General features: G+C 38.0%; 1 pseudogene; it reads right to left on the minus strand.

Moving 5' to 3' along the window:
• Positions 1–599,649: 599,649 nt before the first annotated feature.
• Positions 599,650–602,813, minus strand: LOC129560729 (myb/SANT-like DNA-binding domain-containing protein 7; annotated as a pseudogene).
• Positions 602,814–1,153,433: the final 550,620 nt, after the last annotated feature.

The following is a 1,153,433-nucleotide window of genomic DNA, read 5'->3' on the forward strand; positions in this document are numbered from 1 at the left end:
AAAAACTACAAACTTTAATTAAAAATACTTTATCACTAAAAATGCTATCATCTGAGCCTTTAGCACGTCATGTTCTTTTTCAGTAGTAACATCAAAGGTCACTGTTCACAGATCACCATAATAAATATAATAATGAAAATGTTTGAAATATTATAAGAATTACCAAAACATGATACAGAGATGTGAAATGAGCACACGTTGTTGGAAAATGGTCAATAGACTTGCTTCATGCGAGGTTGCCACAAACCTTCCATGTAAAAAATACAGTACCTGTGAAGTTCAATAAAACAAGTAATGCCTAAATATAAATTTGGTCAGTTTCCCAATCCCATCAATTCCTGGTGGTAGCATGTCTTTGCATCAGGGTAGCAGCTCAAGGGGGTCTTGTTAGGTCTGCATGTTTGTATGGGTGCAAGTGTGGTGGTGAGAGGGGAGGGCTTTGAAGATTTCCTTTCTCTATGATAATGGACCTATTTGTAAATCAACCCACAATTGATACTCACAGAAGATAAATCTGGAGCTCATTCCTGGGTCTTCTCTCAGAAGAACATTTTCCTGGTCTTGTCAAGGTGAACTTCCATCCTGGGAAGCAGTGGTATTGACCACTTAGCACCCAAGTTGGCATCTGCCACTGGTTGAGTGCACATGTGCTAAGTCACTTCATTTGTGCCCAATTCTTTGGGACCCCATGGACTGTAGCCCACCAGGCTTCTGTCCGTGGGATTCTCCAGGCATGAATACTAGAGTGGGTTGCCATGCCCTCCTCCAGGGAATCTTTCTGACCCTGGGGTCAAACCTGGGTCTCCTGCATTGCAGGCAGATTCTTTACCACCGGAGCCACCAGGAAAGCCCAAAGTTGAGTATTCTTCCTCAGTGGTTTAGCAGATACTAATCTAAGAATTGGGAAAGTATGCCTGTGGCCTTCAACTTAGACAATCTGTGCAGTTCCCAATCACCTTGAGCTTGGGTGTCAAGTGGCAGCCACTTAGGGGTAGCTGGTCCTCAGCAGACTGATGGTCCTGCTTTTTAACCCAGTGTGAGGCCTGGTGGTGTACATGACCAACCATGGTCATGTATACATTTTCCTCCTCACAAAATGTTAAAATAGGCCTTTCAACATACTTGGTATGAAATCTTGTTTTCTTAATATACTCAATGTTCAGACAATTCTCATTGCCAGAGTAGGACCATATATTACCAGGCTTTATGAATATGTGAGACGACTGAGCAACTGAACTGATGAATGTGTGAAGAATTTAATTTATTTATATCTTCATTTTCCTTTTTATTTATGTGTCACTGAAACTCCAATACTTTGGCCACCTCATGTGACAAGTTGACTCACTGGAAAAGACTCCGATGCTGGGAGGGATTGGGGGCGGGAGGAGACGGGGACGACAGAGAATGAGATGGCTGGATGGCATCACCGACTCGATGGACATGAGTTTGAGTGAACTCTGGGAGTTGGTGATGGACAGGGAGGCCTGGAGTGCTGTGATTCATGGGGTCGCAAAGAGTTGGACACGACTGAGCGACTGAACTGACTGAAATACTTCTGGAGAATTTACTAGGTACTAGGCTACATCATGAGAATGCAATGTGGTTATGGCACCCTTCCTTCAACTCACATTCTAGAAAGGAGATGAACATATAAACAGAAAGTAAGAACATAATACAGGAGTTCTTCAGTCACAAAGGGAGATAGGAGTTGATGGGACTCTTTCAGATTTATGGGTGCTGTGAATTGAAAGTCAAGGAGTTGGGAGACTGCATTAAGTTTTGGAGAGCAAAATTATTCCTAAGACAGAGGGAGTAGACAGGCTGGTGGTGAAGTTGAGGCTGAAGGCATAGATTGGTATCAGATTGCAAAGTGCTTATGGAGAGTTATTTCCCTGGTGGCTCAGACCATAAAGCGTCTGCCTAGCTGGATGGCATCACCGACTTGATGGACATGAGTTTGAGTGAACTCTGGGATTTGGTGATGGACAGGGAGGCCTGGCGTGCTGTGATTCATGGGGTCGCAAAGAGTCAGACACGACTGAGTGACTGAACTGAACTGAACTGAGAATGCAGGAGACCCAGGTTCAATCCCTGGGTTGGGAAGATCTCCTGGAGGAGGAAATGAAAACCCACTCCAGTATTCTCGCCTGGAAAATCCAGTGGACGGAGGAAGCTGGCAGGCTGTAGTCCATGGGGTCGCAAAGAGTCAGACATGACTGAGAGACTTCACTTTCACTTTCAGGAAATTTGCACTTGATTCTGAAAAATCAAGGTGGTACAAATGAAAAAGAGAAAACTAAACTTTGTAGTCAGAAAAATATGATTAAATTCTGGCTCAGCTACTTATTAGTTATATAGTATTATGCTAATTATCGGAAATAGTTCAGTCTCTATTTCCTCTTCTATAAAAATGGATATCATATGTGAAACATATCACCAGTCCAGGTTGGACGCATGATAGAGGATGCTAGGGGCTGGTGCACGGGGATGACCTGGAGGGAGGATATGGGGAAGAGGGAGGTGGGAGGGGGGTTCAAGAGGGGGAACACATGTACACCCGGGGCGGATTCATGTCAATGTATGGCAAAACCAACCAATATAATGTTGTAAAGTAATTAGCCTCCAAAAAAAAAAAAAAAAAGGATAGGATAGAACATGTCTCACAGTGTCAGTTTGAGGGCTAAATGAAAGTGTTCATGAAAGTAAGGGCAGCTGTGTTCTAGAGCAATGCCATTCAATACACAAGTCACTAGTCACATGTGGTTACTTAGTTAAAAGTAAATAAAAGGATTTGTTTTTGAGGCGCACAATAGCCACATGTGGCTAGTGGCTGTCATATTGGAAAGCACTGGTGTGGAACATTTCCATCATCACAGAGCTTTCTATTGGGCAGTGCTACTCTGTGGAAGTTCTCCTTGCCTTCCTAGAAGCACCAGGCTCCTATTTTAGTTAATGTGTTGATAGTACAGGTTATATTGTATTATAAAAAGTAGTTTTTCTTTAATGTACAGTTCGGAAATGGGTTCAGATCAGGATTATGTTCCCCTCAGATGTAAACCGAGAGCTCCCACACAGCCCTGTACTGACACGCACCTGCTGCCCCCTCTCTTGCAGCCTGGCTGCCTTCCCTGCCCCTAGGCTTAGAATTATACTCAGTTCTCTTGGAAATGGCCAGAATGACAACAAACAGCTCTGGACCTGAGGTACATATTTCCCTGGGGACTTACCCTAGGATCCAAACTGTATTCTCTATGGGATTGCCTATTGGACTGACTCATGCCATTTCAAATAACAGCTTAATTCATCCTCTTCCCTTTAGCAAGGTTTGGTAACATAGAACATTGGGGATGATGGGCATTTCCAGTGACAGATAGACACCTGCACTGAACTCTCAATTCACTTCAACTTAGGCTACTTTCCCAGAAAGAGTGTATTAACTTCCAGTTTCTACTGAACTCTGGTTTCACTTAGAGAGTTAAAGTTACAAAGCACGCATCTATTTTCTACATGGAATTGTTATTTTCAGGATTAAAAAAATTTAGAAGGAGTATTGAGAGAATGGAATATATAAAACTTGGTTGGTAAATTAAAAACAAATTAAAGCTTTTCTTAATCAACTTGGGAAGAAACAATTCTTAATGACAATTGTATCATGGTACTTTATTGTCACATAAGTTATTTTGTACACATAATTGACTTTTACTTGGGAAGCAAGAAAGACCATGCAGAAATGTTAAAAAGAAGTCAAGTGAGAGACCAGCTGGGAGAAATTAAATCCATCTGTGTGTAAATATAATAAGGTGAAAGGAGTTTGGCATTTATTGAGGAGTATATGCAAATGTAGTGAGTTGCTAGAAGGGAAGTTCTCTGGGGCCTGCAGTGACTTCGAGAATTCTGAAGAATTGGCAGAGATTCAGCTGGGCATGAAAGATGGTTGGGATTATGCTGAGAAATGGGGAGGGATTTCAGACAGAAGGAGGATGTGCAAAGTTGTAAAGTGGAAAAAGCACTTTTTTTTTTTGTAGTGGGAAGTGACCATATATGGAAATAAATGAGAAGTAAGTTTTGATATTGTTCATCCCAGGCTGGGTAGAAAGGGACAAACCTTGAATAATATAGGCATAATTAAGATTTGTGTGTGTGTGTGTTTAACTACATATTAAGTCAGGCAATGAGCTAAAACATTTTAAATGTACATTTGAAATTTTAATTTGCACAACAGACCAATAAGGAAGGTAGTGCTGGTCACATTTTACAGATGAAGCAGGTAAATTTAGAGAGAATAAGTAGTTTGTCCAAGGCCCAGCATACCCAGCTCCTTGTCCTTGGTGCTTCCCTGGTGACTCAGGCAGTAAAGAGTCTGCCTGCAATGTGGGAGACTTGGGTTCAATCCCTGGTTGGGAAAATCCCCTAGAGAAGGAAATGGCAACCTACTCCAGTATTTTTGCCTGGAGAATTCCACGGACAGAGGAGCTAGGTGGCTACAGTCCTTGGGGTCACAAAGAGTCAGACACACCTGAGTGACTAACACTTTCACACTTTCACAAAGTATTGGGAGACAATTCTCCGTAGGTCTCCTGAACCTCTGTACATCTATATTGCAGAGCCTCTGGCTGCCTCTGTTCTGGATTAACCTTTCCTGGATGTTTTCATAGATAACAGCTTTGAAAGATAGAACTAGGGTCTCCTGGAGCAAAGGACAGGTTTACTTATTGTCTGGTGCAATAAAAATAAATGTCTTCCTCTGGGGCAAAGGTTGAGCAGGTTTACTAACCATGATAAACTATTTGGGCTCCTGAGGCTCAGAATTTCTCTCCTGGAGTGTGTGTGTAGGAGGTACTTGATCCCTTCAGGTTGCCATGTGGGAACTGAGGCTTGGGGAAGTGGAGTGTTAATAGCACTTGGCTACTTAGTGCTAATTGCTCTGAGTCATGTATTTGTTTTTAATTAAGTACACTTATTTATTTTTAATTACTTTAAAAATTATTTATTTAATTTACTTGTCTTTGACCCAGAAGTTTTGGGTTTTCTTTCAACATGTGTGAACTGTGGCAGACTAACTTGTTAGCTTGCAAGGACCTAAACATCTGTAGTGGAAGTAGTGGAACAACCTTAGAGGGCTTTGGAATTCAAATATTAGATGAAAAAGGCCTGTGCTAGAGTATTTTGAAAGGAAGAAATAGATGCTAGAAATAAAGAAACAAAGTTAGGAAAGAATATTTTGGGAGTCTGCTGCGAAGGATGGTCAGAACATAAAAAAGGTCAAAAGAGATATTAAAAGATCAAAAGAGATATTCTGAACTTATAATGTGAAATTAATAAAGAGGGGAGGAACTTTATTCTTGGAGGAGTAGAAGCAGCTTTTCTGCTTTCAAAGTTTTACTTCTCTGAAGTTAAGAGCTGGTATTTAAAAACTGCATAGGATCTAGAAGAGAAAGCAAAGATAAAACATATCAACTGGATCTCCCTTCTGCTCACCTCCTCTAAAATTTGATTAGGTTAAGCTTCTGAGGTAGTACTAGTGGTAAAGAACCCCCCACCAATGCAGGATATGTAAGAGATGCAGTTCAACCCCTGGGTTGGGAAGATCCCCTGGAGGAGGGCATGGCAATCCACTCCAGTATTTTCCCCTGGGAAATCCCGTGGACAGAGAAGCCTGGCGGTCTGTGGACCATAGGGTTGCAAAGAACTGGACTTGACTGAACCAACTTAGCTTGCATGCACACAAGCTGTTGAGAGGAACTGGGAGGTACCTGCTTACTTTTGGCATCTTTCTGTGTGTGCGGTAGTGGGGGAAGAGGAGCAACTGGCTGGAGTGATGGCCCCAATGCTTTTGAGGCCATTTCAGGCATTCTCTGACTGGCTGCAGGTTGTGTCTTTCTTCCAAGGAAAAGCTTGGTGCCATTTTGCCAGAGTGGCCCCAGCTCAATGTGTCTTGGAACCCCTACCTGCTAGCACCCACTCTAGCTCCAGCTAGCCTTCTATAACCACTTGGCACATGCAGTCTACACAGGGAATGCCTCAGTACAAGGCCACACTCAAGACTTGGGAGATGCAATAGTTTCACCTAATTCATAGAAACAAACACCATCAAACAAAATAAGGAGACAGAGGAATGTGTCCCCAAAGAAAGAACAAGAAAACAAATCCCAGAAAAACCTTTGTGAATCAGAAGTAATTTACTTCATTTAGAGTTCAAAGTAATGGGTATACAATTGCTCACTGAACTTGGGAGAAGATGCAGGAACACAGTGAGAACTTCAAGAGTTATGAAATATAAGAGAACAAGGCAGAGCTGAAGAATATAATTGAAATGAAAAAAATATGCTAGAGGGAATCAGAAGCATATTAGATGTTACAGAAGAACTGAGCAATGATCTGGAAGATCACTGCCCAATCAAAATATCAAAAAAAATAATTTAAAGATAGGATAGTTTAAAGGATTTCTGAGACAACATCAGTCATACAAATTATTTCATTGTAGGGGTTCCAGAAGGAGGAGAGAGAGGGAGAAGGGGACATAAAACATACTTGAAGAAATAATGGCTGAACCCCCCACCACCACCAATTTGAGCAAGGAAAACAAATATCCAGGTCTAGGAGGCACAAAGTCCCAAACAAGATGAACCTAAAGAGATCCACATTGACACATATCATAATTAAAATGGCAAGAGTTAAAGAGAGAATTTTAAAGGCAGCCAGAAAAAAAACAAAGAGTCACGTGCCAAGGAGCCTCTATAAAACTATGAGATGAGTTTTCAGCGGAAACTTTGCAGGCCAGAAGGGAATAGCAAGATAAATTTAAAGTGCTGAAGGAGAAACTTGCAATCAAGAATACCTATCTAACAAATTTATCATTCAGAAATGACGGAAAGATAAATTTTCCCAGAGAAGCAAAAACAAAGGAGCATATCACCATTAAACTGGACTGACAAGAAATTTTAAAGGATCTTCTTTAAGTGTAAAAGAAAAGACCAGTACTATAAATAAGAGAATATCTGAAAGAAAAACTCATTGGTAAAGGCAAACATATAGTAATGTCAAAGGATCAGCTATTTAGAAAGCTAGTATGAAAGTAAAAAGGTGAAAGTCATAAAATCAACTATAAATATAATAAATAGTTAAGGGATACACAAAATAAAAGGATTAAAGTATGATATAAAAACAAAAAATAGGATAGGAGAGTAAAATGTAGTGCTTTTATAATGTGTTCAAAGTTAAGAGACTATCAGTTTAAAATAAACTGCTGAAATATGTGAACATTATGGTAACTTCAAACCAAAAACCTATAATACATACAGGAAAAAGAAAGGAACCCACAAACCTTCAATTTGTAAAGAACACAATATCCATGAAGTGCAGTAAAATGAAGCACAATAAAATGAGATATGCCTGTACATTAAACTAAGAAGCTTTTGCTCAGAGAAGAAAACCATCAACACAATGAACAAGCAACCTACTGAATGAGATAAGATATTTGTTAATGACATGTCCAAGAAAGGGTTAATATTCAAAACATATAAAGAACTCATCAAACTCTATTTCAAGAAAAGGAAATAATCCAATTAAAAAAAGAGCAGAGTACCTGGATAGATATTTTTTGGAAGGAGGCATACAGAAGACCAACAGACATTTGAAAAGATGCTCAGCATCACTAATCATCAGGGAAATGCAAGTCCAAATAACAATGAGATATCACCTCACACCTGTCAGAATGGCTTCTATCAAAAAGAAGCAAAAAGTATCTAAGAGGATGCAGCAAAAAGGAAACCCTTGTATTCTTTTGGTGGGACTGCAATTTAATTGGTACACCACTATAGAAAACAGTATGGAGTTTCCTCAAAAATAAAAAAAATCTACCGTGGGATTCAACAATTGCACTTCTAGGTATTTATCCAAAGAAAACGAGAACACCAATTTGAAAAAATATGTTAACTCCCATGTTCATTGCAGCATGATTAAAATAGTCAAGAAATGGAAACAACCAAAGTATCCATGAATAGGTGAATAGACGAAGAGGTGGTACATAAACACACACACACACATACAGAGGAATATTATTCAGCCATAAAGCTAATGAAATCTAGCCATTTGTGACAATATGGACAGACCTTGGTTCAGTTGAGTTCAGTTCAGTCACTCAATTGTTTCTGACTTATTTCGACCCCATGGACTGCAGCATGCCAGGTTTCCCTGTCCATTACCAACTCTTGGAGGTTATTCAAACTCATGTCCATTGAGTTGGTGATGCCATCCAACCATCTCATCCTCTGTCATTCCTTTCTCCTCCTGCCTTCAGTCTTTCCCAGCTTCAGGGTCTTTTCAAATGAGTCAGTTCTTCACATCAGGTGGCCCAAGTATTGGCGCTTCAGCTTCAGCGTCAGTCCTTCCAGTGGATATTCAGGACTGGTTTGATCTCCTTGCAGTCCAAGGGACTCTCAAGAGTCTTTTCCAACACCACAGTTCAAAAGCATCAATTCATCGGCACTCAGCTTTCTTTATAGTCTAACCCTCACATCCATACATGACTACTGGAAAAAGCATAGCTTTGACTAGATGGACCTTTGCTGGCAAACTAATGTCTCTGCTTTTTAAATGCAGTCTAGGTTGGTCATAGCTTTTCTACCAAGGAGCAAACATCTTTGACTTTCATGGCTGTAGTCACCATATGCAGTGATTTTGGAGCCCAAGAAAATAAAGTCTGTCACTGTTTCCATTGTTTTCATAATCTATTTGCCAAGCAGTGATGGGACCAGATGCCATGATCTTAGTTTTCTGAATGTTGAGTTTGAAGCCAACTTCTTCACTCTCCTCTTTCACTTTCATCAAGAGGCTCTTTAGTTCTTCTTTGCTTTCTGCCATGAGGGTGCTGTCATCTGCATATCTGAGGTTATTGATATTTGTCCCCGTAGTCTTGATTCCAGCTTGTGTTTCATCCAGTCTGACATTTTGCATGATGTACTTTTATATAAGTTAAATAAGCAGAATGACAATATATAGCCTTGACATACTCCTTTTCCTATTTGGAACCAGTCTGTTTTTCCATGTCCAGTTCTAACTATTGCTTCTTGACCTGCATACAGATTTCTCAGGAGGTAGATCAGGTAGTCTGGTATTCCCATCTCTTTAAGAATTTTCCAACATTTACTGTGATCCACACAGTCAAAGGCTTTGGCATAGTCAATAAAGCAGAAGAAGATGGTTTTCTGGAACTCTATTGCTTTTTTGATGATGCAACATATGTTGGCAATTTGATATCTGGTTCCTCCGCCTTTTCTAAATCCAACTTGTACACCTGGAAGTTCCCAATTCACATACTGCTGAAACCTGGCTTGGAGAATTTTGAGCATGACTTTACTAGCGTGTGAGATGAGTGCAATTGTGCGGTAGTTTGAACATTCTTTGGCATTGCCTTTCTTTGGTATTGGAATTAAAACTGACCTTTTCCAGCCCTGTGGCCACTGCTGAGTTTTTCACATTTGCTGGCATATTGAGTGCAGCACTTTCACAGCATCATCTTTTAGGATTTGAAAGAGCTCAACTGGAATTCCATCACTTCCACTAGCTTTGTTCCTAGTGATTCTTTCTAAGGCCCAGTTGACGTCTCATCCAGGATGTCTGGCTCTAGGTGAGTGATCCCACCATCGTGATTATCTGGGTCATGAAGATCTTTTTCATATAGTTCTTCTGTGTATTCTTGCCACATCTTCTTAATATCTTCTGCTTCTGTTAGGTCCATACCATTTCTGTCCTTTATTGTGCCCATCTTGCATGAAATGTTCCCTTGGTATCTCTAATTTTCTTGAAGAGATCTCTAGTCTTTCCCATTCTATTGTTTTCCTCTATTTCTTTGCACTGATCACTGAGAAAGGCTTTCTTATTTCTCCTTGCTATCTGGAAGTCTGCATTCAAATAGGTTTATCTTTCCTTTTCTCCTTTGCTTTTTGCTTCTCTTCTTTTCACAGCTATTTTGTAAGGCCTCCTCAGACAACCATTTTGCCTTTTTGCATTTCTTTTTCTTGATCCCTGCCTCCTGTATGATGTCATGAACTTCAGTCCATAGTTCTTCAGGCACTCTGTCAGATCTAATCCCCTGAATCTATTTCTCACTTCCACTGTATAACCATAAGGGATTTGATTTATGTCATACCTGAATGATCTAGTAGTTTTCCCTACTTTCTTCAATTTAAGTCTGAATTTGTCAATAAGGAATTCATGATATGAGCCACAATCAGTTCCTGGTCTTATTTTTGCTGACTGTATAGAGCTTCTCCGTCTTTGGCTGCAAAGAATATAATCAGCCTTATTTTAGTATTGACTGTCTGATGATGTCCATGTGTAGAGTCTTCTCTTATGTTGTTGGAAGAGGGTGTTTGCTATGACCAGCACGTTCTCTTGGAAAAACTCTATTAGCCTTTGTAGTGCTTCATTCCAGAGAAGGCAATGGCAACCCACCCCAGTACTCTTGCCTGGAAAATCCCATGGACGGAGGAGCCTGGTAGGCTGCAGTCCATGGGGTTGCCAAGTATCGGACGTGACTGAGCGACTTCACTTTCCCTTTTCACTTTCATGCATTGGAGAAGGAAATGGCAACCAATCCAGTGTTCTTGCCTGCAGAATCCCAGGGACGGGGAAGCCTGGTGGGCTGCCGTCTATGGGGGTGCACAGAGTTGGACATGACTGAACAACTTAGCTGCGGTGGCTGCAGTGCTTCATTCTGTACTCCAAGAATTCTGTACTAAATTTGCCTGTTACTCCAGGTGTCTCTTGACTTCCTATTTTTGCATTCCAGTGCCCCATAATGAAAAGGACATCTTTTTTGGGTGTTAGTTCTAGACGGTCTTGTAGCTCTTCATAGAACTGTTCTACTTCAGCTTCTCAGCATTACTGGTCAGGGCATAGATTTGGAGAAGGCAATGCCAATCCACTGCAATACTCTTGCCTGGAAAATCCCGTGGATGGAGGAGCCTGGTAGGCTACAGTCCATCGGGTTGCCAGAGATGGATATGACTTAGCAACTAAACTATCACCATCACCAGAGGGTATGATGCTAAGTGAAATAATTGAGAGAGAAAGACAAATACTGTATGATTTTACTGAGATGTGGAATTAAAAACATAACAAATGAACAAATGAAACAAAACAGACTCATGGATACAGAGAGCAATCTGTGATTGCTGGAGGTGGTTTGGGAGATGGGCAATATATGTTCAAAGGCAATATATGTGAATCTTCCAGTATAAAATAAAAAATACTACATGGATATATAATATACAGCATAGGGAATATAGCCAGTAATAATGTGAAAACTTTGTATAGTAACAGGATAACTAGACTTGTAGTGATCATTTTGTAGTGTATAAAAAATATTGAATCACTGTGTTGTATGCCCAAAGCTAATATAATATTGTAAGTCAATTATACTTCAATAAAAAAGAAAAGGAAGGAAAAGGAAATCCTGGCTCCTAAGCACTGCTGTTTTGCAAATCACCATTGAAGTTATGCTGGGTGAGTGCTTTGCCCTCTTTCTCTTTTCTTGTATTTTAAATATTAAAAGCACAAAATGTCATCTACTGCTTCTGCAATATCACTTATTTGTTGCTATTGTTGAGTTGCTCAGTCGTGTCCGACTCTGTGCAACTTCATGGCCTGCAGCACATAAGGATTCCCTGTCCTTCACCATCTCCTGGAGCTTGCTCAAACTCATGTCCATTGAGTCAGTGATGCCGTTTAACCATCTTGTCCTCTGTCATTCCCTTCTCTTCCTGACTTAAATCTTTCCTACCATCAGGGTCTTTTCTAATGGGCCAGCTCTTCACATAAGATGGCCAATATTGCAGCTTCAGCTTTAGCATCAGTCCTTCCAATGAATATTCACGATTGATTTCCTTTAGGATTGGCTGGTTTGACCTCCTTGCAATCCAAGGGACTCTCAAGAGTCTTCTCCAACACCCCAGTTCAAAAACATTAATTCTTTGGTGTTCAGCTTTCTTTATGGTCCAAATCTCACGTCCATACATGACTACTGGAAAGACTATAGTTTTGACAATATGGACCTTTGTCAGCAAAGTAATGTCTCTGCTTTTTAATATGCTGTCTATGTTTGTCATAACTTCTTCCAAGGAGCAAGCGTCTTAATTTTGTGGCTGCAGTCACCATCTCCAGTGATTTTGGAGCCAAGGAAAATAAAGTCTGTCACTGTTTCCATTGTTTCTCCATCTATTTGCCATGAAGTGATGAGACTGGATCCCATGATCTTAGTTTTTTAATTGTTGAGTTTTAAGTCAACATTTTCACTCTCCTCTTTCACCTCCATCAAGAGGCTCTTTAGTTCCTCTTCACTTTCTGCCATAAGGTTGTTGTCATCTGCGTATCTGAGGTCATTGATATTTGCCCCTGTATTCTTGATTTCAGCTTATGCTTCATCCAGCCTGGCATTTCACATGATGTACTCTGCATATATGTTAAATAAGCAGGGTGACAATATACAGCCTTGACATACTCCTTTGCCAATTTGAACCAGTCTGTTTTTCCATTTTAAATGTCACTTACAGTGGCACAATTTAAAATATTTTTCCTTATTTTCTTTATAATAATTTTTGGGTTTCCTAAGAAGCATTGGAAGATATATGAAAGGAATGGTGTATAAAATCCATCAATTTGTATTCATCATATCCTGGGCCTCTCTGCCTTGATCAAGAGTTAGTTAGAAAATCTTATCAGATTATATTTTTAAAATAAGGAGAGCATAGCACTGAAACATATATTACCATATGTAAAATTAGATAGCCAGTGGAAATTTGCTGTATGGTACAGAGCTGATGCTCTGTGACATCCTAGAGGGGAGGTGAGAGGAATGTTCAAGAGAGAGGGGACATACATATATTAATACCTGTGGTCAATTCAGGTTGATATACAGCAGAAACCAACACAATATTGTAAAGCAATTATCTGCCAATTAAAAATAAATAACTTTAAATAAAAAAAAAAACAAAATGAGAAATTCTCCAAGAAGAAGTCAAGTCATTGGAACTTGTGAGGCATACTCGCAATGCAGTGTTTTATATTCCTTATATGAGAATAAAATCACTTAGTTTTCTCTTTCTAAGTCTGTTGCCAATGTTTGCCTAATTTTATCATCTGCTGCACATTCCCTTATTGAGTGGCAAATTATGTGATAACAAGATTATATTGCTGTGCTTCCCAGGAAGTCCATGGAGGCAACACTTCATGCTTCTCTGAGTGGAGCTCAGGTGATTTGGGAATGGAATGGCATTGTTTAGTGGTAAAAAAAAAAAAAAATTATCTTTACAAAATGTGGTTTGATCTTAGATGATTTTAGGAGTAGTAGATTAGCTGACCATAATTGTAGTGTGTAGGCATGAACCACATTTTCTCCCACTCACTCTCTTTATTTTTTAGTATGTATCATTTTTAACATCTGAATCCATGGATAACAGGTTCTTAGGTGAAGTGCTGAGTATGTCACTGAAAGCTCAGTGGAGTTAAGTGTGCAAAGTTAGTCTGAACGTACGCTGTAATGGATTTGACCTCAAAGGGCACTACAAAGAGAAATTGCAGATAACCATCTGAACTGACTTCTGAAGCTTGTAGTTCTGACTCCCAAGATACAAAAAAAAAAAAAGTGAGACCAAACAGATTGGAATGAACATCTCTGAGATAGCAGGAATATATATGAGTCTGATTTTGAAAAGTAAATAAAGCTAAATGAAAAATGATTTATTCTCTAGCCCTTTTAAATATTCTTTCTTTAATTCCCCCCAAATACCCTTGATATCTGACCAACCTAGAAAGCATATTAAGAAGCAGAGACATTACTTTGCTAACGAAGGTCCATCTAATCAAGGCTATGGTTTTTCCAGTGGTCGTGTATGGATGTGAGAGTTGGACTGTGAAGAAAGCTGAGCACTGAAGAATTGATGCTTTTGAACTGTGGTGTTGGAGAAGACTCTTGAGAGTCCCTGGGACTGCAAGGAGATCCAACCAGTCCATTCTAAAGGAGATCAGTCCTGGGTGTTCATTGGAAGGACTGATGCTGAAACTGAAACTCCAATACTTTGGCCACCTCATACGAAGAGTTGACTCATTGGAAAAGACCCTAATGATGGGAGGAATTAGGGGCAGGAGGAGGAGGGGATGATGGAGGATGAGATGGCTGGATGGCATCACTGACTCAATGGACGTGAATTTGGGTAACATGAGTTTGAGTGAACTCCGGGATTTGGTGATGGACAGGGAGGCCTGGCGTGCTGTGATTCATGAGGTCGCAAAGAGTTGGACATGACTGAGTGAACTGAAGTGAACTGAAATATCCTTGAAGTACAGTAAATAATTTGCAGCACATATTATACTTGATCACAATGATGCTCTGTTGAAATGAATATTTGATTACTATGTAAATATATATATGTAATATGAAAAGACTGGAACTTTAGACTCTAAGCAAGTGACAGCCCTATAGTGGTAACCTAGTTTTACTCACTACCTAAGCAAAAAGATGGAGAAGGAAATGGCAACCCACTCCAGTGTTCTTGCCTGGAGAATCCCAGTGACAGGGGAGCCTGGTAGGCTGCCGTCTATGGGGTCGCACAGAGTCGGACACGACTGAAGTGACTTAGCAGCAGCAGCAGCAAGCAAAAAGAGCCTTAGCAACAGTGATTTAGGCCAAGACTTGAATGTTTCCTGTGATGGTTATCTCACTAATTTATGGTTGGTTTTTAGTGCTACAAAACATAAAATTGCAGATACTATGCAATGTTATAGCAAACATAATTTTTACTTTTTTTTTTTTTTTTACTATTTTGCCATTTTAACATGCCATTAATAGAACATATACTTCTTCAACTACTGAGCTCCGTTTGTATGTTTACAGACCCTCACTTATAGAAACACAAACGTGCACACACAGCTCTCCATATTTGGGCTGTTATTCAAATGGTGCTGCAATAGAAATGGAAAATGGACTATAGAAATCATAGGGATTATATAATTTCAGGTTTCTCTATTGTAATACATACAAACATAAACACACTTTATATAATAAGAGACAATGGAAATATCAGAGCAAAAATTCTAGGTACCACAGAATACAGAGTTGTTCCAAAAAAGGCAGAGATATATTAACCACTGGAGAAGGCAATGGCAACCCACTCCAGTACTCTTGTCTGGAAAATCCCATGGACGGAGGAGCCTGGTGGGCTGCAGTCCATGGGGTGGCTGAGTCGGACACAACTGAGCGACTTCACTTTCACTTTTCACTTTCATACATTGGAGGAGGAAATGACAACCCACTCCAGAGTTCTTGCCTGGAGAATCCCAGGGATGGGGGAGCCTGGTGGGCTGCCGTCTATGGGGTCGCACAGAGTTGGACACAACTGAAGCGACCTAGTGGAAGCAGCATAATAACCACATATATTGATTGAACTTGAGGCTACAGTGACTTCTGACTTTTTTCTTTCATTTAGAATCATTTTCTTTTTTTTTTTTTATGGTGGTGGAATAGCTGAGTTTCCATGTGGAACATTTTTGAGAACATTTGCAACCTAGAGAAATGTTGCAGCAATACATTCTTATAAGTGTCAGATGATGTGCTAGTGATAACGGCTGCTATACTGAACAGTTATTTCTAAACAATGCTTGCAAAATATTCTGCTGTGTAATTCCTTGGTGTAGTTACAGACCTACTGATGGCACTCTTTAGAAAATGTTTCTTTACCATTAACTCCCATGGTGAAGATGGAACAGATGACTTCCAAGTTGTCTTATATTGTTTTTTTCTTTTCTGCTGCTTGGATTTTTCCCTCCTGGTGTTTAAAATCTGAGACTAGTGTAAATATAAGATCATATAAGAAATATGGTAGCTATGAGGAGCCACAGTTACTGGTATTCAGCATGTCAAGCTGTAAACCAGCAAATTTGCATGTTTGTTCAATAATAATGTATAACCAAAACACCGGGCATGCTGTTGTTTAACACCTGAACTTATTCTTGCTAAAATAAACAGATAAAATAAATGGTAACCTGGAATAAAGGAAATGTTTGATATAACAGCATTCAGAAATATTCAATACTATAAGACAAACGTTATTTGCCACTAACATTATTTGGAAAGTCTCTGTGTTTCTCCTTCTAGTTTTGGAGACTCAGAGCAAAGAATAAAGAGTAGGTAGAGAAGCATCTCAAAACGATGGTTTGTGGTTTCTTTTTGCCTGTCCGAGAATAAAGCAGCTCAGTTCCAATCATTATCATGTTGCTGGTTTTTAAAAGTGCTTTCTGCTGTTTTATGGAACACACCAAGCTGAGTACAGCGGCCTGCATAACACTGTGCCATGGGGTGCGAAGTTGAAGCCATCGAGCACTCTGAATTTCCCCAGTGTGTCTCAGTGGAAGAACCCCTTGTGGTAAATGCATGTGAGCTGTTCCACTGAGAAAATGCAATGTTCAATAGCTTTCTGAGTTTCTCATTTTATACCTATGGAGAAAAGACTCAGTGGCTGCCTGTAGCGTTTCACTGTGAAGTACACACAGATGGTCTAGTTCAAGGTTCTTTAAAAGGCACACAGGGGAAGAAGTTATGTTTCTGCTTATTTTTCCTATATATATATATATATGTATTTCTTCTTATTTAAAATGTATTTTTTGCATAATTAGTCAATATGATATTATTCTAATTTTAATGTAGTAGAATACATGAAAACTGTCAATTATTCTGAAGAAACAGACATGAGGACTGCCCTATGCCAGTCACTCAAGCACTGTATATACAGTAACTTGTTGTATTTTTGTAGTCTATTTTAGGTAAATGCTGATTTTGGTTCATATCTAAGCCTATATTAAGAACATTAGACAGAAAGTTGCAACTTGCACTATAAGCATTTTCTAAATGCTTGTTTCTGTGGACTGACTAAATTCACCCTCTTTTAAAAAAATTAAATTGAAGTATAGTTGATTTACAAGGTTGTGCCAATCTCTGCTGTATAGCAAAGTGACTTGGTTTTACATATACATGTACTCTTTTCAAAATATTCTTTTCCACTACGGTTTATCCCAGGAGATTGGATATAATTCCTTGTGCTATACAGAAGGGCCTTGGTGTTTTTCCATCCTATATATAATAGTCTACCAACCCCACATGCCCAGTCCATCACTCTCCCTCCTCATCCTCCTTGGCAACCACAAGTCGGATCTCTTATGTCTGTGAGTCTGTTTCTATTTTATAGATAGATTCATTTATGCCATATTTTAGATTCCATATATTTAGGCTGGTGAAAAAGTAATTGCTGTTTCAGACTATGAATTTTAATTATTTATAAATAGACTCAAACACATCTTTATTAATCAAAATAAGAACCATTGCAATCAACACATTTTGCCAACAAGAAATAAGTTTGTTTCTTCCATGCCTCCAGAAGTGATGAACTCTTGGAAAGCATTTCTGCCTCCTGCTGGTTGTGGAAGCGTTTTCCCTGTGAAAAATGTTGTCAAGATGCTTGAAGAAGTATTAGTAGTTGGTGAGAGGTAAGGTGAATATGGATGAGGCAAAATTTCACAGTACAATTCATTCAACTTTTGAAGCATTGGCTGGGCAATGTAGGATCAGACATCGTGGAAGAGAATCAGGCCAGCTTTCACCTGACCAATGCCGGCTGCGGGTGTTGCAGGTTTTGGTGCATCTTGTCGATTTGCTGAACATACTTCTCAGATGTGATGGTTTCATTGGGATTCAGAAGGCTGTAGTGGATCAAATAGGAGCAGACCACCAAACAGTGACTATGACCTTTATTTGGTGCAAGTTTGGCTTTAGGAAGTGCTTTGGAGCTTCTTGGTCCAGTCACTGAGCCAGTTGTTGTATAAAATCCACCCTTCGTTATATATCACAATCTGATCGAGAAATGGTTCATTGTTGTTGCCTATGACAAAAGAAGATGATACTGAAAAATGGTTTTTTTTTTTTTTTGATTTGTGATCAGCTCACGAGACACCCACTTATTGAGCCTTTTCACCTTTCCAATTTGCTTCAAATACCAAATGACCACCATAGAGTGATCAACTTCAAGTTCTTGGGCAACTTCTCCTGTAGTTTTGAGAGTATCAGCTTCAGTGATCCTCTCAATTAGTTGTTGTCAGCCTCCAATGGCCAGCCACTTTACTCCTCACTTCAAGGCTCTCATCTCCTTTGTAAAACTTCTTGAACCACCACTGTTTATTATGTTTATTAGCAGTTCCTGAGCCAAAGTGTTGTTGATAGTGCGAGTTATTGCTGCTGCTTAATGACCCATTTTGAAGTTGAATAAGAAAATTGCTCAAATTTGCTTTTTGTTTATCATCATTTCTCTTGTCTAAAATAAATATAAAATAACAGCAAATAATGTCATTAGCAAAAATACATAAAGTGAGAGGTGCACATTAAAGTGATGTATAACATGACCACATTTATTTAAGAGTGTATTCCAATATCGAACAGCAAATTTCAACAATGCAAAACTGAAATTACTTTTGCACAAACCTATGTATAAGTGATGTCATATGGTATTTGTCTTTCTCTTTCTGAATTACTTCTCTTAGTATGATAATTTAATTTACTCTCTCGAAGAAATTTTTAGTGAGTACCTCATTCTGTGAAATCTAAAATAGAGGAATTAGGAGCTTCTCTAGTGGCTCACACTCTAAAGAATCTGCCTGCAATGTGGGAGACCTGGGTTTGATCCCTGGATTGGGAAAATCCCCTGAAGGAGGGCATGGCAACCCACTCCAGTATTCTTGCCTGTAGAATCCCCATGGATAGAAGAGCCTGGAAGGCTACAGTCCGTGGGGTTGCAAATAGTTGGACACAACTGAGTGACTGAGCACAGCACAGCACAGTGGAAAGATAACTATATTTAAATAATATGTACAATATTTTAAAATCCTTCAAAACATTAGGAAAAGTCTTTGGAATAATCAGATGGCTTATGTTTCATAGAATCTCTATTAAATGAACAACTGTTGAATGGAAAAATATCCCTGATTCTTTGTAAGCTGTTTTTTTGGCAAATGATTTGTTTTCCCATAATTGTACTTATGTCCAGCCTTATACATTGCTTTCAGTGGATTTTGAAATGAATTTCAAAATGAAATGCAATAAGATGAATTTCTGTTTTAGTTAGGTGGAAAAATGTTCTCAGCTGGAAGCAGAGGAATTGTATGTAGATAACTAGTTTTCTCACAAGAAAAGTGTGAATGGATATACATTATAGGATATATAAGTGGAATCTTCTTCTGAATGTAAACTATGAATACTACTTGCCTCACTTTCATTTGCTTTAAAATAAAATCATAAAAACTAAGACTGAGGATAGAAGAGGAAAAATGAACGTACAAAAATTGTAAAAGTGGGCACAGTCTTAAATGGGGAGCTCTAATTGTGGTATAGCAAGTAATTTCACTAAGTCCATTCCTTTTAGAAAAATAAGCTTCTATTCCTTATGTAATTATTAAAATGGAAAAATAAAATAAGAAAGGTGAAAAAGGCAGTTTAGATTTTGACCATCTATGTCAACACAAAACAAATATACTTTTTCTTGGCCTACATTGTGATAAATAAATTACTAGTTAGGAGGGTTCTGGGCATGCCTACTTAGTTACTTCAGTCATGTCAGACTCTTTGTGACCCAGTGGACTGTAGCCCACCAGGCTCCTCTGTCCTTGGGGTTCTCCATATTGGAGTGTGTTGTCATGCCATCCTCCAGGGGATCTTCAGGACCCAGGATCGAACCTGTGTCTCTAATGTCTCCTGCACTGACAGGTAGGTTTTTGACCACTAGCACCATCTGGGAAGCCTAGTTAGAGGGGTAGTTTTTTCTTAGTTATTTATTTTTAATTGGAGAATAACTACTTTACAATATTGTGTTGATTTCTTCCACATATCAACATAATCAGCCATAGGTATACTTTTGTCCCCTCCTAGAGGGATAGTTTTGAGTTCACTAAACTGTTATTTTTGCATTGTTCAGACAATACATTCTATTTAAATGGGAAATACAAATAAGTTATTACACAAAGTACTTGGCAATATTTTGAAAATATATCACAAACATAAAGAGAGTAGGTTTTTCCTTCTTTTAGAGAAGAATGTTCCAAAATAAAAGAATGATGAGAGTGAGATTCTTACATAGAGAAGAAATTTAACTTGAAACTCTCTTCAAGTAAAGTTGAGATTTGGGTATATTCATATGGAAATTTCCTTGATGCCAGTTGCAGAGATATTAGCCACAAGTTCAGTCATCATTTATGAAGTGAATGATAATATGCTAATAGATTATTTTTAGGCTAAGATTTGTTAAAGAAAGAAATAACACTTTAAATAATGTTGGAAAAAATGTCCATACAAAAATTGAATCATATTTGCTTAGTAAAAGGTAATAGACTCAAGGAAATAAAAATAAAATAAAAATCCAGGTTGCCTGAATAGGAATGAGCTTTATAGAAAAAAAATTGGTCAGAGTTGACAAAAAGTATTTTCAGATGTATAAATATGTTTGACTCCTTTTGGATTGACCTGATTATTAAGTAAAACAATTAAATAGACTTCTGAGTAGAAGGACAAATTATACTCATTATTGTGGAGCTATTGTCAGAAAAAATATTGTCAGCATATTCCTAGGTTATGTTAAGAATAGATGTGAAAAGAATAGAATGGAGAAATGTCTTTCTCAATATTAGTCAGACAGTTATTGGGATATTATTCTACATCTTGTTTTCTGTGCTTTAAAAGTTAATTTATGGATTCATGTCAATGTATGGCAAAACCAATACAATATTGTAAAGCAATTAGCCTCCAATTAAAATTAAAAAAATAATAAAAAACACACAAAAAACATAAAAGAAATGTTAATAGAAAAAAAAAACACGTTAATTCAGACAAAGAAGATTAAGTTTTCAAAAGCATTCCATTGTTTAAGGTTAGAAAAGGGTCAAGTGAATTGGAATATTAAGTGATGTACAGTTTTTATGAGATATATGTACGGTAATTGTTTCTGACATTCATACACTGAACTACTTATTAGTCAATAGTACATTTATGGAAGCCTAAAAAGATGACTCACTGGAAAAGACTCTGATGCTGGGAAAGATTGGGGGTGGGAGGAGAAGGGGATGACAGAGAGTGAGATGGCTGGATGTCCAGCTCGATGGACATGAGTTTGAGTGAACTCCGGGAGTTGGTGATGGACAGGGAGGCCTGGTGTGCTGTGATTTATGGGGTCGCAAAGAGTCGGACAGGACTGAGTGACTGAACTGAACTGAACACACTGGTACTCTGCCAGCTATTATATAGGATCCAGAAAAGTCTTAGCAGTTCCTGCTGTAAAAGGAATTTGTAATATAGTTATTGGCTTCCTGGGTGGCTCAGATGGTAAAGAATCTGCCTTCAGTGCTGGAAACTTGGGTTCAATCCCTGGGTTGGGAAGATACCCTGGAGAAGAGATGGCAACCCATTCCAGTAGTCTTGCTTGGAGAATCCCATGGACAGAGGAGCCTGGCAGGCTACAGTCCATGGGGTAGCAAAAAGTCAGACACACCTGAGCAACTAACACTTTCACTTTCATACTTTGCCTCATGGAAGACCAATATAATAGGCATAGATAGTTAACAAGGCAAAATATAGCTGTGCATTATTGATGATAAGGGCAGTTGAATTTAAGAAGGGATATCAGGGTCATTTGCAGGAGAGGGCTTCTTGGATTTATGAAGATTTGCTTGAGTTTGCAAAATGAGCAAGATTTAGAAAGGGCAGCAAGGCAAGAATGTTTTGCTGAGAGACACAGGCAGGGTGAGAATGAGAAAGGCAAAGGAGAAGTGGGATGGCAGGAGTGCAAAATGTTTGTGTTGGTTTCAGCCTGATATACATACAGTTCTTAATTCTGAACACTTTATATTTGTTTCACTGGAAGTCAAAACATTGTGTTGTTAATAGAAATGTTAGCGATGTTGAAGTTTAAAGGAGACAAATCCTGGTTTTAGTATTTCAGAATTGGAAATAACCTTAAATACCGTGAGTCAGCTTCTTATTTTACATATTAATCTTAGAGAATTGTTAGTTGGCAATGGTGATGATCACCCACCTTGTTAGTTCTAGGATGAGGACTAACAGCCTGATATCCTGATCTAGGTTAGTGTTCTTTCTGGTAAACCCTGCTGGGTTTTCCTGTATAAAATGAAGAGAAAACGTTGATTTTGTTTTTAAGGCTTCTTTGATAATATTTAAATAAAAGTGAGATTTTTTATGATTCCAAGCCTTGGAAAAAGTTTCTGATGAAATATGCAAGCAATTGCTTATCATGGGTGTTCATGCATTTGATCCATTGAGATTGCTGAGGGGTGAAAGTTCCTGTGTGGTTAGTGATAATCTTAATAAGTCTGAGAGCTGTCATCAGAGCAAAGAGAAATGAGTTTTAGATTTTCTTTATTGATACACATTGACCTTTTAACCCTACTGATTGACAAAGCCACCAAAATGTACATTCTTTCCTGTATGGCTCCCGGTCCTGGCTGTGTTCCACAATTCTGTCAAGGGGGTTCTAACATTCTGCTGCAACTGCCACTTTTTGCCAGCCGGCAATATGATTTGTCTGCCCATTAATGCTTCAGAAAGTGATTAATAAGCTCCCCCACCCCTCCCTGAAAAAAAGGAGGAGGTCCAAATCATTCATAAATGCACAAGGATGAAATGCCAGGTGACCTCCTCTGGTCCAGTAGCCCCATGGGCATCTACCCCCAGCTGAAATGTAGACAGAGTTGTTCTGATGATTGTGGAAACCTTGCAAGTACAAAAGAAATAGCAAATTGTCATGTCACTTATTAGTGTCTACACATAATTTTAATGTTATTTTTTATAATTCAGATTCTATTTGTGTTAATAATGTCAAACATTATACTAGGACTCATTCCCTCTTGAGCCTGTCCATCTGTTATATTGTCAGAATGACCTTCCTTGTTTCTTTTTCACTTGTAGAATTTTTTCCCTTGGTTGAATTAAAAAAAAAAAAGAATAAAGCAAACTTCTGCCTTCTTTCATTTAAAGTGACTAAGGAAGAACTTCAATTTCATATACATAGGTAGAGAATGGTTTTCCTTACAACACATACCATACATTAATCGATACTTTAAGCTACCCAGGGCATCATGTATGTTGTATTAAAAGCGATGAAAATGAAAGGTCATCATTGTGAAAAGACACAGGGTGAATGGATGCAGGAATAATTTTTAAAATATTTAAAATTTTTAAGATATCAGAGTAGCCATATTTTTAAATGTATACAAGATATTGTTTCCTTTTTAATAAAGTTAAGTAGTTTGAAATCTTTTAATACTGAACGATGTTAGAAAGTAAGAATTGCTATTTTTTAAAATCCATTTCAATTGACTAAATACTTGTCTGCTTAATATTCTCAGTAGATGTGATAAAAGCCATAATTATTTAAAGGAAAAAGCGAAAACGTGTTAAATAGATGAGATGGTGTCATGTAAAAGTTACTGATTAAAGATAAAATAGCATACATGAAAAACCTTTTGCAATTTAAAATGTGTACATTTAACTTATTGTTATTATATATATATATATATATAAGTTAGATTCAGTTTCAGAATATTTTTCTAATCATACTTTTCCCCTGATATTTTAAGACCACCTTGTAATAATTCTTCTTTGCAATGATCATATGTTGCTCCTTCTTCCTTTCATCTGCTTTTCTTCCTGTCTTTTTCATTATTTTTACCTTTTAAAACTATGAGTGTTTGTTCTCTGTGAATTGTTCTACTGCTTATGGGGTCTTTACCCTCTTACCAACTAAGTATTACCACCAGTATTCTAAAAGATGATTTAAATCTCTTTGAGTAAGGTTGGAATGTTTTAATTTAAAATTTTGTCTTTAAGATATCATTATTTAATAGGCATTTTTTACTTCATTTGTGAATATCCAATAAATTTCACTAAAGTGATGGGTACAGCTGGAGAAGGGGAGTATGTTTTGGTGAATTTGAACATCTCGAAAATTATATTAGACATTATATGTTTAACAAAATACATTTTACAGTTTGAAGTTTGATTTTTAGTAAAGCTGTGAAATTAAGACATGCTGGGAGGTCTGGCAATGCCAAAGAATGCTCAAACTACCGCACAATTGCACTCATCTCATACGCTAGTAGAGTCATGCTCAAAATTCTCCAAGCCAGGCTTCAACAAAACGTGAACCGTGAACTTCCAGATGTTCAAGCAGGTTTTAGAAAAGGCAGAAGCACCAGAGATCAAATTGCCAACATCCGCTGGATCATCAAAAAAGCAAGAGAGTTCTAGAAAAACATCTATTTCTGCTTCATTGACTATGCCAAAGCCTTTGACTGTGTGGATCACAGTAAACGTTGGAAAATTCTGCAAGAAATGGGAATACCAGACCACCTGACCTGCCTCTTGAGAAACCTGTATGCAGGTCAGGAAGCAACAGTTAGAACTGGACATGGAACAACAGACTGGTTCCAAATAGGCAAAGGAATTTGTAAAGGTTGTATACTGTCACCCTGCTTATTTAACTTATATGCAGAATACATCATGAGAAATGCTGGACTGAATGAAGCACAAGCTGGAATCAAGATTGCCAGGAGAAATATCAATAACCTCAGATATGCAGATGACACCACCCTTATGGCAGAAATTGAAGAAGAACTAAAGAGCCTCTTGATGAAAGTGAAAGAGGAGAGTGAAAAAGTTGGCTTAAACTAAACATTCAGAAAACAAAGATCACGGCATCCGGTCCCATCACTTCACGGCGGATAGATGGGGAAACAATGGAAACAGTGACAGACTTTTTTTTTGAGGCGGGGAGGGCTCCAAAATCACTGAAGATGGTGACTGCAGCCATGAAATTAAAAACACGCTTACTTCTTGGAAGGAAAGTTATGATCAACCTAGATAGCATATTAAAAAGCAGAGACATTACTTTGTCAGCAAATGTCCATCTAGTCAAGGCTATTGGGCTTCTCTGGTGGCTCAGAGGTTAAAGCGTCTGCCTCCAATGCGGGAGACCCAGGTTCCCATCCCTGGGTCGGGAAAATCCCCTGGAGAAGGAAATGGTAACCGACTTCAGTATTCTTGCCTGGAGAATCCCATGGACGGAGAAGCCTGGTAGGCTACAGTCCATGGGGTCGCAAAAAGAGTCGGACACGACTGAGTGACTGAACAGACAGACGGATGGTTTTTCAAAGTAGTCATGTATAGATGTGAGAGTTGGACTATAAGGAAAGTTGAACACAAAAGAATTGATGCTTTTGAACTGTGGTGTTGGAGAAGACTCTTGAGAGTCCCTTGGATTTTTAGCAAGTAGATACAACCAGTCCATCCTAAAGGAAATCAACCTTGAATTTTCTTTGGAAGGACTGATGCTGAAGCTGAAACTCCAATACTTTGCCACCTGATGCAAAGAGTTGACTCATTTGAAAAGACCCTGATGCTGGGAAAGATTGAAGGCAGGAGAAGGGGACAACAGAGGGTGTGATGGTTGGCTGGCATCACCAACTCGATGGACATGAGTTTGAGTAAACTGTGGGAGTTGGTGATGGACAGGGAGGCCTGGCATGCTGCAGTGCATGGGGTCCCAAAGTGTCAGACATGACTGAGCGACTGAACTGAACTGAACTGGAAGGTCTGGATATCAGAGGCAATTCTAGAGGTTCTGATTCTTTTGTAAACCATAGATAGTCACAGTGATTTTGTGTATGGTACAAACTCAGTTCTTATTGTCTATCTCCCAAATTTAGGCTTGAACTTTGATCTAACTTGCAGTGGAATTAAAGATGAGTGTGCTGTCTGACTCAAGTAGGAGAATTAGTAAGGAACAACAAAGGAAATTAAATAGACATTGATTTTCATGTCAGTTCTTTGCTAACCTTTTGATTATCCTACTAAATTGAGTATTTTTATTTGTGAAGAGCTGTTATAGTGATATTTTTTCATGCATTCTTCTAGTTGTTTATTAATGTAAAATATTTATTGTGGACTTACTATAAGTACACAATAAATTTTTTGTGGACATACTATAAATAAATCACTGCTCAAGGTGCTAGGAATACAGTAATGAAAAGGGAGGCATGGTTGTAATCTGACAGGACTATCCTTATTCTTGCTTCTTTGGGTTTCGGTCATGAGGGCTAAGGAGATGATGAATATTAAATTGTTACAGGGGTCAATTTATCCAACATTGTGACAAATTCTAAGGAACCACCTATTTAGTATGTTTGATTTATTTCACAATTTTAGCAATTACTATGTTCAGTTCAGTTCAGTTCAGTCGCTCAGTCGTGTCTGACTCTTTGCGACCCTATGAATCACAGCACGCCAGGCCTCCCTATCCATCACCAATTCCCGGAGTTCACTCAAACTCATGTCCACAGAGTTGGTGATGCCATCCAGCCATCTCATTCTCTGTCGTCCCCGTCTCCTCCCACCCCCGAATCCCTCCAAGCATCAGACTCTTTTCCAGTGAGTCAACTCGTCGCATGAGGTGGCCAAAGTATTGGATTTTAACTTTAGCATCAGTCCTTCCAATGAACACCCAGGATTGATCTCCTTTAGAATGGACTGGTTGGCTCTCCTTGCAGTCCAAGGGACTCTCAAGAGTCTTCTCCAGCACCACAGTTCAAAAGCATCAATTCTTCGGCGATCAGCTTTCTTCACAGTCCAACTCTCACATCTATACATGACCACGGGAAAAACCATAGCCTTGACTAGATGGACCTTGGTTGGCAAAGTAATCTCTCTGCTTTTCAATATGCTATCTAGGTTGATCATAACTTTCCTTCCAAGGAGTAAGCGTCTTTTAATTTCATGGCTGCAATCAGCATCTGCAGTGATTTTGGAGCCCAAAAAAATAAAGTCTGACACTGTTTCCACTGTTTCCCCATCTATTTCCCATGAAGTGATGGGACCAGATGCCATGATCTTCGTTTTCTGAATGTTGAGCTTCAAGCCAACCTTTTCACTCTCCTCTTTCACTTTCATCAAGAGGCCTTTGAGTTCCTCTTCACTTTCTGTCATAAGGGTGGTGTCATCTGCATATCTGAGGTTATTGATATTTCTCCCGGCAATCTTGATTTCAGCTTGTGCTTCCTCCAGCCCAGCGTTCCTCATGATGTACTCTGCATATAAGTTAAAAAAACAGGGTGACAATATACAATCTTGACTTACTCCTTTTCCTATTTGGAACCATCTGTTGTTCCATGTCCAGTTCTAACTGTTGCTTCCTGACCTGCATACAGGTTTCTCAAGAGGCAGGTCAGGTGGTCTGGGATTCCCATTTCTTGCAGAATGTTCCACAGTTTATTGTGATCCACACAGTCAAAGGCTTTGGCATAGTCAATGAAGCAGAAATAGATGTTTTTCTGAAACTCTCTTGCTTTCTCCATGATCCAGCAGATGTTGGCAATTTGATCTCTGGTTCCTCTGCCTTTTCTAAAACCTGCTTGAACATCTGGGAGTTCACGGTTCACATATTGCTGAAGCCTGGTTTGGAGAATTTGAGCATGACTTTACTAGCTTGTGAGATGAGTGCAATTGTGCGGTAGTTTGAGCATTCTTTGGCATTGCCTTTCTTTGGGATTGGAATGAAGACTGACCTTTTCCAGTCCTGTGGCCTCTGCTGAGTTTTCCAAATTTGCTGGCATATTGAGTGCAGCACTTTCACAGCATCATCTTTCAGGATTTAAAATAACTCAACTGGAATTCCATCACCTCCACTAACTTTGTTCGTAGTGATGCTTTCTAACACCCACTTAACTTCACATTCCAAGATGTCTGGCTCCAGGTGAGTGATCACGCCATTGTGATTATCTTGGTCATGAAGATCTTTTTTGTACGGTTTTTCTGTGTATTCTTGCCACCTCTTCTTTAATATCTTCTGCTTCTGTTAGGTCCATAATATTTCTGTCCTTTATCGAGCCCATCTTTGCATGAAATGTTCCCTTGATATCTCTAATTTTCTTGAGGAGATCTCTTGTTTTTCCTATTCTGTTGTTTTCCTCTATTTCTTTGCATTGATCGCTGAGGAAGGCTTTCTTATCTCTCCTTGCTATTCTTTGGAACTCTGCATTCAGAAGCTTATATCTTTCCTTTTCTCCTTTGCTTTTCGCTTCTCTTCTTTTCACAGCTATGTTAAATTTACTTTTTTTTTTTTTGTCTGGATACATTGTCAACCACAGATTCCTGGAACTTCAAATATAAATGTACTACAGTTTGAAATTTTAATATATTATATGGAATCACATATGAGATTATTTCTATTATATTTAGTTTAGAGAAGAAATTGTTTTTCATTGCTGGAAAATTTACAAACGATGACTAAAGTTTCTGGCAGTAGATAAGAGAATTATTTGAATTTGTTGGTGCATTTAGAATCCACTATAAGGTTGCATTTTAATGATTTTTCAGTTCAGTTCAGTCGCTCAGTCATGTCCAACTCTTTGTGACCCCATGAATCACAGCATGCCAGGCCTCCCTGTCCATCACCAACTCCTGGAGTTCACTCAAACTCATGTCCATCGAGTCAGTGATGCCATCCAGCCATCTCACTCTCTGTCATCCCCTTCTCCTCCCGCCCCCAATCTTTCCCAGCATCAGAGTCTTCTCCAGTGAGTCAACTCGTCGCATGAGGTGGCCAAAGTATTGGAGTTTCAGCTTTAGCTTCAGTTCTTCCAATGAACACCCAGGATTGATCTTTAGAATGGACTGGTTGGATCTCCTTGCAGTCCAAGGGACTCTCAAGAGTCTTCTCCAGCACCACAGTTCAAAAGGATCAGTTCTTCAGTGATCAGCTTTCTTCACAGTCCAACTCTCACATCCATACATGACCACTGGAAAAACCATAGCCTTGACTAAAAAACTTTATGTTTTTTTAATATTGAGTTTTTTTTTAATTTATTTATTTTAATTGGAGGCTAATTACTTTACATTATTGTAGTGAATTTTGCCATACATTGACATGAATCTGTGGGTGTACATGTGTTCCGCACCCTGAACCTCCCTCCCACCTCCCTCCCCATCCCATCCCTCAGGGTCATCCCAGTGCACCAGCCCTGAGCACCTTGTCTCATGCATCGACCCTGGACTGGTGATCTTTTTCACATATGATAATATATATGTTTCAATGCTGTTCTCTCAAATCATCCCACCCTCGCCTTCTCCCACAGAGTCCAAAAGACTGTTTTATACATCTGTGTCTCTTTTGCTGTCTCACATATAGGGTCATCATTACTGTCTTTCTAAATTCCATATATATATATTAGTATACTGTATTGGTGTTTCTCGTTCTGACTTACTTCACTCTGTATAATAGGCTCCAATTTCATCCACTTCATTAGAACTGATTCTAATGTATTCTTTTTAATGGCTGAGTAATATCCCATTATGTGTATGTACCGCAGCTTTCTTATCGATTTGTCTGCCGATGGACATCTAGGTTGCTTCCATGTCCTGGCTGTTATAAACAGTGCTGCAATGAACATTGGGGTACACGTTTCTCTTTCAATTCTGGTTTTCTCAGTGTGTATGCCCAGCTGTGGAATTGCTGGGTCATATGGCAGTTCTATTTCCAGTTTTTTAAGGAATCTCCACAATGTTCTCCATAGTGGCTGTACTAGTTTGCATTCCCACCATCAGTGTAAGAGGGTTCCCTTTTCTCCACATCCTCTCCAGCATTTATTGTTTGTAGACATTTGGATAGCAGCCATTCTAACCGGCGTGAGATCGTGCCTCATTGTGGTTTTGATTTGCATTTCTCTGATAATGAGTGATGTTGAGCATCTTTTCATGTTTTGTTAGCCATCTTTATGTCTTCTTTAGAGAAATGTCTGTTTAGTTCTTTGGCCCATTTTTTGATTGGGTCATTTATTTTTCTGGAATTGAGCCGCAGGAGTTGCTTGTATATTTTTGAGATTAATTCTTTGTCAGTTGCTTTGTTTGCTATTATTTTCTTTCATTCTGAAGGCTGTCTTTTCACCTTACTTATAGTTTACTTCGTTGTGCAAAAGTTTTTAAGTTTAACTAGGTACCATTTGTTTATTTTTGCTTTTATTTCCATTATTCTGGGAGGTGGGTCATAGAGGATCCTGTTGTGATTTATGTTGGAGAGTGTTTTGCCTATGTTTTCCTCTAGGAGTTTTATAGTTTCTGGTCTTACGTATAGATATTTAATCCATTTTGAGTTTATTTTTGTGTATGGTGTTAGAAAGTGTTCTAGCTTCATATTTATACAAGTGGTTGACCAGTTTTCCCAGAACCACTTTAAAGAGATTGTCTTTTTTCCATTGTATATTCTTGCCTCCTTTGTCAAAGATAAGGTGTCCATAGGTGCGTGGATTTATCTCTGGGCTTTCTATTTTGTTCCATTGATCTATATTTCTGTCTTTGTGCCAGTACCATACTGTCTTCAAGACTGCAGCTTTGTAGTATAGTCTGAAGTCTGGCAGGTTGATTCCTCCAATTCCATTCTTCTTTCTCAAGATTGCTTTGGCTATTCAAGGTTTTTTTGTATTTCCATACAAATTGTGAAATTATTTGTTCTCAGTTCAGTTCAGTCTTTCAGTCGTGTCCGACTCTTTGCGACCCCATGAATCACAGCATGCCAGGCCTCCCTGTCCATCATCAACTCCCAGAGTTCACTCAAACCCCCCTCCATGGGGTCGGTGATGCCATCCAGCCTAATTCTCTGAAAAATACCGTTGGTAGCTTGATAGGGATTGCATATAGGAATCTATAGATTGCTTTAGGTAGTATACTCATTTTCACTATATTGCTTCTTCCAATCCATGAACATAGTATATTTCTCCATTTTTTGTGTCCTCTTTGATTTCTTTCATCAGTGTTTTATAGTTTTCTATATATAGGTCTTTTGTCTCTTTAGGTAGATTTATTCCTAAGTATTTTATTTTTTTTGTTGCAATGGTGAATGGAATTGTTTCCTTAATTTCTCTGTTTTCTCATTGTTAGTGTATAGGAAAACCAGGGATTTCTGTGTGTTAATTTTATATCCTGCAACTTTATGATATTCATTGATTAGCTCTAGTAATTTTCTGGTGGAGTCTTTAGGGTTTTCTATGCAGAGGATCATGTCATCTGCAAATAGTGAGAGTTTTACTTCTTCCTTTCCAATCTGGATTCCTTTTATTTCTTTTTCTTCTCTGATTGCTGTGGCTAAAACTTCCAGAACTATGTTGAATAGTAGTGGTGAGAGTGGGCACCCTTGTCTTGTCCCAGACTTCAGGGGAAATGCTTTCAATTTTTCACCATTGAGGATAATGTTTGCTGTGGGTTTGTCATATATAGCTGTTATTATGTTGAGGTATGTTCCTTCTATTTCTGCTTTCTGGAGGGGTTTTTTTTTTATCATAAATGGAGGTTGAATTTTGTCTGCATCCATTGAGATAATCATATGGTTTTTATCTTTCAATTTGTTAATGTGATGTATTACATTGATTGATTTGTGGATATTAAAGAATCCTTACATCCCTGGGATAAAGCCCACTTGGTCATGATGTATGATCTTTTTTAATATGTTGTTGGATTCTGTTTGATAGAATTTTGTTGAGGATTTTTACTTCTATGTTCATCAGTGATATTAGCCTGCAGTTTTCTTTTTTTTTGTGGCATCTTTGTTTGTCTGGTTTTAGTATTAGGGTGATGGTGGCCTCATAGAATAAGTTTGGAAGTTTACCTTCCTCTGAAATTTTCTGGAAGAGTTTGAGTAGGATAGGTGTTAGCTCTTCTCTAAATTTTTGGTAGAATTCAACTGTGAAGCCGTGTGGACCTGGGCTTTTGTTTGCTGGAAGATTTCTGATTACAGTTTCTATTTCTGTGCTTGTGATGGGTCTGTTAAGATTTTCTATTTCTTCCTGGTTCAGTTTTGGAAAGTTATGCTTTTCTAAGAATTTGTCCATTTCTTCCAAGTTGTCCGTTTTACTGGTGTATAGTTGCTGATAGTAGTCTCTTATGTATTTCTGTGTTGTCTGTTGTGATTTTTCCATTTTAATTTCTAATTTTGTTGGTTTCATTCTTCTCCCTTTGTTACTTGATGAGTCTGGGTAATGGTTTGTCAATTTTATTTATCTTATCAAAGAATCAGCTTTTAGCTTTGTTGATTTTTGCTATGGTATCTTTTGCTTCTTTTGCATTTATTTCTACCCTAATTTTTAAGATTTCTTTCCTTATACTAGTCCTTGAGTTCTTCATTTATTCTTTTTCTAGTTGCTTTAGGTGTAGAGTTAGGTTATTTATTTGACTTTTTTCTTGTATTGCTATGAACCTTCCCCTTAGCACTGCTTTTGCAATGTCCTATAGGATTTGGGTTATTGTGCTTTCATTTTCATTCATTTCTATGCATATTTTGATTTCTTTTTTGATTTCTTCTGTGATTTGTTGGTTATTCAGAAGCATGTTGTTTAGCCTCCATATGCTGGAATTTTTAATAGTTTTTTTTTCCCTGTAATTGACATCTAATCTTACTGCATTGTGATCACAAAAGTTCCTTGGAATGATTTCAATATTTTTTGAATTTACCAAGACTAGATTTATGGCCCAAGATGTGATCTATCCTGGAGAAGGTTCCCTGTGCACTTTAGAAAAAGGTGAAATTCATTGTTTTGGGGTGAAATGTTCTATAGATGTCAATTAGTTCTAACTGGTCCATTGTATCATTTTAAGTTTGTGCTTCCTTGCTAATTTTTTGTTTAGTTGATCTATCTATAGGTGTGAGTGGGGTATTAATGTCTCTTACTATTATTGTGTTATTGTTAATTTCCCCTTTCGTGCTTGTTAGCATTTGCCTTACATATTGTGGTGCTCCTATGTTGGGTGCATATATATTTATAATTATTATATCTTCTTCTTAGATTGATCTTTTGATCATTATGTAGTGTCCTTCTTTGTCTCTTTTCACAGCCTTTATTTCAAAGTCTATTTTACCTGATATGAGTATTGCTAGTCCTGCTTTGTTTTGGTCTTCATTTGGGTGAAATATCTTTTTCCAGCCCTTCACTTTCAGTCTGTATGTGTCCCTTGTTTTGAGGTTAGTCTGTTGTAGACAATATATATATGGGTCTTGTTTTTGTATCCATTCAGCCAGCCTTTGTCTTTTGGTTGGGGCATTCAGCCCATTTACATTTAAGGTAATTATTGATAAGTATGATCCCGTAGCCATTTACTTTGTTGTTTTGGGTTCAAGTTTATACACCTTTTCTATGTTTCCTGTCTAGAGAAGATGCTTTAGCATTTGTTGAAGAGCTGGTTTGGTGATGCTGAGTTCTCTCAGCTTTTGCTTGTCTGTAACTTTTGATTTCTCCTTCATATTTGAATGAGATCCTTGCTGGGTACAGTAATCTGGGTTGTAGGTTTTTCTATTTTATCACTTTAAGTATATCCTGCCAATCCCTTCTGGCCTGAAGAGTTTCTATTGAAAGATTAGCTGTTATCCTTATGGGAATCCCCTTGTGTGTTATTTGTTGTTTTTCGCTTGCTGCTTTTAATATTTGTTCTTTGTGTTTGATCTTTGTTAACTTGATTAATATGTGTCTTGGGGTATTTCACCTTGGTTTTGTGCTGTTTGGGACTCTCTGTGTTTCTTGGACTTGGGTGACTATTTCCTTTCCCATTTTAGGGAAGTTTTCAACTATTATCTCCTCAAGTATTTTCTCATGGCCTTTCTTTTTGTCATCATCTTTTGGAACTTCTATGATTCGAATATTGGGGCGTTTGACATTGTCCCAGAGGTCTCTGAGTTTGTCCTCATTTCTTTTAATTCTTCTTTTTTCTTCTCTGCTTCATTTATTTCCATCATTCTATCTTCTACCTTACTTATCCTATCTTCATCCTCAGTTATTCTACTGTTGGTTCCCTCCAGAGTTTTTTTGATCTCATTTATTGCATTATTCATTATTGATTGACTCTTTTTTATTTCTTATAGGTCCTTGTTAAACATTTCTTGCACATTCTCAATCCTGTCCCTAGGCTATTTATCTGTAACTCCATTTTGTTTTGAAGATTTTGGATCATTTTTACAATCATTATTCTGAATTCTTTTTCAGGTAGACTCCCTATCTTCTCTTTTGTTTGGTTTGGTGGGCATTTATCATATTCCTTTACCTGCTGAGTATTTCTCTGCCTTTCCACCTTGTTTAGATTGCTGTGTTTGGGGTGCCCTTTCTGTATTCTGACAGTTTGTGGTTCCTCTTTATTGTGGAGGCTCCTCCCTGTAGGTGGGGTTGGATGAGTAGCTTGCCAAGGTTTCTTGGTTAGGGAAGCTTGCATCAGTGTTCTGGTGGGTGGAGCTGGATTTCTTCTCTCTGGAGTGCAATTAAGTGTCTGGTAGTGAGTTTTGAGATGTCTGTGAGTTTGGTGTGACTTTGGGCAGCCTGTATATTAAAGCTCAGGGCTATGTTCCTGTGTTACTGAAGAATTTGTGTGGTATGTCTTGCTCTGAAACTTGTTGGCTCTTGGGTGGAGCTTGATTTCAGTGTAGGTATGGAGGCTTTTGGATGAGCTCTTATCAATTAATGTTCCCTGGAGTCAGGAGTTCTCTGGTGTTCTCAGGTTTTGGACTTAAGCCTCCTGCCTCTGGTTTTCAGTCTTATTCTTACTGTAGCCTCAAGACTTCTCCATCCATACAGCACCAATGATAAAACATCTAGGTTAATGGAGAAAAGATTCCCTGCAATGAGGGACACCCAGAAAGGTTCGCTGAGTTACATGGGGAAGAGAAGAGGGAGGAGGGAGATAGAGGTAACCAGGAGGAGAAGAGGGGTAATCAAAGGGGAGAGAGCAGTCTAGCCAGTAATCAAATCCCTATGTGCTCTCCAAAGCCTGGAACACCCAGAGAGGTTTATGGAGTTACATAGAGAAGAGAAGAGGGAGGAGGGAGATAGAGGTGACCAGGAGGAGAAGAGGGGGAAGGGGGAGCAAAAGGAGAGAGACAGATCTAGCCTGTGATCAGTTCCCTAAGTGTTCTCCACTGCCTGGAATACCCAAAGAAAGTCACAGAGTTGGGTGAGAAGAGAAGGGGGAGGGAGGAGATAGAGGTGACCTGGGGAGAAAAAGGAGAGTCAAAAGGGGGAGAGGCAATCAAGCCAGTAATCACACTCCTAAGTAAAAATGGGTACTGATGATTGGATTCTTAAAGATAGAAAATTGGTAACAAATACCAAAAAGCAAAGTTCAAAAATTTAGAGCAGAGTTGACTCTCAAAAATACAATTAAAAAAATCACAAAGATTATAAAAAATACATATGAAGTTTGCTTTAAACATAGGGTCTTTTTTTTTTTTTTTGCAAGGTAATAGTAGGTTATAAAAATGAAAATTAAAGCCGCAATAGAGGACTTAAAAATAAAAAAAAAATTTAAAAAATAATAATAGTAAAAATATATCTAGGAATTTCTCTGGAGCTGATCTCTGGCTGCAACCCTGCCGGCAGATGTCATCCATCCAGGGTCCCAAGAAGGCTTGGTTGGCATCTGGGAGCCTGCTTGCAGTTTGGTGGAGGATGCCATCTCTGGGGCTGAGTTTGCTCTTTTCCCGCTCTGGCTGCCGCCTGACTCTCTCCCTGCCTCTGGTGGGGGATGGGCCGGTTTGCTGCTGGCTAGCTCTCCTTTGGTATTTTCTCAGTCCTTAATACATGAACCGTGAACTTCCAGATGTTCAAGCTGGTTTTAGAAAAGGCAGAGGCACCAGAGATCAAATAGCCAACATCCGCTGGATCATTGAAAAAGCAAGAGAGTTCCAGAAAAACATCTATTTCTGCTTTATTGACTATGCCAAAGCCTTTAACTGTGTGGATCACAATAAACTGTGGAAACATTCTGAAAGAAATGGGAATACCAGACCACCTGACCTGCCTCTTGAGAAACCTGTATGCAGGTCAGGAAGCAACAGTTTGAACTGTACATGGAACAACAGACTGGTTCCAAATAGGAAAAAGAGTACGTCAAGGCTGTATATTGTCACCCTGCTTATTCAACTTCTATGCAGAGTACATCATGAGGAACGCTGGGCTGGAAGAAGCACAAGCTGGAATCAAGATTGCCCGGAGAAATATCAATAACTTCAGTTATGCAGATGACACCACCCTTATGGCGGAAAGTGTAGAGGAACTCAAAAGCCTCTTGATGAAAGTGAAAGGGGAGAGTGAAAATGTTGGCTTGAAGCTCAACATTCAGAAAACTAAGGTCATGGCATCTGGTCCCATCACTTCATGGGAAATAGATGGGGAAACAGTGGAAATGGTGTCAGACTTTATTTTTGGGGGCTCCAAAATCAGTGCAGGTGGTGATTGCAGCCATGAAATTAAAGGATGCTTACTCTTTGGAAGGAAAGTTATGACCAACATAGATAGCACATTTAAAAGCAGAGACATTACTTTGTCAACAAAAGTCTGTCTAGTCAAGGCTATGGTTTTTCCAGTGGTCATGTATGGATGTGACTGTTGGATTATAAAGACAGCTGAGCACTCAAAAATTGATGCTTTTGAACTGTGGTGTTGGAGAAGACTCTTGAGAGTCCCTTGGACTGCAAGGAGATGCAACCAGTCCATTCTAAAGGAGATCATCCTGGGTGTTCATTGGAAGGATTGATGCTGAAGCTGAAACTACAATACTTTGGCCACCTCATGCGACAAGTTGACTCACTGGAAAAGACCCTGAGGCTGGGAGGGATTGGGGGCAAGAGAAGAAGGGGACGACAGAGGATGAGATGGCTGGATGACATCACTGACTAGATGTACATGAGTTTGAGTGAAGTCCGGGAGTTGGTGATGGACAGTGAGGCCTGGCATGCTGCAATTCATGGGGTCGCAAAGTGTCGGACATGACTGAGCGACTGAAGTGAACTGAACTTTTTCTGTGAGCGGGCTTAGCGGGCAGTGCCTTAGGTTAGGGCTTTTCGCGGGAAAGTTCTCTCTCTCTCTTTTTTTATCTCTCTCTGACTATCCCACAGTTTGGGTTGCTATCTCACATTAGCTCCCTCAGATTGCCCTCAGGGCATTCAGTCCTGGTCCTCACCCTAAGCAATGTGGCCCATTCCTCCCTGTTTGTCCCCGCTTGCTGGTGGCAGATGCAAGTGTCTGGGCTACTTCTCCGCTGGGAATTCCCGTGAGGCACGTAATCTGAGGGTTTTATTTATTTATTTATTTTTCCTCCCAGTTATGTTGCCCTCTGAGATTCCAAAACTCCCCACAGACCTGCCGGTGAGAGGGTTTCCTGGTGTTTGGAAACTTCTCCTCTTTTATAACTCCCTCTCCTGGACGGATCTCTGTCCCTAACTCCTTTGTCTCTCTTTTTATCTTCTATATTTTGTCCTACCTCCTTTCAAAGACAGTGGGCTACCTTTCTGGGTGCCTGGTGTCCTCTGCCAGCGTTCAGAAGTTGTTTTGTGGAATTTGCTCAGTGTTCAAATGTTCTTTCGATGAATTTGTAGGGGGGAAAGTGGTCTCTCTGTCCTATTCCTCCACCATCTTAGGACCACTGTTTCTGTCAAAAACTTTAATAATATATTTATCTATTTGTAATTTTTCCAGCTTTATTAAGAACTAGTTTACATATGAAATTGTGGAAGTTTAAGGAGAGTTGGACTGTGAAGAAAGCTGATTGCCAAAGAATTGATGCTTTTGAACTGTGGTATTGGAGAAGACTCTTGAGAGTCCCTTGGACTGCAAGGAGATCCAACCAGTTCATTCTAAAGGAGATCAATCCTGGGTGTTCATTGGAGGGAATGATGCTAAAGCTGAAACTCCAATACTTTGGCCACCTCATGCAAAGAGCTGACTCACTGGAAAAGACTCTGATGCTGGGAAAGATTGGGGGCGGGAGGAGAAGGGGATGACAGAGAATGAGATGGCTGGATGGCATCACTGACTCGATGGACATGAGTTTGAGTGAACCCTGGGAGTTGGTGATGGACATGGAGGCCTGGCGTGCGGTGATTCATGGGATTGCAAAGAGTTGGACACGACTGAGTGACTGAACTGAACTGAACTAAACTGAAGGTATACAGCATGTGAGTTTGTTACAAATGTATTGCAATATGATTACCACTGCAAGGTTAGCTAACACTGCCATCGTTACATGATTACCAGTTCTTTTTTATGTGAAAACATTCAAGGTCTACTCTTTTAGCAATGTTCAAGTATATAATACAATATTATTGACTATAATCACACCGTTGTGCATTAGATCCCCAGAACTTATTCATTTTCTAACTGGAAGTTTGTCCTCTTTGGCCAACATCTCCCTGTTTACTTTGCCCCACCCCTCTAACCCCTAGCAATTACCACTCAACTTTATTTCTACAGTTCAGCTCTTTTATTCCACATACAACTGATATTATACAGTACTTATTTTTCTCTCTCCGACTTATTTCATGTAACATAATGCGCTCAAGGTCTATCCATGTTGTCTCAAATGGCAGAATTTCCTTCTTTCTCATGGCTGAAAAAGATTTCATTACATATGTATCTATACACTACATTTTGTTCATTCTTTCAGCCATTGATGGACACTTAGGTGATTTCCATACCTTGGATATTTGAATAATGCTGCAGTGAACATGGGAGTGCAAACATCTCTTCAAGATCCTGTTTTCAATTCCTTGAGATATATACCCATGGAGGAATTGCTGGATCATGTGGTAGTTCTATTTTTAGTACTAACTACTTCATAGAACCATCTCAGTGAATCTTAAAAATAGGATACCAGTGAAAATGAAATAATATCTTGGAGATGGGATTTGGGATTATACGCTACTATTTAGTAAACATTTTGGATATCTTCCTTATCACTACTCAACTTTTGAACAAGAACATTATTAATGCCATTGAATACATCTTTTTGTTACTAATCTGACTTCCTGACTTCCCTCTCAGAGGTAACTGCTCTCCTGAATTATGTGTATATCATGTCTTTCCTATTTTAAAAAGTTTTTCTACATATATATTTTTTTTCCTAAATAAGATATTATTCAGTTTTCTTGTTCTGAATTTTATAAATATTGTATAAAACTATATGCATTTATGTTTGACTTATCATTTTCACTGTGCCCTATTTCTAGATGTACTAAATGGCTCTGTGAAGTAACTCATTCTCTTTCATTCATAAATCATATCTGCATGTATCTAGGAGTCTGTTTCTGGGCTGTCTCGTCTGTTCCATTGGGTCAAATTTTCTGTACCAATACCACATTTTTGTAATTGTCCATTACAATACTACTGATATCTAATAAGAGAAATTTCCCTTTCATTCTCAGGAGTATCTTGGCAATTCTTGAGCTTTCATCTGTAAAATTTTTAGAATCAGTTTTTCAAGTAACTTGAAAAATGTTGGAACTTGATTAAAACAGTAATCACTCCAAAAATAACTTGGGTAAAAATTGATGCTTTATAAAATTCAGTCTTCTTTGTATCAGTCAACATTCAATCAAAAAAATGGAACAAGCAGGAAATATTTATTGACAGATTTATTGCAAGGAATAGACTTACACCATTCTAGGGCTGGCTGGGCAAGTCCAAATCTCTAAGGCAGGCAGTGAGGAAGGGCAGACAGGGATTCTTGGACACACCAAAGCTGCTGTCCATTGAGGGGATTTCTACTTCTTCAGGGAACTCTCAGCTTTGTTCTAAGTCCTTTAAACTGAAGGAATCAGACCCATCCAGATTATTTGGTTAAACTCCCTTACTTAAAGTTAGTGAATTACAGACCTTGGAAAATACCTTCACAGCAGCATCTAGATTGGTGTTTGACTGAATAACTGAGGATTGTAGACTAGTCATTTTGATACATAAAACTGACCATCACATTTGTCACAAACATGGAGAATTTCTCTATTTATTTATATTTAATTTTGCATATTTAATGCCCTTTTCTAAACTAAATTTGTCTTTTCAAGTGATTTTTAAGTATTTGTTATTTTTAATGATTGCATTTTCTTATTTATTGGTTTATTTTTGGCTGCCCTGAGTCTTGGTTGCTGTGCACAGGCTTTCTCTAGAAGTGGTGAGTGGTGGCTTCTCTTATTTCAGAGCATGAGCTCTAGGTGCACAGACTTCAGTGCTTATGGCACACAGGCATTGTTGTTCTGTGACATATGGGAACTTCCTGAACCAGGGATCAAAGCTGTGTCCCCCGAGTTAGTAGATGTATTTTTAACCACTGGACCACCAGGGAAGTCTTTGTACAAGACTTTTAAAAAATTTACATTATATAACAATACATTAAAAAGCAGAGACATTACTTTGCCAGCAAAGGTCTGTCTAGTCAAGGCTATGGTTTTTCCCGTGGTCATCTATGGATGTGAGAGTTGGACTGTGAAGAAAGCTGATCGCTGAAGAATTGATGCTTTTGAACTGTGGTGCTGGAGAAGACTCTTGAGAGTCCCTTGGACTGCAAGGAGATCCAACCAGTCCATTCTAAAGGAGACCGGTCCTGGGTGTTCATTGGAAAGACTGATGCTAAAGCTGAAACTCCAAATCTTTGGCCACCTTATGCGATGAGTTGACTCACTGGAGAAGACTCTGATGCTGGGAAGGATTGGGGGCGGGAGGAGAAGGGGACAACAGAGAATGAGATGGCTGGATGGCATCACCGACTAGATGGATATGAGTTTGAGTGAACTCCGGGAATTGGTGATGGACAGGGAGGCCTGGCGTGCTATGATTCATGGGGTTGCAAAGAGTCGGACACGACTGAGTGACTGAACTGAACTGAACTGTAACATCTCTTGGTGTAGAGAAATGCAATTGATTTTTCTATATGGATCTTCTATTTATCTAACTTGTTAAATTCTCTTATTATTTCTAGTAATTTTGGGGAGATCATTTTGGGTATTTTATGTGTATGATTATATAACTTGCGAGAATATCAATTTTATAGCTATTCTTCCTATTCAGTGCTCATGTTTTTTAAAATCAATTCTTAAATTACATATGATAAAATTTATTCTTTGCAGTACACAGTTCTGCATCTTTTGGCTAATGCATGAAGTTACCTATCTACCACTACAATCAAAATTAAGAACAGTTTCATCAGCTCCCTAAATTTCTCTGTATCATGGTTCTGTAATCATTTTTCCTCTTTTCCACAGACTCTGGAAACCACTGGTCTGTTCTTTATACCTGAATTTTGCCTTTTCAAGAATGTTGCACAAATGGGATCTCATTGTATGTGAATAGAAGTTATGTTTCTTTTAGGAAAATATCTGTGAGTCTATGTTTACCTTTATAGGAAGGTATAGGAAACAGTCAAACATTTTCCCTAGAGTTCCAGTTAGATTTCACCTTTGTTAGCACTGGTATTCCAAGTTTTTAAATTTATTTCCTCATTCTTGACTTTTGAAAGTTTAACATGTTCTGGATATAAATCTTTTGTCAGATATGTAATTTGCAAATATTTTCTTCCAGTTCAAGGCTTTTCTTTCTTAACAATGTGTTTGTAGAGCAAACATTTAAAATTTTCATAAAGTTTACATTACTAATATTTTCTCTTTTGTTTCTTGCTTTTGGAGTAAAATCTAAGAAATCTTTGCCTAACTCAGTGTCACAAAGATTTTCTCCTGTTTTCTTCTAAATGCTTTATTGATTTACACTTTATATTTATATCCATGATATATTTTGAATTAATATTTCATACCAAATGTAAAAATATAGACTCATATGTATTTTTTATATGTAGCTATGCACCTAATTGTTCCAGGATTGCATGTGTTTGTGTGTGTGTGCTTGCATGCATGTGTTTGATAATAAAAGATGAACATGCTTGTTTCTATTAGTCAAATGGGATTTGATTCTTTTTGGTCAGGAGTTAAAAAACAGAACCTATATGTTTTATCCACCTCAATGGAAGTTTAGCAGCTCAAACACACGGGCCATAAATCCCCCTGTTACAATAGTGTAATGGCATATGTCTCTGATGCCCTGGCTCTTGTTGGGGGGGAGCAACAGAAGGAAATTTTATATTGAAGTAGCATAATTTTCTATTTTGTATTACCTTTTAGTAGATTGTGTGATTTTAGAATAATTATTTTAGCAAAGTTTCTATGAAAAAAAGGTTTTTTTCTGCATATTGATCAGATGAGGCTGTCAGGTGAGAGGATCAGAGATGTAGGGTTCTTTTTTCCCTGACAGGGCGTTAGAATAAGGAAGCTCTGTGGACTGACTGCTGGATTCCACCTATGGTTTAGAATCGCACTGCACATAAATCAGGTTTATCAATTCTCCTAAGCTTTCATCCACAGGCAAAACCTTTTCTTCTAATGTGTTTAGTGATAATTCTTTGTGTCTGGACACAGTGTCAAGTAGTGAAGAAGAGTTAAGTTACTAAGGTTCTGTTGAATTATAGCACAGAACCTAGTGTTTTACATGTTTCCTTATTCAATTTAGCTTCACATCAGTCTGGTGGGTATGAGTATCCCATTTCCATAGTAGAGGAAACTGAAACTTAAGAGAATGAAGAGCTTGTTCACAATCACACACCTGGAAAACAAAGGAGCCAGGTATCAAACACAATAATTATGCCTTCAAAGTCTGGAGTGAAATCCAAGAGTAATCCGACCCCGTAAATCTTAAAGTCCCTTTTTCTTAACAGCATTCTCATTGTTGGTGAGAAATGACCTTTTCTTGCTTTAGCAAGCTTGTTGCTTAGTCCAGAGTCCCCAGGATTGAAGTCCTTTGGCTTCTGTGTTCTGGTTGGCCTGGGTGAAGGTGAACTCTTCTTTGTCCTGTTCTAGTATGTTCTAACAATTAGAGCTGTGCTAGGCCATGGAGCCTTATAGACTTGGCACTGAAGGAATTAAAAAGAAATAATGAACTCTCTGTCTCTATCATAAGGGAGGAAAGGAACAGCCTGAAAAAGAAGGAAACTTCATCTTGCACTTTCAGTGAGCTTTGGACTATGTGTCTGGTAGCCGTGGGGATAACATATCTACAGTTGAACTGGCCTCCCGGACTGAAAAATACCAGATTCTATACCAAGATTTCCCCTCGCCAAAAAGAACATAATAATCCCCTATGTAGTCAAACACCTTTGTAATCTTTATGGCACCCATTGGTGTAGACTACAATGTATAACCAGGTGACCCTTCTGATTATGAATCACGGCTGTAACTGATTGTATCTCCCTTTAACACTTTCCAGGCTAGGTTTAAGGGGATGTGGGCTTGAACAGTACACTTAAGGTATATAAGGTTTTCACAAAAGTTGGTCAGGGTCCTTGACTAAAAGGAGACTCTGCCTTGGGCCTGCCAGTGTGATAAACTGCACTCCACTATCTACATTGTCCTTCTGAGTAAGTTTGTTTCCCAGAATGCATGGCTACAACAATCAGACGGATCTTCTACCTTAGAGAGTGCTACAAAGGGACAGACAAAATCAAACAATTAAAAATTCGTGCCCATTTATGCTCAGCAAGGAGGACTTTTTAGTTCACTTCAGTCACTCAGTCATGTCCGACTCTTTGTGACTCCACGGATTGCAGCATGCCATGCTCCCCTGTCCACCACCAACTCCTGAAGCTTGCTCAAACTTATGTCCATTGAGTTGGTGATGAAATCCAACCATCTCATCCTCTGTCATCCCCTTCTCTTCCTGCCTTCAATCTTTCCCAGCATCAATGTCTTTTCAAATGAGTCAGTTCTTTGCATAAGGTGGCCAAAATATTGGAGTTTCAGCTTCAGTATCCGTCCTTCCAATGGATATTCAGGACTGGTTTGATCTAGCAGTCCAAGGGACTCTCAAGAGTCTTCTCCAACACCACAGTTCAAAAGCATCAATTCTTCAGAACTCAGCTTCCCTTGTGGCTCAGCTGGTAAATAATTCACCTGCAGTGCAGGAGACCTGGGTTTGATCCCTGGGTTGGGAAGATCCCCTGGAGAAGGGAAAGGCTAGCCACTCCAGTATTCTGGTCTGGAGAATTCCATGGACTGTATAGTCTACGGGGTTGCAAAGAGTTGGACATGACTGAGCGACTTTCCCTTTCCCTTTCAACATTCTTTATAGTCCAACTCTCACATCCATACATGACTACTGGAAAAACCATAGCTTTGACTAGATGGACCTTTGTTGGCAAACTGATGTCTCTGCTTTTTAATATGATGTCTAGGTTGTTCATAGCTTTTCTACCAAGGAGCAAACGTCTTTTACTTTCATGGCTGCAGTCACCATCTGCAGTGATTTTGGAGCCCCCCAAAATAAAGTCTGTCACTGTTTCCACTGTTTCCCCATCTATTTCCCATGAAATGATGGGACCGTATGCCATGATCTTTGTTTCCTGAATGTTGAGTTTTAAGTCAACTTTTTCACTCTCGTCTTTCACTTAATCAAGTGGCTCTTTAGTTCTTCTTCAACCTTGATGTACTCCTTTTCCTATTTGGAAGTAGTCTGTTGTTACATGTCCAGTTCTAACGGTTGCTTCTTGACCTGCATAGAGATTTCTCAGGAGACAGGTCAGGTGGTCTGTTATTCCCATTTCTTTCAGAATTTTCCACAGTTTATTTTGATCCACACAGTCAAAGACTTTGGCATAGTCAATAAAGCAGAAAAAGAAAAGTAAAAGGAAAGGAAAATGAAGTCACTCTGTTGTGTCCGACTCTTTGCGACCCCATGGACTGTAGCCTACTAGGCTCCTCTGCCCATGGGATTTTCAGGCAAGGGTACTGGAGTGGGTTGCCATTCCTTTCTACAGGGGATCTCCCCAACCCAGTGATCGAAGCCGGGTCTCCCACATTGCAGGCAGTTGCTTTACCATCTGAGCCACGAGGGAAGCAAATAAAGCAGAAGTAGATGACTGTGTGGATCACAATAAACTGTGGAACATTCTGAAAGAGATGCGAATACCAGACTACCTGACCTGCCTCTTGAGAAACCTGTATGCAGGTCAGGAAGCAACAGATACAACTGTACATGGAACAACAGACTGGTTCCAAATAGGAAAAGGAGTATGTCAAGGTTGTATATTGTCACCCTGCTTATTTAACTTATATGCAGAGTACATCATGAGGAACGCTGGGCTGGAGGAAGCACAAGCTGGAATCAAGATTGCTGGGAGAAATATCAATAACCTCAGATATGCAGATGACACCACCTTATGGCAGAAAGTAAAGAGGAACTCAAAGGCCTCTTGATGAAAATGAAAGAGGAGAGTGAAAAGGTTGGCTTGAAGCTCAACATTCAGAAAACAAAATCATGGCATCCAGTCCCATCACTTCATGGGAAATAGATGGGGAAACAGTGGAAACAGTGTCAGGCTATTTTTTTTGGGCTCCAAAATAACTGTGGATGCTGATTGCAGCCATGAAATTAAAAGACGCTTACTCCTTGGAAGGAAAGTTATGATCAACCTAGATAGTATATTAAAAAGCAGAGACATTACTTTGCCAACCAAGGTCCGTCTAGTCAAGGCTATGGTTTTTCTCGTGGTCATGTATGGATGTGAGAGTTGGACTGTGAAGAAAGCTGATTGCTGAAGAATTGATGCTTTTGAACTGTGGTACTGGAGAAGACTCTTGAGAGTCCCTTGGACTGCAAGGAGATCCAACCAGTCCATCCTAAAGGAGATCCATCCTGGTGTTCATTGGAGGGACTGATGCTAAAGCTGAAACTCCAATACTTTGGCCACCTCATGTGAAGAGTTGACTCACTGGAAAAGAGTCTGATGCTGGGAGGGATTGGGGGCAGGAGGAGAACAGGACGACAGAGAATGAGATGGCTGGATGGCATCACCGACTTGATGGACATGAGTTTGAGTGAACTCCGGGCTTTGGTGATGGACAGGGAGGCCTGGCGTGCTGTGATTCATAGGGTCGCAAAGAGTCAGACAAGACTGTGCGACTGAACCGAACTGAACTAAACTGAGATGTTTTTCTGGAACTCTCTTGGTTTTTTAATGATCCAATAGATGTTGGCAATTTGATCTCTGCTTCCTCTACCTTTTCTAAATCCAGCTTGAACATCTGAAAGTTCACAGTTCACTTACTATTGAAGCTTGGCTTGGAGAATTTGAATATTACTTTGCTAGTGTGTGAGATGAGTGTAATTGTGTGGTAATTTGAACATTCTTTGTCATTGCCTTTCTTTGGACAATTAATTTACCTAATTTAACCTTTAAAAATGTCACCTTCACTTCCAACCTCAGTAATAAATATACTTTTTCTGATTTAATTTTAGAAGCTTCCGTATTTACCCTCAGCCACTGCTTCCCTTTAGGGTTGAGTTGGGTTAGGGAAGGAGAAAAGAAAGCTAGCTAAAAAGCTTTTAGAGATTATCTTTTCTTTGGCTTTTACTAGCATTAACTTCCAGGATAATTTGATTCATTCAGTATACATAAACATATTCTTCTTTATGGAGGGTGGAATGGTAGGGTTGAAGGAGAATAGTGAATCAATGATAAGTTAATAAAACCAAACCCTATGAAGAGTATCCAGCAAAGGAGGACGTCCCATGATTAAAACAAATGATTTCAGAGGCTGTTGCTGATGGAATTGCATATCTTTTGCTTTGAAGTTGCCTGATATAAGGGACTGTACACTTCACCTGCACTCATCTCTCTAGCACCTTGCTGGAGACCGGGGCTGTTCAAATTTGTATGTGCATTCAGATCACCTGGGAGTCTTGCTTGACTGGAGATACGATTCATCTAGCCTGGGGTGGGCTTGGGATTGTGCTTTTTTTTATAGCTTTCAGGTGATGCTGATAGTATCAATCCTTAGGTCTGCATTTTGAGTAGCAAGACTGTTGAAGTTTGATCCCTGAAAGTATAATCTTTTAAGGACTTTATATGGAAAACATTTCCCATGTTTACATATACTATACCTATATAAAAAGAAATTTTAGGTTTTTTTTTTTTTATGAAAGACTTAGACTAAGTATTTATATATAAGGAAGGCAAAATGAATGGTAACACCTACAAATCATGACTTAGTTCATGCTAGGTATTGTGCTAAGGATTTTACATATGTTATTCAGTTCTCATATCCTGGATGAGAGATCTAAATTATCATTTACATTTGTAGATGGATAAATTAAGGTGACTCAGTAGTAAAGAATCCACCTGCCAATGTGGGAGCTGCGGGTTCAATCCCCGGGTTGGGAAGATCCTTTGGCAGAGGAAGTGGCAACCTACTCCAGTATTCTTGCCTGGAGAATCCCCATAGACAGAGGAGCCTGGTAGGCTACAGTCCATGAGGTTGCAAAGAGTTGAATGTGACTTAATGACTATGCTCACACAAATCAAGGTGTAAAGCAATATTTACATAATGTCCTGAGGCCACACATCTAACCTTAGAAGCTGTATTCAGACTTTGGTTGTTGGCCTCTAAAACCTGTGTTGTTACTAACCGCTCTATTATTAAATACTGGATAGTAGTTAAAATGATTGTTTAATGCAATCTAAAGATGGAGGGCATGAACATTACAGTCAAATGTGGATTTGAGTCCGAGTCTTCCATTTACTGCCTGTTTGAACCTGAGAAAAATCTTGCAGTTCCATTTTTTCTATTTGAAAGTGGAGATGAAACCTGCCCTGCTTTTCTCTCCACTTTAAAGGAGTGAAGATCAAATCAGATCATGATGTGACGTGTTTTGTAAATTGCAAGACAGCACACTCAGGTAGTTTTCTCTTCTTTCCAAATATTTCTTATCTACTTGCAGGTTAAGAACAGACATGATGTCTTAAAAAATTAAATAACTGGCTTGGTCTCGTTTGATACTTGCAGTTAGGAGAAGTTTCAAGGAAATAGGAAGTTGGCTGCAAGGTCACAGCATGAAGTTAAAACATGTATAATTCAAGGCAGTCAGTAGTTTCCTGGCCAGCCCTGGGTCTCTTTCCTTCTCTTCCATTTGAAGAGGGTGGTGCAGATGATCTCTATAGTCCTTCGCAGATCTAACCTAACAGCTGAGTTTTTGTATGTATGTATGTATGAATGTTTACATTTGTCTTTTTAAAAATTTTATTTTTATTGGAGTAGAATTATAATGAGTTAATTACTGCTGTACAGTAAAGTATAAATAACTCAGTTATACACACATTCTTTTTCATATTCTTTTCCAATATTAAAGGATATTGAATATAGTTTCCTGTGCTATACAGTAGGACCTTGTTGTTTATCCATTGCATATGTACCAGTTTGCATCTGCTCATTCCAAACTCCTAATTCAACCCATTTCTGCCCCCTTCCCCTTGGCAACCACAAGTCTATTCTCTATGTTCCTGATTCTAACAGCTGAGTTTTTGATTTTCACTTTCAGTTTATATCTCCCAATTGGTTAGGTGTCATGAGGATGTCATATGGATGATCACGAGGATGATGATTTTGGCACTTTGCCTCTGTTTCTTTGTGAATAACTTTTCTCAGATTCTAGTAAAGGAATTTCTCTTCTTAGAGGCTGCAAGTGGTTTTCATTCTAAGTACATTCAAAAGTAGGAATGAACTTACCGAGATGATAAAATAAGGTATGCTTTGCAGGCTGGGATTTAAGGGGATTACTGGTCAGTACTCAGTATTTAAGATAGCTGGCTGTTTTAGGGAAATGTGACATGCAACCTAATTTTAGTAGATATTACAAATCTCGGAGCCCAGGAGAAGAAGCAGGAGCAGAGTTATATGGTTTGCTCTTATGGAGTCAGAGGAAAACCATGAACAGAATAAATTCCTGAACTCCATGGGTAAAGTGTAGAAGTGAAATTTTGCCATGACTGAGGAGACCCAGGAGCCAGACAAGTGCTCCAGGAGACAAATGAACAGCTCAGATGCCTGTAACACAGCACGAAAAATAGAAGGGGTGTGCTTTTTACAAATAATAAGACTGTTGCTGTTACTAAGTCACTTCAGTAGTGCCTGGCTCTTTGTGACCTTATGAACTGTAGCTCACCAGACTCCTCTGTCCATGGGATTCTCCAGGCAAGAACCCTGAAGTGGTTGCCAGACCCTCCTCCAGGGGATCTTCCCAACCCAGGAATTGAACCTGAGTCTCCTGTGTCTGTTGCACTGCAGTTGGATTCTTTACCTTTGAGCCTCTGGGGAAGCCCACAAATAATAATAAGTGCTATTTAATGCTTTTCAACTTTTACATTGCCATTAAAGATAACACTGCATTTCATTATCCTGACAATATTCCTTTATTGTAGAAATATGAATCTCCATTCTACAAGTGGAGAAATGAAGCAGTGAAGCCTTAAAGAGGTTAATTTATTTACCCCTGAAGTGGAGAAACAAGAAACTCTAAATTCCAAGCATTTCCCACTATGTACTGTAGCCTCTTTTGAGTCAAAGTTATTGAAATGTATTCATTCCACAAAGCAGTAAAACTGTCTATTAAAAATTATTTCGTAAATTTATTCTTCTAGTTCCAAAAATGAATTCTCTCCACTTAGATTATGTTAGCTTCAGTTCCCACAGCTGCTCTTGGAGAATTCAGAATCCCTTCCTCCCGGCATCGGTATTGCTGTCCTCCAAATTCCCACATCTGTACTGTACACTGGTCCAGGCAGTGTACAAGGAAAGAACTTTATCTTCTTGCTGGGGGAGGAAGAAAAATCAGGTCTTCCAGAATGCTTGTGGATCTTTATAGATATTTTCCACAATGTCTAGAGTATCCAGGGGGTAACAATGGTAAAAATGAAGCTCCTGTAGATTGACTAAAATTTCAAATGTATGAAAACAATATTTGCGAAGACAATAAAAAGGCAAAGACCCCATAGCTATCATAAGGGAAATCATTACCTTGTTGAGGATGTTATGTTTCCTCATGCCCAAGGCAGTTTATTTTTCATGATTTTCCACCCAACTCTAACATTTACAAATTACTCAGATCTGTAGAATATTTTTATTGTGTTCTCTGTTTACTTGACACCCTAGCTTAAATATGGTGAAAATTAGTAGATAGATGTCTTAAAGGAGAGTTTGAAGAGTGTTAGTGTCTTATAGCAATTGTCTTTCTGCTCAAGTGACTGTCATTGGATTGCTGATATCCACAGGCTGAGGTCCCTCCACCCTCTGGGTCTACCCATGCTTCCACTCGAGAGGAAGAGTGAAGTGCCCTGGGCCAAGTCTGACCTGGATTAGGAAGCAGTTTCACAGCTGCAGTCTTCAATTTCTGATCGAAAAGCTCATGGTGCAAGGACTGTCTATGTTTTAATGTTGTTAAAAAGACAATGTTCTTCATATTCTAAACATTTTGAAGAGTTTAGAGAAATAACACTTTACAGAAATAAACAGTACAATAAAAGAGCAATGGGTACATTTTACAACTGAAGTCCTTGGGCTCAGGTGGCCTTTTTATGCTCAGATAACTTTATTCTGCATTTGATTTGTGTTGTTAGGATCAGGCAAGTATGAACTATTCCAGGACTGTCAGTTCTTGCCAGTTTTTGGCCTTTGGTTAATGCATTGGCTCATTTGCTTGCTTTTGCTTTCTCTGTCTCTATGCGTTGGACTTGGCCTACTGGGCTGCTTGCTTGCTAGCTTATTCTGAAAAGAGAAAAAGAGGCAAATAGCATAAAGTCCTATTTTTAAAAGTGGAAAACTACAAACTGAAATTAGGACCTAATGCTTCCTTGTAACATGTGTGTCTTCTTCCCCAAACACATTATCAATGGAAACTGGCCTCATAGTGGTAAGAAAGAAAGAAACAATAAGCACATTTTCTAAATGGTGATTTAGCTATCTATGCAAGATTCCTAGTAATTGTAGGGGAACCTTTCATCTTACCCACTTCTTGTCTTCTGGAAGTAATATATTTGTGTTTGGAAACCAGTGCTTTCTTGAATATGTTATAGTAATTTTATTTGGGGAAAAAAAACTGGTGTTAACTTTGATTTAGTCAGTTAAGTGTTCTATTGTTTTTTTTCTATCTATAAAAGAAAAATCACATCTCATCTACAACAGAACAATGTATTGTGGAAAGGAAAATGTAAATTCAATTAGAAGAGTCATAGGAATAACAATAGAAGTTATTATTTTAAGGTTAGTTTTGTGTGTAACTCATAATTCTGACATCATGTATTTTTCACAGGTAAGTGTTTTAGATGTTTTGGATGTAGAAATATTCATTTTACTATATCACATGAAAACTTTGCCATTCCATAATTTCCACTTGTTAGCAGGATATATGATTTTTAGGTTGTTATAGCAACTTTATTATATCTATTAATATACTCCAATTAATTTTAGAATGATAAAAGTTTTTATTAATCTTTGAAATGAGATACTATTAAAGTATTCCATATAATGGCAAAACTAAACTATGGTAATGATGTCAGAATAGTACCTCCCTCTGGGGAGAGTTGACCATCTGGTGATGTCCATGTGTAGAGTCTTCTCTTGTGTTGTTGGAAGAGGGTGTTTGCTATGACCAGTGCATTCTCTTGACAAAACTCTATTAGCCTTTGCCCTGCTTCATTCCGTGCTCCAAGGCCAAATTTGCCTGTTACTCCAGGTGTTTCTTGACTTCCTACTTTTGCATTCCAGTCCCCTATAATGAAAAGGACATCTTTTGTGGGTGTTAGTTCTAAAAGGTCTTGTAGGTCTTCATAGAACCGATTAACTTCGGCTTCTTCAGCATTACTGGTTGGGGCATAGGCCTGGATTACTGTAATATTGAATGGTTTGCCTTGGAAATGAACAGAAATCATTCTGTCATTTTTAAGATTGCATCCAAGAACTGCATTTCGGACTCTTTTGTTGACCATGATGGCTACTCCAATTCTTCTAAGGGATTCCTGCCCACAGTAGTAGATATAATGGTCATCCGAGTTAAATTCACCCATTCCAGTCCATTTTAATTCACTGATTCCTAGAATGTCTATGTTCACTCTTGTCATCTCCTGTTTGACCACTTCCAATTTGCCTTGATTCATGGACCTGACGTTCCAGGTTCCTATGCAATATTGCTCTTTACAGCACCGGACCTTGCTTCTATCACTGGTCACATCCACAACTGGGTATTGGTTTTGCTTTTTCTCCATCCCTTTATTCCTTCTAGAGTTAGTTTTCCACTGAGCTCCAGTAGCATACTGGGAACCTACCAACCTGGGGAATTCCTCATTCAGTATCCTATCATTTTGCCTTTTGATAATGTTCATGGGGTTCTCAAGGCAAGTATAGTGAAGTGGTTTGCCATTCCCTTCTCCAGTGGACCACATTCAGCTGTGGTCCATGTGATCAGATCGGCTAGTTTCCTGTGATTATGATTTCAGTTTGTCTGCCCTCTGATGCCCCCTCGCAATACCTGCCGTCTTATTTGGGTTTCTCTTACCTTGGTCGTGGAAAATCTCTTCACAGCCGCTCCAGCAAAGTGCAGCCGCTGTACCTTACCTTGGATGAGGGGTATCTCCTCAAGGCCGCCCCTCCTGACCTTGAACGTGGAGTAGCTCCTCTCGGCCCTCCTGCGTCCGCGCAGCCACCGCCTGTTGGACGTGGGTAGCTCCTCTCGGCCGACGGCCCTGGCCTCAGGCGTGGGGTAGCTCCTCACGGCCGCACCTCTTTGCGTGGTTCATTGCGCCGGGGCCGGCGTTTCTCGCATCTGCGCCGCCGGGGCCAGAGAAGACTCTACACATGGACATCACCAGATGGTCAACACTGAAATCAGATTGATTATATTCTTTGCAACCAAAGATGGAGAAGCTGTATACAGTTAGCGAAAACAAGACCAGGAGCTGACTGTGGCTCAGATCATGAACTCCTTATTGCCAAATTCAGACTTAAATTGAAGAAAGTAGGGAAAACCACTAGACCATTCAGATATGACCTCAATCAAATCCCTTATGATTATACACTGGAAGTGAGAAATAGATTTAAGGGAATAGATCTAATTGATAGAGTGCCTGATGAACTCTGGACGGAGGTTCGTGACATTGTACAGGAGACAGGGACCAAGACCATCCCCATGGAAAAGAAATGCTAAAGAGCGAAATGGCTGTCTGAGGAGGCCTTACAAATAGCTGTGAAAAGAAGAGAGGCGAAAAGCAAAGGAGAAAAGGAAAGATATAAGCATCTGAATGCAGAGTTCCAAAGAATAGCAAGGAGAGATAAGAAAGCCTTCCTCAGTGATCAATGCAAAGAAATAGAGGAAAACAACAGAATAGGAAAAACAAGAGACCTCTTCAAGAAAAATTAGAGATTCCAAGGGAATATTTCATGCAAAGATGGGCTCGATAAAGGACAGAAATTGTATGGACCTAACAGAAGCAGAAGATATTAAGAAAAGGTGGCAAGAATACACAGAAGAACTGTACAAAAAAGATCTTCACGACCAAGATAGTCACAATAACGTGATCACTGACCTAGAGCCAGACATCTTGGAATGTGAAATCAAGTGGGCCTTAGAAAGCATCACTACAAACAAAGCTAGTGGTGGTGATGGAATTCCAGTTGAGCTATTTCAAGTCTTGAAAGATGATGCTGTGAAAGTGCTGTACTCAATATGCCAGCAAATTTGGAAAACTCAGCGCTGGCCACAGGACTGGAAGAGGTCAGTCTTCATTCCAATCCCAAAGAAAGGCAATGCCAAAGAATGCTCAAACCACCGCACAATTGCACTCATCTCACACGCTAGTAAAGTCATGCTCAAAATTCTCCAAGCCAGGCTTCAGCAGTATGTAAACCGTGAACTCCCAGATGTTCAAGCAGGTTTTAGAAAAGGCAGAGGCACCAGAGATCAAATTGCCAACATCCGCTGGATCATGGAGAAAGCAAGAGAGTTTCAGAAAAACATCTATTTCTGCTTCATTGACTATGCCAAAGCCTTTGACTGTGTCGATCACAGTAAACTGTGGAACATTCTGAAAGAGATGGGAATCCCAGACCACCTGACCTGCCTCTTGAGAAACCTGTATGCAGGTCAGGAAGCAACAGTTAGAACTGGCCATGGAACAACAGACTGGTTCCAAATAGGAAAAGGTGTACGTCAAGGTTGTATATTGTCACCTTGCTTATTTAACTTCTATGCAGAGTACATCATGAGGAACGCTGGGCTGGAGGAAGCACAAGCTGGAATCAAGATTGCTGGGAGAAATATCAATAACCTCAGATATGCAGATGACACTACCCTTATGGCAGAAAGTGAAGAGGAACTCAAAAGCCTCTTGATGAAAATGAAAGAGGAGAGTGAAAAGGTTGGCTTGAAGCTCAACATTCAGAAAACAAAGATCATGGCATCTGGTCCCATCACTTCATGGCAAATAGATGGAGAAACAGTGGAAACAGTGTCAGACTTTATTTTTTTGGGCTCCAAAATCACTGCAGATGCTGATTGCAGCCATGAAATTAAAAGATGCTTGCTCCTTGGAAGGAAAGTTATGACCAACCTTGATAGTATATTAAAAAGCAGAGACATTACTTTGCCAACCAAGGTCCGTCTAGTCAAGGCAATGGTTTTTCCCGTGGTCATGTATGGATGTGAGAGTTGGACTGTGAAGAAAGCTGATCGCCTAAGAATCGATGCTTTTGAACTGTGGTGTTGGAGAAGACTCTTGAGAGTCCCTTGGACTGCAAGGAGATCCAACCAGTCCATTCTAGAGGCGATCAATCCTGGGTGTTCATTGGAAGGACTGATGCTAAAGCTGAAACTGCAATACTTTGGCCACCTCATGCGGCGAGTTTACTCACTGGAAAAGACTCTGATGCTGGGAAAGATTGGGGGCGGGAGGAGAAGGTGACGACGGAGAATGAGATGGCTGGATGGCATCACCGACTCTGTGGACATGAGTTTGAGTGTACTCCGGGAGTTGGTGATGGACAGGGAGGCCTGGCGTGCTGTGATTCATGGGGTTGCGGAGAGTCGGACACGACTGAGCGACTAAACTGAACTGGGGAGAGGATGGACTGGGAAGAGACACAAGTGAACTTTCTGAATGCAAGAAATGTTCTATGTCTTGATCCATATGTGGTGACTACATAATGTAAGCTTATCTAAAATGTACTTGATGTTTGTATATTTACTGTATATATATATAAAATCCCTCAGCCAACACAAAGGAGAGGAGGAGAAGGATGTCTCTAGAGATATAACGTTTAAAATTATGTGAAATGAGAAACCAGAACTATAAAGGTGTCATAGAAATACAAGAAAATATTCTTAAGTTATCTTTTAAAACTTTGAATAGAGTTACAGATTTTGCCATTTGTTATAAACTGGTGTATGTAATTTAACCAGAACCATGAGAAAGTTGGTATTGTGTGAATTTTGAGGCACTTTCAACATGTTGTAGGAGTGATGTGGACTTTCTTGAGTTTTACACATTCATAAGTGAATGGTCTGTATCTCGTGCCTTTGTTGGTTTTCTGTGAGCTGTAGTTTCCGGGAAGTGAGCAGCTCTCATTCCTGTAACTCTTGTACCCCAGTCATTCGTGTGCCTCCTTCTTGAGGATTCAGTGCGGCTGCAGTGCTGTTACCCCTCTGATAGGAACTCTAACAGTGTAAAGCCCCAAAGATCTGTTACTTATTTTTATTTTATATTGTACTATATTTTATTTACAGTGTTGTGTTTGTTTCAGGTGTATAGCAAAATGATACAGTCACATATATGAATTAACAAAAGCAGTTCCCGTCTTTTGTTGGGGAGCTCGTGGTTTATAATATAAATGGCATTATTTTGAGAGAGGGATAACTTAGGTATGGCATTGGGTTTTTTTTCTTTTTGCAGCTTGAGGCAGTTGTAAAATAATGTAGCTTTTTGCAACTGTGTATTCTATATTATTTTTTTCATTTGGTGAAATTTTAACTGTTAATGTTTATGGAATTGTGCTTTGTACCATTTATTAAATAAAAATAAAAAAAAATGATGTGAAATTGTTGGCCTTAAGTAGGCAAATAATCAGCTTTGTCTGTTCTTGCTTAGTTTCTCTCTGTCACTGCAACCCCGAACCCTACAAAAAAGTTTAATAGCAAAATGAAGAGGCATATCAGAGAATATTCCCAGGTGATATGAGGAAGACCTTATACAATTTAATTTCAAATAGGTAATAAAAGCTAATTAGATATGTATAATACTCCGAAATTGAAATAGAAAAGGACAGGAAATGGAATCTCTGAAAAGAGGGAATTCAGTGATCGAAAAACAAATGAAAAGGATGTTTTAACTCGTTAAAAATTAAAGCACTTCACATGAAAGCAGGATGATTTTGTCTAAATTAGGAGAGACAATTGATTTCATTATTAAAAAAAGACAATATTTTATACCTCCCATATTTAAGAAAAAAAAAGTAATCTGGGAAAAAATAACTGAATCACTTTGCTGTACACCTGAAACTAACACAATACTATAAGTCAACTCAGCTTCAATAGACATAAAAAATTTAGAGAAATAGTCTTTTTAGAAACAAAGTATAATAGGTACTTTGGAGTCTAATTAAAAGTAAACTCTGAGATCAGTTATCATTTCTCAAAATTTGGTATCCAATTGTACTTCTTAGTTTGATATATCTGAGTCATAAGTTCTTATATTATAAGCTATAAATTTTATTGTATATTTTATTACAGTTGTGAGCTCCCTTTAATTTTTCAGAAACCTGAAAGCTGAGGGATAGAGAGCCCATTTCTCCTGAGTTACTGGGTTCAGATACTGTTTAACAGAATGCGATAACATGCCAGCTACCAAGAAGCCTTGTGAAATAAGAGTTCTCAGGGCTAAGCTCTTCTGTGAATTCTGAAAATGAAGCATTAGAATGAGGTATATTGGCCTATAATGTTTTCTCTCAGAGAAACAAATTCATGGTCAGCATATCCAGGGAAATAGAGGTACCTGGAACACTTCAGGCTCAGAGATGGTAGATGTTGTTAATGGACTTGTATTCACAATAGACACATTGTCTTCTGACTGTCTTTCCTGAAGTATCTTAACTGTGCATGTTGCAGAATATGGGCCCAGCCCCCTCAGACCTTTCCTCTGTTGCCCATGAGGTGAACTAATCTTATATGAGTCTGCTGAAATACCTGATATTTGTCTTGAAGCTTACAGAACCTTCCTTCTGGAACTGCCCCCATGGGCTCCCACTTGCCCACTCCACACAGTGCAATGGGTATTTGCATACAAGACCTTGGGCATGAACCATGTGTTATTAGCGGATGGTGTGTTATTCAAATGCCAACACTTTTATTTCCATTGCCTAGAGGCTGAATAAATTGATGCATATTTATGGAATGGGTGAGAATAATTATAACCACACAGGGAGACTGTGTGGCAGAGCAGAAAGCACCTTGAAAGGATGAGACAGATATGACCTAGGAAGCCACTTCCCTGAGCACCAATTTCCATGTATTCCAATGAGGATAATAACTCCTACCAATTTAAATTATGGAAATGAAATATAGGAATTATTTGAGAGAACAGAGGTGAAACACTGGAGTTACCAGCACACAGTGGACATTTCCATCTTGTTCCTCCTACAAACACACACACACACACACACACACACACATATACACAGATATTAATGTATATAATATATATACATAAACTTTATTAAAAGGATTCAGGGTAAAAACAATCTCTATATCTCAGAGAGAAGGAGCACTTTTCCATATACTCTTTTTTTATAGAGATTATTTTTACCCTGAATCCTTTTAATAACATTTAGAAGAATATTTCAACATTAATTAACTTATTGAAAAAAATCAATTGTTATCAGTTGCTTTTAGTCTATTTTGGGATGCAAAATGATTTTGGGGAGTCATCACCAATTATTTTGAAAATTCTATTTTGAATATTTGCTCCACAAATACCTTTCTTACAGGACATGCTATCATAATGCTCTTGCCAATAAGCCATTCTTCATTTTAGCATTTTCATTATGCATTCTGATTTTAACCTTGGAGATTTTTAATGGAGCTATATAAATTTGCCTCAAGATGACATGAAATATTACTAGATTTTTCTCTATATATGTCCTTATCACCTAAGCATACATTATTTTTGGTGAAATCTAGGAATATATTACCCAAGTTAAGTCAACTCAATACATATACTGGTGGTATAGGTTTTTTCTGTTCTGTTTCTGGCATTGTAATTATGCTGAGTGGGAAAAGTTATTATTTGTGACTGAGAATTTAGTTACCTAAGATGCTGGCTGCTTTGCTGAACTTTTGTATACTTTTTCATAGTGAAATAAGTAAGCTTATCTAAAAACTTCTCAATCTCATCAGTTCATGATAAGCTATCTTTCAACCAGGTCATAACAGTGCTTTCAGTTGAAATTTTGTTGTCAAGGTCACATACACAGAAATGCAGTTCTTTCTGATTGCAAGATATATTCTTCTAAATGTTTCTCTTTCATTTCCCCACATCCTGCTTTTAATTTTTAAAATTAATTTTTATGAGTATAATTGCTTTACAATGTTGTGTTAGTTTCTACTGTATAGAAAGTGAATTAGTAAACCCTAAATAGCCATGAAATTAAAAGATGCTCCTTGGGAGCACAGGAAGATGGCGGAGGAATAGGACGGGGCAGCCACTTTCTCCCCCACAAAATCAACAAAAGAACATTTGAACGCTGAGTAAATCCCACAAAAAAACTTCTGAATACCGGCAGAGGACATCAGGCACTCAGAAAAGCAGCCCATAGTCGACGAAAGGAGGTAGGAAATAGATTCCGTTCTGTTCTGTCGCTCAGTTGTGTCCGACTCTTTGTGACCCCGTGGACTGTAGCCTACCAGGCTTCTCCGTCCATGGGATTCTCCAGGCAAGAATACTGGAGTGGGTTACCGTTTCCTTCTCCAGGGGATCTTCCTGACCCAGGGATTGAACCTGGGTCTCCCACATTGGAGGCAGAGGCTTTAACCTCTGAGCCACCAGGGAAGCCTGCTTAGGAAATAGATAAAAAGATCAAAAGAGAGACAAAAGAGGGAGGGACAGAGCTCCTCCCGGGAAGGGAGGCTTAAAAAAAAAAAAAAAGAAGTTTCCAAACACCTGGAAACACTGGCGAGTGGAATCTCAGAGGGCCGCATAACTGGGAGACAAAAGACATAAATAATTAAAACTCACAGACTAAGTGCACAGAGGAAACTCTCAGCAGAGAAGCGGTGCAGACGCCTGCGCCCCTCACTAGCAGGCGGGGGCTGGGCAGGGAGGTGCCGGCGGCGCTTAGAGGGAGAACTGGCAGCAGGTGCTTAGAGGGAGAACTGGGCTTGAATGCCCCAGGGCAAACTGAGGGCTCGAACTTAAGATACCAGAGCAGAGGTTGCAGCTGAAGGGCGAGAGGGCTGGAAAAAGCCTGCAAAAAGCCCCAAGCCAGCCCAGCCCACAGAACCAGGCGCTGAGCGGAGTGAGCTGGCAGCAGGTGGCCCATCCCCCAGCCCCCACCAACACGGGCGGGGAGGGCAGCCTGCGCCTGGGCGGGGGCAGCCACGGCCCCAGAGAGGCTTCCTGTGCCAAGCTGCAGGCAAGCTTCCTTGCTGGCCAGGACTTCTTGGGTTTGGGCCAGTCGATAACCACCTGAGAAAGTGCGCCGGTTGTATTCCCAGAAAACCGAGCGGCAGGGATCAGGAAGGCGATAAGTCACAGCGACCGTGCTCGCCAAACGCCTGGTCACCTGAGTTGCTAGGACCAGGGAAGGCACAAAACACAGGCCCAGCCAAGTCTGCGCCTTTGTCGAGTACCCGAGGACCTGAACCGGAGCCGCTCAGACCTGGGAAGTGCATGCAACCCAGTGCCAGCCGCGGACAGCTCGCAGCAGAGCAAACTAAAGCCTAAGCAGCCTAAACAGGGAAAGCACACACGCCTCGAGCGGGAGCATTCCCAGTGTAGCCGAGACACTGCGAGCACTCCCCAGAGACGCCAGGGATATTTGTTAGCTGTTCCTCCCTCCCCATAGCAGGACTGAATAGGTGAGCCGGGGAAAAAAAATAAAAAAGTGTCCACCACCGCATCTTGGTGTCAGGACGGGAATTAGACACTGAGGAGACCAGAAAACAGAAGAGCTTTTCAACAGAAGGAACTGCCTCAGAAGTAACAGAGGGAGAAGCCTTGAGCCTGCTGCAAGAATAAGACTGAAAACCAGAGGCAGAGGCTTAAGGCCAAATCCTGAGAACACCAGAGATCTCCTGTTCCAGAGAACATTAATTGATAGGTACTCATCAAATGCCTCCATACATACACTGAAACCAGGCACCACCCAAGGATCAACAAGTTTCAGTGAAAGACATACTATGCAAGCTATCCAGCAACACAGCCGAATAGCACTGAGCTTCAATATACAGGCTGCCCAAAGCCACCCCAAACCCACTGACATCTCAGACTCATTACTGGACACTTCATTGCACTCCAGAGAGAAGAAATCCAGCTCCACCCACCAGAACATCGACTCAAGCTTCCCTAACCAGGGAACCTTGACAAGTCACCCTTCCAACCCCACACACAACGAGGTAACTACATAATAAAGAGAACTCCACAAACTGTCAGAAGACCGAAAGGCCACCCCGGACACAGTAATATAAGCAAGATGAAGAGGCAGAGAAATACCCAACAAGTAAAGGAACAGGATAAATGCCCACCAACATAAACAAAAGAGGAAGATATAGGGAACCTACCCGATAAAGAATTTCAAATTTTAATTGTGAAAATGATTCAAAATCTGGAAAGCAAAATGGAGTTACAGATAAATAAACTGGAGAAAAAGATTGAGAAGATGGAAGAAATGTTCAATAAGGAATTAGAGGAAATAAAAAAGAGTCAATATATAACGAATAATACAATAGATGAGATCAGAAACACTCTCGAGGGCACAAACAGTAGAATAACGGAGGCAGAAGACAGGATAAGCGAGCTAGAAGATAGAATTGTAGAAGTAAATGAAACAGAGATGGAAAAAGAAAAAAGAATTAAAAGAAATGAGGACAATATTAGAGACATATGGGACAATATTAAACGCCCCAACATTCGAATCATAGGAGTCCCAGAAGAAGAAGACAAAGAGAAAGACCATGAGAGAATACTTGAGGAGATAATAGTTGAAAATTTCCCTAAAATGGGGAAGGAAATAATCACCCAAGTCCAAGAAACACAGAGAGTCCCTAACAGGATAAACCCAAGGCGAAATACTCCAAGGCACATATTAATCAAATTAACAAAGATCAAACACAAAGAAAAAATATTAAAAGCAGCAAGGGAAAAACAACAAATAACACACAAGGGGATCCTCATAAGGATAACAGCTAATCTTTCAGCAGAAACTCTACAGGCTAGGAGGGAATGGCAAGACATACTTAAAGTGATGAAAGAAAATAACCTACAGCCCAGATTACTGTACCCAGCAAGGATCTCATTCAAATATGAAGGAGAAATCAAAAGCTTTACAGACAAGCAAAAGCTGAGAGAATTCAGTATCACCAAACCAGCTCTCCAACAAATACTAAAGGATCTTCTCTATACTGGAAACACAGAAAAGGTATATAAACTAGAACCCAAAACAATAAAGAAAATGGCAACGGGATCATACTTATCAATAATCACCTTAAACGTAAATGGGTTGAATGCCCCAACCAAAAGACAAAGGCTGGCTGAATGGATACAAAAACAAGACCCCCATATATGTTGTCTACAAGAGACCCACCTCAAATCGAGGGACGCATACAGACTGAAAGTGAAGGGCTGGAAAAAGATATTTCACCCAAGTGAAGACCAAAAGAAAGCAGGACTAGCAATACTCATATCAGATAAAATAGACTTTAAAACAAAGGCTGTGAAAAGAGACAAAGAAGGAAACTACATAATGATCAAAGGATCAATCCAAGAAGACGATATAACAATTATAAATATTTATGCACCCAACATAGGAGCACTGCAATATGTAAGACAGTTACTAACAAGGATGAAAGGGGAAATTAACAATAACACAATAATAGTGGGAGACTTTAATACCCCACTTACATCTAAAGATAGATCAACTAAACAGAAAATTAACAAGGAAACACAAACTTTAAATGATACAATAGACCAGTTAGACCTAATAGATATCTATAGGACATTTCACCCCAAAACAATGAATTTCACCTTTTTCTCAAGTGCACACGGAGCCTTTTCCAGGATAGATCACATCCTGGGCCATAAATCTAGCCTTGGTAAATTCAAAAAAATTGAAATCATTCCAAGCATCTTTTCTGACCACAATGCAGTAAGATTAGATCTCAATTACAGGAGAAAAACTATTAAAAATGCCAACATATGGAGGCTGAACAACACGCTGCTGAATAATGAACAAATCATAGAAGAAATCAAAAGAGAAATCAAAATATGCGTAGAAATGAATGAAAATGAAAACACAACAATCCAAAACCTCTGGGACACTGTAAAAGCAGTGCTAAGGGGGAAGTTCATAGCAATACAGGCACACCTCAAAAAACAAGAAAAAAGTCAACTAAATAAATAACTCTACATCTAAAGAAACTAGAAAAGGAAGAAATGAAGAACCCCAGGGTTAGCAGAAGGAAAGAAATCGTAAAAATTAGGGCAGAGATAAATGCAAAAGAAACAAAAGAGACCATAGCAAAAATCAACAAAGCCAAAAGCTGGTTCTTTGAGAAGGTAAATAAAATTGACAAACCACTATCCAGACTCATCAAGAAACAAAGGGAGAAGAACCAAATCAATAAAATTAGAAATGAAAATGAAGAGATCACAACTGACAACACAGAAATACAAAGGATTATTTGAGAATACTATCAGCAATTATATGGCCAGGTCAGGAAGCAACAGTTAGAACTGGACATGGAACAACAGACTGGTTCCAAATAGGAAAAGGAGTATGTCAAGGCTGTATATTGTCACCTTGCTTATTTAACTTCTATGCAGAGTACATCATGAGGAACGCTGGGCTGGAAGAAGCACAAGCTGGAATCAAGATTGCTGGGAGAAATATCAATAACCTCATATATGCAGATGACACTACCCTTATGGCAGAAAGTCAAGAGGAACTCAAAAGCCTCTTGATGAAAGTGAAAGAGGAGAGTGAAAAGGTTGGCTTGAAGCTCAACATTCAGAAAACAAAGATCATGGCATCTGGTCCCATCACTTCATGGGAAATAGATGGGGAAACAGTGGAAACAGTGTCAGACTTTATTTTTTTGGGCTCCAAAATCACTGTAGATGCTGATTGCAGCCATGAAATTAAAAGACGCTTGCTCCTTGGAAGGAAAGTTATGACCAACCTTGATAGTATATTAAAAAGCAGAGACATTACTTTGCCAACAAAGGTCCGTCTAGTCAAGGCAATGGTTTTTCCAGTGGTCATGTATGGATGTGAGAGTTGGACTGTGAAGAAAGCTGATCGCCGAAGAACTGATGCTTTTGAACTGTGGTGCTGGAGAAGACTCTTGAGAGTCCCTTATACTGCAAGGAGATCCAACCAGTCCATTCTAAAGGAGATCAATCCTGGATGTTCATTGGAGGGACTGATGCTAAAGCTGAAACTGCGATCCTTTGGCCACCTCATGCGACGAGTTGACTCACTGGAAAAGACTCTGATGCTGGGAAAGGTTGGGGGCGGGAGGAGAAGGGGACGACGGAGAATGAGATGGCTGGATGTCATCACCGACTCTGTGGACATGAGTTTGAGTGTACTCCGGGAGTTGGTGATGGACAGGGAGGCCTGGCGTGCTGTAATTCATGGGGTTGCGGAGAGTCAGACACAACTGAGCGACTGAACTGAACTGAACTAAAAATGAATAACTTGGATAAATGGACAAATTCCTAGAAAAGTACACCTTGCCAAAACTGAACCAGGAAGAAATAGAAAATCTGAACAGACCCATCACAAGCACGGAAATAGAGGAAGTAATCGGAAAGCTTCCAGCAAACAAAAGCCCAGGTCCAGACGGCTTCACAGCCGAATTCTACCAAAAATTTAATGAAGAGCTAACACCTATTCTACTCAAATATTCTTCCAGAAAATTGCTGAGGAAGGAAAACTTCCAAACTCATTCTATGAGGCCACCATCACCCTAATCCCAAAACCTGGTAAAGATCCCACAAAAAAAGAAAACTACAGGCCAATATCACTGATGAACATAGATGCAAAAATCCTTAACAAAATTCTAGCAATCAAAATCCAACAACACATTAAGAAGATCATACATCATGACCAAGTGGGCTTTATCCCAGGAATGCAAGGATTCTTCAATATCTGCAAATCAATCAACGTAATACACCACATTAACAAACTGAAAAATAAAAATCATATGATTATCTCAATAGATGCAGAGAAAGCCTTTGACAAAATACAACATCCATTTATGATAAAAACCCTCCAGAAAGTGGGAATAGAAGGGACCTATCTCAACATAATAAAAGCTATATATGACAAACCCACAGCAAACATTATCCTCAACGGTGAAAAACTGAAAGCATTTCCCCTAAAGTCAGGAACAAGACAAGGGTGCCCACTCTCACCACTACTATTCAACATAGTTCTGGAAGTTTTGGCCACAGCAATCAGAGCAGAAAAAGACATAAAAGGAATACAAACTGGATAAGAAGAAGTAATACTTTCACTGTTCGCTGATGACATGATCCTCTACACAGAAAACCCTAAAGACTCTACCAGAAAACTACTAGAGCTAATCAATGAATACAGTAAAGTGGCAGGATATAAAATCAACACACAGAAATCCCTTGCATTCCTATACACTAATAATGAGAAAATAGAAAGAGAAAATTAAGGAAACTATTCCATTCACTGTTGCAACGAAAAGAATTAAATACTTAGGAATATATCTACCTAAGGAAACAAAAGACTTTTATATAGAAAACTATAAAACACTAGTGAAAGTAATCAAAGAGGACACTCATAGATGGAGAAATATACCGTGTTCGTGGATTGGAAGAATAAATATTGTGAAAATGAGTATAATACCCAAAGTAATTTATACATTCAATGCAATCCCTATCAAGCTACCAACGATATTTTTCACAGAACTAGAACAAATAATCTCACAATTTGTATGGAAATACAAAAAACCTCGAATAGCCAAAGCAATCTTGAAGAAGAAGAATGGAACTAGGGGAATTAACCTGCCAGACTTCAGGCTCTACTACAAAGCGACAGTCATCAAGACAGTATGGTACTGGCATAAAGACAGACATATAGATCAATGGAACAAAATAGAAAGCCCAGAGATAAATCCATGCACCTATGGACACCTTATCTTCGACAAAGGAGGCAAGAATATAAAATGGACAAAAGACAGTCTCTTTAACAAGTGGTGCTCGAAAACTGGTCAGCCACTTGTAAAAGAATGAAACTAGAACACTTCCTAACACCATACACCAAAATAAACTCAAAATGGATTAGAGAGCTAAATGTAAGACCAGAAACTATAAAATTCCTATAGGAGAATGTAGGCAAAACACTCTCCGACATAAATCACAGCAGGATCCTCCAAGACCCACCTCCCAGAATATTGGAAATAAAAGCAAAAATAAACAAATGGGACCGAATTAAAATCAAAAGCTTCTGCACAGCAAAGGAAACTCTAAGCAAGATGAAAAGACAGCCTTCAGAATGAGAGAAAATAATAGCAAATGAAGCAACTGATAAAGGATTAATCTCCAAAATATACAAGCAGCTCCTGCAGCTCAATTCCAGAAAAATAAGTGACCCAATCAAAAAATGGGCCAAAGAACTAAACAGACATTTCTCCAAAGAAGACATAAAGATGGCTAACAAACACATGGAAAAATGCTCAACATCCCTCATAATCAGAGAAATGCAAACCAAAACCACAATGAGATACCATTTCACACCAGTCAGAATGGCTGCTATTCAAAAGTCTACATGCAATAAATGCTGGACAGGGTGTGGAGAAAAGGGAACCCTCTTACACAGTTGGTGGGAATGCAAACTAGTACAGCCACTATGGAGAACAGTGTGGAGATTCCTCAAAAAACTGGAAATAGAACTGCCATATGATCCAGCAATTGCACTCCTGGGCATACACACCGAGGAAACCAGAATTGAAAGAGACGCATGTACTCCAATGTTCATTGCAGCACTGTTTATAATAGCCAGGACATGGAAGCAACCTAGATGTCCATCTGCAGATGAATGGATAAGAAAACTTTGGTACATATACACAATGGAGTATTTTTCAGCCATCAAAAAGAATGCATTTGAATCAGTTTTAATGAGGTGGATGAAATTGGATCCAATTATACAGAGTGAATTAAGTCAGAAAGAAAAACATCAATACAGTATACTAACGCATATATATGAAATTTAGAAAGATGGTAACCTGAACCCTGTATACGAGACTGCAAAAGAAACATAGGCATATAGAACAGTCTTTGGGACTCTGTGGGAGAGGATGAAGGTGGGATGATTGGGGAGAACGGCGCTGTAGCATGTATATTATCATAAGTGACCAGTCCAGGTTTGACGCATGATACAGGATGCTTGGGGCTGGTGCACGGGGATGTCATGGAGGGAGGATATGGGGAAGAGGGAGGTGGGAGCCCGGGGGTTCAAGAAAGGGAACACATGTACACCCGGGACGGATTCATGTCAATGTATGGCAAAACCAACCAATATATTAATGTAAGGTAATTTGCCTCCAATAAAATAAATTAAAAAAAAAATAAAAGATGCTCCTTATAGAAAAACTATGACCAACCTAGACAGCATATTAAGAAGCAGAGACATTACTTTGCCAACAAAGGTCCGTCTAGTCAAAGCTATGGTTTTTTCAGTAGTTAGGTACAGATGTGAGAGTTGGACTATAATGAAAGCTGAGTACTTAATAATTGATGCTTTTGAACTGTGGTGTTGGAGAAGACTCTTGAGAGTCCCTTGGACTGCAAGGAGATCCAACCAGTCCATCTTAAAGGAAATCAGTCCTAAATATTCATTGGAAGGACTGCTGTTGAAGTGGAAACTCCAATACTTTGGTCATGTGATGCAAAGAACTGACTCATTGGAATAGCCCCTGATGTTGGGAAATATTGAAGGCGGTAGGAGAAGGGGACGATGGAGGATGAGATGGTTGGATGGCATCACCGACTCGATGGACATGAGTTTGAGTAAGCTCCAGGAGTTGGTGATGGACAGGGAAGCCTGGCGTGCTGCAGTCCATGGGGTCACAAAGAGTTGGACACGATTGAGTGACTGAACTGAACTGAACTGAATCAAGTTAAAGAACCTGTCCATCACTCTGATAAGTTCTCTCATGTCCTTTGCAGTCCCTTCTTCCACACCTCAGGCAACCACTGATCCACCTTCTGTCATCATACATTGATTTTCCATTTCAATAATTTTATATAAATAGTACCATATATATATATTCATTTTTGATCTGGATTCTTTCAGTCAGCATACTTTGCGATTCATCCAGGTTACTATGTGTATCAGTAGTTCCTTCCTTTGTATGACTGAGTGAAACCATTCTATGCATATAGCAAAATATTTATTTTAAAAATTCAATTGTAAGTGTTTTTCGGGAGCATCTTTCAATCCACCCCCCTTTTTTTTCAGAAATTGTATTCACTTTTATGGTAGTAAATAGCTCCTTTTGTATGACTTCTGAGTCTCTACTGATAACTTTGGCCTACATCACTGATTTTAGAATTTTATTTGAAGCTCTGTTCTTGATATCTGTTTTTTGGTTGCTTAATAGCAACCAACCTTATAATTTCCAAAATAGACTTCTAGCTCTATTTCTCTTAATGGTACTTTATCCTTATTGTTATCCATGGGAAGTACATTCTTTTTGCCTGCTGCATTGAGTTGAGTTTTGTTTTTTAAGCTCTCCATGTTATGTTTTTAGCCTTGCATCCATTTCTTTCTTTTCCATGCTTCCTGCTATCATCTGACTTCAGGTCGTTTTGACTTCTCTCTGTATATTTCTTGGAGAAGACAATGGCAAGCCACTCCAGTACTCTTGCCTAGAAAATCCCATGGATGGAGGAGCCTGGTAGGCTGCGGTCCATGGGTTCGCTAAGGGTCGGACACGACTGAGCAACTTCACTTTCTCTTTTGACTTTCACACATTGGAGAAGGAAATGGAAACCCACTCCAGTGTTCTTGCCTGGAGAATCCCAGGAACAGGGGAGCCTGGTAGGCTGCTGTCTATGGGGTCGCACAGAGTTGGACATGACTGAAGTGACTTAGCAGCAGCAGCAGCTTTATATTTCTAACCATTCTCTTCCCAGCTGTCATCTTTATTGTACTAAGGCACAGATCTCATGATTTTTTATCCCTATACAGGAACCTCCTGCTCCTTCCTATTTTTTTGTTGCTCCTGGAATCAGTTCAGTTCAGTCGCTCAGTCGTGTCCGACTCCTAGCGACCCCATGAACCACAGCACGCCAGGCCTCCCTGCCCATCACCAACTCCCGGAGTTCACTAAACTCATGTCCATCGAGTCGGTGATGCCATCCAGCCATCTCATTCTCTGTTGTCCCCATCTCCTCCTACCCTCAATCGCTCCCAGCATCAGAGTTTTTTCCAGTGAGTCAACTCATCGCATGAGGTGGCCAAAATATTGGAGTTTCAGCTTTAACATAAGTCCTTCCAATGAAAACCCAGGATTGATCTTGTTTAGAATGGACTGGTTGGATATCCTTGCAGTCCAAGGGACTCTCAAGAGTCTTCTCCAGCACCACAGTTCAAAAGCATCAATTCTTCGGCGCTCAGCTTTCTTCACAGTCCAACTCTCACATCCATACATGACCACGGGAAAAACCATAGCTTTGACTAGACGGACCTCTGTTGGCAAAGTAATGTCTCTGCTTTTTAATATGCTACCTAGGCTGGTCATGACTTTCCTTCCAAGGAGTAAGCGTCTTTTAATTTAAGTCCTACTAATAATACCAATGACTAAGTAACTTCATGTTAGACACATTATATTTATAAGGTGTGGCTACAACTCTTGTTGGAGCTGTAGCAACACATTTGGTAAGTCAAAGGACTAAAGCAGACATGGTAGATGGTCCTCACTTTCCCGCTTGGTTTTGACTCTTGTTTTCTCCTCTGCTGTTCTCTTTAGATTGTTGTCTCCCCTGCCTCATGAACCTCAACTAACCAATAAACTTCAAGGTTTGCAAAATTAGAAAAGTACTGTTCTGACAGTGATTGGGATAAGATTGCACTATTAATCTTGAATTTTCAGCAACTGAAAGACAAACACTTCTATGCGAGCCATTCCATGGCCTCTTTTCTCTTTACTATATGAAAAAGTCCAACTCTGCTTTGATTGGGCAGTTATCTGGTCCTCAGGTACACCCTCATGCATGTCGGCTGTCAGCTAAATAGTGTCATTAACTGCTATTTGAACCATTTAATTATATTCTTTTGAAAGAAAAAATTCTCTCCTGTGATAACCTGAAAGATAGACCACCTGTCTCTGGAACCCATGATTTTAGGGGAAGTCATTAGAAAAGGCAGAGTGTGGTGAGTTTTGACTGTTTCTTGGTCCTTTTAGAAACTGCTGAGTGATAAAGCTGGTTCAGGCAAGGATCAGCCAGTTTACAAGTAGAGATGGGAGGTAATAGATGTTTGCTGAGGGAGGCTTTCTTTGCCTGTGGCCCATAATCTAAAATCACTGGCAGCTTAGACATTGTGGTCCTTGTGAGATTTTGAACAAGCCAAGCAGCAAGGAAGCAAACCAGGAATGTCTAGCAGTGAAGATCCGATATAAAAGCATTGCCAGGCATGTTGTTGCAGAGGCAGCTGCCATGAAATTGAGGAAGGTTATGCAGAAGCTGACAACTAACAGAAGAGAGTGGTAGGCTTAAATCTTGCAACAAGATGAGATCTCTGGTTGTGGTTACTTTTACATCAAACTGATGGGAAGCAAATAGGTTAGAAAGCTCATATGTTTGAGGGAAATTGTGTTGCCAAAGCAGCCAGTGATAGGCCTGGACATTCTGTGATGTTTCAACACCTAACACAACTCATGGCTTTCCCAAGCTGTACCAGCAGGCAACACACTAAGACCTGTGCAGCTCCCAAGCAGAGCATATGCTCCAACAACCAACTCAGATGGGGCCATAAATGAAAATGAACAAAAATGTCTCTAGAGCAGAAGTTGGCCAGCTATGGCTTTCAGGCTAAACTGTGACCTATTTTTACATACTTGCTTTTAAAATTCCTTATTTATTTTAATAAATGAGTAAATTGTATTTAATGGGATATTACTTTTTCACATGTACTGCTAACTTCTTTTTAGTGTTATTTAAACATTTTATATATTTTTCCAGATTTATTGAGGTATAATTAATAAAACTGTAATATATTTAAAATGTACAGCATGTACATATACATTGTAAAATAAGTACCACCATTAAGTTAATTAAAACATCTATTACCTCACATAGTCATTTTTTTAGTTTTGGTGAGAATGCTTAAGATCTGTGCTCTTAACAGGCTTCAAGTATACAATACAGAATTTTTATTGAAGCATATTTGATTTATAATATTATGTTGGTTTCAGGTATACCACAAAGTGTTTTGGGTGTATATTGCATATATATATATATATATATATAATTTTTTTCAGATTCTTTTCCATTATAAGTTATTAGAAGATTTTGAATATATAGTTCCCTGTGCTATACAGTAAATTCTTGTTGTTCATCTGTTTTATATATGGTAGTATGTATCTGTTAATCCCATACTCCTGATAGTCACCATGCTGTATAGATCCTCAGAACTTATTCATCTTATAACTGAAAGTTCGTACATTTGACCAATGTCTCCTTATTTCCCAGTCTCTGTCAACCACCATTTTAATGTTTCTTTGACTTTTACTTTTTTAAGTTTCCACAAATAAGTGATACAATACAGTATTTGTCTCTCTATATCTGGTTTATTTCACTTAGCATAATGTGCTCCAGATTTATCCATGTTGTCAAAAATGATAAGATTTAACTTCTTTTTACAGACTGACTTGTATGTGTGTAAACACACACATGGGCTTCCTGATAACTCAGTGGTAAAGAATCTGCCTGCCAATGCAGGAGCTGTAGGAGACACGGGTTTGATACCTGGGTTGGGAAGATCCCTTAGAGAAGTAAATGGCAACCCACTGCATCACACCAGTATTCTCGCCTGGAGAATCCCATGGAGGGCTAAAGTCCATCAGTTCAGTTCAGTTCAGTCGCTCAGTCGTGTCCGACTCTTTGCGACCCCATGAATCACAGCACGCCAGGCCTCCCTGTCCATCACCAACTCCCAGAGTTTATTCAAACTCACGTCCATTGAGTTGGTGATGCCATCCAACCATCTCATCCTCTGTCGTCCCTTTCTCCTACTGCCTTCTATCTTTTCCAGCATCAGGGTCTTTTCAAATGAGTCAGCTCTTTGCATCAGGTGGCTAAAGGATTGGAGCTTCAGCTTTAGCATCAGTCCTTCCAGTGAATATTCAGGATTGATTTCCTTTAGGATTGAATGGTTTCATCTCCTTGCTGTCCAAGGGACTCTCAATTGCCTTCTCCAGCATCACAGTTTGAAAGCATCAATTCTTTGGCTCTTAGCCTTCTTTATGGTCCAACTCACACATCTATACATGCCTACTGGAAAAACCATACCTTTGACTATATAGACTTTTGTCAGAAAAGTGATGTCTTTGCTTTTTAAAGTGCTGTCTAGGTTTGTCATAGCTTTCCTTCCAAGGAGCAAGCATTTTTTAATTTCATGGCTGCAGTCACTGTCCGCCATGATTTTAGCCCAAGAAAATAATACGCATTGTTTCCCCATCTATTTGCCATGAAGTGATGGGACCAGATGCCATGAACTGATCTTTGTATTTTGAATGTTGAGTTTTTCACTCCCCTCTTTCACTTCAGTTCCTCTTCACTTTCTGCCATAAAGGTGGTGTCATCTGCATATCAGAGGCTATTGATATTTCTCCCAGAAATCTTGATTCCAGCTTGTGTTTCTTCCAGCCCAGCATTTCACATGGTGTACTGTGCATATAGGTTAAATAAGCAGGGCAACAATATACAGCCTTGATGTACTCCTTTCCAATTTGGAACCAGTCCATTATTACATGTCTGATTCTAATTGTTTCTTCTTGAACTGCATACAGGTTTCTCAGGAGACAGGTAAGGTGTTCTGGTATTCCCATCTCTTTAAGAATTTTCTACAGTTTGTTGTGAGCCACACAGTCAAAGGCTTTAATGTAGTCTATGAAGCAAATGTTTTTTTCTGGAATTCACTTGCTTTTTCTGTGATCCAACGGATATTGGCAGTTTGATCTCTGGTTCCTCTGCCTTTTCAAAATCCAGCTTGTATATCTGGAAGTTCATGGTTCATGTAATGTTGAAGCCTAGCTTGAAGGATTTTGAGCATTACCTTGCTAACATGTGAAATGCGGGCAACTGGTAGCTGTAACATACTTTGGCATTGCCCTTTGGAACTTTGAACTTACCACTTAAAATTTGTTTGCTGCGGTCTTCTCTTTTCTCCTTCTCATTGACTAAAACTGGCAAAGACTGGAGTAACCATGGACTTCAAGAACTGAGATGATGCAGTTTCCCTGTTAACCTTGGACCCTTATTTGGACTCTTAGGAGACAGAAATAACAATTTTATTTTAAGCCCCTATATTTTGAGGTGTCTATAATAGAGAAGCTCAGTCTACACCTTCACTAATACAATGTTGAAATCATACTAATCTCAAATGTTTTCTCATCCACGAAGCTTTCATAATTACTTTTACTCAAAGTGGTTTTTTGATCTCCAGTAGCACTCTGCTCTTTTCTCACTGCATTTATTACAGTTTGTTTTATGGTCATTTTTATAGCCTTTCTCAGTAACTAGATTCTAAGCTCTTTGGGAGGTATAGGAGGAGGGAAAGGCAATATGCAACCCATACAGTAGACTTTTAGGTTCACACACATGCCTTGAAATATAAAAAGTTACTAAATATTTGCTTAATTGAATTGACTCTTTAATCGTTTTCTAAGCAATATGTGTTCACTAGATGAATGGATATGGGAAATAGTGAAATGATAGACCCAAGTAAGAAATCTTTCAAATAAGATTTTATATATTTATATACAAATATTCAAATTATTTATATTTGAATAATTTTTATTCCAGTTATTGTGTGAATAGTAATGTATCATATATATATGTATATAAACTTCTTTCTTTGTGATATCAGTCATGGATGACATATATTTGTTGAATACTTTGTCTTCTAAAATAAATTGCATTCCCATGAGTATCTTTTAATAGAAAGGTCATGGTATCAAATTGTGGATTCCACAATAAAAGTTTTATTCTGCAGCAAAGGAATATCTTATTTGGGGCTTGCATTAAAACAGGCAGTGAGGTGTAGTGGTTATAAACATGGACTTTACTATCAAATAGTTCTCAGTTTGGATTTTTACTTTGTTAGTGTATGACTTTAAGCAAGAAACTTAACCTTTCTAAACCTATTTCCTCATCTGTAAAATTAGCAAAACAGCAGCTACTTTATACGTTTTATAATAAACAAATGTATGTAAAACAAGTTTTAATGATTTTGAAGTAAATCACAGATATTATTTCATCCATGAATATTTCAGTATGTATTTCTCAAAGATAAGCACTCTTGCCTAAATAAAATGTTAATACTCTTATCACAGTCCCCAAAATTGATAAAAAAATTCTTGAAATCATCAAATGTCTTCTCAGAGTTAAGATTTCATGTTGTTTCATGCATTTGTCATTTTTAGAGTTTGTTTTAAAGAAAAGTTACCAATTACATATAAAGAAAAACTACCAAATAGATAATTTACAAAAAGTTTAGCTTTTTAAATATTTGTCTTCCAAAGTGAATACATTCTTTATTTGTATTTATGAAATGAAATAGTCTGTATCTCATTCTCTTAGTAACTTGGGTATGACAGTTCATCAAGATATGTAGTAAGTTTCCTGTCATGCAGGAATTCAGTGCTGATACCTCCACATAGTTTCTTTCTGTTAAATAATTTAGCTGTTGCCTGCTGCATATGTGGCTTCATCATTTCTCATCATCTCTAAAGATGACATTGTAAGATATTGTTAGTTCCTCATGGCATACTTCTAGCAGTGGTAAGATTAAGGTTTGAAATGATTATCAAGAGAATGAATTACATTTTGCACTTTCTTCCTTTACCCTGAAAGTTTATTCCTTCCCTCTGGAAGCATGTTCTGGGCACCTACATCACCCATACATAGTTCAGAGGCAAGCTCTGGGGTAGGGGATATATAAGTAGAAGGTATAGTCCCTTCTTACTCAAAGCTGTCCTTTAGTTGGGGAGGATACGTACATATACGAACTGACATAAAACCAATAAAAGCATCATGCTCAAAATTGTACATGTCAAGAACAGAATCCATGAGTTCTGGTAGGGTACAGAAACCTAAAGTGATCAGAATCAGATTGGTTTAATTGAATAAGGTTTTTGGAATAGGTAATCTTCAATTCAGTTTGGATGGAGTTGATAAACATGAATTTCAGCTGAATGAAAAGTGTATTCTAGGTGAGAGGAAAGAAACAGAGCAGAAACAAGAAATTATTAGTGGGTATTGAGTTTGAAATGAACAGGACTTGGATTAATGAGTTTTTAGTGCATTGGTTTGGTGCTAACATAGAATGTACATTAAGGAAAACATAAGCCATGAAAGGATATGTCTTATGCAAATTTTAAAAACCATCATTTCACTATTATAGGACTTTTCAAATATCTGTGACTGCAGGAATTACTACTGTGTAGGTATCGATGTTCTGGAAGCAAAGATGAGGCAGGCATAATAGCCTCTAAAATGAAACAAGCACAGCATATGGGGTAACATATGGGTGCAGCATGGAGGAAGCTGACTTGGGCGTCAGTTTAAAAAACAAATTCCAATCTATGTGTGCCAGTTGGTAGCTGGTAGAATTTTCTTTACTTATCTTGGAAGTACACAGCAGTAATGGAAGCATAGACTTGTTGGATTCTGGGTGTGACTGCAATTCAAATGGAGGCCAAGAAGAAAGAAACTGCTCTGTGTATAAGGAGTTAATGATTATGATCTTAATTTATGTTTCATATTATTTATATTTTTCCTTCTTTCACTCAACAAATATGCACTGAGTAGTTATTGGGCTTCACTAATTAACTGTATTTGTGTGAGATTTCAGTTCTGAAAGAAACAGTGTTGAAGAAAAAGTTTCTATGCATTCATTTATCTGGCAAAGGGGGAAGCAAAGGCATTAGGGTTTTGCAGAGACTAGTGGCTGGAAGACTTAGTCTCTGGTTGGCAGTGACATTGATCCTGGAGGTAGTTCTTATAATAGAATTGATGTGATTACATTCTTGACTGGAATCCAAACTCTAGTGCATGGCCTCAGTAGAGTCCATGACCAGAGCAACACTAGCCTGAGGCTGTTAAAGTTTGATTTGGGGTCTGTTTCTGGAGGCTCTGGCCTGAAATCTGATTCTCCATCCCTTCTAACAATTCTGCCATCCACTCGCTAACCTTTTTCATAAACTCCTTTTCTATCTTATTCACCAGTTAACTTCCAAATAAGGATTTCTGCATCTAGGAATTCTTATGTAAGGGAAAGAGGCAAGAGTTCCAGGAAGGAGGCGCAGTCCTTTAAATGATGGTTAAAAGTGTTAATACTCTTATGGAAGAAGAGGCCAGACAGTAAAGTCTTGAAGAGCAAATGAAGAAGTTTCAAGTAAGACAGAAGTTTCTGGAAGAAAGACATTAAAGAAAGGTTGAACATTTAAGGAGGCAGGGCTCTTAGATCCAACAAGGACTGTGGGGGAGGTCCAAGGGGAAATTCTTGCAAGGAGTAACATCAGAAAGAATGGAAATTTTTTCTTTCTTTTCTTTTCTCTTCCCTTTCCTCTCTTTCCATCCCTCCCTCTCTCCCTTCCACCCTTTCTTTCTATTTTTTTCAGAAGGGGAAGATAATAGTAAGTTAAATGAAAATGAGTGGAAAAATTGCTGAATGGCAACATGCTATAATTGAAGTTTTGGAGTCTGACTGTAAAGCCTTAGAATTATCTAACACCCCTAAGAAGTCTTTTGGGGAGTGGGACCTGGGCAGGAGTCTGATGTCCTGGTGGGGCTCACCTGTGGTGTGAGATTAATGATAATCATTCAAGGGAAGGATAAGGAAGTAGAAGCAGTTTTGAATGTTTTCTGTTTCCCTGAAGTTATTTTTCTCCCTACCTTCTCTTCTTGAATATATTAGGGGACAACAGAGAATGAGATGGCTGGATGGCATCACCGACTCGATGGACATGAGTTTGAGTGAACTCCGGGAGTTGGTGATGGACAGGGAGGCCTGGCATGCTGTGATTCATGGGGTCGCAAAGAGTCGGACACGACTGAGAGACTGAACTGAACTGATGTCTTAATATTCCCTCTGCTCATTTATCCATTTTTTATCCTTTCCCTGTTCCTTACAGCCTCCTTCTTTTCACCTCGTATTGTTTCTTACTGTTATGTCATGATATTTTCCTTAAGCTCTTGCTGTTTTTCCTTCTCTTACTATTTCAATACCTGATTCCTGTGCCATCTCCCTAAAGTTTATTTTATTTTTCTTTCACACTTTCTCTGAGTTTTCTTTATTTATCTTTTGCTGTTATCTGTTTGTGTACTTCACATCTTATTCCTCAAGCTTCCTGATCCTTCTGGTCTTTATCCTCTGACCTTTAATTTTCTTTTTCTTAAAAAAATCAATTCCTTCTTTCCTTTTCTCTCCTCCTCATTTTAGCCTCTGTCTTGGCCTTTCTCCCCACTTTCCCAAGAGACTTGAGAATCTTCATTTTCCAATGCTCTTGACTATTTCCCACTCATTCTCCTGTAACCTGCTTTTTAGTCTCCAAAGTGGTTTTATTTCTAGCTCAGCTCAACCTGGTACAATAGTTTGCCTAGCCCAGGTAGATCACAAGTGAATTAGGACCTCTCCCTGATAATAGGGCTGTTCAAGATCAGACATGGGGGAAGAAACAACATAATAAAAGGCAATACATCATAACTCAACATGCAACACCTCCACTATGCTGTTAAGTTCTTTCATGCTTTGGCCATGTTCAATATTTCCAGTGGTCCTCCAGAAATCAAACTTCCTTTAGTCAAATGAATCCGGTAAATCCCAAATCCCAAATTCTTGCTGTTTCTCATACTGTTTCTTTGCTTGGAATACTCATTTTTCTTCTCTCTTTCAGAGCTTTAGGACATTGCCTCGTATAACCATTCTAGCTTTATACTGATCTTCCTTTTCTTTGAATTCCTATAGCATTGGATATACCAAGTAATTTAATCGCATAGTATCTTACCTGTTTTCTGGTGTGTACTTTACTTTGACCAGTTGTAGAGGAAACTCTGAGAATGGAGCATATATCATTTAATTCTATATTATCTATAGCACCTAGAATGGTTCTGAGTACATAGTAGGCTTTTTTGAACATTTAATATGGCTGCTTTTTTGAATTATTACCCTTATACAGCATAATTTACATTACATTTTTAAAGCCTACTTAAAATATAAATTTTGCTCTGAGATTAAATGACCAAAGGGCCTGCTATCATTTATTCCATGCGCCAATGATCTGTGCAACATTTCCTCTGGTGTCTTCCTGAGCTGGCAGGAGCCAGCCATTCATTTAAATTGGCAACAGACATGGAAATGAATTTGTGTGCTGTCTTACTTGGTAATAAAACCTAAAGTGCAGTGTAATTTGTGATGGTTTGAAGCGGTAATGCAGTTTTGGCAAGTGTGCTATATCTCTACAAAACTTACTGTTAGAAGATTTTCAAGCCAGTAGGTTATAGACTCTCCTCCTAAAAACAATTGATTAAAACTACCTCTTTCTGGACTTGGTCCAGTCCTTATTGGCAATAACTAAAGCACAGGTTACACTTTTGGTTGAAGTTTTCAGCATCAGACCAATTTGCCCTTTTTATACAGTACTTTTTCTAATCTATTTTTTTTTTTATCACCAGATATAATACTTCTTCTAATTTAAGAGATACAAGATAGTAAAAATTGTATCCAATTCAAGTTGAATTTGGATTTGAAGCAGCAAGGGAAATACTCTGTGACTGAAGGGGAAAAAAAAGGTGGAATAAGAGCATAAAATCTTTTCAACTCTCCAACTTTCTCTACAGAAATCATCCTTACATTCTTGGCTATGTAAATGTAAAGTGGTTGGAAGTCAGTATGCTAGCTAGATTTGATAGCTTTTCAATAGCTGGCTCTATCTGAAAATTTTAAGCCAGGGAAGTAAATATTTATGCATGTAGTGTCCTCTGATCCAAAATTTATCTCAAAAGAGATAATTCTAAAAAATAAATCCAAATTTATATTTATTCCTTGGTTCTAATAAAAAATTTGAATCAAGAATTTAAGGTTTCTCTTAAATAATTCCTAGACTTTCTATTATGTTGGTGTCCTTAGACCTAATGATCATTCTTGAAGTGATTTATATCTTCAGAATTGCAAACCAAGTTTGCTAGAATCCATCTTTTCTTGCTGGATAAAATATATTAGGCTCCCATGACACATTGATGTGTTCATCAAAAGGGCTAGATTTATTAGCCACCTCCCTAGTAGTAACTTCCAGTGACAGAGTAGCTCTGTTGGAAGTCTCTCCTGGGAGGTTTACCAAAGAGAGCAGGCAAATCTTACTTGATTTAATTGGACTCCTATAAACAGCTGTCATTATATTTCCAAGAGACTTGCTTTATCAGGGAGTCTAAGAAGTCATAATTTTCATTAGGAGAAAGAACTTGGTCAGTGCTTTATTTTCTACCAGTTGATGAGCTACTTTCCTGGTTTACCCCTTCAGCCTCTTTCCTACCAATGCTGTTAACACTGTCATCCTTTCAACTGACTGTTGTGTCTGGCCTGCAAAACTCCAGCCATCTTAGGTCATCCCTCCTTCCCTCTCACCACTGGAGAAAATATGACAATCACTCAGGTTAGTGAAAATTTAAACATTCTTACTGAAAACATCTTGACTCATGCTGTGAGCCAGAAATTATTTCTGCAGTCTTTGAGCAGTGTCATCCACAGCCAACCTCACTTCCTTCCTGCCCATCTCTAAGGACAAGTAGTCTTTCCACAAAAGCTCTTCCATCAGCTCATGCTCTATATTCTCCTCTCTCTAAGACCATATTCTTTCAATTAATTCCTTTCTCTGGTCTGTTTGCAGCCTTCCCTTCTCCCTCTCTAGTGATTGACTTGTGGTATGAGTAAGTGACTCTTCCCAATGTTAGTCAATAAACGTATTCACAAACACTGATATTCTTGTTTGTTCACATTATATATGGTTGCATTTCCTTGTTCCCTTTGAAGTTATGTATGGCCATATGATTAGCTTTGGCTAATAACAGGTGATGAGTTTTACTGATGGCTGGAAGCTCCTAAGGCCAAGGTGATAAAGCCTCCACTTTTCTTGGCCTTCAAGTGACTGTAATAAATATACAAGCACTGGGCATGTCATATACAGGAAAATGTATAACTTCAGAGTTTGGAGGTTGTTTATTATTGCACAATACCTTCATCTATCTTGACAGTTTCCTTTCTTAATAACATTCCTGAAACTCTGCTTACATTCTCTTTTACTACATTTATTTTCCCCCTGAACAACTAATTTTCTTAAAAGCACTCACTCTATTAACTTTTCCCCTTCTCTTTGATTCCTTTCCTCTATTAAATATTTTCTGACCCCATCACTTTACCAGAACTATTCTTGCTAAACCTGCAAATGACCTCTTAATGTTTAGATGTATTGGACTGATTTTATGACCTTACTTGACCTTGTGTGGCATGTAGCACTGTTGACCTTGAGAAACTTTTCACTTCTCATTCTTTTCCTTCAAATTTTTGCTTTTTATTTGGCCTCTCTCCTGCCATTTGCTGCTCAAATGTTTGTGCACCTCAGTCTTTGGCTTTTTCCCCTCTTACACTCTTTAATCTCTCTTATTGTCGTTGTTCAGTCACTAAGTCATGTGCAACTCTCATAGGTTCCATGAATTACTGCTTATCAGTCTTGGCTCCAAAACTACATGCAATAAAGATGATATTGTACAATATTAAACTAAGACTTTTTTTTTATTCCATAAAATACTGTACTCAAATACACTTTTTTTTTTAATGTGGAAGATATTATTGGAATTAATGCAATAATATTGACAATAGTAGTAGCAATACATATTTTATATAAACTGTGGAAAATTCTTTTTTTTTTCTTTAGAGCAAACATTATTTTATTTTATTTTTATTTATTTATTTTTTCAAAAACAATTTTAGGAATCTTTACTTAAAAACAACCTTATCTTAAAATGGAGTAACTTTGGTTTTACGAGCAGCAAGCAAAGTACAGAAGCAAAAATGCATTACAGGAGCATTAAGTTCTACACTAGGTCACAGCTTCTAATCTGAAATCACACCCATAATATCATTTTTCAGATATCTGGGAAATAGTTATTTCCCAGGATGTCTGAACCATAGCTACTCTATTTTGACTTTTAATTGTTAAAAAAAAAAAAATTTTTTTAATAGCCAAAGCAGATTTCACCATTAATGATGTCAGTGTTTTTCTAGGTATGAGAAGATGCAAGAATTGGAACTCATAAAACCTTTTTCTGAAAAGATCTAACTATCTGAAGGCCTGTTCTGCCAGTTTTTTTTTTTTTTCAGAGCACAGAGTGCCTCATTCCTGATTTTCACCCTGAACTTCTTTCAGGGGGTGTTGAAGGTCAGCAGCTTGCAATGGTCATGATGTAATCTTTGTAGAGGCAGCTGGCAAGTACCAGCTTCCAGACAGCAGGGTCCCTTCATAACCACATATCTGACCATGTAACACCATTTCATGGCCATTAATATTAAACTAAGACATTTTTATTTTTACCATTAAGTCATGAACTTTGCCATTTTTATCATGCTGAAGCCATTCTTTGATAATGGGAATCATTCTTATATCACAATCTTCTCCATATTATTTCGATTTGTGAATGGGGGAAGAGCCTACTTTCCTGTGGCCTGTTGAGAAAAAAAAAATGTTGGTATGAAAACGGGCTTGAAAGTCCAGTAATATGTAGAAAGAGTGGTTTTGCTGATTTCTTTAGTCTCCCATTAAAGCATTAAATGTAAAGGAGTCAAATCATTGAGTTCTCCCTTGGTGTAATAAATTTGTTAAGCAAAGAAGAGCAAAAGGGAGGAAGTTAGAAAGGTTATCAGATGTGTGTTTTGGTCTCCTCACCCCAGGTTTTAAATAAAAGAGAAATCAACCAGGGCAGATGGACTTACCCTCTCGCTGTTAGGAACTTTAGGAGAAAACTACCATTTAAGGTAGAGGTACAACAGCAGGTTCATGGTCTCAACACAGGCAGGCAGAGCCTCATGATGGAGCAGGGTTAAGAGTCTTTTTTTTTCCTGCTAAACCTCTCTTGGTATAAGCACCAAGCTGAGAGTCAGGGCCTGCCCCTGGGGCTGCTGCTGTGGGTTCACAGCAGAGGCTGGGAGTGAATCACTCTGGGCGTGAATGGCCTGATGGAGAACAGGGACATGACCTAGAGGTATATGCAGCCGTGAAGTAACAAGGAGATTCTGTTAGCAGAGAGGGGCCATCAGACTGTGACTAGACCAGTAGATAGACCAGACAAAAAATGGATTGCAAAAATTACAGATGTCAACAGAAGGTATAAATTTAGTCAAATTTAGTCAAACATGCCTCCCTGGACAGTTGACTGACTTTTTGATGTCAATATCGTGAAGATCCAGAAAACACCATGTGGATTTGAAGACTGTTCATTTTCCTGCCCTGAAGTCACATGAACACTCCACTCCTATATCCATGATGTCACAGTAAATGGGTCTTGGGAGGGGCAACTGGCAATAACAGAATCTAGACAGTTAATTTCAAGGACTAATTAAGTTAGCTGTTGGAAAACACATGAAATCAGACGGGCCATTTAATTACTCCTATAATTTCCTTTAGTAAATGAGACTTGTGATTAAGTCCAGTTGAAATACAGACCAAAGAAGAATATTGCATTTTATATGTTCATTCAAGTTGTAATATGAATTAAATTTTTGATCCCTACACACTACACCGTACCACACACACACTCAAACACAAAAACACACACAGAGTTCAACTATTTTTAGCTGAAAATCTCACTGTCATCTCACATTCAAGATCTAGCAAACCCTGAAAATCTGTGCTATTTCAGCAATTCTCCTGTCTCGGTCAGTGGCATCATAAAACAAAAGCCAAACCAAGGAGCTGTTAGTCTTCTATAACCTTCCGTCTTACTCACTCTTTCTATTCCCAACACCCATTCTATAAATCCAATCTCATAGCCATCTCTGATTTCATCGTGCCCACTATAGAGCGACAATAATGTTTGTAGAATTCAGCAAATAGTCACTCATTATTTCTCTACAGAGGTGGAACTGGTGAACAGTATTTGCAGAAAGGGTTCGAGAGTTAGAATGGGTTAGAACTCCCTAAGGTTCATACCATGAAGAACAGGAAAAAAACTAGACCTTTAAATACATATATCTGTGTAATGGAAGTATAAAAACATGATGCATGCATATCATACACACCAACTTGTAGGTAGTGGCTAACTCTGAGGGTGGAGGTTGGGGAGCCACAAGATTCTGGTTCTGTTAACAAGAGAAAATTGTTATGATGTGATATTAGCCTATGTTAAATCTAGATAAGTTTATCCATTATATTAGCTAATGTACTATGTCAGAATATTTCACAAATTTATTAAAATATTTGCTTGGCTAATGGCAGCCAAGAAGATAATTACCTACAAATATTGTTAAGCAACAATTTTAATACTAATCACAATATTTGGCAGAGAGGTGCTAAAAAAATTGTAGCAAGAATACAGAAACAAGACTTTCACAACATGGAGTGGTATAGGATTAAGGAAAGGAAGCTGCTTTCTCTATGGCAATTTGATATCGTTAAGAACAAAATTCAGTTGAATACTTTTTGAAGATTTTATTGGCTTCACTCAATGATTCATGAATTAGGCAGCATCCATCTATCAAACTAGCTTGTAAAAAGCTCTGAAGAACTGTACAATGTGGGAGATTTTATAAGCAGAAGGGGAAGGAACAAGGAGGTTACTAGCAAAGAATGAATTGTTTCAGCAAGGGCATCTTCCTTGGGAGATTACAGGAGTCTATCAGGTAGATTACTTGTCTAGTGCTGATCAGGAGATTCCAGACTGAGTGTTTAAGATCACATCCCTTGGAGATGCTGAAACTGCAGTTAGGTTAGGTATTTTCTTAGTTTGGTGACGTGGACTTAACCTAAGTGACACTGTTTGTGGCCTGTTTTTCTTCTTAAAAATGTTAGAAAAATACAGTTGGACCCATTCCCAGCTGTGTGACTTCAGAAAAATTCTTTAAACTCTAAGCTTTGTAAGGGTTAGATTAGCTATGCCTACTATGTAGTGTTTCTCTTCCAATATTACAATATTATTCTGTTTCTCACCACTTAGAGATTTGCTAATTTCTGAAACGAAAAAATAGAATGTTCTATTAGAAAAACTATTTTGGCAAGGAGGTGTTTTTTTTTTTTTCCACACCATTCAGCATGCAGGATCCTAGTTCCCTGACCAGGAAAGAGCCATGTACCCTGTATTGGGAGTACGGAGTCTCAATTAGTGGAGTTCAGGGATGTCCTGGCAAGAAGTTTTTATTGGGTAAAGTGTTTATATTTGGGCACAGGACTATGAGAAGTCCCATGGCGTGGATTTAAATTTCTTGCTGGTTCTTATGCCGAGCTAAGAATACAAGTAAATCTTGACCCACCACTTTTCTCATCAGAAGCTTCCAAGTGGCTAGGAAGAACTTGACGCCCTTAAGAACTGATGCTAGATTTTATAGTCATGTATTTATTTTAATGCTGAAGTTAATTTTATGGTTAATCAGGTAGAACTTTCAGTACATTTGGATCCAACTAATCTAAATCAATCCCCCTATTTCCTTTGTGATGTCCTTAATAGAAGAATTCCTTTAGGTACTGACATAGGTATTTGATCCAGGTGGACCCAAATGATAATGCCACCAGCTTTGACTCCTTTGGAGCTAAGTAGGCAGGTACCTTCACGACACAACAAAGCTTCAATAGGACAAATTACTTTTGGGGTGTACCACAGGTCACACAAGTAAGTCAGAAGTCAAATTACTCTTTCAGATCCTAAGGATGCAATAACCATAGTGTGAACTTACTTGCTTTAATATCTCCACAGCAATGTATCATCAGTTACAATTTAGATAGTTAAAGTACTGAAATCAAAAGAAGAAATTCATCAATCCTTAAAACCAGCCTAAGATCCTGTTTCTTCAATCATATACAAATTGATAGTCTTTCTAAAATGCAGGGAAAGGGGAGGAGATCATGATTCTTATTTGTGTCGATAGACTTGGTGCCTAGGACAGGGCTTGACTGAGCTTTCAATATACAGTGGTTTAAAAGAATGTGGAGGCAGAGTGTGGGTAGGAAATATCACATGAGAGCACAGAAGTGGAAAAGGCATTTCCACTCCTGCAAATGGATATAGGAACTGAGAGATTAATGTTGGCTAATAACCAATCACATGTGTTCAGGGAATAGAATAGACTCTGGTGAGATTCCAACTAATAGGTGAAAATATTTGCTGAGTTCTGCCTCATGTGTAGCTTACAGTTAATGACCTCTAAACAATCATCTACTATTTACTAATCTCATGATCATAATGATGAACACATAATGGTTACACATGTGGAAAATTCCCCAAACACACAAAAGTTCTTTTGATCTTGTTTATTTAACCAAATCTATTATTATACCCTCTACACTTTCCATTGAAAATAGAATAATGTCTATCATTTCCTCAGTGGTCCTGGAAGAATAAATAATGATGAGAGATCATTCTAAGTAAAGAAGGAAAAAAATACTTGCAAGTAAGCACCAAGAGACTGGACTTCCCAGGTGGTGCTAGTGGTAAAAAACCTGCCTGCCAATGCAGGAGACGTAAGAGAGGTGGGTTTGATCCCTGTGTCAGGATGCTCCCGTGGAGGAGGGCATGGCAACCCACTCCAGTATTCTTACCTGAAGAATCCCATGGGCAAAACAGCCTGGCGGGCTACAGTCCATGGCAAAGAGTTGGAGATGACTGAAGTTACATAGCATGCATACCACGCATATACCAAGAGACTAACAGGGGTTGTGAGTTAGAATCACGTGCAATTTTGCCCTCTGTTGTCACAAGCTGAATAATGTATTACTTTAATGTAATATCTTGTTTTAATAATTAGAAAAGTAAATGTATTTAAAAATCCTCCAATATGGTCCTAAACAGGGCTCCTGAATGTCACTCTCGTGGCATAGTTTTTGCACTTTTCTACTTCTCAGGAAGTTCACTGAGCTCCCAGATGGTGGCATAAATCTGCTTTTGAAAGAGAGGAGGACTTGTTGAACTGGTTCCTCCCATAGAGAACCACTAGTTATTCTACACCATTCTGCTCTGCCATGGGCCCAGAAGTTTTTTATTAGAACTCACTGTTTTAGGAAAGCATTTCTTTACAGACCAGACCTAACTACTACCTTAACTGTGCAACCATAGGCCCAATGAGGGTTTATTAATAAACTCTTCCCCCACCACCTGGCTTCTTTGCACTCTGCTGGAGGCCCACAGTTGTTGTTCATGACAACCCACAGCAGAAAGATGTGGAGCTTGAAAAGTTATCCAGCTGTCCTCATAGCCATAAAAATGCTCAAAATAGAAGAATTTTAATAATAAAATTTCATTTATGATGATAAAATTAATTGATTTTTTATGGTTTTGCATTAAAAAAGTTAATATTATTCATACCCACCCCTGCAGAGAGCTCTTAAATATGGCCCTTCATGTAAATTGTGTCCATTAACTTCATCAGAATGTCAGTGCAAATAATCATTCGTGTTGGAAAATTTCCCACCTCCATTTCAGACAAGGAGTCACTGGGTTGACCCTGAGAAGCAGCCTGTGCAGTTGTACTGAAATCATGACTTTTAACAAGTACCCTTTTTATAGACAGAAGAAAACTTGAATGTGTTGACAGGAGCCTGAATAGTGCCCTTGAAAGGCATGCATTTCAGAATCAGAACGCTGAGGAATCCTCCTTTAACTACTTAATATGTAAATTATGTTCTCTCTGTACCACCTGTAATGACTGCCAACTCATTAATGAGCTGATGATACAGTAAGAAATACAGGAGCCCTTTCAAAGCCATAGGTGGTAGCTACGAGCTGATTTATGATCTAAGGCTTATCTTTCTCCATTATCTGCATCACTTGATGAGCATCCCCTTTCCCTGCTCCTCCATTGTCTCATATCCAACGCTTAAGCTCCTGGGACTTCTTTTCCTCCATGCCTGATGACAGCACCATTTGCTTCTCTGCAAAGTATTACCCCAGCCCAGTGATCCAGAAGTTGAATCTCAGTCATTCTGCACAATAAAGATAACAGCTCCTGGCCCGGGGCCTATCTAAAAGCTTTCTAGCCCAGTTGTAAGCGGTTGAGGCTCAGATGCCTCTTCATTCAGCTGCAGTCTGTGCATTTGTTCAGCAACCACCATAAACCTGAAGCAGGACGTGCTCTGATGGCCAAACAGAACAGCTTGTGGTTTTTGACAAATCCTATATTGCTGTGGTTTTTCATTCTTAAAAAAAATACGAACATCGCATCTTCGTCACATTCACATTCCCATCAGGCCTATCTATGGGAGACCCAGGAGTCAGTTTAGCTACAATGTCATTTCGAAAGTGACACTCAAGGAGGAGGGCTTTGTTTGGCACGTCCAGGTGCCTGCCGCGGTTCTAAACCTGAGCCCTCTTTCATCTTCTTTGTTCTTTTTCAGGAGGGAATTTTCAAAAGACTAACGCAGCATTCAGTCTCATGTATACCGCATGCTCCCCTAGTTCTGCAGTTTCAGCTTTGTTTTGGCATTACAGGGTTTGGATTAAATCAGAATATGAGGTTTAGCTCCAAACCACACCTCTTGGCCCTTGCTTGATTAGTTTAGCCTGTGCCCTTGCTCAGCAGCAGGAGGTGAAGTTAGCAGCTCCAGGGAAGCACCGCTCAGGCTGACTCCCCTTTCTCCCACTTCCTCTCATTTGTATTCCAAGGCTGTTCTGAATAAGGATGCTACAAAACCCTTCTATCCGTCCACAAGTAAATAAACCTTAAAGCAAATCTTTCAGCACAGATGCAAAGTGCTTTATTGTCATGCATTTTAGGCAAATAATAATGGTGCTTTGTTAAAGATGCACTTCCTGAGATCTTTAATGTTCTGCTGGAAAAATGGAGGCTTCCTGACGGTCCAGTAAGGTCCGGTTTCATAATTATGCTTAAATGGAACACTGAGTAAATGGAGAGGAAGGTGCTTCTGCATGGGGAAATAGGAGTACTCGGATTAGCGGTTCATCCTGTCCTGTGGCAGAATGGTTTCCAGCTGCACCTGCAATTTCAGGTTATTTTATTGGGAGACTCACTTATTTCTTCTTAGGGACTTCTCGTGGCAGGGGGATTATTCCACAAGCTTCTTTAGTTACTTGTTTAATTAATTACCTTCCTTTTCAGAGTGGCCAAAAATTAGCTAAGGGATGAGAAGAGGTCAGAGCGGGCAAACTTAGAAAAAAAATTTAAAAACCATAGGGTCCTTAGTCACCATGTCATGTCTTTTTTGTTTCAGTCACATAGCTTACCGGGAAACTTAGGGTGTTTTCTCACGGCCAACAAGATCATCAGTGCAATTAATTATCCTCAAAGGCAGTGACGTCCAAAACTATCCAAACCCCCATGCACATTTTTTTTTAATTGGAGAAGTTTCAATTACACACATTGAACTGCAGATTTAGATGTTCACTTGTGACTGAACTACAGTATATCTCATACACGCACACCTTCAGGCTGTGAACTTTCAAAGATGTGAATGCGCGTTCAAATGTCTAATCACTCAAACTAGCTCATGTGTCTAGTGTACACTGTCATGTGTGTGCATCCTCTACAAGTGGTTGTCTTTTATGTGTTTATAGTACTGTATAGAGTACAGTAGAACAGTATTTTTATTTCAAGCCTGTTGGAAGCAATCCTAAAAGCAGTGGTGATATAGCTGGTACTACCGTACTTTTCAAGGTACTGTATTATACTGTAAGATTAAAAATGTCTTCTTCATTTTTTTTGTGTTTATTTGCTTTTTATGTGTTATTTGTGTGAAAAGTATTATAAGCTTATTACTGTACCATACCATATAGATGATTGTATTAGTTGGGTGTGTATTAGTGTTAGTTGCTCAGTCGTGTCTGACTCTTTGCGACCCTGTAAACCATAGCCTGCCAGGCTCCTCTGTCTGTGGGATTCTCTAGGCAAGAATACTAGAGCCGATTGCCATGCCCTCCTGTGGTGGATTTTCCCAGCCCAGGGATCGAACCCACGTCTCTTGCATCTCCTGCATTGTAGGTGGATTCTTTACTGCGGAATTATGGGGGAAGCCCATATTGAAGTGTACCTGACACAAAAAGCTATACATATTTAATGTTATAACTCAGTGAGTTTGGGAATGGGTTCACATCCACGAAACCATCACCACCATCAAAGTTATAGACATTTTCATCATCTTCCAAAGTTTCTTCCTGCCCTCTTTTTTGTTATTATGTCTCTGTTTGTCTGTGTGTGTGTTAAAGATAATATCACACTATTAGCACATTTTAAGAATATGATATAGTATTGTTATCTATAGGTACTATTTTGTATAGTAGATCTCAAAAACTTATTTACCTGTATGACTAAAACTTTGTACCCTTTGGCCTTCACCTCTGTAGTCCCCCCTCCCAAAAGCCCCTTGCAACCAGCAGTCTATTCTTTGCTTCTGTGAGCTTAACTATTTTAGAATTCATACAGTATTTGTCTTTCTATGTCTGGCATATTTCACTTAACCTACTGTCTTCCAGGTCTGTCCATGTTGTCACAAATTGCAGAATTTCCTTCTTAAGGCTGAATAATATTCCATCATGTAGATGTACAATATTTTCTTCATTTATTCATCTATTGATGGACGTTCAGGTTTTTCCCATATATTGGCTTTTGTGAAAAATACTGAAATGAACATGGGAGTGAAAATATCCCCCTGAAAAATATAATGAGGTCCTCATTATAGTTCCTTTGTATAAATACCTAGAAGTGAGATTCCTGGGTCAAACGGCAGTTCTGTTTAATTTTTTGAGGAGCTTCTTGGGGCTGTTTCAACTTATATTCCCTTCAACAGTTCTATGCTAGTGTTCCCTCTTCTCCTTATTCTTGCCAGTGCTTGTCATTTTTCCTCTTGTTTTGTTTCGATAGTGACTACCTAAAAGGTGTGAGGTGATGATACCTCATTGTGGTTTTGGTTTTTATTCCCCTGATGATTAGTGATGTCCATTAGTTTTTCATATACTACTGGCCATTTGTATGCCTTTTCTGGAGAAATCATGTGTGTGCTAAGTCACTTCAGTTGTGTCTGACTCTGTGCAACCCTATGGACTGTAGCCCGCCAGGCTCCTCTGTCCTTCGGATTCTCCAGGCAAGAATACTGGAATGTGTTGCCATACCCTTCTCCAGGAGATCTTCTCAGCCCAGGGATCAGACCCAATTATAATAATTTCTAATTTCCCTTACAACCTTTCAGGTGTGGAATTTGTTAAAGGGGGGAAATGTTATCTATACTGACACCTAAAGAGTTCATGTTTTCAACTTTGTTTAAGGACAACTGCAAATGTCCATGACCTATGGTATTAATTCAGCAATTTAACAAGAATTTAACAGTTATTGAATTCCTTTTCTGCGCTAGCCACTGGTCTCAAAGGTAACGGCATAAGAGTAAATAAAATAGAAGACATTCCTGTTCTTGTGGAACTTAACATTTTGGTGACCACACATCATTCTGATGGTAGCAGATATCTGAGTCAGACTCTGCAAAGTTCTTGTCTATGGTGATTCATTCAATAGATGCAGAAGCAAAGCTCTTTGCTTCAGTTCCTGTCCTTTCAAGACTTTTCTGTTTTCTTTTAATTATTGTGAAATGAGCAGCTTTGTTGAAGAGCTATGCAGTACTGTTAGACAATCTGAGGATTCTTCAAACTGTCAAGGTGTGTTCTTTGTGAATCTGCTGACTTTGAGCCCACGCTTTTCTTTTTAAGGATAAATGTTATTTAGGAAAAACACTCTTCTAGCATTATCCAGTAAATATTATTTTTTCAAGCATCGAGTAGTTAAATGTCTTCGTTGCTTTTTCCCCTTTACAGCCTTCAAAATTCAACCTCAGACAGGCTGGCTGACTTTTCTAGTACTGAAAAGGATCTGATTCAGAGTTATTTGACAATCAGTACTACATGCTATCTCCTTACTGATAATCTGTATTTTGTGGCAAATCTTACCTTCCATATTATTATAGCTAAGCTTATTTTAGATAAGCGTTGCTTTAATAGACTCTTTAAACTCGATATTCATTGCATACATTGAAGTAATTTGCTACCCAAATATTTCTTTTGAATTCTTATCTGTCTCTTCTTTCCATCCTGTTTCTCTACCTTTAATCTCGATCTCACCAGAAGTTCTGTAGCAGAAATGAGATAGCACAAAGGAATGTCAGTATAAGAGAAATGAGACTACACTGGCATATTATGGCTTGCATGCTGTGAGGGGTAAGGCAGAGGAAGAAATATATTTCGGAGAGAATCAAGGGAAATAAATCAGATCATTTCCTTGTATTTTCAAAATTAAGTTTTCACAATGTGGCACCACTTGTTTTTGTTTTGGTTATTGTTTGTTTTGTCTCCATTAATAGAATATCAAATTAATATTCAAATGCAGCACATCCAGAATGTAACATTATTTATTTTATTATTATCTGTCCTTTAGATCATTCACCCGTTGATGAATTCTATAAGTGTGTAAAAGGAATTCACTGTGCAGGACTGTAGCCATGAATAGGCAGATGCCCATTAAATTAATTAAATAATACATATGTAGAAAATGAACCACAGAGGAACCGAGGTACTTGTTCAAGTCACAGAATCAGTGAGTGGCAGAGGGCAGATTTGAACCAGTTTCCTGGCTTCAGTGCCTGTGCTTCTGAGGTCTACTAAATACTGTCTCCACAGTACTGCAAACTTTTATATATTTTAAAGTGTTTTGGAAACACCTGGGGAGTTTTAAAAAATGCGGATTTCTGGGTTCACTTTCCCATGGTTTCTGATTTGGTTGGCATAGGATGGGTATCAGGAAGTTATTTTTAGTAATAGTTCTAAGTAATTCTGATAGGCAAGGTCCATGGATCATTCGTTGACAACAGTGGTTTGTAGAAATGGGGAAAAGAATGGTGAAGATTTTAAAGGCCAAAGCTCAGAAGTTGAATACTGTGGGCTCCTTTAGCTGTGGGCACCTTGCTTAAATTCACTTTTCTAACTTCTGCAGTGGAAGGTGGGATAAGGTTTTTTCTTTTTTTTTTTTGGTGTGTGAGGATTTAGTTCCTTAATCCATTTAAAATGCTAAGTATGGTGTGAAAAATAGTAAGCTCTCAATTTGTGTTCAAAGTTATTAGTGCAGCATGCGTAACTAGTAATTAATTCAAATATTGTATATGTAGATACTACAAAAAATGTAACAGGCATGTGTTCTTCCTTGATCCAAAAAGAAAAGTAGATGTTCTGATTTCATTTATTTCTAACATTCCTTAATTTTTCCCTCACTTTAAGGTAATTGCCCTCGTTTTCAACTTTAACCCTTAGCTTCCTGGCTTTCTGTGTCAGAAAGAACAGTAATCTGTTTTTCTCCCTCTGTACCTCCTGCTGAGTTAACCTGATTGTGCAGCATTAAATTGGGTCACTTGGGGGAAAATGGTGGGGAGGGAAAAGATAAAAGGCTTGTACAGAAATCTGAGATTAAATTCTCCCGAACTGGTGGAAGTGTCATCCAGGTCTTTGTTCTCCATGCCTTCCTTTGTGCTAGTGTGGTGACATGACACAAAGGTGCATTATTTAAGTGATGCCGGTTTATTCCTCTTTGCATAATCACCATTCCTTCACTTCTTTCCAGTGATGCCAGGGTAGCCCCTCAGAGAATGTGCAGAAGCCTTTGTAGTAGAAAGGAACTGAAAATGCATCAACATTTCTTGACAAATACTAACTGAGTTGCATGGGGAGAGCGTGGAGTATAACTTTAAATATCCCAATATTATTCTAGTCATCAACTCGGGAAACCCAATCCTATATCATGTAATTGGAAATTTAGTCTCCCGTTAAGATGAAAGAATGAAGAAATTCAAAACAGTGCATGAATAGGGAACGCTACCTTGTAGCCCCATCACATAATTCTGATGGGTCTTGAAAAAGAGATGTATAAGGATGGATGAGGACATGAAAAGGGAATATTAACTGTTTTATTCACAGTACTATCTGGAGCTGCTAAAAAGATACTGAGTTTCCAACCTAGTTGTATCAACCTCAATTCAGACTGCCAGGGCCAAGATACTTAGTTTCTTTTTTGTCCTTTCAGCAACATGTGGAAGGTCAAGACTTTCTCACTCTTTTATGATGTCAGATTGTCTCTCAAAGCCTGGGAAGTGATGTAGTAATGTTGCCTATCTTAAAATTCTTGTGAAGGAAGAAAGGGTTGAAAACTTCTCAAGCTATTCTCATTTACTATTTACCACTGTGTCTAGATACTATTATCTTTCAGTTTTTAAGGAAGCAAAAGAAATGCTGTGAATTGATTTGCCCCATCTCAACAGTGTGACTTAATTCCTGTTACTATTCATGGTCATAGGTATATTAAGCAGTCCTGAAATCAGTTGAACAAATATTTATCATGTTATTTAAACATGAAAAATGTGATATATAAAAAACAGGAAAACAGAAGAACAGTCTAAGTCCTCTGTGCATTTTTTAATTGGCTTTTTTTGTTTTTCTCTTGTTGTTGAGTTGGAGTTGCCCTTTATGTATTCTTGATATTAACTCATTTTCAGATACATTGTTTGCGAATATTTTGTCCCATTCCACTGGTTGCCTTTCACTCTTTGGACTATTTCTTTTGCTAAACATATGTTTTCAAGTCTTATATAGTCCAGCTTGTCGATTTTTGCTTCTGTTGCCTATGCTTTGGGGTCATATTCAAGAAATTATTGCTAAATCCTACGTAATGAAGATTTTCTCCTATGTTTTCTTTTAGGATTTTTAAAATTTTAGGTCTTATGTTTATGTCTTTAATATACTTGAGCTAATTTTTACATATGGTGTAAGGAAAGAGTGCAATGTCATACTGTTTGCATGTGGTTATATAGTTCTCCAACATTCACTTAAGAAGCTGTTCTTCTCCATTGTATGGCCTTGGCATTTGTAGAAGATCATACGACTATAAGCATGAGGGTTTGTTTTGAGTTCTCTATTCTGTTCCACTGGTCTATATATCTATCTTTATGTAGTGTGGACTGCTTTGATTACTTTAGACATTATAGACTTTAGATGTTATAGATGGAAAGTAATCTAAAGATTGCTTTAGATGTTATAGACTATAGATGTCTATAAGGGGGAAGGCAATGGCAAGGCACTCCAGTACTCTTGCCTAGAAAATCCCATGGATGGAGGAGCCTGGTAGGCTGCAGTCCGTGGGGTCGCTAGGGGTCGGACATGACTGAGCGACTTTACTTTCACTTTTCCCTTTCACACATTGGAGAAGGAAATGGCAACCCACTCCAGTGTTCTTGCCTGGAGAGTCCCAGGGACGGGGGAGCCTGGTGGGCTTCCGTCTATGCGGTCACACAGAGTCGGACACGACTGAAGTGACTCAGCAGCAGCAGCATTCTGTTCCACTGGTCTATATATCTATCTTTACATAGTGTGGACTGCTTTGATTACTTTAGACATTATAGACTTTAGATGTTATAGATGGAAAGTAATCTAAAGATTGCTTTAGATGTTATAGACTATAGATGTCTGTGTGCCCTACCCCTCCAGATTCATATGTTAAAGCCTTAACCGTAACTTTGACTATGTTTATCACTTGTGAGGAAGTGATAGAAATCTGTGAAGGAGTGACACAGATAAAGAGTGTGGAGCCCTGATATGATAGAGATGGTGTTGGAGGAGGATATTGAAAGGATATAACCACTGATTGATCTGAGAATAGGACCCAGGCGGTGGGAGGTTTCTTACCCCCTCCCCCATCTCTGAAATGAAACTTCCGCCCACTGTTCCCACAGTCGGAGTTCTTCTCTAAGACTCAGCCTAGTGAGACCCGTGTTCAGCTTCTAACTTACTGAACTGTATGATAATAATAATGTGTTGTTTTAAGCCACCAAATTTGGGGTAGTTTGTTTACATCAGCAATAGAAAACTAATATATTATGCCTATTTCCATATTGGGACTTTTTCTGCAAATAGGAGGACTCATTAAAGCAGTAATCTTAATATATTGGACTTCAGAATTTGCAAAGCACCATACGTATCCACCCACCTGTCATTTATTCAGCCAGCTGAATTTTAGTCTTCCCTGTGATGATCTCTTGCTTTCTCCATGATCCAGCAGATGTTGGCAATTTGATCTCTGGTGCCTCTGCCTTTTCTAAAACCTGCTTGAACATCTGGAAGTTCATGGTTCACATATTGCTGAAGCCTGGCTTGGAGAATTTTGAGTATGACTTTACTAGCGTGTGAGATGAGTGCAATAACATCTATTTCTGCTTCATTAACTATGCCAAAGCCTTTGACTGTGTGGATCACAATAAACTGTGGAACATTCTGAAAGAGATGGGAATACCAGACCACCTGACCTGCCTCTTGAGAAACCTGTATGCAGGTCAGGAAGCAACAGTTAGAACTGTACATGGAACAACAGACTGGTTCCAAATAGGAAAAGGAGTATGTCAAGGTTGTATATTGTCACCCTGCTTATTTAACTTCTATGCAGAGTACCTCATGAGGAACGCTGGGCTGGAAGAAGCACAAGCTGGAATCAAGATTGCTGGGAGAAATATCAATAACCTCTGATATGCATATGACACTATGCAGAAAGTGAAGAGGAACTCAAAAGCCTCTTGATGAAAGTGAAAGAGAGTGAAAAGGTTGGCTTGAAGCTCAACATTCAGAAAACAAAGATCATGGCATCTGGTCCCATCACTTCATGGCAAATAGATGGAGAAACAGTGGAAACAGTGTCAGACTTTATTTTTTTGGGCTCCAAAATCACTGCGGATGCTGATTGCAGCCATGAAATTAAAAGATGCTTACTCCTTGGAAGGAAAGTTATGACCAACCTAGATAGTATATTAAAAAGCAGAGACACTACTTTGCCAACAAAGGTCTGTCTAGTCAAGGCTATGGTTTTTCCTGTGGTCATGTATGGATGTGAGAGTTGGACTGTGAAGAAAGCTGATTGCCGAAGAATTGATGCTTTTGAACTGTGGTGCTGGAGAAGACTCTTGAGAGTCCCTTGGACTGCAAGGAGATCCAACCAGCCCATTCTAAAGGAGATCAATCCTGGGTGTTCACTGGAAAGACTGATGCTAAAGCTGAAACTGCAATACTCTGGCCACCTCATGCGACGAGTTGACTCACTGGAAAAGACTCTGATCCTGGAAAGGTTGGGGGTGGGAGGAGAACAGGACGACAGAGAATGAGATGGCTGGATGGCATCACCGACTTGATGGACATGAGTTTGAATGAACTCTGGGAGCTGGTGATGGACAGGGAGGCCTGGCGTGCTGTGATTCATGGGGTCGCAAAGAGTCGGACACGACTGAGAGACTGAACTGTGAACTATGATGATCTCTTCTAGGTTTTTGGGGAAATTAAGTGAATGAAATAGTGATTATTCTCTTTGGATACTTTGAGGTGGTTACTTTTATTCCCCTTTCTAAATGAAAATTATTGAGATTCTGTTTAATTAAGTGACTTGCCCAAGATAACACAAACAGCCTTATCAATACAAACTCAGGACTATTCCCACTAGAAACCTTAGAAAAATAGCAAATTACATTTAACTGGTATCTGTTTCTGATATAAATTGAAATTCTTTGTCATTTCCTATCTGTTATAGGAGTATAAGCAAGCCATTTATCCCTTGAGCATCTATTTTTCTGTGAAATGAGAAATTAATATTTAAGTGAACAATCCAAGGATAAGTGAGATATGGGTAGAGCTCCTTGACATGTGTTGGAGGAATATGTTTACGAATAGGTGCTAAGATTGTATATATTGTATCATATCAATACTATTTTAGACATTAATATAGAGATAAGGATATTCTGCATATAAGTTAAATAAGCAGGGTGACAATATACAGCCTTGACATACTCCTTTTCCTATTTGGAACCAGTCTGTTGTTCCATGTCCAGTTCTAACTGTTGCTTCCTGACCTGCATATAGGTTTCTCAAGAGGCAGGTCAGGTGGTCTGGTATTCCCATCTCTTTCAGAATTTTTCAGTTTATTGTGATCCACACAGTCAAAGGCTTTGGCATAGTCAATGAAGCAGAAATAGATGTTTTGGCACCACCAACTCGATGGACATGAGTTTGAGTGAACTCTGGGAGTTGGTGATGGACAGGGAGGCCTGGCGTGCTGTGATTCATGGGGTCGCAAAGAGTCGGACACGACTGAGTGACTGAACTGAACTGAACTGAGCTGAACTGAGCTGATGGATATTCTGAGCTCTACGTGTATTACTTTTAAAGAACACGTGATTTAGCAAATAATCATTAGTAGGTTGTGCTATTGGTGTATTAAATAATGGTATGCAATAGTCATACTCTCAGACAGGCTATAGTTATAAAAAATACTGACCTTAAGTATCTTCTGCTTATTATCTCATTTACTGAGACATTATTTTGCATCATTAAAATTCTACAGATGTTTCACAGATGTCTTTGAGGATATATTTCTGCAGCTTGTTATTAAGCTAAGTTCTATGCACTATGTCAGATTTCCATAGCATATTAATGAGAACATTATGCAATTGTAAATAATTATGTTTGGAGCAATTGAGATGAAGAGCAGAACTACTAAAATGGTTATAAAATTCTAATTAACATTTTAACAGTAGAAAGTTTGATGCTTTGATACCAGAGGAGAATGGTCTCAGTCAGTAGATAAAATGAAGAATTCCCAAGTGGGCTTAAGAGTGGATGAAACACTGCACTGCTATCATATTTAATGGGATATGTCAGATTTTACCACCATTTGAAAGAATGCAAATAGGGATACCGTAGAAATTACCTTGACAGAAAACTGCACAAAATGCAACAGAAACTATCCCTCAAGCAGCCTTGCAGGGGTTACTATGATGTCCAACAACTGTCTTTTCATGTAATCTCTTGATAGTGCAGAAAAATGATAGTGTGTATGTGTGTGAATGTGCATGTATGCACATTATAGCTTGAAAATTGTAAGAATATATGGAAATTCTAGAGGCAGGTATATTCATTTTTCTTTGTATCATAATCACTCTTTGATAAAGCTATACATGCAAAATTATTTATAGCTTTAATAAGGCATCCATCATAGCCAGGCTACTACAGAGACAAGGCAGCCTAAGAGATGCTCATACTATTTGAATTTAATATGCTGTTTTGCATTTTCATGATAATCTTCTTTTATATCTTGGCTCTGTGATATTTAAGTATTGCATTTTAGCAGCCTGTTCTTGTACCAGTTGAACTAGTCGCCTTTCCATATGCAATCTGTCATTGGCATTGAAAAAAAAGCATCCTTTTATTAATCTTTGAAAAAACTTAGCCACACATGCTCTCCTTGAACTATTCTACAATTACAGCATAAGCTCAAAGAAATTATATTTATTTCACACAATCTTTTAGTAAAATACTATTATTAATTCCTCTGCCTATTAAAAGTCAGTGGAATAGAAATGGGGTTGTAAAAAGGAATTTAAAAAATTACTTGCTGAATCAAATTGTGGGTCATGGAATCGTTGACATAGAAATGTAAAAAAAGAATGTAATGATTATTTTAAAAGCTAAAGAGAAGAGTCTGACTTTTTCCCAATTATGTATGTTTAAATTGAATGAATATGATTTTTAATAGCATAAACATATATATTATTCATTAAATGAAACAAGAATCCTAGGGTTTCACTTTATGACTCAGGAGACAGAAAGAGGAAGAGAAAAATGTAAATATTGAAGGTAAAAGATAGAATGGTTAATAAAGAAAAAGAGAAGTTGGTAAGAAGGGGAGTAACAGATAACAGAAAGCTTTGATCAGGAAGAGACAGGGCCAGTGAAGGGAGGGAGGAAATAAAGCACACATAAAGGGAGGCAAAAAACCTCTATCTCCAGACTGCCTGGAAAATATTTTACAGATGTAAAAGAGGAGAATTTACATCCCTCAGATGTGCTTAAAAATTAGATAGCGATAATTCAGAAAAGAAATGGGTTTGTTTCTTGTCAGACTTAATAGCACTTTGTTTCTTTCTCATGTGTCAGTTTTGTTAGGCCTTGGGTTTTATTGTTAGAAGTGTATCTAACAGTCTCTCCCACTGGCCTATAAACTCCTTATTCATTTTTTAATCTTTCCAGTTCAAAGCCCCTAACCACAAAGACTTGAAAGACATAATGAAAATCAACAAAGAGAAACTGACAAACCTACAAACACAGAGAGAGGTTTAATATGCACAGAATAAACAGCCAGAACTGAAGAGGCAAAGAATTGGAGATTTAAATAACCCATTGAAAGCATGATTAAAAAATATAGATAAAGGCTATGTCCAACAGAAAATAAACATGTTTCAAAGTACACAGAAATTTACTTGAGTAAGGCTACAATGGAAATCTCAACAAATTTAAAAAATGTCAACATCATACAGGCAACATTGTCAACTACATGTAATAATATTTTAGAAATCAGAAAAACTAAAAAAACTTTTCTTTCTGCCTGTCCTGCATGATGATTTAAGGGGGAGAGTATACTTAACAACCAATGTGTATGTTAATAAGAAAATTATTTAGAAATTAGAAAACATTTAGAACTGAATAAATATTAAAGCACTATGTATCAAAACAAGATGTAGTTAAAGTGGATCTTAGGGAGTCATTTGTATTCTAAATTTCTATAGTTGAAAATGCAAAATCATTGTCAAAATCAAGATAGAAGGAACGATTGAGAAAGCCAAATAATTTAGAAAAAAGGAAATTAAAGAGATGAAAGCAAAAGTTTATGAAATAGAAAAAAGACCACAAATAAAAATCACTAACAAAATTAAAGTAATATGCTAAAAATTATATGTTATGATATTATAGGCTTTATTGGGGGATGCAAGACTGAAGTGACTTAGCAGCAGCAGCAGCAGCAAGAATGGTTCAACATTTGAAAACTGATTAAAGACATTTAACTGTAAATAGTGAACTGTATACAAACATTTATCTCTGCTCCTGTTAAAAACATACATAAAAATGCCACTAGGAGGAAAAAAACAAGTGGAAAGTAAATGAGAGAGCAGACAACACGGGGGAAGAGATGTTAGTGAAAGTTTGAAGCACAAAAGCAAATGAATGAGTATTTTCCAAATCTGACAGCAGATTTGGAAAAGCAGAAATTCCTCTAAGCCTGCAAAGAGGAAATCCAAGGAGCGATACAATTGAAAAATAAAAACCTTAAAAAAATTTCCTATGAATTAGGAGGACCTGTGAAGTCAGGAATATTGTTTCAGCATCAATATTTAAGAAGCAAAAACCACAGGTCACCTAATCTGCCCAGCGCAGTGACACACCTATTCCTCCCCTGCCACAGCAGAGGATGAGAAGTTTGCTTGAGCAGTGACTGGACCACAGGTTTTCTCCACTCTTGGGTGCAAGGCCTGGCTGTCAGACTAGGGACAGTTATGCAAGCAGGAGTCTTCCCTGGTGGCTCAGTGGTAAAGGATCCCCTTGTAATGTAGGAGTCACAGTAGTCATGGATTCAATCCCTGAGTCAGAAAGATCCCGTTGAGGAGGGCATGACAACCCACTCCAGTATTCTTGCCTGAAGAAACCCATGGACCATGAAGCCTGGTAGGCTACAGTCCATAGGGTCGCAAAGAATCAGACATGACTGATGAGACAGAGCATGCATGCACACATGCAAACAAAGATTAAATGTGACCATCTCAGTCTCTCTTTCTCCTTATCCCTCCAAGAGAAAGATGGGAAGAATCATTGATTTGGAGACTGGTTGTTTTGTATATGCCTTTGCATGTATACCTGTGTGTGCAGGTGTATTATACACTTACTGTATGTCATACACTACTACCTAACTGAATTTTTATCTAAGAACAGACTAAGATGGAGAAGGTTGGAGCAAGATGTCTGCAAGTTAGATATTCTTATTTATGATAAAATGCAGTATGATCTTGGTTTGTTTCCAAGGCAACCATTCAATATTACAGTAATCCAAGTCTATGCCCCAACCACTAATGACAAAGAAGCTAAAGTAGAATGGTTCTATGAAGATCTGCAAGACTTTCTAGAATTAACACCAAAAAAGATGTCGTTTTCATCATAGGGGACTGGAATGCAAAAGTAGGAAGTCAAAGATACCTGGAGTAACAGGCAAGTTTGGCCCTGGAGTACAAAATGAAGCAAGGCAAAGGTTAACAAGACTTTTGCCAACAGAACACACTGGTCATAACAAACACCCTCTTCCAACAACACAAGAGAAGACTCTACACATGGACATCGCTAGACGGTCAATATCAAACTCAGATGGATTATATTCTTTGCAACCAAGGATGGAGAAGCTCTTTACAGTCAGCAAAAACATGACATGGAGCTGACTGTGGCTCAGAACATCAGCTCCTAATTGCAAAATTCAGGCTTAAAGTAAAGAAAGTAGGGAAAACCACTAGGCCATTCAGTTCAATTCAGTAGCTCAGTCGTGTCCAACTCTTTGCAACCCTGTGGACCACAGCACGCCAGTCCTCCATGTCCGTCACCAACTCCTGGAGTCTACCCAAACTCATGTCCATTGAATCGATGATGCCATGCAAACATCTCATCCTCTGTTGTCCCCTTCTCCTCCTGCCCTCAATCTTTCCCAGCATCATGGTCTTTTCCAGTGAGTCAGCTCTTCACATCAGGTGGCCAAAGTATTGGAGTTTCAGCTTCAACATCAGTCCTTCCAATGAACACTCAGGGCTGATCTTTAGGATGAATTGGTTGGATCTCCTTGCAGTCCAAGGGACTCTCAAGAGTCTTCTCTAACCCCACAGTTCAAAAGCATCAATTCTTCCATGCTCAGCTTTCTTTATAGTCCAACTATCACATCCAAACCTGACTACTGGAAAAACCATAGCCTTGACTAGATGAACCTTTGTTGGCAAAGTAATGTCTCTGCTTTTTAATATGCTGCCTAGGTTGGTTTTAACTTTTCTTCCAAGAAGTAAGGGTCTTTTAATTTCATGGCTGCAGTCATGTGGTGATTTTGGAGCCCTCCAAAATAAAGTCAGCCACTGTTTCCACTGGTTCCCCATCTATTTGCCATGAAGTGATGGGACCAGGTGATCTTGTTGTTCTAAATGTTGAGTTTTAAGCCAATGTTTTCACTCTCCTCTTTCACTTTCATCAAGAGGTTCTTTAGTTCTAATTTGCTTTCTGCCATAAGGGTGGTGTCATCTGCATATCTGAGGTTATAGATATATCTCTTGGCAATCTTGATTACAGCTTGTGCTTCATCCAGCCCTGTTTCTCATGATGTACTCTGCATATTAGTTAATTAAGCAGGGTGACAACATACAGCCTTGATGTACTCCTTTTCCTATTTGGAACTTGTCTGTCCTGCCATGTCCAGTTCTAACTGTTGCTTTCTGACCTGCATACAGATTTCTCAGGAGGTAGGTCAGGTCGTTTGGTATTCCCATCTCTTTTAGAATGTTCCACAGTTTATTGTGATCCACACAGTAAAAGGCTTTGGCATAGTAACTAGGCCATTCAGGTATGAACTAAATAAATTCACTTATGATTTTACAGTGGAGGTGACCAATAAATTCAAGGGATTAGGTCTGGTAGACACAGTGCTTAAAGAACTATGGACAGAGGTTTGTAACACTGTACAGGAGGTGGCTATCAAAACCATCCCCAAGAAAAAGAAATGCAAATAGGCAATATGGTTGTCTGAGAAGGCCTTATAAATAGCTGAGAAAAGAAGAGAAGTGAAAGGGAGAGGAGAAAAGGAAAGATATGCACAACTAAATGCAGAGTTCCAGAGAATAGCAAGGAGAGTGATAGAGGAAAACAATAGAATGGGAAAGACTAGAGATCTCTTCAAGAATCTGAGATACCAAGGAAACATTTCATGCACAGGTATGGGCACAGTAAAGGACAGAGAAGAAGAAGAGGTTAAGAAGAAGTAGCAAGAATACACAGAATAATTATACAAAAAAAGGTTTTAATGACCTGGATAATCACAATGGTGTGGTCACTTATCTAGAGCTAGACATCCTGGAGTGTGGGTCAAGTGGGCCTTAGGAAGCATGACTATAAACAAAGCTAGTAGAAGTGATGGAAGTTCAGCTGAACTATTTCAAATCCTAAAAGATGATGCTGTTAAAGTGCTGCAACCAATAGGCCAGCAAATTTGGAAAACTCAGTGGTGGCCACAAGACTGGGAAAGGTCCATTCTCATTCCAATCCCAAAGAAGGGAAATGCCAAAGAATGTTCAAATTACTGTACAATTGCACTCATTTCACTTACTAGCAAGATTATGCTCAAAATCCTGCAAGCTAAGCTTCAGTAGTACATGAACTGAGAACTTCTAGATGTATAAGCTGTATTCAGAAAGGGCAGAGGAATCAGAGATCAAATTGCCAAAATCCACTGGATCATAGAAAAAGTAAGGGAATTCCAGAAAATTTTCTGCTTCATTGATTATGCTAAACCTTTGACTGTGTGGATCACAACAAGCTGAGGGAAATTCTTAAAGAGATAAGAATACCAGACCACCTTATCTGTCTTCTGATAAGCCTATATGGAGGTTGTGAAGCAATAGTTAGAACCAGACATGGAACAATGGGCTGTTTCAAAGATGGGAAAGGTGTATATCAAGGCTATATATTGGCACCCTGCTTATTTAACTTACATGCAGAGCACATCATGCGTTTGAAATGCCAGGCTGGATGAAGCACAAGCTGGAATCAAGATTGCCGTGAGAAATATCAATAACCTCAGATATGCAGATGATAACCTTCTAATGGTAGAAAATAAAGAGGAACTAAAGAACCTCTTGATGAAGGTGAAAGAGGAGAGTGAAAAAGCTGGCTTAAAATTCAACATTCAAAAATGAAGATCATGGCATCTGGTCCCATCACTTTATGCAAATAGATGAGGAAAAAATGGAAACAGTGACAGATTTTCTTTTCTTTGCCTCCAAAATCACTGCAGACAGTGACTGCAGATATGAAATAAAAGATGCTTGCTCCTTGGAAGCAAAGCTATGACAAACCTAGATAGGATATTAAAAAGCAGAATGTCACTTTGCCATCAATGGTCCACATAGTCAAAGCTATGACTTTTCCAGTAGTTGCATTCAGATGTAAGAATTTGACCATCAAAAAGGCTGAATGCCAAAGAATTGATGCTTTTGAACTGTGGTGTTGGAGAAGACTTTTGAGAGTCTCTTGGACAGCAAGGAGATCAAACCAGTCAATCCTAAAGGAGATGAACCCTGAAAATTCATTGGATGGACTGATGCTGAAGCTCCAGTACTTTGGCTACCTGATGCAAAGAGCCAGCTCTTTGGAAATCTGGGAAAGATTGAGGGCAGGAGAAGGAAGTGACAGAGGATGAGATGGTTGGATGGCATAACTGACTTAGTGGACATGAGTTTGAGCAAACTCAGGGAAATAGTGAAGGATAGGGAAGCCTGATGTTCATGGGGTCGCAAAGAGTTGGAAAGGGCTTTTGACTGAACAACAACAACATAGGAGTTAAACAAAATGATTCTAAATGTGTGACCATTTATTCATTGATTGTTTCAACAGATAAATATTGATCAATATTACATTTAAGGTCTGTAAAAATATGCCTGGGATTGCTTTATAAAAGGATGATTGACATGATCTTAGAAGATAGGAAAAATCAAGTAGACATTGACTTTATTACCTTTATAGGAATTGGTTAAAAACAGATTATTATCTATTTCAAGAAACTCAATGTTACCCATATCTCAATGTTAGTTGTTTCTATTAAAGAACAGTGTAGAGAGAAAAAGTATGAATTTTCATGTGGTTGTGTGGTTTTTAACAACTAAATTAGAAATTGAGTAGTTTATTCCTATATAAGATACATTTTTTAATCTGAAGAATTGTGCTATGTTTTTTAGCATTGGTATCTTTTATTTATAGTAAAATAACATTATTTACAATTCAAAGTGAGGAACAAATATAATATCATAAGCTTCTTGCAACAGATCTTGGAGATAGTTGGGGCAAATGGCATTATTTTTATTTACAGATCTTCAAACAGTAAAAACGGCACTTTTAAGTACTGGACTTGAAATTGGAGTATGTGGCCCATGAATCAAGGTAAAATGAAAGTGGTCAAACAGGCAAGGGCAAGAGTAAACTTCGACATTTTAAGAAGCAGTGAACTAAAGTGGATGGGAATGGGCAAATTAAATTCAGATGACAATTATATCTACTTCTGTGGGCAAAAATCCCTTAGAAAAAAGTGAAGTAGACCATATAGTCAACAAAAGAGTCTGAAATACAGTTCAGTTCAGTTCAGTCACTCAGTCGTGTCCGACTCTTTGTGACCCCATGAATCACAGCATGCCAGGCCTCCCTGTCCATCACCAACTCCCGGAGTTCACTCAAACTCATGTCCACAGAGTCGGTGATGCCATCCAGCCATCTCATTCTCGGTCGTCCCCTTCTCCCGCCCCCAACCCTTCCCAGCATCAGAGTCTTTTCCAGTGAGTCAACTCGTCGCATGAGGTGGCCAAAGTATTGCAGTTTCAGCTTCAGCATCAGTCCCTCCAATGAACACCCAGGATCGATCTCCCTTAGAATGGACTGGTTGGATCTCCTTGCGGTACAAGGGACTCTCAAGAGTCTTCTCCAACGCCACAGTTCAAAAGCATCAATTCTTCGGCGATCAGCCTTCTTCACAGTCCAACTCTCACATCCATACATGACCACGGGAAAAACCATAGCCTTGACTAGACGGACCTTTGTTGGCAAAGTAATGTCTCTGCTTTTTAATATATTATCAAGGTTGGTCATAACTTTCCTTCCAAGGAATAAGCATCTTTTAATTTCATGGCTGCAATGAGCATCTGCAGTGATTTTGGAGCCCAAAAAAATAAAGTCTGACACTGTTTCCACTGGAAATACAGTACTTGGGTGCAATCTCAAAACCGCAGAATGATCTTGGTTCGTTTCCAAGTCAAACCATTCAATATCACAGTAACCCAAGTCTATGCTCCAACCACTAAAGCCAAAGAAGAGGAAGTTGAATGGTTCTATGAAGACCTACAAGATCTTCCAGTTTATGGGGTTGCAAAGAGTTGGACACAACTGAGTGACCGAACAACAACAAACAGTAAAATTGGTACTTTTAAATATTGGACTCGAAATTGAGAGCTTCAAGTTGGGAGTATTGACTCTGTTACAAGAAGCACTATGAATCTGGGTGAGCACTTGCCATGTCTGGACATCTGCATTCTTATCTATCAGATAAGAGGTTTAAAACTGTGTTTTTCACGGCAGTCTTATGTCTATAATCTGACAAATAAAACTTCACTAATGAGAAATTGTACCAATTGGTCCCCAAACTGTCACTTAAAAATGTTCTTAAAAGTTTTAATATTCTGCAGTTATTTTGCGTATTTCCCATTCTTCTTTCCCTATCTCATCCCTGGCCTTTCTCTTTCCTTCTCTCTTCTTTTCTTCCTTTCTAAAAATTCTGTTCCATTCTGTTTAGTTGCTCAGTCGTGTCTGACTCTTTGCGACCCCATGAATCACAGCACGCCAGGCCTCCCTGTCCATCACCAATTCCGGAGTTCACACAAACTCATGTCCATCGAGGCGGTGAAGCCATTCAGCAATCTCATTCTTGGTTGTCCCCATCTCCTCCCACCCCCAATCACTCCCAGCATCAGAGTCTTTTCCAATGATCAACTCATCGCATGAGGTGGCCAAAGTATTGCAGTTTCAGCTTTAGCATCAGTCCTTCCAATGAACACCCAGGACTGATCTCCTTTAGAATGGACTGGTTGGATCTCCTTGCAGTCCAAGGGACTCTCAAGAGTATTCTCCAGCACCACAGTTCAAAAGCATCAATTCTTTGGCGATCTGCTTTCTTCACAGTCCAACTCTGTGGAAAAAACCATAGCCTTGACTAGACGGACCTTTGTTGGGAAAGCAATGTCTTTGCTTTTTAATATGTTATCTAGGTTGGTCATAACCTTCCTTCCAAGAAGTAAGCATCTTTTAATTTCCTGGCTGCAATCAGCATCCGAAGTGATTTTGGAGCCCCCAAAAAATAAAGTTTGACACTGTTTCCATTGTTTTTCCATCTATTTCCCATGAAGTGATGGGACCAGATGCCATGATCTTTGTTTTCTGACTGTTGAGCTTCAAGCCAACCTTTTCACTCTCCTCTTTCACTTTCATCAAGAGACTTTTGAGTTCCTCTTCACTTTCTGCCATAAGGGTGGTGTCATCTGCATATCTGAGGTTATTGATATTTCTCCCAGCAATCTTGATTCCAGCCTGTGCTTCTTCCAGCCCAGCGTTCCTCATGATGTACTCTGCATAGAAGTTAAATAAGCAGGGTGACAATATACAGCCTTGACGTACTCCTTTTCCTATTTGGAACCAGTCTGTTGTTCCATGGCCAGTTCTAACTGTTGCTTCCTGACCTGAATACAGGTTTCTCAAGAGGCAGGTCAGGTGGTCTGGTATTCCCATCTCTTTCAGAATGTTCCACAGTTTATTGTGATCGACACAGTCAAAGGCTTTGGCATAGTCAATGAAGCAGAAATAGATATTTTTCTGGAACTCTTGCTTTCTCCATGATCCAGCGGATGTTGGCAATTTGATCTCTGGTGCCTCTGCCTTTTCTAAAACCTGCTTGAACATCTGGAAGTTCACAGTTCACATATTGCTGAAGCCTGGCTTGGAGAATTTTGAGCATGACCTTACTAGAGTGTGAGATGAGTGCAATTGTGCAGTAGTTTGAGCATTCTTTGGCATTGTCTTTCTTTGGGATTGGAATGAAAACTGACCTTTTCCAGTCCTGTGGCCACTGCTGAGTTTTCCAAATTTGCTGGCATATTGAGTGCAGCACTTTCACAGCATCATCTCTCAGGATTTGAAATAGCTCAATTGGAATTCCATCACCTCCACTAGCTTTGTTCATAGTGATGCTCTCTAAGGCCTACTTGACTTCACATTCCAAGATGTCTGGCTCCAGGTGAGTGTCATGCCATTGTGATTATCTTGATCATGAAGATCTTTTTTGTACGGTTCTTCTGTGTATTCTTCCCACCTCTTCTTTAATATCTTCTGCTTCTGTTAGGTCCATACCATTTCTGTCCTTTATCGAGCCCATCTTTGCATGAAATGTTGCCTTGATATCTCTTATTTTCTTGAAGAGATCTCTTGTTTTCCCTATCCTGTTGTTTTCCTCTATTTCTTTGCATTGATCACTGAGGAAGGCTTTCTTATCTCTCCTTGCTATTCTTTGGAACTCTGCATTCAGATGCTTATATCTTTCCTTTTCTCCTTTGCTTTTCACTTCTCTTCTTTTCATAGCTATTTGTAAGGCCTCCTCAGACAGCCATTTTGCTTTTTTGCATTTCTTTTCCATGGGGATGGTCTTGGTCCCTGTCTCCTGTACAATGTCACGAACTTCCATCCAGAGTTCATCAGGCACTCTATCTATCAGATCTAGTCCCTTAAATCTATTTCTCACTTCCACTGTATAATCATAAGGGATTTGATTTAGGTCATATCTGAATGGTCTAGTGGTTTTCCCTACTTTCTTCAATTTCAGTCTGAATTTGGCAATAAGGAGTTCATGATCTGAGCCACAGTCAGCTCCTGGCCTTGTTTTTGCTAACTGTATAGAGCTTCTCCATCTTTGGTTGCAAAGAATATAATCAATCTGATTTCGGTGTTGAGCATCTGGTGATGTCCATGTGTAGAGTCTTCTCTTGTGTTGTTGGAAGAGGGTGTTTGCTATGACCAGTGCATTCTCTTGGCAAACTCTATTAGCCTTTGCCCTGCTTCATTTCGTGCTCCAAGACCAAATTTGCCTGTCACTCCAGGTGTTTCTTGACTTACTACTTTTGCATTCCAGTCTCCTATAATGAAAAGGACATCTTTTTTGGGGTGTTAGTTCTAAAAGGTCTTGTAGGTCTTCATAGAACTGTTCAACTTCGGCTTCTTCAGCATTACTGGTTGGGGCATAGGCTTGGTTTACTGTAATATTGAATGGTTTGCCTTGGAAATGAACAGAAATCATTCTGTTGTTTTTAAGATTGCATCCGAGTACTGCATTTCAGACTCCTTTGTTGACCATGACGGCTACTCCATTTCTTCTATGGGATTCCTGCCCACAGTAGTAGATATAATGGTCATCTGAGTTAAATTCACCCATTCCAGTCCATTTTAATTCACTGATTCCTAGAATGTCTTCGTTCACTCTTGTCGTCTCCTGTTTGACCACTTCCAATTTGCTTTGATTCATGGACCTAACATTCCAGGTTCCTATGCAATATTGCTCTTTACAGCATCGGACCTTGCTTCTATCACCAGTCACATCCACAACTGGGTATTGTTTTTGCTTTGACATCATCCTTTCATTCTTTCTGGAGTTATTTCTCCACTGATCTCCAGTAGCATACTGGGCACCTACCGACCTGGCGAATTCCTCATTCAGTATCCTATCATTTTGCCTTTTGATACTGTTCATGGGGTTCTCAAGGCAAGTATAGTGAAGTGGTTTGCCATTCCCTTCTCCAGTGGACCACATTCTGTCAGACCTCTCCACCATGACCCGTCTGTCTTGGCTGGCCCCTCATGGCATGGCTTAGTTTCATTGAGTTAGATCAGGCTGTGGTCCATGTGATCAGATCAACTAGTTTCCTGTGATTATGATTTCAGTGTGTTTGCCCTTTGATGCCCGCTCGCAATACCTACCGTCTTATTTGGGTTTCTCTTACCTTGGTCGTGGAATATCTCTTCACAGCTGCTCCAGCAAAGCGCAGCCGCTGTACCTACCTTGGACGTGGGGTAGCTCCTCTCCGCCACGCGTCTGCACGTGGTTGGTTGCACCACCGGAGCTGGCGTCTCTTGAAATCATAGGGAAAAAGTCCCAAAGAAAGCAGCTTCTGGGTTGGTTGATTCAGCCACTCAGTGATGACAGCATTGGGAACTTGAATTCTTGTCAAGGTTTTACTCTTCATTTCTCAACATGTTGACTTGTTTTTGATTGGCATCCCTTCTGTTTTACAAGATAACTGTGACAGTTTCATGGAAATATGAAAACATGACTGTGTCCAGTAGATGAAGGGAGAGAGCTATTTCAGTATGCTTCTTTGTATATGAAAGAAAACCAACACCACTGTGTCTCTTTCCAGACTTTCTGTGGGTCACTGCTTCACATATATATGCCTAATTCATTATTGGCAAGGAAAACGGAATTATCACAAATGGACTAGTCAGAAAACACCCTTCCCCTAGCTGGGGCTACAGCCCCTCTTTCATGCTACATGTATCTTGAGGAACATTTTGTCTTTTCATATGGGATTAACTTCCTCTCTTGCTCTACTGCATCTGTACATGCTGATCTTTCACTTGGAATTATGAAGGAATTATGATGATGAAGAATATAACCATGTAAAAGTTGGTACAATGAAATATAAATGGTATTTTAGAAATTATCTTTACTATCTGAAGAAAAAACATGCTTGCAGTAAAAACAAATTTGAGAATATGAGAGCAGTGGAAAAACAAGTCTTTGAACATCGAATAGTGCCAATAAGATATAATGGGAAGCAAATACTCTGGTTCTTTGAAAAATCTAGGTCACCAAAACATAGTATTTGCACTTACATGGACAGAAACAAGTAACATCAAGATTTTTTGCCAGAGGAATTCAAAGACTCAAAATTAGGTCATGCAGGACACCAAAACACTCCTCATACTATAATGATGTGGCAATCCACAGAGGGATGTACCCACCCACTGTGAATACAGCGGGTGACAATCTGAGAGAAAACCTGAGTAGAGTTGGTGGGAACAAAGAAAATGGTATGTATGTATTTATGTATGCATTTATTCATACCTAATTAACTATCTAAACACCTGCCTGCCTAACTACCTACCTACCTGAACAGGATCTACCACATCTGGGAAATCACAGACCTCATGTTTCTTCCTCTCATCTGGTTGATAGTGTACATGAACAGACATTTACAGATTTATCCTGCTTCACTTCCTTTTCTTTTTGGATATCGTTGAAGGAGGAATTCATTCAGTCAGCAATCTTTGGAGATTGAATTGGGATCGTAGCCACTGTGACAAGTCACTACCATGACCACACCATCTTCTCAGTTACTTATGAGGCCCAAGAAGGTGTGAATCACCTGGTACTTGAGTCAGAGGGAGGTTATTTGCAGTCTTGTCCAGGCAGCCCTCTTTGATCCTGCCCAGCCATGAATGCAGTTATCTTCTTGCTCTGTATATTCTCTGACTAGTTATTATTCTGTTTTGTATTGATTTTTTTTGCTTACATAATTTCTCCTTAATTTCCAGAAGACAGTGAATATCATGAAGTTCTAATCATTTTTTATCCCTAATCAAATAGTGGGTGCTCAACATGTGGACTAATCTCACCAAACTTCATGGCTGCATTCAAGCAGCTGATGAAGCTGGAGAAAATCACACATCCATAATGATTGACTCTACTTCATGACCCCAAACCACAAAGGGGCTTTTAGTGCTGCTCAAGAATCCTACTGTAATCTTGCTTGTTATTTCCCTGAGAAAATAGAAGTCATAGAAGAGAACTTCCACATATGCCCTTTCACAATATGCCAAATTACCTGTATCCATTTACAGCACATTCCCTTCTTTCACAATCGAAGGGCTATCTGAAGCTCCATACTAACTTGAACACTGGATCTCACTCTCTCCTATCAAGGGTTTTGGTCTGAAAGTGATTTATTTTTCTATATCGTCAGGATTCTCCTCTGCACTGAAACTTTATCATTAGCATACAAATATGTTTTATCTTCCATGAAGAAAAACCTTCCTTTTCTCCACATTCTTCTCAAGCCACTGCATCATTTTTCTGTTCCCATGATAGCAAAGCCCTTCCTCATAGAAAATATTGTGTCTTCTCACTGCCTTCATTTCATTTCTTGCACATTTGGATCAACTTTCTGTCGATACCACACCACTGAGAGAGCAGTTGTCAAGGTGACCCCTAACTGCTAAATAGCGTCCTCATCATGTGTGATCTACCAGTTACACTTTCCATAATTGATCATCCTTTCTTTCTTAAGGCACTCTTAGCACTAGGTTTCTGGGTTTTTGCTCTTTCTCACTTTCTGTTTCCTGGACTAGCTCTCTTATGGGTCATTCTCTCCCCAGCCATAGTTAGTGAGAACACTTCAGGATGTGTCATGTGTCCGCTTGTCTTTTCTGGCAACATTCACCCCCCAAAATGCCTTATTCAGTGTCACGGCTCCTGTCTGGGTCTGCTTGGAGTGCTATAACAAAATACCCGAGACTGAGTGGCTTAAACAATATACGTTTATGTTCTGGAGGCTGGGAAGTTCAAGGTCAAGGTGCCAGCAGATTTGGTTTCTGGTGGGAGCCCTCTTCCTGGCTCTCACATGTATCAGTGGAGAGGGAAATGGCAACCCACTCCAGTGGGTTTCTTTCCTGAAAAGCCCCACAGACAGAGGAGGCTGGAGGGCTACAGTCCACAGGGTTATGAGAGTTGGATATGATTGAGCGACTAAACTACCACCACCACCACATGGATGAGAAGGAGGTCTGTCTTCCTTGTCTTGAAAAGACACTAATATCCTGGTGACTCCACCTTTATGACCTCATCTAAACTTAATTCCCTCCCAAGTCCTTGACTTCTAATATTTTCACACTGGGAGTTTGGGCTTCAATATGTGAATTTTGGTAGTACACAAACATTCAATCCATAACACATATACATATATATATATATATATATATATACAGTTAGTCCATAATCATACATTTAACTGCCTATTTGACATCTCCAAGTGTGTTCCGGGCCTCCTATTATGTATCCTTAAACTCCTATGTTCTCCACCCACCCAAGCCACATCAGATCTCTTGTGACTCTTTGAGGAAGCCAAGCAACCTCAGCAGTAGGGACTCTCTTTTCTTTGCCTAGAATTGTCTTCTTCCACAAAAGCATGGCTTACTTTTTCCTTTACTTCAAATCTTTGTTCAAATATGTTATTATCAGAAAGCTCTTCCTGTCAGCTCTATAAAATCTAGTCCGTTTTACTTCCTATGCTTTATTTTTCTTCAAAGCACCTTTCCTCACCTGCATATATTATTTTTCTTTATTATCTCTACTCCCCACTAGTTCTTGAAAGAACGAACTTCGGCTCTTTTGTTCACTGCTTTCTTTTGTGTACTTTGAGAAGTACCTCGTGACCAGTAGATGCTCAATAAATATTTGTTTAAGGAGGGAATGAGTGAAGAAAGTGTTGAATGATTGTACAGTTGATGTGTCAAGGGACTGAACATTACTGAAAGGGCAGAGCATGGCTTTGTAGAATCACCAATTTTTGCAGTTGAAAGGGAATTGAATGATCCAATTGAATTTCCTTACATTGAATATTGAGAACTTAAAACTCAAGAAGTTGAGGAAACTGGTTCTACATTAAAGAGCTAGAGTCAGAAACAGTTCTATTAATTTGTTGGTACATGAGACCCTCATTCTATTGTTCTGTTTATATGTCATGATGAGCTTTGGCTGCTGATAGTGTAATTTTATTGAGGTCTCTATACTTCAGTTAAAATCTATTCATATACATTTTTATTGAGCTGAGAATGAAATATACAATAAATATATCTATGATGTTTAGATTGTCTCAAACTTTGTCTTGCTAAATACCCATCATTTTTCCTTCTTTTTTTTTTTTTGATTTACTATATCTTAATGTCCCTAGCCCTTTCCTTTTCTCACTATATGTGCTAATATATAGTAATATATCTATTGCTATATATATCTATATATTAATATGTATATTGATATATATATAATATATAGTAATATATCTATTATATAGTATTATATCTGTAATTTATTCTACCATTTTTATTGTGATAACTTCTGGATCTGTATCTTAAATCCACATTTTCCTTTTGAGCTCTAGACTTACCTTTTAGGAATTTGTGCTCAGATGTCCAAGACAAACTGAAGATGTTTCAGACTTAACCTTATCATCTCCTGCCTCTATTACCAGGTTCTCAACCCCAACATCCTCTTCCTCTAACAAGCCTATTCTTCTTCCTGATTCTTTTGGATCATGGCTGGCAGCATGACTAAGTCAGCAAAGCACTGACTAAACTGGTAAAGCAGCTTTGGAGGAATTACCCTTGAACCTTTTCTCTTGCTTTTCTCCCATTTTGAACCGTTGTCAAATATGGATGTTCTTTGTTCATAAATCTCCCCTCAGTTTTTCTTTCTTTCCTAAATGCCGCATTCCCTGCATCAGCTTCTCATGTCTCTTTCATGACTGCATTAAGTCTCCGTCTAGTATATGGTCTTCAAGTGTTCCACAGTGTTGCACATCTTTCTAAAAACCAAAACTTATTATGTCCTGATCCTTCTTAGAATTCTTTAATAGCTCCTTATTGCTTCCAGAAATAAAATATCAAGGTCTTAATATGTCACAAAGTACTTTTTCTGATTTGGCTCCTGCTACTTTTCCCACCCTTTCTCCTTTCCAGCTGTGTTGAAACCTGCAGGTGTCTACTTATGCCTTGAACTCTCACCCCTTCTTGGAATTTGCTTGACTGCTCTGTCTACTTCTCCTTCTTGTAAGCTAGGAGCTATCGCTTTCAAGGAGCGTTTTCTCCTCTAGACTGGGTTTGAGTCTGTTCTTTGGTGCTCTTGTTGTGCCTCTCCAGACGCTCATAATAGCATCACTGAATTTCACAGTAGGTATCAGATTACCTGTTGAACTCTTCCATTGGATTGTAAGATGCTTGTGGACTGGGCTATGTTCCTATCTTTTGCTGATTTAGTATTTAGAAGGCTGTCTGGCACATGAATGATGATTGCACAAAGAACTGAATGAGAGGTCTTCAGAATAGCATCTTTTCCTATGTGCACTGTCATTCAACATACTTGATGACAATGAGCATGAGAGAGCATCAGTTCACCTCTGACTTGCCTCACTTTGGCTTTGCCCCACTATAGTGCTTCCCTGGTTTTGATCATAATTAATATGATTAAATCATAGTTGCTATTTTAATAGCACTTAAATTTTATGTAATATGTAGAGCTACATTTTAAAATTCAACTTCCCTCAAATAAAGAAAATTAATGAGATTATTATGATTACATTTCTACAAATGAAAGTACTGAGAAATAGAGAGGAAAACTGGCTTGTCCAAGGTCACACAAGTGGAAGTCACAAATTGGGAATTTGAAACCAGTTCTTCCGGGTCTTTATTAGTAAGCATCTCTCTTTGGCTCTATGCACTTTATTTACAATGTTTGAAAAACATCATTTTGCTTCATATATTCCCAAGTTATCCAGAGAGAAAATTTCAGAGAAAAATCCTGTATTGCCTTAGAGTTTAAGAGCAGAGGGAAACTGAGAATAGTTTTATAGTGATATTTTCATTTGAGGGATGACGGGAGAAGAAAGAAGAGAAAACATGAGAGAAAAAAGGACTGTGTATAAAAGGGATTTTTTTTTTTTTTGGATATTAAGGGATGCATGTGTTCAATATGAATATCAGACACAAAATTGTCCTGTGTACAAAAACTTGGCAGAGTTCTAAAATTTCCTTACCATTTTTTTCCCATTTGGTTTTCTCAAGCTTCTTACTGTTTTAGATAGAACAAATAACCTGTTACTTGAAGACAGCTTCTCTGGTGATATTTTAGAACAATAGTAAATTAAGTACCAGAAATTACATAAGAAGTCCTATTTTTATGAGACTGTTTTTAGGGTAGATTTTGCAGGCTGTAAAAATTATTCAAGCTTCACATCTAAACAAATATTCAAGCCTTTGATGTATTTTTAGTTGTTCAAAAGGTTAAGTCAACATTCTGTATTATTTCTGCATATCTTTTTCTTTAGAGTTAGTGTTGCCACCAAAGACCCAATTTCTAGCCACAAGGCAGGGCAGAAGGCTTGCGGCCAGTGCTACGATCAATGCTAATGTTGCTCTTTAGCCAGCTAGAAATTGGACCTGGGTATTTCTCTGGAGTCTGAAATCCTCAGGTCATAACACTAACATCTCCCAGCACACAGCCCAATCTTATTTAACCTTGCTTCTGGGCATTGTACATTTTAAAATTATTTCACTTTCCTGAACAGGTCTCCAACTGACTTATGTTGTGAGTATGAAGTTCTTTTTTTGTGTAAAAGAAAATATAGTACAAGAAATGAACAATAAGTCAATAGGAATTAGGTGTGTGCACATACATTGAAATAAATGGTGTGGAGACCTTATCTTAAATTTTTAAAAATCAAATGGCTGATTACAAATGGATGCTATGGATAACTGAATTTCAAATGTGTTTAATAACTAAAGTGGAGGTGCAGTTTCATATTTTAAAGTTTTTTGCTTTTAATTACTGGCAAATCATCATCATTTTGGAGTAAAAATAGATTTATGGAAATCCTTATAAAATAGAAACAGCTTTGGTCTTTCTCTGTCACTACAAAAAAGGTGTGTTTGATTGTTATCTACAGCTAACTGCAGGAATAGAGTAGGTATTTATGGATCAATTGTAACAATGAATAGCTGATGAGTTTAACTCATGTTTTTGGTGAATCAAGTCTTCTCATTGGCTCCTCCCAACAGGGTTTCTTTGTTGTGCTTGTCTAGCAGTTGTAGTTTTTTAAAAAATTAAGATGGAAAGGAATTGGATCTTTTTTTTTCCCCAAAGAAGAGTATATCAGTCTGAAAAATCATTTGGAGATATGTTTCCAGAGCACCTATCTGATCCTGGTGTCTATGGTGGCTAAGGTCAGAAATCTCCAAATGTGTTAGTCATATTTTGGTGCAGTTCTTATCTATTAAAGAGATCCTGACTGAAGTGTAGACCAGACATTGAATCAGAGACAGTATTGTTCAGTGGTTGTGGGATGGAAGTGAAAATCAGCATTCCATTTATAGTATTTACTTATTTAATAAGGATCATTTAAATCATATGCAGTGACTCTCATGGATTCATTTGTTAAGCAATTGCTGTGGTAAACTTTGAGTGAACAACTCCCCTTCCTTGACCACAGCAGGAGAAGTGAAGTGAAGTGGCTCAGTCATGTCCAACTCTTTGCAACCCACAGTCCATGGGATTTTCCAGGCAAGAATACTGGAGTGGGTTGCCATTTCTTTCTCCAGGGGATCTTCCTGACCTAGGGATCAAACCCTGCTCTCCCGCATTGTGCTTCTGCTGCTAAGTCGCTTCAGTTGTGTCCGACTCTGTGCGACCCCATAGAGGGCAGCCCACCAGGCTCCTCCATCCATGGGATTTTCCAAGCAAGAGTACTGGAGTGGGGTGCCATTGCCTTCTCCTCTCCTGCATTGTAGGCAGACGCTTTACCGTTTGAGCTACCAAGAAGCCCCCTACAGCGGGAGAAACCTGACTCAAATTGAGATAGTCAGAACCTCCTTCACACAGGAACTGAGCTGGAGAAAGGCAAGGAAAGATAGAAATGGTGGAAACAAAGTCACGTAATGGTAACATTTCCATGAATTCCCACCACAGCAGCCTCTAATGTTGCACGATTTCCTTCCTTCAGTTCAGTTCAGTCGCTCAGTCCTGTCCGACTCTTTGCGACCCCATGAATCACAGCACGCCAGGCTTCCCTGTCCATCACCAGCTCCCGGAGTTCACTCAAACTCATGTCCATCGAGTTGGTGATGCCATCCATCCATCTCATTCTCTGTCGTCCCCATCTCCTCCCGCCCCCAATCCTTCCTTAAAGAAAGAGAAATAGTCTCTTTCCATTTAGAATTTTCTGAGAATAATTGGAGTCTGTTTCTTTTGTCTGAACTGGGTCAACCTATTTATTGCTTGAATCACCCCATGAATCGCAGCACACCAGCCCTCCCTGTCCGTCACCAACTCCCGGAGTTCACTCAGACTCATGTCCATAGAGTTGGTGATGCCATCCAGCAATCTCATTCTCTGTCGTCCCCTTCTCCTCCCACCCCCAATTCCTCCCAGCATCAGAGTCTTTTACAGTGAGTCAACTCTTCGCATGAGGTGGCCAGTGTACTGGAGCTTCAGCTTCAGCATCAGTCCTTCCAATGAACACCCAGGACTGATCTCCTTTAGAATGGACTGGTTGGATCTCCTTGCAGTCCAAGGGACTCTCAAGAATCTTCTCCAGCACCACAGTTCAAAAGCATCAATTCTTCGGTGATCAGCTTTCTTCATAGTCCAACTGTAAAATATGGCTAATTAAGAAACTTAATTTTCACATAAAAGTGAAATATTTTAACTCACGAGATATTAACTTGCTAAAAATTATGGCTGTGAGATACAATTACTCATGGAATTGGTGGTAAACAAATTGTGAAGAAGCTAAGTTTATCCTGGAGTTTTATGTCTAATTTTTCTGGACTCTTTATTACCATCCTTCTCCTACTCGTACTCCTCAAAAAATTTTTCTTAAAAAATTTTACATTGTTTTTAATTTAATTTTTTTAACACCAAAGACATTTTGTATTGGGGTATAGCCGGTTAACAATGTTATGATAGTTTCAGGTGAACAGTGAAAGGACTCAGCCATACATGTACATGTATCCATTCTACCCCAAATGCCCCTCCTATCCAGGTTGGCACATTACATTGAGCAGAGTTCCATGTGCTCTACAGTGGGTTATTGTTGGTTATCCATTTTAAATATAGCAGGGTGTACATGACCTTAGCCATTTGTATAAGTGACCCTATGCCTCAAATGCCTCACAGTTTGGGTTTATGTCTGTTGCGCTGGAGTAATTACTAATAACTCCTCCCTTTACTTTCAAAGTCCCTCAGTTTATGATCATCTTTCTTAAATGTTTTTAATAACCTTGATAGAAACTTCTACTATGAAAAAAAGTTGAGATGATCAAGTGATCATCAAATTATTGAATTTTTCAACCCTCTGGGTTTTAAAAGAAAATAGATATAAAGACGTCATACAACTCTCTACCAAAACAACAACAACAACAAAAGAACAATATGATTTAAAAATGGGCAGAAGGTTTGAATACACATTTTTCTAAAGCAGACATACAGATGGCAACATAAAAAGATACTCAACATCACTAATCACCAAGGAAATGCAAATCAAAGCCCAAATACGGTATCACCTTATACTTGTTGGAATAGCTACTATGAACAAGGCAAAAAAGAGATACGAAATGCTTGTAAGGGTGTGGAGAAAGGGAACCCTTATACACTGTTGGTAAACATGTAAATTGTGTGATCTGAAAAGCTACCCAATTATTGAAATAGCTAAAGTCATATGTGAACTCCGGGAGTTGGTGATGGACAGGGAGGCCTGGCGTGCTGTGATTCATGGGGTTGCAAAGAGTTGGACACGACTGAGTGACTGGACTGAACTGAACTGAAAGTCATATTTTAATTTAGCTACTTTCTGATATCTGTGAAGAATTTCTTCATCCCATTGTGCGTGTGTACTAAGTCATTTCAGTCATGTCGGCTCTTTGTGACCATAGCCATGGACTATAGCATACCAGGCTCCTCTGTCCATGGGATTCTCCAGGCAAGAATACTGGATTGTATTGCCATGTCCTTCTCTGGGTCATCCCATTGTAACTTGATCTTATTTCTTTTGTTTGAAACTTTTCTGCCTTAGCTTCAGTTTTAAACATGTCAGTATTTTTATATGTTAGTAAAATAAGCTATTATGTCAGTAATAGCTTATTCGAAAATAGGGCTTCAACAACAACAAAAAAGAAGGTCTGGCTATCCAATCATTGAATTTTGGGTATGAAGTAAACTGAAAATTTTTCTTTAAAGACAGCATTTCCATAAAAATTGTAGAAACTGTTACCCTTCTTTGAAAACACATGTATTTGCTAATCTGCCAAGTAAATCTACTGTTTCCACTTGGCTTTTTAGAAGTTTTTCTGTATTAAATGTAGATAAATAGAGCACAACAGCACCTCCAAAATACTGCTCCTTAATTCTCTGTGGAATTTTCTTTAATGCAGATGTCTATATTTAAACAGATCTGATGAGCTTTATGAGGTTTTGACTTCAAAAGGGGCTCTTGAATTTTTAATCACCTTACTCAGGAACAATGTTTTCTTGGTGTGCCTTCCACTTCTCTTTTGTATGGGGAAATTACGCACATTTTTACTAAGTCATCAATTCCTGCTTGAAATTCTACCCTCAGTTTCATGCATGCATGGCTTTATAAAAGTGGGATAAGTTTTCTGTGCTTCAGGGACTGTGCAGTGAAAGCAGGATCCAGCAGAGATTTGGCCATATCCAACAAATGCCTGCTGTCAGATTTTCCCTTCTCCTCCGTTTGACATGATGGAATCCCTTACAAACATGTCGATTCAGACCAGCACGCTGCATACTAAATTATGACAGCAGTATTCACACATTAGCATCAAAAAAAGTGGACTCATCATGTGGTATTGTTTTGAAGCGAAACGTTTGTGATGAGACAAGAAAAGAAGACTATCCATCAGTTATCTCAATATTTTGAAGGTTGTAGCGTAGGGTGGATCTTTGACTCTTGCCGTGGGATGGCAGGTTTGCGGTGATTTGTGTGAATTTCACTGTATGATTTTGGTTTTGATGACAGATGTTAGAGGAATAATATTCAACTTTCTGATGTGTTCTAATATCCTTGGGGTAAAATGATTCTACATAGAATTGAAGAATATTGTAGTTGTGTTTGTTAATTGAAGCTGCTGTGCTTTGTACTTTATTTCGGAGCATCATGCCTGAGCAGACACAGAAGAAAAGCAATTATTTTTAGCAAATGTGAGACTGGTTTGCAGCATTGCTGGCATGCAGCAAGCCTCTAGAACACACACAGGAAAGGGAAAGCGGGGGGAGGGGTCACAGCTGGTTTTCACTTGTAGAATATTCTTTTCATTTCTGGAAAGCAATATTGTTTTACATGTGTATTGTTCCAACCATTTATGCACAATAAACCAGTTTTAAATATGATGAAGTTAAGTGGACATGTCTGTGACAATTGAAAATTCTACATTCAATCATTTTTCAATGATTCAAAAACTTAGCTATTTTAAATACTTATCACAGTCGCATTGAAGAGTATAATTTCCTGTTCCACATTCAGGCTGGAAATCATTAGAATAGGAGAAAACTCTTAAGTATATATGCAGTGGACGGGGTCTCAGTACACCTAACAGGAGAGGGATAGTTTATAGGGAGTGAGACAACTGAAACAACCACACTGCTCTCTTTGTTAAAAAAAGCAATGGGAAATGAATTTAACAAGACATTCTTTTGTTGAAACCATTTTGAATGCTACTTCAACATTAACTCTTAAATGTATTTTGTGTCACTATTTTGTAAAAACAGTTTAAATGACCCTCCATTTCCTAAAGGACAATGGCTGTATGGCACATTGCTATGCAAGGTCTTCTCAAACAGGCTGGTAAATCTAATCCCCTAGGTAGACTCTCCTGGTCTTACCTTTGGGTTTCTACTAAAAAGCAATTGTGGTGTCTAGCCTATCAGAGAACTTCTTGCCCATCATTAATAGCGAGTGCTACCATTTTTAAGTGCCAATCATTGCACTGAATGCCTTATATGCGTCAGTTCCTTTATCTCTTTTAGCTCATTTGACTCATATCATGACAACACCATGCAGCAGGTTTCATTTTCCTCATGATGAGAGTTAAATACCCAGAAGGATGGAACTTCCCTGAGGTTGCAAAGCTCAAATATAAGGTAGTCAGTCTGACTCTGGAGTTAAGAGTAATCAAGCCACTAAACTGTACTGTTTCCATTCTGTTTCAGTTTTTCTCTGCATTATCTCTGTAGATTCTGCCTTAGACTAACCTCTTGGGCTGGCTACCTTGGCGGGTCTGTCTTCGTGACTTTCCGTTTTGCACCTGAGCCCTGTCTCATGTCAAACTTAGCTTCACATTTCCTGATACCTAAACCACCCTACTTCCTCCAGTTACAGTCTGACCTCTACTTCCTGCTGGGGACACCTCTCTGCCAGCATTCTGAAGAATGATTATATTACCTATGTATGATCACATGCATATACTTCGTTTTCTAAGTCTTGGAAGTATCTACGTAACCATCGGTTAATGAATTCCCTTCCTGTGGCTTTCTGAAAACAGCATTAATCTGGTTCTTTCTCATCCTCTCTAAATTCCCTCTGCCTTTTTTCCCTAAACTTGGGCACTCTGAATGTTCTGAGTATCTTTCATTGTATCTTTTCACTTATCTCTCCACATCGTATCTTTAGAAATCTCATCCACTTCCATAGTTTGTTTATTTTGTTAGGTGGATAATTCTGAAATCTGGACCTTCTCCCAGGACCTGTTATACAGTGCCGTGCTTTTATTTGTCCTCTGACTAGTTTTTCCACCTCAGCTCCGTATTTCAGTAACCAGTCTTTCATCTCCACATGTACTTCTCTCCAATTTGCCCTAAACCTTCTCCTTCTCCTTTTGACTATCTCCCACATATATCAAATACTCTTACATCATATAACTAGGATTCAATTTCAGTAGGATTTTATTTCTCCCTATTTTTCTTAAAATGAATGACATCAATAACAGTACTATTACTATGTACCAGATAGTGCTCTAAGTTTTGCATGAATTATCCCATTTAAATTTGAAGTAGCTACTCATTGTTATTCCTCACTTTATGGACAGAGACCCAGTCAGTCATACTTTACTGTCAATTTGGTCGCAAATTCTCCCTTATCCACCTTTCTGTCAATGGTATCAGCAGCAATAGTTTATACTGGTATAGCTTCAATTTTGCACTGATCTTTTATCCTCTTGACCTTCTCCTCAACAGGGCCTTCTGCATACTTGCCAAGGATTACTGTTCCTAAAATATTGCTTTGATAGTGCCACTTTCTGGCCCCAAGACCTTGCATGACTTCTTTTGTTTTACATGTTGCAGTCCAAATTTCCCCCCTCATATTCACCACCTGTATTTCCACACTTATTTTCTACTGTCTTTTGCACAAAAGCTGTCATCAAACTAATTTCTTCCAACATCTTTTGAATTTTCAGTTGTATCTTTCCTACCTCCTGACTTTGGTTATTTGATTCTCTGAATGTGAATGCCAGTCATCTCCCTCTTCCTCCCTCTTGTCTCTGTCTATAGAAATCTTATAGAGTGCAAAGGCTGGGCTTGAATGCCATTTTGCACACTAAGCACCCAAACAAAAGGGATGCCCCTTTTCTGAAATTTCATGGGACATTTGTGCCACTCACATAAAACCTATTATTGCTTTGTTTCTGGTCATTTTTTCCTACGAGGCTGTAAACCTCTGGGGAAGTTGTAGCTGTCACATTCACCATGTATTCCCCTTGGCATAAAGGAGATATTTTTATGGAAGGAACTGTTAGAAAATATTTGACTATAGGACTGAATGAAGAATCTCTTTTATAATGTATCCATTTTCTTAGTTCTTAGTGTTTTGGGCATAGTCCCTTTTTAGAATCTGATAATACTGAGAATTTTTGCCAGAAAAGAGAGAACTACACATAGGGGTAAGATTTTGTATGACTTCAGTGCATTCCTGGATCCCCTGAATCCAATTCAGGTTAAGAAACTTTCAATTCCATTCATTCATGTGTTTAAGGTCTGCAGTTAGGCAGCAGCATAAGGATAGGGGTCACTCAAGCTGGGAGGGGTCCCTTCACATTTCTGTGGCATGGTTTCCAAACTATAAAAAATACTTCTGTGTCTGTCCCAATGGAATGTGAGGTAATAATAAATACATCTGGAAAGAGTTTATTGTACTCAGGGTACATGGCATGTAGGGTACTATATTAGCAATAGGGAAAATTATAAAGACTGCCCCCCCCTCAATCATTCTTACTTTATGAGGCTATAATTTTTATATACTAATGAGGTAGAGAATGAAGGGCCTCAGCCATGTATGTAGGGTACAGTTGCTTACCTTATTATAAATAAAACTCATATCCACTTCACAATTCTTTCTCCTAGGATGTTTAATGAAAAGAAGCAACAATATTGTCAGTGACTATATCAGAATTATGTGTGGATGTTTCTTTTCTCTTTACCAGCAGTCCTCATCTCTGAACTCTGGAGAAACGGTAATGATTTTGAAGAATAGATGTAACCATCAGTTCCATTAGCCCATCAATGTAGAGGGATCAGAGGATCAACCAAAATTCAAGATAAGGAAAACAGAAGGCAGAAGAGTAGGGTGCCTGACCTTCTGTAACTCTGTGGGTGTCATTAGTGGCTGGCTACTGAGTTTATATGGGAAGTATGGCTTTTTTTGGAATCACACACTTGCTTCTTGGTTATAGCTCCACAGTTACTGCCTTGATGGTGATCCAAAGACTTTCTCCTTCCGTTGCTTCTTTCAACTGCTCCTGACCTTGCAAGAGAGCCATATTTGAAGTTTATTTCTAATAGAAAGGATGATCCACAAAACTGAAGTGTCTATGTGAATTCATTTTAACTTCTCTTTGTAAAGGTTGAAGGTAGATAGGTTTTAGGGGAGGCAACATTGTAAGAGGGGCAGATAGAATAAATAGCTAATTAAACCAACAAGTATTAAGCACAAATGAAGGCCTATACACTAGATGTTGGGAAGCTAGAAAAAAACAAGACATAATTTGTGTTTTCAAAGTAGTTAGAATCCAGAAAAAAAGGCAGGCATCTCAACATACAAGACTTTTCTAAGAGGAGTGACTAATATATTCTCTAGCCATTGTGGGAGTACAGAGGAGCATCTTAACCAAATTGAGTGGGTTAGGGAAGATTTTCTTAAAAGAGCCACCATCACTATTAAAATTCATATTCTAAAGAGCTAACATTTGTGATGTTTTGTTGATGTTTTATAGAGGCCTGTGTAGAAAGGATCCTGGTTCTACATAAAATAACATAAACATGCTGACTTAAATAGAATGTAAGACAACACATTTCATGCAAAGATGGGCTCGATAAAGGACAGAAATTGTGTGGATCTAACAGAAGCAGAAGATATTAAGAAAAGGTGGCAGGAATACACAGAAGAGCTGTACAAAAAAGATCTTCACAACAAAGATAATCACGATGGCGTGATCAGTGACCTAGAACCAGACATCTTGGAATGTGAAGTCAAGTGGGCCTTAGAGAGCATTACTACGAACAAAGCTAGTGGAGGTGATGGAATTCCAGTGGAGCTATTTCAAATTCTGAAAGATGAATCTGTGAAAGTGCTGCATTCAGTATGCCAGCAAATTTGGAAAACTCACCAGTGGCCACAGGACTGGAAAAGGTCAGTTTTCATTCCAATCCCAAAGAAAGGCAATGCCAAAGAATGCTCAAACTACTGCACAGTTGCACTCATCTCACACGCTAGTAAGGTCATGCTCATAATTCTCCAAGCCAGGCTTCAGCAATATGTGAACTGTGAACTCCCAGATCTTCAAGCAGGTTTTAGAAAAGGCAGAGGCACCAGAGATCAAATTGCCAACATCCGCTGGATCATGGAGAAAGCAAGAGAGTTCCAGAAAAACATCTATTTCTGCTTCATTGACTATGCCAAAGCCTTTGACTGTGTCGATCACAATAAACTGTGGAACATTCTGAAAGAGTTGGGAATATCAGACCACCTGACCTGCCTCTTGAGAAACCTGTATGCAGGTCAGGAAGCAACAGTTAGAACTGGACATGGAACAACAGACTGGTTCCAAATAGGAAAAGGATTATGTCAAGGTTGTATATTGTCACCTTGCTTATTTAACTTCTATGCAGAGTACATCATGAGGAATGCTGGGCTGGAAGAAGCACAAGCTGGAATCAAGATTGCCGGGAGAAATATCAATAACCTCAGATATGCAGATGACACTACCCTTATGGCAGAAAGTGTAGAAGAACTCAAAAGCCTCTTGATGAAAGTGAAAGAGGAGAGTGAAAAGGTTGGCTTGAAGCTCAACATTCAGAAAACAAAGATCATGGCATCTGGTCCCATCACTTCATGGGAAATAGACGGGGAAGCAGTGGAAACAGTGTCAGACTTTATTTTTTTTTGGGTTCCAAAATCACTGCGGATGCTGATTGCAGCCATGAAATTAAAAGTCGCTTACTCCTTGGAAGGAAAGTTGTGACCAACCTAGATAGCATATTGAAAAGCAGAACGTTACTTTGCCAACAAAGGTCCATCTAGTCAAGGCTATGGTTTTTCCCGTGGTCATGTATGGATGTGAGAGTTGGACTGAAGAAAGCTGATTGCCGAAGAATTAATGCTTTTGAACTGTGGTGTTGGAGAAGACTCTTGAGAGTCCCTTGGACTGCAAGGAGATCCAACCAGTCCATTCTAAAGGAGATCAATCCTGGGTGTTCATTGGAAGGACTGATGCTAAAGGTGAAACTCCAATACTTTGGCCACCTCATGCAACGAGTTGACTCACTGGAAAAGACTCTGATGCTGGGAAAGGTTGGGGGTGGGAAGAGAAGGGGACGACAGAGAATGAGATGGCTGGATGGCATCACCGACTTGATGGACATGAGTTTGAATGAATTCCGGGAGTTGGTGATTGAAAGGGAGGCCTGGTGTGCTGTGATTCATGGGGTCACAAAGAGTTGGTCACGACTGAATGACTGAACTGAACTGAAGAAAATCAAGAGCAGACATGTTTACTGTAGTAAACACTTCACTCAGAGTGTGTTTATATAAGGTAAATAGTTCAGCGTGTGTGTGTATGTATGTGTGTTTATTCCTTAGGTCTACATATCAGTCTAAAAATGAATATTTTAATTAATTTTAAAATTTTATGATGTGATAGAAACCACTGAATGGGCCAAAGCCAATAATTCATTGCCCAAAGGTCTCTGCAGCTAATTTCAGAGAAGAATACCTTTTGCTCTCTGATGAACTGATATGTATGTGAGAGTTAATGTCACCTTCCAAGTCTCAGGACCAATCTATCTCACTGTCACATCTTTCTTTTGAACCATGACATTCTGAAAAAAATTGTAATTCTTTCTTCTATTATTTCACAAAGGTTGTATTGTCAAGCATTCTCCAGGAGGTATATTTCTAAGATTTGGCTTCCTCCCTGGAATTGTGAACTCTTCAGATGCTATGATAATGGACTTGAAAGTCATCTATGAGCTGGTGATTCTATTAATTTGAATAACAAATGTTCTAATTTCTATTTATAATGTTTTTAGTGATTGGATCTTGCCACATTTGTCTTCCTGGCAGATGAAACATTCTAGTTAGAAAATGGACCTCTGGCCCATTCCCCAAGGAAGTAACAAGTACTTTAGAAACTTTTAATTAAAGGCAGAACATTTGGTAACAATGGGAATATATGTAATAAAATCACATAGTTTCAATTAGACTTGAGAAAAAGAACATAAGTCTTTGATGATGTTGATTTTGTTTTAGAAAAAGATGCTGTGTAAACTTATCTACAGTTTGTGCATCTACATAAATATTTGACTTGCTGACCCAATCTACATTTCACTATTTGTAATTAAGTTTAAGGCCTTTTTGCCTTGAGAAACATAGTCTGTTTATCTATATCCATTGAAATATCATCTATCTAACTATGCATCTATCAATATCTATATCAATTATCTATGTTCTATCTCATCTATCTGTCTATGCTACATATTATAGATAATTTTGAATATATATACATAGGGACCATTTTCTAATGTTACAGTTACTATTGAATAAGCTTAAAAAACAATATTCATTGCATATCACTTTAGTTCATTTCAGTTCTGTCAATCAGTCATATGCAACTCTTTGCGACCCCAAGGGTGCAGTATGCCAGGCTTCCCTGTCCATCATGAACTCCTGGATCTTACTCAAACTCGTCCATGGAGTCGGTGATGCCATCCAACCATCTCATCCTATGTCGTCCTCTTTTCCTTCCACCTTCAATCATTCCCAGCATCAAAGTCTTTTCAAATGAGTCAGTTCCTCGCATCTGGTGGACAAAGTATTGGAGTTTTAGCTTCAGCATCAGTCCAACCAATGAATGTTTGGGACTGATTTCCTTTAGGATGAACTGGTAGTATCTCCTTGCAGTCCAAGGGACTCTCAAGAGTCTTCTCCAACCCCACAGTTCAAAAGCATCAATTATTTGGTGCTCAGCTTTCTTTATAGTCCAACTCTCACATCCATACATGACCACTGGAAAAACCATAGCTTTGAATAAACAGACCTTTGTTGGCAAAGTAATGTCTTTGCCTTTTAATATGCTGTCTAGATGGGTCATAACTTTTCTTCCAAGGACCAAATGTCTTTTAATGTCATGGCTGCAGTCACCATCTCCAGTGATTTTGAAGCCCTCAGAAATAAAGTCTGTCACTGTTTCCATTGTTTCCCCATCTATTTGCTATGCAGTGATGGGACCGGAGGCCATGATCTTAGTTTTCTGAATGTTGAGTTATAAGCCAGCTTTTTCACTCTCCTCTTTCACTTTCATCAAGAGGCTCTTTAGTTCTTCTTCACTTTCTGCTATAAGGGTGGTGTCATCTGCATATCTGAGGTTATTGATATTTCTCCCTGCAATCTTGACTCCAGCTCATGCTTCTTCCAGCCCAGCGTTTCTCATGATGTACTCTGCATATGTGTTAAATAAGCAGGGTGACGACATACAGCCTTGATGTACTCCTTTTCCTATTTGGAACCAGTCTGTTGTTCCATATCTAGTTCTAACTGTTGCTTCTTGACCTGCATACAGATTTCTCAGGAGGTAGGTCAGGTGGTCTGGTGTTCCCATCTCTTTCAGAATTTTCCACAGTTTGGTGTGATCCACACAGTCAAAGGCTTTGGTGTAGCCAATAAAGCAGAAGTAGATGTTTTTCTGGAATTCTCTTGCTATTTTGATGATCCAATGGATGTTGGCAAGTTGATCTCTGGTTTCTCTGCCTTTTATAAATCCAACTTGAACATCTGGAAGTTCACGCTTCACATACTGTTGAAGCCTAGTATGGAGAATTTTGAGCATTACTTTGTTAGTGTGTGAGATGAGTGCAATTGTGCGGTAGTTTGGGCATCTTTTGGCATTGCCTTTCTTTGGGATTGGAATGAAGACTGACCTTTTCCAGTTCTGTGGCCACTGCTGAATTTTTCAAATTTGCTAACATGTTGAGTGCAACACTTTCACAGCATCATCTTTCAGGATTTGAAATAGCTCAACTGGAATTCCATCACCTCCATTAGCTTTGTTTGTAGTGATGCTTTCTAGGGCCCACTTGACTTCATATTCCAGGATGTCTGGTTTTAGGTGAGTGATCACACCATCTTGATTATCTGGGTCAAGGAAACCTTTTTTGTATAGTTCGTCTGTGTATTGTTGCCACCTCTTCTTAATATCTTTTGTTTCTGTTAGGTCGATACCATTTCTGTCCTCTATTGTGTCCATCGTTGCATGAAATGTTCCCTTGGTATCTCTAATTTTCCTGAAGAGATCTCTAGTCTTTCTCATTCTATTGTTTTCCTATATTTCCTCTATTTCTTTGCATTGATCTTGGAGGAAGGATTTCTTGTCTTTCCTTGGTATTCTTTGGAACTCTGCATGCAATTGGGTATATCTTTCCTTCTCTCCTTGGCTTTTTCTGTCTCTTCTTTTCATACTGTTCATACTCTTCATGGGGTTCTCAAGGCAAGAATACTGAAGTGGTTTGCCATTCCCTTCTCCAGTGGAGCACATTCTGTCAGACCTCTCCACCCCACCCATCCGTCTTGGGTGACCCCACACGGCATTGGTTAGTTTCATTGAGTTAGACAAGGCTGTTGTCCCTGTGATCAGATTAGCTAATTGTCTGAGATTGTGGTTTCAGTCTGTCTGCCCTCTGATGCCCTCTCTCAGTGCCTAATGTCTTACTTGGGTTTCTCTTACTTTGGTTGTGGGGTATCTCTTCACGTCTGCTCCAGCAAAGTACAGCCACTGATGCTCACCTTGGACGTGGTGTAGCTCCTCTCGGCCGCGTTTGTGCTGTCGCAGCTGCCACACTAGGACACTGAAAGATGAACCCCCCAGGTTGGTAGGTGCCCAATATGCTACTGGAGATCAGTGGAGAAGTAATTCCGGAAAGAATGAAGGGATGGAGCCAAAGCAAAAACAACACCCAGTTGTGGACAGGACTGGTGCTAGAAGCAAGATTCGATGCTATAAAGAGTAATATTGCATAGGACCTGGAATGTTAGGTCCATGAATCAAGGCAAATTGGAAATGGTCAAACAGGAGATGGCAAGAGTGAACATCGATGTTCTAGGAATCAGCGATCTAAGATGGACAGGAATGGGTGAATTTAACTCAGATGACCATTATATCTACTACTGAGGGCAGGAATCCCTTAGTAGAAATGGAATAGCCATTATAGTCAACAAAAGAGTCCAAAATGCAGTACTTGTATGCAATCTCAAAAATGACAGAATGATCTCTGTTTGTTTCCAAGGCAGACCTTCTAGAAATAGCACCCAAAAAAGATGTCCTTTTAATTATAGGGTATTGAAATGCAAAAGTAGGAAATCATGAAACACCTGGAGTAACAGGCAAATTTGCCGTTGGAGTACAGAATGAAGCAGGGTAAACGCTAATAGAGTTTTGCCAAGAGAACGCACTGGTCATAGCAAACACCCTCTTCCAACAACACAAGAGAAGACTCTACACATGGACATCATCAGGTGTTCAACACTGAAATAAAATTGATTATATTCTTTTCAGCCAAAGATGGAGAAGCTCTATACAGTCAGCAAAAACAAGACCGGGAGCTGACTGTGGCTCAGATCATGAACTCCTTATTCCCAAATTCAGAGTGAAATTGAAGAAAATGGGGAAAACCACTAGACCATTCATGTATGACTTAAATCAAATCCCTTATGAAAATATAGTGGAAATGAGAAATAGACTTATGGGACTAGTACTGATAGACAGAGTGCCTGATGATCTATGGACGGAGGTTCGTGACATTGTACAGGAGATAGGAATCAAGACCATTCCCAAGAAAAAGAAATGCAGAAAAGCAAAATGGCTGTCTGAGGAGGCCTTACAAATAGCTGTGAAAAGAAGAGAAGTGAAAAACAAGGGAGAAAAGGAAAGGTATACCCATTTGAATGCAGAGTTCCAGAGAAAAGCAAGGAGAGATAAGAAAGCCTTCCTCCAAGATCAATGCAAAGAAATAGAGGAAAACAATAGAGTGGGAAAGACTAGAGATCTCTTCAAGAAAATTAGAGATACCAAGGGAATATTTCATGCAAAGATGGGCTCAATAAAGGACAGAAATGGTATGAATCTAACAGAGACAGAAGATATTAAGAAGAGGTTGCAAGAATACACAGAACAACTGTACAAAAAAATCTTCATGACCCAGAAAATCACAATTGTGTGATCACTCACCTATAGCGAGAGACCCTGGAATGTGAAGTCAAATGGGCCTTAGGAAGCATCACTACAAACAAAGCTAGCGGAGGTGATGGAATTCCAGTTTAGCTACTTCAAATCCTGAAAGATGATGCTGTGAATGTGCTGCACTCAATATGTCAGCAAATTTGGAATACTCCGCAGTGGTCACAGGACTGGAAAAAGTCAGTTTTCATTCCAGTCCCAAAGAAATCAATGCCAAAGAATGCTCAAAGTACGGCACAATTGCATTCATCTCACACACTACTAAAGTAGTGCTCAAAATTCTCCAAGCCGGCTTTCAACAATACATGACCTGTGAACTTCCAGATATTCAAGCTGGTTTTAGATAAGGCAGAGGAACCAGAGATCAAATTGCCATCATCCACTGGATCATGGAGAAGGCAAGAAAGTTTCAGAAAATCATTTATTTCTGCATTATTGACTATGGCAAAGCCTTTGACTTTGTGGATCACAATAAACTGTGGAAAATTCTGAAAGAGATGGAAATACTGGACCACCTCACCTGCCTCTTGAAAACCTGTATGCAGGTCAGGAAGCAACAGTTAGAACTGTACATAGAACAACAGACTGGTTCCAAATAGGAAAAGGAGTACGTCAAGGTTGTATATTGTCACCCTGCTTATTTAACTTATATGCAGAGTACATCATGAGGAACGCTGGGCTGGAAGAAGCACAAGCTGGAATCAAGATTGCTGGGAGAAATATCAAAAACCTCAGATATGCAGATGACACTACCCTTATGGCAGAAAGTGAAGAGGAACTCAAAAGCCTCTTGATGAAAGTGAAAGAGGAGAGTGAAAATGTTAATCCAGAAAACAAAGATCATGGCATCTGGTCCCATCACTTCATGGGAAATAGATGGGGAAACAGTGGAAACAGTGTCAGACTTTATTTTTTTGGGCTCCAAAATCACAGCTGAGAGCTGAAGAATTGATGCTTTTGAACTGTGGGGTTGGAGAAGACTCTTGAGAGTCCCTTGGACTGCAAGGAGATCCAACCTGTCTATCCTAAAGGAAATCAACCCTGAATATTCTTTAGAACGACTGATGTTGAAGCTGAAACTCCAATACTTTGGCCACCTGATTTGAAGAGCTGACTCATTTGAAAAGACCCTGATGCTGCAAATGATTGAGGGCAGGAGGTGAAGGGGACATCAGAGGATGAGATGGTTGGATGGCATCACCGCCTTAATGGACATGGGTTTGGGTGGACTCTGGGAATTGGTGATGGACAGGGATGTCTGGTGTACTGCGGTTCACGGGGTCTCAAAGAGTCGGACACAACTGAGCGACTGAACTGAACTGAACTCTTTTCCATTCACAGCTATTTGTAAGGCCTCCTCAGACAACTATTTTCCCTTTTTGTATTTCCTTTTCTTGGGAATGGTCTTGATCCCTGCCTCCTGTACAATGTCATGAACTTTGTCTATAGTTCATCATGCACTCTATCAGATCTAGTCCTTTAAATCTATTTCTCATTTCCACTGTATTGTCATAAAGGATTTGATTTTAGGTCATACCTGTATGGTTTAGTGGTTTTTCTCTACTTTCTTCAATTTAAGCCTGAATTTTGCAATAAGAAGTTCATGATGTGAGCCACAGTCAGCTCCTGGTCTTGTTTTTGCTGACTGTATAGAGCTTCTTCATATTTGGCTGCAAAGAATATAATCAATCTGATTTCGGTATTGACCATTTGGTGATGTCCATGTATAGAGTCTTCTCTTGTGTTGTTGGGAAAGGGTTTTTGCTATGACCAGTGCATTCTCTTGGCAAAACTCTACTAGCCTTTGCCCTGAATTATTATAATTTCAACCATCTTATAAAAGGTAATAGTGCATATATTAGTTATTCCAGTTGTTCTTCCTCTTTTCTGCTAATTTGGGGATTTCAATTTGTGTTAAAGCTGATTTAAAAAATGAATGAATTTGCACATTCATTTTCCCACACCAAGTATTAAGAATAAAAATACTTATTTTAAACAATATGTCTCTTGATATAAACATGTGCTAGGTCAGTTTCCTTGCTATTTTTTGAAATAAATCTAATTCAAAAGTTTTTTAGAATAGAACATTGTACATTTGATAGGAAGTGTGACTGATTTTCATAATACACGGATGTAGTATGTCAAATCTTAGGCAGTTATTTAAATTCTGAGAAAGAAATTAAATTTGTCTATAGTTGCATTTTTTCTCCTAGCAATTAAAGAAGGCTATCCTTGTGCATTGCTTTCTTTTAGCATCACTTGGGCTTCCTTGGTGGCTCAGATCATAAAGAATCCGCCCGCAACGTGGAAGACCTGGGTTCGATTCCTGGGTTGGGAAGATCCCCTGGAGTAGGGAATGGCTACCCACTCCCGTATTCTGGCCTAGAGAATTCCATGGACTGTATAGTCCATGGGGTTGCAAAGAGTCAAACACAACTGAGTGACTTTCCCTCTCACTTTCAAAGGTACTTTAATTTTTCTGTCAAATTCTGACATTGTTTTGTCAGTTTCTGTTTTCAATCCCAATTCTGTCCTTGAAATACTTGTGCAAATTCAGTGTGGAATTAAGTGTAGGAAAGAAACTATTTCAATGTTCTGTCCTTTAGTTTTTTAAGAAAAAAATTTCTCCTTGCATTAGGATCTCTTGCCCAAAGCATGTTTTGTAGAGCAGTGAGCAATAGGACGTTGATAACCTTCTCTCTTAAAAAGTAAACATTTTGATACTGTCCATCTATTTTAGTTATTAAGTAAATTATGAAAGGAAATATACAAAGTGTTTTGGTTTTCTAAGGCTAGTTATTTAAGGTATATGTTTGAAATAAACCAAGAGGTTTAGAAGACCATAGCATTAGTATTTAAACTATTTCCAGAAAAGAAATTTAGATTTGTTCATATTGGTCAATAAAATAAATTCCTAAAAAATATTCTCTTCTCCATGCCATCACCTTATTTTGTGCATGCTGGACAGGGCATTAAAGTAACACAGCTCAGACAGCCACAGCAGGACAGGTAAAGTTGGTGTAATAGAGCTACATGACAGAACTTTATTACAATAAGTCATGCAATTCCAGAAATAACCTATGTGGAACATATTGCTTCTGTTACACATGTCAGAAACTGAACTTTGATTGATGTCACAGCACAAAAACATATACTAAAACTTGGTAATTATGATGACCGTGTAAAAGTATGCACAGCCTTGCCAGTAGTGTTAGTGGCTCTTATAATTAACAAATGGGCAAAAGATATCAATTTTGTATGCAGCTCAGGTCTTACAAATGTTTCTGATTGTTGCCATCAGCAACAATCCTACATAAGTAGGAAAGCATGATGGTCTAGCGATCATCACCTCTGAGACGGGGAAGCATCCTGGGGCAGTGATTATTTACAGATAACCACACCTAAATCCTAGAGAACACTCACCACAAAATTGAAATACTCTTTCACTTAAGCAAGTTCATAGTTTAAAAAAATAGCTCTAACAAATGTTCACAGCATTTCTGTAGAAGCATTTGCTCACAGGGAAAGTGGCAACTAGGTTTTAGATTGTCTAGAGAATTGGTTTACTTTGAAAGATGAGTGATGTGATTTAGAAAAAGTTGGCTAAAATTTCTGAATTTTTAAAAAGTAAATTTGCAAATTAAAGTTAAAACATATGGGGCATTTTTATTTGCTCACTTTTCTTTATTACAAAGCTGCCTTATTAAGGAAATTAAAGAAAAGAAAAACAACAACAAAAAAAACACATGGACTACCACTAAACCTATACAATTTTTTTCTATATTTCTTGCTGCTTTAGTTAGTCCATAGCGAGCTAAAAAGACAACTGAATACAATTTTGAAAAGAATCAATTATGATAGCAAATGTTTACAAGGAATTTATACACTTTCTATAATTTAAATAATTTCTATAACTAAATGTTATATTGTAATTATTTTCCAGAATATATTTTGCCAATGAATATACTGAAATAAAAAATAATTTCAACATCTCATAGAAGTAGTCTTACTGAAAGTCATCTATATATTCCTCTGTAAGTGTTTGTCTGTGTGGGTAAAATTTTAAGTAGATATCTTTGCAAGGATTTGTTTTAAACTTTTTTCTAAAGAGTCTGTAAGACTAGGAATATTTGTTTTTGCATTGGTTACGAGACTGATGTTTCCCCCAGATGAAATACACAGGTTGTTAAAGGTTTGGATTTAAATTTTACAAACTGGAAGTTCACTCATTTTTCTTTTCTTTTAAAAACAAATTATAATCTACCTGTTCTGTTTTTATTTCCTCTTAATTCATTTTAGTTTTTAAATATAAAGTAAATAATACTACTACATTTGGTTTAACCTTAAATTTCCAAGGTAGAATTAGGAAAACAGGCAGAAGCATTTAAACTCTGTGAGGCATAAAGCTGTGCCTGTCTTCTTCCCTGCAGTGGTAAAGAATTTGCCTGCCAATGCAGGGGACACAAGAGATGAGGGTTCATCCCTGGGTTGCAAAGATCCCCTGGAGTAGGAAATGGCAACCGACTACAGTCTTCTTGCCTGGAAAATTCCATGGACAGAAGAGCTTGCTGGGCCACAGTGCATGGGTTGCAAGAGTCGGACGTGACTGAGCAACTGAGCATGTGCGCACATCTTGTTCTCCATAAGTCTCTTATAATAATGGGGAGCATTTATTGAGAAATTGCTTTGTGCCAGTTGTGGCTTCATTCGTGTGCTATCCTGTTTGGTCATCTTGACCATTGCTCCTTTCTACCTCAACATAACTAGACTAAATGTTTTAGAGACCCTCAGCACTGAGAAAGATTACACTGTCTCATCTCCTACTTTTTGGTATATGTAATTAAACAAATTCAAAGGCAAAAAATTTTCATAAATACTGAAATTAAGTCCCTTTTAAAATTAGATTATTTTGATCAAATAATGGTAAATCAAGTTAGTTAAAGTTCATTTTAACCCACTCACCCAACTGATGTATTTAATATGTGCTTAATTTGTCTTCTATGGAATTTATCTATGGCTCTCAGTGCCTTTTGCAGTCCTGGAGCCATAATTCAGTGCCAGCTGATACGGTGATAGAAACAGGTCTATGACATTACCACTGTCTTCAAATAACTGGAGAGACAGGACTTGCACATTTTTAAAAACAATTTATTTATTTATTTTAATTGGAGGCTAATTACTTTACAGTATTGTAGTGGTTTTTGCCATACATTGACACAAATCAGCCATGGGGGTATATGTGCCCCCCATCCTGAAACCCCATCCCTCAGGGTTGTCCCAATGCACCAGCTTTGAGTGCCCTGTGTCAGGGCATGCACATTTTATGGAAAGCTTAAAAATAAAAGAACATTTTAAGGGAATGCCAAGAAAAGCTTACTTATAGAATAGCATCTGTTTCCATTTCATTCATCTGTTCATTATTATTATTATTTTCTGTTTCTGTATTGTTCTATGTAGGGAGTTTGGGGAAAAGACACACTGAGCCCATACAAGGAATGAAGTGTTGATGGCATGCAAATGATACAAAATAAATGAAAGAAAATGCACACTCCAAGTCCTAATAAGATTAACATGTTTCAGCATCAGCAGAGTAGGGTCAAAAGTGCCCCAACAGCACAGTCAGAGCACTGGGTTCCAATTCTGCCATTGAGCTGCTTGAAACAAGCTACTTAATTTATCAGGTCTTTAGTTTATCTGTAAAATAAAGTTGCTGAGTAGCAGGTTATGATGATTCTTGTGGTGAATTCTTGCTCTAGTGTTCTCTTTAGACTGTTTTTCTCTTGACGATGTTTCCCTTTTCCAGAGATATCTTTCAGAAGCATTGGGATATCAACTCATGGAAAAGTGAAAGTTGACATTAAAAAAAAAAACAGATGAGAGTTATGGTTATTTTTTCAATAATTTCATTCTTCCTATATGTACTGAGTCTGCACCTATGGTGTGTAAAATATTGTGGTAATGCAAAGAGTTTGAAGGTAGAGTCTTTGTCCAAGACACAGTTCTAGAAAATGATCAACGAGAGAAGTATAGAATAAAATCTTTAAAGTGAGGAGAGTGGAATGCAGGAGCACTTCATGGCAGAGGTTACATCCGAACTTCATCTTTTAATTGGTCAATTATCATTAAATCTGTTTAAAGGTGCCATGTTTTACCTGAAGCATATCGTGTGCTCATCAGTATAGGAAACACAAGCATGATACAGACCCAAATTTGATTTGCACCAAGTGAAATTTCAAGAAAAGTAAAATTTATTTTTAAAATATTGTCTCTGATTTTCTTAGCATTTGACATTCAGGTGAGACATAAATAACTTCATAGAGTTTTGAATAATTCATATTTTATTGGGAAAGATACAAAATCATTTCCATTGTCTTACTCAAATAAGAGTTATCTCACTTGATTTATTGTTCATTCAGTAAAATGGCCTATAATTTCATGTTGGTAGGAACATTACTGCATCCAATAGAATGTAGTTTACTATTCTCTGTCCTTTCCAAAATCATGATCTGCTTGAAACTTTTGGTTTATGGGCTTTTCCCCTCATGAGAGTACTAACCTGAATGTGTCCTGTGAAATGTCACACTGCACAAAAACTGGCTGTTCCAGCTTTCATGAAGAAGATTATATAGCCCATGGGTTCTGGTTGGCAAGTTTTTCCTCACTCTACACGTCTACTTGTCGTGAGCTCCACAGACTGCCAACAGCTCTGCCTTTAATGGGTGTTACTACATTTCCTCAGTGACTGATTTTTATTAGTTTCAAAAGATAACAGCATATGTACACACACACGCCGATGTTTCTGAAGGGCACAGTGGTGAAAGATTAGAGTGATTTTGCTTTCTTCCCGATCAAACAACGTGTCTTAGAGAGCATGGATGAATTTAGTTTTGTGTCACCAGAAAGAATAAAACCTGTTGACATTGTTACTTATCAGCTTTTTTCAATCTTAATGCCAAGGTCTGCCTGTTTGGTTAGTAAAGGTTGAGATCATGAGGTTAGATATTACATAAAATTCAGAATTTTCAGAATGTATGCTAACCCAGAAATTATTTCAAAGGGAAGAGGCAAGAAGCCCATGATTTAAGCACAGGTGTTTAATGGCCAACCATGGAGTTAGGTTCACTTCATAACAGTGAAAACCTCTACCTGGGGGACTGAAAATTAACACAGAGCGTAGGACTTCGTTAGAGTGAATACCAATGAGAGAAAAGCACAATTGTGAGTTGTGAGATTTGAACAAAATTAATTCAGCTACACCTGGCAAGCTGTATATCATAAAAGACTTTAGCACACATACTGGCAGCAATATAGAAGAGCAAAAGGAAATCGCCAAGTCTGGCAAGATACATCACTGTTTTATCCCAGACACTGAGATCTGAGGGGTATTTCAAATCCTCAGTTATAGCTTCTATAATGACTTATTTATGCAGTTATGTCAAACAACCTAAGTATAATGTATGAAATGGCATCAGTCACATCCATGTGAAGCATAGGAAGTCTGTCTGCAAAAGTAGAGGACTTTTCTTTGCAGCCTAGAAATCTCATCTTAAATGGATAATGTGTGCAGCACATAAGGAGCAACTTCTAATGTTATATTCACTCTACAAGCATATATGGTGCTTCAATGATGTACTGGATACTGTAGTAACAGACTCAGTAATAATGTGAATAAAATGCTTAAACGGTGGGCTCTTTCTTCAGACTGTTCAAGGGCTGGTAACAGGGTGATCTTAAGCATCTTCCAACTAGATGGGACATGATCTGTACAAGGAAGATAAATGATCCCCAAGCAGCACGTGCATAGATGGTTTAAGATAGTGTTACAGTGGGTAGAAACTCTGGAAATCATAACTGAATGGTGAGTGAGGAAGAGTTATTTAATGATGATGGAAAATCTATATGACAGAAATTTGTATAGCTTCCATTTCACAAGTTTTGTCTTCTGATGCTTTCAACATCTTGGTATGAAAATGTCAGCATCTTCAGGTGTAAGTATTAGAAACCTGAAACCCCAATATCCTTTGAATTAGATTAAAACAAAACAAAACAAGTTATCTCACATACTTGCAAAATCCAGGGGTAGGCCTGATTGTAGCACTGATCTCTTCACATTTTGGGTGTGCTTTACAGGGGATTGGGCTAGCGCCAGACTCCACCTGGAAATAGCTCAGTGAAAGAGAACATCTTTTCCCAGAAGCTCCCAGATAAGATTTTGAGTTCCCTCTACTTAAATGTCATATGCACATCCTACTTCTCACTCGGCTCTCTTCTGCTCCCCTGCCCTCTCTTCTCACTCTATAGCTATCCCTTGGTGATCTCATCTATGCCTAACTTCAGTCCCCACCTGCATGCTCATGACTCCCAAGTCCACTTTTGGAGCTCCTGAAGTGTTCCTGAACTACAGACCCATGTGTCAAATTGCCTGCTAGAAATCTTTATGAAGTGTCTCAGAGCTTCCTAGGTATTTAGAAGGCTTTGTTGTGTAGTTTGCCATCTGCTTCATTTCAAGAACAGGTATGAGACTGTGCAAAGTGGATTTTGAAGGCAGGGGAATGTATCTGTAAACTGTGCAGTCTGAGAGAACTGAGATTATGTCTTGCTTCTATACTTACTACACTAAACATCAGTTTTACCATTTGCAAACAAACACCATTATATTGCAAGATTTTGAAAGGTTAAGTATGCAAAAGTTTCATTTGAGTTTTGGAAATATAATGGACTAAGGCACGTTGACTCTGATTAATGGTGATTATTGGCATGTGCTGTTAAGAAGGTTTCTTTTTTTAAAAAAATTATTTATTTTTTATTATAAGGTAATTATTTTACAATATTATATTGGTTGGTTTTGCCATACATTGACATGAATCTGCCCCGGGTGTACAAGAGTTCCCCCTCCCGAACCCCCCTCCCACCTCCCTCCTCCCTTTATCCTCCCTCTGGGTCATCCCCACACACCAGCCCCGAGCATCCTGTAACATGCATCGACCCTGAACTGCTGATTCGTTTCACATATGACAACATACATGTTTCAATGCCATTCTCCCAAATCATCCCACCCTCACCCTCTCCCACAGAGTCCCAAAGACTGTTCTATACATCTGTGTCTCTTTTGCTGTCTCGTATACAGGGTTATCATTTGCATCTTTCTAAATTCCATAAATATGCGTTAGTATACTGTATTGGTGTTTTTCTTTCTGGCTTACTTCACTCTGTATAATAGGCTCCAGTTTCATCCACCTCAGTAGAACTGGTTCAAATGTATTCTTTTAAATGGCTGAGTAATACTCCATTGTGTATATGTACCAAAGTTTTCTTATCCATTCGTCTGCAGATGGACATCTAGGTTGCTTCCATGTCCTGGCTATTACAAACAGTGCTGCAATGAACATTGGAGTACATGTGTCTCTTTCCATTCTGGTTTCCTCGGTGTGTATGCCCAGGAGTGCCATTGCTGGATCATATGACAGTTCTATTTCCAGTTTTTTGAGGAATCTCCACACTGTTCTCCACAGTGGCTGTACTAGTTTGCATTCCCACCAACAGTGTAGGAGGGTTCCCTTCTCTCCACACCCTCTCCAGCATTTATTGCATGTAGACTTTTGGATAGCAGCCATTCTGACTGGTGTGAAATGGTATCTCATTGTGGTTTTGGTTTGCATTTCTCTGATTATGAGGGATGTTGAGTATTTTTTCATGTGTTTGTTAGCCATCTTTATGTCTTCTTTGGAGAAATGTCTGTTTAGTTCTTTGGCCCATTTTTTGATTGGGTCATTTATTTTTCTGGAATTGAGCTGCAGGAGCTGCTTGTATATTTTGGAGATTAATCCTTTATCAGTTGCTTCATTTGCTATTATTTTCTTTCATTCTGAAGGCTGTCTTTTCACCTTACTTATAGTTTCCTTTGCTGTGCAGAAGCTTTTGATTTTAATTCGGTCCCATTTGTTTATTTTTGCTTTTATTTCCAATATTCTGGGAGGTGGGTCTTGGAGGATCCTGCTGTGATTTATGTCGGAGAGTGTTTTGCCTACGTTCTCCTCTAGGAGTTTTATAGTTTCTGGTATTACATTTAGCTCTCTAATCCATTTTGAGTTTATTTTTGTGTATGGTGTTAGGAAGTGTTCTAGTTTCATTCTTTTACAGGTGGCTGACCAGTTTTCCCAGCACCACTTATTAAAGAGACTGTCTTTTCTCCATTTTATATTCTTGCCTCCTTTGTCAAAGATAAGGCGTCCATAGGTGCACGGATTTATCTCTGGGCTTTCTATTTTGTTCCATTGATCTATATTTCTGTCTTTATGCCAGTACCATACTGTCTTGATGACTGTGGCTTTGTAGTAGAGCCTGAAGTCCGGCAGGTTAATTCCCCCAGTTCCATTTTTCTTCCTCAAGATTGCTTTGGCTATTCGAGGTTTTCTGTATTTCCATACAAATTGTGAGATTACTTGTTCTAGTTCTGTGAAAAATATCGTTGGTAGCTTGATAGGGATTGCATTGAATGTATAAATTACTTTGGGTAGTATACTCATTTTCACAATATTTATTCTTCCAATCCACGAACACGGTATATTTCTCCATCTATGAGTGTCCTCTTTGATTACTTTCACTAGTGTTTTATAGTTTTCTATGTACAAGTCTTTTGTTTCCTTAGGTAGATATATTCCTAAGTATTTAATTCTTTTCGTTGCAACAGTGAATGGAATAGTTTTCTTAATTTCTCTATTTTCTCATTATTAGTGTATAGGAATGCAAGGGATTTCTGTGTGTTGATTTTATATCCTGCCACTTTACTGTCATCATTGATTAGCTCTAGTAGTTTTCTGGTAGAGTCTTTAGGGTTTTCTGTGTAGAGGATCATGTCATCAGTGAACAGTGAAAGTTTTACTTCTTCTTTTCCAATTTGTATTCCTTTTATGTCTTTTTCTGCTCTGATTGCTGTAGCCAAAACTTCCAGAACTATGTTGAATAGTAGTGGTGAGAGTGGGCACCCTTGTTTTGTTCCTGACTTTAGGGGAAATGCTTTCAGTTTTTCACCGTTGAGGATAATGTTTGCTGTGGGTTTGTCATATATAGCTTTTATTATGTTGAGATAGGTCCCTTCTATTCCCACTTTCTGGAGGGTTTTTATCATAAACGGATGTTGAATTTTGTCAAAGGCTTTCTCTGCATCTATTGAGATAATCATATGATTTTTATTTTTCAGTTTGTTAATGTGGTGTATTACGTTGATTGATTTGAGGATATTGAAGAATCCTTGCATTCCTGGGATAAAGCCCACTTGGTCATGATGTATGATCTTCTTAATGTGTTGTTGGATTCTGATTGCTAGAATTTTGTTAAGGATTTTTGCATCTATGTTCATCAGTGATATTGGCCTGTAGTTCTCTTTTTTTGTGGGATCTTTACCAGGTTTTGGGATTAAGGTGATGGTGGCTTCATAGAATGAGTTTGGAAGTTTTCCTTCCTCAGAAATTTTCTGGAAGAGTTTGAGTAGAATAGGTGTTAGCTCTTCTCTAAATTTTTGGTAGAATTCAGCTGTGAAGCCGTCTGTACCTGGGCTTTTGTTTGCTGGAAGATTTCTGATTACAGACTCTAGTTCCATGCTTGTGATGGGTCTATTCAGATTTTCTATTTCTTCCTGGTTCAGTTTTGGAAAGTTGTACTTTTCTATGAATTTGTCCATTTCTTCCAGGTTATTCATTTTATTGCCATATAACTGCTGATAGTATTCTCTAATAATCCTTTGTATTTCTGTGTTGTCGGTTGTGAGCTCTCCATTTTCATTTCTAATTTTACTGATTTGGTTCTTCTCCCTTGTTTCTTGATGAGTCTGGCTAGTGGTTTGTCAATTTTATTTACCTTCTCAAAGAACCACTTTTGGCTTTGTTGATTTTTGCTATGGTCTCTTTTGTTTCTTTTGCATTTATCTCTGCCCTAATTTTTACGATTTCTTTCCTTCTACTGACCCTGGGGTTCTTCATTTCTTCCTTTTCTAGTTGCTTTAGATGTAGAGTTCGGTTATTTAGTTGACTTTTTTCTTATTTCTTGAGGTGTGCCTGTATTGCTATGAACTTCCCCCTTAGCACTGCTTTTACAGTGTCCCAGAGGTTTTGGGTTGTTGTGTTTTCATTTTCATTCATTTCTATGCATATTTCGATTTCTCTTTTGATTTCTTCTATGATTTGTTCATTATTCAGCAGCGTGTTGTTCAGCCTCCATATGTTGGCATTTTTAATAGTTTTTCTCCCGTAATTGAGATCTAATCTTACTGCATTGTGGTCAGAAAAGATGGTTGGAATGATTTCATTTTTTTGACTTTACCAAGGCTAGATTTATGGCCCAGGATGTGATCTATCCTGGAAAAGGCTCCGTGTGCGCTTGAGAAAAAGGTGAAATTCATTGTTTTGGGGTGAAATGTCCTATAGATATCTATTAGGTCTAACTGGTCTATTGTATCATTTAAAGTTTGTGTTTCCTTGTTAATTTTCTGTTTAGTTGATCTATCCATAGATGTAAGTGGGGTATTAAAATCGCCTACTATTATTGCATTGTTGTTAATTTCCCCTTTCATACTTGATAGTAATTTTCTTACATATTGCGGTGCTCCTATGTTGGGTGCATAAGTATTTATAATTGTTATATCTTCTTCTTGGATTGATCCTTTGATCATTATGAAGTGTCCTTCTTTGTCTCTTTTCACAGCCTTTGTTTTAAAGTCTATTTTATCTGATATGAGTATTGCTACTCCTGCTTACTTTTGGTCTCTATTTGCATGGAATATCTTTTTCCAGCCCTTCACTTTCAGTCTGTATGTGTCCCTCATTTTGAGGTGGGTCTCTTGTAGACAACATATATGGGGTTCTTGTTTTTGTATCCATTCAGCCAGCCTTTGTCTTTTGGTTGGGGCATTCAACCCATTTACGTTTAATGTAGTTATCGATAAGTACGATCCCGTAGCCATTTTCTTTATTGCTTTGGGTTCGAGTTTATACACCCTTTCTGTGTTTCCTGTCTAGAAAAGATCCTTTAGCATTTGTTGGAGAGCTGGTTTGGTGATGCTGAATTCCCTCAGCTTTTGCTTGTCTGTAAAGCTTTTGATTTCTCCTTCATATTTGAATGAGACCCTTGCTGGGTACAGTAATCTGGGCTGTAGGTTATTTTCTTTCATCACTTTCAGTATGTCTTGCCATTCCCTCCTGGCCTGAAGAGTTTCTGTTGAAAGATCAGCTGTTATCCTTATGGGAATCCCCTTGTGTGTTATTTGCTGCTTTTCCCTTGCTGCTTTTAATATTTGTTCTTTATGTTTGATCTTTGTTAATTTGATTAATATGTGCCTTGGAGTATTTCGCCTTGGGTTTATCCTGTTGGGGACTCTCTGGGTTTCTTGGACTTGGGTGATTATTTCATTCCCCATTTTAGGGAAATTTTCAACTATTATCTCCTCAAGTATTCTCTCATGGTCTTTCTTTTTTTCTTCTTCTGGGACTCCTCTGATTTGAATGTTGGAGTGTTTAACATTGTCCTAGGGGTCTCTAATATTGTCCTCATTTCTTTTAATTTGTTTTTCTTTTTTCCTCTCTGTGTCATTTATTTCTACAATTCTATCTTCTAGCTCGCTTATCATGTCTCCTGCCTCTGTTATTCTACTGTTTGTTCCCTCCAGAGTGTTTCTGATCTCATCTATTGCATTATTCATTGTATATTGACTCTTTTTTATTTCCTCTAAGTCCTTATTAAACCTTTCTTCCATCTTCTCAATCCTTTTCTCCAGGTTATTTATCTGTAACTCCATTTTGCTTTCAAGATTTTGAATCATTTTCACCACCAAAATTCGAAATTCTTTATCAGGTAGATTCCCTATATCTTCCTCTTTTGTTTGTGTTGGTGAGTATTTATCTTGTTCCTTTACTTGCTGGGTATTTCTCTGCCTCTTCATCTTGCTTATATTGCTTTGCTTGGGGTGGCCTTTCCCTCTTCTGGCCATTTGTGGAGTTCTCTTTATTATGTAGTTTCCTCGTGGTGTGTGGGGTTGGACAGGTGACTTGTCAAGGTTCCCTGGTTAGGGAAGCTTGTGTCGGTGTTCTGGTGGGTGGAGCTGGATTTCTTCTCTCTGGAGTGCAATGAAGTGTCCAGTAATGAGTTATGAGATGTCAGTGGGTTCGAAGTGACTTTGGGCAGCCTGTATATTGAAGCTCAGGGCTATTTTTCTGTGTTGCTGGTGAATTTGCATGGTATGTCTTGCTCTGGAACTTGTTGACCCTTGGGTGGTGCTTGGTTTTAGTGTAGGTATGGAGACACTTGAAGAGCTCCTATCGATTAATGTTCCCTGGAATCAGGAGTTCTCTGGTGTTCTCAGGATTCGGGCTTAAGCCTCTTGCCTCTGGTTTTTGGTCTTATTCTTGGAGTAGCCTCTAGACTACTTCTCTCTGTCATTTCCAAGGTGTTCCCTCTGTTTTAGCTTCTGTTTGCTGGTCTCTTCAGTGTCTAATTTCCACCCTGTTACTAGGGGGCAGGTGGACACTTTTTAAGGCTCAGTTGTTCAGTCCTGTTCTGGGAAGGGAGGAACGCTGCAGACAAATATCTCTGGCATCTGTGGGGAGTGCTTGCAGCGTCTCGAGCACACTGGGTTTGCCCATGCTCACAGCGCATGTGCTGTCTCAGTCTACACTGCACAGGCTCTATGTTGCTCCGCCTGGAACTGTCAGAGGCCGGCACTGGGTTGTATGCACTTCCCAGGTCTGAGCAGCTCAAGTTCAGGTTCTCAGGTACTCCACAAAGGCGCAGACTTGGTTTGGTCTGCGTTTTGTGCCTTCTCCGGTCCGAGCAGCTCAGGTGACCAGGTGTTTGGCAAGCGCGGTCACTGTGACTTATTGCCTCCCTGGTCCCTGCCACTCGGTTTTCTGGGTGTACAACCGGCGCACCTTCTCAGGCGGATATTGACTGGCCCGAGCCCAAGAAGTCTTGATTAGCAACAAGCCTGCCTGCAGTTTGTATCGGATGCCTTTCTGGGGCCGTGGTTGCCCCCTCCGGCTCTGGCTGCCCTCCCTGACTGTCTCGGCGGGGGGTGGGGGATGGGCCGACTGCAGCCGGCTCGCTCTGCTCAGCCCTTTGTTCTGTGAGCGGGGCTGGTGGAGTCTTAGGTTAGAGCTTTCCGCTTTTTCGTGGGGAAGCTATCCCAGTCTGCTTTGCTATCCCCAGTTCTCTCAGATTGTTCTCGCTGCATTCAAGCCCAGTCCTCTCTCTAAGCAGTTCAGCCGGCTCCTCCCTGCCCAGCCCCCGCTTGCTAATGGCATATGCAGGCGTATGCGCTGCTTCTCCACTGGGAGTTACCCTTTGGCGGGTAATCTCCTTTCGAAGACAATGGGCTGCTTTTCTGGGTGCCTGATGTCCTCTTCCAGCATTCAGAAGTTGTTTTGTGGACTTTACTCTGCGTTCAAATGTTCTTTGGATGAATTTGTTGGAGAGAGAGTGGTCTCCTCGTCTTATTCCTCCACCATCTTGTTCCTGAACTTGCTGTATGACCTTGAGCAGCTCACCTTTCAGCTCTAAATTTTCTCACCACTGAGGATTAAGCAAGATCAGTGGTTCTCAGCCTGACTGCACTTTGGAATATCTTGGTTACCATGGCTGGGAAGCTGGTTACAGCTAGAGACGCCCATGGTGCACACATGGAAATGTGCTGCAGGCTGGTGGGGGCGGGTGGGGAGGTGTGGAGTTTGCTTCCCAGATAAAAGGGAATGGACCAAGAAGGTTTCTGATGAAATATCCAAGCTCTTCTGGAAAGGGATTGGTGAATGGTCAATGATATCTAATCTGAGCATGAGAAGGGGAAGAGTCAGTCCTGAGGCCTCATGCTTGCTTCTCTAATAGGAACTCACGGAATAGAAGTAACATGTTTATGTTCAGTTGTGGTTGTTAATATCCCCATGATTCTTTATTAAAAACTTTTAGTATATAATTTTCAGGTGTGCAGCATTGTAGTTTAACATCTGTATACACTACAGATTGATCACCATCACCATTCCTCACCATACAGTTGATCTGACTGACCCATTTCACCTAATCCCCAACACTTTTCCCCTCTGGTAACTACTGATTGGTTCCCTGTGTGATGAATTTGTTTTTGTTTTATGTTGTTCATTTGTTGGCTTTATTTTTTATTTACTTGTTTTTAATATAATTTATTTTTTAATCTTTGAAAATAAAAGTTTACATTTTCTTCAGATTATAGGGTTAATCACAATCATTTGTGCCTCCATGTCCCTTCATTTTTCCCACAGAGAACAAATTTCAATTATTATAGCTATTTCTTTTAGTTTTTACTTCTCAGACTCTAAATAATATAATTATAATGCTACTTATTGAATTTTACTTTTTTTATCGCTATCTGTAGTGATAAAGCCTAGCTTTTTTTACCACCATTCCAACAAACACATATATAATTTCCATCATCCTAAATAATAAATATTTCTAGATCAATGTTTGGTATTTACATTATTATGGTTATCATTTATTATTCATTCTTTGATTACATTGTTATTCTTATACACCTTTTTGTTTTACATATTCAGTTGGCTTCTTTATTTGCTTTCTCAATATATGTCCTTAATTCATCCCCAACTGTCCCACATGTACAACTGTCTCAGCTATTATGTTAGTATCATCTTTACTGTGATCCTGAGGATTCTTTTCACACCCCTCCTCCTTTGGATCTTCAATTTTCTGGATCCACTATCTTTTTATTCCTTGTTCATCTTTTTGGTGGAACATATCTTCTAGAAGTAATTTTTTCCCAAAAAGAGGATACATTTGAGGTAAAGTTTTTGAATACTTTTGTTGTTGTTGTTGTTGTTATTGTTTTTGTTTAGTCACTCAGTCATGTCCAACTCTTTGTGACCTCATGGACTGTAGCCCACCAGGCTCCTCTGTCTGTGGGAGGGAGTCTCCAGGCAAGAATACTAGAGTGGGTTGCTATTTCCTTCTCCAGGGGATCTTCCCAACCCAGAGAATTATGTGATTGAAAATATTCTATTTTTCTACCCACACACATGATTCATGGCTTGGCAGCAGATTCTCCTGGAAAAATGGCAGAGTCGCCACAAACCTTCTGTTTGTAAAATGTAGAATCTGTAAAGCACACTGCAATGTATCACGATAAAATGACGTATGTCTGTACAAATATTAACTTCAGTGGGTTTTGGACTTAAATGTAAAATGTCAAGATGTGAAACTTTATAGAGTAGAAAATCTTCAGAATTTAGGGAGAAGCAAAGTTTTCTTAGACTTGACACTGTAAGTATGGTTTATAGAAGGAAATACATGATAAGTTGGACTTTATCACAATGAAAAATATTTAGTTCTGCAAAGTATTCTAGTAAGAGTATAAAAGACAAACTGCATACAAGGAGAGAGTGTTTGCAAATCACATATCTGACAAAATATCTAGAATATATTAAGAACTCTCAATAGTCAACATAAAACACCAAACTGTCTAATTAGAAAATATGTGAAAGACACGATGAGACATTTGATGAAAGATGAATATAGATGACAAATAAGCACATGAAAAGATTTCAACATCATTAGCCATTCAGTTCAGTTCAGTTCAGTTCAGTTCAGTAGCTCAGTCATGTCCGACTCTTTGCAACCCCATGAATCACAGCACGCCAGGCCTCATTGTCCATCACCAACTCCCGGAGTTCACTCAAACTCATGTCCATGGAGTTGGTGATGCCATCCAGCCATCTCATTCTCTGTCGTCCTCTTCTCCTCCCGCCCCCAATCCCTCCCAGCATCAGAGTCTTTTCCAGTGAGTCAACTCGTCGCATGAGGTGGCCAAAGTATTGGAGTTTCAGCTTTAGCATCAATCCTTCCAATGAACACCCAGGATTGATCTCCTTTAGATTGGACTGGTTGGATCTCCTTGCAGTCCAAGGGACTCTCAAGAGTCTTCTCCAGCACCACAGTTCAAAAGCATCCATTCTTCGGCAATCAGCTTTCTTCACAGTCCAACTCTCACATCCATACATGACCGCTAGAAAATTGCAAATGAAAACCATGAATATCACCATATACCTTTCAGAATTGGGTATATAAATTAGGATACAAATCAGTCCTGGATATCCATTGGAAAGACTGATGCTGAAGCTGAAACTCCAATACTGTGGCCACCTGATGTGAAGAACTGACTCATTGAAAAAGACCCTGATGCTGGGAAAGATTGAGGGAAGTAGGAGAAGGGGATGACAGAGTATGACATGGTTAGATGGCATCACGGACTCAATGGACATGAATTTGAGTAAGCTCTTGGAGTTGGTGATAGACAGGGAAGCCTGGTGAGCTCCAGTCCATAGGGTCACAAAGATTTGGTCACAATTGAGCAACTGAATCAAAATGTAGACAAGTCATTATGTCACCTTCCCTTAAAGAGTACCCTTTTTTTTTTCCTGGCTTGGAGTGAAGTCATTGTTGAATACCTTCTATACTGTGAGGGTTTAGTTTTTGTTAGAGTTGGCTATTTGGTTTTGTTCTCAATCCTATGGCATTATCTTTTCTCTAAAATTGATTCTTATTACTAAACAATCGTCTTTCTGGGGTCTCAAGGAATTAATGATGTCTCAGTAAGATCCCTCTAATCTGGCTGGGTTAGACCTCCTGTAACTACCAGGATCATATAACCCTGGTATATCCACTAAGCTCTCAGCCCCACACAGTCTCTAGACTTTTCAGAATCCCTCCCTGGGCCATGGTCCAGCTTTAGTTAAGGATCTCTAAAGAACCTACACAGAATTCTAGAGAAATTCTAGCTTAGCTTGGCTCCTATTTTTCTGACAATGTGCCCTGCAAATTATAGCTTCTTCAGAATCCATACTCTCATCTCTGCTTCTTTATCTCAAATTGTCTGCCTTGGCCCCACCTCCATGATTTGCCCCCAGGCAGAAAACTGAGGCCAATCTGAGTCTCAGACCATATGTTACTTCATTCCAGAATCATAGGTTTGTATTTATTATGTCCAATGCCTAAAAACAGTTACCTCATATACTTTGCCAAGTTATAAGCTATTTATGGGAGGACAGTGTGTCTGAGACTGATAACTCCAGCATAGCCAGGAGGCAGTTTGGTTAGAAAATATTACATTAATTTTCTCCTGTCCCTATTTTATATGTTTAAAATTTTAAGTCAAGTGCAATTTTTTTTTTTGTCACTGTTGTGAGGTAAAAATCTAAACATTTCTTCCTTAGTTTATTGGAACAAAATCTGTCAGTATACTTACTGATTTTTGTTGTTTAACTTGTGGTTTATTTAACTTTTTATATATTATATTCTGAAGATATATAATATGCTGTATTATCTTGATTCCTTTTACTCTGATATCAAATGATTTTATTTATTGTTGCTTTATGAGATTTAATGTCTGTTAATCTATTATTACTCAACAGGTAAAATCTCAGTAATATATTGTTGTTCAGTCACTAATCATGTCCGACTTTTTGGGACACAATGCACTGCAGCACACCAGGCTCTGTCTTCCACTATCTCCCAGAGTTTGCTCAAATTCATGTCCATTGAGTCATTGATGCTATCTAATGATCTCATCATCTGCCACCTCCTCCTCCTTTTGCCTTCCATCTTTCCCAGCATTAGGGTCTTTCCCAATGTTAGACTATTGATGTCAGGTGGCTGAAGTATTGGAGCATTAGTTTAAGCATCAGTACTTCCAATAAATATTCAGCATTGATTTCCTTTAGGATTGACTGATTTAATCTCCTTGTCTGCAAAGACAGTCCTCTGCGTCTTCTCCAGCACCACAATTCAAATGCATCAACTCTTAGGTGCTCAACCTAATCTATGATCCAACTCTCACATCTGTACATGACTACTGTAAAAACCATAGTTTTGACTATATGGACCTTGTTGGCAAAGTGATGTCTGCTTTTTAATGTGCCGTCTAGATTTGTCATAGCTTTCCTTCCAAGGAGCAAGTGTCTTTTAATTTCATGACTGCAGTCACTACACGCAGTGATTTTGGAGATCAAGAAAATAAAATCTATCACTGCTTCCACTTTTTCCCCTTCTTGCCATGAAATGATGGTATCGGATGCCATGAACTTTGTTTTTTGAATGTTTAATGTTGAGTTTTGAGCCAGTTTTTTCACTCTTGTCTTTCACCCTCATCAAGAGATTCTTTAGTTCCTCTTCACTTTCTGCCATTCTCTCAGTTTAGAATTCTTTTATAACATTAAAGAATTCAACCCAGATATTTAGATAATATTGTTTCATGTTTAAACTAACATGAAAAAACTGTTTTTGTTATATCTTTTCATGGACAGAATTAATTTGAGGAAAAAGAAAATATTCCTGTCTTACTTCTAGAGTTTAGAGAGGGTCTCTAAACTAGGGTCTTACTGCCTCTAGTGTAGAGAGGGTCTCTTTCACAAAGTTATTTCTGTATAGACTGTTAGAGATATGTTTACTCTTTTCTTTGAGAGTACAGCAAGGACTGGGAAAGAGTAAATTAATGAAGGTGATTTACCAGTCTATTACAAAATATCTGCCCGTGGTTGTATTGTGTATCATGTTATTTTTCAGTTTATAGCAAAAGACTTTTTTTATCATTAGAATAGAATGAACGTATATGATTAGAGTCTGGCACAATTTGCCAGGCAGTGGTGAGAGAATTCCTGAAATATATATCGTCACAGAGTTTTAGTTTATCAAATATGTTAATAGATATATATTTAAAGCAAGTCTTTGAAGCAAACCCTCATAAAATATTCATAATGATAAAATATGTGATTGTTGCCATGGGAATGTGTTTACATGGTGAACATCAAGCTTTGCCAATTTACTTAAAATTTTTGTACTTTTAAGTGAAGAAGTCAACTTGGATGATTGTCATCTCTATGTGAACATGTATAATTGAAGACCAGCATGAGATTCTATAGTGTTGAAATCTTAATAAAACCTTCAGGTTAAATTCAAAACTTTTTCCAAGTCAGGTTTAATAGGATATTTATTTCCCTATCTGTGTTTTGAAGATTTAGAGTACTTTCTACAGAACTGCTAAAAATATACATCTTGTAGTTCAATTCAGGGAGAATATGCTTCCTTCTCTGTGTGTTTGTGTATGCTCCATAACTCATCATGACCATAATGAAACTTCATCATCCTTTTTACTTAACACCAGGAAATACAAAGCTGGGATGCCTTTAGCACTGGGTTAAAATTCATTTTAGGAAATGCTTAAAATGTCATTACCTCAGAGAATTTATTCTGCTGAAAGGAGAGAAAACAGCTTTCTGGTTACATTGCTTTTTTCCTACCTGATGTTCACATGTATTTTTCTTTCTTTGTTCATTAGTTTTTGGGTGTTGGTGACCATAATCTAGTAAAATGCGTCTTTTTGGTATGTGACCTGCACTGCTAAGGTGTGATTCTTGTCTTTACATTTTCTAAGCAAACATTCTACATTTCTTTATTGGAATAAAGGGCAGTGCTATACTTTATTGGAGAAGGAAATGGCAACCCACTCCAGTATTCTTACTTGGAGAATCCTGTGGACAGAGGAGCCTGGTGGGCTGCTGTCCATGGGGTTGCACAGAGTCAGACATGACTGAAGTGACAGCATGCATGCATGCGTTGGAGAAGGAAATGGCAACCCACTCCAATATTCTAGCCTGGAGAATCCCAGGGACAGAGAATCCTAGTGGGCTGCCATCTATGGGGTTGCACAGAGGTGGACACGACTGAAGTGACTTAGCAGCAGCCACATACTTTATTAAAATTAGACAAATGGAGAGTGGATTTAGGGGATATAGATAAAGATAAAATTCCAGGAGTATACTAAAAAAATACATGTGTCACTTGGAACTAGATTAAATTAAATACTGGTAGACAGTAGACATGGCTGAGATTAGAGTGAGAAGAATGGGATGATTTATAATAAAAATAAAATAATAGTAATCATTTATTGAGCACTAATTGAGAGTCCCTTATACTGCAAGGAGATCCAACCAGTCCATTCTAAAGGAGATCAATCCTGGATGTTCATTGGAGGGACTGATGCTAAAGCTGAAACTGCAATACTTTGGCCACCTCATGCGACGAGTTGACTCACTGGAAAAGACTCTGATGCTGGGAAAGGTTGGGGGCGGGAGGAGAAGGGGACGACGGAGAATGAGATGGCTGGATGGCATCACCGACTCTGTGGACATGAGTTTGAGTGTACTCCGGGAGTTGGTGATGGACAGGGAGGCCTGGCATGCTGTGATTCATGGGGTCGCGGAGAGTCGGACACGACTGAGCGACTGAACTGAACTGAACTGAACTGAATATGTCAGATACTGTGCTAAACACTAAACATGTATTTTTTCCAAATATAATTCTCAGGTAAATCCTGTGATCCAGATACTATTATTATTATCATATCCTTTGAATCTCAAAAGTGACTTGCTCAAAGATAAAGTAACTTTAATAATACAGATGTCTGTAGAATATTAGGAGAGGACTAGATCTGGCAGACCATTTAGTCAAATGATAAAAATAATGATGACAACAAGATCAATCATTGTAATTGCTAATGTTTATTACATGCTTACTATATGCCTTTCACTTACTGTACAGGTATTATCCCATTTATGGTCATAATTAGTTTGTGAGATAGGTGCTATTGTTCTCACTTTACAGAAAATAAAATTAACACTCTGGAAAATTATAAAGCTTTGTCTTTTAAAGTATCAGCACTTTCCCCCAAATTCTGAACCTGTTGAAAAGGAAGCCAAAATGTCAGATAGTGGAAAATCAAAATACCACATTTATGACTGACATTAGAATGTGGCTTATTTCTGCGGACAACTAACTTGCTAAGAGCAAAGCTGAGGCAAAGCCCTGCTAACCTAGTCAGGCCTCTCAAAAATGGGGTGGTGGTCTGTAAGATGTGGGGCATGATGGAGCAGAGAAGCTGTGCTCTCCACTTGTGGGTCCATTCTGGAAAGAGAAAAAAATGCAGGTATTCAGCCTTGAAGTCTCACTTCTACCAACTCAGTTTTCCAAACAGGTAGCCATCCCTTCCTAGGATTAACTAAGGCAATAGTGAGATCCAGAGGACAAAGATCCCTCCAGCTGGAAGGAAAGAACAAGAATGCAGAGCAAAAGTCTTCTCCAACTGCTGTGTGATGAAGCAGATCTTCCACCCAATGAAATAAACCAGCATCCTTGCTAGTATGTCAGTAAGATAATTAATACAGAGCACTTAGTACAGTGTCTGGTACTTGGAATTACACAATAAGAGGTGGCTATTAATATTATTATCAATATAGAAGCTGATGTTCAGTCTTGGAGTCAGGTTTCCCTGCCTCCTGAGCTCTCACACTTAACCCTGTATTGCTTTCCAAGGCTTCCTCATGGCAGGGTAGTGTGTTTTCATTGTGAAGGCTGCTGATCATTCAATAGAGTAGCTTTGACTTATACTCAATCAGATAACGCAGGACAATGAGAGGCAGAGATGTACAACGTGCATCGACAGACTTCAGGAGCTGCACAGGGAGCCTTTGGCCCACACTCAGTAGGAAGGAGTCTGTTTTGCAGTGGCCCAGCAGTGGTTTAGGAAACTCAGGCTTTGTTCTTTCCAAATCAGGCTTAAATAGGTCTCGAGTAAAACAAAAGTAATGGATTTTTAGCAAACTACTGGTTTGTCTATGAACACCTTGTCAACTTCAAAGATTTGCTTCTGTGGGAACTAAACAGCTTGAGCAGAATGCTGCCAATTTACAGGATGTTTGACTACTGTTGGAGCGTCTTTGATGGCAGCAACTCCTTTTTCATTAATTTGAAAGGCTCTTTTATGAGTAGCCCACAGCTTGAAGAAACAATAAAATGAAGTGAAAAATACTTTGACAAAAGTTTGTTTTTTGTGTGTGGATTTCTAGGTAGTAGAGTCAGATGTTAAAGATTTTTAGGTGTTTGTATGTGTGCCATTATAAATATATGTGGCGGTGGTTTACTCGCTAAGTCGTGTCTGACATTTGTGACCCCATGGACTGTAACCTCCCAGGCTTCTCTGTCCATGGGATTCTTCAGGCAAGAATACTTGAGTGGGTTGCCATTTCCTCTCCAGGTGATCTTCCTGAACCAGGAATCAAATCCAGCATTGCAGGATCTCCTGCATTGCAGGTAGATTCTATAGCAACTGAGCCACCAGTTCATACATATATGAGATAAATAAATAACAACAAAAAAACAAAATATATATCAGTTCAGTTGTGTCACTCAGTTATGTCCAACTCTTTGTGACCCCATGGACTGCAGCACGCCAGAGTTTCCTGTCCATCACCAAATCCCAGAGCTTGCTTAAACTCATGTTCATTGAGTTGGTGATGCCATCCAAACATTTCATCCTCTGTCGTCCCCTTCTCCTCCCACCTTCAATCTTCCCAGAATCAGGGTCTTTTCAAATGAGTCAGTTCTTTGCATCAGGTGGCCAAAGTGTCAGAGTTTCAGCTTCAACATCAGTCTTTCTAATGAATATTCAGGACTGATTTCCTTTAGGGTTGCCTGGTTTGATCTCCTTGCTGTCCAAGGGACTCTCAAGAGTCTTCTCCAACCCCACAGTTTAAAGCAACCATTCTTTGGTGCTCAGCTTTCTTTATGGTCCAAATCTCACATCCATACATGACTAGTGGAAAAACCATAGCTTTGACTGGATGGACCTTTGTTGACAAAGTAATGTTTCTGCTTTTTAATATGCTGTCTAGGTTTGTCATAGCTTTTCTTCCAAGGACCAAGTGTCTTTTAATTCCATGGCTGCAGTCACCATCTGCAGTGATTTTGGAGCCCAATAAAATAAAGTCTGTCACTGTTTCCATTGTTTCCCCATCTGTTTGCTGTGAAGTGATGGGACCAGATGCCATGATTTTAGTTTTTTGAATGTTGAGTTTTAAGTCAACGTTTTTACTCTCCTCTTTCACTTTAAACAAGAGGCTCATTAGTTCCTTTTTGCTTTCTGCCTTAAGGGTGGTGTCATCTGCATATCTGAGGTAACTGATATTTCTCCTGACAATCTTGATTCCAGCTTGTGCTTCATCCAGTCCGGCATTTTGCATGTTGTACTCAATATGTGTTAAATAAGCAGGTTGACAATATACAGCCTTGTTATACTCCTTTCCCAATTTGGAAGAGAGAGAGATGGGATGGCATGGACCTTTCCATATCTGTTTTGTGTCTTCTACTGCTCATTAAATTTCTGGGAGCTTCCACGTGTTAGGAACTGTACTGTTTGCCTGAACTATCTCATTTAAAACCTGTCCTGCTCACTCCCATCTTCTTGGTCTGGCACAGTGTCTCACACATTGGTAAGCATTTAGTAAGTATATTTGTTGATTGTTGAATCCATGAAGTGCCAAAAATGAAATGATGAGTAAATATGAATGTATTGCTAGTGATGTATATATTTCTGATATTTTATAGTTTTCAATTTCCTCTCATGGTTAATTCAACAGTAAACTGTTACTGAGCTCATACTATGTGACAAGTTATAAAAAACTCAGGATATAACAAAAAAATTTAAAACCCCTTGATTTAATGAAGTCAACTTACTGCCAAGCATATGCCAATATTAACTGGTGAATCTTTTTTTGAAAGTTAAAGATAAAGATTTTGCTTCACTAATACCTAAAATGTCAAAGTTCACTCTTGCCATCTGTTTGACCACTTCTCATTTACTTTGATTATTGACCTAACATTCAAGGTTCCTATGGAGTATTGTTCTTTACATTGTCGGACTTTACTTCCATCACCAGTCACTTCCGCAACTGGGTGTTGCTTTCACTTTAGCTCAGCCTCTTAAATCTTTCTGGAGCTATTTCTTCACTCTTCTCCAATAGTATATTGGGCACCTACGAGCCTGGGGAGTTCATCTTTCTGTTTCATATCTTTTTGCCTTTTCATACTGTTCATGGGGTTCTCAAGGCATTAATACTGAAGTGGTTTGCCCTTCCTTTCTCCATGGACCATGTTTTGTCAGAACTTTTCACCATGGCGCATCCATCTTGGGTGGCCCTACAGGGCATGGCTCACAGTTTCTTTGAGTTAGACAAGTGTGTAATCCAAGTGATCAGTTTGGTTAGTTTTCTGTGACTGTGGTTTCCATTCTGTCTGCTCGCTGATGGATAAGGATAAGACACTTGTGGAAACTTTGTGATGGGAGGGACTGGCTGTGGGGGAATCTGGGTCTTGTTCTAATGGGCAGGGCCATGCTCAGTCAGTTCAGTCACTCAGTAGTGTCCGACTTTTTGTGACCCCATGGACTGCAGCATGCCAGGCTTCCCTGTCCCTCACCAAATCCCAGAACTTGCTTAAACTCATGTCCATTGAGTCAGTGATGCCATCCAACCATCTTGTCCTCTGTCGTTCCCTTCTCCTCCAGACTTCAATCTTTCCCAGCATCAGGGTCTTTTCTAATGGGCCAGCTCTTCATATAAGGTGTCCAAAGTATAGGAGTTTCAGCTTCAGCATCAGTCCTTCCAATGAATATTCAGGACTGATTTCCTTTATGATTGACTGGTTTGATCTCCTTGCTGTCCAAGGGACTCTCAAGAGTCTTCTCCAACCCCACAGTTCAAAGGCATCCATTCTTTGGTGCTCAGCTTTCTTTATGGTCTAAATCTCACATCCATACATGACTAGTGGAAAAACCATAGCTTTGACTAGATGGACCTTTGTTGGCAAAGTAATATCTCTGCTTTTTAATATGCTGTCTAGGTTGGTCATAGCTTTTCTTCCAAGGAGCAAGCATCTTTTAATTTCATGGCTGCAGTCACCATCTGCAGTGATTTTGGAGCCCCCCAAAATAACGTCTGTCACTGTTTCCATTGTTTCCCCATCTGTTTGCCATGAAGTGATGGGACCAGATGCCATGGTCTTAGTTTTTTGAATGAGTTGAATTTCAAGGAAGCTTTTTTCCATTCTTCTCTTTTACTTTCATCAAGAGGCTCTTCAGTTCCTCCTTGTTTTCTGCCATAAGGATGGTGTCATCTGCATATCTGAGGTAATTGATAGTTCTCCTGGCAATCTTGATTCCAGTTTGTGCTTCATCCAGCCTGGCATTTCACATGATGTACTCTGCATATAAACTAAATAAGCAGGGTAACAATATACAGCCTTGATGAATTCCTTTCCCAATTTTGAACCAGTCCATTGTTTCATGTCCAGTTTTCGCTGTTGCTTCTTGATCTGCATACCGATTTCTCAGGAGGCAGGTAAAGTGGTCTGGTATTCCCATTTCATGATGAATTTTCCACAGTTTGTTGTGAACAGCACAAAGGCTTTAGGATTGACTGGTTTGATCTCCTTGTTGCCCAAGGGACTGTCATGAGTCTTCTCCAACACCACACTCAAAGGCTTTGGCTTAGTCAATAAAGCAGAAGTAGATGTTTTTCTGGATTTCTCTTGCTTTTTTGATGATCCAACAGATTTTGGCAATTTGACCTCTGGTTCCTCTGCCTTTTCTACATCCAACTTGAACATCTGGAAGTTCTTGGTTCACATACTATTGAAGCCTGACTTGGAGAATTTTGAGCATTACTTTGGTAGCATGTGAGATGAGTGCAATAGTGCAGTAGTTTGAACATCCTTTGGCATTGCCTTTCTTGAAGATTGGAATGAAAACTGACATTTTCCACTCCTGTGGCCACTGCTGAGTTTTCCAAATTTGCTTTCATACTGAGTGCAGCACTTTCACAGAATCATCTTTTAGGATTTGAAATAGCTCTATTAAAATTCCATCACCCCACTAGCTTTGTTCGTAGTGATACTTCCTAAGGCCCACTAGACTTCACATTCCAGGATGTCTGGCTCTAGGTGGGTGATCACACCATCGTGGTTATCTGGGTTATGAAGATCTTTTTTGTATAGTTTTTCTGTGTATTGTTGCCACCTCTTCTTAATATCTTCTGTTTCTGTTAGGTCCATATAATTTCTGTCCTTTATTGTGCCCATTTTGCATGGTATGTTCCCTTGGTATCTCTAATTTTCTTGAAGAGAGCTCTAGTCTTTCCCATTCTACTGTTTTCCTCTATTTCTTTGCACTAATCTTGGAGGAAGGCTTTCTTATCTTGCCTTGGTATTCTTTGGGAGTCTGCATTCAAATGGGTATATCTTTCCTTTTCTCCTTTGCTTTTGCTTCTCTTCTTTTTACAGCTATTTGCAAGGCCTCCTCAGACAACCATTTTCCCTTTTTGCATTTCCTTGTTTTGACAATGGTCTTGACCACTGCCTCCTATGCAATGTCATGAACCTCTATTCATAGTTCTTCAGTCACTCTGTCTATCAGATCTAATCCCTGAATCATTTTCTCCCTTCCACTGTATAATCATAAGGGATTTGATTTAGGTCACACCCGAATGGCCTAGTGGTTTTCCCTACTTTCTTCAATTTAAGTCTGAATTTGGCAATAATGAGTTTATGATCTGAGACACTGTCAGCTCCCAGTCTTGTTTTTGCTGACTGTATAGAGCTTCTCCATTTTTGGTTGCAAAGAATATAATCAATCTGATTTTGGTATTGACCATCTGATTATATCCATGTGTAGAGTCTTCTCTTGTGTTGTTGGAAGAGGGTGTGCTACGACCAGTGCATTCTCTTGGGAAAACTCTGTTAACCTTTACCTTGCTTAATTTTGTGCTCCAAGGCCAAATTTACCTGTTACTCCAGGTGTTTAATGATTTCTTACTTTTGCATTCCAATCCCCCATAATGAAAAGAACATCTTTTTTTGTGTGTTAGTTCTAGAAGGTCTTTTAGGTCTTCATAGAGCCATTCAAAGCTGAAGTTGAAGTTCTATGAGGGCCATGCTCAGTAAATCTTTAATCCAATTTTATGCTTATGAGTGAGGCTTTGTTCCCTCCCTATATTTTTGCCTGTAGCCAAACTATGGTGGGTCTAATGGCTGTAATAGTGAACTCCTTCAAAAGGGCTTATACTAGGAATGTTGTATTCAGTACCCCTTATACCACAGCAGGCCACTGTCAACCCATGCCTCTGCCAGAAACCCCTGGACACTCCCAAGCAAGTCTTGCTCAGTCTCCTGTGGGGTCACTGCTCCCTTTTCCTGGGTCCTGGTGTGCACAAGGTTTTGTTTGAATCCCCCAGGCATCTCTGGCACATGTGGGGCTTGATTCTAAATGTGATTTTGCTCCTACTGCCACCTAGTTGGGGTTTCTCCTTTGCCTTTAAACTTGTGGTATTTTTTTTTTTTTTTAATCAGATCCAACTATCTCCAATTGATGGTTATTCAGCAGCTAGTTGCAATTTTGGAGTTTTCACAGGACAAGATGAACACATGTCCTTCTACCTGCCATCTTGTAAACTGTCTCAACTCCAGTCCAAACTGCCCAGGAAGCAGAAGGGCATAAGGGCCCTTTGCTGGTACCATGGCTCTGGTTTCTCATAGAGTTCAGGTGGAGGAGAGAAATCTGCTCTAGGTCCTATTGTGTTGGTCACCAAAGCTGTCCACCAAATAGTCACAAACTGCTAGTGAGAGAGGGTCTCCTGTGGAGGCATGGGTCAGCAGTGGCTTGCTGTGGGAATAAGGACACTGGCGCCAGCAGTCCTGGGAAGTGGTCTTTGGTGTGAGTTCTCTTGGAGGTCATCAATCGCTCTACTACAGAGCCTCTGGACTCCAGGACAGGGCGAAGGCTAACAGAGTTTTTCCAAGAGAATGCACTGGTCATAGCAAATACCCTCTTTCAGCAACACAAGAGAGCTCTACACACAGACATCACCAGATGGTCAATACTGAAATCAGGTTGATTATATCCTTTGCAGCCAAAGATGGAGAAGATTGATACAATCATCAAAAACAAGACCAGGAGCTGACTGTGGCTCAGATCATAAACTCCTTATTGCCAAATTCAGACTTAAATTGAAGAAAGTAGGGAAAACCACTAGGCCATTCAGGTATGACCTAAATCAAATCCCTTACAATTATACAGTGGAAGTGGCAAATAGATTCAAGGGATTAGATCTGATAGATATAGTGACTGAAGAACTATGGATGGATGTTTGTAACAGTGTACAGCAGGCAGTGATCAAAACCTTCCACGATAAGAAGAAATGCAAAAAGGTAAAATGGTTGTCTGAGGAGGCCTTACAAATAGCTGTGAAAAGAAGAGACGCAAAAGGTAAAGGAGAAAAGGAAAGATATACCCATTTGAATGCAGACTTGCAAAGAGTACCAAGGAGGGATAAGAGAGCCTTCCTCCATGATCAATGCAAAGTAATAGAAGAAAACAATAGAATGGGAAAGACTAGAGCTCTCTTCAAGAAAATTAGAGATACCAAGGGAACATTCCATGCAAAGGTGGTTACAATAAAGGACAGAAACGGTATGAACCTAACAGAAGCATAAGATGTTAAAAAGGGGTGGCAAGAATATACAGAAGAACTATACAAAAAAAAATCTTCATGACCCAGATTACCATGAAGGTGTGATCACCCACCTAGAGCCAGACATCCTGGAGTGTGAAGTCAAGTGGGCCTTAGGAAACATCACTGCAAAGCTAGTGGAGGTGGTTGAGCCCTTTCAAATCCTAAAAAGATGCTGCTGCTCAATTGCCACATTCAATATGCCAGCAAATTTGGAAAGCTCAGCAGCGACCACAGGACTTGAAAATGTTAATTTTCATTTCAATCCCCAAGAAAGAAAATGCCAAAGAATGTTCAAACTACTGCACAATTGAACTCTTCTCACATGCTTGCAAAGTAATTCCCCAAATTCTCCAAGCTAGGTTTCAACTGTACGTGAACTGTGAACTTTCAGATGTTCAGGCTGGATTTAGAAAAGGCAGAGGAACCAGAGATAAAATTGTCAACATCTCTTGGATCATCAAAGAAGCAAGAGTTCCAGAAAAACATCTACTTCTGCTTCATTGACTATGCTAAAGCCTTTGTGTTGATCACAACAAACTGTGGAAAATTCTTCATGAGATAGGAATACCAGACCACCTTACCTCCCTCCTGAGAAATCTGTATGCAGATCAAGAAGAAACAGTTAGGACTTGACATGAAACAAGGGACAGGTTCAAAATTAAGTAAGGAGTATGTCAAGGTTGTATACTGTCATCCTGCTTATTTAACTTATATGCAGAGTACATCATGTGAAATGCCGGACTGGATGAAGCATTGGCTGGAATCAAGATTGCAGGGAGAAATATCAATAATGTCAATATGCAGATGACACCAGCTTTGTGACAGAAAGTGAAGAGGAACTAAAGGAATCAGAGATCAAATTGCCAACATTTGTTGGATTGTGGAGAACCAAGGGGATTCCAGAAAAACATCTACTTCTGCTTTATTGACTATGTGAAAGCCTTTGACTGAGTGGATCACAACAAACTGTGGAAAATTCTTAAAGAGATGGGAATACCAAACCACTTTACCTGCCTCCTGAGAAGCCTGTATAATGGACAAGAAGTAACAACAAGAGCTGGACATTAACAACACACTGGCTCAAATTGGGGAAAGAGTACGTCAAGACTGTATATCATCACTCTGCTTATTTAACTTATATTCAAGGTAGATTCATGTGAAATGCCAGACTCCAGAGTTGGAATCAGGATTGCTGGGAGAAAGATAAAGAACCTCAGATATGCAGATGACACCACTTTAATAGCAGAAGCAAAAGAGGAACTAAAGAGCCTCTTGATGAAGGTGAAAGGGAGTGAAAAAGCTGGCTTAAAACTCAACATTAAAAAAGCTATGATCATGGCATCCACTCCTATGGCAAACAGATGGAGAAAAAGTGGAAACAGTGACAAATTTTATTTTCCTGGGCTTGAACATCATTCTGGATGGTGACTGTAGCCATGAAATTAAAGGATTCTTGCTCCTTGAAAGAAAAGCTAATATGATGAACCTAGACAGCATATTAAAAAGCAGGGATATCGCCTTGCCAACAAAGGTCCAAATAGTCAAAGCTATGATTGTTCAGTAGTCATGTGTGGATGTGAGAAGTGAACCATAAAGAAAGCTGAGCGCTGAAAAATTAATGCTTTTTGAACTATGGTGCTGTAGAAGCCTCTTGACAGTCCCTTGGACAGCAAGGGGATCAAACAAGTCAATCCCAAAGGAAATCAACCCTAAATATTTTTGGAAGGACTGATGCTGAAGCTGAAGCTCCAGTATTTTGGTCACCTGATCTGATGAACTGACTCATTAGAAAAGACCCTGATTCTGGGAAAGATTCAGGGCAAGAGGAGAAGGGGACGACAGAGAATGAATTGGTTGGGTGGCATCACCGATTCGATGGACATGAGTTTAAGCAAACTCTGGGAGATAGTGAAGGACAGGGAAGTCTGGCATGCTGCAGTTCATGGGGTCCCAAAGAGTTGGACAGGGCTTAGCGACTCAACAACAGCAAAAATTTAACTGAATTATTATAGATATTCTTTAGAATTACTATATATGTGCTCTGCCGTTGTTAGTCTTTCAGTCATGTCCAAATCATTGCGATCCCATGGATTGTAGCCAGCCAGCCTCCTCTATCCATGGCTGTTCTCCAGGCAGGAATACTGGAGTGGGTTTCCATGTCCTCTTGCCAACCCAGTTATCAAACCCAGGTCTCCCGCTTTAGGTGGATTCTTTCAACCTGTTGTCTACCAGGGAAGCCCATTACTATATGTCTACATCAAATGAATGATTTGACTAAATGTTTTAACTCCTAAATGATCAAGGGAAACTGGTGAACGCCTTGAGATTTACTAAGCTTATGATTTATTTGAGGCTTTCTGTATTAAACAGATTTGAACGAGTGGCATCTCTGTCTGAAGGGCTAATAAGTGCTGATTTTTAATGGTTCTAATTGATCATCTGGTGATGACAACGTTTCAAATCCTACTTTATTCTTCTTAGAGTTAATGAGGGCAACATCTTTCTAATTTTGCATTTAACCAACTAAGTTAAGCAACCAGAATTTGACTTATTTTTGTAGAACATACTCCTAATCTTAGGAGAACTATTCTTTATTATCCTTTAAGAATCTACCTAGGGTCCCTGGTGGTTCAGACAGTAAAGAATCTGCCTACAATGCAGGAGACCTGGATTCAATCCCTGGATTGGGAAGATACCCTGCAGAAGGGAATGACAACCCAGTACAGTATTCTTCCCTGGAGAATTCCATGGACAGAAGAGCCTGGAGAGCTACAGTCCATGGGGTTTCAAAGAGTTGGACGTGACTGAGTGACTAACACACACACACACAAGAATCTATCTCAGTGCCAGTACTGTTCGCTTAACCCATTGTCTCTGATGCTTAAAACATCCTGCAAGGTAGGAATTATTATTTCAGTTTTACAGATGAGGAAAACTGGTCTCAGGAAGGAGACCTGACTTGGTCATGCCATGCAGTTAGTGAGTGAGGTGTACAGAGAACTCAAAGAAGGGCTGACTTCAAAAGCTTTGCCTTCATCAGCTGTTGCTACTCTTCTTCATGATTTATAACATTATCAATGAATGTTTGATAATTGAATCTTCTTATTTCATTCATTTACCAGAAGCCCCTCGACTATTTATTAAAGTCCTACTCTTATTTACTAGAAATATGGTAACTAGCCCAGAGAATCAGCAAAAAATTAGATTATATCAAAAGTATCTAATCCTCAGTAAATTCAAAATAGCTAAAAGTAAAGAAATGAATATTTTTAAATGTAATGGCAAAAATAGATCACATAATAAAACATGCATATTCCAAGCAAATAATAGATGAATTCTTTTGGATTCAGCTTATTCAACTCACATATTTTTAAATAATTTATCTCTAACTTCTATAAATAAAGCCTTTATTCTTTGATCTTAATCCTGTTTTTCATTCACAGGAAAGTGATATTTTTATGGGCCAGTGAAGCTTATATACCGTTGACTGACATTTAGGTACTATAGTTATTTCCATGTGAAGAGAATTAATCTCTTCAAGGAGAGGAGTCAGTCCTTTCCACTTCTGGTTCCATCCAAATATCTCCAGTTATACTTGCTGCCTGAAAGAGCACAGTCTTCAGTACTGTTTTAAATCTTAAATATAGAAAGTTTTTCAGGAAGTTTCAATATAATAATGTATTTTTTGAGCTACCTTTGTGTCCTGCTTTGTGACTGATAATTAGCAAATATATTTTTCTATGTTTTGATTGTCACTTATATTAGAAATTAATCTTACTTGATTATGAAAGAATTGAATGTGATAGTGAGTGAGAAAGTGATTTAAAATTTTTATAGCTGTAGACAAAATATATGTATATATATATATATATATATTAGAACATGTTCATGGAAATGGAATTGTAGTTTTTGTAGTGAATGAAGTGTTTTTAGAAGAATTTTTAAGTATCTCAGGATGATTTTTTTAAAATATTGATTTAATTTTTATGGTTTAATTTTGTTTTCGATCTTGTCTCAGGGGATCTTTTCTGTTTTTTCTTTAATTTTTCTTTCTTTTTAATAAAGAGCTGTCGGACTTTCTTCAGGCAGTGGCCATGTGTTTGTTAAGTGGGCAATTTTTCTTTATCTGCCATTGTCCTTTCTTTCCTCCTCCCTGTCTTGAAGCCTTATTCCTTGGTTCCTCTGTAACAACACAGAGTAACCCTCTGTTACTTATGGCTAACCTGAATATAAAGCCCATTGGGGATGTTTTCAGTTTTGTGTTTAGTCTTGTTTAGTCTGGCCTTTGGCAAAGGTCCATGACAGATAGCAAATTGCTCTATGGAAAAAAAAAAAAAAGGATAGTTTAGTGACTGATTGGTAATTGGGAGTGGATTTTACCCTATGGATTTGTTTCAAATTTCCATAGTGGGGCCACTGTTCCAACTGGAATTCAGTTGGCATTGAACTTGGGTGTCTGCTGCCATTGGGACTTCCTGGGATTGCTTTGTTTATTTATCTTTTTGTAAGCTGTGCTGGAAAATTTAATGTAACTCAGGTGGTGAGATTAAAAAAATGGGAGAAGAGAAAGAGAGAAAGGAGAAATATTCATTTGTGGTTTGTGGAAATCCCCAAAGAAACTCAAATTCAGCGTGAACCACGTTTCCTTGTTAGTATTCAGCTTTTAGATAATGACAGCAGTAGGATGTCTGAGGCAAGAGTGGAAGGAGATGATGGAAATAATCGTTAAAGTAAGAGACAAAAACTGTGGAATAGGCGAGTGTCCTCTGTGTCAGGAGCAGGCAAGGCTAATATATCTGTTCCTGACTGTCAGATACATCAGGTTGCACAAATTATAGGCTTTTACTGAGAGGATTTTGAGGCAAGATTAGGGTTTTAATGTGAATTCCTTCTGGTGACAATTATCAGTTTGAAGAACCTGTATTATACCTTGCAGAAAGAGGGCACCCATCTGAGGTCACTGAATGCTCAGTCTTCCAGTCCTGCTTGAATTATCCTCTGTAGCAAAATGCATGCCTGATTTAAGCAACTCAAACAGAGGCAGGCGTTTTTAGAGAAAGAATGTGGAGTTGTGCACAAGCTCTTCAGGCTTTAATCCTGCGTCTATATCATGGGAAAAAATAGCTTCCCAGAAAAAACAAACACCATTCTATTTACATCATGCTCTTTAAAACATAATTACTTGTCTTCAGTTATTCTTGAAGCAGGAGAATTTTCACATTGTATGGTGCCCCCCCTCCCAGAATAGATGTCAGCTCCTTTCCCTTAATTTTAGTGATTCAGTATGTGGAATTTTTGATGCTTAACATTTTTATTTCTTTGTTGTGATTATCCTATGGCTTGGAAGGTTACTTTGAATTTTATATCTTATTCCCTAATAGCTTAATAGGATATCTGTACCTTACAAAGAGACTAATGAAATGTGTACTTTGAATGGGAAAAGGGGAAGGGTAGAAATAGGAAAAAGCCATGGCTGTTTTTTCTTTCTTATCATTTGAGGTACAAAAAGAATGGTTTGAATGAGAAAGAAAAATAAGGAAGTAAATACCAGGCATGCTTAGAAAAAGCGTAGTCAAATGTATGTGTGTGTAGATGCATGCTTGTATGTGTGTGCATGTGTGTGAAAGAGAGATAGAGATTATGAGATTGGTTTAAACACAATTGGTTTCAAGAATCGCAGAATTCCATTCATCCTGTATTAAGATGTAGTTCTTCAGACTTCCTTTCTGTTTAGTTTTTTTTTTTTCTTTTTCTTTTCAGTTCATTTCTTTTATTTAATTTTTACTGGAGGCTAATTATTTTACAATATTATATTGGTTGGTTTTGCCATACATTGACATGAATCTGCCCCGGGTGTACATGAGTTCCCCCTCCCACCTCCCTCCTCCCCTTATCCTCCCTCTGGGTCATCCCCGCATACCAGCCCCGAGCATTCTGTAACATGCATCGATCAGCCCTTCACTGTTTGTTAGTGTTTTTACGCACCCTTATAATAATGAGGATAATTTTTTAAAATTTAAATGTGGAATTTAAGGTGGACCAGAGAGCATTTGCTTCAGGTCTTGTGGATGAAACCTAAGCTACATTCTCCATGGAGTTTCAACATGATGTTCTGGCACAGAAACCACTGGAAGTCAACTTGCACTGGGGACAAAGGATCTTCATGGGAAAAACCCATTTCTCAGTGGAGAGTCAGTGCTTCAAAATTTGTTCTAATATTAATGCTCAGGGCTCCCTGGTGAGGAGTAAAGAGATGTTAGTCTGCTACACCCCTTTCTTTACCACTTCTTGGCAAGTAGAATATTGGGAACACGAAACATCTCTGTTTTGTTGTAGACATAACATAGCACCACACAGGAGTCATGGAGACATCGTTCCATCTGTGGGCAGAACGCAGCGTGGTTCTGTGTGTTCAGGTGTTCTGGAGCACACAGCACAGCTATGGCACATTGGTGTCCAGATTCCCGGAACTGATTCAGTCCCCTGATCGACAAGACTGGTACCTGGGTCCAGTAGAACAAGTGCTGCAGTTGCCACCATCTGTGAGGAGTATCGCTGGTACCTTTGAAGCTGCAGAAAGCATCACCTTTGCACAGAAGTCAGGGCCTTCATTGTCATTAGAGGTTTATGATGCAGCAGCAGTTGAGACAAGACTTGGGCCAAGAAACACCCTGGAGATTCCATCTAACTTTTGGCTTAGTACCTTGCGGAGCTAGGATGCTGTGGAGTGCCTTCTGTATCAGAAATGTCAGGCACCAGACTGGGCTAACATAGAACTTAAACATATTCTTAAGAGAGTGAGAGCAGAGGAGGAGGAAAAACCAGATATCCCTTGATCATCTGGAGGGCTTGTTTCTAAACATATGGGCTCTTTCCTTGGGTTTGCCAGGATAATTGGAAGTAGGAGTGAAGTGGGGCAGCAGTTAAGGTGATATGCATCAGGCAATAATGGATAAGTCCTAGAGCTAAACAATACTGCATTTTTTTGTAGTGTAACTTGATTTTATCCTGCCTGCCTCTTTGTTGCTCTTCTCACCTCTAACCTTCATCAGACTGGAGAGACCCAGTGAAACATAGCATGTAAACATTTATCACCAGGCACTACTTATATTTTGAGTGGGAACATGTACAAAATCCCTAGCTGAGGAATTCAAAAGACCCAGGAGTAAAACAACTGCTTTGAAATTTCCAATTTCTTACATAAAATTCATTTTCTGCCTTTGATAACTACACTCCAGACTAAATAACTATTTCCCCAAATAACCAGTTAGATATATTTTTTGAAATATTTGAAAACACATTGCTCTGATGTTTTAATCAAATGTAAGCATAATAGAACTGAAGAAAATCTCATTCACTATTTTTTCATCCAATGAATGTCCTAATACTCCATATTAAACTTCTTACAGACCTTCATCTCCAAGAAAAACTTGTTAATTTGATTCGTATAAAGCATAAAGGTAGCTTCTTATCCTGTCCTTCAGAAGTTATAGTTTTGCTAAACCTAAACATAATATTGAAACATTCCCCTTTCATTTAAAGAAGTTCTATAAGATAACAAAATTGTTACTTAGAGAGGCAATTATAACTTTGCCATAAAGGCTGTGTAAGAACTAGAAATTATCCTCTCTGTTTTCTGGAAACAGTTTCTCATGGCAGGGGAAGAACAAATATTAGACAGGCAGTTGGACTGTTTGCTTTTTTGGCTCAAGAACAAGCGATGATATCTCACAGGAGGCTGAGCAGTGTTCACAAGCCTTCCACAGTATGATTTATTTTTATGACTTACTGACATATGTTATGGGCAGTGGAATGGGATGTCTTCTTTTTTCCCTGTGGCTTGTTAAGTATTTAAATGAGCAGACAGAACCATGCATCTCCTTCCTTCAAGAGCCCCGTGGGTCATGCTTTTTCATCTTTTTCCTTATTGAAATAGACAAGAAAGGAAATGTTTGCAAATGGGGCTTTCTTCCTAATTTAGCCAGGTTCAAGAAAATGCTAACTTCTTTGCAAGTATTATCTCCAAATGCTCTTTGAACAGATTCATTTTCTCTGTTCAGACTTTACAAGGCTGCAGGCCATGGAAGAAGTTTGAAGCCTTCCACTTCCTCTACTTAAAATGGAATACTTTTGTTCACCTCTCCAGTCTATCCAAGTTATAAGTTGCTGACTTCTCTGTTCCAGAATTTTAGAACTAGAAAGAAGAAAATAAAACCACTCAGAAAAAAAAAATGTCCCCAAGTGAGTCAGTGTCAATTAAAGGGACTCCTTGATGCAAATACCACATCAGCATCAATTTTGTCACTTAAGAATTTTAAGATCAGAAGCAATTACATTCAATAGCACCTTGTTTTTATGTGTCTACCCTTCATAGCCTTGGCTAGTAAGTCAGCCTGCACCATAATTTACACTGACATCTAATTTCAGTGGATCTGCAAGCAATCTAACAGAAGATGGAGGTACTAAGAGGGGAGCAGTCCAACTTTATCACTGCAGACATAAAGATTCATTATTTTTGCCAATTTCAAAAGTGAACCTTATAAATATCTATGCTTCTCCCCTCTGTTTTGCGTATCTCATGACTTGAATTAATTTATGTTTTAGGCAAATGATTTCTGCTTAAAACTAGATGATTAAATACTTTAGCTGGTTACAAAAAAGCACCTAAGTATGGTAACTACTAGAGTTATAGATTTTTTTCCACCTTAGATTATGTGCTAAAGAAAGAACAAACACTAAGACTTTTTTAAAATGTATAGTTATTCTAAGAAAGTTCTATTTTGTGGTGCACACTATTTGGAATGTCTACCCAGCTCATTGCCATTTTCCCACTCCGAGAATGGCATCCATACAAAGAAAGGGGCCTCCAGAGGCCGTCCCAGCCCCTCCCTCCCTGAAACCTCTCCCTTCCTGGCTACAGTTGATTGGCAGTTGACTCAAATAAGTCTATTTAGAATCCATCCTTGAGAGCTATAAAAATTGAAACTAGGAAGAAATTTTTTCTTTGATGATGAGACCACTAGACAAGTGACTTGAAAGATTTTCTGTTACTGAATATATGGAAGGAGTAGAATGGAGTAGCTGAGGGTTTCTCAACTGTGGGAGTTGTTGATACCTGGAGCCAGAAAATTATTTTTTGTGGGGACTATGCTTGGCATTGTAGTACATTTAACAGCTTCCTTAACATCTACAAATTAGATTCCTGTAGCATTCCACAGTTTTAACAATCAAAAGTGTCTCCAGACATGCCTGATGTCCCAAGGGGAACAGTATGACCCTATGCCTCCAAGGACACTCCTTAGAGTAGAGGAAAACAAAGGCGACATCTGGAGAGAAACAGAAACTGGGGACGGCAGAGAGTTTCTTACAGACATTGTCTGGAGAACGTTGAACTACTTTTCTTATCTTTAAGCCTCAGATGTATTCCTGCCCTCCTGTATTTCATTGTTACATTAAACAGTTGGCATAGGTTTTTTTTTTTTTTTTTTTGCATTCTTACTTCCTAAAAATTTGAGTTGAGCTTATAACATTGGGAAACAGAAACAGTCCTGATTGAAATGGTAATAGATTGTGGTAGATTTAGCTTATTTTAAAAGACCATTTCAGAAGGAAAAGATCTATATCCTGGAAGTATCCACCAATCTTCTCCAAGTTTTAGAAACAGAGGTTTTTAATAAGTAAATTTAAGAAGATAGGTGTGGGTGGGTGGGGTGGAATGGGGAACAATTGTTAAATGGTCACAGAGCTTTAGTTCTACAAGATGAAAATAATTCTGTGGCTGAGTGTTGGTGATGGTAGCTCAACAGTGTGAATGTACATAATGCCACAGAACTGTACATTTAATGATGTTTATGATGGTACATTTCTGTGTTATGTGTATTTTACCATAATTTTAAAAAACAGGTAGGTGTAGGTGAGAGAGAAGGAGAGGAGATTGGGTTAGGCCAGGTTCAGGTGATGAGCTTGAAAGTGAGATGAAGTGGAAGTGTTAATCACTCAGTCTTGTCTGATTCTTTGTGACACTATGGACTGCAGCCTGCCAGGCTACTCTGTCCATGGAATTCTCCAGGCAAGAACACTGGGGCTGGTAGCCATTCCCTTCTCCAGGGCATTTTCCTGATCCATGGATCAAACCTGGGTCTCCTGCGTTACAGGTGGATGAGCCACCTGGGATGCCTGGGCAGGGGTGGGTGTGAGGGAGATGGATGGTGGTGGTGGTAGTGGAAGGAAGGCAAATTTACAAAATCATTCAAAGTCCCTTAACTCCTTAATCATTTAGACAGATCACCAATTTTCTCAACAGAAGCCATCTTTTGCTCTTAAATTTACAGATGGAGTTGTTGATCAGGCCATGATCAAATTTTTCCAAGAGTAAGTAAATAAAACCCCAAATTTTTTTATAAAAGTGGAAAATGAAGAAAAATGAGTAAAAAAGGAATACCCACCAGATTTTCCAATGAAGTTAATATTCCCCAATACACAACTGTATTAGAAATATAGGAAAGGCTTTGAGACAACTGAAATATTTTCCATGTATTCAGCTTTCAATTATAGTTACTAAATATTCTGCACTTTTGTCAGTATTATTATATCCAAGGCATAAACACAGTTAAAATGATTGAAGTCTTAATAGTATAAATCTCTCCTAAACCAAGAATTCTTTGGTGTAGTATTTCTCAGTAACATTAGGTGCACAGAGTACTCTGTTATCTCACTGAATGTTATGTCACTGAATGGATGGAACACAGGATCCCATCTAAGGAAGTGCAGCCAAATTCTCAGTGTCACTTATTTGTTTTCATACCCACTGCCTTTTCTCATATCCATAATCTGAAGCAGTGTGGTCTTTTGGTGAGATAGTCTTAATTGTAAAAGTCCTTGTTCACATGTGTTTTCAAAGGAGCAAATGTGTATTTTGTGAGAAAAAATAAAAGATTTCTGTTTGTAAGTTTAAACAGTACACTGCGTAAAAACTTGAAGAGATGTGGAGTTTGAACTTTGTTTGGACCATGAACACCTTTGAGAATCTAGGATAATCATTCAATTTATCATATAAACTTGAACACTTTGAGAGAATAGTGAATAATTATTCTGAGCAAAGAGGCAGCATAAATGAGGATTATCCCAGCCACACTGGGAGGTATAGCCATTTTAAGAATTTGATAAAAAGTATGGGCCCACTTCTCAGGAAAAAAAAAGTGCTCATGCATGAACATTGCATGTTTTGCATGCATCACTTTGTAGAATTCACACCTTAAGATCCCTGGACCAGATATATTTGTCCAACATTTATTATTTTTATTGTTGGTGTCCTTTGTCCCAGGCACTATTTTTAAATGCTGGAGATACAGCACTGCATAAAACTCAAACATTCCTGCTCTCATATGATTTATATTACATGGGGGTAGTCTGACTATGTGGTAGGAAGAATTGTAAAGATGGTTCCCCAAGGTTCCCATCACCTAATGCAATAAACTCTAATTTAGATACTGCTGTGGAGGGACTCTGCCATTGCAATTAAGGGTTGTTGTTGTTTTAATTGCTCAGTTGTGTCTGATCCTTTCATGACCCAATGGACTGTAGCCCACCAGTCTCCTCTGTCCATGGGATTTCCCAGGTAAGAATACTGGAGTGGGTTGCAGTTTCCTTCTCCAGGAGATCTTTCCAACCCAAGGATTGAACCCACTTATCCTGCATTGGCAGATGGATTCTTTACCACTAATTAAGGGAAGCCCCTTAATTAAGGGTAAAGGCCTTAAAATAGGGAGAGTTTCCTGATTATTTTCCCAGATAACCCAGTTGGGCCTATCTAATCACTCGAGCCTTGAGAATCAGAGAATTTCCTTCAGCTGGAGTGAAAAGAGGCTTGGAAGAAGACCTAAGGAGGGATGAGGCCAAAGGGTAAAGAGATTCAAAGCAGGATAAGGACTAGATCTTCTACTTGACCCTTTCAGTGTGAGGAAGAGGATTAAGAATGCAGACAGCTTTTGGAAGTTGAGGCTGACAGTCAAAAAAAGAAATGGGGGCTTCAGTCTCACAACTACATTGAACTGAATTCTGCAAGTAACTTTAATGAATTTGGAAGCAAATTCTAGAGTCTCTTGCTAAGAGCCCAGTCAGCTAACACTTTGATTTCAGCCTCACGAGACCTGGAGCAAAGAGGCCCATTGGACTACAGAACTATAGGATGAATTTCTGTTGTTTTTAAGTTATTAAGTTTGTGGTAATTTGTTATGCTAACAATTCAAAACTAGCACAGGCAATAAACAAGAAAAACAAGCAAAATATTTGCTAGTAAATTATGAAATGCTAAGGAGTAAAACAAAACAAGAAAGGAAGATATGAAATGGAAGGCCTTCCTGAGAAGATAACTTTTTGAGAAAAGACTTGAAGGATTTGAGGCAGTGAGCCATGCGGCTACTACTGGGGGCAAAGAGCATTTCATGGAGCGGGAACAGTAAGAGGAAAAGCCCTGAGCTGGGAGTAGGTTTGAGAGTGTGAGGAGTAGCAGGGAGGCTGGTATCGTTTGGCCAGAGTGAATTCAGAGTGGAGGGGATGAGGTAGGCAGTGTGGCGGCTGCTTTCTGAGTGCCATGCTAGTCATAGCAAAGACTCCGGCATTTATTCTGAGTGGCAGGAGTCATGAGAGCGTTTTGAGGAAGGGATGGGGTGCTGTGATTTGACCTGTTTGTTAGCAGAATCACTCTGGATTCTGTGTTGAGTGCATACTGTAGGAAGGTAGGGGTGGAACCCGCGATATCAGCTAGAAGGCTACTGTGACTGTCTGAGCAAGAGATGATGTTGGTTTCGACTTAGTTCTGGGTAGTAAGGACTGGCAGTAAGACTGGTGAAAATAGTCATATTTAATTTTAAAGTGCAGCTGATAGGTTTCTCTGGCTGACTGTGGAGAATGTATTAATAATACTGTGGTCTTCAACCTTTTTGGCCGCAGGGACCAGTTTTGTGGAAGACAATTTTTCCGTGGACTGAGGTCGGGGTGGTTTTGGGATGATTCAAGCTCATTTCATTTATTGCGCACTTTAATGCCACTGCAGATCTGACAGGAGCTACAGGTCTGAGGCCTGTAGGTTGGGGGCTGCTGATGTAATAAACTCTCTAACAACTCTGGTCATAAGACAAACTTAAGATTATAGAATGTGTTGAATAAAGGTCTGTCTAGTTAAAGCTATGGTTTTTCCAGTGGTCATGTATGAACGTGAGAGCTGGACTATAAAGAAAGCTGAACTCTGAAGAATTGATGCTTTTGAACTGTGGTGTTGGAGTAAACTTTTGGCAGTCCCTTGGACTGCAAGGAGATCCAACCAGTCCATCCTAAAGGAGATCTGTGCTTACTGTTCATTGGAAGGACTGATGATGAAGCTGAAACTCCAATACTTTGGCCACCTGGTACCAAGAACTGAATCGTTGGAAAAGACCCCGATGCTGGGAAAGATTGAAGGCGGTAGGAGAAGCAGATGACAGAGGATGGGATGGTTGGATGGCATCACTGACTCAATGGACATGAGTTTCAGTAAGCTCTAGGAGCTGGTGATGGACAGGGAAGCCTGGCGTGCTGTAGCCCATGGGGTGGCAAAGAATCAGACATGACTGAACTGAACTGATCAGTTCAACTGAAAGGGGAACTTGTTAGTTTTTGTGATGCATGTAGAGTGGAGTGATTTGTTGAATTTTGTGTGCTGTGTGCATGCACATGCTTCTGAAGCATTGGCGTTGTGATGTGATTCCTGGTAGATGATCTGAGGTGCTGGAGTTTAATGGCTCTCCTGGGATTCTGAGTGTTCCTTCAGAAACAATTACACCTGTAAACTCTGAGTCCCAGTCCTGCCCCTGCTTTAAACTTCTTTAAAACCTGCATGTAGAGTGAGTGAAGAAATAAAGAAATGACCCAAACCCACAACACATCGACCAAGTTTTCAGAAGTTTGAAAACCTAATAAGAGATGGAACATAGGAATTTGGTGGAAATGTCAACTAATGTGGAACTTTTTAACCTGGAAAAGTCAAGTCACAGGCATGATTTAATAACCTGACTGAGTATGTAAAACATTACAGCTCAATCAACGGCGGCAGCTCTCCAGTGCATCTACAGGAGATAACCCTGGGGATTTAGGTCAGCTAGGAGGCAGAGCTTATTTGCAGCAAAGATTATTAAATAATGGAAGGAGTGCCTGAGGAATCTCCAGAGGCATTTTTATTAAAATACCTGAGGCACAGAAATCCTAACATGTTAGTAGTGCTGGAACTCTCCACAAGATGGCAATCATGGGTTGATGCCAATTTTTGTTTTCTTTTGATGAAAATATCTATAGAGTTTACACTTTGGCAGGAAAAAATAAAGAACCATGACTTATGTGTCACTGTCATATTTTGTACTTTATGGATGAGTTCTATTTCCCAAAACTTCCAATCTTCACTTTAAAAAAATATTTATTTATTTTTAAATATTAGTTTGTAAGGCTGATACTTTGGCTACCTGATGCAAACAACTGACTCATTGGAACAGACCCTGATACTTGGAAAGATTGAAGGCAGGAGGAGAAGGGGACAATAGAGGATGAGATGGTTGGATGGCATCACCGACTTGATGGACAAGAGTTTGAGTAAACTGGGAGTTGGTGATGGACAGGGAAGCCTGGTGTGCTGCAGACCACAGGGTCACAAAGAGTTGGACACAACTGAGCGACTGAACTGAACTGAAGGCTGAGGGAGGCACGTTGCAGTATTGGGTGGCATATTCCTTCCTGCTTTCACATACCAACAGGAGAATGTTGATCTTCATGGGAAGCTTGATGAAAAAGAAAGTTTTTGTGTGACTTAGAAGTCTAAGCACTGAAATGAGGCACTGCTTAAAAATTGGTCTATAGAAGAAAGTTAGAAACCTGGCTATTTCCTCAGAGTGAAAAATTATGATTTAAGTGAAGGCATGTGGAAATAGTATGTTTTACAAAATTCTGAGTTATGGTTCCTTTAAGAATAAGCATTGTCATCCTTCACATTCAAGATGAAATGCTTCCAACTTAAAATTCAAAGGAGAAAATGTTCTTTCATTTTTTTTTAAAGGAAATTAACTGCTTTCCTCCTTGTGTAGCTGTTACAAAATTTCATGTACTGAGGGGTACTTCTTGCAAATTTATTCATCTATCACAACTTTATTCTCTATTTTGCCTGATGGCCACAAAAATTAAAAAGTACGTTACTGGTTTATTCTATCAGTTCAGAATTTTCTCTGTCCTTCTTCCTGAAATTAGCCTCCCTGATACCACCTTTATATTACAAAAGTGTCTGGTCCCTGGATTTTGTGTGTGCTGCATCTCTAATGTGGACATTGATATATTTGGGCCTGGAGTATAGCCAGTCCTCCACAGCTGGCATCCACAGGGAAGTCAGGGTTCCCTCCCATTTCCTATTCACAGGGACCATTAGCTGCCTCTTCCTTGGCATCCCTTTGTGGCAACCACAAGATCCATCGGGTCTTCCTGCTTATTAGTAAGCCTCTTTCTCTCAGCTAACTTCCACAATCTTTCACTGGCAGAGGAAATCCAGATTCTCTTCCAGGCTCCTTGGATAACTCCTGTGGGGCACTGGCTGCCCTGTTTGACCCCAGCTCCCTTCAGAGGCTCTTCTGCTACTTCCTGGCCAGCACAGGTGGGTTGCAGTGTGTTGCAGGTGACAGGTATTGAAGTCCTGCCTTTATAACCACCTCAGGACTGGAGTGTTCTTCCCTCCACAAGCCTCTGTGATGATTTCTCTGCTGCCTCCATTACTTTATCCTTTGCTGTGTAGCATAGACATCTTGACATCCATTTCAGCTACTGCTCATCAGTTAGAAAATCCAGAAGACAGTGTGTGTCAGGGGAGAGATTTAAATTAAGGTTTGCCTTTCTTAATGTATGTGAAGAATGATGAACCACTGCTAATTCAGAACACTTTGGGGGAAAGAAAGCATTATTGATTATAACTAAGAGATACTTTGGGTTCAGGATCCTCCAGTTACTAGTTGCATGACCTTTGCCAATTAAAAGATGTAGTTTAATAAAATTATCACTTTGTGAGGAGTATTCATGACCTTACAAGACATTTTCCTGTTTAATTTAAAACAATGTGTGTGGGTAAAAGTTAAACGAAGACAAAACCATTTAAAGTCTGGGTTTCCATAGTTCCTGAAGGCACTTTATACACAGAGAAACTCCACATTTTGAAAGAAATATGTGAAACTTGCTCAGTTTTAATGTCCTGAACACAAAAATTGTGTATATAAGTGAATTCAAGGCTTTCCTGTATTATTTGTCTTATAAAATTATTGTTATAAAAATTATGTTCAAAACAATATTGTTTTAAATACATCTGAGCATACAATTAAATACTACTTCAAGATTGTAATCAAAGAGTGAGGAAGAGGGAAATATGAATCTATTTAGGCAGAAGGAGGGAAAAATGTTACTGGAAGCAACAAATTGTTACAGATGGTACTATAGATGGTGAGAGGGCTCTCAGTATAAATATTTAAGTTTCCATGAATTTCATATAGTGAATAATTTACAATAATTAAATCGTATGTTGCCAATAACACTTGTGGGTAACGACCCAGGTTCATCACACGGTATTGACTTATTATACGATTCTTTCTTCAGGTTTAATATGTCAACTTAAGTTTCACGCCAAAGGGAAATTTCACATGTGCTTTGCAGTATACTGGCTTTCAACGTGATTCCTTTCCCACTGTGCTTATGCATTGCTTGTGTACTTGCCTCTGTGTGAGTGAAATGGCTTGGCAGCAGGGAGGGGAGGGCCAGCCCCCCTCCAGCCTGATGTGGGCGGCAGCTCCATAGGTTTTCACTGGAACTTGTGTAAAGTTTTAGATAGTGGCCACTGCCAGCTCAGAAGATGATTATAATAAGTGAATTCTGTCTGGAAGCCAAGGAGAGAAAATCTATCTGGCACTGAGATAAAAGACGACAGCTCTATTGTTTTACTGGCCTTGTACTGGAGTCTGTGGCAGCAGTAGGGGTTGGAAATCGTGTTCTCCCTCCCATGCCTTTCTGAACCCAGAACAAAGCAATTACGTTTTTAGAAGAAACCACTTAGACGACAACCAATTTCACTGCAAGCCTCCTGGAATCCAGCAGCTTTGACACGGCTCTGGTTGGAATGACATCTCTAAAATTGTCTCTCTGCTGCTCACTGTGTGACTCCTAGTGTTTACTATAATTTGGTAGCAGAAGCCATAAGACTTGGCGCCTACTGTCTGCAGTCCCCTGTGGCAGACTGCTGCCATCATAGCTGTGTGGCTGCACGGTGTAGGAAGCTGGCCTTAAGTGGGCTCCTTCAGGAGGTAGGTGGGGTGGGGGGAGTTGGGGAGCAGCAGAGAGCAAGCAGGGAAGGAATTTCTTCACAACAACTGGGTAGGCAAGTGGCTAAGCCCATTACTGGACTCTGATTGTCCAGTGTGTCTCTTTTGAAACAAAATTTCTCATTCTTTAAGCAAAAGAATAATTTTACTAGTAAATGGGATTTTCTCTGCAAAGCTGGTCTCAAGAAATAGCATATAAGTAGCCCTGAAGTAGATTCTGATGGCTTAATTAAAGCTATTGCAGAATGCAATTCCAGTGCACCGCTGTCTCGGGAGTATTGTTGCTTTGTGCTAACTGGTAGTGCAAATCACTTGTCAGGGGCAGGAATAAGGTGTAATATGAAAGAATTCATTTACAGTGGCTTTTTATAAATTTGAATAAATGTTGTTTGCTGTTTTGTTGGCAATGTATAAAATTCACATTTTAAGGACAATGGGAATCATTCAGGTATCACTATACTAAGAACAGGCAGTCGGTATTCATGTGTTTGAAAAGTTCGCTGTTGCTTCAGTTTATATAAATTAAATCCTTTCCATATTGATTTATGATCTTGGGTTATTGCTTGGATACTCAGACTTAAAGTAATATTATTGGTTTTAGAATTTAATGAAATTATAATCAAACTTTACATTCATTGTTGCCTACTACTTTTTGATGGTTCCTTGTCTGACAAAAAGAAAAAAATTCATAATGTCAGATCAATGAAAACTCTCTGGGTCACCAGTGATATATTGCTCTTGCCTTAGTGCCTAGCTTGGTTTGTGCAAACTGCTTTTCTGCCTCTAATGTGAGATGCCACTCGCATGTTAGACTGTACTCTGGAGGTGAGTGTGGGCAGGGTTGGTTCTCATATTTGTGAGCTGATAATGTTTTTGCACATTCACTACTTGCCTCATGGATGGGTTTAGAAATTATGCTCGAGAATTATTTCCATTGAATGCTCCGGAAAACTGTGGTAACGTGGTGAAAATGATACAACTTACTTTACAGAAATCTAGACATTTTATGTGGCACAATGGGAAGGGAAGTAAGAGACATCCTAATAGTGTGTTTCCTTTGTGGTAGGAAGGGCCTGGGGGTTAAACAGTACTCCTCCCCACTGCTCCTCTTATATGGGAGGGCATGTTTGATAACACAATTGGAGAAAAAGCTCTAAACATTTTTTTAAAGAAAAGAAATAAACCATAACACTGAGTACATGTGTTTGCTCTGAGAACAGATTTTGACAAGCAGGACAGTCTAGATAATGAAGTGAAGTCTCTCAGTCGTGTCCAACTCTTTGCAACCCCATGGACTGTAGCCTACCAGGTTCCTCAGCCCATGAGATTTTCCAGGCAAGAATACTGGAGTGGGTTGCCATTTCCTTCTCTAGGGGATCTTCTTGACCCAGAGATTGAACCTGGATCTCCCGCATTGTAGGCAGACACTTTACCGTCTGAGCTACCAGGGAAGCCCCCAGTCTAGGTAGAGAGGGGAGAGAAAGACCAGGAAGGAGAGAGAAAGAAATGACCAGGTACAAAAAAAAAAAAAAAAAAGATATTAACTTTGGGACTATATTTAATGAGGAATAGTCTTCAATTCCCAAAGAGGCTGTGTACCAAAGCAGTAGATCTTCCCTGGTAGCTCAGCTGGTAAAGAAGCCTCCTGCAATGTGGGAGACCTGGGTTTGATCCCTGGGTTGGGAAGATCCCATGGAGAAGGGAAAGGCTACCCACTCCAGTATTCTGGCCTGGAGAATTCCATGGACTCTATAGTCCATGGAGTTGCCAGGAGTTGAACACAATTGAGTAACTTTCACTTTTCATTTTCACCAAAGCAGTGGAAGTGAGTTGTTTGGTGTGCTTCCAATGAAACAATATCTTATGCAATCAGGAATGACTTCTTTGAAGAGTTGATGTTTCCATTTGGCCAAGAAGGAAGAAGTCCTTCAAAGAGCGGGAGGGAAGGTATATCTTGGCACACCCACAGCCTGTGTAAAGGTTGCAAGTATTGGGTTGGCCAGAAAGTTGGTTTGGATTTTTCATAGGATGTTATGGAAAAACCTGAATGAACTTTTTCACCAACCCTCAACATGAAAAATCCTGATATGCTCAGAAAGCAGAAGGGGACTTGCTGTGCTTGGGGAATGCTGATACAGAGGAGCACAGGTGAACCCAAAAGAGAGGCAGGTGCTGGGTCATACAGAAAGTTTGAACTTTACCCTGTGTTAAATGGGTGATTTTAAACAGAGGAATGACTTGGTCTAAGTATGTTTTGATAGGTAACTCATAACCTGAGAAAAGTCAAATATCTATTTTAGATACAGGTTTTGCCTTGCCTAGGCTATTGTATTTGAGATCTGAATATGGGAATCTGGGCATTGTCAATGTAAAAGTGGGATTTGATGCCATGTGAATGGATGGAGGCCATTTAGGACGAGGGGACAAGGAGAAGACAAGATGCATGAAATCAGGAGAATGTGGTCACAGAAGCGCAGAGAGCAGAGAATTTCAAAAGGAATAAAAAAAGGATCTAACTGGATCCAGTTTTGAGAAGGTGAATGTCAGGGCCTTTCACTGAGTTCAACACCAAACCATAAGCAGCCTTGCATAGAGCAGTGCCAGTGATGTGCTGAGTTGGCAGCCAGGGGAGAGTGGGCTGAAAATACATTCAGAAGTGAGGGTGGTTCTTTCAAGAATTATACTCAGAGGAGGGAACAGAAGGCATGTTAGCTGGGATAGGCTTGAAGTCAAGAGAAAGATTTCTTTTCCTTTATTGTTTTTGTAGAACAGAGAGTGTTATAGCTAATTTGTATGCTTTTGAAACTAAATTAATGGGAAGGTAGTAGCTTGTGAAGTGGGAAAGAGGGGGATACTAAGAAAAAGAAAGTTGAGGAGCTGAGTATACCATGAGGGAGCCTCTGTTTCAATAGAGCCCGTTCCTGTTGGATCAGGCAGAGATGAAATTTCTTACTGGGCACTAAGTACCTCCCAGAATCCCCAGGACAGATAGTCAGATTTGGAGACTGTCTCTCTAAGGAAAGATATTCCAGGCACACTGAGGAGTTCAGTAATGAATCCCCATGCTTCCTGTCCTAGAGCCTGGGCGCACACACTCAAGCTAGGCGTGAAAGGACAGAGTTAACTTTCTCCGATATATTTTTGCCTTTTCATACTGTTCATGGGGTTCTAAAGGCAAGAATACTGAAGTGGTTGGCCATTCCCTTCTTCAGTGGACCACATTTTGTCAGAATTCTCCACCATGACCTGTCTGTCTTAGGTGGCCCTACATTGCATGGCTCATAGTTTCCTTGAGTCAGATAAGGCTGTGACCCATGTGATCAGTTTGGTTAGTTTTCTGTGCCTGCAGTTTTCATTCTGTCTGCCCTCTGATGGATCCCTGATGGGAGGGACTGGCTGTGGGGAAACCTGGGTCTCATTCTGATGGATGGGACCATGCTCAGTAAATCTTTAATCCAATTTTCTGTTGATGGTTGGGGCTATGTTCCCTTCCTGTGTTTGACCTGAGGCCAAACTATGGTAGGGGTAATAGCTGTAATGGTGACCTCCTTCAAAAGGACTTCTGCTAGCACTGTTGTATTCAGTGCCCCTGACCCCGCGGCTGTCAACTGTCAACTCACACCTCCACCAGAGACTCCTGGACACTCACAGGCATGTCTGGTCCAGTCTGTTGTGGGGTCACCACTCTTTTCTCCTGGTCCTGGTGTGCACAAGGTTTTCTTTGTGCTCTCCAAGAGTCTGTTTCCCCAGTCCTGTGGAAGGTTTGTAATCAAATCCCACTGGCATCCAAAGTCAAATTCCCTGGGGGTTCTCAGTCCCTTTGCGGGATCCCCAGGTTGGGAAATCTGTTGTGGGTCCTAGAACTTTCATAACAATGTGAGAAATTCTTTGGTATAAATGTTTTCAAGTCTGTGAGTCATCTGCTTGGTGGCTCTATGGTGGGGCTAATGGTGATCTCCTCCAGGCAGATGTATGTCACAAGGCGAACCTCTCAGGTCTGCTGAAGCCAGAGCCCCTGTCTCCGTGGCAGGCCACGGGAGACACTCAAACACTCAAAGTCAGGTCTGGCTCAGTCTCTGTGGGGTCTCTGGGTCCTAATATGCACAATGTTTTGTTTGAGCCCTATGAGCATCTCTGGTGGGTATGGGGTTTTGATTCTAAAGGAAATCAGTCCTGAATATTCATTAGAAGGACTGATGTTGAAGTTGAAATGCCAATACTATGGTCATCTGATGTGAAGAACTGATTCCTTAGTAAAGACCCTGATGCTGGGTAAAATTGAAGGCAGGCGGAGAAGGGGACAACAGAGGATGAGATGGTTGGATGGCATCACCAGTTTCATAGACATAAGTTTGAGCAAGCTCCAGGAGTTAGTGATGGACAGGGAAGCCTGGCATGCTGCAGTCCATGGGCTCGCAAAGAGCAGGACATGACTGAGCGACTGAACAGAACTTTCTCTGATGCCCCTGACAGCCAGATGCTTCTGCCATCAACCTCAACAAAAAATGAAACATACAGGAGTCCTGCTTCCTGTCTGCCATCTCCCAAATTGAAATAAAGCTGGTTAACTTGGAGGTGACAAAGACCATGTCTAACAGAAGCCCAGGAGTGACACCCCATGTGAGTGCCTCCTCTGCTCTAGTCACAACTGTACAGTCTTCTCCCAGACACTTTGTCAGCATGATCCCTACACAGGCCTTTGCCAGAGGAACAGACATTTCTTCCTCAAGACTAGTGTTGTGAGAGAAGACAGGACTCATAGCAAAAGTCACTTGTACGTTTCAGCAGCCAGTGCTTTAGCAGGATGACATATGTTTTCTAGACTGTGAGGAAGACTTTTGGGGAGGATTATTTTTCACAAAGACAGGCCACAGGGGAAAAGTGCTTAGTTGTTTAGGTTGAAGGCAAAAGGAGAAGAGGGTGGCAGAAGATGAGATGGTTAGATAGCATTAGCAACTCAGTGGATGTGAATTTGAGCCAAATACAGGAGATTAGTGGAGCTTGGCGTGCTGCTGTCCATGGGGTTGCAGAGTCAGACACGACTTAGCGACTGAACAACAAACAACGGCTATTCATGCATAGAGTGAATGAGGTGCAATTAAAGGGCCAAAAATGCATTATTTTTAGAGGTGTATGTTCTCAATGGAATGTTCATTTAACACCGCTCGAACTGTTTAACTCTTTCAACATATTTAATCTTTTCTTTTCTATTTTTAGTGTTTGACTCGGAAAACCTTTTTTAGTATTCAGTAGTGTGAGATAGTCCCTCACATAATATAAGGATTCAATTTCATTTATATATACATAATTTTTTGAAAGTAATTTTTTTTTTGTATTCTAAAAGTGAGTTAAATTAAACTTATGGTTTAAAAATGCCCCATTTTGTAAATGTTTGTGGACAATTTTGAACATGATGAAGACCTGTTTTATAGAGTCACAAATTTTGCTATTAAATCAGTGTAAGTTCTATATAGGTTTGTTTATATCAAAATATTAAAATTAATTTTATATGGCATACTTTCATAATCTATAACAGATTTGGTGAAATTGTGTGAAATATTCAAGCTAGATTGCTGTCTTTGTTAGTGAATTTGGAGGGATGTTCTGTTATAAGGAAATGTCATAGCTCCAAGTTTTGCCATGTCTGCGGGTGGGCAGAAGAGGTTAATAGAGAAACTCTACATAATCCTTTTTTACCAAGAAGCTCACAGAGAAAGTACCAGGTAGCAAATGGTGTCTTTAGCAGAAAGCACAAACTTGCACAATGCAAACTCTGAACAATGAGAGTGCAGTAGGATTTAGCCAGGGATATAAGCTGCTCATGGTCAGCTAGGAAAGCAGGCAGCCAGAATATTTCAAAGCATATTGATGTGTTCATAGAACTCAACTTTTTTCTATCTTTAAATGTAACCATGTACACATACAAAAATTAATGACTTTGTACAAAAAGCAATAAGGGCCCTGAATGGACAAATCAATATTGTAGAAAAGAGCAGTTGGGTAAGAATATGTAGAATGTTGAATCTTAGGTAAGAAATTGAGACTAGATAAGCAGACAGTTGACAGATCAGAATGAATAGATATTTTTGCAATTTCCAAAAAAGAAAGTTTATCCTAGAAGCCATACTACAGTATTCTGTAATGTATTTATTTAACATTAGTTACTGAGCACATCTTTGCAAGGTCAACAAAACAGACTATGCCCTTGTTCTTAGGGAGTTGACATTCTTGTAGGAGAAGAAGACGAATATAAAATATATCACATGTGATAAGAATTTTGAGAGAGAAAGCTAGCTAGTATGTATAGAATGGGTATGGACTAGAGACTATAATTGGGCACATAGGAATCTGGAAGAGAGAAGAAAAAGCCTCTATTACCCCATTGAATTAATTTTCCAGTGTTGTAAAAATTTTTATACACCCTCCTACTCCTTTCCACACACACCTCAAGAAAGTTGTAGGAGGCACATCTTGGAGAAGATTGTATGATCTGGAATGTTTGTCAGGTGCTCTCTAGTCTTCTCCTTTTTGGCTCTTTAAAGGATGGCTGGTGATCGCACTGCCCAGAGGAGAATAGGAACTAGTAAAAAGTGGTTCTTTTCAGGGCTGACCTGTGTGCTAAAAGGCTATTCATAATCCTTCCAACAGACTCTAATCATTTTTCCTTCTCACTCCCCACCCCCACTCTTACCTCAGTGCTGAAATATTTGAAGAAGTAGAAATGAGAGGAAAAGATAGCTAAAAAAAAGACAGAGTGGAAGCAAAGTTTCAGATGGCTTGGTACTTTTGGGGAACTGTAAGAAGTCTAGTGTGACCAGAGATGTGTCTAGAGATGAATTTGTTTTTTTCTTATCGCCTTCTGTCTCTATTATAAAATATACTTTGAATTTTAATTTGGACGTTAACATTTTTTCTGAATCTTTCATTTTTGAATGATATCACCTTGTTCATTATTTCTACTTTAAATATCCTTAGACATACTATGAGCAAACTTGTTGGATTTACTCACAGGAACTTTAACAAAAGGTACAGTAGTATAGGGCTTCCCTGATGGCCCAGTGGATTAAGAATCCATCTGCATTGCAGGAGACACAGGAGGCATGTGTTCAATACCTGGATTGGGAAGATCCCCCGGAGGAGGAAAATGGCAATCCACTCCAGTATTCTTGCCTGAAAAATCCCATGGACAGAGGAGCCTGGCAGGCTATAGTCCAAAGTGTTGCAAAGAGGCAGACATGACTAAGCCCACATATAGTAGTTTACCTCTTTTAATAAGTGCAAAAAACATGCTAAATCCCAGGCACTGTGCTAGATACTGTGTTCAAAGGTAAGTTAGACAAAGATGAGTTTTTCCAGTTCTTTTAAGTTGAGTTCACCAAGAAAGGGCTTCCCAGGTGGTACTAGAAGTAAAGAATCTGCCTGCTAATGAAGAAGACACAAGAGATGTGGGTTTGATCCCTAGGATGGGAAGATCCCCTAGCATAGGAAATGGCAACACACTCCAGTATTCTTACCTGGAAAATTCCATGGACACAGGAGACTGGCAGGCTACAGTTCATGGGGCCACAAAGAATTGGATGCAACCCAATGACTGAGCATATACACACATTACCAAGGAAAGCAAGTCAAATAATTAGTGTAATGGGATAACAGACTTCAACAGAATGGTCTTTTAGAGGCATAGAATAAGAAATACTTAACTTCTTAACAGATATTGACTCAGTAGGAGGACTCTGTCAGGCTGGTTGCCTGGTCTCCTGGGTCTTTGGGTTTCTGGTTGACTTTGGGCAATGAGAGATACCAGGCAGAAATGGCAGGGGAAGGGGTGTGGGAGAATTCTGGGGTTCTTTCTTTACCCACACTGTACCTTAGATGATGTCTCTAGCAGCAGCTAGATCTCGTCTGTGGCTCCAGCTGCTACACATCTGCCCCTTCTGTGGTCTCAGCTTCCACGTGAAATGCAGTATGGCTCCAGTCCTTGCCGGGTGGTTTTCTCTGTACATTTCTCTGCCACCTCCCCTGTTGTGTCTCCAGATGGAGGGGATGATAGTCTTTTTGCTATTGCTTTTCTTTGGGTTGCCTCTCCATCCCCGGTTTGACTTCTTAACTCATTACTCAGTAAATGGCCTCTGTTGAAATGCCTAGGGTAGTGACTGGTAGTATCAAATGCTTTTTTAAAAGCACTTTGCCTTTCTGATGGGTATGGACAATATTCCAGGTCTGAAAGAATGAACTTTCTGAGGAGGTTTCATGTTTGTCAGAGTGTTTTGAGAAATTTTATTTTCATACTTTTAAAATAATCTTCCTTATCTTTCTTATTGCATCTTTATCAACCCTTGCTGCCCTCTCCTTGAAATGCACTTGGACCACTTTTACTTACCTTTTCTGAAATACTACTTCCTGATTGTGTGTTTCACTGCCATTGGCCCTATATTTATTCTAGCCACCTGGGACCTTGGTGATCTGACTCTGGCCTTTCTGGTCTCTAGCTGTAGTCTTCTTTCACCTTTAGTATTCTCACTGATGGCATTCATATTTGGCTGAAAGCTTTCCAGCTTATCTATGGATCATAAGTTTTGTACCACCAAAGTACCACTTTATGACCCTGTGAGTAACTCAGGGAGAACTTGCCTATTGGGAATTCTTAACATACAATCCATTTGGCAGCCATTCTAATGGCTGTCATAATGTCAGAACAGGGAGCATCTAGAGCAAGCCAGGGGAAGACTTGTATTGGTTTTCTAGCTCTGATATATGGCTGGCTGAACTGATACATGAAATACCCAGAAGGAAAGAAAGAAAACAATGAGAATACCTGCCCTCCCACCCCACTGAGTTGTTCAGAAGGCCAGACAATAGTTGAATAGTTTAATATTAGTCACCTGCTTGATTTAAATATGCTTTTAAAATTTTTAAATTGATTCTGTAAGTTAGTGGTAATTTCAGATGAGAAACCTCAGGCTGAGAAAGGCCACATGACTTCCCCAAGGTCATATGTGGGAAAATAGTGGGTGTGGAACATCTAGAATTCCAACCTGTTGGCTTGCTTTCAATGCTCATGCTCCGTCCTTTTACCTGGATGCCTTTGGATGTGAAAAGATGATTCATCAAAGTGTGTTTGGGGAAAAAAATAGTGTTATGTGCTGTACAAATTCTGAAGCTGAGTAGGAGTTGTTATCATCCTCCTTTGAATTAAGGCTGTCACATGCCAGAGAAAACCAACAGATTAATTGTTCTCTCTAAACAGCTGACACAATCAACAATCTTCTGAGCTATTTGCTTCGAGTGAAAGCATTTTATTTTTTAATAATCTATATTCATATCATTGTCTTTGACTATGAAGCCTTTCTTTTGGATCATTAGCTATAGACCCTGGTGGGAGCAGGAGTCTATTTGCTCTTGAGCCCGTACACAGATCCATAGCACTGTGAACAAAGAGTGAAGTATGTAATAAAAAGTGAAAGGTGACAGTTCTCTGCAAATCAAGGTAATCTAGCTGTCGACTGTTTGCTTTAAGAGTTCAGTGAAATGCATTGGCTTAACTTTTGCTTTTGTTGTACCACAAAAAAAGACACTAAGAAATTTCAAAGACATACTAAAATGGGCATTCAAATCTTTTCCATATTTTCACTGCATTCTGAGCATTCTGAAAATGTTGTGTTGCATTTTTGCCACATTTTAGCTGTCATTCTCTTTGCTCCATGTTATGTATATTGTTGTTCAGTCAGCTTATAGTTTCAAACTGAAGTGTGCCACACTGATGGTGTGTAGACATTAAAAGAAATATTTCCCCCTCTAGCTGTCTGACATTGTTGAATTTTCATTGCAAATGTCTTTCTTTTTTGATTGTGCAGAGAAATGAATAAAGGTGACCTTTTTAGCACAAAATTATGAAATAGATGAAGAGTTCATCAATGTGTGCTGTCAAAAAAACCTGCCTATTTTATGGCAATAAAGAACAGCCTGCCTGTCAGCTTAGCCTTGATAAGCACACTGTACTTGTCTCTTCATTCTTCTGGGAAGAAGAGCAGCTGTAGCTTCTAGGGCTCTTAGAAGATTTCATCTAGGAGGATGAAATCAAGGATGATTATTAAATCAAAGATATTTATTAACTACCAATAATAATACTGAAAGTCATTTGACCACATTTCTGCTTTCTTTTTGCAATTAGATGAGAAATTTGGAAAGATTAATTATTACGCTTTTCCAATGTTATTCACCTCTAGGAATTTCACCAAAGATTTTATACCACTGTATGTTTTTATGCAGTAAGGTTCTTCTGGAGCAGTGTGAAGTGGGCAGTGGAAGAGAGCTGTGTGGAAATAGGGCAGAGACAGTCTACTTTCTAATTCCTTCACATTGTCCTGCATGTGCCATTGTTCCACTTAGACATATCTGTACATTTTGATTTATGTTCCCAGGTAACCAAAGTAATCATGGAAGATGTAGTATCCATTGGCCAATTCTGGTGACACGATGGCAGGTCTTCTCTGGAACAGTCTATTTTCAGCTATTGCCCTGAAAATAGAGAAATGAAAAAAAGGCATCAGCAACATAAAGGGGCAGGACAGAAGCAGAAGAAACTGTGAGGCATTTCTGGAGTGATTGTTCAGAGGTTAACAAAGAAGGCATTGACCAGGAGCAGACAGTAATCTAGCACAGGGGTTAGCAGACTATTTCTGTAAAGGGCCAGATAGTAAAAATTTTAGGCTTTTTGGTCTTATAGCCTCTGTTGTAACTATTCTGCTTTATCAGGGTTTTTTTGTGTGTGAAGACAACTGTAGACAATGATAAATAAAATGAACCTATCTTTGTCAATTAGCTTTCTTCAAGTTTAGGTTTTTGTTAAATAATTCCATAAACTTAGGCTCCATTTGTAAGGAGATGGGAGTGGAGAGAGTGGTGCTTCATAAACATATTTTAGTTCCCATGAGTATTTTGAGTGGAGCTTTAGCAGCATTGTGCCATATCCTAAATCATGGGTGACCAGGGTCTTCAGAATGCTATGAAGGTTGTAAATATTTATTTCTAGAGTATCCTATTTATATAACATTTATTGATATGTCAATACTTCCTAAATGATTTTTCCAACTTTTAGTCCTTCTGTCTTCCTGATTCTCAAATTTTCTCCAGAGTTTGAGAACTATCTGGTTTAATATCTCTTTTAATATCTCTTCATCAATTACAGAATAAGATATTATTTCTTTAGCCTGTCATCCAAGTCCACAACTTGAACCCAACGTGTCTTTCCAGTTTTATGTCTGGCTTCTCCCATTTCTTAAGTTCTTGCTGTAAAGTGATTGTTGCCAGTCCTCTGAGCACAATATGACCTCTCCATTTCTCAGCTATTATCACCTTATTTGTCTGTGCCTTCTGCTTTGTCTACTTCTGAAAATTCGACCTGTATCTTAGTCTCCAAAGAATGTAATGATACTACAGTGCCATATATGACTAATTACTAAAAATACTAGGAAACTTATCTTTGCAAATATATAAAAATTTAGGCTTCTGTTTAATAATAAAACCAGAGAGCTCCAAATTATAGCAATTTAGAGTGTCAAATTTGGCCCAATGAGCTCAGAAGGTATAATAAAGATATCATACCAATTTCTGCAAATTGCACAGTTTTTATCTGTTAACACTTTCCCAGCATGAAACCACCCCCTTGTGAGGACTATTAAGTTGCTTAAGTTGTTCAGACTGGAATGATTTAATATTACTGCTGTTTGCAGTTTAAATAATAGTAACAATAATAGCATGTAGATTTAGCTAATTTGAAGATCAGTAACACAAAAAGCTAGGAGCACAGAGGCCTGCAACCAAAAAACACTTTTTCTGCAAAATAAATGTGGGTTAACCTCAGATATGCAGATGACACCACCCTTATGGCAGAAAGTGAAGAGGAACTAAAAAGCCTCTTGAAGAAAGTGAAAGAGGAGAGTGAAAAGGTTGACTTGAAGCTCAACATTCAGAAAACAAAGATCATGGCATCTGGTCCCATCACTTCATGGCAAATAGATGGAAAAACAGTGGAAACAGTGTCAGACTTTATTTTTTGGGGCTCCAAAATCACTGCGGATGCTGATTGCAGTCATGAAATTGAAAGACGCTTACTCCTTGGAAGGAAAGTTATGACCAACCTTGATAATATATTAAAAAGCAGAGACATTACTTTGCCAACAAAGGTCCGTCTAGTCAAGGCTATGGTTTTTCCCGTGGTCATGTATGGATGTGAGAGTTGGACTGTGAAGAAAGCTGATCGCCGAAGAATTGATGCTTTTGAACTGTGGTGTTGGAGAAGACTCTTGAGAGTCCCTTATACTGCAAGGAGATCCAATCAGTCCATTCTAAAGGAGATCAATCCTGGGTGTTCATTGGAAGGACTGATGCTAAAGCTGAAACTGCAATACTTTGGCCACCTCATGCGACGAGTTGACTCACTGGAAAAGACTCTGATGCTGGGAAAGGTTGGGGGCGGGAGGAGAAGGGGACGACAGAGAACGAGATGGCTGGATGGCATCACTGACTCTGTGGACATGAGTTTGAGTGAACTCCGGGAGTTGGTGATGGACAGGGAGGCCTGGCGTGCTGTGATTCATGGGGTCGCGGAGAGTCGGACACGACTGAGCGACTGAACTGAACTGAACTGAATGATGAAACCTATTTTCTTTCCCTACCCTAAATTGCTTAAACATACAAAGAAATCCCAAATAGCAAAATGTTAGCATTGAATTGGAATGTCCTTTATAACACATCCCTTCTTACTTGGCTAACCTAATTTTAATTGTGTTTTCAATCCATGTATCACTCACTAGAGTTGCTAATGAAATCCTTATGCTAGAAATGTTTCTTTATGGGACATTTCTCTGCCCTGAAACACACAGTCCACAGCACAGCTAGTAGAAAGCAGTACCCATGTTATATTTGTTTCCTTCTTTCAGATGTTTCTGGGAAGAATAATACCTATTCATAGTCATTTTAAGTGAGTGAGAATTTACGTACAGGGTTTAGAATACCGTATAAATACCGTCTAGGATATACTCAATATATCTGGAAATATTTCCACAGCATACAGTAGACATGGGCTTCCCAGGTGGTGCTAGTGGTAGAAAACCCTCTTGCGTGTGTGCTAAGCCTGCTGAAGAGACTTAGCACACACACACGCACAGTTGCTATAATAAAACAAGAAAACAGTTCTTCATATTTCTACATGACTTCCGATCAATTCACCTGCTGTCATAAAACTAAGTTTACTTTAGTGTTTTAAGACCCAGGGCCTTACTCTGTGCACCTTCATTCCTAGAAGACCCTGGTAGCTTTGGTCAAAGGATGCACTTTACTTTGAGTAAAGTCTTTAAGATCCGCTGCCATCCCTCTATAACTAAAAAGCACACAGATAACACCAGGGAAGCTGTGGTTCTATGAATCTTGTAACTGAATGTTATGAGTCTGTATCATTTTACTGGCTGGATTTTATTCAGAAGTGAGAAAAATAGATTTAAAATAACTTTCTGGGTGTTCATACAAACCAAAGAAGGTATATTATTATACTATTATTTCTGCCTATCAGTGAAAATCAAGGGCGAATTTGGAAGGAGTCAGGGAAATAAGAGATGATAAACTGTTGAGCATAATAAGTCAATAATCCTCTAGTTGCTAGCAAGAAGAATTAAAGGGAAGAAGGTAGGGGCAGGGAGCACTGAAAATATGGCAGAACCATAAATGAGCAGGGACAGGTGGATGATGGGATGCCCAGTGAAGTTTAAGTATATGTTTCTTCACTACAGACAGGTCTTTTCTGACTCTTTGTGTTCAGAATGGGGGACATCTGTGTCCCAGCTGTTGTTCCCATGACACGATACAATTAGTCCAACTTAGCTCTGTGTTACCTCTGGCCAGTCAGCTATGGCTAAGATACAGGGTAAAGTAAAAATTAAAAAAAAAAAAACAAAGCTGTCACTGACCCTCTGTGATTTGATGTGACTATATGTCTGGAGATATTTCTGCCCCAATTCTACACTTAGGATAGTGACTAGCACATGGAAATAGTAAGCCTTTTCTTTCCAATCATTTCCTTCATCTTGGAAATGCATGTTACTTAAGAGACAAGAATGAAAGTCATTATGACATTCTTCCTGCAGCTGTTAATTTAACCTATTAGGCATGTAGTATACTTGTAATCTTCAAGGGTCTCTGGGTCTAAAAGACAGGAAGCTGTGAATGTTTCCTTCAAGGACTGGTTTGAAACAAGCTTATGGATAACTAAATAAATAGATGCAATGGCAAGAACTATAGGGAAAAATATGTTACTGTAATTTAGTAGAGGAAAAAGAGTCTTCCCTATTTTATATCAATCAGAAGGCTTCATGGATGTTGTGCCATTTGAATGGAACCATGAAAGAAGGTTTAGATGAAAAATAACAAAAAATAAAAGCAAGAATTGAAAGATAGTAAGCATTCTAGATAGAAGGAACTGCATGAAAAAGTATGTGGAAAAGAAAAGCTGTTAAATATGGAAATTCAGTAAATGATACAGATTGACTAGATCATTGGACATGTAAGAAAATATTGGGAAAAGATATTGGCATAAAGTTTGTTAATTAACTTGGATAGCAGGTTTTGAAATCCAACTACGATAACTTTTATTTGTGTCTGCTTGCCTTTATTTTGACCTGAAAATGGTGAAAAGATGACATCTCCTGGAGGGATGAGTTGCAGGTATGTCAGAGAGAATCTCCTCTTGTTGGACTATATTTTTAGCCCAGTTGTCTCCTAATATAGTAAACAAGGATAGAAGACAATAAATGTCAGCTGCACTCGACAGACACAACGCATGTTATTGATCAACAGTAACCACTGACAACAGATGGCAGGGTCCCTGTAAGATGTTATTGCCAGGAAACTTCAAATAGCTTATTTCTTCTTGGAAGGATATTCTTGTCACTTTCTGCTGGAATATCACTTTATGTAAATTAAATGGAACATAGGAAAAAAGTTTCCTCAAGGTGCACTTTAAGAGAATACAGGGAAAAGGGAACAAGCATTTGGGTATCCGAGCAACAGCAAATGAATTCTTCCTTAGAAGGAGTTGAAGGCTGTTCCCAAACTCTTAGAGAACCTGCTAAAGTTGACATTTCAGAGAAATGAGAGTGTCTTTCAACTCATGTGTAGGAAAACCCTTTTTGATGAAAAATTCTTTCCAGAAGTCACAGTAACACTTAGATTTTGCTTTGATTCAAAGCAAAGTGAACATCTCAAGTTTCTTGAGAATGAAGATGGTACAAAATAGAACATAAGAGGCCATGAAAATAGTTAATGGAGCAAGACTAAACTGAGAGCCAATTGTGATATGGGTAGAGAAAGGTCCTTTAAGCTTCCCAACAAAAGTAGGCAAAAGGGACATTTCTGATTTGAAATTGGGAATGTGAGGACAGTGTTTCTTTTCATTTTGGGAATCACCCAAAGGTATATAGGAAAACCAGAAATGACCATGAAATCTCTTTCTCCTGAGAACAAGAAATAGATGGTACTTAGACTCTAAACGTGGAAGAAGAGGGACTTAAAGATGGGGTATAAATGAGGTAGAGGAAGATCCAGAGAGAGGAGGCCTGCGCTGCAGAGTTCAGAGCCCTAAGGGGTCTGTCTCAAGTACAAAACCATCATCTCTTTACAGCAAGAGTCTAGAGAGATCAGAAGTTACTTCCTAAGTAAATAAACCTCCTGAAACAATCTAGTCCAGAAAAAAATTGCTTTAAAATATGAATAATACCCAAACAGCAAGGGAAATTGATACTATGTCTAAATAATGATGCCATAAAGCAAAGGAGCAAAGTAATGGGAAAACACAAATAGCAAAGCATCATAATAATATTGTTGCCATAAACTAAATGTGACAAGCATCCCTGGTGGCTCAGATGGTAAAGAATCTGCCTGCAATGCAGGACACCCTGGTTTGATTCCTGGGTTGAGAAGATCCCCTACAGAAGGGAATGGCTACCCACTCCAGTATTCTTGCTTGGAGAATTCTATGGACAGAGGAGGCTGGAGGGCTACAGCCCATGTGGTCACAAACAGTTGGACATGACTGAGTGACATATCTATCTATTTATAAATAATTATTGTTGATAATTCTGAACAAACATATTGTGATGAATTTTAAGGAATGATATTGAAACAGTTTTCAATGTAAAATATGAAAAAAAAAATAAGAGCTCAGGGAAGACATGGTGAACAATGGAAGATGGAATATGGAACTTTTAGGAAACGAAAGAAAAATAAATTACAGAAATTAAAATTATAACAATGAAGAAAAGTCACAGCTAAAAACATATTGATATTTGTGGAGGATACTATTATGAAGAGCAAGTGCTAGAGAGAATTTTGGATGTGGATTTTAGGCCAAAGGAGTGAGTATAACCCACAATGATGATTCTAACAAGAGAACTAAGATAATGGAACAAACTCCTGTTCAAACATAATTGTAGAACATCTTTAGGAGATTAAAATTAAACCTGCAGAACTGGAGAGTTATTCTAAAGTTACAAATATAAATGAGAAATTTGTTTTTTAAAAGTGACACTAGTTGAATAAGGGAAGATCCATATGAGCTAAACTATAATATAGCATAGCAATAAAAATCAACTGAAAGTGATAAAGAAAGATAGTAGCTGATGATTATGTAGACCTGTACTGACCGATACAGTAGCCATAGTCATATGTGGCCAAAAGAGCAAGTTGCCTAATAAGGGAAATATTCAGTCTGGCCTCAGACTTCCTGCTGAAAAACTGAACATTGAAGATAAATTGTCTGCAGAATGTTGGGGGAGAGGGAATGTGTGACCCAGGAATTTTAACAAGTAAAATGGTAGGTAAAGGATAATCAGCAAGATTTTAAAATAAAAAAAGTTGGAGAATATTACTCCTAGTTTTAAAATCTAGTTAAGTGCATATGAATGTGTTTTCTTTCAGCTGCTTCAGTCACCCTCAGTGGCTGGGTACCTTTTTCTCTTATATGGCTATTCTGCTAATTCCTCTATTAACTCTACTTCCAGTCCCTGAATTGTTTTATTTTCAAATATGTTTCAGTCGGTTCAGTTCAGTTCAGTTCAGTTCAGTCGCTCAGTCGTGTCAGACTCTTTGCAACCCCATGAATCGGAGCACGCCAGGCATCCCTGTCCATCACCAACTCTCGGAGTTCACCCAGACTCATGTGCATCGAGTCGGTGATGCCATCCAGCCATCTCATCCTCTGTTGTCCCCTTCTCCTCCTGTACCCAGTCCCTCCCAGAATCAGGGGCTTTTCCAATGAGTCAACTCTTTGCATGAGGTGGCCATAGTATTGGCGTTTCAGCTTCAGCATCAGTCCTTCCAATGAACACCCAGGATTGATCTCCTTTAGGATGAACTGGTTGGATCTCCTTGCAGTACAAGGGACTCTCAAGAGTCTTCTCCAGCACCACAGTTCAAAAGCATCAATTCTTCGGCGATCAGCTTTCTTTACAGTCCAACTCTCACATCCATACATGACCACTGGAAAAACCATAGCCTTGACTAGACGGACTTTGGTTGGCAAAGTAATGTCTCTGCTTTTGAATATGCTATCTAGGTTGGTCATAACTTTCCTTCCAAGGAGTAAGTGTCTTTTAATTTCCTGGCTGCAATCAGCATCCACAGTGATTTTGGAGCCCCCCAAAATAAAGTCTGACACTGTTTCCACTGTTTCTCCATCTATTTCCCATGAAGTGATTTTATTAATGACATGGGCTCCTCTGTAGGGCCCAATAATAATGATTGTTTCCATGACTCTTGACTCTTATTAACTCACATTTGGCTTTAATACCTAACGTTAGACTTTATCTGTCATTTCCTAGAATAAGCCTCCTTTAGCCTCACTTCTGTCTTTTTCTCAACCTCACCTATTATTCCCTGGCTCCAAAAGATGATTATTTCCTAATATAGCCTGTTCCAGCTGTATTAGCAAGTCTGAAACTTGCTTCATCTGGTTTCCAACACAGTATCAGAGAGTAATATTATAAACGTGTTTGAATGAAGATGATCATGACTACCGTGAAGCTCTATCTCCATCTCCATAAGTGACTTGTCTATATTGGAATTGTTTACAAGGACAGCATTAACATTAGCATTATTATAGCCAGGTCAGTGTCTGAATAATTGAGATAGTTTCCCATAGATGTAACATTAAATCATTGCATACAGGTATCAGGATCACCAAAGGATAATTTACGTGCATTTGTGATTATACATTTTTTAATATTTGAAGTTATTTTTATTGACACATTTCAAAGGTGATTGAACCCACACATTTATCTGCCAGGAAAGGGGTCATTGCATTGATGCCATTGTTTTAACATATGATTAGAATGTGAGTGAGAGTATGACATAGGATATTAAGTTGTGACTAAATGAACAAGTGTAGTAGGGCTATAGTCTGAGCAATGAAACCAGATGTGTGTGAGGCAGTACTACTAAGTTTTTTTAAGAATATAAGTGAAAAGTCAATGTATATGAAAAGGTGTTTAAAACCATGTTTCAGCATGGTGTAATTAAAATTATAAAAGCAGAAATAATATTTAGCATACTGATGTTCAGATGAAGTTTATGAAAGAAACTTTGGATATGCTAAAGAGAAAGTAGAAGGTCAGAAGTGATGACTTTCCTTTTCAAATTATAGTTTTCTCAGGATATATGCTCAGGAGTGGGATTCCAACATCATATGGTAGTTCTTTTTTGAATTTTTAGAGGAATCTCCATAATATTCTCCATAGTTGTACCAAGTTACATTCCCAACAACAGTGTAAGAGGGTACCCTTTCCTCCACACCCTCTCCAGCATTTATTGCTTATAGATTTTTTGATTTAGTAGACAGTTTTTCTCATTTAAAAAATTTGGCTAATACTGACTTTGATCAAGACATGAAAGAGTACATTGATAAAATAATGGGTATAAATATTGTCATAAATGTCTATAAAATAGATATTTATTTTATTCTTAATCTTTTGATAACCAAGAGTTGGACATGACTGAGCGACTGAACTGAACTGAACTGAAAGATAAATCAGTTCTAGATAATGAGTGATTCACTAACCTACAAATGAGAGAAGAGAAGGAGATATTTCTGAAACAATTCATAGAAAAATTTTAACCTCTCTAGTATTCTGTATTCTGCAGGGTTTTTTTACTCTGGTTCATTCTCACTTCAAGGGAAGAATCTTCTAAGGAATGTCACGGCAGTTTTGAAGTTGTGAAGTCTGCTCAGGTGCTGACAGGACCACATCAATTCTGTATGCCCTTCCCAGTGATTTTGTGGCTGGGTTCAACCACATTTCAGGATTTGGAATGGATGCTGTCATGGATGAGGCCTCAAAGTGACACTACTGTAAACATGGTTCTTAAGTTGAGGTCTGATTCTAATAATAAAGTTTCCAGACTGCTCTCTTGTCCATATGTCTATCTAGTATCTGTTCTATAATGGAACATTATAAAACCCTATAATGGAGCCCTATAATGGTTTCCTTTGCTTAGATCTCTAAGTCAATCAGCCTTATCTCTTTTTTTCCAGCGATTGAGCACTGTTTTTATTTTGCTCTCACAGTAGTTTATCAACCACTAACTAGGTTATGTAGCTAAACTTGAGATTCAGAAACCTAGAATCATGTGAAAGCATTAGAGCTGAGGAGGGATGGCAGACGTACAACGCAAATCCAAAAGCATTTTCCATGCTGGGCATTATCTATCAGCATCATATGTAGTAATGCAGGTATTGACAGAGAACTCTGGGCTTGTCTGATGTTCCCTGGGCACAGTTTCTTAGGCTTGGGTATCCCCAGGGTTGTCTGATTGATTGGACTATAACAATACCAGAACTTGGCACTGGTCCACTCTATCTTGGTTTTGTTTTCTTTGAAATCAAAGCCTGAGACCAGGACTTGTTTCCATAGACTTTTTTGGGGAGATGACAAACAAGTAGCAAGGAGAGAGTGGGTAGAGCATGACAAGAAAAATTGGTGCATTGAAAGATTGAAGACAGAAGGAGAAGGGGATGACAGAGGATGAGATAGTTGGATGGCATCATTGACCCAATGGATATGAGTTTGAGCAAGCTCTGGCAATTGGTTATAGACAGGGAAGCCTGATGTGCTACAGTCCATGGGGTTGCAAAGAGTCGGACATGACTGAGCGACTGAACTGGAACTGTATATCACTGTTTTAGGCAAGGTAGACTTTTATTTCCCCAGAACCTTGGTGAAGCAGTGAACACTGGCAAAAGGTGTTTGTGTGAAAAAATGGGAATTTCCCTGCCACTGCCATACCCATTGGTTGAGATACTCTCATTCCCTACACAGTCTTCCTTGTATTTCCAGACTCTCCTTGTTCACTTTGGAATGGTTGGTTTTCTGTCCATTACTTTGGTTGGTGCATCCTCTCCAGCCTCACAATGAGTCACAAGGAAGTCCATGCAATAGATAAATGGCCATACTGTATGTGCAAAAAGTCTGAAAGCAGCTCCTAGTTTTTACATTCACTCTAACCTGTTTTGACTTTTCTGTGTCATTCATGTGAATAGAAGAAAGAGAGAATGGGTATTTTATGTCTTTGCATTCTTATAGGTCTCTTTCTTTAAGACTTCCAAGGAAACAAAAGCCAGTCTACTCTACAATCCTTAAGAGTATACAGTTGCCCTATACCATTCAGTTACAGCACAGCTCTCCTACCACAGGCTTCTTCCTCCACTGTGATCACAGTCTTAATTACTGAGAGCTGTAACAGCCCACACCTGGTTATTACTACTAGCAGTTAGTAGATTTTCCTATTTGTCTGGGGAATAATTTAGATCTAGAATTCCATCCTGAGGGCCTGTTCTCCCAGGACATTCCAAGGACCAACTGCCTTAATTTGAGTTCTTTTGAAAGTAGAGGCTGAAATAAGGTCTTTTGCACAGGTAGCTACTTTGAGAGGAGGAGTATCTCCAGGAAATAGGAGTACAAGAAAAGAGAGAGAATTGAGAAAGAACAAAATCTCATTAAGAAAAACCTAGGTAAACTGGACTAAATCATTTTACTCAGCATCTTCTGGTAGTCAATAGAAAAACAAAGTTAGGGATAGCTGAAAGATAGCAATCAAAAAACAACGCAAAAAATGATAAAATAATTGTGAACTAGAATCAGAGAGTTAGAAAGATGTTAAACAGTAGGGATGTAATGAAAAGGAACAGTAGAACAAAACATACCACAAAGAAAAAATCTGCAAATGTCACTTCTCCTAAAAACTTCTGTTCAGTACAATTCAGTTCAGTTCAGTCACTCAGTTGTGTCTGACTCTTTGAGACCCCATGAATCACAGCACGCCAGGCCTCCCTGTCCATCACCAACTCCTGGAGTTCACTCAAGCTCATGTCCATCAAGTCGGTGATGCCATCCAGCCATCTCATTCTCTGTCGTCCCCTTCTCCTGCCGCCCCCAATCCCTCCCAGCATCAGAGTCTTTTCCAATGAGTCAACTCGTCGCATGAGGTGGCCAAAGTATTGCAGTTTCAGCTTTAGCATCAGTCTTTCCAATGAACACCCAGGATTGATCTCCTTTAGGATGGACTGGTTGGATCTCCTTGCAGTATAAGGGACTCTCAAGAGTCTTCTCCAACACCACAGTTCAAAAGCATCAATTCTTCGGCGATCAGCTTTCTTCACAGTCCAACTCTCACATCCATACATGACCACTGGGAAAACCATAGCCTTGACTAGACGGACCTTGGTTGGCAAAGTAATGTCTCTGCTTTTTAATATGCTATATATGTTGGTCATAACTTTCCTTCCAAGGAGTGTCTTTTAATTTCATGGCTGCAATCAGCATCCGTGGTGATTTTGGAGCCCAAAATAATAACACTGACACTGTTTCCACTGTTTTCCCATCTATTTCCCATGAAGTGATGGGACCAGATGCCATGATCTTTGTTTTCTGAATGTTGAGCTTCAAGCCAACCTTTTCACTCTCCTCTTTCACTTTCATCATGAGACTTTTGAGTTCCTCTTCACTTTCTGCCATAAGGGTGGTGTCATCTGCATATCTGAGGTTATTGTATTTCTCCTGGCAATCTTGATTCCAGCTTGTGCTTCTTCCAGCCCAGCGTTCCTCATGATGTACTCTGCATAGAAGTTAAATAAGCAGGGTGACAATATACAACCTTGACGCACTCCTTTTCCTATTTGGAACCAGTCTGTTGTTCCATGGCCAGTTCTAACTGTTGCTTCCTGACCTGCATACAGGTTTCTCAAGAGGCAGGTCAGGTGGTCTGGGATTCCCATCTCTTTCAGAATGTTCCACAGTTTATTGTGATCCACACAGTCAAAGGCTTTGACATAGTCAATGAAGCAGAAATAGATGTTTTTCTGGAACTCTTGCTTTCTCCATGATCCAGCGGATGTTGGCAATTTGATCTCTGGTGCCTCTGCCTTTTCTAAAACCTGCTTGAACATCTGAAAGTTCACAGTTCACATATTGCTGAAGCCTGGCTTGGAGAATTTTGAGCATGACTTTACTAGCGTGTGAGATGAGTGCAATTGTGTGGTAGTTTGAGCATTCTAGGGTAGGGAATTCTGGAGAAGGCAATGGCAAGCCACTCCAGTACTCTTGCCTAGAAAATCCCATGGATGGAGGAGCCTGGTAGGCTGCAGTCCGTGGGGTCGCTAGGGGTCGGACACGACTGAGCGACTTCACTTTCACTTTTCACTTTCACACATTGGAGAAGGAAATGGCAACCCACTCCAGTGTTCTTGCCTGGAGAATCCCAGGGACGGGGGACCCTGGTGGGCTTCTGTCTATGGGGTCACACAGAGTCGGACATGACTGAAGTGACGCAGCAGCAGCAGGGTAGGGAATTAGTGATTCAGGAGGAGAGGCATGGATCTGAGCAAGTGATTATTCTTCTCCAGGAATGGACTTACAACCCTGCAAACTTAGTCTTTATGTGATTTGCTAAAGCTGTATGAGTTGACTTTCAACCTAGAAGGATATAGATCTGAGCTGAAATCAATATTCTTATTTTTCTCATCCACGTGGATAACTGTTTTGCTATGACAGAGTCTGAACTATCAAGCCATTTTATTTTTTTGGAAATTTTTCCTCACAGTAGTGAAAACCTGCATGCCTCTATAGCAAGTGTGCATTGTTTGTATCTCTAAGTTTACTTATCCCTAGCATTTGAGTCACTGTGGTAATAGACCCATACAGGGACTGTCCTGTTGGAACAGTAATAAAAATTCCTATCCCACCTACAGTAGCAATACTTTCATGTCTGACCAGTCATTCTTGTGACAGCAAAGGCAGTGCACAAAATTACATGTTGCTTTTTGACTCATATAAACTAGTGGCAATTTTTGAGAGCAAATGATTCAGATCTTCTTTTTTTCCATGTGTGGTTTAGCAAATATGCAAGTGCGATATTAGACATGTCAAAAGGAGTTTATAAACAACAACAACGTCAATCGGTTTTTCTATTCTGAGAGGGGAGAAAAGGTGCCTGAAAATATTGGGATCACTCATCCATTTACATTGCAATCCACAGACTCTGAGGAGGTCAGTTGTTTGGTGCATTCAAATAAAAACTTACTGTTGGAAGGGTATCTAAAGAACATATTTTAGAAAAAGATATGTAAGTATTCTTAAAAAAAACAAACTCAGAAATGAGGCAAATTCAGAAAAGTTCATATACTTGCACTAAACAGTAGGCACAAAGCAGCCACACATTAAGCAGTAGGCTTGACCCTCCTGTATTCCCCTGCCCTCAGCCAAGAGGTGGGAACATAACATATTAAAACCTAGAAATCAGTGCTAAAATGTGTCACATCTAGTTTTATGTAACAGAAGCTCAAAATTGGTGCAGAACACACCATCAGCCCCAACCTGTGAAAAAAGACTACACCAAAATATTGCCTCTGGATACAAAGTGGGTTTGTTTCTTTGACAATCCATGGCTTTGCTCACGAAAGATTCAACTCACAAGGTTAAACTATCTTTCAGACATCACACAGGAATTCTGTTGTGTCTAAGTGCTTCTGTGCATGTGACGGCCTTACGTACATGGAACTTAGGTTCACTGCTGTGTCTTTTCTGAAGACATCATAGAACAATGACAGAGCTCAACTCCATCAGCTGCTCTGCTCTGCTCTCTGAATAAGCCCATCCTCAAAGGACATAGACTTGTAGCTGAGAACGAATGGCTGGCTCTGAAAGTAAACCTCATCACGGGGTTCTAAAAATTTATTGAGTAATTTAAGTAATTTAAGTATTATTAGAATAAGTTCATGTTCTTCCAGAGAGGTTATTTTGAAAGGGCCAATACTCATTTAAGGGGATAGTGTCTGATGGATTTCCTGAAAGAAAACCCTCAGGTCTTACTCAGAGACCCTTATAAAAATGAGTAGACCATGCTTAAATATGGTTTGAGTGAGGTTAATCTGCCTTTATCTAAGTTCTGCATCTCTAACTTTTATCAAGGATCTCTCGTGTTGCCTGTAACATTTTCATCTGAATTCCCTGATCGGGCTCCAGACGTCATTTGAACGACAAATGTGGCAGTCATATAATGGTTTTTTGAAGACTGTTATTATGTTGTCTCTGAAATACAGCCACATATGTCTTTCCCATGATTACTTTTTTTTCTGTATAATTTGGGAATGCTTCAGATATGAGTTTCTCCCCCCAAGAATGTTTTCTCACCTCTCATTCTTTCTGAACTCTGCGCAATGTCAAGGGCTTACCTCAAATTCTTTATTACTCCTCATGTCAGCAAACTCTGCTGTGTCTACCTCTCAAACATCTCTCCCAGATTTGCTCTTCTCTGCCTCCATCTCCAACACTTTTGTGGAAACCAGTTTCATCTTTGAACTGGCCTTCATGCTTGTAATCACTTTCTTTTTGTTCTTCCTGCTTCCATCCTGCCACCTACAAACACTTCACATAAGCACCCTGTTGTGTGATGCTTTTCACGTTTAGGCTTGGTCATATTCCTCTCCTGTGTAAAATCCTCCAATGTCTTCTCACTGCACTTGGGAATTTCCAGCTCAGGACTTTGCTCTCTTCTGTTTAGCATCATCTCAAGCTATTCTCTGTGGAGTTGATCATGATGACTGCAGCTGCAGTCTTCTCCTGGCTCTGGACTGACTGGTTTGCTCTGACTGGGATACATTTCCCACTGGCCTTCTTGTAGCTAATACTTCTTGTCCTTCAGATACCAGTTCAAATGTCATCAGTTCAGAGAGCTCCCTCCAGGTTCTCATTAATCTGTATCTCCTGTTTAAGTTGGCTACTTAGTCACTCACTGTCACATCACCAGACTTGAATTATCTAAATTATTAACTCAGATGTTTTTCTTTTGCATGTGTACATTTTCTGTTTATTGCACATCTCTTGTTTATCGCACATCCCATTAAAACATAAGCTCTATGGGAAGCAGAGATATGATCCTTACATCTGACTCCTCATTGACTAGAATCGTGCTGACATATGGTAAATATTGAATAAATATTTGTGGAATAAATGAACAACTATCAAACACAAGCCTGTCCTTGAAAACCTTGATATTTTCAGTATTTGATCTTTCTGAACTTTTACTTCAGTCTTATTACAGTTGTATTGGTGTCCTTTCTAAACTTCAATTTTGTTTGACCCCTGTTATTATCTTTACATGATGTATCATTTTGGGATGGTTATGAGCCTGGGGTGTTAATCATTGTATTTAGGTTATATCAGCTCCTCTGTGTGACCTTGGGAAAACAAGTTAATATTTCTGAGTTTTATTTTCCAATATATAGAACAGGCTACTAATAGTGCCTATTTCCAATGTTAAATGAGATTATAATTGTACAATGTTTGGAATTGTGTCTGAAATGTAGTAAAAAGACAATACAGTTATACACGTAGCTCTCTCTATAGATATGTGTATGTGTTTATACACACACACACACATGCAGTTACCTAGACAGAGAAATTTTTAAACCAAGATTTTATTTTTTAGAGAAGTTTAAAGTTCATAGAAAAATCAAGGGGAAAGGTATAGAGATTTCCACATATTCCCTGCCTCCACAAATTTGCAGCCTTCTCCACTATCAATATCTTCCACCAGAGTGAAACATCTGTTACAACAGATGAATCTGTATTGACACATCATAACCACTAAAATCCTTAGTTTATATTATGGTTCACTCTTGGTTTTGCACATCCTGTGGATTTGGACAAATGTATAATGTCATGTATCCATCCTTAAAGTATCATACAGAGTAGTTTCACTGTCCTATAAATCCTCTCAGCTCTGCCTGTCCATTTCTCCCTCATACACTCTGACAACTCTGGCAACCACTGAATTTTTTTTTACTGTTTCCATGGTTTGCCCTTTTTTAGGTCACATAGTTAGACTCATACAGTATCTAGCTTTATCAGATTGGTTTATTTCACTGAGTAATATGCATTTAAGTTTCCTTCATATTTTTCATGACTCAACAGCTCATTTTTTAATGCCAAGTAATATTTCATTGTCTAGATGTACCATAGTTTATTTATTCGTGGTCATGTATGGATGTGAGAGTTGGACTGTGAAGAAAGCTGATCGCCGAAGAATCGATGCTTTTGAACTGTGGTGTTGGAGAAGACTCTTGAGAGTCCCTTATACTGCAAGGAGATCCAACCAGTCTATTCTAAAGGAGATCAATCCTGGATGTTCATTGGAGGGACTGATGCTAAAGCTGAAACTGCAATACTTTGGCCACCTCATGCGACGAGTTGACTCACTGGAAAAGACTCTGATGCTGGGAAAGGTTGGGGGCGGGAGGAGAAGGGGACGACCGAGAATGAGATGGCTGGATGGCATCACCGACTCTGTGGACGTGGGTTTGAGTGTACTCCGGGAGTTGGTGATGGACAGGGAGGCCTGGCGTGCTGTGATTCATGGGGTCGCGGAGAGTCGGACACGACTGAGCGACTGAACTGAACTGAACTGAACTGAACTGAAGGCTATTTTGGGTTGCTTCCACATTTTGAAAGCTGTGAATAAAGTTGCCATTAACCTCTGTGTCCAAGTTTTCATGTGGATGTAAGTTTTCATCTCTTTGGGTAAGTGCCAAGAAACATCCTATGATATTTCATTTTTTCCCTATGATAGTAATTCTTTGTAATATTTTCCTAATATATGCTATGGATTTTAAAATATTTATTACTGAGAGCACCACTATCAATTGGAAGTGTAGCAGATTTAGCAATCTGCAGACTTGCTGCTGCTGCTGCTAAGTCACTTCAGTCGTGTCCGACTCTGTGTGACCCCATAGACGGAAGCCCACCAGGCTCCCCCGTCCCTGGGATTCTCCAGGCAAGAACACTGGAGTGGGTTGCTATTTCCTTCTCCAATGTGTGAAAGTGAAAAGTGAAAGTGAAGTCACTCAGTCGTGTCTGACCCTTAGCGACCCCACGGACTGCAGCCTAGCAGGCTCCTTCATCCATGGGATTTTCTAGGCAAGAGTACTGGAGTGGCTTGCCATTGCCTTCTCCGTCTGCAGACTTGGGTTAGCATTAATTAGCTGGGAAATCCTGGGACAATCACTTTCTTTTTCTGGGATTATTTTTTTCTCCTGTAACATGAATAAAGTCAAATCATACTCATTATAAAATTATAACTATTTTATACAATTTTAAAAAAAATTCATGAAACAAATTTAGCAAAAAACCCATTTTTAAAACTTATTCAGATTTCTAATTTTAATGATAGGCTTAATATAGATTCTCTAGTTGAAAGTGTTCAGCCATGAGCCAGGGTCTGCCTGGTCTCTCCTCTCCCCTCCTTCCTTTTTGCATTATGGCAGGCCCCAAGCAAAACCGCAGAAGTTGTGTGTTTCTCTTTGTGTACGTTTTCAATAGATATTGCTTCAGTTTTTTTTTTTTTTTAATTTTTAATCATTAACTACAGACAATTTAATTTTTAGTTTATTTCTATTCCTACCTCATCTTTGACTACAATTCATCGCTGTAGGCTTCACAGCTGGTACAAATTTCTATTCTGTACTGTGTCAAGTTGATTTATAATCATGGCATCACTCAATTCTTTCATTAACTTGACTTTGTTCCTATTGGTTGGAATATTGGATGATAATGGCTATTCCCAAGAGTGTAGTTTCCAGTAACTGTTCTTATGGTTGAGAAATGTTGTGCATATTTTAAGTGGTGCATATTTATTAAAATCTTTTGAGTATTTTCACTTCACCATGTACTTGTGTGCACGCCTATTGTGCTGCCCAGTTGTGTCTGACTCTTTGACACCCTAGCTGTCCAGACTCCTCTGTCCGCGGGACTTTCCAAGAGTACTGGAGTGGGTTGCCATTTCTTCCTCCAGGGAATCTTCCCAACTCAGGGGTTGACCCACTTCTCCTGCCTCTTCTGAATTGACAGGTGGATTCTTTACCACTGTGTCACCTGGAAAGCCCTCACCATATTCTGTGAATATTTACGATATCCACAACCTGCAAAATTGAGAAAATATATTTCTATGTATAATGTCCTTATGTGAGACAAATGTGTGTGGATGGTTCTGGAACATGTTTCTGTTCAAATGCTTATGTTAAATGTCTCTTACTAAGAAGGATTCCATTTTTTTAAAAAAGGTTCTTGGCTTGGCAAGTTTTGATATATTTGGGATAGATAACCACTGAAAATTAACTCTGTATTTAAAGCAATCATAAAGTAACTCTTCTAGAGCAATAAGTCCTTTTATTTTTGACATTTAAATCAATCCCTAAGTTATCTGTTGGATTGGGTTTTTATGTATCTGGTTTTCCTAAAGCAAGGTGTACATGAATATTAAATATAATTTCCTTCTTTTGCTTCTGACTTTAATTCTTCTTTTATAATCAGTAGAAACTGTGACAAATGTGTCACTGTAACTGTATTATTATTTTTAATGTAGTTCTGAATTCTAATTACATTTTCCTTTGAAAAATTTTACCCTCCAGTTCTATATAGTTTTTAGCTCTCTTTCATGTGGATGGGCAAAAGTAGTGGGTAAACATTTCAGGGAGACTTAATTCTCTCAGCTTCTTTTTACTTTTCCTGCTTGCAAATATGTGCTCCATATAGAAACATCTTTGTAGAGTACTGTATTCTCAGGGGAGACCAGTGGAAAGATAGATCCTGGAAGCTCTGGTTGGTCCAGCCACACTGCTAACCTTGCAGTCCACCCATGGCATGCCTGATCTCACAACCACCCCTGCCTGCCCTCTACCATGAAGGTCATCTTCACTATGCTTTTTCCTGTGTGTAAGGCAGTGCCCTACATGTTATGTGGATTCTAGACTAGGCGTGGCTTCATCAGTTAGTCACATTCCTGTCCACTGTTCTATCCCATCAGGCCTATTCTGTCTCTTTTCTGATGTTTTTCATTGCACACACATACTCTGAGATAGTAGATATTTTGTGTATCTCATTGTCTCCCTCCATTAGAAGGGAAGCTCTGTGTAGATGGATACATTGTCTATTTTGTTCATTACTTCATCTCTAGTTCCTAAAATAATAATACATAAGGAAACTTTGTGTTTGTTGAAAAAAATGAATACATAAATTCCCTGCTGTGTTTCGCTCCTGTTTGTAAATTGCCCTTTTCTCTTAGGTTCTTTAGTAAGAGATTATGAGAGAGATGATGTATTAAGATAGTGGTAGCTGCTACATCAGGTAAACCTCTTAATCTCAGTAACTTGGGACAGTAATTTATTTCTATAAAACTTCCATAAGACATCTAAAATGAGTGTTCGTGTCATCTGGAAGCTCTGCTCCAAGCAGTAATTTGGAAATCTAGGCTGTGTCTGTGTTATTTGGCTCTGCCCTCCTGACCAATGATTTCCCTGGTGGCTCAGTCAATAAAGAGTCTGCCTGCAATGAGGAAGACCTGGGTTCGATCCCTGGTTTGAGAAGATCCCCTGGAGAAGGAAATGGCAACCCACTCCAGTATTCTTGCCTGGAGAATTCCACGGACAGAGGAGCCTGGTGGGCTATAGTCCATGGTATCACAAAGAGTCTGACAGAACTAAGTGAGTTTCACTTTCACTTTCTTTGCCATGGGCTTCTGAGGTGACTGCATACCTGCATCAAGACAGCAGAGGGGAAAGGCCATGAATCATGGCACATGGACTGTTTCATCTTAGGCGATATGGTTTTGGCTGGGACCTGGTTTATCTTTCCCCAACAGGGAAGCTGAGAAACACAGACATTCTGTGGGTCCCAGAGGAAGAGGAGTAGGTTTGGTAAACAGCCAGTCTCTGTCATAAATGGGCACATCTCATTTATGGAACTTAGTAGATTAATGCTTGCCTGTCGGCTGCCATCTATGGGGTCGCACAGAGTAGGACACGATGGAAGTGACTGAGCAGCAGCAGAAGCAGTAGTGTCTAAATAGTTATTCCAATGTGATTCCATCCCAAAGAGATAAGGGAAGTGATGCCAAACATGGCCTCTTTTGGGAACCTGCACAAATTCTTCATGAAAGTGTCTTCAGCAAAACTTTAGTGTTCTTCTCCTCACGTCATGAACACATTTTAAAAGTTTTTAATTTTAGGATGTCACAGTCTCAGAATTTAAATCACAACACTTTCTTGCCTTTCCCATATCCAATACCCAGAACCATTTTTGGTTTTTCTAATTTGACTTAATATGTGGCTAAGCAATGCCAAGCACTTAATTATGAATTTTGGGAGGTGAGAGGATCCTGGACTAAATTAAACTCCTGTGTTCCCAGAGAGTAAATTCTGCTTAGTAACCAGGTTTGGGAAGAGTCTGAGGTTTTAAGTTGTCACCCAATATTATACCAAAATAGCCTAGATAATTACTACTTATTTCAGATGCTAAGTGGGTAGGCCAGATGTTTGTACACGAGAGGAAGTATTTTTAAATGACAGCTTTTTGATGACTATTAAACTGTGTGGAAGTAAAATGTTAGAAGATTGTTTATTCAAACAAGTAGTTAAAAATTATTTAAGCACATTAACCATTGAAAAATAGAAAAAGACTTCAAACAATAAAAGTCATAAATCTAATATTTGATATATGTATTTAGTGACCTAAAAATTATGATTTCCTTTAATGGCACTGGGCAATCACATCAAAGACCAGGCTTTTCTGGAGAAACAGATTTGGTAAGTCATACAGATACCCCCTTGAGTTTTAATTCTATGTGAAAAAATGTCAATTTTTCCTTTTTATTAGGAATATATGGTGGTTCCAGATCAGAGATGCATGAGTGTAGGTGCTGGCAACCCATCTCTGTGCTCCTCCATGATTCCCTGAGGGTTCAAACATAAACACACCTTACTGATTTAACAGCCTGGTGCCTCCAGTGAAGCACTTATCATGATTTGCCCCTCACATGTTTTAACAATATTTATAGAGCTGGAGGATCCAGAGATGAAGAGGTCTCTCTTACAGAAGCATGTACCCTAATGAGAGGCACACACGTCACTGAGCAGCCATGATATAAACCAGAGGTTCAGATGAGCTCCTGTTCCTCCTGATTCTGGGCTCCTGGAAGGCAGCACAGAGTCATTTTTATGTTTGTGTCCCTAATGCCTTAGAGGTACATCAGGACAGAGAGGGGCTGCCTGCCCAGAGGGGGTGAATAAATTATTTTATTTCTTCTAATACTTTAAAATAAAGGGAACTATTGAAAGGGGGTGGCAATAATGAGAGGGGAAGCTGCCATTCCCAGGCTTACTGGCATTGGTTGGAATCTTCAGACTGAAGCAGGATTTTTAAACCATAGAAATGTTGATATTTGGCACTTGAGAATTTCTTTGCTGTGGGGCTGTCCTGTTCATTATAGGATGTTTAGCAGTATCCATGACTTCTACCAACTAGTTGCCAATAGTGGGTTGTGACAAAAAATATCTCCAGATGTTGCCAAATGTCGCTTGAGGGACAAAATTACTCCTGTTTGAGAACCACTCAACTAGAAGATGTAACTCCCTTCTAGGCTCTGCCTTTTACTTTCTGCATATTGATTCTATTTCCTTGCTATAGGACACACTCAGTTTACATCTTCACCTTAAATATTTAACAAATTTCTCATGTTAAATATTATCTGAGATAATATGGATTATCAAGGCAAAAAGTGTGTCTGCTTTCTTTTTTCTTTTTTTTAAAAATGCATGCAGCTTTAACTACCGTCCTCATGGTGCCTCCTATCTGCTATGGGGGTCACAATAAGAACTGGTAATGAGTGAATGAATGCGGTAATTGCAAAAATAATTGCATGTTCTTTCCTTCCCTGTATCCACAGCCTTACAGTGAGACGTAGCATTCCTCCCATGAAGAGGTGGTCTATTTCCCCACCCTGTGAATTTGGCTTGGTCTCATGCTTTGTTTTGACTAATGGGATGGTAGCAAATGGGATGCAGAGAGTCCCGAGATGTTTCCTCACACTGGGACCTACTCTTTTATTTCTTGGAACTCTTGAGGCCAGCCTGCTGGAGGATGGGAGACCATATGGAGAGACATCCCATCATTTTCAAACGTCCCAGCTAAAATCATTAGAGACCAGCCAGCCCCAGATGACCACCAACTGACCTTTGATGCATAAGTGGATCCAGCTCAATTTGCCAATCTACAGAATCATGAGTGAAAGGAATGTGTACTGTTTTAAACTAACTTGGATGATTGCATCTTAAATATCAAAAGCTAATAAATGAATGTTTCTTCACGTCTTCCATTCATTGGAGCTTGAGACTTTTTTGTGGAGTGGGTAAGAAGTGGTGCATTAGTTTGCCAGGGCTGCCATAAGGAAGTAACATAAACTAGATGGCTTAAACCAAAGAACTTTATTGTTTCACACGTCTTGAGGCTACATGTCCAAAATCAAGGTGTCATCAGGGTTGGTTCCTTCTGAGAACTGTGAGGAAGGAATCTGTTACAGGTGTCTCCTTTGGCTTTTAGGCAATTACCTTCATCTTCACATGGCATTCTCCCTGTATGCATCGTTGTGTCTCTATTTCCCTTCTTTGTAAGAACACCAAGCACATTGGATTTGAGCCCACTCTAGTGACCTCATCTTAACTAGTTACAGTTGCCACAACCTTTCCAGATAAGGTCACATTCTGAGGTTAGGACTTCAGTATATGAATTGAGGAGGCAAAGTTCACTCCATAACAAGTGGGGATGAAGATGAGCCAAAAATGATGCCAAATTGATTCTTATTGTGACTGTCATGACTTCCTAAGGAACTGAATTTTATTAATGCTTGCACATAAGATAGAGGTCTTCCAGAAATCTTTACTGGAGGTGCTGCTATCCTATATCACAATTTTATTATGAAGGACATTGAAAAGCATGAGGACTATAGTGGTAAGTGTTTCAGTAAGGAGGCTGTTAAAATAATTTCAGTAAAAAACTGGGCTCACACTGGAGGGGGACGGGTAAGAGGCAAAGATGTTTGTGGGGCTTTATTGCTATAAATATGCTGTGGCTGCCAGTGGAGACCTGCAGTTTATTCAGTTCTGGGCGTCACACTTTAACAGGGTGATAGGCAAAGAGGGGCACACACAGGCGAGCATGATCAGAGGGGAAAGAGTCTTGATAACAAACTATAGAGCTTAAGATAGAGAGAGAGGAAAAATGCAGTGAGGCTGATCACTGCTTTCAGCTCTTTGAAGGACTGTCATGTGGGAGAGGGATTAAATTTGGTCTTGTGTGATCCAACAGAACGAGGACCAGTGAGTGTAAACAGAGGACAGACAGCTTTCAGCTATAATAGATGAGCTGAAATCCTTCCATCAGAGCACCCCTACGAGGTAACAGTTGGGAGATTTCTTTTGGTCCTGAGATTTCAAGTTCTGTAGTCAGAGAGAAGAGGAACTACTTTCCCACAAGGACTTCACAAGATGTATGATATTATAATACATTTAGGTTAGTAAACAGCTTTCTGTTGCTTGCTCTGTGAATGGATTAGACCCAGACTTCAAACACCTTAAATGGTAAAGCATAATTCTAATTGTCAAGTAATCAAATGACATCAGACATTGTTTTGTGAGTTTTTATGTTTAAAAGGTTAACTTCTTTTCTATTAACATTTTGCCCTTGTAGTTTGTCCAACATCATTAGCTCCTTATCATATGTTGCCTTATTTTCTAGTAATTTCAGTGTCAGAATGCATAAATTTAGTCTACTGTTACATAATGCCAACACACATAAAACTTTCCCTCTAATTGTTTGTTCTATTCTACCCAACTAGATTTTAAGCTGCTTTTGAACAAGGAGCAAAGATGATATGCTTTCTTTTAACATGGCTTAGAAAAGCGTTTTCAAGTTGATTTCTTTGGTCTAATAAACATAAGTAAGATACAGCTTGAATATGTTGTTGCTTCATCTCCGAAATTATTTCATAAATAGAGGAACACACCACGAGTCAGTACATTTATTAAGCAAACAAAGTAATAAATTCATCAATAATATTTATATAAGTTCCTCTCTCCACCCAGAGGAGTATTGGTACCGTGGGGAATGGGGAGTGTCCTAAGATTCACTTGCTGTTAAATATCTCAGAGTCCAGCTGGGCAGGGAGAACTTGGAGATAAGAAACATTAAGTTCTCAACTGCATGGCCACATGAAGAGTTTGTAATAGTAGTTGGGGAAGCTTTTAAAACTAAGTTAGCTATGAAGAATGGGTGGGAAGAACAGAAATACAAAGTGCAGATGAGAAGGAGAGAATTTCAAGAATGGGAATCTTTGAGAAAAGATTCACTCAACACCTTGTGTTGAGTGTTGAATTGTGTCTTCCCGTATCTTGGTATGTTTGAGTCCTAACCACTGATACCTGTGAATGTGAACTTATTTGGAAAAAGCATCTTTGCAAATATAATCAAGCTAAAATAAGGTTAATACTGGATTAGGGTAGGTCCTAATCCAATGACTAGTGTCCCTGTAAGAACAAGGAAATTTAGCCACAGAATACCCTGTGATGACTTCATATCCAGGGCAGAGATTGCAGTGCTGTACCAACAAGCCAAGGATTATAGGAACTGTCAGAGGCTGGTAGAGAGGCATGGAGCAGATTCTCCCTCGTGTCCTCAAAAGGGACTAACCCTGCTTATCCCTTCACTTCAGGCTTCTGGTCTCTAGAACTCTGAGACAATAAACTTCTGTTCTGTTAAGCTACCCAATTTGTGGCCCTTTATCATGGTAGACCTAGGAAGCGAATACACTTAGGGACAGAAGAGTAAAGTACCTCTAGGGGCAGAGAGGAGACCTAGATGAATGAAACAGAGTAGGTGAGGGGGAGGAAGGAGCAAGACATGAGTTGAATCATGGAAAAACTTTGCAGAAATTATAATCAGTCAATGTAGTGAATACTTCTGTAGCAGTGACCGAAGGCCAGACATTGTTACAAATGCTTTACATAGGTTATTTCATTTAATTCTCACAACAACCCGTAAAGGCCAGAACTAATATTATTCTCATCTTGCAGATGAGGAAACTGAGGAACGATGGTTAAATGATTTTCTCAAAGATACATAGCTAGTGAGTGACAGAGTCAGGATTAGGACCTAGAACACTCGATCTTTTGACCTTACTTGCCTTGCAAGTGATCTAAGAGGCAGGAATTATGTCTTCCTTTGGGTATAGACACAATCTGTAAATCCTTATTGTCCCTTCCTCAACATTTTTCTCTTATTAAAAATTGTTTTTCTGATAAAATATATAAAACCTTTTTCATTGGTATAGCGATTTATTCTGTCAGTTCAGTTCAGTCGCTCAGTCGTGTCCGACTCTCCGCGACCCCATGAATCACAGCACGCCAGGCCTCCCTGTCCATCACCAACTCCCGGAGTTCACTCAAACTCATGTCCACAGAGTCGGTGATGCCATCCAGCCATCTCATTCTCTGTCGTCCCCTTCTCCTCCTGCCCCCAATCCTTCCCAGCATCAGAGTCTTTTCCAGTGAGTCAACTCGTCGCATGAGGTGGCCAAAGTATTGCAGTTTCAGCTTTAGCATCAGTCCTTCCAATGAACACCCAGGATTGATCTCCTTTAGAATGGACTGGTTGGATCTCCTTGCAGTATAAGGGACTCTCAAGAGTCTTCTCCAGCACCACAGTTCAAAAGCATCGATTCTTCGGCGATCAGCCTTCTTTACAGTCCAACTCTCACATCCATACATGACACTGTCTATAAATCAGAGTTATTTCCTCTCAACTTATTACATTTTGTTTTCAGAACAATGACTAATAAGTAGTTCCTCTCTGTGTTAGGTCAACCAGTCCTCATAATTTTGCAGATTTCTTGACTCTTCTTGTCCAAAGAGTATGTTAATCGCTTCAGGAGTCATTCTTTCCCCAGCATGGTTATAATTAATTGAGAGGACAAGGCCTGGATAACGAAAGCAAAATCACTTCTTGTAGTCCATAGTAATTCCCCCCTAAGGATTTTCCCAGTGTTTCTAATTAGAGGAAAATGAGCCAGCACATTAGACACACTCAAATATGACTGCAAAATGTTTCTTTAAAGTGATTTAGTTTACTTCAAGTTTTAATAATATATATGTAGTTATATATAGCAATGGTTTCTTCTGCTGTCTTATGAATTTAAAGAGAAAAATCAATATGAATGTCATGGTTAATTTAGATTAAACATTGGAAAAAACTGATTTTCCATAATACTTAATGAAAATATAACACACACATAAAATTAATGCTTTAAGCTAGAGGGAAAAGCCATCAAACTTAAGGATAATAGAGATGAAAATATGCAATGAAAAGGGAGACAACAATGTTTTTATCAAGGGGAAAAGTAAAGGAAGTTATTGGCTCCCCTGTCCCTGGGATTCTCCAGGCAAGAACACTGGAGTGGGTTGCCATTTCCTTCTCCAATAGGTGAAAGTGAAAAGTGAAATTGAAATCGCTCAGTCATGTCCGACTCTTAGCGACCCCATGGATTGCAGCCTACCAGGCTCCTCCTCCCATGGGATTCTCCAGGCAAGAGTACTGGAGTGGGCTGCCATTGCCTTCTCCATATTTAAAATAAGTAATCCTTAATTTAAAAATTATATGTGGCTTCAGAGTTAATCGAAGCATAATACAGATATTAGACTCTGTGGTTTCCCTTAAAGTTCAGTGTGGTGAAGCACAAGGATGTGTACATGGTCAGTTTCTTCAGTCATCTCCCACTCTTTGCGACCAGATGGACTGTGAGCCCGCCAGGCTCCTCTTTCCGTGGGATTATCTAGGCAAGAACACTGGAGTGGGTTGCCATGCCCTCCTCCAGGAGATCTTTCCAACCCAGGGATAAAACCTGTGTTTCCTGCTCTCCTGCATTGCAGGTGGATTCTTTACCCACTGAGCCACCTGGGAAATCCCCAAGGATCACATACATGTGTGTAGATTCCAACAATTTAATTTTCATGGCTTATCGATTGCAAAGAGTGTGATGATAATATCAATAAGTCATTGATACAAAAATTCCTTGTTTCTTAGTCAGCCTACTTTCCTTTGAGGTGAGAGGGAAACCTCAGAGGTATACCCAGAGGTAAATTTTCTATACTGATTGGCATAGAAGAGTTTTAGTTGTTAAACCAGTTGTGGGCCTGCCCCATCAGTTACCCAGAGGCTGCTTATCTGCTGGGCTATGTAAGGAGTGACTGCAATTGCTTGTTGGAGGACTAAGTACACATCACATAGGTCCAATTTTTCTGCATCAATTTCAGAAAAGGGTAAAGATAGTAATTTACTTTTTCTCAGAAGCTTCAAAGAATGGATTCTGATCTATCATATGGCAATTTTTGGATTTACAAGAGAAAATAATCTGTTGTTAATTAACTATTTTTAAGCAACACTAATATGCTCTCATTACTCATGGTTTAGTATTGGCTGCCAGTTAGCTGTAATAACAGAAAGATGGTGTTTTAAACTAGGGGATACAGTTCTTAATTTTAAGAGGCGCTTAACACATACTCAGATATGCAGATGACACCACCCTTATGGGAGAAAGTGAAGAGGAACTAAAAAGCCTCTTGATGAAAGTGAAAGAGGAGAGTGAAAAAGTTGGCTTAAAGCTCAACATTCAGAAAACTAAGGTCATGGCACCTGGTCCTATCACTTCATGGGAAATAGACAGAGAAACAGTGGAAGCAGTGTCAGACTTTTTTTTTTTTGGACTCCAAGATCACTGCAGATGCTGATTGCAGCCATGAAATTAAAAGACGCTTACTCCTTGGAAGGAAAATTATGACCAACTTAGATAGCATATTAAAAGCAGAGACATAACTTTGCCAACAAAGGTACATCTAGTCAAGGCTATGGTTTTCCAGTGGTCATGTATGGATGTGAGAGTTGGACTGTGAAGAAAGCTGACCACTGAAGAATTGATGCTTTTGAACTGTGGTGTTGGAGAAGACTCTTGAGAGTCCCTTGGACTGCAAGGAGATCCAACCAGTCCATTCTAAAGGAGATCAGTCCTGGGTGTTCATTGGAAGGACTGATGCTAAAGCTGAAACTCCAATACTCTGGCCACCTCATGTGAAGAGTTGACTCACTGGAAAAGACTCTGATGCTGGGAGGGATTGGGGGCGTGAGGAGAAGGGGACAACAAAGGATGAAATGGCTGGATGGCATCACTGACTCCATGGACATGAGTTTGAGTGAACTCTGGGAGTGGTGGTGGACAAGAAGGCCTGGTGAGCTGTGATTCATGGGGTCACAAAGAGTTTGACACCACAAAAGGCAAAATGATAGGATACTGAATGAGGAATTCCCCAGGTTGTTAGGTGCCCAGTATGCTACTGGAGATCAGTGGAGAAATAACTCCAGAAAGAATGAAGAGATGGAGCCAAAGCAAAACAAATACCCAGTTGTGGGTGGGACTGGTGATAGAAGCAAGGTCCGATGCTGTAAAGAGCAATATTGCATAGGAACCTGGAATGTTAGGTCCATGAATCAAGGCAAATTGGAAGTGGTCAAACAGGAGATAACAAGAGTGAACGTAGACATTCTAGGAATCAGTGAATTAAAATGGACTGGAATGGGTGAATTTAACTCAGATGACCATTATATCTACTACTGTGGGCAAGAATGCCTTAGAAGAAATGGAGTAGCCATCATGGTCAACAAAAGAGTCCGAAATGCAGTACTTGGATGCAATCTTAAAAATGACAGAATAATTTTTTTTCGTTTCCAAGGCAAACCATTCAATATTACAGTAATCCAGGCCTATGCTCCAACCAGTAATACTGAAGAAGCCGAAGTTGAATGGTTCAATGAAGACCTACAAGACCTTTTGGAACTAACACCCCAAAAAGATGTCCTTTTCATTATAGGAGCCTGGAATGCAAAAGTAGTAAGTCAAGAAACACTTGGAGTAACAGGCAAATTTGGCCTTGGAGCAAGAAATGAAGCAGGGCAAAGGCTAATACAGTTTTGCCAAAAGAACTCCCTGGTCATAGCAAACACCCTCTTCCAACAACACAAGAGAAGACTCTACACATGGACATCACCAGATGGGCAACACCGAAATCAGATTGATTATATTCTTTGCAGCCAAAGATGGAGAAGCTGTATACAGTTAGCAAAAACAAGACCAGGAGCTGACTGTGGCTCAGATCATGAACTCCTTATTGCCAAATTCAGACTGAAATTGAAGAAAGCAGGGAAAACCACTAGAACATTCAGGTATGACCTAAATCAAATCCCTTATGATTATACAGTGGAAGTGAGAAATAGATTTAAGGGACTACATCTCATAGAGTGCCTGATGAACTCTGGACAGAGGTTGGTGACATTGTACAGGAGACAGGGACCAAGACCATCCCCATGGAAAAGAAATGCAAAAAAGCAAAATGGCTGTCTGAGGAGGCCTTACAAATAGCTGTGAAAAGAAGAGAGGTGAAAAGCAAAGGAGAAAAGGAAAGATATAAGCATCTGAATGCAGAGTTCCAAAGAATAGCAAGGAGAGATAAGAAAGCCTTCCTCAGTGATCAGTGCAAAGATATAGAGAAAAACAACAGAATGGGAAAAACAAGAAATCTCTTCAAGGAAATTAGAGATATCAAGGGAATATTTTATGAAAAGATGGGCTCAATAAAGGACAGAAATAGTGTGGACCTAACAGAAGCAGAAGATATTAAGAAGAGGTGGCAAGAATACACAGAAGAACTGTACAAAAAAGATCTACACAACCAAGATAATCATGATGGCGTGACCACTGACCTAGAGCCAGACATCTTGTAATGTGAAGTCAAGTGGGCCTTAGAAAGCATCACTACGAACAAAGCTAGTGGAGGTGATGGAATTTCAATTGAGCTATTTCCTGAAAGATGATGCTGTGAAAGTGCTGCACTCAATATGCCAGCAAATTTGGAAAACTCAGCACTGACCATAGGACTGGAAAAGGTCAGTCTTCACTCCAATCACAAAGAAAGACAATGCCAACAAATGCTGAAACTACTGCACAATTGCACTCATCTCACACGCTAGTAAAGTCATGCTCAAAATTCTCCAAGCCAGGCTTCAGCAATATGTGAACCGTGAACTCCCAGGTGTTCAAGCAGGTTTTAGAAAAGGCAGAAGCACCAGAGATCAAAATGCCAACATCCGCTGGATCATGGAGAAAGCAAGAGAGTTCCAGAAAAACATTTATTTCTGCTTCATTGACTATGCCAAAGCCTTTGACTGTGTGGATCACAATAAACTGTGGAAAATCCTGAAAGAGATGGGAATACCAGATCACCTGACCTGCCTCTTGAGAAACGTCAAGGCTGTCTATTGTCACCCTGCTTATTTAACTTCTATGCAGAATACATCATGAGGAATTCTGGGCTGGAAGAAGCACAAGCTGGAATCAAGATTGCCGGGAGAAATATCAATAACCTCAGATATGCAGATGACACCACCCTTATGGCAGAAAGTGAAGAGGAACTCAACAGCCTCTTGATAAAAGTGAAAGAGGGGAGTGAAAAGGTTGGCTTGAAGCTCAACATTTAGAAAACGAAGATCATGGCATCTGGTCCCATCACTTCATGGGAAATAGATGGGGAAACAGTGGAAACAGTGTCAGACTTCATTTTTTGGGGGTCCAAAATCACCCCAGATGCTGATTGCAGCCATGATATTAAAAGAAACTTACTCCTTGGAAGGAAAGTTATGACCAACCTAAATAGTATATTAAAAAGCAGAGACATTACTTTGCCAACCAAGGTCCATCTAGTCAAGGCTATGGTTTTTCCCGTGGTTTTGTATGGATGTGATTGTTGGACTGTGAAGAAAGCTGATCGTCGAAGAATTGATGCTTTTGAACTGTTACGTTGGAGAAGACTCTTGAGAGTCCCTTATACTGCAAGGAGATCCAACCAGTCCATTCTAAAGGAGATCAATCCTGGGTGTTCATTGGAAGGACTGATGCTAAAGCTGAAACTGCAATACTTTGGCCACCTCATGCGACAAGTTGACTCACTGGAAAACACTCTGATGCTGGGAGTGACTAGGGGCTAGAGGAGACGGGGATGTCAGAGAATGAGATGGCTGGATGGCATCACCGACTCTATGGACATGAGTTTGAGTGAACTCTGGGAGTTGGTGATGGACAGGTAGGCCTGGTGTGCTGTGATTCATGGGGTCGCAAAGAGTCGGACACGACTGAGTGACTGAACTGAACTGACTGAACTGAACTGAACTAACACATACTCCTGAAATAGGGGTAAATTATCCTTGCCTAAATTATAGTTTCAATTAATGGTACACCTGAGGATGGAATCATATTCATGACACTTTGGATTTGGGGGGAAGGGCATAGGTGTGGTATGTGATGGAAAACATATTCAAAGGAAGAGATCTTGGTTGTGTATTCTAACTGTAACATGAACTAACCAAAATGTAGGCAAATATTTCTTTCTTTATTCTGCAATTATATGAATTTTTCAGTGCTTCAGTTTCTCTTTTTATGAATGTAGAGGAAAATAAAAGGATTAAACTTCATTATCTCTGAAGTTATTACTTCTGAAATCATTACCTCTTCCCTGGTGGCTTGGTCAATAAATAATCCACCTTCAATGCAGGAGACCCAGGTTTGATCCCTGGGTCAGAAAGGTCCCCTGGAGAAGGAATTGGCAACCCACTCCAGTATACTTGCCTGGGAAATCTCATGGACAGAGGAGCCTGGTAGGCTACAGTCCATGGGGTTGCAAGAGTTGGACATGATTTAGCAAGTAAACCACTACCACCACCTCTGAAGTAGTTTTCAGAAGTAAGAGTTCTTGATTCTATGAACATCTACATCATTCTTTGGTATATATAAATATGTTTTCTTCCTGTCTTCATATATTTAATAGAATGTCACCTCTTTTACAAGACTGGGCCCAAAGAATTGCCTGCCAGTCTCTTGAGCTGAAGGCTAGTCCCAGTGTTAAGACATAAGTGGGCAGCCTTAGGGCTCAGTGGCTAAAGCCATCACAGCTCAGGAAAGGGAAAACTGGACTGGATGTAGTCAGGATTACTGTGAAAACTGTATTTTCCATTGTAACAAAATTGTCCATTTCCTGCAGCAAACATTACTGTATTATTTGCTGGAATAAAAGGCACAAATGCCATCTGGCCTGAGTAAGCATCTTCTAGATCTCAATTTCTGCCTTTCATTCCTTCTCCATTTGTTAGACCCCTTCACCAGAGCAGTGAAGTGATGTCCTTTGGCTTGTCTGTTCCACTCTTGGGCATTTCTTTATTTTTACAAAGTACAGTTTCTTATTCAAATCTTTTTGTCAATAAGAAAAGAACTTCCCCTATGGAAAGTATAATTTTTCATCTGTTTATGCATTATGTGGCCTCATGATTTTCTCTCTGGATGTTCTAACTTAAACAGTTGCTAGTTCTACAAAGTTCTGAAACACATTTGTAATATCCTTGAGTTATTTTTAAGGACAGCTCCTGATAGAGAGCAACCTGATAAATGAAATTTTCTTCTTCTTACTCCCAGTCACCAGAGAAAAAGTGACTGTAACAACAAGATGCATTCCAGACTCAGCCACGACTTCCTTAGCATCAGAACCCATTGAAAACTGCTCAGACTCTAGAATCAGCCAAGCAATGGGTGGTGATTAGTAATCTTGGCATAATTTCAAATTGGAACTGACTCTCTTCCCTTCCCCACCCCAAAATTTTGTTTCCCATCTTGCACCATTCACACTTGGAAAACATGTTTCTGTTTAAAATTTTTTCTTTATACATTAGAACTACATCCTTTTCATATATTGAAGTTTTCCATTTTTCCTCTTGAGAAAATGATGAGGTTATATAACTTGCTATATTTAACTTGTAGTGTTTAAAGAATCTTGACTCTCCAAGTTAAGAATAAAATATGTATAATGATTAGAAGGTACAATGAAATTTATTTTCCCAATGGCACTATTATCACTGCTGTTTTTTTGTTTTACTAAGTCATTAGACAGTCAATGGTGTTTAATTCTGTTCTGAGTTGTGTTTTCAGTTGGCTTTCTGCTTTTCCTGCCCCTCCTTGTTTAAACTCTTTGAATGGTGATCTTTCTTTAACCCCAAGGTGCTCTTATGTAGAAAGAAACATCCTGATATCATCACAAAAGATGATTCAACCTACCACTTGCCTGGGAAACGCTATTTTAAAAGCTTTTCATTTTTTCAGCCTACCCTCTTTGATTTAGCCTCCTTTTCACCTTCAAAGTTTGTGTCTTTCTCCTCATCTGCTTCTGTGTCAGCACAGAGCTGTCACCAAAATCCGTATCATCATTCTTTTTCCCAGCCCATGTGTCTGGGTCTGACCTCTGCTTCCCTCATGTCTTGGTCTTTGTTAAGCATTTCATGATCAAATTAAATTTCATGACAGCAGCCCTCTGGTATTTAAAGAAAAAAAATACCTGGTTAGGAGGTATATAGTTTTGAGCAACGTTTCAACTTGACAGAAATCCATATATGATTTATGTAGCACATTATTTCCCTGTGAAGAAAATAAAATCTCTTTATAATCATTAAATAATTTACCCCTACAAATGACCCTCAGAGATGGATAATGGAATCACTGTGTTAAGAGGGCTCGTCAAAGTTCACCTGCCTTCTGTCTTTTGGTGGGACTCCTGTCCTTGGAGAGAGAGTCCATTTTGAAACAATTCTAAGGGATGGAGTTTCCAGAATGCTTCTTGCCAACATGCTTCAGTGTATTGTGTTAAGTTGGTCTTCAGCAGAGGAGGGCATGTTCCATGTGCCATTTTGTACTAGATGTAAGTTTAGGAAATGAGGAATAAAAAGGCACACGAGTGGGACTGTGTACTATGGAATCTGATTGGTCTCTGTAGTAACTGTGACCATGAAACAGACCTTTCCCATAATTAACTTTCTTATTATCACACAGTTCCAAAGAAAGCAAATGGGTGAAGATTTATGTGCAAGGCTGCTATCTTAGGTAAAATAAAAAGAAAATGAAAACACCTTGGTGGACTGACAGTGGTTCAATACCAGAAAAAGAACTGTCGCTTTCCATTGTTACTGCCGTCATTATTTCTGTATGTCTTCCTCTCTCCCCTCACCCATACCACTGCTTCTCTGAACTCATTATCTTTCACTCTGTCCCTTGTTATTTCTTCTGGCCAGGTTCCAATTTGATATTCTTGAAATTCACCAGGAATATTTTTTTATGCATTTTTCTGTCTGGAATGTCCTTCACTAACATCTGTAGTGGGCTTTTTCACCCCACCCAGGTTTTTTTATTCAGTTGTCACTTTCTGAGTGAGGTCTTTCTTAAAAACCCCTAACCAAAATCACATTCATCCCTGCCACACATATGCACACCCCATCTCACTCCTGGTTTAATTATTCTTTTGTAATGCTTATCACAATCTAACATACCACGTAGTATACTCATTTATCATGTTAACTGTCTTTTTCTTCCCTTTAGAATGTAAACTCCACCACAATAGAGATTTCTGTCTACTAGGCATCTCCCTCTTAATATACATAATCCATTCCAGAAAAACATGTGGAAATGCTAACTGGAAACCTATTTACCTATTTCCCATTATTTCAAGTGATCACTATATGTCAACCCAAGACCCATAACCAATTTCCCAATGTGTAACTAAAACATTTATATAAAAGTAAAAAAAAAACAACACAAAACTTGACATATATGAATGTAAAACACATGAAAAAAATAATTTTCTGTGCTCCAATCAGATAATCTAATTTTTAACAATGAGTTGTTTTATATGTGGGAACACCACACTTTTTTGGACACACATCCCCTGGGCTGACATTGATTGTCAAAATGTCAACATGTGACTTGGATGTTTTGCAATTGCTTTTGTAGATATAATTTGAAAGTCTTTATGAACATTTTGTTAAAAACTTATGTTTGAGTTTTAGAAAAAAATTTTCCTACATATTTTATTATAGGATATCGTCCATGTAGTTTGTGTGTAAAAAGTTCTACCTGGAAAATACTAACCAGGGAAACCTATGAGAAGGAGGTCAAGATTTTGTTCATTGCTCACTCCATAATTCTTAGAGCCATGCTTAGCACAGTTATATGCACAATAAATATTTAATGAATGAAGCAAGAATATTTAGTTTACTTGGCTCTGATGTCTAAAACAAATGACCATGATGCTGATCCCAACTGTGGATCTGTACAAAGTCTATTTTGCAAATCTTTGGGAGACAAGATTGTGCCAGGAAAAAAGTGGACTCTAAAGGCCGAGGCTCTGCTAACCACAGCTTTGTTGATGATGACCCATGGTGCATGACAGCCTTCTGAAATCCAATTTCTTCCTTTGTATAGAAGTATAGAGTAGGACTTCAACATGCTTAAGGACCATTGCAATTTAAGCATGTTACCATCTGTAAAATAGAAACCAAAATATTACTTCCTTGATAGGGTTTTGAGTGGACTAAATGAAGATTATCTTAAAATCACATAGTGTAGTGCATGACATATGTTTAGTACCAACAAATGGTAGCTATTGTTATTCATTGTGTACAATCTGTGCATAATGTTCATTTAATTTCTGGTTTTGTTTTAGCTACTGTTGTGCTTGGAATGCAATCAAGTGGTATCTTTACAGTGTTTTAGGGAAGATTTTTTCTTTGCCAACCCTTTACAAATAGATTAAATGTATAGGCATGCATTTTGTTGTTATAAGATGGTTAAATTATTTTAAAGAAGATCAAAACCTCAGACTTTGAAAAAAACTCCTATTTGACCTTCAATAGAATAATAAATGGTTTTGGTTTATTCACTTTGTATATCTCTTGTCCTTCATTGGTATAAATAATTAAGCATGAACCATACAAAATTTTCAAATAAGAAAATCCTTTTATCTTAGAGCCCTTCTTGTTTCAAACCTACTTCCTTTTATTTTACATATCTTTTGCAGAGAGTTACTTTTATTTTTCCTCTTACCCCTCACTTTCCAAATTTAGGTTTTAATTCTCTTGGGTTGGAAAAAGTATATTTCTAGGTAGGGTTGATGAAATGAGTGCTCTAACCTTTTCATACTTTATTGTGGTGAGAGGTGTGACAGTAGAAAAGAATAACTACATGAAGCAGAACCCCAATTTTTTTAAAGGCATTATTTTGGAACAATTCAAAAGGATATGAGAATGGAGGGGAGAGGCTTGAAATTACTATACACACAAATAATCAAATGTTACTTTGATACTCAGGAAGCAAGGTTTTAAAATGAAAAAAGAAAAAAACACACCATGAAAAGAAAACTTAAAATTTTTTCATTTACAGAAAAACACAGGGACAATTTCAAAGTTTCAGTTGCTAAGCTTTGTCCCCCCACCCCCACCCAAATGGCTTGATCACTGGTTTTGACCAACTCATCATCTGATTTCAGACTAAGGTGGTTTTCTTCAAACACTGGACTTGTTTTATGAAAGGACCAACAAATGAGCATGTGTAAAGGGAAAAGTATTCTTTATTTCCTGGAAAATATGACTGTGCTTGAGATAGTGTAGGTTTATATTGTGCTAGTGTTATCAAAGATCATTCTAAGGGAGGAGAAGAAGAAGAAGGGATAACAATAAATCATAAAAAACTTGAGAGTTTTGAGTACTGTGGTGTTGGAGAAGACTCTTGAGAGTCCCTTGGACTGCAAGGAGATCCAACCAGTCCATTCTAAAGGAGATCAATCCTGGGTGTTCATTGGAAGGACTGATGCTAAAGCTGAAACTCCAGTACTTTGGCCACCTCATGCGATGAGTTGACTCACTGGAAAAGACTCTGATGCTGGGAAAGGTTGGGGGCGGGAGGAGAAGGGGACGACAGAGAATGAGATGGCTGGATGGCATCACCGACTCTGTGGACATGAGTTTGAGTGAACTCTGGGAGTTGGTGATGGACAGGGAGGCCTGGCGTGCTGTGATTCATGGGGTCGCGGAGAGTCGGACACGACTGAGCGACTGAACTGAATTGAACAGAACTGAACTGAACCTGAAATTGACTGTATACCTATGTGTTTGCCAAATGTCGATACTGCCATTCTTGATGCTGTACATCATTGTACAGCATTTTGAATGAAGGTTAAAGAACCATGCCAAAGTGGTGTGGACATTACTTATACTGCACCTCCCATTAATAATGAGAGATAAATATGTACATTTGGGAGCACTTTAGGTGTCAAGGGTGTGGTGATTCGTTTAGCTGAGGAATTGTCACTGTTCCCTATTTTACAAATGATGGGAGAGCTAGAGAGTCCCTTTGCATAGGAAGCTAGTAGATATTATGTCATCGAAGGCAGAGGTTGGTGACCTATGGGCCGCAGGCCAAATCTGAGCTGTAACCTATTTTGACATGGCCTGTAAACTAGGATGGATTTTATCTTTTTAAGTGATTCAAGGGAAGAAAAATAAACTCATAAAAGAATAATATTCCATGACCCATGAAAATTATATGAAATTCAGATTTCAACATCCAAAATAAATTTTTACTGAATCCCGGTGGTGGTCATTTCTTTAGACATTATCTGTGGCTGATTTGCAGTACGGTGGCAGAGATGAGTAGTTGCACCACAGGGAATGAATTGTATGGCCCTCAAACTCTAAAATGCTTACTATTTGGTACTTCATGGACAAAGTTTGTTGATGCCTAGTTAAAGGAATACACAGTCTTTGAAATAGTCTAGGAGGTTAGGGCTTGGCTTTGCTTTAATCTGCTTATTTAGACCTTATCAGGGGACCCTGCTGTCATCCCTCTACTCACCTCCACCCCTGACCCTGCTGTGTTTTCCTTGCTCATATTAATCTTTCTTAAAACCTTAGTATATTCCCTCTATTCATTCTGGTGATTGCTCCATGCCACCTGCTGTCAGACTGCCCTAAATCAGCCTGCTTTCCTTGAGTTTTAGATGATTGGCCTGAGGTCAGTTTTCTTAGTTATTAACTTCCTGACTGTCCTCTATCCCCAGCAGAGGGACTTTCTCAGATGTCAGTGCCTAGTTCTGTGACTATAGTTCTATGGCATAAATATCCAAGTCTTGTTGATGATGATTTTTGTCTATTAAAGCTGATAAATTGCTGTGAGTCTTTTGGGAAAGATGGCCCTTATTGACCTTATTGTCAAGGCCATGTGAGCTGTTGAGTGAGTCTGACTCCCTAGGCCAGTCCTCAGGGCAGCAGATGCAGAGGGGAAGACTCGAAGCCTGCATTCAGTGAAAGCGCTGAAATATTGAGACCTATCCAGACTTGGCTGTGGGCCAAAATTTTTCTTGAATGAGAAGCTTGGGTGGTTTTGACCAGTCTCCCATCTGACAGGCTCCATGGAGTAAGAATTAACTATCAAAAAGAAACCAGCATAGGGACTTGGCTGGGGGCACAGTGAGTAAGAATCTGCCTGCCAAAGCAGGGGTTTGATCCTGGTCCAGGAAGATTCCACATGCCGTGGAGCAACTAGACCTGTGAGCCATAACTGCTGAGTCCACACACTAGAAACTGCCTGCATGCCCAGAGTCCAAGCTCTGGGAGAAGCCACAACACTGAGAAACCCACACACCACAAGGAAGAGTAGCCCCTACTCTCAGCAACTAGAGAAAGCCAGTGCAATATAACAAAGACTCAGCGCAGCCAAAAAAATTTTTAAAAAGGGAATCACAGATTATACCTTAAACTGCTTTCACCACCAAGTCAGTTTGTGGTTTTAATTAAGTAATTAAAGATAAGAAACATATCTTTGTGTGTGTACGCTAAATCACTTCAGTCATGTCCAACTCTGTGTGACCCTATGGACTGAAGCCTGCCCAGGCTCCTCTGTCCATGAGATTCTCCAGGAACAATTACTGGAGTGGGTTGCCATTTCCTCCTTCAAGTAATCTTTCCAACCCAGGGACTGAACCCATGTCTCTTACTTCTCCTGCATTGGCAGGTGGGTTCTTTACCTCTAGCTCAACCTGGGAAGCCCCTCTGTGCTCTGTAAACCTAACTTTTGGGACATTTCTACGATTTTACATGTGTAGTCTCACCCTATATTTGAAGGAAGAGTTATACATACTCAAGCTTGTGTTGGGGCTCTGCCAGTGAGTGTTTGAGAAATTTCCTTCTCTAATTCAGTTTCTTATCTGTAAAGTATAACTCACTTCACTGTGAATATTAATGGAATATCACATATAAAATGAATAACACATAATAGGCACTAAGTAAATAAGCACTTAATAAAAGTTAATTCTTCCTAGTAAAACTATAATTTCCTTCATGGAACCAAGAGAAAAAAGGATATTTCTCCTCCTTAGACTAATAAGCTTCCCTGGTGGCTCAGATGGTAGAGTCTGCCTGCAATGAGGGAGACGTGGGTTTGATTCCTGGGTCAGGAAGATCCCCTGGAGAAGGAAATGGCAACCCACTCCAGTATTCTTGCCTGGAAAATCCCATGGATGGAGGAGTCTGGCAGGCCACTGTCAATGGGATTGCAAACAGTCAGATGTGACTGAGTGACTTCAGTTTCTTTTAGACTAATAAAGCAAGCAATCTCCCTTACTAGCTTTGTATAGTTGCAGTAGTGAGAAATTTACGTCATAGCCCTGAGAAGAGCTGGGAAATTTGGGATGAATGGGATGAATGGTGAGGGTAGAAAGAAGAGAATTAGGGGCTGCTGATTCAGCTGGAGTTTTAAGTACTTGAATTTATCTATCAACCTCTTATATAAGAATGCCTCAGTTATTTAAAATAAGATTAAAAATGAAAGGAGTGATATTTGGAGATATCTACAAGGAAAATGAATTCTGCCTTTATAATGACCTTAAAGTTCTGGCTAGTGATCAAATTCAGTTGGTTAACAGATGGGTTGAACACACTCAGGTTGTGAAGAAACCAAGGGGAGTAGGTCACAAAAATACAACTATCAAAATTAGGTAATAAGCCAGAAAAAACTGCTATTCTTTAGAATTTAAATGGAGTTAGAGGTTTTAAATGGCAATATCATCCCCATCTGAATGGCATTGTCTTTGAGTTGCTATTGAAGCAACCTGGCATGCATGCACAAAGCACATATTTCTTACCTTTAATTTACTTAATTAAAACCACAGACTGACTTGGTGAAATCAGTTTAAGGTATAATCTGTGATTTCCTTTTTGGCTGCGCTGAGTCTTTTTTGTATTGCACTGACTTTCTCTAGTTGTTGAGAGTAGGGGCTACTCTTCCTTGTAGTGTGTGGGCTTCTCAGTGTTGTGGCTTCTCCCAGAGCATGGACTCTGGGCATGCAGTCTCAGTAATTGGAGCTGGCAGTTTCTAGTGTGTGGACTCAGCAGTTATGGCTCACAGGCCTAGTTGCTCCATGGCATGTGGAATCTTCCTGGACCAGGATCGAACCCCTGCGTTGGCAGGCAGATTCTTATTCTCAGAGACTCTGAAGGACTCATATGCTCATGGGATACTGAAGAAGATTTGCACTGCACACAGAGCTTCAAAGTACCTTCATGGTTATGAAACTCTGGCCCATAACACTGGGTATTGTGGGCAAATTTCTCATTTAGTATCCTTGAATGACTTTAACCTTGTTTCACCTGGAATAAGTGTCTTTCCTTAGTAAGGGTCTTTCAAACCCCAAGTTTTTAGATAAAATTTTAAAAAGTAAATCAAGTCTCTGCTATTCCTACTTTTACACTAAATTTAGGAGTAAATTTCATTCTCATTTCTGCTTCATTGACTATGCCAAAGCCTTTGACTGTGTGGATCACAATAAACTGTGGAACATTCTGAAAGAGATGGGAATCCCAGACCACCTGACCTGCCTCTTGAGAAACCTGTATGCAGGTCAGGAAGCAACAGTTAGAACTGGACATGGAACAACAGACTGGTTCCAAATAGGAAAAGGTGTACGTCAAGGTTGTATATTGTCACCTTGCTTATTTAACTTATATGCAGAGTACATCATGAGGAACGCTGGGCTGGAAGAAGCACAAGCTGGAATCAAGATTGCTGGGAGAAATATCAATAACCTCATATATGCAGATGACACTACCCTTATGGCAGAAAGTGAAGAGGAACTCAAAGCCTCTTGATGAAAGTGAAAGAGGAGAGTGAAAAAGTTGGCTTGAAGCTCAACATTCAGAAAACAAAGATCATGGCATCTGGTCCCATCACTTCATGGGAAATAGATGGAAAAACAGTGGAAACAGTGTCAGACTTTGTTTTTTTGGGCTCCAAAATCACTGCAGATGCTGATTGCAGCCATGAAATTAAAAGACGCTTGCTCCTTGGAAGGAAAGTTATGACCAACCTTGATAGTATATTAAAAAGCAGAGACATTACTTTGCCAACCAAGGTCCGTCTAGTCAAGGCAATGGTTTTTCCCGTGGTCATGTATGGATGTGAGAGTTGGACTGTGAAGAAGGCTGATCGCCGAAGAATCGATGCTTTTGAACTGTGGTGTTGGAGAAGACTCTTGAGAGTCCCTTATACTGCAAGGAGATCCAACCAGTCCATTCTAAAGGAGATCAATCCTGGATGTTCATTGGAGGGACTGATGCTAAAGCTGAAACTGCAATACTTTGGCCACCTCATGCGACGAGTTGACTCACTGGAAAAGACTCTGATGCTGGGAAAGGTTGGGGGCGGGAGGAGAAGGGGACGACCGAGAATGAGATGGCTGGATGGCATCACCGACTCTGTGGACGTGGGTTTGAGTGTACTCCGGGAGTTGGTGATGGACAGGGAGGCCTGGCGTGCTGTGATTCATGGGGTCGCGGAGAGTCGGACACGACTGAGCGACTGAACTGAACTGAACTTCATTCTCATTGGAACAATTGAGGGGGTAAACCCTTAATTTTTCAATTTGAGATTTTCAATTGCTTTTAAACAACTGATTCTGATTTGGAAGTTTTAAAAGACATTTAAAAGTCTCAGCTCTTTGTATGTGTGTTTTGTACAAAATGTCTTTTGTGTTTAAATATTTAACAGAAAAAGTGAAAAAGGATATTAACAAATGATGTTTAAATATTGAAGGACACATTTAAATAAACTAATGAATGGAACTCATTTTCAAAATGGAATTTAAACTGTTGATTCATCCTCAGCAGATTATTTAATGAATATGTACTATGAATCAAGTAATCTCTTTAAGATTTGGATATACGGAAGGGAACAGCAAACCATTTTTTAGAATAAGACACTAATATATTGATGAATATATAGTAGGTCAGGCAAATCTAAATGCTTTGAAGACAGCAAAAGTACATGTAAGAATGGAGAGCAACAGAGGTGTCTGGGGAAAGCTGTGGGTTTTGTTATACAGGGTGTGTAGGGAAGATTTCATTGATAAAAGGATGTTTCATCAGAGACTTGTACTCTGCACTGAAGATACAGAGAAACTGAGGTGAAGTGGAAGTTGTGGGTGTTTAGGTGAAGTGAAACTAACCAGGGTCACCAACTGAGAATGCAGAGTAAACACATTGCAATCCGTATTTCTTTTTGAGTAAAGTTAGGTGTGTGAAAATCTCAAATAGTCTAAGTGTGAGGATATCTAGTGAAAGAATGAAATAGTCCATGGGGTCGTTGGCGGTCAGACACGGCTGAGCGACTTCACTTTCACTTTTCGCTTTCACACATTGGAGAAGGAAATGGCAGCCCATTCCAGTGTTCTTGCCTGGAGAATCCCAGGGACGGGGGAGCCTGGTGGGCTTCCGTCTATGGGGTCACACAGAGTCGGACACGACTGAAGTGACTTAGCAGCAGCAGCAGCAACAGGTGTGTGAAAATCTCAAATAGTCTAAGTGTGAGGATATCTAGTGAAAGAATGAAATAAGCACACTTTCTTTCCAATAGAGGATAAACCCATTATCTGGATAAACCCATGTCTGCAAAATAAAGCACACTGCTGCTGCTGCTAAGTCACTTTAGTCGTGTCCAACTCTGTGTGACCTCACAGACGGAAGCCCACCAGGCCCCCCTGTCCCTGGGATTCTCCAGGAAAGAACACTGGAGTGGGTTGCCATTTCCTTCTCCAATGTGTGAAAGTGAAAAGTGAAAGTGAAGTCACTCAGTCGTGTCCGACCCTGAGCGACCCCACGGACTACAGCCCACCAGGCTCCTCCATCCATGGGATTTTCTAGGCAAGAGTACTGGAGTGGTTTGCCATTGCCTTCTCCAAAAGCACACTGACAGAATTGCAACTGAAAGCAGAAAATGAGGAACTTCCCGTTAGTAGCAGTACTACTCCAAGTTATGAAAGTGCTTTTTTGACTCTTGGAGTAAAAAAAAAAAAAAAAGCTACCTTGGAATCAATCAAATTAATTTGAATTCAGGTTATAAATACATATATACATACATATATATACATATAAGGTGTCTGGCCATCAAACTCCGATTTAAAGTTGTTTCGCATGCTGTGACCAAGAGTACCTCTGCCCAGTTATGCCGTATTGCTCCATCTGTGCCTTTAGGATGCTAGAATTCAGCAGTAAGGTATTATTTAATGTTGAAGAAAAGTGTTTTGACACTGTAGCTTTAAAAGGACTATGTGTTAGGATATTATCCATGAAAAGAGTTTTCCCATAGGAGAACAAGCTCTGTAAAGCAAAGAATGACCACAGGGAATAAACAGAAATTCTATAGAGCATTTTTTTTTTTTCTACAGAGCATTTGAAGAGCTTTAACAAAATAACTTTTTATGTTGTAGAATATACTTCCTTCCTAAAATGTTCCAGGAAAGTCATAACCATTTATTCCTCTAGTTATCAAGGTTAGAGAATATACTTGGCTGAGAAACCAGCTGTCCTTGGTGGCTGATTCTGTCCCCACTATGTTGCTGTTTGTTCTCCACAGTAGGTGAGAGGTTTCTTGTAAAGCAGTCTTCTAGAGAAGGAAAACAGATCCTTTACTCTGCTTTCCTTTTCTCATTCTCTGAATTTTGTTTTTAATAGATTATTTTATCTGATACTTGGATTGTTTGATAAACCTTTTAAATTCTGGGTATATTTTTAGCTTCAGAAAATACATTTATTCAGTCATCTTCAAAAGGTAGCTGTAATGTGGTAAGCTTTCCAATTTTCCTTTCAGCCCTAAGTAAATATGTTTGACTTGGGACATCCACCAAAACAAGTTTGCTTTTGTGTATCCACTTCCCAGATGGCACAAATAGGGTAGAGTGGCAAGTAGAATTGTTCAAAGTGCAGTCTACTGTTTGTGGTCATGCCTTGTAGATCAGTCGTATTTGGGGAATTGACTAACACTGACTATAGTTGCTTGTTGAAGAGTTACTGGGAGATAGATGAGAAGAAAGCACTGATTAAGAGACTTGCCTGTTTATCTCATTGAGGTGACTGCCAAGAAAAGTTGGCTGTTTTTAATTACAGCTATCTTTCTATTCTAGAGCCACTGAACACTGCAGATAAGCTGTATACAATTCAACTAATCATTGAGAAGTTTGCAAATAATTGAATGTTTGCTATCCTGCAGGTAAAATGGTAATTAACATGCTTAGTCCCATCAACATACTTGACATTATGAACACATAATCATAATCCAGGGCCAGCTAGCTTTGCAATGGCAAAAATGGGACATTTTTAAACCCAACATTTATTTCTTGCCTAAAAATTACTCATTTTGTGAATAAAGCTATGGTGTTTTATATTATATTCAGTTTTCCTTACTTTTGCTGAATATACATTCTGCAAACTGATGCTTATATAGTATGAATTTTACTATATATTTCACTCAAAGTTATAATTAAAGATCTATTATCAAAAATTAAAGTAATATCATTTATCCTGCAAAATTAGTGTAATTATACATGATTTAATATTTAGTTTCAAACCTTACAAAACTCAGGTTAATTCAACCACATTTAAAATATAATTTTTCTTACTATTTTATATGCCTTATCTATGTATTATCTCTATACTAAGTGTAAATTATTCTTCTTGAAATATTATAATAAGAGGAAAATACTGTGATAATATATCTTCCAAAATGCATACTTTTGCTATAAAAACAGTTCATAAATATCTCAAATTATTTCAGAGAATACTCTATATAAAATATGCACATAGTATATTTCATTTCTACTGTGAAACACTACTAAATTGTACTGTGGAGAGCTAATGCTCTAAAATATCTAAGTACAAACTGATATGTAATGTGGCAAGCTATGAAACATTGCTTCAAAGAAAGCTAAAACTTCAGAGGCTTTTTCAAAATAAAAATCATAAAATCTTTATTTGAAAAAGTGCTCAGAATTTTCAGACTACAAAGGAAACTCTTTGGGGGCATTAACTATATTTCTGAAATCTGAGTTTTAAAAGCTGGCAGTATTTAGAAAGTATATTTATTCTTTATGCTACCTTTTGTGAGGAATAAAGAACTCAGCAATTTTTACTGAATGTCTTTCATAGTTTAAGTCCAGGTGATGGCCAGAAAATAAATCATATTATTACTCTAATATTTCATAAGAACCTCATTAGAACTTTAATTCTAAATCATGGTTCATTTGTATACCCACTGAAGATTCTTTATTAAGAGCAAATCGTCCCCTTATGGGAATATTTATGAAAAGACTTTTTACTTTCTAAGATGAAGGAGGCTACTATCACTATTTTTCTTGAAAGAGAATACTGGTCATTTTTGGTACTTTAAAAATATACTTCAGTTCAGTTCAGTTTAGTCGCTCAGTCGTGTCCGACTCTCTGCCACCCCATGAATCACAGCACGCCAGGCCTCCCTATCCATCACCAACTCCCAGAGTTCACTCAAACTCATGTCCATCGAGTCGGTGATGCCATCCAGCCATCTCATTCTCTGTTGTCCCCTTCTCCTCCCGCCCCCAATCCTTCCCAGCATCAGAGTCTTTTCCAGTGAGTCAACTCGTTTCATGAGGTGGCCAGAGTATTGGAGTTTCTTAAATAATACTTATTTTAACAAATCACCTATCAGGCTTGTTGTTGTTGTTCAATCACGCAGTCATGTCTGACTGTTTGGGACCCCATGGACTGCAGCTTCCTTGTCCCTCACTATCTTCTGAAGTTTGCCCAAGTTCATGTCCTGTGCATCATCGGTGATGCCATCCAGCCATCTCATCTTCTGATGGCCTGTTCTCCTTCTGCCCTCAATCTTTCCCAGCATCAAGACTTAACATTTCTTTGAAACCTATAAATCTTCTGTTAGGTGGAACATTCTCTCTGGTAAAAGGAATGTTAAGGGCCATTATTGGCCTTACCTTTGTTGAGGTGGTTCCCTGTGGACCTCTGGATACCATCTCTAGAGCATGAACACAGGAATAATTTAAGTATTTAATGAGTTTTTTCTAAAGGTGTCAATTGGAATGATTTTTAAACTAAGATTATATCACTATTTGCTTATAGGATAAATATCTTTGAGATCATTAATATGCTTTTGTTTTTGGTTTGACTTCTTTGAATTTCCTCCGTGAGTTCCATTTGGGTCACCTTATATAATTCATACATTTTCTGTGGTATTAGTGTTCTTTTAGCTTAGATCTTTGATCATCAAGTGTGTGTTGTGCATGTATCTCTTCACAGCAACTAGCATATAGTAAGTTCTTTATAAATATTGTTGAATGAATATATATTTATGATTCTATATATTGTATATATATATATATATATGGCTCATATATTTTGTGAAGTATGTTCATTGTCCATCAAATTATATTAAACAATCTTCAAGACTGATAGCATTTCTGGTTCTGATACTTTGATATCTGGAAAAGAAGTACTATACAAGTGACATAAGGCAAAGTGGATAATTTTTCAAGCATAGTCAATAGTATTCCAGTGAAATGTAATAGATCTATTAACCTGTTAATAAAATGAAATCCAATGGGATTTTTAAATGACTGAAAAGACAAGAGGGAAAGTTATAGTCTGATAGTGACAGCTGGCAAGCTTGCCTTAAATGCTTTTAGGGACAAAATTGATAACATCCACAACTGGCTACAGTTCAGGGTACCCAATTCCAATGTGCTGTCAACCGTATATATTTACTATTGATTAACACTCTAGCTACATTCTTTTTGGACATTTTGATGTAGAGAAGTTATTTAATTTTAGGGGCAGCACCCATATAGCTTTTTTCCGGACATGAGATTAAAATATATAAAAACAGAATCAATTAATATGTTTGCCATTGGTAAAGTTAATACTGTCATTAATCATAGCTTATAAGTCTAAGGAAACTGCTTTGGAGTCAAAGAATATACCAGTTTTATTAAAAAGGGAGGAAACCATTTGAAAATAATGTGTATGTTATTGTGCTAAATAGTGGATGAATATATACAAATAGTATGTTGCTTTCCAAGGAATATGCATACATGTGGATCACATGTACAGAATCAGGTGAATTCAGCATAAATGTTGATGTCCATTCCAAAGATCCACCTGATGCTGTATATTAGAACTTTCTTTCAAGTCTTACTGACTCTTCAAATTTCACAATATACAAAAAAAACCTAGCTTAAACAAGACTGTTCTCCAGTGTGCATAGAAATTTGCCTCATTTATTAAAGGGGTCACATTTTTTTCACTTGAGAAATATTTGTTGGATGCTGCTGCTGCTGTTTAATTGCTCAGTTGTGTCTGATTCTTTGTAAACTGCTGGACTGTAGCCTGCCAGGCTCCTCCGTCCATGGGATTTTCCAGGCAAGAATCCTGGAGTGGGTTGCCATTTCCTTCTCCAAGGAATCTTCCTGACCCAGGAATTGAATCTGTCTCTTGCATTGCAGGCAGATTCTTTACCACTGAACCACATAGAAAGTCCCCTATATTAGTGGAATATAGAACTAAAAAAATCCTATTTTTATGAGCTTACATTCTACAGAGGATTAAAAAGTAAATCGTAAACAGGAAAATATAGAGTCAAATGGTAATAGATACTTTGGGGGAAAAAATAAAGCAGGGAAAGGGGAGTAGGAGTGATAAGTAATAGGGTGGCCAGGGAAAACCTCACTGGGAAGGTATCTGAGTAACAGTCTCGTGAAAAGGAGGTTGTAAGTCCTAGGGGTCAAGGAGAAGAGCATTTTAGAGGACGAAATGATAGCCTTTTGAGAATTTGAGGGCCATCAAAGACCCCAGTGTGGAATGGCAAACTGAGCCAAGGGAATTTAGAAGGACATTGTGCCAGAGGAGTGATGGGGTTTAAGGGAAATTTTTAAGAGCACTGTAGGCTGCTGTCAAGATAGTTGGATTTTGCTGAGTGTGAGATTGGGAAACTGCTGGAAGGTTTTGAGCAGAGGAGTGATTTTCTGTTTTGGAACTGAAAGAATCATTCTGGGCACTATGCTCCACAGACTGTTGGAGCCAGAGATGGAAGCAGAGCTACAGTGAACTGGATAATGGAGTAGTGTTCAAACTAGATATACAACCTCCAAGGCTGCCTGAAAATTTTATAGGGACATAGTCTTTTTAAAGGAGTGAATTTCTAGATCAGCTCACTGCCTGAAACTTAGCTCCCTGGTAATGAATCTGAGGTCAAGGCATTGCGCTTGCTCATCCTTCCCATCTCCCATCTGACATCTCCTCTCACTTTCAAAAGAAAGGCTTTTTTTCTCATTCGTTCCAGATTTTACCGTGGTGCATTTCCCCAGGGTGTAAAAACTTCTGGAGTGATAAATGAAGGGACAATCTCAAATACTTGGACTTGACATCTTCACCTCTTCCACGCCCCTTCTATTGCCAGAAAAACCACCACCCCTGTGGCAGATCACTTTGAGAGCAAAAGCAAAATGAGATTGAGAAATATACCTGATTTTATCGTGTCACGGATTTCTGTCTTTTGCTTTATCCATTCGTCTAATTATCTCTATAGCATAGAAATTTAGATTATCATAGAAGCCCAAATTATCTGAATTTAGATTCAGAAGATTGTTTCCACATGGGTCTTTATTAGAACAATTATTTAAATTGAAAAATCAAATCAGACTTTTCTGACAGAAAAAAATTTAATTGTGGGCAAACTGGTTTGATAATGAGAATTGGTTTCCTAACTCCATATTTTCCTTAAAATGAATTAACTAAATCTGTAGCTCTATGGCTTTGACAAAAATATATTTAAAGCCTGTGATAAGAAATATTTTATCTAAATATTAATTCTCCAAAATCATTAGGAATATAATTTTGATTTTATCTTTACCCTTTATAGTTGTATCTGGTAAAATAAAGAGCCTTTAGCTGAAAGAATAATAGATGCACAGAGTAGTTTTTTGGTAATTCTTTTTTTTTTTGCAGTATACTATAAAATAATTGATAATTCTTTTTTTTTGCAATATACTCACCATAAATTAGAAACCAAATGACTCCAATGATTAGACAAAACAAACAAACAAAAAACAGGTTGGAGTTTGAGTTTCTTGTGTTCATCAAAATTAAATATTTAAATTATCAGTTGATTATTAAAATTTTATTGCTAGGTGGATTTTTGTAATGAAACTTGGATGAAGTTCAGATAGTTTAGTAACATTAAAAAAAACCCCTAAATTTCTATCCCTATCCATTTGTATGATTAGAGTGTCTCAGTATGAAAATAAAAAATATCAAGTGAATTGCTGTTAAACATTATTATACAATACATTTTCACCTATGGATATACCAACTAATTTGGGGAAAAAAGCCCCATCTATCTCATTAAGATGTACAATTCCAGTAAAATTTTATGTTTACTTAATAATGATCTATTATGAAGTTTATTGTCTCCATAAACTGTATTCCACTGATAATTGGAAATATAACATAATTAAAAATCTCTTTTAAAAGAATTGAGGATATTATAGGCCCAGGAAATGAAAAGAAATTAAAGTTATATTTTTATTACAGAAAATTGTTAGGTGATCAATAGAACATTCTAAACCAGCACTACAATAAAAAATGTAATTCTAAGAGAATTACAAATGTGAACCATGTATTTTTAAATATAACGTAAAATTTTAAAATGATGTGTTCATTTAAATTTCTTTTTTTAATCCAATATATCAAAACATCATTTCAACATTATATAATCAATAGAAAAATTATTGAGAGAATTTATACTCAGTTTTCATGTTGATTGTTTGAAAATCAGTGGTGTACATTTTACCTTACAGCACTTCTCACTCTGGACTAGCTGTATCTCAAGTGCTCAGTAGCCACATATTGCTAGTGGCTAATGATCATTGGGTCACATGTTGTACATTGTTGTTTTTTAGCTGCTTAGTCATGTCTGACTCTTTTGTGACCACAACATGCTGTACAGCACACCTCTAAGTTTTAAATTTCCTTGGTGGCTCAGCAGTCAAAAAATTTTGCCTACAATGCAGGAGACATGGGTTCAATCCCTGGGTCAGGAAGAGCCCCTGGAGTAGGAAATGACAATCCATTCTAGTAATCTTGCTGTGAAATCCCACGGATAGAAGAGTTTGGCAGGCCCAAGTCCATGGGATCACAAAAGAGTTGGATACAACTTAGTGACTAAACAACAATATAAACCCATATAAAATATATTTATATAATGTATATAATATAATATTATATGTAATATTAACTTCTGTGTGGTTACAGAATGGAAACACAAGTTTAATTAGTAAAGAAAAGAGTTTACTCTTTCTACCTATTTAAAAAAAAGTGCTTATTCATATTTTTAATTGGCAGATGGGGTTAAATTGATACGACTTTTAGATTCCATGAGGTATATGTAAAATAAAAAAGTTCATTCTTTACAGCAATTCAAATGCATAATGAAATTTTCAGTTGTTGACTTAGAAATATTTAGAGGAGTGTGTAAGAAACGTGTTTCAAGACTACTTTACTGTTTTTGTTCAATGCCCAAGTTTTGTCCAGCTATTTGCAACCCCAAAGACTGCAGCACCCCAGGCTCCTCTGTCCTCCAATATCACCGGGAGTTTGCTCAAGTTCATGTCCATTGAGTCAGTGATGCCATCCAACCATGTCATCCTCTGTTGCCCACTTCATCTGTTGAAGACCACTAGGCTATTTCAATAATACTGCTAAGAGATGAAGGTAACTTGAGCCAGATTTTATAACACAGTAGAATTCTCAGTTCAGTTCAGTTGCTGAGTCATGTCAGACTCTTTGAGACAACACAGATTGCAGCACGCCGGGCCTCCTGTCCATCACCAACTCCCAGGGTTTATTCAAACTCATATCCATTGAGTCGGTGATGCCATCCAATCATCTCATCCTCTGTCGTCCTCCTCCTCCCACCTTCAATCTTTCCCAGCATCAGGGACTTTTCAAATGAGTTAGTATTCACATCAGGTGGCCAAAGTATTGGAGTTTCAGCTTCAGCATCAGTCCTTCCAATAAATATTCAGGACCAATTTCCTTTAGGATTGACTGGTTTGAACACCTTGCTGTCCAAGGGACTCTCAAGAGTCTTCTCCATCACCACAGTTCAAAAGGAGCAGTTCTTCTGAAACTCAGCTTTCTTTATGGTCCAACTCTCACATCCATATGACTGGAAAAAAAGCTTTGACTAGATGGACCTTTATTGGCAAAGTAATATCTCTGCTCTTTAATATGCTATCTAGGTTGGTCACAGCTTTTCTTCCAAGCAGCAAGCATCTTTTAATTTCATGGCTGCAGTCACTATCTGCAGTGATTTTGAAGCCCCCCCAAAATAAAGTCTGTCACTATTTCCACTGTTTCCCATCTATTTGCCATGAAGTGATGGGACCAGATTCCATGATCTTAGTTTTGTGAATGTTGAGTTTTAAGCCAATTTTTTCACTCTTCTCTTTCACTTTCATCAAGAGGCTCTTTAGTTCTTCTTCACTTTCTGCTATAAGGGTGGCATCATCTGCATTTATGAGGTTAATGGTATTTCCCCTGGCAATCTTGATTCCAGTTTGTGCTTCATCCAGTCCAGCACTCCTCATGATATACTCTTCATATAAGTTAAATAATCAGGGTAACAGTATACAGACTTGAGAAATACTCCTTTCCCGATTTGGAACCAGTCTGTTGTTCCATGTCCAGTTCTAACTGTTGCTTCTTGACCTGTAACATATTTCTTAGGAAGCAGGTCAGGTGGTCTGGTAGTCTCATCTCTTGAAGAATTTTCCACAGTTTGTTGTCATCCACACAGTCAAAGGCTTTGGCATAGTCAATAAAGCAGAAGTAGATGATTTTTCTGGATTTCTCTTGCTTTTTTGATGATCCTACAGATGTTGGCAATTTGAGCTCTGGTGCCTCTGTGTTTTCTAAATCCAGCTTGAACATCTGGAAGTTCATGGTTCATATACTATTGAAGCCTGGCTTGGAGAATTTTGAGCATTACTTTACTAGCATGTAAGAGGAGTGCAATTGTGTGGTAGTTTGAACATTCTTTGGCATTGTGTTTTTTAGGGATTGGAATGAAAACTGACCTTTTCCAGTCCTGTGGCCACTGCTGAGTTTTCCAAATTTGCTGGCATATTGAGTGCAGCACTTTCACAGCGTCATCGTTTAGGATTTGAAACAGCTCAACTGGAATTCCATCACCTCCATTAGCTTTGTTCGTAGTGATGCTTCCTAAGGCCCACTTGACTTCACATTCCAGGATGTCTGGTTCTAGGTGAGTGATCACACCATCATGATTATCAGGATCATGAAGCCCTTTTTTGTATAGTTCTTCTGTGTATTGTTGCCACCTCTTCTTAATATCTTCTGTTTCTGTTAGATCTATACCATTTCTGTCCTTTATTGAGCCCTTCTTTGTATGAAATGGTCCCTTGGTATCTCTAATTTTCTTGAAGAGATCTCTAGTCTTTCCTATTCTATTGTTTTCCTCTGTTTCTTTGCATTGATCGCTAAGGATGGCTTTCTTATCTCTCCTTGCTATCCTTTGGAACTCTGCATTCAAATGGGTATATCTTGCCTTTTCTCTTTTGCCTTTCTCTTCTCTTCTTTTCACAGCTATTTGTAAGCCCTCCTCAGGCAAGCTTTTTACCTTTTTGCATTTCTTTTTCTTGGGGATGGTCTTGATCACTGCCTCCTGTACAGTGTCAGGAACCTTCATCCATAGTTCTTCAGGCACTCTGAAGAACTAATCCCTTGACTCTATTTGTCACTTCCACTGTATAATCGTAAGGAATTTGATTTAGGTCATACTCGAATGGCCTAGTGGTTTTCCCTACTTTTTTCAACTTAAGTCTGAATTCTATGTACGTATCAGTTCAGTTCAGTTCAGTTCAGTTCAATTCAGTCGCTCAGTCGTGTCCGACTATTTGTGACCCCATGAATCACAGCACGCCAGGCCTCCCTGTCCATCACCAACTCCCGGAGTTCACTCAAACTCATGTCCATGGAGTCGGTGATGCCATCCAGCCATCTCATTCTCTGTCGTCCCCTTCTCCTCCCGCCCCCAATCTTTCCCAGCATCAGAGTCTTTTCCAGTGAGTCAACTCTTCACATGAGGTGGCCAAAGTATTGGAGTTTCAGCTTTAGCATCAGTCCTTCCAATGAACACCCAGGATTGATCTCCTTTAGAATGGACTGGTTGGATCTCCTTGCAGTCCAAGGGACTCTCAAGAGTCTTCTCCAACACCACAGTTCAAAAGCATCAATTCTTTGGTGATCAGCTTTCTTCACAGTCCAACTCTCACATTCATACATGACCATGGGAAAAAGCATAGCCTTGACTAGACGGACCTTGGTTGGCAAAGTAATGTCTCTGCTTTTTAGTATGCTATCTAGGTTGGTCATAACTTTCCTTCCAAGGAGCAAGCGTCTTTTAATTTCCTGGCTGCAATCAGCATCTGCAGTGATTTTGGAGCCCCCAAAAATAAAGTATGACACTGTTTCCACTGTTTTTCCATCTATTTGCCATGAAGTGATGGGACCAGATGCCATGATCTTTGTTTTCTGAATGTTGAGCTTCAAGCTTAAAAATACGTTTTATTGAAGTATAATTATAGTATTTTGTTAGTTTCAGGTGTACAGCAAATTGATTTAGTTGTAGACATAATATATAGATAGATAGATAGATAATATATATTTCAGATTATTTTCCACTATAAGTTATTACAGGGTATTGATAATGGTTTCCTGTGCTATATATTAAATCCTTGTTGCTTATCTCTTTTTATGTAAAGTGGTTTTTATCTCTTAATCCCATACTCCTTCTTTGGGTCTCAAATTTTTTAAGACAAAAAGATAAAAAATATTTTTTCTTTAACCTTGAAAGTATTGCTAGTGAAGGGATTCCTTGGGTTCTCATTAGGAACATATCATGCTAGCAGCCCACAGTATATTATGAAGATTACTTAAAAGGATAGAATCTCATGCTGTGTTTTTGCCCTTAGTAGACCTCCCCAAATTATTAATTTTTAATGCCACTGAACATCTAATTGTGTTGGAGGCAAGATAGCAAGTTTCTACAATGGTTTATCCAGACTTCAATTGACAACTGTGAGCATTTTCCTAATATCTTTAGGATTGTCTCCACTGTAATTGGAATTGTTTCTAAATTACAGTTTGGGGCTGAGCCTGTGTGGTGTATATATATATTTTAAACACTCAAAGCCTACCACAATAAACTGGAGATGACATACACACAAGATAGTTCTTTATCCTTTTCACTTTTTGACTTACTATGGATAGATGGCTGTTTAAATGATTTGAAGTCTGGTCTTAAACCAATTTTTTCAGGTTGAGTGCTTGTAAGTCTGAGCTACTTCTCATGGAAGCCTCTGAGGATAGAAAAGAGCAATTACTTTCTCCTGATTTCTGTTGATCTTATACCTCCCTGTGGAATTTGCAGTCTTAGAAGAAAGATATATCTAGAAGGTGAAAGTCTTACTTATCTTGGTGTAACTGATTTCTTAGATCTTTTCCATTGCCCTTATGTGACACCTCCTTTGAAGGAGTATCAAGTTTCAATGTGTCCATGAGTCTATTCTCTTTTTTCAGGATTCTGAAGAGTCTTGCACTATTTTAAAAGAAATCTTTGGACTTTGGAATCATGAATTACTATCATTGCTTAATTTCCTTTAATATTTATATTTATTATTTCTGCCAGGCCTTTTACTTTGGGTGAACAGAAACTCTTGGAGCAGATTTTCTTTTATTGCTGCTGTTAGAGCATTTAAAAAATAAATGATCAAATGGTATTCATATTTCTTGAATCATTATTTCTTGTAAAGTCTATTACACTACATATAAAATAGATTGATTTTATGCCTTTGTTTGCTAGAAGTAGTCAGGGTGAAATGAATCAAATTTAATATTTTTCCTTTGGGATGAGACTTATTGACATCATTGGTTATATATATATATAGTTAAAACTACTCATGTATGACAGCATTTTCTGACATGTGGAAATAAAGCTTAGGATGAGACATGGAGCTTTGACTAGAGACTTTTGGGCCCTAAGTTTTTGCATAATTAAAAATTTTTTAAAAGATCTATGATGCATTTTTTTCTCAATGTTCAGTTCAGTTCAGTTCAGTCGCTCAGTCGTGTCCGACTCTCTGCGACCCCATGAATCACAGCATGCCAGGCCTCCCTGTCCATCACCAACTCCCGGAGTTCACTCAAACTCATGTCCACAGAGTCGGTGTGTAGTAGGAGCAAAATCTACTGAGTTTTCTGGGTAATTCATTCTTAGGAATTTAAATTTCAATTTTTTGGGGGGACATTTTGTTTTCACTTATCTTTATTTCCTTAAATGTCTTCATATAATTTACTTGCTTATACCATGTGTGTGTTAGTCGCTCAGTTGTGTCCAACTCTATGCGACCCCATGTACTGTAGGCACCAGGCTTCTCTGCCCGTGGGATTCTCCAGGCAAGAATATTGGAGTAGATTGCCATGCCCTCCTCCAGGGGCTGTTCCCGATCCAGGGATCGAAACTGGGTCTTCTGCATTGCAGGTGGATTCATCTGAGCCACATAGAAAGCCTCGTTTATACCATACACACACATCTGCTCTAAGCATATGAATTATATACATATTATTCAATACATATTTCTGTATATGAATGACATTTCCACTTTAAGCCTACAAAGTTATAGACAAATTTAAATTAATGGTTAATTTTTGAAAATTTATTAGCTGCAATCCTTGAAGATTCAAGTATACTCTGTGAAAAACAACATCGTCAAGAACCCAGAATGGGCTTGTGCGTGTTTGGTGGGAGTGAATGGTGAGAGTGAAGTGTATTCTCATACTTGTATAAAGATTGAGGACTCTAGCCAGTGTATGAGTTCTTAGTTTGATGTCATATAGTTTATCTGTATGAGGAAACTGATAAATATTTGAATGTGTTTTTCTAAAATTTTCATCTCTCTAAAAATATTTTGCTTGGATGATTTCTAGATAAGAAGTTCTTATTATTCATTGCCTCCTCATGTGTTTTGGGGCTGATCTAGAATTTCTTTAAGTTAGACTAGTATAGAATTATGGTTATGTTCATGCATGATATAGCTCACAGCATTATATTAATTCTTCCGAAGTACTCAGTTACTCTTATTTACCTATTTATTCCATACTGAGTGCCAGTTCTGTGTGAGGAACTTTCTTAGGAACTGGAAATAAAAATTGAAGTCATAATGCCCACAATTAAAAAACTTGATCTAGAGAAATATATCATCATATAAGTCATTTCCTACATTGCTATCACATTTACATAAAATAGGGTAGAGATAAGCCAAATTTGTGTGTGTGCTTAGTCGCTCAGTCATGTCCGACTCTTTGCGACCCCATGAACTGTAGCCCTCCAGGCTCCTTTATTCATGAGATTCTAAAGGCAAGAAATCTGGAGTGGGTAGCCATTCCCTTCTCCAGGGGATCTTCCCAACCTAGGGCTCCAACCCAGGTCTTCTGTATTGCAGGTGAATTCTTCACCGTCTGAGCCACCAGGGAAGCCCAGATAAACTGTGTCTAGTTATGCATAAATAACGCATCAGGTTTTTTTAGAACAAAATTATTAGCTTTGTATCCTATGTTTATGCCAATATTTTTTGAAATTAAGAGTAGTTTTTGTAATTGGTTCATAAACAGTATCTTTGTAATCATGCTTCCCCCCCGCCATAGCCTGATTAGAAAAACAGTCTCATGATTATATATGTAATTCATCATTTTTGGATCTGAATGACTCTTAGCTGTTTAAAAATCAGATTTACACAGAGAGGGAGAAATGATTTGCTTCGTTTAAAGTGATTAAGGTTAACTTAGAAAAGAATCTTCCAAAATATTTTAGGCATTGTGACATACCTCAATACTGTTTCTAAAAGTGCAATCTACCAGGTTAACTGATTTACCAGGTTAGGCAGAAATCTCACAACCCATCCAGAACTACACAGGGTCAGGCAATATGGAAATAGGCACTGGTGGGTGGTTTGCTCAAGGGTAGGTACACTGAGCCTTCTTAAAGTGAAAATTTTCTATGATCATATTTTTAAAAAATATTTCAACTATGTCATTAGTATTTGGAAAAAAATTTTTTTTTCAATATTGCATTGGTTTTGCCATACATTGACATGAATCCGCCCCAGGTGTACATGTGTTCCCCATTTGAACCCCCCTCCCACCTCCCTCCCCATTTCATCCCTCTGGGAAATCCCAGTACACCAGCCCCGAGCATCCTGTATCATGCATTGAACCTGGACTGGCGATTTGTTTCACATATGATATTATACATGTTTCTGTGCCATTCTCCCAAGTCATCCCACCCTTGCCCTCTCCCACAGAGTCCAAAACACTGTTCCATACATCTGTGTCTCTTTTGTTGTCTTGTATACAGGGTTATTGTTACCATCTTTCTAAATTCCATATATATGCATTAGTATACTGTATTCATATTTTTTTTTCTGGCTTACTTCACTCTGTATAATAGGCTCCAGTTGCATCCACCCCATTAGAACTGATTCAAATGTATTCTTTTTAATTGCTGAGTAATACTCCATTGTGTATATGTACCACAGCTTTCTTATCCATTCATCTGCTGATGGACATCTAGGTTGCTTCCATGTCCTGGCTATTATAAACAGTGCTGCAATGAACATTGGAGTACATGTGTCTCTTTCAATTCTGGTTTCCTTGGTGTGTATGCCCAGGAGTGGGATTGCTGGGTCATATGACAGTTCTATTTCCAGTTTTTTAAGGAAACTCCACTCTGTTCTCCATAGTGGCTGTACTAGTTTGCATTCCCACCTACAGTATAAGAGGATTCCCTTTTCTCCACACCCTCTCCAGCATTTATTGCATGTAGACTTTTGGATAGTAGCCATTCTGACTGGCGTGAAATGGTATCTCATTGTGGTTTTGATTTGCATTTCTCTGATTATGAGGGATGCTGAGCATCTTTTCATGTGTTTGTTAGCCATCTATATGTCTTCTTTGGAGAAATGTCTGTTTAGTTCTTTGGCCCACTTTTTGATTGGGCCTTTTATTTTTCTGGAATTGAGCTTCAGGAGTTGCTTGTATATTTTTGAGATTAATCCTTTATCAGTTGCTTCATTTGCTATTATTTTCTCCCATTCTGAAGGCTGTCTTTTCATCTTGCTTATAGTTTCCTTTGCTGTGCAGAAGCTTTTAATTAGGTCCCATTTGTTTATTTTTGCTTTTATTTCCAATATTCTGGGATGTGGGTCATGGAGGATCCTGCGGTGATTTATGTCGGAGAGTGTTTTGCCTATGTTCTCCTCTAGGAGTTTTATAGTTTCTGGTCTTACATTTAGATCTTTAATCCATTTTGAGTTAACCTGGTAAAACAGTTAATCTGGTTAGTTTTGGAAGGTAGCCTCATTTTCAGAAGTGAAATATTAAAAGGTGATGATATAAACCTAAAATGAAAGTAGACACATATTTCCGCTTCCTTATTTTAAACAGAAGTGGAAAAAAAAAAAAGTGCAATCTAAGAGAAAAGTCTCCAATACCTATATGCACACATGTATACATGTTGCTCTCACATTTTCTGAAATAGTAGTCTACCATCATTTGAAACCCAACAGAACGGTCAAATGTGAACATCCTAAAGCTAGAGGTACCTTCAAGGGTACTTTAAAAGGAATATCATTACAAAGGAAGTTTCAGTTTCACAATTATTTTAGAAAGACCAAGGCGCATACTCTGCTGCTGCTGCTGCTAAGTCGCTTCAGTCATGTCCAACTCTGTGTGACCCCATAGACGGCAGCCCACCAGGCTCCCCCATCCCTGGGATTCTCCAGGCAAGAACACTGGAGTGGGTTGCCATTTCCTTCTCCAATGCATGAAAATGAAAGGGAAGTCACTCAGTCGTGTCCGATCCTTAGCAATCCCATGGACTCCAGCCTACCAGGCTCCTCTGTCCATAGGATTTTCCAGGCAAGAGTACTGGAGTGGGTTGCCATTTCCTTCTCCGAAGGCGCATACTCTAGTCTCTACTTATTTGTCTACCTAAATATAATCTGCTATATAAAGCTCGCATGTGACTCTGCTGGAGTATGTTTTAACTTGGGAGGATTTTGATACATTTTGTCAATTGATATAAAATTATTTTTTACCTCAGAAGAGATTGGGAGCTGAGAACTGTCTTAGCCTAGTGATCATAAGGTTCATTCATTTCGCTTTTAATGTATAAGGTTGGTGCAAATGTAATTGTGGTTTTGGACCATGAATTTTGAATCATTATAAGTAGGCTCAAACACATCTTTATTAATTAAAATAGGAACCATTACAATCAACATATTTTTGCCAATGAGAAATAAGTTTGTTTATTCCTGTAGAGTAAAAATCTGTGCTTTGGGATTCGATGAACTCTTGGAAAGCATTTTCTGCCTCCTGCTGGTTGTGGAAGCATTTTCCCTGTAAAAAGTTATCGAGATGCTTGAAGAAGTGGTAGTCAGTTGGTGAGAGGTCAGGTGAATATGGAGGATGAAGCAAAACTTCATAGCCCAATTCGTTCAACTTTGAATGCATTGATTCTGCAACATGCAGTCAGGCATCGTCATGGAGAAGAATTGGGTCCTTTCTGCTGACCAATGCCAGCTGCAGGCATTGCAGGTTTTGGTGCATCTCATTGATTTGCTGAACCTGCTTCACAGATGTAATGGTTTTGCCAGATTCAGAGAGCTATAGTGGATCAGACAGGCAGTGGACCACCAAACAATGACCATGCAAATTTTTAGGTGCAAATTTGGCTTCCTTTGTGGCTCAGTGGGTAAAGAATCTGCCTGTGATGCAGGAGACCTGAGTTTGATCCCTAGGTTGGGAAGATCCCCTGGAGAAGGGAAAGGCTACCCACTCTAATATTCTGGCCTTGAGAATTCCGTGGACCATATAGTCCATGGCATTACAAAGAGTCGGACACGACTGAGCAACTTTCACTTTCACTTGGCTTTGGGAAGTGCTTTGGAGCTTCTTCTCAGTCCAACTGAATTGTTTGTCGATGGTTGTGGTATACAGTCCTCTTTGTGTCTCATGTCCCACAATCTGATTGAGAAATGATTCATCGTTGTATAAAATAAGAAGACAACACTTCAAAGCAATGATTTTTTTTTTTTGATTTGTGGTCAACTCATGAGGCACCCATTTATCGAGCTTTTTCACCTTTGCAGTTTGCTGCAAATGCCAAATGACCATAGAATGCTTGATGTTGAGTTCATCAGCAACTTCTTATGTAGTTGTAAGAGGATCAGCTTCAATGATTGCTCTCAATCAGTCGTTGTCAACTTCTGATATCTGGCCACTGTGCTCCTCATCTTCAAGGCTCTTGTTGCCTTGCATAACTGCTGCACTGTATGTTCATTTGAAGTTCCTGGGCCAAATGTATCACTGATGTTGCAAATTGTCTCCATTGATTCACAACCCGATTTGAACTCGAATAAGAAAATTGCTTGAATCTGCTTTTTGTCTAACATCATTTCATTAGTGTAAAATAAATATAAAATAAACATCAAGTAGTAAGTCATTAGCACAAAATAATAAAATGAGAAATGCACATTAGAATGCTGTACAACATAACCAGATTTATTTAAGAATGTATAAGACTGAAGGCATGAGGAGAAGGGGATGACAGAGGATGAGATCGTTGGGTGGCATCACTGATTCAATGAACCTGAGTTTGAGGAAGCTCCGGAAACTGGTGATGGACAGGGAAGTCTGGTCTGCTGCGGTCCATGGGGTCACAAAGAGTCAGACATGACTGAGTGAACTGAACTGATCCCAATATCAAACAGCAAAATTCAGCAGTGTAAAACTGCAATTACTTTTGCACCAACCTAATAAAACCAGCTTTTAAAAGGTTATACATAATTTCTTTCAGTTTTTTCCCCTGAGTCATTACAAATAATTTAATTACCTTTTGCTATAGAGTTGTCATTATTAAATGTTGGCTTTGTCATAAAAATAGTTACATTTATGATATTTTATTTGTAAATAACAGCCCATCATTGTTAAATTTGTTGTTATAAATTTAAAAATCAGTCAATACTTCAGAACTCACAGATCAAATAACTGTAAGCCACTGAAGGTGACATATTTTGCAAGGATGGCATTTATTTGGAGTTGTATGTTTCGGTCTGTTTACAAAACGTTCTGCTCTAGGTGTTCCCAGTAGTAATTGATAGTAATATGTGTGGCTGCTTTTTAGCACCCTCAATAATGGGATGCCTTTAAAAACATGCCTTGAGGCAGTTGTAAGCCACATTTAAATAATTATGACATACAGAGGCTAATGGAATTTAATGACATACATACAGTGGTGAAGTCAAAGTCACAGACCATGTGTTTTTCTTTCTCTGAATGCTTTCAAGAAGGTTCTATTATTTGAGCAACTTCTGTTTTCTTCTGTGCACTAAAAACATCTCAGTGTAATTACTGTTTTGTATGCTGTCTCGGCTGGCTGTGCTTTGAGGGAGCAGAAGCTATGTCTTTTCCATTGTATTTCTAGCACTTAGCACCTATACACAATCTGGGGACTGTCCCAGATAGTCCCAGAAGTGTTTGAATAAATGAATGAATGAATAGCTGACATGCATTTCAAGTCCTTTTACTTAACTATACCCTTTGCCACAATTAGAAAAATGCAAATTCAGAACAGCAATTGAAAATACCTGGAATAGATCAAGAGCAGTTAGGGCTCTCCTCAACTGCTATTCAAATTTGCAGATAGAATATAATGTCTGACTAAAATTACTGATACTGGTCTCCCTTTCTTGAGGATACTTGAGGATATAATTCAGCGATAAAAATAAAATTTCTAGAAGTGACAAGATTATTGTTGTTTAGTCACTCATCTGTGTCTGACTCTTTGCGACCCCATGGACTGTAGCCCACTAGGATCCTTTGTCATGGGATTTCCCAGGCAAGAATACTACAGTGGGTTACCATTTCCTTCTTGAGGGGATCTCCCCATCCCATAGATTGAACCCTCATCTCCTGCTAGGCAGGCAGATTTTTTTAAACCACTGAGCCACTTGGGAAGCCCCAGTGGTGAAAACAGTTGCTGGTATTTTGGGGCAGAAGAATATTCCAAGTATCCCCCTCTGTCTACTTCCTCATTCTTTGTATGGATATTGGATGTTTTCTCAACCTTATGGAAAATATATCTTTCTAGAGAAACTCTTTAATTCTTCCTTCTATACAGACATGATTTTTTACCCCATGTCTTGAAGAAAATCCTTTGTACCTCCGTAGGATTTCTCTATTCCCTGTCTTCCTTGAAAAGATGGCTTGTGTGAGTTAATCACTGTGATGCATCATTGCCCTGAATTAAGAAAAAACTGGGGTTTTAAAATTTCTGAAATAGTGGTTCTCAAGTTTTATCATGCATCCAAATCACCTAGAGCTCTTGTTAAATGCAGATTCTGATTCAGTAGGGCTGGAATGTGTCTGAGGTTGTGCTTCTAACAAGCTCCCAGGTGACCACATTTTGAGTGGATGCTAAAGCTACCTAAGATATTTGTGGAGAAGCAGACATGTACAGAGTAATGCTAATGCATCTGGTTGCTGAGGTCACAAGATAATTCCCTGACAAGATGATTTGCTGTTTTGGTTCTGATGTCTTTCTATTGTCTCTTCATTTCCATTTGCTTGTGGAATCATTTTTCATAGTAGAGTTCATACACTTTAATTCAATCTGCTGTATTGATTACTGAGGCAATAACCTTCATGATGTCAGGTTAGAACTGAAGACCTCTGTAATATTTAAAATCTAACAGCCAATTTGTATCTATTATAAAATAACTACAAATAAGCTTTTTTAATTTTAAAGTATATGTTTTTATTTTTGACATGGAAATGGTTTACTCGTGTATTCAAGCTAATAGTCACAGGAAATTGTTGAAATTCATTTTTGTTTTTTTGTAAATATGGGCTGAGCTGCCTATTTCCTTTCCTGTTTTGAAAGTACATCTTTTAGTGGCTAACCTTAAATGTTATTTTAGGGATTTGCTCTGAATTATGATCAAAGTCTTGTAGGGCTGGAAGTGTTCTCTCATTGAAAACAAGTTTGCATTCTAGAATTCAGCTCCAGTAACAATAATACAAAAATGTTCTTTGGGCCAAAATTTTAGAGGTGTCACAGAGAGTGGTATAAGATCCTTTTAACTCAACAGACCTAAATGTTTTTTTCTCCTTTGCTTTCAGATGATACCTTCTCTCTGAGTTAATTCAGGGTTAGAGTTATTTTGCTTACTATGAAGAGATGTGATTTGTGGAAACAATGTTTCACATGATGGTGTAAAGGGTATTAGTTGTGCCAAATGACTTGATCACACGTTTTGTGAAAAGGTTAATAAAGACTAAGAAAAATATTGTCCTCCCCACGAGAGCTTATATTGTCAGAGCTACATTTATGCCCCAGCAGGCAAGTGTACCAGCCTTGTGACTACATATCTTTTATCAAATACACCTCATTTCTGATATACACTGGCAGAGAATAAGAGATGTGGCCATGACTATGAGTTCAAGACATTTTTTCTTTATGGTTGCCTTGAGTTGTTATTTCTTCTGGTCAGGAAGGCTTAAGTACCTCAGTAGTAATGACAATAGTTAAGTCTTTTCTGGAACATCTTTCTGGAAGATACTACCTGACAAGTATTCATGAATCAAAAAGACAAGTAGATGAATGCTCTCTAATTCATGTTTATCAAGAACAGTAATTACTACATTTTACATATCCATTTTGGGATAATGTATGCATGCATAAAAATAAACACGGTTCCAGATGAATAAATTCTTGTCAGAAGAATGATTTTAAGACTGTAAGCCAAGTGTTTTGCCTATTATTAACCAAACTACTTCATTAAGTAACAGGGAAGGAGGCACTGAAAGCACATTTTGTAAAGAGAAATGATTTCATTACAGCGAATAGTTTTTCACAGTTGTCCAACTAGATCAGGAAAATAGCTTTGCATTATACCTGCAAGTATCTGTTTAGAAGAGCAGAGAAAAAGCTTATATTTGCAGAAGTTTCTGTTAAGAACTGAAGTGATTGAAACGATTCTTTGTATGGCACTGTGAACATCATTTCATTCTTGGTAAAGTGGTAAACTGCAAGAACAAACTTTTTATTTTCCTTATATGATCTTCAACTGAAGTCACAACTCTAAATTGAACTTCACCTGTGGATCAAACTCTGTCTTTGAAGTAGTTGCTGCTGCTACTGCTGCTGCTGCTAAGTCACTTCAGTTGTGTCTGACTGAGGTTTTTTACCCTATTCTTGGGAATGATTAATGCACTTAGACTACTCTGCTACCCCAGATTTGTTAGTGGTTTTTACATGATGGAATGGAAATTTTGAAATAAGAAGGAATAATAAGCTAGTCAACACTTTTCCTGATGATTTGTTAGTGAAAAATGTTTTGTCATATACATGGGAAAGAACATTCTACTAAAGCAGTAAACCTTACTTCCCTTGACCTAAGAGGTATTGCTCTTTGTTTGTGGTTATATTATTGATCTAAACGTCCTCTTCCTATGTGCATGTTGCATTGCTGTTGCTTAGTCTCTAAGTCTCATCTGACTCTTTTGGAAGCATGGACTGTTGCCCACCAGGCTCCTCTGTCCATGGGATTCCCCAGGCAAGAATACTGGAGTGGGTTGCCATTTCCTTCTCCAGGGGATCTTCCCAACCCAGGGGTCAAACCCACAACTCCTGTATTAGCAGGGGATTCTTTACTGTTGAGCCACCAGGGAAGCTCATGTATGTGCAGTTCCCCAAATCATACAGTATTTTTTTTCAGAGTTATTTTGTTTGATGGTTCTTTTTATTTTTAAGCATTAGCAGTATGTCTAAGTGACCCTCAAGTGTTTTGCTCAGAAGTTTGAGGTTATAGGTCTATAGATAATTTACATGAGAACTCTCATTTATGCATTAGGACTCTATTTACATGATCTAAGTGATATGCTAAATATACTCATGAATAACAAGTTGGTGATTTGCCATTAGCTTCTCTCTTTTTATCTGCCTTTCTACATGGTCTGTTTCGTTGGCAACTGACCCATTCCCCACCCCTTTCTCCTGTGCTGCTTGCTCCAAATTTCTCACAGACGGAGATATTTGCAGAAGGTGAAACATCAAATTGGATAAGTTATCAGTACAGATGTAAATGGAGATGACCAAAGTGAAGGAGGGCCAGAGATGGGTGAGGAACAACCAAACAGAACCACATTGATCATGAAATATGGTGAAGGGGTGGGGAGGCATGAATCTGAAATGCACCAATTTAGTTGCCTTGATGAGCCCTAAAAATCAGTTTGTCAGAAAAATAATGGCTAGTTCTGGCAGAACATAATACCTTCCAAGCACAAACTTTACTAAACTTTTCAGTGGGCCTGGCAGAGTTCAATGAAGGGTAAAAGGAAGGGCAGTGCAGTGATTTTTTTTTTTAAAGGTAGACCATAAAGGCTGCTATGAAAAGCCCTTTGAAATACCTGCTGCTCATGGTGTGGCAGAAGCAGGAGCAGGTGGGGAATTAGCAGTGGAAGTCAGGAATTTTTAAGTAGAAGGGGGATTGAGTGGCTGCGTGAAATAAACTTACAGAAGGGTTTGAAATGTGCAGCTGGGTAACATGCTGGGAGAAAAAGTGCTGAGTTGAGGGGTAAGCGGATTTGCACAGGAAAGAGGTCAGTGATGGGACCTGGAATTAATGAAGTAAAAATTATATATCAGGTTTGGATGGGAGCATAGAAAATTCAAATTAGACTGAAATAGACATTCAAAGGTGTCTGTTATATCTGGGAGGAGGGGTGTTGGGAAAAGTAAGGGGTACATAAAGTAATAATGGAAGCATCAAGCCCACTGAGGCATCCTGGGGAAAATGAGGCAGAGCATGAAAAAATAAAAGTCCAGCCTCTGTAGCAAGGTATTGGGAATGAAGAGGGAAATAGGCCCTAATCAGTAGACTAGAATACAGGGCAAGTCGTCAGTAGCTTGAATACTCTCTTTGTGCTAAAAGACTGAGAGGCAAGCCATATAGTCTGATCTTCTCATGTGGGTGATGAGGGGCTCCTCTGTTTCTTCGTGTCTCTGAAGCACTTGGCAATGCATGTTTAGTGTCTGGACCTGCCAAGAATCTTTCTGAGAAATAGCCCAACATGGTACTCCCCATTAGTTCCAGAGTAGGCTGAAGAACATGTCCATGACTAGTATTCCAGGCAAGTAACTTCGACGGGTGTGGTTTGGATTGAAAGACTATATTCTATACAGGCAAAGTTATAATTTATGAATAGGTGCAAATAGCCCAGTAACTATTCTAAAGTTGGAAAAATCTTTTAAAGCATCTGCTATAATTTACTACTTTCTTTTTATTTATTTATTGATTTTTTTAGCTTCATATATTTTTATTTATTTATTTATTTTATTGGAGGCAAATTACTTTACATTAATATATTGGTTGGTTTTGCCACACATTGACACGAATCTGCCCCAGGTGTACATGTGTTCCCTCTCTTGAACCCCCCTCCCACCTCCCTCTTCCCCATATCCTCCCTCCAGGTCATCCCCATGCATCAGCCCCAAGCATCCTGTATCACGTGTCGAACCTGGACTGGTGATTCATTTCACATATGATAATATACATGCTACAATGCCGTTCTCCCCAATCATCCCACCTTCACCCTCTCCCACAGAGTCCCAAAGACTGTTCTATATACCTATGAAGAAAAACATCAATACAGGATACTAAGGCATATATATGCAATTTAGAAAGATAGTAACCTTAACCCTGTATCAGTTCAGTTCAGTTCATTTCAGTCGCTCAGTTGTGTCCGACTCTCCGCGACTCCATGAATCACAGCACGCCAGGCCTCCCTGTCCATCACCAGCTCCCGGAGTTCACTCAAACTCATGTCCACAGAGTCGGTGGTGCCATCCAGCCATCTCATTCTCTGTTGTCCCCTTCTCCTCCCGCTCCCAACCTTTCCTAGCATCAGACTCTTTTCCAGTGAGTCAACTCGTCGCATGAGGTAGCCAAAGTATTGCATTTTCAGCTTTAGCATCAGTCCTTCCAATGAACACCCAGGACTGAGCTCCTTTAGGATGGACTTTTAGGATGGATCTCCTTGCAGTACAAGGGACTCTCAAGAGTCTTCTCCAACACCACAGTTCAAAAGCATTAATTCTTCAGCGATCAGCTTTCTTCACAGTCCAACTCTCACATCCATACATGACCACGGGAAAAACCATAGCCTTGACTAGATGGACCTTTCTTGGCAAAGTAACGTCTCTGCTTTTTAATATACTATCAAGGTTGGTCATAACTTTACTTCCAAGGAGTCCTGGTGGCTCAGAGGTTAAAGCGTCTGCCTCCAATGTGGGAGACCCGGGTTCGATCCCTGGGTCGGGAAGATCCCCTGGAGAAGGAAATGGTAACCCACTCCAGTATTCTTGCCTGGAGAATCCCATGGACGGAGAAGCCTGGTAGGCTACAGTCCACGGGGTCGCAAAGAGTCGGACACGACTGAGCGACTGAACGGAACGGAACGGAAAAGAGACATAGGTGTATAAAACTACTTTCTTTTTAAATTGAAGCATATTTGATTTACAATGTCATGTTAGTGTCAGGTGTTGGAATTTTTAGAGTGAACTCTGTTGGTCTCCTTCTATAACCCTACTTAGGTTCTAATATTAAACCATAAAAGCAGAAAATTGAAGTAGATAATGAGAAGATCCAGTACCATATGATCACTAGTCACTAAGCAGTGGAGAGCTTGAGTTTCATCTTTGATTCTCCAGTGCTGTTTAAGTCCAGGCAAGTGTTGAGATCAGCAACATCACAATTCTTATTCCATCTGAGACCTATACAAAAACCTTCACCACTACTTTAGTTAAAAAAAAAAAAAGCTATTTATAGTACAAAACAAATATCATATTTAAAATTTAATGGTGCTATATTTATGTTAGTAAAACTACAATGTTAGTAAAATGTCATTATCATTAAGATAATCCAAATGAAAAATTGATAAATAATAATTTAAATTTAAGGCAGAGTTTTCACTGTTGTGAGGATGGTAAATATAAGAAATAGGTAAAGTTTGTTTTCAGTTGTTTTTCCAAATCCCTCCCCGTGCCCCCATCACCTCCCTCAGTTCATTTCAGTTCAGTTCAGTCACTCAGTCGTGTCCGACTTTTTGAGACCCCATGAATCACAGCACGCCAGGCCTCCCTGTCCATCACCAACTCCCGGAGTTCACTCAAACTCATGTCCATCGAGTTGGTGATGCCATCCAGTCATCTCAGTCTTTGTCGTCCCCTTCTCCTCCCACCCCTAATTCTCCCCAGCATCAGAATCTTTTCCAGTGAGTCAACTCGTCGCTGCTGCTGCTGCTGCTGCTAAGTCACTTCAGTTGTGTCCAACTCTGTGTGACCCCTTAGACAGAAGCCCACCAGGCTCCCCCGTCCCTGGGATTCTTCAGGCAAGAACACTGGAGTGGGTTGCCATTTCCTTCTCCAATGTGTGAAAGTGAAAAGTGAAAGTGAAGTCGCTGAGTCGTGTCCAACCCTTAGCGACCCCACGGACTGCAGCCTAGCAGGCTCCTCCATCCATGGGATTTTCTAGGCAAGAGTACTGGAGTGGCTTGCCATTGCCTTCTCCTCAACTTGTCGCTAGGAGCAGCTAAAGATCAGAGAATGCTTTTAGGACCTCTTTTGAAGAGATAGCAATCTGATCACACTATATAAAGGTGTGCATGTGTGCAAAGTCACTTCAGTCGTGTCCAACTCTTTGTGATCCCACGGACTGTAGCCTGCCAGGTTTCTCTGTCCGTGGGATTCTCCAAGCAAGAATACTGGAATGAGTTGCCATGCTCTTCTCCAGGGGATCTTTCTGACCCAGGGATCGAACCCAGGTCTTTTGCACTACAGGCAGATTCTTTACTGCTGAACCACATGGAAAGCCTCATATAATGGTGTGAGGCACTTAATTTGTTACGTTTCTGAGATATTTGTATTTTAAAATAGGGACACAGAATGAGGGAAATGCACAGTAAAGCCATGATTTAACAACTTGTAGAATTTCTGGCAGAAATAATGGGGGTAGTAAGTGATAGAAGATGCATCCCTGAACAGAATTTTTCCTGATGCCCGTAACTTCAGTTCTTATCTATTCCAATTATTTCTGAGCTGAATGAGAGTGCCTTGAATATCCTGAATGAAAATGTGTCCTCCTAAACCCCAGTCAACTTGCCCTAACTAAAATGCTTCATTGTTAGCAGCAAATTAACTCATTTCCTACTGAAAAAAGATTCTGAATTATTTTTTCTCAAAGAATAATTCTGATGCATCTGTGACTTTTTATTTTCTAAAACTTTATCCTTAGCCCTATCAAGATTATGCAAGGTGTATATTTTTAAAGAAACTTGATTCAATGAAAGAAGAGAGCTTTAAAATTATATTTTACACTGCTATTTGTAATGAAACAAATGTCTCCTGTTCTCAGAATATATATTAAGAAGAATATATTGAATATATATATATACGCAGACATACACATAAGATAAATCATTTGAGCACTTTTAGTTTTCTCTAGAACTGAATAAATCAACTCTTAGAGATTTTATTGTTTGAGCAATACAGTCTCACACATATCTGGGACATATTCAGTTAATTTTATGAAAGACAAATGGTTTATTTTTAGTAAGGAAAGATCTGTCATTGAGCTACAACCTTGAAAATAGGGAGAGCAAAATAAGCTGCCCAGAATAGTTATCATCAACATTTATATTTGGGATAATAACATGAACATTTTTACTTCTGAATATGTTACTTTTCTACCTCCTACTCAGATATTTCTGGGCAAGCAGATAAATGGTCCATTTAAAATCACATCACATTCAATATGGATAAGATTGAATCATGCTTGGACCAGCAGTCCAGTTTAGAGAATTCAAACTTCCACTGGGAACCCACTGAAAAGATAATAAACATTTCTACAAAGGCATATTTCTCTTGGATTGATCTGGAGAGCAAATCAATAACTCAGAGAAAAGGCAAATAGTAAGACAAGAGGTCGAAGTGATTGTCTTAAATCTATTGTGTAAATGCCTGAGGACTTCAAACTGGTTGTGTTCATTTTCACAGTCCTGGTGAGACCAGATTTTGAGCCAAGTGGTAATTTTGGAACTGTTCATCTTGGGGATGAAGTGAGTTGGATTAATAACAGATCAGCTTTTCTGTGGAGGGTGTGGTCACTTTTATGTCTGTGTTTTGGACTTAAAAGATATTATCATTTTGGTATTTGTGAAAAATGAAGTTTTCCATTCTAGAGGATGAAATAATAAACACTTTGGCTCTGTTAGTTTATTCAAATGACTCTAATGATATCCATCTTTGATGTCATTTGCTGTTGTTCATGAACTTCTCTAATTCTGTTCCCTGAAAGCAAATTACCACCAAGCAAGAGCTAAGATTATTTTGTCTAATGATTCCAGGTCTTTGTAGTACTGATATATTGTCATTTGATTTACATTTCTCTTTTTGTTTGAAGCTTAAGATATAAATACATATATTTATAGTTCTTTTATTTATTTTTAGTTGAAGGATAATTGCTTTAAAGTATTGTGTTGACTTCTTCAAGTGGGTTGGACATGGGTAGACCTATGGCTGATTCATGTTGATCCTTGGTAGAAACCAACATAGATTTGTAAATTCATATTTGCCAGACAGGATTCTGAACTGGTAGACTACATAGGGTACACTTTGCCCTTTTAAAAATGTTTAGTTTGTTGCATACTAAATTTTGGAAGCCTTTCCTTAAAATATGATTTTCTGACTTGAATTCAAAATCGTAGCAGTATCAGCCTTCAAATTCTGCATGGTTGCAGTCAGCCACCCCTGGACAGCTACTGTCTTCTGTGGTCTGGACAGTGGCACTCCACATTGCCTCAGATCCTTCCAGACCCACTTCACTATGCATGGCATATTCCTGGTCTCTGAGGGCACTTGCTACAGATGATCAGAAGCAGCTCAGATATTATCTGTTTTGATTCATAAAAATCATTCCTTATTTTTTACTTTTAGAGGTATTGGAACTGGGACCTTCACACCGTGTATACATTCTTTATATCCGCAATAGACAGGTTCTGCCCTAGTTACTGTACCATCTTCTTAGTGAATAAGTCACAGTATCTTCATTCTTTTCCATTTGTTTTCTGAGCTACTGTGTAAAGTGAGAAGATTGTGCTATACATTTTCTACTCGCTTATTTGTGTATGATGAGCGTGTCAAGGGTCTCCAAGAACCTCCTCAGGTTTGGTGATATACAGGAAAGACGCAGAGGATTCAGCATAGTCACGTACATGGCTTAGATTTATTACAGAAAAGGATAAGGGGAAAATTAGCAAAGGGAAAATGAGCATAGGGCAAACTGGAGGAAACTAGGCACAAGTCTTGAAGACTCCTCTCTCCCTTGTGTCACACTAGACCTGCTTAATTCCTCCAGCATTGGATTGTGACAGCATGTATAGAATGTCATGTATAGGAAAGCTCATTAGAGACTTGGCACCCAGGATTTTGGGAGATTGTAGTACGCTCTGCTTAGCATGTACCCACATTAAGGACCCCTAGGAGGAAAGCAAGCATTTAGCAAAATCTACATTGTTTGCAGAATCTAGATACATAAACCAATCAGCTAGAGAATCATGGAAATATTCCTGAAATTCAAGTTCCCAGATGTCAGTCAAGGAACAAACTTGAAGGCAGGCCCTTCTAAAGATAGCCAAGAGGACTTCTATGTTAATCCTTTTGTGCAATGAGACACTAGATTATTCTTTGCTTACGAGCATATACCAAACTGTTGGGCAAATTGTTCCTTACTAAATGGTAGGAATGATCCAGTTAGGAATTCTAGTATGTTTCCTTTGGTAGACAGTTAGCTGTGGACAATATTTAGAGGTAAACTCTATTGTTTGTCTCTGAGAGATCCACCAAACACTAACCAGAGGAATACATCTCAGACTGAGCTATTTGATCAATGCATTCACTTCATTCATCCAACTTATATTAGGCACAATGTCCTTGGGATACAAGATCTCCGTTTTTGTGGAAATGGTACTTTAAAGTGAGAAGAGAGACATTAAACAAAATATTTAATAAGTAAAGAAAAAATATATATGTGAAGATAAGGCCATAGAAATAGAACAGTGTAAGAAATATCAGGACAGTCAGTTTTTATGCTTGTGTTGAGGGTGGAAGTGGTCAGGGTAGGCCTTCTGGAAAGAGTGAGATTTGAGCAAAGATTTGAAGGACTTCAGCAAGATAGGGAGATAGATATATAAGCAGAGAATTCCATGAAGACTGAAAAGATATAAATGAAGCTCTCAGGTGGGAGAGGAACTGACATGAAAGCAACAAGAAGGCCAGCTGGAACAGAGGGAGCTAGGGAAATAGTAAGAAATGAGACCAGAAAGGTGATGAGAAGAAAGCCAGACTGCAAGATGATAGATTAGAAGACCCTGAGCTCACCTGCTCTCACCGGCCACACCAAATTACAACTGTTAAAAGAGCCCCCATTAGAAAGCCTGGCAGATACCGGAAATGACCTTTTATAAGAGTGACAGGTAGGAGGGGTGGAGTCAAGGTATAGTAAAGAACCATAGTGTAGTGGTGAGTGACACACAAATAGGAGAATAATTACAAATGCAAAGGTTCTTACCAAGGAATAAGGGCTCTAAGCCCCACATCAAGCTTCTTAGCCCAGGGATCTTGCACCAGGAAGATTAATTCCCACAGTATTTGGCTATGAAGACCAATAGGGCTTTCTTTTGGGAGGCCTAGATGGCTCTGGAAAGTAGAGACTCCACTCTTACAGAGGGCATACAGAATTTCATGTGCTCTGGGACTCAGGGCAGAAGCAGTAATTTGAAAGTGTTAATCGCTCAGTTGTGTCCTACTCTTTGCGACCCCATGGACTGTAGCCTGCCAGGCTCCTCTGTCCATGGGATTCTCCAGGCAAGAATACAGGAGTAGCTTGCTATTCCCTTCTCCAGGGGATCTTCCCAAACCAGGGCTTGAACCCAGGCCTCCTGCATTGCAGCCAGATTCTTTACTGACTGAGCTACAAGTAATTTGAAAGGAGAGCAGTAATTTGCTGATCTCAGAGGGTCTCCTGGAGAGTCAAGGAGGAAGCTGGAGCTCACCTTTAGGATGTGGACACCAGCATCAGCAAGTTTTGGGAACTCATTCTTTCTGGTGAGCACTGGTGCTTTCAGGCAGTATTTTAGAATCCTCTCTCTAGACTGTTAGCCTTGGGACCCAGTCCCGCCCACCAGCCTGTAGGCACCAGTACTGGACCACGTCAGGCAAAGCAAACAGTTGGGGTAGCGTGGGGAGACACAGTTCCACCTGCCAGCAGGCAGGCCACCTAAAGAGGCCTTGGGCCCACAACTGCCCCTGGACACAGCCTTGCCAACTGGAGGGCTCAGGACCTGACCCCACATACCAACATGCTGTCACTAGACACAGAGAAAATATTTTCAAATGATATAACTAAGAAGTCCAGGTTCGATGCAATATACAGGATGCTCGGGGCTAGTGCACTGGGATGACCCAGAGGGATGATATGGGGAGGGAGGTGGGAGGGGGTTTCAAGGTGGGGAACACATGTACACCTGGGGCGGATTCATGTCAATGTATGGCAAAACCAATACAATATTGTAAAGTAATTAGTCTCCAATTAAAATAAATTTAAAAAAGAAGTTAGTGTGAAAAATATATAAACAGCTCATACAACTCAACATCAAAAAAAGAATTCAACCCTATTAAAATAATGGACAGAATATCTGAATAGACATTTTTCCAAAGAAGACATATAGGCAAATAGGCAAATGAAGAGATGCTCAGCTTGCTAATCATCAAAGAAATGCAAATCAAAAACCATAATGAGATATCACTTCACAGCTGTTAAAATGGCTATCATCAAAAAGACCACAAAAACATGTTGGAGAGTATGTTGAGGAAAGGGAATCCTTGTACATTGTGAGTTGTAATATTAATTAGTACAGCCACAATATGTAGGAAAGTGGAAAGCAATATGGAGGCTCCTCAAAAAACTAAAAATAAATGTACCATATGATCCAACAATTCCACTCCTGGGTATGCAGCTAAAGAAAATTAAAACATGAATTTGAAAAGTCCAAATGTTCATAGGCTGCCTCCATATTTTAAATATTATAAATAATGCTGCTGAGTGTCTATTAACAGATGAATGGATAAAGAGAATTAGGTATTTTTACACAGTAAAATATTCAGTTCAGTTCAGTTCAGTTGCTCAGTCGTGTCCGACTCTCCGCGACCCCATGAATCACAGCACGCCAGGCCTCCCTGTCCATCACCAACTCCCGGAGTTCACTCAAACTCATGTCCACAGAGTCGGTGATGCCATCCAGCCATCTCCTTCTCCGTCGTCCCCTTCTCCTCCCGCCCCCAACCTTTCCCAGCATCAGAGTCTTTTCCAGTGAGTCAACTCGTCTCATGAGGTGGCCAAAGTATTGCAGTTTCAGCTTTAGCATCAGTCCCTCCAATGAACATCCAGGATTGATCTCCTCCAGAATGGACTGGTTGGATCTCCTTGCAGTATAAGGGACTCTCAAGAGTCTTCTCCAACACCACAGTTCAAAAGCATCGATTCTTCGGCGGTCAGCCTTCTTCACAGTCCAACTCTCACATCCATACATGACCACGGGAAAAACCATTGCCTTGACTAGACGGACCTTGGTTGGCAAAGTAATGTCTCTGCTTTTTAATATACTATCAAGGTTGGTCATAACTTTCCTTCCAAGGAGCAAGCGTCTTTTAATTTCATGGCTGCAATCAGCATCTGCAGTGAGTAAAATATTAGTCAACCATAAAAAAGGACATTCTGTTGTTTATAAAAATGTGGTACTATGCTTAGTGAAATAACTTGGAAAGACAAATACCATCTGTTACCATTTATGTGGAATCTAAAAAATAAAATGAATGAATATTGCAAAACAGAAACAGACTAAAAAATATAGAGACCAAACTAGTGGTTACCAGTGGGGAGAGTAGGAGCAAAATGGGGAAGAGGATTAAGAGTACAAACTATATGTATAAAGTAAATTGAAAAGATATATTGTATAACACAGGCTTGCCAATATTTATAATAATTTAAAATGGAGGGTATTATATAAAAATGTTACATCACTATACTGTACACTTGAAACTAATATAATTGTAAATCAGTTATACCTCAGTTAATTTCATTTTTTAAAGGTAATAGAGGGCCAGGGTATATAGGGCACTAGTCCATTATAGGGCTTTTAGGGTTTTACTATTAAAATATGTGTAGCTATTGAAGAATTTTAGGCAAAAAAGTGGTGAGATTTTTGAAGTATAATAAGTACAGAAAATGCACAAATAAGTATAGAAAGAGCACAAATTGCTGAATTTTCACAAAATAGGTTCACCAATTTAATCAACATTCAGATCAGGAAACATATTATTAATACCCATAATCCTTCCCATCTGCCATCTCTCAGTCACTGCTTCCTACCAAGGAAATCTCTGCCCTGACTTCTAAAACCAGATTAACTTTGTGGTAAAAAAAAAAAAAAATCATAAGTTTTGTACTCTATACCTGGTATACTTTGTTTAATATTACATTTGTGAATTGTATTTGCAGTTCCTACATTCTTATTACTGGTTACTATTCTATGATGCTATAATTTATTAGCAATTCTCCACTTGATAAACATTCAATTTGTTCCCACTTCTATTATGAATAATGCTTCTTATGAACATTTTTCTACTTCCTATGATTGCATATAGGGATTTTTAAATTTCACACACACTTAGTACTGAAATTACTGGGTCACAGAATGTGCTTTTGTTCAAATTTAGTGGATACTGCCAAGGAGTTTGCCAAAGTGACTATACCAATTTCCATGTCTATTAGTAAGAATTGAATTCTGATTGTTCCATATCCTCAACAATACTAGAACTGCATTTACCTCACATTATAGACTGTTCTGGAGAATGGGGAGAAGAATTCCACTGTGATTGTCATTTCCTTGTTGGCTATAAATTTGAAGACGTTTCATAAGCTTAATAGTCACTTAGATATCTTCTTTTGTAAAGTACCATTCAGACCTTTTTGTCCATTTTCTCCTACTGGCTTGTCTTTCCCCATATTGATTTATGAAAGTTATTTTATATTGTATTTATATATGTGGTAGGCAGATTAATGGTCTTCAGGAGTGTCCACATTCAGATCCATGGTGCCTATCAATATGTTACCTCACTTGGCAAAAGGGACCTTGCAGATTTGGTTAATAAGTTTGAAATAGAGGACCCAGGCTGATGGGACTTCCCTTGTGGCTCAGGTGGTAAAGAATCCTCCTGCAATGCGGAGACCTGGCTTCAATCCCTGGGTTGGGAAGATTCCCCAGGAGAAGGGAAAGGCTACTCACACCAGTATTCTGACCTGGGGAATTCTGAATAATAGATTCTGTTCTGAACAATAGAATGGGAAAGACTAGAGATCTTTTCAAGAAAACTAGAGATACCAGGGGAACATTTCATGCAAAGATGGGTACAATAAAGGACAGAAATGGTATGGACCTAACTGAAGCAGAAGATATTAAAAGAGGTAGCAAGAATTCATGAAAGAACTATACAAAAAAAGATCTTCATGACCTAGATAACCACGAGTTATCTAGTGAGTATGATCACTCACCTAGAGCCAGACATTCTGGAATGTGAAGTCAAGTGGGCCTTTGGAAGCATCACTATGAACAAAGCTAGAGGAGGTGATGGAATTCCAGTTGAGCTATTTCAAATCCTAAAAGATGATGCTGTGAAAGTGCTGGTCTCAGTATGCCAGCAAATTTGGAAAACTCAGCAGTGGCCACAGGACTGGAAAAGATCAGTTTTCATTCCAATCCCAAAGAAAGGAAATGCCAAAGAATGTTCAAACTATGCACAACTGTGCTCAACTCACATGCTAGCAACATAATGCTCAAAGTTCTCCATGCGAGGCTTCAACAGTGAAGCCTGAACGGTGAACTTCCAGATGTTCAAGCTGGATTTAGAAAATGCAGAGACACCAGAGATCAAATTGCCAACATCCATTGGATCATCAAAAAAGCAGCAGTTCCAGAAAAAAACATCTACTTCTGCTTTATTGACTATGCCAAAGCCTTTGACCGTGTGGATCACAACAAACTGCAGAAAATTCTTCAAAAGATGGGAATACCAGACCACCTGACCTACCTCCTGAGAAAGTGTATGCAGGTCAAGAAGCAACAGTTAGAACTGGACATGGAACAACAGACTGGTTCCAAATAGGGAAAGTAGTATGTCAAGTCTGTATATTGTCACCCTGCTTATTTAACTTATATGCAGAGTACATCATGAGAAATGCCAGGCTGGAAGAAGCATAAGCTGGAATCAAGATTGCCGGGAGAAATATCAATAACCTCAGATATGCAGATGACACCGCCCTTATGGCATAAAGTGAAGAAGAGCTAAAGAGCCTCTTTATGAAAGTAAAAGAGAAGAGTGAAAAACCTGGCTTAAAACTCAACATTCAGAAAATTAAGATCATGACATCTGGTCCCATCACTTCACAGCAAATAGATGGGGAAATAGTGGAAACAGTGGCAGACTTTATTATTTTGGGCTCCAAAATCACTGCAGATGTGATTGCAGACATGAAATTAAAAGACGTTCCTTGGAAGAAAAGTTATGACCAACCTAGACAGCATACTAAAAAGCAGAGACATTACTTTGCTGACAAAAGTCCATGTAGTCAGAGCTATGGGTTTTCCAGTAGTCATGTATGGATGTGAGAGTTCGATTATAAAGAAAGCTGATCGCTGAAGAATTGATGCTTTTGAACTGTGATGTTAGAGAAGACTGTTGAGAATCCCTTGGACTGCAAGGAGATCCAACCAGTCAATACTAAAGGAAATCAGTCCTGAGTATTCACTGGAAGGACTAATGCTGAAGCTGAAACTTCATTACTTTGGCCACCTGATACCAAGAACTGACTCCTTGGAAAATACCCTGATGTTGGGAAAGATTGAAGGTGGGAGGAGAAGTGGACAATAGAGGGTGAGATGGTGGGATGGCATCACTGACTCAAATGAAATGAGTTTGGGCAAGCTCCAGGAGTTGGTGATGGACAGGGAAGCCTGGCATGCTGCAGTCCATGGGGGCGCAAACAGTCGGACATGTCTGAGTGACTGAACTGAACTGAACCTGGATGATCTGGGTGAGGCCAGTCTAATCATGGGCCATTCAAAGTACAAGAGGAAAGCAGAAGAGAAGATCAGATGGACATGATAGAAGGACCTGACCCACCAATGCTGGCATTGAAGTTGGAAATAGGGAGCCTTGAGTCAAGGACTGTGTCAACTTTAAGAAACTGGGCCCGGCTCTATATCTGACAGCCAGGCAAGGAAACAGGGACCTTAATCCTATAACCACCACTCCAATGAGCATGAAAATAGATCCTCCCTTGGATTGTCTAGAAAGAAAAACAGCTAAGGTATCAAATCACTAATACCTTGATTTTAGCCCAGTGAAAGCCATGTTCTAATCCTGATTTTAAAAAGCAGAGGCATTACTTTGCCAACAAAGGTCCGTCTAGTCAAGGCTATGGTTTTTCCAGTGGTCATGCATGGATGTGAGAGTTGGACTGTGAAGAAAGCTGATTGCTGAAGAATTGATGCTTTTGAACTGTGGTGCTGGAGAAGACTCTTGAGAGTCCCTTGGACTGTAAGGAGATCCAACCAGTCCATTCTAAAGGAGATCAGTCCTGGGTGTTCATTGGAAGGACTGATGCTAAAGCTGAAACTGCAATACTTTGGCCACCTCATGCAATGAGTTGACTCACTGGAAAAGACTCTGATGCTGGGAGGGATTGGGGGCAGGAAGAGACGGGGATGACAGAGAATGAGATGGCTGGATGGCATCACCGACTCGATGGACATGAGTTTGAGTGAACTCCGGGAGTTGGTGATGGACAGGGAGGCCTGGCGTGCTGTGATTCATGGGGTTGCAAAGAGTCGGACGCAACTGAGCGACTGAACTGAACTGAACTGAACTGAAGATAGTTGTTGTGTTGTTTAAACTGTTAGCTTTTTAGTAAAGTACTATGGTAACAACAGAAAACTAATGCAGAGTCCACTGTGTATATTTATTGCAAACATCTCCTATTCTGTGGCTTGCCTTTACACTGTTTAAATGCTATAATTTTAAGGGAAGTTCTAATATGTTTTATTATGCACTTCCTGAGTGTCAGAATCTGTGCTAGTTTCTTTTCTCCCCACCAGCTTCATTGAGATAAAATTGATGTATAATGTGTAAGCTGGAGGTATTTAACAAGTTGGGTATCCATATATATTATAAATGATTACCACAATAAGTTTAATTGACCTGTCCATCACATCAGTAACCATTTGTGTGTGTGTGTGTATGGTGAGAACTTCAAAGATCTACTTTCTTAGCAACTTTTAAGTATATAATGCAGTAATGTTAACTATAGTCACCATGCTGTACATTAGATCTCTAGAAGTTATTCATCTTATAAGTAAAATGCATTCCCCTTGTTACCTACATCCATTCCCCCTCCCTCCTGGCCCTAGTCTCTGCCTCAGGCAACCACCAATCCATTCTGTTTCAATGAGGTTTATCTCCTGGATTCCATATACAAGTGAAATCATACGGTCTTTGTCTTTGTCTGACTTATTTCACTTAGCATAATGCCCTCCAGGCTTATTATGTTGTCACAGATGGCAAAATATCTTTCTTTTTATGCCAGAATAGTATTCCATTGTGTGTATATACTACATTTTCTTTATCCATTCATCTGTTGACAGATACTTAAATTGTTTCCATGTTTTGGACATTGTAAATAATGCTGTAATGGAGAAGTTCTTAGTTTTAAAGATGTTTGATTATAGTTAGTGCCTTCTTATACTCTACTTAAGACATCTTTGCCTACTTCAAGATCACAAAAATATACTATGTTGTCTTCTAACGTATTTGTTGTTTTAACAGCCACATTTGCTTAATGCTCTACTTGGAATTTATTTCTGCTTCTGGACGGAAGTAAAGATCAAGGTTATTTTTTTCAAACTGATCTAACTGATACCATTTGTTTGAGAATATTTTTCCTTGACATCTTTATCATGAATCAGATACTATATGTGAGTCTATTTCTTGGTTCTCTGTTCTGGTTCTTTGGTCCATTTGCTTATATGAACACAAATACCTCACTGTCTTAAGTTTTAGGAGAAGGTCATGGCAACCTACTCCAGTACTCTTGCCTGGAAAATCCCATGGATGGAGGAGCCTGATAGGCTGCAGTCCAGGGGGTTGCTGAGAGTCGGACAGGACTGAGCGACTTCACTTTCACTTTTCACTTTCATGCATTGGAGAAGGAAGTGGCAGCCCACTCCAGTGTTCTTGCCTGGAGAATCTCAGGGATGGGGGAGCCTGGTGGGCAGCAATCTATGGGGTCATACAGAGTCGAACACAACTGAAGCGACGTAACAGCAGCAGCTGCAGCAGCAGCTTAAGTTTTAACTTATAATTATACTTAATGTTTTTCTGGTATTTTGCCATTCAGCTTTTTTTTTTTCCTTTCCTGAAGATCTCCTGAACTTTGCCCTTTGCATTTCTCTATAAGTTTTATAATTAGCTTCTAAGTTTCCATAGGAAAATTACTTGCATTTTTGGTAAATTGCATTGAACTTAAAAACTAATTTGAGGGATATCTTTAGAGTATTGAGTTATTATGATTTGTGCCTATCTATTTAGGTCTTCTTTAATTTCTCTCAATTTTGTAATTTTTAATTTCAGATCTTGCAACTCTTCATTAAAAATTTCCCTAGATATCTGATTTTTTTTGAGACCTTTGTACACAGAATCTTTACAAAATGTGTTGTTTTTACTGGTATGTAGAAACACTTTTTATTTGACATTTAATCAAGTATCTTTGTAAAATTATTTCTACTAGTTTGTTCATAGATGTGATTGTGTCTTCTGTGAAGAATGGTATATTCCTCTCTTCCTTTCCAATCGTTATAGCTAGGTGTTTTTCTTGACTAATAGCAGTAGCTGGAACATCAATACAAAATTCAGATAAAGCAGTGATATCACTAGATTTAGTTTATAAAAATTTTTTAAAATGATTATGAGAGAGATTAGCTTACTTCCATTTTTTTGTGATATCTGTAAAGATTTGGGCTTCAAAATGCTAGCCTCAGAAAGAAAACAAAGAGTTGGTAGATATTATTTCTTTGCTTTTTATTGTAAGAATATGTGTAAAATAGATAATCTAACAACTGTTTAGAAGCATTCACTGGCAGAGCCAACTGTGCTTGAAGATTTCTTTGTGGAAAGGTTCTTGATAGTTTTTTTTTTTTAGTTTTTTCTTGTTAGTTTTAGTAAGATGTGTTTTTCTAAATAATCTGTCCTTTTAAAAAATTTCTGATATTTTGGCATAGAATCATGCCTAATGTCTTTATTATTTAAACATCTACAGAATATGAACCAATCCATTTCTGATGTTGGTAATTTGGGTTTTCTCTCAGTTTCTTTCTCTTTCTTTTTTTACACCTTTATCATTTTTTAAAAATTAGTTTTAATCTTTAACTTTTTTTCCTGTTACATACTCTCTTTCTGTGTCTTTTGAAATAAGAATAACAACAAAAACAAAGATAGTTCCATGACAGGTTGACTGTGGAGTGTCGGAGCCAATGATGACTCTAAGGTTTCTGGCCTTTGGAATTTGATAGTTGGCATCGCAGTCAACTCAGGTAGGGAGGGCTAGAGGAAAGAGGTTTTAAGGACAAGCAAAAGTTTAATTTTGAATAGATGAGGTTTGACACGTTAATTAGACTTTTAAAAGGATTCATTGAGTAGACAGTTGAATATGCAATTCTAAAATTAGGAGACATATCTGGACTATATATGTGAATTGAGGAGTCATTCTCATAGAAATAGTATCTAAGACCAGGAGAATAAATGGCATAGCTAACAAATGGCATACTATTCCACTTATAGTGGTATAAGTGTGGATGATAATTTTAGTCCTGCAGCATTCTAAAACTAAGAGATTTGTGGTAAAAGTACAAGCAAAGAGACTGGCAAGGAACAATGAGGGAAATCTTTTTGAATCACAGTTCAGAAAGTGTATATGGAGGGATGGAGAGGTTAAATGTGTCAAATGCTGATGCTGTGCAGAGTAGAATGAAGATTGAGATTGACCGTAGGAATTTGCAATATGGAAATCATTGGACAACTTTACAAGTTATAGTTTTAATGGAGAGGTAGAGGCCAAAAGCCAGACCAAATGAGGGAAGAATAAGACAAAAAATGGGAAACATTGAGTACAGAAAATTTTGATGCATTTTGCTTGAAGAGAGACTAAGAAATGGGAAAGTGGTGATGGGGAAGTTTGGATTAAAATTTTTTTAGATGGTAGAACGACAGAATGCTTATACGTGCAAGGGAATAGTTAAGTAGAAAGAAAATGATCCTTTTAATGGGAGATGGGGCGTGGAATTTGCTGGAGTATGTTCTTGAATTGATAAGATGACAAAGTGAAATGAAGTGAAAGTCTCTCAGTCTTGTCTGATCCTTTGAGACCCCATGGACTATACAATCCATTGAATTCTCCAGACCTGAATACTGGAGTGGGTAGCCTTTCCCTTCTCCAGGGATCTTTCCAACCCAGGGATTGAACCAGGTCTCCCGCATTGCAGGTGGATTGTTTGCCAGCTGTCACCAGTGTGTTAGCCACCCAGTTGGATCTGACTCTTTGCGACCCCTTGGACTGTAGCCCACTAGGCTCCTCTGTCCATGGAATTGTCTAGGAAAGAATACTGGAATGGGTTGCCATTTCCTTCTCCAGCATATCTTCCTGACCCAGGAATCAAACTTGGGCCTCCTGCTTTGCAGGCAGATTCTTTACCAGCTGAGCTAAGAGGGAAGCTGCAAGATGACAAAGGATCTTGTAATTGTCTCCTTTCTCTTGTACATCCTTCATAGTATATGGTGGAATCCCTTATAATTGCGTTGATAATACAGCTTTGCTTTTAGAATACCATCATAAAAAGATTCATAATTGAAAACGTTGGGGAGACATTTTTTTCAGAGGAACTTCAAGAACACTTTAAAATCTCCTTTTTCTCAGTAACATCAAGCTTTAAAATATAGAATAAAGCAAAAGATAAATGAAAATAATATCTAAGCAGCAAACAAATAGCAGAGGACCTTAGTGCCATTACCCAGATTATGTTACATAAACTTGAGACCAGATTTATCAGTGATAAATCACTAGGGAAAAGTGACAGAAATCAACAGAGGAACTAGACAAAACAAATGTTGGAAAATTAGATGAGTTCTTATAAATAAATGTAGCTTACATATGATTTAATTAATATATTTTATTACATTAATGTGGGGTCAGATATTAAAGAGGCAAATAGCTCTGAAACCCCCCAAACTAAGTTTCCATACTTTACCACAGTGCAATAATTGTCCCTAATGAGATTAAGTTCTTTCATCATTGCATGGTAATATACATGGAAAAATTTCAACAGAAAATTTGTAACAAAACTGAAAAAACATATTTGTGCATAAAGGGATTAAAAGTACTGACCTGAAAATGTTGCTTTAATGATTTAGTTCACGAAGTTTATTTCCTGTCATTCCTGATAAATGAAACATTATGCCTGCACACAGATAAATATATCAAGATCATACCATCTCTAACATAAACAGACAAGCATATCCCAGGGAGTGTGTTTTAAAAACACTGAAAGACAAGCATATTGGTCATAAAATGTTAGAATGTTAGAAAGAGCTTTAAAGTTTTTCTAATCCTTGTTGTATCTGCTCAGAAGGGCAAAGCTCACAATATATGATAAAGGACATATTTTTGTACTTTAAATCTCCACATGTATTTCTCATTCCTTATTTAGAAGAGCTATCTTTTAATCTATGTGTTTATCATGCTAAAATATTTTCAGGCCTTCAGTTAGCTAACATTATGTGAATCTAAATCCTGAAATAAATTATTTTCCTAGAATTAAGATTATTTTATGATAATTAGAAAGGGAAACTCAAATAGTTATGCAAAGTATGAAACATGATGCCTTAAAAATGAAGTCCTTGGAAATTAGCTCTATTCCAGCTAATTTGAATAAGAACTTTGAATAAGAATTTTTATTTGGAATACATATGTCAGAAGACAAAAAAACTAAATATACTTTACTGACTGAAATCAAATTAAGCTGGATCCCCAGAGAAAAACAGCAGGTAAAAGGAAGTTATCCTTATGGGAGCTAAGTAATGTAAACCATTTTAAGAGAAATTCTGGCAGACAAATTACTTTCATAAAAGGTAATGATTGTACACAAATGCAAAGATTTGGTATAAGTATACGGTGCTATGTCATTGTTTAGAAGGCAAAAAAATAAAGTAACCATAAAGAGGGAATATTTAAGTAGATTTCATTCAGCTATAAAATTGATTAATGTGGAAATATACATAGATAGCATGGAAGTGATAAATGTAGGATTTGTGATATAATTTTTATAAGAAATGACATGTAATATATATATATATAAAATCTTATATTTAGAAGTTTATATGTAAAAATAGTTGGGTTTCCCATGTGGCTCAATGGTAGAAAATCCACCTACCAATGCAGGAGATGCAGGTTCAATCTCTGAGTTGGAAATATCCCCTGGAGGAGGAAATAGCACCCACTCAGTATTCTTGCCTGGAAAATCCTATGGACAGAGGAGCCTGGTGGGCTACAGTCCATGGGGTTGCAGAGTCTGACATGATTTACTGACTGAGCAAACTAAGCATACTTATGGACAATGGGGTGGGAGGAGAAAGGAGAGGGTGGGATGTATGGAGAGAATAACATGAAAACTTACTTTACCATATGTAAAATAGATAGCCAATGGGAATTTGCTGTGTGACTCAGGAGACTCAAACCTGGGCTCTGTAATAACCCAGAAGTGTAGGATGGGGGGGGAGGTGGGAGGAAGGTTCAAGAGGGAGGGGGCATATGTATACCTATGGCTGATTCATGTTGATGTTGGCCAGAGACCAACATAATTCTAAAGCAATTATCTTTCAATTAAAAAATAGCAGTGATTCTTTGAGTGTTGGGAATGTTATTTTCATAACCTTTTATATTTCCTAAGTTTTTATTACCATGAGTACGTACTTTTGTTTTAAAATACTTAAAATTTTTTTTCAATTGAGTATAATACACTTCCTAGTAAAATTTCTCTTCTATTCATGAGGTAAATTCTCTTAGCATTTGCAGTAGATCCTTCCTTTCCTTTGGCTTTATATTAACATGTGCATTAAATATGCACATGTATGTATTCTTTAATCAGAAATGGATCATCTTAAGTATTATTCATTTGAGAATCTTACAGAATTTTTTCATATTAGTACATTTAGATCCAAGTCAATAATTTTAACAGATGCTTGCTATTTTATTACTATTAAAATTTTAACAAGTTAGATTCTTTTTTGTTTATCTTAAACCTTATGTACTCATTTAAGGAGTGCTAATTAGCCATTAATGAGGACTTTCCAGAGGAGTTTAAAAGATCTTGAAGTTATAGTGATACAGTATCAAACAAACCGTAAAGCAGAGTAAAATAAAGCAACATCTCCACAATGCAAAAAGAAAAAATGCAATGGAATAAGGGTAAAGAAACTACATTTAAATGTTAGTACTATGACCAAAGGTGACTATTTTCTGTGTCAAAATGTTAAGAGTGGTGAAATTGAAGAGAATTTTCTGTAACTTTTATAGATTTTTGTTATCAAATTTTCTGTGATGGTCAGATTTTTCTTTGAAAATCCAGAAACATAAGGTAAAATAAATAATTTATTAGATAACAACTTACATTCAACCTGTTATACACATTTGATTTTAAACTCTTTCAGACTTTAATTTCTAAGGGGCTAAAGATTTTTGATAAAAAGCAGGAAGTCAAATCTGGACTGATGGATCCATTGCTTTTATAAAAAAATTTTTTCTCATTAAGGTTTTAATGTAGTATAAATGAAAATTCTCACTTTAAAAATTAAAGTTTCCATTTAATTTTTTAGAATAAAGATTTAGTGTACAAATACAGCCAAAAGCCAACAGAAAAATAGCTTTGCTCTGTTATTTCTGTACGAAAGCACTGCAATTACTCAGAATAGGCCAAAAGGAAAAAAAAAAAAAAAAATGCAATCCTCTGAGTTCTAGGCTTCACAAAAGGACCACATATTATACTATGTGCATCAATTTGATGTGCAAATGTGCAATAAATATATACATATAAATTCCTATCTACATCATTCTAGAGTATTCATAGATCAAGCATTGCTTCTTTTAGGTTCTAAAAATATAAACTTTATTATTTTAAAACTGGTAAAATGAAGTAACAGCTGGTGGAGTATCTTGTTATTATCATAGGTATTTTTCTGACTAAGTTATTTCATGTTCACATGAATGATTTTCCTGTTGATATAATATTAGAAAACCTTTTTAAGTGAACAATGCAAAAATAAAATAGAGGAAAGCAATAGAATTGGAAAGACTAGATATCTCTTCAAGAAAATTAGAGATACCAAGGGAACATTTCATGCAAAAATGGGCACAATAAAGGACAGAAAAGGTATGGACCTAACAGAAGCAGAAGATATTAAGAAGGGGTGGCAAGAATACACAGAAGAACTGTACAAAAAGGGTCTTAATAACCCAGATAGCCACAATGATGTAACTTAGAGTCAGACATCCTGGAGTGTGAAGTCAAGTGGGACTTAGGAACCATTACTACTAACAAAGCTAGTGGAGGTGATGGAATTTCAGCCGAACTATTTCAAATCCTGAAAGATGATGCTGTTAAAATGCTAAATTTGGAAAACTCAACAGTGGCCACAGGACTTGAAAAGATCAGTTTTCATTCCAATCCCAAAGAAGGGCAATGTTAAAGAATGTTCAAAATACCACACAATTGTGCTCATTTCATGTGCTAACAAGGAATGCTCAAAATCCTTCAAGCTGGGCATCACTTGTGTGTGAATCAAGAACTTCCAGATGTACAATCTATATTTAGAAAAAGCAAAGGAACCAGAGATCAAATTGTCAACATTTGCTAGATCATAGAAAAAGCAAGGGAATTCCAGAAAAAAAGCGGATATTTCTGCTTCATTGGCTAAACTAAAGCCTTTGAATATTTGGATCACAACAGAGAGAAATACTTAATGAGATGGGAATATCAGACACCTTACCTGTCTCCTGAGAAACCTGTATACAGGTCAAGAAGCAACAGTTAGAACTGGACATGGAAAAATGGACTGATTCAAAATTGGGAAGGGAGTCCATCAAGGGTGAAAATCGTCACCCTGCTTATTTAACTTATATGCAGAGTACATCATGTGAAAAACACAAGCTGGAATCAAGATTGCTGGGAGAAATATAATAACCTCAGATATGCAGATGACACCACCCTAAGGGCAAAAAAAAGGGAAGAGGAACTAAAGAGCCTCTTGATGAAGGTGAAAGAAGAGAGTGAAAAAGCTGGCTTAAAACTCAACATTCAAAATACTAAGATCACCACATCCAGTCCCATCACTTTATGGCCAATAGATGGTGAAACAATGGGTACAATGACAGATTTTTATTTTCTTGGGCTCCAAAATCACTGTGGATGGTGACTGCAGCCATGAAATTAAAAGACACTAGCTCCTTGGAGAAAAGCTAAGACAAACCTAGACAGCATATTGAAAAGCAGAGACATCACTTTGCCAACAAAGGTCTATATAGTCAAAGCTATGGTTTTTCCAGTAGTCATATATGCATGTGAGAGTTGAACCATATAAAAGACTGAGTGCTGAATTGTGCTGGAGAAGACTCTTGTGTGTCCCTTGAACAGCAGGGAGATCCAACCAGCCAATCCTAAAGCTAATCAACCCTGAATATTCATTGGAAGGATTGATGGTGAAACTGAAGCACCAGTTCTTTGACTACCTGATGCGAAGAACTGACTCTTTGGAAAAGACCCTGATGCTTGGAAAGACTGAAGGAAGGAGAAGAAGGGGGTAACAGAGGATAAGATTGTTAGATGGCATCATTGAGTCAATGGACTTGAGTTTGAGCAAATTCTCGGAGATAGTGAAGGACAGGAAAGCCTGGTGTGCTGCAGTCCATGGGGTCACAAAAAGTCAGACACAACTGAGTGACTGAACAGCAAATAATACTTAAAAAAAAAGAAAGCCCTCTGGAGTCATGGTTCCAGCGAAGAAGTGAACTGACGAACTTTGTTGCAAGTTCATGGACACTATATTTAACCAAGTGTAATATGATTCACACTTACATGAATCATAATAAAATATTTTCATATGTATAAAATATTTAATATGTATAAAATCAAGGGTGAGTCTATGATGGTAGAGAAGGAGGTATCAAGAATCTGTCCTCTCCTAGATAACAGTGGCACTGCCAGAATCTTTCTTATGTAACTGCTGTGGGACACTAGGTTCTACTTAAGGTTTACAACTTTTAGGTGTAGTGTTGGACAGTAAATTGCTGTTAATTTTGCTCAATTTCAGCTCTTTGTGTAGCCCATTTTCCCACCCTAGCCCCATGGTAGGCAGCTGTGCATGTGTGTTCCAGGAGTTTGAGGGAGTCAAGTTGGGGGAAAAAATGGATGTTGTCCTTCAAATATCAGGAATCTGTGTGTGTCACCAGTTGGTGCTTTGACCACAGACATGCAGACAAAGAGGCAAGCAGCCATTGTTTTTGTAGCTCCTCACAATGTTGTAAGCCCCTCCCTATCTGGCTGAAGTGACTTCCAGGGGGATTTCAGGGTCTAAGACTCTTTTCTCCACTTATTTTCCACTTTTTCCCCATTGGGGAGGCAAATATTAAAAAATCAGACATTCAAAGGCAACCATGAGTAAAATTAAGTGACAGCACATACCAAGGGAAAGTCGCCAACTCAAAAAAAGACCTAAGAAAACCTTAAATTTATACTTTAGGCTTATCTTTGACACAGAGACAATCTTGTATAACAATCAAAAAACCCCAAACAAAGAAACTATGACATAAACAGCAAATCCTGGGGAATAGGGTGAATCTGGTCTTCACCATATTGTTAGGTTCAAATGTCTAGTTTTCAGTAAAAATATATATCAAAAGGTATTCACAGAAACAAGAAAGTAAAATCTATTCAAAGGAAACAAAATCAACAAACTATTGCTGAAAAGATATAATGGCAGATTTATGAAGTTTTAAAAACAATTGTTTTAAAGATATTCAAATAACTAAAGGAAGATATGAAAAAAGTGAAGAGAACTACATGTGAATAAAATGGACTAGAGAGATAGAAAACCTAAAAAAAATGAATAAAATTCTGGAGCTGAAATTACAATTACTGAGATGAAGTAAAAAGATCACTAGAGAAATTCAGTCAGATTTGAATAGACAGAAGGAAAATAATCTGCAAACTTGAAAATAGGAAAATAAAAATGATTGAGTCTGAGGAGCAGAAAAAATAGTATTGCAGAAAGCCTAATGTATATAAGCTGGAATGAAGATTGCCAGGAGAAATATCAACTTCATATGCAGATGATACTGTTAGGGGAAGCACACTGATTGAATCCGCCCACTCTGGCCAGGCACCATAGTAACCATTTGCATGAGTTGTTTTATGACAGGAGATCCTGATAAGGAATATGGAACTAATAAGCCATCACCAACCGGAAGAGTTCGGGAAAGGTGGAAAGGAGACACCGGGTGTCCGTCCACTTCCCAGGATCCCCCTCACTAGCATCCATCTTGGCTGAGCGATGCGTGCGCCTCCAGGAAAGACTCTGAATTAAAATGATTGGCCAAAGACCACCCGGAAACTAATCCCATCACCATAAAACCTGAGACTGTGAGCCACATGGCAGAGCTGTTCTCCTGGGTTCCCTTACCCTACTGCTCTCCACCCAGGTGCCCTTTCCAATAAAGTCTCTTGTTTGTCAGCACGTGTCTCCTCAGACAATTCTTTTCTGAGTGTTAGACAAGAGCCCAGTTTCAGGACCTGGAAGGGGTTCCCTTTCCTGCAACAATATCACTCTAATGTAGAAAGTGAAGAGGAACTAAAGACCCCCTTGATGATGGTGAAAGAGAAGAGGGAAAAGGCTGGCTTGAAACTCAAAATTCAAAAAGCTAAGATCATGGCATCTGTTCCCATCACTTCATGGCAAACAGATGAGGAAAAAGTGGAAATAGTGGCAGACTTTGTTTTCTTGGACTCCAAAATCACTGTGGATGGTAACTTCAGCCATGAAATTAAGAGATTTTTGCTCCTTGGAAGGAAAATTATGAGAAACCTAGACAGCATATTAAAAAGCATAGATATCTTACTTTACTGACAAAGGTCCATGCAGTCAAAGTTTTGGTTTTTCCAGTAGTCATGTACAGATGTGAGAGCTGGACCATAAAGAAGGCTGTGTTGAAGAACTGATGCTTTCAAATTGTGGTGCTGGAGAAGACTCTTGAGAGTCCCTTGGACAGCAAGGAGATCCAGCCAGTCAATCCTGAAGGAAATCTACCCTGAATATTCACTGGAAGAACTGATGCTGAATCTGAAGCTCCAATACTTTGGCTACCTGGTGGCAAGAGCTGACTCACTGGAAAATACCCTGATGCTGGGAAAGATTGAAGGCAGGAGGAGAAGTGGGTGACAGAGGATGAGATGGTTAGTTTCAGTGACTCAGGGGAACATGAAGTTGAGAAAACTCCTGGAGGTAGTGGAGGACAGAGGAGTCTGGTGTGCTACAGTCCATGGGGTCGCAAAGAGTCAAAAACGATTTAGCAACTGAGCAAGGGACCTTTGGAACACCATCAAATGAAACAATAATATACATTGTGGGAGTCCTAGAAGAAGAAGAGATGGGGGAGGGACAGAGGAAATATTGGAACAGTAACTGAAGACTTCCCAAATTTGTTGAAAGATATGAATGTAAGCACCCAAGAAAGTCAGTGAACTCCAAGTAAGATGAACCCAGAGACTCATAAAAGATACATTATAATCAGACTTTCGAAAGACAGAATAATGAGAGGATTTTGAAAGTAGCAGGAGATAAGTGGCTTGTCATATACAAGGGATCCTCAGTAAAATTATGAGCAAATTTCTCATCAGAGAAGGATTCTTTAGGCAAGAATACTAGAGTGGGTTGCCATTTCCTTCTCCATTAGACTCACAGTATATAAAGTCAGTGTGTAAATCAGTTGCCCTTATATAGATCAACAGAACAATATGAAAAAGGAAATTAAACAAATTCTATTTATATATATTAACATTAAATTTGGAGCAGGAAATGGCACCCCACTCCAGTACTCTTGCTTGGAGAATCCCATGGACGGAGAAGCCTGGTAGGCTGCGGTACATGGGGTCGCGGAAGAGTTGGACACGACTGAGTGACTTCATTTTCACTTTTCACTTTCATGCATTGGAGAAGGAAATGGCAACCCACTCCAGCGTTCTTGCCTGGAGAATCCCAGGGACGGGGGAGCCTGGTGGGTTGCCGTCTATGGGGTCGCACAGAGTTGTACACACCTGAAACGAATTAGCAGCAGCAGCAGAATTAAAACAGGGTAAAATACTTTGGTATTAGCATAAAGGAAGTGAAATGAAAACTACCAATCATTGCTGAAAGACATTAAAGATGTAAATAAATGGGAGCACATCTCATGTTGATGGAATGAAAGAATATTTTTAAGCTGTCAGTACTGCCTTCAGTTGTAGTGACTGAAGGTAGGTATACAGCAGGTTTACAATTTCAGTGCAATCCCTATCAAAAGCCCAATGACTTTTTTTTTTTTTTGCAGAAATAGAAAAACCCATCATAAAATTCACACAAAATCTCAAGAGACCTCAAATAGCCGAAATAATCTTGATTATGAACAAAGCCAGAGGACTCTCACTTTCTAATTTCAAAACATACTACAAAACTGCAGTAACTGAAACAGTATGTGCTGACATAAAGATAGAAATAGAAAATTGAATAGCATAGCACTGCCAGAAATAAATCCTTACCTACACGGTCAAATGATTTGTGACAGAGATTTACAGGCCATTCAAGGGGTAGAGGACAGTATATTCAACAATTGATGCTGGGGAAAGTGTGGTACATTTGTACAATGGAATATTACTCAGCCTTTAAAAGGAAGGGAATTCTGAGATATACTGCCATATGGATAAACTTTGGAGACATGTTGCTAAGTGAAAAAATCTAGTCACAAAAAGACAAAAACTGTATAATTTCACTTGTAAAAGTTGCTTCAATTAGTCAAATACAAAGAGACCGGAATTAGAATTGTGGTTCTTAGGATTTGGGGAGAGAAGGGTATAGAGAGTTACTGTTTAATGAGTATAGAGTTTCAGTTTTACAAGACAAAGAGTTCTAGAGATGGATAGTGGTGACAGTTTCACATCACTGTAGCTGTATTTAATATCATTGAATCATTGGTTATCATTTAATATCATTATGTTATTATTTAATAGCATTGAGCCAATGGTTAAGATGATAAATATATTTTACCACAATAAAAAAATTGGGGAAAGAGATTAATCCAGAAGCACAGTAACTGCACAAAACCTCTGTGAAACTATATATAGCATATAGTTATTTGTGAAACTATATATAACTATATATATGTATATATACATACATATATATATATATAACACATTGTACTATATACAGTTCTCAACTTGATTATTTCCTTATCTACCTCTCTGAGAAAATAGGAAGTGAGAGCATCCTTTCACTAGAGTCAAAGGATTCAAAAAGTCTTTTTTCAGGACAACATGCTGGGTTACTGAAGGCCACCAGATAACTTTTTGAAAAATTATCTCCAGAGATGTCGCTTCTGGTTTCTCTCTTTTCTCTTGCAAAATCTCCTGAGGTGAGCAGAGGCATTCAGCATCAAATTGTTGCAAACCCTACTTACAAAAAGAAAGTCTCGCTTGAGCTGTGTCTCTGTGGCACCAGTATCTTCCCTTTACACCCTGATGTGCATGGCGATCCTGCCTTTAAAATTCAGGAAACTAGTTTGCACTGTACTTTCTGTGCCTTGATCCTTATCAGGCAGCTACTTCATGGTGTCAGACTCTCAAAGCTCTGGCTTGAACGATGGCCTCAAAAGCACATAATATTTAGTGTGATCCAATCCAAAATGCATGATTTTAGGTCTTTCAAACTTATGCACAAGTTGCCCTTTGCCTTAAAATCATAGTTAGCAGTTCTCAATTTAGCATTGCTTTTTTGTTGTTAGTCATTTTTGAGGATTGAATACAAGGTTTAACTATACAACAGTGAGACAGAATTTTTAGCAGTATATCAGCCCTTTTATGGCCTAGTGAGTATTAATAACTTTAATAGTCTCCTTTGGAAAAGATCTTTTATTTATTTTCCAAAAAGGATGTCATTGCTTAGTTTTGTTTAGAGTCAATTTTCTCACTACACAAGAGCTGTGTGTTTAATACTGTGTTGAAAGATTTCCTCCTTCTGTCATTAACATCTTTCTTTTCCCTCTTTTCCTTAATTTCTCCCCTTCCTTCACTTAAGTATATAATACACCTGCATGTATCCATTCAGTGATTTATTTTAAAAATGCATTTGAGTGCCATTCTTGCTTCAAGGCGATAGAATGGAGTGATGTCAATGGTGACACCTAAGAAATTCCTAAAAATAGGATTAAATAGCATTTGGAAGAGAAATTGTACAGTCAAATATGTACTGGAAACAAGAAGTAGCCATTCTCAGGATACACTTAGGAATTGATTAATATCTCTCATATATACAGCATTAAGCTGCTTATAAAGTCTAAGTATTCAGGGTTTATTTGGAGAGGCAATACAAATTAATATGAATGTAGGACTCTGTTTAAATGTCCCAAATCATTCAACATAATTTTAGCATGGTGTCTAAGACCTTTTGGGCTTCCCTGGTGGCTCAGTGGCAAAGAATCTGCCTGCCAATGCAGAAGATATGAGATTGATCCCTGGATTGGGAAGATACCCTAGAAAAGGAAATGGCAACCCACTCTAGTATTCTTGCCGGAGGAATCCCATGGACAGAGGAACCTGGCAGACTACAGTCCATGGGGCTGCAAAAGAGTCAAACATGGCTTAACTACTAAACAGCAACAATATAAGACCCTGCAGTCTAGCACCAATCTCCCTCTCAGTCACCATTAACCAGTCCCTGCCTATATTTGATGCTTTAATTCCTGTAGGTCAGTTGTTCTCAACCAGGGTCAATTTTGTTTTCAATTTCAGAGAATATTTAGTGATATTTGGAGGCATTTGTATTTGTCATAACTTGGTTTGCGGGAGTTGCTACTGAAGTGTAGTGAGTAGAGGCCAGGTACATGCCAAAATACACAGGGAAACCTTCCACAACAAAGAATCATCCAGCTTTAACTTCCAGGAATGCTGATGTTGAGAAGCCCTGCTGTGGCTCTTTACCCAGATTGCATCTTAGGCACCTGCTGTGACATCCTCTCTTTTCCAAACCTCTAATCACCCATCTTAAAATTTAGCTCAAAGGACAGTGTATCTTTAAAATATTATCCCAAGTTGGTTCCTTTGTCGTATTAATATTCACTAAGAGCATTTCGTCATTGCTTCAGCTTTTTCCCTCATACACATTAAGTCATAACTTAATTCTTTACATTTCTGTCTCCTGTACTGGGCTCCAAGCTGCTCAAGGATCAGGAAAATGTGTCTTGTTAACCTTTACAAATCCAGTGCTTGGTGCTTAACATGTTAGAGAAAGAATGGAGTTAAAATAGGTGATTGGTATTTTAAAGGCCAGCAGTGAGCTGCTGTCAAAGGTCAGTCATTTTTACTTCAGTAAATGATAACGCTTGGTACCCCCCTGCTAGCAATCTGAAGTATCATCACTGAAGATTTCTGAAAAGAGAGGATTTAAGCGTAGTTGAAGTGAAAGTGGCTCAGTTGTGTTCCACTCTTTGAGACCCCATGGACTACATACAGCCTTCCAGGCACCTCTGCCCATGGAATTCTTCAGGCAAGAATAGTGGAGTGGGTTGCCATTTCCTTCTCTAATAAGTGAATAAAACTGCTGTCGATTGGGGAAAAAGATCCACAACATTGTAAATCACTTATATGCCCCAATTCAAATGATACAATAGAAAAAATAAGAAAAGGAAATGCTGACTCAAGTCCACTCATGGTGACCTAGGCTCGTGTCACAACCCTGGAACCTGAGCAGACTTGGATCCCAGGGCTGGATTGTCTTGGATCTGAGGGTGCTAGGAAGATGTCCCTGGCAATGAGCCGTCTACTGAAGGACCGGGAGAATCTCCAGCTCTGGGGGTGCGGGGAAGTCCTCCTGCAGCCAAGCCAAGCCTACTGAACCCAAAGGATGCTGGAACGTCTGGGATGGAAGAGCTTTGAAAATTCTCCCGAGCTACAAGATTCCTGGTGGTTGGCATTCCAACTCCAGCCTCCTTCCTTGGAGTCACCCCTCGTACAGATGATATCACCCTCCACAGAGTGGAGTTGCAGGAATTAGTATGTATCTGGGAAATAAAGGTTAAGGGGGAAGAAATCAAGAGACACAGGTATAGTTGAAAGAGTGTTCTAAAGAACATGCTTATTTATTAGTTTAATTGTGGAATACATCACTATTTTAGCATTTTTGGTGGGTTCTAACAGGTCAAGCATATGTGGATATTGGCTAGAAAGCAAATGTTTTATCCAGTTGTGATAGGATGTTTTCTAGTTACGAGGGACTTGACCATGACATGCCAGAATGCCTAGATATGAGGCCATGACTGAATTAGAGATGCCAAAGGGCTGGGCCTCCAGCACCTTGCCTGGGCTAAAGACAGAAAGAGCTCTTTTGAGAGCTGAGATGCACAAGTTAACTGCAGTGCTTCTGATAAAGGCAGCACTTCTAGATAGATGACTTTCTAATCTGGCTATCCAGGCTATGCTGAAAACTTACCTGAATGACTTGTGTTTCAATAGCAAGTTGATACAGGGATGGAGTAAAAGAGATTCTGAGTTTGTATAGAGTCAGTACTTCAGAGGAGGGTCACGTATATGCCTGTCTCCCTGTGGAGTGAAACACAGGCAGATATTCTTTTCTTGACACATGAAAAGCTGCTTGAAACACAGCATTACTCTTCATTTTGTACCTTTTGGATATGTGTTCTGAAATTTCTAACCATGTGAGAATTTTAAAAAATGTCATCTTTACTTTTGGAAGGAAACTTGAAGGCTTATGGGACCAAGAAGCAGTAATTACAACAGAGCATAAGTAAATAGAAGGAAGAGAAGGATTTCTAACTAGGACTGCCAAAACAGAAAAATAACTTGAAACTTGCTGAGCAAGCCCTGGGAAATTTTCTGCACTTTTATAGTATCCAAAAAAAAAAAAAAAAAAAAAATTCAGTTTTGCCATTTAAAAATTACTTTTTCTGAGATACAGACCTGAATATGAAAATAATTTTTTTTAAACTCGAGATTTTTTTAAATTCCAGAATCAATTCAGTAAGATAGAAGGGGTACATAAAATCACAAGGAAGAAGATTTAAAATAAGTGAGGGATCACAGGCAAAATAATGTTTCTTTTTTTAAAAAAAGATGAATAAAGATAGGGGGATAAAATACAAAAGACATCTAAAAATATACTTAATACTTCTGAATATCCAGAAGCAAATGTGAAGAGAACATGTTTTGTTACACATACCCTGGGATCCATAAAACAAAAATATATTTGTCTCAATATGGATATCTGGAATGAGTTTCTTGTATATCTGCATGAAATAATAAATAAGATCCTAAACAACATCCTCATAGTGAATGCCTTGAAGGTGTCTTTGTATAGACTCTTCTGATCTGCTAAAGGCCTCAACCAAGCCACCTCTCAGGGCAGTTACTGCTGATGTTATCAAGTAATAAACATTACATTTTAGAGTTTCTATAGAAATGGAATCCCTGAATGTCTACTGTGGGCCCCAATGTGTTGCCTTCCCAGTTCCCACCCACCCATACGCTTTCTTTTCCCTGTAATTTACATAATAGTAAGCTGATAGCAATAATGTGTGCTTTAGAGAGATTGTGCTTATAGCAGCAATGATGTGTGCTATAAATTCTTAAAGAGATGGGAATACTAGACAACCTGACCTGCCTCCTGAGAAATGCAGGTCAGGAAGCAACAGTTAGAACTGGACATGGAACAACAGACTGGTTCCAAATAGGGAAAGGAGTACATCAAGGCTGTATATTGTCACCCTGCTTATTTAACTTATATGCAGAGTACGTCATGAGGAACGCTGGGCTGGATGAAGCTCAAGCTGGAATCAAGATTGCAGGGGAAACATCATTAACCTCCGATAGGCAGATGACACCACCTTTATGACAAAAGTGAAGAAGAACTAAAGAGCCCCTTGGTGAAAGTGAAAGAGGAGAGTGAAAAAGTTGACTTAAAGCTCAACATTCAGAAAACCTAAGATCATGGCATCTGGTCCCATCACTTCATGGCAAATAGATGGGGAAACAATGGACACAGTGACAGACTTTATTATTTTGGGCTCCAAAATCACTGCAGATGGTGACTGCAGCCATGAAATTAAAAGATGCTTGCTCTTTGGAAGGAAAACTATTAGCAACCTAGACAGCATATTAAAAAGCAGAGACATTGCTTTCCCAACAAATGTCTGCCTAGTCAAAGTTGTGGTTTTTCCAGTAGTCATGTATGGATGTGAGAGCTGGACTATAGGTTGGAAGGACTTTTTTCAGAAGAAACTACACTACACCAGGATGAGAAGACAACGACATCAGAGGTAGACAGCTTGCCCAAGATGCTGGACCTGATTCGTATGATCATTTATAATGTTATCTTGACTTCTTAGCCCTCTGCATGTAAATCAAATGCTTTTCTACCATAGGCCTGATCCTATGCTAGTGTTAGAAATTAATCCAATTGTCGGGTTTGTAGACATGTAAAAGCTCATTCTGCTTATACAAAAACGCTGTTAGACTTGTGCCATCCTAATGTCCTTAAACCATGGCAACAAGTCTGCTTCTAAATTGGAGAATTAAAAACAATAGCTGGAAATCAGAGTCAGGGCTATGGGAAATCCAAGATGGGTGCCTGGCTTTTCCCAGCTCCCTGACAAACCTCATTTTTTATTTGATGGGTTAAAGCCTCCCTGGCTACAGGGCCTCCACAATGAAAAATCACGGAATATTAAGTTTTGTAAATTGTTAAATTAAGTTTCTAGTTTTGTTAGTGTCTAGTGTTTACTAAGACTCACTGCTGAGACAGTTCCTTGTTACGTGATACTGCTAAAAGATTTAAGTAAGTTATTAAAAAGGACACTCTAGGTTAGTTTCTAAGGCTTATCTCAGTAACCAATCTTCAGATAAAGGTCGGATCCTCCATAATGTACAACCAGGAGATTGACACCAGACTATAATCATTTAACGAATGTGACGTCAGGTGACTTGGGGTTACCAGGCTTTATCTAATGAAAGTTCTTGACTTATAATTCTTATTTTACTAATTACTGCTAGCTATGGAAAAGGTCAGTCTTCATTCCAATCCCAAAGAAAGGCAATGTAAAAACTACCGCACAATTGCACTCATCTCACACGCTATTAAAGTCATGCTCAAAATTCTCCAAGCCAGGCTTCAGCAATATGTGAACCGTGAACTTCCAGATGTTCAAGCAGGTTTTAGAAAAGGCAGAGGAACCAGAGATTAAATAGCCAACATCCGCTGGATTATGGAGAAAGCAAGAGAGTTCCAGAAAAACATCTATTTCTGCTTCATTGACTATGCCAAAGCCTTTGACTGTGTGGATCACAATAAACTGTGGAACATTCTGAAAGAGATGGGAATCCCAGACCACCTGACCTGCCTCTTGAGAAACCTGTTTGCAGGTTAGGAAGCAACAGTCAGAACTGGCCATGGAACAACAGACTGGTTCCAAATAGGAAAAGGAGTACGTCAAGGCTGTAGATTGTCACCTTGCTTATTTAACTTCTATGTAGAGTACATCATGAGGAATACTGGGCTGGATGAAGCATAAGCTGGAATCAAGATTGCTGGGAGAAATATCAAAAACCTCAGATATGCAGATGACACTACCCTTATGGCAGAAAGTGAAGAGGAACTCAAAAGCCTCTTGATGAAAGTGAAAGAGGAGAGTGAAAATGTTGGCTTGAAGCTCAACATTCGGAAAATAAAGATCATGGCATCTGGTCCCATCACTTCATGGGAAATAGATGGGGAAACAGTGGAAACGGTGTCAGACTTTATTTTTTTGGGCTCCAAAATCACTGCGGATGCTGATTGCAGCCATGAAATTAAAAGACGCTTACTCCTTGGAAGGAAAGTCATGACCAACCTTGATAGTATATTAAAAAGCAGAGACATTACTTTGCCAACAAAGGTCCGTCTAGTCAGGGCTATGGTTTTTTCCGTGGTCATGTATGAATGTGAGAATTGGACTGTTGAGAAAGCTGATCGCTGAAGAATTGACGCTTTTGAACTGTGGTGTTGGAGAAGACTCTTGAGAGTCCCTTGGACTGCAAGGAGATCCAACCAGTCCATTCTAAAGGAGTTCAATCCTGGGTGTTCATTGGAAGGACTGATGCTAAAGCTGAAACTGCAATACTTTGGCCACCTCATGCAACGAGTTGACTCACTGGAAAAGACTCTGATGCTGGGAAAGGTTGGGGGCGGGAGAAGGGGACGACAGAGAATGAGATGGCTGGATGGCATCACCGACTCTGTGGACATGAGTTTGAGTGAACTCCGGGAGTTGGTGATGGACAGGGAGACCTGGCGTTTTGTGATTCATGGGGTCGCGGAGAGTCGGACGCGACTGAGCAACTGAACTGAATTGTCCATTTCTCTTTGAATATTTGTGATATTGTGTTTTAGGTTATGATCATGAAAGCAAAACCATGTGTTATTTCTCTTTGTACCTTTAGAGGTGTTTGTAGAATGTCTATTACAAAAAAGGATGCTCTGTAAGAATTCCTAAGTGTTTTTTTCTCAAGAATTTTCTAGAAGGTCTGGAGTTAGCAATGGTTTCTCTGAGGGGAGAAACATAAAGGCTTTGATCCTCCTTTTGTAAAATCATCAAGTGTCTTCCATCGCTGAAATATCTCGGAGTTTTCCCATTCAATTACCTCAAGCCCCCTGTTACATGGGCAGCACTAGGGCCTCTTGTGGTGTTCTGCTAGGAGTTGAGTAGGGAAGACCATTGGCATCACACATGACGAGGGACATGATAATGTGTCTCTGTATCATATGACCAGGGGTATGGTAGTGTGTTTCTGTATCAGGCTCTAGGTGAGGCAGCAAGCAGAAGCACATGGAATTTGTCTACTTTCAGCAGAAAGTATCTATCCTTAGAGGAGCTTCCTTTACAGTGTGTAGGTTTGCTGTTCTTCACCCTGAGAGTTCATACATTAACCGGTGGTTAAGGGATTGTTGTTGTTCAGCTGCTCAATCGTGTCTGATTCTTTACCACCCCATGGACTGCAGGAGTCAGGTTTCCCTGTCCCTCACCATCTCCCAGAGTTTGCTCAAACTCATGTGCATTGACTTGGTGATGCCATCCAACCATCTCATCCTCTGCTGTCCCCTTCTCTTCCCACCTTCAATCTTTCCCAGCATCAGGGTCATTTCCAGTGAGTAGGCTCTTCACATCAGGTGGCCAAAGTATTGGAGCTTCATCTTCAGCATCAGCCCTTCCAATGAATATTCAGGGTTGATTTCCTTTAGGATTGACTGGTTGGATCTCCTTGCAGTTGAAGGGATTCGCAGGACTCTTCTCCAACACCACAGTTCAAAGTCATCAATTCTTCGATGCACAGATGTTTTTATTGTCCAGTTCTCACATCCATACATGACTACTGGAGAAGCCATAGCTTTGACTATACAGACCTTTGTTGGCAAAGTAATGTCTTTGCTTTTTAATATGCTGTCTAGGTTTGGTCAAGGGTGACCTCTTTCTCCGTGAAACTGTTTATCAGGTTCAGACAGAATGAATACTTGCCCCTCTATAGGAACTTAGCTTGAGAAAGAGCTTATTTCTGTGAGTGTAAAATTGTATAAAATCAAGGTAGAGAATTGTCTGCTGAAATCTGTATTCTACATTTTTGTAGATTGAGAGTCTGCAGGCTTTGTTAGATCCTTAAAAATTAGCTTGAACTCTCCAGCTTCTGAGCTTCAGGTGCATTGACTGGGCAGCCTTCAAACAGGCAAAAAATGGACAAAAGCAATACAGCCTCTTGACCTACTCTCTACAACTCAAATTGAGTGAAGATTATTTAATAATGACAATATTTTCCACAGCAAAGTGTACCCATAGAGTTTCCAATCTCCAGTGGCAATCTCATGCAAAATTGACTTTAACCTGAAATACCAGTGACATGTATTTAGACAAGTTTCCCCCACTATGAGGCAAAACTCATTATGATGCAATCACTTTAATTGCGAGTATATATGGGTTATTAAGTATCAAACTGTGTGTGTTTATTGCTCATTACTATATTTAGAGGTTTAAATAGCTTTACTGCTCTGAGAGGTGGTTATAAGCTTTCAAATATTTAAAACCTAAATGACTAAACTGTTCGTTTATTCCAGGTTCATGATTTTGTTTAGACGGGAAGAAAATACTTTTCGTGTGTAAGTTTCCATCATTGAATGAATTTCAGGCATGGACTAGAGGAGACATTGCTTAAATTAGAGTGTCAGTGGCTAGAGAGGCAATGTGGAGTTAAAATGTGGAAGCCTCATTCTGAACCATTCAGACTAAAATAACTTTTGAGGAAAATAATGTGAGACTACGGGTTTTACCATGAAGGGACATCTCTGTGGCTGTGACTCTTTGGGGCCAGAAATCTGGAATTATGAAAATTAAATACCTGAGGCTTCTTTCCTTTTCAGGAATCTGTGTTCAAGGGGAAATATATATTAATCACAACAGCTTAATTGTTCTAACTGCTAATATTTTCTTAGATAACCTTTGTTAAAAGGGGTTAAAATAATATAGAAGTGATAGACTTGCAAAAATTGCTTTAATTGAACTAAATTAAAGCCTTTGGGAGCTACACCAAAATATTATAAAAGTTCCTTATCAAGTCAAAACTACTGCTAAGAGCCATTTCCTGTTTTTTTTTTTTTAAAGATATTTAGGAGAAAGAATAATTTGAGAAAGTTTTCTTTTTTTATATAACAAAAAATAACATTAATTGCAAAGTGGACACTCATTTGAAGACATTAAAAGTTATAATTTTGAAGATTCTAAGACAAGCTTCCAGAATACATGGAAACATTATTAATAATCTATACCTTTCTTTTTTTCAGCTGACAGTTCTTATCATAACTATTTTATAGATACTCTTACATTATCATTGTGGTCGTGGACTAAAACTTAATCTTTCTGGGAAAATTAAAATTCTGATGTGTAGTTCTATAATTAATATATAACCTTTGATTAAGTTTCTTCCAGTCCTTTTCTCTGAGATTTTTAAGGTCTTCAGTTCAGTTCAGTTCAGTTCAGTCACACAGTTGTGTCCGACTCTTTGTGACCCCATGAATCACAGCACACCAGGCCTCCCTGTCCATCACCAACTCCCGGAGTTCACTCAAACTCATGTCCATGGAGTCGGTGATGCCATCCAGCCATCTTGTTCTCTGTCATCCCCTTCTCCTCCCGCCCCCAACCTTTCCCAGCATCAGATTCTTTTCCAGTGAGTCAACTCGTCGCATGAGGTGGCCAAAGGATTGCAGTTTCAGCTTTAGCATCAGTCCTTCCAATGAACACCCAGGATTGATCTCCTTTAGAATGGACTGATTGGATCTCCTTGCAGTCCAAGGGACTCTCAAGAGTCTTCTCCAACACCACAGTTCAAAAGCATCAATTCTTCGGCGATCAGCTTTCTTCACAGTCCAGCTCTCACATCCATACATGACCACGGGAAAAACCATAGCCTTGACTAGACGGACCTTTGTTGGCAAAGTAATGTCTCTGCTTTTTTTTTTTTTAAAGAATTTTATTAAAAAAGCACAAATGCAAAGAAATGAACAGAGGAAAATTTATGCGTCGAACCTGGACTGGTCACTTATGATAATATACATGCTACAATTCCATTCTCCCCAATCATTCCACCTTCACCCTCTCCCACAGAGTCCCAAAGACTGTTCTAAATGCCTATGTCTCTTTTGCAGTCTCTTATACAGGGTTCAGGTTACCATTTTTCTAAATTCCATATATATGCGTTAATATACGGTATTGATGTTCTTCTTTCTGGCTTACTTCACTCTGTATAATTGGCTCCAATTTCATCCACCTCATTAAAACTGATTCAAATGCATTCTTTTTGATGGCTGAGAAATACTCCATTGTGTATATGTACCAAAGCTTTCTTATCCATTCATCTGCAGATGGACATCTAGGTTGCTTCCATGTCCTCGCTATTATAAACAGTGCTGCAATGAACATTGGAGTACATGTGTCTCTTTCAATTCTGGTTTCCTCGGTGTGTATGCCCAGGAGTGCAATCGCTGGATCATATGGCAGTTCTATTTCCAGTTTTCTGAGGAATCTCCACACTGTTCTCCATAGTGGCTGTACTAGTTTGCATTCCCACCAACAGTGTAAGAGGGTTCCCTTCTCTCCACACCCTCCCCAGCACTTATTGCATGTAGACTTTTGGATAGCAGCCATTCTGACTGGTGTGAAATGGTATCTCATTGTGGTTTTGATTTGCATTTCTCTGATGATGAGGGATGTTGAGCATTTTTTCATGTGTTTATTAGCCATCTTTATGTCTTCTTTGGAGAAATGTCTGTTTAGTTCTTTGGCCCATTTTTTGATTGGGTCATTTAGTTTTCTGGAATTAAGCTGCAGGAGCTGCTTGTATAATTTGGAGATTAATCCTTTATCAGTTGCTTCATTTGCTATTATTGTCTCCCATTCTGAAGGTTGTCTTCTCACCTTGCTTAGAGTTTCCTTTGCTGTGCAGAAGCTTTTGATTTTAATTAGGTCCCATTTGTTTATTTTTGCTTTTATTTCCAATATTCTGGGAGGTGGGTCTTGGAGGATCCTGCTGTGATTTATGTCGGAGAGTGTTTTGCCTACGTTCTCCTCTAGGAGTTTTATAGTTTCTGGTCTTACATTTAGATCTTTAATCCATTTTGAGTTTATTTTGGTGTATGGTGTTAGGAAGTGTTCTAGTTTCATTCTTTTACAAGTGGCTGACCAGTTTTTCCAGCACCACTTGTTAAAGAGACTGTCTTTTCTCCATTTTATATTCTTGCCTCCTTTGTCGAAGATAAGGTGTCCATAGGAGCGTGGGTTTATCTCTGGGCTTTCTATTTTGTTCCATTGATCTATATTTCTGTCTTTATGCCAGTACCATACTGTCTTGATGACTGTGGCTTTGTAATAGAGCCTGAAGTCCGGCAGGTTAATTCCCCCAGTTCCATTCTTCTTCCTCAAGATTGCTTTGGCTATTCGAGGTTTTTTGTATTTCCATACAAATTGTGAGATTATTTGTTCTAGTTCTGTGAAAAATATTGTTGGTAGCTTGATAGGGATTACATTGAATGTATAAATTACTTTGGGTAGTATACTCATTTTTACAATATTTATTCTTCCAATCCACGAACACGGTATATTTCTCCATCTATTCATGTCCTCTTTGATTACTTTCACTAGTGTTTTATAGTTTTCTATGTACAAGTCTTTTGTTTCCTTAGGTAGATATATTCCTAAGTATTTAATTGTTTTCATTGCAACAGTGAATGGAATAGTTTCCTTAATTTCTCTTTCTATTTTCTCATTATTAGTGCATAGGAATGCAAGGGACTTCTGTGTGTTGATTTTATATCCTGCAACTTTGCTGTAATCATTGATTAGCTCTAGTAGTTTTCTGGTAGAGTCTTTAGGGTTTTCTGTGTAGAGGATCATGTCATCAGCGAACAGTGAAAGCTTTACTTCTTCTTTTCCAATTTGTATTCCTTTTATGTCTTTTTCTGCTCTGATTGCTGTGGCCAAAACTTCCAGAACTATGTTGAATAGTAGTGGTGAGAGTGGGCACCCTTGTCTTGTTCCTGACTTTAGGGGAAATGCTTTCAGTTTTTCACCATTGAGGATAATGTTTGCTGTGGGTTTGTCATATATAGCTTTTATTATGTTGAGGTATGTCCCTTCAATTCCCACTTTCTGGAGAGTTTTTATCAAAAATGGATGTTGAATTTTGTCGAAGGCTTTCTCTGCATCTATTGAGATAATCATATGATTTTTATTTTTCAGTTTGTTAATGTGGTGTATTACGTTGATTGATTTGCGTATATTGAAGAATCCTTGCATTCCTGGGATAAAGCCCACTTGGTCATGATGTATGATCTTCTTAATGTGTTGTTGGATTCTGATTGCTAGAATTTTGTTAAGGATTTTTGCATCTATGTTCATCAGTGATATTGGCCTATAGGGGATTAGGGTGATGGTGGCCTCATAGAATGAGTTTGGAAGTTTCCCTTTCTCAGCTATTTTCTGGAAGAGTTTGAGTAGAATAGGTGTTAGCTCTTCTCTAAATTTTTGGTAGAATTCAGCTGTGAAGCCGTCTGGACCTGGGCTTTTGTTTGCTGGGAGATTTTTGATTGCAGTTTCAATTTCCGTGCTTGTGATGGGTCTATTCAGATTTTCTATTTCTTCCTGGTTCAGTTTTGGAAAGTTGTACTTTTCTAGGAATTTGTCCATTTCTTCCAGGTTATTCATTTTATTGCCATATAATTGCTGATAGTATTCTCTAATAATCCTTTGTATTTCTGTGTTGTCAGTTGTGATCTCTCCATTTTCATTTCTAATTTTATTGATTTGGTTCTTCTCCCTTTGTTTCTTGATGAGTCTGGCTAGTGGTTTGTCAATTTTATTCACCTTCTCAATTTTATTCACCTTCTGCTTTTTAATATACTATTTAGGTTGGTCATAACTTTCCTTCCAAGGAGTAAGCGTCTTTTAATTTCATGGCTGCAGTCAGTATCCACAGTGATTTTGGAGCCCAAAAAAATAAAGTCTGACACTGTTTCCACTGTTTGCCCATCTATTTCCCATGAAGTGATGGGACCAGATGCCATGATCTTTGTTTTCTGAATGTTGAGCTTCAACCAACCTTTAAGGTCTTAGGCATCCATAACAGTTCTGATCCATGCCTGAAGGAAAAAGTTTGACCCAACACCCTTCAGGGACTATTGAGTTGATGTAAGGGGCCAAGAACACACCCAAGAGAAAACTGCTGCCCTTTCAAACAACCTTTACAGTGTGGTAGCTTTGCAGTGAACAGACTGTGCTGAAAGAGAATTCTGCTATAGCAGGTGGTTCTGAACATTAAATCTTACTCAAACATTTCTTCACTCAAGATAGAATTCTAAGAGACTAACTCACCTGCTTGAACAACCCTTTTAACTACTGGTAAGAGTGAAATCATTTAGAAGTGTCATCAGCTATTTGTTTTTCTTTTCTATTAATGTGAAATTTCGCTGATATTTATTAGATCTTCTTTCTGTATAACACTACATTGAGAAGCTAAATACATAGAATGCATTTCTTGCTGCTGAGACTAACCACTCCCTCCTCTAAATAAACGTCTTGACTATATAATGTTAAAAACTGAAATTCAGCTAAGTAAATTTTACAGATCTTATTGGCTTTATTCAGTGACTCATGAATCGGGAAGCATCACATCTAGCAGATAGAAGGGAGCTCTAAGGATCTGTACAAAATGAAAGACTTTTCTAGGCAGGAGAGGGTAGGATGAGGGAGTAATGAGGAAAAATTGGACTGTGGTAAAGTCACCTTCCTTTAGGGGATGTCGGGTTTACTGGAAAGATTTCTTCACTAAGGTTGACCAGGTAATTCCACATTGACTAGACTTAATCTTCACTCCTAGGAGAGGCTGCGGAGAAGGCAATGGGAAGCCACTCTAGTACTCTTGCCTGGAGAATCCCAGGGACAGTGGAGCCTGGTGGGCTGCCGTCTATGGGGTCACACAGAGTCAGACATGACTGAAGTGACTTAGCAGCAGTAGCAGCAGGAGAGGCTGCAACTGTAATTAAGTCTTGGTTTCATGATGTGGCTTTAGCAAAGTGACTCCATTTTGGGCCTCTTATCTTAATTTTCTTATACTATTAGAATATAGCAATTCTGTAAGACAAGCTTTGTTTAATTTCTACAGTCCAGAGACCCTGATGCCAAAGTTACTTGATAATGATGATTACTTAATGGTGACCACCTGGTACACATCTGCTTATTGCATGTTTGGACCATTGTTTAGAAACAGTAGTTCACCAGTTGTGACCTGGTGCCTAGAGGCAAGTAACCTGGAATTAACGTCTAATGCTGACATTATTTATTCAATCATTTAATAAATATTTGCTGAATTCTTCTGATGTGTAATACATTATTTCAGAAACATTGAAAGGCACAAATTCTGTCCCCAATAGGCCGACTATATATTAGGGAAGACAAAAACTTTACACAAATTACTATAATGAAAAGTAAAATAAAAACAGCCATGATTTCAAATTATAGGGAAAAAAATAGATTACTAAAAAATTGCTAGGGAGAGCATTGCTGATGATAGTGTAAATTAGTACCAACTTGGGAGCAATTTAGCAATGTCTATCAAAAGATCCAGGAATTCTTCTTGATTCAGAAATTCAACTTTTAGGAATTTGTCTTGCAGATATATTTTTCCAAGAAATTTATGTAGTGGTATTCTTTATTTTAAATTAATTCATTTATTTTAATTCGAAGATAATTACTTTAAATATTGTGATGGGTTTTGCTATACATTAACATGAATTGGCCATTGGTATACATGTGACCCCCAACCTGAACCCAATATTCTTAATATTTATAAAAAGACAATTGAAGGTACCTATCTATAGACTTACAAATAATATAATAATGGCAGTTAAAAAAGATAAGCCACCCCCTGGCATGATGCATAAAGTCACTTTAACCATAAAAATAAGATAATTATAATTTAAAGGAAATTGTGCAAAACACCTTTGCAGTACAACTCAAAAGTGTCAGTGACAAGGGAAGATTGAGGAAATGTTAAAGATTGCAGATATGAGGTTGTATGACAGAAAAATGAGGTATAAGACACCGGCCTGTTTCTGGAACAGGAAAAGAACATTATGAAAAAAGGCAAAATTCAAGTATATTCCATAGGTAACAGAATTGTGACTCTAGTAATTTCTTGGTTTCCATAACTGTACAATGTATGCAAACTGCTAACACTAGGGGAAGCTGGATGAAGGATATAGATAAATCTCTGTAATGTTTTGGGAACTCTTCTATATACATGAGAAAAACATGTATGTATTTAAAGATTAGACCTTGCTCACCCTTATCTCTTTCCCAGTGTTCTCCCCCACTGTCTTGAGGCAAAGTAGGACTGATTCGCCTGTAATTTTAAACTAATTTTGAACTCAAAACTTAACTTAAAAAAAAAAAAATCTAGACTAAACCTTTTTTTTAAACTGTTATTTTCCATTCATAATTTTTCCCTTTAGATTTTTGTCTATGTTTCAGGATCTCTGTGGAAATTGTAAGTCTTCATATAAGAAAATTTGCACTGAGATATATAAAAGGGTTTTTTTTAGTACATATTTCTTCTGTATTTTCAGTGACAAATCAATTCAGCAACTTGGCACATCTGCCATGTGCAATGTATTGTGCGAGATATTAGTTAAAAACATGAAGCACTATAGAGCAAGTTGTTCAGTCACTCGTTCATGTCTGACTCTTTGTGACCCCATGGACTGCTACATGCCAGTCTTCTCTGTCCTTTACTATCTCCGGGAGCAAGTATAAAAAAAGAGAATTTATGTTCTACTCAAAACTGAATTAACCATGACCAAATATAAATTTTAAGTGTTTTTTTTCTAATTTTTTAAATAAATATTCATGTCTTGTTTTTAAAAGCAAGTTTCCTCAACTTGCTTTGTGCTTAATTTCACCATGTCAGAAGATTTTATCCTTCCAGGCAATTGTTAGATTTATTCTCTGTATATATCATTATCTCCTAAGCTACTTTCCCCTCATTCTCTTGCTGTCTGGACTGACATACATATTAGTAGGACAGAGTGATGGGGGAACAGAAGATGCCATTGTTCAGCATGTGGGAGTCACTCTGTATATTTGGCTTGGATAGGGAAAGGAAGGCTATCAGTTTGCATGTGTACAGCTCAGTGTGCAGGGAATTATTTGTTGTGCTTAGGTGCTTGGTCGTGTCCAACTCTTTGCAACCCCATGGACTGTAGCTCGCCAGGCTCCTCTGTCCATGGGATTATCCAGGGAAGAGTACTGGAGTGGGTTGCCATGCCCCCCTGCAGTGGATCTTCCCAACCCGAGGATCGAACCCAGGCTCCCACTTTGCAGGTGGATTCTTTACCATCTAAGCCATCTGGGAAGCCCAAAAATACTGGAGTGGGTAGCCTAGCCCTTCTCCAGAGGATTTTCCTGACCCAGGAATTGAACTGGGGTCTCCTGCATTGCAGGCAGATTTTTTAGCAACTGAGCTACCAAGGAAGCCCCAGGGGATTATGGGCATGGCTTTTTCCAGAGGGATCCTGTCCATGGTAGTGTTTCTTCAGGAAAGCCTACCTTTGATCAGATGTGTCTTCAGAGTTGGGGTTTCCTCTTCACTTAGTGAAGTGAAACTTCTTTTTTCACTTAGATTGGCCTCACAACCTTACACCATCCCGCACTGAGTTAGGCAGTCTCTGGCCTAAAAATATACTCTGTTTGGTTGGAGTAATGTTGGTCAGCCTAGTTTTTTGGCAAAAATTGATTGTTGAAATTTAGAGAAATTTTAAAAGTATGACTTCCCAGCTTCTTTTGCATATCTTACAACACCAACCTCATCGTCCCCATGAAAAAAATCTACTAGTGCAACTGCCCGCTACAGCTGTCACACACCTAGTCATTCCCCAATGTCTTTGTGATCCTGAGACCCTTTACCACCTGTGATTTATCATCAAGCTTGAAGGAAAAAGAAATTGTCTCTTGTACCATGGTGAACAAAAAATCCTGGTGCTGTAGATTACAAGGATGCATCTCCTACACCTACTGTAACTTTTACCATGTGATACCGGACATGCCTGCCTTGTCCAGTGGAGGGAGAAAATGGTGATATCTTACAAGGTGACTTCACCTCAGCATGTTCTTTTCTGCACGGTATGCAAAAGGAAGAATCTTCCTGCACAAATCCCTCCTATCTTTTTGTTCATGATGCCATTTCATACAGTTCTATTCAGACAATAAGCATCCATAATCATAGATTGCACTCATATCATTTTGCATTAAACTGACAAAAAATTTAAACTGAGGGTTTTAGCAAAAATAAAACAAGATATTTAAAGATAAGCAAAGTTAATCTTTTCAGGGAAAATAAGAATGTGAATCACTCTACCTGCCATTCTACTCGGTAGTACTCACCCTGAAGGGAGAGATAAATCGACTATTCCTTCAGGCAGCTTCAGTTTCCTAATGTTTCTCATTGTGTTCTTATTATGATCCTCTGAGTGGTTTTCCTTGTGTTTTTGACCCTTCATGAAAATTCATGGAAGAAACTTAAACACCATAATATCAAGTGAAAGAAGTCAAGCTTAAAAGTCTGCATAGACAATTCCAACTATATGGCATTCTGGAAAAGGCAGAACTATAGAGACAGTAAAATGATCAGTTGTTCATGGGTTAGGGAGGGAGGAAAGTGGAGCTCAGATTTCTAGGGCAGTAAAACTACCCTGTATGGTATTATAAAGGTGGATACGTGTCATTATACATTTGTCCACACCTACCGAGGGCACAAAAACAAGAGTAAACCTAATATAAACTATGACTTCTGGGTAATAATGATGTGGTAATGTTAGTCCAACAATTGAAGCTGTAAACAAAAAGGACAGAGTTTGCTCATCACCCAGTTATACAAAGGGTAAAGTAACAACCCATTGCAGTTGCCTACCAGCAGTGTGACCTGAAGGGAATTCAGGATGGTAAAAAATAGGATGGAGCATTCTGTGTTTTTTGGATATACAGCCCCTAGATAGTTAAGATGTGTATCTAAGAAAGAGTTTCAATGACACCAGATTCTTGCATCTTCCCATACTTAGAAAAGCAATAAAATCATTAACTTGAGATATCTGTTTTTGTGACTAGCAGGAGTGTTCTACCAAGGTGTATGCTAGACTTCATGGATTTCCCAGCATCAAAATTTATAGACCTACTGACTCTTCCCCTTCCTATTCAGAGCAGTCCCCTCAGAGCTTGTGAGAAACTATTTCCCAGGCTATAGTCTTCAGTAGATTTCCTGAATAAAGCTAAACTCACTTTTCTTTCAGTCAACATAATTGTAGTATGGTGAAGGATGTTAATAATGAAGGAAGTTATTCATATGTACATGTGAGCAAGGTATATGTAGAAAATCTTTGTGCCTTCCTCTCAATTTTTCTTTGAATCTAAAGCTACTATAAAAAGTTCATTTTAAAAAATAACATGACAAATTGCAGAGAAAAGACTTGCACCCACATAATGTAAGATTCCATTAAATGTTCCCTACAGTTTTGATATCACTGTAGTAATCATGGACATTTTCTGGGTTATTCCCATTAACCATACTAGTATCTTGCCTTTACCTTATAATAGCCCACAAGGGCCTTCCTGTAAAGAAAGTCAGCCAAGTCCTCAATACCTTGAATTTAGTTTGTCTGGTTCCTTCTTGAAAAATTCACATACTAGCCAATTTTTCTGTGAATTATGTTTTCCTGCCTCTCTTTTTTTCCCATCTGAGTCACTGGTCTTTAAATACCATGACTCTTTGTCATTTTCATGAGAGTTTTCCTACCTAGATTTGTATCTCACTCTTTTACTTCTTTCCTAGATCTTTCCCTCATGCTGCCTTGTCATGTAGAAGCTCCATTATTCACCTGCTTTCCTTCTTTTAAAATTGTTTTGAAAGTGCCTTGAAACAGAGAAGTCTCATGTTGAATTTTTCAATTTAAGAAATTAGAAATAGGAGTATTAAGAACAAATGTCGAAATTTTACGAGTCTGTGTTTTTGTTTTGTTAGGAGCCCTAACATCTGAGTAGCCGTGATAGGCCTGAGATCTTGCTTAGGCCTAAGTTTCAATTTCCTGGAGATAGGGTGGAGGCTAGGTTCATGGAAACTCCTCCCTAAGAAAATCCCTCCGGCGCCAAGAATTAACAAACTCCTTCCTAGAAAAATCCCGCCAAAATTGGGCCAATCAGAAGAAAAAGGGAAATCCCCCAGAGAAAACCCTGCGCGTGTATAAACTGGCCAATGAGCTTCTGCACGCGCATGAACTGGCCAATGAGCTTCTGCCAGCTTGATCTTTTGAAAAAAATAGGTGCTTATGTAACCTGAGACTATAAAAACCATTGTGACCTGGGGTTGGGGCTCTTGTCTGCACTCCACTGAGCTGGAGGAGGCATGAGCCCTAGCTTGAGCTAGAAATAAACCCCATTCTTGCTTTTGCATTGCTGCGAGTGTCTTATTCTACCAGTATGGGGTGACCGGACTCAGGGCATAACAGTTTTCACTCAGTACACCTTAAAATCTTTGAATGTTCAAGTAAAAGATTTGCTTTAGATAGTGGTATTTAGAATCAAAGGTTATAAATTACTTTCTGGTGATAAATATCAAATCCTTAACCAGTAATAAAGCTATATTCCTTAATTACTTTGCTTTTACCATCTGCCAAAGAATACATTAAAGAATATAGTAAACAAAAGAGTGAGCTGTAAACTCTGAAATTCCTTGAAACATCCATAGGAATTTTCCCTTGTGATAAATGACACATTACTTCAGTGGAAGATTTGAGGTAAGGGGAAGGAAAGGAAGCTGTCAAGGAAGATTGAAAGGCAGATGTGTGATGAATACTAGGCAAACTTCAACTCTTTTTACACTTTCTTAACTTTAACTCTTGACTGGACTATAGCATAGCACAGAACATTGAAAGCTTACTTCTCTGTACCTACTTGTATACATGTAAAATGGGCATTTGCATTATAATTTGTAGTATTTTGATATGGAAGTACCTTTACTCAGGTAGTAAAATGTAAAAAAAATGGGACAAAATTCTATGGCAGTAACTGTTGGACTTGCAATTTTTGAAATATGCATCTGAGCCTGAAAATTGTTTTCTATGCTTGGGCAGTACACTGCTTTTCCATCAATTTGAGGCATATAGAATGTTCAAGTTGGAAGGATTTTGGAAATCATTTGATCCAAGATTCATTTTATAGATGAGTGAGTTAAAATAAAAATTATGAAAAGTGTAAAGATGAATCAAGGGTACTTGTTAGAAGATTCAATTTGTTGTTTCACATTACTGTAGCTATTAGAGGATAAGACCAAGCTGAAAAGAAAATAGTCATACAGTGATAGTACTTTGGATTACAAGGGGAAAAATATAATGAAGGCTGCAGTCATTTAAAGAAAAATCATGTTATCCATGGTTGAGTTTATTGTAATGGCATAGACACTTGCCAAGTATTATGGAGGAGGTTGGAACAACTTCTCAAACAAACAAACAAAAAGATTTCCTTTCAGGTTAAGTCACTAGTCATGCTGATTTCTAACAACTTAAGTTGTGGTCTGTGCTATGGTTATTAGTATTAAGCATATGAACTGTATTAACCAGGATCTATATGATGGCCTTAAAGAAATTTGAAGATATGGATAATGAGTCTGTCTACCTGTATATTAAGGATTTTTAATTTTAGGAACACCAAGATTCTAATCATATGATCAATTTTAAAAGAATCATAACATTTTAAAATGAATGTATATTTGTTTTTTGAATCAACAGTATTACAGTAATTATGATCACTCAATTTCAATGATTATTTTATTTATGTTCAAATTTTTGAATAGGAATAATTTCATATTCAAGATTTGCTTTAGTATGACATTTCAACATTACTGATTGCTTGTTGAAGCTATTTGGATCAATTATAGAATGTGAAGTTGTTTAATAGCATAGGAAAGCTGGAAATGAGTGAGACACTTCATTATTAAACCTCAGAGTGAAACTTAAGTGAGGGTACATACTGATATTTGATACACAGAGTTAGGACATGGGAAGTCTAGTATGTGTATACGTGTTTTTACAAATGTAAGGAGCTAGAAATTCCTCTAATAAACCTGAAATATGTAAGAAAAGTCTGTATGAATTAGAAAGATAACCTTTAATAAATATATCAACTTTTAAAATCTTATACTATTTTCAAAGATAAGCAAGAAAAAGAAAAAAGATGGAAAGTGAATTCACTCAGTCGCGTCTGACTCTGCAACTTCATAACCTGCCAGGCTCCTCCCTCCCTGGGATTTTCTAGGCAAGAATACTGGAGTGTGTTGCCATTTCCTTCCCCAGGGGAATCTTCCCAACCCAGGGATCATTGCAGGCAGACTCTTTATGGCCTGAGCCACCAGGGAATCCAAGCAAGAAAAAAAGAACAGTAAAAGGAAAGCATTTTTGAGTTTGTGAGTGTCTAAGAATCAATACAAATAAGTGACCAAAGGGCTTGTATCACTGTGGATCACACAAAAATTTCAATATTTGGAATTTCACAAAAGAAGCAGTGTATCTGGGTGGTGGAATAAAAAGAAAATAACTTGAAGCAATGTACAGGTTCTGAACCTGGTTCAGTTCAGTTCAGTTCAGTTCAGTCGCTCAGTCGTGTCCGACTCTCCGCGACCCCATGAATCACAGCACGCCAGGCCTCCCTGTCCATCACCAACTCCCGGAGTACACTCAAACCCATGTCCACAGAATCGGTGATGCCACCCAGCCATCTCATTCTCCGTCGTCCCCTTCTCCTCCCGCCCCCAACCTTTCCCAGCATCAGAGTCTTTTCCAGTGAGTCAACTCGTCTCATGAGGTGGCCAAAGTATTGGAGTTTCAGCTTTAGCATCAGTCCCTCCAATGAACATCCAGGATTGATCTCCTTTAGAATGGACTGGTTGGATCTCTTTGCAGTATAAGGGACTCTCAAGAGTCTTCTCCAACACCACAGTTCAAAAGCATCGATTCTTTGGCGATCAGCTTTCTTCGGCGATCAGCTTTCTTCACAGTCCCCATGTTTTAACTATATAATAATATTAATAGATACATTACTTAAAATGTCTAAACTTCAGTTTTAGGTCTTGATCATAAGGGAGGCTGTAGTGATATATATAAAATGTCTAACAGATAATCAGAGCTCAGTTGGTAAAAAAAATCTGCCTGCAATGCAGAAGACCTAGATTCGGTTCCCGGGTTGGGAAGATCCCCTGGAGAAGGAAATGGCAACCCACTCCAGTATTCTTGCATGGGAAATTCCAAAGTCAGAGGAGCCTGGTGGGCCACAGTCCATGGAGTCACAAGAGTCAGACACATCTTAACAACTAAACCACCATCAGCTCATGGGTATCATTTTATGTTATCTCCTTTCTCTATAAGTTTTGAGTGTGAGAGTTACTATCTGGCACACTGTGTTTTAAGAAACTTGGGATTCTACTCTATAAGGTAAATAAAAATTCAATGAAACATCACAGTTTCACAAAAATATTATGCAAAATGATTGACATTAGAGACTGATGGGAAAGAGGCAAGGACTATTGTGGAAACCATTTAGTTATAGCTAGTGTTAGTTGCTCAGCCATGTTTGACACTTCGTGACCCCATGGACTGTGGGCTCCTCTGTCCATGGAATTCTCCAGGCAAGAATATTAGAGTAGGTAACTATTTCCTTCTCCAAGGGATCTTCCTGACCAGGGTTTGAACCCAGGTCTCCTGCATGCAAGCACATTCTTTACCACCTAAGCCACCAGGCTAAGGAATTAGTTAATTTATCAGGGTTAGAGACTGAAGAAAAAGCAATTAAGAGTAATAAGGGTTGGAGGTTAGAAGAGATAGGATCAGGAAGGAGAGATTTTTCCTAAGTGAAGAAGGGAACATAAGAGAAAAAATATTTTTATTTTATTTTTCTAATTGAAGTATTTGTTGTTGTTGTCACTCAGTGGTGTCTGACTCTTTGTAACCCCAGCACACTAAGGGTTCACTGTCCTTCATTGTCTCCAGGAGTTTGCTCAAATTCATGTCCATTGAGTCAGTGATGCTATCTAACCATATCATCCTCTGCTGCCCGCTTCTCTTCTTGCCCTCAATCTTTCACAGCATCAGGGTCTTTTTCAATGATTTGGCTCTTTGCATCAGGTGGCCAAAGTATTGGAACTTCAGCATCAGTTCTTCCAATGAATATTCAGGGTTGATTTCCTTTAGGATTGACTGGTTTGATCTCCTTGCTGTCCAAGGGACTCTCAAGTGTCTTTCCAGTGCCACAATTTAAAAGCATCAATTCTTTGGTCTTCAGCCTTCTTTATGGTCCAGTTCTCATATCCATATATGACTACTGGAAAAATCATAGCTTCAACTGTACTAACCTTTGTTGGCAAAGTGATGTCCCTCCTTTTGAATATGCTGTCTAAGTTTGTTATACCTTTTCTTCCAAGGAGCAAGTTTCTTTTAATTTCTTGGTCTCAGTCACCATCCACAGTGGTTTTGGAACCCAAAGAAATAAATCTGTCACTGTTTCCACTTTTCCCCCATCTATCTGACACAAAGTGATGCGACCAGATACCATGATCTGTTTTTTGAATATTGAGTTTTAAACCCAGCTTTGTCACTCTCCTCTTTGAACCTCACCAAGAGGCTCCTTAGTTCCTGTTCACTCTCTGCCATTAGGGTGGTTTCATCTGCATATCTGAGGCTGTTGATATTTCTCCCAGCAATCTTAATTCCAGTTTGTGAATCATCCAGTCATTTAACATGATGTTCTCTGCATATAAGTGAAATAAGCAGGGTGACAACATACAGCCTTGACGTACTCCTTTCCCAATTTTGAACCAGTCTGTTGTTTCGTGTCTGGTTCTGTTGCTTCTTGCCCTGCCTACAGGTTTTGCAGGAGTCAGGTAAGGTGGTCTGGTATCTGCATCTCTGTAAGAATTTTCTTCATTTTGCTGTGATACATAAATCAAAGTCTTTAGTGTAGTCAATGAAGTAGAGTTGATTTACAGTGTTGTGTTAGTTTCAGGTGTATAGCAAAGTGATTCATATATATATATATATATACAGTTGTCTCTGATTCTTTGCATATATGTAAACTCATATACATAGTATATGTATATATGTACTCATAGACATGTATACTCAAGTCTAAAACTGAGTATGTAATTTCAGATTCTTTTCCCATATCAGTGATTATGAAATATTGAACATAGTTCTCAGTGCTAAACTGTAAGTCCTTAAGGAAAATTTCAAACATAATGGAGTTGGTTTTATAGGCTCAAGTGGTCATGCCTGGAAATTGTTGCCAGTCAGCCCAACTTTGAAAACCTTTAATGAGGATCTAATCCTAAAGCATCCAGGATATTATAATGGTGTGGGAGACAACAAATTATTTGCCTGTGACCAAATTATTTCACTAACTTATGACTGTTGTGTGAGGAATGTAGTATAAGTTAAGGGCTCATTTCCCATGAGGAATTGTATTTTGGGGTGATGTTGATAATATTCCCTTTTATGACTTTATACTTTATTTTGTTTCTGTTTGTATATAGTAATGAAAGGGGCATTATATAAGTATGTGAACAAAACAAATAGAAAGGTGAAATACAGTCTAAATATTTATACTTATATATGCCAGGAAGCATAGGTTGAGGCTGGGCTGGAGTTAGAAACAGCTGAATTTCAGCCCCTAACCACCTCATGCGACAAGTTGACTCACTGGGAAAGACTCTGATGCTGGGAAAGGTTGGGGGCGGGAGGAGAAGGGGACGACGGAGAATGAGATGGCTGGATGGCATCACCGACTCTGTGGACATGAGTTTGAGTGTACTCCGGGAGTTGGTGATGGACAGGGAGGCCTGGCGTGCTGTAATTCATGGGGTCGCGGAGAGTCGGACACGACTGAGCGACTGAACTGAACTGAACCTTTCACTTTTGTGATATTGGTCAAATTATTTCACAGTTTCAAGCTTCAATTTCCTCATCAGTAACACAGTTCATCTGGAATGTGTGTAGCCACTTGGCACAGATCTCAACATAAACTCAGCATGTAGATTAGCTCTGATCATCATTAATTATAACTGATTAAATATAAGGAAGGAAAGAAAGGGTATAAGATGGATATATAGAGAAATGGGTGGATATATGGGTAATAGAAGAAGGAAAGGAGGGGGACATAAGGGGAGGAAAAAATGGAAGGCAGAAAGGAAATAAATTAGGGAAGGAGAGGAAATTATTTATTAGAGCAAAATTATTATATTTAGTTATACATTGAATAAATAGGTGGTATATGAACTGAGCATTCTTTTTCTTAAATATAATTTTTGCAAGTCAACAGTCAAATAAATATTGAGAGATTTCAGATATGCATGTCTAAAATTTAGTGAATATAGAGGTTGGCCACTGTTGAATCCTGTCCATCAGCCTCTTTTAGAGCCTTTTAAATTAAATTCACTTGTAAAAGAATTCAAGTAATTTATAATAGCCAGTTGAAATGTCAACTAGAACCTGAAATTAAGATTTATTTATGCACTAGTGCCAAACCTGTTAAAATACAATGTCTTTAGAAAGTGTCATTTCGGATGTTAATGTTATTAATGGTAGATCAGAAATGGGTGAAGCAGATGTGATGTAAAACTTGCCAATTCATTTTATTTGAAATAGAATTTAAAAAATTATAATTTTCCTTTTTAAATATACTTTTGTACATTTCATTTTTGCTTTTATATTTTATATTTAATTCAGAAAGTCTAGAATATGTTTTATATACATTGATTAAGGACTATGGGTTTTAGGAAAACCCGTCTGACACAAATCCAAGTCACAAGAATTTATATAACCACAAAATATTTCTCCATTGAAGTTTACCATAAACAAAGCAATAAGTAAACAGCAACTTGAGATGAAATATTTGCAACTCACATCACAAAAGGATGTTAATTTTCTCAATGTTTAAAGAACTGCAAATCAGTGAGAAAAATTCTTGGAATATAATAGATAAAAAGAACCAAGCATAAGATATTAAGCAAAAAATATATAAATGGTTTTTATTTTTAAAATGTGTGTCCTCATTTACACGAATAATATCAGTTGAAGCTGCAATATCATTTCCTACTTTCCAGATTAGCAAAGGATTAATCTTTATAATAAACTATAGTATTGGGAATTCTAAGGAAAGCATATATTGTCATACAATGTAAAATGCAAGCAAAATTGAGCAGGTGGGCAGGAGGAGAAGGGGAAGACCGAGAATGAGATGGCTGGATGGCATCACCGACCCTGTGGACATGAGTTTGGGTGAACTCCAGGAGTTGGTGATGGACAGGGAGGCCTGGCGTGCTGTGATTCATGGGGTCGCGGAGAGTCGGACACGACTGAGCGACTGAACTGAACTGAACTGATAAGAAATACAACTGTCAACAGCATTTAGAATAAAATCATATATATAACTTTTGACCTGGCAATGCTTCTCTTAGTTTTTCTTTTTTGCCCCCCAAGAAATGGATCTACTGACATAAAGAGCAAGTGATCCATTTACAACAACCCTCTCTGCAGAGTTTTGGTAATAGAAAAGGACTGGACATTCAATATTACAGTAATCCAAGTGTATGACCCAACCAGTAATGCTGAAGAAGCTGAAGTTGAACGGATCTATGAAGAACTGCAAGACCTTTTAGAATTAACACCTAAAAAAGATGTCCTTTTTATTGTAGGGGACTGGAATGCAAAAATAGGAAGTCAAGAAATACCTGGAGTAGCAGGGAAATTTGGCCTTGGAGTACACAATGAAGCATGGCAAAGGCCAATAGAGTTTTGCCAAGAGAATGCACTGGTCATAGCAAATACCCTCTTCTAACAGCACAAGAGAAGACTCTACACATGGACATCACCAGATGGTCAACACTGAAATCAGATATATTATACTCTATGCAGCCAAACGTGGAGAAGCTCTATACATTCAGGAAAAACAAGACATGGAGCCAACTGTGGCTCAGATCATGAACTCTTTAATGCCAAATTCAGACTTAAATTGAAGAAAGTAGGGAAAAACCACAAGAATATTAAAATATGACCTAAATCAAATCCCTTATGATTATACAGTGAAAGTGAGAAATAGATTTAAGGGACTAGATCTGATAGGCAGAGTGACTGATCAACTATTGATGGAGGTTGGTGACATTGTACAGGAGACAGGGATCAAAACCATCCCCAAGAAAAAGAAAATCCAAAAAGCAAAATGGCTGTCTGAAGAGGCCTTACAAAGAGCTGTGAAAAGAAGACAAGCCAAAAGCAAAGGAGGAAAGGAAAGATATAAGCATCTGAATGCAGAGTTCCAAAGAATAGTAAGGAGAGATTAGAAAGCCTTCCTCAGCGATCAGTGCAAAGAAATAGAGGAAAACAATAGAATGGGAAAAACTAGAGATCTCTTCAAGAAATTAGAGACACCAAGAGAACATTTCATGCAAAGATGGGCTCAATAAAGGACAGAAATGGTATGGACCTAACTGAAGCAGAAGACATTAAGAAATGGTTGAAAGAATACACAGAAGAACTATATGAAAAAGATCTTCATGACCCAGATAATCATGATGGTGTGATCACTCACCTAGAGCCAGATATTCTGGAGTGAAGTCAAGTGAAGCATCACTACGAACAAAGCTAGTGGAAGTGATGGAATTCCAGTTGAGCTATTTCAAATCCTAATAGTAGATATTGTGAAAATGCTACGATCAATATGCCAGCAAATTTGGAAAACTCAGCAGTGGCCACAGGACTGGAAAAGGTCAGTCTTCATTCCAATCCCAAAGAAAGGCAATGCCAAAGAATGCTCAAACTACCACACAATTGCACTCATCTCACATGCTAGTAAAGTCATGCTCAAAATTCTCCAAGCCATGCTTCAGCACTACGTGAACCATGAACTTCCAGATATTCAAGCCGGTTTTAGAAAAGGCAGAGGAACCAGAGATCAAATTGCCAACATCTGCTGGATCATCAAAAAAGCAAGAGAGTTTAGAAAAATATCTACTTCTGCTTTATCGATTATGCCAAAGCCTTTGAATGTGTGGATCACAATAAACTGTGGAAAAAACTCCAAAAGATGGGAATACCAGACCACCTAACCTGCCTCTTGAGAAATTTTTATGCAGGTCAGGAAGCAACAGTTAGAACTGGACATGGAACAACAGACTGGTTCCAAATAGGAAAAGGAATACGTCAAGGCTGTATATTGTCACCCTGCTTATTTAACTTATATTCAGAGTACATCATGAGAAACACTGGGCTGGATGAAGCACAAGCTGGAATCAAGATTGCCAGGAGAAATATCAATAATCTCAGATATGCAGATGATACCACCTTTATGGCAGAAAGTGAATAAGAACTAAAGCATCTCTTAATGAAAGTGAAAGAGGAGAGTGAAAAAGTTGGCTTAAAGTTCAACATTCAGAAAACAAAGAACATGGCATCTGGTCCTATCACTTCATGGCAAATAGATGGGAAAATAGTGGAAACAGTGGCAGACTTTATTTTTTGGGCTCCAAAATCACTGAGGATGCTGATTGCAGCCATGAAATTAAAAGACGCTTACTTCTTGGAAGGAAAGTTATGACCAGCCTAGACAGCATATTAAAAAGCAGAGACATTACTTTGCCAACAAATGTCTGTCTAGTCAAGGCTATGGTTTTTCCAGCAGTCATGTATGGATGTGAGAGTTGGGCTATAAAGAAAGCTGAGCGCCAAAGAATTGATACTTTTGAACTATTTTGTTGGAGAAGACTCTTGAGAATCCCTTGGACTTCAAGGAGGTCCAACCAGTCCATCTTAAATGAGATCAGTCCTGAGTGTTCATTGGAAGGACTGATATTGAAGCTGAAACTCCCAGTACTGTGGCCACCTGATGTGAAGGACTGACTCACTTGAAAAGACCCTGATGCTCGGAAAGATTGAAGGTGGAAGGAGAAGGGGATGACAGATGAGATGGTAGGATGGCATCACCGACTCAATGGACATGAGTTTGAGTAAACCCTGGGAGTTGGTGATGGACAGGGAAGCCTGGTATGCTGCATTCCATGGGGTTGCAAAGAGTTGGACATGACTGAGCGATTGAACTGAACTGGACATAACCAAATGTCCCTATAAAGGAACACTGTTTTAAATTATGGTGCATTCATTTACATTAATACTATTAGGCATTAAGAAGTATAGACTGGGCTTAAATACCTTGAACAGAAAAATGCTGACATACAGTATATTCAAAAGATAACGTTTAGCACACTGTATATTTTGTGTAACATTTTCATATATGCTTGTGTATCAGGTGTGGGGCTATGTTTCCTTGCCAGGTTCAGTGACTCATGAGGAAGACTCCAAGGGCTCAGTGTTCAGTCATATTCATGGACATGATTTATTACAGCAAAAGATATAAAGCAAATTCAGCAAAGGGAAAAAGGCACATGATGTAAAGTCTGGAGGAAAGTTAGTGCAAACTTTCAAGAGCCCTGTCATCAGGAAGTCATGGAGGAGACATTGCTTTCTTCAGCCCCAAATTGTGGTAACAAGTGTGGAGTTTAATTTCCTAGGGAAGCTCAGTAGAGACTCAGTGCCCAGGGTTTTTATTGGGAGCTGGTCATTCCCAAGCACCGGCCAATGGCCAGACTTCTAAGGAGTAGGGGGAGAGCAGTCACAGGCCTGCTATATTAACTATTTTCTGCACAGCTTCTATGCAGACTCCCTCTGAAATAATAAAACTTAGTGACTTTGGCTTCTTCAGGAAGAATAATTGACTGGCTAAAGGACAGGAGAAGGAAATGGCAACCCACTCCAGTATTCTTGGCTGGAGAATCCCAGGGACAGGGGAGCCTGGTGGGCTGCCGTCTGTGGGGTCGCACAGAGTCGGAAATGACTGAAGCGACTTAGCAGTAGCAGCAGCAAAGGACAGGAGGATATTTGATTAAATTTGCTCCCTTCAACATTTACCCTTTTCTATCCTTTTTACTTTTATCACCAGGAAATGTGTTACATACTTGAATAAAAGGGAAGGTTAAAAACCTCACGGAATTGATGTATATTTTGTTAGAATGACCTTTTTTTCTTTATTTTCTCTTAATATATTTATTTTCTCACTAACATTTTAATGTTTACTTCTCTCTCTCTCTTTATATATATATATATTTTTTTTTTGCTGCCCATGGGGTCACAAAGAGTCAGGTATGACTGGGTGACTAAACAACAACAACAAATATAATTTTTAGGCTTAGTAGGATGGATATACAAGGGCAGGCAGTCTGTACGTCAATCAAAATGGTTGTAGGGTAGTTCAGTGTTTCTAAAACTTTCTCATGTCCCGGCACACTTAGAGTGACACTATCTCCACTGATACTGGGATATACACATATAAAGCAACCAGTCTGTGGGCCTAGCCATATGCCCCTAGCTTTGAATTCAACAGGCTGTATTCTTCAGAATAAAGAGGCTCTGCTTATTGTCACACATTAAATAATCTCTGCTTTTATTTATTTTTTGAAGTCATTTATTTATTTACGGCTGTGCTGGGTCTTTGCTGTTGCATGTGGACTTTCCCTCGTTGTGGTGAGTATAGACTACTCTGTGATGTGCAGGCTTCTCATTGCAATAGTTTCTCTTGTTGGGGAGCATGGGCTCTAGGTGCGTGGGTTTCAGTACTTGGAGTTCATGGGCTCAGTAGTTAGGGCTCATGGGCTCTAGAGCACAGGCTTAGTAATAGTGACACATGGGCTTAGTTGTCCCACAGCAAGTGGGATTTTCCTAGGCCAGGGATTGAACCTGTGTTCCCTGCATTGTCAGGTGGATTCTTTTCCACTAAGAACAAGGGAAGCCCTCTGCTTTTATCTTAATATTAAATATTTAATATTAAAGATTGCTTTCTGGTAGAGGCTTCCCTGGTGACTCAGATGGGAAAGAATCTGTCTGCAATGAAGGAGACCCAGGTTTGAGCCTTAGGTCAGGAAGATCTCCTGGAGAAGGGAATGGCTTTCCACTCCAGTATTCTTGCCTGGAGAATTCCATGGACAGAGGAGCCTGGCAGGCTACAGTCCATGGGGTTGCAAAGAGTTGGACATGACTGAGCAACTTAACACTCTCACTTTATTTTTTCAGAAGTAAACACAGGACCCACTCAAGTTTGTGACTCTTAGATTTCTTGTGTTGTCATCTCACTCTCCATTCTCCTAGAGACAGGAGTCCCTTTCCTTTTCTCCCACCTTGCCTCCACTTTCCTACCCACAATATTTGCTTCAGTTCAGTTCAGTCGCTCAGTCATGTCCGACTCTCCACGACCCCATGAATCACAGCACGCCACTGGAAAAGACTGATGCTGGGAAAGGTTGAGGGCGGGAGGAGAAGGGGATGACCGAGAATGAGATGGCTGGATGGCATCACCGACTCTGTGGACATGAGTTTGAGTGAACTCCGGGAGTTGGTGATGGACAATATTTGCTTAGGCTCCTATTATTTCCAGAAATATCCTTCCCTATCAAAATCCTCTGATGAATGTATATCTGTTTTTCAAGGTCTAAGTTAAATTATCTCTTCTCTAAAAATTCTTCTCTGAGTCACCTATTTACAATTAATTTCTTCCATCTCTAACTCCATTTGTTTCTACCTTTAATTATAGTGCTTACCTTTTTGAGTCTTATCTAGTCACCTCCCCACCCAAGGTTTCAGTGGTTCTTACCCTTCCTGGGCATTACAGAAGCCAGTGTGCTTCTCCAAACCTGGTGCAAGATGCCAGGGCTCAGCCTCCCAATATTTTGGTTCAGGTGGCCATGTAAGGTAGGGCCTAGGTAATTTGAACCTGCATGTAAGATTGAGCATCCTGGTAGAACCTCTGATTTTCAAGCCACTGCCTGTGTTACTTTAGCCATTTATTTGAGTATTTTATTAATTTAATTTGTTTGTAGGAGATGATTTGCAACTGACCATGTAGGGAAGATTGGTCAAATTCACTGTTTTGGGTAAGTGATATAAAGTCTGTCTTTCTAAAATGACAGATCCATATTCATTATTAGCAGTTTCTCATTTATATCGTTAGGGAGAAGAAAGGTTATTATTTAATTATTAATATTAACTTTGACAGGTAGGTTTAAATCTTTTCCAAGTAATTTTTGTGTCTGCATATTTATATTCAAGCTTTTATTTATGGTAGAAAAGACACAATCGTAGTTTACAGCAATGAAGTTGGAATTTCATTTGTCAGAGGACTGTTTTTATCCTTTTATCAAGATTCAGTTCAGTTCAGTGCAGTCGCTCAGTCGTGTCTGACTCTTTGTGACCCCGTGAACAATAACATGCCGATGCAAATTTAAAAAACATAGTTGTATTTAGATTGTAAACATTAATGTTTAAGGATTTCTTCTGCATGATAAAAGGATAAAAAGATATTTCTTTAAAATTTGAAAAGAACATTTTTTTGGGGGGACATGACATGAAAATTTCTGTAAGTACCAAACATAAATGAATTGTGATGTCTTTGTATCGTATTATCTTAATTTCCCAGAATTCTCATTGCTATGGTTTCTGATTGTTTAGTCACTAAGTCATGTCTGACTCTTTGTGACCCCATAGACTCTAGCCCACCAGGGTCTTTTGTCCATTGGATTCTCCCAACAAGAATACTTGACCGGGTTGCCATTTCCTTCTCCAGGGGATCTTTGATTAACTCTGACAAAAAAAAAAAAAGACATTTTGTGGGTGATTTTTGGAAAGCAGATATGAAGCACCAGCTTTAATTTTTATGTTCTGAACCATATTCAGGGAAGCAGGCAGGCTGCTGCTGATGGGCCTTGCACTGTGAGAGTGGGGCAGCATCCAGACCAGCACCTTTCCCAGCTCCTACTGGACTCCTCCTTCAGCTTACCCATCTCTGGGAAAATTCATATTCAGCTCTGTGGTTAAATACTGCAAGCTGAGGTTAAATACTGCTTCCCATGAGGCGGGAGATACTGCAAGGAAGATACGATTCTAGTTTATTCTCGTAGTTTACACATTCTCCTTGTTCTTGTCCACACCCAGCTTGCCGTCCAAATTGTCTGACATGTAGTGACTTCAGGCTCAGCAATAGATGCTGAGTCAGGGTGCACAGAGAGACTCCCTTAGCTTCTGCACGTGCACAGACCTCTTTCCTCTAACAAACCAAATTTCCAATCAAGGGTCACATAGGTGTTTGCTTATGCCTTCTTAGTCTCTTTTACTCTAGAACAGTCCTCTAAATTTTTCTTCCCCCAAAGACACTGGCTTTTTGAAGAAATAAGTTCAGCTGCATTTTGCCTCCTGAATTTGCCTATTTTTCCCTAGTGGGGTTCTTCTATTCACTGTATTTATTATATATTGAAAATCAAGTCTATGGCTTAATTCAATTCAGTTTAAATGTTTTATGTAGAAATGCTTCCAAGGCAGAGCATGTTTTTATTTTGTATCACATCAGAAGAGACCTGATGTCATGTGCTCCCTAACTGTTAGTGATGCTACATTTAACTGCTGGAAGATAGTGACCACCAGGTCACTTCCCTCTCTAGGTAGGTTCTTCTCTTTGTAATTAATAGGTTACTGGTAACGTGATACTTTTGCACCCTGTGAATATCCTGTACAGCTTTTATCTAATGCTTTTAGAATCCATTGATAACTCTTGCTTAGTTAGATTATTTCACTGGGTGTCAATAGTGATTTTCTAATTGCATCCTTTCTTCAGTATTTATTAGTTTGTATTCTGCTTTTTAAATAGATTTCCCTTTTTGAGAGATTTATGATCACTATGAAAATTTCTTTTGTTAATGTTAGAAATTTGAAGTGATCAGTTGTTTAATTGTGTCTTTAATCTGCTTACCTCTCATGTACAGTATTACATAGACTAGGTGTGAGATTTATGAGGGGAGCAAAACTACATTTCTAAAGTGATGCCTAGGTAGATGAGTATTCACATGAAGACCAAGCTTTAGAGAAAGATTTACTGGACAGTTTTGAATGCTAAAATATTATTGTATAAAATTCCAATGACAATCTGAGCTATGGTTTTCTTTGAATATTTAAAAATCTATCTGTCATAACAGCCCTAGAGAGACATACTATAGGGCTATTTTGTTCTTTCTTGATTGATACCTAGATATCTAAAGACTTTCTTTGAGATGGATAGAACTTAACATATGCAGAATAGTTGTAGAATATTTATATTGAGGGTTTCCTGAGTTCTAGTGAAATATATCAAAGAAATATATCAACATGACTGTCATTAAGTCTATCTGGTCTATCTATCAGATGGAAACCAGTACAACTCTAAGCTGTTTCATTTGGGGAACACAATGAGCAATATGGTACAGCTGAGAATGTCTTTTGAAATTTTAATATGATGGAATCCTAAACAAGTTAATGAGTTTCTTTTTAATCCTTGAGCCACTGCCTTGAAAGATATCCTAATAAAAGTTACTTTATGAACATAAATATATATAATTGAGTTATTTTTATGCTTCATTATAGAATATTCAAGAATCAATAAATAATTGTCATGAATCATGTAGAAAGGGTTAAGACTATTTGGTGATTTTTAAAAATCAAATCTGAAGTTGAATTTTTTAAAACAACAATGATGATATTTTAAGGAGAATTAAAGTTAGAAATGCATCTATAACCTTTAATACATAAAACAAACATTATGTGTATACATTGATCCTAAACTTTTTATTCTATAATTCCAAGTATGTTTAAAATTGGGTAATCATACTGATGCAACTTATGATAGAAAACTAGAAGATAAAGAAGAAAGAGATTACACAGGAGATAGAGTTAAGACTGATCTCTAACAGCCAAAAAAGAATGGTTTTCTTAAGGTCAACACATCAGTGAAGGTTGTGTATCCTTAATATGGGTTGTAAGAGATTCAACTATAATTTATTTCTCAATCAGCATCATTTGTGGGTATGAGCCTTAAGTTCTTCTATAACTCTTAGGATGAAGATACTCAAAGACAGAAAAATAGAGTAAAAATGCAATTCCAAAAGACTCTAGTGAGAGTTACAAGGCAAATCACCCCACAGTGAAGTCTAAACTAATAATATCATGAAGAATTATGCACATGCTTAGCACACAAAAGATATTTTAAAAATGAGATCAAAGACAGAAAATTACAAAGAACATAAAGAAGTTTAATGTCATGAGTAAGAATTATCAAAACAAAAAAAAAAGACAAGAAAATTATATCCTCAAGGGATTGGTCTTGGGACTCTCATGCACATCCAAATCAACGCATGCTCAATGTACTTTATATAAAATGGTATATAAGAATTGGCCCTCTGTATCTGTGTGTTCCACATCTCCACATACGGAGATGTGTACTCCATACACATAGTACTGATTGTACTAAAACTAAGATCATGGCATCCGGTCCCATCACTTCATGGCAAGCAGATGGGGAAACAATGGAAACAGTGAGAGACTTTATTTTGGGGGGCTCCAAAATCACTGCAGATGGTGACTGCAGCCATGAAATTAAAAGGTGCTTGTTGTAAGAAAAGCTATGACCAATCTAGACAGCATATTAAAAAGCATTACTTTGCCAACAAAGTCCATCTAGTTAAAGCTATGGTTTTTCCTGTAGTCATGTATGGGTGCAAGACTTGGACTATAAAGAAAGCTGATGGTTTTGAACTGTGGGATCAAACCAGTCAATCCAAAAGAAAATCAGTCCTGACTATTCATTGGAAAGACTGGTGCTGAGGCTGAAACTCCAATATTTTGGCCATCTGATGCAAAGAACTGACTCATCAGAAAAGACCCTGATGCTGGGAAAGATTGAAGGCAGGAAAAGGGGATGACAGAAGATGAGATGGTTGGATGGTATCACTGAATTGATGGATATGAGTTTGAGCAGGTTCTGGGAGTTGGTGAAGGACAGGGAAACCTGGCATGCTGCAGTCTATGGGGTCACAAAGAATTGGGCACTACTGAGCGACTGAACTGAACTGATTGTACACCCTAGAAACAGAAGAAAGCAGAAAAATCAAAATGAGTCTGTTTAGATTGTTAAGGAAGTAAAAAAAGTAGTAGAATTCATATAACAGTGAAAAAATAATCACACAACAGTTTAAATACAGGCAAAGAGAAAAATAATGAATTTGAAGGTATATTTGAGGAAATCACTCAGCCCAGAGAAATGTAGAGGTTAGGACTCAGTTAGGACACAATTCAGTCACTCAGTCATGTCTGACTCTTTGTGACCCTATGAACCGCGGCATGCCAGGCCTTCCTGTCCATCACCAACTCCTGGAGTTTACCCAAACTTATGTCCATTAAGTCGGTGATGTCATCCAACCATCTCATCCTTTGTTGTCCCCTTTTCCTCCTGCCTTCAATCTTTCCCAGTGTCAGGGTCTTTTCAAATGGGTCAGCTTTTTGCATCAGGTGGCCAAAGTATTGGAGTTTCAGCTTCATATCAGTCCTTCCAATGAACACTCAGGACTGATCTCCTTTAGGATGGACTGGTTGGCTCTCCTTGCAGTCCAAGGGACTCTCAAGAGTCTTCTCCAACACCACAGTTCAAAAGCATCAATTCTTTGGTGCTCAGCTTTCTTCACAGTCCAACTCTCACATCCATACATGACTACTGGAAAAAACATAGCCTTGACTAGATGGACCTTTGTTGGCAAAGTAATGTCTCTGCTTTTGAATATGCTGTCTAGGTTGGGCATAACTTTTCTTCCAAGGAGTAAGCATCTTTTAATTTCATGACTGAAGTCACCATCTGCAGTGATTTTGGAGCCCCCCAAAATAAAGTCAGACACTGTTTTCCCATCTATTTGCCATTAAGTGATAGGACTGGATGCCATGATCTTAGTTTTCTGAATTTTGAACTTTAGGTCAACTTTTTCACTCTCCTCTTTCACTTTCATCAAGAGGCTCTTTAGTTCTTCTTCACATTCTGCCATAAAGGTGGTGTCATCTGCCTATCTGAGGTTATTGATATTTCTCCCGGCAAGCTTGATTCCAGCTTGTGCTTCTTCCAGCCCAGTGTTTCTCATGATGTACTCTGCATATAAATTAAATAAGCAGGGTGACAATATACAGCCTTGACGTACTTCTTTTCCTATTTGGAACCAGTCTGTTGTTCCATGTCCAGTTCTAACTGTTGCTTCCTGACCTGCATACAGGTTTCTCAAGAGGCAGGTCAGGTGGTCTGGGATTCCTATCTCTTTCAGAATTTTCCAGTTTATTGTGATCCACACAGTCAAAGGCTTTGGCATAGTCAATAAGCAGAAATAGATGTTTTTCTAGAACTCTCTTGCTTTTTCGATGATCCAGCGGATGTTGGCAATTTGATCTCTGGTTCCTCTGCCTTTTCTAAAACCAGCTTGAACATCTGGAAGTTCATGGTTCACGTATTTCTGAAGCCTGACTTGGAGGATTCTGAGCATTACTTTACGAGCAAGTGAGATGAGTGCAGTTGTGCAGTAATTTGAGCATTCTTTGGCATTGAGTTTCTTTGGCAATGTGGTGGTGAAAATATAAAATAAAAATTAAGGGACACGATTAATTTAGAAAACAACTTCCCAAATGTGTCTTGTAGGAATCCAGGAAATAGAGAATAAGTAGACCAAGGAAAATAAAGCTATCTAGACGCATTATTTTCCAGAACTGCAGAAAGACACAAATATCATTATTCAATCTATATAACACCCACACTATCTGGTCATTTCAGTTTTCTGCTTAATGCTATTTAATGCTGCATTGCTCATAAATATAGTTAATCCTTAGCATGAAATATGATTAGATCCCTCCTCTGTCTCCTTTGACCTTTGCTTCTTATCATTCCCAGAAATCATCATATAGTTAATCTATGACCAACTTCTTTCTTATTTCCTTTTGTTTATTCATGAATCTGCATTGAATAAAATTCCTTCTTCCTCACTTGCTATCATCTCTCATCTCATTTGACCTCCTTGAACATCTGCCAGAGCAGACTTTACCTACTCTTTCTTTAAAACTAATTTTAGATATCATGTCCTCTGACTACCTATATCTATATCCCACCCAGAAAAGTAAGTGTTCTTGTCCCTTTTTGTCTTAACCTTTGCCCATTTATGGTTGGAGAGAAAATATTTCAGTTTAAGATTTAGTAGAGGAGTGGTTTGGATAAGGAAAAATGCCCTTGGTTTGAAGGCTCTGAAAAGATGATTTAAATGAAGTATAAAAAACATCTCATCAGAATTTAGGGGATCAAGGAACTGTTAAAGCACTGAAGAAATTATGCACATAGGTTATTACTAAAATTATGGTATGGGGAAGATGACTATGATTCAGTCCAAGTCCTTGGTAAAAGCAGGATAACAATCAGTCAAGTAAATAAAGGCGATGGAGAGGAAAAAGTGGTATTCGTAGGTGAAAGCATCAAGAATAGTTTTTTTTTAATTTATTTTTTATTGGAGGCTAATTATTTTACAATATTATATTGGTTGGTTTTGCCATACATTGACATGAATCCGCCCCGGGTGTACATGAGTTCCCCCCCCGAACCCCCCTCCCACCTACCTCCTCCCTTTATCCTCCCTCTGGGTCATCCCCGCACACCAGTCCCGAGCATCCTGTAATGTGTATCGACCCTGAACTGGTGATTCATTTCACATATGAAAACATACATGTTTCAATGCCATTCTCCCAAATCATGCCACCCTCACCCTCTCCCACAGAGTCCCAAAGATTGTTCCATACATCTGTGTCTCTTTTGCTGTCTTGTATACAGGGTTATCATTTGCATCTTTCTAAATTCTATATATATGCATTAGTATACTGTATTGGTGTTTTTCTTTCTGGCTTACTTCACTCTGTATAATAAGCTCCAGTTTCATCCACCTCATTAGAACTGATAAAGGATTAATCTCCAAAATATACAAGCAGCTCCAGCAGCTCAATTCCAGAAAAATAAATGATCCAATCAAAAAATGGGCCAAAGAACTAAACAGACATTTCTCCAAAGAAGACATAAAGATGGCTAACAAACACATGATAAAATGCTCAACATCCCTCATAATCAGAGAAATGCAAATCAAAACCACAATGACATGCCATTTCAGTCAGAATGGCTGCTATCCAAAAGTCTACATGCAATAAATACTGGAGAGGGTGTGGAGAGAACGGAACCCTCTTACACTGTTGGTGGGAATGCAAACTAGTACAGCCACTATGGAGAACAGTGTGGAGATTCCTTAAAAAACTGGAAATAGAACTGCCATATGATCCAGCAATCGCACTCCTGGGCATACACACCGAGGAAACCAGAATTGAAAGAGACACATATACTCCAATGTTCATTGCAGCACTGTTTATAATAGCGAGGACATGGAAGCAACCTAGATGTCCATCTGCAGATGAATGGATAAGAAAGCTATGGTACATATACACAATGGAGTATTACTCAGCCATTAAAAAGAATGCATTTGAATCAGTTCTAAAGAATAGTTTTTAACGGAAGTGAAAAAGCCTTGATATGAAAGTGGTATACTTGAGAAAGAGATAATTATTCCCTCTCCTCAAAGCCTTCATGTGGAATTGGTGTTATAGCAAAATGGGCTGTCTTGTTCTGAAGTCATCTTTAAGTGAAATGGCATTGCACACAGGGGAAAGTCACATAAAGTCAAGTAAGAAAAAGTGAGCTACACCTGTAAAAAAGATGACGAAGCAAGTGCATTCATTTATAAATTAGGTGACATTAATCAAATTATAATCTATTCCCTTGAAAGATATAACATGTTGGATGATGTAGTAAGCTCAGATATCTTCTAAATTATTGAGTGGATATGGTTTGATGATGGACAACGGATTCACTGGAATTGAGAAACTGCAAGTCTTGAAGGAAAAATGCTGGTAAATTTTACTTCAGGATTTAGCAAGTGGATTAGGGTTTCCCTGGTGGCTCAGATTGTAGAGAATCTGCCTGCAGTGTGGGCAACCCAGTATCGATCCCTTAGTTGGGAAGGTCCCATGGATAAGGGAATGAAAAACCACTCCAGTATTCCTGCCTAGAGAATTCTGTGGACAGAGGAGCCTGGCAGGCTATAGTCCAGGGGTCACAAAGAGTCAGACGCTACTGAGCAACTAACACTTTTCCTCATTTGGTGAACCCAGGGTCACTTTTTTGATTTTCTTGAAACTAACTCAGGCTAAATCACTGGGCCTTTGGCAGTCCTTCCTTTGAAATGTGCTTAAACAGATTTAGTTTTACCAAAGAGTAGTGTACAAATTTTGACCGTTTTTCTCTCTGTGTCTATCTGAGCAGAGAGATGGTGTGAGACAAACACTTATGTCAGGTAGCTTGGAAAGAAGACATTCAAAATATTTGGGTGGAAATCACTTCCAGTGGTGGGTGTCAGTGAATCTGCCAGCCTGCTGACTCTAAAGTGTTGAATAATTTTTGCTTGCCTAAGGCTTTTCTGCTTCTTTGGATGATAGATATTGACAGGTAAGAAGAACTTGTAAAGAATTTCCTTTTTGATTTGTAGAGATCCCACATTGTGCCTGTGTATTTCTGTGTGCTTCACGGGGGTGATGTATTTCCCCTTAAGAGCCTCCTTACTGGTGTTGACTATTGTGCCATTCTCTGCAAAGATCAGTGGGTCATAGGCAATGAGAAAACTGGTGCTTTACTCTGAGAATGCTGTTCATAAATGAAACCTCAGTCAAAGCAGAACACAAATGAATACATCCAGAAGTGTGTGGATGAGCAATGTCTGTGGGGACATGGATCCTCAGAATCTACCCTAACTTATGACAGAGGAAAGCTGAACTGGGGAATAACACAGAAAACTCTTTGCTGTGATAAAACAACCTTTTTCTTCTTTAGTTACCAACACAATTTGGGCAAAGCACATATTCTACCTTTTTCTAAAGAGCCAGCAGAAAACCCCATTGGTTGTACATATTAATACCTTAATAAAACCCTAATGATCTAAGTTTTAAAGATGATATACTGATAGATGGGGGGAATAAGCTAAAATGGGTATACAACTATATTTTTGCTCAGTAAAACTAGGGTTTTAGAAATAAAAAGGTCAAATTTAAAGAGGTGGGAGAAAGAAAAATTCATAGTGAATCTATGAATTCATAGGGTCTGTTTACTAGAATTAATAGGTTTTAAAAAGTCTCAACATTGGCTTCCCTGGTGGCTCCAACTCCAAAGAATCTTCCTGCAAGGCAGGAGACCTGGGTTTGATCCTCTGGTTGGGCAGATCCCCTGGAGAAGGGATGGTGGCAACCCACTACAGTATTCCTGTCTGGAAATTCCCTGGACAGAAGAACCCAGCCAGCTACAGTCCATGGGGTTGTAAAGAGTCGGACACAACTGAGCGACTGACACACTTTCAACATCGAATGGTAGCATGACCAAATAGAATAAGGTGATGTAAATATTCCATCTCTCAATATTATTGAACTTTTTTCATACTGGAATTACAAACAAAAAAGTGCATTTCAGAGCTATAAGGAATTCAGTCTACTTGGAGATATTTGAACATGTCTAAGTAGGATCATCTGCTTCACCATTTGGGGAAAGAATGTATGATCACACACCAATAAGTTTTTTTTTCCAACTGTTTATGCAGTTCTCTGCATGCCTTTATTCTTTCTGATTTTCAAGTATTCTGAAGTTCATGTAGGCTAAGGGGATATGTCTGAACTCTGAAATGTCGTTACCTTTCTTTGGTTGCTAAAGCATGGTCTCATTGCTAATCATTATTCCTTCAGAGTTTGATGAATACCTGTCCATATTCTGGTGATCTCTCATTGAGAGAGTCCTTGACCCAGACTTTAGTGATGTGAACATCCTGGGGACTCAAGATGACAGCACTCTTATTTTCAAGTTCAGCTTCTGTTTCTCAGCTGACTGGGTCATCTCTGTGTGTTCTTGACTTTGGCTTTTTGCCCTGAATTGCTTGTCTGATGTATTGAGCCTTGGTCATTAGCCCAGACATCTTCTTCCCTCATGGTTATTTCCCTGGAGATTTTCCTGGCAGTAGAAATAAGTCAGGACCACATTGTGCAACTACATTTTCTGAACTGTGAATCTCCTGAGTAAGTGAGTTCTCGGGCACTCCCCTCCCAATAGGCTTCTTTGTTTCTTCTGTAGATTTTCTTACCAATTCCCTCATCAAGGATGATGACTGTGGATGTATACCAAAGTCATAGGAAAATACAGCTTTCAATAACTATATTACACTCTTTACCCATGGAATGAGCACTTACCACTTACCTTATATTTGCACTGAAGTAAAATGGTATGATAATAATAAAATTTATTGAGTAATATTTCTGTCTGTGCTTGTGGATCTGTAAGTAGCTGAATTTATTTTTCAATTCACTTTTATTTAGTGCTGGGTAGAAAGGATAATTTCTTGATATGTTAATTTTTATTTTGTTCATACTGCTTTTTATTGTCTTTCTCAAATCTCAAGATGGTATCCTGGACCTTTTGTGTTTGTTTTTTTTTTTCTATTGGTTTTGATTTATCTAATTAATGAGAATATATTAGCATGTCCTAGAGAGAAGAAAGGATAGAGGAAAGTATTAGATTTTAGGATCAAACTTGAGTGAAAGTAGAATATCTGAAGAAACTTTGAGACTAACAGAAGGGGTGGGAATGGCAGCAGTGATGGGCTCCTGGGGTTGGAGATCTATCCAGAGTAGATATCTAGGGCTACTTACATGCAAGATCTTACAGGGGTGATTTCTATGCAAGTAGGAGACATCAAACACTAAGTGTACCAGAATTGCAATTCTGGGCCTGGGCTTGACTCGGAAGCCCCAGGACTGCCCCTCTTCCAGAAAAAATTCAGCTTAGACAATGGGCATGTTGGCAGAGATAAGCATGGTCTGAAGACTACAGGACATTTCCACAAATTCTCTTTATTTATAAGACTCCAAGTCTTTCATTTGCAACCCTGAGAAGATTGTGCTAATGGTCAAGAATGAATGTGATACTAGCCTGGCCATGGGTGAACTTGAAGCAAATTAAATATCACTCAAAAATAAAGTAACAGTTTTTGTTTTTTTATATCCATTTATTAAAATTGTATTTATCACTAATTGAAGATAAACTTTTTCTGGTGGGGCTTTCACAGAGGAGATAATACTTGAGGTGAATCTTAATGAATGAGTAGAATTTCATGATGTGGAAAAGAGTATAGAAGTTTCTAGGAAGAGAATTTATTCCAAAGAAACATCTTGAAGTAACTTAGGTAATAGTAAGTGATCTAGTGTAGCCTTGTAGTAGAATGGTATGATAATAAAATGTATTATTATTAAGTGATATTTTTGTCTGTACTTATGTATCTATAAGTAAGATCTACAAGTACAATCCACTTCTTTCTTGTAAGAAAGAAGGCTGTGTACAGACTCTGCAGAGTAGGTGAAGCTTCTTCATGAATACCTAGAATACCTTTGTCTAAAGGACAATAGCATCATTTTTAAGTGGGTCATTTTTGTCATCATATATTTATTGTTCATTCATTCACTTTATTGTGTACCTTCTCTGTGGCATGCACCATCCTAGAGGCTTGGAATTACTAAATAGTAATACTGAATAGAAACAGAGTCCCTTCTAAGATTCTAAATAGGAAGGAAGGCTATAAAAACATCACCAGTTAGATAATATAATGTTGGATGAGATAAGTGCTAGATGGTAAAATAGTGTGGGGCAAGGGTATGGGGAATAATGAGGGATGTTTTATTAGCTGTGCAAACTAAGGGAAGCCTCTCTGGAGAGAAGTAAGAGAGAAAATCATAAGAATATCTGATGTAAAAACAGTGTTTTTGCATTAGGTTTATGCTTTTGAAGGATAAACCTGCCTGTCTCAAGGAGAACTGACTGTAGATGGGTAATATGGAGACCAATTAGGATGTTATTGTTGTCTTCCAGACTGAAGAGGAGGTGGCAGTGCAGCAAGTGGGATAGAAGAAGTGTCCAGAGGCAGGTTAGGGGCCAGAAGGTAAAGAGCCTTTTCAGCAATATTGCCAAATAGGGTTTATTCTCTGATCTACTTCTGCAGGCGTGCAGAGTCAATTGGCCCAAGAGAACAGTAAGTCAGGCCACTACTGGCTTTTCACTGCACATTCATACCTGTAAGCTGAGGAATCCCTCCTTGGAATATGGAGTCTGTGACATTAAGTCCTGGTACATTTATGCTTCCTGGACAGAAAGAATACTGATGCAACACTTTATTTGTCTAGACTGCTACACTGCTGAGAGTATGCTCAGCACCAGCTGGAGAAGCAGCAGAGTAAGGTCTTTTCTCAGGGTCTCTGTCCCACTGCATAACTGGTTTTAATGTGACAACCCTCTCCAGTCTTCTCAGAAGTGAATGAGTTAAAAACATAAAGAAGAAAGTATAATTATAATGGTCAATTTTTTTAATCTAGTAGGACACACAGTTGATGTGCTTTAGGCTTCAAGGAAGAAATAAGAAAGCAATTTTTAAAAAGCCAAATATACTGGTAAATATATTTACTAAACCTGATTTTCCCCCAAGAACCTATTCCATCCAAAACAAGTAACCTGAAGGGATAAAATGATATAGTTCAAATCAAAATAATTTTTGAACAAAGTACCACACTTTTTATTAATTTCTGATAATACTGACCCCATTAAAGGTTTAGAAGAGAACAGTAGGACAGATGCTGCTCTGCTGTTAAGTCGCTTCAGTCGTGTCTGACTCTGTGTGACCCCATAGATGGCAGCCCACCAGGCTCTCCTGTCCCTGGGATTCTCCAGGCAAGAACACTGGAGTGGGTTACCATTTCCGTCTCCAATGCATGAAAATGAAGTCGCTCAGTCGTGCCCAACTCATAGCGACCCCATGGACTGCACCCCACCAGGCTCCTCCATCCATGGGATTTTCCAGGCAAGAGTACTGGAGCGCGGTGCCATTGCCTTCTCAGTAGGACAGATGACAATTAGTGAACATATTCAGAAAGGTCTCAGGAAGCACAGGAAGACAATGGGAGGGAGACAAGTGGTAAAAGGCTTTTGGAGGCAGATTGCATTGGGCAATGAGTGGGAATGTAGATTTTGAGGAGTATTCCAAAGCTAGCGGGGGTAGTTAACAGGATAGTCTCTCAGATCAGACAGTTCAGTTTAAATTCTGGCTTCAGGAGTTCCTAGTCATGGGATTTGACAAGTTACTTAAATTTGCTGTGCCTCAGTTTCCACATCAGAAAAAGGAAATAATAGCTCTCAACCTTATAGAAACATTGTCAGGATCAAGTGAGATTTTATCACACAGTTGTTAATATAGAGACGGACACATAAGCATATTTAATATATTTTACCTATTTTTATTAGTCTGGTAGTATTTGGAGACTGGATGTGGAGTAAAAAAGTACAAAGGAATAAAAAAGAGCCTCGAGTTTCTTATTTGATCCTCTTGATTGCTGTTTCATTACATCTTTATACCAGAAAAAATACTTAAATCAGACAGAAGAAAAAAAGAAGTTAAAAGAAGTGGTCTTGGTTTTAAATGCATTTATCTTGGGATTCACCACTTGTTGGTGCATGCATTTATAGTTCGTTTTTACTGCTGAAATTCCATTTTATGGCTAAATCAGTATGTAGAGTGGATGGGCATTTGGGTACTTCCTCAGTGGCTCAGCAGGTAAAGAATTGTTCTGCAATGCAGTAGACACAGGAGAGTCAGGTTTGATCCCTGGGTCAGGAAGATCCCTTGGAGAAGAATTGGCAACCCACTCATTTACTTGCCTGAAAACTGCATGGACAGAGGAGCCTGCAGGGCTACTGTTCATGGAGTAGCAAACAGTTGGACATGACTGTGCACCAGATACATATATACATTTCCATATATATATGGACATATGAGTCATCTTTATTCTGATATCATGTACAGTGCTGCTATAAACATCCATGCATATATGCATGGAATCTGGTTGGGTATATGCCTAGAAGTGTTTGTAAGAACTACCCGGGCAGGTCTTGTACATACCATCTCATCTCACTCTTCTGGTCCTCTGGCTTTGCTTTCTCATCCACATTTCAACTCTAATTCAAGTACCTTTTATTCTCAAATGCTAAACTAGATGCATAGGAAAAGAAGATTCTAGAAAATGTAGTTGTTGGTCTCTCATTTGTGATACAAAGAAATTAAATATGGGTAGGGATGATGCTTAATTGAGAACAGACAATACAGTATGAGCATGTTTTCATTTCTAGTGGTCATATGGATATTGTATTTTGTGTTGTTTGTTGAATTATCTTGCCAATTATTTGTTTGCTAATCTTTTTTACTTGTAGATAAAATATTTAAATATTCCAGATACAAACCTTTCATGAATGATAGGTTTTACAAATAACTTTTCCTATTCTGCAGTTTGCCTTTTCTCTCTTAATGGTGTCTTTTAATGAATAGAAGTTCTTAATTTTAATGTACTGCATTTTAGCAATTCTTTCCATTATTGTTAGTGTCCATTATAAGCCATTTAACGAATCTTTCTCTATCATTTGTCCAAACTTTTTAAAAATTGAAAATAAAAGATTCTATTTTTAGGTATGTATCTTGTAAACAGTCTTTTGTTATTCTATTTCCCCCTTCTTCCCTGAGTAGCTTGGTACTTTTATGCTGCATTTTGACTATTATTGTCGTTGCCCCACTACAAAATACCTCCTTGACTAGTCAAAGTCTAAACGAAGAGTGCTTTTACCTTGAAAGTGCATAAGTTCTAAAATTCTTTAGCATCATTTACTGCCTGTTCAATTCATGTGTTGCATCAAGTGTTATAATTATCTATACGTGTTAAAATACCACAACATGTGATCCTTATTATTTCATTCCATAAATAACATTGAGATTTAACCACATATTCGTTTTACCTTTTTCTTCATTCTTCTTTCTGTTTCAGGAAAGGGGACCCCTTCCAGGGCCCGACTGGGCTCTTGTCTAACACTCAGAAAAGAATTGTCTGAGGAGACACGTGCTGACAAAGCAAGAGACTTTATTGGGAAGGGCACCCGGGTGGAGAGAAGTAGGGTGAGGGAACCCAGGAGATCTGCTCTGCCACGTGGCTCGCAGTCTTGGGTTTTATGGTGATGGGATTAGTTTCCGAGTGGTCTTTGGTCAATCATTCTAATTCAGAGTCTTTCCTGGTGGTGCATGCATTGCTCAGCCAAAATGGATGCTAATGAGGGGGATTCTGAGAAGTGGACGGACACCCGGTGTCTCTTTTTGACCTTTCCCGAACTCTTCTGGTTGGTGGCGGCTTATTAGTTCCGTATTCCTTATCAAGATCTCCTGTCATAAAACAACTCATGCAAATGGTTACTATGTTGCCTGGCCAGGGTGGGCAGTTTCAATCAGTGTGCTTCCCCTAACAATTCCATTTGCATAGCTGTATTTCCTGGGTTGGGAAAATCCTTTGGAGAAGGAAATGGCAACGTACTCCAGTATTTTGCCTGGGGAATCTCATGAAGAGAGAAGCTTGATGGGCGACAGTCCATGGAATTGTCAGAGTTAGACACAACTTAGCAACTAAAAGTGAAGAGGAACTCAAAATCCTCTTGATGAAAGTGAAAGAGGAGAGTGAAAATGTTGGCTTGAAGCTCAACATTCAGAAAACAAAGATCATGGCATCTGGTCCCATCACTTCATGGGAAATAGATGGAGAAACAGTGGAAACAGTGTCAGACTTTATTTTTTTGGGCTCCAAAGTCACTGTGGATGCTGATTGCAGCCGTGAAATTAAAAGATGCTTACTCCTTGGAAGGAAAGTTATGACCAACCTAGATAGTATATTCAAAAGCAGAGATATTACTTTGCCAACCAAGGTCCGTCTAGTCAAGGCAATGGTTTTTCCCGTGGTCATGTATGGATGTGAGAGTTGGAGTATGAAGAAAGCTGATCGCTGAAGAATTGATGCTTTTGAACTGTGGTGCTGGAGAAGACTGCAAGGAGATCCAACCAGTCCATTCCAAAGGAGATCAATCCTGGGTGTTCATTGGAAGGACTGATGCTAAAGCTGAAACTCCAGTACTTTGGCCACCTCATGCGAATAGTTGACTCACTGGAAAAGACTCTGATGCTGGGAGGGATTGGGGGTGGGAGGAGATGGGGATGACAGAGAATGAGATGGCTGGATGGCATCATCGACTCAATGGACATGAGTTTGAGTGAACTCCGGGAGTTGGTGATGGACAGGGGGGCCTGGCGTGCTGTGATTCATGAGGTCACAAAGAGTCGGACACGACTGAGCGACTGAACTGAACTGAACTGACTGAGCAACTAAAAACAGTTTCAACCAATACTACGTTTCTTTTTTCTGAAGTATCATCTTTGGGGTAGACTTCTGGAAAAGACTTTGATGCTGGGAGGGATTGGGGTCAGGAGGAGAGGGGATGACAGAGAATGAGGTGGCTGGATGACATCACCGACTTGATGGACATGAGTTTGAGTGAACTCTCGAGTTGGTGATGGACAGGGAGGCCTGGTGTGCTGTGGTTCATGAGGTCACAAAGTGTCGTAATGACTAAGCAACTGAACTGAACTGAACTGAACTGATTAAAAAAAAAAAACTATAGGAATTTCTTTCTTTGAAATATCTTTTTTTTTTTCCTTTTCAGTTTTGAAAACCTTATTTTTTATAAAATGAAAGTTGTATTCACTTCCTTTTAGTGCTTTGAAGTTACCATTTTTTCATATTCATCATGCTGTAGCTGTAGCTTCTACTGTATCTGCTCGGAAGTCAGCTGTAGTTCTGATTGACTGACTCTCCTTTGGAGTTAATGAGTCTTTCTTCTCTGGCTTTAAAGATATCTTTTGGTTTTTGCTTTTCAGTTATTTTGCCATAGTGTACCTGGGAATGAGTCATTTTATTTTTGATTCTTGGTGTTCATGCCACATTTTGAAATCTGTAGCTTGAATTTCGACATTTTGTCTATCTAGCCCTCTGAGTCTGTAGAAATTTGCTCAGAGTCAATCACTAGTTCTGTTGAGCTTCCGAGCCTCTCACCTGCCTCTTCTGTATACCTGCTCAGGTTTTCTGGTCAGGCGCCTCTAGGACAGAAGCAGTGCCCATCTTTCCTTCACTGATCTGCCTTTTTCTTCCATATTTTTCCCTGTAGTTCTTCACTGCCTTGTTACCTCTCTGAAAGGAATAAGAAATATAATCAATACCGTTTATTAAAATGCAGTATGGTAATTTGAAATGAATTTTATTTGCTCTTCTAGAGAGGGGAGCATAAATAAATCATAAGCTATTTTCCTTTACAATTTTCATAAATGCATGAATATATAAGACATAAAGTCTATGTTTCAAACTGTAGCTTTAAATGTGTAAATAGACTACAAATGAGAAAGATTATCCTTGAACACTAATAATTTTCTCCTTCTGATTTTGTTTGCGCATTGATCTAAGTAACCTTAAGTGTATTGTAGAGTTTTTAGTGGGTATTAGGGACAATCTTTCAGTATAAGTTAATGTTTTTCCTAAGTAGGTTAGCGAAATGACACCCACTCTAACCCTGGAATTTAACTTAGATCTTAATTTAAGTCACCTTAGCATGCTGAAGCAAGTAATGGAGAGAATTCTTGAGAAAGCACCTTTTGCTAAATTTATATTTTGGTGTATCTTCAGAGGCCTGCTCTTCACACGTAGTTTACATTCAGTGGCCTTGAGTAATCTTGGTTTACATAACTTTTTTTGTAGAAAAATGAATAAAGTGGTGGTTCTAAATAAATCAGTAGAAGACTTTATAGTGATTGTGCCTTAGTCGGGGTATAGAGATGTATCTGCCATGTATTTCTTCTTTTGTTTGATATTCATGTTTGAGACTAATTTCAGTCCTGTTGTGTTTTACCAACAAATCAGAATAAGGTCATTCATGATAAAATATAATCTAACTAATAATAATAAACATTCCTGTATTCAAGTGGCCTAAAATACTATATTTGACTGAGCTTGACATTGTGAGGAAAGATTCTATTTTTGACATTTATTCCTACTGGAGAGTCACTTCACATAAGTCCACAAAATATTAAGGACTTAATTTTTTCTAAACTTGTTTTTCCTTCAGAATAAGTAAAACATTTGGCAGGTTTATTGAACTGTTGATACAGCCTGATGCCTCAGGGAAACTAAAATCTTTGACTACACTGAAGTGCTTAAAAATAATGACAGTTCACATCCTTAGTCAGGGCTGGGAATGCATATCAGATAAGAAACAACCTTAAGAATGGTGCAGAATGGGATGACTGAGAACCAGAGCAGTTAAAACTAGTGACCTCAGCAATAAAATACTGATTTTTAACTCTTTACCTTCTGAATAAAACTGTTTCTCCTAATGTACTGTTTTAATATTTTGTAAACTAAAGGTGAACAATTAAAGTATTGCTTTTCATATTTATCCAGCAGTCCTCTAAGAAGGATCATAAACAGACAATGACATTTTTATTAATATTCACTCAATGATTTGGGCATTCCTATAGCCAAAGCCTTTGACTGTGTGGATCACAATAAACTGTGGAAAATTCTGAAAGAGATGGGAATACCAGACCACCTGACCTGCCTCTTGAGAAACCTGTATGCAGGTCAGGAAGCAACAGTTAAAACTGTACATGGAACAACAGATTGGTTCCAAATAGGAAAAGGAGTAGGTCAAGGTTGTATATTGTCACCCTGCTTGTTTAACTTATATGCAGAGTAAATCATGAGGAACGTTGGGCTGGAAGAAGCACAAGCTGGAATCAAGATTGCCAGGAGAAATATCAATAACCTCAGATATGCAGATGACACCACCTTTATGGCAGAATGTGAAGAAGAACTAAAGAGCCTCTTGATGAAAGTGAAAGAGGAGAGTGAAAAAGTTGACCTAAAGTTCAAAATTCAGAAAACTAAGATCATGGCATCTGGTCCCATCACTTCATGGGAAATAGATGGGGAAACAGTGGAAACAGTGTCAGACTTTATTTTTGGGGGCTCCAAAATCACTTCGGATGCTGATTGCAGCCAGGAAATTAAAAGATGCTTACTCCTTGGAAGGAAAGTTATGACCAACCTAGATAGCATATTCAAAAGCAGGGACATTACTTTGCCAACCAAGGTCCGTCTAGTCAAGGCTATGGTTTTTCTTGTGGTCATGTATAGATGTGAGAGTCGGACTGTGAAGAAAGCTGATCGCTGAAGAATTGATGCTTTTGAACTGTGGTGCTGGAGAAGACTCTTGTGAGTCCCTTGGACTGCAAGGAGATCCAACCAGTCCATTTTAAAGGAGATCAATCCTGGGTGTTCATTGGAAGGACTGATGCTAAAGCTGAAACTCCAATACTTTGGCCACCTCATGCGACGAGTTGACTCACTGGAAAAGACTCTGATGCTAGGAAGGATTGGGGGTGGGAGGAGACGGGGACGACAGAGAATGAGATGGCTGGATGGCATCACCGACTCGATGGACATGAGTTTGAGTGAACTTCAGGAGTTGGTGATGGACAGGGAGGCCTGGAGTGCTGTGATTCATGGTGTTGCGAAGAGTCGCACACGACTGAGTGACTGAACCGAACTTATAGCCTTCATTTATGTTGCAAAAATAATGTTCATGTATGATATTGTGTTTGAGTGAACTCCGGGAGTTGGTGATGGACAGGGAGGCCTGGCGTGCTGTGGTTCATGGGGTCGTAAAGAGTCGGACACGACTAAGCGACTGAACTGAACTGAACTGAACTGATGATATTGTGAGATATTTATGGACAAAGTACCTATCTCATGAGTTACTGTGTTTCCAAAAATTCATTGTAAATCAGCTGTTTGATGTTCAGATCAGGTGGAACTAAGTTCCTCTATGTATTTTGCAGATATCTCTTTTACATTAGAATTCACTGGTTTAAATATTAGACTTTCCCTGGAAAACGAGCCAGTGAAGGCCAGTAATCATATCATTTTTTTTCTTGGTGAGCACATTTTTTTAAAATAGGGAGGGACAGGGTATTGCTAACTCTGTTAGTGTGCCTAGGGTGGTAGGAGACAACCAGAGGGAATCTGACATGTTCTTAGTAAAAATGTTCTTCTTCATTCATAAAGGATGCTGTACACAGCATTTGCTTCACAGGTGACTCAGTGGTACAGAATCTGCCTGCCAAGCATGGTTTTGATCCCTGGGTTAGGAAGATCCCATGGAGAAGGAAATGGCAACTTACTCCAGTATTCTTGCCTGGAAATCCCTGTCCCTGGAAATCCCAGGGACGGAAGAGCCTGGTGGGCTACAGTCTATGGTCTTGCAAAGAGTAGGATGCAACTTAGAGACTAAACAACAGCAACAACATAGCATTCAGTTGGTGTTTAATAACTGATGAATAAATCAACTAAAGTCATATTTGTAGGTAGACCATAACAGTCTATGATAATGACCTAAATAGCATAGCACTAGCCTTATCTCTTGGTCTGGAAACTATGGAACCCTGCAAAAAGGAAAAAGAAATAGATGAATAAAATAATATAAAGGAACTTCCTGATCTTTTCCTGGGGACAAAACTGGTATTACGTATTATTTTGAAATATTTGGTGCCAGTCTATATAATTAGACCTTTCTTGTTCCTCCCCCAATATCTGAGAAACATACTAGTGTTTACAATTAAAAATTTGACATGGCATTTTGAAACCTTCAAGGTCTATCAAACTTAAGGTGAGATTTCAAAGCATCAAGAATGCAAATTCTTCTAAACTTTTAAGTTATATAGTTTGAACATTTATATGAGAGACTAACTGATTATAAAAATTTGTTGTCAGTTGTGTTTTAAACAAATTAAAAAATCTACAAATGCAAATATGAGTTGATGCCATACAAATACCTTTATATTACAAACAGGCAATAAATTATAGAGTGAAATTTATTTCTGGAAAATGCAAATGAATCCATCTGGAAACTATGATGAAAATCCTAGTAATTCAATGAGAGGAAAAATTTTAGAAAACAGTAATGATTAGAGCCTTCGAGATGAATAATGGTTGGTACTGGATAACAAATTAAGAATAAGCTTTCAATATTGGATAGTAGTAAGTGACATCTTTTGAGATGCTTATCCACAGACCGAATGTGATAAATTTACAGATATGTCATTCTCAATATGGCTGCAGGGGTTGGGCCTGAAGGTAGGTCACCCTGACTGAGAAAGTTTGGGTCATCTGAGGGGAATGTTTTGATCAACTGGAAGGAGATAACAGAAATAATTATGTCTCTAAAGAACTAGCTTCAGAGGAAATGTTCAAATAATAATATAGATTAAATTGCCAGGTCAAACCAATGAGAAATTATGGGTGTCTCTATTTCAAGATAGGCTGTAAACAATAGCACCAAAAGATTTACTTAGTTTTCTTTAAAATCATAAAATATAGAAGCAGTAATTGGCTAAGAAATACTATTTAATACCTTTTGCAGATGTAATTTACAGAAGTTACAGTTACTTACTTTTGTAGAAGTAATTTACTGGTAAGTTACTACACTTCCTTGAGGGCACTGTAGACTTTTGTCCACTAAAATATAAAAGCAAAATTTGGCTTAGAACGATAATGTGAGCTTCTTCTCCAAAAAATATGCCTTAAGATATTTGAAACTTTTTGCTTTACTTGCATTAAATTTTCATAATTGTCAGCAATTTGTGTTGATAATCTGATTAATTTAATTTTCAAGATTTCTTTTGGTATGTATTTCTCTGTAATTGGCTAATCAAAATATTAAAAGACTGACTGAAATTCATTCAATCGTGTCTGACTCTTTACCCCAGGTACTATACAGTCCATGGAATTCTCCAGGCCAGAATACTGGATTGGGTAGCCTTTCCCTTCTTGAGGGGGGAATCTTCCCAACCCAGGGATCAAACTCAGGTCTCCTGCATTACAGGCAGATTCTTTACCAGCTGAAACATCATGGAAGCCCAAGAATATTGGAGTGGGTAGCCTATCCCTTCTCCAGTGGATCTTCCCAACCCAGGAATTGAACCAGAGTCTCCTGCATTGCAGGCAAATACTTTACTAACTGAGCTATCAGGGAAGTCCCAAAAAACTGACTGGGTTTTAGTAAAACTCTTTGTAGAAGCTTGCTATTTATATCATTAACCTCTCTCCAGAGCTTCTAGTTATATTACTGTAAAAGTAGGTAGAAACTTCCATTAGAAACAAAAAATACCATTTAAATTGCAATCTTTCAGTTTTTAAAGATCTAATAAAAGATCTATGTTACTATGCAACCTTCCAAGCAGACTACTTTAGAAACCACTTCAAGTTACTAAAACATTAACTGGATCAACCTTAATATTTATACATTTAATCCCCTAATATATGCTTTTCTACATGAACTATGTATATAGAATACATTTTTTGGTAACATGAATTTTTCTCTCGTTTTTATAGAATGAGATCAGATTATAGGTAAAAAAGTTTATTGAAGCTCTTAGAAAATTTTAGCTAACTGACTTCAAAAAGTTAAAATTTGATAATTCATTCTCCTCTGTCTCTTTGGGTTCCTATGTTTTCAAATTTCCATCATCACTGCCCTCACCCTAGTTGAGTGATCAAAGGCATGGATGTTTTCTACCTCTCTGAGCCTGACGACTGGTACATAGTGCTTTGTCTTTCCCCACAAATGATATGATTGTTTTAAGAAATTTCTAATTTAATGGAATCCTTTATTTCCTCAACAAGTCTATAGTGAAAAATGTGTCAGGATTAATATGTGTCTCTTTTTACTTTCCTGTTTTCTCTCCTTTCATTCTGTGACACTAAATGACTATATTCAGTTTAATTATGTGTATAATACAGTTCTGTAATTTCTTTGATTTTTATCATGCATATTACACTCCAAAAAATTGTCAACCTTTCTTTGCTAGTCTATTAAACTTATTGTTTGAATAATAATGCTCCTCATATTAGCCATCTCAATTCTTAGACAAGAAAGTAATTTCTTTATAAGAAGAGAGCATCATGGATTTTCCTACTTAATTATTTTGTGAAAAGTGTCTAGTGTGAGTTCTGAATGTTACTCTTGTATTCTATACCTATTACCATTATCAGAAATTATCTATTCAGTGTATGTTGAAAAGTGCTTATTTTCAAATAGTTTCATATTGGGAAATCAAAGAAGAAATACATTCATAATGGAAACAGAGGAAAGCCTTTAACTTTTAAAATGAGTTCATCTTCAATTCATAAATTAAGTCATAAAGAGGAAGATTCTAATAGAAAAGCAGTATTTCTGAAGTGTATTTAAGGAAGCTTACTTAATGATTTAGTTATGCATGTCTTAAGGGAATGATAACTAAGAATAAGTTTTTAATTTTAGTTACCTCACAAGATTTCAAGTCACTTAGCAAAGTCTGAAGCTCTGAGAAATGTCAAGTTGAGACTAGTTAAAATAGCTGGCTATCAGAAGTGTCAAATATTTTGAAGTACACAGTGTAGTGTAGAGTCTTGTTCTGCATGTGTGTGAATGAATTATAACATTATGGATTAAGACCTCACATTTTACACTTTGACTGTTGTTTTTATACCACTTATGGCATAAACACCCTGAGGGAAGTTGTCAGATTGTAGGATTTTTTTCTTCATACACAGTTCGCAGTTCTTTGTAGTGTAGGGACATTTACAGTACTAATGTTCTTAATAAAAACAGTGAAGCTGCACCTTATTCTCAAAGAAAATGCCAGTGACATGGTATTATTTTGAGAAAACAAAGTGAGGAAAAGAGGAAAACAGGAGGAAATGAGGGGAGATTTAATGAGGTATCTCCTGTCAGGCCCTGGAAACACCATAACAAAGATCAAAAACCTGCCATTATAAAGCTGTTCATCACTGACAGGAATGAAAATATGTCCATTACAATGATGATTTTTCAAAGTCTTAGACTGTTTTGGAACTTAATTGGGTGTCTTTTTAATACTTGGAACTCAAGTTCCAAAAGATTCTGAAGGAGATTAAAAAATAGTCTAGCAACCCATCAGAAATTTCCCAGACTTGTTGAAAGATAAGAATTTTGAACTTGGATTCACATGCTGTGAATACTGGCATTCATTTGATATGACATTCTTGGTTATCTTTTTTAAAAACTGCATTTCTGGGGATTAGGCTAGGCTGTGTTTACAGAGAGAGGATGATATTACATAAAGAATTAAACATTGGATTATAAAATACATTTCTCCAGAGTTATCTTCATGTTATGAATGTGATAAAATCATCTTTGCAGAACCCAGTCATGAGTGGGTTTTTTTTTTTTTCCGTAATATAAGAGAGTCTAACCAGGTATGACCCATTTCATTGCCTTCCAGTGTCAAAACAAGGCAGTGAGAAGTGGCAGTTATCCAGACCATTTACGCCTGGGACTTCTCTGTCACTTTTATATTTCGCTTTCTGAGGTCAGTCTTTCTGAGGCTGAATATGCAGCTTTCCAAAGACAATACTCAGCTTAAAAAGTACTTTTTTCCCTCTAAAATAGAGCTCGGTATTTTTACAGGAGAACCTCTTTACCCATTTACCCCTCAAGGGGTCTCCATTGTTGATCACTCTTGACCTCTACTTGCCCTGGTTCCCTTGCTGTGTGGGGAGAGGGAGATGGATGTACATACATGGCTTGCCTTATTTCTCCTATCCTCTGGTATCTGGCTGCTTGCAGGGAACATCACTCTGACTTCTCTTGGCCATGTGGTGTATATGATATCCACATCCCTGACCTTTCAAGAAACTCCTGCTATTTCCAAGTTTGCTGTGACCAGTTTTGTAAATAAACCTAATTCAGGAGTTCCTTATTAGGAAGACTATATTTTCCCTAAGCTAAGCCTTGTTCTACAAGCTCCATCAGTGACATGGCTGACATTTTTGATGAGCATCTTTGCCTGACTCCTTTGTCTCAGTTGGTTCATGTCTTGGGTGGTAAAAGCAGAAGTGTTACTCACTGGCTGTCTGAAAATCCTAACAAGTTAACCTTTACTGATACAGACTTAACTTTTAAGAAAGCATAAACATCATCAGTCCATTAAAAAAATATAAACATAGAATCTAAGCATTTATCAATCTGGCCTTATGAGGTTTTAGCTCTTGCTAATCACTGTTCAGGTTATCAAGTGATCATAACTCTTAAATTTAATTCACGTTCAGCTGCATGCTTCTCTTGGACTTCATGTTTTGTTATTAAAAGCTCAATTTTATTCTAACATATGATCCACTAGGATCCTAGGTATTTTGCTTCATGCTTATTTTCTTGAAAAGAATCAACTGATCAGTGAAAACTGTATTTAACCCAGCCCTTTCCTAACAATAAAGCTAGATATGATATTTAAGTTTTCTGATAGCTTACCTTCATACTTTGAGATTTCTCAGTATTGATGTGATTTTCCTTAAATGGTAGAATTTGACTTTCTGTGCCAGCTTAGACAATGCAAAATTTGACCTTTAATATTTCTTCCCCATTCCTCAGATGTTAGTTTCATCTTTTTCAAACTCTTCTAAGACCATAATTCCTTGACTTTGAAGCCTATAACTAGTACACATGTTTTGGCTCATTGATTAACTTTTTAAGCTAGTTATTTATTTCATAGGAAGCGGTAGTTTCCGTAGTTGTCTTTTGTCAAAAGACTTGAAATAAAGTCTTGTTCTACTTATCCTTGAAAAATACATGCACTGTAAAAGGAAAAAAAAAATCAACACATAGAAATGGTGCTCATCAACTTTTGCTATTTTTGACTTTTCTTGTGTCTGCTTCTGCTGCTGCTGCTCAGTCGCTTCAGTCGTGTCCAACTCTGGGCGACCCCATAGACGGCAGCCCACCAGGCTCACCCGTCCCTGGGATTCTCCAGGCAAGAACACTGGAGTGGGTTGCCATTTCCTTCTCCAATGCATTGAAGTGAAAAGGGAAAGTGAAGTCGCTCAGTCGTGTCCGACTCTTTTGTGACCCCATGGACTGCAGCCTACCAGGCTTCTCCGTCCATGGGATTTTCCAGGCAAGAGTACTGGAGTGGGATGCCATTGCCTTCTCCATTTCTTGTGTCTAGGGTATCAAAAATTAACTGGAGAAAATATGTAACCCCACAGATTTTGTCTAATACAAATATTTTCTGAGCTTCATGATTTGTTCAGGAACTATCGTTTGGCTATTTTTTATTCCTTGTTAACTAGTCATCATATTGCTTGCATCAGTTCAGATATCTATCCTACTAGTCAAGCAACTTGCATCAATCCTCCTCCTGTTCAGCACTGCTGTCCACCATGGTGGAAAGGTTTGGGAAGGGTAGGGGCTGTGCTGGCTCCCTTTGTTGCTGTATCTCTAGGCATTAACACAGAAGCTAGAGCCAATGAACACCCTCCTCTTCACAGCAAAATATTTATGTATCTTTCTTTCTTTATAAATCACAAGTAACCCTTAGAAAACATGGATTTGAACTGGGTGAGTCCATTTATATAAAGTTTTTTTTTTTTCTTTTTCCAATAAATATGGTATTTGTGGGCTTTCCTGGTGACTCAATGATAAAGAATCCACCTGTAGTACAGGAGATGTGGATCTTATCCCTGGGTCAGGAAGATCCCCTGGAGAAGGAAATGGCAACCCACTCCAGTATTCTTGCCTGGGAAATCCCAAGGACAGAGGAAGGAGCCTGGCAGTCCACAGTGCATAGGGTCACAAAAGAGTTGGCATGACTTTAGAAACTAAACAGCATAGTAATTGTATTTTCATTTTACACATTCTTATTCTTTTTTTAAATTGAAGTAGTGGTCTAAACTGAAGTAAAATGGTCTGCCCTGGTGGCTCAGATGGTAAAGCATCTGCCGGCAAAGAAGGAGACCTGGGTTCGATCCCTGGGTCAGGAAGATCCCCTGGAGAAGGAAATGGCAACCCACTCCAGTACTCCTGCCTGGAAAATTCCATGGACGGAGGAGCCTGTTGGGCTGCAGTCCATGGGGTCACCAAGAGTCAGACATGACTGAGCACACATGCACAAACATAGTTGATTTACAATGTTGTGTTAATTTCATGTGTATAGCACAGTGATTCATTACATATATTCTTTTTCAGATTCTTTTCCATTATTGGTTATTACAGAATATTGAGTATAGTTCCCTGTGCTATACAGTAGTCTTTGTTGTTTATCTATTTTATATATAGCAGTGTGTATGTTAATATCAAACTCCTAATTTATCTTTCCCACCCTCCCCTTTACTTTTTGGTAGCCATACGTTTGTTTTCTGTTTCTAAATTGACTAAATGTGGGGAAAAGTTTGTGCTTGATTAGAGATCACAATATGTAGAATCAGAAGGACTAGATGTTGACTCCTGATTCTGTCTAAACTGTTTCAGCTTCCTTCCCTTGGGTGAGAAATTTATCAATTTGTTTCTTTTTTTCATACATTTATTTATTTATTTTTAATAATTTAAAATACAAATTTTAATTAACTGAAATATACAATGTGTTTATATCACTCACTGAGTACATGGCATTTAAAAACAACATCATTACAGAAAGATAACAAAAATATAAAGTCTTAAAACCTATGAGATATGGAAAACATTGTCCACTGAGGCCTTAAATGTAGTAGACTTTCCATAAAAAGGAAAAGCAATGAGTCTACAAGTATACAGCCAGTTTAAGAGGTTAGCAAGATAAACAGAATAATCATAAAGAACAGAAAGCACTTAATACATACCAGGTATTAATGCAATAAAAATGAAGATAAAATTGAGAGGCTCAACAGAGTCAAAGCTGCCTTTAAAAGCTTCTCTTAAAAGGGAAACTTCAGGTAACAATAATCAAAAAGAAAAATCTTGCAAATAAACAATATTCAAAATGGGAAGTATTCATAGAAGCATTAAGAATATAAATAATAGAAAAAACTTTTTTGCCTATACATTTGAAGATTAGTTGTCTCATATACAGGGTTATCGTTACCGAGGCAGAGATAGCAGTATAGGGATTTTCAACTGTGTGTAGCATCAGCACCCATAACTCCTGTGTTGTTCAAGAGTCAACTGTACTTACTTTCTTTTCACTTTGACAGAGGATTCTAGAGCTATTTCTCCTGCATGTCAATCTTTCTTGGCTTTGCAGCCTCACTGATTTTTTAAATTTTCCCATCTCTTCTCCATTAAACCTTTGCTTCTCTTTTAAAACATACTTTGAGTTTTCCCAAGATTAAACATATCTTATTCTTTTTTTTAAACTGGCACCTGTTCAATCAGATACTAAAACTATAAAATTACATGCCAAATGCAGTAGCTTTGTGTTATGTATCCCCTCTACATTAGACACTACCAGACAGCATACTGCATAGTACGAGTCCTACCTTTTTGACCTTTGTGAACTTGCACAGTCCTGCTCCTCTTTCCAAGCCTATATTTCTCTTCCTAGTCCTTTCTTTACTTATCATATACATTCTCAAACCCTTTCCCTTCTTCTTTCTTTTTTTAAAATAATTTTAAAATTTATTTTTGGGGGTTCTGGGTCTTTGTTGCTGTGCAGGCTTTCTCTCGTTGCAGTGAGTAGGGGCTACTCTCTAGATGTGGTATGCAGGCTTCTCATTGTGGTGGCTTCTTTTATTGCAGAGCACAGGCTCTGGAGTGACTGGGCTCCGGTAGTTGCAGGATAGGGGCTCACTAGTTGTGGTTCCTGAGCTCTATTGCACAGGCTCAATTGTTGTGGCACCCAGGCCTGGTTTCCCTGAAGCATGTTGGATCTTCCCAGGCGAGGGATCAAAACTCTGTCTTCTGCATTGACAGGCAGATTCTTTACCACTGAGCCACCAGGGAAGACCCTTAATTTTCTTTTAAAACCCTGATCCTTCTTATGAATTTAACTACTACTACTCTATAGATGACTTCAAATTCTGTTCAGTTCAGTCTCTCAGTCATGTCTGACTCTTTGTGACCCCATGGACTGCAGCATGCCTGGTTTCCCTGTCCCTCACCAAACTCCCAGAGCTTGCTCAAACTCATGTCCATTGAGTCAGTGATGTCAGCCAACCATCTTATCCTCTGTCATCCTGTTCTCCTTCCACCTTCAATCTTTCCCAGCACCAGAGTCTTTTCCAATGAGTCAGTTCTTCACATTAGGGGGAGTATTGGAGTTTCAGCATCAGTTCTTCCAATGAATATTCAGGGTTGATTTCCTTTAAGATTGACTGGTTTGATCACTGTAGTCCAAGGGACTCTCAAGAGGCTTCTCCAACACCACAGTTCAGAAGCATCAATTCTTCAGCACGCAGCTTTCCTTATAGTCCAGCTCTCATTTCCATGCATGACAACTGGAAAAACCATAGCTTTGACTAGATGGACCTTTGTGGACAAAGTAATGTCTCTGCTTTTTAATATGCTGTCTAGGTTGGTCATAGCTTTTCTTCCAAGGAGCAAGCATCTTTTAATTTCATAGCTGCAGTCACCATCTGCAGTGATTTGGAGCCCTAGAAAATAAAATCTGTCACTGTTTTCATTGTTTCCCCATCTATTTGCCATGAAGTGATGGGACCGGATGCCATTATCTTAGTTTTTTGAATGTTTAGTTTCAAACCAACTTTTTCACCTCCTCTTTCACTTTCATCAAGAAGCTCTTTAGTTCTTTGATTTCTGCCATAAGGGTGGTATCATCTATGTATATGAGGTTATTGATATTTTCCCCAGCAATTTTGATTCCAGCTTGTGCTTCATCCAGTCTGGCATTTTGCATGATGTACTCTTGCTATAAGTTGAATAAACAGGGTGATAATATACAGCCTTGATACACTGCTTTCCCAATTTGGAACCAGTCTGTTGTTCCATGTCCAGTTCTAACTTGCTTCTTGACCTGCATACAGATTTCTCAGGAGGCAAGTAAGGTGGTCTGGTATTCCCATCTCTTTAACAATTTTCCACATTTTGTTGTGATCCACACAGTCAAAGTCTTTGGCATAATCAATAAAGCAGAAGTAGATATTTTTCTGGAACTCTCTTGCTTCTTTGATGATCCAATGGATGTTGACAATTTGGTCTCTTGTTCCTCTGCCTTTTCTAAATCCAGCTTGAACATCTGGAATTTCACAGTTCACATACTACTGAGGCCTGGCTTGGGGAATTTTGAACATTACTTTACTAGTGTGTGAAATGAGTGCAATTGTGTGGTAGTGTGAGCATTCTTCAGAATTGCCTTTATTTGGGATTGGAATGAAAACTAACCTTTTCCAGTCCTGTGGCCACTGCTCTGTTTTCCAAATTTGCTGGCGTATTGAATACAACACTTTCACAGCATCATCTTTTAGAATTTGAAATAGCTCAACTGGAATTCCATCACCTCCACTAGCTTTGTTCATATTAGTGCTTCCTAAGGCCCACTTGACTTTGCATTCTAGTATGTCTTGCTCTAGGTGAGTGATCACACATATCCTCAATTATGTTCCTTTATCTTTTATTGTATAGGACACTATTCCCATTTCCTAGGTGTTCCTAAGATACTGGATACTTCAACGCAGTATCTATAGAAAAGTTATTGTAAAGAAAAGAAAACAAAAGAAACTTCCCTTCCATATATATATTTTTTTCTTATATTATGATTTATTTTAATAACACCATTTAAATTGTTGGGACTGTATTTATTGCTTACATCAATATTTTTTACTTATATATCACATCAAGTTTTTAAAGCACTTTTAAATGGACCAATCTAATCTTTACAATCTATAGTATGTGGCCAAGATGTCTTATTACTACACATATCTCTGTTTTTAAGTACAGCCCTTTGCCCCGAAACGGAGTAGTTCCCGAGAGAAACTAAATAGTTTACCAAAGATCATATGACTGGTTGCAAACAAAATAAAGCCTAGAGTGCTGTTTTTGAAAGTATCAATATCTTTTCTGGTAAATTGCCTTATACTGCCAAACAAAGACCAACTTTAGAGTTAGAAAAACCTATGTGTTAAGATACCTTGTTGATATGACTATATCTTGGTCCTCAGCCCTTCTGAGCCTTAGTTTTTAATTCTAACATGGGATTAAAAATAATAACTTTGCAGGAGAGCTTAAGGATTAAACATAATGTATATAAGCCATATGGCATATTATTCAATGATTCAACAGACATTTATTGAGCACCTACGATGTGTCAGGCACAGTTTTAGGAACTGAAGGTAGAGCAGTCAAAAGTATACACAAACATCCCCGCCCACTTGAGTTAATGTTCTTGTTTATAATGCATGAATTGTAGCTATTTTTTACAGTCATAGTCTTACTGGAGAAGGCAATGGCAACCCACTCCAGTACTCTTGCCTGGCAAATCCCATGGATGGAGGAGCCTTGTAGGCTGCAGTCCATGGGATCGCTAAGAGTCGGATACGACTGAGCGATTTCACTTTCTCTTTTTACTTTCATGCATTGGAGAAGGAAATGGCAACCCACTCCAGTGTTCTTGCCTGGAGAATCCCAGGGACGGCGTAGCCTGGTGGGCTGCCGTCTGTGGGGTCGTACAGAGTCGGACACGACTGAAGCGACTTAGCAGCAGCAGCAGCAGTCTTACTAAAGATAAATGAGGATTGTTCTACAGTAAAATTGCTTTTCATGTAACTTAGTTATAGAAACTGATTGTATACTATGATTTAATTGCCTCATAATAAATAAATTATTGTCAATTAGGAATAAGAAACAACCCTTAGTCTTAAGAGATGTTTCTTTTTACACAGTATCTAAACAATTGGTTGTCAGTTTATTAAAATAATTATAAATTCAATTTCAATTATTCTTGGTGGTAAAGTATCTGCTCTTTTCATTTTTTATTGCTTGCTACAGCTACTGCTAAGTCACTTCAGTCGTGTCCGACTCTGTGTGACCCCATAGACTTCAGCCCACCAGGCTCCCCCGCCTCTAGGATTCTCCAGGCAAGAACACTGGAGTGCGTTGCCATTTCCTTCTCCAATGCATGAAAATGAAAAGTAAAAGTGAAGTCGTGTCCGAATCTCAGCGACCCCATGGACCGCAGTCCACCAGGTTCCTCCATCCATGGGATTTTCCAGGCAAGAGTACTGGAGTGGGGTGCCATTGCCTTCTCCTTTTATTGCTTATATTTGTAAAAACAAAACACCCCCACAGTTGATTATTCACTTATTTTCTAACACAGGCACAGCTTTTCTCTTCCCCTCTCCCCAGGATAGATCCTGCTTTCTCCCCTTTCCCATCTCTCAGCTTCCCCCCTTTGCCCTCTCTGCCATCCCTTCCTCTTCCTCCTCTTCTGGGACATCCTGAGAAATTGAAAGCTTCTGTTTTAAAATCTAAGACATACTAATTTACATTGTGAATTTAACTAAAGAATCATGTGAGCAAACTTGTAAAGAAACCAAAATGCCAATGAACTTCTACCTAGAGCACTGAGCCAGGAAGCTGGGGTTCTGAGTTCCCCTTCACCTCCCACCCACATGACAAGGTCTCTCCTCTCCTTCCAGCTGTGTCCCTGCTGTGAGGCTCCCTATGGAGTGGCCCTGCTGTTCTTAGATGACCTCTGACATATACTCATCTTGTTAGCTTTTAAATTTAATTCATCCAACTGTTGTCATCATGAGCAGGTTTCTTACTCTTTTCTTATATTTTCTCTCCATTTACACTTCTGTTTGCTTATTTAAACAGAGTTTAACTTCCTGTAATATTGTCACCATAGTCTGAATGGTTGTCAGTCATTTCCCATTCTAAAATACCATATAGACTCTTGTATAATAAGCTGGAAATAAAATTTTACAACCAGGACCATTAAAGATGTAGAGTGCTATTGAAACAAATAATAAATAGGTTCTTTTTAATTAACCAAACACACTTTTTGTGTAGTAAATGCACCATATAATTACTATAGTTTCATATTCACAAAGCAGAAAATATGCTTTATGTAACAGTTTTGCTTTAGTAAATATTGTATAAGATGATTCAAAGAATTAATTTACTTGCAGCCTGGGTAGATCCATAAAACTAAAAACACCATTATAAAATATACTCTGAAGCAATGGGAACATGATCTTGATTAAGTTTTTCTCTTATTACTTAAAACCTCTACAGTTAGCAGCGAATTGTTAGAAGAGTAGATAAACTGAATTGTACTTTAGGGTCAAAACTAGCACTAAAACAACCACTTCAAAGGAGGATAGTAGCAAGATAGTTTTCCATAAATATTTTTGCTTTAAAATAGGAGTGCATTGTTTTATGTACTCTGGTATTATTTTAGATATAGAATAAAATGAATTCTTTGGAAATAAATATGATTTTGAAAGTTCTCAGACAAGCATGAAACCACAGCATGTGAAAGCAGAAAGAACAAAACTAATGGAGCAGAATTCATGGTCTGTTTTCTGTACCTCTTGAATGATGTTCTTATGAGGGCATTTTCTTCAAAGAATGTATCCTAACTATAGCCGAGAGCACATACACTTAGCACACAGCTGTGTGGTGTGATCTAAGAAATGCATTTGCATTGGAGACTCAAGTTTCTGAAAAGATCCCCTCCGGTATGCAGCATTCTTTATGGCAACCACTTCTTAAAATTGTTGTTTGTGTGAGTAACATTTCAGTTTTTTAATAAGACATATTTTTTAGGAGAAAAAAAGAAAAAAAGTTTCAGGCAAATTTGACATTTATCTGTGCAATTCTAGAAAACAAATGCATTTTCCTTGATTGGATGAAGGGACTCAGTGGTTCTTGGGTGTTAGGGAAACACTGTTTTAGAGACAGGAGGATGAATCCTTACCCTAAATGAGACCCCACTGGTCCATCAATATCTCCTCAAATTTAATTCATCAGTATAATATAAATAGAAAAACAAATGGCCCTTAAAATATCTGTCATGTTGCAGACTGCTAGCATCCGTAACTGGTGCCATGTGGCAGTTCAATGATTAAAATGATTACAGAACAGGTGGCATTCAGCATTACCAGAGAGACCACATATCAGTCATTCAAGAACAGGAGTCAATTAAGCTTGTCTATTAAAATTCATCACTGTCTGCAGTCTTGAGCTACTTCTACACTATAATTTAAAGGCCATATATTCTCTGGAGCTTTTAGGAATAACAAAAATAATACTAAAGTTTGAAATGTCCCTTTTATTACCTGTACATCACTAACGTAATAACTACCATCAGTCCAGTCTTCCAGATTTGTGAGTCATCATAAGACAGAGAAACAAAGGACAGTGATCAGCCTAAATTAAATCAAAGTTTTTAGTTTAAAATCCATTTCTGTCATTTTTTGAACTGTGAATATATATTATTTCATTGAATTCTCTTATTCAGTGGGAATTCTGATTAGTTTGCTGGCCTTTTAAAACAAATTACATGTAACAAATCCTAACACTTTTTATGGAGAGTGGGGATGTATTTGTTGGCTCTTTCCTAATAATGATAGTGCATCTGGCTTTCTGCTACTGTCTTTTTTCCAGATATAAAGTTTAGGCTGCTGCCTTGGTTTTATATTCAGAAAGTGTCATATTTCAAAATCACTTGTTTACATTATGATCCTATCCTTCTCTTTCACTCTTTCTTATTTTCCTCTGGCATTCTTTGTGTTATACCTCATCTTTCAGGAACTGAGGTTTAAAAATTTGGAGTCAGACATAATTGATTGATTGACCAATTGTAACTTCTTCTTTGGATAAAATTTCAAATTTTTAAAACATCTTCAAGGAGTACCACCTGTGTGCCAGTTGTCCAGATGCAGGGGTTTTTCAAATTTTGCCTCATTATTTTTATTATTCTCTCTCTTTTACTTTTTCTCTTGATAACACATCTAACTTGAAACATTTTAAACTAAGCTATGTCCCTCTGCTCCAAAACACTTCCAATGTACTGTCTAACAACAAGGATGATATCGTATATCACCAGAGTGGATAATATAATTGTCAAAGTGAAACAAAATTAATATTGATAGAGTACTTTTATCTGATGCATGTGTTTTTGATGGCACAAAATAAAATCTGGAATCTTGGGTTGCATTTAATTTCCATCTCCTTTTATCTGTTGTTATTGTTGCTGTTAGGAGGGCTATGGAAGAGATACTGATATTGCAGTATCAGTGTTCAGGAGAAGCAGTGTTCTCAGGGGACAGTGAAATTTCAGTTAGACTAAGGACAGGGAGGCCTGGTGTGCTGCAGTCCATGGGGTCGCAAGGAGTCGAACATGACTGAGCAGCTGAACTGAAGGAGACAAAGGAAATATTAGAGGTGTTATGACATGAGGATTTAAGGGATTTGCTAACAATTAGCTCTGAATTTCAGAAGACCAGTGGAGAATTTTGGGAGTATGGAAGTGATGGCAGGTTGAGGAGGAGAAATGCAGAACAAAATGGGATAAGATGTGAAGAGGGCAACTTGAGTTTCTTGTGAAGAGTGACACAGACAGGGGGAAGGGGTATAATGAGATAAGTAAAATGAGGAGAGCAACTTAGTGTCTTACCAGGAGCATGCAGACTCTAGAACTTCCACATGGCTCCAACAGGGGAGGCTGGACTTGGGACAGACTGATTTCATGCTTATGAGCTTCATGATTTCTCAAGACAGTGGCAGGAATGTTAAATGTATTTACTGTTTCTTCTAGCAATTCTGCTTAGGAATGGAGGATGGACTAATTTAAAAATAATGTACTTCTTTAATTTTTATTATGACTGCTTTCTCTTTTGATTACAAAAAACTATTGCTGGATACTCAAAAACAAGAAGTATTTAAGACACCAAACCAGCCTAGATAGCATATTAAAAAGCAGAGACATTACTTTGCCAACCAAGGTCCGTCTAGTCAAGGCTATGGTTTTTCCAGTGGTCATGTATGGATGTGAGAGTTGGACTGTGAAGAAAGCTGATCGCCGAAGAATTGATGCTTTTGAACTGTGATGCTGGAGAAGACTCTTAAGAGTCCCCTGGACTGCAAGGAAATCCAACCAGTCCATTCTAAAGGAGATCAAACCTGGGTGTTCATTGGAAGGACTTATATGCTAAAGCTGAGACTCCAATACTTTGGCCACCTCATGCGACGCATTGACTCACTGGAAAAGAGTCTGATGCTAGGAGGGATTGGGGGTAGGAGGAGACGGGGACGACAGAGAATGAGATGGCTGGATGGCATCACCGACTCGATGGACATGAGTTTGAGTGAACTCCGGGAGTTGGTGATGGACTGGGAGGCCTGGAGTGCTGTGGTTCATGGGGTCGCAGAGTCAGACACGACTAAGTGACTGAAATGAACTGAACTGAACTGAACTGAATAATAATGACTAATGAAGAACCCCTGTGACCTTAGGAATTGAAACTAAAGCCTTTACTTACAACATATTAATTGATAAACTTTACTATTCTTTCCGGAGAAGGCAATGGCAACCCACTCCAGTACTCTTGCCTGGAAAATCCCATGAACAGAGGAGCCTGGTAGGCTACAGTCCATGGGGTTGCGAAGAGTCAGACATGCCTGAGCGACTTCACTTTCCCTTTTCACTTTCATGCATTGGAGAAGGAAATGGCAACCCACTCCAGTGTTCTTGTCTGGAGAATCCCAGGGACAGGAGAGCCTGGTGGGCTGCCATCTATGGGGTCACACAGACTCGGACACGACTGAAGCAACTTAGCAGCAGCACTATTCTTTCTGTTTAAATAGAAAAGCCTTTCCTATCTAAGGACATAAAAGATTGATCTAGTTAAATAAAAGAGATTAACATATATCAAAGGAAAGACTGATATTTGTTTCACAAGAAGCTTAATATAACATATTATAACAAGGTATAATACATAGAAAAGTATATTTAGACTCCAGAATTGTAGTGAACATTTACATTTAATTACAAAATTGGTGAAGAAAAAAATCAGGAACTAAAAAAGAACACATATTTAGATAAAAACTTCTAAATCTACATTTTAGGGAAATTAAGAGTTCCATCTACCTATTAATAACCCTGAAGTTTAGAAGATTATATTATGTATATATTTTTAGTAGGGAGTAGAATGAGGAGACAAGGATTACCTTAGGTTATATACATATTTTTCCTCTGTAAAATTTGTTTTACTGTGTTCATATATTGCCTATTCAAACTCGACATAAAATGAACTGCATTTGCTAAGCATTGTACAAATCACTTGTCTTGGTGTTTAAAATTCTCCAGTGCTGAGTATTCTATATGCCTTATTTTGGTCATCCTCATAGTATCTCTTTAAAAATACATTCTTATTCCTAATATTTTAAAGGAGAGAAAACTGAGGTTTATATGGATTGAGCAAATTGCTTAAGATCACACAGCTAGGAAGAAGAAACCCAGACTCTGAATTCAGGAGTCTTTATGTCCCTTTCAGAAGGGACTGTCAGGAGCTCAGTCAATTGGAGGAGAGAGCTGAACTATTGAGGCTGTGTTGTTGTTGTTCAGTTGCAAAGTTGTGTTTAACTTTTTGTGACCCCATACATTGCAGTATGCCAGGCTTCTTCATCCTTCACTTTTTCCCCGAGTTTGGTCAAACTGAGACCATAAGTAATGCCATTCAACCATATCCTCTGCTGCCCTCTTCTCCTCTGGCCCTCAGTCTTTCCCAATGAGTCAGCTGTTTACATTAGTTGGCCAAAGTATCAGAGCTACTGCTTCAGCATCAGCCCTTCCAATGAATATTCAGAGATGATTTCATTCAGGATTGCCTGATTTGATCTCCTTATTGTCCAAAGGACTCTCAAGAGTCTTCTCCACCGCCACAATTCAAAAGCGTCAGTTCTTCAGTGCTCAGCCTTTTTATGGTCCATCTCTCACATCTGTATATGATTACTGGAAAAACCATAGATTTGACTATATGGACCTTTGTTGGTAACGTGATGTCTCTCCTTTTGAATATTCTGTCTAGGTTTGTCATGGCTTTTCTTCTAAGGAACAAGTATCTTTTAATTTTGTGACTGTAGTCATCATCTGCAGTGATTTTGGAGCCCAAGAAATTAAAATCTTTTTCCAGTTTTTCCCAGTCTATTTGCCATGAAGTGATGGGAGCAGATACCATGATCTTAGTTTTTTGAATGTTGAGTTTTAAGCCAAATTTTTCATTTTCCTCTTTCACCCTCATCAAGAGACTCTTTAGCTCCTCTTCACTTTCTGCCATTAGAGTGGTGTTATCTGCTTATCTGTGGTTGTTGATATTTCTCCTGGAAATCTCAATTCTAGTTTGTGATTTATCCAGTCTGGCCTTTCACAAGTTAAATAAACAGAGTGATGCTACATAGCCTTGATATACTCCTTTCCCAATTTTGAACCAATTCATTGTTCCTTGTCTGGTTCCAACTGTTGCTTCTTGACCTGCATGCAGATTTCTCAGGACAGGTAAGGTGGTCTGGTATTCCCATCTCTTTAAGAATTTCCCACAGTTTTTTGTTATCCACAGAGTCAAAGGCTTTAGTGTAGTCAATGAAGCAGAAGTAGATTTTTTTTTTATTCCCTGGCTTTTTCTGTTCCCACAGATTGTTGGTAATTTGCCTTCTGGTTTCTCTGCCTTTTCTAGTTTCAGCTTATACATTTGTAAGTTCTCAGTTCACATATTGATGAAGCCTAGCTTGAAGTATTTTGAGCATTGCCTTGCTAGCATGTGAACTGAGTGAAATTATACAGTAGTTTGAACATTCTTTGGCATTGCCTCTCTTTGGGATGGGAATAAAAACTGACCTTTTCCAGTCCTGTGGCCACAGCTGAGTTTTGAGGCTAAGAAGGGCCATTAAAGCAACAAACAAAAAACTTAAGGAGTTGAGTGCTCTATCACGTACTGCTATAGTCTAAGTAGGAGGCTGAAATTGGAGAAGAAGCCAATTGCCTCTGTTCCATTTCCCCACACGGAACAGCACACAGCATCCATGCACCCATTCAGGGTCAGTTGGATCAGCACAGTGTGAAGGGCATCTCGTTATTGACAGAGCACAGAACAAAAGGCTCTGGAAGTTTTTGTCTAGGGGAGCTTGAGGCAGGAGAGCTTGGAGGAGAAAAGTACTGGGTACTCAGAGTAATACAAAGTAGCTTTAAGACCTCTGCCCAAGGTCTCAAATAAAATAGACCTAGGAATGAAGGCACATGGACTAGCTAGGAGATAAAGATATGAACATCTTGACTGGCCAGGGGTGCTTGAGGCCATGGCAGCAGCTCCCTTCAGAGACCACAGTGCATTTGTTATGCACCAAATTTGGTGTGGATAGGACAGCCTTCCTCTATAAGGAATGCCAAATAAAATCTTTGTAATTTCCTGTGGTCAGATCTGAGAAATCACACAGACTCTTCAGGGACCTCATATCCAGTACACGGAACACAGCCAGATATGAACACCTTCCCCTGTGTATTTTTACATCTTGCCTGACTCTGCCACCTCTTTATCTAAGGCTGGCCCTTCTACCTGTTCCAAGGACTTAAGACCTATTAATTATAGCCTTTTCCTTATTTAACTGTTTTCTCTCAAAGGAATTTCAATCCTAAACATTTAAAGAGCATTAAGTATCTTCCGTCTTAAAAAAGAACAGGCAATCTGTCATCAGATGTGTTTTGCTGATGCAATTTACTGGCTGACTGTTTGTGGCATCAGTAACCTTAAATTATTTCCTGATCTTTCTGGTACCTTCCAAGTATACAAGTTGACTGGCAATGAGACCTTAAAAAATAGAACTGTGTGAAAAATGAGTAGATTTTAAATTAAATTGAATGACAATATTTAAGGTCTTTTATACAATTTTAGTTACAAAAATGTGAACACAGTGAAAAATATGATTTATTTCCCCTTAGTAAATTTTCTGAGATTTCAGATTCAAGTTTACTACACTCCAAATGCACTATTAAATAACATTTTTACTCAGACTGAAACCCCTTCATTAAAACAATCTTTGGATTTTCACCATTTATATTTATAAGTCTATGTCAAAGTCTACTCTATTAATTATATATATATAATATATTTAATAAATATATATTGTATGTATTACATATATTACTCAGATGATACTCTTCAAAATTATATTTTAAAAATATTTGAAACATGATAGGATATTTCTGAATCTTCTCCCTAAAGATTCCTAGTGCCCTCCATTGACTCCTTTTCTGCTAGTCCACAAAACTTTCTTTTAGTTCATTTCTTCAGAGTATTATTCCATTTTAAGTGATACTAAGTGGGGAAAGTTTTAATTGCTCTGGCTGTGTTAGCTCACTAATGTGACACCTTCCAGTGACAGTTACCTGCATTATGGAAAACCTGATATTGGAAGGCTGCTGCTGCTGCTGCTGCTGCTAAGTCACTTCAGTCGTGTCCGACTCTGTGTGACCCCATAGACGGCAGCCCACCAGGCTCCCCTATCCCTGGGATTCTCCAGGCAAGAACACTGGAGTGGGTTGCCATTTCCTTCTCTAGAGGGAGAAATATCTGGTTGAGGCTACACCTCTAAGTAGACATTAAAGGTGGTAGATAGAGAAACCTTCATTCTCAGGCATAGTGGTAATTATGCAGAGATAGAGAGAGGTGACAAGGGTTTGGTTGGGGGAAATTGAGACAAAGTTGGATTGGAGGATTCAGTTTGAACTGTGATGCATTTCAAAGGTGGCATTCTACCTCTGAGAGTAGAAACTGGAAGTGTGTTTTTGGTTACAGCACTGACCCTTTGGTGGGGTTATTGATCTTTGTGGGCCAGCATCTAAAATTAAAGAGTTCTCTCAGCGATCAATATGAACAGAGAGAAAGGGAGACCCTGACAATTTACTGTTTTGAAACTGGATATTATCTAAGGGAGTCAAAAAGTAAGTGTCTATATCGATGGTAACCTAAATTTTAGCATACAGGTCGTATTGGTTGTTTAAAAAATGATGTCCTTCTGTGGAAGCAAGTAAGTAGGAGGGAGAAACATCCTGTTGATTCTCACCTGGAATTCTCAGTTGCTATTGTACCTTCATCCTTCACTGACTGTTTATGCTGAAAAATCCTTTCAGCTGGGAAAACTCCTCCACTTTCACAGTTTAAGACTATTACTGAAAACCATGGGGGTTTTCTAACTTCCATATTAAAATGTAAATATTTGATACCACTTCCTTTCTGGAAAGAGTCAGAACACTAGAATTTTGAAAAAGGAATAAGATAATTTACATGGATTGGGACAGGCACAGGGAAGGAAGCTGAGTAAACTAGGGATATTTAGCTACAACAAAGTTTAATCTAAATCAGCAGATGAACACAAGAGATTCTTTCATATGTGCACTCATAACATTCATTCAGTCATTATTTAATAATTCACCTACAATATGCCAGCCAGTGGATTTATAAGAGGATTATGGAGGAACTGACTTCTTCTCTCATGAAAGCTATACAGTGAACTAAGATTTACATTAACACTTAAAGTTGTCCTAAATGTTAGAATGGAAAGTTCAATTTAATTAAGTTCATATTCAATACCTTTTTCCCCCAGTGCCCAACAATGTGACCCAGTTAGAATATGCCTAATTTTTAATTGCTGTATTTTAGAAACAGTTTCATGGTTTTGATTCTGATATTATAATGATGCCACAATTCAGTTCTGCCCTTGATGATGAGCACTACATCATCGTATTGTATTGCATTATGCTTAGTTGCTCAGCCTTGTCTGACTCTTTGCAACCCCCTGGACTGTAGTCCACCAGGCTTCTCTGTCCATGGGGATTCTCCAGGCAAGAATACTAGAGAGGGTTGCCATGCCTTCCTTCAGGGGATCTTCCCAACCCAGGGATTGAACCCAGGTCTCCTGCGTTGCAGGTGGATTCTGTACCATCTGAGGCCACTAGGGAAGCCCATGAATACTGTAGTGTGTAGCCTATCCTTCTCCAGGGGGTCTTCCTGACCCAGAAAGAGTGCCCCAAACTCAAACTTGTCTAGGGGCTCTTTATTGTTGTAAAGTTGACAGGCTGTGAGTTTAGAAACTATCAATTTTATATATAGAGTCCTCAAATACAGTCCTTTGCCTGATATATATTTAGGGTCTAAATATATTAGGATGGGGAATCCATGACAGTCCAGTGGTTAGGACTCCAGGCTTCCACTGCAGAAGGCCCAGCTTCAATCCCTGTTTGGGGAACTAAAATCTCATAAGCTGCATGGCACAACCAAATACACACACATATGTCTTAAACACACACATTTATACATATATAAACACATATAAAATATATATGAAAGAAAGTGAAAGTGATAGTGAAGTCGCTCAGTCGTGTCTGACTCTTTGCAACCCCATGGACTGTAGCCTACCAGGCTTCTCTGTCCATGGGATTCTCCAGGCAAGAATACTGGAGTGGGTTACCATTTCCTTCTCCAGGGGATCTTCCCAACCCAGGGATCAAACCCAGGTCTCCAGCTTTGCAGGCAGACGCTTTACCCTCTAAGCCACCAGGGAAGCCCTAAATATATATATATATATATATATATATATTAGGATGAAATAATATATTAAGATGCTCAGTTCTGAGACCACCTGCCAATTCACAGCTCTGTTTGGGGATGTGACCTCCCAAAAGTTGTTGAAATGATCTCTTACTAGACTTCCATTTAAGGCAGGGACTGAGCCCAGACCAGAAGAATGGTTCCCTCTGTGTAATATGGCCATGATTAATCAGGCTATATTATTTTTGCATGAACAGCTCTGTTACAGTATAATGTTGCTATAATATGATAAATTTATGGAAATAAATACGTTCATTGGATCTAAACAGATCATTTAAATTCAAGGCCTTATTTTTTTCAACTTTCTTTATTCTTAAAAGTTGGTGTTAAATGTTCCTTCAGTCAATTATTCCCCAGTCGCACTCTATTCAACCGGTTCATCCTCAGTTTACTTGCTACAATTTGCATACTGAGAATGGAGCTTGCTATGATAGCATTCTACCTGCTTTGTTCTTTACCCAAGGTGAACACTTGAACAACAGACTTTAATAATTGGTCCCATGGGAATGTAAATTTTAAAAAAGTGATAAGCTACCAAAGGAACTACAATTGGATCCTTACATTTTTCCTAAAATGTAAAGTTTCCTGAACCACGTTGAATATTCTTTCTTGTCTCCCGTGTCAAAATGACATCACAATTTCAAACAATGACACTGTTTTAGATGGATTCTTCAGTGGTTTCCCCTGTGAGGTAGTTAGCTCATTTAATATAAAGTGCCTCTTATCTCCAGCATGCTAAGAAACTGCCTGACATGTTAAATTTAACTCTGTTGAATGCCCATCATCAAGAGTAAGCATGTAAACAGTAAGTCACTCATTCCTGATTGCATTTTCTGTTGCTCAGCTGGCTGAACCTATTCATATTCTTGTTATTTTAACAGTTTATTTACAGCCTATATTTAAATAATTCCTTCTTCAAAACAAGTTTCTGAAGTGGATAAAAATTTGCATCTTCCTGATGTCACATTAGTTAAAGCACAGAGCAGATATATTCAGCATGTCAAAATACAGTTAATAAATGATCACTAGGTTTGTGTAAACTGTTGGGGTACTTTTATTTCTTATTATAGGTAGTTGTGCTTCTTCCAGCCCAGCGTTCCTCATGATGTACTTAAATAAACAGGATGACAATATACAGCCTTTATGTACTCCTTTCCCAATTTGGAACCAGTCTGTTGTTCCATGTCCAGTTCTAACTGTTGCTTCCTGACCTGCATACAGGAGGCAGGTCAAGTGGTCTGGTATTCCCATCTCTTTCAGAATTTTCCACAGTTTGTTATGATCAACATAGTCAAAGGCTTTGGCATAGTCAATAAAGCAAATGTTTTTCTGGAACTCTCTTGCTTTTTTGATGATCCAGTGGTTGTTGGCAATTTAATCTCTGGTTCCTCTGCATTTTCTAAATCCAGCTTGAACATCTGGAAGTTCACGGTTTACATATTGTTGAAGCCTGGTTTGGAAAATTTTGAGCATTACTTTACTAGCATGTGAAATGAGTGCATTTGTGCAGTAGTTTGAACATTCTTTGGCATTGCCTTTCTTTGGGATTGGAATGAACACTGACCTTTTCCAGTCCTATGGCACTGCTGAGTCTTCCAAATTTGCTGACATATTGAGTGCAGCACTTTCACAGCATCACCTTTTAGGATTTGAAATAGCTCAACTGGAATTCCATCACCTCCACTAGCTTTTTCATAGTTATGCTTCCTAAGGCCCACTTGACTTCACATTCTAGGATGTCTGGTTCTAGATGAGTGATTACATCATTGTGTTTATCTGGGTTGTGAAAATCTTTTTTGTATAGTTCTTCTGTGTATTGTTGCCACCTCTTCTTAATATCTTCTGCTTCTGTTAGGTCCATAACATTTTTGTCCTTTATTGAGCCCATCTTTGCATGAAATGTTCCCTTTTTTATCTCTAATTTTCTTGAAGAGATCTCTAGTCTTTCCCATTCTATTTGGGTTTGAGTAGATTCTGGGAGTTGGTGATGGACAGGGAGGCTTGGTGTGCTGCAGTTCCTGGGATCGCAGAGTCGGACATGACCGAAGTAAACTGATAATTATTAGATATTTTCATTTAAAACTAAATAATCTCAGGTCTCAAGTGTCTCATTTTTTTGTTGTTGCTCTTTTTAGTATTAAAAAATCAGTATTTTTCACTTTATAGTGAGAATATAATTTAACCTAGAAATAATAATTGCTACTGAGCCTCTTACAAGTATCTACAGAGGATTAAGCTAGATCCACTGTGTCCATTTTTATTTTTAACAGTATATTGAGTGAATACATATTATATAAAGGGTATAAAATAAGAGAAACACACAGAAACTAAAAGTTATAAAATATCATATCTATTTCTTGTGTCTTTTATTTTAGTATATTTAAAAAACAATGGGTGAAGGTGTGTGTGGATCAAAGATAAGCTGCTGCTAGACATTGCTTGGTGATGAACAGGGAGGCCTGGCGTGCTGTGATTCATGGGGTCGCAAAGAGTCAGACACGACTGAGCAACTGAACTGAACTGAACTGAACTGAGACATTGTCAGAATGCCTTTCCTGTTCCTGGTGATGGAATTTAATTTCTTGAATACTGTCATTAGCAACCTGCCATTTTCCAAAACTGTTGGATTATCTATGAGTGGAAGCTCATGTTGGCTTAGGCCCTGCCTTTGCTCTGAAAGGAAACTTTTATGGGGAGACTCTTAGTATCATTGCAGGCAGATTTTCCTTGGATGGGCCTCCATATTCCCAGAGGATGTCTTGAGTTACAAACTCTAAATGGGACATTTGAGATTGTGCCATAAATTACATTGCTTCATCCTATTTTTTTTTTTTGATGGACATTTTTAGGAGACTTTGCCTATAAATGTTTTTCTAAAAGTGGTTAATATTGGACTGTCTCTGAGAAATACTGTTTTTATGAGGGATGTGCCCATAGAGTATTATAAGCCTGATCTGTTCAGGAAGGCAGAGCAACCTTATCTTTCTCTTACCTTGTCAGGATTAGAGACTACCCAGAAGGACTCAACCAGGTTGTATATAGAGTGACAACAACTAGATGAGCAGTGTCCCCTGAATGGGACATATAACCTAGTAAATAACCAAGAAAGTGGAAGATTTACTGCTTATTGCTATTTTCTTTCACCCTAGTTATGTGTTTTTTTTTTTTTAATTAAGTATTGACTTGAAACACAATAGAAGGAAATGAGTCTTGAATTAAAAGAGAAGGGAGTTCCCTTCAGGAGGGGCCAAATAGCATGCCAAATCCTAGAAGGAGGGCATGACTAGAATTTTTTCGGAGAAATGAAAGGGTTCTTTGGATATATTTGCAGGCGAGTCTCAATAGCAAGACGACCTATGAGATGCCATATTGAACAGGTCCCGTGGCCAGTGGAGAGGGTGTCTGACATCTAGTCTTGGACTTTTGTTTTCTGTTCATTTTTTGGGGCTCCAAAATCACTGTAGATGGTGATTGCCACCATGAAATTAAAAGACTCTTGCTCCTTAGAAGGAAAGCTATGACAAATTTAAACATCATATTAAAAAGCAAAGACATTATTTGCTAACAAAACTCTGTATAGTCAGAGCTATGGTTTTTCCATTAGTCATGTGTGGATGTGAGAGTTGGACCATAAAGTAGGCTGTGTGTGTGTTAGTTGCTCAGGCGTGTCTGACCCTTTGTGACCCCATGGACTGTAGCCTGCTAGGCTCCTCTGTCCATGGGATTCTCCAGATAAGAATACTGGAGTGGGTTGCCATTTCCTTCTCCAGGGGATCTTCCCAACCCAGGGATCGAACCTGTGTATTCTGTGTCTCCTGCATTGCAGGCAGATTCTTTGCCTGCTAAGCCATCGGGGAAGCCTGAGAGCCAAAGAATTGATACCTTTGAAACATAGTGTTGGATAAGACTCTTGAGAGTCCCTTGGACTGTAAGGAGATCAAACCAGTCAGTCCTAAAGGAAATCAACACTGAATGTTCTTTGGAAGGACTGATGCTGAAGCTGAAGTTCCAATACTTTGGCCACCTGATTGATGCAGAGAGCCAATTCATTAGAAAAGGCCCTGATGCTGGGAAAGATTGAAGTTAGGAGGGGAAGGGGACAACAAAGGACAAGATGGTTGTATGGCATCACTGACAATGGACAGGAGTTTGAGCAAGCTCCAGGAAATGGTGAAGGACAGGGAAGCCTGGCGTGCTGCAGTCCATGGGGTCGCAGAGTCAGACACAACTGAGTGACTGAACAACAGCAGCAGCGTACTGATAACATCTAGCCTTTCACAAAATTTGCTTAAACTCTCTGGCCTATGTTAACTGAACTTTGTGGGAACTCAAGGAAATGTGTTTACATTTTTGACTCATCAGATATGAAGATGGCTCCAACAGTGCAAAGAATTGGTTACCAGGTGCCAAGAAGCCAGGAGCAGTGCTCTAGAACACAAGGTGGAATGGGAGAATGAGTCTAGATTTGTGGCATACGTAAGCCTTTCCTAGGGATTCTCAGAAATACTGAGTCATAAGAACATAGTGAAAGACTGCCTGCAGAAACAGAACAGGTGCTGTGTATAGTAGTTGATTATTGAATAGAAGATAGGAGAACAGATTGCCTTTGGTATTATCTTTAGAAATACTAAAGGGGTTTAGTGTTTTTAGGGGTTCTTAAACTGGGATCTCCAGGGGCTCTATGGAAAAGCTACATTATAATCAACATTTCATGTATGCATATATTTTCTGTTTGGGAAAAACATATTTCTTATTAGATTCTAAAAACAACAAGTCAAAACAAGGCACAGGTGTATCTCTGGTTATATCATATTAGCTTCATATGTTTTTGGAACTGTTTTTTCTTCCTTTCAATTTAACATTATACTTTAAGTATTTTCTCCAGGTAATAATTATTATTTGAAGGCATCAATTTTGTTGGCTGCCTCATATTCTAAAATAGAGATAGATTATAATTTATTTAAGCATTATGCTGTTATTAACCAACTCATTTTCTAATTATTTGCTATTAAAAATAATGTGACTGTAGCAAGCAGAATGCTAAAAGTGGTCCTCCAAGCCTCCCTGCCTCAAATTTTGGAACCTGTGAAGATACGAGGTGTCATCCCCAGGACTTTGTTTTGGATATGACACAGTTGACCTTCAGATGGGAAGACAATCCTATTCTAATCACATTCCCCCCTTTAAGAACAGAGTTTTCTTTGGCAGAGCAGGAAATCAAAGAGGCGGAAAGCACAAACAAGATTCTGTGCTCTCTTGCTAGCTTGGATGATGGACTGTGCCATTTTCTCAGGACTGAAGGTGGCTTCTAGAAGCTGGCTGCAGGGTTTTTGTTCCTGTTTCCAACTTTCACATGAATGTTGTTTTACTGCTGAACATATTGTTTAAAAGTAGACAGAATTTAATATGATGTTAGAGCTTCCTTAAGTCCTATGCAGTGTGATCAGTACTATGATTTGGGATATCAGATTTATTCTAATAGCATCTTCTCTTTTCTCTTTTTATGTAACATATAATGAAAAAGGAAAACTTACAGACTTCACAAGCCAAGTTTGACTATTTATATTTTCTGAGAAAACCAAAAATTTCACATATTTTCCCAAATATGTTATGTATAGTATTTTATTTTTTAATTTAATCTATGCTACATTGTTACAATTAAATTTTATTTTTAAAAATAATTTTAAAGCATATTTGCTTTAAAACTATTATATCTTGCAATAATGTAACAGTTTAGTGTTTTATAATTATCTTTTACATTTATTTATCAATTCTGTTTCTTATTTACTATTGAATAATTTCTTCTTTTAATTTTAGTATATATGAGCTTCATGAGAGTAGGGAGAATGTCCATTGAGCAGCATTGAATCCCCAGTGTCTACAATATACCTGGCACCTACTATGTGGCAATGTATATTGGTTAGCTGAATGAATTAACACTTGTACTTCTTAGATTTTTAAAAAATACATCTGAGTGAAATAGTCTATTAAATAGTGAAATTGTATAAGGTGATTTAAATGACTTTGGATCTCAACACTGCTTTGGCTATTCATGTAATCTGTTGATTAGTTTTGTGGCAGTTTCCATCATATTCTAAATATGTTATGCTTCGATTATACCTTTCACCCAGTAGTTATGTAAATTAAAACACCTCAGTCTTCAGGCATTTTGTTGAAATTATATTAGTAATTTCGAATTAGAGAATGTTTAGGTAAGGCACCAAATACTACAGATATTTGTAGCCTAATAGCCTAATATATGATTGATTTTATAAATGTTTTATAATACTTAAATCTATACTCTCTTTGTAGATCATTTAATGATTCTGTCATAATAATAGGAATTCTATGGCTTAATTTTATTTCCTTCATCATTTAAAGACTGAAAAATATGTTAAAGTCAACTACAATAACTTTAACTATTTCTTGACATGCTTATTATATGAGTATAACATATTCATATTTTACACTATGTTGCACATAAAATTTTGTGTTAAATTTTAAGTTTACAATATACTTCTTATGGGAATAAAATGACCTTTATTTGCATTCATTCTTTGAGTCTTGCATTCATATTGTCTGAAGTTAGCACTGTTATCCGTATTTATTTAAAGTATTTTTAAAGCAATAGTAGTAAGATAGTAGAATTTGGTGATTATTGAATATGGACAAGTGAAATGAATGGCAGCAGTGTCATAAGGAATGGGAAAGAAGAATTGGAAATCACAGTGGTATAGTATTATTTGAAAGTGATTATGTTAGCTAAAAATGCATATTATAAATGCTAGAGAAACCACTAAATTGACTTTTTAAAAAGCATAATATACACTAAGAGTTGGGATAAAAATGGTATGTAATCCTCAATGAAAATCAAAGGCAGAAAAAAAGAAAAAGAATAATAGAAGAAATGCAATGAATAGGAAGCAATTGTAAATGCGGTAGATATTTACTTCAATTGTATCTACAATCATATAAAATGCAAATGATCTAAATACACCAATTAAAAGATGGAAATTGTCAGAATAGATAAAATGTTTCAGATCCAACTATATATTATTTAAAAGGAATTTAGTTTAAAGACCAGATACATTAAAAGAGATGGCAAAGGGTATATCATGCTAACACTAATCCAAAGAAAGTTAAGGTAGCTCTATTAATTTCAGATAAAGCAAGCTCCAGAACAAGGCAGTGTTTTAGTCACCTTTTTTTCAACCCATTAATGAAGTAGGCAGTCTTACCCTGGAGTTATAGAAATGGGTGAACACATAGCACCCCACACTGAACAGATGAATTCACAGTGGTTTATTATTTTTCTTAAATTTATTTTTTATTTTATCTTTGAATATAGTTGATTTATATATTGTGTTAGTTTTCGATATACAGCAAAGTGATTCAGTTATATATGTACATCCATCCATTCTTTTTCAGATTCTTTCCCATTTAGATCATTATAGAGTATTGAGTCAAGTTCCCTGTGCTTACAGTGGGTCCTTGTTGATTATCTACTTTATATATAGTAGTGTGTATATGTTAATCCCAAACTTCTAGTTTATACCAAATAGACTCACAAACTGAAAACGAATTTATGGTCACAGTGGTTTATTAGTCACATATACCCACACCCCAGGGGAGGACGACATGCACACCAGGCAGGAAGGACCACGTGGGAACTGCGTTGAGAACAGAGTGAAGGAACAGGGCCTGTGGGAGGCAGGCTTTGCAACATTAAGAGAAAAGTGTGTTTCCTGGTTCCTGTGGGAGGGTGTGTTTAATTTCTTTGTATAATTCTGTCTACTAGGAGAGAACTGAAACCTAATATTCAAGGTAAACTGTGCCTGGTCCCCAAGATAATGGTTGTTTGGTCAGGTGAGTCTCATCTGAGGGAGCAGAATGGGGAGGGAAACTTGTGTTTAGGCCATTTGAGGCCCTCCCAATTATATTAGAAGTCAATAGTACATGCAATATTGGGTCTTAAATTCATATCTTACATCCTAGAAATATTATTAGAGGTAAAGGGGGCATAATAGGTTGATTCCCTAAGAACCCATAACAATCCTAAATGCGTATGAACTTAACACCAGAGCAATGATACTTGAAGCAAAATCTGTTAACTGAAAAGAGAAATAGATAAATCCACAGTTAAAGTTGAAGATTTCAACACCCCTCTGTCAGTAATTGATAAATCAAGCAGACAGGAAATCAGTCCTGATTTTAGACCTGAACAGCTGTGTTACTCAACTTGATCTAATAGGCATCTATAGAATATTTCATCCTTTTCAGAAAGACAAAATGATAAAGGGGATAATAGATCAGTGATTGCTAGGGCTTCAGTGATGGGAAAAGAATATTTCAGAAGAGTGAAATTTTTGTCTATGTTACTGTAATGGTTGATATGTGGCCCTCTGCAAATGTCTAAACTCTAGAATTTTATAAAACAAAGAATAAAGCTTAATGTGTGGGGAAAGAAGCCACCTTGGATATTGTGGCACCCCGAATTGGGGAATGCAGAAGAATTTGCATTCATTTGTGACAGAGTAATTTATACATTTTCCTTGATTTATGATGGGTTACATCCCAATAAACCCATCCAAAGTTTTATGTCTAACACGCATTTAGCAGACCTAACCTACAGAACATCAGAGCTTAGACTGCTGCTGCTGCTAAGTTGCTTCAGTCGTGTCCAACTCTGTGCAACCCTATAGACAGCAGCCCACTAGGCTCCCCCATCCCTGGAATTATCCAGGCAAGAATACTGGAGTAGGTTGCCATTTCCTTCTGCAATGCATGAAAGTGAAAAGTGAAAGTGAAGTCGCTCAGTTGTGTCTGACTCTTAGTGACCCCATGGACTGCAGCCTGCCAGACTCCTCTGTCCATGGGATTTTCCAGGCAAGAGTGCTGGAGTGGCTTGCCATTGCCTTCTCCGTGCTTAGACTAGTCTACCTAAAATGAGCTCAGAACACTTATATTAGCGTATTCTTGGGAAAAGCCACCAAACACAAAGCCTATTTTATAATGGGTTGAATATCATGTAATTTATTGAATACTGTACTGAAAGTGAAAACCAGAATGGTTGTTTGTGTACAGCGTGGTTGTAAGTGTATTGGTTGTTTACCCTCATGATCATGTGGCTGCCCAGGAGCTGTGGCTGCTATTGCTGCCCAGCCTCATGGGAATGTCTTCTACCAAATATGGCTAGTCCTGAAATAAAAATCAAAATTCAAAATCTGAAGTACAGTTTTTACTGATTGCATATCACTTTCCCACCATGGTAAAGTTGAAAAATTGTAAGTCAAACCATCATTTGGCTTCACTGAAGAGGATGTAAGAAAAGTGAATTGGCAAAATAAATGAGTACAGTCTGTGTTTTATCAATAAGCACAAAACCCAGTGGATAAAATTGAGGGTATATATGAACAATTATGAAACTACTAGACAGGTTTTCTAGAATTTAGCCGTGAAGGAGTAGACAGCGGTTTTTCTCATCATTAGAGTGATAGAATGCAGATAAAGCAGGCAGGCGGCCAGAATGATCCTTAGGGTTATGAATTAGAGTTGGAGACATCAGTATGGCATAATGTTCATCTTTTCTAGACCCAGATCAATACATTATAGAAACAGGTATGAAAGTAAAAGTTAAAACTATTCAATCATGTATGACTCTTTGTGACCCCATGGACTGTAGCCTGCCAGGTTCCTCTGTCTGGGATTCTCCAGACAAGAATACTGGAGTGAATTTCCACTCACTTCTCCAGGGGATCTTCCAGAATCAGGGATTGAACCCCAGTCTCCCACAATGCAGGCAGATTCTTTACCATATGAGCCACCAGAGAAGCCCAGAAACATGTATAGGTAAGTGTATATTTCAGGATAATGTATGAGACAAACTGGATGGATCTTGAAGGCATTGTGCTAAGTAAGTTGTCAGAAACAGATAAATAATAATCTTATTTATATGTAGAGTCTAAAAAGCACAAACTCATAGAAACAGAGCGGACTGATGGTTGCTGTGGTGTGGGGTAGAGTGGGATGGGGTAAATGGGCAAAAGTGGTTAATGAGTGTAAAATTCTAATTATAAGATGAAGTTCTGGGCGCATAATGTATAGCATGTTGACTATAGTCAACAATGTTTTCATTACTTGAAATTTGCTAAGAGAGTAAATCATGAAACTTCTCACCACAGAAAGATGTAATTATGTGAGGTGATGAATATATGCTAACTTACCTTAATGTGATAACCATTTGCAATATATGTATATATATATATATATGAAAACCTCTAATTGTATACCTTAAAGTTACACCATGTTATATGTCAATTTTAACTCAATAAATCTGAGGGAAAAAGAAAAAATAGAACAAAACAGGTGTAAGGTTAAAACAGAATTCCCTGTACTATCTAACTTTACTGTAAAACAATTCTAAGAGATTTATTAAAGTATAAAATCATATTTAAAATTTATTTGATTTTCAAGCTGCTGCTACTGCTGCTAAGTCACTTCAGTCGTGTCCGACTCTGTGTAACCCCATAGACGGAAGCCCACCAGGCTCCCCCGTCCCTGGGATTCTCCAGGCAAGAACACTGGAGTGGGTTGCCATTTCCTTCTCCAGTGTGTGAAAGTGAAAAGTGAAAGTGAAGTCGCTCAGTCGTGTCCGACCTTTAGCGACCCCACGGACTGCAGCCTACCAGGCTCCTCCATCCATGGGATTTTCTAGGCAAGAGTACTGGAGTGGCTTGCCATTGCCTTCTCCGAAGGGTGCCTATTAAATAACACTCTGATTTCCTACCAGTGTTCTGAAAAAATATAAAACAACGGTATGACAAGTGAAGTTATTATTTTAATTTCTGCTGCTGGCTATATCCTGGGATATAAATTAATGTGAGAGGAAGAATAAAGTGAACACCTAGGAATGGCAGACTTTCTCACCTAACTCTAGCTTATAGCTTGAAGCACTGCTGGTGAATTTGATGCTAATTGGATTTCCTTTGAGGGTAGGGAAAGCCATGACAGGGACTCTGCTCATTCTGAATGGACCCTTAGATTTTCCTGTTTCAGAGAATGAAAGAATATTCTGCCTTGCAAACTTGTAAAATTAATTTATACAAGGCCACATTAGGCCATTCAATATTGCAGAGTCAAATATTTCCTCAGGCTAGAATAAGTTTTCTGTGTTATTTTAAAAGAAGTAACTTCCTTCCATTTGTTCCTCTCTTTCTTCACTTTTTGCCATAAGGATGGTGTCATCTGAATATCTGAGGTTATTGATATTCCTCCTGGCAATTTTAATTCTGGCTTGTGCTTCATCCAGCCTGGAATTTCTCATGATGTACTCTGCATATAAGTTAAACAAGCAGGATAACAATAGACAGTCTTGACGTACTCCTTTTCCAATTTGGAACCAGTCTGTTGGTCCATGTCCAGTTCTAACTGTTGCTTCTCGACCTGCCTGCAGATTTCTCAGGAAGCAGGTAAGATGGTCTGATATTCCCATCTTTAAGAATTTTCCAGTTTGTTGTGATCCACAGAGTCAAAGGCATTAGCGTAGTCAATGAAGGAGAAGTAAATGTTTTTCTGAAATTCTCTTGCTTTTTCTATGATCCAGTGGAGGTTGGCAATTTGATCCCCGTTTCCTCTGCCTTTTCTAAATCTGCCTTGAACATTTGGAAGTTCTTGGTTCATATACTGTTGAAGCCTAGCTTGGAGAATTTTGATCATTACATTGCTAGCATGTGAAATGAATGCATGATGATAATAACTCCACTAGAGACAGCCTTAATTGTAGAAAACTTATAGACCTAAATGTAAATACTAATAATACACTTTCTAGGGGAAAAAATGGTGACTATTTCTTCAGTCTTAATTTTAGAGAAAAATTCCTTATATGTAACATTAAAAATCACCAAACATTATAAAAGAAATTGATGACTTGGATTTATAAAAAAAAATAAGAATTTTTGTTTATTCAAAATCATCTTTAAGGCATTTCAAATACACAGATCGAGAGAAAAATATTTGTAATGTACATATCAGATGAAGAAGTTGTAGCCGAAATGTACAAAGAGTACTTACAAATTAAAAAAAAGATAAATTGCTTAATTTAAACATTGAAAATAGGCAAAATATTTTACAAGACCCTTCAAATCTCTCCCCTCTCTATCACCAGTTAGCACAAGATAATGTGCTAATAATTAGTCATAAAGAAAATGAAAATAAACCACAAATAAATGTGACTTCACTTTCAATAATTTGATTAAAATTTAAAAAACTGACATCAATTAATGGAGAAGATTATAGCAACTGAGTCAACATACATTATTGATAGGAATATAAACTATTAAAGGTTTTTTTTAAGAGTGTTTAGGCAGTTTTTTTATAAAAACATATAGTAAAAATTCTACTCCTGGGTTTTTACCCAAAAGAAATGAAAACATGTGACCCAAATAGAATGATAAAACTGTTTATACATTAGCCAAAACCTAGATGCAGCCTAAATATCCATCAAAAAAAAAAGATTAAAACTTTATATGTAGTCATACAAGGGATTGCTACTCAGAAACATTTTTTTTATAAATGTAAAAATGTTTTTTTAAAAGTAACCAAACCTGCTTAGTAACTATAAATATTGTTGGATGGAAAATTACCTAGCACTAGATTGTTTATAATATGGTATTCCTCATGGTTTAGTTGTGAGACCTAGCAACAACAAAATAAAAGCAAATTAAATAAAATAGAGGGTTATTTTCTTTATGAAAATTTTAAATATAATAAATCTGTCAGTCAGGAAGGGATATTGACTCCATCATGATGATGGAACTAGGTTCTTCCATCTTGTTCATCTCATTTTTCTACAGCATGGTCAAAGAGAGGTACTCAAGCTCCAGCTATTACCTACATTCCAGTCAGCAAAGAGGAAGATTTGAAGAAAGTAATAAATTTTCTCATTAAGAATTCCTCCTGGAAACTTCACCTGCCATTTCCGCTTACATACCATTTTCACTTGACCCATTGGCCACAATTTAGTCACATTTAACTGCAAGGGGCAGGAATGTTTACTTTTCTATACTTGGCAACCATATTTTGAACTAAGAGTCAAGGGTTTTATTTTTAAGGAAGGGAAAAAAAAGTAATTAGAAACAACTTTCGATTTCTGCCACAAAAAGAAACATGAAATATGAGTTTACAGGAATTTAAATAGTGAAAGAATGGGGAAAAATATGACAGAAAAGAAAAAAAGTTGATGTATCCATATTGAGACCACACAAAGAAGTAAAAGGAGAAAAAAAAGAGGGGGAGTTTCAAGAATTAAAGGGAATCTATATAATTATAGCAATGGCTCTTCAAAATATCAGTGTAATCAGTTCAGTTCAGTCACTCAGTCATGTTTAACTATTTGAAACCCCATGGACTGCAGCATGCACACTAGGATTCTCCATCCATCACCAACTCCTGGAGCTTGCTCAAACTCATGTCCATCTAGTCTGTGATGCTATCCCATTATATCATCCTTTGTTGTCCCCTTTTCCTCCTGCCTTCAGTCTTTCCCAAATTCAGGGTCTTTTCCAATGAGTCAGTTCTTCCTATCAGGTGGCCAAAATATTGGAGTTTCAGCTTCAGCATCAGTCCTTCCTATGAATATTCAGGACTGATTTCCTTTAGGATTAACAAGTTTGATCTCTTTGCAGTCCAAGGGACTCTCAAGAGTCTTCTCTAACACCACAGTTCAAAAGCATCAATTCTTTAGCACTCAGCTTTTTTTATGGTCCAACTGTCAAATGCATACATGACTACTGGAAAAAACAAAGCTTTGAATATACGGACCTTTGTGGGCAAGCAATGTCTCTGCTTTCTAAAATGCAGTTTATGTTTGTCAAGCTTTTCTTCCAAGGAGCAAGTGTCTTTTAAATTCATAGCTGCATTCACCATCTGCAGTGATTTTGGAGCCCCCCAAAATAAAGTCTGCCACTTTTTCCATTGCTTTCCCATCCATTTGCTGTGAAGTGATGGGACCAGATGCCATGATCTTAGTTTTGTGAACGTTGAGTTTTAAGCCAACTTTTTCACTCTCCTCTTTCACTTTAATCAAGAGGCTCTTCGGTTCCTCTTCACTTTCTGCCATAAGGGTGGTGACATTTGCATATGTGAGGTTAATGATATTTCTCCCTGCAAGCTTTATTTCAGCTTGCACTTCATCCAGTCCAGCATTTCTCATGATTACTCTGCATATAAGTTAAATAAGCAGGATAACAATACACAGTCTTGACGTACTCCTTTTCCAATTTGGAACCAGTCTGCTGTTCCACGTCCAGTTCTGTTGCTTCTTGATCTGCATACAGATTTCTCAGAAGGCAGGTAAAGTGGTCTTGTATTCCCATCACTTTAAGAATTTTCCAGTTTGTCATGATCCACACAATCAAAGGCTTTAGCATAGTCAATGAAGCAGATGTTTTTTCTGGAATTATCTTGCATTTTCTATGATCCAACAGATATTGGCAATTTGATCTCTGGTTCCTCTGCCTATTCTAAATCCAGTTTGAAAATCTGGAAGTTCGGTTCATGTACTGTTGAAGCCTAGCTTGGAGAATTTTGAACATCACTTTGCTAGTGTGTGCTGCTGCTGCTGCTGCTGCTACATCGCTTCAGTCATGTCTGACTCTGTGTGACCCCATAGATGGCAGCCACCAGGCTCCCCTGTCCCTGTGTGTGAGGTGAATGCAATTTTGCGGTAGTTCGAGCATTCTTTGGCATTGCCTTTCTTTGGGATTGGAATGAAAACTGACCTTTTCCAGTCCTGTGGCCACTGCTGAGTTTTCCAAATTTTCTGACATGTCGAGTGCAGCACTTTCACAGCATCATCTTTTAGGATTTGAAATAGCTTAGCTGAAATTCCATCACCTCCACTAGCTTTGTTCGTAGTGATGCTTCCTAATGTCCACTTGACGTTGCATTCCAGAACGTCTGGCTCTAGGTTAGTGATCACACCATGTAATTAGCTGAATCATGAAGATCTTTTTTTGTATAGTTCCTTTGTGTATTCTTGCCACCTCTTGTTACTATCTTCTGCCTCTGTTAGGTTCATACCATTTCTGTCCTTTATTATGCACATCTTTGCATGAAAATGTTCCCTTGGTTTTTCTAATTTTCTTGAAGAGATCTCTAGTCTTTCCTGTTCTGTTGTTTTCCTCTATTTCTTTGCATTGATCACTGAGAAAGGCTTTCTTATCTCTCCTTGCTATTCTTTGGAACTCGAATTCAGATGGACATATCTTTCCTTTTCTCCTTTGCCTTTTGTTTCTCTTCTTTACTCAGCTATTTGTAAGGCCTTCTCAGACAACCATTTTGCCTTTTTGCATTTCTTCTTCTTGTGGATGGTTTTGATCACCGCCTCCTGTACAGTGTTGCAAACCTCTGTCCATATTTCTTCAGGCAATCTATCAGATCTAATCCATTGAATCTATTTGTCACTTCCACTGTATAATCATAAGAGATTTGATTTAGGTCATAACTGAATGGTCTAGTGATTTTCCCTACTTTTCAATTTAAGTCTGAATTTGGCAATAAGGAGTTCAGGATCTGAAACACAGTCTGCTCCCGGTCTTGTTTTCACTGACTGTACAGAGATGCCTCCATCTTTGGCTGCAAAGAATATAATCAATCTGAAATTGGTATTGACCATTTGGCAAAGTACATGTGTAGAGTTATCTCTTGTGTTGTTGGAAGAGAGCATTTGCTATGACCAGTGCAATCTCTTGGCAAAACTCTGCTAGCCTCTGCACTGCTTCATTTTGTACTCTAATGCCAAACTTGCTGGGAAAGAAGACAGTGGTGCAAAAATGTTACTAAGAATCCTTCATTGTGTCCTGGATAAAAAAAATAAAAACAGAAGATCTCTAAAGTAAATAAAATTCCATAAAGAAAGTGTGGATGACTGAATGTAGACTGTATGTTAGAAAACTTGTTCAGTTCAGTCGTGTCCGACTCTTTGGACCCCATAAATCACAGCACACCAGGCCTCCCTGTCCATCACCAACTCCCGGAGTTCACTCAAACTCACGTCCATCGAGTCAGTGATGCCATCCAGCCATCTCATTCTCTGTCGTCCCCTTCTCCTCCTGCCCCCGATCCCTCCCAGCATCAGGGTCTTTTCCAGCGAGTCAACTCGTCGCATGAGGTGGCCAAAGTATTGCAGTTTCAGCTTTAGCATCAGTCCTTCCAATGAACACCCAGGACTGATCTCCTTTAGAATGGACTGGTTGAATCTCCTTGCAGTCCAAGGGACTCTCAAGAGTCTTCTCCAACGCCACAGTTCAAAAGCATCAATTCTTCGGCGATCAGCTTTCTTCACAGTCCAACTCTCACATCCATACATGACCACGGGAAAAACCATAGCCTTGACTAGACGGACCTTTGTTGGCAAAGCAATGTCTCTGCTTTTTAATATACTATCTAGGTTGATCATAACTTTCCTTCCAAGGAGTAAGCGTCTTTTAATTTCATGGCTGCAATCAGCATCTGCAGTGATTTTGGAGCCCAAAACAATAAAGTCTGTCACTGTTTCCACTGTTTTTCCATCTATTTCCCATGAAGTGATGGGACCAGATGCCATGATCTTAGTTTTCTGAATGCTGAGCTTTAAGCCAACTTTTTCACTCTCCTCTTTCACTTTCATCAAGAGGCTTTTTAGGTCCTTTTCACTTTCTGCCATAAGGGTGGTGTCATCTATGTATCTGAGGTTATTGATATTTCTCCCGGCAATCTTGATTCCAGCTTGTGCTTCTTCCAGCCCAGCATTCCTCATGATGTACTCTGCATATAAGTTATATCTGTGTAAAATTTCCTGATGAAGTAATTGTGTTATGATTATATGGTTAACCTTTTTGTTTTTAACTTCAGGACCAACTGAAGTGTTTTTAGGGGCAAAGCCTCATGATATCTGCATATCTCTCTGTGTCTGCTTCTTCTGTCTCTTGAGCTCTCTCATTCTCTTTTTCACACCCACCCCACACACACCCTGTGATTTGTGGCGTGTGTAAATTGGGTCCATACTAAGCAAAGCAGGACATGTGGTCACTTCTCTGTGTAAATAATGTGCACATATTAGCATGCTTTACATTTTTACCTCTTTTCCACTGTCTGGTTGTGATTATTATGAATGATATTTGTTGATACAATCAACTACTCAGGTGTTTTGTTTTTGTTTTCGTTGTTCTAGTGCTTTTTTTTTTAAAAAAAAAGAAAGTCAGGTCTTCTGCCAGGGTAATCGCTACAGTCTCCTGGCCTTTTTTTTTTTTCTTCTTCTCTGCCTTCTCTGTAACTTTAAGCTCCTACTTTGGTTCTTTTTTAAATCAAAAATTTCGGGACTTAATGCTAATAATTTACTCAACCAGTCTACAAACTTCTAGGCAAACATGGAGTTGAAATTCAGCCTCTCTAACCTTGGCAGCTATACTGATTATTGAAATGTTAAAATAGTTTTGTAATGATTAGTAGACATCTAACAACTCAAGCTCTTAAAGTCCTAGTCCTCCACTCTAGTCCCCAGAGTTGTTTCTTATGAGACCCTGGAGTGGCCCCAAGATCTATCAGCTAGAGAATTAGGGGCTGGCATAGCTAGACCACAGTTTGCCCTACATCTACATCCACGCCAATTTACTGGCGCCTATGCAGATAGCAGTCATTTGATACTACAAAGAGCAGCTCAGAAAACAACCTTATATGGGATAATATAGAGAGATCTCTTAATGCGGTGGGAGGAGGGGAGACAAAGTATAAAGACTAATGCTTTGTATAACTATGTTCACTGTACATACACCTGAACACATATATCTTCTATACATAGTATGTTTTATAAGTCCTTTTTTAATTTTTATTTTGTGTTCTGATATAGTTGATGTGCAATGTTGTATTAATTTCAAGTGTACAACAAAGGGATTCAATTACACATATACATTTATCCATTGTTTTTCAGATATTTTTCCTATATAGGTTACTACAGAATAATGACTAGAGTTCCCTGTCACATAAAGTAGGTCTTTGTTGCTTATTTATTTTATAAATAGTATTGTGCATATGTTCAATAATGCCATTTGCAGCAACATGAATAAACCTAGAAATTATCAAAGTGAAATATGTCAGAAGAGAAAGACAAATATCGTATGATATCACTTATATCTGGAATCTAAAAATATGATACAAATGAGCTTATTTACAAAATATAATCATACTCACAGACATAGAAAATGAATTTATGGTTACCAAAGAGGAAAGGTGGGTAGTGACGGATAAATTAAGAGTTTGGAATTGTTAGGGATTTCTGAATGAAATTACTAATCATGGATTATATACAATTTTTGTTGGTTTCCTTTTTGATACTTTTATGTATTTTAAAAATTCAGCTCTGTATATTTAAATGCTTAGGTGGTTTTTGTTGTGTTTTTCTATAAGTAAGTCAAATCTCATTTTCTGTTGTGGCAAATACTTGCAAACTTTCTGTTTTTTTTTTTTTTCCTATGATAGCAGAATGTATCAACATAAAATTAGCTGTATTAAAATCTACTTAAATCACTGAATATTTAATTGATATGTTTTGAGAGCTGTCTTCCAAGTCTTGCACTAATAGTTACTGACTGAGAAATATATATATATATATATATATATATAAATGTATGAGTGTATATATGGCATTATGTATGTTACATATAATTATATTTTATATATTGATATATAGCTGTAAGATGAATATATATATAATTTATAGTTAAAAGCTATATGAGGATATATGCATAAAAACATGCAAAATTTTTAAAAAATAGTATGCTCTTTATACTCATGCTCAAAAACACTGTACATTTTTGCTTACATACACTAACTTTGTATTTAAAATTTTAAATAATTAAAAAAATTTTAATTTGAGAACAACATTTCAGGTTTCATCACGGGATAAAGTTATTTGTGACTCTCAACCTTGGAAGGATTCTTAGCATTTCACTGATGAAATTTAGGGCCTAAATATTAACAATTCCATCACAAAGAGAAAAGAATCAGTTTGATCTATGAGTATCTCTCTTGCTAGAAAAAATGCAAATACATTGTGGTGATAGCAGAAGAAGAGTGTTGTAGAAAATAAAATTCTTTCTGAAGAAATAAGAAGATAAGTTTGCCTGGAAGAGCTGAACTACGTGTGAGAGAGTTTGTGAAGCTTAGAAATGAAAAGGGTATGGTAGCCCAGCGAGTGTACAGGGAACAGGCAGGAGGGGAGCGTCCAGTCACAGATCTGAAGACTCTCAGAGAATGTAGAGCCCGAGTTGGTAACGATTTTTTAAGATTGTTTTGAATTGTTTGCTTTTTCCATTGTATAAACAAAACATTATGTTCTAGTTTTTCAAGATGAAAGCAAACAATGCCAAAACATGCTTTTCTACAATATTTTAGTAATAAAATAATCATAGGGAGAAGGCAATGGCAAGCCACTCTAGTACTATTGCCTAGAAAATACCATGGATGGAGGAGCCTGGTAGGCTGCAGTCCGTGGGGTCGCTAAGGGTCAGACACGACTGAGCGACTTCACTTTCACTTTTCACTTATTGGAGAAGGAAATGGCAACCCACTCCAGTGTTCTTGCCTGGAGAATCCCAGGGATGGGGGAGCATAGTGGGCTTCCGTCTATGGGGTCACACAGAGTCGGACACGACTGAAGTGATGCAGCAGCAGCAGCAGCAGCAGCAACATAAACTTAAAATATTGGTAACTCTTTTCTTCAAGTAACTTATTATCTAAATACTTTGAATCAAACGACTCTAATGATCCAAAAGATTATTGTCACCTAAGAGCTAAAGCCTTCCTTACTTCCCCTCTCCCTCTTGGTAGCATTCATATTCCTGATCTTTGTCTCATTAACATGCTCTCCTTTAAGCCTTCTATGATACTTTACTCTCCAGGTTTTCCTTCTACCTCTTTTGATCATCCTCATCCCTCTAACTCAAGATCACTGATTTTTAAAAAATAATCTTTAATTATCTATTCTAATAATTTTAATTGCTATTTCTCAGTTGATTACTTCTAATTTTTAATTTGCATTCCTAATATTTCACTTCTGTTAGTCTTTAATTTCCAGCTGTCTTTGTTCAAAAGGAATACGTTTAAAACAATTCAAAGTCCACTCTTGTCAAATAACCCAAAGACATAATCCCCAACTTTGCCACTAACAAAATGGTATCTGAAGTCAAATAGAGCTGAGTTCAAACTCTGTTCTGCATCTTATGAGCTATAGGATTATAGGGACTATTTCTGTTTTCCATTCTTATGTTTTGGAGAGAAAGGAGATTGGGTATGTGAAACTATATATCTGGTACATAGTAAGACCTCAATCATATTAAATGTATTCTCATTCATTTCTTGGTGTAGTAACCAGAATAATGGCCATCCAAAGATGCCCATATCCTAATCTTTGATAACTGTTATTCAGTTCAGTTCAGTTCAGTCGCTCAGTCATGTCCGACTCTCTGCGACCCCATGAATCACAGCACGCCAGGCCTCCCTGTCCATCACCAACTCCCGGAGTTCACTCAAACTCATGTCCACAGAGTCGGTGATGCCATCTAGCCATCTCATTCTCTGTCGTCCCCTTCTCCTCCTGCCCCCAACCTTTCCCAGCATCAGAGTCTTTTCCAGTGAGTCAACTCATCGCATGAGGTGGCCAAAGTATTGCAGTTTCAGCTTTAGCATCAGTCCCTCCAATGAACACCCAGGATTGATCTCCTTTAGAATGGACTGGATTATGTTACCTTAAATGGCAAAAGCGATTTTAAAATTGTGATTAAGTTAAAGCTCTTGCTATAGAAACATTATCCTAGATTATCTGAATGGGCCTAATATAATCATAAGAATGCTTACAAAAGGAAAAATAAATTTGTGTTTTAAGGCATAAAGTCTGTGATAATTATTACAGAGCAGTAAGGAACTAATAAGCTTGGTAATGCCATTATTTAAGTTGACTGCAACTTTCTATGTTAACTTCTTCATTCTCCTTTATGCACTAGGTTAAATGTATAAAAATATTTATTATTTCTTCAATCTGATTTATTTGTTCTCCTTCAATGGTTCATGTTTCTAAGTATTTCAAAGATGGCATATCTGTTGTCCCTATTTCTCAGTCATCTGATGGTTGACCAATTCTGTACACTATTGATGCTGTCAAAGTGTGGCACTCAATATGGCAGCAAATTTGGAAAACTCCGCAGTGGCCACAGGACTGGAAAAGGACTGTTTTCATTCCAATCCCAAAGAAAGGCAATGCCAAAGAATGCTCAAACTATTGCACATTTACACTCATCTCACATGCTAGCAAAGTAATGCTCAAAATTCTCCAAGCCAGGCTTAAACAGTATGTGAACCGTGAACTTTCAGATGTTCAAGGTGGATTTAGAAAAGGCAGAGGAACCAGAGATCAAATTGCCAACATCCACTGGATCATTAAAAAGCAAAGGAGTTCCAGAAAAACATTTACTTCTGCTTTACTGACTATGCCAAAGCCTTTGACTTTGTGGATCACAACGGGAAAATTCTTAAAGTGATGGGAATACCAGACCACCTGACCTGCCTCCTGAGAAATCTGTATGCAGGTCAAGAAGCAACTGTTAGAACTGGACATGAAACAACAGACTGGTTCCAAATAGGGAAAGGAGTCCGTCAAGGCTGTATATTGTCACCCTGCTTATTTAACTTATGTGTAGACTACATCATGAGAAGTGCTGGGCTGGATGAAGCACAAGCTTGAATCAAGATTGCTGGGAGAAATATCAATAACCTCAGATATGCAGATGACACCACCCTTATGGCAGAAAGTGAAGAAGAACTAAAGAACCTCTTGGTGAAAGTGAAAGAGGAGAGTGAAAAGGCTGACTTAGAACTCAGCAGTCACAAAACTAAGATCATGGCATCCAGTCCCATCACTTCATGACAAATAGATGGAGAAACAATGGAAACAGTGACAGACTTTATTTTGGGGGGCTCCAAAATCACTGCAGATGGTGACTGCAGTCATGAAATTAAAAGATGCTTTCTTCTTCGAAGAAAAGTTATGACCAACCTAGGGAGCATATTAAAAAGCAGGGACATTATTGCCAACAAAGATCCATCTAGTCTAAGCTGCGGTTTTTCTAGTAGTCACCTATGCGAGTGAGAGTTGGACTATAAAGAAAGCTGAGTGGTGAAGAATTGATGCTTTTGAAGTGTGGTGTTGGAGAAGACTCTAGAGCATCCCTTGGAGTGCAAGGAGTTCCAACCTGTCCATCCCAAAGGAAATCAGTCCTGAATATTCATCGGAAGAATTGATGCTGAAGCCGAAACTCCAATACTTTGTCCACTTGATGAGAAGAACTGACCCATTTGAAAAGACGCTGATGCCGGGAAAGATTGAAGGAGAGAGGAGAAGGGGACAACATAGGATGAGATGTTTGGATGGCATCACTGACTCTTTAGACATGAGTTTGAGTAAGCTCCAGGAGTTGGTGATGGACAGGGAGGCCTGGCCTGCTGCAGTCCATCGCAAAGAGTCAGACACGACTGAGTGCTGAACTGAGTTGAACTGATTGATATTTTAAAATTATTAAAATGACTTGTTCTTTCACATTTATGTTTAAAATCTGACAATGGCTGAGTTTCCTACCATATGAAGTTCATCTCTGTCTTGCTTTCCCTAGTGTGAAATGATTGAGAATTTCTGGCTACCCTTCTCTCACATTAAAATTTAACTTAGGTCAAACTCATTTCTATCCTGGCATTGTGCCCACTCATTTCTGCCTTTCTGTCTCTGCTCATGCTTTCTTCATCTTCTGGAATCTCTCTCCCTTGCTTTCTGCTCTTTACAATTTCCCTTCTCTTCACAGCCAGGTAAGTCTCACTAGGCTTGATACTCTTCATGACCTATTGCAGAAGTTAGAAATTTCCTCCTCAGAAAGACCTGTTTCTTACAGTTCAGCTTTTGATTGCTCTCCAATTATTTCATATATTTTACCCCTTTCTCCACAACTTAAATATAAGCTCTGATTTGGGGTGAGGATATTTTATATTTTTAACATAATCATATATGTTATTATGATGTGTGTGTGCTTGGTCACTTCAGTCATGTCTGACTCTTTTCTACCCTATGGACTGTAGCCTGGCAAGCTCTTCTGTCCTTGGGGTTCTCTAGGCAAGAACACTAGAGTGGATTGCCATGCCCTCCTCCAGGCAGTTTTTGTGACCCAGGGATCAAACCCATGTCTCTTACGTCTTCTGCATACTCAAAAGTGACATAGAATTTTATAAATCATGTTTCTGAAATAACTTATTATGAAAATATTAAAGTATATTAATACTGGCATTTTATTTCCTCAGTGTAGAAAAATTTTTTGAAAAGCAATACTTAGTTTATTCACTTGCAAATTTGCAACTGACTTTGAAGGAAAACTATAATCATACAATGATTTTTTAAATTTAAATAATTGATAATAGTAAATTTTAGGATCATAGGTTTATTACATTTTCCAGATAATCACCAATATCAGCAGTATATTGTATTCCTAAGTGCATATACAGATTTCTCAGTAAGCACATTTTGTTAATCTGATCATGTTGTTCAGTTCTGTCCAACTCTTTGTGACCCCATGGACTGAAGCCTGTCCGTCTCTGCTGTCCATGGGATTTCCTTGTCAAGAATACTAAAGTAGGTTGTTATTTCCTTCTCCAGGGGATCTTCCCAACCCAGTGATCAAACCTGGGTCTCCTGCATTGCAGGTGAATTCTTTACCATATGAGCTACCAGGGAGCCCAATATTAGGGTGCGAGCACCTGTGCTAAGTTGCTTCAGTCACGTCTGACTCTTTGTGACCACATAGACTGTAGCCCTCTAGGCTGCCCGGTCCATGGGATTCTCCAGACAAGAATGCTGGAGTGGGTTGCCATGCCCTCCTCCAGAGGATCCTACTGACATAGGGATTGAACCCTTGGTTCTTATGTCTCCTGCATTGGCAGGCAGGTTTTTTACCATTAGTGCTACCTGGGATCTGATCATAGTTTTGTATATGTGCTAAGCCTCTGTTTTAAATATACATAATTTTATTCTCATGATGGGATCAGTTCAGATTAAGCATCAAAGCCTAGAAAAGCTGAAAGACTTGTTCTCTTTCAACATCAAGTTGGTACTTGGCTTAAGCCAGTATTCCAGGCATTGTAACCTCTGCCAGTCAGATACTTTACACTCTCACAGACGTAGAGGAAAGTATCTCTCTTGAAAAGGGGATCTTTTTTACCTGGAATTTGTAAAGAACATCACCTCACAATTGTTTTCAAGGCTATTTTGTATCAAGTCACTCTGGAATTATACTAAACAGCAGAATCTCTGGAAAGCCCTGAGATATTCAGATTCAAAATACCTGGGTGGGTCTCCAAAAACTTTAATAAGACTTCCTGGTGATGTCAATGCAGGTAGTTTGTGGTCCAGATTTTAAGTAACATTGTCAAATAAGAACCAATTCACTCAGGCTTGTGTTACCTATAAGATGTCAGGCATGTGGTGATTGCAAACAGTTGTCTCAATAGGCAATGAGAATCATTATTAAGTTGTGCTCTTCTTCCAAATAGAACATCAATTTCAGTTCAGAACCATAAAAAAATTATCCCACAAAAAGAAACTGAAAATATCTTACTTTTTCAAGCAAGAAGAGTGGGCTAAAAGTAGAACTAAATAGACATCCAGCATTCTGTAAGTATATTGGGAAAACTAACCTCCTTAGGGGTTAGTTAATCCTGCCTATATGTATAGGATAAGTTCAGAAACAGAGAGTACCAAGAAAGAAACAGTTATTTCTTTAATACCGTGTAGGGAAAAGAGTACATGTATTAAGAAGATCAAAGCCTAGAACAGAAAACAAAACAGTTTTATCTAGACCAAATATGATATGTTTTATCTGAATTATTGATTTTCTTTATAAGGAAGACATGAGAACATATATAAATGTGTCAAATATTATTTCTTGTTTTATGTAAATATACATAGATTAGTTGTGAAAAAAAAAAAAGAACATGTTTCTCTACACTGAGATTTCAGTCATCGTCTGTTGATCTTCTTGTTATATATACTTTGTCTCATTTGGCGAATCTTTTCATACTTGGAATATTTTATCTTGCTCTAAAGAGGAAGTGTATTGAAATTCCCTGGTTGAAATCAAGGATTTTCTCAGTACCAAATATCCTTGGCATCAATATCACTTTCTGTAACCTTCTGCCTTCAACTCTTAAAATCTATTTGATCCTAGTTACTTAAAGGATGCTATCTCTGTGATCCTTAGGGTCAGCTTTCTGCCAGATTCTTTATTCCTTTGCTAACTCTAGGCTTGGTAATTATATCCTATAGATATTCTTCTAGTTTTGTATCCGTGCCTCCTAAAAGCCTCAGCTTTTCATTTTACCATTGACCAACTGAAGTTTATATTCAAGTGCCAATACTGTCTTCCTCTCAAACTGTTACCATGTTGATGGATATGTGATCAGATGACAAACATCTCATATGGACAATTTGACGCAACCTCATTAGAACCCATAAAACACTTGAAATGATGCTGATTAACCCAACTGTATCATTTATTTTTCTATCCCCATTCAGGGCATGCAAATCATGTGTTAGACACTCCAAGTATCCTAGATGACTGTGTATGTTTTAGTCAAGTTGAATAATCAGAAAGGTATCTCTTTTAGCCTCTCTCACCTTTACTTGTCTCTTCCTCATCACCCAGTATCTACATCTACCAAAAGAACCTTTTAAAAACGTTAAATAGTTTCGGCTTTATGATGTCACAACAAATTTGTAAAATTCAGGAATATCTCTTTAATTGGAAAATTAGTTTTGTAGAAAGGATTCTATATTTCAGTGTGAAATATATCTCAAAATCATTTTAACTCTTGGAAAGTTAGCTACCATAAAATAGCCGCATCAATTAATAATTATTGTAATAATACAGGATATCTCATAAGAGTAGTCTGAAAATAAAATACAGTATCCTTGCCATCTTCTCATCCTGATGTCTATGTGTACTCTTCTTTATTATACATAAGTAAATGCTTTTATGTATATTTGCGAATTATATTTTGATGTTATTTTTCTAAATTGAGGATCAAGTGACACTTCACCAATAATGGAAACTGATATGTGTACTGCATTCACTCACATCACAGAGCTTGTTATTGAAACAGTAACTATACCCACATTCATAGAGCAAGTTGTGTAGGTGGCTTCCAGTTGTACTTTGCAGAAAACCTTGACAGCTGTGGCTGAATATACTCACAATTCTGACCTAAGTTGCTTTGTAGTCTTTATAGAATAAGAAGTATTTGTATACCCAAGAGCATCGTGTCTTAACAGAGTTCTGTTATAAAAGGAAGAGTGATCTTAACAAAATGCTGTTTCTACATCATTCTATTTCCAATTCTATTAATTCTTTAGTAGGGATCCAGTTAAAACATTTAGAAATATTTATATAAAAGTATATATGAAACAACCAGTTCAGTTTTGAATATCCTGTTCAAAGCCAATATGAAAACATGAGAATTTTGAAAAAAATTCCATGCTTATGATTTAATTATATTTGAGCTCATAATGGCTATATTATATAGTGATAAAGTCTATTTTTTAATTATAGTTCAGTTTCTCTATGTAGAAATCTAGCTTGGAGATTAAAATGTATGCATGCTCTGAGAGATCCTGCAGCATGTTGTTTGAAAAATGAGAACTCTGAATCTATTCAGTCTCCTATGTAATAATAATTTCACAAATGTGTGAATATGCATATCAAATAACCATGTGGTATAAATCTCTATAAGGCATAGATCACCAGTAGAAACACCTCAAAAATGAAAAATTGAATTAAACTTTCCTTGCCATCATGGGAATATCACACTATGAGTCCTATCTGCCTCAAAAAAGGCAGTTTTTAATAAAGAAAAGGGAGCCTTTTTTTTTTTTCAGTAGTTATACTGGTTTGACTTTTTAAAAATGACTAGATTGACAGTTACTTTTGATATCAGTCAGAGACAGCTCTAGTCATAAATCAGTTAATAGATTTTGAACAGATATTCGATAAAATAGAATATTGTGTTTTATTCCTTGGGAGCTGCCTTTTATTTGTTTAATTCACTTTGTTGAACATCATAATTTAAGTGTAATTTGCTTTTTCAGATTATAGCTGACAACAGATTTAAGAAAAATGAATGTTCTTAACAGTTACTTATCAATACAAATTTCTCAATCAGAAAATTCAGTCTTCTGATAAATAAGTTCATCTCACAAGTACTGGTGGTACTATGAATGGAAAATATTATCATTTTTTCCCAGTGTAACCTTTTGGAAATAGTCTCAAAATGTAGAGGTGTGGCATTTTCAAACTGAATACTGAAATACTCATTTATTATACATAAATTCATTAATTACCTTAATCATCAACTGTCTTTTAAAGAGCTAAAAATACAAAATGAGGTATAGTAATAGGAGCTACAAAGCACATTTAGTAAACAAAGTCTTGTGGGTTCAAGCAAGGATTTTTTGTTTTCTGAGTTCTCTCTAAAATTTGACATTGTTATTAGTATATACTTTGGGTTTTTCAAACTTAGTTTAGAAAATCTGCAAATATAGAGTAAGATATGCATCCCATAGTGCTTCCCAGGTGGCGCTAGTGGTAAAGAAACCACCTGGCAATGCAGGAGACATAAGAAACATAGGCTCCATTCCTAGGTTGGGAAGATCCCCTGGAGGATGGCACAGCATCCCACTCCAGTACTCTTGCCTGGAGAATCCAAGGACAGAGAAGCCTATGGGCTACAGTCCATAGAGCTGCAAAGAGTCAGACATGACTGGGGTGAATGTGCACACACACATGCACTTGTCGCATCACTCCTAAAATAATCTTTAGTATGTTTCACATTAGGCATTTTATGACGACTTTCACAAAGCCAGAATTCATCTTTAAAAATTACGGTAATTCTCTTATATAAGCAGGGCCGGTTTCATATAGGATGCAAGGATAGCAGTTGCAAATTAGAAAGAATGGAGCCCTGGGAGTGATTTGCTTGTTTGACATCCGTGTACGTTTTGTTAGCTACCATATTGTGAATGTGATAATAACAGATAGAGTGGAGACCAGTGCTCCCATCCCCTTTAAATTGACTTTGGCAATTATTCCCCTGGAATATACTGTTTATCTCTTCTCTATCCAGTATAAAAATCACATCTGTCAGGAAATCGGGACTTTTTATGCAGTGGTTTTTATTGATTCATGGCTGTGAGGAAGCCATAGAAATAAAAAATAAGGGAATAAAACATGGTTACACAGTAAAGTGTGAGCACCGTCTAGAGATAAAGAGAAAATTTATGTTAGCATTGACATGAAGAGGAAATATCTTGGATGTGAGTTTAGTATAAAATTATGAGCAATTTGACTGGGATGGAATATGACAACTTTTATCTTTTAAATATGTATCGTGAACTTTTTAAGTCTATATATAATATATACATCTATTTGAAAATACTAATGTCAAAGTTAAACATTTTGGCTTTTTTAATACTTTAATTATCCTTGGATCCTTTTTCACCATTTATGCAATTAAGTGATTTTTCCATATGTCACTGAAGGTAGTCTGGTTGCACTGTATGGGATGGGAATGAAGGGACCGTAAGTACTTTATCTTTGCGGATCTATTACCAAATTTGGTTCTGGCACATGGTAAGCCTTAGTAAACTTATTTTTGTATTACTGAATGAGAAAAAACCACTCAATAAGCTGAACATGCCATTTGCAATTGCTACTTAGTAAATAAACTAGGGTAAACTTCAGGCTATCATTCTAAGATCTTTTTGGCATTTTGACTGATTTCACTACCCAATTTTGTGCTGTTATTATTGTTTTTAGTTTAATTTTATTCATTTATTTTAAAACTCTTAAGACATACCTTAAATATTCTGCCTTACTGTTAAGAGCACTTCAGACCCATCAAAAAGAAAGGGATGCCTTTTCCAAACAATTTTCAAATTCCAGCCTTCACCATTAACATTAACCAGCTTTGACCAAAATTCTATTTCGTGTCATTTGTTGCTGTCAGTTGCTCAGTTATGTCCGACTCTTTGTGACCCGTGGACTGCAGCATGCCAGGCTTCCCTGTCCATCACCACTCCCAGAGCTTGCTTGAACTCATGTCCATTGAGTCGGTGATGCCATCCAACCATCTCATCTGGCGTCCCTTCTCCTCCTGCCTTCGGTCTTTCCCAGCATCAGGGTCTTTTCTAATGAGTTGGCTCTTTGCATCAGGTGCTCAAAATATTGAAGCTTTAGCATCAGTCCTTCCAATGAATATTTAGAGTTAATTTCCTTTAGGATTGACTGGTTTGAACTCCTTGCAGCTAAGGGACTCTCAAGAGTCTTCTCTATCGGGGTCCAGCCTCGATAAGGCCCAGGGTATCCTCGGGATGAACGGCGTCGGCGTCAGAGAGAGAGAGAGAGAAAGAAGAGAGAGACAGGGGCTGATGATTCCTTGGTTTACGCTGGAAACCAATAAAACCCCAGCACGGGGCTTGCTCTGTTTACGTAGGCCGCAGGCGCCCTCTCGAATCACTGGAGGCACCCCACCAGGGCACCCCCTCCAGTGAGTCTTAGAAGCCCAGGCAGATAAGTAAACTCAGAGGGCCCAGCGCTCCAAGGATCTCAACCAGAAAAAGGAGAATAGAGAAAAGGATGGAAAAAGAGAAAGAACGACATGGGGAGACCAAGCTTCAGTGAGCAAGGCCCAAAACTTTATTTTCCAGTGCTGCTTTTATACCCTAAGTTATGCGCATAAGAAACAGAGAAAGGGAGGTATAGAGTCACGCCAAAATCACGCGGGGTCAGCAGTCTTGACCCTTATCAGGATCAGGGCTCATTTTTGTATGTCTCGTGATATACAAAAGTTTTGGGTGGTTTACATCATCTTCTGGCCAGGTGGCCTGCTAACAGTTTATGGCCCTCTCTCCTAACAATAGGTTAGTTAGCAAGTAAAAGGCTTATATTCTTTTAAGGTGACTTTCCTAGAGTCAGGTGCTAGACACATAACAAAGTTACATTCCTATAAGGCACAGGTGTAGTGAGCTGCAAGAAAGGAATTTATTAACTTAAGATCTGATGTGGTTAAATCAAAGGCTACTACTTATATTCTCTATATGTGATTAATATATTTCCAAGGATACAATAGATAGAGGAAACTGCAGCAAGCATTGATTCAACAATGAAATCTTTTTTAGTACTACCCTAGTGATTTTAACTTCTTCAACAGATTCCTGTTGCTTTCTGTCCTTGCATGGCTGGGAGGCTATAAACAGTCACACTCATAGTTGTAAGAGCCCGGACAAACTTGTCATGCAAGTTAGAAAGCTATCAGAGGGGCTTGGATTGGAACACTCCTATTAAGCCGAGGAGAACTTTTAAACTACAGCTCTGAATTAATGTTTTCAGAGAAAGGTGGTTGGGGGGAAGCCCCTGTAAGTATTAGAGGACTTGGTAAGAGGCGTAAGATAGTAAAGCAGTCAGACTCCAGTTTTCTTTGGGGTAGATGCTCAGGTAAGTCCAGGGGGTTCCTCGAGCCCTGATTAGCCCTTGCCCGTCAGGCCTCTTCCCCAATTGACCTTTGCCATGGGTAGGATTTCCCTCGCTGGCTCCCGGCACTTCTCCAACACTCAGTTCAAAACCATCAATTCTTTGGGGCTCAGCTCTCTTTATAGTCAAACTCTCACATCCATACATGACTACTGGAAAAACCATAGCTTTGACTATATGGACTTTTGTCAGCAAAGCAATGTCTCTGCTTTTTAATATACTTCTAGACTTCTAGACTTGTTACACGGAGAAGGCAATGGCAAGCCACTCCAGTACTCTTGCCTAGAAAATCCCATGGATGGAGCAGCCTGGTGGGCTGCAGTCTGTGGGGTCGCTAGGGGTCGGACACGACTGAGCGACTTCACTTTCACTTTTCACTTTCACACATTGGAGAAGGAAATGGCAACCCACTCCAGTGTTCTTGCCTGGAGAATCCCAGGGATGGGGGAGCCTGGTGGGCTTCCCTCTATGGGGTCACACAGAGTCGGACACGACTGAAGTGACTTAGCAGCAGCAGCAGCAGCAGACTTGTTACGGCTTTTCTTCCAAAGAGCAAGTGTCTTTTAATTTCATGGCTGCAGTCACCATCACAGCAACTTTTTATCCAACCCATAATGTATGGCCATGTGTGACCTCTTATCCTGCTGCTCTTAGGTCCTTCTCAGTTTCAGAATTCAGAGCTCCACAATTCCCCTATTCTCAGGCCATACAAAAAAAATTGCAACCTCTCCACATTTGACAAAACATGTCATTGTAGGTGAGATTAGTTATGTAAACTCAAATCATGTCAAAGCTATTTGAATTTACGGAAATTTTTATAATAATCAAGTGCCCTGTCAACCTTGATTTCTGTGCAATGATCTGAACATGAGCGTGATATTATGATTTCTTTTTTCCATGCCTCCTCTTCACTCCCCAACCCCAACCTACCTCTTATGGCCTGGTTACCACTACTCTCACATATAAATGATTCTACTACATAAAAATTTTACTTAAAACCCCAGGGACAGTTAATTCCTGTCATGCCCTTCATCCCAAATATAAGGCTTTTGCTAACCAGCCTCTCTCAGATTCTTGTTCACGGACTCTGTCTTCTCCCCAAGGCTCATTTTTATCTAGCCCTAATTCCTCAGTAATATTTTCATGGTGCCTCAGGAATTCTCTTTGCATAGTATCAAGTTCACATACTCTCTGAAGGGAAGTGAAACATTATACACACACCCACACACGCACACACACACACACGCACACCCTTATTGAAGATACACACACACACATACCTTCACTGAAGGATTATACTTCTCAGATGCTCTCCTTACCCTGTAGATCACACAGGTAGAAGCTGATCAAAGGTCTGGAAGATGACATTGGTGTTCTCCTGTATCTTCACAGCTACTTTAAAGTTATTGCTCTTATTCCCTTGTGCAAAGCTCCTCTTTTCTGAGAGGTTCAAGGTAAGTGATTGTACCACTCTTCAAGAAAAATTTCTGTTGAGGTGTAATTGACATGTTATTTTCATATGACCACATGATTTGATATTTGTATGTGTTCCAAAATGATTACATTTTGTTCATTAACATTCATCACCATACATACTTACAGTTTTTCCTTGTAATGAGAAGTGTTAAATTTCTTAGCAGTTTTCTAATATGACATAGAGCAGTATTAACTGTAGTTACCTTGTTGTACATATATCCTCATGAGGTATTTATTATAGAGAGAAGTTTGTTATTTTTGACCCCTTTCACCCATTCAGCTCACACTCTAACCTCTACCTCAGGCAACTACCAATATGTTCTATTTATAATAAGCTTAAGGGTTTTGTTTTTAAAATTCCTCAGAAAAGTGCGATCATACGGTTTTCATCTTTGGCTTTTTTCGTTTACCTTATGCCCTTCGTGTCTATTTGTGTTGCTGCAAATGGCAGGATTCCTTTCTTTTTATGGCTGAATAATACTTCATTGTATATATAAACCACATATTATTTATCCATTCATCTCTAAAGAATACTTAAGTTGTTTGCATGTCTTGGGTATTGCAGTGAAATGTTGAAGTGAACATGGGAATGACTATATCTTTGCAAATTTGTGTTTTCATTTTCTTCAGGTGAATATCCAGAATTGGAATTTCTGGAGTATATAGTTGTTCTATTTTTACTTTTTTTGTGAAACCTCCCTGCTATTTTCCATAGTGACTGTGCTAATTTATTACTACCAAAATGTGCAAGGGTTCCCTTTTTCCACAACCTCTCCAACACTTGTTGTTTGATATCTTTTTGATAATAGCCATTCTGACAGGTGTGAATTGATTTCTCATTGTGGTTTTGGTTTGCATTTCCCTGATTAGTGATGTTGAGCACCTTTTCATGTGTCTGTTAGCCATCTATATGTTTTCTTTGGAAAACATCTATTCAAATCTATTTTTAATTGTTTGTTTTTGGGAGTTGCATGAATTTTTAAATATATTTTGGATATTAACTTCTTATGAGGCCTATTAGTAGCAAATATTTTCTCTCATTTTGTGGATTGGTCTTTTCATTTTGTTGATAGTGTCCTTTGCTATGCAGAGCTTTTTAGTTCATGTAGTCCCACTTGTTTATTTTTGTTCTTGTTGCCTTTGCTTTTGGAGTTAAACCCAAAAAACCATCCCTAAGACCAGTGTAAAAATGCTTACTGCCTTTATTTTCTGCTAGGAATTTTAGGGTTTCAGGTCTTCAAGTATTCAATCTATTTTGCATTAATGTTTGTGTACATTACAAAATAGTGGTCTAGTTTTATTCTTATGTATATATCTATCCAGTTTTTGCAACACCATGTGGGTTTATTTGGGGCCTTTTCTGTTTCATTGATCTATGTGTCTTTTTATGCCAACACACTCCTTTGAGTAATCTAGCTCTATAATATAGTTTAAAATCAAGGAGCATGAGGTCTCTGGCTTTCTTCTTTCTCAAAAGTGCTTTGATTAATCGGTCTTGTATGTGGTTCCATACAGATTTTAGGATTATTTGTTCTATTTCTATTAAAAATGCCATTGATATTTTGACAGTGATTGCATTGACTCTGTAGATTGCTTTGGGTAGTATGAACATTTTAACAATATTAATTCTTACAATCCATAGGTATAGAATATCTTTCTATTTATTTTTATCATATTTAATTTCTTTCATCAGTGTTGTGGTTTTCATTGCAGGACTTTCACTTCTTTGGTTAAATTTATTCATTTTTATGTATTTGAAAATGGGATTGTTTCTTTAATTTTTCTTCCAAATAGTTTGCTGTTAGTGTATATAGATGAAACTGATTTTTGTACATTGATTTGGTATCCTGCAATTCATGTATTAGTGGATCAGACTGGACTGAATAAGCCAATAACTGTAAATGCCTATCTGTGTGCTCAGTCGCTTAGTCATGTCCTACTCTTTGCAACCCCATGGACTGTAGCCCATCACGCTCCTCTGACTAGGCAATTTTCCAGGCAAGAATACTGAAGCAGGTTGCCATTTCATACTCCAACGAACTTCCTGACCCAGGGGTTAAACCTGTATTTCTTGTGCCCCCTGCAATGGCAAGTAGATTCATTATCACTGTGCCACCTAGCAAGATAGCAGTTCTTTTGGTGGAGTCTTTAGGCTTTTCTATCTACAATATCCTGTCATCTGCAAATAGGGCTTTCCAGGTGGTGCTGTGGTAAAGAATCCCCTTGGAAATGAAGAAGACTCAAGATTCAAGAGACATAGGAGACTTGCATTTGATCCTCGGGAGGAGCCTGGCGGGCTACGGTCCATGGGGTCACCAAGATTCAGACATGACTGAGCACACACACACACACACACACACACACACACACACACACATCCGCAAATAGTGAGTTTCACTTCTTCCTTTTTGTATTGGATGCTTTTTTAGTTCTTTTTGTTAGCTAATTGCTCTGGCTAGGACTTCCAATCCTACGTTGAATGAAGGTGGTTAAGAGTAAATACTTCTGTCTCACTTCTGGTCTTAGAGGAAATTCTTTCAGCTTTTCATCACTGAGTATGATGTTAGCTGCAGGTTTGTTATATACAGTGTTTATTATGTTGAAGTATGTTCCCTCTATGCACACTTTTTTGATGAGTTTTTATCATGAATGGAAGACAAATTTTTGTCAAATGCTTTCTCTTCATCTACTGAGTTGATTATATAGTTTTCATTCATTTTTAAAGGTGATATATAGTATTTATTTGTAGATGTTGAAATATCCTTTCATCTGTGGGATAAATCCTACTTGATTATGTTGTATGGTCCTTTTAAGGTATTGTTTAATTTGGTTTGTTAATATTTTGCTGAAGATTTTTGCATCTACATTCATGAAGGATATTGGTTAGTAGTTTTATTTTCTTGTAATGTTCTTACTTACCTGGCACTGATTTCTTAAAATGAATATGGAAATGTTCCCTCTTTTTCTGTTTCCAGAAGAGCTTGAGAGGAATTGTATTATTCTTTGAATATTTGGTAGAATTCATCAGGGAGGCCAACTGGTCCTCAACTTTTGTTTGGGGACCAACTTTTGTTTGATTACTGATTTAATTTCTTTACTGGTAATCAATCGGTTCAGGTTTTTCTTTCTGATTTAGTCTTGGGAAATTGTATATTTCTGGGAATTTGTCCATGTCTTCTAGGTTCTCTAATTTGTTGGTGTATAATTGTTTGTAGAAGTCTCTTTTAATCCTTTGTGTTTCTGTTGTAATGCCTCCTCTTTCATTTTTGATTTTATTTGAGTCCTTTCTCTTTTTTATTTTATGAGTCTAAAGATTTGTTAATTTTGCTTATTCTTAAACTTGTCTTAACTTCATTGATCTTTTTATTGTATTTTTCATTTCTATGTCATTTATTTCCACTCTGATCTTTATTTCCTTCTTTCTGCTAACTTTGGGCTTCATTTGTTCCTCTTTTTCTAACTCCATGAGTTATAAAGTTAGATAATTTGAGATATGTCTTGTTTCTTCATGTAGGTATTTATCACTATGAAGTGATTTCACCGCATCCCATAAGTTTTGATGTTCAGTTCAGTTCAGTAGTTCAGTCATGTCTGACTCTTTGTGACCCCATGAACCACAGCACGTCAGGCCTCCCTGTCCATCACCAACTCCCGGAGTCCACCCAAGCCCATGGCCATTGTGTTGGTGATGCCATCCAACCACCTCATCCTCTGTCTTCCCCTTCTTCTCCTGCCCTCAATCTTTCCTAATTTCAGGATCTTTTCAAATGAGTCAGCTCTCTGCATCAGGTGGCCAAAGTATTGAAGTTTCAGCTTCAACATCAGTCCTTCCAATGAACACCAAGGACTAATCTCCTTTAGGATGGATTGGTTGGATCTCCTTGCAGTCCAAGGGACTCTCAAGAGTCTTCTCCAACACCACAGTTCAAAAGCATCAATTCTTCTGTGCTCAACTTTCTTCACAGTCCAACTCTCACATCCATACATGACTACTGGAAAAACCATAGCCTTGACTAGACGGACCTTTGTTGGCATAGTAATGTCTCTGTTGTTTAATATGCTGTCTAGGTTGGTCGTAACTTTCCTTCCAAGGAGTAAGCGTCTTTTAATTTTATGGCTGCAATCATCATCTGCAGTGATTCTGGAGCCCAAAAGAATAAAGTCTGACAGTGTTTCCAATATTTCCCCATCTATTTCCTATGAAGCGATGGGACCAGATGCCATTACCTTAGTTTCCTGAATGTTGAGTTTCAAGCCAACTTTTTCACTCTCTTCTTTCACTTTCATCAAGAGCCTCTTTAGTTCTTCTTCACTTTCTGCCATAAGGGTGGTGTCATCTGCATATCTGAGGTTATTGATATTTCTCCTGGGAATCTTGATTCCAGCTTGTGCTTCCTCCAGCCCAGCGTTTATCATGATGTACTCTGCATAGAAGTTAAATAAGTAGGGTGACAATATACCGCCTTGACATACTCCTTTTCCTATTTGGAACCAGTCTGTTGTTCCATGTCCAGTTCTAACTATTGCTTCCTGACCTGCATACAGATTTCTCAAGAGGCAGGTCAGGTGGTCTAGTATTCCCATCTCTTTCAGAATTTTCCACCGTTTTTTGTGATCCACACAGTCAAAGTCTTTGGCATAGTCAGTAAAGAAGAAATGGATGTTTTTCTGGAACTCTCTTGCTTTTTTGATGATTCAGAGGATGTTGGCAATTTGATCTCTGGTTCTTCTGCCTTTTCTAAAACCAGCTTGAACATCTGGAAGTTCACGGTTCACGTATGCTGAAGCCTGGCTTGGAGAATTTTGAGCATTACTTTACTAGTGTGTGAAATGAGTACAATTATGCAGTAGTTTGAGCATTCTTTGGCATTACCTTTCTTTGGGATTGGAATGAAAACTGACCTTTTCCAGTCCTGTGGCCGCTGCTGAGTTTTCCAAATTTGCTGGCATATTGAGTGCAGTACTTTCACAGCATCATCTTTTAGAATGTGAAATAGCTCAACTGGAATTCCATCACCTCCACTAGCTTTGTTTGGCCCACCTGACTCACATTCCAGGATGTCAGCTCTAGGTGAGTGTAAGTAATCACACCTTTGTGATTATCTGGGTCATGAAGATCTTTTCTGTACAGTTCTGTGTATTCTTGCCACCTCTTCTGCTTCTGTTAGGTCCATTCCATTTCTGTCCTTTATTGAGCCTATCTTTGCAAGAAATGTTCCCTTAGTATCTCTAATTTTCTTGAAGAGATCTCTAGTCTTTCCCATTCTATTGTCATCTTCTACTTCTTTGCATTGATCACTGAGGAAGGCTTTCCTATCTCTCCTTGCTGTTCTTTGGAACTCTGCATTCAAATGGGTATATCTTTCCTTTTCTCCTTTGCCTTTCTTTTCTCTTCTTTTCACAGCTATTTGTAAGGCCTCCTTAGGCAGCCATTTTGCTTTTTTGCATTTATTTTTCTTGGGGATGTTTTGATGTATTATACTTCTATTTTCATTTTTCTCAGTGTATTTTTACTTTCTCTTTTGATTAGCTGTACTCTTTAGCTTTTTTCTTTATTTTCTAACCTACAGGTAATTTTTTTTTTACTTCTTTTAAGACTATAAGAACTTATTCTAATCTTTACTTCTGACTCAAATCTTTCAAAAATTTTAACCCTGTAGTTTCTTGATTTGATTTTGCCTTTTCTAAATCCAAACTCAATTTACCACCTGTAATCATATATTTCCATTATTGTTTCAAAATTTTCTACCTCTGCTATTGAGTATTTGTGTCCCTCAAAAATTTATATGTTGAGTCCTAATCCCCAATGATATAATATTTGGAGGTGGGACCTTTAGAAGTTGATTAGTTCATGAGAATGGGTCCTTCATAAATGAGACAAGTGCCCATACAAAGAAACCTCAGAGAGTTCCTTTGCCCCTTTTGTTCTTGGAGGACACAGCAAGTAAACAAGTGGCTAAAAAACAGAAGTGGACTCTCATCAGACACCAAATTCAATATGTTGATGCCTTGATCTTAGACTTCTGAGTCTTTAGAATTATGAGAAGCATATTTCTGTTGTTTATAAATTACCCAGTCTATGGTATTCTATTCAGCAACATAAACAGACTAAGACTACCCACTTCATTATTGCATTTCTAACTTCGATGCTTCGATATTCTTACTACTCTCTCATGCCTTTGTTCTTACTGTGATCCTTTAAAATTTCTCATAGAAATTTCTAATATGTTAAACCAGTCTCTTATTTCAGTCTATCAGTTTTCTTCTAACAATTAAAGTATGCATTCAAATAATCACATCCTCTACTCTTTTGCCACAGTCCTCAGTAAAGTGCCTTTCTTCTGTACTCTTGAATGAAAATCCTCATCACTAGATCAGTACAACAGAAGTTGCTTCCTCTGTGAAGCCTGACGGTGTAGATAGACAGGTGCTCCTTGCTTCTTCTATGGTACTATATAATGTACTTTTATATTTCTGGCCCTTATTTGTTCTTCCCTCACTTGGTGTATATTTTTAACCCAATAAGGGGCAGTGCTCTATTAATTCTTTTTATCCCTTTTTAAGATTATTTTTACCATGAAGTTCGGTGATGAATACATCCCTAAAATACTCTTCGAATGGATGTGTAAATTCATCCTCATAATTTAAAGACATTCCTCATGGAAAAAAAGCTTTGCAAAGGAACATTTTAATAAGAGAACGTTCTATTTTGTCTTTTATGTTAAATGAAAGTGAACCTACTGTAAAAGATGCCACTGGGGCTCTGAATCCTATCATTCTGCCTGAATCCTCCAGATCACTTTACTAAGCACACCTGAGCCAGAACCTATGAATCTTTGTCAGCAATCTGCCTCAGACTGCCATGACTTTGTATATGCACACAGGGAGCACAAAATGCTTAAAATGTTATATTCCTTTGAAGCTAGACTTTAGCCAAAGATTTTAGATCTGGGAGCTTGAATACTCCAAGTCTCTGGCTTTGATCCAGGCTACTCTGAGGGGTTCTCTACAGTATACTTAGAGCTATGCACCATGGGATTTTGCTTGCGCGATCATAGACTTATCTGGCTCCATTTCTTCCTGATTCCACTTACCCATTATCTGACTGATTTATCCTAACATACTATGCTTTCATAAATCTTCCTCTCCTTTCTGGACAACCAAAGATACCTACCAATAGTTTTAGAAGTATTTATATTAAGTATAAAATTAATAACATTGAATCATTAACCAATGACCATGGAAAATTGACATAGATCCAAAAAGACTAGTTAAAACTGTCTTTTGTGTTAATCTTAGCACAAGGACACCACTTAATCATACAGCACTCATTTTTATTGATGTATAGTCCTTTTGTTGAGAAGTAAAATTTTCTCAAGAGCTACCTTTCCCCCTTTTAACTCCTCTCAACAATTCTTGAAACACTTTAAATGTATTTTTATATGTGTGAAAATATTTCGTGGAGAACAATATTCAGAGAAAGATCTTGTGCTTACATGTTTTAGTATCTCTGCAAAAGAAACTCTCCATTATGACCATCATTAGCTTCTTATAATTTTTAGAGAAATGGACAGCTTTGGAATTCACTCAAAGGTAATGTGTTATATAACAATCATTATTTCATAGTATTTAATACTCTAAGCTGTGGTAACACAAGAATTATTGCAAAAATTTCATAATTTCTAGTTTGAAACGGGCTTCACCTCAACTTCTGTGCTCCTGCTCCTTTATCTTGTTCAACTAATGTGGGTAAAAAGAGTGTCATTAATACTCAACTTCAGAAATTTTCACATATTGTACACCTCATGAAGCAGCATGTAGATCAAGAAACAGAACATTGCCTACCTCCCAAGGCTTCCCTCAGTCTCTTTGTACTCACTGTCCCTACCAAGATAAACATCTAGCCAAACTTTAAACAATACATATATAGTCTTTGTGCATAATAGATATGGGAAAATAAAGCCTGGACTCTTTTTCTTAAAGTTATATATGTGATATTCATTCATATTCTTGTATGTCATTGAAATTTGTTTACTGTATTGCTGTATAGTTTCTACTGTGTGAGTATATATATATATATATATATATACTGTTGGTGAACATATGGGTTGTTTCAGTATTTTGACTACTATAATAATGCTGCTGTGGCCACAATCCAGTCATGTTTTTTGGGGGCCAAGGGACATCTGTATGTATAACTTTAGTAGCTCTGCCAAGTGATTTTCTAGAGTAGTTAATGCTCTCATAAACAGTATGACAATGTTTATTCACATCCATCCCAAGTTTCTTACCTATTTATCCTTTATTTTAATCTCTAGATACATTTCATTGTAAATTAACTTTTATTTTCAAGATAACAAATGAGTATGTTTGGATTTTCATCGACCATTTATATTTTTAAATTTTATACACATGAAACATAAATGCAAATTATTTAGTGCACATACACCTAATACACAGAGCTCAGATTCCTACATTTAGTTAGATTATAACATTTCTCTGATTATCTTAATTTTTTTCTTTTAAATAATTTTTTTTTAGAAGAGCAGTTTTAGGTTCAATGCTAAATTGAGCAGAATATAATATTCCCATAAACCCACTGCCACTACACATGTACAACTTCCCCTGCCATCAACATCATACACCAGAGTGGTAGCATTTATGATAATCAGCAAACCTACACTGACACATCATTATCACCTGAAGTCTACAGTGTACATTAGGGTTCATTCTTGGTGTTGTACTATCACAGTATCATACAGAATAGTTTTACTGCCTTAAAAAGTCTTCTCTGTTTCACCTGTTCATCCTCCTCCTTTCAGCCCCTGACAACCAATGATCTTTTTACTGTGTCCATAGTTTTGCCTTTTCCAGATAACACTCTTTGATTAGTTTATTTTAATATTACATTGAATGCAATTATTTCAAATTTTAATTATATGAGGTGGAAATGAAGCACCCACTTCTGAGAAATTTTAGCTATTAAATCCATATAATTAATGTAACAATAAAACATACATTGTAACTACAGTATTGAAAGCAAAATTGGTTAACGTTGTAGTTGACCATGTACATCCTGGGCTCCTGATAATCAGAAACTAGTTTTCCCATAGTCCTACTATTGCAGATTCATGTAGAATTATCTTGGCAAATCACACTCACCACATTCACCGTAAGACAATTTTAACTCTAAACAGGTTGCCCGTATTGTGAATGAGTAAGGAATCTGGGCTACCCTGTGAATCAAAACAAAAATCAGACATTTCCTGGAGGTTTCTATTGTGTTTTTAATAATATCTCCCAAATTAATAGTGATCCTTTTTTTTTTTTTCTGATAAACTGTACAACCATAAACCATGGATATCACACTGGAAGATACTTTCATTGTTTTGCTCAGTGCTGTTTTGTTCTTTTATAATCATATTAGAAATTAATATGTAAAACTAGATGAAACTATATAGGTATCTCTTCCATGTGAGTTTAAATTTTTGAAGCTTTGTTTAGAGATGCAAAACTGAATTTGTTATTAACCAGAAACATGATCCATCTATTTCTTCTAATTCCTACATGCATTCTCTCTGATTACTCTTACTTTTAAATGAGGGAATTGTCACTAAGAGATTTTAAAAGCAAGCCAGCTTAAAACAACTAGTAAGCTTGGGGCCAGGACTGGTATCCAGGCCTGCTGACTCATTTCCTTCATCCTTATACTGCTTCCTGGACCAGTGAACTTGAGTCTTCCTCTGAAGGAAAGGAGAAGGTGAATGCCTATTGGTCAAGTGATGAGCAGATACTTGCTTAGTTTTTTCAGTTAATATAGTTGACATAGGGCTTCCCTGGTGGTTCAGATGGTAAAAAAATTCTGCTTGCAATGCAGGAGACACAGGCTTGATCCCTGGGTCATAAAAATCCCCTGGAGAAGGGAATGGCCACCCACTCCAGTATTCTTGTCTGGAGAATTCCGTGGACAGAGAAGCCTGGTGAGCTACAGACCATGGGGTTGCAAAGAGTCAGACACCGCTGAGCCACTACCGCTACCACTACCACTGCAATTGACATAAAGCAGAAACTAAATGGATGTCAGAATTGTTACTGAAGTTGTCAAAGGTTTCTCTGTAACTCAGACTAAGATCCATTTTCATTACTTCAGCAAATGTTGCTGCCCACATGCTCACCAGTAGTGCAGATATGCAAGTCAAAATTATCTGACTCCAAATCAGAGGTGTGGAATAGCGTGTAAAATATTTAACTTCTCTGAATCTTAAGCACTGCATCTAAGAAAATGCACAGTTTAACAATAGTATTTCAAAGGATTGTCAAGAAGATTAAATAAGATAAATATGCAGGGTTTTTTTTGTAGTCATTTATGTCTATTAGCAACTTCCCTTCTACCTCCCAGCAAATGTTTGGATCATTTTAGCCTGCTATTCCCTACAAAAGTAGCATATGTGGTATTTTAAATACTATACAGTGGAACAATTCTCTGATCATTTTAGATGGGTATTTATGACCATTGGTAGCTCAGTCAAAAAAGAATCTTCCTGCAGTGCAGAAAACCTGGGTTTGATTGCTGGGTTGGGGAGATCCCCTGGAGAAGCAAATGGATACCCACTCCAGTATCCTTGCCTGGAGAAGCCCAGGGACAGAGGAGCCTGGTGACTGCAGTCCACAGGGGTTGCAAAGAGTCGGGCACAACTGAGTAACTAACACTTTCACTTTATGACCATTAACAAAATTATGGTTGGAAAGATTGGTTTGAAAAAACAGTACATTTGATAGATTCAGTTAAAGAAAGAAATTAGTATTTAATGTCAACCAGATAAATAAATGGTTCAGTTCAGTTCAGTTGCTCAGTCGTGTCCGACTCTCCGCGACCCCATGAATCACAACACGCCAGGCCTCCCTGTCTATCACCAACTCCCTGAGTTCACTCAAACTCATGTCCACAGAGTCGGTGATGCCATCCAGCCATCTCATTCTCTGTCGTCCCCTTCTCCTCCCGCCCCCAACCTTTCCCAGCATCACAGTCTTTTCCAGTGAGTCAATTTGTCGCATGAGGTGGCCAAAGTATTGCAGTTTCAGCTTTAGCATCAGTCCTTCCAATGAATACCCAGGATTGATCTCCTTTAGAATGGACTGGTTGGATCTCCTTGCAGTCCAAGGGACTCTCAAGAGTCTTCTCCAACACCACAGTTCAAAAGCATCAATTCTTCGGCAATCAGCTTTCTTCCAACTCTCACATCCATACATGACCACGGGAAAAACCATAGCCTTGACTAGATGGACCTTTGTTGGCAAAGTAATGTCTCTGCTTTTTAATATACTATCTAGGTTGGTCATAACTTTCCTTCCAAGGAGTAAGCATCTTTTAATTTCAGTACCTGCAGTGATTTTGGAGCCCCAAAAAATAAAGTCTGACCCTGTTTCCACTGTTTTTCCATCTATTTCCCATGAAGTGATGGGACCAGATGCCATGATCTTTGTTTTCTGAATGTTGAGCTTCAAGCCAACCTTTTCACTCTCCTCTTTCACTTTCATCAAGAGACTTTTTAGTTCCTCTTCACTTTCTGCCATAAGGGTAGTGTCATCTGCATATCTGAGGTTATCGATATTTCTCCCAGCAATCTTGATTTCAGCTTGTGTTTCTTCCAGCCCAGCGTTCCTCATGATGTACTCTGCATATAAGTTAAATAAGCAAGGTGACAATATACAGCCTTGACGTACTCCTTTTCCTATTTGGAACCAGTCTGTTGTTCCAGGTACAGTTCTGACTGTTGCTTCCTGACCTGCATACAGGTTTCTCAAGAGGCAGGTCAGGTGGTCTGGTATTCCCATCTCTTTCAGAATGTTCCACAGTTTATTGTGATCCACACAGTCAAAGGCTTTGGCATAGTCAATGAAGCAGAAATAGATGTTTTTCTGGAACTCTCTTGCTTTCTCCATGATCCAGCAGATGTTGGCAATTTGATCTCTGGTGCTTCTGCCTTTTCTAAAACCTGCTTGAACATCTGGGAGTTCACGGTTTACATACTGCTGAAGTCTGGCTTGGAGAATTTTGAGCATGACTTTACTAGTGTGTGAGATGAGTGCAATTGTGCGGTAGTTTGAGCATTCTTTGGCATTGCCTTTCTTTGGGATTGGAATGAAGACTGACCTTTTCCAGTCCCGTGGCCACTGCTGAGTTTTCCAAATCTGCTGGCATGCAGCACTTTCACAGCATCATCTTTCAAGACTTGAAATAGCTCAACTGGAATTCAAATAAATGGTTAAGAGTCTTCAATTTTCAAGTAGTTTGATGTCATTTAGCAATGTATGGGACTTCTTAGGTGGTTCCAGTGGTAAAGAACCCACTTGTCAGTGCAGGAGACATAAGAAACACAGGTTCAGTTCTTAGGTCAGGATGAAACCCTGGAGGAAGGCATCACCCACTCCAGTATTCTAGCCTGTTGAATCTGATGGACAGAGAAGCCTGGTACGAGTCCATAGTGTTTCGAAGAATCAGACACGTCTGAAGTGACTTAGCACACATGCAGAAATGTATCATCGAGCATTTTCAGAAAACCTGATTCTGTACATAGGCGCATACTCTGATATATACCTGAGATACTTCCACAAAGTTAAATCAAAAAGCATTTTGATACAGTTTGGAAATACTGTGAGTCAGTGCGCTAACCGAGTAATTATGTAATTTAAAATCTCACTGTGATTCAGGTTTAGACTTCAGTCATCCTTGTTACTTATGTCACTTTTGTTAAGTAGTGCAGGCAATCCCTTTTCTTCACTGGAAACTTCCTGCCAATTAAATTTTATATGTCCTTGCGAAGAGCTTGCTTTCTTTTCTCCTTGCCTGTTAGTAGTAACAATCTTCATTTCATAAAATATGAAAGGAGCATATTGTTAGGAAACACAAGAAAGGAATAAACAATAAAATGTATAGCAAAACTAAAGCAAATGATGTTTAAATTAGTATCTGGTCACTGTGGCATCTATATTTCCTGAGAGAGCTCTGGTTATTTCTTTAAAATGAGTATCATTAAACAAAAACTTGAAATACTAATATTTTAAAAGTTGTCTTTTTTCAAGTTAAATCAGAAGTTAGAATCATCATTTATTCAATTTCTGTTAATACATTCTTTCCTAGGAATTTGAAGAACAGACTTACAGTGTATATTTTATCCATGTTCAATATTTTCTCAATATTGAGAGAAAATACCTTTGTGTATGCTATTTTAAGAAATATTGTCATTTATTAATTGCAAATTTAAATGATTATCATATTTGCATAGGGGAAATTTAGTTGATCATTCTGACCTTTATTAACCAACCAAGACAACTTAAACCTTTAATTTTAGCTGACAATAAATCAAGATAGTGAAAAGAAAATTACATATATATTCATAGTAAAGGTTTCTGATAGTGATACTTTTTCTAAAACTGCATTGAATATTTTAAGGTAAAAGAAATGTGCAAATTTGAGTTTCAAATTATATGTCAAAGAGCCCTAGAACCCCATTTTATAATCTCCTCATAGCAGCTGCTTTGTCTTTTAACACATATACATCCTGATGAAAGTCTATTGTTCCAAAAAAAAAAAAAAAAGACTATTGTTCCATCAGGTAGATCGCATGCTTCTTTCACTTCAAACATTTTTCATCATGCAAATAAAATAAAGCTTAGAAAGGCAGATAGCATGTCCAAGATGCCATCAGTTCATTGACATTCCCAATGGAAGTCTACTGTTGAAATGATTTCTTAGCTAACTCTAGATATGTTCTGCAAACCATGAAAATATCATAGAGAAGTGGTCTGTACACATCAGTGAAAGGGGAGAAATAGCCAACCGGAATTACTGTAATGATAGGTGACTGCAGGGGTTTGAAGCAGTGAAATTTTGATGTGCATAAAAATAAAATAAAATCTGACATGCACATTATTATTCCCAAATACCACTTCTTTATGAAAAATGATATCAGATCCTATTTCTAGGAATGTATAAGTGAACAGAATAGTAATTCACAGCTACAGGGAATTCTTGCAACACTTATCAGGAAATGACTATTGTGGAGCTTTAAGCAATTAAGAGATTTATCTTCTAAGATGACCATATCCTGTTCTAGTCAGACTAAACACTATAAAAATGTGGTTGGCAACATGTAGATTCATGTGTAATTGTTATGCATGGTCTCATAAAAATATGAATTTGATAAAGACATTACAACCTCAGTTCCTTGTAAGGACAGCAGGACTTAATGGGCCAGAAAGCAGGTGTGCAATCCAGAGAGAAACTGCTCTGTGCAGTGCAGTACAATGGTTGGGCAGAATCATGCTTTTGTTTTTCTTTCCAATGTCATTGTACAGCCTATTTAGATGCTTTCTATGAACTTATGTCTAATATCCATGGTTTGGATTGTATCAGAGTGTATTATTAGTAATAAATCACTGACAAAAGCAGTGAAATTCTTTTATAACTGGGCTCTCCTGGTGGTTCAGTTGGTTAAGTGTCTGCATGAAATGGAGACTGAACTCTCGGGTTCAGTCCTGGGGTGGGGAAGATCCCCTGGTGAAGGAAAAGGCAAACCACTCCAGTATTCTTACCTGGAGAATTCCATGGACAGAGGAGCCTGGTGGGCCACAGTCCATGGGGTCACAAAGAGTCGGACACAACTGAGTGACTAACACTTTCACACTTTTCTTTTGTAATGATTAATGTAAGCAGGCAGACATAATGTGTTTTATGAACTTTGTTATATCAGGACCTACTCTGTAGTTATATATATGGTATTAATATGTTTTAATGTACATTGTACTATTTCTAGCATATACATTTATCATTTTAGATACAGTATGTCCATTCAAAATAAATCTTCCATGCTTAGGAAAACTATATTTCCAGAAATATAAACATTTTGTATTTCTATGTACCATAAATATGTAATTTCAGTTAAATTTGAGCATCTTAAGATGCTTTTTAAAATATTATTTCATTATTATAGTTGCATATCCAGAGTATGACCATAGATGCATTATAACTAAGATGTGGTTTTAATAGGTATACAATGGCAGGTGAAAATAATATGATATAATATTATAAGAAACAGCATTAAATAACAGGTTGAAATCAGTAGCATTGTTTATTATTATTCTTTTTAATTTTGGTGGCCAGAGAACTCTAATAATCAAAACAATACAAATTTAAACAATACAATATTCTTTTTTACAAAATAAGTCATTTAAAATGATAACTTGTCATTAAATGTATGCAGAAATGGGAAAAAGGCAATCCTAATCACAGTTTCCTGGAGACTATATCAGTACAATTTCTTCTGGAAGAAAGCTTGACAATCAAACAAAATTGCTGAAATATTTGTATCTTTTGATTAAACTAAACTTCTAAAATTATCCTGAGGAGAAAAAACAATGTATATGAATATTTAATTTCCAAATGGTAATCATCATAGTATTTATACTACAAAACTGGAAATATCCTAAATGCCCAATATTTGGGGAAAGGTAAGATAAATTGTTCTCTAAAATACAAGTATGATGATTATAATGATCATACTTGTATTTTAGAGAATATTAATTATATTGGAAAATATTATTTCATATATAATATAAACAGGAAATTTAGATGGCTACATCACCAAATTAATTTGTATATAAATAACCAGAAGGATAAACATTCATATATAAGTTAATTGAGTGATATAACAGTATATATCATCAAATTGATTTGATGATACAGTGATAGTTATATTTAAGAAATAAAATTAATATTTTTAGTTATATTTTTCAAAATTTTCTACAGTGAATATATATAGCTATTACAATAAGAAAGATCTTGTTTAAAATTTTAAAAGTAGAATTACTTGAAATCCATAAAATTCAATTACTTTATAAATTTAATAAAAATATTACTTTTATAGTTAATATTTAAAAACCATTAATATAGTGGTATAGAAGTTTACTGGAGAAATAGTTCACCACATTTAGGATCTGAGTTTTGGCATTAATTTATCCAAGAGACAAAGGTAGTTATGTTGTTGGCTATAACTGGAACTATAGTCACGGTTTGTTTTAGCTGTTTCTTATGTTCTAGAGGTTAGCTATAATATGATGTGAGAGTGTGCTTCCTAGAATTAAACATTATGTAAATAGTTTCTCCCGAAGAGTCTCTCTAGGTTTCTTTTTATGTCTAGGAGGACAAAATTATACTCCCAAGCATAAATTTGGAAATAGTCTCATTTTCTACTCCCTACTAGGATCTCCCCTTTAGCCCAGTTTAAATATATTGTCTGTTAAAACAAACTTCCTGTGGCCACAGTCTAATATATTTACAGATGATGTAATTTGGTCCTCTGTTAGTACTTTCTTTTAAGAAAATTTATCAGAAACTACCAAGGGAAATTGTTGCTTGTTTTCTGTGGTCACTAGCTTCCTGTTAACAACTTATTTCCTTCACACCACCAAAACAACTCTATCATTGCAGCATTCTTAGCCCCAGGGCCTTTAACAGTTTCTTCATGTTATGTGATCTGAAATATGTACCTGTTAGGTGGAGAAATGCAGAGATACATAAGTTATCAGTAAATAGTTAATTCTTCCGTTAGCCACTTTATACATTTTTTCCAGTTGGCCCATTATATAATCTACATGAAGATGTGATTAAAATAACCCTGAAACAAACAGTGAGAACAAGACAGAGGTCATGGGAGTGGACAGGGAGAACCCACAAACATGTCTGTGAACCCAGAAATCAAGGTAAGTGGGATGTTATGGTAAATCTAGTAAATGAGTCAAGAAATTAACAAGAGTCAAAAGTTTTGTGATCCAGGAGAGATAGTGAATAAAGTGTATTCAATTACCCAATGGGAGACAAACATAGGGCACTTCCCTGGTGGCTCAGATGGTAAAGAATCCACCTGCAATGCAGGAGACCAGGGTTCGATCCCAGAGTTGGGAAGATCTCCTGGAGAAGGGAAGGGCTACCCACTCCAGTATTCTTAGTTGTAGAATTTCATGGACAGAGGAGACTGGCAGGCTACAATCCCTGGAGTCGCAAAGAGTCGGATACAACTGAGCGACTTTCATTTCAATCCAGAGAAACATAGGAGCCTTAAGTCTAAATAGATTAAACCAGAAAACAAATAAGTAGACATCTGTGAACAGTCTATAAACAATTTTGAGTGTTCAGAAAATTGTGAGATACCATGGGCAAAGGAAAATCTAAGGATAAAAATTCTACAAACTGTAGCTAAAAGAGCAGACAGTCCATAGGTATCTATTGTTAGAGAAAGGCAGGGAATAGCTTGAATTTTAAACAGTTGTTAAGAGCTAATGAAATTTGTCTAGAATACTGAATGTGGCCTAATTTTAAGACACTGGACATTTGCTTAGGGAGCATTTTCCAGTCAAGTCTTCGTTCTTCACATGCTTGCTAAGCCTGGCAAGAGCTAGTAGAGAATGGCAGCACGGCCAAGTTTAAGTTCAGTTCAGTCATTCAGTCGTGTCTGACTATTTGAGACCCCATGGACTGCATCTCAGTAGGCCTCCCTGTCCATCACCAACTCCCAGAGATAACTCAAACTCAGATCCATTGATTCGGTCATGCCATCGAACAATCTCATCCTCCGTTGTCCCCTTCTCCTCCCGCCTTCAATCTATCCCAGATTCAGGGTCTTTTCAAATGAGTCAGTTTGTTGTTTCAGGTGGCCAAAGTATTGGAGTTTTAGCTTCAGCATCAGTCCTTCCAATGAATATTCAGGACTGATTTTATGGAGGATGGACTGGTTGGATCTACTTGCTGTCCAAGGGACTCTCAAGAGTCTTCTCCAACACCACAGTTCAAAAGCATCAATTCTTTAGCACTCAGCTTTCTTTTTAGTCCAACTCTCACATCCATACATGACTACTGGAAAAAATCATAGCTTTGACTAGATGGGCCTTTGTTGGCAAAGTCATGTCTCGGCTTTTTAATATGCTGTCTAGGTTGGTCATAAATTTTCTTCCAAGGAGTAAGTGTCTTTTAATTTCATAGCTGTAGTCACCATTTGCAGTGATTTTGGAGCCCCCCAAAATAAAGTCTGTCACTGTTTCTATTGTTTTCCCATCTATTTGCCATGAAGTGATGGGAATGGATGCCATGATCTTAGTTTTCTGAATGTTGAGTTTTAAGCCAACTTTTTCACTCTCCTCTTTCACTTTCATCAAGAGGCTCTTTAGTTCTTCTTCACTTTCTGCCATAATGGTGGTGTCAACTGCTTGTCTGAGGTTATTGATATTTCTCCCGTCAATCTTGATTCCAGTTTGTGCTTCATCCAGCCCAGCATTTTGCATGATGTACTCTGCTTATAAGTTAAATAAACAGGGTGACAATTACAGGCTTGTTGTACTCCTTTCCCGATTTGGAACCAGTCTGTTATTCCATGTCCAGTTCTAGCTATTGCTTCCTGACTTGCATACAGGTTTCTCAAGAGGTAGGTCAGGTGGTCTGGTATTCCCAACTCTTTAAGAATTTGCCAGAATTTGACTGTGTTGTGATCCACACAGTCAAAGGCTTTGACACAGTTGGTAAAGCAGAAGTAGATGTTTTTCTGGAACTCTCTTGCTTTTACAAAGATCCAATGAATGTTTTGGCAATTTGATCTCTGGTTCCTCTGCCTTTTCTAAATCTACCTTGAACACCTGGAAGTTCATGGTTCACGTATTGTTGGAGCCTGATTTGGAGAATTTTGAGCATCACTTTGCTAGCATATGCCAACCAGTCCATTCTAAAGGAGATCAATCCTGGGTGTTCATTGGAAGGACTGATGCTAAAGCTGAAACTCCAATACTTTCGCCACCTCATGCGACGAGTTGACTCAATGGAAAAGAGTCTGATGCTGGGAGGGATTGGGAGTGGGAGGAGAAGGGGACGACAGAGAATGAGATGGCTGGATGGCATCACCGACTCGATGGATATGAGTTTGAGTGAACTCCAGGAGTTGGTGATGGACAGGGAGGCCTGGCATGCTGTGATTCATGGGGTCGCGGAGAGTCAGACACGACTGAGCGACTGAACTGAACTGAACTTGCTAGAATGTGAGATGTGTGCAATTGCGTGGTAGTCTGAGCATTGTTTGACATTGCCTTTCTTTGGGATTGGAATGAAAACTGACCTTTTCCAGTCCTGTGGCCACTGCTGAATTTTCCAAATTTGCTGGCATATTGAGTATATCTTTTTCACAACATCATCTTTTAGGATTTGAAATAGCTCAACTGGAATTCCATCACCTCCACTAGCTTTATTCATAGTGATGCTTCCTAAGGTCCACTTGACTTCACATTCAAGGATGTCTGCTCTAGGTGAGTGATCACACCTTATTATTTGGGTTATGGAGATCTTTTTTGTACATTTCTTCTGTGTATTCTTGCCACCTCTTCTTAATGTCTTCTGTATCTGTTAGGTCCATGCCATTTCTGTCCTTTATTGAGACCATCTTTGCATGAAATATTCCCTTGGTATCTCTAATTTTCTTGAAAAGATCTCTAGTCCTTCTCATTCTATTGTTTTTCTCTATTTCTTTGCACTGATCACTGAGGAAGGCTTTCTTGTCTCTCCTTGCTATTCTTTGGAACTCTGCATTCAAATGGATATATCTTTCCTTTTCTCCTTTGCTTTTGGCTTCTATTCTTTTCATAGCTCTTTGCAAGCCCTCCTCATACAGCCATTTTGCTTTTTTGCATTTGTTTTCTTGGGGATGGTCTTGATCCCTGTCTCCTATACAGTCACTAATCTCTGTCCATAGTTCTTCAGGCACTCTGTCTATCAGATCTATCCCTTGAATCTATTTCTCACTTTCACTGTATAATCATAAGGGATTTGATTTAGGTCATACCTGAATGCTCTTGTGACTTTCCCTACTTTCTTCTATTTAAGTCAGTATTTGGCAATAAGGATTTCGTGATCTAAGCCACAGTCAGCTCCTAGTCTTGCTTTTGCTGAATGTATAGAGCTTCTCCATCTTTGGCTGCAGATAATATAATCAGTCTGATTTCTCTGTTGACCATCTGGTAATGTGCATGTGTAGATTCTTCTCTTGTGTTGTTGGAAGAGGGTGTTTGCTAGGAACAGTGCATTGTCTTGGCAAAACTCTATTAGCTTTTGCCCTGCTTCAGGCTGTACTCCAAGGCTAAAATTGCCTGCTACTCCAGGGGTTTCTTGACTTCCTACTTTTGTGTTCCAGTCCCCTATAATGAAAAGGACACCTTTTTTTGGTGTGAGTTCTAGAAGATCTTGTAGGTCTTCATAGAAGTGTTCAACTTCAGCTTTTTCAGCATTATTGTTCAGGGCATAGAGTTGGATTACTGTTCTATTGAATTAATTGTTTGCCTTGGAAATGAACAGAGATCATTCTGTCGTTTTTTAGATTGCATCTTTGCACTACATTTTAGATTCTCAGCCAAGTTTACAAAGACATTTCTATGTCAAGGACTAGAAAATTTACTTAGAAACTCAGGATCATAATGTCGTGTAGTTTTGAAAGATTCATTTCTGATTCACATTCTCTGCTTTTCCAGCATTGTTAGGTAATGAAAAAAATCTGCAGTCTTTGCCTAAAAGAATTTTTGCATAGGTAGTTTTGGAAGACTCCTTTGAGAGGCTGCCCTTAGGGAGTCTATTTCACAGTCTGATAAACTCAGCTCATTTAGGTCTTCTTTACATCTAATCAACACTTTCTTCTGTTTAATTTAAACTTAATGAAGACCTTTCAACAAATTTTTACTTTGTATCCTGTAACTTTTCAATCCCAGGATTTCAGGAATTAAAGACCTTTCTGGAAGTCTAGATATGTAGTACCTTTTCCTGGGACTCAAATATAAATGGACAGTATGAAGAATGTGTCAAAATAATTGCATTCTGAATGTGCTTTTTTTTTAACATCAGATAATTGACTAAACTTCAAAAAGTCAAAGATATGTGTTTCATTAAATCATATTTTAGTGAGACTATTATAAAAGTTGACGATGTAAGCACTGATCAGTATTTAGAATTGGCTCATTCTTCGTTCTGTTAAGCACTGTGTCATCAGTTTTCCTTTCTTGTGCCATGTTATTGCTTCCAGATAGCTCCTACAGAAAAACATCTGGTTCAAACCACAAGTAGATTAATTAGGGATTTCAGAAGATACTCTGGTCAGTTGCACACAAGATAAAGATGAAGGCTGTAGGGAAATTACTCATATGAGAAAGAACTCACAACAGAGCACATTGAATATCAATGTCACCTCTAGTCAATACACACATCCTACCCCTTCACCTCCTCAACTGTTCTTGCAACTGTAAAACCATAGAAATGGGCATTTCTGGACATATTTGATAGGTTCAGAGGCAGAAACCTGATCCATTGTAAGCTGAACAAATGTCTTATATATATCTGATGAAGAGTATCAGTGTTTCCCTGGTGGCTGGAAAACAGGATGTGGGATGTTCATGTTATATGAGAAAATCAGGCTGCAGAGAAACAAAACAGACAAAGAGATGCTGATGGAAGAGATGGGGAGGTGAGCCCTTTGGTGAATGATGTTCTAATTAATGTGCAAGAGATTCCTTGCTTAACCAAACTTTCATCAGGCTCCCAAAACACCTCCTAGGCTCATTTGAGCACTTCCTTATAAATCCAGTTTTAGCAAGAACATTGCAAAGTCAGTGTAATCTTAACCCAACCCTGGGTTTCCCTGGTGGTTCAGCTGGTAAAAAATCCACCCGCAATAAGGGAGACCTGGGTTCGATCCCTGGGTTGGGAAGATCCACTGGAGAAGGGAACAGTTACTCACTCCAGTATTCTGGCCTGGAGAATTCCGTGGACTGTACAGTCCATGGGGTTGCAAAGAGTCAGAGACGACTGAGCAGGTTTCACTTTCACTTTCACCCCGACCCCAGTCTACACCTTTGATATCGAATCACCCTCAAAGTCTGATCAATTTCCTCATCCTGCACAGTTCCTCATCCTGCACAGTTTCCCAGGTAACGTCTGGTAACCTAAGTTTGCCTGTCAGAATCCTCATAGGTCTTGAGGACCTATGAGGTCTTGAGGACATTCCCACTGGCCTGTGCTATATTCAGACATGAACTCAGTGTATCTCCTCCACTGATAAATACCATTGCAATGGTCCCCATACATATGGTGATGGTCCCAAACTCTGCCTTACTATCTTTGATGTACATTTAGTTTAAGTGTCATATAAGACCTATCCGCATATTTTCCTCTTTTTTGCATTTGGATGTTTAGTTCTTTCTTGGATTTTATTGGCTAATAAATTTCTGTTTCCTCTAAGCTAGCTTAGTTGTTTTTTGGAGGCATCTACATTTGCATGGGGTCGCAAAGAGTTGGACACGACTGACTGAGCGACTGAACTGAACGTTTTAAAGACTTGATAAAAATCTCAATCTCAATACCAATTTTGTGCTTTCCTTTTTTTTTTTACTTTATTGGCATATTACTGACATATAATGCTGTATAAATTTGAGGTGTACAACAAAATGATTTGATATATTTATATATTGAGAAATGATCACCACAATATTTTTAGTTAACATCCATCAACTCACATAATTGCATTTTTTTCTTGTGATGAGAATTTTTGAGATTTACTCTCTAAGCAACTTTTAATATTAGTGTAGTATTGTTAATTATAGAAACAATGTTGTATCTTAAGTCCCAGAACTTATAAATGAATGTTTGTACTTTTTTGACTCCTTCACCAATTCCCCTATCACTTATCCCCTGCCTCTGGCACCAACCAATCTGTTTCCTGTTTCTATGAGTTTTTTTTAGATTCTATATGTAAGTAAGGTCATACAGTATTTGTATTTCTTTGACAAATTTCACTTAATGACTTCAAGTTCCATTTGTGTTGTTGCAAATAACAAGATTTCCTTCTTTTTTTAAGCTAAATGATATATCTGTATCAACATTGATATAGGTATATTAAATCTTCTTTATTCATCTGCAGTTTTTTACTTCTGTTTTTGGCTATTGTGAATAATGCTGCAATGAACAGAGGAGGTGCAGGTATCTCTTTAGGATACAGATTTCATTTCCTTTGGATATATATGCAGAATTGCTATATCATGTGGTAGCTCTATTTTTAATTTTTTAAAGAAATTTTTTGTAGTTTTGAACCAGTAGTGGCTAAACCACTTTATATTCCCATGAACAGTGTACAAGGGTTCCCTTTCCTCAACATGCTCACCAGCACTTGTTTTCTCTTGTCTTTTTGATGGCAGCCTTTCTAAAAGGTCTGAGGTGATATCTCATTGTGCTTCTCATTTGCCTTTCCCTGATAATTACTGATGCAAACACTTTTCTTGTGTATCTGTTGGTCATCTGAGTATCTTCTTTGGAGAATGTCTATTCACTTTGCCTATTTTGTAATTGGATTACTTGGATATTTTTGTCTACTGAGTTGTATAAATTCCTTATATATTTTGGAAATTAACTCCTTATCATACATGTGTGGTTTGCAAATATTCTTTCTTCCATAAATTGCCTTTTTATTTTGTTGACCATTGATTTACTTGTGCAGAAGTTTTTAGTTTGATGTTGTTCTACTTGTTTATTTTTTGTTTTGTTGTTTGTGCTTTAGGTCTTAAAGCAGACTTATTATTTTGCCCTTCTGTTTTTTAAGTATGTTTCAGGTGAAATTATTCATATGTTGCCATGGCAACAGATAGTTATATTAATAATTTGTAGTTATATTAGTAATTTAATATCATTTAAATATCAATAACCAAAATATTTTGGAAGAAAGAACACAGACTATCAGTAACAGACACAATAATGTATTGTACAATACAAAGTTAAAAAAAAAAACCTAAAAGTAAATGTGGATAAATTCATAATATGAGTTGTGGAAGCCATAATGGTTATTTTATTTAGATTCCATAGAGGTAGAGCTCTTGACTCCTATTTGCATGTAATTTGCATGTGATTCATTCATGTGCTACCATGAATGAATGAATGAGGGAAAACAGAGAATGTGAGATAAGAAGAAATAAGAAATATATTTTCAGCAGGGGTCCATCCAGCTCCAACTGAATACAATGGGGACCTTTCATCTTGAAGCCAAGGGACCAGCTTTTGTATTCCTCTCTGAGTCAGTCATTGACTGCCCTACCACTCCCACCCCAGAGTGTTGTGACCTTTCAGGTGAAACAGCTCCCAACCAGTTGAGAGAAATTCTCTTGGGAAGAAGGGCAGTTGTGAGCCATGAACCATTAAAACTTACAGTAGCTGGAAGATGGCGGCAGCAGATAGATAAATAGGGTCTTGCCATCTAGGCAGGTAACATTTACCTACTGTAATAAAAAATAAAAGAAATTCCTAAGGGAGATAAGAAATGTTTCTAAGTTTTAAAAAATAAACTCCATGCCAAAATTACAACATCAAAACTATATACAAAATTAATAGGCAAACAATCAACTGTGAAAAAATTGGAAAAAATTGAAACAAAAGTTGATGGTGTTATATTTAAAAGGCTCTTATTACTAAAGGAGTAAAATCAGTCTAAAAACATAATCACCCACAAAGTCAAAGAAACCAAAAGATGGTAAAGAATCCTCTTGCAATACAGAAGACACAGGAGACTGGATTTTGATTCCTGGGTTGCGAAGATTCCCTGGAGGAGGAAATGGCAACTCACGCCAATATTCTTGCCTGAAAAATCTCATGGACAAAAGAGCCCTGCGGGCTATAGTCCAAAGGGTCCAAAAGAATCGAACATGATGGAGCATGAGCACAAAAACTTTAAAGGGTTTATATAAGAATGGACTTACTAGTTCTTAAATATAAAACCTATAAGAATATCTAGATTGTTACGTATGGATGGAAGAGGGAATTACATTTTAACTATTTTTTTAAGTTTATAAGCCTATCTCTAGTCAGATATTTCATTTATTAAAATTTTATTGGGTATAGTTGCCTTACAGTGTTGTGTTAGTTTCTGCTATGTGTGTGCATGCTAAAATGCTTCAGTTGTGTCCAACTCTGTGCGACCCTCTGGACTGTAGCCTGCCAGACTCCTCTGTCCGTGGGATTTTCCAGATAAGGATACTAGAGTGGGTTGCCATACCCTCCTCCAGGGGCTCTTCCCAACTCAGGGATCAAACCCACGTCTCTTACATCTCCTGCATCGGCAGGCAAGTTCTTTACCACTAGTGACACTTTGGAAGCCCAGTTTCTGTATACAACAAAGTAAATTAGTTGCATGTACACATATATCCCTTCCCTCTTGGACCTCGGTCCCACCCACCCTCATCCCACCTATGTAGGTCACCACAGAGCACTGAGTTGAGTTCCTTGCACTATTAGCAGATTTCTACAAGCTATCTATTTTATACATGGTAGTTTATATATCTCAATGACCCCACTTCATCCCATGTGCTGTCCTCCATGTCCATGTGTCTGTTCTCTATGTCCACATCTCCATTCCTACACTGCAAATTGGTTCATCTGTACCATTTTTATAGATTCCACATATATCTGTTAATATATGGTATTTGTATTTCTCTTTCTGACCTACTTCACTCTCTATGACAGACTCTAGGTTTATCCACATCTCTGCAAACAATCCAATTTTGTTTGTTTTTATGGCTGAGTAATAGTCCATTGTATATATGTACCACATCTTCTTTATCCATTCATCTGTTGATGTTCATTGAGTTTGTTTCCATGCTCTCAGTTCAGTTCAGTTGCTCAATCGTGTCTGACTCTTTGCAACCCCATTGACTGCACCATATCAGGACTCCCTGTCCATCACCAACTCCTGGAGTTTGCTGAAGCTCATGTCCATCAAGTCGGTGATGCCATCCAGCCATCTCATTCTCTGTTGTCCCCTTCTCCTTCTGCCTTCAATCTGTCCCAGCATCAGGGTCTTTTCAAATGAGTCAGTTCTTTGCATCAGGTGTCCAAAGTATTGGAGTTTCAGCTTCAGCATCAGTCCTTCCAATGAATATTCAGGACTGATTTCATTTAGGATTGACTGGTTTGGTCTCCTTGCAGTACAAGGGACTCTCAAGTGTCTTCTCCAACACCACAGTTCAGAAGCATTAATCCTTGTCCTAGCTATTGTAAATAGTGCTGTAAGGAACATTGAGGTGCAAGTATCTTTTTGAATTATGGTTTTCTCAGGGCATGTGCCTAGTAGTGGGATTGCTGGGTGATATGGTAGTTCTGTTTTTAGATTTTCAAGGAACCTCCATACTGTTTTGGGCTTCTCTATTGGCTCAGATGGTAAAGAATTCACACGCAATGCAGGGCACCCAGATTCAAACCACAGGTTGGGAAGATCCCCTGGAGAAGGGAATGGCTATCCACTCCAGTATTACTGCCTGGGAAATACCATGGACAGAGGAGCCTGGTGATCTACAGTCACTGTATTCCATACTGGCTGTATCAATTTATTGAGTTTTGGTATTTTACGATGTTCTTGAAATTTTTCCATTTGTCTAACATTTCAAATTTATTTTTAAACATACCTCAGGACTGTGACTCCCAAATAGCTGGGGGATTATATGTACAAAGGAGTATATGTAGGTAAAATCACTGACTGAAGGCTGTTGTTGCTGCTGCTGCTAAGTCAATTCAGTCGTGTCCTACTCTGTGTGACCCCAGAGACGGAAGCCCACCAGACTCCCTCTTCCCTGGGATTCTCCAGGCAAGAACACTGGGGTGGGTTGCCATTTCCTTCTCCAGTGTATGAAAGTGAAAAGTGAAAGTGAAGTTGCTCAGTTGTGTCCGACCCTTAGCGACCCCACGGACTGCAGCCTACCAGGCTCCTCCATCCATGGGATTTTCTAGGCAAGAGTACTGGAGTGGCTTGCCATTGCCTTCTCCGGACTGAAGGCTACTCCTGAGAATAACAACTCTCCAGTATGTCCAGTCTATTCCATACATGCTCCAAGCAGCCCATAAAAGTCTTCGAGGAGTAGAGTGATAACTACATGTAGTAAGAAACTCAGTACGCATGGGGATGATGAATACTAAGTAAACATATATATAGAGCACTGATTGAATCTGACATGGGTGCCTAGATCATTAATTATTGTCTCCTTTTAAAAATAATTTATGGTCTAAATCATTCTGTTTACTACTTCATTGAAGTTGCATATAATTAAATTTGCATATTTCTCGCCAGGTGGAGCAAGTGGTTAAGAATTTGCCTCCATTGCAGGAGATATAAGAGACATGGGTTTGAATCCTGGGTTGGGAAGATCCCCTGGAGAAGGGCATGGCAACCCACTCCAGTATTCTTGCCTTCGGAATCCCTTGGACAGAGGAGCCGGGTGGGCTACAGTCCATAGGGTCACAAAGAGTCAGACATGACTAAAAAGACTTAGCACCCACAGAAATTTGCATATGGTTGTACAGGTCATGTTTTCATTATCATTTAACTATTTTCTAAGGACTGTTATTAGTTTTAACTTAGGTTATTAGAAGTATATTTTAAAATTTTCCTCATGTATGTCAAAGTTTATTTGCCTTGAATATATGTGTGGATCTTTCACCCTATCCTCTAGTGAGAGTTCAGGAAGACTGCTGAATTTGATGATGTCTTTCATGAATTCTAAAAAAAAAAAAAAAATTCAGAATTATCCATGTATTCACTTCCTTGGTAAATCTATTTAAATAGCTCAGATACTCTAATTCTATGTCCAACGTTTGTCAAAGTTTTTTCATTTTTTTATCTCCTTGTGTTTTATGCTTAGAATTTTTAAATTTTAGATTTACTTTTTACATATATCTGACAGTTAACTGTAAGATATATGTGGGAGTTGGACTGTGAAGAAAGCAGATCGCCGAAGAATTGATGCTTTTGAACTGTGGTGCTGGAGAAGACTCTTGAGAGTCCCTTAGACTGCAAGGGATCCAACTAGTCCATTCTAAAGGAGATCAATCCTGGGTGTTCATTGGAAGGACTGATGCTAAAGCTGAAACTGCAAAACTTTGGCCACCTCATGCGACGAGTTGACTCACTGGAAAAGACTCTGATGCTGGGAGGGATTGGGGGCGGGAGGAGACGGGGACGACAGAGAAAGAGATGGCTGGATGGCATCACCAACTCGATTGACATGAGTTTGAGTGAACTCTGGGAGTTAGTGATGGACAGGGAGGCCTGGCGTGCTGTGATTCATGGGGTTGTGAGGAGTCGGACACGACTCAGCGACTGAACTGACTGAGTGACAGTTAACTAGTCCTCTCCAGTTATATTCATCTGATGTTTAAACCCATGCATTAAATTTTAAATTTCAGTGACTGGGCCTGGATTCTGACCATGATAGAGGGCCATGATGGAGGGCCTAGTATCAAACTTGTTGCCGGCCATAAGGAGTATGAAAATGGATGAAAGTTTTTCAGGTATTGAACAACAGGCAATGTAGGACTGTGGTTCTTGAAAAAGCACAGAAGTACATAAGAAGAAATAATCATTTTCCACCTGAAGGAAGTTACTGATCATCACACATGGAGGTGGAGGCTTAGCAGAAGTCAGTGTTCTTCACAGATTGAGAAAACAGAGATGAGATTTCAGGATTTCTGAACCAGTTGGTATATTTGGAACAAGACTCTGGAGAAAAGGAGAATGCAGATAGAAAGTCCAAGAAATATGTGAAGAATTTCTATAAGACCCTGGCTAAAGTCTGGATTTAGAGTAAAATCCCATTAGTCCTAAAAGAGAGCATCTGCTGTTAAGTTGAGAGCTGAATACAGATAACACAAAGTCATTTGAAACTGGGAGACCCTGTAGGTCTAGACAGTCATGAAGGAGATACTTTGCAGAGTAATGTTACAAAGTAAGGCTGCACCCTTGGTCTAAGGGAAAAGCAAACATAAATTAGCACATACAAATAAAAAGAAAGGAAGCCTGCAGGATCTACCAGCAATATAATTACCTAACAAATAAAACACAATCCTGACAATGAACTGCATATCAATCACAATGTTTAACATATAATCAATAATAATTAGATATACACAAAAGGAGAAAAAGTAGGATTAATGGTGAAAATGTAAAGAGTTAACATTAACAGATTCCAGGAGGACATAATTACATGCTAAGTTGCTTCAGTTGTGTCCGACTCTTTGCAACACTGTGGACTGTAGCCTGCCAGGTAATTATTGGAATTAAAATACAAACACTTTAAAATGACTATTAAAAATGTGTTCAATGACTTAAGGAATAAAACATTAGGAGTCAGATGATGGGCAATATCAGTAGAGAAATGCAAATTATTAAGAATCAGATGAAAATTCTATAATAGAAAAGTACAATATCTGAGATAGTAAATTGTTTCAATGGGTTTTGCAGACTGGAGACTGCAGAAGAAATAGTAAGCTGGAAAACAACTCAATAGAAATTATCCAGTCTGAGAATCAGAGAGAAAAAAAAACCTGAAAATAAATGCACATAGGATCAGTAACTTGTGGAACAATATCAACCACCTAACTATTTGTAGTTGGGCTCTCAGAGGAGATTCAGAAGAATCGGAGAATGACAGTACAAAAAATTTGAAGACATAATTGCTAAACCATTTTCAAATTTGAAGTAAAAAGTCAATGTACATTTTCTTTAAGTTCAGGTATCTCAAGTAGGATAACTACAAAGAAAATCACACCTAAGTACATTATAGTGAAAGGTAAAAAACCAAGATTAAGACAAAAATGCCATGAGCACCTAGAATAAAAAACATATTACACACAAGGCAAATACCACAAAAAGACCACTGAATCCATTATAAGAAACAACTGAATTCAGAAGACACTAAAAAATATCTTTAAATTGCTGAAGTAGTAAGTGGGTTAAAATGCAGAATTATATACCTAGTAAAGTATCCTTTAAAATGTGGGTAAAATCATGACAGGACAAATAGAAAATAAACTTAAGAATTGTACAATTAAATATAGCCACATGAATAACCAAATTAATTTAAAATCAGAGTTTAATACATAAGGAACAAATCAAGACCCAACTATATACAGATGGTGTACTTTAAATATAAAGATACAAGTAGGTAGAGAATAAAATGAAAATATATATCAAACAAATTTTAAGGCAAAGAATATTATCAAGGATCAAGAGGGATTTTATAATAATAAAAATGTCCATCAGCAAGATATAGCAATCTCAAGCATGTATGCTCCTATTAGTAAAGATTCGAAATGCATGATGCAAAATTTGAAATCATTAAAGAGAAAAATCATCAAATCCACATTGTGACTAGAAAATTTAAAGATATAGAAAAAAATGAAAACATCATCAGATGACTTAATTGACATTTTTAGGACATTATGCACAGTAACTGAAGAAAAGAACCTTAGCTAACTCATTTACTAATATGATATTTTTAAGCCTCTTACTAAACTGATAGCTGCCTTCCATTAACTGAAGAAGAATAATGTTGAAAAGAGACTAAATTTATTCTCTGTAGCTCCAAAGGACCAATAGGTGGAAGTTACATGAAGTTAGATTTCATCTCAATATGGGAAGAAATTTCAAACAATTGGGACTGAACTGTACTGAACTGAAAAGGGAGTAGGTTAGGTGGTGAGTGTTCTGTCCCTGTCAGACTGGAGTTTTGTAGAAGGAACTCATGCTAGTACCTGTGGATCAGGAAGATTTTCATCAATACTTACTTTCCACATCTCTTTATAAAAACTCTATGTATGTGAGAGCTTCCCAGATGGTACTAGTGGTAGAGAACCCACCTGTCAGTGGAGGAGATGTACGAGATGTGGGTTCAGTCCCTGGGTCTGGAAGATCCCCTGGAGGAGGGCATGGCAACCCACTCCGGTATTCTTGCCTAGAGAATGCCATGGACAGAGGAGCCTGGGGGGCTACAGTTCATAGGGTTGCAATGAGTCAGACATGACTGAAGCGGCTTAGCACAGCACATATGTATGTGAAATAATATATACATTTATATATGTATTTCACTAACCAGATATAAAATTAAACAATAGAGCTTATACTTTTTTGACACACATCCCTTTACGTCCCTTCCACCCCTACTGATGGTGACTCCTAGGTCAATGGTTTTCACTGGAATTACCCAGGAGCTTTAAAACCCTGCTGCTCAGTCCTACTCTCAGAGGCAATTTGACTAGGTTGAGTGCAGCCTGGTTTTGGGGAAAATTCAAAGGTCCTCAGGAATTCTGTGCAGCCAAGGTTGAGAGACCAGTTTCCCCTGTCAGTCTCTCCCATCAGGAAGATTCCATAAGCCTCTTATCCTTCTCCATCAGAGGGCAGGCAGACTGAAAACCACAGTCACAGAAAACTAACCAATCTAATCTCATGGAACACAGCCTTGTCTAACTCAATGCAACTATGAGCCATGCCGTGTAGGGCCACCCAAGACAGACAGATCATGGTGGAGAGTTCTGGCAAAACTTGGTCCCCTGGAGGAGGGAATGGCAAAGCACTTCAGTATTCTTGCCTTGAGAACCCCATGAACAGTATGAAGAGGCAAAAATATAGGACACTGAAAGATGAACTCCCCAGGTTGGTAGGTGCCCAATATTCTATTGGAGATCAGTAGAGAAATAACTCCAGAAAGAATGAAGAGATGGACACAAAGCAAAAACAACACCCAGTTGCAGATGTGACTGGTGATGGAAGCAAGGTCCGAAGCTTTAAAGAGCAATATTGCACAGGAACCTGCAATGTTAGGTCCATGAATCAAGGCAAATTGAAAGTGGTTAAACAGGACATGGCAAGAGTGAACATCGACATTTTAGGAATCAGCAAACTAAAATGGACTGGAATGGGTGAATTTAATTCAGATGACCATTATATCTACTACTGTGGGCAAGAATCCCTTAGAAGAAATGGAGTAGCCATCATGGTTAACAAAAGAGTCAGATATGCAGTACATGGATGCAGTCTCAAAAACGAGAGAAAGATCTCTGTTCGTTTCCAAGGCAAACCATTCCATATCACAATAATCCAAGTCTATGCCCTGACCAGTAATGCTAAAGAAGCTGAAGTTGAACGGTTCTATAAAGACCTACAAGATCTTTTAGAACTAACACCAAAAAAATATGTCCTTTTCATTATAGGGGACAGGAGTGCAAAAGTAGGAAGTCAAGAAACCGCTGGAGAATTTTGGCCTTGGAGTACAGAATAAAGCAGGGCAAAAGCTAATAGAGTTTTGCCAAGAAAACACACTGTTCATAGCAAACACTCTCTTCCAACAACACAAGAGAAGACTCTACACATGCACATCACCAGATGGTCTACATCGAAATCAGATTGATTATATTCTTTGCAGCCAAAGATGGAGAAGCTCTATACAGTCAGCAAAAACAAGACCCAGAGCTGACTGTGGCTCAGATCATGAACTCCTTATTGCCAAATTCAGATTTAAATTGAAGAAAGTAGGGAAAACCACAAGAGCATTCAGGTATGACCTAAATCAAATCCCTTATGACTATACAGTGAAACTGAGAAATAGATTCAAGGGACTAGATCTGATAGACAGAGTGCCTGAGGAACTATGGATGGAGGTTTGTGACATTGTACAGGAGACAGGGATCAAGATCATCCCCAAGAAAAAGAAGTGCAAAAAAGCAAAATGGTTGTCTGAGGAGGCCTTACAAAGAGCTGTGAAAAGAAGACAAGCCAAAAGCAAAGGAGAAAAGGAAAGATATACCCATGTGAATGCAGAGTTCCAAAGAATAGCAAGGAGAGACAAGAAAGCCTTCCTCAGAAGTAGAGGAAAACAATAAAATGGGGAAGACTAGAGATCTCTTCAAGAAAATTAGAGATACCAAGGGATCATGTCATGCAAAGATGGGCTCAGTAAAGGACAGAAATGGTATGGACCTAACAGAAGCAGATGATATTAAGAATTGGTGGCAAGAATACAAAGAAGAACTATACAAAAAAGATCTTCATGACCCAGATAATCACGAAGGTGTGATCTCTCACCCAGAGCAGACATCCTTGAATGCAAAGTCAAATGGGCCTTAGGAAGCATCACTACGAACAGAGTTAGTGGAGGTGATGGAATTCCAGTTGAGCTATTTCAAATCCTCAAAGATAATGCTGTGAATTAATATGCACTCAATATGCCAGCAAATTTGGAAAACTCAACAGTGGTCACAGGACTGGAAATTTCATTTCAGGTGAATTGAATTTTGGAATTCAATTTGAAAATTGAATTGAATTCCAGTGAATTGAAGTTTCCATGAAATGAAATTTCATTCCAATCCCAAAAAAAGGTAATACCAAAGAATGCTCAAACTACCACACAAGTGCATTCATCTCACACGCTAGTGAAATAATGCTCAAAATTCTCCAAGCCAGGCTTCAACAATACGTGAACCGTGAACTTCCAGATGTTCAAGCTGATTTTAGAAAAGGCAGAGGAACCAGACGTCAAATGGCCAACATCCACTGGATCATCAAAGAAGCAAGAGACTTCCAGAAAAACATCCATTTCTGCTTTATTGACTATGCCAGAGCCTTTGACTCTGTGGATCACAACAAACTGTGGCAAATTCTGAAAGAGATGGGAATAGCAGACCATCTGAACTGCCTCTTGATAAATCTGTATGCAGTCGAGGAAGCAACAGTTAGAACTGGACATGGAACAACAGACTGGTTCCAAATAGGAAAAGGAGTATGTCAAGGCTGTATATTGTCACCCTGCTTATTTAACTTATATGCAGAGTACATTGTGAGAAACACAGGTGTGGAGGAAGCACAGCTGAAATCAAGATTGCTGGGAGAAATATCGATAACCTCAGATATGCAGATGACACCACCCTTATGGCAGAAAGTGAAGAGGAACTAAAAAGCCTCTTGATGAAAGTAAAAGAGGAGAGTGAAAAGGTTGACTTGAAGCTGAACATTCAGAAAACAAAGATCATGGCATCTGGTCCCATCACTTCATTGGCAAATAGACGGGCAAACAGTGGAAACAGTGTCAGACTTTATTTTTTGGGCTCCAAAATCACTTCATATGGTGACTGCAGCCATGAAAATAAAAGACGTTTACTCCTTGGAAGAAATGTTATGACCAACCTAGACAGCATATTTAAAAGCAGAGACATTACTTTGCTAGTAAATGTCCACCTAGTTAAAGTTATAGTTTTTCCAGTAGTCATGTATGGATGTGATAGTTGGGCCATTAAAAAATCTGATTTCGAAGAATTGATGCTTTTGAACTTGGTATTGGAGAAGACTCTTGAGTTCCCTTGGACTTCAAGGAGATCCAGCCAGTCCATCCTAAAGGAGATCAGTCCTGAATGTTCATTGGAAGGACTGTTGAATCTGAAACTCCAATACTTTGGTCACCTGATGCGAAGAGCTGATTCATTTGAAAAGACCCTGATGCTGGGAAGTTAGAAGGCAGAAGGAGAAGGGGATGACAGAGGATGAGATGGTTGGATGGCATCACTGACTCAACTGACATGAGTTTGGGTATACCCTGGTAGTTGGTGATGTACAGGGAGGCCTGGCATGCTGCAGTCCATGGGGTTGCAAAGAGTCAGACGCGACTGAGAGACTGAATTGAACTGAACTGAAGGTTGAGATCCCCTGTTAGTAGATCCTTTCTACTTTCAGTGGGGCTTCCTTTGTGGCTCAGCTGGTCAAAATCCTCCTGCAATGTGGGAGACCTGGGTTCGATCCCTGGATTGGGAAGATCTCCCAAAGAAGGGAAAGGCTACCCACTCCAGTGTTCTGGCCTAGAGAATTCCATAGGCTGCATAATCCATGGGTTGCAAAGATTGGACATGGCTTAGCAACTTTCACTCATACTTTGAAGACCACATAAGAGGTTACCAAGTTAGATTTTATACTATACCTTAAAATAAATCTCAATAATTAAATCAAATTTTGAAGAGCCTGTCCTTAGATCAGAATGGGGAAAAACATGTGTCTCTCTTATCATTTTTGTTCCTATTGCATCCCTGGAGAGGATGAAATAGCTTGTGTTAGTGTTGGGACATCCCCTTCCTAATCATTTCTGGTCTAGTGTTGGAGACATGTAAGCAGGATAGAGGAACAAGAAATATGTCTGTTAGCTGATTATGTTCTGACTTCCTACTAATCAGTCATTGTTGCTTTACTAGTTAACAGTGGCTTGGGTGACCAGTAACACTTATGATCACCTGCTGGCTTTCTTGAAGGACAGACTGTGGGTTTTTGGAGATGTCCTGAGTCAACCACTCTCTTTTCAGTTCAGTTCAGTCGCTCAGTCGTGTCTGACTCTTTGCAACCCCATGGACTGCAGCACTCCAGGCTTCCCTGTCCATCACCAACTTCTGGAGCTTGCTCAACCTCATGTCCATCTAGTCAGTGAAGCCATCCCACCATCTCATTCTCTGTCGTCCCCTTCTCCTCCTGCCTTCAATCTTTCCCAACTCTCTCTTCTCTCCCTCTTTTTCAGGACATCTGGCTTGACCCCCTGTTCTACAACCTGCTCCCAGTTATATCTACATAGCTCCCTGTTACTGGTTTTCCCTTAGCCAAGGGGCAGTTGCCTCAGATGGCATTCTAGCAAGATTGCTCAACCCAGTAATCTTCCACAGTACTGCTTGCTCAGGAGAAGTTTATATATTCTTGTTAGACCAAATGGTGGGCATGCAAGCTACTTCATAGGACTCACAGCAATTTATTTTTTCTCTCTAAGAAATGCCTATGGCAGAAGGACAAATGCTCAAACTGAACAGAAGTCTAACTGGCTAGCTAAATTGTAGTGTCCCCTCTTCTCCTCATCCCAGACAGCTTCCATTAGAAGGTCACACTCTTGATGACTCTTAGTTTCCTCTCTTTCCCTTTCTCTTTCTGTCTTCTTATACAAGCTGCAGGAAGGATGTAGGTAGCTGGTATGACGGTATATATAAAACTTGTTTGTATAAGTATATATGTAGATAAATTTATAAGTAATGTATTATATAGAAAATAGGAATATTATACCTAAAATGTTGATATTATTTATCTCTAGGTTGAAATTTTGGCAGATGTTAATTATTGTCTTGTCCTTTTATGATCTTTGCCAATTTTTATGTTGAACTTTGTTTTTTCTTTAGAGAAAAACTAGAATAATTCTTTTTAAAAGCCTTATTTAAAAGTCAATTTAATATACAAATTTGTTCTATTCATTAAAAGCCATAACACTATACAGTATAGTTCTTTAGGGTATGAAACTGAGAAGTAAAATAAATTACAGGGTTGGAAAGTGACATGTTTGTGGTTGCAAACTCATATTTATCCCTTTGTTAGCGATGGCTCAGCGTTTGAATGGATATTTCACTGTGTTGTTCTTTTGCTTTTACTTGAAACTTGGAGAAACTTCTGGACTTTGCTCCCTTCTCCTGTACTTTGTAAGTTGGTCCTGTATATAATAAACCTGAGAATTCATTATGTGATCAGCATCTCAGATGCTTTACAAGGACTAGAACTTGACCTGTCAAACTGTTAACATAATAGATAAGAGAATGTAGGAGTATTTCTTATCACTAATGACAACAGATGTCCACAGTCAGGAAGGTGAGGGAGATTATGCTTCTGTTAAAGATAAATGGAATTTTGGCTTATTTTGATTGACACTAAGATTATGTGGATACAAGCAAAGTGTAACCCAGAATACTGAGGTAATTTCTTCAAAATAGTGTTTACATGAACTCCATTTTAAACATTTATACGGTATTTATATATATTATTTATACATATTACTTTTATACATATGTACATATACATTTATACATATTATGCATATTTATACCTTAAACATTTATAAGATCCTTCTCTAGTGGATCTTCATTGAACTGGGGTCTCCTGCATTGCAGGTGGATTCTTTACCAACTGAGCTAATGAGAGAAGCCCTATGTGGTATTAAATTCCCTTAATATTAAGTCAGTTTCTAGGTGGCCAGATATGGTGCATTTTATTTTCTTTACACCTGGAGAGGGGTAAAATACCTTTTCTCACAGGATTTTTATAAGATTTTAATGTGATATTGAATATATTTAAAAATACAGAGTACTATAGAAGTTCAAGTGTATTTGTCATCTTAGGCTACCATAACAAAATATCATAGGTAAGATAGGTTAAACAATGTAAGCTTATTTTCTCACAGTTCTGGAAATGGGAAATTGGAGATCAAGATGTCACCATGGTCAGTTTCTGGTGGAAGCTCTCCCCTTGGGTTGCAAAAGGCCACCTTCTCACTGTGTGCTCATGTGATCTTTTCTGTGTGCAAGCATGAAGAGAGAGCGAGAAAGCAGAGTGTGAGCAAGGTCTCTGGTGTCTCTTCGTAGAAGAGCATAATCTCTGCATGAGGGTCCTACCTCATGACTTCATCTAAAACCCTAATTGCCTCCCAAGGCCCCACCTTCAAATATCATCACACTGAGGGTAGGGTATTTCCATATAAATTTCTTTCCCTTATCTTGTCCCTCTAGCACAATCAACAACTTCCTCAATCTTGTGAAAAGGAAATTTAGAGAATTCTCTTGTGGCTTATTTTTATAGGAGGGACAGAAGAAACAGATAAACATTAAGTCTGAAAGATTCAGTATAAATATTTATCCTCATAAATTACATTTTCTGTACTTTTCCTGACCTGTCTCATTTCATTACTTTTCTCTTTAATTTTAGTCACTTTGCTATAATTTCCTTTTTTCCTCTATCATTTTTCTTTCATATCTAATTCCCATACAGAAATTAAAGTTTTGGAGCAGGCAAAACCCTTTCAGAATAACAGAAGATCAACTAACTTGCTGAAAGTCACACCCTGTTAGAAAGTGGCAGAACGATATACAAAATAATTTTTCCTCCCTTCAAATTTAATCATTCTACCACTGAAACAGTCTGCTTTACAGAGTTGATATTTATTTAAAAATTATCACTGAAAGAGGAATATCTCAAAGTGCACATGCCCCTTAAAATAGACACACTAAAGAAAGCATACTATTATTACTGTCCTGGAATTTGAATTCTGTATTAAAATAAAATATGTAAGACATTATAACTTAGAATTAACTAAGAGGTTGCTATGTATATCATTATATATGTAAGGTGAACATAATTTCTATATAATTCACTTCATTTTATATTATTATATAATGATATGCTCATTTTAATTTATAAATTAAAGATAGCTATATTTCTTACTAACCAGCTAAACCACAGTATAAAAACCATTGAATATAGGAAATCTATTTATATATTTAAGCTAATCTACACCACAACATTTAATAGAATTTTCACTATAATTCTTAATTTTTCTGTGGCTAGAAAAAGGAGATATCAGTAAATGTATTTTCTATTAATTTAATATAATGTTAAACAGTTTTTACACTTCAGACTAAAAATGTGGTTCACAATCCCTAATTGCCGCACTTTAAGAAAAAGGTGATATGTCATAATCCATTCAGAAGAAGAATAGGGAAGGAGGTTTTTGAGATGTAATCAATTATCCTAAGGAAATTGTAAGCAAATTTTAGCTGTGCTTCAAATCTATTTGCAGGTCTTTCTAGGTGGCACAAGTGGTAAAGAACCTGCCTGCCAACGCAGGAGACAGAAGAGATGCAGATTCGATCCCTGGGTGGGAAAGATGCCCTGGAGTAGGAAATGCTTCCCTACCCCCGAATCCAGTATTCTTGCCTGGAAAATTCTATAGACAGAGAAGCCTTATAGGCTACAATCCATAGGGTCACAGAGAGTCAAACACGACTGAACACACACACACACACACACACACACACACACACAAATCTCCTAGCAGTTTTTACCTTGTTTTCTTCTGATTTCAAAAGAGAAGCAAGATGCACTTTCTGTATTTACCTATACCGGTGTAATATCACTCTGGGTGGGTATATGACAGAGTAAGAGTGATTCCCTATTCCAGGCCTTTGACTGGAGGCTGGAGGCAGAACTGGGCAGAAACTTAACTAGAATGGGAAGGAAGCTTGTCATGTATACCTTTTCATATTCTCTTGTTTTGGAATGTGTCCAGAGGGCTGTAAAGAGTCAGACATGACTTAAGCGACTTAGCATGCCTGTGCGCACGTATGCACAAAAACATATTTTTTCAAACAATTAGATTTGATATTAGTATAAAATCAAGAAAACAACTTTTTATATGTTACTACTCATCCAGGTGGATCTGCTGACACAGTGTGCTGAGCCCAGTGTTTGTAGTTTGCTAATGCCAGTTTCTTTCTTGGCATCCATTTACTTGTCTGGCTGCCACAGACCTCGGAGAAGATGACCTAGCTTATCTTTTACTTTGATCTATTTAGGATATGATCTTACAGATACAACATACACACATTTGATATAATAGCAGCACACAAAGTCTCAGACGCTGCATTTAGGAACTTATTAGTTTCTATAGTGGTGGCAGAACAAATTAATGTTATGAAATATTGTTGCCATTAAATATTCATTCTGTGAAGGTCCTCAAAAGTGACATCCCAGCTACTTTAATTCCCTTATTTCTTCTCAGAGACAGCTCTAGACAAGAAGTAATCTCACTGAGACAGACAAATTTGTATGGCTCTAATTTTCATATGAATTGAAAGATTAAGGAGGAGGCTTTGTGCCTGGAGTCTGTGAGATTGATAAAATTGGGCATTGCATATGTCAGAAAAAGGCACTTTATTGATGCCTAGGGTTTAGAGAGAACTGAGGCTGATGCCGAGTATACACATATTCTAGTTTTTATCCCTCCCCCAATGTGGAATAGAAAGTTTTAAAAGTTCATGGTCTCCTTATGGGCTGACTTCAGTAGTAAAGCAAATGCATCCTATTGCTGAATGCCAAAGAAAGAGAGGAGTTTTGAGTGTTCTGTTATGTCACAGTCCTGTGGTGAGCCCTGAAGCATAAATTGTAGACAAATCCCACAGCAGTAGTAAGGCAGACAAATTGCCTTTATGTGTTTTAAGGCATAAAAGTTAAGAGCAGATATAAGTAATAGCAAAAAATTCATATGAGCTCAGGGGCAAGTCGTGGTTGGTATGGCAACTATCACTTTGAATTTTCTCACCTTTGTGTAAAATAAAATCCCAGCTATATTCTTTCCATTAATGGAACCACATAATAAGATGCTTAGTGGATATGAGACCTGTGTAGAGACCAGTGCCTGAGTGCAACTGGACAGAATGCTAGTAATACAGGATGAAGCAGTTATATATTTTTTAAATTAAAGATTATGTCTCCAGGGAATAATAGGTATCAAATAGAAACTGAATAATCATATACTTACTGGACTATGTTTTCTGTTATATTATTCTTAGTTATAACCACATATTCACTCAGTTTTTATTCATTTAGCAAATATTTATTAATCAACTATTGTATACTTGATGCCATCTTTTTGAACAACAGTGATCCAAAGACAGAAACACTTTTTTTCTCATGGAGCTTTCATTTTGTTGGAGTACATGGGTTAAATGTAAAACATAAACCATACTAAATCATCATAAATAGCATGCTATAAAGTATTGGGGGAGACTGAGATTTTAAATAAGTGGCCAAGGAGGGCCTTACTGGGGAGCTGATTACTGAGTAGAGAACCAAAGGAAATGAGGGAATAGCCATGCACATATGTAGGGAAGGATAGCCCAGGAAATCCCTATGCAAATGGAGACTTTCTAGAGGCTGTGATAGGAAAAGACTGTAGTTGGGGCAGGAACTGATGCTTGAAGACCAGACAGTTTTAAGGGAATGATCTCTGCAAGATACAGCCAAGATGATTGCAGTGGAGTAAGTGAGAAGGTGCAGCTATCAGATCCGGGTTTATATTTTGATAGTTGAGTGAAAAGTGTTGATTAAATGATTGGATATGAGTTGTAAGAGAGAGAAAGAGGTCAAGATGAGGCCTGGGTTTTGTTGTTGCATTGTTGCTGCTGATGCTGCTTGTTCATTGCTTGAGGAACAAAAATAATGGAGTTTTCATTTACTTAGAGCCAAGAAATAAAGAACTGGTTTAGAGGGGACAGCAGAATATCAGCATTTCAGTTTTAGAAGTACTAGGCATGATAGACAATTAGTAATCTTATTTGAGAGGTCAAGTTGAAGATAAAATATGTAATTTTCACCATATACATTGTATTTAAGGCTGGAGGATTGGATAAGACTGCCCAAGAGATCAAGATCCATAAAGGATCCATAAAGGTCCCTTCTCTCTGATTTCTGACATTGATACCCTTAGTATCATCACATGGTCACATCTGGTGCTTGAACTCACAGACCATAGAATCTGCAGCTGAATTCTGACAAAATTGTTTGGCCCATTTCAGACCAACATTGTTAGCCAACTATCCTGAGGAGTAGAAAGCCTGGTTTGTATCAAATTCCTGGCTCCATCACAGTTCAGCTTCCCCATGACATTGCTTCTTGCAATTTCCACTGGCCACACACTTTGAAGGAGCCACCTCCGTGTCTCTTTATTTTATTATACTATTTAAATTGAATTTATCAGTTTTTGAAATTGCCTTTATCTATCTATCTACCGAAAGCATCGATAGGACATAAACTCTTTGATAGGGTAAACTACATTCTGTCCACTAGCTTCTGTATTCTCTCTGCACAGGAAAATGCTTGGCACATAGGAACTGGTCAATAAGTGTTTTCTGTACAGATTACAATGTGGTCTTGTTAGGGAAGTGTGTAATTTTCTTGGTTCTCTCTCATCACCAAAAAAATCTGAAGCAATGGATGTTAAAGCCCTCGGACAGAACATGTTCCAGCTCTCAGACAGACCATGTTCCAGCTCTCAGACAGATCAGTGTTACAGCTCCGTGTTACAGTTCAGTTTTATTTAGAAAATAAAAGGGAAATACATCCCGGAGGCATGAGAGCATGCCGACCCAAAAGACGCAGAGAGAAGAGAGAGAGTCCCAACCCTTTGGCTCCTCTTTCAATATGTTTTTTCTTCCCCCCTGGCCTGCCCTATGTAAACTGGGCTAGCCAGGAGTGCTGTTTGTTCTACCTGAGGTCCTCACTCTGGTCCTCGGACCTTCCTTTGTTCTATTTTTGCAGGCTTTTCCCTTCCTTGTCTTTTAGCCACCGCCATTCTGGACTCCTTTTTCCTATTCTAACTACCTAACAGTCTGAAGGAAATCCTGTCCCTTCATAAACAGATGGGGCCAATGCCTTTGTTAGTGTTTCCTCTGCCCAGAATGCCTACTGCTCCCTTATTTAAATGCCCTTAAAGCTTTCCTTTTCAATCCCTCATTTCCTCACATTCAGGCAAAAAGAAATTATTCCTAAAGCAAATTTCACTCTAATTCCAATCTGAGTAGACAGAAAGCAGGTAGGGATTTTTTTTTTTTTTCTTTTCTTTCCTTTTCAACAGAAAAAAAAAAACCACAACCTTTGAAAGAGTTGGGAACAAAAATTATAGTCAGATTCTTTACTTCATAAAAGGCTTGTTAATCTTTTACTCATAATTGTGCTATGAAATGATTTGGGGTCATAAATCAGTAAAACTGCCTTCAAATTCTGATTTGGGGATATATTAAATATGACCATCAACACTGCCATTTTTAGTGTTTCTTTTGCAAAAATTGGAACAATAGGACTCACAAGATTTTAGAGATGAATTATATGGCTCTGCAAATGACATGTGTCATCTTTGCTGCAGTTGGTTCAAGCAAGAAACTTACCCAGGTCTTTCTTTTGCATCCAATTAACTCTTTATTGAGCAATTATGAAATAAAAGCTTCCCCAAGGAAGGCAAGGAAGGCGAAGTACTGGGTCATTTTAGTCTCACCCCAGAGGCCTGGCTGAGGCTCTGTCAGGCATTTCCTTGAGACTAGCAAGTGTCAGGCCTCAAGACTTCCTCTGAGAAGACAGTAGACCTTGCCATACCACCTCCTACAGACAGGGCATCCCTGAGTCTTTGATCTTTTGGAGAGTACCACCCGGTAAATAATGTTAACAGTGCTTCATAGAATTTGCCTCAAGCAATAGGAAGGAAAATATTATTCCTTGCAAGGTGTGAGCAGAGACAAGGCCCTGAAGTTTTCTTGTTGACAATACCTCTCCTCCTGACTTTTTTCCTTCTGTCCCATCTGGTATCAGCATAAGTTTAATATTCTTAGTGGGCTTTTTGAATCATGATTGTTCCTGCTCTAAAATCTTCACAGCCTCTTTGATATGTAACAAAATAGCTGTTTCTGCCATTCAATTTTGCTCTTGTGGAAAAAAAAAAATAACCTTTCTGTCTGTCTTGGTTTCCTCACATCTACAGTGTGGAAATTTTTAGCAGTTATTACAGGGGTGTTGTAAAGATTACAAGAGTTAAAACATTTAAAGTTTTAGTAAAATATCTGGCATACATTGTTTGTTAGTTTTGATAATAATAATGTTACTGTTGTTATGTCATAGCAACTTTCCTAAAGTAACGAAATAATGAATAATGAAAAGAACACAAGTCTTCAAAATCACTCAGATGTATGTTGAAATTCTAGATCCAAAACATACTAATTTTGTTATGTTAAGCAACATGCATAGTTTTTCACCAGAAAAATTGGGTCGATAACTCTTACTTTATCTAATGACTGTAAAAGTGAAAAGGAAAGTCACTCAGTTGTGTCTGACTCTTTGGGACTGCATGGACCATACAGTCCATGGAATTCTCCACACCAGAATATTGGAGTGGGTAGCTGTTCCCTTCTCCCTTCCCAACCCAGAGATCAAACCCAGGTCTCCCACATTGCAAGTGGATTCTTTACCAGCTGAGCCACCAATGTTAGATTCAATTATATCAATGTCTGCCTCATAACAGATACATAACAAAGTGTAGTTTTAAAAAATCTTATATACTTTCTGTACAAACTAAGACCTTCTCATTAAAAGTCTGAGAAAGATTGGATGATTTGGTTGAATGGCACTGAAACATGTATATTATCATATGTGAAATGAATGGCCAGTCCAGGTTCGATGCATGATACAGGATCCTCGGGGCTGGTGCACGATGAACCAGAGGGATGGGATGGGGAGGGAGGTGGGAGAGGGGTTCAAGATGGGGGACATATGTACACCTGGGGCAGATTCATGTCAATGTATGGCAAAATCAATGCAATAATGTAAAGTAATTAGCCTCCAATTAAATAAATTTATAAAGAAAAAAAAATTATCTGAAGTCCCAGCTGCCTAAGACAAACACCATTCACTCTTCACCTTTCTTGACTTTTTTTATGTGCATAAACTTGTGCACTTGGGCTTTCCAGGTGGTGATAGTGGTAAAGAACCCACCTGCCAATTCAGGAGATGGAAGAGATGAAGGCTAGATCCCTGGATCAGTTGGAAAAATCCCCTGGAGAAGGGAATGGCAACCCACTCCAGTATTCTTTCCTGGAGAATCCCATGGATAGAGCAGCATGGTGGGCTACAGTCCATAGGGTCACACAGAATTGGGCATACCTGAAGAGACTTAGCATACACACATACTTACAAATATTTTATGCTAAGTATTTATATCATACTTTTATTATATATACCTTTAAACATTTTTATCATAGTATAATTGGCATACAAAAGCTGAATATCTTTCAAGTGTATAATTAGAAAAATTAAAATATCTAGTAAAATGACTGAGTCATATCATGGGTAAGTACATAATTTTTAAAGAAAAATTTCAAAAGTTTTTCCAAAATGTTTGTACCATTTTACCTTTCCAGTTTATGAGAGTTCTAGTTCCATTCCTCTACACAAATGCTTTTAAAGTCAGCTACTTCGTTTATCTATTTTGATGGGTATGTGCTAATTGTGACTTTAGCTTTATTTTGCATTTCACTACTGACCAAGGAGCTGAACCTCTTTTAAAGTGCTATTTGCCATCCATATATCTTCTTCAGTGACTCCATTCAGATTTTTTTGTCCATGTTTTATTGGCTTGTGTGTTATCTTATTTGAGAACTTTTTATACATCCTGGATACAAATCCTTTAACAGATATGTGGGAGGTAAATATTTTCTCAAATTTTCTGACATACATTTTTAAGCATTTTCCTCCAAAAAAACGGTTCCTAATTTTGATGAGGCACAAAATTTATCCACTTTTTATTTTCTGGATCATTCTTTTGGTATTGTATTTAAGAAATATTTCCACTGAAGTCCACAAATACTTTCTCCTATTTTTTTTTTGATAGAAGTTTTATATTTTTAGGTATTATATTTAATTCTGTGATCCATTTGAATTATTTTTCTTGTGGTGGGGGATCTATGAATCCAAGTAAATTTTTTTTGGTATTTGGATATCCAATTTTTCTAGCATCACTTTTTGAAAAGACAACATGTATACATCTTGTTTTCCACTGAATTATTTTTGTATCTTTGTTGAAAGTCAATTGACCCCATATGTATTGGTCATATTGGACTGTTATTGGACTCTCCATCTTGTTCTGCTATTTATCTATTTTATTGGCAAAGCTATGCTGTCAATAGTATTACATTTTTATAATTTGAAGTCAGTTATGCCTCCAACTTTTCTTTTGTAAAGTTGCATTGAATATTTTAAGTCCTTTACATATGAATTTTAAAATCAGCATATTAATTTCCTTAAAACATGCTGCAGTTTTGATATGGATTGATTTTCATTTAAAGATTAACAAAGGAGAATTGACAATCTTAACATGTTATTGAACATATTGTGAAATTATTTCATTTATATTTTAAAATACATTTAAAATAAATAGATAATACCAATGATATTTGCCACATATCTAGAACAAATGGGCCTAAATTTTGTGTGAAACTTTAAAAGACCCTGATAACCAAAACAATCTTGAGAAAGAACAAAGCTGGAGATATCCTGCTCCCTGATTTCAAATTACACTACAAAGCTACAATAATGAAAACAGTATTGTTTTGGCATAAAAATAGACACATAGATTAATGGAATGGAATAAAGAGCCCAGAAATAAACCGGCACTTATTTGATCAATTAACCTACAACACAAAGGGTAAGAATATACAATTGGAAGAAGACAGATTCTTCAATATACTTGAAAACCTCTGAGCTATAGGCAAAAAATCAAAAGGGACCAATTTCTCACACCATAAACAAAGAAACTCAAAATGGATTAAATACTTAAATGTAAAGCCTAAAACCATAAAACTTCTAGGAGAAGTAATTTGAAGTGTATTCTTTGACTTTGCTCTTAGCAATAATTTTTTGAATCTATCTTCTTGTGCAAGAGAAAGGCAAAAATAAACAAATGAAACTATGTCAAACCAAAAAACTTCTACACAATAAAAGAAACCATTAACAAAAGAAAAGTTTGCATGTTGAATGGGAAAAAACATTTATAAACCAGATATACAGTGTAGGGTTAATATCTGAAATATGTAAAGAACTCATACAACTCAGCCAGCTTCCCAGATGGCTTTAGTGATAAAGAACCCATCTATCAATGCAGGAGGCATAAGAGATTCAGGCTCAACTCCTGGGTCAGGAAGATCCCCTGGAGAAAGGCATGGCAATCCATTCCAGAATTCTTCCCTGGAGAATCCCATGGATAGAGGAGCCTGGTGGGCTACAAGTCCATAGGGTCACAAAGAATTGGACAGACTGAAGTGACTTAGCATGCATACAACTCAAAGGAAAAAAAAATCCAATAAAAAAGTGGACAGAATGGCTGCTATCCAAAAGTCTACAAACAATAAATGCTGGAGAGGGTACGGAGAAAAAGGAACCCTCGTACACTGTTGGTGGGAATGCAAACTTGTACAGCCACTTGGACAACAGTGTGGAGATTCCTTAAAAAACTGGAAACAGAACTGCCATATGACCCAGCAATCCCACTGCTGGGCATACACACTGAGGAACCCAGAACTGAAAGAGACACGTGTACCCCAATGTTCATCGCAGCACTGTTTACAATAGCCAGGACATGGAAGCAACCTAGATGTCCATCGGCAGATGAATGGACAAGAAAGCTGTGGTACATATACACAATGGAATATTGCTCAGCTTTTAAAAAGAATACATTTGAATTTGTTCTAATGAGATGGATGAAACTGGAGCCTGTTATACAGAGCGAAGTAAGTCAGAAAGAAAAACACCAATACAGTATATTAATGCATATATATGGAATTTAGAAAGACGTAATGATGACCCTATATGAGAGACAAGAAAAGAGATACAGATATAAAGAACAAACTTTTGGACTCTGTGGGAGAAGGCAAAGGTGGGATGATTTGCGAGAATAGCATTGAAACATGTATATTATCATATGTGAAACAGATCACCAGCCCAGGTTCGATGCATGAGACAGGGTGCTCAGGGCTGGTGCACTAGGATGACCCTGACGGATGGGATGGGGAGGGAGGTGGGAGTGGGGTTCAGGATGGGGACCACATGTACATCCATGGCTGATTCATGTGAATATATGGCAAAACCCACCACAATATTGTAATTCAGTTCAGTTCAGTCGCTCCATCGTGTCCGACTCTCCGCGACCCCATGAATCACAGCACGCCAGGCCTCCCTGTCCATCACCAACTCCCGGAGTTCACACGAACTCATGTCCACAGAGTCAGTGATGCCATCCAGCCATCTCAGTCTCAGTTGTCCCCTTCTCCTCCCGCCCCCAACCTTTCCCAGCATCAGAGTCTTTTCCAGTGAGTCAACTCTTAGCCTCCATTAAAATAAACTTTTAAAAAAAGTGGACAGGAATAGACCCTTTGCCAAAGAGCACAAACAAATGGGCAACAGGCACATGAAAAGATGTTCAACATCACTAGTCACCTTGGAAATGCAAATCAGAACCACAATGAGATATCACTTCACACCTGTCAGATGGTTATTATCAAAAAGACATAAATAACAACTGTTGGCAAAGATGTGGAGAAAAGGGAACCCTTGGGTGCTTCTGGTAGAAACATAAACTGAGGCAGTCACTATGGAAAACATTATGGAATTTCCTCAAAAATTAAAAACAGAACTATCATACGATCCAGCAATTCACCTTTGGGTATTTTTACAAAGAAAACAGTAACACTAATTGGAAAAGATATTTGCACCCCCTATTACAGCAGTATTTACAATAGCTAAGATGTGGAAGCAACCTTAGTGTCCATCAGTAGATGAATAGGTAAGGAAGATATGGGGTACACGCATGTCTATACAAATACACTCACACTCACAACCCCCTCACACACAATGGAATGTTACTCAACCATCGAAAGGAATTAAATGTTGCTGTTTGCTACAAGTGGATGGACCTAGAGGGCATTATGCTAAGTAAGAAAAAGTTAAGTATAATTGTCATCTCCTTTTATTAGTTGATAGAGTTTTATATTTGATAATCATTTTTACTTTCTTCAAAGTCTTTTTTCTTATGACTGTTGTTTGCACGTGCTATAATGAAATTTTCATAAATTAGTATTTTATCTAAATCACCTTTCAGTAATTTTTTTTTCACTAGTTGCAGCTTGAGCTGGTGTCCTTTTTCATCTCTGGCTTGATGGGTTTACCAACATGTTATTTTTTTTTGCCCACTCATGACTTCCTTTGTGGCTTAAAATCAGTCTGGTTATCTTAAGTAATGATAAACTTCAGAGTGGAGAGGGTAAGCAGATTCCCATTCTGAGGGCTGACTGTGTAGAAGCCTCAAATAAGTTACTCTTCACACTGGGCTTAGCTGCAATGATAGGCAGGTTCCAGCTTGAAGTGTAGAGAATGCTTAACCCACAGTCATAGGGCCAAACACCACATGCCACGTGACTCTCTGTGGGTCTCCATAGATGTCTAAGTGCTCTCTGTTAGATCTGAAAAGCATGTTTGGTCCTTCCTCTTGAGCATCTCTAAGGAATGCTTTTCTGATATATCTTCATCTTTAAAATTTTTATGCATGGACTCTCGGGTATTGTTTTCCAGGTTCTCCTAAGACCAGAAAATGAAAATCTTGAGCTTGATTTTACTCCTCAACCAGGTTCCAATAGACTCTGTGTCTTTGTTTCATTATAAAGAGTCCCATTTTCTTGCCTCAGCAACTCCTCTGACAAAGAACAATGGTTAACAATCACATTGCACTGGAGCTGAGAGAAGAGAGCTTCATAGAATCCAAGATTGCTGCTGTACCTTCAAATAGATTCCACGTAAACTTGATGAGCACATGTGTTCCTTAGAGTTGACCCAAGTATTCTTGCTTTATTCCTTTACTTACACATGGAATGCTTCACTGTCATCACTTTCCCAGTCAGTAAATGTACCTATTTCTTCTAAGTTCACCTTAAATAATATTTCTCCTTGAAGTGTTCCAAGTTTGCTTTTAGTTTTCTCCTGTGTATTTATTTATTCTATAATAGTTTCTTATGCAATATTCTTGCTTTCCCTTAAAACATATTTAACACAGGTTGCCCCCAGTTTAAAAATTAGGTATAGGACAAAGAGGGATACTAAATGTTCTGAAATAATACCATATGCAACAAAAACTTCTTCACTTTAAGGACTAACAGGATTTAGACAGGTATCCTTAATGTATGTGATGAGTGGCAGGATCTGGGCTTGCATGCTGTGCAGAGCACATGCCCTGGCTCTGAGCATTCCCCAGCAGCAGCTGCTCTAGATTTCAAAGGCCAGTCTCTCCCGATCCTCCAAATTTTAAAGAGAATCTAGACACAGGAATTTTATGTGAGAACTCACAATTAAAAAAAAATACTGCAATATATTTTAAGAATTTAAAGTGCCATGCTAACCAAATAAGTGTATTGGCGAGTGACCAGTTAACAATTTTTGATATGAAGCCAGCATGGACCGTAAATCTTTCTCTTTGTGTTTCACCTCCATCCAGGCAGTAAAGCTTTTATTGATCTTACATTGTGTGTCATCACTGTATGTTTTTATACATGCTCAATTTTTCTGTCTTCTTTATTAGAAGTACATATTCTTGATGGCAGAGATGTACTCATTCTATTACCCTTTGCATTGTCTAGTTAATGCATCCTTCACAGGATGAGCTCAATAAAATCATATTAACTTCTTTCCTCCCTTATTAAAATTACCTTTCATACATATTCAGCTAAATGCCAAGTGAAGAATCTATATGAATAAAGTCAGTCAAAATAACATAGGGAAAAAATGATAAGCTTTACCCTCAGGAGTATTTGCTTGTGAAAGACTTGCATTAACTTCAAGTCTGTCTAGGTGATAAATAATAGAGTAAACTGGATCTGTGTTACTTCTGTGTTTCCTGTGTTCATTTCCTATGTTCATTCCTATGTATAGGCAAATGTGTGAGCTCCTCACTCTAGATTTCAAATTTATATATAAAAGGGTCAACTTGGTATTTTCTCCAGGAATTGAGAAGGAAACACAGGTAACAGACACACACTTGTTTTTGTTCTTTTTCATTGCTGTGCTGTGCTGTGCTTAGTCGCTCAGTCATGTCCAACTCTTTGCGACCTCATGGACCGCAGCCCATCAGGCTCCTCTGTCCATGGGCATTCTCCAGGCAAGAATACTAAGTATTCTTACCATGCCCTCCTCCAGGGGATCTTCCCAACCCAGGGATTGAACCCAGGCCTCCCACATTGCAGGAAGTTACTTTTTCAAATGAAGATTTTATCTGTTTAACCTTTTTAGAGGAAATTGTGTTTTCAAATGTTTTTGGATTTGTTAGTCATACTCTCTCTAACTATCTGGTTTTAAGTGCCTCCAGTACTTTTTTACATGTAACTCAGCTTTTAAGAATACATAAAGTGATTATCACTGAGAGGGAAAAGTAAAAGTAAGATCAAGTTTGGCATAAAAGAAAAAAGTCACCTATGTAAACAATGACAATAATATTTATAATGTAGGGAGTCCTTACTATGTCCTAGGAGCTAGCCAAATGATTATTGACTCATCTAATCTTTGTCAGCAACCATTTGAAAAATTAATATATCTCAATTTTATGTATGAGAAAGTGAGGCATATAAGCTTAACTTGTCCAAAGATCAAGAGAGATCACATGTGGAGGACACAAGATTCTAATCTAGTGCATCTCTCTCCAGAGGTCTCCATGAGATATACTTATTCACACACTACAGTGTCTGCCACTAAGAAGGATAAAGTATTTTCAGTGTTAGAAGAAATGCACTGTACTAACTGATATAACCTTGTTATTAAATCCAGCAAGGAACGAGGCTCTTGGGTGATTATTTGAGTGTAACTATTAATAAGTTCATACAGAGAATGCATAGCTCATCCTCTGCAGGTGTGAAGGGGCTCCTCATCAAACAGTAGAATACAAGTCCCATAGCCTGCAATGTGACTAAGACATACTCTTCTAACTACCTATTTTATTTCAGGGAATGTAAAAAAAAAAAAAGAAAAGAAAATCACATCTCTTTAGCAAATCCTTTGAGTTAGGTAAACTTTTATCTAACTAAGAATTAAAACTCTCTGTGAGACCCAAGGGTCACGCTACTAATCCAATTAAAACTGTTCCCCTCTGTCCACTGGAGAAATCAGCATTGTTCTTTATGACTGAATCCTGTTCTAACATAACAAAGAGTTTTGGTGCTCTCATTTTATTTAAATTGTTTCCTGGGGCCTTATTCCATAGTGGTATTAATAAAACTTGGAGATTCCAGTGTCTAAACATTACACTTTTCAGAAATGGAGGTGATGAAGCGGGTGGGGTGGGGGAGGTTGACAGGTGCAGATGAAGACAACGACAAACATGTGCGGCCTTAGGAAATTGGCTCCAGGATGTAGCTTTGAAATTTTCTCACCTTCTTCTTTCCTTTTTTTTAAACTAAAAGATTGAAATCTACAAATAAGACTATGAGAAATGTGAAACCTGAGTTTTACTCTTATTAAATTTTGGAGTCTAGATTTCTATAACTCATAACGAGGCTCTGAAGTGAGTGCAATAGAGATCAACAATGATAATTTCAAGTAACACCCATGAAGAAGTGCTCAGGGAGTGAGGAATTAGTTAGTGTGAAACAGAGAAGACTGGGAAATAATTTAAACATTGTTCAAAGATATGAAGAAAAATTATTCATCTCCTTCCTATTGAGAACTAACAGCAGGAAATGGGTTTTTGCTGCTATCTGAGGAATTCATGTTATTATAGAAAATAGTTTCCTCAGGCAAAAGTTTTTAGGTATTTTTTTCAGGACTGCCTGATTGAAAGAGGTTTGTGGATCTCTCTTTTCTGAAGATCTTTAAACACAAAATGTTTCTTAATCAGTTTGGTGTTTTTTAGACATAATTCTATAAAATATGTAGGGATGAAAATAATACAATTTCCTGAATCCTTAAACCTAAAATTGGAGTCAGGATCATTTTTCTCTGTGAAATGGTTGTGGTAAATATAAGAATAAATATAACCAAATATTCTAATGCTTCATCTTTTGATGAATACTTGCATGCATCTATATCCACAGAAATTTGTCTTAGAAATGCACATGTGAAAATTAAAATGATGAAATTGTATTACACTGCTTGAGGGAAACCTCATGATGCATTATGTGATATAACTTGACCTTGCAAACCTAAGAAATCCCCCCAAATATAATGAAGGCACTTCATTGTCAAAATAAAATGACTAAAATTTGATTTATGCAGCTCAAAAATGTTCCCTTCAGGGTGCCAGCCTGCCTGCTCTCTCCCTTTTCTCTGCACACATGCTCTGCCTTGGGAATTGGCATTCAGTGATCCTCAACCAAAGGTTCATGGATATTCTCTGAACTGGTCCAGCTGTGGACCATGACTAGAGCTCTATCTTGACTCAGGTTGCTGGAATCAGGGGATGATTCACAAGTTACGTGTCTCAGACAGCTTTTAAAAAGCTATTGTTGGCCTGTGTTAAGGACATTTTCTTTTTCTCCGTAGCTGTGGGAAAATACTTTTTAAACAAAACTTTTTAAATAGTGTGTTTACTTTTTAGCATCATACACATGACCCAAGATTGAGGACTTTATTTTCCAGTTCAAAGGCATTGAAATCTCATTGGTTAAGACAGCTAACGTTATAAATTTAAGGTTTATAATAATTTGGAAAAAAGGGCTGATTGAAAATTATTTTTACTTAGCAAATCTTTCCCTTAAATCATTCTAAATTGCAGCTTGAGCTAAATTGCAGGAGGAGTGCTTAAAATACTTAAGTCAGTGTATGATTTTGAAACACTTTCAGAAACACCCACATGCTTACAATTTACATGCTAGCTTGAAAGCATTTATATCTTTTTAGACTGAGTTCCTTAGCACCTCCATAGGATTTTGTTAGCCTAGTTTGAATATTTTACTTAAAACTAATACAACTACATTTATTTAACGTCTTGCCACATCTTTTCCCACGTGGCCTGAGTTGGTAAGGTTTCATTCTATTTTTGTGTTGTCACACATAAACATAGTTGATTGCTAAGTTTGACCAGTCTTTTAAAGGTCATAAAGACAACATGTTCATATGCATTATTTCCTGAAATTCCCAACTGCACTGAAATTATAGTCAAGAGCTTTTTGTTTAGACTTTCTCTGATCATATTTATTAAGTACCTGCTGTATGTTAGACATTGTGCTTGATCATGTGGGCACTAAAGGTTTTAAGGTAGATATCATCTCTGATCCCATTAAGCTTATTGGGAGATACAGCTAATGGGAGTTAAAACAAAGGTGATCGGGGTCTAATGGAGCATGAAAGGGGATCTTGTGGGAGAAGTTCTCAGTGGTAGAAGCCACAGAAGATTTCTAAAATGAGAGAGTATCCTCAGAGAAGCAGTATGCTTTATGATTGACAGGTGAGGGTGGGAAAGAGTCTACTAAGAGGGATTATGGTCTGTGCTAAAGTCCAGTGCCTTTAGAGGATTGAAGGACGATGAATCTGAGAGGTTTGTTGCACGGGAGAGGAAAGTATAAATAAATGAAGTTAGAGAAGTAATCAGGGGTCATAGCCCAAAGGACCATGTTGGACCCTGTTAAACTCACACTTCACGCTGTGAGTAATGAGGCATCCTTGAAATGTTTAGAAAGGGTAAACACATAAGTAGATTTATTTTTTTTTAATTTTTCCAAATATTACTATATCTAATAGTGGAAAATTGGAGGCAATAAAAATGGATCTAAAAATACTGTTAAAGGAGACTGCTGTAATTTTCTAGGCGGCTTTGGTATATTTAAATAATAACCTAGAATAATATCTACAAGTTGGTGAGAAATAGAAAGGAAGTGAATCTGGTTTGTTGATTGACAGAGTATAGGGTAGTAAGGGAGAATGACAAGATGATTTTTGGGTTTTAATATATTCAGTTTTATGTAGGACTTCCCAGGTGGTGCCTGTCAGTGCAGGAGACTCAATGAAATGGGAAATTGAATATATATAGATATAGATAAATAGAGAACAGTTTGTTCTTCAAATGTGTATATAAAGGTCAGGAGAAAAACATACTGATGGTCCAAATCTTGAAGTCTTCAAATGGTGGTCACAGCAGCCATTGAATAGCCCACCCAGGGAGGAGAGCAATAGAGCAGACATTAGGGCTGGCTGTTTAAGAATCAGAAAGATGAGATGCCTGTACTTTATGCTTTAACTGCTGCTGCTGCTGCTGAGTCACTTCAGTCGTGTCCGACTCTGTGTGACCCCATAGACGGAAGCCCACCAGGCTCCCCCGTCCCTGGGATTCTCCAGGCAAGAACGCTGGAGTGGGTTGCCATTTCCTTCTCCAATGTGTGAAAGTGAAAAGTGAAAGTGAAGTCGCTCAGTCGTGTCCGACCCTTAGCGACCCCTCGGACTGCAGCCTACCAGGCTCCTCCATCCATGGGATTTTCTAGGCAAGAGTACTGGAGTGGCTTGCCATTGCCTTCTCCGATGCTTTAACTAGTTACATCAAATTCACTTTTCATCCAATAGTTTCATATCTGTGGCTTGAGAAGTGAACAATTTATAAGAAAGTGGAAACTCAGAGTTAAACTTTTAAGAAAGGAATTTAAGAAAGAGGGATTGAGTGAAAGTCACTCAGTTTTGTCTGACTCTTTGCAACCCCATGGACTATACAGGCCGTGGAATTCTCCAAGCCAGAATACTGGAGTGAGTAGCTTTTACTTCTCCAGGGGATCTTCCCAATCCAGGGATCAAACCCAATTTGAGTGTTCAAATTGAAGAGGTATTTTTAAATGGGTGAGACTTGAGCCATTTTTAATATCGATAGGAAAATAGAATTATCCTCTCTGTAGTAAGGCAAGCCACTCCAGTACTCTTGCCTAGAAAATCCCATGGATGGAGGAGCCTGGTAGGCTGCAGTCTCTGGGTCGCTAAGGTCGCTAAGGGTCGGACACGACTGAGCAACTTCACTTTCACTTTTCACTTTCACACATTGGAGAAGGAAATGGCAACCCACTCCAGTGTTCTCGCCTGGAAATCCAGGGACAGGGGAGCCTGGTGGGCTTCCGTCTATGGGGTCACACAGAGTCGGACACGGCTGAAGTGACTTAGCAGCAGCAGTAAGCAGAAAAGATGACTTTCATTTCAGGAGGAGAAAGATAGGAAAGAATGGGAGCAGATGCTAGTGACTACCTCCTTATTTAAATCCCTCCTCCCATGGCATATCTAGCATACTGGTACAACACAATGTGCTAAAGCTTTTCTGAGGTGTTCTTTTTTATTAGTTTATTTCTTGTGTTAGTTTTGTCTATTATTGCTCCTAAGTGCCTTGAAAGTTGCCAATCACAGTTTAGAGCACCTCTGAGGCCAGGGATGTTGTTCAGGATTATCCCCCCAAAAAGTGCTGAGAATTTAGGACAAAATATTAATTAATTTTCTTTCTTATAGAAAAAGAGAATTCTAACAAATCATGAAAATGCAGCACCAACCAGTTTCTCTGCCATCTGCAGGCCCGGTGGCTTTTTTGCTTAAATATAGGCTTCATAGCCACTTTGACGGGAAATGAGATATGCCCTTTAATCTGTTATTAAAGTAATTCAGTTTCCTTGCTTTCTATATTTTTAGATATATAGATAAATATAAATAGATTAGTGAGAGATTGTCTTTTTTATCATAAATAAAGGAAGAGAAGCAGGGCAAAGGCTAATAGAGTTTTGTCAAGAGAATACACTGGTCATAGCAAACACCCACTTCCAACAACACAAGAGAAGACTCTACACATGGACATCACCAGATGGTCAACACCGAAATCAGATTGATTATATTCTTTGCAGCCAAAGATGGAGAAGCTCTATATAGTCAGCAAAAACAAGACCCAGAGCTGACTGTGGCTCAGATCATGAACTCCTTATTGCCAAATTCAGACTTAAATTGAAGAAAGTAGGGAAAACCACTAGACCATTCAGATATGACCTCAATCAAATCCCTTATGATTATACAGTGGAAGTGAGAAATAGATTTAAGGGACTAGATCTGATTGATAGAGTGCCTGATGAACTCTGGACGGAGGTTCATGACATTGTACAGGAGACAGGGACCAAGACCATCCCCATGGAAAAGAAATGCAAAAAAGCAAAATGGCTGTCTGAGGAGGCCTTACAAATAGCTGTGAAAAGAAGAGAAGCGAAAAGCAAAGGAGGAAAGGAAAGATATAAGCATCTGAATGCAGAGTTCCAAAGAATAGCAAGGAGAGATAAGAAAGCCTTCCTCAGCCATCAATGCAAAGAAATAGAGGAAAACAACAGAATGGGAAAGACAAGAGATCTCTTCAAGAAAATTAGAGATTCCAAGGGAACATTTCATGCAAAGATGGGCTCAATAAAGGACAGTAATGGTATGGACCTAACAGAAGCAGAAGATATTAAGAAAAGGTGGCAAGAATACACAGAAGAACTGTACAAAAAAGATCTTCACGACCAAGATAGTCACGATAATGTGATCACTGACCTAGAGCCAGACATCTTGGAATGTGAAGTCAAGTGGGCCTTAGAAAGCATCACTACGAACAAAGCTAGTGGAGGTGATGGAATTCCAGTTGAGCTATTTCAAATCTTGAAAGGTGATGCTGTGCAAGTGCTGCACTCAATATGCCAGCAACTTTGGAAAACTCAGCAGTGGCCACAGGATTGGAAAAAGTCAGTCTTCATTCGAATCCCAAAGAAAGGCAATGCCAAAGAATGCTCAAATTACCACACAGTTGCACTCATCTCACACGCTAGTAAAGTCATGCTCAAAATTCTCCAAGGCAGGCTTCAGCAATATGTGAACCGTGAACTCCCAGATGTTCAAGTAGATTTTAGAAAAGGCAGCGGAACCACAGATCAAATTGCCAACATCCACTGGATCATGGAGAAAGCAAGAGAGTACCAGAAAATCATCTATTTCTGCTTCATTGACTATGCCAAAGCCTTTGACTGTGTGGATCACAATAAACTGTGGAACATTCTGAAAGAGATGGGAATCCCGGACCACCTGACCTGCCTCTTGAGAAACCTGTATGCAGGTCAGGAAGCAACAGTCAGAACTGGACATGGAACAACAGACTGGCTCCAAATAGGAAAAGGAGTGCGTCAAGGCTGTATATTGTCACCTTGCTTATTTAACTTATATGCAGAGTACATCATGAGGAACGCTGGGCTGGAAGAAGCACAAGCTGGAATCAAGATTGCCGGGAGAAATACCAATAACCTCAGATATGCAGATGACACTACCCTTATGGCAGAAAGTGAAGAGGAACTCAAAAGCCTCTTGATGAAAGTGAAAGAGGAGAGTGAAAAGTTTGGCTTGAAGCTCAACATCCAGAAAACAAAGATCATGGCATCTGGTCCCATCACTTCATGGGAAATAGATGGAAAAACAGTGGAAACAGTGTCAGACTTTATTTTTGGGGGCTCCAAAATCCCTGCAGATGCTGATTGCAGCCATGAAATTAAAAGACGCTTACTCCTTGGAAGGAAAGTTATGACCAACCTTGATAGTATATTAAAAAGCAGAGACATTACTTTGCCAACCAAGGTCCGTCTAGTCAAGCAAGGCTATGGTTTTTCCTGTGGTCATGTATGGATGTGAGAGTTGGACTGTGAAGAAAGCTGATCGCCGAAGAATCGATGCTTTTGAACTGTGGTGTTGGAGAAGACTCTTGAGAGTCCCTTGGACTGCAAGGAGATCCAACCAGTCCATTCTAAAGGAGATCAATCCTGGGTGTTCAATGGAAGGACTGATGCTAAAGCTGAAACTGCAATCCTTTGGCCACCTCATGCGACGAGTTGACTCACTGGAAAAGACTCTGATGCTAGGAAAGGTTGGGGGCAGGAGGAGAAGGGGACGACAGAGAATGAGATGGCTGGATGGCATCACTGACTCTGTGGACATGAGTTTGAGTGTACTCCGGGAGTTGGTGATGGACAGGGAGGCCTGGCGTGCTGTGATTCATGGGGTTGCGGGGAGTCGGACACGACTGATCAACTGAACTGAACTGAACTGAACTGAAAGGAAGAGAGAGTTTTGTTCTACTTCACGAACTGTATCATTTCTGACTAGCATGAGGAATTAAAAAAATCTCCCAGTCCTCCTTTCATTGGTGTTTTCTGGTCTAGCTCACAAATACCCTTTGGGGAGCTGTGGGTGATTTCTATTGTATTTACCCAAAATACGTGTAAGGAAGGCCAATTTTGAGGCTCAAGATGTTTCTTGCTAAGGGCCATTCTCCACTTGAAAGGGCGGGACCAAGCAGCCTGGATACTATTGGGCAGTGCACAGTGGCTAGTGACACCTATTGACTGGGAGTGTTATCGTGATTTTCCCACTTAAATTTAAAAAAAAGTAATAACCTAAGAACAGTTATGACCAAAGGCATCCTCAGGTTTGGCAGATACTGCTTTAGTGATAGTCAACATAGTGATGAACTTATATCATTTGTGGATAAATTTCTAAGGTATTTTTAAGATCTGGTAAGACATGTTTCCTATTAATAATTAATGTAAAATTCTACATACAGTGTTAAGAGTCACACCAGGTCCCACAGCTGAAATATGCCAAAGCTTTTTAATTGTTTTTTTCTTTCAAAAATATAGTCAAATGATATATAATGACCAAATTCAAAATATCGTTGAAGAAAAAAATTTTTTTTTCTCCCTGCTGCCATTCTATGTCAGCATTGTGGATGACACTATTTTGTATTTTATTTACATCTCTGTTTTGTGTTTCAGGCATAATTTTCTGAAAGTTGTGTATTTAAATGTCCATGGAATGAATTTCACAGTCTTTACTTGTCAGTGTCTTCCCTACTGAACCTGTGCACCTTCCCTGTCCTCTGGCTACCCAAGGGACAGATATAATTAGCATACATACTTCAGGTTTCCTTTTCCATCAATGGCTAATTGGTACTTGAGTTTACTTCATGACATTTAAGAGAGAGAAGAAAGACCAAGTAGCTTGAGGAAAGTTGCATTTTATTTATGCCAGATGTTATTTTCCAAATCCTCCTTTTAAATTGAAGTCGGACTATTGGAAAATGGGGTGCTGTGCACATGGATCCGTCTGCACATAGACACATGCTGCTCCATGAGTGGAATCTGGCTTAAAGGTGCTATTTGACAGCTTGTATTTGCTTACTAGTTATCCCACAGCAGGGAGATGTTTGGATCTGGAATAAGAGTTGTTTATAGACATTGTGAAAGTTGTCCATTGGCACCAAACGTGTAAACATTTAGTATTGTGCAGAGTCTGGGTACATGAGACATTATTCAGAAAATTTTCCACTAGAGCATAACTATTTCTCTGTCTGCTTCTACAAAACAATTTTTCTTCATCCTGTTTTCTCTCATGCCTCAATTTAGTGAAACTCAGCGTGAGTCAAAATCACACAAGTATTCAATAACTTCTTGTCTGTTCGTAAGATTGTATTTCACTCTTCTCATAGACTATGTTTTCCTTTTTCCTTAAATTCTTTAAAGAAATGGATCCCACCATGATTCTTATTATTAATGTCTCTTTCAATGACTAGGACTTGAGTTACCCACAGACATTGTATATTGGGACATGTACAATGATTCATTTAACAGAGAATTCTGACCATATTTTTGTGTGTGTGCCTATTTATTTACTTTTTTCTTACTCTTTGTGAAAATTGAACAATTGCTTGTGTCCAACCCCAAAATATTGTTTCACAGGCTAATATCAGTTTGGAGAACATTGAATAATGAAGTGTTGTGGATCACCCTTGGTGTTCAAAACTGCTCTCATACATCATGGTGAACTGTTCTTAAACTAGTCTTCCAGGATTCTATTAGAACTGCCACCTTACTAAAATCCTTTGCAATGAATTTGCTCTATATTACCTCCTCTCCTAGTGGTGGACATATAATTTCCTGGCTGCTTTCATAAAAATCTCTCATACAGTTATTTCCCAGAAAATCTCTTTCATCTGTCTATTATAGATCTCAGCACATATGCGCTAAGACTCAGATAATTACATTTTCTATTACCACAAAATCTTATTCTAAAAATATTTTGTGAGGATCCTTAAAATAATATATATATTTATTATAAACCAATTTATATTTATTTCTCGTTGCTCCTTTTAGTACTACAATATTCAGTGGTTTTAAAAAATATTTAAGTGTTTTACCTATTTATCATTAATATCACTTTTCTTTTTCTCTGGCCAAATTGAGTTTAATTCTTGGGAGAATAAAAGTCATTTGGAGTTGTGCTCTTGTGCCTTGAAGAATACACAGCATTTTAATTTCAGATGATTTTTTTTTTACATGGGCAAACAAACAATGCATAAACCTTGAAATTTCCCATAAATCTGTGTTTTATTTTTTTCAAGTCACTCAGTCATGTCCAACTCTAGAGTCCACGGAATTCTCCAGGCGAGAATACTGGAGTGGGTACCCTTTCCCTTCTCCAGGGGATCTTCCTAACCCAGGGATTGAACCCAGGTCTCTGCATTGCAGGCAGATTCTTTACCAACTGAGCCACAACGGAAGCCCAAGAATACTGGAGGTGGTAGCCTATCCCTTCTCCAGAGGGTCTTCCTGACCCAGGAATTGAACTGGGGTCTCCTGCATTGCAGGCAGATTCTTTACCAATTGAGCTATCAGGGAAGCCCATAAATCTGAATAACACCAGGAAAAAATGGAAATGAGTGTTTTTTATTTCTAATTAAATTTGAATGTTTTCACTTTCATGCATTGGAGAAGGAAATGGCAACCCACTCCAGTGTTCTTGCCTGGAGAATCCAAGGGATGGGTAATCCTGGTGGGCTGCCGTCTATGGGGTCTCACAGAGTCAGACACGACTGAAGCGACAGAGCAGCAGCAGCAGCAGCAGCAGCAAGCTTCAAATTAATGCTTTCTTCTTATTTATTTATCTTACAGTCATAAGTTTCCAGGTAGGTGTCCAATTAAGTGGCAGGAGGTCCTTGGTGTTACTGTTCTGTCCATGATCTGCTGTGTCCCACCTAGAATCATGAAGAATTCCACTCACCCCAATTTGGCTCTGACCACTTGTCTTTCACTGAAATGATTCATGTTCACTCTGTTCAGCTAAATACATTTATCACATTTTGGATCTTTTCTTATTTGATTGTTAGTAGTTGTCCCCAACACTTACTACTTTTTTGAAAGACACATCCCTTGGCTCTTCACATCTCTCTCTCTCTCTCTCTCTCTCTCTCTCTCTCTGACAACTTCTAAGTGTCCTTGGCAGTTTTCATTGAACTTTAAATCTTGGCTTTTTCAAGGTTCTGTCTTAAGCTTTTGTTCTTCCTTTCTACACTCTTTCCCTTAGAGATCTCAGGTAGAACTAATGGCTTCATTTATCATTTATGGCTGATAGTTCTCAAATTTAAAATCTCTATCCCAGAGCTTTTTAAAATGATCTGTTGTACATTTATCCAAGTGGATGTATCATAGCTACCTAAGGTTTCACAGGTCTTAAATAGAATACAGATTCTCTCTCCATCTCCCTCCAAGAAGATTTTTCTCCATGGTCATGAGTGGGTCCAAATTCCACCAGAAACCTGAATCATCTTTGGCTCCTTCCTCTCCACCTCCTTCCTTAGCTAATCATCACCAGGTTATTTCAATTCTGTACCTAAAATATATCCAATTCAATCCACCTCTCTCCGTTTCCAGAGTCACTTCTTTATCCTGAGCCACCATAGTGTCTCACCTGGAATAATGCCATACCCTTATAACTAACATTCTTGATCCTCTTTAACTGGTTATTTGTACTGCAGTCAGTACAATTTCACTTGTAAAAAGCTTATCTCATCATGTCATCCCTATGCTTAAAAATTTGTTTAATGTCTGCCCACTTACAAATTTGACCTATGCTGTGTTTTGTCGCTAAGTTGTGTCCGACTCCTTGTGACCCCATGGACTGTAGTCTGCCGGGCTCCTCTGTCCATGAGGATTTTCCAGGAAAGAGTACTGAAGTGGGTTGCCATGCCCTCCTTCAGGGAATCTTCCCAACCCAGGGATCAGACCCAGGTCTCTTATATTGCGGGTGATTCCTTGACCATCTGAACTACCAGGGAAGCCAGACTTGACATACAGGCCATATAAGTTCTGTCTTATATGTCTGTTTTCCAGCTTTGTCTCCTACCATGCCTCATCACACTCATCCGTACAACAGTGTCTTTGTTTCAGTTCCCCCCATGTGACATGCTACTTCCCACTCCAGGACCTTTCTTACGTACTAATATCTTTGGCTATATGATTTCTCCCCTCCTATTTTTTTAATACATTAATTTTCATAGCTCAATTGTTACCTTCTTGTCACAACCCTTAATGATCCAGATTAAATCAAGAGTATTGTTAAATGCTCTTATTAGATCTTTTTTATGGATTGAATGTTTATGTCTCTCCCAAATTCCTATGTTGAAGCCCTATGTCACAGTATGGCTATACTTGGAGATGGGACCATAATTCAAGATTTACTGAGGTCATGAAAGTAGGACCCTGATCCCAAGGGATTAGTCCTTACATGAAGAGACACCAAAGAGAGAGCTCTCTTGTCCTCTTTGTCTCCCTCCTGGACTAACCCTGTCTATTTCTTTGAGAATTTACTGGGAAAAGACCAGCTGAGGCCATGGTGAGAAGATGGCCATCTGAAAGCCAGAACGAGAGCTCTTACCAGAAACCACCCTGTTGAACCTTGATCTGGGACTTCTAGCTTGCAGAAATGTAAGAAAAAAATTTCTCTGTTGTTTAAGGCACCTAGTCTATGGTTTTTTGTTATGACTACTTGAGTGGACTAATGCAAACTTGTCCTTTCTCTTTGTGGCATTCATTATGACTCTAAATTATAAATTATTAAATGAGTCACTTTATGACTTCCTCTCCTTAAGGAACAGTAACCTACAGCAGGTTTAGGATTGGACTTGTGTTGTTTAGCACTTGCCTCTAGTGTCTGTCTGTGTCATGGATATCCAGTAAGAAATAAAGATTGAGTGAATGTCCAGGAAGTGTACTGAACTCTTGGAAAATCAGTAGTTAGTAAAAGATATCCCACACAGAAGAACTTCCAATCACAGGTAAAATAACTGATGGTAGGATAATAAAAAGTGTATTTTAGTAGAGTGTTTTGGATATTCATTAATAGTTCTAGTCATCGCTAAAATAAGTATATAAAGTTCAAAATCCAGCATGGTTTCGTCATCTGTCAGCAGCCTTTTATCCACTCCTTTATCCTCACAACCTTCCTATAAGACCTGTTATTTTGAAATAAATATAGAGTTATGAGCAGTGTCCAAGTACTGCAACTTGAAGCTATGGCGACTTGAAACTATTACTTACCTGCCTGAATAATATTCTCCCACCCCCTTCTATCTGGCTGATAAACTCAGCTTTAAGTCACTGGTTCTCAACTTTGGGGCTTTGGAATAAGCTTCAGGAAATGTGAGTGCCATCTAAAATTATATACTCCTTTTGTATAAATGCACAGATAAGTAGTTTTGTGAGCTAGGATGAGAGAAATCTTGAAAGATATATGAAACAATTTGGGAATCTGAAAAATAAACTCTAGGAAGAGGTAATTTTACCCCTGGTAGATTACTAATGGAGCCATTAAGGGGAAAAATGAGGAAAGCTCTGTCTTTCCCTAACGCATTATTCAGAGAAAGAACACTGCCTAGAGTGTAACCTGGACTTGAGGTTGTCACTGTCTGCCCTCAACTCACATTTCTACATTCTATTTATTGCCTCACTTCTTTTTGCCTTTGTAATACTAAATATTTTAAGGTATGAATTAGCCATTCACTGCCTTAAGCTCTTCAGAGTAGTAAAAGTTCAGTTTTAATCAAGTAAATAAATTTCTAACTGTGAAACCAACAGCTGAATGACAGTTATACTACTAACCAGAAATTTTTAGTCAGTGGTAAAATATTGAATGATTCAAGTAGAAAGATATATATCAAAGCTATTATTGGAGAAATTAGATTTAAAATATAGTTATTTAATATCAAAGAGTATTCAAATGCATGCATAACAGAAAAATTCACAAACTTCTCTAGCTAAATCAGTTGTTCGAATCTCTAAGTTTTTTTTAACTTGCCATCTTTAGCTGAATTAATACCTTTAGACTATAAAGTTGAGCTAACACATATTATTATAAAATATAGTTAGTACATATATGGATGTAAAATGAGTTAACTGAACTAAATATATCCTATTATTCATTTAAAATACATAATTATTTAAGGTAATGGATGCCTAGAAATAGAAATATATTAGGCATGGAGAAAAATCCAGCCACCCATATTATCCAAATAAAGAGTTTTATTTCCTGTAGCAGCAATTTTGAGCACATATCAGGTACCCATTTTTCCCTTTTCTTATTAAGGGAACAGTGGCTTTATTGGAGTTAGAAAGATGTCTAGCTAAACATTACATTTTCTCATCTCTCCTACGGGTAGGGGTGAATAATGAGACATAAATAGGAGTAACTGGGAAGACTTTTGAGAGCACTCATTTGAAGGAAGCTGAGTCATCTAGGAGGAGGCCCTCATTCTCCCTTTCTTTCTCCTCCTCCTTTGGAACACAAAAATGAGCAATGAGCCTTCAGCATCTTGCAAAATTGGGGTAGACTTGTGGATTAGAAGGTAAGGAATCTGCCTGCAATGCAGAAGACCTGGGTTCAATCCCTGGGTCAGGAAGATCCCCTGGAGAAGGGAATGACTATCCATTCCAGTATTCTTGCCTGGAGAATTCCTTGGACAGAGGAGCCTCGTGGGCTGCAGTCCATGGGGTCACAGAGACTTGGACATGACTGAATGGCTAACACTTTCACACTTTCACTGAGTAAAGAAGCCATATGCTAATGATAGATACACAGAAAAAGTGAAGGATGCTGAGGAAGGTGGTAACTGACATTGTACAATAGTCAGAGTTGACGGCTTGTCTTCAGAATTCTCTAAGGGTAAAAAACAAAGTCTTCTTAAAACTACTGTTATTCTTAGTTTCTACAACCAAACATAACTCATAAGCGACGCAGTTAGGAATATTGCTCAATTGTAAAAAGATCAACATGGATAGTCAAGGCAAAAGTGTGTAGTGGCTACCTAAATCTGAATCTTTCACTAATCTTCCTCTAAATCCTAGAAATCAATAAGAAAAAATAAATTCATCCGTTCCCATACCTCCATCGTGAGTCAAAGACAAAGAATATTATCTCTAATTATGAAAATAATTAATTTCTAGCCAAACCTTCGTTGAATTCATGGTGAAGGCTTAGAATAGGAAACACAAGAGAGGATTAAGTTAAAATCACCTCCTTCAAGGAGAAATCCACCACAAGTATGAACGTGGTAATAAAGAATTTGTAGATCAAAGTATTGACTATTAGAAAGGACATAAAATAGAGGACTTGGAGGAGCAGTGTAAATAAAGTGAAATTTTGTGGAGAGAAAATGGTAAGAAGGAAGAAAAGCAGCATTTGGAGACTGAATGATAAAGGGAAAAGGACATAAGAGAAAAAATTTAAGATCTTGAAAAAGAAAAGAAACCAAGTTCTTTCCTAGTAACTCCCAAAAGGCTACCTATAAAGAAACTGCATCCAATTCCTGAGAAGGGGTCCCAAATTAGAATCCTTTCTTTCATGTCCAAGTTTTAATCCTATTTATGAAATTCATAGGCACAAGCAACATTTATCTATACTAAGCTTCTATCAAGCAAAAAACAGAAAATAAAAATTTTCATTTCCTATAAAATTAAGTATGAAAAAAAGAAACCTCTACCAACCACTCCAAACTGATTCGTATATCTTCAAAGCAACAACTGAGGATAAGTAAAACAAACAAATGCACGGAAAAATATTTCATCAGAAATAAACATAAAAACAGAAGTGGACTGAAGAAAAATATGAGTTGATTGAATTCAGAAATAAAAAGATAAAACCCTTTTCAGAAATAAAGACTCAATTACACAATGCTCAAAGGGAATATGGATTAAAATAATAATTTAGTAAGGAGCCTTGAAGTGAAGTACAAAAATAACCAAGGAAATGGGAATGAGTTAAAGAAAATAAGAGGGAAAAAAATTGAAATGGAAGACAGGCCAAAACTATCTAATAACCTGTCTCTGAAAAAGAGTAATGGAACCCAATTAATATTTAATACTATAATCCAAAAAAAACAGAAGACCTATATCAAGATATCAAAAGGATCCTATATTGATCTGAGATAATTTTCACTTTGTTTCATCAATGTATCAATTCTTGTGTCAATAGCACAAAATTTTAACTGCTATATTTTTATAATAAGTATTACTGTCTGATAATATGACTACATTGTGTCATGTTTCATTGCCTTTTCTATTTTATGCCCTTGGTATTTCCATATAAATTTTTGAATTGGCCTTTCAGTTTTCACAGTAAAACTTATTGGAGTCTTATTTGGTCTCATTGAATCTATTCATCAACTTGGTGAGGATGGATATATTTATAATATAATATTGAGCCTTCCAAACCATGAATATGATATATCATTCTAATTTCTCTCAATGATGTTTTGTGGTTTTCAGAGAATGATATTTAATGTCTATACTTTAAAAATAAATATATAAAATATATTTTAAGTATTTTTCTCTTTAAAATGCAACATATTGAGAGACTCAGTTTATTATAGAGCGTATAAAGGCAGTTAGTGAAATAATGGCATTCATGATCCATTTCTTCCTTGAGCATAAAATTGAAGAATTTTGAGCATCGTCAAAAATGTAGTCTTTTGCAATCTAAATTTTAATATATATTTCATATATATTTTAATATCTAATATCAAGCATGGTAAAATATATAAAATATCCTATGTTCACATGTATCAGTGAATAATTTTTTGTTGTATAATTAAAACAATGTTCCATTACATCACTGGTTAAATACAATGCATCAAACTTTGTATTCTTATAAATGTTTTAGGAACTGTACAAGTTTCCTAGGGCTGCCTTAATAAAGTAACACAAGTTGGGCAGCATCACAGAAACGCATGTTCTCACAGTTCTGGAGGCTAGAAATCTGAGATCAAGGTTTGCTCAGAGCTGCTTTCTTCTGAGGCCTGTAAATGAGAGTCTGTTCTGTGCCTCTGCCCCAGCCTCCGATGGTGTGCTGCCTGTGTTTGGTATTCCTTATTTTGTAGGTGCATCACCCTAAACTCTGCCTTCATGTTTACAAGTCATGTTTCTTGTATGCTTGTGTGTGTCCAAATTTCCAATTTTTATAAAAAACAAAAACAAAACAGTAAACATTTTGGGGCCCCACTCTATCCCATTGTGGCCTCATCTTAACTCAAAGACCCTATTTCTGAGATACGAGAGGTTAGGACTTTAGAATATAAATTTGAAGGGCACTCAATTCAACCCCTAAAAATAATTTGTTCCATATTGTAAATGTTTTTGGCATGCAAACTTTAAATATTTATTTAAAACCCCTTTATCCTGCATGGACATCCCTGGTGGCTCAGACAGTGAAGCGTCTGCCTACAATGCAGGAGACCCGGGTTCAATCCCTGGGTTGGGAAGGTCTCCTGGAGAAGGAAACGGCAACCCACTCCAGTATTCTTGCCTGGAAAATCCCATGGACAGAGGAACCTGGTAGGCTACAGTCCATGGGGTTGCAATGAGTCGGACACGACTAAATGACTTCACTCTCTTTATTCTGCATGCATGTGTGCTAAGTCACTTCAGTCGTGTCTGACTCTTTGTGACCCTATGGACTGTAGCCCACCAGCCTTCTCTGTCCATGGGATTCTCCAGACAAGAATACTGGAGTGGGTTGCCATGCCCTCCTCCAGGGGACCTTCCTGACCCAGGGATAAAACTTGCATCTCTTACCCCTCCTGCACTGGCAGGTGAATTCTTTACCACTAGCACCACCTGGGAAGCCCTAACATGAAAAAAAATCAGGAAATTCACACACATGTCAAATGATGTTAGGAAATACTGCTCTGTGAGACAGTGAATTGTCCTTTTTGCTCTTCACTTAAAAGTTTACATTCCCTTATCGAATAGGAAGTTACTTACTTAATATCTTATTTTGCTTTATAATTAAGTTGAATACATTGCTTTTCCTTATTATACAAGAAATTTTGGAAGCTATGCACAATTTTATTTTTAATTTAATGCCAATGTGTTGCACATAGTGAGGGTTCAATAATTATCTCTTCAATAATTGAATAAATGATGGTTTCAAAAAAGAACTAATGAAACTTCACATTGCTATCACTGATTCTTTTTTTTTTATGTGCCATTTATTTTACTGGCATAAACATCCTTTGTTTGAGTGGTATCTTTTATCTCAAATGATGGAACAAAGGTTGTTAAGTAGATATGTAGACATCACTGCACCTTCCGCTATATTACACTCCAGGGTGAAATGTAGCATCTGCTGCACAATGAACAACATGGCACCAGAAAGATTCCATCACCCAGGAGGAACATCAAATCTGACTGGAAGCATAGTGGCTCAGATTTAGGACGGTCAAAATATAATTACCCAAAGATAAATTTGACCAGGAAAGGAGAATTAAGCTAGTTTGCCAAGAAATTCATTGACTCTTTTGGGACATCAGTAAACTATCCCTTTATCAGTTAGTAGAGTACAAAGTGATGTGCCACATAATAACAGGGGAAAGTATTTCTAGAGCTCTACATTTTATAAAAAATATTTGAGGTTGTAGATTTAGTTTTTAAAGATGGGATTTTCTCCCGTCATTCAGATTGCAAAGGGAGAGAAGTGGAAATAAATTTGTCATCCCATTTAGTTTCTAGGACGTTAAGACTGTCTTATGATCCTTTTGCAAACATTGTACTTAAGAAGTATGCAATATTTCACTTTTATATTTTTAGCAATATGCTATATCAAGCCATCACACTTATTCAAGGGAGAAGATGGACCTTTTTGAAAGGGAACAGTCTCTGAGTGTGTCAGTAAAGAAAAATACTTTGGTGTAGTGGTTCTTAAAATTTTACAACTAAATATCCCCAAAGCAAAGCAAAGGATAATACAAATCCCCAGGGTCAATGAGGAATCAGTCAAGCAACTTTAAGGTCATAGCTTTTATATTTTCCAATTTATGAGAATTTTGTGTCATATGCCAGAATACTTTTTTTTAATGTTAAAATATATCTTCCCAATTTTTATCAAAATGATAGTCTAGGAAGAGGCACTTCTTTTGTGGATTTCAGGAAACTAATGTGTCTTTCATATTTTGGTTTAAGATAGCAAAATTAGTAAAAGTCACCCTGTCTTTCCTTCAAATGTCCTAACAGATGTTTTCCAGGCTCTCAGGAATAAGCACTTTGCTCACTGAAAGAGATAACGAGTGAAGTCTCACCCAGTGATTTAAGTTGTTATTTTTCATTTAAAATTTTTTGGTGAGAACTTATGGTTTATCCTGAAAAAGGGAAAATGCATTCCATTCATTTGTATTTTGTAAATATCGTCCCTAGTTGTTTCCTTTTAGTTTTGTTTTTAAAGTATAGATATTTTAACTTAGTCTATTGTTAAATCATTGATCTTTTTTTCCTCAAAGGAAAACTTTCCTCAAAAGTTATATATATATTTAAATATTTAAAACATATACATGTTTTATGTATACATATGTTTTGAATTACATATGTCTATGTTTTAAACATTTAAATATATATATATATATACACATACACATATGAGTTTTCAGTATTTCAACCTAGAATTCTTTTATTTCTAAAGATTTTTCCTCATTTGTTTATTTTTTTAAAGTGAGCTAGTATCACCAAGAAGCACAACATCAATATGAGGATTAGGGGAATAATAATAGCCCCCTGGGCTGCATTTCCCTGGAAAGATCAAATAAAAAGATCTAAGTAATGAGCTTTGTCATTGATCATCCCAAAGTTTCAGTCAACGTGTTCTCTGAGATTCCAGAACAAGAGTTAAAGAGAATATGTTTAGGAACATATTGACTTCCTAGGAACATTGAGAGCAAATCTTAGTCACTGGTCCCCAATCAGTTTGTGCCACTGCAATAGAGCATTTCCTTTCCTTCACCTAACAAGCCCTCCAAGCACCAGTCTTAACATGTCTCCATAGTCTTTCTGACTCTCTCAGAAACTTCTATTCAAAATAGATAATCCAGTGCTCTCTCCACATAAATGTTACATTTTCTCTCATTCATCCCACGGATCTTATTCTTTTGCCTGATGAAGTTCCTAACCAGCTTGGAATAGCTCCTTATCTAGGTCTTTACAATTCCACCTATCAAAAATTCAATCCTCTGTTCAAGGTAAAGTTCAGAATGTTATCTCTTTCATAAAACCTTTCTTAGTATCACCAGTAAGCTGAGGTCTTTACCTCTCCTAAAACTATACACAAGTATTAATACCTGTATTACAAACTATTTTTTTCACTGTAATTATAATTACATTTTGACTTTTGCATTTGTCCCTTTTTAATTGCTTAAGGTTATAGAAAAATATTTTCTAAACTTTTCTACCTGGACACAGCAGCACACTTTACACAATATTTGGAATTCCATTTACATAAAATTCTAGAAAATGCAAAACATAGTGACAGAAAATAGCTATCTGAGGATAGAGGTTGGAGGAACTCAGGAGAGAATGGGTAGAGAGGGGTGTAGCAGAAGGGGTTACAAAGGGACGTGAAGATTTTAGAGACAATAGATATATAGACTATCTTAGCTTTGTGATACTTTATGAGTGTATGTATAATATATAAATATATATCAGAATTTATCATTTAAATATCTATCATTTATTGCCAATTTTACTTTAATAAAACTTTTATCAAACTTATATTTGTGCCAAAAAGAAAAGCATGCTCTGTGAGAGATCTTTAGGATAATAAGTGAAGGTTCTTTTGGGGATAGCTATGAAGTCTAATTCTGATAGATGGGAAACAACTGAATTCATGAAATTCTGGAGAAAAGACTTACCCAGATAGAGGAAACAGCTGCAAAACTGTAAAGAATTTGGAGTATTAGTGAAAATAAATGTAACAGGGAAAATCGGAGTGGGAAGGTGACAACAACTGTGGTTGAGATAGTAAGAGTTCCTCCAGGTAGAGTTTGGATTTTATTTTAAATAAAAGGGGAATTACTAAAGGATTTTAAGCAAGGGGTTGTGAGACATAATCCAATTTATGTATTAGAAAGATGTCTTTCTCTGAGATATGTGGACAATAAATGCATGTATCTCTGTGTCAAGTGGGGATAGGGGATTGAAAATGGTCAGTTTAGTTCAGTTCGGTCACTCAGTCATGTCAGACTCTCTGCGACCCCATGGACTGTAACATGCCAGGCCTCCCTGTCCATCACCAACTCCCGGAGCTTACTCAAACTCATGTCCATCGAGTCAGTGATGCCATCCAACCATCTCATCCTCTGTTGTCCCCTTCTTCTCCCGCCTTCAATCTTTCCCAGTGTCAGGGTCTTTTCTAGTGAGTCAGTTCTTTGCATCAGGTTGCCAAAGTATTGGAGTTTCAGCTTCAGCATCAGTCCTTCCAATGAATATTCAGGACTGTATTTCCTTTAGGATTGACTGCTTGGATCTCCTTGCAGTCCAAAGGACTCTCAAGAGTTTTCTCTAACACTACAGTTCAAAAGCATCAATTATTTGGGGCTCAGCTCTCTTTAGAGTCCAACTCTCACACCCATACATGACTACTGGAAAAACCATAGCTTTGTTGGCAAAGTAATGTCTCTGCTTTTCAATATGCTGTCTAGGTTGATCATAGCTTTTTTTCTAAGGAGCTAGTGCCTTTTAATTTCATGGCAGGAGTCATCATCTGCAGTAATTTTGGAACCCCCCAAAAATAAAGTCTGTCACTGTTTCCATTGTTTCCCCAACTATTTGCCATAAAATGATGGGACCAGATGCCATGATCTTAGTTTTCTGAATGTTGAGTTTTGAGCCAACTTTTTCACTCTCCTCTTTCACTTTCATCAAGAGGCTCTTTAGCTCTTCTTTGCTTTCTGCCATAAGGGTGAGAATGGTGGTGGCAATTAAAGTATTGATAGAAGCACAATGAACAGGTGTCCCAGTGAAATGAGAAACTACGTGCCTGGGTTGGGGTAATAGAAGTGTGGAGGGGGAACTGTGAGTCAATTCCAAGTATATTTTAAAGATAGAAATCAAGGCACTTGTAAATGGTTTTAATAAGTGAGAAATCCAACAAAGAGAAGAATAAAGCATTGTGATTAAGTTCCTGACTCTAAAGTGAAAGTGAAGTCGCTCAGTCGTGTCTGACTCTTTGTGACCCCATGGACTATAGCATACCAGGCTCCTCCATCCATGGGATTTTCCAGGCAAAGGTACTGGAGTGGGTTGCCATTTCCTGACTCTAAGCCACTAGATAAAAATAGGTTGCACTTACTGAGATGGAGAAGGCTGCAGGAGAAGTTGGGTTCTAGTGGAAAAATCAGAGTTCTGATTTGGATGTGTTATAATGCAAATGGCTGTGAAACATTCAGGCAGAGCTATTATAGGCTCTGGGAATTACAAGGAAGGTTTGGGCTGGAGATTAACACACACACACACACACACAAAAAAAACTTCAGTTTAAATTGCTTAAGAATGTCCCTTCTTCATCTCACTGGGAATGTACTCCAGGATGAGCATGGGTTTGTAGATGCGAGTCTGCTGATTTGAGAACAGTCTCAGTCCCTATGTACCTCTCTCAATGCAGGCATCTTGCCAGACTTTGAGATCTTACTTGTGTAAAGATTCATGTTGTCTTTGTAATAACAGATCCTAAGTACTATCCAAATATTTTATTTGGCTATCAAAGAACAGCAATCTCTGTCAGTTTTGGGAGAATAAAAGGTGATATGTTGTTCTCTAAGGAGGTGACTTCCCAAAGAATTCTCAAGGGTAATTTTGACTAGCAATGCTTTGATTCTGATTCTCTTTCAGAAAACAAAAACTGAAACTTAAAGGGATATAAATGGATCATCAGTACATTTATATTATTTAAGACCAAAGAAATAAATGAGATTATCCAGGAGAGAGAGAAAAGGTGCCCTAACTTTAGCTCTAGCAAATTTCATCATTCAGGAATCCCATTCAGGAAGAGGGACTAGCAACAATGACTGATCAAAAGTAGGCCAATGGAGTGGGAGGAAACCAGAGTGCATAGTGTCAAAACCACAAGACAAGAAGATTATGAGAAATGATCAACTGTGCCAAATGTTGCTGGAGGTGGAGTAATATGCAAAACAGACTATGTTACATTCATTTTACACCCAGTGCCCAGCACAGAACCTGGCACTCAATAAGTTTTTTTGCTTAAATGTTGTAACATCCAGTCATATACTCCATGAGCGAATATGATGAACCATGGTTTATTACTGTAGGAATTTTTATGCTACTTGCTCTGCTAAAAATAAGCAAATTCATGTCAATATCTATACAACACTGTATCTCAAACTACTGTGACAAAGTATGTGGATTTGGGGAATTCTATTGCAGCGTGAATATCAGTCCAAAATAATCCAGTCACTACCATTAACTAGTGCATTTTTATTAGATTGTCACTAGTCCCTTTGCTCTGAGTGTAAGAAAACTGTTTTCCAATACACATTAAAAAAAGAGAGAGAGAGAAGGGGGTGGAATAGAGGCATGAAGTGCAAACTTCTCAGTTTTCCAATCAGTTGTGCTGAGGACTGACCTATGTGTTATCTAATTTCAGAAGGCTGCAAGTGCAAGGCAGTATTTAGATATGCTCTAGAAATATTATTTCAAAAGTTTTTAAAATTTTAAAAATTTAAAGTTTTTAAAAGTTTTTGAAAATATTATTTCAAAAGTTTCAAAAATTCTTGTCACTGAGATCTTTATGTAGAAATATTACTCCATTTTGAGTAGTCTGGTAGGATATTGGTATATTTCAGTAATGCTGGAAAAAGAAAAACAGGATAAATAAAGTTTCAGTTATTTAAAAATACACACATACTAACAAAAAATAAAGCCCCAATTCCCATTTCTTGGCCAGGATAATTGATCTTTCTATAAGGTAATTCCTAAAGGGCATCTTCCTTCAGTATTTCTCTTGATTTGTAACTTCTTTTCTATTAAATCTTTTTCAAGCAGGGCCAATCTGACTGCTGAATGATTGACAGTTTTAAACCTTTGCTAAGACATCAGGCTCAAAGGTTCTAAGATTGTGATAAATCACAGAAAAAAGTTGTTATGAAGAAATTTAAAAATATAAACCAATAAGCTAGACCGGACAGGGAGGCCTGGCGTGCTGTGATTCATGGGGTCGCAAAGAGTCTGTCACGACTGAGTGACTGAACTGAACTGAACTGAAGTAAGATGTAGGTTCTGCCCGGTTATAATTTTCTTGGTTCAGAGTAATGTTCCTTCATTCTAACTTTTGAAGCTTGGAGTTTACTCTTCTTATAGAAAGTTTATTCCTAATTTGTATTAAAATAGACATTGAATATCTAATGATATTTTTTTCATGGAGTCATATAAATTTGTTTCATGGAGCATTATAGATTTTAGTTTTGTTATTTCTTTTTCATTGAATAAATTTGAAGTGTAATACTGTATAAATTTAGTGTATACAAGATATTGCTTATATACATTTATATATTGTAATATAATGGCTGATATAGCAACATTTATAAATTGCATATTATAGCACAATGTTGTCTATATTCATTTTACTGTGCATTAGGTCTCTATGGCTTATTTACTGCTCTTACAGATGTGTACTGTTAAACACCATCACTCTTAATTCCCCTGCCCTATACTTGGAGATGACCATTTTACTTCTGGGTTTTACATGTTCTAAAAATTCTGCATGTTAGTGATATTATACAGTACTTGTCTTTTCCTTTCTGGTTTATATTGCTAAGCATAATGCACTCAAGATCAATCATTGCTGTTAAAAATGGGAGGATATCCTCTTTTCTCAAGGAAGGGCGGCCTTGAGGAGATACCCCTCGTCCAAGGTAAGGTGCAGCGGCTGAACTTTGCTGGAGCAGCTGTGAAGAGATTCTCCACCACCAAGGTAAGTGAAACCCAAATAAGATGGTAGGTATTGGGAGGGGACATTAGAGGGCAGGCACATTGAAATCATAATCACAAAAAATAGTTGATCTGATTATATGGACCACAGCCCTGTCTAACTCAATGAAGCTAAGCCATGCCATGTGGGGCCACCCAAGACGGACGGGTCATGGTGGAGAGGTCTGACAGAATGTGGTCCACTGGAGAAGGGAATGGCAAACCACTTCAGTATACTTGCCTTGAGAACCCCATGAACAGTATCAATAGGCAAAATGATAAGATACTGAATGAGGAATTCCCCAGGTCGGTAGGTGCCCAGTATGCTACTGGAGATCAGTGGAGAAATAACTCCAGAAAGAATGAAGGGATAGAGCCAAAGCAAAACAAATACCCAGTTGTGGATGTGACTGATGCTAGAAGCAAGGTCCAATGCTGTAAAGAGCAATATTGCATAGGAACCTGGAATGTTAGGTCCATGAATCAAGGCAAATTGGAAGTGGTCAAACAGCAGATGGCAAGAGTGAACGTCGACATTCTAGGAATCAGTGAACTAAAATGGACTGGAATGGGTGAATTTAACTCAGATGACCATTATATCTACTACTGTGGGCAGGAATCCCTTAAAAGAAATGGAGTAGCCATCATGGTCAACAAAAGAGTCCGAAATGCAGTACTTGGATGCAATCTTAAAAATGACAGAATGATTTCTGTTCATTTCCACGGCAAACCATTCAATATCACGGTAATCCATGTCTATGCCCCAACCAGTAATGCTGAAGAAGTCGAAGTTGAACAGTTCTATGAAGACCTACAAGACCTTTTAAAACTAACACCCCCAAAAGATGTCCTTTTCATTATAGGGGACTGGAATGCAAAAGTAGGAAGTCAAGAAACACCTGGAGTAACAGACAAATTTGGCCTTGGAGCACGAAATGAAGCAGGGCAAAGGCTAATAGAGTTTTGCCAAGAGAATGCACTGGTCATAGCAAACACCCTCTTCCAACAACACAAGAGAAGACTCTACACATGGACATCACCAGATGGTCAACACCAAAATCAGATTGATTATATTCTTTGCAGCCAAAGATGGAGAAGCTGTATAGAGTTAGCAAAAACAAGACCAGGAGCTGACTATGGCTCAGATCATGAAATCCTTATTGCGAAATTCAGACTGAAATTGAAGAAAGTAGGGAAAACCACTAGACCATTCAGATATGACCTCAATCAAATCCCTTATGATTATACAGTGGAAGTAAGAAATAGATTTAACGGTCTAGATCTGATAGATAGAGTGCCTGATGAACTCTGGACGGAGGTTCGTGACATTGTACAGGAGACAGGGACCAAGACCATCCCCATGGAAAAGAAATGCAAAAAAGCAAAATGGCTGTCTGAGGAGGCCTTACAAATAGCTGTGAAAAGAAGAGAAGTGAAAAGCAAAGGAGGAAAGGAAAGATATAAGCATCTGAATACAGAGTTCCAAAGAATAGCAAGGAGAGATAAGAAAGACTTCCTCAGTGATCAATGCAAAGATATAGAGGAAAACAACAGAATGGGAAAAACAAGAGATCTCTTCAAGAAAATTAGAGATATCAAGGGAACATTTCAAGCAAAGATGGGCTCGATAAAGGACAGAAATGGTATGGACCTAACAGAAGCAGAAGATATTAAGAAGAGGTGGCAAGAATACACAGAAGAACTGTACAAAAAAGATCTTCACGACAAAGATAATCACGATGGCATGATCACTCACCTGGAACCAGACATCTTGGAAGGTGAAGTCAAGTGGGCCTTAGAGAGCATCACAACAAACAAAGCTAGTGGAGGTGATGGCATTCCAATTGAGCTATTTTAAATCCTGAAAGACGATGTTGTGAAAGTGCTGCACTCAATATGCCAGCAAATTTGGAAAACTCAGCAATGGCCACAGGACTGGAAAAAGTCAGTTTTCATTCCAATCCCAAAGAAAGGGAATGCCAAAGAATGCTCAAACTACCGCACAATTGCACTCATCTCACACGCTAGTAAAGTCATGCTCAAAATTCTCCAAGCCAGGCTTCAGCAGTATGTGAATCATGAACTTCCAGATGTTCAAGCAGCTTTTAGAAAAGGCAGAGGCACCAGAGATCAAATTGCCAACATCTGCTGGATCATGGAGAAAGCAAGAGAGTTCTAGAAAAACATCTATTTCTGCTTCATTGACTATGCCAAAGCCTTTGACTGTGTGGATCACAATAAACTGTGGAAAATTCTGAAATAGATGGGAATACCAGACCACCTGACCTGCCTCTTGAGAAACCTGTATGCAGGTCAGGAAGCAACAATTAGAAATGGCCATGGAACAACAGACTGGTTCCAAATAGGAATAGGAGTAGGTCAAGGTTGTATATTGTCACCCTGCTTATTTAACTTCTATGCAGAGTACATCATGAGGAACGCTGGGCTGGAAGAAGCACAAGCTGGAATCAAGATTGCCGGGAGAAATATCAATAACCTCAGATATGCAGATGACACCACACTTATGGCAGAAAGTGAAGAGGAACTCAAAAGCCTCTTGATGAAAGTGAAAGAGGAGAGTGAAAAAGTTGGCTTGAAGCTCAACATTCAGAAAACGAAGATCATGGCATCCGGTCCCATAATTTCATGGGAAATAGATGGGTTCAGTTCAGTTCAGTTCAGTTGCTCAGTTGTGTCTGACTCTCCACGACCCCATGAATCACAGCATGCCAGGCCTCCCTATCCATCACCAACTCCCTGAGTTCACTCAAACTCATGTCCGCAGAGTCGGTGATACCATCCAGCCATCTCATTCTCGGTCGTCCCCTTCTCCTCCCCCCCCACCAACCGTTCCCAGCATCAGAGTCTTTTCCAGTGAGTCAACTCGTCGCATGAGGTGGCCAAATAAACAGTGGAAACAGTGTCAGACTTTATTTTTTTGGGCTCCAAAATCACTGCAGATGCTGATTGCAGCCATGAAATTAAAAGACGCTTACTCCTTGGAAGGAAAGTTATGACCAGCCTAGATAGCATGTTAAAAAGCAGAGACATTACTTTGACAACCAAGGTCCATCTAGTCAAGGCTATGGTTTTTCCAGTGGTCATGTATGGATGTGAGAGTTGGACTGTGAAGAAAGCTGATTGCCCAAGAATTGATGCTTTTGAACTGTGGTGCTGGAGAAGACTCTTGAGAGTCCCTTGGACTGCAAGGAGATCCAACCAGTCCATTTTAAAGGAGATCAATCCTGGGTGTTCATTGGAAGGACTGATGCTAAAGCTGATACTCCAATACTTTGGCCACCTCATGCGATGAGCTGACTCACTGGAAAAGACTCTGATGCTGGGAGGCATTGGGGGTAGGAGGAGATGGGAACGACAGAGAATGAGATGGCTGGATGGCATCACTGACTCGATGGACATGAGTTTGAGTGAGCTTCGGGTGTTGGTGATGGACAGGGAGGACTGGCGTGCTGTGGTTCATGGGGTCGCAAATAGTCTGACACAACTGAGCCACTGAACTGAACTGAACTGATCCTCTTTTCTCATAGTTGAACAATATTCCATTGTGTATATATACCACATATTTTTTATCCATTCATCCATTGATGGGCATTTGGGTTTTTTCCCATAGCTTGGTTATTGTGAATTATGTTCCAATGAATAAAGGAGTGCAAATATATCATCAAAATCTTTTTTTCATTTTTGAATGGTATATACCCCAAAGTGGAAATGCTGTGTCATATAATAGATCTATTTTTTAAATTTTTAGAAACTTCAACATTTCTTTCAAGGTGGTAGTACCAATTTACATTCTTACCAAGAACATATCAGGGGTCTCCTTTTCCACAACCTCAGCAGCCCTGTTGTCTCTTGTCTTCTTGTGTTAGCTATTCTGACAGATGTGAGGTGATATCTCATCATGGTTTCCCCTTGCTGACGATTAGTGATTGAGCATCTTTTCATGTGTCTGTGGGCCATTTTCAGTCATCTATGGAGTAATGTCTGTTCATTTCACCTGCCATTTTAGAATTATTTGCGGCTTTTTGTTGTTGTTGTTTAGTTGACTGAGTTCTTTGTATATTTTGGATATTAACCCTTACTCAATATATGGTTTGCAAAAATCCTCCCCCCACTTAGCTTTTGGTTGTGAAGTGTGGTGTGTAAGATCTTAGTCCATGACCAGATATCGAACCCACATCCCTAGCCTTGCAAGCAGAGTCTTAACCATTGGACAGCCAGGAATGTCCCTATTCTTTCATTCTGTAGATGGTCTTTTCATATTGTTAATTGCTTTTTTATTTTTTTGCAGTGCAGAAGCTTTTGAATTTTATGGAGTTGCATTTTTTTTTTTTTATTCTGCATGTATCTATCTTGTCCTCCGAGCATGATTTGTTAAAATAACTATCATTTTGCCATTGGATAGTCTTGGCTCCCTTGCTGAATACTAATTAACCATATGTGCTGCGGTTTAATTCTGGGATCACTTGATATTTTTGTGCTGATAGTATTGAACCTGTAGATAGTTTTGGGTAGTATGGCAACTTCAACAATATTAAATTTTCTAATCCACAAATTTGGAGCCTCTTGCTGAAAGTGAAAGAGGAGAGTGAAAAGTTGGCTTAAAACTCAATTCAAAAAAAGAAGATCATGGCATCCAGTCCCATCACTTCATGGCAAATATGGGGAAACAATGCAAACAGTGAGAGACTTTATTTTTGGGGGCTCCAAAATCACTGCAGATGGTGACTGCAGCCATGAAATTAAAAGACACTTGGTCCTTGGAAGAAAAAGCTATGACCGAGACATCATATTAAAAAGCAGAGACATTATTTTGCCAACAAGGGTGCATCTAGTCAAAGCTATGGTTTTTCCAGTAGTCATGTATGGATGTGAGAGTTGGACTATAAAGAGAGCTGAGCCCCAAAGAATTGATGCTTTTGAACTGTGGTGTTGGAGAAGACTCTTGCAAGTTCCTTGGACTGCAAGAAGATCCAACCAGTCAATCCTAAAGGAAATCAGTCCTGATTATTCATTGGAAGGACTGATGCTGAAGCTGAAACTCCAATCCTTTGGTCACCTGATATGAAGAACTGACTCATGTGAAAAGACCTTGATGCTGGGAAAGATTGAGGGCAGGAGGAGAAGGGGACGACAGAAGATGAGATGGTTGGATGGCATCACTGACTCGATGGACATGCATTTGAGTAAACTCCAGGAGTTGGTAATAGACAGGGAAGCCTGGCATAATGCAGTTCATGGGGTCGTAGAGAGTCAGACATGGCTGAGCGACTGAACTGATTGACTAAATCCACAAACAGGGATGTCTTTCCGTTTGTCTGTGTCTTATTTGATTTCTTTTAGCAAAATTTTGTTGTTTTCATTGTATGGAATTTCCACTTCCTTAGGTAAACTTATTCTTAAGTATTTTATTGTTTTTGATGCTACTATAAAACAGAATTGGGGTGACTTTCTCTATTTCTTTTTCAGATGCTTCATCTTTAGTGTAAAGGAATACAATTGATTTTTTTTTTTAATGTTGATTTTGTATCCTGCCACATTACTTCAATTGTTGATTTACTCCAACAATTTTTTGATGGATTCTTTGGGATTTTCCATACATAGAATCATATCATCAGCAAAAAAGAGTAATTTTATTTCTTCTTTTTTTATTTGCATACCATTTTTTTGTATTGTCTAACTTTATTAGCTAAGACCTCAAGTACTATACTGAATAGAAGTGGTGAGTGTGAGCATCCTTGCCTTATTCCTGACCTTAAGAGAAAGACTTTCAATTTCTCTCCTTTGTGTATGTTTGCTGTGGGTTTGCCACATATGGCCTTTATTTTGTTGAGTGACGTTCCCTCTTTGCCAAGTTTACTGAAAAGTTTCATCAAATATGGATGTTGACTTTTGTTAAAAGCTTTTCCTGTATCTATTGTAATTATCATGTGGTTTTTATTCTTCAGTTTGTTAACATGGTGTATTACATTGATTGGTTTGCACATATTGAAAAATTCTTGCTTCCCTGGGACAAATCCTACTTGATCATTGTGTATGATCCTTTCAATGTGTTGTTGGATTTGGTTTGGTACTATTTTATTGAAGATTTTTGATCTATGTTCATCAGTGATGTTGGCAAGAAATTTTCTTTTCTTGTGATATATTTGTCTGGGGTTGGTATCAGGGACCATAATACTTATGACCCTGGCCTCATAGAATGAGTTCAAAAGCATTCTTTCCTCTTCAATTTTTGGAATATGAGAGTGGTAGGTGTTAACTATTCTGCAAATGTTCAGTGTTCTTCAGTTTCTTGGAGGTCCATGGGCATTTCTCTTACCTCCTGAGGGAAAAAGAAAGAAATGTTTTCCTCTTTCCTCTTTGTCTGCTTTCCTCATTTTCCCTTCTATCCCTCCAATCACCATAATCTCTATTTGGAGAGGACAACTGGTCCCTCTGGCTGCTGTGTGAGTAACCTCCACTCCCCAACTTTATGTTCCACCTCCTCTGCCAGAAAGATCATGGTGGGTTACTGTTGGACTAGCCACTGCCCTTTCTGCCATTACCATCTCTACTGCTGTCATTTCCCTTGCTCTATCACCTCATTTGTGGTCCAATTCATACACTTCTGGGTGCACAAATCAGTGGATCTCCCAGGTTTATTGATATATGCTATGCAGAGGCACTTTTTGGTGTTGTTTATGGATGTCTGATTAGTTGTAAATGAATAGAGAGAAAAAGGCAATGAATTATGCTGCCATGATGCTGACATCACTCCCCAGATTTATATTTTTATATATATTTAAATATATTTTAACATTATGAAGAGATTAGCTTATGAAGATATTCTTTATTTTGAATAAGAATTATCTGCATTACATGTAGAGAAGATAGCTGGAATAAAACTGAGGAGATTAATTTTGAAAATAACAGAATTAGTAAGACAAAGATTTTAGTCATTAAATATACTATACTTCCAATGATTCTAACATGATAAACTATTAGTAAGTAAAATAAAATATAAGGTGAATAAAATTAATAGTGAAAACTATATGATACATCCATTGTTAAAAATAAATGAATTACTGTAACATGGAAAAATTTGGTTTAAAAAAGTAACAGCTAATGCATAGATCATGAAATACTATGAAATAGGTTTTGTATCACTTTAATGAAATATGTATTAATAATTGATGAAACTCAGTTTTCATTTTTCTTTAGAGGTATTGAATTACCTAGAAAATGTGAAAGTTCAGAAATAGTTTTGTTTGTTTTCTCCTAAATATGTATTCTTTATAAGCACACACAAGCTGCATTGTCTGGACAATATGCATAACAGTCAAATTTAAATTGTAGGAATTTTAGCTAAAAGGAAGAATATCTAAAGTGAAGAAACTTATTTAGAACACTGAATGTATCTGAAGTAGGTTTTTTCCCCCACTATTTTATCTAGCCATGCCATAAAGACTAAGATTTGTACATGGAAATGTATCTAAATACTTCTAGAAGACAGCAGGAATTCAGTTAAATATAATAGAGAGTATCAATGTTAGATATAAATATCATAATTTACATAGATATAAGTGTAAAGCATCCTGGATCTTCACTAATGGATAATGGTAGAACTGGGTAGCTTAATTTGGACTTGTAAGTTTAGTTGTGGTCCACAAGGATGGTGGCCAGAAAGCCAAATCACAGTTCCAAGGAGGCCTAGTGTGCCTATGCTTATTTAGGACATTGGCTAAAGAATGATAGTGTTTTGTCAGCAGATTACTCTGAGGAATTGTTTTATTCTTATACAAAGTTTGGTTTATTTAAGAATGACATAGACATCTGAGTTGAAGTGAAACCCTAAACTGTGTTTAGAGATATATTTATAATATTTAACTCCTTTGGAGGTGAGGTTACAGTGTTTGAGATGATTTTCATGGTCTCAGCCTTATTAGGCTGCGGTAAGGGAAACAGGGAAGAGTGCAATTATACTAAATAAATACAAATAAAATAAGTGGAGTAGATAAGAGATACCATTCACTGTACAGGTGAGTCCAAGGCCTTATTAGATCCATTCAATGCTGGGGGCAGATAAGGAATTCTAGATTCTGGCCACTGCTAATTTTGAGCTTCACATGTGCTAGACTGGATTAGCATGGCTCAAACCTTGAACATCTGTTTCAGCAACTGACTAGGGCAGGGAAATTTGAGGATCACTATTCTATTATAACATGTTTAAGGATGTCATATGTCTGTATCTCAGAAAGACCTAAATATACAGGAAAGATGACAAAGCTCCAGTTTCAAAGGACAGAGGGAACGTAAAGACAAGGGATCCCTGCATAGGCCTACACATGTGAGATTTCAGGGAATGATGACTCACAAAATCTAAGTCTTCCTGAAGGAGTTAGTATAGTGTGTTCCAGTGTGGAATAGGCAGGGTTAAGGGACGCTGTAACTGACCCATTGCTCTGTGGATTGGTGGTAAATATAATACTACACAAAACTGAGAAACAGCTGTACAAAGGCTCACTATCATATTCTCTGATTCAAATTCAGAGTGCTCCCCATTGAGTTACTGCTTAGAACTTTTACTTTGCAAGTGAGGAGAGTAAGGCTTTTCTTTTCTGAATCATGCAATAAATCAGAGGTTCCATAAAAGTTCTACTCCTGTCCAGGAGATGTCCCAGCTACATACTTTTTGTTCTAGAATTAAATTAGTTACTATAACATTATTCCTGCTATGTCACAAAATCAAGATTATTACTATTTCAGGAAATATTCTGACGGTGCCTCATTCTTTCATCTTTCAAAAGATTCCCTGTTTGAAGCCTTTACTATGTGTTGGACAGTTTATAGTATTTGATTAGGTAATGGAAATTTAGAGAAGAAAATAAATTCTGGACACTGAAGAATCCCTGTTAAAAAACTTTTCCCTATACTGTGTGGTGTGTAATAGCATTTGAAATCACACCTTACTGCCTACTTAAATTATTTCACCAAAGACTACTTCACAGCAGTTATACTAATGGCAAACTTGTTTTTAAAACTAGTAATATTAAGGCATTGTAAGGAGTGATAATAATCCTTTTTATAGTTGATTAAGTACTTTGAAAATATACCCTCACTTTCACACACTTAAAACGTCCTAAGATAATTGGTCCTTGTATGAATATACTTTGCTTTTCTGAAACCAGAGAATCATTTTCTTTTTTAAAAGCTAAAAGGAATTATTTAAGGTATTTTAATGAGAAGAAAAACTGCTTACATAAGACTAAAAATTACATCTAAATATTCTTTAAAACCTAAGCTTGGGATCTTTATGAAAATCTATTTTGATTTGGAAGAAATTGATGAGAATAAGACTTGAAGAAAAATTTAAGCTTAAATTTTAAAAAGCCCATATGGAAACCAAAAATCAGTAGCCATTATTAGAGATAGTCACCACAAAGTGACTTTCCCATCAAAATACCTTGGACTTCCCAGGTGGCTCCATGGTAAAGAATCTGCCTTCCAATGCTGGAGCCACAGGAGATGAGGGTTTCAATCCCTGGGTCGGGAAGATCCCCCTGAACAAGTCAACAGCAACCCACTCCAATATTCTTGCCTGGAGAATTCCATGGACAGAAGAGCCTGGTGAGCTACAGTCCATGGGGTCACAAAGTGTCAGATTCGTCTGAGCAACTAAGTATGCAGTAGCACAAAAGCGTGCAGCACAGAAGCTGCTTTAAAGACTCAGAGTAAAGAAGCTATACTTATGTGAGTTTTAGTCTTAAAACAAGCATTTTAAATTTAAAAGAAAAACGTACATATAAGAACTTAAAATAATGGAATAAATTGGGACTATGGTGCTACTTTTCTATCATAAAACTAAATTGTTTTCCAGAGGCAAATGTCTTTTAAGAATTCCTTGTTTAACCTTCCAGAAATTATCACCACGTAAGTGATTACATTAAAAAATTTCTATAAATATGACTAGAAAAGCAGAGTTCCTGTTTCTGTCCCAGGATCCCATCTAGAACACCATATTACATTTTGGTGTTGCTGTTGTCTGGATGTTTATGTGGGCCCCATAAGATTCATCTGTTGAAATCTTAATACCTAGCATGAAGGACATGCCTCCTTTAGGAGGCACTTAGTTCCTGAGAGCTGAGACCTCTTAAAAGAGACCCCAGAGAGACCTCAGGCTGCTTCCACCTGTGAGAATACAAAAAATCTGAGACCTAGAAGAAAGCCTTCACCCAGTCACATTGGCACACTGATCTCATACTTCTAGCTTCCAGAATTATGAGAAACACATTTCAATTGTTCATAAACCACCCAATCTGTGGTATTTTGTTATAGCTGTCTGAACAGACCAAGTTGGTTGTAATGTCTCCTCAGGCTTTTCTTAGCTGTAAGTTTTGCAGACTTTCCTTATTTTTGATGATATTGAAAGTTATTAAGAGTGCTGGTGAGTTATTTTATAGAATGTCCCTCAACTGGGATTTGTTTGATGGTTTTCTCATGATTAGTCTGGTGTTAGGGGTATTTGGGAGAAAGACAATAGTTGTAAAGTGCCATTTCTCATCACATCATCTCAAGGATACATGCTATCAATATGACTTATAACTGTTAGTCACCTGACTGAAATAGCATTTGCCAGGTTTCTCCACTGTAAAGTTATTCTTTTTTCTATCCTTTTTATACTCTACTCTTTGAAAGGATATCACAGTGCATAGCCCATATTCAAAAAAGAGTGTGGAGTTATGCTGCTCCTCATTGAGGGCAAAGGATGTATGTAAATTATTTGGAATCCTTCTGCATGGAAGATTTGTCTATCTCATTTATTTATTCAATCATTTTTATATAATTATGAAATCCTGTATATTTATATTACACTCTGGGTTCTTAAATCTAAAATATCTCTATCTTGATTCAGGAAAAGAAACCACTGATAGACTAGCAGATAATAGAGCAGAGGACAGACTCAAAAACCACGACAATATTGTAACGATTAGCCTTCAATTAAATTTAATTAATTAATTAACAAGGATCTAGAAGAAATAAAAAAGAGTCAATATACAATGAATAATGCAATAGATGAGATCAAAAACACTCTGGAGGGAACCAACAGTAGAATAACGAAGGCAGAAGATAGAATAAGTGAGTTAGAAGATAGAATGGTAGAAATAAATGAAGCAGAGAGGAAAAAAGAAAAATGAATTAGAAGAAATGAGGACAATCTCAGAGACCTCTGGGACAATTTTAAATGCCCCAACATCTGAATCATAGGAGTCCCAGAAGAAGAAGACAAGAAGAAAGACCATAAGAAAATACTTGAGGAGATAATAGTTGAAAATTTACCTAAAATGGGAAGGAAATAATCACCCAAGTCCAAGAATCCCAGAGAGTCCCAAACAGGATAAACCCAAGGTGAAATAGCCCAAGACACATAATAATCAAATTAACAAAGATCAAACACAAATAACAAATATTAAAAGCAGCAAGGGAAAGGCAACAAATAACACACAAGGGGATCTCCATAAGGATAACAGCTGATCTTTCAATAGAAACTTCAGGCCAGGTGGGAATCATACTTAAAGTGATGAAAGAAAATAACCTACAGCCCAGATTACTGTACACCACAAGGATCTCATTCAAATATGAAGGTGAAATCAAAAGCTTTACAGAGAGAATTCAGCATCACCAAACCAGCTCTCCAACAAATGCTAAGGGACCTTCTCTAGACAGGAAACACAGAATGAGTGTATAAACTCGAACCTAAAACAATAAAGTTAATGGCAACAGGATCATACTTATCAATAATTACCTTAAATGTAAATTGGTTGAATGCCCCAACCAAAAGACAAAGACAAGCTGAATCGATACAGAAACAAGACCCCTATATATGTTGTCTACAAGAGACCCACCTCAAAACGAGGGACACATACAGACTGAAAGTGAAGGGCTGGAAAAGGATATTCCACTCAAATAGAGACCAAAAGAAAGCAGGAGTAGCAATACTCATATCAGATAAAATAGACTTTAAGACAAAGGCTGTGAAAAGATACAAAGAATGACACTACATAATGATCAAAGGATCAATCCAAGAAGAAGATATAACAATTATATATGTACCCAACATAGGAGCACCACAATGTGTAAGACAAATATTAACAAGTATTAAAGGGGAAATTAACAACAATGCAATAATAGTAGGAGATTTTAATACCCCACTCACATCTATGGATAGATCAACTAAACAGAAAATTAACAAGGAAACACAAACGTTAAATGATACAATAGACCAGTTAGACCTAATAGATATCTATAGGACATTTCACACCAAAACAAAGAAATTCACCTTCTTCTCAAGCGCACACGGAACCTTCTCCAGGATAGATCACATCCTGGGCCATAAATCTAGCCTTGGTAAATTCAAAAAATTGAAATTATTCCAAGCATCTTTTCTGACCACAATGAAGTAAGATTAGATCTCAATTACAGGAGAAAAACTATTAAAAATTCCAACATATGGAGACTGAACAACATGCTGCTGAATAATGAACAAATCATAGAAGAAATCAAAAGAGAAATCAAAGTATGCATAGAAATGAATGAAAATGAAAACACAACAACCCAAAACCTGTGGGACACTGTAAAAGCAGTGCTAAGGGGAAGGTTCATAGCAATACAGGCATACCTCAAGAAACAAGGAAAAAGCCAACTAAATAACCTAACTCTACACCTAAAGCAACTAGAAAAGGAAGAAATGAAGAACCCTAGTGTTAGTAGAAGGAAAGAAATCGTAAAAATTAGGGCAGAGATAAATGCAAAAGAAACAAAAGAGACCATAGCAAAAATCAACAAAGCCAAAAGCTGGTTCTTTGAGAGGGTAAATAAAATTGACAAACCACTAGCCAGACTCATCAAGAAACAAAGGGAGAAAAACCAAATAAATAAAATTAGAAATGAAAATGGAGAGATCACAACAGACAACACAGAAATACAAAGGATCATAAGAGACTACTATCAGCAATTATATGCCATTAAAGTGGACAACTCGGAAGAAATGGACAAATCTTAGAAAAGTACAAATTTCCAAAAGTGAACCAAGAAGAAATAGAAAATCTTAACAGATCCATCACAAGCACAGAAATTGAAACTGTAATCAGAAATCTTCCAGCAAACAAAAGCCCAGGTCCAGACGGCTTCACAGCCGAATTCTACCAAAAATTTAGAGAAGAGCTAACACCTATCCTACTCAAACTCTTCCAGAAAATTGCAGAGGAACGTAAACTTCCAAACTCATTCTATGAGGCCACCATCACCCTAATACCAAAACCTGACAAAGATGCCACAAAAAAAGAGAACTACAGGCCAATATCACTGATGAACATAGATGGAAAAATCCTTAACAAAATTCTAGCAATGAGAATCCAAAAACACATTAAAAAGATCATACATTATGACCAAGTGGGCTTTATCCCAGGGATGCAAGGATTCTTCAATATCCACAAATCAATCGATGTAATACACCACATTAACAAAACGAAAAATAAGAACACTATGATTATCTCAATAGATGCAGAGAAAGCCTTTGACAAAATTCAACATCCATTTATGATCAAAACCCTCCAGAAGGCGGGAATAGAAGGAACAGTCCTCAATGTAATAAAAGCTATATATGACAAACCCACAGCAAACATTATCCTCAATGGTGAAAAATTGAAAGCGTTTACCCTAAAGTGAGGAACAAGACAAGGGTGCCCACTCTCTGGAATTTTAATAGACATAAAAGGAATCCAAATTGGAAAAGAAGAAGTAAAACTCTCACTGTTTGCAGATGACATGATCCTCTACACAGAAAACCCTAAAGACTCTAATAGAAAATTACTAGAGCTAATCAATGAATATAGTAAAGTTGCAGGATATAAAATCAACACACAGAAGTCCCTTGCTTTCCTATACACTAATAATGAGAAAATAGAGAAATTAAGGAAACAATTCCATTCACCGTTGCAACGAAAAGAATAAAATACTAGGAATATATCTTCCTAAAGAAACAAAAGGCATATATATAGAAAACTATAAAACATTAGTGAAAGAAATCAGTTCAGTTCAGTTCAGTCGCTCAGTCATGTCCGACTCTTTGCGACCCCATGAATCACAGCACGCCAGGCCTCCCTGTCCATCACCAACTCTGGGAGTTCACTCAAACTCATATCCATCGAGTTGGTGATGCCATCCAGCCATCTCGTTCTCTGTCGTCCCCGTCTCCTCTCACCCCCATCCCTCCCAGCATCAGAGTCTTTTCCAGTGAGTCAACTCGTCGCATGAGGTGACCAAAGTATTGGAGTTTCAGCTTTAGCATCAGTCCTTCCAATGAGCACCCAGGATTGATCTCCTTTAGAATGGACTGGTTGGATCTCCTTGAAGTCCAAAGGACTCTCAAGAGTCTTCTCCAGCACCACAGATCAAAAGCATCAATTCTTTGGTGATCAGCTTTCTTCACACTCCAACTCTCACATCCATACATGACCATGGGAAAAACCATAACCTTGACTAGACGGACCTTGTTTGGCAAAGTAATGTCTCTGCTTTATAATATGCTATCTAGGTTGGTCATAACTTTCCTTCCAAGGAGTAAGCATCTTTTAATTTCATGGCTGCAATCAGCATCTGCAATGATTTTGGAGCCAAAAAAAAATAAAGTATGACACCGTTTCCACTGTTTTCCTATCTATTTCCCATGAAATGATGGGACCAGAAGCCATGATCTTTGAAAGAAATCAGAGAGGACACTAATAGATGGAGAAATATACCGTGTTCATGGATTGGAAGAATAAATATTGGGAAAATGATTATATTGCCAAAGTGATTTATAAGTTCAATGCAATACCTATCAAGCTACCAATGGTGTTTTTCACAGAGATAGAACAAATAATTTCACAATTTGTATGGAAATACAAAAAACCTCAAATAGCCAAAGCAATCTTGAGAATGAAGAATGGAACTGGGGGAATCAACTTGCCGGACTTCAGGCTCTACTACAAAGCCACAGTCATCAAGACAGTATGGCACTGGCATAAAGACAGAAATATAGATCAATGGAACAAAATAGAAAGCCTAGAGATAAATCCATGTACCTATGGACACCTTATCTTTGACAAGGGAGGAAAGAATATTCAATGGAGAAAAGACAATCTCTTTAACAAGTGGTTCTGGAAAAACTGGTCAACAACTTGTAAAAGAATGAAACTAGAACACACTTCCTAACACCATACACAAAAATAAACACAAAATGGGTTAAAGATCTAAATGTAAGACCAGAAACTATTAAACTCCTAGAGGAGAACATAGGCAAAAAACTCTCTGACATAAATCACAGCAGGATCCTCCATGACCCACCTCCCAGAATATTGGAAATAAAAGCAAAAATAAACAAATGGGACCTCATTAAAATTAAAAGCTTCTGCATAGCAAAGGAAACTATAAGCAAGGTGAAAAGACAGCCTTCAGAATGGGAGAAAATAATAGCAAATAAAGCAACTGACAAAGGATTAATCTCAAAAATATACAAGCAACTCCTGCAGCTGAATTCCAGAAAAATAAATGACCCAATCAAAAAATGGGCCAAAGAACTAAACAGACATTTCTCCAAACAAGACATACAGATGGCTAACAAACACATGAAAACATGCTCAACATCCCTCATAATCAGTGAAATGCAAATCAAAACCACAATGAGGTACCATTTCACACCAGTCAGAATGGCTGCTATCCAAACATCTATAAGCAATAAATGCTGGAGAGGGTGTGGAGAAAGGGAACCCTCTTACACTGTTGGTGGAAATGTAAACTAGTATAACCACTATGGAGAACAGTGTGGAGATTCCTTTAAAAACTGGAAATAGAACTGCCATACAACCCAGCGATCCCACTCCTGGGCATACACACCGAGGAAACCAGAATTGAAAGAGACACATGTACTCCAATGTTCATCACAGCACTGTTTATAATAGCCAGGACATGGAAGCAACCTAGATGTCCATCTGCAGATGAATGGATAAGAAAACTGTGGTACATTTACACAGTTGAATATTACTCAGCCATTAAAAAGAATACATTTGAATCAGTTCTAATGAGGTGGATGAAACTGAGCCTATTATACAGAGTGAAGTAAGCCAGAAAGAAAAATACCAATATAGTAATACTAACGCATATATATGGAATTTAGAAAGATGATAACGATAACCCTGTATATGAGACAGAAAAAGAGACACAGATGTATAGAACAGTCTTTTGGGTCTGTGGGAGAAGGTGAGGGTGGGATGATTTGGGAGAGTGGCATTGAAACATGTATATTATCATATGTGAAACGAATCACCAGTCCAAGTTCAATGCATGATACAGGATGCTCAGGGCTGATGTACTGGGATGAACCAGAACGATGGGATGGGGAGAGAGGTAGGAGGGGGGTTCAAGATAGGGAACATATGTACACCCAGGGAAGATTCATGTCAATGTATGGCAAAACCAATACTATAGGTAAAGTAATTAGCCTCCAATTAAAATACATAAATTAAAAAAAAAAAGAATGAGAGCCTATATCATTGCCTGGATAAACAGTTTTTTTAGAAGCAGATCCAAAGCTGAAGTATTATTTGAAAATAAAGTCACTAAGATAATTTTGAGATATTTTGATTTATTAAAAACTTGACTACGATGATATGGCCAAGATGTGATATTTTTCCCACCATACGCTTGATACTTGCTGGGTATAAGACAACTGGAATAAAGACTCTAATTCCCAGCTGAAAATGTATTGATGTGCAACCATCTAACTAAACTGTGCCTACTAGGGTATAAAGAGAGTTGATGCTGATTACTCCTGGGTTGTTTCCTTGATGTTTAGGAATGAGGATGTGCTGTGCTTAGTCACTCAGTCGTGGTTGACTCTTTGCAACCCCATAAACTGTAACCTGCCAGGCTTCTCTGTCCAGAAGAATTCTCTAGGCAAGACTACTGGAGTGGGTTGCCATGCCCTCCTCCATGGAATCTTCCCAACCCAGGGATTGAACCCAGGTCTCCCACAGTGCAGGAGGACTTTTTACCATCTAAGCCACCAGAAAAGCCTGGGAATGAGGATATGGTGGAGCAATTTGGAGCCATATTGGCAGTCAGTGTGATAGGCAGCAGTCTGGGAAAGAGTCACAAACTAGGAGGAACCTGGGTGACTGCCGTTGTGAAGCCACCAAACCAAGCCTAGATAGCAGTACTTGGACGCAATGTGTACCTGGTCAGGAAGAACAAACCTGCATCTGCTAATTGTACAAATGCTGTTATAGTTGAGTATAATTTACCAGTTTAAAAAAGAACATTATTTTAAAATAAAGGAAGGGCAAGTAAATTGAACTGATTTACAGTTGCTTATTTAGTTTGAGTTAAAAAAGTGAACAGAAAATTGTGCATTTCAGACTTTTTCTACTTAAACATGTGTGATCAGCATTTTTTTTTCCCCCTCAGAGATTTTGCCTGAAAAATGCTGGAAGTCCTTAAAAGATGTTATGGCTGAACAATCTTATTGAAAATCTTCTCAGGATAGTTTGTATTCCCTGATGATCCCTTTACAATTGATATTAAAACCAGAGGCTCAACCTTCACAATGACCCCTCCCAGTGCCTGGAAGGGGGATCAAGGTCCATGTACAACTACAAAAACCTTTACACTTTAATTTCAGATATTTAGGAAGCTCCCAAAGTATTGCTTCTAATGAAATGATATATTCTTTCCTTTTTATTTTCTACGTATTGCAAATATCCACATTATGTTTAAGTTAGTCTGTAAAGCTATGTTAGAAAAATATAAATAAAAAAAAAAGTCTAAGCAGAAATGAGGAGGTGAATTTATTCCTACTCTTAGAGGCTGGAGAAGGATTTTGAATTATATTAGATGATACAAATGATGTTTTAAGATGAGAAATGGCATACCTAATTCATCTCAAAGTAAATGTCACTTTCAATGAATGTTTTTATCATAACAGTCTAAGTATTTTTCTGTGTGCATTATTTTTGCTAGTTTCTAAAAAATTAGCATTTTATAATATGTGAATATTTGCATTATTGCTGAGAAGAGCTTTTATGATTCAAGTGGATTTAACCTAAGTCTAAAATTTAATTACAAATATGGTTGTTGTGTTGATTCATTCTTATGTGTTTCAATTAGATGGAAAACACACCAGCTGTGAGCTATCTATTTATAGATCAAGAAACATTAATTTGAAGATATTCCAAGGTACTTAAATAGGATCCAAATCATCACAGACTTTCAATATTTTTATTTTATAGCCCTATTTGGCATAATACATATTTTTTCCATGCTGTCCAATTGTCAGGATTTAACCATGGAAATAAAAGTATCATATTGTATTGACTTGGAGTGTTTCCAGGCAAGTTGACAGTGTTAGTCATTTCAAAAGCTTTGTAATTGAGAATATTTTGAATTTTACTAAATTAATTCATATAAAGATTTTTGTTCTCTTATCCTTCATGTGTTGGCAATACAAAAAAGTCTAATATAAAAGATCTTAGGTGATTATTTTGATTCTTAGAACTTCCAAGGCATTATTCTTCTGCACCATTACAAAAAATGGACATTCTGTGATAGACACAAATACAATTTCCAAAAGTACATTTGATTGTATAACTTGTAACAGAAGCTGGGTATGGGCAATGCCTGCAGAGTGAAAACAACCAGAATAATCTAATCTGCATGACCACTGAATCTTTGTTAGTCTTTGGTTATTTTCCATTATGGAATGGCAAACCACTTCAGTTTCGTGCCTTGAGAACCCCATGAACAGTATGAAAAGGCAAAAGATAGGACACTGAAACATGAACTCCCCAGGTTGTTAGGTGCCCGATATGCTACTGGAGATCAGTGGAGAAACAAATCCAGAAAGATTGAAGAGACAGAGCAAAAGCAAAACAACACCCAGTTGTGGATGTGACTGGTGATGGAAGCAAGGTCCAATGCTGTAAAGAGCAACATTGCATAGGAACCTGGAATGTTAGGTCCATGAATCAAGGCAAATTGGAAGTGGTCAAACAGGAGATGGCAAGAGTGAATGTCGACATTTTAGGAATCAGCAAACTAAAATGGACTGGAATGGGTGAATTTAACTCAGATACCCATTGTATCTACTACTGTGGGCAAGAATCCCTTAGAAGAAATGGAGTAGCCATCATAGTCAACAAATGAGTCCCAAATGCAGTACTTAGATGCAATCTAAAAAATGACAGAATGATCTCTGTTCGTTTCCAAGGCAAACCCTTCAATATCACTGGAATCCAAGTCTATGCCCCGAGAGTAATGGTGAAGAAGCTGAAGTCGAATAGTTCTATGAAGACCTACACGACCGTTTAGAACTAACACCCCCCAAAAATGTCCTTTTCATTATAGGGGACGAATGCAAAAGTAGGAAGTCAAGAAACACCTGGAGTAACAGGCAAATTTGCCCTTGGTATACAGAATGACGGAGAAGGCAATGGCAAGCCACTCCAGTACTATTGCCTAGAAAATCCCATGGATGGAGGAGCCTGGTAGGCTGCAGTCCGTGGGGTCGCTAAGGGTCGGACACGACTGAGCGACTTCACTTTCACTTTTCACTTTCACACATTGGAGAAGGAAATGGCAACCCACTCCAGTGTTCTTGCCTGGAGAATCCCAGGGACGGGGGAGCCTGGTGGGCTTCCGTCTATGGGGTCGCACAGAGTCGGACACGACTGAAGTGACTTAGCAGCAGCAACATACAGAATGAAGCAGGGCAAAGGCTAATAGTATTCTGCAAAGAGAATGCACTGGTCATAGCAAACACCTTCCAACAATACAAGAGAATACTGTACACATGGACATCACCAGATGGTCAACACCGAAATCAAAGTGATTATATTCTTTGCAGCCAAAGATGGAAAAGCTCTATACAGTCAACAAAAACAAGACCGGGAACTGACTGTGGCTCAGATCATGAACTCCTTATTGCCAAATTCAGATTTAAATTGAAGTAGGGAAAACCGCTAGATTCAGGTATGACCTAAATCAAATCCCTGATGATGATACAGTGTAAGTGAGAAATAGATTTAAGGGACTAGATCTGATAGAGTGCCTGAAGAACTATAGACAAAGGTTTGTGACACTGTACAGGAGACAGGGAGCAAGAACATCCCAAAGGAAAAAAAATGCAAAAAAGCAAAATGGTTACCTGAGGAGGCCTTACAAAGAGCTGTGAAAAGAAGACAAGCCAAAAGCAAAGGAGAAAAGAAAAGATGTACCCATTTGAATGCAGAGTTTCAAAGAATAGCAAGGAGAGATAAGAAAATCTTCCTCAGTAATCAATGTGAAGAAATAGAGGAAAATAATAGAATGGGAAAGACTAGAGATCTCTTCAAGAAAGTGAGATATACCAAGGGAACATTTCATGCAAAGGTGGGCTCAATAAAGGACAGAAATTGTATGGACCTAACAGAAGCAGATGATATTAAGAAGAGGTGGCAAGAATACACAGAAGAACTGTTCAAAAAAGATCTTCATGACCAGATAATTATGATGGTGTTATCATTCTCCTAGAGCCAGACATCCTGGAATGAAAAGTCAAGTGGGACTTAGGAAGCATCACCACGAACAAAGCTAGTGGAGGTGATGGAATTCCAGTTGAACTATTTCAAATCCTGAAAGATGATGCTGTGAAAGTGCTGCACTCAATATGCCAGGAAATTCGGAAAACTCAGCAGTGGCCACAGGAGTAGAAAAAATCAGTTTCATTCCAACCTCTAAGAAAGGCAATGCCAAAGAATGTTCAAACTACCACACAATGACACTTATTTCATACGCTAACAAAGTAATGCTCAAAATTCTCCAAGCCAGGCTTCAACAATATGTGAGCAGTGAAGTTCCATATATTTAAGCTGGCTTTAGAAAAGGCAGAAGAACCAGAGATCAAATTGCCAACATCCGCTGGATCATCAAAAAAGCAAGAGAGTTCCAGAAAAACATCTATTTCTGCTTTATTGACTTTGCCAAAGCCTTTGACTGTGTGGATACAACAAGCTGGAAAATTCTTCAAGAGATAGGAATACCAGACCACCTGACCTGCCTTTTGAGAAATCTGTATGCAGGTCAAGAAGCAACTGCTAGAACTGGACATGGAACAATGGGCTGGTTCCAAATAGGAAAAGGAGTACGTCAAGGTTGTATGTTGTCACCCTGCTTATTTAACTTCTATGCAGAGTACATCATGAGGAACACTGGGCTGGATGAAGCACAAGCTGGAATCAAGATGGCCAGGAGAAATATCAATAACCTCAGATATGCAGATGACACCACCCTTATGGCAGAAAGTGAAGAGGAACTCAAAGACCTCTTGATGAAAGTGAAAGTGGAGAGTGAAAATGTTGGCTTAAAGCTCAACGTTCAGAAAACTAAGATCATGGCATCTGGTCCCATCACTTCATGACAAATAGATAGAGGAACAGTGGAAACAGCGACAGACTTTATTTTTGGGGGCTTGCAAAATCACTGCAGATGGTGACTGCAGCCATGAAATTAAAAGACGCTTGCTCCTTGGAAGGAAAGTTATGACCAACCTAGACAGCATATTAAAAAGCAGAGACATTACTTTGCCAAAAAAGGTTCATCTAGTCAAGGCTGTGGTTTTTCCAGTAATCATGTATGGATGTGAGAGTTGGACTATAAAGAAAGCTGACCACCGAAGAATTGATGCTTTTGAATTGTGGTGTTGGAGAAGACTCTTGAGAGTCCCTTGGACTGCAAGGAGTTCCAACCAGTGCATCCTCAAGGAAATCAATCCTGAATGTTCATTGGAAGGATTGATGCTGAAGCTGAAACTCCAATACTTTGGCCACCTTATGCGAAGAACTGACTCATTTGAAAAGACACTGATGCTGGGATAGATTGAAGGCGAGAGGAGAAGGAGATGACAGAGGATGAGATGGTTGGATGGCATCACCGACTCAATGGACATGAGTTTGAGTAAGGTCAGAGAGTTGGTGATGGACAGGGAGGCCTGGCATGCTGCAGTCTTTGGGTAGCAAAGAGTTGGATATGACTGTGTGATTGAACTGAACTGAACTGAAGTTATCCATTAGCATGCAGCAAAAAAAAAAAAAAAAGAAAAAAGTCTTTGTACTCTTATCTTTCTTTAATGTACCTTTTTAAAGTTACTCCAGAGAAATTTAGAGGAACCTAGGAAATAAATGTATTTTTTAAATTTTTATTTAAAATCAAATCTGGCTCTATGTATACCCTTTTTGACAATTTGACTCTATTGAATGGTCTCCATCTTTTTTCATATATTTATTTTGTCATATATAATGGGTAGGCTAATCTTAGCATGTACCCAATATTATTTAATTTAATTTTTTTCAGCTATATGTAGTTGCAGAAAAAGGGAAGAGGTCATGCCTTATTTTTTTCCTCCATATTTTATACTATTTGGAGGTATTAGGACAACTTAGTTGTAACTCTTGCACTAATAGATGAGTGTCGCATCCCTTTACCTTTTTAAGTCTCCCTTTTCTTATCTGTGATATGAAGGTGTTTGGCAAGAAGTTTTTCTAAAGTCCCTTAGTACCTATAGAGCATTAGAAGAAATGAATAGATATAAAGTCAGGGAATTTTATCCAAAGCATTTCAAATGTGTTTTCTAATTGTTCTTTTTTGGGAATAACAATATACATCTTTCAGATATATATTTGAATAGGATATTTTTTTTCACTGCTTCAGTATTCAAAGTCACTTCCCAGTTTTATCAGTTTTCTATTGATATTATAACAAATAACCAAAAAATTTTGTAGATTAAAATAGCAAAAGCTAATCTTACAGTTCTGGATGTCAAAAGTCCAAAATGGGTCTCACGGGGCTAAATCTTGGTGTCAGTGGGGACATTGATGCTTCATCTCCTGTCACCATCCTCTATCTTCTAAAATCAAATCTCTCTGACATACCTGCCTCACTCTTATGAAGACTGCTGTGATTTTAGTGACCCAGCTGGATTTTTTTTTTTAATTTTAAGATATTTTATCACACATTTGCCATACAAGGTAATGTATTGCCTGGGGAAAAGAAGATGTCATCTTTGGGAAGTCACTATTCTTCTACCATGTGGACCAGTGAAGCCCAGGTGCCTTCCTTGCCTTCCTTTTAGGAAGCTACTCTTACCAACTCAATATCTTGGCGAATGTGGTCCCCTTAAGATTGACTGCTATCTCCATTTCTCAGTTTCTTTCTTAGGTGTTAGGTTGGTATTGAAATGGCACTTCTTAGAGGTGGTTCTAGAAGTGCCTCTTAAAGCTTAGATACTTGCTCAAGAGAGATTTAGGAGAGAAGCACTTATATTTTAATTCTATCTGGCCAAGAACACTTTTTCATCTGGCACAAGAATCCCTCCTTTGTTTCCAGTGACAGATATAAAAATGATCTTCTTTCTTCTTGGAGCTGCCCTCATTCGTTGGTGCTGGAACTAATCACTATAAGACTAGGTTATCCTTCAATATAATTTTTCATAGTTTCTTTTTTATTTCTATTTAAAAAACTTTTAAGTAAGTTGTATACAAATTGAGTGTCATTTTTTTTTTAACTCAGACAACACCAATTATTTGATTATCCTTGAGTGCCACGTGCCGGCTGTGTTTGTCTGAGTTCTTTCTCAAACACAGCTATCATTTGTTGGTGAATACAATCCAGACTATTTCTTTGTATTTCTTTGTAAACATGCATACACATGTAAACATGGATGTGTACAAATGTATGTTTCTTTTTTCTGGGCTTTTTAAATTAGTGAAATCATGTACCATCTATGTCATTCCCAAACTAATTTGCACTTAAATATCTGGGAGATGTTTCAATGTCGTTATATAATGATTTGATGTATTATTTTTATTGATGCATAGAGTTTCTTCATTTAGATATATTATTATACATATACTCATTTCTTTGTAAGATCAACATATGGTTTTCAATATTAATCTGTTATAATCATTAAGGAAATTAGCATCTTTTCTATATTTCTAGGGTGGAATTTCCCAATCTAAGCACGATGTATAAAATTAAGATACACTGCCATATTGCACTTTAAAAGGTTGAATTCATTTCCAACTTCTCTCAGCAGTGAATAGAGTATGTGCTTTTCAAATTTCAACAATACTTACCTATCTCACGGATGAAAAATTATATTACATTGTTCTAATATGCATAGTTCAATGGGATTTGTTTCATTCTGTATTGCTCTTGTTCTATATTTATATAAGTAGGTTTATTTTTTTTTCTTTTAATTTGAAAGATCGTTTTTAAATGTTCCACAGGTTAAAGATAAGCCCAGTTTATGGCTTGTCTTTTAACTTTCTTTATGGCCAATTTGATGTGCAAAAGCCTTTACATCTTACTATAATCAAATTTTCCAGTGTTTCAATTATGGCTTTAAATTTTGTCTACTCTTTTGGCATATGTGTATAATTTCTTTTTTATTCAATTCTCATCCTGGGGTACTTTTGCTAGTTTTTTACATTTAGTTCATTAATCAATCTGTGATTAATATTTTACCTCATCAGAGACAAGTAAGCTTGTCTTTAATTGTTCTAGACTGAATTCTGATTTCTGCTACAGTAGAGACTGTATTCGGAGAAGGCAATGGCAAGCCACTCCAGTACTGTTGCCTAGAAAATCCCATGGATGGAGGAGCCTGGTAGGCTGCAGTCCGTCGGGTCACTAAGGGTCGGACACGACTGAGTGACTTCACTTTCACACATTGGAGAAGGAAATGGCAACCCACTCCAGTGTTCTTGCCTGGAGAATCCCAGGGACGGGGGAGCCTGGTGGGCTTCCGTCTATGGGATCACACAGAGTCGGATACGACTGAAGTGACTTAGCAGCAGCAGCAGCAGCAGAGACTGTATTAACTTCCTATTGCTGCTGTAACAAATTACTACAAACTTAGCAGTTTAAAAGAGTGTGAATATATTGTCTCACAAATCTGTAAGTCAGAGATCCTGGTACAACCTTACTAAGCAGAAGACTCAACTGAGCTTCACAGGTTGAAGTCAAGTCAAGATGTTCATAGGGTTGTATTTCTTCCTGGGAATAGTGAAGATGGACCTGCTTCCAAATTCATTCAGCTTGTTGGGAAAATTCAGTTCCTTGAGGTTGCAGGGCCAAAGTTCATATTTCTTTGCTGGCTGTCAGCCATGAGTCTCTCTCAGCTTCTTAAGGCCACCTGGGTTCCTTGTCATGTTGCCTCTTCCAGCCTTAACTCAGCAAAAACAGATCAAGACCTTCTCATGATTTTGAATCTCTTCCATTTCCGCTTCTCCCATATCTCCTTTGCCTCCAGCTAGAGAAAGTTCTCTGCTGTTAAGGGTTAACGTGATTAGACTGATTTCACCTGAATAATCCAAAATACTTTCTCTGTTTGAGGGTTCAAAAATGTAATCACTTCTGCAAAGTCCCATTGGCCATATAATGTAAAATATTCACAGATTCTGGAGATCAGAACAGGGACACTTTTGTTGTTGTTGTTTATTTGCTAAGTTGTGTATGACTCTTTGCAACCCCATGTACTATAGCCCACCAGACTCCTCTGTCCATGGAAATTCCCAGGCAAGAATACTGGAGTGGGTTGCCATTTCCTTCTCCAGGAGATCTTCTTAACCCCGGTATTGAACTCATGTCTCCTGCTTTGGCAGACAGATTCTGGGCAGATTATTTACTGCTGAGCCACCAGGAAAGCCCCATGGGCACTTTTGAGAGGCCATTATTTTGCCTGCTAAAGAGGCACACTGCTCTTAGGTTGGGCACCATCTTCTTAGTTTTTCCAAATGGCTTGTGCTCTGTCTATGGATGTTTCTGATTAAAAATGACTTTAACTGATTCTTAAAACTCTTCTACTTCCATGAGGATGTCTTCTACTCTCCTATTTTCTTTTGAGTAATAATTTTTCACAGCCCATTTACAGAACGAAAATATTTGGCAAATGATCCATTATAGTCTTGACTATGGTCTTTCCAGTAGTCATTATGAATGTGAGAGTTGGACTATAAAGAAAGCTGAGTGCCAAAGAATCGATGTTTTTGGATTATCGTCCTGGAGAAAACTCTTGCGAGTCCCTTGGAAGGCAAGGAGATCAAACCAGTCCATCTTAAAGGGAATCAGTGCTGATTATTCATTCGAAGTTCTAAAGTGCCAGTACTTTGGCCACCTGATGTGAACAGCTGACTCATTGGAAAAGACCCTGATGCTGGGAAGATTGAAGGCAGAAGGAGAAGAGGGTGACAGAAGACGAGATGGTTGGATGGCATCAGTGATTCAGTGAAAATGAATTTGAGCAAACTTGGGGAGATAGTGGGAGACAGGGAGGCCTGGCATGCTATGGTGCATGGGGTCTCAAAGATTCGGACACAATTTAGTGACTGAAAAACAGCAACAACATTGTGGTCCAGTTCATATCGTATCTTTTTTATTATTTTCTCTTATCCTACTGATCATAGGAGCAACCTCTGGGTATATATAAAGCAATACTGAAATATGTACTCTCAAGATGAGAAAACTTTTTCTTTGTAAAAATAACATAAAAGGAGTAAAATATATCCAGTGGCACAAAAGTAAAGGCATTGTAATGACATACCTCACCTGACACTTCTGAGTTAAACATATTGGTTGATTATACCGAAATTTCCCGTGTACATGTATACCACTTTTATTTTAATGTGTTTTGTTTTCTTTGCACAAGTGAAGAACTGCAGCTCTATATGTATTTATTTGTATTTTATGTTTTTCACTTGAAAATATGTCCTGAAGGTGTTTTCATGTCAGCATATACAAACAAAGCACATTTGTCATGTCTTTGGAAATTTTGATTTTCAATATACTTTTTGATAAAAAGCACATCTCACTGAATGTTCACAACTGCTTTTTATAAAGAAACTTGCCTGTGGTTATACATCAAATAAAATAATGAAAGTTAAAAGCCACCATGAGTGTGAAAGCTATTGTAAATGTAAAACATACATATACAGCCATACTTTCGTATTGGTCATTTGCAGTAGTTCATTGTAATTTAATATACGGGTAAAATGGGACCTTAGTTTATTATAATGTCCTTCAAAAGCTACTTAATTATTTTATTTCCTATAATAACTTTTATAATATATTTATGAAAGAATTATTTTCACAGTTAAAAAAAGGAAATTAGTTATCAAAACCTCTTTTGTATTAGAATTTGTATTATTATTTTTTAAAAAAGAATATATACCAGAATTTAGTTTTCTTAGAAAAATATATATTAAAGAAATTAAGTATTAAGCAATAATTATTTAAATAATTTTTCTCTCTTATTGTCCATAAGAGGAAGTACTTTGGTTAAAACATTTTGCAGTCAATTTTACTAACAACTAGAAAAGAGCCTGATAACAATTGTGATTTTTCTGCTGCTTCAGTCCTCAATATATGTACATCACATAAAGTACCAGCAAGTTAATCAGTACGTGCTCTTGTGAAAAAAAGAACAGAGAAATCCCTCAGTTCAGTTCAGTTGCTCAGTCAGGTCTGACTCTTTGCAACCCCATGGATTGCAGCACACTAGGCTTGCCTGTCCATCACCAACCCCTGGAGTTTGCTGAAAGTCATGTCTATCAAGTTGCTGATGCCATCCAACCATCTCATCCTCTCTCGTCCCCTTCTCCTCCTGCCCTCAATCTTTCCCAGCATCGGGGTCTTTTCCAATGAGTCAGCTCTTCGCATCAGGTGGTCAAAGTATTGGGGCTTCAGTATCAGTTCTTCCAATGAATATTCAGGACTGATTTCCTTTAGGATGGGCTGGTTGGATCTTGCAGTCCAAGAGTCTTTTCCAACACCACAGTTCAAAAGCATCAGTTCTTTGGCGCTCAGCTTCCTTTATAGTCCAACTCTCACATCCATACATGACTACTGGAAAAACCGTAGCTTTAACTAGATGAACCTTTGTTGGCAAAGTAATGTCTCTGCTTTTTAATATGCTAGGTTGGTCGTAACTATTCTTACAAGGAGCAAGCTTCTTTTCATTTTGTGGCTTCAGTCACCATCTGCAGTGATTTTGGAGCCCAAGAAATACCTACTGTTTTTAAACTTTTGTTAGAATAAAAGCAATTCTTTCTTTCTCTCCATGTATGTATATTCTATTTAGTACATATATGACATCATATAAATAATATTATGTATAAGTATATATAGTAAAAGACAATATAGTATGTGTATATGTGGTATGTATTTACAGTGGCATGCATATACACCTGTTTGTCTATACATGAATACATGATAGCATGTACACATGTGCATATGTCTACACACATGTGTGGGTGTACATTTATAGTGTTATGTATATACATGTATGTATAGTGGTATTATACACACATATACTATGTATAGGGTATGTACATGTATGTTAGATATATTGAAGTGGTCTTCTCATTGGTATGTTAAGCTTACTTCCAATAAAGGAATTAATCAATATGCAGTTGCTAGCATATTTCAGTGAATGTATATCAATGAGATGATTGGTTTTGGTACATGTATTTCTGTTGTTCTATTAATATGTATATTATAATACACATATATACAGATATTTTTAAAAGATAAAATACAGATGAAAATAATATTTCTAATAAATATCTTGCTGAGTATATTACTGACCAATATACAATCAGGGTGTTTTGTTATTATCTACAAAGATATATATGTTATTTGTGTATTTATAGTTTTCATTCCAGTTTAGTGCTATATAATTGACAAGTAGCACTGTATAAGTTTAGGGTGTACAGCCTGATCTGACTTACCCACATCATGAAATGATTACCCTAGTAAGTTTAGTGAACATTTATCATCTCAGATAGATACAAAGTAAGAGAAAAAATACTTCCCTTGTGATAATAACTCTTAGAATGTACTCTCAACCATTTTGATACATAATACACAGCAGTGTTAATTATATTGATCATATTATACAAGATACCTCTAGTACTTGTTTATTTCTTAACTGGAAGTTTACACCATTCAACAGTCTTCATCTCCACTTCTGGTGACAAATCTGAATTCTTTTTCTATGAGTTGGTTTATTTTTTGAAGTATAATTGACATACCACCATCAGTTCCTGGTGCAGAACATAATGATTAGATATTTATATACATTACAAAATGATTACCATACTAAATCTAGTTACTGTCTGTCACCATACAAAGATATTGCCTTATTATTGACTGTATTCTCCATACTGTACATTTCATTCCTGAGACTCATTTATTTTGTGACAGAAAGTTTGTACCTTTTAGCCTCTATTTTACTGACCTCCCATTTCCAGGCAGCGACCTCTTTGTTGTCTTTATCTATGACTGTTTCTCTTTTATAACATTTATTCATTTTGTTTGTTTTTTAGATTCCACATGTAAGTGAAATTAGATGGTATTTGTCTTTCTCTGTGTGACTTATTTCACCTAGCATAATACTCTCCAGGTTCATCCATGTTATCGCAAATGGCAAGATTTCATTATTTTTTATGACTGAATAATATTCCTGTGTGTGTGTGTGTGCGTGTATGTATGTACCTCTTTATCCATTCATCTATCAGTGGACACTTCGGTTGCTTCCCTATCTTTGCTATTGCGAATAATGCTGCAATGAACATAAGTTTGCATACATCTTTCCTAGTGTTTTTGTTTTCTTTGGAAAGATACTCAGAAGTGAATTTGCTAAACTGTATGGTAGTTCTATTTTTAATATTTAAATATTTAACTTATATGCAGAGTACATCATGAGGAACGCTGGGCTGGAAGATGCACAAGCTGGAATCAAGATTGCCAGGAGAAATATCAATAACCTCAGATGTACAGATGACACCACCCTTATGACAGAAAGTGAAGAAGAACTAAAAAGCCTCTTGATGAAAGTGAAAGAGGAGAGTGAAAAAGTTGGCTTAAATCTCAACATTCAGAAAACTAATATCATGGCATCTGGTCCCATCACTTCATGGGAAATAGATGGGGAAACAGTGTCAGACTTTATTTTTTTGGGCTCCAAAATAACTGCGGATGCTGATTGCAGCCATGAAATTAAAAGACGCTTACTCCTTGGAAGGAAAGTTATGATCAAACTTGATAATATATTAAAAAGCAGAGACATTACTTTGCCAACCAAGGTCCGTCTAGTCAAGGCTATGGTTTTCCCCGTGGTCATGTATGGATGTGAGAGTTGGACTGTGAAGAAAGCTGAATGCCAAAGAATTGATGCTTTTGAACTGTGGTGCTGGAGAAGACTCTTGAGAGTCCCTTGGACTGCAAGGAGATCCAACCAGTCCATCCTAAAGGAGAGCAGTCCTGGGTGTTCACTGGAAGGACTGATGCTAAAGCTGAAACTCCAATACTTTGGCCACCTCATGTGAAGAGTTGACTCACTGGAAAAGACTCTGATGCTGGGAGGGGTTTAGGATGGGAGGAGACGGGGGCGACAGAGAATGAGATGGCTGGATGGCATCACCGCCTCGATGGACATGAGTTTGAGTGAACTCCGGGAGTTGGTGATGGACAGGGTGGCCTGGCGTGCTGTGATTCATGGGGTCGCAAAGAGTCAGACACAACTGAGCGACTGAACTGAACTGAACTGAAAAATTGTATTTTTCTGTACTTGTATTTTACCGGTATAATTTTGTAATTGTATTTACATTTTAACTATCATAAGACAGCTATTAAAGATAATTTTCAAAGTGATAAAATAATGGCTAGCATACAAATATATACACATGCCAAAGATATTTACTCACTAATTAATTTTAGAAACAATAAAATTTCACATCTGGTTTGATGGAGAAGCTGAGGGGTATAATATATATGGGCAGTCTCTGAAAGGAATTTAAAAAATAGGTTAATATAGGGCATTACACATAATATATAGAATCTTCTTTTTTACAGGGGAGAAACTAATTTGTCTCTAGTTGTACAGAATTTATTTGCACTTTTATGGACAAGAGACACTTATTAATATATTACTAATCCTTTTCTACAATCTACATGGCGTTATACAGCCTAATCAAAGCAATCAGAAGCACAGACCTCTTTATAATCACGTAACTGAGGGGTTTACTAGGAAAAAAAAAAACACTCCATTGAAAGGTGTAATCTCAGTAATCTTCTGCCCATTACAATTTATTCTACAATTCTTCCTAACATAACACCTTTATTTGCTGTTAACTTCAAATTGCTTAAAATGTAGAAATATCTTAAGTTCCCATATTAAAATTATATTAATTTAGAGTAGGGACTGATGCATTAAAGCTTTATATAGTGTCATTTCATTTCATTGTTTTCTTCATTTGTTCATCCAATCATATTGAAGGACATATTTTATGCCAAGTGCTGAGGTAGATATAGACAATACACTGATGGGCAGTATTAAGATGGTCCCTGGTCTCAGGAAGCTCTCAGTCTTATGGGGAGACAGTCTTTAATGAAGCTGTTCTAAGCACAAACCAAACACAGCATTAGTAAAGAAAGTTTGATAGAGCATGGGATGTCAGAGCAAATTTCCTTAAGTTTGATATAAACTTCTCTCTGTATCAAGGGAGAACTGAGTCCTAAAAGGGCTGGAAGAAGCACAAGCTGGAATCAAGATTGCTGGGAGAAATCTCAATAACCTCAGATATGCAGATGACACCACCCTTATGGCAGAAATTGAAGAGGTACTCAAAAGCCTCTTGATGAAAGTGAAAGAGGAGAGTGAAAAGGTTGGCTTGAAGCTCAACATTCAGAAAACATAGATCATGGCATCTGGTCCCATCACTTCATAGGAAATAGATGGGGAAACAGTGGAAACAGTGTCAGACTTTATTTTTTTGGGCTCCAAAATCACTGTGAATGCTGATTGCAGCCATGAAATTAAAAGACGCTTGCTCCTTGGAAGGAAAAGTTGACTAGAAACTGTTAAATATGTAAAGCAGGTAGTGAGTGAGGGAGAGGGGAGAGGGTAGTTCATGAAGAAGGGGTATCTTATGTAAAGTCTCTGTGATGGACGAAATATCATAATGAAGAGATAGGCAGATGACTGGAGGTAAAATCAGAAAAAAAGGCAGGAATAAAGCCTCAGAGCTATGGTTATAACCATAGAAAGGATTAAATCTGAGAATAACATGATTAGAATTGCATTTCGGAAAGATCACTCTTGCTATCTTGTGGGTTAGCAAGGGGGCCAGAAGGGGACCAGAAATGATGCTGAGTTAAAGAGAACATTATAGAGTTGGAATGACTAAAACACTGGTGTGACTAAACAATAACACTACATGTAAACAGAGCCATGAAAATATGACTCAAAGAAGAGAGTCCAGATGTTTTGAAGATATCTGTAAGAAGCAAACAGTTTGCTTTGCTCCATTTTGTTTCATGTAAAGTGATATTTTATTTCCTGAGCAGTAATATTTCTGAAATTTTGCCAGAAGGAAACTTTAGAGAAAATGGTGCACTTCACTGAATAAACTGAATCCTTTGGGATCTGGTTGAATTTACTATGCAGTACATGCTGCTCAGATTAGAATATGCTTTGTAATACTTTTTTTGAAATAGTTTTTTATTAAGAATAACATTATTTTTAAACAACATTGTAATATGGACTGTTTCATATTGGTACTCTGAGGAAAACTAAACATTTATTTTGGCAATATGTATAATTTTCTTGAATTTCAAATAACAGAGTTAGAATTTCTTCTTTTATTTTTTTAAAAATAAGTACATATCTTCTTGGAACAATTGGGTGGGTTTATTGTATAAAATTGCTTCGGTTGTAACTAATTCTCTCCCAATTTTGAACCAATACTGTATATAAGAATTAAAAATAATTTTTGAAAGTAATACCTCATGTTTTTACCAAAATTGTTTACCACATTTAATAAAACTCAAAGTTTCTACTGTTATTTTCATTAGATTATATGTTTTAATCATCACACATGAGTCATAGTCATTAAGCAATTATTTATTTGTCTTAAAGTATAGCTCCGAATATCATGTACTTTTGGGTTTATTTTGTATAGTGGTTGTATTTTGAAAGTAAAAGATTTAGGCATAAGAAAATCTTAAAACCAGCTATTATTCACCAACAAAAATGTAGTTACCAGAAAGGAATGCTAAGGGCCAAGACCCCAGAGATCATTGTTATTAAGACAAGCAAGAGACATCAATATTGTGATAAGATTCCTGCCAGACTCTTTCCTATGAAAGAAATCATGTGAAGAATGAGGAACTTTGCTAAGACTGATCATTTTTATATTTTAAATAATCACCGCCCCCCCAAAAAAACCTAAAACATCCAAAGCCAAAATATCACAGATGACTAACAGCTATATTGGGTTCTGTCATGATGTAACCTATTTAATTTGCATCTAATTTTCATCTAATCAAATATAGAAATGTGTCTTTTTTTTCTTTATATCTTTGATTTTATCTCCTTATTCTCAGTAGGTTCAGAGAGGGTGAGTCTATAGCTTCTTAACTTTCTTTACTATTTTCTACCCCTTTATTAATCCATTCTTATGCAAAATATATTTTCTCCCCTGATTGCCCTCATTAATTGCCCTGCATTATTATTTTCCCCTTCTGTTGACCAACCTCTCGATTATTTATTCACACTCTATCATCGATAGAATTTGTTGTCCCTTCCCATTGTGTCAGCCTCCTCCTATAATCTTGAGACTGCAATCCATCAACAATTTAGTCTTCATATTCTCGGCTCTTTCATAAAGCCAGTGTTGTCTGTCTCTGCTATTCTCAGTGTCTCAGGGAGATTCTTAGTCCTCATCAGGAACCTCTCCAATGTTAACTCCCAGTCAGAGTGTCCTCTTCTGTAGCCACCTTTGCTTCCAAATTTCTCAGGTTCTCATTCCACTCGACATGCTATTCAACATCAAAACTAACTTCAGGTTAATTAATGTTGCTCTCCCTTAATGTATCACAGACTACTAGCAGCAGCCAGCCTCCCTGATTCTTCCCTGTTAACCTCCTTTTCCTTCTTTTCTTTTCTTTGATCATGAAGCTGCACCAGCCTCTATTCATAGATTCCTTTTTTGTACCTTCATTTGACCATAACAATCTAGTCACAAATCCCAACTTTTAGATCAGAAATCTGTATTTCTGGCTTCTTTTTCTGCGAAGCTGAGAAATTACCTATTATTTGTGGTCACAATTTTACTGTCAGTTTCAAACCATTCTGTCAGTTCATTTGTCCTTTTTCTTATCTCTTATGTTCCTTAAAAGTAATTCCAAAACTTCTCTACAAGAGTTTGAAACTACCTTTTCCCCATACATGTCCATTCTTAGTCTATGATCTTGGTGACAATTTTAAGGAGAAAACTGAGGCCAACAGACGCTTTCTCTTAGCTTCCTTACTTATACTGTCTTCAAATATATCCAGTCTCTGAGTTATGATGTTTTTGCCTGTCCAATAGTAACCCCATCCAAACAGATATTTCATTATTTTATCATTTGCCTTTTTCATGTATTTTTTCCCTTTATCATCCCTCTCTCTCCCATAACCTAAAATAATCTCCTTTGTTGGCTTCTCTTCAACTATAAACACGCTTATGTGTCTCACATCTAAGAAAGAAATACCCAAACAGTACAAATGAGGTGAAGATGCTCATTTTGTATCTGACAGCACCACCTGATTTTTTTTAATCCATACATCCGCCCCCCCCTCAAAAAAAACCCAAACTCACTATCTCTATACTTTACCTCTCACACTATTTATGATGAACTACAATCAGGTTGCAGCTTCTGATTGTCAGTACCAATGGAGATATACTCGCTCTTATTTTAGCCTTTGCTTTGTCATGTCTGACTTTTTGTGACCCAATGGACTATAGCCTGCCAGGCTCCTCTGTCCATGGAATTCTCCAGGCCAGAATACTGGAGTTGGTTGCCATTTCCTTTTCCACGGGACCTTCCCAACCCAGGGATCAAACTCAGGCCTCCCCCACTGCAGGCAGATTCTTTACCATCTGAGCTACGAAGGAAGCCAGTTCACTTCAGTAACTCAGTCATGTCCAACTCATTGTGGCCTCATGGACAGTAGCACATCAGGCTTCCCTGTCCATCACCAACTCCTGGAGCTTACTCAAACTCATGTCCACAGAGTCAGTGATGCCATCCAACCATCTCATCCTCTGTCATCCCCTTCTCATCCCACCTTCAATCTTTCTCAGCATCAGGGTCTTTTGCAATGAGTCAGTTCTTCGCATCAGGTGGTCAAAGTATTGGAGTTTCAGCTTCAGCATCAGTCCTTCCAATGAATATTCAGGATTGATTTCCTTTTGGATGGACTGGTTTGATCTCCTTGCAGTCCAAGGGACTCTCAAGAATCTTCTCCAATACCACAGTTAAAAAACATCAATTTTTTGACATTCAGCTTTCTTTATGGTTCAAGTTTCACATCCATACATGATTACTGAAAAAATCATAGCTTTGACTAATGGACCTTTGTTGGCAAGATAATGTCTGTAGTTTTTAATATGCTGTCTAGTTTTGTCATAGATTTTCTTCCAAGGAGCAAGTATCTTTTAATTTCATGGCTGCAGTCACCATCTGCAGTGATTTTGCAGCCCAAGAAAATAAAGTCTGTTATTGTTACCATTATTTCTGTGTCTATTTGCAGTGAAGTGATGGGACCAGAGGGCATGATTTTAGTTTTCTGAATGTTGTGCTTTAAGCAAACTTTTTCACTCTCTTCCACTTTCATCAAGAGGCTCTTTAGTTCTTCACTTTCTGCCATAAGGGTGGTGTCATCTGCACATCTGAGATTATTGATATTTCTCCCGGCAATCTTGATTCCAGCTTGTGCTTCGTCTAGCCCAGCATTTCTCTGATGTACTTTTCATATAAGTTAAGTAAGCAGGGTCACAATACACAGCCTTGGCATATACCCCTTTCCCGATTTGGAGCCAGTCTGTCATTCCATGTCTAGTTCTAACTGTTGCTTCTTGACCTGCATACAGATTTCTCAGGAGGCAGGTCAGGTAGTCTGGTAGTCCCATCTCTTGAAGAATTTTCCACAGTTGTGATCCACACAGTCAAAGGCTTTGGTATAGTCAATAAAGCAGGAGTAGGTGTTTCTCTGGAACTCTCTTGCTTTTTCAATGATCCAGCAGGTGCTGGAAACTTTATCTCTGGTTCCTCTGCCTTTTCTAAATCCAGCTTGAACATCTGGAAGTTCACATTTCATGTACTGTTGAAACCTAGCTTGGAGAGTTTTGAACATTACTTTGCTAGCATGTGAGATGAGTGTGATTATGTGGTATTTTGAACATATTTGGCATTGCCTTTCTTTGGGATTGGAATGAAAACTGACCTTTTCCAGTCCTGTGGCCACTGCTGAGTTTTCCAAATTTGCTGGCATATTAAGTGCAGCACTTTCAAAGCATCATCTTTTAGGATTTGAAAAAGCTCAACTGGATTTGCATCACCTCCACTAGCTTTGTTTGTGGTGATGGATCCTAAGGTCCACTTGACTTCACATTCCAGGATGTCTGGCTCTATGTGAGTGATCACATACCCACCACATTGTGGTTATCCAGGTCATCAAGATCTTTTTTTGTATAGTTCTTCTGTGTATTCTTGTCACCTCTTCTCAATATCTTTTGCCTCTGTTAGGTACATTCCAGTTCTGTCCTTTATTGAGCCCATCTTTGCATGACATGTGCCCTTGGTATCTCTAATTTTCTTGAAGAGATCTCTGCTGCTGCTGCAGCTGCTAAGTCGCTTCAGTCGTGTCCGACTCTTGCGACCCCATAGACGGCAGCCCACCAGGTTCCCCCGTCCCTAGGATTCTCTAGTCTTTCCCATTCTATTGTTTTCCTCTATTTCTTTGCATTAATCACTAAGGAAGTCTTTCTTCTCTCTCCTTGTTATTGTTTGGAACTCTATTCAGATGCTTTTATCTTTCCTTTTCTCCTTTGGCTTTCGCTTCTCTTCTTTCCTCAGCTATTTGTAAGTCCTCTTCTGACAACCATTTTTTCTTTTACTTTAGCCTAAATGAGGGTAACTGCTCTTTTCTTTTTAGAATTTTTCACTTGCAAGAAACACATATCAACCTCGGCGAAAGATATTACAAAATATTTTGGGAGACTTGGTTCGTAAACTCAGAAATGGACAGATATTGAGGCTACCAAATGGATTTGTGAGGTCACCACTTACAGATTGAATAAGGGTGGATATTAGTTTTTCCTGATTTTGAATCATAGAATCATAGTGCCAAGATTCAAAGACTTGAGAGAAGAAATCCAGTTGGTCTATGTCATTGATCCTATTTTTCACTGGTCAAGTCGTGCCTGAGTCTTAGTGACCCCTTGAACTGTAGCACACCAGACTTCCTAGTCTTTCACCATCTCACAGAGTTTCATCAAAATCATATCCTTTGAATCAATGATGCCATCCCATTATTTTATCCTGTTTCCTCCTTCTCTTCCTATCTTCAGTCTTTCCCAGCATCAGGGTCTTTTCCAATACGTTGGTTCTTCATATCAGGTGGCCAAAGTATTGGAGCTTTAGCATCAGTCCTTCCAATGAATAATCAGAGTTGATTTCCTTTAGGATTGACTGATTTGATCTTGCTGTTCAAGGGACTTTCAAGAGTCTTCTCCAACACCACAATTTGAAAGCATCAGTTCTACAGTGCTCAGCATTTTGTATGGTCCAACTCTCACATCTGTACATGACTACTGGAAAAACCATCGCTTTGACTATATGAACCTTTGTTGGTAAAGTGATGCCTCTTCTGCTCTCCATGTTGGACAGCAAAGCTAAATGCAAACTATATGCCTTATATTTTCCATTACTTGATAGTCTACTGATTCTCTTACTTCTGTCTCTCTCTCCCACTTGAATTCTGATATTCTCATTGATTTCCTTTTTCCCCACCCAAAGTGTGAATGTGACCCCGTGGCTTTGTTCTTTTAGTCATCCTGTGTCATATTATTGTAGCAGTTATTGTTGTGACTTTATCTAAATTGACTACTTTTTATTAAGTCTTTTCTGTGGATAGGTATAATGCTAAGTGCTTTATAAGAACTATATGAAATTTTATGAGATTTGGGATTATAATTTGCATTTTATAAAGAAGAAAACCGGGACTCATGGAGACTAAGCAGTGTTTCCATGTCTTTACTGAAATTGGGAATTCAAGTCTCTAAAAGTCAGATACTCTTAGTCATTTGTGTATTGATAATGCCCCAAATACATTTTAAATCATGCTTTGTCAACCACTTATTTGACCTTTCCTCTTATTCTTTGCTTTTCAGAGAGATACAATTAAAATGAAATTTATCATCCTTTATTCTCCCGTTTGGTGGTTCTAATCACTACTAATTATAAAAATTGGTATTGTGGTCATGGCGATGGGGAAGGACAATCATCATCCCTTCACTTTATGCCAATTAACAAATGGTTCCCCCTCCATAGTTGCTATCACTGACTCTCATTATTTGCAACCAAAGTGTTACACCAGTTTCTAAATCTGGATTATTCTTACCTCATAACCATATACCTGAAATCTATCATCCATCCAAATAGGGTGTTTATAACACTACACTAGTTATGCTATATTTCTGTTTAAAGTACTCACTTAGCTTACTGTGTCCTATAGGATAAAGTGCAAATTCCTCAGCACTGATCAGAGCTTTTTTGATTTGACCCCATTTACTTCTCCCACCTCATCTCTTAAGTTCATGTGAACTAATCCCATGCTTCTGAAATATTTAGGTGTGCATATTGTTGTGGTTCAGTCACTGAGTAATGTCCAACTCCTTGAGACCCGATGGACTGCAGCATGCCAAGCTTCCCTACATTTCACTGTCTCCCAGAGTTTGCCCAACTCATGTCATTGAGTCCATGATGGCACCCCATCATCTCTCCCTCTGTCGCCCTTCTTCTCCTGCCCTCAATCTTTCTGAGCATCAGGGTCTTTTCCAATGAGTTGACACTTCACATCAGGTGGTCAAAGTATTGGAGCTTCAGCACCAATCCTTTCAATGAATATTCAGTGTTTATTTCCTTTAGATTGACTGGTTTGACCTCCTTGCTGTCCAAGGGACTCTCAAAATTCTTCTCCAGCACAACAATTAAAAACCATCAATTCTTCAGTGCTTGGCCTTCTTTATGGTTCAACTCTCACATACATACATGACTACTGGAAAAACCATAGCTTTGACTAGATGGACCTTTGTTAACAAAGAAATGTCTCTTCTTTTTAATATGCTGTCTAGGTTTGTCATAGTTTTTCTTCCAAGGAGCAAGCATCTTGGTGATTTTGGAGCCCAAGAAAATAAAATCTGTCACTGTTTCCATTTTTTTCCCCAATCTATTTGCCATGAAGTGATGGGACCAAATGCCATGATCTTAGTTTTTTTAATGTTGTTTTAAGCCAGCTTTTTCACTCTCCTCTTTCATCCTCATAAGAGGCTACTCAGTTTGTCTTCACTTTCTGCCATTAGAATGGTACCATTTGCATAGGAACCCTCATCCCTATGACTGCAAGGAGGTAAAACTAGTCAGTCCTAAAGGAAATCAATCCTGAATATTCATTAGAAAGACTGATGCTGAAGCTCCAATACTTTGGCCACCTGATTCAAAGAGCTGACTCATTAGAAAAGACCCTGATGCTGGGAAAGATTGAAGACAGTAGGAGAAAGAGATGACAGAGGAAGAGATGGTTGGATGGCATCACTGACTCAATGGACATGCATTTGAGCAAGCTCTGGGAAGTGGTGAAGGACAGGGAAGCCTGGTATGCTTCAGTCCATGGGGTCACAAAGAATTGGACATGACTGAACAACTGAACAACAACATCTGAATGTCTTAGGTTGTTGATAGCTGTGTATAATACCTTCAATATACCATGACACTATAAAGACACCTTGAGATTTTTCTTTATATATGCTTCCTGTTTTTAAAATTAGTCCTGTTCCCTCCTCCTATTTCCCAGAGTCACTAAAACTCTTTTCTTCTACAACTTATTCCGTCTTCTAGGAAATCTACTGAATTAAATTTCCCTCTATGTATCCCTCCATGATCATCAATAAATAAGTATAACTTTCCCATCCTTACTGTCATTATTAAGAAATTCAGACAGGGGATCTCCACAGTTGGATAGGAATATTTTTCTGTAGAGTGTGTCTAGATGGTTAAAGGGCTGCTCCCTTATTTCTGCATGAATAGATAAGGCATAAAGGACTTTAAAAGCGTATAACTTCACCCATAGAAATACCCTGATATCAGTAATCAGTAATGCAGAGAAACTTAGATGTATACTAGATAATGAAATTTAAGATGATGTATTCTGTAATCAGAGTCACACAGAGTACATTTCAGTAAAGTAGATATGAATTGATAGGTTTGAGTGATTTCTAATTTGTTTTTACAATATAATCACATAAACTCAAGGTTTCAAACAACTTTAAGCATTATCTAGAAATCTCTTGTAAACTAGCTCATTGTGATTACCTGAGAACATCAATTATGACAGCAGTAGGTTAAGGAGAATATAAATGGAATGCAAATTGCATTACAATGTAAGGTAGTCTCAGTTTTTTTCTTTACCTGATTAACTTGGGAATTGGAGCATTTCTGGACAATTTCAAAATACACACATCTTCTTAAGTAAGATCTTTCAGGAACCAGCAGTTATGCCAGAGTCCAACTTACAGATGAGTCACACTGTTTAGAAGAGCAGATAGCTCTCTACTCATTTCCTGGTGTCACTGTAACAAATCAGCCAACACGTGGCAACTTTTAAAATCCAGGAGTTTGCTCTCAGAAGTTTTCAGTTCAGTTCAGTCACTCAGTCATGTCCGACTCTTCGCAACCCCATGAATCACAGCACGCCAGGCCTCCATGTCCATCACCAACTCCTGGAGTTCACTCAAACTCATGTCCATCGAGTCGGTGATGCCATCCAGCCATCTCATTCTCTGTCGTCCCCTTCTCCTCCCATCCCAAACCCCTCCCAGCATCAGAGTCTTTTCCAGTGAGTCAACTCTTCACATGAGGTGGCCAAAGCATTGGAGTTTCAGCTTTAGCATCAGTCCTTCCAATGAACACCCAGGAGTGATCTCCTCTAGAATGGACTGGTTGGATCTCCTTGCAGTCCAAGGGACTCTCAAGAGTCTTCTCCAGCACCACAGTTCAAAAGCATCAATTCTTCGGCACTCAGCTTTCTTCACAGTCCAACTCTCACATCCATACATGACCACTGGAAAAACCATAGCCTTGACTAGACGGACCTTGGTTGGCAAAGTAATGTCTCTTAAATGGGTATAACTGAGCTCAGCAGGTGTTAATTCTTCCTGGAGGCCCTAGCATGAATCCATGTCCTCGTTTTTTCCAGCTTCTAGGAGCTGCCCACATATCTTGGCTTGTGTCCCCTTGCACAAGCTTCAGAACCAGTTGTGTAGTGTCTTCCAACTTTTCTAATTTCTGCTTCTATAGTCACATCTCTTTTTCTGACTGACTCTCTTGATCCCTTGTGTTCCTCAGAAGGACTCTTATGATTATGTTGAGCCCACCTGCATAATCAGGATAATCTCCCAATCTCAAGATCATTAATTTAATCACATTGGAAAAATCCCTCTTGCCATGTAGGGTAACATAACTTGTCCACGCTAGGATGTGAATGTCTTTGGACCCATTATTCAGACTCTCCAATAAAACTGTGATACTGGCTATCTCCTTGCTCTAAAAATGTGGAGCACTGAAGTTGTTGTGATTGTTTAGATTGCAAAATAAGGATAATCCTTATACTTTATATCTAGAAATGCAAGAGTATAGTATGGAACTTAAAAGGATGAGAGAGGACTAGGGAAAGGGAATATGAGACAACTGTGCAAGAAGAATCTGTGAGAGAGAGTTAGCAAAACAAAAGTGGTGAGAGAAGGGATAGGAAAAGATAAATTGAGCTAACACCCAATTAACTGAAGAATTCCATTATTAAGAGGAACGCACTTATAGGAGCCACAATTCAGCTGAGGTGTTACTTGTACTTAACAATTTCACAGAGGCCCTCCATGTTGAAAAACTAGAGCAACAGAGAGTGTCAGAGCTGAAAAAGACCTTCAGTCTTTCTGGTATAACTTTACAAAGAATATATTGAGGTCTGCAGCTGCAAAACATTAAGAAAAGTTTCAGTACCTTGCTACTAAATGGAGAATTTAAACCCAAATACCTGATTTAAAGTTTGTGACTCTTGCCACATTGTCCTCTAAGAATTCTTTTCTCTCTCAGTAGGAAATAAAACTTTCCTTTCCTTAGGAAATTAAAAAAAAAAAGAAAATTTCTGTAATAAAAAAATTTTCTGGGACTTTTCTTTCTGAGTTGTATAGAAAAGTCATCTTTCTTCATTTACACAGAAGCTTGAGCTAGATTTGGCCATGATTTTCATATCATATAATATCATCTTATACTTGTCTATCACTGTGTGGGGTTGAATATACTTTGACATTTCACATAACATTGCCCTTGTTTCTAAGAATGATACTGTGAGGCTTTTAGGTAGAGCAGGGAGTTTTATATGTACAAAAACAAATTCATTAGAAGCAGAGTCAGGGCCAGACACCAGGTCTTCTGGTGCTTTTTGGGGTTTTGTGATTTTAGTTGAATCTCTCAGCTAGTTCCTACATTAGTGTTCTCATTTGTGGTACAATGGAAATGCATTTTGTCCTACCAAGTAGGGAAATAATAAGAATAAAATGTATCACATGGGAATACCCTTTAATAAAAAGGTTAAATCCTTTGTAACAAATGCAATGTGCTGACAGTTCTAGTACTTCTAACATGAGGAAGACATAACAACATTGATACTAGATGACTAACATACTAGATGACTGAACAAAATTTACAACTGGGTTAAGTTGTAAATTTCTTGTGTATATTTAGAGAAAAATGCATCAATTCTTATAAAAATTCAAAGTAACAAACTACATCTAGTGTTTACTGAGTTTGTACTTTGTTCCAGGCCATGTGCCTACAAATATATGCTTGTTCTTGATCAATAAATACTAAATGATCAAATCTGATCTTTGACAAACCAAGTCTACGTGACACAAAACCAATGAGTTCAATTACTGACTCCCTCAGATGCTCAAAATATTGTGCAAGGAAGAATGTGGCAGAGAAAGTGGTCTGGCACATGGTTAACTTTCCCCACCCCCTTGGCCTGCAGCCAGTTTTCTTTGCTTGTTCTCTGTGAATCTATTTCAAAGATAAACCAGGAAGAGCAGTTAGCTGAAGATTGTTGGCTAAATAAATGTGATGTTGACTAAAGCATTAGCTTCCATTTCAATATTTGGGCTTATTTTCCCAGACTGAACCCTAAAATTCCTGACTGTATTAGAGCCTGAGGAGATGAAGGCCCATATGAACACTACTCTGTTAGACTTTATGCTGAAGATTTCAAAATATTGCTTCCTAATATCTTTACAGTGCTTCTCTGACATAGGTACTATTATTATCCTCATTTATCTGGGGTGGGTAATGAAGCTTGGCGGGATTTAGGGTCTTGCTGAGGGTCACACAGCTGGTAGCCATGGAGCTCACATAGTCTGACTTCATAGCTGAACATGCTTAGTCATGGAGTATCTCTACTGGTAACATGTGCCCTTAAGATGTATTAGGCGAACGGGTGCCAACTAAACCACAAATATCTCATACATTATCTCATACATTACCATATGTGACATTTAAACTCCAGGACTTGTTCTTTCTTTAGATTTTGCAAGTTATTTCTCTGAATCTTATACTTAATGAGTTTCAAATTAAAATCCACAGAGTGAGTTGTCACCATCGTTATTATTGTTACTTATAAGCATCATTAGAGGTTTTAAAAGAAAAAAAGTTTTATCCTTGATTCATGAAGCAGCATAAAATTGCAATTGTAGCCATATGGAAGTAGAAAAAAATAATAGATACTGTTTTTCAAATTGTTTTAATCTCTGTCCAAGCTCTATTTTTCAACAATATTAGCCATTACTGTCATCACTTTTAGAGTTTGATTTTTAATTAGTATTTTAATATGACATAATATATTGATTATTCAATTCCTTCTTTGACACTCAAAAATACAGCTTAGTTCTCCCAACATTTGATTTGAAGCTTTCACAAAACCGATAGGTGCAGGAAATTTAGAAAAAAATTTCTGTAAGATGCCAAAGAAACAGATGATTTTCAAAATTATAGAGCTGTTACGTAAAACTGCTTTCAATATCAATACATGAAAGCTATTAGAAAGTATACCAAGTGTAAGTTATCTTCTTTACACAGCTTGAAACGTGGGATCAGATGATTGAATAGTTTTCTTTCATAGCAAAGTCATTTCTTACTATTTTGAGGTTGTGAAACTGATTTTTCAGGAATTACAACCAGATGAGAAATGAAGAAACAAGAAAAGTAATAGTGATAATGATATAAACTTCAATCTAGAAACATAACTTGAAAATGAGAAATTTTATCCTTGAAATAATAAATTTGAAAAATAAGATCTACTACTCAAATCTCAATTTTTTGTTAACAATGAAAAACTGGGATTGGTTCAAAGTTCAGGGATCACATCTCTGGAAGAGAAAACTTTAAATCCAGGCCTTAAATAATTCATTACAGTAAAGTTCTAAAGAATATAAATTCATTATCAAAGATCACTTGTTACATAAAGAAAAAGATGACAAGAGTAAGAGTCATTTAAATAATACCTCAGCAATATCTGAAGATCCTGAAATTTTAAGTCAGGGAATATAGAATCATGTTTAGTATATTTAAAGAAATGAAGGAATATATTAATAGCTAAAAACCAAGATGCTGTAAAAATTGAAAGGGTATATTTTTAAAGAACAAAGAGAATTTTGAGAATTTACCAGAAATGCACTATGCTAGATGTTGTTCAGCCGCTAAGTCATGTCTGACTCTTTGCAACTCCATGGACTGCAGCATGCCAGGGCTCCCTGTCCCTCACTATCCCCTGGAGTTTGCCCAAGTTCATGTCCATTGAGTTAGTGCTGATATCCAATCATCTCATCCTCCTCTTCTGCCGTCTTCTTCTCCTTTTGCCTTCAGTCTTTCCCAGCACCAGGGTCTTTTCCAGTTAGTCAGCTCTTTGTATCAGGTGGTCAAGAATTGGGGCTTCAGCTTTGCAATCAGTCCTTCCCATGAGTAATCAAGATTGATTTTCATTAGGACTGACTGGCTTTATCTCCTTGCTGTCCAAGAGACTCTCAAAAGTCTTCTCCACCACCCCAGTTCAAAAGCATCAATTCTCTGACTCTATGGAAGAGAGCGAGGGTGGGATGATTTGGGAGAATGGCATTGAAACATGTATATTATCATATGTGAAATGAATTCCAGTCCAGGTTCGATGCATGATACAGGATGCTCAGGGCTGGTGCACTGGGATGAACCAGAGTGATGGGATGGGGAGGGAGGTGGGAGGGGGGTTCAAGATGGAGAACACATGTACACCCGGGGCAGATTCAAGTCAATGTATGACAAAACCAATCCAATAATGTAAAGTAATTAGCCTCCAATTACATAAATTTAAAAAAATGCAGAGAAAGGAACACTTCCAAACTCATTCTATGAGGCCACCATCATGCTAATACCAAAACCAAACAAAGACAAGACAAAAAAAAAGAAAAATTCAGGCCAATATCACTGTGAACATAGATGCAAAAATCCTCAACAAAATTTTAGCAAACAGAATTCACCAAAACATCAAAAAGCTCATACACCATGACAAAGTTGGATTTATTACAGGGACAAGGATTCTTCAATATACACAAATTCAGTTCAGTTCAGTCAGTCATGTCGGACTCTTTGCGACCCCATGAACCGCAGCACACCAGGCCTCCCTGTCCATCACAAACTCCTGGAGTTTACCCAAACTCATGTCCATTTGGTCGGTGATGCCATCGAACCATCTTTTCCTGTCATCCCCTTCTCCTCCTGCCCTCAACCTTTCCCAGCATCAGGGTCTTTTCCAATGAGTCAGTTCTTAGCTTCAGGTGACCAAACGATTGAAGTTTCAGCTTCAATATCAGTCCTTCCAATGAACACCCAGGACTGGTCTCCTTTAGAATGGACTGGTTGGATCTTCTTGCAGTCCAAGGGACTCTCAAGAGTCTTCTCCAACACCACAGTTCAAAAGCATCAATTCTTTGGTGCTCAGCTTTCTTTGTAGTCGAACTCTCACATCCATACTCGACTACTGGGAAAACCATAGCCTTGACTAGTTGGACCTTTGTTGGCAAAGTAATGTCTCTGCTTTTTAATATGCTATCTAGGTTGATCATAACTTTCCTTCCAAGGAGTATCTTTTAATTTTTAATTTCATGGCTGCAATCAGCATCTACAGTGATTTTGGAGCCCAGAAAAATAAAGTCAGCCACTGTCTCCACTATTTCCCCATCTATTTGCCATGAAGTGATGGGACTGGATGCCATGAATTTAGTTTTCTGAATGTTGAGTTTTAAGCCAACTTTTTCACTCTCCTCTTTCTCTTTCATGAAGAGGTTCTTTAGTTCTTCACTTTCTGACATAAGGGTGCTGCCATCTGCATATCTTATTGATATTTCTCCTGGCAATCTTGATTCCAGCTTGTCAATGTGATATACCATATTAAAAACCATATGATAATCTCAATAGATGCAGAAAAAGCCTTTGACAAATTTCAGCACCAATTATGATTAAAACTCTGCAAAATATGGGTGTAGAAGGAACCTACCTCAACATAGTAAAGGCCATATATGATAAGCATAGAGCAAACATTATTCTCAATGTTAAAAACCTGAAAGCATTAGAACTGTACACAGAAAATTATAAGACACTAATGAAAGAAATCAAAGATGACCTAAACAGATGAAGAGATAGTCCACATTCCTGGGTAGGAAGAATCAATATTATGAAAATGACTATACTACCAAATGCAATCTACAGATTCAGTGAGATCCCTATCAAATAACTAATGGCATTTTTTTTCACAGAACAAGAACAAAAAAATTAATGGTTTTTAGGGAAACAGAAAAGACCCCAAATGGCCAAAGTAGTCTTGAGAAAAAAGAGTGGAGGTGGAGGAATCAACCTTCCTAACTTCAAAGTTAGGAACTTCCTAACTACAAAGCCATAGTCATCAAGACAGTATGGTATGGGCACAAAAACAGGAATATAGACCAATGAAACAAGATAGAAAGCCCAGAAATAACCCATGCACCTATGGGTACCTTATTTTTGACAAAGAAGGCAAGACTATACAATGGGGCAAGGGCAGCCTCTTCAATAAATGGTGCTATGAAAACTGGACAGCTACATGTGAAAGAATGAAATTAGAACACTTCCTAACACCATACACAAACATAAACTCAAAATGGGTCAAAGACCAAAATGTAAGACTATAAACTAAAAAACTCTTAGAGTAAAACATAGGCAGAACACTTGACATAAATCAAAGCAAGATCCTCTATGACCCACCTCCAAGAATAGTGGAAATAAAGACAAAAGTAATCAAGTGGGACCTGATTAAATGTAAAAGCTTTTGCACGGCAAAGAAAACTGTAAGCAAGCTGTAAAGACAACCCTCAGAATGGGAGAAAATAATAGCAAATGAAACAACTGACAAAGGATTAATTTCCAAAATATAGAAGCAGCTCATACAACTCAGTACCAGGAAAACAAACAACCCAATCAAAAATTGGGAAAAGACATAAACAGACATTTCTCCAAAGACAACATACAGATGGCTAACAAACATGTGAAAAAATGCTCAACATTACTCATTATAGAGAAATTCAGATTAAAACTACAATCAGATATCACTTCACACCAGTCAGAATGGCCATCATCAAAAAGTCTATAAACAATAAATGCTAGAGAGGATGTGAAGAAAAGGAAACATTCTTGTATTTTTGTTGGTGGGAATGTGGATTGATACAGCCACTGTGGAGGATGGTAAAGAGATTCCTTCCTTTCTGTTCCGTTCTGTCGCTCAGTATCCGACTCTTTGCGACCCCGTGGACTGTAGCCTACCAGGCTTCTCTGTCCATGGGATTCTCCAGGTAAGAATACTGGAGTGGGTTACCGTTTCCTTCTCCAGGGGATCTTCCCGACCCAGGGATCAAACCTGGGTCTCCCGCATTGGAGGCAGACGCTTTAACCTCTGAGCCACCAGGGAAGCCTTAAAAGACTGTTAATGGGACCACCATATGACCCAGCAATCCCACTCCTGGGCATATAACCTAAGGAAACCAAAATTGAAAGAGGAGCATGTATCCCATTGTTCATTGCAGCACTATTTACAATAGCTAGATCATGGAAGCAACCTAGATGTTCATCAACAGATGAATGGATAAAGAAGTTGTCATACATATACACAGTGGAATATTATTCAGCCTAAAAAGGAATGCATTTGAATCAGTTCTAATGAGGTAGATGAACTTAGAATCATTATACAGAGTGAAATAAGTCAGAAAGAGAAAGATAAATATCATATTCTAAGGCATACATATGAAATTTAGAAAAATGGTACTGAAGAATTTATTTACAGGGCAATAATGAAGAAACAGACATAGAGAATAGACTTATGGCCATGGGGAGAGAGGAGGAGAGGGTGAGATGTATGGAAAGAGTAACATGGAAACTTACACTGCCGTATGTAAAATAGATAGCCAATGGGAATTTGCTGTATGGCTCAGGAAACTCAATCAGGGGCTCTGGATCAAGCTAGAGGGGTGGGATAGGGAGGGAGATGGGAGGGGGTTTCAAAAGGGAGGGGATATATGTATACCTATGGCTGACTCATGTTGAGGTTTGACAGAAAATTCTATAAAGCAATTAACCTTCAATAAAAGTAAATAAATTTTAAAAATGAATTGAGATAAAATTTGCATTTATGGAAGGAAATTAGTGATAGTTAGGTGAAAAAATCAGAAAATGGAGAAATGGAGGCATTTTGAACTCCAGGGGAACAAAACAACATACAGGACAGGAAATATACCTCTAGAAAACTTCATGCCTCATCTGTGAGTAATGTTTAAATAGTAATCATAATGTAAATATTGAACACTGCTTTAACCAGAATAACAACATAATCTCATTTAAAGATGGATGGAGGAGAAGCGAGTGAGAGCAGAGGTATGGAAGAACTATATTCTCATCTTCTATAATAGAAGGTCAATAGGAAATATAGAAAATGGAAAGAAATTATAGTGTAACAATATAAGCACATTACTTAAGAACTATGGGGCAAATCTCTGTCTAAATAGCTAAGAGTAGAAAATGTTTACTGCATGATGTAGGGTGGGGAGAATAAAAGCAGAGGACTTCTGGTTTTTAACAAAATCTTATAGGCTCATCTGACATTTTAAATTACATACACATGTAACTAAAAAACGAAACAAACTTTAGAACATTCAATAGATTGAATCTTGCACATTTTGCTTGGACATAAAATATTATATTTTTCAGCTCTTCACCATTGTAGAAATAGTCTAGGGTCCACTTAAATAATATCAGACATACTGTATACACCTTCTGCCTATTGTAAACTGTTAATAATGCTGTTCTCTAGATCACGACTTGGAGTAACTTTATAGAATATACCTCAGGAGCAGTAGAATATTTGATTTTATCATCAATGATTCTACATTATATCACACTGCCTCAATTCAAGCAGGATAACTAAAACCACAGTGGCAATTCCCAGGAAAATATATCCAGTTAGTTCACTTACTTTGAGCTTTGCCAAAGACTGATTAAAATGACTGTAGAGTCTGCCTGTGAGTGATGGCTTCTGATTGCAGGGACTTGCCATCAGCTGTCCCCAGTAGCATAAGACCCAGTGGCCAGCTCAGCAGGAGCACTGAGCCCACTGATGAGTGCTCTCCTAAACTCTGAGCACCTCCTTCCTTGTCCTCCCTCAGCATCTAAAAGTTGGTGGAATGTGGATGTGATATCCAACTGTTAATATACACTACAGTGAAGCATTTACTGAAAAATGATTTGGTCTCCTAGAGCTCTACATTGCATTTGGGAGGAAAAAAAAAAAAAAAAACTTTTGTATTTTAACAGTTGCATGTCACATTTTAGAACTTTTTTTTTTCCAGTGCAGGAACACCAGATGTCTGAAAACTAGGAAGGAAATATGGAAAATGAAGCAAGGAGGTTCACAAATACTCATCTATAGAAATTGATCAGTTCTATGGAGAAAGAGATTAGAGTCCCAGTACTTACAGGCAGGCCACCATTCAGAATTTCTGAGGCTAACACAGCACGAAATCTCCCAGTCTTTCTCCCAGATGAGGAACAGGAAATGTAGGCCACTCACTGGCCATTGCCGGTGATAAGGAAGTGAGGTGGAGAGAGAGAGAGAGAGATGGGCCAGAAAAGTCACTGCAAGGAGGAATCAGGTAATGGCTAATTTCAGAAAGCAAATGACCATTTTTATTAAAGAGGTGATGAATCTCTGCATTGTTTACAACATCATATCTTTGTACTACATATTCATGGAGTGTAATGCAGTGAAGAAGTTTGTTAAAATACAAACTCAACCATACAAATAGGCAGTAGTCTACTTCCTTTCCACTATTTTGAAAATCCAATTACTAAAGAAATTGATCCAATGAAATCTGGCACATCTCAGAATTATTTTTAATGTACCAGAGGTCTAAACCTCATATTTTCTAGTGCAAATAGGTACTTGAATATTATTCTTTTGAGGGAAATATGTTTTATTTATTTATTTTGACCAAGTAATTTATTTTCAGAACACTAATGTAAGTGTAATACACTGAACAATGAGGCAACATTATCTGAGTTCATCATAAACAGGATTTAATCAAGTTTGGCTTAAATCAAAATAGATTTTAGGTCTGTCTTTCTTTTCTTTTTTCTTTATTTTTTTAAATTGAGGGAAATAAGCTTCAGGCTGTATTCAAACTCAACCAATTTCAACCTCCAGAAGATTTAAGGCAGATCCATATGGGCTTCTGGAAAAAATAATAATAATAAAAATTTTGCCTTATTTAAAATGGGAAAAGAATCTTATTCATGGAAAGACACTTCTCTAAGATTTCTGAATTGCATTAATAAAATAATCAATATCCTGTGCCACTTGCATGGAACAACACGTACAGTTCTCCAGGTGTTTGTCTATATAATCTGGTAGGAAAGGAAATTCTGACAGATTTAAAGAGGGATTCCTTCTGGCCCTGTTAGGAAAAGAGCCTAATGATAGAGACAAGCATAGGAGGCGTGGCCATGGGCAATGTCAAGGACTCCTCCAGGAATCTCAGTAGCAGGACCCTGGAGCCCATGTTGCCACAGGTCCTGCCAGGACAGAGGTGGACTTGGCTTGGTGAGTGCGTTGGGAAAAACTTGATCTCATCTGATCTTGCTCAGATTTTTTTAAAATTTTTATTTAATAAATGGTAAAAAGCACAATGCCAAAAACATTGACAGTTAACATTTCACCAAATGAAAAAATACTATAGAATACACAGTTGTAAAAAACTACATTAAGTTATTTTACAATTGCCTCAGGCTGCAAAAAGAAAAAAAACCCAATGCCATACCTAAGTTATTCCTCTCTCAAAATAACGCCATTTATGTTATAAACCATGAGCACCCCATCAAAATATGGGAACTGCTTTTGTTAATTCATATATATATATATGACTGTATCACTTTGCTATACACCTGAAACAAACGCAACACTGTAAATGAAATATAGTACAATATAAAATAAAAATAAGTAACAGACCTTTGGGGCTTTACACAGAGTTAGAGTTCCTATCAGAGGGATAACAGCACCACAGCCGTACTGAATCCTCATGAAGTAGGCAAAAGACTGAATATTAAAACAGTGAGAAGAGAAGCTGACAGTCAACTCTCTAAGAATGATTTCACCTCCACATTATTTTAAAAAGTTCGTTATAATTTATATGCGCTTTTGCTAAGCATTAAGTTACAGGTATAATATCACTTCTTCTGTCGTATTTTCCATTAAAATAAATTTTTTTCTAGGCTAATATTCAACAAGAAATTTGAGTACTTTTTAATTTAATAACAGTGATACATAAATTTAAACACATTTTGCTTAAAAATATATTTAAACACTGATAAAATGTAATTTCCAAATACTTGCTTATTTCAATTAATACCCAAGGATATTTTGTAGTTTGAATCTCGAGCATAGTAAACTGTGGTATAGTAATAATACTAGTTGTTGTTGTTCAGTTGCTAAGTTGTGTCTGATTCTTTGGGACCCCATGGACTGCAGCATGCCAGGCCTCCCTGTCACTCACTATCTACCAGTGTCTGTCCAAGTTCATGCCCAGTAAGTGCCAGGAAGCTGCTCAAATCTCTCTGCAGCTCTTTTAGCTTAAGACTGGAACATTTTTATACTAAAAAATAACATTCTGTTTCATTTATTTTCATGTATTTGCCATTGTATTTATGATACTATTTAAGTCCTTAAGAATAACCCTGTTGTTTAAATTCCAAGTAAGCATAAATAATTACCATTTAAAGAAATATCATTTTATTTATATTGGAATTTGAATAGAGCAGGAGAACTTATGATGGTTAATGTTTGTGAAATATTGCCTGAAAATTATAGGTGAATACAATTCTCATGAATAGTTTAGGCTTTGGCCACCTCATGCGACGAGTTGACTCACTGGAAAAGACTCATGCTGGGAAGGATTGGGGGCGGGAGGAGAAGGGGACGACAGAGAATGAGATGGCTGGATGGCATCACCGACTCAATGGACATGAGTTTGAGTGAACTCCGGGAGTTGGTGATGACAGGGAGGCCTGGCCTACTGTGATTCATGGGGTTGCAAAGAGTCGGACAGGACTGAGCGACTGAACTGAACGGAACTGAAGTTCTGTCAGCACAATAAAATATACCCATGCTATATGCACATTCAGGCACACATATGGAAAACACCATTTTACACAATTCAATTAAACATTTGGCAGTTCTCTGCAACACTATTATTCTGGAGAAGAAATCAAGGCATGTCGGCATTCATTCATCATAAACTATTTACTGGACAATCTACTTTCTTTTCCTGCTGCTTCTGCTGCTAAGTCGCTTCAATAGAGTCCGACTCTGTGCGACCCCGTAAAAGGCAGCCCACCAGGCTCCCCCATCCCTGGGATTCTCCAGGCAAGAACACTGGAGTGGGTTGCATTTCCTTCTCCAATACATGAAAGTGAAAGTGAAGTTGCTCAGTCATGTCGGACTCTTAGCGACCCCATGGACTGCAGCCTACCAGGCTCCTCCGTCCGTGGGACTTTCCAGGCAAGAGTACTTTTCCTGCTGCTGCTGTTGCTAAGTCACTTCAGTCGTGTCCGACTCTGTGCGACCCCATAGACGTCAGCCCACCAGGCTCCCCCGCCCCTGGGATTCTCCAGGCAAGAACACTGGAGTGGGTTGCCATTTCCTTCTCCAATGCATGAAGGTGAAAAGTGAAAGTGAAGTCGCTCAGTCATGTCCGACTCTTAGCGACCCCATGGACCGGAGCCTACCAGGCTCCTCCATCCATGGGATTTTCCAGGCAAGAGTACTGGAGTGGGGTGCCATTAAAGAAAGTGAAAGAGAGAGAGAAGTCAGCATACAAAATTGATACATTATATATTTGGATGGCTACAAAGTATTTTTTTTCCTCCAAAATCCATGTCCTGAAGCGATTTCTAGTGGTGCTGTGTAACCCAGGTAATTATTAGGGAGAAAGTCAGATATTTTCTACTACCAATAAATTCAAACTCTATTGTAATCATATTGAACAACTTTATACTATTTAAAATTTATTAACATTTGGACTTTTTGTAAATTTATGTTAACTTCATCTAGAGCACTTGAGGTCATAGCAGTCCTGTTTTTTCTTTTTTTTTTTTCATCTCCTTTGTTTTCCACTAAATGATACACCTCTACCACACGGAAATCACATTTTGCTCAGATGTACCACTCAGGTATATTGCAGAGCTCTTAACAGTTGCTATGTGTTACTGTTTCTCTATGTGTTAGATTCTGATTGGTCACATTATCTTGACCCATACCTCATATGACTTTGTATCTGTAGGGTCATTGGAAGCCTTGCTTCAGTGACTCAGAATTTGATCCTGGCCTTCTAAAGGCAAGTAAGTTCCTCACTTGGTAGTGCCTTAAGCCCGGGGGAACAGCCTGAATGATGTCTACATAGGTCATCAGCAAAGCAGTTTGAGTAAAATGGATTCTGGAAGGAGGGTCAGATATGTACACTGTGTAAGACATTTCTCCTTTTATCACAATAAAGATTTTGTTTAAAAGCTATTTAATTATCATTGAGCTGCAGAAAATGTTCAATTATAGTTAATCAACTTTGGGGAATTGTACAAAAATACAGACATGGACTATATATGATAAAAACTATTTGCAATAGGAAAATTACAAAAGATACTGAATGGTATTTTCTTGGGATCCAAGATCACTGCCATTGGTGACTGCAGCCATGAAATTAAAAGATGCTTGCTCATTGGAAGAAAAGCTATGACAAACCTAGATACCTTACTAAAAAGAGAGACATTATTTTGCCAACAAAGGTCCACATAGTCAAAGTTATGGTTTTTCCAGTAGTCATGTATGATTATGAGAGTTGGACCATAAAGAAGGCTGAACATTGAAGAGTTGATGCTTTTCAACTATGGTGTTGGAGAAGACTCTTGAGAGTCCCTTGGCCTGCAAGGAGATCCAACTAACCAATCCTAAGGAAATCAACCCTGAATATTCACTGGAAGGACTAATGAAAGTGAAAGTCATTCAGTAGTGTCCAACTCTTTGTGACCCCACAGACTATACAGTTCATGGAATTCTCCAGGCCAGGCCAGAATACTGGAGTGGGTAGGCGTTTCCTTCTCCAGGGGATCTTCCCAACCCAGGGATCAAACCCAGATCTTCATTGCAGGAGGATTCTTTACCAGTTGAGCCACCAGGGAAGCCTGCTGATGCTGAAGCTGAAGCTCTAATACTTTGGCCACCTGATGCAAAGAGCTGATTCATTAGAAAAGACCCTGATGCTGGGAAAGATTGAAGGCAGGAGAAGAAGGGGATGACAGATCACGAGATGGTTGGATAGTATCACCAACTCAATGGACATGAGTTTGAGCCAGCTCCAGGAGATGGTGAAGGACAGGGAAGCCTGACGTGCTACAGTCCATGCAGTTGCAAAGAGTCAGACATGACTGAGCAACTGAACAACAGTAGTAAATGGTAATGAAAGTATTAGGTAAATTAAGAGATGGCAAAACTATGCAATTTACATTTGATTATAAGCTCAATAAAAAATTTAAAAAAACATGAAATATGCTCGAGATAGCACTACATGACTAAGACACTCAAACAGAAAACCATTTAATAGAACCAACCCTTCCAAGTTGGTGGTGCTTAACTTTTCTACACTTAAGAACTTGCTGACGATATAAACAATCTCTCCTAAACACAGTATTTGGCATTTTTTAGGGATCTGATGGCTTTTGGTAGGGAAGGAGTCTCCTGGGGGCCAGAAGTTATAAATTCCAGTTTAAGAATATGGAGGAGCTTAATTTTATCTATTTCTCAGGTTCATCTGTATTTTAGAAATGGATAGCTAGACCATAATTACTATCGGGGTCCAGCCCCGATATGACCCAGGGTATCCTCGGGATGAACGGTGTCGGCGTTAGAGAGAGAGAGAGACAGGGGCTGATGATTCCTTGGTTTACGCTGGAAACCAATAAAACCCCAGCACGGGGCTTGCTCTGTTTACGTAGGCCGCAGGCGCCCTCTCGAATCACTTGAGGTACCCCACCAGGGCACCCCCTCGAGTGGGTCTTAGAAGCCCAGGCAGATAAGTAAACTCAGAGGGCCCAGTGCTCCAAGGATCTCAACCAGAAAAAAGGAGAATAGAGAAAAGGATGGAAAAAGAGAAAGAACGACACGGGGAGACCAAGCTTCAGTGAGCAAGGCCCAAAACTTTATTTTCCAGTGCTGCTTTTATACCCTAAGTTATGCGCATAAGAAACAAAGAAAGGGAGGTATAGATTCACACCAAAATCACGTGGGGTCAGCAGTCTTGACCCTTATCAGGATCAGGGCTTATTTTTGTGTGATAAAAGTTTTTAGGTGGTTTACATCATCTTCTGGCCAGGGGGCCTGCTAACAGTTTATGGCCCTCTCTCCTAACAATAGGTTAGTTAGCAAGTAAAAGACTTTTCTTTAAGGTGACTTTCCTAAAGTTAGGTGCTAGACACATAACAAAGTTACATTCCTATAAGGCACCGGTGTAGTGAGCTGTAAGAAAGGAACTTATTAACTTAAGATCTGATGTGGTTAAGTCAAAGGATTAATATATTTCCAAGGATACAATAGATAGAGGAAACTGCAGCAAGCATTGATTCAACAATGAAATCTTTTCTAGTACTATTCTAGTGATTTTAACTTCTTCAACAGATTCCTGCATTTTAGGAGCCCGGACAAACTTGTCATGCAAGTTAGAAAGCTATCAGAGGGGCTTGGATTGGAATACTCCTATTAAGCCGAGGAGAACTTTTAAACTACAGCTCTGAATTAATGTTTTCAGAGAAAGGTGGTTGGGGGGAAACCCCCGTAAGTATTAGAGGACTTGGTAAGAGGCGTAAGATAGTAAATCAGTCAGATTCCGGTTTTCTTTGGGGTAGATGCTCAGGTAAGTCCAGGGGGCTCCTTGAGTCCTGATTAGCCTTTGCCCGTCAGGCCTCTTCCCCAGTTGACCTTTGCCACGGGTAGGATTTCCCTCGCTGGCTCCCGGCAAATTACTGTAAATGACTGCCTTATGAAAAGGCTACAGATATCAGACTATATCTTATTCTCCTTCCAGACAATAAACATAGCAGCAAATCCCAGAGAAACATGGAGGGAAATTTCTTCATAGCTTGCCTAGAATATAGTAGAGCTGCTTCTACTTAAACCTGGGAGCTCTGATCACACCTGTCTCTGAAGGCTGAATTGAGCTCAGTTTTAGAGAAAAATTAATACTTTAATAATTTTACATAATATTTGTTTAACACATGGCATCATCTCTCAGGAGAATCTCACTACATGTAGGTGATTAATGAGCCTCGAGCCTAACAGGAATCACATGTGGGTAAGCTTTCAATCTGGCAGCACTAATTAGTATCAAAACAATCTTTATCTCTCTTGGTATTTGATCTCTATTTCTTACCAACCCATCACACTTGATTTGCGATCTATAAATGCCAAAATGCAAATAAACAATCAGATTTTTCTTGAATGTGAATATTAATAAATTTAATCTTGAAGATATAATGGTTTTTGCAAGTTTCTTTCCGTTCCGTTCCGTTCAGTCGCTCAGTCGTGTCTGACTCTTTGCGACCCCGTGGACTGTAGCCTACCAGGCTTCTCTGTCCATGGGATTCTCCAGGAAAGAATACTGGAGTGGGTTACCATTTCCTTCTCCATTCAACTTTTGCAAGTTGGGTATAGCTAAATACAGTGTCCTAATATTCTACTGACAGATGCTGACTGCAGTTGGAAAGAGGGACAGGGTTCATCTCCTGGTCTTTCAAGAATCACAGAGCCTGTGGGATTAGGATAGGATTGTCTAATGAGATCCCTGACTCCAGAAAGCTCATTTACTACATTTCAGACAAAGAGTATTTGTCTTGTAAGGATTAACAGGTAGAAGATTCTGAACTATAACAATATTAATCCTTTGGAGAACTTTTAATCTTTTTTTGTTGTTGTTCCTCATTTTAAAGCAATTCATGATCTCATAAGTCATTTTTACTACTTCACACATTTTGTAATATGAAGTACCTTGTAAATTATCATGTATAGTCACCCATTTAGAATAAAAGACCTCAAAATACAATTCAGTGGAGAAAGTGTAGTATTTTCAATATAAATGCTGGGACAATAAGATATGCATATGCAAAACAATGAATTTCAATCAATACCTTGTACTTTAGATGACAGGCTTCTCAAAACAGATCATAGACCAAAATGAATCACCTAAAAGTATAAAATTTCTAAAGAAAATACAGGAGAAAATGTTTGTGTCCTTGAATTAGGCAGTACCTGTTTCTTAGAAACATGATACACAAGTGAAAAACACATGATATATAAATGAAAATGTCTAAATTAGTTTTCAGCAAAATTTAGAACCTCTGCAGTTAGAACGGTGGTGGGGGGGGTGGTCTGATGTCTTGAGAACATTGCTAAAGAGTGAAAAGCAGGCCACATTTACAAATCACATATATGATAAAAATCTTATAGGATATATAAAGAGCAAAAAAGCCCAATTAAGGTAGGTAAGATAATAGATATTTCAAAAGAAGATATATAGACAGCAAATAAATTAATAATGGGCTTCCCTCACAGCTCAGTTGGTAAAGAATCTGCCTGCAATACAAGAGACCTGGGTTCAATCCCTGTGTTGGGAAGATCCTCTGGAGAAAGAAATGACAACCCACTCCAGTATTCCTATCTGGAGAGCCCCACGGTCAGAGGAGCCTGGCAGGCTAGTCCATGGGGTCACAAGAGTCGGACACAACTTAGGATCTAAACCACCACCAAATACATGATAAAACTACTCAACATCATTAGTTATTGAGAAAATGTGAATTAAATCCACAATGAAATACCCTACACACCTATTATAATTTTATGATTTTGGTGGCCACATTCTTTAAGATGGTAATGATAACCCTGTATATGAGACAGCAAAAGAGACACAGATGTATAGAACAGTCTTCTGGACTCTGTGGGAGAGGGCGAGGGTGGGATGATTTGGGACAATGGCATTGAAACGTGTATATTATCATATATGAAACGAATCGCCAGCCCAGGTTCGATGCATGACACAAGATGCTCGGGGCTGGTGCACTGGGATGAACCAGAGGGATGGTATGGGGAGGGAGGTGGAAGGGAGGTTCAAGATGGGGAACACATGTACACCCGGGGAGGATTCATTTCAATGTACGGCAAAACCAATACAATACTGTAAAGTTTAAAATAAAATTCAATAAAGAAAAAAAATTGACCAAGTAATAAGCCATAAATAAATTCTTAACAAAATATCTAAGACTTGGCTTAACATAGGCTTCCCTGATAGCTCAATGGGTAAAGAATTCACCTGTGATGCAGAAGACACAGGAGATTTGGGTTTGATTTCTGGGTCAAGAAGATACCCTGGAGAAGGAAGTAGCAACCCACTCCGGTATTCTTGCCTCGAAAACCCCATGGCCAAATGAGCCTGACATCCATGTGTGCTCAGTCATGTCCCACTCTTTGCTAACCAATGGTAGCCGGCCAGGGTCCTCTGTCTACAGGATTTTCTAGGCAAGAACTCTAGAGTAGGTTGCCATTTCCTCCTTTAGGGAATCTTCCTGACCCAGGGATTGAAAGCATGTTTCCTGTGTCTCACATTATAGGAGGATTCTTTACCACTTGAGTCATCAGGGAAGCCCTTCATATAGGCATAGGGTTAGCATTAATAAAATTAAGGATCAATTTTAAAAGATAACTTAAATGTCTTCTAAATAGCCTAATGATCAAATAAATCAGAATGGGAAAGGGAACATATTTGGGACTGAGTGACCAATGAAGGATTAGATAATGAAACTTTAGAGGTATCTAAAATAGTAACTAGAGAAGAATTTATTGCATTAAAAATATTTACAAGGCAAGAATAAAGACTTAAAATTAATGAGCCAAGCATCTACATTTTGAAGTTAGAAAATAAGACAGAATGAGGAGAAATACAATGAGAACTATTTGTGTGTGCATATATGTGTATAAATTATAAAGAAATTCATGAGAATATGTACCAAATTAATGGCTGTGATTACTTGTCCTCACAGAGAGATGAAACGTGTTTTGGCAAGGTATTGATATATACTGGATATATTTTTTAATGGATTGTGCACATCTGTGCACTTGTATTTGTCTATGCTTTTTATGTATCTGAAATGTCTCATAACATTTTAAGCACTTTGCTAATAATCTCCCTGACTCACTCATTACTAATTTACTTTCAAAATATATGTATATTTTTTAATTTTAAAATGTCATTTATCCGAATTAGTATTCTGAGTATTTTCTTATTGTTATCATTGACTTTCAAAGGATATCAACTTTGTTCTTTAGTATCAAATCTAGAAAATATATGAGAGGAAATAGATACCCAGTTCAAGGTCTTAAAGTAACCTTTCTTATTCTTTTAATCTACTTGTTTTTTTTTTTCTGTTGCATCAGCTCTAGATCACTTCTTCTGTTCTTTATTTTTTTTTAAATGTAGCTTTTAAAGGGAATGCTTCTTAGCAACTGTAAGACATATAAAGCACAAGTAAGTGCATATAATTGACATTGAATGATTGCAATAAATGGCTGTATAAAATCCATTTTGCCATACGTATTGTATAATGTGACATAAGCTATTCTTTTGTTTCTTTTCCTCCTTTTTGGACTTTAATTTTCAGTTAGTCATTGGCTTACATCTTATCTCCCACCATAATGGTAGAAATTAATGGAATAAAAGGAGTCTATTCAAAGACAAATTATCATTTGACTGATCTGCTTCAGTAAGTGCAAATTCCCTCTGCACCTATTAAAAGGTTTAGAACTGTAGAAAAAAAAAAAAAAAGTGTTAACTAAAATTGTGTTTCCTTTCTTAGACCATAAAACTTTCGTTTGTTTCATCTGTTAAACCCTTTTGTAAATATAGTAATTTTGAAGCCTTCCAATATTGTGTGATACATATTTTGGCATAGTAGCTATTCTGGATTTCTTCCATGGTACTTTAATTTTGTGGTTCAGTGAGCAAAACTAAGATTTCTCCAGGAGGATTTGTACTTAAAACAGTCAGGGGTTTACTGCCTGATGAGACATTCAATCTTTTCCCTTGATGAGAGTGTCTGGTCAGAAAAGCCCTTTTGTTTTTGAACTCAGAAAAGGTTTTAAAGAAAATAACCACCCAAATAGTAAAACGCAACCAAGGTTTTCTCAGTACTATGCTCTATACAGCATCACAATCTAATACAAGTTTAGTAAAGGTTTTCAGAGACTGTTATTTGTTATAATAAAATATATCTCTCTGTTTCTTCATTTCTTCATTTAACCTCTTAACCTCAGAGTAGTGTTCAGAAATTCCATGTCAGAGAGTAAGTTAACAATGACATATTTTATATTATTAAATTCTCAAAACAATCAAATGAAGTAGGTCTTAGTAAATGTCATCTGGAGAGGAGAAAGGAGTGCTAGAAAAATTAGCTAATATCCCCAATGCCAAATAGATGGTGAATGATGCCTCTGGGACTCAGAGTCATGTCTTTTTGATGCCCAAACCTCAAATAAGTCAAATATTCTAATAAAATAAGACAATTTAGAATTCTATTAATCACAAATATTTATTGAGTGACCTGATGGCTCAGTGGTAAAGAATCTACCTGCAATGCAGGAGGCACAGGTTCAATCCCTGGGTCAGGAAGATATCCTGGAGAAGAAAGTGGCAACCCACTCCAGTATTCTAGCCTGGAAAATCCCATGGACAGAGGAGGCTAGTGGGCTATAGTCCATGGAGTTATAAAAGAACCAAACTTAGCAAGTAAACAACAACAACAATATTTAATATTGTCATCTATTGCACAGTTTCTGGTCAATGACTTTACCAAACCCTACCTTCTCACCAGGTTCTCATAACATGGATATGTCTTATACCATTGAGTATATGAAGCCAGGTTTCTGTGGGTCATACATAGAGCACCCCACCTCCTGTTGCAAGTTTTGGTCCACTTCAGTTCTAACCCTCTCTCTCTTTTTGTCCTTATCTGTTCTATTTAGTTAAGGAGCTTCTCAAATCCTATACCTCATCTTGAAAGACTCTTCCCTTCCTAAATGTCTGAGAAACCTGCATGCTGAGGAATGCTGCTGGCTAGAAGACAGTGTCATGGACCAACCCTGGGTTTGACTTCTAATTCCCCACTGTTAGGGGGAGGAAAGTTTCCTCTTCCCCTATAGGTTCTTCTGGCTGGTTGAAGAATTAAATTGACAAGAGACAGTTAAAACATTACAGAAAAGTTTAATAACAAGTATACATGGGGGACCTGGAGAAGAAAATGGCAACCCACTCAAGTATTCTTGCCTGGGAAATCCAATGGACAGAGAAGCCTGGTGGACTACAGTCCATAGGGCTGCAAACAGTCAAACTGATGACTAAACAGCAACAACAATACATGGTGGACACCCAGGAAAATTGACTACCTCACCAAAATGGCTGAGTTAAGTTCAGTTCAGTTCAGTCGCTCAGTTGTGTCTGACTCTCTGCAACCCCATGGACTGCAGCACACCAGGCCTCCCTGATCATCACCAACTCCTGGGGCTTACTCAAACTCATGTCCACTGAGTCTGTGATGTCATCCAACAATTTCATCCTCTGTTGTCCCCTTCTCCTACTGCCTTCAATCTTTCCCAGCATCAGGGTCTTTTCCAATGAGTCAGTTCTTCTCATCAGGTAGCCAGGGTACTGCAGTTTCAGATTCAGCATCATTCCATTAAGTGAATATTCAGGGCTGATTTTCTGTAGGATGGAATGGTTGGATCTCCTTGAAGTCCAAGGGACTCTCAAGAGTCTTCTCCAATACCATAGTTCAAAAGCATCAATTCTTGCCCAGCTTTCTTTATATTACAACTCTCACATCCATACATGACTGCTGGAAAAACCATAGCTTTGACTAGACAGACCTTTCTTGGCAAAGTAATGTTTCTGCTTTTTAATCTGATAGGTTGGTCATAACGTTTCTTCCAAAGAGCAAGCATCTTTTAATTTCATGGCTGCCATTACCATCTGCAGTGATTTTGGAACACAAGAAAATAAAGTCAGTCACTGTTTCTGCTGTTTCCCCATCTATGTCCCGTGAAGTGATGGGACCAGATGCCATGATCTTAGTTTTCTGAATGTTGAGTTTAAGCCAACTTTTTCACTCTCCTCTTTCACTTTCATCAAGAGGTTCTTTAGTTGTTCTTCACTTTCTGCCATAAGGGTGGTGTCATCTGCATATCTGAGGTCAATGACATTTCTCTGAGAAGTCTTGATTCCAGCTTGTCCTTCATCTAGCCTAACGTTTTTCATGATGTACCCTGCATATAAGTTAAATAATCAGGGTGACGATATACAGCCTTGAAATATTGCTTTTCCTATTTGGAACCATCCTGTTGTTCCATGTCTAGTTCTAACTGTTGCTTCTTGACCTGCATACAGATTTCTCAAGAGGCAGGTCAGGTGGTCTGATATTCCCATCTCTTGAAGAATTTTCCACAATTTGTTGTGATCCACACAATCAAAGGCTTTGGAATAGTCAGTGAAGCAGAAGTAGATGTTTTTCTGGAGCTCTCTTTCTTTGATGATCCAATGGATGTTGACATTTTGATCTCTGGTTCCTCTGTCTTTTCTAAATCCACCTTGAACATCTGGAAGTTCACAGTGCATGTACTATTGATGCCTGGCTTGGAGAATTTTGAGCATTACTTTGCTAGTGTATGAGATGAGTGCAATCGTGTTGTAGTTTGAGCATTCTTTGGTATTGCCTTTCTTTGGATTGGAATGAAAACTGACCTTTTCTAGTCCTCTGGACACTGCTGAGTTTTCCAAATTTGCTGGCATATTGAGTGCAACACTTTCACAGCATCATCTTTTAGGATTTGAATAGCTCAACTGGAATTCCATCACCTCCTCTAGCTTTATTTGTAGTGATGGTCAAGGTCCACTTGATTTTGCATTCCAGGATGTCTGGCTCTAGGTGAGTGATCATACCATTGTGATTATCTGGGTCATGAAAATCTTTTTTGAACAGTTCTTTTGTTTTCTTGCCACCTCTTCTTAATATCTTCTGCTTCTGTTAGGTCCATAATATTTCTGTCCTTTATTGTGCCCATCTTTGCATGACATGTTCCCTTGGTATCTCTAATTTTCTTGAAGAGATCTCTAGTCTTTCCCATTCTATTGATTTTCTCTATTTCTTTGTATTTTCACTTAGGAAGGCTTTCTTATCTTTCCCTGCTATTCTTTGGAACTCTGCATTCAAATGGGTATATCTTTCCTTTTCTCCTTTGCCTTTCTTGTTTCTTCTTTTCACAGCTATTTGTAAGGCCTCTTCAGACAACCATTTTGCCTTTTTGCATTTATTTTTCTTGGGGATGGTCTTGATTCCTGCCTCCTGTGTCATGAACCTCCATCCATAGTTCTTTAGGCACTCTGTGTATCAGATCCAATCCCTTGAATCTATTTGTCACTTTTACTTTATAAAGGATTCGATTTAGGTCATACTTGAATGGTTTAGTGGTTTTCCCTACTGTCTTCAATTGAAGTCTGAATTTGGCAATAAGGCATTCATGATCTGAGCCACAGTCAGCTCCTGGTTTTGTTTTTGCTGACTGTATAGATCTTCTACATCTTTGGCTGCAAAGAATATAATCAATCTGATTTTGGTATTGACCCTCTTTTGAAGTCCATGTGTAGAGTCCTCTCTTGTGTTGTTATAAGAGGGTGTTTGCTATGACCAGTACGTTCTCTTAGCAATACTCTTAACCTTTGCCCTGTTTCATTGTGTACTCCAAGGCCAAATTTGCCTGTTACTCCAGGTATTTCTTGACTTCCTACTTTTACATTTCAGTACTGTATAATGAAAAGGACATCTTTGGGTATTAGTTCTAGAAGGTCTTGTAGGTCTTCATAGAACCATTTAACTTCAGTTTCTTTAGCATTATTGGTTGGGGCATAGACTTGGATTACTGTGATGTTGAATGGTTTACCTTGGAAATGAACAGAGATCATTCTGTCGTTTTTGAGATTACATCCAAGTACTGCATTTCAGACTCTCTTATTGACCATGATGGCTGCTCCTTGCCCACAGTAGTAGATCTAGTGATCCTCTAAGTTAAATTCACCCATTCCAGTCCACTTTAGTTCACTGATTCCTAAAATCTTGATGTTCACTCTTGCCATCTCCTGTTTGACCACTACCTGTTTGACCAAAATGTCTGAAACCCTCACCTTAACTATCATTTTCATCTGAGAACAGAAGAGGATGTTGGAGATAGTGGCTTTGGAACTTCAATGGGGAAGAATGCAGTTGACATGCAGATGGAAAAGCATATGTTTGATGAACACCTGTTTGCTGGCCCTGCAGAGACAATGGGGCACAGAGTGGATGCTGATCTTTAGGACTTGTATAGAAATTCCCCCACCACAATGACCCTTATTCTTTGCAGATATCTCTGGTGATATCTCTATTCTGGGAACAGGCTCTCTGTAAAATTTTTTTAGGGCTATTAGTGAGGAGGTCTAAGAGTCTTCCTGAATCTTTTGGGCCTTAATTGCTTTCAGCTTAGAATAATATGCATGGCATAGAAATTTGTGGATGTAAAGTTTTGACTCTCTGTATCACAAATGCCCAGCCCAGTTTCATATCCTTCTTTTCCCTTATATAAGACCAAGCCAATTATGGACATTTCTAGGGAACCACATGTCTATTTTCAGCTAAAAAGTGAATGTGTAGATCAGGAATCTTTTCAAGAAAAAAAAAAAAAAACAACTATAATACTTCTGAACTCACCTACTGTTGACTGAAGGAAAGGAAGGACTTTGTGATTTGTCCTATTTACTTAATTAACCCTGAAGTTTCCTGATTGGCTATGAGAAAAGCAGGAAGAAAATCAGTGCAGAAAGTGTTTGCTTATTAATAGCTAAAAATCAAAGAGGAAACAATTTTCTATTTATCTGCCAGGCTAGAGAAAATCATTCTAATTTGGGGAATAAGCCCTTATTAACTAATTAACAGATCCTATTCTAAAAAGGTTTTAGGCACAGAATAAATAGAAATGCTTAACTGAACAGAATATATAGAAACAGACTCAGAAGTCCTTTAATAATTCTGAGCATCTGTTTCACCATCTACAAAATTAATGGATTGGATAATGTCATTTGTAAAATATCTTTCTATTTAAATGATTTATAATCTACACTCTGACCGGTGAAATCTCTGACAACTGGGCTCTCAGAAGGATCATTGTAAAGACATATTTAGGAGAATTTGTTTATGTAGATTAATATTCATTAAATGGAAAATTGTTGTCTATCTTTGTGTCTATGTCTATATTGTCAACAGAAAGAAAAACACTCAATATGAGAGCTGTTTCAGTTTTATTCGGGGACCATACTCAGGACTACGGCCAGGAGGAAGCCTATCAGTAGCTTTCGGGATCTGTTCCAAACTGTAATATATATATATATATATACACATATAATCAGTTCAGTTCAGTCAGTTCAGTCACTCAGTCGTGTCCAACTCTTTGCAACCCCATGAATCACAGCACGCCAGGCCTCCCTATCCATCATCAACTCCTGGAGTTCACTCAAACTCACCTGCATCGAGTCAGTGATGTTATCCAGCAATCTCATTCTTTGTCGTCCCCGTCTCCTCCTGCCCCCAATCCCTCCCAGCATCAGAGTCTTTTCCAGTGAGTCAACTCGTCGCATGAGGTGGCCAAAGGATTGGAACTTCAGCTTTAAAATCAGTCCTTCCAATGAACACCCAGGACTGATCTCCTTTAGAATGGACTGGTTGGATCTCCTTGCAGTCCAAGGGACTCTCAAGAGTTTTCTCCAACACCACAGTTCAAAAGCATCAATTCTTCGGCGATCAGCTTTCTTCATAGTCCAACTCTCACATCCATACATGACCACTGGAAAAGCCATAGCCTTGACTAGACAGACCTTGGTTGGCAAAACAATGTCTCTGCTTTTTAATATGCTGTCTAGGTTGGTCATAACTTTCCTTCCAAGGAGTAAGGATCTTTTAATTTCATGGTTGCAATCAGCATCTGCAGTGATTTTGGAGTCCCAAAAATTAAATCTACACTCTTTCCACTGTTTCCCCATCTATTTCCCATGAAGTGATGGGACCAGATGCCATGATTTTAGTTTTCTGAATGTTGAGCTTCAAGCCAACTTTTTCACTCTCCTCTTTCACTTTCATCAAGAGGCTTTTTAGTTCCTCTTCACTTTCTGCCATAACAGTGGTGTCATCTGCATATCTGAGGTTATTGACATTTCTCCCAGCAATCTTGATTCCAGCCTGTGCTTCTTCCAGCCAAGTGTTCCTCATGATGTACTCTGCATATAAGTTAAATAAGCAGGGTGACAATATACAGCCTTGACACACTCCTTTTCCTATTTGGAACCAGTCTGTTGTTCCATGTCTATCGGGGACCAGCCTCGATATGGCCCAGGGTATCCTCGGGATGAACGGCATCAGCGTCAGAGAGAGAGAGAGAGAAAGAGAGAGACAGGGGCTGATGATTCCTTGGTTTACGCTGGAAACCAATAAAACCCCAGCACAGGGTTTGCTCTGTTTACGTAGGCCGCAGGCGCCCTCTCGAATCACTGGAGGTACCCCACCAGGGCACCCCCTCGAGTGGGTCTTAGAAGCCCAGGCAGATAAGTAAACTCAGAGGGCCCAACGCTCCAAGGATCTCAACCAGAAAAAAGGAGAATAGAGAAAAGGATGGAAAAACAGAAAGAACGACACGGGGAGACCAAGCCTCAGTGAGCAAGGCCCAAAACTTTATTTTCCAGTGCTGCTTTTATACCCTAAGTTATGCTCATAAGAAACAGAGATAGGGAGGTATAGAGTCACGCCAAAATCACGTGGGGTCAGCAGTCTTGATTCTTATCAGGATCAGGGCTTATTTTTGTGTGTCTCGTGATAAAAGTTTTAGGTGGTTTACATCATCTTCTGGCCAGGGGGCCTGCTAACAGTTTTATGGCCCGCTCTCCTAACAATAGGTTAGTTAGCAAGTAAAAGGCTTATATTCGTTTAAGGTGACTTTCCTAAAGTTAGATGCTAGACACATAACAAAGTTACATTCCTATAAGGCACCGGTGTAGTGAGCTGAAAGAAAGGAACTTATTAACTTAAGATCTGATGTGGTTAAATCAAAGGCTACTACTTATATTCTCTATATGTGATTAATATATTTCCAAGGATACAATAGATAGAGGAAACTTTGCAGCAAGCTTTGATTCAACAATGAAATCTTTTTTAGTACTATTCTAATGATTTTAACTTCTTCAACAGATTCCTGTATTTTAGAATATTAGGCTTTCTGTCCTTGCATGGCTGGGAGGCTATAAACAGTCACACTCATAGTTGTAAGAGCCGGGACAAACTTGTCATGCAAGTTAGAAAGCTATCAGAGGGGCTTGGATTGGAACACTCCTATTAAGCCGAGGAGAACTTTTAAACTACAGCTCTGAATTAATGTTTTCAGAGAAAGGTGGTTGGGGGGAAACCCCCATAAGTATTAGAGGACTTGGTAAGAGGCGTAAGATAGTAAAGCAGTCAGACTCTGGTTTTCTTTGGGGTAGATGCTCAGGTAAGTCCAGGGGGTTCCTTGAGTCCTGATTAGCCTTTGCCCGTCAGTCCTCTTCCCCAGTTGACCTTTGCCACGGGTAGGATTTCCCTCGCTGGCTCCCGGCACATGTCCAGTTCTAACTGTTGCTTCCTGACCTGCATACAGGTTTCTCAAGAGGTAGGTCAGGTGGTCTGCTGTTCCCATCTCTTTCAGAATTTTCCACAGTTTGTTGTGATCCACACAGTCAAGGGCTTTGTCATAGTCAATGAAGCAGAAATAGATGTTTTTCTGGAATTCTCTTGCTTTTTCTGTGATCCAGTGGACGTTGGCAATTTGATCTCTGGTTATATACATATCCTATATATATGTGTGTGCTTGTGTGTATATAGAGAGAATTTTGATAAAAAAATACACATTGTCAAGCATACATCTAGATAGAAGGTTTTTGCTATTCATGAGAAACAGATATCTTAGTTAATGACTTTAGTGCTTTTCTATATATGGGAAGATGTAGACATCTGGGTTTATAATTTTTTTCTTGAAATATAACTAAGAGTCTGTTTTCTCAAAGCTCAGATTGTTATATCCTGTTCTTCACCCTGAATTCCTTTAGGGTATGCTGTAGGTCATTGACTGCAGTGGCTAATGACTTGATCCTTATAGAACTGGTTGGTGTGCAAGCATTCTTTGTTTTACAATATCTGCATGTGTATATATATATATATATATATATATACACACATATACATATATATATACACACACATACACATACACTACCACCAATCGGATTTTGTGTTTATTCTCAACATTTATCTATGGGAAAATATTTGCTGTCTACTTCAAAAGATACTAAATAAATAGAATTAGTGGAAGTGTTAGTTCCTGGTCTTATAAAAGTCTTTGTGACCCCAGCTCTTCTGTCTATGGAATTCTCCAGGCAAGAATATTGGAGTTGTTAGCCATTCCTTTCTCTAGGGGATCTTCCTGACCCAGGGATCAAACCTGGTTCTCTTGCATTGTTGACAGATTCTTTAGTATCTGGGCCACCAGGGAAGCCCACCGTCTGACCTTTTTATGGGTATGTGTGTTGTGGGTGAAGGGGTGGAAATTTCATATTTAACCCATTAGTATTGTCTGAGAGGGTAGGCCACCAATGGGATAAATTGCAATATCAGTGTATTCAGAAAAGAAAAGTCTTTGTTTGTTTGTTTGTTTTATGGCTACAAAGAAGAGGATGTTAAAATCAGCATATAGTTGTATTTCTGCAGTTGAATGAATAATGAAAAAGTCCAGAGGGAGGTAAGGGTTGGAGCAAAGACCCAGTGGCTAACAGCAAGGGGCATATCCAAAGGGGCTCAGTGGTAAAGAATTCGCCTTCCAATGCAGGAGATGTAGGAGACATAGGTTCAGTCCCTAGGAAGGGAGTGTCCCCTGCAGGAGGAAATGGCAACCCACTCCAGTATTCATGTCTGAAAATAATCCTGTGGACAGAGGAGCCTGGCACACTATAGCCCCTGGGGTTGCAAAGAGTTGGACACAACTGAGCAACTGAGCACACACATATCCAAAAGAGGGTAAAGAGCTCAATTTGACTGGAGTAAAAAATTAGAGGTCCGTCTAGTCAAGGCTATGGTTTTTCCCATGGTCACGTATGGATGTGAGAGTTGGACTGTGAAGAAAGCTGATCGCCGAAGAATTGATGCTTTTGAAGTGTGGTGCTGGAGAAGACCCTTGGACTGCAAGGAGATCCAAACAGTCCATTCTAAAGGAGATCACTCCTGGGTGTTCATTGGAAGGACTGATGCTAAAGCTGAAACTCCAAAACTTTGGCCACCAACTCCATGCGACGAGTTGACTCACTGGAAAAAGTCTGATGCTAGGAGGGATTGGGGGTGGGAAGAGACAGGGACGAAAGAGAATGAGATGGCTGGATGGCATCACCGACTCGATGGAAATGAGTTTGAGTGAACTCCAGGAGTTGGTGATAGACAAGGAGGCCTGGCGTGCTGTGATTCATGGGGTCGCGGAGAGTCGGACAGGACTGAGCGACTGAACTGAACTGAACTGATGAGCCTGAATGTCAGATCATATTGAAGGAATGATCAATTTTAGTTTATTTTGGTTATCACTGGGATACAACTGAAAGATTGTAAGGATTCATGCAGTTAAAATATGTTAGAGATGAACTGGAAAAAGAGCTGATTAGAAGTGAGAAAAGACTTTTAGAAACTATTGTTATCACTGAATAAACTATTCAAATCATATCTGAAAAGAGAAAGGGAGAATCACTTAGACCTAGTGACTAATTGCATAACAGAGGGTAAGGAAAAGAAAACATGATTTTGAAATGGTCTTAAGAAGAGTGGGCCTTTGAGTGAAATAGGGGAGACAGGAAATTCTGCAGTCTGACAAGCAGATTGTAGCACTTGCAAGTTTAGATAAAGAGATTTTGCCTAGAAATAATTTAGATTGATTTGCAAAACAAATATTGAATCAGGTGTTCCTTCTTTTCAGCTTGCAATATTATGTGAGATAAAAATAATTTCATTTTGAAATGAGGAAACTGAAACCCAGGTAGGTTACATGGCCTGTTCAAAGTCACACACTGGGAATTCCCCAGGGGTCCAGTGGTTAGAACTCCACTTTCACTGTCAAGTGCCCTGGTTTGATCCCTGGTCAGGGAACTAAGATCCCACAATTGCAGCATGGCCAAAAAAAGTCATAATCAGTCAACAATTGTACTGAGATACATACCCTGTTTCAACTTTTTTTCTGAGAGTTTTGGTGAGAAAGATAGAGAAATTGAAATAACATTACTTTAAAAAGATCTTGGTTTGCATGTTTGTCCTAATGTAGAATTAGGAAAACACAGTGTTAAATGGAAGTGGTTTCATCTGCTGATGACTCCAGGTTTGGGAATAGACTAATGAGAAATGGAACCAAAGTACAAGCTAACTTAGGGAAGGAGAGGGACAATTTTTCCTTTAAGACAGGAGTGAAGTCAGAGAAATGGAATCATGGAGGTGTGAATCAAGAAACTGGGGTGCTTTGGAGATGAATATGAAATGTTTATGGAATAATAAGATGAAATAGATGAATTTCTGAGAAAAAATGAGATGAGAAAAAAAATCATATAAAATGATTATATAGTGATATCAACCATCAGTTTCCATGATGTTCTAAAACAATGAATAAGGACCAGGAGGCCCTGCTGACACAATGAATATCTCTTAAGTAAAGTTGTGTTATGTTACCTATAAATTTTCAGTATACTCAGGTCAAACTTGGTTTTATTTTGCAGAGTAACACATTGTTTCCAAAGAGCTAGTTAAAACTGTCATTTCTCTGCAGCTTCTTCCAGATTCTCATTGCTTACAGACTGCCAGCTCAGAAGCTTACCAGATGGTGATGTTTTCCAAAGGGATCTCTCTAAATCAGCCACACACAACTTTACTTCTCTTCGTTAACTATATAACAATAGAATAAGTAGACAAATTATGACATACTTACACACCTATAATGGATACTGGAGTGGGTTGCAATTTCCTTCTCCAGGGAATCTTCTGGACCCAAGGATCAAACCCAAGTCTCTTTCATTGACAAGCAGTTTCTTTTACTAATGAGCCACAAGAGAAGCCCATGTTGAATTATGCTTTTCAAAACATGTGAGCTTTCTTCGTCACTAAATGGTGATTACATATACAGAAGAGCACAGGAACAAAGTATGAGAGGTGAGGCTTACTGAATTGTAAATCACAGAAAGGATAAGTCACATTAAGCTACGGCAGTCAGGGAAGATGACTTGGAGTCATCTTGATGACTTGGAAGTCAAGGAGGATATGAGATGAACTGACCTTTGAATTATCTTTTGAATTTAGAAATATGAAGCATATAGAATAATTAATTATGAACAGAGTAGGAGTGGAGAGTTATGTTTCTGGAACAAAGAATAAGATAATTTGATAATTTTGTATGAGTTAAATTGATATTGCTGGAAAAATAGATTGGCATTAGATGGTAGAGGATTATATTATTTATGAAATGAAGAAAATAAATTTTAAGCAGTGTCTAAGGTATTTCAGGTAGGGACTTGGAAGATTAGTTTGGAAGGGGAAGAAAACAGGGAAAGAAAATAGATGGAAAATGTGATGATCTGCCTATACATGAAGTCCATTGACCTGGGGAGGCACATGGTAGAGGAATTTTTAAAAACAGCAAAAAATATCATGTGAAAGACGTTTAAAAGAGAAAGAGATGTTCTGTTCATAAAAAGATATAATATAGAATGGTATGGGAGAATTAAAGTGATTGGTATATTCAGACAAGGATTATGATATAAATAAATTTTAAGAGAAGTGAGTCGAAACAGAGTTGGAAAAGGTAATCAGAGCTAAGATGCAAAAGAGCATTTTTTTAAAAAACAACTTGACATTTATCTTGCATAAAATGGGGACTCAGAAAAGTTATTTTGAACAAAAGAATAGACATAAGAATAAAGCAAAGTTTTGTTTGGTTGCTTGTTGTAAGGGGGTGATAGATCAAATTTGAGCTTATTTGGGCTTCCCTGGTGGCTCACCTTGTAAAGGATCCACCTGCAATGCAGGAGATATGATTTCAGTCCCTGGGTTGGGAAGATCCCCTGGAGAAGGGGACACGCCAGTATTCTGGCCCAGAGAATTCCAAGGAGTATATAGACCATGGGGTCGCAAAGAGTCAGACAGGACTGAGAAGCTTTCACTTGCTTGGGTGAAGAAGCAGCAGCAGCAGTAGAGCAGAAAACTAAAAGTACAAAGCTCGATCAGTAGTTGGGAGAGCATTCCGAACGGTGAACTCAAGAGAACAGAGGGATGACAGGTTGTCAGATAAAAGAATGTAATTAGAGAGTTAAATATAAATGTTAAATTATGTAAAGGCAGAAGCAAGATCCAGATTATGTCCATCTGAACCATTATAGAAATACATAGAATTGAAAGCCTCTGGTGCAGAATAAGTTCAGTGAAAGTGAAAGTTACTCAGTCATGTCAGACTCTTTGAGACCCCATGGACTGTATAGAATTATCTAGGCCAGAATACTGGAGTGGCTGGCCTTTTCCTTCTCTAGAGGATCGTCCCAACCCAGGGATTGAACCCAGGTCTCCTGCATTGAAGGCGGATTCTTTACCAGCTGAGCCACAAGGGAAGCCCTTGTTAAGAATAGGTTAAGGAATTAAATCCAGCTTATCATTGTATTTATTTTTCGTTACCTACTGTTATAGCATGGATGAATGTATCTCTGTAGATTGTGAACAGAATGGTTGAAAAGGGTAGCATAGACAACTGGATTTCACAGACCAAAAAATAAATGAATAAAGGAAATTTGCAGAAGAAGGGGCTGGAGTTGGCAATAGGGATCCAGGAGAATGTTGGATTGTATACATAGAGTGTAGGAAAAGAAGGATCTTCTCTTGTAAAATGTTTAGGAAAGTGAAATCAGAAATATGTTAGGAAATGGACAAAGAATTCTAGCAGATGACTAAACATGTAGGGAAATTTCTTGACAACACAAAATATGAAAATACTAAGTGCTATGAATCCTTTACCTGTTAAAAAACACAGTCAAAAACAATTTCAGGATGTTCATGGATCCTCTGAACACCATCCATGGACTTTAGAAGGGAGCTCAGCAGGTGAAGGGCTGAGCTAATTCAGAATAGTAGTACAGGAAGAGTAAGGAGTCAGAGGATGTGAGGACAAATACAAAATCAAAAGAAGAGGCTTAATTCTCCATGTTGAAAATAAGGAAAGATTTCTCTCCCCTCTTTTTTCTCAAATTATTTCCTTCAGAAAAATGTTACTTTCTCCTGTCTTTGAAATGTATATAAATCCTTTTGAAGACTTGCTAGGCCTTTTGTCAGGAAGTTTGGAATGTCTTTTCATTGGGAATGTCTCTCTGGGAGGTAGGAACCATGTTCTCAAAATTTTAACATTGGAGATAGCCCCCACATTTCCCACTTTCTGTAGAAGAGGGGCACTCTGCTTACCTTGCAAAATTATCTCCTGTTATAAAGATGTAAGAAGTTAGTTTTCCCTTTGGAGAATGCTAGTCAACTAACACAGATGGTCACTCCAACTGCCAGGCAAAGTTAGAAAAAATTGTGCATGACAAATGGTGTTGTGAAGTCCTCTTACTTGAGGCTAGTTGTTGTCTCTCTTGAAAACTTGTGTGTAAAGAGTTTATAGGGGAGGGAAAATAAACCTCCCCCTACTCTTCTAGATTATTGCCTTACACTCCTCCTCTAATCAAAGACAGATTAACGGGGCGGTGGGGGGGGGAACAGTTTATTAACAGGTCTAGCTCCAGTATGTATGGGAGATACCCAGAAAGATTGAGACGCTTCTCAAAATGGCCCAAGCCACCACCTTGAATACCATTTCTAGCTAAAGAGAAAGATGATGTTGGGGGAAAGGAGAAGCTACTTCTGAAATGTTACTAGGGAGAATACAATAATGAAGGGTACTTTTTTTAAATTTTATTTTATTGAAGTGTAGTTGATTTAGGGTGCTGACTTAAAAAATGTACGACATGAGAGGTGTGAGTTAAGTTTTATTCAGGTCAATATGAAGACTGTAGCCCAAGAGAAATCACCTTAGATAGCTCTGAGAAACTATTCCAAAGAGGTAGGAGGGAAGGAGAGTATATATTTGGTTTTGGTAAACAGGGAATACATGCAGTTAAGCACATTTATGTTTTTAGAAAATTTCTGCTGGTCTTGTGAAGCTTCTGTTAGTCATGAGAAACAGTTGTCACCATGAAGGATCTTAGTGCTTTTCTAGATATGAGGAAACACAAGAATTGGGCTCGTAAAATCAGATCCTGAGAATATCTAACTGTCTGAAGACCTGCTCTATCCCAGAGCACAGCATGCCTCATTTCTACTCTCCACCCTGAGCTCCTGGAGAGGGTGTTGGAGGTCAGCAAGTGCAGCAACACAGGATTTAACCCTTGTAGAGGTAGATGGCAAGACCCATGACAAATGCCAATTTGTGGTTGACAAGGGTATGGTTTTAATGCAGGTTTAAGTCCATGCCTTCTCTATTGATAAGACTTTCTAGAGGTTTATACATCCTTTTCTTTTGGTACAGAGGAAGACACCCTTACAAATGAAGATCTCCCTTATAAATGTAAATGTCTCTTACAAACTTCTACTTGGTTTTCAGAGCTCTTTCTTTAAAATAATCAGCCTAAACTCCTTCTGCCAAAGAGATATATTTTGGGGGCATATTCTGTTCCCCTTCAAGCTTCTACATTGCTACTTAGAAGGTAGAGATTTCTTTCCGTTTTTGCAATTTTAGCAAATCACCTGTGAGGTGCATCATATTATGGTTTAATGCTTTTTCAATAATAAAAGTGTTTTCTCTCTCTACTACCTTTGTGGAGACGGTTTCTGAGCTAGGAATAGATTTTATTTTTAATTATATGTCCCCTTCAAGGGTTGGGTAGGGATTGCATATCTGAGAGAGTTTAGCAAAAGTCAACTTTCTAATTACAATTTGGGGAAAACTATTACAGGAAGTCTGTCACTCATAAGTGTCAGCAGTTGATTGTGACACCTGCAGTTTAAGCCTAGAGAGCTGAACAAGGTGACTCAGAATTTCCATTTTAGCTCAGAGTCTATGATTTTCTCATCCTGATTTTCTTCATGGAGTAGGACAGCTTCACTCAATTAACTTCTCTCATTTCATTCATGAATGCATTTTATGGTAGTGATTCATTTATTACTTTTGTGTCAATACATACTACCTTCATATAGTAACAATTTTAGTCCTTAATTGATATCAAGGATTATACAGGTGATGTTTCATTGTGTGTGCACCAGACATCAAATATAGAAGTGACAGTTTTGAAATTTGAAATTTGGTTATGATTAAACCCTCTCTCAAATATTCATCATTGCTTATGCTGACTTAAAGGAAAACACACAGCCTAAAAGTTGAGAGCTTTTAAATTTTAGTCAGGGGCCTTACTGAGGACTATCGTCTAAGAGACCACCTCTTAGAACCTCTGAGAAAACTGTTCTAAAGTGGGGATAAGCCAGTATACATAAAATTTTTGGCAAGAAAGTATGTGTAACTAAGTATACATCTTGGTAAACAATCAGTGCTAGTCACAAAGAACAAATAACTCAAGTTAATGATTTTAGGGCTTTTCCATGTATGGGAAGATGCAGGAATCTGGGTTCATAAAATCGTTCCTGAAATATACATCTAACTAACTACGGGGCCTGTTTTTCCAAAGCATAGAGGGTCTCATTGTATTTTTGACCCTCAGTCAGTATGTCAATGACTACAGGGGCTAATGACTTAATTCTTGGAGAACTGGTGGGTGAGCAACATTCTTTGTTTTATAACTATTTTATCTTTCCTTACAGTATTTCCTGTTTTCCTTTTTTTCTTCTGGAGTCTTTCCATCCTCTGCTAATTTGTTACCTGCCAGAAGATTGTATATTTCTCATATGCACAGTTCTTTGGAAATTCACACTGGTGTCTTCATTTTCTCTTGATTAGGGTTTCAGTTTCTTTCTAACCACTATAGCCTCTGACTTTATTCACTTTTCTTGGGAGTCCCACAGTATGCATGCTAATATTATGGCAAATACATTTCTTCTCTTTTTGTCCAGAAGCATAGTTTCTGTTTATTAGGGCTTCCTGGGTGTGTTATCCTTTGCAGCAATATTTGATAAACTGGCACTGTGGAAAGCCTGTGCCTTAACTAAAGGTTTCCATGTTTCACTAGCATCCTACCCAGATGAACCATCATTGAATCTTCATTTGTTCTTGGGCTGACAGTACTAAACAAAAAACTCATGCTTCATGAAGTAACTTTAAAAAAAATCATCTTAATTGACTCCTTTTGATATTACACAGTGGTTACATCCTCCACACAAAGTACTGGAGATACTATGATTACAATAAGATTAGAACAAGCAATATGAACATAATGAATGAGGTATGGGAGGGACCCTGAAAGGCTTTTAGGTCAGCTCTTTTTTCTCTTAAAAAGATTTCTTGTTCATTATCAACCTCTGCTTTAAGGAGGCAAAGAAACAATGGCCTCTTAACAGTGTTTGTGAGGTGACCTTCTCCGTCTTCTGTGTCTGAATAGAAAACTATAACTCCCTGGAGCTAGAATCAAAGAAACCTTGTGGAAAAAAAGCAGCAAAGCCCCCAGGCAGATCAGGCCTTGGACCATTATTTCCAGGAAAAAAAAAAATATATATATATATATATATAAACAGAAGTTTCAGAAATAACATATATTCAGACTTCATGAACTATTCATCATATCTGATTTAATGGGATCATTATAACTAGCATTCAGCATATGATAATAGCATCTAACACATAGATTTTTTTTTTGACTGTTGAATGAATAATGATCCATGATTTGAGTTTTCCTAATGGCTCCTTAATATCAACTCTTTGGGCAAGAAAAACGAGTAGAATGTATGACATTTATTTTATATTAGCAGCAGGGAAAAATGTGCCTGTTTGTAATCAAGGTAGGTTTTTACATCGCAGCTCTAATGATTTCTCATGAAAAAGTGGATGGTTACCAGGAATGCATCTCCAGTGTGAGTATCAAATGGCAGCATATTAGCTAGCGATGGAAGAAAAAGTACAGACACAAGGACACTCCTGCTGATTTATAAAGCAAGCAAAATCTGGTGCTTTTCAAAGAATTCATCACTTAATGGAAGCTTTCACAAGCTACAAATTGATGGGCTAGGATTTTCCTTCTCTGTGCTAGAAATTATTTAGAACAGAAAGAAGACATTCTTTCTTTCCCCAACTCTTACCCATGACTCTCCCTAAAACTACACTCTCTGTACTTTTTGGTGTGATGTAGGAAAAGGACATTATTTCTTTTGGCATCTAGCCTTAAGGACATTTTTAAATGAGCAATAATGTTTTTGTGTCCCTTCCTGTAGAGTTTTTCTGAGTCTCTTAATCACATTTGTTGCTGACATCAGAGGAAGCCTCATCTACAGGAGGGCTCAGAGTGTGATGACAAACTATCAACCTAATCCAAGACAAGAACTGACACTTCTGAGACACAGTGTATGGTGTTTAGATAGATTGGGGTTGTATTCCATTCTCAGCTCAGATTATGAAATATGGTAACCCTTGTTTTTAACTGTTTCAGTTAAATGCTTTGGACTCCCATACTACCTCTGGTAAGAATATTTTTTTTGTCATCAGTTCTCTTACAATCTTGAGTTCACAACTGCATTTTGGATTTATTATGTAAATTCACGTACTCTTGCTCCCTAATAGTTGTGATTCCATGCTTTAATATCTTCTTTCAGAGAAAAAGAATACTGCATTAGCATTTCCCTTTTGGAAAGAAGAGGGTTTTTTCCTCTTTGTCTCTTTCCTTTAAAAATCTTCCACATGTTTCCTGCTGTCTCATTTTTTTCAGCTCTCATTTTCACTAGTAGTAGCCAGGAGACATATATGCTTTTTAAGTGAAATCTTCCCAGCCCCATAGTAAAGCTAATTCCATGATTACGAAGCCTTTCACATACTGCCCACCTGCAATGACCATGCCAACACAGATGGAAGGAGCTGGGCTTTTGTTCAGCATTGCAATTATGATCATTAACACTAATTTTAATCTCTCTTGATTTATTTCTCTTGCCTGTTAAAAAATTATTAATGATTCTTAAGTGCACGTGAGCAAATGGAGGGAAAAAATGTTGAAATTTACTCAGTGGTGCTCAAAATTAGGTGAGGGCGATAGTTACCTGTGGAGTTTTTAGAAAGTACTGTGGGTCTGTTTTAATAGATGGAACTCAGGAATTTGTGTTTTTAACAAATGCATCAGATGCTTCAAGTGCACTGGTTACCAAACTTACATTTGGGAACCTCTATCAAACAACAAAACTGGTTATAACCAAGAGACTATGTTATCCATATTATTTTTTAATTCACTTTAATGATTACTGTTACAGTTCAAAATTAGCTTTGAATCAAGAACAACAGTTCTATTTTCAGAAGTGTTAAAATGAGAAGTTTTTCCTTAAGGCAATTTTTTATTTCATCTAAAGAAATAAGTATAACCGCATCCTTGTAGTTATGGTGGTTTTAATTTTTTTGGAAGGTTTGTTTTCTCATGCCAGGTTTCTTTTCATATTTTAAATTTTGATACCAGAAGCCAGGTGTCATATAATACACAATTCTGTCCACGACTGAATTAAATTGCTCTTTAACTTCAGGGGAATCACTATTATTTCTGAGTGAAAGAAATAACAGCAATTTTTAAAAATTAGTTTTTATTAGAGTATATTTGATTTGCAATGTTGTGCAAATTTATGCTGTATAGCACAGTGAGATAAATTATGCTATATATAATATATATATTATTTTATATATATATAAAACCACTTTTTTAGATTCTATGAGTATGGTTCCCTGGGCTATGCAGTAAATCCTTATTAGTTATCTGTTTCATATATAGTAATGTATATATGTCAATCCCAATCTCCTAATTTATCTCTCCCCTCTTCCCCTCTTGATAACCATAAGCTTGTTGTCTGCATCTGTGACTCTATTTCTGTTTTGTAAATAGCTCATTTGTACCATTTTTGGATTCCACGTGTAAGCGATACTATATATTTGCCTTTGTCTGACTTCTGTCCACTAAATATGGCAATCTCCAGGTCTATCCATGTCCAGCAAATGGCATCATTTTGTTCTTTTTATGGCTGAGTAATACTCCATTATATGTGTATGTGTGTGTGTGTGTGTGTGTGGGTAAACTCCACATCTTTATCCATTCTTCCATCAGTAGACATTTAGGTTGCTTACAGGTTCTGGTTATTGTAAATAGTGCTGCAATTAATATTGGGGTACATGTATCTTTTAAAATTATGGTTTTCTCTGGATCTATGTCCAGGAGTATGATTGTTGATTATATGATAACTCTATTTTTAGAGTTCTAAGGAACCTCCATGCTGTTCTCCATAGTGGCTGTACCAATTTATATTCCCACTAAGTGTAGGAGGGTTCCCTTTTCTCCACACCCTCTCCAGCATTTATTGTTTGTAGATTTTTTGATGATGGTAATTCTGACCCATGCGGTATAAGGTGATACTTCACTGTAGTTTTGATTTGCATTTCTCTAATAATTAGTGCTTTTATACAGTTCACAAGGTTCTCAAGGCACGTATACTGGGGTGGTTTGCCGTTCCCTCCTCCAGTGGATCACATTTTGTCAGAACTCTCTGTTATGACCTGTCTGTATTAGGTGGCCCTACATGGCACAGCTCATAGATTCACTGGGTTCTGCTGCAAGCCCTTTTGCCATGACAAGGGGAACAAGGACATGAACTTGGCAAACTTTGGGAGGTGGTGAGGAACAGGGAGGCCTGGTGAGCCTCAGTCCATGGGGTTGCAAAAAGTCAGACATGGACTGGGCAACTGAACAGCAGCAACAAATAATTTGTGATGAGCATCTTTTCATGTGCCTCTTGGCCATCTGTATGTCTTCTTTGGAGAAATGTCTATTTTGAACTTCTGCCCATTTTCTGAGGGGGTTGTTTTTTTTTTATTTTTTTTGATATTGTGCTTCAAGAGCTGTTTGTATAGTTTAGAGATTAATCCCTAGTCATTTGCTTCATTTGCAAATATTTTCTCCCATTCTGTGGGTTGTCTTTTCATTTTGTTTATGGTTTCCTTTGCTGTGCAAAAGCTTTCAAGTTTAATTAGGTCTCATTTGTATATTTTTGTTTTTATTTTTATTACTGTAGGAAATGGATCAAAAAAGATCTTACTGTAATTTATGTCAGAGAGTGTTCTGCCTATGATTTCCTCTAAGAGTTTTATAGTATCTAGTTTTAAATTTAGGTCATAAATCCATTTTTGAGTTTGTTTTTGTGTGTAGAGTAACTCCAATTCTCATCCAAGTGGATATGAATGCTAATACTAGAGTAAGAAGGGTTAATTATACTTCACACACTTTGATGAATATTTATTAACACTTAAACAACAAATTTTAATCTGATTGAAAATAATATTTTCTCCTTAAGAAACTGTATGTTAATAAGAATATTAATTCATTTGTGCAATCACATCACCCCACACACTTTTTTGAAGGAGAAGTATACATATGTAGTCTATGAAGCAAATGCAGAAAGATTTTTGTAATGTATTATTTCTGAGAAAACGTCAATAATAATTGAATTATCTGGAGGAGATTACTCAACTTTCTTCCTCTCTGTTTTCTTTGTTATCAAGTTGCTTCCCAAGGGGCAAGGCAGAAAACATCCCTGTGTTTCCTGAGAAGTTTTATTACCCGAATAAACCCTTAAGGGAAATTGGACAAGCTTTAAGAGAATTCTCTACAAAGTTGAGTAGAGTGTTCTAAAGAAGATAAATATACAACAATATGGAGATCAGTATAAATAGATTTGGGCCAAAACTTAACATTTCAAAAATTTTTATACAGCAACCATGTAAGAGAGAATGCTGAATTATACACTCGGAGTAAATGTTAAGTTCAACCAGTGTTGCAACAATGGCATTTATTTTGCTGACATTATATTGGATTATATTATCTGATGGCAAATCAGGGAGTCTGTCTAATGCTATTAGTTGGTTCTTGCCGAGGTTTTTTTTTTTTTTTTAAAAAAAAAAAAAAAAAACAACTAGCCCAGTAGCAAGGCAGGAATAGTTCTGAGTGAGTAGGGCTGACCTTTATGAATGCCTTGAGGATATTAGCCAAAGAGCTAAGGTTACAGTGTGGATTTTGTGAAGTTGGGTTTTCGTCCTTTATAAAAGCAAGGATATTTGCTCTAACATAAATTTCCTAATTAATTTACCATAAAAGTGAATTTGTTTAGGAGTCTGGACAATAATCCAAGGTTGCCTAATGTGTGCATTGTTATTAGGAAAGTGAGTCAAGCAGGGGTGTGTGTGTGTGCATGAGTGTACAAAACCTGTGTTTGTAAAGTATTTAATGAAAGTGCTGATGAAAAGTTATAATTGCTAAGAATTAGTAAGAACAGCTGGAATTACTTCTATTGCTGCTACCCAAGAGAAAAATGACCATAACAGTTTACAGAAGGGAAGGTAATAAAGAAGAGAAACACCATACTAGGATAAAATAGGCATTTCCAAGAGCTACTGGTTACCCAGAAGTGGCCTCAGCATGGTGGACACTCTGTGGGTTTACCATATTTCAGAGTCTGTTTCTTTACAAAATAAAAAGCTTGTTTATTTGCTGTTTAATTCACTGGCAATTGATTAAGTTATGTTGTATTTCTTCAACCAAGCTGCAAACTCTTATTAGTCTACATAATACATGAATTACTGTGCTGATCTAATCATTTACATTTAGAAAATGTAACTTAAGAGGAACAGCATGAAATCACAGCAAGGTTATTCTGTATACTCTTGATGGATAGTATCATTGAACTCGAATAGCCTATGCCATCCATCTCCATTTCAGCAATGTCTACCCTGGACCTCTGATAGTTTATGTCATCCCCTCCCCTAAAAAAAGGATTATGACCATCTGAAAGTTTGACTCTTAGGCGTCTCCTTTTCTAGTTTCCTTATATATCAACTGTTTTTCTTAGGAAGATCTTATAATGTAATGCAATATATTGTAACTGATGAGTCTGCCAATTAATGCAATATGTAATATAATGCACCTGATGAAAGTGAAGTCACTCAGTCATGTCTGACTCTTTGCGACCCCATGGACCCCTACCGGGCTCCTCCATCCATGGGATTTTCCAGGCAAGAATACTGGAGTAGGTTGCAATTTCCTTCTCCAGGAGACCTTCCCAACCCAGGGATTGAACCCAGGTCTCCTCCACTGTAGGCAGACGCTTTACCATCTGAGCCACCAGGGTGAGTGCCAATTAAAATATCAATATACATGTGTCCATCATAGGAATTTTATCGTTTGTGTATATGTGTCCAGTGTCATCCTACTAGAGAAGAGGAAACATGTAATCAACTACTATATTAACTTAATATTTATTACTCTTTAAAGAATTATTTTTTTAAAAAAAGAGCAAATTTCCATTCACAGATTTTGGTATTGTAGATTAATTAGTTAACTGTGCAGATTAAAATCAGATTACTGGGATTTTGATCCGGTTGTTGTTCCATTTTGGGCAAATTACTTCACTTCTCTAAGCCTCACTTTTCTCATCTATTAATAGAAAATAAGACTAATACTTATATCTACTTCATAGGATTGTTTATAAAAACTTAGGAAAATACATGGCCCAGAAAAAGTGTTCAATACATCCGAGCTACTAATAACATTGAAGGTGAATTTTTTTTATAGAGATGATGAATTTCATCAGTTATATGTTCACTTGCATTAATTTAATCAGATTTTCAATGGATAAACTTAACTTCAAATTTTCTGGATAACTTTCTCTCCTGCCCTATTCCTACTACTGCAAGGAACACCTCCAAGAAGCACATTGAAAACCAACTATCTTGTTTAAAAATATTTGTCAAAATGAATTGGTTGCAAACCTTCAACAGAAGCTATCTAAAATCAAGACAGGTTAGTATTAAATGGTAAAATGCTGAGATGTATTTTTTTTTAACAAATACTTATTAAGAACCAACCAGATGCTGATTGGTGTGCTAGAAAAAGAAGGAAATAATTACATTTATTGATTGCCTACTTTAAGTCCCCTTGTGTTGGATAAAGCATATATCATCCTATTTAAGTTCCAACACTTATGCTGTGGAGGAGGTATTCTTTTATAGGTAACAGTTCAGGTTAATCCATGCTTTTACCAAAGCTAAACCTCATTGTTAGGCACTGTGGAGAAAATTTATTGAAAGAAGGAAAGGCTTAAAAAAAAAAAACTGTCTAATATGTGATAATGTAACACCAGGCAATCTCTTTCCATACATTAAACTCTAGCAGAGGACAATCTAGTGAAATAAAGTCCCATATATAAAAAGACACCGGTGAGTGCTGCTTTGGTTGAAGTAGGGTTAGTGGACTTCAAAACCACCTGATGTGTACTTCTCCTTCTACTTCACCATGGGAAGCCCTTTATTCCCCTCTGCACAGACTCATAGGGATTCATTCAGGGACTAGTTTCAAAATGTTGTCTAGTCACTAAGTCATGTCCAACTCTTTGAGACCCCATGGACTATAGACCACTAAGTTCCTCTGTCCATGGGATTTTCCAGCCAAAAATAATGAAGTGAGTTGCCATTTCCTATTCCAAGGGATCTTTCTGACCCAGGGATTGAACCTACATCTCTTGTACCTTCTGCATTGGCACGTGGATTCTTTACTATTAATGTCTCTACAAGTAGAGAGTAATCAACAACTTACTACTGGAGTAAGCAGCTGTTCTATCTCCTGATTAATTATATTTTTTTGGGTAAATGGATGTTGTGGTCAAGGAATTTCACTTCCATTCTGGGTCTAAGGCATGTTTCGCAGCAGAAAGTAATTATGTTGACCAGTTTCTCAGATGTGGCATGTATAATATTTATATACATTTTATTTGGATAAAATAATTTGCTTGAAAATTATACTTCATGAAGTTTATAAACTATTACATCATCATAACTAACAGTATACCACTTGGAATGGAGGCAGAGTTTACATGGCCTGCACAGTCTCATTGAGATGGCTGGATTAGGCAGGGATTAGTAAGAGGGGACATGTCAGCACAAACAAATTTTACAGAAAGCTTGCGGCAGAGGTGTTGGCAAGCCTGGTAAAAGTACTAATTACAAACAGACTTGCTGTTGTTGAGTCAATAAGTCATGTCTGACTCTTTGCAACCCCATGGACTGTAGAATGCCAGGCTCCCCTGTTGTTCACTAACTCCCATAGTTTGCTCAAATTCATGTCTGTTGAGTTGGTGATGCTATCTAACCATCTTATCCTCTGCTGCCACCTTCTTCTTTTGCCTTCAATCTTTCCCAGCATCTGGGTTTTTTCCAATGAGTCGGCTCTATGCATCAGGTGGCCAAAGTACTGGAGCTTCTCTGTAAGTCCTTCCGATAAATATTCAGAATTGATTTCCTTTAGGATTGACTGCTTTGATCTCCTTAGAGTCCAAGGGACTCCCAAGAGTCTTCTCCAACACCACAGTTCAAAAGCATCAATTCTTTAGTGCTCAGTCTTCTTTATGGTCCAACTCTCACATCCATACCTGTGCCATCCATACCTAAACCTATCCCTATACCTATCCATTCATCCATCTCACATCCAAAGTTATGGAAAAACCATAGCTTTGACTATATGGACATTTGTTGGCAAAATGATGTTTCTGCTTTTTAATATGCTCTCTAGATTTGTCGTAGCTTTCCTTTCAAGGAGCAAGAGACTTTTCATTTCTAGACTGCAGTCACTATCTGCAGTGATTTTGGAGCCCAAGAAAATAAAATCTGTCACAAGCTCCACTTTTTCCCCTTCTATTTGCCATGAAGTGATGGAACCAGATGCCATGATCTTAGTTGTTTTTAATGTTGAGTGCCCAGTCAGTTTCACTCCCCTCTTTCACCCTCATCAATAAACTCTCTAGTTCCTTTTCACTTTCTGCCATTAAAGGGGTATCATCTGCATATTTGAGGCTTTTGATATTTCTCCTGACAATCTTGATTCCAGCTTGTGATTCATCCTGCCTGGCATTTCACATGATATACTCTGCATATAAATTAAATAGGCAGGTGACAATAGACAGCCTTGTCATACACCTTTTCCAATTTTGAACCAGTCAGTTGTTCCATGTCCAGTTCTGTTGCTTCTTGACCTGCATACAGTTTTCTCAGGAGGCAGGTAATGTGGTCTGGCATTTCCATCTCTTTAAGAATTTCCCACCTATTCAGTTCAGTTCAGTTCAGTCGCTCAGTCATGTCTGACTCTCCGTGACGCCATGAATCACAGCATGCCAGGACTCCCTGTCCATCACCAACTTCCGGAGTTCACTCAAACTCATGTCCACAGAGTCGGTGATGCCATCCAGCCATCTCATTCTCTGTCGTCCCCTTCTCCTCCGCCCCCAACCTTTCCCAGCATCAGAATCTTTTCCAGTGAGTCAACTCTTCGCATGAGGTGGCCAAAGTATTGCAGTTTCAGCTTTAGCATCAGTCCTTCCAATGAACATCCAGGATTGATCTCCTTTAGAATGGACTGGTTGGATCTCCTTGCAGTCCAAGGGACTCTCAAGAGTCTTCTCCAACACCATAGTTCAAAAGCATCAATTCTTCGGCGATCAGCTTTCTTCACAGTCCAACTCTCACATCCATACACGACCTCTGGAAAAGCCATAGCCTTGACTAGACAGACCTTTGCTGGCAAAGTAATGTCTCTGCTTTTTAATATACTATCAAGGTTGGTCATAACTTCCCTCCAAGGAGTAAGCATCTTTTAATTTCATGGCTGCAATCAGCATCTGCAGTGATTTTTGAGCCCCAAAAAATAAAGTCTGACACTATTTCCACTGTTTTTCCATCTATTTCCCATGAAGTGATGGGACCAGATGCCATGCTATTATTGTATGATATAATCAAGAGAGATAAACAAATACTATACTATGTTTTTCATTGTGTAAAATAATCCAAAGTGTGATGCAGTAAATCAAATGTTTTCCTATTGTGTTGTATACAATGACCTATGAATTTTTCTGTTGTGTTCGGCAATATATCCCAGTTGAAATGAATACTTTTAAAATATAGCTCCAAAATCATACACTAAGGTTTCATTTCAGTTCGGTTCAGTTCATTTCAGTCTCTCAGTCATATCCAACTCTTTGTGACCCCATGAATTGCAGCACGCCAGGCCTCCCTATCCATCACCAACTCCCGGTGTTTACCCAAACTCATGTCCATCGAGTCTGTGATGCCATCCAGCCATCTCATCCTCTGTTGTCCCCTTCTCCTCCTGCCCCCAATCCCTCCTAGCATCAGGGTCTTTTCCAATGAGTCAACTCTTCGCATCAGGTGGCCAAAGTATTGGAGTTTCAGCTTTAGCATCAGTCCTTCCAATGAACACCCAGGACTGATCTCCTTTAGGATGGACTGGTTCAATCTCCTTGCAGTCCAAGGGACTCTCAAGAGTCTTATCCAACAGCAAGTTTTCATTTATGTAATAGCAAAATCTGAGTAAATGGCAAATTTTCAGTTGCAGGCAAAAATGAAGTGAAAATGCAGTTAAATTTTAAATCTCTGTTTTTGAACATAACGATTCACCTCATGGAATAGTGTGAAATTAATGAAGTCAATAAAAGGTATATTTTTCATTCAATAGAAAAGAGACAAAGTTTTGGTCAACCCTCAGCAAACAAAATAAAGTATCTTGTCTATTTACTCTGAAGAGGACAGTATTGAAAACTACTTTGTTTTCGTGGTGGAGGTCTTATAACAGCATAGATCTTATGGACTACTTACCATATCTTTGTCTGGTTCAATAGATGAGAAATGAAGAAATAAAACTGTCCTTTTCTTGGAGTTCTATCTAAGCTTTCATTGCTATGGCCAATACAAAGCGTGTTTGATGGGAACAGTCTTTAGTTGGAATGTGATGCTTGGTCTGGTCATAGAAAGATGGATGACCTAAAGAATTCTAGGCTAACAGAATACTGATGTCTGGACACCAGTAGCATGTGAGCCTGTTTGTCCTTTGTTAAAACTTCAAAGAGATTCTCTTTCGTCAAAGTATGCTATTTTCTGATGACAGATTTTAACAAAATCACAGTCCAGTAAGTATGCACCAGGATTTACACTTAGAGTCTCTGAACCTTATATAAACTTTTCAGTTATGGAAAACAATGGTCAGTGCAGAATATCAGGATGATCTGACAATCATTGTAACTTAAAAAGAGGAGATATTGGATATTGACTAATTAAAGTTTAGCTGATAATTATGTTTGGAATTTTGATAGACAACTCAAACTTTCAGTGGCGTAATGAGAATACTTTCTCACTGTAAGTGTGTTTCACTATCCCATTTGTTATGGTTTTTCCATCTTTCAATCTACTTTCTCTCCTTACCTTTTTCTTTCCCAAACTGACACTGTGTAAAACCATCAGTGTACTTCTGTCTCTCATAAGAAAGAAGTGAAAATGAAGTGAAAGTGTCAGTTGTTCAATCATGTCTGACTTTTTGGGATCTCAAGGACTGTAACCCACCAGGCTCTTCTGTTCATGGGATTCTTCAGGCAAGTATACTGGAGTGCCTTCTCATTCCTTGCTCCAGGGGATCTTTCCAACCCAGGGATCGAACCTGGATCTCCTGCAATGCAGGCAGATTCCTTACCATTGAGTCACCAGGGAAACCCCATAAGATAAAAGTCAAATGACTATTCTTTCCATCTTATAGCCCTTGTGTCTCATGGTCTTTTATCATTTGGTTTCTCTCTCTTTTTAACCCTCACTTCCAATCATAGGTGATAAAGTCAAGTCATTGCAAGCTGCTAGGTATTGCCAATGCAGACCCTACTTTCTGACACTTCTGTCCCATTATACATGCTGATAATGTATCATGCTCTCTCCCTAAATTGTGTCTTTACATTTATATTTTAAAGAAACTCCCATTTATACCTGAACACACAGTTCTGATGACATCCTCAATGCCACTGTCTCTTCTCTGTCTGGAACTGATTTCTTCATTTCAGTTCAGTTCAGTTGCTCAGCCGTGTCTGACTCTTTGCGACCCCAGGGACTGCAGCACACCAGACATCCCTGTCTATCACCATTGAATCGGTGACGCCTACCAGCTATCAGTCATGTCCATCAAGTCAGTGTTCAACCATCTCATCCTCTGTTGTCCCCTTCTCCTCCTGTCTTCAATCTTTCCCAACATCAGGGATTTAATTTAGGTTATACTTGAACGGTCGAGTGGTTTTCCCTACTTTCTTTAAGTCTAAATAGCAATAAGGAGTTCATGTTCTGGGCCACAGTCAACCCCCAGTCTTGTTTTTGCTTACTGTATAGATCTTCTCCATCTTTGGCTGCAAAGAATATAATCAATCTGATTTTGGTATTGACCATCTGGTGATGTCCATGTATAAAGTCTTCTCTTGTGTTGTTGGAAGTGGGTGTTTGCTATGACCAGTGCATTCTCTTGGCAAAACTCTGTTGGCCTTTGCCCTGCTTCATTTTGTACTTCAAGGCCAAATTTGCCTGTTACTCCAGGTATTTCTTGACTTCCTACTTTTTGCATTCCAGTCCCCTATAATGAAAAGGACATCTTTTTTGGGTATTAGTTCTAGAAGGACTTTTAGGTCTTCACAGAATGTTCAACTTCAGCTTCTTTGGCATTAGTGGTTGGGGCATAGACTTGGATTACTCTGATATTGAATGGTTTGCCTTGGAAATGAACAGATATCATTCTGTCATTTTTGAGACTGCACCGAAGAACTGCCTTTCAGACTCTTTTGTTGACTATGATGGCTACTCTATTTCTTCTAAGGGATTCTTGCCCACAGTGGTAGATATCATGGCCATCTGAATTAAATTTGCTCATTCCAGTTCCTTTTAGTTCACTGATTCCTAAAATGTCGAAGTTCATTCTGCCCATCTCCTATTTGACCACTTCCAATTTACCTTGATTCATGAACCTAAAATTCCAGGTTTATATGTAATATTGTTTTTTACAGTATCAGACTTTACTTCCATCACCAGTCACATCCACAACTAGGCATTGTTTTCACTTTGGCTCAGCCTCTTCATTCTTTCTGGAGCTATTTGTATTTACAGTCTTTGTAATGCTCCATTATTCTCTTTCCTTTTCTCCTAAGTTGTAAAACTACATTACTTGCAAGGCAGTGTCTCCCTAGTATAAATTCAGATGTTTTAAAAGATGCCCTACTGAAATAAACCTGAACACCAGGAGATAATTTTAAAAGACCATCATTGACTACAAATGCCACCCAAAGTCCATTTGCAATCCTACTAAACACTGGTTATGAAATAGTTAAGGAGTAAAATATCTGTGCTATTGTGGGCACTGTGTAATATATTAATAGTACCCATTTCTCTACCTAGTATTTATAGCATTAATGCAATTTCGAAGTATATTTTATGCTCTAAAAATGTAAAACATACCTTCCACTGGCACAGTGTGATCAGAACACTGAGGCAACTGACCAGAGAAAATATAGGATACAGATTAGAAAGGAAAAAGAAAACCATTGGCCAGCAAAATACAGAGAATCAATTTCCTGATACTAGATAACCAGTGGCTTCTAGCATATAGAGGATTATAAAGTTTCTTCTCTTGCACAAAATTGATTAACCAAATGTATTTAAAATACACTTCAAACTCATGAGCCAAGATTTGGTATTTTTTCAAATAGTGATAAGGACCCAGAGGTAAATGATCATTTTTCTAGCAAAGGAAAACATATCATGAAACACAGAGGAAATGCTAATCAGGGCAAAACAAAAGAATAGATCAGGGTCACAGACAATATATTTGACTCAGGGCTTTCACCAATTTTAAATTGTGAATTGGAAATTTCTATCATAATTACCCTACATAGACGTCACAGCTTATGCATTTATTTTACTGATAGAAGAGTTCCTCAGGTAATTGTGTTCTAAACAGTTTTGTACTTGGTTTACATGCTTATTATAGATGGTATAGAACAAGTCCTAAAGTGAAATGCAGGAAAAAAATCAGACCATGAAATTAATTAAAAAACCAACAATAAACAAATCAAAACATGCAGTTTATAGACTTTGTATATAGGGGCAAGTATGTTAACATACCTGGATGTGTTTTGAAGGTACCACTGCAGACAACATGGGCTTTTTAAGTGTTTTTAATTGAAGTACTGCAAGGAGATCCAACCAGTCCATTCTAAAGGAGATCAATCCTGGATGTTCATTGGAGGGACTGATGCTAAAGCTGAAACTGCAATACTTTGGCCACCTCATGAGACGAGTTGACTCACTGGAAAAGACTCTGATGCTGGGAAAGGTTGGGGGCGGGAGGAGAAGGGGACGACGGAGAATGAGATGGCTGGATGGCATCACCGACTCTGTAGACATGAGTTTGAGTGTACCCCGGGAGTTGGTGATGGACAGGGAGGCCTGGCGTGCTGTGATTCATGGGGTCGCGGAGAGTCGGACACGACTGAGCGACTGAACTGAACTGAACTGAACTGAACTGAACTGAACTGAATTGAAGTACAATTTATTTAAAATGTCATGTTAATTTCTTCTGTACAGCAAAGTAATTCAGTTATACATATATATACATACTTTTTCATATTTTTTTCCATTATGGTGTATTACAGAATAATGAACATTGTTCCCTGTGCTACACAGTCAGATTTTGTTGTTTATCCATCATATATATATTGGTTTGCATCTGCTAATTACAAACTCCCAATCCATCCTTCTCTTACCTTCTCTCCCCTTTGGCAACTACAAGTTTGTTCTGTCTGTCTGTGAGCCTGTTTTGTAAATAAGTTCATTTATATCATATTTTAGATTCCACGTAGAAGTGATATCATATCAGTCAGTTCAGTCACTCAGTCCTGTTCAACTCTGCCACCCCATGGACTGCAGCATGCCAGGCTTCCCTGTCCATCAACAGCTCCCACAGCTTGCTCAAACTCATGTCCACTGAGTCGGTAATGCCATCCTACCATCTCATCCTCTGTCATCCCCTTCTCCTCCCACCTTCAATCTTTCCCAGCATCAGGGTCTTTTCCAGTGAGTCAGTTATTTGCATCAGGTGGCCAAAGTATTGGAGTTTCAGCTTCAGCATCAGTCCTTCCAAAGGATATTCAGGACAGATTCCTTTAGGATTGACTGGTTGGATCTCCTTACAGTCCAAGGGACTCTCAAGAGTCTTCTCCAACACCACAGTTCAAAAGCATCATTTGTTCAGCTCTCAGCTTTCTTTATAGTCCAACTCTCGCATCCATACATAACTACTGGAAAAACCATTGTTTTGACTAGACGAACCTCTGTTGGCAAAGTAATTTCTCTGCTTTTTAATATGTTGTCTAGGTTGGTCATAGCTTTTCTTCCAAAGAGCAAGCATCTTTTAATTTCATGGCTGCAGTCGCCATCTGCAGTGATTTTGGATCACCCCTCTCTCCCAAAAAAAGCCTCTCACTATTTCCATTATTTCGCCATCTACTTGCCACGAAGTGATGGGACCAGATGCCAATGATATAATATGGCTTGTGTCTTTCTCTGTTTGACTTGCTTCACTTAGTATGACAGTATCTAGGTTCATCCATACAACACGGGTTTTTTATTCATGTGCCTCTCATTAAACCTGAGACACCAACAAATGTTCAATGTAGTGCAGCAAAAAGTGAAAATAGTAATTTAAAAACAGTAAGTATTTAACGTTCATAAACAGAGGTTAAAATAAATGACTATTTTGGTGCTTACATGAACAAACCACAGTATCTTTCAATGTTTCTAAAAGTATTTTCTATAGAACATTAGCCCATTAGAATAGATGGTCTGCTAAAAAATCTAATGGCTAAATATTTGGGAAATGATGTTGAAATTGTTTGCAAATCTTTCTAGTTTTGCTTGTGGAATCTAAAAACCTAAACTTAATCCCTCATTCAAAAAGTCCTCTGTGAAGAGAGTCTTTGGTTTCTCTTGTGTCACTTTATTTCTTATAAAAACGGTTCAACTTTGAGTTCTCTTCTCCTGTGGTTTTGGAGCTTTCTGTTTTAATGAACCATTAGAAAACTTAAGCTAGTCATTTTCCTCTTAAGTATGTTAATTATATACAGTGGCCTTAATTATCACTTTTGTGTGAATGGCTACAAAATAAAAAGTAAAAAAAAGAATCTTCTAAAACTTTAATGATATCAGTTTATTTCATAAACAACTGGAGCACCAGGCAAACTCTAATTTAACACCTCTATCTATGCCCTAATTCACTTCTACTGTTTCCTTAACCCCTGATTTGCTTGTGTTGTTTTAGTCTGAGCATGAGATACATTTAAAGAAGCATTTGGATGAAACATGGTAAGAAATAAGTTGCCATGGTATTGACCAGCCCAATCCCAGGACACCATATGAAATGCTGGAATGTAACCTTTGGATAACCCTGATGACATTATGAATTGACCACAGACATTGTAATAGGAGGTTCTGTTGTATACATTCAGAATCTGAAGGATAGAGCCATCCTCTGTTGTGAAACAGTGGCCTTTGTTCATCAGTGTCTGTGTTATGGCGGATTCCTGAGTTTGATGAGGTGAGACTCTTTAATTTAATTCTGAATACAGCACATTGGATCCTAATGAGCCAGGTTTTCCCTATTGCCTAATTCACTTTGTCTTTAGTTAGATGCTTAGGGAAGCTACTAAAAGTCCATTAGATTGGAATGCAAAAAAATGGGCCCCATGTGACCTAAGAGAGATAATATACCTCACTTGTGAAGTCACAATTAAGTTTCTGACTTACTGAAAGTTAAAATGATAAAGAAGCAATAAGTACTTATTTATTTAGTATTTTTTTGAACTTAACTTTAGCTGTTTTTTAAAATTATGAATAAAATGATATTTCTGTCCATTTGCCTATCATTGAATTAAATACATTCAAATGGATTTTCACCAAATTCGGAGGTTACTGTGAGAGTAGCCTAATTTATACTATGTGAACAGAAAATAAAAATGTTATAATTAAAAAAATAAATAAATAAATAAATATGTGCTGCATGGTGTACTCAATGCTTGCATAAAGATGGCAGGATAGCACATCTTTTGAAGGGCCCAGCATGTAGTGAGTGCCCCGTTTCTACTCAGTGTGTGTGTGTGTGTGTGTGTGTGTGTGTGTGTGTGTGTGTGTGTGTGTGTGTGTGTGTCTGTGTGTGTGTGTGTGTGTGTGTGCATGCTCAGTCTTGTTCAACTCTTTGCAACCCCATCTATTGTAGCCCTCCAGACTCTTCTGTCCATGGGATTTTCCAGGCAAGAATACTGGAGTGGGTTGCATTCTCCTCCTCCAGGGGATCTTCCCTTCTACTCCGTAAGTGACAGCTATTTCATAACTTCCTCCACTTTCATTTCCTACTTATTTATAGTTTGCAGAGGCAACCTAAATTCTTTTTTTAAAAAAACCTAACCACTTATCGCTCCCCTTTCCCAATCTTTTTTTGAAATTTTTCTAATTGAGGATATGTGTGAGCAAAATCTTGCTTAACTTTTATGAAAAAGTTGTCTCCTTCATTTATATTTTCTACATAAGAAAGGAGTCTCAGGGTAGGGTTGCTGTGAAGGAAAGTGTAACAACCAGTTATCTTTTAAGTCTCACTGCCCACATTGTTTGCATGTTCATTGCCCAGTATGCATTTATCATGAAACTGATTTGTCAGAAATTTTATTTGGCTTATTTCTTGTTATAAAACAGAAACCTCTTGACCAGATTTGTAGTACATTGCTTGTATAACTTTTACTTGTATGTGTTAACTTCTATCTCATAATGAACTCCTGGTACAGAGACAGGAGGCAACATGGCTGTGGCTGATGAAAAACTTCATAACTTTTATTAACATCTACTTATACATAGAATGAAAAGTTCCACCTATGGACTTCTTGTTCAGTGCATGGGTTAGAACATTTACTAATCCTGCGTTAGAACATATAAAGCTCTAGTAGTTTTCTCTAACACAGTTCTCAGCCCCCTTTATGTTTCAGAAATGTTCACTATTGTCTTAGCTTCATCTTCCAACTTAATTTTCCCAATAGTTATAATATTTGTAAAAACTCTGATTTTATAATTTTTGTAAAATGACAGACTGCTTTTTTTTATGGCCAGATTTCTTTCTGATGCATAAATAAATACAGTGAGCAGAAAGCCTTTCCATGTTCCTCTCGACTTTAGAATTATACACATATGCTTTACAATTTACTGGTATCTTTTTGTTGTTGTAGTACTAATTTTTATAATTTAATATTATTCAAAATTTCAGTGATGTTCATCATACTAGTAGTTCATCACCCAGAAGATCCAACGTTGCCAGTTCTAAAATTACCCTGAAAATATCACCACTCAGTCTCATAAAAGTGATTATAAGTTAATAAAGTCTATACAACATAAATAGGGAGCAATTGAGTAAAGGGAAACTGATGGAATGAAAATTACATGCCAAAAACAGTTCTAATTAAGAACTACTTAAAAACAACCAATTAGGTAAGAGAGCTTCCCATCTAAGAGTAGAAGCCAAAGCATTTATAAACTTTAATCAACTAAAAATGGAAAGGTCATTACAGCAATAAGGAAGAAACACATTTATGGAAGTGCTTGAGGATCAATATGTAGAAGAAATGGTTAAGGTTAATTGCATTGGTAATATCAAGCATAGACCCAAAGATTTTGTAACCCTGTAGTAAACACTGTCTTTAAACTGCTTGTAGTTGGAATAACCCATAAATTAACTTAATTTTCTTTTTTTTCTTTTTCTTTCATTATTTCTCTATTTTTCTTTTCCTTCCTTCCTTCCTTTCCTTTTCAGTTTGACAATATGACAACCCTTTGATATCTATTTACTATTTGAGCACTTGGTGTTTTATTTCTGCAGTTGCCTTTTAGATACAACTTTCAGGCATACCAGCAAGAAAACATACCACAATAAATTTGGCATTCAAGAGCTATTCTTATCCATTTGCTTTAAAGTTGTAGACTTTTAAGAAACTGCAACTAATTTTAACATTTTGAAAATGCAATCTTTTAATTATACTACTAGTTATATTAGTATACTGCATATGTTTGTAGGGTGTTTTAGCAAAGTTTACAAACTCATTGCCTCACTTCATCTTCACAAGATCCCTATGGGTAAGTAGAACAGGTGTTATCACAAAAGTAAGGTACCAAGAGGAAAATTGTCTTGCCTGAAAATACATAAGAAGTTATTTATTGGGAAGACTATATTTAGAATCTACATCTTCTTTTTTGTTTTCCAGAATAGCTAGCATTATTCTTTCATAATTTTTCATCCTTTTTTACTCTCAACCATTTATTTTATTCAAAATAACTTGTAGAAAATTGAGCATGTGGACACATATTCCATCATCAAAGATTCACAGTGAACTTTTTTGCAAATCATTTTATTACTGAAATTAATTTCCTTAAAATATACTAGAACTCAGCATGTGTATGGGGCATGGTGCTAAGTTAATTTTTGTCATGGTATTTTCTTAATGTTGAACTTCACAAAAGGAAAAACTCTGATTATTATGTCCTCTTATAGTACCTTGTATTGATATTTGTGACTTCTAACCCATGGAACATTATTTCATACTTTATAGTTTATTTTATATTTATTTTACTTTGAACTCATAAAATGCTTGAAGAACCCACCATAAAGGAAATATCAGATAGGGGCAATAAAACTCAAGTCTGTAAAGGAAACATGAGCTCTAGGAAAGAAATAATGTTGACAGCAACACTCAGTGTTTTCTGTTCTAAGTTGTTTACATAAGAGACTGCATAGTTGCTGTGTTAATTATAATTTACACAGGACTTTCATATAGCCAAATTAGAAAGGAAGAAGAAAAAATAAAAAGAACAAATGAAAGAAAAAAGGAAAGAAGCAAAGGGAGGGGTGAAAGAAGGAAGAGAGGGAAAGAAACAAAATGAGGCTATCATTTTTCACAGCCTACATATACCAGCGTACCATATACCAAGATTCATATGTAATAATGTTTTGTCCCAATAACCCTGCTGGGTGAGTTCTATTAATAACCTTATTTTAAATAGGAAACAGAATGGTGAAATAACTTGCTATAGGATATACAAAGCTGTAAGTGTTGACACTGGGATCTGACTCATGAATCTGGCTTCTAAAACTATAGGATTGACTATTTATTTCAACAAGTTGTCTCTGTATGAAAAATTCTCATTATCAAAAGGTAGAAAGCCAACTAATTCCTCAGAGGACAATTTTCCTGGTACAACAGACTCATACATTCATTAAATGGGACCTTTGAACATATGGACAAAGTTATCAATAATAGTTTATATTGAGTGCTGAAAGAATACTTTGATTCTGTTTTTCAAAGTTATTAAAAGCATTGAAAGTCAAAATTCAAATAAGTAAATTGTTTTAAAGATTCTTTAGGCTTAATCAGAAAAAAATAAAAGAAATAATAACTTGTCTTCTAGTGCCCCTGCTTTGATCCAGTGAATTAGAAAAACAAATGTGTGTTGATGGTGGGTGTGAGACTAGAGCCATCATACAGTTTTGATTTGCTGCCTCTGAACACTAAACAGTGTGAGCATCCATTATTGGCATTGTATGTAGACTGAGGTTCAATTTGACCCCTGATTTTTTCTTGGCAAGTGTAGAGAATCCTTCAGAAGGCATTAAGCTTCAGTGTACCGTGCCAGAATATGTCACCTCTTGGCTAGGGTGCCTGTCTTCAACAGGATAATTTCTCTACCTTGATGAATTGACATACTAAACATTGATTGATTAATTTATTGATTGATTGTTGTTGTTCAGTCACTCAGTCATGACTGACTCTGTGACACCATGGACTGCAGCATGCCAGGCCTCCCTGTCCTTCACCATCCCCCAGAGCTTGCTCAAACTCATGTCCATTGAATCGGTTATGCCATCCAGCCATCTCATACTCTGTCGTCCCCTTGTCCTTCTGCCTTCTATCTTTCCCAGCATCAGGGTTTTTTCCAATAAGTCATCTCTTTGCATCAGGTCACCAAAGTATGGAGCTTCAGCTTTAGCATCAGACCTTCTAACAAATGATTAGGGTTGATTTCCTTTAGGATGGACTGGTTGGATCTCCTTGCAGTCCAAGGGACTCTCAAAGGTCTTCTCCAGCCCCATAGTTCAAAAGCATCAATTCTTTGGTGCTCAGCCTTTTTATTGTCCAACTCTCACATCCGTATATAACTATTGGAAAAACCATAGCTTTGACTATATGGACCTTTGTTGGCAAAGTAATATCTCTATACGTTTTAATATGCTGTCTAGGTTTGTCATAGTTTTTCTTCCAAGGAGCAAGTGTCTTTTAATTTCATGGCTACACTCACTGTCTGCAGTGATTTTGGAGCCCAAGAAAATAAAGTCTTTCATTATTTCAACTATTTCCCCATCTATTTGCCATGTGAGACTGGAACCCGTGATCTTAGTTTTCTGAATGTTGAATTTAAGCCAGATTGATGGTAGTTCACCTAAAGTGACTAACCAAGAACACCTGAACATTCTCCCCAGTTTGACTGATTTTAGAAAGATTTCTTCCTCATGACAGACACTTGAAGGACTTCCCTGGTGAGTTAGATGGTAGTAAAGGACCTGCCTTAATGCAGGAGACCCAGGTTTGATTCCTGGGTGGGGAGACTTTAGAAAATGTATCACAATTTATAAATCCTTTCTCTGCTCCTTTGAGAGGTCTATCTTCTAAAACTGAGGAATGTTTCCCAAGGGCCTGGAAGCTATCTCTCTGAACTGTAATCATCAATAAACATAGTGTGGCTGTCTCCCACTCTTTGTGGAAGAGTGAAACTCCAATACTTTGGCCACCTCATGCGACAAGTTGACTCACTGGAAAAGACTCTGATGCTGGGAAGGATTGGGGGCAGGAAGACAAGGGGACGACAGAGAATGAGATGGCTGGATGGCATCACCGCCTCGATGGACATGAGTTTGAGTGAACTCCGGGAGTTGGTGATGGACAGGGAGGCCTGGCGTGCTGTGATTCATGGGGTCGCAAAGAGTCGGACATGACTGAGCAACTGAACTGAACTGAACTGAACCGAGAGGTCAAACTCCATCTACATCAACAAATAAACATGGGTAGCCCAATGGTATTGGCCAGCCTTGCCTCTAATATCCTTCAGTACATTTCCATTAGCTCTGCTGCTGCTGCTAAGTCACTTCAGTCATGTCCGACTCTGCTCACCCAGTGCTTAAAAACTCTTCTGCTTTTTGTTTCAGGGAATTGAGTTCAATCTCTCTTCATTATGGCAATTGTCTTGAATAAACTCTTTCTTGCCTGTTTAATTCCATCAGTAATTATCTGTTGACACAGCTCAATTTCTTTTGAAATTGTTGAGGCCCCTTTTTCCATCTTCCAGGAGAAAAGACTCAGAGGAGCTGTAGCTCAGACATAGAAAGGGCTAACTAAATCCATACGATGGGGACTGGGCCACTACTGAATGTTTCAACCAGTGCTTCAGAAAAATCCAAGACTTGGAGAAAACTGGCCTTTGTTTCCGTCAAAAATGTTATAAATGAAGTTGGACTTTAAAAACACTTTACAAGCATTTTGAGAATTTTTCACATTTGTGTCTTAAAAGATATATATATATATATACTTTCCCCCTTAACACTATACTTTTTTCCCCCTTCTAACATTATATTGTACCCATACTATTCTGTGGCATGTATTTAATTTCAAGGATATTCCATGATATTATCAGAAAGAATAAAATTATGGTTTTATATGAGTGAAATTTTATTATATCTTTTATTGTCATTATGGTAAGGAACAATATAAAATAATATTAGGATTTTTTTCTAGTTTCAAAAATCTTCTACCCTAAATGGAAAACCATAATAATTAATTGCCAAGACTATGTCAAATAACCTTCTCTCCTTAACTGATTATAAATTTTTTTTATCACTATTTTTTATTACTACCACTATTACTATTATTATCCTTTACTACAGATCAATATTTCCTGTCTATTTTTTAAAAACACAAAGATGCAAAAATTTAAAAATCCCTCAACTTGAAGGGCAAATAAAATCTATAAAGTTACCAACACCTTTCTATGACCTAGCACATAAGGCACAGAAAGAAAAATATTGAATAATGTGAAATATTTCTAGATAATATTCTAAAGTAAGATATTACAATATAGCAAGCTACATTCACATGGTCGAGGAACATTCCAGTGTTCTGCTCATACAATCATACAAGTGATTTCTGCTCTGTTACCAAGTTCTAAGGATTTATTTTCATTATTTATTCCATCTGAAGCTTATCCTGTGGCTATGAAGACCTATATCCCATCTCAGATATAATTTTCCCCCATCCAGGAATATCAATCCAGCCATCATCAGGCACTGTTCCCATCATAGTCTCTCCTTCCCTCTTCAGCTCTTCAATGATGAAGTTGCCCCACTGCATGGTCTGCGTGAACCAGATGTAGTTGTTCAGTCACCCAATCATGTCTAACTCATTATTGGAGTTGATGACCTTGCTATTACGAGTTTCCATTCCGTTCTCCCCCTCTGGTCAAATATAAGCAACATGAAATAGCATCCCACAAGGCAGAGCAAGATGGAGTTAGGGCAGGGATAATTAGAGGAGAGAATGTGGAGTTAAGGTTATTGAGGAATAGAAAAAATAAACATCTCCTAATGCCCTCCCAGCACTTCCTTGTGGTCATCAAATGTTCTTTCATTGATTTTATGGGATACATAGACTTCTCGTTCAGTTCAGTTCAGTCGCTCAGTTGTGTCTGACTCTTTGTGACCCCATGAATCGCAGCACGCCAGGCCTCCCTGTCCATCACCAACTCCCGGAGTTCACTCAAATTCATGTCCATCGAGTCGGTGATGCCATCCAGCCATCTCATTCTCTGTTGTCCCCTTCTCCTCCTGCCCCCAATCCCTCCCAGCATCAGGGTCTTTTCCAGTAAGTCAACACTTCGCATGAGGTGGCCAAAGTATTGGAGCTTCAGCTTTAGCATCAGTCCTTCCAATGAACACCCAGGACTGATCTCCTTTAGTATGGACTGGTTGGATCTCCTTGCAGTTCAAGGGACTCTCAAGAGTCTTCTCCAACACCACAGTTCAAAAGCATCAATTCTTCGGTGATCAGCTTTCTTCACAGTCCAACTCTCACATCCAGACATGACCACGGGAAAAACCATAGCTTTGACTAGACAGACCTTGGTTGGCAAAGTAATGTCTCTGCTTTTTAATATGCCATCTAGGTTGGTCATAACTTTTCTTCCAAGGAGTAAGTGTCTTTTAATTTCATAGCTGCAATCACCATCTGCAGTGATTTTGTCTGACACTATTTCCACTGTTTCCCCATCTATTTCCCATGAAGTGATGGGACCAGATGTCATGATCTTAGTTTTCTGAATGTTGAGCTTCAAATCAACTTTTTCACTCTCCTCTTTCACTTTCATCAAGAGGCTTTTTAGTTCCTCTTCACTTTCTGACATAGACTTCTACTGTAATGCTATTCCATCATTTATCTAGCCCTTATATTATTGTTGAGTTTATCTTATTTTTAAATGTAATGTGGATAGAGTCACTATTGATAAATATTAAGGTTTTCTTTAATTTTCTTTAAAATATATAAAACATAGAGTAAATGAGATGAAGTGATCATTATGTCTGAAGCTCTTATTTTCATACACCCTTAGCGGAAATTTGACAGCCTCCCATATGATTGTATTAGAATCAACCATATGAAACTCTTAATAGAAATACATTTGACCCTTAAAAAATCTACTGAATTCCATCTTTACTTTAAATAAAACCATTAACTATACTAGAGGTCTCTACCAAATACAGAACTTTAAAGATTCTGGGGGAAGGGTGAGGTCTCTCAACTTCAAGTTTTTGCCGAAAGTAAGAAACCCTGTAGCTGAAAGAAGACACATAGGCTAGTTAATTCTCTCTCTGAGTTGATTAATTTCTACCCAGGAAGTACCCTTCATGCCCCTAAGGAATCAGAAAAAGAAGGAAAAGGCAAAATAATACCACTAGCAATAGCAAAAGACAACTGGAAACTTTTTCTTTCTGCTTCTCTCTAAGTCTTAGTGTTTTTCAATCTCTTTCTGATTTACTTTCTTTTCATATATTCTGTCTTCTAACACAAAGATTAAACTGCCTTAGTTTTTTCTTGAAGTAGAAAACTGACAGAAGTATTTTTGGAAAAAGTTAAAATATTTTAAAAAATGGTTTATGAAAACTTTAGAGGTAGAATGAGGTTGTTAAGACTGGCTCAACTATGCCATGAGTTTTATATTTTACTGACATTTGTGGGAGAGAGTAAAAAGCATCACATGATATTCAGTCAGGCAAATAAATATTGATCCAGAATTTTCATCTTTTCAACCATGATATTTACTGAATTGGATGTATGCTCTTTTTTACAAATTGGAACAATGCAGTTCACCTAGCCAATCCACTGAAAATTCTTTAGTTATATATACGGTTTATGAGACTAGTAATTGCCTTTGTTGATGATATTTCAATGACAGGGTCTAAATTACATATCATTCAACTTGCCAAAAGTATTTAAATCAATTATGACTTAATTTCTTTAAGCACTTGACAGACTACTGTTGGGAAGATCATTAGGCTAGGAACAGGCACCATATTTAGTGGTATAGAAATTGGCCACACACAAGAAAGTAATGTTTATCAAGAAAAGTGTTTAGTTTTCTATTTTAAAGGCTGCGATGCAGACATAGGAGAGTCACTGTAATTACAGCAGTACAAATGATCTTCTCATCTTACTGAACACACCCCTGAATACATCAGTTTGGAAAAAAACAAGTACTCAAAAGGTGTGTCAGTAGTATATTATGTGTCAGAGAGAAAGTAGAGACAAATGCTCTGCACCAGGAGTGGGTAAAACTTTTCTGTAAAGGGCTAAATAGTAAACAGTTTGGGCTTTATAGGACATGTGGTCTCTGTAGCAGCTACTCTCCTCTTTTATCTATAGTGTGAAGACATCCCCAGACAGCACATGAACTGGTCAGTGAATCTGTGTTCCCATCAAGTTTTATTTATGGAAACACAGATCTGAATTTCCCATGATTTTCACTTGTCACTTCCTTTAAATTTTTTCAATCCTTTTATAATGTAAAAAACAGTCTTAGTCTGTGGGGCATACAAAAAAGAAAACAACAACAACAGCTGAAGCCAGATTTGGCCATGGGCAGTAGTTGCTGACCTATTCCACACAATGAAATCAAATGAGGGTTTGATGAAATAGAATGGAATTCTCCAAATTAGAACTTTTGCAGCAGTTTCAGTCCTGTACTTAACTCTAGGGAACAATTTCAAGTATTTAAATTTATAATTTTAAACATCAGGTATCTGAAATAAATGGATATTGCATTGAAAAGAAGCAAACTAGGATGAAACACCCAATTGTATGAGTGATTATTTTTGTAATTAAGAAATGACAAGAACAATTACTTCCTCTCTCAAGCAACCTGGGAATCAATACACATGTCCCTAAACCTAAAATTGTCTACCTATATAAAGTGGTTAAACAAGTTAATTATGTGGTTTACTCATGTAAATCTCACTTTATGAGATTAATCTGGAAAATTTGGGCTGTGTAGTTTTTAACCATTATTCACCCATTTCCTTTGTACATATTGAAAATTAATTGTTGCATTTGCCTCTATATCTGAAAAATGAAGTAATGTCGGAGCAATTAGCCTTTGAAAAAGAGGAAAAAGTTACAAAATATTGATTCAATGTGCATTGTTTGTTTTGTGCTGTGTGCTGTTCTAAATAGCAGGACTAGAATGGTGAATAACACTGATGGCATAAATTTTTATTTGAACTGTGTCAAGACAGATATTAATGTAAGTGACAATAACAACACTGTTTTGGACTTCAGAAAAGACACATTAATTAAAAGGGTCCTCTTGGACATGATTGTGTTGTTAGGTTAGTTAATATGATGAACTTATGCAGATGCATAACATGAATTTCACAGTATTTATATGACATTGATAAAAATTCTACATACTTGGAGTATGGGAACAATTTGCTTACTGAGTTATAAATAGGAGGCTGTTCTGCTAACATCCTTCTGGACAAATAAATGTTGTGTTGAAGGGGCTGAGACTGGTTCCATAAAAATGCATTAAAATTTTAGTGCCTGCTTGGGACATGTTTGAATCTGCCCTGCAATATTTCAGGAGGTCATAAAAAGAAACTTTTGAAATACGATATAGAAGGCAACAAACAAAATCAAAAATAAGCTTAGAGCATTGGTCATCGAAATAAAAATGAGCAAGGAAGAAGATCAAAATTGAAAATTATCTTTTGGCCTTCTCTAGGAGGAAATTCAGGGCTTCCCAGGTGGCACAAAAGTATATTATATTTATGTTTTAGATCCATATTTAATTTTAAGATGATTTTCCAGGGAGAAAGAAAAGTTCTAGCATCTTAATTTCTAGTAAATGCTCCTGGTAAAAATTATTAAATAACTTTAGCTTATTTTTGTCCGCTTGATCTTTCTAAGAAGATTTTTGTTGGGGGTTTCCCAGGTGGCATAGTGGTAAAGAATTAGTGTGCCAGTGCGGGAGACTCAGAAGAAGCGGGTTCCATTCTTGGGTCAGGTTGCAAAGGGCTGGACACAGTTGTGCAACTAAGCATGCACGCAAGCACATATGGGGGCAAAAACAAGGCCAGGTAGGTTTTTTTATTTTTTAACAGATATAAATATGGTCATATATCATGTATCTCTTAGGTCCATGTAAAATGCTTTTAAGTGAATTTTATACATTTCCCAAAATTCACATCATTTTAAATTTACTCTAAGGACAAAACTAGATAACAGCAGGAGAGAGTAAATAAAAGCATGGAAAAAAATGTTTGGCTTTACATTGTACTTTAAAATTTCTGTTTTGTTTCCTGCAATTGCATATAACTTCACTTACTCAGGATGTGAGTCAAAAAGGGTATCTGGAAAAATAACTATTAGAAGCCAATGGTGTATGTGTGTGTGTGTGTGCATGTGCACGCATGCACGTGGTTAGTCATGTCCAACTCTTTGCAACCCAAATTCTGCTCTTTTTTGCCTTGTTTTATTAAATTTAAGAAGTGATACTCTTGTGAAATGATACTCTCTGAATTGTTTATATATGATACTTATTTCAAATTTGCAAGTGGTATTGCTATCAAAACATCAGTAGTCATTGAAGAATCTCATGTTGTAAATAACTTCCCAGATAGCAGGCTGTAATGAGTTTGAAAATATTTACCTAATTGAAAAATTCATCTAAAAAGACTAATTTGACAAATTCTATTGTAAAGCATTCTGAAAAATAGGTGTTTCCTTCTGCTCTTTTTCACATCAATTTTCCTCCTCTTCACTGTGTAAGGGACATGAATAAATGTGTGTTTTCAAAACTAATTTTGTTGAAATTTTTGGTTCAGAGCATCTCCCTAACAAAACTCTCTTAGGAGAGTTATATCTTTTTACATTAATTAAAGATTGGTTATACCCCAACAATGAAAATTATGGCCTTTTTTTTTTCAAAGATTAACTGCAATATGTCTGTAACTTTCAGTTGATAAACCAACTGATTTAGAGGACTGTAAAGATAAAATTTAAATGCCCCCTCCCATATGTCATAGTGAACTAGGCATAAAGAGAGATTTAATATATGAGAAAGTTAATTTTATACATTTAGGACTGAATAGGATATTGAGGATTATCTTTTCAGGGTCTTACAGATTTGGCCAATTATCAGAAACTGTTGTTGAGTTTTAAAATTGTGTGTTCTCCAACCCGAGTTTGGATCTACTGGATCAAAATATACTTTCATAAGAGTTAAATTTTGTAATTTACAACAAAATTCCCTGGCCATTATAAGGATAAACAGGGTTTGGGAATCACTGCTATGACAAAACTATAAACAAAGTACTCCTTACTGATCTATATTGAACTGATTAGCTCAGACCTGGAGGGAAATGGTGAGGATGAGAGCAGTCCAAAAGAAAAGTTGTCCTTTGATGGGACTTGACTCATGGGTTGGGTTTCAGTAGGTCACGGTGAGTGCTGTAACTATTGCTGGAATTGGCTGAGCAACTGGAGTGTGCCAGGCATTGTGCAGAGCAGGTGTGAATTCTAACTATTTAAGCCTTACCAAGAAATACTGGGTTTCCCTGGTGGCTCAGCAGTGAAGAATCTGCTTGCCAATGCAGGAGACATGGGTTCAATTGCTGGGTCAGAAATATCCCCTGGAGAAGGAAATGGCAACCCACTTCAGTATTCTTGCCTGGAAAATCACATGGACAGAGGAGCCTGGCAGGCTATAGGCCATGGAGTCTCTAAGGGCCAGACAGAACTGAATGACTAAACAACCACACAAAGAAATACTGAGATAAGTACTATTGTTATGCATATTATTCTGATGGAGAGGATCAAAAACTTCATCTAGATCAGCAGTCCCCAACCTCCAGTGCCTAATGCCTAATGATCTGAGATGGAACTGATGTAATAATAACAGAAATAAAGTACACAATAAATGTAATGTGCTTGTATCATCCCCAAACCATCCCCCTCAGTCCTGTCTTCACAGAAACTGTCCCTGGTGGCAAAAAGACTGTGGGCTGCTGATCTAGGCAACAGAGCTTGTTGCTGGTAGGAATACAACCCACTTTGGTCCAGCAGTATGCAATTTGCTGGTGGCAAATTCCAGACTTTAAGACAACTTCCTGTTTCTGTCACTTGTTCTGTCCTTCATCCTCCCAGGGGAAGGGGACAAGGGTAGGAATCTCACCCCAGGAAATAAAGGTGGCAGGAACAAATTGTGCTCAGTCTGAAGACTTTTATGTTTACATTTAAAGCTGAAAATAGATGAAAGAATGATAAATTAATAGTGTAAGATAAATTGCAAATAAATATAAAAATAAAGCTAGTCATTTTAAGAGACAGAGGCCAGTCAAAATCAGTTGTTTTACTGAATTAGCAAGAAAACGAGGTGCTTATAAAGATAACTTTTTTTGCAACTGGTTTCCTAGAGTTAGATTTTCCTATTTGGAAAAGATTTTCCCTTTCAGTAATAAAGCTTGATTAGCGTGTTTTTGTGTGGAGAATGTTGAGAGGCTTTTTTCTTAGGGAAAAAATTCTCATCTAATGTTGTTTTCTGCTTCCTTTGTTCATTTATTTTTGATGTTCAAAACTAATTTCTTCCTCAACAGGCAATCTTCAGCTGGAAATATCCCTGTTGACCTCTGTCTTCGGTTCTGTTAAAATGTTTGTGTGCCATTTTTTAAGTTCACAAGTCTAATTTTCTCCCCAGAGGGTGTTCACAGTTTCTTCAAAGACTTTAGTGCTTATCTTTTGTTTGAGGTTTGCTTTAACAGGGCTCACACATTTTGCCTTTAAGGTCTCCTCTGGTCAGCTCAATGAGGAAAAGAAGACCCTGAATAGGGTTGCTCTGAACTGACGGCTATTAATTAGGAAGGTTGGGACACTGTGCATTTCACTCCACTGTTTTTGCTACTGATAGTTTACCCAAAATCTAAATTGGAAGCAGCAGGTACCTGATCTGAAAATAAATATTTTTCCCCTTTTTGATCTTAACCTTTTTAACAGAAAGATGATAGTATTAAAAAAGCAATTTATTTTTTCATGCAGTTTCTAGAATGTTATGGGCTGTGATAGGACTTTGCTGAATGAAATCACAGAAGCCTGGATCCTCACAAATAGGTTTAATTTTCCAGATTTTTAATCCTGAAACAATTTCAGCTAAATTCTGTATAGTGCAGCCCCCAGTGATATTCTTTATAGAGTATGGATGATTAGAAAATCAATTTGAAAATAAAACAATAAAACAGGATTTCCAAAACACAGGTGAGATACCGACTTCCAATACATATATCCTTGTGACTCGGGCCTATTCTTGAAGTCAAATCCTGCCTCTGTACCCCAACACCAAATTAAATCTCAGAGACAAGAATTTTGAGTGAAGTAGGAAAAAAACCCAGCTGTATTGCTTTGCCAGGCAAAGGGGGATGCAGTGGGCTAATGCTCTCAAAACTGTCTTACCCTGGAGGGTGCTGTGAGAAGTTTTATAGCAATGGTTCAAAGAGGGCATGATCAACTCATGATATTCTTCTGATGGGTTGGCAGTGAGGTAATTGGGAGTCAGCATCATCAGTTCCAACCAATCTGACATCTAAGTGCTTGAGGGCAGAATACAGTTAACTTCTCCCACCTGGTTTGGGTTTCAGGATTCATGAAACAGCTCAAAGATATTGTTATTAAGGTCCCTTGAAAGGGAACCAGGACCCTACCTCCAAGGCTGCACTATTGTTTCTTGACTGTTTTTCCCTTGTCTCCCATCCCCTCTTCCATAATTATCAACTGTTTGAACCTGCCTGTTAGAATGCAGGGAGGCTGAATGAGGCCTATTTCCTGTAATCAAGAGATGAGGGACACAGAAAAGCATGTATGCCCAGGATCCCCATTCTCTGAGTCATGCTCCGTTTCACTCTCTACCTTAGAATTTCCAGGACAAGTCTTACCGTGCCTATTATTCTTACCTGGGTTGTTCTTTAGTCACTAAATTGTGTCCTACTCTTTTGCAACCCCATGGACTATAGCCCTCTGTCCCCATGGACAGGTTCCTTTCTCCATGGGATTTTCCAGACAAGAATAATGGAGTGGGTGCCATTTCCTTCTCCAGGGGATATTCCCAACCCACATGTAGAATCTAACCTGTGTCTCCTGCGATGATAGATTCTTTACCACTGAGCCACCAGGGAAGCCCTCTTACTTGTGTAGGCCACCATATTATCTCTTGTTCAACAGACTCTAATCCCTGCAGAGCTCCCTAATTTTTTGAAACACTCACTTTGCTTTGAAACACTCTAGCAAGTTATTCTCTATCTCTCTCTCTCCTGTGAAATTCCCTTCACTTTTTTGCTCTTCTCTGTTCAAACTTGGCTCTTCTCTGAGGACATTGCTTTCCTGTCTCACTCTGGTGGGTGTTTTACTATCCCTCTCTTGTACCTCTTGGCTTAGAAGTGGAAAGGATTGTTCCCACTGTTCCTCCATAACATCCAAGGATTCTCCCTCATTGCTCTCTAAAAGTCATTTGCATAATGCTCTTGTTACCAAAATTTTCTACTGTTTTGCCATGTTCAGTTCAGTTCAGTTCATTTCAGTCGCTCAGTCGTGTCCGACTCTCCGCGACCCCATGAATCACAGCACGCCAGGCCTCCCTATCCATCACCAACTCCCGGAGTACACTCAAACTCATGTCCACAGAGTCGGTGATGCCATCCAGCCATCTCATTCTCCGTCGTCACCTTCTCCTCCCGCCCCCAACCTTTCCCAGCATCAGAGTCTTTTCCAGTGAGTCAACTCGTCGCATGAGGTGGCCAAAGTATTGTAGTTTCAGCTTTAGCATCAGTCCCTCCAATGAACATCCAGGATTGATCTCCTCTAGAATGGACTGGTTGGATCTCCTTGCAGTATAAGGGACTCTCAAGAGTCTTCTCCAACACCACAGTTCAAAAGCATCGATTCTTCGGCGATCAGCTTTCTTCACAGTCCAACTCTCACATCCATACATGACCACGGGAAAAACCATTGCCTTGACTAGATGGACCTTGGTTGGCAAAGTAATGTCTCTGCTTTTTAATATACTATCAAGGTTGGTCATAACTTTCCTTCCAAGGAGCAAGCGTCTTTTAATTTCCTGGCTGCAATCAGCATCTGCAGTGATTTTGGAGCCAAAAAAAATAAAGTCTGACACTGTTTCCACTGTTTTTCCATCTATTTCCCATGAAGTGATGGGACCAGATGCCATGATCTTTGTTTTCTGAATGTTGAGCTTCAAGCCAACCTTTTCACTCTCCTCTTACCATGTTACACATCATCTATTTACCCTTACCTGTCTCGATCTATATTTTTAGTTACTTTATTCATTTCTTAAAGATGTCAGTTCGTGACTGAGTGGGATTCTTGCTAACGCTATCTAGGTCATCATTCTGGAAAATATCAAAATCAGTATAGATGGTTCTTCTAATATCCTATCCACTTGTTTCTTGATTTTTTTCTGCTTCTGTGATGCTGCTGTCCCCCGTGCTTAGCAACTCACTTTCATGCCACATTCTAGATGTTTCCATTCAGTTCAGTTCAGTTCAGTTCACTTCAGTCTCTCAGTCGTGTCCAACTCTCTGCGACCCCATGAATCACAGCACACCAGGCCTCCCTGTCCATCACCAACTCCCAGAGTTCACTCAAACTCGTGTCCATAGAGTCGGTGATGCGATCCTGCCATCTCATTCTCTGTCGTCCCCTTCTCCTCCCACCCCCAACCTTTCCCAGCATCAGAGTCTTTCATTAACAGTAACTAAAACCTCTCTGAAATCTCGTTGTCAAGTTTGCCACTCAGGGGCCAGCATGTTCTGTCTTTCCAGTTCATTTAATAGCCCCAAAGTAGGTCCTCCTCTTTTCTCATTCAGTCAGCATAAAAGTCATGACTTACAATGATTATAATTTCATTCTTGCCAACAGCCTCAACAACCTTACTTCATGTTCTTCTTTTCACTAAACCACCATCTTTAATCTATATAAAATCTTCTCATACCCTGTGCATGCACCCCTGCAACTGAAGATGGCTGGAAAAAAAAGAAAAAAAGCCACAAAACAAAAAACAAGGCTTATACAGATACAAACTGATTGGTTTAATTTTAGCTTCACAGTTATGCTATATTTACCTTGTACAATTAATATTCCTTCTTTTTTTGTAATTTCATTTATTTATTGTCTGTGCTGGGTCTTTGTTGCTGTTTGGGCTTTTCTCTAGTTGCAGTGAGCAGGGGCTACTCTCTGGTTGTGGTGCGGGGGCTTCTCATTGCAGTGGCTTCTTTTGTTGCTGAGCACAGGCTCTAGGGTACAGAGGCTTCAGTAGTTGTAGTTCTAAGGCTCTAGAGCACAGGTTCAGTAGTTGTGGTGCATGGGCTTATTTGCTCTATGTCATGGGCAATCTTCCTGGACCAGAGATTGAACCCAAGTCTCCTGCATTGGCAGGTGGATTCTTTACCACTGAGCCACCAGGGAATAAGGTTATTTCTAACTTCCTTCTCTTGCACAGACCTCTTAAACCATTCCATCATCCTTACTTTCAGCTGATGAATTTGATGTCTATGTTATGGAAAAAGTAGACAGAAGATAAGTTTCATCTACTCGAGCCACATTCACCCACTGCTGCTCACTGACTCTCCTTCCTCTCATCGCTGTGGGTGAACTCTTTGTGGTCCTCCCCAAGGTCAGCTTCTCATTTGTGCATAACAATGCTGCAGCCTCTCCAGTGTACTCTAGGATATTGATCTAGCACTTTTGGTTTTTTATTCTGCAACTTTCCCCCTCCTTATATTGAATGTCTCCCATCACTCTGCAAGTGCTTTTTAGTTCTCTAGTATACAGCAGCAACATCAGCAAAATAAAATTCAAATCTCTCTTGAATGTTCTTTTCCCCCATTTTTATTTTTGCTTTAAGATACCAGTTCCTTTAAAGAGTCACCCAGAAGTCTTCTCTTATTCCTCTTCTGTCATTGTTCTTTGAACCCGTGTAACTCAAATTATTTTGTACATCTTTGCTGAAACTGTTCTAATCAAGTTCGCCAAACTCCCGGTATCTACTTATGAATTCTTAGATCTCATCTTATGTGAAACATCTGCACTATTTTATATGGGTGATCATTCCATTCCACCTTGGTTTCTTGGACAGTTCACTATGTGCCTTTTCAGATTCTCTTTGGGTAGTTCTACTTCCACCTCCTGACCTTCTAACATGCTCAAGGGCTCAGTCATTGGATCACTTCTGTTTTCTATTTTCATTTACTCCATTGATTATTTCAACTAGGGTCAATTATATTTTAAGTATCATGTGTACATGGATCACTGCTAAATTTATATCTCCAGTTCAAGCCAAACCCAAATTTAAGAATCATATATTTGATTGCCTTCATGGCATCCCAATTTATATTCTCAACTCCCTTATTTATAATTCACATATCATATCCAAAACTAAATTCTTGACATCATTGCCTGTATCATCACTATCTACTTTAAGAATGTTTTTATCACCCCCCAAATAAACTGTATACTCTTTAGCAGTCATTCCTGACTTGCTCTTGGAAGCCACTGATCTACTTGTCTCCGTGGATTCACCTGTTCGGCACATTTCACATAAATGTGATTACATAGTATGTGACCTCCTATTTCTGACTTCTTTGACTTAGTAGAACATTTTCAAGGTTCATCCACGTTTCATCAGTTCTTTATTCTTTTTTATGGCTGTATTGTATTCCATTGCATGACCTTGCACTCTGCTTCAAGTTAGCTAATAACAACTCAGTCTTTCAAGTTGCTAATCCTATTGGCTATATCTTGAAAATATATCATGAATCTAAACAACTTTATCCACTTTTAGTGGTCAATAAAAATCCTTTTTTTTTTTTGGTAAAATATCTTTTTACATCTGTCCTTTTCATCTTTTGTGTTCAGTTCAGTCTCTCAGTTGTGTCCAACTCTTTGCAATCCCATGAACTGCAGTATGCCAGGCCTCCCTGTCCATCACCACTCCCAGAGTCTACCCAAACCCATGTCCATCGAGGTGGTGATGCCATCCAACAATCTCATCCTCTGTTGTCCCCTTCTCCTCCTGCCCTCAGTCTTTCCCAGCATCAGGGTCTTTTCCAATGAGTCAGCTCTTCGCATCAGGTGGCCAAAGTATTGGAGTTTCAGCTTCAACATCAGTCCTTCCAGTGAACACCCAGGACTGATCTCCTTTAGGATAGACTGGATGGATCTCCTTTTAGTCCAAGGGACACTCAAGAGTCGTCTACAACACCACGTTAAAAGCATCAATTCTTCAGTGCTCAGCTTTCTTTATAGTCCAACTCTCACATTCATACATGACCATTGGAAAAACCATAGCCTTGACTAGACGGACCTTTGTTGGCAAAGTAATGTCTCTGCTTTTTAATATGCTGTCTAGGTTGGTCACAACTTTCCTTCAAAGGAGTAAGTGTCTTTCAATTTCATGGCTACAATCAGGATCCACAGTGATTTTGGAGCCCCCCAAAATAAAGTCTGACAGTGTTTCCACTGTTTTTCCATCTATTTCCCATGAAGTGATGGGACCAGATGCCATGATCTTAGTTTTCTGAATGCTGAGCTTAAGCCAACTTTTTCACTCTCCTCTCTCACTTTCATCAAGAGGCTTTTTAGTTCCTCTTCACTTTCTGCCATAACGTGGTGTCATCTGCATATCTGAGGTTATTGATATTTCTCCCGGCAATCTTGATTCCAGCTTGTGCTTCCTCCAGCCCAGTGTTTCTCATGATGTACACTGCATATAAGTTAAATAAGCAGGGTGACAATATACAACCTTGACCTACTCCTTTTCCTATTTGGAACCTGTCTGTTGTTCCATGTTCAGTTCAAACTGTTGCTTCCTGACCTGCATATAGGTTTCTCAAGAGGCAGGTCAGGTGGTCTGGTATTCCCATCTCTTTCAGAATTTTCCACAGTTTATTGTGTTCTACACAGTCAAAGGCTTTGGCATAGTCAATGAAGCAGAAATAGATGTTTTTCTGGAACAGCAGATGTTGGCAATTTGATCTCTGTTTCCTCTGCCTTTTCTAAAACCAGCTTGAACATCTGGAAGTTCACGGTTCACATATTGCTGAAGCCTGGCTTGGAGAATTTTGAGCATTACTTTACTAACTTGTAAGATAAGTGCAATTGTGAGGTAGTTTGAGCATTCTTTGGCATTGCCTTTCTTTGGGATTGGAATGAAAACTGACCTTTTCCAGTCCTGTGGCCACTGCTGAGTTTTCCAAATTTGCTGGCATATTGAGTGCAACACTTTCACAGAATCATCTATCAGTATTTGAAATAGCTCAACTGGAATTCCATCACCTCCACTAGCTTTGTTCATAGTGATGCTTCCTAAGGCATACTTGACTTCACATTCCAGGATGTCTGGCTCTAGGTGAGTGATCATACCTTCATGATTCTTAAAAAAAATCTGGAGTGTCCTTTTTTTAAAAAATTTAAGTCAAATTTGAATTCTTAAATTATGCCTCTTTTAGTGGCTTTGTGTTTCATAATAAACACATTTCATAATGAATCAAAAAATTAATACAACTCCATAAGGCTATACACAATCTAGCACCCGGTTATATTTCCCTTGATCTTCAACTCCTACTGCTCTCTCCCTTGCTCACCCTATTCTAAGCACACTGAAAGAAATGACACAGAAATAGAATGAGAAGTTAGATATCATTTCCATGGCTTCATAATGCACTTTATCTGATTTTCTAAAGGACATTTTGCCTCAAATACACCCAGTAGTCTAATATTCTATCTGAAAATCAGGCAAGCTTTAAGTAAAGTTGATCTAATTTGGTCACTGCTATAGTTATTTTTTTAATATAAGCATTTTATTTTAGAATTTAAAGCATGATTGAAAAGATAGCACATAGAGTTCTCAGATACCCTCACTCCTATTTTCCTATTGTTAAGGAAAGTTAAGCTTCTTACCATAACTTTGTTGTCTTTTTTTTTTGTCACTTCAGTCGTTTCCGACTCTGTGTGACCCCATAGACAGGTGCCCACCAGGCTAAACCATAACTTAATATAGTACATATTAACATATTGTGCTGTGCTTAGTCACTCAGTCACATCCAATGCTTTGTGACCCCATATACTGTTGCATGCTAGCCTGTCAGGCTTCTCTGTCCATGGGGATTCTCCAGGCAAGAATACTGGAGTGGGTTGCCCATGGCCTTCTCCAGGGGATCTTCCAAACCCAGGGATCAAAATCAGGTCTCCCTCATTGCAGGTGGATTCTTTAATATCTGAGCCACCAGGGAAGCCCAATTAACACATTATTATTATTATTACTGCAAGGAGATCTAACCAGTCAATCCTAAAGGAAATCAGTTCTGAATATTCATTGGAAGGACTGATGTTGAAGCTGAAACTGCAATACTTTGGCCACCTGATGCGAAGAACTGACTCATTGGAAAAGACCCTGATGCTGGGAAAGACTGAAGGCAGGAGAAGAAGGGGACAACAGAGGATGAGATGGTTGGATGGCATCATCAACACGATGGAGATGAATGTGAGTATGCTCCAGGAGTTGGTGATGGACAGGGAAGCCTGGCATGCTGCAATCCATGGGTTTGCTAAGAGTCGAACACAACTGAGTGACTGAACTGAACTATTATTAATTGATGAACATACCTTATCCATATTTTCTTAGTTTTTTTTTTTTTTTTAACATACTTTCCATTTTTTTCTAAGAATCCACCCAGGATATCACATTGCATTTTATTTCCATGCTTCTTTAGACTTCTCTTAACCCTGTGACAATGTCTTAGATTTTCTTTATCTTTCATAACCAGCTTGGGGGTTTATTGGTCAGCTATATTGTAGGATCCTCCTCTACTCAAATTTCTCTGTTGTTTTTCTCATGATTAGACTGGTGTTACAGGTTTTGGAGAAGGCGAGCACAGATATAAAGTGCTATTTTCAACATATCATATGAAGGGTATACACTATCAACATGATTTGTGTCTGATGATGTTGAGTTTTTTCAGGTTTTTCTGCTGTAAAGTGACACATTTTTCTGCTGTAAAGTAAAATGCTATATACTCTGGAAGGAAGTCAGCCTCATAGAGATCATATCAAAGGAATGAGGATTTGTATTTCCCTCATTTAGTAGGGAGTAATTAGATAATTTATTTGAAATTCTTCTAAATAGGAGATTTCTTTCCTATCCAATGGATAACCCTTTCAACTGGCTTCTATGTGTCTTAATTATCTACCCTTGCCCCATTATTTGTGTGTGTGTGTGTGTGTATTTTGAATACTTCCTCATCTTCTTGTACTACATGATTCTCTGTGCTCATTTTATATATTTCTTGCTCCAGGGAAATATGGTACACTCACTCCTAGCATCATCTATCTTTCCAAGGAGCCCTGGTTCCTTTTATTGAAGAAATATTAGAAATCAAGATTTGGATGCTAGGTATGCTCATTGTTATTGAGTCTTAGTGCTTCCAGGCCCTCTCAACTGACAGGAAAAAATTGTATGTGTAAATACTAACCCATATTTGTACATATATCTGTAAATATTTATATGTGTAACCGTTCCTATAAACTAAACATGAGTTCATATTGATGTGTTCAAATCTATTGCACTATCAATGGACCATTCCAACCTCCTCTCCTTGCTGATCTGTAAACTCCCATTCTAATTTCCACCATCCCACATTTACCTAAATCTTAAAATCCGATATACGTGTATAATGTTATCATAATTTTCCCCAGTGAGAAGCAACTTCATCAACTAGAGTACAGTTTTATGTATGCTTTCTTTTGTCATTAGTTTTACAGACTCCTCTCACTTCCATTTATGTAAATCACTAGCCTCCCTCCACCACCCAAATTCTTTGAAGAGGTTTAGTGAAATTCTGTCATATGTTTGTAATACAGTAAGATTGATCATATTCTATCCCATCTGACCTGTTGATTTTCTTTCTTTGTTTGTAATGTACATTAAGATTTACTCTGTGCTATAAAGTCCAGAGGCTTTTGAAATTTTTAGTGTCATGTGTCCTTAATTATAGCATTATATCAAATAATTTCACCACTCTCACAAAGTCATCTGTGATTCACATATTTAAATCTTCCTCCACTTCTCTCTCCTAGCAACCACCGATCTTTTTTTTACTATATCTATGCTTTTGACTTTTCTATAATGTCATATAATTGGAATGATACAATATATATCCTTTTCAGATCAGCTTCTTTCATTTAATGATATGCAATTAGGATTCACCCATGTCTTTTTGTGACTTGATAGTTCACTTATTTTTGTCTTTTAAATTGCTTTCATTAAAATGTGTAAAATTCACTGCTTAAACTATTTAAGGGTTTCTTTTTTGAACAGCTATTGATTGTGGATTCAAATTATTTAATAGATTTGGGACTATTCAGGTTACCTATTTCTCCTTAATTGGATTTCAGTACTTTCTTTCAAGAAATCGGTCCATTTTATGAAATGATTAAATTTGTAGGAAAAGAGTTGTTTATAGTAGTTTATTCTTGTCCATCTAATTCCATGGACCTCTCTCTCATTTCTGACACTTGAAATGTGCATTTTCTTTTCTTTGTTTGACTAAATATTTGTCAATTTTATTGATTTTTTTTTAAAGTTTTTGGTTTTGTTGATATTTTTCTGGTGTCTTCTTGTTTATAATTTCTTTGATTTCTGCCCTGATTTTTATTACAGCTTTTATTCTGTTTCCTTGAGGGCTAAATTACTGTTCTTTTAGATATTTCTTCTTTTCTAATATATGCATCTAATGAAATAAATTTGTCTTAAAGCACTGCTTAAAAGAGAAGCATTCCACAAAATTCTGGAGATTTATATTTTCATTTCTCTTTGTTTCAAAATATATTTTAATTTCTTGAGTTTTTATTTTGGCCAGTATGTTATTTAGAAGTGTAATGTTTTGTTTCTAATTTTTGAAACTATTGTACCATTAGTTCCTCCTTTAGTTTAATTGGTTTCTAGTTTAATTCCATATAGTCTCAGAACATACTTTGTATGATTTATACTATTTTAAATTTGTTAAAGTTTTATTTGTGGATCAGGATGTGGAGTATCATGGTGAAAGTTCAATAAAAATTTGAGAGGAACATGTACTCTGCTGCTTTTGGATGGACTAGTCTATAAATATCAGTTAAATCAAGTTGATTGGTACTCTTCTGATGAACTATACACTGTATTGAAAGAGATGTTTTCAATACTTCATTTATAATAGTATATATGTCTATTTCTCCTCTCTGTTGTATCAGTATTTTGACTCTCTCACATATTTTGACACTCTACTTTTAAGTTCATAGATGTTTAGGATTGTTATGGCTTCTTAGAGAATAGACCCAATCACCATTATGTAGTACCTGAATTTATTTTCTGATATTTTTCTTTGTTTTGAAGTCTTTTTGTCTAAAATTACATTTATTTTGATTTGTGTTATACGGTATAACTTTCTTGACTCCTTTATTTTTAACATATCTAAGCTTATATGTTTAAAGTGAGTTTCCTTTAGCTAACATATAGTGAACTTTTTCTTGTTTGTTTTATTCACTCTGACAGTCTCTTTTAATTTTATATTTAGACCACTCACATTTAAAGAGATTTTTGATATACTTGGATTAACATCTACCATGTTTTTAACTGCTTTCTGTTTGTTAACAGTGCTTTTTTACTGTTTCCTTTATTTTTAGTTGATCATTTTGTAAAACTTCATCTTATACCCTCCCTTAGTATATTAATTGTATTTCTTTAAATAATTGTTTTAGATTTTTCTTAAAATTTCCTCTTCTCTGTTGTCTTTTCTTCTACTGATAGTCCACTTAACCATATGTTACACCTTTGACATTTCTAATAGGTACTGGGTCTTTTTTCAACTTTTTTTCTTTGACTTTCAGTTTGGTATGTTTCTTTTTTCCTTGTTTATACTTCTGTGTTTTTATTTTTTTTTTTCTGTATTTATTTTTTTAATTTTAATTGGAGGCTAATTACTTTACAATATTGTATTGGTTTTGCCATAGATTGACATGAATCTGCCCCGGGTGTACATGTGTTCCCCATCTTGAACCCCCCTCCCACCTCCCACCCCATCCCATCCCTCTGGGTCATCCCAGTACACCAGCCCCGAGCATCCTGTTTCATGCGTTGAACCTGGACTGGTGATTCATCTCACATATGATAATATACATGTTTCAATGCCATTCTCCCAAATCATCCCACCCTCGCCCTCTCCCACAGAGTCCCAAAGACTGCTCTATACATCTGTGTCTCTTTTGCTGTCTCGTATACAGGGTTATCGTTACCATCTTTCTAAATTCCATATATATGCGTTAGTATACTGTATTTGGTGTTTTTCTTTCTCTGTATAATAGGCTCCAGTTTCATCCACCTCATTAGAACTGATTCAAATGTATTCTTTTTAATGGCTGAGTAATACTCCATTGTGTATATGTGCCACAGCTTTCTTATCCATTAACTCATCTTCAAGTTCATTGATCTTTTCTCGGCTTCTTTGTGTTTACTAATGAGACGATCAGAGACATTCTTTCCGTTACAGTGTTTTTATTTGTAGCATTTCAATTCTTTCTTCTCTCTCTGCTTATGTAGCCACTTGTCTTTGCAGATTGTCCAGGTTTTTCAATAGATTCCTTAATATATTAGTGATTTTAAATTCCATTTGTTAATTCTAAGTCAGGTTCTGATGATTACTTTGTCTCCCCAGATAATATTTCTTGCCTTTAACGTGTCCTACCTATACTTTTTTTGTTGAAATGTGAACGAGATAGGACACACTAGAGATAAATGGGACTCTTCAGTGAGAATTTTTTTTCCCCATGTCATCAGGATCAAGAGTTTTTAAAAATTTTATTTGAATATAGTTGGTTTTCAATGTTGTTAGTTTCAGGGTACAGTAAAGTGATTCAGTTATACATATACATAATGTATTGTTTTTCAGATTGTTTCCCCATATAGGTTATCACAGAATACTGTGAAGGGTTCCCTGTGCTCTACCGTGAGTTCTTGTTTGTTATCTGACTCACATCTTAGTGTGGGTATGTTAATCCCAAACTCCTGATTTATTCCTTCCCCCAAATTTCCCTTTTGGTAACTGTATGTTTGTTTTTGATATCTGTAAGTCTGTTTCTGTTTTGTAAATAAATTTGTGTCACTTTTAAAAAACTAAAGTCCATATATGAGTGATATCATATGATATTTGTATTTCTTTGAGAATGTATATTAATCTGGTTAGAAGTTGGGATTTGTTTAATGCTTTCTATAGCTCTAGGTACCACAGGCGTCCTGTGCCTCTGATGTTCTTGTTTGTGTTTCCCATCCTCACCGGGGCTTTGTAAGTCTTCTTCCTCAGAGAGAGTTGTATTTTATACATGGTTTGACAGTGATCCACTACTATTGTTTTGGAGCCCTGTTGGTGTAGTGGTAAATTATGAAGAGGTGGGACAGTTGATTATCTTCCTGTTAAATCTCCTTCTCTAAGTGGGCCTGTATCTGTGGACAGGGACATTGTGGAAGAAGTCATTTTTATTACTTTCCTCTCCTCCCATCCCTTTTTATGATATGATTCTAGTTATGTATGATACCTCAAATCCTTTGTGGAATGAAATGTGGTGTAAATTCACATGTAAAATAAAGAGATGCATACCTTTTTTGAAATATTCAAGTCATCAATGTTGTTTCTGTAATTTCCAAGGAATGTGAGGGTCATAAGGGAATTTTCCCCAGGTTTTAAGTTTCTCAGAAGTAAATATCTTCATACTAGGATGTTGCAGTCAGATTGACATATATTTGTGCAACTTTATTTTGGAATCATAAAACATCTCTATAATAGAATTTGGATTGTTTTTATTCCTAACTCTGATGCTGGTCTGCTTTTGACAGGTTGCCAAATCCCTCTGTACCTGTGTTGCTCTGTGTCTGAAAGTAGAGTAAAAAAATATGCTAACTCCCTTCCTCTTAAGGAGGGTGACTTCATATATAAAAGATTTAAGAATCTTGAAACAAAATCCTTTTTTTGTCTAAAAGAACAACATAGGCCATTAATCCCACTTCATATTGTTTGCCTCCTGCTTACTAACTTGAGTGTCCCTGGGGTGGCATTCTGAGAATGCACCAAGAAAAAGTTAAGATGTTCATAATTCAACCAATGGACATGTTGTGATTGTGACTGTCTATAACCATAGCTCTTTAAAGTTACTAGAGCATCTGTGTGAGGAACAGCTCATGGGATCTGAGTTTGGTTAGGCCAGTGTATTAGAGCGTGGCAACTATGCAGACTGCAGTCCCACTAGGTTTACTCTGCAAACTGTTTTTATGTTGCTCTTCAACTTGGCCAGCTGCCTGTTGGATCCTTATTAGTTGTGTTCCAGAGGAACCCATTTTCAATACCTCCAGTGGCTTAAAAACTCCAAGAGCAGTCAACTGATAGTCCCAATTTATTGGTGAAAACATAGGGTGGAGAGGACCCTCAGAATAAATGACTTAGAGCAGGAATGTAACCATGTGTGTGATGCATACGTACAAATAGCTTATCTTTATGTTATTAAGAAGTGGAAGAAAATTTGGAAATCATTAGAATTTATCTTTCTGTCATGAATGAGAAATCCAAGGCACAGTAATTTTTACTAAGTTCATAAAGAATTAGTGGAAAGCTAAGAAATAGAACTCACGTTTCCCAATACCCAAATAAGTGCTTTTTTTATGTTTACAACATACTTGTTTCTCTTACAAAATTATTACCACATTCCAGGATTTCATGGTTTGATCTTTCCATTCCAACATTCTTTTTGATTCTTAAGAGTCTTTGAAAATGCAGTTTCACCCAGTGATAATACCTTTGCTCATGGAATCTAATTAGAGAAGAAACGTTACTTATTTCTTAAAAAGAGAAAATGGTTTTATTTTTAAATTTCTGTTGTATAGCTACTTTAATATATTCCTAATTCATATTTAAATCATCCCAATTCAGCTCTGTGAGAACATTTTGAAAAGCAATATGACTTGAACAATATAGAGCTTTGCATATCATAAACGGTCAATGTTTTTGAGTGAGTGGACAGCTGAATGAAGAAAATAGGATTAAATTATAAATTAGATTACTAGTTTTATTGGCAGTTTATCTTGAAAGTAAACTTAAGAATATTACAAGGGGTGATATTTGAAACATTTAATAGCTTTTGTGTTTCACAGTGGTTTTATATAATTGTAGACAGTATTTATTTACACAGACTGAAATTATTTCAGAATTATTCATTACTTCAGAGGACCACCTTTTTAATGAAATTTGTTTGCTGCCAAGTGGCATATTTGGATATGTTAGTCTTTTTTCCAGCTGTTTGTGTCTTGTGCTTTATAGATGCACCATTTTCCTGTATCTAATCATGCCATTTTTTTATAATATTCAAATTTTGGTGTCAGACATAAAATTCTGAAAGAGACATTTCCCCTAACTTAATTATGCATTCTGATAAACCAATATTTATTTCTGCTATGTAATTAGTTTCTGATCTTTCTCTGGTGTTTAGAAATCAAACTTTTGCTTTTAATTAGCCTGTATTTATATAAATTTGAAAATATTTTCTCGCAACTAGTAATACCTGTCTTTCTTTTGGTCTACGGGGTCGCACAGAGTTGGACACGACTGAAGTGACTTAGCAGTGGCAGCAGCAGCAGCAGTCTGTATTTATCTAAATTTGAAAAGATTTTCTCACAACTAATAATATCTGCCTTTCTTTTGGTATTTTCTGATAAGTGAGAGGTAAAACTAATCTTGTTAGCTTTATATTCAGAAACCATAAACTAATTTAAATTTCATTCTAAACTTTTATTAGCTGGGTGCTTATGTTATAAAAATACATATGCTTGGTTACTGTAATAACACTACAAATAGCAGTGTCTTGAAAAAAAAAAATGTCTTTTTAAATCTGTGGAGAAGGCAATGGCACCCCACTCCAGTACTCTTGCCTGGAAAAATCCCATGGGTGGTGGAGCCTGGTAGGCTGCAGTCCATGGAGTTGCTAAGAGTCAGACACGACTGAGCTACTTCTCCTTCACTTTCCCTTTTGTGCATTGGAGAAGGAAATGGTAACCCACTTCAGTGTTCTTGCCTAGAGAATCCCAGGGGCAGGGAGCCTGGTGGGCTGCCATCTATGGGGTCGCACAGAGTCGGACACGACTGAAGTGACTTAGCAGTGGCAGCAGCAGCAGCAGCAGTCTGTATTTATCTAAATTTGAAAAGATTTTCTCACAACTAATAATACCTGCCTTTCTTTCGGCATTTTCTGATAAGTGAGAAGTAAAACTAATTTTGTTAGCTTTATATTCAGAAACCATAAACTAATTTAAATTTCATTCTAAACTTTTACTAGCTGGGTGCTTATGTTATAAAAATACATATGCTTGGTTACTATAATAACACTACAAATAGCAGTGTCTTGAAAAAATATGTCTTTTTTTTATCTGTTAGGTGATAGACTGAATATAATTAGTCTAAATATAGAATAAATGTAATTATAATTAGGCTGAGATGAGAAGTCACTGATGCCAAGGACCCAGGTTTTTATAAATCGTTTGATTTATGATCCTTAGTGTAATGCCTCCATTTACCAAGTAAATAGGGTAAGGAAAGAGAACTCTCCCTCTTAAAAGCATGACCTGAAAATCACAGGTGCATTTTCTCAAATCCCACTGACTCTCTTTGGCTGCATGATACTGTTAGACTTAACAAAGGCTGATAATTCAGTCTCTACCAAGCTTCCATAGTCTCATTATAATTTCCATGATCATTTCAGAGGAGAAAGGAAACTAGCAGTATCTGCTTGGGGTTTAGATCCTTTGATATTGCCCTACAACCTCTGGGTACACACTTCTATTTTGTTTTTGTTTCCACTCATTATTTCCTCTATTTACTTCACTTTGTAAGTTTTCTGTTGACCTGTTTTTAAATTCACCAATTCTGTCTTCTTGTGTGTCCTATGTACTGACAAAGAACTATTCGTCTCAATTTTACCACTTTCCAGTCTTGCTGCTGAAATTCTGTGGTGACTATTCTTGCATGTTGTCCTTTGCACTGTGACCTTTAATATGTTAATAGCAATTAAATCTTTGATAGTTTCAGTATCTAAGTCATCTCAGTGTCTGGTTCTGTTGTCTGCTTTATCACTTGACAAATATTCATTTTATTCCTCTACTCTATTTTGTATATGTGTGTGTGATCTTTTGTTTTCTTACTGAATTCTGGAATTATGTGTAAAAGAACAATAGATTTTCAGTAAAAGAACAAAAGACTGAGGCAAATAATACCTATGGCTAGAAAAGTGTATGCCTCTTCTTTTTTTGGGTTACTATCATGGAGAGTTGAGTCAAACTAGAGAGTAATTGATCTGAGTTTGACTACAATGCCTTTAGTGCTTCACAGGCTTCAAATTCCCCAATAGTGGGATGCTGCTATATTTTGTTGAGTCTGGAACCTACGGTGTTGGGAAGATTTTTATACATTCTGATTCCATGCTAAGCTTTCAACAGACTGCACAATTGCACTATGGAAGGAATATTTTCCATGCTATTCCCCTTCCAAAATGGTATTGCTTGTTACTAGGTATGAGGCATGTGGTACAAACAAAGGTTATCTCTAAGATTTTTATGATTCAGCTGTATTATTAGATGAGTCTTTTCAACCTGAGTTATAATAATTAGTCTTTCTCAAAAGTTCCTGTTCTCTTCCATGAGAGCCACATTCTGTCTTCTGTATGTGAGATTCTCAATTTGGAGAGATTCTCCTACCTTTCCAGCAACAGAAGCAGACCTTTTAAACTGGGCAAACAAATGTGCTTCCATGAGAAGTGTGCCTTGACCTGGGACTAGTGGTGGAGGATTTACTTGCTTTTTTCCAGTAGATTCTTGGAGCTTGTTCTTTGAGGTAAGGCTTGGGGGCAGGAGGAGAAGGGGACGACAGAGAATGAGATGGCTGGATGGCGTCACTGACTCGATGGACATGGGTTTGAGTGAACTCCGGGAGTTGGTGATGGACAGGGAGGCCTGGCGTTCTGTGATTCATGGGGTCACAAAGAGTCGGACACGACTGAGCGACTGAACTGAACTGAACTGAACTGAACTTAAGATACAAGGGAAGGTTTCCTAATCTTTTCCTAGGGTCAGAAAGTTTTTGCTTCTACCATTTGCCTTTGTTGTAAGAAGTCAGGTTTCCTGTCCCTTATTCATTGACTTACAGCTTTTGATTCACATAAGAAAAAGTTCAAGAAGTGAGTATGAATTCATGCCTGTGCACCATGAAGGGAAAATTCTTTTAGGTCTCCTGCTCTGCCCCCAAACTCTCATGAACACAAGATGGAGGCTCATTGTGAAGAATAGGGTGATTACAGAGTCATCTTGTCCCAGGTATTCTAAACTTTCACCCTGATCATCTCTTGATCTTTAAGAACACTTTATTGTTTCAGTTGTTTTCTTTTACTTTCTCCTACTTTATTCTTATACTGGTCACTTCTTACTCTTGCGCTCTGTAAAGGTAAAAAAGTTCATGTGTCCCTTCTGTCCTTAAAAGGCTTTTTTATCCTTTAGAATTTTCTTCACCCTTCACCTCAGTTCTCAGATGGGCTTAAAATGTTATCATTTTGTAGTTTTCGTTTTTGGTTTTATTTTTCACTTTTGTTGTTAGGGTAGAAGTGATGGTCTCTTGTGGATTTATACATCCTAAGTTGAATAAGAACCTGTCCTTGGGTTTAAATAGCATATGTTCAGTATTATCTTTTGCTAAAATGGTTTCTTGACATTCATAGCCTTAGGGTTTACAGTACCAACTGTATGCAGTTCATTGCAACACACATTTAGGAATTTTCAATTAGTACCTTAGTGTTAAAATTGTCTTACTTGTGTAGTAAACCTAGTCCACTTTTAATGTGTGAACCTAGCTGAATCTCAATATATGCATCTCAACCAGTTCTCCACTGTTTGTCACATATGTAATTTACTGCATTTGCAAGAGTGGGGTAGAATATTGTAATGTTGGAAATTGTATGCTCCAGTGATATGCATAAATTTAACTATTTGCAAAGCTCATGAGTATTAACAAATGTCAAATATCTATTCTGTTCTATTTAGAATATACAGTAGACTCATGAGTTATGTCTGGATAGCAGATATTCTGATTCCTAAATTCATGAAAACAGACATTTAATACAGGCAAATGGTTTCCTTTTAGTCATATTTGGGATGAGAGTCACATATTTCATATATCAAACAAAAGTTAACCCAATGCCAATTTAAACTAAGAAAATTCTTTTTATCCCTACAATAGAATTATTGCGTGTACAATGCTAGATACGAATGTATGGGGAATGAGGGCATGTCCTATTTAAGTGACTTCCTTAAACAGTTTTCTAACACACAGGATTCAGATTTACACTTGAAAAAATACTAGACTAATCTGTGTCATGAATAATCACCACCAGTAGAATATCCTTGAAATAGTAAATATTAAATTTATACAAATCAAAGACATACTATACCATAAGTGATGGCAAAGCATAATCATTATTGGATTTTGGGTTAGAAGTGATGTTTAAATATGGACCCTAGTTTAAGATATTAACATCTTACAAGATAAATGTAAGCTCTTCTTTTTCTACTTTCCAAACTACTAAAATGCTATTTACTTGAAGTTTCATAAATATATTTAGTTGTACCTAATAAATATCTTTTTCTCTTTTCTAATAAATATCTTTTTTTTTTTTTTGTACAACTAAATATATTTATGAAACTTCAAGTGAATTGCATTTTATTGGTTTTTTTCCCTTTTAGGGGATAGAGTTTCAGAGAAGGCAATGGGAGACCATTCCAGTACTCTTACCTGGAAAATCCCACGGATGGAGGAGCCTGGTGGGCTGCAGTCCATGGGGTCGCTAACAGTAGGACAGGACTGAGCGACTTCACTTTCACTTTCAATAAATATCTTACGGAAGAGATAAAATCAAGTTAATGATGTGTGTCCAGCAGAAATAGTCTTCTTATCAAACTGTTGGGGCCATCTCTTCTCTATAAGGAACCAATCTTCACAAGCTGTGAGAACCACCCATTTGACACATTCTATTTATAATTAAAACATAAACATCTACTTGGCCATGCTGTCATTTAATAAATTATGATCAGCTTTCATATTTATTTCCAGAGTGGTAGTTTGTGTATTATGATTAAGATTCAATCTGAGCCCCAATACTCTGTGTCATTACTTTGTGACAACACCAAGTGTGAGATCATTTGTATTGCTTTTCCTTATGCTAATATTTAAAAAACCTATCAATATAATGGCATTCAAATACTGAGATGCATTTGGAAATCAGTTCTCATTTACTCTAGTCATTTCATATTCATTATTATAATGTTAATCTTGATGTTTTTGTGTTATTTAAATATAATTTTATTTTAAGATCCTATAAGATCTTCTATTTCTTGTTTGGATTTAGTCGTGTATCTTCCTTAGTGAGCTTCCCTGGTGGCACATGATAAAAAATCTGTCTGCAATGCAGGAGACCCGGTTTGATCCCTGGGTTGGGAAGATCCCCTGGAGAAAGGAATGGCAAGGATTTGGCAGCATTCCAGTTCCTTTGATATTTTTGATGAAGGGATATTTGCAAAGGGAAATCAAGTGTGCAGAGAAGAACAAGTCTACCCACTCGCAGTTTAATTTTGATGCCCTTGATCTGGTTCTGGTTCAGGGGTTACATTTTGAGTATGGATTTTTCTCTTATTTCTTCAGCTTTCCTTCTCTTTAACTTGAATAAGGTCAATTAGATCCAGAGAAGAATTTCCACACCTAATATGAAATGCAAATGATTGGTTTGCTGTTCTTGTGAAAAATACCAGAAACTGCATGTGTATTATCCTACCTTGTAGAAAAAAGCCAATTTGATAATTACAAGCTGCTTTCTACAGCTGTGAATGCCCCTTTTGAACCAATAAAAAACATCAGGAAGCCCAATCATGAACATTCTTTGAAAATTCTATTTACAAAATGTATGCCTTAACAAACTACCTCACAGCTTCCTAGGAATTAAAGTCAGACCTGGTAAAGAAACAGTTTCCTAAATGGGCTTTGCTCACATAGGGTCTCTTGTACTCAACTCCCAACAGAGTAGAATTGGCAAGTTTTCTTGAAAGTTCTATAAAAATTTTCTATTTTTACACATAAACAGTCTAGCCAGTGTAATCATCCGAAACTAAAGTCTCAATGGGTTTTATAATAACTATTTAAATGATACTATACCTTAAAGTGGACTTCCCTGGTGTCTCAGATGGTAAAGCGTCTGTCTACAATGCCAGAGACCTGGATTCGATCCCTGGGTTGGGAAGATTCCTTGGAGAAGGAAATGGCAACCCACTCCAGTACTCTTGCCTGGAAAATCCCATGGATGGAGGAGCCTGGTAGGCTGCAGTCCATGGGGTCACTACAAGTCGGACACAACTGAGTGATTTCACTTTCATACTTTTTTTTTTCATACCTTAAGGTAATACTTACAATTTGTTTGCAAAATTTTCACAGATGTAACTCCAACTCACTTGAAACTTATTGTTACCTCTTCTGTTAGTTGTCTATTCTTAATTACTTATTCCTCCCCAAATATTATAAGCTTTTTAAGAGCAGAATAAAGCCCAATTTCCCCCATAAGTCTTAATACTTAGTTAACTCTTCATATATAATAATTCAAATATACCAATACAAGAAAAAAATTGAGCTAAAATTGTGCAACTTAACATTTAACGTCAAGTCTTTATTTCTCCTTTTAACAGAAATTTCACTTATTTTTATATTTTTTAGAGTCTGTGAGTGTGAAATCTTCCAATAAAATATTCTATGCATTTATATTGTTATACATCATTTTTCTTAGTAAAATTAATATTACACAAAAATATATCAAATTCAGGTATAAATTTTATACCTTGAAAAAAAGCTTGTTGTTTCTGAAGTAAATGTCAGCATTATGAGATGTGTAGAAAAGATGCGATGGATTCTAGAACATTGTAATGACTCCAGCAAAACTACAACTAAATAATCTGATAATTTTTCTTGAGGACTCCTTGTAATGGAGGGTACCTTTTCTCTCTTTGCAGCTTATTTAAGTTTAATGAGACTGAAATATATTTAAGAATACTGATGAATTTATTTTACCAGTTCAGCATGTTTGGACCCTATTTCACAGTCTAAATCTCTCCAGGAACATCCAAAATTGCCCTATTCCTATAGATTCATCTCAGATCCTATGCAATATAGGAGGCTGAGAAAATTGTTAAGCAAAAAAAAAACAGCAGAAGAACATGCAGTCTTTAGAAAGTTGCAGGGTGGTTCTTCCTGTCCAAAAAAAATATACAAGAAATGACTTAAATCTAGGGATCATCTGTGTATCTAATGCTTGTGGTAGGGTTAAAGCTCACTTCATCAGAGCTTCTGCTTTCAGTTCAGTTCAGTCGCTCAGTTGTATCTGACTCTTTGCGACCCCAAGGACTGCAGCAGGCCAGGCCTCCCTGTCCATTGCCAATTCCTGGAGTTTACTCAAACTCATGTCCATTGAGTCGGTGATGCCATCCAACCATCTCATCCTCTTTTGTCCCCTTCTCATCCTGCCTTCAATCTTTTCAGCATCAGGGTCTCTTCCAGGTGGCCAAAGTATTGGAGTTTCAACTTTGGCATCAGTCCTTCCAATGTACATTCAGGACTGATTTCCTTTACGATGGACTGGTTGGATCTCCTTGCAGTCCAAGGGACTCTCAAGAGTCTTCTCCAACACCACTGTTCAAAAGCATCAGTTCTTCAGTGCTCAGCTTTCTTTATACTCCAACTCTCACATCCATACATGACCACTGGAAAAACCATAGCTTTGACTAGACAGACCTCTTAAATGTAAGATCATTTGATTGTATTGCATTATATCATTTCCTGTGTACATTATCAAAGTACCATGACTTTGGTAGCTCAGAGTCATGATTTATAAATTAAGCTTCATTCTTCATAAGATGTGGTTTATATTAGTTCATAATTATATGGGGTCTTTATATTCCTCTTCTTTTTTTTTCATGTATCATTCTTTATTTTTTCTATCCTGCCAACAGATTATAAATGCATAGAAATTATTTATGTATTGTTTTTCTTTTACATATTCTATAGCTGAGGACTTTGTAAGCTATCAAGATGTACCTTATTGTATAGCTGAAATAAGTGTGGATCTATTTGAAAAAGCTTCTATTTCATCCAAGAAAATTACTGATGGAGAAAACAAATGGTGGATGATGTGGAAAATGTCCTATCAACCTGCATAATCCATTTATATAATGATGGCAGATTTGTCTCTGGTGGTACCCTCTGCTTCTATTGTTCTATAATTATGGATATTCAAATAGGAACAGTACAATAATGATTGCTTTGAGCACTCTAAGATATTTGTATCTTAAGAGCAGTGCACCTACCTCTCTAACTGCATTTCATGTTAATCTTTCCCTAGATCAGTAATTAGAAAACTTTTCTGTAAATGGCAAAACAGCTAATGATTTTAAGTTTTGCAAGTCATACAGTCTCTGTTGCAACTAGTCAAGTAATCTTTTTTAATGGTATCTGACATTTATTGAAAATAAGAAGTAAAATTTGTCCAGATAGTGTTGAGGAGTTGAGTAGAGTATAGGAGTTCTTCTGTTGACCAGCAAGCAGATGCAGGACTGAGAAAATACTCCACAGCTTGCCCAAGATGCTGGACCTGATTCGTATAATCATTTATAATGCTTTCTTGACTTCTTAGCCCTCTGCATATAAATCAAATGCTTTTCTACCATAGGCCTGATCTTATGCTAGTTTTAGAAATTAATCCAATTGTCGGGTTTGTAGACATGTAAAAGCTCATTCTGCTTATACAAAAACTCTGTTAGACTTGTGCCATCTGAATGTCTTTTGGCAACAGTCTGCTTCTAAATTGGAAAATTAAAAACAATAGCTGGAAATCAGAGTCAGGGCTCTGGGAAATCCAAGATGGCTGCTTGGCTTTTCCCAGTTCCCTGACAAACCTCATTTTTATTTGATGGGTTAAAGCCTGCCTGGCTACAGGGCCTCCATAATGAAAAATCACGGAATATTAAGTTTTGTAAATTGTTAAATTAAGTTTCTAGTTTTGTTAATGTCTAGTGTTTACTAAGACTCACTGCTGAGACAGTTCCTTGTTACATGATACTGCTAAAAGATTTAATTAAGTTATTAAAAAGGACACTCTAGGTTAGTTTCTAAGGCTTATCTCAGTAACCAATCTTCAGATAAAGGTCAGAGGCTCCATAATGTACAGCCAGGAGATTAACACCAGACTATAATCATTTAACGAATGAAGTCAGGTGACTTGGGGTATACCAGGCTTTATCTAATGAAAGCTCTTGACTTATAATTCTTATTTTACTAATAACTGCTAGCTATGGCTATATTGGGCTTCCCTGGTGGCTCAGAGGGTAAAGCGTCTGCCTGCAATGCAGGAGACCTGGGTTAGATCCCTGAGTCAGGAAGATCCCCTGGAGAAGGAAATGGCAACCCACTCCAGTACTCTTAGTATATTATTTTCTATGTCACTTGTTTCACTGAGCCTGTGATATAATGCTGAACTGACAGTTCCATATGAGATCAATAATTATAATAATGTGACTTTGGGTACGGGAAAAAGCAACAAGAGGAAATATTTTCCTGGACCACGAGGCTAGTAAGACAGTGGTCCAGAGACTTTTGCTACTTGAAAGGACTGGTCCAATTTTAGCACACTGAGTAGCCCATCACTTCCCTAGACCCGGGAATGAGCCTTCCCAGCACTGCGGGGCACAATGGCCATGAAATGGTGTCACATGGTCAGATATGTGGCTATGAAGGGACCCTGCTGACTGGAAGTTGATACTTGCCAGCTGCCTCTACAAAGATTACGTCATGACCATTGCAAGCTGCTGACCTTCAATACCCCCTGAAAGAAGTTCAGGGTGAAAAATCAGGAATGAGGCACTCTGTGCTCTGAAAAAAAAAAAAAAAAAAAACTGGCAGAACAGGCCTTCAGATAGTTAGATCTTTTCAGAAAAAGGTTTTATGAGTTCCAATTCTTGCATCTTCTCATACCTAGAAAAACACTGACGTCATTAATGGTGAAATCTGCTTTGGCTATTAAAAAAAAAGTTTTTTTTTTTTTACAATTAGAAGTCAAAATAGAGTAGCTATGGTTCAGACATCCTGGGAAATAACTATTTCCCAGATAACCTGAAAAATGATATTATGGGTGTGATTTCAGATTAGACGCTGTGACCTAATATAGAACTTAATGCTCCTGTAATGCATTTTGCTTCTGTACTTTGCTTGCTGCTCGTAAAACCAAAGTTACTCCATTTTAAGATAAGGTTGTTTTTAAGTGAAGATTCCTAAAATTGTTTTTGAAAAAATAAAAAAATAAAAATTAAAAAAAAAAGAAAATACTCCAAATTTTGAAGAGATCTAGCATCTGGGAAAAATGAATCAATTCAATGGTGAGATGATTTGGCTGCAAGGCACCCCTGGTACCTGGCAGTCATATGGAGGAGTAGAAAATGTCTCTGGGGGTGGGAAGGGGGAATGGACTTCAGATAAGGTAAAAGGCTGGCCCCTTGGCAATGATTCTGAGCTGTCTGAATCACTGTTCAGGGACTATGGTCTGCTAGGTACCTCCTAAGTGAGCTCAGATCACTAAGCCCAGGTCACTAAGCTCAGATCATTGTGGTTTCTTTGTGAGATGTAGTAGATGATGATGGCAACAACATCTAACATCTGCAGACAGATTCAGGTCTGCTAGTCTTTTCTACCAGCATTTCTCTGCTTCACAATGTCAAAGAACCATAGAAAGTAGTAAACAAACATGTGTGGCTGTGTTCTATTAAAACCATCTTAAAAGCATAAATGAGAGTTAGCCTGAGGGTCATCGTTTGCCAACTTTGCTCTAAGTCATTACGCATTGAACAGGGAAAGTTCCAGACTTCCCTGGTGGCTCAGATAGTAAAGAATCTGCCTGTCAATGCAGGAGACCTGGGTTCAATCCTTGGGTCAGGAAGATCCCCTGGAGAAAGAACTGGCAACCCACTCCAGTATTCTTGACTGAGGAATTCCATTGCCAGTGGAGCCTGGCAAGCTACAGTCCTGGGGGCCGCAAAGAGTTGGACATGACTGAACAACTAACATAACACAAGGGAAACGGCCTCCCTACTTCTGGTTCTGCTCCCCCACTTCGGATATTCTTGTCCCTGCTTTTCCACATTCTTGACTTCTTTTTTTCCTTCTGATCTACACTTAAATGAAATGAGGCTCAAAGATAGGTTGACATTCTGATCTACCTACGAAAAAACTGATTTATATCTGTAGTCCTGGTGTAATTACTGATGTGAAACCTGTCACTTTGAAATGTGATGTGGTTGGAATGATAAATTACTGGTCAAAATTATGAGGCACCCTATTCATAAAAGACTTCTCTGACCATTCTATATAAACTAGGAAACTAGCAGATCATCCACTATTTATATGAGGAACACTGGAATTTGCATTTTCGGTGCTTTCTTTTTATCATTTACTTTGTGCCTCTCCCTAGTGGAATAAAAGACTACGGGAACAGAGTCAAGTTTGCTCCTTTCATGTTGCATTTCCACTCCAAATATACTATATGCAAGATAGAGTGCACCCAAAAAAGCTGAATGAGTAAATATATAAACATTTGTTAAATGATTTCAATCTGGGCATAGTTAAATTCTCATTATTATACATTATCCACAATGACAATTTTTTTTCTAAATATATAGCTCAATATTAGATATTTTCCTTCATCCTTAATAGAGAGTTGGAGATAGGCTTCCAAACTAATTGGCCTGACAGGAGTAGGATCCAGATTTTGGCATGATGACTCCTCTTCCACCTCCTTCCATGGATTTCTGGGCAAAGGTGTTCTGTACATCTCTATACAAAGACCTAGCTGGATAGTCAGAAGATGGCAGTGTTTTTTAAATGATCCTAGTTTAATCTCAGTGGTTTTCCCTTTCTCCAAGAAAATCGAACCTATCATTGGGTTGAGAATCTTTTAAAAATCCCCAATATCTGCAACACCTTTTCCCTAGCACTTACTGCTTTTTAATGTAAAGGAATATGATTTTTCATTATTTCCAGAATGGCTGGTAGAAATCCCATCTGATCAATCTTGTTACATGGATGTGGTGATATTCACTTGGAGGAAAGGATTGTGTTTGTTTGTTTTTTTAGCTAAAAGTATTTGGAAAGCTGATATAATCCAAATTGTTTCCATGATGTCCAAATGACAAACCAAACCTAAAGTTATGTAATTATGAACATAAAAAAACCTAAACATGGAATGCAAAGAATTTACTTATAGGTAGTATTTTATAAGACAGCCAATTTCTCATTATATCAAAGATTATCAACATGAACCAAAGTACATGATTGTGGCTTCCTATCAGTTCTGAATTATATCCGTAGAGATAAGTGACTAAGGACAAGTAAAATGCAGGGAAAGATGGTTAGACTATTAAGTGGTTGCTAGTAGGTATGTCACAGACACAGCAAACATAAAAAGGGACCAATACATGTTGTGTCTACATTAGCCTAATGAACTACAGAGAGATTTTAAGAAATGAAGATTGTAAATTTCAGGAAGCAGTCAAGTTAAACTAGCAGAGATTAAGGCAATGAGGTCACGGTGTACAATCCTAATTCTGTATCTTGTCAACTACTGTGCCTCAACCAGCCTTCTCTCAGCCAAGGTGATATGCTTTAATAATTTACATGCATATAGTGATTTCAAACCCTTTCATATCTATTTCAGCCATCTGATCCTCACAACAACCTGTGAGGTAAGCAGGTTTAGCAGCTGAGGAAGCTGGTGTAGAGAGGTAAACTAAAGTGTCTCCCATCAGCGACAAAGCCAGGGCAAGCTAGCTCTGTGCACTTGGCTGCATCCTTCTTCTACTGGGCCACCCCTTGCATTTCTAAGAGGTCTTTCAACTAGTGGAGATGCCTGGGAGCAGCCACTAGCACACATGTTCCTACCACTCCACACATTAACTGTTCGTCTGAGGACACAGAAAAGGAGCCAAGGTATCAGGAGGCATTGGTTGGACCCAGGCTGTGCCAGTGTAGGGAATACACCCTTGCATGATCAGCTCCTAACTTTTGTTGTTTGAAATTAACCTCTGAAGCAACTTTTCAAGTCCCAGCTGGAAAGCCCCGGTTGCCTCTTCCACTGCTGTGGCCAAGCATCTGACCATGACCACTGCATCCCTGTGGAGCTCGCTGGCAATGTCCTGCTGACTGCTGGCCTCCTCAGCAATGGCAATCAGCTGGTTGCTGCTGCTTTGAAAATGCTCATGCCAACCTCCTGTTTTCTGCCAGCTCAACTGCAATAGTCCTGGCCACTGACTGTCTTCTTTGCTGGGGCCACTTGGGAGGGGGCTCACTGGTCAAAGGCTTATCCCCACCAGAAGCAAAAAGAGCCCTGGAGGAAGAGGCTGGAGGCTGCTGTGTGGAGGCCACCCCGTGAGTGTTTCAGCTAGAGCTGGAACAGGAGCTGGGCTCACCAGACAGAGCCAGTCTGGTCATGGGGCTGCTCTGACAGAGGGCAGCTGCACCATTGAAAAGGTGCTGGGAGCTTCTGTAGCTGGGGGTCCCTTGAGAGCACCCTGTGCCCAAGGAGTCATCCCAGGAGTCTTCGAGTTTACTGGTTTCTGGCATCTGGTCACTGACCCTCAGCTGACAATCCTCATCTGATTGCTTCACTGTTTTCAAAATAGGCTGATGCTCTGCTGCCTGAGTCCTTTTTGCTCCCAGAATGCTGGTCCCCTCCTCCCCCGTGGTGTCAGTTCAGTTCAGTTCAGTCACTCAGTCATGTCCGACTCTTTGCGACCCCATGAATCACAGCACGCCAGGCCTCCCTGTCCATCACCAACTCCCGGAGTTCACTCAAACTCATGTCCATAGAGTCGGTGATGCCAGGGGATGCTAAATTCGGGTCACTGTTCTTGGCCCAAGCAGCGTCCTCTATTAACTTGTCTTTATTAATCACTATCTGATTTCAGAGAAGCTGATTCAACATATCATAAAAGGTACAGTATGGTGAGTCACCCATACTTGTGGTGTGGGCCACATAGGTCTTTAAATATAAGGCCTTCAGGATTTTGCATAGCAAGGAGAGATAAAAAAGCCTTCCTCAGTGATCACTGCAAAGAAATAGAGGAAAACAACAGAATGGGAAAGACTAGAGATCTCTTAAAGAAAATTAGAGATACCAAGAGAATATGTCATGGAAAAATGGGCACAATAAAGGAGAGAAATGGTATGGACCTAACAGAAACAGAAGATATTAAGAAGAGGTGGCAAGAATACACAGAAGAACTATACAAAAAAGATCATCATGCCCCAGATAACCATGATGGTGTTATCACTGTACTAGAGCCAGACATCCTGGAATACAAAGTTAAGTGGGCCTTAGGAAGCATCACTACGAACAAAGCTAGTGGAGGTGATGGAATTCCAACTGAGCTATTTAAAATCCTGAAAGCTGATGCTGTGAAAGTGTTACACTCAATTTGCCAACAAATGTGGAAAACTCAGCAGTGGCCACAGAACTGGTAAAGGTCAGTTTTCATTCCAATCCCAAAGAAAGGCAATGCCAAAGAATGCTCAAACTACTGCATAATTACACTCATCTCACACTAACAAAGTAAAGCTCAAAATTCTCCATTGCAAGCTACAACAGTACATGAACCATGATGTTCAAGGTGGATTTAGAAAAGGCAGAGGAAGCAGAGTTAGGATTTACAACATCCGTTGGATCATTGAAAAAGCAAGAGAATTCCAGAAAAACATCTACTTATACTTTATTGAATATGCCAGAGCCTTTGACTGTGTGGATCACAACAAACTGTGGAAAATTCTTCAAGAGATGGGAATACCAGACCACCTGACTTGCCTCCTGAGAAATCTGTATGCAGGTCAAGCAACAATTAAAACTGGACATGAAACAACAGACTGGTTCCAAATAGGGAAAGGAGTATATCAAGGCTATATGTTGTCGCCCTGCTTATTTAACTTATATGCAGTGTACATCATGAGAAATGCTCAGCTGAATGAAGCACAAGCTGGAATCAAGTTTGCCAGGAGAAATATCAATAATCTCAGATATGCAGATGACACCACCCTTATGGCAGAAAGCAAAGAAGAACTAAAAAGCCTCTTGATGAAAGTGAAAGAGGAGCATGAAAAATTTGTCTTAAAACTCAACATTCAGAAAACTAAGATCACAGCATCTGGTCCCATCACTTCATGGCAAATAGACGGGGAAATAATGGAAACAGTGTCAGACTTTATTTGGGGGGGGCTCCAAAATCACTGCAGATGGTGACTGCAGCTATGAAATTAAGACTTTTGCTCCTTGAAAGAAAATCTTTGACCAACCTAGACAGCATATGAAAAGGCAGAGACATTACTTTGCCAACAAATGTTTATCTAGTCAAAGCTATGGTTTTCCTAGTAGTCAAGTATGGATATGAGAGTTGGACTATAAAGAAAGCTGAGTGCCAAAGAATTGATGCTTTTGAACTGTGGTGTTAGATAAGACTCTTGAGAGTCCCTTGGACTACAAGGAGATCCAAACAGTCCTTCGTAAAGGAAATCAGTCCTGGAAATTCATTGGAAGGACTGATGTTGAAGCTGAAACTCCAATACTTTGACCACCTGATGCGAAGAACTGACTCATTTGAAAACACCCTGGTGCTGGGAAGATTGGAGGAGAAGGGGATGACAGAGGATGAGATGGTTGGATGGCATCACCCACTCAGTGAATAAGTTTGAGTAAGCTCCAGGAGTTGGTGATGGACAAGGAAGCTTGGAGTGTTGCAGTCCATGGGGGTAACAAAGAGTTGGACAAGACTGAGTGACTGAACTGAACTGACTTTGAACTTGGAGCTGCACTGAAGCATGGTGGGGCAGAAGCCTTCCTGCTACATCTGCCTGGACTTGGCCTGATAGACATCTGCATTGTGATGCACAGTCTGCAGTCACTGAATATACTCTGCCTTGCCTAGTGTGGAGAGAAGCCTCCGTGTATCCTGTCTGTTGCACCAGATGACTGCACATCTATTGGAAGTAGCCATGGCGGACTGGGATAAAGGCTAGCTGGAGGAGGCTCCCAGGCAGGTGACCTGGGAGTGTCGACCTTCAGTGTCAACCTGAAGGTGTGAGGAGTTTCTGGGTGCTCCAGTCTATCTCCAAGAGCCAGCCACTTCTTTCTTCTCTGGGCTAATTGCTGAGAAGCCAGGTCCGAGGACCACATTTCTGGCTGGAAGGCCACAGGGAAATGCAAGTTACAGGAACAGTGTAAGAATAATTATGCCAGTAAGTTAGGCAGTGCTACCTGTAAGTAGGTTGCAAAAAGGCAGGATGCCAGGGCTGAGAAAAACCCAACTTTGGGACGTTGCTTAGGATGGGGACTGGACCAATGGCTACAAAGGGCCTTAACTGGCTTGATAACAAGGGGACTGTCTTCTTCACAAAAAGCAGGATGCTTCCAAGGCTGAGGAACCACTGCGTATCTTCTGCCAAGGATCTGCTTGACTTTCATTACTGAGTTTGAAATATTCCTTATTCTACTTTGTTTTGCTGCCAATCCAACAACCTCTTCATTTTTTAAGTAAGCAACAACAGCTGGAGTATCTCTGTCGCCCATATCATTTGCAGCCACGTCAACCCAGCCATCCTTATGGACGGCCACACAAGCTGACGTGCAACTCAGGTGAATCCCAATGGCTGCCATGAGGCGGCAGAGAAGCCGGCAGCACTCAGAAAAGGAGTTTTGTATTAATATAAATATGCAAATTATAAATGAGAATATAAAAATTTTATACGGTCTCAAACTGTGGGAATGCATTTGTGTCTAGCTGAAAATGCAGCAATGTATTCTTGCTAATTAAAATGAATTTTTATTAGTCTTAGGATGCTTCAAAAAAGAAAAATGTTTTTACTTACTTAGATGGGGAACTAAATAACTTGAAAAAAAATTTAGTAACAATCAAAATCTTTCATTTACTTCTAAATATGTGAATATATTAATATTTTATCTCAGTATTCATTTGACTTTTTGAATATGTTAATTTCCTTTAAAAAATCTCTATCTCCAAAGAAACAACTACTGCCTCTATTTTAAGATTGGGAACTAATCAAGTTGCTGTGCCTTTTTAAAAATATGTTTTCTTTTGTTAAGAGGAAGCATTAAAGAATGATTTTTGTTAAACTGATTTTATGAAATAGTATAATTTAATAAATTATGAGATATGGCCATTTTTCTAATACAGAAATAATTATATTTTGAACTCTTGAATAAAATGAATGAGATATTCAGTTGTATTCACAAAGCATTATGCATCAATAAATAGCATGTTTTCCTTGGTATTAAATGACAAAGTATAAGTAATAACAACAAAAGAGAAAGTAAACAGTGTTACAGGCTAAGTTGTGTTCTCCTAAGTTCATATGTTGAAGTCTTTACCATCAGTAACTCAGAATTTTACTATGTTTGGAAATATGGCCTTTAGAGGTAATAAAGTTAAAATAAGATCATTAAGATGGGTCCTAATCCAGTATTACTCATGTCCTTATAAGAAGGGAGATTAGGAAATACACACACACACAGGAAAAAATCATGTGAAGACACAGGGTGAAGACAGCCATTTACAAGTCAATGAGAAAGAGCATGGAAGAAACCAACCATGCCTAACACCTTGATCTCAGACTTCTAGGCTCCAGAACTGTGAAAAAAACAAAAAAAAATCTGCTGTTCAGGCTTCTTAGTTTGTGGAACTTTGTTATGGCAGCCCCAACACTACTAGAGACGGGAAATTTTACTGCCTCTCTGATGACTACATGCCCCCTGCATCTGTTCCACACTTCTATACTCTCACATGTATTCACTGAAGAAACCACTGCTTTCCTCTAGTTGCTTCAGAATATCTTCTTTAATGATAAACATTGAGAAGTTAAAATTCTTGTAAAACTACTTTCAAGTCTCTAAAAACTGAATATTGCGATCTGGTTTACTCCTAGTTATTTAAACAGTCAAAATACATTGTAAATTTTGTTACATTACAGTTGACAAAATGCTTCCATATCTGTTATCATTGTTTATTTCCAAAATTCTATATTCAATGGGATAGACAAAATTTTATTTTGTTTTTATAGATGAGAAGGTTCCAAAGTTGATTGACTTAGAATAGCTCATAAAATCAGTACATTGCAGAACTGCAAGGCTCATCAAGATCTTGCAGCTTTGAACTGTTATGTTTCTTGTATATCCTATTGGCCAATTCTCTATCTGAAAATATTTAGGTCCTTAATAAAATCTCAGTGCACTGTTCTTCAGACAGCAGGTTATGACACATTGACAACTCATGTTATCAGCTTAAGGTTTTTGACAATTGTACCAAAAATGACATCAACTTGAACAGAATAGAGTGTATCACTAGAGCTAAAAGTAGATGTTGTTTCTTGACATTTGAGTTATTGTGTGTCTGTGTATGTATGCCTGGGTATAAAATAAAACATATTTAGGTTATAGTAGGAAAATATTTTATTTTATTTTATTTTTTGAACATTGAGATCTAGTTTTAATGAGTTTTTAATTACAAAAGCAATACAGAAAAATGTTTTATTTTTTAAATGCCAATAAATACAACATGTGTACAGTATGATAACAAAAGCTCCCCTCAAATGGGAAAATATTTTAAAACCATTGCCATGGCATATTTCTCTAAAAGGCTATTTAAAAAATTTCTTGCTAATGCTTTGGGGTTTTGTGCAAATGCTCATTTAGATTTATCTCTTAATTAGGAGGCAAAGCCCTTGAACAGAAGGATTGCTACTTATTACTTCTTCCTCAGAGACTGGGGCACTGATAGTAGAAACACGAGAATTGATGACTGAATGACATGAGTATATGACTGTTAGCGCTGAAAGTCATGAAAATGATTCTGATGTGCTTCCATTCTAGATTTATTTATGGACATCCTTAAAGCTAGATGAACACTTGCAACAATATTCTCAGGTAGTACTTTTTATTTTGTTTTGAGTACTAAATCCTTGTCTATTTAGGCTGCTTTCTTCCAGGTATATTTTCACACCTATTTAAAAATGCTCTTAAATTATTAAGGGAAAGAGTCTATAGATTTGCTCTGATTATATCATCAGAGAAGTACATTCTCATAAGCTGGTTTGGAGTTTCCTTTTCATCTCTTTGCTTTCCACAGATTTGAAAGAAACTTTTCAAAGTTTACTGGTGACCTAAGAAACTTAGGCAGCCCAAAAAGTGGACTTTAAAAACAACAAAATAACCCTTCTAATTTATAGCTTGCATTACTTTTAAATTTATACATTAATATTGTTTATAAATATATTCATTAAATATATATTAATAGCTGATTATTTTATATTTAAAATTGTAATATGTTTAAACATAACATTGTTTTTACATCAAACATGCTCCATTTGGACTCAAATTTAATCCTGGAAGCAAAATCCCTATAAAGACACATTGAGGAGACTTGTCTTTAGGGGAATGCCAAACTAGAATGATTGGCTTTAGATTATGATTTGAATATCAATAAAGAATAACTGTATTATAGAAGAAGAGGGAGTTTTTCAAAGCAATACCTGTCATTGGAAGGAGTTAACTTAGGTATCTGCCTAATTAAATGTTAAAGAAATTAACTGCCTTTTCTCTTAATATTAAAAGCATATTTCACAGAGACGGAGGTGAACTATTCAGACATGTATATACACATTTATGCATATATATATATGTACATATATACGAAATGGGATTCCCTAGTGGCTCAGTCAGTAAAGAATCTGTCTGCAATGCAGATTCAATTAGAAATTCAATATATTCAATAAAAATTTAATTTGGGTTCAATCCCTAGGTTGGGACAATCCCCTGGAGAAGGAAATGGCAACCTACTCCAGTATTCTTGCCTGGGAAATACCTTGGACAGAGGAGCCTGGTGGATTACAGTCCAGGGGGGTCACAAGAGTTGGACACAACTTAGTGAAAACACCACCAGCACCATAGACACAAACACACACACAGGACTTGAGTGATTTTGAGATTAGTAGAATCAATATTTTGAATTTCATTGAAAATATTAGATAAACTAGAGAAATTGCAGAACATCAGCAAAATATAAATCCAAAATTCTTTGGATGTTATACCAGAATTTGTTGTATTTTATTTGTAATCCATTTGAATTCAGCAACATAAAAATCAAGTGACAAGTGTCTAAAACAGGAATCAGCACATTGTTTTGTTGTAACCTATCCAATAATAGGCTTTGCAGGTTAAATGGTCTCTGTTACAACTACTCAACTCTGCAGTTACAGGATAAGAGTAACCACAGATAATACAGAAATGAAGAGCATAGCTATCTTACAAAAAGACTGCATTTCCAAAAACATACAATGGGCCAGTTTTTTTAACCCATGGACTTCAATTTATCTATTCTAGGTATAATAGAAATTAAAGTGGTTTTCAAGCTATAATGCTTGAATATATTTAATTTCTATTTGCATAAAATGTTATCCTCTATAAACTTTCATATGGTTTTATTACCCTTCTTCATAAATTTTAGACCTTGAAAATTTTGTAAGATTTTACTCTTTTTTCTTTAGCTGCAGAAATGCCTCTGAGAACAGTATATATATTTCAGGAGTAAATGGAATGTAAATGTATCACCTAAAGCATAACATTTTAATGAAATCTAGAGTAAGGTTTGGAGAAGGCAATGGCACCCCACTCCAGTACTCTTGCCTGGAAAATCCCATGGGCGAGGAGCCTTGTAGGCTGCAGTCCATGGGGTCGCGAAGAGTTGGAAACGGCTGAGTGACTTCACTTTCACTTTTCACTTTCATGCATTGGAGAAGGAAATGGCAACCTGCTCCAGTGTTCTTGCCTGGAGAATCCCAGGAACGGGGAGTCTGGTGGGCTGCCATCTATGCAGTCGCGCAGAGTCGGAGGACTGAAGCGACTTAGCAGCAGCAGCAGAGTAAGGTTTGCTATTTAGAAGGAAAAATAGTAAAAAAAAAAAAAAAAGTGTTTAAAAATAAGTGAGTCTTAACAAAACCTTAGTCTTGTGAATCATATGTTTACATCACAATCCATGGAAACATACTCTTTATAGTTAGTACTTGATAAGTGTATATGCCTTTTTCAGTTACCATTTGTTTCCATTGTCTTGAATCAGTTGTTGTAATGCATGATTATTCATTGTTTGAAACTTACACTTATTTTTATAAAATATATAATGACCTCTATATTTTGTTTTCCATTCATCAAGTTTTAACTTGCCTTTGTTCTATTATCTAACAAAAGTTACAGTCAGATAGGAAGAAGGAGGTAAGAGCTGTACCTTCTTCAATTCACAAAAAGCTCTTTTATTTTGCCTTGCATTATATCCCAAGGGGCACTGTTACTTTTTTCCTAATAATTACTTGAGTGGGCTGTCCATTGTACTTGCAAATTATCATAGTAAATGCATAATGTAAACTCTACCATTAAAAGTAATAGTAGTTCATCCTACTGCTGATGGTCCCCAATTTAGGATGATTAGACTTAAGATTTTTTTGACTTTATGATTTTTCAAAAGGTATATGCTGTAAGTAGAAACTGTACTTTGAGTTTTGAAGTTTGATCTTTTCCTGGGCTAATGATGTGAGGTAGGATACTTTTTCCCCATGCTGGGCAGTGGCAGTGAGCCACAACTCCCAGTCAGCTATGTGACACAAGTGGTAAGCAACAGATACATTTACAGCACTTCTATCCCCTTACCACCATTCTGTTTTTCACTTTTAGTGCAGTAGCCAGATATTTGATACTTTATCATAAAACAGACTTTGTGTTAGATGATTTTGCCTGACTTGTAGGCTAATGTAAATGTACATTTAAGATGGGCTAGGCTAAGCTATGGTGTTTGGTGGGTTAGGCATATTAGATACAATTCTGGCTTCTGATATTTTCAACTTGCAATGAGTTTATCAGGCTATAACTCTATCATAAGTTGAAAAACATCTATAGTCATATTTAAACAATTTGGCAGACTAAAAAATTTCAAAATTTTCTCCTCTTGACAGGTAAGAAATTTACTGGAGGGAGATAAGAGAGGGGGAAGGATTGCTAGTTATAAGAATATAATAATTATGGTTAATGTGTTTCTCCAATTTATAACTAGAAAAATGTGTGAGTATGAACAACATATCTATATTAGTAGATAAAAGAGAAATTTGATTTATGCTATGAATACATATTCTGTCACACACAACAAACACAGACACATAACTTTTTTTTTTTATTGCAAACAAAAGCCTCCATATTTCTATTTTAAGTAAAAATGTAAGGAGGCCAAGGTATTCAAACCTTTGACATTGGGACTGTCATTCAATGTTCATCATATAATAAGTTATACATATGCACATTTTTATTTATATTCCAATTTGTATAACTTGTACTAATATTACTAAACGTTACATATAAGCACTTTATACTTAGCTGTTAAAATAAGATTTGTAAAAATTAACATAAATTTTATATGGAAACTTCTTTTAATTACATAATAAATAATTTACACATAGTGGTTTAGTTTACATGCATGGGATAAACTAAGATTTTAGCTTGAGTCTAATAATTATGTATTGGCAACACGTAATTTGATTACCATATATACATATGTACATATTAATGTGAAAAATTAGTTTGGGGATTTGTTTATTATGTTCAAAATGGAACTGCATTTTTCTACCCAACTGTCATTCCATCAGAGATAAGGCAACTCTAATTTTTTCCTTTGTACATCATGTAACATTATGGAGGACTCTGAATTGCTAGTAAAATTAACTTCTCCTAAATGCTTTCTCCTTTGCTGGTTTTGAACAAGTAAACTGATATGTTAGCAGACTCGTGTGGCAGGAAGCTGCGGACAAGTCTCTAGCCAACATTCAGCAAGAAGCTGTGGCCCTCAATTTAAGACATTTGTTAAATGAAGTAATTCTAGAGAACAGTTTCAAGGCAATATAATATAGCTAATATTTTGATGCTTGTGTTTAAAGACAAAGAGAAGCTCTCTTTGCTTATCACAAAGCAAAAAGAAGGTCTCTATGGAATGATATTAAGCAGGTTGAATAGCATAACATATCCTTATTTAAGTCTCTCAATAATTCCACAGTCCTCTTGAGAAGAGTCATACTTTTAAAAAAGCTTAATGATTTAATTCACTGTATAATTATTCACAATTATATATTCCTTGCTTACATGGAAATGACATAGATTTTTAAAACCATACATTTTCTTTGAAATATATTTAAAATAATTTATACACGTAAATAATAACAGTTTTTCTTGAAGCAATATTTTATATCACAGGTTTCCATTTATGATTATATAAAGGCATAGGATCTTGTATGTTTATGTTTGGGGAATATGCAATTATAAAACTTGGCTAAATACAGCTGTTTTGTGAGTAACTCTGACTTCTGGGTCTCATAACCTTTCTGATCATCATTTTTATTTTATTCTACTGAATCCAGAACTGTATACTAAGTCTCAAGGTGCTCTTATTAGGGAAGTAAATGAGTTAATATTATTTTTCCCACATTACACATGAAAACGTAGTTTAGCAAAAAAGAGTGACTTATTCAAAGGCACAGAACACAGTCCATATGAGAATTTTTGTCTAGCATTTTTTCTTTCTGCAGGAGTTAATCCCATCTCTTCTCTCATTCTTGTTAGTCAATGAAATTACTGCAGTATTAATGGCAGGTTCCTGATATATGTGACAGGTTGTCTTTTAGCTAAATGAGCACTTGTTTTTTAGCTTCAGTTAGGTTTTCTACTCTAGATCCTTCTATGTTCTTCTTCAGAGATTAGGACCAACTGAAATCCTATACATTGTCTTATTCACTGCTATACCTGCAGTCCTAAAAGGGAGCTGAGTGCAGAGTAACTGGTCAATAAATATTTGTTGGACAAAACACATTATTTACCAAATTAAAAAAAGAGATTTAAGTCTTCTCTCCTTCTCCCAAAGTCTCAAAAGCCGCTTCTACCCAGCAGGTTGTCCTGTATCTTTTCTTTTGATAATTACTTTTCACAGTACATATCAGAGTCTTTCCCCTAAAGATGTTGGGGCACAACTGGGTGTGCAAGAAATCCATTACATTGAACAAAACATTTAGATTTGTTAATAACCTACATTTACCACATTTATAAATGTGTTGCAATTGCAGATAAAACACCTCATTAAAATATAATGGGAAATTTTATCACAATTCCTGAAACTCAGTAGATGCTTAATAAAGTTTAATTAACTTATTCTTCCTATCCTCAATTTAGGATAATCTTGCCATGTACAGTATTAATTTGTATCTTTATGCACATTAGCCCAATCTTTAAAGGTATTCTGTTGTGTTTCAATATGCAAAATGTGGCATCCCTGGAATATTTTCTGTAGTGAATGGTGATTTTTCCCATGATTTTAGTTATTTCCAAAATACAAACCATTTGTTTTTTTATTTATTTTTTAAATTTATTTATTTTAATTGGAGGCTAATTACTTTACATTATTGCATTGGTTTTGCCATACATTGACATGAATCTGCCCCGGGTGTACATATGTTCCCCATCTTGAACCCCCTCCTACCTCCCTCCCCATCTGATCCCTCAGGTTCATCCCAGTACACCAGCCCCGAGCATCCTGTATCATGCATCAAACTTGGACTGGTGATTTGTTTCACATATGATAATATACATGTTTCAGTGACATTCTCCCAAATCATCCCACCCTTGCCCTCTTCCACAGAGTCCAAAATACTGTTCTATACATCTGTGTCTCTTTTACTGTCTCATATACAGGGTTATCGTTATCATCTTTCTAAATTCCATATATATGCATTAGTATACTGTATTGGTGTTTTTCTTTCTGGCTTACTTCACTCTGTATAATAGGCTCCAGTTTCATCCACCTCATTAGAACTGATTCAAATGTATTCTTTTTAATGGCTGAGTAATACTCCATTGTGTAAATGTACCACAGCTTTCTTATCCATTCATCTGCAGATGGACATCTAGGTTGCTTCCATGTCCTGGCTATTATAAATAGTGCTGCGATGAACATTGGAGTACATGTGTCTCTTTCAATTCTGGTTTCCTTGGTGTGTATGCCCAGAAGTGCAATCGTTGGGTCATATGGCAGTTCCATTTCCAGTTTTTTGAGGAATCTCCACACTGTTCTCCATAGTGGTGTACTAGTTTGCATTCCCACCAACAGTGTAAGAGGGTTCCCTTTTCTCCACACCCGCTCCAGTATTTATTGCTTGTAGATGATTGGATAGCAGCCATTCTGACTGGCATGAAACGGTACCTCATTGTGGTTTTGATTTGCATTTCTCTGATTATGAGGGATGTTGAGCATCTTTTCATGTGTTTGTTAGCTATCTGTATGTCTTCTTTGGAGAAATTTCTGTTTAGTTCTTTGGCCCATTTTTTGATTGGGTCATTTATTTTTCTGGAATTGAGCTGCAGGAGTTGCTTGTATATTTTGGAGATTAATCCTTTGTCAGTTGCTTCATTTGCTATTATTTTCTCCCATTCTGAACGCTGTCTTTTCACCTTGCTTGTAGTTTCCTTTGCTGTGCAGAAGCTTTTAATTTTAATGAGGTCCCATTTATTTATTTTTGCTTTTATATCCAATATTCTGGGAGGTGGGTCATGGAGGATCCTGTTGTGATTAGTGTCGGACAATGTTTTGCCTATGTTCTCCTCTAGGAGTTTTATAGTTTCTGGTCTTACATTTAGATCTTTAATCCATTTTGAGTTTATTTTTTTGTATGGTGTTAGGGAGTGTTCTAGTTTCATTCTTTTATAAGTGGTTGACCAGTAATCATAAAGAACATAGATTCTGTAAGTGAAAAGTAGACAGACAATAACCAAAAATACCAAAAGCTACTTGAAGTACAAGTTTAGGGTCAGGTCTTTATTTTTTTTAATCTTGGGAGCAATTCAAAGGCCACAAGTATATTAGAAAAATTCCTACCTTGAAGGTCATGTCAACTTTAATATACATGCTAGGAAGGGAATAGATTCCCAGCTGTCAGGATATTGAATGAACACACACACACACACACACACACACACACACGTCTTGGCAGGACTGACATCATCAAGAAAGGCATTAATTTTTTGTAGCTTTAGAATAATTTTCCCCCACGGCTCTCCTTGTCATGTCATGAATAATACTTAAGGCAATATCAGAGAAAACAACTATTTCTACAAGGATCAGCTGTTGTTAGTTCACGACGACACACCACTGTATAAGATGTTCAGAAATCAGTGTTAAATTCTATCAGCCTATTACCATTCTTCCCTCGTAGAATTCATGGATGGCCGCCTTGGAGGGTAAATGTCTGCTATCAGTGAACTCAATCATTATCTTTTGTCTGCTTAAGCATAGTAATTCGGGCTGCATAATTCTGGTCTATAAAGTTTCATGAAGTTAAGTTTTGTCATGGCCTGGAGCCCTCTCCTAGTGCCCAGAGACTAGTGTCAGCAGAGTTCAATTTGTGAATAGAAAAGTTGGGAATGAGTCATGGTCTGTCTAGATCTAAATTTGTCTCCTGTCCCTCTGTAATAAGTAATAATAAGTAATACTTTCTTATTACTAGTTTACTCATTCTCACTGATTTACACATTTTTTCATGGTTGTAATATACTGACAATGCTTAAAGAGAGTAAATGAAGACCAACATGTAAAGAAACTACGACAGGTGAATGGCTTCCTCTAAGACACGAGGAAAATAGTCTCCAACAAGATATCAGCATTGATTGGTATCTGGAAAAATGAACTAATAAATGTTCCAGATGAAGCAAAATACATTTTCAGAGATGTAATACTCTTATACTCCTGAGATCCTGAGGATAAGAATATTGTTTTTCCTGATTTTCTAGAGATCAAATATGTGCAATTAGAAGGAGAAGGGGACGACAGAGGATTAGATGGTTGGATGGCATCACCAACTCAATGGACATGAGTTTGGGTAAACTCCAGGAGTTGGTGGTGGACAGGGAGGCCTGGCGTGCTGTGATTCATGGGGTCACAAAGAGTCAGACATGACTGAGCGACTGAACTGAACTGAACTGATATTTTATGTTTCTTTCATGCTGTTATAAATTGACTCTCTTAAAATTACATTTCCCAATTATTTGCTACTATTTATAAGAATAAATTTTATATGTATTACATTTGTCATTTGTGACCTTGCTAAGTTATACTTTTAAAAATTGATAAATTCCTTTTTCTTTTTTTTAAAATACATAATCATAATCAAGTCACTTAAAAATGGCAATAGTTTTATTTTTTTCTTCTTTTCTCCTTTCCTGCAATCATTAGAACATCTAGTGTAACATTAATAGAAATGATGACATTTATATTCCTTTCAAAAATTCAAGACAAAGAAAGGAATATGGTTGGTTTTCCATCATTAATTAGAGCATTGCTGCTAAGTCACTTCAGTCGTGTCTGACTCTGTGCGACCCCATAGACAGCAGCCAACCAGGCTCCCCCATCCCTGGGATTCTCCAGGCAGGAACACTGGAGTGGGTTGCCATTTCCTTCTCCAATGCACGAAAGTGGAAAGTGAAAGTGAAGTCGCTCAGTCGTATCCAACCCTTAGCGACCCCACGGACTGCAAGCTATTGTTTTTTTTATAGATGTGGTTTATCGCATATGGGAAGTTTCCTCTTATTCTGTCATGTTCTGAATTAACAGTCAGTAGATTTTAAATTGAAATTGAATTCTTATTTTAACATATTTTAATTGTGAATTGGTGCTGAAATGCTTTTCTGCATCTACTGAAATAGCCCACTTTATTCTATTATTAAAATTTGTTAGATAGAATTCTAAAATGGCCCCCACATTTCTTGGTCCTTAGTGTATACACCCCTTCCACCAAATATTCAAATAAACACTACTGTAGGTGTTGTCATGAAGGGCTTCTGCAGATGTAACTGAGGCTCCTAATCAACTGACCTTAAAAGAGGGAGATTATTTGGGTGGGCCAGACCTGATCAAATGAGCCCCTTAAATCTGGATCTCAAAGTCAGAGACAGAGAAAGTCAGAGCAAATCTAAGTATGAATGAGATCTTACAAGAGAGAAATTTTGAATGCTGGTATGAGGGAAGGTGAGGGGGCATGCAGTAAGGAATATGGGAACTGCGAACAGCTTATGGCTGCCAGCTAGCAAGGAATGAGGACCTCAGCCCTATAACTAAAAGGAACTGAATGCAGTGGACAACCTTAGTGAGCTTGGAAGCAGATCCTTTCCCATAACCTCCAAATGAGAACTCAGTCCAGTCAACACCTTGATTTGAGGTTTTGAGCCTCTGAGTAGAACTCCATCAACCCATCAGCAATCCAGAAGTGGGTGAAGCAGGGAAATTTAGTAGGCAATAGCTTCATGCCAGTAAATGGCCTTGCTGTGGCCCCAAACCAGGTGCTGTATTTGGTTAAGGCTTGCCCAAGACTTGAAGGATTGAGCTTTCAGGATCTCAAGACCCAGAGTTAAATGCATGACTAGAAGCATCAGGCAAACCAGCAGTGGATTTTCTTAGCACGGATCGATACATATATTCCACTGTGAATGTTGTTGTTGTATAGTCATCCAGTTGTGTCTGACACTTTGTGATCCCATGGACTGCAGCATGCTAGGCCTCCCTGTCCCTCACTATTTCCTGAAGTTTGCCCAAGGTCATGTCCATTGTCCAAGGCCATGTCCATTGCATTGGTGATGCCATCCAGCCACCTCATCCTCTGGATGATGATCATTTTAAATCCACAGATGCAGAATAACTGGATCTAACTGGGGACCCAAGATATCTTTCAGTTGGATCTGTTTTCACAAGCCTCCAGCTGTGCATATGTGTAACCAATTGGCTTCAAGGTTTCAGTCTATAAAAGGTCTCAACTAATATCCTTTTGAATTTAAATATTTACTTATTCATTTATTTACTTATTTATTGTTCCAGGCATTGGGTGTGTCAGGGGAGTGAGTGCTGGTCCCAGTGGAGGGCCAGGAAGGCAATGTACTAGGATACAGTGAGAATCAAGTAGTTCTGATCATAGCAGAAGTGGCACTACTGCACCCATCAGGAAGTTCAAACTAGGGGATTTAAAAACTTTTATTGGAGCCAGCAGGGAAACCCTGGGACTAGGAACACCCGAGTCCCATGGGTGCCAACAGTACCTCATTCCAGACTCAGTCACAGTAAGGGGTGGAGGGGGCTGCCCAAAGATGCACAGCTGGAACCGTGGGAGACCAGCCCTGGGAAGTAAACTGCTCGTGCACAGTGGCAAATTGCCGCAATTAGATACAGCCTTTCCAGAACGGGAGGCACCAGAGCAGCAAGTTGGGCTTCTGATTTTGAATCCTGGGTCTCTAGTCCTACTTCTGCCAAGGTCCAGAATATGCTGGTTTATCCTAGGGGCAGTTGTAAGGTGTCTTAGAATTCATCCCAGGAGACCATTGCAGCCTGTTCTCTAGCCTTTCGGCCTGAAGAACGGCCTCAGGGCATTTCTCTGTTTCTGAGTCAAACCAGGTGCCAAACCTGCAGTGGGGGCTGGCTTCTTTGGTCAAACCCCACCAACCAGTAATGTGCGCCTCCTTTTGTGGACACTCTTCATCCGTTGATTCGACACATATTAATTCCATGTCTTGGTTACTGTAAAATAATATTGCAGTGACCCTGGGGATGCTGGTATGTCTTTGGGGTGGTGATTTCATTTCCTTTGGATAAATACCCAGAAATGGAATTGTCGCATCTTATGGTAGGTAGTTATGCTTGTAATTTCTTGCCAGGCTCCATACTAATTTCCACAGTGGCTGCACCAATTTACATCCCCAGCTACAGTGCACCAGGGTTCCCGTTTTTCCCACAGTCTTTTCAGCACTTGTTATTTCTTTTCCTGTTGATAACAGCCATTCTAACTGGTGTGAAGTGATATCTCTTTGTGGTTTTGATTTTCATTTCATTTCTGTTTTTGTAATTAATTTATTTTTTATTGGAGGCAAATTATTTTACAATATTATATTGGTTGGTTTTGCCATACATTGACATGAATTCGCCCCGGGTTTACATAAGTTCCCCCTCCTGAACCCCCCTCCCACCTCCCTCCTCCCTTTATCCTCCCTTTGGGTCATCCCTGCATTTCATTTGATTAGTGATGTTGAGCAGCTTTTCATCTACCTGTTGGCCCTCTGTATGTTTTCCTTGGAAAAATGTTGTTCAGATCCTTTGTTCAGCATTGTAATTTTGAACATTGTTAGGAGAGTAGCTATATCTTAAAAGTTCTCATCACAAGGAAAAAAAATGTAATTATATATGGTGATCAGTATTAGATAAAAGCTTTCCTGGTGGCTCAGATGGTAAAGAATCTGTTTGCCAATGCAGGAGATGTGGGTTTGATCCCTGGGTTGGGAAGTTCTCTTGGAGAAGGGAATGGCACCCCACTCCAGTATTCTTGCCTAGAGAATCCAATAGACAGAGGAGCCTGACAGGCTCCATGGTATAGCAAAGAATCAGACACAACTGAGCAAATAACACACATACACTGTATTAGATAACTGGAATCACCATGGTGATCATTTTGAAGTATATACATATTGAATTACTATGTTGTACATCTGAAACTACGTTTGTCCTCTTGTATCTGTCGGGGATTATTTACAGAAACTGCGGCAAATACCAAAAATCCATGGATGCACAAATCCAATAGTTAGCCTTAAGTATCTGTGTTTTCTGCTTCTGTGGATACCAAGGGCCAAGAAAAAAATGTTTATTGTAAGAAAAAAATTGCATTGTAGTGGGCCTGCACAGTCCAAACCTATGTTGCTCAAGGGTCAACCATAATGTTATGTGTCATTTATATTGGAAATGGAAAATTCCTTAGCTAAATAAAAAGAAATAATATTTGAACAGAAGAATTTCCAAATAAGAGAGTAACAGGAAATTAGAGATAAATCATTCATGAGTTCACAGCAGTTTTTGCTAACATTTAAGGAAAAGATGACTACAACTCTGTTTGGTCGATTACTAAGGATAGCATGTTTTCAGGTGCGATGTCAAAACTTTCTACCTTCGTAAATTAAGGAAAACTAAAGTGTTATTCACGTTTTCCTTTAATGAAATAAATGTGAAAACTTGAGAGTATATTTGAAGAAAATTATTCCCTAGCAGGAGATGCCTGGTTAAGTTGGGATAGCAAAAAATAGTACCACTCAGCATCTTTACAGTGCACGAGCCAAAAATATATTTTTTGTATGTTAAAGCTATATAAAATGAAGATGGCCAAATATATATTGTGAAAAGACATCCATAGGATGAGGGGGAAAGATTTGCAAATCATATCTCTGATAAAGGATTTGTACCCAGAACATTTTTACAACTCAGTAGTTAAAATACAATCCAATTTAAAAGTGAGCAAATTATTTGAATAGATTTTTATCCAGTGAAGATAATCAAGTGGCCAACAAATACAAGAAAAGATGCTCAGTATCATGAGGGAAATGTAACTCAAAACAATAATAAGATAGCTCCTCATTTGAACAAGCCATGCATAAAACTATATTAGGTAAAATTGAAGAAATTATTCATAAAGAAATATTTTTGATATGTTAAATTTGATAATTTTTTTAGGATTGTAACTTAAGACAAGAAATGCCCTTATCTTCTAGAGGTGTCAGTCAGTCAGTCAGTTCAGTCGCTCAGTCGTGTCCGACTCTCCGCGACCCCATGAATCACAGCACGCCAGGCCTCCCTGTCCATCACCAACTCCCGGAGTTCACTCAAATTCATGTCCATCGAGTCGGTGATGCCATCCAGCCATCTCACTCTCTGTCGTCCCTGTCTCCTCCCACCCCCAATCCCTCCTAGCATCAGACTCTTTTCCAGTGAGTCAACTCGTCTCATGAGGTGGCCAAAATATTGGTACTTTGAAGTATATATAGGTGAATTCTCTCATGATGTTTAGAATATTTAGATAGAATATTTCTGAAATAAATGTAATAATAATACATATATACAATGATGAGGTTAATGTGGCAACACTGCTAACATTTGCTAAATTCAGTTACCCAGTTAATAAGTACATGAGTGTTCATTATACCAGTGTCTCTATTTTTAATGTGTGTTTAAGTTTTTTTCTAGATTAAATAATGTTAAAAGATTGGGGGAAAGGAACTGGAAACAATTCCAACCACACCAGTATTTGTTAAAATCTCCTTGAAGTCATTTTACATCTAATATATTAATAAACTTTTACAGTCTTTAATTTCGTTATGGTTCCACTGTTTATGCATTTATCCAATGAATGTTGACTGAAGGTTTAATAGAAAGTGAAGTCACTCAGTTGTGTCTGACTCTTTGCAACCCCATGGTTTATAGCCTACCAGGCTCCTCCATCCATGGGATTTCCCAGACAAGAGTACTAGAGTGGGTTGCAATTTCCTTCTCCAGGGGGTCTTCCCGACCCAGGAATCAAACCCTGGTCTCCTGTATTACAGGCAGATGCTTTACCGTCTGAGTCACCACATGCTAGGAATTGTGCTGTGCTGTCACCTTGGTTGTCCAAATTAGAAACTTCCAAGTTGAAAAATAAGAGAAAAAGGTAAGAAAACCCAGCTAGGCCATTCCTAGACTGCTGACATACAGAACTGTGAAATAATAATGGATGTTGTTTAAAGGTGCTGAATTTGTTGTAATTGCTTATGGAACAATAGAAAATTAATACATAAGGTCAATTATACTGAGTGGTTGTCTGACATTGAAACAATCTTTCATCCTAGAAAAATCCCACTTGTCATGATTTGTTACCATTTTTATATGTTGTTGGATTTGGTTTGCTAGATTTTGTTAAGATTTTTGTGGGTAGTATTGGTGTATAGAGTAAAATTCTTATGGCTATATTAGTATAAAGTTTTTTATTGTGGTGCTTGTGTTTGAACTAAATGTAATACTGGCTTCATAAATGCATTGGTATCTCTACCTTCTCTATTTTCAGAAGAAAATTTATAGATTTCATGCTGTTTCTTTAAACTTTAGTACTATTCCCTAGTGAACCCATGTGGATCTGGATTTTTCTGGTTGACATGTTTGTATGAAGGATTTAGTGTTTTAATAGAGATAATGTTATCTATATTTTTGTTTCATCTTAGGTTAATCTTAGCAAATCATATGTTTCAATGCTTTTTCCTCTTCATTTCAGTTGCAAAATTTCTTGGCAGAAAATTGTTCATAATATTCTCTTATTATTATTTTATTGTCTCTAACTCAATATGAGAAGGCAACTCAATATGGTTCTTCATATTCTCAATTTTTATCTTGATTAGTCTAGGGGTTAATTGATTTGTAAATAATCTCAAGACACCATCTCTCTGTACTCTTTGTTTTGTATTTCATTGATTTCAGCACTTTTATTTCTTATTTCCTTTCCTCCATATCTTCAACTTCTTTCTATTATTATAATTATTTTTTATTCCCTCTCTATGTTATTGTTGAGATGAAACATTAGGTCATTAAGTTTAATGCCTATAGATATAATTTTATCTTCAAGCACTGTTTTACCTCAAAATGTTTAGACTGTTGTATTTGTACTATATTTTATGGCTCAGATGGTAAAGAACCTGCCTGCCAATGCAGGAGACATAAAAGACCTGGGTTCAATCCCTGGGTCTGGAAGATCCCCAGAGAGGGGAATGGCAACCCACTCCAGTATTCTTTCCTGGAAAATCCCATGGATAGAGGAGCCGGCAGGCTACAGTTCATGGAATCACAAAGAGTCAGACATGACTGACCAACGAACGCTTTCATTTTTAGTTCTAAATATTTTATAATTTCACTAGAAATCATATTTTTGTTGACATATTGATAATTGAGACTTTTAAACATTTGCGTACTGATCTGCTTAGTGATGTCATCTATTAATTTTTCATTTAATTATCTTGTGATTAAAACTATTTTAATCAGGGGCTGTCCTAAGATGGCAGAGGAGTAGGATGAAGAGACCACTTTCTCCCCCACAAATTCTTCAAAAGAACCTTTGAACATTGAATAAATTCCACAAAACAACTTCTGAACACTGGCAGAGGACATCAGGCACCCAGAAAAGCAGCCCATTGTCTTCAAAAGGAGGTAGGAAAAAATATAAAAGATAAAAAGAGAGACAAAAGAGGTAGGGATGGAGATCTATCCCAGGAAGGGAGTCTTAAAAAAGAGAGGTTTCCAAACACCAGGAAACACTCTCACTGGCGAGTCTATGGCGAACCTTGTAACCTCAGAGGGCAGCATAACTGGGAGGAAAAATAAATAAATAATTAATTAAAACCCACAGGTTATGTGTCCAAGTGTAACTCCCAGTGGAGAAGCAGCACAGATGCCCGCATCTGCCACTAGCAAGCGGGGGCTGGGCAGGAAGCACAGTCTGCATTGCTTAGAGTAAGGACCAGGCCTGAATGCCCCAAGGGCAATCTGAGGGAACTAACTTGAGATAGCAAACCAGACTGTGGGATAGCTATCCTGTGAAAAGGCAGGAAGCCCTAACCTAAGACACCACCAGACCCACTCACAGAACAAAGGACTGACTAAAACTAACTGGCTGTGGACCGGCCCATCCCCCATCACATGCAGAGACTGGCAGGGGAGGGCTGCCAGAGCCAAAAGGGGGCAATCGTGGCCCCAGAGAGGCATCACCTACCAAACTGCAGGCAGGCTTCATTGCTAACCAAGACTTCTTGGGACTCTGGACAGTCAACATCTGCCTGAGAAGGTGCACTGGTTGTACACCCAGAAAACCAAGAGGCAGGGACAGGGGAGGCAATAAGTAACAGCAACTGTGCTAGCCAAACCCCTGGTCACCTGATCTACTTGGACCTGGGAAGGGCACAAAACTCAGGCCCAACCGAATCTGTGCCTTTGAGGAGTACCCGAGTACCTGAACCTGAGAGGCTTAGGCCTGGGAAGTGCATACAACTCAGGGCGGGCCTCAGTTCCTGGCAGAGCAACCTGGGGAATAAGCAGTGTAGACAGGGAAAACACACACGCCATGAGCGGGGGCAAACCCAGCGTGGTAGAGACACTGTGAGCACTCCCCACAGACACCCGTGTTATTTGTTTGCACCATTCCTCCCTCCCCACAGCACTACTGAACAAGTGAGCCTAAAAAAGTGTCCACCACCGGCCCCTTGTGTCAGGGCGGAAATTAGACACTGAAGAGACCAGAAAACACAAGAAGCTAAAACAAACAGAGAGAACTGCCTTGGAAGTGACAGATGGAGAAGTCTTGAGGCTACTGCAAGAATAAGACTGAAAACCAGAGGCAGGAGGCTTAAGTCCAAATCCTGAGAACACCAGAGAAATCGTGACTCCCAGGAACATTAATCGATAGAAGCTCATAAAATGCCTCCATACCTACACTGAAACCAAGCACCACCCAAGGGCCAACAAGTTCCAGAGCAAGACATACCATGCAAATTCTGCAGCAACACAGGAACATAGCCCTGAGCTTCAATGTACGGGCTGTCCAAAGTCACTCCAAACCCACTGACATCTCCTAACTCAGTACTGGACACTTCATTGCACTACAGAGAGAAGAAATCCAGCTCGAACCACCAGAACACCGACACAAGTTTCCCTAACCAGGAAACCTTGACAAGCCATGCATCCAACCCCACCCATAGCAAGGAAACTCCACAATAAAGAGAACTCCACAAACTGCCAGAATACGAAAAGGCCACTCCAAGCACAGCAATATAACAAGATGAAGAGGCAGAGAAATACCCAGCAGGTAAAGGAACACGATAAATGCCCACCGACCCAAACAAAAGAGGAAGAGATAGGGAATCAACCTGATAAAAATTTCCAAATAATGATAGTGAAAATGATCCAAAATATTGAAAACGAATTGGAGTTACACATAAATAGCCAGGAGACAAGGATAGAGAAAGGTTTAACAAAGACCTGGAAGAAACAAAAAACAGTCAATATATAATGAATAGTGCAATAAATAAGCTCAAAAACACTCTGGAGGGAACCAACAGTAGAATAATGGAGGCAGAAGATAGGATAAGTGAGAGAGAAGACAGAATGGTAGAAATAAATGAAACAGAGAGGAAAAAAGAAAAACGAATTAAAAGAAATGAGGACAATCTCAGAGACCTCTGGGACAATGTTAAACACCCCAACATTCTAATCATAGGAGTTGCAGAAGAAGACAAAAAGAAAGACCATGAGAAAATACTTGAGGAGATAATAGTTGAAAGCTTCCCTAAAATGGGGAAGGAAATAATCACCCAAGTCCAAGAAACCCAGGGAGTCCCAAACAGGATAAACCCAAGGTGAAACATCCCAAGACATATAATAATCAAATTTTCAAAGATCAAACACAAAGAACAACTATTAAAAGCAGAAAGGGAAAAACAACAAATAATACACAAGGGGATTTCCATAAGGATAACAGCTGATCTTTCAACAGAAACTCTTCAGGCCAGGAGGGAATGGCAGGACATACTTAAAGTGATGAAAGAAAATAACCTACAGCCAAGATTACTGTACCCAGCAAGGATCTCATTCAAATATTAAGGAGAAATCAAAAGCTTTTCAGACAAGCAAAAGCTGAGAGAATTCACCATCACCAAACCAGCTCTCCAACAAATGCTAAAGGATCTTCTCTAGACAGGAAGCATAGAAAGGGTATATAAACTTGAACCCAAAGCAATAAAGTAAATGGCAACGGGATCATCAGTTCAGTTCAGTTCAGTCGATCAGTCGTGTGCGACCCTTCGCGACCCCATGAATCACAGCACGCCAGGCCTCCCTGTCCATCACCAACTTCCAGAATTCACTCAGGCTCATGTCTATCGAGCCGGTGATGCCATCCAGCCATCTCATTCTCTGTCGTCCCCTTCTCCTCCTGCCCCCAATCCCTCCCAACATCAGAGTCTTTTCCAGTGAGTCAACTTGTCGCATGAGGTGGCTAAAGTATTGGAGTTTCAGCTTTAGCATCAGACCTTCCAATGAACACCCAGATTGATCTCCTTTAGAATGGACTGGTTGGATCTCCTTGCAGTCCAAGGGACTCTCAAGAGTCTTCTCCAGCACCACAGTTCAAAAGCATCAATTCTTCGGCGATCAGCTTTCTTCACAGTCCAACTCTCACATCCATCCATGACCACTGGAAAAATCACAGCCTTGACTAAACGGACCTTGGTTGGCAAAGTAATGTCTCTGCTTTTTAATATGCTGTCTAGGTTGGTCATACCTTTCCTTCCAAGGAGTAAGCGTCTTTTAATTTCCTGGCTGCAATCAGCATCTGCAGTGATTTTGGAGCCCAAAAATTTAAATCTACACTGTTTCCACGGTTTCCCCATCTATTTCCCATGAAGTGATGTGACCAGATGCCATGATCTTTGTTTTCTGAATGTTGAGCTTCAAGGCAACCTTTTCACTCTCCTCTTTCACTTTCATCAAGAGGCTTTTGAGTTCCTCTTCACTTTCTGCCATAAGGGTGGTATCATCTGCATAAATGAGGTTATTGACATTTCTCCCAGCAATCTTGATTCCAGCTTGTGCTTCTTCCAGCCCAGCGTTCCTCATGATGTACCATTCAGATATGACCTAAATCAAATCCCTTATGATTATACAGTGGAAGTGAGAAATAGATTTAAGGGACTAGATCTGATTGATAGAGTGCCTGATGAACTCTGGACGGAGGTTTGTGACATTGTACAGGAGACAGGGACCAAGACCATCCCCGTGGAAAAGAAATGCAAAAAAGCAAAATTGCTGTCTGAGGAGGCCTTACAAATTGCTGTGAAAAGAAGAGAAGCGAAAAGCAAAGGAGGAAAGGAATGTAGAATTCCAAAGAATAACAAGGAGAGATAAGAAAGCCTTCCTCAGTGATCAATGCAAAGATATAGAGGAAAACAACAGAATAGGAAAAACAAGAGACCTCTTCAAGAAAATTAGAGATTCCAAGGGAATATTTCATGCAAAGATGGGCTCGATAAAGGACAGAAATGGTATGGACCTAACAGAAGCAGAAGACATTAAGAAGAGGTGGCAAGAATACACAGAAGAACTGTACAAAAAAGATCTTCACGACCAAGATAATCACGATAACATGAACACTGACCTAGAGCCAGACATCTTGGAATGTGAAGTCAAGTGGGCCTTAGAAAGCATCACTACTAATAAAGCTAGTGGAGTGATGAAATTCCAGTTGAGCTATTTCAAATCTTGAAAGATGATGCTGTGAAAGTGCTGCACTCAATATGCCAGCAAATTTGGAAAACTCAGCAGTGGCCACAGGACTGGAAAAGGTCAGTCTTCATTCCAATCCCAAAGAAATGCCATGCCAAAGAATGCTCAAGCTACTGCACAATCGCACTCATCTCACACGCTAGTAAAGTCATGCTCAAAATTCTCCAAGCCAGGCTTCAGCAGTATGTGTACCATGAACTGCCAGATGTTCAAGCAGGTTTTAGGAAAGGCAGAGGCACCAGAGATCAAATTGCCAACATCCGCTGGATCATGGAGTAAGCAAGAGAGTTCCAGAAAAACATCTATTTCTGCTTCATTGTCTATGCCAAAGCCTTTGACTGTGTGGATCACAATAAACTGTGGAAAATTCTGAAAGAGATGGGAATACCAGACCACCTGTCCTGCCTCTTGAGAAACCTGTATGCAGGTCAGGAAGCAACAGTCAGAACTGGACATGGAACAACAGACTGGTTCCAAATAGGAAAAGGAGTATGTCAAGGTTGTATATTGTCACCCTGCTTATTTTATGTATTACAAACATAATTAAGCAGATTTTTCCACATATATTGTATTATATTTGAGTTAGTGAAGCAGGAAAATAGAGTAGCAGAATAATAATATGTATCTTGTAAGATTGCTATAAACCATTAATAAGATAATGTTTACAGAATACTTAGCAGAATCTCAGACACAAAATACGTGTTCAACAGGTGGTAGGTCCTTACCTTTGGCCATAGTTAATGCCAAGAAAGTCACTACTTATTCATCTTGTTTCATAAATCCAAAGTAAAAAATATAATTGGATCTACTAACACTGAACTATAAAGGAATGACTGAATATTAGGGAAAGTCTATTTAAATTTCTTCTGGAGTGATGGCCTCCTGGAGGGAATATTGAACTGAAATCATGCTGCTTAAGAGTCTCAGCAAGTCTCTAGTTCTAGGATATACTTTGAACTTTACTAGAACTCTCAGAGCAGATAAAGGAAGGTTTTCATTGACCTTTCATATTTCTGAGTGTTAAACTTGAATCTCCAGATTTGATTAATAAAAATTACATATTTGGTTGTATTTTTTGTGTACCCAAAAGATTTATGCTTTTTTTTGCTTTTATTCAATAAAGTAAGATTGAATTGGCCACTTAACAAAGGCTCATATTCTGTTGTAAACGTCCCTATGTATAATCTATGTTCCATTTAAAGCTTAGCAATATAAATAATTAGTGGGTGTACACGTGCTTGTGTCTATATGCATGAATGCTAGCTAATACCTTTTTAAAAGGATATTTCCTATACATCCTGAGTCCTCAATTTCAGCACTTAAGTTCCAAAGTGTAAAGGAAATGTCTAATTATCTTTGGGTAACATGATATAACGTTATTTTACTTTATATTATTTTGAAGAATATTTTCTCCAAAGTTTTATCCAAGTTAATATATTCCAAAGCTAATGCATTGTAATCAAAGCAGAATTCTACTTGGTAAAGATTATAGAAATGCCTTTGTTTCATGCAATCCTGAAATGGTCTTGGGACATGAAGCGGATTTGTTTCAGAAGCTGGCCAGGAAACATAAATGGCTAAGAAAGTGTAAAAGCTTGTTTAGGTTGAGCCAGATATTACCCCCTGAATTAAAAGAGTAATTTAAAAATCAGGACATTGTTTTTTAACCAATAGTTAACTTAGGGATTTCAGATAGGGAGAGATATATTTTGATTAATTTTGCCCTTTTCAGAAGGAATCTGGCAGCTTTGTCCTTCACCAGCTGGAGTTTATGTAAGGCCTTATGGAGCTAGTCAGGCAACAGGGACTTAACAATAATCTAATCTTCATGGCCTGGATGCTGCCTTGCGTGAGCAGCTTACTTAAGTAAAGTGTTTTTCCAGTTCCCCACTGGGGGACTGAGAGCACAAAGGTACTGTGCTGGTTTTCCTTGTGTGACCAGACTTCTCAGTATCAAGATCCTCAGGGAGAAAAGCAATGGAAGATGTTATGACTAATGATACCTCTCTAATTCTAGAATAAACAGCCATTACCTTTTAAATTTAGGCGAGAGTTGGCAATTTTCCACTGACTTTGATTCATCATGATTGGTACACTTTTTAGTTAAATGCCAATAACCACTGTTGTATGACCAGATTCCTGGTGGGCACAGCTCTTGGGATTTTGCCTTGTTTAAAATTTTGTAGGTCTGCTTTGCTTAGCCTCCTTATTTCTTGTTTAATTGTTAAGTTGTGTCTGATTCTTGGCAATCCCATGAACTGTAGCCCACAGTGCTCCACTGTCCATGGAATTTCCCAGGCAAGAATACTGGAGTGGGTTTCCATTTCTTTCTCCAGGGGATCTTCCAATCCTGGAATCAAACCCACATCTTCTGCTTGGATTTTTTATCACTGAGTCACCTGGGAAGCCTTAGCCTCCTTACTTGGCTAAGATCAATTTAGGTACCATGACTAGTGTTGGTTTTTCTCTGAAACAAATAATCAAATACACTGGTTATTTCATCTGGAATTGCATTTAGAGTTGTGCCAATACCAAGTTTTCCAGTGCCATGGCCAGTTTCTAGAACAGAACCTATCACAGTACATATCATCTAAAATATTTACTGATTAGATGAAGATTTCCTTATAAAAGAGAAATATATGTAACAAAACTATGACCTTTAAAGTCCAACACATAGTTGTGTTCCCCTGTATGTCTTCATTTGTTCCACTGAAGAAATAAGATAACTTCCTGACCTGTATACTCTTTGAGATATTCCACATCAAAATGTAGCTACACAGCAAGGAGCAAAGCTATAACGTAGTCATTTTAGCTAGAATTTATATATTACAGTCACTTTTGCTCTATGCCATTTTTTAGCAGATGTTCCAGATTTTCTTTAATTTGTACCTTTCCTAGCTAACTCAGGACTTTGTCTAATTATTCTATTTAACCTTTGTAAATTGGATAATATTGATTTTTATGATATTTATATTATTTTATTATATATACATTTAAAATCTTATTTTATATTGAAATTTAGTTGATTTATAATGTGGTAGTTTTAGTTGCGGAGAAGGCAATGGCACCCCTTTCCAGTACTCTTGCCTAGAAAATCCCATGGATGGAGCAGCCTGGTAGGCTGCAGTCCGTGGGGTCGCTAAGGGTCGGACACGACTGAGCGACTTCACTTTCACTTTTCACTTTCACACATTGGAGAAGGAAATGGCAACCCACTCCAGTGTTCTTGCCTGGAGAGTCCCAGGGACGGCGGAGCCTGGTCGGCTGCTGACTATGGGGTCACACAGAGTCGGACACGATTGAAGTGACTTAGCAGCAGCAGCAGCAGTTTCAGTTGCATTGCAAAGAGCAGTTACATATGTATATATATACACATATACATATGTATATGGTTTTTATATTTTATATATCCAGGGTTTTATATATATATATATATATGTATGTATGTATATCGGAGAAAGCAATGGCACTCCACTCCACTACTCTTGCCTGGAAAATCCCATGGACGGAGGAGCCTGGTGGGCTGCAGTCCATGGGGTCGCTAAGAGTCGGACACGACTGAGTGACTTCACTTTCACTTTTCACTTTCATGCATTGGAGAAGGAAATGGAAACCCATTCCAGTGTTCTTGCCTGGAGAATCCCAGGGACGGGAGTACCTGGTGGGCTGCTGTCTATGGGGTCACATAGAGTCAGACCCAAATGAAGCGATTTAGCAGCAGCAGCGGCAGCAGCATTTTAATAAATGTTATGCCTTTTGATGGATTATCTACTTTTTCATTATATAATGTCTGTCTTTAACTCTTGTCACCTTTTTTCTGGCTTGAAGTCTATTTTGTCTGATATGAGTGTGGCTACTCACTTTTTTTTTCTGATTGCTATTTGCTTGGAGTATTATCCTCATTCCTTCACTTTTAAACAGGAGAAGAAACAATTTATTCATATGTGTATGGCAGTCCACAATTGAAGTCAGTTTAGTAATAAGAGATAGGGGTTATATACCTAACAGAGGAGATGGAAGGGGAAAAAAGATTTCTGTGGGAAGATCAAATAATTTCTTTTTTTCTAGTTTTATTAAGAGATAATCATTATATCATATATATATTAAAATATGAAACAGCACTGTATAAGTTAAACGTGTACAACATAATTTGACATGTATAATGAAAGCAGTTTTCACATATTGAGTTATGTGGAAGTCACTCTGGCTTATACATGGTTTAACTTGAATTTGATGCTAACCATAATAGTCTGCTTATGGCTTATTAAACATGTATTTTTACACCTGCCTTACCTGTTAAAGAAAAAAAAATACATTTAAAAATCAAAATGGAGTAACTGTGGTTCAGGCATCCAAAATGGAGCCGGGTAACCACTGTGAATGTGGTTTCAGAAACATCTCGTACGGCTGAGAACTTGAATTTTCTGAACTGTATCAGACTCAAGGACACCACTAGCTATTCTCAAAACAATGTCTGCTAGGAGCTGCTAGCTGCAACTTTATGGTCTCGTCTTATAACTATGCAATCATTTTGACCCTAACCAATGTTTGTTTAATAAGCACCCTTACTTCTTGCCAGGTCCAGATATAATTCGTGACAAATTACATGATTTTTCAGTTTTTGCTTTTATAAATCCCCACTCATTTTGTAATCCAGCAGAACAAAATTCAAGTGCTTCTTCAATCTGTTTCTCCAGGGCTGTAGTACTCAGTTTGTCTTCAATTTATATTGTTTTCTATTTATATTACAAATTGTTTATTGATTATTTCCACTGACACATACATCATGAAATGATTACCGTAATAAGTTTAGTGAATATCCATCATCTCCTGTAGATACAAATTTAAAGAAATAGAATTTTTTTTCCTGGTGATCAGAATTCTTAGGATTACTATTAATAATTTTCACATATAACATACAGTGAAAAGTGAAAGTGAAATCGCTCAGTCATGTCCAACTTTTTGTGACCCCCATGGATTGTAGCCCATGGAATTTTTCAGGCAAGCGTACTGGAGTGGGTTGCCATTTCCTTCTCCAGGGGATCTTCCTGACCCAGGGATCAAACCTAGATCTCCCACATTGCAGGCAGAGCCACCAGGGAAGCCCTATAACATACAGTAGTATTAATTATATTTATCATGTACATTTTACATCCCTAGAGCTTATTTATCTTATAACTGGAAATTGATATTAATACTTTTTTCTATCCATTCATTCTGAGTCTTTGTGTTTAGAACTGGTTGAGTCTCCTGTGGGTAGCATGTAGCTGAGTTTTGCTTTTTAATCCACTTGTGTTTTCTGACTGGTGAATGCAATCCATTTACATTTTGGGTGGTCATTGTCGGCAAGAACTTACTACTGCCATTTAACCGGATTTCTTTGTCTTGGTTGTTCTATAGCTTCATTATTTCTTTCCTTTGTGTTTCTGTCTGCCATTTTAGTTTGTTGACTTTCTGTGATATGTTTGTCAGTTTTCTCTCTTTTTTATGTTTTGTGTCTTTGCTTTAGATTTTTATTTTGTGGTTACCATGCCATGCCGTGCTTAGTCACTCAATTCTGTCTGACTCTTTCCAATTCCATGGATATAGCCTGCCAGGCCCCTCTGACCATGGGGATTCTCTAGGCAAGACTACTGGAGTGGATTTTCATGCCATCCTACAGAATATGATCCCAACTCAGGAATCGAACCCAAGTCTCCTGCACCGTGGGTGGATTCTTTACCATCTGAGTCAGCAGGGAAGTCCATGAATACTGAAGTGGGTAGCCTATCCCTTCTCTAGGGAATCTTCCTGACACAGGGATCGAACCAGGGTCTCCTGCATTGCAGGCAGATTCTTGACCAGCTGAGCTAACAGGGAAACCCATGACTGTCTCATAGATAAAACAGTGTTTTTTTCCTGCTGAAAGCATATTATATTCATTTGCCTATACAGCTTCTGGCTTTACATCCCAGGAATTTCTCAGCAGTTATTTCTTTAAGTTATCTCTCTGCTCCCTTCTTCTTTCTTCTCCTTCTTCATTATTCTGATACTGCCTTTTCTAATGGAGTCAGACAGTTCTTGCAGAGTATCTTAACTTAAAAATAAATTTATTTCTCTCTCCTCTTCTAACTGAGTCCTTTCTAGATTTCTATACTTGAGATGGCTAATTCCATCTTCCACATGGTTTGTTCATATCTATGGCTTTCTAATTCATTCCTCATTTCATTTATTGAACTCTTTAGCTTCAGAATTTCTATTTGATTATTTTTTACAGTTTCAGTCTCTTTGGTAATGTATTCTTTCTGTTCATTAATTTTATTCCTGAGCTTATTGAACTGTCTTTCTAAGTTTTCTCATAGTTTGTTGAGTTTCTTCAGGACAGCTATTTCAAATTCTCTGTTAGAGTACAGCCTCCCATGACTTTAAGTTTGGTTTCTGGACAATTGGTATTTTTGTGTCATGTGATACCAAATACTACCATGATTTCTCATGGTGGTTAATGAGTGAGCTATTCCTCTGCCAGCACATTTGAAGTAGTGAACACTTTTTTTTTTTTTTTACTTTTAATTCTTTCTTTCTTTTTCTGTTTTTAACAGTAGGACCTTGTTCTTATTTGGGTAAAACTCATTTACTTTCATTCTAACAATTCAACAGGTTGGTATTTAGAGGACTTGTTTTTTTCAGTAGGTGACACTATAGCATGTTGTGTGTTTGTTTTTTTAATCTGTGCTGCCACTGACTATATTTGAGAATCGACACTTTCTGCCTTCCATCATCTCTGCCAGAGGTGTTGCTGGTGACCTCATCACTGATGCTTGTGTCTCTGGTGTTGCTGGTGCCTTGCCGCAACTGGTGCCATGCTGACACTGGCATTGCCTCTAAGTACAGCAGGAAAATGGATACCTCTGTCATACCTATGGTTGTCGGGCTTATGAGCGCTGCTGCCACAGGACGTGTGTCAGTCACGGATGTCCTCTCTACTGCTGCTCACGGGTTCTCTGGGGCTGTAGGCAGTGGGTCAGGAATTGTGGGTACCACCTCTGTTGTCCACCAGGTTCTTGCTTCTCTGTGTGGTGCAGTCCACCTACCTTCAGATGTATAGCTATGTGGAGCTCTCTGGCAACCTCCTGTTTTGGACAGAGGAAGCTTTGTTTTACTAGTTGTAGATTGAAGGGAGAGACAAAGGGAGCATTTATGCTACAGTGATAATGATATCACTCCCCAGATGATGCTTTCCCCCTGCTCCAGTCCTCTACCACGCCCTCCCTCTCTTACCGCCTGGCTTTTGTGAAAGCCATTTCATCTGCTAGTATCAGTTCTTTCTGTCTCTTCTCCAATAAACTAACTTCTACACCACATATGTTCAGCTCTATGAAACATTTCCTGACTTTCACTCTGTTAACAATGGTTAAGTGTCCTTGTATAGCACCCACTATTTATTTTATATTGTTACTTATTGAGCTTTAGTGAAACTGATTATTCAATTGACTCTGCCTCAGCATCAGGAAGCACTGTGATATCTCACTGTGTCTTCTAGTCCAGCACAATGGCTAGCACACAACTGGCATTCAATAAATAGGGTTAAATATATCAACAAGATTGTGTTATTGGTCCAACATCATGGCCTTCATGAAGTTATGGGACTGAATATCTGGACTGAGATTGACCAGCTTCAGTGACTTTGCACTTAATTGGAAAACTATAGTGTCTCATTATTGCTTGGTTCTGGTGTTAGCTCAGTATTAGGTGAACGTTTCTATTTAAAAACTCTAACTTTCCTACATTCATTATTTTTAAAAATTATACATGAATCCAGAATCATGATTATCTTTGTCCTTTATGTATTACTTTCTTCATAATGCCTAAATGTTCTTTAGTATTATACACATGAGAAAATATTTTTCTATATTCTCATACTTAACATCAAATATTTTCTAAACTTTAAGTTTGAATATGCAATTATCACTGGGCCTAACAGTCCTGGGTGGTCTATGCATCATGCATTTACTTTTCTATGAGACAGGTAGTCCCTGAATTACACTACAAAGTGTTTTATGGTTTCAGTAGGACTTTTTCATGCTAATATTCACAGCAGCCCTTAGAAAGGATCATTATTCCTGAATTATAGCTGATGCCAATAGACATTTTTAACAACTAAAGTACAGTATTCTATCTTCAGTTCTTTTGAATAACAAAATACGATGTAACCTTTCATAATACTTATATATTATACTCTTACTAGTTACAAATTAGTTTTGTATGTTAGAAATACCCTCAAGAATAAACATGTTATTTAGTATTGGATAGATAAGAGTTTTTTGCTTTCCTGTCTCTGTATAGGGCTTTGCTGATGGCTCATCAGTGAAGAATCCGCCTGCCAAGCAGGAGACCTGGGTTCAATCCCTGGGTTGGAAAGATCCCCTGGAGAAGGAAATGGCAACCCACTCCAGTATTCTTGCCATGGACAGAGGAGCCTGGCAGGCTACAGTTCGTGAGGTTGCAAAGAGTTGGACATGATTGAGTGACTAAACAGAAACAGGAGCAGCTTTGTATGAGATGGAAAGGTGAAAATGTAATTTTTCCTTTTTATAATGTTACTTTGAGAGGATCACCTGACACAATTAATCTTGAGCAACAGAAAAATATGTGGTCTGTTCTTATACTCCTAAGAGACTTACCAAACTTGTCTGGCACATTCAAGGTCAGAAAACAGGACTTGTTTTGTATTTGTTTCTCATGCAGAAGAGTTTGCTCCATTAATTTTAATGAAGGGGAAATCAGCATAAATTCCACAGATTAACAGTGGTCTGTAAATTTGCTCTGATGAACATTGTATTTATTTTACAACATATTTTCCATGTATTTGTCTATATTTTTCACTTTGTATTGAGCAAAGATATAACTTATTTTTATGGAAATTTCAGAAATAACATTTTGGTGATCACAGATAGCTAGAACCAATGTATGCCTATTAAACTGCTCACAAGAGAAGTCAAAGCTTCCTTCTTTTTATTTAGGTAGGGTTATTTCTTGACAGGCAAGCATTCAAGCTTGTTCTTCTGTTAGATTGCTGACAAGATATTTGTCATATATGCATGCATATATTTTTTCGTACTTGACTTACCACCTTATTTTATAGCTAAGTTTCCAACCAGGTACAGAGAATTCTGGTTGTAGGAGTGAATTGCTAAGGTTTAGATAGAAGTTTCTGTAGCTGGTGAAAAATGTTGGTTCCTAAGCCATTTTCAGAAATATTTGGTGCTTTATTTCTCTATGTCTGTACTTATATCCACATTTGTGTATATCATTCTCTGTCTCTTTATCTCTGTCTACATCTAAGGCTGACCACCACCATTTTCTTTTTTTTTGCTAAGAATGGAAGACTTAGTAATGTTTTGTCTTCATGGGGAGGAATATGTTCTTGCTTGTTCTGATTCTACCACAGTGTATTTTTGAGTCCTCACATTCTAAAGACCAATCTCTTTCTGGTTGGTGAGTCTTATGGTTAGATCTCACATTCTACTTCCAAAATATCTCTGGATTCCATCTCCTCTATGTTCGTCCCTCTAAACTTTGGTGAAACATATACACTCACTAAGACAACTGCGGTAGCCTTTTAAATCAATTCCCTGCTTTGAGTGTCACACCTACACAATCACCCTTCACATTCTTCTGAGAGTTGTTTTTCTAAAACATAGGTTATTTTTCTTTAAAAGCCTTTATTTCTCCTCCTTGTCTCAGGGATTCTGAACCCTTCCCTTAGCTGGGAGCTTGACAGGTTGGCTTAAGTGTGACTCTTAAGCCTTAAGTGCGGCCAGCATTTCTTTAATGAGTATGCACTTTTTGTAATGTCTACCTGTATTTATACAGTTACCTCTCCTTCAAGCCCCAGTTTCTATTTAACTTCTGGAAATTTAACTTCCTCAAATTCTCAAAATAAGACTTAGCATTCCCTTTTCTCCTTTATGATAGAACCTTGTTAGAAGCTGATGAACTTTTACTGTGGAAAGCATGTTAGCTTCCCACTCTGTTCCACTCATCCTTACAATTTCCTTGAGAGCATGAATTTTATGTAGTTCCTCTTTGTCTCTTTGTTTTCTAGCACAAAGTCTATGTGTCATGTGGTATGTGATCATTAGGAGCTGTCTGAGTTAGAATAAAATGTTGCATGTTTTTGTCTAATCTGCATTATTCTTTACGTTAAGAAGGATAATGATGGGAAAAATAATTCCTTTAATAAATAAATACATTATCATAGCCTTTGCCTTGCTTTGAAAAGAGAACAAATCATATACCAGGAGAAAGTAAAGGACATTGACTGAGAGAGGCATAATCACACCCGTATATCAAGGGGGTCATGTATACATGGCTGAGGAACCTTAGGGTGGAATAAAGGAGGAAATATGAGAAAGTAAGTATGTTGGTTGGGCATCTTACTATTTCAAGTAATTGTACCCTGCTTGTTTAAGATAAAACTTAGAGGTGTCTCATGAAACACAAGAGTGAGGATCTGCCCTGGTCGCAAAATATTGGGAAGGATATGGAATGTTTTCTGCTTCTGTTACCTCTGCTCATCTTTGTATTTCTAGTTTATTCTCTTTTATACTGCAAATCAGTTTTCTTGGTTGTGATATGCAACTAGCACCTCTCATTCAAGAAGAAACTAGATTAAGTTTGGCATTGTTAAGTTTTAATTTCAAAATTAATTCAGGGATCAAGCTTGGACCAGCTTGAACAAGATGACAACCCAGTTTTGGGCCAGTTATATCCAGAAGTGAAGAATGGGTGAGTCACATTTGGTTCAAGGATGGCTGCATCCACCTTACCACGTGGGACTGCTAAGAGAGAGGGAGACTCCTACTACAAACTGAGTGTTTGGGAGATACAGATAGAATATTGTTTATCATTATGCTATGAATGATTATTTTTTTAAAATCTGGATAAATAAATCTTATGTCTTTCTTTAGTGTTAAAACAATAAGCAAAATAAGTCACAAAAATTGACTCCAACTATGGCAATAAATGTTGCTCTTGTTTAAATGCCCATATTCTTCCAAGTTCCTCTTTGCACATAAAAAGTGTTAGGATTCTTCTACTTCTTTCTCCCATTTTCATAAAGAGTATTCACTATGCTATATAGGAGAGGGACTATTGGGAAGATAATCAGACCACTTCTCTCAGTTTTCTTTCCATTCTTCTTGCTGAATTGATTGATGATCCTGTGAGGAAGGACAGTTCTTTCCTGGGTCTTAGGTATGCACTGCCAGTGGCCTTCTCCTCTTGCTCCCATCCTGTAAGCGTGAGCCTAGGGCAGTGGTCCAGGACATCTAGGAGACAAGGTAGGAATGTGGTATTTTGCCCTGCTCTTTGAGCTCAATAGATAAAAAGCAGATTCTCCTTTCAGTAGATTTGGGAAGACTTGTATGTTAGAAGTCCTATTTTCCTATAGGTCCCAGTTGCATTTTCTATTTCAACTTTGTCAATATTAAATCTATTTTCCACTTTGATCTTAAATCATATCTGAAGAGAGAGTTTGATTTGTTAGACTTAATAAACCCGCAAACAAGGTACATGAGTTAGAAAACCTTTTGAAATGGACCCAAACATCCATTTCGGAAACAAACTAACAAGCTTAACTTATTAGATTTATGTCAGGGTTTTCCAGTTTCAGAGGTGGAAGCCATCCATTGTTCACTGGTGACAGATTTATTTTTCAATTGGCACAGGCCTGTGTGCCAGAAACAAGGCTTTGCTGCTGATTTGACCTAAGCGGTACAGCTGAGAAAGAAATCAAATCACCAAGAAAAGAAAGGCTCTTAGTACTAGAAAAGACTTGCATCTATAAAGGTCCAGCTTCCATTAAAAAAAAAAAAAAGTTCTTAGTTTTTTGAGCAGTAAAAACCATGTTGGCTTCCTCTAATACAATGTTTCTTTGAATGTGATTCCTAGACCAAGAGTATAAGTATCACCCAGGAATTGTTTGAGATGCTAATTTTCTAGCTTTGTGGCCAGATGTTCTGATTTAGTGGGTGTAGAGTGGAGCTCAAGGATTTGGGGGGATGCAATTTTGGTTTGAATGTTAACTTTATAATTCTGATCTTGATATAACCTTGACATCTAGTTTATGAGGGCAAGGCAAGATAATGTTCAAATTTCAGTTTCTTCCTGAAAATTAAAGTGTAGTGGCATTGAGATCTGGGAATTTCACTTTTGTTATTTTACTTCTCAAAAATCCTGATCATTGTATCTTTAAAAAAATGTTTATTTATTTATTTGACTGCAGTAGGTCTTACTTGTGGCACATAGACTCTCTAGCTGTGGTGCCAGGCTCAGTAGTTGCAGCGTATGTGCTTAGTGCTCCAAGGCAGGTGGGATCTTAGTTCCCCACCAGGGATCAAACCAGTGTCCCCTGAATTGCAAGGTTGATTCTTAAACACTGTACCACCAAGCAAATCCCTCCATGTATCTTTATGATAATATATGGATTTCGCAGGTGGCTCAGTGTAAATAATCTGCTTGCGAATGCAGGAGACATAGGAGATGCTGGTTCGATCCCTGAGTCAGAAAGATCCCCTAGAGGAGGAAATGGCAACCCGCTCCAGTATTCTTGCCTGGAAAAGTACATGGACAGGGAAGCCCAGAAGCCTTCTCTGGAGTCACAGAGAGCTTGACACGATTGAACAAGCACACATGATGACTTGATGATAACATATGGACTCGATAAATTACCTTGGCTGAAGCTGTGTTTGAAAATTCACTTAGTATAATTTAAGATGTGAAATAGACTGGGGAGTAGGCACTAACCCTCAGGCACAGTTGAGTTGATTTAACCTATGTACTTTTCTGGTCCATTCCAGTGCCGTGTTGAGGTAAAACCCAGTGGTCAATAGCAGTACCCGAACCATAGAAGAGCAGGCACTGGTATTGGAGTGGCAGTCGCAGGATGGCAGCAGGACTACATGGCTCATTGGTGGCCTTGTTGGTGCTCTGGGTAGGCCGCTTCCAAATGTGGCTCTATGCCATGTTAACTATTTTGAATTAAAGTTACACAAGAAACAGTTAATGCAAGAGGGACACACTGATTCTCCGTTTCCCTGCAAGCAGGAAACAAATTTCTCATGTATCTAATGGCAGAAGGACACCCTTATCGCTACAGACAGGGATTTTGGAGCTAGAAGTCTATCTAAACAAATCTTGCTACTTCCTTAATTGCCTACCCCATGGCCAAACTCTGTTTCCTTCACTCACTAGGCACCCAAAATATAAGCTTTGTCATGTCAGTTCCTCACAAATTTATAGTTTCTTTATTTAAAAAGTATAAAAATTGCATCTTTGGACAGTTCTTTAGGTTTAATTTCTGTGGGATTTCCATGTGCATGAATTAAAATTTGTTTATTTTTTTTTCCTGTTAATTTGCCTTAGGTCAGTTTTCTTAGTCCAGCCATAGGAAGAGGATAAGGGGGAATTTCCTTCTCCCTGACAGTCTCCTCCCCTGAGAGATCAGGGGACTGGTCCACAGTGTGTTGGCCCATGGATTGAGAGAAGCTTATTGTCCTAGACTTCATATTTCCAAAATGAAATGACTCTTCTACCCCTCCAGTGGTAACAGTGTCAGGAAGGCGCCTTCTGCCATCTCCCAAGTCCTCCTAATCTACATGTCCACAAAGGAGGCTTAGGCACTTATATAATAGCTGCTATTTTGCTCAGTTTGTGTGGCTCCACCTCCTCCCAGTTCACTTGAGCTCTGTCTTCCCACAGGTAATTTTTGTGGGCATAAAAGGTTTGCTGGGCTCCAGCTGTTAGGGAGGAAATTCTAGAGCCTTCCCACGTAACTTGTGGTTTGTGGACCACCAGGAGCTGCAGCATCACCTGGGATCTTCTCAAAAATCAGAATCTTGAGCCTCGCCCTAAACCCACAGAATCAGAACCTATTTTTTAACCAAACCTTGAGGTGGTAAATATTCCATTACCATTTCAGAAACACTGATTTATATTTTCCCAAACTTCCCAGATAATAAAATTATATGGGGTGAGTTTTAAAAATGTAGATTCCCAAGATCCATACTATGGATTCAGAATCTTGAAAGGAAAACATTAGAGAAATATGAGAAACACTAGAAGCCCTTTGCTCACAGTCTAGAGCAGCAGTTCTCAAGCTTTAATGTGTATTCATATTCCCCAGAAATCTTGCTAACTTGTAGGCTCAGATTTAATAGGTTTCAGTAGGGGCCTGAGTTCTGCAGCAATCTCAGGCTGCTGAACCACAGGCAGTGCTCAGTAAGAAGATCAGAACCCTAGGGCTCGTATGTATGAAGCAGTGAGTAGCTTTGCAAATGTGTCTCATCTGTCTGTCTTTTGAACATTCTTGGATATGATGTCCTAAGGTCTAGCTTGATAGAGAGCTGCTGCTGCTACTAAGTTGCTTCAGTCGTGTCCGACTCTGTGCGACCCGATAGACGGCAGCCCACCAGGCTTTCCCATCCCTGGGATTCTCCAGGCAAGATCATTGGAGTGGGTTGCCATTTCCTTCTCCAATGCATGAAAGTGAAAAGTGAAAGTGAAATCGCTCAGTTGTGTCCAACTCTTCGTGACCCCATAGACTGCAGCCTACCAGGCTCCTCCATCCATGGGATTTTCCAGACAAGAGTACTGGAGTGGGTTGCCATTGCCTTCTCTGTTATAAAGAGTATGTTAAGTCTATTTGGGGGCTAGTTTAAAACACTGTTCTCCAACTCAAATTTATGAATAATACAAGTGTTATTTTGATCTCCATATGTTTGAGTCCTCGGTCTATTCCTAATAGAGTTGACAATGTGTGTGTGTGTTTGTGTAACTGTGTTGGTTTAAACCTTAGGAAGTTTAACAGATGTAATAATACTGTCTGGGACTCATTTCCAAATCCCTATTCTCCGCTGATAGTAGCACTAATATTAAATACCTACCATATCATCTTTTCCCAATAAATTGCTTACTTTTCTTATAAAGATACCTCCACATGAGCTAAGATTTTTGCTAGTTGTTTATGAGGCCAGCCGTAATGTGGTCAATATCTGTCTCTGCCTGAATCAGAAGAGAGAAATAAACATTTGACAACATTTTGCAATTCCTTTATGGAGTGGAAGATTCAACCGAGAAATTCTGAAAGAATTTGCAAGAGGAAGCATATGAAGTCACCAAGTTGTGAATCCGCAGGCTGTGCTGATGGCACAATTTTGGAGAATCTAAAGTAGATGAAAATCGAAAGAATAGAAATAAGATTTTTGTATGTAAGTATTTTCTGAGCACTGGTATAATATGTGACTGAAAGCTCAAGGAAACAAATGCTTTGGAAAAAATATAGGCATTTTGTGAAACAAAGGGAAAGTACATTTCTTTTTTTTTTTTGGAGAGAGGAACTTATTTGGAATAAACATTTTGATGGGCAGGGGACTTTTCTACGGCAGGCTCCATCTTTCAGAAAAGCAATGAGAGTAAAGGCTTTAGAGAGAAAATGAGTCATAACCCAGGGGTATTGAAATTGTACAATAGAACTTTTTAAAAATTGTACAATAGAACCTTTTTTTTTTTTTAAGTAGGATTCTTGATTGTTTTGGAAACTTGTCAAAGATATTCTTCAGCTATTTTCCAAGCCAGTTTTTGTTGTTATTACTATTTTTATTCAGGTTTTTTTTTTTTTTTTTGAACATTAGGAGACACAGACTGAAAGCTCAAAAACAATCAGTGATATATGGCCCTTTCTGGAAAAAAAAAAAACAACAAAAACTCCAAATGAAGTATAGAAAGGAAAAGGCTCAAAACTGATAAGAGGGTTAATGAATAATAAGCAGTTGGTAACAGAATCACGTAGAGGATAACTAACCAAGAAAGTAGAAATAAGGTAGTTGAGAATGGAGAAACTTTTTGAGCTAGTTCCCTATATGAGATAAAATCAGTCTTTACATCTTTAGACTTTGAGTTTCATGAACTTGTAGGTTTATGTGGTAGCTTAAGAAATAAACAGAAACTTCAAATAGGGTGGGAAACCAGAAGGGGGCACTCCTACACTCTGGGATAACTGCAGAGCTAGGGAGGACAAAGACGCTTCTCGAGCAAGGACTCAGCCCATGAGAAGCCAGACTCCTTGTTGACTGTAGCCCTCCCACCTTCCCATTCCTTCCAATACAAGTGCTGACCTTCTGTTGCTGTGCCAGGACTTGCAAGTAACTCACCGTGGTGGCAGACCCCAAATTGCAGTTCTTTGATGATCCTGAGTAAGCCTGTTTTTGCTGGAGAAATATCTGGTAGTCTATTAATTTCAGGTCAGCAGTACCTAGGGGTTATTTACTTTTTAAAATTTTCTTGAATGTCATTTATGTTAAAATTCAATGTTATTAATATTATTAAATAAATTATTTCTTAAGAGCTTACAAAAAGAGATACAGGGAACAGATATTTATTAAGCACTGTGAAGGTAATTTGACATTTTTTAGTTGCACAGAATCCATTATCCCTTCCTGACTATACCTCATTTCCTAGTGGGAAAATAATTCTTCCTGACTATATGTAGACACTCTAGGTTGGCAATTCCACAGACAGTCTTCTATCATGGAAGATTAATCAGAAGTGCTCTCTCAGGAATTTGAATTTCTAGCAATTGATGCAAGTCTGAGCATGAATGTTTGGAAATTATTCCCTCCCTGCTGCCCCTTGACAAGACTTTTAGGCAGTGATACTTTTTCTGTGAGTCTTACCTCCTTTTTTTTTTTTTTCCAATTTCCTGAGCCTCCCTTGTTTCTGCTTAGTTCCAAACCTGATCCTTTCAGTTTTCTGTCAATTTAGCATCTCTACCCTGTCACCCTTTAGTTCAGTTTAGTTGCTCAGTCGTGTCCAACTCTTTGCGACCACACAGACCACAGCACGCCAGGCCTCCCTGTCCATCGCCACTCCCAGAGTTTACTCAAACTCATGTTCATTGTGTCGGTGATGCCATCCAACCATCTCATCCTCTGTCGTCTCCTTCTACTGCCTTCAATCTTTCCCAGCTTCAGGGTTTTTTCAAATGAGTCAGTTCTTCATATCAAGTGGGCAAAATATTGAAGTTTCAGCTTCAGCATCAGTCCTTCCAATGAATAGTCAGGACTGATTTCCTTTAGGATGGACTGGATGGATCTGCTTGCAGTCCAAGGGACTCTCAAGAGTCTTCTCCAACACCACTGTTCAGAAGCATCAGTTCTTTGGTACTCAGATTTCTTTATAGTCCAACTCACATCCACACGTGACTACTGGAAAAACCATAGCTTTGGCTAGACGGACTCTCATTGGCAAAATAATGCCTCTGCCTTTTAATAAGCTGTCTAGGTTGGTCATAACTTTTCTAGCTGTCACCCTTATGCCCTAACTGTTTGTCCAGTTAATTCTCTTTTTCATAAATTAGCCTCTGGAGGGGAGCAAACTTTGTCACCCCAAAATATGCTTCTTTGGCATAAGGGTTATTTATGCTGATTATTGGGTTTATGTCACTAGACAGAGGAGCCTGGCAGGCTACAGTCTATAGGGGTGCAAAGAGTCAGACACACAGGAGTGAAGCAACTTAGCATGCATGCAGGTGACAATTATTTTAAAAAAATTTAAAAAAGTACAGGAGAGAAGCTCTGAAAATCAAGTAGAAATTACTCTTTTGTAAGAGCAATTTGCATTTATAAGAGAAATTTCCATTTCTAAGGGTGTTTCCCTGGGTGTACCAGAAAAAGATGGACTAAATATGTTGACACTCTTTTGGATGGAGAAGGCCTGGACTTAAACCTGCATAACAATCATATCCTTGTGTAGTGTGCTCTTCCTGAAAATCTGTGTGTACGCTCAGTCAAGGAGAAGGTGATGGCCACCCATTCCAGTATTCTTGCCTGGAAAATCCCATGGACAGAGGGGCCTGGTGGGCAGAAGTCTATGGGGTCGCACAGAGTCAGACACGACTGAAGCGACTTAGCAGCAGCAGCAGCAGCATGTTCAGTCAAGTCCTGACTCTCTGTCACCCTGTGTTTTCTTGGTCTTTTAGCTAGGGACGGCATTTAAGCTGATGGCATGGGATGTTTCACAGAGTTGCTCAGTTTTCTTGGGTATAAATGTTATTAAACTTCTGTTTTTCTCCTTTAAATCTGTCTTTAATTACTGGGGTCTTGGGGGGAAGTCTCAGCAACAAATCTAGAAGGGTAGAGAAAATATTATTTTTCTCCCCCCCACTTTTTATTGCTTGTCAACAACAAACTATTTTGTACAACCCAAGACTAACTAGGCACCTCCATTTATTGTGTCCAGTGAAGATTTGGTTTAGAGTTCTAAAGATTAAATTATAATCTGTAGAATTTGCATACTGAGTCATTTCTGAAACATTAATATCACATATATATTTGCTATGTGTTCATCAACTTCACATTATCTCCTAAAAGGAAAAATCTAGAGCACACAATCAATTGCAATTTATAAAATATTGGCAACAAAATATAATGGTAATTAACTCAGTGCAAATATGAGATATCAGATGAATCATACTTTCTTTCTAATATTTATATATACTATTTGAAATTTTATAATGTGCTTGTATTGTTTATATAACCAGAAATCAAAGCTACTTTATTGAAAAAAATTAGGAAAAAAAATAAAAAACCATCTTATTAATAGAGATTAAATATTAGCATCTTGACATTTAACTATGTATCTAGCAAGATTTATTTCACATCCCTTAAACAGAGAGTGGAATTCTTATCTTTGCTTTTTTTTTGTTTCAGCTTCTTACCTCTATTTCTTGTCCTCTTGGTTTACTCAGAGCATACTTTAAGAAAGTATGCTTCAGTTAAGGACTGAAATTAATAGAAAGCAAATGCCAGTAAAATTATTAGTGATAGAAAATCAGAAATGTGTATAGCTAGAGATGTTAAAGTAAATTGAGATTTGCTAAGTTCTTAATGATTTTCTACATTTAAGATCGAAACATGTAAGGGCAAATACAAATTAAAAATAAGAGGTTTAATTCTTTCTGTAAAAAACAAGTGAAAATTTCTGACTTGCCCTGTCTTCTGATATTTACTTTAGAATATTTGTAATTATAAATTCTTTCTGTGTCACTTTGAAATGTGTGTAAATCTTTTTAAAAGCTCAGTAAACCTCTGGAAAGCTTTAAGATACAGGAATGTCTTTCTCAAGGACCTATGAGCCATCTCTCTGAAATGTTATCACCACAAAGGATAGAGCCTGTTTCCCATTTCTTTGGGTGGTCAGGAGTCAACTTTAGTGGGTGCCTTGTTCACCTTACAAGACTACCTCCTATCACAGAGATTTGAGTAATCAAAAGATTTTTCCTCTAGAGAAAACCAGTTCACTAAAACAGATGGTCACCCCAAATACCAAGTGAATTTACAGTGACCTATGTGTGACACATGGTGCTTCATGTTCTCTTTCTTGAGAACTAGTAGTTTATCTTGAAAATATTGATGTAATGGGGAGTATTTGCTTGGCTATATAAAAGGGTAAGTGTTTTTCTGTCTTTGCAAATTTCTTAGCAGATTGATTGTGAATGTGCATATCACATTCTGGTTTAACCCTTATGGAAGAATGAAATTGTTTCCTTTCTCTTCCACCTTTGTGGAGAGGATTTTTAGGTTGGGAGGAGATTTTGTTTTTAGCCATCTTTCCCTAAAACTATGTGAAATAGATAATCATATTTCTAGAGTCTCAGAATATTAGTAAAGATTAATTATATGACATATTGAGAAAAGAAAAAAGACATGCATGTGAAATATTTCAAGATAAATTTTTGTCAGCTCCCTAAAATAATTTTGATTAAAAATAGTCCTTTAAATAAATCCTCTTAAAATTAAATACATTTAATGTACACATTTTTTGGTGTGTCCTATTATTTGTTTATTCTCAGAGAAGAGGATCTGTGTCTTTACTGTAATAAACAGCCTAGTACTGACAAGTTTGTTCATTCCTTTTTTGTTCCATCAATCCTACACTTGTGTATTAGGTAACTTATTATCTCATAAATTCCAAAAAATACTTTCAGAACGATCTAATTATTTTGGTATTTAATGTCTGCTTACTTATCTTGTTTACTCAAACCCATGTTCATTGACTCGGTGATGCCATTCAACAATCTCATCCTCTGCCGGCCCCTTCTTCTCCTGCCCTCAGTCTTCCCCAGAATCAGGGTCTTTGCAAATGAGTCAGCTCTTCCCATCAGGTGGCCAAAGTATTGGAGTGTCAGCTTCAACATCAGTCCTTCCAATGAACACCCAGGGCTGATCTCTTTTAGGATGGACTGGTTGGATCTCCTTGCAGTCCAAGGGACTCTCAAGAGTCTTCTTCAACACCACAGCTCAAAAGCATCAATTCTTCGGCACTCAGCTTTCTTTATAGTCCAACTCTCACATCCATACATGACCACTGGAAAAATCATATCCTTGACTAGACGGACATCTGTTGACAAAGTAATGTCTCTGCTTCTTAATATGCTGTCTAGGTTGGTCAAAACTTTCCTTCCAAGGAGTAAGCGTCTTTTAATTTCATGGCTGCGATCACCATCTGCAGTGATTTTGGAGCCCAGAAAAATAAAGTCAGCCACTGTTTCCACTGTTTCCCCATCTATTTGCCATGAAGTGATGGGACCGGAGGCCATAATTTTAGTTTTCTGAATGTTGAGCTTTGGGCTTTTAGACAGTCCCAAATGTACATTAAATGACCCATTTGACAGCTGGTCTGTTTTCTCTTTAGTGATGTGGATCTGTAAGGACAATGAAGAGAAAAAAAAAAACCAATAGCTAAAATAGCTAATTTTCACAGTAGTAAGAAAAATTAAATAAACGGGAAGTTATTTCATTGAAGTTTTGTATTTACTGTTATTCTGAAAAGACACAACCTTATTTTCTAAAAGAGAAATGAATAATCAAAGCACTTTGAGATAAAATTGTTACTACGTGAAAGTGTCCTGTCTTCATGCTCAGTTGCTTCAGTTGTGTCCAACTCTTTGCGACACCATGGACTGTAGCCTACCAGGCTCCTCTGTCCATCGGATTCTCCAGTCAAGAACACTGGAGTTGGGTACCATTCCTTCCTCTCAGGGATCTTCCTGACCCTGAGTAATCAAACTCATGCCTCCTGCATTGCAGGCAGATTCTTTACTGCTGAGCCACTGGGGAAGCCGAAAATGTCAACTAACGTTGAATAAATTTGAAAACAAAATTGTGAAATCTGTGTGTAAGGATAACAATAGCCACTTAATAAAAAATGATATGCAATAATTTATAAAAGGATCCAAATTAAGCAAAGTGATAATTGTTCTAATATTATTATTACCTAATATTTAACCCTTATAATAAACAATAGTAAATACAAGTTGAAAGAAAATAAAAGTTAAGGTGAAACAGAATAACATAACAGGTTTTAATACAGTAGAGCGGTGAGATCCTTGGTTATATTCATTTGGATTAAATTCTGAAGTTTTAGTGGCTTGTGTGCTCAATGGTAAAGAATTCACCTGCCAGTGCAAGAGACAAAGGAGACACAGGTTGGATTCCTGGGTTGGGAAGATCCCCTGGAGGAGGAAATAACAACCTGCCCCAATATTCTTGCCTGGAGATTTCCATGGACAGAGGAACCTGTCAGCTACAGTCCATGAGGTTGCAAAGAGTCGGACATGACTGAATGACTGAGTAAGAGTACCTAAGTGCTGTGTCTATGGGAATGTGATGTTTGCCTTCCTCAGGCAAAATTTGATGAAAACAAAGACATCTGTAAACAGCTGCCTGATTTGGGACTGTGACTGACCAATTTAGGATAGAACTGTTTTTCCTAATCAGAACAGACATTAGTCTCTTTTTCATGCAAATGATTATTTCTAACAGCACTTTGAGTCATAATTCAGCTAAGGATTGATTCTGATTGTATGTGGTTGCTAGGAAACACCCTTCTCTGAATGTGGGTGAAAAGATACTTCTTCACTGTGCAGATTTTTTCAAATGATGGATATTAAATTTTAAGATGATGCATGAATTAAACATTTTTTAAAAATTGGAGATAAAAGGTTTTGCTTCCTTAGAAAGATTTAGGTGTGTAAAGAGTTGCTGTCTTAACTTTTAAACTAAAATATATACATTTCAGAATTGAAATTTCAGCAGGAAATTTCCTCTACATGGCAGTGTTTTTGCTGTGCATACACAAACGTGATAGGATATTAATTAGCATGTTGTTAGAGTGTAAGGGATTTTAATAGCCTAACTGGAAGGGCGCCCACATGTCCCTGGAAAATTATAAGCAGCAATTCACAAGCTGTAACTGATAACCAGATGGATAAGTATGAAGTTAATGTTGTTTCTTCTGGGACCAGAATGTCAAAATGAATATATAATTAGGCTACTGAGCAACTTTTAGAAACACAAATCAAAAAATAAATCAAGGAGCCGTTTTAAGAACAGTAAAATGGAATAAAGCCATCTTAATATTAAAGGCAAAAGGGGTGAAGCTTTGGAATTATTGGATAGAATACAAATATAATATTTGACCACTATACCTGTTTAAATAGAATATGTGAAATTTAATGATCTGTCATTAGGTATTTGAAGCTGATATAAAAATTGGTGAAATAGGTTCCATAGCTAGAAATTAAGCAAAGGGAAAATGATCTTGGTAGCTACAATAATTGGCTAAGCAGTAATAGTCATTTTTGTTGAGAAAAACATACTATTGTCGCTTATTTGAATCTTATAAAAGAGAAGCATTTCTTTGAAATTTATATCAATAATTATTTATTAACTGCTCTGAGGAGAGAGGTGATTGAAACCTCTGTATGCTCTAAGATCATAACATTTACTGGAGGTGGTTGAGGTAACTTGTAGAATTAGGACACAGTGTCCTCTAATTTTATACAATAATTTTGGGAGTTTAGTATGTTTATAAAATAAGCATATTTTTCAAGGACTGTATTCTTAATTCTCATTGTTTAAAAAAATTCTCTGTTACTTGTCTTAATTCATTGATTTGAAGCAGTAAAATATATTTTTTTGTTTCCATGCTGATTGTAGTATCATTTCCTGTATAATGGAGAACTTGAGGTACAAACACACACACATATTTTGAAAGGTAGCTTTTTTAAAAAATTATTACTGGAGTGTAGTTGATTTACAATGCTGTATTAGTTTCTGCTCTACAACAAAGTGAGTCAGTTATACATATATCCCCTCTTTTTAAGATTTCCTTCCCATTTAGATTACTACATATCATTGAGTTCCCTGCGCTATTCAGTTGTTGATGCTTAGTTGCTAAGTTGTGTCTGATTCTTTAGTGACCCGCATGGACAATAGTCAACCAGGCTCCTCTATCCATGGGATTTCCCAGGCAAGAGTACTGGAGTGGATTGAAACATATGCATTACCGTATATAAAATTGGATAGCCAGTGGAAATTTGCTTTATGATTCAGTCCAGTTCAGTTCAGTTTCTCAGTCATGTCCGACTCCTTGTGACCCCATGAATCACAGCACGCCAGGCCTCCCTATCCATCACCAACTCCCGGAGTTCACTCAAACTCATGTCCACAGAGTTGGTGATGCCATCCAGCCATCTCATCCTCTGTTGTCCCCTTCTCCTCCCGCCCCCAACCTTTCCTAGCATCAGAGTCTTTTCCAGTGAGTCAACTCGTCGCATGAGGTGGCCAAAGTATTGGAGTTTCAGCTTTAGCATCAGTCCTTCCAATGAACACCCAGGATTGATCTCCTTTAGAATGGACTGGTTGGATCTCCTTGCAGTCCAAGGGACTCTCAAGAGTCTTCTCCAACACCACAGTTCAAAAGTATCAATTCTTCGACGATCAGCTTTCTTCACAGTCCAACTCTCACATCCATACATGACCACGGGAAAAACCATAGTCTTGACTAGACAGACCTTTGTTGGCAAAGTAATGTCTCTGCTTTTTAATATACTATCTAGGTTGGTCATAACTTTCCTTCCAAGGAGTAAGCGTCTTTTAATTTCCTGGCTGTAATCAGCATCCGCAGTGATTTTGGAGCCCAAAATAATAAAGTCTGACACTGTTTCCACTGTTTTTCCAACTATTTCCCATGAAGTGATGGGACCAGATGCCATGATCTTTGTTTTCTGAATGTTGAGCTTCAAGCCAACCTTTTCACTCTCCTCTTTCACTTTCATCAAAGGCCTTTTAGTTCCTCTTCACTTTCTGCCATAAGGGTAGTGTCATCTGCATATCTGAGGTTATTGATATTTCTCCCAGCAATCTTGATTCCAGCTTGTGCTTCTTCCAGCCCAGCATTCCTCATGATGTACTCTGCATATAAGTTAAATAAGCAAGGTGACAATATACAGCCTTGACGTACTCCTTTTCCTATTTGGAACCAGTCTGTTGTTCCATGTCCAGTTCTAACTGTTGCTTCCTGACCTGCATACAGGTTTCTCAAGAGGCAGGTCAGGTGGTCTGGGATTCCCATCTCTTTCAGAATGTCCCACAGTTTATTGTGATCCACACAGTCAAAGGCTTTGGCATAGTCAATGAAGCAGAAATAGATGTCTTTCTGGAACTCTTTTGCTTTCTCCATGATCCAGCGGATGTTGGTAATTTGATCTCTGGTGCCTCTGCCTTTTCTAAAACCTGCTTGAACATCTGGGAGTTCACGGTTCACATATTGCTGAAGCCTGGCTTGGAGAATTTTGAGTATCACTTTACTAGCGTGTGAGATGAGTGCAATTGTGCAGTAGTTTGAGCATTCTTTGGCATTGCCTTTCTTTGGGATTGGAATGAAGACTGACCTCTTCCAGACCTGTGGCCACTGCTGAGTTTTCCAATTCTGCTGGCATATTGAGTGCAGCACTTTCACAGCATCATCTTTCAAGACTTGAAATAGCTCAACTGGAATTCCATCACATCCACTAGCTTTGTTCGTGGTGATGCTTTCTAAGGCCCACTTGACTTCACATTCCAAGATGTCTGGCTCTAGGTCAGTGATCACTTTATCGTGACTATCTTGGTCGTGAAGATATTTTTTACACAGTTCTTTTGTGTATTCTTGCCACCTCTTCTTAATATCTTCTGCTTCTGCTATGTCCATACCATTTGTGTCCTTTATCGAGCCCATCTTTGCATGAAATATTCCCTTGGAATCTCTAATTTTCTTGAAGAGGTCTCTTGTTTTTCTTATTCTGTTGTTTTTCTCTATTTCTTTGCATTGATCACTGAGGAAGGCTTTCTTATCTCTCCTGGCTATTCTTTGGAACTCTGCATTCAGATGCTTATATCTTTCCTTTTCTCCTTTGCTTTTCGCTTCTCTTCTTTTCACAGCTATTTGTAAGGCTTCCTCAGACAGCCATTTTGCTTTTTTGCATTTCTTTTCCATGGGGATGGTCTTGGTCCCTGTCTCCTGTACAATGTCACGAACCTCCATCCAGAGTTCATCAGGCACTCTGTCTATCAGATCTAGTCCCTTAAATCTGTTTCTCACTTCCACTGTATAATCATAAGGGATTTGATTGAGGTCATATCTGAATGGTCTAGTGGTTTTCCCTACTTTCTTCAATTTAAGTCTGAATTTGGCAATAAGGAGTTCATGACCTGAGCCACAGTCAGCTCCTGGTCTTGTTTTTGCTAACTGTATACAGCTTCTCCATCTTTGGCTGCAAAGAATATAATCAATCTGATTTCGGTGTTGACCATCTCATGATGTCCATGTGTAGAGTCTTCTCTTGTGTTGTTGGAAGAGGGTGTTTGCTATGACCAGTGCGTTCTCTTGACAAAACTCTATTAGCCTTTGCCCTGCTTCATTCCGTGCTCCAAGGCCAAATTTGCCTGTTACTCCAGGTGTTTCTTGACTTCCTATTTTTGCATTCCAGTCCCCTATAATGAAAAGGACATCTTTTTTGGGTGTTAGTGCTAAAAGGTCTTTTAGGTCTTCATAGAACCGTTCAACTTCGGCTTCTTCAGCGTTACTGGTTGGGGCATAAGCCTGGATTACTGTAATATTGAATGGTTTGCCTTGGAAACGAAGAGAAATCATTCTGTCGTTTTTAAGATTTCATCCAAGTACTGCATTTCGGACTCTTTTGTTGACCATGATGGCTACTCCATTTCTTCTAAGGGATTCCTGCCCACAGTAGTAGATATAATGGTCATCTGAGTTAAATTCACCCATTCCAGTCCATTTTAGTTCACTGATTCCTAGAATGTCGACGTTCACTCTTGCCATCTCCTGTTTGACCACTTCCAATTTGCCTTGATTCATGGACCTAACATTCCAGGTTCCTATGCAATATTGCTCTTTACAACACTGGACCTTGCTTCTATCACCAGTCACATCCACACCTGGGCATTGGTTTTGCTTTTGCTCCATCCCTTTATTCCTTTTAGAGTTATTTCTCCACTGAGCTCCAGTAGCATACTGGGCACCTACCGACCTGGGGAATTCCTCATTCAGTATCCTATCATTTTGCCCTTTGATACTGTTCATGGGGTTCTCAAGGCAAGTACACTGAAGTGGTTTGCCATTCCCTTCTCCAGTGGACCACATTTGGCTGTGGTCCATGTGATCAGATCGGCTAGTTTCCTGTGATTATGATTTCAGAGTGTCTGCTCTCTAATGCCCCCTCGCAATACCTACCATCCTAGTTGGGTTTCTCTTACCTTGGGCGTGGGATATCTCTTCACAGCTGCTCCAAGAAAGTGCAGCCGCTGCACCTTACCTTGGATGAGGTCAAATCCAGTGCTCTGTGTTAACCTAGATGGGTAGAATGGAGTGGGAGATAGGAGGGAGGTTCAAAAGAGAGGGGACATGCATATACCTATGGCTGATTCATGTTGATATATGGCAGAAACCAATAGAATACTATAAAGCAATTATCCTCCAAGTTAAAAAATAATGGGTTGCCATTTTCTTCTCCTTGGAGGAAAAGGAGAAGAGAGAATCTTTCCAGCCTAGGGACTGAACCCACGTTTCCTGGGTTGGAATATTCTTTACCACTGAGCCACCAGGGAAGCCTGTGCTACCCATGTAGGTTCTCATTAGTTATCAGTTTGTATGCAGTAGTGTAGTAGTAGTGTCAATCCCAATCTCCCAGTTTGTTATACCTTCCTCCTTCCCACCTTGGAAACCATGTTTATTCTTTACATCTCTGAATCTATTTCTGCTTTGCTGCTAAGTTCATCTGTACCATTTTTCTAGATTCCACATATAAGTGATATTAGATGATATTTGATTTTGTTTTTCTGACTTAACTTCACTCTCTATGACAATCTGTAGGTTCATTCATGTGTTGGCAAATGACACATGAAATATCTGAAATATCATTCCTTTTTTATGGCTGAGTAACATTCCATTGTATATGTGTACCACATCATCTTTATCCATTCTTCGGATAAACATTTAGGTTGCTTTGTGCCCTGGCTCTTGTAAACAGTGCTGCAGTGAACATCACAGTGCCTAAATAACTTGTGATCTCCAAAAATGAATTTCCAAGATTAAAAAGAATAATTATATTGCTCTTGAGATGATCAAAATATTTGAATGTACAAGATTTTGGTTAAAGGTTTGCTCTGTAACTTGATCTGTCATTCAAAGCTGAGTTTAAGATCCACCAATTAATGTTGTTATGCCTTTGGGCAAATACCTATTAAATAATCAGTTTCCTCATCTGCAAATTGGGTAAATAGTATCTTGGTTATAGAGATGCCATAAAAGTAAAATGGAAAAATTAATATAAACTATTTAGGAAATTATTTATCCCCTGGTAAGAATGTAGTTACTGTTGATTATTACGGTCTGTTTATATAAGTATCAGATAAAATTTCTGGGAAATTGGATGCATTGCATTTCTGTCATGGCATGCCTTCTTCAAAGCATCATCATTTTTTATTGATCTTTTTCTTCCTGTATGAAGAGAATCAAGAACTTAAGTTCCCCCCTTTACCAGCATGACTGGTTCAGTAGTAGCAGTATTTTCCTTTTATCAACAGCGCTATCCTCTTAAATGTCATCAGTGTTGTCCATTTCTGCTTTTCATAAATCAGTGTCCACATTAAAAACAAACTTTTTAAGATACAAATTTCAATCCTTGGAAACTTATTTTGCAGAGATTTAGACTAAACACTGATTTAGCATTTTACATACTTAAGGTTTCAGTTTTCCCCATCATACATATTAAATGTTTTCTCAGTTTTCTGTTTGCCTTTTTAAATGTATTTAATTCACATCAACAGTTCACTAATCACAAGCTGAACTAGATATATTAGTCACTTTTCTTAATATATATGAACAACCGTATCTAAAGTATTGTAAAAATGTAATGTTTTTAGAGTATTTACGTTCAGTGGAGGAAGGCATTTGGAAATTAATGTAAATAAGTGCAGTACATTTTATATATTTCCTAATTGAGCTTCCAGTCTCCCGATCTGCTCTTCTGCATCCCATGTTCCATCACATCTTTGCCACCGATGTTACTCTTATCCTTAAAGACTAACTTGCACAGAGATAAGAAATGAAACTTGGTTTCTTCCCAGGGAATTTTGGTGAGAAGTGGGGTAGGTAAGATAGGACTAAACAGGCCTAGAGTGAAACACATCTCAGAGAAGGTGAGGTAGTAGCTAATTTAAGAAGTGCACTGAAGCTGAGACTTTAAACCCAAAATTGATACTTTGACTCAAAGGCTGCTTTCATTCCCTGCTGTCATCTGGGATATGCCCTCTTGAAGTAAACTTGCAGGCTTGCTGCAAATATGCACTGCATTAGTAGTTAAAACTATTCTTAATACTCTTCAGTTGAGCCCCTCCTCCTTCAGCCAACATTTCTCCTAACCCTTCCAACCAAAGACCAATAGCTCAGGTGTTGGCTATTTAGTTTTCCTGAAGCTTCTAGAATGTCCTTTAGCATTGAGAACCTTAGAAGTTCTTTCATTCCAACTGAACACCAGTTTGCTCAGGTGTTGGTTGTTTAAAGTTTAGTTTTTCTGAAGCTGCTAGGACCTCATTTCACATTGAGAGACTTAGAAGTTCTTTCATTCCCTGTAGAGAAGACCGAGGTAAATGAATGCTGAGCGAGTGGGCTTTCCACGTCAGCCAAGTCCGCCACCACAGAGGCTGTGGTGAAAACTCCCTCGGAGTAAGGCACAGACTTGTGAATATCGCATGAGAGCCAGGGCTGAGATGGGGCCGCCTCAGCTGGGGAGAACCACTGACTGCTCACCAGGCTGGACCCAGCACAAGTCACACCAGTTTGGTTGCAAAGGCCAGCAGGGCTAGCACAGCCCAGCACGACAAAAGGTAGTGTGTTGTGGTGAACACCAGAAGCATAATTATGACCTTTATAATATCTTTCACTTTTTTTTTAAATGGTCTTGTATATTTTTGTTTATGTCTTCTATGTTAATTGAGTACCACTTGCCAGTTTCCATGTAAAGTTGTGTTGAGAATTTTCTCTTATCAGAGTGACATTGAATATATGGACAGTTTTGGTGTCTTTGTGATACCAAAGCGTCTTGTCTGTGAGCATAGTTTATGTCTCTGTGTATTGATATGCATGTGGATTTCTGAGCTGGTTCTGGTCCACAGAATTCTATCAAGGCACTTGATATATATTACACATTTATTTATTTATACATTGTATGCATTATATATTTATAATATCACCATACATTCAGCAAATGAAGATCATGGCATCTGGTCCCATCACTTCATGGGAAATAGATGGGGAAACAGTGGAAACAGTGTCAGACTTTATTTTTTGGGGCTCCAAAATGACTTCGGATGCTGATTGCGGCCATGAAATTAAAAGACGCTTACTCCTTGGAAGGAAAGTTATGACCAGCCTAGATAGCATATTAAAAAGCAGAGACATTACTTTGCCAACAAAGGTCCGTCTAGTCAAGGCTATGGTTTTTCCCGTGGTCATGTATGGATGTGAGAGTTGGACTGTGAAGAAAGCTGATCACCGAAGAATTGATGCTTTTGAACTGTGGTGCTGGAGAAGACTCTTGAGAGTCCCTTGGACTGCAAGGAAATCCAACCAGTCCATTCTAAAGGAGATCAATCCTGGGTGTTCACTGGAAGGACTGATGCTAAAGCTGAAACTCTAATACTTTGGCCACCTCATGCGACGAGTTGACTCACTGGAAAAGACTCTGATGCTAGGAAAGGTTGGGGGCGGGAGGAGAAGGGGACGACGGAGAATGAGATGGCTGGATGGCATCACCGACTCGATGGACATGAGTTTGAGTGAACTTCAGGAGTTGGTGATGGACAGGGAGGCCTGGCGTGCTGTGGTTCATGGGGTCACAAAGAGTCGGACACAACTAAGCAACTGAACTGAACTGAACTGACATGGATTTATTTATATAAAATCACTGTGTTCTAAGTGAAGCAGTTGTAGGGTGTGGTACTCCATCTTCTTGCCAGAATCCTAGTGAAATCATTCTTAATTTTTATTTTCTGAGCTGATTCTTTGAAATACTTAATTTTGCAAACCAAAATATTGCTTCAGAGTGTTTTGAAAAGTAATCACTTGGATGCATTATGTGAAGCTTAACAATTTTAAGAAATAACACACAGAGAATAGCATTTTAGAGACTTTGGCTAATAGTAAAATAAGAAAATATTGTTAAATGCATAAAATGCTTTTTTATAAAGATAAGTAAATATTTAAAGTAGAAGCAGATAATGTGGAATTATAATTTTGATGATGAATATTTCTGAGAGTTATGTGTTATACATATGACATATTATTTATGCTTACATCATTAAATGACATTTTGGATTCTGAAACGAGGAAAATTACTACTTACACATCTTTGTTTCAAGCTCCAATTCAAACAATTCACTCATTGTCATCAAAATAATAATAACCTTATGAATACAACTTGGAGAACTGGTTAAGCCATTTTAAATCTCCCTCTTTCCTTTCCCCGGAAATGACCATTTCTAGAGATAAAGAAAATTATTTTTTCTGTAAATGTTTCATTTAACTTTTGATTAAGAACACAGTGAGACTGCTTTCAATAGAATATATACAGCCTCATATATCATGATTTTAAAAAGTTTATTTTTTTTTATTTTTATAGAGTTACATTATTTTTATTTTTTTTTATTTTTATAGAGTTACATTATTTTTATTTTTTATTTTATTTTTTTTACTTCTTTTTTTTTTAATTGAAGGCTAATTATTTTACAATATTATATTGGTTGGTTTTGCCATACATTGACATGAATCCACCCTGGGTGTACATGAGTTCCCCTTCCTGAGCCCCCCTCCCACCTCCCTCCTCCCTTTATCCTCTGTCTGGGTCATCACCAGCCCTGAGCGAGCATCCTGTCAGCTTCTGTGTCAACAAGTAGTCATAATCAATAAAATTCAGTCTCTATTATCTTTTATTTTATCCCTTTTACTTCTCTTATTCTTTGGTATTTAATTACACCATTTTCTTGTTGATTAATTTAATTTGATAATTTATCCTTCTGAGTTTATCTGGCTGTAAACAAAATGGGTGATTGGAATGTATCTTGTTGGTTCTTCTGACAGCCCGTTTTCAGAGACTCTGCCCTCTCTCAGGTGGTTGATTTGGCCATCACAATCGTATATGCAAAAGAACTCCTGGGATGTATGTTGATCCATTGTTTTATGCTGCTCAGTGATCAGTTGCCTGTCCGACTAGACACTGTGCTTGTTATTTTCTTGGAAATTTCTTTCTTCGCTCTTCTTAGGTGTGCTCTGCTTCCTCCTGTCTCCACTCATCCATACTCTTTATGTATCTAGGAGTTTAATAAGTTAAACTCCAACATACACATTAGCTGCCAAAAGCGTTAGGATACCAAGAGTCACAATCAAAACCATTTCTGTAAATCTGTATTAGGAAATGCTGATTACAGGGAACTGAATGGAAGCATCCTACTTTCTGGAGTCATTGTTTTGATGAGAGCCTGACTGTAAATTGAGTGCAAAACACAGACAGCTATTATGCAGTTAATTATGCACAAAGTAAACATGTACAACTGCAAACAGCAAAACGCCACCTAATAATGGATAACTCCAGATTTATGGTATGCATGCCCAATCTGTAAAGGCTTCTACTCATGAATCTAAAATGAATGGAACATTACCTAAATGATCCAGAATGAAGGATTTAATACATTGCTCTACCCTTATTGCTACTTATTTCTTGTCAGCATGTTTTTCATTTTGCTTTAATTTATTGTACATAAACACTATGCAAATGTTTGGGTCATATTTAAAAACATATGGCTTGTGCATATGATTACTGGCTAGGCATTTTATTACAAATTACTTGTTAAGCAAATCACTTTCTTAATTATACAGGTTAACATATAATCATTGTGCACACATGTACTTGTTATATAAAGCTCCACTAAGTAAACATACTGGGCATAATTTAGGTAATATGTTTATGTATCATCCCCCACATGTGTCACGGTTGCTTCCTAATTATTTTCATCCATGCAAATGAAATGTCTTTTGTAATGAGCATTTCAAATTTTGTATCTCCTGCTAGTAGAGAGATAGTTCTGAAATTTAATGCCAAATAAATTATATCATTTGATACGTTTTTCTGTCCCTCAAATGAAAATAATTGAAAGGAAACTAAATTTAAATATTGATTTTTTTATCCTGTGTTCCAAGAGATTAATATGACAAAAATGCCAGAATTGCAAGGATTAAAGGATATCTAAGTGAATATCACATAGGTAAGAGAAATTAAAAGTGGGGAGTAATAAAATGTAGGAGGATTAAGATTAATTTATAAAACACATGCTAAGAGATTTTTGAGATTGGATAGATTGACCAGCCAATTTATTAGTTAAAACAGAAACACAAAACCAATGGTTAATGATACAAAAATGTCAAACTAATCCACTGCTTCAGAGAAGCAAATTTACTGTTTGTTCTGAAACTAATGTATCCTGTGCATGCTTTTAGAGAAAACACTCCTTAATACAGATCCCAGATGTGTCAAAGTGAGTTCATCTATTGTAACAAATGACCACTCTGATGGTAGGTTGATAGTGGGGTTGTATGTGTGGTTGGAGAGACAGGGAGGATATGGAAACTCAAAACCTTTTACTCAGTTTTGCTGTGAACTAAAATCTGCTCTGAAAAGTTTAATTAAAGACCCAAACAACATTCTCATAATTAATTCTTGTGATAGGCTATAGGTTGTTTCTCATTCTGACCTGTGGTGTAAAAGGATAGCATAATTTCAAGCACAGAGTAAAAGCTGTCTCCTGTGGGTCATAAGGAAGGTGATGGGAAGTAGGTCATATGTAGTTTTGTTATGTGATAATAGAGAATGCCTCATTTAAGCTATTTCTGTAAATTGATATATTTTTCATATCCTAAATTGATATATATTACACACTCTTTACATGGGTCCTAACACATTAGGTCTCCCACTTATACTAAATTCTTTTTTCCCTGTTTTATTTTATATAGTTTCTATTGCTATCCACTTTTCTTTTTAATGTCTGAAAGTGATATATTAGTTGCTTAGTAGTGTCTGACTCTGCAGCCTCATGAAATATAGCCTGCCAGACTCCTCTGTCCATAGGGTTTCCCAGGCAAGAATACTGGAGTGGGCAGCCATTCCCTCCTGCAGGAGATATTCCCAACCCAGGCATTGAACCCAGGTCTCCTACACTGCAGGCAGATTCTATACCATTTGAGCCAGCAGCCCATATGTTTTATTTTACATAGTTTCTATTGCTATTGCTATCCACTTTTCTTTTTAGTGTCTGCTGCTGCTGCTGCTAAGTCGCTTCAGTTGTGTCTGACTCTGTGCGACCCCATGGATGGCAGCCCACCAGGCTCCACCGTCCCTGGGATTCTCCAGGCAAGAACACTGGAGTGGGCTGCCATTTCCTTCTTCAGTGCATGAAAGTGAAAAGTGTATAATGCACCATTAATCCTTCTAAGTATATTTTCTTCTCAAACAATGTAATTTTTATTTTTAAAAGTTTCATTTAGTCTTTTCTATATTTTCTTTTTCTTTTTTTTTCACATTTTATTTTTTTTATTTTTTAATTTATTTTATTGGAGGCAAATTACCTTACATTAATATATTGGTTGGTTTTGCCATACATTGACATGAATCCACCCCGGGTGTACATGTGCTCTCCCTCCCGAACCCCCCTCCCACCTCCCTCCTCCCCATATCCTCCCTCCATGTCATCCCCGTGCACCAGCCCCAAACATCCTGTATCATGCGTCGAACCTGGACTGGTCACTTATGATAATATACATGCTACAATGCCGTTCTCCCCAGTCATCCCACCTTCACCTTCATTTTCAACGTCTCTTAACATTTACAATATGTGGACTGCAGCTTTGGCTGCTTTAGTGTCCTTTTCTGCTAATTCCAACATCTATATCAGTTCTTGGTCAATTTTGATTGATGTATTTTTCTTATTCTGGGTCATATTTTCATGCTTCTTTACATGTCTGATAATTTTTATTGAATGCCAAATGATATGATGTCACCTTGCTGTGTAACTTTGTTTTGGGACACAGTTGTGTAACTTAAACATAGTTTTTTTTTTTTTTTTTCCATTTTGCTTTTTCTTTTAGAAAAAAGAACTTTTTGACTGTGTTGTGCAGCAGGTGGGATCTTAGTCTTCTGGGATGGAACCCACATTCCCTGCATTGGAAGCATGGAGTCTTAACCAGTGGACTGCCAGGCAAGTCCCTCCATTTTGCTTTTTAAAGTTTCCAACCAGTCATTCTAAAGGAGATCAGTCCTGGGTGTTCATTGGAAGGACTGATGCTAAAGCTGAAACTCTAATACTTTGGCCACCTCATGCGACAAGTTGACTCACTGGAAAAGACTCTGATGCTGGGAAGGATTGGGGGCGGGAGGAGAAGGGGACGACAGAGAATGAGATGGCTGGATGGCATCACTGACTTGATGGACATGAGTTTGAGTGAACTCCGGGAGTTTGTGATGGACAGGGAGGCCTGACGTGCTGTGATTCATGGGGTCGCGGAGAGTTGGACATGACTGAGCGACTGAACTGACTGACTGAAGCAAAACTTTTCTGAGTACTGCACCCCATGCTCCATGAATTATGAAATCGTCCAATCTTACTGAATCAAACAGGTACTGTTTCATTTCCTATGTAAATTTCAAGTACTGTCCCCTGCAATCCTTTTGGATGATTCTTTTCCTGGTCTTGAGTAGTTTCCTTAATATGTCTGCTGATCAAAAATCTATTGATTTAGTTAAAATATTTGCAGACATCTGGGGTTCTCTGGGTAGCTTCCTTCTGTACTTTGCCCTTCCTTCGTCTCCATGGATACTCAGCCCTATCTTTTTCATCAGGGAGTGTGACTGGATTCCAGTTCCTTGCACTGTCTTGGGCATTTTCTCAAGGCAATAAGTTGTGAAAATAAGTAATAATTGGGTTTATCTTGTTTTCTTTTCTCTCAGGGATCATTGTCCTTTATTGTGTCATATCTGGTGCTTTGAAGATGGCTGTTTAATGTGGGTTTTTTTATTTTTTGATAGATTTGTGTGTATGTGTGTGTATATATGTGTGTAGTGGTGAAAAAAAAAAGAAATAGAGTCTCTGTTTCTCTATCATATCAGAGCAGAGGCCAGTGTATATAGTTTTATTTATGTGATAGGTTGTCACAGTGGATTCACTGGCCTACAGAAATGTGTTTTGTTTTTTTTTTCCCATAGATACTGGCAGATTTTGTTTTAAAATGTAACAAATTACAGTTCTGCTGCTGCTGCTGCTGCTGCTGCTGCTAAAAGTACCTTTCCCTATATAAACTCAAAAGTCAGTTATTTTTAAATGTTTCCAATCTTTTTTCATTTAATAATTTGTATTTCCTATTATTGAATTTAAGCATGATTTTATTATTTTTTTATTTCTTTTTTTTTTGCCAATGTGTTGTACCAATTTATTCAGCCACCAACTGATGACAAGTTATGATTTAAATCATGTTATCAATGTAATAGGCAAAAATTCAAAGCTCATCAATCTTTCAGTTTACATAAGAACATTTACATTTAAGAACTAGGTAGTGAGGACTTCAATCATGACTGGCTGCTCATTATATTTCTGCTCTTTTTAGAATCATCACAAATATTGAAGGAAAAGGATTATCAGTTACTAATCAGCTGCCTCTTCCTTGTAGGGGCAGTGTACAGAGACCAAGGGCTTTGGGATTCAAACCTACCTACTTAAAGAGCACCACTCTCATGCAGTGTTAGTTTCCATTCATTACCAAACAGGGACCATTACATTTCTAAGACTAAAAGGAGGACAGGTCTAAAAGGAGTTTGCTCATTTAGCTAACAGTCTTATCTTTGAGTCACTCCCAAACTATCCTCTGTGAGGCTCCGCCCACCTTGGGAATTAGAAGAGCTCAATTTCCCCCAAGTACTACATATCTTTGATTGATAATATATATATATATATTTTTTTTTTTTTTAAATAGGTGCTTACACTTATTAAGTCCTTGACTAATACAAGCTGTCACATATCAACTAAACTTCATGACAGCCCTGGGGCAACGGATGGCATTAATTATTAACACCTTTACAGAAGAAAACACCTGATGCTTAGGTTTGAGGTCACATAGCCTTTGTTTGAAACTTGGCAGTCTATATCCCTGATTTAATCACACTGGTGATTAATCTTCTTATTCTTGTTTTATTCTATTGAATTTCAGATTGATAAATTCATAATTGGTTTATATGAAAAACCTCAATGTCCAGGTTTTACATCTTCCCTAGGAAATGGTTCATGCTGCTGCTGCTGCTGCTAAGTTGCTTAAGTCGTGTCCAACTCCGTGTGACCCCATAGACGGCAGCCCACCAGGCTCCCCCATCCCTGGGATTCTCCAGGCAAGAACACTGGAGCGGGTTGCCATTTCCTTCTTCAATGCAGGAAAGTGAAAAGTGAAAGTGAATTCGCTCAGTCATGCCCAACTGGTAGCGACCCCATGGACTGCAGCCCACCAGGCTCCTCCGTCCATGGGATTTCCAGGCAAGAGTACTGGAGTGGGTTGCCATTGCCTTCTCCAGGAAATGGTTCATAGAATAATAAATTTAATTATCAGGAGTGCATCACTCACCCCAACTTCCCTTGCCACCTTGTCATTGGAAAGATGAGGAAAGGTGAACAGTGTATGTCCACCTTTGCAACATGGCTTGTTTTAATGATCAGATCAGGTACTTGAAGAAAGAGGTATAGACTTCGGCTGCTATGAAAACTTGTAAGGAGGTGATGGCCCCAGCTTGCCTGGCTTGCCCAAATGTGAGCAATTAATCTAAGTTGCTTCAGATTAGAAGCATCTAAGGAGGTTTCACGGAGAAGGCAATGGCAAGCCACCCCAGTACTCTTGCCTAGAAAATCTCATGTACAGAGTAGCCTGGTGGGCTACAGTCCATGGGGTCGCTACTAGTCGGACATGACTGAGCGACTTCACTTTCACTTTTCACTTTCACACATTGGAAAAGGAAATGGCAACCCACTCCAGTGTTTTGCCTGGAGAATCCCAGGGATGGCGGAGCCTGGTGGGCTGCTGTCTATGGGGTCGCACAGAGTCGGACACGACTGAAGTGACTTAGCAGCAAGGAGGTTTCAAGTACATCATTCCTGAAATGTGTTTTAGCTTTAGGATTTCAGATTCAGTCAGCCTTTCCTCCACTTAGTCTGGGCCGTTGTGACAGTCATTCAGTAGAATATCTCTTCTCAGCTATACAGTACTGATTTACTTTTTGCTGGCTTTTTACCATGAATTGCTAGAAAACACTAGAATAGCTAGCAAAGAAATCACAGCCTACTGGTTGTTTAACAGTATAGACTGCCAAGGTTCAAATAAGCATGATTTTAAATGTTTGTTGGTCATGGGAATCTTCTCTGCTGTGAATTGCTGAGTTGTATATTTTTCTCATTGTTTTGCTCTTGTGTGGGTGACCATTTTATAAATTTGTAAAAAGTGCATTCTGTCTTTTAATAATTCTGTGTGTAACTTGTGTTGTAAATATTTCTAATGTATTGTTTGTCTTCTGATATTTCTTTATTGGTTTTGTCTTATCCCTAATTTTAGTTAATTTTTAAGTTTTAATTATTTGATTGAAAATAGCATGTGTTTTGTTTGTTCTAATAACAGCAAGGTTTTATAGTATCTGGTTAAGAAAGACAACCTTTTCCCTGCATTGCACAGGTAGCATTCTAGTATTGCTTGCAAAGTTATCTTGGCAGTAAACAGGGAAACTGAAACCAGAACATCTATGTCCTTTACATTTTGCTACAGATCTGTTACTTGAATAATCATAAGCTAGTAGGAGACACAATGATGCAGGTTTGATCCCTGGATAGGAAAGATCCCGGGAGTAGGAAATGGAAACCTGCTCCAACATTCTTACCTGGAAAATTCCATGGACAGAGGAGCCTGTTAGGCTACATCCATGGAGAAGCAAAAGTCAGACATGACTGAGCAACTGAATACATGTACTCACACACACACACACACATTTAATTAAAATAGACTATCACTTTCTGAGGGAGGAAGGAATAGAGAGAAGGGATAGAGGAACAGAAAATAGAGACCTTTAAACCATGATTTTTTTGTTCAAAACATAAGTGGTTGTTATGTCTAGATTATTTTGAGAACAAGTGATGCTGTTAACTGTCATCAGCAGACCCATCAAATGAGATTCAACATATTTCATAAAGTTTTATCAATCAAAGTTTCTAAGCCAGCTGGTAATACTTCTTGAGAATGAAATTTGTGTGTTTCAGTATATACCGAAAAAAAAATGTAAGCATATATAGTATTAATGACATGAACTCATTTAATAGCATCCTCTTGAACATTTCATGGTGATACAAGGTGGTACCAGACTGATGTGAAACAAGTTTTGAGACCATGATGCCTGTAGTTTAGTTCACTTTCATCTAAAGGAGAGTATGCATTTCAGAGATGAATCCTGTAATCATAACTCTCTTGTATCTCTAATTGAATAATCATACATTAGTCCATGATAAGAAGACCTCATCTTTTATTTTAGCTTTAATTCCATAGAAGTTTGAAACTTTAAAATTGTTCATTTTCTTTATTGCACTTTTGAAGCTGTCCAAATTTCACTCAGTGGTTATTCTTTCCTTTCCATCATAAAGGATCTGCGGGAGAAATTGGACATTCAATTAACCACTCACCTGACACCATAGCTTCCTCTCCAGAATGGTATCTTAGCTTTGAGATACACTGAAGCTTGACTCTCTTATGACATTTCACTATCAAACATTCAGGTGAATTGCTTAAGGACATTAATTTCCCTGCCAATCTCTCAAAGCAGTGCTTCAGAAATGTCCAGTAATGCAGCAAATGTTCTAAAATGACCTGAACTCATTGTCATAATATATAAATGTGGGTATTCAGTCTGTTATACTGTCTTAACCTCTTATATGGTAGTGACATTTATATGTGATGTCTTTTTGTGAAGTGTTCACTTTATACCATATTAAGGAAGAGAAAAAATATATATAAGGGCAGTTAGAAGCTACAGAAGCAAGTAGATTTTTCAGCTTTCACCATGTAAATTATTTTTCTAGGATATATATTATAATATTTAGCATTGTGTTTTAAAAAATAAGATTATTTACAAATATGGTTCCATAAATCCCATGCATTGTCTATCTTTATTATTCTAACTTTACTAATAGTCATAACAATTTTGTGTTTATTCTTATTTCTTCAAATATACTATCTGTTATTCAAAACTTACCCTGTTATTTTTATGTCTTTGTATCCTCAATGACTTGTGTGCAGCTGAATATGTAGCAGAGAGTCAAAACACATTGACTTTTTTTAACAATTTAGAAGTATATATTGAATAGCCTACATGTGACATAAATATTAGAGAAATAAATTAATACATACCCTCAAAAAGGACATATATTCAACAAGGAGAAGACATAAACATACAGCACAACCATACATATACACACAAAAACAAAGCAGAAATTAAAAGAAACCATCCATATAGAGTTAAAAAAAAACCCACCAAAATTGTTATGAGAATTTAAAAGACGGTTTGGAAACTAGAAAAGTTCATTAAAAAGATATTGCCACAAAGTAGAGACATAATAAAATGAATGTAAAATATTGAAAGGTGCAATTATTCCTATGAAGTAAGACCAGAAAACACATATACAAAAATTCTTAAACAATATGGCCAAATTGTAAGATGGTAAACAGAAACATGCAGAGCTCAGGAAATAAATAGAGGAAAAAGACAAAATCATTTGTCCAAAAATGACTAAATTACAAGGGGCACAAAGGAGAATAGATTTCATAAAATCAGTAACAAAAATAAATGGTAGAATTGAAAGAATTAATAAAGGTGTTATTTGAAGAAGTTGAGACAAAAAGTAGATATAGAAGACAGTCAAGTGGGATTCAGTGTATGTACAATTTGATCTTTTGTGCCAAAATAGAAAAATAATAATAGATGTTGTAGGAATTCAGGATGTAAATGCTCATATATTTCAGAGGTTTTTCTCCATACCACACCTGCATCATTACTTTTTTTTTCTTGAACTTTGTTCATTAACAGATTTTAATTAAAATTTTGCACTTTCTATTTTTTTTCCATCATTGAATCAGCCAGATTGGATAAAAGTGGATAGATGTTGCAGATTTTTTTATGTTAAATAATATGGGCTCATTATTTTCTGACTCCAGACTGTCAGGTACAAAATTTATTAATGCCTCTCTGTAACTTAAATTGCTTTGCACGTAATCTGTCCAGCAACATTTTCCATAACTTCCCTAGTTTAAGATAAGTCCTGAATGATACTAGAATATATCTAAAACTCTTTGAATATACCTTTTTCATTCCCTGTTGCCCATCCCCAAAATGTCCTTTCAGCCTTCAATACCTTCCACCATTGCTTACATGCAAAGTTTATGCTGATGCCAATGGCTCTAAATGTTTTTCCTTCATAGGAAAGGTATATTGGATTATTCTTCCTTCTGCTCCTCTCATGCTTTCTGTATTCATCCATCAGAGCAATTGTCACATTGAGTTATAATTGTTTCCTTATATGCTTCTTTACCATGGGATTTTAAACTCTTCAACAATATGAATGTTCATGATGTAAATGTCATAATCTTTATAAAGTCTTTATAATATTTATACACTCATTATTTTAGACAGTGCTTCCAACCTACTGCTCAGTAAATGGTCAGTGATTTTTATTTATTTAACTTACTTTCAAGAAAACTAAACTCTTAGCATTTTCTCAACAAGGAAGTTCCAGTAAAGTTGTATGTTCTTAATTTTTAAAAATTTTCAAGTTCTTTGGACTGTTCCATTATACCCTGTAGTCCTCTGAGAATCTTTATCTCAGTGTCCTTTCTATTACAGTGGGTGTATGAGTTAGGTGCTTTATCTTTACTGTTTAAAAATTTCCTCTCTTTTTATGGACAGCCTGAGCAAGCTACCTCATATCTCTGTGCTTTACTTTTGGCATCTGTAAAACAGGGATAATAATAACATCTACATGTAGAATTGTTTTGAAGATTAAGAAAAGTTATATATGTAAAGTATTTAAAACAATATATAAAATGTATATATCCTTAAAATGGTTCCTATCTCTATAATTGCTGTTTCTAGCCATTTCTACTTCTTTTACTCATTTTTGACTTGGTACAGTGCATAAGTGGAAAAAAGTGGTATTCTTTGGAATACCAACCTATCTTCATGTGGCAATTCCTCTAAGTTATGGCTTCTCAGGTGCTATGAATTTTTCAGTCTGCCTAAAACAGTCATGAGCTGTTTAAAGCCTCACTGCCAATGATTAGGGCCATTCTCCAGAAACAATATTGACTATGATTCTTCCAGAAGCAATGGGGAATGACAGTTTACAACTAATTGTATTTAATAAGAGTTCCATTTTAAAAGGGAAAATAAATCAGGAATTATTAAATTATCATTACTAATTTATTGCTTGGTGGTCCACACATGTGCTATGGGCATGTCTGTGATCTAGGAACCAAAAGCTGTATGTTAAATTACTGTTACCATTATAAATCCTCCTGAGGAAATAAACAGCTCTGATTCTGCTGAGAAATATGCACTTACAGTCAGGTAGATAAAGTTGAGATGAAGAGAGGTAATATGGCTCATCTACAAAACATGTGGAAGACCATGTATGTCAGAATTAAACACAACTTATAAATGCCTCATTGCAAACAAATCTTACTGATGACATGACTGCATTATTTCAATTTCTTTGGCTTTTTATACTAGATCTTTTCCTTAAAACTGTATGGCAGTTTCGGTGTACTTGTGACATGTAGAATGAGAAAATTAGGACAATTGTTTCTTCAACTTGGCAGTTTATTGGAAATGCAAAAAGAGTCACATTTAATCAATAATTATTGAATTTTTTCTTCAGACTTTCATTAGGATGAAAAATCTCAGATATTAACATGATATCAGTTGATTCAGTGGAATGCATCTTTTGATACAGAGAATATATTTCTACTTACTAATAAGTTGACTAGACAATTGAATAGTCTATCATGGTAATGAATGCTGTCAAAAGAAATTAGGAAAAACTATATTGACAGAGTATTTATATGAAAATAAATATTTTGTGAAAAATAATGCACAATGATTTCTTAATTTACATTATGTATTTCTTGATCATTTCCAATGTAATAGCATTTAAAACACTACAAGTTTTGTCAACAACACAGATAACAAAATCTTTACTCTCACAGACCTTACATTCCAGTGCAAACATGACTGTGTTAGAAATGTATGTTATCACTTAACATTAAAATTATTTATGAAAGACTATTGTCAATTAACTTCCCTGGTGGCTCAGATGGTAAAGCATCCGCCTACAATGCAGGAGACCTGGGTTTGATCCCTGGGTCAGGACGATCCCCTGGAGAAGGAAATAGCAACCCATTTCAGTACTCTTGACTGGAATATCCCATGGATGGAGAATGCTAATGGGCTACAGTCCATGGGGTCGCAAAGAGTTGGACACAACTGAGCGACTTTACTTACTATTGTCAATTCCCTTTTCAGATGAAATAGTTTAGCAGGTAAAGAAAGTCAGGGTTTGCTTTATATCTACTTCTACAGATATTTAATTAAACAATTTTCCACCAAACTAAACCGTTTTACCAGTTAAATTACCAGAGTGTGAACTTTCAGCATAAAGAGGCTTTGCATTATGAGCCTTTGCCTTGACTTTTTGCCTTTGTCTGAAGTTTCTCTCTAAATATTTTAGTAGACTGATCTCTCATTTCAGTGAAGTTTTTGTTGAAATTCCCTCTGAGGGAATGACTGTTACCTTTCTAAAAGAGTATCTACATACTGTCTCTCTTTACCCGCTTTACTTTTTGTGTGTGTGCTTATTACTAACTGAGCTATTACCTGTGTTTTTTGCTTATTGTGTCCTTTACCACGCAGAATGAATGCTTCATGATAATGGTGAATTTTTTTCAGTCACTGCCATACCCCCGTCTCTGTAATAGTGATAGGAATACAGTAACCTTTCAATAGATATTTAACAGTGTGTTAAATCATGATGTATATAAATGAAACTTCAAACTAATTCTGTATAAAAGGAATTCATATCACACAGTTACCTGAAATGAGAAGGAGGTTATTTTGTTCTTTCTGGCATAACAATGACCTGTTTACTATAAAAGAAAATTGGGTGTCTTTTTGGCTGTAACTTAAACTATAAACACTAAGTTTTGTTGTTTCTAATTATTTCAGTTTGGCTTCTTTTTTAACCTTTTAAATGTCACACATAAGCAACCTCATTTAAACAGTCTACTTTTAAGACAGATTTAAAAAAAATACTGGTTTTCCTTCACTATGCAGTTTTACACAGAGTTCAATCAGTTTGAGAATCTCATGTGTCTTTTACAAAAGAGTTTTTACTGTATTATAAAACTAATTATTAGAAAAAAATTTAAATGCAATTAGAGCTGAATAATATCATTTCTTTAAATTTCAGGTTTTCCTTAAGTGATTATTCTAAAAGAAATTTCATTTTGCCAGGGGAATTATGTAAGCAATATAGTTTGATCAAAATGCTACCTAAGCAATTAATATTTTTCATTGTGTGGGTCTACTTCAGCATGGTCATGCAAATGGAAGCAATAGAAAATATTTGATAGAAACTGAAAGAAAAAAGCTGGGAAAGTTACATGTGAAGTCTGAAATCTGGTCTTTGTTGGTATTGTTTTGAGGCCTGTGCATTGCACATATGGTTACTCAGTGAATTTTTATTTGATGAATAAAACATATTTCCTAAATGGTGCATTATATAAAATCATTTTAGGTTTAGTTAAGCAGCAAATCTTAAAATACAAATTTCTAGAAAAAGATTGTTTACTTTCTAGTGTTAATATTTTAGTGATCTTAAAATCAGATAATTGAGTCTGTATAAGAAACATTATGTCATAGGCTAAGACCAAATAGCTGAACCCTATTATTTTATATCTGAGGAACCACATTTAGAGGGAAAATAGTTCAACAGAAACAAAACCAAAATACTGCATTTAAGCACTGTTAGGTATTTTATAGCCTTCTTAATCAATTGATATTCTTAATTTATATTTCACAAGAAAGTAGTGTTATCTGAATACTGAGATAATTTAAGGTGTCTCACCAGAAACCTTAAATTTATGTTTCAACATATTTTGAAAAGGTATACATTTAAGCAACAAAAATTAATTACGCTAAAGAGAACCATCTGAATCACATTGAATCTCCTGATATCTACTCTTGATTGCACTCTTAAAATGTAGTTTACCAAGATAATTAGTGGTCTCTTTGCTTTTCTTTCCCAACCATCTCTGTTTTTATTTTTAACTTAGGTTTTTGAATTTCTAAACATAGACCTATTGACAATATAAGATTTTTCATATTTATTGTCAAATTTTATGACATTTTCCTTTATGCCATTTCCAGTACAGAGAATTTGCCCTCATATTTAATCCTTAAAATTTATCCAACAGCTAAGTGAAACACTGATGCAATGGACATGACATGTCGGTCCCATAGTGACATACCTGTCACATTAGCACAAGCATTGGTTAATAGAAGGCAGGGAGTGGTTTATAGAAAGAAGTGTTCCCAGATTTTTAATTGCTTTGTGTTGTCAAATTACTACTGCTAGGGAAAAAAAAATTAATATGGGGTGCTCAGTTAACTAAAATACTGTAAAGAGATAAAATAGAGGAGTGTAGTGGTGAAGAGGGGGAGAGAATCAAGTTTTAATTGGTTTCCAGAAAAAGAATTTTTTAAAGAAAACTGTCAAATAAAAAAATTGCCACAGTGACAGATTTTATTATAGTTCATAACTGTGCCAATCACATGTGATGGAGAATAACATTATGTATCCGCTAAAATATGATGGGTAGCAGTTTATATCCTTGGAAACTTTAGTAAAATAGAAATGTATTTTCCTAGAGACCATGCTGAAAGTGATTATTTCATTTCAAATTTTATGTTTGTAAACAAACATTGTTTCTATTCAAAGAATGTGTTTGGAATATTCTAAATGAGGCATAAAATAAATAATTTTTATTGTCATTTTTAATTCCTCAAGGTAAGGAAGATATTCCTTTGGATTTTAGGCAAATGGTGAACAATAATTTTCTATGAGAGATGCCTATTTCTAAAGAGTCATTAAAACTTATAACGTAGAGAATAATCGTTGAGGTAGAGGAATGTGTTGGAAATAATAGTAGATTGGAATTGATTAATGTCCTAATTCATCGGCCATGTGGCTAAGGACTAATAACTTATATGAGCATTAAAAAGAGAGTTGGACTAGATAAATTGCTAACATCCTATATGTCTTTAAAATATCATTATTCTCTAAAATATTTTTACATAATTAGAGGCCATATCAAGGTATATTCAATGTGATCTTTCTCCATACCATAGTTTCTCTCACCTTAATAATTTTTAATATTATAATTAAACTTTCCCTATTTGTTTAATTGTAAGCATGTATTTCTATATTTTAGTACCCCTCTATTAAATAGTAACTATATACACACACAAATATAAAATTCCATGATTCTCAAAAGATTACACCATAAACTGAAGCACCTGTATAGCTTTGTTTCCTCAAATTAACCTATTCCTATAATATTGAATTATTCCTTTACTGAGTTTGCATCAGTTGTATTATAAAGTTACAGTTGAGCTGCTAAAAGTTATTATTCTATTTATTGGTGGATTAAAAGTTGTTATCTCTCTGCTTCTAATTAGAATGGCAAGTAACTATTTGCTTCTTTTTGTGATTATTAAAGCATAATTTCCGTAATCTGCAGATTTGTGTTTTTTTTTATTTATTTTTTTTATATCTAAAAAAGAATTTTATTAAAAAAGCACAAATGCAAAGAAATGAACAGAGGAAAATTTATGCGTCGAACCTGGACTGGTCACTTATGATAATATACATGCTACAATTCCATTCTCTCCAATCATTCCACCTTCACCCTCTCCCACAGAGTCCCAAAGACTGTTCTAAATGCCTATGTCTCTTTTGCAGTCTCTTATACAGGGTTCAGGTTACCATTTTTCTAAATTCCATATATATGCGTTAATATACGGTATTGATGTTCTTCTTTCTGGCTTACTTCACTCTGCATAATTGGCTCCAATTTCATCCACCTCATTAAAACTGATTCAAATGCATTCTTTTTGATGGCTGAGAAATACTCCATTGTGTATATGTACCAAAGCTTTCTTATCCATTCATCTGCAGATGGACATCTAGGTTGCTTCCATGTCCTGGCTATTATAAACAGTGCTGCAATGAACATTGGAGTACATGTGTCTCTTTCAATTCTGGTTTCCTCGGTGTGTATGCCCAGGAGTGCGATCGCTGGATCATATGGCAGTTCTATTTCCAGTTTTCTGAGGAATCTCCACACTGTTCTCCATAGTGGCTGTACTAGTTTGCATTCCCACCAACAGTGTAAGAGGGTTCCCTTCTCTCCACACCCTCTCCAGCACTTATTGCATGTAGACTTTTGGATAGCAGCCATTCTGACTGGTGTGAAATGGTATCTCATTGTGGTTTTGATTTGCATTTCTCTGATGATGAGGGATGTTGAGCATTTTTTCATGTGTTTATTAGCCATCTTTATGTCTTCTTTGGAGAAATGTCTGTTTAGTTCTTTGGCCCATTTTTTGATTGGGTCACTTAGTTTTCTGGAATTAAGCTGCAGGAGCTGCTTGTATAATTTGGAGATTAATCCTTTATCAGTTGCTTCATTTGCTATTATTTTCTCCCATTCTGAAGGCTGTCTTCTCACCTTGCTTAGAGTTTCCTTTGCTGTGCAGAAGCTTTTGATTTTAATTAGGTCCCATTTGTTTATTTTTGCTTTTATTTCCAATATTCTGGGAGGTGGGTCTTGGAGGATCCTGCTGTGATTTATGTCGGAGAGTGTTTTGCCTACGTTCTCCTCTAGGAGTTTTATAGTTTCTGGTCTTACATTTAGATCTTTAATCCATTTTGAGTTTATTTTGGTGTATGGTGTTAGGAAGTGTTCTAGTTTCATTCTTTTACAAGTGGCTGACCAGTTTTCCCAGCACCACTTGTTAAAGAGACTGTCTTTTCTCCATTTTATATTCTTGCCGCCTTTGTCGAAGATAAGGTGTCCATAGGAGCGTGGGTTTATCTCTGGGCTTTCTATTTTGTTCCATTGATCTATATTTCTGTCTTTATGCCAGTACCATACTGTCTTGATGACTGTGGCTTTGTAATAGAGCCTGAAGTCCGGCAGGTTAATTCCTCCAGTTCTGTTCTTCTTCCTCAAGATTGCTTTAGCTATTCGAGGTTTTTTGTATTTCCATACAAATTGTGAGATTATTTGTTCTAGTTCTGTGAAAAATATTGTTGGTAGCTTATTAGTGTATAGGAATGCAAGGGATTTCTGTGTGTTGATTTTATATCCTGCAACTTTGCTGTAATCATTGATTAGCTCTAGTAGTTTTCTGGTAGAGTATTTAGGGTTTTCTGTGTAGAGGATCATGTCATCAGCGAACAGTGAAAGCTTTACTTCTTCTTTTCCAATTTGTATTCCTTTTATGTCTTTTTCTGCTCTGATTGCTGTGGCCAAAACTTCCAGAACTATGTTGAATAGTAGTGGTGAGAGTGGGCACCCTTGTCTTGTTCCTGACTTTAGGGGAAATGCTTTCAGTTTTTCACCATTGAGGATAATGTTTGCTGTGGGTTTGTCATATATAGCTTTTATTATGTTGAGGTATGTCCCTTCAATTCCCACTTTCTGGAGAGTTTTTATCAAAAATGGATGTTGAATTTTGTCGAAGGCTTTCTCTGCATCTATTGAGATAATCATATGATTTTTATTTTTCAGTTTGTTAATGTGGTGTATTACGTTGATTGATTTGCGTATATTGAAGAATCCTTGCATTCCTGGGATAAAGCCCACTTGGTCATGATGTATGATCTTCTTAATGTGTTGTTGGATTCTGATTGCTAGAATTTTGTTAAGGATTTTTGCATCTATGTTCATCAGTGATATTGGCCTATAGTTTTCTTTTTTTGTGGGGTCTTTACCAGGTTTTGGGATTAGGGTGATGGTGGCCTCATAGAATGAGTTTGGAAGTTTCCCTTCCTCAGCTATTTTCTGGAAGAGTTTGAGTAGAATAGGTGTTAGCTCTTCTCTAAATTTTTGGTAGAATTCAGCTGTGAAGCCGTCTGGACCTGGGCTTTTGTTTGCTGGGAGATTTTTGATTACAGTTTCAATTTCCGTGCTTGTGATGGGTTTGTTCAGACTTTCTATTTCTTCCTGGTTCAGTTTTGGAAAGTTGTACTTTTCTAGGAATTTGTCCATTTCTTCCAGGTTATTCATTTTATTGCCATATAATTGCTGATAGTATTCTCTAATAATCCTTTGTATTTCTGTGTTGTCAGTTGTGATCTCTCCATTTTCATTTCTAATTTTATTGATTTGGTTCTTCTCCCTTTGTTTCTTGATGAGTCTGGCTAGTGGTTTGTCAATTTTATTCACCTTCTCAAAGAACCAGCTTTTGGCTTTGTTGATTTTTGCTATGGTCTCTTTTGTTTCTTTTGCATTTATCTCTCCCCTAATTTTTATGATTTCTTTCCTTCTACTGACCCTGGGGTTCTTCATTTCTTCCTTTTCTAGTTGCTTTAGATGTAGAGTTAGGTTATTTAGTTGACTTTTTTCTTGTTTCTTGAGGTATGCCTGTATTGTTATGAACTTCCCCCTTAGCACTGCTTTTACAGTGTCCCAGAGGTTTTGGGTTGTTGTGTTTTCATTTTCATTCATTTCTATGCATATTTTGATGTCTCTTTTGATTTCTTCTATGATTAGTTCATTATTCAGCAGCGTGTTGTTCAGTCTCCATATGTTGGCACTTTTAACAGTTATTCTCCTGTAATTGAGATCTAATCTTACTGCATTGTGGTCAGAAAAGATGCTTGGAATGATTTCAATTTTTTTGAATTTACCAAGGCTAGATTTATGTCCCAGGATGTGATTATCCTGGAAAAGGTTCCGTGTGCGCTTGAGAAAAAGGTGAAATTCATTGTTTTGGGGTGAAATGTCCTATAGATATCTATTAGGTCTAACTCTTCTATTATATCATTTAAAGATTGTGTTTCCTTGTTAATTTTCTGTTTAGTTGATCTATCCATAGATGTAAGTGGGGTGTTAAAATCTCCCACTATTATTGTGTTATTGTTAATTTCCCCTTTCATACTTGTTAGTAATTGTCTTACATATTGCGGTGCTCCTATGTTAGGTGCATAAATATTTATAATTGTTATATCTTCTTCTTGGATTGATTTGTGTTTTAATCTCACTCTTTTTCTCTCACTTTCTCTCACTTCTGCTCTCCCTACCCCTCTCTCCCTTCCCTTTTTTCTTTCTTTGTCCTTTCTTTTCTTCCAGTCTCCCTCTTTCACTTGTCCTCTCGGTCCTTCCTCTCTCTCTCATTTTCTCTTTTTGTCCTTGATTCTTCTTTTCTTCTTCACACATTCATTGGGTGGGTAATAGACATATGAAGATATATATACATATAAGTGAATCACTTTGCTGTACACCTGAAGCTATCACAAGATTGTCAATCAACTATATTCCCATATAAATTAAAAATTTGAAAAGAATCTGTGAAGAGAAAACAGTCATGGCTTTGGGAGACCTAATGTTTAAGAAGTCCAGTAAGGCAGATGGCAGGTACTAGGAGAGTGTTCCATGTACTGGTTAAAAATAATGATGAGTTCAGAACTGTTGTTTCCTTTTACGTGTATGTGTGTGTGTACTAAGTTGCTTCAGTCATGTCCAACCCTTTGCAACCCTATGGACGATAGCCCACCAGGCTCTTCTGTCCATGAGATTCTCCAGCAAGAATACTGGAGTGGGTTGCCATGCTCTCCTCCAGTGGATCTTCCTGACCCAGGGATCAAACCCTTGTCTATTACATCTCCTGTATTGGCAGGCAGGTTCCTTACCACAAATACCACCTGGAAAGCCTCTTTCTGTGTATATGTAGGAATAAAAACAATCCTAATAAAACTTCATAGAGTTTCTTAAGGATAAGATGACATAATGCATAAGAGGGACTTAGAATATTGCCTGATTTACATGAATGCTTAGTAAATACTATTATTTACAATAGTACAATATATGTATCATTTCAATACATGTATCATTGTTGGTGTTAGTGGTAGTACCAATCATAGCAGTAATAAAGCATGATTTAATTCAGTAATCTCCTCCTTCTGGACATGTAGTTTCTTTCCGAACATTATACTATAATAAACAATTTTGTGATGAAATCCTTGAAGCTAACTCTTCTGCTCATAATTTATTGCATTCTATTATAATCATAGTTTATATAATCATATAGAGAATACAGAATTTCTCATTCAATAGTTATATACTTTGAAAGTTTTTAATATTGGTTTCACTAACTTGATGACCCAAAACTTATATTCCCGTTACAAAATGTGAAGAATTTGAACACATATTGGTAATTTAGTTTCCATCTCACTTGTAACAATTTGTACTCAAATATGACCCCTGTGAGGGTATGCATCATTGTACTCACCTCGCAGAACAGCTTCTTGAGATAAGCTCTGAAATTTAGTTATTGAAAGGGCACATTGTTGATGTTTCGTTTTGGATGTTTTTAATTACTTATGAGATTAAATATTTATCTGGTTTATTGACATTTTTCTGTGTACTTTTATAGATCAGTATTTCTTGTCTAAGCACTTCAGGTTTCTACTACCTTCACAATTCCATCTCTCCTGTTCTTTTGCAATATTATGCACTTATTCATGCATTTAAATATTTTTTTCCTGACATCTCTAGAAAATTGGGGTTTTGAGAAGGAGTGGTTTCCCTGTGTGCTCAGTCTTACTGATTGGTCCCTGGACAACTAATATATTTGTCATTTGTTTTGATGGTAGGATCTCCCACTTAATATTAGTGATTAGACATGCTCCAGACATGTGTTTGACTTAGATGTGATAGTTTCTTAGTATTAAGATACAATGGCAAGCCATTCCAGTACTCTTGCCTAGAAAATCCCATGGATGGAGGAGCCTGGTAGGCTGCAGTCCGTGGGGTCACTATGGGTCGGACACGACTGAGCGACGTCACTCTCACTTTTCACTTTCACACATTGGAGAAGGAAATGGCAACCCACTCCAGTGTTCTTGCCTGGAGAATCCCAGGGACGGGGGAGCCTGGTGGGCTTCTGTCTATGGGGTCACACAGAGTCGGACACGACTGAAGTGACTTAGCAGCAGCAGTAGCAGTAGCAGCAGCAACATGTTAATTATACAATACAGATACTTTGCTATTTTCAATAAAATAAGCTTTCTTTTAAATATTTGACAGTTAAAATTTATTTTTGGGTCACTTTTCTGCATCGCTAAATAGTATTTTTAGCTTTTTGACCAACTGCTGAGGCAGATACACATACTGTTTTTTTAACATTAAACCTTTTTCATTTATGAAATAAAATATATAGTAAAGGAGGCTTCCCTTGTGGTTCAGATGGTAAAGAATCCGCATACAATGCAGGGGACCTGGGTTCGATTCCTGAGTTGGAAAGATCCCCTGGAGGTGAGCATGGCAACCCTATCCAGTATTTTTGTTGGAAAATCCCATGGACAGAAAAGCCTGGTGGGCTACAGTCCCTGGGGTCACATAGAATCAGACATGACAGAGTGACTAACATGCACATCTAATAATAGTATATTACTAGTTACCTTTTTGCTAGAGTTGACTTGGCAATTATTCAAAGATTTTTACATTTTAAAATCACATTTATTCTTTTTTTTTTTTGCATTATATATACTAATTTCTTCCAAATTTAGTAGTTTGCTTCATCAATATATTTATTATATTGATTTATTATTACATTAATATTGCTATATTAATAATAGAATCATAGAAGTACTCATACTATTGCTTAATTTTATACTATTGTGATTGTTGTTATTGTTTAGTTGCTAAGTCATGTCTGACACTTTATGACCCCATGGCCTATAGCCTGCTAGGCTCCATAGGATTTCCCAGGCATGAATATTGAGATGGATTGCCAATTGTTATTATATTATTATACAACTGATGACTGTTTTTCTTTAAAACAACTCACTGTGCAAATAAAAATATATATATTTAAAAAGGGAATTTTGTTACACTATCATAACTAAATAATTACCTGGCATCACCATTTCTCATATAATATGAACACTGAAAATAAATGTAATGGAAACAAACAGTGATATAAATTTTAACAATAAAATATCAACAATAAAAATACATACTAAAATATTTTTATTTGGTAGAAGAATAGAACTATTTATTTTACAAAATTGGATTCAGGGTGGCATAGTTGAAAAACAAGCCATGGTTCAGCATCATTGTCAATTCTAGTTTAACTTGGTGACTATGTTAAGAACCACTGAGGTATTTCGCCTTGAGTTTGTCCTGTTTGGGACTCTCTGGGATTCTTGGACTTGGGTGATGATTTCCTTCCCCATTTTAGGGAAAATTTCAACTATTATCTCCTCAAGTATTTTCTCATGGTCTTTCTTCTTGTCTTCTTCTTCTGGGACTCCTATGATTTGGATATTGGGGTGTTTAACATTGTCCCAGAGGTCTCTGAGATTGTCCTCATTTCTTTTAATTCGTTTTTCTTTTTTCCTCTCTGTTTCATTTATTTCTACCATTCTATCTTCTAACTCACTTATTCTATATTCGGCCTCCATTATTCTACTGTTGGTTCCCTCCAGAGTGTTTTTGATCTCATCTGTTGCATTATTCATTGTATATTGACTCTTTTTTATTTCTTCTAGATCCTTGTTAAACCTTTCTTGCATCTTCTCAATCCTTGTCTCCGGGTTATTTATCTGTAACTTCAATTTGTTTTCAAGTTTTTGGATCATTTTCACTATCATTATTTGGAATTCTTTATCAGGTAGGTTCCATATTTCTTCCTCTTTTGGTCAGTGGGGATTTATCCTGTTGCTTTATTTGCTGGGTATTTCTCTGCCTCTTCATCTTGCTTGTATTGCTGTGTTTGGGGTGGCCTTTCTGTCTTCTTTTCCATGGGAATGGTCTTGGTCCCTGTCTCCTGTGCAATGTCACGAACCTCCATCCATAGTTCATCAGGCACTCTATCTATCAGATCTAGTCCCTTAAATCTATTTCTCACTTCCACTGTATGATCATAAGGGATTGATTAAGGCCCACTTGACTTTGCATTCCAGGATGTCTGGCTCTGGGTGAGTGATCACACCGTGGTCATTATTGTAGTCATGAAGACCTTTGTTGTATAGTTATTCTGTGTATTATTGCTACTTCTTCTGCTTCTGTTAGGTCCATACTGTTTCTGTCATTATTGTGCCCATCTTTGCATGAAATGTTCCCTTGGTATCTCTACTTTTCTTGAAGAGATCTCTAGTCTTTCCCATTCTATTGTTTTGCTCTATTTCTTTGCATTGATCACTGAGGAAGGTTTTCTCATCTCTCCTTGCTATTCTTTGGAACTCTACATTCAGGTGCTTGTATCTTTCCTTTTCTCCTTTTCCTTTTGCTTCTCTTCTTTTCTCAGATATTTGTAATGCATCTTCAGACATCCAGTTTGCCTTGTTGAATTTCTTCTTCTTGGGGATGTTTTTGATCATCTCTTCCTATAAAATGTTACAAACCTCTGTCCATTGTTCTTCAGGCACTCTATTAGATCTAATCCCTTGAAGCTATTTGTTTCTTCCACTGTATAATCGTAGGGGATTTGATTTAGGTCATACCTGAATGGTCTGGTGGTTTTCCTTACTTTCATCAATTTAAGTTTGATTTGTCAATAATGAGTTCACAATGTGAGCCACAGTCAGGTCCTGGCCTTGTTTTTTCTGACTGTATAGAGCTTCTCCATCTTCAGATACAAAGAATGTAATCAATCTGATTTTGGTTTTAACCACCTGGTGATGACCATGTGTAGAGTCAACTCTTAAGTTGTTGGAAGAGGGTGTTTGTTATGACCAGTGCACCTTCTTGGAAAAACTCTGTTAGCCTTTGCCCTGCTTCATTTTGTACTCCAAGGCCAGACTTGCCTATTACTCCAGGTGTCTCTTGACGTCCTACTTTTGCATTCTAGTCTCCAATGATGAAAAGGACATCTTTTTTTGAGGCTTGTTCTAGAAGCTCTTGTAGATCATCATAGAACCATTCAACTTCAGCTTTTTGCCACTTTGGCATTAGTGCTTTTGAGGCATTGACTTGGATTACTATGATATCTGATGGTTTGCCTTGGATACAAACAGAGATCATTCTGTTGTTTTGAGATATACCTGAGTACTGCATTTTGGGCTTTTTTGTCAACTATGAGGGCTACTCCATTTCTTCTAAGGGATTCTTGCCCACCATAATAGATGTGATGGTCATCTGAATTAAATTCACCCCTTCCAGTCCATTTTAGTTCACTGATTCCTAAAATGTTGATATTAAATCTTGCCATCTCCTGTTTGACCATTTCCAATTTACCTTGATTCATGGGCTTAACATTACAGGTTCCTATGCAATATTGCTCTTCACAGCATTGGACTTTACTTCCATCACTAGTCACATCCACTGCTAGCATTGTTTTCACTTTGGCTCAGTCTCTTCATTCTTTCTGGAGTTATTTCTTCACTCTTCTGCAGTAGCATACTGGGCATCTACTGACCTGAGAACTTCATCTTTTACTGTCATATCTTTATGTGTTTTCATACTGTTCATGCAGTTCTCAATGCAAGAATACTTAAGGGATTGGCCATTCCCTTCTCCCATGGACCACATTTTGTCAGAACTTTCCATCATGACCCATCCATCTTGGGTGGCCTTACACAGCATGACTCAGAGATTCATTGAGTTAGACAAGGCTGTTATCCATGTGATCAGTTTGGTTAGTTTTCTGTGATTGTGGTTTTCATTCTGTCTGCCCTCTGATCCATAAGTATAAGAGGTTTGTGGAAGTTTTCTGATTGGAGGGACTGGCTGTGGGGGAATCTGGGTCTTGCTCTGATGGGCATGGCCATGCTCCAGTAAGTCTTTAATCTAATTTTGGTTGATGGGTGGATTTTGTTCCCTCCCTGTAGTTTGCTTAAGGCCAAACTATAATAGGATTAATGGCAATAATAGCCTCCTTCAAAGGGCTTATGCCAGCAAGCCCTGGGACTCCTAGGACTGTTGTATTTCTTGTCCCTGACCCCAGGGCAGGCCACGGTCAACCCACACCTCCCCCAGAGATTCCTGGACACTCACAGGCAAGTCTGGCTCAATCTCTTGTGGGGTCACTGCTCCTTTCTCTGAAATTACTTAGGCCTTACAGTAATCCAAGTCTATGCTCCGACCAGTAATGCTGAAGAAGCTGAGGTTGAACAGTTCTATGAAGACCTACGAGACCTTCTAGAACTAACACCCAAAAAAGATGTCCTTTTCATTATAGGGGACTGGAGGGGAAAAGTATGAAGTCAAGAAACACCTGGAGTAACAGGCAAAATTGGCCTTGGAGTACAGAATGAAGCAGGGCAAAGGCTAATAGAGTTCTGACAAGAGAATGCACTGGTCATAGCAAACACCCTCTTCCAACAACACAATAGAAGATTCTACATATGGACATCACCAGATGCTCGATACCAAAATCAGATTGATTATATATTTGCAGCCGTAGATGGAGAAGCTCTATACAGTCAGCAAAAACAATACTGGGAGCTGACTGTGGCTCACATCATGAACTCCTTATTGCCAAATTCAGACTGAAATTGAAGAACATGGAGAAAACCACTAGATCATTCAGGTATTTGACCTATATCAAATCCCTTATGACTATACAGTGGAAGTGAGAAATAGATTTAAGGGACTAGATCTGATAGACAGAGTGCCTGAAGAACTATGGATGGAGGTTCGTGACATTGAACAGGAGACAGAAATCAAGACCATCCTCAAGAAAAAGAAATAAGCAAAATTGCTGTCTTAGGAGGCCTTACAAATAGCTGTGAAAAGAAGGGAAGTGAAAAGCAAAGGAGAAAAGGAAAGATAAACCCATCTGAATGCAGAATTCCAAAGAATAGCAAGGAGAGATAAGAAAGCCTTCCTCAGTAATCAGTGCAAATAAATAGAGGAAAACAATAGAATGGGAAAGACTAGAGATCTCTTCGAGAAAATTAGAGATACCAAGGGAACATTTAATGCGAAGATGGGCTCAATAAAGGATAAATGGTATGGACCTGACAGAACCAGAAGATATTAAGAAGAGGTGGCAAGAATACACAGAAGAACTGTCCAAAAAAGATCTTCACAACCCATATAATAATGATGGTCAGAGTAATTACTTTGCCAACAAAAGTCTGTCTAGTTAAGGCTATGTTTTTTCCAGTAATCATGTATGGATGTGAGAGTTAGACTATAAAGAAAGCTGATCGCCGAAGAATTGATGCTTTTGAACTGTGGTGTTGGAGAAGACTCTTGAGAGTCCCTTGGACTGCAAGGATATCCAACCATTTCATTCTAAAGGAGATCAGTCCTGGGTGTTCATTGGAAGGACTGATGCTGAAGCTGAAACTCCAATACTTTGGCCACCTGATGTGAAGAGTTGACTCATTTGAAAAGACCCTGATGCTGGGAAAGATTGCGGGCAGGAGGAGAAGGGGATGACAGAGGATGAGATGGTTGGGTGGCGTCACAGACTCAATGAATATGGTTTTGAGTGGACTCTGGGAGTTAGTGATGGACAGGGAGTCCTGGTGTGCTGTGATTAATGGGGTCGCAAAGAGTCGGACATGACTGAGTGACTGAACTGAACTGAACTTTATCAGATATCAGTTTGTTACCTTTCAGCTTCAAATTCGTCTTATTTCTTCCTCTGTGGGATGGCAGTGCATCCCTCTATTTCTCCTTTGTCAGCTGGGACAGCTTCCATTTTTGTCACTGGCGGATGCTCTAGTGAAGAAAAGTGCTTTCTTTCTGAGCTCAGAATTCTCCTCTCACAGGTTCCTAAATCTCTTGCTTCTCCAGCTTCTGGTTCCTGCAGTGAGGAGCTGGTCTGGTTCCTACGTTGAACTGCTGGTGGCTGGCAACACGTGGCTCTAATGGAGGAAACTCTTTGAGTTACACCCTCTGTTGGCTTCCAATTTCAGTGCTGCAGTGAGACCCTCCTTGGACGGTTTTATAGTGCATTCTGAGCTGTGGAATCTCCCTGGGAATGGCTTTTCTTGAAATTTCAGAGGACAAATCCCAGCAAGTTTTACTGGCCAAATATCATACCCAGAGAGCTACACCTGTTTATACTGTGACAAGATCCTGAATTTAAGCGCTAGGAGGACTGCTGTGCTGTCTCCTGGTGCTCCATCTCAGGCTGCTCCCTCTACTTGCTACTTCTGTATTCTTTATAGTTCTCTTTACTTTTAATAACCAATACTTTCTTACTCCTATCTGCTATTATAGTTAATGATTCTTTGTGTTAAACTTTCCTTTGAAATCACTGTGTGTTTTCTACCTCCTGGAGGGATTCTGGCTGATACAGGCCTTATTAACCTAAGAATGATTCATGTGGTTCCAAGTAGATTAACGTTTTCTGCACTGCTATGTATGGCAAAGTGCATAGATATTTATAATATGTATTTTTTACTCTCATGTATTACTGTTCAATCTTTCCCCAGGGCTCTTAAGAGAGGAGTCTCATAAAGACATTGTTAGTAATCTATTTTGGTAGTGATTCTAATTTCTTTTGTATTGAGAGAATAAAAAGTTTCTAGTTCTCACTCTTCATTAGAGAATGACTATATAAGTAAATTCTTCCCAGTGCATGTACAAGAGAGAATGTTGCTTGAAAGGAGCTCACTTGAAAGGGACATCACCTTTTTTGTACCTGTGGGCCTTTCCTTTGTCTTCTGGTGTGCAATTCTATGTGATGGCTGGAGCTAGAGTTGTCATCTTGAAACATGAGGTCTTTCAATGGGGCCATAGGGCAGATATAAGCCTGTTTCTTCATGATACTATAGAGCAATTAAACAAGTTCTTGCATTCAACTTTTAACTTGTTTAAGCCACAATTTGAGGGGGGAGTTGTTTGCTTGTTTGTTTTAACTTTTTTGTTGTATGTATTTGAATATAAACTAATTCAGACTGGTTATTTTTGGTCTTTATTCTGGCATTTTTCATTTGTATAACCTAATATTAGCTAATCAGTATTATGATAAAAAAATAGAAGAAAACTGTGCATCCATGTCAGATTTTATTTTCCGTAATTGTTGTAGTAGTCCATAATTTTCTGAGGCTTGTTAGACATTCTACAAAGTATTGTCACCAGCAGGAAGAGCTGCTATGGACAATCACTCAGGGTGCCTTAGGAAGGAGGCATTGTTACAATTTATTTATATGTGTTTCTACCATATCCACTCATAGCTCTATTCTTTTATAGTCTTATTTTCAGCCATTTATTCTTCACATGACAGAAATCTTGTATATATGCCAGGATTTTATTCGGCTTATTTTTCAAGGAAATGATTTTTTATAGTTGAAGAGCTACAAAAACATCTCAAACATCAAAATGACATATCACCCATTTAATTTCTTAGAAGGGACTCTAAGGTTTGGTAGATTACAATTTCACCCTTTCCTAATATTTGCCACTAAGTTCTCTTTTGCCCTTATTTTGGTATTACTAATTTCAAAAAGAAATGGGAAGAATTTTGCTTCAAGCTAAAATATAGAAAGAATGTGACAGACTTGTTTCTATGGTAACAATAACAAAAGGAAGTGGATGAAATAAAAATTATACTTTTCTGTGACTCAAAGTCCTGTGCTTTAGGAAAGTGTGTTGAACTAAATTGCAGAGATAAACAAGTGTTTATAGGTGACTTGCAGGAACTTCTACACCAGGGGGCTGTGTCTGATTTGAGTGTGGATAAGTAGAACAGCAGATCAACAAAACATGAAGGGATTTGCAGATTGAGACATATTGGTCATCATTGAGCAAGAGATTTAAAGATTTATATTTGTATTCCATGTATGGTTTTTATTTTTGTATTCAAGTAAATGAGAAGAAGAGCTGCCTAGGTGGCTCTGTGGTTAAAAAAAAAAAAAAATCCATCTTCTAAGTAGGAGATGTGTTTTCAATCCCTGGGTCAGAAAGGTCCCCTGGAGAAGGAAATAACAACACACTCCAGTATTCTTGCTTGGGAAATCCCATGGACAGAGGATCCTGGAAGGCTACAGTCCATGGGGTCATTAAGAGTCATATATGACTTAGCCATCAAAAAAAAACAAGAAAGTGAACAACAGCAAAAAACTTTCTACCCCTTTTAGTTTCTTCTTTTCTCTTTGCATCCCTTCAAATACAGAGAAAAGTCATCTGGTTGAGGCTAATTCTGTGATATGAATTAGTCTGTATAGACTCTGAGGTAGAGCCGGACATGGTAGATTCTCTTGGTCAAGTTTCTGCACTCAAGAGACTAGAATGGTTCTAGGGCAGGGCCGTGACCATCTTGCTTCCTCTGTCTCTAGTTTCTTTACTACTTGTATCTGTTCAAGTTGGGCTTCATGTTTGCATTCTCCATTTTCTTGCTTACACATGCTTTCTCATTTGGGGAGGTCGAGGAAATTATTTATAGATAGGGCCAGGGCATCAACTGGCTGCATGTTTTGTGAAGTTCCATGTCAACCTTTGTGTTGACATTGCTTTCCAGAACAGGGTTCTAACTCAGCCAATAATAAGATCATCATCACTTTTCTTAGAGATCTCATGGGGAATGTGGTGGGGCTTGGTGGCACAGTAGCAATGAATCTGCCTCCCAACGCAGGAAACACAAGAGGGTCACTGGGTCAGGAAGATCCCCTGGAGGAGGAAATGGCACCTCACTCCAGTATTCTTGCCTGTAAAATCCCACGGACAGAAGAACCTAGCAGCCTACAGCCCATGGGGTTGCAAAGAGTTGGATATGACTGAACAACTGAGAACACACACAGTAGGGAATATGGTGACTTTTTGAAGGCAGAATTTCACTATCCTTGAGTGCTTTCACCCAAGAATCATTATATATTGCCATAGTGGACAATCATTTTAATAATAGTATCAGAAACCTACGATTACATGAAAAAATCTGTTGACTGATACATATCATTATTTTTTGTCCTAAGAGCTGAGTACTAGTTTAATAAACTTATATTAAAATCACTTTGTACAACATTGTGATCAGTTAATTTTAATTTAGATTTTGGCCTATCCATGGCCTTCTCCCTACCATTATTCTAGTTAATAAAGTTGTGACTGACATTTTCTTGTATCTATTATAAAATAATAATAACCTCGAGGTATAAATCTTTAAATATTTTAAGAAAGATTGTTATATTTAGCACAGTTTTAGTGATATAAAGGGGTATAATTTTTCTAATAATATTTATTTCAAAAGGAAAGTGCATTTTATATATTTGTTATTAGATTATGTTGTGAACTTATCCTGACTTTCTGATTGTCCTAATAAAATGAACTCTGTTACAAAGTTAGGAGAAAATGCTAATAGAGAGAGACAATGAATACTATGTAAAGGTAAACCAAAACATGAAATTTTTGTTGCAATGTAGGAAATTAGGAGATTAAAAGGAAAAAAAAAATCAAACTTTGAATAACCTTCTTTACTGATAAACCTCAAGTCACTACCTACTACCTGTTTGCAGTCCAAGTAGCTTAGACTATTTCCCAAACCTCATAAAAGGCTCAATGAAATTAATAGACCCATTCATTTCAATGGAAATATATTACACTGAGATTAACTCCATGAAGTTATTATAAGTGAACAGCTAGCATCTCATTCTGATCACTTCTTCTACTAATGCAATAAATATTTGGTGCTTACTTGAATAGCTTATGAAAATATATATGTATATATGAAATATATTTATTTAAAATATTTTTCATACAAATAGACAAAACAGTTTTAGCTTAAATTTCTATAACTCTGTTATAAATCAATGAAATATATCCTCTAGATTACTACTATGACAGTCCACTTACAGAAGTGTTGTCTTAGAGTTTTTTGAAGTGCATGTAGATATTACTCTTTTTATTCAATCTCAGAATATAATACAGCACATGGAAATGCACACCTGCTAGACAGTGTTTTTTTCCAAGGAGAGAGTACATTTTATCTCTAGGGAGTGTGGTGAATAATATGAAAATATTGTTGAGTAAAAGAGTATTGTAGCTGAATCAAAACTGTTTCTGTCTTCCATAGTACCATCCTGAATTTGGTCAGCAAACTATGCTTGTTTATTTTAGCAACTCATACTATATGATGGATTTCACATATGGGGCAGTGAGAATGAAATATTCCAATGTTTCAGAATACATTTATAATAAAAAGTGTTTTGGTTATGTCATCAAATACCTTTAAAACTTACTAAACTTTTATAGAATTGTTTTAGAAATGAAGGAAATGTGCAGACTAAAAATTGACACAAGAGTAAACAAACCAGATACATTAGAATATAGAAAGCAATTTGACATTCAACTTTTTACAAAAAATAGAGATTCATAATAGGTATAAAATACATTTTTGGCTTAAATCTTGGCAATACAAGACTTTTATCTACTTTTCTAGGACATTATTCTTTTATGTAAATTTGCAAGCTTAAATAATACAGTGAGGATGTAAAGGTTGTTGTTGTTCAGTCACTAAGTTGTGTCCAACTTTTTGTGACCACATGGACTGCAGCACACCAGGCTTCCCTGTCCTTCACTATCTCCTGGAGTTTACTCAAACTCATGTACATGGAGTCGCTGATGTCATCCAACCATCTCATCCTCTGTCACCCCTTTCTCCTCCTACCCTCAATCTTTTCCAGCATCAGATTCTTTTCCAAGGAGTCTTCTCTTCACAACAGGTGGCCAAAGTATTGCTGCTTTGCTTCAGCACCAGTACTTCCAATGAATTTTCAGGACTAATTTCCTTTAAGATAAACTGGTTTGATCTCCTTGTTGCCCAAGGGGCTCTCAAGAGTCATCTCCAACACCACAGTTCAAAAGCATCAGTTCTTTGATGCTCAGTCTTCTTCATGGTCCAACTCTCATTTCTGTACATAACTACTGGAAAAATCAGAGTTTTAACTATACGAACCATAGTCGGCAAAGTGATATCTCTGCTTCCTAATACACTGTCTTGGTTTGTCATAGCTTTTCTTCCAAGGAACAAGTGGTCTTTTAATTTCATGGCTACAGTCACTGTCTGCAGTGATTTTGGAGGCCAAGAATATAAAATCTGTCACTTTCACCACTTTTCCCCCTTCTATTTGCCCTGAAACAATGCAACTGGATGCCGTGATCTTCGTTTTTTGAATGTTGAGCTTTAAGCCAGCTTCTTCACTCTCTTCTTTCACCCTCATCAAGAGGATCTTTAGTTCCTCTTCGATTTCTGCCATTAGGGTGGTATCATCTGCATATCTGAGGTTGTTGATATTTCTCCTGGCAATCTTGATTCCAGCTTGTGCTTCAGCCAGCCTGGTATTTCACATGATGTACTCTGCATGTAAGTTAAATAGGCAGGGTGACAGTATACAGCCTTGACATACTCCTTTCCCAATTTTGAACCAGTCCAGTGTTTCACATCCAGTTCTGTTGGTTTTTGACCTACATACTGGTTTCTCAGGAGACAGGTACAGGGTCTAGAATTTTCCACAGTTGTGATCCATACAGTCGAAGGCTTTAGCATAGTCATTGAAGCTGCTGCTGCTGCTAAGTCACTTCATGTCTGACTCTGTGCAACCCCATAGACAGCAGCCCACCAGGCTCCCCCGTCCCTGGGATTCTCCAAGCAAGAACACTGGAGTGGGTTGCCATTTCCTTCTCCAATGCATGAAAGTGAAAAGTGAAAGTGAAGCCGCTCAGTTGTGGCCAACTCTTAGCGACCCCATGGACTGTAGCCCACCAGGCTCCTCCATCCATAGGATTTTCCAGGCAAGAGTACTGGAGTGGGATGCCATTGCCTTCTCCAAGTCATTGAAACAGAAGTAGATTTTTTGGGAATTCCCTTGCTTTTTCTTTGATCTAACAGATGTTGGCAACTTGATCTCTGATTCCTCTGAATTTTCTAAATCCAGGTTGTACATCTGGAAGTTCTGGATTCATGTATTAATGAAGCCTAGATTAAAGGATTTTGAGCATTACTTTACTAGCATGTGAAATGAGCACAACTGTACCGTAATTTGAACATACTTTGGCATTGCCTTTCTTCTGGGTTTGGAATAAAAACCTACCTTTTCTAACCCTGTGGCCATTGCTGAGTTTTCCTCATTTGCCATATTGGGTGCAGCACTTTCACAGCATCATCTTTTAGGATTTGAAATAACTCAGCTGGAATTCCATCACCTCCACTACCTTTGTTTATAGTAATGCCTCCTAAAGCCCGCTTTACTTCACACTCCAATATGTCTGGCTCTAGGTGAATGACCACACCATTGTGTTTATTTGGATCATTAAGATGTTTTTTTGTGTAGTTCTTTTGTGTATTCTTGCCACTTCTTCTTAATCTCTTCTGTTTCTGTGGGGTCCTTGCTGTTTCTATCCTTTATTGAGCCCATCTTTGCATGAAATATTCCTTGGTATCTCCAGTTTTCTTGAAGAGATCTCTAGTTTTCCCCATTCTTTTGTTTTCCTCTATTTCTGTGCATTGTTCACATAAAAAAGCTTCCTTATATTTCCTTGCTATTCTCTGGAACTATGCATTCAGTTGGGTATATCTTTCCCTTTCTCCTATAGCTGAGAAAATAAGAGGATTTAAATAATTGGCATTATTGTCAAGATGCAGCACACTGATATTATAACACACCTTGTTAAAGGAATTGTTGCCAAAGGATTTCAGTGAAATCAGGTGTGTTACATTCTTTACATTGTTTACTTTCAAAGTAAGACAGGCTTTCAGAGCATTCCACACAATAATGAACATCTATAGCTATGTCACCCTGTAAATGAATTAAGAAGATATAGAATACAAAAGAAAGACTTGTGCACTGTGACCATGTTAAATTATAGCTTAATTGTGTAAAACTATTCTTTTAATATTTTAATGGCTTGTATAAAATAATAATTATATCATAGACTAAAGAAGGCCTTTCTTTATAATCAATCAAAGGACATGGCCCTAGAGAGTTCTGAGGTTCATGCAGTGCTATGATAGTAGCACTGGAAATTAATAAGTGGAAATTAATAAATGACTAACAAAAGCCATTAGTATGTGTATGCATGTGTGTGTGTTTGTGCTAAATCTTTGTAAAATAATTTTATAAAAAAGGAGTGACTTACCTCGCTGTAGAAACCTATACATTTAGATGTTCACATATTTGATCAAAAAGAATATAAAACATCTCTTAGAGATTGAATTATTAAAATTTGATGAGAGTCATACTTTGAAATATTTGCAGTGTTAGAGAGCCCTTGATTGAATGAACATGCATTTCGAGATTTAACTTCTGTATCATATTTTCAGCTTTTTTAGAGAGTTTTCCTCCTCTGAGGTTGCAGGTAGAATAGCATTATGTCTTATGTTTTACCTCTTCTCAGAAGTTCACTGATGGGTCAAATAAGAATCCCCAAGATAGAAGAGCATTATGACTCAGTTATTTAAAAGGAGATGGTACTCAACCCTTCAGAAGGTACTTTTACCCTTTTGTGAATAGGATAGAATTAAGAACTGTTTCACATTTTAACTTCTGTGTAAGATTTCTCAACAAAGTATAAGTAAGATTGTGTTCTTTTGTTATTGCTGTGTGATTGGTTTGTCTGGGGATACCAGTTGCTCTCTCCTGGCCCCTAACTTGCTGTCCCCAGTGCAGATATAACTGCGTGATTTAATCCTGACTGAGGCTCATCACATACAATGCAGAGGCACCTGGAAGCCATAGTTCTGTTCTGGATCTGTACAAGCAATGGCCTTCAGCCAGCCCCGTGCTTTATTCAGCAGTCCCCAACATTTATAGCACTAGGGACCCATTTCATGGAAGGCAATTTTTCCACAGAACAGAGATGGGGAGGGGGATGGTTTGGAGATGATTCAAGCACATTACATTTATTGTGCAGTTTATTTCTGTTATTACATCTGCTCCCTTTCAGATCATAAGGTGTTAGATCCCAGAGTTTGGGGACTCTTGCTTTATGTGACTACAATTTGGATTTTCACAAGCCCATAAGCAGTCTTCAGAAGATTCTGAGACTTTCCTAATAAGGAACAAAGATACCTGGCAGTCTTTGTCGTTAAAAGGTTTGCCGCACTTCTCCCGGGAAACCCATCTCCTAGGGTCTACCTGATCTTGTTCCAACAGGGCCCCTCACTTGCCAGTGAAATATCTTCACAATGCACTCCATCTTGTCTTTTAGTGTTTAAGTGGAGACAAAGAGAAACAGCTATAAAGATTTCAAGTAGAAAAAAAAATCTATTAAAATGCAAATTGGCAGCTGAAAGTGACGGAGAAAACCAATAGCCTCCTTGGAATTTGCAGGTACAGGCATGTTTCCTCACAGGCCACAGGGCATGTGTGGAAACCATGTTCTTTATCCCTGAGATGCTGTGTAATTCTGGCTGACATCTAGAATTAAAATGAGCAAGGACTCCCCAGTAGGGAATTTTGCCTTTTTCAATCTTTAGAGTTTACCTTGCTGAATTTTAATCTCCTCTCATTGAAACATAAAATTGAGAGTGAAGAGAACGACAAGCCTCTACAATACAGGTATGCCTCACCTCAAACAATGTGAAGTATCTCATGAAACCAGGAGGTCTTCTTGGCACTTTCCCCTCCACCTTGTTTTAAAAATTTGTAGAAATATGGGGTGATAAATATATTTTCTGCATAAAAAGATAACTGAAAAATGTTAGAAAATAGGGCAGTTTTTAAAAAAGCCCATAGTTTTTAAGTTCACTGATGCCCCGACACCATTACTTTACATTATTTTGGCAGAGCTGCAATTCATGATGAAATTGTGACATGTCATTCTTCCCAACCTTGTATGACTGTTAGGAAACTGTCAGGGCAACGCAGGGGGAAGCTTTCTAGAGTTGCTCTGCATTATACACCAACGGCTGTCTTCTCTCTCTCAATGAGGAGAACCTAGATAAGAATCAGCTACAAAGGGAATCTGACCATGAATTTTGAATTGATTGAGTGGTGATATCCAAGCAACAGATGCTCTTTATAAAGCATCTGGGCACAATGTGTAGTTGATAGTCTCCCTTTCATTTCAAGCCAGAGGCACTAAATCTACTTAACACCTTTGAGTTTTATGGGTTTCTCCTCAAGAATTTCTCTTGTATAAATGATGTTCTGAATGTGTAGTATGTATTCTTACTTCAGATCTATTTAAGCTTTAGATTTCAGTAGTGACTATCTTTTATTAGTCAATAATGGATGAAGGTAGTAGTTGGAAATCTGTTTTGTGGAAATGTGTATTTTTGAACTGAGAAATGCGCAACAGTTTTCTCTTCCATAACTGAATCTAGTGGATAGCATTCTGTATTTCTCCTTAGCTGGCAGGAAGTTTCAGAACTCTGTCCACTTTCTCCTTCAAATGTCAATTTAGAATGAAAGGTAGCTCTTCGGGGCATGTATACTTTAGAAGCAGTCAGGGACTTATCTGTACCTTGAATATAAACCTGTAACCAACATTTTTTGTCAAATTTATATCGGAATCTAATATTCCTCACTAGTGTTGAAAGATAAATTTGGCTTAAGTTTGACTGCCTCTCCAGCTTCTAGAAAAGCAGAGTTATCTTTTAGGAGGATTCTCTACTTTTGAGGAAATTGGAAGGATATCTGAGGATTTTTGAAGGTTGTCTTCTGGGGAAAAATAGCTAGTGCTACCAGTGCTTCCCTGGTGGTTCAGATGGTAAAGAATTTGCCTGCAATGCTGGAAACTTGGGTTTGATCCCTGGGTCAGGAAGATCCCCTAGAGAAGGGAATAACAATCCACTCTAGTATGCTTGCCTGGACAGAGGAGACTGGTGGGCTACAGTCCATAGGGTTGCAAAGAGTCGGACACAACTGATCAATAAACACATACCTGTTTTCAAATGTATATGTGAAATTATTTTCCACAGAGAAGGAGTCAGTCTTGGGCAATTTATATAGAATGCAGGGGTTGAATATATATGGAGGGAAACATACATCTTTAAAGGTAGGTAAATCTGGTAACACATTTCACAAAGCTCTGGAATCTCATTGGAAAGTTAAATTGTTGGCTGTAGCAAGAGAGAAACTCAGCTTTACCTGCAAATACCAAGGACATCCAGAGAAATTTGCCTCATGTGGCTGGTGTTCAGCCTTTTTAAGTGTGAAGGATGCTTTGTTAATATGACAGAAATTTGATAATCCTCAATAGACTTACGTTAGTATCTGCCTACAGATACAAAAATGTTACTGTGAATTCAGTGACAATTTTAAATGTGTTTTTTATTCATTGCAATATTATTTATACACATTCACATAATTGTAGTATAATCTTAGACGCTCATTCTCCCTGTCTCCAGAGTCTCTGTGGTTAGTCGCTCAGTCGTGTCTGACTCCTTGTGACCCCATGGACTGTAGCCCAACAGGCACCTCTGTCCATGGGGATTCTCCAGGCAAGACTACTGGAGTGGGTTGCCATGCCCTCTTCCAGGGGATCTTGCCAACCCAGGAATCAAACCCAGGTCTCCTGCATTGCAGATGGATTCTTTACCATCCGAGCCACCAGAAAAGCCAGAGTCTCTAGTTACAAATAAGTTTGTATTAACTGTACAAAGTTATGCTACTTTGACTTATTCCCTTTGATGTATGCTGCATGCTTCATAATCTCATTGCCTTCTCTTAGTTCATCAACTTATTTCTACTGGAGGTATTTCTGACAATGTCTATGATTTTCACACCTGCAGGCACACACAGTCCTTCCTTGCTCTTCCACTTTGGGTTCCGTCATTAATAATGCCTGTTATTACTAAAAAAGCTGTATTTTAGTGATTCTGCCTGGTACAATCCCTGTAATAACTTCCATACAGAAGGGGATCAGTAGCATATAGATTGAGGGTCACCGAGAGATGATGGATGTACTCAACACAGTGCAGCAGAGAGCTTCAGGGTCAGCACTGCTTAGAGCTTTCCTCCAGTTCGAAGTGAAACCTGGTCATTATTGATGGACATGTGGCTCTGGTAGCCCTTTCAAGTGAGCGAAGATTATTCTATCATTCCTCAGGCATAGCATCCTCCTCAATTCCTAATAGCATCTTCTATGGTTGCCTTCCTCTTCAGAAGCTGTGTGTGTATAAATTATGTGGCTTAGACAAGCATAATCATTTCTGTGGTAGTACAGTAAATACAGTTTTTGTCTGTTTTTTGTTTTTTTCCTTCTAGAATAAGTCTGATGATCTAACTATATACCTCAGTCAGATTTTAGTTTCAGTATGTGACTTAATATTACTGATTTTCTCTTAATTTCCCATATTGCAAAATTGTATATGCTATAAATTACATTGGACTTCCCTAGTGATTCAGTTGGTAAAGAATCTGCCTGCAATGCAGGAGATCTGGGTTCAATCCTTCGGTTTGGAAGATCCTCTGGAAGAGGGCATGGCAACCCACTCCAGTATTCTTGCCTGGAGAATCCCCATGGACAGAGGAGCCTGGCAGGCTGCAGTTCCTGGGGTAGGTTGCAAAGGGTCAGACATGACTGAGCAACTAAGCACAGCACATAAACTACATAGTCACTTGTAAAATATGTCATGGGAAGGAAAGATTAACAGGAATCCCAAAGGTGAAAGCTCAAATGTCCATCAATTCATGAATAAACAAAATGTAGTATATCCATAAAAGGGAAATATTATTCAGTCATTAAAAGGAATAAAGTAGTGAAATATGTTGCAGGGTAAATGAACCTTGAAAACATAATGCTCAGTGAAAGCAGTCAGACTCAAAAGGTAAATTATCTATGATTCTGTTCATTTAAAAAATCCAGAGCAGGTAAATCCATAGAAATTGAAAGCAGATTAATAGTGGCCAGATGCTTGAGAAAAGAAGGGCTGGAGGGTGACTGCTTAGTGTGTATGGAGTTTTCTCTTGGGGTCATTAAAATTTTCTGAAAGTTGACAGAGGTGAGCTGGCACAAAATTGTGAATATACTAATGGCCATTTAATGGTTTATCATATAACAGTTATTTTTTTAACAAAAATTTCACCTAAAATTTTTTTTAAAGTATTGATAGGATACTTCCTTTTGTTTTTAAAGTAATTGGTTGCTTATTAAAAAGTGATTAATCCTTAAGTATTTTTTTACACTATACTGTATAGGTTTTTAAAATCTCAGCTAGGTTTACATTATTTAGTTTATCCACAAAGATAGTGTACAAGATTTTCTAATATGAACCTGAAGACTTTGTCCTCCATATCCATTATGTCATTTTAAAATAATTTTATTTATTTATTTTTGGCTGTGCTGGGTCTTCACTGCTACAAGGGCTACTCTCTAGATGCAGTGCTCTGGTTTCTCATTGCAATGGCCTCTTTTGCTCCAGAGCATGGGCTCTAAGGGCCCGTGGCTTCAGTAGTTGTGGCTCCTGGGATCTAGAGCATAGGCTCAATAGTTGTGGTACATGAACTTAGTTGCCCCATGGCATGTGGGATCCTCCAGGATCAGGGATTAAACCCGAATCTTCTAAAATGGCAGGCAGATTCTTTACCATTGAGCCACCAGGGAAGCCTCCACCATTTCATTTCATTTTTAACCTGGAGATCCTCGAACTAGTCAAAAGAAGTTAAAAAGTTTCAGTGTCATCACACTTTTTGCACCAGTCTCAGGTCTTTTATTGAGATTTAGCACTTTCAGCAACAACATTTTGTCAGAAAGCTATGTATTTAATTAGAGTATCAGGAAAGGCTAGGTTAAGTGCCTGCCTACGTGCTTAGTCATGTCTGACTCTTTGTGACCCTTTAGACTGTAGCCCTCCAGGCTCCTCTGTCCATTGGGTTTTCCAGGCAAGAATATTAGAGTGGGTTACCATTTCCTCCTCCAGGGGATCATCCCGACCCAGGGAGTGAAACTGCATCTCCTGCATTTCAGGTGGATGCTAGTCATAGTTACAACCTCTACATCTCAGTGGCTTCATTCAGCAAAATTTCTTTCTTGCTTATATAACATGTCTGTTTCTGGTCATCTGGGAAGATAATCACAGACCCTCATATCATCTACCATTGTTAATTGTATTGGCCCTGTGGTTTAGCTGTTCAGTCGTATCCAACAGTTTGGGACCCAGTGGACCAGAGCCCAGCAGGATCCTCTGTCTGTGGGATTTCCAAAGCAAGAATACTGGAGTGGGTTGCCATTTCCTGCTCCAGGGGATCTTCCCAACCTAGGGATCGAACCTTGGTCTCCTATGTTGCAGGCGTATTCTTTACCAACTGAGCCCCCAGGGACGCTCACACTCAGAGAGTACATCTGTAATGGTACATATCCTTGTTTTTCCTAAAGTCATTTATCATGACTATTCTTATAATCTCATCCAGTCTCAAGGGGACCAGGAAACAGGGTATTTCTTTGTGCCAGAAGTTAAATAACTGGCAATAATAGCAAATAGCTCTAATGACCACCATAATAACTAAGCATGACATTCCACATTGTCCGTCAGACCAAGTTTCCAAGTAATCTGTCACGTAATTTATGACCATTTACCATCTTTTTTGTAATTGGTATTGCTTAGTACCCTGTTTCCTTTAAATTCTTATTTGTACTTTCAACTACTACAGTTTCTCAAACTTTATTCAGGTCATACCTTCGTTCACACATAGAAGGATATATTAATGTGATATTTGGAAGGATAAGTTCAGTTAAGTTCAGTCGCTCAGGTGTGTCTGACTCTTTGCAACCCCATGAATCACAGCACGCCAGGCCTCCCTGTCTATCACCAACTCCCGGAGTTCACTCAAACTCATGTCCATCGAGTCGGTGATGCCATCCAGCCATCTCATTCTCTGTTGTCCCCTTCTCCTCCTGCCCCCAATCCCTCCCAGCATCAGAGTCTTTTTCCAGTGAGTCAACTTGTCGCATGAGGTGGCCAAAGTATTGTAGCTTCAGCTTTAGCATCAGTCCTTCCAATGAACACCCAGGAGTGATCTCCTTTAGAATGGACTGGTTGGATCTCTGTGCAGTCCAAGGGACTCTCAAGAGTCTTCTCCAGCACCACAGTTCAAAAGCATCAATTCTTTGGCGATCAGCTTTCTTCACAGTCCAACTCTCACATCCATACATGACCACGGGAAAAACCATAGCTTTGACTAGATGGACCTTTGTTGGCAAACTAATGTCTCTGCTTTTTAATATGCTATCTAGGTTGGTCATAACTTTCCTCCCAAGGAGTAAGCGTCTTTTAGATGGACCTTTCTTGGCAAAGTAATGTCCCTGCTTTTTAATACGCTATCTAGGTTGGTCATAACTTTCCTTCCAAGGAGTAAGCGTCTTTTAATTTCATGGCTGCAATCAGCATCCGCAGTGATTTTGGAGCCCCCCAAAATAAAGTCAGACACTGTTTCCACTGTTTCCCCATCTATTTCCCATGAAGTGATGGGACCAGATGCCATGATCTTTGTTTTCTGAATGTTGAGCTTCAAGCCAACCTTTTCACTCTCCTCTTTCACCTTCATCAAGAGGCTTTTTAGTTCCTCTTCACTTTCTGGGTCATGGTGGAAAGGTTTGACAGAATGTTGTCCACTGGAGAAGGGAATGGCAAACCCCTTCAATATACTTGCCTTGAGAACCCATGAACAGCATGAAAAAGGATAGGTTAACAATAGTTTAAGAGTGACTAAGAATCGAACAGTGAACAACTACAAAAAAATCCTGTTTTCTCTCAGTATTCTATGCAGTAGGTCACTCTACTGCATTAGTGTGGTGTGCCCTAACTTCACTGCCTTATCTTCCAGATGTAAGTAATTTTTCTTTGGTGCTTGATTAATGATAAATTAACCACTTATAGTATTTTATACTTCAACCTCCATCTCAATATTTTATCTTTAAAAATCGTTGTAGAAGTATATGTCCTTAGTTGAAGCAGAAGTAAAATTTATATCTTGATCAAAATTTTATGACACAAGGAATGGCACCCTTAACCTCTCTTTCTTGTTATTTGCTTTTATGCAGGCTACTCCTTGCCATTAACTGAAGGTTTGGGGACTTGACACACAGTATTATGGTCCTACATCAAAGTTATCATAATGTCCATGTTAAAGATATACCATTGCTTACTCTCACATTTCTTTGCCTTAAAAATCACTTTGGCCTCTCCTCCACTTCCTCTCAGTCAGCACTTCCATAATGTACCTGCACCTTTTCATCATGCAAACCTGACATTACTTTTTGCTTGAAGCATTTAAAAGTTTCCTGTCTGGTTTCTTATCCTACAGTTTTCCCCTTTTCAGAATATTCCTAATATTGACATTTTAGTAATCTATTCAAAATGCAAATTTGATCCTATCAATCTATCTTTTAAAACCCTGTTTCTCTGGTGGCTCAGATAGTAAAGGATCTGCCTGCTATACAGGAGTCTTGGGTTTGATCCCTGGGTCAGGAAGGTTCCCTGAAAAAAGAAAATGACAATCCACTCCAGTATTCTTGCCTTGGAAATCCCATGGATAGAGAAGCCTGGTGGGGTATAACCCATGGGTTCACAAGAATTGGACATGACTTAGCAACTAAATCACCACCACCACTGACAATTGAGATGCAATCTGAATTCCTTAGCATGTCATAAAGACCTTTCTTAATTTCTCCCCTCCTCACTTTTAAATTTCATTCCTTATACTCTTACCCACTTATGTCACTCTCCACCCACTTCTAGTTCTATGAATACGCATCAGCTGTATTATCTTGGGGCTGCTTACCTGTTGCTGTCTCTTCCAGGCAGAACCACATCAGCCCTGTCTTCAGCCACTCAAGGTTCATCCATTACTTCTCGGTCTTCTGTTATACGCCAAGACCCTTCTTTATGGCTTTCATGATTTTTTGTGAGTTTGTTAGAATCCTAAGAGCTTCTCTGTATTTATAAGCTTAGCCAAAAATAGATATTCACTTATAATTGTTTAATTAAATCAATGAATTCCAGCAGAAGTCACTTTGGCAGAGAGCAGCAGAGCTGAGTGAGGGAGCAGACTATGGAGAATTCTCAAGTGAAAAGGGACTGAAACTCATTCTGGGGATTACTCATCATGAGATATTCAAAGGCTAGGATATTTTTTTAAAACAGGTTCCATATGTATAAATGAGGTTCCATATATATAATTTGCCTCTTGTTAGTCACTCAGTTGTATCTGACTCTTTGTGACCCGATGGACTGTAGCCAGTCAGGCTCCTTGGTCCATGGGGATTTATTTTTCTATAAGTAATATTTCTTAGGATATATTAGGGCATGGGCATAAAGTATTGGCATTGGACTTAAATTGTGAGTCCAGCTAAGTCCAACAGAGAGACTTTTTCCACCATAAAACAAGGATAAACCCAGAAAAACTTAACTTTTGCATAGATGTCCCTGGAATGATGGAAACACTAGAATAAGATCAATATAATATGAACACTGGAGAACACCAAAGAACATTGAATTTAGAATGAGAAAAATGGAATTCTGTTATTAGCGTTCCATTTTCCAGCCATGGACCAGGATTAATCCTTCAGACTTTCTGAATTTCTAGGTTCTTATTCTTCTCAATGGTGATAACAATAGTGTCAGGATACCTCACAAGATGTGTTTATCCAGTTGGACAAAATATATGGAAGTGCTGAGGACACCAGAAAGGCATCCGTTAATAAGAGGGTGAAAGCATAAGTCATATGCAATTACATTTAATATATTGTAGAATGGAAATAGAAATTTAAAATGCCTTCTATGTAATCCCAGTGACAAATGAGGTTCCATATGGCTTGTCTAGAGTCTCATATAGTCTTAACAAGAGGTTCAGACAAAAAGAAGCCCACTCTCTTATATATATCAGCAAAGAATTTTTTCTACACTTGAGGTAGGTATAGTAGACTTTGTGAATTGTTGGTATGATTATCTTCATATTACCTTCAAGAACAGGAAACTGAAAACAAACAATTTGAAATGGAAAAAAAAAGGCAAAGTTAAATATTAAGCTGTGAGAACTACCTCATTAAATGATATTCTAAAGTTGTGTGTATGTGTGTATTTCAAATGTAAATGTCTATAATCATAAGCTTCAGCATACAGATCTGAGTTGCAATGATACTCATAGCTAATTTTAAAATGGGAATGGTTTCATAACTTCAGCATAACTTTACTAATCTCCTTTCTTTACCCCTGAATATTTCTCCTCTTTCAGCTGCTCATAAGCCCCTTATTTATCAAAACCTGAAATTTTTTCCTCAAACTCCAGCCGTCAAGTACTTTTGTTCTCCTCGGCTCTGTCCTTAATCTTAATGTGTTAATATGAAGATTGACTGAATGATCTTTTTATATTGTCTACAATCTTTACTTCTTTGAGCTTGTGATAAAATTAACACGTCGAGTTCTTACTGGTTTTAAACATTGCATAGGGATAGTGAATAAAACTCAATTATCTGGAATATCAACCAATTAATATTTTAACTTTAAAATATCCAATTTTATTATTTTATAAAATTGTTTTGGAGTGTAGGTGATTTACAATGTTGTGTTAGTGTAGGGTATACAGCAAAGCATCAGTTATACATATCCGTGTATTCATTATTTTTTAGATTCTTTTCTCATATAGGTTATCACAGAATGTTTAGTAGAATTCCCTGTGCTATACAATAGGTTCTTGTTGGCTATCTATCATATATTTTAGTGTATGTATATTAATCCCAATTTCCTGATTTATCTCTCCACCCCCTATTTTCCCTTTGGTAATCATAAGTTTGTTTTTTAAATCTTCAAGTCTGTTTCTGTTTTGTAAATAAATTCATTTGTGTCATTTAAAAAAATTAGATCCCACATATGATGTTTGTCTTTTTATGACTCAGTATGTTTATCCATGTTGCTGCAGATGGCATTATTTCATTCTTCATATGGCTGAGTAATATTGCATTGTTTATCTATCCCATATCTTCTTGATCCATTCTTCTATAAATGAACATACAGGTTGCTTCCATATCTTGGCTATTGTAAATAGTGCTTCAATGAACATTGGGCTGCATATATCTTTTTGAATTATGATTTTCTCCAGATATATGTCCAGTGTGGGATAGCTGGATTATATGGTAGTTCTGTTTTTCATTTCTTAAGTAACTGCCACACTGTATCCATAGTGATTGTACCAATTTACATTCCCACCAAAAGTATAAGAGGGTTCCCTTTTCTGCACACCCTCTCTAGCTTTATTGTTTATAGACTTTTTGATGATGGCCATTCTGACTGGTGTGAAATGATACCTTATTATAATTTTGATTTGCATTTCCCTGATAATTAGTGATGTTGAGCATCCTTTCATGTGCTTTATGGCCATCTGTATGTCTTCTTTGGAAAAGAAAAATAGGTTGATTTAGCCAACATCTCTGGTGTAGCCCACTGTCTTCTTTTTGTCTCTGTGTAATTCCAATATCCCACTATTAGTAACTAGATTATTGAGTGACAAAGAATAATGAGAAAATAAAGAGAAGATATGGAACATTCAGATGTTAATTAATTGTGTTGCAGTCACATTTAAAGCCATATATAATATAAAGTGGTAATAATTATGAAGATAATCTAAAAATCTAAAAAGATGATAACTACATTAATTAGGGATCTTAGTTGAAATTACCAGAAATTTAGTTCTGTGTATATTGGTAGAATGGGGAAATAATGGAATGGATAATTTTAAATTAAAAAAAATTAAACTGTAAGTATAATGAAGTATTCATTTTATATCAGGAGGGGTAAAATCCTGTGGGGAGCCGAGATTCAACTGTATTCTTCTATAGAGTAGGTTCATCATTCATTCTCTATCTTCTGCTTTTCCCTCTCTGTCTCTTTCTCTCACATACGTTCTCTCCAGTGCCTCATTTGTTCTTGCCCTTACCTTTGTGTTTGTTATATTTTCTTGATGCAAATAGAGTGTCTTTTTTTACCTGTCAAAGAATATGATTGTCATCAATCCTCACATTTCAAATTTTGCAACTCATTGTACCAAATTAGAGGCACTTATGTGTGTGTGTGTGTATGTCTGTGGCATTTTCTAGTTCCTAAAACGAAAAAAGAAAAGAACAGAAAAGAACTGAGAGAAGAGCTTTCATAGCCATTAGTTGTTGTTTAGTTGCTAAGTTGTTTGACTCTTTTGTGACCATTTGGACTTTAGGATCTGCCAGGGTCCTTTGTCCATGGGATTTCCCAGGCAAGGATACTGAAGTGAGTTTCCATTCTCATCTCCAGGGTTTCTTCCCCACCCAGAGATTGAACCCACGTCTTATTCTTGGCAGGTGGATTCTTTACCACTGAGCCACCAGGGAAATCCCTGATTAGCCATCCCCCTTGATAGCTCAATAGTGGTAGAGGAGAAGAGAACTAAACATCATGGTACTCTTGTGCAAACTCACAGGAAGGATAATGAAAGAAACAGTTCCAGATAAAGGGGAGATATTTCTGATATTATCATCCTCAGTTCAGGTCAGTCGCTCAGTCGTGTCTGACTCTTTGCGCCCCCATGTACTACAGCATGCCAGGCCTCCCTGTCCATCACCAACTCCTGGAGTTTATTCACACTCATGTCCATTGAGTAGCTGATGACATCCCACCATCTCATCCTCTGTCATCCCCTTCTCCTCCCAAATTCAATCTTTCCCAGCATCAAGGTCTTTTCTAATGAGTCAGTTCTTCACATCAGGTAGCCAAAGTATTGGACTTTCAGCTTCAGCATCAGTCCTTCCAATAATTATTCAGGACTGATTTCCTTTAGGATGGACTAGTTGGATCGCCTTGTAGTCTCAGGGACTCTCAAGAGTCTTCTCCAACACCACAGTTCAAAAGCATCAGTTCTTCAGTGCTCAGCTTTCTTTATAGTCCAACTCTCACATCCATACATGACCACTAGAAAAACCATAGCCTTGACTAATGGACTTTGGTGGCAAAGTGATATCTCTGCTTTTTAATATGCTGTCTAGGTTGATTGTAACTTTTCTTCCAAGGAGCAAGCATCTTTTAGTTTCATGGCTGCAGTCACCATCTGCGGTGATTTTGGAGCCAAAGAAAATAAAGTCTCTCACTGTTTCCATTGTTTCCCCATCTATATGCTGTGAAGTGATGAGACCAGATGCCATGATCTTAGTTTTCTGAATATTGAATTTCAAGCCAACTTTTTCAATCTCTTCTTTCACTTTCATCAAACGCCCTTTAGTTCTTCACTTTCTGCCATAAGGGTGATGTCATCTGCATATCTGAGGTTATTGATATTTCTCCCGGCAATCTTGATTCCAGCTTGGGCTTTATCCATCCCAGAATTTCGCATGATATACTCTGCATGTAAGTTAAATAAGCAGGGTGACAATATACAGCCTTGACATACTCCTTTCCTGATTTGGAATCAGTCTGTAGTTCCATGTCCAGGTCTAACTGTTGCTTCCTGATCTGCATACAGATTTCTCAGGAGGTAAGACCAGGAGCTGACTGTGGCTCAGATCATGACCTCCTTATTACCAAATTCAGACTTAAATTGAAGAAAGTAGAGAAAACCACTAGGCCATTCAGGTATGACCTAAATCAAATCCCTTATGATTATACAGTGGAAGTGACAAATAGATTCAAGAGATTAGATTGATAGAGTGCCTGAAGAACTATGGACAGAGGTTTGTGACATTGTACAGGAGGCAGGGATCAAGACCATCCCCAAGAAAAATAAATACAAAAAGGTTCTCTGAGGAGGCCTTACAAATAGCTGTGAAAAGAAGAGAAGTGAAAGGCAAAGGAGAAAAGGAAAGATATATACATTTGAATGCAGAGTGGCAAGGAAGAGCAAGGAAAGATAAGAAAGTTCCTCAGTGACCAATGCAAAGAAATAGAGGAAAACAATAGAATGGAAAATACTCGAGATCTCTTCATGAAAATTAGAGATACCAAGGGAACATTTCATGCAAAGATGGACACAATAAAGGACAGAAATGGTATGGACCAAACAGAGGCAGAAAATATTAAGAAGATTTGGCAAGAATACATAGAGAACTATACAAAAATGATCTTCACAACCCAGATAATCATGATGGTATGATCACTCACCTAGAGTCAGACATCCTGGAATGCAAAATCAAGTGGACCTTGAGAAACATCACTACGAACACAGCTAGTGGAAGTGATGGATTTCCAGTTGATCTATTTCAAATCCTAAAAGATGATGCTGTGAAAGTGCTGCACTCAATATGCCAGCAAATTTGGAAAACACAGCAGTGGCCACAGGACTGGAAAAGGTCAGTTTTCATACCAATCCCAAAGAAAGACAATGCCAAAGAATGCTCAAACTACCGCACAATTGCATTCATCTCACATGCTAGTAAAGTAATACTCAAAATTCTCCATGCCAGGTTTCATAGTACATGAACCGTGAACTTCCAGATGTTCAAGCTGGTTTTAGGAAAGGCAAAGGAGCCAGAGATCAAATTGCCAAGATCTATTGGATCACTGAAAAAGCAAGAGAGTTCCAGAAAAAGATCTACTTCTGCCAAATCAAAATGTAAAAAAGCACATACAGCTATTAACGTGCAATTTTTAGTTGCTTTTTTATATTTTCAGAAATGTCATTTATATGAGCAACTTGTTCTATGCTTAGGGTGTAATTAATACTTGGAATTCTTATTCCTCCATGGTACTGAAAGAAGTCAAATCAGATTAAAAAATTTATAATGGCCGATTATTTGTTTGCTAATCATACTTTAGGGCATAAATTGTATTAGAGTTTCAAGACAGTGATTATTCCTCAGAAGTTATGTACACTAAGCATAATTTCTTTGGAAAATTTATCATATTTTGTTTTCTACCTCTTTTTTTGTATAAATTTTTTAATGAAGGACTTTTTTCTATGAAATAATAATCCTGTACTAGCTTATAAAACTGTTGCAGATTCTGTTTATTTGATCCAAGGTTCCATTTTACTACAAGTATTGCTAAATTTGTAGCATACATGTGTGCTCAGTTCCTCAGCTGTGTCTGCCTTTTAGAGACCCCATGGATTGTAGCCTGTCAGGTTCCTCTGTCCATGGGATTTCCCAGGCAAGAATACAGGAGTGGTTTACCATTTCCTCTGCAGGAGATCTTTCCAACCCAGGGATCTAACTCATGTTTCTTGAGTCTCCTGCATTGGGAGGCAAATCCTTTACTGTTATGCCACCTGGAAAGCCCCTGTATTAAATCTGTAGTATAGACATAAAATTTCATATGGGATTCACATTATATCAATGTTAGGAAATTATTTCCAATTCACTTTATTCCAAAATTTTATACATCCCAGCAGGGAAATTTTTTCTAAATATTAGAAATATCCATGAAGTTAGGACAAATCAAGTAACGTTATGAAGAAAATATGTCATATGTCATTCTTTCAATACTTTGAAAGAGTCCCTCTTAATAACACCAGCTAAGCTCATAGAGTTCTTTCTAGTTGTCCTCCAGTAAGTAGTTTTAGCTGATTATGTGTTTTGGATAGAGAATGGGTCAATATAATGCCAAAGGAAACAAAAACAGTTACTCAGAAAGACATATCTACCTCCATTCCATCGCAGCATTATTTATAAGAGTAGAGAATTTATAATTTTGACTGTCCAAGTAATTTTTCATAAATTTGTTTCTTTTTTTAAGTTAGTTTTTATATTCAGGGAAATAGCTCTACTTGTACTTAATGTCTTTTTCATGATAAATATTAAAGGATTCCCACTGGTCTTGTATTATTATCAACAAGAAATGTTTCTCCATGTTAGCCAGTGATTGAAAAATAGACCAAGTTTAGCAGAGCCAAATCTGGCCTAATTTAAATTTTCTCTATTAGCCAGTACTTCTGAACATCTATAGTTCAATAACTGCATTTGAAATTGTGATACAAACTCTAGGAATCTAAAGTGCAATGTGATTTGTCAGTGATTAAAGCATATTTATTATTGAGGTAGAATAAAATGCACTTTACTGCTTTAATTTTTTTTTTTTTTCACCCCTCCTTCTCGTCCCTCCCTCCTTCTCCATGTCTCTGTCACCCTCCTCCTCCTTTTCTGTCTGTCTGCCTGTCTCTCTCCTCCCTCTCTTCTCAAATCAATCTATGCATGTATCGGTGGGTAGCCTTTAGTAATCAGAATAGTAAATCAGAAGCTCCTTCTTTAATTCAGCATGTAAACAGAAGTTTAATAGAATACCATTCCACTCATCTTTATCTGTAAAAGGAAATCATAAATATTCATCGTGGACCTATGTCACATTTTCTACGGAAGTATAAAAGTTTATTTAAAACAAGACAATTTTGACTAGAAAAGGGCAGATAACAGAGGGAAAAATGTTGATAAAATCTTGGGAATTGCAGAGACTGGTATTTTTTAACTTTTCAAACTATAGAGAGAAGAATCAGGCAAGAGTTGTGCTTAATCTCACATGTAGTGGTTTCCCAGAAGGATTTAATAACTTCTCAAGGCTTCATATATATTTAAGAATTGCTGCTGTAGCTTTACTAACATCAACATCACAGATTTTCATACCAAGATGTATTTAATGCCATTTGTTAGTTTTTTTTAAAAATAGACTTTATGTTTTAGAGTAGTGTTTGGCTCATAGCAAAATTACATGGAAAGTATGGAGACCACCCATATACCTCCTACCCCAATGCACAAACTGCCTCCTCCATTATCAATATCCCCCACCAAAGTGATAGACTTGCTTTAATTGATGATTCTATGTTGATGCATCATAATCACCCAAACTCCATAGCTTATACCAGTGTTCCCTTGGTGTTGTATATTTTATGGCTTTTAACAAATGTATAACAACACATATCCACCACTACAGTATCATACAGAATAGTTTCACTGCCCTAAAAATCCTCTATGCTCTATTCTTCCCTCTTCCCTAACCCCTGGCAACCACTGACTTTTTAATTATCTCCAAAATTTTGCCTTTTCCAGAATGTCTCATAGTTGAAATTGCCTAGTATATAGCCTTTCATATTGACTTCTTTCACTTAATAATATGCAGTTATGTTTCCTCCTGGTCTTTTCATGACTTGATAGCACAAATATTTTCAGTGCTGAATAATATTCCATTATCTTTATGTACCAAAGTTTATCCATTCCTTTGGTGAAGGACATCTTTGTTGCTTCCATATTTTGGCAATGATGAATAAAGCTACTGTAAACATCCATGTGCAGGTTTTCTGTGGATATGTTTTCAGCTCCTTTGGGTAAATACTACAAAGTGTAATTTCTGTATGCTTTGTTTTGTGAGAAACCACCAGACTCTCTTCCAAAGTGGCTGTACCATCTTGTGTTCCTATTGGTAATGAAAACAAGTATTGCTCCATATTCTTGTCAACATTTGGTGCTGCTGGTGTTCAGGATTTTAGCCATTTTAAATGGTGTATAATGATATGTTTGTAATTTTTCATATTGCTGTTACTAAGCCCAGAGAATTAAGCAAGTTTCAGGAATATATATCAATGAAATTCCACATGAAAACTGATTTCCAAACCACATCCAAAACACACAGAGACCCAAGAAATTGAAAGTTATTGTGATAAGCTTAGTTACTTTCTATCTGTATGAACTATTTTCAAGGATATAAGAATAGTACAATAGTACCAATACGCGACGCGAGAGACGCCGGCCCCGGCGGTGCAGACGCGACGCGAGAGACGCCGGCCCCGGCGGCGCAGACGCGACGCGAGAGACGCCGGCCCCGGCGGCGCAGACGCGACGCGAGAGACGCAAAGAGGTGCGGCTGTGAGGGGCTACCCCACGCCTGAGGCCAGGGCCGGCGGCCGAGAGGAGCTACCCCACGTCCAACAGGCGGTGGCTGCGCGGGCGCAGGAGGGCCGAGAGGAGCTACTCCGCGTTCAAGGTCAGGAGGGGGGGCCTCGAGGAGATACCCCTCACCCAAGGTAAGGTACAGCGGCTGCACTTTGCTGGAGCGGCTGTGAAGAGATTTTCCACTACCGAGGTAAGAGAAACCCAAATAAGACGGTAGGTATTGCTAGGGGGCACCAGAGGGCGGACAGACTGATATCATAATCACAGGAAACTAGCCAATCTGATCACATGGACCACAGCCGAATGTGGTCCTCTGGAGAAGGGAATGGCAAACCACTTCAGTATACTTGCCTTGAGAACCCCATGAACAGTAGTAACAAAGGGCAAAATGATAGGATACTGAATGAGGAATTCCCCAGGTCAGTAGGTGCCCAGTATGCTACTGGAGCTCAGTGGAGAAATAACTATAGAAGGAATAAAGGGATGGAGCAAAAGCAAAACCAGAACCCAGTTGTGGATGTGACCAGTGATAGAAGCAAGGTCCGGTGCTGTAAAGAGCAGTATTGCATAGGAACCTGGAATGTTAGGTCCATGAATCAAGGCAAATTGGAAGTGGTCAAACAGGAGATGGCAAGAGTGAACGTTGACATTCTAGGAATCAGTGAATTAAAATGGACTGGAATGGGTGAATTTAACTCAGACGACCATTATATCTACTGTGGGCAGGAATCCCTTAGAAGAAATGGAGTAGCCATCATGGTCAACAAAAGAGTCCGAAATGCAGTACTTGGATGCAATCTTAAAAATGACAGGATGATTTCTGTTCGTTTCCAAGGCAAACCATTCAATATTACAGTAATCCAGGCCTATGCCCCAACGAGTAATGCTGAAGAAGCCGAAGTTAATCGGTTCTATGAAGACCTACAAGACCTTTTAGAACTAACACCCAAAAAAGATGTCCTTTTCATTATAGGGGACTGGAATGCAAAAGTAGGAAGTCAAGAAACACCTGGAGTAACTGGCAAATTTGGCCTTGGAGCACGGAATGAAGCAGGGCAAAGGCTAATAGAGTTTTGTCAAGAGAATGCACTGGTCATAGCAAACACCCTCTTCCAACAACACAAGAGAAGACTCTACACATGGACATCACCAGATGGTCAACACCGAAATCAGATTGATTATATTCTTTGCAACCAAAGATGGAGAAGCTGTATACAGTTAGCGAAAACAAGACCAGGAGCTGACTGTGGCTCAGATCATGAACTCCTTATTGCGAAGTTCAGACTTAAATTGAAGAAAGTAGGGAAAACCACTAGACCATTCAGATATGACCTCAATCAAATTCCTTATGATTATACAGTGGAAGTGAGAAATAGATTTAAGGGACTAGATCTGATTGATAGAGTGCCTGATGAACTCTGGATGGAGGTTCGTGACATTGTACAGGAGACAGGGACCAAGACCATCCCCATGGAAAAGAAATGCAAAAGAGCGAAATGGCTGTCTGAGGAGGCCTTACAAATAGCTGTGAAAAGAAGAGAGGCGAAAAGCAAAGGAGAAAAGGAAAGATATAAGCATCTGAATGCAGAGTTCCAAAGAATAGCAAGGAGAGATAAGAAAGCCTTCCTCAGTGATCAATGCAAAGAAATAGAGGAAAACAACAGAATAGGAAAAACAAGAGAGCTCTTCAAGAAAATTAGAGATTCCAAGGGAACATTTCATGCAAAGATGGGCTCGATAAAGGACAGAAATGGTATGGACCTAACAGAAGCAGAAGATATTAAAAAGAGGTGGCAGGAATACACAGAAGAACTGTACAAAAAAGATCTTCACGACCAAGATAGTCACGATAACGTGATCACTGACCTAGAGCCAGACATCTTGGAATGTGAAGTCAAGTGGGCCTTAGAAAGCATCACTACGAACAAAGCTAGTGGAGGTGATGGAATTCCAGTTGAGCTATTTCAAGTCTTGAAAGATGATGCTGTGAAAGTGCTGCACTCAATATGCCAGCAGATTTGGAAAACTCAGCAGTGGCCACAGGACTGGAAGAGGTCAGTCTTCATTCCAATCCCAAAGAAAGGCAATGCCAAAGAATGCTCAAACTACCGCACAATTGCACTCATCTCACATGCTAGTAAAGTCATGCTCAAAATTCTCCAAGCCAGGCTTCAGCAGTATGTAAACCGTGAACTCCCAGATGTTCAAGCAGGTTTTAGAAAAGGCAGAGGCACCAGAGATCAAATTGCCAACATCCGCTGGATCATGGTGAAAGCAAGAGAGTTTCAGAAAAACATCTATTTCTGCTTTATTGACTATGCCAAAGCCTTTGACTGTGTGGATCACAATAAACTGTGGAACATTCTGAAAGAGATGGGAATCCCAGACCACCTGACCTGCCTCTTGAGAAACCTGTATGCAGGTCAGGAAGCAACTGTTAGAACTGGACATGGAACAACAGACTGGTTCCAAATAGGAAAAGGTGTACGTCAAGGTTGTATATTGTCACCTTGCTTATTTAACTTATATGCAGAGTACATCATGAGGAACGCTGGGCTGGAAGAAGCAAAAGCTGGAATCAAGATTTCCGGGAGAAATATCAATAACCTCAGATATGCAGATGACACTACCCTTATGGCAGAAAGTGAAGAGGAACTCAAAAGCCTCTTGATGAAAGTGAAAGAGGAGAGTGAAAATGTTGGCTTGAAGCTCAACATTCAGAAAACAAAGATCATGGCATCTGGTCCCATCACTTCATGGGAAATAGATGGAAAAACAGTGGAAACAGTGTCAGACTTTATTTTTTTGGGCTCCAAAATCACTACAGATGCTGATTGCAGCCATGAAATTAAAAGACGCTTGCTCCTTGGAAGGAAAGTTATGACCAACCTTGATAGTATATTAAAAAGCAGAGACATTACTTTGCCAACCAAAGTCCGTCTAGTCAAGGCAATGGTTTTTCCCGTGGTCATGTATGGATGTGAGAGTTGGACTGTGAAGAAGGCTGACCGCCGAAGAATCGATGCTTTTGAACTGTGGTGTTGGAGAAGACTCTTGAGAGTCCCTTATACTGCAAGGAGATCCAACCAGTCCATTCTGGAGGAGATCAATCCTGGATGTTCATTGGAGGGACTGATACTAAAGCTGAAACTGCAATACTTTGGCCACCTCATGCGACGAGTTGACTCACTGGCAAAGACTCTGATGCTGGGAAAGGTTGGGGGCGGGAGGAGAAGGGGACGACGGAGAATGAGATGGCTGGATGGCATCACCGACTCTGTGGACATGAGTTTGAGTGTACTCCGGGAGTTGGTGATGGACAGGGAGGCCTGGCGTGCTGTGATTCATGGGGTCGCGGAGAGTCGGACACGACTGAGCGACTGAACTGAACTGACTGAACTGAACCAATATTCTATTGGTAGAATAGTACATGTCCTTAAAGCACTAAAGAGACCAAAGTGAAATGAGTTATGAAACCAAGGATGTAAGTTTGCACATCTACTGAATGATGAGTACTATGGGTACTAGCAGATGAATCATTTGCTTCAAAACATTTTAATTCACTATTTCCCCTAAACTGGGTATCAATCAAGTAAAGCATATTAACACAATTCCAACAACAACAACAAAATTTTGGCAAACGTTGTTGATACTATGCCTCCCGGGAAGGAAAACATAACATTAAAAAAAAAAATCAGGGCTTTAGATGAAATGGATATATTCACAGAGCTTGCTTTTTTGTTGTTGTTATTAGAGGTATTTAAAGAAAGCATCACATTTGCACACACCTACATGCCCTATATTCTTTTAAAATTCCATTTACACTTTAATGCTAAATGTAATAAGACCTATATCTATGTGGTAAATGCTTTCTAAGCATTAATATGTGAATTTTAGATCTTGACAGCCTGGTTTCCCTCTCCAGTATCTGAATTGTTCATGTTTTTATCTCTCTTCTTGTTTAATTACTTATCTATTTTCTCTGTATTGCTTTAGCTTTTTATTATGCATATACTTCTGTTTTAAACAGAAAATTACTGATTCTTCACTACTAGTTTCAAAACCTCATCATGAGTAAGCAATTTCAAATTCTCTGGAGACAGTTCAAATAAGTTTTGTGAATAAATTTCAAAATGATGGCAAGAATAGAGATTATGAAACTTTTAGAGTCACATAGCTTACAGGAAATTCTATTTAGCCATTTTGACTTGATATTTTAGGGTCATATTAAAGAACACGTACTAAACACTCATAAATACTCGAAGTTATAAATAATGTACTTCAACAAGTAAATAAATTATGTTGACATCAATGTATCATGAATTTTTGTGTGATAGCATTGTAATAATTTAATATTAAGAGTGACTTTGTGAGGAAGGTATTGATATTCCTATTTTCTAATAGGTTAGCAATAGACAATAAATTGGAAACTTCAGTGTATAAATTCAAAGATCGAATGACAATCAACTAGTATATGGTTACAGAACAGTGATATGCTCTCAGTTCAGTTCAGTTCAGTTCAGTCGCTCAGTCGTGTCCGACTCTCCGCGACCCCATGAATCATAGCACGCCAGGCCTCCCTGTCCATCACCAACTCCCGGAGTTCACTCAAACTCATGTCCACAGAGTCGGTGATGCCATCCAGCCATCTCATTCTCCGTCGTCCCCTTCTCCTCCCGCCCCCAACCTTTCCCAGCATCAGAGTCTTTTCCAGTGAGTCAACTCGTCGCATGAGGTGGCCAAAGTATTGCAGTTTCAGCTTTAGCATCAGTCCCTCCAATGAACACCCAGGATTGATCTCCTTTAGAATGGACTGGTTGGATCTCCTTGCAGTATAAGGGACTCTCAAGAGTCTTCTCCAACACCACAGTTCAAAAGCATTGATTCTTCGGCGATCAGCTTTCTTCACAGTCCAACTCTCACATCCATACATGACCACGGGAAAAACCATTGCCTTGACTAGATGGACCTTGGTTGGCAAAGTAATGTCTCTGCTTTTTAATATACTATCAAGGTTGGTCATAACTTTCCTTCCAAGGAGCAAGCGTCTTTTAATTTCCTGGCTGCAATCAGCATCTGCAGTGATTTTGGAGCCCAAAAAAACAAAGTCTGACACTGTTTCCACTGTTTTTCCATCTATTTCCCATGAAGTGATGGGACCAGATGCCATGATCTTTGTTTTCTGAATGTTGAGCTTCAAGCCAACCTTTTCACTCTCCTCTTTCACTTTCATCAAGAGGCTTTTGAGTTCCTCTTCACTTTCTGCCATAAGGGTAGTGTCATCTGCATATCTGAGGTTATTGATATTTCTCCCAGCAATCTTGATTCCAGCTTGTGCTTCTTCCAGCCCAGAGTTCCTCATGATGTACTCTGCATATAAGTTAAATAAGCAAGGTGACAATATACAACCTTGACGTACACCTTTTCCTATTTGGAACCAGTCTGTTGTTCCATGTCCAGTTCTAACTGTTGCTTCCTGACCTGCGTACAGGTTTCTCAAGAGGCAGGTCAAGTGGTCTGGGATTCCCATCTCTTTCAGAATGTTCCACAGTTTATTGTGATTGACACAGTCAAAGGCTTTGGCATAGTCAATGAAGCAGAAATAGATGTTTTTCTGAAACTCTCTTGCTTTCTCCATGATCCAGCGGATGTTGGCAATATGATCTCTGGTGCCTCTGCCTTTTCTAAAACCTGCTTGAACATCTGGGAGTTCACGGTTTACATACTGCTGAAGCCTGGCTTGGAGAATTTTGAGCATGACTTTACTAGCGTGTGAGATGAGTGCAATTGTGCGGTAGTTTGAGCATTCTTTGGCATTGCCTTTCTTTGGGATTGGAATGAAGACTGACCTCTTCCAGTCCTGTGGCCACTGCTGAGTTTTCCAAATCTGCTGGCTTATTGAGTGCAGCACTTTCACAGCATCATCTTTCAAGACTTGAAATAGCTCAACTGGAATTCCATCACCACCACTAGCTTTGTTCGTAGTGATGCTTTCTAAGGCCCACTTGACTTCACATTCCAAGATGTCTGGCTCTAGGTCAGTGATCACGTTATCGTGACTATCTTGGTTTTGAAGATCTTTTTTGTACAGTTCTTCTGTGTATTCCTGCCACCTCTTCTTAATATCTTCTGCTTCTGTTAGGTGCTCTAGTGTCTCATTATAAAGAAGCAATAGTTATAAATTTTAGATTTTTGAATTAAATAACAGCAATACAAATAATGTTTAAGGATTTTCATATATCAACTTTTCAGAAGGTATTACTGAGAATTATTGAATCGTTTTTATTAAATAAATGTTTCCTTAATGGACATCCTTTCTATTTAAACATGGTTGAGGACTCCCCAAAAAAGAATTTCCAAACTACCTCTCAATGTCCTCTATTAAAACAGTTATCCTTAAAAACAGACAAATCAAGCATTTCTCAATTTGTCAGCCGTAGGGGAGTTACATTGTTCAGAAGGAAAAAAGATGGATATTCTAAATAGAATGTTTTTGGATGCCTTTCATGAGACATCAGTGAGTCTTTAAAGAGAGTTTATTGATTCTTTAGGCAGCACCTGAGGCAGTCCAAGATCTATTGCTCTGTCACTTTAAAGGCAGTGGTAGATGTGCTACTTTTCCTAGGAGATCTTTCCCTTAAGACTTGAAAATTTCTACAAACCAATTGCATCTGTCATCTCCTGCTTGATCCACTGAGTCCCACAGGCCATGTCTGAATGGTTAAAAGCTATATTTTTGCCCAAAATGCTTGTTGGAACAAATACATTTTTTAGGGCAGAAATTCTGTAAATGAAAACTATACATTCAAACCTGTAAACATCAGTGAGAGGAGCTATGACCAAGGGAGAAGCAGACAGTGAAATTCTATGAAAGACAACCAGACTTAGTCCGTGGGTCACCTGGTACAACATCTCGGACACACATCCAGTGTCTTTGTGGATACTTCTAGGGAAGAGAAGTTTATTTTATAAGAAAATCCATTTCATTTTGGGATTGAAAAACTTTTAAAAATGATATTTATGTTATTCCAGAATCCAGCTTCTTCTAACTTTAATTTTATTGTCACGAGGTCAGCACTATGAAGATTGCTGTTAGAATGATGTAAACAAAACATATTTTTTTCATTTTTGTATTTGCAGTATAGTCAGTCACTCTCCTTGTCAGGTCCTTGGAATGCACTGGGTTTTGCAGTGTTCCTTAAAGTAAGTGTTCAACTGAAAAATACATATATAATTGACAGTATAAGTGAAGGATGAATAAAAATTTTAAGTAGTTCTGGATCAGTGTCCAAACCCACTAGAACTCACAGGCCTTTCTTCTAGGTGATGACTTGAGTGTATTTTTGTCATATGAAGGATTTCTGAAAAATGACATTTGCCTTTCTCACGAGGAAAGCAAGGAAATATATTTAGGTGTAGATTCAAAATACATTTGGATTATTATATATATTTTAAAGTATATATTAGAGATAAACTTGTGCTTATTAAAGATGGTAATCTCAGAAATTATTATGTATTAGTTATTTTAAGAGTCAGTTTTACTAACGAATATGGTTTTATCAGTTAAATATGAGCAGTTGCTGTTAGTGAGTAGGTGTTCACATTCCTATTAATGCACCAATTAGGAATCAAGTTCCATTTCTAAAGCAGCAATTTTGGAGAATTATAGTACAGGGATAAGGACGTGAGCTTTAGAGTCAAATTATTTGATCTGCTTACTTCTTTACCAATTCAACTCAAACAAATATGTTTTTCTCTCATGGGTCTATCATGCCTATTTAATTTGATTTGCTCAATGTTTAGATTAACAAGGTTGGACAGTTTAACTACCTCTTTGCTGAGACAATTGGGCCTTCCTGCCTCCCTCCTACCAGATATAATACTCAGTAATGTGTTTTGCGGTTAAGGTGAATTTGATGATGGCATCACCGACTCGATGGACATGAGTTTGAGTGAACTCCAGGAGTTGGTGATGGACAGGGAGGCCTGGCGTGCTGTGATTCATGGGGTCGCAAAGAGTCGGACACGACTGAGCGACTGAACTGAACTGAACTGAATGTGTTTTGGGGAAACCAGATAAACAGAGTGGAATCAAATGATACCTAAGATTCAATATCTGTGCATAAGCCTTCATGCCTAAATTGGGACAGATAAAGGTCAGATGCTCCACAATGTACAACCAGGAGATTAACACCAGACTATAATCATTTAATGAATGAAGTCAGGTGACTTGGGGTATACCAGGCTTTATCTAATGAAAGTTCTTGACTTATAATTCTTATTTGACTAATAACTGCTAGCTATGGCTATATTATTTTCTATGTCACTTGTTTCACTGAACCTGTGATATAATGCTGAACTGACAGTTCCATATGAGATCATTAATTGTAATAATGTGATTCTGGGTATGGGAAAAAGCAACAAGAGGAAATATTTTCCTGGACCAGGAGGCTAGTAAGACAGTGGTCCAGAGACTTATGCTACTTGCAAGGCCTGGTCCAATTTTAGCACACTGAGTGGCCCATCACTTCCCTAGACCTGGGAATGAGCCTTCCCAGCACCGTGGGACACAATGGCCATGAAATGGTGTCACATGGTCAGATATGTGGCTATGAAGGGACCCTGCTTACTGGAAGTTGATACTTGCCAGCTGCCTCTACAAAGATTACATCATGACCATTGCAAGCTGCTGACCTTCAACACCCCCTGAAAGAAGTTCAGGGTGAAAATCAGAAATGAGGCACTCTGTGCTCTGGAAAAAAAAAAAAAAAAAAAACTGGCAGAACAGGCCTTCCGATAGTTAGATCTTTTCAGAAAAAGGTTTTATGAGTTCCAATTCTTGCATCTTCTCATACATAGAAAAACACTGACGTCATTAATGGTGAAATCTGCTTTGGCTATTAAAAAAAATTTTTTTTTTTTTTACAATTAGAAGTCAAAATAGAGTAGCTATGGTTCAGACATCCTGGGAAATAACTATTTCCCAGATATCCTGAAAAATGATATTATGGGTGTGATTTCAGATTAGACGCTGTGACCTAATGTAGAACTTAATGCTCCTGTAATGCATTTTTGCTTCTGTACTTTGCTTGCTGCTCTTAAAACCAAAGTTACTCCATTTTAAGATAAGGTTGTTTTTAAGTAAAGATTCCTAAAATTGTTTTTGAAAAAATAAAAAAATAAAAAAAAAGAAAGAAATGTGGCATGTGAAAAGATACTCCTCCTATGTATGAATGCAGTCCTAAGAGATGTATTACTCTAATACAACTTTACATGTCTTGTACTAAGGACTTTCAGTTTGCCAGTTAAATGATTACTTAGAACAGAAAAGACATTGTGATATTCCCCGAGCCCTCCTGGTACAAAGCCATCTAAAATAAAAATATTTAAAATTAATCTTTCAATATCAAGATAGTAAGGAAATCCTCAGAAGCTAGAAAAATCAGCAAATACTGAAGATGGATGTTACCTTGGGATTTCTGCCAATTAACTCCTGCCCTGTAACTTCAGTTTTAAAGACCATATGTGAGTGACACATACTAGTATATATATATAGTGGTAAAGTAAGTGAGAGATTCAGAATCAACTCAGAGCCCTCAAACAATGATGCTTTTTGGGGCTGAAATAAAACAAACCTTTATTTTTTTTTTTTTTGATGTGAAATATTAACATCAAGACATTTTTGCCTCTGAGTGGCTTTAGGAAAACAAACAAACAAAAAAAAGCATCTCCTGAGAATTCGTAGCCATCCTTCCTGGGTTAGGGACTAGAAATAATACTAATTGGTCCTGAAACCCACAACCAGAAAATTTATTTTCAGTTGATCCTCAGGTGCCTGTTAGAAGCATATGCATATTTTCTCTGGAGAGAAAAACACATTCAACACTGTCTTCAAGATAATCCCACAATAAACTTCCAGGAAAAGTTATCCTTAAAAAACAACAACAACAACAAACCCCACAAGACACACAAGGAGAGATGGCTTTTATAGTCAGCAGAAACACAAACTACAGAATGACATACTCGTAGACTGATGCTTTTGAAATTCTCGTCACAGAAAATTGAATAACTATGCTGCTGCTGCTGCTGCTGCTGCGTCACTTCAGTCGTGTCCGACTCTGTGTGACCCCATAGACAGAAGCCCACCAGGGTCCCCCGTCCCCGGGATTCTCCAGGCAAGAACACTGGAGTGGGTTGCCATTTCCTTCTCCAATAATAACTATGCTATACAGGTTTAAATGAAAAACAAAAAGTATCAAATGATGGCTAAGACTTTCAAGATGATCAAATGGAACTGAAAAATTATAGCATTTCTAGAAAATATGTAAAATACACAATCATATTAAACCAAAAACTAGATGCAACGAAGAAATTAAGGCAATTAAAAAAAATGAAAGAGACGTATCAGAAATTGGCACAGAAAGATAAGATAAAACTATGAAAGATAATTTAGGAGACATGTGTGGTCTCAGGCTATAACATTTATGCCTTCATCTAACTGAAGTCCAAAACAAAAATTAGAATGGGAATAAGCAATAGAGATAATACCTAGAATTTTTCAGAATTAAAAGGAATGAAAACCTCAAAGTAGGAAAAATGAATCGTAAAAATTCCAAAGCAGGGTAAATAAACAAATGTCAACATCTAAATACTACTAGAAACTGCAAAACACCAAAGAGCAATTTGTGAAACCTGCTGGGGATAAGAGACAGTTTACCTATATAGGGAAGGAAACTAAACTAACAATGGCTTCTTAATGGCAATAATAAAACAAAGAGATTGTTAAACAGTACCTTCAGGGTACTGAGAATGACAGACTACACAGAATTAAATAAACAGTGAAATTATCTTGGTGAATAAGAGTGACATCAAAATGTTATTCAACTCATTATCATTAAAAATTCTACTTTCTGCAAATTGATATTTATTCTAATTCTAATAGTATGCCAAATAGTTTGTTTTAATATATTGAAAATAGCTTCAAAAATTTTGTGTGAGAAGAAAAGTTCAAAGAAAGCCAAATAAACTTGGAATTAAAGAAACGAAAAGCAAAAAACAAAAAGGGGGGGAACTTTTAAAATTAAGTAGTGACTTAATCAGATAACAGAATATTTTAAGATATACAAATTTAAAACAGTGAGGGAAATGATGCAAGGAAAATAAGTTACCTCTGTGGGGAATAACTGATTCCTACTGCATACTGTACACAAATTCAAATGAGTAAAGGACAGAACTATATAAGGCAATACTTTTAAGGATTTTGAAGAAAATGTGAGAATATCTTTAACATCCGAGTAGGCGTGGATTTTGTCAACAAAATGCAAACATACATAATAAGCTAAAGGAAAAAGCTGAAAACCTATTACATTAAAATTAAAAGTTTCTGTTTTTTCTAATAGTGTGAGTTCATGTGTGCTCAGTTGTGTCTGACTGTGCCACCCCATGACCTGTAGCCCACCAGACTCCACTATCCATGGAATTTTCCAGGCAAGAATACTAGAGTGAGTTTTTTCCAGGCAAGAATACTAGAGTGAGTTGCCATTTCCTTCCCTGACAGCTCAGAGGGTAAAGAATCCACCTCTGACACAGGAGACACAAGTTCAATCCTCAGATGGGGAAGATCCTCTAGGGTAGAAAAAGGCAACCTACTCTAGTATTCTTGCCTGAAAAATCCCATGGACAGAGGAGCCTGGAGGGATACAGTCTGTGGGGTCACAAAAGCGCTGGACACAACTGAACAACTAAACACACGACACAAGAATAGCATAAAGTAAGAACCAAATCAAAGCTCAAGCAGAGAGAAAATATTTGCCTTATATATATTACTGACAGGAGATATTTACTGTCTATTACTGACAATAGATTTTATAATGGACTAAATGTTTGTCTTCTCAAAACTTACAAGTTGAAGTCCTACCCCCTAATGTGATAGTATTAGGAGGTGGAGACTGGGAGGTAATGAAAAAAGAGCCCTTGCCAATGGTATTTGTCTCTTTGTAAGAGGAAATAGATTATCTCTCTCAGCCTTGTAATTTAAGGAAAAGATTGTCTGCAAACCAAGGAAAGTGACCTCCCCAGGCACTAGAACTGCTATACTTCGATTGTAGAATTTCTGGCCTCCAGAACCAGGAGAAATAAATGTTTGTTGTTATAAACCACACACTCTGGTATTCTGTTATAGCAGCTCAAACTGATTAAGATATATTTTTATCTAAAAAAAATTATGTATATAGAAATATATATCTATATTTGTATATATGTATACACACTATACATACTATATTTATACAACAATAAGTAAAAGAAAAACTAGCAAACAGGGAAAAACATATATATGAATATATATATATATATACATTCACAAATTGGGATATATACATCCTGAAATATGAGTATAAAAATATAAATCAAATTCAAACATAATATTTAGGGGTAAAAAAAATCAAACAATAGACAAAAATGAGTCCATTTATATAATGGTAGAACAAAGCTAAATGATGTATTGTTTAAGGAATATGCATGTTGCCTACAATTATTAAAAAATTAAATATGGAGAATTTAGCATATTGAATGGTTAACACTTCAGAGAGGCATGTCAGTCTGATTGGAAAGGGACATACAGGGAATCTCAAAGTTGTTGTTATGTTTTAATTCTTAAGGTGAGATATAGATACATATATGCTTTTAATAAATATTTTTATGAGTAAGACTGCAAACTATATCCAAATAATAGAAAGCCATTTGCAATAGCCACCTTAAAAAGTATTGATTGTTAAGCTTTATACCACCATGATTGAGCCTTCAACATATGGAGTAAATAAATAGGGATGTGTCCAGATCAATTCAATATTTTTTCTGTCCAACTATATGCAAAGTTCAAAGTATTATCTTGTCAAATAGGTGAAGTGTGTAGGGTAATGAAATGTCAAGAGGCAATACCATAGTCTGCTTTAATGGATTTTAGCACCAAGCTAATTTTATGCTTGAGAAATTCTTTTAAAAAGGCAAACATGTTAAAACTCTGGCTATTTCCAATTGATTTCTGACTTATTTAGTAGTATAACTAGCAAGATGGAAGAAGAAATTGTGTAAATGGTTAGAAATTGTTTACAAAGTATAGAGAAACAGCCAGGGAGTGTGACATGAGTGATGAGGAAGGCTCAAAACTTCAAGTACTTGATTTTAGAGATGTTTCTGCACTCAGGATATAGTTGTTCTTAGAGAAAGAAGATTAAAGGGATTAAAGATGGTATTTGTGGGATAAGTTTTGTGTAATACCTAATGTGTAAAATAAAGTGAGCAAGCACTTGGCATTAGTTATGATATAAAATTTCCACAATGAGAATAATATCAACAAATTATAAATGCTGAAACTAAATCTCAAATGTTAGGTTACTAAGTGGTCAGATGTCAGAGCTGTGCTGCAATCATGTTTGCTAGAGATTGTTATTAGTGTATAAGATGCTAGAAAGCATACAAATAAAGATTACCATTTTTATTTAATTAAATATATGCATTTCCTATTTTCTACAAATATTTGAGGTACCTTAGCATTATACATAAAATAAAATTGAAAGAATGTACAAATATATCAGGGTGATGGGAAAATACAAATAGAATACAAATACAAATAAGGTCAAGGAAAAATTTGAAGAGGACAATTTGTTTCCTCAGAAAAGTATTTCTCACCAGCAAATCTTATTTACTCCTACCTAATGGCATTGTTTAAAGCAAAATTAAAACACAGAGGAGACAGATAAATGGATTAAAACTTTATCCAAAAATTCCTGGTAAATATCACACTTAAGGGATTTGAGATTCTACATATGATCTCTGGTTTAATCTTATAAAGTAAGACCTGACTTTTACTACTTCTGTGTAGATATTTTTAATTTTTTTTATATTAGTTGAACAGTATTATATTAGTTTCAGGTATATTCCATAATGGTCGGATATTTGCATACATTATAAAATGATCACCACAATAATTCTAGTAACCATCTGTCCTCATAAAAATTATTGTAATGTTATTGGCCATATTCCTTATGGTGTATAGTACATCCCCCATGACTTATTATATAACTAGAGGATTTTACCTCTTATTCCTCTCCCTTCACATATTTCATCCCCCACCATCCTTTCTGGCAGCCACCTGTTTGTTCTCTGTAACTATTGAGTCTATTTTAATTTTGACTTGTTTGTTTTGCTTCTTAGCTTACACATATAAGATCAGGTGTATTTGTCTTTCTCTGACTGACTTGATTCACATAGCATAATACCCTCTACATTCACCTATGTTGTCACAAATGCAAGATTTCATTTTTATGACTGAGTAATACTCTGATGTTTATCTGTACTACATCTTATTTGTTGCAAGACATATGTGTGGTACTGTAATTGTGGATATATAACATTATATATTTGTTAAGACCCATAAAATATAAAACACCAAGAGTGAATCCTAATATAAACTCTGGACTTAATTTGATAATGGCGCATCAATATAGACTCATCAATTTTAATCTCTGCCACTTTGGTGGGGGCTGTTGACAATGGGAGAAGCAATGTGTGTGTTGGGGCAGTGGTATGGGCAAAGTCTCTGGACTTGCCATTCAATTTTACTGTGAACCCAAAACTGCTTGAAAAATAGTTTTCTTTTTTTAAGATGGTATTTTGATGAAATCAAAACATTTTTAATCCAGTATCTTATTTTTATTTTTTTATTCAATGTGACAGGGAATGTAGGAGTAGACCATAGTAAAATGTTTAGACTAGAAGCTGGGCTCACTCAGTTAAAAATATAGTAAGGTTAAAATATCAAATAAGAATCAAAGTTGTCTCTCAAAACAGACCTTGGATAGATCACTGTGATCTATTGAAATAAAATGTATTAAAAGTGTTTCAATTAAAATAATTCTAACATACAAACCATACATATTTACAATGAAACAGACAAATCCTCAGTGATTGTAATTAATGGTTAAAATAATCTCAAGTAGCATAACATCTCAGCAGAGATATTCATGGGTAAATCAGCTACCACACATGGAGTTCTTGGAGAACTGAAAGGATGGCAGAGAGTGAAAAGCACAGTGGAGATAAGCACTGAAGACCACATGCAAGCTGGGCCCTTTCTATTAGGAAGCAACACAGGCAGAATTTCATCCATTTGAATTGTATTACATAAGACTTGTTTTTTGCTTGTTTGGTTTTGGTTCAGTTCAGTCGCTCAGTCGTGTCCGACTCTCCGCGACCCCATGAATCACAGCACGCCAGGCCTCCCTGTCCATCACCAACTCCCGGAGTACACTCAAACTCATGTCCACAGAGTCGGTGATGCCATCCAGCCATCTCATTCTCCGTCGTCCCCTTCTCCTCCCGCCCCCAACCTTTCCCAGCATCAGAGTCTTTTCCAGTGAGTCAACTCGTCGCATGAGGTGGCCAAAGTATTGGAGTTTCAGCTTTAGCATCAGTCCCTCCAATGAACATCCAGGATTGATCTCCTTTAGAATGGACTGGTTGGATCTCCTTGCAGTATAAGGGACTCTCAAGAGTCTTCTCCAACACCACAGTTCAAAAGCATCGATTCTTCGGCGATCAGCTTTCTTCACAGTCCAACTCTCACATCCATACATGACCACGGGAAAAACCATTGCCTTGACTAGACGGACCTTGGTCGGCAAAGTAATGTCTCTGCTTTTTAATATACTATCAAGGTTGGTCATAACTTTCCTTCCAAGGAGCAAGCGTCTTTTAATTTCATGGCTGCAATCAGCATCTGCAGTGATTTTGGAGCCCAGAAAAACAAAGTCTGACACTGTTTCCACTGTTTTTCCATCTATTTCCCATGAAGTGATGGGACCAGATGCCATGATCTTTGTTTTCTGAATGTTGAGCTTCAAGCCAACCTTTTCACTCTCCTCTTTCACTTTCATCAAGAGGCTTTTGAGTTCCTCTTCACTTTCTGCCATAAGGGTAGTGTCATCTGCATATCTGAGGTTATTGATATTTCTCCCAGCAATCTTGATTCCAGCTTGTGCTTCTTCCAGCCCAGCGTTCCTCATGATGTACTCTGCATATAAGTTAAATAAGCAAGGTGACAATATACAACCTTGACGCACTCCTTTTCCTATTTGGAACCAGTCTGTTGTTCCATGACCGGTTCTAACTGTTGCTTCCTGACCTGCATACAGGTTTCTCAAGAGGCAGGTCAGGTGGTCTGGGATTCCCATCTCTTTCAGAATGTCCCACAGTTTATTGTGATCCACACAGTCAAAGGCTTTGGCATAGTCAATGAAGCAGAAATAGATGTTTTTCTGAAACTCTCTTGCTTTCTCCATGATCCAGCGGATGTTGGCAATTTGATCTCTGGTGCCTCTGCCTTTTCTAAAACCTGCTTGAACATCTGGAAGTTCACGGTTTACATACTGCTGAAGCCTGGCTTGGAGAATTTTGAGCATGACTTTACTAGCTTGTGAGATGAGTGCAATTGTGCGGTAGTTTGAGCATTCTTTGGCATTGCCTTTCTTTGGGATTGGAATGAAGACTGACCTCTTCCAGTCCTGTGGCCACTGCTGAGTTTTCCAAATCTGCTGGCATATTGAGTGCAGCACTTTCACAGCATCATCTTTCAAGACTTGAAATAGCTCAACTGGAATTCCATCACCACCACTAGCTTTGTTCGTAGTGATGCTTTCTAAGGCCCACTTGACTTCACATTCCAAGATGTCTGGCTCTAGGTCAGTGATCACATTATCGTGATTATCTTGGTGTGAAGATCTTTTTTGTACAGTTCTTCTGTGTATTCCTGCCACCTCTTCTTAATATCTTCTGCTTCTGTTAGGTCCATACCATTTCTGTCCTTTATCGAGCTCATCTTTGCATGAAAAGTTCCCTTGGAATCTCTAATTTTCTTGAAGAGGTCTCTTGTTTTTCCTTTTCTGTTGTTTTCCTCTATTTCTTTGCATTGATCACTGAGGAAGGCTTTCTTATCTCTCCTTGCTATTCTTTGGAACTCTGCATTCAGATGCTTATATCTTTCCTTTTCTCCTTTGCTTTTCGCCTCTCTTCTTTTTACAGCTATTTGTAAGGCCTCCTCAGACAGCCATTTCGCTCTTTTGCATTTCTTTTCCATGGGGATGGTCTTGGTCCCTGTCTCCTGTACAATGTCACGAACCTCCGTCCAGAGTTCATCAGGCACTCTATCAATCAGATCTAGTCCCTTAAATCTATTTCTCACTTCCACTGCATAATCATAAGGGATTTGATTGAGGTCATATCTGAATGGTCTAGTGGTTTTCCCTACTTTCTTCAATTTAAGTCTGAACTTCGCAATAAGGAGTTCATGATCCGAGCCACAGTCAGCTCCTGGTCTTGTTTTCGCTAACTGTATACAGCTTCTCCATCTTTGGTTGCAAAGAATATAATCAATCTGATTTCGGTGTTGACCATCTGGTGATGTCCATGTGTAGAGTCTTCTCTTGTGTTGTTGGAAGAGGGTGTTTGCTATGACCAGTGCATTCTCTTGACAAAACTCTATTAGCCTTTGCCCTGCTTCATTCCGTGCTCCAAGGCCAAATTTGCCAGTTACTCCAGGTGTTTCTTGACTTCCTACTTTTGCATTCCAGTCCCCTATAATGAAAAGGACATCTTTTTTGGGTGTTAGTTCTAAAAGGTCTTGTAGGTCTTCATAGAACCGATTAACTTCGGCTTCTTCAGCATTACTGGTTGGGGCATAGGCCTGGATTACTGTAATATTGAATGGTTTGCCTTGGAAACGAACAGAAATCATCCTGTCATTTTTAAGATTGCATCCAAGTACTGCATTTCGGACTCTTTCGTTTACCATGATGGCTACTCCATTTCTTCTAAGGGATTCCTGCCCACAGTAGTAGATATAATGGTCATCCGAGTTAAATTCACCCATTCCAGTCCATTTTAGTTCACTGATTCCTAGAATGTCGACATTCACTCTTGCCATCTCCTGTTTGACCACTTCCAATTTGCCTTGATTCATGGACCTAACATTCCAGGTTCCTACGCAATATTGCTCTTTACAGCACCGGACCTTGTTTCTATCATTGGTCACATCCACAACTGGGTATTGGTTTTGCTTTTGCTCCATCCCTTTATTCCTTCTATAGTTATTTCTCCACTGAGCTCCAGTAGCATACTGGGCACCTACCGACCTGGGGAATTCCTCATTCAGTATCCTATCATTTTGCCCTTTGTTACCGTTCACGGGGTTCTCAAGGCAAGTATACTGAAGTGGTTTGCCATTCCCTTCTCCAGGGGACCACATTCGGCTGTGGTCCATGTGATTAGATCAGCTAGTTTCCTGTGATTATGATTTCAGTTTGTCTGCCCTCTGGTGCCCCCTAGTAATACCTACCGTCTTATTTCGGTTTCTCTTACCTTGGTCGTGGAAAATCTCTTCACAGCCGCTCCAGCAAAGTGCAGCTGCTGTACCTTACCTTGGACGAGGGGTATCTCCTCAAGGCCCCCCCTCCTGACCTTGAACGCGGAGTAGCTCCTCTCGGCCCTCCTGCGCCCGCGCAGCCACTGCCTGTTGGACGTGGGGTAGCTCCTCTCGGCCGCCGGCCCTGGCCTCAGGCGTGGGGTAGCTCCTCACGGCCGCACCTCTTTGCGTGGCTCGTTGCGCCCGGGGCCGGCGTCTCTCGCGTCGCGTCTGCGCCGCCGGGGCCGGCGTCTCTCGCGTCGCGTCTGCGCCGCCGGGGCCGGCGTCTCTCGCGTCGCGTCTGCGCCGCCGGGGCCGGCCTCTCTGGTTTTGGTTATTCCTCTCTAATTTTTTAACTTAGAAGTATAAAAGTGGAGAGTTAAGAGAAATTGACAAGATCAGACTTTTATAGAAGAGAGGATATTAGAAGAAAATCAAAACAATGAAAGTAAATATATGCAAAGTTATTTTAAAGTAAAATGGCTCTACAATGGCAGCAGTTTACACAGCACAAGCCAGTCTTTGGTATATTACAAACTTGCTGCAGCACCTAATCATTTTCTTGAATTATCTTCCTTAATTATCAAGAAACCCATGAAGGGTTCAGGTTGTTTTTCTCATGAGTTTTATGCAGCTAGTACTTTACACATTTTTAGAAATGATTCTTATTGTTTGATATTTTGCCTTTTACGTGTGTTTTATCATTGAAACCTCAGTAGCATTTGCTACTCTACTATTTCACTACTCATATGTTACTCTACTACTATTATCATTAATCATAGAAGCATGAGTTGATTTTGGATTTTATTACTTAAGTATATTGTTGTTATTTCAAATCAAATTCATACTTGACAGGGAATTAAATTATTTTTAGGTAATTACATTTACTAGTTCAATAGGATTCCATCGGATGGATTGTCATAATGTTTTTTTTTAATACATTGTACTTACATTATTTTTACTTCTGTACCAGAAACACACTAACATATAATTAAATTTTAGTGTTTTGCTAAAATTTCTTAGAAAATATTCTAGAATATATATTGTCATTTAGATAACATTTAGTAAAATTTATAATTTTTTATATTATTCCAACTGTATGGGTTCATTTTCTTCTGCACGTACTAGCTTTATATAATTTTTAGAAACACAGGAAACAACCTGATCCTCCAAAGAAATATTGTTACTGGGTATATTGATTCAGTTCAGTGGCTCAGTCGTGTCCAACTCTTTGCGACCCCATGAACCACAGCATGCCAGGCTTCCCTGTCCATCCCCAACTCCCAGAGTTTACTCAAACTCATGTCCATTGAGTTGGTGATGCCATTCAACCATCTCATCCTCTGTCGTCCCCTTCTTCTGTCACCTTCAATTTTCCCCAGCATCAGGGTCTTTTCCAATGAGTCAGCTCTTCCCATCAGGTAGCCAAAGTGTTGGAGTTTCAGCTTCAATATCAGCCCATCCAATGAACATTCAGGATTGATTTCTTTAGGATGGACTGGTTGGATCTCCTTGCAGTCCAACGGACTCTCAAGAGTCTTCTCCAACACCACAGTTCAAAAGCATCAATTCTTCAGTGCTCAGCTTTCTTTATAGTCCAACTTGCACATCCATAAATGACTACTGGAAAAACCATAGCCTTGACTAGATGGTCCTTTGTTGGCAAAGTAATGTCTCTGCTTTTTAATGTGATGTCTAGTTTGGTCATAAATTTTCTTCCAAGGAGTAAGTGTATACACAGTAATACTGTGTATATAAGATGCATTTATTGATTAGATTTGTATTTCTTTGAGAACAATCAAGCTTGAGTTAGTTTAATAGATTTTACTTTTTATGATTTTTGCATATTCTAATTTCATTCTTTGACTGTCTTTATAGTAGGTCAACCATTTTTGATGGTTTTTAATTTTTAAAATAACTATGACATGAACTTTTTGTCATGTATTTTTTCTGTCATTTTCTTTTAATAGTATTTACACTTTAAATACAGAAGGATATTTATGAGGTTAAATTTGACTATTTTTGAGTGATATCTTCCTATTTAGTCATATATTTTGCTTTACTCAGAATTTTATAAATGTCAAGTTTATTTTTATTCTAATAATACTGTGGTTTCTCTTTTTTCCTTTTTCTTTTGTTTCTTTTTTGTTTTTCTTTTTGAGTTTAAAAGAAAGTTTTTAAAGATAGTGATTTATGCCAAATTATTGATTACTTTTAGATCCAAATTTCTAACAGCATATGTTAGGCCTGAGAAAGTTGACTTTTTATTCCTTTGTAAGAATTAAGTAAGAACTTTGTAAGAGGTAAGAGGAGTTTGGGGATTTTTACCAGTTGTCTTCACTTCTTGGGCGGATGGATGTTTTCCTGTTTCAAGAGTGTTCAGAAAGTAGAGTATTAAAAATCATTATGAATGGCAAAAAGACATTCTCTAGGGATTGGTAGAATCCTCACTTTGTCTGGGGTAGCTTGTGTATTTAAACAAGAGAAAAGTGAAAGTATTAGTCACTCAATTGTGTCAGACTCTTTGTGACTCAGTGGAATGTCCATGGGATTTTCCAGACAGGAATGTTGGAGTGAGTTGCCATTTCCTTCTTCAGGGGACCTTCCCTGCCCCGGGATTGAACCACGGTCTCTGGCATTGCAGGCAGACTCTTTACCACCTGAGCTACCAGGGAAGTCCATTAAACATGAGACTACTACTCAAATCTGTAGGGGAAAAGTGGCTAACTCAATTAATTTATTGCCAAGGAAAGGAATCTCCCAGTTATTTTAAGCAGAGATGTAATGTAAGTTAGGGGGATGTATGAAGTTTGAGATTAGTGGATTTTTAGAAGCATATTTACTTGTATTACTTTTGAATAGGTATTGGAAATTTCTGTGTCTATAAAACCACTCAGCTTTGACCCTCAGTCATTTGGAAGCCCTCTCATCTACAACAGAAGGAATATTGCTGGAATATATAATTTAGAGTCATCTTAGAATATGAGAGTTAAAATTGTAAGATTTGATGTAAACTGTAGCTTTGCTGGTTACTATCTCTATGATGTTATGGAAGTTGTGCTATAGTGTGCTCAGATTTAGTTTTCTCATCTGTAATATAAAGATGGTATAAAAGGGGGAAATGATCAAATAATTAAAATTTCAAAGAATCAGAAACAAATATATATGCATATTTATATATATATGTGTGTGTGTGTATATATATACATATATATATATATGTATGTCTGCCTTGTGAACCAATGAATTTCTCTTTCCATCAGTAGGATATATGATTATCTGTGTGTTGTCCCATCTCTATTAATCTAGAAGGCATCCAGAGATCTTTTTGTTTGGGAGGCTATATTTCCATAAAGTACAAAACATGGAAATATATGCAATGAAAATACCATGCTTTAAGCTTGATTATCTCTTCACTGTTTATTAGTCTTTCATCTGGAGCAAGGCTATTTTGTTTTCATAAAAACTTAGTTTCTTATAGTTACATAGCAAATTTTTATTTTGAGCCTCAAATGCTTTAGTATGATAGTGCTATCATAAGGGCTTAATTGTTTATTCAATATTGTTCATATACCTCATGGAAAATATATCCAAATACTTGTACTCTTTGGATATAATGCCACAGGTTGATGGTTCCTCAAATAAAAAAAAAAAGTGACAATTTGAAATGTCATGTATTTTACTTGTTGTTGCTGTTGCAAGGTTCTTCAGACTTATATCACAACATAATTCCCTTGTTCTTTCGGAAGATGGATCCACTGAGTGAAGAAAAGAGACATTTTGAGATAACATAACACATGTTTAGCCAAAACCCTGAGGCAGTATCAAAGACTAGCTATATATAAGACTGAAAAGAAATGTTAATTACTGGTAAGTAATGTGGCACTATTAGAGTTGTTTTTTGTCTTTCTCCCTTAAAATCAATTTTGTCTCTCTCAAACTGATTAGCTGAAAGTTATCATTTTGTTGCTACCACTTAACATGCTTAAACAGGGATCTTGGAAGACAGATGAGTTCATGGAATGTAATTAAAATATTATTTTATGAAACATATGATAATGCTTCTTGATAGTTCAGTAATTATTTTATTCTGCTAAAATTGGGAGTACCGTGCATGCTTAAATTCTGTTCTTAGATGGATCTATTTAAGCATTTTCCCAGTTCAAAAAATTTAAGAGCTATCATTCAGTTTGTCCCTTAAATAATATAAAATTTAGCCATTACTCCATAAATTGTGTGTGAAGATATATCAATAAAAAGATGTATCAATCAATCAAAAACATAATATGCCCAGATAATTGACCTTAACAACAGTTTTTATAGTTTTATGTTTATTTATTTGAACAATTTTTCGCTTTCTTTTATGATGTGTAACTATTTTTGTGTTACTGCTTTTAGTAGACTACATTTATAGAGGTATAAAATGAGTTTTCTTTGGTAACTTGACTTTTCCCCTATTTTTACTTAGCTAATATTTTAAAAGAATCTAGCATCTGATTTTTTATTCCTGTCAACATTTCTTGAATTAAATTTGGTAACCAAAAATTAATTTTCTAACTGTGATTTGACTTTATCTGTTTAAATTGTGCTTTCCATACACTTATATGATTTCAAATCTTCATTATGTATTAATATAATGGGAGGAAGGAAGTTCAAGTTATAAGTAAATAAATTGTTACCTGTTGTCATGCTAGAAAATACATGCTTTGTTATATGAAATGTATGAAGAAGTATGAAATTGTGGATAAATTGTTCCTTTCTTTTTATTTCCCAGAAGACCTGTCTATAGTGGGTTTTATAGAGCTTGGAGTGCATCTATGTAATTAGCTTGGTTGCAAGCCATTCTTCCCATAGGTCAAGTCAATTAAAGGATAATGAAGGGAGACATGGCTCCAAACAGTGGCATATGGCTCAGTGGCACTAGTGCTCACCAGAGAGGGAGGACCAAGTCACATGGATTATAGCTTTGAAATGAATTAAAATAGGATGTTGAACACTTTGAGTACAAATCCTTCCGTCCCTTTTTCATTTTCAATCTGTGTACTTTTTCCATACTTTCTTCTTATGTTCCGCCGACCCAGTAAAGGCCTGGAGGAAGGAGTAGGAGATTCAAACCTCAGTTTCAGTTAGTCATTTTCCCTGTTATGTCTCAAACTTACTACTTTTTGAGTTCATTGTTGGTGCTCACAAAGGATCCAGTTTTGATGGAATCACATATGCCCAATGTACTTGTCAGCTTCCAATCGAAGAAGTTCAAGAACTGAGCCTCAGGATATAGCCAGGATTCAATTGGGATCATCTGAAAACTAGGAAAAATCTTTGAATAAAGCATAAAAATAATACATGAAAAAATCATTTGAGTGAATAATGTTAAACTGTGTTTAATAGTGATCATAAACAAATAGCTATTTTTTAAATTTTCCTATGCAATTTTAAGGTAGAGAGAAGAGAATTTTTGGCAATAAGAAAAATAAATGTCAATGTGAGATTAATAACCAAACTCCTAGATTATGTCAACTAATCTTTTCAAACCAGTGTGCAGAGTAAATTGACAGACACAAATGTATAGATATTTGTTGCATAATTAAAAGTCTATGAAGTACTACCTCAGGATTAACTAGACTGCAAAACAATTTGACATCAACTATGATGGGATTTCCATCCTTTCTGCAGTTTGTTCCCTTGGCTCTGTTCTTTTGCCCATCTTAAGAACTAAGTTGTTAAAACTTAAACTAAAAAGTAGAAAATTAAGTTCTCTTAAGTCCTTATAAGGGCTTCCCTGGTGGATCAGACGTTAAAGAATCTGCCTGTAATGAAGGAGACCCAGGTTTGATCCCTGGGTTGGGAAGATACCCTGGAGAAGGGAACGGCCACCCACTCCAATATTCTTGCCTGGAGAATCCCATGGACAGAGGAGCCTGGCAGGCTACAGTCTGTGGGTTTGCATTGCATCAAAAAATAGTTGAAAAACTACAGCTACAATACTAGAGACTTTACTTCTGGCTCTGTTACTCACTTCCTGTGTGCTTTGAAACACAGAAGTTTTACTTCTTTGTGCCTCAGTTTCCTCATTTGCTAACTGAGGGTGAGTAAACTAGATGATCTCTGAGGTTCTCTTATACCTTGAAAATTTACTGAGTCTAACCCATCTATTTTTATTTATCAGATTTTGCCCTGCAAAACAGAAAAGGGCCAAGGCTTTGATGAGGTGAAATTACTTAACAAAGTGCAGATAACTATAAAGTGTAAATATATTTTTAAACTACAAATAATCACTTTTTTGATTTTGAAAACACAAAGTGTGCTGCTGTGTTATATGACATGTGGTATGTTATCTCAGTCTCCATCTTCCTCCTTGAGAGAGAAAACTGGAAACCTCCAAATTCCTTCATCACCAATCCTTCTTTCTCAGAATGCTTTTATTTTATCATTTTCTTGAATTATTTGCATCATATGGCCATTGTTCTTTAGGAAACTAGATTCAACACAGTTGTGTGGAATCACGTTTGATTTGATTTCACCCTAGCCTTATAGTATCAGTACACACACCCCTCAACACACACACACACACACACACACACACACACACACACAAATGCTTCATTTATGTACTGCTTTTCTATGCTGACAGGCTAAGTCCCATTTAGAAATACAGCATTTTGCTGCGAAGGATGCAAAGAAATGTGAAAATCATTTTTATATTTAAATATGCTTTATAAATACTGTCAGCCCTCCATATTTGTGGATGGGGAACCCACAGATGGGGAGAGCCAACTGGACTGTGTTGTTTTATACTAGGGACTTGAGTTTCAGTGGGTTTTGTTATCCACAGGGGTTCTGGAACCAAACGTCTTCAGATAATAAGAGATGACTGTACTCAAAGTAACATATACTTTTTACTTATCTAATTTATTGACATTTTGCAAATTTTAATTGAGAGATAGTTCTTGCACTATTTTATTCACTTCTAAGAACCCATTAGCAAACATAATATTATTCCTGAGCCTGCATTTGGCTATGAGCAAAAACACCTTTTACCTCGTCTCTAAATGCTATGTACAGAGTGTGAATGATACCGCCACACCTATTTTATTTCAGTTGCTACCAGCTAAACCAGAACTGGTGAAAGAAAATATTGTAATGGAATTGTCATTTCATTTAAAAAAAGTAAAGGTGGGTGTATAAAGCTTCTGTCACGTCTCTCTCTATTTACAGTGAAAAGTCAATTCTAGGCAGTTTGTGTTGAAAATGACAGCATTTCTATCAAGCTCTACATCAGCTGCTGCCTGCTGGAGTCAGAATTATCATCCTTCACTGGGCTGTCTTGCTTTATGATATCAATTAGCAAACAATCTGTTTTGTTGGCACATGGTACAATTAGGATGCAAAACACAGCGACTGAGAAGCAAAACATTTTTCAGGGAGAAGGCTGCTTTGCTGAAGCACAGGGAAGGAGAAATGATACCAGTGTTCTGTCTATCAGTCTTTCTTTGCCACTGATGTCAGCTTACTGACGTTAATACCACATAATAGTATTGTTAGGTTGGCTGTTCTTTTCATTTTCTTCCTGATAATGTTAATATTTTATTTTTAAGGACTTATACCTTTTAATCATTTCTTTTGAGTTTCAGGTGTTCTAGAAATTATATTCAAAACCCTACTTATTATAGTGTAGAAAAAAATTTTAAAAATCATACTTTATGAAAATCAGGAGAGACAGCACACTAGAGGGAGCTGGTAAGCTATCTTTCCGGTTTATTTATTTATTTTCATTTATCTGGTAATTTGCATGTCTTTAGGGATGCTTCCACTGCTTAATCTGATCTATTTGAGACTTTTTTTTTCTTTGTTGCTTTTTTTGGTTTGTTTTGTTTTAAAGACCAATAAGCTCATTTGGTAGTTTTCATTGACCAGGAAAGTTCATTATTTGTATAAGCTTTATCCCATATGGATTGTCTGGGTGGCCTTTATTCCTTTACTGAAACCCTGCTATCTTGTCCTGTGACATTTCTGATGTTTTATAAGAGAATCTCCACAGTTTCAAATAATTGCTACTTAAGGTCCAACTGTATGGGCTTCAAAATATACACAAATAACTCCTGGGTATTTCTTTTAAGCCACATTTAAACCCCAGTCTCCAGAGGTGAAAGGCAAGATATTTAAGTAATCTGCCACCTGGCTCATTCTCATGTGATTGGTACAGAAGACAGATTTCATCTTCCCAACAATATACAAGAACAATTTTTCTTAAAAGGTCAAATGAAATTTATTCTTCACGCTCAAAACTTTGGCATTTCAATTAACTTTTAAAAGTCACAAACAATACAGTGAGCTCTAAAATGTGCTTAAAAAGAAAATACATTGTATTTAATAAACAAACTAAATTTAATAACTTCCTTAGAATATGTTGCTGTTGCATTTTTGTTCAATGAGATTTTAGAACTTTTTTTTGAAGTTCTGTGATAATAGGAACACTTTAATTTGTTGTATTACCAGTGTACTTTTATTTTTTCAATTGCTTTGTTTTCAAATATTTTTTAAAGTCATGAGTGAAAAGATGAAACAGTTATTTCACAAATACACATGCTATAAGGAATGTAAGAAATTTAAAATGACAGTAATTACAGCTTCCCTGGTGGCTCAGAGGTTAAAGTGTCTGCCTCCAATGTGGGAGACCCGGGTTCAATCCCTGGGTCGGGAAGATCCCCTGGAGAAGGAAACGGTAACCCACTCCAGTATTCTTGCCTGGAGAATCCCATGGACGGAGAAGCCTGGTAGGCTACAGTCCACGGGGTCGCAAAGAGTCGGACACGACTGAGCGACGGAACGGAATATTCTTTCAGTGGGATACACTTAAGACCTTGGTCATAGTCCAAATCCAATCTTTGAGATCTAATATTTTATGGTAAAATATTTCTTAGGATTTGTGCTCTCAAAGACAGTCTCATTTCTCGACTAGAAAAATACAAAGACTTCCAGTATATATCTCATGTAGTTTGTTTTGTTTTAATATGCATATGGTGCGTGCAGGCTAAATCCCTTCAGTCGTGTCCGACTCTTTATGACCTTATGGGCTGTAGACCAGGTTCTTCTGTCAATGGGATTCTCCAGGCATGAACACTGGATTGGGCTGCCATTTCCTCCTCCAGGGTATCTTCCTGACCCAGGGATCGAACTCATGTCTCTTAAGTCTCCTGAGTTGGTAGGTGGGTTCTTTACCACTAATACCACCTGGGAAGCCCTCTTTCTCAAAATATAATACAGGTTAAAGCCACCTTAAACTAGGACTAAAGAAATTAATCTTGAGTCTTACATCACCCTGAAACGTAAAATACTAATTTGATCATCTTACACTCCACCTCACCTCTAATTCTACATGCTAAGTATTATTACTCTCACCATCAATGCAATATACTAACACATATATATGGAATTTAGAAACATGGTAACTATAACCCTATGTGTGAGACAGCAAAAGAGACACAGATGTATAGAACAGTCTTTTGGACTCTGGGAGAAGGCAAGGGTGGGATGATCTGAGAGACTAGCATTGAAACATGTATATTATCATATGTGAAACAGATCGCCAGTCCAGGTTTGATTCATGAGATGGGGTGCTCAGGGCTGGTGAACTGGGATGACCCAGAGGGGTGGATGGGGAGGGAGGTGGGAGGGGGGTTCAGGATGGAGAACACATGTAAACCCATGGCTGATTCATGTCAATGTATGGCAAAAACCACTACAATATTGTAAAGTAATTAGCCTCCAATTAAAATAAATAAAAAAGGAGTTGACACCATGAAAAATATATTTTTGATTGGAGGAATTTTTCCTGTTTGAGGATAGAAAGGGAGCAAACCCATAAAAGTAGGACTCGTCTCAGCAAGATGGCTTCGTTTTTACCCTTTGCTCTCCTAGTAGTTATTTTCCTTTCTATTGTCTTTATGGCCATCAAGTTAAAAAGTCATTAAAAACATAGTCTCCTCACATATTAGATCAGATGGGATAAAAATGAGTAACTAACTTGATCAAGGTCAGGCTGGCAAACAAATGGAGGAACCAGTTCAAAACTGAAAACCAGAACGGTTGTTGACTTTAAGTCCAAGGCTCTTTCTGCTTCACAAACCTCTTGTTATGTAGATGTCGAAGTCTCCACCCAGATGTTTATTAAAATTTCCTGTCTGTAACTTCTGAGTAATTATTATAATGACTATTTAAGATTATTAAAGGAAGTTAATTTTTATTTTGTGAAAGATCACTAAATATTACTTTCAATTAAAAATGTGTAAAGCATCTGGTCCCATCACTTCATGGGAAATAGATGGAAAAAGAGTTGAAACAGTGTCAGACTTTATTTTTTTGGGCTCCAAAATCACTGCAGATGCTGATTGCAGCCATGAAATTAAAAGACGCTTACTCCTTAGAAGGAAAGTTATGACCAACATTGATAATATATTAAAAAGCAGAGATATTACTTTGCCAACAAAGGTCCGTCTAGTCAAGGCTATGGTTTTTCCCGTGGTCATGTATGGATGTGAGAGTTGGACTGTGAAGAAAGCTGATTGCTGAAGAATTGATGCTTTTGAACTGTGGTGCTGGAGAAGACTCTTGAGAGTCCCTTCTTCCGCAAGGAGATCCAACCAGTCCATTCTAAGGGAGATCGATCCTGGGTGTTCATTGGAGGGACTGATGCTGAAGCTGAAACTGCAATACTTTGGCCACCTCATGCGATGAGTTGACTCACTGGAAAAGACTCTGATGCTGGGAAAGGTTGGGGGCGGGAGGAGAAGGGGACGACCGAGAATGAGATGGCTGGATGGCGTCACCGACTCAATGGACATGAGTTTGAGTGAACTCCGGGAGTTGGTGATGGACAGGGAGGCCTGGCGTGCTGTGATTCATGGGGTCGCGGAGAGTTGGACACGACTGAGCGACTGAACTGAACTGAAAACAAACGTACATTTTGGAGTTAAAATCACATTTGGAAGGCTGTATTAAACCAACCAGTGGAAAGCCTTGGATTTATGGCATTTTAAAAATATAAACTGGACTTGCTTGGTGGTCCAGTGGTAAAGAATCCTCCTGCCAATGCAGGGGGCTCAGATTTCATCCCTAGTCTTGGAAGATTCTACTTGCTGCATAGCAACTAAATTTGTGTGCCACAGCTACTGAGCCCATGCTCTGCAAGAGAAGCCACCCCAGTGAGAAACCCATGTGCAGCAGAAAAGACCCAGCATGGCCAAAAATAAATAAATTTTTACGAAAGTGAGAAAAAAAATATAAACAAACACATTTCCAAAGGACACAGTTTATTATGCTCATTTCTTTAAAAAGCATTTTTTTTCAAACAAATATTTGTAGGAAAGATCTTGAAAAAAATTACTTCATATATGTGTTAAATTATGAGAAAAACACAGACTTTTATTTTATATTCATGTAAATAATCTGTCCAATTTGAAGATTATATGAATCATCCATTTAAATTACAGGATGATCTAAAACCACTGTATAAAGTAATGCTATGCAAACATGCTGATGTGATTGGTGACAAGGGTAATATTACATAACACAAGTTCCTGTGCCTGATGTAGAGTGAGGCCAAACAAAGTTAAATGTGTATTGATTGATGCTGAGGCTATTGGTTGGTGTTGTAGTAATAGGGCAGTACTCTAAGAATCTTGTGCTCAGCCAGAAACTACCATCTCCACCCACCATGAGGGCCTTGTTTCTGGAGAAGAGCTCAAGGATATTTTTACGTATATTCCTTGAGCTGAGACCAGGATCTGGCTTTAATTGCTGCACTCAGGTTTCTTGATTGTTCCTTCTTTGTTTAGGCATTCCCTGTTTTCCTGATTAGAAGCTGTTTGAATATGTCCTTTTGGAACTCGGGGAAGATCTAGGCGACTGAAGCCTTTATCCTGCAAATAAGAAATGGGGGACCTGGAAAAGCTTTTGCGCCCAGGAAGGTCCCAGGATGTCCTCCTTGGTTTCAGTAAAGAGAAGTTGAATTTAGCATTACCTCTTAAATTCTCCAAAAGCCTATCACCATGACATGATGATTCTGATAGACTCAAAATTCAGAAAGATTTTAATATTAGACATGGTTTTTGGACTTGAAACCACAGCAGATTTAGTTTGATATTGGATCTACGTGCAGTATAGGAAGATATCTCCCCTGACTGGTGGAAGGAAGGAAAAGAAGAAGGGAAGAAAGAAGGACAGGTGAGAGAGGTAGGGAGGGAGGAACTTTAATGAGTATTCCTCAGATAGTCACTTTTACATGTTAGCTCATTTTATATTCAAAGTACAGTGCCTGAAAGGAAATAACATAGACAGGTCCAATGATGCTGAGACCTTGGCCTTTGTGCACCAGTGCCAAATTTAATCTTGGAGACAAGAGTTTTGAGTGAAGTAGAAAAGAATACCTATTGCTTTGCCAGGCAAAGGATGACACAGCAGACTACTGCCTCAAAAACTGTCCCAACACAGGAGGATTTGGTGAGGAGTTGAATAGCAATAGTTTAATGGTGGGGTTGCTGATAAGGATCAGGGAGATTGCAAGGCCTGCACCTCTTTAATTTGGTCTCATATGGTCTCTTGACTGAGTTTCTCTGGTTGCTTTCATCTGGCCTCAGGTGGTTTCCTCAAGAGCTTCTCAAGGTTATCAAACTCTGATCTTCTGTTGAAGAATAACATCTTCCATTTGTTGGGAGCATTAGTTCTGCCATCTTCCTTAGTATAGTGCTGAGTATCACTGCTTGCCATATGGGAGACTGGGGTTCGATTCCCCTATGGGAAGGAAAGACACCCTTGGGCTTCCTATGAAGTTCAGTCGATAAAGCATCTGCCTGCAATGTGGGAAACCTGGGTTCAATTCCTTGGTTGGGAAGATCCCCTGGAGAAGGAAATGGCAACCCACTCCAATATTCTTGCCTAGAGAATCCCATGGACAGAGGAGCCTGGCAGGCTATGGTTCTTGGGATCGCAAGAATCAGACAGGACTTAGTGCTATCTTTCTTTCTTTCTTTAGTTCTGTAAACAGCTTAAAGATACTGTGTATCCCTGGAAGTAGAATTGGGACCTGACCCAAAGGCTGCATTTTAATCTCTTGACTGCTCTTCCCTTGTCTCTACATCCCTTTCCTTCCCTGATTAGCAACTGTTTGAAAGACTTCCATGCCCAGGAGCCCTACAGGGTCCTGCTGGATTTCACCAATCCTCCAAAGGAAGAAGTAAAGGTGCTTATCTATGAAATGTTCTAAACTGTGTGTGGCTCACATTTATTGTTCATCAGAGAAGAGACATAATAAATGTAGAATTGTTCTGTTCAGTTCAGTTCAGTCACTCAGTCGTGTCCGAATCTTTGCGACCCCATGAATCACAGCACACCAGGCCTCCCTGTCCATCACCAACTCCCGGAGTTCACTCAAACTCATGTCCATTGAGTCGGTGATGCCATCTAGCCATCTCATTCTCTGTCATCCCCGTCTCCTCCCACCCCCAATCCTTCCCAGCATCAGAGTCTTTTCCAGTGAGTCAACTCGTCGCATGAGGTAGCCAAAGTATTGGAGTTTCAGCTTTAGCATCAGTCCTTCCAATGAACACCCAGGATTGATCTCTTTTAGAATGGACTGGTTGGATCTCCTTGCATTCCAAGGGACTCTCAAGAGTCTTCTCCAGCACCACAGTTCAAAAGCATCAATTCTTCAGCGATCAGCTTTCTTCACAGTCCAACTCTCACATCCATACATGACCACTGGAAAAACCATAGCCTTGACTAGACGGACCTTGGTTGGCAAAGTAATGTCTCTGCTTTTTAATAGAATTGTTAGGTAGTTAGAATAGGGAAAAGGAGTCCAAAATGGTGGTGGCTAAAAGACAAGGAAAGGAAAAGCCCGCGAAAACAGAACAAAGGAAGGTCAAAGAAAGTTCTGAGGACTGGAGTGAGGACTTCAGGTAGAACAGCACTCCTGGCCGAGCCCAATTTGCATAGGGCAGGCCCAGGGGAAAGAAAACCTATAAAAAGAGGAGCCGAGCACTCTACCGCTCTCTCTCTCTCTACCCACCCGCCCCAAACCCCCTCGCACATGCCGGCGCACTCCTCCACTCTCTTCTCTTCTTCGAGGATGGATTCTCCTGCTATCTTCTAAATAAAATAGAGCTGTAACACTGATTTGTCTAAGAGCTATGAAACGGTTTGTTAAAGACCCAAGAGCTGTGATGAGCTGAGGGCTTTAATATCTGTCGCCCCAAATCATTGTTGTGATGAGACAAGAACCGAGAAACATACACTCACCTGACAGAATGATAGTCTTCTTTTTTAAGGTATTATAATGTGGTATGTATGTGTATGTTCACACATGCAGTTGTACATAAATGTGTATTTGTGTGTGTCAAAATGTAAGTCAGGTTTAGGAAATGGTAAGTCAGATAAAATTACTTGATTGTGAAATTCTAAAACTAATTTAGTGAGTTTATGAATAGCTGATTTTATTCATCATCTGATCATGTAATCTTTAGGAAAGTCTGTGGTCTTATGTTGGATGGCCCCAAGACCACCCTCAGGTTTGAAAGTTTGCTAGAAGGACTCACAGAATTCCAATAAGCTTCTATGCTCATGGTTTTAGTTTCTTGCAGCAAAAGGTAATAGTTTAAATACAGCACGGAAAAGGGTGCAAAGGGCAGAGTCCGAGAGAGACCAGGTGCAAGCTTCTGGTTATCCTCTCCCAGTGGAAACTAATGTACTAAGTCGCTTCAGTCCTGTCTGACTCCTGTGACCCCATAGACTGTAGCCCACCAGGCTCCTCTGTCCATGGGATTCTCCAGGCAAGAATACTGGAGTGAATTGATATTTCCTTCTCCAGTGGATCATCCCGACCCAGAGATCGAACCTGCATCTCTTGTGATTCCTGCATTGGCAGGTGGGTTCTTTACCACTAACACCACTTGGGAAACACATGTGCGTGCTAAGTCGCTTCAGTCTTGTCCGACTCTGCACAACCCTAAAAACTGTAGCCTGCCAGTCTCCTCTGACTATGGGATTCTCCAGGCAAGGATACTGGAGTGGGTTGCTGTATCCTTTTCCAGGGGATCTTTCCAACCCAGGGATTGAACCCACGTTTCTTAACATCTCCTGCTTTAGCAGGTTGGTTTTTTATCACTAGCGCCACCTGGGAAACCCTCGTAGACAGTGCTTAACCCTACCAGCAATATTATGTGACAACATAGGCAAAGTACTGTCAAGTGGAAAAGCTCAGGTAAGCCTTGATATCCTTGTTTTTTTACCAGTAGTCAGTCACAGAGACCTGGGATAGTTGCATGACTGATCTTATCTACTAAGTCTCCAGTGGTCCCTCTCCAGAGTTCATATTGATGGCCTCCCTAAAAAGAACAGATATTTATCATAAATCACATTGTTAGTATAAACTATCTGGTGTGATCCAAGGCCCAAGGTATATAAAGTCATTCTTATCAGGCAGGTTGTTTAAAGGGCTTAGAGGTTATCTCCCAGGAGTAGTTCAAGGTCTAGCCCTGAACACCTTCAACATGTGCAGGCTTTGAGCATCCCAGATCTGCTGAGCTAATCCTCTGCTTCACAACCTAAAGCCTATAGGGATTTCCTGATTTTTGTCACCTACAGAATAAAGTCAATATAGTACATTATTTATATTTTATATGTTGAAGACATACATTTCTTTAGTTAAAAATTAACATCAAAGATCGTGGTCAGTTTCTTTCAAAGAGGCACATATAAATAGAATAAGGTCTGATACAAAATTGAAGTCAAAATTTAGCTTGCTAGGCAAATTTTAGCTAGTCAAACAAATTTTGAATGGGGGTAAGATTTACAGTACAAGTCACTGTTCGCAGGTCATCTAGAGGTGAACACTGTATGACTGTACCTCAAGAATTAAATAGAAAAACTGGTCTCTTAGTTGTAAGCATAGCTAAGGTCAAGGAAAAGTCTGATCAGCAGCCATCTGGAGCATGGAGCTGGAAATTGACAAGACTTGGCCACACCCAGGACATAAGGCACAACAGTCTAGACATGATAGGCTAAGGCCAGGTGAATCATTAAAATAAGAGGTCATTGATTTCCTAAAGCTGCTATAATAAATTATCACAAACAAAGAGGCTTGAAACAACATACAACAAAATTAAGGTACAGGCCAACACACCTTTCTTCTGGAGGCTCCAGGGAAAAATCTTTTTCTTTGCCTTCATCTGCTTCCAGAGGTAAAAGACATTACTTTGTTCATAACTCTTTCTTCTACTGTTGCAGAAACCAGTACTCAAGAAACCAAGCACCACACTTGAGAGTTGGACAACTCAGGTTTATTACGTTGGCAGGCCCAGAGGAATTAACACTCCAAGCTCTGAGCCTGGAACAAAGGGATTACAGGGTTTTTATAGACAGACTATAGTGGGCAACACTAGCTGTTAATAGGCTGGTTTAAACTAAGGGGTTTTGCACACGTGGGAACAGCAGTCAAGATGGGGAGGGGGATGCCTGACCTTTACACAGACAGGCATGATTAAGCAGGTTTGCAGGGGCCAGGCAATTGCAAAGAGCAGGACAAGGGTGAGTGAGATAAGCTCCAGTTCCTAGTATTGTTAAGTCCCCACTTTCTGAGACTATGTGACCTATGTGATCCAGACTTTGCAAGGAGCAAGCTGAGTTACAGAGGCAAAAGGACCAGGAGGTTATGTAAAATTTTAGCTTTTCCTCTTCACTGCCTTCAAAGTTTATCAGTCTAACCTCTGCTTCTGCCATCACATCTTCTGATTCCAACTGTTATGCCTCCCTCTTTCTCTTGTTGGAACTAATGCTAAAAGTTCAGCTTCTCTGTACTGGTGCTGAATTGAATCTCAGAGACAGTTTGGGTTGAAGGAGGAAAGAATAGCTGTATTGCTTTGTCAGGCAAAGGGAGATGCAGCAGGCCCCTGCCCTTGCAAACTATGTGTCCAAACCCAGGGGAATTTGGTGAGGAATTTTATGGCAGTGGTTCAAGGATGCAGTTGCTGACAAGATTAGGGTGTATGCAGAATCTGTACTCCTTTAATTTCATGCCAGGGAATCTTCTTGAAAACTTCTGTGATTTCTTTAGCCTGGCCTCAAGTGGTCTTCTCTGTATGGAGAATGCTGACATCTTCCATTTGTTGGGTTTTAATTCTGTTCCTGTTTTTGTTCAGTTATTAAGTCTTGTCCGACTCTTTGCAGCCCCATGGACTACAACACACCAGTCTTCCAGTCTTTCACTGTCACCCAGAGTTTGCTCAAACTCAGGTCCATTAAGTCAGGGATGCCGTCTAACTATCTCATCCTTTGTCACCCCCTTCTCCTCCTGCCTTCAATCTTTCCCAGGATCAGGGACATTTCCAATGAGTCAGTTCTTCACATCAGGTGGCTAAACTATTGGAACTTCAACTTTATCATCAGTCCTTGCAATGAATATTCATGATTGATTTCATTTAGGATTGACTGGTTTAATTTCTTTGTAGTCTAAGGGACTCTCAAATGTCTTCTCCAGCACCACAGTTTGAAAGCATCAGTTCTTTGGTGCTCAGCCTTCTTGATGGTCCAACTTTCACATCCATACACGACTACTGGAAAAACCATAGCTTTGATAATTCAGGTCTTTCAGCAAAGTGATGTCTCTGTTTTATAATATGCTCTCTATGTTGGTCATGGCTTGGTCCAGGAGCAAGTGTCTTTTAATTTCATGGCTGTGTTCACCGTCCACAGTGATTTTGGAGCCCAAGAAAATAGTCTGTCACTGTCTTCATTGTTTCTCCATCTATTTGCCATTAAGTGATGGGACCAGATGCCATGATCTTAGTTTTCTGAATGTTGAGATTAAGGCAGCTTTTTCACTCTCCTCTTTCACCTCATCAAGAGTCTCTTTAGTTTCTCTTCACTTTTTGACATTTGGGTAATATCATCTGCATATCTGAGGTTGTTGATATTTCTCCCAGCAATCTTGATTCCAACTTGTGAGTCATTCAGCCTGACGTTTGACTTTATGTACCCTGCAGGCCTTCCCTGATAGATCAGTTGGTAAAGAATCTGCCTGCAATGTGGGAGACCTGGGTTTGATCCCTGGGTTGGGAAGATCCCCTAGAGAAGGGGAAGGCTAGTCACACTAGTATTCTGGCCTAGAGAAGGTCATAGACTGCATAGTCCACGGGGTTGCAGAGTTGGACATGGCTAAAGGACTTTCACTTTGACTTTTTGACTTTGCAGAGAAATTAAATAAGCAGGTGACTATATACAGCTTTGACATATTCCTTTTCCAATTTTGAATCAGTCTGTTGTTCCATGTCCAGTTCTAACTGTTTCTTCTTGACTTGCGTACAAGTTTAGCAGAAGGCAGGTTAAGTGGTCTGGTATTACCATCTCTTAATTCTATAAAAGGGCTTAAAGATATTGCTAAATGTATCTCTTTAGGGAGAACCAGGATCCTGCCTCAAAGCTGCACTATTGTTTCTGGGCTGTTCCTCCCTAAACTCAGAATCCCTTCCCTTCCTGGATTATCAATTGTTCAGATCTGCCCTTTGGATCAGGGAAGGTCATGGAGGCTGAACTCAAAGACTTCCTGTGCCCAGGAGACACATAGGGTCCTGCTCAGAACCCTGTGATTACACTGGGACCACTGGAATAACCACCACCTACTTCCCTCATCTCAAGATACTTAACATAATCCCATCTGAGAAGTTCCTTTGCCAAATTAGGTAACATATTCTCAGATTCCAGGGAATAGGACATAGATATCTTGCAGTGTGAGCATTATTCTGTCACAGCAGGAAAATAACTGATACTGAAAGAAACTAAGAACAAATGTAACTTTTCAATGTTGAGTAGGCTAGCCAGGTCCTGAAACAACCTCATTCACCCAGGAGATTGCTGTCAATTAATGAACAGAGTGTTGCTCTTTAAAACCCAGCAATGTGTAACAAAGTTTTGTCCTTAGTTTTGAGGATTCTGGAAAATCAATGGGCAGTAATTCCAGAGGTATTCCTTATTTTAAGGACTTGCTCAAACTAACATGTATTGTTAGAGATTGACTTGGTAAATACCATTTATTTTGCATTTTCTGCATGTTAAATTCACCAAACCAAGTACTAATGCTATCTCTTGCAATTTTCACTGCAACAATTAAAATTAGGTTTTGTTGTTCTTCAGTGTGGAAAATGAATATGAGTGTTTATCAGCTTCCCCAAGGTAGCTTATGAAGTAACCTGGCAGAGACAGAATGTGAATCTGACTTCAAGGCCTAGGCTTTCTCCACTGCAGAATGCCAACATATTAATTTACAATGTTGGATCCCCCTCTTACAATGACTATATATATTTTTTAAATTTGACTGAAGTATAGTTGCTTTACAATGTTGTGTTATATGCTGCTGTACAGCAGAGTGAATCAGCTTTACATATATCTGCATCTCCTCTTTTTTGGATTCCCTTCTAATTTAGGTCACCACAGAGCATTCCCATAGTATCCCCTGTGCTATACAGTAGGTTTTCTTTAGTTATCTATTTTATACATAGTAGTGTGTATATGTCAGTCCCAATCTCCCAATTCATCCCACCCACCCCTTTTCCTTTTCGTGTCCACACATTTTTTTCTCTACATTTGTGTCTGTTTCTGCTTTGCAAAACATCTGTATCATTTCTCTAGATCTCACATACATGTGTTTATATACAATATTTGCTTTTCTCTTTCTGACTTCACTCTGACTACATTTTTATATCTATATTCAGGGTATCCCTTTCCAATTGCCAGAACAAACATCAGGTTAATAACTAGGATTTCCTTGTTGAATATAGATCACCGGAAAACAGTGGAATCCGATCAAAGAGCTAACATGAAGGCTGATGAAACATTCAAACATTCCTACCACAGAAATCATGCCTTAAATGTTGGAAATTGTTGGTCCTGTTGAAAATGCTAACACCATCAATACAGTTGTAACCTATTTAATAAACATAATTACCTCATGCCCTTCTTTAATACTGTTTGAGATTTTGAAATGAATTAAACTAAAACTAAATCAAAGCCTTGGCAATTTTAGAAAGTAAGTCATTTGGATTTGAGACCGTCTCCCCATGTGTTGATTTTCTGACATCAGTGTGATTATTGACTACTTGTAGAGGAGTTTTTTATGTGTGGTGGAAAGACAGAGCCCTTTGAATACCAGACTTGTGTGCTTGCTTTCATAGAGGGAGTCAGGAAGGGAAAAACAAACAAAACCCCCAAAATTCCACAAGTCTATTAAACAGGAATAGTTACTGATGTGGGAAAACAAATAAATATTTTTTTCTGCCCCTCCACTCAATTTTTACCAAAGATGTTTCCTTGATTACTTGGTAACAAGATCAATGTTGACTGTTTGTGTGTGTGTATGTGTTTGGCAACCCTGAGGTGAAGATGGGATACTAGGAAGAAATTTTCTCTTTCTAGATTTTTAAGTGTGACTTAGTTATCACATCAGGAATCTATCACATGAATTGATTCTGTGGAACAAACTAGATGTAATTTTAGATATTTTTTGAAATCATTTCCATGAATCATTTCTTTGAGAGTACCACTATGTCAAAAATTGAGGAGATATTTTTAGTACCAGTTCACTCTACTCTTAACTGTATTTTAGCCCTAAGTTCTTGGAATACAATATAATATAAATGATATTGCTCTTGCTTCTTGAAGTTCTGGATTCATTGTAATCAAAGTTTTAACTCTTTCTGCCAAATATGCTGTGCTCCCCTGAAATTTATCTTTTAAAAAGTGTGAAGCAGTTGATCTTTTCCTTGCTTTTCCAAAAATAGGGGAAAAGCATCTTTCAGGATCGTAAATCTGTGGATACACATTTCTCTCTGTCAATGAACACACTGCAATGTGCAATAAAGTGATTTTGTAATAACAGATTTTGTGATTAAAATGTTCATAAAAGAATGAAAGTAATCTGATTTTGACACTTTTTTTTTTTTAATGTAATTGACCATCTTATGGTTGAAACTGAAGTATTCTCTGAGATCATTGAGCAGGGACTTAGAAACAGACGCTTAAAGAGTGAATGATGCAGTCAGCGTATCCCAGTAAAAGTGTGATTTTCCTTGTTTAGTCAAAATTTTTACATTTTTAAACCAGATTTCTGAGGCTATAATCAATGTTTAACCTAATATATATATGATTTTTGTATGTATATGTGTGTGTATACATATGAGTGTGACAGAGCTTTAAGTACTCATAAGCATCAGTGATGATCTATGAACTTTGATTAGCAGCATTTTTTCCACCTAGGAAACACATTATTGAATATAATTCCTTTCATCGGTAGTGTATTCAAAATAAAGCTTAAAGAGAAGAAGGGTATGTTTATTACTTTGTGGTGATGGCTTTATGTTCATATGCATATACCCAAATGTGGGTCCTCCCAGTGCCAAACGTAGAATCCCCTCTCTCCCTTTCCCTTCTCCTGCCCTGTAGCGCTCCAAGACGGAAGCCAGAGATTGAGGGGAGCCTCAGTCTCTGCAAGAGAGCCGCCTGGGATTAGCCCCTCCGGGGATCTAGGTCCAAAGGAGCAAGCCCCAAAGAAGAGGTGAGCGGACCGCCCGCCCCACAGCCTCCCTCGCCGGGAAACAGACACTCAGACGCAGCGGGGGTTCTGTCAAGGCAGTTCCATTTTATTGGTGTAAGCTTCTTGTATATATAGGCAAGGTGGGCAAGCGGGGGTTTTTGAAAGAGGCTTTCCAATCACATTAAAGCATGCAAGGGAGGTGTTCAGGAGCCAATCAGAATTTCTTGTGGTCATCTGGGGCCACGCCCACCTGACATCTGTCAAGCACCATCTTGTTGAGAGCACATGTAAGGCGCCCTGGCCACGCCCTCCTGACATCTGTCAGGCACCATCTTGTTGTGAGCACATGTAAGGCACATTATACCCAAACTCATGAAATTATTGATATATGCATTCATTTCAGTTCAGTTGCTCAGTCGTTGCGACCCCATGAATCACAGCACGCCATGCCTCCCTGTCCATCACCAACTCCCGGAGTTCACTCAAACTCATTTCCATTGAGTTGGTGATGCCATCCAGCCATCTCATTCTCTGTCATCCCCTTCTCCTCCTGCCCCCAATCCCTCCCAGCATCAGAGTCTTTTCCAGTGAGTCAACTCTTCACATGAGGTGGCCAAAGTATTGGGGTTTCAGCTTTAGCATCAGTCCTTCCAATGAACACCCAGGACTGATCTCCTTTAGAATGGACTGGTTGGATCTCCTTGCAGTCCAAGGGACTCTCAAGAATCTTCTCCAGCACCACAGTTCAAAAGCATCAATTCTTCGGTGATCAGCTTTCTTCACAGTACAACTCTCACATCCATACATGACCATGGGAAAAACCATAGCCTTGACTAGGCGGACCTTGGTTGGCAAAGTAATGTCTCCTTTTTAATGTGATATCAAGGTTGGTCATAACTTTCTTTCCAAGGAGCAAGCGTCTTTCATTTCAATCCGCAGTGATTTTGGAGCCCAAAAAAATAAGTCTGACACTGTTTCCACTGTTTCCCTATCTATTTCCCATGAAGTGATGGGACCAGATGCCATGATCTTTGTTTTCTGAATGTTGAACTTCAAGCCAACTTTTTCACTCTCCTCTTTCACTTTCATCAAGAGGCTTTTGAGTTCCTCTTCACTTTCTGCCATAAGGGTGGTGTTATTTGCATATCTGGGTTATTGATATTTCTCCTGGCAATCTTGATTCCAGCTTGTGTTTCTTCCAGCCCAGCGTTCCTCATCATGTACTCTGTATACAAGGTAAATAAGCAGGGTGACAATATACAACCTTGATGTACTCCTTTTCCTATTTGGAACCAGTGTGTTGTTCCATGTCCAGTTCTAACTGTTGCTTCCTGACCTGCATACAGGTTTCTCAAGAGGCAGGTCAGGTGGTCTGATATTCCCATCTCTTTCAGAATTTTCCACAGTTTTTTGTGATCCACACAGTCAAAGGCTTTGGCATAGTCAGTGAAGCAGAAATAGATGTTTTTCTGGAACTCTCTTGCTTTCTCCATGATCCAGCGGATGTGGGCATTTTAATCTCTGGTGCCTCTGCCTTTTCTAAAACCTGCTTGAACATCTGGAAGTTCACGGTTCCCGTATTGCTGAAGCCTGGCTTGGAGAATTTTGAGCATGAATTTTCTAGCGTGTGAGATGAGTGCAATTGTGGGGTAGTTTGAGCATTCTTTGGCATTGCCTTTCTTTGGGATTGGAATGAAGACTGACCTCTTCCAGTCCTGTGGCCACTGCTGAGTATTCCAAATTTGCTGGCATATTGAGTGCAACACTTGCACAGCATCATCTTTCAGGATTTGAAATAGCTTAACTGGAACTCCATCACCTCCATTAGCTTTGTTTGTAGTGATTCTCTCTAAGGCCCACTTGACTTCACATTCCAAGATGTCTGGCTCTAGGTGAGTGATCACACCATCGTGATTATCTGGGTTATGAAGATCTTTTTTGTACAGTTCTTCTGTGTATTCTTGCCACCTCTTCTTCATATCTACTGCTTCTGTTAGGTCCATACCTTTCTGTCCTTTATTAAGCCCATCTTTGCATGAAATATTCCCTTGGAATCTCTAATTTTCTTGAAGAGATCTCTAGTCTTTCCTAGTCTGTTGTTTTCCTCTATTTCTTTGCATTGATCACTGAGGAAGGCTTTCTTATCTCTCCTTGCTATTCTTTGGAACTCTGCATTCAGATGCTTGTATCTTTTTCTCCTTTGCTTTTTGCTTCTCTTCTTTTCACAGATGTTTGTAAGACCTCCTCAGACAGCCATTTTGCATTTTTACATTTCTTTTCCATGGGGATGGTCTTTGTCCCTGTCTCCTGTACAATGTCACGAACCTCCATCCTGAGTTCATCAGGCACTTTATCTATCAGATGTAGTCCCTTAAATCTATTTCTTATTTCCACTGTATAATCATAAGGGATTTGATTTAGGTCATATCTGAATGGTCTAGTGTTTTTCCCTACTTTCTTCAATTTCAGTCTGAATTTGGCAATAAGGAGTTCATGATCTGAGCCACAGTCAGTTCCCAGTCTTGTTTTTGCTAACTGTATACAGCTTCTCCATCTTTGGCTGCAAAGAATGTAATCAGTCTGATTTCGCTGTTGACCATCTGGTGATGTCCTTGTGTAGAGTCTTCTCTTGTGTTGTTGAAAGGGGATGTTTGCTACGACCAGTTCATTCTCTTGACAAAACTCTATTAGCCTTTGCCCTGCTTCATTCTGTGCTCCAAGGCCAAATTTGCCTGTTACTCCAGGTGTTTCTTGACTTCCTACTTTTGCATTCCAGTCCCCTATAATGAAAAGGACATCTTTTTTGGGTGTTAGTTCTGAAAGGTCTCGTAGGTCTTCTTAGAACCGTTCAACTTCGGCTTCTTCAGCATTACTGGTTGGGGCATAAGCTTGGTTTACTGTAGCATTGAATGATTTGCCTTGGAAACGAACAGAGATCATTCTGTCGTTTTTTAGATTGCATCCAAGTACTGCATTTTGGACTCTTTTGTTGACCATGAAGGCTACTCCATTTCTTCTAAGGGATTCCTGCCCACATTAGTGGATATAATGGCCATCTGAGTTAAATTCACCCATTCCAGTACATTTTAGTTCACTGATTCCTAGAATGTCTGCATTCACTCTTGCCATCTCCTGTTTGACCAATTCCAGTTTGCCTTGATTCATGGACTTAACATTCCAGGTTCCTATTCAATATTGCTCTTTACAATCAAACCTTGCTTCTATCACCAGTCACATCCAAAACTGGGTATTGTTTTTGCTTTGGCTCCATCCCTTCATTCTTTCTGGCGTTATTTCTCCACTGATCTCCAGTAGCATATTGGGCACCTACCGACCTGGGGAATTCCTCATTCAGTATCCTATCATTTTGCCTTTTGATATTGTTCATGTAGTTCTCAAGGCAAGTATATTGAAGTGGTTTGCCATTCCCTTCTCCAGTGGACCACATTCTGTCAGACCTCTCCACCATGACCCACCCATCTTGGGTGGCCCCACATGGCATGACTTAGTTTCATTGAGTTAGACAAGGCTGTGGTCCATGTGATCAGATCGACTTGTCTTCTATGGTTATGATTTCAGTGTGTCTGCCCTCTGATGCCCTCTCACAATACCTACCTTCTTATTTGGGTTTCTCTTACCTTGGTCGTGGGGTATCTCTTAACGGCTGCTCCAGTGAAGTGCAGCCGCTGCACCTTACCTTGGACGAGGGGTACCTCCTCATGGCCACCCCTCCTGATCTTGAACGTGGAGTAGCTCCTCTTGGCCCTCCTGCACCCGCGCAGCCACTGCCACTTGGACGTGGGGTAGCTCCTCTCGGCCGCCGCTCCTGACCTCGGGCGTGGGGTAGCTCCTCTCAGCCGCCGCCCCTGGCCTTGGGTGTGGGGTAGCTCCTCTCCGCCACGCGTCTGCGCGTAGTCAGTTGCAGAGCCCTGCGTCGCGTCTGTGCGCTCGGAGCCTGCATCAATTTTTGTATACTGTTCAAATAATCACACTATAAATCAAAATCTAATACTAAAAAAGGATAATAATTTAATCTCTTGTACAAGACCAGTGTGTTTTGTGCTGTCATTAATCCAGTACTTAATTATAGAATCAGAGAAAAATATGCATTCTGATAATTCTTCATCATGTTTTGATATTGTCCAGAAGTGGTTTTATGAGAGTTTTTTCCTAGTGGTATGAAGTTTTATTTTTTGTTATTGTTTGATAATTAAAAAACAGCATCATATAAACTTTAATGGCCTTTAAGATTGCTAGTAATATTTTTTAATAATGTCAAACTGTGTATTCTACCCAATATTGTATTTAGCAGCAAAACTACTACTTAAAAAAATGAATGTTTGCAATAATGTTAAAGATTCAGGTTCTGAGTGTTCCATTATGATGACATTGCTCAGTCTTTTAAAACAAACCCAGATGATTGGACATCTACAAAGAGAGTGCTACCTGATCATCAATTCCATTTTTTTCTGTCTGGAAACTTAGACAGAATTTCCTGATCGCCTTTGCAGCCTAGTCATGAAGTGGACTTCTAGGCACAGTATGACTCACATAAAACTTCCACAGGAAATCCTTTATGATCTTCTGCTGCTGACTAGAATGGGGAGCTCTTCATGGTAAATGTGAGGGTCACATGTTGCTATAAAATGGAAGGACCCCTCCTCTAAATTGCTTCTTTGAAAAGAGCCAGCAGAAGAGCTATTCAACCAGGAACACTCTTAATTCTGCTGTTATGTTAGTGAGGGAGGAAGGGGAGTGATTGTGTTGCCGCTAAACTTGAGTTTATCTACTCTACAGTCTAACATTACCAACACTTTTCTTCACAATTATTTCACTCCATATTGAAGAAAAGTTCCATTTTATTGGCTGCTATTTCACTTGCTCCAAAGCAGAAACAAAATACTTGTTTTAAACAAAACAAAAAATAACTTTGGGGATAACTGGCTGTACTAACAGAAAAATGACTGTTGTGAATATCTGTCAATTGGTTGTGAGTCTCTCTTTATTTCGGTCATTTCTTCTATTCCAGGTGAAATCTCCATTGTGTGGTGTGTGCCCAGTTGTCTCTGACTCTCTGCGACCCCATGGACTGTAGCCAGCCAGGCTTCTCTGTCTATGGGAGTTTCCCAACAAGAGTATTGGAATGGGTTGCCATTTCCTTCTCCAGAGTATGTTCCTGACCCGGGGTCTGAAACTGTGTCTCCTACAGTTCCTATATTGGCAGGTGGATTCTTTTACCTCTGAGCCATCTGAGAAGCTGGGAAAATTTCTATTAGTTTTCCGTAAACATTTATGTTTCTGACCTTATAACTGTATCTATTTCAATTCACTTCAGTTGCTCAGTCGTGTCCGACTCTTTGTGACCCCATGAATCACAGCACGCCAGGCCTCCCTGTCCATCACCAACTCCCGGAGTTCACTCAAACTCATGTCCATTGAGTCGGTGATGCCATCCAGCCATCTCGTTCTCTGTCGTCCCCTTCTCCTCCTGCCCCAGTCCCTCCCAATATCAGAGTCTTTTCCAGTGAGTCAACTCATCGCATGAGGTGGCCAAAGTATTGGAGTTTCAGCTTTAGCATCAGTCCTTCCAATGAACACCCAGGACTGATCTCCTTTAGAATGGACTGATTGGATCTCCTTGCAGTGAAAGGGACTCTCAAGATTCTTCTCCAATACCACAGTTCAAAAGCATCAATTCTTCGGCGCTCAGCTTTCTTCACAGTCCAACTCTCACATCCATGCATGACCACTGGAAAAACCATAGCCTTGACTAGATGGACCTTTGTTGGCAAAGTAATGTCTCTGCTTTAATATGCTGTCTCGGTTGGTCATAGCTTTCCTTCCAAGGAGTTCAGTTCAGTCGCTCAGTCGTGTCCGACTCTCCGCGACCCCATGATGCAATCAGCATTTACTGGGACCTAAAAGCAAATCCAAATAATCTTACTTTGCTAATCTTTTGGTTTGTTGCTTGCAGTGTCAGGCTGAACTCTCAGAAGAGATCGAAGAAGAAATGTTAAATGAATAAGTGACTGGACTCAGGGTCTCTTTTTAGGCATTTAGTAATATCAGTACCATAAGTTTTTTTTTTTTTTTTAAGTACAGTCTTGTCTTAAACTTAGTCTTATTCTAGTATGTGAAATAGGTCAAACAGTATAATAGTATAAATTGTGTCATATGTGCAAAAACATCATGTAAAACAGACTATGTATTATATATCTAATAACTATAGACTTACTTGTTTTATCCTATGAAGCTGTAATCCGTGGTGTAGAAATTTAAAACCAAATGGACCTTCTGGGATAATCTGAAATCTCCACGTGGGAGGTAGTTTCCTTGTTTGGTAGCTGAGGAATAAGTCTTTAAGGTCCATTCCTTCCAACTCCTCATGCTTCTGGTCTTGGTCTAAAGCATTCAGGCACTAGCAAGTAGAGTCCAGTTTTGAGGTATGCAGAAGCAGAATATAATTCACAGTCATGATTTGATGCAGAGTTCAAGTTGGCCATGATGAAGTGGACTTTGATATGTGTAGCAAGACATGGTGAATCTAGTTTTAGGCATGAGGAATAAATCCTGTCAGAGCACACCTGAACCTGATGTCTACCATAGTGCTAACAATCTTACTTTTTCTGATGAGCAGATAATATGATGCTGCCCAGATTTTGTCATTGCTGATTATTACAAATGAGGGCAGGATCATAAAAATTTGAGAGTATCGATAGAGTGTGGAATCATAATTTTATCTTTCTAGACTCTGGAAAAGGATCACTAGGATGAAATCTGATGACCCAGTTTGATGGGTAACTGGGTTTTTGATGGTAACACTGTGAACAGAATATATCTAGAACCATGTCTGCCCTTATAAAAACCCTTGTCCTTAGGGGAAAATAAAAGAGACTATTTCAGGAGAATCTTTGCATGACTGTTTGTGTACGTGGAAATGGGATTTTCCCCCTCAGTTGACACCAAAATTTAGTCACAAAGTGTTTCTAAACTTAGCAACATTAGAATCACACAGGAGGTAATAAACTATCTATACATGGCCCCCACCCCAGTGTTTCTGATTCACTAGGTTTAGGAGACTGGGGGTGGGGCCTGCAAATTAGCATTTATAGCAAGTTAGCAGGTGATGCCAGCAGGTTAGGAACCTCACTTTTAGAATCCTTTTAGGAACAGGCTTTTTTTCCTTCTTTGAGTTTTTTTCTGTCACATCCCTTTATATACAAGTAATTTACATTTGTTACTAGTTTCATAAACACCCATCTTTGTTTAGAAATACTTCCATATTCTAAATTATTCCAAATACTTCCTGAAAATACCCAACTTCACCAAAGTTGGCTTAGACTGAGAACTCAACTTCTGAATAAAGGTTCAAAGTTGCTGATATTTTTTTCTGAAAAACTTGGTAAACTAAAGCCTTCTCCTACGCCCAGTGGACAAGTTAGAGTAACTCACTTCTCTTCACCTTTGAAAAAAAAGAAACATCTCCTTACCATGTAAATCCCGAGGGGTGCTTTGAGATCCTAAGAAGAAAGAAGGGCTGGTAATTGGTATGGCAAAATGTTATCACAGTGTTTTTGTGTACCCCCTGGCAGGGAAAAGCAAATTCCTGCAAACTTGCAGATTCAGGATGTGTTGTGTTTGCCTCTGATGCAATTTTTTAAAACCTTTTTTCTTTTTAAGTGTTAAGTCTTCCGTAGAGATAATCTGTTCTCTTTCATGTCTCCTCCTTGGGCAATACATTTTGAAGATTAATATAATATGGATAACATGCCTGTGTGTCTTGCGTAATTCAGAATGCTGAGGATATTATTTCTGGCTTAGGGAGTTGGGAGAAATTTATATCGAGGAGATTTGAAATGCTCAGTTATCAGAGAAGCATTGCTGCATGCCTGGCCCTGGCGGTTTGCCCATGTTCCCAGTGGGTCATTAATAAAGGCTACAATTGCTCCTACATTTAGATTTTCTTCTACACTGACTCAGCAGTTGCAGTTATCATTTTACAATGTCATGGATCATTAAGAAGTTTCTCCTGGCATGCTTTTAAAAGATGCTCTCTTCCTCTTTAGGTTAGAGCTGTTTTTCTACCTGAACTCACCTTTCAAAACTGGATTTTCTTTTTAAATGAATATCTGGGGGGAAAATGTTTTAATAAACAGCTCAGAATACAGTAAGTAATGGTTTCAAATTCAGTTCCTTTGTGACTTAAAAATCAAGTGTTTATTTAGAAAATGCCTGTAGCAAAGAGTGCAGTTTGGGATTTATTTCATGTCACAGATTAAATTATTGCTTGCTTACTTCCTTCACTTGCAATGCATAATTAATAATTCACAGCAAGTTCAGATTAGTCGTTACGTTTTCTTCTTTACTTAATTTTCAAAGTCACTTAAAGCCATCTGAGCCCTAGTATTTTTACATCACAAACCATAAATCAAGTTAAATGTTGGAGTCAGGGAGCCCTAGTGCTACATTTAAATACAAAGCACTGGTAAAACTACAGTTTATCTAGCTGTGTTATAGGCTGTCACCCAACAATAAATAGGGCTGGTGCTAGAGGTAAAGAACCCACCTACCAATACAGGAGACTCTAGAGACATGGGTTCAATCCCTGGGTTGGGAAGATCCTCTGGAGGAGGGCACGGCAACCCATTCCAGTATTCTTGCCCTCAGAATTTCATGGACAGAGGATATAGTCCATAGTGTTGCAAACAGCTGGACATGACTCATTGCAAAGAGTTGGACACAACTGATGGAACTTAGTACACACATGCATAACAATAAATAACCTCAAAACTTTCACAGGTTTTTGTTGTTAGAACTGCCACAATTCAAGAATTCAAAATCATTGCAACAAATTAATGATACAATTATGAAGAATATGAAAACTCTGCTCTTACTATTTCTGTTATGAGGTGTTGTGATTTGGGGTTTTAAATTGGATTTTAAGGCCATAAATTTTTCAAAAAATCATTATATAAACACCGTGAAGATATATTCCTTTTATAGAGAGTTTAAAAATATACAACAATGTCTATTTGTGGCCAAGGAAAAACTGTAATGCTTCCATCTGAGACCAGATAAAGACATGATATAAAAACCATGACTGTGTCCTCTGTCTCCTTATGGGTTATTGGTGTGGGGAAAAAGGAAAACTTTGGCCACCTCATGCGACAAGTTGACTCACTGGAAAAGACTCTGATGCTAGGAAAGGTTGGGGGTGGGAGGAGAAGGGGACGACAGAAAATGAGATGGCTGGATGGCATCACTGACTCTGTGGACATGAGTTTGAGTGAACTCCGGGAGTTGGTGATGGACAGGGAGGCCTGGCATGCTGGGATTCATGGGGTCGCGGAGAGTCGGACACGACTGAGCGACTGAACTGAACTGAACTGAACTGAATATTGAAACAGAGTTCATTACAAGATATCCTGCACCATTAGAATAGCAAATAGGCAGTAAATAATAATTCTGTAATTACGTTATAAGGAAGTTCTGTTTTCTCTTTGTTCTTTTTGTGTCACCATGTGTAAAATAGATAGCTACTGGGAAGTTGCTGTATAGCATATGCTGTATAGGACCTCATGTTAGTTCTGTGTGATAACTAGAGGGGTTGGATGGAGTGAGAGATGGGAGCGAGATCTGGGGGTGGGGTGGGGGGCGTTGAGGGCTATATATATACATATAGCTGATTCACTTCATTGTGCAGCAGAAACTAGCAATTGCGTTCCAATAAAAATAAAGTAGCAAAGCAAAAACAATAAACAAAATAACAAAGTTAATATCTAAACCATATTTGGGGGAATGTGCTGGGTTTGCATTTTTAAAGAAAGTACAGTTGGACATATAAGTATATGCTAGCTCTCTAGTCAAACAGATGTCTTGACCCTTGACTCAGACACTTAATTTCTATGTCACAGCTGGCAACTTTTTAACCTCCCTAAGCCTCAACTTTGAACCACAATAATAAAGAAGTTAATAAGACCTAATTCTTATTAATCATAAGAATTCTCTTTAGTATATGTAAGTAGCAAAAATCGTAAGAATTCTCTTTAGTATATGTAAGTAGTAATTCTATTGAGATTAAATGAAATGCATGTTCAGTTGTGGATACATGGCAGGTTTGGTGTTTAGTGTGTGTCGCAATGATGTATGCCCAGAGCAGGAGATTTGCCTCTTATTCACTTCAGTGATATCCCGTTCCCTTAGAACATGCATGATGTACAGTGCATGCTCCCTAAGTCTTGAATGAGTGTGCATATATGTGTGTTTTGTGCCTTGATGTGTGTGTTGGAGGCATTTCTAAGATGTGTTGAGGCAGTGAGTATCTCAAGCTATTGCTGAGTACCAGCTGAGAGGAATTTCGGGAAAGACTCCCATTAGGCTTGCCAGAACTAATAGTACAAATAAAAGTGTAGAACTAATACAGGTCAAAAGGTATAAACTTCCAGTTACAAGTACTTACTAGGGATGTAATGTACAACATGATTAATATAATTAACCCTACTGTATGCTATAAATGAGAGTTGTTAAGAAAGTAAATTCTGAGTTCTCATTGCAAGGAAAGTTTTTATCTTTCAGTTCAGTTAAGTTCAGTCACTCAGTCGTGTCCGACTCTTTGCGACCCCATGAATCACAGCACGCCAGGCCTCCCTGTCAAACTCCAACTCCCAGAGTTCACTCAAACTCATGTCCATCGAGTTGGTGATGCCATCCAGCCATCTCATTCTCTGTCGTTCCCGTCTCCTCCCACCCCCAATCCCTCCCAACATCAGACTCTTTTCCAGTGAGTCAACTCATCGCGTGAGGAGGCCAAAGTATTGGAGTTTCAGCTTTAGCATCAGTCCTTCCAATGAACACCCAGGATTGATCTCCTTTAGAATGGACTGGTTGGATCTCCTTGCAGTGAAAGGGACGCTCAAGAGTCTTCTCCAATACCACAGTTCAAAAGCATTAGTTCTTCGGCGATCAGCTTTCTTCACAGTCCAACTCTCACATCCATACATGACCACGGGAAAAACCATAGCCTTGACTAGACGGACCTTGGTTGGCAAAGTAATGTCTCTGCTTTTTAATATGCTATCTAGGTTGGTCATAACTTTCCTTCCAGGAGTAAGCATCTTTTAATTTCCTGGCTGCAATCAGCATCAGCAGTGATTTTGGAGCCCCCCAAAATAAAGTCTGACACTGTTTCCACTGTTTCCCCATCTGTTTTGTATCTATATGAAATGATGGTGTCACTCAACTTATGATGCTAATCATTTTATGATGAAAATCAAATCATTATGCTCTACACCTTAAAACTTTTAAAGTGTTATATTTCCATTATATTTTAATAAAAGTTCAAAAAAATACAAGATACCCAGTTAAATTTTAAATTCAGATAAACAATAATTTTTAAACAGTAATTATGTCCCAATAATGCATATTTGCACTAAAAATTATTCATTTATCTGAAAGTAAATTTTAACTATGTATTCTTTACTCCACTTGGCAATCCCAGCATAAGGTTAAAAAGTAAAGGTTTTGAAGAATAAAGTCATTTACATGTAATCAAATAATAATTATGATAATAAAAATAACACCACATTTAGCATAATTTTCACCCCTTTCTCCACCTTTTTGCAGTACAGCCACAATGGTTTTGTTTCAGTTTCTGAAAAATAACAGATTTTTTTTCTTGTGGTAGGATATTTGTGATTTCATCAACCTGGAAGGAACCACATCATCATTTCAAAACACATCATTCCTAAAGATTAGCTCAGGCATCTCACACTCCTGGAAACTTTCTCTAACCCAGAGCCTACTTTCCTACTCCCCACCCAGATTTATTCTTATACTCGCTCCAAATATGCTCTTTGTTTCTTTCAGAGCACTTGTCTCATTTTGCAATTTTTAATTAATTAATGCAATTATATGATCAGTATCTGTCTCCTCTACTAGATTGTGAACTTTGTGGCAGCTCTTTCTATCTCTCAGTTATAACCTCAGCATTCAGTATATCAGCATTTCAGCAACCATGAAATTGTTTGTATTTTATTTCAAATGAAGTATTGTGATTCAAGGTATGGTCCTAATTCCAGGCCTATCTAGGACCTAATCAGCAGTCCCTATGCCCATCACATTCTAATTATGTTTTTAGGCCACATAATGTTGTCCTAAAGACTAGGACTCTCTTTTTCTCTCTTTAAATTGGGGCTAACGATATTTTATCCTACTGTCATCCTGAGGATTAAACAAAGCTTGCAAAGTATTTTGTATGATTTCTGAATCTAGCAAATGTTCAAGAAGAGGTAGCAAGAACAATAAAACAGCAATTAATGAGAGTCTCAGCCAATCAGTAGCTTTTCCAACTTCAAAGATAGATTTGTTTCTGACTTTGTTGCACATGGAAGCCTTTATACCAGAGGTGAAACTTCAACTGGGTCTTGAAATAGGTAATTTTGAAAAACACTGGAGGATGTTTTGGTGCAGTTATTCCAGGTACTTGTCTAGAAACTCAAAAGTAACACTTGAGCATTTAGAATCTCTTTAATGTTGTAACTCAAAATAGAGTTTGTTAAACCAACCTAGATAGTATATTAAAAAGCAGAGACATTACTTTGCCATCCAAGGTCCGTCTAGTCAAGGCTCTGGGTTTTCCAGTGGTCATGTATGGATGTGAGAGTTGGACTGTGAAGAAAGCTGATTGCTGAAGAATTGATGCTTTGAACTGTGGTGCTGGAGAAAACTCCTGAGGCTCCCTTGGACTGCAAGGAGATCCAACGAGTCCATTCTAAAGGAGATCAGTCCTGTGTGTTCATTGGAAGGACTGATGCTAAAGCTGAAACTCCAATACTTTGGCCACCTCATGTGAAGAGTTGACTCACCGGAAAAGACTCTGATGCTGGGAAGGATTGGGGGCTGGAGGAGAAGGGGATGACAGAGAATGAGATGGCTGGATGGCATCACCGACTCGATGGACATGAGTTTGAGTGAACTCCGGGAGTTGGTGATGGACAGGGAGGCCTGGCGTGCTGTGATTCACGGGGTCACAAAGAGTTGGACATGACTGAGTGACTGAACTGAACATTACCTGAGAGCTTGCTAGCAATTTAAAATCTTGTGTCCCTCCCTCAAATTACTGGATCAAAATTTAGACTTTCAGCAAGATCCTCAGATGCCTTCTATTTATGTTAAATTTTGAGGCAGTGCTCTCTAGACAATGGTTGCCAGGCTTGCTGGACCAGCACCATCAGTGACATCAGCATCATTTGGGAACTTTCAGGAAAGGCAGATTTTCAAGCCTATGGTGTTAGTCTACTTGGACTGCCATAACAAAGACTGGTTGGTTTAAGAAACAGAAAGGTATTTCTTATAGTTCTGAAGGCTGGAAAGTTCAAGGTCAATATGCCAGTGAGGCAGGTATCATTTGAGGTCTCTCCTCTTGGCTTGTAGGTGGCTGTCATCTCGTATGCTTTCATAACCTCTTTATTCTGAGGAAATGATGTAGTTGTCTAGTGTTTCTTTTCATTAGGAAAATAATTCCTCATCAGACAAAGTCCCATCCTCAGCACCTCGTTGAACCCTGATTACTTCCCAAAGACCCCAGCTCCAAATACCATCATGCTGTGGGTTGGGGCTCAGCAACCAAATTTATATGCCTCTCCATATAAATTTGAAGGGGGACACACTCAGTCCATAACACCTACTTAATCAAAATACTGAGACTGGGCCAGAGTATGACCAAGCAACCTGGTGTTCTAATAATCACGGTGATTCTGGTATGCACTAAAGATTGAACCAATGCCTGAAAATAGAAATCACCATGGTTCTCCCTTGGTGCTAATTCCAGGGTCTGGCAGAAGGTTGACGACTTTAAAGTATAGCTAAGTTTGATAACTATTAATAAGAAATATTTTCTGCCCAAGTGTATGTAAAATATATTCCAACTCTTTCACAGATTTGTCATGGGGTGATAGTGGAGAATTTGCTAGATAGCAACTGAGGATTGACTGAGTAGATATTATGTGTCTTGTGTAAGTAATAACTCCAAGAACCAAATCACTGTCATCTGCAGGAAGGAGGTACTTCAAATATGTAGGACATTTTCCATATTTAGCATTCATGCTGCATGATTCATTTTTTATGTCTCAATGAAAAATTCTGTCATCCTTGCTTTTGAGAGACTTGTTTTGACCTGTGTTGTAATTTATTCCTTTCAAAAGCTATGCATTGTATAAGCAAGTACTGCTGAGTTTAAAGAAAAAAATGCACATGGGATGACTATTGCCTGAGGTAATTTCTACTGTAGATATAGTTTTATCCAGTGTTTTAAGAATATACAAACAAAAATATCAAAAACTGACCCCTTAGCCTTTTTTTAATTGAAAATAAATAAGCTTCCATGGTCAGACTTTCCCATATGCTTAAACTGCTTGAAGGCATCCATCTTTCTAATGTCAGCACTTAAAATCATAAAAATCACATAGATGTCTTTGAAATAGGCACAGAATAACAGCAGAAGTTGAGAAGTTGTATATAGTCAATGCTTCTGAATTCTCAGAAAACAGAAGAGATATCTATCTGTCCCCCTTTCCTGATAAGAAAACAATGCAAAGAATGGTTATGCTATGCTTAGTCTCTCAGTCGTGTCCAACTCTTTGTGACCCCACTGACTGCAGCCCACCAGGCTTCTATGTCTATGGAATTCTCCAGGCAAGAATACTGAAATGGGTTGCCATGTCCTTCTCTAGGGGATCTTCCCAACCCGGGGACTGAACCCAGGTCTCCTGCATTGCAGGTGGATTCTTTACCATCTCAGCCACCAGGGAAGCAAATAATTGTTAACTTTGCAGAAATCTAGCCCCTGCTTTAAGAACCAGAGACTTTATAAGGTTATGTTTTAGGCACAAATTTCAGCCTCCATTCCATCCTTTCCTCTGCTTAGGCTTTTAGCATGTGTGATGAAGAGCTGGAATGTACAATATTTTCAGGAACTCTACTTGATGTAGACCAATATCATATAACCAATATGAATCCTGCTGGGAGTGAATTGTTTGTCTGCAGAGACCTCTTAGTTTGTAGTTCCCATTTCATTTTGGATTTCCACTTGTGTTTGTTTAAAGCCACTGCCATCCCTGTGATCATGTATACATCTCATCCAGTCAGTTGTAGCCTGGCTAAAGGAAATACAGTGCCATTCCAGTACATTAGTGGAGGTCTGTGTTCTTACAAATAAAACCAAGAGATTTCTAGCCACAAAAATAGATGTTTGTGAGTTACTCAATGATGCAGAAACCACTAGAAATGTTTAGCTAACAAACATTAAATTTAAAGCCATTAATTTTTATTGACCACCCCTACTAGATACAGATACCATATTGACTTTTATTCAGTTTTCTGTTCTCAATATCAGATTCAGCCTTAGATCAGAAGTTGGACCAGCAATTGATCTGACAAGTAGTGGAGTAAAGCAGGAGAGTTCATGTCAAGATCCTAACTGTCACTGAACAATAAGGTTAAGCAAGATAAGTTCATCCAAGCTACCTCAAAAGTGAGGCTAGAGAAAGATTCAGAAGTCCGAGGAAACAGTTTGATCCTTCTGGGTTATGCTTTTATAATTTTTTAGGAGCTAGAGCAATACTCAGTCTAGTGCTAATTACTTCTCTCTATTGAGGCAAGACTTTTCTGAGTACGATATGCAATACCCCATGACATGAGTCTTGCTGGTGGAAACATACACTCTTCTCACCTCAGTGTGCATGTTGGACCATTCTCCATCATCATTCATGATGGTTCTTTCTGTCCTTTCTGATTGATTCCTCTCACATACCTCAGGATCACTTTGACTACTTCAGAGGACACTCTGTAGACTTTTGGGAATATCTTCCTGTGCAGGTCTCACATTTCTGTACTCTGTTCTATGAACTCTCATCACCTTGGTTTCCTCAGACTGTCAGAGAGTCTTCTGGGCTCTCCTCAGCTGCTCCTCCCAGTGCTGTAACCTGTTAATTCTCTTTCTCTCAAGACAATCACCTGGGCTGTGGTGCTCTTTATTTGTTCTATCTGTGATGGTTGATCCTATGAATCAACTTGACCAGGTCACAGGATGCCCAGATATCTAGGCAAACATTATTTTTGGTGTGTCTGGGAGGTCATTTCCAGAAGAGATTAGTATTTGAATTGATGGGCTGAGTTAAGCATTCTGCCCTCTCCAATGTGAGTCAGCTTTATCTAATTCATTGAGGGCCTGAATTCTTTCATTGAGGGACATAAAGGCGGAGGGAGGTTGAATTTACTCTCTACCTGACTGTTGAGCTGAATCATTGATCTTCTGCCCTTTGTGCTCCTGGTTCTCAGATCATCAGTCTCAGACTAAAATCCACATTGTTGGCTCTAAGGGCTCTTAGCCTTTACAATGACACTGCCAACTTTCCTATGTCTCTAGCTTTCAAACAACAGTTCCTGGGACTTCTCTGTCTCTATAATCACATGAGCTAAGACCTTATAAAAAAATATCTTTATGTATGTATAACCGCTCTCAGCATCCCTCCAGAGAAGCAGAACCAATAGATATCTATTGGTTTTTTGTGTGTTGATTTTATTACTTGTAGCTTGAATGAATTTGTTGATTAATTCCAACATTTTTGGTGGAGTCTAGGATTTTCTATGTGTGAGACCATATCATCCACAGATAATGAGAGTTTTGCTTCTTCCTTTCTGATATGGATTAAGTTTGGTTCTTTGTCTTGCCTAATTGCTCTAACTAGGACTTTCAGCACTATGTTGAGTAGGAGTGGTGAGAATGGGTATATTTGTCTTGCTCCTGATCTTAGAAGAAAATATTTCAATATGTCACCACTGAGCATGATGTTGCTGTTGGTCTGTGATGTGTGTGTATGGGGTGTGTGTGTGTGTGTGTGTGTGTGTGTGTGTGTGTGTGTGTGAAATCACTTCAGTGTGAACTCTTTGCTATGCTATGGACTGTAGCCTGAGAGTCTCCTCTGTCCATGGGATTTTCCAGGCAAGAATACTGGAGTGGATTGCCATGCCCTCCTCCAGGATATCTTTCCAATCCAGGGGTCAAACCTGAGTCTCTTCTGTCTCCTGCATTGGCAGGTGGGTTCCTTAACACTAGTGCTACTGGGAAGCCCAAATTTTAATTATGTTCTGGTTTTTGTATATGGCCTGTATTTTGTTGAGGAATATTCCCTCTATACCAGATATGTTCTGGGTTTTATCATGAGATATCTTATGTGATATTGGCTCATTTTTAAGGCATTGATAAACAAACAAAGTGAATTTTTTTAAAAAAAGTCCTTATTTCACTCACCTTGATATTACATTGTATTTGTGTGTTTTTTTTCTGGAGCATAATTACACATTTTATTTTATTTTTTCAAATTCTGACCTTTTACTGAATGTATAGAAAGAACCATTTTCCCCACATATATTTTTATGCAATTAGGAAATGAGGTAATCTCCATATAATTTTAACAGTGATACCAATGACTACATAGAAGTCAAACATAATAAAACACCCACAAATAAACTGCTGAAATCCTTTTAGTATTTAAAATGATTGGACTTTGCCTTTTCTGTTACTGCCCTCATGCTCCTGTAAAGAATGCATTGAAATGAGAAGTATGTTGTTGTTCAGTTGCTAAGTCATGTCCCATTCTTTGGAACGCCATGGGCTGCAGCACACCAGGCTTCCCTGCCCTTCACTGTCTCCCAGAGTTTGTTCAAATTATTGTTCATTGAATCAGTGATGCTATCTAATCATCTCATCCTCTGCCACCTCCTTCTCCTTTTCCCTTCAATCTTTCTCAGCATCAGGGTCTTTTCCAATGAGTTGGCTCTTTGCATCATGTTGGCAAAGTATTGAAGTTTCAGCTACAGCAGCAGTCCTTCCAATGAGTCTTCAGGGTTGCTTTCCTTTAGTGTGTAAGGAACTTGTTTACTGAAAAAAAATAGTTTAAATTCATTGATATTAGTAGAAGACTTAGGCACAAGAACATTCATAAAACAGTGTTTTCTTATTGCTGTTTTTGCATTTTTGAAGTTGGAATGGTAGTTAAGTTGATGTCAAAAGAAACTTGACATTCTCAAGATAGATGAATAAATTCTAATGTACTTGTTATTACTTGCACTTGTGAGAATTAAGGCAAAGCTCTGGTTTTACCTTGACATTATACTGTTTGTTTGAAGAACGCTAAGAAGGTCCAGACTGAGAGCATGAATTATGAAAACAATGTCATTCTGTTGCTATGTGTGACTGCCAAACAGGAAAATCAATAGGAGTGAGTTGGAAGATGGCTTATTTTTGTAAGTATCATTATACTGATACTTCCTTACAAGGACAAATATGCTTATAGGAGTAAATTATGCCCTTTAAGGTAATTATTTTCTCCATTGTTAAAAATATATCTTAAATGGGATCCTGGATTCAAGGAGAGAGGCTACATAATAGACAAAATATTTGTAAAAGAGTTTCTAAATGTCAGGCATTAACTGAATGACCATTCCATGGACTCTGCCTATACATGGAGTGAGAAGGCAGAATGTGACAAAATTGAAATGTATAATTGTGCCCAGAGGGGGGAAAAATAGATACACCCAAATATTCAGATCAGTAAAGCAAATTTTTTTTTCCTCAAAACCAGCTAATTTGTCAATTTATTAATGCCTTAAGAACAAATCAAGCTCACACAAGATACTCAAGAAAATAGTACAATTCTAAAATTATCACATATTTAAACTATTCTGAAATGGAACTTGTACTCTTTTCCAGTCAATGTTAACTCCTAATGTAGATTAAATTTACTACCATGAAGCATGCAGGGGAGTAAGGGGGCCTTTTTCTAGGCTGAGGAGGAATTGGAGGACATAGCATAACCATAGGAGAAACCAAGACAAAATGCCTATCCTGGTGACGGGTTAACAAACAAATCACATCCACATAGAAGCCTAGAAAACCAGTGTATTTCTGGGGTGGGTTTTGAGAATGAAAGGGTTTAATAGAAAGAAAATAGGGCAAGGTCCACCATGACAACCCACTCCAGCATTCTTGCCTGGAGAATGCCCATGGACAGAGGAGTCTGGAGGGCTACAGTCCTTGAGGTCACAGAGAGTCAGACACAACTGAGCTACTAAGCACAGGGCAAGGTCCGGTTTTGAAAGCACAATATGAAAATGGTGACTGTGTCAGATGCCAATCAGCTATTTTCAAAATTCTATCTAAGATGTGATAATATGGACAGGATTTAGCTACCAAGAAGTAAAGCTGGAAGGAATGTCCAGCCCTCCTCTGAGATACATACTGAGTGTCATTGCCCTGGGCAGCATGGAGAAGCCTACAGCACAGAAAGTCAGAGTGGAAATGGACCAGATAAACAGATTGTCTGTCTCACAGGAGTATTTGGGGACTTGTCTGAGGGCTGTATCTCAGTAGAGCTGGATACTTCCAGACTTAGTTTCAGAGCAGTAAAGACCATTTCAAATCCCTCTTGGTAAATAGAATTCCTGAAATATCTCTCAGTGAAACTGGGATAAACTGGGACTGCTGCTGCTGCTGCTGCTAAGTCACTTCAGTCGTGTCCGACTCTGTGTGACCCCATAGACAGAAGCCCACCAGGCTCCCCCGTCCCTGGGATTCTCCAGGCAAGAACACTGGAGTGGGTTGCCATTTCCTTCTCCAATGTGTGAAAGTGAAAAGTGAAGTCACTCAGTCGTGTCCGACCCTTAGTGACCCCACGGACTGCAGCCCACCAGGCTCCTCCATCCATGGGATTTTCTAGGCAAGAGTACTGGAGTGGCTTGCCATTGCCTTCTCCGAAACTGGGACTACAGGAGAGAAAAATGAATAATTCTGATGAACGGAGGTAGCATTTGACCAATGAGGGTCAAATCATTTAGATGGGGATAAACTAATATGCTGTTTATGAAGAAGAAGCAATATTTTAAATAGAGGAATTAGCGTTTTAAGTAATATCTTTATGACATTTTTAAGAACTCTTCAGGTTGTGAACACTGGGTAATAACTATAAGGCGAATGTAGAAGAAAATGAGCATCATATCATTTGTCATCTTTATTTCTTAGTATTTGTATTATAGAAAATGAATCAGATTTAAAAATATTGAAAGGGCAGATACAGTTCTATGCAAGTATTGATATTGTAGGATACCTTAAGCATACCAATTATTATGCTCATAGAACATTTTTGCATAAAAGTACACTTCAAAAAATGTTTAGAAATATCTTTCACTTTAATCAGGAGAAACTGACATCTGTTCCTCGTGGACCCCTCTGCTTCTGGGTGAAAAAGAAATTTTCCATAGAGTTCAGTTTTTATTCATTATGGGTCCCCTACATTTATAAAAAGATCTGACCATCTGTCACCAGACATATTTTAATTTAGGAGTCCTTTTCTTTTTTATTACTATTTTAGTATTATTGGTGCTGTTACAGATGACAGCACTATCAGTTTGCTACAGAATAATCAGATATTCCAAAGACAATTATTATCTCAAGTTGATTTGAAGGACCGTTATTGTTTCTCATTTTGATTATAATTTTGAAAAATGAGAGGCTTGATCTACTTTGAACCAGTTCATTAAGAACGATTTTTGCAGGAAAGGGAAATTCCTTTAGTTTATAGATATGTTAAAAATAAAAAGCTTGTATAGTTTTGATTCCAGCACAAGTGATGCTATGAATTTTTTAAAATTATTTATTCATATGATAAGGAAACGCTAGCATTTTGTAATTTAGTCATCTTATTCAGTAATTTCATGTGGAGACAATCTGTCTAAATCAAATTCAATGAAGTTCAACTATTTGATTAACTCAATAAGCATTTTACACACTTACTCTATGCAGAGCACTGTACTTAAAATCAAATAGCTGATTGCATTCTATCAATTATAGTGATATAAATAAACTGAAAACTCAACTTTTTAGAAACCTCAGTTTGTTATTGAGCCAATAAAGTGGTCACCTACCTACCTTCTAGGTGGTTGTGTATTTTTTTTTTAAAAAAAAAAAAAACAACAGAAACTTTTGAAACTTTTAAAAATGTTCATGTGATTTGATTTAGAAATATGTTTCTTCAATCATTCTGAGCTCTTTATTCAGAATTCAGCATGGGTTCACTGAGTATTTACTGTTATTCAGAAACCATACCAGGCACTAAGCACCTAAGTTAAAATCTGTTCTCTTAAACTGCTCATGACCTAGAGTTGGAAAAAATACAGAAATGGTCTTTGAGAATTATTTTCTTTCATTTGAGGGACTGGAAATCAAGGAGAGCTTCTTAACAGAATAGACTATCCAAGTGGAAGCTTGAAAAATAATGCATTTGACAGACCAAGGTACCTGTCATTCGCATTGCCATCTTTTAAAATGCTTGTATATGAGTGAAACCTAGGCTTATTTCTTCCTTCTAGTGATTCTTTGTGCATAATTTGCATGCTTCTGTCTCATGATCCAATTACTTTGGACACAAATGGTTAGACTGGAAATAAATGGCTGAACCAAAATCAGCCATGTATCAACAGGGCTCCAGGCCATCAAGAGACCCCACCAGAGCACTTTGTTCAAAGAGAGAGTCTGCTGGATTATACTTTACCAGATAATTAAGATCTATCTTTGGAGATATTTAATTCATCACTCATTTATTTATAATAATGTATAATAAATGCTAATTACTGGCATATAAAATGAAAATGGCAGACAGATATAATCTCTGACTTTTAGATATTTGCAGTCAAATCAGGTGACTCAGAAAAACAAGCATGGGGAATATATATTATAATGAATGAATTATAGCGTGCATCTCTGGAATTGTCCGACTCTTTTGTGACCCCATGCACTGTAGCCTGCCAGGGTCCTCTTTCCATGAGATTTCCCAGGCAAGAATACTGAAGTAGGTTGCCATTTCCTTCTCCAGGGGATCTTTTCCACTCAGGGATTCAGCCAGCATCTCCTGCAATTCCCACATTCGCAGGTGGATTCTTTACCACTGAGCCACTAGGGAAGCCTGTATCCCTGGAATACATAGGGCTAATGAGTTAATACACTAATCTGGATTAGGTGTCTATGAAAATGCTCAGGGATGTATTCTAATGGAAATAGTGTCTAATCCAAGCTAGCAAGGAGGTAAGAAACAAGTTATAGGGCAGATACTCTATTTTAGGAATTTTTCAGGGGTGCAGGAGAGGATGGGGTGGAATGGGAGTGGGAAATTGTGCTATATAATATGAGGGAAGTGAGTGTGTATGCATACGTGCATGCTAAGTTGCTTCAGCCGCATCAGACTCTTTGTGACCCTATGGACTATAGCCCAGTAGGCTCTTTTGTCCATGGGATTCTCCAGGCAAGAATACTGGAGTGGATTGCCACTCCCTTCTCCAGGGGATTTTCCTGACCCAGGGATCAAACACTCGTCTCCTGAGGCTCCTGCATTGCGGCAGATTCTTTACTGTTGAGCCACCAGGGAAGCCCAGAGTAAGTCTTTCCTGAGGAGTAAGAAATAATTTTTAAATGATAAGTAGTTTAATGCAATTTAAAGAAGAGCCATGAATAGTAGTATGGAATTTGGGCATGATCTAGAGGGTAATGGGAAACAGTTAAGCATTTTAAGAAAGGGGAGTGATAGATTTTCATGTTTGAAATAGTATTTGGGTTGTGGCTCAAGATATAGATTGGAGAGAGCATCGGATAAGGACACAGTAGTCTGTCCTTGCTCTAGGGAAGAAGTAATGGTGGGCCTAAATCAGGATTTTTAGCACATAAAGAAATCAGTACAATGATATTTAGGGGATAGAACCAATAGTTGTTGATTAGATGTGGGCTCAGAATGAGAACTAAAACCCAAAGCTTATAACTAATTTTCAAGATTGAGCAATTTAGTGGAAAGAATTATAGAAAATGGAGTACAAATGGGAAAGAAGATGGTCAGTTTTGGAATTACTCTGTTTGATGTGTTTGAGAATTGTCCAGTGGGGCTATATTGAGCAAAGTTGGATTTACAGATCATGAGCTTTGTAAAGAGATCAGGTCTCAGAATTTATTTTGGGTGTCAGCAGTGTTTAAGTAATTGAAGCTGTGGTTTTGGATAAAATCATTCCAGGAAAGAGAAAAACAAAAAACAAAAACTTAAGGTAAGAATCAGGCATAGAACAAAGATGTGGAGATAACGAAAAATGAACAAAGAAAGAAAGGCCTAATAAATACCCAGGAGCTGAAAAAATAAAACACTAAAAGGGAAAAATGTGTTGTTCTAGAAGTAAAGTAAAGAGCAGAGAAGGCACTGGTGACCCACTCCAGTACTCTTGCCTGGAAACTCCCATGGACGGAGGAGCCTGGTAGGCTGCAGTCCTTGGGGTCACTAAGAGTCAGATATGACTGAGCGACTTCACTTTCACTTTTCACTTTCATGCATTGGAGGAGGAAATGGCAACCCACTCCAGTGTTCTTGCCTGGAGAATCCCAGAGACGGGGGAGCCTGGTAGGCTTCTGTCTTTGGGATCGCACAGACTCGGACACGACTGATGTGACTTAGCAGCAGCAGCAGCAGCAGAAGTAAAGAGAATAGACTGAAGAAGGAGCGGGTGGTCGAAACTGCTAACAGCTGCTAAGAGGTCAGGTAAGAAATGGAGGCTTGTAATGGATTTCCAGCCTTCCTCGGAAGCCATTTCACATTCAGCAGGTGGTATGGTTGGAAGCCAGATGAGGAATACAAGGGGATACCATGGGAGTGAGGAAGTGAAGACTGCAATACAGATATCTGTTCTGAGAAGTTTTGAATTTTTTGCTTCAATTTTGAAAAATGAAAATTAATAGAAGGAGGTATATTAAGGTACAGGAATCCCACCCCACCTCTGTGGAGCAGGCTTGATTAAATTTTAATAAGGGCATGGGATGGTGGAGCTGGAGAAACTGTAGATAGGTAGAATGATTCAGGATAAAACATTTCTTAAATTGAAAAGGCGACACATGTGTGAACTTCTGTTTACTCTGTGGAGTGGGAAGCAAGGCCAGATGCTGGAACTGTGAAGGAAGATGGTCAGATTCACATTTTTAGGACAAGAAAAAGTAGGGAGTTGAACTGTAGATTATGTTCATTAGAGGTATGGAAATCAAGGATGCAAGAAGTAAAATAATGCAGACTTCCCTGGTGGTTCGGTGTATAAGACTCCATTCTCCCAATGCAGGGGGCCCAGGTTCAATCCCTGATCAGGGAACTAGATCCCACTTGCCACAACTAAGACCCAGTGCAGCCAAATAAATATTAAAAAGAAGAACACAACGAGATTGGCAATTCCCATGGGCATCAGAGTCATCCAGTATTATTGCAAGTACTAGCATAAAGAAAAAGACTTGATCTAGTCTGTAAATTTTTATTAAGGGTGAAGAGGCAGTATGGAACAGCTGAAAGACAAGAGTTTCTAGGGATCTGTTGTTTTTACAAGAAGAGTAATGGCTAGATATAGGGCTGAAAAATAAGTGATGCTTATCTCATAATTCTGAAATTAATGAGCTAGAGGACTTTCTCTTCTGAAACTGTGGAGGTGCTGTGATCAGTTACGGCATGGTTGTGAAACAAATATTTGATGAAGACTGTGGGAACAAGAGAGTTTTTATAACATGACATAAAACTTGAAGTGGACCTATGAGAATGTTTGGATAATAAAAGAAATTGTTCAGAGAAGTGCAGGAAGCAAGGGGTATATATGTATATGTGTGTGCATGTGCTCAGTCATGTCTGACTCTTTGCAACCCTATGGACTATAGCCCACCAGGCTGCTTCTGTCCATGGAATTTTCCAGGCAAGAACACCAGAGTTGGTTGCCATTTCCTACTCCATGAGATCTTCCAGACCCAGGAATCGAACCCGTGTCTCCTGTGTCTCCTGCATTCTCAGGCAGATTCTTTACCACTGAACCACCTGGGAGGCCCCATATGTATGTATAATATTACAAAGAAAAGACAACATCAGAGTTATTTATCTCTTGGTGCTGACCAATAATGAAAGTATAGATGGACAACATGATGTCAGAATGTTGCCAAGGGAATCAGTGTTGTTGTTGCCAGGGAGTGTTAAGTGGTCCCTCAGTCTTCTCAGGAGTTGCTATGTTTTTGGTTGATCAGCCTGGTGAAGCATTGCTTCTTTCAGGTGGGTGAGATAGCTCAAGCTTTCTGAAAAGAGTTATGTGTGATTAGAATGCCTCCTTACAAGCGAGTGTAGAGGAGAACGAGCCAGCAGAAAGAGCCCAGGCTGTAGACACCCATGGTTGAGAGGGACAGTGGGTTGCTACCCTGGGACAGATAAAGAGTACTCACAGGTATTATCTTCGAGTAAAAGATTTTGGTGAACTCTAAGAACATCGAAAAGCAAAGGAGAAAAGGAAAGATATAAGCATCTGAATGCAGAGTTCCAAAGAATAGCAAGGAGAGATAAGAAAGCCTTCCTCAGTGATCAATGCAAAGAAATAGAGGAAAACAACAGAATAGGAAAAACAAGAGATCTCTTCAAGAAAATTAGAGATTCCAAGGGAACATTTCATGCAAAGATGGGCTCGATAAAGGACAGAAATGGTATGGAACTAACAGAAGCAGAAGATATTAAGAAGAGGTGGCAAGAATACACAGAAGAACTGTACAAAAAAGATCTTCACAACCAAGATAGTCACGATAACGTGATCACTGACCTAGAGGCAGACATCTTGGAATGTGAAGTCAAGTGGGCCTTAGAAAGCATCACTACGAACAAAGCTAGTGGAGGTGATGGAATTCCAATTGAGCTATTTTAAATCCTGAAAGATGATGCTGTGCAAGTGTTGCACTCAATATGCCAGCAAATTTGGAAAACTCAGCAATGGCCACAGGACTGGAAAAGGTCAGTCTTCATTCCAATCCCAAAGAAAGGCAATGCCAAAGAATGCTCAAACTATAGCACAATTGCACTCATCTCACAGGCTAGTAAAGTCATGCTCAAAATTCTCCAAGCCAGACTTCAGCAATATGTGAACCGTGAACTCCCAGATGTTCAAGCAGGTTTTAGGAAAGGCAGAGGCACCAGAGATCAAATTTCCAACATCCGCTGGATCATGGAGAAAGCAAGAGAGTTCCAGAAAAATATCTATTTCTGCTTCATTGACTATGCCAAAGCCTTTGACTGTGTCGATCACAATAAACTGTGGAACATTCTGAAAAATATGGGAATACCAGACCACCTGACCTGCCTCTTGAGAAACCTGTATGCAGGTCAGGAAGCAATCTGTTAGAACTGGACATGGAACAACAGACTGGTTCCAAATAGGAAAAGGAGTACGTCAAGGCTGTATATTGTCACCTTGCTTATTTAACTTATATGCAGAGTACATCATGAGGAACACTGGGCTCGAAGAAGCACAGGCTGGAATCAAGATTGCTGGGAGAAATATCAATAACCTCAGATATGCAGATGACACTACCCTGATGGCAGAAAGTGAAGAGGAACTCAAAAGCCTCTTGATGAAAGTGAAAGAGGAGAGTGAAAAGGTTGGCTTGAAGCTCAACATTCAGAAAACGAAGATCATGGCATCTGGTCCCATCATTTCACGGGAAATAGATGGGGAAACAGTGGAAACAGTGTCAGACTTATTTTTTTGGGCTCCAAAATCACTGAAGATGCTGATTGCAGCCATGAAATTAAAAGACGCTTACTCCTTGGAAGGAAAGTTATGACCAACCTTGATAGTATATTAAAAAGCAGAGACATTACTTTGCCAACCAAGGTCCGTCTAGTCAAGGCTATGGTTTTTCCCGTGGTCATGTATGGATGTGAGAGTTGGACTATGAAGAAAGCTGAGCACCGAAGAATTGATGCTTTTGAATGTGGTGTTGGAGAAGACTCTTGAGAGTCCCTTGGACTTCAAGGAGATCCACCCAGTCCATTCTAAAGGAGATCAATCCTGGGTGTTCATTGGAAGGACTGATGCTAAAGCTGAAACTGCAGTCCTTTGGCCGCCTCATGCGACGAGTTGACTCACTGGAAAAGACTGTGATGCTAGGAAAGGTTGGGGGCGGGAGGAGAAGGGGATGGCAGAGAGTGAGATGGCTGGATGGCATCACCGACTCTGTGGACATGAGTTTGAGTGAACTCCGGGAGTTAGTGATGGACAGGGAGGCCTGGCATGCTGTGTTTCATGGGGTCGTGGAGAGTCAGACACGACTGAGCGACTGAACTGAACTGAACTGAAGAACATGAGCCACTTAACTGTTTTCGTTGACTTCAACCATAACTCTTCTCATGCTCATAAAATGTGCAACCTGGGTAAATAAAAATTTTCCTATCACAACATTCATATAACTTCCGCTATCCAGCTTTCATAGGAATTTGAGCCATAAAGATTGAGGCAGTTATTCACGTGTGATGCTTAGTCGGGTATTAAAGCCACAGAATAATATTTAGATGATAGATATTCTAAGTAAACCTATTTAAGTGACATGCAAGGAAATTAGAATATGGAAGCAGTAGAAGCTGTAGGTAATGTAACCTATAAATTTCTTGTGGGTTCCTTCAAAAACTCTTTGTCTTGTTCACTTTCACTCAGGTTACTGGATATTGTTTAGGGTTTTCTCTTCCTGTGTTTCCAGTCTCACTGGAATTTCAGTGCTTTTTCTTCACCATGCAATAGCGAAAGGCAACGTGACAGCTCAAGACTACTTTTAGAAAAGGATTGCTTAACCCAGTAGTACCTATTCAAAGTACTAACTCACCTGTTGTGGTGTCTATACATTTTACCCTGAAGTAGAAAATGACAACAGTATGCTGGCCTGGAAAATTCCATGGACAGAGGAGCTTGGCAAGCTACAGTTCATGGGGCCCCAAAGAGTTGGACATAACTGATTCAGAAAGCTAAGATCACGGCATCTGGTCCCATCACTTCATGGGAAATAGATGGGAAAACAGTGGAAACAGTGTCAGACTTTATTTTTGGGGGCTCCAAAATCACTGCGGATGCTGATTGCAGCCATGAAATTAAAAGACGCTTGCTCCTTGGAAGGAAAGTTATGGCCAACCTAGATAGCATATTAAAAAGCAGAGACATTACTTTGTCAACCAAGGTTCGTCTAGTCAAGGCTATGGTTTTTCCAGTGGTCATGTATGGATGTGAGAGTTGGACTGTGAAGAAAGCTGATCGCCGAAGAATTGATGCTTTTGAACTGTGGTGCTGGAGAAGACTCTTGAGAGTCCCTTGGACTGTAAGGAGATCCAACCAGTCCATTGTAAAGGAGATCAATCCTGTGTGTTCATTGGAAGGACTGATGCTAAAGCTGAAACTGCAATACTTTGGCCATCTCATGTGACGAGTTGACTCACTGGAAAAACTCTGATGCTGGGAAGGATTGGGGGTGGGAGGAGAAGGGGACGACAGAGAACGAGATGGCTGGATGGCATCACCCACTCAATGGACATGAGTTTGAGTGAACTCCGGGAATTGTTGATGGACAGGGAGGCCTGGCATGCTGTGATTCATGGGGTCACAAAGAGTTGGACACAACTGAGTGACTGAACTGAACTGAGCACATACACACACATACATTCTTTCAGGCCTTGCTTTTGATACTTTTAAATGTATTTTACTCAACAAAATCTCAGTCTGGAATTTGACATCTGATTAATAATGAATTTTGATTCCATCAATATGTCTCTAAAGATCAAATTCTGACAGGATTGCTCTTATTTTTCACAATTTTCTACTACCTAGAAATGCATTATGCCTGCTAAGTAATCTGAAATGTGTTTGAGTTAATTGTTTTAGAAGGCAGTTGAGATGATTAACTATTCTTCAATCTGGGTTGTTCTTGGTCAAGAATTCACATGTATCCTAATCAGAGGCTACTGTTTTGGGTTTTTATTTGTGATTATTTTTTTGTGTGTGTCTTTTGTGGCAGGAAGGCAGAGTCAAATTTCCTCCCCCCACCACCTCTTTACTGTTCAAAGAGAGGAAGCTTATCATCACTATTTTAAGTCTTTGAACCACTGGACTGAAGTGATGATTCACCCTTTATCTCTTAAATTTCCTATGCTCTTTTATATGGTTTTGTATATCCAGTTTTCAAGTATCATGTATATAAGTTTATATATAAGAGCTAATAAATAATATGTAAGAAGAGCCCATCATGAATACTTATTTACATAAATATAGCAGTTAATTCTTCCAAATTCTTTGTGTAGTATTTATAAACTAAGGAATCTTTTATCAATTACTATAAATGTTTATAACAAGAATCTATTCCATAAATAACTTGTTATTTGGAAAGAGCAATGAATCCATTTTTCTTAAGGACACAGAAGTGATCTTCTAATTTTTAAAATTTTGTTTCATCTGTAAAGAAAAAATACTTTTGTTTTATAACCTTTTTTGACTTAATAGAATCTAATTGACTCCTCAGTGTTAAGTTTTGGTGTGATCCAACATTAAACAGCACGTTTTGACTAAATGGCAATACAGAAGAAGACTGATCATATCCAAAACAATTATTCAAGTAAAACAATGTATAATTTTCCTGTGGTTGTAGGTAACCATCTACAGAACCTCAGTTCAAAGTCAGTTTCAGTTCAGTTCAGTTCAGTTCAGTCGCTCAGTTGTGTCCGACTCTCCACGACCCCATGAATCACAAAACGCCAGGCCTCCCTGTCCATCACTAACTCCCGGAGTTCACTCAAACTCATGTCCACAGAGTCGGTGATGCCATCCAACCATCTCATTTTCAGTCGTCCCCTTCTCCTCCCACCCCCAACCTTTCCCAGAATCAGAGTCTTTTCCAGTGAGTCAACTCGTCGCATGAGGTGGCCAAAGGATTGCAGTTTCAGCTTTAGCATCAGTCCTTCCAATGAACACCCAGGATTGATCTCCTTTAGAATGGACTGGTTGGATCTCCTTGCAGTATAGGGGACTCTCAAGAGTCTTCTCCAACACCACAGTTCAAAAGCATTGATTCTTCGGCGATCAGCTTTCTTCACAGTCCAACTCTCACATCCATACAAGACCACGGGAAAAACCATAGCCTTGACTAGACGGACCTTGGTTGGCAAAGTAATGTCTCTGCTTTTTAATATACTATCAAGGTTGGTCATAACTTTCCTTCCAAGGAGCAAGCGTCTTTTAATTTCATGGCTGCAATCAGCATCTTCAGTGATTTTGGAGCCCAAAAAAATAAAGTCTGACACTGTTTCCACTGTTTTTCCATCTACAGTATGAATATCTATATTTGCCTGATTTTTAATTAGATCATTGAAATAGCATAAAATTAATCACATAGGTATTTCCTCAAATTTAAGAAGAAGCATAATTTGAAGCCATATTTTTTCTTGATTATAAGAGGATTAAACATTTAAAGTGTGGAAATATAAGTACTTCATTTTACTAGTATTAACTATTTACTAATAATTCATTACAAAGGTCTTTGTAGAGCATTTTTGTCTTCAAATGAATTTCTTGTTTTTTCCCCTCCTGTTTCATCTTTCATTATTAATATACTTCTAGTATATTACCTATCTCCAAGCTTCTATTCATAGCAAGGCTTGGATTGCAGCATGATAAAGGATGAGACTTCCATACTCAGCCATATTTATAATCAAAGTGATATAATTCCTACATGTAAAATGCTTTTCATATAAATATACTCTTAGAAATTACACCCACATCCAGAATGGCGGCTACTTAAATTCTTATTTTTTAAACATATTTTATTTGACAAAACACTCAAAAATTGTAAGTAATCCCACTTTGAATGAATGTGCATGCGTGCATGCTAAGTCACTTCAGTCATGTCCAACTCTTTGTGACCCTATGAACTGTAGCTTTCCAGGCTCCTCTGTCCTTGGAATTCTCCAGGAAAGAATACTGGAGTGGGTTGCCATGACCTTCTCAAGGGGATCTTCCTAATCCAGGGATTGAATCCATGTCTCATGTCTCCTGCATTGGCAGGCAGGTCTTCTGTGACTAGCTCCACCTGGGAAGCCCAGTGAATGAATATATAAACAATAAAAATAGGTCATTTTAGTCCCTACCCAGAAAATTCCCCTGGCACCTATCCTTACTCCTAGAGTAAACACATTTAAAAGTTGGGAGTACATCTTAGACCAAACTTTTGTTGGAGCCAATTGCCTTCTGTGCGTGGAAATAATAACTGAAGTCCAAGAGCCTTGGAAGTAGCAGTTGCTGGAATCACAGTCTCATTTACATTCCATAGTTGAGTGGCCAAACAAATTTAGATTCAGGTGTTTTGGAACTTCCTGTACTGAATACATTAACAAGCCCATAATATATAGATTAAAAAAGTAAGCAGATGGAACCCAGTGCTGGGAGAGTCATACCAATTAGTCATTTCTGCCTGTGGTGTTCGATTCATCTTTATTTTCCTTCCTTTCAATAGACCTTTGATTTTGTAAAATTCCTATCCGCTGTACCCTACTACAGCTCCTTCAGTATGACATACTTATTTATTGGCAGTTCTGGCTGTCAACTCCTTTCTATTTTCACCGTATTAACATCATTCATAATTGGATATCTCCCCAGTGTGTCCTGGACAGGTTACCTGCCACAGTCTCATGCTCTTTTTCTTACAGTTCCCGCTCAGAGTTCTCTTTAAGGGATTTTCTGTGTAACTAATCACACATTTCTGATTCCTAGTTTAGGATTCAGGGGTTGGCATATGCCCCCAAGTAACCTATCTCTTGGACAGACCTTACAAGGACTGTAAGCCACTACCTACAGTAGATTGATGAGGATTCACTGAACTACCAGAATTGCTCTCTCATAATGCTAAACTAGATAAGCACGGTGGTAGTGTTGCAAATGAGAAAGCAGAAAAAGAGAAAAGCACACATTTCAAAATAGCTAAGATGTATAAAGACAGAGTTCTAGAGTAAAGTTCATCAGACTGCGGTTGTTGGAGGATTGCAAGGTAATCTAGTTGTCAGACTTCTTTGTTTGAACCTTACACAAGACTTCCATTACTTTATGTGACATAGGTGAATCTCTCCATTGAAAACAAAAATAAATAAAGTACTGCTAACTCACCTGGTTTATTGACCTCTTCATCCTTGCCCCTGGGTAATTTCTACAGTGTAGGAAAAGGGTATAAATTAACCCTGCCATTCAACTGTCTATGATCTGTACCCATAGTTACTTCTACCTGTTTACTGTAGGATCTAAATAAGCAGATAGGTTTTCAGGAAATTAATAGATTATAGTATATGTAAAGTTATAATATGTTTTATTAACAGACAGCTGCCACACTGAGTATCCCCAGATTGTATAACAGAAAGGCTGACAGTTACTCCTGTGACAGCATTCAAATTTGTGGTTTGGTATCGCTGCTTCTGAGTTTTAGTATTATCTTGAAAATTAAATTTGGGAATAAAGAACTTATTGGTATGTTACAATGATCTTGGATTAATAGAAAATGTGAAGTAAATTTTGGCTGTCAGTTGAGTAACCGAAAGCCTCTAGCTACAGAGAAATTTCAGATTCTGAGTAATCTGTCTAGACAAAGGTAATTATAGGAAGTGAATACTAAATTTTCTAATGTTTAGTTTGAAATTTGATGACTAAAATTGAGTATTATTTACTCAGTAATACCATTTAAAGTATAACACTCCATCAAGATCATAGTTTCATATTCATATATCCAAACTGCCTTATAAATATTTACTTTATTCTAATTGTGATGAAAACTTTTAAGATCTACTCTGGGTGATTTTTGAATGCAATATTATTAATTATAGTTGCCATAGCCCCTGCACTTCCAGCCTCTGGCAACCACCAATCTGATCTCTGTATTTATGAGCTTAATTTTTTTTTTTTGTAGTTTATGCAGGTACATGAGTCATATGTAGATTATATCAGGCTTATTTCACTTAGCATAATGCTCTTAAAGTTCATCATTGTTGCAAATGGCAAGGTTTCCTTCTTTTTGTGGCTGAATAATATTCCATTATAAATATATGTGTGTGTGTGAGTATGTATATCACATTTTCTTATTCTGTTGAAAGATGTTTAAGTTGTTTCCAAATCTTACCTATTGTAAATAATGCTACCAGAAACATGAAGGTATATGTATCTTTTCAAGTTGGTGTTTTTGTTTTCTTTTATAAGCATGCAGAAGTAGAATTGTTGGGTCATATGGTAGTTCTATTATTATTTTTTTGAGATGGATCCATGGTTTTTCCATAGTGACTACCCAATTTACATTCCAGACAATGCACAAGGATTTCCTTTTCTCTACATCCTTGCTAGCACTTGTTATTTGGTCATTTTCAAAATAACTCTTGTAACAGGTGCAAAGTTATATCTTATTGTGGTTTTGTTTGCATTTCCCTAATGAGTAGAAATGTTGAATACTTTTTCATGTGTCCACTGGCCATACTCATGTCTCTGGAAAAATGTCTATTCAGATCATTTGCCTATTTTAAATCAGATTGAGTTTTTGCTGTTGAGTTATGTGAGTTTATTAAATAAACTTTTGCATATTAACCCCTATCAGATTTATAAATTACAAATATTTTATCCCATTCAGTAGATTTCCGTTTGTTGATGGTTTCTTTTGGTGTGTGGAACTTTTGAGCTTGATGTAGTCCCATTTGTTTATTTTTTCTTTTCTTGCCTTTGCTTTACATTGTCAAATGAGAAAAATCATCGCTGAGACCTAGCAAGGAGTTTGTTGCACATGTTTGTTTTTTTTCCTAGAATTTTTATGGTTTCAGATCTTACATTCAAATCTTGAAACTAAGTCAAAAGTAGATTACACTTTTGACTTAGTGTTTGTATATGGTAAAATATGGGCTTCCCTGGTGGCTCACTGGTAAAGAATTTGCCTGCCAGTGCAGGAGATATGGATTTGAACCCTGGGTGAGAAGATGTCCCGGAGAAGGAAATGGCATCCCACTGCAGTATTCTTGCCTGGGAAATCCCATGGACAGAGGGACCTGTGGGCTATGGTCCACGGGGTCACAAAAGAGCTGGACATGACTTAGTGACTAAACAAAAACATAGTATAAGATAAATGTCTAGTTTTATTCTTTTGTCTATTTCTGTCCCAGTTTTCCCAACACTATTTATTAAAGAGACTGTTGCATATTCTTGGCTCTCTATTGTATATTCTTGACTCCCTTGTTGTAAGTTAGTTGCCCACATATGCATGGGCTTATTTCTAGCCAACCCTGTGATTTTATGGTGACTTCCCATCAAACAACTCAGCAAAACTGACTGAGTCTGTCTGGTCCAGGTGTAATCCAATCTCAGCCCTTCTTTAGGTGTCTGAATTCTAAGAGATTGACCCGGCTTGAGGAGTAAGGTTAGAGAATGTGAAATATAGGATTATAATCTATAGCATTATAGATTCCAGTCCTACAGAAGAAACTAACCTGAACAATTCAAGCAAACATTCAGAGACTGGGTGAAGTACATAGAAATTAGGTTCTATTGCCATTTCACTTCTTGGTCCCTGTTGTTCCTGTGGCATGATACTATCATGCTATGGTTTGATTTTCTGAATTGATACATTTTCCTTTTTCTTAAGGTAATCCATATTGGATTTTTGTTATGCTTAAAAATCTGGTTAATATAGATGTCAAAATTAAAGGAGTTATTTAACCCAAAGCAGAGTTCACAACATAAAAATTATAAGAGTATAAGAGAAGATTAAAAATAAATATCTGGGCCACTCACATAGATTTAGTTCTTCCACAAACTGGCAAAAATGTGATCGTTTAAGCTTTAAAAATAAAAACAACGCATACTTATTAACTTTTATTGAGACGTTCATTTTAAGGCTGATTAAACAAGACAAGAAAGAAATGATCATCTGTAAACTGAGCCAGAGAGTGATATATAAAGGTGGGACCATCACAGGAACACCCCCAAGCCTGAACCATAGCAAGTGAATCTTGTTAAAATTTCAAAATCATGATGAGAGTTTGATTGCATTAATATAGTAGTAAATCAAAAGGATTTAAGCATACTTTCCTTTCATCTCTCAGAGTTTCTTACTGTGCTTTCTGTGTGCTTACTGTGGATATCCTAGCACAAAGAATAAAGACAAACTGTAAGTCAGAATGCTACTCTGTTACTAACGAGGTTGGTTCTTAGCTATTATTGATCTGCCTGGTAAGCAGTTTGACCATTCCCTGGATCTCAATTCCAACTCTGATATGTCGACCCTATCAGTGCTACAGGAGAGAGTCTCTGGGTTGTGGCTTTACAGTCATTATGCAGATACCTTGATAATTTCCCTGTCTCTGGTCTGTTGCCTATATTTTGACTTAGAAACTTTTAGGAAATACAAATCTTATATTTAACATTGACTTGCTTAAACGTAGTCAATGAATATCAAGATAAAGTAAAAATCATTAGCAGAAATTATAGCATTTTGATTTCTATTTGCATATGACTTTCTTTTGATGGGGGTGAAAAAAGAGAGTGAAAAAGCGAGCTTGAAACTCAACATTCAAAAAACTAAGATCATGGCATCCAGCCCCATCACTTCATGGCAAATAGAAGGGGAAAAAGTGGAAACAGTGACAGGTTTTATTTTCTTGGGCTCCAAAATCACTGCAGATGATGACTGCAACCATGAAATTAAAAGATGTTAGCTCCTTGGAAGGAAAGCTATGACAAACCTAGACAGTATTTTTAAAAGCAGATAAATCACTTTGCTGACAAAGGTTCGTAGAGTCAAAGCTATGATTTTTCCAATAGTCATGCATGGATGTGAGGTTGGTCCATAAGAAAGGCTAAGAGCCAAAACATTGATGATTTTGAACTGTGATGTTGGAGAAGACTCTTGAGAGTCCCTTGGGCTGCAAGGAGATTAAACAAGTCAATCCTAAGGGAAATCAAGCCTGAATACTCACTGGAAGGACTGATGCTGAAGCTCCAATACCTTGACCACCTGATGCAAAGAACTGGAAAAGACCCTGAGACTGGGAAAGATTAAAGGCAAAAGAAGACAGTGATAGAGCGTGAGATAGTTAGATAGCATTGATGACTCAATGGATATGAATTTGAGCAAACTCTAGGAGATAGTTAAGGACAGAGGAGCCTGGCCTGCTGCAGTCCATGGGGTAGGAAAGAGTCAGCTTACTGACTTGACGTAGTGACTGAACAACAACATGACTTTCTTTATGGGACTTTTCTTTAGTTTCCATTGCTGGACTAGGTAGTGTATCCCTTCACTGTGAGAGTCTCTATATCCAAATAAATGTTCTGATTGTCACATTTCCTATTTTCAATTATAATTGCCTAGCACTTCCATGTAGAAGGAAAGAGCAGCCCAGTACAATATTCTTGCCTGGAGAATCCCATCGACAGGGGAACCGGTGCGCTGCTGTCCATGGGGTCACACAGAGTCAGACACGACTGAAGTGACTTAGCATGCATGCATGCATGCATTAGAGAAGGAAATGGCAACCCACTCCAGTATTCTTGCCTGGAGATTCCCAGGAACAGAGGAGCCTGCTGGGCTGCTGTCTATGGGGTCGCATAGAGTCGGACAGGACTGACGCGGCTTAGCAGCAGCACTTCCATGTAACCCTACTAGAATAGAGATCTTTGAAATTTGCGATCTGGTGTTTTTCTTTTACTGTATTCACCATTTGTCTGAAATAGTGCCTGAAATGAGTTTAATACACAAAAAGTATTTTTTTAGTAATTATAGCTTAAAAATCAATTTTTAGCTTAAATAGAAAAACCTCAGTTAGGTTATCAGGCAGTATATTCAAGTTTTCCCTTGCTTTCAAGCCTATATATGTCTAATTACTATAACTCTCCTATATTGTATAAGGAATTGATACTCATCTGGTAAAAATATCAGAAAACCAGCTAGGGAAATTAAAATTCTCTGTGGATCTTGTCTTGAAATTCTAATCTCTTCTGAAATGATGTAACTATTATATTGCCTGTGAATTAAGGAAAAGAGATCATTCTTTAATCTTAAGGTTACTGCCTAATGCATAAAGTTTAATTTTTTACTTCCCCAGGTGAGGGTGAAATGATATGATTACAGTTCATCTGAAATCTACAATTAGCTCAAACCAGTGTGTTCTCTTTAAAATGACAAAAGGAAAATGATGTAATGTTTTGTATGTCACATTTAATTCTGCTCTAGTCTTTATAATGACCTACCTTTTGATTTTCTGTCTGAACTTTTACAGAAGGAAATGGAGCATTGAATGGGCTATATCCAGTCAATTTTGTTAATCAAATGAGTGAAAAGAGTTTAAACCTAAGAGAAATTATAAATTCTTCATGTTTCATTATAAAATGGAATAATAAAACTCAAAAATATGCATGATTATTTTTTGTGATTTGAAATGATGTGGGAAATAATTTGATTTTCTCCTTTGATGTTGCACCTGAAATAATAAATGCGATAACATGAATACCAGGCTAATTCAGACATTTACACCCAGTTAGGAAAACTGATATCTCTTCATGTCACTAATATGTACAGTGATGTTAAATGAGAATCTGCTAGTAACAGAATTTTTCTGAATTAAGAATAAAAAGCTCAAATCAAGTAAAGTTAGAATTTCTGTCTTTTCCTTGAATCATCAGATTTGAGTCAAATTAAGAATCATACAATTTTTAACATTATTCTCCAATTTTATGTAAGAAATATCAAATGCCACATTATAGCTTTTTATTTAATAACTTTTGATTCTCAAGAATTGATTTATTGATCAATACAAATGACTTCATGCAATGTGAAATATATAGAGTGAAATTTCTGAGAAAATTCTGACCTTGGTTAGCTAATATGTTCTAAATATCTATGGGAGCAGTGGGGTTGATTGATGTTCTTCCTTCAGTAATTTCTATAAGAAAAAGTTTAAGCATTTCATTTACCTTAGGTAGGTGAATATGAAGAAAAGCAGTGACTAGAAGGGCTTAAAATTTAGTGAAAACGCAGAACATAAAGCAATGTGGCTCACTGGAAAAGAATCTGCCTGCAGTGTGGGAGACAGGTTCAATCCCTGGGTCAGGAAGATCCCCTGGAGAAGGAAATGGCTACCCACTCCAGTATTCTTGCCTGGACAATTCAATGAACAGAGGAGCCTGGTGGGCTACAGTCCATGGGGTCACAAAAAGTCTGACAAGACTGAGCGGCTGACACTTTCATGTGTATGTGTGTGTGTGTATTTGGTTTCTAGTGCCACACAATAAATATACAGAGTGGAGGGAGACAGCAGGACATGTCACTCATGCTGAAGATGGCATGCCAACATACACAGAGCAGTATTTGAGACACAGAGAAAGGAATAACTGACAGAGATGATATAGCATGCCTGTTTGCAAACATGTAGATAGACTCAAGATACTTCCTTTGATAATTATGATAACTGGAGCATTTCTTCACATTTATGAGGATCATTTTGGACTTTGAGAACTCAGCCAGAAGCTTTGTGTTTGTAAATTTGAAGACTTTTATTCTTCTCTAAAGTTCTCCTTGCAGTGTTACTCTTCTTTTTATTTAAAATGTTTTAATTCATTTTTCCATTTTTATTTTGCATTATAACTTTAAAACGCATGTTTGTATATGATTTATTGTTTTCTATTGTAATAATTGAATAATATTTATTTTAGTGGTAATTACATTTTTCAACTTTGATAATTCATCTTATGTGGGTTTTCTTTCATGACTCTGTCAGGTCTATTCTTGACCAGAGTCAAAGGGTCCAAAGATAAATGCTTGGGATAATTCTTGCAACAAATTTACAAATGAGTTTGAATAACTTTTTCAGTCCACTTTCCACATGAGTCTAACCTTTAATGAATAATTTCCTTTAATCTTATGTAGGAAATTTTGATGCTGCTATGACTTTCATAGTTTTATTGATGAGGTAAGGAAGAAGACAATGAAATTGTACGTGGCTTTTGAAGAGTTATCAATTTGTAAGACATTATTCATATTTGAGTAACATTGACAACGTTGAAAATAGAGCAGCTCCTATCATCCACTCAGAGCTTCTTATACTTTATTACAAGAAGTAGGAAAAAGAGCAGGTATAATTATAGGTTTACATTCTCCAAGTACAGAGTTGAATTCATGAAAACTATCAAAACATATTTTCTGCATCATTTCTTTTACACAAAATGATGCCAATAGCAAAGTGTTACACAGACATTTGGGGGATAACATTAATTTACAGTTTAATATTAATATTTCTTAATTAGTTCTAAGAGAATAGAGAAATAGGATAACTTAGTTTCAGTATTAGGATATCTTATACTATCTAAGATCTAAGACATTCCTGAAAAGTAGAAAGCCGGTAGAAATTGGATAAAAGAACAAAGCCATAGACCGAAATATGGAAGAGTGCTTTTGCCGACTGTTACTGTACAGTCTTCAGCAAAGGAACACCCACCTCCTCCCAGAACCACCAGGAGGGTGGTGGGAAGGATCAGCAGATCAGCCAGAGGGGTGGAAACCTCCACCTTGTGCACTCTCCCCATGCTCACATCCTGGACTAGGGAGAGGCAGCTGTATTTTCTTCCTCCAGAAGTGAGTAGTAAGTTTGAAAACTTAGGCACAAAGAGTACAGAACCCTTGATAACTGGAAATATCCTGGAGCGATGATACCCTTAGACATAACAGGACTAGTAATCATCAACCAGCAGTAATAAGTACAAAGGTAAACACACAACACAGAATCAATAAATATGTGCAGAAGTACAAAAGCACTAAAGAAGCATGGAAAACTGAACCCCTAACTTAAAACAGAGGCAACTATATTAATAGTCAACAGAGTAAAAATAAACAGTAAGATTTATAATAACTATTATCTGTATGTACTATGATCCACATGAGACTATATCGTACCCACAAAAAATAAAGCAACACAGAGAATGTAGATGAAATACTTGGACAACAAGAGTAAGCAAACAAGTAAATGAGCTAAAAATAAAACAGAAATAAGAAATGAATTCGTGGGACTGAAGAATTGAATGAACATGAGTATTTCCAGAATGCAGAAAGTATGTTTCAAAGTACAGAGGGAAGAGACCCAGAAAATGGGTACAGGATTTGTATGATCTGTCTAATTGAACAGAAAAAGAACATGAGAATAACACACACGTGTATGTATATACATAATGAAATTTCAAAACACTGGAAATAAAAAAACACAAAACACCCCTTTGAAGAAATATCAAATCCTCCATGAAAGAACAAGAATCACTATAACCTCAAATATTTTTTTGACAATACTATCTTGAAAAAGATAATAGAAAATTATGTAAAATTTCTTGTTAGGAATCTAGGATTCTATATTTAACCAAATTGTATCGACTGTGTAGGAAAAATAGTATTTTCACATATGAAAGTTTATATATAATGGACTCTGGAGTTTTATTATGGGTCAAAGTGTGAAAGTGTTATTTGCTCAGTTCAGTTCAGTTCAGTTGCTCAGTCGTGCCCAACTCTTTGCAACCCCACGGACTGTAGCACGCCAGGCCTCCCTTTCCATCACCAACTCCCGGAACCTACTCAAACTCATGTCCATTGCATCAGTGATGCCATCCAACCATTTCATCCTCTGTCATCCCCTTCTCCTCCCTTCTTCAATCTTTGCCAGCATCAGGATCTTTTCCGTGAGTCAGTTCTTCACATCAGGTGGCCAAAATATTGGCGTTTCAGCTTCAGCATCAGTCCTTGAATATTCAGGACTGATATCCTTTAGGACTGACTGGATGGATTTCCTTGCAGTCCAAGGGACTCTCAAGAGTCTTCTCCAAAACCACAGTTCAAAATCCTCAATTCTTCAGCGCTCAGCTCTCTTTATGGTCCAACTCTCTCATCCATACATGACTACTGGTAAAACCGTAGCTTTGACTAGATGGACCTTTGTTGGTAAAGTAATGTCTTTGCTTTTTAATATGCTGTCTAGGTTGGTCAAGTTTTTCTTCCAAAGACCAAGTGTCTTTTAATTTCATGGCATCAGTCACCATCTGCAGTGATATTGGAGCCCCCCAAAATAAAGTCTCTCACTGTTTCCATTGTTTCCCCTTCTATTTGCCATGAAGTGATGGGACTGGATGCCATGATCTTAGTTTTCTGAATGTTGAGCTTTAAAGCAACTTTTTCACTCTCCTCTTTCACCTTCATCAAGAGGCTATTTAATTCCTCTTAACTTTCTGCCATAAGGGTGGTGTCATCTGCATATCTGAGGTTGTTCATATTTTTCCTGGCAATCTTGATTCCAGCCTGTGCTTCATCCAGCCTGGCATTTCACATGATGTACTCTGCATATAAGTTAAATAAGTAGGGTGACAATATACAGCCTTGACGTACTTCTTTCCTGATTTGGAACCAGTCTGTTTTTCCCTGTCCAGTTCTAGCTGTTGCTTCTTGATCTGCATACAGATTTCTCAGGAGGCAAGCAGATGGTCTGGTATTCCCATCTCTTTCAGAATTTTCCACAGTTTGTTGTGATCCACACAGTCAAAGACTTTGGAGTAGTCAATAAAGCAAAAGTAGATGTGTCCAACTCTTTGCAACCCCATGGATTGTAGCCCACAAGGCTCCTCTTCCATGGAATTCTCCAGGCAAAAATATTGGAATGGGTTGCCATTTCCTCCTCCAGGGGATCTTCCTAACCTAGGGATCAATAATTATTTGTAGAACCTCTGAAATAATTCCTAAATGATATGCACATTAGAGAGGAAGATGATATAAATCTAAAAGGAATAATTGAGAATCAATAATTACTTGTAAAATATTAGTAAAGTTATGAATATAGAAGTATTAAAGTGGTTAAAAAAATGGTCATTGAGCCTAACTGACCATTGAAATTCTAGCTTTACTGCTAATTAGCTATATTACCTTGGACTCATTTCTTAACTGCTTTCTGGTTTTGTCTCTTTACTTGTAAAATGGAAAAAATTATTATAGTCACCCCATAAGAATATCCTGAGTATTAAATAAGTGAGTACTTTTTAAGTGCTGAAAACAATGCTTGGCATGTGATAAGCACTTGATAAATGTTTTATGGTTATAACTATAGTTATATGGTTAACTATGGTTATATTTATTGTAAAAAGTAATAATTTTGAACTAAAATTTCAGATATTTTGTAGTTCATTTAAGATACTGATTGTGATTAAGTATCAATTTTTGATGTCTTTGTGTTGATATAATAGGTGACGTGAATGCTGTTTGACTTTGTCATTGTTAGCAATATATCAGTTAGGAATATGTGTTCAAATTTTAGTCAGAATTAGTTTCTGCTTTTTGCAACCAAAGAACTTCATGCAGTTTTCTCCTTATCTGTCTCTGAATTATCCTTGGCTTTACTATCCATTCCTCAGCCAATCGTAAGTTTCTTGAGAGAAATACTCCTGGAAAGTTTATCATATTTATGTGTGTGTGTTTGTGTGAGGGGGAAAGCTGTATTCTTTAGGGAAATTAATTTAGCTTTGATTTCTGAGTCACAATGTTCAATTTATTAAAATAAATAGTGATATTAAGGGAGTTGTGGTATATTTATTTTTTATAAGAAAATATGGTTTTAAAAGACTGAGACTACTAGAATTTTACTGTTTAAATCTTTGCAAATTTATTTTCCTATAAGCTAAAATGCAAAATCGTTGTGTACTTAGTCCTGTCCAACTCTGTGATCCCATGGAATGTAGCCCACCAGGCCCCTCTTTCCTTGGTATTTTCCAGGCAAGAATACTGCAGTGAGTTGCCATTTCCTGCTCCAGGGATCTTCCCAACCCAGGGATGGAACCTATATCTCTTGTACCACATGCAGTGTCAGGCAGATTCTTTACCACTGCCCCAACTGGAAAGCTCATATAAAATCCTTACCACAGCTTATCAAATCCTTAATTTAGCCATTACCTAATTTCTTAGCATTCTCTGTTGTCCCCTCCTTGGAAAGCTCAGCAAGAAATTACACTCATTTACCATGTCATCTTGCCTTATTGCCTTTGCTCAGTATATTCATTCTAGCTGAAAATCCCACTCCTTTCTAAATTAAAGAAAAGATAAAATGTGTACATGTGTTTATATATATTTATGTGTATATTCATATATAGGCAGTTTTAAAAAGCTACGTTTGAATGAATAAAGGTTAAAAACTGCCATATTCTCTAAGATGGCTTACTAGATCACCTGCTATCAGGAATCAGAAATAAATATATGGACTTTTGTAGTGGGAGGAGAATATGAGAGAATGAGATGTCTGGATGGCATCACCGACTCGATGGACATGAGTTTGAGTGAACTCCAGGAGTTGGTGATGGACAGGGAGGCCTGGCATGCTGTAATTCATCGGGTCGCAAAGAGTTGGACACGACTGAGCGACTGAACTGAACTGAACAGAATGAGATTAATGCTCCCTTTACGTATATAAGACTGTGCTTCAAATTTTTGAAGTGTCTCACTCCTTTTTGACTTTGAGTTCCCTTATAAATTATTTTTCTCAGCTTAACAGTTAAGAAATGCTGTCTTTAATCATTTTTTGCTTCCCCATGTGCAGGTTTCATGCCACATAAGATTTTGTTTCAGAAAGGGATAATGACTTTTTTGTATTCTTCTTTAGTTATTATTTTTACTTGGAATTATTCACTTACTTTATTTTCTTCTTTCATTTTTCCTTTTTTTTGGTGCTTATTTTCCATTCAACTTAATTATATTATGTATTAAAGTTCTGGATTTCATTTAAGTACGTTGGAGTTACTTGTTAAAAATATGTGTTCCATATGCTCTATTGGCTTCCAAACTTGTTTAGTATATTTTTAATGTTTCTATAATAGCTCTTCCTTTCTAACATAGTAAGAGGAAAAGAGCAGACCTTAATATCCTCCTATAACTTGAGAAGGCAAAACAGTCTGCCTTTTTGGTACTAGATGCCAGCAGTCTCTGTGGAGATTTCCTTCCAACTTTCTCTGAACACGGACACATCCTTAGAGAATCACAAAGATGCTGCCACAGACATTCTCCAGTCTGAATGGCAGTTGAGAAAGAATTTTCTATGACTCCAAGATACAGCATAAAAAAAAAAAAATCAGTCCCAAGATTGAGTGGTATGAGGGCAGGTCAGGTGGAGCACCATACAACCAGCTCCATCTCTCTTCGGCTGTTCCAGGGTGAACATTTCCAGGATGCACGACAGGCAGCATCCACCTTGTGTTACAGGGAAGACATGTCCTCTGAGTCAGAAAATATGTTCAAGGGCTTTGGGTTTATCAGAATGAAAACTCACACTGAACAACTGATTTAGAAAATGATACCTACTTAATGCAAAAAAAAAAATGGGTATTTCTGTTTTAATAAAAATAAAAGGCAAGCTCAGAAGAGGAGTCCATAATTGCAAATCTACCGTGTCAGTTAGAGCTGAAAACACTGGCTGACTCATGAAGTGATTATTTTATTCTGACAGTGGATCCGCAGTCGTTGTATACATTTCAGACATTTGTCATGCTCTTCAGTTATTATCCTGTCAATGTACTCAGCAAATTATAAACAAATGAGCATCAGGAAAGCAATTAGAAATTTAGTATGTGTTATTCTGTACTGTCCTTTGTTTTCATTTCTTTTTTATTTGTTTATATGGTAAAATAAGTGCATAACCTCTCAAATGCTGATCTACTCCATAAATGATGTTAGTAGGAGATTTCTCTTTGAAGTAGTACCAGTGTTATTGGTAGTTTTATTTTAGCATGCTTTTTTCTGATCACTTTGACTTGTGTGGTGACAGATATGTGTCTGGGCAGGTGCTCACACACCCTCATTCATTGTCAGGGCAAATGGAGATGGAGATTTAACATCAGGGTCTTAAAGAAGGAAAAGAGTAGTCTTTAATGGGGAAAGGAGACAAAAATATGTTTTCTTTTAAAGTGACACAATTCTCTGTCCCCATTTCCTTATTTCTTATCCCTGGCCTTGAGATAGGATCATTTTGGAGTGTATATTTCTTTCAAAATGGACATGCTTAAGGCCAGTTAGCCTGGATACAGGCCCCAAGATTAAGTGTGGGTTTGGGGGCTCTGCACAGACTGCTCTCCAGGCAGCATTTAACCAAGTGAGCACTTAACCAGCCCCCACACTGGCAGTTGACCCTCTCCTGGTGATCCTTGCCAACTCCCTGTTCCTGTCACCGTCAATGATTCCCATTGTTCCAATTCCTCCAGGCTGATGAATCAAAATCAGAGGCCTATTTCTTTTTGTAGGTTTTTATCTGTAAGAAACTTTTAGAGATGTGAACTGAGCTATAGTATCTTACTTAGTTGTGTTTTAACACCAAAGCCCCAAATAATCTGATAGCCAGGTCTTTAGGATCAGTTCAATATGCTTATTCAACACTATATTCTAAATAAACCTAATATTAATTATTACTATTGCTGCAGGTGAATTTTTATTCTTTCAATTTGCTTTTAGTTGTATTGTGTATTGAGCACATAGAACAGAGTCATAATTAGAGACACTAAGTAGTTTGCTCCTTCCCTCACCCCTATCAGTCTTGTACCATCATTCTTGTACCATCATTAATTTTAGGGAGAACCCCCTTGGACTGCAAGGAGATCCAACCAGTCCATTCTAAAGGAGATCAGTCCTGGGTGTTCATTGGAAGGACTGATGCTAAAGCTGAAACTCCAATATTTTGGCCACCTCATGCAAAGAGTTGACTCACTGGAAAAGACTCTGATGCTGGGAGGGATTGGGAGCAGGATGAGAAGGGGATGGCAAAGAATGAGATGGCTGGATGGCATCACCGACTCAATGGACATGAGTTTGAGTGAACTCCAGGAGTTGGTGATGGACAGGGAGGCCTGGTGTGCTGTGATTCATGGGGTCACAAATAGTCGGACATGACTGAGCGACTGAACTGAACTGACTGAACTGACTAACAGGTTAGTGTTGGAGAAAACAGCACTTTTTTTTTTTTAACTTATTAAGTGAAGGGCCTAGACTTTAGGCATTAGGCCCAAACCATTTCCTGGTAGCCAGAGAACCAGTTATTTTTGACAATAAAATTTCTCAATCCCTCCACACCCCTTAACACCCCTAAGAACTGTGTGATGCTGTGTTTTTGGGGAACTGGGAGAGTAAACAAAGTTGGTGTGATACAGTGCCCTTGCTGCCCTACTTCTCACAGACCAAAGATCAGCATGGCTTCTCAGAGTGGGTAACATACTCAATTTGAGGTCTGAGGGAGGATAGATCTCATTCTCTCTTTTGAGGAAAATTTGGACCTCTGAGATAAGTTCCCAGATAAGACCAGACTGTTTAAATGTGTGAAGGCCAGAGGCTGCCAGTGCAGCTGCCATGTCTACTAAGTGAAATGGGAGGCCGTTCAAAATCCTGTGTGGTTCCTGAGCAAATTACATAGGTTAACTGAGAAAGTGAGCCATAGATGGGTAGGTGTAGGCACAGACCGTCCTATAGGCTGCAACCCTGGAGCTGATAGGCTAGAGTTTTCCAGAATTGTGCTTGCCAGCCCAGTATCCTTCAGATAGAACACATTTCCCAAAGTGGCTACTACCAGTTCTATGTCCTCAGGGGGGTCTCCCCGTTTCATCCTTTCCCTCCAGAAGGCGCTTCAGAATCAGCAAGCTGGTCTGACCTGTGCTTCTTTCAAATTACTGCCTCTGGGCTGGGACTGGAGCATGTAAGATTTCACATGAGCCCTTTAAGAATAGAATCAGTTTTCTACAGCCTTCCAGGTCCCCCAGAAACAAGCCCTGCTGGCCTTCAAAGCCAGAGGTTCTCAGGGGCTCATCTTCTTGATATGGAACCAGCCCTTTCCCAAGCCAGGGAGCCTGATGTGGGGCTCAGAATTCTTACTCCTTTGAGAGAACCTCTGCAGTTGTAATTATACTCCTCCTGTTTGTGGGTCATCAACCCAGAAGTGTGAGTCTTGACTGTAATTGTATCCCCATCTATCTTGTTGTGGTTCCTTCTTTGTATCTTTAGTTGTGGAAGACTTTTGCTGCTAGTCTTCAGGTTGTTCTCACAGATAGTTCATGTGTAAGTTATTATAATTTTGGTGTGCCCGTGGGAGGAGGTGGGCTCAGGGTCTTCCTGTGCTGACACCTGGCCACACTTCTTACCAGTTATAGTTTTTAATGTTGTACACTGTTATTTATTATTTAACTGAAAATTTTCAATGGAGGTTATGGGCTGTTAGCCAAAAATGGTTGAAATTCTATGCCCTGTCTTTATGTTTATTGAAAAAAATCTATCATATGCTTACCAAAGTGTTTGTTTTCCTTGCTAAATTTTTTCAGCAAAATGCAGGCTTCTGTATTTTGAGCACATTACCTCCCTCTTTTGTTTTTGAGAATTTTCCCTGGGCCCCATGCTATTTTGCTCTCTTCACTCATCTTTTAATGAGAGGAGGTCAATCCAGGCCTGACGCTTTCCCAGTAGCAGCGCTGCTGTGCTCTCCTCCTGCCCCTCTCTCCTGCTTCCTTTTGAGTCCTTTCCTCAGATCATATGCTGACGCCCACCGATGTGCACAGAGTGAATCCACAAGGCTGAGGACAGTGTTTTTGTTCTTGCTGTTTGGATTTCTGATTATTCTGAGGTGAATGTATCTCTGGAAAATTTGATTCAGGCTGTGCTGGCTCTGTGGACAGAAGGTGTGCAAAACCCCTGAAAGTTCACAGCTTCTTATACCCTTGAATTCTCTAGCCTTTCCTAATTATTCAGTTCGCTTTTTGGTGTGCAGAGTGCATTTTTCTGTCGCAGCTTCTTTATCTGTAGCGCTACTGAGAGAAAATCCTGGAGTTGTCATAGATGAAAAGATAATTAATTAGAGGATATTGAAACAGCTCTGATCACCCCACAAAGGAGCTCCTCTGTGCAGTCAGTCTAACATCACCCTGAGTGAAGGTGTCTAGTCAGGAAGGGGATAAATCACTGACAGTTTTCATCATGTCTGGATTCATGGTTCTGCCTCAATCCATTCACACACACAGGTATCTGCAGATGAACCTTGCTAGTTCAAGGCATTTTGAACTTGTTCATTTGTTTCAATATTCCTATTAGATTGTCAGTCAGAAAATAGGGGTGTGATGTGGGGCAAGTCAGGCAGTTTAGCTATCACCATCTTTACCTGAAAATAGTCTGAAACAACTTTCAGTGTATTTTCATGTCGAAAGTCAAAGTGTTAGTCGCTCAGTTGTGTCTGACTCTGTGACCCTACAGACTGTCGCCCACCAGACTCCTCCGTCCATAGTATTCTCCATAGTATTCTCCAAGGATACTGAAGTGGGTAGCCATTTCCTCATTCAGAGGATCTTCTCAACCCAGGGATTGAACCCAGGTCTTCTGCATTGCAGGCAGATCTTTTACTGTTTGAGCCACCAGTGAAGCTCAGTCACCATAAAAAAATTAAAATAGCAAGTTTGACTCAAGTTTAATAACTGGTAATTTCAGCCACCCTTATAATGATGACATTTACTAGGAAGTAATTGAACTGTGGTGTTGAAGAAGACTCTTGAAAGTCCCTTGTACTGCAAGGAGATCCAACCAGTCCATTCTAAAGGAGATCAATCCTGGGTGTTCATTGGAGGGACTGATGCTAAAGCTGAAACTGCAATACTTTGGCGACCTCATGCGACGAGTTGACTCACTGGAAAAGACTCTGGTGCTGGGAAAGGTTGGGGGCGGGAGGAGAAGGGGACGACGGAGAATAAGATGGCTGGATGGCATCACCGACTCTGTGGACATGAGTGTGAGTGAACTCCGGGAATTGGTGATGGACAGGGAGGCCTGGCATGCTGTGATTCATGGGGTCGCTAAGAGTCGGACACGACTGATCTACTGAACTGAACTGAACTCCTAAAATATATATATCCAAGACTTTATCTGAGGTGTAAAATTAGGAATTGTCTCTGGTTGGCCATGCAACGGTTAAGAGTGACACTACCTCTGTCTGGTCTTTGTGTAGACTCTCCCACTGCTTTAGCGTGACATATGATTCTTTCTCCCTCTGTTATGAGTGTCACAGAAACTCAGGAACTAAATAAATTTACTTTTATTGGATTAAAAAAAGAATAGGTTGCAAATCCAGGATTTTGATGCACATATGTTTCTCTTTAAAGCTGATAGCATTTTATGATGCTATGACATCTTCCCTGTGATTTAAAAGAAATACAGATTGACCTACAGTCATATTTCTTTCCTTGTTGGCACCTACTTTAGAATGATGTAGAATGGCTAATATACTTCTAGATTGTTAATTATAAGGTGAGTTATGAAGTATAAATATATACTTTACCCAGGCTACTTTAAAAGTGTGTCACATTTCCTATTTAATTCATGATGGTTAGTGTGTGTGTGTGTGTGTATGTGTGTATGGGTTTGAAAGAGACACACACATGCAGAGTGAATGATCAATTTACATAATGCAACTCATGAAAATTGGCTGAGGATTCCGTTCACTGATATGGACACCCAAGGAAAGATTTATTGTTGTTTTCTTACATTTCACCATCCTGTAGTAGTGCTGAAAGGATCAGGAAGCATAGGAAAGATGCAGGGTATTCTAACAGTAATGGATCAAGGACTATTATTCCTTGCTCAGTATCTCAACACAGAATAAAATATAAAGGTAAAAATCATATCATATATCTGTATCACATAAGATCTTTTATTTTTGCATGAATAATACTATATTTTGTGTTACGAACTTGCTTGTATCTTATCTTTTAGCAGTGTTTAAGTAGTCACCCATGGGTCAGTCTTTTTCAAAGAAGTACTCCAATTTAGCATTTTGGTAACAACAATGGCACAAGCTTCTGAAAGAGCATTTGAAATATAAACAGGAAACATTAAGATTCCGTTTTTTAAAATATGGAATACTTGTGTGTTCAGTTCAGTTCAGTTCAATTGCTCAGTCGTGTCTGATTCTTTGCGACCCCATAAATCACAGCACGCCAGGCCTCCTTGTCCATCACCAACTCCCGAAGTTCACTCAAACTCATGTCCACCAAGTCGGTGATGCCATCCAGCCATCTCATTGTCTGTCGTCCCCTTCTCCTCCCATCCCCAATCCCTCCCAGCATCAGAGTGTGTTAGGAAGTGAGTATTCAAGGGCTCGAACATATGGAGATGGCCAGCACTTGAAAGAAGGAAGACTTGAAAGTCAACGAGTGGATATATCTAGTGATAGCATTTACTCCAGAACTGTAATGAGAGTAACTGCTGTCTGAGCTTTGTTCTAGGTTGCTTCCACTGTTTTAGGTGCTTTCTATGCATTATCTCTGGGTTGGACACGACTGAGCGATTTCACTTTCACACATTGGAGAAGGAAATGTCAACCCACTTCAGTGTTCTTGCCTGGAGAATCCCAGGGACGGGGGAGCCTGGTGGGCTTCCACCTATGGGGTCACACAGAGTCGGACATGACTGAAGTGACTTAGCAGCAGCAGCATTCATTATCTCTAAATTTTCATCCTCAAAAAGACTCTCATAAGTAGATATTATTTCCTTTCTATTTTTTTTGTCCAATAGGCTAACCAGGCAGTTGAAGTTTGATTTAATTAAAATGAACATCAGGCCCACCATGTTACAGCACCCATAAAATAGTAGCTTTCTGAGGCTTTTAGAGACTGGGTGTAAATTTTTGATTCAGACCTCAAAGTGATTCTCGCCCACTCTGTGATTTTGGTTCCTTTTAAAATCAGGTTTAGATTTTAAAATATTGGTGCAAATGCTTATATACAATTTTAATTTGCATGCAAATCAGAGTTATTTGCCTCTAGACCCCAAATAATTGAATAATATCAAAACTAACTATTGTCAAATAACCAGGTTTTATGTAGGGTATATTATATGGCAGATATAGTAGTAAAAGCTTCACATTTTTATTTCACTTAATGCTCATAATGACACTATGGAAGTTCATTTTTACTAATTAAGACACTTGCCTAATGTCAGACCTGAGACATTTTATTTTTATTTGTGCTTAACCTCTTACATGGTTATTTAGCACTACTGAAATTATATATGCCAAAATAATTATGGTGTTTTCAATAAACCAAAAGTACAGATTATGAAACCCTATGATAAATTAAGGTACCCTGTGCTCTGAACATAGATATTATTCAGTTTCATGTAGTATTCTTGCCTTGGAGAATCCCACATATAGAGGAGCCTGGCAGGCTACAGCCCATAGGGTCACAAAGAGTTGGACACAACTAAAGCAACTTAGCACACATGTGCATACATCCATGTTTATGTTTTTCATTGTTCAAGTACCAATTTGTTATTTTATTTTTTGACTTCTCTTCTTTTGACCACTCCTTTGTGGATATACTCATCTGGATTCAGTCATTGTCTTCTGTTTTTCTCAGGATCACAGACTTGGAACACTCATCTGTAACTGTATTTTAAACTCTTACACACAGAAGACTCCCACTTCTGTTCCTGCTTTTAATCTTATTTTGGAGCATTTTCGACTCTTCCTTATGTTGACACGTGGGTCTGACAGTTAACCTGAGGTCCTCTGAAATAATAATTCACCCCAAGGAGGTTTTCTGTTCAACTCTTCATTCCTACTGTTTATACCACCCTTGAGAGTCGGACACGAATGAGCGACTGAACTGAACTGAACTGAACTGAACTCCTCCCTTGACTTTCCATGAGCCTCTGTCTAGAATGCCTATCTTGGCTCTCTTCCTATCAAAAATAAGGTGTTTTTTTTTTTAAATCAGTTTATATATCCATTGGAGAAGGCAATGGCAAGCCACTCCAGTACTATTGCCTAGAGAATCCCATGGATGGAGGAGCCTGGTAGGCTGCAGTCTGTGGGGTCGCTAAGGGTCGGACACGACTGAGCGACTTCACTTTCACTTTTCACTTTCACACATTGGAGAAGGAAATGGCAACCCACTCCAGTGTTCTTGCCTGGAGAATCCCAAGGATGGGTGAGCCTTGTGGGCTTCCGTCTATGGGGTCACACAGAGTCGGACACGACTGAAGTGACTTAGCAGCAGCAGCAGCAGCATATATCCATGGGTTCATATACCCAAGCAATGGGTTTTACCATCTTTCTTATATCTATTTTGTATATCAATAGTTTAAGGATACAATAACTTTGTTCACATAAATGTTATAATAATATCACTAAATTCTTTGAACTCCTTTTGAGTTACATCACCCAAATTACATAATTATATAGAAATCTTTTGATGTTTTAACATCTGGTAATTTGAACAGTTTTCTGTTCATTTTGCTAAATATAGATTTAGAAACAAATAATAAAAGTTGTATTAAAAATGCATTAGGATCTATTATTTTCTCCATTTCTAAAAAGTAGATCCAAGAACTTCTGACCAAGGCTTAACAAAATATTATTAACTTTACCAATTACTTTTTTCATTTAGAGGCACTTTATGTTACAGAGAAAGAAATGTATCTTACATTTACATTGTAAGTTTTCATCAAAATTTCATCAGAACTACAGAATTGCCTATTGAATTTGTGAAAAAGAACTTCCACATAATCTAATTTGAAGTGCTAGTCTCTATTGAATCAGTTCATCAAATCAGACTTATTTACTCTTAGGACAAACATCTCTGCGTATATTTTTATTCAAAAATCTTCATTTATTTATTTTTTTAATATTTTAAAACAACATCATTAAAGAAAACAAAATACAAAGTCTTAAAACCTACGGGATATGGAAAACATTATCCACTGAGGCCTTAAATGTAGTAGACTTTACATAAAAAGGAAAAGCAATGAGTATACAAGTATACAGACAGTTTAAGAAGTTAGCAAGATAAGCAGAATAATCATAAAGAAAAGAAAGCAGCTAATACATACCAGGTATTAATGCAATAAAAATAAAATTGAGAGGCTCAACAGAATCATAGCTGTCTTAAAAAGCTTCTCTAGAAAGGGAAACATCAGGTAACAATAATCAACAAGAAAAATCTTGCAAATAAACAGTATTCAAAATGGGAGTTATTCATATAAGCATTAAGAATATAAATAGAAACAACTTCATGCCTATACATTCGAAGATTAGTTGTCTCCTATACAGTGTTATCGTTACCATATTTCTAAATTCCATATATATATGTTAGTATACTGTATTGGCTTTTTTTCTTTCTGGCTTATTTCACTCTGTATAATGGGCTCCAGTTTCATCCACCTCATTAGAACTAATTCAAATGAGTTCTTTTTAATTGCTGAGTAATACTCCATTGTGTATATGTACCACAGCTTTCTTATTCATTCATCTACAGATGGACATCTAGGTTGCTTCCATGTCCTGGCTATTATAAACAGTGCTGTGATGAACATTGGAGTACATATGTCTCTTTCAATTCTAGTTTCCTTGGTGTGTATGCCCAGGTGTGTGTCCCCAGGATACTTATCTCACATCTAAATTCAAAAGCTTAGTTAGATACACGAATAGAAAGATAAAAGCTTAATATTTTTAATAACTTTATTGAGGTATGTTTGACATGTATGAGATTAATCCATTTTAAGTACAATTCAGTGACTTTTAATAACTTTACCAAGTAGCACAATCATTACCATCAATCAGTTTTAGAACATTTTAACACCTATCCCAATAATACGCCTCATGCCAATTTATACTTCATTATAAATTCTTGGATAATTCATGGGCATTTAGGTTGTTTCCAGTTTTTGGCTATTATGGAAAAATTAATTGCTATGAACCTTGTATAACCTAATTTGTGTGCAAATCTGTGTGTAAGCATATGTTTTCATTTATCTTGGACACTTAGTAAAATTTCTAAAATTGTCTAGCTATTTTATGCTGAATTTTTGAGAGCTGCTGAACTCTTTTCCAGTGCCACTGTACCAGTTTATGTTCCTCCCAACAACTTATGAGTAGTTCTGTTACTCCCCATACTAGCCAACATTTGGTATTTTCTGTCTTATTTATTGTAGCCCTTCTAGGAAGCATGAAATATTAACCCATTTTGGTTTTAATTTGCATTTCCTTGATGACTAATGATGTTGAGTATCTTTTCATGTACTTGTCAGCCATTGGTATATTTTCTTTTGTAAATGTTTGTTGCCTATTTTTATTGGGTTACTTTATTGATGTTATTGAATTTTAACTGTTCTTTGTAAAGTCTGGATATGTCCTTTATAAGATATGTACTTTTCAGATATTTTCTCCTTGCATCATATTGCATCCCCTATTCATTTTCTTTCTTTGTAAGTTGTGAGGTCTTCCAAGCATAAATTGTATAATTGAAGACCATTTTAAAAGAAAACAAACCTTCTATCTATATATCTTGACTAATTATCATAGCTGTGGAAGGTCTCACAATGCAAATATAAACATTTGTGCATTGCATTGGTCTCCTGTCATGCTTACTTATTTTATTTTACCTAAACATATGTGAGTTGACATGTGCAGTTGCAGACTAAGGAATATTTCATAAGGAAGTGCTTGACATTTAGAGCCTCAACACTTATTATTTGAATGTGAATAGACTTGTTTGCTTCTTCGTTTGTCAGCATGAGGTGTGCAATTATGGATTAGAAAACAAAATTTGAAAAGTTGCTTTCTGGCTTCATGTTGTTTAACAGGAGTATAGTTTAATGTTCCACCAGCTGTTAGCTGCATTGTTCTCTTTTTAAGGGTACCCCTAAACAAGCAGTATGGAGGAATTAGAAAATGGTTCACACTTCCATTAAGCATTTACTGTGACTGCAAATGCATACCCATTTTTTTCTAAAAGTTTATATGCTTATAATATGGTAATCTTCCTCCTTATACAAAATACATTAGCTTTTATTTTTCTTTTTGTACACTAGGAATTTTTATAGTGTTCAATATGCATGCACTTTTATTTTTGTTAAGGTAATGTAAAAAATAAAACTACAAATATGATTTATTTTAAAATTAGCTTTAATGTGTTAAATATAACCTAATTAAAATTATCCTTAGCATTGAATCTCAGATACAGATAGTTTGGTATTGAATAAGATGCCAAGTATAAACTCAGACTGATATAATGTTACCTTTAACATTTTTTCTATTTGGAAAAGTATATGCATAATATTAAATTGAACTACAGTAATATCACTACCTTTCAGAACACCAGGAAAAAATTTTTCTATCCAAGTAGAAGCTAGCTATTCTATAAACAATGTGTTATAACTACAATTCCCAGAACAAGAGTGTTTATCAAAATGGAGAATTCATTCTCACCTTTTTCCATGGTGACAAAAACTCTCTCCTTGATCAAGATCTGGTCAGGCTGCTTCTCTCTAGCAAGCCCCCTCTCAGCTAGACGTTCACCTTGGCCTATAAAAACTGCAAACTCAGAGCAAGCAATTTCATTCCCACATTCCCTGCTCCAGACACTGATCCTGTCAACTTTATTGCTTTTGATTACCCTTCACTATGTCCAGCCAAGTCACCACTGACTACTCCCTGGATCACTTCAATAGCCTCTTAATGGGTCTCTTTACGCAATGACCTCTTTGGTGAACTCACAAAGCAGTATCAGAGTCATAAGTCACATCACGTCTCTTTTTGGTTTGAAACCCAAAAGTAACTATCTCCTAGGTAAAATCCAAAGTCCTTATAATGAAATAGAAGACACTACAAGATCTGCCCCCTCCAGTGTGCAGTAAAAGTGATTGCTTTGACTTGATTTCCTTACCTGATTCATTCCAAACTCACTTGTTTCCCTGACTTATTCCACACTGACCACTTTGGTTGTTTTGTTTCCTCCCTCCTTCACTCCCTCCCTCCCTCCTTTTTTCTGTTTGCCAACTGCCTGCCTGCCTTCCTCCCTTCCTCTCTCTTTCCTCCCTCCAGCCCTCCCTCGTCCCCTCTCTCCTTCTTTTCCTTCTTTCTTTTTCTTTCATATCTTTTCTTAGGCAAGTTTTGGGTTCACAACAAAACTATGGGGGAGGTACAGAGAATTCAGTATACTCCCTGCCCCAACAGTTGCATAGCCATTATCAACATCTACCAGCATTGTGGTATCTTTGTTATAGTTGATGAACTTCCATTGACACAGTATTATTACCCAAAGTCCACAGTTTATCTTAGGGTTCAGTCTTATTTTAACATATTAAGGATTTGAATAAAGTATAATGACATGTATCCATCATGAGAGTATTGTCTGCCTAAAAATACTCTGTGCTTTGTCCTGTTCATCCTACTTTCACCCCCACACCCCACCCCCACACATACACACAACCCCTGCAACCACTAAATTTTCTACAATCTCCATAGTTTTGCCTTTTCCAAAATATGATGTAGTTGAATCATATAGTAGGTAACATTTCAGATTGGCTTCTTTCACTTATTAATAAGCATTTAACGTTCCTCCATGTCTTTTCATAGCTTGTAACTCATTTACTCTTAGCACTGAGTAATAAATATCCAGCTGTCTAGATATACCCTCATTTTATTTTTCTACTCACCTATTGAAGAATATCTTGGTTGTTTCCAAGTTTTGGCAATTATTAAAAAGCTGCTATAAACATCCACATGTGACTTTTGTGTGGACATAAGTTTTTAACTACCTTTCCATTTTTATAAACCTTTATTATTTTTCTTGATATCTGGATATGATGTACTGGGCAAAAGGAACTGCTGTAAACAGACCTATAATAATGTGGAGTTAAGATGTAGGGAGAAGGTAAATAGTATATTCCTATGAGTGGGTCTCAGACTTTATGTGACTATATGTCTCTGGACTGTGAACCTCACAAGTGTTTCTCAGGTTTATTTTTCTCTTCTCTTCTTTGGGAGATGATTACTCAAATGGGTTGGAGCTAGACATTGGAGTTGGACATTCCCCTTCTCCCAGGTCAGTTAAACTCTGATACCTCATAGCATTTTAGACTCTAGTTAACTATTTTTCTCTGATTAGAAGCCTTTTTAAGGACAGAATGACCTGATACATTGTCCTGCAAAAGCATAAGGAGATTTTTCTCCAGTATTTACTATGGGAACTTGGTTTTGTTCCTAGAGGTAAATCTCACAATATTGTTGGGATCCCCCTATGACTGGATCACTTGGGAATTTTTAGCTCTCAGACTCATCCACACTGAGCCTCCAGCAGTTCCTCAATTACATGTTAGGCTTCCCTACCCTGCCACTGACCCCAAGATGGTTTCTGCTCTCCAGTTAGTCTCTGCTTCAGTAAATCAAGATTGCCTATATTCTGCCTTTCTTCCCCATCTTGGGGGCATTGGTTTGCTCTGTGTCCTCCCTTTCCTTTTTGGATCCCCAAAAGTTATTACTGATTGTTCAGCTTTTTCAGCTTTCTGCTTGTTGTTAGGAGGGAATGGCTACTTCACATCTCCTCATGGGCAGAACTAGAAGTTCTTTTGCTGTGTAAACATGAAGCACACTGAGCATATTCCTTCCTCAAGGATTTATGCTTTCTCCTCCTCTTTCTGGAATATGTTTCCTCCAGAAATCTAAATGGCTTGCTACACCTTGTGCTTCAGATCTTTGTGGAAATACTTCCTAGGTGAGGTCTTCTGTGATCATCCATACTTAAAATCAATTCCCACTCTCTACTCTGCCAGTTAAAAGCAAAAATTTGTTCTTGCTTTCTTCCTCTGGATCACATGTGCCATCTAAACTGATGTTTAGTTATTGTTACACTCAGTAGGTTCTACTAGGGTCAGTGGTCTTTGGCTTTGGATGGATAATCAAACTCATAACACTATAGACTTCTCCAGCACCAAGATTTAAGAAAGGATCAAGGACAGAGAAAAACATAGCACACACAACAGTCTGGCAGATTTCTCATGATTCTCAGTTGCAGCTCTCTATACCCACTTTCAGAGCACATATAGTGACAGGAAAAGGGGCTGAGGGGGAATGGGTCAGGGAAGGCATCAGCTTGTGAAGCCTTTTGTATCTGGCTAGCGATATACACCCTCAGGGACAGATGACTAGTTCCCTTTCTTTACTAACTCAGTACCTCAAAAGTACTGGCAACATTTCTCAAAAGACATTTTCAACAATATATCACAAATGGTTGTTTTAATATACAGTCTTTGGTTGAATTCTCAGTTACCTTGGATTTGATATTGTATCCAGCACACAATGCATTATCTGAGTTAATATTGCAAAGAAAATTAAATATCAAATCTTCAAGCAACCCTGAAATCATAAATACATAGAAAGGCCTTAGAAACTGTTGTTCAATTTTTCCTTCTACTTTATTTAGGCTTATTGCATTTGGTTTATATTCGGTTTCCCCTGACATTTCCAAAGTAGCAGTGTATGATACTATATGACATTAGCAGTGTATGACATTCATGTGAGCTTTATTGACAGAGAACTTGAACTTAAGACATGCATTCAAACCTTAAGCTGAATCATGAGTTTAATGTTTGGTGGATAGATGCTGATTATCCTAAAACATATTTTAATTTTTGTTTTCTCATTCATTTAGTTTTTTCAGTAGGACATTTATGCCATTTATTTTACTCTTTTCATTCTTCCTCTGGATATCATAAGGCTCACAGTTCTTTTTGGAACTCTGTGAAAAACATAGGCTAGCCCTTTTGGTAGCCAGATTTTCTTGACTTTTTCTTATAATCTTGGCTTCCTATTGTAATTAAAAACTGTTTTTCAATATCTTTCATTTTAAGCTACCTCCAATTATTTGGTAATTATCTAACATGTAGCTTTTTACAACTGTGTATTCTATAGTATTTTTTCATTTGCTGAAATTTTAACTGTTAATGTTTTTGGCATTGTGCTTTGTACCATTTATTAAATAAAAATTTTAAAAAAAGAAAAAAAAATAAGAGAGATTTGATTTTTGTTTTTAAAAGTACATTATTATTAAACATGCTTCTACTTGAGAAGAAGTTTTTAAGACAGCCCTCAATAAAAGCCATATATATGTGGATATAGATAATCAAAATAATACTGAATAATGTGTGAATAGCTGAAATGAATTAATCCTTTTGACAAACTATTAATAGTTAAGATGGTCATAGAAAATAGTTGTCTTTGTAGACTTTTTAAAATGAAGGGTGAAATATTTTATAGGAATTTTTTTCAAAGGTATATTCTGTTTTATAGTTTAGGTTAAATAAATATTTCATTTGCTATGGCGTAACGTGTGTGTGTGTGCTCAGTCACTAAGTCATGTCTGACTCTTTGGGACCACATGGACTGTAGCCCACCAGGCTCCCCTGTCCATGGGATTTTCCAAGCAAGATTATTTGAGTGGGTTGCCATTTCCTACTCCAGGTGATTTCTTGACCAGGGATTGAACCTGTGTCTATACTATACTATAGGAGATGCAGTATGCATCTCCTATGCTGCTGCTAAGTCGCATCAGTCGTGTCTGACTCTGTTTGACCCCATAGATGGCAGCCCACTAGGCTCCCCTGTCCATGGGATTTTCCAAGCAAGATTATTGGAGTGGGTTGCCATTTCCTACTCCAGGTGATTTCCTGACCAGGGATTGAACCTGTGTCTATACTATACTATAGGAGATGCAGGATGCATCTCTTTATGCTGCTGCTAAGTCGCATCAGTCGTGTCTGACTCTGTTTGACCCCATAGATGGCAGCCCACTAGGCTCCCCTGTCCATGGGATTTTCCAAGCAAGATTACTGGAGTGGGTTGCCATTTCCTCCTCCAGGTGATTACCTGACCAGGGATTGAACCTGTGTCTCCTGCATCTCCTGTAGTAGCAGGCAAATTCTTTACCACTGAGCCACTCAGGAAGCCCATGGGGTAAAACAAATGATAATAAAAATCATTATTATTTGTATATGTTTCATTCAAATGGTAATCTTAATGGAGAGATAGCTAGACAAAGTGAGATATGAAGTATAATGATTATTAAATTGCTTAAAAGTAACAGGGAGTTGTGGCAAATGCAAAATTTAACTACTTTAAATTCAGTTTCTATTTATTTCATAAGATTTGGATGGTACAAGTTGAGATGATTTTGAATTCTTTGAGGATATCTTTCTTGGGTAGTGGAAGATCACAGAGTAGACCTGTGATAAACAGTGTAGAGAAAGTTACCTGTGATTAAATTTACTGTAGATTCACAAGGCACACCGTTTGTTTCATTTCAGTTCAGTCACTCTGTATAGATAATCAATTGGCGATCTTCATTTTTAATTCATTATAAACTTGAAATATAAAGCTAAAACAAAAGCTGATGTTTCTTCTGAGAAACCTTAGGGAAATGAAGTTATTTCAAGTAAATATGATTAAGAATATTCTAAAGTGAAGGAGACAGAAAACAGGGCCAGTATTCGCCATTTATGATGTTGAAACTTTATTTCCAATCCACTGATATGCACTCATTGAAAGAAATAATTACAATTTTTCAGGAAATGTACTCAATCAGTTTCATTTATGATAACTTAGGTAATTTTGTAAAAATTGCCAGAACATTAGCTAAATCCTTACATTATCATGTTTGTACTGGGGGCTCCAGGAAAAAGTAAAAGACTAATACAGAGAGATGTTTTCATCATATTAATTAAATATAAAAGCAAAGAGTTAGTTACAGAGCTTGATCAGAGACAATTAGAAAGTCAGAGTCTCTATCTAACTTCATGTAATTAATACTTGTCAGGTATTAAAAAGGACTGGAAGAGAAAAAGTTCAGATTTAAGTTAAACAATTTGGTCTCAACATCATCAAAAATAAGTTCCCACCTGCTGCTAATTTTCTTGTTGATTACAAAGGTCATTGGCTGTTTGAATAGTGAGGAAAAAGGCGCTCTTAGACGAGCATGCAAATGAAAGATCCAGCAAGGAGTCCTGTATGTTAATGAGTGAGGGGTGTTGATCAGTATGCAGTTGAAGACTCTGACTATGATAAACATGCTCGAATATCTTTCAACTCACAAGGGCACTCATTTATGTGTGCAAGTCAGCAGCATAAATCCATTATTTGAAATTGTACTAAGACCTTCAATTACCTTTGTGAAAATAGGTGGTATTTTTGTATTTTATAGGATTAAGTCTAGTGATCTTAAAAGTAGAGTTAAAATTTCCCCAAATTGCAGATCTTATTAAAATGATACTATATTACATTGCTATGGTCTCTTATAAATACACCATTTTTTCTTTTTATGTATTTGTTCAGCTTCTACAAGAAGAGAAAATGATAATAGTCATCATTCATTATTAACAACGAACTAGATATTCTCTATTATCCCTATTGATCGTCACATCAATCCTGATTGTGATGAATTATTATTCTAATTTTAAGAACAATTTTATAGAAGAATTGAGGCTCAATTCTCTATCTGAGATGATAGAATTATTTCTTTCCAGCTATAATACTTCCTCAATATTCCTATCACAAGGTTTCTTACCAAGGAGTTCTTATATGTATCACCTAAGACGTTTTTGAACTTATATACACTGACCTGATGTCTAAATGTTCTGTTCAGTTGGGTTTTGATGATCTGAAATCTCTGTATTTTGTTTATAATTTTGAAGAGATCAGCAGTGATGCTTATGTTCACCCCCAGTTGAAAATAACTGTTATTTACCATGGTAGAATGTAATTACTAAAATACAGTTACTATAATTTTAGTGATACAACATTTCTATCACTAATGTTTAGATACAAATTGATGGCCCTGGACACTGAGGGCTAGAGATATGGTTTCTATGCTCTTATTACAGTCTAATATCTCTTGATCTCTTATTATGTACTTACTACTATTCTAAGTGGTTTATGTCTACTAGCCATTTAATCCTCATAGTGGCATTACTAGATACTAAGCTCATTTCAAAGATGTAAAATTGAGGCAAAGGGTTTAAGGAATTTGCATTAAAGAATTTGAATGGATGCTGTGTGATTACAGAGCCCAGGTTCTTAAAATATTCCCTGAATGTTTACTAGGTTCTCTGTGGCAAACAATTTCTTTTTTTGATCATGAAACATTTTGCATATCCAAATTAGTAGGGATATTTTCAATGATAGGTATATGAAATAATGAAGTATATATTTAACTATTAAGACATAGAACATAATGAAAATTATATTTCTACTTTCTATGTGGGAAAGTCCCATGGATGGAGGAGGCTGGTGGGCTACAATCCATGGGGTCGCTAAGAGTTGGACACGACTGAGCAACTTCACTTTCCCTTTTCACTTTCATGCATTGGAGAAGGAGATGGCAGCCCACTACAGTGTTCTTGCCTGGAGAATCCCGGGGACGGGGGAGCCTGGTGGGCTGCCGTCTATGGGTTCGTACAGAGTCAGACATGACTGAAGTGACTTAGCAGCAGCAGCAGCAGCAGCATGTGGGTTTGTAATAATGTTAGATTTATTTATGTTTATTTGTATTGTATTTAAGTTTCTTTCCCCTCTTTGTTGATTTACTATTCATTTGTTATATGATAAACATATTCATATTTAGGTAGATGTACCCACATGTTTATGTAATTTCTCTGCCTTTCCTTAAATATGTTTTCTTTTTCTTTTGGTGTGCTGTGTTTGACTAACAATATTTCCAGGAATCACTTCCCATCGGTTTCAAATATCCTTCTCATTCATTTTTTACAGTTTTGTAGTACTCTGTTGTTTAAATAACATAAATAGATACCAACCAGTCTACTCTGAATGTGTATTCAGATTATTTCTAATATTTTGTTATTTTAACTAATGTCACAATAAACTTTTGCATATGAAGTTTCATTCATTTGAGATATAACTTAAGGGTAAATTTCAGAAAAGTGGGGTTGCAATGTCAAAGTATAAATGGATATGCAGTTTTCTAATACGGTATCAGATTCTTCTCCACAAATGGACACCATTGTATATTTCCATCCTCATTATATGAGTTCCTATTTTTACATAGTTGATCAACAGGAGTGTTTTGACAATTTTTAAATTTTTTCCAAGTTTGTAGGTGATAAATAATATTTAAATATGTGTATAATTTTCATTTGCACATATTTTATTTTGAGGGAGATTAAATATGTTTTCATACATTTAAGAACCACTTTATACTATAATATTGAGAATTATATATTAATATTTGACTATTTTTATTTCACAAATTTTACTCTTTTTTCCCTTTTTTAAAAAAATTCATCATTTACAATGGAAACTTGCCCTCCAGATTTAATATTAGTTTAAAATAATTTTCCTATTTTATCATTCATCTTTTGCTATTTCCCTATGGCTTCTTCTTCCAAGTACTTTGCAAAAGTATGTAATTTATTATTTTTTATTGCCTATGTATTTTTGATTTACAGTATACAGTCTTGTTAAGTATGAAAACTCTTGAAGCAGAATGCCACTTTTACCCTCACCCCACCAAAGAAGAGATAGATGAGGGACCTTATTTCCCCCATTATAGAAATGGAAATACTCCTGTCTCTCTCTTTTTCAGTCTGGGTCATCCTTCAGAGGCCACAGCTTTATGTGGTAGTCTCTGAATCAATTCTCTACCGCACAAATTACTGAAAGTCTATAACACTCACATTTCTGGATTGTCAGTTTCTTCCAAAGTTAATTACCCCTTTGTGTTTTAATACTTCATTTTTTCCCCCATCCTTTTTCTCCTTCTTCTTGTCTTTTTTTTTTTTTTGTCTCTCTTACCCTTTAAGGGATGTCTCTAAATTCTGTAACCCTTTCATCAATAAATTTTTGTAATGCCATCTTATAGAAAAGAGAAGTATTGGACACTGCTTTTCAATGCTACAGAAGATACTGTTTGATGATATTGATACATCTGATTAAAAACTCTATCAGAGGCATTCTTCTAATCTTATTCTTCAATTCCCTTATATGAGGATGTATGACAGAAAAATTTTATACAAATATTATGTGCACTAGATATTTATCCACAAATCAAAAAAAGCAGTCATTATTGAAAATCACAAAGAAAGGAAGATACAAGTGTGAAGACAACAGAAAATCCCAAGAGGGTAATTTTAAGTAGTTAAAATACACCTGACCTGCCTCTTGAGAAACCTGTATGCAGGTCAGGAAGCAACAGTTAGAACTGGACATGGAACAACAGACTGGTTCCAAATAGATAAAGGAGTACGTCAAGTTTGTATATTGTCACCCTGCTTATTTAACTTATATGCAGAGTACATTATGAGGAACGCTGGGCTGGAAGAAGTACAAACTGAAATCAAGATTGCTGGGAGAAATATCAATAACCTCAGATATGCAGATGACACCACCCTTATGACAGAAAGTGAAGAGGACTAAAAAGCCTCTTGATGAAAGTGAAAGAGGAGAGTGAAAATGTTGGCTTGAAACTCAACATTCAGAAAACAAAGATCATGGCATCTGGTCCCATCACTTCATGGGAAATAGATGGGGAAACAGTGGAAACAGTGTCAGACTTTATTTTGGGGGGCTCCAAAATCACTGCAGATGCTGATTGCAGCCATGAAATTAAAAGACGCTTACTCCTTGGAAGGAAAGTTATGACCAACCTAGACAGCATATTAAAAAGCAGAGACATTACTTTGCCAACCAAGGTCCGTCTTGTCAAGGCTTTGGTTTTTCCCGTGGTCATGTATGGATGTGAGAGTTGGACTGTGAAGAAAGCTGATCGCTGAAGAATTGATGCTTTTGAACTGTGGTGTTGGAGAAGACTCTTGAGAGTCCCTTGGACTGCAAGGAGATCCAACCAGTCCATTCTCAAGGAGATCAGTCCTGGGTGTTGATTGGAAGGACTGATGCTAAAGCTGAAACTGCAATCCTTTGGCCACCTCATGTGACGAGTTGACTCACTGGAAAAGACTCTGATGCTGGGAGGGATTGGGGGTGGGAGGAGATGGGGACGACAGAGCCTGAGATGGTTGGATGGCATCACCGACTCTGTGGACATGAGTTTGAGTGAACTCTGGGAGTTGGTGATGGACAGGGAGGCCTGGCGTGCTGTGATTCATGGGGTCGCAAAGAGTCGGACACCACTGAGTGACTGAACTGAACTGAACTATACTGAAGGTATGCCTCAGAGGGAGATTAAAACAATTTACTCTTGTTAGGCATTTGCTTTTTATAGAGGTTTTCTCCATACAAATGTTAGTGACATATTATTTAATATTTAATTTTATAATCAGTATTTAACTTTATATAAAAATCTGATAACACAGTTTGAGGCAGTAATTTTGGCACTTGTTTATGGAGAAAATTCAGGATAGCTGCATAGAAAATACTCAAAGCTCATTAAAATACAGATTCCTAAGGCTTACACGTTGTTAATAGAGGTGAATAGCAGAACATAAACTTTAAAGATAAAGAATTAGAGGGTTAAAAATATGAATTGCCTAAGTCCCACAGCTACTATCTGACAAGCAAGTCACTTGACAAATGTTCATATCTGAAGATGCCAATGTTGGACATATTCACTATGACACTTGTGTCAGCTGCCTCAGTTTCTTCTAATTATCTATTTGTCCATCATGAGGACAATACAGCTGAATAGTGCATACTATTTGGAAATAGCTCGAATTTATTACAAAGTAATATATTTTCTGAACTGAACTGACTGAATATCTTTTCTTTAGCTGTTCGAATTTTCCAAACTAGATAATTAAACATGAAGAAAAGTTGGTTAGGAAAAAGAGTTTAATGTTATGTATGATTATTCCTGAAATTGGTGTCATAGTATATTTTGTGGTGAAGATAATAAATTATATATGATGAAATAAACATGAAATGCAAACTGCAAATTTATTTATTTAGAAAATAAAAGCATATAAACAATTTACTTATGATTGATGCTAGGCAATTCTGTTGATAACACATTTACTGGTATGAATATAAAAAATAGAAGAGAACATTTTATCAGTTTCTTTTCTCTGAAGGTCATCCATAAACCAAACAAAGTGAAACTTTGCTGAGGCTTAAAGGATACACACACAAATGCCTTCTATAAAGGATATAGAAAGGGGTTTGTCTCATAATTTTCTCTAATTTGAAATAGCAGTCTGTAAGAATATCTTTTCTAGTTTTTCTTTGCTTCTTTTGCCCCAAACTTCAGCTGCTCTTTTATTTTCTAAAGACATACTTCATTAAAAAAGGTATATGTGTGTATATATATATATATATATATATATATATGTACATATATATGTATATATTTATGGAAGATTAAGAATGTTGACGGAAAAGAGATATATTTTGCTGACTGTGCATCATCATTACATCACTAAGTATTCCATAGAACCTTCCAGATAGAACCCCACTGGAAGGTTCACTATTGACAAATATTTATATGTTATTATTAATAATAAAATATATGTCTCACTGCAGAACTCTATTCAGTGAACCACATGCCAAGGATAATTTGTTAGTTCAGTTCAGTTTAGTCGCTCAGTTGTGTCAATTTGTTAGTAGAAACAGTCAAATATGAGAAGTTGAGGAAATATATTATCAAAAAGGATGATAAGAATAGATTCAAGAGAAAAGAAATAAGTCAGCATGAGCTACCCCCTAGTCTGTGAGTTAGACTGTAATTGCCACAGTTAGTTTAAATACAGCCAACCCAATACTAAATTGATAGAACTGATATCTCAAACAAACCTAAGCTGCTGTAGTCTTGAACCCAGGAAACTTCACACTCTAGCTCGCAAGAGAGTCCAATGAATATGGTATGTGGTATTCCCAAGAATTGCAGAGCTTACATGGGGACTCTATCAATCTCCTGGCCAATCATATCAAAAATTACTCCAAAGGACCCAGAGGATACTGGGTCATTTGCAGGGTTCTGAAAATAAATTGTAAGTGATTAAAATGTAGAAGCCTCCCATGAGCAGGTGAAGTAAATGAGGTAGAGAAAAGAGGAGTGAACCATTTTTGCATATTCTAACTGGAAATGAGAATAGAATTTATTTATGTTTATGCAAGGAGATCCAACCAGTCCATTCTAAAGGAGATCAATCCTGGGTGTTCATTGGAAGGACTGATGCTAAAGCTGAAACTGCAATACTTTGGCCACCTCATGCGACGAGTTGACTCACTGGAAAAGACTCTGATGCTGGGAAAGGTTGGGGATGGGAGGAGAAGGGGACAACAGAGAATGAGATGTCTGGATGGCATCACCGACTCTGTGGACATGAGTTTGAGTGAACTGCGGGAGTTGGTGATGGACAGGGAGGCCTGGCGTGCTGTGATTCATGGGGTCGCAGAGAGTTGGACATGACTGAGCGACTGAACTGAACTGAACTGAACTGATGCATGCATGACAATGTTTGATGGAGGAGAATGAGATGAAACTTTGAAGTTATTAGAAACTGCAACTTCTGGAGATGCCATGTGTCATGTGTTAGCAGTACACCACATAGATGTCAGTAAGTTTCAAAGGAACTCTTTCAGACAGTGTGAAGAGCAAAGAAGTGGTTATTTACAGCAACTTATAAAAGTAGTCACAAATATCTATAGTTTGCCTTAATAATGTTGAAGTACAGACACCAGAGAACTGTTTCTATGAGCAACAGTGAACAGGTTGAGTTTACCTTTTTCCTGAGGTTTTCATCAAGTATGTAGTCTATAAATAAAAGATGATTCACACTCCTCTCACCATCACAAAACCAAAATGTGAAAGGACTTGAGGTATTCTTAGGTAGGATAAATTATTTTTTTAAAAAACTCAGGTTTACAAGGATAAGCATATATTTTAACCTTACAAAATTTTAAAAATAATAAAAATAAAAAATAAATTCTTTTTAGAAGGAAAAATTTTTTCTACATTTCCACATTTGAGAAAACTCAGATACAAATATTCCAATTGCTCCTTGAAGCTGAAATATGAAAAATATTCAGTAAACAGAAATTTTAGGCTAGATCGGGTATAAGATGCTGCTAAAGCTGTTTTTCATCACACAGGTAATAACAAGTCAGCTAGCCCTTTTGATAATAACTCTGACCCACCAATTTTTTATTGAAGTCTATTTTAGGGAAAATAGACTGTTTAAGGGAATCTTGAAGGGCCATGTTACATCTTAAAAATCTTTTGTTTTGTTACTTTATTTTAACTTTAATGTTAAAGCAACTATAGTTTTGACTTCCACTAATGTAGACATTTAGATACATGTACTTTGAAACTGGACATGGAACAACAGACTGGTTACAAATAGGAAAAGGAGTACGTCAAGGCTATATATTGTCACCCTGCTTATTTAACTTATATGCAGAGTACATCATGAGAAATGCTGGGCTGGAAGAAGCACAAGCTGAAATCAAGATTGCCGGGAGAAATATCAATAACCTCAGATATGCAGATGACACTACCCTTATGGCAGAAAGTGAAGAGGAACTAAAAAAACCTCTTGATGAAAGTGAAAGAGGAGAGTGAAAAAGTTGGTTTAAAGCTCAACATTCAGAAAACTAAGATCATGGCATCTGGTCGCATCACTTCATGGCAAATAAATGGGGAAACAGTGGAAACAGTGTCAGACTTTATTTTTGGGGCTCCAAAATCCTTTCAGGTGGTGATTTCAGCCATGAAATTAAAAGACGCTTACTCCTTGGAAGGAAAGTTATGACAAACCTTGATAGTATATTAAAAAGCAGAGACATTACTTTGCCAACCAAGGTCCGTCTAGTCAAGGCTATGGTTTTTCCCGTGGTTATGTATGAATGTGAGAGTTGGACTGTGAAGAAAGCTGATCGCCGAAGAATTGATGCTTTTGAAATGTGGTGTTGGAGAAGACACTTGAGAGTACCTTGGACTGCAAGGAGATCCAACCAGTCCATTCTAAAGGTGATCAGTCCTGGGTGTTCATTGGAAGGACTGATGCTAAAGCTGAAACTGCAATACTTTGGCCACCTCATGCGAAATGCTGACTCACTGGAAAAGACTCTGATGCTGGGAGGGATTGGGGGCAGGAGGAGAAGGGAACGACAAAGATGAGATAGCTGGGTGGCATCACTGACTTGATGCACATGAGTCTGGGTGAACTCCGGGAGTTGGTGATGGACAGGGAGACCTGGCGTGATGCGTTTCATGGGGTCGCAAAAAGTTGGACACGACTGAGCGACTGAACTGATCTTTGAAACTACAGGAGCAGCTTCTGATATTGGGTTAACATGACCCCTTAGAAATAAATCTTCCTAAGATTATAAAAGCAAAGTTATAGTATAACTTCAACCAAATTTTTCCCATCTCTGAGGAGGAGTCTTGCATTCTGTTAAAATACTGGTTGAAGGAAGCCATCTTGGCTGCAGAGCAGGGAGAATGGACATAGCCTTTGACAGAATTTCAGGACTACAGGAACACAATACATATACTGAGCCCACAAAGCTCTCCTCACAATGCTTGCATTATTATTGGGGTGTCATTTGGTGTTACAGGACAGAAAGAGATGCCCGAATTGGGCATTAGTAGACTATAATGGCTGCTGAATTAAAGGGTCAAGATATTTATTAATACCCCCAAATTAAACATAAAACTTCCCAGGGGAAGCCCCTGGCATCTAGGAACTCTAATCCAAATCAGAAATCAGAAAGCAAATCTCCTGATTCTTTGCTAAATTATATTCTCAGTTTAGATTTAGTGCTTATGTCTTGATTAGGGATATCCATGCCCAGTTTGTCTAATTCATCTTCAATATACTGTAATCTAGATAATTTGACTGTAAGCTTTAAAAAAAAAAAAAAAAACCCATGATGATTTGAGCCTTTGACTGACTTCTAAACAATAAAGACATAATATGAAGAAGAAATTGAAGTATATCTGAATTAGAACTTGATTTAGACCTCATAAAGTTATCTCCTATCATAGCAGTCACCCATACACCAGCAATCATAAGTATTGTCATCATTTATGTCAGCATCTGAACAGGAAAGTAATATTCTAGAAGTAGTCAATCTGAAAATTAAAGTCTCCCTTTATCGGTTAACGAGATAATCCTATTTGGTACAGTCTCTCAAAATAGTCGTAAATATATTTTTGTCACACTAACTGGATCATTTTGTCTCAAGACCTTTAGTTCACATGATGACTTAGAAACATTTCTTTCATGCACTTCAGGTTGACAAGTTAATCATTTCTAAATTGATCTGTTGACTGATAACTACATAAAATCATGAGAGGCAAGGATTCTGGCATATGATTTACCTCATAAATAATTGAATATTCACTCTTGGACAAAAATAAATTAAAATATATGTCATGATAATGATAGCCATAGGGTTATTGAGATCCATAACTCATATTGCTATGCGTATGGTGGTTGCCTAATGAGATGGTCTTTAAATTATATTAAGAAATAGAATAATTGTAGATATGTCTCTATATCAATTATATTCGGTCTGGCTGACAGTCTGTGATATTGGATAACTCTTTTATGGTTCTCTTTTAAGGGTGGTAATTCTGGATCATATTTGTTCCTGTTTCTTTCTTTCTACCCCAACTTAGGGACTCCCTGGTGGCTCAAATGGTAAAAAATCTGCCTGCAATATGGAAGACCTGCATTAGATCCCCAAGTCTGGAAGATCCCCTGGAGAAGGGAATGGCAATTCACTCCAGTATTCTTGCCTGGAGAATTCCATGGACAGAGGAGCCTGGCAGGCTATAGTCCATGGGGTTGCAAAGAGTCAGGCACGACTGAGTGACATACACACACCCCACTTTAGGGACCATTCTGATATCTTCAGTTACTTTCTCCATCTCAACAAGCATTGCCCAATATTTCATGCATTACTATCAATGGGTGAAAGTTAGAAAGAATTAAGATATGGGTTTTTTCTTACCCAGTAGAGTAATATTTTTTCTGAAGATCAGATTTTGGATTTCTCCAGAGAAGTTTACCTCATTGTACTCACCAGGTGGTCAAATGCCAAGGGACATAGCAACAAAGAAGAAACATGAACATGTGGGAAAATATGTGATGTGGGAAACTATTAAAAAATTCTGAGCAGGTTTAGTTTATAAAACCAAAACTTGTGAAAGTAGTGTAGGCAAGGAGCACAAGGTAAACTCTGTCAAAGGGGAAAATAATGGCTTAGATCTTTGTAGTTCTTGATTGCTGGTGTATGACAATGAGCTCAGTGTTCCTTTCAGAACAAAACAGTGATTTCCCAATTATTAGATGTGTCCAAGGAGAACACTGAAATCTAAGGAGTGGTTTTATTATTGAGATGAGCTCTGAAGTTCCTTGGAAACTGGATTGAAATGTTAGGTTTCTTTTCTGCCTGTAATGTTCTCCTAAATTTGCCTCTGCTTTTGCCAAACGAAAAAATCCTGAAGTTTTTATCTCCACAGTGATGCCTGACTAAAGTTAATCTAAAACAATCCTGTTTTTCTTCTCATCTCCTTACGGACATGTCCTAAAATGTGATGGGAATAAAAAATATTTACACAAAAAGTTTACAGATGTCAGGTGTTCCATTACCAAATCAATTTGAAAATTCTCTTACATTTAAACAAGCTTGGTTAATACCAGTTTTGACACTGAGAAATATAGCTTGTTAATGTGAATTATGAGCTTTAAGAGTGAAGTATAAGATGATCAATTTCTTAGTTGTGTTCAATATCAAAACTGTTTTCAGTGTGATGCCAACTTAGTAAGTATCCTATGGATCACTGTCATCATTGGAAATTATTATTAAGAGTTCTATTCTGTGTTTAATTATCAGTTCAGTTAAGTTCAGTTCAGTCACTCAGTCGTGTCCGACTCTTTGTGACCCCATGAATCACAGCACGCCAGGCCTCCCTGTCCATCACCAACCTCCGGAGTTCAGTCAAACTCATGTCCATCGAGTCGGTGATGCCATCCAGCCATCTCATTCTCTGTCGGCCCCGTCTCCTCCCACCCCCAATCCCTCCTAGCATCACAGTAGTGCTAAATACTTAAAAAAAAAAAAATTAACCTTTGCATGTTTTCAATACGAACAGCCTCCCTGCTATTTGTCCACACATGTACTCTCAACAGCTGTATTTCTGTATACAGGAGTCTGTTTTTACAGTAGACCATATATATATCTTGGGGCCTCCCATGTGGCACTAGTGGTAAAGAATCTGTATGCAAATGCAGGAGACATAAGAAGCAGGTTCATTCCCTTGGTTGGGAGGATCCCTTGGAGGAGGGTTGAATACTCCAGTATTCTTGCCTGGAGAATCCCACGGACTGAGAAACATGGCAGGCTGCAGCCCATGAGGTCACAAAGAGTCGGACATGACTGAAGTTACTTAGAGGGCATGCACACATATATGACTTAGGCTACCAGTGTCAATTTGTGCATATGTAAAAATGTCATAATATTCTAGCAAATGATAGAACTTTTTTAGAAGGAGAAAGAATCACAATTTTTCAAAAATTCTCTATCTCTATTTTTATTAACTACATGGCATTCTTAGTTTCTTAAAGGTAAGTAAGTGTTAGTTGCTCAGTCGTGCCCGTAACTTTGTGACCCTATGGACTGCAGCCCACCAGGGTCCTCTGTCCATGAGATTTTCCAGGCCAGGATACTGGAGTAGGTTGCCATTTTCTTCTCCAGGGGATCTTCCCAACCCAGGGATTGAACCTGGGTCTCCTGCACTGCAGGCAGATTCTTTACCTGCCTGAGCTACACTGCTGCTACTGCTAAGTCACTTCAGTCGTGTCCGACTCTGTGTGACCCCATAGACAGCAGCCCACCAGGCTCTGCCATCCCTGGGATTCTCCAGGCAAGAACACTGGAGTGGGTTGCCATTTCCTTCTCCAATGCATAAAAGTGAAAAGTGAAAGTGAAGTCGTTCAGTCGTGTCCGACTCTAAGGGACCCCATTTACTGCAGCCTACCAGGCTCCTCTGTCCATGGGATTTCCCAGGCAAGAGTACTGGAGTGGGTTGACATTGCCTTCTCCCGACTTAGCTACAAGGAAAGCCCTTTTCTTAAAGGTATTACGCCCAAATCAAAACTCTCTCATTTGAATTCTTTCTTTGTGTGTGTGTGTGTGTGAATTCTCTTTTACTTGTAGATTACTTTGTAGAATGGGAGTGCTTTTGTAATGAAAAAAAAAAGTATCATCCATTAAACTCACCTGAAAAATTTCTTAATTTAGAGTGATAATTGGTACTCGATTTTTCTTCACATTGAAGGGCATATTTTTGTAAAACAGGTGACTGTATTTCCTATCCAATGATTCTTTCTACATTAGGATCACCTTTCTTTCTCTGAATTGGTGCTCTTCCTCTTTTCCATTTTCCCTCAATGGTTAATACTGTTCTTAGCAGCATGCAGCCCAATGAATTAGCTCCTCCTTACCTTATAGGAATATTATTTTTATAAATTTCAATGATTCTGAACTTTGCTATGTGTATGAAGGAAGTGTGTTAGTCAGTTGTGTCCGACTGTTTGCAACCCCATGGACTGTAGCCTGCCAGGCTCCTCTGCCCATGGGATTTCCCAGGCAAGAATACTGGAGTGGATTGTCATTCCCTTCTCCAGAGGATCTTCCTGACCCAGGGTCTGAATCTGGGTCTGCTGCATTGCCAGCAGATTCTTTACTGTCTGACCCTCTTTTGTCAGTGCATGCCATTCGATTTATAATGCAGATCAATCTGAAAATTCTTTAAACATGATTTCCGGTAGAAGGAAAAAAACTGAGAATATAGAAAGTAGGATAGTATATTTTACCAAAAAAATGATAATCTTGAAATAAACATTCAAATAATGTTTAATTCAAATAATTATTTTGTTAAACTCAGCACACATATAAATTGACATTTCAAAACACTATTTTTAAGAAGTGAAAAACAAAATATGGCCTAAACCTAGGTAATGATCAATAGCTCACAATGTAAAATTTTCTAATGAAATCTCTAGTCTTACTTTTTATCCAGGACCTGCCAATGCAAGGACAATATGATTTTACATCATTTTAATTTCTAACGTTTAATGAAGAAAAATTGTTTTGTTGGTTATATTTTGAAGTGACTCATAAGATTTATATATAAAACCATCACCTATCCTAATGAGAAAAAAGGAAGGGATCATAATATCCTTTATTTCATTATCACATAAAATGCTATGTATTCTACTTTACCTATTAGAAAGAATTTTGAGATCTGACCTCAGTCTTGAGCCAGCTACATGATGTGCAAAACCGATGGCTCTCTTGTTGCCTCACCTTTTCCTTTTCTAAACTGATAAAATCATATAAGTTAGGTGATGCCTTTTAAATTTTAATATAGAAATAAAATTCTTTTCTCAGTTAAGTCTGACTCTCCATTTAAGAAGGATAGATGTAGTATGCTGGTGAATTGGGGAAAAAATGGCAACAGTATGGTCTCTTTCTGTCTGAAGTTGATTCCATTTGTCTTCAAGGACTTGCTCAACCCTAGCATCCCACTGGTATTTTAAGTTACTTTGTTTTGGACGTGTTGGAGATCATCTTGGAGAATTTTTGTTTGATTCAGATTTCTGGGTGTTCTGGTGTAAGTATGAGCCTCAAAAAGATTCTAGAGTGAGCATCACAGTGTCCTTCTTCTGTGAGTATGACTGGGCGTGGATCTCCTTATCCATATGGAGACTTCCCCCTTAGTTTAACTGTGACCTGTCTATCTGGACCATATGTTTGACATAATTAGTAAATTTGTTCCTTAACTTCTTAGTGCTTTCAGATTTAGTGAGTGAGCCAAATTAGATTGTTTTATTTAAAACATCTAACTATTCTCAATAGAAATGGGGAAAATGAGAGTTTTTTTTAGAACTATTCAATAGGTGATGCAGAACTAACATTAAAAATAGGGGAAAATACTGAAAAATTTTGACAGGAAAAGCTTGTAAATAAAATGGACCTCTTAGGGGAGAGACAGATTAGATCTCTTGTTTGTATATCTAGCAGAGATTTCCGATTTTCTTGTGAATAGAACCCAATTTTGAGGCTTCCCTGGTGGTCCAGTGGTAAATGGGCCAAAGAACTAAACAGACATTTCTCCAAAGAAATGTCTCCACATACAGATGGCTAACAAACACATGAAAAGATGCTCAACATCACTCATAATCAGAGAAATACAAATCAAAACCACAATGAGGTACCATTTCACGCCAGCAGCAGAATGGCTGCTATCCAAAAGTCTATATGCAATAAATGCTGGAGAGGGTGTGGAGAAAAGGGAACCCTCTTACACTGTTGGTGGGAATGCAAACTAGTACAGCCACTATGGAGAACAGTGTGGAGATTCCTTAAAAAACTGGAAATAGAACTGCCATACGACCCAGCAATCACACTCCTGGGCATACACACTGAGGAAACCAGAATTGAAAGAGACACATGTACTCCAATATTCATTGCAGCACTATTTATAATAGCCAGGACATGGAAGCAACCTAGATGTCCATCTGCAGACGAATGGATAAGAAAGCTTTGGTACATATACACAATGGAGTATTACTCAGCCATTAAAAAGAACACATTTGAATCAGTTCTAATGAGGTGGATGAAACTGGAGCCTATTATGCAGAGTGAAGTAAGCCAGAAAGATAAACACTAATACAGTATACTAATGCATATATATGGAATTTAGAAAGATGATAATGATAACCCTGTATACGAGACAGCAAAAGAGACACAGATGTATAGAAGTCTTTTGGACTCTGTGGGAGAGGGCGAGGGTGGGAAGATTTGGGAGAATGTATTGAAACATGTATATTATCATATGTGAAATGAATCGCCAGTCCAGGTTCGATGCATGATACAGTATGCTCAGGGCTGGTGTACTGGGATCAACCAGAGGGATGGGATGGGGAGGGACGTGGGAGGGGGGTTCAAGATGGGGAACACATGTACACCCAGGGCAGATTCATGTCAATGTATGGCAAAACCAATACAATAATGTAAAGTAATTAGCCTCCAATTAAAATAAATAAATTTAAAAAAAATAAAATAGATACCAAAAAAAAAAAAGACTTAGGGCTTCCAGTGCAGTAGGTGCAGCTTCTATCCTTGGTGGAAGAACTAAGATCTCACATGCTATGCAGTGTGACCAAAAAAAAAAAAAAAAGAAAGAACCTGGTTTTCTTAAAGAATTGATGTGGCTATACTAAGGAAAGGTGGGCCTCATCTCAGACTCCAGAAATTTTTTGTCCTTTAAATCAACCATGGAAATCCCTTCCCCCCTCTTTTTTTTTTTCAGAGTAGTTTAGAGTTAGAAATCTGACCTAATTCAGCATACCTAGAAGGCAGAGAATTCGGCTAGAGAACTGACAAGAGATTTAAAGCAGTCCTCCCCTCTTCTTCCTCCTTACCCTGGAAAAACTACTGTTTGCAGTAGTGTCATCCATCTCTAAACATATGAGGAAACCAAGAGTAGGGTGCCCAATCTAGGTCCTGGGCGTCGGTGAACATCTGGCTTAATGAGCCCCAGATTTACTGCTCTATAAATTTTTACCAGTTAAAAGAATAAAACTAATGTGGTTCAAGCCACATTTTGTTTTAAAAGGCTGCCTAAGATTTTGTAGGGTACATTTGTTAGGGTGCGGACAGTGGTTAAAGAATTTGAACCTGATAGAATAAAGTAAGATTATGTCCCTGATGTCACTAAAGTATTAGTCATTCAGTTGTGTAGGACTCTTTGTGACCCATGGACTGTAACCATCAGGCTACTCTCTCCATGTAATTCTCCAGGCAAGAATACTGGGGTGGTTCGCCTTTTCCTTCTCCAGGGGATCTTCCTGACCCAGGGATTGAACCCAGATCTCCCGCATTGCTGGCAGACTCTTAACCAACTGAGCCACCAGGGAAGCCCACCAGGGAAGACATCTTTAGATGTCACTAAAGAGCTATATAAACTAGCTAAGTGTGTACACATGCATGTTTGATTTCAGATTGTGCTCCGTAGAAGCCATAAACTGGTGGCCTACAGGAACTACAAGCATGCCTTTACTGGTCTCCATACTGTATACACTCTTGATAATTTTTGCCACATTGCTATTATATACTCACATTTTACATATTAGATTATGAAAATAATCTAATGAGCCACTATAATCTTGTGACTTGAGCTTCCTGGTCAAAAATGTACAAAATTAATCTTGAAACACTTCTGTAACCATGTTATATCAATTATACCACTAAATATTTATGCAATGAAAATAGAGTGACTATGTAAAAATCATAGATATTTGATTTTTATAATGTTAATTTTATTGATGAAATCATAAAACAATTCTGAATTAATAATATTGTGGAATTTGTTAATTACAAATACACTACATACAGTCCTGAGAAATAAGTGAGTTTTCTTTGTTTTTCATATTTGTCCCAGTTTGCTCTGTTACAATATGTTAAAGACAAAATAACTGAGAAGGAACAATTATGAACTGTATAGAATGATATTATTTAGACATGAAGCAGATGTATTTTTTTTTTTTGTCAACATCCAGAAGACTCTCATGGCCATTTATATACAGAATAAAAATGTGATCTCAATTTTGGTTGTGTTTACAGAACTATATTTGTGAAAGATTTCTTGTGAAAACTTGCATATTAAAATTGCAATCCAAATAAAGGAGGAATTGATATGACTATACTGATATGACTGAAGATGGCAAAGGAAATGGTGAAATGCTCAAAAATTTTTAATAATTTGGTAAAACTATCAGTGATGGATAGCTTCTTATAAAGTCAGCAATGCAGTCTCTACTCTTCGATCTACCCTTTTGAGATACTGGAAAAATTGTATGACTTATTTAAATTCACATTACCCTTGATGGTGCATCTGGGGTGGTTCAATCAGTAAAGAGTCTGCCTGCAATGTGGGAGACCTGGGTTTAATCCCTGGGTCAGGAAGATACCCTGGAGAAAGAAATGGCAACCCACTCCAATATTCTTGCCTGGAGAATTCCATGGACAGAGGAACCTGATGGCTACAGACCATGGGGTCACAAAGAGTCGGACACAACTGAGTGACTGATGCTACTTGTACTGAAGTATACGAAGGTAAATGATAAGAATGCATGTGAATAGGCTTTGAAGAAAATTTGGTAAGATATTTGGTATTTGATAAAATATCTTGGTATGTTGAAAAGTATGCTAGTATGGCTAAAGAGTATTGCTATTTAGAATATTTGTTGATATTCTAGAAAATACAAATAAATGAAAATCTTTTGAAAATGAAATATTATGTAAATTGGCTTCAAATTTGTGTTTTTATAGAATTTTGCTGCTCTTACATTTCTCTTTAACCTCAGCCAGATGTCACATTCATAATATGTTTTGTGAGTGAATCTTAAAGACTTTCATAAATTTTAAATTAGAGCTTTGGTTTTTTTTTGTTGTTCAGTCACTCAGTCACGTCCAACTCTTTGTGACCCATGGTCTGCAACTTGCCAGGTTTCTCTGTTCTACACTATCTCCTAGAGTTTGTTCAAACTCATGTCCATCGAGTTGGTGATGCCATCAGTCTCTTCCTCTGTCATCCCCTTCTCCTCCCACCTTCAATCTTTCCCAGCATCAGGGTCTTTTCCAATGAGTCAGTTGTTCCCATCATGTGGATAAAGTACTGGAGTTTCAGCTTCAACATCAGTCTGTCCACTGAATACTCAGGACTTATTTCCCTTAGGATTGACTGGTTTGATCTCCTTGAAGTCTAAGGGACTCTCAAGAGTCTTCTCTGGCACCACAGATCAAAAGCATCAAAGCAACCAGCCTTCCTTATGGTCCAACACTCACATTCATAAATGACAACTGGAAAAACCATAGCTTTGACTATACTGATCTTTGTTAGCAAAACAGTGTCTCTACTTTTTAATATACTGTCTAGATTTGTCATATCTTTACTTCCAAGGAGGAAGAGTCTTTTAATTTCATTTTTGCTTTCATTTCCATTACTCTGGGAGGTGAGTCATAGAGGATCTTGCTGTGATATGTCAGAGAATGTTTTGCCTATGTTTTCCTCTAGAAGTTTTTTATAGTTTCTGGTCTTACATTTAGATCTTTGATTCATTTTGAGTTTATTTTTGTGTATGCTGTTAGAAGGTCTTCTAGTTTAATTCAAATTTTACAGTTGTTTGGCCAGTTTTCCCAGCACCACTTGTTAAAGAGATTGTCTTTTCTCCATTGTATATTTTTGCCTCCTTTGTCAAAGATAAGGTGTCCACAGGTGCATGTATTTATCTCTGGGTTTTCTATTTTGTTCCATTGATCTATATTTCTGTCTTTTTGCCAGGACCATACTGTCTTGATGACTGTAGCTTTGTAGTATAGTCTGAAGTCAGGCAGGTTGATTCTTCCAGTTCCATTCTTCTTTCTTAAGATTGCTTTAGCTATTCAAGGTTGTTTTTTGTATTTCTATACAAATTGTGAAATTATTTGTTCTAGTTCTGTGAAAAATACTGTTGGTAACTTGATAAGGAGTACATTTACTCTATAGATTGCTTTCGGTAGTATACTCATTTTCACTATGTTGATTCTTCCAATCTTTGAACATGGTATATTTCTCCATCTTTGTGTCATCTTTGATTTCTTTCATCAGTGGTTTATAGTTTTCTATATATAGGTCTTTTGTTTCTTTAGGTAGATTTTTTTCCTAAGTATTTTATTCTTTTTGTTGTAATGGTGAATAGGATTGTTTCTTTAATTTCTCTTCTGTTTTCTCATTGTTAGTGTATAGGAATTCAAGGGATTTATATGTGTTAATTTTGTATGCTGCAACTTTATTATGTTCATTGATTAGCTCTAGTGATTTTCTGGTGGTGTCTTTAGGGTATTCTATGTAGCATATCATGTAATCTGCAAAAATTGAGTGTTTTATTTCTTCTTTTCCAGTCTGGATTCCTTTTATTTCTTTTTCTTCTCTGATTGCTGTGGCTAAAACTTCCAAAACTATGTTGAATGTAGTGGTGAGAGTGGGAACCCTTGTCTTGTTCCTGAATTTAGGGGAAATGCTTTCAATTTTTTGTATTTGAAGATAATGTTTGCTGTGGTTTTATCATATATGGCTTTTGTTATGTTGAGGTATGTTCCTTCTATGCCTGTTTACTGGAGAGTTTTTATCATAAGTTGATGTTGAATTTTGTCAAAGGCTTTCTCTGCATCTTTTGAGATAACCTTATGGTTTTTATCCTTAAATTTGTAAATATGGTGTATCACATTGATTGATTTGTGAATATCAATGAATCCTTCTATCCCTGGAATAAAGCCCACTTGGTGATGATGTATGATCTTTTTAATATGTTGTTGGATTTTGTTTGCTAGAATTTTGTTGAGGATTTTTGCATCTATGCTCATCAGTGATATTGGCCTGTAGTTTTCTCCTTCTTCTTCTTTTTTATTTTTTTGTGGCATCTTTGTCTGGTTTTAGTATTATGGTGATGGTGGCCTCATAGAATGAGTTTTGGAGTTTACCTTCCTCTGCAATTTTCTGGAAGAGTTTGATTAGGATAGATGTTAGCTCTTCTGTAAATTTTTGCTAGAATTCACCTGGGATGCCATCTGGGCTTTTGTCTGTTGGAAGATTTTTGATTACAGTTTCTATTTTTGTGCTTGTGATGGTTCTGTTAAGATTTTCTGTTTCTTCCTGTTTCAGTTTTGAAAGGTTTTACTTTTCTAAAAATTTGTCCATTTCTTCCAAATTGTCCATTTCATTGGCATATAGTTGCTGATAATAGTCTCTTTTGGTCCTTTGTATTTCTGTGTTGTCTGTTTCGATTTCTCAATTTTCCATTCTAATTTTGTTGATTTGATTCTTCTCCCTTTTTTTTTTTTTTGATGAGTCTGGCTAATGGTTTGTATATTTTATTTATCTTCTCAAAGAACCAGCTTTTAGTTTTGCTGTAAAATCAATCTTAATGTCTATTAGAGGTATATCAGTTCAGTTCAGTCGCTCAGTCGTGTCCGACTCTCCGCGACCCCATGAATCACAGCACGCCAGGCCTCCCTGTCCATCACCAACTCCCGGAGTACACTCAAACTCATGTCCACAGAGTCGGTGATGCCATCCAGCCATCTCATTCTCCGTCGTCCCCTTCTCCTCCCGCCCCCAACCTTTCCCAGCATCAGAGTCTTTTCCAGTGAGTCAACTCGTCTCATGAGGTGGCCAAAGTATTGGAGTTTCAGCTTTAGCATCAGTCCCTCCAATGAATTAGAAATGCTAAATTTTACCTATTTGAAAAAATATGGAAAACTAGGATTGCTCTTGGATTGCCTTAGAAGCAAATTTCAGAACTTTGTTTTTTATTCTTGTAAGTAGCTGTTAAACAGAAACATTGTGTTTGTGTATATGTGTGTGCATGTGCAGTTTTTATATTTGATGATATAAAGGCTATGATTAAGCTACTTTATTTGATCTGGTATAAAGATCCAAAACCATGTGTCTTAGACATGAACAGCTTAATGTGTTTATTATTTTTCTCTGAGATAAGATGTATCTTACATCTGTAACCTGTTATTTTAAAAGAAATTTAACAGTTTCTATTTATTCACTACAGAGTTATGAAACACCAATTTGTAAAGCTTCACTAAATTCTGTTGGCAAGTCACTTTCAGGTGACTGAAATGATTAGACAATTTTCAAACTGGCAAAATAATTATCTGTGCTCTCTAATATTTGGTTATTATGTAGCTCTTCTAAAAGGATACATACGTAGACTGAATTTTTTAGTAGATTTTTGAGATAAATATGACTTTTTATAAACCATTAAAATCATTGAAAGTAAGAGTTTAATATACAAATTATATTTTACTCATTCTGTACAACACAGGACACAACTAGTTAAGTTTATCCTCAGAATACTTACCTCATCAAAAAATAACAGAAAAGTTGCTCCACAAATTTTTCCTAAAGACTTATGAATATCACGACCCAAAGATTCATGCTAAATCATTTTGTTCCAATGAACGCAAGAACATTTTCAAAAATTTCAGGCTTGTCAAAAACATTAGTCACCTATTTAAAAATCCATTACCCTGAAATCTAACTTTTAAGGAAGAAATACATTTGTCAGCATCACTTGTACACATTAAATATTCACCTGAAAATACTGTAGTCTTGTCCCAATGCCATAATTTAGAAATATTATTCCTATTTTACTTTTAAAGTTTTGCATTTACTGTGATAAATTCAGCTAAATGTATTTACCATTTATTTTTTAGAAAAGAAAAATATTTGCATTTGAGCTGCAACTTAAGTTGTGAAATAAAAGGCTTTATCTTTTAAATTTTTGTTCTGACTTCAAGAGCAAGTGTGACAGTACCTACAGATAAAATGGTTGCCTGACTTGTCTCCCCTCCTCCAGGACCTAGTTATCTTTTCTAAAAGTGAATATTTTGTTTTTCAGGAGAGATCCTGACCTGATTAATAACTAAATAGTCAAATCAAAAAGCAGGAGTGATTATCACTTCTGTTCTCCTTCAGTGGCCACCATTTGTATTTACTCTGAGTTCCCCTGGATAATTCTGTCCTATAACATAAAATGGTTCTAAAATGCTCGGTCTTAGAGGATTTATTCTGGTCTATGCTATGTGCTTAATGAATCTTTTATATACCTCCAAGATAAAGTTTCAATTAACATAGTAAACACCATAATGAAAAGGTATGATGAAATAGGTCATAAGAGCTTTTCACAGACATGCCAAATAGATGGATAATGATTGTATTTTCTATTCTCATCTTAGTTTTAAATCACATGTCTATCTCAATAAATATTGAGTAATAGGTCTCAGACCTGCTGTCCAAACCTAATTTCTGTGTGAAATTTGAAAGGCCTGTGTATTTTTATGTGTGGAATTTCTAAAAAGTTTTGTACTAGCATGAATTTAGTTTGTATAATAGCATAGGCTGCTGAATTTTATTAAAAGGAGAGGGGATAGAATACAGTTAGGAAGTATTGAAGATTTACCTGCAGGATAAAACTTGCTGCTATTGATCACATTACCACATTACCAGCAAGCAGAAGTTCACTTATGTTTTTTCACTATTAATGATTTTCAGATTTTAATTTCTTTAGCATCTTGCGCTTTATAAATTTCCCCCCAAATATTCTCTTAGGTGACTATTGTAACAGTCCCTAAAAATGAGGGCAGATGAACTTACTTTTTAATTTCTATATGAGGTAATTAAAGGAGGGAGAAACCAAGAGTCATGTCCCCAACCTAGGGCAGAGTAGAACAAAGTCTTCCATTCCTGGTTCAATAGTCTTCTCATTCACATTGTTTCTTTCTTGATTTCCTAGGACAGTGTGTTTGCTGATACAGTATTTTGGACACATCTTGGATGATTTTGAGCTGGCAAAATAATAGAGAAGGTAAGGGAGACATATTCACTGTAAATTGTGCATTATTTGTCTGTCATGTAAAGCTATGTTCATGGATCTCACTTCTAAAATAATTGAAACTAAGAAGACAAGACCCCTTTGGAACCTTTGCAGACTCCTTTGAAGTGTTTAGTAGGCACTAGAGAAAACTTTGTTTTGTTTTTTTATAATACTGTGAAAAATTCTGTTTGGTCTTGAAATCTACATAGTCTTCAAAACTTGTAAATACTTATACTCTGTTCAGGTCAACAGAGAGTTAGTGCATGTCATTGTAGCAAGAACGCATGCTCTAGCAATATTCATTTAAAAATGTATCTAAAAGAGATGACAGAAAGAAATAAAATGACAAATAGAGCCAAGTATTACTTTAACAGATTCAATTTCTAGAAATAAATTTTACTTTGAAAAGGTATATGTCATTGAAAAGGAGATCTTGTGCTTTAAATATTTTTGTTTGATTCAAACAAATATAGAAAGTATTAAGTGCACTGTATTTTCAGTGATGATAGAACTAACATTACATTTAGAGGATTCAGTATTGACTCTTATTTAGCAAAAAATGAGGAGAGCAGGAAAGACCTATATATTAAAATTTTGTGCATTCCTCTTGAAGACCACTGCAGTGGTGGGGAAATTTTTCATTTCCTATTTAGAAAATTTACTTGGTTTTAAATATTGATGAGATTGTAAAGAAAACATTGAAGAAAATATTGGTCATGTAATTAGCTACCTGTACAATTTTGTAGCAAATTGAATGTAAAAGATTTTCACTAGAATCATCATCCTTAAAAGACATTTCTATAAGAGATTCTTTGCTATATCTGTGTATTCATGAAAAGACAATGTAGGAAAAAAGGTTTATATGACTTTAAGATAAAAATAAATGCAAAACATTCAAAATTGATTGCCTGGAGGGGGCAAGCAGGATAAAACTCACCTCGTCTTCCATCTTAAAAAAAAATATTAAAATACATAGCTTGCGCATTTGTAAAAATACAGACATTGGAACTTATTATTTATATGGTTTTATAAGACGTCCCAATATTCCTGAATTCTAGAATTTATTGTATGATTCATTGTTTTCAATGAAGATGGTTTGTTCTAGTATAGAAATGGATTTCTCATATTAGTATATGAAATATCCAATAGGCTACTCTATTTATTTAGTTTTTGTTAGTTTTTCTGATTTCCTTGAGTTTTGAATGGTACTGATATTCATATTTCTTGAATTATACATTTGGGCTTTCAGAAAATCAAAAATTTTCCTTTTCATTCTCCTTGTCACTGACAACTTGCATTTACTCTTCTAGATCCATGCTCTCCTCCATCATACAGCAGTAATTTCTCTCAATCCATTTTAGATTTAGCATGATCTGACCTATTCTTAGCAGATTTATTATTTATAAACCATTTATTTAACACATTCTTAATTTGAATATATTTAACCTAGTATTATTATTAAATTTTCATTTAAAAGTTCCATGTATATTTATGGCCCACTGCATAGCTAGATAATAAGTAAGAACAATGTTTTGTACTTTTGTCTATTATCTTTTGTGTCTTACACCATGCATATGGATTCTAAGTGTGCTCTGCACTGCATGGGCCAGTTGCTTCAAATGCAGTCAGCTTTGTCTGTTCATCCATAGGTCATATATATATTATCCCTTTCCTCTTTGTGCCATAAGTGAGGTTGGGGTGTGTGATATATTCCTTTGACCAATTCATTTGTCCAAGTAGCAATATATATCCATCATCCACAGTGGAGTAGGGACTGTATTTTTTATAAAAATGTCCTAGGTTTCTTTCAAACACAGTTCAAATATAACTTCCACAGGGTAATTTTTTCCAGTTTAGTTCTGGCTTTTCTGTTTTAGTTTTTTACTTGTAATTTTTCTGTAGTCTTAGAAGAACATTGGGATTTTCTATTTGTATAAAAGCATGATCTTAACTGTAATTATTATTCTTTATAACTAGTCCACATCATTTAAGTGTGAATATTTTGCTCATTCATAGATTGATTTTTAACTGATTTGAACATGATCAAATTTGTGTTGACTCAAACTGTGTGGATTATTCTTAGAGTTGCAGTCACTTTTAGAGCATTTTATTCTGTGCTAGTTATGACATAACAATTTATAACTGGCACTTAAAAATTATTTCCTTTTAGTTTTTATGATGTACGGTACAAAAAGGCAAAATTCTGGAGATGATAAAAGGATCAGAGTTTGCCAGGGGTGGTTATTGGGAGATGGATGGATAGGCCGAGCACAGAGCACAGCAAAAAATACTCTGTATGATAATAAAATGATGGATATATGTCATTATACACTTGTTCAAACCCATAAAATATACACAAAGAGTGAACTCTTAGGTAAACTTTAGAAAAGGCAGAGGAACCAGAGATCAAACTGCCAACATCCAGTGGATCAATGCAAAAGCAAGAGAGTTCCAGAAAGACATCTATTTCTGCTTTACTGAGTACGCCAAGTCTTTGACTGCGTGGATCACAACAAACTGTGGAAATTCTTAAAGAGATGGGAATACCAGACCACCTGACCTGCCTCCTGAGAAATCTGTATGCAGGTCAAGAAGTAACAGTTAAAACAGGACATGGAACAATAGACTGGTTTCAAATTGGGAAAGGAGTATGTCAAGGCTGCATATTGTCACCCTGCTTATTTAACTTATATGCAGAGTTCAGTTCAGTCACTCAGTCGTGACCGACTCTTTGCGACCCCATGAATCACAGCACGCCAGGCCTCCCTGTACATCACCAACTCCCGGAGTTCACTCAAACTCATGTCCATCGAGTCGGTGATGCCATCCAACCATCTCATGCTCTGTTGTCCCCTTCTCCTCCTGCCCTCAATCCTTCCCAGCATCAGAGTCTTTTCCAGTGAGTCAACTTGTCGCATGAGGTGGCCAAAGTATTGCAGTTTCAGCTTTAGCATCGGTCCTTCCAATGAACACCCAGGATCTATCTCCTTTAGAATGGACTGGTTGGATCTCCTTGCAGTCCAAGGGACTCTCAAGAGTCTTCTCCAGCACCACAGTTCAAAAGCATCAATTCTTTGTCCATCAGCTTTCTTCACAGTCCAACTCTCACATCCATACATGACCATGGGAAAAACCATAGCCTTGACTAGATGGACCTTCGTTGGCAAAGTAATGTCTCTGCTTTTTAATATGCTATCTAAGTTGGTCATAACTTTCCTTCCAAGGAGTTAGCGTCTTTTAATTTCACGGCTGCAATCACCATCTGCAGTGATTTTCAGTTCAGTTCAGGTCAGTTCATCAAGAGGCTTTTGAGTTCCTCTTCACTTTCTGCCATAAGGGTGGTGTCATCTGCATATCTGAGGTTATTGATATTTCTCCTGGCAGTCTTGATTCCAGCTTGTGCTTCTTCCAGCCCATATGCAGAGTACATCATGTGAAATGCCAGGCTAGATGAAGCACAAGCTGGAATCAAGATTGCCAGGAAAAATATGAACAACCTCAGATATGCAGATGACACCACCCTTATGGCAGAAAGTGAAGAGGAATTAAATAATCTTTTAATGAAGGTGAAAGAGGAGAGTGAAAAAGTTGGCTTAAAACTCAACATTCAGAAAACTAAGATCATGGCATCCAGCCCCATCACTTCATGGCAGATAGATGGGCAAACAATGGAAACAGTATCAGATTTTATTTTGAGGGGCCCCAAAATCACTGTAGAATGTGACTGCACCATGAAATTAAAAGATGCTTGCTCCTTGGAAGAAAAACTATGACCAACCTAGATAGCATATTAAAAAGCAGAGATATGACTTTGTCAACAAAGGTCCATCTAGTCAAGGCTATGGTTTTTCGAGTAGTCATGTGTGGATGTGAGCATTGGACTGTAAAGAAAACTGAGCACTGAAGAACTGATGCTTTTGAACTGTGGTGTTGGAGAAGACTCTTGAGAGTCCCTTGGACAGCAAGGAGTCAAACCAGTCCATCCTAAAGGAGATCAGTCCTGAATATTCATTGGAAGGACTGATGTTGATGCTGAAACGCCAATACTTTGTCCACCTGATGTGAAGAACTGACTCATTTGAAAAGACCCTGATGCTGGGAAAGACTGAAGGCCAGAGGAGAAGGGGACAACACAGGATGAGTTGGTTGGATGGCATCACTGATCAACAGACATGAGTTTGAGCAAGCTTCGAGAGTTGGTGATGGACAGGTAATCCTGGTGTGCTGCAGTCCATGGGGTAGCAAAGAGTCAGAATGACTGAGTGATTGAACTGAACTGAAGCTCTGGACTTTGGGTGATTATGTGTCAGTGTAGGTTCATCTTTGGTTACAAGTGTACCATTCTGCTGAGTGATGAGAATATGCATGTGTAGGGGAAGAGGATGGATGGGAAATCTCTGTACCTTCCTTTAGATCTTGCTATGCAGTTTAAGCTTCTATAAAAAATTTTTTAAATTAAAAATACTCAGACTAAAATATATGAACTGTGCTTCCCAAAAGAATGGTATTTTAAAAACAAGTTTATAATTATCACTTCTAAAGTCACTTGGAAATGAATTAAAAAGTGGACCTTTTTAAAATCTTATCTTTTAAAAATAATTTTATATCAAAACCTCAAGCCATAGGATATAAATTGTCCCTAAATTAAAACAAAGACAAGGAAAATATACATATAACTCTTCTCTGAGCAGCAGAGTGTGCTGAAAAATAATTGTAAAATATCCTAGAACCTACAAATATAAACACACACACTGCACTTCAACACTGAGTGATATAAATTTGATTTAAGGGGAAAGATGGACCCTAGTCCATTGGAGCACCTTTTCTGACATGGACACGGATAAACACCCCTCTGTGATCTTGGGATAGAGTTCGACAAGCATTTAGGTCAAGTTTTATTAGTTTCCTTGAGTGGAAGTGAAGTTAGATGGGTACTATGTCCCTGAATCTGGTAGCAAATAGAAAACTCCTAATCACAAACCACTAGTATCAACTTAAAAAGATGTACAATTTGAGAGTTATGAGTTAAGTGTTATCTGGGGCAAGATGAGGACTACAGCCTGGGAGGCAGCATCTCAGATAGCTCTGAGAGACTGCTCCAAAATGGCAGTGGGGGAAGGTCAATATATAAGGTTTTGGTGAATGGGGAGTTCAATACCATTAAGCACTCATTTTACAAAAGTCATTTTTGTTAGTGATGTAGATCTGATGTCATCATGAAAGGATTTAGTGCTTTCCTAGATGTGAGGAGATGCAAGGATTGAGATCATAAAACCCATTCCTAAAAATATTCAACGATTTAAAGACTTGTCCCACCAGATTCCCTGGAACACAGAGTGCCTCACTCTACCCTGAACTCCCTCAGGGGTTGTTGAAGTCCAAAATCTATAGCAACAGGGGGCTCAGTCTCCATAGATGCAGATGGTAAATGCCTTTGTTGTTTGGTTGTTGGCAATGATCTTGGTATGTGCCAATTTTTAGTTGACACCAGCAAGATATGCAATTTTGTCAAAGGACTATGTCTAGTCTCCTCAGATAACTGGTAATAATTCAGAGGTGACATTCATCAACCCAGCAAGATTTGGTTTGTTCAACAAAATAAACTGCTATCATAGATATTTACATTTGTGTTTCACCTTCTTCTCACTTCCACTTCCTCACTTCTGGTTCCATCCCTGGCTTTTCTTCTTTTGGTCCCTGTGTCCATCCATTCTTGGTCACAGAATATCCTATCTTCATTTTCTCTTAATTTTAATTTCAACCTGATATATTGTTGCAGTTTTCAGGGCAACCTGGAGATGTAATTTTTCAGAAGATGGGGAATTAATCAAAGACATTCTCTTTCTGGGATGTATAGTAAAACTTTTATCTTACAGCACATTCTTAAGCCCTCTCTATAACTATTCTATAAAAAGCAATGTATCACCTGAAAATATAAACATATAGATGTTTACATCACTTTCCATATATATTTATATATTGTTATGCTTAATAAAAGAAAACATAAATGTGAAAAGTCATTACTTTTGCAAGGAATTTAAATGTTTTATTTCTACTTTTTCTTTCTAATTTATAATATTAATTTTTAATTTCAAAAGTGTGGAATTTAACATATTCTTTTGATTCATAAATATTGTTTTTGGCAAATATATTCATAAACAATTAGTTGGTAATATATTGCTATTTTTGTCTATCTTTGATATCCAGTTTATGAGAGCTCATACAAAAAACTGAAGATTTTTATGTTTAGGCTTTGGATAGGTGTAAAAAAATTGTCATTTTTTTCTATTTTTTAATATTTCATAAAACTATATGCCTCTTATAATGTGTGTTCATTTAATGTATGTTTCTTTGTTTTTTTCTACCTTTCAAAAGAATTTAATGAAATGAATGCTACATCCTAAAATTTTTCACTTCTTAGAATTAAGAAAATCAGTATCACTTCTTGAAGCTCTGGTATAAGTGCCTATAAAGACACATGGACACCCATGGCTGATTCATGTCAATGTATGGCAAAACCCACCACAATATTGTAAAGTAATTAGCCTCCAATTAAAATAAATAGATTAAAAAAATCTAGGATTTTTGCTGGACAGAGCTTTAATTGCATTTTCAATTTCTCTTATAGATATTAGCCCATTAAAGTTTTCCTCTCTTCTTTGGTTAGACTTGCTTATTTTTTAATGTTCTTAGATTTGGCTTCCCTGATGCCTCAGCAGGTAAAGAATCTGCCTGCAATGCAGGAGATATGGGAGAGGTGGATTCCATCCCTGGGTCGGGAGTATCCCTTGGAGGAGGAAAATGGCAACCTACTCCAATGTTCTTGCCTGAAAAACCCCATGGACAGAGGAGCCTGGTGGGCTACAGTCCACAGAGTTGCAGAGTTGGTCATGACTGAGAATCTAAGCACATGCTCTTAGATATGACACATTTTGTCAAAATTTTAAGTTTGTTGATGTAATTTGTTTATTAAAAATTCTCTTTATCACATATTTTTCTGCATCTTTATTGTTCTTTCATTTGATTTTAGAAGTTTCTTTATCTCATTAATCTTTTGAAAAAGTCAAAGTAATAATTCTCAAAGATACATTGTTTTAATTAAGTCTATACCTGAATGTATTCAAGCAGTCAATTAAATGATAATTGGACTAAACATAATTTCTTTATTTAAAATGATCTTCCTTCAGAATGCTTTAGAAATTATTCCAAGATCCTCTAGAACTTGCCACTGGAAGTCCTGTTGATAGACTGACTGTTTACTTTGTAAGACTCCCATTTTTTTCTCTCTGGAAACTTCTAAAGTCTTCATTGTTCAGTTAAAATTTTTTCCCAATAATGCATCTGATTCTGTTTCTTCTTTCAGTGGTTTTTGTCTCACAATTAGTAGGCCCTTTTGACCTAAAACTGAAAACTTTGAGTAAACCATATGGCTTATTTGTTTCTAGGTACATGCTTTCTCTAAGCTTAAAGTTTGTTCCAAAACAAATTCTGTTAGTAACACCTGTCTAACTAACAAGTTATCTTGTTACATCTGTATGGGTTTCTGAGCTCTGCTTCATTTTTCCTTCAGTTGTAAACTTTTAAAATCGGTATAGCCATTTTTGAAAACAGCATGGTGGTTCCTCAAAAAATTAAAAATAGAACTATCATATTGGTAAATTATACTTCCATAAATCTGGGGAAAAAAGAAACTCAAAAAAAGTATTTGCTCCGTATATTCTGAGCTGTTTACATTCAGTTTATTGAACCATATCTTCTTTTAATCATGATTTTGTCTTCTTTCTAGTCAGTTCACTTTTGTAAAGGGGAATAAGTGAGTTTATAGGCTAAATACTTAAGATTAAAGTGGAAATTCATTTCTTGTGATTTGTAAGAACTTTTAAATTTATTAAGACTATTTCTTTATCCATGACCTTTATTATACTGGTTTTAAATCTTATTTATAGAGTCTTTGATGTGGAGAAATATAGTTTATATAATCGTAGCTATTATTTTTAATGGATTCTTCTTTCTTTTCATACCATGTGGACTTTCTCTCTCATAGTATTATATACATATAATAAATTTTCTATGAGATTTCCAGGTAGATCTTAAGTTTTATTTGTTTAAAGCATTTCTATCAACTAATCTTTATATTTATCACCTACTAGCTACCGACCTACTTATTGATCTATAGTTTAAATGTTTACCTAGAAATATTTCTTTTTAAATAATGTATGCTTATGTTTATATTTCAAATTATGAATTGTTTATTTCAGGACCTTGTATTGAATATCTTATTCTTTCTCACATATTCTTATACACCTTCCTGACCACCTGCTACAAATGACCCAGACCCCAGGAAGATAAGTGACAGGATAAAGTTTCAGCCTTAAAGGAATTTAAAGTATGAAATGGTACATCAGTAAATATAGGAAGAGGTGTGATCAGGAGTATATAGTGAACTATCAGCAATTGTGCTTCTTCAACTCCTATGGACATGATGTGTTGAATTTATTGTACTTGCCTTCCACCAGGCTAGACAATGACTTTCCTAAAAGAACTTGTAAAAACTATAAGGCAAAGATGTTAAAAGTTTAAATTTAACATGAAAAAATTTTTTTCAAGTAGAAGTTAGCTTTTAAATATCTGAGTCCAAATGATTTCCCAAATTAGATTTAGATCTTCCTAACAGGGGACAGAAAACATAGATATGGGAAGAAATATAGGTTGAGCAGGTAGGGCTTTCTCTCAAAAGCCTTATTTCCTAAATTGTTAAAATCCCAAAGTGGCCTTTCTGCTTCCGGACTAACCCTGTTGCGCATATTACCATATGACAGCTTTTCCTTGAAAGCACACACACATACACAATTTTTAGAATGCCATTTTATTTATTTAATTTTTATGACCTTTTCCAAAAACTAATAGGATAAAGAATCTGCTTCTTAACTAGAGATCTTCACTAGTGTCACTTAAGGTTTATCTTACTTTTTCAAATGTTTACTATTTTTCATAAATTTGGGACTTGCCTTGAATCCCCTCTTTGTGTTATTTCCTTTGCCTCTAATGTGCTTTCCTACCGTTCCTCCTCATTACCACATCATATTTACTCTTAAAGGTTTTGCTCAGAGACACAAACATGGTGAACAGACTTGTGGACACAGAGGGAGGGAGAGGGTAGAACAAATTGAGAGAGTAGCATGGAAACATATACATTACCTTATGTAAAATAGGTAGCCAGTGGGGATCTGATGTATGACAAAGGGAATTCAACCCAGTTCTCTGTGAGGTGGGAGGTTCAAGAGGGAGGGGTAATATTTATACATATGACTGGTTCATGTTGATGTATAGCAGAAACCAACCCAATATTGTAAAGCAATTATCCTGAAATTAAAAAACATTTAAAAACCTTTGCTTAGGCATTAGCTTCATACAGATTGTTCCTGATATCTTTCTTCCTTCCTCATTGTTTGAACTCTACATGCTCCACTGTATCCTAGCACCTCTCTCTCTAAATACTTATTATGTCGTGGTATAAATGCTGTTAATTATGTCCATCTTCTACCAATCTTAATCCATAAACAGTACTGCTTATACCCAGTTCAAAAGAAGTATTTAGTAGGTAAGCATTTATTGAAAGAATAAATGAATTATTTCTTGTTTGGGCTATTAAACTTTGGACATATTTGATATTTCTTACCACTGAGAAGGCATAGAATCTTGACCTCTCCAAGTCTCATAGTTATGGGTGAAATTCCTCCTACGCGACTGAAATGTGCCTAAGTGGTTACAAATATGAACAACATTTAAAAATGATTATAATTTGTGATAGAACTTGATATAGTGTTATTCCTCGAAAATTAAGTTTTATTACTTAGCAACCTTGTCAACTTTTTTGTGCTGGTCACTGAAGAAATCATCTAAAGGATGAAGTTTTATAGGATTCAGGCCTAAGGTTGAAATTGGAAGAAAAAAGTTAAATCTGTTTTCTGTCTCTCTTTCTATCACGTTAGGAAAGATACCTAAGTGCCTTGCCAGCATCCATTAGACACTTGACCTTTTTCTCTACTAGTTCCTCTGACTTCAGTGCCTCTGAAAACACAGAAATAGACATCACAGTAGCAGAAAAAGTAATCTAACTTTGTAATCAACTATCTGACATTATTTTCTTCCCACGTTCATTTTGTTTGATAGATTACTTGTTCACCTACCTACTTGCCCTGGTCTTGTTCCTGCCCTTCCAGATAAGTTAGATAGAGGAATGATTACATTGCATTGTTAGGTCTCTACAGTGTGTGTTTTGTCCTCTTTAGTCAGCACATACAAAATACCTGAATATAACCTATTTCTAAAGAATGGTTGAGTACTGAGTTGAATATCATTAATACCTGTCATTTGCCTTGAGGAATTTTCTTTCTGTCTCCCACCCACACATGGAACTTGTTTGATTTTAATAACAACTTTATGGATGAATGGCATGAAGTGAAAAGCAAGCACATGGTTTGTACAGGTGTGCTTGTCTTACAGCTCAAAACTTTTTATCAGGAATCTTTGACAGTCAGGTCAATAGACTTAAAATCAAATGCATGATTTTCTGGAAGGGCTCTCAGTTAACGAAGAGTGAAAATACAAGGAGATAAAGTACAAATGACATCAGGCTGAACTTGAAGTGTTCTAGATTTGTGAGGATAAGTCCAAAGTAGCCCCCCCCCCAACCCCCACTCCTGCCTTTTTTTTTTTTTTCCCCACTGCTCTCTTTTATTTCCTATCCTGTTCTTTCCTCCCCATTCTATTTTGGTAGCTTACACAGTCTTTCTTGAAAGAAAAATTTTACCCAGTTTATCTTTGATTTCAAATTGTTCCCTAAATAGGTCAGCCTGGAATATTCCTTTGCAAGGATTGCACTGAAATGTTCGAACTGCAAATATTTACCTAACTAGAAATTTCAGGGATTCTGTTATCTTTAAGAAAGCTCTCTTCCTATCTCCCACTCCCCCCAACCCTGCTGTGGACATTGTCTTTGCATAAAGACAGTGAAACTTTGTGTTTATTTAGAAGATCTAGATTGTGACATGGGTTACTCTGCAACTTTCCTGCTTTGTTGTTGTTGTTAAATAATGAGTGGCATGAAATATTTCCATAAATCAGTCTGACCATGGCAATTCCTGCTGTAACTATCTTTAAATTATACTGATTTTTTAAAATTCTTTGCCTCTTGAAATAATATTTGTCAAGACCAACTCAGATGTCACTATTTATCAAAATGTATATAGCTTTCCTAGGCAGAGTTAACCAATTCCCTCTGTATTTCCAAAACACTTGTATGATAAACAGCCTGTAGCAATACCTGTTATTTATTTGTGTCTGTCACACATCAGAAAGCTCCTTGAATGTGTGGACTATTTTATATTTCCCTATCTGCCCAGTAGCTAGTTTGGAGTCTGACATGTACTAGATATTCAATAAATGTAGAAAGAATAATTAAATGAATAATTACCATAAAAAATTAGATGTTGCATTAAGCCCATTTTAAAAATTAAACCTGTTTATCTATTAAACAGATCTTTCTTAAGCTTCTACTAAAAGCCAGGCCTTGTTTGTAGGCCTGGGAGACATAGCAAAGAACAAAACAGACTAAAAGCCCTGTACTCATGAAATTCATGAGGTTGAACAATATGAAACTGTAGAAAATTGACAGGTTTTACCTACAAAACTGACAATTGTACATCATTCAGATGAGTATATTTTGGTGATGAAATTAAGAAGCTTGATTCAAACCTTCTGGAAGCAGGGCCTATGGTTCCTTTACTTGTTAAATTTCCCATGTGGTTTGACATCAGGACTCTGTCCACATTCATGACACAACTTAGTCTGAGTCCCCATCTTCTATTACCTGGATTATTGCAATAGCCTCTTAAACTGCTTCCCTGATGCCTGTCTTCTTACTGTTTATTTTGACCAAAGCAGCTCAAGTGACTCTTTTAAAATGTCTAGCGATCATATCATGACACTCCTCTGTACAGTACCCTACATTCACTCTACATTTCACTAAGAAAAAGCATTAACTTTCTTTCAATGGCCTATGAAAACCTTATGCATTCTGGTATCCCACTTTTCTTTCTCTTTGGCATTCTTGTTTCATATTGCTCTCACTGTTTCAGCTACACTGGCTTCTTAACTATTCCAGTTATCTTCTGCTTTAGGGCCTTTACATGATCTTGTCCTTCTGCTTAGAAAGCTCTTCTCTCAAATACCTACATGGTCAACTCCTTACTTCTTGAGATGCTATCTCTAACATCATTTTTGCAATGAGTTGACTCTTATCACACTTTCGAATATATTACTTATTGTCCTGAATTACTTCTCTTTTCCTGTTTTTTCTGTTTCCTCTAGTCCAAGGGATGTTCTATCATACCATAGAGTTAACTTATTTATTCTGTCTGTTGTTGATTATTCCTCTGCCTCATTAGATGGTAAGCTCTATGAAGGCACTGACTTGAAAAAATATATATATATATTGTTCAGTATCTCAAAATCCTAGAACAGTACTTGGCATACAGTAAGAACTGAAAACAAATGTGTATATATATATATATATACTCACACACACATGGATTTTTAGTGGTAGGATAAATGTTAGACATTCTAAATTAAACTAGATTTTCCCCTATATCAGTTCAGTTCAGTTCAGTCGCTCAGTCGTGTCCGACTCTCCGCGACCCCATGAATCACAGCACGCCAGGCCTCCCTGTCCATCACCAACTCCCGGAGTTCACTCAAACTCATGTCCACAGAGTCGGCGATGCCATCCAGCCATCTCATTCTCTGTTGTCCCCTTCTCCTCCTGCCCCCAACCTTTCCCAGCATCAGAGTCTTTTCCAGTGAGTCAACTCGTCACATGAGGTGGCCAAAGTATTGCAGCTTCAGCTTTAGCATCAGTCCTTCCAATGAACACCCAGGATTGATCAGTCCTTCCAATGAACACCCAGGATTGATCTCCCTTAGAATGGACTGGTTGGATCTCCTTGCAGTCCAAGGGACTCTCAAGAGTCTTCTCCAACACCACAGTTCAAAAGCATCAATTCTTCAGTGATCAGCTTTCTTCACAGTCCAACTCTCACATCCAGACATGACCACGGGAAAAACCATAGCCTTGACTAGACGGACCTTTGTTGGCAAAGTAATGTCTCTGCTTTTCAATATATTATCAAGGTTGGTCGTAACTTTCCTTTCAAGGAGTAAGCATCTTTTAATTTCATGGCTGCAATCAGCATCTGCAGTGATTTTGGAGCCCCCAAAAATAAAGTCTGACACTGTTTCCACGGTTTTTCCATCTATTTCCCATGAAGTGATGGGACCAGATGCCATGATCTTTGTTTTCTGAATGTTGAGCTTCAAGCCAACCTTTTCACTCTCCTCTTTCTGCTAATATCCCTCCTACCTTAATATTCTGATTTACAGTCCAGAAGAAAATAAGGTTGAGGAAATGGACTTTTATTTAATACCTGATGCTTAGTAGGCAATATGCTATAGACTTACTTTGTAGAGTTCATTTAAATGTAATAACTCATTACTATAATACTTTTACTGAATACAAAGCTGAGAATGAGAGAATTAATACAACTTATGATGCCACCTTGGAAGTGTTAGGATGTTTTGGCTTTTGTAGTTCTTGCCATTCTATTTCATAGCCTAATACCCTTTTTAAAATAATTGTTATATTTTCCAAAGTGGATGCCAATAAGTTGTAGAAATCTTCTGAAAAACAGAAAGACACACTTCTGTTACTATTGTATGTTGGCATGAAAAATGGGGGAATGAGGGCTAGGGGAAGGAAATCTATTTGCCTATTGATTAGAAAGCCACCACTGCTGTTTCTGTTATATTACTGCTAAAATATTCTTCACCAAAGAGAGAAAATTATTCTAAAGTGTCTATTAAAAAAATCCCGCTGTGACAGCCAGTTCAATCAAACAAGCATTTGAAATGTATGCCACAGAGTTTTGATAGGTTGTTCTGATTTCTGATTTTATAAGAAATAACTAATGTTAAAGGGAGTTAAGTTTAGATATTATATTTTCAAATGAGTAAAGACTTTTATTTATAAGTTTATGATAGGCAGTCTTTGCCAAATATTATGATCTTGAAAATGCAATTATAATTATCAATAAATCTTTGGATTACTTTATGTAAACTAGAAATAAAGCAGAGATTTTTAGTTGTTGTTGTTGACACTCAGCAGGGAACTCTGACTATTTAAAGAAATCACAATGTCATAGAAATTCTAACTCTATGGCAAACTCTTAATTGACTTTTATATAGATTTGGAAAAATTATCTACCTACCTGCATAACCTTATAATTAGGAAAATGCAGGCATTAATAATTTTTCCTTCTTTAAAATAGGTAATTTCACATCAGAGTAAGATCAGTTGTCTTCTTGATTGATCTAGAATACTTTTTTCTCTTGCATGATGAAATGACATACTTAATAATATGTTTGAATTAATGTGCCCAATTTACCATAAATAATATTTTTGAATGACTTCATTAACACAGCAATATTTTGGTGTGGGATAGTAACCAAGAATTGAGATAGTCATGACTGCAAAACAAGAAAGAAGGTTGACTATTTTCATAGTATGGACCTATATGGTTATTTCTTTTGGTCTGTTAAAGTGTTCATAGGTTCAGAGTGAAGAATGTGTACAGAGGACAAAACAAAGTTTGCACTATGGTATCTGAACTCCATTATTCTATACGTAGAGGGTGATCTTTCACATATAGTATAAAACATCAATGGAAATGCAATTTGATGAATTACTGGATTTTAGTTTATTCTATTTGGAGAAGGAAATGGCAACCCACTCCAGTGTTCTTGCCTGGAGAATCCCAGGGACGGGGAAGCCTGGTGGGCTTCCGTCTATGGGGTCACACAGAGTCGGACACGACTGAAGTGACTCAGCAGCAGCAGCAGTTTATTCTATAAACACCCTGTAAGTAATATTTTCTCGATTATGAGTCTTATTTCAATAAAGACACTTTCTGAATTATTTGCAATTTACCTAGTTATCTGCTTGATTCCAATTCTTTGAAATTGTTTAAGGCCTTCTTATGGTTCAGCATAGGATTTATATTGGTAAATGTTACATGTAAACTTGGAAAAAAGTTATTACGTTGTTTTTGAGGGTGTTCTATATCAGTTAGGTATAGTTTCCTTATTGAGTTATTCAGATCTTTATTTTTGCTACTTTGTTTTCCCTGGATATTCTGTCTACAGTGGAGAGAGAGAGGTTAATGACTTTAGCTGTGACTGATAGAAACCCATAGATGTTGGAGCAATGGGATATTTAAAAATAAAATATACCTCTAGCCTGTGTTGATTATAGGATGACTCCTTTTCTATGGTTTCATACTCCAGCATTAAATTACCATGTATATAATTTCAAAATATGTGTGTGTATATATTTTAGATATATTCAAATTCTATAAATAGCATATAATTCCCAATTCTAACATTTTTTCTTAAACCTATACAACTATTTAATATACTTGTATATATTTGATATATTAGAGAAGACTAGAATGAATTAGCAGAGAAGGCACTGGCAACCCACTCCAGTACTTTTGCCTGGAAAATCCCATGGATGGAGGAGCCTGGTAGGCTGCAGTCCGTGGGGTCGCTAAGAGTCGGCACGACTGAGCTGCTTCACTTTCACTTTTCACTTTCCTACATTGGAGACGAGAATGTCAGCCCACTCCAGTGTTCTTCCCTGGAGAATCCCAGGGACAGAGGAGCCTGGTGGGCTTCTGTCTATGGGGTCACAAGAGTCGGACACGACTGAAGTGACTTAGGAGCAGCAGCAGCAGCAGGATGAATTAGATTTTGCCTTTATTGTTGATATTCTAATTTTTTGTTCAATGATTGTACTTTTTTTAATATTCGAAAATCTCTCCAAGTTTTGCACAGTTGATCTGATTTTCAGTTATTTTTTATAAGCATAATATATAATTTCTGTTTCAGGGACAATATTTTTCAAATATCAGAATTTTAAAAAAATATTTGCTTTAATGAACATTGGGGTACATGTATGTGTCTTCTTCAGTTTTTTTTTTCTTTAGGATAAATGACTAGAAGTGGTATTGCTGGGTCATATGGTGGTTTACATTCTAGTTTTTTTAACCAATGTCCATTCTGTCTTCCATAGTGGTGACTCATGTTGATGTATGACAGAAATCAAACCAATATTGTAAACCAGTCATCAATCAATTAAAAATAAATTAATATTAAAAGTGCTTTAAATAATTTGCTTCAGCAAATATGCCCTCTTTTAGAAATATCTTTTTATTCCTAGGCTCATCATTTGAATATTTCCTCTTTTTAAACTGTTTTTTCCTTTTATATCATATGGATATTGTTTCATCTGGAAACATGTCCCTGCAAATACCTTCTCTTGAATGTCTTCATTAGTTCTACAGATGTGGAAGTTGGATTTTTCCTCTTCTTGTGGTTCATCCACATTTTAAATAGCTTCTTTTTTTTTTTAACTGATGCTAAAATTTACTGGGAATGGGATTCATATTTTCTAACATTTTATCTAACATTCATATTTTCTAACATACACATGTATGTTGCTGTACATGTGTATCAAAGGAAGAAAACTATGAACATATCAGTTAAAGTAAGGAACTACTAAGGAAATCAGGATTCAAAGAGCTTTAACTCTGAACATACTTGCAAAATCTGTGAAACTTGAGTATACTTTTATGGGGTCTTAAGGGATATGGAAGGAGGAACATAAAGCATATGCATATGGGGATAAAGAGTAATTCAGAAATAAATCTGACTTTTCCTATAACATGCAAGATTATACAAATAAAATAGCCTTGGTGCTGAGTTATATAGGAGTTAAAAATTTCCTTGAGAAGTTGCAGTGCAGAGATGGTCCTCCCACAGATCTGTGCATGTAATTCACAAAGTTGGTGCTCAAAAAACTTCAAGTTTTGAAGTTAATTTAGAATGGTCCTAGGCCAAGAGTTTCCTTGTATCCCTATTAGCAAAACACACAAATTCTATCTGGAGGATTGCACCTTCATCCTAGGCCACAGAAATTTCCAGAAATTATGCTCCAATTGGAGTAGGAAATCACTAATTCTGCAAGGACATAGAGCACCATAAATATGAAGAAAGCATCAGTTTAGTTCAGTTCAGTTGCTCAGTTGTGTCCAATTATTTGCGAACCCATGAACTGCAACACGCCGGGCTTCACTGTCCATCACCAACTCCTATAGTCCACCAAAACTCATGTCCATTGAGTCGGTGATTCCATCCAACCATCTTGTCCTCTGTTGTCCCTTTCTCCACGTGCCCTAAATCATTCCCAGCAGGGTCTTTTCCAGTGAGTCAGCTCTTCGCATCAGGTGGCCAAAGTATTGGAGCTTCAGTTTCAACATCAGTCCTTCCAATGAACACCCAGGACTGATCTCCTTTAGGATGGACTGTTTGAATCTCCTTGCAGTACAAGGAACTCTTAAGAGTCTTCTCTAACACCACAGTTCAAAAGCATCAATTCTTCGGCGCTCAGCTATCTTTATAGTCCAACTCTCACATCCATACATGACCACTGGAAAAACCATAGCCTTGACTAGATGGACCTTTGTTGGCAAAGTAATATCTCTGCTTTTTAATATGCTGTCTAGGTTGGTCAAAGCTTTCCTTCCAAGGAGTAAGCATCTTTTAATTTCATGGCTACAATCACAATCTGCAGTGATTTTGGAACCCAGAAAAATAAACTCAGCCACTGTTGCCACTGTTTCCACTGTTTCCCCATCTATTTGCCATGAAGTGATGGGACTGGATGCCCTGATTTTAGTTTCCTGAATGTTGCACTTTAAGCCAACTTTTTCATCTCCTCTTTCACTTTCATCAAGAGGCTCTTTAGTTCTTCTTCCCTTTCTGCCATAAGTGTGGTGTCATCTGCATATATGACGTTATGATATTTCTCCCGCCAATCTTGATTTCAGCTTGTGCTTCCTCCAGCCCAGCATTTCTCATGACGCACTCTGCATATAAGTTAAATAAGCAGGGTGACGATATAAAGCCTTGGCGTACTACTTTTCCTATTTGGAACCAGTCTGTTGTTTCATGTCCAGTTCTAACTGTTACTTCCTGACCTGCATACAGGTTTCTAAGAGGCAGGTCAGGTGGTCTGGTATTCCCATCTCTTTCAGAATTTTCCACAGTTTATTGTGATCCAACAGTCAAAGGCTTTGGAATAGTCAATAAAGCAGAAATAGATGTTTTTCTGGAACTCTGCTGCTTTATTGATGACCCAGCAGATGTTGGCAATTTGATCTCTGGTTCTTCTGCCTTTTCTAAAACCAGTTCACGGTTCACCAATTGCTGAAGCCTGGCTTGGAGTATTTTAAGCATCACTTTACTAGCATATGAGATGAGTGAAATTGTGTGGTAGTTTGAGCATTCTTTAGCATTGCTTTCTTTGGGATTGAAATGAAAACTGACCTTTTCCAGTCCTGTGGCCACTGCTGAGTTTTCCAAATTTGCTGGCATATGGAGTGCAGCACTTTCACAGCATCATCTTTAGGATTTGAAATAGCTCAACTGGAATTCCATCACCTCCACTAGCTTTGTTCATAGTGATGCTTCCTAAGGCCCACTTGACTTCACATTCCAAGATGTCTGGCTCTAGGTGAGTGATCACACCATCGTGATTATCTGGGTCGTGAAGATCTTTTTTGTACAGATCTTCTGTGTATTCTTGCCAGCTCTTCTTAATATCTTCTGCTTCTGTTAGGTCCCTACCATTTCTGTCCTTTATTAAGCCCATCTTTGCATGAAATGTTCCCTTGGTATCTCTAATTTTCTTGAAGAGATCTCTAGTTTTTCCATTTATTTTTTTCCCTCTATTTCTTTGCATTGATCACTGAGGAAGGCATTCTAATAGTTTATCAATTCACAAAAATGTCTTATGTTGATATCAAAAATTATAAACTAACATGGATCATTATACTTAGAAAAAATAAAAGTAAACTTTGAAAATCTGTAGTGGAAAAGAAACAAAAAATCTAGTAGGCTTAAAAAATTTAATTTTTGTCAATAGAAATAAATATAGGAATTACAAAGTCAATGGAGAAACTACTACTTCCTGTGATATTTGGTACTAGACATACCTTATGAAAATTAATGACTTGAAAACTGGGCAAAATTATTTTCAGTTATCAAACTTTAAACAGCACAAGACTGACTTTCCAAAAAGAAAGGAATTGAATGCCTTGAATTATAGTTTCCTCAAGACACTTTGTGCCTGGAGGGCCAGAGATGGTATCATGAGAGGAGAATACCACTGTATCACTAATTAAAGGAGATTGAGACTGTGGATGCAGGTGGCAAAGGCTACTGAAATTTGTCAGAAAAGAGTATGAGAGAGGAGGGAGGTACACAGATAAATAGCTCTGACTATCTACAAAGTGGTTATCTTGAATGCTTGGGTAAAAAACAATCTGAAAATATATGTGGTAAAATTGTATAAGGCCAGGCATAAAACATATAGTACGGTAAAACAGACAGCTGAAAATTTCCAGGGCTCACTCAGGGCTCAGAGATCTGTGAGTTTCACCTTGTCAAACTGGACGGACATTGCAGACCACATGATTAATTCAGGGGAGACCTTGAAAGTACTCTCACACATTCATAGCCCGAGACTAAAGTCTATACATTCTCCAGCAAGGTGAAAAAATAAGCCTCAACTGGATCAAATTAATCTGCAAGGCACTTAAATGCCTGACAAAACATACTCTAGAATCTTTAAATGAAGACAACAAAATCCAGACAATCAATAATGTAATATACACAATGTTTAGTATCAAATAAAAAGTGCTAAACAGACAAGGAAGCCAGAAAATGTGACTCACAGACAAAACAAAAATCAGATCCTAGGGGGAAAAACAAGAAAGAGATAATGAAAATGGTGTAAAATAATTTTAAAACATTAAAAATGTGCTCATTGATTAAAGGATAATGAAAATATGGTGAGAAAGGAAATGGAGAATATAAGATAAATGGGAATATACAGGTTAAAAAGCAAAAAAACTCCACACAGAATCTGAAATAAAAAACTCATTGTAGACACTGAGCAGAATGTGAAAAATAGCATTATAGCAAACAAGGAAGACATTGGATTTACCAAGAATTAAAAAAAAAGAACTAGAGAAAACAAAAGGAATAAGTGATATTGAGAATAGACGTGGAGACCCACCTGCAAATTTGACTCACATTAAACAAATAATAAGGTAGATGTAATAAAATCATTGAATGAGGAAAATCACACCATTGACAACTTAAAAAAAATGTCAGTTTAATCTCTGAAGTGAGGCCCTTTCTTTCATTCCTTTGTTGTTGTCCTTCAGTTGCTCAGTCATGTCCGACTCTTTGCAACCCCATGGACTGCAGGCTTCCTTCACCAAATCCCGGAGCTTGCTCAAAGTCATGTCCATTGAGTCAGTGATGCCATCCAACCATCTCATCCTCTGTTGTCCCTTTCTCCTCCTGCCTTCAATCTTTCCCAGCATTAGGGTCTTTTCTAGTGAGTCAGCTTTTCATATCAAGTGGCCAAAGTATTGGAGCTTCAACTACAGCATCAGTCCTTCCAGTGGATATTCTGGGTTGATTTCCTTTAGGATTGACTAATTTGACCTTCTTGCAGTCCAAGGGACTCTCAAGTCTTCTCCAACAGTTCAAAAGCATCAGTTCTTCAGTGTTCAGCCTTCTTTATAGTACAACTCTCACATCTGTACATGACTACAGGAGACACTATAGCTTTGACTATATGGACCTTTGTCAGCAAAGTAATGTCTCTGTTTTTGAATATGCTATCTAGGTTTGTCATAGTTTTTCTTCCAAGGATCAAGAGTATTTCATGGCCTGCAGTCACCATCTACAGTGATTTTGGAACTCAAGAAAATAAAGTCTGTCACTGTTTCCATTGTTTCCCCATTTATTTGCCATGAAGTGTTGGGACAGAATGCCGCAATCTTAGTTTTGTAAATGTTGAGTTTTAAGCCAGCATTTTCACTATCCTCTGTCACCTTCATCAAAGATTAAAAAGAGGTTTTTTAATTCTTCTTTACTTTCTACCATAAGGGTGGTGTCATCTGCATGTGTGAGGTTGTTGGTTTTCTTCCAGCATCTTGTTTCCAGCTTGTGCTTCATCCAGCCCAGCATTTCACATGGTGTATTCTGCATAGAAGTTAAATAAGCAGGGTGACAATAAACAGCCTTGACATACTCCTTTCCCAGTTGGAATGAGTCCATTGTTCCATGTCTGGCTCTAACTGTTGCTTCCTGACCTGCATACAGATTTTTCAGGGGGCAGGTCAGGTGGTCTGGTATTCCTGTCTCTTCAGAATTTTCCAGTTTGTTGTGATCCACCCAAAGACTAACATAGTGAAGAAGCAGAAGCAAACATTTTTCTAACATTCTCTTGATTTTTCTATGACCCTGCAGATGTTGGCATTTGATCTCTGTTTCCTCTGCCTTTTCCAAATCCATCTTGAACATCTGTGAGTTCTCAGTTCACACGCTATTGAAGCCTAGCTTGGGGAATTTTGAGCATTACTTTGCTATCATATGGAATGAGTGCAATTGTGTGGTAGTTTGAGTGTCCTTTGGCATTTTCCTTCTTTGGGATTGGAATGAAAACTGACCTTTTCATTTCTTACATTGCTAATTAATAATTTCTTGTTTTTTTTCATGATTAAGTGGCTAGAAAGTTATAATTTGTATTAATCCACTCAGTGATTTTGATTCTATTCATTTTCTTTGTTTTCTTCCATGCTTTAGAGCGTTTTTAAAAATCACTAACACAGCCTTTATTTGCCTCAAATTTAATATGTTCTTCTCTTCTGGCTTCCCTCATAGCTCAGTTGGTAAAGAATCTGCCTCCAATGTAGACGACCCTAGTTCGATTCCTGGGTTGGGAAGATCCCCTGGAGAAGGGATAGGCTACCCACTCCAGTATTCTTGGCCTTCCCTTGTGGATAACTGGTAAAGAATCTGCCTGCAATGTGGGAGACCTGGGTTCAATCCCTGGGTTGGGAAGATACCCCTGGAGAAGGAAAAGGCTACCCGCTCTGTATTCTGACCTGGGAAAGTCCATGGAGAAGTCCATGGGTTCTCAAAGAGGCATCTGACTGAGCGACTTTCACTTTTCATTTTCTAGCTTCCGAAGGGAACAGTTAGCAACTGACTCCTGCTCCATGCTTAAGATTGTTATTATTATTTCTATTTTAAGTGTTCAGTCTGATGGAGCATTGTCACATTAGCACATTCTATTTTCTTGGGAAAAGGAAAGAGCAAGAGAGCTGATAGAAACGTGAAATGGATTTTAAAGAATTTCTTTCATTTCTATTCACATTTCTGTTCCTGAAGCAAATTGTATGAGCCAAACTTTGCATTCATGGGATGGGAAAATATATGTCTCCCATTGTAAGTGTGCTAAGCTCCATGGCTATAGATAAATAACTATTTAAATGAAACAAGAAATATATTCTCTGACAGAACTAAAGCCTCTAATGATGCCATCAGTTTATTAAAACTTATTTTGGCATTTAAAGAAGACAATTTCAGAAAATAATGGAGGTATTTCAGTACTCTGTTTTCTTAACTTTTCTGCACACTTTGCCACTTTTCACTGTTAGTTTCCATTTGAAACTTTCTGTTTTCTTGTCTTCTCTTGTTTTGTAATTCTTCAAGATAATGTTTCTGCAAAGTGTACATAACTTCCAAACACTTTTAGCTGTATATTCTCTTCTGGTTTTGTTTCTCCTCTCACACTGCAAACACAGTAGTTGCTCTAATTTTTTTTTCCCCTTTAATATAGAACTAAATTTTAAATACTTTGTTTTATCTACTAATAAAAGTAAACATATTTAACACAGAGCTAATGAAAATTAGAGAAATATACAAACATGCATACCCACAAAACACAAACTAAAATTACTTCTATGTTTTTCCTGTACTAATATCTGTAAATAGTTAAGTTTAGGTTAATGACAAGTCTACCATTTATTTGAATATATGTTAGCTCCTAATGAAAAACTTCATACTCTATATAGCTTGCTTTTTCTAAATCAAAATAATAATTCTTATATACATAATGTATTTTTCAAGTATGGTTTTGAATGTCTATATTATTCCATTTTGATATATTTTTCATAATTACTAATTAACTTACACTTGTGCATTTAGGTAGTTTCCTGGTTGTACATTGACACTGAACCACACAAATTTTTTTTACATATCCTTGCTCATATATGAATCAGTACTATTTGTATACATATGTACTTTAAATAATAGGTGGCAATAATAGGCAATCAATAATTATTCTAATTGACTTTGGGACACATTTTTAAAACCTCTTTTTGAGACATTTAATATGTATATCCAATTTCCATAATAGAAAGGTATCAACTTGTGTGTGATAAGTTCTGTGTCTGTTTTCTTTGCACAATTAGATATTGTTTTTTTTTTAATATTTAGAAATATAGGATGTAAAACTTTCTCATTTTAATATTTTTTATAATAAATGTTTGATGAACCTATTACCATATTTAATTGCCCATTCATATTTTTGAAAGGTTTTTCTTTTTTTTAAAAAAAAATCCATTGTTCAACTGGCAGTTTCCCTTCCCTGGTGGTTCAGATGGTGAAGAATCTGCCTGGAATGCAGGAGACCTAGGTTCAATCCCTGGGTTGGGAAGATGCCCTGGAGAAGGAAATGGCTATTCACTCCAGTATTCTTGAATGGGAAATCCCATGGGCAAAGGAGCTTGGAAAGCTACAGTCTATTGGATTGCAGAGAGTCAGCACCACTGAGCAATCAACACTTTGTTTCAAAAAGCTTACAAATGTAAATTATCTATTTAAGTTCAATTTTTGAATTATAAAAGTTCTATAAGCTTATTAGAACTATTAGAATATACTAAAGTGTTAAAAATAATATAAAATAATGATAATATCAATAGTCTGAGTGTTGTGGAAAATTTGACAGAGCAAACCTGGATCTCAGGGACTTCCCCTAGAAAAATATATAGAAAAATGGTTGGAAAAAATTCAAAACAACAATTAGAAAATATTAAATTTAAAAATGACTCTAATTTCATCTCGTAACTTTGAAAATAGGAAGCCTATCTGAGACCAGTCCTGACTTTTTCCAATTCCTCACAGATTTTATCAGCAGAATCATGAGAACTCTCTCTAATGTGAGTTCTCTCTAATGGATAAGAAGGCAAATGGAAATCAAAGAAAACATTTCAAAACTAAAAAAAGAAAACTATGTCTTTAGAGAATCTGAAGACAGTTTGAAAAGACCAATAAAGTTTGTCACATTATGGGAAACTGCCCTAAATTTGAAGAAAGAGACAAAGCCCATTGGTATGGGAATAGCCTTTCTGGGTGGAGTATATTCTGATGTACATTATTAAGTAAATATTTCAGGAATGAAAACAAAACCCAGATATCAAGGGATACATAATAGTAGATTATCAGCAACTATCATCCTTTGTCTTGTCCTACTCCTAAAACCACACAGAAAATACTCAGACTCACAAAGGTGTTGTTCAGTTGCTCAGTCATGTCTGACTCTTTGTGACCCCATGGACTTCATCACGCCAGGCTTCCCTGTCCTTCACAGTCTCCCGGAGTTTGCTTAAACTCATGTCCCCTGAGTCAGTGCTGACATCCAATCATCTCATCCTCTGCACCCCTCTTCTCCTCCTGCTTTCAGTCTTTCCCAGCATCAGGGTCTTTTAAATTGAGTAGGGTCTTTTCTAATGAGTCAGCTCTTCTCATCAGGTACCCAAAGTATTGGTGCTTTAATTTGCAATCAGTCCATCCAATGAATATTCAGGACTGATTTTCTTTAGGATTGACTGATTTGATCTCCTTGTAGTCCAAGGGGTTCTCAAGAGTCTTCTCCAGCACCATAGTTCAAAACCATCAGTTCTTCTGTGCTCAGCCTTTTTTATGGTCCACTCTCACACCCATACATGTCTACTGGAAAAACCATAGCTTTGACTATACGGACCTTTGTTGGCAAAGTGATATCTCTGCTTTTTAATACACTGTCTAGGTTTGTTATAGCTTTTCTTCCAAGGAGCAAGAGTCTTTTAATTTCAAGGCTGTAGTCACTGTCTGAAATGACTTTGGAACCCAGGAAAATAAAGTCTGTCACTGTTTCCATTGTTTGCTCATCTATTTGCTATGAAGTGATGGGACCAATGCCAGTTTTGTGACTGTTGAGTTTTAAGCCAGCTTTTTCTCTGTCCTCTTTCACCTTCATCAAGAGGCTCTTTAATTCCTCTTCATTTTCTGCCATAAGTTCAGTTCAGTTCAGTTCAGTCACTCAGTCATGTCTGACTCTTTGTGACCCCATGAACTGCAGCATGCCAGGCCTCCCTGTCCATCACCAACTGCTGGAGTCTACCCAAACCTATGTCCATTGAATCGGTGATACCATCCAACCATCTCATTCTCTGTCGTCCCTTTCTCCTCCTGCCCTCAATCTTTCCCAGCATCAGGGTCTTTTCAAATGAGTCAGCTCTTCACATCAGGTGGCCAAAGTATTGGAGTTTCAGCTTCAACATCAGTCCTTCCAATGAACACTGAGGACTGATCTGCTTTAGGATGGACTGGTTCTGCCATAACGGTGGTGTCATCTGCATATCTGAGTTTGTTGATATTTCTCCTGACATTCTTGATTCCAGCTTGTGCTTCATCTAGCCCAGCATTTTGCATGATGCACTCTGTATATAAGTTAAATAAGCAGGGTGACATTATACAGTCTTTATGTACTCCTTGCCCAGTTGGAGCCAGTCCATTATTCTGTCTGGTTCTAACTATTGCTTATTGACCAGCATACAGGTTTTGCAGGAGGCAGGTAATGTGGTCTGGTATTCCCATCTCTTAAAGAATTTTCCACAGTTTGTTGTGATCCACACAGACAAAGTCTTTAACTTAGTCAATTAAACAGAAGTAGATGTTTTTTCTGAAATTCTCTTGTTTTTTCTATGACCCAGCAGATGTTGGCAGTTTGATCTGTTTCCTCTGCCTTTTCTAAATCCAGGTTTAGCATCTGGAGATTCTCAGTTCACATGTAGTTAAAGCCTAGCTTGAACGATTTTGTGTATTTTCTTGATAGTGTGTGAAATGAGTACAATTGTGTGGTAGATTTAACATTCTTTGACATTGCCCTTTTTGGGGCTGGAATAAAAACTGACCTTTCCATTCCTGTGACCACTGCTGAGTTTTCCAAATTTGCTGGCATATTAAGTGCAGCACTTTCACAGCATCATCTTTTAGGATGTGATGTAGCTCAGCTGCAATTCCATCACCTCCACTAGCTTTGTTCATAGTAATGCTTCCTAAGGCCCACTTAACTGCATGCTCCAGGATGTCTGGCTCTGGGTGAGTGATCACACACAAAGGTGTTAGTTGATATAAAATGAGCAAATATATTTATAATTGAGTTAGAAGAAAGAGAAGAGAGAGAATTAGGCAGGAAAAAACACTTGAAGTGATAATGTCCAAAAAGTTCCTTAATTTTTTATTTTTCATTGTTCAGTTGGGTTTCTCTGGTGGCTCAGATGGTGAAGAATCTGCCTGCAATGTGGGAGGCCTGGGTTTGATTTGTGGGTTGGGAAGATCCCCTGGAGAAGGCATGGCGACCCACTCCAGTATTCTAGCCTGGAGAATCCCCATGGACAGAGGAACCTGGCTGGATACAGTCCATGTGGTCACAAAGAGTTGGACATGGCTGAGCGACTAACAGGCACATTGTTTAGTCACTAAGTTGTGTTTGACTCTCTGCGACCCCTTGGACTGTAGCATGCCAGGCTTCCCTGTCTTTCACTATGTCCTGGAGTTTGCTCCAACTCATGTCCATTGATTCAGTGATGCTATCCAACCATCTCATTTTCTGTCACCCCCTTTTCCTCTTGACTTTAGTCTTTCCCAGCATCAGGATTTCTTCCAATGAGCTTGCTCTTCACATCAGGTGGCCAAAGTATTGGAGATTCAGCATTGGTCCTTCCAATGAATATTCAGGGTTGATTTCCTTTAGGCTTGACTGATTTGATCTTCTAGCAGGCCAAGGGATTCTCAAGAGTCTTCTCCAGCACCACAATTTTGAAAGTGTTAATTTTTTGGTGCTCAGCCTTCTATCTGGTCCAACACTCAATTTAGTAAAAGATAGAAATTTGCAGCTACAGGGTATTAAATGAACACTAAGCAGAATAAACACAAAATTCAGAAAGCTGTTGTGCTTTTTTCAGCTTCATGGGGTTACTTGTTTTCTTGAATTGAGAAAAGAGCTGTTCATAACTTTTTAATCTTATATATTCCATGTGTTATTAAAAGTGCTCATAGATTTTTGCTAATTGATGGCACCCTTCCCTGTTTTCCAGTACTGTTACATGTGAAAAAGCTCATTTTCAATGAGGATTTGGGAGGTATTATAAGTTAAATGCTCTTATTTCTACCTTGAAATAAAAGTCTTCTACAAATTTATTAACTGATAGCATCAGTAAATATACATTAAATATAAGCATCAAGGTGTAAAAATAGTAGCAAATCCATGTAACAATCTATATCTATGATTAGTCCTCAGAATTTATAACATTTACTACACCAAGAATAATAGACAGCATGGTATTTTACAGAAATAAGTATAGTCTCAGTAGCAATTAAATAGATGTAAATTAAAACAATTTTAAGGTAGAATTATAATCCTATTAAGCTAGCAAAGGAGAATAAAATGTAAACACTACATAGTGGCTTTGGGGGTTCATGCAATTTATATGCCTCTTATGCTTAAAATTGGACTTCCCTGGTAGCTCAGATGATAAAGAATCTGTCTGCCATGTGGGAGACCTGGGTTCAGTCCCTGAATTGGGAAGATCCCCTGGAGGAGGGTACAGCAACCCACTCCAGTATTCTTACCTGGAGAATCCCCATGGACTATAGCCCTCCAGGCTCCTCTGTCAAGGGTTAACAAAGAGTTGGACACGACTGAGCAACTAAGCACAGCACATACTTAAAAATGTTTGTGCTTTTCTTTCTGCTGCTGCTGCTAAGTCACTTCAGTCGTGTCCGACTCTGTGTGACCCCATAGACGGAAGCCCACCAGGCTCCCCTGTCCCTGGGATTCTCCAGGCAAGAACACTGGAGCGGGCTGCCATTTCCCTCTCCAATGTGTGAAAGTGAAAGTGAAGTCGCTCAGTTGTGTCCAACCCTTAGCGACCCCACGGACTGCAGCCTACCAGGCTCCTCCATCCATGGGATTTTCTGGGCAAGAGTACTGGAGTGGCTTGCCATTGCCTTCTCCTGCTTTTCTTTCTGCTGCTGCTGCTGCTAAGTCACTTCAGTCGTGTCCGACTCTGTGTGACCCCATTTTCTTTCTAGAGCTAATCAAAAAACCTACATACTTTAAAACCGCATTTCCCTTTAGAAATATTCACCCAGAAAAGTAATTCTCAAGAAGAAATTTTATTTATGCATTTTTTGATTAATTAATTTATTTTTTATTGGAGGCTAATTATTTTACAATATTATATTGGTTGGTTTTGCCATACATTGACATGAATCCGCCCTGGGTGTACATGAGTTCCCCCTCCTGAACCCCCCTCCCACCTCCCTCCTCCCTTTATCCTCCCTCTGGGTCATCCTCGCACACCAGCCCCGAGCATCCTGTAACATGCATCGAACCTGAACTGGTGATTTGTTTCACATATGACAACATACATGTTTCAATGCCATTCTCCCAAATCATCCCACCCTCACCCTCTCTCACAGAGTCCCAAAGACTGTTCTATACATCTGTGCCTCTTTTGCTGTCTCGTATACAGGGTTATCATTTGCATCTTTATATATTCCATACATATGCGTTAGTATACTGTATTGGTGTTTTTCTTTCTGGCTTACTTCACTCTGTATAATAGGCTCCAGTTTCATCCACCTCATTAGAACTGATTCAAATGCATTCTTTTTAATGGCTGAGTAATACTCCATTGTGTATGTGCACCAAAGCTTTCTTATCCATTCGTCTGCAGATGGACATCTAGGTTGCTTCCATGTCCTGGCTATTATAAACACTGCTGCAATGAACATTGGAGTACATGTGTCTCTTTCAATTCTGGTTTCCTCGGTGTGTATGCCCAGGAGTGCGATTGCTGGATCATATGGCAGTTCTATTTCCAGTTTTTTGAGGAATCTCCACACTGTTCTCCATAGTGGCTGTACTAGTTTGCATTCCCACCAACAGTGTAAGAGGGTTCCCTTTTCTCCACACCCTCTCCAGCATTTATTGCATGTAGACTTTTGAATAGCAGCCATTCTGACTGGTGTGAAATGGTATCTCATTGTGGTTTTGATTTGCATTTCTCTGATTATGAGGGATGTTGAGCATTTTTTCATGTGCTTGTTGGCCATCTTTATGTCTTCTTTGGAGAAATGTCTGTTTAGATCTTTGGCCCAGTTTTCGATTGGGTCATTTATTTTTCTGGAATTGAGCTGCAGGAGCTGCTTGTATATTTTGGAGATTAATCCTTTATCAGTTGCTTCATTTGCTATTATTTTCTCCCATTCTGAAGGCTGTCTTTTCACCTTACTTATAGTTTCCTTTGCTGTGCAGAAGTTTTTGATTTTAATTAGGTCCCATTTGTTTATTTTTGCTTTTATTTCCAATATTCTGGCAGGTGGGTCTTGGAGGATCCTGCTATGATTTATGTCGGGGAGTGTTTTGCCTACGTTTTCCTCTAGGAGTTTTATAGTTTCTGGTCTTCCATTTAGCTCTCTCATCCATTTTGAGTTTATTTTTGTGTATGGTGTTAGGAAATGTTCTAGTTTCATTCTTTTACAAGTGGCTGACCAGTTTTCCCAGCACCACTTTTTAAAGAGACTGTCTTTTCTCCATTTTATATTCTTGCCTCCTTTGTCGAAGATAAGGTGTCCATAGGTGCGTGGATTTATCTCTGGGCTTTCTATTTTGTTCCATTGATCTATATGTCTGTCTTTATGCCAGTACCAAACTGTCTTGATGACTGTGGCTTTATAGTAGAGCCTGAAGTCCGGCAGTTTAGTTCCCCCAGTTCCATTCTTCTTCCTCAAGATTGCTTTGGCTATTCGAGGTTTTTGTATTTCCATACAAATGGTGAGATTATTTGTTCTAGTTCTGTGAAAAATATCGTTGGTAGCTTGACAGGGATTGCACTGAATGTATAAATTACTTTGGGTAGTATACTCATTTTTACAATATTTATTCTTCCAATCCATGAACACGGTATATTTCTCCATCTATTAGTGTCCTCTTTGATTAATTTCACTAGTGTTTTATAGTTTTCTATGTACAAGTCTTTTGTTTCCTTACGTAGATATGTTCCTAAGTATTTAATTCTTTTCGTTGCAACAGTGAATGGAATAGTTTCCTTAATTTCTCTTTCTATTTTCTCATTATTAGTGTATAGGAATGCAAGGGATTTCTGTGTGTTGATTTTAATCCTGCAACTTTACTGTAATCATTGATTAGCTCTAGTAGTTTTCTGGTAGTGTCTTTAGGGTTTTCTGTGTAGAGGATCATATCATCAGTGAACAGTGAAAGTTTTACTTCTTCTTTTCCAATTTGGATTCCTTTTATGTCTTTTTCTGCTCTGATTGCTATAGCCAAAACTTCCAGAACTAAGTTGAATAGTAGTGGTGAGAGTGGGCACCCTTGTCTTGGTCCTGACTTTAGGGGACATGCTTTCAGTTTTTCACCATTGAGGATAATGTTTGCTGTGGTTTTGTCATATATAGCTTTTGTTATGTTGAGGTATGTCCCTTCTATTCCCACTTTCTGGAGGGTTTTTATCATAAATGGATATTGAATTTTGTCGAAGGCTTTCTCTGCCTCTATTGAGATAATCATATGATTTTTATTTTTCATTTTGTTAATGTGGTGTATTACATTGATTGATTTGCGGATATTGAAGAATCCTTTCATTCCTGGAATAAAGCCCACTTGGTCATGATGTATGATCTTCTTAATGTGTTGTGGGATTCTGATTGCTAGAATTTTGTTAAGGATTCTTGCATCTATGTTCATCAGTGATATTGGCCTGTAGTTTTCTTTTTTTGTGTGGTCTTTACCAGGTTTTGGGATTAGTGTGATGGTGGCCTCATAGAATGAGTTTGGAAGTTTCCCTTCCTCAGCAATTTTCTGGAAGAGTTTGAGTAGAATAGGTGTTAGCTCTTCACTAAATTTTTGGTAGAATTCAGCTGTGAAGCCGTCTGGACCTGGGCTTTGGTTTGCTGGAAGATTTCTGATTACAGCCTCTAGTTCCGTGCTCTTGATGGGTCTATTCAGATTTTCTATTTCTTCCTGGTTCAGTTTTGGAAAGTTGTACTTTTCTAGGAATTTGTCCATTTCTTTCAGGTTATTCATTTTATTGCCATATAATTGCTGATAGTATTCTCTAATAATTCTTTGTATTTCTGTGTTGTCGGTTGTGATCTCTCCATTTTCATTTCCAATTTTATTGATTTGGTTCTTCTCCCTTTGTTTCTTGATAAGTCTGGCTAGTGGTTTGTCAATTTTATTTACCTTCTCAAAGAACCAGCTTTTAGCTTTGTTGATTTTTACTATGGTCTGTTTTGTTTCTTTTGCATTTATCTCTGCCCTAATTTTTACGATTTCTTTCCTTCTACTGACCCTGGGGTTCTTCATTTTTTCCTTTTCTAGTTGCTTTAGATGTAGAGTTAGGTTATTGAGTTGACTTTTTTCTTGTTTCTGACCACTGTATTGTGGTCAGAAAAGATGCTTGGAATGATTTCAAATTTTTTGAATTTACCAAGGCTAGATTTATGGCCCAGGATGTGATCTATCCTGGAAAAGGTTCTGTGTGTGCTTGAGAAAAAGGTGAAATTCATTGTTTTGGGGTGAAATGTCCTATAGATATAAATTAGGTCTAACTGGTCTATTGTATCATTTAAAGTTTGTGTTTCCTTGTTAATTTTCTGTTTAGTTGATCTATCCATAGATGCAAGTGGGGTATTAAAATCTCCTACTATTATTGCATTGTTGTTAATTTCCCCTTTCATAATTGTTAGTAATTGTCTTACATATTGCGGTGTTCCTATGTTGGGTGCATAAATATTTATAATTGTTATATCTTCTTCTTGGATTGATCCTTTGATCATTATGTAGTTTCCTTCTTTGTCTCTTTTCACAGCCTTTGTTTTAAAGTCTATTTTATCTGATATGTGTATTGCTACTCCTGCTTTCTTTTGGTCTCTATTTGCATGGAATATCTTTTTCCAGCCCTTCACTTTCAGTCTGTATGTGTCCCTCGTTTTGAGGTGGGTCTCTTGTAGACAACATATATGGGGTTCTTGTTTTTGTATCCATTCAGCCAGCCTTTGTCTTTTGGTTGGGGCATTCAACCCATTTACGTTTAAGATAATTATTGATAAGTAAGATCCTATAGCCTTTTCTTTATTGCTTTGGGTTCGAGTTTATACACCCTTTCTGTTATTCCTTTCTAGAGAAGATCCTTTATCATTTGTTGGAGAGCTGTTTTGGTGATGCTGAATTCTCTCAGCTTTTGCTTGTCTGTAAAGCTTTTGATTTCTCCTTCATATTTAAATGAGATCCTTGCTGGGTACAGTAGTCTGGGCTGTAGATTATTTTCTTTCATCACTTTAAGTATGTCTTGCCATTCCCTCCTGGCCTGAAGAGTTTCTGTTGAAAGATCAGCTGTTATCCTTATGGGAATCCCCTTGTGTGTTATTTGCTGCTTTTCCCTTGCTGCTTTTAATATTTGTTCTTTGTGTTTGATCTTTGTTAATTTGATTAATATGTGTCTTGGAGTATTTTGTCTTGGGTTTATCCTTTTGGGGACTCTCTGGGTTTCTTGGACTTGGGTGATTATTTCTTTCCCCATTTTAGGGAAGTTTTCAACTATTATCTCCTCAACTAGTCTCTCATGGTCTTTGTTTTTGTCTTCTTCTTCTGGGACTCCTATGATTTGAATGTTGGAGCGTTTAACATTGTCCCAGAGGTCTCTAATATTGTCCTCATTTCTTTTAATTTGTTTTTCTTTTTTCCTCTCTGTTTCATGTATTTCTACAACTCTATCTTCTAGCTCGCTTATCCTGTCTTCTGCCTCTGTTATTCTACTGTTTGTTCCCTCCAGAGTGTTTCTGATCTCATCTATTGCATTATTCATTGTATACTGACTCTTTTTATTTCCTCTAAGTCCTTATTAAACCTTTCTTCCATCTTATCAATCCTTTTCTCCAGGTTATTTATCTGTAACTCCATTTTGCTTTCAAGAGTTTGAATCATTTTCACCACCAAAATTCGAAATTCTTTATCAGGTAGATTCCCTATATCTTCCTCTTTTGTTTGTGTTGGTGGGTATTTATCTTGTTCCTTTACTTGCTGGGTATTTCTCTGCCTCTTCATCTTGCTTATATTGCTTTGCTTGGGGTGGCCTTTCCTTTTTCTGGCGGTTTGTGGAGTTCTCTTTATTATGTAGTTTCCTTGCTGTGTGGGGTTGGATGGATGACTTGTCAAGTTTCCCAGGTTAGGGAAGCTTGTGTCGGTGTTCTGGTGGGTGGAGCTGGATTTCTTCTCTCTGGAGTGCAATGAAGTGTCCAGTAATGAGTTATGAGATGTCAGTGGGTTTGGAGTGACTTTGGGCAGCCTGTATTTTGAAGCGCAGGGCTATTTTCCTGTGTTGCTGGAGAATTTGCGTGGTATGTCTTGCTCTGGAACTTGTTGACCCTTGGATGGTGCTTGGTTTTAGTGTAGGTATGGAGACATTTGATGAGCTCCTATCGATTAATGTTCCCTGGAGTGAGGAGTTCTCTGGTGTTCTCAGGATTCGGGCTTAAGCCTCTTGCCTCTGGTTTTTGGTCTTATTCTTGGAGTAGCCTCTAGACTACTCTATCTGTCATTTCCAAGGTGTTCCCTCTGTTTTAGCTTTTGTTTGCTGGTCTCTTCAGTGTCTAATTTCCTCCCTCACACTAGGGTGCGGGTGGACACTTTTTAAAGGCTCAGTTGTTCAGTCCTTTTCTGGGAAGGGAGGAACACTGTGGACAAATATCTCTGGCATCTGTGGGGAGTGCTCGCAGCGTCTCGGCCACACTGGGTTTGCCTCCGCTCACAACGCGTGTGCTGTCCCAGTCTACACTGCACAGGCTCTAGGTTGCTCTGCCGGGAACTGTCCAAGGCCGGCGCTAGGTTGTATGCACTTCCCAGGTCTGAGCGGCTCAAGTTCAGGTTCTTGTGTACTCCACAAAGGCGCAGACTTGGTTGGGCCTGAGTTTTGTGCCTTCCCCGGTCCGAGCAGCTCAGGTGACTAGGTGTTTGGTGAGCGCGGTTGCACGACTTATCGCCTCCCTAGTCCGTGCCACTCGGTTTTCTGGGTGTACAACCGGTGCACCTTCTCAAGGGGATATCGACTGGCCCGAGCCCAAGAAGTCTTGATTAGCAACGAAGCCTGCCTGCAGTTTGGTATCAGATGCCTTTCTTGGGCCGTGGTTGCCCTCTCTGGCTCTGGCTTCCCTCCCTTGCCTGTCTGGGTGGAGAGATGGGGGATGGGCCGACTGCAGCCGGCTCGCTCTTCTCAGTCCTTTGTTCTGTGAGCGGGGCTGGCAGAGTCTTAGGTTAGAGCTTTCCACCTTTTCATGGGGAAGCTATCCCAGTTTGCTTTGCCATCCCCAGTTCTCTCAGATTGTTCTAGCAGCATTCAAGCCCAGTCCTCTCTCTAAGCAGTTCAGCCAGCTCCTCCCTGCCCAGCCCCCACTTGCTAACAGCATATGCAGGCGTCTGCACTGCTTCTCCACTGGGAGTACCGTTTGGAGGGTAATCTGTGGGTTTAAAAAAAATCTCCTTTTGAAGACAATGGGCTGCTTTTCTGGGTGCCTGATGTCCTCTGCCAGCATTCAGAAGTTGTTTTGTGGACTTTACTCCACTTTCAAATGTTCTTTTGATGAATTTGTGGGGGAGAGAGTGGTCTCACCATCCTATTCCTCCGCCATCTTGTTCCTTCTCCAAGAAGAAATTTTAAATTAGAAATTAGATAAAATGTTTATGGTCTCAGAGTCATTATTAAAAAACTGGAAGCAAACTAAAGGTCCAAAGAATAATATCTTTTCTACACAAAGTATATAAGATTAACGTAATGGAATTCTGCCTGTATTTAAAATGTTTAATGAATACCCCATCTAAAGATGGAAAGGTTTATAAGAAATGCCAAATACTCTGACAAGGAATTATAGACTCAATGATATTTAGTCATTTATATATCTATGTAAATATTGTTAGGCTTGCATCGTATTTTGAAGACAAATAGTCCATGGACACTCAAAAGGTCCATCAGTTCACCTAATCTCCTAATCTTAAAGCTTGATAATCTTTTTTTTTTTTTTACTAATTTTAATGTTGAAAACTTTTATATGAAAACATGAACTTCCTTTTAAACAGATTTTACTCAAATCATCTTACATGTATTTTAAGCAACACTGTACAAATAGATAATTAAACAACACTTGCTTTTTTGTTTTCGTCATTTTGAAATTAAAGAAAATGTATTTTCAGAATAATCTTGCATAAAATTTAATGGAAAGAGGCAGAAGTAGGGTAAAAGTCTTAAGAATTCACCACACTGAGCTGCTGGGTAAGGGAAACACTGTGGTGTTTTATAGACAATAGACCTTCTCTTGTAATTACCATCATTTTCCCCAGTTTCTGATTATTCACAAAACAATAACCATTTGGGCAGTGGTTAATTGTTTCTCTTCAAACATTTGACACATTCTTCATTACTTTTAGTGAATGTGAGCTTTATACTAAACCACAATTATAATTAAGACTGATGAAATCATTAGGCTTGTTGTAAACATTCAGTTTATCCAAATAGAGTTTGGCAACATTTTAAAGGTCTTCTGTCAGGTTCATTCAATGTGTAATTATTTGTTGTTGATATTGAATTCCAGCATGATTGTTGTCATTTGTCATTATGCTCTATTGAAGTAAGTCAACTGATTCTATTTATAATATTTCTGATCCACCTACATTTAAAATAACAACAAATATCATGACTCTAAAGCATTAATTCATCTCTTCTGTTATTAATATAGTGAATGTCAAGAAGTGCTGTTATTCTAGTCACTTGCTGGTTACATAAATTGGGGAAATTAACAATAACAAAATAATCATGGGAAACTTTAATACCCCACTCACACCTATGGATAGATCAACTAAACAGAAAATTAACAAGGAAACACAAACTTTAAATGATACAATAGACAGTTAGACGTAATGGATATCTATTGGACATTTCATCCCAAAACAATGAATATCACCTTTTTTCTTAAGTGCACATGGAGCCTTCGCCAGGATAGATCACATCCTTGGCCATAAATCTAGCCTTGGTATATTAAAAAAAAAAAAAATTTTAAATCATTTCAAGCATCTTTTCTCACCACAATGCAGTAAGATTAGATGTCAATTACAGGAGAAAAACTATTAAAAATTCCAACATATTGAGGCTGAACAACACACTGCTGAATACCCAACAAATCACAGAAGAAATCAAAAAAGAAATCAAAATATGCATAGAAATGAATAAAAATGAAAACACAACAACCCACAACCTGTGGGACACTGTAAAAGCAGTATTAAGGGGAAGGTTCACAGCAATACAGGATTACCTCAAAAAACAAGAAAAAAGTCAACTCAATAACTAACTCTACACCAAAGCAACTAGAAAAGGAAGAAATGAAGAACCCTAGGGTTAGTGGAAGGAAAGAAATCTTAAAAATTAGGGCAGAAATGAATGCAAAAGAAACAAAAGAAACCATAGTAAAAGTTAACAAAGCCAAAAGCTGGTTCTTTGAGAAGATAAATAAAATTGACAAACCATTAACCAGACTCATCAAGAAACAAAGGGAGAATAATCAAACCAACAAAATTAGAAATGAAAAGGGAAAGATCACAATAGACAACACAGAAATACAAAGGATCATAAGAGACTATTATCAGCAACTATATGCCAATAAAATGGACAACTTGGAAGAAATGGACAAATTCTTAGAAAAGTACAACTCTCCAAAACTGAACCAGGAAGAAATAGAAAATCTTAACAGACCCATCACAAGCACGGAAATTGAAACTATAATCAGAAATCTTCCAACAAACAAAAGCCCTGGAATAGACGTCTTCACAGCTGAATCCTACCAAAAATTTAGAAGGAGCTAATACCTATCCTACTCAAACTCTTCCAGAACTTTGCAGAGGAAAGTAAATTTCCAAACTCATTCTATGAGGCCACCATCAGTCTAATCGCTAAACCTGACAAAGATGCCACAAAAAAAGAAAACTACAGGCTAATTTCACTGAACATAGATGCAAAAATCCTCAACAAAATTCTAGCAAACCGAATCCAACAACATATTTAAAAGGTTATACATCATGACCAAGTAGGCTTTATCCCAAGGATGCAAGGATTCTTCAATATCCGTAAATCAATCAATGTAATACACCACATTAAAAAATTGAAAAATAAAAGTCATATGATTATCTCAATAGATGCAGAGAAAGCCTTTGACAAAATTCAACATTGATTTATGATCAAAACCCTCCAGAAAGCAGGAATAGAAGGAACATACCTCAACATAATAAAAGCTATATATGACAAACCCACAGCAAACATTATCCAGAATGGTGAAAAATTGAAAGCATTTCCCCTAAAGTCAGGAACAAGACAAGGGTGCCCACTCTCAGCACTACTATTCAACATAGTTTTGGATGTTTTGGCCACAACAATCAGAGCAGAAAAAGAAATAAAAGGAATCCAGATTGGAAAACAAGATGTAAAACTCTCACTGTTTGCAGATGACATGATCCTCTACATTGAAAACCCTAAGACTCCACCAGAAAATTGCTAGAGCTAATCAATGAATATAGTAAATTTGCAGGATATAAAATCAACACACAGAAATCCCTTGCATTCCTATACACTAACAATGAGAAAACAGAAAGAGAAATTAAGGAAACACTACAATTCACCATTGCAATGAAAATAATAAAATACTTAGGAATGTATCTACCTAAAGAAGCAAAAGACCTACATAAAAAAAAAAACTATAAAACAATGGTGAAAGAAATCAAAGAAGACACAAATAGATGGAGAAATATATCATGTTCATAGATTGTAAGAATCAATATAGTGAAAATGAGTATACTACCCAAAGCAACCTATAGATTCAATGCAATCCCTATCAAGCTACCAATGGTATTTTTCAGAGAACTAGAACAAATACTTTTACAATTTGTATGGAAATACAAAAATCCTCGAATAGCCAAAGCAATCTTTAGAAAGAAGAATGGAACTGGAGGAATCAAACTGCCTGACTTCAGTTTCTATGACAAAGCCACAGTCATCAAGACAGTATGGTATTGGCACAAATTCAGAAATATACATCAATGGAATAAAATAGAAAGCCCAGATATAAATCCATGCACCTATGGACACCTTATCTTTGACAAAGGAGGCAAGAATATACAATGGAGAAAGGACAATCTCTTTAAGAAGGGAAAACTGGTCAAGCACTTGTAAAAGAATGAAACTAGAACACTTTCTAACACCATAAACAAAAATAAACTCAAGATGGATTAAAAATCTAAACGTAAGACCAGAAACTATAAAACTTCTAGAGGAAAACATAGAAAAACACTCTCCAACATAAACCACAGCAGGATCCTCTATGATCCACCTCCCAGAATATTGGAAATAAAAGAAAAAATAAGCAAATGGGACCTAATTAAAATTAAAAGTTTGTGCACAACAAAGGAAACTATAACCAACGTGAACAGACACCCTTCAGAATGGGAGAAAATAATAGCAAACGAAGCAATGGACAAAGAATTAATCTCAAAAATATGCAAGAAACTAATGCAGCTCAATTTCAGAAAAATAAACGACCCAATCAAAAAGTGGGCCAAAGAAATAAACAGACATTTCTCCAAAGAAGACATACAGATAGCTAACAAACACATGAAAAAATCCTCAACATCACTCACTCATTATCAGTTCAGTTCAGTTCAGTCACTCAGTCATGTCCTACTCTTCGTGACCCCATGAATCGCAGCACGCCAGGTCTCACTGTCCATCACCAACTCCGGGAGTTCACACAAACTCATGTCCATCGAGTCGGTGATGCCATCCAGCCATCTCATCCTCTCTCGTCCCCTTCTCCTGCCGCCCCCAATCCCTCCCAGCATCAGGGTCTTTTCCAGTGAGTCATCTCTTCACATGAGGTAGCCAAAGTATTGGAGTTTCAGCTTTAGCATCAGTCCTTCCAATGAACACCCAGGAATGATCTCCTTTAGAATGGACTGGTTGGATCTCCTTGCAGTCCAAGGGACTCTCAAGAGTCTTCTCCAGCACCACAATTCAAAAGCATCAATTCTTCGGTGATCAGCTTTCTTCACAGTCCAACTCTCACATCCATACATGACCACGGGAAAAACCATAGCCTTGACTAGAAGGACCTTGGTTGGAAAAGTAATGTCTCTGCTTTTTAATGTGCTATCTAGGTTGGTCATAACTTTCCTTCCAAGGAGTAAGCATCTTTTAATTTCATGGCCGCAGTCACCATCTGCAGTGATTTTGGAGCCCCCCAAAATAAAATCTGACACTGTTTCCACTGTTTCCCCTTCTATTTGCCATGAAGTGATGGGACCAGATACCATGATCTTAGTTTTCTGAATGTTGAGCTTTAGGCCAACTTTTTCACTCTCCTCTTTTACTTTCATCAAGAGGCTCTTTAGTTTTTCTTCCCTTTCTGCCATAAGGGTGGTGTCATCTGCAAATCTGAGGTTATGATATTTCTCCCAGCAATCTTGATTCCAGCTTGTGTTTCTTTCAGCCCAGCATTTCTCATGATGCACTCTGCATATAAGTTAAATAAGCAGGGTGACAATATACAGCCTTGATGTACTCCTTTTCCTATTTGGAACCAGTCTGTTGTTCCATGTCCAGTTCTAACTTTTGCTTCATGACCTGCATATTGGTTTCTCAAGAGGCCGGTCAGGTGATCTGGTATTCCGATCTCTTTCAGAATTTTCCACAGTTTGCTGTGATCCACAATCATTATCAAAGAAATGCAAATCAAAGCCAAAATGAGATTACATTTCATGCCAGTCAGAATGGCTGATATACAAATGTCTAAAAGCAACAAATGCTGGAGAAGGTGTGGAGAAAAGGGAACCCTCTTACATGTTGGTGGGAATGCAAACTAGTACAGCCACTATGGAGAACAGTGTGGAGATTCCTTAGAAAACTGGAAATAGAACTGCCATATGACCCAGCAATACCACTGCTGGCCATACACACCGAGGAAATCAGAATTGAAAGAGACACGTATACCCCAATGTTCATCGCAGCACTGTTTTTAAAAAATGGCTAGGACATGGAAGCAACCTAGATGTCCATCAGCAGATGAATGGATAAGAAAGCAGTGGTACATATACACAATGGAGTATTACTCAGCCTTTAAAAAGAATACATTTGAATCAGTTCTAATGAGGTGGATGAAACTGGAGGCTATTATACAGAGTGAAGTAAGCCAGAAAGAAAAACACCAATACAGTATACTAATGCATATATATGGAATTTAGAAAGATGGTAACGATGACCCTACATACGAGACAGCAAAAGAGACACAGATGTATAGAACAGTCTTTTGGACTCTGTGGGAGTGGGTGAGGGCCACATGATATGAGAGAATGGCATTGAAACGTGTAAATTATCATATGTGAAAGGAATCGCCAGTCCAGGTTTGATGCATGATACAGGGTGCTGGGGGCTGATGCACTGGGATGACCTAGAGGGATGGGATGGGGAGGGATGTGGGAGGGGGGTTCAGGATGGGGAACACATGTACACCCATGGCGGATCATGTCAATGTATGGCAAAACCAATACAATATTGTAAATTAAAAAAAAAAAAATTGTTATGGGCCAAACCCGCATGAGACAAAAAGTAAAATATCATCCCTTACATCAAGTCTCTTAAATTCTAGTGCACTGATAGTGTCACACAGCCAAAGTGTCATGAAAAATCTGCAGAACACTACCTAAATGCTAATCAGTCTAAGGGTTTCCTAGATAAGTTTTGCTTCTCTTTTTGTTGTGTTGTTTGTTGGCTGAAAAGTTCATTTGGAATTTTCCTTTCAATCTTATGCTGTGAATATACATTGTGAAAATATATCAGATGTTCTTTACACAGTTAAACTGTGTTTAGAAGATCCTCCTGCCCTTGGTCTGATATCTGTCCCTCATTAATCTTTAAGGATTCCACAAGGGAAATGGATACTTGCAAGGAAATGACCTTCCTTTCTTACACATATATGTTCATCTAATTGTGGCAGCTTTAACTTCAGAAGACTCTGTCTAAAAATACTTTCAGACAGGGCAATCAGAGGAATTTATTTCTATCAGCCAATTTCTGAGATTTAAAAACTAAAAGACTTTTGTTCTTTTTAGTTTGAAGTTTAAAGAAAAAAAAAACAATCATGGCAAACACAGGAACAAACCTTAACAAAGCCTAGGATATTTGGTGAATCTGAATTATGGAAGATGGCATTTCTCTTTACTGCTCTCAGCCAATGTTTAGCCTGCAGTGACATTCCTTAGTTTTATTTCAGAGAGTACATGATTAGTTTTAAAAATGAAATTAAAGGCATTAAGACAGTTTAATGGATAATTTTTATGAAGTGCCCCTTGATTGAAATAATTTTTGCTATTTTACAGTTGCTCAAGAGATATTTTCTAAGTCCTTGTCTAGAGAAACCAAATTATTTTGTTGCTAAATTTACAGGAGCAGCATAAAATAAGTTTTATTAATATAACATAATGGCAAATATTTCTTTTTAAATATAATAGTAATGCTATGTAAAACTTACCATAGATCTGGTAAGATGCTGGTTCTCAATTATGACTTCATCTTAAAACCACCTGGATACTTTTGGGGGAAAAAGTATTAGTGCATATATACAACCACAGAGCCTCGGAGAAGGCAATGGCAAGCCACTCCAGTACTCTTGCCTAGAAAATCCCATGGATGGAGGAGCCTGGTAGGCTGCAGTCCGTGGGGTCGCTAAGGGTCGGACACGACTGAGCGACTTCACTTTAACTTTTCACTTTCCACTTTCGCACATTGGAGAAGGAAATGGCAACCCACTCCAGTGTTCTTGCCTGGAGAATCCCAGGGAAGGGGGAGCCTGGTGGGCTTCCGTCTATGGGGTCACACAGAGTCGGACACGACTGAAGTGACTTAGCAGCAGCAGCAACAACAACCACAGAGCAATTACTCCATATTTCTAGGGATAAAACCCTGACAAGTGTATTTTAATTTACTCAAATGTTTCAATGTTCAGTCAAGTATGGAAACCTCTTTGTATGAGTTAACTGCCCTAGTCAGGCTGCAGATGGTTATACTAAACCCTGAGTTTGTAGACTGAATTGGGAGAAATACAGAGTCTATGAGATAAAGCGCCAATGTATTAAAATGCAGTTCCCAAATGTACATCATTGGCCACTCTACCATCTTGAGCCCTTCTCCAAGTGAGAAAATCAGTGATTTTGGTAAAGAACAAAGAAAAGTTTAGCAAAATCACATTAAAAAAATTAAGGGGCTTACGTAAATTTACAATTAAAAGTCAAAATAGAGTAGCTATGGTTCAGACATCCTGGGAAATAACTATTTCCCAGATATCCTGAAAAATGATATTATGGGTGTGATTTCAGATTAGATGCTGTGACCTAATGTAGAACTTAATGCTCCTGTAATGCATTTTTGCTTCTGTACTTTGTTTGCTGCTCGTAAAACCAAAGTTATTTCATTTTAAGACAAGATTGTTTTTAAGTAAAGATTCCTAAAATTGTTTTTGAAAAAATAAAAAAAATAAAAACAAAACATCAGGCAAAAAAAAAAAAAAAAAAAGAAACAGGTTTACAGCAGAGTGCTTCAGTTGTGTGTTTACATTTATGTCTCTCTATATATGTATATTCATTTTCAGATTATTTTTCATTGTGGGTTATTGCAAAATATTAAATATAGTCTGTATGCTAAAAAATAAAAATAAAAACATATACAATCAAAAAAATAAGAAAAAATAAATAAAAGATAAACATATGTACCAGGCTCCTGAAAATAAGCTCATTAAAGACTACACAATGCACGCTTTAATTATTTGCAGCCATTTTTTCAATGATAAGTTCCTCTCAGATATTGGAGACTTACACTCAGGCCTTGTGAAGTAGAAATTTTGTGTGGGGTGTGTTTATGTGTGAATACATGTGTGTATGTATGTGTAGGGAATGGCCTTGTAAGAAACTATTTTATTAATATCTAATACTAACTGAACTGAAGTACAAAAAGTTTAGAACTGTTTAGGTTTACAGACAGTTGGTAACAAAAGTATTTTACATATGAGTGGTTCATAGCAGTTGAATTATTTTATAGGATCTTAGCAAAGACTGATGCCCTACACTATTTTCCCGAGTATTTTAAATAGTCATAAGTAAAGATAAAAGCATAAGCTCACCAGGGTATTCAATTGGTATTTTCCAGTTTCTTGTTCTGTAAAGGATATTACTTATAAAAGTCCACATTGTGATTTGTAAAGAGGATGAACTTTGGAATCAGGTGGGTCTGGGTTTTAATCATACCCCTATTTACTAGTTGTGTGATGACAAGATTCATAAATTGTAATTTAACTTCAACAATTCTAGTTGCTTCTTTACATCACCATTATTTCTTTCTCCTTTCCCATACCTTTAAATATAAGTAGACTTCAAAGTTTGTTAACCTCTCTCTCTCTATATATATATATATAATACATATATATATATATTCACCTGAATGTATATATTTGAGATATATATATAAATTTTCATTATGTTCACCTGATTTCTGGTTCCAGAAGACATCCCTAAACTGGAGATATAGACTTAGAACTCTTGTTAGAGATTTGATTACATCCAAGATGGATCTTAAAGCATCTTAAAGCTCAACTTTAACTTGACATGTTATTGATAACTTGACATGGTATTCACTTGCCAGGTCACGTCCGGTTGTTCACAACCCCATGGAGTGTTGCAAGCCAGGCCATTTGTCCCTCATCATCTCCTGGAGTTTGCCCAGGTTCATATCCATTTCATCGGTGATTCCATTCAACCATCTCATTCCTCCGTTGCCCTCTTCTTCATTCAGTCTTTTCCAGCATCAAGTTATTTTCCAATAAATTGGTTGTTCACATCAGGTGGCCAAAGTATTAGAGGTTCAGCAGCAGCCCTTCCATTGAGTATTCTGGGCTGATTTCCTTTAAGATCAACCGCTTTGATCTCCTTGTGGTCCAAGGGACTCTCAAGAGTCTTCTTCAGCACCACAGCTTGAAAGCATCAGTTCTTTGGTGCTCTGCATTCTTTATAGCCCAGCTCTCTCAAGTTATGTGACTATTGGAAAGACTGTAGCTTTAACTATATGGACCTTTGTTGGCAAAGTAACGCCTTTGCTTTTTAACACACTATCTAGGTTTGTCATAGCTTTCTTGCCAAGAAACAATTGTCTTCTAATTTCACGTTTTCAGTCACCATCCTCAGTGATTTTAGAGCCCAAGAGGAGAAAATCTGTCACTGATTCCACATTTTCCATTTCTATTTGCCATGAAGTGATAGGTCCAGATGCCATGATCTTAGCTTTTTTTGAGTTTTAGCTGGCTTTGTCACTCTTCTCCTTCACTCTCATCAAGAGATTCTTTAGTCCCTCTTTACTTTCTGCCATTACAGTGGTATCATCCACATATTTAAGGTTGTTGATAAATCTCCCAGTGGTCATGATTCCAGCTAGTAGCTCATCTAGCCCGGCATTTCTCATGATGTGCTTTGCATATAAGTTAAATAAACAGGATGACAATAAATAACCTTGTCATACTCTCTCCTCAATCCTGAACCAGTCAGTTGTTCCACACAAGGTTCTGACTCTTGCTTCTTGACTGGTATACAGGTTTCTCAGGAGACAGGTAAGACGGTCTGGTATTCCTATCACTTTAAGAGTTTTCCACCATTTGTTATGATCCACACAGTCAAAGGTTTTAGTGTAGTCAATGAAACAGAGGTAGATATTTATCTGGAATTTCTTTGCTTTCTCTATGATCCAAGGAATGTTGGCAATTTGATCTCTGGTTCCTCTGCCTTTTCCAAACCTAGCGTGAACATCTGGAAGTTCTCAGTTCATGTATTGCTGAGGCCTAGCATGCAAAATATTGAGCATAACCTTACTAGTGTGGAAGATGAGTGCAATTGTCCGGTGGTGTGAACATTCTTAAGTACTGCCCTTCTTGGAAATTGGAATGAGGATTGACCTTTTCCAGTCCTGTGGCCACTGCTGGGTTTTCCAAATTTGCTGACAGATTGAATGCAGCACTTTTATAGCATCATTTTCTAGGATTTTAAATAGCTCTCCTGGAATTCCATTACCTCCACTAGCTTTACTGACAGCAGTGCTTCCTAAGGCCCACTTGACTTCACATTCCAGAGCATCTGGTTCTGGGTGAGTAACAACACCTTCATAGTCATCTAGGTCATTAAGATCTTTTTTGTACAGTTCTTCTGTGTGTTCCTTCCATCTCTTTTTGATCTCTTCAGCTTCTATTAGATCTTACTGTTTCTGTCCTTTGTTGGATAGAATGTTCCTTTGATATTTCCAATTTTCTTAAGATCTCTCTATTAAATTTGTTACTCTTATACTAAAGTAATGCTTCTTATGTACTCCTGCCTCAGAGACCAATTCTTCTAATTTGATTCAAGTTAAAAATTTGAAAAATAAAAATCTGCGTATTCAACTTAATCCACATCCTCATCCATCAATCTGTCAGTCTTTCACCAAACATGTCTTTGATTATATCCACTAATACTTCATTCTTATTACCACCCTCTTAGTTTAGCTTAATCATATAAACCTTGGTTTAGGTTATTTATTACAAAAGCCTTCTTACTACTTTTTTGCCTCTTAACTTGCACATCTTCATGTATTTTTGCAATTACTATAAATATCTTCTTAGGCACAACTCTCCTCATGTCAGTTTTGTGATCAACACCTTACAATTACCCTCTATGCAACTGTTTCCCAAGGCTTTTGATCTAGTAATCTAGTACTTCCTTTCATTTCTTGCTACTTTCCCCTTACATGATTTTAGCACAATAAACTCTCACTTCTAGTGCCTTACAAATGCTTCTCCCTATGTCCAAGGCTCCATAGTCCACATCCATCCTACAAATTCACTTATTCACACACACGTACACACACACACACACATATATATACACACACATATATGTATAAATATCCCCCCACACAGTATATCCAACTGAGACATTACTTAAAGTGAACTCTCAGTTTAAATTCAGTAAAAATTAATGTAATACCTATAGCAGTTACTGTTCTTTGTAGTAACATTATATTTAGACGTGATGGAGCCAGATTTCTTTAAATTTATATGTTTCTAGATAAAGAGGAAAGAAAACTGAAACTGGATCCATTTTAGATCACAAAATCCTAGATTTGAAGCTTAGTTGCCTCAGACGGTAAAGTGTCTGCCTACAGTGTGGGAGACCCGGGTTCAATCCCTGGGTCAGGAAGAGCCTCTGGAGAAGGAAATGGCAACCCACTCCAGTACTCTTGCCTGGAAAATCCCATGGATGGAGGAGCATGGTGCACTACAGTCCATGGGATCGCAAAGAGTCGGACACAACTGAGCAACTTCACTCTCTCACTCTCTCACTCTCTGCCATAATCAAATGAGACTTTTAGGGTCTTGAAATAAAGGTGAAAATATTTTGCTTTGGGGCAGGTTAAGTAGTTGTGGTCAGAGGACAGAAGTCTAAGTTACAACTGTTGTCACAACATTTTGTACACCATCTCAGCAAGAGGTAGAATCACCCCTTGGATTGGAGTTGGCCTTGTACTATTAAAACTATGATTTGATCCATAGTGTAGTAGAAATGAAGTTATGTGAGTTCTGAACCTGGCCTGAAGAGCTCTTGGGACTTCCTCTTGCTTCTTGGGACCATAGAATGACATGTGAACAAACAGGAGCGCCTCCTAGAGGATTAGATACCATGAGGAATACAGATATTCACTTAGGCTGAGAAATGCCACCACCTCCATCATCTTAGCTGTACGAGGAGCTGGTTGCAGACTGATGAATAGAATCACCTAGTTTAGTCTGGCCATGTTCAAATGATGAGATCAAATTACTCTTCAGTTTCAATCTTTGACAAAGCTCTCCATCTTACTCAGAATAGGATAGAAGACTGATATGATCTGGTCCCCGGCTATACTGCTAACTTATGTTTTTCTTCTGATTATTCTTGTTCTTTTACTGTTCATTGGTTTCATTGATTACTCCTCAAACAGGCCAGACAACCAAGCCTATACTATAGTTATACCTCCACCCACTTCACCCAGTAGGCCATTCAGCACCCTCATCTGATAAAGGCTGCTTTAATATCACCTTCTCATTGTGCACAACAGTGATAAATTTGACTTAAAACAGCACCCTTTTCAGTGTCCGTTTCTACTCCACTTTTTTTTCTTTTTCCCTAACTGCTCTTGTGACTTCCTAAGATAATATGAAATTTATATACTGTTTATGATTTATGTAATAATATTTATGTATTGTTTATGACTTATGTTTTCCACCAGGGCAGAGATTTTTGTTTGGTTCTTGAAGGCATTTCATACAGCCAGGACAGTATATGTTTGTGATGAAAACTTGTATAAAAGGGTACTATTATCTATATTTATATTTTTATATATATTTGTATTATTTTTTATTTAGTATCCTATTCTAGGGGCTTCCCTGGTGGCTCAGACAGTAAAGAATCTGCCTGCAATATGAGATACCTGGATTTGAGCCCTTGGTTGGAAAGATACCCTGGAGAAGTGCATGGCAACCCGCTCCAGTATTCTTGCCTGGAAAATCCCCATGGACAGAGGAAACTGGAGGGCTACAATCCATGGGGTCGCAAAGAGTCAGACATGATTGAATGACTAAACACACATTATATTCTAGAAATTTTGCTTTAAAATATTCTTTCAGTATTTTAATGGGCACAACACTAAGCATTCAGTGGTTATTGGAGTTAATCTTTATACTATTAGATATAATGTATGAATGAAAATCTTTTCAATGAGTTTGTGTTTTAGAATAAATCCAATAAGTAAATGTGATGGTTCAGAGGATATGAACATTTTAAAGTCACATTTTTTCTAAATGTACATATGATTAATGATCAATACTAATCTCTTTGTAAAAAGTGAGATAGGAAATACGTGACCAAATGACAAGTGACTCTGTGCTTGTTTTATAATTTCTCTACAAAATGATAAAACAAGTACAATCCTGCATATATATTTATGATGTGATATATACACATATTTGACATTAGAGTGTAGGCATACATTCTTCCCTGACCTTGTGTATATTATAGGGCAGAATTGTGATTAAATTCTGAAATCTCCACTACATTGTGGCAGTTATATCTATATGTAATTTAATGTTCCATAAAATAAGGAGCTGGGATACAGTTGAGATTCTGCATTTCAGTAATGTTTTATATGAATATATACATATGTAAGGTAAAAATTTGCCCAGAATTTAAAATTAATAGCATTATTAAGAAAATTTTTAAAATATTAAATGATTATATAGTGACTATGTTTTTCTCTACAAATTGCATTGATTATTTTTTTGTCTAGGGACAAATGATGAATTGAATCATGAACTTTTTCTTTAGTTTATTAATCAAAATATTAAAATACTTCCTGGGAGATCTGACAATCTAGAAAATGTAGATTTTTCTTAATTGCAAGACACAGGCTATTCAAGGATAAAGATAAAAAAATATTCATGTGTATCCTGCAGTAGGGTAAACATGAAAAAAATTATTTTTTTCTAATTCATAGTTGTTCTAATTATAGTTTTTGATGATGTACATTTTTTAGAAATCTTCCTTTTTACACAAATCAAACAATTTTTTTCATCTTGACCTGTCTCGTAATTTTTGAGGCAATGCTGGAAGGTGTTTATGTGATAGAGCTAATTTTCCCTGATGATTTGATTTCACATTGATTTCCTCCTTCAAAAGCTCCTTTTGTAACTTTTGCCTGAAACAAAATTAGCAACTCATTACTTGTTTCCTTGTTCAGTGCTCGCTCTGGGCAACATTGTTAGTTCTCAAAGATATATCTGAGAGCCTCCTCACCTCTCCTGTCTATATACTTTTTCCCCTTGTAAGAAGTCTCTTCCTCAGATTCTCTGAAAATCTTCTCAAAAAATGATTTAGCATGAGTGTAAATTATTAGAAAATAATTATTTTCCTCCTTTAATATACACTATTTTACATTCTGTTCTAATTTGTGGGTGAAAGATTCTATTGCCTCAAACAAACAAAAGCCCACATTTTTAAGTGGGAAGAATTCAGTGATCCTAATATAAGATAGACCTTACCTATTATTCCTTCTCCATAAACCTAGATTTACAGATGAGTGTTTTTTAGATAGGAGTTTAAATGTAGGTTTCATAAGTCATTTATAAATAAGTTCATAAAGGGAAAAATAATCTCTCTGCCTTTGTATGCCCTGTAGCACCTAACACAAGGTAGGTATACATCAGGATCCCAATAGACACATACAGATGGACAAAGAGGATATTGATGTATATTATTTTATTGCAATGGATTAAGCTTATCTACAGAAACATATCTTCTGATTTGGATAAATATAACTCTAGATACCTCTCTGTGTTTGTATGTCAATAAAAGTACAGGTCGATATTTGGAAGAAATAATTTTATAGAATTTTAACAAGGCATAGTAATTGAGCTTTTACATAATATATGGTATTAGTTTTATTTGTATTCAGCTTGAACAGGAAAATAATCTGAATTGAAGAATATTGTTGAACTTCATATAATTTTCACCAATAAATACAGTTTTTAAAAAGATATTCTACCATTCTACCCATCCAGCTTTTCTCAAATCTAGGAGAGTTCATGAATACTTCAACCAGTAGTGTATGCTGTATTACTTCTGGGGTTAGATCATAAAAGGCCAAATAGCTTCCACCTGATTTACTTGGAACTCTCACTCTGGGGACAATTGGCTGTCATATACAAAGCCCCTTTATCTTAAGGTAGCATGCTAGTCAACAGACCAGCTAAGCACAGCCTTCTATCCATCTGCAGACATATGATACCTCTTGGTTTGTTCAGACCAGTCCATCCAGTAGCTGGGTACCCAGGAGGGATTTTAGCCCCTGACATGAAGAACAGAATAATCCAGCATCTCAGCTCTGCCCAAATTTATGACCTACAAAATCTGTGAGATAAATTAGAATGGCTGTGGTTTTCGGCTGTTAAGTTTGTGGCAGGTTTTTTTTTTTTTTAAACAGTGATACATGTTTATTACATATATACTAAATATCTTTCAAAACTGTAAAGCTCAATGAGTTTCAAAATACTGTGATATAAAAACCTTTGTGCCAGACCAAGGAATACATAAGCATGTATAAGGTGGACCCAGATAATATGAAGTTCAAAACAAAAGATAAGCCAAAGACTCTGAGAATAATATTTTTTAATTAATTAATTTATTTTAATTGGAGGCTAATTACTTTACAATACTGTTGTGGTTTTTGCCATACACTGACATGAATCAGCCATGGGTATTCATGTGTTCCCCATCCTGAACTCCCCTCCCTCTTCCCTCCCCATCCCATCCCTCAGGGTTGTCCCAGTGCACCGGTTTTGAGTGAGAAGAATATTTTGAAGCATAATACAACTCTTTGTTGTAGATGATATGATAAAGATGCTGAATAATTTTAATCAAAATATGGATATTATATTACTATATATTTATAAAGTGTATAATTCACCACCTTCCCGACCTTATTCCCTTTATCTTCTAGCTTTTTTAGGTTTATTTAATAAAGGTGGACTATATTACTTTCTTCATAGGTCAAAGATCTAATGTTTCTTTTCAGACTTTTCTGAAATGAATAATATCTGTATATATACACACACATGCACACAATCTATATACTTCTTTCTTCTTCTTTCATTCACTCAGTCGTGTCCGACTCTTTGCGACCCCATGAACCACAGCATGCCAGGCCTCCCAATAAAATGAATGTTAATTTTCTAAGTATTTTATTTAGAAGATCTTTATCCTAAAGTCAACAGAAAAGGTTGAAAAACTGATATGTTGTTTATTACAATACAGCATGAAAAATTGCAGTGTTTTTGGGCAATAAACCACCTGTTTTAATAAACTTTTGTGAGAACTTTGAAGCTGTAGATTTAATTCATTCAGTTTGTGGGAAATGACCAGAAAAGGTCAGTTTTTATTATCAAATCTGTCAGTCAAACCATCTGTTAGAAATGAACGATTGACTTTGGTTTTCAGTTCAAATTAGCATGTTAATATGCATCCCAGTCACACCCCCACCTCTGTCTTCTGAACTCTAAGATGAGTGACTGAGGCACCTCTACCTGCACTGTTTCTTAGGATGATCTGTTTGTGTTTCAAATGACTTCACCCTTCAATGTCACTCATTAAAGGGATGAAAAAGTTAAATTTTTCAGAATATTCCTCTGATAAGTACCTGGATGTTTTCACACCTTGAAGCAATGTATTTATCTAAGATTCAGAAGTATTCTAGTAACTACATTCCTTTGTAGTAGTGGGAGAAAGCAGCTTGTGAAAAGTAAGATGAAAAAGAGAACTAGTCTGAGAGCTACATGAAATGTTGGCACATTCTCAAGTATATCTGTTTTAAAAATGGAATATATCTGTAAGGTGAACATCAATACGTTATTTCTTTAAAACTCCCTCCCTTACCTACTGCTCCTGTGAAAATCCAGATGTAAATCCTGCTTCCTAAATATCTTATTTAAAGAACATTAATTTAAATAAGAAACATGCTAGGTTTTAGTGATTTAGTACAGTTCAGTTCAGTTCATTTCAGTCGCTCAGTCCTGTCCGACTCTTTGCGACACCATGAATCACAGCATGCCAGGCCTCCCTGTCCATCACCAACTCCCGGAGTTCACTCAAACTCATGTCCATCGAGGCGGTGATGCCATCCAGCCATCTCATTCTCTGTCGTCCCCTTCTCCTCCTGCCCCCAATCCTTCCCAGCATCAGAGTGTTTTCCAGTGAGTCAACTCATCACATGAGGTTGCCAAAGTATTGGAGTTTCAGCTTTAGCATCAGTCCTTCCAATGAACACCCAGGATCGATCTCCTTTAGAATGGACTGGTCGGACCTCCTTGCAGTCCAAGGGACTCTCAAGAGTCTTCTCCAGCACCACAATTCAAAAGCATCAATTCTTCGGCGATCAGCCTTCTTCACAGTCCAACTCTCACATCCATACACGACCACTGAAAAAACCATAGCCTTGACTAGAAGGACCTTTGTCGGCAAAGTAATGTCTCTGCTTTTTAATAGACCATCTAGGTTGGTCAAAACTTTCCTTCCAAGAAGTAAGCATCTTTTAATTTCATGACTGCAATCAGCATCCACAGTGATTTTGGAGCCCAAAAAAATAAAGTCTGACCCTGTTTCCACTGTTTTCCATCCATTTCCCATGAAGTGATGGGACCAGATGCCATGATCTTTGTTTTCTGAATGTTGAGCTTCAAGCCAACCTTTTCACTCTCCTCTTTCACTTTCATCAAGAGGCTTTTGAGTTCCTCTTCACTTTCTGCCATAAGGGTGGTGTCATCTGCATATCTGAGGTTATTTATTTCTCCTGGCAATCTTGATTCCAGCTTGTGCTTCTTCCAGCCCTGACATGCAGCTAGTAACAGTTACTTTTATTATTTTATTTATATTAATATTTTTACTTTTATTAGCAGTATCATTTACTATTTACACTTTACTCCAAAATCCACTAAGTGTGTTTTTATTTATTCATTATTAGCTCCATCATTGTGGAAATAATTTGGAAATGCTTATAAATTTCTAGACCATAAAGGGTTAGTTGTCATCAATTTGCCTATGATAATACAAACAATTGTTAATATCTTTCATGCTTTATCTACATTACTTAGTTTGTTGCTATAAAAATTAATAAAAAAGAAGATTGTGTGATTTTCTTCAAAATACTACCATGATTTTTTAAACTACATGATGTCAGTTTCTTTGGAATACATTTTCATTTCCTTAAGGTTGAATGACCAGGCTCAACTTCATTATGCAGTGGTATCTTATTTATTCATCATATTTCCACTGTAATTTTCTGTCCTGGCTCATACACATCTCATCATCTGGGCCACCTTCATTGCCATTTTAGTTCTACATTCAGTTAAGTGCCCTAAGAACCTGTCAGTTTTGTTCATTACTTATAGCCCCTAGCAATTCACATACTGTCTGATTTTTAGATGTTTTTCAAAAAATGTTTTGATGAATAAACTAATAAAATTATAGAAGTTTTGATAAATTTATCTTTTATTAATATAACTGAGCTTGCCATTTATTTCCCATTTTAAAAAAAATTTTCTTTGAGGAATATAAATTGTCAGTTCTAAAAAGTTAAAACCATATTACGTTGATCCAAGAAGCAAACTATGTCTGATGGCATATTGACCAGGCTAAAGTTAAAGAATTTGCATCAATATCAAAGTCTCAGAACATTTAAAAAGAGCAATAATATCATAATCTTAATAATAATCGTAAAATAAACCTAATCAACACAATAGCTGTGGTATTTCATCTTTAAATGTTTGATACATTTCACAAATTTATTATTTTAGTGATCCTGATCAAAATTATGCCGATTTTTGTTTAAGCATTCCTTTAGTATTATATTTTTTATTTTACGATATCTTTCAGTATCTTTTGTTATTACTTTTATATATGCATATATAATTTTGGCACTAAAGGGATCCATGTTGACTTGGAAAACTATCACCAAAATTTTTTTCAATGAAGTATTTAATACAAACCTGTTTGTCTTATTGAAGATTTAGCTTTCATTCTATTCTATTACTACTGTCATTTGAATTCTTTGTCAAGTGACAGTATCATGTATAAATTCTATTCATCCTTTTAAGAATCAGTTTCTTCAGTATTGCTTAATATCATACATATGCATATTTTTCTCTCAGATTTTTAAATTATTTAATTTGGAATTCTTTTTATATAGCTTTACAATTTTGAACAACTCTATTACCACTGAGCAACTGAATTGCGTTTTATGAACTTATGACTATTTTTACAACCTACCTTATTAGAATAATCACTGGGAAACCTTTTAATTGGCCAATAACAAATTTATTTCATTACAATTATAATATTGCTAATCTATATTTAATGTACTTGTTCTAACAAGTAATTATCAGGGTAAACATGTTGATTTCTATCTAACAGTAAACAAATTCTTTGTTTTCCCTGATAGCTCTTCTTTGTGCAGCATCTTGAAAGCTACTCCATCTCCTTTGACATGGGTTGATCCAGACTGACTTTCTAATAATGATCTAATAATTTATGACTAGCTGTCTCCAAGTTAGAGGACTATAATTCTAGTCTGCAAGCACTTCTATATGGCAGTACCAGGAGGACAGAAAAAAAGAGCACCTTCTCTGATCCTACAATCATAAAAGCAATCAATTTCACTGTAGTCTGTGTGTGTTTTTTTTTTTTTAATCAGAAGACTGAGATTAAAATCTTGAAAGTAAATTGCTAGGTTATTGAACTGATGGTTTTTGGTCAAACTTCCTTGTAAAATACCTTTAGCAACTGTTTTCTGTGCAGATATTTACGTGTGCTTAAGTTTATTAAGTTAATTCTTAAGATAAATTGAATGCACATGAAGAAGCCATCTAAACTCCAGCACTTTTCCAGGACTAGAAGAGTTAGATGAATTTGAGGCAGATTTCTTTGTGCAGTGCAGTCCTTTCATGCAAATGAAAACCCTTAAGAGCTATATTAAAAGATGTCTCATTATAAGTCAATAAGAATGAAATAATAATTGCCTAATTTTCAAGATTAGGTTCCACTGTTTGCTTTCCTAATTATTATGTTTTCTAATTTTGAATAAATATTCTAAAGAATAACTAAAGAAAATAGAATATTTATCCATGTGTGTGTGAATGGCAGTGAGTGAGTGTTGTCTTGATAACCTTAGGAGAACAGCTATAAGATTCTACATATATTATCTTCAGAATTTTCTCCAGTCATGTTTAGTCTCATTTATATTGGATAATTTGACCTATTGCCTCCCTTTTTCTCCTAAATAACCATTATTTTTGTCCTGTTTGCCTTTTGATTTACTGAGTAAAGTCCAGTCCTCATCATTCTGAATGGGGCAGAAACTACTGATGATCTTTTCAGCATTAACCTCACTCATATTAATTCATATTATTGATAACATCACATCCTTTTCAATTATTCATGACTCTCCTGCCTTTCTTTCTGGAAATATATAAATGACCCCAGAATGTAAACCTTCAGTCTGAACCTGAATTGACAGTGAACCTCTCTGGAATTTAAGTTCATTATTCTTTCTAGAAACTCTATCTGCACCCTTTTAGAATGATATTTGGGCTATCTATTATTCCTGGTTAGTTTCTACTAGAAAAAAAGCAATATTGTTGTTGTTTTTTGCTTCATTTTTGCTTAAGCATATTGGTAGCAGTTGGCACACTTTATTGATTAAAAAAGCAATTTCCTATTTCAGAGACTCTGATTGGTGCACTGAATCAAAGCATGTTTAGGGTCTTTATAAAAATTATCTTTAAAGCTTTCAGTAAGTGGTATTCTGTTCATAAACAACTTATTAACTATCTTTTTATTATACTAATTTTTGTACATGTCAAAGGTTTTCAAACTGTAATTTTGTCCTGCAGTTACTATTTTTCAAAAGTTTTGCTTAGCTGAGCTTTACATAACAGCGACAACTTAACTGATCTATTCAATGAGATGGCCAACAGAAATCCATTTTAAAAGTCTTATTATATTGGTACTACTTTACTACAAATTGATAAGCAGCTTTTCTTTTACCTTTTAGTTCTTTGTGAACCAAAAATATGTTACTTCCTAAATATATTAAATTTATATTAGTAATAATTGATTTGTTTTTCTGAAAATAAAATGTTGAATTTTTACAAATAATCATATTTGTAATTTTAATTTGTAATTTGCTATTTGAAAAACAATGTTTGTGTCTTTGGAAGTTCAGATTATCTTAACTAGAGGATAATCAGTACTTTTCTACAAATGATTCATTATTCATAAATATGTATTAATCATCTACTATATGTGTGTCATGATAGGTGAATAAGATACAAGTTTAATTTTACATTCTCTGAAAACATACCTCTAACTACCAGCCTCTTAATTAGTGTAACTGTCATACCTTGGGTAAGTTAATAAAAGTGGTGTTTTAGTTCCACATGAGCAAATGGAGATAAAATTATAGACTCTTCATTGTATTGGTGGACTAAATGGTCTAGAATAATGTCTAACACATAGGCTTTATTATTATTATTATTATATTTGCCTGTAGCAGAATGCTAAAAAGGTAGAAAAAGTTCTTGATGTCACAAACTTTACAGTTTATTTTAGGTCACAGATTAAAAATTCAAACATTAAATTAGTACATATGAGAAGTATAGAGAATAAAAAGAATAGGAAGTTGTAAGGAAAAAAATATCACAATGAATCAGTTCAGTTCAGTTGCTCAGTCGTGTCCAACTCTTTGCAACCCCATGGATGCAGCACTCCAGACTTCCCTGTCCATCACCAACTCTTGGAGTTTACTCAGACTCATGTCAATCAAGTTGGTGATGCCATCCAACCATCTCATCCTCTGTTGTCCTCTTCTCCTCCCATCCTCAATCTTTCTCAGCATCAGGGTCTTTTCAAATGAGTCAGTCCTTCACAACAGTTTGTCAAAGTACTGGAGTTTCAGCTTCAACATCAGTCCTTCCAATGAATGCTCAGGACTGATTTCCTTTAGGATTGACTGGTTGGATCTCCTTGCAGTCAAGGAACTCTCAAGAGTCTTCTCCGACACCACAGTTCAAAAGCTTCAGTTCTTCTGCACTCAGCTTTCTTTATAGTCCAACTAACTCTCACATCCATACATGACTACTGAAAAAACCATAGCTTTGACTAGACAGACCTTTGTTGGTAAAGTAATGTCCCTGCTTTTTAATATGCTGTCTAGGTTGGGCATAGCTTTTCTTCCAAAGAGCAAGCGTCTTTTAATTTCATGGCTACAGTCACCATCTGCAGTGATTTTTGTGCCCCCCAAAATAAAGTCTCTCACTGTTTCCATTATTTCCCCATCTATTTGTCATGAAGTGAGGACCAGATGCCATGATCTTAGTTTTCTGAATGTTGAGTTTAAAGCCAGCATTTTCACTCTCCTCTTTCACTTTCATCAAGAGACTCTTTAATTCTTCTTCACTTTCTGCCATAAGAGTGGTGTCATCTGCGTATCTGAGGTTATTGATATTTCTCCCAGACAACTTGATTCCAGCTTGTGCTTCATCCAGACCAGCATTTCACATGATGTACTTTGCAGATAAGTTAAATAAGCAGGGTGACAATATGCAGCCTGATGTACTCCTTTCCTGATTTGGAACCAGTCTGTTGTTCCATGTCCGGTTCAAACTGTTGCTTCTTGACCTGCATACAGATTTCTTAGGAGGCAGGTCAGGTGGTCTGATATTCCCATCTCTTTAAGAATTTTCCACATTTTGTTGTGATCCACACTGTCAAAGGCTTTATGAATAGGAACCTGAATAGTTTTCAAACTTCCCCTGGATGGCACACAGTTTTTAGAAGTAAAATTCATCACACACTTGGCTCACTGTAAGTTGTATACCACAGAAAAGACTGGGGAAGGAGCTTTAGAAATAGAGAAAGATTATTTCCAACTATTGGAATCTGGGATAGATTCATGAAGATGTTAGCAATTGAACTGGATATTGTAGGTTTGTCAGGTTTTATAGTTTCTGGAAAATTATCAATTGAGGAAAAGGAACTCCAGGCAAAGGGACCAGACTGAAGCAAAGGCAAATGGAAGATGTGTGCTGTGCTTAGTCGCTCAGTCATGTCCTACTCTTTGGGACTCCAGGACGCCAATGAATAAAATCTCATGTAATGAGCCTGTTTTCAATTTATTTAATTCTAATGTAAGAATGAATTTTTCTATTAAGTGGTCTTCATTTCCTGAATAAAATAAGTCTTGGTAGATCCAAGAAAATGAGATAAAACTGTCTAGCCAAACAAAACATTACATTTTAAAATTACTGTGAATAGGTGACATTAGAGTTCTTAAATGTTATGCTTGGTAGTTGTTCTAACTTCCCTCAATTTACCTCTAACCTTCCTTTGTGAGAATACTATATATAGTTGGTCTCAGGACCAGTATTGATCTAAAAACTGTCAGTCTGCAGTTTATATTTCTAGAAATAGAAAGTGTGTGTGTTAAAAATTATATACAATTGAATGGATTAATTTTAGGTAAAAAAAATTTGACATCATGTTTCATGTTCTTTTAATTTTATAATAATTCACTTTTATTGTTTGCTCTAGATTAGAAATTAAGGCCAAACACAACAACAAATCTCCTTCTATCTTCATTACTCAGAGTTTAAAAGCACTACATTAGTAAATTGTTTTAGAAAGTCTTCTTGGTACAGTAGAGGAATTGGTTATCTTTATAGTTTTTATGCTGACAGACTGAGCTGACTCTTGGCTGAAATGGTGAGCTGAAATGGTGTTGAAAACATAAAATGAAATCCTAGGAGAATGATGGTCACTAGATGCCACATTAGAGGTTAATTATAAACTTAGTTTCATACAGAAGCAGTAAGACACTATATAATACAAGATACTTAAGTAAAATTTGAGTAGCATATATTAATTTTATTTTATATAATCTAAATACTTATAGAAAATAATAATTCTCAAAAAGATACAAAATTAGTTAGCTCTGGGTGAGTTCTGGGCTTGCAAGGCTTAGGGAAGATCCTGGATCCCTCCCAGGTGCACTAAGTATAAAGATGACTGTAATTTCACAAGTCCTTCCAGCTATTACTACAATTTTCTTCTAGACTATAGTTTGAGTATGGAATTACCCAATCCTCTCCCACTGGGTATTTATAATTATGCACCAGTTTGCCTGCGAGTGTTCAGAAGACACAGAAAGGAACCCTTAAATTTCTTGCCAAAAGTAATTTTAATGCCAGAATCTTACTCTCAGAAACTGTTGTGCTACAAGTCTCACTTTGAAGTGAAGCAGAAAATTATTGGAAAATTCTTGAGAAAGTCTGAACTGGGGAACCAGAAATCAGAGCAGTCTTGAGATATTAATGACAAATACCAAATTGTGGTCTCTGAATAAAAGCTTTACAAATACAACAGAACTGTTCCAGAAAACACATATATCTAATGTTAGGCTTCCCTGATAGCTCAGTTGGTAAAGAATCTGCCTGCAATGCAGGATACCCTGGTTCAATTCCTGGGTTGGGACGATCCACTGGAGAAGAGATAGGCTACCCACTCCTGTATTCTTGGGCTTTTCTTATGACTCAGCTGGAAAAGAATCCACCTGCAATGCTGGAGACCTGTGTTCAATCCCTGGGTTGGGAAGATCCACTGGATAAGGGAAAGGCTACCCACTCCATTATTCTGGCCATGGGATTGCAAATAGTCAGACACAACTGAGCGACTTTCACTGCACTGCACTTCACTTCTCATGTTAAGATTCAGCAACTGGCTTCTCAGTGACAAATGTTCAGTCAGTTTAAATGAAACTTGAAATAGTTATCTTTGGAAAATACCCTTTAAGCTAATATTTCTGAGACACGTGCATCAGATCATATTGCACTCGATTATATTCTGTACTTTGATTTAAAAATATGATTGTATAGTTTATGGTGATTGGTATAATAATGATAAAGATACATTGTAAGCATTATTTAAAAAGAGAAACTGTCTTCTTTATGCCTGCATACTTGACTAGAACTTTTTCAGACCCTTGGGCTAAGCAGGAAAGTTACAGGACACAGCCTGTGGCTTAGGGCATAGATTCTGCCCAGGATTTACTTAGGGATCAAGGATCACTTTCCCAAGGGAGCTGATGTGCTTTATGTGGGAGGAAACTCACTGTAAAAACCTCCAGAGAGGAAGGGGAGAAGATAAGTGTATTTGTCTCTCAGGAACAGACAGAAAAGAGGAATATTGGGAAATACGTTGGTAGAGAAAGAACTGTAGCACTCATCATTAGAACTGCTGAATTAAAATCTTAATCTAATTTACTGATTTATGATAGTTTACCTAAACTAGTTTTGTTATACATTAATTAAACTTTCAATAATCTGAAAATTTTAGGGTACCTGATATTTTTCTTAGAGTTTATTGAAAATTATTTTCTGTTCAGTATAAACATTTTCCTTTTAAATGAAGCAGAGAAACAATTTATGAGAGGCAGTATTAAGTTGATTTTAAAAAGAATATTTTTATGAACTAATTAGTTAATGGTACAAATTTTTCCATTCAGTCTGTCATATATTGCTTAACACTGGTAAAAATTTTCCCATTCAGCCTGTCATATATTGCTTAACACTATGGAGAGAAGAGTTCTTGTCTGAGGTACAAATCCTGTGACTTTGAGCTAACATAAACAAATGGGGGAATCTATTGGAAAGCAAGAGTATCATGTTTTTAGGAGAAGCAAAAGCAAAAGAGATTAGATATTAAGCAAAGTCCAAATATAAAGTTTCCCCCAGAGTTTCACTTTCTTATTATTTATTTATTAATAATAAATAATATTATTTTATTTCCTTATTTATTCAGTACCCAAATTGTGAACTCCTCTGTCAAGGAGAAAATAGCTCCCCTCAAAGTGTGTGTCAGTTACTTTGAGAGTATCAATGGAGTTCTGAGGTTTAATTATCAACCAGACTGTGCATGGCTGCCACCATACTTTTGCACTCTTGCTCCCGCTTTTTGGAGACCATACAGGAGAGCTGCCACTGTTTCCATCCTGTGCGGTTCTTTGGACTGGATAAATGACAGCTTTGCTTGTGCTCAGAGTTTATCAGACCTCTTAGGAATCATTTCTCAGCATCAGTAATTGTCCAGAATTTTATATTTCTCAAGAAATTTTTACCTTTTCATTTGCTAGGTTTTTACCTTTCATTTGCTAGGTTCCAAGATAGAACACAGTATAGTTATTCTTATGTATACTTCACTATGTGAGGTCTCTCTGTTGGGTCCTCATACCCTCCCCAGGTAGGGTTCTGAGGTGAACTCTTTTGTGAGATAGCTTGAAGTGTGGATTTTTGCCCTTGTCATCAAGGGAAGAGCAGTGTGCTCTCCGTGTATCTGTTTCTCTTTGGACAGGTGTCTCAAGCAAATGGTCCTTGTTTCCCAGGCTTCAGTGAGACTTTAATCAATTGTAGCTTCAGATTCTGAGGGACACATAATAAGCTCTGTAGTGGTACTTTTGACATCTCTTTAATTAGACCTGAAGAAGAAAGCATTTGTCTTTAATATGATAGGGAAGTGTTAATAAGTCTACATATTTTAGAAGAAATATACATTCTTTAATCATAAGCCACAAATGTTTAGGCTCTTCAGGTATATCATGGGCTGCTGCTGTTGCTAAGTCACTTCAGTTGTGTTCGACTCTGTGCGACCCCATAGATGGCAGCCCACCAGGCTCCCCGTCCCTGGGATTCTCCAGGCAAGAACACTGGAGTGGGTTGCCATTTCCTTCTCCAATGCATGAAAGTGAAAAGTGAAAGTGAAGTCACTCAGTCGTGTCCAACTCTTAGCGACCCCATGGACCACAGCCTACCAGGCTCCTCAATCCATGGGATTTTCTAGGCAAGAGTACTGGAGTGGGTTGCCATTGTCTTCTCTGATATCATGGGCTGAGACGGGCTAAATTGATTTTAGGTAGCTCCTTTTATAAGTCCTGTGGCACTAAGAGAATGTGAGGTCAACTTGGCATCTATTGTGTTCTGCTCAACATTTGAGCTGTCAACTGAAACTGATAAAGGTCTCTTTAACAAGTAGTCATCTATTATCACTATACATAATAGAAGAGAGTTTAATAGTAGTGAGGGGAAATAAATGAGATTTTAGATAATGTGATAACAAGAGGCAACTACAGGAAAAAAAGATCATAGGAAGATAGCCTAAATAATAACAACAAAAAATCTTTAGCATAAAAGCAGAAGTACATTTGGTTATGGGAAACTCTGTTATCAATTAGTTACACCCCATCACTTCATACAAATAGACGGGGAAACAGTGGAAACAGTGGCCGACTTTATTTTTCTGGGCTCCAAAATCACTGCAGATGGTGATTGCAGCCATGAAATTAAAAGACGCTTACTCCTTGGAAGGAAAGTTATGACCAACCTAGACAGTATATTAAAAAGCAGAGACATTACTTTGTCAACAAAGGTCCGTCTAATCAAGGCTATGGTTTTTCCCGTGGTCATGTATGGATGTGAGAGTTGGACTGTGAAGAAAGCTGAGTGCCGAAGAATTGATGCTTTTGAACTGTGGTGTTGGAGAAGACTCTTGAGAGTCCCTTGGACTGCAAGGCGATCTAACCAGTTCATCCCAAAGGAGATCAGTCCTGGGTGTTCATTGGAAGGACTGATGTTGAAGCTGAAACTCCAATATTTTGGTCACCTGATGCGAAGAGCTGACTCATTTGAAAAGACCCTGATGCTGGGAAAGATTGAGGGCGGGAGGAGAAGGGGATGACAGAAGATGAGATGGCTGGATGGCATAACCCACTCAATGGACATGGTGGACTCCAGGAGTTGGTGATGGACAGGGAGGCCTGGCGCGCTGTAATTCATGGGGTTGCAAAGAGTCGGACAGGACTGAGCGACTGAACTGAACTGAACAGTGGAATTACTTTGTCTTGGAAATTGTAGGTGAGATTTTGTTAAAAATACCATTGAAGCCAAGGGCTGCTGCTGCTGCTGCTAAGTCACTTCATTCGTGTTCAACTCTATGCGACCCCATAGATGGCAGCCCACCAGGCTCCCCCGTCCCTGGGATTCTCCAGGCAAGAACACTGGAGTGGGTTGCCATTTCCTTCTCCAATGCGTGAAAGTGAAAAGTGAAAGTAAAGTCACTCGGTCATGCCCGACTCATAGCGACCCCATGGACTACAGCCCACCAGGCTCCTCTGTCCATGGGATTTTCCAGGCAAGAGTACTGGAGTGGGGTTCCATTGGCCAAGGTCAGGTGTTTTTAAAAGTGTATAGTCTACTTAGAACTCTCCATGTGGCTCAGTGCTAAAGAACCCATCTACCAAGCAGGATATGCCAGTTCAATCCCTGGATCAGGAAGATCCCCTGGAGAAGGAAACGATGACTCATTCCAGTATTTTGCCTATGAAGCTTATGAAGGTTTCAAGAAATCCCATGGACAAAGGAGCCTGGTTGGCTACAGTACATTGGATCATAAAGAGTTGAACATAACTTAAGACACCTGGGAAACCTTAACTTGTATTAGAAAATAGTAGAATCAAAATTCAGATGAGTAATCTCAACCCTGTAGGTGATTTTCCTTTAACTGACCTAAAGTTCCAAAATTGATAAAATGGACGTTACAATAAATAAAATCAAAGTCAGAGACATGCATAGATTATTTTCAGTTCAGTTCAGTTCAGTTCAGTCGCTCAGTTGTATCCGACTCTCCGCGACCCCATGAATCACAGCACGCCAGGCCTCTCTGTCCATCACCAACTCCCGGAGTTCACTCAAACTCATGTCCACAGAGTCGGTGATGCCATCCAGCCATCTCATTCTCTGTCGTCCCCTTCTCCTCCTGCCCCCAACCTTTCCCAGCATCAGAGATTATTTTAGAGTCCATTAAAAAATACTTTATACAAATCTTTTTGAGTATACACATTTTATAATGTTTTGCACTTTATTTTAGGATAAGACATAAGGAATAAGGAACTCAAAAGACTTTAAGTGAAGAGTTGTTATTAAAAACAATTTAAATTATTTTAAAATAGATAATAAAATTCTTTATACCTGTACATTTCTGTTACAGCATTCAGAATACTTAAAAGAGAATAAATAAAAGTAAGAATATGTGGATCATTGTAATATGTAAAGAAGACTATGGAAAGAAAAATGTAATTATCCTTGTGGGTTGAAAAGATTATCAGAAATGCTAAGGTGCTGATACTGCAATATTCATTTAAGCAATATATGTTCTCTTTCTTTTATCATAATGAAGCTATCTAACTACCTGCAGGGGATATTATAAAGATTAATTACTTCATTTTTTTTGAAGAGTTCATAAAGTTTAATAATATTAAATAAAAGGACAAATGAAACATTGAGGTAGGAGCTATTAAATATTGTTACAAACCTACTCTTTATTATTACTTATAAGGTTGAAGGTCAGCATTTCACTTGAAGCATCTATTAATATATGATCAGAAAACATGATAAAATTTTATTAAAAATGTAAATCAACTACTATATATCTCTGGATGTTAAAAGCTTATTAAGGTTTCAATTAAACTTTGACAAATTCTACTTTTTAAACATTTACTTTCCTTTCATTCCTAACAATGTACTCTCCAGTTTTTCTGGCTCTACAACTATTTTTATTATCTCTCCTTCACTGGTATCTCCTTAAAAGGTATTTCTCATTGTTTTAGCATTGTTAGTTGATCTTAGTTAGAATGTATGCATTCTTTAGAACATCTCAGCTACCTTTCTCATTTGACTGAATTCAAAATCTCTATCATTAGGCCTTAAATATATTTTTCATTTCAGGTATAGAATCCCACATAAGTTAACAGCTCCACTCAGATGGACTCTATGGGTACCTCAAATTAACATATTTCAAATAGAATCCCTTACTTTACTTCTAGAACTTAGCTTTCTAAGAAGTGAATCCATATATTCATTAGAAAACAAGCTCTGGGGCCATAACTCATAAGGTTGTATTACTCATTCTTCAATAACTAGCTGTGTGATATTTGCAAGTGACCTTTCTTCTCTGGACTTCACTTCCCAATTCCAAAAATTACTTAAAACCACAACAAAAATCTTTTATTTCCATAATACTTATTAGGCAAGACAATGACAATCTCCAACATGTCTCATGCTGTTTTCATGCTACTACCTCTGGAATTATCTTATTCTTAATTCTGCTAGTAAACACTTATTGTCGTTTAAACCAAACAATTACTTTATAAAGCTTCTTTACCTCTGTCATCCATTACATTTCCATAATATTTAAACTTTCCACATTACTATTTGTGACTTTTCATAATATCACTGTAACAGATCATTCCAGTTTTATATTACCTACCTTCTCTTAACTGAGAAAACAAAATAATAAGAAGAAACAGTATATTTGTTGCTTCTTTCCTTCAATTTTAGTATATTAACATAAATTATCATATAAGATACATAAATTTTTGCTTCTATACTGGAACATTTGTCACAATTTGCCTGAGGCGAAGTCCTTAGTTTGGAGTAAACAGATAGATAACAAATAGATAATGGATAGATAATTATGACTTCAGAAGGACTGAAGATGCTTCATTCTTTGGCTGAAAAATGTTACTTGAATTAATCTGGTATAAACTAATAAAAATGACATTTTGCCTGATGTCTATAGCATTTCATTTCCTATAAATAAGTATTCAAAGTTAAGGAAAACTCTCTGTTAGAAATCTGTGTGTGTGTGCATGCATGCATATGCGTGCAAGCTTCCCTGATCAGAAACATAGGAAGGCCTCGAAAATGAATCTGTTTACTGAATGATCATTCATATGCTCAAGAGAGAATGTATTTTTGAGGTACAGATAGATGCTTCCTCTGTATTCAATGGGGTCCTGGTATAATTCTGGTGAGATCTAGGCTTCATGTATACAAATATAGAATGCATTTTCTTCTGCATGATCAACTCTAAAAGCATGGTGATGTTTCCTTTACAGCCTTATTTGTCATTAAATTGAAGCATGCATGAAATATAAGTGGTAAAGTTGAATTGAAATCTTGAGCCTGAAGAGACAATCAGGTTTATTATCTTAGTTTCTTCCTCCCACCTACTAGCTCCTCATATATATGATTCAAGATTGTGCTTCAGAAATACTACAAATTAGTCCATTTTTCTGCAAATATAATTGAATGGATACTTTTCCTTAAGCTATGAGACATTTCTGAGAAAATAACTGTGAGCAGGAAAGATAAAGTTCCTGGTGTAATGGCTGCACACGTCAACTGAAGGCAATAGGAATTGAACACACAAACACAGAAAAGGGCTTCCCTGGTGGCTCAGATGCTAAGGAATCCACCAGCAATGCAGGAGACCTGAGTTTGATCTCTGGGTCTGGAAGATCCTGTGGAGAAGGGAATGACAATTCACTCCAGTATTCTTGCCTGGAAATTCCCATGGACAGAAGAGCCTAGCTGGTTACAGTCCATGGGGTCGCAAAGAGTCAGACACGACTGAGTGACTAACACACACATACTGTGATAAATGCTATTAAGGAACACACAGAGTGTTACAAGATTGTAGTAAGAGGCTTTGTTACCTAATGAGAAGTGATATTTACAGTGATGAATGTCATGGGGAATTGATGTTTAGGCTATAACCAGGAAATTATTAAGATCCCTCTGTTGGGAAGATCCCCTGGAGGAGGGCATGGCAACCCAATCCAGTACTCTTGCCTGGAGAATCCCATGGACAGAGCCTGGTGGGCTACAGTCACAGAGAGTCAGACATGACTGACTGAAGTGACTTCACATGCACGCACACGCATGTGCGTACACACACACACACATGAAGTGGCTGATATACTCCAAGCAGGAAAATCAGCATGTTTTTATGAACTTTTGGCAATGCCACATGAAATAGAATAGCTACAGAATTAAGTACGGTTCATTTCTATTTTATTGTTATATTTTAATGTTTATAATAGAATCTATTCTCTACTATTTAGGAAAGTGGTAAACTTACAAAATAAGTATCAGCCCAGTACATAAAGGTCCTAGGATTTCTTTTCAATGTCAAGATGGTTTGCTAGTGTTCAGACTGGAGAATCTAAGAAACTTATTTTAGTAACTAGCAGATGATAGAAAGTTCCCAGTAAGAACTTGTCAGCAGACTAGAATATTTGGCTCATGTTGATTTGAAATCTAGTGAATCACTTAATATATCTATATTATTGAAGGTTCACTCATACAAGTTTTGGACTAGGAAGAATCTCTCAGATTGATTTACTCACAACTTGCATATACCTATGAAAGCAATGATAATAATTGAGATGTTGCAGTTTCCTCCCTGATTGGTATAGACCTATGGTTATTTTTCTGCCCCAAGACATCTCATAATGAAATGCACTAAGGCATGGAGAACTTATTGTGGGGAGGAATACAAGGAGGACATGTAAAGAAAGAAGTTTTGAATCAGACATTTGTGGTTGAAATCACATCTTCATTTCTATGTATTATGGAAAATTATTTAATTCCTGTGTATTTCATCTCCTTTTTCTTTAAAATGCAGCTAATAATATCTCTGATGGTTCTTTCAATGAATACTGTTATGGATTTGATGAATTAGTTGTTGCGACAATTAGGACCCATTCTCTCAGTGATCATAATGTTTCTGGGGTCCTAAAGTAATAAAAGCTACATTGTGAGGGCAGAATTTTATTCATAAAATTATATTCTTCATGGTCTGAGAATCTGTTCAGTACCAATAAAAGTACAACTAAAAAATTAACAAATCCATTATAAGGCAAAATTTTCCAATACTTATCCTAAATTTTTCTACCTCTGACATAAAATCAGAACTGTCAATACTCATTCTCTGATAGGGTAAGAGAAAGCTGAAATGGGCAATATGTTTACCTGTATCCCTTTCCTTTGTCCTGGCAGGTATTCTCATACAATACCCTGTAAAAGTAAAAACAAAACAACAATGACCTTGATATCTATTATATTTATCATTTAAAACTTACAAAACTCTTATAAAAGAATCAGAAATAGTTTACATATATTCATTTATTTTCCATGTCCAGATTAATAAATGATTAAGCTAAGGCCCCAAATTCTGCAGATGAACCAAGGGAAAGTGAAAAACAATAGTTGTTATCACTGAATTCTTCTCAATAAATAAAGAAATGCAAAAAGCAGTACAACTTGAGCCTTTGAACTCAGTTTTCTCATCTGCAACATGTGATTTACCATGTTTATTTCTACATATCTATGTATTATAACTATATATCTATGTCTATTTCTGTATTTGTATCTATTCTATATCAACTCTATACTACTAGAATTTATGGGATTTTTTTTTTCGCTTGTGTGTGTATATGTGTAGACCCAGAATGGAATAATGGATATAAACTTATATACTGGAATACAATAAAGATTTTCTCTTTTTTCAGCTTTTCTGTATTTAAAGTACCCTGAAATATATATATATATATTTTTTTCTTTTCCTGGCATTTTTTCTGTTATCATCTTTAAGTTCTACTACCTTTCTCTATTTTAGATCATTCATAATTGAACTAATCTAAAGGTAATGCTACCAAATCAGACTAAGGCGGATCAGAGATTTCACACAATTTCAGGTTTTAATACTGTCAATGATGACAAGTCCAAGTGTTAGTTGCTCAGTCGTGTCTGACTCTTTGCAACCCCATGGACTCTAGCCCGCAAGGCTCCTCTCTCCATGGGATTCTCCAGCCAAGAATACTGGATTGGGTTTCCATGCCCTTTCCAGGGAAACTTTCCAATCCAGGAATCGAACCCAGGTCTCCTGCATTGTAAGCAGAATTTTTTTACTGTCTGAGTCATCATGGAAGCCCATGGTCAAGGATAAGAGAAATCAAAAGACTCAAAGCAGAGAGTTTTGGAACATCAAGAGTAGCTCCTTAGAGCCTTTCTTTTTGCAGTGGATATGTACTTCTTTTCCAGAATGGTAGACGTGACCCATAGGTGAGTCTTACACTATCATCTCTCACTGTGAAAGTATTTCCATTCTGAACCATCTCCATTTTTAACCCCAGAATTGTACAGATCTCCAGGGAATATGTACTTCATAGATCCTAAATATCATTTACTGCAGGGGATTCTTAGGGCTGTATCTTGTTAAGGGCAATTCAGAGATAAAAGTCTCTTCCTCCTAGAAAAATAACACTGGTGTATTTTCCCAGAGGTCCAGTTGACAGAAAGATACACTATGTTATCTGCTTCTCGTCCCCTTCATGGGGGCATCATTCCTAAAAAAGTAGTAACTTGGAAGTTACTGGAAACTTTAATTTATTCCTGCCAGTAGATAATCTCATTTTTCATTCTTCCATTTTTTATTTTCTTTTGAATTTTGTATAACTTTACCATGACTAATATGCAGCTCAATGTTTCTATTTATTGCAATGCTATATCTGTTTCTGATATAAATTAAATACTGTTGTTTTAGTTTTCTCTTCAATTTTTTTCTGGTATCTTTCCATTTCTATGAGTGAATGACTTTTTCCTACACCCCCCATACTTGAAAAGTCTTATATCATCTATATTAAATTTTCTATAACTTACAGGATCCTCCTTTTTTCCACCCTTCTCTCCATTGAATACATCTTCTTCCAAACAAACATTTTGCTGTCTTCCATATTGCATTATTGCCTTTTAATTTTTTTCATAATTTTTACACAGGTTCCATAATACTTTATTTTATAATGCTAAACATAATAAAATCCACTAGCATATCTCTTTCTGTGCCCAGTTCTCTACAAAAAGGCTAAAACTTGTCACTGAATTTGATACTTATCTTCCAATTTTTAATTATGTATTTGTTTATCTAAGCATATATTTACTATTATTTTTAATTTTATATTTATTTCTATTTTAAATATTCTTCCATTTATTATTATTTCTGTTAATTCAGTTATTATGTGTGATGTCATATCTCTTTTAGGGAAATCTTTCTTAATAGATTGTGTAGCCTGAATACCTAAACTCATGCCTATTATATTGTCTAACTGAATGTAAAAGCTTTTATGTGTCTTTTGAGCTGAAAGTGAACTTTCTTCTACTTCTAAAGTTTTAAAAGCAGAAGACTTCCTAACACCATACACCAAAATAAACTCAAAATGGTTTAGAGAGCTAAATGTAAGACCAGAAACTATAAAACTCCTAGAGGAGAACGTAGGCAAAACACTCTCCGACATAAATCACAGCAGGATTCTCCATGACCCACCTCCCAGAATATTGGAAATAAAAGCAAAAATAAACAAATGGGACCTAATTAAAATCAAAAGCTTCTGCACAGCAAAGGAAACTATAAGCAAGGTGAAAAGACAGCCTTCAGAATGGGAGAAAATAATAGCAAATGAAGCAACTGATAAAGGATTAATCTCCAAAATATACCAGCAGCTCCTGCAGCTCAATTCCAGAAAAATAAGTGACCCAATTAAAAACTGGGCCAAAGAACTAAACAGACATTTCTCCAAAGAAGATATAAAGATGGCTAACAAACACATGAAAAGATGCTCAACATCCCTCATAATCAGAGAAATGCAAATCAAAACCACAATGAGATACCATTTCACACCAGTCAGAATGGCTGCTATCCAAAAGTCTACATGCAATAAATGCTGGAGAGGATGTGGAGAAAAGGGAACCCTCTTACACTGTTGGTGGGCATGCAAACTAGTACAGCCACTATGGAGAACAGTGTGGAGATTCCTCAAAAAACTGGAAATAGAACTGCCATATGATCCAGCAATCGCACTCCTGGGCATACACACCGAGGAGACCAGAATTGAAAGAGACACATGTACTCCAATGTTCATTGCAGCACTGTTTATAATAGCCAGGACATGGAAGCAACCTAGATGTCCATCTGCAGACGAATGGATAAGAAAGCTTTGGCACATATACACAATGGAGTATTACTCAGCCATTAAAAAGAATGCATTTGAATCAGTTCTAATGAGGTGGATGAAACTGGAGCCTATTATACAGAGTGAAGTAAGCCAGAAAGAAAAACACCAATACAGTATACTAACACATATGTATGGAATATATAAAGATGCAAATGATAACCCTGTATACGAGACAGCAAAAGAGGCACAGATGTATAGAACAGTCTTTGGGACTCTGTGGGAGAGGGTGAGGGTGGGATGATTTGGGAGAATGGCATTGAAACATGTATATTATCATATGTGAAACGAATCACCAGTTCAGGGTCGATGCATGTTACAGGATGCTCGGGGCTGGTATGCAGGGATGACCCAGAGGGAGGATAAGGGGAGGAGGGAGGTGGGAGTGGGGTTCAGGAAGGGGAACTCATGTACACCCGGGGCGGATTCATGTCAATGTATGGCAAAACCAACCAATATAATATTGTAAAATAATTAGCCTCCAATAAAAAAAATAATAAAAAAATTAAAAAAAAATAAAACTTGAAAATGTACATACCTTAATTAAATATACTTTTCAAAAAAAAATAAAAGCAGAAGAAAGTATTGAAAGAAATCAATACCTTTATGATGATGTTCTACAATGTCTCTGGTTGATGGTAAATAAATGCTTCCTGAGTGGCAATTACTAAGATTCTACAGGCTAGCCCTTTCCCTGGACATCTATCCTGGGAGAATATTTCCCAAGCTGGAGTTGCTTATTGCAGGTTCTGTTTGTCAGATGATGGTCAGAGGTCCAGGTTCCTTGTCACAGTGTCTTTCCAGTCTTGAGGGCTGTCACTCTGAGGAAGCCATGTTTCACTGACTTCTTCTATCTGGTAGAGGTTAACTCAGTAAGGAAGTTCTACTAACTCTGAGTTTCTTATATCTCTGGCTCTACCATCTAGGATATGAATAAGCTGATTGCTTTACATGCATTATTTTACTTGTTCCACCCAACATGTATAAAGTGGGTATTTTTCTAGTGATTCTAATTTATAGCTAAGAAAGCTGAGTTTAAAGAGCTAAACTGCCAAATTCACTCTATTTTTGTAGGCAATGGAGCTTGCACTTGCATCTCAGATTGCTTCATTACAGTGCCCTGAAGTAATAGGTGTTCTCATAGTTTGGTTGTAGGGTTATAGGCCTGACTTTGTGTGCCAGGAAGGTCGGGTTGAGGTGGGGTGAATTTCTATGACTTAGATGTTTATTTGTTATCTACTCTGACACAAAGCCTGGCCCTGCTTATTGTAGTCTTACTACAATAAGTAGTCACTTATTTCTGTTTATTGTAGTCATTTTCTTATTGAAAAAGCCTTCACAACAACATTTGCTGGCTGCTGCTTCTTTCCCTATCTACCCCAAGACTGTATTCACACTTCCAAATGAGGACTCAGAATGTGATTTTATTAAGGTGCTCTAGCCTTATTTCCGGAGAAGACAATGGCAACCCACTCCAGTACTCTTGCCTGGAAAATCCAGTGGATGGAGGAGCCTGGTGGGCTGCAGTCCGTGGGGTCACTAAGGGTCGGACACGACTGAGCGACTTCACTTTCACTTTTCACTTTCACACATTGGAGAAGGAAATGGCAACCCACTCCAGTGTTCTTGCCTGGAGAATCCCAGGGACGGGGGAGCCTGGTGGGCTTCCGTCTATGGGGTCACACAGAGTCGGACACGACTGAAGCGACTTAGCAGCAGCAGCAGCAGCCTTATTTCACAAGCATTCTTTCAATGGAGTGAATAATGAAAGTTTATATCATGTCTCTTCTGATCTGGTCTTCTGTGAATTCTAACAACCAAATAATTAATGTTTCTGTTATATAGATGTGAATATTCCTAGGTCTCTATGTTAATGAAAATTTGTTCTGATTTTTTTGCATAGTTAATCATTTCATGAACATCTGTCAATGATAGTAGTAGACACCACTTTTCATACCACTTTTTTAGTCCATTGACTATCTGGTGCTAGTTTTAAGTAAGAATGGTCAAAATGGGGCAAAAGTGAAGATAGACTTCTCTGATTTTACCACCTTATTTACATACTTTTCTCATGATTTTCCAACCCACATACTCTAGTCAAATGAGTCTACTTTTTTCCTGTTATGATAAATATAACTCAGTGCTTTTTTGACTTATCACTACAATTCCCCTAATATTTAATATCTCTTTCATCCTTTTCTAAATTTATTCTAATTCATCCACAGCATCCAGCAGCCTTCATTAGTTACTCTTACTTCCACAGACCTTTCTTTTCTGATCATAATTGCCATTTTAATTTTTTTCACCCTGTAGATTTTAATACGAACTTCAAAGGAATTTACATTTAATTGTGATTTAAAATTGTTTTAATCTTTCTTAGTTGGGTCTCTCTATATTATATGGTCACTGAGAAGGGACCATACCTCTCACTGTTTGTCTTTCTCTGACTTTCTCTAGCCCAGTACTTTTCCTATCTGACTGACCATTAGAATCGTCTTTTGGGGAGGATGAGGGCTCGTGAGTGGAGGGTTAAAAATCACCTATACTTGAACTCCACCCAAGATTATTTAAATTAAAATCAGGCATAGGAATTGTTTTTCATTCCCAACTGATTCCACTGTAGCCAAGTTTGAGAATCCCTGCCCAGCATTATATTGAGAATTTGACCGTGTTTAGTACACATGTGATTAAGCATCCATTAAAGAACATCAGAGAACATTCAGGGAATTTTCCAAGGGAATTTTCAAGGAAAAATTTTCATAATTCAGCATGGATAATTCAGTTCAGTAGTCAGTCATATCTGACTGTGACCCCATGGACTGCAGCACACCTGGCTTCCCTGTCCATCACCAACACCCAAAGTTTACCTAAACTAATGTCCATTGAGTCGGTGATGCCATCCAACCATCTCATCCTCTGTCATCCCCTTTCCTCCCACTTTCAATCTTTCCCATCATCAGGGTCTTTTCCAATGAGTCAGTTCTTCACATCAGATGGCCAAAGTATTGGAGTTTTGTCAGGAAACATCTAACAGGAGGTTTCCTGTGTGCTGTTTTGGATCTGTCAGGAATTCTCTGTTCCTTATTTGTGGGTCCTTCCAGCGCCCGGCGTGGGGTCCCCTCTCTCACTTTTCCTTCTCCCGCCCCGTAGCGCTCCAATACGGAAGCCAGAGATTGAGGGGAGCCTCAGTCTCGGCAAGGGAGCCGCCTGGGTTTAGCCTCTCTGGGGGTCTAGGTCCAAAAGAGCAAGCCCCAAAGAAGAGGTGAGCAGACCGCCTGCCCCACAGCCTCCCTCACCCGGAGAGAGACACTCAGATGCAGCGGGGGTTCTGTCAAGGCAGTTCTGTTTTACTGGTGTAAGCTTCTCCTATATATAGGCAAGCGCGGGGCAAGCGTGGGGTTTTTGAAAGAGGCTTTCCAATCACATTAAAGCATGCAAGGGGAGGTGTTCAGGAGCCAATCAGAATTTTTTGTGGTTATCTGGGGCCGTGCCCTCCTGACATCCGTCAGGCGCCATCTTGTTGTGAGCACATGTAAGGCGCCCTATATATCCCTCTTTTTTATTTGTTTTTTCAGGGGGAAGGAGCCATTGGGGGTCCACCTGAATGGCCTCACCGGAGACTCAGTGACTGTGTCTGTCTTAGGTTGTCCCCCTCTGGGGATCATTGGTTACCCAGTCAAGCATAGGCTCTGGCGGCTTGAGACCTGGCTGAAGGTCTTTTGGAGGGCTGGCTGGACTTAGGCTCTGTGGTGAGGGGCTTGGCCCTAGACCCACCGGGTATTGAGGTTCTTGGGCACTTTGTGTCCTGGGCGAGTAGATTGGCTCGTTGGGGCAGCTGGAGTGTCCCCCTCCTTAGGCTTGTAGCCTAAAGGAGGCAGACGGTCACCAGGGGTCTTTTGGGATTTTGGGTCTGTCCCCCATATTTGAGCGAGGAGGATGGTCTTCACTTGTTCCCGGGAAATGGTCCGAATCCGCTCCTGCAGGAAATTTTGGAAAAGGTTGACAAGACAGGGTCCAACCAAAAGAAGTATAACAATGATCATTATTGGTCTCAGGATGGAAAGCAGCCAGGGGGACTTATTAAACCAAGCCTAGAACCAGTTTTCCTGTGCCTCTCTTTCCTTTTTTCTCTTGGCCAATCCTTCTCTAACCTTAGCCATAGATTCTTTTATTACTCCTGTGTGGTCAGCATAAAAGCAGCATTCTTCTCTTAGCGTGGCACATAGCCTCCCCTGTTGGAGGAACAATAAATCAAGCCCTCTTCTATTTTGGAGTACTACCATTGTCACCTTGCTTATTTAACTTATATGCAGAGTACATCATGAGGAATGCTGGGCTGGAAGGAGCACAAGCTGGAATCAAGATTGCTGGGAGAAATATCAATAACCTCAGATATGCAGATGACACTACCCTTATGGCAGAAAGTGAAGAGGAACTAAAGAACCTCTTGGTGAAAGTGAAAGAGGAGAGTGAAAAGGTTGGCTTGAAGCTCAACATTCAGAAAACAAAGATCATGGCATCTGGTCCCATCCCTTCATTGAGAAATAGATGGAAAAACAGTGGAAACACTGTCAGACTTTATTTTTGGGGGCTCCAAAATCACTGCAGATGCTGACTGCAGCCATGAAATTAAAAGACGCTTACTTCTTGCAAGGAAAGTTATGACCAACCTTGATAGTATATTGAAAAGCAGAGACATTACTTTGCCAACCAAGGTCCGTCTAGTCAAGGCTATGGTTTTTCCCATGGTCATGTATGGATGTGAGAGTTGGACTGTGAAGAAAGCTGATCGCTGAAGAATTGATGCTTTTGAACTGTGGTGTTGGAGAAGACTCTTGAGAGTCCCTTGTACCGCCAGGAGATCCAACCAGTCCATTCTAAGGGAAATCAATCCTGGGTGTTCATTGGAAGGCCTGATGCTAAAGCTGAAGCTGCAATACTTTGGCCACCTCATGCGACGAGTTGACTCACTGGAAAAAACTCTGATGCTGGGAAAGGTTGGGGTCGGGAGGAGAAGGGGACGACAGAGAATGAGATGGATGGATGGCATCACCGACTCTGTGGACATGAGTTTGAGTGAGCTCCGTGAATTGGTGATGGACAGGGAGGCCTGACGTGCTGTGATTCATGGGGTTGTGCAGAGTCGGACACGACTGAGCGACTGAACTGAACTGAACTGAACTGAACCTCGGATAGAGAGGTGAGGGATCTTTCTAGATGACTAATAGAGGTCTTTATTCTTTCTAGATCTTCATCGACGGCTGCCCTCAGGGAGGTCATGCCTGTTTGTTGATTGACCAGGGAGGCTATGCCGGTCCCGCCCCTAGTTACTCCCAAACTGAACAGAGTGGCAATAGTTAGTGCAGTGATGGCCTCCCTCTTACTTCTCCCTCCTGCACCTCTACTCCAATGAGAATACATGGTTTCTTCAGAGTGGTAGAGGATGCAGGGAATCACAGTCACTAGAATGCAGAACTCTTCAGAGACGTCAAAGACTGTGGTGGAGAGGCACGGGGTGAGGCCCGTCTCGGTGCACACCCACCACCCGCCGTCTTTCGGGACAAGCCATTTTGAGCCATCATTCCAACTAGGGGAGCTACTTATGGAGGCGCATAAACCTTGTCTATCCCGTGGCACCTTTCCTAGGCAGGTGCCGCTACCGCTCACATGCTGCAGGGTCAGGCCGACTTTGCAGTCCCCCCATGAACACTGAGAGGGGTTTGTATCAGATGATATATCATAGGTGATGTTTAGTCCTATAGCTTCATAAAATGGTGGCTTTATATCATAACATAACCAGCAGGAGGCTGTGAGGTTAGGGTTGGTAGTATTAAGGGTCTCATACATAGTGCGCATCAGCTTCCACAAGGGGTCCTCGGAGGCCTATGACCTTTGGGGTTGGGAAGGACTCCTAGCAGGTGTTTCCGCCCTGGGCGGTCGGGTGGATCTGGTGACCTCACCGGGGCTTTAGGGTCTTGTAGTCTAATTTGAGGTGCCCTTGTCACCTGGGCTTTTGGTAGGGGCGGGAGGCACTAATACCTTATTTGGACCTATAGGAGCTGTATTGTTCTGTGCCTCCTTGATAACCTGTTTAATGGTTAAGAATCTACCTGGGTAAGGGCCGGGCCAATTCACGTGTAGCTGAAAACCCCAAGTTAACCCAGATTTCCAGTGCTTTTCTGCTTTAGCCCATTCCTGGTTAAACTGTACTCGCACATGGGGTACACTGTATCCGGGGTCGAGGATGGTGAATTTAACTAGATCTCTGTTTCTGACATTCCATTTTCGGGGCCCATCACAAGAGGTCACACAACTCCAGTCCTTGCAATAAAAACTCTCCATGCCACCACAGGTTTCCCAGTTACTTCGTATGTTGCCAGGACAAGCCCAGAACCCTACCGTTCATTTCCTGTTGACCCTAACTGATGCTTCCCAGCTACGGTCGTTACCTCCTATTCCCTGTCTGGATCCGAAGAGTTCCCTGATGTCAAAATGTAAATCTGGCCACCATGTGAAGAGTGGGGCTGTGTGGGTAGTCTCGTTAAGTGTTTTACCCATCTGCCCATCAGTCAGGATCCAGGTGTGTTCCCAAGGTTTATGAGGATTGGCTCTTGCGTGGTCTCCTCTCCAGTCATTGAGCAGGGTCAGGACCAGTAGCCATCTCACCATCATTATTCAGATTTAGCAATGGATGGTAATAGGGTTTTGGGGATAATGAGTTTAGTAGGAGTAAAATTGCTTTTAAGTATATGAGTATGTTAGAGTAGAAGGCTGGGAACGTCTGTCTCCGGCGAAGAGGATATAGGCAAGAATCAAAGTGAAGAAGACTATTTGGGTATCAGTGTAGGGGAAGAAGGTGCCTTGTAACCAGAAATTGGTAATTGCTTGAGTAGAGGAGATAAAGTCTGTGATAGGAGTTGCCAGTTGGAGGTCTTGAAGCAAGTCTGTCAGGAGAAGTTTAAGGCTGGCTAAGGTTAGAGACCTGAACTGGTAGGGAAGTAAGAACGAAGGAATAGTAACAGCTGCCTAGGAGTATACAAGCCAGTAAATAGAAGAAGCCTAAAAGGAAGCGTTGAAAGGGCGACCAGTCATTGGGGGTAACAGAAACTAAGCCAACAGCAAACAATAGGGCCAGCAAGGATGGCAAGAATAAAGGAGCTAGGTCCCAACTGAGCATTACTCAACTTCAGCAGTAGGGGTCACTCGTAGATAGGTGTTGGCCTCTTCTGTGGGCAATCTGAAAAAGAGAGTACCGCCTCATGAACTTTTTATTGTTCTTGGGCTGAATGTTTATTATCTCCAGGATGGTCAAGATATTTAAGATTTTGGGCTGGCACCCAGATTGGGTTGGTTTCTCCTATGGGATAGATGCATCCGAATTCTCTCCCAGTGGTTAGCAGCGGATTGGGTCTCCTCCATTGTCCCGTGAGGGGATCCTTCCATCTTACTACCACCTCTGGCCTTGGCTCCTGGCCGGTCCAATGTTTTTGGAAGGCTGTGAGTGGCTCATTTTTTGAAAAATTTAAAATATTTAAGGTAAAAAGGGCCATTCCTAGCTGCTGGTGGGGGTTTATTCCCCCTTTTTCTTTTTGTAATTGAGTTTTTAATGTTCTGTTTTGTCGTTCTATGATTGCCTGTCCCTGAGGATTGTAGGGGATCCCTGTGGTATGTTGAATATTCCATTGTTTGAAGAATTCTTGTAGTTGTTTGCTGATAAAGCATGGTCCATTGTCAGTTTTTATCTGTACTGGTAGCCCCAAAGTGGCAAAACATTGAAGGAAATGACTCGTAGCATGTTGTGCCTTTTCTCCGACATGAGCTGTGGCCCAGCATGCGTGGGAGTAGATGTCAATTGAGACAAAAATGTATTTAAGTTTGCCAAAGGGGGGGTAGTGTGTGACATCTGTCTGCCAGAGAGTGTTGGGTCTCATTCCTCTGGGATTGACTCCTGCTGATTGTAGAGGGGGGACCTGGAGGAAGGGGATGCATGATCGGCAGGTATGTATGATTCTTTTTAGGTCTTTGATAGGGACCTGAGGGAATCTTTGATGTAGTCCTTTCCAATTAACATGGGTAAGATCATGGAATTTTTGGGCCTGTTGAGCAGTGTATGTATTAGCAGAGGCAGTTTGGTCAGCCATTGAGTTTCCTAAAGAAAGAATCCCTGGTAGGGCTTGATGGCCTCGGAGATGATGTAGGTAGAGGGGTTGGTTCCTAGCTTGGAGAAGGGAGCAGGCTTGCATCATAAGGGGGGTAATAGGGTTATCATCAAGCCGAATATGAGAATCAATAAGCCCAGGGAGGAGGTTTTTTACATTGAGGCTATCAGTGAATAGATTCATGGCTTCAGGGACCTTGGAAAGTGCAAGAACGACAGCGAATAGCTCTTTGTATTGCGCTGACCCTTCACAGGGGGAGTAATGTCTATGAGGGGGTTGTCTTTAAGTTGGCAAAGATGATTACTGCCGCCCCCTGTTTTCCCCCGTCAGTGAAGACATTAGTAGCATTTAAGATAGGCTTAAAGGGGAATAATTAGGGAGCGTTCCATGGCAGCCGAGAGAAAGCAGCTACCCATCTATGGGGCCCGTAGTGGCAATCGACCTTTCCTAGGAAACCTTCTAGGGCCACGGTTATCCTTTTATTATTTCTTTGAGCCCATTGGAAATCTGCCATCCTATATGGTACAAAAATCTTGTCAGGATCCCGGGCGAAGCATCTAAGAGCTGTGTCTCTGCCCCTTTGGATTAAGTGGGCCATTTGATCTAGATGAGTATAGACCCGAGGGGCTCCCCCCAAGGAGATATGTATCCATTGAAGGGGCTTGTCTTTTTGTATCAATGTGGCTAGGAGTGTCTCGGGAGAGGTTAGCACCCATAGTTGAAGCTCTTGGGTGGGATCAAATCTGGAGAGTTGGACGGCATCAAGGGCTTGTTGGACCTTCTGGAGGATCGCCTCGTGGGCGGGGCAAGAGGGTTATCATGTCATGAGGGAGTTTATCTCGAAGGAGGTCGAAGAGTGGCATTAGCTCGCCAGTGGATATGGAGAGCCAAGGTCGTAACCAATTAATCTCTCCCAACAGGCTTTGGAGTTCTGTTAGGGAGTAGGATTTTTTGATTGCTATTTGAGGTTTTAATGGGGAAATGGCCTCTAGGGTAAGTTGAGAGCCCAAAACCCTAAAGGGAGGCACATGTTGAATTTTGTCGGGGGAGATTATGAGTTGCCCTCTGGTGAGGCACCCAAGCAGTAACTCGGATGCCTGCAAGAGTTCCGGGGCACTGGGCATGCCAAGGATGATGTTGTCCATGTATAAATATAATAAGACCCTTGGCAGTTGTCGAACGGGTTGTATTAGATTTGATACAAATTGTTGGAAGAAAGAAGGACTATTGGCCATACCCTGGGGCAAAACAACCCATTCATACCGTTCGTCAGGTCCCTCAAAGTTGGTGGAGGGCACCGAGAAGGCAAATTTTTCACAATCTTTAGGGTTCAAGGGTATTGAGAAAAAACAATCCTTAATGTATATCACTAAAAGGTGTAAACCAGTGGGAATGGCTGGGACCCAGGGCATTCCCCTTAAGGGGGTTCCTTGTACTTTCATTCTTTCATGAATTTTTCTAAGGTCTTGTAGTAGTCTGCATTTCCCTGAGGCCTTTTTGATCACAAAAATAGGTGTATTCCAAGGACTGTCAGCACCTGTATCAACTAGCCATCTGACCTTTTTTCCTCCTATAGTCATGTCCATTTTTGGCCTAAGTCCGGGCACTATGGGGACTGTCCATTTGACTTCAGGCTTCCTATATATAGGCTTATTAATGCCCATTAATTGGTAAGGGGGCTTTCTGGTAGAATTGCACCCGGGGAAGGGCTTTTCTAATTTATCATACATCTCTTGGGAGAGTTCAGTAACCTCAGGCTGGCATACCCCGGGAGGAGGGCTTGGGGCTTCCCCTTGGGATGACGGGGCTGGGGAGTGCCCCTCACTTAGTTTAAAGGCTTCCCGTCTTTATAAAATCTGGACCTACAATCTATTCTCCAATGGTATCCCTTTTTACAACGTGGACAGGGGGTTGTAGGTGGTCCTCTATTTCCAATTCTCCCCGGTCTCAGGGGGAAGTCCTTTTTAAAGTGCCCTTCCTTTCCACATTGGTAACAGCATTTGCCCTTATTCTCCTTTTGGGTCCCTTCTGAGCCTGAGCTTTGAGTGGTTGTCACTTTGTTAAGAGCCGAGGACAAAGCGTCGGCCAAAGCCTTAGTTTGAGCCTCTAGGGCTGCCACCATTGTTTGTGCCTGGTGATGGTGTGTTCCAATATCTTTGGTGGCTATTACCCAACGTTCCATTGTCCTATCCTTTTGCCCAGTACAAGCCAACTTATGGTCTGAATTCATTCCTTGCCATACCAACATTTTAATGAATTGTTCTCTCAAAGGGCCTGGAGGGAACTTTCTTTGCATGCTCCTTTCTACTCTGTCGATAAAGGTGGGGGGTCTTCATTATTTTTCTGGGTGATCCCCGAAATTACGGGCTCACTGGGACCCTCCTCTAACTTTTTCCAGGCGGCTGGGCAAATGGTCCGAATTTGATCCGTGTATGGGGCCGGCATGGCGGCTTGTTGTATACTGTACTCCATTGATTGACCGTGCCAGATAACATTCCAAATGTTATGGGGATAACAGGATTGGCGGCCTGGTTCCTCTCAGCTTGGGTATGGCATTCCTCCTTAAAGAAGGCGCACCATTTAATGTACTGGTTACTAGGAAGGACCGCTTTACATAACATTTTCCAATTCTGTGTTGTACAGGGTTGGTGGGCTAGGCCCTGGAAAATAGTCTCTGCCCATGGGAAGTTGGGGCCATCTTCTGCTACTGCCTTTTTAAGCTCTTTGAGATCATTTGGTTCCCAGGGGTACCAAGCTGCTGGTCGATTGCCCCCAAATTTACATTAACAGGGAAGGCTTGTATTGAATTTGTAAAAGGTGGTGGCCTTCCCCAAGGGTCCTCTGGGTAGGTTTTTCTTTTCCAAGAGGATTCTCCTACCAGATGGGGCTGGGCATCATTGACCTCCTTTTTGTCAGTAGGCATCAGTGGAGGGTAGAAGTGGGACTTGGGAATCTCAGGCTTGGGCGCGCTAGGTGGGTTTTCGCCATTATTGGGTTTATCTTCCCCCCATATTGGTGGCCATAGGTTATTATTTATGGTGATGTCCTTTTCTCTCTCCTCATTGCCTGGGGTCAGCTGTTCTTTCTCAAATTGTTCCCATTGTTTATCACAATCAGGTGTAGAAGCTCCTTCTCCATTGGGGGATTTAGATTCAGTAGAGAAACAACTCTTAAGGGCAGTAATGGTGGGGTAGAACCCTAGGGGTGGGTCTTCCCCGTCTCGTATTTCCCTCTTTCTTGCTAGGACATGTATTCTGTCCCAAGTATCCCAGGAGAATAGGTTGGCTGAGTCTACCCATGGGGCCAACTGGGTGATAGTTCCCCAGACCTTAATGGCCTGGGTATCAGAAATTTCTAGTCCTCTACTTTTGAGCATATATCGTAGGGCCTTAAGGGCAGGTTCATCTGTCTTGCTTATGGAGTTCTCCATGATTCAAGAGAGACCACGGATAGTTAGAAAGGTTGCCAGGGATATCCACCGAAAAAGCCTCACAGGGTGCGGTGGCGGTCTGTATCTTGGGATTGTGGTATGCTTTAACAATGGTGTGCCTGAACGTTGCACGGAAATTTGCTTCTGGGAGGCGGGCACCCTGATGGCTTCTGGCCCATTCCGTGACCTCCTTGTCCTATCACAGGAGTCTTCTAGTGGCGGGCGCCCTAGTGGCTCTTAAGTGCCTGACCCGTGCCCACAGGGTGGTATTGGCCTTGCCTCTGGCAATGAAAGGGAAGGAGGGAGTTCACCCGATTGGGCTCCCGTTACTAGACCACCAACTCGGAGAGCCTTCAGTTATCCCCCAGGGAGTGCCCTGGGCAGGAAACTTCAGTTGCTCCACCGAATGATTGCTGTGAACTCCTTAGAAAGAAGGAGAAGAAACGGGAGGAAAGAAAAATGAAGAAAGGATGAAAATGTGAAGAAGTAGGGTCAGTTGCTGTACTCACCCCTGGAGGTTTCTTTTCAACCTGCAAACACTTACCTTGGGGTTGTGGTCCTCGGTGGGACCACTGCACTGAAGCCAGAGGGCTGTCTTGTCGTCTCTCTTTCAAGACGGTGCAGTGGGGGTGGCTATCACCAAGAAGATCTGAGTCACGGCACCAGATGTGGGTCATTCCAGCACCCGGCATGGGGTCCCCTCTCTCCCTTTTCTTTCTCCCGCCCCGTAGCGCTCCAAGATGGAAGCCAGAGATTGAGGGGAACCTCGGTCTCGGCAAGGGAGCCGCCCAGGATTAGCCCCTCTGAGGGTCTAGGTCCGAAGGAGCAAGCCCCAAAGAAGAGGTGAGCGGACCACCCGCCCCATAGCCTCCCTCGCCCGGGGAGAGACACTCAGATGCAGCGGGGGTTCTGTCAAGGCAGTTCTGTTTTACTGGTGTAAGCTTCTCATATATATAGGCAAGTGTGGGGCAAGCGTGGGGTTTTTGAAAGAGGCTTTCCAATCACATTAAAGCATGCAAGGGGAGGTGTTCAGGAGCCAATCAGAATTTTTTGTGGTTATCTGGGGCCGTGCCCTCCTGACATCCGTCAGGCGCCATCTTGTTGTGAGCACATGTAAGGTGCCCTGGCCACACCCTCCTGACATCTGTCAGGCGCCATCTTGTTGTGAGCACATGTAAGGCGAGAGGGAAGCCTCTCCTGGGGGCTGAGGAATCCAGGCATTTCCTTCATTAGTTTTTCTATACGGTGATAAGTACCCTCTTCCTTTTTATGAACTATATGGTAAAAGTGACTATTTACAACTCTCTCTCTTTCATATGGATGACCTCATGTTTCCTTGATAACTTGTAAGTTTTGATTTTATCTTTGCTGAAAGTAGCTATCTAGTTCAGTTCAGTTCAGTTCAGTCGCTCAGTTGTGTCCGACTCTCCGCGACCCCATGAACCACAGCACGCCAGGACTAGCTATCTAGTAAGACAGTATAAATACCTACACAACGTTGAATAAAACGCCTTTGCTCCATCAGAGCTTTGGTCCCCGTGTCTTGCGTTCTCTCCCTTTCCCTCTCCCTATATCTCTGTCTTTTTCAGGATAATTCCTGGAGCATAGAGGCTGTCTGTGTTCACTTTCCTGCCCGGGCCTAAGACCTCTCGAGAAGGCGTTCTGTGCCTTCACCCTATCGAGAGGGCACCTGAGGCCTTATTGAACAGAGCAAGCCCCATGCCAGGGGCTTTATTGGCTTTCTGCATAAACCAAGGAATATCAGCCTCTTTCTCTCTCCTTTACTTTCTCATTGGTCGACTCTGGACCACCACGTTCTGGTCCATTAAAGGACCAACAGAGTTTCAGCTTCAGCATCAGTCCTTACAGTGAATACTCAGGACTAATTTCCTTTAGGATGCACTGGTTGGATCTCCTTGCAGTCCAGTGGATTCTCAAGAGTATTCTCCAACACCACAGTTCAAAAGCATCAATTCTTCAGCACTCAGATTTCTTTATAGTCCAACTCTCACATCCATACATGACTACTACATAGCTTTGACTAGATGAATCTTTGTTGGCAAAGTAATATCTCTGTTTTTTAATACACTGTCTATTTTGGTCATGACTTTTCTTCCAAGGAGCAAGTGTCTTTTAATTTCATGGTTGCAGTCACCATCTGCAGTGATTTTAGAGACCCCAAAATAAAGTCTGCCACTGTTTCCCCATCTATTTCCCATGAAATGATGGGACTAGATGCCATGACCTTAGTTTTCTGAATGTTGAGCTTTAAGCCAACTTTTTCACCCTCCTCTTTCAAGACGCTCTTTAATTCTTCTTCACTTTCTCCCGGCAATCAGCATGGATAAGTGAGGCATAAATTGTCAATTGTAAAGGATAGCTAATTGAAGCAGAAGTCATTATTTAGAGATAATTGATAGAAGAGGTGTAATAATAGAGACATTCAAGTTTATCAAGTAAAAAAAAAAAACTAAAACTGAATCAGATTTTATAAGCATATGTAAGCAGGTACTAAACTGTAGAGTTAAAAGATAATTCAAACTCTGTCAATTTTGACTCTTCTGAGAAAGAAAAAGGGAAATATAGCAAGTTGAAGGGTAAAAGATGGAAGTGTTAGGGTACAGAAAGAGGTCTTTGATAATGATTATATGAAAATAAGAAAATAAAATGAAGGTTGTAAAACAGAGAATCAAAACAGAGAATCTATTTAAGATAGCCGCAGGCACCTTCCTCTTCTTGGAAGATGGGTGGTTTAGGTGTTTTAGGGAGTTAAATGGAGCTTAAATAATTGTAGCTGAAGGAACAATTCTGTCCTGATCTTACTGTCTCTGATGAGTTGACAGGCCCAGCCACTGGTAAGCAAAAATATAAAGAATTTAAAAAGCAAATTTGCCCAAGAGATGAGGATATCAAGACGTAGGCTTGCTCTGGCTTCAGGCATTAGTGTATAGGGCTACAAATGAAAGACTAATTTGAGATCCCACCAGAAAGAAGAATCAGGACTTTTTATATTCTCTTGCATTGTTCAGGTCTAGTTCAGGTTCTGCTGGAGCTGTCTCTGACCTGGCTGTTCATGAATTGAGAAAAATAGAAGTTTGTGTGTGTTTAAAGTTAGTGTGCTTGCTGTCAGGCAGGTCACGGCACAGCGTATGTGAAAGGACTGCTAAATGCAAACCTGAATAAGAAAAATCCTTGGGAAACAATATGGATGAATGAGTAATACCTTATCATTTCCCTCAACCCAGCCTATTTTGTTTCACAGTCCCAGCTCATTTGTAGACCTATGGGTGAGTGAGTGAGATTTAGTGTGTTTAGTGATACTGAGTTTCAGTAAGGGTTAGGTTATCCAAGATTGATAAAGATGTGTAATAATATATGCTGTTATAAAGTATATTTGAATAAATATTTATATGTGTTCAATTGCTACCCATATACACCTTAAGAAACTTTAGGTAAAGTTTTTGTTTATTTTTTTAATTGAAAGATAAATGTTTTACAGAATTTGGTTTTCTGTCAAACCTCACATTTCAGCAGAGAAAACTATTATCCTCCTTTTATATGTGAAGACCCCAGAAGATTGACTTAAGGAAAACAGGTGACTTAAGGCTGCTTAAAAAAATCTATCAGAGTCTCCAGTTTTTAGAACATTTTTGATTTGGAGTGCCATAAAATAGAACTATGAATTAATAAATTTCTATAATTTTCTGAAGCATCCTTGTTTCAAACATCTTTAAAAACTGAAATATGAGCTGCTTAGTCCTGTGATAACTTAAGTCATTATTCTTTAAATTCAGTGACACATTAGTAGTTGCCAAGTTTTAATATTCTGATAGAGAAATGCTGATATGTATATTAAAGGCTAGTAATACACACAGACACATATACTTACTTTTACCTTTTTGTTACGGACAAGCAATCCATTTTTAGAAGAATAAAAAGATTTTTTCTCCTGTCAATGTAATCTATTCTTGATACTCATTTTCATTACATTCTGTTACACAGTGATTGTCTCCACAGCACAGCCTTAACTGAAGAACAAACCTTAGGGAAGGAAAAAGGCATTAAAAATATCTACACATCTGTTTTCAGCCCCTCCATTATTACCATGAATGTCCTAAATCACCTTGTGTCTGATGACATTAAATCGGGGACAACAGGCAAAGGAGGCCATGTCAGCATGCTGATAATGCAGCCACTGTACTGTCTGGTCGGTTTATATTCTGTCACTTCCCATTTAAAGGGTACTAAATAGAGCAATTTTTATCCAGGACAAGTTTGTAAAAGTAATTCCACTTTTTGTTTTCTTGTCTGCAACAGCAATTAGTTTTTAATAACAATTGCAATATCATAAGTGTCTGACTTTTTTTTTTTTTTGGTTCATTTCATTGTGTTTACTCCTAACATCATTTTAAACCTTTTAAAAAGCACAATATAAAATTAGAATTATCAAAAAACAAACAAACAAACAAACTCTCAACCTAAGGATTTTAGACTTTGGGTTCCCAATACAGTTTAAAAGTACTTGATATATTTTAATTTTTAAGCTTGGGAGAGTTTAGTAATGCTTTCTAAATTTTTTAAGTTTTCAGACTTCAAATGCATGTTTGTTGTAGGAAATTTAGACAATATAGAAAATATACAGAAAAAAATAAAGAATACCTCAAAGCCAAGCATACTGAAATAATCACTGCTGTTTCAAATATAACTTTCCAATCTTCTAGTGTGTGTACATGTGCATGCATGCATGTGTGTCTGTGTGTGTGTGTGTGTGAATACCAGTCCAGTCATCAGAGAGACCATACAGGACAGATTTCCTAAAAAGACTAACTATTTATAGGAGAGTTACTACTAAGAGGGAATAAAAGAGAACTCTAAACAGGAGCCTAGAGCTGGGAAAGAGTAGAGAAGGAAGGCATACATTTACAAGTATGCCTCCTTTTCCAAAGAGATGGGATTCAGACTCCTTGGGAAAAGACAGTGCTGCAGTTTACTCGATGGTGAAGAAGTCTGTTCGGTTACTCTGGAATGGAGCTGGTCCCCAGATGATGGACCAAGACTAAGTTACCACTGGAAGATGAGCACTAGCGAGTGACCTGTGACCTTCTGGCTACTGAATCTCATAGGAGAAAATAGAAAAAAAACACACTGGAATCAGCAAGAGAAACACCTTTCATCTTTCAGTGTCCCTCTAGCACCTCCACTGACAATGGAAAGCTATTTATAACACCAGCTCCATTGTGACAAGTAGGGCAGTGATGAGGAGCTCTGGAGCTAAGAGACAATACATTATGATAACTGACACAGTACATAACCTTGTCTTTAAAAAATTTTTTTTCTACCACATATTCTTTCTTAAAATCTGTTTTTTCTCACTCATTAATTTATATCAAAATATTTTCTGTCTTTCTTTTACAACAAAATTTCAGAGCCTACATGGCATTTTGTAACAAGAATGTCCTATGGAAATTTTGTGCATGCTGTGTCTGTAATATAGACGGGTCATGCCTTAGTAATTCATTTAAGTCATCTCTGTGGAGAAACACTGGCCTCTTTTCCCTTTTCTTTGTTGCTTTGGCAATTTCAATCGGTCCTTTTGTCCGAGGGGCTTTTTGCCATTGCTAATCAAGATTGTCCTCATATTTGCCCTTGCACTTCTGGGAAAGAAACTCATTCACTAAAAATTCTTAATTCTGAGGAAAATAAATACTGGTAAGGGATGTTTTCTTGTAGTTTTGATCACAAAGTCACAAACATCTTTACAGCCCTCTATTTCATACCTGACAAAAATTATAGTTGACCCTTGAACAGTACAAATTTGAACTATGCAAGTCAACTTATACATAGATTTTTTTTTCATAAATACTACTCCACTATAGGGGCTTCCCAGGTGGAACTAGTGTTAAAGAACCTGTCTTCCAATTCAAGAGACACAAGAGACACAGGTTAAATTCCTGGGTCGGGAAGATCTCCTGGAGAAGGAAACGGCAACACACTTCAGTATTCTTGCCTGGAAAATTCCACAGACAGAGGAGCCTGGTGAGCTGCAGTCCACGGGGCCACAGAGGGTTGGACATGACTGAGCCACTGAACACACACACACACACACACACACACACAATAATACATGGTTGATTGAATCTGCAGATTTGGAACCATGGATACATGGAGTTTTGACATAATGAGGGGAAGTGCCCCTCACTTCTGCCTTGATCAGCTGTTAACTGTATAACCTTCCCATAAAAATAGGATCTGAATCATGCACATTAATTTAGATGGCAATTGCTGAGAACTTGAACTGTAACTATTCCAAAGGCATATTCACCTTCCAGTAGACTTCAACTGAGGTCTTTGTTTTGTAACTTGTTACTTACAAGGTATGTAGAAAAATATTGTGTACGTACATATTTTGTGTGTATGTGTATCTTAAAATAGTGCATAATATATATTCATTTAAAAGGAAATAAATGCACTGAATGAGTCTGTTGCTTTCCAAAACCTCATTAATAACGTGTGAGAAGTATCTTCAAGGTGTCAGATTATATCTATAATTCTTTTGCACAATGTATAGGATTTATATTGAATTAAGCATTGTGAAAGAAGTTGAATAGTAGCCATGGTAAATACACTTTTGAAAATCTCAATTGAGTGACTTTATATATGAGTTAGTTTCAAAAGAAGCCAAAACATAAATTAATCTGAAGCAAAAGATTAACCATTGTGGTTTGCATGGCTTATTTGTATCTAATATTATTAAATAATTGATATAAAAATTATGATCACATTTAAGACAAATTTATAAATCTCAGTTTATGCCAAATTTTATGATTAAATAAAAAGAAAGAAAGGCAATACTATAGAGCAATCCAAAAGAGTATGAATAGAAGAAAAACTATGGTGCCTATTATGGCTGTTACCATTTAATTAAACTTGAAAGACATATATAGAACATTTGTGATTGTATACATAGGTTTACTTAATAAACAAAATGGATCAACTTATCCATTTTTCCTTCTTTCCTCAAGGAGGGTTTGTGAATTTTCAATATTTAGGAAAATTTGGTTCAATTGCTCCAAATCTATGATTGGTAGAAGTTCGCTTCTTTTCTCCAACAGGACCACATTGATCCAGTTTGCCATCATCTTTCTTTCGAGTTTAGCTGTAGTTTCCTAATAAATTTCCTTCCTATATATCATCAACACACCAATGAAGGTGATTTTCTTTTCTTTTCCTTTAAATTGAATCTTTCATGCCCCCCTCTCATTTTCAAATCATTCAACTGTTTCTTGCTGTTCTTTGATGAAAATAAACTCACTTTTCTAGAATAGATAATAGATCATTTTTCTTTCTCCTGATCCAACTCCTGAGATCACCAAGCTATCAGATGGGTCAGTGCCAAGCCTATTGCTCCAGATGACACAGCGTCTCATCCAGAAATTATCACATCGCTGTGCCTCAAAGAAGCACAGCTGTCAGACTCTTAGTCTCCTCTACACATAAGCGACCAAGACCCTGAAAAGTGTAGCCAGCTAGAATAGAAGCTATTGTTGCTTCTGTGGGTATATATGCTCCTTGTTTCCTAGATTGTTTCCAATCTCTTTCCTTCCCCGCTCCTTTAAATGACCAGTTTCCTTTCAAGTACCTGCAATTCGACTTTATCATCTCTGTGGCTATTAACTGCATAATTTTGGTTATGCTCCTTCATTAATTACTTGATCATTTTTGCACTTTCCATTACTCTTTTCTGGGGCTTTACAGGTGGCTCAGTGGTAAAGAGTCTGCCTGCCAATGCAGGAGATACAGGAGATGAGAGGTTCGATTCCTGGATAAGGAAGATCCCCTGGAGGAGGAAATGTCAACCCACTCTAGTATTCTTGACTGGAAAATCCAATGGATAGAGGAGCCTGGAGGGCTGTAGTCCGTGTGAGTGACAAAGAGATGGACATTACTGAGCACACACACACACACTGAGCAGTGCAGATACACTTCTTACTTACTCTTTTGATCTATATTTGTATCCTGTCATCATTATTGACAATTTCAACAGCAACAGTTTTATGTCTTAGTTCTTTTACCTGACTGCAATGGTCTTTTATTCTATTACTCCTTAACCATCCATGATCATGATTGAAATACTAATACTTTCTATCCTTCTAAAATCTCTGATCATTAATTTATATTCTGTTGGTGGATTTTCTATAGTAAATTCCTGTCCAGAAAGTATACAACCAAATGAAGACATTTACTTTGTTGAGTCCTATTATTCACTAGACATCATTCTTTTTCTATTCTCATTATCTCTTATACACGTTAGATTTCTTGTTACATTATTATACTATTTTTTTTAAATGTAGCTTTGACTTATTTACTCATCTCTGACTCAATCTTAGAAGACTAATAATGTCCTGACATGGTTAAATCCAATTTTGTGCCCTAACTATAACTTTATTTCTTTGCAATTGTAGAGAAGACTAGACAGGCTAATTTTAACACTTTATCCATAATCATAAATTATAGAAAAAATTTTTTTAAATTTATTTTAATTGGAGGCTAATTACATTATTGTATCGGTTTTGCCATACATTGATATGAATCTGCCCTGGGTCTATGTGTGTTCCCCATCTTGAACGCCCCTCCCTCTTCCCTCCCCATCCCACCCCTCTGGGTCATCCCAGTACACCAGCCCCGAGCACCCTGTATCATGCATCGAACATGGACTGGCGATTCATTTCACATATGATAATATACATGTTTCAATGCCATTCACCCAAATTATCCCACCCTCGCCCTCTCCCATGGAGTCCAAAAGACTGTTCTATTCATCTGTGTCTCTTGCTGTCTCGTATACAGGGTTATAGTTATCATCTTTCTAAATTCCATATATATGCATTAGTATGCTGTTTTGGAGTTTTTCTTTCTGCCTTACTTCACTCTGTATAATAGGTTCCAGTTTCATCCACCTCATTAGAACTGGTTTAATGGCTGAGTAATACTCCATTGTGTATATGTACCAAAGCTTTCTTATCCATTCGTCTGCAGATGGACATCTAGGTTGCTTCCATGTCCTGGCTATTATAAACAGTGCTGCAATGAACATTGGAGTACATGTGTCTCTTTCAATTCTGGTTTCCTCGGTGTGTATGCCCAGGAGTGTGATTTCTGGGTCGTATGGCAGCTCTATTTCCAGTTTTTTAAGGAATCTCCACACTGTTCTCCATAGTGGCTGTACTAGTTTTGATTCCCACCAACAGTGTAAGAGGGTTCCCTTTTCTCCACACCCTCTCTAGCGTTTATTGCTTGTAGACTTTTGGATAGCAGCCATTCTGACTTGCGTGAAATGGTACCTCATTGTGGTTATTTGCATTTATCTGATTATGAGTGATGTTGAGCATCTTTTCATGTGTTTGTTAGCCATCTGCATGCCTTCTTTGGAGAAATGTGTGTTTAGTTCTTTGGCCCATTTTTTGATTGGGTCGTTTATTTTTTTGAAATTGAGCTGCAGGAGTTGCTTGTATATTTTTCAGATTAATCCTTTGTCAGTTGCTTCATTTGCTATTATTTTCTCCCATTCTGAAGGCTGTCTTTTCACCTTGCTTATAGTTTCCTTTGCTGTGCAGAAGCTTTTAATTTTAATTAGATCCCATTTGTTTATTTTTGCATTTATTTCCAATATTCTGGGAGGTGGGTCGTGGAGGATTCTGCTGTGATTTATGTTGGAGTGTGTTTTGCCTATGTTCTCCTCTAGGAGTTTTATAGTTTCTGGTCTTACATTTACATGGTGTTAGAAAGTGTTCTAGTTTAACCCTTTACAAGTGGTTGATCAGTTTTCCCAGAACCACTTGTTAAAGAGATTGTCTTTTCTCCATTGAGTATTCTTGCCTCCCTTGTCAATGATAAGGTGTCCATAGGTGCATGGATTTATCTCTGGGATTTCTATTTTGTTCCATTGATCTATATTTCTGTCTTTATCACAGTACCATACTGTCTTGATAACTCTGGCTTTGTAGTAGAGCGTGAAGTCCGGCAGGTTGATTCCCCCACTTCCATTCTTCTTTCTCAAGATTGCTTTGGCCATTTGAGGTTTTTTGTATTTCCATACAAATTATGAAGTTATTTGTTCTAGCTCTGTGAAAAATACTGTTGGTAGCTTGATAGGGATTGCATTGAACGTATAATTTACTTTGGGTAATATACTCATTTTCACAATATTTATTCTTCCAATCCATGAACACGGTATATTTCTCCATCTATTAGTGTCCTCTCTGATTTCTTTCACCAGTGTTTTATAGTTTTCTATATATAGGTCTTTGTTTCTTTAGGTAGATATATTCCTAAGTATTTTATTCTTTTCATTGTAGCAGAGTGAATGGAATTGTTTCCTTAATTTCTTTCTATTTTCTCATTATTAGTGTATAGGAATGCAAGGGATTTCTGTGTGTTGATTTTGTATCCTGCAACTTTACTATATTCATTGATTAGCTCTAGTAATTTTCTGGTAGAGTCTTAAGGGTTTTCTGTATAGAGGATCATGTCATCTGCAAACAGTGAAAGTTTTACTTCTTCTTTTCCAATTTGGATTCCTTTTATGTCTTTCTCTGCTCTGATTGTTTTGGCCAAAACTTCCAAAACTATGTTGAATAGTAGTGGTGAGAGTGGGCACCCTTGTCTTGTTCCTGACTTTAGGGTAAACGCTTTCAGTTTTTCACCATTGAGGATAATGTTTGCTATGGGTTTGTCATATATAGCTTTTATTATGTTGAGGTAGGTTCCTTCTATTCCTGCTTTCTGGAGGGTGTTTATCATAAATGGATATTGAATTTTGTCAAAGGCTTTCTCTGTATCTATTGAGATGATCATATGATTTTTATTTTTCATTTTGTTTATGTGGTGTATTACATTGATTTGCGGATATTGAAGAATCCTTGCATCCCTGGGATAAAGCCCACTTGGTCATGATGTATGATCTTTTTACTGTGTTGCTGGATTCTGAGTGCTAGAATTTTGTTAAGGATCTTTGCATTTATGCTCATAAGTGATATTGGCCTGTAATTCTCTTTTTTTGTGGCATCTTTGTCAGGTTTTGGTATTAGTGTGATGGTGGCCTCATAGAATGAGCTTGGAAGTTTACCTTCCTCTGCAATTTTCTGGAAGAGTTTGAGTAGGATAGGTGTTAGTTCTTCTCTAAATTTTTGGTAGAATTCAGCTGTGAAGCCATCTGGACCTGGGCTTTTGTTTGCTGGAAGATTTCTGATTATAATTTCAATTTCCATGCTTGTGATGGGTCCGTTAAGATTTTCTATTTCTTCCTGGTTCAGTTTTGGAAAGTTGTACTTTTCTAAGAATTTGTCCATTTCTTCCAAGTTTTCCATTTTATTGTCATATAATTGCTGATAATAGTCTCTTATGATCCTTTGTATTTCTGTGTTGTCTGATGTGATCTCTCCATTTTCATTTCTAAGTTTATTCATTTAGTTTTTCTCCCTTTGTTTCTTGATGAGTCTGGCTAGTGGTTTGTCAATTTTATTTACCCCCTCAAATAACCAGCTTTTGGCTTTGTTGATTTTTGCTATGGTCTCTTTCGTTTCTTTTACATTTATTTCTGCCTTAATTTTTAAGATTTCTTTCCTTCTACTTACCCTGGGTTCTTCATTTCTTCCTTTTCTAGTTGCTGTATGTGTAGAGTTAGGTTATTTAGTTGACTTTTTTCTTGTTTCTTGAGGTATTCCTGTATTGCTATGAACCTTCCCCTTAGCACTGCTTTTACAGTGTCCCACTGGTTTTGGGTTTGTGTTTTCATTTTCATTCATTTCTATGCACATTTTGATTTCTTTTTTGATTTCTTCTATGATTTGTTCATTATTCAGCAGCATGTTGCTCGGCCTCCATATGTTGGAATTTTAATAGTTTTTCTCCTGTAATTGAGATCTAATCTTACTGCATTGTGGTCAGAAAAGATGCTTGGAATGATTTCAATTGTTTTGAATTTACCAAGGCTAGATTTATGGCCAAGGATGTGATCTATCCTGGAGAAGGTTCCGTGTGCACTTGAGAAGAAGGTAAAATTCATTGTTTTGGGGTGAAATGTCCTGTAGATGTCTGTTAGGTCTAACTGGTCTATTGTATCATTTAACATATGTGTTTCCTTGTTAATTTTCTGTGTAGTTGATCTATCCATAGGTGTGATTGGGGTATTAAAGTCTCCCACTATTATTGTGTTATTGTTAATTTCCCCTTTCATACTTGTTAGCATTTGTCTTACATATTGCGGTGCTCCTATGTTGGGTGCATATATATTTATAATTGTTATATCTTCTTGGATTGATCCTTGAATCATTATGTAGTATCCTTCTTTGTCTCTTTTCACAGCCTTTGTCTTAAAGTCTATTTTATCTGATATGAGTATTGCTACTCCTGCTTTCTTTTGGTCTCTATTTGCATGGAATATATTTTTCCAGCCCTTCACTTTCAATCTGTATATGTCACTTGTCTTGAGGTGGGTCTCTTGTAGACAACATATATGGGGTTCTTGTTTTTGTATCCATTAAGCCAGTCTTTGTCTTTTGGTTGGGGCATTCAACCCATTTACATTTAAGGTGATTATTGATAAGTATGATCCCGTTGCCATTTACTTTATTGTTTGGGTTCGAGTTTATACACTCTTTCTGTGTTTCCTGTCTAGAGAAGGTCCTTTAGCATTTGTTGGAGAGCTGGTTTGGTGATGCTGAATTCTCTCAGCTTTTGCTTGTCTGTAAAGCTTTTGATTTCTCCTTCATATTTAAATGAGATCCTTGCTGGCTACAGTAATCTGGGCTGTAGGTTATTTTCTTTCAACACTTTAAGTATGCTCTGCCATTCCCTCCTGGCCTGAAGAGTTTCTATTGAAAGATCAGCTGTTATCCTTATGGGAATCCCCTTGTGTGTTATTTGTTGCTTTTCCCTTGCTGCTTTTAATATTTGTTCTTTGTGTTTGATCTTTGTTAATTTGATTATTATGTTTCTTGGGGTATTTCGCATTGGGTTTATCCTTCCCCATTTTAGGGAAATTTTCAACTATTATCTCCTCAAGTATTTTCTCATGGCATTTCTTTTTGTCTTCTTCTCTGGGACTCCTGTGATTCGGATGTTGGGGCGTTTAACATTGTCCCAGAGGTCTCTGAGATTGTCCTCATTTCCTTTAATTCGTTTTTCTTTTTTCCCCTCTTTTTCATTTATTTCTACCATTCTGTCTTCTAACTCCCTTATTCTATCTTCCGCCTCCGTTATTCTACTGGTGGTTCCCTCTAGAGTTTTTTTTGATCTCATCTATTGCATTATTTTTTATATATTGACTCTCTTTTATTTCTTCTAGATCCTTATTAAACCTTTCTTGCATCTTCTTAATCTTTGTCTCCAGGTTATTTATCTGTAACTGCAATTTGTTTTCAAGATTTTGGATCATTTTCTCTATCATTTTTCGAAATTCTTTATCAGGTAGGTTCCCTATCTCTTCCTCTTTTGTTTGGGTTGGTGGGCATTTATCCTGTTCCTTTACCTGTTGCGTATTTCTCTGCCTCTTCATCTTCCTTATATTGCTGTGTTTGGGATGGCCTTTCCGTCTTCTGGCAGTTTGTGGAGTTCTCTTTATTGTGGAGTTTCCTCACTGTGGGTGGGGTTGGATGGGTGCCTTGTCAAGGTTCCCTGTTAGGGAAGCTTGTGTTGGTGTTCTGGTGGGTGGAGCTGAATTTCTTCTCTCTGGAGTGCAATGAAATGTCCATTAATGATTTATGAGATATCAGTGGGTTTAGAGTGACTTTGGGCAGCCTGTATATTGAAGCTCAGGGCTATTTTCCTGTGTTGCTGGAGAATTTGTGTGGTATGTCTTGCTCTGGAACTTGTTGACCCTTAGGTGGTGCTCGGTTTCAGTGTAGGTATAGAGGCATTTGATGAGCTCCTATTGATTAATGTTCCCTGGAGTCAGGAGTTCTCTGTTGTTCTCAGGATTTGGACTTAAGCCTCCTGCCTCTGGTTTCAGTCTTATTCTTGCAGTAGCCTCAAGACCTCTCCTTCTGTCACTTTCAAGGTTGTTCCCTCTGTTTTAGCTTCTTGATTTTGCTGATCTCTTCAGTGTCTAATTTCTGCCTTGACACAAGGGGGTGGTGGTGGAGGACACGTTTTAAGGCTCACTTGTTCAGTCATGCTGTGGGAAGGGAGGAACGCTGCAGACAAATATCATCGGCATCTGTGGGGAGTGCTCACAGTGTCTTGGCCACACTGGGTTTGCCCCCACTCACGGCATGTGTGCTGTCCCAGTCTATACTGCACAGACTCTAGGTTGCTCTGCCAGGAACTGTCTGAGGCTGGCGCTGGGTTGCATGCACTTCTCAGGTCTAAGCCACTCAGGTTCAGTTTTTCAGGTACTCCACAAAGGCGCAGACTTGGTTGGGTCTGTGTTTTGTGCCCTTCCCTGTTCTGAGCAGCTCAGGTGACCAGGTGTTTGGCAAGCGCAGTTGCTGTGACTTATCTCCTCCCCAGTCCCTGCTACTCAGTTTTCTGGGCATACAACCCGCGCACCTTCTCAGGCAGATGTCGACTGGCCAGAAACTCAAGAAGTCATGGCCAGCAATGATGCCTGCCTGCAGTTTGGTATCGGATGCCTTTTTGGGGCCACAATTGCCCCCTTCCAGCTCTGGCTGCCCTATGTGCCTGTCTCAGCAGGGGATGGGCCATCCACAGCCATCTAGCTCTGCTCAACCCTTTGTTCTGTGAGTGGGTCTGGTAACAGTCTTCAGTTAGGGCTTTTCGCCATTTTGTGGGGTAGCTATCCCACAGTCTGCTTTGTTATCTCTAGTTAGCTCTCTCAGATTGCCCTCGCGGCATTCAGGCCAGGTCCTCAATGTAGCCCGCGCCTCCCTGCCCAGCCCCCACTTGCTAATGGCAGATGCGGGCATCTGTGCTGCTTCTCCACTGGTTGGGCGAGTAATCTGTAGGTTTTAATTATTTATTTCTTTTTCTTCCCGATTATGTTGCCCTCTGAGGCTCCAAGGCTCGACACAGACTTGCCAGTGAGAGTGTTTCCTGGTGTTTGGAAACTTCTCTCTTCTTTAAGCCTCCCTTCCCGGGACGGAGCTCCGTCCCTACCTCTTTCGCTTCTCTTTTTAGGTTTTTTTCTACCTCCTTTTGTAGACAATGGGCTGCTTTTCTGGATGCCTGATGTCTTCTGGCAGCGTTGAGAAGTTGTTTTGTGAAATTTATTCAGCGTTCAAATGTTCTTTTGATGAATTTGTGGGGGAGAATGTGGTCTCCCTGTCCTATTCCTCCACCATTTTCTTCCCTCCTCCCATAAATTATAGAAATTTAATATTACTCCATAATATTACTATTGTCCCATATGTTCAATTTCCCATCTTTGAAATGGTTATCATTGTTTCCCACCTCTTCAGTCTTCCATATATCTCTCTGCTACTGTAATATCCATTCCTCAATATCAATTAATGTCCTTTCTATAAAATAAAAAATCTAGACAGCAAGTCCATCAATGTCCCATCAGCAAATCTTGTACTCTGTCTGTAGCTAACTGTATCCATTCTTTTACTTTTCCTCTTCTTTATAGTGGACAAAATATCCTTACACTTACGAAAGCAAAACCTCTCCTCTTTTATTTTATGGAGGTACAATTGACAAAACTTTATATTTGTTTCAGGTATACAATTTAATGCTTTGATATTTTTATAATTGTATACATCTAAAATTATTGTCACAATAAATCCAGTTAACATCTGTCACCATGCATAGTTACAATTTTTCTTTCTGATGAGAATTTTCAAGATTCATTCTCTCAGCTATTTACAAAAATGCAGTACAGAATTGGGACTTCCATTCTTGTCCAGTGGTTAAGGAACTGCTTTCAATGCAGGGGGAATGGGTTTGAGCCCTGGTTGGGGAACTATAATAAGATTCCAAATATCACACAGTTCGGCTAAACTAAAACATATGGCAGAATTATTACATGTTGTATGTTACATGCCTATGACTATTCATTTTATAACTGGAAATTTTAATCTTCCAATAACCCCCTTCATTTTCATTTTGTGTTTTACCTTATATACTTGCTCCTATAATTTTTTTTCTTTCCTTAATCACCAACTTTTTTTATAGTGGATTTTCCAATTAGTTTAAGAGCATGCTTGTTTGTTATATGTAATAAATATCCTCCCTTGAACCATATTGTTCTCAATTGCTGTTATGTTTCTCTGTTCCCCATAGAAGCAAAATTCTTGAATGAGTAACTTCTAGTTGTCTCAGACTTCTCATTTCCTATTTATTGAATTCTTCAACAATGCTTTCATCCCATATCCCCACTGAGAAACATTTTGTTATAATCACTGTTGGCATTGTTTTCAAATAAAGTAGGCCGATCTTTGGTTTGGTCTCACTGAACTTTTCTGCAGCCCAATCAGTTGTTGTTTTCTCTCTTGCTTCCATAACAGCATAGAGATTCCTTGTTTTTCTTCTGCCTTATTGGCTGTTCTTCATTAGTTTTCTTCCTCTCCCTTAAATGAATTTCCAGATTCAAGACTTATTCATCCTATAAGCATTTATTGAGAAATTTGTGACTTAAGTGGTTCTTAAAATATTTTAGCGAACAAAACAGATTAAAATGTATATGGGGCTTATAGTACATAAGCTCCACCAGAAAATATAAATAAGTTTACAAATGACATAATGTATTAAAAGTATTACATAAAGTAAAACTAGAGGATAAATGTATAAAAATTTGCACATCATTTGTCTTTAAGAAATTTCAACTTCAAACAATAAGACACCACTACACACATATTATGGTGTATAAAATGGAAAAATATAGTAGTACCAGTCCATCGTAAAGGAGATCAGTTCTGGGTGTTCATTGGAAAAACTGATATTGAAGCTGAAACTCCAATACTTTGGTCACCTGATGCGAAGGGCTGACTCATTGGAAAAGACCCTGATGCTGGGAAAGATTGAGGGCAGGAAGAGAAGGGGACGACATGGGATGAGGTGATTGGATGGCATCACCGACTTGATGGACATGGGTTTGGGTGGACTCCAGGAGTTGGTGATGGACAGGGAGGCCTGGCATGCTGTGGTTCATGGGGTTGCAAAGAGTCGGACATGACTGAGCGATTGAACTGAACTGAACTGAACCAATTCCTGGTAAGGCCATGGAGCAACAGGGACTTCGCTTCATTGCTGCTGGGGATGCAAAATGGTAAATCAACTTGAAAGACAGTATGGAGCTTTTATTTTTGTTTATTTTTTATTGGGGGCTAATTATTTTACAATATTATATTGGTTGGTTTTGCCATACATACCATCCTACTACACAGTGGAGAGATTGTGCTCCTAGGTATTTATTCAAATGATTTGAAAAGCATTTCCTCACCATAACTTATATATGAGAGTTTGTAGCACATTTATTTATCATCAACAAAAACTGGAAGCTTTCAGGAAATCCTTTAATAGATGAATGAATATATAAATTTTGGCATATCTATATACTGGAATATTATTCAATGATAAAGATAAATGGCTATCAAGACACACAAAGACATGCATATCGCTAAGTAAAAATATGTCCATTTGAAAAGGCTACAAATAGTATACTTACATGAAATCTAGGAAAGACAAAATTATAGCAATAGCAAAAGAAGATCAGTAGTCATCAGGGATTTGTGGGAAGAGGAGCATTAAATAGATTAAGCACAATGGATCTTGTAGGGTGGTAAAAATATTTTTTATAATGATGTAATGGTGGCTATAACAATACAGATTTGTGAAAACTGAGATTTAACTTTAATGTTTGCAAGTTAAATAAATTATTAAAGCTCAAGCTATCCTAGGATGGAATGCAGAATGTGATAAAATGATCTAACTATACTAAAAATTTATAAATGTGGGAGAAAGTGATTCTGACCTAAGTAACTGTATATTAGAGGAGATTGTAAGGATAAGTGCAAAAGAAACTGTACATAAATTTTGTATGCCAGTTCATAAAGTTGTTTCCTATGGGAATATGAGTTAGCATTATGAATACTGCTTGAAATATGTACTGCAATTGAAAACTTAGTACTTCTGTGGCAGATGTTGGGAGACACGTTTCTTCTGAAATGAGAGTTTACAAATAAGCATGGGGAGAGCTTAGGATGACCCATGTGGTAATGGATTAGAGTTGGAAACATCAAAATGGACTCAGGTTTAGCTTAATATAAATACAACTAGCCAGCTATAAAAATATTTATAGTTGTGTGTGTATATAATAACAACAAGGGTTAGTGTATACACATATGTTTTCTTGCTCTATCAGCCAAGAAGTCTTAGAAACAACAACTTTCTAGTAACAAGAGTGCATCTAGCACACATATTTTAGTTAGTAATACCATTGTGCAATAACATCTCTCTTTGCAGAGATGAATGATTCTAGGACTAGGCTATACTATACAATATGATCTTTGAGTGCTAAAAAATAAGGAAGTGCTCCAAAAAGAAAAAAGAAAAGCATAATGATGGTGGTGTGTCAAAGGAAGGGACAAAAGAAGCTAACAAAGATTTCCTAATGGCTAAAGCTGAAAGAACTTGAACAAAGAGAAGGATATAGCACAAAGTATAAATTAAATATCCCAATATAAATAAATGATGGAATAAATAGATAAATAGAGGAAAAGGACAAATCTCTTGTGTAGAAGTAGGTAGATATTCCACTCTAAAGTTAAACATAACTTTATGTTTACATAAATTTAAATGTAACTCCCCACACCTTAAAGGTGGGTTGCACATAATGATTACCTTCTAAGGAGTGCAAAATGGAAAAAATAATTTCATAGTGGAGAAACCTCACAAACACTACCTCAGCCCTGTGAAGAAGGTAACATCAGTATTGATAAGTGGTTTATAGTATATGCCTTTGATATGATGTGATGGAATAGCATTTACCTCTATGGTCTTTCCTTAAAAACACAAAAGCTCAATCTAATAGGAAAAAAAAAAACAAGTTCCAAATGAGAGGCATTCTGCAAAACACGTGACTAGTTATCCACAAGACTGTCAGCGTCAACAAAATCAAGAACATCTGAGGATCTGTCACAGTCAAGGGGAGCCTATGGAAATATCACAAGTAAATGTATTGTGGTTGAATTGATCCTAAATATAGAGAGGACATTAGATAAAAACTCAGAAAATATGAGTAAATTATAGACTTTTATTCTTAGTAATAATACCAATATCAGTTCATTAATTTTAGCAAATATACCATAAGAATATAAGATGATAATAATAGGCGAAATTTGATGTGGATTTTTAAGGAATTCTTTACACTGTTTTCTCAATTTTTCTGAAAATGAGTAATTCTACTAAAATAAAAGTTTATTAAAAAAGAAAAAAACTCAGGAGAACAAGGGATAAAAGGATATGTGAGGAGGTTCTGATTTAACTCAGGATTGTCATGTTGTTGTCATGTTGATCGGTATAGTGACATTTGATCACTTGGAGAAGGTGAGAGAGTTAGTCATGTGGAAACTGGGACAAAGAGTATTCTAACCAGAGGGATCAGTAAGGGCAAAGGCATTGAGGCTGAGCATCATATGGGTTAGAAGAACCCATGTGGCTAGTATAGAGTTAGTAAGGGGAATATAGCAAGAGAGGTATCAAAGTTATACAGATCTATACAAAGGTACAGATTATGCAGGGCCTGGTTCAATTCAATTCAGTTGCTCAGTCATGTCCGACTCTTTGTGACCCCATGGACTGCAGCACACCAAACTTCCTTGTCCATCACCAACTCCTGGAGCTTGCTCAAACTCTTTTCCATTGAGTCAGTGATGCAATCCAACCATCTCATCCTCTGTCATCCCCTTCTCCTCCTGCCTTCAATTTTTCCCAGCATCAGGGTCTTTTCCAAGGAGTCAGTTCTTCCCATCAGGTGACAGGGCCTTGTAGGCCATAGTAAATAGATTGCTTTTTATAAGGATTGAAATTAGATATCATTAGAGGGATTTGAGCAGAGGATGTTGTGAACAAAGAAATATGATCTAGTTTTATAAAAGCATGCATAGAAATACTTTATTTCAGTTCACACCATCCTCTGCTCAAATCTGAATCTTGGTGGAAGGATCATGGACAGGATGGGACCATAGAAACCAGTTAGTTTAGCAATCCCCAACCATTTGGCACAAGGGACTGGTTTCCTGGAAGACTGTTTTTCCACAGACCAGTGGACAGGGGATGGTTTCAGGATGATTCAAGCATATTACATTTATTTTGCACTTTATTTCTAATCTGGGCTTCCCTGATAGCTCAGTTGGTAAAGAATCCACCAGCAATGCAGGAGACCCCGGTTCAATTCCTGTGTCAGGAAGATCCCCTGGAGAAGGGATAGGCTACCCACTCCAGTATACTTGGTCTTCCCTTGTGGCTCAGCTGGTAAAGAATCCACCTGTAATGCGGTAGACTTGTGTTTAATCCCTGGGTTGGGAAGATCCTCTGGAGAAGGGAAAGGCTACCCACTCCAGTATTCTGGCCTAGAGAACTCCATGGACTTCAGTCCATGGGGTAGCAAAGAGTCGGACAAAACTGAACAACTTTCACTTTCTTCACTTTTCATTTCTACTCTAATGCTGTCACTGATACGACAGAAGGTACAGGTCCTGGAGGTTGGAGACTCCTGAGTTAGGTGCTCATTATCCTTATATAGTTAAAAAATAACTGCAGCTGAGACCAGAGATACAACATTGGGGGATACTGAGAAATGGTCAGATTCTGGACATATTTTAAAAATAGAGCCAGAACAATTACTGATGAATTGGATGTGGAATGTCAGCAAAAATAGCAATCATAGAAATATATTAGATTTTTGTCTAAATAATTCAAAGTCCAATGTGGAAAAATTATGAAGATTCCTTAAGAATTTAGAATAGTATGACCCAGCTATTTCCTTCAGGCTCTTTAACCTACAAACATGAAAACAGCAATTCAAAGAGATATCAGTTCAGTTCAGTTCAGTTCAGTCGCTCAGTCGTGTCCGACTCTTTGCTACCCCATGAATCACAGCACGCCAGGCCTCCCTGTCCATCACCAACTCCTGGTGTTCACGCAAACTCACCTCCATCGAGTCGGTGATGCCATTCAGCCATCTCATTCTCTGTCGTCCACTTCTCCTCCCGCCCCCAACCTTTCCCAGCATCAGAGTCTTTTCCGTTGAGTCAACTCGTCACATGAGGTGGCCAAAGTCTTGCAGTTTCAGCTTTAGCATCAGTCCTTCCAATGAACACCCAGGACTGATCTCCTTTAGAATGGAATGGTTGGGTCTCCTTGCAGTACAAGGGACTCTCAAGAGTCTTCAACACCACAGTTCAAAAGCATCAATTCTTCGGCGATCAGCTTTCTTCACAGACCAACTCTCACATCCATACATGACCACAGGAAAAACCATAGCCTTGACTAGATGGACCTTGGTTGGCAAAGTAATGTTTCTGCTTTTTAATATACTATCAAGGTTGGTCATAATTTTCCTTCCAAGGAGTAAGCGTCTTTTAATTTCATGGCTGCAATCAGCATCTGCAGTGATTTTGGAGCCCAAAAGAAATAAAGTCTGACACTGTTTCCACTGTTTTTCCATCTATTTCCCATGAAGTGATGGGACCAGATGCCATGATCTTTGTTTTCTGAATGTTGAGCTTCAAGTCAATCTTTTCACTCTCCTCTTTCACTTTCATCAAGAGGCTTTTGAGTTCCTGTTCACTTTATGCCATAAGGGTGGTATCATCTGCATATCTGAGGTTATTGATATTTCTCCCAGCAATCTTGATTCCAGCTTGTGCTTCTTCCAGCCCAGCGTTCCTCATGATGTACTCTGCAGGGTGTTAAATAAGCAGGGTGACAATATACACCCTTAACATACTCCTTTTCCTATTTGAAATCAGTCTGTTCCATGTCAAAGAGATATATGGACCCCTAAATGGCAACCCACTCCTGTGTTCTTGCCTGGAGAATCCAAGGGACCGGGGAGCCTGGTGGGCTGCCATCTATGGGGTCGCACAGAGTCGGACACGACTGAAGTGAATTAGCGGCGGCGGCAGCAGCATGTTCAATAGCCAAGATATGGAAATTGAAGCATTTACAATAGCCAAGATATGGAAATAACCTGTGTCCACTCATGCATGAATGAATAAAGAAGATGTAGTGCATACACACACACACACACACACACACACACAAAGTACTACTAAACCATAAAAAAGAATGAAATCCTATCATTTGTGGCAACATGGGTAAACCTTGAGATATTACACTATTTCAGATAGAGTAAGACAAATATGATTTCATGCATACATGTAATTTGAAAATAAAAAAATAGTTGTAGCTGAGACCACAAACATTGAATAAAATACAGTGAAAACAAGCTCATAGATATTTATAGATACAGGGAACAGATGAATGGCTTCTAGAGGGGACAAGATTTAGGAGGTGGGTAAAGGTGCTGGGGGCTGGAGGAGACGGGGATGACAGAGAATGAGATGGCTGGATGGCATCACCGACTTGATGGACATGAGTTTGAGTGAACTCCGGGAGTTGGTGATGGACAGGGAGACCTGGCGTGCTGTGATTCATGGGGTCGCAAAGAGTCGGACACGACTGAGCGACTGAACTGAACTGAAAGTAGGCAAAAGGAGTCAACTATATGGTGATGGATGCTAAATATAGATGACTTGTGGTAGCTATCACTCTTGAGTGTATACAGATATTCAACTATAATTCTGTATACCCAAAATTTATTTTGAAAAAGAGTGATGATCAACAAGTGAAAAGCATATCATCATTATTATAGGGGGTTGCCTTGATTTGGTAATAATAAGCTCAGGGATAAGATCATGTGAGTATGTGACTAAAGCCAAGATAACTGGAAGGTAGATTAAGGAAACGAGGAGCCTGGGAGTTATCTGGATCAAGAACATGTGCACTGAAGTCACCAAGAATTAAGACTGGGGTCTTTACCAGGTTTTGGGATTAGGGTGATGGTGGCCTCATAGAATGAGTTTGGAAATTTCCCTTCCTCAGCAATTTTCTGGAAGAGTTTGAGTAGAATAGGTGTTAGCTCTTCTCTAAATTTTTGGTAGAATTCAGCTGTGAAGTCGTCTGGACCTGGGCTTTTGTTTGCTGGAAGATTCCTGATTACAGCCTCTAGTTCCGTGCTTGTGATGGGTCTGTTCAGATTTTCTATTTCTTCCTGGTTCAGTTTTGGAAAGTTGTACTTTTCTAGGAATTTGTCCATTTCTTCCAGGTTATTCATTTTATTGCCATATAATTACTGATAGTATTCTCTAATAATCCTTTGTATTTCTGTGTTGTCAGTTGTGATCTCTCCATTTTCATTTCTAATTTTATTGATTTGGTTCTTCTCCCTTTGTTCCTTGATGAGTCTGGCTAGTGGTTTGTCAATTTTATTTACCTTCTCAAAGAACCAGCTTTTGGCTTTGTTGATTTTTGCTATGGTCTCTTTTGTTTCATTTGCATTTATCTCTGCCCTAATTTTTACGATTTCTTTCCTTCTACTGACCCTGGGGTTCTTCATTTCTTCCTTTTCTAGTTGCTTTAGATGTAGAGTTAGGTTATTTAGTTGACTTTTCTCTTGTTTCTTGAGGTGTGCCTGTATTGCTATGAACTTCCCCCTTAGCACTGCTTTTACAGTGTCCAAGAGGTTTTCGGTTGTTGTGTTTTCATTGTCATTCATTTCTATGCATATTTTGATTTCTCTTTTGATTTCTTCTATGATTTGTTCATTATTCAGCAGCGTGTTGTTCAGCCTCCATATTTTGGCATTTTTAATAGTTTTTCTCCCGTAATTGAGATCTAATCTTACTGCATTGTGGTCAGAAAAGATGCTTGGAAAGATTTCAAGTTTTTTGAATTTACCAAGGCTAGATTTATGGCCCAGGATGTGATCTATCCTGGAAAATGTTCTGTGTGCGCTTGAGAAAAAGGTGAAATTCATTGTTTTGGGGTGAAATGCAGGCCAATATCACTGATGAACATAGATGCAAAAATCCTTAACAAAATTCTAGCAATCAGAATCCCACAACACATTAAGAAGATCATACATCATGACCAAGTGGGCTTTATCCCAGGAATGCAAGGATTCTTCAATATCCGCAAATCAATCAATGTAATAGACCACATTAACAAACTGAAAAATAAAAATCATATGATTATCTCAATAGATGCAGAGAAAGCCTTTGACAAAATTCAATATCCATTTATGATAAACACCCTCTAGGAAGCAGGAATAGAAGGAACCTACCTCAACATAATAAAAGCTATATATGACAAACCCACAGCAAACATTATCCTCAATGGTGAAAAACTGAAAGCATTTCCCCTAAAGTCAGGAACAAGACAAGGGTGCCCACTCTCACCACTACTTTCAACATAGTTCTGGAAGTTTTGGCCACAGCAATCAGAGCAGAAAAAGACATAAAACGAATACAAATTGGAAAAGAAGAAGTAAAACTTTCACTGTTTGCTGATGACATGATCCTCTACACAGAAAACCCTAGAGACTCTACCAGAAAACTACTAGAGCTAAGCAATGATTACAGTAACGTTGCAGGATATAAAGTCAACACACAGAAATCCCTTGCATTCCTATACAATAATAATGAGAAAATAGAAAGAGAAATTAAGGAAACTATTCCATTCACTGTTGCAATGAAAAGAATTAAATACTTAGGAATATATCTACCTAAGGAAAGAAAAGACTTGTACGTAGAAAACTATAAAACACTAGTGAAAGTAATCAAATAGGACACTAATAGATGGAGAAATATACCGTGTTCATGGATTGGAAGAATAAATATTGTAAAAATGAGTATACTACCCAAAGTAATTTATACAATCAATGCAATCCCTATCAAGCTACCAACGATATTTTTCACAGAACTAGAACAAATAATCTCACAATTTGTATGGAAATACAAAAAACCTCGAATAGCCAAAGCAATCTTGAGGAAGAAAAATGGAACTGGGGGAATCAACCTGCCAGACTTCAGGCTCTACTACAAAGCCACAGTCATCAAGACAGTATGGTACTGGCATAAAGACAGAAATATAGATCAATGGAACAAAATAGAAAGCCCAGAGATAAATCCACACACCTATGGACACCTTATCTTTGACAAAGGAGGCAAGAATATAAAATGTAGAAAAGACAGTCTCTTTAACAAGTGGTGCTAGGAAAACTGGTCAGCCACTTGTAAAAGAATGAAATTAGAACACTTCCTAACACCATACACCAAAATAAACTCAAAATGGATTAAAGAGCTAAATGTAAGACCAGAAACTATAAAACTCCTAGAGGAGAACGTAGGCAAAACACTCTCTGACATAAATCACAGCAGGATCCTCCATGACCCACCTCCCGGAATATTGGAAATAAAAGCAAAAATAAACAAATGGGACCTAATAAAATCAAAAGCTTCTGCACAGCAAAGGAAACTATAAGTAAGGTGAAAAGACAGCCTTCAGAATGGGAGAAAATAATAGCAAATGAAGCAACTGATAAAGGATTAATCTCCAAAATATACAAGCAGCTCCTGCAGCTCAATTCCAGAAAAATAAATGACCCAATCAAAAAATGGGCCAAAGAACTAAACAGACATTTCTCCAAAAAGGACATAAAGATGGCTAACAAACACATGAAAAAATGCTCAACATCCTTCATAATCAGAGAGATGCAAATCAAAACCACAATGAGATACCATTTCACACCAGTCAGAATGGCTGCTATCCAAAAGTCCACATGCAATAAATGCTGGAGAGGATGTGGAGAGAAAGGAACCCTCTTACACTGTTGGTGGGAATGCAAACTAGTACAGCCACTATGGAGAACAGTGTGGAGATTCCTCAAAAAACTGGAAATAGAACTGCCATATGATCCAGCAATCGCACTCCTGGGCATACACACCGAGGAAACCAGAATTGAAAGAGACACATGTACTCCAATGTTCATTGCAGCACTGTTTATAATAGCCAGGACATGGAAGCAACCTAGATGTCCATCTGCAGACGAATGGATAAGAAAGCTTTGGTACACATACACAATGGAGTATTATTCAGCCATTAAAAAGTATACATTTGAATCAGTTCTAATGAGGTGGATGAAACTGGAGCCTATTATACAGAGTGAAGTAAGCCAGAGAGAAAAACACCAATACAGTATACTAACGCATATATATGGAATTTAGAAAGATGCAAATGATAACCCTGTATAAGAGACAGCAAAAGAGACACAGATGTATAGAACAGTATTTGGGACTCGGTGGGAGAGGGTGAGGGTGGGATGATTTGGGAGAAGGGCATTGAAACATGTATGTTGTCATATGTGAAACGAATCACTAGTTCACGGTCGATGCATGTTATAGGATGCTCGGGGCTGGTGTGCGGGGATGACCCAGAGGGAGGATAAAGGGAGGAGAGAGGTGGGAGGGGGGTTCAGGAGGGGGAACTTATGTAAACCCGGGGCGAATTCATGTCAATATATGGCAAAACCAACCAATATAATATTGTAAAATAAAAAAAAAGAAAAAAAAAAAAAGAATTAAGACTGGAGTAGTGTGGATAGATTAGTTTTCTGTGACTGTGATTTCAGTGTGTCTGCCCTCTGATGCCCTCTTGCGATACTACTGTCTTACTTGGGTTTCTCTTACCTTGGTCTGCTCCAGCAAAGGGCAGCCGCTGCTCCTTACCTTGTATGAGGGGTAGTTCCTTGCGGCTGCAGCCTCTGACCTTGGACATGGAGTAGCTCCTCTCGGCCATGCTTCTGCGCGCTGGTGTGTGCGGCCCGTGGAAGCTGAAAGAAACACCTGGAGTAACAGGCAAATTTGGCCTTGGAGTATGGAATGAAGCAGGGCAAATGCTAGTAGAGTTTTGCCAAGAGAATGCATTGGTCATAGCAAACACCCTCTTCCAACAACACAAGGGAAGACTCTACACATGGACATCAGCAGATGGTCAACGCTGAAATCAGACTGATTATATTCTTTGCAGCCAAACATGGAGAAGCTGTATAAAGTTAGCAAAAAAAAAAAGACTGGGAGCTGAGATCATGAACACCTTATTGCCAAATTCTGACTTAAATTGAAGAAAGTAGGGAAAATCACTATACCATTCAGGTATGACATAAATCAAATCCCTTATGACTATACAGTGGAAGTGAGAAATAGATTTAAGGGACTAGATCTGATAGATAGAGTGCCTGATGAACTATGGACGGAGGTTCAGAACATAGTAGAGGAGACAGGGACCAAGACCATCCCCATGGAAAAGAAATGCAGAAAAGCAAAACGGCTGTCTGGGGAGGCCTTACAAATACCTGTGAAAAGAAGAGAAGCAAAAAGCAAAGGAGAAAAGAAAAGATATAAGCATCTGAATGCAGAGTTCCAAAGAATAGCAAGGAGAAATAAGAAAGCCTTCCTCAGCGATCAATGCAAAGAAATAGAGGAAAACAACAGAATAGGAAAAATGAGAGATCTCTTCAAGAAAATCAGAGATCCCAAGGAAACATTTCATGCAAAGATGGGCTCGATAAAGTACAGAAATGGTATGGACCTAACAGAAGCAGAAGATATCAAGAAGAGGTGGCAAGAATACACAGAAGAACTGTACAAAAAGAATCTTCACGAACAAGATAATCACTATGGTGTGATCACTCACCTAGAGCCATACATCTTGGAATGTGAAGTCAAGTGAGACTTAGAAAGCATCACTATGAACAAAGCTAGTGGAGGTGATGGAATTCCAGTTGAACTATTTCAAATCCTGAAAGATGATGCTGTGAAAGTTCAGCACTCAATATGCCAGCAAGTTTGGAAAACTCAGCTGTGGCCACAGCACAGGAAAAGATCAGTTTTCATTCCAATCCCAAAGAAAGGCAATGCCAAAGAATGCCCATACTATTGCACAATTGTACTCATCTCACAGGCTAGTAAAGTCATGCTCAAAATTCTCCAAGGCAGGCTTCAGCAATACGTGAACCATGAACTTCCAGATGTTTAAGCTGGTTTTAGAAAAGGCAGAGGAACCAGAGATCAAATTGCCAACATCTGCTGGATCATCGAAAAAGCAAGAGAGTTCCAGAGAAACATCTATTTCTGATTTATTAACTATTCCAAAGCCTTTGACTGTGTGGATCACAATAAACTATGGAAAATTCTGAAAGAGATGGGAATACCAGACCACCTGACCTGTCTCCTGAGAAACCTGTATGCAGGTCAGGAAACAACAGTTAGAACTGGACATGGAACAACAGACTGGTTCCAAATAGGAAAAGGATTACGTCAAGGTTGTATATTGTCACCCTGCTTATTTAACGTCTATGCATGTTCATGAGGAACACTGGACTGGATTAAACACAAGCTGGAAACCAGATTGCGGGGAGAAATATCAATAACCTCAGATATTCAGATGACACCACCCTTATGGCAGAAAGTGAAGAGGAACTAAAGAGCCTCTTGATGAAAGTTAAAGAGGCGAGTGAAAAAGTTGGCTTAAAGCTCAACATTCAGAAAACTAAGATCATGGCATCTGGTCCCATCACTTCATGGCAAATAGATGGGGAAACAGTGGAAATAGTGTCAGACTTTATTTTTTTGGGCTACAAAATCACTGAAGATGGTGATTGCAGCCATGAAATTAAAAGACGCTTACTCCTTGGAAGGAAAGTTGTGACCAACCTAGACAGCATAGTAAAAAGCAGAGACATTATTTTGCCAACAAAGGTCCGTCTTGTCAAGGCTATGGTTTTTCCAGTGGTTATGTATGGATGTGAGAGTTAGACTGTGAAGAAAGCTGATTGCCGAAGGATTGATGCTTTTGAACTGTGGTGTTGGAGAAGACTCCTGAGAGTCCCTTGGACTGTAAGGAGATCCAACCAGTCCATTCTAAAGGAGATCAGTCCTGGGTGTTCATTTGAAGGACTGATGCTAAAGCTGAAACTCCAAAACTTTGGCCACCTCATGCGAAGAGTTGACGCACTGGAAAAGACTCTGATGCTGGAAGGTATGGGGGGAAGGAGGTAAATGGGACGACAGAGAATGAGATGGCTGGATGGCATCACCGACACTTGGACGTGAGTCTGAGTGAACTCCAGGAGTTGGTGATGGACAAGTAGGCCTGGTGTGCTGTGATTCATGGGGTCGCAAAGAGTCAGACACGACTGAGTGACTGAACTGAACTGAGTGTGGATAGAGCAATAGTGAGCTAAGATCAGACATCTTTGGAACACACAGTTTGAATAATTGAGATGTGAAATTGATAGTAACAAATGAAGAGTTGTAGGTGACATACTCAATGGTTGTGTGATTCAAATCTGGGTGTTTTTAAAAGACAGTTTGTAGAATTTTATAAAAACAGCTAAGAGGGTCAAAAGGATCACTAGCCCACCTCCCAGCCCAGCAATCACAACAATGACTTCTACCTCCCTGGAGAATTGTGAAGGAAGCATTGTTCTCAGGAAGAAGCCAGGTGATTTTCTTTGGTTATTTTTGTTGTTGTTGTTGTTGTTGTTTTAACACAAGAAAATAATAGAAACTTTCAAAGAAGAGGCTTAGCAAACAGAATATTTTGCTGTTGACTGTCTTTGAATTCCATAGGGCATAGATGAAGAATTTCTGGAATTGAGGAGAGATGTGATAAGGATATAAAGTAGGAAGTGCTCAGAGCTTTATGTAGATTAGTTTATCTGCATGTCGCTGGTTTCTGAAGGTGAATGAATGTATAATAGGGGGGAAAAGGATGTAATGAGATGTTTTTCTGAGTAGATTTAATGTTGAGAATGGAACTTATACTGACAGTTGAGGGGTAGGAATTGTGGATGTCTAGGCTCCCTCTCGGAGAAGGCAATGGCAAGCCACTCCAGTACTCTTGCCTAGAAAATCCCATGGACGGAGGAGCCTGGTAGGCTGCAGTCCGTGGGGTCGCTAAGGGTCGGACACGACTGAGCGACTTCACTTTCACTTTTCACTTTCACACATTGGAGAAGGAAATGGCAACCCACTCCAGTGTTCTTGCCTGGAGAATCCCAGGGACGGGGGAGCCTGGTGGGCTGCCATCTATGGGGTCACACAGAGTCGGACACGACTGAAGTGACTTAGCAGCAGCAGCAGCAGGCTCCCTCTTCATTCCTGTTAATGGAAACAAGTTTCTCTGAGGAAAGCTATGTGTGGATATCCTGCTTGACTACAAATGATACAAGTATTAATAAAAGGTTTGAAGAGAAAATCTGTTATTTCTAGAGTGTGAAGCCTAATTATGGCCTAGACCAGGCCATGGCCAGATTCTTTGTCCTCTTACCTTAAATATCTCCATTTCACACTTGGGACTCTTACCTTGTACAATTTATGCTGATAACCCTCAAGGTTATATACTCGGTCCTGACCTACTTTAGACTGTTTGTCAAGCTATTCACTGGGCATCTTTGCTTGCATGTCAAAGGTATGAAAAACTTCAGTTGTCCAAAACAGAGTTTCAGATGTTCTCTTCAAATTCTTCTCTTTCCACCATCTCCTAAAGAGGACCATCCAGGCCACATTTCAAGACAGAAAATTGGGATCATCCTTGTTCCCTCCTTCATTTCATCCTGATGTGTCAGCATGCCCTCTTGAATACCTATCAACCTGAGATCATTCTCTTTGTGTTCATCTAAACTGTAATCTGCTGCTGCTGCTGCTAAGTCACTTCAGTCGTGTCCGACTCTGTAATCTAAGCAGTCTTTATTTCCACCCTGCCCCCAGACGAATTTAGCATCCTTATAGCTAATCTTCTGATCTTGCCCCTAGAGTATCCATTTCCTATAAAGGAGACAGGCTGATGTTTTATAAAATATTAGTGATTTATTGCTCTATTCCCTGTTCCCACAACTACTCCCACCATAAGCACACATTCTTCAAAGGCTTAAGATCACTTTGAGAATACAGCTGAGTTCCTTACCCCACTCTATATGTCCCTGTGTGATACAGTCCCTGCCTCTCTCTCCAGTGTCACTTCCTGCCCCTCTCTCCTGCTCATTATGTTTCGGCCACATTGATCTTTGCTCTGTTCTTTGTAACTGAAGCTTGTTACTTTCCTAAGGTCATTCACAAGCTGTTTCTCTGCATGAAATGCTCTTCCCCTTGTTCTCACTATGAATAACTCTTTCTTACATTTTTTTCCCCCTCCACTAATCACTCCTTCAGGAAAGTTTTTTTCCCCCTTGAATGTTCAATTTCACTAGAAAACTTGCCATGTCCATCATTTCAGCCTGTTTTAACTCTCTGAAACATAGCTAATATTACCTGACATTGTCATGCCCAGAGAAGTTTTCAGCTATGTTCACTGATCTTAGTTCCAACATACAAAAAATAACCTAGTTACTGCTCAATGTATATTCATTGAACTAATCAGCAAGTGACTGAATGACTGATGAATGCCCATCATCCCTGGCTATCTCTCTCCTGTCATTTTAACCGATCCCCACTCTAGCCCCACTGAGCTTCCTGTCAATGCATGTTAAGGTGTTAACTGTCTTCTGTATCAGGGCCTATTTCACATGCTTTTCTGTCTTGTAACACTTTCCCCCTATATTTTTTCCTTACCTGGTGAACCTCTGTTTGTACCTCAGATTCTAGCTCAAATATCTCTTCTCTGGGAAAATCTTTTCTGGACTTTATAACGAGGGATATATTTCATTTTAAAGTTTCATAACATCATGCACATTATTTTGAAGGACTTAGGCATTGTTTTTCAGTTTTTTTTATTGTCATATTCCTCCTCGACAAAACTGTAAGCTCCTTAAGACTCAGGACAGTATCTGTTTTTGCACTTTCTTCCATCTTCATCCACTAGGCAAGTATGTGGTCTTGCTCAAAATTATTAATTTGATCTCTTTATCTCATTTAATTGTCTAAATACAAGTGAAATTTTTAAATCCCATAAAAGCAATCAGTAAATACTTTGTCAGCCAAAGCCTACCTATTTCCCTCCAAAACCTGTGACTGAGCTAAGTCAACAATTAGGGCATTTTGAGCTCTAATGGACCATGGATAACAACTGCTTCGTTTAGCTATCAGCTCCCACAAAGACAAGTGGAGGGCAAACAGTAATTAAATGGTATAGCTGTACCAACAGTCCAGTAATCCTTGTCCACAGCTGGGTGCTTCCTATAATAGCTGACAGTAAGATGCTGGAAGTAATAAGTGGGACTGCCTTGCATGCTGAGGGCCCTGTGTTCATTCTAGTGGCAGGTCAAGAATTTGTGAAGCATATGATTTTTACTCCTTACACTGTGTCTTCAGTTGCCAGCAAGGCAAGTCAAATATTTCTATTTAATCCCCTTAGTCTATCCTTTGTTTCTTGATCAAAATTATATTTTAAAGAAAACTCAGATTAGAGTAGAAATGGGAACTCTACCTCTTTTCCAGATCATGGTATCTAGCAGTTTGTAGTTCTAGTCCATTCTGGCAGATGTGTTCCTCTTAATGAAATGTGATCATTAACAGCTAGTCAGTATTTTAAAATATCAGTAGATTTAAATAAATAATGTTTACCTAGCATTTTCTACCACTTTGATTTTCTTTAAATCCTTGAAGACCAGGAGAATAAAAACTGGGGGCAACCTACTATATGCACCGAAGAGCTCTGGAGACTTGTTTAGGCACTCTGAGTTACAAAAGCTCTGTTTGGCAGCAGGAAATGGGTTTGAAATTGATCAATAACTATTTTATTTTGAAAAAAGAATTTTTTTGGTTTTATCTTACCTCAAAACAAAATAATGTCTATAAAAGGAGAACCCCACCAAATGCCAAGTTTTTGGTGCAGCCAGCACATGCTAACCACTATTCTAGGCACTTGCCATGTGTTGCCTCACTTCATCTTCACAACCACTATATATATATTTGTATTTTTTTAATAACATATTTGAAGTTCAGAGAAAAATTAATCTCTTGCCAAAATAGGTGCCAAAAGTGAAATTTAAACTCATCTCAGTTTTTCTACATAAACAGAATGTCAAAAGGTTAAAGAAGTTAAAAACACTAAGATTAAACAGTAACCTTTGCTAACATAATTAACATCTGTGAACAAGGAGAACAAACAAACATGATAAGCACAGAGGAGAATTAGGGGATTTATTTCCAAGACACTGAGTACGCAGGTGTCACATAATTCCAATTTAGCAGTTACAATGGTCAGAGAAAAGTTACTGATTTCTTTATTTTGCAATTCAAGAGTATTTGTGGAATAAAATGTCATATGTTTTGTGAAGTTTATAAACACCATGCTGCTGTTGATGGGAACACCTTCACAGTTGATTTCTTCAGCTTCATCCATCTGTACCTAGATAATATTTGACATAGGACTTATGCCCAGGTATTGGGCTACAGTTAGCTTATAGCTGACTGATATAATTCCTGCCAAAAACAAACCCTCAGGGTAAATGACAGTAAACAATAGTAATAGAGTTTATCATTCAGCATGTATTTTGCTTGTTGTTTGTGATGATTCAGATGAAATGAGACAATTCTCAGCTTCTGTGTTCTATATTCTCCTCATAACTAGTTTTACTTGCAAACAAAGTATAATCTCAAACCTGGATAAATCCTAGGACCGACACTGATCTGAGATAAGATGACTTTATGTAGCATTATGTCATCTTTAAAATTTCTAATATTACCATAGTAGATGTTACATCTCTACAATGCATTCAGTAAGCAGTTGAATTATTTTTGGAATTATTAGGCAAAAATATAACTGATGGTTTTAGTGGAATGATTGAACTTTAAGTGAAGCATTACAAAGGTAAAGACTTTAAAATTTGCATATATTTGAGTCTCAGAAGCACTTAAGAGAACAGCACAATTCTGTTCATGCTCTTTAGTTATTATTTATTTCAACTTAAAGACTACAAATATTCAAACCTATTAAACAGTTTTAGGAATTAAAGAAGGTACTTATGGACATAGAAATTGAAAAACAGAGTGGTAACACAAAATAGAAAATCTGAAACAAATGAAAAACAGACAAGAATCTAATTTGTGATAATTTTTTTTAATATATGGAGAGTTCTTATAAATCAATCAGAAAAAGATGAACACTTACATAGAAAAATGCCAGTGTTTATAAAAGAATACATATGTAACATTAATAATGTGGAAAATAGTCAACCCTATTAAAAATTGAATATATTAAAATAAAACTGAATACTATTTTTTACTTGTACAACTCAGTACAGATTTATAAACTTATAATAGTTATTTAGAAAGCTGTATGTAAATACTTCATGTCCTATCAGTGATAATATAATTTAGTACAAATGTGAAGTTTAATTTGGAGAACTACCAAAATCCTTAACACAAGTTTAATATATGACACAACATTTTAGTTGATCCATGTTCAACCCTGAAACCTGAACAGATTCTAAGATAGGGAATAAAGTCAGGATATCTACTCATACCCATTTTAATCAACATCATACTGGAAGCTCTACTTATTGTAATTGGCAAGAAGCAATAAGTTAAAAGGCATATAGTTTGTGAAGAAAAAATAAAATGGCCCCTATTGTAGATGGTATGATTACCTGTAAGAAATCCCAAGGTATCTACAAAATACTCCTGCTGCTGCTGCTAAGTCGCTTCAGCTGTGTCTGACTCTGTGTGACCCCATAGACAGCAGTCCACCAGGCTCCCCCATCCTTGGGATTCTCCAGGCAAGAACACCGGAGTGGGTTGCCATTTCCTTCTCCAGTGCGTGAAAGTGAAAAGTGAAAGTGAAGTCGCTCAGTCCTGTCTGACTCTTCACGACCCCATGGACTGCAGCCCACCAGGCTCCTCCATCCATGGGATTTTCCAGGCAAGAGTACTGGAGTGGGCTGCCATTGCCTTCTCCAAAAAATACTCCTAGAACTAATAAATTAGTTCAGAATAAAGATCACTAAAAATTATTCACAATCTATATACGACAATGAATATGAAAAAAATTAAATTAACATAATACCATTTACAATTTCTCCAAGGAAATTAAATTCTTGGTTATTCATGTATCAAAACATATATCAAATCTGTATGCTTAAAATTAGAAAGCATTTACAAAAAAAAAAAAATACCTTAAGAAATGGAGAGATGTGTTCATGGATTGCAAAAATCAACATAAAGTTGTAAATTCTCACCAAATTCATCTACAGGTTTAATACACTATCAAAATCTTAGCAAGTATTTTTTTATACATTTTAGAATAAGTGTGTCTATATTTATGTAAAAGGATGTAGAAAAGCTAAAAAGAACAATAAAATGGAAGGAATTAGTCAACCCAATATTTCAGATTATTCCATAGATATAGTAAACAAGATATTGTTCTGTGGTATTGATGAAGGTATAGAGATAGAGATGAATGGAACAAAATAAAGAGCCTATAAATGGAACTGCACAAATATCCTCAACCCATGTTTTTATAAAGATGCAAAAGCCACTCAGTGGAGGAAAGCTAGCCTTTTCATCAATAGTATTGGAGTAATTGTATTGGGGATCCCATAGTAGAAAATAGAATATCCTCTCAGTTAGAAATTATATCAAAATAGGAACAAAATAAAATGTGAGTTATTAGATAATGGTATGTTATTAAACCATTATTCTGTTTTAAAAACATATCTTTTGTCACATATGGGTTCTCAAGTATGTTTTAAAAACAAAAAGTAGAATGCTATGGTAACATACAAAATTTGAATGCACATTTGGTATTCAATGATTGGGGGTAAAATACATTTCTGTTTGTTATTTCTTTTTGCTTTTTTCTTCTTTCTCTGTAAGTTCAGTTCAGTTCAGTCGCTCAGTTGTGTCCGACTCTTTGCGACCCCGTGAATCACAGCATGCCAGGCCTCCCTGTCCATCACCAACTATCGGAGTTCACTCAAACTCATGTCCATTGAGTCGGTGATGCCATCCAGCCATCTCATTCTCTGTCGTCCCCGTCTCCTCCCACCCCCAATCCCTCCCAGCATCAGTCTCTTTTCTAACGAGTCAACCCTTCGCATGAGGTGGCCAAAGTATTGGAGTTTCAGCTTTAGCATCAGTCCTTCCAATGAACACCCAGGATTGATCTCCTTTAGAATGGACTGGTTGGACCTCCTTGCAGTCCAAGGGACTCTCAAGAGTCTTCTCCAGCACCACAGTTCAAAAGCATCAATTCTTCGGCGATCAGCTTTCTTCTCAGTCCGACTCTCACATCCATACATGACCACGGGAAAAACCATAGCCTTTACTAGACGGACCTTGGTTGGCAAAGTAATGTCTCTGCTTTTTAATATGGTGTCTACCTTGGTCATAACTTTCCTTCCAAGGAGTAAACGTCTTTTAATTTCATGGCTGCAATCAGCAACCACAGTGATTTTGGAGCCCCCAAAAATAAAGTCTGACACTGTTTCCACTGTTTCCCCATCTATTTTCCATGAAGTGATGGGACCAGATGCCATGAACTTTGTTTTCTGAATGTTGAGCTTCAAGCCAAACTTTTTACTCTCCTCTTTCACTTTCATCAAGAGGCTTTTGAGTTCCTCTTCACTTTTGCCATAAGGGTGGTGTCATCTGCATACCTGAGGTTATTGATATTTCTCCTGGCAATCTTGATTCCAGCTTGTGCTTCTTCCAGCCCAGCGTTCCTCATGATGTACTCTGCATATAAGTTGAATAAGCAAGGTGACAATATACAACCTTGATGTACTCCTTTTCCTATTTGGAACCAGTCTGTTGTTCCATTGCCAGTTCAAATTGTTGCTTCCTGACTTGCCTACAGGTTTCTCAAGAGTCAGGTCAGGTGGTCTGGTATTCCCATCTATTTTATAATAAAATAAAAAATTATCTTGAAATACTCTTTCAAATACAAAACACAATATCCTTTTAGCATACATACCCTGAGAACAATTTTTTTTAATGTGCTACTTTAAGCTGTCATTGTAAATATGGAACCTATCAAACTTTAGAGTCAAGAGTATATTCAGTTGTTTACTAGTGTTCACTGAGTGAATTTATTCTATCAATTATATCTAGTTTTCTCTTCTGAGAGTATTTTGTACTGATTGACTAGGGTTATGTTGATGTGACATTCAAATAGAAAAAGACAAATAGATTGTGCTAATTATAATGTAAATCTCCTTAGAACTCAATAATAGAAACCAAGGTTACAAAAAGATACAGAAACATACACCTACCCAACACACACACATACACACAAATCATCAATGAATTTAACCCATTAATCCATGACATATGAAATGTAATGGCTAAATGAATTCTTAAAATTCCAAATTCTCAAACTAATATATGAAAAAAAAATTAAGATTAGTGTTTATAAAAGCAATTTTGCAATGTTCAAAAAAGGGCTATTATACTACAGTTAATATTCTGAAGTCTATCAATTATACAAATTATACAATGTTAAGATATGTCCCAGTACCAAAGGGAATTTGAATAATCATTTTTTGGGTAAATGGCATAAATAATTCACTGATTATTTTTATGAATATGTTAAAAACCATCCAATCCCTTTTATAATGATTGTTTTAAGTCAGCTAGGAAGAGTATAGGGTAAAGTGATGCTGTCTTCTTACCAGAAGGTCACAGTTCATCCCCAGTGTATTACTGTTCTTATCAATGCATAGAACTTATACAGCTATCAAACACTCAGCAGAGAATTTACATGTGAAAATTTAAGAGTAACAGTCCACTAAATCATGGCAGAAATCTATAAAGATATTGAATGACTGAAAGTATAAGTTTGTCTCTATAGAACTTCTCTAAAATACAGTTTTATACAATTGGCATAATGCAGTTCTCATAACTGCTTTATGCAAAATTTGCATACTCAGCAGGCTTCATGTAAAATTATTCTTATTTCTACTAGGTGGTTATTAAACTTAAAGTTCCTGCTCTAATAATTGATTTAAGACCCTGCATTTTCTCCCTTTTTGATGTTGCAAAGAAGAGCAAACCAGAATTGTTATTTACTAGCAATGAACAACCTCTGTAACAGTATCCTAATAATTTTCTTTCCTTTGACTTTCTGAACCAATTAGGCAATGACCTTGCACTTTATTTTCGTCCAATAATTATGTCAAATTATATAGACGAGGGAGATGTATCTATTTCAGAATATACCAAACACACACACACACACAGTAATCCCCTTTCAAGCAAAGTATTTGGTGTATTAATCCTATCACTACATTTTTAATATATACATAAGTAAAATTTAATGACTGATGAAATAAAAAGAGCTTGAAAAAATCATTTATTTGTTTAAACCAGACAATGAAGGAGACAGGAAAATTGAATCAAGCTAATAAAATGGTGTAAAAGCAAAACTTATTTTACAAATAAGCTATGTGATAAAATTTAGAATATAGGAAGGAGAGCTGAAATTTAATGTGGTCTCCAAGCAACTTGAGATATTGAAGTTATTTTTACATTCCCATTATAAGAGAACAAGTGAAAACTATCATCACCATCTGCTACTTATTGGGCACTATGTCCTTAGATTCACAATCATGGTCATTGAGAAGAAGCAGGTAAGGTAATGCTGACCTTGGAAAATATCAACATATTGAAAAAAATTAGTGAACAACATTGAAAAAAAATTAGTGAATAAACAACTACAAATTATATTTTGTGTTCAAACCCACATTTCAAACAAAGCAATTTGCAGGGGGGGGTAATACAAAGGGGGAGCAGAAAACTTGGTTTATATGACTAGTGCATGATTAACATGCTTTTGATGTGTGAACTCATGTTTGGGGTACTGCTTCTTGTGGCGTACAAATTTCAGATTCTTATATTTTCATCAGTGCTTTTACATAGGATGATTATATTTCTCAATTCCATTAAGAACTATCTCCTATTATTTTTACCATTTATTCCTATCCTTCATTATTCAAAAATATTCTTGTAAGACATGTCATTGTTAATATTTGCTTTTAAATGTTTTTTAAAAACATTTTTAAAAAATGGATTTTATCAGGTAGAAAAATTTAATTTTCCCAATTTAGAATAATAATCTTTTTTAGTTTTGGAATTAGAATTTCTTTCATATATAGACATTTTTTTCTATAATAATAATAATATATAAAATATTACTACTTCTGGTATTATGATCTCCCTCAGTAATGGCATCTTCAGTTCAGTTCAGTCGCTCAGTTGTGTCCGACTCTCTGCAACCCCATGAATCACAGCACGCCAGGCCTCCCTGTCCATCACCAACTCCCGGAGTTCACTCAAACTCATGTCCACAGAGTCGGTGATGCCATCCAGGCGTCTCATTCTCTGTCGTCCCCTTCTCCTCCCGCCCCCAACCTTTCCCAGCATCAGAGTCTTTTCCAGTGAGTCAATTCGTCGCATGAGGTGGCTAAAGTATTGGAGTTTCAGCTTTAGGATCAGTCCTTCCAATGAACACCCAGGATTGATCTCCTTTAGAATGGACTGGTTGGACCTCCTTGCAGTCCAAGGGACTCTCAAGAGTCCTCCAGCACCACAGTTCAAAAGCATCAATTCTTCGGCGATCAGCTTTCTTCTCAGTCCAACTCTCACATCCATACATGACCACAGGAAAAACCATAGCCTTGACTAGACAGACCTTGGTTGGCAAAGTAATGTCTCTGCTTTTTAATATGGTGTCTACCTTGGTCATAACTTTCCTTCCAAGGAGTAAACGTCTTTTAATTTCATGGCTGCAATCAGCAACCACAGTGATTTTGGAGCCCCCAAAAATAAAGTCTGACACTGTTTCCACTGTTTCCCCATCTATTTTCCATGAAGTGATGGGACCAGATGCCATGATCGTTGTTTTCTGAATGTTGAGCTTCAAGCCAAACTTAATGCCATCTTAGTACTGTAATTATTGATGGCTCATGAGAAAATTATATCCTTCACTCAAACACATCACTTAATTAACCAGAACTACTTAATTTTAGGACAGGAATATAAGAAATTCTGTTAAAGAATCAGGTTACAGTAATAAACTATAAAGAAAATGAATCTGAAAAAGAATATATGTATATATATTATATATAAATACACACGTATATGTAAAACAGAACCACTTTGCTGTGTACCTGAAAATGAAAAATGGAAAACAATAAATGCAAATAAAGTAAAAAAATATCAGGTTACATTATCATAGAGATAACTTCATTTTTTCAATGCAAGATTATAAATGTAATGGGATAGTTTTCTTATTTCCTACAATATTTCCAGTTTTTCTGCATCTTTGAATTTCACCAAAGTATATGATAGATATTAGGATCATTGGCATACTAACTCACTTAAACATTTATCAAAACTTGAGAAAATTTCATCCCACAGGTGTAAAAATCAGAAATTTCTATTTTTCTATATAAGTAATATAAATTTTCATGGAAGTTAAAAGAAACTCAATTTTATTTAGGTGACTCATTTCCTTTTTTATATTTTAATTGAAGCATAATTGATTTACAATGTTGTGTTTACTATTGCTGTACAGCAGAGAGACTAAGTTTTATATATATGTGTGTGTATGTGTGTGTATTCTCTTTCACATTCTTTACCACTGTGGTTTATCACAGGATGTTAAATGTAGTTCCCTGTGCTATACAGTAGGGCCTTGTCATTTGTCCATTCCTTTATATAATAGTTTGCATCTGCTAATTCCAAACTTCCCTTCTGCAACTCTTCTTCCCCAATGGCAACCACAAGTCTGTTCTCTATATTTGTGAGCTTGTTTTTGCTTCATAGATATGTTCATTGGTGTCATGTTGTAGATCCCACATATATGTGATATCATATGGTATTAATCTTATCTCTTTCTGACTTACTTTGCTTAATATGATAATCTTGAGGTCCATCCGTGTTGCTACAAGTGGCATTATTTCATTCTTTTTACTGGCCGACTAATAGTCCCATATTTACATATACCACATCTTCTTTATCCATTCATCTGTCGAGGACATTTAGGTTGCATTCTTGTCTTGGCTATTGTAAATATTGCAGCTGTGAACATAGAGGTGCATGTATCTTTTAGAATTATAGTTTTTTCTGGATATATGCCAGGAATAGGGTTGCTGGATCATATGGCAATTCTATTTTTAGTTTTCTTGAAGCACCTTCGTACTTTTTTCTATAGTGACTGCACCAATTTCCATTCTCACCAACAGTGTAAGAAGGTTCTCTTTCCTCTTCATCCTCTCTAGCATTTATTATTTGTAGACATTTTAATGATGTCCATTCTGACTGGCTGATGTGGTACCTTGTTGTTTTGATATGCATTTCTCTAATAATTAGCAGTAATGAGCATCTTTTCATTTTACTTGCTTATAAGGGATTGTTGAAATTTTTAAATATTGTGTTATTCTTTCTCTAATGTCTTTTTCAGTATACAGATAATTCTTACATTTAATGCTGTAAGTGAATTCTTTGCAGCTGCTAAAGCATCATACCCTATCGACACCCTAAGGCCTTTCTACTGTGAATACTTTAGTTCTAAAAGATCATTTTCCATAATAACATTTTTAGCTATTGCAATGCTAGAAAGTACTCCAGAGAATAACTTTCATTTTACAGATGACAGACTTGGCCTTAGAAAAATAAACTTGCTTAATGTCATACAGATAATAAATTAGTGTTGGGTTCGGAACTAGTATTGAAATGTATTGTCTCACATCCTACTGTTCATTCTATTATACCAGGATTTTCAAAGCATTCTAGACAAAGTTTGACATACATTTCCAAACTGTCTTTGGTTTTACATTTTGGGGTTTTCAGAGATGCTCAATACTAGTTGTTTAGAAACACTTGGGGACCTAGGAAGAGTATAAATTTGTGTCTCTGCCCTTTTCTAGCTTGACCTAGCCAGCAGAGATTTTTAGGGGCTTAGATTTTATTCTAAATTAAATGGGAAGGCATGAAAGGCATTTATAAAAACAGTGAAGGTAATTAATATATTTGTCATTAACCTTTGAGGACATTACTCTGCTTAACAAAGAGGAAGAAGTCTCAATGCACTTCAGTGAATATGCATATATATTTAAGTATCTGAATTCCAGGAAGTCCTAAGTTTCTATGAATTAATTTAAAAATAATTATGTAGAGATTAGTTAGAGATTGTATGTGAGTGGGGTATCAGAGGAGACCTGAGGACAATAGCTGTTGGTAAAATTTACCCACTCCTAGGACCAACCTCGGAGAAGGCACTGGCAAGCCACTCCAGTACTCTTGCCTAGAAAATCCCATGGATGGAGGAGCCTGGTAGGCTGCAGTCCATGGAGTCGCTAAGGGTCAGACACTATTGAAAGAGTTCACTTCCACTTTTCACTTTCACACATTGGAGAAGGAAATGGCAACCCACTCCGGTGATCTTGCTGGGAGAATCCCAGGGACGCGGGAGCCTGGTGGGCTTCCATCTATGGGGTCACACAGAGTTGGACACGACTGAAGTGACTTAGCAGCAGTAGCAGGACCAACCTGTGAGTATCCAAGAGAGATAATAATCCAGTTTGGTCACCTAAAGTGTCTTCTCTCTAGAAAAGCAAGATGTATGTACATAGAATATTTTAATATATATACTATACAAAAATACCTATATTAACTGTTATCACAATGGCAGAGATTACAAAAAGGTGGTGCTAATGTGCGTGACCTATTTAAAATATACTTTAAGAAATTATCAACTTCTGGGTGACAGGTTGAACATTAAAACTGATGTATATAAATGTATTAACAGTAGATATACATTATATAAAACTTTGCTAACTATAAGAATAAGGTTTAGAAAGACTAACAAAATTGAAACAAAAAGTCATACTTTATATATTCAGTTCAGTTCAGTTCAGTGCAGTAGCTCAGTCGTGTCCGACTTTTTGCGACCCCATGAATCACAACACGCCAGGCCTCCCTGTCCATCACCAACTCCTGGAGTTCACCCAAATTCATGTCCATAGAGTTGGTGATGCCATCCAGCCATCTCATTTTCTGTCATCCCCTTCTCCTCCTGCCCCCAATCCCTCCCAGCATCAGAGTCTTTTCCAGTGAGTCAACCCTTCGCATGAGGTGGCCAAAGTATTGGAGTTTCAGCTTTAGCATCAGTCCTTCCAATGAACACTCAGGGTTGATCTCCTTTAGAATGGACTGGTTGGATCTCCTTGCAGTCCAAGGGACTCTCGAGAGTCTTTATATATTAGCATTCCCCAAACTGAAATACTTATTCATAGATCAAATAAAATATGTACAAGATCTATTAGAAGATGGTACTGATGTCTATGCTGACAAAAGCAATCAAAGGATAACTAAATAAATGCAAAGATAGTCTATGTTCATGAATAGAAAGCCTCAGCATCGTCAAGATATCAGTTCTTTCCAGCTTGTTCTATAGATTCAATGAAATTGCAGTCAAAATCCAACGAAGTATTTTATGAGTATCAACAGGTTGCTTCTAAAGTTTATATGGAAAGGCAGAAGACCCAGAATAATCAATACAATCTTAAAGAAAACAGAAGTCAGAGAACTGGCACTACTTGTCTTCAAGACTTATTGAAAAGCAAGATTAATCAAGGCAGTGTGTGTGTGTGTGTGGTATTGTAAAAGAATAGACAAATATATCAATGAAACTCGCCAGGTGGCCCTAGTGGTAAAGAATCTGCCTGGCAATACAGGAGACACAAGAGATGCAGTTTTGACCCCTGGTTGGGAAGATCCCTTGGAGAAGGAAATGGCAACTCACTCAAGTGTTCTTGCCTGGAAAATTCCATGGACAGAGGAGCCTGGAAGTCCATGGGGTCACAAAGGGTCAGACATGACTGAGCACAAACACAAGTCAATGGAACAGAGTAAAGAGTTCAGAAATATATATAGTCAATTGATATTTGATAAAAGAGCAAAGGTAATACCTAGAGAGAAGTTCATCTTTTCAACAAATGGCACTAGTATAATTGAGGAGCATACGCAAAAATGTTGCATCTAGACACAGACCTTACACTACTCATAATAATTGACTCAAGATAGATTGCAGACCTAAGTGTAATTTAAATACAATATCAAAAGCACAGCTCATGAAAGAAATAACTGATAGGCTGGGTTTCATTAAATTTAAATTTTCTTCTCTGCAAAAGACAATGTTATTATAGAATGAACTTTGGCCACCTGATGCGAAGAGTTGACTCGTTAGATGCTGGGCAAGATTGAAGTTAGAAGAAAAAGGGGATGACAGGATGAGACAGTTTGGTGGCATCACCGACTCAAATGACGAGTTTGAGCAAGCTCTGGGAGATGGTGAAGGAAAGGGAAACCTGGAGTGCTACAGTCCATGGGGTCTCAAAGAGTCGGAATGACTGAGTGACTGAACAACAACATAGAATGAACTGCTATTGCTGTTTAACCAACTCTTTGGGACCCCATGGACTGTAACCCACAAGTCTCCTCTGTCCATGGGATTTCCCAGGCAAGAATACTGGGGTGGATTGCCATTTCCTTTTCCAGAGGATCTTCCCAGTCTAACCTGTGTCTCATGTGTCTCCTGCGTTGCAGACAGATTCTTTACCAACTGAGCCATTGCGGAGGCTCCATAGAATGAAACAAGCCACAAACTGGGAGAGAATATTTGCAAAACACTTGTTTGATAATCTTATTTAAAACATACAAAGAACTCATTTAAAATATATGAAAAACTTATTAGTAAAAAAGAAAAAAAAATAGAAAATTAACCAAAAGATCTTAACAGACACTTCATGGAAGAAGATATTCAAATGTCAAGGCAGATGCAGATTTCATAAGCATGTAAAAGAACCTACATCATAAGTAGATCCTTTACTACTATTTTTACTCTACATCATAAGTCATCATGGAAATGTAAATTAAAACAAAAATGAAATATCGCTACACAACTGGTAGAACGACCAGAATTCAAACACTGACAACACCAAAAGCATTTGAGGGTCTGGAGCAACAGAAAATCTTACTCTTGAAAAAACATATTAAAAGAATATTACCGTGCCAAAAAAAAAAAAAAAAGAATCTGAAAAGGCTACATATTGTATAATTCCAACTATGACATTCTTAAAAAGATAAAACTATAGACATGGTAAAAAGGTTAAGGAGGAGGGAGAGATGAATAGGGAGAACACAGAGGAATTATAGGTCAGGGAAACTACTGTGTATGATGCACTGATGGTGGATACATGTCATTATACATGTGTCCATACACAAAATTTACAACAAGCGTGAACCCTACGGTAAATTATGGGCTTTGGGTGATAATGATATGTCAGTGTACATTCATCAGTTTTAACAAATGCCCCACTCTGATGTAAAATATTAATAGTGGGTGAGGCTGTGACTGTATCGGGGCAGGAGGTTTGTGGATACTCCCTGCACTTTCAGTCAATTTTTCTGTGAACTTAAAACTGATCTAAAAAATAAAGTCTATAAAGACTACATTGTACATTTTTATATTAAAATGATAATTGTATACCTTGCACAAGAATAAAATAAAAATTAAAATATATTAAACTCTCTTGATATGCCAAGAAATTGACTAAGTACTTTAATGGTAGTTTTATTACATTTTGAATGCTTATGATATGAAAGGCATGGGTTTATTTGTAGGTGGGACTTATTAAGTGGAGCTGAAGGTAAAATCTACAAAGTGTATTATTGCATGATTAAAGCACTACGTTTTGTGTGAAAACATGTGTCAAGATCAGTAGAGAATAAAACAGTACCCTCATCCTCCCGTTTTTACCAGGTGCTGTGTTCAGATTATTTTGCTGGTCATGCCTTACCTGTACATCTCAGGAAAAGGACCCTGTCACCATGTTTCTTTCTTCTCAGTTCAGTTCAGTTGCTCAGTCGTGTCCAACTCTTTGCAACCCCATGAATCGCAGCACGCCAGGCCTCCCTGTCCATCACCAAATCCCAGAGTTCACTCAAACTCATGTCCATCAAGTCGGTGATGCCATCCGGCCATCTCATTCTCTGTCGTCCCCTTCTCCTCCTGCCCCCAATCCCTCCCAGCATCAGAGTCTTTTCCAGTGAGTCAACTCGTCGCACGAGGTGGCCAAAGTATTGGAGTTTCAGCTTTAGCATCAGTCCTTCCAATGAACACCCAGGATTGATCTCCTTTAGAATGGGCTGGTTGGATCTCCTTGCAGTCCAAGATGCTCTCAAGAGTTTTCTCCAGCACCACAGTTCAAAAACATCGATTCTTCGGTGCTCAGCTTTCTTCACAGTCCAACTCTTTCTTCTAAGGCAAGCATAAAAGCAGTCTTACTAGTGGGAAAATGCTTCCCAGGTGGTGCTAAAGTGGTAAAGAACCTGCCTGCCAATGCAGCAAACACAAGACACCTGGGTTCAGTCCTTGGGGTGGAAAGATCCCCTGGAGGAGGGCATGGCAACCCACTACTCGAGTATTCTTGATTGGAAAAGTCCCATGGACAGAGGAGCCTGGTGGGCTACAGTCCATGCAGTTGCGTGACTGAGCACTTGCGGTTGCATGCTCCCATCCCGGAGAGAATTTGCTTGGTCAATGAAAAGTGGTTTATTTTCCAGGGTCATTTTTACATAGTACTGTGTGTAGCACAGAATCGAATCCTTTATCTTTGGGCATAATTATGTATTGAACATATCTAAAATAGGAATAATAGGAAGATATTTGCAAGCCTGCATTTCCCTTATATCTGAAAAAGATTGGCATTCAATTATACAAAACCTGTAAAATCTGTTTTGATACACAATATCTCAAAGAATATTTTTCTCAGGAGCCCTTCCTATAGAATTTACTAGAAAACAAGAGTTGGGTAACAAAAATGACTACAGACTTCAACATAATTAGTACAGTTGAGTATTAAATATATAATTACATTTGTAGAAATAAGAATGAGTATTTAAAGGTAAAGAATATGGCATATAATGATTATCCAGTCTGACAATGGGGAGAAATTGGGAATGATTCATGCAAAATAATTTCAAACTGTCTCTAGTAATCATATTTGGTTGGGATAGCATTAGTTTTGTGAGTCTAGGGCTATTGTATTACAAATAAACTAGTTATGAAATATTTCAATATTATTATTCCTCTTCTTAGGAATCAGGATTTGCTATGTAGCAGAAAGAATATTCAGCCATAACATATAAGAGGTTTTGTTGAAATATTTCAGTTTTAAAATTTAAATTGGAGTTATCAATATGATTTCTCTATGTATTTAATTTTGTGCACTTAGGAATTCTAGAAATAATTCCCAATAAGCATCCCTAGTGCTAATATTATAGACAAAATAATATTTCCCATCGAAAAAGCCAGACCTTCCTGAAAAATGGGCTAATCACAAAACTGGGTCAGAAATAGTCTGGCATTCCAAATGGGAAGGACTGTCAGAAACTTCAGACAGTAAAGAATCTGCCTGCAATGCTGGAGACCCGAGTTTGACCCCTGGGTAGGGAAGATCGTCTGGAGAAGAAAATGGCAGCCCACTCCAGTATTCTTGCCTGGAGAATTCCATGGACAAAAAGAGCCTGGTAGGCTACAATTCTTGGGATCGCAAAGATTAGGACACAACTGAGAAACTAACAACATAAAATAACATCAGAGATTTATTTGGGTCATGTCAAAGAAGGTTTCAATAAGGGTAAGAATTGCAATATGTTAAATCCATGAGTTCATAATATTGCAGAAAAATTAATTATTGGCAACCTCAGGATGATACAGTATAAACTGGTTACATAAAAGAGTGAAACATTTGTCTTTACTTTCCTATTCAGTTGAGTTCAGTCACTCAGTCGTGTCCAACTCTTTGTGACCCCATGAATCACAACATGCTAGGCCTCCCTGTCCATCACCAAATCCTGAGTTCACTCAAACTCATGTCCATCGAGTGGGTGATGCCATCCAGCCATCTCATTCTCTGTCCTCCCATTATCCTCCTGCCCCCAATCCTTCCTAGCATCAGAGTCTTTTCCAGTGAGTCAACTCTTCGCATGAGGTGGCCAAAGTATTGGAGTTTCAGCTTTAGCATCAGTCCCTCCAATGAACACCCAGGATTGATCTCCTTTAGGATGGACTGGTTGGATCTCCTTGAAGTCCAAGGGACTCTCAAGAGTCTTCTCCAGCACCACAGTTCAAAAGCATCGATTCTTTGGCAATCAGCTTTCTTCACAGTCCAACTCTCACATTCATATATGACCACTGGAAAAACCATAGCCTTGACTAGATGGACCTTTGTTGACAAAGTAATGTCTCTGCTTTTTAATATGGTGTCTACCTTGGTCATAACTTTCCTTCCAAGGAGCAAGCGTTTTTTAATTTCCTGGCTGTAATCAGCATCTGCAGTGATTTTGGAGCCCCCAAAAATAAAGTCTGACACTATTTCCACTGTTTCTCCATCTATTTCCCATGAAGTGATGGAACCAGATGCCATGATATTAGTTTTTTGAATGTTGAGCTTTAAGCCAACATTTTCACTCTCCTCTTTCACTTTCATCAAGAGGCTTTTGAGTTCCTCTTCACTTTCTGCCATAAGGGTGGTGTTATCTGCATATCTGAGGTCACTGATATTTCTCCTGGCAATCTTGATTACAGCTTGTGCTTCTTCCAACCCAGTGTTCCTCATGATGTACTCTGCATATAAGTTAAATAAGCAGGGTGACAATATACAACCTTGACGTACTCCTTTCCCTATTTGGAACCAGTCTGTTGTTCCATGTCCAGTTCTAACTGTTGCTTCCTGACCTGCATACAGGTTTCTCAGGAGGCAGGTCAGGTGGTCTGTTATTCCCATCTCTTTCAGAATTTTCCACAGTTTATTGTGATCCACACAGTCAAAGGATTTGAAATAGTCAATAAAGCAGAAATAGATGTTTTTCTGGAACTCTCTTGCTTTTTCCATGATCCAGCAGATGTTGGCAATTTGACCTCTTATTCCTCTGCCTTTTCTAAAACCTGCTTAAACATCTGGAAGTTCATGGTTCACGTATTACTGAAGCCTGGCTTGGAGAATTAACTGAGTAACCAAATAGTAGACTAGAGAAGACATCTTCTTATAAATTTATTCTAGCTGTTGAATGAAAACAAAATGAGAGAATTTGAATATTAACATTTTAGAAATCTTTATGATTTAATGTAGGTATTGAGCATCAGTGAATGCTAATGTTCAAAAAAGTGTAAACAGACATTAATTATATTCATTATGTACCTCCTGAAGAAAGAACACATCACTACTATGGCCTTGGCAAGGGAATCAAATCGGAGGCTGATCAAGCATCTGGATCCAGTGGTCAGTTTGCAGAAAATATACATGAAACATTCTTTAGGTTAAATCCTCCAGGTTCTTCAAAAGATTTATTGGAATGGAAAGAAAGGAAATAGAGCAGACCTGTAGATTAAAAGAGACTTAAAAACTGATGGATGCTTAGGTAACTTCCATGTCTTGGCTATTGTAAATAATGCTGCTGTGAATATTGGGTTCCATGTATCTTTTCAAATTAGTATTTCCATTTTTTTCAGGTATATACCCAGGAGTTGAATTTCTGGATTATATGGTAGTTCTAGTTATATTAGGAAATATTGTATGGTTTTTCATAGTGGCTGCACCAATTTACATTCCAAGGCAATGGCAACCCACTCCAGTACTCTTGCTTGGAAAATCCCATGGATGGAGCAGCCTCGTAGGCTGCAGTCCATGGGGTCGCGAAGAGTTGAACATGATTGAGCGACTTCACTTTCACTTTTCACTTTCATGCTTTGGAGAAGGAAATGGCAACCCACTCCAGTGTTCTTGCCTGGAGAATCCCAGGGATGGGGGAGCCTGGTAGACTGCCATCTCTGAGGTCACACAGAGTCGGACACGACTGAAGTGACTTAGCAGCAGCAGCAGCAGCACTAACAGTGTATTAGTGTTCCTACATGTCAATTAGAGAGACAAGACTTAAAAAACAAGCAAACAAAAAAAAACTAAGGAATACATGAAAAAAATAAGTTCTCTAGCTGTGCTTTGGCATTTAGTAAAAGGAAAGAATGATATGAGTGAAAGAGAGATTTAAATGTAATATAAAGTTTTAAAAAGTGGACATATATTTTTGGGTAATAAAATTAGAGTGAAAGCAAGGAAGTGAATATTATAGGTGCTTCTGAAGGGAGAAGAGTCATGATTAGGATGGGAAATAGAAGAATTTATGGGATTATTATTCAATTCCATTTCTTGACCTGGGTGACGGTTTAAACATCATTCACTGTATTGCATGCATGCTGCTCAGTCATGTCTGATTTTTTGCAGTCTGACTCTTTGTAGCCTGCAGGACTCCTCTGTCATGGGATTCTCCAGGCTAGAGTACTGAAGTGGGTAGCCATTTCCTTCTCCAGGGGAATCTTCCCAACCCAGGGATTGAACCCACATCTCCTGCATTTCCTTGCATTGTAGGTGGATTCCTAACCTCCGAGCCACCTAAATTCACTATTTTCTACACTATTTTTTTTGTATTATATTGTTTTATTTTACAATAAATGTTCAAAAAGCCTTTGTAAAAAGTAGCAGTTAAATATATAAGCTATTTAGATCTTTTTGAATAAATATGCATGTAACAATGTCTGAAACAGTATACCTATACCTTAAATTGAATGTTTTTCAGTGAGGGGAGAGTGAAAGAAAACTATCGATTGATTATATAATTATATACTTCTTTTATGTTTGAATCCGTTCTTTAAATCAGATGCACATAGTGTATAACTGCAAGAAAAATATTCAAAAGAAAGTGATTAAAAGCCTGTTGTGCTATTTGAAACACTGAGATTTATAATATAAAGAACAAATGCCTATAAATATCAATCAAGTGATCAAGGACCCCACCCTCAGCTGTGTATTTCCTGGGCTATTATATTGGTTGCTGCTGCTGCTGCTGCTGCTGCTAAGTCGCTTCAGTCGTGTCCGACTCTGTGCGACCCCATAGACGGAAGCCCACCAGGCTCCCCCGTCCCTGGGATTCTCCAGGCAAGAACACTGGAGTGGGTTTATCTCTAATTATATTGACTAGTTACAACTAACCTGAAATGTTCAGATCAAATATCGATCTGTTATTGTTTAGTCAGTAAGTCATGTCGACTGACTCTTTGCAACCCCATGAACTCTAGCTCAGCAGGCCCCTTTATTCATGGAATTTCCCAGGCAAGAATACTGGAGTGGGTTGCTATTTCCTCCTCCAGAGGATCTTCTCAACCCAGGAATTGAAGCCTTATCTCTTCTGTCTTCTTCATTGCTGGTGTATTCTCTACAGCTAAGCCACCAAGGAAGACCTTTCTACTTAATTTTACATATTTTGGAACAAGCAGAGGAAAGAAAATAGTTCTATTTAAAGATTATGATTTTGGAGACATAATAATCTAGAAGTTAAATTCTGAACTTCAACTTGTTTATAAAATTTTAATTGTATTGGTGGTGTTGGTTTAGTCGCTAAGCTGTGTCAGACTCTTGTGACCCCATGGACAGTAGCCTCCCAGGCTCCTCTGTCCATGGGATTCTCCAGGCAAGAATACTGGAGTGGGTTGCCATTTGCTTCTCCAGGGCATCTTCTCAACCCAGGAATTGAACCCAAATCTCCTGCCTTGCAGGCAGATTCTTACCAACTGAGCTAATTATTATTTTATAAAATATTAATTCCAGCAAAGGGAAATATATAATAACACTATAATAGCTCAATCATCAAGCTTAATGTTGAGGACTCAAGAAAGAATGTGCCTATAGAAGTTGAAATTTTCATTTCCATGTTGAGAAAATATGAATATCATTGTCCATAAGTTACTTTCAAACAAAGCTATTTTATAGTCTCTTTTAAAAATGCAGTTAAAAATTTTTTTTTGTCTTGACCAACTCTTGTTCTTCTAAAAGGAAATAAATTATATTTTTAGCTGTTACAAGTTGTCAAATATTAGTAAAAATACATAGGTGCAGACTTCCATTTGAGAATGCCAGTCTTAAATAATGCATTCCAATTTTAAAATAGTTCTTCCTTGATTTCAAGTGGCAAATGCACAGGAACTCTATGTCTTACTGAGTATTTTTTTTTTCAATATTAACTAGTACTGTAGACACCATTACAAGAGAATTAATATATCTTCCCTAAAAAAAGAAAATATTACTGACTGTATCAGCAACACAAATGGAATGTACTCATAATGGGTTTCTACTAACACATTGTTAGTAGGAAAGGAAAATACAATTCTAATATAGATTCACAAAGTGGGAATTTAATTTGGACATTGCAATTGAATTTTGATACTATGATGACAAAGAGAGGCCGACAACTTACAAGCATCCTTCAGAAGATACCAAGCCTAGGTTTTATGATATTTGAATTTAAATGTAAGTGAAATGGTTTTCTACCATTTTTTTAAAAGTCTATGTGTTATCTTCATATCTAACTGGACAACAACATTATTCAAAGGGAAATCTGAAGTTATATAGCCCACTCGACTACGTTTTTTTCTTCTCATACTGAGATTCAAATACACACTATTATGATATGTAGTACAAGCTTTGGTAAATAAAGTTTCAATATTAACACAGTACCTTCCCCTAAGGGAAGATGGGTAGGGCTTCCCTCATAACTCAGTTGGTAAAGAATCTGCCTGCAGTGCAGGAGACCTGAGTTCGATTCCTGGGTCATGAAGATCCTCTGGAGAAGGAAATGGCAACCCATTCCAGTATTCTTGCCTGGAGAATCCCATGGACAGAGAAGCCTGACAGGCTACAGTCCATGGGGTCACAAGAGTCAGACACGACTTAGCCACTAAAGAGAGAGAGAGACCTTCCCCTAATGTGATTTTGAGTGTTTACTGACAAGTAAGTTGCTTTATACTAGTCACACTTTAGTAGGGAAGAGTGATAGCATTTCTCTTTGGGATCTTCTTAATCCATCCAAATGCTTGTACTCAGGAAAATCAGAGATTTAGTCAGGCCATAAATGAATTCTAGGGCAGCAGTGTTCAATAGAAATATAATGCCAACTACATATATAATAGATATTTTCTAGGAGGGACATGAAAACCTGTAAAAATAATTGGGTAAATTATATTTCAGTATGATATTGTATTTCACCCAGCTTATCCAAATACTACCCAAAATGCAGACTCAGACTTGTCACTGTTGTTTACTCAGCTAACTCTAGGTTCTCCTCCTGCAGAAATCCAGTTATATCCTTCTTTGCATCCTTCAGTGAAACTCTTCTGTAACTTCTCTATTGGAAATCAAGTGTTATCTGCCAGTTGCCAAATTAGTATAAAATTATTCAGTTTTCATCTTACTTAACTTTTCCTTCTATTAAAAAAAAGAAGCTAATTTAGTGTGATGTCAGAACTATCCTCCAAAGAATAAAATACTAACCATGCATGTGAAAACAAAACAAAGTCTTCTTGAAAGTATACTCTTTTTAAGTTTTCTTTGGTCCACGTATCTCATTCATAGCTAAATATATTTTAGCTCTGTCTTCATTAACTTCCTAGTTAATCAGAAGTGGGCATTAGCCAGAAATCACATGTAAAGCCTTTATTTATTTATTTGTTTAAACTGGAGGCTGATTACGTTACATTATTGTATTGGTTTTGCCATACATTGACATGAATCTGCCCCAGGTGTACATGTGTTCCCCATCTTGAACCCCCCTCCCACCTTCCTCCCCATCCCATCCCTCTGGTTCATCCCAGTACACCAACCCCGAGCATCCTGTATCATGCATTGAACCTGGACTGGTGATTCGTTTCACATATGATAATATACATGTTTCAATGCCATTCTCCCAAATCATCCCACCCTCACCCTCTCCCACTGTAAAGCCTTTTAAAAATATAAATCCCTTGATATTTCTGGAGATTTTCACTTAATAATACTGATGTTCATCTGAGTTGTCTGTATATTTTAAAAGACTCAAGACTGATGTTAATACAGAGGTAGGACTGAGAAACACTGATCAAACAAAGCCAACTGAACATATATTTCCACCCTCTCCATCCTCTTTTATGCCTCAGGATATTGATCCATTGTGATTCTTTCACCATAATTCGGCAAAGCAGACACCTGTACAAATTTAACTGGACTTCAGTTAGGACCAGAGTGCTAATTTAATTATAGCTCAAGCTTTATCACCTGGTCCCAGCCTATTGATTTGAAAATTTTCTGATTTTTAAGCCAGAAGATAAAGAACTAAAATCTCATGCTAGGGCATGTATGGTTTCTAATGATTCAGATTAGGGCCTTTATTATTTTTATAAAAAAATGTAATACATTTTATTGAATTAAAGACCCTAATGTATTTGCTTTTCTATGCACTTGGTAACTCTGGATTTTTAAACCATTATATACCTATGCCATTTGTATCTAATTTGTACTGGCTTAGAATTATATAAACATATTCACATTAGTATTTCAAGTTAAAAATGAATACTTTTCCCTTGAAATCACTGAGTTTAATTTTTTAATCAAAGCATTGGGTATGTATCATAACTCTGAAATAAATCTTTAGGACATGTAGCTATTATCACATTATAACTCAAGATGTGTGCCTTGAGAATATTTTTCATGATTCATTTATAATTAACGCCTTCAAACATTTCACATATAATGATTTAACTATCTAAGATATTGAAACCAGTCAATATAATTTTACCACATAATCTCAACTAGTTCTATGAAAATGCAAATTAAAGAGCAGAGTATTAGGAAAATCGAATTTGCATGCATATGGTGTATATACATAAAATGATTCAGAATATTGGATATCATTACCCAGTCATTATACTCATAGACCATAATAAGAAACAAGAGGAATTTGCACACATAAAAGACATTAACAAAATGGAAAATTTTACAGGCATACAATTTATATCCCAAGCCCTAACACGGACCTGAATGCCAAAATTAAAATAGCTAAGAAAAGAAAGGTAAAAGCAGCATTTCTTTCGGCATTCTGAAGAATAACTCTATAGTGAATAAAGTTAATGAAGCTGGATATTTTCTAGATCTCTTTAAAGGATTTGAAGATACAATATTTTTTCTATTTTAATATGGGGATAAATCACTAAAGTGAACATGACCATGTATAATAATTTAGAGGTTAAGATAAAATTTTTAAATTAGCTGAGGTTTGAATTGTGGATTTACTATTTATTTATTTATCTAGCATGCATTTCTTCGGAGAAGGCAATGGCAAGCCACTCCAGTACTCTTGCCTAGAAAATCACATGGATGGAGGAGCCTGGTGGGCTGCAGCCCATGGGGTCACTACTAGTCGGACATGACTGAGTGACTTCACTTTCACTTTTCACTTTCACACATTGGAGAAAGAAATGGCAACCCACTCCAGTGTTCTTGCCTGGAGAATCCCAGGGACGGGGGAGCCTGGTGGGCTGCCGTCTATGGGGTCGCACAGAGTTGGACACGACTGAAGTGACTTAGCAGCATGCATTTCTTAACCTAAATCTGTGATTTTCTAGTACAATATAGAATCGCCAAAATGTTCTTAGTATAAATACTATAACCATGAAAGTATTAATACAGGTGTGCATATAGTGAATGTAAAGTATGATTACCTATTATGTTTTCTATTGAAACAAACTCACACTTTTATCTCTTTTCAAATGATTTTTAAGAAGTGCAGCATAAACTTATATCTTCTCATCTTAAATGATAAATAAATACATTTACTGGGAAAAATTCACATATCAAAACATATATTTCATAATTGGGATATTTAGAATGCTTGTTAAATTCCACCTTTAACATTTTTGGAAGTAGAAGTGTTAGAATACCAAATGCTAAAGTACAAAGAAATCACTTAATATTTATTATTCAGAAACCAAATGTGGAAAAACATCCACAGCAAGTTTAAAGTGAAAAGAAATGAATTTGCATTCTATCTTGGCATCTCAAGATGTGAAACCTTAATTTCAGGTTCTGCCTTTTACTTTCTGTGAAATGTTGAACAACTCACTAAACCTCAAAGAGAAAGAATAGTCATTTATAGTTAATATCTACTTATTGAAATATCAAGCCCAAGTCTCTAATATTTGTCAGGTAAATCTCTGATAACCTTGAATAATATAATGAAAACCACAAAACTGAGTAGTTAAATTCAAAATATATATCCAAGAGATCAAACATTACACTAATATTACTAGATAAATCAATATCATGTCTTAAAAATATAAATGAAAAACTGATTTACTCTTTTTCTATGTCCACATGAACACTGTAGCTGGGGCCAAAAGTACTACTCATTGAGTCGGAACTACCAACATTAAAGCTATATCTACTTGCAAAATGAAACTTTTGATGAAAAATCCTGATATGTGTTTACTCTGGTGGAAAAATGTGTTTCTGTAAACATGTACACTTCTATTTCCTTAATGTTGATCCATCTCTGAGTCTGCTGCTGTATTTATTTAAAAAATGTAAGGTAGTTACACATATGCTATAATAGAATGCAAACTAGTACAGCCACTATGGAGAACAGTGTGGAGATTCCTCAAAAAACTGGAAATAGAACTGCCATATGATCCAGCAATCACACTCCTGGGCATACACACTGAGGAAACCAAAATTGAAAGAGACACATGTACTCCAATATTCATTGCAGCACTGTTTATAATAGCCAGGACATGGAAGCAACCTAGATATCCATCTGCAGATGAATGGATAAGAAAACTTTGGTACATATACACAATGGAGTATTACTCAGCCATTAAAAAGAATGCATTTGAATCAGTTCTAATGAGGTGGATGAAACTAGAGCCTATTATACAGAGTGAAGTAAGCCAGAAAGAAAAATACCAATACAATATACTAACGCATATATATGGAATTTAGAAAGATGCAAATGATAACCCTGTATACGAGACAGCAAAAGAGACACAGATGTATAGTACAGTCTTTGGGATTCTGTGGGAGAGGGTGAGGGTGGGATGATTTGGGAGAATGGCATTGAAACATATATGTTGTCATATGTGAAATGAATCGCCAGTTCAGGCTCGAAGCATATTACAGGATGTTCGGGGCTGGTGTGTGGGGATGACCCAGAGGGAAGATAAAGGGAGGAGGGAGGTGGGAGGGGGGTTCAGGAAGGAGAACTCATGTACACCCGGGGCAGATTCATGTCAATGTATGGCAAAACCAACCAATATAATATAGTAAAATAATTAGCCTCCAATAAAAAAAAATAAAAAAAAAGTATACATCAAATGCTTTCTTAAAATACTATCTTAGGATAAATCATTAATTTATTTGTGATGATATATCAGGTTCTTGATATTAAATGTAGTTTAGATTCTCTGCCTCCATAAATGTTTTATCACTCAAGGTATACTTAGTTGGGGCTTCCCACGTAACATTAATGGTAAAGAACCCACCTACCAATGTAAGAGACATAAGAGATGTGGGTTCAATCCCTGGGTTTGGAAGATACCCTACAGGAGGGCATGGCAACCCATTCAGTATTCTTGCCTGGAGAATTCCAATGGAAAAGGGCTTCCCTGGCACCTCAGATGGTGAAGAATGTGCCTGCAATGCGGGAGACCCAGGTTCAATCCCTGGGTAGGGATTGAACGATCCTCTGGAGAAGGAAATGGCAACCTACTTCAGTATTCCTGCCTAGAGAATCCTATGGATAGAGGAGCTTGGCAGGCTACAATCTATGGAGTTGCAAAGAGTCAGACATAACTGAGCAACTATATAATGTAAAATAAGTAGTTGTATATGCGATTAGTACTGCACTCAATATGCCAGCAAATTTGGAAAACTCAGCAGTGGCCACAGGACTGGAACAGGTCTGTTTTCATTCCAGTCCCTAAGAAAGGCAATGCCAAAGAATGCTCAGACTACAGCACAACTGCACTCATTTCACACACTAGTAAAGTCATGCTCAAAATTCTCCAAGCCAGGCTTCAGCAATACGTGAACCATGAACTTTCAGATGTTCAAGCTGGTTTTAGAAAATGCAGAGGAACCAGAGATGAAATAGCTGACATTCGCTGGATCATTGAAAAAGCAAAAGTGTTCCAGAAAAACATCTCTTTCTGCTTTATTGATTATGCCAAAACCTTTGACTGTGTGGATCACAATAAACTGTGGAAAATTCTGAAAGAGATGGGAATACCAGACCACCTGACCTGCCTCTTGAGAAATCTATATGCAGGTCAAGAAGCAGCAGTTAGAACTGGACATGGAACAACAGGCTGGTTCCAAATAGGAAAAGTAGTAGGTCAAGGCTGTATGTTGTCACCCTACTTATTTAACTTATATGCAGAGTACATCATGAGAAACACTGGGCTGGAAACACAAGCTGGAATCAAGATTGCCGGGAGAAATATCAATAACCTCAGATATGCAGATGATACCACCCTTATGGCAGAAAGTGAAGAAGACCTAAAGAGCCTCTTGATGAAATTGAAAGATGAGAGTGAAAAAGTTGGCTTAAAGGTCAACATTCAGAAAGCTAAGATCATGGCATTTGGTCGCATCACTTCATGGCAAATAGATGGGGAAATAGTGGAAACAGTGGCATGCTTTATTTTGGGGGGCTCCAAAATCACTGCAGATGGTGACTGCAGCCATGAAATTATAAGACGCTTACTCCTTGGAAAAAAGTTATGACCAACCTAGACAGCATATTAAAAAGCAGAGAGATTACTTTGTCAACAATGATCCATCTAGTCAAGGCTATGGTTTTTCCAGTGGTCATGTATGGATGTGAGAGTTGGACTGTGAAGAAAGTTGAGCGCAGAAGAATTGATGCTTTTGCACTGTGTTGGGAAGACTCTTTTGAGTCTCCTGGACTGCACGGAGATCCAACCAGTCCATCCTAAAGGAGATCAGTCCTGGGCGTTCATTGGAAAGACTGATGTTGAAGCTGCAACTCCAATACTTTGGCCACCTGATGAGAAGAGCTGACTCATTTGAAAAGACCTTGATGTTGGGACAGATTGAAGGCAGGAAGAGAAGGGGATGACAGAGGATGAGACGGTTGACTGGCAACACCAACTCAATGGAAGTGAGTTTGGTAAACTCCAGGAATTGGTGATGGACAGGGAGGCTTGGCGTGCTGAAATTCATGGGGTTGCAAAGAGTCGGATATGACTGAGTGACTGAACTGAACATGCAATTAAAGCATATATGTGATTTTTGAACTTTAATATGTATGCATGAGCGGAAGCTGAGGTTACAAAACTGGGAAAACATAGACGCAAGAGGAATGGCTTATTGGTAAAGTATGTGAAAATAATGCCTTATGAAATTCTTCGATGTGTCTGCTCTGCTCATTCATGACTGACTCTTTGCAACCCCATGGACCATAGCCCGTCAGGCTCCTTGTCCATGGAATTTTCCAGGCAAGCATACTGGAGTGGGTTGCTACCATTTCCTACTCCAGGGGATCTTTCTGACCCAGAGATCCAACTTGTGTTCTTGTGTCTCCTGCATTGGCAGGTGGATTCTTTACCATTAGCACCACCTGGGAAGCCCCTAAATTTCTGGATAGATATATAATTTTATCTTCAGATTAAACAAAATAATTTGTACATATGTAAAACCTGCTAGAGGTAGTCTGCTGGTAATTAGGGAATTGTTGAGTTGACACCATGGCATGTGGTGAAGAAATTCAAGCTTCCAGGAATCTCTACTTATTCCACTGAAATAAAAGTGAAAGTGAAAGTGGCTCAGTTGTGTCTGACTCTTTGCGACCCTATGGACTATCAAGTTCATGGAATTCTCCGGGCCATAATTCTGGCATGGGTAGCCTTTCACTTCTCCAGGGGAATCTTCCCAACCCAGGGATCAAACACAGGTCTCCTGCGTTGCAGGCGTATTCTTTACTAACTGAGCCACAAGGGAAGCCCACTGAAATAGACCTGCAGACCATTTAAGTGGTTAAACAAACAAACTGATGAAATTATTAACTGTGATCAAGTTAAATGTAACTTGACTTCTTAATCTTTCCTCAAAGTACTTTTATTAAAGTTTCAGTGCAAGATATCAGAAATTAAGCACAGATATTGATAGCCTTCTTATTTGTTTTTTATCATATATATTTAATTCATATTTGTTTTCTAACCCAATCTCCAACATAAAATACTTATTTGACTGTGTCCATGTACTTGTAGAGATTAAAATACGTTAAAAATTCCCTGCATTCTTATAAGGTTGAACAGCCACTGAATATATTAATAATAAATTTTTGAGTTACATAGTAAGTTAAAAGACTAGTGTTAAGAAAAACTATAAAATAAAAACTAAAAAGTAGGGATGGGGTGGACTTGGAGTACCACATTGTAATGTTAACTAGGTTGGTGGAGATAGAACTCCCAAAGGGAAGGTGTCAAGTGAGCAGATTTTAGACACACACATATGTAAAGGAAGGTATTTCCAAGTAGAGTAAGAAGTCAGTGCAGAGACCATCAAGGTTGGAACATGGATATTAAGGGAACTCAAAGAGGGCTTGAGTAACTAGCATCATGTGAGAAGTAGCAAGTAAGGAACTGGGAGCTACTTAAGGTTTGCTCTTGCAGGCCACTGTGCACTGCCTCTTCCTCTTGGATCCATTCTTGTGTTCTGCACAAGAGTGGTATGACCTAGATGATTTTTAAATAATTACTTTGGTAGATAGGCATAGCATTTGTTACTGACCAGGGTTCTTGGACTCTAATCAATAGAAATGATGAAAAGTCAGAGGAGAAATTCAGGTAAGGCCTTACTGGGAGTTGTGCTATAGCACAAGGGAGGGAAAACATGTGACAGATTCCTTTGCTTGCTTCTGGAGGAGGGGGTGAGCTGACCCCTTAAATCGGGTGAGGGTAGAGGCAGATCCTGAGGGGTGGCTTAGGTGGTCTGCACACCCGCTTAGTGGTGCTATATGCGGGGACCACGTGCAGTACCCTGCTTTTGCTCTGGACACTAAAAATAGCAGTTGGGTTTCTGGTCTTTTTTTTGATATGTACTCAGCTGTTTTTATTTCTGTGTAGTTTCTTTATATTCTGTTGCTCAAGGAAGTGTTCCTCCAAGTGCAAGCATTGCAGCCAAGAGCCCCAGATCCCAGGTCCTGGTTTGCCTCAGTGTGACCACACATGTGCAACAGTGGAAGGAGGGAAATTAACTCAACAACTTTTGGGACGACACTTTACAACTCCTGTCTCAAAGGCCTCATGCAGTGTGTGTACACCTCATCCTTTCAGATTCATGTCATAGTAAGCGTTGGGACAGGTCTTCTCTGTGCTGTCTGGGTCATCGCCATGGTGAAGCTGAGCAAAAATCGGGCCAAGCAGAGACTGCAGCTGCTTTTCCTGGTGGTCAGTTTGCCATCCCCTGGGGCTTTAGTATTCTCATGGTTTTGCCTGGTCTGCTTTGGGGATGAACAACTCTCTGGTCATCTGCATTTGGAAGCAGTCACTGAACAGGAATTACCTGGAAGGTGTGTGCTCTGGCTGGGATAAGAAGTCAGACATGGTTCAGACATCCACCAGTCTGATGACATGGAGCTCTTAATTCACACATGCATCTGTGGCAGAGTAAAATGTATACTGACTGACTTATAAAAGATTTAATTTTTTTTCAAAAAGTGCTTTAAAAATTTTTTTTCTGTAATAGGAGAATGAAGTAGGTTTTTAGCAATGGAGTTCGAGAATTGGATTCTGTATGTATTTTTAAGTTATAACCAATGATTTTCAGATGGATTTTATGTGGAAGGTGAGAAAAAGGGAGGGGGAAAGGTGACAGTACATTTTTGATCTGAGCAACCAGACAAATAGAGCTGCTGTTTGCCGGGAGCCAGCGAGGGAAATCCTATCCGTGGCAAAGGTCAATTGGGGAAGAGGCCTGACGGGCAAAGGCTAATCAGGACTCGAGGAACCCCCTGGACTTACCCGAGCATCTACCCCAAAGAAAACCGGAATCTGACTGCTTTACTATCTTATGTCTCTTACCAAGTCCTCTAATACTTACGGGGGCTTCCCCCCAACCACCTTTCTCTGAAAACATTAATTCAGAGCTGTAGTTAAAAAGTTCTCCTCAGCTTAATAGGAGTGTTCCAATCCAAGCCCCTCTGATAGCTTTCTAACTTGCCTGACAAATTTGTCCGGGCTCTTACAACTAAGAATTTGACTGTTTACAGCCTCCCAGCCATGCAAGAACAGAAAGCCTAATATTCTAAAATACAGGAATCTGTTGAAGAATTTAAAATCATTAGAATAGTACTAAAAAAGATTTCATTGTTGAATCAATGCTTGCTGCAAAGTTTCCATATTTTCTATTGTATCCTTGGAAATATATTAATCACATATAGAGAACATAAGTAGTAGCCTTTGAAATAACCACATCAGATCTTAAGTTAATAAATTCTTTTCTTGTAGCTCACTACACCCTTGCCTTATAGGAACGTAACCTTGTCATGTGTCTTTGGAGAATAGTGCCTGACTTTAGGAAAATCACTTTGAAAGAATATAAGCCTTTTTCTAGCTAGCTAACCTTTGTTAGGAGAGAGGGCCATAAACTGTTAGCAGGCCCCCTGGCCAGAAGATGATGTAAACCACCTAAAACTTTTGTATATCATGAGACATACAAAAATAAGCCCTGATCCTGATAAGGGTCAAGACTGCTGACCCCGTGTCATTTTGGCGTGACTCTATACCTCCCTTTCTCTATTTTTTATGTGCACAACTTAGGGTATAAAAGCAGCACTGGAAAATAAAGTTTTGGGCCTTGCTCACTGAAGTTTAGTCTCCCCGTGTCATTCTTTCTCTTTTTCCGTCCTTTTCTCTATTCTCCTTTTTCTGGTTGAGATCCTTGGAGCCCTGGGCCCTCTGCGTTTACTTATCTACCTGGGCTTCTAAGACCCACTCGAGGGGGTGCCCTAGTCGGGTGCCTCCAGTGATTCGAGAGGGCGCCTGCGGCCTACATAAACAGAGCAAACCCCGTACTGGGGTTTTATTGGTTTCCTGCGTAAACCAAGGAATTATCAGCCCCTGTCTCTCTCTCTCTCTTTCTCTCTCTCTCTCTTGCTGACGCCGTTCATCCCGAGGATACCCTGGGTCCATATTGAGGCAGGTCCCCGATAGCTGTTAATTGCTGTTACTTCGAGCAGTGTTAGCACAATTGTTGGTATTTTGGTTTTAGACATATTGAGTTACTTAGTAACACAATATTTTGGCACTATTTAAATGGAAAATAACTTTTTAAGGAAGTAGCTAGGTACGTGCTGCTGCTGTTGCTGCTAAGTCGTGTCTGACTCTTAGTGACCCCATGGACTATAGCCTACCAGGCTCCTCCGTCCATGGGATTTCCCAGGCAAGACTAGTGGAATAGGGTGCCATTGCCTTCTCCAGCTAGGTATGTAACTACAGTTAAAATGAAAGGCTCTGGTTATAAATCAAAATAATTTGGAGTGTAATCAGATCAATTCAGTTCAGTCACTCAGTTGTTCCTGATTCTTTGCGACCTCATCGACTGCAGCACACCAGGCTTCCCTGTCCAATACCAGCTCCCGGAGCTTGCTCAAACTCATGTCCATTGAGTCGGTGATGCCATCCAACCATCTCATTCTCTGTTGTCCCCTTCTCCTCCTACCCTTTTCCCCAGCATCAGGGTTTTTTCCAATGAGTAGGTTCTTTGCATGAGGTGCCAAATTATTGGAGTTTCAGCTTCAGCATCAGTCCTTCCAGTGAATATTTAGGACTGACTTCCTTTAGGTAGGACAGGTTTGATCTCCTCGCAGTCCAAGGGACTCTCAACAATCTTTTCCAACACCACAGTTCAAAAGCATCAATTCTTCGGCATTCAGCTTTCTTTATAGTCCAACTCTCACGTCCCTACATAACCATTGGAAAAACCATAGCTTTGACTAGATGGACCTTTGACATCAAAGTACTGTCTCAGTCTTTTAATATACTGTCTAGAGTGGTCATAGCTTTCCTTCCAAGGAGTAAGATCTTTTAATTTCATGGCTGCAGTCACCATCTGCAGTGATTTTGGAGCCCAAGAAAATAAAGTCTCTCACTGTTTCCATTATTTCCACATCTATTTGCCATGATGTGATGGGACCAGATGCCATGATCTTCATTTTCTGAACGTTGAGCTTTATGCCAACCTTTTCACTCTCCTCTTTCACTTTCATCAAGAGGCTTTTGAGTTCCTCTTCACTTTCTGCCATAAGGGTGGTGTCATCTGCATATCTGAGGTTATTGATATTTCTCCTGGCAATCTTGATTTTAGCTTGGGCTTCATCCAGCCTGCATTTTGCATGATGTACTTTGCACAGAAGTTAAATAAGCAGGGTAACAATATAGAGTCTTGACATACTTACTCCTTTCCTGATTTGGAATCAGTCCATTATTCCATGTCCATTTTCTAACTATTGCTTTTTGACCTCTTTCTCAGGAGGCAGGTAAGGTGGTCTGGTATTCTCATCACTTTAAGAATTTTCCACAGTTTGCTGTGATCCACACAGTCAAAGGCTTTAGTGTAGTCAATGAAGCAGACATAAGTGTTTCTCTGGAATTCTCTTGCTTTTTCTGTGACCCAGTGGATATTGGCAATTTGATCTCTGTTTCTTCCACCTTTTCTAAATCCAGCTTGTGCATCTGAAAGGTCTCAATTCACATACTGTTGAGGCCTAGGCTCTCTCATATTAAGCAAAGTGGCAAAAGATTGTGGGAACATTTTTTTTTTTTTGTTAAGCATTTTAATTGTTTCCTTACATGCCTAGAATTTTTCAGATCTTGACTGATCTAGTTTGTTGTTTGACCCCTGGGTACTATTTAAACCAAATCAATAAAATCATTAATCAGTGTATATTTTATAAAAGTAGCACAAGTGAAATATCTCCTTTAAAAATCAAAGTCAATTTGTATGAAGCAGTAAAAAAGAAAAATCTGAGAATATTATTTCAAATATTAAAAAATTATAATTTAAATTTCAGCTTAAATGTTTTCGGAAAACTGTGTGGATATTTTATATTAATTCTTTACAAAGGTTTTAAGGCTATAAATTGTTGCTTAGTATATCAGAATAATTAATGAGGAGATGATTTGGTATTTCCTTTTCTTTCCTTTTTTTTTAACTGAGTTTTGTTTCCTATCAAGTTTGAAAGTCTTTATTTATTTGCCAGTGATGGGTCTTCATGGGTACGTGCAGACTTTCTCTAGTTTCAGCAAGAAGGGGCTACTCTCTAGTTGCAGCAAGCAGAGCCTACTCTCCAGCTGCAGTACACACTGGCTTATCACTGAAGTACCCTCTCTTGTTGCAGAGCACAGGCTCTAGGGCACAAGGGCTTCAGTAGTTGTGGCTCCTGGGCTCTAAAGCACAGGCTCAGTAGTTGGGATCCACAGGATTAGTTGCTCTGCAGCATGTGGGATCTTCCAGGACCAGGGATTGAACTGAAGGATATTCTTTGCATTGAAAGGTGGATCCTTTCAAGGTCCATTGCACTGAACCACCAGGGAAGCCCTTCCCTCTTCTTTCTTAAATCCTCTATTATAGAAAAAAACTTCAATAATGATATTTACATTTTTAACTAAAATCAACAATATGTGTTGTTTAAGAACTTTTAGAATTTATTTAAAACCAGGAGAAATCTCATTGAGACTGCTAAAGTTCTCAATGAAATTTTAACTTCTTGACAATTTTTATCTTTCAACTAATTAGCACTTTAAAATTAATTTTCTCTTGTTTAGCCTCTATACATGAACCACATGAATCTGCTTGTTCAATTTTTTTCTCTTTTTATATCTCAACACAAAGCAGGCAGTCTTGTGAAAGTACAGATGTTCTCAAAATAATCATGTTTCCAGGGATGGAGAGCATGGAGAATCTTAATGGATTTGAAATATTTTATAAAATTGGATCAGAATTTTTTTAGCACATTTTAGTCTCCCGAAGTGGAAGTGTAAAGGATTGAGAATAAATCCACTTGTCTCCTCTCCAATTAAAATGGCAGCATTCCTGTTGTGCTAAGATAGAGAGGTTCCTTTACTAAACTGAAAAACTAATTCTGTTTAGTTTAAATTAATACACTTAGGATACAGAGCTCTCTTTTTAATGCTCATTTGGAATTTGTATTCTAGAGGAGAAAAATGTGAACAATAAAGAATGAGTGTGGGTATGAATCTTATCTCATATACTTCATCTATGTTATTCTGTTTCTTGCACAAGATGCATTTGGATCAAGTCTACTCTTACCTTTAGTTTCTAAGTTTTTATTCTTCCTCTTGAATTTGTTTCTAGTTTTGGATGAATTTTAGCACAGATCATATTACATATAATTCTCCTTTCATTTTGCTAAATTATGTGTTAAAATTTGAAACTCTATATATGTGTTATCATAACTATCTCAAATCTGTTTTTCTACCCTTAAATCATCAGAAAGATAACCACTAATTTGTGGTTTTACAAAAATCTGCTTATCCTTTTTCTTTCTTTAGGAATTATGACATGTGAATATTCTTAAATACTATCTGAATGGACCTATAGGGGATTGTTGAGGAGGTCATTAAGAGAACATGACCACTGGTTGACATGTGAAATGGACATAGGCAATCAGGGGCTCATCGCTGCTCCTCTGTGGGTGTGGAGATCTACTCATAATTCCTTTGCTTATTAACATGCCATTTATCACTGAGGAGTGGACTGCTTCTTCCTTTGGTCTCTCTTTGATCACCATCTATAAGGGCCAGTTTGTGAACCAACAAGGATAAGTATCAGTAATTTATGTATCATTGGTTCTACCATGAAGAGAGGTTTTCCTCTACTAATTAAAATACATATGTAGAATGAAACCTGTCTTAACAGGACGGAATACTTAAGTTCTTTGCTCTAAATTTCTCTGACCATGGTTCTATCAGTTTACATAGGAAGGTGTATGTTTTATACTGCTGTAGCAGATTTCCAGTTTTTTAAGTATATATTGTTCCTTTCCAATCCCAAAGAAAGGCAGTGCCAAAGAATGCTCAAACTACTACACAATTGCACTCATCTCACAAGCTAGTAAAGTAATGCTCAAAATTCTCCAAGCCAGGCTTCAGCAATATGTGAACCATGAACTTCCAGATGTTCAAGCTGGTTTTAGAAAAGACAGAGGAACCAGAGATCAAATTGCCAACATCTGCTGGATTGTCAAAAAAGCAAGAGAGTTCCAGAAAAACATCTATTTCTGCTTTATTGACTATGCCAAAGCCTTTGACTGTGTGGATCACAATAAACTGTGGAAAATTCTAAAAGAGATGGGAATACCAGAACACCTGACCTGCCTCTTGAGAAACCTGTATGCAGGTCAGGAAGCAACAGTTAGAACTGGACATGGAACAACAGACTGGTTCCAAATAGGAAAGGGAGTACGTCAAGGTTGTATATTGTCACCCTGCTTATTTAACTTATATGCAGAGTACATCCTGAGAAACACTGGGCTGGAGAAAGCACAAATTGGAATCAAGATTGCTGGGAGAAATATCAATAACCTCAGATATGCAGATGACACCATCCTTATGGCAGAAAGAAGAACAAAAAACTCCTCTTGATGAAAGTGAAAGAGGAGAGTGAAAAAGTTGGCTTAAAGCTCAACATTCAGAAAACTAAGATCATGGCATCATGTCCTATCACTTCATGGCAAACAGATGGGGAAACAATGGAAACAGTGGCTGACTTAATTTTTCTGCACTCCAAAATCACTGCACATGGTGACTGCAGCCATGAAATTAAAAGATGCTTACTCCTTGTAAAGAAAGTTATGACCAACCTAGACAGCATATTAAAAAGCAGAGACATTACTTTGTCAACAAAGGGCCATCTAGTCAAGGCTATGGTTTTTCCAGTGGTCATGTATGGATGTGAGAGTTGGACTATAAAGAAAGCTGAGTGCTGAAGAATTGATGGTTTTGAACTGTGGTGTTGGAGAAGACTCTTGAGAGTCCCTTGGACTGCAAGGAGATAAAACAGTCCATCCTAAAGGAGATCAGTCCTGGGTGTTCATTGGTAGGACTGATCGTGAAGCTGCAACTCCAATATTTTGGCCACCTGATGCGAAGAGCTGACTCATTTGAAAAGACCTTGATTCTGGGAAAGACTGAGGGTGGAAAGAGAAGAGGATAACAGAGGATGAGATGGTTAGATGGCATCGCTGACTCAATGGGCTTGGGTTTAGGTGGACTCTGGGAGTTGGTGATGGACAGGGAGGCCTGCTGGCGTGCTGTGATTCATGGGGTTGCAAAGAGTCGGACATGACTGAGAGACTGAACTGAAATGATTGTGCCTTTCCTGCTGATGTATATAATAGAAGACATAGTCTCTATATTACTTTTGTACCCTTAGAGTATTCTCAGAAGCCTTCAATATAAAAGGTTAACTCCATATTTACATTTTAAAATTTGCCTATTAAAGTATCTCATTAGGTATTGATTTCCGTTGGTAAAATCATATGTACATCCTTTAGGAAATTATGAAATATGAAGTAAATTGTAAGATCTACACATGTACATCACAAGATGGTCATCACTGAAATCAGATCGATTATATTCTTTGCAGCCAAAGATGGAGAAGCTAAATACAGTCAGCAAAAACAAGACCTGGAGCTAACTGTGGATCAGATCATGAACTCCACATTGCCAAATTCAAACTTAAATTGAAAACTGTAGGGAAAATCACTAGACCATTCAGGTATGACCTAAATCAAATCCCTAACAATTATACAGTGGAAGTGAGAAATAGATTTAAGGGACTAGATCTAATAGAGTGCCTGATGAACTATGGATAGAGGTTCATGACATTCTACAGGAGACAGGGATCAAGACCATCCCCGAGAAAAGGAAATGCAATAAAGCAAAATGGCTGTCTGAGGAGGCCTTACAAAAGCTGTGAATGAAGAGAAGCAAAAAGCAAAGGAGAAAAGGAAAGATATACACATTTGAATGCAGAATTCCAGAGATTGCAAGGAGAGATAAGAAAGCCTTCCTCAGTGATCAATCCAACTAAATAGAAGAAAAAAAATAGAATGGAAAAGATGAGAGACCACTTCAAGAAAATTAGAGATACCAAGGGAATATTTCATGCAAAGATGGGCTCAATAAAGGACAGACATGGTGTGGACCTAACAGAAGCTGAACATATTAGCAAGTGGTGGAAAGAATACAAAGAAGAACTATACAAAAAAGATCTTCACAACCCAGATAATCACAATGGTGTGATCACTCACCTAGAGCCAGACAACCTGGAATGTGAAGTCAAGTGGCCCTTAGGAAGCATCACTACGAACACAGCTAGTGGAGGTGATGGAATTCCAGTTGAACTATTTCAAATATTTAAAGATGATGCTGTGAAAGTGCTGCACTCAATATGCCAGCAATTCGGAAAACTCAGCAGTGGCCACAGGATTGGAAAATATCAGTTTTCATAACAATCCCAAAGGCAATGCCAAAGAATGCTCAAACTACCTGACAATTGCACTCATCTCACACGCTAGTAAAGTCATGCTCAAAATTCTCCAAGCCAGGCTTCAGCAATACGTGAACCGTGAACTTTCAGATGTTTAAGTGGGTTTTAGAAAAGGCAGAGGAACCAGAGATCAAATTGACAACAACCAATGGATCATCAAAAAAGCAAGAGAGTCGCAGAAAAACATCTATTTCTGCTTTATTGACTATGCCAAAGCCTTTGACTGTGTGGATCACAATAAACTATGGAAAATTCTGAAAGAGATGAGAATACCAGACCACCTGACCTGCCTCTTGAGAAATCTATATGCAGGTCAGGAAGCAGCAGTTAGAACTGGATATGGCATTGAAACATATATATTATCATATGTGAAACGAATCGCCATTCCAGGTTCGATGCATGATACAGGATGCTCGGGGCTGGTGTACTGGGATGAGCCAGAGGGATGGGATGGGAAGGGAGGTGGGAGAGGGGTTCAAGATGTGGAACACATGTACACCTGGGGCAGATTCATGTCAGTGTATGGCAAAACCAATACAATAATATAAAGTAATTAGCCTCCAATTAAAATAAAGAAATTAAAAAAAAAAAAGAACTGGACATGGAACAACAGATTGGTTCCAAATAGGAAAAGGAGTACGTCACGGCCTTATATTGTCACCCAGCTTATTTAACTTCTATGTAGAGTACATCATGAGAAACGCTGGGCTGGATGAAGCACAAGGTGGAAAAAAGATTGCCAAGAGAAATATCAATAACCTCAGATATGCAGATGACACCAACTTTATGGCAGAAAGCAAAGAAGAACTAAAGAGCCTCTTAATGAAGGTGAAAGAGGAGAGTGAAAAAATTTGGCTTAAAGCTCAACATTCAGAAAACAAAGTTAATGACATCTGGTCCCTTCACATAATGGCAAATAGATGAGGAAACAGTGGAACCAGTGTCAGACTTTATTTTTCTGGGCTCCAAAATCACTGTGGATGGTGATTGCAGCCATGAAATTAAAAGACACTTACTCCTTGGAAGGAACGTTATTACCAAGGTAGACAGCATATTAAAAAGCAGAGAGATTACTTTGCCAACAAAGGTCCGTCTAGTCAAGGCTATGGTTTTTCCAGTGGTCATGTATGGATGTGAGAGTTGGACTATAAAGAAAGCTAAGCACTGAAGAATTGATGGTTTTGAACTGTGGTGTTGGAGAAGACTCTTGAGAGTCCCTTGGACTGCAAGGAGATCGAGCCAGTTCATCCTAAAGGAGATCAGTCCTGAATGTTCGTTGGAAGGACTGAGGCTGAAGTTGAAACTCCAATACTTTGGCCACCTGATGTGAAGTGCTGACTCATTTGAAAAGACCCTGATGCTGGGAATGCTGAAGGCCGGAGGAGAAGGGGACAACAGACCATGAGATGGTTGGATGGCATCACAAACTCAATGGAAGTGAGTTTGGGTGAACTCTGGGAGTTGGTGATGGACAGGCAGTCCTGGTGTGGTACAATCCATGGGGTCGCACAGAGTCAGACATGACTGAGCGACTGAACTTAACTGAAAATCTGAAGAGTTTTAAGTATAACTATGACTATTAAGGAGAGCATGGTATCGAAGAAATGCCCTGTGGTATTTTCTCCTAGTCTTAATACCACTAATGAATATATCCTGTACTGACTGAACACAATTCTAAAGAAAACTGTGGAAATCTCAGTAAAAGACAAACCCTCCTTTTCTGAGAAAAAAGTGACTGTAAGAATACATCTGGTCTATGCAACACTAGTAATACCAAATATTGAACATGCTATTAAACCATGTGTGTTTATATCAGTTGTTTTGTTTTTATAACTTTTCATTGTTCCAAGTGGTTTTTAAATTGATATTTTGGGATTTAAGTATGTTAAAATTAGTTTGATTTCTATCGGGGGAACTTCAGATATGACTGCTTATTTAGTATTCCTGGAATTTAAGTAACATACACAAGCCAAAAATCTACCTAGCAGTATTTTTATGCTGTTTATTATGTATATGATACAAATAGTTTACATGGAAAAGTTATAGTTCAAATATTGAAAACCCTTCCCTAAAGATAATGACTTCTCTTGGGACATGTACAAAATACTTCATCAATAATTCCCTTTGTGTTTCATGCTTTTTGTGAACTCTGCAACCTGAGTGGGTTATAAAAAGAACAATAAGTTCTTGGGTATTGAAGATTCTGCAACTCCATGTAACATAGTCATGCCAGAAATTAACTATATTTGTCATGTTCACTTATCTCATGCCATCTAAATACCTCATTCAAGAGTCAGAAAGAGTATAAGGATCATTCTATACAGTTACAGTCCAGGAAAAGATTGTTACATCCACCTGAAAAACAATGCCCTCCTCTTTCAACCCACAACATATGAAAAGGTATCTCCAGGTGCAAACAAACATAAATTGTGGTTGGTTGGAAGGGACTTAAATGTCAAATAGTTTTGTTTCAATCTGAAGCATGGCTCCAAACCATTGATTTTGTTTTGGGGTGTGAGAAAGGGAAGGTCAGTTTGCAATGGAGTCTGGGAATATGATTAGACAATATTGATGGTGCTGGAGGAAATAGCCTGTGAAAAGCCCCTAAAGGGATATTTTGCAGGTACTGATATGGGGGAGTCACAGGAGGTCTTGTATGGCCTGAATATTTCATGAGCTATTTGGTAATCAAAGTGAGGCATTGTGTGAAGCTGCTTTTAGGAAAATGATTTACTCAAATTGTAGAGAAATTGAATAATGTGACTCAGATTGCTGGGGTAAGTGTCTTTGAAAAGCCATTATGGTTTCAGGACCCCAAGAAGTAACTGGAATTCAGGGCAAAGCAAAGTGTAGAACATGAATAGTATTCATGTAGAACATGAATAGTTATTATAAACAAAATAAAACAGAGAAACAAGGCAGTATCAGTTATTTCTCAAGCCTCTGGGAGAGAAGTGACTTCCCTGGTGTCTCAGATGGTAAAGTGTCTGCCTACAATGCAGGAGACCCAGGTTCAATTCCTGGGTCAGGAAGATCCCCTGGAGAAGGAAATGGCAGCCCACTCTGTATTCTTGCCTGGAAAATCCCATGGACAGAGGAGCCTGGTTTAGGCTACAGTCCATGGGGTCACAATGAGTCAGACATGACTGAGCGACTTCACTTCCACTTTCTTTCACTTTCTGGGAGAGAAATATGGGTAGAAATCAACGTGGTTTAAATGGGTATATTTAGTTCCCTTCATTGTTTCCTGGTGGCTCAGATGCAATGTTGGAGACCTCGGTTCAGTCCTTCAATTGGGAAGATCCCCTGGAGAAGGGAGTGGTTACTCACTCCAGGATTTCTTGACTGTAGAATTCCAGGGACAGAGCAGTCTGGTGGGTTACAGTCCATGGGGTTCCAAAGAGTCAGACACAACTGAGCAACTAACACTTCCACACTTTGTTGTTTACTTTCTAGGTCCTGTCCAACTCTTTTGCAAGCCCATGGACTATCCTCCACCAGGCTCTTCTGACTGGGTTGTTTGTTTTTGTGGTATTGAGCTGCATGAGCTGTCTGTAAAGTTTGCCAACTAATCCCTTGTCAGCCGCATCACTTGCAAATATTTTCTCCCATTCCATATATTGTCGTTTGGTTTTGGTGATGCTTTCCTTTGCTGTGAAGAAACTTTTTGAGTTTGATTAGGTCCCATTTCTTTATCTTTGGTTTTATTTCATTTGCCTTGAGAGACTGATCTAAGAAAACATTGCTACAGTTTATGTCAGAGAATGTTTTCTCTATGTCCTCTTCTAAGAGTTTTATGTTAACATGCCTTAAAAGTCTTTAAACATTTTGAGTTTCTTTTTTTTTTTTGGTATATGATATGAGAGAGTATTCTGATTTCATGGATTTACACAAGGCTGTGTCCAGCTTTCCCAATATCACTTGCTTAAGAGACTCTCTTTTCTCCATTGTATATTCTTCCATCCTTTGTCGATGGGTGTGGGGGTTTCTTTCTGGGCTCTCTATTCTGTACCATTGATCTATATACCTGTTTTTTTGTGCCAATACTTTGTTATTTTGATTATTGTAGCTTTGTAGTATTGTCTGAAATCTGGGAGGTTGTACCTCCAGCTTTGGTCTTTTTCCTCAGGATTGCTTTGGCAATCCTGGGTCTTTTGTGGTTCCATATAAAAAAATGCCATGGTTATTTTGATAGGGATCACATAAATCTGTAGATTGCCTTGGGGAGTATGGCCATTTGTTTTTGTTAAGATTTGCTTTTGTTGTTTAATCAGTAAGTTGTTTCCAACTATTTGCAACCCCATATACTGTAGCACACCAGGCTTCCCCAGATAAGAATAATGGAGTGGGTTGCCATTTCCTTCTCCAGAGGAGCTTCCAAACTCAGGGATGTGAGTGTGTCTCCTGCTTGGCAAGTGGATTCTTTACCTCTGAGCCCAGTGGTAAAGTATCTGCCTGCCAACGCAGGAACTATAGGAGTCACAGGTTCAGATCCCCTGGAGAAGGAAATGGCAACCCACTCCAGTATTCTTAACTGGAAAATCCTATGGACAGAGGAGCCTGGCAGGCTACATTCCATGGGGTCATAAAGAGTCAGACATGACTGAGTGACTGGGCACAGAAGTACACACTTATTGTATAGCACAGGGAAGTATATTCAGTATCTTGTAATAACGTATAATGGGAAATAATCTGAAAAAAAAGAGTATACATATATCTGAATCACTTTGCTGTAGACTTGAAACTAACATAATATTGTAAATCAATTGTACCTCAATCAAGAAAATTTTAAAAATGAACTGTGAAAGTGAACTAAAAATGAGGATAGCTATCAGGATTTGTAGAACAAGATGTTTTTTGAGCTGGAAAATATATTATTGCTATTATTTTCAGTGAGGGAGGTAATTATACAGGGAGGAACAAAAAGCAATTGTAGGAGATATTTTGACACTGTTGTTGAGTTGGCAGAACAAATCAGATGTAATTCAAAAGTGAAGTTATTAAGATGTAAAGAGACATATCACCAAAGATAAATGGATGACAAATAAAACATATGAAAAGATACCACTGTGAGATACTACTACATACCTACTGCTGCTGCTGCTAAGTCACTTCAGTCGTGTCCGACTCTGTGTGACCCCATAGACAGCAGCCCACCAGGCTCCCCCTTCCCTGGGATTCTCCAGGCAAGAATACTGGAGTGGGCTGCCATTTCCTTCTCCAATGTGTGAGAGTGAAGTCGCTCAGTCATGTCCGACTCCTAGCGACCCCATGGACTGCAGCCTACCAGGCTCCTCCATCCATGGGATTTCCCAAGCAAGAGTACTGGAGTGGCTTGCCATTGCCTTCTACATACCTACTAGAATGGTTAAAAATCCAACACACTATCAGAGCAAATTTTGGTAAGGATATTGAGCAATTCATTCCTTGCTGGTGGGGATTTCAAATGGTACAGCCATTTTGAAAGACAGTTTGGCAGTTTCGTCAAAGCTAAACACTGGGTTACTGTAAGATCCAGGAATTTCACATCTAGATTTTTACCCAAATGAGGTGAAAACTTCTGCATACACAGAAATTTGCACATGAATTTATACAGCAGCTTTATTCGTAATTGCCAAAACCTGAAAGGAAACAAGATAGTATAGATGATACAGTAATGTTACATATAGGTCATTGTGCATTTGTCAAAACACATAAAACTGTACAACGCAAAGAGTAAACTCTAGTGTAAACCATGGCCGTTAGTTAATAATAGTACATTGATGTTGTTTCATCAGTTATATATACAAACTCTAACTTCTGAGTATTTTTTCTGTAAGTTAAAACTGCTCTAAAAATTACTATTCAAGCATGAAAAAATAAACAAGGAAGTATAAAAAGACTAAAAGAAAATAGAGGAATTATCTTCTGATAAAAGAGATCTTTGGTAACAGTTGGGTAATCAGCACATTCAGGTGTAGATGCTGGTAAATGAGGATATAAGAGGAAAATAAATGGTGGAAATTATGTTTTGATTGTTTCAAATTTCTCAGTAAAATCAGAGGAAAAGTTTTAATCTCAGAGTGAGAATATTTAAGTGTTAGAACTTTGAGATAAGCAAAGAATATATGAAATAATCTCCTAAGAATAGGAAAATCAATGCAAAAAGCAAGTATAGGATAATTGCAATGCAATTAAGGGCCTGGTTGACATCTGTGGTTTTAATTTTAAAGCAAGACCAGTCGATGTGGTTTTGGATGAGGTTTTTCTATTCTTCAAGACTAACTGAGATATATGTTACATGTGTAGGATAGAAAGACTTTGGATTTAACCAGAGCTGTGGTTTTGCAAGCAAATATGATAAACTGAGAGGGAAAGGAAGAAGAAAACGTATGAAAAGGAGTAATTTTAATGAATTACCATGTGCCAATTAATTACTCACCATGCCTGCTATCAGTTCAGTTCAGTCGCTCAGTCATGTCCGATTCTTTGCGACCCCATGAACAGCAGCATGCCAGGCCTCCCTGTCCATCACCAACTCCTGGAGTCCAACCAAACCCATGTCCATTGAGTCAGTGATGCCATCCAACCATCTTATCCTCTGTCGTTCCCTTCTCCTGCCTCAATCTTTCCCAGCATCAGGGTCTTTTCCAATGAGTCAGCTCTTCACATCAGGTAGCCAAAGTATTGGAGTTTCAGCTTCAACATCGTCCTTCCAATGAATACCCAGGACTAATCTCCTTTAGGATGGACTGGTTGGATCTCCTTGCAGTCCAAGGACTCTCAATAGTCCCTGTCCATCACCAACTCCTGGAGTAAGCATCTTTTAATTTCATGGCTGCAATCACCATCTGCAATGATTTTGGAGCCCCCCAAAATAAAGTCAGCCACTGTTTCCACTGTCTCCCCATCTATTTGCCATGAAGTGATGGGACTAGATGCCATGATCTTAGTTTTCTGATTGTTGAGTTTTAAGTCTACTTTTTCACTCTCCTCTTTAGCACAGACTGAGAAGCTTTAACAACAGAAATTTAGTTTTTTCACTGTCTGGATGCCAGAAAACCAAGAACAAGGTACAATCAACTTTTTTTTCTCTTGAGGCCTCTCTCACAGTTCAATCAATTTCTTTGCCACATTATGAAAAGGATTGCCCTTCCTCTGCTTTCAAAAAACATGTTCTCCCTTTCCATCTGAGGCTTAACTAGAATCACTTCTAATTTCCATGTTCCTAACAGTCTCTTCAAAGTAATCTAGACTTTTTCTAACATGCAGCTCAAAACTCTGCCAGTTTCGACCTCTTTCCCAGTTCTGAAGCAATCTTCATATTTTGGGGGATTTGTTACTGCAGCACCCCACTTCTCCATACCAACATCTTTACTATTTGTTGGGGCTACCATCTTCCCTGGTATTTCAGTTGGTAAAGAATCTGCCTGCAATGTAGGAGACCCTGGTTCATTTCCTGGGTTGGGAAGTTCCCCTGGAGTAGGGATAGGCTACCTACTCCAGTATTCTTGGGGTACCCTGGTGGCTCAGATGGTAAAGAATCTGCCTTCAGTGTGGGAGACCTGGGTTCGATCCCTGGGTTGGGAAGATCCCCTGGAGAAGGGCATGGCAACCCACTCCAGTTTTCTTGCCTGGAGAATCCCCATGGACATAGGAGCCTAGTGGGCTAAAGTCCATGAGGTCTCAAAGAGTCAGACACAACTGAGTGACTAAGTACAGCACAACCATAACACAATACCACGGACCACTGGTGTAAAAAATAAACGTTTATTTTCTTACAGCTCTGGAGGCTATAAATTCAGTATCAAGGTGATGGTAAATTTGGTTTCTTCTGAGGCCTTTATTCGTGTCTTGCAGATGGCCACAATTCTGCTGTGTCCTCATAGTCTTTTTCTGTGCACATGCATCCCTGGGGTTTCTATGTACATCCAAATTTCATCAGAAGGACAACAGTCAAACTGGACTAAGGCCCACACAAATGATCTCATTTAGTTTTATTTATCTCTTAAATGGCTTTATCTTCCAATACAGTCACATTCTGGGGTACTGGAAATTAGGCCTTCAGTATATGGATTTCAGGGGGACACATAATGCCATATAATTCAGCACATAATGCTGTATAATTTAATCTTGGAAGAAAGGGAAGATAGGCCATTCAGAAGAAGTGAAAAAGTAATAGAATCCATGTATGGGAGCCCATGTTAATGTCAAAGGATTGGTATTCAGAGTTAGGATACTTGGAGATGAGATTATGGAGTATTTGCAGTTGTTGATCATGGCATGGACTAAATATTTCTATGGAAATCAAAGAGACAACAGATCAGTGGGAAAAAGAATCTCAAGGGCCTAAAAAGCCAAAGTCATTGGAAGGATCATGTAGGTATATTTTGACATAAGAGATTTTCAGTGGAAATCATGTAAAATATAGTGTTGGAGGGAAGAGTATAAAATATTGAGGAATCAGGACTTCCATCTTAGGGATATTGTATGACAACAAAAATGAAGTGTATTTGATGATCCAGTTTGATCGCATGAGATTCAAAACTCGAGGATTTGGGGATGAAGGCAGGAGAATTATATGAAAAAAGCAATAAACTACAGACCTTTGGAGGTTTGAGAAATACATAGGTATGTCTACAGAAAAATCAGAGTCCTCAGGGAAGAATTAGGCTTTCTTTAGGGCAAGAAGGTATAGAAAATATTTTTAAAAGTTTAGTGACGATGTATCATTAAATTTAGTGGCCTAGGAGTTTGGAAAGGGTGAAATAATGGGTCTAATAGGGTTCTATTTGAAATATTTCAGAAATTATAGCAGGTTTGAATGGTCTTAGGTATTGGGCATGTGTGGCTCAATATAGGGCCATATGGACATAAGTGTGCAGAAGGCAAGAGATGACCTGGAATGCTTGGCCTTGCTATGATGACTATGATAAGATTAAATGTCCTATTTAAATTAATTTTGATAAACTCAAGGTCGATGTGATGGCAAGGCTGTCCATAGAAGAGAAGAATTCTGTCATTCTCCCTAGACATATAGTAATAGAGGCAGAGGTGTCTGGCAAAGTGTTGTCTTAATTCTTGTGCTCAAATATTTATTTATTTATGTATAAATGTATTTATAAATAAATATAGATTTATATAAATATAAATAAATGTAATTTATTAAATATATTATGAATAAATTTATTAAAATAAATATATAGTAAAATAAAAATAAATATATTTATATAATATAAATGTATTTATATTTTTATAATAAAAATATTTATTACAAAAAACCCACAGAATATCAAAAATGGATGTTGGCCTGTGCTGGTCAGGTTAGAAATATACTTTCTCTTGTTAAAGACATTTACTAACTTCTCTGATTTAATGCTGCAGTTAAGTCTAGAGTTAAGCTGATTATTTTGCCCTCCTAAAAGTTAAGTGCCCCAGACTATTGATATTTGATGGCAGATACAAATCTGAGGGACTTTAGAGAGATGCTGACAGTCATATCTGAAGGGCAAATTTCAGGCTCTGTAAATGCCTTGTTTAAAAATAAAAAAAATCATGTAAAGAACAAGTCGTTATTTCTTATATCACTACTGCTTGGATAGAGGCATATATTTTGGCAGATTTTGGTGGATTTTCTATGAATTTTGAATACAAATATGTATGGGACATTTTTACTAAATGAATTCAAAGTCAGCCTGCTTTCGGTTGGGTCCTTTTTGGAGAGGGGTTTACGAGCTATTAAGACTGCATTTCACGAATCTTTTTTTTTTTTTTTTTTTGACCCTTTAAACCAAGTATATCTCATTTTCAGGTTAGGAAGGTGTATGAAACCAGTGACACATTTTGATAGGGGAAATACACGAGGACTATATGGGTTTTATTATTAATTCAATTATTATTTCAGCAAATGACTTTTTTCCTTTTGAGAAACAACTCTTAGTTTGTTGAAGTTTCCTTTGCAATTCAAATGTCTAATTATAAAACAATAACTGACCATGAAATCTAAGATGCCTATCATATGTGTTCTATAATTTACTGAATCCAGCTGAAGTTGAATGGTTCCATGAAGACCTACAAGACCTTTTAGAACTAACACCCAAAAAAGATGTCCTTTTCATGATAGGGGACTGGAAAGTAAAACTACGAAGTCAAAGAAATACCTGGAGTAACAGGCAAATTTTGACTTAGAGTACAGAATGAAGCAGGCCAAAGGCTAATAGAGTTTTGCTAAGAGAACGCACTGGTCATAGCAAACACCCTCTTCCAACAACACAAGAGAAGACTCTACACATGGACATCCCAGATGGTCAACATGGAAATCAGACTGATTATATTCTTTGCAGCCAAAGATGGAGAAGCTCTGTACAGTCAGCAAAAACAAGACTGGGAGCTGTCTGTGGCTCAGAACATGAACTCCTTATTGCCAAACTCAGACTTAAATTGAAGAAAGTAGGGAAAACCACTAGAACATTCAGCTATGACCTGAATTAAATCCCTTATGATTATACAGTGGAAGTGAGAAATAGATTTAAGGGACTAGATCTGATAGAGAGCCTGATGAACTATGGGTGGAAGTTCATGACATTGTACAGGAGACAGGGACCAAGACCATTCCCAAGAAAAAGAAATGTAAAAAAGCAAAATGGCTGTCTGACAAGGCCTTACAAATACCTGTGAAAGAAGAGAAGTGAAAAGTACAAGAGAAAAGGAAAGATATACCCATTTGAATGCAGAGTTCCAAGGAATAGCAAGGAGACATAAGAAAGCCTTCCTCAGGGATCAATGCAAATAAATAGAGAGAAAAAATAGAATATGAAAGACTAGAGATCTCTTCAAGAAAATTAGAGGTACCAAGGGAACATTTCATGCAAAGATGGGCTCAATAAGGGACGGAAATGGTATGGACCTAACAGAAGCAGAAGACATTAAGAGGTGGCAAGAAAACACAGAAGAACTATACAAAAAAGTTCTTCATGACCCAGATAATGAAAATGGTATGATCACTCACCTAGAGCCAGACATCCTGGAATGTGAAGTCAAGTGGACCTTAGGAAGTATCACTACAGACAAAGCTAGTGGATGTGATGTAATTCCAATTGAGCTATTTCACATCCTAAAAGATGAAGCTGTGAAAAAGCTGCACTCAATATGTCAGCAAATTTGGAAAACTCAGCAGTGGTCACAGGACTGGAGAAGGTCAGTTTTTGTTCCAATGCCAAAGAAAGGGAATTCCAAAGAATGCTCAAACTACTGCACAATTGTACTCATTTCAACGCTAGCAAAGTGATGCTCAAAATTCTCCAAGCCAGGCTTCAGCAATACATGAACCGTGAACTTCCAGATGTTCAAGCTGGTTTTAGAAAAAGCAGAGGAACCAGAGATCAAACAGCCAACCTCTGTTGGATCATTGAAAAAGCAAGAGAGTTCCAGAAAAACATCTATTTCTGTTTTAATGATTATGCCAAAGCCCTTGACTGTGTGGATCACAATAAACAGTGAAAAATTCTGAAAGAGATGGGAATACCAGACCGCCTGAACTGCCTCTTGAGAAATGTATGCCAGTCAGGAATCAGCAGTTAGAAATGGACATGGAACAACAGGGTGGTTCCAAATAGGAAAAGGAGTATGTCAAGGCTGTATATTGTCACCCTGCTTATTTAACTTATATTCAGAGTACATCATGAGAAACGCTGGGCTGGATGAAGCACAAGCTGGAATCAAGGTTGCCAGGAGAAATATCAATAACCTCAGATATGCAGATGACACCACCATTAAGGCAGAAATTGAAGAAGAACTAAAGAGCCTCTCGATGAAAATGAAAGAGGAGAGTGAAAAAGTTGGCTTAAAGCTTAACATTCAGAAAACTAAGATCATGGCATCTGGTCCCATCACTTCATGGCAAATAGATGGGGAAACAGTGGAAACAGTGACAGGCTTTATTTTGAGGGGCTCCAAAATCACTGAAGATGGTGAAATTAAAAGCCATGAAACTAAAAGATGCTTACTCCTTGGAAGGAAAGTTATGACTAACCTAGACAGCATATTAAAAAGCAGAGACATTACTTTGTCAACAAAGGTCCGTCTGGTCTAGGCTATTTTTTTTCCAGTAGTCATATATAGATGTGAGAGTTGGACTGTGAAGAATGCTGAGCCCCAAAGAATTGATGTTTTTGAACTGTGGTGTTGGAGAAGACTCTTGAGAGTCCCTTGGACTGCAATGAGATCCAAGTAGTTCATCCTAAGGGAGATGAGTCCTGGGTGTTCATTGGAAGGACTGATGTTGAAGCTGAAACTCCAATATTTTGGCCACCTGATGCCAAGAGCTGAATCGTTTGAAAAGACCCTGATGATTGGAATGACTGAAGGCAGGAGGAGAAGGGAATGACAGAGGATGAGATGGTTGGATGGCATCACCGAGTCAATGGACATGAGTTTGGGTAACCTCTGGGAGTTGGTGATGGACAGGTAGGCCTGGCGTGCTGTGGTTCATGGGGTCGCAAAGAGTCAGACACAACTGAGTGACTGATCTGAACTGAAATGTCACATATGAAGAATGTCACTCCATCTCCAAGTGAAAGTTATATTTACGTGTCTCTATCTCTCTATGAAAGACTGGAAATGATCCGATTCTCAAATCATCCCTTGATGTTATGTTCTACATTGATATACTTTGTGTCTTTCACACTAAAAAGGAAGCTTCATAAGGAAGGATACTGTCTTACATGTGGCATACTGTATCACCAATAATTAGACACATAGTAATAACATAAAATATATGTGTATAAACACATATATGTATGTGCATGCATGCTAATTCGTTTCAGTATGTCTGATTCTGTGTGACCCTTTGGATTGTAGCCCACTGCTCTATTCTGTCCGTGGGATTTTCCAGGCAAATACTGGAGTGAGTTGCCATTTCCACCTCCAGGGGATCTTCCTGACCCAGGGAATTAACCCACATCTCTTATGTCTCCTGCACTGGCATGCAGATTCTTTACCACTGATGCCACCTCAAAAGCTCATGTGTGTGTGTGTGTATTTATTTATATCTATATTTATTTCTATCAGTCATTTATCATCTCTCTATCATTTATGTCGGAGAAGGCAATGGCAAACCACTCCAGTACTATTGCCTAGAAAATCCCATGGATGGAGGAGCCTGATAGGCTGCAGTCCGTGGGGTCGCTAAGGGTCAGACACGACTGAGCGACTTCACTTTCACTTTTCACTTTCACACATTGGAGAAGGAAATGGCAACCCACTCCAGTGTTCTTGCCTGGAGAATCCCAGGGACGGGGGAGCCTGGTGGGCTTCGGGCTTCCGTCTATGGGGTCACGCAGAGTCGGACACTGAAGTGACTTAGCAGCAGCATCATTTATGTTGAAGGACTCAGTGAAGGCAGATTGCCTAAAACATATTCTGGATCTATGTGGCCTGTATTTACCCAATAACATGTTACTTTCCTGCAAATGTCTTCTCCAAATCCCTATTCCTCTTTGTATTTGGTAATAGCTTGAATTGTCATTCTGTCCTATATTCTGCTGAACATGTTAATGAAGGCATAACTCTGGGAAAGAATAATAATAATAAAAAAACAGTGACTAGCTCTTTCTCGAGGGAGCATTTCCAACATCCTCAAGAATCAAGTAATGAGAACTCAATTTATTATAATAGTCTACATGAATGTTTTCCCATTTATCTCATCGTTTAATATAAATGGTTTTATCTGGAATTTCTAATATACTGGTATTGTGTAGTACAATTAATATTCAGTTTTTAAAATTTCACCCTGTATAATATTGCCTTAGTTTGAAATTAGATGGTTTGTTTAATTAAACAGTGCTTTTGAATCCATATCATATTATTTGACTTTATAACCTCCAATAATGATGATTCTATTACCTACCATGGAAAATGTTTACTCTAGGCCTAATTTTGTCTTTATTGAAATTTAACCCTTCATTATTATATTGTAATATATTGTGAGAATGAACAGAAAATCAATTTTCATTATTATTTTAGTAACAAGGATAAAACCTTTCCACTTTTTAAAATATGATAGTCAAACAGCCTTAGCATTTTTAACAGATATACAAAGCTGCCATGAAAGAATTTAACATATTCAAACTGTTACCAGAATTTCCTTTCTGTTATGATTAACTGGCATTATTAGATTTTCTAAGCCCCAGTAGAATATCTTCCTGAATATTTACGCCCATCAAACAAAATCTAAAGTCAGTTGAATTCACAAGGAGTCCTGTCACATGGGTTGCATTATTCTTGTAGTGTTTCTGTGAGCACACCTAGAGTAAATGAGGATAATAATATTAAAAATAAAAGGAGTTTTTGTAAGCCTACTATGTACCAGAGGCTATAAATCATTTTATATTTATCATTTTGTTATAATAACTACTATGAAATAGGTATTAATATTGTCTGTATCACTTAAGGAAGGAAGTTCAGGAACCAATGAATATATAATCAAGAAGTTCTTTCAGTTCAGTTCAGTTCAGTTGCTCAGTCGTGTCGAAATCTTCGTGACCCCATGGACTGCAGCACGCCAGGCTTCCCTGTCCATCACCAACTCCTGGAGTTTACTCAAACTCATATCCATTGAGTAAGCGATGCCATCCAACTATCTCATCCTCTGTTGTCACCTTCTCTTCCCATTGTCAATGATTCCCAGCATTAGGGTCTTTTCAAATGAGTCAGTTCTTTGCATCAGGTGGCCAAATTATTGGAGTTTCAGCTTCAACATCAGTCCTTCCAACGAATATTTAGGACTGATTTCCTTTAGGATTGACTGGCTGGATCTCCTCGCAGTCCAAGGGACTCTCAAGAGTCTTCTCCAACACCACAGTTCAAAATAATCAATTCTTCAGCACTCAGCTTTCTTGATAGTCCAACCCTCACATCTATACATGACTAATGGAAAAACAACAGCCTTGACTAGATGGACCTTTGTTGGCAAAGTAATGTCTCTGCTTTTTAATATGCTGTCTAGGTTGGTCATAAGTTTTCGTCCAAGGAGTAAGTGTCTTTTAATTTCAAGGCTCTTATTTCACCATCTGAAGTGATTTTGGAGCCCCTCAAAATAAAGCCTGCCACTGTTTCCCCATTTATTTGCCATGAAGTGATGGGATGAGATGCCATGATCTTAGTTTTCTGAATGTTGAGCTTTAAGACAACTTTTTCACTCTCCTCTTTCACTTTCATCAAGAGGCTCTTTAGTTCTTCACTTTCTGCCATAAGGGTGGTGTCATCTGCATATCTGGTTATTGACATTTCTCCAGGCAATCTTGATTCCAGCTTGTGCTTCATCCAGCCCAGGGTTTCTCATGAAGTACTCTGCATATAAGTTAAATAAGCAGGGTGACAATATAAACCCTTGATGTACTCCTTTTCCTATTTGGAACCAGTCTGTTGTTCCATGGATGGCATCACCGACTCTGTGGACATGGGGTTGAGTGTACTCCAGGAGTTGGTGATGGACAGGGAGGCCTGGCGTGCTGTGATTCATGGGGTCACGGAGAGTCGGACACGACTGAGCGACTGAACTGACTGACTGACTGACTGTTGTTCCATGTACAGGTGACAATATACAACCTTGACGTACACCTTTTCCTATTTGGAACCAGTCTGTTGTTCCATGTCCAGTTCTAACAGTTGCTTCCTGACCTGCATACAGGTTTCTCAAGAGGCAGGTCAGGTGGTCTGGGATTCCCATCTCTTTCAGAATTTTCCACTGTTTATTGTGATCCACACAGTCAAGGCTTTGGCATAGTCAATGAAGCAGAAATAGATGTTTTTCTGGAACTCTCTTTCTTTTTCAATGATTCAGCAGATGTTGGCTATTTGATGTCTGGTTCCTCTGCCTTTTCTAAAACCAGTTTGAAGATCTGGAAGTTCACAGTTCACGTATTGCTGAAGCCTGGCTTGGAGAATGTTGAGCATTACTTTACTAGTGTGTGAGATGAGTGCAATTGTCTATCTTTGGCATTGCCTTTCTTAAGGATAGGAATGAAAACTGACCTTTTCCAGTCCTGTGACCACTGCTGAGTTTTCCAAATTTGCTGGCATATTGAGTGCAGCACTTTCACAGCATCATCTTTTAGGATTTGAAATAGCTCAACTGGAATTCCATCACCTCCACTAGCTTTGTTCATAGTGATGCTTCCTAAGGCCCACTTGACTTCACATTCCAAATGTTCCCTTGGTACCTCTAATTTTCTTGAAGAGATCTCCAGTCTTTCCTATTCTGTTGTTTTCCTCTATTTTGTTGCACTGATCACTGAGGAAGGCTTTCTTATCTCTCCTTGCTATTCTTTGGAACTCTGCATTCAAATGGGTATATCTTTCCTTTTCTCCTTTGCTTTTTGCTTCCCTTCTTTTCACAGCTATTTTTAAGGCCTCCTCAGACAGAAGTCCTTTAAATAGCATTAAAATTCAGAAGTGACTGAATTACTGCGCCCTTTACTGTCAAGGTAGAATCCAGGTGTCTAAGCTTTATCAAATAACTAAATCTAATTTTTAATTGTGACCCTTGAAAATAACAATGGGATAATAAATCTTTTTTAATGAAACATTTAATGAAAGCAAACCTGTCTAGGTAAGTCAAGAGTTAATCAAGAGGAAGAACACTATTGTTGACTTTTGTTTAACAAACAATATCTATTTCATATTTATACAAATCACAAACTGACAATTTGAAGGACAGATCACTAAATTTATCCTCAAAATTATAAAGTAGACATTTGGTTATTATTGTCATGATTAATAACAGACGACATGGTATTTTTAAGAGTACATGGAAAATGTTCTATTGCACAGGTTAGTCCCTTTTATAGCAATGTTTGGCATCTTTGAAATCTGTTGCACAAGGGTGGCAGTTAGTTTCTCTCAGGAATTAGTAGTCTGACTTCATTTCCATCCTTCCTATACGGATGAGGGTGGTTGGAATAATCAGACATGACCCAATACTCAGAGCCTTCAATGACTCCAATACAAAAGAACATTCTACTGCTAAAATAAAAAAAAAGAGAGATTGGAATGGTTAAATTTATATTTCATTCCTGTCTTACTTGGCCATCTCCAAAACAGTCTTTTTTTCTCCCTAATTCTTCCTCACTTCTAATAGACAAGAAACTCTTTTGGAGAAAAATCATCTCAATATACAGATCACCATGTCTATATATGGATGCGATTCTTCAATTGTGTATTCTTAGTGAGTTCTATTTTACATTTTTAAACACCATCCTGTCTTTCACTGGATACTATAAAGATACCATATCCAATCATTCAACATTATCTCTCATTTTCATTTTTGGAAGAACAATTTCACCACTTCCCTGCTTTGACTAAAATCTGGCTTTGTGTGTGCATTGCTTCCTTGGGGCTGTTCAGCGTGTTGGCACCATGGAGTAAAAGCTTGCATGTGAATGACGTGTTTTCAGACTACCTCACTGCTGCTTCTATCCCTTTGCTATCTTATTTACTAATCTCTACATTATTTGGTTACTGTTATCTACCTCTTGACCATGCCCTGCATCTTTAAGACATTAATATATGCCTCATTTTATTCTACACATACATTTCAAGGAAATTAATGCTCCTATAAATGACCTGTCTACCACCTATCATAATTTCTTGACATTCCCACTGTTAACTTCATCATCTGTATTATACCTGAATAAGAATGTTCTACAAACATCCCCTACAATGAGTATAAATGAAGATTATGTTCTCATAAAATCTGTTAACAAAGAGAGCCAATGGAAAATGAAACACATATAGGGAAAAAAATCTCAGATTACCGGTCTGAACTGAGAAATAGAGAAAAAGAGATTTTAAAAACCAATATTCCTAGCAGTTACTGTAAATTGCTTTGTAAGTTTAGGACTCAGAATAGTAATAAAGCCTCCAACATATTAACACTTCCCATTTTACCAACACAAGCTCTTGGCTATATGTGCATCTTATTGCTAGTTTAAAAGCTCTACTTTTGAAATCTTCAACTCTAATATTAAACTTGATAATTGGCATCATATGTTTTCATGCTCTTACTCATTGATTCCCTGTTTATCATATTTTCAAAGACATTTTGATATTGTCTCTTTAGCTTATTTTAACCACTTGTATTTGAATGGTTTGGGCTACTTAATCCCTTGAGCTTCAGTTATTTCATTTGTAAAATGAGTTAATATGAAATCAGTTTTATATGTTTGTTAAAAGGATTCAGTGAGAACAGTAAGAATAGTTCCTGACACACAGTGATCACTAAATAATTCTTAGCTATTCACATTAATTGTACTATTCATATCATCACTATTGTTCTATAATTATTAGTTCATCAAATCTGTCTTTTCCTCATTTCTCTTCCTTTCAGTGCTTGTATGCACTTGTCCTCTATGTTCAACTGCTCTGTTTCTGGATCCTTGAGTAGCTTTACCTTTTACTGGACCCTTGCAGCAAAATTCCAAAAATAAATAAATCATATTCTCTGTTTCTATACCCGTTCATCTGAGTGCTTCTAGAGAAAAATCATGAACAAAAACTGCTAGATTCATTAGAAAGTCATGGCTTCCAATACCACTTGCTGGTTTGACACTTTCTGGCAGTTCTATTGTATGTCACTAATTAGCACCTTGACTTTTATACTCTTTGGTGGCTATTAAAAGTCTTCACTGTGCTCCTGAAGTCTCCTTTACTGCCTTTCTCTCTCCCAATATCTAGAGATAAGTGTGTTTCTTACTTTACAATATAAAATAAAAGCAATTAGATGTCAATTTCCTAAATTTCTTAACATCTTCTATTTAACAAATTCATCTATGCTTGGGTCTCATATTTCCTATTTTCCCTGAACTGAAAGAAAATGTGCCCCTCAACCTACTGAAATCTGTCATCCACCTGATTTTATTTTATCCTGGCCTCTCCTGTCCCTTCTGGGAAGATACTTTTTCACCCTTGATTTTTTTTGCCTTGTGATAAATAGATTCCAATGTATTCCATTATGACAACAAGGGGAAAAAAAAAACAAAAAACTTTAGTTATTTCTCCTTCAAGCTCTCCTTCTTACTACAGCCAAACTATCACCCCATGAAATCTGTACTTTCTGTCTTCATTCTTTCAGGATATGTCTACAATTCTGTCCGTACCATTCTGGTTTCTACCTTCCCATTCACTGACTCTACTTTGGTAGGTGAGTTTATTGGTAAATAAGCATTGTTTATAATGGTGACATGGTAAATTAGCATTATTTATAATAATGACATACCTGTGATAATGATCACAGTATTTGTAAATCTGTATAATAACAATCATATATATCAATTTATCCTGGGCCCTAGTGCGAAGAGTTGACTCATTGAAAAAGACCCTGATGCTGGGAGGGATTGCGGGCAGGAGGAGAAGGGGACGACAAAGGATGAGATGGCTGGATGGCATCACAGACTCAATGCACGTGAGTTTGGGTGAACTCCGGGAGTTGGTGATGGACAGGGAGGCCTGGCATGCTGTGATTCATGGGGTCACAAAGAGTCAGACACGACTGAGCAACTGAACTGAACTAATTTCCAGAAGTCATTCAAAATCATTTGGGGAGAGAAAGGAACAGTCTGGAGCAAAAACTTAGGGTGCCATATTCTCTAGCCTATCTCCTTTCGCTGTAGAAAATCTCAGGGATACTCAGGAAAGGTATAATGTTCTCATCTTAATCAAATATGACTCATGGGGATTTCTGATGCTGTTTTACTAAACTGGTACTTTTTTCATAGCAGTACTTTTCAAAAGTGTACACATTAGGTAAGTTTTCTATAGTGCATTTGCTTTGACTTATCCATTGCCTGTCATTATAGAACCTTGTAATATAGGCACTGTCAGGGTCTTGGTGTTGTACAGAAAATTGCTATTGCAGCAGAGAAGGACCACAGGTAGAGAGAGTAGCTCTGTGTGATTATCTTTTGAAAAAACTCTAGAATCATCACCTTCAACCAGAGCTGTTCCATCTTAAAATATATTCCAAGTATATTTAGCCCCTTCATAATTTTTGTTTGTAGAAAGATTTCCACAGCCAAATTTAATGAACTGCACTGGGGCTTTGGTGTCTGACAGACCTGCAATTTAGTTTTCTCTCTTCCACTTTATAGCTATGCAACCTCAGACAAATTATTTTCTGAACCTATTTCCTCACCCCTAAGGAAGGGTTTATGATTTCAAGGCTATAAGATGTAGACCTAAAAATATAAATGATCATTTTTATTTACAAACTTATAAGTACTATTATTATCTTCCTTTTATAAATAAATAAATTCTAGTTTTAAAATATGATGTCAATACTGAAGATAACTCAGCTGGTCACATATAGAACTGAGCCAAGATCAATTCGATTCCAAAGTCCATACCTTGAATCTAAATGTGGTACTTGGTTCTTGACTTAATGCAGTGAGCACTAGGCAATAGTAAATAACAAATGTGCTTTATAAAATTTGTTACCCAAAAGATTCTTAATTATAGTAAGTATACGCTTTACATTTATGAAGTAGTTTAAATTTTACAGTGTTTTTCTATGTTTATGTTTTTATCTGAGGCTTAAAATACTCTAATGGGGACAGGATAGTTACTGACATTCTTATTTTTCAGATAAGCATAAAGAAATTTACATAACTGAAAGGACTTATTGAACATGATTAACAAGTGGCAAAGTTATTCAAGTTTTTGCATTTTCCCTACAACATCAATGATATGAGAAAAATATTTTATATTCTACTTGTAACAGAAAAAGAGCAATATTATAAAATAATTCAAAGCATTCCTATTTAATATCACTTAATATTATTAACCTAAACAAATTCTACTCCATCTCTTCATTTCCCTTTAGCTTTAAGCAAAATTTTACAGTCCCACAAAAGAGGCAAACATACAAAATATAGTCTTCTCTGAATGAGAAAACTAGTAATTTAAGAAAAAGATAGTGGAAACATAACACTGATTTTCTCCAAGAAGCTTAGAATTTAATTCATGAAACTGCCCTTTAATGTCTGTAGCTATAAATGCTTCAGCTGACTTGTTTTTTACAGGACCTATCATATTGTAATCCGGTGTGAACTAACGTTACAGTCCAGAAGTTTTGTTTTAAAAAAAGCCCTGAGAAGCAGACCACCTACTAGTAGACAAATGTCAAAACCCAAGGAGCTAGAGTTGTTTGCATCCTTACAGACTTCTACTCTCAATGTTATGCTTGGGGTGAGAGTGGTGTGTCTATAACAGGAAAAAAAGAAAACATGTTGCCTTATGTTTTGAAGACAAAAATTTAAATGCTCATATACAATAGTGAAGGGCTTCCCAGGTGGTACTAAAGAACATTCCTGCTAATGCAGGAGATGCAAGAGACATGGGTTTGGTCCCTAGGTTGACAAGATTCCCCTGGAGGACAGCATAGCAACCCACTCCAGTCTTCTTGCTTAGAGAATCCCATGAACAAAGGAGCCTGGTGGGCCACAGTTCAAAGGGTCGCAAACAGTTGGACCCAACTGAAGTAACTTAGCACATACATACAATACTGAATATTGCAGAAGGATAGAAAAAATCTTTTTTGCTAATACTATACTTTTTTTTTCAAACTATTTATTTTGGCTAATACTGTACTTTTTGTAAAGTGTACGAAAGAGATAAAGATGGAGAATATACAACCCCAAATAGCAATGATTAATATAACACTACAAAAATTACATTGATTGTTAACTGCAGAACAACATGTTGTGGTTTCTTATACTAGCATCTTCCTATGACATTAATATTTTTATTTAAATTCTCTATATTTATGTGTATAGGCCTGTGTGAGTATCTGTTTACTCTCTCCATATTGCTATAATTTTAGGTTGAAACGCTGCATCAAAGTGTTATAGGGTATTACACCAAGATAGGAAGCACTAACATGTTTATGTTGAGAGTTTAGAGGGTTAAAATTTTTAATTTGAGAATGTAAGAATAATCAGTCAATTACTAAGAGCTATAAGCCTATAAGCAAGGTGATATGACAGTGGAAAGAAAGATCAATTAGATGATATAGTGCCATAAATTGCAGGTGTTTCCATTTTAGTTCTGGAATTCTAAAAATTAATTTATTTAAACATAAGCACAAACACACCTGGGGTAAATACAGCATCAGTTCAGTTCAGGTCAGTTGCTCAGTCGTGTCCGACTCTTTGCGACCCCATGAATCACAGCATGCCAGGCCTCCCTGTCCATCACCAACTCCCGGAGTTCACTCAAACTCACGTCCATCGAGTCGGTGATGCCATCCAGCTATCTCATTCTCTGTCGTCCCCGTCTCCTCCCACCCCCAATCCCTCCCAGCATCAGACTCTTTTCCAGTGAGTCAACTTGTTGCATGAGTGGGCCAAAGTATTGGAGTTTCAGCTTTAGCATCAGTCCTTCCAATGAACACCCAGGATTGATCTTTAGAATGAACTGGTTGGATCTCCTTGCAATCCAAGGGACTTTCAAGAGTCTTCTCCAGCACCACAGTTCAAAAGCATCAATTCTTCAGTGATCAGCTTTCTTCACAGTCCAACTCTCACATCCATACATGACCATGGGAAAAACCATAGCCTTGACTAGACGGACCTTGGTTGGCAAAGTAATGTCTCTGCTTTTTAATATGCTATCTAGGTTGGTCATAACTTTCCTTCCAAGGAGTAAGTGTCTTTAAATTTCCTGGCTGCAGTCAGCATCTGTAGTGATTTTGGAGCCCAAAAAAATAGTCATACAGCATAGTAGTTCCAATTTGAAAGAAGCATTTTCATAGCCTAGAGATTTACATCTCCTTACTCTGGGGAAGCAATTCAACTTTTCTGTACCTTAGTTCTCGTCTGTAATACGGAAGTACAAATATGATTGTTTTACAAATTAATTAATGACAAGTTAGTGAATATCATGGGACTGTTTACTAAGAATATTTGTGTAAAATATTCTGATTTTGTTGTTGAATTCTGCTACTGTTACTTTTCTGTTTGTTTGCATTTTACCTCTTCATATGTAATGCTTCATACTGATGCAAGAAAAAATGGACTTTTTAGTAAACAAATTATATTTCTTTATATTTTTCACCTTTATTTGCATTTGATATGTTGCATTACAATGTTCTAGGCTTCCCTTCTCTGAAATTCACTATCCACAGAAATCCCTATATTCTTTTTTTCCAGCTTATTTTCAAGGCTGTTTTATATTCGTTATGTATTTCCTAAAATATTTGTAACGTCCTGGAACACTAGGCTTTGATAAAGCTTTATGTATTTATTTGTTTATTTACAGATGATTATTTGAATGAAAAATACATCACATAACTGGGATTATATTTTTTAAATTTCCCAGAAAATTTAAAGTATAAAATAAATAATGAGGACTTAATATGATTACAACATTAATTTATATTTATTATTTAGATCCACAAGTAGTTAAGAAACAACTCATTTTGGTTTATTTTTAGAGGTTTCTATGCTTTTGGTGACATAAAAATAGAAACATTAACCTGTTCTTTAGGCATAAATTGTTGCTAAAATGTTCACAGGTGAAATTTTGAAATGGAGCAATAGAAATCTAAAGGATAGGCTATATACTCATGTATAGCAAATGGTATAACAGATAATTTATTAAGATAAGGGAAATTAAATATAATATAAAGGATGAATTCCTAATCTACAGATTTGTAATAGAAAATATTTTTATAATGAATTTTGCTGTGATGTGTTTTACTTATTTTATTCACTGACAGATTATCATATCGATTCAAAGCAGTATAAATTTAGAATAAACTACATTAAGTTGTTGATTCCTTTATTGTGTGAATATTTAGTCTAGTGGGAATAATGTATATCATACCAATATGTACTAAAAACTGATGACTTGGTGGTTAGGAAACATCTCTGCTTTGTTCTGGCATTCCATCACCTTCAAGAGCTATTTATTGACTCATATATTCAACTACTTTAAACATAATGCCTTATTTAGAAAATGTATTGTGACAGAAAAAAAATTAAGAGAGCACTAGTCAAACAGGGATTTACTGCTTGCAAGAGCTCTATAGTATAATTCAATGTATAAACACACTGACATATCTGTATTACATAAGGATATGTTGGGGAATTGCTTTTATTTTATTTATTATACTATAAATTATATAAACAGATTTAAGCATATGTGTCCTTATGTTTTCAAGCAATATATAAATGATGTCACCTACCATAAGATGTTAATCTTATATATACACACACACATATATATATGTGTGTGTATATATATGTATGTGACATCTCTTTTTCCTTTATCCTATGGTGAAAATATCCAAGAGATACTACTTAGAGATAGATCATTTTAATGTCATGAGGGATCTTTGTTACAGTATTTGTATGAATGATTAAGGGTGTTGTTATTTTAGTTTTTAATATTTTATTATTAGAAGTTTTAGCCATTCTCACAATGGGACAAATTTAATTATAACATTTCTAGGTCTTATTTCTAGGTCTTCTAGGTCTTATTTCTAGGTTCTAGGTCTCATTTCTAGGTCTCATTTCTCGGTCTTATTTCTAGGTCTTCTATGTCTCAGAACATATCTGTTTGTTCCTTTAAATGCTTCATGATAGCCAGATGGTGAAAGGGAAGCTGTGCCTTAGCATCCTCTGCTGCTGCTGCTGCTGCTGCTGCTAAGTTGATTCAGTTGTGTCCGACTCTGGGCGACCCCATAGATGGCAGCCCACCAGGCTCTGCCGTCCCTGGCATTCTCCAGGCAAGAACACTGGAGTGGGTTGCCATTTCCTTTTCCAGTGCATGAAAGTGAAATGTGAAAGCGAAGTCTCTCAGTTGTGTTTGACTCTTTGTGACCCCATGGACTGCAGCCTACCAGGCTCCTCTGTCCATGGGATTTTCCAGGCAAGAGTACTGGAGTAGGGTGCCATTGCCTTCTCCTGGCATCCTCTAGTCAGCAGAAAATCAGACTTAGTGACAACAGCAGACCAACTTCAAATAAAGGAGGCTCTTCCAGCCTAATGAGGTCTGCACAAATGAGATTCTATAATTTCCTCTGAACAATAGATTCATTTCTATTTGTGAACAACAGTACTGTGAGGATATTATTCTTTCTGCCTGATATATGACATTTCTGTCATTTGTCACATCTGCTTTTAGGTCATCAGGGAAGAAAGTAATTAATAACAGCTGCTGTAAGCAGTCTATATCTGATCTTTGGTTCAATGAGATTTTGTTTTAAGTTCTGGAAAAGTAGCAAATACAGAGGATCAAATTTCTTGTGCTCCCATCTCACCTAAAAATGAATTGTAGCCTGACTTGCATATCATACTTCCTGGGTTGTGTTTTTCAGAATAAGGCCTATGAAAAATTGGTGTATTCTGAAAGCTTCTCATGTGTCCAACCATTTTAATGTAAAAAAAGGAGTTAAGCAATGACACATTTATGTGACAGATGTGAAATATGTGATTAATTACTAGTATTAAATATTTAATATTCACATCATATTTTTCATGCTTTTATCATCCCACTTGTCACAGATATGTACTACTTGAAATTAAAAAAAAATGAATATGCAATTTTCCAGAAAAAGTTTTAGCTATTTTATCTTCTTAAACTTCCAGAAAAGTTGTAAAAATAATATAGAACTCTCATATGCCTTCTTCATAGTAGTGTAAGAATTTAGACCTTTTGTAAACTTATTAAATATATTATTCAAAGACAAATTAATTTATTAAGGTAAAGGTTAATAGAGAGATCCAGAAAAACATCTACTTTTGCTTTATTGACTATGCCAAAGCCTTTATTTTTTTATTCTTTTTTCTATTTTTGGTTTTTTATTTATTTTTTTTATGAGTTCCCCCTCCCGAACCCCCCTCCCACCTCCCTCCTCCCCTTATCCTCCCTCTGGGTCATCCCCGCATACCAGCCACGAGCATCCTGTAACATGCATAGACCCTGAACTGGCGATTCGTTTCACATATGATTAACTCTGGGGATCACAAAAAACTGGAAAATTCTTCAAGAGATGGCAATACCAGACCACCTGACCTGCCTCCTGAGCAATCTGTATGCAGGTCAAGAAACAACAGTTAGATCTGGACATGGAACAACAGACTGGTTCCAAATCAGGAAAGGAGTACGTCAAGGCTGTATATTGTCACCCTGCTTATTTAACTTATATTCAGAGGACATCATGTGAAATGCCGGGCTGGATGAAGCACAAACTGGAATCAAGGTTGTTGGGAGAAATATCAATAACCTCAGATACACAGATGACACCACCCTTATGGCAGAAAGTGAAGAGCTAAAGAGTCTCTTGATGAAAGTGAAAGAGAGTAAAAATGTTGGCTGAAAGCTCAACATTCAGAAAATTAAGATTATGGCATCTGGTTCCATTACTTCATGGCAAATAGATGGGGAAACAGTGGAAACAGTGACAGACTTTATTTGGGGGGCTCCAAAATCACTGCAGATGGTGACTGCAGCCATGAAATTAAAAGATGCTTGCTCCTTGAAAGAAAAGCTCTGATCAACCTAGACAGCATATTAAAAAGCAGAGACATTGCTTTGCCAACAAAGGTCTGTCTAGTCAAGGCTATGGTTTTTCTAATAGTCATGTATGGATGTGAGAATTAGACTCTAAAGAAAGTTGAATACCAAAAAATTGATGCTTTTGAACTGTGGTGTTGAAGAAGACTCTTGAGAGTCCCTTGGACTGCAAGGAGATCCAACCAGTCCATCATAAAGGAAATCAGTCCTGAATTTTCATTGGAAGGATTGATGTTGAAGCTGAAACTCCAATATCTGGCCACCTGATCTGAGGAACTGACTCACTTGAAAAGGCCCTGATGCTTGGAAACATTGAAGGCAGGAGGAGAAGGGGATGACAGAGGATGAGATGGTTGGATGGCATCACCAACACAATGGACACGAGTTTGAGTAGGCTCCAGGAGTTGTTGATGAACAGGGAAGCCTAGCATGCTACAGTACATGGGGTCACAAAGAGTTGGACACAACTGAGTGACTGAACTGACTGAAAGGTTAACAGAACACAGTGTGGTTTTTTTTAATGTATTCTTATATAATTTCCATGGACTTTTCTTGCTGTCAATATTGCTTTGCATAATTTATCTCTAAAATAGAGATTGACCACTGCCTCCAAGTTGAATAATTGAAATATAAAACTAATTTAAAAAATAGTAACAAGAAAAACTGTGGGTAAGAAGAAAGTAGTAAGTTCTCGTAATAAATGTACTGTTGGGTTGACATGGAATATGAATTCTGCTGGTGAAGAAAAGTGTAGCAGATACTCTCAGTGCTCAATCAGTGTACCATCAGATCCATCTACTATTTCAATGTCCCTCAGTCTGATTTCTGGTAATCAATACGTACAGTATGGTCACTGTCACCCTTGGGTTGCTAGCAGATGCTTTGCCTATGAGCTTACCTGGTTAGAATCTGCTAAGATTTAATGTCTCTTTGGAGGCAGTGCTTGACCAGTGGATTACTGATAAATAGAAAACTGTTATTATTGCAGCTCCTTTGTTGCAGGATAATTTTGAAGCATGTATTTTATACTATTTCCAGGATTTTCTCTGAAAGTTTAAGCTTCAGTCATTCATTGTAATAGTTGGTTCAATAACTCTCCCCTTACTAGCTGCCCCAAATTTATTGTTTTTAAATCACTTCCTCTATCTTCTTACAGTGTTTCCTCCACCTCCCGCACCGAAGATGTACTTAATCCTTCTCTCAGTGTCTGTTTCTTGGGTGAGGAGAAGGGATTCAATTAAGATAATACATACCATAATAATTACTTTAAATCTGTGATGCAGACCTATAGCATATTCTGCTAAGTTAAAACAGCTGATTTCTTGATTTCCTTATGTTATGCATATCTCTTTACCAAACAATAGATATTTCAGGTAGAATCCTCTTGAGGTCATTGTTATCTGAAATTTTTCAAATACAATTACAAAATATTGAATCCTAATGACTTACAGCTATGACATTTTTTAGTTTAGTACAAATGAACAGAAGAGATTCTGAGGAATAATAAATTGAAATACAGTTCAAGCTGTTTATCATCTAACCAGACATCCATTGATGAGTTTACAGTAAATATAGTGTCTACCTAATCCCTGGTGGCTTAAATGGTAAAGAATCAATTAGCAATGAAAGAGACCCAGGATCGATCCCTGGATTGGGAAGATCCCCTGGAGAAGGGAATGGCAACCCACTCCAGTATTCTTTCCTGGATAATTCCATGAACAAGAGAAGCCTGGCAGACTACAGACCATGAGGTCACAAAGAGTCAGACACGACTGAGTGACTAACACTACTAAACTACTACCATGGTATGGAACAACTTTACTCATTTTTTCTCATATGATGTATATATTTTTGTGATTTAAAAACCATGATGAATCTTTGTTTTTATAAGTTTAGTTAAAATTTCACCTCTGAACTTATGCTCATTAAATAGATGTCAAGTGCCAAAACTATTGAAGAAAATACGGTTAGGGTACCAGTGCAATATTTTCATCCATACTTGTGAAATAATGAAAAAATCAGCTATGACTGTTTAGGAATTTATAAACCTTCAAGAAGGCAGGAATACTGGTAATGAATGATAATAGGGATTATGAAAAATATTTGCATGTGTCTTTATTAAGCCCATTTGTCTTTTTTCAGTGACTAAATTGTGTTCAACTTTGTGACCCCATGGACTGCAGCACGCCAGGCTTTCCTGTCCTTCACTATCTCCCAGAGTTTACTCAAACTCATGTCCATTGGGTCAGTGATGCCATCCAACCATGTCATCCTCTGTTGTCCCCTTCTCCTCCTGCCCCCAATCCCTCCCAGCATCAGGGTCTTTTCAAATGAGTCAGCTCTCCGCATCAGGTGGCCAAAGTATTGGAGTTTCAGCTTCAACATCAGTCCTTCCAATGAATATTCAGGTTGATTTCCTTTAGGATTGACTGGTTTGATCTCCGTGCCATCCAAGGGATTCTCAAGAGTTTTGTCTAGCACCACAGTTTGAAAACATCAGTTCTTCAGTGCTCAGCCTTCTTTATGGTCTAACTCTCACATCTGTACATGACTACTGGAAAAACCATAGCTTTGACTATACAGACCTTTGTCACCAAAGTGATGTCTCTGCTTTTTAATATGTATTCTAGCTTTTACACATAGCTTTCCTTCCAAGGAGCAAGTGTCTTGGAAGGAAAGACAACTTTTCTTGGGCTTCATCATTATTGCTGTTTGGAGCCCAAGAAAATAAAATCTGTCTCTATTTCCACTTTCCCCCTTCTATTTGCCAAGAAGTGATGGGATTGGATGACATGATGTTAGTTTTTTGAAAGCTGAGTTTTAAGCCAGCTTTTTCAATCTGGAGAAGAGAATGGCAAACTACTCCAGTGTTCTTGCCTTGAGACCCATGGATAATATGAAGAGGCAAAAAGATATTATGCCCATTTATCAATCCTCTAATTTTTTTCCCTTCTCAGAGGGATCATTGTTTGGAGAAGCAAATGCGTTTCTTGTGACATTTCATCATCAACATCAACCTCAACATTCAAGGTAGAGGGATTTTTTATCCACTTTAACTAAGAAATATGAGATCTTTAAATATATGTTGTCACCCCCCTCATATTCTCAACACAAATAGTTTTATAGTAAAAACAATATTTGGTATAAAAGAAAGTGTGAACTGGTTATGCACCTCTACTTTATTGATAGTTTCTATATTTAATTTTTTAAAATTTATTTAATTGGAGGCTAATTACTTTACAATATTGTGTTGGTTTTGCCATACATTGACATGAATCTGCCCTGGGTGTACACGTGTTCCCCATCTTGAACCCCCCTCCCACCTCCCTCCCCATACCATCCCTCTGTGGCTGGTGCACTAGGATTGGTTATATTTTTTTATCATTCAACATATAAGAATTAGACTCTTATTTTCTATATTAGCACACAACAATTTTCCCTTCCTTGACTTCTCACAAAACCCCAAGTGCTTCAGAATTATTTATAAATAGATGAAGCTTGTGTAAAATAAAGAAGATTTCATATTTCCTGACCATTTTATAATCATACTGTCAGCAGGCATAATGGACTTAACACCTATCTGATTAGAACATGTTCTTATATTGTGAAAGATGGAAAGGAGGATTTTATAAAGTTTATTTTTCACATTCTTTAATATTCTATCCTATTTGTAAACAGGATATATTCTTAGTTGGTGATAAATGAGCTACTGGGATTTTTAAAATTCTACTGTCATACTTTCCTGAATGGCTATTGCTTAATTTATGGTATCCTGCCATTCCTTATCTAACAGCTTTGCACTCAGTGTTTCACTTAATGGACTCCATTTAGCTGAGGAAATTTATGTTTCACATTATCATAGGCTTTGTTTCTCTGGTAAAATCAGCATCAAAATATCATAAAAGCAAAGGGGAAGAAGCAAAAATCAAAGGGAAAATGCACTTGCAGTTCTAAAACAGATTACTTTCTTTTCCATCTCATAATAAATAAAATGGCAAATATTTTCTTAACTTTGGAGGTAACCTTAGTATACTTTAAGTAACGAAAGGGAAATGATTTATGAGGGTGCATTTTATGCTATTACATTTGGACATGTATAAATGATGTGCAGAATTTCTATAATGCATCAATTTACCCATTTTATCTAAAGGTACAGTGCCTTTCTCTTTCTGGCGGACTGTGTACTTCTGCTGTATAAAATTTGTCTTAAGCCATACTCAGGACAATTCCTCAATTTTCATTAAAATATAAGTGCATCATGAAAAATGTGTATTTAAGTAAAACTTCAGATATTAATAATGGCTGTATTTCATATAAATATTTAATAAACATGTAGGAAAAATCAGGATTCTTGGCATATGAGATATTTTCCATAAATTATTTATCTACATGCTAATTTCACTTTCATAGCATTCATAATGTTTCATATTACTCATTCTTACCTTTGTTCTCCCAATAAGTTGTGTCTGACTGTATGTGACCATATGGGGGTCACACGGATATTGGCTCTTTTAAACATTGTCACCTAGTTTTAAGTTTGAACATAATTAGTTGTAGTTTAAATGATTCTTAAGGTCTGTTGGTTAAGGTACCCTGGAGAAATGATCACTTGGTTTTCAATTAAATGAGTTTAACGTCCTTATCCACAGTATTGTTTAGCTTAGTCTTATGTGAGTAAAACACATCTTTGTATGCATGACTCTGATTACTCAAATAAGAATGAAAAAGTTATGAATATTTGCTTTCGTTTTTCCCCTGAGTTAACAGGCCTGGAATTTTTTTCAGAAGAGTTAGCTTTATTTTATTAAATATTTACTTACTTGGTTGCTCTGGGTCTTAGTTGGGGCATGTGGGATCTTTCAGCATTAGCATGTGGTAGATCTAGTTCCCTGACCAGGGATCAGACTTGACCTTCTGCATTGGGAGCACAGCATCATAGCCACTAGACCACCAGGGAAATGCCCAGAAGAGTTAACTTTAAAAACAGAGTCACAAAACGTGAATGCCCAACTTTTAATTTCACTTTTTTATTGTGCGTGTTTTGTTTCACCTTTGTGTATTGTTTTTCTTATGAAATGAATTTTGGGAAATACTAATAATTTTCTGTGCAAGGATGGGCAGAATAAAGTACAGAAATGGTATGGACCTAACAGAAGGAATAAATATTAACAAGAGGTGGAAAGAATACATAGAAGAACTATACAAAAAAGATCTTCATGACCTAGATGACTATGATGGTGTGATCACTCACCTAGAGCCAGATATCTTGGAATCTGAATTCAAGTGGACTTTAAGAAGCATCATTACGAACAAAGCTAGTGGAGGTGATAGAATTCAAGCTGAGCTATTTCAAACCCTAAAAGGTGATGCTGTGAAAGTGCTGCACTCAATATGCCAGCAAATTTGAAAAACTCAGCAGTGGCCCCAGGACTGGAAAAAGGCAGTTTTCATTCCAATCCCCAAAAAAGGCAATGTCAAAGAATGCTCAAACTACCACACAATTGTACTCATCTCACATGCTCAAAATTCTCCAAGCAAGGCTTCAACAGTACATGAACCATAAACTTCCAGATGTTCAAGAACCAGAGATCAAATTGCCAACATCCGTTGGATCATTGGAAAATTAAGAGAGTTCCAGAAAAATATCTACTTCTGCTTTATTGATGATGCCAAAGCCTTTGACTGTGTGGATCACAACAAACTGTGGAAATTCTTCAAAAGATGGGAATACCACCTTACCTGGCTCCTGATAAATCTGTATGCAGGTCAAGAAGCAACAGAACTGTACATAGAACAAAAGATTGGGTCCAAATAGGGAAAGGTATATGTCAAAGTTGTATATTGTCACCCTAATTATTTAACTTATATGCAGAGGATATCACGTGAAATGCTGAGCTGGATGAAGCACAAGCTTGGATCAGGATTGCCAGGAGAAATATCAATAACCTCAGATATGCAGAAGATACCACCCTTATGGCAGAAAGCAAAGAAGAACTAAAGAGCCTCTTGATGTAAATGAAAGAGGAGAGTGAAAATTCTGACTTAAGACTCAACATTCAGAAAACTAAGATTGTAGCATCTGGTCCCATCACTTCATGGCAAATAGATGGGGAAACAAAAGAAACAGGGAGAGACTTTATTTTCTTGGGCTCCAAAATCACTACAGATGGTGACTGCAGCCATAAAATTAAAAGATGCTTGCTTCTTGAATGAAAGCTATGACTAACCTAGACAGCATATTAAGAAGCAGAGATATTACTTTGGCAACAAAGGTCCATCTAGTCAAAGGTATGGTTTATCCAGTAGCCATGTATAGATGTGAGAGTTGGACTATAAAGAAAGTTGAGTGCAGAAAAATTGATGCTTTTGAACTGTGGTGTTGGAGAAGACACTTCAGAGTCCCTTGGACTGCAAGGAGATCCAACCAGTCCATCTTAAAGTAAATCAGTCCTGAATATTCATTGGAAGGTCTGATGCTGAAGCTGAAACTCCAATACTTTGGCAACCTGATGCAAAGAAATGACTCATTGGAAAAGACCCTGATGCTGGGAAAGATTGAAGGCAGGAGGAAAAGAGGATGACAGAGGATGAGATGCTTGGATGGCATCACGAACTTGATGGACATGAGTTTGAGCATGTCTCGAGCATTGGTGATGGACAGGAAGACTGGCATGCTGCAGTCCATGGGGAAGCAAAGAGAGAATGAACTGAACAATTTGTGGGGTATAAGAGTCTTTTCAGTTCACTAAAGGTTTAGCAGGTTATTTATAGTCAGAATTCCACTCATATAATGTATAGTTCTTAAACTAGCTTCAATGTTTATTACCAACTACGTTGAAAGATTTCAGATAATACTCTAAGGCTACCATCCTGTTAGGGATTCTTTCTCATTTAGGATTATTCAGAGATTAGATAGGAGATAAAATTTACTCAAATTGAAGAAAGAAGGGATGGGTAATTTGGCCTGCATGGGAATTATCATTGAATCCAGATACAGTAATAAAGCCAATATAAGCATCTGAATGCAGAGTTCCAAAGAACAGCAGGGACAGATAAGAAAGTCGTCCTCAGTGATCAATGCAAAGAAATAGAGGAAAACAACAGAACAGAAAAGACAAGAGATCTCTTCAAGAAAATTAGAGATACCAAGGGAAGATTTCATGCAAAGATGGGTTCGATAAAGGACAGAAATGATATGGACCTAACAGAAGCAGAAGATATTAAGAAGAGGTGGCAAGAATACACAGAAGAACTGTACAAAAAAGATCTTCACGACCAAAATAATCACGATGGTGTGATCATTCACCTAGAGCCAGATATCCTGGAATGTGAAGTCAAGTGGGCCTTAGGAAGCATCACTATGAACACAGCTAGTGGAGGTGATGGAATTCCAGTTGAGCTACTTCAAATCCTAAAAGATGATGCTGTGAAAGTGCTGCACTCAATATGCCAGCAAAGTTGGAAAACTCAGTAGTGGCCACAGAACTGGAAAAGGTCAGTCTTCATTCCAATCCCAAAGAAAGACAATGCCAAAGAATGTTCAAACTACCACACAATTGCACTCATCTCACACACTAGTAAAGTCATGCTCAAAATTCTCCAAGCCAGGCTTCAGCAATATATGAACTGTGAACTTCCAGATGTTCAAACTGGTTTTAGAAAAGACAGAGGAACCAGAGATCAAATTGCCAACATCCACTGGATCATGGAAAAAGCAAGAGAGTTCCAGAAAGACATCTATTTCTGCTTCATTGACTATGCCAAAGCCTTTGACTGTGTGGATCACAATAAACTGTGGAAAATTCTGAAAGTGATGGGAATACCAGACCACCTGACCTGCCTCCTGAGAAACCTGTATGCAGGTCAGGAAGCAACAGTTAGAACTGGACATGGAACAACAGACTGGTTCCAAATAGGAAAAGGAGTACGTCAAGGTTGTATATTGTCACCCTGCTTTTTTAACTTATATGCAGAGTACATCATGAGGAACGCTTGGTTGAAACAAGCACAAGATGGAATCAAGATTGCCAGGAGAAATATCAATAACCTCAGATATGCAGATAACACCACCCTTATTGCAGAAAGTGAAGAGGAACTAAAAAGCCTCTTGATGAAAGTGAAAGAGGAGAGTAAAAACGTTGGCTTGAAGTTCAACATTCAGAAAACTAAGATCATGGCATCTGGTCCCATCACTTCATGACAAATAGATGGAGAAACAGTGGAAACAGTGTCAGACTTTATTTTTTTGGCCTCCAAAATCACTGCAGATGCTGATTGCAGCCATGAAATTAAAAGACGCTTACTCTTTGGAACGAAAGTTATGACCAACCGAGATAACAGAGACAATACTTTGCCAACAAAGGTCCATCTAGTCAAGGCTATGGTTTTTCCAGTGGTCATGTATGGATGTGAGAGGTGGACTGTGAAGAAAGCTGAGTGCCGAAGAATTGATGCTTTTGAACTGTGGTGCTGGAGAAGACTCTTGAGAGTCCCTTGGACTGCAAAGTGATCCAACCAGTCCATCCTAAAGGAGATCAGTCCTGGGTGTTCATTGGAAGGACTGATGCTAAAGCTGAAATTCCAATACTTTGGCCACCTCATGCGAAGAGTTAACTCACCGGAAAAGACTCTGATGCTAGGAGGGATTGGGGGCAGGAGGAGAAGGGGACGACGGAGGATGAGATGGCTGAATGTCATCACTGACTTGATGGACATGAGTTTGAGTGAACTCCAGGAGTTGGTGATAGACAGGGAGGCCTGGCGTGCTGTATTTCATGGGGTCGCAAAGAGTCGGACATGACTGAGCGACTGAACTGAACCTAACTGAATGGGAGTTAGAAAATTAAAATGTCTGCTAGATTCATTCATTTCTTTTCTTTGACTTCTGTTCTTTATCCATTCTCCTTTCTGCAAAAGGATTATAAAATTTTAAATTTATTGCTTGAGATGTTTTCTCACCACTACTTTTTCACCCACATGACTTTGGTTTAATGAGTTCTACTTAGGGATTTAGCGTCTACAATTAACTAACTAGAGCTTCTCTGTCTTCCATTCATCTGTTTTCTGGTCAGCCCAAGTCATGTAGTTATAGATAAACCTGGATTTGAGGAATATATTTTATTTTTTAGGTGGACATTATGGCTAAAGCCATCAGCATGTTTTTATGTTTTTTTTTTTTAAACAGAGTAGGTTAGGTTATCAATTGATTCACAGCAAGTTCATAACATTGTAAAGAAGTTATATCAGTTTGAAGTGAAAGGGTTAACGTGTATTCAATGAGAAGTCTTTGACAAATAGGAAGCAAGTGATGCTTGTAGACTATACCACTTTATATAGAAAAGTGGGCTTATAAATAGTAGAAGCAAGAGCCCAGAGGACAGAATCAGAAATCATGGAGAATTCAAAAAACATAAATGAACCCTAATCAAGGAAGTGGGAACATGGTCCTGGCTGCATTTTAGAATTGCTATTGTCCAGTGACTATTATCTGCTTCTAGTTGGCCACATTTTTTAAAAGAAATGTGTTATAAATGAATAGTATTTCCTCAAAATTCATGTTTAAGCCACAAGCCCTAATCTGACTGTATTTGGAGATACAGCTTTAAAGAGGTAAGGTTAAATGAAGTTGCAAGGTTGGGACCCTTGTAGGACGAGACCAGAGATGTGTAGTCACAGAGAAAAAGGCCATGTGAGGATACAACAAAAAACCAGGAAAAGTGGTCTCACCAGAAACCAGTCTTACTGGCACCTTGATCTTTGACTTCCAGCTTACAGAACTCTGAGAACATAAAAATTCTTTTTTGTTTAAACCCCCTAGTCTGTGGTATGTTGTGATGATAGCCCAAGCAGAGTAATAGATGTCTATGGTTGTTATTCTACACCTTTCACACAATTTCACGTTGGTTGCAAAATGATACATTCATTGCCTTTTTAGTTTACCAGGTGAACAATACTTGAAGAGTCTCTTCCATATGAAGACCTGATACAGATCACAAGTATCTTAACTTTGGGCACATAGTTTTTGGTTTTGCTTTTAACTGGGGTATAGTTGCTTTACAGTGAAGTGTTAGTTTCTGCTACACATCAAAGTGAATCAGCATATATACATATACATACATACATATATATACACACACGTATGTCTCCACTCTTTTTTAGATTTCTTTCCCATTTAGATCACTACAGAGCATTAAGTAGAGTTCCCTGTGGTAGGTTCTCAAGGTATCAATTTTATATACAGTAGTGTATATATGTCAGTCCCAATTCATCCCAAACCCCCTTTTTTTTGTACACAGAGAACGAAAAGTCCATATGTTTGTACCTTATGTCTATGTTTCTATTCTGCCTTGCAAACATGTACATCTCTACCATTTTTCTAGATTCTACATATATGCATTAATATATGATAAAATTTGTTTTTTCTTTCTGATTTACTTTACTCGATAGGACAGTTTCTAGGTTCATCCACATCTCTAAAAATGACCCAATTTCATTCCTTCTTATGGCTGAGTAAAATTCCATTATATATGTAGCACATTTTTATCCATCCTCTGTCAATGGACATTTAGGCTGCTTCCAAATCTTGCATACTGTAAATAGTGCTGCAGTGGACACAGGGGTGCATGTGTTTGGACACATAGTTTTTGAACTGTTGTCATAAACTGAGACTGGTGGTCTTAGGGGAAAGAATGAGGATATTTTACATACAAAAATGATGTGACATGTCTCCAAATAGCATACTGTGACAGAGGTTTTTTTTTTTTTTATGGTGAAAAATCCTACCATGCCATATGCTTTTCTACAATGTTACCTTCATAGTTCTCCTCTCAAGAGGTTGATCTTTCTTATGTTTTCCTGTATCTGGAATAGCTTTGCTACTTATTTGTAACCAAGAGAATGTGAAATAAATGCTGTCTTTTGAGGCTAGGTTGTAAAAAGGTGATGCAGTTTTCATGTTGTTTGCAAGCATGCTGCCTCTTGGAGTCCTCAGCTGCCTTGGTAAAAAATTTATACAAAATGAGATACTGCTATTATATATTTTAGATTATGCTTCTTAGAGATGAGGACATTTTCCTTATTAGTATGTTAAGAGTATTTATCATCAATGGTTTTAATAAAACATTATCCAGAGTATACTGAAATGGTCTTTAATCTGTTAATATATTTGATAATGTAAAAAATTCTCACATTCCTGGGTAATCCAAGGCAAGTTTTATTTTTTATCCCCTATCATACATTAGAGTCATATTATTTTTAATGGTGACATTTTAGGAGCTTCAAATAATTCTGCTGAAAAGTGGTTGTTGTGCTTTATTTACTAAGGAAATCTTATTTAAAAATAGTCATTCCTTAGCATTCAGGGGAGGATTGGTACCAGAACCCACTGCGAATATCAAAATCCATGGATATTCAAGTCACTTAGTCAACCCTCCCATTCCTCAAGTTCTGCAACCATAGATTCAACCAATCTTGGATCATGTAGTATATTCAATTTACAGTTAGTTGAATCTGTGAATGCAGAATCTGCATATATGAGGAGTCAACTGTATATTATTGTTTTCATGTTGATTGAAAAATAGTTGGTGCTATAACTAAACAAATGCTTTAATCTGGATCTTTTAAACCCCATGCAACAGCTAAGAGAAATAATCCCTGAAATTGCATATTAACTACTGCAAACAACAAATCAAAGAAACACACACACACACTTGCATTCATGAGAGAATAACTGTTTATATCATTTAGAAAAAACTATATGGACTCAATTTTCAAATAAAATGTTCATTGATCATATGCTATAATAATAATATTATGAATATAAAAGTCCTTTGAGAGGGCACTCATATTCCAGTGTGAAGTGGAGCACTATAATATTATAAGCTGGCAATATTTTGCTTTTTAATAAATACATGTTTCAATTACACATAATATGACAAAAGTTTTATCATTTTTTATAGTGCAAGTCATTGTCAGTCTACTAACTGTTCTCCTTCAATGCTGTGGTGACTGTTCTGACTTTTTTGCCTCTCTCTCTAAACTTTTGAATCAGTTTGATAATTTACACAAATGAAACATTGAGATTTTGATTGCAAGTGCATTGAATTTATAGATTAAAATGGGAAATTCTCACACTGTGACAATATCTAGTCTTCCTATCCATAAGCATGGAATATCTATCCATTTATTTAGTCTGTCTTTGTTTAATAGGGGTTTCGTAAGTTTTCTCATTTATACCTAAGTTTTTAATTTGGAGGTATAAATGTAAATGGTTTTGTGTTTTAATTTTATTTTTTTATTGATAGTATATGGGACGGCAGTTGATTTGTATAAGAAACTATATCCAGCAACCTCACTATAATTGCTTATTAGTTTTAGGTGTGTGTTTCAATACTTAAATGTTTTCTGTGTATACAATTATGGCATCTGTGAACAAAGCCACTTTTACATTTTCCTTCTCAATGTGTCCTTATATTTTCCTTCTCAATGTGTATCCTTATTGCATTAACTAGGGCTTCCAGTATAATACTGAAAAAGGGTAATGGGGAGGAACTTCCTTACTTTGTTCCTGATCTTAGAGGAAATGCTTCCAGTTCTCTCCCCATTAAATAGGATGTTAATATGTAATCTTTTAAAGGTGTAAAAATCAGAATTACATACTCTATAATGTAGAAAGATGGTATAGAAGGGGAAAACTGTATACAAGAAGAGAGGCAGAGCAGATTGACTGATTATCCTATCTATAAAGCTAACATTCAGTTCAGCTCAGTTCAGTTCAGTCACTCAGTCGTGTCCGACTCTCTGCCACCCCATGAATCACAGCATGCCAGGTCTCCCTGTTCATCATGATAATATAACAGCATAAAGGTAAACACAGGAAATATAATTGTATACACTTATCTTACAGAAATTAAAGAATGTAAAGGAGAGAAAGAGGAACTCATTTTTTTCTCCTTTTTCCTTTTTTTTTCTCAAAGAGAATTAATAATTTTGATCCTTAAAGAAATAGAAAGCTAGAAAATAAGCTTATATAATAACAATTATCAAGGTAACTACAGGACCCAAAAGCCTTGCTAAATATTAGAAAATATATACATGTAAACAAGAATAAAAAAACATTAGGAGAACAGAAATATATCATAGAATAATATGGGGTGGACTTGAATAAACATATATCATAAAGTAAATGTAAAATGAGTTTATCCCCATTTAAAGAGAAAAAAAGATCACATTAGAAATTACAGCACAACTTTACATTTTATACTGAAACAGAATTGATGTAAAAATGTCAGAAAATATATTCATGAAATATATAAATATTTTTATTCAGAAACATATTCATAAATGTATTCATAAATATATTCAGAAAATATGTCAAAGGAAGAACAAAGTTAAACTGTACTGCCATTATTAATGTATAACATTTTCTCATTTACTTTCAAATGTTGATTATTATCAGCTTTTACTAATTATATTCCAGTTTAAGAAGCTAAAAGGGATATCTTAGTTCAGTTTTGCACGCACATATGTATTAATTTGATCAAATTTAAATTTGCACTTCTGTGAAGCATTCAAGCTTTTCATACATTTTTATGGATATTTTTTTAGAGGAACTTTAGGTTTTACAGCAAACTTAAAGGGAGATAGATTTCCCACATACCCCTCACTCCTACACATTCAACTCTTCAGTTAACGTCACTCTCCAGAATGGCACTTTTTTTTTTGTTTAACCAGTGATGAACCTAAATTGATGCATTATAATCAAAGTTCATAGTTTAACACAGGGTTCACTCATAGTGCTGCACATTCTGTGTATTCAGACAAATATATGATTATACATATCCATTATCATAATACTATATAGAGTATTTTCACTGCTCTAGAAGTCCTCTGTGCTCTGGTAGTTCATCTCTTCCCTATTCCTGGCAACCACTGATCCATTGTTTTTTCTTTGTCCATTTAAACTAGGTATTTTAACTCATTGTTATTGATCTCTAAGTGGTATTTATGGGTGGCACATACTACTTGTTTAAACAATAGATATTTCTGTAAATCGGGAAATCTGAAGGTCAATAATGGCCAGTTATTTCTATAAATGTATGATTCCCATTTTATACTAATGATTTACAATTGCAATTCTTCTCTGATTCTTTTAATTATGTCATGAAAACAAAAAAACAAAAACTGCATTAATAGCTGGAATACCCCACTAAGTATACAAGAGAGTATCTAGAAAAATGTGTATATATATATATACAGTTATATATATATAACTACTTTCTAAAATACACTCTTGGCCATCTTTAGTAGTTCTATACTCGCCAAGTTATTTTTTTGTTTTTGTTTTTTTCTTGAAACTACACTTTCATTCCAGAGCTAGTAAGAGGATTTTGAGAATGAGTGTATTCCACTGTAAAAAAAAAAAAAAAAAAAAGGATGGCAAGTTATTGCCCTTGAGTTGATTTTTATTTTGGTTTAATATTTGAAAACCAATTTAAAAATCCAGAGCTGTACTCTCAACTGTACATGTTAACATTGGTTTTAATTAATCATTTCATATGTTTTGGTAGTACAGAAAAATCTATTATTTAGAAAATCTATTGTATTTAAAATGTGGCATTCTATTTGCTCATAAAATCTTCATAAGAATTTAATTTCTACTTAAAACTTCCTTTTATTTTCCCCCCTCTCTTTCTGATGCATGACTATGTACATTAGAGATGGATGGTTTTATATGCTAGTTATGATACACTTCATTCAGATCAAATATAATAAATTACTGATAAAATTATAGTAAAAATACAAAGTGAATTTAATTTGAAAAGACTCTCAGCTTAATTTCATTAACCAATTTTTAGAAGCATGTGAAGGAACTTTAGAAACAAAAAAGAAAACAGACTATGTTTTTCTGATTTTACAAGTTACTTGGGTACAGTTCAGTGCAGTTCAGTTGCTCAGTTGTGTCCAACTCTTTGGGACCCCACGGACTGCAGCACGCCAGGTTTCCCTGTCCATCACCAACTTCCGGAGCTTACTCAAACTCATGTCCATTGAGTCAGTGATGCCATCCAACCATCTCAACCTCTGTCATCCCCTTCTCCTCCTGCCTTCAATCCTTCCCAGCATCAGGGTCTTTTCAAATGAGTCATTTCTTCGCATCAGGTGGCCAAAGTATTGGGGTTTCAGCTTCAGCATCAGTCTTTCCAATGAATATTCAGGACTGATTTCCTTTATGATGAATTGGTTAGATATCCTTGAAGTCCAAGGGATTCTCAAGTGTCGTCTCCAACACCACAGTTCAAAAGCATCAATTCTTCAGTGCTCAGCTTTCTTTATAGTCCAACTCTCACATCCATACATGACTACTGTAAAAACCATAGCTTTGACTAGATGGACCTTTGTTGGCAAAGTAATGTCTCTGCTTTTTAACATGCTGTCTAGGTTGGTCGTAGCTTTTCTTCCAAGGAGCAAGCGTTTTTTAATGAACTGGAATTCACTAGCCTCTTTATCCAACTGTATCAACAGCAAAGAATCCAGTTTTAGCATGATAAGTTTAGATCTTTAGTTTTACATCTTATGTTACTGGATGAATTCTTATTAAGGTATGCATTATTTTTATATTAATACATGCATATGTAATTAATTTCTTCTCTTCCCAGTTTGGGATTAATCAAGCATTTTCATAACACTATTTGTCTATTCAGTTCAGTTCAGTTCAGTTCAGTTCAGTTGCTCAGTCGTGTCCGACTCTCCGCGACCCCATGAATCACAGCACGCCAGGCCTCCCTGTCCATCACCAACTCCCGGAGTACACTCAAACTCATGTCCACAGAGTCGGGGATGCCATCCAGCCATCTCATTCTCCGTCGTCCCCTTCTCCTCCCGCCCCCAACCTTTCCCAGCATCAGAGTTTTTTCCAGTGAGTCAACTCGTCGCATGAGGTGGCCAAAGTATTGCAGTTTCAGCTTTAGCATCAGTCTCTCTAATGAACATCCAGGATTGATCTCCTTTAGAATGGACTGGTTGGATCTCCTTGCAGTATAAGGGACTCTCAAGAGTTCTCCAACACCACAGTTCAAAAGCATCGATTCTTCGGCGATCAGCCTTCTTCACAGTCCAACTCTCACATCCACACATGACCACGGGAAAAACCATTGCCTTGACTAGACGGACCTTGGTTGGCAAAGTAATGTCTCTGCTTTTTAATATACTGTCAAGGTTGGTCATAACTTTCCTTCCAAGGAGCAAGCGTCTTTTAATTTCATGGCTGCAATCAGCATCTGCAGTGATTTTGAAGCCCCAAAAAACAAAGTCTGACACTGTTTCCACTGTTTTTCCATCTATTTCCCATGAAGTGATGGGGCCAGATGCCATGATCTTTGTTTTCTGAATGTTGAGCTTCAAACCAACCTTTTCACTGTCCTCTTTCACTTTCATCAAGAGTCTTTTGAGTTCCTCTTCACTTTCTGCCATAAGGGTAGTGTCATCTGCATATCTGAGGTTATTGATATTTCTCCCAGCAATCTTGATTCCAGCTTGTGCTTCTTCCAGCCCAGCGTTCCTCATGATGTACTCTGCATAGAAGTTAAATAAGCAAGGTGACAATATACAACTTTGACGTACACCTTTTCCTATTTGGAACCAGTCTGTTGTTCCATGTCCAGTTCTAACAGTTGCTTCCTGACCTGCATACAGGTTTCTCAAGAGGCAGGTCAAGTGGTCTGGGATTCCCATCTCTTTCAGAATGTTCCACAGTTTATTGTGATCGACACAGTCAAAGGCTTTGGCATAGTCAATGAAGCAGAAATAGATGTTTTTCTGAAACTCTCTTGCTTTCTCCATGATCCAGCGGATGTTGGCAATTTGATCTCTGGTGCCTCTGCCTATTAGCAGCTTGTTATTAAGTCTGTTTGAAATTAGAGATTACACTATGTATCCATAACATACTACAGTTAAATTACGACCTCTGTTACAACCTCACCTTTTGAATTGTGCTGCACTTTAATTCTTTGCCACTGTCTCACCTTTTTCCTCACTTGTCATCTAATTTCACATATATTTGCACATTACAACATATTTTGTTTTTCTTTTAAATAATATTAATTTCAGTTTACCTGGATATTCAGCTTCTCTGGTACTCTTTATTCTTTCTAATTTAATGCACTTCTATTTGGAATTATTTTCTTACTTTTGCCTAAAAACCCTTCCTTTAATACTTTTAAAGCACTGTTTTTTTGCTTATCTGAATAGATTTATTCTTTAGTTTGAAAAGTATTTCCTCCAGGGAATAATAGGGGAGGAGATAATGAAAGCTAGAGATCTTGAAATTTAAAAGTAGAAAAATAAGCCAGAAAAACTATGGGATAAGATGATAGCTTTACTTAATTCTAAACCCAGTGTTGGTGTTGCTGGGAAACACAAGTTACAATAATAATTAACATCTCCTTTTCCTCATCCTAAACTTGCTTTATGGCAGGTTTTCATATTCATTTTCTCCCTCTACCTGCTCCTTCCCTTGCTTAGTAAAGAGAACATAAAGTTTTCTGAGTTTGAACATTTTATTCTCCCACATAAATAGCTAAAATCAGAGATAAATCAATCTGCACTCGCTAATAATTATGATATTGTCTCTTGACTATAACCAAAATTATGTACTAATGTGGCAGCAGAATTTTAAAAGCATTCAAATGTAAGAAAAACACTGAACAGTTTGAGTGCATTTTCTCTCAAAATAAGGACATTCAGCTTTTGTTCATAGTCTGTAATGCTATATTGATGGGTTACTGCTTGTTGAAGAACACATTTCCACAAAGTAGATTTTATCATAAGCAACTTCAGCTATTAAAATAAAATATTTCAAATTTTACAATTCAAAGTTTTGTTTAGAAAAACAATTTTACAATCAATACTCTTGACTTTTAACAAGCTTGATTTATGTAGCACTGAAGCCTATCCCAGAAGGTATTCTAAACAAAGTAGTTTGTAGTTTCTACTTTACTTATATCATACATTATTAACAGTGCTGTATTATGTTACTTGGATTTTAGCTCTATGCTATTATTTTATTATTACTTACAACATTGTTTTTTTGGCTAATTCAATGCCTACATTTATTCAAATAATTTGATCTTGTACAAATAAAATCGTGGGAATCCAAGAAATTTAATAGCTGTAGAAGGGGAGTAGATTAGAAGGAGAATTTCAGAGGATAATAAATATGTAATTTTCCAGATAACACTAACATATATTGATATCTCAAGGAAAAATTTTTCAACCCAGTGTTCATGGTCTCTTTCAGGCTAATTTAAATGACTTAAATTAGTTTCATAGTAAACTATCACCTATGAGTTTTGAGCATGAGAACAGTACCTATGAAAGAGCCAGAAAACTATGAAATATTCTAATAGAAGATGAGCTTCTTTTCATATTTTATTTCAGTGGAGTATGTATTACCTGATTTTCACAAGCCTCATGGAGTAACAGAGCAGGTGACATACTACTGAGAATCCTTTCCTACTTCTCAAGATTCCTAGTTAGTTCAGAGACTGTTGGGCTGGTTATCTCACAGTTACAGCCTTATGTTCTTTACCAGTTAAGTTCAAACAAATGCCTACTGAAAAGCTAGTCAGCCTGGCCCAGGAGAACAAACTAGATTCTATGTAATATATACTTTGTCTAGATCAAAGATCTAATATTAAGGTAGACAGTGAATGAAGACTAGCTGGATGAGTTTGGCTCAGAATTGATGAATTTTATATATATTTATATTTATTTATTATATATAATATATATAAATATATATAATAAATATAAAAATATAAAATATTTTATTTTATATTATATTTATTTTTATATTTATTTATATTTTTCTCATTACTAGTGATTTTTGTTTCACTAAAATGTTTCCTTATTGGTTCTGACTGAAATTTGGGTTTTTCAGGGACTGACCATGGGAATTTTCTTGCCCACTACATACTCCCTTTAAAGAATGCCATCTGTTTTTATGTAGATAACTTCCAAATTCATATTCTCAGCCAAAAACCTTTTCTCTGAGCTCAAAACTTGAATATCCAAATGATTACTTTCTATCTCCAATCTGATGTCTACCAGAGATCTGAATTCAGGTATCAAAGTATATACAATAGAAATTATGATTTTTTTCACCAAACTGTTTCATACTTCATGTCTCACTCATCAAGTATTACCACTTTTTATTTAAGTAGGAAGCTTAAGAATTGAATTATCTATGAGTCCTCACTTCATATAACCACATAGTCTCCAAAATAAACAATATATATATATATATATATATTTTTTTGTATCATGGAGTTTAACTATATCACAGAGTTTTACGACAAATGGTGGGGTGAAGAGAAAGATTTTCTAAGTTTGTGTATCTCCAAAGAAAAGAATCAGTGGTTAGAAATTATAGTGAGCAGGTTTTGGTTCATTAGGATGAAAATCTATATTAAAGTCAGCAGTATCAAAAAATAGTATTTTTATCCTAATCTTACTTTAAAAGAATTTTGACAAGGCAGATATGTGAACAAATTTATTCATAACACAGAGTTAATGAAACCTGACAAATTCTTTATTTATGGTAATTTTCCCTTCTTATCTGAGACTTCCCTTATGGCTTAGCTGGTAAAAAAAAGCTGCCCACAATGCAGGAGATCTGGGTTCGATTCCTGGGTTGGGAAGATCCCCTGGAGAAGGGAAAGGCTACCCACTCCAGTATCCTAGCCTGGAGAATCCCATGGACTGTATAGTCCCTGGGGTCACAAGGAGTCGGACACGACTGAGTGACTTTCACTTAACTTTCACTTCCCTTCTTATCAGCTCCTTTGCCCATCCTTACAATAGATCTTCCATTCAAAACTTTTCTCCCAGAAGATGACCAAAGCTGTGAGTGGTTTGAGAAGTGTCACTCATAGGATGATTGAAACAGTGAGACATTACCAGAAGTTAAACTCTAGCAAAGATATTCTGATTTGTGGGTGTGTGTGTACGATAGACAGGTAGACAGACACATGTGCCTCTACATCTGTGTGTGTACCTATAGCTCTATGTGTGTACATGGATGTCTGTGTAATGTTTCTATTTCACATGCATACCAAAAATTAAGCCATTAACTAAATTAGACTAGTGATTACAACACAAGTAGGATAGTAAATGGTAAGATGCCAAAACTCCTGAGAAAGAGATAACTACATCGGGAATCACTGGATTATAACTTGTAGAGCTATGCACACAACAAATTCTTGTGGATAGGAAAGTAATTTGAACTTGGCCAAAAATATTCATCAAAATAAAATATATTTTCCCTGTGCCTTAATGCTTTACAGTGGAGGTTACACTTTTTTGTGTGTCTCCAAAGAACAGGATCATTAGTTGGAAGTTATAGGTAGACAGGTCACTTGGATGAAGTCCTGACAAGTATGTACTGTATAAAAAAGGGATGAGAGGATGCACAGACTAGAGGGCTTACCACTGAGAGAAGAAATTGGGCCTGAAAAGGACACTGTCTTCTTGACATACAGAAGAAATTTCTATGTTGGGAGAAATATTAGATGATGAGTAAGTTGTTTATTTTTGTTTCTTAGTAAACACTTTTCCTTCCCTTCACAACATATCTATTCTGTATCAACAAATCACTACACTTAAGCTAGTTGTCTTTAAAATTTTTATACAGAATAGTAAAGCACAAAGTATCGCTTATCATCAACCTAGGAGAATCAGAGATATCTTTGGTAAATAATAAAACTGACTTGATTATGCATTTCAGAATCAAGTGACCAAGGGGGGATACATTTTAAAAATAAGATAGTCTCTATATCTGTGAGTCTCTTTTTGTTATATTCAATAATTTGTAGTATTTTTTAGATTTCACATATGATATACAACATTTGTGTTTATCTGACTTAATTCACTTAGCATAATAACCTCCAAGTCCATCTATGTTATTGCAAATAGCAAGTTATAGATATCTCTGATTTTTAACAAACTTCACACTGTGACCAGAAGAATTTACTAACTCCTCCACTCAGAGGACAAATAGCTATTTCACACTTCAAGATTCAGGTCAAGTCAGCTTTTTGGATAAAACTTTACCTCTGATTTAATACAAATTTCCTTCCCTATTAATTGCAAGCTGTTTAAGAAGTTAAATTTGAGATATTGATGCAAAAAAACAAAACAAAAACAACAGACACATGCAATAGCAAGGGAGCACACATAAACTTTAACGTTTTTCACTCATTTACCCACAGGCACCCACACAGAATGGAAAGCATGGTGGTATATCTGATTAGGATGCAGACATCCACATATACAAATCTTCACAGAGGGCCCAAAGTTGGAACTCTCTCACTTAGAGTAGGGTCAAGATGGGGCCTTGACATATTGCTCTAAGCCACTCTGATTCATTTTTTGATTCACTGGGAATGTTTGGAAAACTCTGGCTAAAAGGCTGCCTTCTTTAGTGACTGCATGCTGTTGTAAACCTAAATGTTAAGTGAGAATTTTTGAATTAATGAGCAGTTTCCCAGGAGTAACATTCATTTCTTGGGCAAACTTCAGGAGATGGTGAGGGACAGGGAGGCTTAAGAGTCAGACACAATTGAGCGACTGAACAACAACAACATTCCTTTGACAGATTCATGTTGCATTAGTTTCTGAAATATTCTATTGTATGATTCACATAGAAGTACTCTCTTACCTATATAATTTATTAAATTTTTTTATTCATATATATTTCTCTCATTAAATCTCCATTCCTCAATGGCAAGATAGGGACTGGTAATACAGAATTATGATGATCCTATCAAAGTGACTGGCACATAAATATTACTGATTTTGATTGAAATAAAACACATGAAAACCTCATTTACTTCTGTTTGCGTTAAATTAGGCTTCCTTGGTGGCTCAAATGGTAAAGAATCTGCCTGCAGGGTTTGATTCCTGAGTCAGAAAGATACCCTGAAGAAGGGAATGGCTGCCCACTCCAGTATTCTTGCCTAGAGAATCCCTTGGAAAGAGGAGACCTGTGGCCTCAGTCCATGGGGTCGCAGAGTCAGACAGGACCGAGTGACTAACACATTTTCTTTCAAAACACAAGATGACCCCACTTACTTCTGTTTTTATTATTATAGGATTTCTACATGTCTGAATATATGTGGCAGTTTTCTATTAAATATTTCTATCTTGAAACACCCAGTAAAAAGAAGTAAAATTTCACTTTCTGATGATCACTGATCTCTTCCTACAACTCTCTTTACTCTTTATTTTCAAAGAATTTGTAAATTCCCTTGTTTTATTTTTTACAGTTTGCCCTTCTCTTATGAATATTCCTTCCTCTCCTCTTTGCATATATTTACTTTCAGTTCAGTTCAGTTCAGTCGCTCAGTCGTGTCTGACTCTTTGCAACACCATGAATCACAGCACGCCAGGCCTCCCTATCCATCACTAACTCCCGGAGTTCACTCAAACTCATGTCCATCGAGTCAGGACAAATTTAAGAAGGCCCTCTGTCTTCTAAAATTATTCTGATAACTTACTAATTTTCAGATTTATTTTTCATACTGTCACCCTACACATAAGAACTACTAGACACTATCTTCTTCATTTCTTTCCATCATCTAATTCAATTATTTAAAATAACACTTTCTTATTCCTTTGTTTTTTTAACTGTCTCAGCCACACTTATATGCAGTTGTTTTTCCTATCACTTATATTTTAAATTACTAACTTTTATGGTAGATTATGTAGTAACTTAATTCATTATTCTCACAGAATCTATGGTAGGAGAGTTAGGACTAGAAATGCGCTGTCTCTGTGGTTTGGATCCAAGAAAATTGGTCTAATGGGGCTTTGAGTTTGTAAATCCAAATCCAAAAATATTATAAAAATTCAAATAGGAGCCATAAAGAATATGTTCTCAAGTCATTTAATACTATAAAATTTCAAAAGGTGATATTGTCTTTCAGTATTTCATATTCTAACTTTTGTGTCCAATTGTAGTTTTTTTTTTTTTTTTGATTTTCTCTTTAATGAAACACCATTTGGCCTATAGTTAGTCAATTCAATTAAAGTTTCATTTTATGGATAATCATGAGAAATGAAAACCCTATTTATATTTGTAAAAAAGCTATTTCAGATTAACCAGTATGCATTAGAGGACGTGTAATCTTGTAGACTTTGAGGTAAACAATGACATTTGCACTGCCATTTATGACAATCATGTAGAGTTGTATAACTATTGTAGGGTCAAATTCCTGAGATTTCATTTTTATTATATTTTCCTAGCAAAATTTGAAGAGAAAACAGGGAAACACAAATCCATTATAGATTTCCATGTGTTGTGTTTAAAGGTAAAACAAATATTTTGTATCTTTTTTGATAATAACTAATTAATAATTTAAGTACAATTAAAAAGCAGACACACCTCTCTGTTGGACCAGGAATATTTCCTTTATATTTCACGAGTCTTGTTCAAATTTTAATTTATAAAATATTTCTAGAATTCTATTTCCTGAAAAAATTTTATTTAAAATATTGTTTAATAAAATATTCTACTTTGTACTTTGTATGTATTTTATAAGTATGCTAAAATTCCTCAATAGTTGGTAAAATACTTTAGGTCTAGAGATCTGCCTTGATTGTTTATGCTTTTACTTATCCCAGTCCTCTGATGTAGTGAATTGTGTTTTTCCACCTATTATGAAGGATAAGAACTGGGCAAACAAATTCAAGAGGTTTCTTGAATCAGAAGCAGAAAGGAGGACAACTAAATAGGGCAAAACCTAAAGAGAAATTTATGTCCAAATAGGAGAGAACCAAAGATAGCCTTACCTGAGATCCCTGGGATAGATGCAAATAGATGTCAGTGAAAGGAATTCATTACAGTTGATGAATCCACAGTTGGTGGAGGTCAATGGTGTCCTGCAAGAGTTTATAAAACCCAGGATGCTGCAGAGATTGGAGGGTTGATCCTATTACACTGGAGGAAGTTTAAGTGTGTTATATAGATTTATGGGAGTGGGAAAGCAGCCACAGTGACAGTGTCCTGAAACTCCACAGGTATACTTCCCTGTCTTACTTGTGAACTAAGTCTTTATCTATAGTATTAATGATTCAGTCATGTTCAATTCTTTGTAACCCCATGGACTACAGTCCACCAGGCTTCTCAGTCTGTGGGATTCTCCAGGCAAGAATACTGGATTGGGTAGCCATTCCCTTCTCCAGGGGATCTTTCCAACTCAGGGATCAAACCTGGGTCTCCTACATTGCAGGTGGATTCGTTACCATCTGAGACACCAAAGGGGGTATGACAAAAAGCACTGTCACTCTTCCTAGTGAAAAATGTATTAGAACATGTGGAAGAAAACTGACTATAACTCTTCATAAGATAAAGGCCAAACAATGTGCTAGACCTAGCAGTACAGCAGGGAGAGGGGCAGGCACATTGAGGAAACCACACTTTTGAGACAAGGAATATGGCACCTTCCAAAGATTAACTTTAAAAGTAACAACAGAAAACGTCTTCCTAATGTTCCACCTCCTCAGACTAACAAATTTGCATAATAGCAGCAAAATATTATTGAGAGAGCTACAGAGGAGGGATATAAGAATGGAAAGAAATCCTTTCTTACATGTAGTGCAGAGGAAATACCTAACAGCAAGGGTGGAACAAAGGGACCAAAGAACAGACAAAACCCCTTTACAACACTAGCCCTTATTGAGACACAACATATTGCTTGAGGAATTACAAAACTAGTGCACTGAGCATGACCATATTAACCATCCTCAAACCCAGCTTAATTCCTAACTAGATAATGCAAATCCTCATATTAAAATTATGGCAGGAGACATGTTACTATTCCCAGGCTTAAAAACTGGATACCAAAATAGTGGCATTCTATGGGAAACAGTGGAAACAGTGTCAGACTTTATTTTTTTGGGCTCCAAAATCACTGCAGATGCTGATTGAAGCCATGAAATTAAAAAACGCTTACTCCTTGGCAGGAAAGTTATGACCAACCTAGATAGTATATTAAAAAGCAGAGACATTACTTTGCCAACCAAGGTCCATCTAGTCAAGGCTATGGTTTTTCCCGTGGTCATGTATGGATGTGATTGTTGGACTGTGAAGAAAGCTGATCGCCGAAGAATTGATGCTTTTGAACTGTGGTGCTGGAGAAGACTCTTGAGAGTCCCCTTGACTGCAAGGAGATCCAACCAGTCCATTCTAAAGGAGATCAATCCTGGGTGTTCATTGGAAGGACTGATGCTAAAGCTGAAACTCCAATACTTTGGCCACCTCATGTAACGAGTTGACTCATTGGAAAAGAGACTGATGCTGGGAGGGATTGGGGGTGGGAGGAGACGGGGATGACAGAGAATGAGATGGCTGGATGGCATCACTGACTTGATGGACATGAGTTTGAGTGAACTCCGGGAGTTGGTGATGGACAGGGAGGCCTGGCATGCTGTGGTTCATGGGGTCGCAAACAGTCGGACACTGAACTGAACTGATTCAATATATTTGGCTTTCAGCAAAAAATCTGACACACAAGAGGAAAGAGACACACTCCCAAAAGACAAAGCAGTTAGCAGAACAAGACTCAGATATGACACATTTGTTAGGCCTATTAAATCTGACATGGAACTTAAATATGTTTAATATTCTAAAGACTCTAATGAAAATGATGAGAAATATAAAAGATCACATATTTCAGCAGAGATGAAACCTACAGGTAATGAAATGAAAATGTCTCAAATGAAATGAAGTCAATAGAAATTATCCAAAAGTGCAAAGAAGAAAAAAAAAAACCAGAAAACAAAAACACAGTACATCCAAGACAATCAATAGTTGACATGCCTGATTATAATTCATAAAGAAACAGGACTGATGAAATAATTTGCAGAATTGATGGCCAAGAATTTTCCAAATATGTTAACTCCTAAGCCACAAAATAAATTTATCAGAGCACAAATACATAATGAAATAAAAACCTAAGAAATTGATGGAAAAAAGGCAATGAGAAATTCTTAATGACAAAGACATTGTACAGAGGAATAAAAATATGAATTATGGCAGATTTCTTGTTGTAAACTCTGCAAGCCAAAAGAGAGAGAAACCTTTATAAGGTGCCAATGTGCAAAGATAAACTCATTCTCTGTGGTAGGTTTGCAATTCATCTATTTCAAAATTGTCTAAAAATAAAAAGATAACAAAAAGTAAATGAGTCATTCAAAATCAAATGACCTCCCAAAGGTCAGTTTTAGAGGAAACATTATTTCAAATTCTAACTTACTGTCTATTTTAATTCTGTGTTAAATTTGAAGGAATTCTTTATTATATGCCTTAAGTTTTGGAGGATATTGTTATTTTTACTTTGGTGAATTTCAGAAGTCATAATTGAGTTTCTTTGTTTTCTGTATATTATACATAGCTTCAACATGGAACTAAACATTTAACAAAGATAAATTTGTAAGGCAAATTTTTAAAATACATACTGATGAAAATAAGTGGGAATAAAAAAATACTGATGGGTACTTGTTTGGGCTCTGGGACAAAGGCATTTATTTCTGATCAGAGTTAAAGCTTTGCTTAATCTTGAGTTTGTTAGCTTCAAATTGAAGTCTCTCTTATTGTATTTTCTGTATCTTCCTCAAAATACTTATTCTCTATCAAGGTACCTCCTTGTCCTGTAAATCCAATTAGTTGTTTAATTACTATGACACTTGCTAGATTATGTGTCTATACATAGGTATGTGTTTGTTTCTTCCCCACTTCACTAAGCTTATCCTTGATTCTAACACAATTATCCACGTAAAGAAAACAAGCAGCCCACCCCTTATTTTCATTTTCTGTAATAAACTTTTACCTAAATATAGATACAGACATATATTTATAGCACACGAAATGCCACTGATACTTCTCTGCCTTCTTACTTATCCTAGAAGACCTGAATTATTTGCTAGCTTTGTTATTAACATCCTAATCACCTCTGATTAGAAATTCTGAGTTTTTATTTATAACTTTAAAACATAGTGACTCTGCTGAGCTTATAACTAAACTCTCTATCCAAAATTTTACTCCCTTGCTTGTCCCAAACCTGTTTCCCTCAAGATGGAGAAATATCAAAGAAAAGGGGGGATTAAAATTGTATACAAGCACGCTTATTAGGCATTCCCCAAGTCTCAAAAGGTTGGCTCAAGAGTCAATGATTAAAGAATGTGAAGATGTAGAAACAATACCTGTTGGGCCAGGAAACTGGTAACAATTTAGACTATAAACCAGCCACATAGACTCATCAAACCCCCCGTTCCCTGAAAAATGTAAACGTCTAACACACATTCCTAAGTTGTGTGTGTGTTTGTGTGTGTGTGTGTGGTGGTGGGTTTTGTTGTTGTTTTTAAACAGGAAGCAGACACCCACCAGATGAAAACTACTAACTGCAAGCACAGAGACCCCAGTCTGACTGAAGCCAGAAGATTAGAGATACTTGAAACTTCACTTTGATGACAACCAATTGGAGAATTGTGCACAAGCTGATCATGTGCCCTAAAGCCCCCTCCTTCATACTGCCTTTAAAACCCCATTCCTGAAAGCCATTGAGGAGTTTGGGTCTTTTGAGAACAAGCTGCCAATTCTTCTTACATGGTACCCTACAGGAAATGCTGTGCTTTCCTTCACTACAATCCAGTGTCAACAGATTGGCTTTATTGTTTGTGACAAGAGGATCCAAGTCTGGTTCAGTAATATAACTGCAGGTCTTAGTATGTTACATGATTATTTTATATCCATTGTTTCATTTTAACATTATTTGATAAAATATGTCACCTACCTTAGATATCCAATGGTAGACTAAGGCAATTTAGTATCTTAGTTCAGAATATTTCTGAGACATATAAGAGATTTACAGATACAGCCTAAATTCAATTACCTCTAATCTGCCCTCAGCTTTTGTTGATTTAAACATTCTTTAAAAAGTGAGACTAAAAAATGATACGAAACTATGTTGTTGAGTGCTATTGACCATATAGAAGTGATTTTGTTACCTATCTCCTTTCTTCCTACATCAGTATTTGTTTTAGGCACTCTGTTGTTTCATATCCTGCCTGTTTAAATATGGGGGTCACTCAGATCAAATTTATCTTTTATTTCTGAGTCCTGCTTCTGTAATAATAAAATGGATATAGTTATACATGCCCTGTTCACCTTAAATGCTACCATGAAGACCACATAGTAATTGCATATGCAAAACTGCTTGATGAATTATCTGTGCTCTACTAATTTAGAGTAAGAGACCAGAATACTTACTTTTAAATTGCTTGAAAGCCCTATCAAGAGTCCTAAGACACTTCCAGATACAATTCATTTATAATGTAATATGACTCTAATCATTTATATCTTTCCTTGTTAGAGATAAGAGACTGAGCTACAATGAAAAGATGCAGTGGTATTATTCTGTTTGGATAAATGATTCACTAAATCAAAAAGATAGTCCATTTGTTCCTTACTAATTTTAGTAGTTTTTACTCTGTTTTTAGAAGTTCATAATTCTGCCACTAAAGACTGTACAAGTTTACTAATGTAAGGTAAAGGGTAATTTTTGACTTTCTTATTTACATAAAATTTTGTCATAAAAATAAATATATCATTTTCTTGAATGGCATTGATTCTTCATTGAAATACACATACGTTTCTTTTAAAAATGGACATTGGTGTAAACTTTTTTCATCGGGAAGAATAATTATGTTACTACTGTTTCCAGTGACCAAAATAGCCTTAAAGTTTCCCTCAGCTTGACTGAACTATAGACAGGATTCTTCTTAAGGGGTTTACGCCCTAAACTCCATTTTCTTATAGCACTTACTTTAGAATACTTGTAATTATATATTGTTTCTCTGCCCTTTGATATGTAAGGGGGTCGCTTGCCCGTTTTATAACCCAAGAAAATCTTTCTAAAAAACCTGGAAACCATCCCCTTGAAATGTCAAATTTTGAAGACATGACGAATATAGCACCCCTATCTGTAAGCCTCTGTGTAAAGGTAGGAACCTAACTTTATAAAGTGCTGGTTAAGCAAATGCAGATGGTCTAATCACATTGACCAGACTTTCCACTACTTCAGCCTGATACCTAAAACTCAAATTGCTTTTTGTTTCAACTGAATTGAGCACGCTCGAGCGCTTTCTCTCTCTCTAGTGCAATAGTTCTGAATAAAGTATTTTTTTACCTGTTTAATGGCATCCGGTGCAACCTTTCTTCAGTAAGAGAAAATATCATTCATATAACTGAATCATTACATTATTTGTCAGGATGTTCAAAGCCATATTTGGAACTTAAGAAATAATGTAAGAAACTGTCCTAGTCAGTTCTAGATTCTTTGTGGCTTAACAACACTAATTTGTTTCTCACAGTTCTGGATATTGGAAAGTTAGAGAATAAGATGCCATCCAAACAGTAGACAACCTATCCATAATAGGGGTTCCAGAAGTAGAGGAAAGAGAGAAGGGGATTGAAAGTATATTTTAAGAAATTAAAATTGCAAATGTCCCAAATTTGAAGAAGGAAATGGATATCCAGGTAGAAGAAGCACAGAGGGTCCCAAAGAAGATGAACCTAAACAGGCATATCATAATTTAAATGGCAAAAGTTAATGATAAAGAGAGGGTTCTAAAGGCAATAAGAGAAAACACAAAGGGTCAGTTACAAGGAAATTCCCATAAGGCTATCAGCAGATTTTTCTACAGAAGTTTTGCAAACCAGAAGGGAATGGCAAAATACGTAAGTCCTGAAATGGAAAACCCTGCAAATGAGGATGCTTTACCTAGCAAGATGATCATTTAGAATAGAAAGCTGAGAGAATCTCTCAGACAAGCAGAAACTAAAAGAATATAGCAATTCACGTGTGTATATGTGAGGAAGGGGAGAAGAGGGTTGTGGAGGGAGAGATGTGAGGTGTGTGGGGGTGAGGGTGTAAATATGAGATTGTTTTGTGTTAAGGAAAAGACTGGGAGAAGCGTGAGGAGGGCAAGAAGGGGTGTCAATGTATGTTCAGAGTGAGTCGGGTTTTGTAGGAAGAGAAGCAGATGCGTGTGTGTTTGAGGAGGGAGAGCAGGTTAGAGTGTGTGTAGACAATGGGGTATGGGTGTGAAGGGAGAGATGCGGTATAGAGGGAGAGATATGCATATGTGTGTGTTGGGGTGGGGGAAAGGAGAGAAAGGGTTATTTGTGGGAGGGTGTGTGTGTAGACAAGGGTTGTTGCATGTGGAGAGAAGGGAATGAGTAAGTGATGGAAGAGATGAGTGTGTGTGTGGAGAGACGACTTGGGTGTGGAGTTAAGCCATGTTTGTTGTGTTACTGTGCATGTGGAAAACGATGTGTGTGGAGGGAGAGATGGATTTGTGTGTGTGTGGATGGATGAAGAGATCAGGGTTGGGGAAGAGACCAGAGGATAAGGAAAAGAGATTCAGGGCAGTGTGAGGGAGAGAAAGGTGTGTGGGTGCTTTTGTGTGTGGAGTGATAGAGGTGCATGCACCTGTGTGTGTGCACAGAAACTGGGGGATGAGTGTGGAGGAAGACAGGTGTCACTTTGTGGGCAGAGAAAGGGTTGTAATATGGATGGAGAGAAGAGGCATTGTGTGTGTAGAGAGAGAAGGGTATAGGAAACGATGGGTGTGGGAGTGTGTGTGGAGAGAGACTGGTGTGTGGGAACATGGAGGTGGAAAGGAGTGTGCGTGGAGGGAGGGATGAGAGAGTGTGGGGTGTATGGGAATGAACAGATAGAATATGGGTCTTTGTGGGTTTTTTTCTGAACAGACTAGGGTGTGTGTATGTGGGCATGTGTGTAGAGAGGTGGTTGGTGTGTGTGGAGAGAGATTGGGTGAATGAATGGAGGGAGAGAAAAGTGTGTGTGTATGTGGAGAGACTGAGGTGGGGGTGTGGAGGAAGGAACAGGGCTGTGGTGTGTTTGTGTGGAGTGATGGAGTTTGGGTGATTTTGAAGAGACAAGTATGTGTGTGTGTATGTAGAGAGGAAAAGTGTGTGTGTTTAGAGAGAGATGAGGGATATTAAAAGAGAGACAGGTTCGTATATGTGTGGAGAGTTGGGTGTTGGTGTTGAGGGTGAGAAAGGGGTTATGGAAGAGACGTGGATGTATGTGAGAGACAGCTGGGGATGTGCTAGGTGACCGGGAATGTGGAGGCAAAGATGGCTGTATGTTTCTGTGTGTGTTTATGTGTATGGAGAAAGAAAAAGGTGCATGTGTGTGTACAGAGCAGGGAGAGAGATGCAGGGTATGTATGCAGACAGTGGACTGAGTGTTTGTTCATGTGCACTAGTGGAGAGACTGGAGTGTTTATGGAGGAGAGTCATGTGTGTAAATGTATGTGCATAGAAAGATGTTTGCTGTGATAGAAGAGAAATAGTTGTATGGGATGTGTTTGTGTAGAGAAGGGGTGGTTGTGTATGGAGGGAGTGTTGGGGTGAGTGAGAGGAGGGAGAGATGGGTGGTTTTGTTTATGTGTGTGTGTTTGGAGAGACTGGGCTGTGTTTGTGTCTGTATGTGCATGAGGAAAGACAGGCGTGTGTGTGTAGTAGAAAAAAGGTGTGTGTAATTGTGTATAGAGATGCTGTGGCTAAGTGTGGGTGAGTATGTTTGAGTGGAGAGAGTAGTGTGTGTATATGTTCCAGTGTATGGACAGTCTGGGATGGGGTTGCAGAGGGTGGAACAAGAGTGTGGATGTGGAGAAATGGGGTTACCATGTATTTTTGGAGAGACAGGTGTGCGTATGTGTGGTTGGAAAAACAGGTGTTTATCTGTGTGGGGAAAGATGATGGGTGAAGATGGTGAAACAGAATATTAGGGTGTGTAGGTGTCTGTGGAGAGTTTTGTATACAGGTATTGATGGTGGGACAGGCTGTGGAGGGAGAGATGAGGGGGTGTGTGTATATGGAGGGAGAGGTAAGGGTGTGTATGTGTGTAAGGAGAGATGGGTGTGTGTCTGTGGAGGGAGAGATGGGAGTGTTTGTTTAGAGAGAAACTGGTATTCTGGAGGGAGAGACAGCCAGATGTGGAAGAATATTCAGGTATGATTTGGAGAAAGATAAGTGTGGTTGCTTGTGTGGAGAGACATGTGTGTGTTTGTAAGTATAACGATGAGAGATGTGTAGAGGGAGAGGCAGGGTGTGCAGGTGTGTGTGTATGGAGGGACAGATGAAGTTTGGGTCTTTGTGAGTGTGTGTATACTGGTGTATGTGTGCAGAGATGGGTGTGTGTGTGTTTATAAACACAGAGATGGTTATGTTGTGGTGAATGGTGGTGAGGTGTGGAGACAGAGATGGGTGTATGTCTGTATATGTGTGTGTGTGTGTGTGTGTTTCCGTGGATAGAGGATGAATGGTGTGTGTGTGTGTGTGTGTGTGTGTGTGTAGAGAGAGATGGTGGTATGAGAGGGTAGTATGGGGTGTGTTTGTATAGAGAAATGGTTATCATGTGTGGAGGGAATGTTGGGGTGAGTGAGACAAGGGAGAGATGGGTGTTTGTGTGCGTTTGTGTATAGACTGTGGTGAGGGTGTGGAGAAAGGAACAGGTGTCGGTGTAATTTTGAGTGTGGAGAAATGGGTTTTGCATGTATTTTGTGAGAGATGGGTTTGTGTGGGTAAGGCAGAGATGCAGTATAGATCTGTGTGTGTCTGGAGACACTGGGCTCTGTGTGTTTGTGAGCATGGGGAGACACTTGGGTGTGTGTGTATAGTGTGTGTGTTTGGGTATGAGTGGGGAGAGAGAAAGACATGTTTGTATATGTTTGTGGAGAGCTGAATGTATATGGGAGGTTCAGGAGAGACAGGTGTGTGTGTGTGTGTGTGTGTGTGTGTGTAGAGACTGCAGTATGGATGTGGTATTAAAGATTGTGTGTGTATGTATGTGGAGAGAAGAGAGGTGTGGGTATGGAGTAAGAGGTGTCTCTGTATTTATAGGGAAAGATCGGTGGTTGCAGGGAGAGATAGAGTTAATGGGATAGAAAGAAGGGGTATGTGGAAGGAGAAGGGGGTGTGAGTTTTCAGTGTATGGAGTGAAGAGTATGTGTATGTGTGTTTTGTAGAGACTGGGGAGTGTGAGCTTTTGTAGAGAGACCAATATGTGTGTATCAAGTGATTGGGTTGTGGCTGTGGAGTGTGAGTTGGAGGGTGTTGAGGGTGAGAAGGAGGTGTGTATTTGGAGGAAGAGACAAGTGGACGGAGAATGGAGGAAGAGACAGAAGAGTATGGTTTTGTATGTATGTGGAGAATTTGGGCTATGTGTGTTTGACTGCAAAGACTGGGATGTGTGTCTCTGTGTGTGGAGTGACAGGTGTATCAATGTGGAGGGAGAGATGGGGATGGTGTGGAGATAGAGACGTGTGTGTGTGTGTGTGTACCAGAAGAGATGTGGGTACTGTGTGGAGGGAGAGAGAGTGGGGACATGCAGGGAGATTCAGGCAGGGTGTGGAGGGAGAGATGAGTGTGTGCATTGTATGTATGTGGAAGGATGGATTTGTGTGTATGTGTGCTTGTCCATGTGTGTGGAGAGATTTGGGTGTGAGTATGGAGGAAGAAATGGGTATGAGTGTGTGTCTGAAAGACTGGGTTGTACATCTGCAAGGAGATGTGGGTGTGTATGTGTTTGGAGAGATGGGAGATATGTAGAGACGGGTGTGTGCGCATGGATAGAGAGATGCAGTTTGGGTCTTTGTGGGTGTGAGAGAGTGTGTCTTTGAGAAACAGAAGTGTGCATTTGTGTGGAGATTGGTGTGTTTGTGTGGAGGGAGAGGTGGAGGAATCTGTAGAGGGACAGACAGTGTATGTCTGAAGGGAAGGATGGGCTATTGTGTCAGTGTATCTGGAGGGAGAGACAAGGCATCTGTGTGGAGAGGCTGGGCTCTGTGTGTGTTTGTGAGAGCAGGGAGAGAGACTTGGGTACACCAGTCTGTGTGTGGATACTGTGATGTGTGTGTGGGTATGTGTGGGGAGAGACTGGGTTGTTCAGAAGGACAGAAGTGTCTGTGTGTGGAGGAAGAGACGGGGTATGGAGGGAGTAACAGGGTTCTGTGTGGTGCCTGTAGAGAAGGGGTAGTTTGTGATTATGGAGAAATGGGTATAGATATGGAGTGGGAGATAGGGGTGTGGAGGGAGAGACAGAGAGTCTCTCTGTGTTGGGGTATATGTATGTCTGTGAAGAGTTGGTTGTATGTAGGTGGTGAGGTGAGATGTGGGTTGTGGAGAGACTGGGGTGTACATGTGGAGGAAGAGATGTGTGTGTGTTGAGCCTGAGTTTTGTGAGTAGAGAGGCACACTGTGGTTGAGGAGGGAGATATGTTGTGGTAATGGAGAGAGAAACGAGGGGACATGTTAGGTATACAGGTGCGGTGTGGAGGGAGAGACAGGCTTGTGGATTTTTGTACATGTGAACAGAAGGGTGTCTGTGTCTATGTAGAGATGGGGGTATGAGTATGGAGGAAAAACATGTGTGGGGGCATGGAGAGACTGGAGTGTAAATATGGAAGGAGAGATGGGGATGTGTGTGGGGAGATGGAAGATGTGCAGAGGGAAAGACTGGGTATATGGGGTGTGTGTGAATATATGTGTAGAGACTGCTGTATGTGTGTGGAAACTGGGATTGTGTATGTGACATTTCTGTGATTTTATTTAGAGACTGGAGCGGATTGTGTTGAGCCATGAAGAGATGTGGAAACAGAGATGGGGAGTGTGGAGGGAGACTCAGGAAGGGACATGGAGGGAGATACAGACATGTAGATGTTTGTGTTTGTGCGTGTGGAGACTGGGGTGTAAGTGTAAAGGGAGAAACAGGGGTGTGTATCTGTGGAGAGAAGGGAGGTGTGTTAGGGAGAGACATGGTGGGGTGTGTGTGTGTGTGTGTAGAAACAGGGATGGGTCTGGGTGTGGAGAGAGTGGGATATGTTTGGAGGGAAAGACATGTGTATCTGAGAGTGTAGACAGAGACAGTGGGGTGTCAAGGAGCTGACAGGGTGTCAGTGTGTGCGTAGAATGTTGTCTGTATTGTATGTGAGGGTACTTAGGGTGAGTCGAGAATTAAGGAGGGTGAGTCAGGTGTGTGTGTGTGGAGGGATGTATGGGTTTGTGTGCAGATATTCATGTGTGTGTAGAGAAGAGATTGGGGTTGTGAGGGAGAGCCAGGAGAGTTTATGGAAGGAGAGATGATAGAACATGGAGGAAGATCATGGGGTGGGTATAGAGGGAGAGAAAGATGTGTGGGTATTTTTGTGTTTGTAATGATAAATGTGAGTGTGTGTAAAGATTGGGGTATGAGTGTGGAGAGAGATGTGTGAGTGTGTGGGGAGAGACTGGGTGTATATGTGGAGGGAGGGATGCACTGTGTGTGGAGAGACATCAGCTGGGTATAGGGAAAAATAGGTGATGGGGGAGATTGTTGAAGGAGAGATGCTGTTTCTTATTTTGGAGTGTGTGTGTGTCTGTGTATATGGAGAGAATGGTGAGTGTGTATATGGAGGTAGAAAATGGTGTGTGTAGGGAGAGATGTGGGGGTATAAGGCTGTGAGTTTGTGGATGGGAAGACACAAAATGGGACTATGGTATGTTTTGTGGAGATACTAGGGAGTGTCACTTTGTACATGGGGAGAGACAGGGGGATGTGTGTGTGTAGAGACTGGGGTGTGTTTGAATGGAGAAATGTTTGTGTATGTGTGTGTGAAGAAAGAGATGGGAATAAGGAGGGAGAGACGAGGGATGTGGAGGAGGGAAGAGGGTGTTGGTGTGTGCTGGGGTGTGTGTGTGGAGAGTTGAGTGTATGGGTGCTTTGGAGGAGGAGAAATGGGTGTGTGTCTGTGAAGGGAATGTTGAGTTACAGTGTGTGTGTGTAGAGATGGGTATGGGTGTCAGAGAGAGACAAGGATATAGAAGGAGAGATGTGCACATGTGTGTGTATCTGAGGATGGAGAGACATGGCTGCATGGGTGTAGAGAAGACACTGTATATGAGGGGAGATGTGGAGTGAGTGAGTGGAAGGAGAGATCGAGTGCCTGTGTGTATGAGAGATGGGGAGGGGTGTGGAGGGAGAAACAAGGTTATGTGCTTGTGTGCAGTGATAACGTTTGAGTGTGCTTTTGGAGATGTGTGTGTATGTGTGTGTGTATAAGGATAAAAGGGTGTGTGTGTGTTAGGGAGATGGGGGTATATACAGAGAGATGGGTGTTATTGTGTGTCAGTGCATGTGTGCGTAAGGAGTTGAGTTTGTGTGGGTGTTGAGTGTGATAAGGGGGTTGTGAAGGGAGACACAACTGTATGTGTGGAGACACAGAAAGGTGTTGATGTTGTAACTGATTGGGTGTGGAGGCACAATGGGTGTGTATTTCTATGTCTGGAGAAAGAGGTGTGAGGAGGGGAAGGAGTGAAGGAGAGTGTGTGGAGGGAGAGACGGGGAGAATGTGTAGAGGGAAAAATATGGTGCAGATCTATGTGTTGTGTTTGTGTGTATAAAGACTGGGTTGATTGTGTATGTGTGTGTTTGAGAGACTGGCATGTATTTGGAGAAAAGAGTGTTTTGGGAGGAGAGTTGCATGGGTATATGTATGTGAGGAAAGAGAGATGTGTGTGTGGCAGGAAAGAAAATGTTGTATGGGGGTGTGTTTGTATAGAGAAGGGGCTGATGTGTTTGGAGGGAAAGATGGGTTTTTTATATCCCTGTTCATGTGGAAAGACTGGGCTGTGTTTGCTTGTTTATAATGTGTGTGTATGTAGAAACAGACATGCTTACGAGTGTTTATGTGTGTGTGTGCATAGATACTGGGGTTCAACATGGAGGTGAAGATGTGGGTGAGAGTATCTGTGTGGAAATATTAGTGTGTTTGCGTGTGTGTTACTGTGTGTAGATGGACTGGGATGGTGTTGTGGAGAGAGGAACTGGGTGTGATTCTGGGTATGAAGAAATGGGGTTTGCATGTGTTTTTTCAGAGACAAGTATGTGTGCATTGAAGGAGAAATTGGTGTGTGTCTATTTAGGAGATGGCAAGAGTGAATGTCAACATTCTAGGAATCAGCAAAGTAAGATGGATTGGAATGGCTGAATTTAACTCAGATGACCATTGTATCCACTAACGTGGGCAGGAATCCCTTAGAAGAAATGGAGTAGCCATCATAGTCAACAAGAGTCCAATATGCAGTACTTGGATGCAATCTCAAAAATGACAGAATGATCTCTGTTCATTTCCAAGGCAAACCATTCAATATCACGGTAATCCAAATCTATGCCCCAACCAGTAATGCTGAAGAAGCTGAAGTTGAATGGTTCTATTAAGACCTACAAGACCTTTTGGAACTAACACCCAAAAAGGACGTCCTTTTCATGATAGGGGACTGGAATGCAAAAGTAGGAAGTCAAGAAACACCTGGAGTAACAGGCAAATTTGGCCTTGGAGTACAGAATGAAACAGGGCAAAGGCTAATAGAGTTTTGCCAAGAGAACACACTGGTCACAGCAAACACCCTCTTCCAACAACACAAGAGAAGACTCTGCACATGGACATCACCAGATGGTCAACACCGATATCAGATTGATTATATTATTTGCAGCCAAAAATGGAGAAGCTCTATACAGTCAGCAAAAACAAGTCTGGGAGCTGACTGTGGCTCAGATCATGAATTCCTTATTGCCAAATTAAGACTTAAATTGAAGAAAGCAGCGAAAACCACTAAATCATTTAGGTATGCTGCTACTGCTGCTGCGTCACTTCAGTTGTGTCCGACTCTGTGTGACCCCATAGACAGAAGCCCACCAGGGTCCCCTGTCCCTGGGATTCTCCAGGCAAGAACAATGGAGTGGGTTGCCATTTCCTTCTCCAATGTGTGAAAGTGAAAGTGAAGTCGCTCAGTCGTGTCTGACCCTTAGCGACCCCACGGACTGCAGCCTACCAGGCTCCTCCATCCATGGGATTTTCTAGGCAAGAGTACTGGAGTGGCTTGCCATTGATCCCCTATGATTATACAGTGGATGTGAGAAATAGATTTAAGGGACTAGATCTAATAGACAGAGTGCCTGATGAACTATGGATGGAGGTTCCTGACATTGTACAAGAGACAAGGATCAAGACCATCCCCAAGAAAAAGAAATGCAAAAAAGCATGATGCCTGACTGATGAGGCCTTACAAATAGCTTGAAAAGAAGAGAAGTGAAAAGCAAAGGGAAAAAGGAAAGATATACCCATTTGAATGTAGATTTCCAAAGAATAGCAAGGAGAGATAAGAAAGCCTTCCTCAGGGATCAATGCAAAGAAATAGAAGAAAAAAATAGAACTGGAAAGACTAGAGATCTCTTGAAGAAAATTAGAGACATTGAGGGAATATTTCATGCAAAAATGGGCTCAATAAAGGACAGAAATGGTATGGACCTAACAGAAGCAGAAAATATTAAGAAGAGGTGTCAAGAATACACAGAAGAACTGTACAAAAAAGATCTTCATGACCCAGATAATCATGATGGTGTGATCACTTACCTAGAGCCAGACATCCTAGATTGTGAAGTCAGTGGGCTTTAGGAAGCATCACTATGAATAAAGCTAGTGGAGATGATGGAATTCCCGTTGAGCTATTTCAAATCCTAAAAGATGATGCTGTGAAAGTGCTGCAATCATTATGTCAGAAAATTTGGAAAATTCACCAGTGGCCACATGACTGGAAAAGGTCAGTTTTCATTCCCATCCCAAAGAAAGGCAATGCCAAAGAAGGCTCAAACTACCACCAATTGTACTCATCTCACATGATAGTAAAGTCATGCTCAAAATTCTCCAAGCCAGGCTTCAGCAATACGTGAACCGTGAATTTCCAGATGTTCAAGCTGGTTTTAGAAAAGGCAGAGGGACCAGAGATCAGATTACCAATATCTGCTGGATCATCGAAAAAGCAAGAGCGTTCCAGAAAAACATCTATTTCTGTTTTACTGACTATGCCAAAGCCTTTGACTGTGTGGATCACAATAAAATGTGGAAAATTCTGAAAGATATGGGAATACCAGAACACCTGATCTGCCTCTTGAGAAAACTGTATGCAGGTGAAGAAGCAACAGTTAGAACTGGATATGGAACAACAGACTTGTTCCATATAGGAAAAGAAGTATGTCAAGGCTGTATATTGTCACCTTGCTTATTTAAATTAGATGTCGAATACATCATGAGAAACGCTGAGCTGGAAGAAACACAAGTTTGAATCAAGATTGCCAGGAGAAATATCAATAACCTCAGATAGGCAGATGACACCACCCTTATGGCAGAAAGTGAAGAAGAACTAAACAGCCTCTTGATGAAAGTGAAAGAGGAGAGTGAAAAAGTTGACTTAAAGCTCAACATTCACAAAACTAAGATCATGGCATCTGGTCCTATCACTTCATGGCAAATAGGTGGGGAAACAGTGGCTGACTTTATTTTCCTGGGCTCCAGAATCACTACACATGGTGACCGCAGCCATGAAATTAAAAGATGCTTACTCTTTGGATGGAAAGTTATGACCAACCTAGACAGCATATTAAAAAGCAGAGACATTACTTTGCCAACCAAGGTCTGTCTAGTCAAGGCTGTGGTTTTTCCAGTAGTCATGTACAGATGTGAGTGTTGGACTATAAAGAAAGCTGAGCACCGAAGAATTGATGCTTTTGAAATGTGGTGTTGGAGAATACTCTTGAGAGCCCCTTGACCTGCAAAGAGATCCAACCAGTCCATCCTAAAGGTGATCAGTCCTGGGTGTTCATTGGAAGGACTGATGTTGAAGCTGAAACTCCAAAACTGGCTTCCTGATGCGAACAGTTGACTCATTTGAAAAGACCCTGATGCAGGTAAAGATTGAGGGCAGGAGAAGGGGATGACAGAGGATGAGACAGTTGGATGGCATCACCGAGTCAATGGACACGAGTTTGAGTGAACTCCGGGAGTTGGTGATGGACAGGGAGGCCTGGCGTGCTGCAACTGAGCGACTGAACTGAACTGTTTAGGGAGAGATGGGGGTGCAATGGTAGAGACAGGGTATCAGTGTCTGGAGATTTGTGTGTGTAGCAATATTGAATGTGAGGTTATGGAGTGAGGGACAGGGTTGCATTGTGAGACATGGGAGTGTGTGCAAAGAAAACAGGGGTGTGTTTTCTTGGTGTATAAAGAGATGTTTGTGTGAGTGTTTTGGAGAGACTGGAAACTGTGTGTTTGTGTTGAGACCTGTGTGTGTGTGTGTGTGTGTGTGTGTGTGTGTACAGACTGGGTTGTGAGTGTTGATGGAGAAAGATGTGTGTGTTTCTGAGTCAAGCAATGGGATTAGTAAGTGAGAACCACAGGAGTACTGATGGAGAGTAGGAGGTCATGTGTTTGGAGGAAGAGATGGTGACATATGTTTCTGGTGGAGACTGGAATGTGTGTGTATGTGTGTAGGCAGAAATGAGTCTTTTCGTGTGGAGGGCGAAACAGGAAGAATGTGCAGAGGGAAAGGTGGTAGATGTGTGGAGGGAGAGAAGGCCTATTGTGAAGGTATATATTTGGAGGGAGAGATGTGGGGGCTGTGTGTGTAGTAATCAGGCTTTGTGTTATTTGTAACACATGGGGAGAGACTTAGGTGCATGTTTGTGCGTGGACAGACTTTCATGTATATGGGTATGTGTGAGGAGAGACCAGAGTGTTTGGAAGGATAGAAGTGTATGTATGTGAGAGATGGAGGTATGAAGGGAGTAGGAAGATTGTGTGGGGGGTGTGTAGATAAGGGGTTATTTTGTGTTTAGGAAGAGATGGGGATATGGGTATGGAATGGGAGATGGGTTTGTTGATGATGGAGAGATGGTATCAGTGTGTGTCGGGATATATCTGTGTGTGTGAAGTGTTGGGTGTATGAGAGTGTTAAGGGTAAGATGGGGGTTGTGGAGGGAGAGACTAGGGTGCATATATGGAGGGAGAGATGGGTTTGTGTTTGTGTGTGTGGAGACTGGGTTGTGTGTGTGGAGAGGTAGTTGAGGAGGGAGATATGTTTGGGTGGATGAGGGAGAAATTGAGGGGATGTGAAAGGAGATTTCAGTGAGGTGCAAAAGGAAGAAACAGGCTTGTGATTTTTTGTGTATGTGGAGAGATGGGTGTATATGACTTTGTGTATGTGTATAGAGACTAGGGTATAGATTGTGGAGGGAGAAACAGACATATGAGTGTGTGGAGAGACGAGTATAAATGTGGACAGAGAGATTGCAGTGTGTGTGGAGAGATGGGAGATGTGAAGAGAGACAGACTGGGTATGTGAGCATGTTTGTGTGTGTGTGTGGAGGGAGAGATGCAGTTTGGGTCTTAGTGTGGGTGTGTGTATGTTCTGTGTAAAGACTTCTGTATGTGTGTGTGTGTAGAGATTGGTGTGCATGTGGTGAGTGATGAAGGGTGTGGAAACAGAGATGGGTAAATGTCTGTGTGTTTGTGTTTCTGTATATGGAGGATGAAAGAAGGGTGTATTTGTGTGTGTGTGTAGAGATTGCTGTGTGTGTTTGTGTGCACATGTAGAGACTGGAATGCATTTGGAAGAGAGTCATGAGTGTGATAGAGGAAGAAATGTGGGTGTGGAGGGAGAGACAGTATTGTAAGGGGGTATGTTTTTGTAGAGAAGGGACATTTGTGAATGGAGGGAGTATCAGTGAGTGAGCAGGGGGAGAGATGGGTGTTTCTGTATGTTAGACTAGGAATAACGGGATAATGGATAGACTGGGGTGGGGTTGTAGAGAGAGGAACTGGGGTGTAGGTGTATTTACATGAGTGGATAATGGGGTTTGCATGTGTTTTTGAAGAGATGGGCATGTGTGGATGAAGGCAGAGATGCAGTGGGGTCTGTGTGTCTAGAGAGACCAGGTTCTATGGGTGTTTCTGAGCACATGGGAGAGACTATGTGTAAGCAGATTGTGGTGTGGGTATATGTGGGAAAAGACTGGGTGTCTTGAAGGGTGAGACGTGTGTCTGTGTACAGAGGGAGAGATGGTGGGTAGAGGCAAAGACAGAGGCTGTAGAGGGAGAGAGAGGGTGTTAGTGTGTGCTGGGGTGTGTGTGTGTGTGTGTGGTGAGTTGGGGTATGTGCGTGGTAAGGGTGAGACAAGTTTGTGGAGTGAGTATGTGTGAATAGAGAGATGGGTTTTATGGGGTGGAGATACACGTGTGTGTATGTGTAGAGAATGGAGTATGTTGTGGAGTTAAAGATGTGTTTGTGTGTGTGTTTCTGTGTGTACATGAAGAGACAGAAGGTGTGGGGATGGAGATAAAGGTTGTTTGTGTGTATATGTGTGACTGTGTAGGAAGAGACTGACGGTTGCAGAAAGAGACAGGATGAATGGGAAGGAGAGATGGGGGTGTGTAGAATGAGACAGATGGGTGGGTTTTGGTTATATGGAGAGAAGGGTGTGTGAGAGACTGACTTGTGACTGCGTGGAGAGAGATGTACATTTGTGTGTCAAGCAATAGGGTTGTCTGTGAGGAGGAAGAGCCAGAGGAGTGTGGGACACAAGTCAGAAGTTCATGTGTGGAGGGACAGAAAAGCATGATGGAGGGAAAGACGGGAGTATTGTGTATTTGTGTGCGTGTAGAATATGGGCTATGCCTGTGTGGGTGGAGATTGGGGTGTGCGTTTTGGTGTGTATGTGTATCTGTGTCTGTGTGGAGCAACAGGTGTGTCAATGTGGAGCAAGAGGCAGTCTGGTGGAGAGACAAAGAGTATATCTGCACGAATGGGTGTGTGTGTGTGAAAGGAGAGACAGAGATGTGTGATATGTGTGTGTGTGAATGTGTGTGAGAGACTATGGTTGGGTGTAGAGGGACAGATGGGGACACAGATGGAGAGACACATGCGTGTATGTATAGAGTATGGTCAGAGTACATTTGTGTATTGAGACTGAGGTGTGTGTGTCTGTCTTTGTGAATGTATTTAGAGACTGGGCTGTGGATGTGCTGAGCCTTGGGAGAGTGTGGAAGAGGAGATAAGATGTGGAGAATGAGACAGGCGTTTGTGTGAGTAGAGAGACTGGGATGTATTTGGAGGGAGAGAAGTGTGTATCTGAGAGTGTAGGGAGAGACAGTGGGATGTGGAGGGAGAGAAGGTGGGTTGTAGAGAAAGAAACAACTTGGATTTTTATGTATATAGAGAGATTGGTGTATGTGTCTGTGTTTGTGGAGAGACTTGGAGATGAGTGTGAAGGAGAAACAGATTGCATGTGTATGTGTGTGTGTGTGTGTGTGTGTGTGTGTGAGACTGAAGTAAAATGTGGAGGGAGAGATGGGGTGCTTGGTGTGGATAGATGGGAGATGTGTAGAGTGAGAGATGAGGTGTGTGGAGGTGTGTGTGGAGGGAGAGACAAAATTCGGGTCTTTGTGGTGATGTATGTTCATGGATACTGGGGTGTGGGTGTGTAGAGATTGGTGTGACTGAGAGACAGGGTGTGTGGAGGCAGAGATTGGTATATGTTTGTGTATATGTTCCTGTGTAAGAAGGAAGAAAGGAGTGTGTGTATCTTTGGGGAGAAAGGTGGGGAGTGAGTGGAGGGAGAGACATGGTGTATGTGTACGTAAAGATTGGGCTGTATGGATGCTTATGTACCTGTGTGGAGAGACTGGCATGTGTGTGGAAGGACTGGATTGTGTTTGGAGGAGAGTCGTGTGTGTATGTGTCTGTAGAGAGAGAGAGGTGGGATGTGAAGGGAGAGAGAGGGTTGTATGAGGGCGTGTTTGTGTAGATAAGGAGTTGTATGTAGAAGGAGTGTCAGGATGAGTGAGTGGAGGGAGAATGGATGTTTCTGTGTGTGTGTGTGTGTGCATAGAGAGAGGGGGGTCTGAGGAGGGAGAGAAGGTGTAGGGGTGTGTATGTGTGTGTGTAGAGATGGGTATGTATATATGTGGATGAAGAGATGGTGATATGAGGAGGGAGAGAATGATGTGTATATGTGTGTTGGTGGGGCGACTGGAGGATTGGTGTGGACTGAGGGACTAGGGTATGTGTGTGGAGGGAGACAGGTTGCATTTGTGAAAACTGGGGTGTCTGTATGGGTGTGGAGGTGGGGAGGGTGCATACATGTGGAGGGAGAGATGGATGCATACATACGTGGAGAGACGAGAGGTATGTAGATGGATAGACAGGGGTGTGTATGTGTGTTGCATGTGGAGAGATCTGTATATGTGTTGCATGTGCAGAGGCTGATGTGAATGTGTGTGCATGTGTGGAAGACTGATGCATGTGTGAGAGACTGGGATCTGAGTATGGAGGAAAGACAGGTGTGTTTTGTGTCTGTAGGTTTTGAGTGATGGGGCTGTGGGTATGGAAAGAGTGCTAGAGTGCTGTGGAGGGAGAGATATGTCTTGTCTGTAGAGATGAGTGTGTGGTGGAGTTGAGGGAGAGAAGGATTTTATGAGGGGGAGTAGGGGATGTCTCTGTGTGGAATAGAGAAGGGTGTGTGTGTGTGTATAGAGACAGGAGGTATGTGGATGGAGTGACATTTGTGTGCATGGAGAGGGAGAGATTGGGGGTGTAGAAGGAGAGATGGGGCATTGGTATTTGTGATTGCGGGGGATGGGTGTGTGTGTATAAGTGTGTAGAGACTGGGTTGGGGTGTGGAGGGAGAGATAAATGTGTGTGTGTTTGTGTCCAGAGACTGAGATGTGAGTGTGGAAGGAGAAACATGGGTGTCTGTGTTTGTGTATAGAAACTGGGGTGTGTGTGGAGGGAGATGGGTGAGTATGTGTTTGCATTTGTGTGTATGGAGAGTCTGAGGTTGGGTGTGAAGTTAGAAATGTGGGCGTGGCTGTCTGTGTGGATAGATGGGTGTATGTATGTGCATGTCTGTGTGTGGAGAGAGTGGGGTATGTGTTTGGAGATGTGTGCATGTCTCTATGTGTGCAGATATTGTAGGGTGAGTGTGGAGATACTAGAGAGTGAGTGGAGATACTGGGGGTTGTGGAGAGACAGGCTGTGTGTGTAGAGACAGAAGTATGTGGGTAGAGAAGAGGTTGTGTTGTGAAGGGAGAGATGGGTGGTTGTGTGTATAGAGATGGGGGCAGTGTGAAGGGAGAGAGAGGCATTTGTATACATTTGTGTGTGCAGAAAGATAGGTGGGGGAAGGGAGAGATGGGGTTGTGTGGGAAAGTGTATGTAGAGATGGGGTTGTGTGTGTGTTATGTGTGTGTACACAGAGACTGAGGTGTGGGTGTGGAATTAGAGATAGGTATGGATTTCTGTGGGAATGGATTTGTGTGTGTTTGTGTGTATGGAGAGACTAGCAGCTGTGGTGACAGATAAGCGGGTGTGTGTAGGTAAAGAGAGGTGTATGCTGTAGATACAAGAGCGTGTTATGGAGGGAGAAATGGGTATTTTGTATGGAGAGACAGGATGTAGGTGTTGACGGAGAAATGGGGCGAGAATATGGAGGGAGCAAAGGAAGGAGTCTGAGGGTGCACGCTGGAATGAGAGATGCAAAGTGGCGATGAGTTTTTGAGAGACTGAGGTTGTGTTTACTTATCCAGAGAGACTGGGATGTGTGTGTGTGTGTAGAGTGTATGAGTGTGGAGGGAGAGAGGGGTGTGTTTTTATGTGTAGAGAGATTGGGGATGGGTGTAGAGGGAGAGAGGCATGTGTATGAGTGTGTATTAGAGATGGCATATGTGTGGAGGAGAAGTTGGGTGATAAGGTGGAATGAGAGAACAGGAAAAGTGTAGAGGGAAAACGGTGTGTGTGCTGTTGCATGTGTGTGTGTTCATTGAAGGAGAGGAGGCTGTGGAGGGAGAGAAGGAGATGTGCACGTGGAAGGTTAGATGGGTTTGTGTGTAAGAGAGAGACTGGGAAGTGTGTGGATGCAGAGACAGGGGTGTATGTGTGTGTAGAGATGGGGTTGACTATGAAGGGAAAGCAGTGTATCTGTGGGCAGAAGTGTATCTGTGTCTTTGTAAGTGTGAAAGGAGAAACGGATCTGTATATGTAGAGAGACTGGGGTATGTGTGTAGAGGGAGAAATGGGTATGTACATGTTTGCATGCGTGTGTTTGGATAGACTGGGGGTGTGTGGAGGGAGAGATAGAGGGTGTGTGTTTGCAGAGACAGGGGTAGAGATGGGGTGTGTTAGCAAGGAAGACAAGGTAGTTTCAAGCAGAAACAGGTGTGTGTGTGTATAGACAGGGGTATGAACATGTTGAGAGATGGGGTGGTCTGAACAGAGACACAGGTGTGTGTAGCAAGACATGAGGAGAATGTGGGGTCGTGTGTGTGGAGGGAGAGATGAGGTTTTGGTCTCTCTGTGTGTAGAATGGGGGCCAAAATGGAGGGAGAGATGGATATGTGTGTATGTACATGTGTGTAGAGACTGATGTAGGATTGTGTGTGTATGTGCAGAGTGACTGGGGTGTCAGTGTGGAGGGAAAGATGAGGGGATGTGGAGGGAGATTCAGGAGATGTTGTGGGGGAAGAGACAGGTGTGTGGGTGTAGACAGGGATGCACAGAGAGATGGATTGTGTTTGTATCTGTAGAAACAGAAATGATTGTGAGGAGGGTGAGACAGGATATGGGTCTGTGTATGTAGAGACTGGAGTGTGTGTGTGAAGGGAGACTAGGGTTTATGTTTGTTGATGTATTAGAAGAGACTGGGGATGGGAATGGAGGGAGACAGGTGTGTGTGTGTGTGTGTGTGTGTGTGTATGTGTGTGTGTCTGTAGGACAGAGGAAAGGCATGTGAAGTGAGGTAACAGGGAGGGTGTGGAGGGAGAAACTAATGTGAGTGTGTGTGTTTAGAAAGTGGCCTGTGGGTATGGAGGGAGAGATGCACATATGTGTGTATGGAGAAATGGTTGTGTGTGGAGAGAGATGGGATTGTGGAGGGAAAAATGGGACTGTGTATAGAGATGAGGCTGTTGCATGTGGAGAGTAAGATGGGTGTATGGGTGTGTGTGTGTGTGTGTATAGAGACTAATGTGGTGTGGTGAGAGGAATAGAGGCAGTTTTTGTGTAGAGAGATGGTGTTTGGGGATGTGTGTGGTGAGATTGTGGTGTGGATATTGAGGAAGAGACGTGTGTGTGTGTGTAGAGATGGGAGATGTGTGCAGGGAGAGACTTCTATGTGTGTCTGTGGGAGCTGAAATGGATGTGTTTGTGAGTGTGTGTAACGGGAGACTGGGGGTGTGGAAAGAGAGACTGAGTGGGTGTTTGTAATTGTGGAAAGATGGCTGTTTTGTGTGAATGTGTACCTCTAGAGACTGATTTGTGGGTGTGGAGAGAGAGATGAGTGTGCTGGTGTGTGTGTGTGTAGCAAGTTGGGTGTGTGTGACATGGAGGGTGAGATGGGGGGTGTAGAGGGTGAGCAGAATATGTATGTGGAAAGACTGGGCTGTGTGTTTGGATGGAAAATCAGGTGTGTGTGTATGTGGAGGAGACAATCAGGGGTGTGAGTATGGGGGGAGAGACTGGAGTTTAAATGTAGAGGAGAAGCTGTGGGGTGTGTGTTTGTAGGGAGAGATAGGTATTTATATGTGTATTGAAAGATGGGGCGTCTGGGGAGAGACAAAATTTTGTGTAAGAAGAAATGGGAGAATGTGGGGTGGTGTGTATGGAGGGAGAGATGTGGGGTGTGTGTGTGTGTAGACCGGAATGTGTGTGGGCACATATATAAAGGTATGTGGGGGGTTGTGTATGGATATACTGGGGTGTGTGGAGGGATAGACAGGGGTGTGTGCATGTGGATAAATTGATGTGTATGTATTTGTGTGTTTAGAAACTGGGCTTTGAGTTTATTGGAGAGATGGGTTGTATGTTTCAATCAATGGGGGTGTAGAGAGAAAGAACTGGAGGGGTGTGGAAGGAGAACCAGAGGGTTGTAAAGAGAGAGACAACTCTGTGTGTATAGAGATGGGTGTGTTTGGGAGTTGATGGAAGAAGGAGGTTTGAGGGAGACTAGTGGAGTAGGGAATGTCTATGTGTAGATATATATGTGTGTGTGTGTGTGTGTGTGCACGTGTGTGTATGTGAGTGTTCAGATGGAGATCGGGGTGTTGCAGGAGAGAGAGGGGTATGGGTGTTTGTGGGGAGAGGGGTGTATGTAGGATTGTGTCGAGACTGGGTTTGGGTATGGAAGGAGAGATGTGGGTTTGGAGGGAGACAAAAGAAGGTGAGGGAAAGATGGGTGAGTGTATTTGTGTCAAGAGACTGAGACATAAGTGGGGAAGGAGAAACAGCAATCTGGGTGTGGCTGTAGAGACTGGGGTGCATGTGGAGGGAGACTTGCGTGTATGTGTTTGCATGTGTGTGTACATTAAATTGGAAAGTGAAAGTTGCTCAGTGGTGTCTAACTCTTTTGTGACCCTTTGCAACTGCTTGTGACTATACAGTCCATGGAATTCTCTAGGCCAGAATACTGGAGTGGGTAGTCTTTCCCTTCTCCAGGGGATCTTTCCAACCCAGAGATCAAACTCGGGTCTCCCACATTGCAGGCGGGTTGTTTACCAGCTGAGTCACAGTTCAGTCAGTTCAGTTCAGTCGCTCAGTCGTGTCTGACTTTTTGCAACCCCATGAATCACAGCACGCCAGGCCTCCCTGTCCATCACCAGCCCCCGGAGTTCACTCAAACTCATGTCCATCGAGCTGGTGATGCCATCCATCCATCTCATTCTCTGTTGTCCCCGTCTCCTCCTGCCCCCAATCCCTCCCAGCATCAGAGTCTTTTCAATTGAGTCAAACTCGTCGCATGAGGTGGCCAAAGTATTGGACTTTCAGTTTTAACATCAGTCCTTCCAATGAACACCCAGGATTGATCTCCTCTAGAATGGACTGGTTGGATCTCCTTGCAGTCCAAGGGACTCTCAAGAGTCTTCTCCAACAACACAGTTCAAAAGCATCAATTCTTCAGCGATCAGCTTTCTTCACAGTCCAACTCTCACATCCATACATGACCACGGGAAAAACCGTAGCCTTGATTAGACAGAACTTGGTTGGCAAAGTAATGTCTCTGCTTTTTAATATGCTATCTAGGTTGGTCATAACTTTCCTTCCAAGGAGTAAGCATCTTTGGGAAGCCCAAAACTAGAACACTGTCAGAAGTGGGATGGACATGAGTTTGAGTAAACTTCAGGGGTTGGTGATGAGCAGGGAGGCATGACGCGCGCAGTCCATGGGGTCGCAAAGAGTTGGACACGACTTAGCAACTGAACTGAACTGATGTGTCTGTATGGAGAGACTGAGGTTGGGTGTGGAGTTAGAGACATGGGTGTGGGTGTTTGGAAAGATGGATGTAGAGTATGTGTGTGTGGGTGTGTGTGTGTAGAGACTGGGTTTTGTGTAGAGAGATAGTTGTATGCATGTCTGTGTGTGTCGAGATACTAGGATGTATGTCTGGAGAGACTGTGGTATATATGTAGAGATGGTGTTTTGGAGAGAGGCTGTGTGTAGGTGAGACAGTTATATGTGTGTAGATTGTGTGTGTATGGAGACACTGAGGTGTGAGTATGGAATCTGAGATGTGTATGAGTATAGATTTCTCTGGAGAGATGGATTTCTCTGTGTTTGTGTGTGTATGGGGAGAGTTGAGGTGGTGTGGAGAGAGTTAAGAGGGTATTTGTTGGTAGAGATAGGTATACAGGTGTAGAGGCAGGGGTATGTTATGGAGGGAGAGTTGGCTATTTGGTATGGAGAAACAGGGTGTGGGTGTTGAGGGAGAGGTGGGGTGAGACTGTGAAGCGAGACATGGGAAGAGTCTGGGCTGTGTGTTGGGATGAGAGATGTAGTGTGGGTACTTGTGTTTGAGAGACTGGGGTGTGTGTATGTATGTCTGGAGAGACTTGGATGTGCATGTGTGTAGAGAGAGACTAGGGTATGAGTGTGGAGGGAGAGAGGGGTGTGTACTTATGTGTTCATGTTTGTAGAGACTAGAGGTGGGCATGAAGGGAGACAGGCAAGTGTGTCTGTGTTGAGGGAGAGGATGTGCTGTGGAGGGGAAGAGATGTGCATGTGGAGGGTTAGATGGATTTGTGTGTGTGTGCACGCGCGTAGACATACTGGGGAGTGTGTGGATGCAGACAGGTGGGGGGTTGTGTGTGTGTTTGTGTGTGTTTGTAGGGATGAGGTTGACTGTGGAGGAAAAGAAGTGTATCTGTGTGTGTGTGAGCAGAAGTGTATCTGAACCTGTGCAAGTGTGAAAGGAGAATCAGGGGTATGTACATGTAGATAGACTGGGCTATGTGTACAGAGGGAGAGACAGGTATGGGTGTGTTTGCATGTGCGTGTATGGAGAGACTGGGGTGTGAGTGTAGAGTTAGAGATGTGAATGCCTGAGTGTGGAGGGAGAAACAGCATTGTGTGAGATGTGTGTGTACGTGTGAAGAGTTGGGTGTGTGTGAGTGCTGAGGGTGAGTCGAGGTTGTGGAGGGAGAGAAGGGGGTGTGTGTAAGGAGGGAGAGTTAAGTGTGTGTGTAGGTAGAGACGTGGTGTAGGTCTGTGTGTGTATGCCTATAGACAGACTGAGATTTTTGAGTGGGGGTGTGTAGAGAATCTAGGATTTGGATGTAGAGGGATAGATAGGGTGCGTGTAGGCAGAGATAGGTGTATGTGTGTAGAGATGCAGGTGTGTTTGTGTGTATGGAGAGACTCGGGTGGAGGTGAAGAGGGAGGAATGGTGTGGACATGTTTCTGTGTCTACAAAGTTGGGTTTGGGTGTGTGTGTTTGAGGGTACACAGATATTTAGTCCACAGTAGTTACTGTAATCTCCCTCTGTGATCTAGCATTCTTCTTATTGTGTTAATCTTAAATAATTAATGCTATATTAACACTTTTATTTAATTATTTTTTGTTAGTTGCTTCCTTATTTTATGCAAGCAAATAGTATATAAAATTAGATATACTCTTAGCTCCTATCTAAGTTCTTTAATTTTATAGAGAAGAATCAGACCTTGGCAGGACTTGATTGTCTTGAGTATTTTTCCAAGAAATCAAATGTGTTATAGATAAACGTAATTTATTAGGCTTGTCTAGTATGTACTTTGTGCCATAACCTCTGGTTTAGAGGGAAAGCAGGGTTGAGAGGTACATACCTACCCAATTTGAATAGTGCCATTACCTTTCCCAGCTCTAGTTCATTCCATTAAGAAGGCTTTTAGTTCTAAGAGGTTATTGTCAAAATCAGTCAGCTTGTGTTTCTATTTGCTTAATGATTGAATAGTTTCTCTTTTTATTGGAGTACCCTGGTGGCTCAGAGGTTAAAGCGTCTGCCTCCAATGCGGGAGACCTGGGTTCGATCCCTTGGTCGGGAAGATCCCCTGGAGAAGGAAACGGTAACCCACTCCAGCATGCTTGCCTGGAAAATCCCATGGACAGAGAAACCTGGTAGGCTTCAGTCCACGGGGTCGCAAAGAGTCGGACACGACTGAGCGACAGTAACGGAACGGAATATTGTTTTACAATGTTATGTTAGTTTCTGTTGTACAATGAAATGTACAGCTATAAGTTTACACATATCCTCTCCTTGATTCTCTCTCCCCCAGTCCACTACATCTCTCTAGGACATCACAGAGCACTGAGTTGAGCTCTCTGTGTTATACAGCAGGTTCCTACTAGCTCTCTGTTTTACATATGGTCATATATATGTCAATGTATGGTTGAATATTTTCAATAGCAAAGAAAAAGTGGCTTTACCTAGTGATCAAGCAAATTAAATACAGAGAAGAAATAAAACTCTCATCTGTGTAGGATCATTTCTTACTTTCAGAAAATAGAGTATTAAAAATTTGTTGGATAGTCTGATATTTCAAGGAAAAAGGTTAGATTTGTCACATAATTCTGTGTGACTTTTCAATACGTCACTGTCAAATAATAAAAGAACCTTTTTCTTTTGAAATGCTTTTGATTTTAAATAGAGTTTCCAGTATCTTAAGTAGATTAATAATTGTTGTTGTCTAGTTGCTAAGTCAAGTCCAACTCTTTGCAACCCTATGGACTATAGCCTTCCAAGTTCCTCTGTCAAAAGGATTTTTCCAGGCAAGAATACTGGGGTGCCATTTCCTTCTCCAGGAGATCTTCCAGACCCAAGGGTCAAACACATGGACTCTGCTGCATCTCTTACATTGCAATATGACTCCGTATAAATTTCAAATTTAACTTTTAATGCTGATTACCATATGAAACAATAATTGAATACACCTTTTCTTGTCTATAAATTTCTTGGATATTTTTTCATCCTTGTTTTGTTCCATTTAAAATATGGACAGAAGCAGAAGATATTAAGAAGAGGTGGCAAGAATACACAGAACTGTACGAAAAAGATCTTCATGACCAAGAGAGTCACAATAATGTGATCACTGACCTAGAGCCAGACATCTTGGAATGTGAAGTCAAGTGGGCCTTAGAAAGCATCACTACGAACAAAGCTAGTGGAGGTGATGGAATTCCAGTTGAGCTACTTCAAATCTTGAAAGAAGATGCTGTGAAAGTGCTGCACTCAATATGCCAGCAAATTTGGAAAACTCAGCAGTGGCCACAGGACTGGAAAAGGTCAGTCTTCATTCCAATCCCAAAGAAAGGGAATGCCAAAGAATGCTCAAACTACCACACAATTGCACTCATCTCACACGCTAGTAAAGTCATGCTCAAAATTCTCCAAGTCAGGCTTCAGCAATATGTGAACCGAGAACTCCCAGATGTTCAAGCAGGTTTTAGAAAAGGCAGAGTCACCAGAGATCAAATTGCCAACATCCGCTGGATCATGGAGAAAGCAAGAGAGTTCCAGAAAATTATCTATTTCTGCTTCATTGACTATGCCAAAGCCGTTGACTGTGTGGATCACAATAAACTGTGGAACATTCTGAAAGAGATGGGAATTCCAGACCACCTGACCTGCCTCTTGAGATACCTTATGCAGGTCAGGAAGCAACAGTCAGAACTGGACATGGAACAACAGGCTGGTTCCAAATAGGAAAAGGAGTACGTCAAGGCTGTATATTGTCACCTTGCTTATTTAACTTCTATGCAGAGTACATCATGAGGAACGCTGGGCTGGAAGAAGCACAAGCTGGAATCAAGATTGCTGGCAGAAATATCAATAACCTCATATATGCAGATGACACCACCCTTATGGCAGAATGTGAAGAGAAACTCAAAAGCCTCTTGAAGAAAGTGAAAGAGGAGAGTGAAAAGGTTGGCTTGAAGCTCAACATTCAGAAAACAAAAATCATGGCATCTGGTCCCATCACTTCATGGGAAATAGATGGAAAAACAGTGGAAACAGTGTCAGACTTTGTTTTTTGGGGCTCCAAAATCAGTGCAGATGGTGATTGCAGCCATGAAATTAAAAGACGCTTACTCCTTGGAAGGAAAGTTATGATCAACCTAGATAGTATGTTAAAAAGCAGAAACATTACTTTGCCAACCAAGGTCCGTCTAGTCAAGGCTATGGTTTTTCCCGTGGTCATATATGGATATGAGAGTTGGACTGCGAAGAAAGCTGATCGCCAAAGAATTGATGCTTTTGAATTGTGGTGCTGGAGAAGACTCTTGAGAGTCCCTTGTACTGCAAGGAGATCCAATCAGTCCATTCTAGAGGAGATCAATCCTGGGTGTTCATTGGAAGGACTGATGCTAAACTGAAACTGCAATACTTTGGCCACCTCATGCGAAGAGTTGACTCACTGGAAAAGACTCTGATGCTGGGAAAGGTTGGGGGTGGGAGGAGAAGGGGACGACAGAGAATGAGATGGCTCGATGGCATCACCGACTCGATGGACATGAGTTTGAGTGAACTCCAGGAGTTGGTGATGGACAGGGAGACCTGGAGTGCTGTGATTCATGGGGTCGCAGAGAGTCGGACACAACTGAGCGAATGAACTGAACTGAACTGAACTTACCTTATAAGTTTTCACAAGTTTAAGCAGATAGTAAACATCTATTTATTCAATGGTTCAGAAAAACTGCCAATGCTATTTGTGACTGGACATAACACATCTGAGTCTTTACTGCAGAAATTTCTCTCTCCAAACAAAATTTTGAATATGTAACAGGTGCAGTTATCTGTTCAGGCCACTAAATAATTTTAACAGTCTCATAGAAAGCACACAAACTCTTTCTAGTTTTTAGACCATTTATTTGGTACTGTTTCCTTCTGCTTAATAGATCAGAGCCCCCCCACCCCACCCCACCCCGCTCAGTAACTCAATCTTCCCTCCTCTTAAGTATTTAGAGATGTACATTACTCTCTCAGGGTTTCAGGGACCACTTAGCATGCTGCAGTGAGTATTAACATTGAGAAAAACATTTACTTTAGATAAAGAGATCATACTCATACTGTGTGTGCGTTCTCAGTCACTCTTTCACGTCTGACTCTTTGTGATCCCATGGACTGTAGCCGACCAGATTCCTTTGTCCATGGAATTCTCCATGCAAGAATACTGAAGTGGGTAGCTATTCCCTTCTCCAGGGGATCTTCCTGTCCCAGGGATTGAACCCTGGTCTCCTGCATTGCGGGCAGATTCTTTACCATCTGAGCCATCAGGGAAGCCCCTCATACTCATACTACTAGACATTATAAATCTAAATTTTCACTAAAGTGATGTTTGCACATACTTTGAAAAACTACATTGAAGAAATCACAGAGGAAATAAAAAAATACTTAGAGACCAATGAAAGTACGGCAATCTAAAACCTGTGGGATATAGCCAAAGTAGTTCTCAGGAAACACGAAAAACCTCAAACAACCTAGTCTTACACCTAAAGCAAGTAGGGAAAGAACAGCAAACCCAAAGTTAGTAGAAGAAAAGAAATCATTAAATTCAGAGCAGAAATAAAAATGAAGAAAATATAAGAGATTAGTGGAAGTAAAAGCTGATTCTTTTAAAAGATAAACAACACTGATAAACCTTTAGCCAGTCTCATCAAGAAAAAAGAGAACTCAAATCAATAAAATCATAAATAAAAGAAGTTAGAGCATACACCATAGAAAATACAAAGAATCCTAAGAGACTATTATAAGTAACTGTATTCCAATAAAATGGACAATCTAGAAGAAATGGACAAATTCTTTGAAAGGTATTATCTCCCCAGATTGAACCAGGAAGAAAGAGAAAATAGGAACAAAACTGAAAAACTAAATGTTAAAAGGATGTTAGTAATAACAGCAATGCTCTATCTCATCCCTTCCCAACTCTATTGTTTGTCTTCAGAATCAATTAGTTTAAATCTTATTATCCTAGTATAACACTTACGTTCAGCTCAAATTCTATTAATATTTAGAATTTCAACTCTTAAGAAAACAATCCCAAACAAGCTCCAAATAGTATTTTTCTCATGTCACGAAGTAATGCCCCTGCAGTTATCTACATGCCCTCTCTTTTGAAGTGACTTTTGTATAATTATTTTACTTTATTTCAGCCCTAAACAAATAGAGCTTTAAACTGGGCTTATCAAGTGATTCTTGTATTATAGAAATCCCAAGAATTGATAGTTGCAGCCTTGAGACTGTTATGAAGTATTCTATAACTAAATGTAGACTTATCAACAAGCAGTCTAAAAATCGATTAATGATGTCTTCCCCAAGTATACAAGAAGGGTAGCAAGTGTATTCAGTTCAGTTCAGTTCTGTTCAGTCTCTCAGTCATGTCCGACTCTCCGCGACCCCATGAATCACAGCACCCCAGGCCTCCCTGTCCATCACCAACTCCCTCAGTTCACTCAAACTCATGTCCACAGAGTCGCTGATGCCATCCAGCCATCTCATTCTCTGTCGTCCCCTTCTCCTCCTGCCCCCAACCTTTCCCAGCATCAGAGTCTTTTCCAGTGAGTCAACTCGTCACATGAGGTGGCCAAAGTAGTGCAGTTTCAGCTTTAGCATCAGTCCTTCCAATGAACACCCAGGATTGATCTTCTTTAGAATGGACTGGTTGGATCTCCTTGCAGTACAAGGGACTCTCAAATGTATTCAGAATGTTCTTTAAATTAGTTTTAAAGGTTTTTTTTTCCCTTACTTTAAAAGATGTTTAAAAGTCCAAACACACTTAAAACTCATGGGACAACTAAAAGTTGTAGATTTTGAAATGATCACTATAGACAATTTACTTTTTTAAAGAGGAAAAACTGCAAAGGAGGCAAGAATATGTAATGGATAAGTCTCTTCAGTAAGTAGTGCTGGGAAAACTGTACAGCTAAATATGACAATGAGACTAGAACATTCCCTCACATTGCGTACAATAAACCCAAAATGGATTAGAGATGCAAGTGTAAGAACCGAAACCATAACTCCTAAAGGAGAACAGGCAGAACACTGACAAATTGTAGGTGAAAAATATTGCTGTCTCCTAAGGCAACTTTGCCAACAAAGGTTCGTCTAGTCAAGGCTATGGTTTTTCCAGTGGTCATAATTTATTTTCCCATTTTCTTACTCTGAACACATAGGTTATTCCATTTGTGGTTATGAATAAGTTTACACATATTTTAATGAACATATGTAACCCATTTCTGTTTTATATATATATATATATAGCAACTTTTTTCTTACTAGATTTCTTACTTAGATTTTTCTTTTAATTTTTATTGCAGTGTAAGTTTGCCTTACAATGTTGTATTATTTTCTGCTGTACAGCAAAGTGAATCAGCTGTATGTATACATACATCCCCTCTTTTTTGCATTTCCTTCTCATTTACGGCACAACAAAGCATTGAGTAGAGTTCTGTGCTACACAGCAGGTTCTCATTAGTTATCTATTTTATACATGATATCAATAGCGTTTATATGCCAATCCCAATTATTCCTTTCTAATCCTATTCCTCATGTGGCAGCAACAAACCCAAAGCACCAGGGACTTACCTGTTAGCCCCGGGGTTATTTCATGTGTGTTTCTGGGGATAGATCCTGCAGCAAGGGCTAAAATAGTTGAATTCAGGTTGGGGTGACTTGTTACTTTTGGATTAATATGGTGTAAGCAGTGCAGTGATTGCTCCTGGGATATTTACACCTATGGAGAGAACAAGTTTCTTGTCTCAGTTGTTGCTTAAGTAACCCAGTCACCCTTTCAATTATCCCTGCAGCTGATTGGTTGTAGGGCAGGGGGAAATGCCAGCGTATGCCACTTTTGTCAGACACTCCTGAAATTTATGGCTGGTAAAGTGTATTCCTTGGTCACTATGGATGTCCATGGGGGTCCTGTATGTTCCTCACATCTGTTCCTGACCCTGAATATTGGGTTTCTGCATTGCTAGTACCTTGGGTAGGTCTTTTGTAATGCCTTCCACCTGTTGTAACACGCTGTAGATTGCAGAGCTGCACTCTACAGCTGTATGTAGATTAGTTACCATGTGAGAGCTGTGTTGTTCCATCACATTATATCACTGCCCTGCCCCTTCCATAGCTAGGACCAGAAGACCAAGGGTACTCATTATTTTGCCATTGCCATGGGTCCCAAACCAAACCCTCAGGCTAACTGGCCAAGTTCAATTCACATGCCTGTCTCTAAGTTAATAAACCCTGTTTCTATAATTACTTAAGTGGGGGGAGGTCAGGGATATGCTTATTTTACCCAAACAGATAACATCCAAGTATTTCATAGATAATAGATATCCTTGCATTTTGTCTGTATTCAGCAGCCATTCCCCCATTGCAGTCAAATGAGCCATGAGCAAAGGGCTGCTACCTTTAAACTGGAAATAGACTCTGAAGATATCATCAGTATGACCGAATATCTCATGGTGGTCAGCTGTCACAGGGACCACCATGCTAGTTGGTAACACCCTAAACTTTATTTCCTGACATACTGAGGGCTCATGGAAATTTCCTCAGCCTCCTAGCCAGGTCACGAATTATCGGGCTGCACCCCGCAGGCCTGCAAGCCTCGAGCTGCCCAGCCTAGAGACAGAAGAGCCCAGAGACAGTGACAGAGACACCAGTGGCTTATTGGATAGGGGATCTTACATGGCTGAAGCAAAATTTCGTAGAGTGACACTCCACAATGTGTGTAGGCTGGCGGGCAGGCTGGCGAGCACACGACAAGCTACGGCAACCACCTTTGCTACTCAGGGGAGGAGGAGTCTACTTTTTATATAATGAACTGATGTCTGGTTGGCCCATTAGTTACCAGGGAAACCAGAAGGTGGAGCAGCATGTCTCTGAAGGCCCCTTAGCTTAAGGAGCTTCAAGAGGGCAGAGATTTCCCTTTAATAAACTAGCAAGTGGAAACTCTGCTGGCCTAAGGATGAGAACGATCACTAGCTGGATCAGGGCAAGCAGGTCATGTGAGTAGTATGTAGGTAAAGCAGGGACTGGTCCCATACACAGAGCAAGAGAACAGCCATCTTGAGGTGGCTTGACTGTATAAACAAGCGAGATAGGGATATGGGATTAAGAAATACAAACTACTATATAAAAAATAGATAAATAACAAGGATATTTCATACAGCACAGCGAATTATAGCCATTGTTTTCCAATAAATTTTAATGTAGTATAATCAATAAACTGGGTATTGGTTTTCACGACCAAGATAGTCACGATAACGTGATCACTGACCTAGAGCCAGACATCTTGGAATGTGAAGTCAAGTGGGCCTTAGAAAGCATCACTATGAACAAAGCTAGTGGTGGTGATGAGCTATTTCAAATCTTGAAAGATGGTGCTGTGAAAGTGCTGCACTCAATATGCCAGCAAATTTGGAAAACTCAGCAGTGGCCATAGGACAGGAAAATGTCAGTCTTCATTCCAATCCCAAAGAAAGGGAATGCCAAAGAATGCTCAAACTACCACACAATTGCACTCATCTCACACACTAGTAAAGTGATGCACAAAATTCTCCAAGCCAGGCTTCAGCAATATGTGAACCGTGAACTCCCAGATGTTCAAGCAGGTTTTAGAAAAGGCAGAGGCACCGGAGATCAAATTGCCAACATCTGCTGGATCATGGAGAAAGCAAGAGACTTCCAGAAGAGCATCTATTTCTGCTTCAATGACTATGCCAAAGCCTTTGACTGTGTGCCTCTTGAGAAACCTGTATGCAGGTCAGGAAGCAACAGTCAGAACTGGACATGGAACAACAGACTGGTTCCAAATAGGAAAAGGAGTGCGTCAAGGCTGTATATTGTCACCCTGCTTATTTAACTTATATGCAGAGTACATCATGAGGAACACTGGGCTGGAAGAAGCACAAGCTGGAATCAAGATTGCTGGGAGAAATATCAATAACCTCAGATATGCAGATGACACCACCCTTATGGCAGAAAGTGAAGAGGAACTCAAAAGCCTCTTGATGAAAGTGAAAGAGGAGAGTGAAAAGGTTGGCTTGAAGCTCAACATTCAGAAAACAAAAATCATGGCGTCTGGTCCCATCACTTCATGGGAAATAGATAGAAAAACAGTGGAAACAGTGTCAGACTTTATTTTTGGGGGCTCCAAAATCACTGCAGATGCTGATCGCAGCCATGAAATTAAAAGACGCTTACTCCTTGGAAGGAAAGTTATGACCAACCTTGATAATATATTAAAAAGCAGAGACATTATTTTGCCAACCAAGGTCCGTCTAGTCAAGGCTATGGTTTTTCCCGTGGTCATGTATGGATGTGAGAGTTGGACTGTGAAGAAAGCTGATCGCCGAAGAATTGATGCTTTTGAACTGTGGTGTTGGAGAAGACTCCTGAGAGTCCCTTGTACCGCAAGGAGATCCAATCAGTCCATTCTAAGGGAGATCGATCCTGGGTGTTCATTGGAAGGACTGATGTTAAAGCTGAAACTGCAATACTTTGGCCACCTCATGCGACGAGTTGACTCACTGGAAAAGACTCTGATGCTGGGAAAGGTTGGGGGCGGGAGGAGAAGGGGACGACAGAGAATAAGATGGCTGGATGGCATCACTGACTCTGTGGACATGAGTTTGTGTGAACTCCAGGAGTTGGTGATTGACAGGGAGGCCTGGCGTGCTGTGATTCATGGGTCGCGGAGAGTCAGACACGACTGAGCTACTGAACTGAACTGAACTGAATCAATATACATGCTGAGTCACTATACAGTACACCTGAAAGTAGTATAACCTTTTAAATCAATTATATTTCAACATAAAATTAAAATAAAAAATAGTAACAATAATATATTTGATATCTTTAAAGAGCTTATTGAATTTTGAGTTATAGTATCATCAAAAAAATCTGCGTTTAATGAAATTTGTTAAAATAATCCAGGTGATTTTCCCTGCATAAGAGTTTGCCTGATAATTTTCATACTTTGTATTTTAATGCTTACATTTACTGCCTTTTTGTTCTATGACCACCTGCTCAGTTTTGCTATGTTGCACCTAAATACTATGAGTCATTGTGTTAATTCATCTATAGAATCTTCTGAAATTGAACACATCTGAGAAGGAAAGCAAAGATTACAAATGCAAATGATATAATTGCTGCTTTTGGTATTGTTATATTAACTTTTTCTTTCTTTAATTTACTTTACATGAGAAAATCAGATGATTTTGAATTATTCACCACATTTTCTTCCAATGTGAACCTCTTTTAATTGTGATTAGACTTTCACATTAAGTGTTAATGCTTTTTACTAAGAAGCAGGTTAATTGTACCATCTATTTTCAATTAGCCCTAATAGGGTGCATATGTAGCTGCAGAGTCTATTGTGCATGTCCTTATAGAAGTGAAGAAATGGAACAAAATCTATTATTTTGATGTTCTGAAAAATTGTACACCATATTATGTTAGATTAACAAAATGAATGACTAATGTTCCATGTACACATGAGCTGTAATGGCATTTTTGACTCAGTAAATCTGAATACTTGTTGATACCCAATAGTTTTTTAATTCTTAAATGCAAATTAAATCTAGATTATTTCATTACCTTTAGTAAATGACTTCTAAAAGATGATATATATATATAGCATATAAGTATATGTATGTTCACTATTGACTTTTCAGCACTAACCAGGAAAATTCTAAAATATTGAGGTTCCTTGTTATTTTATGAGAACATATATGGCAAATCTTATAGAAAGCTATAGAAGAAAATGCATTTTTTCTTCTCTTACTGTGAAATGGAATGTAAATTTTTACTTTTGGAATTGTGAATTACTCATAGTTCATTGATCAAAAGCAATATATATATATATATATATATATGATATAAGTGGAATTTTATTACATGTATTTATAAAAAATTCCTGAACAACAAAGAGGTTAATTTTTAATAGTTGATAGGAATTAGAAATGTTAATAACTGGGAATGTTTACATTAATTATGCTTTTAAAAGATCATATTTTTCACTTTCCATATTTTGTAGATTGTTTTAATTTAGGAATACCACTAAATCTAAAATCTGTCAATGGTATTAGGAGAGGTAATTACAGTTAAGTGACAATTCTTAAATTCTGAAGTATTTGTTTGCTTTCTATATATTTGCCACTGTTTTGATTCATTTTCAAAAATCTGATGCAATTATAAGATGATGATTTCACTAATTTTTGCCTGTTTTCCTTGTCAAAACCAAATTACATGACCCCAGAAATATTAAACTTTTAAAGAGTACAGGAACCCTAGAGAGTGAAGGTATTGTGTTGTCCTGTATAAAATAAATTTTCGAAGCATTCTCCAAAATAACTGCTACTGCTAAGTCACTTCAGTCGTGTCTGACTCTGTGCGACCCCATAGATGGTAGCCCACCAGGCTCCACCGTCTCTGGGATTCTCCAGGCAAGAACACTGGAGTGGGCTGCCATTTCCTTCTCCCCAAAATAACTATCCATTGAATATTTTAAACCCAGGTTAATGAATTAATTCTGGAAATGTCAATAATTACCCTCAAAAATGGATTGAAAACAACTGTAGATTCAAAGGAGTCAAGAGAAGTGACAGAGTAAGTAATAAAAAGTCATATAAAGTTGTGTATTAACATTTGAACACAGAATCAAGTCAGCAAGGGCTATCAAAACTTAAGATAGTTACTAGTGCGTCCATTTATGCAAATGAGAAAAATCATATAATAGTTTTGACATCTTAAATGTTATTTGATAAAATCTTTTATTTCTTCTGTGTAAAATTTCATGTTAATTGTAGAATGAAAGGAAACTTCTTAACATGGAGAAGAGTCTTAGAATACTACAGAAAACATCAATTCTAATGGTTAAAATTGAATAAAACACTTAAATATTATTTAATATACAGGAACTGAAAATTCAAAAAATTGTGAATATCAGAATAACCTATGAAATTTTTCACGAGTGAAAATTTTTCTAGGAACTAGGAAGTTTTGACTGGAAGTCTGTGTGTACCTATATTTTAAGGATATTTGCTTGAATATTGATAATAATAATAATGAACATTTAAGTGATTTCTCTATGTCTGAACACTTCTAAATTTTTTAAATATATAAATATTTTAAAATTCACAAAATCTGTATAAACTAGGAGCTATTATTATCTTGTCTTACAGATGAGGAAGCTAAGATGCAAAGAAGCCAAAAAATTGCCCATATCCTCTACAAGACAGATACCAGAACTCAATTCACTCACTTACAGTTGATCTTGTTTTTGGAAAATGGATCAAAATCTCAGGCACAAGTCTCACTGTATAACTCGATTTGCCATTTAACAAAGGGAACCCAAAGCTACTGCTCTGTGACATCCTAGAGGGCTGAGATGGGAAGGGGGTAGGAGGGAGGTTTAAGAGGGAGGGCATATATGTATACCAATGACTGATTCATGTTGATGAATGGCAGAAAACATCACAATATTGTAAAGTAGTTATCTTCTGATTAAAAATAAAATAAAAAACACATTCCTTTAGCTGATATTAAGATAGCACATATTCTTCGTATGTGCTAGTATGGCTTCCCTTATTATTTTATGGCTTCCCTGATAGCTCAGCTGGTAGAGAATACACCTGCAAATGCAGGCGACCCCAGTTCAATTTTTGGGTCAGAAAGATCTACTGGAGAAGGGACTGGCTACCCACTCCAGTATTCTGGCCTGCTGAATTCCTGGACTATATAGTCCATGAGGTCACAAAGAGTTGGACACGGTGACTTTCACATTCTTAGTATATTCCTTAGAGCTGGAAATTTGGAGTCAACTGTCCATAGTTTCTCTATACTCCTTCAGTATGCAGATGCAAGTTTTATTTTACTCAGGAAAGGTTTCTTGACCTAGAGTTTTAAATATAGTTTCTCTTCTATCACTTTGTTTTTATTCTTCAATATCTCCACTTATATGTACATTAAATTATTAGTCTCAGAACCCCTTTACACTCTCAAAATATATTGAGAAGCACAAGGAGTTTTTGTTTATGTGTACTTAGAAGTGAAGGGTTAGTCAGTCATATCTGACTCTTTGTGACTTTATGGACTGTAGCCCATACGGCTTCTCTGTCCATGAAATTATCCAGGCAAGAATACTAGAGTGGGTTGCCATTTCCTTCTCCAGGGGAATCTCCTAACTCAGGGATTGAACCTGAGTCTCCGGCATTGCAGGAAGACTCTTTACTGAGTGAGCCACCATCAGTATATACCAATGCAGAAATTAAAACTGAGAAAATTTGTTTGAATTGCAAAGTTGTCTAAATTTTTTCTTCTGTTTCTAACATAGATCTTCCCTATTTATGTTTGCTAAAATTTTTGATTCTCATGTTCTTTTTATTCTGTGTACATCTTTTGTAGATTTAATGATTTTATTTTGTTGCTGTTGTTTTAAGTGTGTTGACTTTTCCTAAAATAATTGAGTGCATTATCAATAGAGAGGACTATGGCTTTGGGTGGCTTTTCTACTTCTCAGTGTAATGATACTCTTTTTGGTCTGGCTTCCTCTGATTTTTTGGTTGCCCTCATGTTTCAGTAATACTTTTATTATTAGTTACATTTTTATCTTTACCATTATCTGCTAGTTCTAAGGGACATGTCTTTTTTAATTTCTCTCTCTCAGAAGTGGTCCCTTCTAAGGATTGCCACATCTAGCTCTGTGTACCTTCCTCTCTTTTCTTTTTAATATTCTAATTGATGGTACTTTGACCCTTTCCCATCTCGAACATACTCATTTATTAGCACTCAGAGTTAGGTCCTCTCCTTCTCTGGCAAATAATTGACGTCTTCTGGGGTCTCTTACCAGCTCCTTAAAATTCAAAGGCTTGTAAATTTAATTGCCAGGAAGAAAAATTTAGTGACGTGTTAAAATTTGGGAAGATGATAAGCTTTCAAGCACTTATTATCTTTCACTGGCCCTGGTGAAATTACCTTCTAATCCATACATTTGATGAAAACCTTAATGTTGTCATCGCTTTACTGATGAAACATAGATTGAACATAACAGGTTATTACTATAAAATGAAAAAAAAATTAAAATATTGGGTTAAGTCTGCTATTTGGTTTTACTTATTGAGCAAACTTAATTGTATAATTATGGTAATGTCTTTAATTATAAAAAGGAGATCGTGTGAAACATAGGGAAGGCAATAATAGAAACAAAATTAAATAGGAATGAATTTGTCTTCTCTGGAAATTCTTTTTAAGTCCCCTCCTGGACAACTTAATAATTTCCTTTCATCTTTTCCTAATGTTCTTTATTTTCAAGATATGTTTATTTATTTTTTCATATGTACTTTTTGTTGTGGGAGACTTCTGTCATCTCTAAAAACAGGAAAAACTGAACAAGTAGCCTACTGAACTCAAAGTACTCAATACCCTGTTAAATCTACACTCTTATCAACTTCATCCACACCTCACAGTATTTCAAAGAAAATTTCAGATACCATAGCATTTTGTTGGTAAATATTTCATTCATTTCAGTTCAGTTGCTCAGACATGTCCAAATCTTTGTGACCCCATGAACCACAGCAAGCCAGGCCTTCCTGTTCATCACCAACTCTCAGAGTACACCCAAACCTATGTTCATTGAGTCTGTGATGCCATCCAACCATCTCATCCTCTGTCATCTCCTTCTCCTCCTGCCCTCAATCTTTCCCAGCATCAGGGTCTTTTCAAAAGTGTCAGCTCTTCGCATCAGGTGGCCAAAGTATTGGAGTTTGAGCTTCAACATCAGTCCTTCCAATGAACACCCAGGACTGATCTCCTTTACGATGGACTGGTTGGATCTCCATGCAGTCCATGAGACTCTCAAGAGTCTTCTCCAACACCATAGTTCAAAAGCATCAATTCCTCAGAGCTCAGCTTTCTTTATAGTCCAATTCTCACATCCATACATGACTACTGGAAAAACCATAGCCTTGACTACATGGACCTTTGTTGGCAAAGTAATGTCTCTGCTTTTTAATATGCTGTCTAGGTTTGTCATAACTTTCCTTCCAAGGAGTAAGAGTCGTTTAATTTCATGGCTGCAATCACCATCTGTAGTGATTTTGGAGCCCAGAAAATTAAAGTCAGCCACTGTTTCCAGTTTCCCCATCTATCTGCCATGAAGTGATGAGACAAATGCCTCTTAACAATAAACCTTTTCTTGAATGTTTCCATAATACCATTATCATACCTAAAATTAACAATCATGTTTGATTTTATGCATTGTTTCCTCATCTAAGGCATGTCTAAGACAGTCTAACACAAATATAGATGTGTATAAAACTTGCTTACTAAAAAGTCCACATGCTGATTAAGGAGTTCTACAGTAGGCTATAAAATTTCTCCATGTAATTTCATTGATCCTTGTCACACTCTGATTTTTGGGAATTGTGTCATATTTGCAGAAAATTTGTAAGAAAGTACACAAAATTCCTCTATCGCCTTCTTGCAGCCTTCCTAATTGTCAACATTTTCCATATTTGCTGTCTCTCTCACTTTCCCCTACCAATCTCTGTTTCTGTCTCTCTCATATTCTGCCCATGTAGCTTAATAATTTTCTGAAGTATATAAGAAATCACAGTCCATAATAATCCTTAAAATATTTCCTCCTTAGTTAATAAAAACAAGGGAAGTCCTTACATAAGAAAGGTAAACCTATCACAGGCAGGAAATTGATGTCGGTAAAATACCACCATCTTCAGAGAACTCATTCACTTCTGGTGCAAGATTAAACCCAAAAGCACATGTTGCATTTAAGTGTCAGGATGCTTCAGTCTCTTTCAATCTAGGAGTGTTCCTCTGTCTTTCTTCATTTTTCTTTCATCAGAACTGAACACTTTAAAGGATTACAGGCTAGTTACTTTGCAGGTCAAGAAGCAACAGTTAGATCTGGACATGGAACAACAGGGTGGTTCCAAATTGGGAAAGGAGTATATCAAGGCTGTATATTGTCACCCTGCTTATTTAACTTATATGCAGAGGACATCATGCAAAATGCCAGGCTGGAAGAAGCACAAGCTGGAATCAAGATTTCTGTGAGAAATATCAATAACCTAAGATATGCAGATGACACCACCCTTATGGCAGAAAGCGAAGAAGAACTAAAGAGCCTCTTGATGAAAGTAAAAGAGGAGAGTGAAAAAACTGGCTTAAAACTTAACATTCACAAGTCTTAGATCATGGCATCCGGTCCCATCACTTCGTGGCAAATTGATGGGGAAACAATGGAAACAGTGAGAGACTTTATTTCTTGGGGCTGCAAAATCACTGCAGATGGTGACTGCAGCCATGAAATAAAAATATGCTTGGTCCTTGGAAGAAAAGCTATGACCAAACTAGACAGAATATTAAAAAGCAGAGACATCACTTTACCAACAAAGGTCTGTCTAGTTAAAGCTGTTTTTCCAGTAGTCATGTATGAATGTGAGAGTTAGACTATAAAGAAAGCTGAGTGCTAAAGAATTGATGCTTTTGAATTGTGGTGTTGGAGAAGACTCTTGAGAGTCCCTTGGACTGCAAGGAGATCCAACCTGTCCATTCTAAAGGAGATCAGTCCTGGGTGTTCATTGGAAGAACTGATGCTGAAGCTGAAACTCCAATACTTGGACAACCTGAAGAACCAACTCATTGGAAAAGACCCTGATGCTGGGAAAGATTGAAAGCGGGAGGAGAAGGGGATGACAGAGGATGAGGTGGTTCAATGACATCACCAATGAAATGGACATGACTTTGAGTAGGCTCTGGGAGTTGGTGATGGACAGGGAAGCCTGGCATGCTGCAGTCCATGGGGTCGCAAAGAGTCAGAAATGACTGAGCGACTGAACTGACTGATTTTATAGTGTACACCTGACCCTCATAGCTCAGTTGGTAAAGAATCCACCTACAATGCAGGTGACCCTGGTTTGATTCCTGGGTTGGGAAGATACACTGGTGAAGGGTTAGGCTGCCCACTCCAGTATGCTGGCCTGGACAATTTTATGGACTGTAAAGCACATGGGGTTTCAAAGTGTTGGACATGACTGAGTATCTTTCACTTTCACCTGACACTGTGTTCAATGATTCAAGCTTAGATTTTTTTTGATGTGGGGTAGTCATTTGGGGCACCTTCATGCAATGTATCAGGAGTCATTCATAGACCATGTGCTGCATTTTGTTAATTTCATGTCCAACTCTTGCCACACTGTGGACCATAGTCCACCAGGCTTCTCTGTCCATGGGAATTTGCGAGCAAGAATACTGGAGTGGGTTGCCAGATCCTTCTCTAAGTACTCTTCCTGACCCAGGGTTCAAATCTGTGTCTCCTGCATTGGCAAGCAGATTCTTTACAACTCAGCCACCAGGGAAATCCATCTACAAAGTAGCCATGATTTAAATTTAATTAAGAATATTTTTGTGGGGTAATACATTGAGTTTTTATAAATATCCTGTTTCTCACACAATACACATCAAATAATTTTAGAATTTATTTTGATTATTGCATGAATCAATTATTTTCATGGTTTGATGGTGATTTTCTAATTCAATTATTTCTCTATTAGTTGGCATTCTAATAACAATGTAGAATATTTCTTTTTTTGATTCTTTATTTTCTACTTTGTTTCTTTCTGCCTCCCCTTTGGCTAGTAAAGGACTACTAAATTCCTTTTTTATTTATTTGCAATCTGTCAATCTTATTATTCAGTTCAGTTCAGTTCAGTCGCTCAGTCATGTCCGACTCTCCACGACCCCATGAATCACAGCACGCCAGGCCTCCCTGTCCATCACCAACTCCCGGAGTACACTCAAACTCATGTCCACAGAGTCGGTGATGCCATCCAGCCATCTCATTCTCCGTCGTCCCCTTCTCCTCCCACCCCCAACCTTTCCCAGCATCAGAGTCTTTTCCAGTGAGTCAATTCATCGCATGAGGTGGCCAAAGTATTGGAGTTTCAGCTTTAGCATCAGTCCTTCCAATGAACACCCAGGATTGATCTCCTTTAGAATGGACTGGTTGGATCTCCTTGCAGTCCAAGGGACTCTCAAGAGTCTTCTCCAACACCACAGTTCAAAAGCATCAATTCTTTGGTGATCAGCTTTCTTCACAGTCCAGCTCTCACATCCATACATGACCACGGGAAAAACCATAGCCTTGACTAGATGGACCTTATTATTACTTATAGTCAAAGTTTCCCAATTTTAGTAGAGTTCTATCCTTTTTTCACCTGTCCCATCATTCTTAAAGCATTTTCTTACTTTCTGCATATAAGATATTTCAGGGTCACCCTACTCTGTTCCTGCCCCAGCTCTGCAATCAGCCTCTTATTTCCAAGAATTTCTCAAGAAAAAAAAAAAAAACTTTAATAAACAGTCTAACAATACACTTAAAGCAATTAGAGAAAGAAAAACAAACAAAATCCAAAGTCAGTATAAGGAAAACAATCATAAAGATTAGAAGAAACAAATGAAACAGAGATGAAGAAAGCAATAGCAAAGATCAATGAAACTAAAAGCTGGTTCTTTGAGAAAATAAATAAAATTAATAATCGTTTAGTCAGATTCATTAAGGAAAAAATGGGAGAAGACTCAAATCAATAAAATCAGAAATGAAAAAGGAGATGTTACAACTAACACCACAAAAATCCAAAGGATCTTATGAGACTGCTACAAGCAACTGTATGCCAATAAACTTAACAACCTGGAAGAAACAGACAAATTCTTAGACAACCTTCCAAGACTGAATCAGGAATAAATATGAACAGACCAGCCACAAGTAATGAAAATGAAAGTGTGATTAAAAATCTTCCAACAAACAAAAGTCCAGGACCAGATGGTTTCACAGGAGAATTCTGTCAAACATTTAGAGAAGTGCTAATTCCAATCCTTTTTAAGCTCTTCCAAAAATATTGCAGAGAAAGAAACACTCCTAAACTCACCCCACAAGGCTACCATCACCCTGACAGGAAAACAAGACAAAGATATCACACACAAAAATTACAGGTCATTGATGAATACAAATGCAAAAATTCTCAACAAATACTAGTAAACAAAATCCAACACATTAAAAGGATCATAAGTAAAGATCAAGTGGGATTTATCCCAAGGATGTAAGGACATTTTAGTACACAGAAATCAATCAATGTGATATACCATGTTTTCAAATTGAAGAATAAAATAATGTATGAGCATCCCCAAAGACACAGAAAAAAATTTTGGCAAAATCCAACACACATTTCTGATAAAAACTCTCCAGAAATTGGTCATAGAGGGAATCTCATGATCGTGCCCCTGTTGCTTTAGTTGTGTCTGACTCTTTGAAACCTAATAGACCTTACTGTGCCAGGTTCCTCTGTCCATTCTGTCCATGTGATTTCCTGGCAAGATTATTGGAGGGTGTTGCCATACCCTCCTCCAGGGGTTTTTCTCCACCTAGAGACTGAATCTGTGTCTCCTGCATCTCCTGCATTGCAGGCAGATTCTTTTACTGCTGATCCACTGGGGAAGCCCAATAAGGGGGAAAGAGGAGAGTGAAAAGGTTGGCTTGAAGCTCAACATTCAGAAAACAAAGATCATGGCATCTGGTCCCATCACTTCATGGGAAATAGATGGAAAAACAGTGGAAACAGTGTCAGACTTTGTTTTTTTGGGCTCCAAAATCACTGCAGATGCTGATTGCAGCCATGAAATTAAAAGACGCTCCTTGGAAGGAAAGTTATGACCAACCTTGATAGTATATTAAAAAGCAGAGACATTACTTTGCCGACCAAGGTCCGTCTAGTCAAGGCAATGGTTTTTCCCGTGGTCATGTATGGATGTGAGAGTTGGACTGTGAAGAAAGCTGATCGCCGAAGAATCGATGCTTTTGAACTGTGGTGTTGGAGAAGACTCTTGAGAGTCCCTTATACTGCAAGGAGATCCAACCAGTCCATTCTAAAGGAGATCAATCCTGGATGTTCATTGGAGGGACTGATGCTAAAGCTGAAACTCCAATACCTTGGCCACCTCATGAGACGAGTTGACTCACTGGAAAAGACTCTGATGCTGGGAAAGGTTGGGGGCGGGAGGAGAAGGGGACGACGGAGAATGAGATGGCTGGATGGCATCACCGACTCTGTGGACATGAGTTTGAGTGTACTCCGGGAGTTGGTGATGGACAGGGAGGCCTGGCGTGCTGTGATTCATGGGGTCGCGGAGAGTCGGACACGACTGAGCGACTGAACTGAACTGAAGTGAACTGAGCCTGGAGAATCCGAGGGATGGGGGAGCCTGGTGGGCTGCCGTCTATGGGGTCTCACAGAGCCGGACACGACTGAAGTGACTTAGGAGCAGCAACAGTGGCTTAATATAATAAAGACCATACACCACAAATCCACAGCTAACATTGTTCTCAATGGTGAAAAACTGAAAGTATTCCTCTAACATCAGGAATGAGACAAGGATGTCCACTCTTGCCACTACCATCCAACATAGTTTTTGAAGTCCTAGTTATGGCAATTAGAGAAGAAAAAGAAATACAATTGGAAAAGAAGTAAAATGGTCATGTTAGCAGATGGCATCATACATAGAAAATCCTAAAGACACTACCAGAAAACTACTAGAGCTCATCAATGAATTTAGTAAAGTTGCAGGCTATAAAATTAATACACAGAAATCTCTTGCCTTTCTATACACTGATAGTGAAAGACAAGAAAGAGGCATTAATGAAACAATCCCATTCACTATCATAAGGAAAAGAACAGAATACCTAGGAATAAACCTACCTGAGGAGGCAAAAGACCCTTACTCAGAAAACTAAAAGATACTGAAAGAAATCAAAGATAATACAAACAGATAGAGAGATGCACCATGTTCTTGGACTGGAACAATTCATATTGTGAAAATGACTACATGGCCCAAAGCAATCTGCAGATTTGATGTAATCCCTATCAATTTACTAAAGTCATTTTTTCACAGAACTATAATAAAACATAATTTGTATGGAAACACAAAAGACTTCAAATGGCCAAAGCAATCTTGAGAAAGAAAAATGGAACTGGAAGAATCAGGGTCCATGACTTCAGGCCATACTACAAAGCTACAGTAGCAAACTCCTTCATGGATTACATCTTTGTTGTGGCAAAGGGGCTGGCATACTCAATGAAGCTATGAGCCAAGAGCCATGCTGTGCAGGTCCACTCAAGAAAGATGGATTCATACATGGTGAAGAGATCTGACAAAATGTGGTCCACTGGAGAAGGAAATGGCAACCCAATCCAGTATTCTTGCCTGGAGAACTCCATGGGCAGTATGAAAAATAAAAAAGATATGACTCCAGATGATTAGCTCCCCAGGTCCAAATGTGTCCAGTATGCTACTAGGGAAGAGTGGAAGGCAATTGCTAATAATCCCAGAAAGAATGAAGCAACTGGGAGAAAGCATTACACTGCTCAGCTATGGATATGTCTGGTAGTGAAATTAAAGTCCAGTGTTGCCAAGAATAATATTGCAGAGGAGCCTATGATATTAGATCCATGAAGCAAGGTAAATTGGACACGGTGAAGTAGGAGATGGCAAGACTGTACATAGACATCTTATGAACCAGTGAACTAATAACATGGACCAGAACAGGTGAATTTAATTCAAATGACCACTATATTTGCTACTTTGGGCAAGCATCCCTTGAAAGAAATGGAGTAGCCCTCATAGTCAACAAGAGTCCAAAATGTAGTACTTGGGTGCAACCTCAAAAACAACAGATTAATCTCAGTTCATTTCCAAGGCAAAGCATTCAACATCACAGTAATCCGAGTCTATGTCCCAATCACTGATGCTGAAGGAGCTGAAGTTGACCTAGTCAATGAAAACCTATAAGACCTTTTAGAACTAACACCCAAAACAGATGTGATTTTCATCATAGGGGATAGGAATGCATAATTAAGGAATCAAGAGATTCCTGGAATAACATGCAAGTTTGACCTTGGAGTACAAAATAAAACAGGGCAAAGGCTAACAGAGTTTTCTCAAGAGAACATACTAGTCATAGCATACACTCTTTTCCAACAACCCAAGAGATGACTCTACACATGGACATCACCAGATGTTCAATACCAAAATCAGACAGATTATGTTCTTTGCAGCCAAAGATGGAGAAGCTCTATACAGTCAGTAAAAACAAGACCTGGAGCTGACCGTGATAATGACAACCTTATTGCAAAATTCATGCTTAATTGAAGAAAGTAGGGAAAACCACCGGAGAAGGCAATGGCAAGCCACTCCAGTACTATTGCCTAGAAAATCCCATGGATGGAGGAGCCTGGTAGGCTGTAGTCAGTCCATGGGGTCGCTAAGGGTCGGACACGACTTCACTTTCACTTTAACTTTTTACTTTCACACATTGGAGAAGGAAATGGCAACCCACTTCAGTGTTCTTGCCTGGAGAATCCCAGGGACGGGGGAGCCTGGTGGGCTTCCGTCTATGGGGTCACACAGAGTCGGACACGACTGAAGTGACTTAGCAGCAGCAGCAGCAGCAGGGAAAACCACTAGGCCATTCAGGTATGACCTAAATCAAATACTTTATGAATGCACAGTGAAGGTGACAAATAGATTTAAAGGATTAGATCTGGTAGACAAAGTGCCTGAAGAAATATGGATGGAGGTTCATAATATTGTATAGAAAGCAGTGACCAAAACCAGCCCCAAGAAAAAGAAATGCAACAAGACAAAGTGGTTGCCTGAGGAGGCTTTTCAGATAGGAGAGGAGAGAAGAAATGAAAGACATGGGAGAAAGGGAAAGGAATACCAGACTGAATGCAGAGTTTAGAGAATACTAAGAAGAGATAAGAAGACCTTCTTAAATGGACAATGCAAATAAGGAAAACCATAGAATAGGAAGACTAGAGCTATTGTAAAGAAAATTGAGATATCAAGGGAATATTTCATGCAGACATAGCCACAATAAAGGACAGAAACAGTAAGAACCTAACAGGAGGAGAAGATTAAGCAGAGGTGGCAAGAACACACAGAACTGTATTAAAAAAGGTCTTAATGAACTAGATAATGATGATGGTGTGGTCACACACTGAGAGCCAGGCATGTTCACCTATGCTGTCATGTGGGACTTATGAAGCATTACTACAAACAAGGCAGTGGAGCTGATGGAATGCCAGCTGAGTTTTTAAAATCCTAAAAGATGATGTTGTTAAAGTGCTGCATTCGACACATCAGCAAATTTAGAAAACACAGCAGTGGTTATAAGACTGGTAAAGGTCAGTATTTATTTCAATCCAAAAGAAGGGCAATGCCAAAGAATGTTCAAACTACTGTAAAATTGTGCTCATTTCACATGCTAGCAAGGTTATGCTCAAAATCCTTCAAGGTAGGCTTCAACAGTACATGAACCAAGAACTTCCTGATGTACAAGCTGGATTTTAGAGAGGCAGAGGAACCAAAGATCAAATTGCCAGCATCTGTTGGATCATGGAGAAAGCAAGGGAGTTCCAGAAGAAACATCTATTTCTGCTTCATTGACCATGCTAAAGTCTTTGACAGTGTAGATCACAACAAACTAGAAAACTCTTAAAGAGATCTGGAGTACCAGACCATCTTACCTGGCTCCTGAAAACCCTGTATGTGGGTCAAGAAGCAACAGAACTGAACTGAAATAATTGAAAAGCTCAAAATTTGGAAAGGAGTACAAGAAGACTGTATATTGTTACTCTGTTATTTAACTTCTATGCAGAGTGCATCGTGCAAAATCCTGGGCTGAATGAATCACAAGCTGGAATCAAAATTGCTGGGAGAAATATCAACAACCTCAGATAGGCAGATGATACCACTCTAATGGCAGAAAGTGAAGAGGAACTAAAGAGTCTCTTGATGAAGGTGAAAGACGAAGGTGAAAAGGCTGGCTTGAAACTCAACATTCAAAACTGTAATATGATGGCATCCGGTCCCATCACTTAATGGCAAATAGTAGGGGGAAAAGTAGAAGCAGTGACAGATGTTATTTTCTTGGGCTCCAATATTAGTGCAGATAGTGACTGTAGCCACTAGATAAAAAGATGCTAGCTTCTTGGAAGGAAAAATGTGCCAAGCCTAGACAGCATATTAAAAAGCAGAGCGATTAACACACACACATGCATCACTTTGCTGACAAAGGTTCACATAGACAAAGCTATGTTTTTTACAGTAGTCATGTATAGATGTGAGAGCTGAACCATTAAGAAGGCACGGTGGTGGTGGTGATTTAGTTGATAAGTTGTGTCTAGCTCTTCCGACCTCATGGATTTTAGCCCACCAGGCTCCTCTGTCTATAGAAATTCCTATGCAGGAATACTAGAGAGGGTTGCCATTTCCTTCTCCAGGGGATCTTCCTGACCCAGGGATTGAACCCTGGTCTCCTTCATTGTAGGTGATCTCCTTCATTGCAGGCAGGTTCTTTACTGACTGAGCCACAAGGGATGCCCCAAAGAAGGCTTAGTGCCAAAGACTCATTCCTTTCAAATGCGGTGCTGGAGAAGACTCTTGAGAGTACACTGGATGGAAAGGAGATCAAACCCGACACTCCTAAATGAAATCAACCCTGAATATTTATTGGAAGGACAGTTGCTGAAGCTGAAGCTCCAAAGCTTTGACCACTTGATGCAAAGAGCTGACTTATTGGAAAAGATCTTGATGCTGGGAAAGCTTGAAGGCAAAAAGAGAAAAGGTTGGCAGAGGTTGAGATGGCTAAATAGTGTCAGTGTCTCAATGGATATGAATTTGAGCAAGCCCCTGGGCCAATAGTAGAGGACAGAGGAGTCTGGCATGCTGTAGTCCATGAGGTCACAAAGAGTTGAACACAGCTTAGTGAGTGAACAATAACAACAGTAATCAAAATAGTATGGCACAAAAATAGAAATATAAATCAATGGCAAAGGACAGAAAGCCCAGAGAGAAATCTACCCACCTATCATCATCTGATTCAGGACAAAGGAGGTAATAATATATAATGTGGAAAATGTAGTCTCTTGAGTAATTGGTGCTGGGAAAACTGGTCAACTACATGTAAAATAATGAAATTATAACACTCCCTAACACCCCACACAAAAATAAACTCAAAATGAACTAAAGGCCTAAATGTAATGCTTCAGTTCAGTTCAGTCACTCAGTCGGGTCTGACTGTTTGTGACCCCAAGGACTGCAGCACACCAGGCCTCCCTGTCCATCACCAACTCCCAAAGTTTACCCAAATTCATCTCCTTTGAGTCAGTGATGCCATCCAACCATCTCATCCTTTGTCATGCCCTTCTCCTCCTGCCTTCAATCTTCCCCAGCATCAGGGTCTTTTCAAATGAGTCAGGTCTTCACATCAGGTGGCCAAAGTATTGGAGTTTGAGATTCAACATCAGTCCTTCCAATGAACACCCAGGATTGATCTTTAGGGTGGACTGGTTGGATCTCCATGCAGTCCAAGGGACTCTCAAGAGTCTTCTCCAGCACCAGAGTTCAAAAGAATCAATTCTTCGGCGATCAGCTTTCTTCACAGTCCAACTCTCACATCCATACATGACCACTGGAAAAAGCATAGCCTTGACGAGACGGACCTTTGTTGGCAAAGTAATGTCTCTGATTTTTAATATGCTGTCTAGGTTGGTCATAACATTTCTTCCAAGGAATAAGTGTCTTTTAATATCATGGCTGCAGTCACCATCTACAGTGATTGCTGCTGCTGCTAAGTTGCTTCATGTCCAACTCTGTGTGACCCCATCGATGGCAGCCCACCAGGCTCCCCCATCCCCAGGATTCTCCAGGCAAGAACACTGGAGTGGGTTGCCATTTCCTCCTCCAATGCATTAAAATGAAAAGTGAAAGCGAAGTCGCTCAGTCATGTCCGAATCGTTGCGATCCCGTGGACTGCAGTCTACCTGGCTCCTCTGTCCATGGGATTTTTCAGGCAAGAGTACTGGAGTAGGGTGCCATTGCCTTCTCCAATACAGTGATTGCTAGGCACTAAAACTCTTAAAAGAAAACATAGGCAGAAGCTTCTTTGAAATAAATCAAAGCATAATTTTTTGGAGCCACTTCCTAGAGTAATGAAAATAAAAACAAAAATTACAAATGGTACCTATGAAACTTTAAAGGTTTCCTACGTTAAAATAAACCATAAACAAGATGAAAAGACAACCCTTAGAATGGGAGGGAATATTTGCAAATAAAGCAACTAATAAAGGATTAATCTCCAAAACATAAACAGCTTATGCAGCTCAATATTACAAAAATAACAACCCAACCAAAAATTGGTGGAGGATTTAAATATCCTTTCCTCAAAGAAGACATACAGATGGCCAAATAGCACATAAAAAGATGCTCAACACCATTAATTGTTAGAGAAATGCAAATCAAAACTACAGGAATGTATCATCTCAGACTGGTCAGAATGTTGGTCATCAAAAAAATCTACAAACAATAAATCCTGGAGAGGGTGTGGAGAAAAGGAAACCTTCCTGTACTGTTGGTGGAAATGTTAATTAGTTTGCTACTATATAGAATAACATGGAGGCTCCTTAAAACAGCAAAAGTAAAGATAGAACTACCGTATGGTCCAGTAGTCCCCCTGTTGGGCCTATACCTGGAAAACACCGTAATTCAAAAAGATGCATGAACCCCCATTTCATTGCAGCACTATTTACAATAGCCAGGACAAAGAAGTAACCTAAATGCTGATCAAAAGAAGAATGGATTAAAAAATTTGATACATTTTAAAAGAGAATTTTGCTCAGCCATAAAAAAGGATAAAATAATGCCAGTGGTAGCAACATAGACAGAGATTGTTGTACTGAATAAAGTAATGTAGAAAGACAAATACCATGATATCATCTATATTTGGAATGTAAAAACAGGGTACAGATGAACTTATTTCCAAAATACAAGTAGAGTCACGGATGCAGAAAACAAACTTATGGTTATCACGGGGTGGGTTGCTGTTCAATGCTAAGTTGTGTCCAACCCTGCGACCCCACGGACTGCAACACCCTAGTCTTTCCTGTCTTTCAGGTAAGGGGGAGGGATAAATTCAGAGACTGGGACTGATACATAGACATTATTATTTATACATAATAGACAACTAATAACAGAGAAGTCTACTCAATATTCTGTAATAGCCTATATGGGAAAAGAATCTAAGAAAAAGATGTGGATATATGTATATGTATAACTGATTCACTTTGTTATACACCTGAAACTAGTTCAGTTCAGTTCAGCCACTCAGTCGTGTCTGATTCGTTGTGACCCCATGAATCACAGCACACCAGGCCTCCCTGTCCATCACCAACTCCCGGAGTTGATATGAAAGGCATGGGTTTATTTGTAGGTGGGACTTATTAAGTGGAGCTGAAGGTAAAATCTACAAAGTGTATTATTGCATGATTAAAGCACTACGTTTTGTGTGAAACATGTGTCAAGATCAGTAGAGAATAAAACGGTACCCTCATCCTCCCGTTTTTACCAGGTGCTGTGTTCAGATTATTTTGCTGGTCATGCCTTACCTGTACATCTCAGGAAAAGGACCCTGTCACCATGTTTCTTTCTTCTCAGTTCAGTTCAGTTCAGTTGCTCAGTCGTGTCCAACTCTTTGCAACCCCATAAATCGCAGCATGCCAGGCCTCCCTGTCCATCACCAAATCCTGGAGTTCACTCAAACTCATGTCCATTGAGTAGGTGATGCCATCCAGCCATCTCATTCTCATCCTGCATCATGCGTCAAACCTGGACTGGTGATTCATTTCACATATGATAATATACATGTTACAATGCCATTCTCCCAAATCATCCCACCTTCACCTTCTCCCACAGAATCCCAAAGACTGTTCTATACACCTATGTCTCTTTTGCAGTCTTGTATACAGGGTTAAGGTTAACATCTTTCTAAATTCCATATATATGCGTTAGTATACTGTATTGATGTTTTTCTTTCTGGCTTACTTCACTCTGTATAATAGGCTCCAGTTTCATCCACCTCATTAGAACTGATTCAAATGCATTTTTTTTTGATGGCTGAAAAATACTCCATTGTGTATATGTACCAAAGCTTTCTTATCCATTCGTCTGCAGATGGACATCTAGGTTGCTTCCATGTCCTGGCTATTATAAACAGTGCTGCAATGAACATTGGAGTACATGTGTCTCTCTCAATTCTGGTTTCCTCAGTGTGTATGCCCAGGAGTGCGATTGCTGGATCATATGGCAGTTCTATTTCCAGTTTTTTGAGGAACCTCCACACTGTTCTCCATAGTGGCTGTACTAGTTTGCATTCCCACCAACAGTTTAAGAAGGTTCCGTTCTCTCCACACCCTCTCCAGCATTTATTGCATGTAGACTTGGATAGCAGCCATTCTGACTGGTGTGAAATGGTATCTCATTGTGGTTTTGATTTGCATTTCTCTGATTATGAGGGATGTTGAGCATCTTTTCATGTGTTTGTTAGCCATCTTTATGTCTTCTTTGGAGAAATGTCTGTTTAGTTCTTTGGCCCATTTTTTGATTGGGTCATTTATTTTTCTGGAATTGAGCTGCAGGAGCTGCTTGTATATTTTGGAGATTAATCCTTTATCAGTTGCTTCATTTGCTATTATTTTCTCCCATTCTGAAGGCTGTCTTTTCACGTTGCTTATAGTTTCCTTTGCTGTACAGAAGCTTTTGATTTTAATTAGGTCCCATTTGTTTATTTTTGCTTTTATATCCAGTATTCTGGGAGGTGGGTCATGGAGGATCCTGCTGTGATTTATGTCGGAGAGTGTTTTGCCTATGTTCTCCTCTAGGAGTTTTATAGTTTCTGGTCTTATATTTAGCTCTCTAATCCATTTTGAGTTTATTTTTGTGTATCGTGTTAGGAAGTGTTCTATTTCATTCTTTTACAAGTGGCTGACCAGTTTTCCCAGCACCACTTGTTAAAGAGACTGTCTTTTCTCCATTTTATATTCTTGCCTCCTTTGTCAAAGATAAGGTGTCCATAGGTGCATGGATTTATATCTGGGCTTTCTATTTTGTTCCATTGATCTATATTTCTGTCTTTATGCCAGTACCATACTGTCTAGATGACTGTGGCTTTGTAGCAGAGCCTGAATTCCGGCAGGTTAATTCCTCCAGTTCCATTTTTCTTCTTCAAGATTGCTTTGGCTATTCGAGGTTTTTTGTATTTCCATACAAACTGTGAGATTATTTGTTCTAGTTCTGTGAAAAATATCGTTGGTAGTTTGATAGGGATTGCATTGAATATATAAATTACTTTGGGTAGTATACTCATTTTTACAATATTTATTTTTCCAATCCAAGAACACGGTATATTTCTCCATCTATTAGTGTCCTCTTTGATTACTTTCACTAGTGTTTTATAATTTTCTATATACAAGTCCTTTGTTTCCTTAGGTAGATATATTCCTTAGTATTTAATTCTTTTCGTTGCAACAGTGAATGGAATAGTTTCCTTAATTTCTCTTTCTATTTTCTCATTATTAGTCTATAGGAATGCAAGGGATTTCTGTGTGTTGATTTTATATCCTGCAACGTTACTGTAATCATTGATTAGTTCTCATAGTTTTCTGGTAGAATCTTTAGGGTTTTCTGTGTAGAGGATCATGTCATCAGTGAATAGTGAAAGTTTTACTTCTTCTTTTCCAATTTGTATTCCTTTTATGTCTTTTTCTGCTCTGATTGCTGTGGCCAAAACTTCCAGAACTATGTTGAATAGTAGTGATGAGAGTGGGCACCCTTGTCTTGTTTCTGACTTTAGGGGAAATGCTTTCAGTTTTTCACAGTTGAGGATAATGTTTGCTGTGGGTTTGTCATATATAGCTTTTATTATGTTGAGGTATGTCCCTTCTATTCCCACTTTCTAGAGTGTTTTTATCATAAATGGATGTTGAATTTTGTCTAAGGCTTTCTCTGCATCTATTGAGATAATCATATGATTTTTATTTTTCAGTTTGTTAATGTGGTGTATTACGTTGATTGATTTGCGGATATTGAAGAATCCTTGCATTCCTGGGATAAAGCCCACTTGGTCATGATGCATGATCTTCTTAATGTGTTGTTGGATTCTGATTGCTAGAATTTTGTTAAGGATTCTTGCATCTATGTTCATCAGTGATATTGGCCTGTAGTTTTCTTTTTTTGTTGGATCTTTACCAGGTTTTGGGATTAGGGTGATGGTGGCCTCATAGAATGAGTTTGGAAGTTTCCCTTCCTCAGCAATTTTCTGGAAGAGTTTGAGTAGAATAGGTGTTAGCTCTTCTCTAAATTTTTGGTAGAATTCAGCTGTGAAGCCGTCTGGACATGGGCTTTTGTTTGCTGGAAGCTTTCCGATTACTTCCTCTAGTTCCGTGCTTGTGATGGGTCTGTTCAGATTTTCTATTTCTTCCTGGTTCAGTTTTGGCAAGGTGTACTTTTCTAGGAATTTGTCCATTTCTTCCAAGTTATTCATTTTATTGCCATATAATTCCTGATAGTATTCTCTAATAATCCTTTGTATTTCTGTGTTGTCAGTTGTGATCTCTCCATTTTCATTTCTAATTTTATTGATTTGGTTCTTCTCCCTTTGTTTCTTGATGAATCTGGCTAGTGGTTTGTCAATTTTATTTACCTTCTCAAAGAACCAGCTTTTGGCTTTGTTGATTTTTGCTCTGGTCTCTTTTGTTTCTTTTGCATTTATCTCTGCCCTAATTTTTACGATTTCTTTCCTTCTACTAACCCTGGGGTTCTTCATTTCTTCCTTTTCTAGTTTCTTTAGATGTAGAGTTAGGTTATTGAGTTGACCTTTTTCTTGTTTCTTGAGGTGTGCCTGTATTGCTATGAACTTCCCCCTTAGCACTGCTTTTACAGTGTCCCAGAGGTTTTGGGTTGTTTTGTTTTCATTTTCATTCATTTCTATGCATATTTTGATTTCTCTTTTGATTTCTTTTATGATTTGTTCATTATTCAGCAGCGTGTTGTTCAGCCTCCATATGTTGGCATTTTTAATAGTTTTTCTCCTGTAATTGAGATCTAATCTTACTGCATTGTGGTCAGAAAAAATGCTTGGAATGATTTCAATTTTTTAAAATTTACCAAGGCTAGATTTATGGCCCAGGATGTGATCTATCCTGGAAAAGTTTCCGTGTGCACTTGAGAAAAAGGTGAAATTTATTGTTTTGGAGTGAAATGTCCTATAGAGATCTATTAGGTCTAACTGGTCTATTGTATCATTTAAAGTTTGTGTTTCCTTGTTAATTTTCTGTTTAGATCTCACTCTATCCATAGGTGTGAGTGGGGTATTAAAGTCTCCCACTATTATTGTCTTATTGTTAATTTCCCCTTTCATATTTGTTAGTAATTGTCTTACATATTGCGGTGCTCCTATGTTGGGTGCATAAATATTATAATTGTTATATCTTCATCTTGGATTGATCCTTTGATCATTATGTAGTTTCCTTCTTTGTCTCTTTTCAAACCTTTGTTTTAAAATCTATTTTATCTGATATGAGTATTGTTATTCCTGCTTTCTTTTGGTCTCTATTTGCATGGAATGTCTTTTTCCAGCCCTTCACTTTCAGTCTGTATGTGTCCCTCGTTTTGAGGTGGGTCTCTTGTAGACAACATATATGGGGTTCTTGTTTTTGTATCCATCCAGCCAGCCTTTGTCTTTTGGATGGGGCATTCAACCCATTTACATTTAAGGTGATTATTGATAAGTATGATCCCATTGCCATTTTCTTTATTTTTTGGGTTCGAGTTTATATACCCTTTCTGTGTTTCCTGTCTAGATCCTTTAGTATTTGTTGTAGAGCTGGTTTGATGATGCTGAATTCTCTCAGTTTTTGCTTGTCTGTAAAACTTTTTATTTCTCCTTCATATTTGAATGAGATCCTTGTTGGGTATAGTAATCTGGGCTGTAGGTTACTTTCTTTCATCACTTTAAATATGTCTTGCCATTCCCTCCTGGCCTGAAGAGTTTCTGTTGAAAGATCAGCTGTTATCCTTATAGGGATCCCCTTGTGTGTTATTTGTTGTTTTTCCCTTGCTGCTTTTAATATTTGTTCTTTGTGTTTGATCTTTGTTAATTTAATTAATATGCATCTTTTAGTATTTCGCCTTGGGTTTATCCTGTTAGGGACTCTCTGTGTTTCTTAGACTTGGGTGATTATTTCCTTCCCCATTTTAGGGAAATTTTCAACTATTATCTCCTCAAGTATTCTCTCATGGTCTTTCTTTTTGTCTTCTTCTTCTGGGACTCCTATGATTCGAATATTGGGGCGTTTAATATTGTCCCATAGGTCTCTAATATTGTCCTCATTTCTTTTAATTATTTTTTCTTTTTCCATCTCTGTTTCATTTATTTCTACAATTCTATCTTCTATCTTGCTTATCCTGTCTTCTGCCTCCGTTATTCTACTGTTTGTTCCCTCGAGAGTGTTTCTGATCTCATCTATTGCATTATTCATTATATATTGACTCTTTTTTATTTCCTCTAATTCCTTATTAAACATTTCTTGCATCTTCTCAATCGTTTTCTCCAGTTTATTTATCTGTGACTCCATTTTGCTTTCCAGATTTTGAATCATTTTCACAATTAAAATTCGAAATTCTTTATCGGGTAGGTTCCTTATATCTTCCTCTTTTGTTTGTGTTGGTGGGCATTTATCCTGTTTCTTTGCTTGCTGGGTATTTCTCTGCCTCTTCATCTTGCTTATATCGCTGTGTTTGGGGTGGTCTTTCCGTCTTCTGGCAGTTTGTGGAGTTCTCTTTATTATGTAGTCACCTCATTGTGTATGGGGTTGGATGGGTGACTTGACAAGATTCCCTGGTTAGGGAAGCTTGTGTCAATGTTCTGGTGGGTGGAGCTGGATTTCTTCTCTCTGGAGTGCAATGAAGTGTCCAGTAATGAGTTTGAGGTGTCAGTGGGTTTGGAGTGGCTTTGGGCAGCCTGTATATTGAAGCTCAGTGCTATTCTCCTGTGTTGCTGGATAGTTTGTGTAGTATTTCTTTCACTGAAACTTGTTGACCCTTGGGTGGTGCCTGGATTCAGTGTATGTATGGAGGCCTTTAATGAGTACCTATCAATTAATGTTCTCTGGAACAGGAGATCTCTGGTGTTCTCAGGATTTGGACTTAAGCCTCTGCCTCTGGTTTTCAGTCTTATTCTTACAGTAGGCTCAAGGCTTCTCCCTCTGTTACTTCCAAGGCAGTTCCTTCTGTTGAAAAAACTCTTCTGTTCTCTGGTCTCCTCAGTGTCTAATTCCCGTCCTGACACCAGGATGCGGTGGTGGACACTTTTTTTTTTTCCCAGCTCACCTGTTCAGTCCTGCTGTGTGAATGGAGGAACACAGCTAACAAATATCCTTGGCGTCTGTGGGGAGTGCTCACAGTGTCTCAGCTACACTGGGAATGCTCCCACTCGAGGCGTGTGTGCTTTCCCTGTTTTTGCTGCTGAGGCTCTAGGTTGCTCTGCTGAGAGCTGTCCATGGCCGGCGCTGGCTTGCATGCACTTCCCAGGTCTGAACGGCTCAGGTTCAGGTCCTCGGGTACTCCACAAAGGCACAGACTTGGCTGGGCCTGTGTTTTGTGCCTTCCCCAGTCCAAGCAGCTCAGGTGACCAGGCATTTGGCGAGTGTGATCATTGCGACTTATCGCCTTACCGGTCCCTGCCGCTTGGTTTTCTGGGTGTACAACCAGCGCACTTTCTCAGGCAGATATCGACCGGCCCGTACCCAAGAAGTCTTGGTTAGCAAGGAAGCCTGCCTGTAGCTTGGTATGGGAAGCCTCTCTGGGACTGTGGCTGCCCCTTCTGGCACTGGCTGACCTCCCTGCCTGTGTCGGCGGGGGCTGGGGAATGGGCCGCCTGCTGCCGGCTCGCTCTTCTCAGTCTTTTGTTCTGTGAGCAGGGCTGGTGGAGTCTTAGGTTGGGGCTTTTTGCAGGCTTTTCACAGCTTTTTCGCCTTTTAGCTGCAGCGTCTGCTTCCCTATCTTAAGTTCGCGTCCTCAGTTTGCCCTGGGACATTCAAGCCCAGTTCTCCCTCTAAGCACTGCCACCCGCGCCTCCCTGCCCAGCCCCCACCTGCTAGTGGGTGGTGTGGATGTCTGCGCCGCTTCTCCACTGAGAGTTTCCTCTGGGCACTTAGTCTGTGGGTTTTAATTATTTATGTCTTTCGTCTCCCAGTTATGTGACCCTCTGAGGTTCCACTCGCCAGTGTTTCCAGGTGTTTGGAAACTTCTCCTTCTCTTTTTAAGCCTCCCTTCCCAGGACAGGGCTCCGTCCCTCCCTCTTTTGTCTCTCTTTTTATCTTTTATACTATTTCCTACCTCCTTTTGAAGACTATGGGCTGCTTTTCTGGGTGCCTGATGTCCTCTGCCAGTATTCAGAAGTTGTTTTGTGGGATTTATTCAGCGTTCAAATGTTCTTTTGCTGATTTTGTGGGGGAGAAAGTGGTCGCCCCATCCTATTCCTCCGCCATCTTGATACGTGAGTCTATTTTTAATTCCACTAGGTAAATCTATAATCTGAAAAATAGGTTTTTATAAATTTTCTATATGATTATGATATACAAATTTGTGTGTGAATGATGAATAATTAAAGGAATGCATCTGATCACATTGGGTTAAATATTTTTATAAGGAAAAAAGCTATTAAAATTAGTCCAAACAGCCAACATAGCAGTTTAGAAGAAACATGTGCTCTAATTTGTTAAGTTCTAACCTTTTCTGTATTAGAAAAATACTTTGACACAAACACTTTACAAATGTCAGCAGAAAATCTATATTCCATTTCTTCACATTGGTTTTGTGACATTGTGTTTGCTGATATTCGACAAGGGATAAGTTGGGATTGATTTCTTCTGCAATTGCTCTTTTCTGTTGTATTATGGGAAATGAAAGGACTGAAATGAACTGAGTCCCTCACAACCCCATAGTCAGTCATGTGGGCAAACCTACAAAAGGTAAACCTCTGTACTCTCTGACTCTTAAAGGTCAATAGAAACTTTCAGAATAGCACACATTAAGGAATTATCCAGATTTAAAAGTCTGTGAAGAAGAGAGGTGCTTCATGAATACTTTATAAAAAGGATTTCAAATCTAAATGGATTTTAATTAAATTTCTTGTTCTTACCCTACAAATAAATGTTCATGTCTCTTATTGGCAGTGGAAAACCACAAATCATTTTAGCATTAGAACTCAGCCGTCTTTTGTTTCATGTCCGTTAAGCAAAGGATGTGGAGAGGCATTTCTCTGAAGACTGAGATGTGTGAGTCAGAAGAATGGATGTAGGATCATGCTGTACTTGCTGTACTCTGTATATATACTCTCTCTCTACAGAGTGCATAGAGTGTATATATGTATATATAGTACTGAATATACTGTCTATACTCTGGATCCTAAGTGATAGAGGATCATATGCATTTTATAGTGATGATTTTGTTCTTGGGTGTGTGTGCTTAAGCCATGTTACAAATCATGGAGCTCATGGACCAGTTTCTTCTCCCCAGGTTTGAGAACATTCATATTTTGAAAATCTGAACTTGAATTATTATATAATTCTTCTTCTGTATTTATGAATAGTATGTACCTAATTAAATAATAAATTTAATATGTGTTTTTTGAACTTTTACTTGATTTGAATTTTAGTGGTCTGCATATTAAGTATGTGCATCTTAAAGTCCTCAGAAATGGATCATTTGAATGCTGCAAATCCTCAGTTTAAAAATACGACCTCCTGTTAGGCTGCTCCCTTTTAAGAAAAAAATTTCTAATTATATGCTGATGTTAATTTTTAAAGTGACACAAATCAATGACCAAAGAGTTTAAGTATTTAATTCCCTGGATATATATTATCCTATTGCTTAGTAGATATCAATGATACGATACTTACACCTTTCTGATTAAGCGCCTGTTGAACTTTAGATTGCAATAATCAAAGACTTGTTCAATTTAAATTTTAGATTATTTAAGAAGTCTTCAGCAAAAAAGACATTATAATATGTGATGATTACTGTAGATGTTATGAGAGAGGCTCTTAAATCCAGTGGGAATGTTCATCAGCATACTGTAATCAACAACTAGAGAGAATGTTTAATTACAGTTATTTAGGTGACAAGTTGTAGTACTGGCATTGAAAGTATAAGAGGATGTCTGGATTAACACTTGCAACATGTAAGAGGGTATGAAAACACATAACTATCAGTTAGGATATCTCACTATAAGATTTTATATTAATTTGTCTTATTCTGCAAATTCCAAATTCAATCCTCACTATTACTTGCCTAAATATTTCTGAAAAAGAAACACAGTATTTTGTCTGAAAAATAAAATCCTATTTGTTAAAGGAAGCTTATTTTATTTCATCTTGTGTAATTTATTTTATTTTAGTAACTTGTAAAGTGTCTAGTTATTACAACATAACATGGATTTGACTACCACTTCAAATTTGTGGTAGCACATAAGACATGCAACCATTTATAATTTATTAAATACAAATTATAGCCTATTTGTTTAAAAGCAGATCTCTTTGCAGGTCTTATCATTCATACTGTTTAAAAATATGGTTGCTATAATGAAGTGGCTGAAAACAACAGATGTTTATTCTCTTACAGTTCTGAAGGCAAAGAATCTGAAATCAAGATGTTGACAGGGCCTCAACCCCTTCAAAAATTTTAGGAGAAATCCCATTCCTTGCCTTTCTGGTTTCTGTAGGTTGTCAGAGTTCCTGGGAATGTGCCTAAATCACTCCAGTCTCTGATTTTGTGGTCACGCCGTCTCCTCCTCTGTTCGTCTATCTTTCCCGTGTCTCTGATAGGACACTGACACTGAATGTCAAGACATCTGACTTGACATTGAATCCAGGGCTCACCAGATAATCCAGGATGATCTCTCCATCTCTGTCAATATTCTTTTATCCAGTAAGTTAACTTTCACTGTTTCCAGGGATTAGGAGATGGATGTCTTTGGGAGGGGGAGGTCATCACTTACTCCATTACAACTGGTTTATTTTATCACCGTATCATCAATATCATATTTCCTACTAGGAACAACTCAGTTTTTGAAAGCATATTCTAATAAGATATGACAGATTGATTAAGTCACTATGATGTACATTTGAAGACTGTATTAGTAATGCCACATGTTTTAATATTGAGAATGAATGCTAATATGAAGTATATTACTGGGTTACATTAAATTTCTTGTATATTGTTTTATTTTAAAAGAATATTGCTTGATAAAAAAATCACTTTACTGCCTTTATGAGGTACATTGAAATGTTTCATCTTACTGATATTAAAATGCCTATTTATTTAAGGTGTAGAACATGACTTAAAGGTATTACCGACTGAGGTAAGGACATATGCTTATTGATACATTCTAATAAAAGATAATAATGACCAGAATTTTAAAAAGTACAGATGGAGAAGAAAATATAGTTATCAAAACTGTGGTGTGTCAATAATAAGCTTTTCTACAATTAGCTAAAGAATTCTGAGAAAAATTTATACTAGTAAATGACCAACCATTTCAAATAACAGTAATTACATGAGGCACATTCTCTCATTATAATAAAATTAAACAGAATTTAAAAGCAAATATTTTCTAAAAGATAAAACCATGTATCAGGTCAATAAGTAATGCATTCAATTATTTTGTGGACAATAAAAGTAAGCACAGAAGATATAAAAAATATCGAGTGTCAACAAAGTTACAGAGATATCCATATTGTTAAGTATTTGTATTAGAAAATGAGGACTTTATAACTATTTCAAATAAATAATTTAAAAAGTGTATCAGAAGAGTCTACACTAAAAATAAAAATTCAAAAATAGGCAAACAAAAAGTGAAAAGTAATAAACAATGAAAAATGGTTTTTGAAGAGATAATTTTGTGTTATTTACAAAAATAATTTTAAAAATCACTGATCACCATCTTACATATAATAATGATGACAAAGTTTCAAATATGGCAAGAATTGCCAAAGCATGACACAGAGACAGAAAGTGAATATATGTTGTTGGAAAAATGGCACTGATAAACCTTACTCAAATGAATATCTATTTTGACTTCATTCAAGTAGCTGCACATTTTAAAATATTAGATAAACGAAACCTTTCTATATACATTAAATAGAGTAACATCAAACAGTTCAAAGGAATGATAAATCCAATAATACACATGAATCTCAAAGGCAGTCTATGAAATGACAAAGATTCAGATAGTAAAGGCTACATACTGTAGGAATGCTATTGTAGGAAACTCTAGAAAACATTATAGTGACAGAAAGCAGATCAGTCATTAATTTTAAGATGAAATCAAAGACATACTATGAAGAGCAATAGTTTTAAGATAAAACTATAACTATGTTTAAAAACATCCCCATAGATAAATTCTAAAGAGGTCAATTATTCCTTTCAAACTTTAGCCATAAATGTGGAACTCATTAGCTGAAATTCCTGCTGTGGTAAGTTCGACAATTCACTCTTCATCTTGCTCTGACTTTCATGTTTAGACTAAATCATGGCAGTATATGGAGAAGGAAATGGAAACTCACTCCAGTATTCTTGCCTGGAAAATCCCATGGACAGAGTAGCCTGGTGAGCAACAGTCCATGGGATCATAAAGAGTTGGACACAACTAAGCAATTAAACAACAATGGCAGTATATGAGCAGCATTGTTTCCAACTTGTTTTTATCAAAGAAGTAGTCAGAAGAGTCAGATATTTGTATGCCTTAAGGTAGATATTGATAGCTTGAATTTAAGAAACATAAATTTTTCGTTCTCTGCCAGTGATGAAATGGACCTACCATGCAGCTAGATTTCAGAGACAGGTTATCAGGTCATCATTTTCAGTAAAATTACTTAATTCTTATCATCAAAATATTTTTCTGTCAATCACTATCTTTTCTCTATCTCAACTATTTTTCATTACTTTGGATACATTTCAGAGTGATTTATATTCCAAATGAAGTCTTGGGTGTTTGGATAGCTAGTTGCTTAAAGGTGTGACATTAGATTAAATGATTAATTGCTTTCTTTGTTACTTTCATTATGTAATTAAGCTATTCACTCTGTCTATATACTATCAATACTTAAAATGTTTCGATGCACTAGTTCCTAACTCTGAGGAAGCTGTGAGTCTCAAGTAATAATTCAAATTGGTAGAATGTATAGGTTTATGAGAATGAATTGCAATGAAACTTTCTCTTTATTATATTACATATTATCTGTAATCATAATACTATTTTTTTCTTCCAGTTTTACTGCAATGCAATTGACATGCAGCATTGTATAAGCTTTAGGTTCATAAGCATAATGATTTGACTTACATATATCATGAAATAATCACCACTGTAAGTTTTGTGAACATCCATTATCTCATATAGATACAAAAGAAAATAATGTTTCTCCTTGTTATGAGAACTTTTAGATTTTAACAACTTTCATAAATAACATGCAACAATATTAATTATATTAATCATGTTGAACATTATTACTTATCTTATAACTGTAAATTTGTACCTTTGGACTCCCTTCATCCAATTCCCCCTCCAATCTCACCTCTGCTAACCGCAAATCTGATTTTTTTTTCTATAACTTTGCTTATTTCTGAAGTATAATAGACCTACAACACTATGTTAGTTCCAGCATAGTGATTCCATATTACTATATGTGACAAAATGATAACCATTGCAAGTCTACTTAAAATCTATTAGCATACTAAAATCTTATGTTAGTATTAGCATTTTCCCCACACTACATTTCATCCCAGTTGCTCATTTATTTTGTAACTGAAAGTTTGTACCTCTTAATCTCCTGCATCTATTTTACTTATACCTAAGCACCCTCCCTTCTGGTAACCACCTATTTGTGGTCTGCATCTACAACTTTGTTTCAGATTTGTTATATTTCTTCATTTATTTTTTTAAAAATTAATAATGATAATAATAATTAACTCACTGGAAAAGACTCTGATGCTAGGAGGGATTGGGGGCGGGAGGAGAAGGGGACGACAGAGAATGAGATGGCTGGATGGCATCACCGACTTGATGGACATGAGTTTGAGTGAACTCCGGGAGTTGGTGATGGACAGGGAAGCCTGGCGTGCTGTGATTCATGGGGTCGCAAAGAGTCGGACACGACTGAGTGACTGAACTGAACTGAACTGAATATGATATTTTTCTCTGTCTCTGGGAGACTCTCCACGATCAAGCAGTTGGTCTGACCCTTGGTCCTTTCAAATGACTACTTCTGCACAGCTGGCTCCTAGTGCTAATAAGCTAGAGAGAGGATTCCAAAATGGTTCTTACCACCACCAATGTCCACATGGTAGAGCAAATTTCCCAAATGCCCCCAGGCAGTGTCTGTCCCCCAGGTGAGCTTCAGTTGCCTTCTGCCTCTCCGGGAGCTATCTGAGATCAGAAGGTGGATTTGCCCAGGGTTCTTTCAAATTATTGCCTCTGTCTTGTGTCCTGGTTCATATCAAATTTTGTGAGTCCATTAAGAGTGGAATCTCTATTCTCTTCAGTTCTCTGGGTCTCCCAAAAGTAAGACCCCACTGGTCTTCAAAGCTATACATCTGATGGCTTGTGTTCCCAGTGCAGGACCCCTGAGTGTGGGTAGCCTGATGTGGGACTTGGTTCCCTTTCTCCCTTGGGGAGAATCTCTGTGAGTGTAATTATCTCTCTTTTTTGGTTCACCAACCTGAGGGTATGGGTCTTGAGTATACTATGTTTCCTCTTGCCTGTCTCATGTGGAAACATTCCTTCTTTGTATCTTTAGTTTAGATCTTTTCTTCTAGTGTGTAGGCCATTCTAGTTGACAGTTGCTATGTAAATAGTTACAGTTTTGATATGCTCATGGGAGGAGGTGAAGTTAGGGTCTTCCTACTCTGCCATCTTGACTACTTCTGTAGATGCATTTTTCAACAACAAAACTTGGGTAAGAGAGTTAGACGGGACCCCTTAAAATATCTAAAATCAGTTACCAGTATAATAAAGTATAGGTCCTCCAGGTACCTTGAAATATATTATTCAAAAAGAACAAGTGAACACATGAGACAAGCTCTAGTTTGTGAAATGGTAATTTAGGTTTTGTATATGTGTGTGCTCAGTTGCTCAATTATGTCTGACTCTTTCTTACCTCATGGATTGTAGTTCACCCACCAGGCTCCTTTGTCCATGGAATTTTCCAGGCAAGAATACTGGAGTGGGTTGCCATTTCCTCCTCCAGGAGATCTTCCCAACTGAGGGATGGAACCTGAGTCTCTTGGATTCACAGGGAGATTCTTTACCACTGTGCCACCTTGGAAGCCCTTTGGCAAAAAATTTGAACTGAGTTTGGAAAATGAATTTTAGTATGAAAATGACCTTTTGCTTAAGCAAGAAAGCTGATATTTTTGATACAAAATCGGCTTGCATTTTTAAAAATTTCTTAACAAAGTTTTTGTTGTGGTTGTTGTTTTGTTTCACAGCCTTCTCTTCCTGGCCCCACAAAGAAAAAAACTTCTGAAACAAATAATTGTAGAGCAGTTGACACAAATATCCCTATGCCCCAATTTTAACATTTAAATCACTTATGTGGTCTCAATTTCCAATTCTTTCATTATTCAACTCAAACTGAAGGACAGATTATTAATTCTGCCTGAGCAGTCTTTTGACACAATAGAATGGTTTTGTAACTGTACTAGAATTTAAGGTTGATATTCTAGCACTTTATCAATCAAAACATAAGCCTTTTCTAATATATAGGGAAATTTCTTGGGAGTTTAAAAGGATGAAGAGTTGTTTTCTACTGGAAGCACCTTTATTGCCTATCCAGTGCTTTTTTTTTTTTTTTCTTTCCTCTCCATCAGTTTCTCAGTTAACACAGAACAACACTTTTTTTTCCCAATATCTTTTTTTTAAACACATCATATCTACAAGTAGCATTTTAAAGAGACTCTTTCTGTTGTGTAGGAACATCTGTTTGTTTGTAAAGCCATGATTTTTTTCTAAGTATTTTCTGCTTTTGTTCTAAGCTACTCTCATATTTTTCAATGACAAGTTGGCAGTATGAAAATGGGACTATTTCCTATTATTGTTTTTGCTATCATAGTAAATTATTTGCCTATGGCTAGGGACCATTTTCCAAAACTAAGGAGAGAACTAAGGTTTCATCTGTTTCAGGACCAATTCTTGAATGCTTTGTAAAGATTTTATGAAGACCCTTCCTGATGTCTGGGTGAGTGAGAACTTCAGGTATTGTATGATTCTATTTTAATTGATCTGTTCCTCTCCACCCTTGAGTTGGATTCCACAAACGTCTCTACTGTTGATTTATCTTTGGGAATTCTAGGTTTCAAAAAGAGAAGTCAGCACATATATTCAATAATATCACCTTTCTTTTGTTGTGTTGGCATTTTCTATTTTTATCAATTTAATCTATAGAGTTAGGATGTATGATTTATTAAACTAGGAAAGTGAAAATCGCTCAGTTGAGTCTGACTCCTTGCAACCCCATGGAGTAGTCCATGGAGATCTCCAGGCCAAAATACTGGAGTGGGTAGCTGTTCACTTCTCAAAGGGAATCCTCCCAACCCAGGGATCAAACCCAGGTCTCCTGCATTGCAGGCAGATTCTTTACCAGCTGAGTCACCAGGGAAGCCTGGCTACATAAATGGTGAGCTCAGTGAAAAATAAACATTTGAGGTCTTGTGTTCAAAATTAAGAGTTGCAGTATGAGATCAGCTGCACTCTCACTTGAATATATATAATAAATTGAAATAAATTTTGTAATGCCCAACAGGCAGCCATTTATTATGAACTGCTAGACTGACATGTATTATTTTTTAAACATGAGTTCTTATGATTAACTGCATAAGCAAATCAAGATTTATTTTTTTCAGCAGTGTGCTATATTAGAATCATCAATCCTGTATAGCTTCAGCTATTAGAGTGCTAAAAGAATGTACTGTTACATCTGCTTTCAATCAATGATATAGCTTTAGAAATACCACATATTAACATATGTAGTTTTCTAGTCTTTAGACAACAGTATAAGGAGAGTTTTATTCTGTATTTTATGTCCCTTTGTTTTGTTAGAAGAGACATATGATTATCACAAAAGATCATATAGCATCATATAACAAAATTTATATATTTCTTCATTAAAGATACCCTATCTTAATCTTAATTTTATATCATCTTCATTTTGAATCATCCTAAATATTCTCTAGTTACCAACTGTTCATCAACCAAGCAAAATTTGATGACCCATAAGTTATTTGTCAGAGCTTTCTTTTATCATTATACAGTTTATCCTACAGGGATAATTTCTACTAACATAGTTTTTTCAACTATTAATCCATGAATATGAATATCAGATATAATTTGTACTTGTAATTCAAATGTCATTTAAAACTCACTGTTTTCAAGACTGTATTATCTTCCTGCTTCTCTATCTGCTTTGTCTGATTATGCTGCTCACAAAATTCTTCAAAAATGTACATTGATTCATATAGATGCAATTACAGTCACACATAAGACACATACATAACATTAGCCTATTTTCACTGAAATATGAAAAGTATTTAATTCAGGAATGATCTAAGACAAAATATTTTCATTTATTAAGTTTTTGTATAGTTTAATTCAAATATATTTATTTATAGTGGAAAGATAACTTGATATTGAATCAACTTGATTTGAACTGAATTTAGTTGCTTTTACCCTTTGAAGTGCCTGTGCATGTGGTATGTGTTTACCCTTAGGTAACTTTGAAATGGAAATTGCATGCATATGAGTTGATATATAAATATTATTTGGATCAGGTTATAAAAACTGCTTTTCTGAACTAGCTTCAGAAAACTATTATAGTCTTCATTGTATGAAGCAACAACTTTTCAAGATTTGCATTATAGTCTTCAATGTGTGAAAAGTATGAAAAGGCAAACAGATAGGACCCTGAAAGATGAACTCCCCAGGTCGGTAGGTGCTCAATATGCTACTGGAGATCAGTGGAGAAATAACTCCAGAAAGAATGAAGAGACAGAGCCAAGGCAAAAACAATACCCTGTTGTGGGTGTGACTGGTGATAGAGACAAAGCCTGATGCTGTAAAGAGCAATATTGCACAGGAACTTGGAATATTAGGTCCTTTGCACAGGAACTTGGAATATTAGGTCCATGAATCAAGGCAAATTGGAAGTGGTCAAACAGGAGATGGCAAGAGTGGACATCAAATATTTTAGGAATCAGCAAACTAAAATGGACTGCAGTGGGTGAATTTAGCTCAGATGCCCATTATATCTACTACTGTGGGCAAGAATCCCTTAGAAGAAATAGAGTAGCCTTCATAGTCAACAAAAGAGTCCGAAAGGCAATATTTGGATGCAATCTCAAAAATGAAAATGAATCTCTGTTCATTTCCAAGGCTAACCATTCAATATCACGGTAACCCAAGTCTATGACCCGAACAGTAATGCTGAAGAAGCTGAAGTTGAACGGTTCTATGAAGACCTACAAGACCTTCTAGAACTAACACCCAAAAAAGATGTCTTTTTCATGATACCAACCTGGAATGCAAATGTAGGAAGTCAAGAAAACCTGGAGTAACAGGTAAATTTGGCCTTGGAGTACAGAATGAAGCAGGGCAAAGGTTAACAGAGTTTTGCCAAGAGAAAACACTGGTCACAGCAAACACCCTCTTCCAACAACACAAGAGAAGACTCTACACATGGACATCACCAGATGGTCAACCCCAAAATCAGACTGATTATATTCTTTCCAGCCAAAAGTGGAGAAGCTCTATACAGTCAGCAAAAACAAGACTGGGAGCTGACTATGGCTCAGGTCATGAACTCCTTATTGCCAAATCCAGATTTAAATTGAAAAAAGTAAGGAAAACCACTAGACAATTCAGTTATGACCTAAAGCAAATCCCTTATATTATACAGTGGAAGTGAGAAATAGATTTAAGGGACTAGATCTGATAGAGAGCCTGATGAATTATGGATGGAGGTTCATGACATTGTACAGGAGAGAGGGAGCAAGACCTTCCCCAAGAAAAAGAAATGCAAAAAAGCAAAAAGGCTGTCTGAGGAGACCTTACAAAGATCTGTGAAAAGTAGCAAAAAGCAAAGGAGAAAGGGAAAGATATACCCATTTGAATGCAGATTTCCAAAGAATAGCAAGGAGAGATAAGAAAGCCTCCCTCGGTGATCAGTGCAAAGAAATAGAGGAAAACCACAGAATGGGAAAGACTAGAGATCTCTTCAAGAAAATTAGAGATACCAAGGGAACATTTCATGCAAAGATGGGCTCATAAAAGGACAGAAATGGTATGGACCTAACAGAAGCAGAAGATATTAAGAAGTGTCAAGAATACACAGAAGAACTGTACAAAAAAGATCTTCATGAGCCAGATAATCACGATGGTGTGACCACTCACCTAGAGCCAGACATCCTGGAATGTGAAGTCAATTGGGCCTTAGTAAGCATCACTACAAACAAAGCTAGTGGAGGTGATGGAATTCCATTTGAGCTATTTCAATTCTAAAAGATGATGTGCAGGCAAACGTCGAAAACACAGCAGTGGCTACAGTACTGGAAAAGGTCAGTTTTCATTTCAAACCCAAAGAAAGAGAATACCAAAGAATGTTCAAACTGCCACACAATTGTGCTCATCTTGCACACTAGTAAAGTAATGCTCAAAATTCTCCAAGCCAGGCTTCAATAGTACGTAGACTGTGAACTTTCAGATGTTCAAGCTGATTTTAGAAAAGGCAGAGGAACCAGAGATCAAATTGCCAACATCTGTTGGATCATGGAGAAAGCAAGAGAGTTCCAGGAAAACATCTATTTGTGCTTCATTGACTATGCCAAAAAAGCCTTTGACTGTGTGGACCACAATAAACTGTGAAAAATTCTGAAAGAGATGGGAATACCAGACCACCTGACCTGCCTCTTGAGAAATCTGTATGCAGGTCAGGAAGCAACAGTTGGAACTGGACATGGAACAACAGAGTGGTTCCAAACAGGAAAAGGAGTAGGTCAAGGCTGTATTTTATCACCTGCTTATTTAACTTATATGCAGAGTACATCATGAGAAATGTTGGGTTAGATGAAATACAAGCTGAAATCAAGATATGTGGGACAAATATCAATAACTTCAGATATGCATTTGACACCACCCTTATGGCAGAGGGCGAAGAAGAACTAAAGAGCCTCTTGATGAAAGTGAAAGAGGAGAATGAAAACGTTGGCTTAAAGTTCAACATGCAGAAAACTAACATCATGGCATCCGGTTCCATCACTTCATGGCATGTAGATGGAGAAACAGTGGAAACAGTGGTAAACTTTAGTTTTGGGGCCTCCAAAATCACTGCAGATGGTGACTATAGTCATGAAATTGAAAGATGCTTACTCCTTGGAAAAAATGTTATGACTAACCTAGACATCATATTAAAATCAGAGACATTACTTTGCCAACAAAGGTCCATCTAGTCAAGGCTAAGATTTTTCCAGTAGTCTTTAATGGGTGTGAGAGTTGGACTATAAAGAAAGCTGAGTGTTGAAGAGTTGATAATTTTGAGCTATGGTGTTGGAGAAGACCTTGAGAGTCCCTTGGACTGCAAGGAGATCCAATCAGTCCATCCTAAAGGAGTCAGTCCTGAATGTTCATTGGAAGGACTGATGTTGAAGCTGAAACTCCAATACTTTGGCCACCTAATGTGAAGAAGTGACTCATTTGAAAAGACCCTGATGTTGGGAAAGATTGAAGGCGGTAGGAGAAGGGGACTACAGTGGATGAGATGGTTGGATGGCCTCACCGACTCAGTGGACATGAATTTGAGTAAACTCTATGAGTTGGTGATTGACAGGAAGGCCTGGCTTGCTGCACTCCATGGGGTCATGAAGAGTTGCACACTTCTGAGCAAATGAACTGAACTGAACTGTGTGAAGCAAAAAGTATTGCTTGAAACAATGTTAAATTCAACTCCTCAGTAGCATTAAAAAATATGAGTCTAAGATATTCAAAATTATTTTTTTCTCTTGTTAAATATGTTAAATCTAAACTGATTTATAATTTTTTTCTTAGATTAATTTTTTGTAGTATAGTTGCTTTACAATGTTATGTTAGCTTCTACTGTACAGCAAAGTGAATCACTTATATATATATACATATATCCTCTCCTTTTCAGTGACATATCTTCCCTGGTGGCTCTGTTTGGAAAGAATCCACCTTCCAATGCAGGAGATGTGGGTTCAATCCTTGGGTCAGGAAGGTGCCCTAGAGAAGTGAATGACAACCTATTCCAGTATTCTTGCCTGGAGAATCCCTTGGACAGAGGAGCCTGTCGGGCTACAGCCCGTGGTGTCTCAAAGAATCAGACAGGACTTAAGCGATTGAGCACACTTGCACACAGGCATTACTATGGGTAAAACAGATGACTAATGAGGAACTACTTTTGCGTTCCAGTCCCCTATAATGAAAAGGACATCTTTTTTGGGTGTTAGTTCTAAAAGGTCTTGTAGGTCTTCATAGAACCGATTAACTTTGGCTTCTTCAGCATTACTGGTTGGGGCATAGGCCTGGATTACTGTAATATTGAATGGTTTGCCTTGGAAATGAACAGAAATCATTCTGTCATTTTTAAGATTGCATCCAAGTACTGCATTTCGGACTCTTTTGTTGACCATGATGGCTACTCCATTTCTTCTAAGGGTTTCCTGCCCACAGTAGTAGATATAATGGTCATCCGAGTTAAATTCACCCATTCCAGTCCATTTTAATTCACTGATTCCTAGAATGTCTATGTTCACTCTTGCCATCTCCCGTTTGACCACTTCCAATTTGCCTTGATTCATGGACCTAACATTCCAGGTTCCTATGCAATACTGCTCTTTACAGCACCGGACCTTGCTTCTATCACTGGTCACATCCACAGCTGGGTATTGGTTTTGCTTTTGCTCCATCCCTTTATTCCTTCTATAGTTAGTTCTCCACTGAGCTCCAGTAGCATACTGGGCCCCTACCGACCTGGGGAATTCCTCATTCAGTATCCTATCATTTTGCCCTTTGTTACTGTTCATGGGGTTCTCAAGGCAAGTATACTGAAGTGGTTTGCCATTCCCTTCTCCAGTGGACCACATTCGTTGTGGTCCATGTGATCAGATCGACTAGTTTCCTGTGATTATGATTTCAGTGTGTCTGCCCTCTGATGCCCCCTAGCAATACCTACCGTCTTATTTGGGTTTCTCTTACCTTGGTCATGGAAAATCTCTTCACAGCCGCTCCAGCAAAGTGCAGCCGCTGTACCTTACCTTGGACGAGGGGTATCTCCTCAAGGCCACCCCTCCTGACCTTGAACGCGGAGTAGCTCCTCTCGGCCCTCCTGCACCCGCGCAGCCACCGCCTGTTGGACGTCCGGCAGCTCCTCTCGGCCACCGGCCCTGGCCTCAGGCGTGGGGTAGCCGCCGGGGCCGGCGTCTTTCGCATCGCGTCTGCGCTGCCGGGGCCGGCGTCTCTCGCGTCAAGAAACACCTGGAGTAACTGGCAAATTTGGCCTTGGAGCATGGAATGAAGCAGGGCAAAGGCTAATAGAGTTTTGTCAAGAGAATGCACTGGTCATAGCAAACACCCTCTTCCAACAACAAAAGAGAAGACTCTATACATGGACATCACCAGATGGTCAACATCGAAATGAGATTGATTATATTCTTTGCACCCAAAGATGGAGAAGCTGTATACAGTTAGCGAAAACAAGACCAGGAGCTGACTGTGGCTCAGATCATGAACTCCTTATTGCGAAATTCAGACTTAAATTGAAGAAAGTAGGGAAAACCACTAGACCATTCAGATATGACCTCAATCAAATCTCTTATGATTATACAGTGGAAGTGAGAAATAGATTTAAGGGACTAGATCTGATTGATAGAGTGCCTGATGAACTCTGGATGGAGGTTCGTGACATTGTACAGGAGACAGGGACCAAGACCATCCCCATGGAAAAGAAATGCAGAAGAGTGAAATGGCTGTCTGAGGAGGCCTTAAAAATAGCTGTGAAAAGAAGAGAGGGGAAAAGCAAAGGAGAAAAGGAAAGATATAAGCATCTGAATGCAGAGTTCCAAAGAATAGCAAGGAGAGATAAGAAAGACTTCCTCAATGATCAATGCAAAGAAATAGAGGAAAACAACAGAATAGGAAAAACAAGAGACCTCTTCAAGAAAATTAGAGATTCCAAGGGAACATTTCATGCAAAGATGGGCTCGATAAAGGACAGAAATGATATGGACCTAACAGAAGAAGAAGATATTAAGAAGAGGTGGCAAGAATACACAGAAGAACTGTACAAAAAAGATCTTCATGACCAAGATAGTCACGATAACATGATCACTGACCTAGAGCCAGACATCTTGGAATGTGAAGTCAAGTGGGCCTTAGAAAGCATCACTACTAACAAAGCTAGTGGAGGTGATGGAATTCCACTTGAGCTATTACAAGTCTTGAAAGATGATGCTGTGAAAGTGCTGCACTCAATATGCCAGCAAATTTGGAAAACTCAGCAGTGGCCACAGGACTGGAAGAGGTCAGTCTTCATTCCAATGCCAAAGAATGCTCAAACTACCGCACAATTGCACTCATCTCACACGCTAGTAAAGTCATGCTCAAAATTCTCCAAGCCAGGCTTCAGCAGTATGTAAACCGTGAACTCCCAGATGTTCAAGCAGGTTTTAGAAAAGGCAGAGGCACCAGAGATCAAATTGCCAACATCCGCTGGATCATGGAGAAAGCAAGAGAGTTTCAGAAAAACATCTATTTCTGCTTCATTGACTATGCCAAAGCCTTTGACTGTGTTGATCACAATAAACTGTGGAACATTCTGAAAGAGATGGGAATCCCAGACCACCTGACCTGCCTCCTGAGAAACCTGTATGCAAGTCAGGAAGCAACAGTTAGAACTGGACATGGAACAACAGACTGGTTCCAAATAGGAAAATGTGTACATCAAGGTTGTATATTGTCACCTTGCTTATTTAACTTATACGCAGAGTACATCATGAGGAACGCTGGGTTGGAAGAAGCACAAGCTGGAATCAAGATTGCTTGGAGAAGTATCAATAACCTCAGATATGCAGATGACACTACCCTTATGGCAGAAAGTGAAGAGGAACTCAAAAGCCTCTTGATGAAAGTGAAAAAGGAGAGTGAAAAGGTTGGCTTGAAGCTCAACATTCAGAAAACAAAGATCATGGCATCTGGTCCCATCACTTCATGGGAAATAGATGGAAAAACAGTGGAAACAGTGTCAGACTTTATTTTTTTGGGCTCCAAAATCACTGCGGATGCTGATTGCAGCCATGAAATTAAAAGACGCTTGCTCCTTGGAAGGAAAGTTATGACCAACCTTGATAGTATATTAAAAAGCAGAGACATTACTTTGCCAACCAAGGTCCGTCTAGTCAAGGCAATGGTTTTTCCCGTGGTCATGTATGGATGTGAGAGTTGGACTGTGAAGAAAGCTGATCGCCGCAGAATCGATGCTTTTGAACTGTGGTGTTGGAGAAGACTCTTGAGAGTCCCTTGGACTGCAAGGAGATCCAACCAGTCTATTCTAAAGGAGATCAATCCTGGATGTTCATTGGAGGGACTGATGCTAAAGCTGAAACTGCAATACTTTGGCCACCTCATGCGACGAGTTGACTCACTGGAAAAGACTCTGATGCTGGGAAAGGTTGGGGGCGGGAGGAGAAGGGGACGACCGAGAATGAGATGGCTGGATGGCATCACCTACTCTGTGGACATGAGTTTGAGTGAACTCCGGGAGTTGGTGATGGACAGGGAGGCCTGGCGTGCTGTAATTCTTGGGGTCGCGGATAGTCGGACACGACTGAGTGACTGAACTGAACTGAACTGAATGAGGACATATTGTAGAGCACAGGGAATTCTTCTTAGTGCTCTTTGTTGAATTATTCATGTTTTGCAACAGCTATCTACTCACACTTCTAGATAATTTTTCTTCAGAAAGTGAGATTTGTAGTTAAAGAATACTATTGAAGCAATTTAGATTATTTAAGAAAACAATATTTTAAATAAGATTTAACATAATTTCTCATATTTCATTCTACCTTTTTACTGTATAATTTCCAATCCATTATTATACTTTTACATATTTAAAAGGATTAAAAACTGGGGAATGTTATTTATACTTAAGACTTAGAAGGAAAAAAATGTACATATACTGGCTTCCTTTGGGATAAACTGTGTGACTTTTACCCATAATATTTATTTCATTAGAAAATAAATTCAGATGTTTATAAGAAATTTTAAAAAATAATAATATTGACAGTAAATGTGTTTTGGCTTTTCAATGACATTATTTAAATATAAACCATTTCAAAACAAAATATTTGCACTTTGGTTAAATATATTATTATGTTATTTGGTTGAGTATCATTTTCTTCTCTAGAAAAATCTGTGCAATTGTGTGGAAATGTTATTAATCGAACTGTAAAGTTCTCAGGTTTTATTGGAAGGAAAATTAATTGTATCATAGTTCTAGATCCATAGTTTGATATCCATCTGTTACTCTCTATGAATGTGATATCAAACACATTAATTACATTTCCTTTTTAAGCATTCTAAAGTATTTATTTAGAATATTTAATAAAATGTGTACTCATTCCCTGCCTATATATTCAGCAGCCACAATGTACTATGCTAAATATGTATTGATTTAGATATTGATTTGCAAAAATAGGTCACTTTTATAATGTGAAAACTTGGGGGGAAGATAGCATGTTTTCCAAATAGGGGACAATATGTTAGCATCACTGATTATTAGTTAATATAATTGATTTTTCTAGAGACTAGGAAATAATTCCACAAGGAACTAATTCTGAATTCTTGAAGAAAATGTGTGTTTTCTTTATGTTTGGGTATAGCTGTATGGTGAGAGCACTGGGTTTTAGATAGAGGGGAAATATTTGCAAAGAAATACAAAATATTTAACTTATATGCAGAGGAAATCATATGAAATGAGGGGCTGGATGAAGAACAAGCTGAAATCAAGAATGCCGGGAGAAATATCAATAACTTCATATATACAAATGACACCACCCTTATGGCAGAAAGTGAAGAAGAACTAAAGAGCCTCTTGATGAAAGTGAAAGAGGAGAATGAAAAGGTTGGCTTAAAGTTCAACATTCGGAAAACTAAGATCATGGCATCCCATCCCATCACTTCAAATAGATGGGGAAACAGTGGAAACAGTGCTAGACTTTATTTTGGGGGGCTCCAAAATCACTGCAGATGGTGACTGCAGCTATGAAATTAAAAGACATGCCTTGGAGGAAAGTTATGACCAACCTAGACAGCATATTAAAAAGCAGAGACATTACTTTGCCAACAAAGGTCTAGTCAATGCTATGGTTTTTCCAGTAGTCAAAGAAAGCTGAGTGCTGATGAATTGATGATTTTGAATTGTGGTGGTAGGGAAGACACTTGAGAGTCCCTCGGACTGCAAGGAGATCCAACTAGTCCATCCTAAAGTGTTCAGCCTTGAGTGTTCATTGGAAGGGCTGATGTGAAGCTGAAACTCCAATACTTTGGCCACCTGATGCAAAGAATTGACTCATTCGAAAAGACCCAGATGCTGGGAAAGACTGAAGGCAGGAGGAGAAGGGGATGACAGAGGATGAGATGGTTGGGTGGCATCACCGATTCAAAGGAGATGAATTTGGGTAAACTGTAGGAGTTGGTGATGGACAGGGAAGCTGGTGTGCTGCAGTCCATGGGGTCGGAAATGGTCAGACACAACTGAGCAAATGAATTGAACTGAACAAATATAAAACTGTGCATTATGCTTGGCAAAATATAAAGTGCTATTTAATATGAAGAGTTTCATTCACAATTCAGAAATCAAAAGAGTTTGGAAAACAGTTATATGTGTTTTGTTTGGTGAAAAATGAGATCCTATCTCAACTGACATAATTATTTATAATATATTTTATACTACTAAATATTCATAAGATTTTGATAGAGTGATTTTAATATACTTCACTGTGATGCTGTGTCCAACTTCTCCTATGATTATATAATAAAAGCATATACATTGTATTATGCTTCCAAAATCTGAAAATTGCTGAATTTTTAAATTTATTTGGTTGCAAGAATTTTGAATTTTGAATTATAGATTTCTGATATGCCACACCAATATAAAATTAAATGTGTACAAAGAAAAACTGTGATCCATAAATAGTAGTTGCCCCTATGGAATAGCAAGAGAATATAGTAGCAATGTAATAATCTTAAATTTATAACAGTAGTGTTCTCTCTGTTAAAATGGTCAAAGTTCAAGAGAAAGAACAATCAGTTTATACAACACTGTGACATGTGATAAGTATTTGGGAATTTAAAATCAGAAGTATATTTTAATTTATGATGATTGAGTAAACAGAAAACCCACAGCCCTGAGTATTGGGAGGACTTCTGGTGAAGGAAGTACCCTGTAATATTTCTTTTGTCCAGAAACTTTCAGTCCTCTGAGACACAGGAACATAGTAGTGCCTGTATAGGATTGAGGTTTAAGAATACAGACACCCTTCATGCCCACCATTAGGTATCTTGTGCCCACTATTAGGTACTCTAGGAGTCACCTGGTTGTCTCCATGGACATTTCTAACAGAAGGGCAACACAAAAGGAAGACCCATTCCAGGACTTCACCAGGTTATCTTGTCTGAATTAGTCATTCCTGAGCCTGGCTCTGTCTGTTCCAAATAAGCAAATATTTACATCCTGCATTTCACTAGGGGCTTACCTATCCATAGTTCATGGGCTGATTGGTTGTACTGTTGCCTCAGCTTGTTGATAGGTTCAAGTAAAGCTGTGAATGTGCAGTTTGCCTAGTGCTTTTCTATTGTGGTAAAACTGTGACACTCGTTCTTTGTACTAGTATGTAGAAACACAATCCAATCAAGGTTGCTGCTGCTGCTGCTAAGTCACTTCAGTCGTGTCCGACTCTGTGCGAGGTTAAGGTTCTAAAATTTTATCTAGTAGCTAGGACTAATTTTTGGTGAGTACATTTGTATAAGTTGCTTTTTGATAGCATGAAGAGGAAATTATATATCTCCCCTCACTTTTTTGTTTGATTTTCTATAGACTCTTTTAATATGAACTCTAATTTGGTTCTTACATTTTCAGGCATTATCATCAATTTAAAAACATTTCTTCATGTTCATTTTGTTTGCAGGTTTCTTATTTGATTCTTCATAAAAGGTATGGGACATTTTGAAGTTATCAGCTGTTTCATGTGTGTTTCCTCTGTTTCTGTCTCTCTCTTTCTGTCTCTCTCCAGGACTGCCCAACCCCCATTTATATCATATGCAAACATAAAGGGAAGTGGCCCTAAAAACTATGAAGAGTGACCTCACCAGACACTAGATCTGCTGGTACCTTGACTTTGGACTTTCCAGCCAGTCTCCAGAACTTTGAGGAATAAATTTCTGTTGTTTAAAGCATCCAATTTGTATTATTTTTGTTACAGCAGCCCAGACTAAGACAATTGATATATTTTGAGTTGTAGTTTGCTAGATATCTACTTTGGCCTTGCAGTAATCATGGTGTTGAAAAAGTAAAGAGAAAAACAGCAACAAAAATTTAGAAGGTATTTTGGAGGATAATTAAGACTTTTCTTTGGGTTATCTCATATACTTATTTTACAAAGCATAAACACAGAGAGTTCTGAACTCATATCTTAGTCCATCACTTATTATGCTTGTATTTCGACTGCCTCCAGATGAAGCAAGTTTCTTACTTCCAATAAGTGATTACAGGGATGAGCTAAGAACAATGTTCTGAAACCCTGTTCTGCTTCTGTAAAGTTGGAGTGAATAAAGTTAGTATTATTGTTTTTCACATTCTTATGAAATATTCTAGTGCCCAGGTACATTCTCAAATTCCAAGCAATCTGGGTCAATGTCCTATAGCAGTTTCTGAGACTTTTCTGCTTATATCAACGTTTTTAATTTTCTAAATTCACCAGTAGGCTCTCTCCATTAGAGTCAAGAAAAATCTTCCTCTTCCCTTCATTTTTACATGTTGATAGATTTTAATTTAACCAATCTACAATATTGTCATACTTTTTCTGAGATCTCCTTTGATTCTTCTTGCCAGTTTGTCAGTTGGTGATTCCAAACCTCTACAGTTGGCTTGCAATCTTTAAAATATTACTTGGTTGCAGAGTTCTATTTTAACTTTCCACTGTCATTCCTCATGAAAGCTTTAAGTGAAATATTGACACTTTCTATATTCATTTAAAATATTATATGCACCCTCTGCATTTCTTCACATTTTGCATGAAATAATTTTATACATAAGGATATCTAATTTAACAGATAATTCTTATCAGTCTGAGCTTTCCTTGACAAGCTATTAATCTTTGAAATATTTTGCCCAATGCCATGATATACTATCAGAAAAGAAGTGGAATTCATTGCTTCTAAATTCATTTGGGCAGAAATAGGGCCTCATTATAGACATTTATCATTTTTCACACATTCAAAATTTTGGTCAATGAAGTGCATCTGGTTCTTCTGTTGGGTCATCACAGTTAGCACTTAAACAATATGAATGTGAGGTATCATTCATCAGACTAGATAATGAATTAACGTTCGTGTTTCATCTTTATGATCTTTGTACCTGTCAAAAACTTTGCCAACTTTAGTACTTAAAAAATATTCTATGAAAATTTGAGGCAACTGTTGAGGACTTAGGTTTGTGATTGGGATATTATTGATAGCTTAAATATGCAAATCAATATTGTTCATTTAGCTATTTACTTTTAATAAAACAATCATTTAAAAGTGTACTCATTAATTTATAAAAAGCAAGTTCCATATTTACAGGAACATTTCAATTTCCTTCAGTTCAGTTCAGTTCAGTTCAGTCCCTCAGTCGTGTCCGACTCTCCACGACCCCATGAATCACAGCACGCCAGGCCTCCCTGTCCATCACCAACTCCCGGAGTTCACACAAACTCATGTCCACAGAGTCGGTGACGCCATCCAGCCATCTCATTCTCCGTCGTCCCCTTCTCCTCCCGCCCCCAACCTTTCCCAGCATCAGAGTCTTTTCCAGTGAGTCAACTCGTCGCATGAGGTGGCCAAAGTATTGCAGTTTCAGCTTTAGCATCAGTCCCTCCAATGAACATCCAGGATTGATCTCCTTTAGAATGGACTGGTTGGATCTCCTTGCAGTATAAGGGACTCTCAAGAGTCTTCTCCAACACCACAGTTCAAAAGCATCGATTCTTCGGCGATCAGCTTTCTTCACAGTCCAACTCTCACATCCATACGTGACCACGGGAAAAACCATTGCCTTAACTAGACGGACCTTACTTCTATATGATTTGTGCCTGTAGAGTGTTTTATATACAGAGGAGACTGATAGATATTGATGAAGTAAAATGTGAATAAATGATTGAATTTGGTTCATAGTATTTGAAAGATTATTTAAGTGAATATCTAAGATTCAAATCCAGCTATGAGTTTTAATAAATGACTTAGTCTTTTGGGACCTCAATTAGCAAGACTAGAGTGCTGGATTCATTGGTCTTCATGGTGTCTCTAAAATAAAAGTGAGTTTATTTATCTTGGAAGCTACTGAATATATTCCTTATACTCATGTTTCAAAACTTGTTTTTTGTTCTTAGATTAGTGACATCACATTTTTTTACCCTCCTCACTTGATTGATAATTAAACAGTAGCTTGTAAGATAAAATTTAGTGTGAGCTAACATACAAGTCAGCATTGTTTTCTTAAATTGCTTTTTGGTTCTCAGCTTATTTTCTTATTTAGAGATATTTCTTAAATATTAACTTCAGATATAGGTTTATTTGTTTGTTTTCCAACTCAGAATTTCAAAAAAATATCTACAAACTGCTCTGGCTATATAACATAGAGAGAAATATGTAAATAGCTTAAGTAAGGATTGAAGTAGAAACTCATTACAAAAAGTTGAATGTTTTTAGGGCTCTTAAAAATATAGTCTTACAAGCATTGATAGAAATTTACAAATAAAGTTCTCTAAAGTTGCTTTAAAAAGATAGCCCTATTTGGGGATGATACTGATTATTAAATACTAAAATGATAATTTAATATGGACACCATCTAATTTATTGTTCCGTTCTGTTCAGTCGCTCAGTCGTGTCCGACTCTTTGCGACCCCATGGACTGTAGCCTACCAGGCTTCTCTGTCCATGGGATTCTCCAGGCAAGAATACTGGAGTGGGTTACCATTTCCTTCTCCAGGGAATCTTCCCAACCCAGGGATTGAACCCAGGTCTCCCACATTGGAGGCAGACGCTTTAACCTCTAAGCCACCAGGGAAGCCCAATTTATTGTTACTCTAATTTATTAAAATCTTTTTTATTCTAATTTATTAGAATTTCATTCTAATTTATTAACACTGTATATGAAATAACATATACAGTATTATATTGAAAAAAATAAATCGTTTGTCATATTTATGACCATTAGTTTTCCTGTAATATGAAGTTGGAAAGTAATATATTATTTTAGGATTTCTCACTTCTATTAGAAGTGGGACTTCTTAAAATAGACTGTATATTCAGGATTTAATACATGAAATGTAGCACTCATGCAATTTACAGTTATTTTATGTTTAATTTAGCTGACAAGCTAAGTAATATATACTATTTTAAAAGAAGTTATGGCAAAGCCAATAATTTCATTTTTTATAACAAGTTAAACTTAATATGAAAGATTTGGCTTAATTGCAGATGTTCTTTAATATTATGAAAGATCATATGAAACTATCAAATTATTTTGTCATTTTCTGTGGAGTAAATGTTATAAAATGAAAAAATTTTTTCCTGTCTAACAAACAAGTAATTTAGAGCAATTTTAACTGCCTTTCAGAGTTCAGGATGTGAGGAAATTAATAAAGAAATACTATTGACTTCATGCAATTTCATCTTAGACCTGATTAAAGGTGTTTGAAACCATGTATTTAGATAAAATATTTACATGCTATTAATTATACACTCTGATAATATATCTTGAAATGTACAATTTCTTTAAAGTCAGTGACTTAGTTTACAACTAATATAACCTAAAGAAACTTTTCAACATGTATTGTAGTACCTTAAAATTTAATTTTAAACAAATTCTTTGTGCCCAACAATTGAGTTTAAAAATTAAAATAGTTCTGCGTGACTTTTAGTCATCTGGGCTGCTGCCTGTGTCATCAATTTGTTCCTTCCCCCCTGAACCCCAAGAGGTGTCCCATGGTGTGGCTCTACCACAGTTTGTTTATCCATTTGCCAGTAGTTACTTTTTAGCTGTTCCCAACAAAGCTGTCATGACTGTTTTTGTGAAATTTGCTCTGTGGAAATATTCTTTTCCCTTCTATGTAGATCTAGGCATTAAATTGATGAGTCAAAGGGAAAAAAATAAACTTCCATTTTGTTAGAAGAAAAAAAATAAAATAAAATAAAAATTAAAATAATGGAGAGTAGATGTATAACACAAACACTTTAGGATCTAAAATTAGAAAGTAAAAAATAAAAGTAAATAGGCTGCTATTTTGTTATATTCTGAGTAAATCTCCCTCACGGTGCTATTAATATTATTTTGAATTTGAATGACTTCAGATACCTAAATATTTTATCCCTCTGACTTTTTAAAATACATCCATTCTATCTTCAGGATATTGTATTTCATGTATGGATGTGAGAGTTGGACTGTGAAGAAAGCTGATCGCCGAAGAATTGATGCTTTTGAACTGTGGTGTTGGAGAAGACTCTTGAGAGTCCCTTGGACTGCAAGGAGATCCAACCAGTCCATCCTAAAGGAGATCAATCCTGGGTGTTCATTGGAAGGACTGATGCTAAAGCTGAAACTCCAATACTTTGGCTTCCTCATGAAATGAGTTGACTCACTGGAAAAGACTCTGATGCTGGGAGGGATTGGGGGCAGGAGGATATGGGGACAACAGAGAATAAGATGGCTGGATGGTATCACCGACTCGATGGACATGAGTTTGAGTGAACTCTGGGAGTTGTTGATGGTCAGGGAGGCCTGGCATGTTGTGATTCACGGAGTGGCAAAGAGTCGGACACGACTGAGCAACTGAACTGAACTGAACTTAGTATCAAGTTAATTAGTTTGAGTCTTTTGTCTCTACATACAACATTAATATCAACACCGAAATCAGATTGATTATATTCTTTGCAGCCAAAGATGGAGAAGCTCTATACAGTTAGCAAAAACAAGATCCGGAGCTGACTGTGGCTCAGATCATGAACTCCTTATTGCCAAATTCAGACTTAAGTTGAAGAAAGTAAGGCAAACCACTAGACCATTCAGATATGACCTAAAGCAAATCCCTTATGATTATACAGTGGAAGTGAGACATAGATTTAAGGGACTAGATCTGATCGACAGAGTGCCTGATGAACTCTGGACAGAGGTTCGTGACATTGTACAGGAGACAGGGACCAAGACCATCCATCCCCATGGAAAAGAAATGCAAAAAAGCAAAATGTCTGTCTGAGGAGGCCTTACAAATAGCTGTGAAAAGAAGAGAAGTGAAAACCAAAGGAGAAAAGGAAAGATATAAACATCTAAATGCAGAGTTCCAAAGAATAGCAAGGAGGGATAAGAAAGCCTTCCTCAGCGATCAATGCAAAGAAATAGAGGAAAACAACAGAATAGGAAAAACAAGAGATCTCTTCAAGAAAATGAGAGATTCCAAGGGAACATTTCATGCAAAGATGGGCTTAATAAAGGACAGAAAGTTATGGACCTAACAGAAGCAGAAGATATTAAGAAGAGGTGGCAAGAATACACAGAAGAACTGAACAAAAAAGATCTTCACGATCAAGAAAATCACGATAACATGATCACTGACCTAGAGCCAGACATCTTGGAATGTGAAATCCAGTGGGCCTTAGAAAGCGTCACTACGAACAAAGCTAGTGGAGCTGATGGAATTCCAGTTGAGCTATTTCAAATCCTGAAGATGATGCTGTGAAAGTGCTGCACTCAATATGCCAGCAAATTTGGAAAACTCAGCAGTGGCCACAGGACTGGACAAGGTCAGTCTTCATTCCAATCCCAAAGAAAGGCAATGCCAAAGAATGTTCAAACTACCACACAATTGCACTCATCTCACACGCTAGTAAAGTCATGCTCAAAATTCTCCAAGCCAGGCTTCAGCAATACATGAACCGTGAACTCCCAGATGTTCAAGCAGGTTTTAGAAAAGGCAGAGGAAACAGAGATCAAATAGTCAACATCCACTGGATCATGTAGAAAGCAAGAGAGTTCCAGAAAAACATCTATTTCTGCTTCATTGACTATGCCAAAGCCTTTGACTGTGTGGATCACAATAAACTGTGGAAAATTCTGAAAGAGATGGGAATACCAGAACACCTGACCTGCCTCCTGAAAAACCTGTATGCAGGTCAGGAAGCAACAGTTAGAACTGGACATGGAACAACAGACTGGTTCCAAATAGGAAAAGGAGTATGTCAAGGTTGTATATTGTCACCCTGCTTATTTAAATATTTCTACTTCTGCTTAAATTTTGAATTGCTGGTGAATAGCTTGCTTATTTCTCTAGTGAGCATGCCTCAGTAGTATAAATATCAGTGGAATGATTCTGACATTTGGTTGATAAGATCTGCCTTAAAATATATTTACAGAATTCTATTTGGTTAATATATAGCTCCTCACAACGTGTATCAATTTCTAACATGCCTGCATAAAACTTATCGAAATGTTTGCCAAGAAAAGTGATACAAAGTGGGAGGAAAAATAAATAAAGGGTATTATAACTGATCTGCTTCATGCTGAGCTGAGATGAAACAAATAATCAGTTCAAGATAATAAATCCTTAATTTATTCATCTACATTGATTTTATAGTAAATGCCTTATGCAAATATAAACAATTCGTATCATTGTTTTCAACACAGTGGTTATATCTTTGTAAGTCTTCCACATTTCTATTTGCTATGCTCACAAGAACTACCTTTAAAGAGTATTTCTCTTATATGCAGTATATTATCTCTTCATTTGTAAAAGTGTTAAAGTACATGGAAAACTTTTCCTGTCCTAGAGTATTCTTTTACCAGTTCATAATAATAGAATATAGTATTGCATGTAACAGATATTTAAGTTCTAGTTTACATGCAAAGTTAAAATATTTTACAATTCAAATTCTTTACAGTGAGTTATCATGTATTAAATTCTGTACAGGTTTTACTTTCAATTTAAAGTGTAACAAATTTTGAGTGTTAAAAGAAGCATAAACAGTTTTCTGGTGTTGAATATAGTAATACTGGCACATTTGAATCCTAACATTAAAATAGACTAATTATTATTTTGAAATTGTCTGAAAGTGTAAATTCTTAGAAGAAAGCATAGAGGGAAAGCTTCACGACCTTGTTCTTGGAAATGATACAAGACACCCAAACACAAGCAAAAGAAACAAAAAAAGACAGTGGAACTACATCAAACTAAAATGATTCTGTTCAGTAAAAGAAACAACAGAGTGACAAAGCAACCTATGAACTAGAAGAAAATATTTACCAATCATATATCCAATAAGGGGTTAGTATCCTTGGTGGTTCAGACAATAAAGAATCTCCCTCAATACAGGAGACCCAGGTTCGATCCTTGAGTCAGAAAGATCCTCTGGAGAAGGGAATGGCAACTCACTCAAATATTCTTGCCTGGAGAATGCCTTGGAAGAGGAACCTGGCAGGCTACAGTCCATGGGGTCACAAATAGTCAAAAATGATTGTGTGACTTACATCCAAAATATATAAGGAACTCATATATAACTCAATAGCAAAAAAAAGAAAAAAAACTGATTAAAGAAAAGAGGTATAATTGATATTCTGAGAAAGGAGGAAAAACAGAATTACATAAAATGATAAATTAAAATCCCAGATGGCAAAAAAGAGTCAAATGCAAAAAGAGGAACAAGGCACAAGGGCAACAAACAGAAACAGTAATGAATATGATAGATATAAGCACAAATACATCAATAATCGATTTAAACATCATGATCTGAAGACACTAATGAAAAGATATTGTCAAGATAGGTCAAAAAACATGATCTAACTATTTATTGTCTATAAGAAAAAGATAGATTAAGAGGAAAGGATCAATAAAGATATGCCAAGCTGACACTAATCAAAAGGGTTGTAGAAACCATAGTAATTTCAGATAGAGCAGATTTTACAGCAAGGAAGATTATCAGGGATAGAGGTAGCATGACATCATTAATAAAGGATCATTTTCCAAAACAGGCTTTATAATCCCTACTGTGCATGCTCTTAACAAGTGAGATCACTGTACTGCACTTAGCCTATAGTTAAAGATACTATATATCTGTACTTAAAAATTTATTTACTGTGTATCTCATGTTGAATATTTTTACTACAATTAAAAAGAAATGCTTTTTTAGAAAATATTGTAATACTGGCATTAGTTTTGCCATATAGGCGTGTATGTGTACATACATAAAATAATATCTGTCAATGTTGCCTACTGATTATTTAAAAATTTGAAGTTGAGTAGGAAATAATGGTACTACTTTTGTTGTTTATGTACTTTGATGAAATAATAGTTTTAAAATTATCTTTTTTCTCATACACAAAAACACAAAGAATCAATATTATATGAACAGAAAAGCAAAATTATGAAAGCTTCTGCAAAATATCCTTATTTCCTAATATAGATACCAGTTTTGAGTCTGTCTTAACTGAATGTTATGCTTACCACATTATCATCCCAATCTTTAGAAATAATATCTCTCATAAATTTTAGTTATAATAATCACAGCTATACTTAGTCCAAGATTGTGGCTGTGGAGTTATTTTTCTTCATTTTCTAGATCTGTATTATAAGTTCCTCTTTTTGCTGAACTAATCTTATGTGATTTTCCTAATAGCAATAAAATGTGGAATTTTAAGTTGGAATATATACTAGCAGTGAGTCACTATTTGCTCACTCCCTGGAGAATCAGTTTGAGTATCAAAAAGGTGATATAAAGAAGGGTGAAGATGCTAGACAAGGTGCTTACTGCTTGGAAGGAAAGTTATGACCAACCTAGCCAGCATATTAAAAAGCAGAGACATTATCTTGTCAACAAAGCTTCATCTAGTGAAGGCTATGGTTTTTCCAGTGGTCATGTATGGATGTGAGAATTGGACTGTGAAGAAAGCTGATCACTGAAGAATTGATGCTTTTGAACTGTGGTGTTGGAGAAGACTCTTGAGAGTCCCTTGGACTGCAAGGAGATACAACAAGTCCTTCCTGAAGGAAATCATTCCTGAATATTCATTGTTAGGACTGATGTTAAAGCTGAAAGTCCAATACTTTGGCCACCTGATGCAAAGAACTGACACATTTGAAAAGACCCTGATGCTGGGAAAGATTGAAGTAGGAGGAGAAGGGGATGACAGAGGATGAGATGGCTGGATGGCATCACCAACTCAATGGACATGAATTTGGGTAAACTCTGGGAGTTGGTGATGGACAGGGAGGCCTGGCGTGCTGCGGTCCATGGGGTCCCAATGAGTCAGACACAACTGAGTGACTGAACTGAACTGAACTGGAGATGCTAGAGTGTATTTCCAAAATATTGTTGGCTAAGAGAGTAGCCATCTCCCTAAATTCTTCAGTGAATTAAAAAAAACTAATTCGGCACATTCTGCAGCATGTGGTACCTTGGTTCCCCAACCAGGGATCACACCCATACCTCCTGCATTGGAAGCAGAGTCTTAACTGGACCACAAGAGCAGCCCACATAAGTGAATTCTGAACCAGTTAGATGAGCATGTTAACTAAGAAGGTTTATCTATCACAAAAGTTATTCATCAATGATGACATTTTAGGTAACATGGTAATACACCATTTGAAGATATGGCCCAGAGCAACTTTTAGAATGCTTTTTAATGGCCTCCTTAATGTTACTTTCCTCATAGGTTAATATTAAACTTTTCTCACAAGTTAATTACAACCTTTGACCTGGACAGTTTTAGCTCAGCTTTTCCTGTGTATGTTCTCTGTGTTTGGCTGTAAGGAAAAAATAGAGGATGCTTTGATCTTCTAAGCTCATTATACAGAAGAATCTGTGCTATAAGTCACTCTAATTTCTCTCTCTCTTTCTAGAACTTTAAAGCCTTTATTTAGGCATGATTTTTTGCAATTGTATGGTTTAGAATCATTTATGAAAAGATACAAAATCATGCTATGAAAGACAAATTTAGATGAAGCTTAAATTTATCTTTAAGTTTTAATTAACATTTCACAAGGACAGAGCATAAAAATTTCTATCAAATGATATAATTAATCATCTACATTGTTTTAGTGTCAAAAACAAAATATATTTCCAAATTAATAATATATGGAAAAGATAATTCATTATGGAGTGTAAGAGGAGAGGAAGAGGAGGGAAATGAATATTTATCGCATATTCATGAAATGTCTTATTTAATAGTGTCAGCTTCAATCAGACACTGATTTTGAATTTTTGAAAATATGAGAAATAAATAAATGAGAGTTTTTATTATTTGTCCAGTGATTTGGTTAGTTATTCCAAAATTTGATTCTTAATCTCTGACTTTTGCCCTTAATTTATTTCCTTAGTTTTATAAATATAATAAAAAATGAAGCAAAGACTAGTATATTCGAAATGACTTCTTCAAGCTGGCATGCATTTTAGATGGATATGTTTAACTTCTCCATCTTTTTCCTTTGATATCCAGGACAAATTATTTCTGTATCTTATCTGTAAAATGAGGTCAAGTATAACTGTAGTAACCACATAGCAAAGCTACTAGGAGAAAATACACAATCCATTTAAATCACTTAGCATATCTCCTGACACTTAGAGCTTTATCACTCTTAGACATTAATATTATCTTTTATGATTTATTACTGTATAATTATTTTACTTGAATTCATGGTTGACAAACTACATGAAAATAATAGAAAAAAATTCTGAAATATAGCTCCAGTGGCTTTGAATCACTTTTTCTCAATTTCATTTATTATTTCATGAATTCACAAATCTCTTCCTCACTTTATGCAATTGGCAAGTATTTATTAGACACTAATTTATGTCAGGCAGAATGCTAGATATTCAAAAAGCAGAAAAATTTGAGATTTTCTTCACTCAAAATTTTATTTCAATTCAAATATAAATAAGAAAAACAATATTATTCTGGAAAATATGTAATAATAGGTTAATCTTCACATATCATCAGGTGAGCTCAGAGTAAATTCTGTAATTCAGGGTGAAGGGTTTTGGGAAATTCTCTCAGAAGTGACCAGTTTGGAATTAGGCTAACATTTGACTAGGCAAGCACTGAAGGGAAGAATGATGGTGTTCGGTCGCCAAGTTGTATCCTACGCTTTGCAACCCCATGGACTGAAGGACACCAGGCTTCCTGTCCCTCACCATCTCCTGGAGTTTGCCAAAGTTCATGTCCATTGAATTTGAGATGCCATCGAACCATTTCACCCTCTGTTGCCTCCTTTCCTTTTGTCCTCAATCTTTCCTGGCATCAGGGTCTTTTCTAACAAATCAGCTCCTCTCATCAGGTGGCCAAAGTACTGGAGCTTCAGCTTCAGCATCAGTCCTTCCCATGAGCATTCAGGGTTCATTTATTTCAGGCTTGACTGGTTTGAACGCCTTCCTGTACAAGGATTCTCAAGAGACTTCTCCAGCACCACAACTCAAAAGCATCAATTCTTTGGCTCTCAACCTTCTTTATAGTCCAACTCTCACAACTGTATATGACAACTGGAAAAACTATAGCTTTGACTATACAGACGTTTGTTGGAAAAGTGATGTCTCTGCTTTTTAACATGCAGTCTAGGTTTGTCATAGCTTTCCTGCCAAGAAGCAATAATCTAATTTCATAGCTGCAGTCACCATCTGCAGTGATTTTTGAGCCCAATAAAAGGAAATCTGCCACTGCTTCCACCTTTTCCCCTTCTATTTGTCATGAAGTGATGGGACTCACTGCCATGATCTTGGTTGTGTTGTTCTTGTTTTTAATATTGTGTTTTGAGCTGACCTTTTCACTTTCTTCTTTCCCCCTCATCAAGAACCTCTTTAGTTCCTCTTAGCTTTCTGCCATTAAAGTAGTATCATCATATCTAAGATTGGCAATATTTCTCCTGGCAATCTTGATTCCAGCTTGTAATTCACCTAGCCCAGCATTTCTCATGATGTGCTTGCATATAAGTTAAATAAACAGGGTGACAATAAACAGCTTGTCATACGCTTTCTCAATTTTGTACCAGTCTGATGTTCCATATAAGGTTCTAACTATTGCTTCTTGACCTGTATACAGGTTTCTCAGGAGACAAGTAAGGTGGTCCGGTATTCAATCTTTTTAAGAGTTTTCCACAGTTTGTTATAATCCACAGAATCAAAGGCTTTAGCATAGTCGATGAAACAAAGGTAGATGTTTTTCTGGAATTCCCTCGCTTTCTATATGATCCATAAAATGTTGGCAATTTGATCTCGAGTTCCTCTGCCTTTCTGAACCCTGCTTGAACATCTGGAAGTTCTCTGATCAGGTAATGCTGATTTTGAGCAAATCCTTACTAGCATGGGAGATGAGTGCAATTGTCTGGTAGTTTGAACATTCTTTATCTCTACCCTTCTTGGGATGGGCAATTCGATTGGGATGAAGATTGACCTTGTCCAGTCCTGTGGCCACTGCTGGGTTCTCCAAATTTGCTGACATAGTGAATGCAACATTTAAATAGCATCACCTTTTAGGATTATGGACAGCTCTACTAGAACTCTATCACCTCTTCAGAGTACTTGAAAGTAAAAGTGAAAGTGAAGTCACTCAGTCATGTCCAACTCTTTGTGACCCCATGGACTATAGTCCACCAGGCTCCTCTGTCCATGGGATTCTCCAGGCAAGAATACTGGACTGGGTTGCCATTTCCTTCTCCAGGGAATCTTCCCAATCCAGGGATCGAACCCAGGTCTCCAGCATTGCAGGTGGACGCTTTAACTTCTGAGTCATCAGGGAGTCCCTCAAATGAAAGGAAGCATAAGAAGAGCAGGAAAGGACAAGTTAAATGTGGCAGGATTTGCATGAAACAAGTGAGAGGTGAGGGTGCGAAGTTCAACTGAAGCCTCATAATGGTCAGAATATTTATTAGAAAGTGCTCTTGGGATTACTACCTGTGCAAGGGGAGAGAAAATAGCAAGTACCGGCAATGGAGCTGCAGTGCAATCTCAGTGAAGGCCTCTGCCAACTTCACTGGAAGCATGGACTTAAGATCAGTTCAGTTCAGTTCAGTCGCTCAGTCATGTCCGACTCTCCGCGACCCCATGAATCACAGCACGCCAGGCCTCCCTGTCCATCACCAACTCCAGGAGTACACTCAAACTCATATCCACAGAGTTGGTGATGCCATCCAGCCATCTCATTCTCCGTCGTCCCCTTCTCCTCCCGCCCCCAACCTTTCCCAGCATCAGAGTCTTTTCCAGTGAGTCAACTCGTCGCATGAGGTGGCCAAAGTATTGCAGTTTCAGCTTTAGCATCAGTCCCTCCAATGAACATCCAGGATTGATCTCCTTTAGAATGGACTGGTTGGATCTCCTTGCAGTCCAAGGGACTCTCAAGAGTCTTCTCCAGCACCACAGTTCAAAAGCATCAATTCTTTGGCGATCAGCTTTCTTCACAGTCCAACTCTCACATCCATACATGACCACGGGAAAAACCATAGCCTTGACTAAACGGACCTTTGTTGGCAAAGTAATGTCTCTGCCTTTTAATATACTATCTAGGTTGGTCATACCTTTCCTTCTAAGGAGTAAGAGTCTTTTAATTTCATGGCCGCAGTCAGCATCCACAGTGATTTTGGAGCCCCCCAAAATAAAGTCTGACACTGTTTCCACTGTTTCCCCATCTATTTCCCATGAAGTGATGGGACCAGATGCCATGAATTTTGTTTTCTGAATGTTGAGCTTCAAGCCAACCTTTTCACTCTCCTCTTTCACTTTCATCAAGAGGCTTTTGAGTTCCTCTTCACTTTCTGCCATAAGGGTAGTGTCATCTACATATCTGAGGTTATTGATATTTCTCCCAGCAATCTTAAGATAGCCCTTGAAAATTGTCAGGAGTTAAGTGGTGGACTATGCTTTTATATCCACTGGATGCTGGCTACTCTGGAAGGACTTGTGATCATGATCATTTTCTTTAACAGAGAGCTGACAGCTGTCTTATGGAAGATCTCTAAGCAGCTGGCAAAATAAATCCTTCATTCCGGAAGGGACATCTAGGTGGAGCAATTCAATGTAGCTACCATCACCCTAAGAACATCACTACCATCCTTATTGAGAAATTTTAATCGCTACAGTGATCGTATTTGTGTTTTGCGCTCTCTTCTTGTTGTGCCCTTAATTTAATGGAGGAGGACAATGCTCACTTGCTGCAGGGAACTTTCAGACTGCACTTAATGGTTATCTGTCCTTCACTATTTATAAATCTGCTATGGATAATTATCTGTACTACTAAATTATACCATTTATATGTGTGTGTACATATATATATATATATAATACTCCTGCTTAACTATTATCTATACTACTACATAAAGCCTATACTACCATGTTTGTTTCTTGCCTCTATTCCCAAAATTGCCCCTGAACCATCCCTCTTGCCCCTCTAATATCCTTTCCTCACATGGCAGCCAGCTTAGAGCCATTTCACCATGACTGACACAATGCAGTGCTCTCGCTTGAAATCTTCCAATGACTTCTCAATCTACTTAGAATTAAATCCAAAATCAAAGTCCCACCTCTTTATTTGATGAAGTAATCACCTCACAAGTCTGCTTTTGAGCCAATTTGCATATTTTCTAAAATGGATGTGTGCATTTAAACTAGGAGATTTAGGAAATGTCCTAAAAGTGAGTTGGTCAGTTTGTGTTTGATGAGAAAAATATACTTGAGTACATGAGTCCATGGACCCCAATTCTTTTTAGAGTTGCCTTGTGGAACAATATTTTAACAGTGATATTAAAATAATGTCTAGAATTTTATAACTGTTTAATGATAGATGTTCATTTTATATAAAAATGAAGACATTCTTTTTTTTTTTTTTGTGAGATACTTTCTCAGCTCCCAAAGAGAGAGAGAACTTTGTTTATTTATTTATTTTTTAATTTATTTTATTGGAGGCAAATTACCTTATATTAATATATTGTTTGGTTTTGCCATACATTGACATGAATCCGCCCTGGGTGTACATGTGTTCCCTTTCTTACCAACACTTATTAGAATATCAAGAGATATATTGTTAATATTCTAGTATCTTATAAAAGTATAAAGCAAGCTCACAGTCACCTAGAATGCCACAATTAACAGTTTAGAAAAAATATTCACTTTAATATAAATTTTGTTTAGAATACTTTCAAAGTGATGTGAAATTTTATGCATTATTAGTATTTAATATCTTTCTGAAACTGTTCTAAATGCTCCTTATGCATAAACTCTTTTTCCTCAGAGAAAACCTAGGAGGTAAGAACTAAATTTATTCAGAATTCAGATTTACCAGCTAGTAAGTTACAAAGACAGGGTTGAAATAGTATCTGTGACTGTCAAGCTTATGCCTTTTTTCATTATGTAAGTAATTGAACATTACAGCTCATAATTCAGAAATTCAAAGAGTGGCTCATTTTATTGAACTTCTGCTAAACACCAGTCTTACTCCAATTTTTGCTTTAAACACAGAAATTTAAATAGCAGTCCTTATTGTTTCTTCTATATTTTATTAGTATAAAATTTTAGATTTTTTTTTTTACAATTTGAAGACATGTTTATGGAATTATTAAAACAGTAATATAAATGTCAAGTTCACAATATGGAAATGCAAGAAATAACTGGATGCTATTTACTACTCTACTTATTGAGGATATAGGCTTGTCTATATCTAGTGATGTGAGAATTTTCACTATCAATGAATATAGTCAAGAATTTCATTAAAAGTCAACACTTTTTTTTTGTAGCAACATGGATGGACTTAGAGAGTGTCATACTGAGTGAAACAAGTCAGACAGAGAGGAAAAATATTATATGACATCTCTTATATGTTGGAATCTAAAAAGAAATGATACTAATGAACTTCCTCACAAAACAGAGACTCACAGACTTAGAGAATGAACTTATGGCTGCCAGACAAGGGGATGGGGGGAAAGGATAGAGGAAAGGGATAGTTAAGGGGTTTGAGATGGGCATGGTAACACTGCTATATTTAAAATGGGTAACCAACAAGGACCTACGGTATAACACATGGAACTGTGCTCAATGTTATGTGGCAGCATGGATGAGAGGGGAGTTTGAGAGAGAATGGATACATGTATATTAATTGCTGAGTCCCTTTGCAATTCAACTGAAACAATCAAAACATTGTTTGTTAATCAGATAGACCCCGATACAGAATAAAAAGTTTTAAGAAAATTCAAAGTTTTCAGGATAGTCTTGATTTTAATCAAATAAATTATTTTTAGGAACATTTTTATATGTAATTGAATTCAAATTAGTCACCTTTAAGAACATTATCTTCTATTTTGTAGTAGGATCATAAAAGTGCGTGTTTCATTTCAAATTTATGATACAGTAACTTTATGAGGATATTTTTAGACAATAAGCCTTGTATTTCATTCTCCTACTACTATTTTTTTTTTTTTAGGAAATTGATGAAAACCAAGTACTACTTCTATTTAAAATGACCTAGGAGTAGGATGGAAAAAATGAGATATTTAACACCTTGGTTTATAAAACATATTCACATTTTTTGTGTTCTTTCAAACTAATCCAACAATTGGACAAGGTATAATGAAAATGGTTTACCTCCTTTAGTACATCAGTTCAGTTCGGTTCAGTAGCTCAGTCGTGTCTGACTCTTTGTGACCCCATGGACTGCAGCACACCAGGCCTCCCTGTCCATCACCAACTCCCGGAGTTTACCCAAACTCATATCCATTGAGTTGGTGATACCATCCAGCCATCTCATCCTCTGTCATCCCCTTCTCCTCCTACATTCAATCTTTCCCAGCATCAGAGTCTTTTCAAATGAGTCAGTTCTTTGCATCAGGTGGCCAAAGTATTGGACTTTCAGCTTCAGCATCAGTCCTTCCAATGAATATTCATGACTGATTTCCTTCAGGATGGACTTGTTGTATCTCCTTGCAGTCCAAGGGACCCTCAAGAGTCTTCTCCAACACCACAGTTCGAAAGCATCAATTCTTCAGTGATCAGCTTTCTTTATAGCCCAACTCTCACATCCATACAGAGCTTTGACTAGATGAATCTTTGTTGACAAAGTAATGTCTCTGCTTTTTAACATGCTGTCTAGGTTGGCATAACTTTTCTTCCCAGAAACAAGCGTCTTTTAATTTCATGGATGAAGTCACCATCTGCAGTGATTTTGGAGCCCCCCAAAATAAAGTCTGTCACTGTTTCCACTGCTTGCCCATCTATTTGCAACCAAGTGATGGGACTGGATGCCATGACCTTAGTTTTCTGAATGGTGAACTTTAAGCCAACTTTTTCACTCTGCTCTTTCACTTTCATCAAGAGGATCTTTAGTGCTTCTTTGCTTTCTTCCATAAGGGTGGTATCATCTGCATATCAGGGGTTATTGTTATTTTTCCCACAAATTTGACTCCAGCGTGTGCTTCTTCCAGCCCAGCATTCCTCATGATGTACTCTACATATAAGTTAAATAAGCAGGGTGACAATATACAGCCTTGACGTACTCCTTTCCCGATTTGGAACCAATGCTGTTGCTCCATGTCCAGTTCTAACTGCTGCTTTCTGACCTGCATACAGACTTCTCAAGAGGCAGGTCAGGTGGTCTGGTATTTCTATCTCTTTCAGAATTTTCCACAGTGTATTGTGATCCACAGAGTCAAAGGCTTTGGCATAGTCAATAAATCAGAAATAGATGTTTTTCTGGAACTCTCTTGCTTTTTCAATGATCCAGCGGATGTTGGCAATTTGATCTTGGTTCCTCTGCCTTTTCTAAATCCAGCTTGAACGCCTGAAAGTTCATGGTTCATGTAGTCGAAGCCTGGCTCAGAGAATTTTGAGCATTACTTTATTAAGTGTGTGAGATGAGTGCAATTGTGCAGCAGTTTGAGCATTCTTTGGCATTGCCTTTCTTTGGGATAGGAATGAAAACTCATCTTTTTCAGTCCTCTGGCCACTGCTGAGTTTTCCAAGTTTGCTGGCTTATTGAGTGCAGCACTTTCACAGCATCATCTTTTAGGATTTGAAATAGCTCAATTGGAATTCCATCACCTCCACTAGCTTTGTTTGTAGTGATGCTTCCTAAGGCCCACTTGACTTCACAACCCAGGATGTCTGGCTCTAGGTGAGTGATCACACCATCGTGTGATTATCTGGGTCATGAAGATCTTTTTGTACAGTTCTTCTGTGTATTCTTGCCACCTCTTCTTAATGTCTTCTGCTTCTGTTTGGGTCCATTCTATTTATCCTTTATTGAGCCCATTTTTGCATGAAATATTCCCTTGGTAGCTCTCATTTTCTTGAAGAGATCTCTTATCTTTCCTCTTCTATTGTTTTCCTATTTCTATGCACTGATCACTGAGGAAGGCTTTCTTATCTCTCCTTGCTATTCTTTGGAACTCTGCATTCAGATGGGTATATCTTTCCTTTTCTCTTTTGCTTTTCACTTCTCTTCTCTTCACAGATATTTGTAAGGCCTCCTCAGACATCCATTTCGTTTTTTGCATTTCTTTTTTTGCAGATGGTCTTGATCCATATCTCCTGTACTACATCACGAACTTCCGCCCATAGTTCATCGGGCACTCTATGTATCAGATCTAGTCCCTTAAATCTATTTCTCACTTATTAATCACATTGACCACAGCATTTAGTACATAAAGGCATTCAAATTCAAATAGTTAAGAAATTTAATCTTATCAATCAGAAGGGTTAAGAAATTTAGTCAATTTAAACAAGTCAGTGAATAAATCTGAAGGTCACAGATTGATTCTTCAGTCTTTAGAATTAGTTAAACGTACATTTGTGTCAGGGTTTTCCTGGTATCTCAGTTGGTAAAGAATCCGTCTGCAACACAGGAGACAGGGTTTGATCCCTAGGTCTGGAAGATCCTCAGGAGGAGGAAATGGCAACTCCCTCCAGTATTCTTGCCTGGGAAAGCCCATGGATAGAGGAGCCTGGCAGGCTGCAGTCCATGGCTTCCCAAACAGCTGGACACAGTTGAGCCACTAAGCCACCTCTACTACCACATTTGAATCCTGGCTTCTGCCACACACTAGTTTTGTGATCTTGGACAAGTATCTAAACTTGAACTTCAAGTTCACTATCTATAAAGTGAGGATGATTTGTAATATTGACAATTCTTATGAAGAGTACAGATAACATATCTTTCTTGAAATATTAATAATACTTCACATCAATTGTGAAGTTGGTATGTGTTGATAATAAGGTCACATAACTCTCACTGATTTAGAATTCAGGTTCAAAGTTTTTTCTACTAAGGATTGTTGAAGATACTTAATTCTCAAACTAATTTCTGTCCTATAGAAGCTTTGGTATAGATTTACACTTGTATGTTTCAGTTAATAAAATACAAGATTAATTATAGGAAGTATGTAACATACAATGTCTAGTAATAGAGTAAAAGAACTTGTTCTCTGAGGGTAACTTGAGGAGTTCTTTAACATCTTTATATAACTTCTAATTTTTTAAATCTAAAGTATCTCACTGCCTCTCAGGAAGAATTCTTTTGTATGATTTGTCTGAGGTTTTGTACATGCAAACGTATTCTAATTATACGTGTTACTGGAGTGGTAATAATATATGCACAACGTTTTTTATCTCATGTTTCTATAGGAAACTAACATGTATTCCAGTTTCTAAAAGTGAATTGCTTTTCATCACACCTTACTTTACACTAGTGTATCCTGTCTCACTGTTATTTATATATACATTTAAGTTGCAGTGACAGTGAAAGCCTAAAGAATTAAAAAAAAAAAAAACCTGTTTCGGGCATAAAAATAGTAGATCTGAGTTGAAATGTTAGCAAATTACTTATTTTTCCCCAAGTTTTAAGCATGAGGTTTTCACTTCTAGTTTTTCTTATATTCAGATTACAAGTCAGCAGCAGTTTCACTGTCATATTCACTGTCATATAGAAAATTAAAACTGCTCCTACCTTCTTAAGGCATTCACATCTTTAGTGACAGAATCTTATGTGAATTATCCTGGAAATCAGTTTTCTAACAGTTTTCTTTTGGTTGTCTCAGGATATTGAATGCTGCAAAGAAAGAAAGCTTTTTAATTTTTGAATGTTTTCATATTAATTATATTATACTTTTGGATATAATATTCCCCAAAGATACCCATAACACTGAATTTATATATTTTAATTAAATAGTACTTATAAAAGAAAAATTATGAAGTTAGATTCTTAAAAAAGTTTATTTTAACTATTTCTATAATTTCCCTGTAGCATGCAGCACCATTTTTAGAATTGGTGTTTCTTTCAAATTTGTCAGCTTTTAGAGTGTAGGACTTCTAAGTTTATTAGTAATACAAATGTTATGACTGAATTAGAAAAGCTTCTCTAATCACTGAAAGGTCTTTGAAAGCTCCAAAGTAATTATATCTTGTAATTATCAGAAAGTAAAGTTCCCCAATCAATCCTAAAGTCAAGAAGCATTTACTGGTTCTGAGCCTGCAGCTATGTGTGGATAAGATTAGCTGCTAATTATAAGGATGGAAAATAAAGGTGAAATAAGTTTTTCATTTTAATATTTTAATAAGGTTGTTTTCTGCCCTTATGAAAGCTTCCAAATCTAGAGGACGGCATGTAATTGCACTTTAAGAATCAATGAAAAGGAAAGGATTGTATTTCAAATGTTATAGAAAATAAATAAATATGCTGAATACTTATGCTGTAATTAGTAGTTTAGTTTTATTATGCCAACTCATTTATTCAGTGGATTGAATTAAGAAGATGCATAGACTGACAAATAAGCAAATGTTAGTATTTAATGACCTAATAATTATTGCCATATTGTCTTTAAGAACGGCTTTTCTAATCTGTTTGTTTTGTTTTAAACTGTACACTTTTAAATTCCATTATTAGGAAATCAATAATCTAGACCATTTTTTCCTAAACTATCTTCCACTAAACACCAATTCTACTAATAAACTATTGCATGTGATAAAAAACATCAGCTGTATTTTGGAAATCCTTAGCTAAATGAAATGATGATGATTATTAATTTGATCCTATAAACTTTCTCTATGTACTTTAACTCTTCATTTGAGGATAACATGATGTAGAATTTCCCAAACTTAATAAATCAGAGAACTAGAGTCCCCTGGAACACATTTTGGGATATACTAAGCTAGATTTCATCCATTTTCAAGCTTTATTGATTAAAAAAGCAAACTAATCCATGTGATAGTAGTTTCCACTACTCTAATACTTTAAGAACCAGTTTCCTCAAATCTCCACCTAGTTAATTTCTTTATACATTGTAATGGCATTAAAAAATTCTAGGTTATGCTCTTTGCAACAGTATTTCTCAAATGTCATCTTTTAACTACCACCAATCACCAGATTTTTTTAATGAAATCATTATCACTGATCTTATATAATAATATTTAGTTACTATTTTTATTATAATAATTGTATAATATAAATAAAATATTATTTTACAAGCTTCAATAAAGTTATCTATTCAGGTTGATTTATAAAGACCATGAGGTGTGGTCAAATTCCACTGTCAGTTTCATCTCCTTAATGTGTCTTTACTAAACGTCATTAGAAGTCATTGAAAATGGCATCCCAGATTGGAATGAATGTGTCACATATTTACATATATTCAACTAACAGAACCAGAATCACTTTAGCATTATTCCCACTCCAGTATTCTTGTGTGGAGAATTCCATGGACAGAGGAGCCTGGTGGGCTACATTCTGTGGGGTCGCACATAGTCAGACACAACTGAGCAACTTTCACTGACTTTTGGTTCTGAAGACTATATCCTGTCTCCAACAGACCGAAAAAAAAAAAAAGGACAAATTTCATTCAAAAACTGGTCTTGAAACTTTTAACTTGACAGACAGAATTAGTGTTTCCAACCCACTCGTCTTACTCTGGCTTTTGATATTTATTTCTTCACGATTTGTGGAAGCCTTTGGAGTGATTTTAAAATATACTTAGTACTTCATCCATTTCTTTTACCAATAATAGAAGGCATGTTGAGAAAGAACAAAACTGTTGGGTATCAATCTGTTTAGACCCCAGTTCAATCATTTGAAGATATTATCTTGCTGTATTATCAACATTAAGAAATCATGATATTTCAGGCCTTAGGGTTCAGGTAAATATGGATAATGAAAGCAATCATTGAGATTTGCCACTTGAGATGCACTTGAATATCATAAAACTGATTTTTAGTGGCATTAGTCATGTCAGAAAATGACCTTTTAATCTCACTTCACAATTTCAAATCTCCTATTGATTTTCTAAGAATATTTAGCAGGAAGAAGTAGTTAGTAGCAGAGAAGTATACAAATAAATCAAGTTAATGCCCAGAGTGGTGAAAGTGTGATCTCAGTGACCATGAATTGAACTCATTTACAATATTTGTTATTTTTTCAACATTAATGAAGAAAGAGGAAACACATTGGTGATGGTTGTTTATTTCTCTCTAAGAATAAAACTAGGTATTATTGGATTTCAGATATGATTTCTTTTTCTCGTATACAAATGTCTTCCCCTGTTGTACACAGAGAGCTAAAACGTTATTAGAACTGATACCAATGCGTTTTCTAGTTTATATTATAACTTACAGCATAATCATTACCTAAACCAAAAACACGTACTTTTCTGGTACATGCATTATTAAGACAAAAAGATGCCTTGCTATCGTCTCATAAAGTATCCATTTACAAAGAGCATTAATTCAATTCAACACATTAAATACTTTCTTGAAATGTACAGCAAGGCATATCAATACTGGTGAACATAACTGCTCTAATATTTTTAGCACCAGTGACATATAATGTGGTATAATTTTTCCATATGGAAGTGTGGATAAAACACATTTCTTCTTAGAGCATAATGATTGCCACTAAATTTATACTGATTTTAAAAGTTTATGTCAGTCTATGACATCTTCCTATTTTTATTGTGAGGACTTCATCAATGTTGAAAGAAATATTTATGTTTTTTGGTTCTCTTCTAAGTATTTACTTACAAAATGTTTCTATTTCATACTTTCAAACATTGCCTTGAGGTTTTTATGTTGAAGACTCTATTGGTTTCCCAGAAAAAAATCAGTACTATTTTGGAAAATAAAATGAAAGCGTTTATGGTTTCATGCTACTGTGTGTCAATACCACCTAGAATTGGAGTTTTTTCATTTTGAAATGATGTGGCATCTTTCTAAATTATGTGTGTTACTATTTAATACCTAGGTGCTTTTTCAGTTCATGGAACATTTTTCAGACATTCATCCACATTTATGAATTAAATCTCTCCAAAAGCAGAATAATTGTGTTTGTCATCCTCTGCTGCTCCCTACCCAGCCCCCCTGGCCCCCAATCCATTATCAGTCTCTCTTTGTCCTCCTTTTTGGTCCTAAGGAATGCATCATCTGAGCCAACATGTTAGGAGGAAGATGCTGGTTGACTATAGCCAGCAGAAGGAAGGAGGCAGATTAAACTGTAAGAGATTAAATAGTAGGACTAGAGAGAGATAGGTGTTTTCCTTAGTGCTTTCCTTGAAGAAGCAGAATTCTTCCATACCCCAGATTCAGACTGATGTACTTTTTCTACCCTCACATTGCCCCACTAATGCTATTTTCCTATTTTTCTGGGACTTTGTCGCTTCCTGACATTGCTTGTTCTTGGATATTTTATCTTCCTTTACTTGATCCTTTAAGATAGCCATACTTTTATAAGTGATTCCTTACTAGTACTTCTTTAATTAACAATCTGAGTGAAATTTCTTCTTGCTAGGACCTAGATTCAAACAGTAGTTTAACAAATTTAAATATAAATGATAACAAAGATAATACACACATTGCATAAGCATTAAAATAAAATGGATAAAATAAGAGATTGATAAGATCTTATGGTACATGTGCAGCTTATAAAACATTTACTAGAAAGTAGTGCAGTTCTTTAAATAGCATTAATCATTAATTTTGTATTTAAGTTTCAGTTTTAATTAAAACTTGTTATTGCTTTATTTTTCACAAAGAAAATTAAAATGTAGTCTATGAAAAAATAAGAAAAATTCTTTGAAGCTTTAAAATCTTGAGGGAAAAATACCTATAAACTAACAAGTAAATTTAAGAATAAATAAAGGTCTAATTTTGCCTGGAGAATCCCAGGGACGGGGGAGCCTGGTGGGCTGAAGTCTGTGGGGTCAGAGTCGGACACGACTGAAGTGACTTAGCAGCAGTAGCAGCAAAGGTCTAATTTTAGTTACATATAAGCATGTAAACAAATAACTTTCAAAGAAGTAAATAGATAAATGAGAAAAAGGCAAAGCAACAAAACAACTTATTACTTCCCATTTCAAGTCCAACACATAAGGATCTTAGATGTGGATACCCTGTCCTCACAAGTATAAGGCTTAACATTTGAAAACTCCACAACTCTTTGTGAATACATTAGAGCAGTGATGTCACAGCAAACTTCTGGTCTCAATGTTAAAGTGACAGATAGGCAGATGCAGAAGAAAATCACAGCTTAGTATAACAGAAATCCCCAAGCATACATCTCCTTGGGAACCCGTGCCCATATAGAAAAACCTGAATTGTAACTAAGGAATTGCTGCAGGCTCAGTATGGGAAAATATGTGAGTTTAAAACTCCAGGGAAAAAAGACAAATATATAACATTGCCTATATAAGAAATCTAAAAAAGGTGGTACCAATGAACTTATTTATAAAACAGAGTCACAGATGTAGACAACAAACTTATGGTTACCAATAGGGGAAAGTAGAGGGGAGAAGGATAAATTGGGTATTGGGGTTAACATATACACACTACTATATTTAAAATAAATAACTAATAAGGATCTACTGACAAGCATACAGGGGACTCTTCAATATTCTCTAATGGCCTATATGGGAAAAGAATCAAAAAAGAGTGGCTATACAGATATGTATAACTGATTCTTTTTCATATAGCAAAAACCAACACATTGTAAATCAATTACATTTCAATAAAAATCCAGAAAAAAAAAACATTTCAGGGAAAGAAGTCATAGGGATTCCTTATTGTGAGTTTTATCTCCTGGAGTCCTACAGGGTCTCTCAGTGAATATTAGATAAAAATCCTGCAGAGGAAGGAAGTAGCCATTTTGAAATACATAGGACCATTCTGTTCATAATAAGGCCTGCTCTCAAGAGTAACTGTTTACCAAAGCCTAACCTGCTGGAATTTTAACAGAGCCTACCTGAACTAGAGAGAAACCAATACCCAATTTCACCCCACACTAGTAAGAAAAGGAAAATATCTGACTCTAGACACCTCCAGTCATTCTGTCCTATTTAAGCTAGGGAAAAAAACCTGAGTGACATTGTGAAGTTCATAGCCTATCTGCATAGGCATACCAAGAGACGGAGACCTAATAATTGGCCTATATAACTTTTCTACTCACTCCGCACGTTACCACATTACCAAAAGCCTATTTATAGCAATTCCTTTTATCCAGTATACTTTGTCTCAGTTCACTTCAGTCACTCAGTCGTGTCCGACTCATTGCAACCCCATGAATCATAGCATGCCAGGACCCCCTGTCCATCACCAACTCCTGGAGTTCACCCAAACTCATGTGCATCAAGAAAGTGATGCCATCCAGCCATCTCATTCTCTGTCGTCCCCTTCTCCTCCTGCCCCCAATCCCTCCCAGCATCAGAGTATTTTCCAATAGGTCAACTCTTCGCATGAGTGGCCAAAGTATTGGAGTTTCAGCTTCAACATCAGTCCTTCCAATAAACACCAAGGACTGATCTCCTTTAGGATGGACTGGTTGGATCTCTCAAGAGTCTTCTCCAGCACCACAGTCCAAAAGCATCAATTCTTCGGCATTCAGCTTTATTTCAAGTCCAACTCTCACATCCATACATGACCACTGGAAAAACCATAGCCTTGGTTGCAAAGTAATGTCTCTGCTTTTTAATATGCTATCTAGTTTGGTCATAACTTTCCTTCCAAGGAGTAAGGGTCTTTTAATATTCATTGCTGCAATCAGCATCCGCAGTGATTTTGGAGCCCCCCAAAATCAAGTCTGACACCGTTTTCACTGTTTCCTCATCTATTTCCCATGATGTAATGGGACAGGATGCCATGATCTTAGTTTTCTGAATGTTAAGCTTTAAGCCAACTTTTTCACTCTCTTCTTTCACTTTCATCAATAGACTTTTGAGTTCCTCTTCACTTTCTGCCGTAAGGGTGGTATCATCTGCATATGTGAGTTTATTGATATTTCTCCCGGCAATCTTGATTCCAGCTTGTGCTTCTTCCAGCCCAGCATTTCTTGTGATGTACTCTGCATAGAAGTTAAATTAGCAGGGTGACAATATACAGCCTTGACATACTCCTTTTCCTATTTGGAACCAGTCCGTTTCTCCATGTCCAGTTCTAACTGTTGCTTCCTGACCTGCATATAGGTTTCTCAAGAGGCAGGTCAGGTGGTCTGGTATTCCCATCTCTTTCAGAATGTTCCACAGTTTATTGTGATCCACACAGTCAAAGGCTTTGCCATAGCCAATAAAGCAAAAATAGATGTTTTTCTGGAACTCTCTCGCTTTCTCCATGATCCAGCGGATGTTGGCCAATTTTCTAGCTATCAAGAAAAAAAAGTTACAAGATACAACAAAAGATAAAATGTACAGTCTTTAGAGACAGAGCAAGCTAGGCATCAGAAGCATACTCAGATAAAGAAAGAATGTTGGAATTATCAAACTGGGAATTTGAAAAAAATTATATGATTAATATGCTAACAGCTCTAGTGGCAAACGTAGACAGTGTTCAAGAACATATGGGTAATATAAGCAGAGAGATGGAAATTCTGAGAAAGAATCAGAAAGAAAAGTTGGTACTCAAAGTCACTATAACAGAGAAGAATGCTTTTGATGGGCTTAGTGGTATACTGAACATGGATGAGAAAAAACACCTATTAGCTTGAGGCTCTGTTAATAGAAACTTCCAAAATGGAACACAAAGAGGGGAAAAAATACTGAAATAAATGAAATAGAATATCCAAGATCTGTGGAACAAATACAAATGCATTACATAAACATAATGAGAAAACCAGGAGAAGGAAGGGAAAAAGGAAAAGAAGGAAAATTTGAAGCAATAATTATGGAGAATTTCCACGAATTAATATTGGACACCAGACTATAGACAGAGGAGTCTCAGATAATAATAGGAAGGATCTACACCAAAAGAAAATCTTCACTAAGGCATGCCATATTGAAACTGCAGAAATCAAAGATGAAGAAACAGCCTTGGAGAAGAAAAGGAGTTCATCTATGAAGGAAAAAAGAAAAGAATTATATTTGACATATCTTCAGAAATCTTGCAAGCAAAATAGAGCGGGGTGAAATTTTTAAAGTGTCAAAAAAAATAACAAACCCAAGCTTGAATTTTATATCATAAAAGTATCCTTCAAAAATGTAGGTTAAATAAACATTTTCTAAGACAAAAATTGAGGGACTGTGTGGTCAGTAAACATATCTTGAAAAAAAATTAAAAGTTCTTTAGAAAGAAGTGAAGTAAGGCTAAAATTCAGCTCTACATCAAGAAAGAAAGACAATTAGAGAAGGAGTACGTGAAGGAAACATCAAAACTTTAATTTTTATTATTCTGAATTTATCTAGCAGATACAATTTTACTCAAAATAAAAATAGCAAAAATGTATTTGATGATTATAGTTATGTGCGACTGAAATGAATGACAGAAATCTTACAATGAGTGAGAAGAACGAATTTGGAATATTGTTATTATAAGTACTTGAGCTTTCTGTTAACAGGTACAGTGTTATTTAAAAGTGAACTTCTAAGTATTATATTGAAAATACTAGGGCAAACTCCAAGGTTAAAAAAAGAGGAATAATTGGTATGCTAAAAAGGAAAAGTAAACAGAATCATATAAAATGATCAATTAAAACCAAAAAGGGCAAATAAAAGAATGGAATACAAACAAAGAAGAACAAGGGTAATTAACAGAAACAGTAACAAACATATTAGATATGAATCCAAATATGAAGCTTCGCTGGTGGATCAGACAGTAAAGAATCTGATTGCAAAGTGGGAGACTTGTGTTCATTATTGATATATTTGAGAAGGTAGGAATAAAATTGTCTTTGTTTGCAGATAGAATGTGATTATCTATGTAGAACCTGAAAAGATCCTCAATAAAGCTCCTAATAGTTATATAGAAAATTTGCAAGATATAAGGTTAATATACAAAAACCAATTACTTTCTTATATAACATTAGTGAATAAGTGGAATTTGAAATAAAAATCATGATACCATTTACATTAGCCTCTAAATAAATGAAACATTTCAATACAAATCTAACAAAGTATATGTTAAGATCTATATGTGGAAAGCTATAAAACTGATGACTAAATAAATAGATACTCCATTAAGATCAGTTCAGTCATTCAGTAGTGTCTGACTGTGACCCCATGAGCCGCAGCAAACCAGGCCTCCTTTTCCAACACCAACTCCTGGAGCCTACCCAAACTCAAGTCCATTGAGTCGGTGATGCCATCCAACCATCTCATACTCTGTTGTCCCCTTCTTCTCCTGCCTTCAATCTTTACCAGCATCAGGGTCTTTTCAAATGAGTCAGCTCTTCCCATCAGGTGGCCAAAGGATTGGATTTTCAGCTTCAACATCAGTCCTTCCAGTGAACTCCCAGGACTGATCTTCCTTAGGATGGACTGGTTGGATCTCCTGGCAGTCCAAGGAACTCCAAAGAATCGTCTCCAATACCACAATTCAGAAGCATCAATTCTTTGGCACTCAGCTTTCTTTATAGTCCAACTCTCACATCCATACATGACCACTGGAAAAACCATAGCCTTGACTAGAAGGAACTTGGTTGGCAAAGTAATGTTTCTGCTTTATAGCATGATGTCTAGGTTGGTCATAACTTTCCTTCCAAGGAGTAAGCGTCTTTTAATTTCATGGCTGCAATCAGCATCTGCAGTAATTTTGAAGCCCCCAAAAATGGAGTCTGACACTGTTTCCACTGTTTCCCCATCTATTTCCCGTGATGTAATAGGACAGGATGCCATGATCTTAGTTTTCTGAATGTTGAGCTTCAAGCCAACCTTTTCACTCTCCTCTTTCACTTTCATCAAGAGGCTTTTTAGTTCCTCTTCAATTTCTGCCATAAGGGTGGTGTCATCTGCCTATCTGAGGTTATTGATATTTCTCCCAGCAATCTTGATTCCAGCTTGTGCTTCTTCCAACCCAGCGTTCCTCATGATGTACTCTGCATATAAGTTAAATAAGCAGGGTGACAATATACAGCCTTGACGTACTCCTTTTCCTATTTGGAAGCAGTCTGTTGTTCCATGTCCAGTTCTAACTGTTGCTTCCTGACCTGCATATAGGTTTCTCAAGAGGCACGTCAGGTGGTCTGATATTCCCATCTCTTTCATAATTTTCCACTGTTTATTGTTATCCACACAGTCAAAGGCTTTGGCATAGTCAATAAAACAGAAATAGATGTTTTTCTGCAACTCTTTTGCTTTTTCGATGATCCAGCGGATGTTGGCAATTTGATCTCTGGTTTCTCTGCCTTTTCAAAAACCAGCTTGAACATCTGGAAGTTCATGGTTCACGTATTGCTGAAGCCTGGCTTGGAGAATTTTGAGCATTACTTTACTAGCGTGTGAGAAGAGTGCAATTGTGTGGTAGTTTGGGCATTCTTTGGCATTGCCTTTCTTCGGGATTGGAATGAAAACTGAACTTTTCCAGTCCTGTGGCCACTGCTGAGTTTTCCAAATTTGCTGGCATATTGAGTGTAGCACTTTCACAGCATCACCTTTTTTTTTTTTGCATAATTCTTTTATTTTATTTACAGTAATACATTTTCTTTTATTCACTTTTTATTTTTTAAATTTTAATTGGAGGCTAATTACTTTACAATATTGTATTGTTTTTGCCATACATTGACATGAATCTGCCCCAGGTGTACATGTTCCCCATCTTAAACACCATCTCCCTCCCCATATCATCCCTCTGGGTCATCCCAGTGCACCAGCTCCAAGCATCCTGTATCATGCATCGAACCTGGACTGGCGATTTGTTTCACATATCATGATATACATGTTTCAATGCCATTCTCCCAAATCATCCCACCCTCGCCCTCTCCCACAGAGTCCAAAATACTGTTCTATACATATGTGTCTCTTTTGCTGTCTCGGATACAGTGTTATCATTACCATCTTTCTAAATTCCATATATATGCATTAGTATACTGTATTGGTGTTTTACTTTCTGGCTTACTTCACTCTGTGTAATAGGCTCCAGTTTCATCCACCTCATTAGAACTGATTCAAAGTTTTCTTTTTAATGGCTGAGTAATACTACATTGTGTATATGTACCACAGCTTTCTTATCTATCCGTCTGCAGATGGACATCTAGGCTGCTTCCATGTCCTGGCTATTATAAACAGTGCTGCGATGAACATTGGAGTACATGTGTCTCAATTCTGGTTTCTTCAGTGTGTATGTCCAGAAGTGGGATTGCTGGGTTGTATGGCAGTTCTATTTCCAGTTTTTTGAGGAACCTCCACACTGTTCTCCATAGTGGCTCTACTAGTTTGCATTCCCACCAACAGTGTAAGAGGGTTCCCTTTTCTCCACACGCTCTCTAGGATTTATTGCTTGTAGACTTTTGGATAGCAGACATTCTGACCGGCATGAAATGGTACCTCATTGTGGTTTTGATTTGCATTTCTCTGATTATGAGTAATGTTGAGCATCTTCTCATGTTTTTGTTAGCCATCTGTATGTTTTCTTTGGAGAAATATCTGTTTAGTTCTTTGGCCCATTTTTTGGTTGGGTCGTTTATTTTTCTGGAATTGAGCTGCAGGAGTTGCTTGTGTATTTTTGAGATTAATTCTTTGTCCATTGCTTCATTTGCTATTATTTTCTCCTATTCTGAAGGGTGTCTTTACACCTTACTTATAGTTTCCTTTGTTGTGCAGAAGCTTTTAATTTTAATTAGATCCCATTTGTTTATTTTTGCTTTTATTTCCAATATTCTGGGAGGTGGGTCATGGAGGATTCTGCTGTGATTTATGTCAGGGAGTGTTTTGCCTATGGTCTCCTCTAGGAGTTTTATAGTTTCTGGTATCACGTTTAGATCTTTAATCCATTTTGAGTTTATTTTTGTGTATGGTGTTAGAAAGTGTTCTAGTTTCATTCTTTTAAAAATGATTGACCAGTTTTCCCATAACCACTTGTTAAAGAGATTGTCTTTTCTCCATTGAATATTCTTGCCTCCTTTGTCAAAGATAAGGTGTCCATAAGTGCGTGAATTTATCTCTGGGCTTTCTATGTTGCTCCATTGATCTATATTTCTGTCTTTATGCCAGTACCATACTGTCTTGATGACTGTGGCTTTGTAGTAGAGCTTGAAGTCTAGCTTGTTGATTCCTCCAGTTCCATTCTTCTTTCTCAAGATTGCTTTGGCTATTCGAGGTTTTTTTCTATTTCCATACATATTGTGAAATTATTTGTTTTAGCTCTATGAAAAGTACCGTTAGTAGCTTGACAGGGATTGCATTGAATTTATAGATTGCTTTGGGTAGTATACTCTTTTTCACTAGATTGATTCTTACGATCCATGGGCACAGTATATTTCTCCATCTATTAGTGTCCTCTTTGATTTCTTTCACCAGTGTTTTATAGTTTTCTATATATAGGTCTTTTGTTTCTTTAGGTAGATATACTCCTAAGTATTTTATTCTTTTCGTTGCAATGGTGAATGGAATTGTTTCCTAAATTTCTCTTTCTGTTTTCTCATTATTATTGTATAGGAATGCAAGGGACTTCTGTGTGTTGATTTTGTATCCTGCAAATTTACTATATTCATCGATTAGCTCTAGTAATTTTCTGGTGGAGTCTTTAGGGTTTTCTATGTAGAGGATCATGTCATCTGCAAATAGTGAGAGTTTTACTTCTTCTTTTCCCATTTGGATTCCTTTTATGTCTTTTTCCGCTCTGATTGCTGTGGCCAAAACTTCCAAAACTATGTTGAATAGTAGTGGTGAGAGTGGGCACCCTTGTCTTGTTCCTGACTTTAGGGGAAATGCTTTCAATTTTTCACCATTGAGGATAATGTTTGCTGTGGGTTTGTCATATATAGCTTTTATTATGTTGAGGTATTTTCCTTCTGTTCCTGCTTTTTGAAGGGTTTTTATCATAAATAGATGTTGAGTTTTGTCAAAGGCTTTCTTTGCATCTATTGAGATAATCATATGTTTTTTATTTTTTAATTTTTTAATGTGATGTATTACATTGACTGATTTGTGGATATTGAAGAATCTTTGCATTCCTGGGATAAAACCCACTTGGTCATGATGTATGATCTTTTCTTTTTAATGTGTTCTTGGATTCTGATTGCTAGAATTTTGATAAGGATTTTTGCACCTATGTTCATCAGTGATATTGGCCTGTAGTTTTCTTTTTTGTGGCATCTTCGTCAGGTTTTGCCATTAGGGTGATGGTGGCCTCATAGAATGAGTTTGGAAGTTTACCTTCCTCTGTAATTTTCGGAAAGAGTTTGAGTAGGATAGGTGTTAGCTCTTCTCTAAATTTTTGGTGGAATTCAGCTGTGAAGCCGTCCGGACCTGGGCTCTTATTTGCTGGAAGATTTCTGATTACAGTTTTGATTTCCAGGCTTGTGATGGGTCTGTTAAAATTTTCTATTTCTTCCTGGTTCAGTTTTTGAAGGTTATATTTGTCTAAGAAATCGTCCATTTCTACCAAGTTGTCCATTTTATTGGCATATAATTGCTGATAGTAGTCTCTTATGATACTTTGTATTTCTATATTGTCTGCTGTGATCGCTCCATTTTCATTTCTAATTTTATTGATTCAGTTTTTCTCCCTTTTTTTCTTGATGAGTCTGGCTAGTGGTTTGTCAATTTTAGTTATCTGGTCAAAGAACAAGCCTTTGGCTTTGTTGATTTTTGCTATGGTCTCTTTTGTTTCTTTTGCATTTATTTCTGCCCTAATTTTTAAGATTTCTTTCCTTCTACTAACCCTCGGGTTCTTCATTTCTTCCTTTTCTAGTTGCTTTAGGTGTAGAGTTAGGTTATTTACTTGACTTTTTTCTTGTTTCTTGAACTATGCCTGTATTGCTATCAACCTTCCCCTTAGCACTGCTTTTAAGATGTCCGACAGGTTTTGGGTTGTTGTGCTTTCATTTTCATTCGTTTCTATGAATATTTTGATTTCTTTTTTGATTTCTCTTATGATTTGTTGGTTACTCAGCAGTGTGTTGTTCAACCTCCATATGTTGGAATTTTTAATAGTTTTTCCCCTGTAATTGACATTTAATCTTACTGCACTGTGATCAGAAAAGAGGCTTGGAGTTATTTCCATTATTTTGAATTTTCCAAGGTTAGATTTATGGCCAAGGATGTTGTCTATCCTGGAGAAGGTTGCATGTGTGCTTGAGAAAAAGGTGAAATTCATTGTTTTGGGGTGAAATGTCCTATAGATATCAATTAGGTCTAACTGGTCTATTGTATCATTTCACGTTTGTGTTTCCTTGTTAATTTTCTGTTTAGTTGATCTATCCATAGGTTTGAGTGGGGTATTAAAGACTCCCACTATTATTGTGTTATTGTTAATTTCTTTATTTTTTTGTAATTTATTTTTTATTGGAGGCAAATTATTTTACAATATTATATTGGTTGGTTTTGCCATACATTGACATGAATTCGCCCCGGGTTTACATAAGTTCCCCCTCCTGAACCCCACTCCCACCTCCCTCCTCCCTTTATCTTCCCTCTGGGTCATCCCCGCATGCCAGCCCCGAGCATCCTATAATGTGCATTGAACCCGAACTAGTGATTCATTTCACATATGACAACATACGTGTTTCAATGCCATTCTCCCAAATCATCCCACCCTTACCCTTTCCCACAGAGTCCCAAAGACTGATCTATACATCTGTGTCTTTTTTGCTGTCTCGAATACAGGGTTATAATTTGCATCTTTCTAAATTCCATATATATGCGTTAGTATGCTGTATTGGTGTTTTTCTTTCTGGCTTACTTCACTCTGTATAATAGGCTCCAGTTTCATCCACCTCATTAGAACTGATTCAAATGTATTCTTTCTAATGGCTGAATAATACTGCATTGTGTATATGTATCAAAGCTTTCTTATCCATTCGTCTGCAGATGGACATCTAGCTTGCTTCCATGTCCTGGCTATTATAAACAGTGCTGCAGTGAACATTGGAGTACATGTGTCTCTTTCAATTCTGGTTTCCTCAGTGTGTATGCCCAGGAGTGCGATTGCTGGATCATATGGCAGTTCTATTTCCAGTTTTTTAAGGAATCTCCACACTGTTCTCCATAGTAGCTGTACTAGTTTGCATTCCCGCCAACAGTGTAAGAGGGTTCCTTTCTTTCCACATCCTCTCCAGCATTTATTGCATGTAGACTTTTGGATAGCAGCCATTCTGACTGGTGTGAAATGGTATCTCATTGTGGTTTTGATTTACATCTCTCTGATTATGAGGGATGTTGAGCATTTTTTCATGTGTTTGTTAGCCATGTTTATGTCTTTGGAGAAATGTCTGTTTAGTTCTTTGGCCCATTTTTTGATTGGGTCATTTATTTTTCTGGAATTGAGCTGCAGGAGCTGCTTGTATATTTTGGAGATTAAACCTTAATCAGTTGCTTCATTTGCTATTATTTTCTCCCATTCTGAAGGCTGTCTTTTCACATTGCTTATAGTTTCCTTTGCTGTGCAGAAGCTTTTGGCAATTATATGGCAATAAAATGAATAACCTGGAAGAAATGGACAAATTCCTAGAAAAGTACAACTTTCCAAAACTGAACCAGGAAGAAATAGAAAATCTGAATAGACCCATCACAAGCACGGAACTAGAGGCTGTAATCAGGAATCATCCAGCAAGCAGAAGCCCAGGTCCAGACGGCTTCACTTCACAGCCGAATTCTACCAAAAATTTAGAGAAGAGCTAACACCTATTCTACTCAAACTCTTCCAGAAAATTGCTGAGGAAGGGAAACTCCCAAACTCATTCTATGAGGCCACCATCACCCTAATCCCAAAGCCTGGTAAAGACCCCACAAAAAAAGAAAACTGCAGGCCAATATCACTGATGAACATAGATGCAAAAATCCTTAACAAAATTCTAGCAATCAGAATCCAACAACATATTAAGAAGATCATACATCATGACCAAGTGGGCTTTATCCCAGGAATGCAAGGATTCAATATCCGCAAATCAATCAACGTAATACACCACATTAACAAACTGAAAAATAAAAATCATATGATTATCTCAATAGATGCAGAGAAAGCCTTTGACAAAATACAACATCCATTTATGATAAAAACCCTCCAGAACGTGGGAATAGAAGGGACATAACTCAACATAATAAAAGCTATATGTGACAAACCCACAGCAAACATTATCCTCAATGGTAAAAAACTGAAAGCATTTCCCCTAAAGTCAGAAACAAGACAAGGGTGCCCACTCTCACCACTACTATTCAACATAGTTCTGGAAGTTTTGGCCACAGCAATCAGTGCAGAAAAAGACATAAAAGGAATACAAATTGGAAAAGAAGAAGTAAAGCTTTCACTGTTCGCTGATGACATGACACTCTACACAGAAAACCCTAGAGACTCCACCAGAAAACTACTAGAGCTAATCAATGATTACAGTAACGTTGCAGGATATAAAATCAACACACAGAAATCCCTTGCATTCCTATAGACTAATAATGAGAAAATAGAAAGAGAAATTAAGGAAACTATTCCATTCACTGTTGCAACGAAAAGAATTAAATACTTAGGAATATATCAACCTAAGGAAACAAAAGACATGTACATAGAAAACTATAAAACACTACTGAAAGCAATCAAAGAGGACACTAATAGATGGAGAAATATACCATGCTCATGGATTGGAAGAATAAATATTGTAAAAATGAGTATACTACCCAAAGTAATTTATTGTTAATTTCCCCTTTCATACTTGTTCAGTTCAGTTCAGTTCAGTCGCTCAGTTGCGTCTGACTCTTTCCAACCCCATGAATCACAGCACGCCAGGCCTCCCTGTTCATCACCAACTCCCAGAGTTCACTCAAACTCATGTCCATCAAGGCGGAGATGCCATCCTGGCATATCATTCTCTGTCGTCCCTGTCTCTTCCCACCCCCATTCCTTCCCAGCATCAGAGTCTTTTCCAGTAAGTCAACTCGTCCATTGAGGTGGCCAAAGTATTGGAGTTTCAGCTTTAGCATTAGACCTTCCAATGAACACCCAGGACTGATCTCCTCTAGAATGGACTGGTTGGATCTCCTTGCAATCCAAAGGACTCTCAAGAGTCTTCTCCAGCACCAGAGTTCAAAAGCATCCATTCTTCGGTGATCAGTTTTCTTCACAGTCCAACTCTCACATCCATACATGACCACGGGAAAAACCATAGCCTTGACTAGACGGACCTTGTTTGGCAAAGTAATGTCTCTGCTTTTTACTATGCCATCTAGGCTGGTCATAACTTTCCTTCCAAGGAGTAAGCGTCTTTTAATTTCCTGGCTGCAATCAGCATCTGCAGTGATTTTTGAGCCCACAAAAACAAAGTCTGACACTGTTTCCACTGTTTCCCCATCTATTTCCCATGGAGTGATGGGACCAGATGCCATGATCTTTGTTTTCTGAATGTTGAGCTTCAAGCCAACCTTTTAACTCTCCTCTTTCACTTTCATCAAGAGGCTTTTGAGTTCCTATTCACTTACTGCCATAAGGGTGGTGTCATCTGCATATCTGAGATTATTAATATTTCTCCCGGCAATCTTGATTCCAGCTTGTGCTTCTTCCAGCCCAGTGTTCCTCATGATGTACTCTGCATATAAGTTAAAAAAGCAGGGTGACAATATACAACCTTGACGTAATCCTTTTCCTATTTGGAACCTGTCCATTTTTCCCTGTCCAGTTCTAACTGTTGCTACCTGACCTGCATACAGGTTTTTTCAAGAGGCAGGTCAGGTGGTCTGGTATTCCCATCTCTTTCAGAATGTCCCACAGTTTATTGTGATCTACACAGTCAAAGGCTTTGGCATAGTCAATGAAGCAGAAATAGATGTTTTTCTGGAACTCTCTTGCTTTCTCCATGATCCAGTGGATGTTGGCAATTTGATCTCTGGTGCCTCCTCCTTTTCTAAAACCTGCTTGAACATCTGGAAGTTCATGGTTCACATATTGCTGAAGCCTGGCTTGGAGAATTTTGAGCATGACTTTACTAGCGTGTGAGATGAGTGCAATTGTGCAGTAGTTTGAGCATTCTTTGGCATTGCCTTTCTTTGGGATTGGAATGAAGACTGACCTTTTGCAGTCCTGTGGTGGTTGCTGAGTTTTCCAAATTTGCTGGCATATTGAGTGTAGCACTTTCACAGCATCATCTTTCAGGATTTGAAATAGCTCAATTGGATTTCCATCACCTCCGCTAGCTTTGTTCATAGAGATGCTCTCTAAGGCCCACTTGACTTCACATTCCAAGAGGTCTGTCTCCAGGTGAGTGATCATGCTATTGTGATTATCTTGGTCATGAAGATCTTTTTTGTTCAGTTCTTCTGTGTATTCTTGCCACCTCTTCTTAATATCTTCTGCTTCTGTTAGGTCCATACCATTTCTGTCCTTTATCGAGCTCATCTTTGCATGAAATGTTCCCTTGATAGCTGTAATTTTCTTGAAGAGATCTCTTGTTTTTCTTATTCTGTTGTTCTCCTCTATTTCTTTTCATTGATCTCTGAAGAAGGCTTTCTTATCTCTCCTTGCTATTCTTTGGAACTCTGCATTCAGGTGCTTATATCTTTCCTTTTCTCCTTTGCTTTTAGCTTCTCTTCTTTTCACAGCTATTTGTAAGGCCTCCTCAGACAGCCATTTTGCTTTTTTGCATTTCTTTTCCATGGGGATGTTCTTGGTCCCTGTCTCCTGTGCAATGTCACGAACCTCCATCCATAGTTCATCAGGCACTGTATCTATCATATCTAGTCCTTTAAATATACTAAAGGGGAACAAAATTGTATGGCTCGTGATACCTAACTTCAAGACTTACTTCAAAGTGTAAGTGATCAAGACATTGCAGTGCTAGCGAAAGAATAGATCAATTAACCAACTGAACAGAATAGAGAACCCAAGGAGCCAGTGGATATATGGGGATTCCTGTATGTTCTGCTCAAGCTTACTATGATCCTCAAATTGCTCTAAAAGTAGTCTATTTATCACATTATTAAGAAAAAATGGAAATATTTCCTGAGTACCAATTTTTAAGCTGCTACTGCTGTTGCTACTGCTAAGTGACTTCAGTCATGTTCGACTCTGTGCGACCCCATAGACTGCAGCCCACCAGGCTCCCAGTCCCTGGGTTTCTTCAGGCAAGAACACTGGAGTGGGTTACCATTTCCTTCTCCAATGCATGAATGTGAAAAGTGAAAATGAAGTCGCTCAGTCGTGTCCGACTCTTCACAACCCCATGGATTGCAGCCTACCAGGCTCCTCCATCCATGGGATTTTCCAGACAAGAGTGACATATGTTAATCATGAAATTATTTACTTAAAAATAAACACAGATTTAAGGTTTATATTTTTACAGATAGGACTTCCCAAGTGGCACTAGTGGTAAAGAACCCAGCTGCCAATGCAGGAGATGTAAGAGATGATTAATCTTTTATTTTTGTTCAATATATACCTCTTTTTAAATAAAGCAATCCATCAGTTCAGTTCAGTTCAGTCACTCAGTCGTGTCCGACTGTTTGTGACCTCATGAATCACAGCACGCCAGGCCTCCCTGTCCATCACCAGCTCCCGGAGTTCACTCAAACTCATGTCCATCGAGTCAGTGAAGCAATGCATAGTTGCATGTAAATGGCATGTCCAGTGTTATCTATTACTTTGCAATTAGAGTGTTATTTACATATTGTAGTGAATTGAATTGTACATCCACCTTGAAGATATGTGTAAATCCTTTGATGCTCCTAATACTTGATTACTATTAGAAATCTAAAAAAGTGACTCTTAAAATTACATTTCAAATTCCACAGGTTCCAGAAAGTTATCATTTGAGTTTGTTCATCATGTTCCTGTGTAGTTTCTGCTGCAGGTTCCTTAAAATCACACTTCTCTGCATTAGAGCATGATATATGGAATCCTTAAAGAAGGAACTTGTGAGTATCTTGTTTCTTCCAAATAAGAATCTTGGCGGCTTTGACAGCAATAGATATAAACAACAAGAATAAGATTTTAATAAATTCCTAGATTGCAGCCATGAAATTAAAAGACGCTTGCTCCTTGGAAGGAAAGTTATGACCAACCTTGATAGTATATTAAAAAGCAGAGACATTACTTTGCCAACCAAGATCCGTCTAGTCAAGGCAATGGTTTTTCCCGTGGTCATGTATGGATGTGAGAGTTGGACTGTGAAGAAAGCTGATCGCCGAAGAATCGATGCTTTTGAACTGTGGTGTTGGAGAAGACTCTTGAGAGTCCCTTATACTGCAAGGAGATCCAACCAGTCCATTCTAAAGGAGATCAATCCTGG

This window comes from Moschus berezovskii, chromosome 10 (assembly GCF_049115385.1).
Source record: "Moschus berezovskii isolate FMDL1 chromosome 10, NW_MosBer_1.0, whole genome shotgun sequence".
Lineage (NCBI taxonomy): Eukaryota > Metazoa > Chordata > Mammalia > Artiodactyla > Moschidae > Moschus > Moschus berezovskii.